The sequence below is a fragment of the Heterodontus francisci genome, chromosome 17, assembly GCF_036365525.1.
Source record: "Heterodontus francisci isolate sHetFra1 chromosome 17, sHetFra1.hap1, whole genome shotgun sequence".
In the NCBI taxonomy this organism is placed as follows: Eukaryota; Metazoa; Chordata; class Chondrichthyes; order Heterodontiformes; family Heterodontidae; genus Heterodontus; species Heterodontus francisci.
In genome coordinates, this window is record NC_090387.1 from 48,513,074 (window position 1) to 49,630,394 (window position 1,117,321).

The 1,117,321-nt window shown below is 43.6% G+C and overlaps 2 protein-coding genes across 2 annotated transcripts; both read right to left on the reverse strand.

The window, feature by feature from the left end:
- Window positions 1-150,518: 150,518 nt before the first annotated feature.
- Window positions 150,519-789,904, reverse strand: LOC137378589 (uncharacterized). Its single transcript, XM_068048892.1, has 10 exons — window positions 789,842-789,904; window positions 779,417-779,532; window positions 357,299-357,341; window positions 287,727-287,848; window positions 282,534-282,716; window positions 238,804-238,950; window positions 230,378-230,472; window positions 155,223-155,250; window positions 153,097-153,363; window positions 150,519-151,046 (listed from the first exon to the last, which is right to left on the reverse strand). The coding sequence occupies exons 4-10, from the start codon at window positions 287,826-287,828 to the stop codon at window positions 150,519-150,521; spliced, it is 1,350 nt and encodes a 449-aa protein (XP_067904993.1). The 5' UTR covers window positions 287,829-287,848; window positions 357,299-357,341; window positions 779,417-779,532; window positions 789,842-789,904.
- Window positions 789,905-794,111: 4,207 nt separating this feature from the next.
- On the reverse strand, window positions 794,112-798,446 carry cbln1 (cerebellin 1 precursor). Its single transcript, XM_068049909.1, has 3 exons — window positions 797,880-798,446; window positions 797,107-797,226; window positions 794,112-795,200 (listed from the first exon to the last, which is right to left on the reverse strand). The coding sequence occupies exons 1-3, from the start codon at window positions 798,129-798,131 to the stop codon at window positions 795,003-795,005; spliced, it is 570 nt and encodes a 189-aa protein (XP_067906010.1). The 5' UTR covers window positions 798,132-798,446; the 3' UTR covers window positions 794,112-795,002.
- Between the last annotated feature and the right edge of the window lie 318,875 nt (window positions 798,447-1,117,321).

Sequence of the window (1,117,321 nt, forward strand, 5' to 3'; positions counted from 1 at the left end):
AAACGAAGGCGACAGAGGAGACTGCCACAACTACAGGGGCATCTCTTTCCTTAGCGTCACAGGGAAGGCCTTTGCTCATGTCATACTTAAGACGCCATTTATTTGCAAACTGAGTGGACCTGGAAGTGCAGTGGGGTTTCTGTGCTGCCAGATCTACTGTGGATATGATCTCCAAATTCCAGCTACAAGGGAAGTGTGGGAATAGAATGTACCCCTTTACCTTGCTTTTGTAGATCTCACTAAGGCATTTGACAGTCAGCAGAGCTGTACAAGAATTTGGGGAAAAGTTGGCTGTCCACCGAAGCTCCTCAGTCTCATCCGCTCCTTCTGTGCCGATGTGCACTGTACTGTACAGTTTGGCTCCCCCTCTGACAGTTTCGGAGTGAAGAATGGAGTAAAACAGGATTGTGTCCTAGCCCCCACTCTGTTTCTTTGGCATCTTCTCCATGCTGGTCACCTTCGCCTTCCCTGCAGGTATGGACGGCATCAACTTGCACTCTAGCTCAGATGGCAAGCTCTAACAATCTATTAAGGCTGAAAGCAAAAATAAAAACTCCTCACATTCTAATCAGAGAACTCCTCTCTGCTGATGCTGCGCTAGTTACTCACAGAAACTCTGCTCCAAAGACTCATGGACTCTGTGTCTCAAAGGCAGAGCTCCCAAGTGTTGCCTCTAATCAAACAGAGGTGGCTTTGGTGGATCGGACACCGTCGTAGGATGGAAGATGGTTGCATACCCAAGGACCTTCTACATGGTGAGGTAGCTGGGGCCAGATGGCCAGTAGAGTGCCTAAAACTCCCCTTCAAGCAAGCTTGCAAGTGACATGAAAACTCTAAATATCAACTGTCGCACTTGGGAGTTGTTGGCGAAATGGTGACACATCCTGTGGACTGGGTGTGCACTACCACGATCAGTTGCTACAACAGCTTGGCAACTGGCTCCAACGTCAAACAACTCCGCATCACTTGGCAGCTTCATGTGCAGCACTTGTGGCAGAACCTGCCTGAAGGATTGGCCTTTGCAGCCATCGACAAAGGTGCACCGAGAAGGCACCCTACCTAAATGGATTGTTTGCATGCCCATCTTCCGTAGATGGAAGGATGTCAACTAACCAGCACTATTCTAATAGCCAGCTGACCTATTTGAACTATATAATTGAGTATTACCAAATTTATTTAAGGCACAGATATTGTGACTACCAGACTAAATTCATAAGCAAAATACTATGGATTCTCAATCTCTCAATGCTGGAAATACGTAGGTCAGGCAGCATCTGAGAGAGAGCATTAACTTTCAGGACCCCATCCTCTGAAGGAGCCTAACTTGTGGAAGAAGTGTTTCTATTTTTTCTTGGGGTGAGTTGCTGGCAAGGCCATCATTTATTCCCATGAGCAGGTGATGGTGAGCTGCCTACACCTGAGTGGCTTGCTCGGCTATTTCAGAAGGCAGTTAAGAATCGGCCATATAGCTGTGGGTCTGGAATTGCATGTAAGTCAGACCAGGTAGGTATAGTGGATTTCCTCACCTCAAGTGAACCAGGTGGCTTTTATGACAATCTGGTAGTTTCATGGGCATTATGAACCGACCAGTATTTTATTCCAGATTTATTGATTTGAATTCAAATTCTTTTCATTTCTCCCCCCGCAACCCCACCACAAGCTGCTGTGTTGGGATTTGAACTCGTGTCTCTGGAGCATTAGTCCAGGCCTCTGGATTACTAGTCAGTAACAATTGCTATGCTACTGTCGCCTGATAGCTGTTTTAATATCTATTCAGATATAAAGGATTACTTTTTTTTTTGTTTGTGCTGTTACACTCACTATTGGGTAGTTAACAATTAAAAGGAGAGAGAATTTGCATTTGTAAAGTACCTTTCATGACGTCAGGGTATTCTAAAGTGCTGCAAAACCATTGATGTATGTTTTGGATGCAGTCACTATTGTAATGTAGGAATCCTATTGTCCAATTTGCTGTTTGTACAATGAAAGAAAAATGGCCAGATCATTTATCTGGTGTTTGAGTAGATCTTGGTTAGCAGATATTACATCTCCAATTGGAGCTTCTGTGGATCAGTTGGTTCTGTAAAGAACTAGCTGAACAGTTAATAGCACTTTTACACTTTGTAATTTTGAAGTATTGAGCCTTTCCATGCTCTTTTAATTAAAAAAAAAAAATCAGTTGCTTTATTGCAGATTGGATTAAACTGCAGTGGAGCAGCTGTGGAGGGGAAGGTAGAGAACTTGTCCAAACTTTTCTCCATGACCTGAATGGTGGAGCTGATTGAAAAATGTGGTTACCCTGTCTGATACTTCCTATTGGAAAGTGCTTAGCCATGTGGACAAGGTTTGGCTAAGAGACAAGTTCCCAATGCAACTATCTTCAGTATTAATTTCAGGTTTGTATGAGTGAGGATTAGATTTAAGGTCCTCCAGGATGAGTCAGTGGGGTCCTGATTGAAATAGAATTTCAAATGCCTTTCCTATAATTGAATTTGGGATTGCCTCCAGAGGATTTTATTTATTTGTGTGTAGCTTTATCTGATATTTACATTTGGACTAGGAACCAGGTCCTTTTGTAAGGGCTGAGCTCTACTTTTTGTGCAAAAGCTGACCTGGTATTCATTTCTAATGACTCCACATCCACTGCAAATACAATGTCAGTCTTGTGTCCTGAAAAAGTGGTGGTCGCCATCTTCAGTGAAATGCTGTAATCGTGTGGTGTTAAATGGGGAATTCCAGGATTCTGACCCTACATTGATTAAGGAATGTATGTCCCAAAGCAGGATGCTGTGCATGCTTATATTCTTCATGCTAGGTGCTGTTGAAGTAATCTGGGCAAGTTGCTGTAGTGCATACTTTGAATTCAACATACTCACAGCTGCAGTGTGGTGTAACAGCTGAATATTGAGTGTAGTGGTGGGTGCTGATCAAGTTAAAGGTTGGAAAAGGTTATAAGAGATAGGATTTATAATCATCTTGAAAAGAATAAGTTCATTAGAGATAGTCAGCACGGTTTTGTGAAGGGTAGGTCGTGCCTCACAAACCTTATTGAGTTTTTTGAGAAGGTGACCAAACAGGTGGATGAGGGTAAAGCCGTGGATGTGGTGTATATGGATTTCAGTAAGGCGTTTGATAAGGTTCCCCACGGTAGGCTATTGCAGAAAATACGGAAGTATGGGATTGAAGGTGATTTAGTGCTTTGGATCAGAAATTGGCTAGCTGAAAGAAGATAGAGGGTGGTGGTTGATGGCAAATGTTCATCCTGGAGTTTAGTTACTAGTGGTGTACCGCAAGGATCTGTTTTGGGGCCACTGCTGTTTGTCATTTTTATAAATGACCTGGATGAGGGTGTAGAAGGGTGGGTTAGTAAATTTGCGGATGACACGAAGGTCGGTGGAGTTGTGAATAGTGCCGAAGGATGTTGTAGGGTACAGAGGGACATAGGCTGCAGAGCTGGGCTGAGAGATGGCAAATGGAGTTTAATGCGGAAAAGTGTGAGGTGATTCACTTTGGAAGGAGTAACAGGAATGCAGAGTACTGGGCTAATGGGAAGATTCTTGGTAGTGTAGATGAGCAGAGAGATCTTGGTGTCCAGGTACAAAAATCCCTGAAAGTTGCCACCCAGGTTAATAGGGCTGTTAAGAAGGCATATGGTGTGTTAGCTTTTATTAGTAGGGGGATCGGTTTCGGAGCCACGAGGTCATGCTGCAGCTGTACAAAACTCTGGTGCGGCCGCACCTGGAGTATTGCGTGCAGTTCTGGTCACCGCATTATAGGAAGGATGTGGAAGCTTTGGAAAGGGTGCAGAGGAGATTTACTAGGATGTTGCCTGGTATGGAGGGAAGGTCTTGCGAGGAAAGGCTGAGGGACTTGAGGTTGTTTTCGTTAGAGAGAAGGAGGAGGAGAGGTGACTTAATAGAGACATATAAGATAATCAGAGGGTTAGATAGGGTGGATAGTGAGAGTCTTTTTCCTCGGATGGTGATGGCAAACACGAGGGGACATAGCTTTAAGTTGAGGGGTGATAGATATAGGACAGATGTCAGAGGTAGTTTCTTTACTCAGAGTAGTAGGGGCGTGGAACGCCCTGTCTGCAACAATAGTACACTCGCCAACTTTAAGGACATTTAAGTGGTCATTGGATAGACATATGGATGAAAATAGAATAGTGTAGGTCAGATGGTTTCACAGGTCGGCGCAACATCGAGGGCCGAAAGGCCTGTATTGCGCTGTAATGTTCTATAAGTCTATACATTCAGGAATGTATTTAAATCATTGGTACTCAGTACAACCACTAGAGGGACTCGTCACCCTTGTTTTTGTGATTTTTGTAGTTTCAAACAAAATATGCCAAGGCTAGCTATAAATGTTCAAAAAGCACTGCAATGACAGCAGTTGGCTTTCAAATTCGGTAACCAAATTCAAACTATTCTTTTAATTCCTTAAAACATTTTTAGATTCTCTCCCCTTTCTTCTCCCAAATACCCTAGTAAAGGCATTCTGAAATGTCTTTTTGTTATTTTCTGTAAGGATGAAATTTGGATATATTTACATTTCTTTTACAGTTGGAAATAATTTGAATGTTTTCAAAGTCCCAGTGCACTATATAACTATCATTAAGGATCAGAGAGGGTAAATGGCAGATGGAGTTCAATCAAGGCAAATGCGAGGTGATGCATTTTGGAAGATCCAATTCAAGAGTGAACTATACAGTGAATGGAAAAGTCCTGGGGAAAATTGATGTGCAGAGAGATTTGGGTGTTCAGGTCCATTCTTCCCTGAAGGTGGCAACGCAGGTCAATAGAGTGGTCAAGAAGGCATACGGCATGCTTTCCTTCATCGGACGGGGTATTGAATACAAAAGTTGGCAGGTCATGTTACAGTTGTATAGGACTTTGGTTCGGCCACATTTGGAATACTGCGTGCAGTTCTGGTCGCCACATTACCAAAAGGATGTAGATGCTTTGGAGATGGTGCAGAGGAGGTTCACCAGGATGTTGCCTGGTATGGAGGGCGCTAGCTATGAAGAGAGGTTGAGTAGATTAGGATTATTTTCATTAGAAAGACGGAGGTTGAGGGGGGACCTGATTGAGGTGTACAAAATGATGAGAGGTATAGACAGGGTGGATAGCAAGAAGCTTTTTCCCAGAGTGGGGGATTCAATTACTAGGGGTCATGAGTTGAAAGTGAGAGGGGAAAAGTTTAGGGGGGATATGCGTGGAACGTTCTTTATGCAGAGGGTGGTGGGTGCCTGGAACGCGTTGCCAGCGGAGGTGGTAGACGCGGGCACGATAGCGTCTTTTAAGATGTATCTAGACAGATACATGAATGGGCAGGAAGCAAAGAGATACAGACCCTTAGAAAATAGGCGACATGTTTAGATAGAGGATCTGGATCGGCGCAGGCTTGGAGGGCTGAAGGGCCTGTTCCTGTGCTGTAATTTTCTTTGTTCTTTGTTCTTTGTATGGATAGAATGAACTGCAACCTGCTTAAAAGAAAAACAGGATATGGCTTGTTCTTTTCATTAGGCAGTGGAAAGAAGCATTAAAGATTAAAAACATTGAAAAAACAAAATAAAACACGTGAAAATTAAGGCAGTAAGGAGCACGATAAGAAAGAGACGAGAAATAGGCAAGACATTGATAAATTGTAGATTCGGTCAGATCAGGAAAGGTTATCAAAGCATGATGAGGTCTGCCTGTCGTGAGAGAGAAATTCAGGAGGAACAAGAGTGCAGATTCCTCATCCTGACATTAAACAACCCCCATTACCAGTAGCAAGCCCCAATCCCCACCCCACCTGGAGAATAAGGAATCTATAATTAAGATTAGTCTAAGTGCCCAGGAGAAAGATTAGACGCTATTTCTGGAGCAATGTTGAGCTTCATTGCAACAGTATAGAAAGCAAAAGAAGAGAGGTCAGAAGGGGATTGAGACAGGGAATTAAAATGGTGAACGACATGGAGCTCAGTATCATACATATGAACAGAATGGAGGTGTTTGGTCAAGTGGTCAACTAATTTGCATTTGGTCTCCCTAACATAGAGCAGACTGTTTTGAGGAAGTATACATAAATTGATGTTTCGTGCAGAAGGAGTGTTTGGGTCTCTGAGCAATAGTATGGGAAGAGGTGAATGAACATTGTTGCATCTCCTGCACTTGCATGGGAAGGTGCATGGGAAGGGCAGCTGGAGGTAGGCATGTTGTGGAGGGAACAGTTCCTTTATAAAACAGAGAAGGGCAGGAAGAGGAGGGGAAGATGTATTTTGAGCACTTCAGTTCTGTTGTTTCAAAATGAGAAAATATTGCATGGCTGTGAAAGTGAAAGTAGAAAACTGGCTGACATCTATACTAAACCAGAATACAGGTGAGCTGTGGAATAGAAAAAAAGTTTGTTAATTTCAGACAAAACGTCTGTTCAAAACACCTGAAGCATCACCTTCAAATTCAGTACATAAAGACATGCTGCCTGAGGCATGGTTAAATGGCGTTGAAAGGCACCAATTCAAAGTCATTGAAGACCTGCACAAAGTCCCTGGAAAGTGGCTATATAACAGTAAGTATCTGTGTGCCCCCAGTAATAATCTCTGGACTACCACCAGCATAGGTCTTGGGTTTGTCTCCACTGGGAGAGCAACCATCTTTGTGTCTGCAGGAGAAGATAGCACGCAATCACAGAGAGTGGGCCAAGACTGGCAGTAGACTGCCAGATCTCCATGTCCTGAGCCTGATAGAGGAAGAGGCCATGGAGCAGTCTTGGCCAAAGCATGGACTCTCCGTTGTGGATGGAGAGACAAGGCTGCCTTTCCAAGACAGTAAGATCATCATGGGGAACAAGGGTGCATCCACAGCGGTGGAGCCATGCTGCTCATGTGGCATTCGTTGACTATAGTGAGCTCCAATGGAGGAATGACTGCAATGCTGGGATGGGAGGCCCTTGACCATTCAATGTCTCTGTTTTCTCATGCAGGTCACACAGGACATTAATAAAGAGCCAGAGGGACTGCGGGAGAGCCTGCCATCTCTGAAGAGGAAGAGGGATCCTCAGAGGGTGCATCGTCATCCCATACTCCCGTACCCTCCACCAGCACAGATACTCTCACGTTGGTGCGTATGCGCTCGCGGTTAGATTCGGTCACACAACCTGGTGAACACAGCACAGACGCGCCTGAGTAGCTGATGGAGGCTGTGACTGCCCAGGCTACTGACAGTTGGTGGACTGTGGAAGGCCAGGCCCATGCTGAGCCCCAGGCTCATGACATGCCTCTGGTGTTGTCAGCTTCATGGGAAATGCTGCAGCTGCAGCTGCAGCGAAAGGCTAGGCAACATCTGACAGAGATGCCAGAGGCTATGTATGCCCAAGTGCAGAAGATGGCACAGTCCATCCAGGCCTTGAGTGCTGCACTGTCTTTGACTGGTGCAGGAGTGGTGTCCTCCATTGAGAGATTGGACAGCCACATCCAACAGAGCACTCAGTGTCTGCAGGAGATTCATGCAGACCTGCGTACCCTCATCTTGACCATGAGCTGAAGGCAACAATGGCAAGGCGAAAGGGGGTGAGGCACCTGGAGCCACCACAAGGTCCTGTACCCTCTCAGGTCAGCAGGAAGGCATGTTTGCCTTACAAGGGAGCAGGAGTGGATGCTTGCTGCAGCTGGGGGCTCCTCTCAGGGTGCACCTGGTGCAAGCAGCAGCTCCTCAGCCCCTCTGCCAGTGATGCCAGATCCTCCTTCATCCCTGACGACAGAGAGTGGTACTGCTTCTGTACAGGAGGCCCTCAGCATGCCGGGGCCCTGCAGGCTGAGGGCATCCAGAGGATGACCGTCAAGGTTGTCCCTAACCAAGGAGCCTCCACTTTAGCTGACAGTGCAGGCAGAGCACCATGTAGGAGTAAACACAAAAGAATAAAGTAGAGAGCCTAGAAGCACTTAGGATTCATTGGCTAATGTCTAATTTAAATAGAAACGGCAGTGTTTGTTGTTCGGGATAATAAAGAAAAGCTTCTAATTCACAAGATCTCCTTCTTCTTATTTATGGCCTTTAGGTCTTCATGTTAACCCTATCTCTGTTAAGGGGTTCGAGGCGAGGGTTCGTGCTGCAAGGGATCGTCTTGAGTCTTGTCAGCTGAGCGCCGTGCACCTGGGTGCTGGGCGATGACTTGCTAAAGGAAGGAAGGAAGGCAACAACAGGGCTGCATAAAGGTAAGTCTTTCGTGATCAACTTACAACTGGTAGTAAGGATCATAGGAAACATAAATATATAAGGGCATCACGAGCCTCCCTTGCATGTATCTCATGGTGTTTTTCCCGTTGTTCCTGGGATCTTTCATCTGGCGATACTTGGCAACCTTCCTCCTCTGCATCCTCATCATCAGAGGAGGCATCACACTCCTCGATATCCTTATTGTTCACTGCTTCCCTCTCTACGGTGCCAGGTTGTGCAATGCACAGCTGACAACCAGATTACATGAGACTCACGCCGGGGCATACTGAACAACTCCACTGGACTGATCTGGGCACCTGAATCTCATCTTGAGTAGACAATGGCCTGCTTGATGTTTGCTCGTGTTGTCCTCTGGCAGGTGTTGCACCTTTCCTGTGCATCTGTGCATGGATTCCTCACAGCTGTCAGTGGATAGCCCTTGTCTCCAAGGATCCATCCCTGAAAGCGCGCGAGGGGGCTGCAGAAGCTCTGGCACCTGGAACTGCCTTAAAATGTAGGCATTGTGGCAACTTCCTGGGAAGCATGCACGGACCTGCAGGCCTGTTTACAGTGGTCACAGACAAGTTGTACATTGATGAAGCCCACTGACTGGTATGTAGGAGCCTTGATGGCCATAGGCATGTAGTTGATGACACCCCACACCTGGAGCATCCAACGATGGCCCCGAACCCAATGGATCTCTCAGTTTGACTGTTGGGATCTGTGTGGAAGCACACATAGTTGCTGGCTCTCCTGAAAAGGGCATTGGTGACCCCCTTGACGCACTGATGAGCTGCTGACTGTGAGATCGCACACATGTCCCCAGTGGATTCCTGAAATTATCCAGAGGCATAGATGTTCAGTGTCACGGTGATCTTCAGCGCCACTGGCATTGGATTTCCACCAAGTCCTCTGAGGCTCATCTCGTCCTGCATCATAGCATGTAGGTCAGTGACGGCCTCCCTGAAGAGGCTGAGTCTTCGTTCGCACTGTCATTTGTACATCTGCAGGTAGTCAGCCTCGACCATTAGACGCTCCCTGGGGGGTATCTTCTTCTGCACAGAGGAGGTAGCTGGCTTTTCCCTCTACGCCCTTCTCCACCCTCTGGAGGCCAATGCTGATCCTCCTGTGAGCTCACAGGTCATTGCAGTGCTGTTGCTAATGCCTGGACCTCCCTCCTATTCTGCTGATCCTCCTCCTCAACGGGGTCCCCAAGCCTGGATAAATAAGGTCCATTATACGTGGCCTCTCCCTAAAGTGTAAGGCCTTCACTACCAATGAACCCCCTCTTTCTCCTACTTGTCCCCTCTGACGAGGTGGCACTTGCCCTTTGCCCCCACCCCGGTATGGCTCCCCCCCAATGCTGGCACCTTAGCCCCCACTCCTCAGTCGATTCCCAATGTCCTCCCTTCTCCACCCTCCCTGGCAGTTGATACTGCCTCTCCCGATGGCTTCCCTTTATAGCTAGCAATGAGCTCCCAACTCCATGTCGCCTCCTTCAAGCAGGTGAGATTCTGAAGCCCCGTGATTAGAATTAGAATTAGAATTAGAATTAGAACATTACAGCTCAGTACAGGCCCTTCGGCCCTCAATGTTGCGCCGATCATCTGACCTACACTATTCCATTTACATCCATATGTCTATCCAATGACCACTTAAATGCCCTTAAAGTTGGCGAGTCTACTACTGTTGCAGGCAGGGCGTTCCACGCCCCTACTACTCTCTGCGTAAAGAAACTACCTCTGACATCTGTCCTATATCTTTCACCCCTCAACTTAAAGCTATGTCCCCTCGTGTTTGCCATCCTCATCCGAGGAAAAAGACTCTCACTATCCACCCTATCTAACCCTCTGATTATCTTGTATGTCTCTATTAAGTCACCTCTCCTCCTCCTTCTCTCTAACGAAAACAACCCCAAGTCCCTCAGCCTTTCCTCGTAAGACCTTCCTTCCATACCAGGCAACATCCTAGTAAATCTCCTCTGCACCCTTTCCAAAGCTTCCACATCCTTCCTATAATGCGGTGACCAGAACTGCACGCAATACTCAAGGTGCGGCCTCACCAGAGTTTTGTACAGCTGCATCATGACCTCGTGGCTCCGAAACTCGATCCCCCTACTAATAAAGGCTAACACACCATATGCCTTCTTAACAGCCCTATTAACCTGGGTAGCAACTTTCAGGGATTTATGTACCTGGATACCAAGATCTCTCTGCTCATCTACACTACCAAGAATCTTCCCATTAGCCCAGTACTCTGCATTCCTGTTACTCCTTCCAAAGTGAATCACCTCACACTTCTCCACATTAAACTCCATTTGCCATCTGCAGCCTATCTATGTCCCTCTGTACCCTACAACACCCTTCGACACTATCCACAACTCCACCGACCTTCGTGTCATCCGCAAATTTACTAACCCACCCTTCTACACCCTCATCCAGGTCGTTTATAAAAATGACAAACAGCAGTGGCCCCAAAACAGAACCTTGCGGTACACCACTAGTAACTAAACTCCAGGATGAACATTTGCCATCAACCACCACCCTCTGTCTTCTTTCAGCTAGCCAATTTCTGATCCAAAGCTCTAAATCACCTTCAACCCCATACTTCCGTATTTTCTGCAATAGCCTACCGTGGGGAACCTTATCAAACGCCGTACTAAAATCCATATACACCACATCCACGGCTTTACCCTCATCCACCTGTTTGGTCACCTTCTCGAAAAACTCAATAAGGTTTGTGAGGCACGACCTACCTTTCACAAAACCGTGCTGACTATCGCAAATGAACTTATTCTTTTCAAGATGATTATAAATCCTGTCTCTGATAACCTTTTCCAACATTTTACCCACAACCGAAGTAAGGCTCACAGGTCTATAATTACCAGGGCTGTCTCTACTCCCCTTCTTGAACAAGGGGACAACATTTGCTATCCTCCAGTCCTCCGGCACTACTCCTGTCGACAATGACGACATAAAGATCAACAACAACGGCTCTGCAATCTCCTCCCTGGCTTCCCAGAGAATTCTAGGATAAATCCCATCTGGCCCAGGGGACTTATCTATTTTCACTCTTTCCAAAATTGCTAACACCTCCTCCTTGTGAATCTCAATCCCATCTAGCCTAGTAGGCTGTATCTCAGTAATCTCCTCGGCAACATTTTCTTTTTCTACTGTAAATACTGACGAAAAATATTCATTTAACGCTTCCCCTATCTCCTCTGATTCCGCACACAACTTCCCACTACTATCCTTGATTGGCCATGTTCTAACTCTTATCATTCGTTTATTCCTGATATACCTATAGAAAGCCTTAGGGTTTTCTTTGATCCTATCCGCCAATGACTTCTCGTGTCCTCTCCTTGCTCTTCTTAGCCCTCCCTTTAGATCCTTCCTGGCTAGCTTGTAACTCTCAAGCGCCCGAACTGAGCCTTCACGTCTCATCCTAACATAAGCCGCCCTCTTCCTCTTGACAAGCGCTTCAACTTCTTGAGTAAACCACGGCTCCCTCGCTCGACAACTTCCTCTCTGCCTGACAGGTACATACTTATCAAGGACACGCATTAGCTGCTCCTTGAATAAGCTCCACATTTCGTTTGTGCCCATCCCCTGCAGTTTCCTTCCCCATCCTACACATCCTAAATCTTGCCTAATCGCGTCATAATTTCCTTTCCCCCAGCTATAATTCTTGCCCTGCGGTATATACCTGTCCCTGCCCATCGCTAAGGTAAACCTAACCGAATTGTGATCACTATCGCCAAAGTGCTCACCTACATCTAAATCGAACACCTGGCCGGGTTCATTACCCAGTACCAAATCCAATGTGGCATCGCCCCTGGTTGGCCTGTCCACATACTGTGTCAGAAAACCCTCCTGCACACACTGGACAAAAACAGACCCATCTAAAGTACTCGAACTATAGTATTTCCAGTCAATATTTGGAAAGTTAAAGTCCCCCATAACCACTACCCTGTTACTCTCGCTCCTGTCGAGAATCATCTTCGCTATCCTTTCCTCTACATCTCTGGAACTATTCGGAGGTCTATAGAAAACTCCCAACAGGGTGACCTCTCCTCTCCTGTTTCTAACCTCGGCCCATACTACCTCAGTAGACGAGTCCTCAAATGTCCTTTCTGCCGCTGTAATACTTTCCTTGATTAACAATGCCACACCCCCCCCCTCTTTTACCCTCTTCTCTGTTCTTACTGAAACATCTAAATCCCGGAACCTGCAACATCCATTCCTGCCCCTGCTCTACCCATGTCTCTGAAATGGCCACAACATCAGGATCCCAGGTACCAACCCATGCTGCAAGCTCACCCACCTTATTCCGGATGCTCCTGGCGTTGAAGTGGACACACTTTAAACCAAGTTCTTGCTTGCCAGTGCCCTCTTGCATCCCTGTAACCTTATCCCCTACCTCACTACTCTCAACAGCCTGTACACTGGAACTACAATTTAGGTTCCCATTCCCCTGCTGATTTAGTTTAAACCCCCCCGAAGAGCACTAACAAATCTCCCCCCCATGATATTGGTACCCCTCTGGTTCAGGTGAAGACCATCCTGTTTGTAGAGGTCCCACCTACCCCAGAAAGAGCCCCAATTATCCAGGAAACCAAAACCCTCCCTCCTACACCATCCCTGCAGCCACGTGTTCAACTCCTCTCTCTCCCTATTCCTCTCTTCGCTAGCACGTGGCACAGGCAACAACCCAGAGATAACAACTCTGGTTGTTCTCGCTCTAAGCTTCCACCCTAGCTCCCTGAATTTCTGCCTTAAATCCCCATCTCTCTTCCTACCTATGTCGTTGGTGCCTATGTGGACCACGACTTGGGGATGCTCCCCCTCCCCCTTAAGGATCCCAAAAACACGATCGGAGACATCACGTACCCTGGCACCTGGGAGGCAACACACCAACCGTGAGTCTCTCTCGTTCCCACAGAACCTCCTATCTGTTCCCCTAACTATGGAGTCCCCAATGACTAATGCTCTGCTCCGCTTCCCTTTTCCCTTCTGAGCAACAGGGACAGACTCTGTGCCAGAGACCTGCACCCCATTGCTTACCCCTGGTAAGTCCCCCCCCCAACAGTATCCAAAACGGTATACCTGTTGTTGAGGGAAACGGCCACAGGGGATCCCTGCACTGCCTGCTGGTTCCCTTTCCTTCCCCTGACGGTAACCCATCTACCTACTTCTTTTACCTGAGGTGTGACTGCCTCCCTATAACTCCTGTCAATAATCCCCTCCGCCTCCCGAATGATCCGAAGTTCATCCAGCTCCAGCTCCAGTTCCCTAACGCGGTCTGCGAGGAGCTGGAGTTGGGTGCACTTCCCGCAGATGCAGTCAGCAGGGACACTCTTGGCGACCCCTACCTCCCACATTCTGCAGGAGGAACATACAACTGCCTTTACCTCCATTCCCACTATTCTAGATTCCCAATAAATCTACTGAAAAACCAAACGAAAAAAAAAAAGTCAAAACTTGTTCGCTTAGCAATCCGACGGACTGAACTTTTTAAATAAAAAGCTTACCTTATCAACACACCAGAGTCCTTTTTTTTTGGTTAGAGGAGGAGGGTGGGTGGGAGACACTACACGTGTAGTGTCTCGGGTACTGCCACTGCCCAAATAAATAGTTTTCCCCTACCCAGCAGTCCCCTGGTCCTCCGAAACAAAAGGGGATTAACTTGTAACTTACTGAAATTGACCGCTCAGCTGAAAGTCCGCTCCGCACCTCGTTCTGTCAAAGCTGCTCCTCGCAAAAGACAAAGATTTTAAAACTGCCCAAATAAATAGTTTTCCCCTACCCAGCAGTCCCCTGGTCCTCCGAAACAAAAGGGGATTAACTTGTAACTTACTGAAATTGACCGCTCAGCTGAAAGTCCGCTCTGCACCTCGTTCTGTCAAAGCTGCTCCTCGCAAAAGACAAAGATTTTAAAACTGCCCAAATAAATAGTTTTCCCCTACCCAGCAGTCCCCTGGTCCTCCGAAACAAAAGGGGATTAACTTGTAACTTACTGAAATTGACCGCTCAGCTGAAAGTCCGCTCCGCACCTCGTTCTGTCAAAGCTGCTCCTCGCAAAAGACAAAGATTTTAAAACTGCCCAAATAAATAGTTTTCCCCTACCCAGCAGTCCCCTGGTCCTCCGAAACAAAAGGGGATTAACTTGTAACTTACTGAAATTGACCGCTCAGCTGAAAGTCCGCTCCGCACCTCGTTCTGTCAAAGCTGCTCCTCGCAAAAGACAAAGATTTTAAAACTGCCCAAATAAATAGTTTTCCCCTACCCAGCAGTCCCCTGGTCCTCCGAAACAAAAGGGGATTAACTTGTAACTTACTGAAATTGACCGCTCAGCTGAAAGTCCGCTCCGCACCTCGTTCTGTCAAAGCTGCTCCTCGCAAAAGACAAAGATTTTAAAACTGCCCAAATAAATAGTTTTCCCCTACCCAGCAGTCCCCTGGTCCTCTGAAACAAAAGGGGATTAACTTGTAACTTACTGAAATTGACCGCTCAGCTGAAAGTCCGCTCCGCACCTCGTTCTGTCAAAGTGAAATTGACCGCTCAGCTGAAAGTCCGCTCCGCACCTCGTTCTGTCAAAGCTGCTCCTCGCAAAAAAAAAAATAAAAAAAGAAAAAAAAGGAAAAAAAAATAAAAAAAAGAAAACAAAAGAAAAAAAGAAAAAAAAAAATGCCAAGTGCCATTAGTAAGATTGAAAACTGAGAATAAAATCTCTGTCAATATGCCTCTTAAATACCTTAATTGCCTGCCCGCCACACTGATGTCAGTCGTCTGCCCCCCATGTTTGCCGCCATCGATAAAATTGGGATGGGATGTCATGATCCCAGACTTTTGGTCTGACGGTTCCCATCCTGATTTTATGCACCCCCCACCCCCAACCCCCTGCCCCCCATCTTTGTTTCCATCTCTAAGGGCTGATTAAAATTCAGCCCCATATAACTGAAAATGTCCGACTCTGGTGGGAGTGGAGGAAGAGAAGAAGGAAAGACCATTGCTGGCTTCTCCTGGAGCCAGCATAGTTCTTCTCAGGTATAATGGTATTGTTGGCAGTGGTTTTGGAACCTGTAGCTTTGAATTGAATTTCAACTTTCCACATGAAGGAGGTAAATACTGTGAAAAATAAGGAAAAGCAGAAAAATTAAAGAAAAATGGACATAATTTTACATTATCTGCAGCTCTTTTGCATTACTGTTGACTATTTTATGGGGATTTGTTGTCATTTTAATATCCTACAAAAACTTGATTCACTTTTGTATAATCCTCCATCCCATTCAAGAATAATATTTGGCAATCACGCCAAAAAGAATGTTCCATTCAAACTGTATGGGGAAAAGTTTAATAAAGGCAAATTTAAATGAGGTACCATGCAACACCATGAAAAACACACTGACCCGGATTTAGCAGTTGAGATGATGACGAAACTGTCAGCATTTGCTGTCATTACAACTGTCAAACTGACAGCAACTTTTGGCATCTGCACATGCACAGGTAAACGTGGAAATCTGGAAGTTGTTGTCGGTGAATCCCTGCTCTTCCACAGGGTGCGCTGTCGAAATCCCTGCAAATGGAAATCTTAGAAGTTACTTGATTTGACGTGAACATCCACTTATATGCTATTAGTCTCACTGTAAAAACCCTTGAAAAAGTTATGCCTTGTTGAATGAGTGGTAACTGGGTTTCTAATAGCATAATAAGTTCATAATTACTGATGAACAACCTCTCTGGCCCAGTAAAAATAATTTTATATTTGTTGAATGTCAAATTTCTCCATTATGATAAAAAATTGCACACATTTTTCAAATAATAAAAACATATATTATTTAGATGTTTGTTTGTGATATTTCTGCTTCTACCTTAATCCCATGTATATGTCCTAATATTTATTTTGCTCTCTGAAAAATGATTAAAAAGTGAAGGATTATCTGTATTTTTTACTTCAATGTGATTGGCTGCTTGGCCTGATCAATGACATCATTGTTGCTGGACACCAGAGATCCCCTTGAGCTGATGCCGGAATCAAAGTAATGTTGGGAAAAGGGAAATCCACGCCAAAGAGATTACTGAATCTTTATGGGCAGCTTTCTTCATGGTCAGCAGCGAGTGCTGTCACTTGCTGCTGAAAGCAAAATCCAGGCCATTAGCTAATATACAGAAGCTAAAGATTTATCACAATTTTAAAGTGAAAATTTCAAAGAATATATGTTATAATGAATGCCCATTGACTAGACATGCTGTATCTTATTGTTTAACATATTCCTGCTTGAGTAAAATCGCAGTTGCTTTACAGTGAGGAACATACAATTTTCATATGCTCAGTATGTGCCTTATTTAGATGTATTTCTGATTTTTTTGGCACAAATATGTTATAGAAACCAAGTCTACTAGATTGTGAATCCCTTTTTTTTTGTAAGAAGCTACTTGTATTTTTCACTGTGGAGAAGTGTGGCAAAGTGACATGGTTCAGGTCATTCTATTTAAGTCACACCTTCTGTCAGAAAGTAACATAATACCAATGTCGACAAGTCCAAATTCTCCTGCTGTGTCCTCATTAGAGGAGTAAGTGTGATGGGAAAGAAAAAAAGAATGAATGAACAAGGCTGTGCCAAGGTCTGAAGCTGAATGGTTCTGGTGGAATCCAAAATGGCTATCAGCAAGTAGCTTATTGGTACTACTTGATGACAGTCTTGATGACTCCTTCTATCACTCAGCTGATGATTGGGAGTCGGCTCATCAGATGTAAATGACTTGGGGAGAGTCATCTTATGTTTTGTCGATAGAACATATCTGGGGAATTTTCCACGTTATTGGATAAATCCCAGCGCCATAACAGGAATACTATGGCTAGGGTGCTGGCTAGCCCTGGTGAGCAGCTCTCTGCAGCACTACAGAGAGTTTTTATGATTCAAACTATTCCATAAAATGTAGAAAAATACTTTACAGAGAAAAAATAATAATCAGAGAACAAGCCATCTCACACTGCACTTATTTTTTGGGAATATTTAGAATGAAAAATTACCAGAAGCTTACCAGTGACAGAAAAACTAAGAATGTGGTTATGCTATAGATACTAATCAGAGCCTGTTAAATGTTTTAGTGTTCCTATATTGTTTCTGCTGTTTGGTGAGATGGTAATGAGAGGGCACAAATTGAAGATAATCTCAAAAAGAATTATTGGGGGCATGAGAAAAGATTTATTTATGGAGGATGGTTAAAATGTGGAATTCAGTCATATATTACTGTTGAAGTAAATCCTTTCAAATATTGTTAGATGGATGCCTGAAAAAGAAGGATATTAAAGTGTTTCACAAATGAGCAGGACATTGGAATTACACTGGGCTCATGTGGCGAAACATACCCGGGCTGATGATGGGCTGGATGACTCATTTCTCTGCTGTAATATTCAATGATTTGCAGATGAATTTGTTGCACACAGAGACATCATTGGCTTCCTGGATATTGATGCCACTGTCATGCAAGCCCCCACCCGCCACGAATGAGGCACATATATTTCGCTACATGGACATTAAATTTTAAAATTGTTACTGGGAAGAAAAGAAAGCCTCTTACAAGGGGTTGTCAAGCCCCTGGCTGGAAATACGTTTTTTTCATACCAGCAGACAGTGCTGGAACAAAAGAACCAGTCCCTGCCCCAATACACAGAAGAGACCTGGTCAAACCAGTCAGTCAGGTGACCACCTGCTGGCCAACTAGGGGAGTTTTAAATTGGAGAATCAGAATTTGAACTCAGAAAGCTGTTTGCTCCCGGACTGAAGAGACCTCTCTCATGGCTGGCTTGCCACCGCTTCTCTCCTGTCTGGTCTCATCTCTCTCACCAGCCTCGGAAACCACTGAAGACATATGAACTCTGAGAGAGAAAAGTCTCCTACAGTGAACAAAGTTTAAGAAGAATACTGGGCCCCATCAAAGAGCAATATCTACCTACAAGCAAGGATTACAGCGAGCTCAAAGCACAGTAATGAAAACCCCTCTTCAGAGATTGCCTCAAACCTCTCTACTTTATTTTTCTTCCACTCTTTTCTGTCTCTATTTGCATGTGCATATCACATATGCATGTTAGCGTGGGTGCAGTGTGTATCCGTAGGCATTAACCGAATTAGAGTTTAAATTTTAATAAATTTCACTTTTCTTCTTTAATCCTAAGAAAGCCTGTTTGTGCTCATTTCTTTGCCTCATAGTTGGAAAGCAGTGAACAAGAATTCACCAAACGGGAGCTCAAAACACGGTGTGTTTTACATAAAACGCTGTTACAGCAAGACCAGGTGAAGGCTAAAAGGAACCCCTCGACACCTTTCTCACCTGGTCGTAACACGATACACAAGCAAAACACAATGCAAGACAGAGTCGATGAAAACCACAGTTTACAGTAAAAATGATGGACTCTTTTGGAGAAAACATTTTTTCTGTTATGACCTTTGCTATCATGGCCTCTGCTAGCCTGACAGCAGAGAAGTGGCATCACATCAGCTAATAAGAGAGGGTAAAAATAAGGTACTTTCAAAAAGCTAAAAGCACCCACAGAGGATGAACAGTTACATATCTAGTAATATATTCTCTAAGTATGACATTTTGGAATTTAGGGTAAGGGATTATAGCTTTAAAAGGTGGTTACTCATATCTTTCATTAACTTTAGAAATTCTATACAAGAGAAGTGTAATAAGGCCCATTACTTAACTGAATCAGGCGTCAAGTAAGTAGGTTTCCTTTCTTGAACAAGTCTAGTGGCTCATTACAACACAGCCCAGAAAAATTTGTCAATATCATATTAGCATATTGTGTTTAACACAACTTTGCATTAAACCATGGGGGTCACAGCCACAGTGGAAGCTGCACTGGAAGGTAGCTTGGAAGATGTATTAATTTAAAACACAAAGAAGAACAATTAGAGACAGTGAGCAAGATTTTATTTGATTATAGCTTTCAGCATTGGTGCTAATGCTGTTTCCTTCCACAGTGGGACCAATAATTATGTGATATGGAATGAATATTTAAATCCTAATTTAAATGTTCTTCTGGTATGCTTCCATACTGCCACAGCTGTTATTGTGCTAGACTACTGTCAAAAAATTGCCTTGTATGGTGCCAACAATTAAAGGAACTACTCCCCTGAACGAGTAACATTCTAAAAAATAAACACTGAAGATTGCTCAAATGCATTTTTGGGATGCTGGTCTGGTGACAATTTGTTTTAAAATGGGCTGTCGAATATAAAAGCGGCACTGCCTCAAACATACTGGTATCACTGGGCCTCAGTATGTGAAATGGTACAAAAATCAAAGAATATCACTTGTGTATACAACACACTACATTATAAGGGTTCCTGGGGGGAGACAAGAAATTAAAACACTTTGCAGATAAATACTGTAAGTGCCATACCCAATAGTGCAACAATGCTACAAAAGATAATTTAATGTAATCTTTTCTTGTCCTTATCAAACACAGAAGTTACTGTTTATATATTTGGAATAATAATCAAATTTGAAATAGAAAGGCAATACAGCTTTGCAAATAATACCAGGAATAAATGTCAAAAAATAAATTTGCTTACATTGCTATCCAATAGGGCATTTGCAAACCTTTCTGCAAAAGCAAAATACTGCAGATGCTGGCAATCTGAATTATAAACAGAGAATGCTGTAAATCTCAGCAGGCCAGGCAGCATCTGTGGAGGGAGAAACCAAGTTAACATTTCAGGTCAATGTCCTTTCATCAGAACTGGAACAAGTTAGAGTTGTAACAGATTTTATGCTAGTGCAGAGGCAGAGAAAGGTGGGAGGCAAGAACAAAAGGGTCAGTCCGCAATCAGGTGGAAGGCTAGAGAAATTAAATGAAAAAGGGATGATGATGCAAGGCAAATGGGGATCATAATGAGACAAGTAAAGAAACAAAAGCTGGGTCTAGAGGAGGTGTAAATGACAACAGCACAATCATTACCAATGGTTGCTGCTCAACAAAATGGGGCAGTGGTTAAGATCAGAAATTGTTGAACTTAATGTTGAGTCTTGAAGGCTGTAAAGTGCCTAATCAAATTATGAGGTGTTGTTCCTTTAGCTACCATTGAGCTTCACTGGAACAGTGTGAGAGTGGGATGGCGAATTAAAATGACAGGCGACCGGAAGCTCGTGGTCATGCTTGATGTCTGAACGGAGATTTTCTACAAAATGGTCACTCAATTTGCATTTAGTTTCCCTAATGTAGAGGAGACTGCATCATAAGCAGAGAGTATAATACACGAAATTGAAAGAAGTATAAGCACATCGCTCTTTCACCTGGAAGGTGTATTTGGGGTCCTGGACCGAGAAGCGAAGAGGTAAAAGGGCAGATGTTGCAGCTCCAGTGGTTGGACAGGAAGGGGAGAGGGTGCTGGGGTGATTGATGAGTGGACCAGGGTGTCACTGGAGAGAACGATCCCTTCTTTTTTTATTTGTTCGTGGGATGTAAGCATCACTGTAATGCTGAAAGGTAAGGGAGGGGAAGATGTGTTTGTTGGTGACATCATGCTGTAGGTGGCGGAAATGGTCGAGGATGATCCATTGAATGTGGAGGCTGGTGGGGTGGATGGTGAGGAAAAGGGGCACCCTTTCGTGCTTCTTGGAGTGCCGAGAGCAGAAGTGCGGGAAATGAGATGAGGTGAGGTGAGGTGAGGACATGTAAGGCTGCATTCTGCGAATAAAACGATTATCAAGAAAAGGGTCTGTGTCTAGCTTCATCCTTCACTATTTGGCTTGGATCTGCATCATCCTCCCTCTCAGTGGTGGCAGGTTCTCCCATAGTCTCAGAGACTTTTCCAGTAGGCACTGCATGATCTGCATGAGAGAACAGAAACTTTAAGGGTCAAGGGCCACCCCTCCCCTACTCCCCCCTCACCCCCCCCCCCCCTCATGCGCCTCATGACGACCTTACTCACTATCTTGGGAAGGTGCCCCTGTCTCTTTAATGCTCTGTTCATCCTGTGGCTCAGCCAGCCCCAGGGCCTCCTGCTCCATAGGGACAGGACATGGAGAATCACAGCCCACTGCCAGTCTTGGATCATTCTATGTGATTGTGTGCAATCCTCCTGCAGACAGAGGGATGAAAGCTGTTGGTCCCCCAGTGAGAACAATCCCAAGATATAGGCTGGTGGTAATCCAGTTGCCACTAATGGGGGCACACAGATGCCTCCTGCATGTGGCCTCTTTTCAGTGACCTTGCGAGGTTGTGCACTGATAAAAGACCTCCGTTTAGGGCTATTTTGCCATGCCTCAGCCGGTTAGCATGAATCCCCTGACCCTTTGTCCATGTCTGGGTGGGCACTCCCTCTTGCTTTGCCAAGAGGTGAAGGCATGAAGAGGTACTCACTTTTGCTGCCCAGATGAGGTCTTTGAGCTGCTTGTGGCACTGTAGCCAGACCCTTGGGCTGACTCGACGGCTGCTGAGCTCCTCTACTACCTGCAGCTAGGCTTGCTTGATGAGGCTCCCAGGTCTCCCCCTCCCATCCCTAGGGAATGATATATGCCGCCTTTCCTTCGGAGCTTGTAGGAGCACCTGGAGGGATGCATCACTCTGCCATCACTCTGCACCCTCTCTGAACTCTGCCTCTCCTATGCCTGCAGACAGCAAGATTAAATGCAGGGCTGGCAGTCCTTTAAAAATGGCACTGGTGCCAGCACCTGCTGTGGCGTCAGCTGATGCTGGCCTCTCCGCCTCCACCCCGACTCCAACCACGTAATTGGTCGGCCCCCGTGCCGCAAGGCCCTCAGTTGGCTGGCAGCTGCTGGATTGCATGCGGCTGCCTTAACGTGCCATACATCTGCTTCTGGACCTGATAGCGGGATCGGTGTCTGCAGTACAAAATCCAGCCCATTGTGTCTCACGTTGGTGATCCAATATAGGTATGACTTTTATGTAGCATTTTTCTTAGATTAGTGGTGAAACCAACAACAATGAATAAAGTTAGCTGGAGAGGAGAGAAAAACATTTGATAGCTTGTCAACATTCTCATTGTGTTCTGAACATCTAACGGCACTACGTCTTCACCATGGACTTACACAGGATCTGTGTTCAGTATACCCAGTGACACAATGAATAGAATGTCTTTGTTTTCCATACATAAGTGAAAGAATAAACAACTTTCAATATTTTTACACTGGGCCCAATTTTAACTCTCTGCATGTGAATGACTGTAGTTAATCTATAAACCTGAATGCTGATTATAATGAAGTGTAGCTATTAAAGGTAACTTTGGGAAAAATTACTGTATTGCTCTTGTTATGAAAGTACGTCCATTTTTTAATTTTTGTGAGGACTCGTGTTTTAAAATTATAGAAATTGATTCCTTTGGAGGACTGAAGAGATCACATAGATGTTGGACTTTGTTTTTAAAAGGTCACTGCAAGAATTTTGGGACTTTGTTGAAAAACACTTACTGGAAGTCACATGTCTTCAGCTAAGTAAACAGCAGGTGCCTTCTGACTGTGGGAGTTGTTTATAGAGAAGTGATAGGTCAAGATTTATGGTGGTCAAGAGTTGGTTTCATTTTGGCTTGTTCTGAGTCAGTTGCAGGTCAGCCTGCTAAAAGAGAAGACCAGTTCATCCTTTCTTCACCTCTCTGAGAAACCCTGAGAATCCAGTGATAGCTGAAACTCTGATGCTGCATTTCTCCTGAAAAGCCTGCCAGACTAATCCTCCATGTCACCTGAAGAAAACTGCTGCAAAAGATCCCAGTGACAGCCGTCTACACTTATTTGGGACATCAGAATAAAGGGATAACTGATATCATTCCATATCCTTTGCTTTTCCTTCAAGAATTAACAAGTATTTGGTCAAAGTATTTTTTTTGTGAAGAGATCTCTGCAGAGATATTTTTTATTTTTTTTATTTTATTTTTTTTATTATTTTTTTTTCTTTAACTGGTGTGTGTGTATGTGTGTGTGTTGGGCTAAGTTAAAAGGGAACTTTCATATTTCAATCTCTGTGTTAATGCTTTACATCTTTACTGGATAAGTCTTGTTTTATAATAAATTGATAGTTTTGTTGTTTATTAAAGAAACCTGGTTAGTGGATTCTATTCTGAAAGAAAAGTAGAGTATATAATTGGCCTTATCAGTAACTGGGGAACATTTAAAGATATGTTGTGACCCGTGGAGAAGTGGAACTAGAGAAAGAGAGTGCAGTCCTCCAGCCTCAGTCTTAACACTCTCATAATACAAGAAACTCCCAACTGCAGTAAAATTGTTGTCAGCAGCACTATCTCCTCACCTTATCAGCTAAAGTACAGTTCTTCGAGATGAGTAACTATAGGCTAAGATTCCTATTCACAAAGATGTTGACAATGTGGTGTGCTGCAATTATTCCACAAAAGGTATTCTTTTCACTGTAACATCTGCAAACAACAAATTACAATTGTGGAAAAGCACATTTTAGCTGATCGGCAAAAGCTCTGTGAATATATCTTAAGACTGGATGATCTGTCATTGTGATTCATAATGCAATGCCATTGCAGAAAAATTTAGTCAACTCCATTTATGCTGGATTTAAAGTGAATAAACAAAGGCAAATGGAAAATATCATTCCGTCTGCAGCATGTTTCTTTACTGCAGCCTGTGGAATGGTTACTTGTTAGTTTGTTTCTGTCCTTTGACGTCATTTTCCAGCCACTAGCAGATCTATTGGTTGTTTTACAAGTTTTCAATATTATACAACCAGTTGAACATGCTGTGCTATTACCTTCACAGATTTTAAGCTTCAGATTCTGACTGCTTTAATTAATGATGACCATAGTCAGAGCACAGTGGAACTAGCAAACCTGATCCAAAAAATCAAACATGTGTGACTGGGAGACATTTCTTCTAATTCTCTTCATTTAGCCTAGTGATCACAAACAGGGTCATAAACAACAGGGTGTCTCAAGCAGACATGAAACACCCTTCTCATAAATCAAATGAAAAATAAAGTGTGAGAATCAATATCTGGCACAAACCCATAGGCCTCCTTCACTCAATCAATTGCATATTTTTCACAGTTCTGTTCTCTCTTGCTTTACTGACACTGTCCTCTCCAGTGAGACTTAACAGCAGTGGCAATGAAGCAATCAATATCCTCCACTGCGCAAAGCATCTAAAGGACATTATGGCAGGCTGATAATTCAAGACCAAATGATTTTGTCAAACTCTGCACCCTGAACTCCCTCCAAGAAGAAAGACTCAATTGCAATAATCTGCACCTTCCTGCTGATAAAATTATACACACACATTGAACAGTAATATATTCTTCATTGGAAATAGTCCAAGATTTTTCCCAAGGCTATGTTGTATAAGGTTTATTGAGAGCAGTGATGTGGATATAAATGGGTGAGATGAATGTGGGATGAGAATAGATGATGTTCTTGTCATTGCATCACCAGAGACATGTATCAATCACCCGGCTTTCTTCTTTAAACAGATGACGTGTTCCTGCTTCTTCCAGCTAGTTAATATCTCAGACTCTGTACAAGTTACTGTTCTGAATGTGAATCTTTAGCCTAAGTAAAATTAACTTTTATTTCCTTCAATTTGACATGGCTAATTAAATAAAATATTTGCAAAAAATCAGATTTTTAAAATTAGTAGCGGTGAACTATGAATTTCCAAATGAAATGTGGAAATTAAAGTATACTTTGTGCAAGTTGCTCCCTGTTATTTTTTGAGTATACAACATATTAAAGTATTTAAATCCCAGCAGAATACTAAAGATTCTGTTATATTACATACACATTGATTGGTCTATATGTATTCATTTTAGTAAACATTAGAAATGTGTATTTATAATAATTTTAATAATAATGTCAAAGATACTAATCTATTCTAAACTACTGGCTGATCTCCAGTGGCGTTACCCATGGACAGTCTTGGATTTGGAGCATAGTTGTGAGGCTTGGATATCCAACCATTGCTCAGATACTCCCTGTGGAAAATTGATCTAAATAGGCATAGTCTGATACCATTTACTGTCTTGTTCTGGAGATTGAAGCTAGATTAGCCCCTGTTTGGCATCTTCAGGAGATTACTGGCTTTCTTCTATGCTTTTTGGTATTTCATAAAACATATGATATCTAAAATATGATGAAGATTTAGCCCACTATGATTCTGAATGTTCTATGTAATATATATATATATATATCTAACATTAATTAACAATGTTTCAAAGAAGATATGAGAGTACCATGGTTTGCTATTCATTTTATCAAATCGCTTTAGGATTTGGTAAGATCAAAGTATGAAACTGTTAAAATTATCATTTATTTGTAAGTTGTTTACTGCTTTAACCTTTTTAGGATAAAGGTACATTTTTAAATGCATACATAAAAAAGATTTGAGCTGATATTCAGCTAAAGGCTAAGGTGGAATAAAAAGAAGTCTGGACTGATTATCAGTTGACCACTGTTTGCTCTTGCTCTATTGTTAGCTGTCAAAAGAAATGTCAGTCTCCACAGGATGAAACAGATGAGTTCTGACATATCGTCTTAACTGACTTCTTTTGAAATACCATACAAAATGCCCTGGACTGTTGAAGGGAAGTGATCTATTCCAAGGTAACTGCTGAATGTCTTCATGCTCCTGTATTTCCTCAGAAATCCTTTGAAGGCAGATAATATTGCATCCAATTAACTGAAATGTTACAGTCAGTGCACTCTAGGCTTGATAGGCTCATTAAGCATTAAAAAAAACCATGACAGTTTCTCCTTCTCATGGAAAAATAGACAGTGAAATTTTTATTTTTACTTAAAATTCTGCCCTTTCTCCTTTCTATGTAATTCTTAAATTCATTATAAAGTTTAAAGAAAATGAAAAATTGTAAGGAGGTCTGCTACGAATACAGCATACAAACTTTAATTCGCCTTAATTGCCATTCTACAACTGCAGCTGTCTAAAACAGTCAGGTTTTACTACCAAGGTTGTTCTGTAGACAGCTAGCAGTGACATGCTTTTTTGCATCTAAAAGTAATGTCAGCAATTGGCTGAGAATAAAATTCGGGAAATATTTACGAACAAATTTAAATGCTTAACAGCAAAGATGGAGAGATGGTTCATTGCAAATTTGTCATGCATCAATTTATTGGGCCAATAAGGTTGCATTTTAACTTAGTACTATTAGCTTTTCTCTATGTTGTCACTCATAGACAGTTCACAGATGAAGCATGGCTGTGAATGCTAGCTGCCCACCGTTAAGGTTACTACTCAGGTGAGTAAAGAGATTGGGCTGTTTTAATGGCTGGTGCCTTGTACCATTCAATAAAGCATATATCAGGATATATGAGAATTGAGGTTTGTTTTTCTTTCTGGGTGAAATGAAAGTTATCAAAAATATGGAGTTAATAGTTATTTTAATTTTACAATAAGAAGTGTATTAACTGACCATACCATGTCAGATGAGATCATAAGATCATAAGAATTAGGAGCAGGAGTAGGCCGTCCGGCCCCTCGAGCCTGCTCCGCCATTCAATAAGATCATGGCTGATCTTCTCGTGGACTCAGATCCACTTACCCGCGCTCCCACCATATCCCTTAATTCCTTTGTTGTTCAAAAAGATATCTACCTTAGCTTTAAAGACGTTTACTGAAGAAGCGTCAACTACTTCACTGGGCAAGGAATTCCATAGATTAACAACCCTCTGGGTGAAGAAGTTCCTTCTTAATTCAGTCCTAAATCTGCTCCCTCTAATCTTGAGGCTATGCCCTCTTGTCCTAGCTTCACCTGCCAGTGGAAACATCCTTTCTACTTGTATCTTATCTAACCCCTTCATGATTTTATATGTTTCTATAAGATCCCCCCTCATTCTTCTGAACTCCAATGAATATAATCCCAATCTACTCAGTCTCTCCTCATAAGCCAACCCCCTCAACTCCGGTATCAACCTAGTGAACCTCCTCTGCACCCTCTGCAGTGCCAGTACATCCTTTCTCAAATGAGGAGACCAAAACTGCACACAGTACTCCAGGTGCGGCCTCACCAGTACCTTATACAGCTGCAACATAACCTCTCTGCTTTTAAACTCAATCCCTTTAGCAATGAAGGACAAAATTCCATTTGCCTTCCTAATTACTTGCTGTACCTGCAGACCAACCTTCTGCGATTCATGCACAAGGACACCCAGGTCCCTCTGCATAGCAGCATGCTGCAACTTTTTACCATTCAAGTAATAATCCTTTTTCCTGTTACTCCTACCGAAATGAATGACTTCACATTTACTAACATTGTATTCCATCTGCCAGACCTTTGCCCACTCAATCAATGTATCTATGTTCCTCTGCAAAGTTTCACAGTCATCTGCACACTTTGCTCTGCCACTCATCTTAGTGTCATCTGCAAACCTTGACACCCTACACATGGTCCCCAACTCCAAATCATCTATATAAATTGTAAATAATTGCGGTCCCAACACCGATCCCTGAGGCACACCACTAGTGACTGATTGCCAACCAGAATAGCACTCATTTATCCCCACTCTCTGCTTCCTGTTCGTCAACCAATCCTCTATCCATGCTAATACTTTACCCCTGACGCCATGCATCCTTATCTTATGCAGCAGCCTCTTGTGCGGCACCTTGTCGAAGGCCTTTTGGAAATCTAGGTACACCACATCCACTGGGTCCCCATTGTCCATCTTGCTCGTAATGTCATCATAGAATTCCAAAAGATTTGTCAAGCATGACCTGCCCTTCATGAACCCATGCTGTGTCTGCCCAACAGGACAATTTCTATCGAGAGGTCCTGTTATTTCTTCCTTGATGATAGACTCAAGCATCTTCCCCACTACAGAGGTTAAGCTAATCGGTCTATAATTCCCCATCTTTTGTCTACCTCCCTTTTTAAACAGTGGCGTCACATCTGCTGTTTTCCAATCTGCTGGGACTACCCCAGAGTCCAGCGAGTTTTGGAAAATTACCGTCAGTGCACCTGCTATTTCTCCCGCCATCTCTTTTAGAACCCTGGGATGCATTCCATCAGGGCCAGGAGACTTATCAATCCTTAGCTCCATTAGCTTGCCCAACACCCAAGACTATAAATGCACAATAGAATGCACTGAAATGAGCATAGATAGTATAAACTTTAGAACAAAAATGCCCATGAAAGATACAATTAAAATAAGTAGCAAAATTGTCGAAGACTCGTTAAATTAAGTGATTTTGTGTTACAGCTAGAGAATATTATTCGTTAAATGTTATGCAAATTTGTAAACTTACTTAACAAAAGATTGAATAATAGTACAGAAGCATAGAATGATACAGCACAGAAGGAGGTCATTTAGCCCATCTTGCATGTGCCATTTCTTTGGTAGAGCTATTCAATTAATCCCACTGCCTTGCTCTTTCTCCATATCCCTGTAAATATTTTCCCTTCAAGTATTATTGTGTCAAGTATTGCCATGGCTCAGTTGGTAGCACACTCACCTCTGAGTCAGAAGATTGCGGGTTCAACTCCAGAGGCTTGAACACCAAAATATAGGCTGATGATCCTGTGCAGTACTGAGGGAGTGCTGCACTGTCAGAGGTGACGTCATTTGGATGACATGTTATGCCAAGTCCTCGTCTGCTCCCTCAAGTAGATGTAAAAGATCTTGTGACGTTATTTTGAAGAAAACAAAGGGCTGGTAAGATGGGCAGAGCAGTGGCAAATGGAAATTAATCCTGAGAAGTGTGAGGTGATGTATTTTTGGAGGACTAACAAGGCGAGGGAATATACAATGGATGGTAGGACCCAAGGAAGTACCGAAGGTCAGAGGGACCTTGGTGTACTTGTCCATAGATCACTGAAGGCAGCAGCACAGGTAGATAAGGTGGTTAGGAAGGCATATGGGATACTTGCCTTTATCAGCCAAGGCATAGAATATAAGAGCAGGGAGGTTATGATGAAGCTGTATAAAACGCTAGTTAGGCCACAGCTGGAGTACTGTGTACAGTTCTGGGCACCACACTATAAGAACGATGTGATTGCACTGGAGAGGGTGCAGAGTAGATTCACTAGGATGTTGCCTGGGCTGGAGCATTTCAGCTATGAAGAGAGACTGAAAAGGCTAGGGTTGTTTTCCTTAGAGCAGAGAAGGCTGATGGGGGACATGATTGAGATATACAAAATTATGAGGGGCATTGATAGGTTAGATAGGAAGAAACTTTTTCCCTTAGCGGAGGGGTCAATAGGTAAGGGGCAGATGGTTTAGAGGGGATTTGAGGAAAAGTTTTTCACCCAGAGGGTGGTTGGAATCTGGAACACACAGCCTGAAGAGGTGGTAGAGGCAGGAACCCTCACAACATTTAAGAAGTATTTAGATGAGCACTTGAAAAGCCATAGCATACAAGGTTACGGGCCAAGTGCTGGAAAATGGGATTAGAATAGTTAGGTGCTTGATGGCCGGCATGGACACGATGGGCCGATGGGCCTGTTACTGTGCTGTATAACTCTATGACTCTAAGAGCAGTGGAGGTATCCCCTGTCCAATCAACATCACAAAAATGGATTATTTGTTCATTATCATATTGCTGTTTGTGGGACTTTGCTATGCAAAATTGGCTGCCATGTTTCCTACGTTACAACAGTGACTACACTTCAAAAGTACTTCAGTGGCTCCAAGGTCCTAAGGTTGTGAAAGGCACTATATAAATGGAAGTCTTTTTTATTTGTTCAATTCTCTTTTGAATTTTACTATTGAATCTGCTTCCAAGGCTCTTTCAGACAGTGCATTCCAGATCACAACAACTCTCTGTGTAAAAAAAATGTTTCCTCATATCATGTCTGGTCCTTTTGCCAACTACCTTAAATCTGTGCCTTCTGGTTACTGACACTTCTGCCACTGGACACAGTTTCTCCTTAATTATTCCATCAAAACCACTCATGATTTTGAACACCTCTATCAAATCTCCTTTTAACCTTCTCTGTTTTAAGGAGAACAATCCCAACTTCTCCAGTTTCCCCACACTGGTCCTTTATCTCTGGTACCATTCAAGTAAATTTCTTCTGCATCTTCTCCAAGGTCTTGAGATCCTTTCTAAAGTGTGGTGCCCAGAATTGAATACAATACTCCAGCTGAGGCTGAACTTTAAAGGTTTTATAAAGGTTTAACATAACTTCCTTGCTTTTGTACTATATTCCTGTATTAATAAAGCCAAGGATCCCATATGCTTTTTTAACAGCCTTCTCAACTTGTCCTGTCTCCTTTGAAGATTTGTGTATGTACACTGACAGGTCTCTCTGTTACCCCACTCACTTTAAAATTGTCCCCTTTTGTTTTTACTGCCTCTCCTCATTCTTCCCACCAAAATGTATCACTTCACCCTTCCCTGTGTTATACTTCATTTGCCATGTGTCTGCCCATTTCACCAGTCGTTTTTGCTGTCTTGTAATCTGTTACTATCCTCATCATTGTTTACTACATTTCCAAGTTTATATAACCTGTAAACTTTGAAAATGATGCCCTGTTTACCCAAGTCTAAGTCATTAATATATATCAAAAAGAGCAGCAGTCCGAATACAGACCCCTGGGCAAAACCAATATATGTTTCTCTCCAGTCTGAAAAATAACCATTTGCCATTACTCTCCACTTTCTCTTCTTTTGCCAGTTTTATATCCATGCTGCCACTGTCCCTTTAATCCCATAGGCTTTAATTTTGCTAACAAGTCTATTATGTGGTACTTTGTGGTACTTTTGAAAGTCCATATACACAAACTCAACCATACTAGTCTCATCAATCCTCTCTATTACTTTATCAAAGAACTCAATCAAGTTATTCAAACATAATTTGTCTTTAACAAATCTGTGCTGATTTTCATTTATTAGCCCATACTCTTCTGGATTTGAATTAATTTTTATCCTCAATTATTGTCTCTAAATGTTTCCCTGTGTCTGAGTTTAGGCTAATTGGCCTGTAGTTGCTGGTTTATCCTTGCCCCCTTTTTTAAACGGGGTATTACATTTGTAATCCTCAAGTCCTCTAGTACCACTCCAATATCCAAGGAGGATTGGAACATTGTTGCCAGGGCCTCACTTCAATCCCCAGCACTGTTTCCCTGTTCATTGAGCTGGAATCACACGGATCAAGAAATTTCTCTTACACGCATTTCAGAACTCCTCCCTCTTTTTGCCCTTTACACTGTTACTATCCCAGGGAAATCTTCATACAGAGGCTGAGGACATGGTTAAAGTATTAAATGAGCACTTTGCATCTGTATTCACAAAGGAAATAGATGTTGTGAAAGTTACGCTAAAAGATGAGAGGGAGGTTATGGACAGGATAGTTATAGATGAGAAGAAGAACTAAAAAGATGAGCATTACTTAAAGTTAGTAAGTCACCTGGTCCAGATGGAATACATCTTAGGTTGCTGAAAGAAACAAAGTTAGAAATAGCAAAGGCATTAGTCACACTCTTTCAATCCTCTTGGATAGATGAATCGTGTCAGAGGACTGGAGGGTTGTTAATGTTATACCACTATTCAAGAAAGGGGAGTGGGATAAACGAGGAAACTACAGGCCAATCAGCCTAACATTGTTGGTTGGGAAGTTATTATAAGCCATTATCAGGGCAAATAAACCTTCATTTTGTTAGAAATTAAACATACGCGTAGAATAAACATATATTTAGTAGTCAGCCTGAAATAGGTAAAGGAATATTTTGGAGCTGTAAGTTTCATTTTACTGGAAACTGCTTAAGGTTTCGTTCTCTGTTCTTAATATATAACTTAAAACTAACAACCATACTACAAAGCTGCGTTAGGATTTTCAGTTAGTGTGTGGAAGTGGAATAGAAGTTACTTTAGTGAATCACCATGGTTCAACAGTCTGATAAGAAATAAGAACAGTTGAACTGAATGGCCATTATGGACAGCTTGTTAACAGGCCTTATGAGCAGCCTTAGATATCATTAATGGATAATGGAACAGATACAAATAATGAATCATACAATCATCGAAAGTTTAAGGCACAGAAAGAGGCCACTTGGCCCATCGTGTCTGTGCTAGCCAAAAATGATCCACCTATTCTAATCCCACCTTCCAGCATTTGGTCCATAGCCCTGCAGTTTATGGTACTTGAAGTGCATATCCAGACTCCTTTTGAATGAGTTGAGGGTCTCTGCCTCAACTACCCTTTCAGGCAGTGAGTTCCAGACCTCCACCACCCTCTGGGTGAAAAAGGTTTTTCCTCATCTCCCCTCTAATTTTTCTACCAATCACTTTAAATCCGTATTGCCTTGTCACTGACCTCTCTGCTAAGGTGAAACATCTGTAAGTTAGCTTTGAAGGCCGAGATGGAATGTTTCTGAGGAGGATGCAACTGATCAGGGAGAACAGTTTGATATGGGATAAGGAAAGGATGATGTAAGGCCTGATTGATCATGGACAATGTGCGAAGGCTCAAGAAGTTAATGGCAGGTGGATAACATTAAGGGTATAAAGTAAGGGACTTTGGAGGCCTCAGTGGAGTAGGCGATGGAGAGAAACTCTTAAGGAGGCACAGAACCATATTTATTTGACCGCGTGTAAAACTGGCAAAAACCGGTCTGAACCAGTTAGTTTTGAGAGACTCCAGCGAGGCGTGCTACTGAAGAAAAGAGCTGCCTATTTTCTCTCAGAAGAAATTCTACAAGGAGCTACAGGCCAAGTTAATTGCCTAAGGAGAAGAAAGCCCTTTTTTGAAGAGACCATTTGTATTGCTGAAGGTAGCAAAACTTCTTTTCAGAAGTAAAGTTTCGACTGAGAAACTGTCAATTTTAAAATTCAAGTTGACCTATTGCTGTGCTCATCATTGAAAGAACTGTTCAATGCCTGCTACAGATGAAGTGTTTTGAATGCTTATTAAGAACAGACTATTTCATCAAATCCGCATGGAGACTTCGAGTGGCATTTGATTATTTTCACACTAGAATATCTCATTCAGGAACGTAACCCACAAAGACTTACTTGTTTACTTATTCTTAAGAAACAGCTAATTTTTAAAAATATAATTTTTAAAGAAACAAGTTAACTATGATTTTTGAGTGTATGTGTGTGAATGGGATGTTAGGTTAAAATAAGAAGTTATAAGGTCTTTAGACATAGGTTTATCTTAATAGTTTTTAAGCTTTAGTTTTAATAAATAGTTAATTTGTTTTTGTCTAAAGATACCTGGTTTGGTCTGTTTTCTTCCAGGGGTTACTAGAGTGTTTAATTTGGCTGTCTTCCAGTTGGGTGGGAAAACTTTAATAATATGCTGAGACCTATGGAGTGATGGGATTGAATTGATGGTGCATTGCTCCTGCCTCAGCCGTAACATATTAATTGGGGGCTCGTCTGGGATCAGATTAATTGGGGGTCTTATGTTTGGAATCATATTAATTACTCATCTCTGGGATAAAATTTGAATTGGGTTCTTGCATCTGGCATTATATTAATTGCTCTCACATCTGGGCTCATATTAGTTGGGGTGCATGATTGTTGGGATCCAAATCTAAAGCCAATTATGGAACAAATAAAAGGAACCAGATTTCTTATGTAATAAGGTACAGTCTATACCATTGGAATGCCATTAGCAGTTGCAGCAGAGTTTCTGGGAAAGGAGAATGTGTCTCTCAGTGACTTAATAACTTTAAGAACAAACTAAAAGAATTGGTGGCAAATTTGTGGTCAGAATTGAAATCAGGTGCCAAAAAAGCAGTGATATTTGATGCAATAGTCCATCCTTTAAAATTAGAAGAAGAGGAACAAGAAGGTAGAAAGTCAGAGAGTATTGCAGTGGAATTGGCTAAGATTTAGTTAGAAATGAAAAAACTTGAGCAGGAAAAAGAAATAGCAATAAGAAAACTTGAATTGGTAAAAGAGGAAAGGGAAAAAGAGCATTTAAGAGAGAAAGTGGAAGAGAAGAGGGGGAATTTAGGTTCAGAGAGATGGAACTAAGACAAAGGGGTGGTCTTGACTCCAGGGAAAGTTCGGGTCAGGAAGCATCTGAATTCATCCCAGGACCCAGCGAAAAGCTACTTAAATTCATACAAGCTCTTCCTAAGTTTGACGAAAGGGACGTGGAGGCATTTTTCATTTCTTTTGAAAAGAAAGGCAAACAAATGAAATGGCCGAAGGAAAGCTGGACACTGCTTATGCAAAGCAGGTTGATAGGCAGAGCTCAGGAGGTTTATGCCATGCTTCCTGAAGAGGCTTCTGCAGATTACAAGATTGCAAAAAAGGCTATTCTCGCTGCGTATGAGTTAATCCCTGAAGCTTACCTTCATAAGTTCCGGAACTTATAGAGATTGGCTGGGCAGACGTATATAGAATTTGAGAGGATGAAACAAATTAATTTTGACTGTTGGATATGGGCATTAAAGATGGAAAAAACACATATGAGAACCTTTGAGAGTTGATTCTCTTGAAAGAGTTTAAAAACTCCATTCCTTCAGTAGTGAGAACTCATATAGATAACCTAAAAGTTTTGAAAGCTAGGCAAGCAGCGGAAATTGCTGATGATTCTGAGCTTGTGAATAAGCCAAAACCTTTTGTCCATCACCCCCATACACCTGAGAAGGATAGAAAGTAGGAGAGTGAAAGGAAGGCAAGGAGCCGTGGACAAGAAGGAACAGCTGGGAATGGCCCAGGATCACCTCCTCGGGCCAGAAAGGAAGGTGTTGAGGGAAGAAGTGAGGTTTGCAAGCCGAAGTATTATCATTGCCACAAAACGGGTCATCTTTGTTCAGAATGCTGGAAATTGTGAGGACTTGTTGGGGTACACAAAGCTAATGCAAAGGAAAAGGCTCTGACTGAGAGTATAGCAGACCAGGCTGTAGATTTAATGGCAGCTGTAAAACCAGATACAAAAACTAAAGTGAGTGTAGAGGTTAAGAATAAGATACCCGAAAGTTATAATGAATTTTTGTCAAAGGGGAAAGTAACCCCATATCCTGTAAGTGAGGCAGGAAAAGCTATCATTACACTCAGGAGTACAGGAGCTGCCCAAACACTCTTGCTAGGGAAAGATATAACGTTTCCACTAGAGAGCACCTTGAACGCTAAAGTTTTAGTTAATGGAGTTGGCGGAGAGTATATACCCGTACCTTTATTTCAAGTACACCTAGAGAGTGACTTAATATCTGGGATGATAACTGTAGAATTTGTCCACAGTTTACCAGTAGGGAGAATTGATCTACTCCTAGGAAATGATTTGGCTGGATGAAAAGTATCAGTTTCTCCTATAATTACAGAGGAACCAAGTGAATTTAGGGAAACGGAGCAATTACAGGAACAAGTTCCAGGAATATTTTCTGAGCAATGGCAAAACAGGATCCATTGTCGGAGGTAAAAGTGGCACCACAAACAAATAACCAAGTATCTGAAACCTTATTTGGGAATTTAGATAATCCAAATGAGATGTTTAATAGATCTTCTATCTTTGCAGCACAGCAAGCTGATCCAGAGTTATACCAAATAGCACAGACAGCTCTGATAGAAGCTGAGGCGAAAGGAATTCCAGAAGGCGATTATATGGCAGACAGGGTATTGAGGAGGAAATGGAGATCGCCTTATGGTCCTGTGGATGAAGACTGGACAGTTGTTGAACAGATAGTGATACCACCTGAGTATCGCCAGGGATTATTGAAGTTAGCACATGACATTCCTTTTGCAGGACATAGGGGAATTCAGAAGACCAAATCACATATAAGCCAACATAATTACTGGCCAGGTCTTACAAAGGATGTGAAACAATTTTGTCAGACATGCCATACATGCCAAATGGTGGGAAAACTGCAACCTACCGTAAAACTGGCACCACTAATTCCCATACCAGTGATTGAGGCACCATTTAGCAGGGTATTGGTAGACTGTGTAGTCTGCCAAAAACAAAAGCAGGACATCAATACATACTTACTAGCATGGATATGGCTGCTCGATTTCCAGAGGTCATTCCTTTGAGGACAATTACTGCTAAAATAATAGTTGAAAAGTTAACCCAATTCTTTACGAGATATGGGTTACCACCTGAAATTCAATTGCTTCAAGGTTCTAATTTCATGTCGAAGATATTTCAAGAAGTCATGGGCAATTTGGGGATTAGACAGTTGAAATGTTCAGCATATCACCCACAGTCACAGGGTGCTTTAGAGAGATACCACCAAACTCTCAAAACAATGATTAGAACATACTGTCATGAATATCCACATGACTGAGATAAAGGACTGAACTTTCTTTGATATGCCACCAGAGACTCACCGAATGAGTCTACAGGCTTCAGTCCTTTTGAATTGGTTTACCGACATGAAGTAAGAGGTCCTTTAAAACTCATAAAAGACAGATTCTTGGAACAAAAGAATGAATCTTCGATATTGGACTATGTATCTGTGTTCCGGGAAAGGCTCACAAAAGCTTGCGGTGTGGCTCAGAAACACCTTAAAGCATCCAAAGCCAATATGAAAAAATGGGCAGACAAGAATGCAAAACCCTGCAATTTTCAACCAGGGGATGAAGTATTGGTGTTGTTACCGTTACAGAGGGAACCATTAAAAGCACAGTTCAGTGGCCCATATAGAGTGATCAAAAGAGTGGGTAAGGTTGATTGACACCCCTGATCGCCTGAAGAAGAACCGGTTGTGTCACATCAATATGTTAAAGCAATATTAACGCAGGGAGGAGGATAAGCCAGTACAGCTATGTCAGGTAATCGGGACTGTTGAGAAGGAAAAGGATAGTGAGGATGAGGCAGAAGGAGGTATAGACAATTCTTAGATTAAACCTCCAACAATCAGATTAGCGAATACAGAATGGCTAGGAAAATTGGACAACGTGCTTTTGCACTTAGAGGCGAAACAATGTGAAGACCTAACCAGGCCTTTCACAACATTTCAAAGAGTCTGTAGGAATAAGCTGGGATGTACAACTTTAGCCACACGTGATGTGGATATGGGGGAAACTATTCCTTTAAAACAACATCCTTACTGCTTAAGTCCGGACAAACAGGCCCAAGTAAAAACAGAGATCCAATACATGCTGGAAAACAATTTGATTGAACCCAGTCAAAGCAGCTGGAGTTCACCAATAGTTCTAGCACCTAAACCTGATGGGTCAACCCAATTTTATATAGACTACAGAAAAGTCAATGTGGTAATGAAGGCAGACAACTACCCAGTTCCGTGTTTAGAAGACTGTATCGAAAGAGTGGGCAGTGCTAGGTTTCTTACCAAGATTGACTTGTTAAAAGAATACTGGCAAGTTCCTTTGACTCCTCGAGCCACAGAAATATCAACTTTTGTAATGTCTGATGGTCTTTATCAGTGCCGGGTGATGCCATTCGAGCTAAAAAATGCCTGAGCCACTTTTCAAAGATTAATGAATCAGGTGTCCATAACTGTGTAGTGTATGTGTATCTCGATGATGTACTAATATACAGTAACGCTTGACAAGAACACTTAAACCAGTTAAAAATTCTGTTTAAAAAACTACAAACCGTGGACTTAGCAATAAATCTGGAAAAAAGCGAATTCGGAAAAGCAAGAGTAACTTACCTTGGATACATAGTGGGGAAAGGGCAGGTATTGTCAAAAACGGCAAAGGTACAAGCCTTAGTAGAGTTCCCTATCCCTAAATCTAAATGGGAAATAATGAGGTTTTTCGGGATGTGCGTTTTTTACAGGAAATTGGTACGGAATTTTACTACTACTGCTCCATTAACCGATGTGCTACTAAAAAAGAAAAACAAAGGCCGGAATTTTACACCCCCCGCAATGAGCCGGAAGGTGGCGTAAAATGAAGCGGGAGGTTTGGGGGGGGTTGTTTCCCGACCCGCTCCTGCCTCTGCTGCCACATTACGCAGGGCAGTGGCAACGAAAAACAGCCCACCCGCCCCAGGCCGATCGAGGCCCTTAAGTGGCCACTTAACGGCCACTTAAGGGCCTCCACCCGCCGCCACAGGGATTTTACCCGTGGCTAGTCGGGCGGCCCAGGCCCGAGAAAAGCTGCCTGACAAAATAAATTTTCCCACCTCAACTTGGATCCACCATTCCCCAACTTTACATCCGTATCAAACTCCCATCAGAAAGTCCTCTCGGTCAACATTAACCGATGAAGGCCAACAGCAAACTCCTTCACTCAACTTTACCAGCAACCTATCAATAATCCAAAAATCACAGAACTATTCACCCTTGTGCATTCCCTTGGTGCCTATCTTGTGGGTGCCCTTGCCTGGCCTAGTTCTCCCAGTAGTACCCGAGTGACTGCAGCATAACTGGTGGAAGGCTGGTGACTTTCACTGGGAGAGACTGCAGATGTCTTTGCAGGACGCCCTTGAGCAATTCTGGGCTTTGAAGCTCCAACTTCGGACTGTACCAGCCTGGCCTGAGCAGCAGCAGTCTGATCTGACTGGCTGACAGGTGACAGCAAGGGCACTGGCGGACTGTCCTTGTTGTTGGGAACATGAATGCTGTCATTCTGAGAGAGGAGCAGATTCATGCTCCAAGGAGCTACTGCCCCTCCCACAGTGCAGGGCCTCAGCAATCCTAGTAATCTGCTGGACTACAGAGAGCCTGCATGCCTCTCTGAGCACTGAGATCTGCACTCATGATGGCAGCAGTCTGAATCTGCATGGCAACAACCATCAATCTCATGAGCTCTGTCTGAGCTTCCATTGTGCAGTAAGATGTCAGCTGCAGTGAAAGCTGAAACAGCAGCAAGCAGATGCTCCATCATGGGTCGATCTGGCACTGCTCGCATGGAGTTGTCCACTACTTCCACGATGGAAAGGATGGGCTCCAATTTCTGTGCAATGTCCACTGAGACATTGGAGCCAGGCTCCACCATGTTCCTTGCCAGTGAGTGGAGGCTGTCTGGCAGGCCTGCCAATGCACCAAGCATCTTGGTATCCATCATCATCAGTGTTTTTCTGTAATCTATCCCAACGAGGTCCTCATCTGAATCCCTTGCAGCAGAACCTGTCTGCGACCTCGCCCTCCCCGGAGTTCTCAATGAGCTGACCTATCCCGCTGGTCTGTCTGCAGCTTATCCCCAGTGACTCACGACATGCTGATCCTGACTCTACACTAGCCTTTAAAGTTCGCACAGTGTCATTATCTGAACTGGTAGCTGCGAGTGTAAGGTCAAATGATGGTACCCTGCCTCTTTACTGACATGGGGTTGCTCTTCCTCTTCCTCGTGGCTCTTTCGAGGCTGAGCAGCCATCAGATCCTGACTATCTGAAAGCAGAAAAGTATCAGGAAAGGTTAGGGTGAGGGAACTGGTGGTGGTGGGGGGTGTGTTGCGGTGAGGAGGTAATTCATGGAAACTTTCAGGATGAGGTTGGGAAGTGAGTCTGGAAGGTGCATAAGGCAGCAACTTACCATCATCGTCTATAGTTTCAGCTGCGTCAGGTGCCACTGGCTCTGTGGCATCTGTCCTGATTATTCATTAGACCGTCTCCTCCGGGGCATTGAGGGGAGGCAGGCATCCTGGATATTTCTCCTGTTGCGGGGCACCTTCTCCTTCAAGAAAGAGGGCAGAATGACTGTGTATCAGTTTTCTTGGGCCATAGCTGCATAGCTCAGGTTTGTGAAGGTGTGGAGAGGTGTGTTTGTGGCTGGCATGACTGGAAAATTTGTGAGGGTGAAGTGTAGTACAAGGATGTTAGGGATGAGTCCAGAGTGCCAGGGTCTGCTGTTGGGTGATTGATGAGGGGTGTGCTGCATTGAGCAGTGTGAGAGGTGGGTGGTGTGGAGGGTCTGAGATGTGATGTGGAGATACATTCACTCCCTTTGACCACCCAAGTGATGCCATTAAACTTCCTTTGGCACTGCTGCCATGTTCTCGGGGGATGGGGGGACACTCTGGGCATTAACTGCCCTTGCCTCCTGTTCCCATTCCCTTTTTGCCCCCTGGCAGAAACTTGCAGTCTCTCCCGGCCTCCATTTGTGTCATCAGTGTCCCTAGGGCGCATCACGAAGCAGAGAGCCCTCCCTTCATCCTAAGTCTTCCGAAATAATTATCCAGCAGCTTTCATTCCATTAATGCAGCTTTCCTTTTATTGGGGCTGTGCCTTTAAAAAGGAAAGGCTGCCTGTAGCATGTAGTTTTCTCCCAACGCTAGTCTGTACCCCGCAGTGTGCAGAGGCAGCTGGCAGCATTACAGAGAGTAAATCGCAAGAAATGAGGTGGAAATTAGGTGCTCCCAACTCCAATGGGATTCGCACAGTATGTTGCTAACTGCGGTCGCCACATTCAAAACTGAGGCAACCGGATTTCTAGCATATCGTGACTGACAAACTGGATTGAATTTTTTGATGAGGGTAACAGAGAAGGTTGATCAAGTTAGTGCAGTAGATGATGTACATAAAGACTTTCAGAAGGCATTCGACAAAGTGCCCCACTGGAGGCTTATTAAAAAGATGGAAACTTAAGGAATTTAGAGGAAAGGGGCAATATGGATACAAAATTGGATCAGTGACAGGGAGCAAAGGGTGGTGGTAAATGGTTGTTTGTCAAACTGGGAGGTGGTTTGCAGTGGTGCTCCTCAAGGGTCATTTGCCTGCAAATTTGTTCCTCTATCGTCTTCCCACTATTTGGTGACCTAAAGTGTACATCCAGTAACATAATATCTCCTCTATTGTTCCTTACTGCCAACCAAATAGACTCTATCTTTGGCCCTTCAACAACATTATCCCTCTCCAGTACTGTAATAGTTTCTTTGATCAATACTCCTGCCTGCTTTTTTTCCTTCCCTATCTTCCCTGAATACCTTGTGGCCAGGAATATAAAGTTCCTTCCCTTCTTTGAGCCAGGTCTCCATTTTGCCACTATATCTTAGTCTCATGTGGTGACTTGTGCCTGCAGCTTATGTAGCCAAAACAAAACCTCTATCAATTCTTTTGGATGCCATGAATTTGTTCTTTGAAATTGGGTTCTTGTGACAACAAGGTGCAACATTGTAAACTTCTTTTGTCACATGGCCATGGGTAGTAAAGAAGAGTCAAATCTGATGGAGCTCAAAGAATTTGAAGCCATCCTGAGCTGTAAAGCTTTTGGCAGCCACTTTAGCAAGCAGAACGGATCCCTGCTGATGTTCCTCAGTTTGATTTTCTTGCAGTTGATGTCTCTTTGATCACCTGAACATCCATTGGAACTTTGAGCTGACCTGAAATTCATGATGATGGCAAGAATTTTGAAAATGATGATGTTGCTCCTGATCCTTTGACTCTGCCTTAAGATGCTCTCTCACATTTGATATTATATACAATTTTAATCTAGCGACTTATTTGACTCAAAATGGTTGGATAGTAGCAACAATTGAAGAAGTAATTTTGATTCAATGATTCAATTTTGCAGTTAAGACTGTCCAAAATAACTGATTTTGTTTAAAAACATTCCTTATTTTAATGAGATTAAGGCAAAATTTTGGATTTTTTCTGACATATTTTCTTGTCTCGAAATTGCAAATGCCTTCAAAATAGTCTGGAGGGGCTGAATTTTTGCCATGGAGGCAGGAGACAGGAGCTGGATTTGTTTTCGAGTCAGAAACCCACCTCTGGTGGAAAATTGATTAAAGTTCAGATTTTTGCTGGCGTGAGCCCTTAATTGATATGGAAACGGGTTTCTTGCCCAATTAGAGCCAGTGGGGGCAGGAACAGAGATGGTTCAGATGAAGTGTAGGACTCATTTATTTCGACTCCCCATGGCAACTGTTAGAGTGGAATTGACTAAAATGAACCACTCAAAGCTCAGGTCTTTTCCAATCGTCAAAAGGTTTATTTTACACTGGTGGGGAGTAAGACGTTGGGTTTACCATGCGCTTCTTCACTGAACAAAGAAAAATCCACAACAGTTACTCAGCCCATCCCGGCTGGACACAATCCAATCATAATAGTTATTGATTACATACATAACATTCATTACCAATAAAATTACTAATTAGGTATCATGTGGTTGTGGGGATAGCTCGTGGTACGTCCCTGACCATCTCAGGATGTTTACCAGGCCCCCTTATCAACTATCCTTGAGTCTTCACTATGAATCTTTCTAACTCTGTCAGGCCTGCTTTCCTAGTTGCTTTGTGCAGTCTGGAATTAGACAGAGCAGCTGTCTTATGCACTGATATGATTAGATTAGATTAGATTAGAGATACAGCACTGAAACAGGCCCTTCGGCCTACCGAGTCTGTGCCGAACATCAACCACCCATTTATACTAATCCTACACTAATCCCATATTCCTACCAAACATCCCCACCTGTCCCTATATTTCCCTACCACCTACCTATACTAGTGACAATTTATAATGGCCAATTTACCTATCAACCTGCAAGTCTTTTGGCTTGTGGGAGGAAACCAGAGCACCCGGAGAAAACCCACACAGACACAGGGAGAACTTGCAAACTCCACACAGGCAGTACCCGGAATCGAACCCGGGTCCCTGGAGCTGTGAGGCTGCGGTGCTAGCCACTGTGCCGCCCTATATATGAGAGGCCCTCTTTGGTCAGCCTAATTGCCTGTGCTAAGCAGTACCATGCTCAAGGCTGCAAGCTAACTAACTTGTCCCACAATGCCTTGGGTAAATACTCCATTTTGTAACAATATGTGGCTACACTTTCATCTTGTATATATGTGTATATTTATTTAGCTGCATCGGCCACAATTTTTCCCCTACAGCAGCCATCACTGAGGCTGTTGATTGTCCTGAGGTAGAGATCTGTGGTCTGTACCACAGCCTTCCACTTCACCAGAAGAAAGTGAGATGTCACAGGGGAATTGGCGGCCTGGCACCCAGGGGCGGGGCAGCAACTTGCTTCAGCGATGCTGACTTTGATCTAATGCTGAAGGCCGTAAGGGACAGGAGGGTCCTCTGCCCAGAGGGTGGCAGGAGGAGGCCACCTTGACATGAAGAATGGGCACTTCTCTGTACAGCATCATCTCCCTCTGCCTCCTCCTCTCTCACCTCCTGCTCCTGCCCCGATGAGCTGTCACCTTCCAGGGTCTCATTGTCCTCAAAGTCCACACCTCTCTGGAGAACCATATTATGGAGAGCACAGCAGACTACCACAATGACCAAGATCCTTGCAGGAGGGTATTGAAGGGCACCACCCGACTGGCCCAGGCACAAGAATTGCATCTTCAGAAGCCTGATGGCCTGCTCAATGGTTGTCCTACTGAGCAAGTGGAATTGGTTGCATCACCTCTGTGCCTCTATCTGGCACTCTTGTAGAGGGATTAGTAGCCATCTCTACAAGGTATGTTCGTAGTCCCTGAGGTTCCATCCATGCACTTTTGGGATTGGAGTGAAGATCTGAAGCAGCCTGGACTGGCGGAGGATAAAAGAGCCATGGCATCTGCTAGGAAAGTGAGCGTTCAAATGTAACAAACACGTGTTGTGGTTGCAGGCCAGTTGGATGTTGAGGGAATGGAAGCCCTTCCTGTTGATGGATCTTACTGGCAGGTCACTGGGTGCTTTGTTGACCACATGGGTGCAATCGATGATGCCCTGCACCTGGGGGAATCCAGTGGTGGAGGCGAAACCCAATGCCCTCCGTCCTTGCAAGGCCACATCTTTTGTTAAATGAATGTGCTGTCCAACTCTGACAAGGTGGGCAACATTGACCAGTGAGATGCAGTGGTATGCAGCAGTTTTTGAAATGCCACTAAGTTCTGCAGCTGATCCTTGGAAGGAGCCAGAAGCGATTACGTTCAAAGCTACAGTGACTTTGATGGCCACTGGCAGGCCATGGCGACCAGTGCTGCGAGGTGTGAGGTCTTCGGTGGCGAGGTCACAGATGTCTGTGACCGTCTGCCTAGAGAGTTGCAGTCTCCTGTGCCACTGGGTTTCACTCATCTTGAAGTAACTTTGTCTTCGCTGGGAGATCCTGTGTTGATGGTTTGGCCTCCATTGTCTTCCTGCCCCTCTTTCGTCTCCTGTGCCCTCCTGATGCCCGGGGTTCTTACCTTCCTGTGGATGGTGTTGCCCCTCATTGTCACTGGGCTGTAAATCTGACACTCATGCTCCCATCTTCTTTCTGGGCAGGTGGCTGCCCAATTGTCCTTGGCAGCCTTGCCCCCTGCTCTTCTACCCTCATCACGATGGGGGTTGCCAACCCCGTTCAAATCCCGGCTGCAGAATGCCCACTCTCCCTGCCACCTGCACAGTGCCAAGGGCACCCGCTTACCAAGTGTTCAGTCCCTTTGCCTTGCTGCCTCTCTTATGGTGCCGAGGTGATGCCCTGTGGCAGTCATGGCTGGTTCCCCACTGTACCCACCTCCCTTCAGATGATCTGTTTCTGAAGGTGAGGGTAACCTGTTTGGCCCTTTAAAAATTTGAGACTCAAACCCTGACAAGCTCTTAATGAACTTATCAACAGTCTTAGTTGGCGTCAATTGGGAAGACAGTGGGTTCCCTGTCCCGCCCTGCCCCCTCCGCCTCCCCCCCCCACCCCTGAAGATTATTGCCGACACCGGGATCAGTGCCTTGAAATTGACAGGCCGCATGGCGCCAGTATTTTTGGGGCCTTGCGCATCCGTTCCCACCTATAGGGCTCGAAAATTAAGCCCGGACTGTTTACAAGTGTTTACAAGGAAAGTTTACCTATTGTTATATCAGGTATAATGTTAGAATTTTGTCTGGTCCAACATGCATAACATTCGGCAGGCTCGACTGTATAGCTATACTGCAATAGAATCTTCCAAATAAACTGCACACAGATAGTGCTGTTAAAAATAGTGTTCTGACCGAGGCGGGAAGAGTGCACTATTAATTCAATCCCACTTCTCCACAGGTCACAACATATTCTTTAAATTTTCCCACTTACTGACACAGCCAATTAGATACACTATTTCCCCCAGAATTGAACACACTAACCAGGTTTCTTTACTGAAGAACAAAGTTAACAGTTTATTATAAAACAAGTGTTTACTAGTAATGAAGTAAAACCATATCACACAGATAAAATTTTTAAAAATCCAACATTAAATTTTAACAAATCCCTTTTCTACTTTAACCGATTTTTAAAATCCCTTTTAACCTTAGTCCTTTTACACTCACACACACACACACATATATACTTATACCGGTTAACCGAAATGATAAAAAAAAAGGATTTTTAAATCACAGTTCTATTAAAAAAAACACACACTCAGGCAGATCACTTGCCCATCCCTGAAAGGTAGTAAATGAGACACGCTGCACCAAACTGGCACACAGTCCAACCTCCGAGCACACGTAGACAGAATCTTTCGAATCTTCCAGAATTAGCTCTCTTCAGGCGGCGTTGAAAAGTAATTTAGCAGGCCTTCTTGAAATACAGGGAACAAAACGAATTCACAATGAACTTCACAGAATCTTTTAGGGAGTTGCGAGAAAGCGAGCTGTGTTGTAGTCTTCTGTTATTCCTTAGAATTCCCTCCTTCTTCTGTCCTTTTTTGACACTTCAGAGCACTTGACTTTTTAAAAACATTCAGCGAGAATCTGGTTTCTTCCTCCAGAAGGTAAAACGTATACACTGACTAACAACCAAATAGCTTGGCAGTTTTCTACCCACCCAGAGGTTCGCTGTTACTACTGGGCTTGTCCAATCAAAGGAGTGCTTGTCACTTTTCTGCTCCTGTTGCCAGGGCTTCTGCTCTAAGCCTAGCCCGAGCCATGTGACAAACAGCAACACTGTTGCCAATCCGGCTCCCTCACTGTCCCCTTGATGACGTCCTTTTTAAAAAAAAATCTGGTCCACATTTATTTAGCTTAACTATAAATTCCTTTAAAAAAATTATTTTTAACAAAACAGAATCACTTTCATAACACCTCCACCCTCGGAGGAATGTAACACCATTTTTAAATGCGTTTCATTACAAAGTGTGGGAAAAATAGAAAACACTCACACTCATACTCATTCACTTTCTTCATTCAAATAACCTGAACGACTTTAGATTCTCGATAAAGCATCTGCAATAACCTTATTTTTCCCGCAATGTGGATAATCTTTAAATGATAAAGTTGCAACAGTAAACTCCATCGGAATAGTATGGCATTCTGATTTTTAAATTTTTCCACAAAGACTATCACCAACTCAGCTGACTGCAACCTTCCAAACAGAATCCCCCAGTTCTTCCAAGTGAAGAATTGGATAGGAGACTGTCATTGCTATTGCATTAACATTTCTAATATCTACACAGAGTTTAAGCACTAATACTACTGGTGAACTCCAGCTGCCTTGACTGGGTTCTGTTAGGTGGTTCTCCAGCATGTATTGGATTTCTGCTGTTACTTGGGACTGTTTCTCTGGATTTAAGTGGTAAGGATGCTGTTTTTTATGACCGGATTTCCCTATATCCACATCATGTGTGGCTAAGGTTAGACATCCTGGGTTATCCCTACAGACTCTTTTAAATGCTGTGAGTAGCCTTGTTAGGCCTTCTCGCTGGTTTGCATCTAAATATGAAAGCATAGTGTCCAATCTCCCAAGCAATTCTGTATTAGCTAACTGTATACTAAGAGGTTCAATTTGAGAATTGTCTAGGTCTCCTTCTGTTTCATCCTCACTGTCCCTACTACTTGACATACCTGTGCCTGATTATCCTCCTCCTGGTGATAATATTGTTTTGGCATATTGATATAATACAGCCGATTCTTTTTTCGGCGATCTGGGGATGTCAATGAAATAATTTACTTCACCAGTTCTCTTGATGACTTTATATGGACCACTGAACCGTACTTTTAATGGTTCACCCTGTAAAGGCATCAATACCAACATTTCATCCCCTGGCCGAAACGCTTGGGTCTTAGCATGCTGGTCTGCCCATTTTTTCATAGTTGTTTGGGAAGCTTTAAGGTGTTCCTGAGCCACTTTTCAGGCTCTCATAAACTGTTCCTGGAACACAGATACATAATCTAGCACAGAGAATTCACAAAATTATGGGGATATTCATGACAGTATGTCCTGATCATCCTTCTTGAGGGTCTGCTGAGACCTTTCTATAGCTCCTTGTGTCTGTGGGCAGTATGCTGAAGACTTTAACTGTGTTATACCTAAGTTACCCATAACTTACTGAAAAATTTTAGACATGAAATTGGAACCTTTATTCAACTGAGCCTCAATCAGTAATCCATATCCAGTGAAGAACTGGGTTAACCTCTCTACCACTACCCTAGCAGAAATTGTTCTCAAAGGAATGGCTTCTGGGAACCAATTAACCATATCCTTGATAGTGAGTATATATTGGTGGCCTGCTTTTGTTTTCGGTAAGGGACCTACACAGTCTACCAACACCCTACTAAATGGTTCCCCAATAACTGATATGGGAATTAGATGTGCCAGTTTTATGGCAGTTTGCGGTTTACCCATAATCTGGCATGAATGGTACGTTTTACAAAACTGCACCACATCCTCGGAAAGACCTGGCCAGTAATAATGTTGACTTATATGTGTTTTGGTCTTCCGGATCCCTATATGTCCCGCGAGAGGAATCCCATGTGCTAACCTTAATAGTTCCCGATGATACTTTGGGGGTACCACTATCTGATGAGCAACCGTCCAGTCTTTGTTTGCAGGTCTGTGAGGAGGTCTCCACTTCTTCATCAGAACCCCATTTTCAGTATAATAGCTTTCTGGAACTCCTTTTGTCTCAGCTTCTGTTAAAGCTGTTTATGCCACCTTCTTCAACTCTGGGTCAGCTTGCTGAGCTGTGATCAGAGAAGACTTGTTAAATATTTTATTCAGATTATATAAATCCCCAAAGAAAGTTTCAGATATTCGGCTATCTGACTGTGGTGCCAATTTTACCTTTGACAATGGAACTTGTTTAGCCATTGCTGGGGTCACTACACAAGAAAGAAAAATTCCTGGAACCTTTTATTGTAACTGTTCTGTCTCTTTAACTTCACTTGGCTTTTCCATATCTACTGGCATGCTACTACTTTCGCTCCGGCCAAGTCATTCCCAGGAGTAGGTCAACTCCATCTACTGGCAAGCTATGAACAACTCCTACAGTTACCGTTCCAGACATTAGGTCACACTCTAAGTGCACCCGATACAAAGGTATGGGTATATACTCCCCACCAATACCATTTATTAAAATTTTAGTGTTCAGTGCGCTCTCTGGTGGAAATGTTATCCTTTCCCCAGCAAAAGAGTTTGGATGGCTCCTGTATCCTTAAGTATAACTTAGGTTTGCCTGCCTCACTTGAAGGATAAGGAATTACTTTTCCATTCGACAAGGATTCCCTATAACTCTCAGGTATCTTAGAGTTTTTGTACTTGACCCTACAGCTACAGTCAAAGCTACTGCCTGATCTGCTGTACTCTCGGTCAGGGCCCCTTTCACTTCATTGGCTCTGTGCACCCCAATAAGTCCCATGGGTTTACCACGCAACTTCCAACATTCTGCATGAAGATGTCCCACATTGTGTCAATGGTAACATTTGGGCTGCGGACCTCACTTCCACCCTCAGCACCTTCCTTTCTGCCCTGAGGAGGAGATCCTGGGGTGTTCCTAACTGTCCCTTCTTGTCCCCAGCTACTTGCCTTCCTTTCAACTCTCCCACCTTCTATCTTTCTTGTGTTTATGGGGGTGACATATAAAGGGTTTGGGTTTGCACACAAGCTCATAATCATCAGCAATTTCCACTGCCTGTCTGGCTGTTGAAACCTTTTGGTTCTCTACATGAGTTCTTACTACTGGAGGGAGTGAATTTTTAAATTCTTCCAGGAGAAGCAGTTCTCGAAGGTTCTATACATGGCTTTCATCTTTAGTGCCCATAATCCAACGATCAAAATTAATTTGTTTTACCATCTCAAATTCTATGTAAGTCTGCCCAGCCAATCTCCGGAGGTCAGTAAGCTTCAGGGACCAACTCATATGCAGCGAGAATAGCCTTTTTTGCCATCTCATAATGTGCAGAAGCCTCCTCAGAAAGCATGGCATAAAATTCATGAGCTCCACCCATCAATCTGTTTTGCATAAGCAGTGTCCAGCTTTCCTTTGGCCATTTCATTTGTTTGGCTATCTTTTCAAAAGAAATGAAAAATGCCTCTACGTCCCTTTCCTCAAACTTAGAGAGAACTTGTACAAATTTAAATAGCTTTTTGCTGGGTCCTGGGCTGGACTCAGATTCTTCCTGACTGGAATTTTTACTGGAGTCAGCTCCACGCCTTTGTCTTAGTTCCATCTTTCTTAATTCAAATTCCCTTGCTTCTCATTCTTTTTCTCTCTAAAATGCACTCTCTTTTTCCCTTTCTTCTTTTTCAAATTCAAGTTTTCTTAGTTCTCTTTCTGTTTCCTGTTGAAGCCTAAGTTTTTTCATTTCTTGTTCCTGCTCAAAGTTGTTTCATTTGTAACTGAACTTTAGCTAATTCAACAGCATTATCCTCTGATTTAGTCTTCTTCTTCTTCCAATTTCAAATGTTGGCCTATTACTTCAATTATGCCTGCTTTTTTAGAACCTGATTTCAATTCTAACCCCAATTGTGCTGCCAAATCCATTAGTTTAGCTTTGGTTGAATTTTGCAAGTCACTGAGGGAGACCTCCTCCTTCCCCAGAAAAGCTTCAGCACCTGCTACAGACATTAGGTGGCATAAACTTTACCCTATTACACAGGAAACCTGGTTCTTTTATTTTCCCTTTTCAACTATTATTATCCCATTCACAATTGAACATTAATGGCGTTGGGTTTATCCCAGAAAGAGGGAGCCCCCAATTTAATATTTTATGACCAAGGCGGGAAGAGTGCGCTATTAATTCAATCCCACTTCTCCACACGTCACAACATATTCTTTAAAATTTTCCACTTACTGACACAGTCAATCAGATACATTATATTCCCCAGAATAGAACACACTAACCAGGATTCTTTACTGAACAACAACATTTAAAGTTTATTATAAAACAAGTCTCAACTAGTAATCAAGTAAAACCATATTACATAGATCAAATTTTAAAAATCCAACATTAAATTTTAACAAATCCCCTTTTCTACCTTAACCAATTTTTAAAGTCCCTTTTTACCTTAGTCCCTACACACTCACACACACACACACATATATATTTATAACGGTTAACCGACAGAATAAAAAAAAAATCTTTAAATCAGAGCTCTATTACAGATAAAGAACACACACTCAGGCAGATCACTTGCCCACCCCTGAAAATTAGTAAATGAGACACGCTGCACCAAACTTGCACACAGTCCAACCTCCGAGCACACGTACACAGAATCTTTTGAATCTTTCCAGAATTAGTTCTCTTCAGGCAGTGTTGTAAAGTAATTTAGAAGGCCTTCTTGAAATATGGGGAACAAGGTGAATTCACAGTGAACTTCACAGAGTCTTTAGGGAATTGAGAAAGTGAGCTGTGTTGTAGTCTTCTGTTCTTCCTTAGAATTCCCTCCTTCTTCTGTTCTTTTTTGACACTTCAGCAGCACTTGACTTTTTAAAAACATTCAGCAAGAATCTGGTCTCTTCCTTCAGAAGGTAAAACACACACACTGATTAACAACCATACAGCTAGGTAGTTTTCTGCCCACCCAGATGTTCTCTGTTACTACTGAGCTTGTCCAATCAAAGGAGTGCTTGTCACTTTTCTGCTCCTGTTGCCGGGGCTTCTTCTCTAAGCCTAGCCTGAGCCATGTGACAAACAGCAACACTGTTGCCAATCCGGCTCCCTCACTGTCCCCTTGATGACGTCCTTTTTAAAACAAAAATCTGGTCTGCATTTATTTAGCTTAACTATAAATTCTTTTATAAAAATAATTTTTAACAAAACAGAATCACTTTCATAAAAATAGAAATTTATGAAATTCAATCAGTTGACGTACAGTTTAGCCAGATTTTTTGATCCACATAAGTTATGTCAGGCAAACTGAAATACTTTCTGACATGTTTCTTCTGACACAATCTAGATGTTAGTGTTTTCTGTGGTTGTAAATATACCATTTGCAAATTAGTTGCCTATTTTGGCATTTAGTGCATTATATCTGGCAGAGAATTTCCAGGGTTATCCCTAAACACTGCGAGGCTGGCTTAAAAGTCATGAGATGACTACCAGCAGTTTCATTAAGCAAACTCACAATTCAGTAAAATAGCTCTAAAATGGAAAGTTTCACTGAAAGGTTGTCACAGTTACAATACTAAATGAATATACTCAATTTTTTAATCGTTGCTCTTGTGAAAATAAATATTGATTTTTTAAAAAATGATGTTTCTCAATTTGGTAATTTCTATACCTTTTTCCTTCAAAATGTAGAATAGACATTGGCACATGTGAGAATCAAACTTTAGATTCACAGTTCATCTAGCTCATCAAAATATTTTTGCACAAGGGTTTTTCCAATGCATTATCTTGGCTTCCGCAGCAATGGCTTCTCCTGATATACATATATTATGGTGGAACCTTTTTTTTTATCATACAGGGAGGACTTGCCCAGCAGATAATGGCAATTGGTGGTTAATCAAAATCCAGTGAGTTCCTAGCTTATGAGTGGTCTATTTAAATCACTTAGTTAGGTTCCAAAATGTGTTAAGATCCAAGTTTTTCCATTTTAAAAATGAGATATATTCTTGAAAAAATTGTTGACAGTCCAATTCTTGCTGGTCTCTTGACTTCTAGTCCTCACTGTGGGAGAGCGTGCAAGGCTAACATAGGGCTGATCAGGCATCTGTGAACCCACAGCCAACACTGACATCTCACTTCCATCCAGCCATCCGCAAGAAAGAACCATTCCTGAGATGAGGGATTACTGATGAATTGCCGATGATAGGCCCTTTTTAATAAGGAATTTGGGGTCCTATGATGTAACTAGGGACTCAAGCACAGCTGAATGAAGTACTGGTCTGGTGTTGCCAGATTCTACTGAATCTAATGGACAGGTCTCATTATCAACAGGCAGTACAGAAAAAAAAACACTAGCACAACAATACATCAAGATGGAGAGACAGAATTCACCAACTCCATGCTGAAACAAGATGTTTCACCTCTAACTTGAATACTGAGTGTTTAAATCAGTTAGAATATGTGTGATAACTTCTGCAGCACTCTCACATCTTTTCTCAAATAATTTAATCTCTTTTACTGAAATTATTCTTATTCTTATCCATGGCCTCTTCTTTAAGTTTCTAAAAAGTCCTTTTGGTTATTCTCCTTTCTCATTGACTCAGTTTCGCTACAGTCAAACATTTCTTTGGTAGATTTGACATTCTTTCACAGCCATTAAAAGTACATGTCTTTGGATCTTTCAGATAATCTTCTCTCATCCTCCTTTCATTTTCTGTTCTTTTGAATCTCCCAATCTATCAGCTGTGCCAGCTATTCATGACTGTTACAAGGAACATATATAAATAGAAGATTCTGTACAATTCAGAAAGGACTGGATTTCAATGTGAGATGATGAAACATGTTCCTTGATGAATTCTTCAGCAAATTGCCTTTTTTCATTTTTTTGGGTGTAGCCAATTTTCTAAAGAAGGCCAGTGCCACTAATACAATAGTTTCTTGCCTTCAGTACAAGTTAAATGAAGGGTAGATCTCATTTCATACTGCCCAATAATGTGTCCAACTCCAACCTGAGAAATAAACCTCTACACACATCATCAATGTGAAGAGGGGGGACAGTTATATCCCTTACACCATCGATCCTGCTGGCCTCCCTGAATGATACTGCAAAGTTAATGATCTTTTTCTGACATGGATTATTGACCAATAGAAATTAGATTATGACCGTTCAAACACCTTTCACTAAAGCTTTTACATTGACAGAGCAATACACCTTTATCCAATCTTTCAAGGCCAGAGTCAAATCTAGATTATAAAGGTAAAAAGGCGTCACTCTGATGAATGACACCATCTAATCTCCTCCCAATGTCTTTCTAGATTCCAAAGTAAGTAGCATAGCGACAGAAAGGTCTTGCTTCAGTCCTGTGCATTATGATTCCAGTGACGGGTATATTTGTCTATACAATATAATGTGAAAACATTGCAGGTGAAGCTGTATTAGTTGAGGACATGTTGAAAATGTACAGGGACCCTCTCATGCAATTAGTGAAGTAAATAATTAGTAGGTGCATCAAATGAGCCTTTTCTGCAGCTCTGATGGCTGTAGAGTGTGACTTAACAGCAGAAGTTTCAGCCTCCCCATCTCCTCTATGTCTTCTCTTTGCTGCTGTTCACTGTTTTACTCCTGTTGTACTGTGAAGTTGAGTAACAAACTACAATGACGCAAGAGACTTTGGTTGAGATATATTCCTGTACACCCATGATCTGCCTAGGCATCTGAATCACTGCTTTGACACGTGTTATGACTGAGGCTGGAGGAGTGCACTTTTTTCTCTAGTTCCACTTCTCCACGGGTCACAACATATATTTAAATGTTTTACCCAGTTACCGATACGACCAATTATATACTTTATCTATTTTAGTTTCAGAATAAAATCCACAAACCAGGTTTCTTTAATAAACAATACAATTATTAATTTATTATAAAACAAGATGTATTCAATAAAGATACCAAGCTTATTAACACACAGGTTGAAATATGAAAGTTCCCTTCTAAATTAACTCAACACACACGCACATACACACCGGTTAAAGAAAAAATAAAGAAGTTTTCTCTTCAAAGATCTCTTTTCAAAGAGGACAAAACATAGTTTGGCCAATACTTGTTAGTTCTTGAAGATAACAAGATATGATATGGGATGTCCTTTGGTCTGGGGTCCAGATTCACATAGATGGTTGTCACTGGGATATTTTGGAGCAGTTCTCTTCAGGCAACGTCGTGGATTAGTCTGACAGGCTTTCCAGGAGAAATGTGGCATCAGTTTCTCTATTTCTCACACTGGATTCTCAGGGTTTCTCAAAGAGATGGAAAAGAATGAGCTGGTAGCATCTGTCTTAGCAGGCTTACCCCCAACTGACTCTAAACAATATTAAACAAAACCAACTCTTGACCATCAAAAATCTTGACATGACAATTTTTTATGAATAACTCCCCTGGTCACCAAGGCTCCTGCTGTTTACTTAGCTTAAGACATGTGACTTCCAGTAAGGGTTTGTTTTTAAACCAAGTCCCAAATCCTTCCAGTGACCTTTATTTAAAAAAAAAACCAAGTCCAGCAGCTATGGAACCTCTTCAGTCTTTCCAATGAATCAATTTCCACAATCTTTTACACAAGTCATTAAAAACATATTAGTCATGGAAGCACCTTCATAACACATGGCTCTGGTATATCTGGTGATGATTCTGGTAGATATATAATACGTTTGATAGGTGTACCCAGTATGATGAGCCAGGGTTGCAGAGGGTTAGCTTAGTCTCCTAGAAGTCAACATTGCCCTTTTCTTTCTATGTCAGATAATGGGGAGGTGTAGTTGATTGCCTTAAAACAAAGACATTTGGATAGAAGTTCCATGGAGTTTCTCCTGATCTCCTATGGTAATTTAAATGAAAATCCTAGAGAAATGGGTAAATGGTTGATACCATTTTTCCTATGGTTTCTGCTGATCATTAGCTGTAGTGAGACTCTGCAGAAACCTTGTTAAAATTCTACTCTTTTATAACTGCTGCCTGGGAAGTTAGTATTCATCTGCATTATCCTGTTTAGGTGATCACAGTTCAGCTTCATCTGATGGAGTGATCGAGGTTTATGAATGCAGAGTTGTTCATCTGGAATTTTCATAGGGGTTCTTCCAATCTCCCATGTATGTTACAGTGGAAGATCAGAAGAACCCCCATGGAAATTGTACCACATTGGCTTCAACAGCATTGAGTCTACAGGGGTGCATTAATGTGGTCCATGAGTTGGGGAATCTTGCAGCTAGAAAATTACATTGTCTTGTAATATTGTTACCAGATGTCCATGAAGCAGCTTTTCAGTCCCAGCAATGCCACTGAGAGCGATGGCCACTGCTGGAACTGTACCCAGCCATGACCGGCAACATGGACGAGGCCCCAGAATACAGGTAAAACAGTGTGTGGGGCCTCGCCGGCAACAATCGGTTGGGTCTCGATGAGGCGGGGGAGGGGTGGGAGGAGGTGATTCAGTGGGAATGGCTTGTGCCAGGGAGTGGACCTTCTGTTGGGCACAGGGTGCCCGATAAAGATGCCCCCCACCCCCCAGGCCCACAAGGATGCTGACAAGATTTACTTGGCGGCCTTCTGAGCTACTGAACTGCCCGCCTGCTGATGGTAATATACGAGCGGTGGTGGGAGGAGGCCCTTAATTGGCAATTAATTGGCCACTTAAGGGCCTTAATTGGCTTGGAGAGGGCGGGCTGTTTGTCACCTCCCCCGTCGCGGGTAAAATTGCAGCAGGGTACGAATCAGCCCACTCCTGTGGGGGGTGGGGGGGTGGGGGGGGAGGGGGGAGGGAGTAAAATTCTGGCCTCTGAATCATTAGTCTAGGCCTCTGGATTACCAGTCCAATGACATAACCACTAAGCTACTGCACCACTACAATGGTGGAGTCTCTCTTGGTGGTTCTGAATTCTGCCTGAAAGCTGCGATACATATGGGACAAAGCCCTGATCCATGAATTGGTCAGGGTTTCCGCAGTGTAAGAAGGGCAGGTGCAGTCCCACCCTCTGAATCATCATTGCTGGGAAGATAATCCTAGCTTAAATTTCCGCCTGCAGGTGACACCATTACTGCTTCAAACAGTGTAAGAAATGGTCATGCATTTTATCATGGAACATCAAAAGCTAGAGGCACAGCAATAACTGGATTATAAGCTATGGCATTCTTCAAAGCAGAGGACAATGAGGATAGACAAACTAAATTATACAGATCTGTTATAAGTTTTATGATTTGAATCTCACACATTATTAAAGTTACTAAAATTAGATGTGGCTACTGGTCCTTTTAAACATTCTTGAACTGACCAAAAGCACATTTAATTAAATATCATACTCTTCTGTTGGAGGCTACTCGATTAACCCTATTCAATATCATGGATGCAGATGACCTGCCATTAACTATCATAAAAATCAAGCACTTGCAGCTAAAACAGCTAAATTGCTTTGGCTAGACACAGAATCTCTATTCTGTTCATGCAACATTGCAGGTATTCAGATGTTAGGGTTCGAATTATTAAGTGCCAAATTCCCCAAAACTTGCATTTATTTAACAAAAATAACGTCCCAATGTACTTCATAGAAAGACATTTGGAAAACAGATGCTTAACTGGGGAAACGGAGATTAGGAGGTGACCAAAGCTTTATTGAAGAGATGGATTTTGAGGAAGATTTAAAAATAAGAAAAAAACTTGCATTTATATTGTGCCCTTCATGTCTTCAGGATATCAAACTGTTCACAGCCAATAAATCACTTTTGAAGTATTGTTAACATGGGTAAATGCAGCAGCCAATTTCCAAACAGCAAAGTCCCACAAACCGTAGTGAGCTAAATGACCAGATAATCTATGTTCATGATATTGATTGAGGAATAAATGTTGATGGGAGAACTGCCTGTTCTTCAAATAGCATTGTGGCACTTTTTACATCCACTGGAGCAGGCAAACAGAGCTTTGGTTTACCATCTCATCAAAAAGACAGCACCTCAAATAATGCAGGACTCCCTCATTACTGCACTGAAGTTCCAACTAAGATTACATGATCAAATTCTGGAGTTGACCTTGAACCCACAATCTTTTGACTGAAAGAGGGAGGTGCTATCACTGAGCAGACACAAAAGGCAAAGAATAAGATGGAGTAGCTAAACGGTTCTGGCAGAGAATTCCATAGGGAAGTACCCAGACTACTAAATGCTCTGCAACTAATTGTGGGGCAAAAGGATGAAGAAGCACAAAAGGTCGTAATCAGAGCAAATCTATTCAGGAGGGGATGTAGGAAATTGCAGAAATAGGGTTAGATCAGGCCATGGATAATTTGACGATAAGGTTAAACCTGAGCCAATGTACATTAACAAGGACTGGGTGATGGGTGAGCAGAATGTAGTGCTAGACAGCAAAGGCTGAATTTTGTTAACCTGTTGCAGCTTCTGGCGGCGGACCTGGAAGTGAGCAGTGGGCAGCCAATTATCATAATGGATACGGAGGGCCCATCCAATCATGCGATGGGGGCAGGCTCCGAGGCGCTGATTACGGTGCCAGATGATTATGGAGCAGGTGCTGGTGCCATATTTAAAGCCCTATCAGCCCTGCTTACATTGCTGCCTTTGAGTGATTTACTCTTTGCTGATCGCTGCTGAATCCAGTGTGGTAGTGACTCCTGAACCACCAATCAACCACGCCCAGAAGGACACCACTGATTGGCAGAGGCAAGACACTGGGTGGCCCCATGGTTTAGCGATGCCTCCCTCAAGATTCTCCTCCAGGCTGCAAGGGAGAGGTAGGAGGTCCTCTTCCTTGGCAAAGGCAAGAAGAGGTTCTCCCGCCTGACCAAGCAAGCATGGATGGAGATGGCAGAGGAGGTAAGAAGCCATGGGGTCACCTGCAAAACATGGGCGCGGTGCAGAAAGAGAATCAATGACCTCCTTCGCTCCGCCAAGGTGAGTGCTCCATATCGTCCTTGGGGATTGCATGTGGCTACAGGGGAGGCAGCAGGACATGGGGAGGGAGCACCACAAAGGCGCTGGCAAAGGAGGTTAGGGAGCACCACGTTCTGCCAGATGCATGGTTGCATCTTGGCCACAGGCCACCTTCTTTCACAGTTCATCCCCAGTACGTCCCCTGAAAGCAGACGTGGGGAAAAGCCATGTAGGAAATCCCATCAGGGGACGAGGGGCTGTACTAGCAGAACTGTTCTCTCACTCTTCCTGTGAAGGCTTACTATCTCCCTCTTTCTACTTGCCGTATAAGTAGGCCCATAACAACATGGAGACTTCAAGGACAGGCGGGGGAATTCCAGAAACAGCAGCCTCTCGCAACGGCTGAGGAGGAGGCACTGGGGTTAGTGCGGACCCCGGGTGGCCGCTCAATAGTGGATGGTGAGACTGGAGTCTCCGCGCAAGAGAGTGAGGATTGTCTTCATTCGACATCCAACATATGCCGGTGATCCACATCACACATGGCTGGTATGACAAGATCTGCAATGCCTAACTGACACATTTTTTAAATTCTTTCATGGGATGCGAGCATGGCCGGCTAGGCCGGCATTTATTGCACATCCCTAATTTCCCTTGAGAAGGTGGTGATGAGCCACCTTCTTAAACCACTGCAGTTCATGTGGTGTATGTACATCCACAGTGCTGTTAGGAAGGGAGTTCCAGGATTTTGACCCAGCGACTGTGAAGGAATGGTGATATAGTTCCAAGTCAGGATGGTGTGTGGCTTGGAGGGAAACTTGCAGGTGGTTGTGTTGCCATGCATCTGCTGCCCTTGTCCTTCTAGGTGGTAGAGGTGGTGTTCTCTCATGCAGGTTGACATCTGTAGGAGGTTCCAACTGAATGGGGACAGCTGTCAACATCTGAGGAGGAGTAGTCAGAGAATGTAACCTTACATGACTCTCCTGCAGCATCTACCAGCATAGATACGTTCACCTCAGTGGGTATGTGTTCGGTCTTAGAATCAGGGTCATAAGCTGGTGAGAACACCGCACATGCGTCAGAGGCTGTGACAGCCGAGGTCACTGACAGTCAGAGTACTGTGTGTGGCCAGGCCCATGCTGAGCCCCAGGCTGATGATGGGCCTGTGGTGTAGACAGCACAGGGCATGCTAGAGTTGTAGGGAGAGGTAAGGCAACATCTGTCAGAGCTGCCAGAGGCCATGTGCAGCCATGAATGGATGATGGAGGAGTCCATAAGTGCTGCCATGTCTCAGGTGTGTGAGCACATGGCTTCCTTCATTGAGAGGGTGGCATCCCTCATGGAGATCCAGATCCCACAGATGCGCGCCAACCTGCACACCATCGCTTTGGTTATGTGCTCAATGCAGCAGTGGTAAGGCGAGAAAAGGACAAGGCACCTGGAGTCTTCTCCATGTCCATGTTCTTCTCTGGTTCAGCAGGAAGGTTCAAGTGAGCCTGGAAAGGGAGGATGAGAGGCTGACCTATACAGCTGGGGGCTTCCCTCAGGACACTCTGACTGTGGACAGTGGCTCCTCAGCCCCTCAACCAGTGATCCCAGCTCCAGTAGCCACGATGCCTCAGGAAAGTCCTGCACCTGTGCAGGAAACCCTCAAGCAGCCGAGGCCTTCCAAGCCTCAGGCAGTCAGAGGACGGTTGCTGAAGTTATCACAGGCCAAGGGGCAGCCTAATCAACAGGCTGCCTCCAGTCCAGCTGCGAACGCAGGGGTCACACCGTGTAGAGGCACTCAAAAACGTTTAAAGAAAACCACCTGGAGACACTTGGGGTTTCACGGTGTCTGACGTTTGCCATTTGTTTTGTGTTGTGAAGTTTTTTCATTATTGAAGTTAACATTCATTGTGGAAAATGTTTATTCTTTCATGCCTTAATTATGCGATACTGACTTCACCCCTCTCCTTTATTAGGCTGCCAGTGTAGGCACAGCCCTCCTTTGGTAAGCGTCTCAGATGTGCTAGAGCACATGGTTAAGCTGGGTGCTAGGCATGGAGCCCAAACAGAGATGGGGAGACAGACTGAATCCAGTGAGGTGAGTCTTTATTGAGTTCACTTTGAGAGCCGATCATGGTGGCTGGAAGTGGGTAAGTATGCGATTGTCTTTTGCCTCACTGGCCTCTTGCTCAATGTGCCTGTCCTCCGGTGTAAGCAGTTCAAGGTCCAGTGCTGCCTGCTCATTAGCCGTGTCCTCCTTGTTGGTTGAGGACTGGTGTCCTCTTCATGAAGGCCGTACTTTCCATCTGCAGTGCTAGCTTGTGCAGCGCATACTGCTGGACATACTGCAGGGCTCCACCGGATTGATCCAGGCAATGGAATCTCAACTTCAGCAGCCCAATGGCCTGCTTGTTGGTCGCTTGGGTGGAGTCATGGCAAGAGTTGTACCTCTCCTCTGCTGCAGTGCAAGGGTTCCTCACAGGCATCAGTAGCCATGTCTTCAGTGGGTAGCCCTTGTCTCCAAGAATCCATCTCTGAGGGTAAGTGGGGGTCCTGAAAAGCTGTGGCACCTGGGACTGTGGAAGTATGAAGGCATCATGACTGCTTCATGGGAAGAATGCACATACCTGCAGGAAACACTTTTTGTGGTCGCAGACCAGTTGAACGTTGATGGAATAGAAGCCCTTCCTGTTGATAAAGGCAGCTGGTTGCTCCGTTGGAGTCTTGATGGCCACATGCGTGCAGTCTATCACACCTTGCACCCGGGGAAATCCAGCGACGGCCTCATAGCTGCTGACCCTCTCTGTCTAACTGTCAGGGTCGGCCCAGTATTACATGTAGTCGCCGGCCCTCTTGAACAGGGCATTGGTCACCTCCTTGATGCAGTAATGAGCTGCTGCTTGTGAGATCCCACACATGTCTCCGGTGGATCCCTGGAAAGATCCAGACGCATAAAAGTTAAGTGCCACGGTGATCTTCGGTGCCACTGGCATAGGGGTGACCACTAAATCCCATTGGTCTCAACTTATCCTGCAGCGGAGTGCATAAGTCAGTTATGGCCTCCTTGGACAGCCGTAATCTTCACTGACAATGCCAGTCGGATATTTGGAGGTAGCTGATTCAAGTCCAGTAAATTCTCTAGTGCAAGTAGGCTCTTCTTGGCCTGGTTGGCTGCTGTTGCTCTTGTCGTGGAGCTTCACGGGCAGGCTCAGCAGCCTCCAGGCCCTCCCTCCGGCAGAGACGCTACATCATGCCACGAGGGCTCAAAAAGATGGGGTGTTTGTGACCCATGCCAGGTGATCAGTAGGCCTCCAGAGCACTGTCCATTCAGAGATGAAGTTGCTTTGGTACATTTGCCTTTGCTAATCCTCTTGGCTTATGAGCTAATGGCCCTCAGTGCCTACCCTTGCTGAGAGCTAACCCTCTCACCCAGTAGTATGGCCATCTGTGACGTTCAGCCAGCAGTATGGCCACCCGTTTCTGCCACCCGAGACCACACCAACCCGTACAGACCACCTGAGACCAAACCCACCCACGCAGAATTCACAGCACTGCAGGCCGACAATGACCTCCACTCCCTACTCTTACCCTATCCAGTGCTGGTCATGGCATTGAGGCCTCACATCGGTGCTGCCCCCTTTCAACAGCCAATGATATGAAGGCACGTGAAGGCTGCCCCCGTTGAATTGCTTTCAATCGCATGCAAATGTATCATAATTATCTGATCAGCCATTTAAAGTGCACTCTTGTCACGTCGGGGCAGCAATGCCACCTTGGTGCTTTCCGCCGCTGGCTAAATTGGAACTGCCGTCAGGCGGACATATCCGATGCTATTCTCCAGCACACCAGCCTCCATTCCTGCTCCAAATGGCCTCACTAAATTCAGCCTCATATGTGCAGCAGTGTTTTGAATAAATCAGAATTTATTCAGGGTGGAAGTCTGCAAAGAGAGTTTGGTGTACTTGGGTCTGGAGGTGAGAAAGGCTTGTACAAGCAGAAGGGCTGAGGTAGGGGCAGAGGTGGGAAATGTGGATGAGGAAGCAAGTGGTCTTTGTGTATAGATAGGATATGGGGATCTGAGAAATCCAACAAGAGGGAAAAACCTACTTGACCTCACCCTCACCAATCTATCTGTCGCAAGTGCATCAGCCAATGACAATATTAATGGGAGTGACCACTGCACAGTCCTTGTGGAGGTGAATCCCGTCTTCACACTGAGTAGCCCTTCGATTGTGTTGTGTGGCACTACCACTGTCCTAAATGGGATAGATTCAGAACAGATCAAGCAGCTCAAAACTGGGCAACCATGATCTATGAACCATCAGCAGCAGCAGAATTGTATTCAAGAACAATTTGTAACCTCATGATCTGGCATATCCCTCTACTATTAGCATCAAGCCAGGCAACCAACCTTGGTTCAATGATGAGTAGCACCAGGTATACCTGAAAATGAGGTGCCAACCTGGAGAAGTTACAACACAGGAAGACACGCATGCTAAACATTGGTGCAGCATGCAATAGGTGGAGCCAAGCGATTTGACAACCAATGAAACAGATCAAAGCTCTGCAGTCCTGCCACATCCAGTTGTGAATGGTGGTGGACAACTAAACAACTAATAGTAGTAGGAGGAGGAGGCTCCATGAACAGCCCTATCCTCAGAGATGGCAGAGCCCAGCAAGTTAGTGTGAAATGCAAGACTGAAGCATTTGCAACCATCTTCAGCCAGAAGTGCTGAGTGGATAATCCATCACGACTTCCTCCTGAGATCTCCACCATTATAGATGCCAACCTTCAACCAATTTGACTCACTCCATGTGATATCAAGAAATGACTGAGTGCACTGCATACAGCAAAGGCTGTGGTGCTGAAGACCTGTGCTCCAGAAGTAGCCGTGCCTCTAGCCAACCTGTTCCAGTAAAGCTACAACACTGGCATCTACCCAACAATGTCACCTTCCAAACCCGCAATCTCTACCACCTAGAAGGACAAGGGCGGCAGATGCATGGGAACACCACCACCTGTAAGTGTCCCTCCAAGCCACACACCATCCTGACTTTGAACTATATCACCGTCCCTTCACTGTCGCTGGGTCAAAAACCTGGAACTCCCTCTTAACAGTACTGTTGGTGTACCTACACCCCAAGGACTGCAGCGGTTCAAGAAGGCAGCTCAGCACCACCTTCTGAACGGCAATTAGGGATGGGCAATAAACGCTGGCCTAGCCAGCGATGCCGGCATCCCATGAATGAATAAAAGAAATCCCCAGGTGTGCCCTATCGACAAAAAGCAGGACAAATCCAATCTGGCCAATTACCACTCTGTCAGATCCCCCTTGTCTGCAAAGGAATAGGTGGTGTTGTTTACAGTGTCAACAAGCGGCACTTGCTCACCAATAACCTACTCAATAATGCTCAGTTTGGGTTCTGCCAGGACCACTCAGCTCCAGACCTCATTACAGTCTTGAACCAAACATGGACAAAAGATCTGAATTCTAAATTTCAGGTGAGTGGACTGTCCTTGACATCAACACAGCACCAAGGATCCATAGCAAAATTGAAGTCAATGGGAACCAGGGGTAAAATGCTCCACTGACTGGAGTCATACCTGACACAAAGGAAGATGGTTGTGATTGTTGGAGGTCAATCATCTCACTCCCAGGACATCGCTATAAGAATTCCTCATTGTTTCATTCATAGACTTTCCTCGAGAATAAGGTTGGAAGTGGGAATGTTTGCTGATGATTACACAGTATTCAGTTCTATTTGCAACTGTTCAGATAATTAAGCAGCCCCTGCCCATGTGCGGCAAGCCCGAGACAACATCCAAGTTTGGACTGATAAATGGCAAGTAGCATTTGCGCCATACAAGTGCCAGGCAAAAGCCATCTCAAACAAGAGTGAGTCTTATACACTCCCATTGGCATTCAACACCACTTCCATCGTCAAATCCCCCATCATCAATATCCTGGGGTTCACTATTGACCAGGAGCTTAACTGGATCAGCCATATAAATACTGTGCCTACAACAACAGGTCAAAGTCCGAGTATTCTGCAGCAAGTGACTCACGCCCTGCATCCCCAAAGTCTTTCCAATACTTAAAAGGCACAAGCTAGGAGTGTGATGGAATAATCTCGATTTACCTGGATGTGTACAGATCCAACAGCATTAAAGAAGTGTGGCATCAACCAGGATGAAGCAGCCCACTTGACTGGCACCCGTCCACCACTTTAAATCTTCACTCCCTCCACTAGCTGTGCAACATGGCAGCAGTGTGTATCGTCTACAAGATGCACTGCAGCAACTTGCCTAAGCTTCTTCAACAGCATGTCCCAAATCTGAACACTCTACTACCTAGTAGGATAAGGATAACCAGTGCCTGGGAACACCACACACCATCCTGACTTGGAAATATATCACCTTTCCTTCATTGTCACTGAGTCCAAATATGAACATACATACGAATTAGGAGCAGGAGTAGGCCATTCGGCCCCTTGAGCCTGTTCCGCCATTCAATAAGTTCATGGCTGAACTGATTACTCCACATTCCCACCTACCCCCGATAACCTTTCACCCCCTTGCTTATCAAGAATCCTGGAACTTTCTATCTAACAGCACATTGGGAATATCTGCACTATGCATTTAGGGATGGGCAATAAATGCTAGCCTTGTAGTGACAGGCACATCCTATGGAGTTGAACAGAATTCTAATGCTGATGTTGCACATGTCTAGCTCAGCTGAAGGAAGTGGCTGGGCAAATGAATGAGTGTCAAGGGAACAGATTTGGAGTGCTGAGTCTTCAATTTTCTGAATGTTAAATCAGAGGAAATGATGAACCTTAAATTCCACATCAAGATCACCTGATTAAATAGAACAAATGTGAAGTCAGATATCCCCACCCTTTCCTCAGGATGACTTTTAACTTTTAATTGGATTGATAACTGGGTCAAACTCTATACACTGATCAGATACACAATTGATTTCCAGTCTTGGAAATAAATCAGCTGGAATCAAGCAAAGAATAGCATCAACGTTTTAAAATCTGATTTGGAAAGAAGTCTTTTGATAAGTTAGAATTAACTCTTTCCATCCTGGCCCATTCCAAATTTTCAATATTTTCAAATGGCATTCTTGAAATGTCAATTCCAGAAAGGTTAAATCACTATCTAACTGTAAATCTTTTTAATGTGAAAGAAACCAATTGAAGACATTTATATTGATCTGAAAATAGAAAGCTACCAGGTTACTGGAGCCACATTTCAACAGCTTATATATAGAGTGAATAAAGTTCATAGCAGATGGAGTAATTTTGTTTTCATAAGGTTCTAAAGGGCAGAAAAACTTAAGTTATAAAGGTGCTGAGCTAAGGGACTAAGAGTCATTATGGTTCATTTTTATTTGTGTCCTGATGAGTGATGCTGGTGGTGTCATCTCAGTCCAGGGAAATCGGCTGTGAACACTGGGCCCATATTTCTTGAAATTATGAAGCAACCTTAAAGTGAGAGATTCTTCTTGTAATATTCCTTTGATTCTTTTTTCCAACTTCCAATTATACGTTGCTGGACAGAATAGTTGCACTGAGGCTTCTTAAGCATTACAGGCAATGCTTATGTCAAAACTTCCTGTCCTTAGTAAAATCACCTTTGAAGAAGGGGTAGTGATTTTGCAAGCTTTATTTAAAAGGCCTAATTTTTCTATCTGTGGTTTCTCTATTAATGTTTCTGTGGTCAACAAAAAACATCATACACTTATTTCAGTAAATTGGGCCTAGCTGCTTTTCAATCACAGTTTTTTTTCTTTAATTTAGAAACCAAAGTGAAAGGCCAAGGCTTATAGTGCAGGGCATCACCAAGGTGGAAAGAATAAAAGAAAAGATGGACTAAATCGGGAACTAGTGACTAAAAGATACCAAATTTAGGTGTCAAAACCTTAAATATTGTAGAATGAAGGAAAGACTGATGGAGGTAAGAAATTAAGATCCTTGAGCTGAATTTCTTTGGCTGTTCCTCGCAACACCATCTGAAACACAATGTCAGGCTCCACATGCACACTGATGACACCTTGCTCTACCTCACCACTACCTCTCTTGACTCCTCTGTTTCTAAAATTGTCAGACTGCTTGACTGACATCCAGTACTGGATGAGCAGAAATTTCCTCCAACTAAATAATGGGAAGAATGCTATTGACTTTGGTCCCCACCATGAACTCTGTTTCGTGGCCACCGACTCCATCTCTTTCCCTGGCAACTGTCTCAGACTGAACCAGACTATTCACAACCTTGCTATCGTACTTCACGCCGAGATGAGCTTCCATCCAATATTTGTGCTCTGACTAAGACTCCCTATTTCCACTTCCATAACATCGCTGACTCTGGCCCTGTTTCAGCTTATCTGCTGCAGAAACCCTCATCCATGCCTTTGTTACTTCTATTTCAAAGTTTTCCTGGCTGGGCCATCCAAAGCCTTGCTGCCCATATTCCAATTTGTACCATGTCCCAGTCACCCATCATCCCTGTGCTCTCTGACTTACCTTGGTTAAACAACGCCTCAATTTTAAAATTCCCATACTTGTTTACAAATCCCTCATTGGCCCCACCCCTCCCCATCTCTGCAATTTCCTCCAGCCTACAACCCTCCAATCCTCCAAGATATCTATGCTCCTCCAATTCTGGGATTCTAGCGAAACTCTGATTTTAATTGTTCGACCATTGGTAGCTATGCCTTCAGCTGCAAAGGCCCTAAGCTCTGGAATTCCATCCCTAAGATTCTCTCTTTGTTCCTTTAAGACATTCCTTAAAACCTCCCTTCATTTGCCTTAATATCCTCTTATGTGGCCCAATGTCCAATTTTGCTTGATAACGCTCCTGTGAAGCGCATTTGGATCTTTTACTAAGTTAAAGACTCTATGTAAATGTAAATTGTTGCTGTTCCACTGGATTCAGAGGAACAGACTATTCAAGAGGAGATATAGAGCTGGAGGAGACTGCAGTAATAGAATGGAGAATGTCATGGAGGAATTTATAAAGGAGGATAAAGATTTGAACTAAATGTACTGGAAGAATGGGAACCAACATAAGACAGTGAGGAGAGGAGAGATATGTGAGCAGGACTTAGTGTAGGACAGGTTATGCATAGCACAGTTTTGAACAAAATTGATGTTTATGGATGATGCAGTTTGAGAAGCTGGCAGAGAGACCATTAGAGCAATAAAGTTAGGAGGTTACAAAAGGATGCATGTGGCTTAAGCAGTATCAGGGATGGGGGAAAGAGATGACGTAGAGATGGGGCAGGAAATGTTGTGGAGTGGAAATAAATGGTCTTGGTGATGGATAGGATGTTGGGTGTAAAGCTCAGCTCACGGTCAAACAGCATGCCAAAGGAGCAGAGTTTGTGGTGAGGACCCAAGGCAATGGCTTTAATTCTTCCATTGCTGAGCTTTGAGGAAGCTGACATTTGACCAGAATTTGCCAGCATGGAGACAGACAAGTCAACTGCTGGAGAAATAGAGCTGGGCACTTTCTCCTCCTTTTTCTAACCATTGGTGAAAGAGCCATCATATGCCTTAGTTCAACTCTTTGGAACTCACTGTCTTAGCCTCTGTCTCTGCACTACTTTGTCCTCCTTTAAAGGCTTGCTTGAAACCCATTTCCTTGACCAAAATTTTGGTCTGTCATTCTAATCTTTGTTTGGCATCAGTTTTCATTAATCCTTTTTAATGCCATGCATTGATTTTTTAAAATGTTTAAGCACCCATATAAATGGAAGGGATTGTAGGTACTCATTTGAAAATGCATCCCCTTTTCCTACTGCCACTATTTAAAGGTGTTTCCTTGATTAACCTTTTCCATACTGTTTACTAACCTATAAACTTCCATGATGTTACCTCTTGGTCACTTCCTTTCAAAGCTGAAAATTCCACATTTCTGCAATCGTTGCAGTAATTCAGTCTTCTGATATTAGAAATATTAGAAATAGAAAAAATTAGAAAGTGGCTCCTCTCTGAACTGATTCCTAGACAAATATTTGCCTTGTATCTTTTGAATTAGGTCTCATTCTGAATTTCCTGATGCTGGGTGAGGAATTGCAAAAAGCATGCACCTCACCACATAAACTGGGGCTTGGTCTGCTCAAGTAGGCTATTTGAAGGTATGTTGCAGAGTTATTATGAAGAGGTCTTTTTGTCTCTTCTGTAAAATTTGCTCCATGTTTTAATTAGTTTGGCTGGGTATTCCACCATTTTTGCATTTTTGTTTCCTTTTCCTGTCCTAACTTACCCTCATTAATACTTGATTGCTGTTGCCATTTATATATATTTGTATTAATCCTTCGTGGGATGTGAGTGTCACTGGCAAAGCCAGTGTTCATTGCCCATCCCTAATTGCCTTTGAGAAGGTGGTGGTGAGCTGCCTTCTTGAACCACTGCAGTCCATGGGGTATAGGCACACCAACAGTGCTATTTGGGAGCGAGCTGCAGGAGTTTGACCCAACGACAGTGAAGGAACGGCGATATAGCTCCAAGTCAGGATGGTGTGTGGCTTGGAGGAGAAATTGCAGGTGGTGGTGTTCCCATGTGTCTGCTGCCCTTGATCTTCTAGGTGGTAGAGGTCGCAAGCTTGGAAGCTGCTGTTGAAGGAGACTTGGTGAGTTGCTGCAGTGCATGTTGTAGATGGTACATACTGCTGCACTGTGCGTCAGTGGTGGAGGGAGTGAATGTCGAATGTGGTGGATGGAGTGCCAATTAAGCAGGCTACTTTGCCCTGGATGGTGTTGAGCTTCTTGAGTGTTGTTGGAGCTGCACCCATCCAGGGTGCACCTTGTAGATGGTGGATAGGCTTTGGAGAGTCAGGAGGTGAATTACTCACTGCAGAATTCCCAGACTCTGACCTGCTCTTGGAGCCACAGTATTTATATGGATGGTCCAGTTCAGTTTCTGGTCAATGGTGACCCCCAGGATGTTGATAGTGCGGCATTCAGTGATGGTAATGCCATTGAATGTCCAGGGAAGATGGTTAGATTCTTCCTTGTTGGACATGGTCATTGCCTGGCACTTGTGTGGCACGAATGTCACTTAGTGGTGAAGATAGGAATTCCTTTGGGGGTTATGATAACACTAGGATTCAGGTAAGGAAGATGAGTTAATAAAGTGCCACTCAACCCTATTGGGATCCCAAGTTATAGAACCCACCAGCTGGACATTGCAAAGCAGACCTATCTTTGCTGCGCCTGCTTCACAAAAACGGCTGTATAGAATTGCAACCTCTGAAACAGGAAAGGCTCTTTGCATAGAAAGGAAGGTTATTAGAGGATGAAGCTTTCATGTTACCAGACCTTTCACATTCATCACAAGGAACCTCTGACACATTGGGCAGTGTTCTAGTGTACATCTATCAAGTAAATGACAAACCTATGTTTGGATTGGACAGAATAGTTAACACTTTTACAGTGGAAGTAATGCATGAACTGGAGAGGTTGCAGAGCTTTCACCAAATGTTAGAGTTTTCCTGTGTGTAATCCCTTGTAGGTGGCACACACATGGTCATTGAAATTCTTTCAATTCACTCCATAGTCCAAAAGAACGGAAATGGTCAGCACTCCATTAATGTTCAAGGGGTGTCTGATGGCAGATACATCATTATGTACTATTTGTGGTTGTTCCGCGAGAAGCACAATACCTTGTGGTGGAAGGTGAAGGAGAAGAAACACTGGGTAACTGGGTCTTAGGAGAGGAGGGGTGTTACTCCAATATGTTTTGTTGAATGATAATTTTGTTTAATCCACTGACTGGAGAACGGAATTTATATTTTTAAAAAGACATTTTCACAAGACAAGCTGCCAACAAAGCCATCCTTTCATCTTAAGATGATCACCTAGTTTGTTATACTGTATCCTGGACTGTGAGGAGAGAGACAAAGTGTCTGTGCATTTCCCAGCAAGAACTAAGACCCAGGAAGTTTAAAGGAACTGTTTGTTCTCTTTCTTTCAGCAAGCAGTGTCTGTCATGTGTCAAGCCCCTCCCCATCTGTTGTTTTCAGCTGGTATTTTTTCTGCAGCAAAGGAGAAGTAACTGGACTCTGACATGAGCAGACTCTAAGTGGGGATCCCTCTCTCTCTCCATTCCAGCTTGAAAGCTTTCAAATCCTGCCTGTTGACTGACTACCTTCACATACTCCAGCTACAATCAGAAACCCTGTTGGAGGAAATTTTCTGCATTGTTATCTACAAGAGACCAACCGAACCAGTCATTTACCTCTTCAAACTAAAAGCCTCAGAACCACTGAATTCAGCTAGAAGCCAGCCGAATCACCAAACGACACAAACTGTATACCTTTTTTTATGGAGTCTAACTCAACCAGTCTACCTTTCGCCGCTCTGTAACCTATTTGTGTGTATGTGAACCTCTAGTGTGTACATGAGAGTGAAAGTTGGCGCATTGTTTATTATTTTATTAGTTCGGTTTAGGTATAATTAAGTTAACCTCTTTCTTTGTTAACTCAAGGAAACCTGTCCAATTGGTTCTTGTTATGATCATAGCAAGTAAGTAATCAAACACCAACTGAATTGGCCAGTACATTCATTTTAAGAAAGAATTAAACCTGTTGTGGTCAAACAGGGAGAGGGAAGCCCTTTGACCCCTCATTACTTGCCCGTAACAAGGGGAGATCCTTAATATCAGAAGATCACATCTGTCTAGAGATCTAAGCATCAGTTTGCTATTCCTCAGCTGCCAGATTCAACTATACATTGAAAAGTTGTGTGCAAAAGAGTAATGGTTGTGTACATTGCTTTAAATAGTTCCTCACAGGATTTAGGCAGTTTCCAATTTAGGTTTGCACCATGAGTTGATAGACCCTATAAGAAAAATGAGTACAATTTGGGAATACAGTTACATTTATCTTGCTTCTGATATCAGCAAATTTCACCTTCATGCTCACTCTGTGCATCAGGCAGCTGTGCTTCACTGGAAAGTGAACCTTCAACCCAAAATAGAACCATAGAAGTCTGCAACATAGAAGAAAACCAAATGGCTCAGTGTCTGTGTTGGATCTTGGCTAGAGAAACTCAAAACTAATTCCACTGTCATGCTCCCTCCCTATATTTTACAATGTCAGCCATGTCTCAGTTGGTAGCACTCTTGCCTCTGAGTCTGAAGGTTGTGGATTCAAGTCCCACTCCAGAGACTTGAGAACAAAAATGGAGGAGCATCCAGGAGGGCTTCTTGAAACAATACGTAGATAGGCCAACTAGGTATGGGGCCGTACTGGACCTGGTATTGGGGAATGAGCCCGGCCGGGTGGTCGAAGTTTCAGTAGGGGAGCATTTCGGGAACAGTGACCATAATTCCATAAGTTTTAAGGTACTTGTGGATAAGGATAAGAGTAGTCCTCGGGTGAAGGTTTTAAATTGGGGAAAGGCTAATTATAACAATATTAGGCAGGTACTGAAGAATTTAGATTGGGGACGGCTGTTTGAGTGTAAATCAACATCTGACATGTGGGAGTCTTTCAAATGTCAGTTGATTAGCATCCAGGACCAGCATGTTCCTGTGAGGAAGAAGGATAAGTTTGGCAAGTTTCGGGAACCTTGGATAACGTGGGATATTGTCAGCCTCGTCAAAAAGAAAAAGGAAGCATTCATAAGGGCTGGAAGGCTAGGAACAGACTTGAGGAATATAAAGACAGTAGGAAGGAACTTAAGCAAGGAGTCAGGAGGGCTAAAAGGGGTTATGAGAAGTCATTGGCAAACAGGATTAAGGAAAATCCCAAGGCCTTTTATATGTATATAAAGAGCAAGAGGGTAACCAGGGAAAGGGTTGGCCCACTCAAGGACAGAGAAGGGAAACTATGTGTGGAGCCAGAGGAAATGGGCGAGGTACTAAATGAGTACTTTGCATCAGTATTCACCAAGGAGAAAGACTTGGTGGATGATGAGCATAGGGAAAGGAGTGTAGATAGTCTCAGTCATCTCATTATCAAAAAGGAGGAGGTGTTGGGTGTCTTGCAAAGCATTAAGGTAGATAAGTCCCCAGGGCCTGATGGGATCTACCCCAGAATACTGAGGGAGGCAAGGGAAGAAATTGCTGGGGCCTTGACAGAAATCTTTGCATCCTCATTGGCTACAGGTGAGGTCCCAGAGGACTGGAGAATAGCCAATGTTGTGCCTTTGTTTAAGAAGGGTGGCAAGGATAATCCAGGAAATTATAGGCTGGTGAGCCTTACGTCAGTGGTAGGGAAATTATTAGAGAGAATTCTTCGGGACAGGATTTACTCCCATTTGGAAACAAAGGGACTTATTAGCGAGAGGCAGCATAGTTTTGTGAAGGGGAGGTCGTGTCTCACTAATTTGATTGAGTTTTTTGAGGAAGTGACAAAGATGATTGATGAAGGAAGGGCAGTGGATGTTATCTATATGGACTTCAGTAAAGCCTTTGACAAGGTCCCTCATGGCAGACTGATACAAAAGGTGAAGTCACATGGGATCAGAGGGGAGCTGGCAAGATGGATACAGAACTGGCTCGGTCATAGAAGACAGAGGGTAACAGTGGAAGGGTGCTTTTCTGAATGGAGGGATGTGACTAGTGGTGTTCGGCAGGGATCAGTGCTGGGACCTTTGCTGTTTGTAGTATATATAAATGATTTGGAGGAAATGTAGCTGGTCTGATTAGTGAATTTGCGGACGACACAAAGGTTGGTGGAGTTGCGGACAGTGATGAGGATTGTCAGAGGATACAGCAGGATATAGATCGGTTGGAGACTTGGGCGGAGAAATGGCAGATGGAGTTTAATTCGGACAAATGTGAGGTAATGCATTTTGGAAGGTCTAATGCAGGTGGGAAGTATCCAGTAAATGGCAGAACCCTTAGGAGTATTGACAGACAGAGAGATCTGGGCGTACAGGTCCACAGGTCACTGAAAGTGGCAACGCAGGTGGATAAGGTAGTCAAGAAGGCATACGGCATGCTTGCCTTCATCGGTCGGGGCATAGAGTATAAAAATAGGCAAGTCCTGCTGCAGCTGTACAGAACTTTAGTTAGGCCACACTTAGAATATTGCGTGCAATTCTGGTCGCCACACTACCAGAAGGACGTGGAGGCTTTGGAGAGGGTACAGAAGAGGTTTACCAGGATGTTGCCTGGTCTGGAGGGCATTAGCTATGAGGAGAGGTTGGATAAACTCGGATTGTTTTCACTGGAACGACGGAGGTGGAGGGGCGACATGATAGAGGTTTACAAAGTTATAAGCGGCATGGACAGAGTGGATAGTCAGAAGCTTTTTCCAGGGTGGAAGAGTCAGTTACTAGGGGACATAGGTTTAAGGTGAGAGGGGCAAAGTTTAGAGGGGATGTGCGAGGCAAGTTCTATATGCAGAGGGTGGTGAGTGCCTGGAACTTGTTGCCGGGGGAGGTGGTGGAAGCAGATACCATAGAGACGTTTAAGAGGCATCTTGACAAATACATGAATAGGATGGGAATAGAGGGATATGGTCCCCGGAAGTGCAGAAGGTTTTAGTTTAGGCAGGCATCAAGATCGGCGCAGGACTGGAGCGCCGAATGGCCTGTTCCTGTGCTGTACTGTTCTTTGTTCATTGTTCTTTGTTGTAGGCTGATGCTTCAGTGCAGCAATGAGGGAGTGCTACACTGTTGGAGGTACCACCTATCAGGTGAGACATTAAACTGAGGCTGCTCTCTCAGGTAGACATGAAAGACCCCATTGCACTATTTCAAAGAAGAGCAGGGGAGTTATCTCCAGTGTCCTGGCCAATATTTATCCTTCAATCAACATCACAAAAACAGATTGTCTGGTCATTATCACATTGCTGTTTGTGGGAGATTGTTGTATGCCAATTGGTTCCTCCGTTTCCTACATTACTACAGAGACTACATTTCAAAAGTACTTCATTAGCTGCAAAGCACTTTGGGATGTCCTGAGGTCCTGAAAGATGCTATATAAATACAAATCTTTCTTTTTATAGCCCTGTATTGTTTTCTGCTTTAAATGTTTGTCTACTTTTCCCTTAAAAGATGCACCTGTTTCTGCTTTACCTACTCATTGCACAGAGCATTCTGTGCCAAAACAACGCTGCATAAATAAATGCCACTTAACTACTCTCCTCTCTCTTTGTGAGGATTTTAAATTGATGACCTCTCATCACTGACCTGCCAACCAGAGAAAATAGTCCTTTCTGTTCACCCTACCAAAATTCTTAATTTCAAAAACCTCTATTAAGTCTTTTCTTGGCTCTCTTTTCACCAGAATCCCAGTATCTCAAGTTTCTCCTCATAACTATAATGTTTCATCCCTGGCATTGTTCTGGTGAATCTACACCTATGCTCTCTATGGCTTTGATGTTCTTTTCATAATTGGTTCCCCAAACTATACATTGTACTTTAACCATGTCCTAACAATTGCCTTGGACAAATTTATTATCACCTCTGTGCTCTTGTACTCTTTGTTTCTATTTGTAAAAACCGAGAATGGTATTTGCCTTCATATGCCTGTATCTACCCATGAACATATGAAAATGACAGGCAAACGAACATACAAACATACGAATTAGGAGCAGAAGTAGGCCATTCATCCCCCTAGCCTACTCCACCATTCAATAAGATCATGGCTAATCTGTTTGTGTCTTGAATTCCACACTTCCATCTAACCCTGTTAACCTTTGATTTCTTTGCCTAACAAGATACAAACCTACGAATTAGGAATAGGGCAGAAATAGACAAGCTGGTTCATCAAGCTTGACCTGCACGCGTGATGCCTGGAGCTTCATGACATTTCCTACCCTTCCTCAGTCTTGCAATCTCCTGGGGGAGGCAAAATAACAGAAAAAAAACACAACTAATATTCAATATGCAGATATAAACTGAAAATCCACTTACCTTTGACATGATCCACAGCTAAGAACCTGTCCAGTTTCTGCTGAAGGCATGTAGAATGTCAGCGCACCCCACACAAGCTGGCAATGTATTGCAGATGCTCAGTACTCTCTGGGAAAAGAAGAACTTGAATATTTTAAATTCATGTCTCCTAGTTCTCTCCAATCTGACAAACTGAAATAATCGATCAATAGACATGCAGTCCAGCCTTTACATTATTTTGTATACCTCTATCGGTTGTCTCTAAGTCTATGCTGCTGTAAGATAAATAGGCCCATCTCTTGAAGCTTATCTCTGCTGTGTGTCATTGTAGTAGTAGTAGTAGTTACACTGTGTAACAGCCCCGACAAACAAATTTTTCTGCAGCACCTGTGGAAGAGCCTGTCACTCCAGAATTGGCCTTTATAGCCACTCCAGGCGCTGCTCCACACACCACTGACCACCTCCAGGTGCTTACCCATTGTCTTTCGAGATAAGGAGGCCAAAGGAGAGTCATAGTAGTAGTAGTAGAGTAGTTAGGCTATTATTGATAAGTCTCAGAGTCTAGATAAGGTCAACTAATATCTTATTATTTACACATCTCTATTTACACTCTCCTCAAGCCTCTCTAGCTAGCATCCTTCGTGCTGCTACTTTCTTCTTCCCAAGCCCATTACCATGTGAATGTTACATCATCATCACTACAGTGGAAGGGGTTGCTCTCACTGTCTCTAACATTAGCTGTCACTCTTGAGAGAGCTTCGGTGTATATTTGCATCTTTCCCTGGATATATACAGTGTGATATGCATTTTCATGAAACTTAAATGAAATCTTTGGATTCTTGGAGGCACTTTTGCAATCTCCTTTTCATTCAACAAAGTTATCAAAAGTTAATAGTCTGTCTCAATAACGACTCCCAATCCAACAATGTAATTTCTCAAATGCCCATGTGATGGCAAGCACTTCTTTGTCAATTACTGCATACCTTGTCTCTGTCTCAGACAAAGTTCTGGATGCATAGTATATTGGTCTGCAAGAACCATCAGGTTACTCCTGGAAAGGGACTGCCCCTAATCCCGCAGAGGAGGTGTCTGCAGCTATCGATGTTGTAAGTGTAGGGTTAGAGTGTACCAAGATGTCCGGTGATATGGGCATATCTGTAATCTTCCAGAATGCTTGCTCTTGAAGTGAACTCCAACACCACCTTGATCTTTTTGAGACATTGTCTCAGCGATTCTGGTACCTGCACTAAATGAGCTAGAAATTTGGGTAATTGATTCACCATTCCAAGGAATCTTTGGAGCTGCTGAATGGAAGTTGGAGTAGGGAATTCTGTAATAGCTCATATCTTCTGTGGATCTTTACTGCTTATGATATGTCTCAAGAAGTGAATTGAGGTCTTGGAAAATTTGCACTTCTCATTCAGAGTTAGCCCTGCTTCTGGAAGTTGTTGTGGAGCTGCTCTAACTGTGGCCATGGTCCTCTACTGACTGCCCATTTATCAGGATGTCATCCATGTGACACATAACTCCCTTGAGCCTTTATAAGATGTTAGACATAGACCTTTGGAAGATCTCTGGTGTGGAAGTTATCTCAAATAGTAACCAATTGAAACAAAACTTCCCAAATGGTGTTATAAATGTGGTTAGTAATCTTGAAGTCTCATCTAATGGTAGCTGCCAAAACCCATTATTGGTGTCGAATTTGGTAAAGATGGTGCTCTGAGACTATTTTGCTAAGCTGTCATCCACTGTGGACATGGGTGAATTTCACGCACCACTGCTTTGTTAAGCTGCAATAAATCCACACAAATACACCTGTTTTGGGACAGGAACCATGACCAAACACCAGTCCCATCTGTGGGTCTTCCTGGCTCCACAGTGCTGGCGTAGTTTCCCGGCATCATGCAGCTTCTCACCTGTGTGTGTCTTCTTCTCTTTAGATTGCCTCTCCATCTTTGGCTTCAAGAACTGTACAGTCATTGGATTTTATCTAATCCAAGGCTTCTCTTCAGCCACAGAACCGCTTTGATTTGTCTTCAGACTTCAGCCTGTCATATGATCTGAATTGCCTGCTTGAGTGTAAGATCATCTTTCGACTGTAAGAGATCTGATAAAGATTCATCAGCTATTCCCACAACCATCCGGTCCCTTATCAGTTCCACCTTCAATTCTCTATAGTCACATCCCTCAGACAATCTGTACAGATTTATAAAATAGTCTGCGGATTCGCCGATCTTCTGGACTCACTTGTTAAATTTTGCTCTTTCCAGAACTTTGGTACCACGTAAATTGAAATATTTGTTGAAGGCTTGTAGCACATCTTCAAATTTATCAGAAGCCTCGTTTATTCCTTGCCTCACAATCACATCATCTGCAATTGCACCCATAGAGTATAAGAGGGTATTTACTTGTTCTGCTTCTGTTTTGCATGCAGCTGGGAAGCAATCCTAAATGATAGGAATCTTTTTCTCCGTAAGGACTAATTTTGTACCTGATGGGGTCCTTCCTGATCATGGAAGCTTTCAGACATTCCAAATTTCAAATCTATTCTGTTCTCTTCAGCTTTGCTAGGCTTTTTAGTGTGTTCCTTTTTCATTTTAAATTATTTTGGCTTTAATGTGCTCTTTCTGGGGGTTTCCCGTGCTTTCTGGGAGTTGCCACGCTTTCTCTCCACAGTCTGGTTGAGTAATGGCTGCCGACTCTGTCCGACTCCCGAGTTGCCTTTTTGCTCAAAATTGACATCTCTCCCTGCTTTTTCAATCCAGTGCGTTGTTATCCAATAATGGCCCCTAATAACATTTTCTCATCTGATCCTGGACTGTCACCTGGCACTGTGACTCAGAACATGATTACTGGACCTGGATGTTTCGTTGCAGACCACCACACTTCTGTGGTGTAGTCTGAATACCTGCAAGGCTGACTCACCAACTGTCCACAAGTTCTTCAGCTATGGAGCACCCCTGGAGCTCTTTGCATTCTCCCAACGAGATCTGCTGTTCTCTTGGTGATACTTCACAGAGTAATTTAAGGGAGTAAATTAAGGGTAAGTCATGGCAGGGCAGCGCAGCAGCATGGAGTGCTCCTTCTGTGCAATGTGGGAAGTCAGGAACACTTCCACTGTCCAGGGCGAGCACGTGTGCAGGAAATGTCTCCAGCTGCAGCTACTCGAAATCCATGTTTCGGATCTGGAGTGACGACTGGGGACACTGTGGAGCATCCATGAGGCTGAGATCATCGTGGATAGCATGAACAGGGAGGTGGTCACACCACAGGTAAATACTGCAGGCAGAAAGAGAATGGGTGACTGCCAGGCAGAGTAGAAAAATTAGGCAGATAGTGCAGGAGTCCCGTGGGTCCATCTCCCTCTCTAACAGATTTTCTGCTTTGGTTGCAGTTGGGGGAGAAAGCTTCTCAGGGGAATGCAGCAAGAGTCAAGTCTGTGGCACCACGGGTGGCTCAGCTGCACAGGAGGGGAGGGAAAAGAGTGGGAGAGCTATAGTGACAGGGGATTCTATTGTAAGGGGTACAGATAGGTGTTTATGTGGCCACAAACGTGACTCTAGGATGGTATGTTGCCTCCCTGGTGCTCGGGTCAAGGATGTCACGTAGCGGCTGCAGGACATGAAGGGGGAGGCTGAACAGTCAGAGATCGTGATTCACATTAGTACCAACGACATAGGTAGAAAGAGGGATGAGGTCCTGAAACAAGAATTTAAGGATCTAGGTGGCAGATTAAAAAGCAGGACCTCAAATATTGTAATCTCTGGATTTCTCCCAGTGCCACGTGCCAGTGACTATAGGAATAGGAGGATAGAGCAGATGAATGTGTGGCTGAAGAGATGATGCAGGAGGAAAGGCTTTAGTTTCCTGGATCACTGGGTCTGTTTCTGCCGAAGGTGGGACCTGTACAAGTTGGAAAGGCTGCACCTGAACCGGAACGGGAGCAACATCCTTACTGGGAGGTTTGCTAGTGCTATTGGGGGTGGAGGTTTAAACTAATTTTGCAGGGGGATGGGATACAGGAGGTACAGTAGGGGTGATACATAGCCAAATATAGAAGAGAAACTAAGTCAGTCTGGAAGGGAGAGCAAATATAGACCTATTAAGGCACAAGCGAATAATGCAAGGCTGGACTGCATCTTTTTTTTTATTCATTCATGGGATGTGGACATTGATGACTAGGCCAGCATTTATTGCCCATCCTTAATTGCCCTTGAGAAGGTGGTGGTAAGCTACCTTCTTGAACCGCTGCAGTCCATGTGAGGTAGAGACACCCACTGTGCTGTTAGGAAGGGAGTTCCAGGATTTTGACCCAGCAACAGTGAAGGAACAGCAATATAGTTCCAAGTCAGGATGGTGTGTGACTTGGAGGGGAACTTGCAAGTGTTGGTGTTCCCATGCATTTGCTGCCATTCTCCTTCTAGTTGATAGAGCTCGCGGGTTTGGAAGGTGCTGTCTAAGGACCCTTGGTGTGTTGCTGCAGTGCGTCTTGTAGATGGTACACACTGCTGCCACTGTGCATCGGTGGTGGAGGGAGTGAATGTTTATGGATGGGGTGCCAATCAAGTGGGCTGCTTTGTCCTGGATGGTGTCGAGCTTCTTGAGTGTTGTTGGAGCTGCACCCATCCAGGAAAGTGGAGAGTATTCCATCACAAGTCTGACTTGTGCCTTGTAGATGGTGGACAGTCTTTGGGGAGTCAGGAGGTGAGTTACTCGCCGCAGGATTCCTAACCTCTGACCTGCTCTTGTAGCCATGGTATTTATATGGCTACTCCAGTTCAGTTTCTGGTCAATAGTAAGCCCTAGGATGTTAATAGTGGGGGATTCAGTAATCGTAATGCCATTGAATGTCAAGGGGAGATGGTTAGATTCTCTCTTGTTGGAAATGGGCATTGTTTGGCACTTCTGTGGTGCGAATGTTATTTGCCACTTATCAGCCCAAGCCTGGATATTGTCCAGGTCTTGCTGCATTTCTACACGGACTGCTTCAGTATCTGAGGAGTCGCGAATGGTGCTGAACATTGTGCAATCATTAGTGAACATCCCCACTTCTGATCATATGATTGAAAGAAAGTCATTGATGAAGCAGCTGAAGATGGTTGGGCCTAGGACACTACCCTGAGGAACTCCTGCAGTGATATCCTGGAGCTGAGATGATTGACCTCCAACAATTACAACCATCTTCCTTTGCGCTAGGTATGACTCCAACCAGGAGAGAGTTTTCCCCCCCGATTCCCATTGACTCCAGTTTTGCTAGGGCTCCTTGATGCCATATTCAGTCGAATGCTGCCTCGATATCAAGGGCAGTCACTCTCACCTCACCTCTTGAGTTTAGCTCTTTTGTCCATGTTTGAACCAAGGCTGTATTGAGGTCAGGAGCTGAGTGGCCATGGTGGAACCCAAACTGAGTGTCACTGAGCAGGTTATTGCTAAGCAAGTGCCGCTTGATAGCACTGTCGATGACACCTTCCATCACTTTATTGATGATTAAGAGTAGACTGATTGGATGGTAATTGGCCTGGTTGGACTTGTCCTGCTTTTTGTGTACAGGACATACCTGGGCAATTTTCCACATTGCCGGGTAGATGCCAGTGTTGTAACTGTACTGGAACAGCTTGGCTAGTGGCGTGGCAAGTTTTGGAGCACAGGTCTTCAGTACTATTGCTGGAATATTGTCAGGGCCCATAGCCTTTGCAGTATCCAGTGCCTTCACTCGTTTCTTGATATCACGCGGAGTGAATCGAATTGGCTGAAGTCTGGCATTTGTGATGCTGGGGACTTCGGGAGGAGGCCAAGATAGATCATCAATTTGGCATTTCTGGCTGAAGATTGTTGCAAATGCTTCTGCCTTATCTTTTGCACTGATGTGCTGGGCTCCCCCATCATTGAGGATGGGGATATTTGTGGAGCCACCTCCTCCAGTTAGTTGTTTAATTGTCCACCACCATTCACGGCTGGATGTGGCAGGACTGCAGAGCTTAGATCTGATCTGTTGGTTATGGGATTGCTTAGCTCTGTCTATCACATGCTGCTTATGCAGTTTGGCATGCAAGTAGTCCTGTGTTGTAGCTTCACCAGGTTGATACCTCATTTTGAGGTATGCCTGGTACTGCTCCTGGCATGCCCTCCTGCACTCTTTATTGAACCAGGGTTGGTCCCCCGTCTTGATGGTAATGGTAGAGTGGGGGATATGCCGGGCCATGAGGTTACAGATTGTGGTTGAGTACAATTCTGCTGCTGCTGATGTCCCACAGCGCTTCATGGATGCCCAGTGTTGCATTGCTAGATCTGTTCGAAATCTATCCCATTTAGCACGTTGGTAGTGCTACACAATACGATGGAGGGTATCCTCAATGTGAAGGTGGGACTTCGTCTCCACAAGGACTATGCGGTGGTCACTCCTACCAATACTGTCATGGACAAATGCATCTGCAGCAGGCAGATTGGTGAGTATGAGGTCAAGCATGTTTTTCCCTCTTGTTAGTTCCCTCACCACCTGCCGCAGACCCAGTCTAGCAGCTATGTCCTTTAGGACTCGGCCAGTAGTGGTGCTACCAAGCCACTCTTGATGATGGACATTGAAGTCCCCCACCCACAGTACATTCTGTGCCCTTGCCACCCTTAGTGCTTTCTTCAAGTGGTGATCAACATGGAGGAGTACTGATTCATCAGCTGAGGGAGGGCGGTAGGTGGTAATCAGCAGGAGGTTTCCTTGTCCATGTTTGACATGATACCATGAGACTTCATGGGGTCCGGAGTCGATGTTGAGGACTCCCAGGGCAATTCCCTCCCGACTGTATACCACTGTGCCGTCACCTCTACTGGGTTTGTTCTGCCAGTGGGACAGGACATGCTCAGGGATGATGATGGCAGTGTCTGGGACATTGTAAGGTATGATTCCGTGAGTATGACTATGTCAAGCTGTTGCTTGACTAGTCTGTGGGACAGCTCTCCCAACTTTGGCACGAGCCCCCAAATGTTAGTAAGGAGGACTTTGCAGGGTCAACAATTTGCTGTTGTCGTTTCCGGTGCCTAGGTCGATGCCGGGTGGTCTGTCAGGTTTCATTAACTTCGTAGTAGTTAGATACAACTGAGTGGCTTACTGGGCCATTTCAAAGGGTATTTAAGAGTCAACCACATTGCTGTGGGTCTGGAGTCACATGTAGGCCAGATCAGGTAAGGACTGCAGATTTCCTTCCCTAAAGGACATTAGTGAACCAGGTGGGTTTTTACAACAATGGTTTCATGGCCATCATTGGACTAGCTTTTAATTCCAGATTTATTCATTGAATTCAAATTTTGCTGTGGTGGGAATCGAACCCATGTCCCCAGAGAAATACCCTGGGTCTCTGGGTTACTCGTCCAGTGACGATACCACTACACCTCTGTCTCCCCTCCATTTTAACACAAAGAGTCTTACTGGTAAGGCAGATGAATTGAGGGCGTTGATTAACACATGGGAATCTGATATTATTGCTATCATAGATACATGGTTGAGGGAAGGGCAGGACTGGCAGCTCAATATTGCAGGGTATAGAATTTTCGGGCTTAAGGGGGGGGGTGTATAAGAGGAGGTGGCATTGCACTATTATTAAGTGGCTAGTGAGATAGTTGATGCATTAGTTTTAATTTTCCAAACTTCCCCAGATATGGGGACGGTTCCTTTAGATTGGAAAATAGCGAATGTGACTCCTTTATTCAAAAAGCGAGGGAGACAGAAAGCAGGAAACTACAGGCCAGTTAGCTTAACATCTGTCTTAGGGAAAATGTTAGAAGCTATTATTAAAGATGTTATAGTAGGGCATTTAGAAAAATTCAAGGTAATCAGGCAGAGTCAACATGGTTTTGTGAAAGGGAAATCATGTTTAATCAATTTATTGGAGTTCTTTGAGGGAGTTACATGTGCTGTGGATAAAGGGGAACCAGTGGATGTATTGTACTTAGATTTCCAGAAGGCATTTGATAAGGTGCCACATCAAAGGTTATTGCAGAAAATAAAAAGCTCATGGTGTAGGGGGTAACACATATTGGCTTGGAGAGAAGACTTGGAAGCTAACAGGAAACAGAGAGTAGGCATAAATGGTCATTTTCTGGTTGGCAAGATGTAATGAGTGGTGTGCCATATAAATGACTTCGATGAAGGGACCGAAGGTATGGTTGCTAAATTTGCTGATGACACAAAGATAGGTAGGAAAGTAACTTATGAAGAGGACATAAGGAGGCTACAAAGGGATATAGATAGGTTAAGTGAGTGGGCAAAGACCTGGAAAATGGAGTATAATGTAGGAAAGTGTGAAATTGTCCACTTTGGCAGGAAGAATAAAACAGAAGCATATTATCTAAAAGATGAGAGATTGCAGAGCTCTGAGGTGCAGAGGGATCTGGGTGTCCTGGAGCATGAATCACAAAAGGTTAGTATGCAGGTACAGCATGTAATTTGGAAATCTAATAGAATGTTATCGTTTATCGCGAAGGGAAAAGTAGGGAGGTTATGCTTCAGCTATACAGGGCATTGGTGAGACCACATCTGAAGTACTGTGTACAGTACTGGTCTCCTTATTTAAGGAAGGATGTAAATGCATTGGCGGCAGTACAGAAGGGAGGGTTGTCTTACGAGGAAAGATTGGACAGGCTAGGCTTGTATCGGCTGGAATTTAGAAGAGTAAGACGTGACTTGATTGAAACATATAAGATCCTGAGGGGTCTTGACAGGGTGGATGTAGAGAGGATGTTTCCTCTTGTGGGAGAACTAGGGCTCACTGTTTAAAAATAAGGGGTCGCCCATTTAAGACAGAGATGAGGAGAAATTTTTTCTCTCAGGTGGTCATGAGTCTTTGGAATTCTCTTCCTCAAACGGCAGTGGAAGCAGAGTCTTTGAATATTTTTAAGGCAGAGGTAGATAGATTCTTGATAAGCAAGTGGGTGGAAGTTTATCAGGGTAGGTGGAAATGTGGAGTAATCAGTTCAGCCATGAACTTATTGAATGGCGGAGCAGGCTTGAGGGGGTTGAGTGGCCTACTCCTGCCCCCAAGAGCTGCCAGCCAATCAGAGGGCCGGCAGCTCAGCAGTATCGGCAGCGCCACCGGGGAGCAGTGGCTACTGCTGGTACTGCAGAGGCCTCTGACGCAGGTCCAGCGGTGGGGCCCTGAAACAAAGGTAGATGAGGTGGGGTTGCCGAGGTCAGTCCGGATGGCCCTGACGAGGAAGGGTGGGTGGGATGGTCATGCAGTCCAGGGAGAGGGGATCCTGGGTTAAACTTTTTCCTGGTGGGGGGTCCTCCGTGAACCACCAATTGCCCACAGAGGAGAGACCCCACCCCTCCAAGCCCGCAGGGAGGGCGCCTCATTTTACAAGACGTTCTCCCTGTGTGCCAAAGGCCCCCCACCCACCATTAGTAAGACGCCAGCGGCAGCAGGAAGAGGCCCTTTATTGGCCAATTTTAGGGTACTTAAGGGCCTTAATTAGCCTGTGGGCAGGAAGGCCAATGCTCGCCTATCCTGGCCCTGGGAAGATCGCTGGGTGACGGGGGATGGGGGGGCAACGGGGAGGTGCCTCTAATCTGTCTGATATTGGTTGATGATCAGATGACAGCTTCAAGCAATTTTGCTATATATGAAAAAGTTTTTGACTGGGATGATGTAATTGATAAGGTGGTAATAAGATGTGAGTGTGCTCTATTCACAACATTGTTCCTGGGGAAACATAGTATTGGATATATAAGCATGTAAAATATGACTAAAGAATGACATGACTTGTGCAATGAGAATTACTTGACAAGATTTCCCCACAAAATAACTGCAAAGATTATTGGGTAGATGTTCATATTGCCAGGATGTATGTGATAAAATATATTGCTTCACATTCAGATCTTAAATCTTCTTTATATTATGATCATCGGTGAAAATATTTTGATGATATAATAGACATTTTTGATTTTGTTTCTTTCTGCAACTGTAACTGTAATTCTTTTTGCCTGATGCTTTGCTTTTTCTACTTATAAGATAGTACTTCCTGCAAGCTCTGCATTTAAACACATGATTGCTGTTATAGTGTCATTTTAAATAATTTTGCAGATGTATGAATAGTCTCAAAATGGGTGAGTTTAGGAATCCCTTTCTGCATACTATTTGTTGCTAATCACACAATAGGTGAGAATTCTCATTCTGAAATAACTACTTCGTTTATTAATCATTTTTGAAAATGTAGCAGCTACATCATACATTTGATGTAGTAAACTACAGCAAAACAATTTTACAGCTCATATAAAAATGATCTGTAGTTCATTTTCCAGGCTTTATATATGCACAGCTGGCCATGTGGCACACCGGGGAATGTAGTTATCCTCAGCAAATATGTTTTTTTAAGACTATTTTCACACATTCCTTAATCCTTTGCAGTCACACCAGTGTGCACATGTTTGTGAAGGTGTAGTACTATAGCATGGTTTGGAGGATGAAGTGCCCAAACATGGGCAGTCTGTAAAATTTGCCCTTTGAACCGAGCCAACATTTATCAATGCCCGAAGATGGTAAATAACAGCAGGTTCACCAATGTCTGTAATGGGAAAGAAACTGTGGGCTAACATCTTGAATGTATACCCAGCGTGAGAACTCTCAATTCTGACAAAAGGTCTGCACGGAAAATGTTAACCGGTAACAGCAAGTCCACAGGCATTGATCCTGGCTTGTGTGGGGATCCTTTTGCCAGCGAGCTGTAGTGCTGACTCCTCCAAACTTAGCAGCACCAGAGGGTATATCTTAGCTGCCCACCAGCACTGCTGCAGCTACCCTGAAATGATCCCAGCATTGTGCCTATCAGCTCTAAAGCAAAAAAAAAATCTTTGGGGAGGGTCCAAGCTATGCTCCAGGTCTGGATCCCCTGGTGAGGCAGGGCAGCAGGATGTTATGCCCGCTGTCACTCAGGTTACTAATCGGGAAATGCTCTACCAGATTGGGATGCACTTCTTTATAGATGTCATGTGGAAACTAGTGGAGGCCAGGTTGCAGGATATTCATATCCCAGCATAATTCCTGACTATACCACCACATTCCTGCTAGATTTGTGCTAGAAGGGCTGTGTTTTTTTTGCACCACCCACCCCCACCTTTTATGTTACAGATGTTGCTGGACCTGCTGTGTATTATAGAGTCAGAGAGATACAACACTGAAACAGGTCCTTCGGCCCACCGAGTCTGTGCCGACCAACAACCACCCATTTATACTAATCCTACATTAATCCCATATTCCCTACCACATCCCCACCTTCCCTCAAACCTCCTACCACCTACCTACACTAGGGGTAATTTACCATGGCCAATTTATCTATCAACCTGCAAGTCTTTGGCTGTGGGAAGAAACCACAGCACCCGACGGAAACCCACGCGGTCACAGGGAGAACTTGCAAACTCCGCACAGGCAGTACCCAGAACCGAACCCAGGTCGCTGGAGCTGTGAGGCTGCGGTGCTAGCCACTGCACCACTATGCCGCCCCTCTGTAACATAAAAGGTGGGGGTGAGTGGGTGGTGCAAAAAAAAACACAGCCCTTCCAGCACACATCTGGCAGGAGTGTGGTGGTATGGTCAGGAATTATTCTGGGATATGGATATCCTACTACCTAGCCTCCACTAGTTTCCACATGACATTTTAATAGCATCTTCTGTTTTAATTTAAAAAATTCAGCATTTGCAGTTTTAATCATTATTCAATACCACTTACATACACTTCCAAATTAAACATAAGAGATGCAAAGGATTGTAAAATTGTTTAGATTCTCAATATGTATAAATCATCAATTTAACAACTGCAGTGTTACTCTACAAAATAATGTTGTGTTACTAGGGCAAATAAACAGGATTACTGATCAGGTCACGATCAAGTGATTTTGCAAAGACACAAAGGAACAGTCAGCAAAGAATAATTTTATCCTAAATTCTGCACTTTGATTTGTGAAAATCATCTTTTTCTTTTGGTGTTTCTAAGTTGCATTCAAATCTGGAGAACTATAAAATTTCTCCTCTATCAAATTTAGTAGCTCTATTAACATAGTAAAGTGTATAATAAAATTAAATGCTTGATTCAAGAATGTAAATAATGAGCAAAACCTGGTTTATGCGTATCCAAATATGGGAACCATAAAGTATGCTAACTCGATTGGCCACAGAGCACTCAAGGAATGCTGGTTATTTCATTATTGTTCCTTAATTTTCAAAGTGATCTGTACATTTGGATTATTAACAGATTCAGACATTTTGCTTAAAAGTTCAATTAGAATCATAAGGGTTTTTTCTCCATGAATTCCCATCTTCTGTTACACAAAAGAATAGAAAAGGTCAAATTAAAGCCACGACACAGCATTTCTGAGGTAAATTAAACCACAGGTAAAGAGCTGGTATTTGTAGGAAAATTAATATAACTGCTAGTAAGACTCCATTAAATCAAGGAAGCGTAGATTATTGTAATTGAGTAAATGCACTGATTTCAGTAATAAACCATAGTAAAAAATATATTTCTTTACTGCTTCATGGCCAGCTAAGAGGCAAGCAAGAAACCACTCTCATTTTAATGCCCCAGCAGTGCACCATGGGAAGCCAATAATTCATCTTCTAATTAGTATCCCTTCTGTTGCTGTTGGCTAAAAGACAGACAAAGAGAGGTATCCGCTTCATTACAATTTTGCCTCAGTAATCTTTAAATGTCTTTTCTCTCTGCAGGGTGAGAGCACTAAACAGGGACAGATAGAATGAGCAATTAAAGAGGGTCTGCTGGCACTGCGAATGTGGCTGTACTTTTGTAGTCTAATGAGAAGGCTACAAATCACAAGTCTGGTAGATGGAACAGCTGCAGCTCTGCAGGAATTTCATCAGTGTTTCTTCTTATTCCATTTCTCAGGCCCTACATTGTCAAATAGAGAAAGAAAAAAAGGAGTAAGTGCTCCCATTGCCACATGAAAACTGTGTTTTAATTAACAACCTATTACAGCTTACATCTTCTTTTTAGTGTGAAAAATGTAATTAAATAATCCCAAGGTCATGTCACCACTTCTTTAATCATATATTTGAATGGCAGCACCTACAGTTCAAACCTTCCTTTACAATAATGGTTTTGGCATTATAAAAGAATTGTTAGAAAATCTAGTGTGTTTACACTTCTCCTTGGCTTACTCCAATGTAGAAAAAAGCTGAGAACATCTTGTTCAACAGTACTGTTCCCTCTTTGAAATCTTGGATGAAACAACACATGTTCGAGTTAGAAAAAAAGTTTAATTATAAACTGGAATTCTATCCATCTATATTAAAAAAAATACATCAGCATGCACTTCCTGTCTGTACTACTGCACTGTTGCTATGCTTTTGTCACAAGTTTTGTGTCAATGATTTACCATTATGAATCTCATTGTCTACATTTAACATATGTTTTTGCCTATATAAATGCTGCATGCAGATTGCTCCTCATTGGCTCACCGAGTGATCTGTGCCAGCTTGGCTGCCACCTTGATTTTTCTTCCCCCTGTGAATTTTCCTTATAGATACAATAGCTGTTAACTTCTAAATTTTCAAAATTCATATTTTTTTAAAGTTTTTATGTTTCATTTCTTGAGGTTTAAATTTCTCTCTACACCTTCCTTTTCACTCCCCCTCTCCACCTTTTCACCCCATACTTCCTCTTCTCTTCTCTTTTCCCCTACACATCATGGCCAGGATTTTATGGGCCCCTCTGAGGTGGGGGGGGCACAAAATATCATGACGGGTGGGGGGAGGCAGCAGGGCAGAAGGCCCGTCGCCTCACCATTGCCAAGTGATCTTCCCTGGGGCGGAATATGCTCACAACGGTCTTCCCACCCAGAGGGCAATTAAGCCCTTAAGTGGCCTATTAAGGGCTTGGTCCCGCTGCTGCTGGGATCTTAGCAGCAGCGGGGAGAGGGCCTCCGCTGTCGGGGGGGAATGCCTTACAACACAAGGTGTCCTCCCTCTGGGCTTGGGGGAGGGTGCCTTCCTCCATGGGAAATTTTTGGCCGATGGAGGACCCCCACCAGGAACAACTGTACCCCCGGGACTCCCCTCCCCCTGGACTTCATGACCACCGCACCCCCCCCCACCCCACTTTGCCAGGGCCTTCCTGACTCATCCCGGTGACCCTGCCCCACCTGCCTCTTGTCCGGGTTTCTAGCACTGGGCCTGGGTCCCAGCCCTCCGCAGTGGCCACCGCTCCCGGTGGTGCTGCCAATACTGCTGAGCAGTCAGCCCTCCGATTGGCTGGCAGCTCATGGAGGCGGGATCTTTAAAGGGATGGGGATCCCGTCTTGTGAATCTTTTATTGAAAATCACCAGAGGATTGTTCCGGGGGGGCCACGAAAATACAGAGGCAGGGCACGCCCTGCCTTTTCAGTCCAGTGCCGGGAGCCCCAACTCCTACACAATATCCAGCCCCATTTGTGCCCCTCCCTTCTCCCTCTTCCCTCCCCTTCTCCTCCTTCCACTTTCCCCTACTCATCATCTCTCTTCTCCTCATCCACTCTTACATCTTTCTCTTCCCTTCCCTCCTCATCCCCCTGTCAGCTCCCTCCTCTCCCCTTCAACTACCATTTCCCCAACCCGTCTCTTCTTTCCAGCACCCCCCACCCCACCCATCTCTGCTTTATCCTCCCTGTCTGCCATCAACATCCTTACAACACTACAAAACAACTTGTATTTACATGGGGGCTTTAATGTAGAGAAATGTTCCAAAATGCTTTTTTTTATTCGTTTGGGGGAATGTGGGCATCACTGGCTATGTCAGCATTTATTTCCCATCCCTAATTGCCCTTGAACTGAGTGGCTTACTAGGCCATTTCAGAGGGCAGTTAAGAGTCAATCACATTGCTTTGGGTCTGGCGTCACATGTAGGCCAGACCAAGTAAAGACAACAGATTTCCTTCCCTAAAGGACATTAATGAACCAGATGTTTTTTGCAACAATCAACAATGGTTTCATGGTCACCAGTAGTCTATCTTTATTAATCTTTATTAATTAAATTCAAATTCTACTATCTGCTGTGGTGGGATTTGAGCCCATGTTCCCAGAGCAATAGTCAGGGGTTTTGGGTTATTAGTTTAGTGATATTACCACTACTGGCGAGTCGAAGAGACTTAGTAGTTGGCAGGAAAAAAGACAGAGGCGCAAGGGGAGAGCCAACTGTGCAACAGCCCCAACAAACAAATTTCTCTGCAGCACCTGTGGAAGAGCCTGTCACTCCAGAATTGGCCTTTATAGCCACTCCAGGCGCTGCTTCACAAACCACTGACCACCTCCAGGCGCGTATCCATTGTCTCTCGAGATAAGGAGGCCCAAAAGAAAGAAAGATATTACCACTACACCACCACTTTCCCTGTCCTTAAATGTAATCAAAAAATGGATGATAAGCCATTTTAGGAGAAGTAGCAAAATGCTTCATCAAAAGAAGCAGGAGAGGTGGCAAGGTGCATTGATTTAGGAAAGACACCTTACCACAGCGTAAGCAGGGATCGAGTACCAACACTAAAATATTCGACATGTCCTCTTTGGTTCTTGTGCCAGACTCTGAATTTCTGAAATCATCCTTTGAGCTTCTAAACTCCCACTAATGGCCTTAAGGACACTAGACACCAGGGGCTCACAGTCATCCCTGTTGCCAAGGCTTAAATTGGGAGCACAGAGCAGAGCTTCTCCAGATGCATGGTGATATGGTGCACATTGCATCGACAATCCAGCAAAGTGTGTGTAAGTTCAGTGCCTGTACACACAGCCAGTCGGATGTCAACACAAAAACCTAATACTGGCTTTGACACTTTTGGGGAAACAGTGGACAGCTTTAGAGAGGGAATGCAGGGAAACACCTGGCAATTATCAGCTCCAGCAATGGACCAAAGCTTTCCTATAAGCTGCAAGGCAGTATTGGCTTACAAAGGACAAGCAGTAGGTACAGTCATTATTACCTTCCCATAACATTTCAACAGTGACAGTGATGGAATTCAGCTGAAGAATTTGGAAATAAACAGCTGCTATTCATGGTTATCTCTCATTAATGTCTTGTCAATATAAGTCACATCCTTGAGACCCTCTTTTTACTGCTCATAATGGGTGGAGCCCATTGGTCTCCTACATGCTGATGCTGCTGTCATTTGTGATAGTATGGAGAATACAGCACATCAGCACTATTTTGGACACATTCTCTGGGGTTGAATGAAAGACAAATCCTCTCACCATTCCACTGCAGGTAACTGACATTTTGCTTTAAAATTCAAAAAAATTGTCTGATGAGTATCCTGCTTTTCACATAAGTCCCATGGTAGCATTCTAGTCCCATTGATCAGCATGGCAACTGGTGTCATCAGCCTTGGTTAAAGAAGATAACCTGAATCTTCCAGGAGCCATCCATCCAGCCTGCTATCTCCCTGGAACAGATCTTGAATTTGGACTATTGCAGCATGTAGAAACCATGGCAGTTTCCTGGATATCTGACATCATGGCCTTGCTGAGTTTGACATGATACATTATCTGCATATTTCTGTACTGCACAGTTTGGCCTGTTAGAGCCTAATTAAGCATGTGTGTAAATATAATGCCTCCTTGGGAACCTGTTAGTAGCAAAGAAGTCTTGCTGCATGGATGTCTGCTGCTACAGCTCAGTGCCAAGGGTGTGTGCCCTAGCAGAACTCTAGTACACTGAAGAATGGCTCATTGTTGTCAATTTCCATGCAGCTTGAAAGGATGTGGAAACATAAGAATTCAGGCTGTCTGCATAAAGAATTACCCCTTCCATTTAGGTGTGATGTGATGAAACAATTCGGCAGTCAGTGTCTTGGGTAACCAGGATATTTCACCAATAATAATAGTACCTTTGAAATATGCATAGAACTCATTGCAAATTCATGACTTCCATGTTTTGCTCACCTTTCCTCACACTCAGCCCTCTGATACTAGGGGCTGGATGTTCCCTCCGCGGGAGGGAAACAGGCGTTGGGACTGTTTCTGGGTCCCAAGCCTTCCCCCAGGGGGGAAACAGTCAATCTTCGGGATTTTCATGGAGGCGACCCCTTAAGGGGCATGGAGGCAGAGTCCCTGTCCAATTAAGGGCGACAGGTGGGCTCTTGAAGCTGGAGGGCCAATCAGAGGCCTTCTGGCTTCACAGCAGCAGCAGCCTGCAATGAATGTTAAGTAACTGAGAGGGCACTTCAACATGGAGGCACCCTCTCACCAACTTCTTGAAAAGTTTAAATAAAAAACAGGTACAGCAGCCAGGCCACCACTGTCCAGGTGGGGGGTTGGGGAAACCCTCTACAGGGCGGCCTTTGGCTGCACCTGCACCAAGGCAGGCAAGCAGGAAGAGCCTCTAGGCCTGCCTGAAGTGCTGGGCCCTGTGCTGCCACAGGGTGACTGCCTCCAGGCAGTTAAACTGCCCCCTGTTGATTCAGGAAACTGGGGGCTGACTGGAAATTCCAGTTGGCCTCCTTTAAATCGGAATAAGAAGGCTCTTGATGAGCCTTATTGTCTACCCGCCGCATGGTGGCGGGTAGCCATGCGGCCCCCAAACTTGCCTCGGCAAAAATGGCTGACGCCAGGAATGGGGTTGGGAAACTGGCAAACTAGCTGGCACTGGTATTTTCGGGCTCCATCCACCTCCATTTCTACCCTTGGCAAGGCCTGAAAATTCTGCCTTAGGAGTTAGCCTCATAGACATTTCTATACACTCTACCCGGGCTCGCTGTTTCTTTTGTGCATCAATGACCTGAAGTAAACACAGCTTTGAAGAGGTGGCCTGACCACAACACTATGCAGCTTGAGTGTGATCTCAGCTTTATACTCTACTGATTTGGCTGCATCGCTCACCATTCTATTTCCTTTGTTAATTTTTGCTCCTCAAATAGTCAGTGATGAACCTACTACCATTCCCAGCTCTCTTTCAGCCATTTCCTTTGCAAGTTTGATACCATTATTTAAGTATTTATGTCACCTATTTCTTCCAATGTTCAAGACTTTGCACTAACCTATTTTGGAAGTCATTGTTATGCGCACTTGCAAGTATTGCCTCTCTTAAAACTCTACTGTCTCTCCATCCCCCCGCCCCTGCCCCCTAGTATAGCATCATCTGTAAACTTGACCAACTTATTTTGCAATACTGAATCCACATCATTTATATAGATCAGAAATAATAAGGCCCCAGCATTCATCCCTGGCACTAGTACATTTCTGCAGTGCAACATCACTCCCCTAACAAACACCTGCTGCTTTATTTTTTGTTTCAGCCAGTTCCTTATCCAGCTCTTTCATTTTTCTAAGGATATCCATTGCTTTAAGCTTGTATAGCAGCCGTTCAAGTGAAACTCTATCAAAAGTTTTCTGAAGGTCTATGTATTTCAAGCAGGATTTTCCTCTTGTTCATTATTGGTATTGAGCCAATACTAAAATACTTTATTGTTCACAAAATTGCCAGATCCACAGCCATTTTTGCTTTCATCATATTTTCTGTTGTAAGGGACTGCAAACAATGGAAATATCTGTCCAAATTTGGAAGCATGTCCTAATGCATCAGCAATGAGAGTAAAGTCATCCATCACAACATTACTGCCTTGGTAATGCTGGAAGTTAAGAATGCCTGCACACAACAGGCAATTAGCATTACTAAGCGGACAGAATATCAGAAAAATATTAAATGGCCAAATCAGGACTTCAAATTAGTCGTAAGACTATCAATGTATGCATCCATATAACTTTATTATTGGATCTGCATCAAATGGAGGACTAATTAACCTTCCATTAAGAGAAGTTTAAGTAGCTGCATCATTTAAGTTCTGCAGCAGCAACCATTTCTGCACCCCCTCCTCATCCAAGCACAGGCAGTAACCCACCAAAACAATTTAAAATGCGGCTGATTTCAGAGGCTTTGCTTAGGACCGAAGGGGTCTGTTGAGTTGATTGAAAACTTGCACTGCTGAATTTCTAGAAACATTACCACTGGGGCAGAAAATCTTGGCTAAGTCATACAATATCACACACTCAAAAAAGTCCAAGAGTTGGTCAGTTTTTTTTTTGGCTACCACCAACTAGGTTATATTCATATAGCTATTCCTCAACTTTGTTTTTAATGATTGATTCCATTATTTTGCTAGTTAACAATGTAAGACTGAATCTGGAGTTATCAGGTTTACTTTATCATCTTTGTTGAGAAAAGGTACCACATTAGTTTATTGTGAATTCAATTGCACCTCCCCTGGGTTATATGACCTGTACGTGCATCAAAAACACTGTTTCAAGATGCACATAGAAAACTCAACAATGACTCTGGTCATTGTGTATGGGTACCATATCTGCATTCACCTGATTTTCCTGGTTGTTGGAAGGGTCTCATGAATAAAGGCTGAAGAGATTAGCCTTTATCCACTAGAAACCATTGTTCTAATCTGGCATCTCCTTCAAATAATACAAGCACAGCCTTAAAATAAAAGTTATAATTGCTGTCCAGGAACTAGGTATTCACCTGCAAAATTTTATGTTTGTGGTCAATAGCAGTGAGGGCATTGAATGCAGTGGCATTGTATGTGAAAGCACTGATGGTCACATGAGTGTCATAAATAACATCCTGGACTTTAGAAAGAATTGCAATGCTCTTTTACTCTGCTGCCAGTTTTCTATGAAGAATGTGATGAAGGATTTTGCCATGGTGAACAATGCATCAGCAACCTGCTTGATACATTAGTGCCTGAGAGATTGATTCATGTGGCAATGAAGTAGCTTGGAAGGGGCTTGAGATATAACAGTCGACTTCACAGACAATGGCAGTAATGTCTGACCTGTTCACACTGTCTGCAGGCTAGGCTCCTACAGATGCAAAAGTAAGTTACTGTCTCCGTGGTGAAATGGAGTATGCAAAGACAGTTGTCCTTGGCAGTACCCAGGTTGGTGTGCTTGAATCTATACAAACAGCAGTGGGGTGATGCTCAGGGAAGGACACTCCATTTCTAATCTAAGTAAACTTGCCTCACATCCATCCTTTCATTCCCCTTTCCCACCTCCAAATAGACAGGTGTACTCAATCCAGTACTCATGAATTTACTTTACAATAATGCAGCTTTAAGCACACACTCTTGAGAGGCCAGAACCTGCTTGCCTTTTATTGCACATTTTCTATGGGTGAGGTGAGCACACAGCCCATTCCTGATGAGGATAGTGAGAACTGTCACCTTCAGATAATTGTCCTTCATTTGAAAAGAATTTTCATGTTTTAATGTATCGTGTGAGAACACTTAAGGAAGACTTAATAAACTGGCCAGCATATTGGCATTTTCCTGGCCCAGGTACAAATGTTCCAAATCTCACCAGTGTGGAAATCTAACTTATTCTCGATACTATGACCATTGCAGGCTTGCAGTTTTTGTGAGGTTTGTATTGTTCTCATTGTGCTAACAGTTAATGCGTTTCTAAGCTATTATTGTAAGTGTGTTGTCTTTTCCTATCTCTTAGTCACAAAAGCAGCACACTGGATCACTGGAGTAGATTTCTATCGTAACGCTTGAAAATTAAGCATTTCCTGGGCTGTGAGTAGGAAGCAAAATCTGGAGGGGACAATCTTGGGCTGGTAACAGATCTTGCCTGATTTTCCTTCATTGAAATTAGGGTAAGATTCCATAAAGTGTGTGCAAGCCTCCCTGCCAGATTTTCTCTTCGCTCTCTGCCCAGGCCATTCTCAACATTTAGGTGGAAAAGACAAAAATCTAGCCCACAGTACACTCAGAAGCCTGTGAAATAAAAGCCCAGGATATTCCTTAGAGCTTCTCCTGTTCCTCTGCCATAACCTCACCAAAAGTGTGACACAAAACCTGGTTATGTGCGTGAATGGATCAGCTCCCAGGAAATTCCTGGCCTATATAGTTTTATAGGACTGGGCAAATGATGGATTTAGTTCAAAATGATTGCTTCTTTTTCTTTGCCTGAATTGACTGTGAGGGATTGCTTTGAAATGCTTTGCGTGAATCAATTGACATCTTAAAAACTCCAAAACCTATTGCTAAAACATATATTGATGTAACAATGTGCTGGCAAGTGTAAATAAAGCAGATGGCCTTGAGTGGAAAATAAATACCCATTACCTATTGCAGTCAGCGTGTTCTTTCATTTTCTGGATTGGTATGTCTCTGATCAGCTTACTTCACAATGTTCCACAAACAGAAAGCTGCCATGAATGATTTTGTTTCTATTGCTGTTGCACCTTAAGACCATTTACAGAAGATTCTTTATTTCAGCACTCTGCACCTCATTGGTAAGTCAAATCTGACACTAAAACAAATAGGATTGGAATTTAACCCCGAGTCGCAGACGTATTTTGTGGCTTTTAAAATACACACAGTAAGTATTATGCAATATTGATTGATTAATTTATCCCATCTATTCAATGCTAAGCATTATATAAAGTAGAATACAAGCGAATCAAACCAGCGGTCCTTTATTAAATTCGACTAATTACTGGCCAAAAAAAAAATCAAAATGTAATCGTTAATCCTTCCTGGTAAATTGACCAGGTCAGAATATATGTATGTGAGCCCATCCAAAGAGTTGCCAAAGGAACTGAGATTACGGGCTGTATTTCCTGTAAAATGGCAGGGTGTGACTTCCAATAACCATGTGATCCTGATCGTACTTTTAATTGAGGTGAGATTTCAGCAAGAAACCGCAGCCGACCGGGTTGTAATAATGGGAAGAAGGGAGATTGAGACAGGCTGCAGTGGTTAAAAGGCTGCAGCAGCTGAAATGACCATAAACGTAACACGGCACACAAATGGGGAAAAGTCAAATAGAGAGAGCTGGAGTTATATTTCAACATTCAAAAGCAATAGCAGAAAGCAAAGCTCCATCAGCAGGGTCTGCAATGGCTAAATCCCCAAGATTCTCAGAAACTGTGGTGGAAATAATGCTGACAGAGATAAGGGCCAGAAAACAAAATTTCTTTAGCACCCAAGGAGTTAAACCTCAGAAAACGAATGTGCTGACAGTCTGAGGGGAGATTGTCAGTGCTAACTCTATTCCTTACAAACAGCTATTCAGTCCCAGAAGCATTTTAATGATCTCACCAGGCTGGCAGAGGTAAGTCAAAAGCAAAAATACTGCAGATACAGGAAATCTGAAATAAAAAATAGAAAGTGCTGGAAATACTCAGCAGGGCAGGTAGCATCTGTGGAAAGATAAACAAAGTTAACATTTCAAGTCAATGACATTTGGCCAAGGTAAGTGATGACATGAGTGCCCATGAAGACAGTCAGATACAATTTGAAGCATGGCTCACCTCCTCATAGTCCAGGACCACTGAATGTCTAAGATAAAATGAATGAGACACTTCGTAGACATGAGACCCCCCCACAATCCTTTCATGGGTACACCTTAACTCCTACCATACCAGTGTCTCATATTACATTTCCTGCAATGATTGACTGAGAAACCAAGATATTGCAGAATTACCTATATCTTATCACATGTTCTCAAGGGAATGTCTGCAAACACTTGCATTGAATCATATTTTGTATTTGCACAGGTAACAGTCCAGATTAGATGCAGTAAGAGTTCAGGCTATACACAGGTAACACTTCAAACCAGACACAGGTAACATTCCATGCCAGACACAGGTAACACTTCAGGCCAGAGACAGATAACACACCAACAACAACAACAGCAACAACCTGTATTTATCTTGTGTCTATAACACGATAAAATGTCAAGGTGCTTCACAGAGGCATTATAAAACAAAATATGACACCGAGCCACATAAGGAGATAGTAGGGCAGATGACCAAAAGTTTGGTCAAAGAGGTAGGTTTTACTGAGGAAAGAGAGGTAGAGAGGTTTAGGGAGGAAATTCCAGACCTTATGGCCTTTGCAGTGAAGGTATGGCCACCAATGGTGCACAGATTAAAATCAAGGATGCTCAAGAGGCTGGAAAGAAGAGTGTAAAATATCTTGGAGGGTTGTGGGTCTGGTGGACATTACGAGATAGGAGGGGGTTGGGGGGAATTGAGGTCACAGAGAGATTTGAAAACAAGGATGAGAATTTTTAAATTGAGGTGTTGCTTAACTGGGAGTGAATGTAGGTCAGACAGTAAGGGGTGATCGGCAAACGGGATTTGGCATGAGTTAGGATATGGGCAGCAGTGTTTTGGACATGCTCAAGTTTCTGGAGGGCAGCATATGGGAGGCTAGCTAGGAGTTTGTTGGAATAATCAACTCTAGAGGTAATAAAGGCATGGATGAGGGTTTCAGCAGCAGATCAGCTGAGGCGGGGCAGAGTCGGGAGATGTTATGGAGATGGAAATAGATGGTCTGAGTGATGGTGTGAATATGTGATTGGTAGCTCCAGGTCAGACACTTACAGGGCTGAATTTTATTGGGGTGCCACGCTCCGTGGTGGCTTCCTTTGAACTTGGCAGCACGCCCGCATTCGCCCGATGAGCCCCTATTTCCAATGTGATAAATAAAGTTGAACCCCTCATGTATTCGAAGGTTCCTAACAGGACAGGGATTGGTGTTGACGGGTACATCAGCTGCTTTCCTAGATCAACCACAGTGTCTTGTATTTCTTAAACAAAGAAATCTACACTGAGGCAATGATGTAATGAGATTAAGGATCCCAAATGGCAATATTTCCTGCTGCTGCAGGTACAGTGCTGACTCCAGTGCAAACACATACCACTTGACAACATGATGGCATTTTAAAGCTCAGCTTAAGGTTGCATAATACAGATAAAACGTCCCATTAATTTTGATGCCGAAAGTGAGTTATCGTCTGTTTACTTTCAACAGCTTTAAGGATAACATCCAAGCATCTACTTAAGAGAGAGAAAACTCATCCATCTAGTTCCTAAAACAATAAACTTTTATCATTTCTTCTGTGTAGTATAAATGTGATTCAAACTGGATGCTGGTGTTCATGTGTTCTTTCCACTAAGGCCCATGTCATTTTTTTTTATGTTAACAGCTCCTAATTGAGACATTTGAAAATGGATGGAAATTATAGCATTGTTGCCCAGCACAAATGTCATCATATTATTATGAAACCAGGCCCTGTATTGGTCAGTGTGACATTCTAAAGATGTACCAATACTGGAAGAATCCTAAACTGTTTAAGTTGTTCCAGAAGTAAGCTCACTACTGACCAGAGGTCAATTAGCCATCAACAGGCTTTTAAGATGATACCGACTTCATGAAAAATACTTCTATACAACACAATAATTCATATTGAAAAGCTCATCACTTCACTTGCACACAACGGATTGAAATTTGTGAGCCCGCTGCTGAGACTGGCAGCAGGCCCTGAAATGGGCGCCATTCCGAAATGCAATGTGGATGGGCACCCGCCGCGATTGTGCAGCCGGCAGCCATTTTACATACTGGAGGCGATGGCCCCCAATCATGCGGCGGGGGCGAGAGGCGAGTCAGTGATTATGGTGTCAGATGATTGCGACGCAGGTGCTGGTGCCATGTTTAAAGGATTGCCAACCCTGCATTCACTCCTGCCTTAGAGTCACTGACAGCTTTCAGTGTTCTGCTGAAAATGTTGCTGTGCTCATTTATAGAACCTCCAACCCCCTGAGGAAGACAGCACAGGATGGCCTAGGCCAGACACTGGGTGGCCCCACAGTTTAGTGATACCTTCCTGCAGATTCTCCTCCAGGTTGCAAGGGAAAGGAAGGATGTTCTCTTCCCTAGTGAGGCAAAGGAGGTGCTCCCACCTGACCAAGCAAGCCTGGGTGGAGATCGCAGAGGAGGTCAGCAACCATGAAGTCACCCACCGGAGCTGGGTGCAGTGGTAAACGGGAATCAACAACCTCCTGTGTTCGCCCAAGGTGAGTGCTCCATAACTCTCTCCTTTTTGGAGACTGCATGTAATTAGGCAGGAGGTTGTGTGACATGGGGAGGGTAGCACTACACTGATGATGGCAGAGGGGCTAGGGTATTATCTTATCCTGACAGATACATGGCTGCATCTCAGCCACAGTATTGGTCTCCTTATTTAAGGAAGGATGTAAATGTGTTTGAAGCAGTTCAGAGAAGGTTTACTCGAAGGTCACTGACCTGAAACGTTAACTCTGCTTCTCTCTCCACAGATGCTGCCAGACCTGCTGAGTTTTTCCAGCACTTTCTGTTTTTACTAGACTAATATCTGGAATGAGCAGGTTGTCTTATGAGGAAAGGTTGGACAGGCTAGGCTTGTACTTGCTGGAGTTTAGAAGAGTAAGAGGCGACTTGACTGAAACATATAAGATTCTGATGGGTCTTGTCAGGGTGGATGTTTCTCTTTTAGGTGAATCTAGAACTAGGGGTCACAGTTTAAAAATAAGGGGTCGCTCATTTAAGACAGCGATGAGGAGAAATTATTTCTGTCAGAGGGTTGTGAGTCTTTGGAACTCTCTTCCTAAAAAGGTGGTGGAAGTAGAGGCTTTGAATATTTTTAAGGCAAAGGTAGATAGATGTTTGATAAACAAGGGGTGAAAGGTTATTGGGGTTAGACAGGAATGTGGAGTTGAGCTTACAATCAGATCAGCCATGATCTTATCGAATGGCAGGGCAGGCCCGAGGGGCCGAGTGGCCTACTCCTGCTCCTAATTCACATGCTCATATGTTTGTATCTTGTTGTCCTGCCACTGGGAGTGGCAGCAGGCGATAAAATGATGGCCGGCACACACGGGCTGCCTGCCGCCGCAATCTTGTGTCCGGTGGCTCATTAACATATGCATGGCGGCCGCCTCCCCCTCCAATCATATGGCAGGGGCGGCCTCGGCGACACCGTGAACAGTGTCTCCTGAGACGGGAGCAGGAACTGGCACCATTTTTAAAAGGCTGCTAACCCTGCAGACAGTTCCAAAGATGCAGAGTTGGCCCCTGTCCCCCTCCACTATGCAAAACATGCAGAGGTAAATAGATTCTTGATAAGCAAGGGAGTGGAAGGTTATTGGGGTAGGTGGAAATGTGGAGAAATCAGTTCACCCATGAACTTATTGAATGGCGGAGCAGGCTTGACGGGCTGAGTGGCCTACTTCTGCTCCTAATTTGTATGTTCAAATGGTCGTATGAGTTCACCCCTTTCACACCCCTTGCCGACAGAGCAATGCAGAGTTCACCTCTTCCACCCCTCTTGCCAATACTTGATTAATGGATGCAGAGTTCCAAACCACCCCTCATTTCTGGCTACTTAAATTTAATGCAAATGTCTGAGTTTGCTGCAAAAATGAATAAGAGCAGGGTATTACCTACCAGCCTTTGCAAGCACTGAGGACTCTCACTTCAGTGGCACCAGCTTCTCAAGGACAGGAATGTGAAGGCACGTGAGTGCCGCACGTTGAGCTGAAGATTGAAAACGGCTGGTAGGATCGCAGCGAATTCCATTAAAATACATGCAAACAGGTAATTTCAATATTTAAAGCATGATCCTGCTGCAGAGCAGCAGAGGTGCCGCCACAGAGCTTTCCCGCTGCCGGGAAGATTGGGCCCAGCATTCCTGTCGCGGGGTCCGTGTTGGGCCACTGCCGCTCCGATCTCCCAGCCCCCTCACCACGGGACCCAACATCAGGTTATGAACAAAATGCAGCCCTAGGAGGGAGATGGCTTGGACTGGTGGAGGAGTTCTGGATCTACGTTTTCTCACCACCACTGAGGAAGAGGTATTGGAGCTAGTGAGCACCCGGGGCGGCCACACTATTTTGGACGGGGAGACTGAAGTCCTTGCGCAAGAGAGTGAGGATTGACTCCCATTGACATTCTCAGTAATGTTGGAGACACACATCACGCATGGTTGGCATGATGAGATCTGCACAGTCTAACTCACACATGTTTGTGTTCTCTCACGCAGGTTGATGTGCGCAGGACCCCACAGCCACAGGGGAACTGTTGTCCACCTCTGAGGAGGAGGACTACTCAGAGGATGCATCGTCCCATGACTCTCTTGCACCTTCCACCAGCAGAGATACTTTCACCTCGGTGGGTTTCTCCTCAGCTATAGAATCAGGGTCACAAGCTGGTGAGAGCACAACACAGGTGCGAGTAGCTGGCTGAGACTGAGGCAGCCGAGGCCTCTGACAATCAGAGGATTGTGGGTGGCTAGGTCCCTGCTGATCCCCAGGCTGATGACAAGCCTCTGGTGTTGACAGCACAGGGCATGCTGGAGTTGCAGAGAGGGGTAAGGCAACATCTGGCGGAGATGCCTGGGTCCATGTGCGGTCATGAGCGGACGATGGAGGAGTCCATCCATGCCATGAGTGCTGCCATGTCCCAGGCATGTGAGCACATGGCCTCCTCCATCGAGAGGTTAGTGACCGTCATGGAGAGCCAGATCCCACAGATGCGCTCAGACCTGCACACCATCGCCTTGGCCATGAGCTCAATGCAGCAGTGGCAAAGCAAGAGACGGAACAGGAACCTGGACACTACTCCCACTCCTGTTCCTTCTCTGGTGAGCAGGGAGATGCAAGCGAGCCTCCAAAGAGAGGACGAAAGGCTGCCATCCACATCTGGGGGCTTCCCTCAGGGTGCTCTGAGTGTGGACACCAGCTCCTCAGCCCCTCTACCGGTGAGCCCAGATCCCGAGACCCCAGGCCCCCTTGCAAATTACACAGTAACACAGTTCCACAATGGCCTCTGAGCCCCCCTCCTCCCCTATGCAGCAATGCTCAAGGCTGCCTCCCCATCATGCTAACGTGGCCGCTCGCCTCGGTGCCACCAGGCGTTAATGGTCGTGAACCCAAAGTCATGTGAGCGCCGCCTGCCGTTCACAAAGTCGTGGAACAATCAATAAATCGGTATTAATTACATTAAGTTGCATTTATATCAGCATTTCAACAATTTGAAATATCTTCCTGTCACGTTGTGGCGACAATGCTGCCATGGTGCTTTCCCGCCACTGACAAAATCCGGAACCGACACTAATACGTTGGACTTCCGGACAGACGAATCCGGAGTGATTATCCATCACCCACCCGTCACTATACCAGCTTTTGACAACCACATTAAATTCAGCCCAATGATTTGTGACATTTCATGTTCTTCTCCATTCCCAAACAGAAAAAGTTTGGACAAAACTTGTGTGTAAGTGAGGCTCCTTAAAAAACTTTGGCTATATTATCAAATTTTTGTGAACAGATGCTGATGTCACATGTGGGGGAGCTTTATAAGCTGGAAATTCTTAAATGCATGCAACTTCGAAAAGGAACAGAGTAGTGTAATTCTTGTTACTGCAAAGCATTCACACAACTTTACAGTCCTCTGAGCAATGCTTAGTATTGCACAATGTCAGTGTGGCCACTTCAAAGAGACAAGGGATGACATTGCTGCAGCAAAACCCATATACAAGCGATTCAGACAAGCTATTCAGAAGCAGATTACACTTGAAACTGCCATAGCAGTATAATCCTCAATGCTTTAATACAGAATACAGTCCCCACTAGTTATAGCAGGCATGTTGGTGTTAATGCAATTTGCCCACTATAAGAAGTGGACAGTAAAACTGCATCTTTGCCACTGGTTACTCCAATGACAACACTTGAGTAGCTGGAAGGGGGCATGAGTGCATTGTATATTTTTGGAAGCAGTGGGGTTACAGAAGAAAAGTGCTGCCTGCCAGAGGGTTAAACTGTGCACCCTGCAGCATCTTTTTCAAGAATGCTCTGCTGACTGCTCCTCTGAGGCAAAGGGGAAGAAATTCACCTTGGACAGTAGTGCAAATAGGGCAGTATTGCATTAGCTGGCAGTAATATGCTCTGCCCAATATTCAGTTCAATTACAATCAATGGAAGTGAACATCGGGTGGGCCACATAACAGAGAGCTAGTGCAATACTGCCTACTTTCTGCTACTGCCCAAGATAATTTTCTACCCCAGAGTGTCTGGGGACTGCAAGATTTTAATCCATCAAAGGAATCAAGCAGTGTCATAAACAGTAGGCTGTCGTCCAAAACCTTTTATGGGATGACTATTTTGAGACTCATGGTCCAGGTCTGTTATTTGGTAAACCATGTAATACAAGAAGTCTGATCCACCACTGCCCTAATTGGGCAGCGCAGTTTGTGTGTTATAAACAGCAGCTTGGTAACTGACTTCAGTGGGAATGGCAAATGATTAGCGCTGTTTGTCTGATATAGGTGGCTGTCCATGATAAGCATGGGGCCGTACCTGTCTAACACAATTTAGCTATGCAATACATGTTCATTTACTGTCACACATAATGAGCTGTCTAAGCACTTGAGTGCCAAATGTTGCACTTATACTGTTTATAGCAAAAAAAAATTTCTATTTGAAGGATAAGATGGGAACAGACCAAACTGAAGGAGAGCCCAGAAATGTCAAGCCCCGACTTCCTCTGAAGAGGACATTATTATAGTACATATTCCTGTTCTGTTTTTATAGGCTTTGGAAGAACAGTCTGCCAGCACGGCAAGTGAGCTGAAGCATGCCAGTGGCCTATGTCATTCACACCAACTGTTGTAAGTACCAGTGCAGCTACATAAACAGAGGAATACGTATAGTAAACACTAGGAAGCAGCACCAAATATATCACTGTACATGGGTGAGGAGGAGTAAGCCATCATGCCAGAGGATAGGCAGAATCCTATTGGCTTACAGAGCCTGTTCTCAGACCTGCTCCTTTGCAGATTGGTACTCATTCTGATTGAGTGTCTGACAGCAGAGCAAAGATTAGAGAAGGCATGGATTAGGCTCTGTCCTCAAAGTGATGTAGCTTAAGATTTTAGGTTTTTCATGGAATGGGAGGGTTGCGCTGTCTCCCCATCAGCTGTTGTGAACCAATAAGTAAGCACTTCCTCGGAGTTTGGAGCAGTTTCTGCTTCATCGGACATTCTCCTCAGGGCTAGTAGGTGGCGGTGGCAATGGAGAGCACTGGGTTGGGGCAGTTTTTGGAGGCCACAAGTCCCTCTGAGGACTGGAGCAATGTCTTTCGTGGGCTCGGGGGTGGAGCCAGGGAGCCATGGGCAGTAGGGAGAAGTGTGGGCGGGAGAAGAAAGAGCTGGAGGGAGTGGCCAGAGGTCTGTGTTGGTGATTGGGAAAAGGTGCCGGCAAGGGGGAATTGGCGTGTGCATCCAGCTACAAAGGGCCACAGAGGACTAGCTAGGGGGCACAAAACCCCAGAGATTGAGAAGCCCTGAGATGCTGAAGTGGTCTCTGGTGATCTGGATATCAAGGTAATCTGTGGTTCGTGGGTTCAAATGGAACTAGCAACAGGAGGATCATGAGCTTGCCTGCTCTCAACTTATTTCTTGCGGTGCTTCAAGTACTGTATTTAAGTCTGAAACCCCCTTGCAAAGTGTGGGGATAAGAGGTCGAGAGAGAAAGGTTCAGGATCACAAACCTGCAGTCCAGTTGTAGCGAAGCATTCCTGCATCTTATTGTTTAACAAATAAGTCTGCAACACTGCTGATTCGAAAAAAAGAGTTAAACTCTCAACGGTTCTCCTGCTTCGGGGTAATGAGCAACAGTCGTCCATTGTAATTCATTTGTTTCTTTAAGATAAGTTTTTAGTCTTCATGAGTGTATTTTCATGTTTGGTGCCAGTGAGATAAAGAGACATTGAGCTGGAACCTTCACGCGTTCAGTGTGCTTTTTCCTACATTTACATTTTTGGCATAGTCTGCAGGATTCTACATGCAGGCACCAAATCTTAGAAATCATTTTTTTGTGTGACCAACAAGATCTAGGCAGCTGCTTCTACTCGGTGGGCAACACAGGTGAAGTCATCGTAGTTAAACATCTTGCGTAACTCTCAGTGTCTAATCGTGTCGAAAGAGATAGAAGAGCACTTGGCAGAGATGAAGCATATGGTTGAGGAACTGAAATGGGCAATGTCCATGAAGGAGGCCAAAGAAGCTCCAGCGGAGGTACATGTTGTGTGCTTACCTTTAAGAGTAATGTACCTTTAAGATCTTAGTATGCTAATGAGCTAGGTGCCAGGACATAGTCATGTGACTACATGCCAGTCTCACTCTGCTACTGCAACACCAAGAGACAAGTTCTGTAATAGTTAGCTCTGTACTTAGCTGTTTAATAAACCTGTTTTGAGATCTTCAAACAACCTGAACCCCAGACTTCTCATTTCTTTTGCATCAGACAACATAAAAAAAGCTTCTCATTGCAGTCCAGGCTTCGCAGGATGAAGTTGAGTGTTTAGGCAGAGACCAGGAAGAGGCTCCCAGTGTGTCCTCCCTCAGCTCAATAGAGGAAGGAGTGTCCCTTCACATATATTCTATCTACCAACTGGAAGGAAACTGGATGGATTTGGAGGGAGACTGGAAACATTCAGGATGAACTGATGGTCATGGCATCCAGGGGTCTCAATGAGAGTGAGCAGGTGGTGTTCTTGATGGAGCATCTGTTTGGAAAAGCCTGTAGAGAAATACTAAGGAGAAGTATTGATGTCCAGGAAGAAACCGCAACTGAACTTTGAGGTCCTGACAAAGGTGTTCGGCAAATGCAGCAGTCTGCCATAGCTACAGCAGAAATTCTATGCCAAAAGCAGTCTGAAGGAGAGGACTTTGTCTCAGTATCCCTTGAACTGATAAACCGGTTTGACCAAATTGTCCTTCTAGATCCTTCCTGCACACCAACAAGGGAAGCTCTGTTGAAAAATTGCTTAGCGGAAATGGTGAGGGATGAAAATGTTCAGATGGAGCTGAGGAGACTTATCAGTGACAAGCTCCAATTGTCCTTCTTTGACGCACATTATCAAATTATCAAGATCATGGGAAAGGACAGGATTACCAAGACCTGGAAAGAGGCTACCATCAAAAAGGTCACTGTTGGCACTGACGGAGATGTAAACATCAATCTGAAGAGACAAGTGGAGCAGATTGCGAGGTAACAGGTGCAGATCCAATCTTTGCTGTCTTACCTCCAAAGCAAGCCCCAAGGCCCGTCATGGCCAAGAGATACTCAAAGAGATGCTGGAATTGCAACGGTGTTGGATACTTTAAACGAGTCTGCCCTCAGCAACCACAGGCCTTACCGGCAGCAGGAACGGGAACCCCACCAAGCATAACTGCATTCCCCCCTCCCTCAGCAGATGTTAAACTAGTCAAGCCTTCTACTGTGAGCCAGATGGGGGGTGGGGGGGTGGGTGGTGCGGGGAGGTGAGATTCTCTTGGGAAGAGGCTTAGTCTTATGTAAAGCAATAGGAACCTGTCCAACAATTGACATGAGATTTGTTGGGGTAAAAGTGTCGTGTTTAATTGACACAGGAGTAGAAGTGTCAACCATTACCAATCAAATTCTTCAGACAGGACCTAGCCTAAGAGTGTGAGCTGGTAAATATCTCTTCGCTCATCTGAATCTCTGCTTTGCAAAGATCGGACATTCCCTATTATGGGTATATCAAGCTCTCCATATCGGTCCTCAGTCACACCTTTCACAACCTCAGATTTTTGGTAGTTTGTGGCCCAATAGATACTCCAGTAGAAGTAAGGAAGTTGAGAATACCTGAAGTATTAGGGTCGAATGTGTAGAGAGACATCCGGGCATCCTTGGAAAGCATGTTTGGTGACAAGTATCCCTTGAACTGGTAAACCTGTTTGAATAAATTGTCCTCCTAGATCCTGCCTTCAAACCAACAGGGGAAGCTCAGTTGAAAAATTGCTTAGGATTCTCAACCTCGCTTCAGGTACTCAAGGTGTATCAGCCTATACCTGACCTTAGAACCGTCCAAGTAGCAGGGAATCAAGCTGTTCCCCTATTCACTCGCACCATCACTGTTCTTGAAGGATCATGTCAGCCATCACCAACTGATTCACATCCGGCCTTATTGGAGCATCACATTTCTCACATAGCTGAGCTTTCCACTGGTGTAACTCTTGGAACAGCTTTAATCACTGTGGGAGACAAGGGTCGAGTACCCAAGCAGATCGCAAATTTCAGTGATAAAGATGTTTACATCCAACCAAGAGCTCCCATTGGTGTCCTTAAACCTGTAGCTGTTGTTGAAAATGGACCTACTGGGGAGGACATCTCTAACCTCATCTCAAAGAGTTTGAGGAGAGTTTGGCGAGTTTGAGGAGACACAAAGACAGCAGCTTATCCCTACACTTACCAAGCACATGACAACTTTTAGTAAGGATGACAACGACATTGGTTATCGCAATTTGGTGAGCTGCATGATTGTGACGGAGGATGACTGCCTGGTAAAGATTCCTCACTGCAGGATCCCACCACATCATTGGGATGAAGTCAGGGAGTACCTGTATAAGTCCTTGGAATGAGGTGTCATCCAAGAGTCGTTGAGTCCATACGCCTCACACTTAGTCCTCGTGAGGAAGAAAGATTGGAAGCTGAGGATTGGCATCGACTACTGGGCGCTCAACACGAAGACTTACAAGGATGCATATCCCCTATCTAGAACTGAAGAGGCATTATAGGTCCTCAAAGGAGCAAAGTATTTCTACAGTCTTGATTTGTCCCACACCTGTAACCAGCTACCCATCACTGAAGAAGGCATTGAGAAGACTGCATTATGAACGGGAACTGGGGGACCTTCCGAATACACAAGAATGCCGTTTGGGCTTTGTAATGCCCCTGCCACCTTCATATGTGTGATGCATAAGGCCTTTGGCGACCTCAATTTCCAGTCCCTCCTGGTCTGTTTGGACAACATACTCATCTTCAGTTTGATGTTTGAAGAGACTCTTGGAAGACTGGACACTATCTTATCCCACTTGTTGAAGCTCAACTTGAAAGTCAAACCAGTAAAGTGCCAACTTTTCCAGACAAAAGTACATCCTTGGACACCTCGTCACCAGGGAGGGCATAACTCCAGATGATGAGAAGATCCATTCTGTACGAGAGTGGCCCTGGCCTACTATGCATAGTGAATTATGTAGATTCCTTGGTCTAACTGGCTATTACAGGAGGCTTGTGGCAGGCTATGCACAGTTGGCCGCTCTCTCCATTACCTACTAAGGAAACCAGAAGGTTTTAGAGGAGCTAGTGGGGAGAGACATATTAGACACAATACTTCACAGAGCATCTTAGGGGCCTGGACTCAAGCATGTGAAGACTCCTTTCGCTCTCTCAAGCAAAAGTTCATCTCATCACTGTCCTTGGTCCTTGGTTACCCAGATTTCCATCCTCCTTTTATATTGGGAACTGATGCCAGTTTCCTTAGTCTAAGGCACTGTACTGTCGCAGGTTCAAGGGCAGAAAAGGGTAGTTATCACGTGCTAGCCAGAGTCTCAAGCCATACAAGAGGAATATGCAGAATTATTCCAGCATGAAACGTGAACTGCTAGCTTTGAGGTGGGCTATTTCTCATAAGTTCAGAGATATTCTAATTGGTGCAGGGTTTGAAGTGTTTACAGAAACCAACCTGCTTAGCTATATACAGACATCCCCCAAGCTTGTAGTAACAGAGACCAGATTGGCAGCTGAGCTTTCTCAGTTCAGAGTCCAGATAAGATAAAGGTCCAGCAGAAATAATGGAAATGTTGATGCCCTCAGTCGGAAGACTGACCATGGGTGGGAACTCATCTGGCTTCACCCCAGCATGGGATCCCTGACAGCTACTAGGCCATTAGACATACATGTGATCGATCCTAGCAGCAATGGGATGGAACTCATTCTTGTACTAACCAATGCCTTCACCACATTTTCACAGGCATTTCCCACCCGTGATCAGAGGCCTCAACCGTAGCCCAAGTTCTAGTGCATGACTGGTTTGTTCGTTTCAGTGTTCCATACAGAATACACAGTGACCAGGGGCATGATTTTGAGAGCAAGATCATACAAAAGCTTTGCAAGGTATATGGTATTGCCAAGAGTTGCACACCACCTCCTTCCATCCAGAGCTGCAAATGATTCAACTGTACTCTTCATGACAGATTGTGCACCCCACCTCCCGAGAAGAAAAGGAAGTGGCCTGTATCTTCTGGAACTGGTTTATATATATAACAGTACCTCGACATTCCTCAACAGGCTGTTCTCTGCACTACCTCTTCTTTAGGAAACACCCAGTTCTTCTAGTCAACCATGTCCTGGGGCTCGACACGCATGATTAGCTGAACATCATACATGGCTAAACCATCTATGCTTTTGAGATGGCATTGAAGAAGACAGAGAAAGAAGCGCTCAGAAGAAAAGCACTACATGATCACAAGGTTGATGATGTGGATCTCCCGATCAGTGCAAGAGAAGTTCTCAGGAATAGGAATATAAATGATCAACACAAGATACACGATGTCTAGGATCCCAAACCCCACAAAGTCGTTAAGCATCTTGACACTGGTGGTCACGCTTACATTGTGGAACCGGTGACTGGAGGGCAACCTCTGAAGACGGTTCACAGACGGAACCTGCTTGATGTCAGAAGCCTTGTAGATGATGTGGGAACAAATAACATACTCCACGATGCCCCATCCCTGAAGTGCTAAGCTGGTAGTGGCTCAAATAATGAGGAATTGGATAGTGATGTTGACTTCTGGGATGACCTGTGCGTCATGAATTTAGAAGGCGCATCTAGTGCAAGGAGGTCTATCCCAGTACCTAAAGAAGATGCAGAAATGTCACGTAGTGAGGCTATAGCTGAAGAAGCAAGTGCTCCTGCTCATGAATTCCCTGAAGACATAAATGATATAGACCCCACCATAACCGACCCGTCACCTAGCTCAGGTTGTACTGAAATACAAGAAGGTGAGAACGTTCCTAATGTCTCGGCTGCACCCACAACATCTGCTGAGAGTACCCATACAGATTATGGACTAAGAAGGTCATCTAAAGTGAATGCTGGCCATCATCCTAATCTTCACCATTTTCCCAGATCTGTGATTAACGAAGGAAATGTTGTCACTACTGTGGATTCCAATGTTTTAGCTATCGTAGCTGAAAAGAACTTGTTAATTCTGCAGTTTCTTAGTAGACAGTAGATGTTGATATGTGTAGTTGCTGGGACAGCAACTCATAAGCAGGCAACTGTATAGCGGGAGGGTTGCGCTGTCTCTTCCTCAGCTGCTGTGAACCAATAAGCAAGCAGTTCCTCAGAGTTTGGAGCAGCTTCTGCTTCATTGGATATTCTCCTCAGGGTGTGCACCTCTGGGTCAGTAGGTGGCAGTGGTGGTGGAGAACGCCGGGTTGGGGAAGATTTGGCGCCTAGAAGTCCCTTCAGGGACCGGAGCAGTGTCTTTGGCGGGCTCGGGGATACAGCCATGGAGCCACGGCAGCAGGCAGAAGAAGAAAGAGCTGGAGAGAATGGCCTAAGGTCTGTGTCGACAATTGGGAAATGGTGCCGGCAAGGGGGAATTGGGGTGTGCATCCAGCCATCAAGGGCCATGGAAGACCAGCTAGGGAGCCAGAAGCCCCAGAGATCGAGAAGTCCTGAGATGCCGAAGAGACCTCTGGTGATTTGGATATCAAGATAACCTGCGGCTTATGGATTCAAGTGGAACTAGCAACAGGAAGGCCATGAGGCACCTTCTCTCAACTTTGTTCTTGTGGTGCTTCAAGTACAGTATTTAAGTCTAAAACCCCCTTGTGAAGAGTGGGGATAAAAGGTCAGGAGAGAAAGGTTCAGGATCACAAACCTGCATTCCTGCGTCCTATTTTTTAACAAACAAGGCTTCAACACTGCTGCTTCGAAATAAAAGAATTAAATGCTCAATGGTTCTCCTGCTTTGGGGTGGTGAGCAATGCTCATCCACTGTAATGAGTTTATTTCTTTAAGATCGGTTTTTTTCTCTTCATAAGTGTACTTTCAGATTTGGTGCCAGTGGAATAAAGAGTCACTGAGCCGGAATCTTCATGCGTTTAGTGCACTTTTTCTCGTGTTTACATTAACTCTAGATATTTTTCTTGGGTTCAGCATCACTGACCACTCCTGTAAATTGACCCTCTCTCCCTATGACCCAGAGCATGCCTTTACCTGTCCAATATTTAGGTAATTTGTAATGAACCTAGGGATCAAACAGAAAATCTTTGCACTGATTTTCTGCTGGGGTTACCCTGGCTCACTGTTCTTTCCAGTGGATGGGGTTAGGAAATAAGTTGGCGAGCTGTTCCATCATCACGCAGCATGATGTGAGACATAAGAAAGGTCCTCCCTACTATGAGGAGCATATTCAAATTAGGCACAAATGACCAGAATATGTCACACTACTTATTTCAGTGTCATTAGATCTTTCTTTAATTGGATACAACATTGCACAGATAAGCTTTCGGAGCATATTCTGCAATTCCAGTTGCCATGATAGCTTGATTCCAGTAGTGCATAGCCAAAAGAAAATCCCCCTTCCTATGGGGTTCCGATGAAGGGTCACTGACCCGAAACGTTAACTCTGCTTCTCTTTCCACAGATGCTGCCAGACCTGCTGAATGGTTCCAGCATTTCTTGTTTTTATTATCCCCCTTCCTATGGTTGCAGATATGATATTCAAAACTAGGTTGCTGCCCTTTCCAAGGCTATTACAATGTAAGAAAGAAAGACTTGCATTTATATAGCATCTTTCAGGATGTCCAAAGATTGTGAAAGGTGCAATATAAGTACAAGTTCTTTCTTTCAGGTGCAGACCTGGGTAGGATGGTGGATGGAGTGTGGCGGACAGCAGGAAAACAAATTTCATATGCTTTCGAACAATTGCTTTAAGCACTCCAAGTAGCTACAACAACTAAATGATGGTCTAGGACAACTAATATCAAACCCTGTTTTCATGATTCAGCTCCTGTCAATTTTCTGTTTAGTTATAGGTTAATGGCTCTTAGTTTTTGCTGGTAAAGCATTTACAATATATTAATTTCAAGCTCCAGGTCAAGATTTCTTTTCATTCTTTGCAATAAAGAGGTTCATCCTGAAGCAGATCTGATTACAAGCTTAGATGCACCAGAAATGTGATGCAAGCAATCAGCAAGATCGACTACAACCAAATAAGCAGCCAGTGACAGGTTTAAACTTCATGAGAGAGCAAATTTACCATATTAAAGACGTCCTGCTGAATAAAGTCAATCCTGAATGATTGGTTAATTACACGACACGTCTTTGTCACTGTCTACATATTTCAAGTTTGTTGTGAAACATAAAAAGTAAAGAAACCAAAGAGGATTAACTGCATTGGTTGAGAATTGATTGAGGAAATCACAAAAAAAAAATTGTGGAACAGCACAAAGCTGCGAATGTGGTACTGGACCAGTGATACACCATGTTTAAGTGAAGACAATTCAAGCACAATAGTTATGGGGTTAGAGTTTCATTAGTCATGGTGAAAGGAGCTTGACAAAATGCTCACAGCAAGCTTTAGTTTCATTAGCAGATATTCCTTAAAGACTCATTAAGAGCTTGTTTATCTGTCAACTTTAGGATTTAGCTCTTAATCTTAAAAAAGGTTTATCGAGCTACTATAGAAATGAATGTCCACACAGTGCATATACTGAGTAATCCAATCTTGAAATGCAACACTATAGATAATGTTAAATTAAAAAATTTAGTCAACATTTGCAAACATACACTGATGAGCTAGGTCTTTGGGCCATGCTATTTTATAGTGCATATCTTAATTTTGAAAATTACTCTTGTTACCATAAAATTTCAATAAAGTAATATTTAAAGTTAATTTACAGGTAAATAGCAAATGTATAAAGACTAAGTCCACCTGTTAAACTTGTTCGCCGAAAGGGCTTCCTTTTTAAGAATGAAACATTAATCATGAATTTAGGGTGGCAAAATTCAGCTCAATATCATTAGTAGTTTTGACATTATGGGAGCTGGCTGAAGTTAAAAAAAGGTGTCACTTCTGGCACAGCCCGCGCCCATCACCATGTTGTGAAAGGCAATAGTGCAGAGGACCCGTGAGTGTGCTGGAAGTATGTAGGATGCGCAAATCGTAATGTCAGTCAGTGTCTAATGTTGATTTGGCACCTGACCTGCCATTTCAGACCTCACCACTCCTGTTAATGTCCTCTCTTAAACATGGACAGCTGCAAGAGGGACCCCCTCACCAGTGCTATTTAATTGCATTACCATCCAAACTGGCTGGTGAGGTGCTTTTGACTATTTATTTGTTGCAGTGGTGTGGTCCTGGAAGTATTGGGTTGTTGGAGGACTTGTGAGAAGTTGTTTAAGTCAGAAGTCCAGAAGTTCTGCTGGACGTTGGGAAAATGTTGTCTTCTTCTAAAAGGCCTCTGAGCAAACCACTTGCTTCCAGTCATGGGGGCTATAGTTGTAGTTTCCCTTGGGCTACAGCATCAGAGGGAGATGCAGCACCGGCAGCAGAGAAGACAAGCTGCTCGCAAAGGAAGAAGAATGGCCCTCAGTAGTTGACCTTACCCAACTAGGGTCTCCAGAGAGCAACAAAGCCAGGAGAAATGTATCAGGCTGTGCTACACCAAGGAGGTCGTCACAGAACTGGACCTGCAGCCACAGAGCAGTGCAAGGGTGGCACTGCAGTGGTCATCAAGGTGAATGTGGTCCTCAATTCTTATGCCAATGGATCCTTTCAGGCTCGATGTCAGGTGACATCACCAACATACTGGAGTTCAGCATCCATCACATCCATCGGCGAGGTCACGGAGACCCTGTATGCCAGGAGATGGGACTTTATTGTCTTCTCTCTAAATAGAGAGAAGAAGGAGGAGTGAGTTTACCAGAATAGCAAGCTTACTGATGGTGCAGGGAGCCACTGGCAATACATACAAGGGTGACAAGGGCTATCCAGTGTAAACATGACGAATGACCGCAAACCCAGCGCATGTGGCAAGCACTCCTACAATGAGAGCTATGCTGCCATAAGGAACATCAGAGAGCAGGCAATTGGCATCCTGAAGTAACAGTTCCGCTGCCGAGACTGCTCGGAGGGAGCCCTCCAATACTTGGCGGAGTATATTGCCTGATTCATGGTGGTTTGCTGCATCGTCTATGACCTAGCCTTCATGACGGCACAGCCCTTACCACCAAGGCTTCAGCACCCACCTCAGAAGGAGGAGGAATAGGAAGGGAGGAGGCAGCCAGCACATCAATGGTTCGGATACTGTATCCAGGTCCTCGGGCTATTGATCTCTGTGGCTATCTGCTCTCACTCCTTGTGCTGTGTCTGACTCGAGGGACTCCTGATCCTCAGGGAATAGATCATGGATCTCTTCCTTTCAACCTCCTGCACTAGGGTCTCCAGCACTGCATCCAAGAACCTAAGAGTCCTCTCTTTAGCCTGCTGCATCATTACTCAGGCTTCTTCCTGCTTCTAATTTGTTTCTCAGCTAGTTGAGCTGTGGCAGCCAGAATGCACCTCCCCTTTAGGAAGCACAGGCTACATTTAATTGGTGCTAGCCTCACATGAACATGAGATCCCTGCTGAACATGCTGCGATTCATGCGTGCATTTAGTGCTGGGCTGCACACCACTATCATGGAAATGAGCAGGCAGCACAAAGTTTGCCTGCTGTCTGCATTACGTTCAACGGGCATGTAGTAATCACACATCGTGATTCCCTTGCCTGTTATGAGGCCTTACTGTTTAGCTCTTAGTGTTTGCTTTAGTATGAATAGTGATGAGTTACAGAAATAACTATCCAGTATCTCCTGATGCATGATTATTTGGTATAAGTTGATAAACAGCAAGAAAATATAGAGGTGGTTCATATTGCTTATGTCATTCAACATCAAGCACATGAATGTGACAATGCAAAAGACTGTAGGTCTAGTCTGTTCATCTTGTTGCTTGTTGTTGCAGGACATACACTCCAGCAGCCTATATGACAGGAGTCTAAGGAATAATTTCAATGAGGAAATTTAATAGTTGTAAAGCTTCTTTCAGTAATACTTTTAGTACAAAGTCACAAGATAGGCATGGATGAGGAAGGTTTCGACTCATCTTAACCTCTCCATTTAGATATACCTGGCAGTCCCCCCAGCACAGCATGTAATTATTTCTTCAATGATCCCAGAGTTTTCATCTTCAGTCCCTGACATAAAGTCCATTCCATTTGTTAATCAATCTTTGTGTAAAGAACAACTTCCCGAATCTAGTCCGAAATTTGCCTAACACTAATATGGACTTGTGCCTATTGTCATAGTTTACATTTTCAATACTATTTACCATCTTATATACTTCGGTAATGCTGGCTGGAATTTTACAGTAGGCGGACGGGAGCCGGCCACCAACTGAAATATAGAAAATAGGAGCAGAGGAGTAGGCCATTCGGCCCTTTGGACCTGCTCCGCCATTCATTATGATCATGGCTGATCATCCAATTCGGTAACCTGTTCCCGCTTTCCCCCATACCTTTTGATCCCTTCTGCTCCAAGAGCTATATCTAATTCCTTCTTGAAAACATACAATGTTTTGGCCTCAACTGCTTTCTGTGGTAGTGAATTCCACAGGCTCACCACTCTCTGGGTGAAGAAATTTCTCCTCATCTCAGTCCTGAAAGGTTTACCCCGTATCCTTAGACTATGACCCCTGGTTCTGGACTTCCCCACCATCAGGAACATCCTTCCTGCATCTACCCTGTCAAGTCCTGTTAGAATTTTATCGGTTTCCATGAGATCCCCCCTCACACTTCTGAACTCCAGCGATTATAATCCTAACCAACTCAATCTCTCTTCATACGTCAGTCCCGCCATCCCAGGAATCAGTCTGGTAAACATTTGCTGCACTCCCTGTATAGCAAGAACATCCTTCCTCAGTTAAGGAGACCAAAACTGCACACAATATTCCAGGTGTGGCCTCACCAAGGCCCTGTATAATTGCAGCAAGACATTCCTGCTCCTTTACTCGAATCCTCTCGCTATGATGGTCAACATACCATTTGCCTTTTTTACTGCCTATTGCACCTGCATGCTTACCTTCAGCGACTGGTGTACGAGAATACCCAGGTCTCGTTGCATATTCCCCTCTCCCAGTTTATAGCCGTTCAGATAATAATCTGCCTTCCTGTTTTTGCTACCAAAGTGAATAACCTCACATTTATCCACATTATACTGCATCTGCCATGCATTAGCCCACTCATTCAACTTGTCCAAATCACCCTGAAACCTCTTTGCATCCTCTTCACAACTCAACCTCCCACCCAGTTTTGTGTCATCTGCAAATTTGGAGATATTACATTTAGTTCCCTCATCTAAATCATTAATATATATTGTGAATAGCTGGGGTCCTAGCACCGATCCCTGCAGTACTCCACTAGTAACTGCCTGCCATTCGAAAGAAGACCCGTTTATTCCTACTCTTTGTTTCCTGTCTGCCAACCAATTTTCTATCCATCACAATACACTACCCCCAATCCCATGCACTTTAATTTTACATGCTAATCTGTTAAGTGGGACTTTGTCGAAAGTCTTCTGAAAGTCCAAATAAACCACATCCACTGGCTCCCCCTCATCCACTCTACTAGATACATCCTCAAAGAATTCAAGTAGATTTGTCAAGCATGATTTCCCTTTCGTAAATCCATGCTGACTTTGTCCGATTCTACCACTGTTCTCCAAGTGCTCTACCATAAAATCTTTGATAATGGACTCTAGAATTTTCCCCACTACCGACGTCAGGCTGACTGGTCTGTAATTCCCTGCTTTCTCTCTACCTCCCTTTTTAAATAGTGGGATTACATTAGCTACCCTCCAATCTGTAGGAACTGTTCCAGAGTCTATAAAATCTTGGAAGATGACCACCAATGCATCCACTATTTCTAGGGCCACTTCCTTAAGTACCCTGTGATGTAGATTATCAGGCCCTGGGGATTTATTGGCCTTCAATCCCATCAATTTCTCCAACACCACTTCTCTACTAATACTGATTTCCTTCAGTTCCTCCCTCTCACTAAACCCTGTGTTCTCCAACATTTCTGGTATGATATTTGTGTCCTCCTTTGTGAAGACAGAACCAAAGTATGCATTTAGTTGGTCAGCCATTTCTTTGTACCCCAGAATAAATTCCCCTGTTTCTGACTGTAAGGGACCCTACATTTGTCTTCACCAATCCTTTTCTCTTCACATACCTATAGAAACTTTTAGTCAGTTTGTACGTTCCCCGCAAGCTTACTCTCGTACTCTATTTTCCCCTTCTTAATCAATCCCATAGTCCTCCTTTGCTGAATTCTAAACTGCTTCCAATCCTCAGGTCTGTTGTTTTTTCTGGCAGATTTGTTTGCCTCTTCCTTGGATCTAATGCTATCTCTAATTTCCCTTGTAAGCCATGGTTTGGCTACCTTTCCCAATTTACTTTTGCGCCAGACAGGAACAAACAATTGTTGCAGTTCATTCATGTGCTCTTTAAATGTTTGCCATTGCCTATCCACCGTCATCCCTTTAAGTAACGTTTCCCAATCTATCATAGCCAACTCGTGCCTCATACCTTCGTAGTTTCCTTTATTAAGTTTCAGGACCCTAGTCTCAGAATCAACTACGTCACTCTCCATCTTGATGAAGAAGTCTATCATATTATGGTCACTCATCCCCAAGGGGTCTCGCACAACAAGATTGTCAATTATTCCTCTCTCATTACACAATACCCAGTTTAGGATGGCCTGTTGTCTAGTTGGTTCCTCAACGTATTGGTCCAGAAAACCATCCCGTATACATTCTATGAATTCCTCCTCTACGGTATTGAGACCAATTTGATTTGCCCAATCTATATGCAGATTAAAATCACCCATAATTACTGATGTTCCTTTATCGCATGTGTCTCTAATTTCCTGTTTAATTCCATTCCCAACATGGCGAACCCCACTTCCCTCTCACTTGGGGATCTGACCCGTATTTTGTGTGTCCCTGTGCATCAATTGTGAGGCAGGACTTCCACCCGCTTGAGGTAGGAAGTCCCGCCTAATAGAGCTGCTGGCCAATCAGCGGGACTGGTGGCCACTGCTGGGACTGCAGCCTAGCATGAAAAAAAGATGCCTGGGAGCCGGGAAGGCATGTAAACCTTGGTTGCCTCACCAGGGGTAATCTGTCAGGCCCTGGTGAGGCAAGGGTGGTCAACTGGGGGTAAGGGGGTTGTATTGGGTGTTCAGGGTGGTTGGGATTGTGGGGGTGGCTTTCCATCGGGCACAGGATGCCCAACAATGAGAGCACCCGCTTGGGACATTCGAGAGCCACCTGGTTTCATTAGGCAGCTTCTCCTGGCTCCAGGGTGCCCACTTGCCATATGTAAATTCTGCATGGAGGCGGGCGAAGGCCCTTAAGTGGCTCATTTTTCGCCTCCGCCGCCCTGCGTAAAGTGGCAGCAGAGGTGGGAGCGGGTTGGGAAGGGCCCCCCGAGCCTCCCACTCCATTTTACACCACCACCCCCCCCTCCCCCCCCTCAACCATCCCACTTGTCGGGGTGGCGTAAAATTCTGGCCATCATCTCCTTGTCACCTGCTTTCAAAACTGTAAATTCCGAGTTTTTTTTAGTCTTTTCTCATAATTCAGTCCTTGCATTGGTGAATTGTTTCACATAAGATTCCAATTGTGCAGGCTTATTTGTGCCAATGTATTGTGCGTGTGCTTGACAGCGGATTACATTACTTGCCATGAGCCCACAGTTACATAAGCATAGCCCGTTTACAATTGTGAAAATATTCCTTTCATGACTGGGAAGGCCAAGGGATGCTTTTCTGTGGATCTCCAAGGTTTTCCATTCCAACTGACTATCGGCCACCATACAGGACCAGCAAATGGCGCTGGCAGTCCCCTTCCTTGAGGCAAGCTATTTCCAGACTCCAAACTTTTGGAACATATTTTTTCAGTAAATGTGTAATTATACTTAGAATATCCCAAGGCTCAATATTAAATACATCTGGACATGAGCAAAGTACACACGGGTAGAGAAACTGCAATATGTCTGGTCCTTGTGTCGATATTATGCCACATTAGAGCACACACTACAGTATAATATTATGCATTGAAAATAAAACACTAAGAAATATCAATGCTTTAAAAGGGATTTCAAAAGATATAGATTCTTTTTAGAAGTTCAGTTTCAGTTACTTACTTCTCATGGGGTTTTTTGATTTTTGGCATTGCTAAGCACATTGTTAAGTTCTTTGTAGCCTAATGAAGGTGTGTGGTTGCCCCATTGACGGAACTACTTAGTGGTAGAAAATATGAGCAACACCACACACCTTGAAATTAAGCTCTTCAAATATTAGTATATAAAAGCTTAATGTACTCATATAAAACTCCTTTGCCAACTATTTTAATGGAGGGGTTAACCAGTTTCAAATAAATGGGTTAAAATAGCAGACAAAGGAATTTTAGGTGACTGCTATTAAGTGTTTGTACACTAATATTCATGGTTTAATTATGAGGCACTGCTGCAAAAATTGCACAAAGAAAGAAATGAGCAATGTTTAAGATGATCTATTGCTTCCATTAAATAACAATGCATGGGGATGACCTTAATGAAGATGCAGGAGGTGTGCCAGTATGCAGTCATTGCCACCAAATGATTTGGGCTTGGTGCTGCATGGATTAAAATCACTGATTCCCTGAGAGTCGCTAATATATGCCGTATTAACTTTAATGAGATGCTCCAGAAAATCCAGCTTATTCGACAATTAACATTAAGCTCCAGATAAGTTTGCCCTATGCAACCCACTGTGGCTTTGAGTGAAATTCTTTGCTGAAAGCATCTGAGCGAAACGGAAATACAAATGTCCTTATGTGTTCTTAGACATCAGCTGTCTACTATTTTATTTATTCCTTTGAATAATTTATTCTGGTTTAATTCTGTGATGTATTGTAAACAGTGACAGAAACTGCATGGAACCAAAACCACAGTGCAGTATTTTACTATTCAATGTGACATTTTATATAAACTATGTGCTTAATAAGCACATAAACCAGCAAACCATCGTCCTAAATGTCCTTACAGTACCTGTTGTGCTATTGTCCTGGAAAATATAAACGTAGGTTAGTATGGAAGGCGAAAAGACATCTCAAGCTTCAGCAAACAAAAACAGTTGCATTTATATTGCACTTCTGACATCCCAAGGTGCTTTTCAGAAGGAGAAATAAAAAGGAACAGTGCTGAACCATGGTGGGAGAGTTAGGAGAGGTAAGCAAAAGCTTGGTTGAAAGGATGCATTTTAGCAACCTATTTTAAAGGTGGAGAGGTGAAGGGTTTTACCAAGGGAGATCCAGATAGCAGTCGCAGGCTCTGCCACCAATGGTCAGGTGAAGAGAATGGGAATGTGCACAGTAGGGCAAATATGGAAGGATGAAGGAGTGAATGTAAGACTGGAGAAGGTTGCAGTGTAGGATGGGTAAAGCCATGAAGGGATTTAAAAATAAATAAATAAATTAAGTGCATTGTGCGGTGATGAGTGAGTGAAACAGAATGCAGGAGAAGATACAGGTGGCTGATTTTTTTGGAGGATGGATATGGGAGGCTAGCATAGAGTAATACAGCAGATTTCCCTTCTCTTACTTTCACATGAGTCCATCTCTGACTTTTCCCTTCCCTTCCTCAACATCTCTGTCTCCATTTCTGGGGATAGACTATCAACAAATATTCACCATAAGCCCACTGACTCCGACAGCTGCCTTGACTACACTTCATCACAACCTGCTTCCTGTAAGGACTTCATTCCATTCTCCCAGTTTTCCTGGGTGGAATTTTGTGCTGGCGGCAGGGTTCTTGACGCTGGGGGAAACCGATGCCGAGATCCCCGCATTGGCTCTTGTACGGAAGGCCTGCTGAATTTAGTGCCAATCAGGCATTTAACTGGACAGTGGCAGGCCTTCTGTCCAATTTAAGGCCCAGTCGCCGGAAGTTCCAGCCTTGCAGAACTGCCAGCCAATCAGAGGCCGGCAGCTGTAGCTCCACCACGGAGGCAGTAGCTGTAGCTGCAGTGACGAAACACTGTGAAGCGATGCTGAAACCAGGCTCAAGGTAGGGCAGGATGTGGGTTGCGGGGGAGGGGTCCAGCAGCAAGGGGAGGGTGTGGCCCTCAGCAGGCTCCCCCTTCCCGATGCCGGGTCCCTTGTTCAACGGCACTTAGTGCCTGAACGAGGGTCCCACCCCTCTCCTGTAGCCAGGATGTAGCTCGCATGGTCGTGGCAGGAAGAAGCCCTTAGTTTGGGGTTAATTACCCAGTTAAAGGCCTCAATTGGCAGTCGGACTAAGTTTCGGCAGAGGCGGGAGTCCCCGTCACCATCCCAACTGATTTTATGCTCCCCCTGCCTCCAAACCCACCGTGGGGGAAAGCATCTCAGTCGCATCTGTTCTGACGATGCCACCTTCCATACCAGTACTTCTGATATGTCTTCCTTTTTCTTCAACCGAGGATTCCCCTCCACTGTGACTGATAGGGCCCTCGACCAGGTTCGTCCAATTTCCCACACTTCTGTTCTTACCCTTTCCCCTCCCTCTCAGGTTCCCCTTGTCCTGACTGTCATGGCCATGTGGTGTGATGTGGGTGGTTCCCACTGTTCAACTCCACACCTGAATGCAGCAAGTGTGTTTTGTTATTAGGGTTTAACCGCTTGGTTTAGTTTAGTTTAGTTTAGTGATACAGCACTGAAACAGGCCCTTCGGCCCACCGAGTCTGTGCCGACCATCAACCACCCATTTATACTAATCCTACACTAATTCCATATTCCTACCACATCCCCACCTGTCCCTATATTTCCCTACCACCTACCTATACAAGGGGCAATTGTTAATGGCCAATTTACCTATCAACCTGCAAGTTTTTGGCATGTGGGAGGAAACCGGAGCACCCGGAGGAAACCCACGCAGACACAGGGAGAACTTGCAAACTCCACACAGGCAGTACCCAGAATTGAACCCGGGTTGCTGGAGCTGTGAGGCTGCGGTGCTAACCACTGCGCCACTGTGCCGCGACAGAGAGCGACAGGTTTTCATGTAGGTTTAAAAAAAAGAAAATCAATTGTTTATTGATCAATACGCCTTATCCCGAAATTGTCGCAACTGCATCCACTCACACATTCGCTTGCGCGCGCACGCACACACACACGCGCGCACGCACGTACACACACACACGCACGCACGCACACACACGCGCGCACGCACACACACACGCGCGCGCGCGCACGCACGCGCACACGCGTACACACACGTGCGCACGCATGCGCACGCACGCGCACGCGCACACACACACACACGCACGCACAAGAAGTGACAGATAGAGAGGGCTAAAATGGGAAAGTGATTTTTAGTGGTTGGGGGAGGGCGTGATAAACTTGTTGAATTCTCTTGGAAATCAAGTTCTTGATAGTTGCAAGGCTGAGATGATTGTGGATTTCTCTGTTGTTTGAAAGTTCAGTTGAAGATGATGGATCACTTCTAGTTCACTGCTGTCTAGTGTGGATGTAGGATTCTGCAGATGGGCACGTGCTTTCTGGTTTGTTGGAAATCAAGCTGCTGGATGTTGCTTTGGCTTCTCTCTCTTTCTCTCCCCGGAGTCTCTCTCTTTAGGATGTCTTTTTTTTAAAGGTAAAGCTGTGTTACTTCTCACCTCCTGGGAGGAGACACTCTGGTCTCTTCCCCATGGTGATCGCACAATGGTCAGGACGTGGCTACTTCACACCTTCTTTGTTTCAGAATCTCTCTTTCTCTCCCCGGAGTCTCTCTCTTTAGGATGTCTTTTTTTTAAAGGTAAAGCTGTGTTACTTCTCACCTCCTGGGAGGAGACACTCTGGTCTCTTCCCCATGGTGATCGCACAATGGTCAGGACGTGGCTACTTCACACCTTCTTTGTTTCAGAAGAAGACATTCAATTCTGGAATATTTTATGATGTATGCAATTGACTCTGCTTAGCTTGGAAGATTTGTCCTTTGTCCTTGTCAGACAGTTTAAATACACATTTTTTCTTTGGTGGCCATTTTGGACCATTGTTCACTTTTGAAAATAAAGGTTAATTTTTAAAAGATAAAGTCAGTTTTTTATAACTCTTCAGAGTTAGCCCATAATTTATATCATTGCACTTCTGCTGTGCGTGACATCACCTTCCACCCCATCAGCCTTCATATTCAATGGATCATCCTCTGCTATTTCCGCCACTTCCAGTGTGACGCTACCACCAAACACATCGTCTTCTCCCCTTTCAGAATTCCGAATGGATCATTCCTTCCCTGACCTCCTAGTTTGCTCCTCAATCATCCCAACAAGCTCTCCCTTTCCCACAGCACCTTTCCATCCAAGCGCATGGATGTAGCACCTGCCTTTTTACTTCCTCTCTTCTCATCATCCAAGGCCCCAAACATTTCTTCCAGGTGAAACAGCGATTTACGTCTACTTTCAATTTAGTGTACTGTATTCACTGCTTACAATGCGGTCTGCTCTACATTGGGGAGACCAAATGCAGATTGGGTGACCACTTTACAGAAGACCTCTATTCAGCCTGTAAGTGTGACCCAGAGCTTCATTTTAATTCTCCACCTTGCTCCCATTCTGACTTCTCAGTTCTTGGCCTCCTGCAGTGTTCTAATGAAGCTGAACGTAAGCTCGAGGAACAGCATCTCATCTTTTGATTAGGCACTTTACAACCTTCCAGACTGAACATCGAGTTTAATAATTTCAGACCATAACCTCTGCCCCCATTTTGTTTCCTATTTCTTTGCTAGTTTTAGTTTTTCTCTTGTTTCTGCTTTTGGACAGCAGCTGTTCATCATTCTGACTTTCACAACTCCCCTAGACACATCTTTTGTTTCTTTACTTGTCCCATTACTACTCCCTTTGGTCTTGCACTGCCAACCCTTTTTATCATTTAATGTCTCCTATCTTCCACCCTTTCACTGACCTTCCCTTTTGTTCTTTTCCCTCCACTCCCCCCGTCACTTTCTTAACTTTTAACTTCTAACTTTTCCCGGTTCGGATGAAAGATCATTGACCTGAAACATTGGGTGGCAGCCCCCACCCAGCAGCCAAAAGGTCAGGGGAGAGCTCGCCTTCGCCGGTCCTGGGAAGCCAGCCGGGATTTTACACTCCCCAGGCCCTTAATTGGCCTTGGGAGGGACTTTCACCTCTCTGAGGCAGCCTGTTCTGCTTAATGGAGCTGCTGGCCAATCAGCAGGCTGGCAGCTCTCAGTCCCAGCAGTGCCACCAGGAGTGGTGGCTACTGCTGGGACTGCATCCAGCCGCAGCAGCAAGAGGGATGACAGCCCCAGAAATAAGGTAAGTTTTTGGGGACTCGCCGGGGACAATCAGCTAGGCTCCAGCGAGGCAAGGGAGGTTGGGTGGGGGGTTCATAAGATCATAAGAACTAGGAGCAGGAGTAGGCCGTCCGGCCCCTCGAGCCTGCTCCGTCATTCAATAAGATCATGGCTGATCTTTTCGTGGGGGAGGGGACTTTATTTCAGTGGAGACTTTTGGGGCTTCGGTGGGGTGGCCCTCCATGGGGCACAGGGTGCCTGATCAGGAGGTAAAGGCCTACTCGGGTATAAAATTAAAACCTGACTTGGGCCCAACCCGACCACAGCCAAACCGAACCCAACTGGAGCTTGAGTCCTTTAATTTGTTTTCATGCCCGACCCAACCCGAAAATATCAAACATGCTATTGAAAGAGAATAAAATTGCGTCAAAACATAGACTAAAAAGAAAACAATACAAAATACAGTACACTCCAGCCTGACCTGACCCGAGCCCGAATACTGGACACAGTATAGACCCGACCCCACCTGAACCCAACACATGTAGTCGGGGTTGGTCAGGTTCGGGTCGGGTAGCCAGGCTTTATCAGGAGGGCACCCCCAGTCAGCAAGGAGGCTGCCAGGTTTTACCTAGCAGCCTTCTGGGTGCTTGAGCAGCCTTCCTGTCACTGGGAGGAGACCCTTAAGTGGCAGTTAATTGGCCACTTAAGGGCATTGATTGGCCTGGGGTGGGCGGGCTGTTAATTGCTGCCACCCCTTGTAAATTTGCAGTGGCGGAGAGGGGGGGAAGGCGTTGGGAACAGCAGTCCCCCGCCAGCTCCTGTGGGGGCGGGGGGCATAAAATTCCGGCCATTAACTCGGTTTCTCTCCCCACAGGTGCTGCCTGACCTACTGAATGTGTCCAGCATTTTCTGTTTTTGTTTCAGATTTTGCTGTTATTGTGCTGGGATTATTAGAGTGAATTAGGTGCAACACATAGAGGCAGGAAGATATAGAGGGACTCTATTGACATGTGATCCTGGGAAGGAGCTACAGGCTGCCATTGCAGATCATTTTTTTTTTATTTCTTTCATGGAATGTGGGCGCCCTATCAGCAACTTAAACAAATTTGAAAAAAAAATGGCCCCAGCTGCAGAGCCACCAATGTGGACGGGAAATCCTTCTACAGGGTGGCCTGTGGCTGCAGATGTAGCTAGGTAGGCAGAGAGGGCATCAAAGGCATTCTGGAGTTCTGGCCCCCGCTCTGCTGCCTCGAGGCCACCTCCAGGCAGCTGGACTGTTCCTCACGCCCTGAGGGGCTGAAAGGCCGACTGGAATTTTCCAGTCAGCTTCTGATAATTGGTTTCAATTGGTCCTTAATTTAACTTAATTGGCCACCTGTCAGCAGCATAAAATTACGTGCCTGCCCACTTCAGTTCTTGCCCCTTTACTGGGTTGTAAATTTTGCCCATGATTTTTAAAAATTTACTAGAATTAAAGGCCGGAATTTTTTGTTGGGCTGGGGGTTCCTGTCCACCGGCCAAAAAGTCGGTGGTGAGGCCGCCTCTGCCAGGGCTGGGGAGCCAAACTGGATTTTATGCTACCCTGACCCATAATTGGTCTTGGGCAGGACTTCCACCTCCTTGAGGCAGGACGTCCCACCTAATGGAGCTGCCGGCCTATCAGCAGGCTGGCAGCTCTTAGTTCCAGCAGCGCCACCAGGAGCGGTGGCCACTGCTGGGACTACACCCAACCATCGGAAGAAGATAAAGGACGGCCCCGGACAAAAGATAAGTTTTTAGGGCCTCAGTGGGAACAATTGTTCGGGGTCCGGCGAGGCAAAGGGGGTCAGTTACAGGGGCGTGGGTTGGGGTGTTGTGTGTTGAGGGTGGTTGGGGCTTCAGGGGCGGCCGTCTGTGGGAGCACAGGACGACTGATCAAGAGGGACCCCCCCCTCCCCCACCTCCCAGCCCGCAAGCCTAGTTTCATCAGGCAGTCTTTTTGGGGCCTCAGCCGCCCACCAGCCAAGGGTAAAATACTCGTGGCGGTGGACGGAGGCCTTTAAGTGCCAATTATTTGGCCACTTAAGGGTCTTGATTGGCCTGGGATAGGCGGGCTGTTTCTCGTCGCTGCCCCGCGTAAATTGGCAATTGGGGAGGGAGGGGTCGGGAATGGCTCCCTCCCCGCCTCCCACTCAATTTTACGCCCCCACCCACCAGCCCATTCGTTTGGGGGGGCATAAAATTCCGACCAAAGTCCTCTGACTTCTGTTACCATGACTTCAGTTACAAATACCATGCATTTCCTGCCAGCTTAACTTTAAAATTAATTCAGCAACAATATCAAAATTGCAATGATGAACATAGAAAGCAGTTTTTTTTATTCTTTCACAGGATGTGGGTGTCGCTGGCTAGGCCAGCATTTATTGCTCATCCCTAACTGCCCTTGAGAAGGTGGTGGTGAGCTGCCTTCTTCAACTGCTGCAGTCCATGTTGTGTAGAGAGTCCTACAGTGCTGTTAGGAAGGGAGTTTCAGGATTTTGACCCAGCGACAGTGATGGAACAGCGATATAATTACAAGTCAGGATGGTGTGTAGCTTGGAGGGAAACTTGTAGGTGGTGGTGTTCCCATGCATCTGCTGCCCTTGTCCTTCTAGGTGGCAGAGGTTGCGGGTTTGGAAGGTGCTGTCTAAGGAGCCTTGGTGTGTTGCTGAAGTGCATCTTGTAGATGGTACACGCTGTTGCCACTGTGCATTGGTGGTTGAGGGTTTAAGGTTATTGGATGGGGTGTCAATCAAGCAGGTTGCTTTGTCCTGGATGGTGTTGAGCTTCTTGAGTGTTGTTGGAGCTTCCCCCAATCCAGGCAAATGAAGAGCGTTCCATCACACTCCTGACTTGTGCCTTAGAGATGGTGGACAGGCTTTGGGGAGTCAGGAGGTAAGTATAAAACTGGCCAAACTATGCAAGCTAGACTAAAACAGTAAAGCCATGGAGTAGGTTTAGCTACAGGTGAAATGTGAAGTTAAACTTGAGTAGGAGAACCCCATCTTCAAGCCTGTTTGGTATTAATCTGGGTGTAACTGGAAACCTATTGCTCAGTGAATCAGATAGATCCTACATTAACTAAATGTTTACTTTGCATCAAATGAGAAAATTCTTTTGGAATTTAGTCAGCCAACAGGAATGAACTTGGTTGAACTCCAGACAGCATTTGATTTTTTTTCTTCGGCGTATAATGCCTAAAGACACTAGTCTGGCAGTTCTCCAAAGAGTTTATGGGCATCATCTAAAATTTTTAATGTCATGGACAATGTATGTTGTGTTTATAATTTTCAATTATTAGCTGAACTGGGCTCTTTCTCCTCTTTCCTGCATTGTTCTGAAGATACTGCAACACCTGAAAGCTACCAGAATAGGATTTACTGCAAATATCTTCTATGGGCAAAGTTAGTCAATTATACTGTCATGCTGGGCAATTATATTGCTACCTCTATAGAGGCAATGGCAACTGGCATACAGAGTATTGACCTGGAACATGCTTCAAAGGATTGGACAAATTATGAAGCTTTTCAAGATTGAACTTGTGTTCAGAAAGTATGCTGCTTAATCACTTTGATGTATTACACCATGGTGGTCAATGTTCCATAAGACTGGTGCTGAAGGCTACTGACCATGCATTACTGGAAACTTTAATCAGGAATATCTTCAGAGAACTTTAGGAAACTTGTTTGCCATGTTTCCTAATATTCAACGAGCCATCCATGACACCACTCAGCCATTTGACTGACAAGTTGAAGCTGAGGTAGTTTTTCTCTGCACTATTAATGGATGTCATGCAATTTGCAAAACAAAGTACAGGAAAGAACAAAAGAGATGCTGAATTGATAATACAAGAAAACAGATAGTAGCTTTGTACATCACCCTTGAGGAGACTTTTCATAGGGCAGCCACAATGCAATGGAAGGAGTTACTCTCCAAAACAAATAAATTATAAATTATTTCTATGTATGCAATGTAAAGAACATTAAGGCTTATAACCCAGCAGATAACTAAATTCAGACAGTGCAAATATGAACCAGATTCTTTTCCATTGTACAGAAAAAAGATATATCTAAGATTTTTTTGGTAGGAAAATATATTTTGTGCAAATAGGTACATTCTTGCAAGATTAATGTATCCAACCAAGTTTAAACAGTACAGCAATGAGGAGATTTGGTGTATTAGCACACTTTTCATTCTTGGGAACAATACTAATACCCATTTCATTTATTCGTTGACTTTGCCCAAGATGACTAGGGATCTGTACAATGTATTAATAATCTCCTGCCTTCCCTCCCCATCATTTAAAATCTCAGTTCCTAACTTCTCTGTTTTCTCATTGTTCAGTGACTCCATCGTAATACGTTTCTCACTTCTTGAAATAGACTTGCACTTTAATACCCAATACATAACACTTTAAAATTATTTCCACTTGATAAACCAGCTTCTGTTTTTGATTCAGATCGGGTTGGCAGCAATCTTCCATATTTGTTACAAATTTTCACACCAGATAATGGTTTGGCCTGTGCCTTCATGATTTGGTCGAACTGACATGATTTGTACAGCAGTGACTTTGGTCATGTGATTTATTTAATGACTCAGCAGGGATCAAGTTCACAAATGTGTCCAGGAATGAATGCTAATCAACTGAGTGGGATCTATAATCATTTAGCACTATGCTCTTAGTACTGTAAATTAATTTTCACCATTTTGCACAATTAAATGTACTATCTTGCTACTTTAAGTATCATAGTTAGTCCCAGCCTGAAGCATCTAAACCTGGAAATTACTGCTTATGAAATCAGCATACAAATACTTAAAGCATTTGCATAATATCCCTCTGTCTGCTATTTTAATAGAAGCATTGCCAATTTATTTTAATCATCCTTTGGATGAGATGTTAAACCAATGCCCTGTTTGTCATTTATTCAGACATCAAAGAACACATGGCACTATCTGAAGAAGGGTAAAAAGTTCTCCTGGTGTCCTCATTCTCCCCTCTACCAAAACCACCAAAACTAGGTTAACTGGCAATTCATTCCATTACTGTTTGTGGAACCTTGCTAAGTGCAAAACAGCTGCCACATTTTGCTACAGAGAAATAGTGATTGCAGTTCAAAGCAGCTGTGCTTTGAGATGTCTTGAGAAATGTGATATAAATGCAGGATCTTTTTCTTTCTTAATCACTAATTTCTAGGCTTCAGATTTTCTACAGTACAGGAGCACAGCATGAAGACTCTGTGCTTAAATTTGTTCTTAGTTGTGACAAATATCTTTGTAGTAAAATATGTCTCTCTAGATTTGGTTTACAAAGCCATCTAACACCAAAGACACGGCCAATCAGAGAACTCAGATTCCTTTTTAATGCTGAGAAACAATCTTTCTCGATTATCAAGGATAACTGAGAGTCATGACACAAATAATAGTTGGACGCTATTAGTACTGTACATATATAAAAAATGTAAATTGAGAACAAGTTACGCAACATCTTTTTATAAAGACTATCACATGAAACATCGTTGAAGTTTTCATGCTTCAATATTTGGAGTGCAATAATATTTTTGCACAAAAATATAAAGTCACCCAAGCCATTGTTTTTCCAAAGGAACACTAAAAACAAATGAAAGTCCCATGGTTTCTTACATTTCTCTAATTCTACTTCATAATACAACACATGAAATTAAGATACAGCATTAAAATATTAGAGGATAAATTCTCTAAGGCAAGACTGCAGGTGGGGAGTCTCAGTAGATCAGAGCACTGATCACAAGTAGGTCACTACACCATAGGGCTGATTCTGTGACCTGCCCTTCCATCCAGCAAGACTATACACCAGGCGCAAAGTTGCACAACATTTACCTATCAGTCTTAAAAGCCACAAAGGACAGCCAGGAAGCAGATCTATCTATCTCTTCAGAGTAGTTCCTTTTAAAATGTCAATGACTGTTTTATATTATTTCCAGTTTTAATGCACTGAAATCACTACTTGTTTTTAGAAATACCATTTGTAAAGTGACTTTATAACGAATGGAATGACTGGAGGCCATACCTGCAGTTCAGGGATTATCAGCCAAAATAAAGCAGTTGTATTCAAATAATTGGTTTCTTTAAAAATGAATTCTCTGAAAATTGTTTGGGCCTTCCACTGAAAGGTTTGCACATATACACCCAGGTCCCTCTGCTCCTGCACCCCCTTTGGAATTGTAGTCTTTAATTTAGATTGTCTCTCCATGTTCTTCCTACTAAATGAATCACTTCACATTTCCCTGCATTGAACTTCATCTGCCACCTGTCTGTCCATTCCACCAACTTGTCTATGTCCTTTTAGAGTTCTACACTATCCATCTCACAGTTCACAATGCTTCCAAGTTTTGTATCATCTTTGAAACTGTACCCTGTACACCAAGGTCTAGGTCATTAATATATATCAGGAAAAGCAAGGGTCCCAACACTGATCCCTGGGGAACTCCACTACAAACCTTCCTCCAGCCTGAAAAACATCCATCAACCTCTACTCTTTGTTTCCTGTCACTCAGCCAATTCCCTATCCATGTTGCTTGCATCCCTTTTATTCCATGAGCTATAACTTAGGGGCCTCCTCCCACTGTCGCTGGTATATTACCAGCAGCGGGCAGGCAGCTCAGGAACCCCAGGAGACCGCTCACTAAAACCTGGCAGCCTATTTGCAGGCTGGGTGTTGGGGCCCTCCTGACCTTGTGTACCATGGAGGGTCCCCCATGGCACAAGCCACCCCCACTGCACTAAATTCCACCCCCCCCCCACCCCCAACCGACCCCTCCCTTGCCTCACAGGGGCCCGGCCGATTGTCTCTGGCGAGGCCCCACATGTTTACCTTCATTTGGGGGCTGGCGTCCCCCTTGCTCTTCTGGTTGGGTGCAGTCCTAGTAGTGGCCACTGCTCCCGGTGGTGCTGCTGAGACTGAAGAGCTGCTAGCCTGCTGAATGGCTGGCAGATCTTGGAGGCAGGACTTCATGCCTCAGAGGGAAGGAAGTCCCGCCTGAGGCCAATTAAGGGTCTGGACCATGTAAAATCATAGCGTGGCTTCCAGACCCAGTGGAGGCGGACTCGCCCCTGACTTTTTGGCCTGTGGGTAGGGCCTCCAGCCCAATGTAAAATTCCAGCCATAGTCACTGGGCTGGATTAAAGTGGCGGGGTGCACACATGGGATTTGCCCCACGGAGCCGCCACGATATTTAGTGCGGTGGCTCATTTACATGGAGGGACGGAACGGCCGGCCCCAGTGACAGCCAGCGCCATTTTTAAAGGGCTTCAAGTCCTTCTGAAGCATTTAAATTTTTAATGTGACAGTTTTTCAAAAATTAAAATTAAAATGTTATTCAAAGTTCCAATCCCCTCTCCCACTCACCCATGACTAATCATTTTATTAATTGTCCTCTACCCCCCCAAAACTTTCTTCTGATCCCAAACATTCCCCCCAAAACTTTATTAACATTGACCTTCAACCCCTTTCCACCATCCCCTCAACCAATAGCAAGAGTTTTCCCTGCTCTCCCTGCCCTGAAAACCTCACTTCTCCCCCCCTCCCCACCAATGTGCCGCCTCAGACCACCGAACAGAGATCCGAAGGTTCGGCAGTTCTGGCAATCGGCCAAAATATCGGCATGGGACGGCTGTCGCGACGAGGTAAGTAATTATGCATTAATTAACATATATTAAAATATTTAAATTAATCTTCTGTTGCAGAGTAGTGGGGGGGGGGGGGGGGGAGGGGGGCGCTATGAGGCCTCGACACCGGTAAAATGGGGTGGGACTTTCCTGTGCGAGGCCTGTGGTAGGCCTCTCCCAGAGGTATTTTCTGGGTCCCCCTGTCACGACCCCCAACATCGGGGGGCTGGTAAAATCCAATCTACTATTGTACTACTGTAACGTAGGGAACCATGGTAGTCAATTTGCAGACAAAGTCCCACAAACAGTAATCAAATAATTAAGTGATGTCTCCATGCTATGCAATTAAAATGTATATTTGCATAGATATATTTTTAAATCATCAGTTGCAGAACCAAAAGAATATGTCATTAATCCGTTACCTATATTGTATTTAGTTACTATTGAAAAAGTCCATTGAAATTATTAGGTGTGGAGTTTGCCTGTTGTTATAACCACTGTTACTGTGTTTATACGTAAGCGAATGTCAGGCATTATTCACAAAGTGGCTAATAGAGGCATCAGGAACATTGAAGCTTCGCTACAATATTCAAATAAATTACTGGTGACAAAAAGCATTACTTTTTAAATTTCTTTTTTTCTTCCTTTGAAGTTTTTTTCTTTGTCACAAATTACTCGCTAGCTGTCCCTTGACCCAACCAAAGTCACTTCTGGCACAATTACTAGGAGTTGCAGAAAGCAGACCAGGGACACAAGGTTGTCTATTTTCCCCTCCATGTGGAGAGGTTGCCTTGTAAGAAAACTTAGCAAAATTAAGGTTAAATGACGCTATTTTTAAATCACTTATCTTTACAGCTGTAATTAGTCTTGTTTGAAAAATATGTTCAAGTAGTCTGTTGTACTGAAAATTCCAGCAGAAGGTTAAAATGGTTTAAATGACTTGAAGGAGATAATCTGGTAAAATATGCAGGCTTACAGGATTCATAACATGCTAGTGACAACCTGTAGTACTACTGTCAAGCTTTTCTTCCTGCCATCTCAAACCATGATTTTAAATTAGATGGCTCCATTATTATGCCAACACCACTATGTTACACTTGATGTAATAATTGGTGCCTAACAACAAAACACTACTGCTGTCACATAATACAATCATTAAGCTGCAGGCTGATTGTCTGACAAACTCATTTCTACTCCACTTTTTTCATTTAATATGCTATTAACACTGAGCAGCAATAAACATGGACTGCCAAGTTCATACACTTATGACTTTTAAATTCCACTAATAAAACATAAATGCAATGTCAACACATAAAAGAGCAAAGAGAATCTGATGCATTTATAAGTAATTATCAAAAAGACCCAAGTTAATATTATAATAACTCTTGTCTGTTTTGAAATTGAAACACAAATAAGTGTAATAAGGTTTCCAATACCAAGGCTAATGTACAATATAAACCTGACTTTGGTTACCCTGTGGAAACATCTCACTTATGTTGTGTGTGTCATCTGTCCTTGCAATATGTGTATAGTGCAATAACTTATCATTACTGGATGCAGCCAAGGGGGGAAAAGCTTGATCTTTTTTTTAAGATTGGCAATGCCTTCATGCCATGTAACAAAAATATTGTTTTATTTTGTACTGTAATACTCACAGGGGAAATTTTTGTTTATTGGTTATATGTCACTATAAATCAAAAGAATTTCCTCTGTTTTAGATGCAATGTTTACCACCTAATGAAAGGACACCTGATTCTGGCATTCTGGGCTCATTGCAGCTGCTGGTGACTCTTCTCCCGCAGATGACAGATGCTGTTCAGTCATCTCATCTTCCTGAACACTCCTGAGACTCCGTCCATTGGATTGTTGGATTTTTCCTGCAAAATTGAGATGTGTGCATATGACAATCAATTTTCATGAAGACTGATCACTCACATGGCAAGGTCAAATCTCTTTTAAGTCCATGATTTTGGCAGGCAAATCAGTCATAAAGCAGACAACTGACCATCAGTGCCGAGTCTCATGGCTGTCTGGCCTATCAAATTCTTTGGGAATAATTATACTCCAAGTCTTTTGAAATGTTGATTGATACATTAGTTTGGAATTGATCTGCATGATATCAATATTATATTTCTTGACATTTTCTAGACATGCATGAATCATACTAATGACAAGGTTCAAACTGAATGAAGTTGAAACAATTATAAATTGCCAGACATTCAGAAAGCCAGATGATGATTTTCTAAAAATAAAAACAATCTTTTTTAACACTATTATGAGCTTAAACTGATTAATCTAATTTTAAACCAAAGGTCATTTTTATCTGCTCATCCTAGTCAAAATTACATCCACCACTATGTTATAAACACCACACCTTATAAAATGGCTAACAAGTTCTGTCAGTGATCATACAAAATCTACAAAATTTATTACATATGGAGTTATTCTTTTTAATCTTGTGGTTCAACAGATAATTTATTATACCTTTAACAGATAAAAGATGTGACAAAAATATAACTTTAAATGTATTTTACACAGTCTGAAAAATGGCTGATGCATTGGACTATTGCCTTAAATATGTACTGGGAGTTAAATTTAATGATTACACACAGACTATTTTGCAACAGTATCAACCAAGGCACAATTATTATTCACCTTACATAAATGTTATCTTGCATCGAGGGCAAAGAGCACACTGACAGTTACCGTTTCTACAGATAATCATTCTTTGTATAAAAACTGACCAAAAACTGAATTAACAATTCTCTATATAAAACTGAAGCAGTATATATTAAAAATAGCAGCAGATACCGGGGATACCAAGATACCAAGGTTGTAATCTAATCTATATGTTCACAGAGATTTAAAAAAATTACTCTCACCTTGTTTGTACAATACATAATATTACCTAACGCCCTTGGTCAGTTTATATCCTTTATGGGTCTTGCATTACGATATATTAATATAATTGCCAAACATAGTATTATAAGGCATTGCTAAGTTTTTCATCGATACAGCTCTGGAATTACAAGTAATCTATATAGATGACAGGATTTAACATGAAAGGGCCACATTACATAAAAAAGCAGGTTTAGAATTGACATGCTGATCATAGATGTGAATAAGATGTGCTTCAGTTTCCACACAATAGATGCTATTCCACAACTGATACATTTACTTGTTCAGTGTTTGATGTATCAGTAGTAATGCATATATACTGACATGTAGTAATGATCTGCCACAAAACACCCTAATCTGGATCATAAAGAACTGTTGTGTTCCACTGGAGAATTCAATATCCTGACAGTTGGAAAATAACCATTGAAGCTGACTATGGTAAGTGTTAAAGTTAATCATTATATTCTATTTCTTCTAAGAAAGGAATACCAGTTCTGGGATTTGCCTTGGCACAATGTATTATTACTTTTGTCAGAAGAGGGAGGGCTGCAATTCTCGAGCAGACCTACTTTTGATGAGATGTTAAACTGAGGTCCTGTTGCCTGTATCAGTGTTTCAGGTGGATGGTAAAGACCCAATGGCCGCATTTGAAAAAGGGCTGTTAGTTTTACTGCTGCACTGACCTAACCTGTTCTCTTAGTCAATGTCACTAAGGCCAGATAAACTGATCATTCATATATTGCATTGCTTTTGACTGGGATCTTACTGATGCAGAATGGCTGCCATATTTCCCTACATGACAACAGTCACTTCATTCATAAAAAGTAATTAATAAATTAAATTAATAAAAGTGTGTTGCACTTTGAGACTTTCAATGTGTTAAAGTGTTCTATTGGTGCAAGTATTCTATTTTATTCATTTCATAAACATGAAAAGGAGAGCAATTGTTTTGCTGTGTCAACTGAGGCCATTTGACTGGTAAATAAGGGTTAATCATCTGAAATTACATTCCCCACCATTTGTAACGGGTGCTTTGGTGTCAACTTGATTTGCCTGCTATACACGGTGCACAGTAAAATCAGATTTTTTAAAAACAGGAAATCTCACTGTGCAACTGCCTCTCCTAATTGTTAACAGTTGCATATAGAATCATATCACTAAGGTAATTGCACTTTAACAAGGTGCAAATAACTGATTGAAACTGCTTGAAGACCTGACTTTAGCTGAAATCAGTGCAGCCTTTTCAATGGGTTAGTAAGGGGTAAGTATTTGTTGAACTATCTGAAATAGTACGCTTAAAATATTACAGTGGTGCCTTTGTAATTGACTCCTATGGTTATCTGCTCGAAATAGGCAACTGCCCCTGTTAAACCTGGGGACTTACTTTGCCTGAGTATCAATTTTGGTTTACGTTTTTTTTTAACACTGGTGGTAAACCAGTAAACATGAAATGTAATCATGCAAGTTAAGCAGATTAAACAGTTTACCAAAGGGAAAAGAGCCATCTGACCTTTAGTAACACCACCAGGAATTTCCTCGGGAGTTTAACCATTTGACTGCTATGACTTCAATGCAAGATCAATGGAAATGGGGCTTGCATTGATATTCTGTGGAAGTTATAGGCAACCGATTGGGAGAACCCTCCATGAAAATTATCTTCAGTGAAAGCAACAGAAATGAAATGACATGCAAACATGGGAGTACAAGATTGATATTCACAGAAATTAAATAGGAATTCTCAAAGCAAAATTTCAGCAAACGGGCATTAAAATTTCCATCAAGAAAACCATGCACCCAAATAGATGGTAATGGAGAAGATAGAATTAATAAAGATTTGAAAAGAATGGGAAAAGATTGAGCTGTACCACCACACAAAGATTATGGGCTGGATTTTAAGAGCCCACTGCCGATCTTGGCGGCAAGCTCAAAAAATGGCAACACGCTCGTGCGGGCCACACGTCAAAGAGCCTCCGCAATCTCAAGCGCAGTGGCTTATTTAAATAGCTGGGATGGCCCACCCCACCACCCCCAATCTCGTGGAAGAGGCGGGCTGTCCATTTTTAAAGGGCAGCCAGCCCTGCTGCCCAATTTAAATTTTTAAAGTCCTACCCTCCAAAATTAAATAAATTTCCAATGCCCCTTACCCACCTCCCAATAACAATTACAACAACTATTTGTCCTTTTCCCCCACCAAAACACTTATCTTTTACATCTGACCTTGCCCCCCACCCCAACTGCACAAAGTTTAAGGTTCAACCCTTCCCACCATCCTCTACATCCGTTAAGTATATTTGAACCCCCCCCCCCTCCCCCAACTGACAAACTTAACTCCTCTCCCCTCCTCACCGGTGTGACGCCACGTTTCCCCGGAAAGGAATCTGAAGGTGTTGGAGTGCCGGCTGCCGCTCTGAAGATCTTGGTGGGCCATCAAGATCGCAGGTAAGTCTATGTAAATTGAATAATTTTATTCATTTGAATACTTAAGTTGTGGTCCCATCGCCCAGCGGCAGGGGCAGCCATGGAGCTTCGCCGCTGCTGGGAGGATCGGGCCGGGTCCTCCCCGCACTGAGGTCCGTTGCGGGCATCATCCGGAGGCATCTTCAGGCTCCCTCCCCCCTTCCTCCAGGGAATCCGACGCCTGGGGGAGAACAAAATACAGCCCTAGGTGTCTGGCAGAAAGAAAAGTGACCACTTTGATCCATCTGAGTCTTTTGCCTATTTGCTGCGTGCAGAGAAACCTACTCCACTCAGCTCAGACACAAAACATTTTGCTTCATGTTTGTTGCAACAAGAGAACCACCCAAAAGGTATTTGAATATTAGAAACAGGCACAATACTATATGATAGCTATGTGACAGTGATTCAGGCCTACATTGGTAGTGCCATGGGGGAGAATACACAATACAACACCCAGTATGTGTGTACTGCCACAATGTACTGGTGGTGCAGATTTTGGGTTGAACAAATAAGGGGGTGAAATTTGACCTCATTGTGCCTGTTTACCGGGTGAAAAATAAAAAAAAACAAACAATACAAATGTGAGTTATTGTTGTTCACAGATCCACCTGGACTACCTGAATACAATACTACAGCTCAAAACTCAGAATAGTGCCTCAACTGCACCAACATATCATTCAATTTCCCATATCTGCTAATCATATGACTGAAATCTTCCTGTATCAAATCAAGGTAATTTCTGTGCTGCGGACTCTGAAGACCTGAGTTAAGACTAGCCAAACTCGTTTTACTGAGGACTCATAACTGAACAAAAAAGGAAATTATAATCCCATCTGCCCAAGTTGGATTCAAATTCAGGTGCCAGAAATGTAAGCACGGTGACCAAACCCACCTCAGCCCCACCAACACAGGTATTGTGGCTGTGAATATTTTGCCAGATTACAGTGCTGTTGAACTGACAGATACAGATCTAGGCAGCAAAGGAATGACATTGCAAGCTCTGGTATCCACAGTAATGCAGCTCATGAGGCAAATCTCTAATCAGTCCATCACTGTAATCTTTGCCCTTCACACAGGTCTAGTGGGAAAGAATACTGCAACTTCTAATGACTATCCTGATGGTTTTTTTCCCCTTGATAACAGTAGGAATGACTTTGCAGTTTTGAAAACTGCAAATTAATTTCAGTACTCAAGAGGGCAATGTTGTAAACAAGATTTTATTCAGCTTATGTACCTGCTGAATGTTTATATTTGTTTCCAGCATAGGTCAAATATGTTTTATTTTAGTTACATGCATATTCAACAAGAACAACAACAACTTATATTTATATAGCGCCTTTGACATAATAAAACACCCCAAGGCGCTTTATAGAAGCATTATAAAATAAAGTATGATACTGAGACACAAAAGGAGACAGTAGGTCAGATGACCAAAAACTTGGTCAAAGAGGATTATCTTAAAGGAGAAACGAGAAGCGGAGAGGTGTAGGGAGGATAGTCCAAAGCTTGGGGCCTAGGCAACCTAAGGCATAGCCACCAATGGTGCAGTAATTAAAATCAGGGTGCACAAGAGGTCAGAATTAGAGGAGCGCAGATATCTCAGAGGATTGTGGGGCTGGAGGTGATTACAGAGATAAGGAGGGGCAAGGCCATGGAAGAATTTGAAACCAAGGATGAGAATTTTAAAATCAATTTGTTGCTTGACTGGGAGCCAATATTGTCAGTGAGCACAGGGGTGATAGGGGAACCAGACTTGGTGCAAGTTAAAACACGGGCAGCAGAGATTTGGAAGACCTCAAGTTTACAGAGAGTAGAATGTGGGAGACCAGCCAGGAGTGTATTGGAATAGTCAAGGCTAGAGGTAATGAAGGCATGAATGATGGTTTCAGCAGCAGATGAGCTGAGACAGGGTGAAGTCAGATGATGTTACGGAGGTGGAAATAGGCGGTCTTAGTGATGGCACAAATATGAGGTTGGATGCTCATCTCAGGGCCAAATGTGACACCAAGGTTGCAAAAAGACTGGTTTAATCTCAGACTGCTGCCAGGGAGAGGGATGGAGTCAGTAGCTAGGGAATGGAGTTTGGAGCAGGGACTGGAAACAATGGCTTGAGTCTTTCCAATATTTAATTGGAGGAAATTTCTGCTCATCCAGAACTAGATGTCAGATAAGCAGTTTGATAATTTAGCAACAGGGGAGGAGTCGAGAGAAGTGGTGGTGAGATACAGCTGAGTGTCGTCCGCATACATATGAAAACTATTGCTGTGCTTTTGGATGATGTCACCGAGGGGCATCATGTAGACAAGAAATAGGAGGGGGCCAAGGAGGGATCCTTGGGGGACATCAGATGTAACGGTGCAGCAGCAGCAAGAGGAGCCATTGCAAGTAATTCTCTAGCTACGATTAGATAGATAAGAATGGAACCAGGTGAGAGCAGCTTGACGACAGTGGAGAGGCTTTGGAGGAGGATGGTGTGGTCAACCATATCAAAGGCTGCAGACAGGTCGAGAAGGATGAGGAGAGAAAGTTTACCTTTATCACAGTCATATAGGATGTCATTTGTGACTTTGATAAGAGCTGTTTCGGAACTGTAGCAGGGTAGAAACCTGATTGGAGAGTTTCAAACATGGAGATCCCAGGAAATGGATTTGGGAGGTGACAAGTTCAAGGACTTTGGAGAGGAAAGTGTTGTTGGCGATGGGACAGTAGTTTGCAAGGTTAAGGTTAGTGCGGTCAAGCGTTGGTTTTATGAGGAAAGGGGTGATGACAGCAGATTTAAAGGAGAGATTGACAACACCTGAAGAGAGAGAACCATTTACAATATCGGCTAACATGGGGACCAGGAGGGAAAGTTGGGTGGTCAGCAGTTTAGTGGGAATAGGGTTGAGGGAACAGGAGGTGGGTCTCATGGATAAGATGAGCTTGGACAGAGCATGAAGGGAAATAGGAAAGAAACTAGAGAAAGATGCAAGTTTAGGACTAAGGTTGAGGGGAGCATTATAGGCAGTTCAGCCCAGTGGTCCACCGGAAGGGAGGGATGCAGCAGAAGCAGCTGATCGGGTGGTCTCGTACTTGGTGACAAAGAAATCCATGAAATCCTCACACTTATTGATGGAGGGTGTTGTATGATCGCTTTAAGAGTGATTCCCCTTTAAGAACTCAGTATGATAATAATCCAAGTACTAGGATGTGGTCATGTGACTAGAAGCCATTGTCTCTCTGCACTGTAACACCCTGGACAAAGGTTCCATATATAATTTGCTCTGTATTGAGTGTATTAGTTTAGCTGTTGATAAACCTTCTGGAGATCTTCAAGGAACTGGAATCCAGCTACCTCATTGTGCTGCTTAAGATAATACAAAGAAACTCATGATGTGGCAGCGGTGGTGAAATGACAAGATATAACAGCAAAGAAGTGAAAAAACTTTAAAACAAGTACTTGAAAAGAGTGAAAGAATGCTACATACCTTGGAAGGCTGCCAAAAGCTCCATAGAATGGAAGTGTGGCTGAAAAGCAAGCAATCAGGTGAGTCATAGTGCCGACGATTGAGAAATCCGGGTTAACAAGAAAGCCTTAGAAACATTTTTGAATAATTCATTTTCGAAAGGCTTCGTGTGAGCGAGAAAAAAGGGGGAAATCCTGAAAACTGCGCGAACTAAAAAAAAAGTCTGACAGTAAAAGAAAGTGCGGGAAACCCCGAACAAAGCAGAGTCCGCATTGAAGCAGTCAAGATGAAAAAAACATTAAACAGTCAAGTGTGAAGAATATAAGTAAACTCTAGCAAAAAAAGCAATGGGGAAAACCATTGAACTGCCTATCGAACAGCTATATAAATATACAAGCGATGTGCTTAAAGAGAAAAAACAGAGAACACTGTCAAGCACCTGTCACAATCCGTCAAAGCAGCTAGCCTGAAGAAAATCATTTCTTAAAGGGGGAACAGCACAGAGTTAATAAAACAAGTTTTAAGCCACAAATAGAAAAAGTCATAACAAGTACAGTGCTGAAGGCGCACACAGAGCTGAACAAAGTTAAATATAAAGCAGAAAGCTAAAGAACAGCATCAGGATAGATATCAAATTTCCCAGAATGAACTGGAATTCTGAGTTCAAACTTTTTAAACAAAGAATGCAGTTATGCTTCACAGACCAAGCAGTTGCAGAAGCAGAGAAGCAAGCTGTGAAAATACTGATAGCAGTTGGAAATGAGGGGTTATACAGAATCAATAGCTCTGGCTTATCTGAAGAGAACCAGAAAGATCCCGCAAAGATATGGAAAGTGCTAGAAGATCAGCTTCTGGTAGGAGTGAATTTTAGAATTCATCGCCTGGAATTGATGTCCTACAGGCAACAACCACAGGAATCAATAGATCCATTCATCAGTGGACGCCGTAATAAGGGCAATGAATGCAATTTTTCAGAAACTGAGCTGTCGGAGTGAATATTGGAGCTGGTGCTTATCTCAATACTTATTGAAACATTTCAAAAAGACATCTTCGGGAAAAAAAGTCACAGCATTGATGTGCTGCTAGAAGATGGCAGGAAATACGAAGCCATTGTAGCTGGACAACAGTATCTGCAAGCATTAGGTGCGTCCAACAGTATTAGCACAGTAACCGGGTCACAAAAAGCAAGCAAGATGTGTGGTTCATGTGGTTTGTTCCATTCACTGTGAAGTTGTCCTGCATTTTAAGATCTATGCAAAGCAGAGGGTGGTGGGCACCTGGAACGCATTGCCAGCGGAGGTGGTAGATGCGGGCACGATGGAGTCTTTTAAGATGTATCTAGACAGATACATGAATGGGCAGGAAGAAAAGAGATACAGAAGCTTAGAAAATAGGCGACATGTTTAGAGAGAGGATCTGGATCGGCGCAGGCTTGGAGGGCCGAAGGGCCTGTTCCTGTGCTGTAATTATCTTTGTTCTTTGTTCTTTTTGTTCTTATGGTTCCAAAGGGCACTGGGCCTGCCTGTGCATGAAATCCAGCTCCAAAGATGCAGCCAGAAGTCACAATTGGACAAACAAACAAAAGACAGACGCAGCAACATGGCAACAGCAGCAAGGAGAGTGCCAGAGACCTGCGTAAACGTAGCCGATACACGAAGTCCACAGTGAAATAGACCTGAGACAAGACTCAAAGTGGAGCTTTTCTCAGCCATAAGACAACAGGCGTTTCACATTGTGAACCTGACACATTGTGTTGATGAAGTCAAACAACTGGAAGCTTTTGCTACTAGTAATATCATGTGCCCAAAGAAAGTTGGCAAACACACACTCAGGACTAAGATTGACACGGGAGCTAGTGCAAATATCCTACCAGTCCAATTCCTGAAGGATATGTACGGGAGTCGTTGGAAATGAATGATACAGCTGACAACTGCAAAGTTAACTGCATACAATGGGTCACCCATCCCTTGCAGTGGAACACTAACAATGCAATGCAGCTATGGCAAGTCGGCATGGAAACCATAAATATTTTACCTGGTAGACATGAGCGGACCAGCAGTGCAGGACTACCAGCATGTAAGGACCGCAACATCTTGACTATCCACGAGTTCACCAAGGTACCCACTACAGCAGAAGAGACCAAGGGTACCTGCATTGAGTCAGTCCAGGACTTAGAACAAATGTACCCTGGCAGGTTCAACACCATAGGAAATTTCAAAGGTGATGCCGTACTGCACCTGAGAGAGGATGCACTCCCTGTGTCCAGCCCCTGATGTCTGAGATTGAGTCACAGTTCTTCCAGGTTATCAGTCATTCTGGTTTGGAGTGTATCAGCCCCTTCTCAGAGACGCCACACCAAGAGAATGAAGATCCAAATTTAGATGGTAAAAGTTTTTTGTCAACAGGCAGTGTTTCTTCACGTTCCAGTGACTCAGAAGATGTTAATGTTGGAACAATTGAGAAGCAAAGGTTGGCAGCGGGGAGTATTGCCAAGGGGAAATCGCTAAGGACTGGAACCTGCTCGCAGTCTGTGGCCAGCATCAAACACTGCCGTCTGGAAATCCAGCAACAGCACAACTACGCCATGCCCTCACCTCTGCTCTCTGGAGAACTGCCAGCACCAAAATGAGCCAGAATGGATAGGTACCTCCAATAGGCCAAGTACTCCTTCCCCAACAAGTCCTCAACCTTGAGCCCCAGGCCTTCAGACGCAGAGGATAAGGAAAGGCAAAGGACACACAATGCCCGAAGAGGCAGTGGAGGAATGAGTTGAAGCATTGTCTGTTAGGTCTTTGAGATGAGGTGCCGGAACTTTCCAAGAATGCCAAGCCCTCAAAAGCGGTCATCCTGAGAAAGCAACAGAGTATGCGAGCAGGATGAAGGTAGAGCAAGAGAAACTGAATGCAGAGAGGGAGAAACTTCAGAAAAAACAGCAACAGCTTAGACGTAAATTCTCCGAGTTGCAGGAGACAATGCTCAAAACACAAGGGAGAATGATGATGGTGCATGACTGACCTGCAGTGATGGAACAACAGGACAACTGTTACCACCGAGGCGGGAGGAGTACACTGTTTATTCTAGTTCCACTTCTCCACAGATCACAACATATACTTAAATTTTCCCACTTTCTGATATAGTCAATCATATGCTCTATTTTTCCTAGAATAAAACACACTAACTAGGTTTCTTTAATGAACAACAAAATTATCAGTTTATTATCAAACAATTCTTAACCAGTAATGAAGTAAAGCATAAACACACAGATTGAAATTTTAGTTTCCTTTTTACCTTAGACCCTCACAGTCACACACACACATACACCGGTTAACTGGAAAAATAAAAGGGATTTTTGTTTAGAGCTCTGTTACAGACAAAATAACACTTGAGCTGAATACTTGCTCATTCTTGAAGAAAGCAGCAGATGAGATACATTGTGTTCCAAAACTGGCAAGTCTAGCATCCTACATTCAGGTCACTGGGATCTTTTAGAACAGTTCTTTTCAGGCAGCATTGAGAATTAATTTAGTAGGCTTTTCTTCAAAGACAGGAGACGAGATGAGTTGACACAGTGGACATCTCAGGATCATTTAGAAAGGTGCTGGAAAGCTGAACTGGGTTGTGGTCATCTTTCTTTCTTTGGGAATTCTCTCCTTTGGGAATTCTCTCCTTCTGCAGGCTTTTTAAAGAGATGAAACAGGCTGGGCTGAGCTGGGGTTCTGTCCTGTCAAGGAGCACACGATTGACACTTCTCTGCCCACATCTTCCTTAGTTACCAGGGCTTCTGTTCTATTTTTAACTTGAGTCATGTGACAACTAGTCAACATTGTTGCCAAACCAGTTCTTTCAGTGTCCCTTTGATGACCCTCTTGAAAAAGAAACCTGGTCCAACATTTCTTCAGTTTGACTATGAAGTCCACAAAAAATACTTTAACAAAAACAGAGTGATTTTCATAACACAACCAACTCATTGACAACATGATGTCTGCAAACCAAAAACAGCCAAGAGTGAAATCCACATTCCCGGAAGTTTATACCATAACAAGATCTGGAAGAGTTGTCAAACCACCAAAATGATATATGGACTCTTAAGCTTCTGTACTCATACATTTCACAATTCCTATCTTTATACTTGTAAATTTTATAATCTCTATCCCTGTATAACCAATTTTGATATTATCCAATTTTATGCATTTTTACTTGTAGCGTACGAGACTTATCTTTGGAAAGAAAGGGGATGTTGTATGATTGTTTAAAGAGTGATGTCCCTTTAAGAACTCAGTATGCTAATGAGCTAAGTACCAGGATGTAGTCATGTGACTAGAAGCCATAGTCTCTCTGCACTGTAACACCCTGTACAAAGGTTCTGTATATAGTTTGTTCTGTATTGTGTGTATTAGTTTAGCCAACCTTCTAGAGATCTTCAAGTAATTGGAATCCACATACATCATTGTGTTGCTTAAGGTAACAGAAAGAAACTTATGACAGCAGGGACAGGGGAAAGGGATTCAAGAAGACGGTTAGCAGTAGAGAAAAAAAGCTGGGGTTTATCGTTGCATTCCAAGATGATCCTGGAATAGTGAGCAGTTTTAGCAGATGACAGCAGGACCCGATAGTGTTTGAAGATCTGGCAGCAGATGGCTAAACCAGTTGTCCACCATATCCTTTCAAGTCTGCGTCCCTTGGACTTAAGGAAGCGGAGATGAGGGCCGTATCAGGGGAATGGCCAGAGTGAGAGAGAATGATCTTTTTATTAGGGACTTGGGCATCAAAGGTGTTGGTGAGGGTACGGTTGAGCAAATCAGTAGCTGCAGAAATGTTGTGGTGAACCAAGGGCCAAAGACTAGATAGTTGGGACTTTGAAAGTGTTACTGTAAGTGAATAGGAGGATAGTTTTTTTCCAAGGACAGATACGGAATTGCAATATTACTCATTCCCTCAGTATGTGAACTATTGTGAGATTCACAGGAATACAAGTAATATCTGAACAATACGAGGGTTTTTATTGTAACTTAAACTGGAACATATATACCCAGCTAATACAGGAGCACACCTAGACACATCTCATTCTGTCAGGCTACACCCACAACTCTCTGGTCATGTGTGACATGACATCACTTCCTCCGGTGACTCTTCACTTACAGCCTCTTAAAGTGATCCCACAACAATCTCCTTTTTTCCAAAGAGAAAAACCTAGTGATGCTACGGTTCAGACTAACTATACAGGAATAAAACAAAAGGTAATTTACAAGTAAGCAAGTTTAACACTCTCTTGCTTATTCATCCTGATCTTATCGTAAACCTCTTGAAAACTGAGCTGATCTTGTCGAAGCCTCTGAGACTCAGGTAACCCAGATCTCCGATTTTCACTCTCTTCCTCTGTGCTCGTAGCCTCTGTACATCCATCTTCAGACTTTGAACGTGTCCACGATGCCACAGGGTTGTCACACGTAGTGTTGTCATACAGCTCTCTGAGTTGACTTCGGTTCCATCGGAGAATTGCACCATTGAGTGTTTGGACCTCGTACGATCTGGGCTGGTTGCATATCCTGGCAACCTCTGCAGTATACCAAGTTCCCTACACATGATTGAGGACTCTGACCTTCTGTCCTACTCGCATTCGAGACAATTTTGTTTCCGTACCTGTCATACAATGCCTTCATCTTCCCTTGTTTAGACAGAGTATATATCCTTTACTGTGGAAAACTTAGAAAGATGATGACTGTGCAGGGTAGTTCTTACCTACCTTCCAAACATCAACTCTGCAGATGATAGTAAGCCCATGTCCGATGGAGTAGCTCGAAGGTGCAGCATTGCAACCTTGAGATCTTAACACGTCTGCTTACACTTTAAAATTAGCGATTTGTTGGTGCGCACCATGCATTCAGCCATGCCTTTGGACTTTGGATAATGTGGCGATGATGTCACGTGACAGACTCCCCAACTGGCACACATCTTGGAATGGTCTTCCTGCATATTGCAACCCATTATCAGAGATAATTTCTTCTGGCACACCAAATAAGCTGAACAGATAGGATTTCAACACCATGTCAATCTCACTGTTAATTCCTGGCCAGTAGCCTGTCTCTCTGGCAAGGTGTCTGGCACAATCTATTCCTAAATCCCCTTGATGAAGTTACGTTAAAATATCAGAACACAGAGCTTCGGGTCTCAGGACTTGCTTCCCTTTAAAAACCACCCCTGGTGATATACCGAACCTGTCTCGATATGGCCAGAAACAGCGTCAACGTTCAGTTATTTTCTGTATGGATTCAGGCCATCCTTCCACAATCACCCTCGACAACAATGATAAGGTAGGGTATCGTGCTGTCTCATTTCTTAGTTACTCACATTTGTGGGGTCCAAAACTCATGAGATCGATCTTCAGAACATCTTAAAGGCAAATGGTATGTTGGCCTTCATAGCGAGAGGATTCGAGTACAGGAGCAGGGATGTCTTGCTGCAATTATACAGGGCCTTGGTGAGGCCACACCTGGAATATTGTGTGCAGTTTTGGTCTCCTTATCTGAGGAAGGATGTTCTTGCTATAGAGGGAGTGCAGCGAAGGTTTACCAGACTGATTCCTGGGATGGCAGGACTGACGTATGAGGAGAGATTGAGTCGGTTAAGATTATATTCGCTGGAGTTCAGAAGAGTGAGGGAGGATCTCATAGAAACCTATAAAATTCTAACAGGACTTGACAGGGTAGATGCAGGAAGGATGTTCCTGATGGTGGGGGAGTCCAGAACCAGGGGTCATAATCTAAGGATATGGGGTAAACCTTTCAGGACTGAGATGAAAAGAAATTACTTCACCCAGAGAGTGGTGAGCCTGTGGAATTCACTACCACAGAAAGCAGTTGAGGCCAAAACATTGTATGTTTTCAAGAAGGAGTTAGATATAGCTCTTGGGTTTAAAGGGATCAAAGGATATGGGGCGAAAGCGGGAACAGGTTACTGAGTTGGATGATCATCCATGATCATAATGAATGGCAGAGCATGCTCGAAGGGTCGAATGGCCTAATCCTGCTCCTATTTTCTATGTTTCTATGTTTCAATCTCAGCATCCACACTGTGGACATGCAAATCTCGCGAGACATCTGCATCTTTATTCAGGTTAGGTAACCAGCTCAGGGCGTCCGATGTGAGCATTTTGCTGCCCTGTTTATAATCAGACATTATTGTCGTAGCCCTGGACCTTCATCAAAATTCTCTGCAACTGTGGAGGGGCACTCGTAAGCGGTTTGAGCCACACTGTTTCAAGTGGCTTGTGGTCAGTCTCCACGGTAAAATGTTTTCCGAACAAGTAGGTGTCAAACCTAACGATACCAAAAACCAGACCTAAGGTTTCACGTTCGATGTTAGAATAATTGGATTGGTTTTATGACAAACTCTTCAATGTGAAGGGGAATAGCTTCCCTTCCTGGATGATGCAGGTACTTAATCCCTTCTCGCACACGTCGACTTCGAGCGCGATCTCTTTGGTTGGGTTCTAATATTGTAGCATGCTGTCTTGACTTGACAGAGCTAACTTTAAGAACTCAAATACCTGCTGATGGTGTTCCTGCCACAAGTAAGGCGTATCTTTCCACAGCAGTTCCCTAAGCAATGCTGCTCGCTCAGTGAAATTGGGGGTGTACAGAGCCAAAATGTTGAACAGCCCTAGACACTGTTGTAGGTCTTCATGGTCCTGAAAAACATAGGAACACAGGAGCAGGAGTAGGCCATACAGCCCATAGAGCCTGCTCTGCCATTCAATACGATCATGGCTGATCTTCCACTTCAATGCCTTTTTCCCACACTATCCTCATATCCCTTTATGTCATTGGTATTTAGAAATCTGTCAATCTCTACTTTAAAAATACTCAATGACTGAGCTTCCACAGCCCTCTGGGGTAGAGAATTCCAAAGATTCACAACCCTCTGAGTAAAGAAATTTCTCCTCATCTCTGTCCTAAGTGGCTTCCCCCTTATTTTGAATTTGTGTCCCCTGGTTCGAGACTCCCCAACCAGGGGAAACATCTTACCTGCATCTACCCTGTCTATCCCTTTAAATATTTTGTTGGTTTCAATGAGATCACCTCTCATTCTTCGAAACTCTAGAGAATACAAGCCTAGTTTCCCCAATATCTCTTCATAGTACAGTCCCGCCATCCTGGGAACAAGTCTGGTGAACCTTCGTTGCACTCCCTCTATGGCAATAATATCCTTCCCAAGGTAAGGGGACCAAAACTGCACACAGTACACCAGGTGCGGTTGAACCAAGGTTCTATACAATTGAAGAAAGACGTCACTACTCCTGTACTCAAATCCTCTTACGATAAAGGCTAACATACCATTAGCCTTCTTAATTGCTTGCTGCACCTGCATGTTAGCTTTCAGTGGCTTATTGACAAGGACACCCAGGTCCCTTTGTACATCTACACTTTCTAATCTCTTACCATTTAAGAAATACTCTGCACATCTATTCCTCCTACTAAAATGGATAACCTCACATTTTTCCACATTATATTCCATCTGCCACATTCTTGCCCACTCACTAAGTCGGTCCAAATCCCCTTGAAGCTGCTTTGCATCTTCCTCACAATATACATTCCCACCTAGTTTTGTGTCATCTGCAAACTTGGAAATATTACATTTGGTCCTCACATCCAAATCATTGATATATATTGTGAACAGCTGGGGCCCAAGTACTGATCCCTGTGGTACCCCACTAGTCACAGCCTGCCTACGCGAGAATGACCCATTTATTCCTACTCTCTGTTTTCTGCCTGTTAACCAATCCTTAATCTATGCCAGTATATTACCTCCTATCCCATGTGCTTTAATTTTGCTAACCAACCTCCTGTGGAGGACTTTATCAAAAGCCTTCTGAAAATCCAAGTATACCATGTCCACCGACTCCCCTTTATCAATTCTGTTAGTAACATCCTCAAAAAACTGAGGAGTTGGCATGGCTCTGACATCTTCGATCTTATCTGGGTCTGCGTGTATTCCTGTGGTAGAATATGTTGACCCAAAGAGGTTGATGTGCCCAACATTGACCTGGCACTTCTTGCTATTAAACACAAGGCCCTCACGTTGAGCAGCCAGCATTAGCAAATGCAAGTTTTGGTCATGCTCTACTTTGGTCTGTCCCATCACCACAATAGCATCGGCTATACAGATACAGCCCAAGACATTTTCCGTGATCCTTTCCATGTATTGTTGTAAAATGTCCTGGCTGATGCACAGACCAAACGGTAACAGTATAAAACAGTATTTCCCTAATGGTGTTCTAAAAGTTGTGAGTAGCTGGGACGTCTTGGTTAAGTGGACAGACCAGTAGTCATGCTTTGCATTGAAATTTGAAAAATACTTAGCAGCAGTAAACTTAGGGTTCAGCTCCTCCAGGGTTGGGATTTTATGCGGGCATCTCATGAGGGCTAAATTCAGCCATCGTGGGTCTAAGCAAATCCTAAGATTGCCATCTTTCTTCAGCACACAGGTAATGGAGCTGCACCAATCAGAATGCTGTTGCACTCGGCAGCTGACTCAGTTGCACTTCATCTCATCCAGCTCCTTTAACTTTAAGTGCTCTTGAGTGTGCATGCTGCGCTTCCTTGGCTTGTCGATACTAGGAATTGCATCCTCCCTCACATGAAATATGGCATCACCCTTGAAATCACTGAATGCATCAAACCTGTCTGGATAAAGCAGTTTCATGCCTCTAACCGACTCAATGCACTCGATGTTGCAACCTTCTGTACCTTTTGGTGCGGTGCTGACCTCATGTATTCTGACGAATCGTAAATGTTGACATACTGGAAGTCCTGCGAAAGCTGGTCCAGTTGTGTCTACAATATAAAACATTTGTTGTTGCCATTCAGAGCTCCCAAAGCTGCACTGTAAGGTTATCATTCCAATGCATTTGATTGGAGAACCATTATATGCAGTCAATCTAGTGTGGTCAGTCATAGATTCCCATTTCTTTAAGTACATGTCCTTCAGTATAAGGGTGGGCAGAATATTTGCACTTGCTGCGGTGTCAATTTTCACTCTCAGCTTATGCTTGCCACTCTTCTGTCAACATATAATCCCGATCATGGCGAATGCTTCAGATTGCGTAATAACATTGACATGTTGATCCAAATTCACTATGTGGGATGCTTGCTCACTGTTCCTCCTGGCAATCTGTCTCTCTGATGTTATGTACACGCTTGGGCTTTTGTTGTGTGATGGTATACCTTTTGTTGCGTTTGGCATTGTGTCTTTCAGACGTTCTCTCTGCATGTTATCTGCCACCATTCCTGTGTGCAGTGTTTGAGCTCGGCCTTCTGCACAGCCTTGCCTAATGTTCTCGCATGTTACAAGCTTCGCACTGGTCCTGGTACGCCAGATAATAGTGAATTGGGAGAATTTGCCAAGGCTTAGCAGACTTCTGAGCCTTAGTTTCAATACCAATTGTTGTCGCCACCCCCACCCATGTTTGATGGCTTCAAATTTCCTTCCATAATTAAGTAGTGTATCTATGGTGTGCCCTTTCTTCTTTTCTAGCAGGTTTTTTTGAAAGGACTTTAGTGGGGTTGACATGATTACTAGTTCCATAACCCATTCTGACAATTCAATATCTGTGAAGTCTCATTCTTGAGCTTTGTTTCAGCACCTTGCAACAAACTGGTCAATGGACTCATTTTGCCTTTGCCGGGAGGCCATAAGCTCAAGCCTATGTACTAGACCTGTAAATGGCCTTCCCACCCCACTGCTAATTGAGTCTCTTAACTAGGCAACTAACCCCCAATTAATATCCTCTTCCCGCCACAGCTGCAATTACCCATGTGGTATGTGACCCTGTCGCCACACAGGAAGCACAGCAGGAAAAACCGTGCGGGATGCTTCCCAGCTCTGGGATCTAGGGTCCTATGTTCAAAGGCACTTAATGCCTAAACCAGGGTACCCGGCACCGGGAAGGGGAAGCCCGCTGAGGGCCACCCCACTGCCCTTGCTGCCGAACCCCTCCCCCATGAACCCCTCCTGCTCTGACCTACCTGAGGCCTGGCTCCAGAGATATTTCTGGGCCTCTGGTACAGTCACCTCCAGTAACAGCCACTGCCTCCACAGTGGCACTGCAGCTGCCGGCCTCTGATTGGCCAGCAGCACTTCAAGGGTGGGATTTCCGGCGATGGGGTCCTAAATCCCATGGAAGGCCCACCGCTGTCCACGTCAGCGCCTGATTGGCACTAAATTCGGTGGGCCTTCCGGAAAAGAGGCAACACGGGCATCCCCAATCGGTTTTCCCCAATATCGATACCCTTGCCGCCAGCAAAAATTCCCCTCACAGAGTTTCAGCCCCTCCCAGGGTCCTGTCTGCAGTCCGAGTTCGCAGCACTGTTGTGGGGTCTTCTGTCAACTGCTCTCCTCCTGAATCTTCAGCCACTCCAGGTAAGCAATTGGCTGTTCCTTGTTCTGTCTTGTGTGCTCTTCAAAAAAAAATCAAACGTTGCTGCGATGTAATATTTGGTGTTTTTCAGAAACATCCCACTGCTGCCACCATATAATATTTCTCGTTCCTTTGGTGCGTGAATTATTGTGAGATACACAGGAATATTGTTTATTGTAACTTAAACTGGAATATCTATACACACAGCTATTACAGGAGCACACCTACATACATCTTTTTCTGTCAGGCTACACCCACAACTCTCTGGTCATGTGTGACTCAACATCACTTCCTCCGGTGACTCTTCACTGACAGTCTCTTAAAGTGATCCCACAAGAAGAATGAGGTAGGGTTGGGGCGTGGAAGGGGGATGTGGGTGGAAAGTGATACAAGCAAGTGATCAGTGTTGGCCTTATCTTTAATTGTTCCAATGGGATTAGCAAGATCACATGAGATGGCAAGGTCGAGGGCTGGTCGTGAAATATGGGCAGTAGAGTTTACATGCAGGGAGTGACTAAGGGAGGATAAGAGGGCCGTGAACTCAGAGGAGAGAGAACATGATGAGTTGAGATGGAGATTGAAATCACCAAGGTTGAGAAGTGAATATTCAACTGTATGGACTCATAAGGATGAGAAAAAAGGAAACATCTATGCTATAACATAGAGGCATTTCCTCTTTAGCCTGAAACCTACCTGGAAATCTTCAATTTGAATTGGTACTGCCTGAGCTGTAATAATGATTTCTTTTTTAAACACTGCTTTGAACTGACCTTTTACATCCTCTGGACATTTCTCTGCAGATTCGGTCATAAAAATTGGGGTGAGACTGGGGCAACATTTCCTATGATGGTTGTCTTGACTGTCAGAGCCTATAGCTTGGGTCTCAAAGCTCCTGGATGGCTCATTTTCCTCACTATCCGGGCACATCAACCCTTTGTGGCCTATTTGTGCTGTGGTAGTCTTAGTAAAAAAGATTGGATACAATTACTGTACAGCAGAACAATGCTATGATTCTAAAGAAAAAAAGTTACAGTAACTTCATTAAATTGACAAGTACAGGTGAGCAAATTGTGAAATAAATGCTCTGGTTGTTATATGCAACAGCATTATAAAAGCATTTCACAAGGTTTCACTGCACATAGCAATTAGAGAAAGTCTTCCCTCTAAATTATTAAAATTCCAAAAGATTTCATTTTACAGTTTGACATCCAATTAGAACCATAAATATTAGTGGCATACTTTTTATCAGATTACCATTTACTTAGATTCAATGCTATTTTTTGCCCTGCTTACTTTTTTAAGCTGCAAACATTCATGTGCATATATTGGCTTGGATTTTGCCATAATAGTAATGGGAAGGCCATCAGTGCACATTATTATCAAACAGTAAATCAGTCAGAAATGTCCAGTGCCTACACATGCATAGTTGAATGTGGAAATCAGCCAGTTGTGTTTGATTTGCCACAATCTTCGCTTTATTGGTATCTCACCGAGAAACTCATCATTAAAATGCATGAAGGGTATGATGTTGCAGTCCTTAACCACTAAACATGCAAAACAGGGTAGGGCTTGTACATTTAGATGCAATTGAATTTTTAACAGTGTGATAAGTCATAAATACTATCACACAATCTCTCTGGCACTGAAAATTTAATTTTAGGAGTGTGGAATCTCATTTCTTCAGATTTTAATTATTGTTGGAGATTTTAAAAATGTCTTCTTTTAACTCTGTCTCTTAATCCCATCTTTCTTTCCGTTGCTGTATTTCTCTTTCTGTACATGATCTTACGTTGAATTAACTGTTATAATTTTTACTATCTGCTTTAGATTTTGTGTGCCTCAGTGAGGATTCTTCAATATGATTGGTTGAAGAGACACACTGTTGCTTCCCCTGCTGACACATGCCACAGATCCCGTGTAGAGGGCACTGTGCTGGAAAGAATCTCCATTAACTGTAAGTTGCTGCTCAAGAAGCCCACTAAAAGATTTTGGGCAATTGTAAGCATAATGAATGGCAAGCGCCGCTCCTTCTCCACTGACTGCAAGATCCGGGCCATTGTGGCTGGATTTTTCCTACCCTTTTTTTTGCATGTGTGTTACCAATGTGCATGTAACATGTAATTACATGCAAATGAAGGCAAGACAGCCTCCTTTGTTTTCCCATTGTTGTGTCTCAGCAGTGGGCAAATTTATAAACAAATCTGTGTTTATTTGATCCTAATTGTACCCTGCATCTTGAATTGATGCTTTTGTAGCACATGCAATAACTTACTCAGAGTGGTGAGAATGTAGAACTCACTGCCACAGTTTAAATGCTTTTAAGGGGAAGCTAGATAAACATATGAGGGACAAGGGAACAGAGGGTTATGCTAATAACTTAGATGAGGATGGATGGGAGGAGGCTCGAGTGGAGCATAATTTCGGCATGGCTTGTTTCGCTCTCATATTTTCTAGGTAATTCTATGTAAATACTAGACATCATTATGAACAAACAGGAGGTGAGGTTTCAAGTTTTACTCTTGCAGACACAATTCAGAATTTCAGCAATTGAAATCAAATTTCCGTTACTGCAGCATTAGCATGATAAATCTGAAAAATCTAAATTTAATAAGGAAGATGAAACAACTGTTCTCTTCCTCCTCACACGCACAGATGCTTGAACATATTGATTTTCTGTTTGTTCAGGGGATGGCAAAACTGGAAACCCAGCAAATATGTAATTTAAACTCAAATCCAATTTTGTAGAACCCTGACAGAGATGTCAGAGGGTCGGATTAGGTGAGAGAAAATAAAGACAGATAGAGATGAGTCTGTCATACCTCCTGGCTGGATCTCTTCATCTGCAGCCTACAAAGGGGAAAAACAGAGTTTTAGGGAAAAATATTAGGTAACAACTGAATGAAACAAACAGAGTTTTATTTACTGAAGTATTACTGAATGCTATAGTTACATTTAGTACAAACCGTTACCCAGGGTTATAAGTTAACTGGTTTAACATTGATGAAGGTAGCTGAGTAGAAGTATCCTTACAGTTTACAATTCTGTTTTGCAAGGAACTGGAATTCTAAACAACAAGGCCACCTTGTCCTCAGGCATCACGCCTAATGGATTAGCTGTCAACATAATCTTTTTTTATGAATATTGTGAATATATGAATGCAAAATTGCTGATTTTACAGTGCTCCACTAGTTGTGATTTCCCAACATCTTTATATTAACCTGGCTCAAAATATTTGCATTTGCATTGAGGAAATGAGGGAGGGCAAAAGTGAGGATGGGTTGGGTCCTCAGTCCTTTTACCTATAGGATATCGAATACAGACTGATGGAATAAAAAAGCATGAAGAAACAAAAACAACTATTTGGAATTTACAGATAAATTCCAGGAACAGAAACTGACAGAGTCAGACTGTCTGCAGATTCATAATTGACTTTACGAAATGCATTTAAAAAGACAAATAAAGCCAGAGTTCTTACCTGCGGCTTGTGTAGGAATTAAACCCGGGGAGTGGGATTAATTGGATAGCTCTACCAAAGAACAGGCACAGGAATGATGAGCTGATTGGTCTTCTGCTGCATTGCATCATTCTATGATTCTTTCTCACCCTGTGGTTAACTGTGATTAAAAATTGGACCATGCCAGAATTGAGGCTTAATGAGGCTGGCAGCAGGGCTACACCAAATTGCTCTGATTAAGACAGCATCAATGAACTATGGGTGCTATTCATAGCCCCAGAGGCAGTTCACCCACTGCAGCAAGATTGGCCAGTTCAGTTGCTGTATTGCATTACATGGCATTATGCTCCTGTACTTACAAAACTGTATCATCTGACTTACTGTGAACAATATAAATGATTTCCAGAGTATGCCTTTATCCCCTCTCATATCCCTTTGAACAATGACTGATTATTGCAACATCATTCTACTGTGATTAGTAAACTTTAACATGTTGCTAAAATATTGCTCAGAAAACTAGAAACTCAACAAGCTGCTCGTCAACTACTAATACATTTGATCAGTGGGAGGCCCTCCAGCACTGACACATTGACAGCTCCACCAGCTGAGGTGGGAGCTGTTAATTCGTAATGGAGAGAGAGAGAGATGGTGCTTCGACATGGAGGCACCCACTGAAGTAAAAGTCAGATTTTTAAAAAAGTTAAAATGGCCACAACTGGCTGGCAGTGATCATGAAGAGGCAACCCCTCCATGAGATGGCCAACAGCCACAGCTGTGGCCCAGTGGCCATGACAGGTGTGGGGCGGGGGGGGGGGTGCCTCGTGGGATTCATAGATTAATTGTGGCCCCCCCACCTTCCTGCCATGTGGTCACCTTGATGCACTGGCTGTGTTTCAGCCCGATGTGCAAAGACCGCATGCAGACTAGAAATCCAACTTGGCACGGGAAAGGGGCCTGAACAGGCCCCTGAATTGCCTTCAGTTGGCTACCTGTCACTCACAGCTGTTTCAACCCCAACCCGGCCTTTCTCAAAATGGCTCAGGGTCAGGACTGTGATGCCGAACTGGCATGACGACCGGTGACACGGGATTATAGGCCTGCTCGCCTCCGATGCCGACCCCAAGGCCGATTGAAAATCCCACCCAAAATGTTTGTTAAATATTACAACAGAGTTAAGTCTGAAAATGTCTTAAGTAAGAAATAATCAGCTTCACGATTGACTGGAGAAAAAGAGGTTGAAGTGGTCAATAAGCTTGAGTCACTCTCCCAACATGCCCCTTATTGCACCCAGCAACAGCACCATTCTCCCCAGCATCAACAAGTTGCGAATGAAAACAAGTTTGTTACCATTGCCAGTCATTTCACAAATTCTAGAAAAATCAAAGCATTTCTTCTAAAGTACTATCGTGAAGAGAGCAGGAGACAATTCACCTGCATTTATTCAACTCAACGATGGCCAAATTCTTTAACTAAGATAAAGGGTTCAATGTTTTCCTGTCTATTTAAATAACATAAATAATAATGGCTTCAAATCAATCCGTAAGCATAGTCATGGAAAAGACACCACTGATAAAGCTACTTGGTGTGCAATAACACTGATTAAAATACCTGCAACCTTTAATTTATTATCTCCTTTCTTAAGTTCCTGTTCTTTATTACCCAGTTAGGTAAAATGTTCCCAGATCTCTTCCAATGTGGCTCTTAAACTGGGCACTGGGTTCAGCAGAGGAGCCCGAGGTGCCTCAACTTTTGATATTCTTCATTGTCCACTGATCGTACCTATTTTGTGCTTCCCTTTATAATCATTCAGCCTAGATTGGGAAATGTATAACTTTTGCAGCAAGCTAATGCCTCAGCATCCTGCATGAGCAAGTTAATTTTCCAATTCTGCACTCCTTCCCACTGTGGCACTTTCTCAGAACATTAATGTTGATCCTTTAAATTATCTTCAAATTCAGGTCGATATTCAGGTTTCAGTGCTGTCAGCATTTCACTCAAAACTGTTTCAGTTCCTGAAGTTGTGATTTGCTTTTTTGTTTAAACAGTGTGTGAAGCACACTATTACACAGATTCCCTGCTGCAGATAATGAATATAGCTGGTTTCTTTATAACTATCTTATAACATAATAAGGCTTGTGTAAACCGCCTTAAAATGTTATCAGCCTTGCTATATGTCTTCACACTAATGTAGAAATATAAGTCAGGTTTAAAAACAAAGTGAGGGCAATTGGATCCATTTTGTATCAAGTTCACTAAATGTGTGGCAGGAATTAGAAGACATGGTTTAAGAGTGAATTCACAGATGTAGACATCAGTTGTGCAACTTGACAAGTGTAGATTACGCACAGCCTAAATAATACATACATATCATTTGCAAGGAAATCTAAAGTAGATTAGATGAATAGGCATAACTAAAAATTATAAAACTATAAAAATTTGATCTCCAGTAAAACCATATCATACCAAACACAATAATTGAGCCCAAATAAGAGTAACTCATTTGATTTCCTTCTCCCAAAAGATCTGGCATGCAATTTTAACATTAATTGAGATATAGCTAAAAAGATAATTAAGACATTTACAACAGAAGCTTTCAACTGTCGTGGAAGTACAAAACGATCGAGTAAGGAAAATCAGACAGGTTGTATAAAGGTTGGTCAACGATCTTGTCTGTTTGCACCCCCACCCCCCACTCTGAAGTTGATATAGCTGATATGGAGAGGTTCGTAAGGTCTCAGCATAAATTGGGGTGCACAAACTCTATCCCACCTCACTGGGTGGACAATGTCTGCTTTAGCTATTTAAAATTGTTGGGCAGGATTTTGTGGAGGAGGCGGGACTCCCGGCACCGGGCCGAAAAGGCTGAGGCAACCCCACCTCAGCCTTTCCATCCTCCCCCAGAGCAATACCTCCGTTGTTTTTCTGCCTAGGTGTTCCATGTCAGGATCACTGTCCCTTTAAAGATGGGGATCCCACCTCCAAGAGATGCCATCCAATCACAGGTCTGGCAACTCAGCGGCAGCGCCATCGCTAGTGGTGGCCACTGCCGATACTGCAGAGGCCTTGGACTCAGGCCCAGCACTGGAATCCCGGACCTCAGGTAAGTGAGGTGGGGTCGCCGGGGCCAGTGCGGAAGGCCCAGGTGAGGGGAGGGTGTCGGGTGTGAAGTCCAGGGGGAGGGGGAGTCATAGAGTTATAGGTTCTGTCGGCAGGGGTCCTCTGTGGGCCACAGATTGCCCACGAAGGAGGGACCTCCCCACCAAGCTCTGAGGGAGGGTGCCTCATTTTACGTAAAACGAGGCGCTCTCCCTGCCTGGTGAAGGCTCCCTCTGCCGCTGGTTAGATCCCAGTGGTGGCGGGAAGTGGCCCTTAAGTGGCTGTTAATAGGTCCCTTAAGGACTTCAATGGGCCTCTGGGTGGGAAGGCAGTGTCATGCAGGCTCCCGCCTGCCAAGAATAAGGCACATTAATTTCGCCACACAGACAATTGTTGCTGGGAAGTAGAGAAGGGCTGTTACAAGGAATTGCCAGGCCCATGGCCATAAAGACATTTTTGCATACTAGCAGACAATATTGGAACAAAGGAGCTATATCCCCTGCTCCCAATAGACAGAACAGATGTGGTCAGACCAGGTTAGTCACATGACTAACTGGCTGTTGCAGAGTTTGAACGGAGAGTTTTAAATTGGAGAAACAGTGTTTGTAGACAGAAAGCTCTTGGCTCCTGGACTGAAGCAGACCTCCTCTCCTCCTGTCTGCTCCCATCTCTTTCTCACCAGCTTCAGAATCTATTGAAGACACATGAACCCCAAGAGAGAACAGTCTCCTGCAGTGAACAAGGTTTAAGAAGAATACTGGGCCCCAACGAAAAGCACAAATTACTTACAAGCAGGGACTCTACAGTGAGCTCAAAGAACCGTAACAACTCTTCAGATATCGCCTCAAACCTTTCCGCTTTATTTCTTCTGCTCTTTTCTGTCTGTATTTGCATGTGTGTATCGCATATGCGTGCTAGCATGGGTGTGTCGTGTATCCATAGACATCAACTGAATTAGAGTTTAAGTTAAGTTTTAATAAAATTTCACCTTTCTTCCTTAAACCTAAGAAAGCCTGTTTGTACTCGTTTCTTTGCCTTATAATTGGAAAGCAGTGAACAAGGGTTCACCAAGGGGGAGTTCAAAACAGGGTGTGTTTAAAATTAAACCCTGATACATTAAGACCAGGTGAAGGCTGAGCCGGACCCCTAGACACCTTTCTCACCTGGTCGTAACAGCAGTCAATGGCCTATACTATCCCTGGCATATTCGTTTGGTGACGGGGCAGTGACGGGGTGGCGACAGACCCTATGCCCCCACCACTATTCACGATTCTATGGGCCCATCCTGCCTCCAACCGCACTTGAGGGCGGCCCATAAAATCCATCCCATTATTTGTAACCATGGGCTGGATTTTACCTGCCTGCTGGAGATGGTCTGGGAGTTAGGAGGGCTGGTAAAATGGCAGCAGAAGGTGTTTGGAGGAGAGACCAATGTCTTCCTGCTGCCACTGCACAATATCAGTGGTGGAAACCTCGGTGACACAGCCAACCATTGGGCAGCAATTATGCCAACTAAGTGCCCAATTGAGGGCCACTTCCAGCCCCTGCTGGCATTTTACTGGTCTTGGGAGGGATTGCTGCCTTGTGGGGAGCCTGCCAGGTAAACCCTGGCAGCCTCCCAGTGGTTCCTTTGGGGGGGTCCTCCTTTATGGCTGCTCCAAGGTCCACAAGGGGCCCCCTAGTGGTAATGGTTATCCTTATGGCTTTGGAGCAGCCTCTGGAAGATGCAGCCCCCCGCCCCCGCCTTCTGTGGCCTACCTGCCTGGCCCCGGAACGGTAAGCAAAAAGAATTTACCTTGTCTTTAAGGTTGCCTCAGCATGGAGGCGCCCTCTCAATCTTCCTTAAGCCTTGGCAGTGGCTACCTCTAATGGTCCCACTGCTGAGGCTGCAGTGCTGCCAGCCATCTGATTGGCCTGGCAGCTCTGGGAGGCAGCCGGCCATCCTTAATTAGAAAACGGGCCTGGCGACCGCCAGTAAAATGCCACCCAGGGTCCCGCTGGCCAGCTGTGTGGGCTCGGGTTCTGCTTTCGGTCCCAGCAGTGGGACTACTCACCTTTGCATAAAATTCAGCCTTGTGTGTCAATTCTTTATTACACAAAAAAAACTTTCAAAGTGTTTCGACACAGTATTGAGCACTATTTGATAGAGTGAGACAAAACAAACCACTGCAATCCGATGAGTGTCACTGGAGGCAAGATAAAGAATTTGAGAGTTCTTCAAGTGAGCTGCAAGGTGACAAAATTTGCACCGATGAATGCTGACATACTGAATAAAATCGCTACATGTCGGCACGTAGGTCAAGAAACTACATTGTTTTGCTGAGCCACAGTGACAGCCAGGTGACAAAGATTAATAGCTTTGTATTGACTGTGCAACTTCCAGTTCCTTATCTTTGTCAAGTCAAGGCTTTGTCCAAGAGCTGAAAGTGTTATTAGTCTTATAATTGCAGAGACATTTTAAGGGTTGCCCCTTTAGGGACTGCAAAATCCAATAAACCTTTCATAAAACCTCAAGCATTCAAGTCCAAAACCATTGTCACAGAGACAGGCATGCTCTCAGCTATAACATACAGAAACAGTGAAGTCGCTTACACTGAATAATGAGTGACTTATTAAGTCAACTTTGAATTTAGGTCAGCTGTTTATTAAAATTGTGAAATAATGTTTTCAGTATGAGTGAGTGGCAGTCATCTTTGCCGTGATTAAACTCTTTGTGTGTTTCAGTTGAAAATCTTTGCTTTTCCTTCTATATTTCTGCTCTAGTGTAACATATGTTTGAAAATTTTCATTATTTAGAAATTTAATTCAATCTGGGTTATTTTATAAAAATTTCGTTTGACTAAATTCTTGCAAAAGATAAAAATTCAATTTTCTAACTTGATGGGCTTTGAAGAATTGAGGAAAATAATATATTCCAGAAGCAACTTATCAGGTGGTATTTTTGTTTGTGCACTTCCTTATAACAAATTAACGTAAAAAAACTAGTCCTAAACAGTAGATCCAATTCTTTTACAAAATTTAACTAAAATCCATGGAGATATTGTGTCACCCAGGAGACCAAAATTAAAATGAGTAAGAGCTTTTTCAAAACACAGAACCTGTCAGATCTTATCTTCCCTTTATATCTTCAAAGATATGAAAGTCATAAAACTGGGGTGAGATAGGGTCAGGTGTCACAGATTTATTTGATGGATGCTTTGTCACTGATTGGCTTATTTCCTTTCACAGAATTTCCTCTATAGCATTTGAATAAATATGAGCAATATGCTCTCCATGTTCTTCTCTTGATTTGGAAGATGGGAGGTTGAATGCAGAACTTTATTATTGCCATCAGGATTTAATTTTATTTATCTGAGCCGGTAACCCGACTGTGACTCTAGATCAAATATGGGTGATGACGTTTTAATATAGTCAGATAATACAGTATTGATATAAAATTCTGAACGGTTATACTAAAACTATATCAGATTTGTTTAGGTTATGAGTATTACAGTTCAACACAAAGCTCTACCACCATAAGAACTGCATTTAAAAATTGAAATATTAATTCTTAATCACTTTATCTAAGTTATAATCTTTTGGGTCATGGGAACAGGAGTCGGCTGTTCAGTCCCTCAAGCCTTTGCTCCCATTCAATGTGATTTTGGCTGATCTGTACTTCAACTCAATTTACCCAGTGTGACAGAAACCACACCTGTCAAAATGAGACATATTAATTTTGTTATATGGAATATTATTTTTGACCTGTTAATGGACTTTAAATAACTTTTTTAAAAAAGACCACAACAGTGGCTGAAAACATGGCTGCACACTTGCATTCTGAAGGACAGTGGTTGGAAACATGGCTGCACATTTGCATTCTAAGAGACAGTCGCCTGAAGAAGACAATGGGAGTGCCTCCCTGATTCAATTAGGCAGATGAATTTTTGATCAAGGGACATTGAATGTGTAAGAGCCAGTATTCCACCACCGCCCCCCCACCCCCCGCAACTGAGAGTGTCTGCTAAGCTTGGAGGAAATCCACAAACCCCTCCAGAGAGGTTGTTCCAAATAAGGAGCTAGTCACATGACCAACCTGCCAGCCAACTTGAGTTGTTTGAATTGTCTCACAAAACAGTTTTGGGAAGAGACTACAATTTGAAGACAACAGAGAAGGAAGGTCTCTCCCTGTCTCTCTCTCATGCAGAGTTTCAGGGACCGATGGAAGTAACTCAAACCTCAAGACAGAAGATCATTGAAACAAGTTTGAAAGTGTACACTGGGCCCCAATGAGAACTGCAAGACTTAACTGCAATAAAAGACTTTACATCAAACCCAAAACCAGTAACTGAACTCCAGCTATTGCTTCAAACCTTTTCTCCTTTGATTCTTTCTCTTTTTCTGTCTCTATTTGCGTGTGTGTTTATCACGTATGCATGCTAGCATGGTTGCATCATGTAATTCTAATAGTTTTAACTGAATTAGAGTTTTAAGGTTAATAAACTTACACCTTTTTTGTTTAAATCTGAGTAAACCTGGCTGGTTGATTTCTTTGCCATTACAACTGGAGAGGGAAGCTAAAACACGGTGTTTTTAAAAATTAAACCCTGCTACGGCCAAACCAGGAAAAGGCGGAGAGGGGAGCCCCTAGACCCCTTTATCACCTGGTTACAATACCATTTCAGCCCCACATCCCTTGATACTCTTATCTCATAAAAATCTATTGCTCTCTGTCTTGAAAGCTGCAATTGCCCAGCATGCACAGTCTTTTGGGAAAAGACTTCGAGATTTCCACTACCCTTTGTGTGAAAAAGTGCTTCCTTATTTCCCTTTGAAATCACCTAGCTCTAATGTTGAGAATGGCCTGGATTTTGTGGTCAGCAACAAAATGACGGTACTGGCTGTTGACCTCGAAGAAAGTTGCCCACAACGAGCTAGCATTCTTTGTGGCATGTATTTCCTCGTTCCTGATGTCAACTTCAATCTGTCACGAAGTCAAGGCAATCTCCAGGTGTCTAGCAACACAGATGTCATCCAGCAGGGTAAGCAGTCAATCACATTGAAGAATTCTCAGAGTAAATCAATAAGTAAAACGCATTGATTATCCTTCACTTTTTATAAATTTCAGGGAACGAGATAATGATTGGAAGGATTAGAAGCTGAAATATCAAACAAACTTTAAAAGATAATTTTATTATATTAAAAACTATGAAATGTTTAACTTCATGGTAAAAATTGACATTACATAAAGATAAAATTAGTTTTCCAGGGTCAGAGTGGTTCTTCAGCAGCAGTTATGACTTAGTACGCTATTAGAAACCTGGTTACATTTCATTAGCAAGGCATACTTTTTTCAGGGATTTTTAACAGTGATATTACAGAACAAAAGGAGGAAGTTCTCATCAATTCAATGATTTCTAATTGATTTCCATTTGCAAGTAAGTCAACAGCACACCCTTTGGAGGAGCAGGGAATCACTGACAGCAGTTTGTGGATTTCCACATTTAACTGCGCAAGTGGCAACGCCAGAAGTTGCCGTCAGTTTCAGAGCTATGCTGACAGTTTCGGCGAACTACAACCGCAAAATCCAGGCCATTATGTCCCCTCATTCTTGATTCCCCTGCCGACAACAACACAACAATAGCAACTTGTATTTGTATAACACTCTTAACATAGTGAAACAACCCTAGGTGCTTCACAGGAGCATTGGTCAAGAGAGGCACATTTTAAGGAGCATCTTAAAGGTGGAAAGAGCGGTAGAGAGGCGGAGAGATTTAAGGAGGGAATTCCAGACCTTAGGACCTTTGCAGCTGAAGGCATGGCCACCAGCAGCAGAGTGATTCAAATCGGGCATATGAAATGTAGTATAATGTACATAAGCTGTTGCTGGGTAGATTATGTATATAGACCTTAAGCATCATCACAGGATGTGATGTCACGAGTGTGAACCTCATGTTGCTCAATGTTTTTGTACATACCTTAAGGATAAGAACCTGTAAATAAACCCCTATTACTCTGACCCAAAGTCTACCATTCTCATTTAATATTAATGGCACACTGTTACGGTATATGGTGTTAGCGTTACAAACGACTTTTGTAGGGTAAAGACAGAAGATATCGAAAACATCGGAGAGAAGCATGGAAAAGTCGGTACCCTTACTGGAGAGCTTTGAGCGAGCGGCGGGCCCAACAAGGCCGAGGTGTGGCCGAGATGGATGCGAAGATTTGACAGGAACCGTTCTGCATTGGGTCTAGCAGCATGACCAGACAGGGAGCAGGTCACTGTTTTACTTTACACCATGGGAGAAAGTGTGGACAACATTTTAACTACCCTGGGGATCGATGAAAAGGAAACCCCATATGGCTAAGTAATAAAAGCCTTTTAGGGATACTTTAAGATCAGAAAGAATGCTATCGTGGAAAGGGAAAAATTCAACAAACGCACCCAAAAAGATGGTAAAAGTATCAATTCATTCATTAATGATCTATATAAAATAGCAAAGGATTGTGACTACAGAAGCTTGTGAGAAGAACTGATTCGGGACAGAATAGTAGTCGGGATCATAGACTAAGTGCTGTCAGATCAGCTTCAGTCGAAAAAGGATTTGACTTTGCAAAAGGCCATTCCATTGAGCAGGCAGGAAGAGGTCTGCAAATTTAATCAACTACTAGTTCAGGGATATCAGGGGAGTCCAAGCTTGAAAACTCTAGATTCAGTAGAGTCTGTGGAGAAGACAGAGAGTAATGGTACCAGAAAGCCCAAGAAGTGGGAAAGACATCTACGGGCAGCAGCACTGAAGTGCAGTAGGTGTAGTTGGGAGAGACACCAGTGGGAAAATTGCTCCGTCAGGGAAGCTGAATGTTTCTGGTGCAAGAAAAGAGGGCATTTTCAGCAGGTCTGTCGCAGCAAGAAACAAACACTGCAGACTAGCAAAAAAATAGTTGAAATAAAAGAAAAACAAACGATCAATACTCCCTTCCTTGGGGAAGTGCAAGAGAAAAATGAAGATTGCTGGGAAGCAGAGATTTTAGTGGGGAGAAAAAAATCAACCTCAAAGTTAGATATAGGAGTAGCAGTTTCTGTCCGAGGAACAAAATACCATGGCTGAGAAAGGAAAGGCTTACAAAAATCAATGAGAAATTACATGGGCCTGGAGGAATTCAATTAAAGGTTGTAGGAGAACTACTAACAACCTTAACAGACAGGAATAACACCATTCCAGAAACCCTATAAGTTATAAAGAATCAAGCCTGTTCATTACTCAGTAAGAAAGCTTGTTTAGCCTTACAGTTGTTGTGCAGCGTGGAAGAGATCAAGGGACAAGAGAAATAGCTCAGTGATTTTAGAGCTGAATTCCCCAAATTATTTGAAGGTTTGGGGAAATTAAAAACAGAGTGTCACATTACTCTCAACAAAGAGACAGAACCAGTATGTTTGTTGACACCAAGAAAGGTCCCACATCCACTCCTGGAAATGGTAAAGAAGGAAATCGATGCCATGCTAAACCAAAGAGATATTTCGGCAGTAACTAAATCTACTAGATGGTGCTCTGGGATGGTTCCAGGAAGGAAACCAAAAGCGTCTATTAGGATTTGTGTGGACCTTACCCAACTCAATAAAGGTGTAGAGAGAGATTCTCCCTATGGTGTCAGTTTACAACAGCCTTGCCAAATTGGGAAAAAAGCTCTATCTTCACCAAACTAGATGAAAATAGCGGCTTTTGGCAGTGGCCTTTAGACAAAGACTTTAAATTGTTAACTACCTTTATTACACCCTTTGGAAGATTCTGTTGCAGCAGATTGCCCTTCAGTATTGCGCCAGTACTGGAGATATTCCAGCGGATGATGTCAACATTCCTGGAAGGCTTAGAGGGGATCATCTGCCACATGGATCATGATCTGATTCATGGAGCAAACCAAGAAGAACACGCAAGGGTAAGAGCAGTATTACACAGATTACAGAAGGCTGGTCTCACATTAAATGAGAAGTGTATTCTCACAGTCGACAGTGAGGTTGCTTGGCCACATAATTGATGAATCTGGCATCAAGGTAGATCCACAGAAGATGAAGGCAATAAAGAATTCCCCACAGCAAAAGAACAGAACATATTTACAGCAATTCATGGATATGGTTAACCAGGTAGGGAAATTCCTACCAAATCTAGCCACTACTAATGAGTCTCTATGACAACTGCTGAAGAGCAGCAATGTCTGGTGATGGGTAGACTGCCAGAAAAATTCTTTTGAGAAAATAAAAGAAATGTTAACTTCATCAGAAGTATTGGTGCATTATGATCCAGAGCTAGTGACCATTATTGCAGCAGATGCATTAGCAACAGGATTAGGTGCAGTATTGTTCCAGATTCAAAAAGATGGATGATGCAAGCCTATGTACTTTGCCTCTTGTTCTTTGTCAGAAACAGAACAAAGGTACGCAGTGATTGAAAAGGAAGCATTAGCAGCGACATGGGCATGCAAGAAATTTTCAAACTATGTACTGGGCCTCAAGGTCAAGATCAAAACTGACCACAAGCCACTAGTGACGTTGCTTAATTCAAAGGAATTAGCAAAATTATCCCCAAGGGTACAGACTTCAGCTAATGAGATATGACGCAACAATTGAATATGTCCCAGGGAAACACCAGGTGGCAGCTGACGTATTATTAAGAGCATCAACTGCTATACCCGAAGTTGGAGATGTTTTATTCCTAGAGGAAGTGGCAGTCTTCGCTTCAGCTATAACCAAAGATTTGCCAGCAACTGCTCAAAGACTATGCCAAATTAGCAATCTATGGAAAGAGGCTGAAGTCTGCGAGAAAGTAAGACACCTTTTGCCAAGAAGGCTGGCCAAAATATATGCCTAATAGCCTGGTTTTAAGAAAATATCATGAGCAAAGAAGCCACCTTATTATTGTGGACGACTTATGAGGCTATGACGAAAGACTAGTAATTCTGAGAGCTTTGAGGTTGGACATCCGACAGTAACTAAACTAAGGGCACTTAGGAATCACCAAGTGTTGAGCAAGAGCAAGAAACTCAGTATGGTGGCCAGGTGTGTCCAAGGAGATCAAAGAGATGATTTCCAGGTGTGTCACATGAGCTACTACCAGACAGGACTCCAGAGAGCCACTGATGTTGTCTTTGTTTCCATCCAGGCCATGGGAGCGCCTGGGAATGGACCTGTTTGAACATAAAGGGAATTTATTGTCGACTATTCCTCCAGATGGGTTGAAGTCAAACCAAAACATGGCCAGAGTTCCGAAGCTATAATCAAATCATTAAAAGAAACTTTTGCCACACATGGCATTCCAGACCTAGTGATCTCCGATAATAGTATACAATTCATGAACGAAGCCTTCAAAGATTTCGCAGAAACACATGGGTTTGCCCATGTTACAAGTTCATTGAGGTACCCCCAGAGCAATGAAGAAGCGAAGAGAGGCATTTGAACCATGAAAATGCTACTGAAAAAGAATGAGGATTTTTAGCTAGCACTATTAAACTATCGATCAACGGCACACCAGAATGGGGTGACCCCCATGTGAGTTGCTAATGGGTAGGAGGCTAAGGACACAACTACCCCCACTCCAAAGAAACCGTCAGCCACAAATTAGTGCAGAAGATCGGGAAAGGTTGAGGGTGAGAAAGGAGAAAGAGAGGTCAATCCAAACAGAGAATCATGATAGACGCTACAGAGCAAAACATGAAACAGAGCTAAGACCAGGAGATTTGGTTTGGTTTAAAGATCAGAATCAATATGGGAAGGTGTGGAGAAATCTCCATATTCTCGATCCTATATAGTCCAGTCAGACTAGGAACAGATAAGGAGAAATAGAACATCATTGGTACTAACGTCACCGAAAAAACAAAAGTGAAAAAAGTCAAGAGAATCAGCTACCAAAGAGAGCTGATGAGCTAGTGATACAACCAACAACAGATCACTCTGACGATAGTGAAAGCAGAGAACCTGAGTCATCCAGAAGTTTCACTCACCCACAGGAAAGTGAGGACGAAGAACCGAAAGACCCATTACCCCAAACAAGTGAAAGAAGAACACGCAATAGTAGTTGTGAGAACCCCACAGTGCTACAGATCTGATGAATAAAGTCAGAGACATGGTGGGGGAGGGTGGAGATGTAGTATAATGTACATAGGCTGTTGCTGGGTAGATTATGTATATAGACCTTAAGCACCACCGCTGGATGTGATGTATGAGTCTGAACCTCGTGTCATAGATGCCTTAGAGATAAGGCCCCTGTAAGTAAACTCCTGTTACTTTGACCAAAAGTTTACTATCCACATTTAATATTCACATCACACTGACCAGTATAGTACATGTAATAGGTTAGAAATCGAGGAGTGCAAACATCTCAGAGGATTGTCGGGCTGGAGGCTGGAGGAGGTTACAGAAATGGAGAGAGGCATGGGATGAAGGGATTTGAAAAGGAGGATGAGAATTTTTAAATTGAGGCTTTGCTTAACCAGGAGCCAATATAGGTCAGCGAGTGCAGGGGTAACTGCTAAATTGGGTTTGTTGCGAGTTATGACACAGGCAGTAGTGTTTTTGATGTCCTCAAGAGACTGGTCAGGAGTGCATTGGAATAGTCAAGTCTACAGGTAACAGGCAATGATGAGGGTTTCATTAGCAGATGAGCTGAGACGGGATGGAGAGGTGTGATATTACAGAGGTGGAAACAGATGGTCTTACTGATGGTGTGGATATGTGGTCAGAAGCTCATCTCAGGGTCAAATATGACAGAGTCAGGTCCAGCCTCAGATAGTTGCTGAGGAGAGGGAAGGAATTGGTGGTGAGAGAGTGGCATTTGTGGTGGGGCCAGAAGTTAATAGCTTCAGTCTTCCAAGATTTAGTTGGAGGACATATCGGCTCATCTACCACTGGATGTTGGATAGGCAGTCTAGCACTTTAGAGGCAGCGGAGGAGTTAAGAGAGATGGTAGTGAGGTAGAACTGGGGTTGTCAGCTTACATGTGGAAACAGACAGAGTTTTCGGCTGATGACGCCGAGGGGTAGTATGGAGATGAGAAATAAGAGGGTCCAAGGATAGATCCTTGGGGGAACACCAGAGAGAACGATGGGGGAGTGGGAAGAGATGCCATTGCAGGTGATTCTCTGGCTACGATTAGATAGATAAGGATAGAACCAGGCAAGTGCAATCCCACCAATGGATGGTGGTGGAGGGGTATTGGAGGAGCATGGTGTGGTCAACCATGTCAAAAGTTGCAGACAGGTCAAGAAGGATGAGGAGGGATAGTTTACCTTTGTCACAGTCACATAACATGTTATTTGTGACTTGGATAAGAGACGTTTCAGTAATGTGGCAGGATGGAAATCTGATTGGAGGAATTCAAACATGGGGCTTGATTTTCAATCTGGGATCGGGAACCCAATGCCCGGATCATTTCCGGATCCCGACCCCCACCGTATCTGTGTCGCTGATGCAACACTATCTTCAAATGCAGATCACCTCATTGGGCTGGAGGTGAACTCATTGCCCAATTAGTGGCACTTAATGCAGCTAGGATGTGGGAACTGCCGAGTACAATCCTCAAAGACAAATGGCAGCCATTACAGGGCTTGATGCTGCCTTGCAAAATAGAGAAAGTAGGGGATCAAAAGAACAGCAGCCTCATGGCACAGAGAAGTGGCCAAACAGCCAACGACAAGGTACTACTCCCATTCTGACACAATAACCCCTTTTTGCCAAAACATTTTCTTCACCATTAACATGATTTGTTGGCTCTCTGCATTGTACCTGATAGCCTTCTGGCCATACCCATTCCATTAACAAGCTCTTCATGGAGCTTAATGGGCAGTTAATTTGAGGCAAGTGGGTTCCTGGCTTCCCCCAACCTGCCCTTGCTTTGAAAATAGCAGTAAATCCCAGAGGTATCGGGATATGGACACGCCATTCGGACTGCCCACACTGATCTCGCCTCCACAGGCGATTGAAAATCCTGGCTATGGAGCTTGAAAAGAATTGCAGAAATAGTTTCTCTTGCCTTTATTGCAAGGAGATGGAGTATAAGAGTAGAGAAGTCTTGATACAACCCTTCAGGGCATTGGTGAGACCACACTTAGAGTACTGTGTACAATTTTGGTCTCCTTATTTAAGGAAGGATATACTTGCATTGGAGGCAGTTCAGAGAAGGTCCATTAGGTTGATTCCTGGAATGAAGGGGTTGTCTTATGAGGAAAGGTTGAGCAGGTTGGGCCTATACTCAAAAAAGTTAAGAAAAATGAGATGATCTTATTGAAATATATAAGTTTCTGAGGGAGCTTGACAGGGTAGATGCAGTGAGGATGTTTCTCCTTGTGGGGGAAACTAGAACTAGGAGGCCCAGTTTCAAAATCAGGGGTCTTCCCTTTAAGATGGAGATGAGGAGGAATTTCTTCTCTTGGAGGGTTGTTAATCTTTAGAATTCTCTACCCCAGAGAACAATGGAGGCTGAGACATTGAATATATTTAAGGCTGAACTAGACAGATTTTTGATCTAAAAGGAAGTCAAGGGTTATGGTGGGGGGGGGGGGGGGGGGAGGAGTTGCGGGGGGCAAGCAGAAAATGGAGTCAAGCCACAAATAAAACAGCCATGATCTAATTGAATGACGGAGCAGGCTCAAGGGCCCAAATGGCCTACCCCTGTTCCTGTTTCTGATGTTCTTATACCTACCCTATTGAATCATTTTAACCTGTAAACAAAGAAAATTCATGTTTTCACATTTATCGACACAATTGATATATGCTCATTTCCTGCTGGCTCCTCTCAGCCATAATGGAGCACCATTCACAACAGACAAAATGAGCAGTGCTCCAACAAAGGCCAGCAATACAAGCTTCAGGCCATTGAGACTGAATTGAAAACAATGTGCATTGAAATTCCATCACTAACATTGAGTGTGAGATCTTTCCAGATGTTTAAAATACTCTGCCAGAGATAAAACTGGAAAATATGCTAATACTTTCAGGGTAAAAAAAAACAATTATTTACAGTGGGAACTGAGAAGAGTCTAAAGTTGTCAAATTAAGTGAACAATGACAGGCAACCAAATTGAATAAAAGAATGAATGCTTATAGTTCAACATGCTGAGTGATTGACTTTCCAAAGCTCAAAGCAAAGCCAAATTATGGAAAGGGTAATTTCCTTAGTGTCAGCAGTATGTACAGGCATTAACCACAAAAAACTTCTGTTCAATAAAAAAGAAATGCACTTTGTTATTATATGGAAGTATAACTTGTGTATGTTCAGCCAAAAATTTGTTTAGCTTTAACTGGGTGAGCATTTCTTATTCATGGAATATAACTAATTTTTTAAATACATTAGGAATTATAGTAGATCGTCATCTGTGACAGTGCATCCAGTTTGCAACTAGAAATAGTCAGTAAATGAAGCTCAGATTTACTAACTAACTAACAGTGGGTTGGTTCTTTAAAAAGGGATAACGCTTCTCAGTCATTTTGATGGAACTTGTGGAATGAGACAGTTTGAAAAGTATGCCCACAGGAATATTTCTGCTTGGAGAAAGCCCATTGAGAAATACATCTGAGTACAGAGGACCCATCTCAGTAAGGAAGGTAGAGAAAGTCCCACCATGATATAGAACACCTTCTACGCAGGCATGTTACACACCAAAAGTAGCACCATCTTAAAATAAATAAATTAGAGCGAGAAACCATGGAGCTATCAAAAAAATTAACCCAACTATGATATTGCAGGGGAGAAATTGGGCTCTGTAGCACCGATTTTTTAAGCTAGGTGGACTTCTAATGGTGGAAAATGGTATCCAGGATGTACGCGCATGTGTCCGATGTAAAGTGCATTGGACACCATCTTGGTAAAGGGGTTTGCCATGTACACCTATTGACTGCCGGGAACATGCAGTGCAGACAGATTATTATGCCAATCAGTGCACAACACTTATTTGACACCAGTATGGCCATTTTCGAACAGCACAATCCAGTCTATGCCCTGTTTTAACCTTGCACAGCTGAACATGGCATCAAATTGCAACAATACAATATAACGGAATCATAAGCTACTTACAGGTTGGCAGCTGGACTATTTCTTCAGGTTGCTGGTGCAATTTTATGGGATTTTGGAGCTTTCTTGCACTTGCCTAAAGTTTCAGTAGTCTACAGGGAGTGGCCTGGTTGGTGCTAACTTTTCTTCATTTAAAAGCTGCGCTAAAACAAGTGGCTTCCAGACATGGTTGGATTGATAGGCCTATCTCTTAGAAATGAGAGACTGAACAAAGACCACACAGACCAGAACAGGCTACTAGAAGAGGGAAGAGGAGAAGGGACAAGAAAGGCTCTCAGCAGGAGGTCACATCCACTGAGAGTCTTTTGGGAGCAATTCTCTTACCTCAACTTCAGAAAAGACCAATGCCTGAGATATCTCCACTTCACTAAAGAGGTAGTTACTGAAATCTGCCAACTGCAACCTCATTGCCTATGGCTGTCAAGGTGACTGTAGCTCTTAACTTTTATGTGACTGGCTACTTCCAGGCTGCTGCTGGAGACGTAATCAATATATCACAGTTTGTAGGACACTATTGCAGAAGGGAGGTCATGGAGGCTTTCTAGACACAGAGAGAGGCAGCTTCATCTCAACTGAGATGTATCCCAGGCTGTTATGTGAGGCAAGGGAGGAAATAGCAGGGGCTCTGATACAAATTTTCAAATCCTCTCTGGCCACAGGAGAGATACCAGAGGATTAGAGGACAGCGAATGTGGTATCATTATTCAAGAAGGGGAGCAGGGATAAACCAGGTAATTACAGGCCGGTGAGTCTAACATCAGTTATCAGAAACTATTGGAAAAAATTCTGAGGGACAGGATTAATCTCCACTTGGAGAGGCAGGGATTAATCCGGGATAGTTAGCATGGCTTTGTTAAGGGGAGATCGTGTCTAACTAACTTGAATTTTTCGAGGCAGTGACCAGATATGTAGATGAGGGTAAAGTTGATGTAGTCTACATGGACTTCAGTAAGGCTTTAGATAAAGTCCTGCATGGGAGATTGGGTAAGAAGGTAAGAGCCCATGGGATCCAGGGCAATTTGGCAAATTGGATCCAAAATTGACTTAGTGGCAGGAGGCAGAGGGAGATGGTCGAGGGTTGTTTTTGTGACTGGAAGCCAGTGACCAATGGTGTACCACAGGGATCGGTGCTGGGACCCTTGCTGTTTGTAGTGTACATTAATGATTTTGACGTGAATATAGGAGGTATGATCAGTAAGCTCGCAGATGACATGGAAATTGGTGGTGTCATAAATAGTGAGGAGGAAAGCCTTAGATTATAGGACGATATAGATGGGGTGGTAAGATGGGCAGAGCAGTGGCAAATGGAATTTAATTCCGAGAAGTGTGAGGTGATGCATTTTGGGAGGACTAACAAGGCAAGGGAATATGCAATGGATGGTAGGACTCTAGGAAGTACAGAGGGTCAGAGGGACCTTGGTGTATTTGTCCATAGATCGCTGAAGGCAGCAGCACAGGTAGATAAGGTGGTTAGGAAGGCATATGGGTTACTTGCCTTTATTAGCCGAGGCACAGAATATAAGAGCAGGGAGGTTCTAATGGAGCTGTATAAAACGCTAGTTAGGCCACAGCTGGAGTACTGTGTACAGTTCTGGGCACCACACTATAGGAAGGATGTGATTGCACTGGAGAGGGTGCAGAGGAGATTCACCAGGATGTTGCCTGGGCTGGAGCATTTCAGCTATGAAGAGAGACTGAAAAGGCTAGGGTTGTTTTCCTTAGAGCAGAGAAAGCTGAAGGGGAACATGATTGAGGTATACAAAATTATGAGGGGCATTGAAAGGATAGATAGGAAGAAACTTTTTCCCTTAGCGGAGGGGTCAATAACCCAGGGGGCATAGATTTAAGGTAAAGGACAGGAGGTTTACAGGGGATTTGAGGAAAAAAGTTTTCTCTCAGAGGGTGGTTGGAATCTGGAAAACACTGCCTGAAGGGGTGGTAGAGGCAGGAACCCTCACAACATTTAAGAAGTATTTAGATGAGCACTTGAAACGCCATAGCATACAAGGCTCCAGGCCAAGTGCTGGAAAATGGGATTAGAATAGTTAGGTGCTTGATGGCCAGCACAGACACGATGAGCCGAAGGGCCTCTTTCTGTGCTGTTTTGAGTCTATGACTATGACTGATTCCCTCTTGTTAGCGATAAGCAGGCACAGTGAGAAAGAGGGTGTGTACAGATTGCAGGCCTCCCCATGTTGCAGGTGCCATTGATTGCTGACTTATTGCCTTGCATGCATATCATCTAAACTTGTCCATTTTCATGAATCATAAGGGATTCTACTCCCTTGATACAGGTGTACGACCAAAGGTAGCAGCATCATGCATGTTAATGTCCGTCATCCTTACAGAAGTCATGATTACTTCAATGCATGCCATCTCTATTTGGCGCACTATGGCAACTCAAAAATTGGCTATTGGACAACAAAGGCGATCCTGTCATGACATGACTCATGACTCCAGTCTGGAATCCACACATGTGTGCACAGCAGGCCTACAATGAAAGTCACAAGGAACATTATGAGCACACCGTCGAGGGAGCTGCTTCATCAATGACCTTCCCTCCATCATAAGGTCAGAAGTGGGGATGTTCGCTGATGATTGCACAACTTTCAGCACCATTCGCGACTCTTCAGATACTGAAGCAGTCCGTGTCCATATGCAACAAAACCCAGACAATATTCAGGCTTGGGCTGATAAATGGCAAGTTACATTCACACCACACAAGTGCCAGGCAATGACCATTTCCAACAAGAAAGAATCCAACCATCTCCCTTTGACATTCAATGGAATTACCATCGCTGAATCCCCCATTATCAACATCATGGGATTACCATTGACCAGAAATTGAACATTTAAGTACTGTGGCTACAAGAGCAAGTCAGAGGCTGGGAATTCTGTGACGAGTAACTCACCTGCTGTCTCCCCAAAGCCTGTCCACCATCTACAAGACATAATTTAGGAGTGTGATGGAATACTCTCCACTTGCCTGGATGGGTGCAGCTCCAGCAATACTCAGTAAGTTCAACCCATCCAGGACAAAGCAGCTCACTTGATTGGAACCCCATCCACCACCTTCAACATTCACTCCCTCCACCACCAACATACAGTGGCAGCCGTGTGTACCATCTACAAGAAGCACTGCAGCAACTCACCAACCAGTGCAGTTGCACAAATGATGAATGTATGTTGTGAATCTCCGATTTTCATTTTTACTGTGGGTATGGGAATTATAACCTCAATCGTTTTTCTCTTAACTTGCATGTTCAGTTTTTCTTGCTCTCTGACTGAGTACAGCTCTTGATCTTCCTGCTCAATAACACCATCAAATTCTGTTTCCATATCCATCATATGCACATTTGAGGATTTCCAGGCTCCTGAACTAGCTTTCGATCTATCATGACCTCGATCTGGTGCATTGCTGCGATCTGGAGCTTTTCCGTGACCTGAAACATTACTGTTTCCTCTACTCTTGCATGCCATCTGGATATGACCAACTTTTCCACAGGCATAGTACTTTGAGTCGAAATGGCAGTATTTGGTGGGTACCATGGCAATGTTAGCATCTAAATTTCTGACTCCGAGCCTGTGAACTTGGCGGCTGTGGCCTGGTTCCTGCTGAAATCAGGTGGACCTTCCCTGACAGCTCATGAAAAGAACTTCCTTGCAATCTGCAGCCATCTCTTCCTGCCATTTTCATGGCTGTGGCCTCTTCGCAGGCTTCCTTCCACTTCAGCTTATTGCCTTTACACAAAAGCTCGGTCTGGATTTTACTGTTCTTTAGACCTCCAACGAATGTGTCTCTAAGTTTGACTTCTAAGTTGGCACCATAACCACAGTGACAAGACAGTTTCTTTAGTTCAAGAATATAATCGGCAATAGAATCATTTGACAACTGCTTCCTTCCACAAAATGCAACTTGGGAGTGCAATTTCATTCTTAGTAGAGCCATAGTATGAGTCCAGAATCTCATTTATTTCAGAATAGTCCAAAGTATTGGTTAAACACCACCTGAAACACATCTGGCCCTATCATGGTGAGGAAAACATTCACTTTATCCTGATCTCTGAATTTGTCAGCTTTAAGTCAAATGTGTAACCTTTATTTATAATTACACAAGTCCTCCTTGTTAGGGTTGAATTCCCCCGTTGTCCCAAAATAAGTTTTCAGTGCCATATTTTTATAATTACATACTCACTGAGTTGTGGCTGAGCATGAATTGCTAACACACGAAGCAATCTTTCCGATCGCTAAAACTTCCTCAAAATTGACATCAGATGTGTCAAAATGTTCTTCAGACTGCAATCTCTCAAATGAGATGTAAAAAAAGCAATCCCATCCTTTCATCACCATGGGCTGGATTTTATAATCTCGCCACCGATCTTCCATGTGGCAGCTCATTTGCATCCAGAGGGTGACCTCCCCTGCCCCCTCCCCCACCATCCGGTCACGTGGAGGAGGCGGGCTGTCCATTGCCAGCAATAGCGTCAGTTGCCTGTGCACAGGCGCTGATGCCAGTTTTAAAGGGCTATCAGCCCTACTGGCTAATTTAAATATTTAAAGATAAATTGAATTAAAATAAATAAATACATCTATTTTGCCCCTCTCCCACCCCCCCAATAACAATAAATTAATTATTTGCCCTTTTCCCCAAAACATTTACCTTTACCATCTGACCTTCGCCCCCAAACTGCATAAACTTTCAACTACAACCCTTCCCACAAGCCTCTACACTCATGACGTTAATTTGACCCCGCTCCTCCCCCCACCTCCTGCACTAATAAACTTACCTCCCACCCTCCCCACCAGTGTTGCGCCTTATTTCTCCGGACGGGGATCCAAAGGCGCGTGAATGCAGCCGGAGATCGTAGCGGGACATCAGGTGACCATGTGAGCCGAATTAAATCAATCATTTAATTTATTTAAATATTCAAATTGGGGTCCCGTTACCAAGTGGAGGGGAAGCCGCCACGAGGCCGCACCCCTGCTGGTAATATCAGGCCGGGCCCTCCTGGTATCGGGGTGCATGGTGGCCCTCTCCCGGAGGCATTTTCCGGGCCCCACGCCATGGAAATTGATGGCGGGGGGGGGGGGTGGGGGTGTTGATAAAATCCAGCCCTCTGTTTCTGTTGTGTATTCAGAGTAAAACTAACATGAGGGCTGAGATCTTGTGTGGCCCCCTGAGGTGGAGTCGAAGGCGGGGGTGCACGGAGTATCGTGACGGGTAGCGTGGGGGGTGCAGGGCATGAAGGGCCTGTTGCCTCCCCATCACCAAGCAATCTGCCCAAGGAGGAGGAGGGAATAGGCCAACAACGGCCTTACTGCCCAAAGGCCAATTCAGGCCCTTAAGTGGCCTATTAGCCAATAAAGGGCCCCTTCCCGCCAACACTGGAATCTTACCAGCAGCAGGGGGGCCCTCTGCCATGCGGGAAGGTCGTCTTGTAATATGAGTCGACTCCCTGTAGGCTTGGGGGTGGGGGGGGGGGGGGTCCCTCCTTCATGGGAAATTTGTGACCCCTGGGACCCCTACTGGGACTCTCCTCTCCCTGGACTGCACGGCCACCATCCCCCACACCCTTGCCAGGGCCTTCCAGACTGGCCCCGGCGACCCTACCTTACCTACCTCTCATCCGGAGTTCCAGTGCTGATCCGGGGTCTGAGGCCTCTGCTCCGCTCCCAACGGTGCTGCTGATGCTGCTGGCCCTCTGATTGGCCGGCAACTCTTGCAGGCTTAATTCCTGTCTTTAAAGGGATGGGGATCCCGGCTCCTGAAACTTTAATTTAAAAAGACCAGAGGATCATTCCAGGGTTTGGGCAGGTGGAGGAGTGGGGTCACGAAAAGGCAGAGGCGAGGATCCCCCCGCCTTTTTGGCCTGGCACCTGGAGCCCTGCCTCCAGCACAAAATCTGCCTGAGGTCTTAACTAGGAGCAGCCATTTTGGAAACTTTTTATTTACACCTCCCAACAGAGAGGGCTGTATACAAAATGGTCAACCTTTCAATACAATCAACCAGTTTAATACAGTATACTACATAGTGTCAGTCTATGAGCTGGTGGCTGAGAGAGTAAGATTGTTTGATGGTGTCTCTTCATCTTCACTGTCTTCTTCTCTTCCACTGACTGGGAAGGGTTCAGTTCTTGAGTACCATACGACCATACAAATTAGAAGCAGCAGTAGGGCATTCGGCCCCTCGAGCCTGCTCCACCATTCAATAAGATCATGGCTGATCTGTTTCTGACTCGAATTCCACACTCCCATCTAGTCCTGATAATCTTTGATTCCCTTACCTAACAAGAATCTCTCTACCTTTGCCTTAAAAATATTCAATGACCCCGCCTCCACCACATTCTGAGGCAGAGAGTTCCGAAGTTGCACAACTCAGAGAAAAAAATTCTCCTCATCTCTGTCCTAAAAGGGTGACCCCTAATTTTAAAACAGTGCCCCCTAGTTCTGGACTCACCCACAAGAGGAAACATCCTTTCGACATCCACCTTGTCAAGACCGTTCAGGATTTTATATACTTCAATCAAGTCTCCCCTCACTCTTCTAAACTCCAGTGAAAACAAGCCCAGTCTGTCCAACCTTTCCTCATAAGACAATCTGCTCATTCCAGGTATCAATCTAGTAAACCTGCTCTGAACTGCCTCCAACGCATTTATCTCCTTCGTTAAATAAGGAGACCAAAACTGCACACAGTATTTGACAGGTAATCTCACCATTGCCCTGTATAACTGAAGCATAACATCCTTACTTTTACTTTCAATTCTTCTCTTGTCATGCAGACCTGCCAAGAATGAAGCATATTAATTTTGTCATATTAACATTGATTTTAAACTGTTGCTGGAATGAAGAAATGACTTATTTGAAGATTACCAGACTCTGGGCTGGAAGGACATTTGCATACTAAGAGATGCTGCTTGTGTAGACAAAGGGTTATTCCCTGCTCCAATTAACACAAATGGATTTTGATCACTAGATATTGAAGGTGTAAGGAAGTGAATTCCAGGCCCTGCTAAGATCATACAATCTACAGAGCCAGGACTGGTTAAACCTGCTGGTCACATGACTAACTGGTCCAGGTTTTTGAACGAGCCACTGGACAGTTTGAATTCAGAAGGCAATGTGCAACTGAAGCTGGAACAAGGAAGCCTCTTTCTCTCTCTTGCTTTCTCCCAAGCCACCAGACCCATGAAAGACATGTAAACCTCATGTGAGAAAAGACTTCTACATCGGAACAAGTTGAAGTGTGAACTGGGCCCCAACGAATTGCAAGGCTTACTGGCAACCACATTGAACTTAATGGGCTGTAACTACCAGATGTTGCCTCAAACGTACTTTTTCTGTCTCTAGCTGTGTGTGTGTTTATTGCATGTGCATGCTAGTGTGGTCATTTCGCATATTCATAGTCGTTAACCGGATTAGAGTTTAAGATTAATGAACTTCTACCTTTCTTGTTTAAATCTAAGGAAACCTGTTTGATTTCTTTGCCTTACAATTGGAGAAGTGAACAAGGATTCACTAAGGGAGAGCTAAAAACAATGTATTTAAAATAAAACCCTGTTACAGTTAAACCAGGAAAGGGCTGACAGGGAACCCCTAGACCCCTTCTCACCTGGTCGTAACAGAAATTTAGGGGCTAGATTCCTGGATTTGACCCACAGACAAATGAGGAATTGGAAGTGGGAAGTCAAATTGATCCCAAACAAAAAGAGAAAAGATTTCAATATAGATTTTCTTGTGGTTGTGTGTGCTAGAATACAAACATGTCTGCGACTGAAGCTAGTAGCCCCCCAAGCCAGGGTGAAGTAACTTGGGATAAGTTAAAAGCACTGTCTATGGAGGAGTTGAAGAAAATGACTGAGCAGTGTGGATTCACTGTACATGGCAAGGCTAGGAAGTCTGAACTCCTAAGACTAGTGGCCAACCACTTTTCCCTTGAATCTGAAAAAGCAGAAACAGGGTTAGAAGTAGATGCCGACAGGGTATTGCTAGCAAAGCTACAATTGGAACAGAAGAAACTTGAATTTGAGGAAAGAGAGAGAGAGAGAGAGAGAAAGACCCTTCCAGAAGGAACGTGAAGAAAGAGAGAGGAGAAAGAAAGAGAGAGACAGGAGAGAGAAAGAGAAAGAACCTTCCAGAAAGAATGTGAAGAGAGAAAGCTGAAGCGGTTTGAGTTAACTAGGGGGCGACAGAGTAACACCAGTGAAAGCATGGCCAATATGGAGGGGCGCATTTCAGGTCTGGGTACAGAATTGTTAAAATTCTCCCAACTGATCCCAAAATGCAATGAGGGAGACGTGGAAGCGTTTTTTGTGTCTTTTGAAAAACTGGCAAGGCAGTTAAAATGGCCAGCTGAGGCTTGGACTCTGCTATTATAGAGTAAATTAGTAGGAAAAGCCCATGAGGTTTATTCCCTGTTGCCAGATGAGAGTTCATCAAATTATGAACTGACAAAAAATGCTATCCTCGGGGCATATGAGTTAGTCCTGGAAGCCTATCACCAAAAGTTTAGAACCCTCAAGAAGCAAGCTAATCAAACCTACCTGGAGTTTGAGAGAAATAAGCAGCTGACTTTTAACCAGTGGCTGAGGGCTCTTAAAATACAGCTCAGCTATGAAAATTTCAGAGAAGTAATTTTGTTAGAGGAATTTAACCACTCTCCTGCTCTCCGTAAAGACACATATGGATCAACAAAAGGCTCACAGAGCCCAGCAGGCAGCAGTCTGAGTTTGCTTTCATTTATAAGTCGGTTTCCCAGCGGAAAACCTTTCCTAATCAACCCCACAAATCCGAAAAGGACAAAGGGTGGGAAGGTGATAGCAACCAAAGTCCTGGGAGTGGAAGAAAGGCAGGAGACACAGGGGACACTCTTCCAGCCAAAAAGGAATGTGCTGTGTGTAGAAGTGAGCCCTGGAGACCTGTGTGCTTCATTATAATAAAGCAGGGCATTTAAGAGCTGACTGCTGGAAACTAAAGGGAAAACCGGTAGCGTTAATCAGGGCACACTCGCTCAGTGAAGAAGGAACCCTGTGGCTTTAACTGCAGTAAGAGTGAGACCAAGGAAGCTTACGTGCAGGAAAATTTAATAGGATTCTTGAAGGTTATCAGGGTTTTATGTCTGAAGGGAGCGTAACCCCATACTCCTCGAGTAGGGCAAGCAAGCCCATAGTAACCCTTAAGGACACAGGAGCCACTAGATCCCTTTTACTGGGAAAAGGCCTGACCTTTCCCCCAGAGAATGCAGTAAACTCCAAAATGGTGATGAATGGTAATGGAGGGCAGCGTATACCTGTACCTTTACATTGGGTACACCTGGAGTGCAACCTAGTTTCAGGACTAGTGACTGTAGGGATTGTCCCTAGTTTGTCTGCGGACGGCGTTGTCCTAGGTAAGGATCGGGTGGGGAAGAAGGTGGTAGCTTCCCCAGTAGTGAAGGAGAAACCGCAGGAGGTCAGAGAGACAGGGCAGTGGCAGGAGATGGTCCCCTGCAGTTTCCCTGAATGTGTAATGAGAGAGTCCATGATCAAACTAGCTCCCCCAGAGGAGACTGAATTGGCATTGCAGACAGATGACCAGGAGGTCTATCTATCTGAGACTTTCTTTGGAAAGTTAGAAGACCCAGGGAATGAATTAAATGGATCTTCCCTAGCTGAGGCTGACCCAGTATTGCGAGAGTTAGCACAGGCTGCCCAATCTGAAATTGAAGTCGAGGGAGTTCCTGATTGCTATGATTTAAAGAATGAGGTACTGATGAGGAAGTGGAGTTCTCCTCACAGTCCTGACAGCAAGGAGTGGACAGTGGTTCACCAGTTAGTGGTTCCGCAGAGGTACCGGGAGAAATAGTAAGAATGGTCCATGAGATTACAGTGGCTGTGCATGTCGGTATGTGAAAAACCAAAGCCCACATAAGACAGCAGTTTGACTGGCCAAAACTCCACAAAGATGTGGTTGGGTACTGTATGAGTCGCCACATATGTCAGGTTGAAGGGAAACCCCAGTCTATGGTGAAATCTGCACCCCTAAGTCCTGTATCAGTGTTTGCAGGACCCTCCAGCGGAGGGTTGGTGAACTGTAAGGGACCCCTGCCGAGAACAAAAGGGGACAGGCAGGCACAAAGCTGGCAATAGGTTAGAAAGGAATGGGGAAAAAGGGATCAAGAGGGCAGGTTAAAGGAAGTCCGGGACAAATCCCAAATGGAAACCCCTACTGTCCAGTCAGCCAACGCTGAAAAATTTGAAAAGTTAGAACCCACATCCTCCTATGTAAATGCAGACACTAGAAGCACCCCACCAGAGTTGATAACAGCATTTTCAGGAACCTGCAGAGAAAAAGAAAGTCCTCAAGAGAGTAGAGAAACTGAGGGTGATGCCTCACCTAGTCGAAGTGGTATAGGGAGTGCAGAATCTGGACAAATACCTGCAAGCAGGTGTGTCCCAGAGGACAAAGGGAGGATTAGCAAAGAATCCTTCCCCACAGTCAAGAAAAAAGAGAACCAGCCATTCCCTGAAGTGAAAAGCCATTGCATGACTCATTAAAGAACTGACAGAGATTTCAGAGTGGATCCGCCTACTGCCACCACCCCTGAGCAGAACTCTAACCTAATGCTAATTAAACCTAACCCTCCCCCCTGCAGACCTCAACAAGAACAAAGACACCTTAGGCAGTCATGGAAATGTGCAAACTGGAAAAATAAACTTCCCCAAGAACCACATGTTTATTGGGATGCCAGAAAGGGCCATTTAAAGCAGCACTGCTACCAAGAAAAGACAGGCTGTAACAATTGTTAGGGTTCTGAATGAATGAGAGAGATGCATGTATGTTTTCTTGAGCTTATCTTTTCTCTAGTCCCTTTTAATGAAAAAAATTGAATTTTATTCTGCTGGGTGTGGAGGTGTCATGCAGACCCCCACCTGCCAAGAATGAGGCATATTAATTTTGTCATATGAACATTGATTTTAAACTAAAAACAAGAAATGCTGGAACCACTCAGCAGGTCTGGCAGCATCTGTGGAAAGAGAAGCAGAGTTAACGTTTCGGGTCAGTGACCCTTCTTCGGAACTGACAAATATTAAAAATGTCACAGGTTATAAGCAAGTGAGGTGGGAGTGGGGCAAGAGATAACAAAGGAGAAGGTGTAGATTGGACAAGGCCACATAGCTGACCAGAAGGTCATGGAGCAAAGGCAAACAATATGTTAATGTTAAACATTTTCCTGCACTACATCAATGTTCTTGAGGCAACAATTCTGGCATTGGCCTTTGCTGCTACTTGTTCCCATTACATTATGAGCATCTGTTTGGAGGGCCTCCTGTTTCCCTCACCTCTGGGTATAGAATAGATTTCTCCTCCGTTCAACCTTTCCCACCAAGACCTCAAGTGCAGTGTCTGAAAACCTTGGTGTATGCTCTCTCACATGTACAGCCAACCCTCAAAGGATAACAGTGCTGGTTCAGTTTCCAAATGACTCCAACCACATCTTGGAGCCACTCGGGATATTGGATCTCTGCTGATTTGTGTTGCCAATAAACAGCACTGACTGCAACAGCAATCGTGTAGAGCAGCAGACACCGCAAATTTAACTTCCTGCCTGCAACGCAATGAACAGGCATGGGTTAACCACGTAGTGTAATCCCCACACCACGGCCTGGATTCGGCAGCGGCCGTAAACAATGGTGGCCCGCACACGCGGAGAGCACTTCACGGAGCTACTGTGATATTAGACGCAGCGGCACATTTAAATAGCCAGGGCGGACCCCCGATGATGGAGAGGGAGTGGATGGTACATCCCTGGCAATGGCGTCAGGCGCCACTGCGCAGGTGCCGACACCATATTTAAAGGGCTTCGAGCCCTTCCATTTAGTTTAAATATTTAAAGAGATAGACATTTACAATTTATTTAGGAAAATTAAATAAATGTTTCTAGCCCCTCTCCCACCCATCCAATAACCATACAATTCATTCCTTGTCCTCTGTCCCCACCCCCTCCAAAATACTTACATTGTGTACCTGACCTTCCCCCTCAAAGCCCTCAAAGTTCATAAACTTTTAACTTCACCCCTTCCCACCATCCCTTACACCAATCAGATTAGTTTGACCCCGCTCTGCCCCCCCCCCCCCAACTGAAATATGTACCTGCTCCCCACTTCCCACCAGTATCCCACATCGAATCTCCGGACGGAGATCTGAAGGCATGGGAGTGCCGGCCACCAGCACCAATAATGGAGCAGGACAAATGGCAGGAGAGGATAAGTAATTTATTAATTTATTTGCATTTTTTAAAATATGCAGATTTTTCTCCTATTGCCGAGCGGCAGGGAGGGCTGCCACGAGGCCTTACCGCCACTGGCAATATCGGGCCAGGCCTTCCCAGCATCGAGACCCATGGCAGGCCTCTGTCAGAGGCATTTTCCGAACCCCTCACGCCATGACCCCTGACGTTGGTTGGGGGGGGGGGGTTGGTGGTGGGCTGTTAAATCCAGCCCCATTTTCAAGATTAACTAATTTTTCCCCCCTGCCTTCATGCAGTCATTGGGTTAGCTATGCCTTCTGCTGATTAATCTCTGCATTTTGTCACAAAGTGGAGTGCTGTGAGACTATTGGCCAAGATCGTCCACTGATAATATCCTCATTAGAGTTTAGAGTCATTCTTCCTCTCTGTTTCCCCCACTTCCCCATACACCCCCAGCTGTGCCCTGATGCTTGACAGATGCAGTATGCCTGCTCAGAACACAGTGTGATCGATTTTGATGTACTGGGCCATCATGGTCCAATCATATCTCCGTGCAGGCCCCTAGCAGGGTTTTGTGCTGGCAAACAGGAGAGGGAGGTGATGCACGGCTACAGGCACGGCTGCCAGCCTTGAGAGTTTCTGGTTGCTGCTGGAGAATTGAGCTGACTTGGTGACAAGTAATGAGAATGGAAAATTTGAGAAACCTAAAAGGACACAAGTTTGATGCTAAGTCACTGCCTGAAAAAACAATTTAAGACACAACAAAAATAAATGCAATTTTTGCAATGGGAAGTTAAGAGAAATTAAATGATTAATGGCAGAAGCAGTATCTCTATTTTCTCCTTCTCATTTTTTTTCATGTGTCGTATCAGTCTTGACTCAGCATTTACCAATGTTACGATCAGGTGAGAAAGAGGTCTCGGGTTCCCTTCAGCCTTCACCTGGTCTTACTGTTGTAAGGTTTTATTTTTATACACACTGTTTTTAGCTCACCTTTGGTGGATCCTTGTTTACCGCTTTCCAATTATAAGGTAAAGAAACCAGCACAAACACACACAGGTTTTCTTAGGTTTAGAAAGATTGAAAATTATTAAAACGTAAAGTCTAATTCGGTTGACGCCTACGGATACACGCAAGCATGCATATGTGATATGCAGATAGAAACAGAAAAAAGCAGAAGTTTCGGTGACTGCAGCGTTGATAGCAACGGAGGTGCGTGAACGGGCTTACAGCTGAGAAGTCAATTTCAGCGTAAGTTTAAAAGTGAATTCCCTTTTGTTTTCGGAGGACCAGGGGACTGCTGGGTAAGGAAAAGGGTATATATTTGTGTGGTTTAGAATCTCTTTCTTTTAGTTTCGGTGACTGCAGCGTTGATAGCAACGGAGGTGCGTGAACGGGCTTACAGCTGAGAAGTCAATTTCAGCGTAAGTTTAAAAGTGAATTCCCTTTTGTTTTCGGAGGACCAGGGGACTGCTGGGTAAGGAAAAGGGTATATATTTGTGTGGTGGCTGTACCCGAGACACTACACGTGTAGTGTCTCCCACCCACCCTCCTCCTCTAACCAAAAAAAAGGACTCTGGTGTGTTGATAAGGTAAACTTTTTATTTGGGAAGTTCTGTCCGTTGGATTGCTAACCTAACAAGTTTTGACTTTTTGTTTTTTTGGTTTTTCAGTAGATTTGTTGGGAATTTGGAATAGTGGGAATGGAGATTAAGGCAGTTGTATGTTCCTCCTGCAGAATGTGGGAGGTAAGGGTCGCCAAGAGTGTCCCTGCTGACTGCATCTGTGGGAAGTGCACCCAACTCCAGCTCCTCGAGAACCGCGTTAGGGAACTGGAGCTGGAGCTGGATGAACTTCGGATCATTCGGGAGGCGGAGGAGGTTATTGAGAGGAGTTATGGGGAGGTAGTCACACCTCAGGTAAAAGAAGTAGGTAGATGGGTTACTGTCAGGGGAAGGAGAGGGAACCAGCAGGCAGTGCAGGGATCCCCTGTGGCTGTTTCCCTCAACAACAGGTATACCGTTTTGGATACTGTTGCGGGGGACGACTTACCAGGGGTAAGCAATGGGGTACAGATATCTGGCACAGAGTCTGTCCCTGTAGCTCAGAAGGGAAGGGGGAAGAGGAGCAGAATATTAGTCATTGGGGACTCCATAGTTAGGGGAACAGATAGGAGGTTCTGTGGGAACGAGAGAGACTCACGGTTGGTATGTTGCCTCCCAGGTGCCAGGGTTCGTGATGTCTCGGATCGTGTTTTTGGGATCCTTAATGGGGAGGGGGAGCAGCCCCAAGTCGTGGTCCACATAGGCACCAACGACATAGGTAGGAAGAGAGATGGGGATTTAAGACAGAAATTTAGGGAGCTAGGGTGGAAGCTTAGAGCAAGAACAAACAGAATTGTTATCTCTGGGTTGTTGCCCGTGCCACGTGATAGCGAAGCGAGGAATAGGGAGAGAGAGGAGTTGAACACGTGGCTGCAGGGATGGTGCAGGAGGGAGGGATTTGGTTTCCTGGATAATTGGGGCTCTTTCTGGGGTAGGTGGGACCTCTACAAACAGGATGGTCTTCACCTGAACCAGAGGGGTACCAATATCCTGGGGGGGAGGTTTGCTAGTGCTCTTCGGGGGGGTTTAAACTAATTCAGCAGGGGAATGGGAACCCAAATTGTAGTGCCAGTGTACAGGATGTTGAGAGTAGTGAGGTCAGGGATATGGTTACAAGGAAGCAAGAGGGCACTGGCAAGCAAGAACCTGGTTTAAAGTGTGTCTATTTCAACGCCAGGAGCATCCGGAATAAGGTGGGTGAGCTTGCAGCATGGGTTGGTACCTGGGATCTCGATGTAGTGGCCATTTCGGAGACATGGGTAGAGCAGGGGCAGGAATGGATGTTGCAGATTCCGGGATTTAGATGTTTCAGTAAGAACAGAGAAGATGGTAAAAGAGGGGGGGGGGTGGCATTGTTAATCAAGGAGAGTATTACAGCGACAGAAAGGACGTTTGAGGACTCGTCTACTGAGGTAGTATGGGCTGAGGTTAGAAACAGGAGAGGTGAGGTTACCCTGTTGGGAGTCTTTTATAGACCTCCGAACAGTTCCAGAGATGTAGAGGAAAGGATAGCGAAGATGATTCTCGACAGGGGTGAGAGTAACAGGGTAGTTGTTATGGGGGACTTTAACTTTCCAAATATCGACTGGAAATACTATAGTTCGAGTACTATAGATGGGTCAGTTTTTGTCCAGTGTGTGCAGGAGGGTTTTCTGACACAGTATGTAGACAGGCCAACCAGGGGCGATGCCACATTGGATTTGGTACTGGGAAATGAACCCGGCCAGGTGTTAGATTTAGATGTAGGTGAGCACTTTGGTGATAGTGATCACAATTCGGTTAGGTTTACCTTAGCGATGGGCAGGGACAGGTATACACCGCAGGGCAAGAATTATAACTGGGGGAAAGGAAATTATGATGCGATTAGGCAAGATTTAGGATGCGTAGGATGGGGAAGGAAACTGCAGGGGATGGGAACAATCGAAATGTGGAGCTTATTCAAGGAGCAGCTACTGCGTGTCCTTGATAAGTATGTACCTGTGAGGCAGGGAGGAAGTTGTCGTGCGAGGGAGCCGTGGTTTACTAAAGAAGTTGAAGCGCTTGTCAAGAGGAAGAAGAAGGCTTATGTTAGGATGAGACGTGAAGGCTCAGTTAGGGCGCTTGAGAGCTACAAGCTAGCCAGGAAGGATCTAAAGGGAGAGCTAAGAAGAGCAAGGAGAGGACACGAGAAGTCATTGGTGGATCGGATCAGGGAAAACCCTAAGGCTTTCTATAGGTATATCAGGAATAAAAGAATGACTAGAGTTAGATTAGGGCCAATCAAGGATAGTAGTGGGAAGTTGTGTGTGGAATCAGAGGAGATAGGGGAAGTGTTCAATGAATATTTTGCGTCAGTATTTACAGTAGAGAAAGAAAATGTTGTTGAGAATACTGAGATTCAGGCTACAAGGCTAGATGGGATTGAGGTTCACAAGGAGGAGTGTTAGCAATTTTGGAAAGTGTGAAAATAGATAAGTCCCCTGGGCCAGATGGGATTTATCCTAGGATTCTCTGGGAAGCTAGGGAGGAGATTGCAGAGCCTTTGTCCTTGATCTTTATGTCGTCATTGTCGACAGGAATAGTGCCGGAAGACTGGAGGATTGCAAATGTTGTCCCCTTGTTCAAGAAGGGGAGTAGAGACAGCCCTGGTAATTATAGACCTGTGAGCCTCACTTCAGTTGTGGGTAAAATGTTGGAAAAGGTTATAAGAGACAGGATTTATAATCATCTTGAAAAGAATAAGTACATTAGAGATAGTCAGCACGGTTTTGTGACGGGTAGGTCGTGCCTCACAAACCTTATTGAGTTTTTCGAGAAGGTGACCAAACAGGTGGATGAGGGTAAAGCAGTGGATGTGGTGTATATGGATTTCAGTAAGGCGTTTGATAAGGTTCCCCACGGTAGGCTATTGCAGAAAATACGGAAGTATGGGGTTGAAGGTGATTTAGAGCTTTGGATCAGAAATTGGCTAGCTGAAAGAAGACAGAGGGTGGTGGTTGATGGCAAATGTTCATCCTGGAGTTTAGTTACTAGTGGTGTACCGCAAGGATCTGTTTTGGGGCTATTGCTGTTTGTCATTTTTATAAATGACCTGGAAGAGGGTGTAGAAGGGTGGGTTAGTAAATTTGCAGATGACACTAAGGTCGGTGGAGTTGTGGATAGTGCCGAAGGATGTTGTAGGGTACAGAGAGACATAGATAGGCTGCAGAGCTGGGCTGAGAGATGGCAAATGGAGTTTAATGCGGAAAAGTGTGAGGTGATTCACTTTGGAAGGAGTAACAGGAATGCAGAGTACTGGGCTAATGGGAAGATTCTTGTTAGTGTAGATGAGCAGAGAGATCTTGGTGTCCAGGTGCATAAATCCCTGAAGGTTGCTAACCAGGTTAATAGGGCTGTCAAGAAGGCATATGGTGTGTTAGCTTTTATTAGTAGGGGGGTCGAGTTTCGGAGCCACGAGGTCATGCTGCAGCTGTACAAGACTCTGGTGAGACCGGACCTGGAGTATTGCGTGCAGTTCTGGTCACCGCATTATAGAAAGGATGTGGAAGCTATGGAAAGGGTGCAGAGGAGATTTACTAGGATGTTGCCTGGTATGGAGGGAAGGTCTTACGAGGAAAGGCTGAGGGACTTGAGGTTGTTTTCGTTGGAGAGAAGGAGGAGGAGAGGTGACTTAATAGAGACATATAAGATAATCAGAGGGTTAGATAGGGTGGATAGTGAGCGTCTTTTTCCTCGGATGGTGATGGCAAACACGAGGGGACATAGCTTCAAGTTGAGGGGTGATAGATATAGGACAGATGTGAGAGGTAGTTTCTTTACTCAGAGAGTAGTAAGGGCGTGGAATGCCCTGCCTGCAGCAGTAGTAGATTCGCCAACTTTAAGGGCATTTAAGTGGACATTGGATAGACAAATGGATGAAAATGGAATAGTGTAGGTCAGATGGTTTCACAGCTCGGCGCAACATCGAGGGCCGAAGGGCCTGTACTGCGCTGTAATATTCTAAAGTAAGTGAAAAGGTTTGAAGCAATATTTGAAGAGTTTTTGTTACAGGTCTTCGAGCTCACTGTATAGTCCTTGCTTGTTGGTAGATCTTGCTTTTTGTTGGGGCCCGGTATTCTTCTTAAACCTTGTTCACTGTAGGAGACTTTTCTCTCTTGGGGTTCATGGGTCTTCAATGGATTTTTGGAATTCCGTAAGAAAGAGATGGGAGCAGACAGGAGAGGAGGTCTGCTTCAGTCCAGCAGCAAAGAGCTTTCTCCTAGTTCAAACACTGTCTCCCCAAGTTGGCCAGCAGGATAGTCATGTGACTGGTATAACCACTTCTGGCTTTGTGTATTGGATGGGTCAGGGAATGGTCCTTTGTTCCAAGCAGTGTCTATTAAATTGCAAAAATTCCAGCCAGGGGCTTGGCAACTCCTTGTATCAGACCTTCTCTTCTTCCCAGCAACAATTTGAAATTCAATGTCCATGTGGCAAAATTAATATGCCTCATTCTTAGCAGGTGGGTGCCTGCATGACACCAACAACAATACTTAGGATAAGATTTAGAAAACAACTTCTGGTTCTTGGAAAGCCTGATGCTTTTGTCCTGGTAAGATGCTCTGGTCCGTCACCGCAGTTGGTGGTCGTTAGCTAGTGTAAAGGTAATTCCCTACTTCCATCGATGCTTGAATATCATCAGTACTATAGGGAAAGCTACAGTATACAGACTGCATAAAATGACACATCTCAGTTATACAGCCATTTTGGTGATAATAAAAGCTTGGCACCATTGGTAAAGATTTGATTTTGTTTGAACTTCAGGTTCACATTTGGCTACAATGATTTAAAATTTGGATATCTAAGAAGTTTGATTTAAATGGAAAATCCACTGCTATTTTGAGTTGCATTTCAGGTCAAGTCTAACCCCAAATGGTCTGAACCATGCAAAATCTCAAAACGTAATTTCAAATCAGTTTGGGTTTGAGTTATTGTGTTAACCTTCAATTTCCGTGACTATTACCACCGCATTGGAAGTGGCAGCAGTAATGTTATACTGTTATAATTCATAAATTATTAAAATTTAAATAAATTCACATCCCAACATGCAGGGGATTTCTCAAGGACTAAGCAATATTTTATCACACATCTTTTTGGAATGTAATGGTGGAGGATGCAGCTTCTAGTGCAAACTAAGCAATCAGTTAGATTTCTGATGAACTAGAAATGTATTCAAATTAGGGTGGGAGTATTAATATGTTCCTAATAATTTGTATGTAGTTTATTGAAATCAAATCAAATCATTGCAGATTTGAAATGAACAATCTCTCAATTATCTTCTTTTTTACTGGTAAAATAAAAACTGAGCAATGTTTTACCAACAATGGATAATTCACCTTTGTGAGCTAGCTAAACTGACTTTAGTATATTTCTACTCAAAGAATTTAATCTTTCTTTAAAAGATTAATTGATTTTATGAAGCAAATTAGAATAATGTATATTCATTTGATATAGACTATAATTATAAAGAATGAAAAAAAAAGTGAAAGGACCTTAACCTTCTGCACCATAAACTGATCAAAGCGTTATTAGTTAGTTATGCCAATGATGGAATGTGAATAGATTTGGTTGGTGAAACCCTGGGGTGCAGCAGCCAATCGTATCACCTCCTTCTCCCTGTTATCCTGCCCTAATTCAGAATAGAGTAGGGTTAAAACCTAATTCCCCTGGTCTTTATGCTACATTGGAATAGTAGGCCTGTGTAAACCGTGGCGCGGAGTCAACTCCCCCTTGTCCCCTTTATTCCCTATACCCACTTGATCCTGGCCGTCAAGTGGGACCAGGTCCTCTTTATTCAGGCTCAGGCTGGGTGTTTGGGATATCAGGTTACAAGAGAGCCACCCTCCAGCTTAATCCACAGCTACAGTTAATGGCTTAGTACAAAGAGGAGGAAACTCAGTCCTTTCTTTAACTATCAATTTACTTTATTCACGTTGTTGTACAATGTAAGAATAAGGCTTATACACTTAGTTAGACAAAAGCATGCAACTCAAATTGAGTTACACTGTTAATAACAAAACTAGCTTGAATTCATAAGTACACCCACTAGGTTCCTCTGACCTTTCCCTGACCGAGTCACAGAAAACTAAGGATAATACCCGAAAAAGGGAGAGTTAACGCTGGCCAGGCGTTCTGTTCTCTCTCTCTTCTACGTCGTCACCGCATTGCTCACGCAGAGTCTTCCACTTCCACGATGGTTGATCTCCGGCGTCTTCGCTGGCTCTATGCCCAAAAAGCTCTCTTGTTATCCTCTCTCTTATCTCTCCAAATCTGAGCTGTGTCTTTCCGGTTGGTTTAAGCCTGCTCACCTCGTTCACATCTTCTCCTAATTGGCCCAGGCCCAAAGACCCCGGTATCACACCGTGTCCAAATAAGGCTCTGTTCCTGTGATTGAGCCTTTGTCTTGTCTCATAAAGTAATTAGTTCAAACTGGTTTTTACCAGCACAGGCCAGTGTCCGAGCTCCAGGTTACTACAGGTCAAACAATCCCAGCAGTTTGTAACTGATTCTGTATTTCTTGCAGCCCCTGGCCAACATCTGAAACTATGGTCAGAATTTTCTGGACCCTTTTGGGGACAGGCTGGGAGGTGAGAAGGCTGGCAAAATGTATTGGTGGGGAGGGGAGGGGGTGCCCAACGCGTTCCCACTGCCATGCCATTTTGCCAGTGGTAGGAAAGTTGGCAGATCAGCTGCCTGCCAGGAGGCCAATTGAGCTGCTTAAGTGGCCAATTAAAAGGTCAGTTCTGCCTCTGCAGGCATTTTGCCCATGTTGGGAGAGCCTGCCATGGCGTAGGGAGACTGCTGAGTGAAACCTGGCGGCCTCCCAGTGGGCTCAGCGGGGGAGGGGCCTCCTTTACAGGCAGTCCATGACCCAGACAGGGACCACCCCCTGCCCCCGCAGTGGCAATGGCTACCCTCTTGGTCTCCCTGGTGTTATGAGCCCATTTCTCCTGCAAGCAGAAAGAGGGACATAGTTAGAGCTTACATGAAGAACAACAGGACACTTATGCTAGTGACAGCCCTCGTCCCCTGGTGGGGGCTCCAAAATGGCTCCTCCTCACGTCCGCTTTCAGGAGACATAGTGAGGTGAGCTCTGTAAAAAAGGCGGCCTGTCGCCGAGATGCAGCCATGCATTTGTAAGCATGCGCTGATGCCTCAGGCTCTTGTCACCTTCTGGTTGGTCACTCCCTCACCATGCAGCACTCCCTCCTGCAGAGCCACAAGCAAGCCCCAACGAGGAGATCAGTATGGAGGAGTCACCTTGGCAAAACAAAGGAGGGCATTGACCCTTTTGCAGCAGTTCCGGGGGCTTGATTCCCACAGCTGCTGACCTCCTCTGCTGACTCTGTCCAGGTTTGCTTGGACAGGTGGGAGGATCTCTTCTTGCCTCCTGCTTTTCCTGGAGGAGAATCTCCAGGGTGGCAACATGGAGGCTCTTGCCTGGGACATGGTCCCAGTTGGCTCCCGGTCCGTCCATTATGTTGTCAGTCCTGATGCAGGGGCATGGGGAGTCCAGCATTCACAGCAGCAGTAGAGGGGAGTCCAGCATTCACAGCAGCAGTAGAGGGGAGTCCAGCATTCACGGCAGCAGTAGAGGGGAGTCCAGCATTCACGGCAGCAGTAGAGGGGAGACCAGCATTCACGGCAGCAGTAGAGGGGAGACCAGCATTCACGGCAGCAGTTGGGAGTGGGGGTGGGGGGGGCGTTCCAGTAGTAGCAGCAGCAGAGGGCAGCTTTAAAGATGGCACCAGCACCTACCTTTTCATCAGCTGACACTGCTATCAATGCCTCGTAGCCACCCCTGTCCTGCAGAAGGACAGGCCCCATGCCTCGGTTATGGTAATTGGCCTGCTGCACAAATGGAATTCGGCGACACTGGGCTGACAAAATTCAGGTCCATGGTGTCTATTGACTATGTTGGAAAAAAATTTGGATGTGGTTTACCAACTTTTCACTGTCAAGTCAAGACTGTTGCCAATAAGACAAATTAAATGCTGTGTTGCATCTTGAAGGGTTTTTGATTTCAAACTGGCACAAATTATTTTCACCCTTACTTTAGCTCTTTATAGTGAATTTGTAAGCAGTGTATCAATCATGTGTATGGTTTCATTAACCCAAGAACAATCCGGCATTTGCTATTTGATTACTTGTATTTATCTTTATCTCCAAACCTTCAATTGTATTTTTTAACATTTATTAATGAGAAAATAAAGAAAAGCATGAATGTTATTTTTATTTTTATAAAAGGGAAACACTAAACTGGAATTACAGGCCTCAGTGTAAGCTGGTGCTGACCTGCTCCGTTCTACTGCAGAGAACTGAAGTCATAGTTTTATATGAACTTCTATAAACTTCATTAAAAAAATTCCTAAACTTTTTGTTGATGCAATTAACATTCGTAATGCAGATGTGAATAATGTTATTTGTATGGGGATGTAGTCGGTTGTGTTGAAAGGGACATACGACAGCATTGCTCGCTTGTGATTTTTTTTGTAGTCGTGCTCACTTCTCAAGTAATACATCTCTTTGTTCACAGTTATTGATTTCAATTAACTTTTACTTGTTAGTAGCGATGCTTAACGAATAATTTAAATCCCTTGGCATTCATTTGGAATAAAGACTCACAGGCTAATATTTTCCATCAGAAATCCCTGTGTTTATGTGCTTCGCATTTAAATGGACCTTTTATCACCAAATTACATGCGATTGAAATTTCTTTGTTAGTGCATTCTTCACAGAGAAGGATCAGTGCACAAAGTACAGCTGCTAATATATTTGATGGCAAAAAGAACTAGGACTTAATCATTGCTGAACAAAGCAAACATTTTTTAAAAGAAACTTCAGGGGCTAGAGTTCAGGTGCAAACTGGAAGCTAGACACAAAAATACCTCCATTCCCATGTCCGTTCAATGTCACATTATGCTCAAATTTCCTGCAAATTTCACTAGAAGACGCTCAAATACAAAAATAAGGGTTAGTAATCAGCACCAAGGAAAGCATCAAACTTTTTTATAATATTGGCCCTGATTTTATTGGGAAGATGCCAGCCCCGCCGTCAGGACCAGAAACAGGTGCGAGGCATGTCGGGGCAGGTGTGGTCAACGGCATGTGATCCAGAGGCAGCCGGCCAATTAAACTCAATGAGGTGTGAGACCCAACCAATTGCATGATCAGAGTCAGGACAGGAGGTGGAGAGTGTGGCATCAGCTGATGCCTCGGCAGGTGCTGCTGCCATTTTTAAAGGGCTACCAGCCCTGCTGTTAATTTTGCAGTCTGTAGGCCTGGGAGAGGAGGAGTCATAGGAGGATATTCATAGATGGCTTACAGCAGACCCTGGGCTGACCCACGCTTCCCTGATGTCTCCCTCCAGGTGTTTCTACAGGCTGCAAGGGAGAGGAGGCATATTCTATTCCCTAGGTACAGAAGGAGGAGACCTGGCAGCCTAACCCAACAGGCCTGGCTCCAGATAACAGAGAAGGTCAGCAGCTGTGGGGTAATGCCAAAGACATGGATATAGTGCTACAAGCAGCTCAATGACCTCATCCAGGCAGTGAAAGTGAGTACCTTTTATTGCCTTCATCCTCTTGGGCCTTGCATCTGGTGAAATAAGAGGGTGCGTTGGGAGGAGAGGGTTACCCATCCAGATGTGGGAAAAGGGTCAGGGGGTGCATGCTAACTGACTGTTGCATGGCAAAGTAGCCCTGAAAGGAGGCCCCATGTAATAAACAGATGCTCACAAGGTCCCTGGAAAGGGACTGTATGCAGGAGGCATCTGGGTGCCCCGTCAGTGGACTACCACAGGCCTATGTCTTGGGATTGTTCTCATTGGGTGACCCACCGCTTCTTTCCCTCTGTCTGCAGGAAAAGATAGCACACAATCAGAGAGTGCAGGCCAAGACCAGCGGTATGCTGTCCATTCTCCATGTCTTAACTCTGATGGAGGAGGAGGCCATTGAGCTGACCGGACCTCAGGATGAACGGAGTGTCACAGAGGGGCAGGGACACCTTCCCAAGACAGTAAGTAAGGTCACCATGGGGCACAGGCTACATCTGCAGTGATGGAGCCATGCTGCTCATCAGGCATCTGGTGCCCACAGGGGTCTCAAATGTAGGGGTTGTTGTATGACCACTTTAAGAGTGATGTCCCTTTAAGAACTCAGAATGCTAATGCGCTAAGTGCCAGGATGTATTCATGTGACTAGAATTCATCATCACTCTACACTGTAACATCCTGGACATAGGTTCTATATATAGTTTGCTCTGTATTGTATATACTAGTTTAATTGCTAATAAACCTTCTAGAGATCTTCAAGGAACTGGAATCCACATACCTCATTGTGTTGCTTAAGATAACACAAAGAAACATGATATGGTGGCAGCGGTGGTGAAAAGACAAGATATAAGCTTGAAGACCACGGGTAAAGCGGAAAACAAAATTTAAAAGCAATACAGTAAACAGAGGACAAACTTTGAAGCAACAAATGAAGAAACTTTAGAACAAGTACCTGAAAAGAGTGAAAGAAAGTTACCTATCTTGGAAAGCTGAGCAAAGCTTCACAGAATGGAAGTGTGGCTGCAAAACAAGCGATCGGGTGAGTCATTGTGCCGACAACCGAGCAATCTTAGTAAAAGAAAGCCTTTGAAGAGTTTTTAAAAAAAAACAGTCTTCTAAAGGCTCCATGTGAACAAGAGAAAAAAAAAGGGAAAAACCCTGAGAAGCATGCAAACTGAAAAAAAAACAAAATCCGATAGTGGAAAAAAGTGCAGAGAACCCCCAAGTCTCCACTAAAGCAGTCATGCTGAAAAAATCATTAAACCAGTCAAGCATGAAGAAGATTTAAAAAATCTAGCAAAAACAACAAAGGGGAAAACCCTTGAATTGCCTATCAAACAGCTGTGTACACATACAAACAGTAGTTAAAAGAGAAAAAAACAGAAGACTGTCAAGCACTTGTGACACTCAATCAAAGCAGCTAATTTAGAAAAATAATTTCATGAAGGAGGAACAGTGCAGAGTTAATAGAACAAGTTTTAAAATTAGTTTTAAGCCTCAAATAGAAAAGTCATAATAAGTACAGTGCTGAAGGCATATACAGAGCTAAACAAAGTTAAATGCAGAGCAGAAAGCAAAAGAACAGCAGAAAGATGGATATAAAATTTCTCAGCATGAACTGGAAGGCCATTGACATCGTATTCGAGTTCAAACTTTTCAAACAATGAATGCAGTTATGCTTCATAGACCAAGCAGTTGCAGAACCAGAATAGTAGGCTGTGAAAATACTGATAGTAGTTGGAAATGAGGGGTGATACAGAATCAATACCTCTGGCTTATATGAAGAGGACCAGAAAGATCCCGCAAAAATATGGAAAGTGCTAGAAAATCAGCTTTGGGTAAGAGTGAATTTTAGAATTCATCACCTGGAATTGATGTCCTACAGGCAACAGTCACAGGAATAAGTAAATCAATTCATCAGCAGGTGCTGTAGTAAGGGCAATGAATGCGATTTTTCAGAAACTGAGCTGTTGGAGCGATAATGGAGCTGGTGATTGTCTCAACACCTACTGAAGCATTTCAGAAAGACCTTTTGTGGAAAAAGAAAGTTCACCGCATTGATGTGCTGTCAGAAGATGGCAGAAAATACAAAACCATTGTAACTGGACAACATCATCTGCAAGCATTAGGTGCAGTCAACAGCATTGTAACCAGGTCACAAAAAGCAAGCAAGCTGTGTGGTAAGTGTGGTTTGCCCCACTCACCGCGAAGTTGTTCTGTGTTTCAAAATCTTTGCAAGGCGTGGGGTGCAAAAGGGCACTGGGCCCGCCTATGCGAGAAATCTGGCTTCAAAGACACTGCCAGAAGTCACAATAGGACACAAACAAACAGAAGGCAGGCGCAGCAGCGTGGCAACAGCAGCAATGAGAGCGCCAGAGACCTGCATGAACGTAAGTTGGTACATGAAGTCCATAGTGAAATAGACCTGAGACAAGACTCAGAGTGGAGCGATTCTCAGCCAGACGATTTCAGCTGTTTCATATTGCACATGGGAATTTGGTGCAGAGGGGGAAAGAGGGGCTCCTTTTCCTATTTTTTTTAGTCTCCAGCAGTATTCTTCCTTTAACTCCAAGGTAGGTGATTGGTTGGTGAGTGTTTTATCATTTATCTTTCAAATCTCAGGTAATTTTACGAATTGTAAAGGTTTTATTTACTAATACTAGTTAAGCTTAGTGGATTGGGAAACGAGAGAGTTAATTAAGAAAGTAATTAAAGTAAATTAACTAATAGCATAAGTAACAATGGCAGGACAGGTGTTATATTGCAGCTGTGATATGGGGGAGCTTTTGGATACCAAGGTGATCCAGGACACACACGTCTGCAGAAAATGTAAGCAGCTAGAGGAATTCCAGATCAGGATTATTGATCTGGAAGCTGAACTGCAAACACTGCGCAACATAAGGGAGGAGGAGAAATATCTGGACATTTTGTTCTGGAAGATGGTCACACCTCTTAGAACAGGGTCATCTGTTTTGGTTAGCAGTGAGGGATAGGAGGATGTGACCGTGAGTGAGGCACCTGTCAAACAGGTTTGAGGTGCTCTCAACTTTTGTGGACGAAATCGAGGTCTGCAAGGTGGATGAGCAGACTGGCCATGGCATTGTGGTACAGGAAGCCATTCAAGTGGGTGGAGCAAAAAGGAATGTAGTGGTAGTAGGGGATAGTATAGTGAGGGGGCTTGACACTGTTCTGTGCAGCCGAGAGTGCAAGGCCAGAAGGTTATGTTGCCTACCTAGTGCCAGGATTTGGGACATCTGCTCAGGGCTGGACAGGAACTTGGAGTGGGAGGGAGAGGATCCAGTTGTTGTGGCCCATGTAGGTACCAACAACATAGGCAGGACTAGAAAAGAGGTTCTGCTTAGACAGTATGAGGAGCTAGGCACCAAATTGAAGAGCAGAACCTCAAGGGTAATAATCTCTGATTACCTGAGCCATGTGCCAATTGGCAGAGGGCACATAAGATTAATGAAATGAATACATGGTTCAAAGACTGGTAGGAAAAGTGGGTTTCAGTTTGTGGGGCACTGGCACAAGTACTGGGGAAATTGGGTGCTGTACCGTTGGGATGGTCTGCACCTGAACTGTGCTGGGATCAGTGTTCGAGCAAACTATATAACTAGGGAAGTAGAGAGGGCTTTAAACTAAACGGGGGTGGGGTGGGGGTGTGTGAGGGATCAAGCCCGGGTAGATCTAGCAAACCAAGGGGTAGAGTCAAGGCAGGAGAGCAGAATAGTAATATGAGAAATGAAGGTCAGAGAATGGCAGGAAGGGACAGAGAGAGAAAATCCTAAAAACAGACCAACAGTCATGACTAGATCTTAGAAAGCCAAAACTAAAGGCTCTGTATCTGAATGCACGTAACATTCATAACAAAGTAGACAAACTGATAGCACACATCCAAGTAAATAAATATGATCTGATAGCTATTACAGAAACATGGCTGCAGGATGACAAGGTTTGGGTCCTGAATATTGAGGGATATATGACATTCATGAAGAATAGGAAGCTAGGTAAAGGTGGACGGGTAGCACTGTTAATCAAGGTTGGCATTGGTGCAATAGTTAGAGATGACCTTGGTTCAGGAGATCAGGATGTAGAATCAGTTTGGGTGGAGATGAGGAATAGTAGGGGAATTAAGTCAATAGTGGGATTGGTCTACAGGCCCCCTAACAGTAACCACAATGTAGGATAAAGTATACAAGAAGAAATATTGGGTACTTGTGATAAAGGGACAGCAATAATCATGGGTGATTTTAATTTACATATAATCTGGAAAAATCAGATTGACAATAGTAGCCTGGATGAAGAGTTCATAGAATGCTTTCAACATACTTTCTTCGAGCAGCACATTCTGGAACCAACCAGAGAGCAGGTTATATTAGACTTAGTATTGCGTAATGTGACAGGATTAATTAATGACCTCTAGGCAGTGACCACAATATGATTGAATTTTACAGCCAGTTTGTAAGAGAGAAGAGTGAGTCTAAGACTAGTATTTTAAAATTAAATAAGGGCAACTACGTGGGTATGAAAGCTGAACAAGCTGAAGTAAACTGGGTTACTAGGCTAGGAGATAGATCAATAGAGAAGCAGTGGCACTCAAGCAGATATTTCAGAATACTCAGGATAAGTATATTCCTACTATAAAGAAAAACTCTTAAGGGGAGGACCCACCATATTGGTTAACTAAAGAAGGTAAGGAAAGCAAACTTAAGGAAAAAGCTTATTATTGCACAAAGATGAGTGGCAGGTCAGATGATTGGTCAGAATATAAAGAACGGCAGAGAATGACTAAAAGGTTAATCAGGACAAAGAAATGAGAGTAAGACAGTTTGAGAGGAAGCTAGCTAGAAATGTAAAAATAGAGAGCAAGAGTTTCTATAGGTATTTAAAAAGGAAAAGAGTAAGTAAAGTGAGTGTTGGTCCTCTAGAGAGTGAGAATGGGGAGTTAATCATAGACAATATGGAAATGGCCGATGAAATGAACAAATATTTTGCTTCTGTCTTCACTATAGAGGATACAGAAATATTCCAGGAATAGCAGTAAATCAGGAGGTGGAAGGAAGAGAGGAACTTGGTGAAGTTACAATCACCAGGGAAGCGGTACTGACCAAACTGCGGGCTGACAAGTCCCTAAGTCCTGATGGGCTTCGTACAAGGGTCTTAAAAGAGGTGGCTAATGAGGTAGTAGATGCATTGGTGTTAATTTTTCAAAATTTGCTAGATTCTGGAAAGGTTCCATCAGACTGAAAAGTAGCAAAAATAACTCCTCTATTCAAGAAGGCGGGGTGGGGAGGGGTGGTGGGGAGGCAGAAAACAGGTAACTATAGGTCAGTTAGCTTGATGTCTGTCATGGGGAAGGTGTTTGAATCATGCATTAAGGAGGCTATAGCTGGGCACTTAGAAAAACTCAAGGTAATCAGGTTTAGTCAGCATGCCTTTGTGAAAGGGAAATCATGTTTAAATAATTTATTGGAGTTCTTTGAAGGAGTAACATGTGCTGTGGAAAAAGGGGAGCCTGTTGACGTACTGTACCTGTATTTCCAGAAGGCATTTGACAAGGTGCCACATAAAAGGTTATTGCGCAAAGCAGGAGCTCATGGTGTAGTGGGTAACATATTAGCATGGAAAAAAATTGGCTGGCTGGCAGAAAGCAGAGAGTATGCATAAATGGGTCCTTTTCTGATAAGCAGGGTGTGACAAGTGGACTCCCGCAGGGGTCTGTGCTGGGGCCTCAACTTTTTACAATTTATATCAATGACTTAGATGAGGGGAGCGATGGCATGGTAGCTAAACTTGCAGACGACACAGAGCTAAGTAGGGAAGTATGTTGTGAACAGGACATAAGGAACTTGTAGACCGATATAGATAGGTTGAGTGAGTGGACAAAAATCTAGCAGATGAAGTATAATGTGGGAAAATGTGGAGTTGTTTACTTTGCCATGAACAATAAAAAAGCAGAGTATTACTTAAACAGAGAACGACTGCAGAATTCCGAGGGACAAAGATCTAGGTGTTCCAGTGCATGAGTCACAAAAAGTTAGTATGCACGTCCAATAAGTAATAAAGAAAGCTAATGGAATGCTATCCTTTATTATGAGAGGAGTTGAAAATAAAAGTAAGGGTGTTATGCTTCACTTTTACAGGGCATTAGTGAGACCACATCTCAAATACTGTGTGCAATTTTGGTCTCCTTATTTAAGGAAGGATGTAAATGCATTGGAGGTGGTTCAGAAGAAATTTACTAAATTGATACCTGGAATGAGCAAGGAAAGGTTCGACAGACTGGGCTGGTTTTCACTGGAGTTCAGAAGAGTGAGGGGAGACTTGATTGAAGTATAGAAGATCCTGAGAGGTCTTGACAAGGTGGATGTGGAAAGGATGTTTCCTCTTGTGGGTGAATCCAGAACTAGGGGGCACTGTTTCAAAATTAGGGGTCACCCTTTTGGGACAGAGATGAGGAGAATTTTTTTCTCTCAGAGGGTTGCATGATATTGGAACACTCTGCCTCAGAAAGTGGTGGAGGCAGGGTCATTGGATATTTTTAAGATGGGGGTAGCTAGATTCTTGTTCGGCAAGGGAATCAAAGGTTATCGGGGGTAGATGGGAGTGTGGAATTCGAGACACAAACAGATCAGCCATGATCTTATTGAATGGTGGAGCAGGCTCGAGGGGCCGAATGGCCTACTTCTGCTCCTAATTCATATGTTTGTATTGCGAACCTGACACATTGGGCTGAATTTTATGAACACTCCATGGTGGTGCGCCTTGAACTCGATGGCCTTCCGACATGGAAGCGGCAACACTGAGACCCCACAATATTACATGTGGGGGCTCATTTAAATAGAGGGGGCAGAGCGGCTGCCCCCGATGATGTAGAGGGGGCAGCTACCAAATCCCCAGCAATGACGTCTGATGCCAATGCGCAGGTGCCATTTTTAAAGGGCTTTAAGCCCTTCAGTAACATTTTAATATTTAAAAGGTCCCAGTCTCTGGGAAATAAAACTAAAATTTTATTTCAACTCTAAATCCTGTCTCCCACACTCCAATGGATAACTTATATATAAATTGCCCTCTCCGCACATAATAAACTTTTATTCATATCCTAAACTTCCCCATCCCTGAAAATTGTTCCCCTTGACCCTCAACCCCTTCCCAATATCCCCACAGCCAATAAAAATTGTTTTCTTTGCTCCCCCACCAAGTTCTCGCCTCGGATCTCTGTACGGCGTTCTGAAGGGCCGCGAGGTGCAATCGGCGGCCATAAAACCAGCATGGGACTGCCGCCGCCAGCAGGTAAATTAATTTATGTTAATTTAAATATTTAGATGAAGGCCCCGCCGCTTGGCGGCAGGGGGCAGCACCGAGGTCCCCCCCGCCGCCGGTAATATGCGGCAGGCAGGGGTCGAGGCAGAATTTTACGGGGCCCCCCCCGTCTCGACTTACGGCGTTGAGGGGTTGGTAAATTTCAGCCCATTGTGTTGATGAAGTCAAACAACTGGAAGCTTTCGCTACTATTAATATCATGTGCCCAAAGAAAGTTGGCATACTCACACTCTGAATTAAGATCGACAAGGAAGCTGGTGCAAATATCGTACCAGTCTGAATCCTGAAGGCGTCATTGGAAATGAATGATACAACTGACAACTGCAAAGTTAACTGCATACAATGGGTCACCCATTCCTTGCAGTGGCACACTAACAATGCAATGCAGCTATGGCAAGTCAGCATGGAAACCATAAATATTTTACCTGGCAGACACGAGCAGACCAGCAGTGGCGGGACTAGCAGCGTGTAAGGACCTCAACATTGTGACTATCCACGAGATCACCAAGGTACCCATTACAGCAGAAGAGATCAAGGATACCCACACTGAGTCAGTCCAGGACCAGCAACAAATGTACCCGGACAGGTTTGACGCCATAGGAGATTTCCAAGGTGATGCCGTACTGCACCTCAGAGAGGATGCAATTCCGTCAATAGACCCTCCCAGAAAGTGCAGTGTGCACGTACAAGAAAAACCTAAACGCGAGTTGGATGACATGGAATGCAATGGCATCATCCATCGTGTGCATCATCACATAGACTGGTGCAGCTCAATTACGTGCGTAGTAAAGAAGGATGGAGCAATCAGGATATGTCTAGATCCGAGGCATCTAAACCTCTCCCTAAAGAGATGCTCCAACAAGATTCCAACATTAGAGGAATTGAATCCCAAGTTCACAGGAGCCAAATTCTTCTCCACGTTGGATGTTAAACATGGATATTGGTCAGTACACTTAGCTAAGGAATCTCAGGAAGTCACCACCTTCAGAACACCACTTGGAAGATATTGCTTCCAGAGACTTCCCTTTGGCTTATCTGTCAGTCAAGATCTGTTACAGCAACATATGGACAGAATTAGAACCATAGAAAAATTACGGCACAGGAGGAGGCCATTCAGCCCACTGTGTTCGTGCCGGCCGAAAAAAACTAGCCGCCCAATCTAATCCCACTTTCCAGCACCTGGGTCCATAGCCTTGCTGGTTACAGCACTTCAGGTGCATGTCCAGGTACCTTTCAAAAGAATTGAGGGTTTTTGCCTCCACCACCATTCCTGGCAGTGAATTCCAGACACCCATCACCCTCTGGGTGAAAAAGTCCTCATGTCCCCTCTAATCCTTCTACCAATCATCTTAAATCTGAGCCCCCTAGTAATTGACCTCTCCGCTAGGGGAAACAGGTCCTTCCTGTCTACTCTATCTAGACCCTCAATTTTGTACACCTCTATTAAGTCACCCTCTGTTCTAAGGAAAACAACCCTAGCCTATCTAATCTTTCCTCACAGCTGCAACTTTCGAGCCCTGGCAACATTCTTGAAAATCTCCTCTGTATTCTCTCCTGAGCAATTATGTCCTTTCTGTAATGTGGTCACCAAAACTGTACACAATACTCCAACTGTGGCCTAACCAACATTTTATACAATTCCAGCATTACATCCCTGCTTTTGAGTTCTATACCTCGGCCAATAATGGAAAGCATTCCCTATGCCTTCTTCACCACTCCATCTACCTGTCCTGCCACCTTCAGAGACCTGTGGACATGCACTCCAAGGTCTCTCACTTCTTCTACCCCTCACAATATCCTCCCGTTTATTGTGTAGTCCCTTGCTTTATTTGCCCTCCCCAAATGCATCACCTCACACTTACCTGGATTGAATTCCATTTGCCACTATTCTGCCCATTCAACCAAACCATTGATATCTTTCTGGAGTCTACAGTGATCCTCTTCACAATCAACTACACGGCCAATTTTTGTGTCATCGGCAAATTTCCCAATCATGCCTCCCACATTTAAGTCCAAATCATTATTATATGGCTGCGTTTGCTGACAACGCTACCACTAGGTGGCGCTGCAGTGGCACATGCACAAAGGCAACATGTGCCACTAAAATGTCACAGTCTGCGACTTCAGACAGCTGCCAGGACTAAAGATCGCGCTGCTCAAATAATCACACGAAGGCAACCTGACCTAAACACATGGCAGCACACAATGGCGGGAGGGAGAAAGCAAGTGAGCAGGCCGGGCGGGGGTTGGGGGGTGGGGAGCGGAGCAGGGGAGCGGAGTGGGCCGGGCCAAGGGACGGGGTGGGGGGGGGGGACAGAGCGGAGCGGAGTGGAGCGGGCCGGGGACGATGGGGGGAGGGGGAGCGGAGCAGGGGAGTGGAGCGGGCTGGTGAAAGTGGGGGGGAGCAGAGCGGAGCGGGCTGGGGAGGGGGCGACGAACAGACCGGGGAGGGGGGGTGTGGAGCGGAGTGGCCGGAGAGAGCAGCGAGGGGAGGAGCGCAGAGGCCGAAAGAGCGCAGCGGCGAGGGGGGGAGCGGAGTGGCCGGCGAGAGCAGTGAGGGGGGGAGCGGAGTGGCCGGCGAGAGCAGCGAGTGGGGGAGTGGAGCTTGACGCATGCGTGAATACATTAGCGTTGCATTGCTGTACGCGTAAAGCGCATGCGCAGAGGCTGACCAGGCGCGTTGCCTGAAGATGCACACATCACGTGATGACATCATCGGCGCATGCGCTAACCAGTCCTGGCAAGTCTGAATGTAGCGCACGCGCAGAGAGCAGGAGCCCGTCTGCGCAAGTGCACACCTTGGCGCAGCCTGATGACGTCAGTGGCCAGCTGCGTTGTCAGGAATCACTTTGTTATTATATACCACAAACAGCAAGGGACCCAACACTGAGCCTGTGGAATGCCACTGGAAACAGCTTTCCATTCATAAAAACATCCGTCGACTACTACCCTTTGTTTCCTGGCCCTGAGCCAATTTTGGATCCAAACTGCCACATTCCCCTGTATCCCATGGGCTTTTATTTTACTGACAAGTCTGCCATGTGGGACCTTGTCAAATGCCTTAATAAAATCCATGTGGACCACATCCACTGCACTTCCCTCATCAATCCTTCTTGTTTCTTCCTCAAAAAACTCAATTAATTTAGTAAGACACGACCTTCCCTTAACATATCCATGCTGACTATCCCTGACTAATCCTTGTTTTTCTAAGTGGCAGTTTATCCTGTCCCTCAGAATAGATTCTAACAATTTACCCCCCCACCGAGGTCAGACTGACCGGCTGATAATTATTTGGCCTATCCCTCGCACCCTTTTTAAATAATGGTACAACGTTTGCAGACCTCCAATAGTCTGGTACCCCTCCTGTATCTAATGAGGATTTGAAGATGATCCTCAGCAGATCCACTATTTCCTCCCTGGCTTCCTTTAACAACCTGGGATGCAATCCATCTGGCCCTGGCAATTTATCCACTTTCAAGGATGTCAGACGCTCTAGTACGTCCTCTCTCATTATGCTTATCATATCTAATATTTCACACTCCTCCACTTTAACTACAATGTCTACATCAATCCTCTCCTTTGTGAAGACAGAGACAAAAAACTCATTAAGAACACTGCCCACATCTTCTGCATCCACGCAGAGGTTTCCTTGTCCATCTCTGATAGGCCCTACCCTTTCCTTAGTTATCCTCTTGCTCTTAATTGACTGATAAAACATCTTTGGGTTTTCCTTGATTTTACCTGCCAATAATTTTTCATGTCTTCTCTTTGCTTTTCTAATTTCCTTTTTTACTTCACCCCTGCACTTTCTATACTGCTCTAGACTTTCTAAAGTATTAAGATTTTTGTGATCGTCATAAGCTTTCTTTTTCTGCTTTAACTTTAACTTACCCTGTTAGCTTCTAGATAACCGGGGGCTCTAGATTTGGCCATACCACCCTTTATTTTTGTGGGGACATGCCTACACTGTGCCCATAGAATCTCGCTTTTGAATGCCCCCCACTGGTTTGTCACCGATTTTCCTTCAAGTAGCTATATCCAGTCCACATTTGCCAGGTCACCTCTCAGCTTCTTAAAATTTGCCTTCCCCCAATTTAGAACTTTTACTCCTGTTTTATCTTTCTTCTTTTCCATGATTATGCTAAAACTAACTGTATTATGGTCACAATCTCCAAAATGCTCACCCACTGTTACTTCCTCCACTTGCCCAGCTTCATTACTGAAGACTAAGTCTAGAATTGTGCCCCCTCATTGGGCTTATTACGTGCTGGCTAAAAAAGCTCTCTTGAAAGCAGTTCAAGAATTTTGTGCTCTCTGTGCCCTTCACACTGTTTGTATCCCAGTTGATATTGGGGTCGTTGAAATCCCCAACTATTATTGCCCTATAGTTTTTGCACTCATAAATTTGCCTACATATTTGTTCTTCTACCTCCCTCTCACTATCTGGGGGTATATAGTACACTCCTAGTAGCGTGTCTGCCCCTTTTGTATTTCTGAGCTCCACTCATATGGCCTCATTTGATGATTCATTTAGCATATCATTCCTCCTCAAAGCTGTTATTGATTCCTTAACTAATAATGCTACACCCCCTCCTTTTTTATCTCCCTCTCTATCTCGCCGGAAAACTCTATATCCAGGGATGTTGAGTTGCCATTGTTGCCCCTCTTTAAACCAAGTTTCCATTATAGCAACAATATCATGTTGCTATGTGTTCATCTGTGCCCTCAGCTCATCGGCTTTATTTACCATACTCCTCGCATTTCAATAAATACTCTTTAACACTGCCAAATTCCTGTGCTGCACATTTTTTAACCTTGGCTTCTTCTGTCTTTCAGAGTCACTAGCTAATTTTCTGCCTCCTGTTCCCCACCCTGAAACTGTCCTATCTAAGACTGCGCTCAGGTTCCCATCCCCCTGCCAAGCTAGTTTAAACCATCTCCAAAAGCACTCGCAAACGTTCCTGCAAGGATATTTGTCCCAGTCCTGTTCAGGTGTAGACCATCCGGCTTGTACAGGTCCCACATTCCCCAGAACCGGTCCCAATGCCCCAGAAATCTGAATTATAGAATACATGCCTGGATGTTTATGCATTGCCGATGATATTGCGGTAATGGGCAAAACCAAACAAGAGCATGTTCGAAATCTTCACTCACTCTGACAATAGCTAGTCGCAAAGGACTTGTTTTTAACAGTGTGATGGTCCTGTAGTTTTTTTTTGGAATATGTGGTTTGCCTTTAAGGCTTGCAAGGGATCAGTATTGCTTTAAGAGCCGGCAAGCCCTAAGGGTTATAGGCATTTTCGTTGCCTTAAAAACAGCCATTTGGAGACTGCGATTCAAAGGGTGCAGTCTTGATACCATGGAAACAGCCATTGGAGTGAGCCTGAGGCGCTACATTTGTTTCAATTCAGTTTGAGCTTTCTTTTAGTGTCCTAACAGAACACACAGACAGAGGACAGGACACAGCTGTGATGAGCACACCTGAAAAAAAGCTCTCAACCATTTAAACTGAAGGAAGAGGATTTTAGTCTGTTTAATTATTATCTCTCAAAATTCTAAGAAAAAGTTAAGCCAAAACAGAGATCTCTGGTAATTTAAATTGAAGAAAGGGAAGTTAGACTGTGACAATCTTTTATCCCTCAAAAACTCTAAAGTCAGATTGATTCTGTTGAAAGTGTTTGCAAGTCGTTAATTGTTGAAATTCGGTGGAGAAGGAAAGCAACATCCTGTGGGGACTTCCAGCAACATCCTGTGAGGACTTTGAGCAACATTGGACTGTAAATTTGCAAGGACTCTAATTTTTCTATTTTTAAATGTTCATAGTGTTTAATAATTTAGTTCTTCTAATTAAAGAGTTAATTTGTTGATTTAAAGACACCTGGTTTGGTTAGCCTCATTCGGGGGTTAATAGATGGTACAATTTGGTTGGGTCTTTCTTTAATTTGGAAAGTTTTAAATGATATGTTAGCCGATCTGTGGAGCGACAGGATTGAATTATCAGTGCGTTTCTCCCACCACAATCAATTGTATATTTTGACTGGGGGCTTTGTCAGGAGCGGTCGGTCGTAACATATTTATTTGGGGCTTGTCCACGACTTGAATAACATATTAATTGGGGGCTCACTCAAAATTTGAATCACATATTAATTGGGTTCCTGGATTTGAATCATATCTTAATTGGGGGCTCGCTCGCAGTTGAATCATATTTAGTTTGGTGGCTCACGTCTGGGATCAGAATCAGACTAATTTGAAGGGCTCGCATTTGGAATCATAGTAATTACTCGTCTCTGGGATAACATATTTAAATTGGGGTCTTGCGTTTGGCATCAGATTAATTGCTTTCGAGTCTGGGATGTTATCAATTGGAAACTTGATTGTTGGGATCTAAATCTGACACCAATTACAAAGAAATTAAAAGAACCAGATCTCTTGTAAGGTACAGTCTATACCATTGTTATGGAATTAGTGGTTGTAGCTGAGTTTTTGGGAAAACAGAATGTTTCCCTGAGTGATTTGATAACTTTAACTAAGAACAAACTAAAAGAATTGGCAGCGAAATTTGGGTTGGAACTGAAATCAGATGCCAAAAAAACAGAGATAATTGAAATAATAGCCGAACATCTGGAATTGGTAGAAGAAGATGATGATGATGGTAATACAGATGAAGGGCAATACGAGGAACAAGAAAGCGAATACGAAAGACATGAAGGTAGTAGGTCTGAGAGTGATGCAGTGGAATTGGCTAGGATTCAAGCAGAAATGAAAAAACTGGAGCTTCAGCAGGAGCTAGAAGCAAAAAAACTCGAGGCAGTAAAAGAATTAAGAAAACTTGAATTGGAAAAAGAGGAAAGGGAAAAAGAAAAAGCAATAGCAATAAGAAAGAGATAGCATTTCCGAGAGAGAGTGAAAGAGAAGAGAGGGAATTTAGGTTAAAAGAGATGGAACTAAGACAAAGGGGTAGTCTTAAATCCAGGGAAAATTCAGGTCAGGAAGAATCTGAGTTTAGATCAGGACCCAGTGAGAGGTTCTTGAAATTTATACAGGCTCTTCCTAAGTTCGAGGAAAGGGACGGAGAGGCACTGTTGAAAAAATAGCCAAACAGATGAAATGGCTGAAAGAAAGCTGGACAAAGCTGGAAAGAAAGCGACCCGGGTTCAATTCTGGGTCCTGCCTGTGTGGAGTTTGCAAGTTCTCCCTGTGTCTGCGTGGGTTTTCTCCGGGTGCTCCGGTTTCCTCCCACAAGCCAAAAGACTTGCAGGTTGGTAGGTAAATTGGCCATTATAAATTGCCCCTAGTATAGGTAGGTGGTAGGGAAATATAGGGACAGGTGGGGATGTGGTAGGAATATGGGATTAGTGTAGGATTAGTATAAATGGGTGGTTGATGGTTGGCACAGACTCGGTGGGCCGAAGGGCCTGTTTCAGTGATGTATCTCTAAACTAAACTAAATATTGCTCATGCAGGGCAGGCTGGTAGGCAGAGCTCATGAAGCTTATGCCATGCTTTCTGAAGAGGCTTCTATAGATTATGAGATGACAAAAAAGTCTGTTCTCTTTGCATATGAGTTCGTCCCTGAAGCTTACCGTCAGAAGTTTAGGAACTTACGAAGATTGACTGGGCAGACATATTTAGAATTTGAGAGGGTGAAGCAAATTAATTTTGACTGTTGGATACGGGCATTAAAGATAGAAACCACATATGAGAACCTTTGAGAATTAATTCTGTTAGAAGAGTTTAAAAACTCCATTCCTTCAGAACTCTAAAGTCAGATTGATTCTGTTGAAAGTGCTTGCAAGTCGTTAATTGTTGAAATTCGCTGGAGAAGGAAAGCAACATCCTGTGAGGACTTCGAGCAACATTGGACTGTAAATTTGCAAGGACTCCAATTTTTCTATTTTTAAATGTTCATAGTGTTTAAGAATTTAGTTCTTCTCATTAAAGAGTTAATTTGTTGATTTAAAGACACCTGGTTTGGTTCGCCTCATTCAGGGGTTAATAGATGGTGCAATTTGGTTGGGTCTTCCTTTAATTTGGAAAGTTTTAAATGATATGTTAGCCGATCTGTGGAGCGACAGGATTGAATTAACAGCGTGTTTCTCCCACCACAATCAGAATCGTACATTTTGATGGCAGGCTTTGTCAGGAGCCGTCCAACAGGTCATCTTGTCACAACTTCACCAAGGCCATATGGGCAAAGAGCGAACCAGATGACTGGCATGAGAGACTTTTTATTGGTCAGTGATCAACGGTGACATTGAAAGGTTAATGAGGATGTGTGAGGCATGCCAGAGCCACCAGCCACAACAATGTAAACACCTGCATGGGATTTCATCAGTCCCTTAGTCCAAATTCGGCACTGATCTATTTACCATGAATGGAGCCGACTTTAACTCAGTCAGCGATTATTTCTCCAAATTTCCAATTGTCAGACAGGTAAAAGACATTTCAAACACAGTTGTCACAGACACGTTGAGTGCCATGTTCAGTCTGTTCGGTGCAGCTGAAGAAATTATTTCTGACAATGGGCCACAGTATACGGGCAGACCTTTCAGGGATATGTGTGCCAAATGGGGTCAACCTGTGTCATCTGTCAACTAGATGGATAAGGGCAGCGGATGTATGGGAACACCACCACCTGCAAGTTCCCCTCCAAGTCACACACCATCCTGACTTGGAACTATATCGCCTTTCCTTCACTGTCGCTGGGTCAAAATCCTGGAACTCCCTTCCTAACAGCACTGTTGGTGTACCTGCCCCACATGGATTGCAGTGGTTCAAGAAGGCAACTCAGCACCACCTTCTCAAGGGTAATTATGGATGGGCAATTAATGCTGGCCCAGCCAGCGACGCCCACATCCCATGAATGAATAAAAAAATCATGAGACGTCATCACCATACTATCCTATATCTAACAACCTTGCTGAGCAAATGGTTCACACAGTTACATCACTTATCCTGAATTGCAGGACAACGAAACAAGATTTTCGTGTTGCCATGTTGCAGCTCAGAGCTACACTTATGGATATGGGCTTACTGTCACCAGCAGAGATCATGTTTGACAGACAAGTGAGAACGATTCTGCCAAGGCATCATCCAAATTCTCTGAGATGCAGGAGACACTGCTCGAAAGACAAGGGAGAATGAAGATGGCGCATGACTGACATGCAGGGGCGGAACTACCTCAACTACACATAGGACAAAAGGTCAGGGTGATACATCGCACAGTGAGAACATGGATACTTGCAGAGGTATCCAAAGTATGCAGTGAGGCTAGGTCTTACGAGGTTACAACATCTAACAGAGCGGTGCTGAGGAGGAACCAAAGCCAATTAAGAGAAGTGTGCAATACTCCAATTGTGCACAGCAGCCTCGAAAGAACACACTTCGATGATGAGGGTGTGATAGAACAAGAGGACAACAACTAACACATTTACAACATGGATGCAAGCCAAAAAAAGCCAAGGGTGAAATCCACATCCCCAGAATGTTCTACCATAACAAGATCTGGAAGAGTTGTCAAACCACTGAAACAATATATGGACTCTTAAGCTTCTGCACTTGTAAATTTCAAAATTCCTATCTTTATACTTGTAAATTTTATAATCTCTATCCCTGTATAACTAATTTTGATATTATCCAATTTTGTGTGTTTTCATTTGTAACATTCGAGACTTATCTTTGGAAAGAAAGGGGATGCTTTATGATCGCTTTAAGAGTGCTGTCCCTTTAAGAACTCAGTATGCTAATGAGCTAAGTACCAGGATGTAGTCATGTGACTAGAAGCCATAGTCTCTCTGCACTGGAACACCCTGGACAAAGGTTCTGTATATAGTTTGCTCTATATTGTATATACAAGTTTAGCTTCTAGAGCAGAGTTTTCCAACCTTTTCACATTGAGGACCATATTACAATTTTTATCTTACATGAGGGGCCGGTGCCACAATTTCAGAAAGATGAAAGCATTAAAATTTATCTTACTACTAATCAAAACAACAAACGTACATTTTTGTGAAGCAGCTTGAAATGAGAAGACTAATATACTGATTTACTTTCTGGTCACTATGTTGGACGCTGATTTAGTGAGATACCTGGCATTTTTTTGCTTGCACAAATCATCAATGTTTGCCTGCACACATGTTATAGCAACGTGGAGTATTCTGGATAGATGTCATTCTGTCAGGTGTGATCTTGATCACTCACTCTCTCTCTCTCTCTCTCTGGACAGTTGCAGAGAGCAAGAGCACTCAGCAGATGGTTGATCAGTTTTTTTTTTATATCTCAACTGAACTTAGGACAAATTCAGGGTTTTTCGGCATCATTTTAAAAAACCTCAAATCTGTCCGAAGTTCAGAAACTGCTGTTCCTGATGTCAGGATCTGTCTGGTGTGAAACTGACTTGCGATCTTTTTTTAAAAACCAGTCTGACAATGCGGAATTTCTCATCTCCAGTCACGGACCCCCGGCAAGGATGTGGAATAGCCCTGGGTACAGTTTATAGCCGTGGGCCAGATGAAAACTTTTGGCGGGCCAGATGCTGGCCTGCGGGCCATATGTTGGACAGCCCTGTTCTAGAGATCTTCAAGGAACTAGAATCCACGTACCTCATTGTGTTGCTTAAGATAACACAAAGAAACTCATGACAGGGGTGTGTACCATGTCGGGAGCGGAGGCCCCTGACCCTTAAATGTCTCTGTTCTCTCATGCAGCTCAAGCAGTGCCTACTCAAACAGCCTCCAAGAATGTGAGAGTAAGGAAGGAGCCTCAAAGGGTCCACAATCACCTCATACTCCTGCACCCTCCACCAGCGCAGATACTCGCACCTTGGTGGGTCTGCGCCTGCAATTAGATCTGGGCACACAACCTGGTGAGCACAGCAAACACATCCAAGCAGCTGACGGAGGCTGTGGCAACCCAGATCTCTGACTGTCAGAGGACTGTGGGAGACCAGACCCATGCTGAGCCCTGTTCATGACGTGCATCTGGTGTTGGCAGCAACACAGGAAATGCTGCAGTTGTAGTGAGACTTCAGGCAACATTTTGCAGAGATGCCAGAGGGTATGTGTGCTCAAGCGCGGACGATGGAGGAGGCCATCCAGGCCTTGAGCTCAATATTGTCTCTGGCATCCTCCATTGAGAGATTGGCAGCTCTGATGGAGAACCACATCCAGCAGAGCACTTAGTGTCTCGTCTTGACCATGAGCTCAAGGCAGCAGTGGCAAGGCGAGAGGGGGACAAGGGACACCATCAGGTCTTCTGCACTCTCAGGTCAGCAGGGAGGCAGAAGTCTGCCTTACAAGGGAGGAGGAGCAGCTGCCTCCCATTGCTGGGTGCTCCTCTCGGGGTGTTCCTGGTGTAGGCAGCTGCTCCTTTGCCCCTTTGCAAGATTCGCCTTCATCCCTGCTAATAGAGGGTGGTACTGGTTCTGTGCAGGAGGCCCTCAGCATGCTGGGGCCCTCCAGGCCTAAGACATCCAGAGGACAACCACCAAGGTCATCGCTAGCCAAGGGGCAGCAAGGTCAGCAGCCTGCCTCCACTTCAACTGACAACGCAGGGGGATCACCTCAGAGGAGTTCACACAAGAGAATAAAGAAGAACACATAGAATCACGGGGTTATGATGGTTGATAACGTCCTTTACATGCACAGAGTAGAGTCTGTTGGAAATGTGAATAAATCTTTTCTTAAAAGCATAGACAACTTCCCTTCTCTTCTGTCAAGAATTTGGCCCTGCGTTGCAACCCAGCCTCTGTGAAGAGGCTGGAGGCGAAACATCATGCTGCGAGGGGTCAACTTTGGAGCCTGGCCAGCTCAGCACTGTGCGAGTGTTCAATGAGCGAGTGCCTCCTGAAGGAAGGAAGGAAAGCGACAAAATTATTGCATAAAGGAAAGTCTTTATTGATCAAGGTACAACCTGCACCTGGGGAATCCAGCAATGGTCCTGAATCCGATGGCCTTCTCAGCTTGAGAGTTGGGATCTGTGCAGAAGCACACATAGATGCTGGCCCTTCTGAAAAGGGCATTGGTGACCTCCTTGCCCAATGGGCCTCTGACTGTGAGATCCCACACATGTCCCCAGTGGTTCCCTGGAATTATCCAGAGGCGTAGAAGTTCAGTGCCATGAAGACCTTCAGTACCACTGGCATTGGATTCCCACCTTGTCCGCTGGGACACAACTCATCCTGCATAGGTCAGTGATAGCTTCCCTGGAGAGGCAGAGTCTTTGTTGGTGCTGCATCTCGGACATCTGTAGGTAGCTGAGCCTCGACCTGTTGGCCCATCGCTGGAGGGTACCTCCTTCTGCGTGGAGGAGCCCCCTCCCTTTCTCTTCTGCACCTTTGGAGGTCGCTGCTGACCCTCCTTGGGCTCACAGGTCTTTGTGGTGCAGCTGCAGGTGCCTAGCCCTCCCTCCCGCTCTTCTGTACCTCCTCATCAATGGGGGCCCCAAAGCCTGGATGAATGAGGCCCATGATAGGTGGCATCTCCCTAAATGCTAGACCTTCACTCCGAGAGGCCCCCTTCTTGCTTCCATTAGTGAGCTTTGCCGAGGTGGCAATTGCCCGTTGCCCCCCTTACAATGGCCCCCCCTACAGCTCAGATACCCTTACCCTCATTCCTCACACCATGCGTAATGCTGTCCCTTTACCACCGCACTGGGCAGTCGATGACTGTCCTCCCAATGGCCTCCCTTTGCAGCCAGCCATACTCTCCTACCTCCATAGGTGAGCCTCTGAAGCCCCATGAAACCAGTGCACCATTTATAAAATTGAAACCCGACCATAAGCTACAACAGAGGACTACATGCGTGCCAAACTGCGTAAGCAACATGCAATAGACAGAGCTAAGTGATCCCATAACCAACGGATCAGATCTAAGCTCTGCAGTCCTGCCACATCCAGCCGTGAATGGTGGTGGGCAATTAAACAACTAACTGGAGGAGGTGGCTCCACAAATATCCCCATCCTCAATGATGGGGGAGCCCAGCACATCAGTGCGAAAGATAAGGCTGAAGCATTTACAACAATCTTCAGCCAGAAGTGCCGAGTTGATGATCCATCTCGGCCCCCTCCTGAAGTCCCCAGCATCACAGATACCAGACTTCAGCCAATTCGATTCACCCTGCATGATATCAAGAAACGACTGAAGGCACTGGATACTGCAAAGGCTATGGGCCCTGACAATATTCCGTCAATAGTACTGAAGATCTGTGCTCCAGAACTTGCCGCGCCCCTAGCCAAGCTGTTCCAGTACAGCTACAACACTGGCATCTGCTCGGCAATGTGGAAAAATGTCCAGGTATGTCCTGTCCACAAAAAGCAGGACAAGTCGAACCTGGCCAATTACCGTCCCCTCAGTCTACTCTCAATCATCAGTAAAGTGATGGAAGGTGTCATCAACAATGCCATCAAGCAGCACTTGCTTAGCAGTAACCTGCTCAGTGACGCTCAGTTTGGGTTCCACCAGGGCCACTCAGCTCCTGACCTCATTACAGCCTTGGTTCAAACATGGACAAAAGAGATGAACTCAAGAGGTGAGGTGAGAGTGACTGCCCTTGACATAAAGGCAGCATTTGACCTGGTATGCCATCAAGGAGCCCTAGCAAAACTGGAGTCAATGGGAATCATGGGGAAAACTCTCCGCTGGTTGGAGTCATACCTAGCGCAAAGGAAGATGGCAGTGGTTGTTGGAGGTCAATTATCTGAGCTCTAGGACATCATTGCAGGAGTTCCTCAGGGTAGTGTCCTAGGCCCAACCATCTTCAGCTGCTTCATCAATGACCTTCCTTCAATCATTAGGTCAGAAGTGGGAATGTTCGCTGATGATTGCACAATGTTCAGCACCATTCACGACCCCTCAGATACTGAAGCAGTCCATGTAGAAATGCAGCAAGGCCTGGACAATATCCACGCTTGGGCTGATAGGTGGCAAGTAACATTCACGCCACACAAGTGCCAGGCAATGGCCATCTCCAACAACAGAGAATCTAACCATCTCCCCTTGACATTCAATGGCATTACCATCGCTGAATCCCCCACTATGAACATCTTGGGGGCTACAATTGACCAGAAACTGAACTGGAGTAGACATGTAAATACCGTGGCGACAAGAGTAGGTCAGAGGCTAGAAATCTAGCGGCGAGTAACTCATCTCCTGACTCCCCAAAACCTGTCCACCATCTACAAGGCACAAGTCAGGAGTGTGATGGAATACTTTCCACTTGCCTGGATGGATGCAGCTCCAACAACACTCAAGAAACTCGACACCATCCAGGATAAAGCAGCTCGCTGATTGACACCCAATCCACAAACATTCACTCCCTCCACCACCGATGCACAGTGCAGCAGTGCGTACCATCTACAAGATGCACTGCAACAACGCACCAAGGCTCCTTAGACAGCACCTTCCAAACCCACGACCTCTACCAACTAGAAGGACAAGGGCAGCAAATGCATGGGAACACCACCACCTGCAAGTTCCCCTCCGAGTCACACACCATCCTGACTTGGAACTATATCGCCGTTCCTTCACTTTCGCTGGATCAAAATCCTGGAACTCCCTTCCTAACAGCATTGTGGGTGTACCTACCCCTGCAGCAGTTCAAGAAGGCAGCTCACCACCACCTTGTCAAGGGCAATTAGGGATGGGCAATAAATGCTGGCCTAGCCAGAGACACCCACATCCCATGAATGAATTTTTAAAATAAATCGCTTTCACATGGTTTCTTAACTGTCTTAATTATCTGCCCATCACGTCACCATTGGAACTCTGCTCTCCATGTTTGCCGCCATAGATAAAATTGGGATGGGATGTCAGACTTCCTTTCTGATGTGTTCCATTCCGATTTTATGTTCCCTCATGCCTCTGTTCCCATCCCCTGGGTCTGCTTAAAATTCGGGTCTGCTTAAGATGTGGGCGTCACTGGTAAGGCTAGCATCCATTGCCCATTTGTAATTGTGCTTAAGAAGATGGAGGTGAGCAGTCTATGTGCTGAAAGTACACCCACAGTGCTATTAGGTAGGGAGTTCCAGGATTTTGACCAAGTGACAATGAAGAAACAGCAATATGTCCAATTTGGGATGGTGTGTGACTTGGTGGGGAACTTGCAGGTGGTGGTGCTCCCATGTGCCTCGTGCCCTTGTTCTTCTAGGCAGTAGAGTTTGTGGGTTTGGAAGGTGCTATTGAGGAAGCCTTGGTGAGTCACTGCAGTGCATTTTGTAGATGGCACATACTGCTGCCACTGAGCACTTGTGGGGGAGGAAGTAAATGTTTCAGGTGTGGGTGGGCTTCCATTCAAGCGGATGGCGTTGAGCTTCCAGAATGGGAACTGCACTCATCCAGGCAGAGTATTCCATCACATCCCTGACTTTACCCTTGTAGACGGTGGAAAGTCTTTGGGGAATCAGAAAGTAAGTCACTCTCTACAGAATACCCTGACCTGCTCTCGTAGCCACACTATATATGTGGCTGGTCCAGTTAAGTTTCTGGTCAGTGATAATCCCCAGGATGTCAATGGTGTGAGGTAGGGCTGGGGGTCAACGATGGTAATACTATTGAATATCAAGAGAAGGTGGTTAGATTCTCTTTTGTTGGAGATAGTCATTGCCTGGCACTTGTGTGGTGCGAATGTTATTTGCCACTTAACAGCCCAAGCCTGAATGATGTCCAGGTCGTGCTGCATGCGGTGGTACTGATTGCCTCATTATCTGAAGAGTTGTAAATGAAATTGGATATTATGCAATCAGCGAACATCCTCACTTCTGACCATTTGATGGAGGGAAGGTCATTGATGAAGCAGCTGAAGATGGTTGGGGCTAGGAGAATACCCTGAGGAACTCCTGCCACAATTTCGTGGAGCTGAGATGATTGGCCTCCAACAACTACAACTATCTTCCTTTGTGCTAGGTCTGATACCTGCCAGTGGAGGGTTTTCTCCCCGATTTTCATTGTCTTCAATTTTACTAGGGTTCCTTGATGTCACACTTGGTCAAAATGCTGCCCTGATCTCACCTCACCTCTGGAATTCAGATGTTTGGACAAAGACTGTAATGAGGTCTGGAGACAAGTGGCCCTGGCTGAACCCAAATTGAGCATCGGTGAGCCAGGTACTGATGAGTAAGTGCTGTTGATAGTACTGTTGTTAATACCTTCCATTATTTGGCTGATGATCGCAAATGGACTAATGGGGTGGTAATTGGCCAGATTGGATTCGTCCTTTTTTTGTGGAAATGACATACCTGGGTAATTTTCCATTTTATATTCCTTCTTTAAGTCTTAAAATTGAAGTTTCAACTTATTCAACATCATTCATGCAAATCAGGCACAGCATGTTTAAGAACTTGAAATCAGTGAAGCTTTTGATTTTTTCATGTGACTTGTACTGGCGAAATAACAAAGCACTAAAAGAATCAGAAAATACAGCCCAGATCAATAAGGCTATTTTTTTTTTTATTTCCAGAAAAAAGACTGCTGCGCCATAATTTTCCATAATTGGAAGAGAGACTCAGAGCAATCAGAATTAGCAGGAAACTCATACATGAGGCTGGGTAACTAGGGGCAAGCCCAGTTTTATAGGTGTGTTCAATCGGAAGGATCATTAGTTGCTGTAAAAGAATGAGGAGATTTGGGCATTTTGCACTTATTCCTAATAATGCTCCATTTCATAGAGGAGTGGTGAATTATGCAGCAAAGTTTGTGGAGCAAGTCAATGCCACACACATGTAAAAAAAAGCTTTGTCAGACCAATCTCGTCAGCCTTTGTTCTTTTTTTGAACCCACCACAACATGAATAAATGATCAAAAAGTTAAAGGAAACTGTGAATGCTTTTGCATATGTTTATCACTTTGAGTGAACAAACCAGCTGGTGACATTTCAAGGGCTATATTATTTTGATTTTCCTAAAATGCACAATACAACATATAGCAAAGCAATGTGCTCTTAATTCACAATAAGAAAAAAAAAGACTTACATTTATACAGGGCCTTTCATGACCTCAGGATGCTTCATAGCACTTTACAGCCAATGTAGTACTTTTGAAGTGTAGTCACTGTTGGAATGTAGGAAATGCAGCAGCCAATTTGCACACAACAAAACAACTAATTTATATAGCACCTTTAGCTCAGAAAATGTTCCAAAGCACTTCACAAGAGCATTATATAACAAAGTATGACACTGAGCCACAAAAGATGATACTAGGTCAGATGACCAAAAGATTGGTCAAGAGGTAGGTTTAATGGAGTGCATTAAAGGAGGTGAAGAGACGGAGAAGTGTAGAGTCATAGAGTTATATAGCACAAAAACAGGCCCTTCAGCCCACCGTGTCCGTGCCGGCCATCATTCCTATCTATTCTAATCCTATTTTCCAGCATTTGGCCCATAGCCTTGTATGCTATGGCATTACAAGTGCTCATCTAAATATTTCTTAAATGTTGTGAGGGTTCCTGCCTCTACCACCACTCTTATCTTTGGCCTTAATGAAAATTCATTACAAGCAGCCAATTTGTGTACATTTCTCTTACTCCATCCGCATAACAATCCCCACAATTCTGAATTACATAACTATAAAAATACAACTCTATAAAAGAATTTAATTGATTTATCCCTTATCAATAACTAGCTTTTCTTACCTAAGCTTTTTATTCCTAGACCTTACTTTGTATGTCATATTTTTGCTATTCCACCAAGTGAAATTTTAATTAAAACTCTATATATCATTTGGCAGCATTCTGTACCAGTCAGTCTCCTTCTTCGACTGAAACCCCAATTATAAAGGATGATATATACACAGAGGTTTTCCTTTGCAGAACTGTTTTTCCTGCACTTGTTATCAACCGATTCAATATATGAATCAATATTCAGCGGTATGTCTTTTAGTTAGGTTCACTAAGTGACTAAACTGACCATTGCTTTAAGGTTAGCCCTGGCTCAATAGCCCAGCGCTACTTTCAATTGACTTAAACTTCCCTGCTTATCAGCAGAAGGCTAAAGGTTACTGTTACTACAATACTAAGAATAATCAATAGCAGTGTAACATTAGCAGACTTCAAGATAGACTGATTAACCTTTTCCATACAAAAGCACTGGGTTCAAATTTCACACCAGAACAAAAGATTAAAGTAGGTCCAATAAAACAAGCCCCTCGCAAAAAAAGAAATGATCAAACAATGTACCCATGAAGACTCCCTATCCAAAAGCAACTGAAAGGCAGATCTGATTGTTCTATACATCCAAAGCAAACTAGGTTTAAGTCCTTTTTGTCATCAATTTTTCTCCAATCCTTTCTGAGGTTGTTGGCTCTTTGCTGTGGTTTCAGTTCCACAAGGTCCTTCCAGTACCTTTCCAATTCTTCATGAGTAATCCTGGATGGTAAGAATCAACACATCACTTGAGCAAAGCAGCCATCACAGCCAAGACCAAACCTGTCCTCACTCAACACCTACACAGAAACATTTCCTTCAGGTGGTCACTTAATCGTGATTAGAAGTGGGAATCCTGCTACAATGTTCCCCTTCCTAACCCAAGGCAAGCAAGACCAATCCTCACATTCCTACACCTAATGCAGTTCAGATCAGCTAACTTGGGAGTAAACCATTTCCCATCTGATAGGTAAGGCATGGTTAACTAGCTGTACTACCGGAGATCACACTTCCTGTACATTCGATTCTTTTGTAAGAATTTCCTTAGCCTTTCTTGCACAGGGTCTGCACTTGGTTCTCGGTGAGTTGCTGGCACTTATTCAGCTGCTCGATCCAATCGTCCAGCTGCTTGGTGAATGCCTTATTGTCCATAACTGCCAACCGCGACTTTCTATCATATAAGGGTGGCACAGTGGTTAGCACCACAGCCTCACAACTCCAGCAACCCGGGTTCGATTCTGGGTACTGCCTGTGCGGAGTTTGCAAGTTCTCCCTGTGACTGCGTGGGTTCTCGCCGGGTGCTCTGGTTTCTTCCCACAGCCAAAGACTTGCAGGTTGATAGGTTAAATTGGCCATTATAAATTGCCCCTAGTATAGGTAGGTGGTGTGGAGATGTGGTAGGAATATGGGATTAATGTAGGATTAGTATAAATGGGTGGTTGATAGTCAGCACAGACTCGGTGTTTCAGTGCTGTATTTCTAAATAAAAATAAAAGAGGTGAGAATAGAAGGTGGGGGGAGGTGAAGAAAATAGAAACCTTGGGAGAAGGGGGATTTACAATGTAATAATAAATAAGTTACATGACTTAGGGAGGGTATTCCAGAGCTTGGGTCCTAGGTAATTGAAGGCATGACCAACAATGGTAGAGCGCTTAAAATCAGGGATGCACAAGAGGTCAGAATTAGACGAATGCAGATATCTCAGAGGGTTGTGGGGCTGGAGGAGATTACAGAGATAGGGTGGGGTGAGGCCTTGGAGGGATTTGAAAACAAGGATGGGAATTTTAAAATCAAGGCATTGCTTAACTGGGAGCCAATGTAGGTCAGCAAGCATAGGGGTGATAGGGGAACAGAATTTGGTGTGAGTTGAGACAGAGGCAGCAGAGTTTTGGATGACCTCAAGTTTACAGAGAGTAGAATGTGATGATCCTGTGGAATTTGCTAACACAGAAAGCAGTTGATGCCAAAATATTGTACATTTTCAAAAAGGAGTTAGATATAGCTCTTGGGGCGAAAGGGATCAAAGGATATGGGGCGAAAGTGGGAACAGGTTACTGAGTTGGATGATCAGCCATGATCGCAATGAACGGCGGAGCAGGCTCGACAGGCCTACTCCTGCTCCTATTTTCTATGTTTCTAGAGTTTCCCAACCACATAGTCACATTAATTGTATATCTGTTGAGTGTTAATTGTATTCAGGTAGAGAACATTATTTGGGGACTCACCTGTGTTCATATATATTGAAGCAGGCTGAAAGGAGTTGTTGGCTGGAGGTGCACGATATGCAATGTGTGTCTCTGTAACTAAAGGTTTGTACACGTATAAAGACTATGCTCCAGTTTTCTATCCTTTACCACCTGGCTATCCAAGTTCTAACACCACATCCCTCTATGAATTGAATTAATCGATTCTCTACCACCATTATGTTGTCAAAAATGATCTCCTGCATATTTCCAACTGGTAATACTGACAAGGTAAATGGACCAAATTAATGTGAATAACTGTGCTCATATCATTCCTCTTGTACCCATGGAATAAAAGGAACATTGGCAGCAACAAAGTTGGCTTAGTGACAGGAAACAGAGAGTCGTGGTGAATTGTTGTTTTTCAGATTGGAGGAAGGTATACATTGAGGTCAGTATTAGGGCTACAGCTTTTCTTGATATTGTCGCGGAACCGTATTTATTTTCTCCTCGGATTAAAACAGTGTGCCTTTAAGACTCTGTTAAAAAGTGTACCTTTAAGACAGGGAGAGAAGCTTTTGGATTTCTGAGGCACAGTGTGCCAGCTGCATTTTGTTACCTAGGCGACAGCAGGAGAGAGAGAGGGAGAGATCACATGGTATAATATTTCCACTTAATTGTGTAAAAACTGGCTGAAACCAGTTTTTGAGAGACTGCCCAATTAATATGCCACCAGCGAGGTGTGCAACTGAAGAAAAGAGCTGTCTATTTTCTCAGCAAAAATTCGACAAGGAGCTACAGGCCAAATTAATTGCCTAAGGAGAAAAAAACCCCTTAATTTGAAGAGACCATTTGTATTGCTGAAGGTAGCAAAACTCTTTTTCTTTACTTCCAAGCCAGGAAGTATTTGCTTCAAGATTGAATCTCTCTCGACTGATTGTGTTTGCTGGAATTAAAAGTAAAGTTTCGACTGAGAGACTGTTGGTTCTAAAATTCAAGTTGACCTATTGCTGTGCTTATCGTTGAAAGAACTGTTTGATGCTTGCTATAGCTGAAGTGTTTTGAATGCCTATCAAGAACAGACTATTTCATCAAATCTGCATGGAGACTTCGAGTGGCATTTGATTATTTTCACATTAGAATATCTTATCCATCAGGAACGTAACTCACAAAGACTTACTTATTTATTTAGTCTTAAGAAACAGCTAATTTTTATAAACGTCATTTTTAAAAAAGAAACCGGTTAACTGTGATTTTTGAGTGTATGTATGTGTATGGGGTGGTTAGGTTAAAATAAGAAGTTATAAGGTCTTTAGACATAGTTTTATCTTAATAGAGTTTAAGATTTAGTTTTAATAAATAGTTAATTTGTTGCTGTCTAAAGATACCTGGTTTGGTCTGTTTTATTCCAGGGGTTACTAGAGTGTTTAATTTGGCTGTTTTCCAGTTGAGTGGGAAAACTTTAATCGTATACTGCAACCTGTGGAGTGATGGGACTGAATTGACAATGCATTGCTCCCACCTCGATTGTAACAATATATATTAATAAGTTAGACTTGGGTGTACAAGGCACAATTTCAACATTTGCAGATGACACAAAACTTGAAAATATTGTGAACTATGAGGAGGATAGTGATAGACTTCAAGAGAACACAGACAGGCTGATGAAATAGGCAGACATGTGACAAATGAAATTTAATGCAGAGAAGTGTGAAATGATACATTTCGGTAGGAAGAACAAGGAGAGGTAATATAAAATAAAGGGTACCATTCTAAAGAGGGTGCAGAAACAGACAGACATGCGGGTATATGTGCACAAATCATTGAAGGTGGCAGGGGAAGTTGAGAAACTGGTTAATAAGGCATACGGGATTCTGGGCTTTATAAATGGAGACATAGAGTGCAAAAGCAAGGAAGTTATAATAAACTTTTATAAAACATTGTTCTGGGCATCACATTAGGAAGGATGTGAAGGCTTTCGAGAGGGTACAGAGAAGATTTACGAGAATGGTTCCTTGGATGAGGGATTTCAGTTACATGGATAGATTGGAGAAGCTGGGGTTGTTCTCTTTGAGGGTTGAGGGGTGATTTGATAGAGGTATTCAAAATCATGAGTGGTCTGGACAGAGCAGCTGGAGAAAAATTGTTCCCATTGGCCAAGGGTTGAGAACCAGAGGACACAGCTGTGGCTCAGTTGGTAGCAATCTCCCATCTGACTCACAAGGTTCTGCGTTCAAGTCTGACTCCTGGGCTTAAACACAAAAATCAAAGTTGACACTCCAGTGCATTACTGAGGAGTTCTGTACTGTCGAAGGTGCCGTCTTTTGAATGAGATGTTAAACCAAGGCCCCAGCTCCTGCTCGGGTGGATGTAAAAGATCCCATGCCACTATTTCGAAGAAGAGCAGAGGCGTTATCCTTGGTGTCCTGGCCAATACTTATCTCTCAATAAACATAAAACAGATTATCTGGTCATTATCACATTGCTGTTTGTGGGAGTTTGCTGTGTGCAGATTGGCTGCCATGTTTCCTACATTACAGCAGTGACTACGCTTCAAAATTACTTCATTGGCTCTAAAGCACTTTGAGACGTCTGGTGGTCATGAAAGGCACAAGACTTTCTTTCTTTTAAGGTGATTGGCAAAAGAACCAAAGGCGACATGAGGAACAACTTTTTTTTAATGCAGCGAGTAGTTGGGATCTGGAATGCATTGCCTGAGAGCATGGAGACAGATTCAATTGTGGTTTTCAAAAGGAAATTAGATAAGTACGTGACGAGAGAGAATTTGCAGGGCTGTGGGGAAAGGGTGGGGGGGTTGGACTAGCTTAATTGTTCTTGCAGAGAGCAGGCATAGAGTTGACACTATTCTGTGATTCTATGTAATTTGAAATGTTGGTACATTTGTCCAATTAAAGATTATATGGTCAAAAGTCAGTGCACTAGTGAATTATTTTAAAACCCTACCAACCCAAGACGCACTGTCATGGAACATGAGTGCATCAATGTGATTCACCACATGATCGATTCCTAATCTCAGCTGTGCCATTGTGGAAATAGGCAAGCAAAGGTTATGTTCTTCTTTAAAGGCAAGGTGAAAAATTGGAGAAATTGTTAAGCTGGCTCTCTTGTGGGTTACGGAGCTGCATTGATACATGTACTAGGGCACACTGCCTCACCACTCCAGCAGTTAAGGCACGATGCTTAGAGTGGGGAGACCCAGAAGAAAAAAAAACTTTAAAAATAATGATGCAACCATGCTTCACAAATTTTAAATAAAAACATAGAGCAGAAAAACCTAGAAATTCTTGTATTAAATTTGGATTGTAATATCAAATAAGTTAGTGCAAAGATGGTAATTATCTCATATCAAGTGGTGAGGAGAGTTTATATAAAAATGTCAATTACATAGTTTGGCAATTTGATGTCACCAAAAATGTATTTATCCTTTTAAGGAAAGATTTTTATGAATTGACTCAACAACATGACAAAACAGTTAGGGCTTGGGAAATAGTTTCTTTTCACTGGCTTAACACATTTCAGCAAGATTGTATAGGGGGCAGGATTACTAGTCTGAATTCTTATAAATAGAATGTTAACCTTCAGCAAAATGTTGTAAGTTAGCAGAAATCCGAACCCTGTGCACTTCCTGTCCAGTAACAAAACTCAAAGAATACAGGCACTGTCACGTAATACATAATTCTATCCAACTACCATGTATGAGCTGTGCACCTACTAAACACAGCAGTGTGAAGAACTATAACAACAAAGATCCTTCTCACTTATATAGGGCAAGCTGGACAACCAGGAAATGCTCTTACCAGATAGTCAGTTACAAATTGTAAAGGCTATGAGATTGGTGCATCAGTGAAAAAAAATAATAACAAGGGAACTTCAGTCATTTATTCAAAACATGAAGGCCTGGAATTTTCAACTGACTACTGCCTGTTTTTGGGATGGGAGGGGAATCCTGTTGCTGAATTCCCACCCCATATGATTACTGCACAAATTTTGTCCTGCTTCAGCTTGCATACCTTGCCATATGTAGAATTATGATGGAGGATGGAACTTCATTCTGCAGCCCTTTGTTACTTAGTTACTGCCCCCAGCTTTGCCTTCTGGGACCAATGCCCGCATAGAAAAGTTGTTCAAAACGGTGGTAAATCAGGTGGTGAACATGGTGAAACATGTTAGAACTTTGAGCAAGTACAGAGCCAGAGAAAAGAGCAAAAAGGTCTGTTCATCTCGAACATTTTCCAGTCTGAAAGGTATCGACCTGAAACGTTAACTCTGTTTCTCTGTCCACAGATGCTGCTTGACTTGCTGAGTGGTTTCCTGCATTTTCTGTTTTTATTTCAGATTTTCAACATCTGCTGTATTTTGTTTTTGTTTCTCTTGTGGCCATAAAAGCTTTTACCCATTCCTACCACAATTCTCCACCATCCTCTTCTCCAGTGGCCTTTTGTCTGCTCTAACAGCAGTTTAGTTTCCTTTGATTGTGCATGATACCTATCACCTCTGCACCCTAAACACCATGGCCTCAATTTAGATATTTGAGTCTGCATGTATTTTTGGTGCCTGGGGCAAAGATGATCATGGTTGAAGCTGGATTACCTGAGTTTATATGAGCTCACGATCTGACTGCCTGTTACAGCAAATAACTTTTATTCATAGAAAAGAAATGGTCAGCTGGTAATTATATAGCAATTAAAAACAAATGAAATTCACATAAAAAAAACTTTAATTGATTTACATCTCAGTGAGGTTTAGGGAATATTTATTACCACATTCACACTCATTATGGTTTATTACATCCTCGTGCTTCATAACTGCACATTGTTCCATGTAATGAAAACTGCACTTGAGCACTGTATGTTCCTCACTTAATAAATATATCAGTGGTCATTCATTGGAACCAGGGCTAATTTTTATGCAATGCGATGAGTGATAATGACTGTTTCATGGGATGCTGAGGCCCATGGTACCCAAATAAAATATGGAAAATACAGTTCTCTCAAATAAACATTAAGCTCTAAAAAGGTGATTAAACCAGCATATTGCGAAAACAAAATGATAATATAACATAGCAAAATACAGGTGCTGTTATTACATGTGCCTTTTGAACATCAAAAGATTTTTGGAATGAATGATGCTTGTACTGAAATATGTACTGGAAGCAAATGCTCAGTCTACAAACTTCATAATAATTGTGTTTTAGCATATAATTAGATTAATCATTCTGTTTACTCCAGCATTGTCTGACAAAGTTGTCCATCTAGCTGCAATTTTATTTAATCAGATGTAGTTGTCTATAAATAAAGTGTGCAAATCAATATAATTACATCGGAAGCTATCCAGTCATCAACTTCCACACAACACACGGCTCAGCTGCCCTTCACTTTAAAATCCCAACAGTGTAAACAAATAAATGAGGGCTTGGCATCTCCAAGTGCATGGTATAGTAATGTTGTCAGGAGATTTTAATTGACGAAAATTAAATAAAATTCAATGCAGTGTATTAATTAAACAAGGTTAGGCCTGGTGCATGAATTCATTTAATAGCACACACACTGCATTTACTTTTAGACATATGATACACTGAAGGCTTTTACCATAATGAACTGAAATGCTCAATATTTATAATTAACAAGGGAAACAAAATGATTACTCCTCTCTACTAAATTTGAAAAATCTATTAGGCAGCAGTTGTCCACTGTTAATACTGAGTACTGTCTTCTTCAATAGCGTACAAATTACAGTCATTTAATGTTTTGGCATCCTTACTTGATGAAGTCAAGGACTTGTGTGCTCGAACAAGAATCAATTTTAAATATATTTTTCCAATCATCAGCAATTTTATCCAGAGTGGCTGCACCATATTTACCAAGCAGGCATAGGTTTGATAGCTTCTCTGTGTGGAGTTAGATTATTTCAGCTAGAGCAGTGATCCACTGTGTTACAATTAGCCTCAGAACCACTGAATTAATGAAGAGAAAACCCCCCTAGTTTCTTGCTACTGATCCCTATCCTGTAACCCCTGCTGAAAGTGTTTAATTCTGGAATGGATCAATCTTGGCTGTGATGACCCCTTACATTGAAGATTGCCAGCAACTTGGCTCGATTTCATCTCCCCCCACCAATTAGAATCCAGGCTGGGGAGTAGGCGCAGTTAAAATGAAATGGGGTACGATCCACTCATTTCCACTTTGTTCTGGCAGACTTAGACATGTAATTTTACATTGCATGTGGCAAGGACACTTTTTCCAAGCCTGCAAGATACGCAGGTCAGACTCTGATAACATCATCGGGGCCTGGCCGTCCATTTTAACCTGAGGCCTGAGCAGGGTTGCACTGTTGATTTCCTCTCCAGGCAATATTGCTGGGAACAGCAGCCAGGCCCAGAGGGGCCAAACGAGATTTTGTTTAAGTTTCCTTATGGGCCAAGAGGAACAGGAGCATCCTTTGGGTTCCACAAAGAAACCTTGCGCTTTCCCTGTCCTGGCCTCCCCCATCCTCTGACAACTACTCAAGCAAGATTTTAAGATGGTAGGCAATGCAACATTCATTATCAGTTTTCTTTTGAATGGTCCACTTTGACAAAACTGTCTCTGCCATTGAAAAAAAAGAACAGAAACTGGTCTGAACAAGAATACATACCTGAAATGTTATATCTTATATTTTCTTTTACTGATGCTATATTTTCTGGTTTTAATTTTGATTTGCAACATGTGCAGTTGTTCCTTCTTTTATACTACATAAAAACATTGATATGGTAAATTTTTTACAGCTTGTTATTTAGTTGTACCATATTTAACCTCTCGTCTAAAGCCTTTTAACAAAGTCTAGATACCTTCTCAATGCAGCCATGTCCACTTCATACTTGGGCTGAATTGGAATGTGGCTCCCACAGGTATAGTACAGTCGATCCACTCTGTGCGGCACTATCTTTCAAAGAATTAGACAATTAGTGATTCCCTCTACAACAATTATTCTCCCCTGTACTAATTCATGGCAGCATCTGTGAGTAAATACAGAGCTGCCACAATTTTATTCACATCATTAAGAGTTATTTTATCAAGCTCTTATGAATTACGCAGCCAGAACTATTTGACCGTCACTAATCAGTAACTAGCTTGTCATTTCTTTGATTCTCATTACATCACACCACACAATTTCCTCTGCTTTCATTACATCTGAACAGGCAAATTAAAACCTCTGTTAATAGTGCACTAATCGAAAGTCACTTGCTGATGCTTTTATCTGAGTCAGACCAACTTCTGCAACAACGACAGGGATAACACGAAATGCAGCCAGTTAGACTTTTAATGCATACAAAATACAATATTAGTGTCAGAATCATATGAAACTTTTTCTCCACGCTCCTATTTTGCTGCGGAAGATGTGCTTTCACTGGAATCAGATGAAGCAGACGGGAAGTGTTCGTTTCCTAGTCACATTTGCTAATGAATTTAATGGAGTATTTCTGATTCCTAAGATCCATTTGAAGGGCTTCTTAATCTTATGATTACCACAGATTTAATGATATTTTAATCTTTTTGTTTTTTTTAAATAATTATATTTACGCACCGCACATTTCTGGTATAATGACATATGTAAATTAGGTTTCTACACTTTCAGTGAAGTTACGGCAGTGGAACAGAAGCAGCTCTCGGGAAATTCCCAGTGTGTCTAACTAAATTACCTCATGGGACCAACATGATGTGTTATACTGAAGGTTGTACAGCTCATTTTTGTTTTGTTTTGCAGTATACCTGCTTAAGTTTAAATGCATAATACACTTCGAAATGTATTGCAAATGACTATCATTGAGCCGTTACACAAAATGCATTTTTAAAAATCTATAGGAATGTTTTCACAGTCACGGTACGTTTTATGTTCAGTACCCATTTGGGTGCAAGTGTAAATCTCACTCGAGTGGGTCATCATAGTGAGTTTATAAAAATTATTCAAAATTTAATATAAAAACCTTACATCTCATAAATATGCCAGTTGATTAAGAGGTAAATTAATCAATAAGAAACTTGGTGCTACATATTCTGAGCGTTTATAAGCAATTGTTAACTGAGTAGTTCTTGTAGTAAACACAATGAAGCGCTGCTGCTCATCAAAAGCGTTTGTGATCGAATTCTTCCACTCCCTATTTCTGTCATCGCCTTCAACTCTCCCAGAGCTCTCCGTTCTTCCAACGTTGAGCTCTTGTCCATTCCCCTTCCACAACAACCCCTGCCCGGCCCCAATTGGAGTCGTTAACTTTCAGCTGTCTGGATGCCATGCTCTAAATTCCATCCCTAAACTCCTCGACATCTCCAGCTTTAAACCCTCCTTAAATCTATCTCTGACTAAGCTTTTAGCCGGTCCCTCCTAATATTTCCTTCCCATTATGCCTTGGGGAAGGTTTTTCTCCTTTAAAATAGCTATATAAATTTATCAGCTGCAGTTAAACCGCAGCTTTTGTGAAGTGAAATTCAGAAAGTTCTCAAGTCTTTAAACTTAATTTTTATTTAGTTTGGATGTATGACATCAGTTGTTTTCAGCCTCCTCAGTGTGTAGCAACAACTCTCTGCAGTGCAATTATCTGTTCATTTGAAAAATAAGCTGATTAAAGTGAGTAGAGGCACAGAACAACAAGTCTAAATCTCTATCAATTTTTGTATCCACAATCTTTAATGAAAATTACATAGTATTTACAGCACAGAAACTGATTTGACCCAGCAGGTCTATGCAGGTGTTTATGCTCCACACAAGCCTCCTCTCACCTTACTTCATCTCACCCTATTAACAAAGTGAAACCAGAAAGCTTGTATCTCCAAAAAATCAGAAAACTGCAACGATTAGAATATTGACAAACCTTTAGTTTGCTTCAAACTAGTGTAATAGAAACATAGAAACATAGAAAATAGGAGCAGGAGTAGGCCATTCGGCCCTTCGAGCCTGCTTCGCCATTCATTATGATCATGGCTGATCATCCAACTTAGTAACCTGGTCCCACTTTCTCCCCATACCCTTTGATCCCTTTAGACCCAAGAGCTATATCTAACTCCTTCTTGAAAACATACAATGTTTTGGCCTCAACTGCTTTCTGTGGTAACGAATTCCACAGGCTCACCACTCTCTGGGTGAAGAAATTTCTCCTCATCTCAGTCCTGAAAGCTTTACCCCGTATCCTTAGACGATGACCCCTGGTTCTGGACTCCCCCACCATTGGGAACATCCTTCCTGCATCTATCCTGTCAAGTCCTGTTAGAATTTTAGTTTATATATATATATATTTTTTTATTTCCAAAATATACTATCCCAGGTTACTGAGGGAAGTGAGAGAGGAAATAGCTGGGGCCTTAACAGATATCTTTGCAGCATCCTTAAACACGGGTGAGGTCCCGGAGGACTGGAGAATTGCTAATGTTGTCCCCTTGTTTAAGAAGGGTAGCAGGGATAATCCAGGTAATTATAGACCGGTGAGCCTGACGTCAGTGGTAGGGAAGCTGCTGGAGAAGATACTGAGGGATAGGATCTATTCCCATTTGGAAGAAAATGGGCTCATCAGTGATAGGCAACATGGTTTTGTGCAGGGAAGGTCATGTCTTACCAACTTAATAGAATTCTTTGAGGAAGTGACAAAGTTGATTGATGAGGGAAGGGCTGTCGATGTCATATACATGGACTTCAGTAAGGCGTTTGATAAGGTTCCCCATGGCAGGCTGATGGAGAAAGTGAAGGCGCTTGGGGTCCAAGGTGTACTAGCTAGATGGATAAAGAACTGGCTGGGCAACAGGAGACAGAGAGTAGCAGTAGAAGGGAGTTTCTCAAAATGGAGACGTGTGACCAGTGGTGTTCCACAGGGATCCGTGCTGGGACCACTGTTGTTTGTGATATACATTAATGATTTGGAGGAAAGTATAGGTGGACTGATTAGCAAGTTTGCAGACGACACTAAGATTGGTGGAGTGGCAGATAGTGAAGGGGACTGTCAGAGAATACAGCAGAATATAGATAGATTGGAGAGTTGGGCAGAGAAATGGCAGATGGAGTTCAATCAGGGCAAATGCGAGGTGATGCATTTTGGAAGATCCAATTCAAGAGTGAACTATACAGTAAATGGAAAAGTCCTGGGGAAAATTGATGTCCAGAGAGATTTGGGTGTTCAGGTCCACTGTTCCCTGAAGGTGGCAACGCAGGTAAATAGAGTGGTCAAGAAGGCATACGGCATGCTTTCCTTCATCGGACGGGGCATTGAGTACAAGAGTTGGCAGGTCATGTTACAGTTGTATAGGACTTTGGTTCGGCCACATTTGGAATACTGCGTACAGTTCTGGTCGCCACATTATCAAAAGGATGTGGATGCTTTGGAGAGGGTGCAGAGGAGGTTCACCAGGATGTTGCCTGGTATGGAGGGCGCTAGCTATGAAGAGAGGTTGAGTAGATTAGGATTATTTTCATTAGAAAGACGGAGGTTGAGGGGGGACCTGATTGAGGTGTACAAAATCATGAGAGGTATAGACAGGGTGGATAGCAAGAGGCTTTTTCCCAGAGTGGGGGTTTCAATTACTAGAGGACACGAGTTCAAAGTGAAAGGGGAAAAGTTTAGGGGGGATATGCGTGGAAAGTTCTTTACGCAGAGGGTGGTGGGCACCTGGAACGCATTGCCAGCGGAGGTGGTAGATGTGGGCACGATGGAGTCTTTTAAGATGTATCTAGACAGATACATGAATGGGCAGGAAGAAAAGAGATACAGAACCTTAGAAAATAGGCGACATGTTTAGAGAGAGGATCTGGATCGGCGCAGGCTTGGAGGGCCGAAGGGCCTGTTCCTGTGCTGTAATTATCTTTGTTCTTTGTTCTTTGTTCAGAAAAATCTGTGAAAATTACATTACCAGTTTCAAACAGCACCAAGTCAAAAAATACAAACAGTGCAAAGGTGATCAGTTTCCTTCTGTAAAATCATGAGTTGCCTCACAACCCTTCCATTTCACATTTGTCGTGCCAGATACATTTTTACATTATACAGGAGACAGAAATTTTCCCCAATACAGTTCGAGGGGTTTCCCATGGATCCAGCCCCTTCATTCAGCTTGGTGGGGGGACCTTACACTGTGGTCTTTCCCCATTGAGCCTTTGCCGCGGCTGCCCCAAGCTTTAATGCGTCCCTCAGCACGTAGTCCTGGACCTTGGAATGTGCCAGTCTGCAACATTCGGTCGTGGACAACTCTTTGCGCTGGAAGACCAGCAAGTTTCGGGCAGACCAAAGGGCGTCTTTCACTGAATTGATAGTCCTCCAGCAGCAGTTGATGTTTGTCTCGGTGTGTGTCCCTGGGAACAGCCCGTAGAGCACAGACTCCTGTGTTACAGAGCTGCTTGGGATGAACCTCGACAAAAATCACTGCATCTCTTTCCACACCTGCTTTGCGAAGACACATTCCAGGAAGAGGTGAGCAACTGTCTCTTCCCCACCACCGCGGGGGCATTGCGCGGAGGGGGTGAGACTTCGGGCGTGCAGGAAGGATCTGACGGGGAGGGCCCTTCTCACCACCAGCCAAGCTACATCTTGGTGCTTGTTTGAAAGTTCTAGTGATGAGGCATTCTGCCAAATGACTTTGGCGGTCTGCTCGGTGAACCATCTGACAGGATCCCCTGTCTCCCTTTCCCGTAGGGCCTTGAGGACATTCCGTGCAGACCACTGCCTGATGGATCGGTGGTCAAAGGTGTTTTTCTGCAGAAACTGCTCCACGAAGGATAGGTGGTACGGCACGGTCCAACTGCATGGAGCGTTCCGCGGCAATGTGACCAGGCCCATCCTTTGCAACACCGGGGACAGATAGAACCTCAGCTCGTAGTGACACTTGGAGTTTGCGTACTGGAGGTCTACACACATCTTATATATATCTCAGTTTATCACCGTCCAGATAATAATCTGTCTTCCTGTTTTTGCTACCAAAGTGGATAACCTCACATTTATCCACATTATACTGCATCTGCCATGCATTAGCCCACTCACTCAACTTGTCCAAATCACCTCTCTGCATCCTCCTCACAGTTTTGCATCATCTGCAAATGCGGAGATATTACATTTAGTTCCCTCATCTAAATCATTAATATATATAGCTGGGCGCCGATCCCTGCGGTACCCCACTAGTCACTGCCTGCCATTTGGAAAAAGACCAATTTATCAACAAAGAACAGTACAGCACAGGAACAGGCCATTCGGCCCACCAAGCCTGCTCCGATCTTGATGCCTGCCTAAACTAACACCTTCTGCACTTCCGGGGCCCATATCCCTCTATTCCCTTCCTATTCATGTATTTGTCAAGATGTCTCTTAAACGTCGCTATCGTATCTGCTTCCACCACCTCCCCTGGCAGCAAGTTCCAGGCACTCACCACCCTCTGTGTAAAAAACTTGCCTCGCACATCCCCTCTAAACTTTGCCCCTCGCACCTTAAACCTATGTCCCCTAGTAACTGACTCTTCCACCCTGGGAAAAAGCTTCTGACTATCCACTCTGTCCATGCCGCTCATAACTTTGTAAACCTCTATCATATCGCCCCTCCACCTCCGTCGTTCCAGTGAAAACATTCCGAGTTTTTCCAACCTCTCCTCATAGCTAATGCCCTCCAGACCAGGCAACATCCTGATAAATCTCTTCTGTACCCTCTCCAAAGCCTCCACGTCCTTCTGGTAGTGTGGCGACCAGAACTACACGCAATATTCTAAGTGTGGCCTAACTAAGGTTCTGTACAGCTGCAACATGACTTGCCAATTTTTATACTCTATGCCCCGACCGTTGAAGGCAAGCATGCCGTATGCCTTCTTGACTACCTTATCCACCTGCGTTGCAACTTTCAGTGACCTGTGGACCTGTACGCCCAGATCTCTCTGCCTGTCAATACTCCTAAGGGTTCTGCCATTTACTGTATACCTCCCACCTGCATTAGACCTTCCAAAATGCATTATCTCACATTTGTCCGAATTAAACTCCATCTGCCATTTCTCCGCCCAAGTCTCCAACTGACCTATATCCTGCTGTATCCTCTGACAATCCTTATCATTATCCGCAACTCCACCGACCTTTGTGTCGTCCGCAAACTTACTAATCAGACCAGCTACATTTTCCTCCAAATCATTTATATATACTACAAACAGCAAAAGTCCCAGCACTGATCCCTGCGGAACAACACTAGTCACATCCCTACTCTTTGTTTACTGTCTGCCAACTAATTTTCTATCCATCGCAATACACTACCCCCAATCCCATATGCTTTAATTTTACACCCTAATTTGTTAAATGGGACTTTGTCGAAAGTCTTCTGAAAGTCCAAATAAACCACATCCACTGGCTCCCCCTCATCAACTCTACTAGTTACATCCTCAAAGAATTCTAGTAGATTTGTCAAGCATGATTTCCCTTTTGTAAATCCATGCTGACTCTGCCCGATTCTACCATTGTTCTCCAAGTGCTCTGCTATAAAATCTTTGATAATGGACTCTAGAATTTTCCCCACTACTGACGTCAGGCTGTCTGGTCTATAATTCCCTGCTTTCTTTCTACCTCCCTTTTTAAATAGTAGGTTTACATTAGCTACCCTCCAATCTGTAGGAACTGATCCAGAGTCTGTAGAATCTTGGAAGGTGACCACCAATGCATCCACTATTTCTAGCGCCACTTCCTTAAGTACTCTGGGATGCATACCATCAGGCCCTGGGGACTTATTGGCCTTCAATCCCATCAATTTCCCCAACACCATTTCTCTACTAATACTGATTTCCTTCAGTTCCTCTCTCTCACTAAGCCCTGCGTCCCCAACATTTCTGGTATGATATTTGTGTCCTCCTTTGTGAAAACAGGACCAAAGTATGCATTTAATTGGTCAGCCATTTCTTTGTTCCCCATGATAATTTACCCTGTTTCTGACTGTAAGGGACCCTACATTTGTCTTTACCAATACTATTCTCTTCACATACCAATAGAAACTTTTAGAGTCAATTTTTATGTTCCCCGCAAGCTTGCTCTCATACTCAATTTTCCCCTTCTTAATCTATCCCTTGGTCATCCCTTGCTGAATTCTAAACTGTTCCCAATCCTCAGGTCTGTTGTTTATTCTGGCAGATTTATATGCCTCTTCCTTGGATCTAATGCCATCTCTAATTTCCCTTGTCAGCCATTATTTGGCTACCTTCCCCATTTTACTTTTGCACCAGACAGGGATAAACAATTGTTACAGTTCATCCATGCGCTCTTTAAATGTTTGCCATTGCCTATCCACCGTCATCCCTTTAAGTAACGTTTCCCAATCCGTTATAGCCAACTCGCGCCTCATACCTTCGTAGTTTCCTTTACTAAGATTCAGGACCCTAGTCTCAAAATCAACTATGTCACTCTCCATCTTGAAAAATAATTCTATCATATTATGGTCGCTCATCCCCAAGAGGTCTCGCATCACTAGATTGTCAATTATTCCTCTCTCATTACACAATACCCAGTCTTGATGTCCTGTTCTCTAGTTGGTTCCTCAACGTATTGGTCCAGAAAACCATCCTGTACACATTCCAAGAATTCCTCCTCTACGGTATTGTGACTAATTTGATTTGTCCAATCTATATGCAGATTAAAATCACCCATAATTACAGATGCCTTGTGTATGTGTGTGAACATTATAGAGAAAAAGAAATGTTGATTTAAGAATACATTCTACAAGGTTTTAAACACACAAATATTGTCAGGAATTGGAGGTGAATTTTGCAAAAAGTCAACTGTCATATTCTCAGTGCTAAATGTACTAAAACATTTTCAAAAACCTTGAAATAACAGTTCTTTGTGATTTCAATAAGTAAAGCCTGACTCGCGTATGAAATTAAAACCCGACCCGGGCCCAACCCAACAACAGCCAACCAGAACTCGACCCGGGCCTGAGTCCTTTAATTTTTTAAAATGCCCTACCTGACCCAAACCTAACACATGTAGTTGGGTTTGGACGGGTAGCCAGGCTTTACTGCAGAGTGCGGAGTCCGGACTGCACATTTCCCGCCTTGACGTCCTGAATGTTCATTTGAAGATTACTTCACAGTGCAAGGCAGCACTGTCCACGTCCAGCCCAACCCGACCCAAGCCAGAATGCTGGACCCAGAAGGGAGACCTGAGCCGAACCCAACACATGGCGTTGGGTCTGGTCGGGTTCAGGTCGGGTAGCCACGTTTTATGAGTAAGTTCATTTAAGTTGAAGACCATTCCCACGCATTGGGAGAAATGAAGCTATTTATTTACCTGTGATATTTGTTTGAGTGCTTTGCATTGCTCTATGGCTCTCTGCTTTTCTTGTAAACGATTCACTTGCAGACTGAAAGCATGTGGCTGGTCCAATGCAACCCCAGTCCTTTGCCTCCTGAGAACTGTAGGTCTGTGTTTAGTTGCCTGCAAAAGATCAGAGCCCAATGAAAATGCACACCTGCTCCATTTGATGTAAAGTTCTAAAAAGTGATCTAAATATATAGCAAGTACGTAAGAAAGCCCTGGCAGAGGAAAAGGATAGTTCCATCAAGTAGGAACAAGAATTACATTGAAAACAATGTGCAAAATGGCACACAACAACTTTACAATATAGCCACAAAGTTTTCAGAAATTAGCATTCTTCCAGCAACTGTCAGGAAGAGAAATTCCAAACATCCACACAAAGGGTCGAAGTTTGCAGCTCTCTTCTGCAAATGACAATCAATGCTAGATCAACTGTTTTTGTTGACCAAATGTAGTAAGGGATATGGAGCAAAGGCAAGTTTATGGAGTTCGGTCACAGATCAGTCATGATCTCATTGAATGGCAAAACAGGCACGAGGGACTAAATGGCCTAGACTCTTGTTCCTATGTTACTATTTGTTTCCAGATGGAACAGCATAAAATAATTTGAACACACTCAAAGAGAAAAGTCTTATTCTTACTATATAGTGGCAGATCTCCCATGTCATTGCTCATTTTAAGTTGGAAGATACACTGCCTTATAACAGTTGGGACAATTATGCCATGCAGGGGGGAACAGAACCATTGATTTATTGTAACAGAAGAAGTCAAGTTCTATTTTTATTAAATGGCGTTGTGGTATTTTTGCTAGTCCTTTGGGGGTCAAATTCCATGGGCTGCATTTGAAGAGTCCACCGCCGAAGTAGGCAGTGGCGTAAAAAAATGCAACCCGCACGCACGGACACCACGTCATGGAGCCGCCGCGATTTCAAACACGGTGGCTCATTTGCATGGCTGCAAGTGTCCACTCCCTATGATGACGTGAACCGGACGCAATAGCGTCCGGCGTCAATGCACAGGCCCTGGTGCCATTTTTAAAGGGCTTATAGCTCTCAATGCACATTTAAAATTTAAAGGGGCAGGTAAGTTTAAGTTTCCTAAAAGTAAATAAAATAAACATAGCATGCACTCTCCCTCACCACCGCCCCCCCACCCCACCATGGCAAATCTCAACATTCCTGCCCTTTTCCTTCACAGAATACAGATATTTAAAATTTGACCTCCATCCCCCACCCCCCAAAGATCGGCACCTTTGCCCTTTACCCCTTGCCATCACCCCTCCCCGACCAATTCGCAATGTTTTAACCCGGCTCCCCCCATCCTGCACAGAGAAAAAATCCTCCTCCCCCCTCATCGCAAAGTAGAAGCTCATGGTGTGTTGGGTAACATATTGGCATTGATAGAAGATTGGCCGGCTGGCAGAAAACAGAGTATGCATAAATGGGTACTTTTCTGATTGGCAGGATGTGATGAGTGGAGTCCCGCAGGGGTCTGTGCTGGGGCCTCCAGTTTTTACAATTTATTCCAATGACTTAGATGAGGGAAGCGATGGCATGGTAGCTAAATTTGCAGATGATAAGTTGGAAAGTATGTTGTGAAGAGGTCATAAGGAACTTGCAGACCGATATAGATAGGTTGAGTGAGTGGACAAAAATCTGGCAGATGGAGTATAATGTGGGAAAATGTGAAGTTGTCCACTTTGCCAGGAAGAATACAAAAGCAGAGTATTACTTAAACAGAGAACGACTGCAGAACTCCAAGGTGCAGAGGGATCTAGGTGTTCTAGTGCATGAGTCACAAAAAAGTTATGCCACATGTACAGCAAGTAATATAAAAAGCTAATGGAATGCTATCCTTTATTACGAGAGGAATTGAAAATAAAAGTAAGGATGTTTTGCTTCAGTTACAGAGGGTATTGGTGAGACCACATCTCGAATACTGTGTGCAGTTTTGATCTCCTTATTTAAGGAAGGATGTAAATGCGTCGGAGGCGGTTCAGAGGAGGTTTACTAGATTGATACCTTGAATGAATGGGTTGTCTTATGAGGAAAGGTTGGACAGACTGGGCTTGTTTTCACTGGAGTTTAGAAGAGTGAGGGGAGACTTGATTGAAGTATATAAAATCCTGAACGGTCTTGACAAGGTGGATGTGAAGAAGATGTTTCCTCTTGTGGGTGAGTCCAGAACTAGGGGGCAATGTTTCAAAATTAGGGGTCACCCTTTTAGGACAGAGACGAGGAGAAATTTGTTCTCTCAGAGGTTGTGTGACTTTGGAACTCTCTGCCTCAGATGGTGGTGGAGGCGGGGTCATGAATATTTTAAGGCGGGTCTAGATAGATTCTTGTTAGGTACGGAATCAATGGTTATGAGGGGTAAATGGGAGTGTGGAATTCGAGCTACAAACAGATCAGCCATGATCGTAATGAATGGCGGAGCAGACTAGATGTGCCAAATGGTCTACTTCTTCTCCTAATTTTTATGTTTGTATGTTTATATGTCCCCACAGGTGTTGCGTCGTGTTTCCCCGAACAGAGATTCAAAGGCGCTGCATTGTCGGCCGCCTAAATGAAGATCGGTGCAGTGATTAAGGGAGTGATGGGGCCCTCATTAAATCAGGTCTATAAATTAGTTTACATATTGAAATGGGGGTCCCATCGCTGAGCGACGGGGCGGCCGCCACGAGGCCTTGTCGCCGAAATCAGCATGGGGCCTGCCGCTGCCGGGGTCGGTGGTGGCCTCTGCCGCACCGATCTTCATTGCCCCCTGCCACTGTCCCCGACAGTGGAGGGGCTTTAAAATCCAGCCTCATGATTCTGTTAATTATTGCAAAAACTGTAAAGGAGTCAGTATATGCAGTACCCAATTTCCCATGACATTCCACATTAGATATTATAGAATATGGTTCATCTCTCACTACTGTATGTTCCTCATTATTAAACATTATTAAACAGAGAAATAAAAATGTTTGGTTTCAAAGGTCTGTGTAAGTGATCATATTTTTAACTTCAGCTGCAAATTTGATAAACTGGGTCCTTGGAATCAACTGCAGACTTGACCAGTTTACGTTAAGTTTTTAGATCTACGTTGAAAACATTAGAAACTGTTGTTGTCCCAACATTGATACCCTACTCAGTACTCCCCCATCCCCCCACCCTGTTCACCCCTACTTTGCAAAACTCCTATAATAAGTATAACTGGTAACAGGGAGACCTACATTTTGGATTAGTAATAGAAGCACAAAGTTAGGCAAGTTAGAAGAAATACTTTTACACAAATAGTTATTAGAATAAGGAATGCAATAATACAAGTGAATTGAAGCTAAATCAATAATATTTAAAAGGCAATTAGATAAATAGTTGATGAAGATAGAGTAGGGAAATTCAATCAGAGGGTAGATAACTTCTCATGGAGGTTGTGTTGGCACAGACATGATAGGGCGAGTGGCCTTTTTTTTACTGAATTTTCTACAATTCTATTTGTATTTTTTAAAATCAACAGTTTGTTACTCAACAATACTGTAATTTTTAAAGCTGTACACTGCACTCAGATAACTGTCATTAGTGCAGATAAACCTTTCCACAATAAAAATCCTAAATGCAGTTTTACATGTCTAAACTTCTATAAATTAGTACATGATAACAATGTAGACAGCTCATTAAGCCATCCATAGGGTTGGCCATTTCATCCTATGTGTGGCTTATCCATTAGAGATAAGTTTCATTTGTCACTTGATGGTTATAAATCACTTTTATATAACAAGTGAAAACTAAAAGAAAACCTTTCAACTGGGTAGCTGTAATTTGGGAGCATTAGTTTTAAATCCCTGTACCAAACTCTGTCTCCATTGTGATTCCATTTCTGCAAGTGTCATAGGAAAATAGCATCATAAAATTCAATTAAAATTTTGGCAGACAGCATGTTTTGCTACACTGGTATGCCTTGTAATTTAATTTGCAATTCATTTCTGCTGATAAGTGCACAAAGCTAGACAAGTGACTATTTTTCTAAATTAACCTTTCCTTGTACTCACCTGAGGGATCTCACAATGTGTGATTTACAAGCATTTACTGGCATTTGATTCTGTTGCTGAAGAAAAGGTGCAGAATCAGTTACAGAAGACTTGACCCTTTAATCCTCCTCAACCTCAGATGCCTTTGTTTTATCTTTAAGAAGGAAGAGGCTAAATACCACATACTGATTATAGAAAGTGCAATATATGTTACATTATATAATTAAAAATCTGGAGAGTGAACTGAGGTCTCCTGCCTGACAGAAAGTGGGTGGTAGTACTCCTGGTCTGATGGGAAATGACTTAAAACCCTACTGTTGTGAACAAGGTGGCCATCTCAACTAGGGCCTGGCACTGGGAGGCCAAAGGAAGTGTGTGAGTAAGAGTGTGTGTGTGTCTGGGGCCCTGCTGTAGCAGTAACAGCCAGTACCCCAAGAAAAATGAGGTGCACTAGCCTCCACAAGGGTGCATGTGGGGCCCACTGGTAGTGGTCCGGCTAGCTGAACTCCACCATGGGAACAAGTTATTTTGTGGATTGGCCCCCAGGCAGGTAGCAGGATTGGGGCCGAGGGGGCGTGGCACTCTTACCACCAGCCCCTGGGCAGGGAGCTAACTCAGTTTCAAGGCAATGAGCCAAGCAGGTTCCAAAGAAGTCACACAAACAGCACTTGCGCCTACCTTTCCCATGCAAACCTCCAGCAGGGGGGTAGTGGGGACGACATCAACAGACATGATCCTGGCACAGCGACTGTTACCAGTAACTCTCTGTTCAGTATCTTTTCGTATCAGTAAGGTCAACTGAAAATTTTAAAATTTATTTTTTTGTTAGGTAAAGATATTAAGGGATATGGAACCAAGGCAGGTAAATAGAGTTCAGATACAGACTAGCCATGCTCGAACTGAATGGCCTGAACAGGCTCAAGGGGATGAATGGCCTGCTGCAGTTCCTGTTTCCTGGGTACATGATATTTTTGTATTGTGCCATTAATGTGACAGATCTCTTCTGTACATTAACTGTATTGCAACAAAGGGTGAAGTGTGGTCATGTTGAGGCTTCAATAGCTTCATGATAAACATTGGAAGTCATACTGCAGGCCTTGGACTAGTGAACAATAACACAAGCAATCTACTAGTTTCTATTCAATAGATTAAAACTTGCCTTTTAAAGAAAGTAAAAATCAAAACCAAAAATATATAAAACTACCTTTCAGATTTCCCCAGTCAAATATTAGTCCAGCTGATTCAACTCTCATGTGGTTTTGTTGATCTAATATTAGATTTTTTTATTCCAACAGATCTTTAGAAGCAATAATGCCAGAAAAGGTTGATGGTCTGAATGTTCTTGAACCAAGTCACACATTGAGCTATACGGCACATTTGAGACCACTCTGACACAAGATCATTTATCACTACTGTCAACAAAAGCATTTTTGTTGTATAGTTCAAATAAAATATCCATGTGTTATTGGTATCCATTGATACTCTTGTCAATTTGGAGGACATCTTCACAATACTGTTGTCAGAGTGGAGTACACAGCAACAATTAGGCAGTCATAAATGATGGATGTATTTTTATTATGGTGTTCAGCTGAAGATGAGCACTAAGACAGACAGTGAGGCTCCAATTTTAAGTTTGCAGCAAACAGCGAGCTAGTGGGGTAAGGTGGGTGCTCTGAACGCACATGGAAAACCCAAAACTAAATGCAGTGCATCTGTCAGTGGCATTTTAATGCAGCCACCTCAGTATCATTTTACTTCCAGGTTTCTCATCCAATCAGCAGCAAGGGGCATGATGTGGGCCCACATGGCACAATCTCAGCTTCAGTATTTAAAGGGACAATCCAAACATGCGATTTGAAGCAGTTGGAGTGGGCTATCGGAAAACTGGAACTGTCAGAATGGAGTCCAGCGACTCCTCCCCAGATGTGCTGCTAGCAGCTGTGAAGAGTGGGTTAGTGATACTATTTCCTAGCAATGAGAGGAAAAAGCCCACTACTGAGATAAAGAAGGCATAGCTAGAGATTGTGAAAGAAGTTGGCAGCAAGAGAACCGAGGTGCCATGCTCCTGAATCCAGTGCAGAAAGTGGTTCAGTGACCTATGCAGGTCAGAAAAGCTCAGTACAGTTGCACATTCACCTACATCCTGCTGTGTGCATATTCACCCACTCCCTTGTCAAGCCTACTCCATCACTCCTCACACCCACTTTCCTTGCAGGTGCAAGCATCCCCTGTCTATGCACTTCCTCACATCCACATCTATCCATCCTTATGCAATGTCATGCCCTCTGTCATAGCCACCCTCACCAGATGCACTCCATCCATCAGATGAAAACATGCCATAACTCTCACTCAAAAGTCTCTTTATTCCCTTTTTGCAGGAGAAGAGAACACAGAATACGAAGGAGAGGGAGAACACTGGAGTGGGCCCTCCACAGATCACACAGCTCACAAGTGTAGAGGAGACTGCTCTGGAAATAAGTGGATTTATGGCAACCCTGGCTGTCAGAGATGGGAACTCATAACTATCTGTTGACACAATTAAATAAAAGCCAACCACATCATATGGCACTTAATCATCCTGACTTTGTTTCAACAGTGAGTGAAATATAATCATCTTCATAATGATAACTTGCACCATTCTTACCTTGACAGGACTAATTCATGTCTTATATTTTCCACAGGATCTTCACATGTGCAGCAGCAGTTGGTGGATGTAGTGGGTGATAAGTCATCAGAGGAGCTGAGTCCTTCTGAGGGTACACCATCACAAGAGTCATTCAGACCATGTACCTGCTCAGATACTAACCACGTTGGTGGGAACAGTAAGACAGATAGTTGGATTTTCTCCTGGTGACTCACACTTTGCAAGGGCAGATGTTGGTGACAGGGAAAGCAGTGGAGAGACGGTGTTGGATGGTGCAGCCCTCTGCAAGCTCTGCTCAGCTGGGCAGACGCTGTACCTTGGGGGCCAATGATAAAAAGGAGAATCATTGAGCAGTAGTAGAGAATGTGCGATGCACTGACAGGTCTTCAAAGTGGAATCACCATGATTGCAGAGAGATTGTAGGCATGGACCTTAAGTACGAGGGAGGCAATGTTGCAGACCACTGAGATGATGTCTTCTTCCATGCATAGAGTGACCAGCATCATGGATCGTCATACACGCCAATGAAATGAGTCCGCCGACACCTTCAACACCACCGTGCAGACTCTGGATGCTAACTTATCTAGATAGAGTAGACAGGAAGGACCTGTTTCCCCTAGCGGAGAGGTCAATTACCAGGGGGAACAGATTTAAGGTGATTGGTAGAAGAATTAGAGGGGACATGAGGAAACACATTTTCACCCAGAGGGTGGTGGGTGTCAGGAATTCGCTGCCCGGATTAGTGGTGGAGGCAGAAAATCTCAACTCATTTAAAAGGTACCTCGACCTGCACCTGAAGTGCTGTAACCTGCAAAGCTATGGACCAGGTGCTGGAAGGTGGGATTAGGTTTGGCGGCTAGTTTTTCAGCCAGCGCAAAACGATGGGCTGAATGGCCTCTTTCTGAGCCGTAACTTTTCTTTGGTTCTATATTTGCCACCTTAAATAGGTTGACAGATACCTTAACCTTGGCCTTACAGGGCTGCAGTGAACTACACCAAAGTGTTCCATTCTTATCTATGCAAAGATAACCCTGGTTTCTTTTCTCTACTGCAAAATATCTTCTTAAGCTCCACTGCCTTTTCTCCTCTGCCCTCATCTCCCACAACAAGTGTAAGGAATGTGGTATAAGGGTCTGAAAGGGTTAATGTTTGAAACGTTGTGAGTAACCCTTTTCACTGTAGTGATGATGATGTAATAGTTACATGGGTATTAGGCTTGGGAGAAGCTAGAAGCATCATGCGAGGTGTTAGCTGGACATACGTAATGAGAGTGTAAATAGTTATGTATATAAAATAAACAAGTTGCTCTTTAGCCATACAAAACCTCCAAGACATCTGCAAAATTGTTTGAACTATGCTAACAACAATACACAATAAGGAGCTCATTGACTTCTTTGTCACCAAGATTGAGACCACATGATCGCAAACTACTGGCCCATATCCAACCTTCCTTTCCTCTCCAAGGTTCTTCAATGTGCTGTTGCCTTCCAAGTCCGTGCCTATCTTTTCCGGAGCTCCATGTTTTAATCTCCAAGTATCCTTTGGCCTATCTGCAGCCTTTGACATGGTTGACCACACCATCCTCCACCCAGCACCTCTCTCCATTGTCAAACTGAGTGGAACTGCACTCATCTGGCTGCATTCTTATTTATCCAGTTGTAGACAGAGAATCACCTACAACAGCTTCTTGTTGGCTCCCGCACTGTTACCTCTGGTGTCCCCCTAGAATCTATCCTTGGTCCCCTGTTTCTCATCCAGTGCTGCTCCTCAGTGATATCATCCATAAACACAGTGTCAGTTTCCACATGTATGCTGATGACACCCAGCTCTACCTCACCACTAGCCCTTTTGACTCCTCACTATCTCTAAATTGTCAGACTGCTTGTCTGACATCCAATACTGGATGAGCAGAAATTTCCTCCAACTAGATATTTGTAAGACCAAAATCATTGTCTTCTGTCCCCACTATAAACTTTGTTCCCTAGCCACAGACTTCACCCCCTCTCTAGCAACTGTCTGAGGCTGAACCAGACTGTTCACAACCTTGGTATCATATTTGACCCTGAGATAAATTTGCAACTGTGTCTTCACTAAGACTGCCCATTTCTAACTCTGTAACATCGCCTGACTCTGCACCTGCCTCAGCTCATCTGCTGCTGAAACCCTCATCCTGTTACCGTTAGACCTGACTAGTCCAGCCCACTCCTGACCTGCCTTCCACATTCTACCCTCCATAAATTTGAGGTCCAAAACTCAGCTGCCCGCGTCCAAGCTCACATCAAGTCCCGTTCACCCATTAGCCCTCTGTTCGATGACCTACTTTGGCTCCCAGTTAAGCAATGCCTCGATTTTAAAATTCTGATCCTTGTTTTCAAATTCCTTGATGGCATTGCTCCTCCCTATTTCTGTAATCTTCTCCAGCCCTACAACCCTCTGAAATATCAGCACTCCTATAATTCTGGCCTTTTGCACATCCCCGATTTTAATCGCTCCATCATTGGGTGGTCATGTCTTCAGTTGCTGGCCCTAAGATAAGGAATTCCTTCTATACACCTCTCTACCTCTCTTTTATTCTTTAAGGCACTCCTTAAATCTACCTCTTCTCTGCCCTAATAGCTCCTTGTGTTGCTCACTGTCAAACTTTGTTTGATGACCCTGCGGTGAATTGCCTTGGGATGTTTTATTATGTTAAAGGCACTAAACAAATACAAATTGTTGTTGTTTTTCTGCAGCACAGTGTAGCAGTGAAGTGTACGTGGGCCATGAGAGGAATGATGGCAAAGTGGGCCGTGGAAGTGGGGACTCCACTCAAAGTGCTTCCGCCCCCCACTCAGCCAGTAGCCCACATGCTACCTCATCTCCTGATGGCTGAATCTGCCCCTGCACAGGTACAGGTGGAGCAATCTTTGGTTCAGCCCTCACAGGCTCCAAAACACAGATGACATTGACCCAAAGCAACTCAGCAGTAAGAGGAGGGATTTGAGCAGCCTGCCTCTACCTCTGCTAAAGCCACCCAGGTTGCACCATGCAGGAGTAGCAGAGAAAGGAAGAATTTGCACTTGCACAAGGGTATGCATATAGTTATCTGAGAAAATGTTTTATAAGTTTTAGTTCTTTATTTAGCTCACATAAATGTTATTCTTCTTCACCACTTTCCATCTTGTCCATTCGTGGGTTTTGGGTACTTGGTGGTAAGTGACCTTCTAACTTACTTGATGATGATTAAGAAGACATGAATTGATGGGGACCAATGGGTGGAATGTTCAAGGGATGATTGATTGATTGGTTGGTTACTTTGTGTCTATGGCATTGAGCGGAGAGGGGGATGAGTGGCCACTGCATTTTCTGGTGATATGGGACCACTGCTGCAACCTAAGTGAACCGTGCATTAATAAGGGCATCCCTGGCAGCAATGTGAGCAGTTGGGGATAGATCAGCCTCATCACCCTCATCCTCCTTCCCCTCCAAATTGCCCAAGGAGGGCCTGATCTCCTTGCCTTCTTGCTCCTGCAAGTCCAAGCCACGCTGTTGCACAACATTTTGCAGAGTACAATAAACCACTACCATTCTGGAGACCCTGGCTGGTGTGTACTGAAGGGCACCTCCAGATTTGTTAGGGAACCTGAACCACATCATCAACTAGCCAATGGCCTGTTCCATCACCCATTTGTTGGTTATAAGGTATTTAATCTGATGGTGTTAGGCTTCAGTGGTCAGGTTTCTGACAGGTGTTATGAACCAAGTTTGCTGTGGGTATCCCTTGTCATCTAACAGCTACCCCTTAAATTTGTTTCCAGGTCCGAAGAGATCAGGGAGCTTGAATTGCCACAGGATGAAAGCATCATGGCAGCTTTCTGGGAATATGTGGTTCACAAATACTCCTGGTTGTTCTGGGGGTGCCCAGATTGCCAAGTCTGTGCAGTCTATGGGAGAAGCCATCCAGACCTGCATCATTGGAGGAAAAGTTGATGAAGAGCACATGCCTGAAAGATCAAAACTTGTCTTTCTCTTTACAAGTGGTAGGTGTTTGCAGTAGAGGCTGTTTTTATTTGAAATTTCCAGCACTTGCAGTATTCCCTTTTATTTATTTTTCCCAGTGGACCACTTAACTATTCAAACCTTCCTTAATGTAACCCACCTGGGGTATTATATATAATCAGGGCACTTTTCTGGAATTTTTATAATTGGAGCTCAACAAAAAATTAGTAAAGTTTAGTTTTGCTTTTATAATGGAATATATTTATACTGCATTTCACAATATAAGTAGACAAAATTCTGTGAAGCAATTAATAGGAGCCATTCCACACTTGTGGTGCCCTTCTTTCACAGTACATTGCATGGATGGGACAGAAGGCACATTCATAGGACATCCAGGTAATACTAAATGGATTATTTTACACCTGTAGTAAAAAATCATGCTGCATAATTCTCCATGGAATATTGATTGTATAAATGTGAATCAAAAATATTAATTTTGAAAATTTTAGGGTATCACTCTGTAACTGCTATTGATGTACAAAATGGCCTCAATATTTGTTCTATACTACAGCATATCTGTGTGTCTTTGACATCTATCTAGAAAAAGAGAACCTGGCTGATCATTGGGAGAAGAATCTGCAATCAATAGGAGCTGGTCACTTTGGGTGACTGTTTGATTAATAATAACATATTTGAGCAAAATATTTGTGAAGCATTTTGTTAGGGCAATGTGTTTTGTTGAATGATAATTTTCTTCAATCCACTGACTGGAGATCTGAATTTATATTTCTTTTAAAAAGACAAGCTGCCAGCAAAGTCATCCTTTCAGCTTAAGATGATCACCTAATTTGCAACATTGTATCCTACACTGCAATGCTTGTGGGGAGAGAGACAAAATGTCTGCTAATATCCCAGAAAGAACCAAGATCCAGGAAGTTTAAAGGAATACTTGTTCTTGTTTTTGTTCTTTTAGCAAGAGACTGCTAACTGCTATAATAAAAACAAAATACTGCAGATGCTGGAAATCTGAAATAAAAGCAAAAAGTGCTGGAAATGCTCAGCAAGTCTGGCAGCATCTTTGAGAGAGAAGCAGGTCAGTGACCTTTCATCAGCTAACTGCTATGTTTGACTGACTGATTGACTGTCATGTGACAAGCCCTCCCCATCTGTGGTTTTAAACTGGTGTTTTCTGTGCAGTAGAGGAGAAGCAACTGGACTCTGACATGAGCAGACCCAATGTCCCTAACTCTCTCTCCATTCCAGATGAAAGCTTTCAAATCCTGCTTGTTGACTGACCACCATTGCATACGTGGGCTACAATCAGAAACCCCGTTGGAGGAAATCATCTGCACCGCTATCTCCAAGAGACTCACCGAACCAGTCATCTACCTCTTCAAACTAAAATCCTCAGGACCACTGAATTCAGCTAGAAGCCAGCCGAATCACCAAACTCCACAGACTGTATACCTTTTTTATTGACTCTAACTCAACCAATCTACCTTTCCCCGATCTGTAAGCTATTTGTGTGTGTGTAAACCTCTAGTATGTAAGTGAAAGTTGACGCGTTGTTTATTATTTTATTAGTTCGGTTTAGATACAATAAAGTTAACCTCATTCTTTGTTAACTCAAGAAAACCTGTCCGATTGGTTCTTGTTATGATCGTAGCAAGTAAGTAATCAAACACCTACTGAATTGGCCAAAACATCCCCTTTAAGAAAGAATTAAACCTGTTATGGTCTAACAAGTTGAGGAAACAGAGGGAAACCCTTCAACCCCTCCTCACTTGACTGTAACAATTTACTTGCTGGGAGTAGAGTAACATATTTGAGCATTCATTTGCTGGAAGTAGAGTAATAAAACAGTTTTTTTTTCTCATTTCCTTTTCTCTTCTTTCTCAAGGTGTTAAATCCGTAACCATTTAACTTTTCTGTGATTATTATAAGTCTGTGCTAGTTTTATATCTGTAATCGTGGGTACAGATAAACCAATCAAATTAAGCACAACAACCTTTTGAATGAGTCATCAATTTGTTCCTTGTAATTTGCAGGGCAAAATGAACTATAAGCCTGAGTGAAAACAAAAAGTGCTGGAAATACTCAGCATGTCTGGCAGCATCTGTGGAGAGAGAAGCAAATTTAACGTTTCAGGTCTGTGACCTTTCATCAGAACTGGCAAAGGTTAGAAAAGAATTAGGTTTCAAACAAGTGAAGGGGAAGGGGGAGGGGGCTGGGGGAGAGAACAAAAGGGAAGGTGTTTGATAGGGCAGGAGAGATTAAATAACAAAGCTGTCCTGGGACAAATGCAAAAAGTGTGTTAATGCTTGTGGTGAAAGACAAAGCATTAGTCCAGAGAGATTGATAATAGCAGAATAATGAGCAGCTCTGACTACATGAAAAGCAGGCACATGGCAAAAATATCAAATATTTTAAAAAAGGCCAGTCATGATCTGAAGTTATTGAACGCAATGTTCAGTCCACAAGGCTGTAGAGTGTCTAATTTAAAGATCAGGTGCTGCTCCTCGAGCTTGCGTTGATGTTCACTGGAACACTGGAGCAGGCCAAAGCCAGAAATGTTGGCATGAGAGCAGGGTGAGTGTTGAAATGGCAAGAACCGGAAGCTCGGGGTCATGCTTTCAGACTGAGCACAGGTGTTCCGCAAAGCAATCACCCAATGTTTGGTCTCTCCAATGTTGAGGAGACCACATTGCGGGAATTTCCACAATTCTGCCCTCACGACTTCCCCTCCCTCCCAGAACCGCGACAGGGTTCCCCTTGTCTTCACTTTCCACCCCACATCCAGAGGATCATCTTCCGCCATTTCCACCACCTCCAACGTGATGCCACCACCAAATGCATCTTCTCCTCCCCTCCCCTGTCAGCATTCCGAATGGATCGTTCCCTCCACGACACCTTGGTCCATTCCTCTATTATTCCCAACACCTCGTCCACTTCCCATAGCACCTTCCCATGCAATTGCAAGAGATGTAATACCTGCCCTTTCAACTACTCTCTCCTCACTATCTAAGGCCCCAAACACTCCTTTCAGGTAAAGCAGCAATTTACTTGTACTTCTTTCAATTCAGTATACTGTATTCGCTGCTCACAATGCGGTCTCCTCAACATTGGGGAGACCAAACGCAGATTGGGTGATTGCTTTGCGGAACACCTGTGCTCAGTCCGAAAGCATGACCCCGAGCTTCCGGTTCTTGCCATTTCAACACTCACCCTGCTCTCATACCAACATTTCTGGCTTTGGCCTGCTCTAGCGTTCCAGTAAACACCCATGCAAGCTCGAGGAGCAGCACCTGATCTTTCGATCAGGCACTCTACAGCCTTGTGGACTGAACATTGCGTTCAATAACTTCAGATCATGACTGGCCTTTTATTAAATATTTTATTTTTTAACCATGTGCCTGCTTTTCATGTAGTCAGAGCTGCTCATTATTCTGCTATTAACACTCTCTCTGGACTAATGCTTTGCCTTTCACCACAAGCATTAACACCCTCTTTGCCTTTGTCCCAGGACAGCTTTGTAATTTAATCTCTCCTGCCCTATCAAACACCTTCATCTTTTTTCTCTCCCCCACCCCCTCCACCCCCCCTCCCCTTCACTTGCTTAAAACCTAATTCTTTTCTAACCTTTGCCAGTTCTGATGAAAGGTCACTGACCTGAAATGTTAAACTTGCTTCTCTCTCCACAGATGCTGCCAGACATGCTGAGTATTTCCATCACTTTTTGTTTTTATTTCAGATTTCCAGAATCTGCAATATTTTGCTTTTATTATATAAGCCTGAGTGAGTGTTTAAAAAACAAAAAAGCTTACAATGCTGATTGAATGAGCTGCAACATTTTTGTCTTACCTCATAAACATTATTGTATGTCTAAGTGTTTTGGTTATGGTTCTACCTCTGGGGCCTATCTAGTGGTGCACAGTAAAGCAACGAAAGAGAAAAGGCTCCTCTCCCCCTCCTCACACTGCCCAAACCACCCTTCAGCATTAACTAGGTTATTAAAGAAAGGGTAAAGAAATTACAGCAGTGCACAGAAAATGAGGACAGTGGTTAAAAAGTAAAATTTGACTAAAATGATTTAAAAAAAAAGAAATAGATGGTTTATAGAATACTTCGAGTGAAATTTTGAAAAACAAATTTATCCAACATATATAAAGTTCAACGTGCATATGGAACCTTATTAAAAAGGTACTACTTGTAATAATTTGCTTTACTTAGATAACAAATGTGTTTTCTTTATGAGCTAAAATACTGTGGAAAATTATTCCATGCTGTAGAATTTAAAAATATGCAACCTCACCCCATTTCTACACCAAGGGGAGCCTTCCAGGCACAATAGTATGAGATCTTTCCATAATACAATGTTAATGAGCCAACTAATGACATTTACCAATTTTTATAAGAGTAGTTTTACTCTTTAAATTGAATATTTTCTTTTAAATGAGACATTTTGGTAATTTGTGAAAGTTCATAGTCCAGGTTGAGTAGGAGAGAAAATGACATAGAATCAGTGATTCTATTATATTTTTTTTAAGTGTGTACAATTGTTGAAGAATGAACATCCAGTTAGAGGTGAGGAGTTCAAAAACACGAAAAACTGTAAATACTAAAAATCAGAAATAAAAACATAAAATGCTGCACAATATACAGGTTAGTTAGCATCTGTAACGAGAAAAGACATGCATTAAAGATGCTATGTAAATGCAAGTTACTGACAATGGGTACAACATTTGAAGCAGTATAACCTGCCTTTTCTTTTTACAGATGTTGACTGACTTGTGTATTTCCAACGTGTTCTGTTCTTATTTAAAATCAGCAGTTTCACAGTTTTAACTGTATCACTTCTAGTGAAAGATCTCCCTGGGTAGTCATTATTTAGTTCAGTTAATAATATAGTGCTTTTCACTCGAGCAGTACACTACCTTGTGCGTGATCTGTGTGATGCTGTGCAGACTAATTCCTATGAAAACAGGGCATTTTACTTTTGCTGCAGCTCTGCCAACACAGCCAAATAAATAATGCACTGGAAACTTCATCATCATTTCTGACTTAAATCTGAGCACATTTGTAATGCAAGCCCATTCCACAATTTAAAAGAAATGCAAACCTCCAAGTTTAAAGACAACCTGCGAGTATTAAATTAATCTGATAATAGAAAAAAATTATTTTCCTTTGCTTCAGAAAATCTGAACAGTTTTGTAATTGAAGTTGATGCCGCACATGGAAATATTTTGTATGCGTTTCTCCCCTTCTCTAATTGTAATTTATTTTGAATATATCTCATTATGATTACATACCAAATCTGGTGCATGAAGATTATTCTCCACACACATTCTTTTAATGCCTACCCTCTTTAGCTTTCTTGCGTGTTGTGCATCATTTTTCAGGTATGAGCTCAGGGAGGAGGGGAACTGTGTTGCTAATGTATTGCTGTGCTGTGCCTCAAACGCCTAGTGTTAAGATTATTAAATAATTCATTATAATACATGCACATTTCTCATTTTATATAGTATTTTATCTTGTTTACTGACACATTCAGAAAGAACCAGCTGACAATAGTTTGATCAACTTGACTCCTGAGGAAGTGGGTTATCTGCTTGTCTGTCTCTGGTGCTTTATCTTTCTATCTACCATTCCCATTTACAATGCAGTAAATCATAAAGGATCCTCTCTTACCACTTCTTCAGTGCTCTCTCCCCTCTAAAGTTCATATTTTACAATCAAACATTTTACAACCACAATTACCTCTTTCTTCAGTGAGTTGTAAAAATACCAATCGGTGGCAGTCTAAGTGCTGTGATTGTTAATGGGCGGAGGAGAGCCACCTACACATCAATGAATTACAATTTATATTTATAACATCAGGCAGAACTCCTGTAAGGAATTTATATATAATAGATATAAATGTTCTTAAAGTATTTTCTGATAAGCTATACTTACCATCACAGTTTCCAGCAGAAAGGAGAGAGAAAAGTAGAGAAAGAAAAATAGAAAGAGAGAAAAAGAAAGAAAAAGAAATAATTCGCATTTATTTGGCAGCTTTCATGAGCTCAGGCCATCTTAAGGAACTTCACAGCTAACCAAAGACTTCTGAAATGTCATCACTGTCATAATATAAGCAGAAGCAAGCAGTAAGGTCCCACAAACAGCAGTGAAATTAATAACCAGATACTTATTTTTTTGTTGTAATGTTGGTAAAGGAGTAAATGCTGGTTTGGATACCTGGAGAACTCCCTTGCTCGTCTTCAAATAGTGCTATGGGATGTTTTTACCTCCATCTAAAAGTTCAGCTGGGGCCTCAGTTTAACAACTCACCTGAAAGACAGCACCTTTGGCAGTGCAGCATACCCTCAGTCAACTTAGAAAATGATCTTGTCCCTGGAGTAGGGGATAAACGCACAACCTTCTGACTCAGAGCATGATCACTGGGCTAAGGCTGATGGGAAAGGGGGTGGTAGCAGGGAGACAGAGGAGAGTGAAGAGGAGAGGCTGATAAGGAAGGGGAGAGAAGAATGGGGGGAAGGAGAATTGAGGAAGGGAGACGAGGAAGTGAATGGGAGAAAAGGGAATGAAGAGGAGGATAGAAGGAGAAGGCTGGGTGGAGAATGGAGGTTGTTTGGATGATTCTTGATGTGCACAAACAGTTTCCCAAGGACTGTTTTGACACTCTGCGGCAATAGGAGAATTGGTGGGATGAGGTGTAACCGCTGAGTATTTCAGCAATAGCAAAGCAGTTCATTGATATTGGGGGAATGCTGTGAAGAGTTATGATGCCACTGGTTACCAGTAGTAAAAGCATCAAAGTAATCTGCATTTAGACCCAGCAAGCTCATAGAGAGGACCTTGTGTGGTCAAAGGACTAAAGTGGCAGCTTAGAGAGCTGATGTGCAAGACATGAGACAAATGAAGGTGTATCGACCTGGCAGCCAAACCAGATAAGGGATTGGAGTGTGAGATCAGGGAGTCTGGAAAGCATGAGATTGGGTAGTCAGGCCAGCAGAAATAGTTGAACATACAACTTTATTAATGGGTACTGCTTGGCTCACTCACCCAATGGAAAATGAGTCTTTTAACACTGCCTATACTTAACTTACCCAATTGAATAATTCTATGGAAAAAGGCAGTAACAGATTTCCTACCACAGCAAATTACACTTCTGATATTTCAGTTCTAATTCTTAACTAGCAGAGTTACTGAAATATACTAATCTAATGATGCAATATCATCTGTTAGATTTAAACTGCAACTACACTTCCCAATTTCTTACCCAGATCCCTGCACCATGTTCAGTGTGTAATGAGAAAAATTCTGCTGCTTCTTGAGAGACTGAGGTGAAGAGTTATTTGGATTGTATTTTTGTTAACTTGTACTTGTCAGTTGCTTCATTAGTTTAGAGGATGTAGATCAATTCAATTGTTTCAAAAAATTGACATCTTTCCTTTATTACAGATGGAATGACAAATAGGCAAGAGAGACAGGGCAGCTTATTACTGATTCATAAAGAGAAATGCACTCGCAATTAGTAAAGTACAGGAACAAAGAAATACCTAATGCTAGTAATTAATTTGTATGGATAATTTATATATGTAGTATTACGAGCAATAATCAATTACTCTGTACATTATCAACAAAATTTGGGAAATGACAACAAACTAATAAGACCTACAGAGCGAGGAAACATTGTGTAATACTGACCAGTATGGTTTCCACATAGCTATTGACTGACGCAGCAAGGTTCTATGCATAACGATTTGTACTCTAGCAAGAAATCAATGCATTTAGCAAAGGCTGGCGGGTGGGAAGGGAGAGAGAAATTAGCAGGAGAAAAAATGTCTCATCTGTCCGATAGAGTGGTTTTAATCACAAAAGTGGAATTTGTGCTTATTTAGTCAGGTTAGATGTATTGACACAAATTGTGGTTAACAGAAAAGTCTAGTAGAAATGTTTGCTTATCTTGACATAGTATTTAATCATGGAACTTGCCATTATCAATGTATACTTCAAAAAGAGGACTATTAACCGCTAATACGTGGAAAACAAGATGGCATGAAGTCATCGCCATTCACAGCCTCAAATGGCAGTTACTCTCTTCTGTGAATACCCCGATACACATACCTGCAATAAAATAGGGGTTTATCCCCAAATTCCTGTTCTGCTACATACTTTTGCAACATTCTGTGTCCACCAAATTTTTGATTTTTGCAACTAGTTATCAAATAAACTTTGTACTATTGCACTGCACATTTGGGCATTTAGGTCTTAAAGTACTATAACTAGTCAAGGAACTGTTCACAAAATGACACCTGTCTGTAAGTCAGAGCTTTGAAATATTTTATTTGAGCTCAACACACAATAGAAAAATAATAGATTAGATTTAGCATCCTAGTAAGGCACTTGTACAAGTGATAGTTAATAATTATAGTCATCATATTTTCCTTCAGTTAAAGTGGCTGCTATTAAACTGATCAAAGAAACTTACAAAAATAATTGGGTAAAGACAAAAGTTTACAAGGACATTAGTTACACTTTGCATTTGTAAATGTAATGGAGCAGTATAGTTTTTAGCAGGTCTGCAATTGCAATTTTTCTGATCCACCTCACCCTCTGGACTAATTTTATAAAGCAGAGCATATTGGAAGTATGCCCACAGTAAATCTTCAGTTAAAGATCAATTATTTTCACATTTACTGTGTTCAGCTCTCAGCATACATGTGGCCTGACCTAGATAATTAACTGATCCTTTTCTAATTTGCACATTGTACATTCAGTTTCTTCAGACCTGTATTTAAAATGTAGCACCCAGTCTAATGTTTCTGTATTTTTATTGTAACATTGAACCAATAATTATGACCTTTTAGATGTTACTTCCCTAATTGTTCTCCCACAAGATCCATTGTTTCTATACATTCTGCTTTAGTTAGGAACTTGGGAATAAGGATTCCACAAAATAAATCACTAATGCTGTGATCAGCCAATGGAAAGTGCAGATGTAGCAGGGGAAGGTAAGCTGACAAATGAGACTACTAAATTTAAGTGACAAGTAGTTCTAGGTCTGGGTTCAAGGTAGGCCACAAAATTAGATGCATTCAAATTTGTTCAGTTCAACCAAACTGAAACAGGTAATCTTATTGAATTTGTTTTGAGGATGTCCTTACAACTAAAATGTACTGTTAGAATCCAAAGAACAGAGTTTTTTTTTACAGTACAATAGTCTTATCGCTTTTAAGTATAAATGATAAATCAACTTTTTGCTGAAGTCAAAGTGCCTTTACAGGACTGGTTCAATTGACCATAATGATTCAATGCTGCATACAGGGCACTGTCACCACTGGATATATATTACCCTATCAATATAATAAGGCAATTAAAAACAGTAAAGATGATTTGTTGAGGAAAATTCAAGAACTCATCAATATGTATTTCTATATTAATATCACTATTGGGGCCTCACCTGGAATGGGGCAATTCACCTTGTACTCCAAGTGTAAAGGGGACTCTCAGTATTTGCCCCTCATTTAAATACTTTTGTAACACCTCCAGTACATATTGGACCATGGATTAGACACAAGAATGGTAGTTGGACAGGATACCCAGTGCAGCAGCCCCAAAAAAAGATTGCACCGTGCAGCAGCTTTTGCCTTCAGGAGATAATTGGCTGTGCACGCATGGTCTGTGAGGTGAAGGCCAGTTCATGGTGGCAATAGATTTGATGCATCAGTTCATTGAGAATCTTATACAGGAACATTTGTGTTGGGGAGGATTGGGGTCGGGTGGAGATGGATATGCTTCATAGTTTAAGTGAAATGGCTCTCCTGGAAATTATATTGGAATTGTCTTCCAGGCTGCAGCTCCAGTGGAGCTGGCAACTGCTCAGTTTTGGTGCCATTCTCTCTGATCCTTCTGTTGAACTTTCTGCATGGTGACGCCCCTTTTGATAGTATACAGTGCACTACTTTAATTTTGGAGACAATAGGATACCCAGTTCTGTCTTCGTTTCAGCATGCTGAAGGTTAAGCACCCGGATAACTGAGATTGATTTAATTGACTTCTCAAATCAAGTGATAGCATGTGTGAACCTTCCTGTTTGTTGATCCTAATGTTACATATGTTTGTTTCTACAACAATCAATAGTAACAACTGATGTTGCAGACATATCCTTTCCTGAGAAATATGTCTTTTGGGAACCTGAACACATTTTGAACTCTGAATTCTGGAAATGAAACAAATTCTTAATTGATGTTTCTTAAGTTGTTTGAAAAAGAATTTTGAGCATGTGGAAATAGGCATGCAAGAATCCTGTTTTATTTAGTGTAAAGGCTTTTCCTTTGGCAATTATTCATTCTGTGACCGTTTTTTTAGATGTTAGTTATGTCAGTATAAGGTATTTTTGATAGCTAAAAGTACATCTAAGTATGCTTTGATCATGTCTGTATTCAGGTATGGATTTGCCTATAAAGGATTTTTTTTAGTTTGACATTATTGCACATGAAATGTATTTCAAACATTACTCTGTGTAAGGGATTTCCTATCAATTTGAGTTCCCTTGCTATCACTTAGCTTCCTAGCTACAAACAGTAGTTAATCAGATTACCAGCCTTACATTAAAATGCTAGATATTAGGGTTGGATGGAGGGAATGTCCAGTTTATTCATTCACCTAAAAATTCCTAATTGCAGGCCGTCATGGTAATTTTTATGGTAACCTGAATGTCGACATATAATTACTGCATTAAAAGACATCATGTTAAAAAGCCATCATAATTAAGAACAATTCTAAAATCAATTATAATCATCTGTAGAAACATTCCAGTGTCATGATGATCTATGACAATTTCAAAAATATAGAACATCAGTCTTTATGGTCACAGGAACTTTTCAGACCATTTTCTTGATAATTATCCAATAAAATGCCAACAGCATTTATAGCAAAATAATTGTCTGGAATTAGTTAATAATGCCTGATAAATTACCAGAGTAACAACAATCATAGCAATAAATTGTGAAAATAATTAATATGTACATTGAAGTAAGGTAAAACGTCAGGTGTCATGTTGCAGACTACAGGTAAGGTTGTGCTCTGAGGATCTTCTTCATGATTAAAAGAACACAAACTATGTGACAGCACTGGAAGCTATATTTTATTCTATCAACATTTTTAGGTTTTGGTTTGACAACACAACTGAGGATTAGGGTTGGCAGAAAGGTTTTTTAACCGGCTGATGTATAAATACATTGTACCACACAGTCTCCAATCAGGGTTTTGCACCTGCAAATCCCCATACAGAGGAATTTATGATCCTGGTTAGATTGTCAGGAGAGGCAGAGAGTGAAGGCCAATGGAAGAGAAAATCGTTTGCAAAATCCTTAATGGCAAGTGACAGAGTATCATAAACAGAGACTCAAAGCAGATTGGTCATTTGGCCTCTTGACCTGAGATTAGAAAAAACACTTACACAATGCTTGCGACATCTTCTTGATGGCCAGTAACATCTGTGCTGTAAGCACAGTTCGTAGGAATTGAATTACTACTTATTTTTTTTACCATAATTCAGCCTTTGTCAAAATTACTACCAATATGTTCTCTACCCTACTCTGGAGCACTGCTGGTAGGGAATTACCATGGTCGGGGGGTGGGGAGGAGAGTCAAAATCAGTAATACCAGGCTGAATTTTATCGGCCCCTCGACGCTGCAGATCGCGGTGCGGGGGCCGGTAGAGTTCTGCGGAGAGATGCCCGCCTTGACCTGCGACGTCGAGAAGGGCCCGCCGCAAATTACCGTCAATGGGAGGACCTTAGTGAGGCCCCCCCACCGCATGGCGGCGGCACCACGATTAGAATATGTTAAACGGTACTCACCTCTGCAGGTTATGCAGCCCGCTGCCTCTCCATGGACACCTCTGAATTTTTTGCTGAATGGGCTGCCTTCATGTGCCGTCCCGTTCACGATTGGAAAATCCAGCGAGTCCTCAGAGGCAGACATTGTTGCCAGCGAAGTTAAGTTCTGTTATTCAGGGGTCTCACTCTGCATTCTTAAAGGGAGGAAGGAGGGGGGATATTCAGGGGTCTTACTATGCATACTGGAAGGGAGGAGGGGGAGGGTCTGGGATTACTGGAGGGAAAGCTCTGCTGGCATGAAGGGAGGTACTGCGTACCCTCTCATTGAAAACAGTGCATGCTCTGCGTTTATTTGTGCTTGTGAAGGAGCAATAGCACTCAAGTCGCCCTATATGGGGGTGGGTGCCAGAAAGGGCAGGAGCAATAAGATTATATGGATGGTGGGGGCGATCGATTCAGCTGGTAGGATCTTGATGTGGTCATGCTGTGCCACTCCGTGTTGGCCAAGATGGGCAATGCCATGGCACGCCACATAGTTGAGTCATGAAAGCAGCCGATGTACTCGTCAACACCAATCCCTGTCCTGTTAGGAACCTTCGAATACATGAAGAGTTCAACTTTATTTATCACAATGGAAATAGGTATGGCTCATCCTACATTGTGTGATCCTCTGCACGTGAGGATCCGTATGTGCCAGAGACAAAATCAACAGGCAGCTGTGATCCACGTAGAGGCCCCCGGTCATGAGCAGCAGCCCCTAAGGGGAGCTCGCCATTATGATTGCCGTGCATCTACAGGTGCCACATGACATGCCATCGGATGTCAGAGCACCAGAGTCAGAGGTGATTGCGCATATAGAGAGGGTGGTGACACATCTCTGTGCCCTGCTCAAAGATGACCTGCAACCCATGGGCTTCGGTGGACACCCTATGCCTTTGGTCCTCATACTGGCAGTGGTTCTCAAGCTTGACGCCTATGTAGCTTTGCAGGGGCCCACCAGAGACCTTTGTGGGGTCACACAGTCAGCAGTGCACCGCTGCATCAGGGAGGTCACCAATGCCCTGCACGGGAGGGCCAGTGAGTATGTCCACTTCAGGAAGTCCTGTCTGTAGATAAAATTCCAAATGTGCATGGCAGAATCAAAAATCATCCATTATTTCATGGTGAAAAGTATCACTTGTATTCCTGATGAGCAGAAATTTCACCTGACAGGTGTTAAAATTTACCGCCAAGGAAAATGGTAATTCACTGGTCACATGAAAGGTAGATTCCTACTGTGAAGTACAGTATTGGTGCAGGTAGAACAAATGTTTCAAGGCTGCTTACTATATATGTTGCTTACAGTTTGAGTGCAGAATTAATAGGGTAAGTAGCTTTGAGCTATTAGTGATACATCAGTTGGTATTAATTCAACAGGCCAGAATGCACTTCTGCGACAGATCTCTACATCAGTATCTCTACATTGACATATTCTTATTGGGGATTGTATAGCTTGTCAATATTGATAAAAGTTTAACTCAAGCTTCTTTGTATTGGGGGAAGGCAGAGAATCACAAATCCTTAGCTGGCACACAGACTGCTTACAGAGAGTCTGTCCAAGACAAATCGTTTGATTGGGTAAACTATGGCATTTATGGTTGAATTGGTCACCCTGCCTAACAAGTGATGGTAGATGCCAAGTCAATCCAGTGTTTGACAAAGATCATTGGGCTACCCATTAGCTGCTATCTGATTGCAAATGACATTATGTGTATTGCCAGCTATCTGGGGAAGATTCGCCCACTGGAGGAGTGTTGCCTTTTTCTAAATATATAAAGATTGAATTAGGAAACTGCACAAGCAGCCTTTGTGTCTTGAATGCTATTGTGATGGATAGCTTTAATTAATTCTGGAAGTACATTTTTTCATCTTCTGTTCCAGCCTAGATCAAAGGGGAGGGAGAGAAATAACTCCATCTTGAATGCTTGCTCGCCAGTTCCTTCCTCACTATAGGGCTGGAGAACTTTCCTCATGTAAAGCTTTTCATCATGAACACTAAAGAGTGCTGCTAAAATATTCTATAAGCCTTTATTGCTTTGATATTATTTTGGTGATAAATCAATGTCAGGAATTTCTACAGGTTTCTTCCAATCTCAAGCCATAACTTCAGCAGAAAGCCCAGAGAAATGGTTAAGCTGTAACCCGCGTATGAATTCAACCTCCAAGTATCCTGTTACAGTATTCATTCTGCAGATTAATCCATTTTTCTTCTGTGTTATTTTAGGCTGTTCATGGAAACTAAGAGCTGTTTTTAACCTGAGTGGCCTAGTCTGTCCAATTTCCACTAGTTTCAGAGAGGTCAGGAGACTAACTAGGGCAATCCATACTGCTTCTAAAGTACATAGTAATGGTACAAAAATGTTCGTTGTTTGCCCTGGACAAAATGAGCAGGATTACAATTTCCATGTTGAGATCCTGACCATCATGATGACTTCCGGGTCCCGATTCCATACTGACGTGAAAATACATGTGTGCTGCAATTTTCTTAAGCAAAGCACTTAATTGGCTATGAGTTGTATTCACTGCTTAATTAGGAGTGGCGGATTGGAGTACAGGAATAAATAGGTCTTGCTACAATTGTACAGGGTTTTGGTGAGACCACATCTGGTGTACTGGTCTCCACATTTAAAAAAGGATAAACTTGCATTGGAGGTGGTACAGCGAAGGTTCACTAAATTGGTCCCTGGGATGAGAGGGTTGTCCGATGATGAGAGGCTGAGTAAATTGGGCCTATATTCTCTGGAGTTTGGAAAAATGAGAGCTGATCTCATTGAAACATACAAGATTCTGAAGGGGCTGGATAGGGTAGACACTGAGAGATTGTTTCCGCTGGTCGGTGAATCCAAAACACAAAGGCACAGTCTCAGGATTAGGGGCCAATCATTTCGAACTGAAATGAGGAGAAATTACTTCACTCAAATGGTTATGAATCTTTGGAATTCTCTACCCCAGAGGGTTGTGGATGTTCCATTATTGAATAAATTTAAGGCTGGGATAGGCAGATTTTTGGTCTCAGGGAATCAGGGGATATGGCAAGCAGGCAGGAAAATGGAGTTCAGTTGAAGCCTAAGATCAGCCATGATCGTATCGAATGGTGGACCATATGGTCCACTCCTGCTCCTATTTTCTTGTGTTCTTGGGAGGGAGGCAGGACCAAGCCAGAAGCAGATTTAAAGGGTGAGTGGAAGCTATTGCTGAGGCTGCCATTCGTCCACAAATTGGAGGCATAACCAGAGCAGAGGGCAGTGGTGCTGCAAATAGGCAATAGGTTCATAAACGCCCCCAAAGGGAAAAGACAGATTAACATCTCGGGTGCAGAGCCGGTCAGTTCTAAATGTAACAAAAGCTCCCTTTTATATGGTCACTTATATAATGTAGAGACCTCCAAAACAGAGGCTTCAGGAGAATTAAACAATAAGCCAAAGGAGAGATAAGGAAGGGTGGCCATAAAAGTGGTCTGCACTTTAAATGTTAGCCTGTCCTTTCTTTTTTCTTTGTATTGAGTCCTCTCTCTCCAGTGTACCGTGGCAATTTGCTGCTGCTGATAACTCTGCATCAGTTCTGTTGCCTGCACTGTAAGGGCCATCTCATAGTCTTCTCTCCTCATTGCTGATTTTTGCCTCTGTCCCGACATAACTAATTGCTCCCCACAATGTTACCGCCTCCTCCTCCCTGTCATGGTTCTGACAGCATGTCGAACCCAACCCACAGAAAGAAAATTCAATTCTGTTCCCTGAATGAGCTGCTAACAAGCTTGGTAATGGCTTTAAGTGGCCATTTCACAAGTTTGGGCGGGTTGTCTCTTCTGCCTCCCATTGTCATGTTCAGAATTCTAAGCATATCAGTCTTGTGTCAGACGGGTTTCAGTGGCTACCCGCCCCTGAACCTGCCCTCTCCAGCAATCCAAACTCCCGCCCAATATATCTCAGATAATGTGTTATATTTTCACATTTCTGGTCATAGGAAAATGGAGTTTGTTTGTGGAAATGGATTATTGCAGTTAGTACGCGTCAAAAAAACGTTCTGCGTGAGAGTCCAAAAGGTAAAAGGTGTACCACACCTCAAAAGCACTCAACCACAATCAGTGAAAATCAATTTTACTGGAGAAATTAGTACTGAGTTATACTGGCAATTACTGAAGAGTCCAGGAGGGAACTTTGCTTTAGTCTGATGAATGATCAGGCACAATGGAGAGAACTCATAGAAAGCAAAACAATTGGATTAAAATACATTGAAACTACCTTAGGTTAGAAGCATTAAAAACATTCCAAAATTCTCTTGGCATTACTTTCAGCTTTAAGGGTAGTTGAGCTTTTTTGAAACATGGGGAGAATATTTGTGCTTTCTGCAACATATTGTGCGCAAACAACAATTGGTTCTTCTTTCGCCATCCTCCACTCTCCATAAACAGTTGTCAGAAAAATGGCATGGGCTGAAATGACCCCATTTAAGTGAAGGGAATGTAAACAGGATTAAAATGAAAAGGGGATGGGAATGAAAAATACAAGCAAAGAGAAAGAAAAAGGGAAAGGGAAGGAAAGTAGGAAGACAGGCCCTATATAAAGGATAGGACCAGCCTACAAGGTAAAACAAATTTTTGATTGATGGCTTCCCCTTTTACAATTGGACTTGACCAGCTGCACTGCTGCTGAGGTTTTCAAGCTGCATGAGAGGAAGACCTCTCAATTAGAATACATTTGTGGATAGTAGGTGTGTTGGCTATGAGTACCACTGGTGTTTTGGTGGGACTCAGGTGTTACACACAGAATGCATTGTGCAAGCCTCAAACTATAGCATCCCATAATATAGGGAGCTGCTCCAAATGTATATCAGTGTTATGGGGAGAAAACATCATGTCCTCAGATCATTCAATGCTCATATTTGTGCAATTGCATTTTTTTAAATTTTGTTTTCTTCCAGTTGTACATAGTTAAAAGCAAATTAGTGAGCTGTGAACTAACCACAGGAAAAGAAGTAGGACGGAGCTGCCAGCCATGCTTTTCTCAGCTGTGAAATCCAGGTTTGCATTTAGTAATATGTGAATTCTGAAACAAGAAATTGTTTTGTCCATCAGACAAATCATTAAGGTGAGTTTTGGGCAGCTAGCCGAGTTCAGCTGCTTTATTATTCTGAAAAGATATTAGAATCAGCATATTAACATGTAAATCCAATGTTCTTCTGGAATATTGAACACAACATTAAAAAGTACAATGAAAAGAATCCGATTCTTGGTTCTGAGAAGTCTCACTACATATGAATTCATGGTGAGCCGCGTTAAACTTTTATATAAAATGAATAGGCAAAATTAATGCACTATATGTATTTAGTTATGTAGCACTGATCCATTCAACCAGTCGTCTTCTGCTCCACCATGAATAGTAACAGTGACATATTGTCAGAATCAGTTTGATGTTGGTATCCTGATAAACTACAGAATCACAGAATTGTCAGTCATTTCAAATTCTATTTGAATTTTACAGAAAGACATTTTTCCCTCACTGGAGGATAAATATAATTTAGACTCCACAATCTGGATTCCTTGAAATTTTTCCACCTAAGTTTGATTGAATTCGGGGAAGCCAGAGCATGCAAAATGGAGTAGGGGTGCATAATACCATATTTTCAGCCATAAGAATAGCTTCCATTATTTTGCACCAGAATGATGGTAATGGCTAGGAGCACCAGACCAAATATGGGCAAATTCATGACATTTTGTTTAAATTGCCAAATGATTTTATAACAGCAGTGTGTCCAGTCTACACAATGTTGAGAACACCACTAAATAAGAGGTATCCAACTTTGTGTAGACCTTTGAAGTGCACAAACCTTCCTATTTTATATTCAACCCCAATCTGAGCTTCTGTTCCCATATCCCCTCTGTCACGAACATATGCTCTGCCGAATGATGAATTTTTAATCCATTGGCTGGAAACCTGAATTAAATTTTTAAAAAGGTTACTGCTAGCAGCTAAAATGGCCACCAAAATTTGCATCAAAATGCTCCACATTCCAATGCATTGAGGTGGAGTCAAAGTGGCTGGCCAGTCCCCTCCAGAACAATGACTTGGGGAGTTTGGAGTGAATCGCCTGGCCAGTCCCCATTAACAAGACATTAAAGGCAATCACTTGGGACATTAAACCGATGGAGATGAACTACACAAAGGCAATCACTTGAACATTGGAACCCCAATTGAGAGAAGGGAATTCCTAGGCATGAACTAATTAAGTTGCAAGAGGAGAGACGCACTGAGCCATCATGTGACAGGCCCACTATCTTTGTGTTTTAAGCTGTTTTTTTCTCTCTTTGCAGACAAGCAACTAGACACTGATCAAAGAAGACCCAAGTGGGGTCCCTCTCTCTCTATCTCCCTCCAGTCCATCTTGCAAGTTTCAAACCCTGCCTGCTGGCCATAACCACCTCAGTCCATCACTGCGGCAGATAGAGACACCGTGAAGGAACTCATCTGCATCGCTGTTTCTAGGAGGACCACCAAATCTACTGCCAACATTTACAAGCTGGAAGCCTCAGGACCACTGAGTTCAACCGGAAGCCAACCGAGTCACAAAACTCCAGACTGTATACCCCTTTTATTTGCTCCCGACTCTAATCCAACCAACCTATCCTTCCCCCTCTGTAACCTACTTGTTTGTGTGTGTGTGAAAGTTGTAGCGTAGCTTATTATTTTACTTAGATCAGTTTAAGTACAATAAAGCTAACCTCTTTGTTAAACTCAAGAAAACTGGTCCGAATGGTTCCTTTATGATCATAACACATAAATAGTTAAACACTCACTGAATTGGCAAACCCATTCACTTTTTAAAATGAAACAAACCCTGTTGTGGTCAAACAAGGAGAGGAACAAGAGGGTAGCCCTTCGACCCCTCCTCACCTGTTCCTAACACCTCCATCACAAAAACAGCCAACTTTCACCTCTGTAACATTACCCATCTTTGTCACTTCATTAAGCATTCTGCCACAAAACTATTTTCTATGTTTTTCTAATTTTCAGACTTGACTATTCCAATATTTGCCTGTCCAGCATCCAATCCTCCACTCGCCGTAAATTGCAGCTCAACCAAAGCTCTGTCATCCATATGCTATCCCATACCAGATCCTGCTTGCCCATCACCCCTGACCTCACTGACGCACATTAGCTCCTTGTTTTCCAATGCCTCAAACTTTTCAAAATTCTCAACCTCATATTTAAATCCTTTTGTGGGCCCTCACCATCTCTGTAATCTCCTCAATCCCTACAATCAGCACCCACTCCCCCTACCCAACTCCCCAATTGCACAAACTCTCTCTGACAAAATTCTCCCCTCTTAATATCTCCTTCTTAGGCTTGCCGTTCATTTTTTTTTATTTGATTATGCCTCTGTGAAGTACTTTGGGATTTGAACACATGTTTAACTGGATTATTAGACCAGGCTTCTGAAGTACTAGTCCAGTAATGTATTTATTACACTATACTTTGTTTCATGATGATCGATGATGTGTCCGACAGGAGCTGAAGGAATATGAAAGACGAATACTATGACCAACCTCCCCTTCTACTGCTCTTTCCTCTCTGTGTCTGCTGGACTTCCAGCTCATATTGGGTGAGAGAATGGAGGTGAGAGAATTGGGTAATCCACCAATTGGCTGTTCTCTGCTGTTGGTTATGAGGAACTTGCCTCTTTAAGAAGTAAGCAGATAGCGTGAAGGTCCTAATTTGCAATTATACGGATTTCAACCCAAATATCAATAAACATTCGTTAATCAGAGTAATAACAGGTGCAGGAAACAAGCAAATGCATATCATCTAAGCTCTTTCTACCTCTGTTCAACTTAGGCTATGAATGAAAGGATGCTTACAAGGGAAGGAAGAAGGTATCGGAGGTATTGTGTAATTGGTGATATGCTGAACCTTTATAAATCTCTGGTTAAGCCCCAACTGGAGGACTGCGTCCAGTTCTGGTCACCACACCTTAGGAAGGATGTGAGGGTCCTTGAGAGGGTTCAGAGGAGATTTACCAGAATGGTTCCAGGGATGGAGGATTTTCGTTACATGGTTAGCTTGTAAAAGATGGGGTTGTTCTCCTTAGAACAAAGGAGATTGAGGGGAGATTTAATAGAGTGTAGAAGATTAAGACAGGCTTCATTAAGTTAGACAAGGAAAAACTGTTCCCATTAACTAACAGTACAAGGAGTAGGGGACATAGATTGAAGGTTTTGCGCAAGAGGTGCAAGGGAATATGAGGAAGGACTTGTTTACGCAGCAGGTGATAATGACCTGGAACTTGCTGCTCAGAAGGGCAGTGGAAGAGAGGACAATCAATGAATGCAAAAGGAAATTAGGTGGCCACTTGAAGGAAATAGACTTGCAGGGCTACGAGGATTGAGCGGGAGAATGGAACTGAGTGAATAGCTCTGTGGAGAGCCGGCATGGACTCAATGGGCCGAATGGCCTCCTTCTAGGCTGTAAATGACTCCATGACTCTATGGTGTTAGCATGATGACAGCAATGAAAATATGCTTATTACAGAGCCTTGGTGCATTGATCTGACTACCTCCTTTTGCCTTGGCTGCGCTAGTGATGCCGCTGAAGTTGATGAAGCACTGAATTGTGGTATGAAAGTTGGTAGAGATGACACTGGCCTCCAAGGCCATTTCCTTCCACTGTGCCTGGACCATTCATTTTATTGGCCTCCTTCTCAGTTACAAGTATTCTTTCTCCCTTTCCCTTTATTTAGAACAATAAAAATCCTACTTACAAGTCTATGAATGTTGTGGCTCTGTGTTTATTTATTTAGAGATACAACACTGAAACAGGCCCTTCGGCCCACCGAGTCTGTGCCGACCAACAACCACCCATTTATACTAACCCTACAGTAATCCCATATTCCCTACCTACACTAGGGGCAATTTACAATGGCCAATTTACCTATCACCTGCAAGTCTTTGGCTGTGGGAGGAAACCGGAGCACCTGGCGAAAACCCACGCAGTCACAGGGAGAACTTGCAAACTCCGCACAGGCAGTACCCAGAATTGAACCCGGGTTCCTGGAGCTGTGAGGTTGCGGTGCTAACCACTGCGCCACTGTGCCGCCCTGTTCCACTCAGCATCCTCATAACTACTTACTTTTGCCGTATTGAACAAAGTCCCGGATAGTGACCAGCCTCTATAACCTACTGCAGCAATTTACATTTTCCTCCCTGCCAAGGTAAGCTCCCTATAAAGTATTAGAAGCCCACCCTCATTATAAAAGCAAGCCTGTCATCACATAATTTAGCAGAATCAGAGCAATGTAAGACCTCAATGCCTTTCTTGTGGGAATCCCCACTGATTTGGAAAATCCAGCCTGAAATGGACCTGTCACAGTCATGTCATTGCACACCTGGGATATTACTGCCTTTGCTTCAATGGTGTAGTAACTTGAGTAATTTAATTCATTTGTTCTCAGTCTGTTTACCCACATAGCTTAATGTATCAAACAGCCCGTCCTGGTCATAAAGCAACTTTTGACTTAATCTTTGAACATAAATTTTGGCACAAACAAATGGAAATCCATCCAGGGCAGACATTTCCCATTGCCACAATCAGATTAAATGTAACTGCTGCACATTTACCATCCTTGTTATAGAATTACTGAGCTTGACCCAGAAATACTATAAGCTGAAGTTAGTTTTTAAATCCCATTTACGCCGTCAATCTAAAAATACAATACAGAAATCTCCTCTTTAGTTACAGGTGGATTCAAACCTTCATCACTGTCTATCAATACACCTTTCAGAAGGAAAAGAATCTCAAAATAAAGACATTCTAAAAGCTTCATCTGTCTGAATATTGGAGCCTTTTGAATGAATTTTCAATATTGTGATCACTTCCACCACCTTTGGCAACTTAATCTGGATCTTGGATGAAAGCTATTTATGCATTTATCAGGAAATGCTCATGAGAAACTTGTGTCCTAATGTTCCTCCTTTCCCTTGCCCCTGAAAAGTCAGTAAAATAAAAGCAAAATACTGCAAATGCTGGAAATCTGAAATAAAAACAGAAATTGCTGGAAATACTCAGCAGGACAGGCAGCACCTGTGGAGAGAGAAGCAGAGTTAACGTTTCAGGTCTGTGACCTTTCATCAGAACCTGTTTTCATATCAATTAAGGTTCAAGGTTCAATTAAGGTTCAAGGTTCTGAAGAAAGGTCACAGACCTGAAACATTAACTCTGCTTCTCTCTCCACAGATGCTGCCTGACCTGCTGAGTATTTCCAGCAGTTTCTGTTTTTATTCTTGAAAAATCAGTGCCTTTTTCACGAGCATCCAGTTTAGCCTCAGCTGAACCCAATTGCCTTTCCAGGTCCATCTCTTTTCAAATGACCTGGGCAAACCTGGAAATCAGCACTCATACCAAATTGGAGGAGAGACATTTTTATGTGCTACTGTGAGTCTTGATGGCCTATGACAGTGCAATGTAAATTTCCTGCAGTTTCTTAGCCCCTTAGCTAGTGACCATAACTCTGTAAGATTTAAGGTAGTTATGGAAAAGGACAAAGAGGAACCGGAAATAAAAGTATTGAATTGGGGGAAGGCCAATTTCAATATGATAAAACGGGATCTGGCCAAAATGGAATGAGAGCAGCTACTAGTAGGATAGTCTACATCAGACCAGTGGGAGTCATTCAAAAAGGAAATAGTGAGAGTTCAGGCCAATATGTTCCCGTAAAGGTGAAGGGTAGGACCAACAAGTCCAGGGAACTGTGGATGTCAAGGGATATAGAGGATTGGATAAGGAAAAAAAAGGAGGCTTATAGCAGATTCAAAGTGCTGAAAACAGCGGAGGCCCTAGAGGAGTATAGAAAGTATAGGGGGTACTTAAAAAAGTAATTAGGAGAGCGAAGTGGGGACATGAAAAACACTGGCGGGCAAGATAATGGAAAATACCAAGGCATTTTATAAGTACATTAAGGGCAAGAAGATAACCAGGGAAAGAGTAGGGCCCATTAGGGACCAAAGTGGCAATCTGTGTGTGGAGCCAGAGGCCATAGGTGAGGTTTTAAATGATTACTTTTCATCTGTGTTCACTATGGAGAAGGACGATCTAAGTGTAGAGATCAGCGAGGAGCATTGTGATAAACTTGAACAAATTAGCATTGAAAGGGATGAAGTATTAGCTGTTTTAGCAGGCTTAAAAGTGGATTCATTCCCAGGCCCAGATGAGATGTATCCCAGGCTGTTATGTGAGGCAAGGGAGGAGAAAGCAGGGTTCTGACACAAATTTTCAAATCCTCTCTGGCCACAGGAGAGGTACCAGAGGATTGGAAGACAGCGAATATGGTACCGTTATTCAAGAAGGGTAGCAGCAATAAACCAGGTAATTACAGGCCAGTGAGTCTAACGTCAGTGGTTGGGAAACTATTGGAAAAAATTCTGATGGGCAGGATTAATCTCCATTTGGAGAGGCAGGGATTAATCAAAAATAGTCAGCATGGCTTTGTCAGGGGGAGATCGTGTCTAACTAACTTGATTGAATTTTTCGAGGCGGTGACTCAATGTATAGATGAGGGTAAAGCAGTTGGTGTAGTCTACATGGACTTCCGTTAGGCTTTTGATAAGGTCCCGCATGGGAGATTGGTTAAGAAGGTAAGAGCCCATGGGATCCAGGGCAATTTGGCAAATTGCATCTAAAATTGACTTAGTGGCAGGAGGCAGAGAGGATGGATGAGAGTTGTTTTTGCGAGTGGAAGCCTGTGACCAGTGGTGTACCACAGGGATCGGTGCTGGGACCCTTGCTGTTTGTAGTGTACATTAATGATTTTGACGTTACTATAGGAGGTATGATCAGTAAGCTCGCAGATGACATGAAAATTGGTGGTGTCGTAAATAGTGAGGAGGGAAGCCTTAGATTACAGGACGATATGGATGGACTGGTAAGATGGGCAGAGCAGTGGCAAATGGAATTTAATCCTGAGAAGTGTGGGGTGATGCATTTTGGGAGGACTAACAAGGCAATGGAATATACAATGGATGGTAGGATCCTAGGAAGTACAAAGGGTCAGAGGGACCTTGGTGTACTTGTCCATAGATCACTGAAGGCAGCAACACAGGTAGATAAGGTAGTTAGGAAGGCATATGGGATACTTGCCTTTATTAGCCGAGGCACAGGATATAAGAGCAGGGAGGTTATGATGGAGCTCTATAAAATGCTAGTTAGGCCACAACTGGAATACTGTGTACAGTTCTGGTCACCACACTATAGGAAGGATGTGATTGCACTGGAGAGGGTGCAGAGGAGATTCACCAGGATGTTGCCTGGGCTGGAGCATTTCAGCAATGAAGAGAGACTGGATAGGCTAGGGTTGTTTTCCTTGGGGCAGAGAAGGCTGAGGGGGGACCTGATTGAGGTATACAAATTTATGAGCGGCATTGAAAGGATAGATAGGAAGAAACTTTTTCCCTTAGAGGAGGGAACAATAGCCAGGGGGCACAGATTTAAGGTAAGGGGAAGGAGGTTTAGAGGGGATATGAGGAAAATCTTTTTCACCCAGTGGATGGTTAGAATCTGGAACACACTGCCTGAAGGGGTGGTAGAGGCAGGAACCCTCACAACATTTAGGAAGTATTCAGATGAGCACTTGAAAAGCCATAGCATACAAGGCTACGGGCGAAGTGCTGGAAAATGGGATTAGAATAGTTAGGTGCTTGATGGCCGGCACAGACACGATGGGCCGAAGGTCTTGTTTCTGTGCTGTATAACTCGATGACTAGCTTCTGTCAGAAACAGCAGCCAGTTTGCTTCTATCCCTGTTGCACTGAAATTTTAACAAATTTACTTGCCAAAGGTACATAGACTTGTTGGCAACCCCTCCCCCACTTCCCCTCCCCCTTACAGATCGTATGACCTGAAAGGGCAAATCTGCAATCTCCAAGACCCAACGTACTTGGATATTCATCCAGGTTGGCAACTTCGCCTGGCAGAATCTCTGGACAATGACATGGTGACGTGGGTTGAATCCCAACTAAATTCACCCATAAGTATCAGATGGAAACTTGTTGATTGTTTCCTCACTTCCTGCCGGCCTCTCATCTTCTATCTTCCACGAACTTGAGGTCAACCAAAACACTGCCGCCCAGTTCCTATCACACACCAAGGGCTGAATTTTCACCATGGAGGTTGGAAACAGGAGCTGGATCTGTTTTTGGGTCAGAAACCTCTGGTGGGAAACTGATTAAAGTACAGATTTTTCATGGGGGTGAGCCTCTAATTGCTATGGAGATGGGTTTCCTGTCCACTTAAAGCCAATGGGGGCAGGAATGGAGGTGGGTCAAATGAAGCTTCATTTATACACCCACGAAAGGTTGTCCTGAGGGAGAGATCTGCAGGTTGTGCCAAAACCTTCCACTACACCAGAGGGAAGCGAGATGTCGTGGGGAAACCGGAGGCCTGGTAGCTGGGGCAAGGCAGCCCCTCACTTCATTGATGCTGACCTGGATCTAATGCTGGAGGCGGTGAGAGAGTGGAGGGAGGTCCTCTTCTTAGAAGGTGTCAGGAGGAGGAGGCCACTTCGTTGTGCATCAGGTGCACCTCTCTGTTCAGCATCATCTCCCTCCACCTCCAATTCCTCCCCCTCTCTTACCTCCTGCTTCTACTCTTCCCCCAATGAGCTGACTCCTTCCAACACCTCACTGTCCTCAAGGTCCACACCTCTCTGGAGGGCCATGTAATGGAGAGCGAAGCAGACCACAATGACCGAGTCCCTTTCAGGAGGGCATTGAAGGGCACCAATTCAGGCACCAGGATAGTATCTTCTTTTGGGAGATCTTCACTTTGGGCATTGGAGTGAAGATCTGAGGCAGCCTGGACTGGCGGAGGATGAAGGAGTTATGGCAGCTGCCAGGAAAACAAGTGCACACATGGAGGAAGCGCTTGTTGTAATCGTAGACTAGTTGGACATTGAGGGAATGGTAGCCCTTCTTGTTGATGGATCGCACTGGCCGGTCACTGGGTGCCTTGACAGTCACATGGGTGCAATGGATGATGCCCTTAAAAAGGGGGAATCCAGCAATGCAGGCAGAACCCAATGCCCTCTTCCCCTGTGAGGCTGTGTTCATCAAATTAATGTGCTGTACTACTCTGGCAAAGGGGCCATCATTGACCAGCGAGACGCAATGGTGTGTAGCCATTTGTAAGATGCCACCAAGGATGGCAGCTGATCGTTGGAAGGAGCCAGAAGCGAAGAGGTTCTAGGCCACAGTGACTTTGACAGCTACTGGCAGAGCATGGCGACCAGTGCTGCAAGGTGCGAGGTCTTTAGCAATGAGGGCATAGATGTCAGTTACCATCTGCTTGGAGAGTCGCAGTTTCCTGTGGCACAGGTCTTGGTCACTTCCAGTTGCTCTGTCTTTGGCAATACATCCTGTGTTGAGGGTGTGGCTTCCATGTCCTTCCTGCCCAACATCCCTCTCCTCTGCCCTTCTGTTGCCTAGCGGTCTGCCCTTCCTGCGGGGGGGTGCCCCTTAGTTCCACTAGGCCCAAAACCTGACAGTTGTGCCCCCAATACTAGCTGCAGCCTTCCTGTTAGACAGGTGGATGACCTATTGTGATTGGCAGCTTCTCTCCCTGCTCTTCTCCCCCCATAATTCCAGAGGGGCGATGACCCCATTCGAAGCCCAAGCGCTGAGTACCCACTCAATCTGCCACCTGTTCAATGCCAAGGGCATCTAATTATCAAGTGCTGAGTCCCTCTATGAGGCCAGGGTGATGCCCTGGGGCAGCCTTGACTGACTCTCCACCGTGTACCCACCTTCCCTCAGCTGATCAGAAACTGACAGCTTCTAAAACCCATCCGCCCCTTTAAATTTTCCAACCCCCCCCCCCCATTCGCCCCTTTAAATATTCCAACCACTCCTTCAACAAGTTCTTAATGAGCTTTTTAACTAGTTTAACTGCTCTCAATTGGGAGGGGAGCAGGATTCCTGTACCACCCTCCTCCCACCCAGGTGGCCATTGCCAGCACCAGGATCGGCATCTTGAAATTGACATGTTGCCCTATGCTGGTTTTTTTGGGGCCTCCCCACCTCTGCTCCCGACTTAAGTGGTGGGGAGGGCCTGAAAATTCAGCCCCAAGTCTCACTCACCCATTGCCTTGTCCTTGTTGACCTACATTACCTGCTGCTCCCTCAATGGCTCCAATTTAAAATTCCCATCCTTGTGTTTAAGTCCCTTTCTACCATAAGATCCTCAGGCCTCACAATTACCCTGAACTCTCTGTTGCTCCAACTCTGGCTTTTTGTACACATTCCGCCCTCCCCGTGGCCTATGGCGAACATGCCTACAGTCACACAGACCAATGCACTGGAATTTTCTGTCTAAACTCCTCCACTTCTCCACCTCAACCTCCTCCTTTATAGGCCAGATCCAATTATTTTGATAATTATTAAATATTAATGTTTTCAATCATTAACTGCAAATAATTGACACTACTTTTGTTTAAATTTCACCACTAGCTGTTACAATCTGATAATTGGGGGATTGCTGGTGAAAATTAGATTCTGATTTTCCTCATTAACTCCTCTTGAGAATTCAAAGACCTTTTCAGCTTCCCGAACAGACACCTTATCTGTTGCATAACCTCTGCAAAAAATAAAGTGCTGTCAGTGTTATAAAGTAGAACTGGAGGAATGCACAGACCCATAGAACATCAGTTAATTCAGAGGATATTTGGATTGAACCAAAAATGAAATAGTAATTGTTCCAATTTTCCTTTTACTGCAGTCATGAAAACATTAAACAAATTCAATGGATTGCAATTTAAAACCATTGGGAATTTACTAGTGCCTATTATAATAGTCCTCATAAAGAAATGTGGTCATTAATAGGAATCAACCGTATTACCTGCCACTGCCAGTAAGTTGTAAATGACATAATATCAAAATGTCACATCAGTAACAATAAACACACTTCAAGAAGCTGTGAAATTACATCAGAATCTGTCCTCAGATATGACAGGAAATGCACATTATTTGAGATATTAAAATAATCTCTACAGGAGATAACTTTGACGGATTGCCTTATTATTATTCTGTGGGCATTGGGGATTATTTCATTACTTAGTGATGTGATAACTCATAACAGAGAAATTAAGACCAAAATTTCACTGTTGTGATTTGCTGCTTCCTAGCATTCACTCAACAACGTCTGACCCCAAATTCAAAGTAGGGTATTAATATCCATGGCAAAATATTGCACATTTACTTATGAAAAACATCCAGAACTTCTTTATTCTTTTTCTGCTTCTCTTTATCCATTTACCCACAGGTTATAATAATAGACTGCAAATATATAAACCTACCAATTAGCTGGCTAGCATGCTACTTTCCTTGCCTGGGGCCTGCAGAATGTGTTAGCTTCAGTGAAAGATATCTTTTGCACACCATCCCTGCCTTGAGAACCAAAACCATGTTTAACATAAATTCTCCTTCAAACCTCTTGAAAGCCACCCTAAATCCAATACTTAAACATGTAAACACTGACCAGAAAAAGTCCCCACCCTCACACCTTTAACCCAGTTCCTACGATACTTAGTGCATCATTTATGCTACAAGTTGTTCATAATTTATACTGTTCTAATGGTCCACATAAAGAGCATTAAGTTACAAGAAGCCTGAAATTTGTTTCAAATGTCAAAATCTCATCAAATAATTGTACTGGCAAAATACAGTCATGAGGATTATGATGCTGCAATCTGTCTTGGTTAGAGCACAATCTTTCATTGGTACATTGTTGGCATAGTATAACTTGTATCTTGTGAGGCCTGGAGACAAAGCTTCAGGGCAGTGGTAGGAATCAAAAAATCAGGCACATAATGTGAGATTTAGGAGTAAACAATAGGGGTGGTGAGGCCGCATATACAGCCTCAATTTAACATGACAGTCTTACTGAGAAGAGTTTTATGTTTTTGGGTGAGGATCCATCACTGTGCGTTCTTTGTCCATAAGGAAATCTTCCTTGTGTAGGCCTCTTACACGCAGATAGAGGTGAGAATTTGCATTATGAAATATGGAAGAAAAGTTTGCGAGGAGCAAACAAGTACAAAGACCCCAGAAGCATTTTGGCCAAAGCTGTCAATCTGAGACCTGCATTTATATAACCCTCTGTTTAATTCACAATATTGAGATGGTGTGCTAAACTGTTCAGTCGAAAGATGCAATGCAACACTATATATTTCTCAATTATTTATACATTACTGGAATAAACTGTTTGATATCCCTCGCTTCCTTTAGTACAATATTCTTTTGGTTTCCCAAGTCTTCTAATTGAATTACAGCTCCACATAGGAAAGTTTGTATTTTAACCTTTCTATTCTCACTGGTTTCATAATGGTGAGAACATTAGTAGATATAAGAAAAAGCATTTTCTGGCTCTGTCCCTGTTCCACATTCACCAAAACTCAAATCTCTGAATAAGCAGTAATGAGTATTCATGTTTTGAATTGATAGAGCCTAAAAATTGAAGGATAGCATGCAAACGATGAATCAGAGGGGACAACAGATAGAACCGTAGGGACACTGCAGGCAATTGTGTGGGCATGACCCCACACCTTTTCAGGAGATATAGTGATTGCAATGGACCCATGACAGCATGGTATGGAGATGTACTATCAAGAAAAAGTGATGGAAGAGAACGGAATGGCCAACAGTGCTGCTGGACTAAAAGGTCAGCAGGTCCCAGCAGGGACAGCAAGCCATGGTCAGAGTCACACTTGATGTTGTGGTAACACTGACCAAGAAGAGCTATAGGTAGAACAGAAACTGCATTGGAAGGACTCAAGCAGTAGGTGAGACACTAAGCTGTACAATGGCAGGATAATGTCCATCTTACTCGGATGGTTCCCCGAGCAGACCGTCAAAGTCATTTGGCGGAATGCCTCATCACCAGAACTTTCAAACAAGCACCAAGACGTAGCTTGGCTGGTGGTGAGAATGGCCCTTCCCATCAGATCCTTCATGCACACCCGAAGTCTCGCCCCTTCCGCACAATGCCCCCGTGGTGGCTGTGGTGGGGAAGAGACGGTTGCCCACCTCCTCCTGGAATATGTCTTTGCAAAGCAGGTGTGGAAAGAGATGCAGTGGTTTTTGTTGAGGTTCATCCCAAGCAGCTCTGCAACACAGGAGTCTGTGCTCTACGGGCTGTTCCCAGGGACGCACACCGAGACAAACATCAACTGCTGCTGGAGGACTATCAATTCAGTGAAAGACGTCCTTTGGTCTGCCCGAAACTTGCTGGTCTTCCAGTGCAAAGAGTTGTCCACCACCGAATGTTGCAGACTGGCACATTCCAAGGTCCAGGACTACGTGCTGAGGGACGCACTAAAGCTTGGGGCAGCCACAGCAAATGCTCAATGGGGAAAGACCACAGTGTAATGTCCCCCCACCAAGCTGAACTGAGGGGCTGGATCCATGGGAAACCCCTCGAATTGTATCGGGAACATTTTGTGTACTGTAAATGTAAAAATGTATATGGCATGACAATGAAATGGAAGGGTTGTGAGGCAACTCATGATTGTATTGAAGGAAACTGGTCATCTTTGCACTGTTTGTAATTTTTGACTTGATGCTATTTTAAACTGTTTGGGAATGTAATTTTTACAGATTTTTCTGAATAAAGTATATTTTGGAAAAAAAAAATCTCACTCAGGTTAAAACCTCCCTGTACATGGATGACGTTGCCGTCTTCTGCTCGGATCTGCTGTCCATGCGCAGACTGATGAGCATCTGCGACCAGATCGAACTGGCCTCGGGAGCCAAAGTTAACCACGGCAAGAGCGAGGCCATGTTCTTTGGGAACTGGGCTGACCGATCCTTTGTCCCCTTCACCGTCAGGTCAGATTACCTGAAGGTGCTGGGGATATGGTTCGGAAGGGCCGGGGCGTGCACCAAAACCTGCGAGGGGCGAGTAGCCAAGGTACGACAAAAGTTGGGCATGTGGGGGCTGTGATCTCTCTCCATTGTGGGTAAGAACCTGTGCGAGGTGTTCACATTGTTGCAGTACGTGGCGCAGGTCTGGCCCATACCCCACTCCTACGCTGTGGCAGTCACCCGAGCCATTTTCCGCTTCATCTGGGGATCTAAAATGGACCGGGTCCGGAGGGACACGATGTTCAAATCTCTGGACAAGGGCGGGAAAAATGTACCCAACGTGGCCCTCATCCTGATGACCACCTTCGTGTGCGGCTGCATCAAGCTGTGTGTAGATCTCCAGTATGCAAACTCCAAGTGTCACTACATGCTGAGGTTCTATCTGTCCCCGGTGTTGCGAAGGAGGGGCCTGGTCACATTGCCGCGGAACGCTCCATGCAGTTGGGCGGTGCCGTACCACCTATCCTTCGTGGAGCAGTTTCTGCGGGAAAACACCTTTGACCACCGGTCCATCAGGCAGTGGTCTGCACGGAATGTCCTCAAGGCCCTATGGGAAAACAAGACAGGGGATCCTGTCGGATGGTTCCCCGAGCAGACCGCCAAAGTCATTTGGCGGAATGCCTCATCACCAGAACTTTCAAACAAGCACCAAGATGTAGCTTGGCTGGTGGTGAGAAGGGCCCTCCCCGTCAGATCCTTCATGCACGCCCGAAGTCTCGCCCCCTCTGCACAATGCCCTCGCGGTGGCTGTGGTCGGGAAGAGATGGCTGCCCACCTCCTCCTGGAATGTGTCTTTGCAAAGCAGGTGTGGAAAGAGATGCAGTGGTTTTTGTCGCAGTTCATCCCAAGCAGCTCTGTAACACAGGAGTCTGTGCTCTACGGGCTGTTCCCAGGGACGCACACCGAGACAAACATCAACTGCTGCTGGAGGACTATCAATTCGGTGAAAGACGCCCTTTGGTCTGCCCGAAACTTGCTGGTCTTCCAGCGCAAAGAGTTGTCCACCACCGAATGTTGCAGACTGGCACATTCCAAGGTCCAGGACTACGTGCTGAGGGACGCACTAAAGCTTGGGGCAGCCACAGCAAATGCTCAATGGGGAAAGACCACAGTGTAAGGTCCCCCTACCAAGCTGAACTGAGGGGCTGGATTCATGGGAAACCCCTCGAACTGTATGGGGAAAATTTTGTGTGCTGTAAATGTAAAAATGTATCTGGCATGACAATGAAATGGAAGGGTTGTGAGGCAACTCATAATTGTATAGAAGGAAACTGATCACCTTTGCACTGTTTGCATTTTTTGGACTTGATGCTGTTTTAAACTGTTAGGAATGTAATTTTTACAGATTTTTATGAATAAAGTATATTTTGGAAATAAAAAAAAAATCTTTTATTTAAAACTCTGAGTTTCTTCTGATTAAAATGATCTGCGAATCCCATCAGCTCTCTTCAGTTGGTAGAAAATGTAGCAATGGTACAGGTGACCAATTGATTACAATCCTTGCATGCTTAGTTGAGTGTAGATGCATGGAACTTTGCCATTCTACATCATGTGTGGACAATATAACTGAGCACTCTCCAGTTGTACTATTGCAGAAATGGTGCAAAGGAACAAAAGTATCACAACAGATAATGTGAAGTGAAGAACCTCTATGTTCCAATTTATGTGCTAAGCACGTATTTCAATTGTGGCACTCACAGAGCCTTTTACAATGAAATTGTGCAATCATTGCCCTTACTGAGATTCCACAAGGTTTGGGTACATCTAATTTTGTTGGAGCAACATCCTGAAGTTCTTGAACAAAATGAGTTTATTATCAAATTTTGTAAGCGCACCCTTATGGGCGGTTCAGTCATGACAACTACATCATTGATTCTAAATGATCAAAACCAATCTCTGTTCCTATTTGTATTGATGATTCTCTTCTTTATCCATCTCTGTGTAACAGTGGTTCTCTCCTTCCTACTTCTGTGTGTACCTGCAGTTCTCCATCACTGTGTGTCTAAATGTTTCTTGCGTCTGAAATTCTTTATCTCCTCAAACTTTCCTCTATGAGCCTGAGCTTGCTTCTCTTTCCCCATTTCTAAATGTCTCTCTCTCTCTCACTTCCATGTGTCTGAACATTTCTCTTCCTGACCTTCTCTCTCATTTAAATTGCAATGCATGTGAAGTAATTCTGGAAACAGTACAAATCTGAATTTTATATTTGCAAATTTGCTATATTCCAGCAACCAATCATCTGACATTACATATCACATAGAAAGTGGGACTGCTTGTGACTGTACTCACATCCCATCTAGCAGAGGAAACCACCATAGTCCTGATTCCCTTGGCACCTGGACAGCTTGGAACATTGTGTAGCACTTTCTGGTACACTTGTGGTAGTGGCACTTCTTTTATCTGGATGCGTGTCCCAAATGCATTTCCTTTTACTGACTTGTTGATATTAAGTTCATCGAGTGTATACAGGTCCTTTAAAATATGAGTAAGTAATTTAAGTTCAATATTACAGGAAAAAAAAACTTCAGAAATGATAATTTTCTGTAATTACAGTGCAATATACTTATTTTAAAGAAACAGCCTTATTAAAAAAAACACCCATGTTATTTTTCTATTTAATAAAAACTTTTTTTTTGGCTGGTGCAGTGATATGGAAAAAAGGTGTTGATTGAGCCAAATTCAGCATTACCAAAATGTTTACTTCAATTGAACCCTGAAAGAATTAAATAATAAGCTGCCATTATCTGTCAGCTATATTATTCTGTGCATTACACAATGTTACAAATTCAACAGCCACTGCAGCCAGTTTGGCCCTGATATTTACTGGGTAGGGTTTCCAAGTGAGGAAGGTAGGTGATTATGGGGAGGAGTTCTGGTTTCCAGGCTTCACACAGCTTCTTGTGTTTTATTTTAAAGCTGCTTTGCTGGGCAAGGAATGCTCCAGAAGAGGCTGCAGACCAGGACCAAGTAGGTTTCTTGCTCCTTGTGGTAGAGATCACAATGGCGGGACATGGTGGGTTGAAGGGTGGGGGGGGGGGGGTTCAGTAATCATGGAGGATTTGGAGGTTATTGTGGGGGTGTGGGGTTGGCTCAATCACGTTAAGTGGGAAACATGTTAGTTTGGTGGGCTGAGAGAACGCACTATTGTATGCCTGGCCCACAAGCAGTGCTGGAAAAGCATTTAATTTTTCAATGCAGCCGTCCTCATCTCCCTCTAAGTTGCTGGATTTTCTGAGTCCTGGGAAATTCAGGCGAGCGGTGTTAAAACCGAAAGAGAGATAAAATCTGAGGCAGCAGCCTTAACATTTTTAAATGAACGACCCATTTCCTGTAAGCCTTTTGGTTGCCTGCCCTCAATCTAGCCTCCTTGAAAAACAGAAGTGGGCAAGCTGGGATTCAGGTTTGAGATTTCTAAAATTTTAACACGCCACTTCAATTACACTGCTAGAGAAATCATTTACAGAGAGATGAACCTCTTTCATTGGCCTCTTCTAACGAGCACAGGATCAACAAAGGATTCATACAAATATACTTTGGTTTTTGGGCCAAGTTAATGGTTCTTTAAACTATTGAGCGAGGTGATCAAATTGTAGCCATCAAACTCAGGAGTGGGTTAGTTGTCTGTAAACTAAATCAACTTTTGTATCTTGTTGTATTGCTAATTTTCTGAATGGTATTTTTCATTAAGATTTAGACAACATATAGTTGTTTTATTCAGAAAAAGGAGTTCCCTCAATATAATGTGGCTAATTGCTCCATTATACTGCAGCACAATCATGTAACCGTTGGGAGCTCAGGTGGAAAAGGATTGGTTGGTTTGTGCATTACAGAGAAGTAGAAAACAGCAGTCAATTTTTAAAACTTTTAAAAACTAAAATGGATTAACAAAAAAATGAATAGAACAGAGAAAAAATTTATCCCTACAGATCTTGCAGGGGTTCACTAGGATGAACATAAGAACATTCAGAAACACATTAAAAAGGTGATCAGAAGAGAAAAGAGGGATCTGGAAAGCAGCAACATAGCAAGTTTTTTCATTACTTTAGCAGTGAGGTCAGACAGAGGTTGTTTTCGCTGGCTGGGTGATCTAGAACACGGGGCCACAGCCTCAGGATAAGGGGTCAATTATTTAGGACTGAGCTAAGGAGAAATTTCTTTACTCAGAGGGTTGTAAATCTTTTCAATTGACAACTTCAGAGGGTTGTCGATGCTCCATGGTTGAGTATATTCAAGACTGAGATAGACAGATTTTTGATCTCTTAGGGAATCAAAGGATATGGGGAGCGGGCAGGACAGTGATGTTGAGGTAGAAGATCAGCCATAATTGTATTGAATGGCAGAGCAAGCATGAGGGGCCAAATGGTCTACTTCTGCTTCTACTTTATATGTTCATATGTTCTTATGAGGCAAGAACCATAAAAATGTAAATGTGCTTAAAACAGAGAATGAAAACATGACAGTAAATATTGTTAAAGACTACTTCCTTTATGTAATCACAAGGAAAGATATGAACAATATGCTCTCCATAAAGAGCTAACTCAGGCAAATGATTAATATAAATTAGCTTTACATGAAGTTACGCAGATTCTATAGTACAGCAACAGGCCATTTGGCCCAAATGGTTTATGCCAGTGTTTATACTTCACACAAATCTCCCGCCACTCTAAAACTCTCTTCCTACCTGTCCCCGTATCCCTCTATTCCCTTTTCCCTTCTCCCTCATGTATCCAGAGATTAATAGTTTAGATCTAATTATCATTACAGATACATGGGGCAGAATTTTCACCCCAATATGGGGGCAAGTACAAAGGCAAGTGGGCACAAAATTCGCACTGCTGGCTGGCGTGCTGGTTTGCCAGCACCAGCCTGCCCCCAGGCTATTTTGCTGGAAGCAGGATTGACAGCATCTACAAGTGACGGCTAGCCAACTGAGGTAGATAAATGGTCTATCAAGGCCAATTGACAGAGGCCAACTGGAATTTTCCACCCCCACCCTGCCCCCTTCCCCCTTGCTAAGGGTGAGGTTGAAAGAGGCCTTGGAGACTTGGTCGACTCGATGCTCAATATCTCTATCCAATGCAGAATAGTAAAACAACAAAGTCAAAATAGTAGAATGAAAGCCAGAGAAAATTATGAACTGAACACTGCTATGGTCAGACCACATCTTGAGTACTATTTTGAGTTCTGGTGACCAGGATACCAGGGAAATATTCAAGCATTGTACCCATGCAAAGAAGAGCCAAAGTATTGATTCATACGGTTGAATTTTGTTGGCATTGTGGAAATGCTGTTGGAGTCAAGGGCGGCGGTGGTGGGCAGGGGGGTGGGGGGATGGTGCAGGGGGCTGCTCACGGACGCATTCCTGCCTCTGGAGGAATTTCTCAGGGGTAGCCTGGGAACTGGCTTGGCTGCCTGCTCCATCAAGGAGGGCAGCCAATTAGATCAATTAAGGCCCCACATAGGAGCCATTTTGTAACTGTATTTTCCCACTTTCGGAGCGGCCCGCCACCAAATGTAAAGGCCGCTAGCTCAGTTGAGGTGGCTTCCATGCAGCAGGCTGGGTAGCAATCAGAGCCAGAGGCTGCATACCCCAGTGACAGGGCCATGGAGATGAAAGGCCACAATCACGTGAGTCACTATTCCTGCAGAGGAATTGCTCTTCCACCCGATGCCTCAATCGACTTCAGGCCTCTTTATTTGATGATTTCAATGCAGATAAGCAAGGTTGCCTCCATATTGAGAGACCCTCGCGCTAGCCTGCCTGCCTCGGCAGCACCCAATTTTTCTGGTGGGGCTGATGGCCTGACACCACTGCAGGCCCTCTGATTGGGCCTTCAGCCTCAGGAACCTGCCTGCTGTCCTTCATAGGACAGTGAGCATGGAGATGGCCAATTTTGAGACTGCCTCCTAGAAGGTTGCGCCAGTGGTCCACTGATGACATGGGTGGATCAGGACCCCCATATGGGCCCATGTCAGGGTCCCAATGCCCACTGGAAAATTCATCCCATAGTGTTAGAGGTCTAAGTTATGCTGAGAGACTGGTGAGACTTGGGTTTTTCAGTCTTGAAAAGAGGAGTTTTAAATGGTGATCCTATAGATGTATATACTATACTAAACTATATGGGAAATAACAGAGCCAAATTTCTTTTCTATGCCATTAATGAGATACATTACAATAATTTGTAAGAAAAGGAGCAAATGCAACTCAGAACTTTAGAAGCAAACTATTGTCTTAATATTCACAGAATGACTAAGTCTGTGTTAAGTCTTCCAAATTCAAAACTGGGGCATTATTTTACATATTTTTGTAACTAGTTTACTTTTAAAATATAATTTCCAATTATGTGGTAATAATTTGATTACATCTTTGATTATTACTTTAACTGGAATTTCTATTTGTGTTTTGGGGAATATTTGTGCTTTTGTAAGATTCATGAGCTATATTAATGGTTAGCTATCCTTCAACCTAGCTTATTAAAGTCTAATGCCCAATGGCACTAATCACTAGACAGTCTTTTATATTTAGTGTATTCATCTCAGGCATTATAATATGATCAATTATCAATTCCATTTTGTTAAAGAAATGCAGTGCAACAAAAATATCTTGATCATCATTGCTAATTGTGCAATATAACTCGAGTGGTTTCAGCTGGATTACATCTTAAGAACTGTAATACTGCTTTAAAGATGTATTCTTACATCACTCCCACTTCCCACTGGCTGAAGTATCACTGCGATTTGTGCAATGGGAAGTTTAAAATATTCTCTGACCATCAGTTAAGTAATTCTATAAGCTCTTTGCTCTTGGCACAGCTCTGATTTTTAAGACCAGAGTACAAAGTAGAAATGGTAATATAACTTGGGTCTGTTTGTTTTGGATTGCCTTAATCAAGTAATCATCTCAAACTGTTACCCATAGGACTATTGCTGTGCTTTTAATTATTCTGTAGAGCCTGATTTATAAAACTCACCAGTTATAAGCAGACTTATTAGAATACTAACTTAAATCTCAATTACATATCAGCAACTCTGTGAAGAAGGTTATTTGATCCATAGTTGCTTTCATCCAAAATGTTTTATATTGGAAAGTCGCAGATTAGACATGGTATATGACTTCATCAATGACTTTGGCTCATTAATCAAAGCCCAGAGTAGCATAAAATCTATCCTGTTCATTAAGAAGTGTTTTTGTACTTCATCACAATGACTCATTATAATATGTAATATAGGGATAACAGAGTGTGAAAGACTTGCTTAATGAGATTTCATAGCTGCATACTATAGGACACTTCACCAGCTTCAGCTCATGAAAATAGCCGTCAGCCAGTGAATTATAGGGACTTACCTGCCGAAGAGATGTGGGAGAAGGTTTCACTGGGAGATCTGTCAGCTATTGTATGCTGATCTGCACAGAACCAGCCACCCTGTCAGCAGCACTGTCAATCTTCCAGGGACTACAACTGAAAAACTAATTGCACTCACCGAATAGATGACATTTTGCTCCAGATCAATGCTACTAGGCATGTTTTGTTGGCTATGTATAGGTGAGCTATGCCAAGGCACACAAGCTGTTGGTGGGTCCATCCTTTAAGCAAATGTTCCAGCTAAAATAATAAAAGAAAGTATGGTAGATAAATATAGAATAATAGATGGTCAAAGGGGAGAGTCAATCAATTATGTTTCCTCATATTAGTTTTGACTTGAAAAGATAAAAAATTGAGAGACTTCCATTCTTTTAGAATACCTATATTTTCCCCAAGACAGTCCATAGTTTTTTATGACGTTACGTCATCTCCTATAGTATTGCTCTGGGTAGTCTGAGTTCTGGAGCATTGTATTGATGTCTACCTGCTACCTTGGCCTATCTCCTTATGTCCAATACTCTAGTACTCTAAGCGGTTTAAATAGTCACATCCTGAAGTCAGATACAATCTAGTTGTTGTTGGAGGTTTCTCAGGACTGGCCGTCGCTAGACTCCTCTACTTGGACTGTCCATGTTATCTGAAGTTTAGAAACAAAACCAGCAGGAAATGCCTGGCATTTCTTTTAGGATTATTATTTTGTACAAATTGTGATGGGCGCACTGAATAACAGACATAGATAATTGATTCCGCATTGTTGGCATTGCTGGCGGCCTCAAAGATTAGCCCTGGACTCTCAACAGTCACCTGTTCATTTCTTTGGGAAATTCAAACAATGCAGCTGGCATATACAATCTTTACAAGTGAGACTAAAGTTGAGAAAGCTGTAATTAAAAAAAAGGATATGGTATCTCAAGTTTTATAAATAGGGGTATAGAGTACAAAAGCAAAGAGGTAATGGCAACTATTATTCAGGTAATCCTTAGAATACTGTATCCAGTGCTTTAGGAAGGATGTCAAGGCCATGGAGAGGATGCTGAAGAGATTCATTCAGATAATACCATGGATTGGAGGCTTTTGTTATGACAAAAGACTGAAGAAACTGAACCCTTATTCACTAAGACAGAAAAAATTGCAGGGGATCTGATAGAGATATGAAACATTCTGAATGGTTTTGATGAGGTAAATAGGGAATAGCTATTTACATTGAAGCATAGAATGATGCAACATAGAAGGAGACTATTTGACCCATCGTGTCTGTGTTGGCTCTTTGAAAAAGCGATCCAATTAATCCCATTCCCCTGCTCTTTGCCCAACATCCAACAAATCTTTCCTTTTCAAACATATATCCACTTCCCTTTTGAATGTTATTTGGCTTCTGTTTCCATTACCTTTTCAGGTAGTACATTTCAGATCTTAACAACTCATGGCAATTACCTTAAATCTGTGTCCTCTGATTACTGCCCACCTGCCAATGGAAACCCTATCAAAACCCCTCATAATTTTGAACATCTTTATCAAATTTCCCCTTACATTTCTTTGTTCTAAGAAGAACAATCCCAGCTTCTCCAGTCTTGCCACATAAATGAAATCCCTCATCACTGGTACCATTCTGTTAAATCTCCTCTGCATCCTCTCCAAGGCCTTGACAGCCTTGCTGAAGTTTGGGCTGGAATTTTACTGGCCTCTTGGTTACAAGCTGGGAGGCGAGAAGGCTGGCAAAATGGCACGTGAAGGCGTTGGGAGGCGAGTCCGAAGTCTTCCCGCCACCATGCCTTTTTGTCAGCAGCAGCAAAAGTTGCAGTCGGGCCGCCCACCAGGAGTCCAATTGAGCTACTTAAGTGGCCAATTAAGGGCCACTTCCCTCCTCCGCATGGGGAGACCATCCAGTGAAACTTGGTATCTTCCCAGTGGGCTCTGGGGGTGGAGAGTTGGCCTCATTTCTGGGCAAACCGTAGCCCAAGGAGGGGGCCCCTGGCTCCAATAGCCGACTCCACAGCAACGGCGCCACCTGCCTTCACTCAGCCACCCCCAACTCTACTGCCAGGCACCGACTGCTTGACCCCAGCATCTGCTACCTAAGCGAGGTCACTCTCACTTTCGGTCCGGGCAATGGGACTTCAACCTTAGTTATAAAATTCAGACCCTTAGTTCCAAAATTGAATGAGAATCACCAAAAGAACAAAGGGAAAGGTGAGAAGATTTTTTTATATTTGCAGAGGATTGTTACAGCATGGAATGACCTACCAGGGACAATGGTAGAAACAGAATCCAGTGCAGCTTTTACATTCAGTGCACAGAAATATTTTAAAAAGAAGCAAGACCAAGGGAGTCGGGGCATAGGACTAAATGGATAGGCCTTTCAGAGATCCAGCACAGGTACAATGAGACAAATGGTCTCCTTCTGTGCTGTAAAATTCTATGGGGGGTGGTTTTGTGTAGACGACGGGGATCTCGGCTACTGACTGATCAGTTGGCGAGAGCCCCACGTCGCCTCCTCTGGGGAAGGCATGCTGTATTGCGTGCCAATCAGGCACTTAAGTGGACAGCGGCAGACTTCCCCGGGATTAAGGACCCTGGTGATGGAAGGCCCGCGTACTGAGAGCTGCTGGCCAATCAAGGGACCCAGGCCACAGATGAGTCATGACGGGAGGTGTTTCGAGGGGTGTTGGGCCGTGGGAGAGGGGTTTGGAAGGGGGTCAGCAGCAAGGTCAAGGGAGTGGCTCTCAGTGGGCCGACCCCCCCTCGCTCCCCTTCCTGATGCTGGGTCCCTTGATCAGTGTGTCTTTTAATGATGGACCACCCCTGCCACCCCTGGAGCGGGCAAACAACCAGCACAGATTTGCTTGGCCCCTGGTGTGGCGACAGGCCTGCCCGCCGCTGGGCTAATACCAGCAGAGGTGGGATCAGGCCCTTAATTGGGCATTAATTGCTCACTTAAGGGCCTCAATTGGCAGTGGGGTGGGAGGGCTGTCAAGCTTAATAGGGGCGGAGGTGGGAAGCTGGTGGGGTCCCCCTGCCACCATCCCGCCTAATTAAATGCTCTCCCACCTCCAAACTCACTGCACGGGACAGCATTAAATCCCCTCTATGATTATATCCTGCATAACGAAATCTCCCTGAATAATGTTCATTTTTGTTCAGAATGACATTTCTTTGGAGAAATTATCTAAAAGAGGAGGTTTGTTACAGCTAATGAAGAAATATCAGCACAAAGAATTTTTTTTAAATCTGTGGTCTGAAAGTGGCAGCATTCGGGTGAGGTAGGAATGGAGTGGGAAACTGGTAGAATTGGGGTCTGAAGTCCGGAAGCACTTCGGGAAATAGCAGCACTTGGAGAGGCTGGGACTTGGATTTTCTTTCCATTGCTGGCTTGTTGGAAGCAAGTGAAAGTAAAGGTAAGGAACAAAATGGGGTGGAGCAAATGAACAGGTGGGTAATAGTGCCGCCTGACTTTCTTTCTTTCTTTCTTTTGACAGCAAAGAAATAAATTCAATTGTGCTGCTTTATTTGTTTCAGCAGAGGGAAATGAAATATTGTCACTTCCTAATTATCATTAAAAGCAACCTCAGGGCAAGAACTAAGGTTTTTACATGCTCTGACCTTGCAAGAAGTTAGAAAGTAAGCCAAGGGGAATGCTGTAAACTCCTGAAATGGAGCAGAACCCAAACCTCAACCCCCAAAGAATCATGTTTGTGTGGAGAAAACTTATAATTATTTCTAGAAGAAAATAGTTACATTTATGGATAACTTTAGTCATATTTTTAAGAAGTATTTAATGTTTTTAACGTGGCATAGATTTAATTTTTAGGCAGAAATTCACGAGTGATGTGAAAACCAACATGGCCTCCCAAGGACGTTGGTAAAATATTTTGAATGATTTGGTTGGTTTTGTGGTGGTTTCTTATTACTAGCCTTTTCGTGTTCATTAGTTGTTGAGTATTTTTGCTGCATATTTATTTTTCATTGGTAGTTTTTCAAGTTATTTATATTTGAAGTAATCTGTATTGATCAGATACACTTGCTTTTTTGAGATACTGAAGCCAATTAAGACTTTTGACCAGCAAGTTGAATAGCTTATAAACTTTTTAATTGTACATAATGCAGAATAATCAATGCTCAAGGGAATGAAGCAGAGATATTCAAAGGCTTCTCATTCATTTGAGACTGCACATGTACCTGCGAAATCACCACACCCGTTAGCTGAAATTCAATTTGCAATTCACCTAATCACACATTAAATAATCTAAGCAACTTTTACTGCAGTGTAGAAATGCATTTACTAATTGTTTTTAACTCTCATTGCAAATAATAAGTTTATTTTCAGTGAAAACAACTTAATTTTTCTGGTTTCAGTTAATAATCATTCTGCGTCACCCAATAAAAATGTTGTTAAATGATGTGCATCATTAGATCAGTCTGAACTATGAAAAGATAGTAGCTCCAATATTAGTGCCCTAAAGCTGACACTGGGGCTGAATTTTTGGGTCCCACCAAGGGTGGGAACAGAAGTGGACGGGACCTGAAAATACCAGCTGGCATGCCGGTTTCCGATGCAGTTCCTTGCGCCAGTCATGTTGAACATGGGGGCGGTGCTGAGATTTTCATGGGGTGCACAGGCTATACATACTGTGTGGGGAAGACCAGGTGAAGGTAGGCGGGTACACCGTGGGAAGCCAGTCTTTGCTGCCCCAGGGAATTAGCTGGGCCCCATAAAAGGGTGAAGGGCACAGAAGAGGACTCACCCATTGACAAACACGTGCTCTTGGCGCAGCGCAGAAGAGCGGGGGCAAGGCTGCCAAGGAAAATTGGGCGGCCAACTGAGAACAGGGAAGGCAGCAGCTGGAAATGGGGGCAAATCTCTCATATTTTGAGCCCAGTGACGATAAGAAACAACACCCTCAGCAGGAAGAGCAGACCCCTGGGCATCAAGCGGGCAGGGGAGAGTAACGAGGGGCAGAAAGGACATGGAGGGCATATCTTCAGCATATGATTTACCGCCAAAGACAGAGCTACTTTGACATGACTGAGAACCAGTGTTGCAAGTGACTGTGACTCTTCAGTCATATGGTCACAGACATCTGTGTCCCCGTCACTGAAGACCTCGCACCTTGCAGCACTGGTCGTCATGCCCTGCCAGTAGGCGTCAAGGTTACTGTGGCCTTGAACTTCTTCCTTTCTGCCTCCTTCCAAGGATCTGCAGCAGACCTTGGTGACATCTTGCAAACAGTTGCACACCACTGCATCTTGCAGGTCACTATGATGCCTCATTTGCTAGGACTGGACAATACATTCAGTTCACGACAGATGATGTCTTGTAGGGATAGAGGGCGGGGGTTTCAGTGCCATGCTGGAATCCCCCAGGTGCAGGGCATCGTTTATTGCATCCACGTGGCCATCAAGGCACCAAATGACCACCCAGTGACTCCCTTAATGTTCAACTGGCCTGTTCCCACAACAAGAGCTTTCTGCATGAGTGCGCTCACTTTCCTGGCAGCTGCCATGACTTCTCCATCCTTTGGCATTTCAGGCTGCTGCAGCTCTTTACTCCAACACCCAAAGTCTGTGGATGGATCCTAGGGGACAAGGGAAATCCCTTGAAGACATGGATACTCACTGCTTTATGAAAGCCCCGGAGAGAGACACAGAAACGGTAAAATCAATGCCACCAGTTCATCAGGACAACCATTGAGCAGGCCATCGGGCTTCTCAAGATGCATTTCCAGTGCCTGGACTGGTCAGGTTGTGTTGTGATACCAGTTTAACAGTTTGAGTACTTCACGCATCATCACAGGAAGTGACATCAACCAACACGTAATAGCTTAGTTGGAGTTGTGTTAGTCATCGAGTCACATCGGTATTATAGGCCTCTCTTGGAAACCTGTTACTTAATAATAAAGAACCCACTCCTTAATTACCTTTCAACTCAAGACTGTTTCGTATCTTATTGCTGAATAAGGCAATAACACAACAGGTGCTGCCCTGAAATACACACCTACAGGGTCTCGATCATTATTGTGGTCTCCATAATATGGCTCTCCACAGAGGTGTGGATCTTGAGGATAGTAAGGCCCTGGAAGATTATTGGAGGAAGACAAGAGCAGGAGATGGAAGAGGAGGAGGAAGAGGAGACAGAAGGGGAGGATGCAGAACACAGAGGTGAGCTGGCTGCACAGGAAGATGGCCGGGCACTGCATGGGGCATGAAGGTCCAGTCAGGATGCCATGGATATCAGGGATGTTTCAACTGAGCCCCCCTAACCTGGATGAAAGGGATGGTAAGCAAGGTGCACATCCATTGAAGATGCAGGCTGGAACATCTAAACTCTTACCACCAATGAAGGAAGCATATCAGCCCAGAGGCTTTCCTGTCAGCATTGAGATACCCTTGATACCAGGGAGCTTGTGGCATAGTGGTAATGTCACTGAACTAGTAATCCAGAAGCCCAGGCTAATGCCCTGGGACATGGGTTCACATTCCACCATGGCAGCTGTTGGAATTTAAATTCAATTAATTAATAAAAACCTGAAATTGAAATCTAATCTCAGTAATGGTGCCACAAAACTGTCATCAACTGTCATTAAAAATATATCTGGTTCACTAATGTCCTTGAGGGAAGGAAATCTGCTGTCCTTACTTGGTCTGGCCTACATGTGACTCCAGACTCACAGCAATGTGGTTAACTCTTAACTGCCCTCTGAAATTGTCAAGGCAGCCATTCATTTGACAAGGGCAATTAAGGATGGGCAACAAATGCTGGCCTTGCAGTGATGCCCACATCCCTTGAAAGAAAAGAAAATCTCCTTTATTGCCTCTTACCTTGTCATGTCATCAATTAAAGGAGCCTCAGACATATGGCTTAAGGTGACATTATTAAAATAGTGCTCAGAAAAGGAAACAGTGCACAGATACAGCAGGAAGACACCCTGGAGAGCCACTCAGGACTCCGTGTGACTTGGTTACCTCTGTGCTCGGCCACTTCTATGCAGTGCTTCCCCTGTGGCATCGGAAGAGGTGGAGGAAGCCTGTTCATTTGCCTTGGCTCGTGGCTGGGACACATGTGACAGTCATCCTCATCGTGAAGGATGCCCAGAGGCCTGTCCTGAGGGCAGCGGGCTGCACTAACCTTGTCAGAACATATGAGGTGAGAGTGACTGCCCTTGACATTAAGGCAGCATTGGACCGAGTCTGGCATCAAGGAGCCCTCGCAAAACTGAGGTCAATGGGAATCAGGGGAAAACCCTCCGCTGGCTGGAGTCATACCTAGCACAAAGGAAGATGGTTGTGGTTGTTGGAGGTCAATATCTGAGCTCCAGGACATCACTGCAGGAGTTCCTCAGGGCAGTGTCCTAGGCCCAACCATCTTCAGCTGCTTCATCAAAGACCTTCCTTCAATCATAAGGTCAGAAGTGGGGATGTTCGCTGATGATTGCACAATGTTCAGCACCATTCGTGACTCCTCAGATACTGAAGCAGTCCGTGTAGAATTGCAGCAAGACCTGGACAAGATCCAGGCTTGGGCTGCTACGTGGTACGTAACATTCGCGCCACACAAGTGCCAGGCAGTAACCATCTCCAACAAAAGAGAATCTAACCATCTCCCCTTGACATTCAACTGCATTATCATCACTGAATCCCCCACTATCAACATCCTAGGAGCTACCATTGACCAGAAACTGAACTGGAGTATCCAGATAAATACTGTGGCTACAAGAGCAGGTCAGAGGCTAGGAATCCTGAGGCGAGTAACTCACCTCCTGACTCCCCAAAGCCTGTCCACCATTTACAAGGCACAAGTCAGGAGTGTGATGGAATACTCTCCACTTGCCTGGATGGGTGCAGCTTCAACAACACTCAAGAAGCTCGACACTATCGAGGACAAAGCAGCCCGCTTGATTGGCACCCCATCTACAAACATTCACTCCCTGCACCACCGACGCACAGTGGCAGCAGTGTGTACCATCTACAAGATGCACTGCAGCAATGCACCAAGGCTGCTTCGACAGCACCTTCCAAACCCGCGACCTCTACCAACTAGAAGGACAAGGGCAGCTAATGCATGGGAACACCAACACCTGCAAGTTCCCCTCCAAGTCACACACCATCCTGACTTGGAACTATATCGCCGTTCCTTCACTGTCGCTGGGTCAAAATCCTGGAACTCCCTTCCTAACAGCACTGTGGGTATACCTACCCCACATGGACTGCAGCGGTTCAAGAAGGCAGCTCACCACCACCTTCTCAAGGGCAATTAGGGATGGGCAATAAATGCTGGCCTGGCCAGTGACGCCCACATCCCATGAATAAATTAAAAAAAATATGAGGTCATTGAACCTTTTCCTACACTGGATTCTGGTTTGTCTAACAATGTTTCTGTCACTGACAGTAACTGCGATTTCAATCCAGGCCTGTTTGGTCTGAATGGCCTCCTCTTACCACCCTCCAGAAAGAGGACCTCCCTCTGCTCCCTCACAGCCTCCAGCATAACCTCCAGGTTGCTGTCGAATAAATGGCAAGCTGCCCTGCTCTGGGTTGCAGGCCTCTGGCTCTCCTGACGTATGATGGAAAACAGCATTCCAACCCAAAGCTCAATAAGAATTTTCTCTATCCTCTTTCAGCAGTGAAACAGCAGCTACAGTAATGCTGCTGTGGGGAGTTTAAACCAGGCCCACACTTCAGCAGATGTCTGCAAGGGTTCTGATAACTACCTTGGTGGTCATAGAATATAATCGTCGGATTTCTATCCACCTGGAAAAGTAGTCAATAATAATGATGTATGACTTCCCACTAAACATGAATAAATCCATTCCTAGTGTTATGGTCAAGTGAGGAGGGGTCAAATCGCTTCCCTCTTTTCCCTCTCCCTGTTTGACCATAACAAGTTTAATTCTTTATTAAAGTGGATGTACTGACCAAGTCAGTAGGTGTTTGATTACTTACTTACCATGATTATAGCAAGAACCAATCGGACAGTTTTCTTGAATTAATAAAGAAAGGTTAACTTTATTGTACACCTAAACTAAACTAATAAAATAATAAAAAATGTGCCAATTTTCACTCACACATACACTCTGGAGGTTTACACATGCACAAATAGGTTACAGCGTGAAGAAAGATAGATTGGTTGAGTTAGAGGCCATAGAAAAAGATATACCGTCTGTGAGGTTTGGTGATTCAGCTGGGCTCTAGCTGAATTCAGTGGGCCTGAGGCTTTTAGATTAAAGAGGTAGATGACTGGTTTGATGAGTAACTTAGAGATAGCAATGTGGATGATTTCATCCAATGGGGTTTCTAATTGTAGCCAGAGTACACAAAAGTCAACGAGCAGGATTTGAAAGCTTTCAAGCTAGAAAGGAGAGAGAGAGAGAGGGACCCCCTCCTAGGGTCTGCTAATGTCATAGTCCAGTTGCTTCTCCTCTGCTGCAGAGAAAACACCAACTTAAAACCACAGATGGGGTGGGACTTGTCACATGACAGTCACTCAGTGATTCAAACATAGCAGTTAGCAGTATTTCACTGCTTGCAGAGAGAACAGGTAGTTCCTTTAAACTTCCTGGTTTTTGATTCTTTCAGGGAACTGAGCAGACATTTTCAGCTGGATTTTATGTTGCCGCCGCGGTAATCGGTGGCAGCCATAAAAGATGGCGGTCCGCACGCGCGGGCTTCATTCCACAGAGCCTCCGCGATATTACAATGATGTGGGAGGGGGCAGGTGGTCCATCCCTGGCAACAGCATCTGGCGCTACTGCGCAGGTGCTGGGACCATTTTTAAAGGGCTTTCAGCCCTTACATTTCATATTAATTTTTAAAGACACGTCTGTTGAAAATTAGTTAAAAGTAATTAAATAAACATTCTCAGCCCCTCTCCCAATACCCCCCCAATAACGTTACATTTCATTCCTTACCCTCTCCCCCCCAAAATACTTACCTTGTGCTCCCGACCTTCCCCTCCTCCCAACCAGTGTTCCATCTCGGATCGCGAAATGGAGATCCAAAGGCGCGGGAGTCCCGGCAACGACCAGAATATTGGAGCGGGATGGCCGGCAGCAGCAGGTATGGCATTAATTTACTAGCATTCATTAACATATTTAAATTCTGTTCCTGTGACTGATCGGCACCATGACCCCTGACATCGGGGGGGGAGGGGGCGCGGTCAGTAAATTTAACCCTTTGTCTCTCTCCTCACAGTCATTTGCAATGTAGGATACAGTGTAGCAAACTAGGTGATCATCTTAAGCTGAAAGGATGACTTTGCTGGCAGCTTGTCTTTTAAAAATGTCTTTAAAAAAATATAAATTCATATCTCCAGTAAGTGGATTAAAGAAAATTATCATTCAACAAAGCACATTGGCCTAACACCTCGCCTTTGCGAACTTCCAGTTTGAAATTGTGTAGTTAACAGCAGTTCGCGCTGTTCTGGCCTCTGTATCACGCAGGTCTGACAGTTGTTGATCATCGTCTTGATATTCTTAGATATCCCAGACCATCATACTGAAGACTGTGCCCTCGCTCTGCACTTGATTATACTCAAGTGGCCTTGGTGTAATTGATCTAAGATATCGGATCTCATTGAAGTAGGAATAACAATTCTATCATTGTAAACTAATAAGTCATCAATTATGGTAAAGTATTTCCTATACTCATGGAATGTCTTTATTGTTCTCCCTCCTGGACTTTCTTGTGGCCACCCATGTGTACAATATTGTCTAATGCGAATGCACTCTTTGTCGTTCTGTGCTTGTCGTATTTCTCGCAACTTTGGTGTGATTGCAAGTATGAGTCTATATCAAATACGAAATTCATGTCTTTCTGTGATGGATCATCTATGGTTGCCCTTGATAACGCATCGGCTGATGATTGGTAAGAATTGTTTACCTTTGTTTGCTTGACCTCAGCTATATTTTTAATCGCTGCAGTTACAAGCATGCAGTCCTGCTTAGTAAAGAAAATTCTTGATTGTGTAAGATGTATAAGGTCTCTACCAGTTGTCTTCCTTTATGCTGAAGAGTTGCTTGGAATTTGTCTTTTATTCGCAGTTGTTTCCCGCCTGGACCATGCCACTATATACCTGTCGGTAGCAGGTAATGTCATTTCACCTATGGCTCTTGGTCATACAATACCCTGACACCAGCCCCGTGTCAAGTTTAAAATTCATGAGGTGTCTATTCACATATATGTCTGCTATCCAGAAATCTTTGGCTTAACCAGCTGTATGGGCATTGGACTCCTTCTCATCCACGGCTTGTCTTCAGCGCGTAGGATGTCCCTATTTTGTTTGCAAACTTCAGCCTGTCTTACAATTTGAATGCCTTTTCCAGTGTAAGGTTTTCTTTGGATTGCAACAGGTCTGACAAGGATTCATCAGCAATACCAATGACTATCCCGTCTCTGATAAGTTCTGCCTTTAATTCACCGTATGCGAAAGCTACTGCCAATCTATACAGGTCATTAAGATAGAGTCTACAGATTCACCAATCATCTGTGCCCACTCATTAAATTTGGCCCTTTCCAAGATTCTATTGGTATGGAGATTAAAATATTTATCAAAGGCTTGGAGTAGCTCTTCAAATTTATCTGTAGCCTTGTTGATCCCTTGTCAGACAATTACTTGTCCGCAATCACCCCTACAAGTGTTCACTTGTTCCACTTCAGATTTTGTATGGAGTTGTGAAGCGTTTCTAAACCTTAAGAACCTTTTTCTCTATGATAGCCAATTTTGAATCTGATTGGGTCCCTCTTGATTTTGGAAACTCTCAGGTATTCCCAATTTTGGATCCATATGCTTTTTTTAATAGACTTTTTTAGGGTGCTCCCCTTTCTTTAAGAAATTCTGCTTGTTTTATTCAGGCTTAGTTGCCTTAATGGAGGTGCCCTAGCTGTTTTCGGGGATTTCCTGCTCTTCACCGTCGCATTTAGCTTGGGTGAAGGATTGGGTTTTTCCCTCTTTTTTCACTTTTTTGAGCACAGTGCCTTTAGAAAATTTCTTTAAGCTTTTCAAAGGACTTTTAAACTGATCCAAGACCGTTGGTATTGTGACTCACCTGATCACTGGATTCTACTTGCAGGCCACCATGCTTTAGTGGTGCTGCCTGTATTTCTGTGCTTTGACTCACCACAGCTGTGGAGTTCTTCACAGCCTCTTTTGTTGGTAAGTAGTTTTCTTATTGTACCGGGTCAGTATTTATCTTTAAATATTTCTGTTGTTCACCTAGTATTTCTTCCAAAGGTAAGGAGATCTTCAAATTCTCCTGGTCCCTTTCACTTTGCCACCATATTGGGTTTAATTGTATTTGTATTAGTAGCATTGTAGGGCATTCTAGAGAAAGTGTTAGACTTGGGTACAGATTAACTAACAATTCATAATTGTCACAAATCTGTATTTTTTTCTCCGTGGATTAAAACAATGTGCCTTTAAGACTGTTAAAAACAGTGTACCTTTAAGACAGAGAGAGAAGCTTTTGGATTTATGAGGAACAGTGTGCCAGCTGCACCTGCTCCTAGGCCATAGCAGGAAAGAGAGGTCACATGATGTTCTGTAACAATTTAACTGTGTGTAAAAACTGGCTAAAGCCAGTTTTTGAGAGACTCACCAGCGAAGCGTGCTACCAAAGAAAAGAACTGTCTATTTCTCTCAGCAAAAATTCTACAAGGAGCCACAGGCCAAGATAATTGTCTAAGGAGAAAATAAACCTTTTCAGAGACCATTTGTGTTGCTGAAGTAAAGTTTCAACTGAGAAACTGTCAGTTTTAAAATTCAAGTAGACCTATTGCTGTGCTCATTGTTGAAAGAACTGTTTGATGCCTGCTGCAGTTGAAATGTTTGAATGCCTATCTACTAAGAGACTATTTCATCAAATTCATGTGGAGACTTCGAGTGGCATTTAATTATTTTCACATTAGAATACCTCACCCATCAGGAATATAACCCACAGAGACTTATATGCCAGTTGTTTATTTACTCTTAAGAAACAGTTAATTTTTAAAACATCATTTTTTTAAAGAAGCCAATTAACCGTGATATTTGAGTGCATATGTGTGAATGGGGGAGTTAGGTTAAAATAAGAAGCTATAAAGTCTTTAGACATAGGCTTATCTTAATAGTATTTAAGATTTAGTTTAAATAAATAGTTAATTTGTTGTTGTCTAAAGATACCTGGTTTAGTCTATTTTATTCTGGTGGGGAAACACTAATAATATGATGCGACCTCTGGAGTGATGGGACTGAATTGAAATTGCATTGCTCCTGCCTCGGTCGTAACATTATTATTTACAGTTACAGTATACACTCTCCACAAGCCACCTAAGATAGCATCCTTCCTGCTGCCATACCTTTTTCTTCTCAAGCCTATTTCATGTGACTGTTACATCATCGCTCATACAGTGGGAGGGGTCTCTCTCACTGTCTTCATATTAACCCTTTATATCCTTATACAACAGCTAGTATGACTACAATAGAGGGAAAAATCAATACCAGCAATTAGATTAGCACACTACAAGTCAGTTTGATTAACCCTTTCCTAACATACAGAGTGTGCCACCACTTCCCATTGGTGAGTCACATCTTCAGTAATACAGGAAGCAGACTGAGAGAGAGGGAGAGAAAAGAGTCGGAAAAAAAGTTTGACACAAATAAAAACACGTCAAGACATCAATGAGAGAAAATGTGCAAGAGGTCGAGAGAGAGAGAGAGAGTGAGAGAGAAAGAGAGAGAAAAGTAGGCCACAAAAAAGAGTTGAAGACAAACAGAAAGACAAAGGGCTGAATTTTATGTTGCACGGCAGCGATCATAAAAAAATGGCAGCTCACACCTGTGGGCTTTACTCCATAGAGCCGCCGTGATATTAAACACAGAAGCTCATTTATATAGCCGGGGCGGACTGCACCCCCCCCCCCACCTCCAATGACATGGAGGAGGTGGGCGGTCCGTCCCCGGCAACGGCGTCTAGCGCCATTGTGCAGGTGCCGATGCCATTTTTAAAGGGCTTCAAGCCCTTACATTTAATTTGAATTTTTAAAGCTATATTTACTTATAATTTATATAAACAAATTAAATAAATGTTTCAAGCCACACTCCCACCCCCCCATTGACCAAACAATTCACTCCTTGCCCTTTCCCCCCGAAAATACTTACCTTGTGCACCTGACCTTCCCCTCCCAAAGTTCACAAACTCGAAACTTTAACCCTTCCCACAACCCGATTGACCAATGAAATTAGTTTTACCCTGCGCCCCCCCCACCCCCCCCGCCCTATACTGAGAAACTTATCTGCTCCCCCCTCCCCACCAGTGTTGCGCCTTACATCAATGGTCAGATCTCTGATGGCGTGGGAGTGCCGGCCGCCGGTTCCAAAATGGCACCTGAGCAGACGGTGAGAGCAGGTTAAGTAGTTAGTTCAGTCATTAGTATTTTTGAAAATATGTAAATTTGGCTCCCGTCGTCAAGCGGCGGGGTGGCAATCACGAAGTCTTGCTGCCGCCAGCAATATGGGGCCGGGCCTTCCTGGCATCGAGGCCCATGGCTGCCTCCCCCCCTGCCACGACTCCCGATGCCAGTAAAATCCAGCCTAGAGAATTAGGAAGTACAAGGCAAGCAAAACACAATTAACGAACGAATTGGAAATTACAGGTCTTAAGATACAGGTACTTTCAATCCAAATGCATGTGCTGATGCTAGCTACTCTGCTAGAAGTATTCTAACATATAACAAAAATGCGAACAACAGTGAAATCTATTCGTGAATGATGCATTCTGAGGTCTGCAATGACTTTTGTAAGTGACTAAATCAGATATGCCAACCCCATCATCTCAACTATCAAGAGATAAATTCTTAAAAATTAAGAGCTTTGGTATAGACTGGAGACAGAGCGAAACAGAGAGAGAGAGAGAGAGAGAGAGAAGCATGGCGAGAGCAGCAGGAATGGAGTAGGGAAAAATCGAGAAGTGACTTCAGTGACAATCAATAGTGACAGCAGGGAAGCAGTGAGCCGGTGGGGTGAGTATACAGGTAAGCTTTTAATTTAATTTAATTTAATTCAAACATAGCATCAAACATCACAGGCAAGCAGGTAGGTGATTGGTTGGGGAAGAAGCTACCTGTGTGGTGAGTATCTGGTAAGTGATTAAGGTCCATTCTAATGCTAACGTTCAAAATTGTAAAGGAACTAGTGGTAAGCTTCATAAAATATATAACAAAAGGAAAATAAAATAAATAATTGAATAAAATAATTAAGCAGTTAATTAAAACACATTAAGGATGGCAGGACAGATGATGTGTGATCCAGGGAACACACGTCTGCAGTAAGTGTTTGCGGCTCGAAGAGCTTCAGCTCAGAGTCATTGAACTGGAGTCCGTGCTGCAGACACTGTGACACATAAGGGAGGGGAAAAGTTACCTGGACACTTTGTACCAGGAGGTAGTCACACCCCTTAGGATAGGGTCTTCTGATTTGGTCAGTGGTCAGGAACAGGAGAGTGTGGCTGCAGCTGAGGCTGGTAAGGGGACCCAGAGGGCAGGAGTGCAGGAGCTTCAGCCTTTGCGATTGTCCAACAGGTTTGTGGTTCTTTCAGCTTGTTTGGATGAGAGTGGGGGCTGCAGGGTGTATGAGCAACCTGACCAATGCACCATGGTACAGGAAGCCATTGAAATGGATGGAAAAAAAAGGAATGTAGTGGTAGTAGGGGACAGTATACTTAGCGGGATTGACACTGTTCTCTGCAGCAAAGAGTGAGAGTCTGTGTTGCCTGCCTGGTGCCAGGGTTCAGGACATCTACGCAGGGATGGAGAAGAACTTACAGTAGGTGGAGGAGGATCCAGTCGTCATGGTCCATGTAGGTACCAATGACGGGACAAGGCGGGACAAGGAAAGAGGTTCTGCATAGTCAGTATGAGGAACTAGGCATCAAATTAAGAAGCAGAACCTCAAAGGTAATAATCTCTGGATTATTACCTGAGCCACGTGCAAATTGGCATAGGGCAAATAAGATTAGAGAAATTAATGCGTGGCTCAAAGACTGGTGTGGTAGAAGTGGGTTCCGGTTCGTGGGTCACTAGCACCAGTACTGGGGAAAATGGTGACTGTACTGTTGGGATGGTCCACACCCGAACCATGCTGGGGCTGGTGTTCTAGCGCGCCGCATAACTAGGGAAAGGGAGAGGGTTTTAAACTGAATAGTGGAGGCAAGGGATCAAATTTGGGAAGATATGGTAAATCAAGAAGTAGAGACAAGGTAAGAGAGAATGGTATTAATATAGGAAATGAGAAACAGACTGTGACAGGAAGGGACAGAGCATACAAATCTAAGAGTAAATTAACAGATAGGCCAGAGGTTACAAAAATAATGAAAGGACAAAACTAAAGGCGCTGTATCTGAATGCACATAGCATTCGAAACAAAACAGATGAACTGAGAGTGTAAATAGAAATAAGTAAGTACGATCTGATACCCATTACAGAGACATGGCTGCAGGACAACATGGATTGGGACCTGAATATTGAAGAGTACATGCGATTTAGGAAGGATAGGAAGCTAGGAAAAGATGGAGGGGTGGCTCTGTTAATTAATGATGGTATCAGCGCAATAGAGAGGGATGACCTAAGTTCAGGAAACCAGGATGTAAGAGCAGTTTGGGTAGAGAAGAGAAACTATAAAGGCAAGAATTCACTTGTGGGAGTGGTGTACAGGCCACCTAATAGTAACCACACTGTAGGACGAAATATAAAGGAAGAAATAATGGCAGTTTGTCAGAGAGGTACAGCGATAATTATGGGGGATTTTTACCTACATATAGACTGGAAAAATTAGATGGGCAGAGGTAGCCCAGATGAGGAGTGCATAGAATGTTTTCGGGATAATTTCTTGGATCAATACATTCTAGAGCCAACCAGGGAGCAGGCTATGCTAGACCTGCTATTTTTTTTTTATTTATTCATTCATGGGATGTGGGTGTCGCAGGCCAGGTCAGCATTTATTGCCCATCCCTAATTGCCCTTGAACTGAGTGGCTTGCTAGGCCATTTCAAGAGCATGTAAGAGTCAACCACATTGCTGTGGATCTGGAGTCACATGTAGGCCAGACCAGGTAAGGACAGCAGATTTCCTTCCCTAAAGGACATTAGTGAACCAGATGGTTTTTACAACAATCAACAATGGTTTCATGGCCATCATTAGACCAGCTTTTTCTTATTTCCAGATTTATTAATTGAATTCAAATTCCACTTTCTGCTGTGGTGGGATTCGAACCCATGTCCCCAGAGCAATACCTGGGTCTCTGGGTTATTAGTCCAATGACAATATCAGTACGTCAGCGCCTCCACCGCATATTGTGCAACGAGATAGGATTAACTAATGACCTCATAGTTAAGGCGCCCCTAGATAGCAGCGATCATAATATTATTGAATTTTATATTCAGTCTTAGGGAGAGAAGAATGGGTCCAAGACTAGTATTTTAAACTTAAAGAAAGGCAATTATGAGGGCATGAAAGCAGAGCTAGCTAAAGTAAACTGGCAAATTAGGTTAAGGGATAGGTCAATAGAGATACAGTGGCAGACATTTAAGGGAATGTTTCAGAATACACAGAATAGATACATTTCAACGAGAAAGAAAAATTCCAAGGGCGGGGCCAGCCATCCATGGTTAACTAAAACAGTTAAAGTTACTAACAAACTTAAAGAAAAAGCATATAATTGCGCAAAGATGGGAGGCAGGTCAGAAAATTGGATAGAAATAAAGAACAGCATAGAATGACTGAAAGATTGATAAGGAAGGTAAAATTAGAGTACGAGAGAAAGCTAGCTAGAAATATAAAGACAGATAGTAAGAGTCTCTATAGATATTTAAAAAAGAGTTAACAAAGTGAACATTGGTCCTACAGAAATTGAGTCTGGGGAATTAATAATGGATGACAAGGAGATGGCAGATGAATAACAGATATCTTGCATCGGTCTTCACTATTGAGGATACAAGTAACATCCCAGTATTGGCTGCAAATCATGAAATGGAAGGGAGGGAGGAACTCAAGAAAATTACAATCACCAGGGAAGCGGTGCTGAACAAATTGTTGGAGCTGCAGGTTGACAAGTCCCCGGGTCCTGATGGACTTCATCCTAGGGTGTTAAAAGAAGTGGATAGTGAGATAGTTGATGCATTAATTTTAATGTTCCAAAATTCGCTAGATTCGAGGAAGGTTCCAATAGATTGGAAAATAATGAATGTAACTCCTTTATTCAAAAAGGGAGGGAGACAGAAAGCAAGAAACTACAGACCAGTTAGCTTAACATCTGTCTTAGGGAAAATGTTAGAAACTATTATTAAAGATGTTATAGCAGGACATTTAGAAAAGTAAAAGGTAATCAGGCAGAGTCAACATGGTTTTGTAAAAGGGAAATCATGTTTAACCAATTTATCGGAGTTCTTTGAGGGAGTTACATGTGCTGTGAATAAAGGGGAACTGGGGCAGCACAGTGGCGCAGTGGTTAGCACCGCAGCCTCACAGCTCCAGCGACCCGGGTTCAATTCTGGGTACTGCCTGTGTGGAGTTTGTAAGTTCTCCCTGTGTCTGCATGGGTTTCCTCCGGGTGCTCCGGTTTCCTCCCACAGCCAAAAGACTTGCAGGTTGATAGGTAAATTGGCCATTATAAATTGCCCCTAGTATAGGTAGGTGGTAGGGGAATATCGAGACAGGTGAGGATGTGGTAGGAATATGGGATTAGTGTAGGATTAGTATAAATGGGTGGTTAATGGTCGGCACAGACTCGGTGGGCCGAAGGGCCTGTTTCAGTGATGTATCGCTAAATCTAAATCAAAATCATATAACTAGGTCATTTACTGGTTGGCAAGATCTACCAAGTGGCATGCCACAGGGATCTTGCTGGGGCGTCAAATTTTTACAATTTATATAAATGACTTAGATGAAGAGCTCGAAGTATGGTTGCTAAATTTGCTGATGACACAAAGATAGGTAGGAAAGTAACTTGTGAAGAGGACATAAGGGGGCTACAAAGGGATACAGATAGGTTAAGTGAGTAGGCAAAGACCTGGCAAATGGAGTATAATGTGGGAAAGTGGGAAATTGTCCATTTTGGCAGGAAGAATAAAAAGAAGGATATTATCTAAATGGTGAAAGATTGCAGAGCTCTGAGATGCAGAGGGATCTGGGTGTCTTAGAGCATGAATCGCAAAAGGTTAGTATGCAGGTGCAGAAAGCAATTAGGAAAGCTAATAGAATGATATCGTTTATCGCGAGGGGAATTGAATACCAAAGTAGGGAGGTTATGCTTCAGCTGTACAGGGCATTGGTGAGACCACATCTGGAGTACTGTGCACAGTACTGGTCTCCTTATTTAAGGATGGATGTAAATGCGTTGGAGGCAGTATAGAGAAGGTTTACTAGACTAATACCTGGAATGGGCGGGCTGTCTTATGAGGAAAGATTGGACAGGCTAGGCTTGTATCCGCTGGAATTTGGAAGACTAAGAGGCAACTTGATTGAAACATATAAGATCCTGAGGAGTCTTGACGGGGTGGATGTGGAAAGGATGTTTCCCCTTGTGGGAGAATCTAGAACTAAGGGTCACTGAAAATAAGGGGTTGCCCATTTAAGACCGAGATGAGGAGAATTTTGTTCTCTCAGAGGGTCTTAAGTCTTTGGAATTCTTTTCCTCAAAAGGCAGAGTCTTTGAATATGTTTAAGGCAGAGATAGATAGATTCTCGATAAGCAAGGGGGTGAAAGGTTATCGGGGGTAGATGGAAAAGTGGAGTAATCAGTTCAGCCATGAACTTATTGAATGGCGGAGCAGGCTCGAAGGGCTGAGTGGCCTACTCCTGCTCCTAATTCATATGTTCGTTAGCATAAAAATTATGAGTTGCTACTTTTTCCAAACATTAACTTATTAGATTGATAGTTGATTTATAAAGCTTATCAATGGCTTATTTAAGCTCTAACAGGTCAGAGCTCTTTACAAAACCATATTACTGCATCTGAATATGCTTTACAAAAGACATTTGAAAAATTCTACCTGTTATGTGGGTATGATCATGACTATTCAATTTGTTCCACTTCCCTTGCACTTTCCCCATAGCCCTGAAACTTTCTGTTATTCAAGTATATAAGTTACGTAGGAACAAACTCCTCTCTCCCCCATCAATGTTGATATAAAGAGTGAGTGATTGTTTACACACAGCATTGAGACACCTTGGAGAAGGAGTAATGCCCACAGTGCAACTAGAACCAGGGTTGGACAGAGTAGGAGCCTTGATGGAATACATGAAGAAGTAAAACTCAGGTGTTGGTGAGTTTGGATATTTAAAGCCTCTAGTGTCAGAGGAAGGAGAGAATGGGGGGGGGGGGGTGAGAAGCCCTCATTTTGATGGTCAAACAACATTGTTGCTTTGTGCTACTTATGGTAAGCTACTGAAGTCAGAAATAATGCCCAGCATTCTGAGAGCTGAACAGAGAAAGGTGAGGACCCAATTCTCAGAGTTAGAGTCAGCGCTTGCGTACTGACCGAATCTCCCAAAGTGAACCTGAATCTGCCCGGCAACAATGGGAAATTTAGTAAGAGTTTCAGGGAATCACACAAAGTAACAGGACAAGATGGAAATCCCTGTGAGAGGCAGCTTCACTCAGATTCCAAATTCAACAAAGCAATGTGCTTTGGCATGCCCCACTTCTGAATTTTCTCTGCAGTCAGCTATGCAGATTCCAGGTGCATGCTTGGCCATGACTGATCAGGTGCGCATGGACAAAAGGACAGCAAAAAATCCTGAGTTTTCAGCACCCTCTTTAGAGATCGTGATTGAAGCTGAATTTGACTGTGAAATTCCAACATTCGCAATCAATTGGCAAGAGTTGGCATGTCTGCTAAATGTCTTGTACACCCTTCCACATTTGGAGGAGGTGATGATTTGTTCCAAACTTCCAATTCTTCTTTATCTTATTACAAACTAGGACTTACAATTACATTTTAAATTATGAACAAAGAACAAATATTGACAAGGGCAAAAACTGTCAAGACAGTAGGGTCTGTATGTCCCAGATTCTCAATAATCAATGGTCGGGATGCATTGCAAAATTAACGTACACTCCTTTCATTCCTTAGAGGCCTATATTCACTATTTCACACTAGCATACATAGGAAAATCTTTCCACCAAATTTCCCATCAACCGTAGTCTGTGATTTTTTCTATAAGTAGCCAGTGGTTTTTATTCTATTGCTCCCACTAGCTCTCACATAATTAAACACTATTGCACACTGATATCAAACTGAACAAACTGTGAAAACTGTTTTTCTTAAATATGACAACTCTTTAACCATCACACTTTATTATAAGCCATACAATAAAAATGATATATTTTGCTGCAGTCCGATGGAATAGCATAGCCCTCTGTTTTTTGTGTTGCAATCCAATCTCAGCCATTTCAGCAGCCTTCAAGTAAATAGCTTACAGCCACTGACATCAACTGCTGTCAATATTTGTATCATGTGCATTGCATTTCCTATTTATGTTTTTGAGCAGTCAATCTGCTTTAATCATAAGCAGGAGATATGGAGCATTTGAGATATAAAAAAACCATTGGTACTTAAAATGTAAAATGCAAATTACAGAATGTGGGATAAACATTCTGCTATTATGATCTAGAAATTTAGTTGCCTGTATATGCCCCACATTGCAGGACAGGTTGAAAAGAGAGAAGACAAGGTGAATGAAGAAGTGATTTCAGGGAGTTTTAAAATGCTCAAAAGTAGAGAAGAAAACTTTATGCAGAAGTAAATATTATCGGTGTAATGAATTATGTTCTATTGAGCTGATAGATTTATTTCTAAAAGCAAGGCAGATGGGTTCTTTCAGAAAAATAGATACTTCTTTATTGCAATAAAGCTTCTGCTTTCTGCTTTCACTGCTGCCACAAAATGGAAGTAAAAAAAAATGTGATTTATTTTTCCAGCTAATAAATCCCTCATCTATGATATAAATCTAACCATACATTTACCCAAATGATCAAGTGTGCTATAGTACATGTTGAAAATAATATACATCATGCTATTCACTATCTAGTTAATGCATTTTTCATTTCTCTTAACAATGATTTTGCATTGTTAGGGTAAAAGTCAATGATTTCTTATTTGCTGATTGGGTGCAATAGTATCCGAGTGATTTTACTGTCTAAACACAAGGGCCAGAATTTTACATTGGGCTGGAGGTCCTGCCCACTGGCCAAAAGGTCAGGGCGAGCCCACATCTGCCAGGCCGGGAAGCCACACAGTGATTTTGCATGGCCTAAGCCCTTAATTAGCCTTGGGCGAGACTTCCGCCTCCCTGAGGTAGGAAGTCCCACCTCCAAGAGCTGCTGACCAATCAGCAGATCAACAGCTCTCTGTCCCAGCAGCGCCGCCGAGAGCGGTTTGGGGTGGGGGGGGGTGGGGAATGTGCTGCAGTGGGGGTGGCTTGTGCAGTGGGGGCCCTCTGTGAGGCACAGTGTGCCTGATCAGGAATGCCACCCTGCCCAGCCCAGAGGAGGCCAACAGGTTTTACTGGGTGGCATCTTGGGGGTCCTGAGCCGCCCTCCTGCCACTGGTAATATACTCGCGGCGGTGGGAGGAGGCCCTTAAGTGGCAAGTAATTGGCCACTTAAGGGCCTTATTTGCCTGGGGGCAGGTGGGCCATTTCTCATTGCCGCTGCCACTCGTAAAATTGCAGCGGGTGTGGGAAGACAACAGGAATGGCAACCCGCCACCCCCCTCCCCCCCACCACCACCTCCCACTCAATTTTACCACTGCCCTGCCTCCAGTCCGCTCCTGCAGGGGGCGTAAAATTCCGACCTTAGATAATTAAATGTATATAGTTTGTACTGAATGCAAATAAAACAAAAAGAAAAAGGAAGAAATAAAGCCTCTGGTTTTACGTCACACTGCCATTGATTCTTCTTTAATTTCACAATTACTGATTGTTCGAAGTGTTTAAAATTTGGTTGTACTACTTTCTTGTGTATACATTTTTTTATATATAGGCAAGAGAACCACAGAACTAATCAGGTTAAATATTAGTGTCTATTATCTGTATGTCTTTTTAAAAACATTGTAGAGAAGCAAAGTCCAATATTTCATAACTTTGAGGTGCATCATCCTTTTATTGGCATATCTGGATGTTAGCATTAAACCTACCCAAAGTATTCCATCATTTCAACAAATCATTCTATGAGAATTAATAAATCTTTTCAGGATGCTAGTGTCATAAAGTCATAGAGTCATTACGGCACAGAAGGAAGTCATTTGGCCCACTGGGTCAGTGTCGGCTCTCTGTACAGCAATTCCATCAGTCCCATTCTCCTGCTGTATCTCCATAACCCTGCAAGTCTATTTCCTTCAAGTTCCTTCATTGATCGTCTCCACTTCCACCACTCTCATAGGCAGTGAGTTCTAGGCCATTACCACTTTGCATAAAAATGTTCTTCCTCACATCCCCCCCTGTATCTCTTGTCCAAAACCATAATCTGTGCCCCCTAGTCCTTGTACCATCAGCTAAAAGCTTTTCTTTTTCTACTTTATCTAAACCTGTCATAATCTGGTACACCTCTATCAAATCTCCCTCCTTCTCTCCAAGCAGAAACCCAGCTTCTTCAACCTAATCTTGTCACTAAATTTCCTCAGCCCTGGAACCATTCTAGTAAATCTCCTCTGCACCCTCTCAAGGACCTTCACATCCTTCCTAAAGTGTGGTGACCAGAATTGGAAGCAATACACTAGTTGTGGCCGAAACAGAGCTTTATAAAGGTTCAGCATAACTTCCCTGCTTTTGCACTCAATACCTTATTTATGAAGCCCAAGATCCCATATGCTTTGCTAACTACTCTTTCACTATGCCCTGCTACCTTCAAAGATCTATGCACATGAAAACCCATATCCCTTTGCTCCTGCACAATCTTTAGAACTGTGCCATTATGTATATATTGCCTCTCATGATCCCTTCTGCCAATGGAATCACCTCACACTTCTCTGTATTAAATTCCATCTGCCACTTGTCTGCCCATTCCACTAACGTGTCTATGTCCTGTTGCAGTCGATTGGTATGATCCTCACTGTTTGTCACACCTCCTAATTTGGTATCATTGGCAAATTTTGAAATTTTACTCTGTATTTGAAAATCCAAGTCATTTATATATATATATATATATATATATATATCAAAAAAGCAGTGGTCCTAGCACTGACCTTTGTGCAACACCATTGTCTAACATCCTCCAGTCTGAAAAACAAGCATTTACAACACTCTGTTTTCTGTCCTTCAGCCAATTTTTTTTATCCAATTGAGCACTGACCCTCATATTCCATAAGACTCAATTTTGTTAACCAGCCTTTATTGGTACTTGGTGAAACACTTTCTTTAAATCCATATCGACAACATCCACTGCATTCCCTTCACCAATCTTCCCTGTTACTTCATCAAAAAAATTCAATTAGATTAGTCAAGCAATATCTGCTTTTTATAAATCTGTGATGGCTCTCCTTAATTAACTCAAATCTTTTCAAGTGCTTATTATTTCTTTCCCCTGATTATTGTTTCTAAAACCTTACCCACCATGATTTTAAACTGACTGACCTGTGGTTATTAGAAATGTACTTCCATCCTTTTTTGAACATTGTTGTCATGTTTGCCACTTTCCAACCTTTGGGCACCTCCACCGTATCTAGGGAAGATTGGAAGATCATGGCAGGTCCTTCCGTTATCTCCACTCTCATTTCCTTTTTCAACTTGGGATGCAAGCCATCTGGACAAGGGAGACTTATTATCTACTCTAAGCATAGCCAGCCTTTCCAGTATTTTTTTTTTATTTTAGAGATACAGCACTGAAACAGGCCCTTCGGCCCACCGAGTCTGTGCCGACCATTAACCACCCATTTATACTAATCCTAAACTAATCCCATATTCCTACCACATCCTCACCTGTTCTTAAATTCCCCTACTACCTACCTATACTAGGGGCAATTTATAATGGCCAATTTACCTATCAACCTGCAAGTCTTTTGGCTGTGGGAGGAAACCGGAGCACCCGGAGGAAACCCACGCAGACACAGGGAGAACTTGCAAACTCCACACAGGCAGTACCCAGAATTGAACCCAGGTCGCTGGAGCTGTGAGGCTGCGGTGCTAACCACTGCGCCACTGTGCCGCCGCCTCCTGACTTTCAATTTTCACCCTATCCATTACCTCTATCATCTTTACTTCTTCTGATATTTTGTCAGCATCCTCTTCCTTGCTAAACACCAATATAAAGTACTCGCTAAGTATTCTAGTCTTTCCTTGCGCCTCTTTATCCCTAATAGGTCCCACCCGCCTCTTACTACGAGCTTAACATTTACATGCCAGAAGAAGATTTTTGGGTTACCTTTTATGTTAATTGCCATTCTAGTCTCATATTCTCTCTTTGCCAGTCTTATTTTCCTCTTCACTTCCCCTCTCAACCTATTGTATTTGGCCTGGATATGGCTTGATGAATTCACCTGATATGTATCACACACACCCTTTTTTGTTTCATCATATTCTCTATCTTCCTGGTCATCCAAAGAGCCCTGGATTTGGTTCCCCTGCCTTTCTCTCTTGTTGGAATGTATGTAGCCCGTACCTGAAACATCTCTTCCTTAAAGATCACCCATTGTTCCATTACAGTTTTCCTGTCAAACATTTGTTCCATTTTACCCTGGCTAGATCCCAAAGAAACCAGAGAAAAGTTACGGCACAGAAGGAGACCATTCAGCCCATCGTGTCTGCGCGGCTGAAAAAACTAGCCGTCCAACGTAATCCCACCTTCCAGCACCTGGTCCATCGCCTTGCAGGATACAGCACTTCAGGTGCATGTCCAGGTGCCTTTTAAATGAGTTGAAGGTTTCTGCCTCCACCATCGATCAGGGCAGTGAATTCCAGACACCCACCACCCTCTGGGTGAAAAAGTTTTCATCATGTCCCATCTAATCGTTCTATCTTAAATCTGTGCCCCTTGGTAATTGATCTCTCCGCTAGGGGAAACAGGTTCTTCCTGTCTACTCTATCTAGGCCCCTCATAATTTTGTACACCTCAATTAAGTCACCCTTCAGCCTCCTCTGTTCTAACCCTAGCCGATCCAATCTTTCCTCATAGCTGCAACTTTCAAGTCCCAGCAACATTCTTGTCAATGTCCTCTGTACTCTCTCCAGAGCAATTATGTCCTTCCTGTAATGTGGTGACCAGAACTGTACACAATACTCCAGCTGTGGTCTAACTAGCGTTTTATACAGTTCCAGCATCACATCCCTGCTTTTGTATTCCTGGCAGCGGTGTCATAAGAGGTTTAATAGCCTTATGAAGGTGGTCAAGGTCAGATAATGCTTCTTCACATGACATCCTCTCTCATCCCATTGAAGATAGCTTTCTTCCAATTTAGAATTTCTACATTAGATAGTTCCTTGCTCTTCTCCATTACTAATCTAAACTTTATGATACAGTGATCACTCTTACCCAATCATTCTCCCACAGACACTCACTTGGCCGAACTCATTCCCCAGCACCCGATCCAGCAATGCCTTCTTCGCAATTGGACTGAGAACAGGAAGTTCAAGTTCAAAGAAGTGATGCTCCTATTCTGAAATAACTAAGGATTAAAATTTTTGCTCTGACCTGTTTTCAGGTAAGGGCATTGCAGTTTGCAACCTGCCCACGCCCACTGCCATTGAGAAAGGCAGCACGCAAACTTTCTGCTGCTTCCTATTTACCCGATTGTAGGGCCTGCAATGCTGCTTTCCTGAACTCTCACAGGGGGCATAGCAGTGTGTGCTGACCTCATGTAGTTCAGGCCGCCTGCTCCTCTTAAAGGTAGTCTGCCCTCTTAAAGGGGAGATTCACTCAGTGGAAAGGAGCTGCTGCTGCCTGTACTGACACTGCCTACATGTAGGAGCTGAAAAAATTGAGCACCAGGGAAGAGAGAAGACACCTGGGTTCACGGGTTTGGCACTGGAGGTCTTTGCCATGGATGTGCACAGGAGGAGAGAGGTCATGTTTCCGGGGTGGGGCGGAGAGGGTCCACGAGGCTCCTCACTATCTACCACACGGCCAATCTTAGTGTCATCTGCAAACTTCTTGATCATGACCCCTCCATTTATGACCAAATCGTTAATATATGCCACAAAAAGCAGGGGGCCCAGTACTGAGCCCTATGGAATGCCACTGGAAACAGCCCTCCAGTCGCTAAAACAACCGTAAATAATTACCCTTTGTTTCCTGCCACTGAGCCAATTTTGTATCCACCTTGCTGCATTTCCCTGGATCCCATGGGATTTTCTTTTAACTAGTCTGTCATGTGGGACCTTGTCAAAAGCCTTGTTAAATTCCATGTAGACCACAGCAACTGCACTACCCTCATCTATCTTCCTTGTTACTTCTTCAAAAAATTCGATCAAGTTGGTCAAACAAGATCTTCCCTTAACAAATCCGTGCTGACTATCCTTGATTAACCTATGCCTTTCTAAGTGATAATTTATCCTGTCTCTCAGAATAGATTCCAATAATTTGCCCACTACTGAGGTTAGACTGACTGGCCTGTAATTATTCAATCTATCCTTCGCTCCCTTTTTAAACAGAGGTACAACATTAGCAGTTCTCCAATCCTCCGGCACCACACCTGTATCCAGAGAGGACTGGAAAATGACGGTCAGACCCTCTGCTATTTTCTCTCTTGCTTCTTTTAACAGCCTAGCATATATTTAATCTGGCCCTGGTGATTTATCAACTTTCAAGGATGCTAATCCCATTAATACTTCCTCTCTCCCTATGTTTATCACATCCAACACTTCACACTCTTCCTCCTTAACTACAATATCTGCATCGTCCCCTTCTTTTGTGAAGACGGACGCAAAGTATTCATTAAGAACCATACCAACATCATCTGCCCCTACACATAGGTTACCTCTTTGGTCTTTTATGGGCCCTACTCTCTCCTTAGTTATCCTCTTACTCTTAATGTATTGATAAAACATCTTTGTGTTCACCTTGATTTTACTTGCCAATATTCTTTCATGCTGTCTCTTTGCTTTCCTAATTTCCTTTTGATTTCACTTTCTATACTCCACTTGGCTTTCTGCAGTATTGAATTCTCAGTGTTGGACATAAACTTTCCTTTTCTGCCTTATTTTATCCTTGACATTCATGGGGCTCTACATTTGGCCATCTCTTCCTTTTTCTTTGTGGCAACATGTTTAGTCTGAACCCCTTGAATCACCCCTTTGAATGCCTCCCACGGTTCTGACACTGATTTACCTTCAAGTAGTTGTTTCCAGTCCACTTTCGCTAAATCATTCCTCAGTTTCATGAAATTGACCTTGAGAATTGAAATTAAGAACTCTAACTTCTGTTCTATCTCTGTCCTTTTCCATAATTATGCTAAAACTGACTAAGTTATGATCACTACCAGCAAAATGCTCTCCCACTGCAACCCCTTCCACCTGCCCATCTTCATTTCCTAAAACTAAGTCTAAAACTGCACCCTCTCTTGTTGGACTTGCTGCATACAGGGCAAAAAAAGTTCTCCTGAATGCACCTCAAGAATTCTGCTCCTTCAATTCCTTTCATACTAAAACTATCCCAGTTAATATTGAGATAATTAAAATCCCTTACTATTACTGCCCTATTGTTCTTGCCCTTCTCAGAGATTTGCCTACATATCTGCTCTTCTATCTCCCTCTGACTGTTCGGCGGTCTATAGTACACTCCCAGCAGTGTAATTGCCCCTTTTTTGTTCCTTAGCTCAATCCATGTGGCCTCATTTAATGAACCTTCCAACGTATTATCCCTCCTCACAGCTGTAATAGTTTCCTTGATCAAAATTGCCACTCCCCCTCCTTTCTTATCCCCCTCCCTATCGTGTCTAAAAACCCTGTAACCAGGAAGGTTGAGCTGCCATTTCTGTCCCTCCTTAAGCTATGTTTCTGTAATAACTATGATATCATACTGTCATGTGTCTACCTGTGCCCTCAGCTCATCTGTTTTATTTGCTATACTCCTTGCATTGAAATAGATACCCTTGAGCACTGCCAAACTCTTTATTTTTGTTCTCTAACCCTCAATTCCTCTGTCCGCCAAACTAATCCATTAATTTTCTGCCTTCCATTTTCATTTCTGATTTTGTCACAGCTGAGTCTACCCTCAGGTCCCCATCCCCTTGACAAACTCCCCAACAGCACTAGCAAAACATCCCACAAGGAACTCAGTCCCAGCTCTGTTCATGTGCAACCCTCCGGCCTGTACAGGTCCCATCTACCCCAAAGCTGGTCCCAACGTCCCAGGAATCTGGAGCTCTCCCTCCTGCACCATCTTTCCAGTCACGCAGTCATCTGTCTTATCCTTCTATTTCTATTCGCACTTGTGCGTAGTACTGGGAGTAATCTGGAGATTACTACTTTTGAGGTCCTGCTTGCTAATTTCTTCCCCAGTTCCCTAAATTCTGACTGCAAGACCACATCCCTCTTTCTACCTATAGTGTTGGTTCCAATGTGGACCATGACTGCTAGCTGTCCATCCTCCCCCTTCAGGATGCTCTGCAGCAGCTCGGTGACATCCTTGACCCTGGCTCCAGGGAGGCAACACATCATCCTGGATTCACGTCTGCGGCCACAGAAACACCTGTCTGTTCCCCTGACTATTGAATCACCTATCGCTATGGCTCTTCCAGTCTTCCCTGTACCACCCAACCACCCCCCCACCCCACCCCCCCTGCAGCTGAGCCATCCGTGGTGCCATGGACTTGGCTGTAGCTGCACCTCCCAGGTGAAGCATCACTTTCCTCAGTACTCAGAACTAAATACCTGTTGGAGAGTGAGATGCAATCAATGCAAGGAGTCAGGCCCCGAGGACCTGTCAGCAGGTCATAAGATGTTTAATCGCCTAATGAAGATGGTCTAGGTCAGTGAATGCTTCCTCACCTGACATCTCATAACCACTGCACCACCAGCCTCTCGTGCTGCTCAATGCATCACACCCCTATCACTTATCCATCAGCTGTGCCTGCCACTCAGCACTCATGCCTAACACCCAGATACTCCACCTTACCCTCATACATCTAGCAATGCTGCCGACCTCATACCCAGCTCCTCACGTTCATACCTCCAACAATTCATCTGTAGCAGGCACATCACCCAAATACAATGCAACAAAACCACTGACATTCTTCCCTCTCCCTTGCAGGACAAGGTCGCCCATAACCACCAGGTGCAGAGTAGAAGTGGTGGTGAACCAGGACGTCTGCATCTCCTGAGCCCCACAAAGGAGATGGTTCTCCAAGTCATTGGGCTGGCTGCAACGGAGCCCTTGGCATCCAGCATTGCTGCGAGTATTGAGGACGACAGTATGAACCTGTGTTATGCCCCTTCTCAACTCCCAGCTCACCCCCATCCTGTTATCTGAGATGATGTGAAAGATGCTGATGGTGTGACCATGGTCCTCTTACTTTCCACCCAACCCCACCCTACCCTTCAGAACAACCTCCCCCTTTCTGATTTCTGCTTTCAGACACTCAAGAATTGCTGCTTGTCCAGCCATAGTGCACCCAGGATGAAGGGAGAGAGCAAAAGTATAGCATTGGTGAAGAGGGTCCATCATATGACCTGACACTTGCAGTCACCAGCTCTGATACTGGCACTACACATAGTTTAGAAGCGAATATGAAGTTTGGATCTGCATTGGGCACAAGTGGGCTGCAGCCAGGCCAATGGGAAAGGATAATTAGTGCGCCATTTCAGCAGAGGGAAAGGTCACAGTCAAGTTCTGTTACAGGGGACCCAGATGAGGACCTCACTGGGACGGCATACAGGAGAATGCTGATGGGCATGCACACCGATCTGTTTTGCGCATTAGCTGGTCTGCCAGAATGCCTGCTGTCACTGTGAAGGAGCATGGTGGTGTCCAGCTCCAACTTGGCACAAGGCATCGTGCAGAGCTTTCCCTCTCCGCAGCTTCTGCTCCATCTCCCTGTCATGTTGCAGATCCAGACACACTGCAACTGCAGCCCCCATATCTGTTGCAGCCTTTCAGTGGACAGGCCACAAATCCTCTGCCCTCCCTGTGAGGATGCAGAAGCACTCCCCGCCAAATTCAGGAGCTCATACACAACGCCTCCAAAGATAAAACACACTACTTCCAGAAGCTTTGTAATAGAAGTTATTCCAAATTATCTTACCTGAAAATTGGGTGCCTGGCTTTTAATTAATGCTAGTGGTGGTTCTCTCTTGTAGCTGTACAAATGTTCTTGGTGGTGAGTGACAAGCAAATATGTTGAGTGGACCTGCGTGGTCCAAGTTTGTAAATCGTCTGTCAAATCAGCTGGAACGGCTGTTTGGCATTATGATCTGACCAGTTGGGAAGCTTCTGGTTCACACACAACATGCCCCCTTGAACGCCCTTCCCAGCATGGGGAACTGCGCTTGCTGGCCCAGAAGCGGCTGGTAGTGCTGTGTGCCCCACTTGGAGGGCCTCCAGCTTCTGTTGGGCCGCTGAACCCGGAGGCAGATTTCTCAGCCTAACTTCTTAGCTATTTCAATTTATGGTTGCAGTGTACAAAGGAAAAGACCAACGGAAATGTTCTTGCTGGAACAGGGAACTTCAAGCTAATTAAACTATAGATGCTATTCACTGTCACTTTTTGAGCTATTTGAAGTTTCTTATTCCAACATAAAGCCACAGCTACTACACGCGAATCCTATAAAATGGTTGACTGTCAATTCCTTGAGAGGATGCATGATATATCTTTTTAAATAAATTACATTTTTCGACTCCAGGGCTTCGAACTCATTTTGCCAGTCAATCAGTCAATAGAAATTACAAGACCTGAAGAGGCTATTGCAAAGTGTCTGGTCCATATCAAGCATGGAATAACCATACCCTATTGTTATTTTAGTCAACAATAATTTCACAGACTCCTGACATAACATAGAGAAAGACATGACACAGATGGTTTATGTTTCCTTTACTAATCGACAATCCATTTGAAATATCCATTTACACCACTTCTCTCTCTATAATCATTTAAAGGATCATTATAGAAAGGCTTACAAAAACTCTCGCTCCTAAAATGATGTTTTTCAATGCTTCACATTCTGTAAATTCAAACTGATGAAACTGTCTTACTAGAAATGCGTATTCATATTCCAAATGTGTAGATATCACGAAAGAAGCTACATGTTCAATCTGATAAGTTTTGATCCTTTTCAACAATCAATGAGTTAAATCAGCTTCGACAAATATCCTTTGTCATGGTAACAAAGAGATAGGTCTCAGATTCACACCTGAAATTCCCTACACACTAACTTCTTGCTCACAGAATATTTACATGAGGTGCCAAATCAAGAGAAGAGACATGGAATGGTGTGTTGACCTGTGACATTTGTGTATGTATCCTGGTTACAGTGCAGAAGCAAAGGAGTCTGGGAGCAGGCACTGCTGGCCATTTGAAAATAAGTGCAGTTTTATCCTAAAGCATAATGTTTAACAGCATTCACAAGAAAGAGCAAAATACCACAGAATTGCTGAAACTCCCTCCACGCCTATGGTTAATTTGAAGCTTTACATCACTTTTTTTTTCCAAATGCATATTGATTTGTTTTTTTTTAGAGGTATAAATGCATCAAAACCTAACAATTTAATTTACTGCTCAACTCCAGCAGTTACAAGTTTCAGTAAAACATTATGAGATTGATAATGCAGTCCCAGTCTCACTAGATCAGCACATTTATATATTTTCCAAGGGTTCTGTCACATAGTGCTTGACACACTGGCAATGTCACAGAGATTGGGGAAGAATGCAACAGACAGTCTGCTAGCTGCCCAATCACTGGTGCCACTTTTTCCCAAACTGCAGCCAGTGGGGATTCAAGTGCCTTTGAACAATTTGGCAAATGAAGGTGAAAAATCATATAGGAGAAATCAGTGAAGGGGCTACCCTGGATTAAAATTTTCTTCTGCCCAGAAGTGTGTCCCACCTGATGAGTGCTCAATGACTGCTGCATTGTTTAAGCAATTCAGTTCAGCACAGAAGGCTCCATAATTTAAATATTTCCTAAGCCCATAATGAACCTTGCCATGTATTGGTCAGCACCTCAGGTATGTTGCAGGCTTTGAGCTTTCGGGCCTGTTAATAATGAGGAACTGAAGCACATTGGCATTAACAGTATTTGTGTTCCTTTTAAATTCTTTCACAGTATATGTTGTGACATTGAATAAAATGAATATATTTATGTTACCTTATGCCGGGTTAGGCAACACAGACAGATTTTTATCGGATGGTCTCTCTTTCACATATGTGCTTATCTTTCAATACGTGGAAGTGTATTGAAAATAATGTCTCCAAATTTAGGTGCTAATCCAGTCTGCCTAAAAAGTAAAAAGACTTGTATTTATATAGCGCCTTTTATGACTTCGGTATGTACCAAAGTTCTTTACAGCCAATTAAGTACTTGGACATGTAGTCATGGTTGTAATGTAGGAAACATGGCAGCTAATTTTGCATACAGCAGTTCCCACAAATAGCAATGTGATAATCACCAGATAATGTTTTTGTGGTGCTGGTTGAGGGATAGTTATTGGCCAGAATGCTAGCGCAAACTCTCCAGCTCTTCTTCAAAATAGTGCCAAAGGACTTTTTAAGTCCACCCAAGGGTGCAGATGGGGCCTTGGTTTATCTCATTTGAAATAAGGCACCTCCAGCAGGATTCCCTCAGTACTGCATTGGAGTGTCTGCCTCGATTCGAAATGTGCATAATCAGCTGCCACATTTCCTACATTACAAAAGTGACTACTCTTCAATAGTATTTTATTGGCTATAAAGTGCTTTGCAATGCACAGAGATCATGAAGGGTGCTATATAAATACCAGACTTTTTTTCTTTTTAGGCAGACTGGATTAGCACCTAAATTTGGAGGCATTGGGTTACATTTTATGGGCCCCCTCAGAACAGAAATGGAGATGGGGGTTCCATAAAATTGCATAAGAAGGCGGGCGGGGGAGGGGCTGTGTGCCGTCGCCTTCCCGATGCCTTCCAATTTAGTACCAGGCAGGGAAGGCTAAGAACAGCCTTCCTGCCCCAGGCTAATTGAGGCCCTTAAGTGGCCAATTAATCACCACTTAAGGGCTTCTTCCCGCCTCCACCTCAGTTTAATGGAAGGCAGAGGAGCTCGCCATCGCAGCGAGACACTGCCAGGCAAAACCTGACAGCCTTCAAGCAGGGTTGGAGGGTGTTACTACTTTGGGGTAATCCAGGGCCCCCAAGAGGGACCCTCCTGGTTATGATCACCGCACCCCCCTCACACCTCCAGGAAGATCCTCCCCACACTAACCCCATCCACAATCCTGTCGTTTGGGCCTGCCTGACTGGCCCCAGCAACCCTGACCCCACTCAGCTCTCCTGAGTCCCTGGTGTATGACCTCCGGCAGTCGCCACTGCTCCCAGTGGCACTGTCAGTATTGCACAGCTGCCAGCCTTCTGATTGGCTGGCAGCTCTTGGAGGCGGCAGCTCATCCCTTAAAGGGACTGAGTCCCCTGCCTGCCCACCACCAGGACTCCAGTCATCACAACAAAATTCTGCCCATTGTTTTCAATCTACTTCCAGGCATTGAAGGCTAAGCTTATACATGAAAGAGAGATTATCCAATAAAAATCTGTCTGTGTTGCCTAACCCAGCATAAGATAATATAAAGTCGCTGCAGTTGGTCTTGAACTCACAACCTTCTGATTCAGAGGCAAGAATGCTATGAACTGAAATGTTCATACTAAATGGGTTTATAGTGGGGAAAGAAAAGATTGTCAGCATAGGTACATAAGCAGGGTTCAAGTACATTATACTGGCAATGTGTTATCAATAAACTTATTGCCACAACCATCTCTTTCAACAAGTTCAGAAAACTCAGCTTATCCTTCTAAACAAATGAAGTGGAATGTAGCATATTTAAATATTACTTTAAAAAAACTTTCCTACTTTTTGGTTGGAACAGGAGAAAATATGTGCTTGTACTATATTTTCAGTTCTGTGTGCATCTGTTACACTTCACTGCTCATGCATAACACTAAACACAGGAAATATATGTCTGCAGCAGTCAGTCACAAGACCAGCACTGACAGTTCGAGCTTTACAACTAAATGATGTGAACTGAATGACTGCAAACGTTATATTCCACCAAGATCTGGTCAGCTCTTTACGATTGCATTTATTGAAAATGCACCAGAATATTGGCATAATTTTAAAAACAGTAGCATACTTTCACTACCATCAGTGAGAAAAGACGCATCTTCTATTGTAGCTAACTTCCCCACCGACAGAAATTACACATTATTCAGAGTGCTGGAACCATCCGTATAAAGTCCCAAATGCGCATCAGCTTGATCTGTTTAAGTCATGTTAGAAACGATGTGAGATTGTGGTTGTGATTTGGATGTTTGATGTGAACCCAATCTCCAACTGTGAAACGTGGTTTCCTTGCACATGTTGCCTGATTAGAGTATGTTTTTACTTTGCCTTGATACTTCACAATTCAGAGTGATAGAGTAAAAGAGGCATTTTCAACACAGACGGAGGCATTTGGCCCATCAAGTCCATGCCGGTTCTCCATGGAGCTATCCAGTCAGTCCCAGACCCCTGCTTGATCCCTGTAGCCCTGCAAGTCTATTTCTCTCAGGTGGCCATCCAATTTCATCTTGAAGTCATTGATCATCTCTGCTTGCACCACCTTTGTGGTCAGTGAGTTCCAGGTCATTAACACCTACTACATAAAATGTGCTTCCCCATATTCCCCTGCATCTTTTGCATAAAACTTGCAATCTGTGTCCCCTAGTCCTTGTCCCATTTGTTAGTGGGAATAGTTTTTCCTTGTCTAACTTATCTAAGCCTGTCATATTCTTGTACAGTTCTATTAAATCTCCCCTCAATCTCCTTTGTTCTAAGGGGACCAAACTCACCTTTTCCAAGCTAACCTTGTAACTAAAATCCTCCATCCTTGGAAACAACCTGATAAATTTCCTCTGCACCCACTCATGGGCCCTCACATCCTTCCTGAAGTGTGGTGACCAGAACTGAACGCAATACTTTCATTGGTAAAGGCCTGCTCGGGTCTGGAAAATAAACACGACGCAAACCAACAGAACTACATCGGACCCGAGCCTGGCCCGGCCCGAGTCCTTCCATTCTTTTCCTACGCCCAACCCGATCCGCGCCTGACCCGACCTGAGCCCGTCCTGACCACCGGAATGTTCACTTTACCCACCTTCCGATTCCAAATCGGTTTTTCACTTTTTCAGTTTGTGCAAATAAGCAACAAAAACTGTAATTGGACTTTAAAGGTTGTTTAAAAAGATGAAGATTGGAGCTACGAAGTCAGTGATTGTTTGGTCACGAGTTAAAAAGAGACCCATGGATTTGTGCCCAGACAGGTTGTGCCACACTGTACCAGTATCTGTATTGCTTAAAATAAACACAGCAATTGCCCGAAGGCTCGGAAAATATCATTATATATTACCTAGACTCCCGCTTTACAGGTTGAAATTCTTGCTGCACGTTTATCCAGTGAGCAGCTGAGATGCAGAGACCAGGAAGGTCCTGAGTGATTAATTATTATAAAATATACAGTATTTATATAAAAAATATAAAATGATCACTGTCAGGGCTCTAGTCCACACACAAGTACAAGCGCGGAGAGCGGGGAGAGGCTTCACTTCAAAAAGAGCGCAGAGAGTGGGGAGAGGCTTCACTTCAAAAAGAGTGCAGAGTGTGAGGAGAGGTTTCACTTCAAAAAGAGCGCGGACAGCGGGGAGAGGCTTCATTTCAAAAAGAGCGCAGAGGGCGAGGACAGGCTTCACTTCAAAAAGAGTGCAGAGTGTGAGGAGAGGCTTCACTTTGAAAAGAGCGCAGAGAGTGGGGAGAGGCTTCACTTCAAAAAGAGCGCAGAGAGTGGGGAGAGGCTTCACTTCAAAAAGAGCGCAGAGTGTGAGGAGAGGTTTCACTTCAAAAAGAGCGCAGAGAGCGGGGAGAGACTTCACTTCAAAAAGAGCGCAGAGAGTGGGGAGAGGCTTCACTTCAAAAAGAGCGCAGAGTGTGAGGAGAGGTTTCACTTCAAAAAGAGCGCAGAGAGCGGGGAGAGGTTTCACTTCAAAAAGAGTGCAGAGTGTGAGGAGAGGCTTCACTTTGAAAAGAGCGCAGAGAGTGGGGAGAGGCTTCACTTCAAAAAGAGCGCAGAGTGTGAGGAGAGGTTTCACTTCAAAAAGAGCGCAGAGAGCGGGGAGAGGCTTCACTTCAAAAAGAGCGCAGAGAGTGGGGAGAGGCTTCACTTCAAAAAGAGTGCAGAGTGTGAGGAGAGGCTTCATTTCAAAAAGAGCGCAGAGAGTGGGGAGAGGTTTCACTTCAAAAAGAGCGCAGAGAGCGGGGAGAGGTTTCACTTCAAAAAGAGTGCAGAGTGTGAGGAGAGACCTCACTTCAAAAAGAGTGCAGAGTGTGAGGAGAGGCTTCACTTTGAAAATAGCGCAGAGAGTGGGGAGAGGCTTCACTTCAAAAAGAGCGCAGAGAGTGGGGAGAGGCTTCACTTCAAAAAGAGCGCAGAGTGTGAGGAGAGGCTTCATTTCAAGAAGAGCGCAGAGAGCGGGGAGAGGCTTCACTTCAAAAAGAGCGCAGAGAGTGGGGAGAGGCTTCACTTCAAAAAGAGCGCAGAGTGTGAGGAGAGGTTTCACTTCAAAAAGAGCGCAGAGAGCGGGGAGAGGTTTCACTTCAAAAAGAGCGCAGAGAGTGGGGAGAGGCTTCACTTCAAAAAGAGCGCAGAGGGCGAGGACAGGCTTCACTTCAAAAAGAGTGCAGAGTGTGAGGAGAGGTTTCACTTTAAAAAGAGCGCAGAGGGCGAGGACAGGCTTCACTTCAAAAAGAGTGCAGAGTGTGAGGAGAGGTTTCACTTCAAAAAGAGTGCAGAGTGTGAGGAGAGGCTTCACTTTGAAAAGAGCGCAGAGAGTGGGGAGAGGCTTCACTTCAAAAAGAGCGCAGTGTGTGAGGAGAGGTTTCACTTCAAAAAGAGCGCAGAGGGCGAGGACAGGCTTCACTTCAAAAAGAGTACAGAGTGTGAGGAGAGGTTTCACTTCAAAAAGAGCGCGGACAGTGGGGAGAGGCTTCATTTCAAAAAGAGCGCAGAAGGCGAGGACAGGCTTCACTTCAAAAAGAGCGCAGAGGGCGAGGACAGGCTTCACTTCAAAAAGAGCGCAGAGAGCGGGGAGAGGCTTCACTTCAAAAAGAGCGCAGAGAGTGGGGAGAGGCTTCACTTCAAAAAGAGTGCAGAGTGTGAGGAGAGGTTTCACTTCAAAAAGAGTGCAGAGAGTGGGGAGAGGCTTCACTTCAAAAAGAGCGCAGAGTGTGAGGAGAGGCTTCATTTCAAAAAGAGCGCGGAGAACGGGGAGAGGCTTCATTTCAAAAAGAGTACGGGGAGTGGAGAGAGGCTTCACTTCAAAAAGAGTGCAGAGTGTGAGGAGAGGCTTCATTTCAAAAAGAGCGCAGAGAGTGGGGAGAGGTTTCACTTCAAAAAGAGCGCAGAGAGCGGGGAGAGGTTTCACTTCAAAAAGAGTGCAGAGTGTGAGGAGAGACTTCACTTCAAAAAGAGTGCAGAGTGTGAGGAGAGGCTTCACTTTGAAAAGAGCGCAGAGAGTGGGGAGAGGCTTCACTTCAAAAAGAGCGCAGAGAGTGGGGAGAGGCTTCACTTCAAAAAGAGCGCAGAGTGTGAGGAGAGGTTTCACTTCAAGAAGAGCGCAGAGAGCGGGGAGAGGCTTCACTTCAAAAAGAGCGCAGAGAGTGGGGAGAGGCTTCACTTCAAAAAGAGCGCAGAGTGTGAGGAGAGGTTTCACTTCAAAAAGAGCGCAGAGAGCGGGGAGAGGTTTCACTTCAAAAAGAGCGCAGAGAGTGGGGAGAGGCTTCACTTCAAAAAGAGCGCAGAGGGCGAGGACAGGCTTCACTTCAAAAAGAGTGCAGAGTGTGAGGAGAGGTTTCACTTCAAAAAGAGCGCAGAGGGCGAGGACAGGCTTCATTTCAAAAAGAGTGCAGAGTGTGAGGAGAGGTTTCACTTCAAAAAGAGTGCAGAGTGTGAGGAGAGGCTTCACTTTGAAAAGAGCGCAGAGAGTGGGGAGAGGCTTCACTTCAAAAAGAGCGCAGTGTGTGAGGAGAGGTTTCACTTCAAAAAGAGCGCAGAGGGCGAGGACAGGCTTCACTTCAAAAAGAGTGCAGAGTGTGAGGAGAGGTTTCACTTCAAAAAGAGCGCAGAGAGCGGGGAGAGGCTTCATTTCAAAAAGAGCGCAGAAGGCGAGGACAGGCTTCACTTCAAAAAGAGCGCAGAGGGCGAGGACAGGCTTCACTTCAAAAAGAGCGCAGAGAGCGGGGAGAGGCTTCACTTCAAAAAGAGTGCAGAGTGTGAGGAGAGGTTTCACTTCAAAAAGAGTGCAGAGAGTGGGGAGAGGCTTCACTTCAAAAAGAGTACGGGGAGTGGAGAGAGGCTTCACTTCAAAAAGAGTGCAGAGTGTGAGGAGAGGTTTCACTTCACAAAGAGCGCAGAGAGCGGGGAGAGGCTTCATTTCAAAAAGAGCGCAGAGAGCGGGAAGAGGCTTCACTTCAAAAAGAGTATGGGGAGTGGAGAGAGGCTTCACTTCAAAAAGAGTGCAGAGTGTGAGGAGAGGTTTCACTTCAAAAAGAGCGCAGAGAGCGGGGAGAGCGGGGAGAGGTTTCACTTCAAAAAGAGCGCAGAGAGCGGGGAGAGGCTTCACTTCAAAAAGAGCGCAGAGAGTGGGGAGAGGCTTCACTTCAAAAAGAGTGCAGAGTGTGAGGAGAGGCTTCATTTCAAAAAGAGCGCAGAGAGTGGGGAGAGGTTTCACTTCAAAAAGAGCGCAGAGAGCGGGGAGAGGTTTCACTTCAAAAAGAGTGCAGAGTGTGAGGAGAGACTTCACTTCAAAAAGAGTGCAGAGTGTGAGGAGAGGCTTCACTTTGAAAAGAGCGCAGAGAGTGGGGAGAGGCTTCACTTCAAAAAGAGCGCAGAGAGTGGGGAGAGGCTTCACTTCAAAAAGAGCGCAGAGTGTGAGGAGAGGCTTCATTTCAAGAAGAGCGCAGAGAGCGGGGAGAGGCATCACTTCAAAAAGAGCGCAGAGAGTGGGGAGAGGCTTCACTTCAAAAAGAGCGCAGAGTGTGAGGAGAGGTTTCACTTCAAAAAGAGCGCAGAGAGCGGGGAGAGGTTTCACTTCAAAAAGAGCGCAGAGAGTGGGGAGAGGCTTCACTTCAAAAAGAGCGCAGAGGGCGAGGACAGGCTTCACTTCAAAAAGAGTGCAGAGTGTGAGGAGAGGTTTCACTTTAAAAAGAGCGCAGAGGGCGAGGACATGCTTCACTTCAAAAAGAGTGCAGAGTGTGAGGAGAGGCTTCACTTTGAAAAGAGCGCAGAGAGTGGGGAGAGGCTTCACTTCAAAAAGAGCGCAGTGTGTGAGGAGAGGTTTCACTTCAAAAAGAGCGCAGAGGGCGAGGACAGGCTTCACTTCAAAAAGAGTACAGAGTGTGAGGAGAGGTTTCACTTCAAAAAGAGCGCGGACAGTGGGGAGAGGCTTCATTTCAAAAAGAGCGCAGAAGGCGAGGACAGGCTTCACTTCAAAAAGAGCGCAGAGGGCGAGGACAGGCTTCACTTCAAAAAGAGCGCAGAGAGCGGGGAGAGGCTTCACTTCAAAAAGAGCGCAGAGAGTGGGGAGAGGCTTCACTTCAAAAAGAGTGCAGAGTGTGAGGAGAGGTTTCACTTCAAAAAGAGTGCAGAGAGTGGGGAGAGGCTTCACTTCAAAAAGAGCGCAGAGTGTGAGGAGAGGCTTCATTTCAAAAAGAGCGCGGAGAACGGGGAGAGGCTTCATTTCAAAAAGAGTACGGGGAGTGGAGAGAGGCTTCACTTCAAAAAGAGTGCAGAGTGTGAGGAGAGGCTTCATTTCAAAAAGAGCGCAGAGAGTGGGGAGAGGTTTCACTTCAAAAAGAGCGCAGAGAGCGGGGAGAGGTTTCACTTCAAAAAGAGTGCAGAGTGTGAGGAGAGACTTCACTTCAAAAAGAGTGCAGAGTGTGAGGAGAGGCTTCACTTTGAAAAGAGCGCAGAGAGTGGGGAGAGGTTTCACTTCAAAAAGAGCGCAGAGAGCGGGGAGAGGTTTCACTTCAAAAAGAGTGCAGAGTGTGAGGAGAGACCTCACTTCAAAAAGAGTGCAGAGTGTGAGGAGAGGCTTCACTTTGAAAATAGCGCAGAGAGTGGGGAGAGGCTTCACTTCAAAAAGAGCGCAGAGAGTGGGGAGAGGCTTCACTTCAAAAAGAGCGCAGAGTGTGAGGAGAGGCTTCATTTCAAGAAGAGCGCAGAGAACGGGGAGAGGCTTCACTTCAAAAAGAGCGCAGAGAGTGGGGAGAGGCTTCACTTCAAAAAGAGCGCAGAGTGTGAGGAGAGGTTTCACTTCAAAAAGAGCGCAGAGAGCGGGGAGAGGTTTCACTTCAAAAAGAGCGCAGAGAGTGGGGAGAGGCTTCACTTCAAAAAGAGCGCAGACGGCGAGGACAGGCTTCACTTCAAAAAGAGTGCAGAGTGTGAGGAGAGGTTTCACTTTAAAAAGAGCGCAGAGGGCGAGGACAGGCTTCACTTCAAAAAGAGTGCAGAGTGTGAGGAGAGGTTTCACTTCAAAAAGAGTGCAGAGTGTGAGGAGAGGCTTCACTTTGAAAAGAGCGCAGAGAGTGGGGAGAGGCTTCACTTCAAAAAGAGCGCAGTGTGTGAGGAGAGGTTTCACTTCAAAAAGAGCGCAGAGGGCGAGGACAGGCTTCACTTCAAAAAGAGTACAGAGTGTGAGGAGAGGTTTCACTTCAAAAAGAGCGCGGACAGTGGGGAGAGGCTTCATTTCAAAAAGAGCGCAGAAGGCGAGGACAGGCTTCACTTCAAAAAGAGCGCAGAGGGCGAGGACAGGCTTCACTTCAAAAAGAGCGCAGAGAGCGGGGAGAGGCTTCACTTCAAAAAGAGCGCAGAGAGTAGGGAGAGGCTTCACTTCAAAAAGAGTGCAGAGTGTGAGGAGAGGTTTCACTTCAAAAAGAGTGCAGAGAGTGGGGAGAGGCTTCACTTCAAAAAGAGCGCAGAGTGTGAGGAGAGGCTTCATTTCAAAAAGAGCGCGGAGAACGGGGAGAGGCTTCATTTCAAAAAGAGTACGGGGAGTGGAGAGAGGCTTCACTTCAAAAAGAGTGCAGAGTGTGAGGAGAGGCTTCATTTCAAAAAGAGCGCAGAGAGTGGGGAGAGGTTTCACTTCAAAAAGAGCGCAGAGAGCGGGGAGAGGTTTCACTTCAAAAAGAGTGCAGAGTGTGAGGAGAGACTTCACTTCAAAAAGAGTGCAGAGTGTGAGGAGAGGCTTCACTTTGAAAAGAGCGCAGAGAGTGGGGAGAGGCTTCACTTCAAAAAGAGCGCAGAGAGTGGGGAGAGGCTTCACTTCAAAAAGAGCGCAGAGTGTGAGGAGAGGTTTCACTTCAAGAAGAGCGCAGAGAGCGGGGAGAGGCTTCACTTCAAAAAGAGCCCAGAGAGTGGGGAGAGGCTTCACTTCAAAAAGAGCGCAGAGTGTGAGGAGAGGTTTCACTTCAAAAAGAGCGCAGAGAGCGGGGAGAGGTTTCACTTCAAAAAGAGCGCAGAGAGTGGGGAGAGGCTTCACTTCAAAAAGAGCGCAGAGGGCGAGGACAGGCTTCACTTTAAAAAGAGTGCAGAGTGTGAGGAGAGGTTTCACTTCAAAAAGAGCGCAGAGGGCGAGGACAGGCTTCATTTCAAAAAGAGTGCAGAGTGTGAGGAGAGGTTTCACTTCAAAAAGAGTGCAGAGTGTGAGGAGAGGCTTCACTTTGAAAAGAGCGCAGAGAGTGGGGAGAGGCTTCACTTCAAAAAGAGCGCAGTGTGTGAGGAGAGGTTTCACTTCAAAAAGAGCGCAGAGGGCGAGGACAGGCTTCACTTCAAAAAGAGTGCAGAGTGTGAGGAGAGGTTTCACTTCAAAAAGAGCGCAGAGAGCGGGGAGAGGCTTCATTTCAAAAAGAGCGCAGAAGGCGAGGACAGGCTTCACTTCAAAAAGAGCGCAGAGGGCGAGGACAGGCTTCACTTCAAAAAGAGCGCAGAGAGCGGGGAGAGGCTTCACTTCAAAAAGAGTGCAGAGTGTGAGGAGAGGTTTCACTTCAAAAAGAGTGCAGAGAGTGGGGAGAGGCTTCACTTCAAAAAGAGTACGGGGAGTGGAGAGAGGCTTCACTTCAAAAAGAGTGCAGAGTGTGAGGAGAGGTTTCACTTCACAAAGAGCGCAGAGAGCGGGGAGAGGCTTCATTTCAAAAAGAGCGCAGAGAGCGGGAAGAGGCTTCACTTCAAAAAGAGTATGGGGAGTGGAGAGAGGCTTCACTTCAAAAAGAGTGCAGAGTGTGAGGAGAGGTTTCACTTCAAAAAGAGCGCAGAGAGCGGGGAGAGCGGGGAGAGGTTTCACTTCAAAAAGAGCGCAGAGAGCGGGGAGGGGCTTCACTTCAAAAAGAGCGCAGAGAGTGGGGAGAGGCTTCACTTCAAAAAGAGTGCAGAGTGTGAGGAGAGGCTTCATTTCAAAAAGAGCGCAGAGAGTGGGGAGAGGTTTCACTTCAAAAAGAACGCAGAGAGCGGGGAGAGGTTTCACTTCAAAAAGAGTGCAGAGTGTGAGGAGAGACTTCACTTCAAAAAGAGTGCAGAGTGTGAGGAGAGGCTTCACTTTGAAAAGAGCGCAGAGAGTGGGGAGAGGCTTCACTTCAAAAAGAGCGCAGAGAGTGGGGAGAGGCTTCACTTCAAAAAGAGCGCAGAGTGTGAGGAGAGGCTTCATTTCAAGAAGAGCGCAGAGAGCGGGGAGAGGCATCACTTCAAAAAGAGCGCAGAGAGTGGGGAGAGGCTTCACTTCAAAAAGAGCGCAGAGTGTGAGGAGAGGTTTCACTTCAAAAAGAGCGCAGAGAGCGGGGAGAGGTTTCACTTCAAAAAGAGCGCAGAGAGTGGGGAGAGGCTTCACTTCAAAAAGAGCGCAGAGGGCGAGGACAGGCTTCACTTCAAAAAGAGTGCAGAGTGTGAGGAGAGGTTTCACTTTAAAAAGAGCGCAGAGGGCGAGGACAGGCTTCACTTCAAAAAGAGTGCAGTGTGTGAGGAGAGGTTTCACTTCAAAAAGAGTGCAGAGTGTGAGGAGAGGTTTCACTTCAAAAAGAGCGCAGAGGGCGAGGACAGGCTTCACTTCAAAAAGAGTACAGAGTGTGAGGAGAGGTTTCACTTCAAAAAGAGCGCGGACAGTGGGGAGAGGCTTCATTTCAAAAAGAGCGCAGAAGGCGAGGACAGGCTTCACTTCAAAAAGAGCGCAGAGGGCGAGGACAGGCTTCACTTCAAAAAGAGCGCAGAGAGCGGGGAGAGGCTTCACTTCAAAAAGAGCGCAGTGTGTGAGGAGAGGTTTCACTTCAAAAAGAGCGCAGAGGGCGAGGACAGGCTTCACTTCAAAAAGAGTACAGAGTGTGAGGAGAGGTTTCACTTCAAAAAGAGCGCGGACAGTGGGGAGAGGCTTCATTTCAAAAAGAGCGCAGAAGGCGAGGACAGGCTTCACTTCAAAAAGAGCGCAGAGGGCGAGGACAGGCTTCACTTCAAAAAGAGCGCAGAGAGCGGGGAGAGGCTTCACTTCAAAAAGAGCGCAGAGAGTGGGGAGAGGCTTCACTTCAAAAAGAGTGCAGAGTGTGAGGAGAGGTTTCACTTCAAAAAGAGTGCAGAGAGTGGGGAGAGGCTTCACTTCAAAAAGAGCGCAGAGTGTGAGGAGAGGCTTCATTTCAAAAAGAGCGCGGAGAACGGGGAGAGGCTTCATTTCAAAAAGAGTACGGGGAGTGGAGAGAGGCTTCACTTCAAAAAGAGTGCAGAGTGTGAGGAGAGGCTTCATTTCAAAAAGAGCGCAGAGAGTGGGGAGAGGTTTCACTTCAAAAAGAGCGCAGAGAGCGGGGAGAGGTTTCACTTCAAAAAGAGTGCAGAGTGTGAGGAGAGACTTCACTTCAAAAAGAGTGCAGAGTGTGAGGAGAGGCTTCACTTTGAAAAGAGCGCAGAGAGTGGGGAGAGGCTTCACTTCAAAAAGAGCGCAGAGAGTGGGGAGAGGCTTCACTTCAAAAAGAGCGCAGAGTGTGAGGAGAGGTTTCACTTCAAGAAGAGCGCAGAGAGCGGGGAGAGGCTTCACTTCAAAAAGAGCGCAGAGAGTGGGGAGAGGCCTCACTTCAAAAAGAGCGCAGAGTGTGAGGAGAGGTTTCACTTCAAAAAGAGCGCAGAGAGCGGGGAGAGGTTTCACTTCAAAAAGAGCGCAGAGAGTGGGGAGAGGCTTCACTTCAAAAAGAGCGCAGAGGGCGAGGACAGGCTTCACTTCAAAAAGAGTGCAGAGTGTGAGGAGAGGTTTCACTTCAAAAAGAGCGCAGAGGGCGAGGACAGGCTTCACTTCAAAAAGAATGCAGAGTGTGAGGAGAGGTTTCACTTCAAAAAGAGTGCAGAGTGTGAGGAGAGGCTTCACTTTGAAAAGAGCGCAGAGAGTGGGGAGAGGCTTCACTTCAAAAAGAGCGCAGTGTGTGAGGAGAGGTTTCACTTCAAAAAGAGCGCAGAGGGCGAGGACAGGCTTCACTTCAAAAAGAGTGCAGAGTGTGAGGAGAGGTTTCACTTCAAAAAGAGCGCAGAGAGCGGGGAGAGGCTTCATTTCAAAAAGAGCGCAGAAGGCGAGGACAGGCTTCACTTCAAAAAGAGCGCAGAGGGCGAGGACAGGCTTCACTTCAAAAAGAGCGCAGAGAGCGGGGAGAGGCTTCACTTCAAAAAGAGTGCAGAGTGTGAGGAGAGGTTTCACTTCAAAAAGAGTGCAGAGAGTGGGGAGAGGCTTCACTTCAAAAAGAGTACGGGGAGTGGAGAGAGGCTTCACTTCAAAAAGAGTGCAGAGTGTGAGGAGAGGTTTCACTTCAAAAAGAGCGCAGAGAGCGGGGAGAGGCTTCATTTCAAAAAGAGCGCAGAGAGCGGGAAGAGGCTTCACTTCAAAAAGAGTATGGGGAGTGGAGAGAGGCTTCACTTCAAAAAGAGTGCAGAGTGTGAGGAGAGGTTTCACTTCAAAAAGAGCGCAGAGAGCGGGGAGAGGTTTCACTTCAAAAAGAGCACGGAGAGCGGGGAGAGGCTTCATTTCAAAAAGAGCGCAGAGGGCGAGGACAGGCTTCACTTCAAAAAGAGTGCAGAGTGTGAGGAGAGGTTTCACTTCAAAAAGAGCGCAGAGAGCGGGGAGAGGCTTCACTTCAAAAAAAGAGTGCAGAGAGCAGGGAGAGGTTTCACTTCAAAAAGAGCACAGAGAGCAGGGAGAGGCTTCACTTCAAAAAGAGCACAGAGAGCAGGGAGAGGCTTCACTTCAAAAAGAGCGCAGAGAACAGGGAGAGGCTTCACTTCAATAAGAGCGCAGAGAGCAGGGAAAGGCTTCACTTCATAAAGAGCACAGAGAGCAGGGAGAGTCTTCACTTCAAAAAGAGCGCAGAGAGCGGGGAGAGGCTTCACTTCAAAAAGAGCGCAGAGAGCGGGGAGAGGTTTCACTTCAAAAAGAGCGCAGAGTGTGAGGAGAGGTTTCACTTCAAAAAGAGCGCAGAGAGCGGGGAGAGGCTTCACTTCAAAAAGAGCGCAGAGAGTGGGGAGAGGCTTCACTTCAAAAAGAGCGCAGAGTGTGAGGAGAGGTTTCACTTCAAAAAGAGCGCAGAGAGCGGGGAGAGGTTTCACTTCAAAAAGAGCGCAGAGTGTGAGGAGAGGTTTCACTTCAAAAAGAGTGCAGAGTGTGAGGAGAGGCTTCACTTTGAAAAGAGCGCAGAGAGTGGGGAGAGGCTTCACTTCAAAAAGAGCGCAGTTTGTGAGGAGAGTTTTCACTTCAAAAAGAGCGCAGATGACGAGGACAGGCTTCACTTCAAAAAGAGTGCAGAGTGTGAGGAGAGGTTTCACTTCAAAAAGAGCGCGGACAGCGGGGAGAGGCTTCATTTCAAAAAGAGCGCAGAAGGCGAGGACAGGCTTCACTTCAAAAAGAGCGCAGAGTGTGAGGAGAGGTTTCACTTCAAAAAGAGCGCAGAGAGCGGGGAGAGGCTTCACTTCAAAAAGAGCGCAGAGAGTGGGGAGAGGCTTCACTTCAAAAAGAGCGCAGAGTGTGAGGAGAGGTTTCACTTCAAAAAGAGCGCAGAGAGCGGGGAGAGGTTTCACTTCAAAAAGAGTGCAGAGTGTGAGGAGAGGTTTCACTTCAAAAAGAGTGCAGAGTGTGAGGAGAGGCTTCACTTTGAAAAGAGCGCAGAGTGTGGGGAGAGGCTTCACTTCAAAAAGAGCGCAGTGTGTGAGGAGAGTTTTCACTTCAAAAAGAGCGCAGAGGGCGAGGACAGGCTTCACTTCAAAAAGAGTGCAGAGTGTGAGGAGAGGTTTCACTTCAAAAAGAGCGCGGACAGCGGGGAGAGGCTTCATTTCAAAAAGAGCGCAGAAGGCGAGGACAGGCTTCACTTCAAAAAGAGCGCAGAGGGCGAGGACAGGCTTCACTTCAAAAAGAGCGCAGAGAGCGGGGAGAGGCTTCATTTCAAAAAGAGCGCAGAGAGCGGGAAGAGGCTTCACTTCAAAAAGAGTATGGGGAGTGGAGAGAGGCTTCACTTCAAAAAGAGTGCAGAGTGTGAGGAGAGGTTTCACTTCAAAAAGAGCGCAGAGAGCGGGGAGAGGTTTCACTTCAAAAAGAGCACGGAGAGCGGGGAGAGGCTTCATTTCAAAAAGAGCGCAGAGGGCGAGGACAGGCTTCACTTCAAAAAGAGTGCAGAGTGTGAGGAGAGGTTTCACTTCAAAAAGAGCGCAGAGAGCGGGGAGAGGCTTCACTTCAAAAAAAGAGTGCAGAGAGCAGGGAGAGGTTTCACTTCAAAAAGAGCACAGAGAGCAGGGAGAGGCTTCACTTCAAAAAGAGCACAGAGAGCAGGGAGAGGCTTCACTTCAAAAAGAGCACAGAGAGCAGGGAGAGGCTTCAGTTCAAAAAGAGCGCAGAGAACAGGGAGAGGCTTCACTTCAATAAGAGCGCAGAGAGCAGGGAAAGGCTTCACTTCATAAAGAGCACAGAGAGCAGGGAGAGTCTTCACTTCAAAAAGAGCGCAGAGAGCGGGGAGAGGCTTCACTTCAAAAAGAGCGCAGAGAGCGGGGAGAGGTTTCACTTCAAAAAGAGCGCAGAGTGTGAGGAGAGGTTTCACTTCAAAAAGAGCGCAGAGAGCGGGGAGAGGCTTCACTTCAAAAAGAGCGCAGAGAGTGGGGAGAGGCTTCACTTCAAAAAGAGCGCAGAGTGTGAGGAGAGGTTTCACTTCAAAAAGAGCGCAGAGAGCGGGGAGAGGTTTCACTTCAAAAAGAGCGCAGAGTGTGAGGAGAGGTTTCACTTCAAAAAGAGTGCAGAGTGTGAGGAGAGGCTTCACTTTGAAAAGAGCGCAGAGAGTGGGGAGAGGCTTCACTTCAAAAAGAGCGCAGTTTGTGAGGAGAGTTTTCACTTCAAAAAGAGCGCAGATGGCGAGGACAGGCTTCACTTCAAAAAGAGTGCAGAGTGTGAGGAGAGGTTTCACTTCAAAAAGAGCGCGGACAGCGGGGAGAGGCTTCATTTCAAAAAGAGCGCAGAAGGCGAGGACAGGCTTCACTTCAAAAAGAGCGCAGAGTGTGAGGAGAGGTTTCACTTCAAAAAGAGCGCAGAGTGTGAGGAGAGGCTTCATTTCAAAAAGAGCGCGGAGAACGGGGAGAGGCTTCATTTCAAAAAGAGTACGTGGAGTGGAGAGAGGCTTCACTTCAAAAAGAGCGCAGATAGCGGGGAGAGGCTTCATTTCAAAAAGAGCGCAGAGAGCGGGAAGAGGCTTCACTTCAAAAAGAGCGCAGAGAGCGGGAAGAGGCTTCACTTCAAAAAGAGTATGGGGAGTGGAGAGAGGCTTCACTTCAAAAAGAGTGCATAGTGTGAGGAGTGGTTTCACTTCAAAAAGAGCGCAGAGAGCGGGGAGAGGCTTCATTTCAAAAAGAGCGCAGAGAGCAGGAAGAGGCTTCACTTCAAAAAGAGTATGGGGAGTGGAGAGAGGCTTCACTTCAAAAAGAGTGCAGAGTGTGAGGAGAGGTTTCACTTCAAAAAGAGCGCAGAGAGCGGGGAGAGGCTTCACTTCAAAAAGAGCGCAGAGAGCAGGGAGAGGCTTCACTTCAAAAAGAGCACAGAGAGCAGGGAGAGGCTTCACTTCAAAAAGAGCACAGAGAGCAGGGAGAGGCTTCACTTCAAAAAGAGCACAGAGAGCAGGGAGAGGCTTCACTTCAAAAAGAGCGCAGAGAACAGGGAGAGGCTTCACTTCAAAAAGAGCGCAGAGAGCAGGGAAAGGCTTCACTTCAAAAAGAGCACAGAGAGCAGGGAGAGTCTTCACTTCAAAAAGAGCACAGAGAGCAGGGAGAGTTTTCACTTCAAAAAGAGCGCAGAGAACAGGGAGAGGCTTCACTTCAAAAACAGCGCGGAGAGTGGGGACAGCCTATCCTATCCTCTATCCTATCGGATCCTCTGTTCAGTCTAGTGGAACGAGCCCATTCAAAGAAAATCAAGTGTGACATCACAGGCAAGCAGGTAGGTGATTGGTTGGGGAAGAAGCTACCTATTTGGTGAGCATCTGGTAAGTGGTCAAGGCCTATTCTATTCCTAATATTTAAAATAGTAAAGGAACCAATGGTAAGCTTAATAAAATATATGAAAAAGGAAAATAAATAAATAATTGAATAAAATAATTAAGTAGTTAATTGAAACACTTTGAGGATGACAGGACAGGTGATGTGTCACGGCTACAGCACGTTGGAGCTCCTGGATACCTGTGTGATCCAGGGCAAACACGTCTGCAGTAAGTTTTTAAAATTCATTCATGGGATGTGGGCGTCACTGGCTATGCCAGCATTTATTGCCCATCCCTAATTGCCCTTGAGAATGTGGTGGTGAGCTGCCTTCTTGTAGTCCATGTGAGATAGGTACACCCACAGTGCTGTTAGGAAGGGAGTTCCAGGATTTTGATCCAGCGACAGTGAAGGAACAGCGGTATAGTTCCAAGTCAGGATGGTGTGTGACTTGGACGGGAACTTGCAGGTGGTGATGTTCCCATGCATCTGCTGCTCTTGTCCTTCGAGGTGGTAGAGGTCACGGGTTTGGAAGGTGCTGTCTAAGGAGCCTTGGTGCGTTTCTGCAGTGTATCTTGTAGATGGTGAACACTGCTGCCACTGTGTGTCGGTGGTGGAGGGAGTGAATGTTTATGGATGGTGTGCCAATCAAGCGGGCTGCTTTTTTCTGGATGCTGCCAAGCTTGAGTGTTGTTGGAGCTGCAAGGGATCTGTGCTGGGGCCTCAACCTTTTTACAATTTATATAAATGACTTAGATGAAGGGACCGAAGGTATAGTTGCTAAATTTGCTGATGACACAAAGATAGGTCGGAAGGTCGATTGTGAAGAGGACATAAGGAGACTACAAAGGGATATAGATAGGTTAAGAGAGTGGGCAAAAATCTGGCAAATGGAGTATAATGTGGGAAAATGCGAAGTTGTCCATTTTGGCAGGAAGAATAACAAAGAAGCATATTATCTAAATGGTGAAAGATTGCAGAGCTCTGAGATGCAAAGGGACCTGGGTGTCCTCGTGCATGAATCACAAAAGCTTAGAATGCAGGTACAGCACATAATTAGGAAAGCTCATTGAATGTTATCATTTATCGTGAGGGAAATTGAATACAAAAGTAGGGAGGTTATGCTTCAGCTATATAGGGCATTGGTGAAACCACATCTGGAGTATTGTGTACATTACTGGTCTCCTTATTTAAGGAAGGATGTAAATGCGTTGGAAACAGTTCAGAGAAGGTTTACTAGACTGTTACCTGGAATGGGTGGGCTATCTTATGGGGGAAAGATTGGGCAGGTTAGGCTTGTATCGCTCGGATTTAGAAGAGTAAGAGGCGACTTGATTGAAACATATAACATCCTGAGGGATCCACGAGGGCTGGCAGAGATGCTATCTTTGTCTTTAATGTGTCAAATGCTGTTAGCTGTGTGATTGTCCAATCCCAATGTGTATCTTTGCACAGTAGCTTTTGAAGAGACTACATGATCTCCACGTACTGGGGCTCAAATTTGTGATAAAAGTTGGTAGTGCCGAGGAGCGATGCCAACTCTTTCACATTTGACATGAATGGCTTTGACGTTTTATTTATTTTATTCCAGCTGCTGTCACTTTGCACCTGAGAATCTGAAAATAGCTCTGTCGCATGTTGAGCTTCATAAAGTCTGTGGAGTCATGAAATGAAGGTGATAGTTCTTGAATCATAGGGAGCGGGTACTTTTCTGGAATAATTGCTTTTTTGACCGACTTATGGTCAACGCATAGTCTTAAGTTCTCCATTTTTGAGTCGCGCAATGACTAGGTTCTCTATCCATGAGGATGAGTTAATTCGCTCAATGATACAGTCGGCTTCCAGTTGCTTCAGCTCCTGTGACACTTTGGCACTGATTACAAATGGCAACCATCTAAAATTTTGTGAAACAAGTGGAATTGACGTGTCAATGCGAGGAGCATGATAGTATTCCTTAATCTCCCCAAATCTGGTGAATAAGAAAGGATACTGTTGTGCACAGTCTGTATCATCGATCACATTAATGTGTGCTCCAGTGGGGGTCTGCAAGTTTTAAGCCAAGCTTATTGACCAGGTCTAACCCCCATAAGGCGCCACATATAAACCCCAGATATTGGCAAAATTCCCATTTCAGTTCTTTCAATATAATTATCGGTGGTATTCAGGAATTGCCAGCAATGTTCCCTCTAAGAAACACGGCCGTGAAGGGAACAAAAAGACAGCACAAAAGCAATGTTCCCTTTAAGATGAACGCATGCATGGCCATGCATCAATTTTAAAGCAACGGCACAGTGCAACAAGCTAGCCGCCCACAGCAAACAGGAGTTAAAGGGAACCTTGGCTGCCAGTTCATTGTTTCTGTGTGGCATTAATTTAAAATGTCAATACTAGGTGTGAGTCTTCATGCTATGTCATTATAAAAATTAAGGTTTGCCTTTTACTAGGTTGTTTTCAACATTTGAATCATTATAGCACCTATTATGAACCACTGCAACCATTTTATTAACCTGGATGCGCCACATAAATACTCTCCACAAGAGCAGGCCAGAGGCTGGGAATTCTGCAGCAAGTAACTCACCTCCTGACTCCCCAAAGCCTGCCCACCATCTACAAGGCATGAGTCAGTAGTGTGATGGAAAACTCTCCACTTTCCTGTATGAGTGCAGCTCCAGCAACACACTAGCACCCCGTTCAACACCTTAAATATATAATCCCTCCATCACTGTGCACCTTGCCTGCACTGTGTATCATCTACAAGATGCACTACAGCAACTCGCCAAGGCTTCTTCAACAGCACCTTCAAAACCCACAACCTCTTACCATCTAGAAGAACAAGGGCAGAAGGTACACATGAACACCACCACCTGCAGGTTTCTCTGGAAGTTGCACACCATCCTGATTTGGAAATATATTGCCATTACTTCATCTTTGACAGTTCAAAATCCCAGAACTTCCTGCAAAGCAGCACTGTGGGTGTACCTACATCACACAGACTGCAGCAGTTCAGGAAGCTCAGTATTACCGTCTCAAGGGAAATTAGTGATGGACAATAAATGTTGGCCTTGCCAACAACACCCACATCCCAGAGGCGAATAAAAAACCCTTATGATACCCCATTTAAAATAACCACATTAAAATGCTGGATGACTTTCTGAGAGCTATTCAAAGAATTATAACATTGTCATCTCATGTCAACTAAAATATTGCAGTAAGAAATTCTCATTTGGCTATGTGATATTGCACAATAGACACAGTGGATGCAGAGAACAAAAATGCTTCAAAACAAAGCATCATGACATAATCCTGCTCCCATCACCACCAGCATTCAGAGTCAATGGGGGATAACAAAGCTCAATAGTACAGAACCATAGAATCATAGAATGATACTGCACAAAAGGAGGCCATTTGGCCCATCACACCTGTGCCAGCTCTTTGAAAGAGTTATCCAATTAGCCCATTCCCCTGCTCTTTCTCCATAGGCTTGTATGTTTTCCCTTTAGATACTTATACAATTCCTTTTTAAAGTTACCATTGAAACTGCTTCCAACATCCTTTAAGACAGTACATTCCAGCTCACAACAACTTGCTCTGTGTAAAAAAAAATCCTCATGGCTGGAAGGTAAAGACAACAAAAGGAGAAACAGGTCAGAGAGACATCTCCCAGGTTTTTGGATGCTGCAATGGAGGTGGAAAGGATTTTTGTTCTGAGGTCTGGATCTCGAACTTGGGACCATTTCAGGGTCCCGACCTTGCACGGCGTTGACGTGACATGCATGACTTGGTTTTGAAAGGATTGGCCAATTACTGGCCAGAGGGCGTCCTCACTGTCCACTTAAGGACAGAGGGTGGGCTCTTGACACTGGAGGTCCAATAGGAGGCCCTCCAGCAGTGAGAGAGCTGCAGCCTATGATGCAGGTTACGGAGAGAGGGGGCACCTCAAGATGGAGGCATCCTTTCAGCACTTTTAAACTCTGAAAATAAAAACAGCCACAGCTGCCAGACCGCCTTTGTGGAGGGGGATCCCCCACCAGAGAGGGGACTGTGGCTGTCGCTGTAGCTATATTTCTGCGTCGGCAGCAGGATGGGTTTTAAAGTCCATCCAGAGACTGGCCCCTGTCTGCCACTGGGAGGCTGTTTCCTTTCACTGGCCAGGTTCCAGCCACTATGGGGGGCAGCCCACCTGCTGACTGGAAAATTCCATTTGGTGCAGCAGAGAGGCCTTAATAGGCCCCTTAATTGCTTCTGTTGGTTACCTGCAGCTTGTGGGTGACATTGCACCTCTGACACAACCTCCTTGTAAATGTCCTGGAGGTGGGAAGATGCCATCAAACCAGCGTGCCGCTCTCCCATAGTGATTTGTCTGCATGGCCGCCTGTGGCCCTGCCTCCAAAGCCATTTTAAAATCCGGCCCAATGTTCTAACAGAGGGCTAGGAGGCCCTCAAGGCACACCCTATGAAGAGAATGGAAGCTGGTGGCCCGGGAGATCAATTCCCACAGTCTGACCCTGAGGACCTGGCAGCGGTGCTGGAAAATGTTCAATGACTTCACATCAGTGATCAAGGTTCGTGACGCATCTCCAAAGTACATCTCCTACCATCCACACCACCAACCTCTCACGCTGCTCAATACACCACAGCCCCATGACTCACTCATCAACAAGCAGGGTTAATGTTAACATTCAGATACTCAAACCCACCCTCACATACTTACCAATGCTCTCAGCCTCACACCTAGCTCTCGTTGCTTCCATAAACCTCCAGCTATTCACCTACGGCAGGCGCATTGCTCAAACACGTTGCAATACACTCACTGGCATTCTTCCCTCTCTCAGTTTGGTGTGTATTATTGGAAATGTTGTTGGATAAAGTTGTTATCGAATTTTTTTTGTTGGTGACTTTTATTTCAAGATTTTGGTCAAGATGATGCTGTAATGGTCCATAGCAGATTATTATGAAAGTACTTCCATTTTTAAATATTTTGTGAGGACTCATGTTTTAAAATTGTGGAAATTGATTGCTTTGGAATACTGAAGAGATTACATAGATGCTGGAATTTGGTGTTTTTTCATTTAAAAAAATGACTGGAAGGACTTTGGGACATGGTTTATAAACACACTTACTGGAAGTCTCGTGTCTTAAGCTAAATAAACATCAGGAGCCTTAGTGACTGGGGGTGGGTGGTTTACAGAGAAGTCACATGTCAAGATTTATGGTGGTCAAGAGTTGGTTTTGTTTTGGATATTGTTTTGAGTCAGTTGGGGGTCAGCCTGCTAAGAGAGAAGACACCAGTTCATCCTTTCTCCACCTCTCGGAGAAACTCTGAGAATCTTATGTGTGAGAGCTGAAATCCCTGATGCCACATTTCTCCTAGAAAACCTGCCAGACTAATGCTTGGGGTCGCCTCCATAAAGATCCCAGTGACAGCTGCATTGGGATGCCAGAAAAGGGATAACTGATATCATTCCATATCTTATCTTTTTCCTTCAAGAATTAAAAAGTATTTGGCCAAGTTTTTTTTGTCCTTTTTTGTAAAGAGTCTCTGCAGAGAAAAAAATTATTTTTTCTTTAACTGGTATGAGTGTATGTTTGTTTGTGCGCTAATTTAAGGGAGCTTTCATATTTCAATCTGTGTGTTAATGCTTTGCATCATTAGTGAATAAGTCTTGTTTATAATAAATTGATAATTTTGTTGTTTATTAAAGAAACCTGGTTGGTGAATTTTATTCTGAAATAGAGTCTATAATTGGCTATATCGGTAACTGGGTAAACATTTATATATATGTTGTGACTCATAGAGAAGTGGAACTCGAGAAAGACAGTGGACTCCTCCATCCTTGGTCATAACAAGATGGATTGAAAGGTGGGGAGCTGTGGAACAATGGTGATGTAGAGATGACATCACAGGGGAACTGGCATCTGAGTATCCCTCACGAACAACCTGTACAGAGTGAAGGGGTACTGGATATGTCCTCCCTTCCTCCACCTCCTCCTCCTGAGGTGGCCTCCAAAGGCCTGGTGGCAAGGGCTGTGCCCTTATGGCAACAAGATTGTGAAGGATGCAGCAAACCACTAGAAACTTGGAGAGATGCTCCAGCGAGTACTGGAGAGTTCCTCTTCTCTGAAATGGTCCAAGCAATGGAACCGTTGTTTCAGGAAGTCGATAGTTTGCTCCACAACATTCCTGGTTGCTGCAGAGCTCTCATTGTAGGTCTGCTGTCCTAACACGGTTGGGTGGCAGAGGAGAGTCATAAGTCAGGTGCTTTGAGATGTTGGAAAAGTTACCTGCTTCTGCCTACAAGGATTCACTGGCATTGAAAATGAGGGCCATGGTGATCTTGATGGCCACTGATAGCACCATCCTCATCCCGCTGTGCAGCTGCAGGTCCGGTTGTAAGAGGTGGAACAATTCCGTGACCATTTCTTTGGTGAAATACAAATGCCTCACACACTACTCCTGGCTGAGATGGAGGTAGAAGTGCTCCCTAAAGACCCTTGGTGGGTATGGCCTTCGACTGAGAGCGCACCTCCTCCTCCCCACTCCATTCACAGCTTCCCCTCTCTGCTGCCTGTGCTCGATCTCCAAGTCATGCTGCAGCCCAGGAGCAATGGCAACTGTAGTCACCATTACTAAAAATAGACTTTCTCCTGCAGCCCTTCCAACACTTCTGACATCTTTGTCAAGATCCAACACCACTCCCTTGTAAATCCAAAACATTTGCAAAACTCCAATAACACAGAAGAGTACTTTCACTAACTTTGCGCCATCAAAGTCAAAAGCACCTTACCTGAAAGTTGTATGGTTATTCCCTTAAATAGCACACGTTGTAGGGGTTGGGAGGTCCTTCATGCAGCTGAAAGCATGTTCAGCTGGGAGCAATTAAGAAAGGGCATTAACTGGACCTGTGCAGTCCATATTGGCTGGTCATGTGCCAAATCAAGGTTAGAGGCTGTTTGACGTCACAATTTGCCCACTCTGCATATTTCCAGTGCACACACGATACAGTGAACCAGAGAATCAGAATGCGTCACACAGCAAATGGCAAGAAGAGTCCCAGCCAACATATTTGCAGTTTTGAATTTCCATAGTACTGGCACCAGCAGTGTTACGAAGCACAATTTCATGGCCTAATAGTTTTAATGGGCACAAGGGCATCACAGTTGGAGATGAGGGTATAATTTAGCAGATTGGTTGCTGCAGAATTGTCATGATGAATGGAATGCCAAAAGTTGGATAGTTGGTAAGTTTGAAAGTGCAGTGATAACTGACTTGAGGGAGGTCTTATCCAGGGGTGGTAGTAAAGGAGGTGGAATTAGAAGGGGGAGGAGGATGTGGGTGGACAGCAATACAAGGAAATGATCGGAGATTGCCTTTTTCTGCAATAGTCACAATGAAAGTAGGGAGGCCACATGAGATGGTGAGGCCGGGTGGCCGTGAATACGGGTAGGAGAGTTTATATGGATGAGAGATTTACAATTGGCAGAATGCACGTGGCACTCAAAGCCCCCCTCAATTTCATGAACAGGAAAGGCTTTAATTTATTAATGTACTGCTAACGTATGTAATGACAATCACCTTATCTTAATACCCATTACCTCGAAAGCCATCATGGTGTTTGCATCATGTGACAATCTGCCATAGACCCAATGATTCAAAGCCTTGTATCAGGTTTGGTGATCAAGGCTTATGACGCCAGTAGGCTTCCATAGACAGAGGGCAAGACCAGATATAATGAGGCCCATCTCACTGCAAAAAAAGTGACAGAATAGACTATAGACTCTTTTAGGTACTAGATAAATATGGAGGAGCCCTGCAGGAATCTCCAGAACCATTGTAGCATGTTGCAAACTACATAATCTTACAAGAAAAGTTTGATGCTGGGGGGAGGGGAGGGGAGGTTCGGAGGGAGAGGGGTGAGGGCCTCTATTCTTACAGCATGAGAAGGGTGAATAGGAAAAAGAGGACTTGAAAGAAGAAAGCCAGAAGCCAGAGAAAGGAGGACATAGCTGACAGCCTAGTGTTTTCTACCAATGCAAGTTTTCACTTCAAATGAAGCCACTTTCCACCTGTTTGACCCTGCACCCACACCCCCCACCACCCCCCCACCCCCACCTTCACTCTCACTAAGTGCCTTGTTGTCAGAGTTCAGCATATTTCCTTTATGACACAGACGTCTATATTTCCCCCACTGTCATCCAACTCCAAAAAGTTTCGAACACACCCAGAAATTAAGTCAGAGCTTGTTGCAGTGAATTAGCATATACTTTACAGAACAACATTCACCAGAAGGTGTCAAAAACTATTCACCTTACCAACGGCTGCTTCTGAACACCATGCCCACTCTTTCTATCAGCTAACTTAGGTACTGTAGATTCTAGTTTGTTACACCTATGAGATGTTTCCTGAATGAGTCGAGGTCAAGTGTCGGTGGTTAAAATAGTTCTTCTGGACCTTAGGTGCCCCAAGTGACTCTCTTCAGTCAAGCAGCTGTCCTACACAAATCAGCTCTGGCAGCTTTCCTCTAGCAGTGTCCCTCCTGTACATACATTAAAAGGGAAATTTAAGGAAGCAGACTTATTAACATTCCCTGGAAAGACAACAACATTTATGATCACTCCACTGGCATAGGACACAAGGTCAGAGGTGCTGCTGGTTGGTGTCATTACATATTGAATAGTCCCAATCAGACCTTAAAAGCCTTATGCAAGTGTAGCATTCAGTCTCATGGTATCTTGGAAATATTGATAGCTACCACTGCAGAAGCCACCATCTCTGCTCTTGCTACCTTCTGCTGGTGTCTTGATCTTGCAGAAACCTTCTGGACTTTATCCTCCCCAAGGTGTTCGGCAAGTCATGAGAAACTCCCTGCAATTGGTTGCAGATGTGAGTACTGGACTCTTCCCATTTTTTTCTTCATCTCAACCACATGCATGGGAACCATCACCACAGTCTTCACAAGAGGTTGATGATTCTGAAACATTGCTCTGGTTCTCAAGACTCCTCAGCAGAGAGAATTTGTTTTTCTATCCTTCTTGGGGAAAGAGCACTTTATCTACTTCTGGTTCCAGGTTCTATTGCTCACCTTTGCTCCATTCTTCACTCTGAAAAGCTTTCAGAGTTACTAACTAGTTACTCCAGAGTAGTATATTTGGGCTGGTGCTGTAGTAAGTGTGATGCAATAACAAAGTTATTGAAAATGTGAAAGGACTTTGGATCTGATGGTCATTGGATTGGCCGACTTCTTTCACCCCGATGATGTGAAGAGCTTGTTTAGCAGTGCACACAGCGATATCTGCCCTTGACAAAATAGCAGCTAAGTGTAAGGCATTGTAATGCTTTGAGAAAGTATATGAAGCTGACTTTATGCATGAACAACCTGCTTGATAGACTTACATTCCCTGCTTCTGGATGAAAGATGAAAGACCATCCTAAATGGTGTTCCTGTACATTGGATATCAGAGCCAATATAATGGCCTGAAGCTGCAAATATGGGGAAAGGTTTACCTCCCATCTGGTGGAAACCATTGTGAGCAACCTCTATGCAACTTGTGTCTAGCTGGCAGTGGGGAGAGGGAGAAAAAAAAAACCTCTGTCATCTTAGTACCTTAGGGATATAAAACACCATGGAGCTCAAACTCATCAGTTTGTTCAGTATAGTATTATTGAAGCTGGAAGTCTTTCTTCAGCATGTAGTAGGGTTGTAGAAGAGAAATCGTAGTGCAACAGCAATCTAAATATTGTTCCATCTTACAACTGAAGCCAGCCATTGCTGTAATGGCCACTCTATTTTACAATCAGTTTGTCAACTCAGCCTGTCTCATGTAGTATGGGAGGATACCAAGGATTAAGGTGTGTACATTCCCAGGATTGAAAATGTATATTTCCCCCTAATGGCTCCCCCTCCACAACAGGGAAATCAAAGCCATGGGTACAGGGAGGATTCTGGGGAGCTAAAATGCTCCCCCACTTCCTCTGCAAAAACAGGATACGTCACTTGGCCCACTAAACACATTGTGTCCACCGACCATGTGCAATCCAGTCTTTCATAGACTTTCTCCTATTTATTTAATCTTCTGAGGCAAAATTAATACTCCCTAATCCCCAAAGGCAATCAAGCCAAACTCTAAAATATTTATCCATCCCCATATATAAAACTCCTCGATTCATCTCTAGCCTGTTGACCTTTATAGAAAACCAAATAGCTAAGAATAATGAGATACGTTAACGTGAGATTTAATTTTAATTTCTCTGCCCGCCTTTGACTAATCTTTTTAAGCTCAGTGCCAATTAATTGATTACAAATTTGAAACGAACATAAAATTTAATAATTAATCAGCTTGCCACTGAGTCAGCAAGTGATGTTGAAACATTTGAACATTCAAACCGTTCACAGAAGACTGATGATACTGTCCTGATAACAAAGCAAAAACTGAAATGCTGCTTGATCTTTAGTTTAACAGCTAAGCAATGGACACATATATCAGCTGAAAATTTTCAGATGGGGGAGGCGGTGGCATAGTGGACTAGTAACCCAGAGACTCAGGGTATTGCTCTGGGGACATGGGTTCGAATCCCACCACAGCAGAAGGTGGAATTTGAATTTAATTAATAAAAATCTGGAATTAAAAGCTAGTCTAATGATGGCCATAAAACTATTGTCAATTGTTGTATAAAATCCATCTGGTTCACTAATGCCCTTTAGGGAAGGAAATCTGCTGTCCTTACCTGGTCTGGCCTACATGTGACTCCAGACCCACAGCAATGTGGTTAACTCTTACATGCCCTCTGAAAGGGCCTAGCAAGCCACTCAGTTGTACCTAACCGCCACGAAGTCAATAAAAAGGAATGAAACCAGACGGACCACCCGACATCGACCTAGGCACCGGAAACGACAACGGCAAACCCAGCCCTGTCGACCCTGCAAAGTCCTCCTTACTAACATCTGGGGGCTTGTGCCAAAGTTGGGAGAGCTGTCCCACAGACTAGTCAAGTAACAGTCTGACATAGTCATACTCACGGAATCATACCTTACAGACAATGTCACAGACACTGCCATCACCATCCCCGGGTATGGTGTCCTGTCCCACCGGCAGGACAGACCCAGCAGAGGTGGTGGCACAGTGGCATACAGGAGGGAGGGAGTTGCCCTGGGAGTCCTCAACATCAACTCCAGACCCCATGAAGTCTCATGGCATCAGGTCAAACATGGGCAAGGTAACCTCCTACTGATTACCACCTACTGCCCTCCCTCAGCTTATGAGTCAGTACTCCACCATGTTGAACACCACTTGGAGGAAGCACTGAGGGTGGCAAGGGCACAAAATGTACTCTGGGTGGGGGGACTTCAATGTCCATCACCAAGAGTGGCTCGGTAGCACCACTACTGACCGGGCTGACCCGAGTCCTAAAGGACATAGCTGCTAGACTGGGTCTGCGGCAGGTGGTGGGGGAACCAACAAGAGGGAAAAACATACTTGACCTCGTCCTCACCAATCTGCCTGCCGCAGATGCTTCTGTCCATGACTGTATTGGTAGGAGTGACCACCGCACAGTCCTTGTGGAGACGAAGTCCCGCCTTCACATTGAGGATACCGTCCATCGTGTTGTGTGGTACTATCACCGTGCTAAATGGGATAGGTTTCGAACAGATCTAGCAATGCAAAACTGGGAATCCATGAGGCGCTGTGGACCATCAGCAGCAGCAGAACTGTTCTCAACCACAATCTGTAATCTCATGGCCTGGCATATCCCCCACTCTACCATTACCATCAAGCCAGCAGACCAACCCTGGTTCAATGAAGAGTGCAGGACGGCATGCCAGGAGCAGCACCAGGCATACCTCAAAATGAGGTGTCAACCTGGTGAGGCTACAACTCAGGACTACTTGCATGCCAAACTGCATAAGCAGTATGCAATAGACAGAACTAACCGATCCCATAACCAACGGATCAGATCTAAGCTCTGCAGTCCTGCCACATCCAGTCGTGAATGGTGGTGGACAATTAAACAACTAACTGGAGGAGGCAGCTCCACAAATATCCCCATCCTCAATGATGGGGGAGCCCAGCACATCAGTGCGAAAGATAAGGCAGAAGCATTTGCAACGATCTTCAGCCAGAAGTGCCGAGTTGATGATCCATCTCGGCCCCCTCCTGAAGTCCCCAGCATCACAGATGCCAGACTTCAGCCAATTCGATTCACTCCGCGTGATATCAAGAAACAACTGAAGGCACTGGATACTGCAAAGGCTATGGGTCCTGACAATATTCCGGCAATAGTACTGAAGACCTGTGCTCCAGAACTTGCCGCACCCCTAGCCAAGCTGTTCCAGTACAGCTACAACACTGGCATCTACCCGGCAATGTGGAAAATTGCCCAGGTATGTCCTGTGCACAAAAAGCAGGACAAGTCCAACCTGGCCAATTACCACCCCATCAGCCTACTCTCAATCATCAGTAAAGTGATGGAAGGTGTCATTAAGCGGCACTTGCTTAGCAATAACCTGCTCAGTGACGCTTAGTTTGTGTTCTGCCAGGGCCACTCAGCTCCTGACCTCATTACTGCCTTGGTTCAAACATGGACAAAAGAGCTTAACTCAAGAGGTGAGGTGGGAGTGACTGCCATAGACATCAAGGCAGCATTAGACCGAGTATGGCATCAAGGACCCCTAGCAAAACCCGAAGTCAATGGGAATCAGGGGGAAAACTCTCTGCCGGTTGGAGTCATACCTAGCGCAAAGGAAGATGGTTGTGGTTGTTGGAGGTCAATCATCTCAGCTCCAGGACATCACTGCACGAGTTCCTTAGGGTAGTGTCCGAGGCCCAACCATCTTCAGCTGCTTCATCAATGACCTTCCTTCACTCATAAGGTCAGACTTGGGAATGTTTGCTGATGATTGTACAATGTTCAGCGCCATTCGTGACTACTCAGATACTGAAGCAGTCCCAGTAGAAATGCAGCAAGACCTGGACAATATCCAGGCTTGGGCTGGTAAGTGGCAATTAACATTTGTGCCATGCAAGTGCCAGGCAATGACCATCTCCAACAAGAGAGAATCTAACCATCTCCCCTTGACATTCAATGGCATTACCATCGCTGAATCCCCCACTATCAACATCCTCGGGGCTACCATTGACCAGAAACTGAACTGGAGTAGCCATATAAATATCGTGGCTACAAGAGCAGGTCAGAGGCTAGGAATCCTGAGGCGAGTAACTTACCTCCTGACTCCCCAAATCCTGTCCACCATCTACAAGGCACAAGTCAGGAGTGTGATGGAATACTCTCCACTTGCTTGGATGGGTGCAGCTCCAACAACACTCAAGAAGCTTGACACCATCCAGGACAAAGCAGCCCGCTTGATTGGCACCCCATCTACAAACATTCACGTCCTCCACCACCGACGCACAGTGGCAGCAGTGTGTACCATCTACAAGATGCACTGCAGCAATGCACCAAGGCTCCTTAGACAGCACCTTCCAAACCCGCGACCTCTACCACCTCGAATGACTAGAGCAGCAGATGCATGGGAACACCACCACCTGCAAGTTCCCATTCAAGTCACACACCATCCTGACTTGGAACTATATCCCTGTTCCTTCACTGTCACTGGGTCAAAATCCTGGAACTCCCTTCCTGACAGCACTGTGGGTATACCTACCTCACATGGACTGCAGTGGTCCAAGAAGGCAGCTCACCACCACCTTCTCAAGGGCAATTAGGGGTGGGCAATAAATGCTGGCCTAGCCAGCGACGCCCACATCCCTTGAATGAATAAAAAAAAATGTCAGATGAACAAGCTGGGTTTAATTCAGTGTGATATTAATGCATTGCTTACCCCTCTTTCAGCTGTGCAGGTTCTTTCAAAGGTACAAAAACAATTAATAATGACCAGGTAAAGAAATCATTGGCTGCAATTTAACGTTGGGTGGGAGGCGCCGCCCACCGGCCAAAAATGTCGGGGGCGAGCTCGCCTCCACCGGGCCTGTGGAGCAACGCTGGAATTTTTTGCTCCCCAGGCCCTTAATTGGTCCTGGGTGGGACTTCCACCTCCTTGAGGTAGGAAGTCCCACCTTATAGAGCTGCCGGCCAATCAGTGGGCCGGCACTCTTAGTCCCAGCAGTGGCCACCGAAAGCGGTGGCCACTGCAGGGACTACACCCAGCTATCGCAAGCAAGGTGAAGGATGGCCCTGGAACTCAGGTAGGTTTTTGGGGCCTCACTGGGGACAATCAGTTGGCCCAAGTGAGGCAAGGGGGTTTGGTTGAGGGAGTGGGGGTGGAATGTTGTGCAGTGGGGGGCAGTTGGGGCTTCGGGGGTGGCCCTCCGTGGGGCACAGGGAGCCCGATCAGGAGGACAACCCCCCAACCCCCACCACAGCCCACACTGTCACCAGGTTTTACCTGGCAGTGTTATTGAGGACATTGCCATCTGTCTGTTGCGGGTAAAATGCCGGCGGTGGTGGGAGGAGGCCCTTAAATGGCAGTTAATTGGCCACTTAAGGGCCTTGATTGGTCTGTGGTGGGCGGGCCATTTCTCGCTGCCACCACCCTGTATAAAATTGCAGCGGGGGTGGAAGGGGGTCGGGAACGGCACCCACTCCCCCCGCCTCCCACTCAATTTTACGCACCCCCTCCCCACCTCCTGCCACCAGCCCGTTTGTTGGGGGTCTGTAAAATTCCAGCCATTGTTACCATGCAGATTACACTCAAATAAATGTGTTGAGATCTGTGAATGTTCAGCTAAATCTGGAATGTGACTAAGAGCCAGATTCTGAAGATGAATTTTGATGTATACCAGTTGGAACATGGCTCTTTTAAGCCTCCAAAATAAGGTCACAAATGCAACCATAAACAACCAGGAATGGCATGCACACCAATCATACAGATGCTACTTTCCCTCAAGACAAGCAAGACAGGTACATACCACTCCACTAAACCATAGATTTGTCGCACATCATCCTCCTCCATCCATGCTTTTCAGTTGCTTTACATAAAAGAATATTCAAGTGGCATTCAAAAATAATCAAAGCATTTGGGAAGGTTGTGGATAGATCCAACATCTCTCCTACAACTGGGAATCCGTGCTCAGATCGACTGCTGCATACAGTAAGCCATGTTAACAGATAACACATACTCCAATAATGGAGAAAAGCAGCATTTTTCTTCAGAGTTGCCACATAAAAGCTCCTCTCTCTCAACTCATCTTCTCTGCTGACTGTTTCAGAATGCAGTCATTGCATGTGGGTCATTTGATAGAACTGGGATATGCAGGTGGGAAGAACATTACTTCAGCATACTTTTTAACACCAGGCTTCGCATGTGACAGAAAAATTAATTCAGGCTGCATTGACTGATTCTGGTGTTTGAATATTACAGCCTAGAAATTCAACTGTGTCAGAAATCAGGGTGCAAAGGCTATTGTTGTCACCAGGTATTATAATGCGTGCAGCCACTGCTACCTACATTGTTATTTGGCTGTGTATCTGTTTGGAGAAATGGGGGGAAATCAGGCTTCACTGATGCCACTTACAGGCAGTGCGTAGCACCTCTAAAAAGGGCAGTTGCACCTTGGCTACAGATAGCAGGGGAAACTTCTAAAGAAAGAAATGACTGCAAGACCTGCAGATTGATGTTGATTTGGAGACCTGATCCAGGGGGAGGGAGATCTTGTTGCCACTGGAGGGGAGAAAGCCTTCCAGGTACCACCTCTGCCGCCAATGGGAAGAGGATGCAGATAATGTTAGCTCCCAGGACATAACTGCAATGCAGAAAAGTCTGTCATGTATGAAAAAGTTCAATAACTGCTCTAGAGTTGTCAATGTAAGAATCCCTACTCTTAGCTCCCTTATTCTGTTCACGCATCCACCAACTACAACTTCACTACACACAATACTCTCCTCCCCACTTCCCTTCACTCCCTTGCAATCAATGCACCACACTTCACTCCACCTCCTCCTACTACACTCACATTCTGCACTTCCTACTCTGACCACTATGGCAACCCTGATTTCCTCACATCTTACACACAACATATGAATGGTTCTACCTTGGCAGGCACATTCTCAGAACTATGTCACAAACTCCTTTCTTGCAGATGTGCAACATGCAACTGAAGGCCACGACTGGAGGATTCACACCTGCGTGCACAGCCTATCCTTTTCACACTAAAGTAAAACCCTTGTCGCTCTCTTTCATTTCTGATGCTGAGAATATTGATGCCCTTTTGCCACTTCATGAAGTGGAGACCAGCCAACCTGATGATGCACCATTACTAAATCATACCAAACACCAGCTCAGAAACTGGCATCATATGTACATTAAAGTGTAAGCTAGAAGAGGGGATCTTCACAAGGTGAACCACTGGTAGGAGCTGGGTCAGGTAGGATGTCACAGGTGGCAGCTCACTAAAGGCCGAGATCACATAATAGCTCCACTGCCGAGGACTAGGAAGCAGACTTCAGGGTCCAAGCTACCGAAGAAGGCTGCTGGGCATACACCAGGAAATATTATGTGCACTGGACACCCTGCCAGTGAGCTTGAGTGCAATGGTTCAGAGCAGGGAGAAGTCTAGCTCCAAATTGTGATGTGGCTTCATGCAGAGCATGGAGACCATTGTGTCCAACATTGAACAAGAGGCCAGCTCCATGAACTCGATAATAGGCCAACCATGATGCAGTCTCTGTTGACAGTTCTGACAGTTTCCATGGCTACTGTGGAAGATCAGACAGCTGCCATCTTGGCTCTGAGGAGCAGTGTTGGCACAGCTGTATGACAAAGCTCCTGCTGAACGGTTCAGCAGTAAAAGCATTGCTTGAGGACACCGACTGCCTTCTCAGTGATGTTTCTGGGGTGGCATGCTCTGCAGCTGTGCATGTGCTTCTGAAAAAGTCATGAGCCATATCTAAAGGAGATACCCGTGGTCACCCAGTAGCCAGCCTATTACCTGATGGCCTCGTTGGAATAAAGGGACTATAGAGGACTGGGGGAGAATGAATGAATCAAAACTGTGGTCAGGAAGCCAAATACAGACCTGAATAATGTGCTGCCTGTGGACACAAACAAGCTAGATATTGAGGGAGTGGAATCCTGTTCTAATAAACAGAACGGTGGGATGCTGATGGGGAGCACACAAGGCAATGTGGGTTCAGTCTATGGCACCTTGTGCCCTTTGTCATGCACAGAAGGCATTGTGATGAAATAAACAATGAAATGGAGGAATTATGAAGTTAAAACGTCAACTGTTAAAACTAAATCACAAGAACTTGGTCACATGAACCACAGTCAAAATAGAGTAGCAGCCATGTTACCGCTCCCGTACTGGAAATCCACAAACTCATCTGCAAAGATGAGGTTTGTTAGCCTCATCTGAAATAGCTCTGTGGAGAACCCCTTTGAAATTGAAAAGAGCTATTTCATATTAATGACTTTGATCGACATGAACTCACTCACAGAGGATGCTGGAGACAGTCCAACATAGCCAAACCAAGATGAATAAGGTGGAAAGCAGCAACATCATTCCAGAATGATTCTCATTCAAACATTAAACGATGGCCATGGGTTATCATCCTGACCCATTGTGTAGTCACAATAGGGGAGAGGGCCATGTATCTACTAACAGAAAATTCAATGTGAGAGATTGTGACCTTAAAAAGGTAGCTTTCTGGAGACAGAGAGAGGGGAGATCAAGGCAATGTCACAGAAAGCCTGTGAAAAGGATTTAGCAGGCAAGAGAAGAACCCTGCTGATGAAGAACAGCCAGAACAGCAGAGATATCACAAAATGACTTTAAGACTAACCATCTGTGAAGGTAACAAACTACACACCACCAGCTTTTTGCTGTATTACAACCACTAGAGCTCTACAATACCTCCACAAGTTCAAGACAGCAAATAATCAGGCCTGCAACCTTTTAAAAAACTTTTCTTCCTGAGAAGACTCAATAATCTTCTGTAAGCCATGAACACTTACCTCACTTGGGACTTTAAACTACCTTTTACCCTTTTCTCTCTATCTATTCTTGTGTATGTATGTGTGGGTGAATATGTGTCTGGGTGAATGTGTGTGTGAGTGAATGTGTGTGTGAGTGAAGTTGCGATCATTTCGGGATTTGTTCAAAAATACTTATTTTTTTTCCCTACAAGAAAACCTGTCATTTGTCTGTTTATTTGACCCTAAAGATACTCATGGGCTAAAGCATCATTTCAACAAAACACAATTGCGGTCAGTTAGGAGGTGAAAAGTAGGAACAACCCACACCCCTTACCACCTGTTCATAACACCTGGGAAAGTCTACAATGTGGGCCAAGCCTCGTGCTCTCTCATCCCATTAAGCTCTGGGCATGATGAAAGTATTGCATTTGTTACTCATGGCACAGAGAGCCTCAGTCACCTCCCTGATACAAAGGTGAATGGTAAACTGGGATGTGTCACCTACTGCTGCCTGGCATGAAAGGTAAAGGCCATGGTAACTTTGACAGTCACAGGCAGTGTTGTCCATGCCTTGATTCGAGGCTTGAATTGTGGTTGCGACAGGTGACGTACATTGGTGATAGCCTCCTTGATGAAGCAAAGGTGCCTGAAGAACTGGTGTGCACATGGCCTACTTTCAACTCCCTCCTTCCTCTTCTCCCAGCTGTTCCTGTCTTCTTGGTTGCTCCTTCTGATCCTCCAGGCCCAAAGACAGACCTACTAGACCACCTATAATGGTTTTGAAGGCAGATCAAAGCACTTCAGCAACAGCAAGAAGTAGTTAGAAGTCACAAATCCATTGTAGAAGGCAGAAAATAGGCAAAAAATCTCCAAAAGTTAACCATCTGCTGAAAATGAAAACCAGCAAGTAATCTGTATGGAGTAAATGAGCCTTTTAAATCGTGCTGCTGAAGGGTCTTTCCTGCTTGTTACTACCACAAGTTGCTGAGTGTGTTTATCATGAGGCAAGTCAGATGCTGGAGCAGCCCAATTCAACTAAAAGTTCCTACAAGAACAACCATTATTTAAATATTATAAGGGACATTTTTAATAATTCTGTGTCCACTCTGGATACCTATGGAGGAGCTAATACTGTATGGCAGGCAGTGTATTACCAGCATAGACTAAGTATGTGCACATTGCCCACCATATATGCCTGTAAACAGGTACAGTGCGATCAAATTTCTAGACCCACATAGATTAACAGAATGGTAAATCAAGTGTCCGGGTACATAAAGCCATTATAAAAATTCTTTAAAGATTCCTGGTTAAGTATGCATTCAGTGAAACATTAGCTTCGTACTGTATTAAACCCAGCTTGTTCATATGTTATTTTTCAGTTGGTACGTATGTCAATTGTTCAGTTATCAAATTAAAGAGCGAGCTTCATTTCAGTTTTTGCTTTGTTATCAGGACAGTGTCATCCATCTTCAGTGAATGGATTGAATGTTCAGAGGTTTCGACAGCACTTGCTGACTCAATGGCAAGCTTATTAATTATTTAAATTCACATTGGTTTCAAATTTGTAATCAATTAATTGCCAGACAGTGAAACCATCATCACAAATTGGCAAAGAAATTAAAAATAAATCCAGGTTCAAGGGAGTCTTTATTATACTCTGTTATTGCATTCACCACAGACAAAGGAAGAAATGTGTATTAAGTCGGGCTTATTCTGGCTATGTCCTGATTGAAGCAAGGACGCAGACAATCTGACCACTAGGCCATGTGAAAAAGCGCAAACAGTGGAGGAAATGAAAAGCACCAGGAGCAGCAGATGATGCAGGTGGGTAGCTTTCTCCACTCCCCAGGCAGGGAAGGAAAACTTAAACATTAGCTACTGAACCATGTGCATATTAACACCAATAGCTCTTCACCATCTGTTCAGTAAGGCGACCCTATGGACTCCACAAACTAAAATGACGTCAATTCAAACATGACTAATCAATCTCTGGCTGACATACATTTAACAAAGAAGAAAATGAAACACTGATACCTCCAGATTCCATTGAATTGTTCTCGTTATTATAAAGCTGGAAGACTCACCCGGGAGAATGAATTGTCCTACAACACGACTGCCATCTTTCAGCTGCATGGAAAACAAAATTAAAAAGAGCAATAAATGTAGTGAGTATGCAAAATTAGAATGAATTTCATTTTAAGCAGTGTTTGTACATTCATGAGACTGTAAAGCCCTGACTGGACTATGCTGCCAAATATTTGGTGTCTTACGTTAATCATATATGACCTTAAAACTCACTGTAAACTGGAATTCTAACAGCTGCAGCTGCCTCTCCAGTTATAGTTTCAGGATGAAGGAAATAAATATAGACAGAACAAATAATTTTGTCACACTTAGTCATGAGCACTAATAGATGCTGAACATTTTTACAGAATGGAAAAAAATTGAAGGAAAGACAAACAAAAGTAAATACACATAACTTGCATTAAATAGAGTCTGGAGTGTGTCCAATACAAATTTCTGTATCACAGTTAAAACCAGAGCCAGGATGAACAAAACCATGGGTATAATCTACAGCCCAATGTTTGTTTCAGGAATACAGAGCAATTGCAATGCATAGGTGTAACTGGATCAACACTTATACTTTAAGAAACAGGAAAATACATTATCCTTTACATTCCTGCCTTTATAAAGTAAGATATTCTCTAACTTACAATGAACAGTCCCAATGAAGGTTTGCATATATACACACAGCTGGTAACTCATCACAAAACTGTGGGTACATTGCACATGTTTTTCCTCCAAATGCAGTCATTGAGCAGGAAACTGTAGGCAAATCAGCCATGCTATGTCCCCTGCTCAACAGCAGGTCCTCTGTAGAGGGGACACTCCTCAGTAATGTGCAGCATTGTTTGTCTCTCTCCACAAATGCATAAGGGGTTTGTACTGAGGCCCAGTACTGGAAGTTGGCTGTGCAGGGGCCCTGGCTTGTCCTGCAGCTGTTTAGCAAGGACCAGTCTCGCCGTGGTAGTTCAAAGCCTGCCATTTGATGGATGGGGTTTGTCACAAGGACCTTGTTAGTGACTTCCTGTGTTTCCCATTCCTTGATTCAAAGGATGTCACTGGTAGATCTTGCTCAGGAAGGTTGCTCCATATGGGGCGCCGAGATGGAAGGCGGGTGGTAGGTGGATTGAACATTATGGAGTGGTAAATGAGGTGCTCCAGTGGTATGTGGTTAGAAGCACAAAAAAATGCAAAGGTAAAAGGCTAAAAACAGTGACAGGAAATGTAGAAGAAGGCAACAGCAGAGGGAGTAAGGAATTTACAAACATAGTTTGAGGAAAAGTGAGAGATGGACTCAAAATAATGATGTCAACTCATTATCAATAATGACCCAGGCTAATGCTAAAAGTACATCAATGTTTCTTTCTAGTAGCTGCAATAATTGCCTAAGTTATTAGCTGGTTTATCATTTACCATGTTGCGCACTGTATTGTAATGCACATCACACAGGATTTTAATCAAATCCGTATATACATCATCTGCACTTTCCAAGTTATCTGGGCCATGCCTAAGGTACCTGTGATGGATTCCTTTAATGTAAAAGCAAAAGTATTCAGATAGAATTGCCCGTTTCGTACACACACTTTCAGTTGTAGCCCAGAGGAGTTGCTTTCTGTGAAAACATATGTTTCGGCCAGCCTCCTGCTGAATGCTTGCCATTTTTCAAGCTACTTATCGAGTTTCCAGATTAATATGTAGACTAACATGAACTGACATTGTCTGCACTGTGCACAACACCTCACTGTAAAACAGTTATTGTATTGAATATTTTACTGAAAAATAGCATGTTTAAAGATACAGTACTTAGAACCACAAGATACCAAGTATAATGATAAATAATTTGAAGCTTAAAAAAGGGAATTGTGAAATCCAAAAAGCACCAAAGATAGGCCACTAAAATATGCTTATACTGTGTCTGAAGAAAAGGGATTTTCTGGAGTTTCTTTGGGACAATAAATAATCTTTATTTCCTAGTCACTGTAACATTTTTCATAAGCATAATTTCTTGCCCAAGAGAAATTTAATGCAGACACAAATCCAAGTCCCTCAATGACCACAAAAGCAGCTGGTAACATTCAGGTGGCAGTTGAAAGAAAATCTCAACTGTAACATCAGAAAGAACTGAAATAAAAAGAAAGCTGGAAATATTAAACATCTGAAATAAGATCTGAAAATGATGAAAACAGTTGAGATGGATTTTGCATTTGAAGGAGTAAAATAAACAAACATTTCAGAAAGAAAAGAAAGACTTGCATTTATATAGCACTTTTCACAACACCAGACGTCTCAAAGCGCTTTATGAAGTGTAGTCACTGTTGTAATGTAGGAAATGCAGCAGCCAATTTGCACACAGCAAACTCCCAAAAACACCAAAGAGATAATGAGATCATCTGCTTGTGCAATGCTGATTGACAGATGAATATTGGTCAGGACACCAGGGATAACTCATCTGCTCTTCTGCAAAATAGCAGCATGGGATCTTTGACATCCACCCTGAACAGAAAGATAGGACCTTGCTGTAACATCTCATTGATTTATGTGCTCAAATCCTGGAGTAAGACTTGAAACAAGGACCTTGTGACTCAAAGACAAGAGTGTTACCAACTGAGCTATGGCTGACACATAGGTCCAATTTCAGATGTAATTCTATATTCCAACTCAAATCTGAAAGGGATCACAGCCAGGAAGTGGGCGCTTTTTTTTTTTTACAGATCCTGATTAACCTGCTGTGCAATTCCAGTGAGGGATGAAAGTTTGCAAGTCAGCTTCTGAGACGGTACTATGCAGGAGTAACCAAATGTCTTGGCTCAAGTTTCTATGCTTTTTGCTAGTATTTCACTAAGTAATGTAATCTGTAGAACACTACAGGGATGAAATTCAACTTTAGCCGTGGCGCAAAACAGGCAGTGGCAAATCAACTGCCCATTATATGTCACGGCTAATTTTCCTTTTCATCAGCAGTAAAATGGAAAATTAGGCCATGTGTATAATCTACCACCGGCTGTCTTGCAACCCCACCAGAGTTGAATTTTACCGCTTACTGGGGAGAAGCAGGGTGGGAGGTGGGGGGGGGGGGGGGTGGGGGGGGGTTGGGGCGGGGGGTGGGTGGGAATCATTCAGGCTAAACGCCAAACAGTCACAATATTGGCCATAAGGCCAAGGTGCCCAAAAATCGACAGTCAGGCAGCCCAAACCATTCTCCGAGGTGGGCCTAATTAACATTTTCTCACCAAGCTTTGGGTGCCAAGTGATCTATTAAGTATCCATTTGAAATGTAACACCTGTAATAACAATAGACAGCAGTACTAGTATCTTCTCACTGGGATACCACAAAGAATAAGGCTATTGTAGCACCATTAAATAGCTGGTAAATAGATTTAGAACTAACTGGCTCAATCTGCGAATCGCAGCATTTCATTTCTGAAGGTACTGAGGAGACTCTGGTAACATAAATATTAACAAGTCTCAATTCTTTCAGCAGTTTGATTTTCTTGAGTTGTATCGTATAGTGTTGAAGGATGGAGTGGACGTGTGCGAGTTGAGTTGTCAGTCTCTGGATTGGTATTCTGGGTACGCAATGTCATAGTTATATGCTTGGGACTGGTTCAGCTTCCTGTGGGGTGTGAAAATAAACAGCAGCTGCCCTGTGGCATATCAGAGTCAGTCAGCTTTGAGCTGTCAGCCCACTAGAGCAGAGCAAGCTTGAAAACACTTATGTGCCTCTTTTTTTTATTTACACTCTTTACTCAACAATATTGAAGTGGTTCATATTTCTCTCTTCATGCTAATACATTATGTATGGAAGATACACAGCAGGGCTCAAAAAATTACAAAAAGGAAATTAAATCACAAAGCGGCATCAGACACACAATTCCTGAGACCAAATAGTGAGTTATGCAAATCTGATTCACTTGGTAATTTATTTTCCTTGAACCGCAAATCACCTTTGGCTTTTATTACAGTTTGAAGGGCTTTCCAAGTTGTTGAAGCTTTTTGTCTGTCAATTTTCCACTTATTATTGGAGGTAAGGTTCTATGGTTGTTGGGAGCCCTCCCAAGATCTCACCTAAATGGTATTCTACCATATATGAACCAAGGCAGTGAGGGATTGATTTTAAGTCCCGGATGGGACTGTGGCCTAGTGAGCAACAAGCTTGTCCGGGGCCAGCAGTAAGAAAATGCAACCAATTCTAATGGCCGGATCTCATGAGTGAGCTGCTAGCCAGCTTCTTGATCAAAACAGCAAGGAAGTTGGCAGAAAGTGGCTGCTCAGCCATTAAAATCAAGCAGCAGGAGTCCACCAGCAGAAATCAGAGGGAGCAGTCCCTGGAATCTTCAGGAGTCTTCAGGAAGTGGCGGTGTCCAACAGGGATTCTAGGCGAAGAAGAGGAAAGGCAGCTTCTAGGTTTACTTATAGGACCAGGATGAGTGTTCGTACTCCTCCCCCTCCTGACCCACAAGGGAACAATTTCTGGGTCATTTCTAACCCTGGATTCACTTCCCAACAGCTTTGGCCTGGCAACGATGGCATTACTGCTCCCCACTCAAGCATCAGTCTGATTTTACAATGGGGGCCAGTGAGTTGGTCTTTTTTTTCTTCACCCTTCAGCTTGAAAAGTATTTGCACCATAAATTGTGGAAGTGCAAATTGGTAATGGCATGATGAGATCAAAGAGGAATCTGGGACCTTGGTGAACATGGGACCAACAGTCTTAACCAATTAAAGTTAAGGAAGAAACAGAGGAATGACAGAGAAGGAAATAGGGTGAATTAGAATCAAATTAGATACAGAAAGACAAATGGAGTTGGAAAGAAAGATTGGATTAAGAACAAAAGAAAGAGTCAGAAAGGAAAAATACCAAAATAATTGAAGTTTTAAAAACCGCTAGGAAAAGTTTACTGCCTGCAGCTGTAAGACTCCACAGTTACAACTGTTCCCTTCCTATACCTCCAAGGGTTAGTGTGATTGCCAGAATATTGGCCCTGATTTTGCAGTCAGTGGTAAAGCTTCTGGCCTTAAAGAAAGCTGCACGGACAGATTTAGTAATCGCTATGGTGAGGACATTAAATATCTGGTCATGTAATTGATTATAGCATAGTTCAATGGGGATGTCCAGCGTTGAGCTGCAGTGATATCATCAATCTGCCCAAGTAACCAATCTTATTAAAGAATTCTCACCAACAGCCAACCTGGGAATGAAAAGCATGAATAATCAAAATACTTTTCAAAATTTTTTACAGAAAGCAAAATAAAGATTGGGACTGTTAAACCAATGTGTTTTATTGAATGATAATTTTCTTTGATCTGCTGACTGGAGATCTGAATTTATATATTTTTTAAGAAATTTAAAAAGAGCGTTTAAAACAGTATGTCTGCTGGCAGCTTAAGATGATTACCTAGTTTGCTACACTGCAAAATCTTACATTGCAAATGACTGTGAGGAGAGAGACAAAATGTCTGTGCATATCCCAGCAAGAACAAAGACCCAGGAAGTTTAAAGGAACTACCTGTTCTTTCAGCAAGCAGAGAAATACTGCTAACTGCTATGTTTGAATCACTGAGTGACTGTCATGTGACAAACCCCTCCCCATCTGTGGTTTTAAGCTGGTGGTTGCTCTGCAGTAGAAGAGAAGCAACTGGACTCAGACATAAGCAGACCCTAAGTGCGTGTTCCTCTCTCTCTCAATTTCTATTCCAGCTTGAAAACTTTCCAATCCTGCTTGATGACTGACCACCTTTGCATACTCCAGCTACAATCAGAAACCCCTTGGAGGAAATCATGCACATCATTATCTCTAAGAGACTCACTGAACCAGTCTTCTACCTCTTCAAACTAAAAGCCTCAAGACTACTGAATTCAGCTAGAAGCCAGTCAAATCACCAAAGTCCACAGACTGTATACCTTTTCATGGACTCTAACTCAACCAATCTACCTTTCTCCACTCTGTAACCTATTTGAGTGTGTGTAAACCTCTAGTGTATGTGAGAGTGAAAGTTGGCACATTGTTTATTCTTTTATTAGTTCAGTTTTGGTATGATAAAGTTAACCTCTTTGTTAACTCAAGAAAACCTGCCCCATTGGTTCTTGTTATGATCATAGCAAGTAAGTCATCAAACACCTACTGAATTGACCAGCACATCCACTTTAAGAAAAAATTAAACCTGTTGTGGTCTAACAAGGAAAGGGAAAAGAGGGAAACCCTTCCACCCCTCATCACTTGACTGTAATGGGGACATACACATGGGGTTAAGGTAGAAGCTGAAATATCATGAATAATTTTTTTTTAATTAATTAGATAAAAATAATCTTTTAAAAAATCTAATCATTTATCATAATGGAGACATTTAACAACATTCCACAAATATAAAACTATTTTTTCAGGGCCAGATCAGTTGTTCAGCAGTACTTGTTACTCAGATCACCATTAAAAATCCAGTTACACCTCATTGAACATGGTGTAATTTTTTAATGGGATTTCTAACAGTGATGCAAGGGTGAGAAAGGGGAGGCTCTCAACAAATCAACTGATTTCACTGATCGCCGGCTCTAGGAGTGGTGTGGGGGGTGGGTGGAGGTGGGGGGGGGGAGGGTGGGTGTGGGGGGGTGGATGTTGTTCGCAGCGCCACCTGTGGCAAAGCAATGAATGGCAGACCACAACTTCAGGATTTCCATATTAATCAGTACTTGCACTAAATCCTGAAGTTGCAGTCAGATTCAGAGGGGTAATGATGGCAAACTCTGACAGTTCACCATCAAAAACTCAAAACCCCCACAAATTCTGGTCCAATAATCTCATTTTTAAGAGTCCTTAAGTTGTTAAATACCAGCCCTAACTTTCTGCAGCAAGTTTAAATTGCATTTATGGCACAAATGTAGCAATTTCTTGATATGCATGATGCAGCTGATGGCGAGTTCTAGGTTTTCCGAGGTTAACAGCAGAACCACGCAAATCATCCAACAACTTGTGGTGATATAAACTCACGGCATACCTCTCCTTTACCCCAAATTGCTGGGTTATTTACGCACTGATAACAGTGTGCGCATTAAACTTACCATTATTTTTCCAGCATGATGCTGCTTGCTCTATGAGCATTTAGCCAGGCAGCAATGCTGCATGCATTGTGATATAGAGCTCTTGTCCTGTAAAGTGGTCAGAGGTTAGTTCAGTATGAAGGGTAAGCTGAAATTATGGGGAGTTAAAAAATAATGGACAAAAATTATTTTTAAAATACATTTTAAGAACAGTAATCTTCAAGAAATGATCATAGTAAGTATTAAATAACAGTAACTGACAGAAAATACCAGAATGAAAGAGAATAGTTTGGATGGCTGCGGTCACTAGGTATCCATATACATCCATCAGATTTTGCTTCACCCAATTAGAGCAATTAAAGTGCCTGGTTCGGAAATAATCTACTGCAAAGGAACTACTGATATTCAATCTAGCAGCAACACTTTGTCACTGTAAATTGGTACCCTCTCTCTAGCTGGGTGCTGTTAATATGAATCAGTAATGCACTTGCTGTGCAAGAGTGAATGTAGTATGCTTCCAATAATCCAAATGACTCCAGGGACAAATTACAAGACCAAGCCAGTGAGGGATCCTGTAAATGTCTGCAATTCTTCCCTTTCCAATTAGTGCTGAATTATGTACTGTTTTTATGCTGTAGACTTACATCTCATAGGAAGTAAGCTGAGATGGTGCAAAATTATTTCATATGGGACCATATGCAGCTGTTAGAGTGAAGGGATTCATCTATCAGTCTGAGCTGACTTCAAACCCCAGATGTCTCTCCCCCTTCTCACCATGGCAAAAGTGAAAGATCTATTTTGGAATCTTCAGCTTTAAAAACACTGCTGTTTGCTTCCATGTTTTGGTTAAAATCCAACAATAAAAATGCAGTATATGCAAAAAAACTGAATGTGGAGAACAGCGACATTGTTTGAATTGTTTTACAACATAGAAAATCACCTTAGTGTACAAATAAGAGGCTTAATGTAATCATTGGTAATATTTTGGCAGAGAGAGTGAGAGCAGTTTGGAGAGGACCTGGCACAAGGATACAAAATTCCTTTCCTTAATGTGTACAACTCTTTCTGTGCCTCTGCAAATATGAATGCTTCTTTGAATCATTTTGAAGATCCTGCCAAAGTTTTTTGCTTTAATTTTATTAGAATATTTCCTATATTACCTGTATGGCCTCAGAAGAAACTTTTCTTTTTACATTCTTGTTTCAAAAATCGTGTTAAAGAATATCTCTAATTTGGCACAGAAGTTCCACATATGGTGTATATCAAATGACTTTAAATAGGTTTTCAACTAATTTATCAATAAATAATATTGGCTAAAGTATTGTAGAGAATTATAAAGCTGGTGCCAAATGAAACATGCTAGCTATTCTGCAAAACCAGCACTGTTTTGTGATACTCTGCAATTTTGTTAATGGATGCAAAAGCTCGAAAATCCTGTTCTAATAATTAGATGATTGAATGTAATGCTATAAATAGTCAGAAGTCTACCTAAAGATGATTTTTAGCCACAGAATAATGCTATAATCAATCATAATCTGAGTCACAATTGTATTTTTCTTTACATTCTAAGAACAAAATATCTTGCAATCGGTCATTGCCAGGATTATGTCCTTTTTAAAAGTGTACCGAGAATCACTTTAACTGAATGGTCCATGCCATACTTTAATTCTAGAATCTTCCTATCATTCATAGTCAACGGAGAAAAATCTTAGCGTTTAACTCTTTTTCAAGCTGTTTTAGGTTGTCCAGAAGTTTTTAATAAAACTTAAGTTTGATTGACTTAAGAAACAGCTCGAGAAAGCTTTCTATAAATAGTTGCTAATAACTTCCACATTGTGTAAAGGGTTTACACCAACAGCAGTAAAGTATTTGACTTAAGTTATCTGAAATCAGGCACAAAAAGCTACATCTCAGCTGACATCAGCAACTAAGCACATAATGAGGATCAAACTTGATACTTTCTTTGTCCATACAGTTCAGCTGCTCACTGAGCCAATGAAGCTATTTTCTATACATTAGGACAATATAATGGATTTGTTTTGTGAGGACTTGTTCTTGCAGAAGTCTGGATACATTTTTCTCTATCTGAAGTATACAGATTGTCCATATTGCACTTGAAAGTTTGGCTCAGTATGTAACCTCCTTCTGAGGTCTCCACCATCACAAATGTCAGTCTTCAGCCAATTTGATTCACTCCATGTGATATCAAGAAACGGCTGAAGGCAATGGATACAGCAAAGGATATGGGCCCTGACAACATCCCGGCTGTAATACTGAAGACTTGTGCTCCCGAACTAGCCGTGCACCTAGCCAAGGTGTTCCAGTACAACATTGGCATTTACTCGACAACATGGAAAATTGCCCAGGTATGTCCTGCCCACAAAAAGTAGCACAAATCCAATCGGGCAAATTACCGTCCCATCAGTCTACTCTCAATCATCGGCAAAGTGATGGAAAGCATCATTGACAGTGTTATCAAGTGGCACTTACTCAGCAATAACCCGCTCACTCATACACAGTTTGAGTTCCACCAGGGCCACTAGGCTCCAGACCTCATTGGTCCAAACATGGACAAAAGAGCTGAAATCCAGAGGTGAGGTGAGAGTGATTGGCCTTGACATTAAGGCAGCATTTGACTGAGTGTGGCATCAAGGAGCTCTAGCAAAATTGAAATCAATGGGTATCAGGAGAAAACACTCCACTGCTTGGAGTCATACCGAGCACAAAGGAAGATGGTGGTGGTTGTTGGAGGCCAAGCATTTCAGCCCCAGGACCTTGCTGCAGGAGTTCCTCAGGGTAGTGTCCTAGGCCCAACCATATTCAGCTGCTTCATCAATGATTTTCCCTCCATCATAGGTTCAGAAGTAGGGATGTTCACTGATGATTGCACAGTGTTCAGTACCATTCATGACTCCTCAGATACTGAAGCAGTACATTCCCACATGCAGTAAGACCTGAACAACATTCAGGCTTGGGCTAATAAGTGGCAAGTAACATTTGTGCCACACAAGTGCCAGGCAATGACCATCTCCAACAAAAGAGAATCTAACCATCTCCCCTTGACATTCAACAACATTACCGTCGCTGAGTCCTCCACCATCAACATCCTGAAGGGTCACCATTGGCCAGAAAATGAACTTGACAACCATGTAAATACTGTGGCTACAAGAGCAGGTCAGAGTATGTGAATTCTGCAGAAAGTAACTCAACTTCTGACTCCCAAAATCCTGCTACCATCTACAAGGTGCAAGTCAAGAATGTGATGGGTGCAGCTCCAACATCACTCAAGAAGCTCAACACCATCCAGGACAAAGCAGCCTGCTTGATTGGCACCCCATCCATCACCTTAAACATTCACTCCATCCACCAACAGCACACAGTGGCAACAGTGTGTACCATCTACAAGATGCACTGCAGCAACTCACCAGGGCTCCTTTGGCAGCATCTTCTAAACCTGCGACCTCTACCACCTAGAAGGACAAGGGCAGTAGACACATGGGAACACCACCAACTGCAAGTTCCCCTCCAAGCCACATACCTTCCTCGCTTGGAACTATATCAGCATTCCTTCACTGTTGCTGATCAAAATCCTGGAACTCCCTTCCTAACAGCACTGTGGGTGTACCTACACCACAAAGACAGGAGCGGTTCAAGAAGACAGCTCACCACCACCTTCTCAAGGGAAATTATGGATGAGCAACAAATACTGGCCTAGCCAATGGCACCCAAATCCCAGGAACCTATAAAAAAAGAAACAGGTGATCTTTACATCAATGCACCATATCTAAGTAAGTTTCACCGATGGTTCCTTCCTTCTATTCTGATTGTGCTTTTAGTTTGCTTCCATCAGATCTAAAATGACTCCTTGAATAATCCCAGACTACCCATCTAACAGATTGTGTATAAAGTGTTGAATGAACTATTAGCCAGCAGAATGACAAGCAAGTGGCTGTTCTAATAAATAGAGGTAAATGGAATTGAAACTAGTATTACTTCTTTTCAGCTGTACATGAGGAAGGAGAAGGTTCTAGATATGGAGGCACAGTGAGAAATCGGTACAATAGGTGTGCATATTAATGAATATTAGAAACATTGAAAAATATGCAACATGAACATGATGGTGCAGCCCATATTCTCAAACTTCAGGGAATGATACCATGAGATTCAATAAGAAAAGGAGTGAGAAACAGGAGTGAGTGAAAAATAAAAGTGAACAAAGCTGCCTTAGTGAGGTCTGTGTCTAATTCACCTTGGAGTTTCTTTCGTCATTTCCCTGTTCCTTAATTCTTTCTCAGAGTGAAATATTTTCAAAAGTTTTTGGTGGTGAAAGGTAAATAAATTACTCACAAATTTAATGAGCTCTGATTTTGTGATCATACTTGATGATATTGTGATTGCTCAATTCTTTCTCGTTAATGAATAACATAATGGCAACTTGATGGCCTCACCCTTATTCATTAATAATAATGATACCACCTAACTACCAGAGGAAAAAAGTCACTTTGCAATCTAAAGAGCATCATTCAGAATAACTTTGAAGCAATAATGATCCATGTTAATGAGTTGAATGGATAATTATATTGTCGTGACAATTGCAGATGTTTTTCAGAATCAAGGCCTAAAATTATGTTTGATTAACTGATAATTACGTTATAATTTTGCTTTATAAAACTATTCCTTCACACTTGTTTCATTTGGAATCTATCTGAATGATCATGAACAGGTATGATCTGGTAATGTGACAATCTTTTGCTCAGCACCACAAATGAAAGGGTTACTTCATCCTTGCAATTTTTTTGTTAACCATATGACACTTCTATTTAATTCAACAGTGTAAGGCTAAGTATTTGTATTGAACATAATCATTTCCCCAAGTTGAGAAGATCTAACTGTAGATATGAATCTACTGACAATTGCCATCTTGCAGATAATTCTTGCTATCCATGTTACTTATCAGAAACACATTCTCAATAACGGTCTTTCAGTCTGCATAGTTACACATTTTATTCTGAGCTTCTATTTGAGTTACAATGGCCTTGATCACTTCAACTCCCAATATTGAACCCATGCTATAGTTTAAATATTCCCTTTGTCTCCCAACAAGTTTTCCCACAGAGGCAAAGAACATCACTTCCTCACAATTTTACCTAATCTGGGTTCAATTGCTCCATCTTAACATCACATCATAAAGAAAGGAAAGAAATTGCTTTATCTAATGCCTTTCACAACCTCAGGACATCCCAAAGTGCTTTACTGCCAATGATGTACTTTGTAAGTGAAATCATTGTTGTAGTGTAGAGAGCTGCAGCATCTAATTGCACACAGCAAGGTCCCACATACAGTAATGCGATAATAACCACATATCTGTTTTGGTGATGTTGGTTGAGGGATAAATGCTGATCAGCACACTGGGGAGAACTTTGAAATAGTGCCATGTCTATGTCGAGAGTGCAGAGAGGGCCCTGGGTTAACATTTCACCTAAAAGATAGCACCGCCAACAGTGCAGCTGGTTGGTTGGCATCCTTCCATCCATGAAAGATGATGGATATGCATTAAACAATCCATTTAGTTGGAGTGTCTTCTTTTGGTGCACCTTTGTTGATGGCTGTGAAGGCCAATCCTTGAAGGCAGGTTCTGCCACTAATGTTGCACATGAAGCTACCAAGTGACGCTGTGAGTTATTGCTTTTGATCTTGGTGCCTGTTGATAAGCTGCTGTAGCAACTGGTCATCATGGTAATGCACACCAGTCCACAGTTAGTGACTCCCAAGTGCAATAGGCAACATTTAGGGCCTTCATGTCACACTTGCAAGCATCCTTGAAGTGGAGATTTGGGAGCCCCACTGGTCATCTGGCCCCAGCTACCTCACCATGAGGAAGGATATGCGACTGTCTTCCATCCTGTGGACATGTCTGATACACCAAAGCTGCCTCTGTTTGTGCAGCACTCCCTCAGTATTGCACTGGAGTGTCAGCCTACATTATGTGCTGAAATCTCTGGAGTGGGGCTTTAATCCACAATCTCCTGATTCAAAAGCAAGTATGCTGCCATTAAACCCAGCAGACATCATCTTCGATCACAATGAGTTGCTGAGGTACCTTGTACCATAGATGAGATAGCCGCACATTATTCTCTGCTCCAGAGAAACAAAGTACAGTTACGCACATAGACTTTCACTGAAAAGAAGCTCCTTAGGAATTCAAAATATGGGCAATGGCTTCTGGTCTTTCAAACACAAATGAAAGTATGGCAGTAAAACCTTAATTATGAATGATTCGCATGTAGCAGATACTTTTAAGACCAAGTGCAGATATCCATCAAAGCATTAACAGATTGGAAGAATATTTCAGTCTTAGCTGCTGTGGCCAACACTTCCCTACTGTGCATAAATTGGTTTTGACATTTCCCTGCAAAGTAAGTAACTAAACTTCGAGTGTGATTCATTGGCTGTAAAGCATGTTGAGATATCCTGAGGATGTAAAAGCTCCTTTGACAGCACCTTCCATACCCACAGCTTCTACCATCTACCAGCTGCAAGATCCCCTCCAAATCACATGCCATCCTGACTTGGAAATATATCGATGTTCCTTCACTGTTATTGGGTCAAAATCCTGGAACTCTCTCCCTAACAGCACTGTCGGCTTACCTACACCACATGGACTGCAGCAGTTGAAGAAGGTGACTCACCATCACCTTCTCAAGAGCAATTAGGTATGGGTAATAAATGCTGGCCTTGCTAGTGATGTCCACATCCCACAGACAAATAAAAAAAGGTAACTTTTTTCTTCCTTTCTAGATTCAGTCATAAACCATGATTGGAATTTGCACTTTGCTCAAAATAGCATAAATTGATATTACCCCATGTTAGAAAGTTTTGTTTTTGTGTTGAAATAATGGCCTGGAATTTCCATTAGGTTGTGCCAGTATTGTCTGCACAATTCAGCCAAACCAGTGCAAAAGACTGAGGAATTTCAAGCGCAAATTATGTCTAGCACAAATCAAGTTTCCGAGATCTTTTGCACTAATTTCAGAAGCATTGCATTGGAAGACGGCCCCATCCACATAACTTTCCACTAATTTTGCCTGATTGTGGCGCTTCTAAAAGGTTTTTTTGGCGCAAGGGTACTAATAGGTATCCTTTAAAAGTTTTTCATAATAATTTACTGACTACTTTACCTATGTAAATGGGTCGTTATAGTTTTTTAAAGTCATTTTCAATTATTTAAAATTGGGCTGCTCACAGGTAGTGGACTAGACAGTCTGATTAAAAATGCTTTTTTTGTGATAAACCCATTTTCAATTATATTAACAAAACTGTATCAGGTTGCTACTCTTAAAAATATCAAAGAAGATTTTTTAATGCATTTTTAAAAAAAAAGTATGTTCTAAAATGCTGCCTAATTATACTGGTTAATGGAAGATTTTACATTCGGCCATATGCAAATGAGTTTAGAAACTGAAGGAAATAAAGCTCTTCTGAAAATTTGAACAAAGATAGGGCAATTTGCACCCAGATTGCAAAAACATATTCATTATCTTTTGAGTATTATGTAACAACATAATAGAAACCATGTTCAGTCTTAAACAAATTCTTTGGTCTCCCATGGATTTCTAAACATTAGATATTCATCAAATGCCAATCAGCAACATGTCAAGATACATTGTATTAAACGTAGCAGTAAAAAATAATTGTTTGACAAACATGCTGAGTGACAAGTGCTGAGCAGAGAGTTCAAATGGATTATAAGATTAAATATCACAGTTTGTAATTTTAAAATACAATTATAACATTTATTTCCACATTTCTTCAGTTTCCCCTCCCCCAAGAAAATTAGATTTAGAGATTTAATTATTTTCCTAATGTCCTGTCTGAAGGTCAGACAAACTATTTAATACTATGATCTGCTTTGAGGAAACAACATTTTGACAACACTAAACTTGCATTTTCACATCATTATACTAGTTACCTTGTCATGTAAGAGCAGAAAATGACCTTGAGATGACGTTGTGGAATAATACGTCTGAACATTTAATGCATTCACCTCAATTCCTTCCTCTTCTATCTTAGCAGAGCAGTAAACCCATTCATTTCAAAAGTGCTGGAGATATGGTTCGGAGGGGCTGGGGCATGCGCCAAAAACTGATTATTGTCCATGGTGAAACAGAAACTGGGTACGTGGGAACGATTTTCCCTATCCATTTTGGGTAAGAACCTGGTCATCAGGTGTGTGGCACCCCCAGCGTTGCTCTACGTGGCACAGGTTTGTCCCATATCCTGCTCCAGCGTGGTGGCGGTCACCCGAGTCATCTTCTGCTTTATCAACAGATAGAAAATGGACCATGTCCGCAGATACACAATGCACAAACTTCGAGATAAAGAGGGAGAAAACTTATTTTCATCCTGATGGTCACCTTTTTCTGCAGTTGTATCAAATTGTGCCTAGACCCTTGGTAAACTAACACCAAGCGTCACTACCTGCTGAGGCTCTATCTGTCCCTGGTGTTGCGAAGGATGGGTCTGGCCGCATTGCCGCGGAACGCTCCATGCAGTTGGACTGTGCCGTACCACCTGTCCCTCGTTGAAAAGTTTTTACAGAGGAACACCTCTGACCACCAATCCATCAGATAGTGGTCTGCATGTAACATCTTCGAGGTCCTGCGGGAAAAGGAGATGGTGGATCCTGTCAGATGGTTCCCTGAGCAGAATGTCAAGTTCATTTGGCAGAATGCCTCATTGCCAGAACTTTCAAACAAGCACCAAGACGTAGCTTGGCTGGTGGTGAGAAGGACCCTCCCCGTCAGATCCTTCCTGCATGCCTGGAGTCTCACCGCCTCCGCACGCTGTCTTCGAGGTGGCTGCAGTGGGGTAGGGACCATTGCCCATCTCCTCCTGGAATGTGCCTTTGCAAAGCACGTCTGGAAAGAGATGCAGCAGTTTTTGTGGAGGTTCATCCCAAGCAGCTCTGTCATGCAGGACTCTGTGCTCTATGGGCTGTTTCCAGGGGTGCACAATGAGATAAACATCAACTGCTGCCGGAGGACCATCAACTCGGTGAAAGACGCACTTTGCCCAAAGTTTGCTGGACTTCCAGTGCAAAGAGCTATCCACGACCAAGTGTTGTAGACTCACACATTCCAAGGTCCAGGACTAAGTGCTAAGGGATGCATTAAAGCTTGGAGCAGCGGCCGCAAAGGCTCAATAGGGAAAGGCCACTGTCTAAGGCCCTCCCGCCAAAGTATACCGAGGGACTGGAAACATTGTGAAACCCCTCGGGCTGTATGCACCAGAGAATTTTTGACATGAAATGTAAATGTACATTGTAAGTATAACCTGCAATGGAAAGTATAGTGAGGCACCTCATGAACTGTATTGAAAGAAACTGCACTTTGCACTTTATGTAATGTCAAATTTGAATCCTTATGTAATGTACTTTTACAATTATTATGAATAAAGATAATTTTTGGGAAAAAGCCATTTTTTTAAAAAGAGGAATCAACAACCAGTTCTTGTCAGACCTCACTGTAATGTCTTCCACTTCGTTCTTCTTTCCATTGGCCGCTGGCTCCTATATAGCCTTTAATTATGACCTCACTCCTGAAATCTCCTGCTGAATTGTGTGTGTAGATTACTATCTCCCTTTTTCCATTCAGGTTACCACATTATTGTACGAATTGACTTAGAACCAGAGAAAAGTTACAGCACAGAAAGAGGCCATTCAGCCCATCATGTCTGTGCCAGCTGAAAAAACTAGCGGCTCAATCCAATCCCACCTCCCAGCACCTGATCTGTAGCCTTGCAGGTTACAGCACTTCAGGTGCAGCTCCAGGTACCTTTTACATGAGTTGAGGGTTTCTGACTCCACTACCGATCTGGGCAGTGTATTCCAGACACCCACCACCCTCTGGGTGAAAAAGATTTTCCTCATGTCCCCTCTAATCCTTCCAGCAATCACCTTAAATCTGGGCCCCCTGGTAATTGACTTCTCCACTAGGAGAAACAGGTCCTTCCTGTCTACTCTATCTAGGTCCCTCATAATTTTGTACACCTCAATTAAGCCACCCCTCAGCCTCCTCTGTTCGAAGGAAAACAACCCTGGCCTATCCAAAATAAAAACAAAAAGTGCTGGAAAATACTCAGCAGGTCTGGCAGAATCTGTGGAAACAGAAGCAAAGTTAACGTTTCAGGTCAGTGACCTTTCATCAGAACTGGCAAAGGTTAGAAATGTAACAGGTTTTAAGCAAATAAAGTGGGGTGGGGCAAAAGAGAATGAAAGGGAAGGTGTTGATGGGACATAGAGTCACAGAGAATAACTGACAAGGAGATCATGGAGTGTGTTAATAGTGTGGTGAAAGACAAAGCGTTATTGCAGAGAGGGTGTTAAATGACAGAATAACGATAGCTCTAGCCAAAAGCACAAACATAAAAAAAAAGAGTGGGCAGGCACATGGTAAAAATAAAATTGAATGATGAAAAAAACTAAAATAAGATGAAATAAAAATAAAAAGTAAAACTAAAAATAAAAAAGGCAGGCCTCGCCTATCCAATCTTTCCTCATAGCTGCAACTTTCAAGCCATGGCAACATTCTTGCAAATCTGTACTCTCTCCAGAGCAATTATGTCCTTCCCGTAATGTGGTGACCAGAACTGTATGCAATACTCCAGCTGTGGCCTAACCAGCGTTTTATACAGTTCCAGCGTTACATCCCTGTTTTTGTATTCAATACCTCGGCCAATAAAGGAAAGCAATCCATATGCCTTCTTCACCACTTTATCTACATGTCCTGCCACCTTCAGGGACCTGTGGACATGCACTCCAAGGTCTCTCACTTGTTTTACCCTTCTCAATATCCTCCTGTTTATTGTGTATTCTCAAGCTTTATTTGCCCTCCCCAAATGCATTACCTCACACTGCTCCAGATTGAATTCCATTTGCCACTTTTCCGCGCACTCGGCCAAACCATTGATATCGTTCTGGAGTCTACAGCTATCCTCTTCACTCTACATCCAGGGGTTTTGAGCTGCTATTTTTGCCTCTCTTTAAGCCAAGTTTCCATTGTAGCAATGATATCATGTTGCCATGTGTCTATCTGAGTCAATAAGGTCAAATCAGGATACTTGTATCCTGAACCAATATAATCCAGATCTAAATAGAGTTGCAAGCATAAGTTCTAATATTCCTTGTTTTTCATTTTAACATTTGAAGTACACAATTTGCAACTTTTTCAGTCTGCTTTCCCAAGATCTTACTTTTAGATTGTTTTGTTGCCCAGCTCTCTGAACATCGAGTACTGGACATGGCTGACAAATGCCATTTGCTAAACCTGTCTCACTCTCATTTCTGTACATTGCGCTGTTAGTTCAAATCTTTCCTAACTACACATAAGCAGTTTTATTTATCCAGATTGCTTTGACAGGTCAAAGCACTCATTGCAGTTAAGGATGAGAAAGGGGAAGTATGGCACTAGAATGAGCAAGGATGCAGGAAACAATGGAACTTGACATTTTGACTTGTGGTTTATGTATCAGCTACCACAGGCAAAGATAGTTTGAAGCTTCAGAGATTGGTTTGCACATATACTCTGATGAAGGGGTAACACCTATCACTGCATTTGGACTTATAGATCACAATATGCATCAACAGCAATGGGGAAGGAACACAATGGGTAGCAAAAAACAGAATCAATATGTAATATGGTACTGCATGTGCTTAGTCACCACTCATGTTTTTCCAAGCTGATTGACTGGTCCATTGCTACTAAAAACCTGCAATCAATAACAACAATGTCAAAATGCATCTACTACTAATATGAAGGATATGATGATGTTTGACATGCATACACATAGAAAAGTGAATCTAGATAACAATGTTTGACATCTCAATCAATACTTTCAATCAATCGAACCTTTTCATTAAGTTGCAGTGCCCTTCCATTTGAACTGTAATTTCTTGTCTGTCAGGCAGTAGAAATAATTAACTGCCTTTATTTTTGATTATTAATTTTTTAAACTAAATTTGTGCTTGTTTAATATAAATCTCTATATTGGAATAAAGTTAGATATGTGATTAAGATTCTTGTTGAATCAGATGAAATTCACAAAATTCTAACCTTAAGGCATCTATCAACTCAGTGTCAAAATAGATTTACAGAGTGAAACCTTTGACATTCTACAGTGGTGCACTAACTCACTGCACCACCAAGTGGGACAATGCAGGTTTAAATTTGTATTTGACACCAAGAGATGTTTTTGATTGGTAACATACAGCAATTGAATGCATGAGGTGCTTGATTCCCAGCAGCTCCAGGTAGTTCTTTGTTCTAGACAGTTAATATCTGTACAGTGATGAACATATGGAATGGACTGCTCAGAGAGACAGCAAATTCAAGATAGAGCTGGATGAGAAGTTTGATATTGAGATATGAAACATACTGTTGGTATATGATAGCTCCTCGATGCCGAGGCTGGCCAGATGGACCACTGTCCTATATATTCCAAAGCTCCTTGATATGGTCAGCACCAGGATCACCAGACCATCCTGGAATGTAAGGAAAACTGCAGGGAACTTCAATATGGCCTGCACTCACGTACCCCCTGCTGGATGGCTTCAGAAACAGGTTACCTGTCCATTCTTTCAAGGAATGGTATACACTGTGAAATGGGGTCTGGAACAGGGGAAGCAGAAGACCAAAACCAAAAGACAAGAAACAATAAATAAAAGGGAAGATAATATATAATAGCCAGTGAATAACAGCCTAATTTCACTACAACCTTTAGTCATTAGTTTCATGTGTACTGCTAACCTGATATATGGTTACACTCAAATTTTCCTGTCAACTTTTTCCATTAGAAAGTCTTATGTCCACATTTATAATGTAAACTCGCCACACTTTATTACACTTTCCCTCTAGTGGAGGCACTGCATTGCCACAGAAGCAGATCGTAAGTTGGAGGGTGCAATTACAGAGTGATCAGTTTATATAGGCAGCTTCCCTTATAAATATGAACATAAGAATTTATAATGGAGATGTAAAAATTAGGAAAGAAAGCATGGCTTTAAAATGTGGACAGAATTACATGCACATGTCTTGATCCCATAATTCACCATTGGCTAACCGGAAGAATGAAATTGGTCTTGACTCCCTGGGGACAATTTAGACTTTGTGTGATAACAACAAATATGATAGTGAATTGGCAGCCCGTTCAATGGGAATAAAAATTGGAGGAATGTAAAGGGAGCTGTTGACCCGCTGTCAGCCATTTTACACAATAGCACAAAGTCAAGATCCACCCCTCAATGTGCAACATCAAAGAAGAGCAAAATTGAACAATTAATAAAATAAAATTATAGGCAGACAGTATGTGTTTAAAAATAGGATTGAATTATTCCACCCTATAACTGTCCTTCATCTGAAGTCTATAGGGCGGCACAGTGGCACAGTGGTTAGCACTGTAGCCTCACAGCTCCAGCGACCCAGGTTCAATTCCAGGTACTGCCTGTGTGGAGTTTGCAAGTTCTCCCTGTGTCTGCGTGGGTTTTCTCCGGGTGCTCCGGTTTCCTCCCACAAGCCAAAAGACTTGCAGGTTGGTAGGTAAATTGGCCATTATAAATTGCCCCTAGTATAGGTAGGTGGTAGGGAAATATAGGGACAGGTGGGGATGTGGTAGGAATATGGGATTAGTGTAGGATTAGTATAAAATGGGTGGTTGATGGTCGGCATAGACTCAGTGGGCCGAAGGGCCTGTTTCAGTGCTGTATCTCTAAACTAAACTACACTTAGGTACCAGTCGTGGCTCAATCGTGGCACTCCCACTTGTGAATCAGATCATGGCAGTTCAAATCTCAATCCAGAAACTTGGCCAATTCAGTGCACTCCTCAGGGAGTGCTGTTTTGTCGGAGGTGCAGTCTTTCAGACGAGATGTTAAAGCAAGGCCCTCTCAGGTGAACATAAAATATGATAGTGAATTTGCAGCCCGTTCAATGGGAATACAAATCGGAGGGATGTCAAAATCGGAGAAATTGGGCTGAGTAGCATCATTTATTGGGCACACCAAGTGCCCCAAAAGCTTCAAAATGTTGTCCGCGGCTCATGTGTACATTTGTGGGGTGAATCCCGCCGGATGCCATATTGGTACAGGCATTGGTGTATTTGCAGTGAACGTCTGTTGGAAGTTTGCAGAACAGGAAGATCATGACATTAAACAGTGTGCAATGCTGATTTGATGCCAGCAGTGCCATTTTGGAGCTCAATGCTCCAGCTAACAGTCTCTCTTAACCTCACATAGCTGGACACACGATCAGCAGCAGGAATGACCGCCAACCAGCACTATTTAAAGACATCATCAATTACTTTCAGGTTAGTTGCTAGTTGACGTTTTCTGGTGTTGCTATGATTCTACATGTGTTTGATGCTTTCTATAGCTGTTTGAAGTTGCAAAAGTCTGCAGGGAGTGATATGGTAGGAATGTTTGCACAAACCAGTTGCTCCCAGTCATGGAATTACCCTTGAAATACAGCATGAATTGGAGAATGAAAAAAGGGCATGCAGAGGAAAACTAGCTGGTTGGCGGGGTGGGGGGGGGGGGGGGGGGTGGGGAGGGGGGGCAGCAGAGGAGAAGGGCGCTCAGCAGGAGGCCATATCCACCCAGGGTGTTCAGGGAACAATTCTCCGACCTGAACCTCAATGAGGAACAGTGTGTGTGATGTCTATGCTTCAGTAAGGACGCCCTCTTTGAAATCTGCCACCTGCTGCAGCCACACCTGCAACTGCAGAGCTGGACAAGGACAGCTGTTGAAGGTGACCATGGCTTTTGTGTTCTGGCTCCTTCCAGGCTGGAGCTGGAGATATTTTTTTCATAGGATGTGGGCATCGCTGGCAAGGCCAGCATTTGTTGTGCATCCTTAATTGTCCTCGACACCTGAATGGCTTGCTAGGCCATTTCAGAAGGCAGTTAAGAGTCAATCACATTGCTGTGGGTCTGCAGTCACATGTAGGCCAGACTGGGTAAGGACAGCAGATTTCCTTCCACTGTTGTGTACGCTAATAACATTTCATTCTCACTTGCCAGAGAGAAGCAGGCAAAGCAAGCACATGGTTTCACTAAGACAGCATGCTTCCTCGTGGTGAAGAGTGCCATTGACTGCAAGCACATTGCTTTGCAGGTACCACATGCCAACTCTGCCTTATGCTGGAATCAAAAAGGAATCCACTGCCTCAACATCCAACGATCGGCAGCAAATCATGCAGATCAATTGCCCAGTATCCCAACAGCAGTCATGATGTTTTTATTCTGTGGCAGCCTGCTGTGCCAACTGCATATTAGCTACCAAAGCTACAAGAGTTATCCACTGACAATATGACTGGTGACTTTGTTAAGCAAACCACGCACATGTGCGGAACTTACGTACAACGAAAGCCATGCTGCCACACGAAATGTGATCGAGCAGACCACTGGGGTGCTGAAACAATGTTTCTGCTGCCTGGACTGTTCTGGATGAGTCCTGCAGTATTCAGCAGAGCAGGTGTCAAGAAATGTGATGGTCTGCTGACTGCTGCACAACCACACCAATCCCTTGCCACTAGCTATACAGTGAGAACTGAGGAGTAGGAGTATGAGAAGGAGGAGGAAAAGAAGGAAGGAGGCAGGAGGCAACTTGGACAGCCCCTTTCTGCCTGGGCTGTCCAAGACGAGCTCATCTGAATGCAATACTATTAACTGCAAACCGAATTCCCCATTCACCAACAGTCTCTTACCTCCACTCTGTCACTGACTATCACAGGGTCCATTTGGCCACAATGCAAAATAAAAGCCTCCACAATATAACCATTTCAAAACAAGTTTATAAATGAAGTTATAGAATAGTTACAGCACAGTAGGAGGCCATTTGGCCTGTCATGTCTGTGTGATTCTCTGCAAGAGTGACTGAACTGGTCCCACTCCCCCGCCCTTTCCTGTAACCCTGCAACATTTTTCTCTTCCGATAATTATCCACTTCCCTTTTGAAAGCCATGATTGAATTCACCACATTCTCAGGCAGTGCATTCCAGATCTTAACCACACGCTGTGTTAAAAGGTCTTTTCCTCATGTTGCCTTTGGTTCTTTTTCCATTCACCTTAAATCATGCCATACTGCATACAAAAGTCAACTACTCATCCTTATGATTTCCCTTAATGCCTTTTATCTGTGTACCTTTGCCTGTCCTAGTGCTGCTACACAGTGTGAATCCAGTGGCTGCAGCATGGCTGGTGGAAGGCGGCTGACTTTCAATGGGGGGACTGCAGATGGTCTTGGAGGATCACCTCAAGCAGCTCTGGAACTAAAAGGCCCAGCTTTGGACTGCACCATCTCGGCATGGGAAGCAGCAGTCTGAGCCAGCTGGCTGACTGATGGGCACCGGCAGAGTGGCAGGGGTGGGAGTTCGAACGCCAACTTCCTGAGAGAGGATAGCAGGTTTATGCTCCATGCAGCCACTGCTACTCCCCTGGGGAGGCACCTCAGCAATCCTGGCAATCTGTTGGAAGCCTCTTTGCACACTGCAATCCAAAGCCCCATGATATCAACAGTCTGAACTTGCATGCCAAAAGCTGACCTTGCATGACAGCAGTCTGAGCTTCCACTGCAATACTCAGATGTTGGGTGGCTGCTGCTTCTGCTGCAATGGAAGCCACGACATAGGCCATCAGACGCTGCATCATGATTAAAGCCACAAGTGTGCAACTGAAGTTGGCCACCATTTCCTGTTGAACAGGATGGCCTCCAAGCTCTGCTCAAAGCCCTGTGCCAAGTTGGTGCTGGACTTTTCCATGCTCCTTGACATTGAACATAGGCTTGCTGGCAGGCTTTCCAATGCACCTAGTATTTTGTTGTGTATACCCATCAAGGGTCACTGACCCGAAACGTTAACTCTGCTTCTCTTTCCACAGATGCTGCCAGACCTGCTGAGTGGTTCCAGCATTTCTTGTTTTTATTGTTTTTATTTCAGATTTCCAGCATCCGCAGTATAAAGTTCTTCTGTCGCCTGCCCCTTCAACCAGTGTCTAACCTTGCCCTCGGACAAAATGGTGCCCTCAGTCTCCTTGCTCTCTACTCTGGCTGCAATCCACTCATACCTGGTGTTTCACCACATACAGATCTCTACTCTAATCTGTTCTCTAAGACATGTCCAGTGCCAGTATCTGAGCTGGTGGCTGCACCTGTGAAATCAATTAGTAGTGCTGTGTCTTCACCAAACTGTCTTCTTGGTGTTCCTCCACTACCTGGCTAGGTAGCACCTTTTGGGTATCTCAAAGGAAAAACACCCAAGGGTAAGGTTGTAGTGCAGGGAGAGGGAAAGTAAGGAGTGCATGCTTATACCAGCTGCAGCTTGTAAATCAGAAGAGAGTGTGGGATGAGGGGAAGTGGGATGCGAGGAGCAGGATTAGGTATGAGGATACGGTCATCTTTGGTGGGCAACCCAATAATGGTTAGCACTGTCTCCACTGTGAGGGTGAGGACATACAGGCAGCCTATCCCCCTACGGTTAGCCCCTGTTGCCTCTGGTTGCTCACCACCTTGTCCTGCAAGAGAGAGGGAAGTATGTCAGTGAGTTCGTGCAACCGGTTTTGCTGATGTGGCAGTTATCATTGAAGAGCTGGCAGTATGTGCAACCTATGAGATGTGGGTGTGAGACTTACAGCAGCACTCAGTGTGTAAGGGTATGGTGAAGCATATGAAGGTATGAGTACTGACTGATAGAGATTGTTGGTAGGTCAGTGATGGAGGTGTGGTGATTTGAGCAGTTGCTAAGGTTGGTGGCGCAGTTGGTAGGATATGGCATTTGAAGATGCATTCACTGAGCTTGACCACTTTTGTGAGGTCATGGAACTTATTGAGCACTGCATCTAGATTCCTGGCATTATTGCAAGTTGCACTGGAAGCTACATATATTAATACACGTTGCCCTGTTTTTTGCAGACAGAAAGAACATGTACAAACATTGTACCTTTTTCAGCCAAACAAAATAAGTGACAGATATTTGCTGGTTCATTCCTCAGGCAATGCTTTGACTAATCAGAGTCAAGCTGCCTGGTTTAAATTTCAAACAAAATTTGGCAGTTAACTGTCTGTCACCATAAACTGGTGCATTCTCCATGGCAACGCCTCTACCAATCAGAGTTCACTTACCAACCCATCAGCACTCTCTTCTCATACAGTATAAAGTTGTTGTTTTCCCTTACATTAGTGTTCTTGTGGATTGTCCTGATGAGTGCAAGACAAAAAGCTTCGACAACATGTCTCTATTTTCAGCAATACACAAAATCTACATATCTTAATAAAAATTTTACAGCTGTGTGTACTTCCTGTCGTACTATCTGAATTCTTACTATCATGTTTTTTCCACACATTTTGTGTCAACCTTTTTCATTATACATTTCTGTGACAACATTGATAATGGTTTTTACTTATGAAATTTAGCATGCTAATTGCACAGTGACCACCAGGTTTCCACACGTCATTCAAAATACTTTGGGAAATATTTTCAACCATCGTTTTTCAAAAATTGAAATTTCTAATGTCAAAATAATAAGAAATAATATTTCATGTCAATATGGTTAAATTTGTCTCGGATTTGTCTTTAAATCTTTTAATGTCTTTAATAAAGTTCTACTTGAAGGCCTCTGCCTCTTCCAAAACTTTAGGCTTGCACCTGATATTTTCAGCCACAGCTGTGACTCTGAGTTGAATTGTGCAGTCGAAGCATGTACTATGTATCTAATTTTCCAAGATGCATCTATATTGTAAAGTCAGCTGTCTTAATAGAATATCCTTTTTCTGCTTCTAGCATTTTCTACTAAAAGGTTTTCAAATTTATAGGAAGAAAAGCTACAGGATAAATTTCAAATTCTTTTCAGGACAAATTTATATTGTGGGCCTTACACATCTGCACAGCATTTCACAAGCAACACAGATTAACTCACTACCCCTCCTCTGGTAGGACAAGTTGGCTTACAATGACCTGGAGAGGACCCAAACTAGGTGAGTGCAACTAGTAACTTCCTGACTGTGGCTGAAGCTTACTGTTTTTCCCAAGAACATCACATCACCCACATGAAGAAGCAGCCTGGATGATAATTGGAGTGGGAAGTTTGTGGACTGTAGTCAATGGTGAGGCTGGAAACTGCGAATATAAACTTGCCATTTTCTCTTTCCTTACATACAGGCAGCATGGCAACCAGCTGTACACAGCACTGCCAATTATCTACTACTCCTTAACCTTTCCATGTCATACTGATTATTTTCCTTCTCACATTGGTCTAGGACTATGACTCAAACTGAAGAACTCGAAGAGGACAACCCTCCTGAAAAAGCATTAGTGTTTGATCCATCTTAGCATTCACGGCCTTTTGGGGAAAAGAGTTCCAAATTTCTTCTACCCTTTATGTGGGAAAATGTACTTTCACTGCTGAATGGTTTTCTCAGAACAACAGATGTCGTGGAATTCAATCCCCAACGCACTAATAAAAATCGCAGAATTCCATTTAATAAAGATATAAATTATTCAATTTTCTTGTCAACTCTGCTCTGTCACATTGCAATGACAAGCTATAGCCACTTGATGGCTTCATGAAGCAAATTTGTGAATTTGACTCCCCAAATACAATGCCATGAGAGATCAATTCGTAATGTTTCCAAATGTTACTTTCACAGCTTCCTGCTATTTGTGTAAGCAATTCTGATTTTGAAATTGGGAGCATATGGGCAAATATATTTTGATTATATTGCATAAATCAGTACTTATAATCACGAAGCTTCATCATGGTTTGCTTCAGACACATTGGATTGTTGATAAGTTTTGTAACAGGCATGTTTGCTATCAACAATAAACGTACAAGACACAAACTATTATATGAAAAGGTAAGAACAGGAAAGAACTCTCCCACAGAGAAACATCTTTTATTGCTGTCTTAGTGCCTTCAATAAAAATAGTTTCAGACAACTTTCCAAAAATGAATTTGAAAAAATATGAACAGGGATCCCAGCACCACTAATTAATTAAGTGACATAATGATGATGACGCCTAATACAATGATTGCAAAGCTTTCCATCTTCACGCCTCAACAGCTGACTGCCAATGTGATGTTGTTGCATTAGGTAGAAAATCTTCAAGCTCATTTCCTATAAATAGAAGTCGTCACCATTGTACCAGCAAATAAATGGCAGCCCTCGTGACCTGGATGTATCATTTAAAAAAAATGTTCTCAGACAAGTATGTGTCGCTATTTTTGTAAAAGCCATCAAGGCTAAAACGTGGAAATTTTTTACTGCAGCTGTACTGCTATCCCCACCCAAATGTGAAGTTCTGGCAATCTGCTGGGCACTTCATAAGGTTTGTATTGTACCATTTTAATGTTATGAGAAAGCAGTTACTATCACTATTCTCTGAGCATAGGTAAGAATGGTTGGGGGTGGGGAGGGTGGGGGTGGTAGTTCAGTGGGCAGAGGACAAGTGCTGGCCCACAGATTAACTCTGGTCTTGCAGGCTGTATTTTCACTATACAACTATATACCTTATTGGGTATGATGCCATAGTGGTAATGTTACTGGACTAGTAATCCAGAGGCCCTGACTAATGCTCAGGGGATACAAGTTTAAATCCCACCATGGCAGCTAGTGGAATTTAAATTCAAGTAATTAATTAATGTGAAATAAAAAAAATGCTAGTCTCAGTAATGGTGACCATGAAACTACTGGATTATTGTAAAAACCAATCTGGTTTACTAATGCCCTTCAGGGAAGAAAATCTGCCATCCTTACCTGGTCTGGACTATATGTGACTACAGACCCACAGTAATATGTTTGACTTTTATCTGCCCTCTGATACGGTCTAGCAAGCCACTCAGTTGTACCAATCTTATAGAGTCATAGAGAGATACAGCACTGAAACAGGCCCTTCGGCCCACCAAGTCTGTGCCGACCATCAACCACCCATTTATACTAATCCTACACTAATTCCATATTCCTACCACATCCCCACCTGTCCTTATATTTCCCTACCACCTACCTATACTAGGGGCAATTTATAATGGCCAATTTACCTATCAACCTGCAAGTCTTTGGCATGTGGGAGGAAACCGGAGCACCCGGAGGAAACCCACGCAGACACAGGGAGAACTTGCAAACTCCACACAGGTAGTACCCAGAATTGAACCCGGGTCGCTGGAGCTGTGAGGCTGCAGTGCTAACCACTGCGCCACTGTGCCGCCCCAATCAATCTAGGCACTGGAAACGCCAACAGCACATCCTTACTAACATCTGGAGACTTGTGCCAAAATTGTCCTACAGACTGCTTAAGCAACAGCCTGACATCGTCATCATATCACTCACCAAATCATAATTTACAGCCAAGGTCCCAGACTCCTCCATCACCAAAGGTGGCAGCACAGTGGTATACAGTTGGGAGGGAATTCCCTGGTTATCCTCAACATTGGCTCTGGACCGCAGGAAGTCTCATGGCATCTGGTTAAATATGGGCAAGGAAACTTCCTGCTGATTACCACCTACCTCCCTCAGCTGATGAATCAGTACTTCCTGTTGAACTGGCAGAAACACTGGGAGTAGTAAGGGCACAGAATGTACTCCAGATGGGGGACTTCAATGCCCATCACCAAGATTGGCTCGGTAGCACCACTACTGACTGAACTGGCCAAGTCCTCAAGGACATAGTTGCCAGACTGGGCCTGCAGTAGGTGGTGAGGAAAAAATCTGCTTGACCTCATCCTCACTAATCTACAGTCGCAGATGCATCTCTCCTTGACAGTATTAGTAGGAATGACCACCACACAGTCCTTGTGGAGACAAAGTCCCGACTTCACACTATGAATACCACCCATTATGTAGTGTGGCACGTCCACTGGGCTCAATGGGATAGATATGTAACAGATCTAGCAGCTCAAAACTGGCCATCGATGAGGGGCTGTGGGCCATAAGCAGCAGCAGAATTTTATTCAACCACAATCTGTAACCTCATGACCCGGCATATCCCTCACTCTACCATTACCATCAAGCTACAGGATCTAGCCTAGTTCAATGAGGAGTGCAGGAAGGCATGCCAGCAGCAGCACCAGACACGCTTAAAAATGAGGTTCCAACCTGGTGAAGCTACAACACAGGACTACATGCATGCTAAACCGTGGAAGCAGAACGCAATCCCAAAATTAACGCAGTCTTGCTACATCCAGTCATGAATGGTGGTGGACAATTAAACAAATAACTGGAGGAGGTGGCTCCACAAACATCCACATTCTCAATGATGGGGGAGCCCAGAATGTCAGTGCAAAAGACAAGGCTGAAGCATTTGCACTTTGCAACCCTCTTCAGCCAGACTTGCTGAATGGATGATCCACCTCAGTCTTCACCTGAGGTCCCCAGCATCACAGATGCCAGTCTTCAGCCATTTCAATTCACTCCAGGTGATATCAAGAAATAGAAATAAATAGGAGCAGGAGTAGGCCATTCGGCCCTTCGAGCCTACACCACCATTCAATATGATCATAGCTGATCATCCAAACTCAGTACCCTGTTCCTGCTTTCTCCCCGTATCCCTTGATCCCTTTAGCCCTAAGAACTATATCTAACTCTTTCTTGAATATATTTAATGATTTGACCTCAACTGCTTTCTGTGGTAGAGAATTTCACAGGTTCCCCACTTACTGGGTGAAGAAATCCCTCGTCTCAGTCCTAAATGGCTTACTCCTTATCCTTAGACTGTGACCCCTGGTCCTGGACTCCCCCGCCACGAGAAACATCCTTCCTGCATCTAGTCTGTCCAGTCCAGTTAGAATTTTGTAGGTTTCTATGGGATCCCCTCTCATTCTTCTAAACTCTAGCGAATACAAGCCTAATCGACCCAATCTCTCCTCCTACGTCAGTCCCGCCATCCCAGGAATCAGTCTGGTGAACTTCGCTGCACTCCCTCCATAGCAAGAACATCCTTCCTCAGATAAGGAGACCAAAACTGCACACAATACTCCAGATGTGGTCTCACCAAGGCCTTGTATAATTGCAGCAAGACATCCTTGTTCCTGTACTTGAATCCTCTTGCTATGAAGGTCAACATACCATTTGCTTTCTTAAATGCCTGCTGCACCTGCATGTTTACTTTCAGCGACTGGTGCGCAAGGACACCCAGGTCTCGCTGTACCTCCCCTTTCCCAATCTATCGCCATTCAGATAATAATCTGCCTTTCTGTTTTTGCCACCAAAGTGGATAACTTCACATTTATCCACATTATACTGCATCTGCCATGTATTTGCCCACTCACTCAACCTGTCCAAATCACCCTGGAGCTTCTCTGCATCCTCCTCACAGCTCACACTCCCACCCAACTTTGTGTCATCTGCAAACTTGGATATAGTATATTTAATTCCTTCACCTATATCATTAATATATATTGTGAATAGCTGGGGTCCTAGCATTGATCCCTACGGTACCCCACTAGTCACTGCCTGCCACTCGGCTTTCCCGTTTATTCCTACTCTTTGTTTCCTGTCTGCCAACCAGTTCTCTATCCATGTCAGTACCTTACCCCCAATCCCATGTGCTTTAATTTTGCATGCTAATCTCTTATGTGGGACCTTATCGAAAGCCTTCTGAAAGTCCAAATACACCACATCCACTGGTTCTCCCTTATCTATTCTACCAGTTAGATCCTCAAAAAATTCCAGTAGATTTATCAAGCATGATTTCCCTTCCGTAAATCCATGTTGACTTTGTCCGATCCCGTCATTGTTTTCCAAGTGCTCTGCTATTACATCTTTTATAATGGACTTTAGCATTTTCTCCACTACTGATGTCAGGCTAACCTGTCTATAATTCCCTGTTTTCTCTCTACCTCCTTTTTTAAATAGTGGGGCTACATCAGCTACCCTCCAATCGGTTGGAACTGTTCCAGAGGCAACAGATTTTTGAAAAATGACCAACAATGCATCTACTATTTCTAGGGCCACTTCCTTAAGTACTCTGGGATGTAGATTATCAGGTCCTGGGCATTAATTGGCCTTTAATCCCATCTATTTCCCTAACACCATTTCCCTATTAATACAGATTTTATACAGTTCCTCCTTCTCACTAGACCCTACGTTTCCCAACATTTCTGGGAGGTAATTTGTGTCCTCCTTTGTGAAGACAGAACCAAAGTATGTATTTAATTGGTCTGCCATTTCTTTGTTCCCCATAATAAATTCCCCTGTTTCTGACTGTAAGGGACCCACATTTGTCTTTACTAATCTTTTTCTCTTCACATATCTATAGAAGCTTTTACAGTCAATTTTTATGATCTCTGCAAGCTTACTTTCATACTCTATTTTCCCCTTCTTAATCAATCCCTTTGTCCTCCTCTGCTGAATTCTAAACTGCTCCCAATCCTCAGGTTTTCTGCTTGTTCTGGCCATTTTATATTTCTCCTCCTTGGATCTAATACTATCCCTAATTTCTTTTGTAAGCCACGGTTGAGCCACCCTTCCTGTTTTATTTTTGTGTCAGACAGGAATGAATAATTGTTGTAATTCATCCATGCACTCTTTAAATGCTAGCCAATGCCTTTCCACTGTCAACCCTTTAAGTAACATTCCCCAATCTATCATAGCCAACTCACGCCTCACACCTTCATAGTTTCCTTTATTTAGATTCAGGACCCTATTCTCGGAATCAACTCTCTCACTCTCCATCTCAATGAAGAATTCTATCATGTTATGGTCGCTCTTCCCCAAGGGATCCCACACAACAAGATTGTTAACTAATCCTTTCTCATTACACAATACCTAGTCTAAGGTGCCCTGCTCTCTAGCTGGTTCCTCAATGTATTGGTTCAAAAAACCATCATGTATGCACTCCATGAATTCCTCCTCTACAGTATTATTGCTAATTTGGTTTGCCCAATCTATATGCAGATTAAAATCACCCATAATTACAGTTGCACCCTTATTGCATGTGTCTCTAATTTCCTGTTTAATGCCATCCTCTACATCCTTTACATTTGGGGGTCTATATACAACCCCCACCAACCCTCTTGGTATTTCTTAGGTCCACCCTTACAGATTCCACATCAGGATTCTCTGAGCTAATATCCTTCCTCACTATTGTATTGATTTCCTCCTTTACTAACAACGCTACTCCACCTCTTTTCCCTTTTTGCCTGTCCTTCCTAAATATTGAATACGCTTGGATGTTCAGTTCCCATCCTTGGTCACCCTGCAGCCATGTCTCCATAATCGCAACTATATCATATCCATTTACATCTATTTGCGCAGTTAATTCACCTACCTTATTGCGAATACTCTGCGCATTGAGACACAATGCCTTTAGGCTTGTCTTTTTAACATTCTTAGACATCTGAGCATTATTTCACACTATGGCCATATTTGTTTCTTGCCCTTGATCTCTATGCCTTCCACTTTTGCCTTTTTGTTTCCTGTCTTTCGTTTCTATCCTTGTTTCCTCCTCCTCAGTCTCCCGCTCAGGTTCCCATCCCCCTGCCATTCTAGTTTAAATCCTCCCCAACAGCACTAGCAAATCTCCCTGAAAGGACATCAGTTGTGGTCCTGTCTGGGTGTAACCCGTCCCGCTTGTACAGGTCCCACCTTCCCCAGGACCGGTCCCGATGTCCCAGGAATCTAAATCCCTCCCTCCTGCACCATTTCTCCAGCCATGCATTCATCTGGTCTACTCTTCTGTTCCTATACTCATTAACACATGACACAAGAAGTACTCCTGAGATTACTACCTTTGAGGTCCTACTTTTTAATTTAGCTCCTAACTCCTTAAACTCATCTTGCAGGACCTCATCCCTTTTTCTACCTATGTCGTTGGTACCGACATGTACCACGACCACTGGCTGTTCACCCTCCCCCTTAACAATGTCCTGCAACCGCTCCGAGACATCCTTGACCCTAGCACCAGGGAGGCAACATTCCATCTTGTAGTCTCGTTTGCGGCCACAAAAATGTCTGTCTGTTCCCCTTTCAATTGAATCTCCTATCACTATGGCTCTCCCAGTCTTCCCCCCCCACCAGTGCTGTGCAGCAGAGCCATTCATGGTGCCACAAACTTGGCTGTTGCTGCTTTCCCCTGGGAGGCCATCCCCCCACAGTGTCCAAAGCGGTATATCTGTTTGAAAGGGGGATGGCCACAGGGGACTCCTGCACTACCTGCCTGCACCTACTACTCTGCCTGGTGGTCACCCATCCCTTTTCAGCCTGTGCAGCCATTACCTGCGGTGTGACCACCTTGCTAAACGTGCTATCCATGATGTCCTCAGCATCGCGGATGCTCCACAGCGAATCCTCCACAGCGAATCCACCCGCCACTCCAGCTCCATAATGCGGGTAGCCAGTAGCTGCAGATGGATACACTTCCTGCACACATGGTCGTCAGGGACACTGGAAGCGTCCCTGATTTCCCACATGGCACAGGAGGAACAGATGACTGGGCTGAGCTCTCCTGTCATGACTTACCTTTGGATTACTTAGTTACTCCCTTTAAAAAATACTAATTACACTAGGGGCCTTTTCTAGTCCAAAGACTATCCACTACAATCTAAATTCCTAAATAAATTACAGTAATTTAAAAAAAACACACTTTAGTGGTACTCACCTTATCACTTATCCGGTAGATTTTGAGTTTTTTTTTCAAAAAAACTTACCCTTTTTTTAAGCTATTTAAATACATTAACAGCTGTTACTTACCCAACCAATCACCTTGCAGATTTCCCATGATGTCACTAAGTGTTTTTTTCCTCCTTCGAATCTCAGCACGTACTGGCACAGAGAGAGAGAGAGAGAGACGGAGCCTGCCGCTGCTCCGGTCTCCAGGTAAGGAAGGGCCTCGAGCCCCACTCTCTGCTTTTCAAGTCCCGCTCCGGATCAGCCTCCTCCCAGGTCCGCCTGCTGTCGTTCCGGTCACCAGGTAAGTTAGGGCCTCGAGCCCTGCTCTCTGCTTTTCAGGTCCTGCTCAGGATGCAATTCCTCCCAGGGTCCGCCAGCTGCGGTCTCCAGGTAAGGCACTGAAGGCACTGGATACTGCAAAAGCTATTGGTCCTGACAACATCCAATAGTACTGAAGTCTGGTGCTCCAGAACCAGCTGCACCCCTAGCCAAGCTGTTCCAGTACAGCTACAACACTGGCATCTACACAACAATGTGGAAAATTGCCCAGGCACATCCTGTCTACAAAAAGCAGGACAAATGCAATCCAACCAATTATCACCCTGTCAGTCTACTCTCGATCATCATCTAACTGATGGAACATGTCATCGACAGTGCTATCAAGCAGCACTTACACACCGATAACCTCCTCACTGATGCTCAGTTCGTGTTCCGCCAGGGCCACTCAGCTCCTGACCTTATTACAGCCTTGGTCCAAACATGGACAAAAGAACTGAACTCAAGAGGTGAAGTGAGGTGAGAGTGACTGCCCTTGACATTAAAGCAGCATTTGACCAAGTGTGGCATCAACAAGCCCTAGCAAAATTGAAGTCAATGGGAATCAGGGGCAAAACTCTCTTCTGGTTGGAGTCATACCGAATACAAAGGAAGTCAGTTGTGGTTGTTGGAGGCCAAACATCTCAGCCCCAGGAAATCAAAGCAGGAGCTCCTCAGGGTAGTGTATGAGGCATCTTCAGAGGTATGAAACATCTTCAGCTGCTTCATGTATGACCTTCCCTCTATCATAAGGTCAGAAGTAGTGATGTTCGCTGATGATTTGACCATGTTCAGTACCACGCGACTCCTCAGATACTGAAGCAGTCTGTGTTCACATGCAGTAAGACCTGGATAATGTTCTGGCTTAGGTTGATAAGTGGAAAGTAACATTCATGCCACACAAGAGAGAATCTAACCTTGACATTCAATGGCACTACCAGCGCTGAATCTCCCATCATCAACATTCTGGGGGTTACCATTGACCAGAAACTGAACTGGACGAGCCATATAAATATTGTAGCTGCAAGAGCAGGTCAGAGACTGGGAATTCTGTGCCAAGTAACTCATCTCCAGACTTCCCAAAGCCTGGCCACTATCGACAAGGCACAAGTCAGGAGTGTGATGGAATACTCTATACTTTCCTGGATGAGTGCAGCTCCAACAATACTCAAGAAGCTCAACAACATCCAGAACAAAGCAACCACTTGATCAGCACTCCATCCACCACTTTAACATTCTCTCCCTCCACCGAGTGGCATAGCGCATAGTGGCAGCAGTGTGCACCATCTACAAGATGCACTGCAACAATTTGCCAAGTCTCCTTTGACGTCACCTTCCAAACCTGAGACGTAGAAGAACAAGGGCAGCAAATGCATAGAAACACCATCACCTGTAAGTTCCCTTCCAAGGCACCCTGACTGGGAACTATATCGCCGTTCCTTCACTGTTACTGGGTCAAAATCCTGTATCTCCCTTCCTAACAGCACTGTGGGTGTACCCGCACCAGATGGACTGCAACGATTCAAGTAGGCAGCTCACCACCACCTTCTCAAGGGCAATTAGGGATGGGTAACTGTCATGCCAGGCGCCCTGCTGCTAAGAATGAGGCAAATTAATTTTGTCATGAACAGTGGTTAGCACCGCAGCCTCACAGCTCCAGCAGCCCGGGTTCAATTCTGGGTACTGCCTGTGTGGAGTTTGCAAGTTCTCCCTGTGTCTGCGTGGGTTTCCTCCGGGTGCTCCGGTTTCCTCCCACATGCCAAAGACTTGCAGGTTGATAGGTAAATTGGCCATTATAAATTGTCCCTAGTATAGGTAGGTGGGAGGGAAATATAAGGGCAGGTGGGGATGTGGTAGGAATATGGACTTAGTGTAGGATTAGTATATAAATGGGTGGTTGATGGTCGGCACAGACTCGGTGGGCCGAAGGGCCTGTTTCAGTGCTGTATCTCTAAACTAAACTAAACATTGATTTTAGACTGTTACTGGAGTGAGGGGAGGATTTGTTGAACAGATCAGCCGTGGCTGGAAAAGACATTTGCATATTAACAGACAGTGTTTGGAAGGGCAAAGCAGCCATTCCCTGACATTCAATGCACAATGGACCTTTAATCACCAGACGTTGAAGGTGGGGGAGCTCGCATTCCAGGCTGACAGCTCGGATGGCCAAATACACAAACGGACATGGTCAATCCAGCCAGTCACATGACTAACCTGTTGGGCAACCTGAGTTTTTTGAATTTGTACTAACAGTTTAAGCAGAGAAGTCTGTTTGCTCCTGGACTGAGAAAATCTCTCTCCTGTCTGCTCCCATCTCTCTCTCACAAGCCTCTGAATCCACTGAAGACACATGAACACCAAGAGAGAAAAGTCTCCTACAGCGAACAAGGTTTAAGAAGAATACTGGGCCCCAACGAAAAGCAAGATCTACCTACAATCAAGGACTCTGCAGTGAGCTCGAAGACCCATAACAAAAACACTTCAGATATTGCCTCAAACTTTTCCACTTTATTTTTCTTCTGCTCTTTTCTGTCTCTATTTGCATGTGTGTATCGTGAATGCATGATAGCGTGGGCACGTCATGTATCTGTAGACATCAACCGAATTAGAGTTTAAGTTTAATAAATTTCAACTTTTCTTCTTTAAAGCTAAGAAATCTGTTTCTGCACATTTCTTTGCCAAATAATTAGAAAGTGGTGAACAAGGATTCACCAAGGGGTAGCTCAAAACACGGTGTGTTTAAAATTAAACCCTGTTACAGTAATACCAGGTGAAAGCTGAGAGGGACCCCGAGGCACCTTTCTCACCTGATCATAACAGAAATTTGGGGGCTAGTGTCCCGAATTTTACCCACAAATGAGAGAAATTGGAAGTGGGAAGCCAAACTGTTCCCAATCAAAAAGAGCAAGATTTCAATACAGGTTTTCTTGTGGTTGTGTATGATTGAATACTAACATGTCTGCAACTGAAGCTAGTGGCTTCCCAAGCCAGGGTGAAGTAACTTGGGATAAGTTAAAAGCGCAGTCTATGGAGGAGCTGAGAAAAATGGCTGAGCAGTGTGGGATCACAATGCATGGCAAGGCTCGGAAGTCTGAACTCCGAAGACTAGTGGCCAACCATTTTTCCCTTGAATCTGAAGAAGCAGAAACAGGGTTAGAAGTAGACTCTGACAGGGTATTGTTATCAAAGATACAATTAAAATAAAGGAAACGTGAATTAGAAGACAGGGAAACAGAAAGAGCAAGAGAGAGGCAGGAAAGGGAGAAAGAGAGAGCCTTCCAGAAGGAACGTGAAGAAAATGAAAGGCAGGAGAGGGACAGAGAAAGAATATTCCGGAAGGAATGTGAAGAAAGAGAGCTGAAGTGGCTCGTGTTAACTAGGGGGTGACAGAGCAACCCCGGTGAAAGCATGGCCAATATGGAGGAGCAGAATTCAGGGCTGGGTACAGAATTGTTAAAATTAGCTCAACTAATTCCAAAATTCAATTTAGGAGGATGTGGAAGCATTTTTGTGTCCTTTGAGAAACTGGCAAGGCAGTTAAAGTGGCCAACTGAGATCTGGCCTCTTTTACTACAAAGCAAGCTAACCGGAAAAGCCCATAAGGTTTATTCCCTGTTGCCAGATGAGAGTTCATCAAATTATGAACTGACAAAAAGTGCTATCCTTGGGGCATATGAATTAGTGCCCAATGCCTATTGCCAAAAGTTTAGAACCCTCAAGTAGCAAGCTAATCAAATTTATCTGGAGTTTGAAAGAAGTAAGCAGCTGGCTTTTGAACAGTGGCTGGGGGCTGTTAAAGTACAGCTCAGCTATGAGAATCGCAAAGAAGTAATTCTGTTGGAGGAATTTAAACACTCTCTCCCACTCTCCATAAAGATCCATGTAGAGGAGCAGCGAGTTGAGAGAGCCCGGCAAGCGGCCATCCTGGCCGATGAGTTTGCTTTAATTTATAAGTCAGTTTCCCAGGGGAAAACCTTTCATAATCACTCCCATAAATCCGGAAAGGACAAATGGTGGGAAGGTGATAGGAGCCCAAGCAGTCCTGGCAGAGAACGGAAAGGAGGAGACACAGGGGGCCCTCCTCTAGCCAAGAAGGAAGGTGCTATGAGCAGGAGTGAGACACAGAGACCTATATGCTTCCATTGTAATAAAGCAGGGCATTTAAAAGCTGTCTACCAGAAACTAAAGGGAAAACCGGTAGGGTTAATCAGGGTACACCTGCTCAGTAAATAATGGAACCCTGAAGGAAAGCACATCAGAACAAGCTGTGGTTTTAACTGCAGTAAGAGTGAGTCCCAGGAATCTTACAGCTGCAAGTGCAGGAAAACCTAATAGTATTTTGAGGGTTATCAGGTTTTTATGTCTGAAGGGAAAGTAACCCTGTACCTCTCAAGTGGGGCAAGCAAGGTCATAGAAATTCTCAGGGACACAGGGGCCAGTAGATCCCTTTTACTGGGAAAAGGCCTGACCTTTCCCCCAGAGAGTGCAGTGAACACCAGAATGGTGGTAAATGGTACTGGAGGGCAGTGTATGCCTGTACCTGTACACCGGGTAGACCTGGAGTGCGACCTAGCTTCTACGGACTAGTGACCGTAGGGATTGTCCCTAGTTTGCTTGTGGACGGGGTTGACCTGCTCCTAGGTAACGATCTGGTGGGCTGAAGGTGGTAGCCCCCTCAGTAGTGAAAGAAAGACCGCAGGAGGTCAGAGAGACAGGGCAGTGGTGGGAGGCGGACCCCTGCAGTTTCCCTGAATATAGTCATAGAGAGATACAGCACTGAAACAGGCCCTTCGGCCCACCGAGTCTCTGCCGACCAACAACCATCCATTTATACTAATCCGACATTAATCCCATATTCCCTACCACATCCCCACCATTCTCCTATCACCTACCTACACAAGGGTCAATTTACAATGGCCGATTTACCTATCAACCTGCAAGTCTTTGGCTGTGGGAAGAAACCGGAGCACCTGGTGGAAACCCACGCAGTCACAGGGAGAACAGGGAGAATATGTCGTGGATCAGGCTATGATACCCCCAGCAACCCCAGAGGAGACTGAATTAGCATTGCAGGCAGATGACCAGGTCTGCCTGTCCGAGACTTTCTTTGGAAAGTTAGGAGACCCAGGGAATGAATTAAATGGATTTTCCCTAGCTGAGGCTCAGCAAGCCGACCCAGTGTTGTGAGAGTTAGCACAGGCTGCCCAGTCTGAAAGTGAAGCAGAGGGAGTCCTGATTGCTACTATTTAAAGAATGAGGTACTGATGAGGAACTGGAGTTCTCCTCACAGACCTGAGGGCAAGGAGTGGACAGTAGTTCACCAGTTAGTGGTGCCACAGAGGTACCAGAGAGAAATATTAAGAAGGGCGCACAAGACTACAGTGGCTGTACATGCCGGTATACGAAAGACCAAAGCCTGCATAAGACAGCAGTTTGACTGGTCAAAACTCCACAAAGACATGGTGGAGTACTGCAGGAGTTGCCACATGTGCCAGGTTGAGGGGAACCCCCAACCTACTGTGAAACCTGCACCCCTAAGTCCTGTACCGGTGTTAGGAGGACCGTCCAGCAGAGAGCTGGTGGACTTTAAGGGACCCTGCCGAGAACAAAAAGGTACAGGCAGGCACAAGGCTGGCAAAAGGTTAGATAGAGAAGGGGAAAAAGTGACCAAAAGGGCAGGTTAAAGGGGACCGGTAGGAATCCCGGATGAAAATTTCTACTGTCCGGTCAGCCAACCCCGAAAAATGTGAAAATTTAGACCCCAAATCCTCCTACGTAAATACAGCCACAAGATACACCCCACCAGAGTTGCTAACAGCATTTACAGGAACCTGCAGATACAAAGAAAGACCTTTAGGGGCCAGAGAAACCATGAGGATGATGCCTCACCTAGTCAAAGTGCCGCAGGGGAGTGCAGTAGACTATGCACAAATACCTGCAGGCAGGAGTGTCCTCTGGGATAAAGGGGAGATTAGCAATGAATCCTCCCCCACAGTCAGAAAAAAAGCGAACCACCCATCCCCTGAAGTCAAAAGCCTTTGCATGACGCAGCAAAACACTGAAAGAGACTTCGGGATAAACCCGCCCACTATTGACTCTTTTTTTTAAAATTACCTCAGCAGGAACTAAGATCCTAATCAGCCATGGAAATGGGCAAACGGAAGAGAAATTTCCCCCCAAAAAAACACATTTTTATTGGGTGCCAAAAAGGGGGCAATTAAAGCAGCACTGGCACCAAGCCAGCTGTAATAAATTTTAGGATTTATGAATGAGTGGAAATAAGAGAAATGCATGTTTTTTCTGTATCTTACATTTTTCTCGACCGTTTTACCGAAATGCGCCTTTTCTCAAGTCGCATTTCATTCTGTTGGGTGTGGACGTGTCATGCTAGGCCCCCACCTGCCAAAAATGAGGCACATTAATTTTGCCATAAAAATTGATTTTAAACTGTTACTGGAGTGAGGGGAGGACTTGTTGAACAGATCATTTGTGGCTGGAAAAGACATTTGCATATTAACAGACGGTGTTTGGAAGGACAAAGCTGCCATTCCCTGACATTCAACCCACAATGGACTTTTGACCACCAGACATCGGAGGTGGGGGAGCTCACATCCCAGGTTGACTGCTAAGATGGCCAAATACACAAATGGACATGGTCAAACCAGCTAGTCACATGACTAACCTGTTGGGCAACCTGAGTTTTTTGAATTTGTACACACTGTTTGGGCAGAAAGTCTGTTTGCTCCTGGACTGAGAATATCTCTCTCCTATCTGCTCCCATCTCTTTCTCACAAGCCTCTGAATCCACTGAAGACACATGAACCCCAAGAAAGAAAAGTCTGTTACAGCGAACAAGATTTAAGAAGAATACTGGGCCCCAATGAGAAACAATATCTACCTACAATCAAGGACTCTACAGTGAGCTCAAAGAACCATAACAACTCTTCAGATATAGCCTCAAACCTTTCCACTTTATTTTTCTTCTGTCTCTATTTGCATGTGTGTATCGCGTATTCATGCTAGCGTGGGGTGCGTCGTATATCCGTAGGCGTTAACTGAATTAGATTTAAGTTTAAGTTTAATAAATTTCAACTTTTCATCATTAAATCTAAGAAAGCCTGCTTGTGCTGGTTTCTTTGCCTTATAATTGGAAAGCGGTGAACAAGGATTCACCAAGGGGGAGCTAAAAACATTGTGTTTAAAAATAAAAGCCTGCTACAGTAAGACCAGGTGGAGGCTGAAAGGGAATCCTAGACCTCTTTCTCACCTGGTCGTAACAGCAACAAATGCTGGCATTGCCAACGCTGCTCACATCCCATGAAAAAAATTAAAAAGAAATCTTGGAATGTTCACATGGTATAAATACAGCAATATTTGGGATAAGAATCAAGTAAATATTAAAACATCAAGAAGTGTACAATTATCTCAATTTATAAAAGACAGCATCCTTGAATTGCAACTAGACATTCCATAGTAGAAAGAAAGAACTTACAATTCTATATCAACTTTTAAATCCACAGGACATCGCAAACCGCTTAACAGGGAATTCGTTACTTTTGAAGTGTAGAGAACTGTAGCGGCCAACTTGCACACAGCTAGGTCACTCAAGCAGCATTAGGATTAATGGCCAGATGATCTGCTTTAATGCTGTCAGTTGAGGCATAAATATTGGCCAGTATACTGGGGTAATTCACTTACTCTGCTTCAACTAGTGCTGTGCCGTCTTTCATATCCATCCAAGGAGGTAGGTTTAACATCTTATCTAAAAGACAGCGCCTCCCACAATGTAGTACTCCCCCAATAATGCATTGAAGTGTTACCCACCCTAGGTGATGTGCTCAAGTCTTGAGCGGGCTTGACTCCATGATCTTCTGACATCTTTTAAAATATTATTCTTCAAGATGCATGCATTGCCTGCAAGGTGGTGCCAGTTTTCCCTATCAAGGTGGTGGAGGTTGCAGACTCGGGAGTTGCTAAAGAGGGAACCTCAACCACTTGCCGCAGTACATCCATAGACACTACATACTGCAGATAAGGTACACTGGTGCTGGAGGTAATAGATGTTTAAGCGAGTGGATGTGGTGCTGATCAAGTGGACTGCTTTGTCCTGGATGGTGTTGAGCTTCGAATGCTGTTGCAGTTGCACCCATCCATTGAAGTGGAGAATAATCCATCACATTCCTGACTTGTGATTTGTAGTTGGTGGTGAGGCTTTGGAGAGTCAGGAGGTGAAAATACTTCTCACCTGTGGTAGTGCCAAACAACACAATAGCTAAACATTTAGCCCAATTATGGGAACAAATATGAAGAATTATTAGAACCTCAAAGTCATTTTTTTTATTTAAAAAGGGACCTCAGCTTTGGTTGCCTTGACCAAAGCTTTCACTATTAGTGAAAGTAGGCTGTTTGAGACCAAGGGCTGTGTGTGCACACAAGTGTATGTTATGTTGTCTACTGTCAAATTGTTCAGGATGACAGCACTGAAGATAAGCCTGCAGCAGGAACTGAAAGGTGACTTATCGGGCTCCTTAACTGTTTGATGATGTGAACAGCCTGAAGTAGGGACTCATCTCTCAGCATGAGAGAAAATCTTCAGTTTGGCTTCTCCGGCAAGCACTTTGTTTGGATGAAATACATATGTTTTGAGTTATTTGAATTTAGCTTCAATTTGATTCTATTTGTTTTAGGTTTAGTGGAAGTGCAGCAATTTTTGCTGCATGTCCTAACGTAACTTTCCTTTGCCTCAGAACTCATATATATTGCTGACGTTTAAGCCATTCACTGAAACAAAAAAATCTACATTATTGCACAGTTAAAATATGTGGTAAATTGAATTCTAATGGAAAGTATAAGCTGGCATTATTTAAGCACTCTTCCCTTTTCAACTCGCCAGATGTTCTAGCTGTTTTTGCCTTTTCATTCTTTTACTGTTGAGCTCCTTTATATGCTTAGACTTCCAGTTTTGGTTCTGGGACACAGTTAGTTACAATGTTTTTAAATCATGCAACTAAAAGTATCATAATAAAGTATCCTTAAGCATACACCTTCAGAGTCACGTAGCTTCTCACTGATGCACTAGTACACAGAGAATTGACAGAATGAGGAATCAGTCATCTTATTTTTTATTTCAGTGACTGCATCAACTCAGCAGCATAAAAGGGGCAAGATGATTGCACTGATTACACTGGGATAAATATCACAGGTGAATGCCTAGTGAGGAGAATGGACAGGGAACATTTCAACACTCAATGATGCTTAACCTGTGGCTCATGAAAGAAAATATAGGGAACTACTTTTTATATCAGCCCCAGAAATTCCATTACAAACAAAAAGCAAAAAGAATTTGGATGCAGGAAATCTGAAAATATTATGATTATGATTCAGATTTCCAGAAGTTTATATGCATACTTCCTGGGGGTGAAATTGTTCTACACCAGCAGCAGGATAGGGGCTTGGAGTGAATTGACAGCTGATTTTTCACTGTGCCCGATCTTCTATCCACTGAAGTTCACGGAATGATAGTTCAAACTCATATTGGAGCCTCATTTCCTACTCTCACTTTTGCTTTTACTTGGTTTGAAATGAAAAATCTTGGAAATATTTTCCAAGTCAATGCAAAATAAAAACCGGCACCATAAACAATCATCTGCTGATTTACTACAAGCCCATTGTGCTCCTGTTGTAACCCAATTTTACCTACCTTTCTTTTTAAGTTAAAAGGGGCAAAAGTGATATTGCGGTTATCAAGCCCAGTTAATGCATTCTTCAAAAATAATATCCCTTTTGTTGTACCGTGTAGCAAAAGTATTCTTTGTCCTATAGAGTCTGAATTGTTTGAACAAAAGTTTTCTATTATCCTCAATGTAGTGAAAAAGGTCACAGTTAAAAAGGCAGTAATTTAAATGAGCCCACCCCTTTCATCTTCCTCTATAAAACTCGTCGGGAGTCTATATTGAGCCCAGTAGAAGTGGGCCTTAGGCCCTGTGTCTAGACCATCTCTCATCCTCTGATCAGTGGAGAGCAGGCTGCAAACAGAGGGCCTAATTTTATGTTTTTCTTGACATGGTCACTGGACTGGCGGTTGGCACTGGGAGGCCTACTTACTGCTGTTTTTGGGCAGCGGCAAGAAGGCCCCGACCACACCAGCTATTTCCACTGCCCTAAATGTTAGGTCCTCCCAGAAAAAGAGCACGTGCAATGGGAATATCTGGGGTGTTTAAATGATCTGTACCTGGAAATTCAGATGAGTTCAGGTCTGGCCAGATGTAGTGTATTTTGGGTGTATTGATGGTAAGTAGCACCTTGGCACGTTGGGCACAGGGAAACTAACCCTTTCAGCTTTTTAGATAACACTTAACCATTAAATAAACATTTATATTAATGGTATTGTTTGATATTAGGTTTCTTTTTATGTTGGTGAAGGAACTAATGTTTGTGCCAGGGCCAGAGGGGGAATGTTTACAGTATCCTATGATTCTGGCTGTGGATGTTGTAACCAATCTGTCATTCAGGAAGGCAAGCCAAAAAGTCTGAGGAAAAAAACAGCAGAACATATGGGCAGGGTGGGAACAATTACCACTCTTTGTCAAACTACCTACTTGTTGTCAGCAAATTTTGAGATTGTGTTTCCTGTACTCAAGCAATCATATCCACTCGAGGCAGCAGCTGATAGATGGGCAAAACTGGATGCCCATTTTAAGACTTCCAGGGAAGGGGGAATTTGAAGCAAGCAGGCGAATAGTGTAGCAGCCAGCCTAGTCCAACCTCAGAGACTATATGCAACATTTCGCATTCTTTCTTTCTCATGCTATCCATTCATTCTGTTATGATCATCTGTTTCATTTCTTGTATTAATTTTCTCAAGGCAACTTTTAATTTGGGAACTGAGTTTTTTTAATGCAAGACGAATGAAAACACCTGATTTGAGAAGCTGGCAAACAAACCTAAGGTGGTTACAAATCAAAGCGCATCTCATATTTATTTAGTAAGGTCATATTGGGAAATGTAAAGACACTACACAATCTGGCCCTCTCTTAACTTGTTGATGGAGACAGAGGGGATAATTTTATGCTGGCGGCAGGGATCTTGACGTCAGGGGAAAGCAACACCAAGATCCCCGCATCGCCTCTTTTCTGCATAGCTCACCGAATTTTGTGCCAATCAGGCACTTAACTGGACAGCAGCGGGCCTTCCATAGGATTTAGGTCCCCGTCACCGGAAGTCCCAACCTTTCAGAGCTGCTAGCCAATCAGAGGCCTGCCGCTGCAGCGTCACCACGGAGGCAATTACTGCTGCTGTATCTGTAGTGACCAGACACCAAGGAGTGATGCTGGAACCAGGCTCAAGGTAGGTCAGGGCGGGAGGGGTCCCGCGGTGTGTGGGTCACTGGGGAGGGGGTTCAGGGGGTCGGCAGCAAGGGTGGGGGGGTGGCCCTCAGTGCCCTCCTTTCCTGATGCCAGGTCCCTCGTTCAGGCACTAACCCTTAATTGGGGGTTTATTACCCAGTTAAGGGCCTCAATTGGTGGCAGGGCAGGAAGGCCATTCACAGCCTTCCTGTCCCGATCTAAATTTTGGCGGCGGCAGGATACTGGCAGGGTACTCCTCTGCCACCATCCCACCCAATTTTATGCTCTCCCCGCCTCCAAATCCCACTGTGGGAGAGAGCACAAAATTCCACCCAGTGTGTCTGCAGCTACCTTTGTCAGGGGTTTACATAATTCATATAATTTCCCAGAACAAAGAGAAGATTTAAAGTTCAAAATTCTCTCCATGAGCGCTTACTGAGACAGAGTTAGACAGAAAGCCAGAAAACTGCAGGTAGCCTTGTTTAGTTGGACTGTTGGAACCATAATGTTTAGAATTAATTGCTCTTAGTTAGCAATGTCAAATATTCATGTGGGTATCAGGAATCAAAGAGAAGATTTTGGAGTTGGAAATAATTTGTTTAAATTGCTATATGGGCCATCCCACATGTACCACGATGCTATGGCAATAGATGTTGCTCAGGAGATGCCTTTGGAGATCAGGTGTCTTTTTGGGTGCTTGCTGAGACAGTCAGTGAGTTGGGTTTTAGACAGAGTTATGACCAAGGCAGGAGTAATGCACTGTTAATTCAGTCCCACTACTCCACAAGTCACAGCATATTAGTAAAGTTTCCCACCTACCACAAAATAGACAAATTAAACACTCTATTTGTCCCCCAGAATAAATCATACCAAACCAGGTTTCTTTAAACAACAACAGAATTAACTATTAATAAACTAAATCTTAAACAATAATGAGATAAATCCATATATGAAAATATGTTATAACTCCTTATTCCTCCTAACCCTCATGCACACACACATACATTCAAAAACTGATTAACTGGGAAAAAGGCTTTTCTCTTTATAACTGTTTTTTAGGAATAAAATAACTGGGTTGTAATGTTCTGGTAGGATATTTCCAGGTAGTAAAGTGTCTCAGAGCCAAATAGCTGGATGACACTCAAAGTCTCTCCAGGCGAGGTTGATGAACAGTCTGTGATGGGTAGGCATTCATGGTACTTCATCTGCAGCAGGCATCACACAGATCTTTCAGCAAAGGATGTTGCAATAGGTCTACTTGGGTTTTGAAATAGCAGTCCAACAATAGATCTTTCTTGAGCTTTCAGGACCTTCCAAAACATAAGAGGCAAGAGGAATCATTCCTCAAGCAGAAATTTTTGAGCGACTGGAGGCAATAGGAATCGACCACCTTTAAAATGCAGGGCTTCCTCTCTGCAAAGCAACCTTCCTCCACAGAGAGCAGCAACTCTTCTTTTCTTGGGTCTTTTCCTCATCCCAGGCAGACCACAACCATACCTCAAATGTTGGAATTCTTTTTCCAAGAGAGACAAATCTTCTTTTTAGACAATAGGTCTTTTTCGCAGGTCTGAAAACACAGGTCCCAGCCAGCTCAGTGCTAGCTGCTTCCAGCTCCCTGGTCTTTTTCACACTGCAGAAGTGAAACTAAAACTCTTAACAGTAAGTCTTGTGACAGTCATAAATCTTCTTGTCATTTCCCTGTTGAATTGCTTGGAAACAAGTGCCTTGCAGTCTGCACTCAATTCAAACATCAAGTTTTCAACATTCAATGTTCACAGAAAATCCTTTTTCTCAGTCCTTTAAAAGAACACAGAATTATTAGCCAACAGTCAGTTGGCTTTTGGAAAATTGGTGGCTTCAGACAAGGAGTTGGCTTTTGGAAAACTGTTGGCTTTGAAAGCAGCTGGACTCAGGAGCAAAGAGGCTATCGGGAATCAGGGGGTGTTTCTGTTTTGAGGCCGGCCCATGCTCAAGATAGAAGTCCAGATTCAGGAGGTGATCTTAGTTTCTCAGCTGTCTTCTGAGTATAAGAAAATCAAAGTGAATTCCTTAGAGCTGTGGTACACTTTGGATTGGTCCCGGGAGAAGTGAACAAACTGACAAGATCCTGTAACGTATAGGGAAAATTCTTGGGGTGGAAATAAGAGTCAAATGTTCTGTTGAAATTTAGAGTTTAAATATTCATCTGCATGTTCTGTTAAAATTTTAAGTTTAAAAAAAGTGTTTCCAAATTGCAGTGTTAAGTTAGTAGTGTTTTTCTTTATTTGACTCTTGTACAATAAAGCTTTTGTTTAACATGTGAAATCTTGTGGCACAATTCTTTCAGTAATAACTGGGAATTCAACTTTCTGTTTTGCAAAGTTAACTATTTCTAATGGGATCGTAACAACTCAATGAAACCTAAGCAGGCACAGAAGTTCTTTGTCAGGCATCATGCGGAAAAGAACATGCAACCCAAATTATTATTAAGGCAGCATTGTAACCCTTGTTCCTATGATCTTTCTCTACATATGTCACATGAAGCGGAGTTGGGGTTAGGGAAATATTTTATCTTAGCAGACTTTGACGCTTATTTAAACCACACGAAGAACCAGCTTGGGAGTATCTAAGCTGCATGATTTTGTCAGTGATTTTGTGGAATGCTTACTGGGTGATGCACAGAGCAGGTGGCTGTAGCATGGCAGGAAAATGAGCCGACTGTCCAGAGACTGAGCACACATCCATTTTCTGCTTAGATGGGTGCAGACCTCACAGTCCCTGTTTTTAAAAGAAGATGCTTTCTAAGCATGAAGGTTTACTACAGTTATTATAGAGTGTGCCTAGTAGCTTCCAGAGCATGGCTGACAGTGTGGAGGTTTCCACAACCTGCACAATGCTGGGAGTTTGAGTCCATGCGACAGAATCTCTGTGGTCCACCATGGAGCAGTGAGCAACTCCAGGAGACCATGTTGCCAAAACCTATAATGCCTGTGTAGCATCTCTTAGCAATGGAAGGCCTGAACTTTATTACATTTTCCTTCTTGAGCAGGGCAAGAGATAGTGTTAAGACTGCCACTAATAAAGGCAGCTCGGTCATCTTAGGTCCACGCTCACAAGAGATTGAGGGTCACCATCATCTCAAGAACATTTGATATAACAACAGCCAACTACCTCCAATGTTTCAACTACTAAAGAATTGCGTAGAATCACTAGCTTAGGATGCACCAGGTGGGAAACAGTAGCAAAATATGCCAATCACATGTAGAGAATTAAAATTTGTCTGGTTTTTTTAAATCTGATGCAAGAATCAAGAACTATTAGACTGTGGATCTTGTCATCAGAGACAGAAAGAATGATATTAAGTAAACAGAGAACAATGTTATTCATGGGATAGCTACCTAGCATCAAGCTACTATCTCTTCAATAGTCTTAAATTGGCAATAACTGGGTCTGAAATATTGGTCTAAATCTTTGATAACATTCCTGCAATCATATTGCATTAAGAAAATAGAAAACCATTAAAATTGAAATATCCATTCTCAGCAGGTCTATAACTGTGTGTGGCAATACAATAAAAACTTTCCAAAGCATTGACCAAAAAGCAATGGCTAAGAGGGTTTCTGGTATTCCTGTAAGGATATTATGAAGTGTGTTGTGTGTGTGTTGTGCATGCATGTGTGTGAAGTGGGTGTCAGAGTGTGATGTCGCTATGAACAATGTGGTTATAACTTGACAAATGACCATGGAAATTGCTATCAATCTGATCATGCTAGCCAAGTTCGGAATTAGCAGGCAGGGTGAAAGCAATCATTTCCTGACTGGCAACAGCAATTCTTTATTCTTGAAATATAATACTGTAAATTTCCTTTTGTGCCACACATAGATCAAATGTGTACTTAGTAATTTCAAATCCCCATAAACTTAAAGCCAGAGACGTCATTAAATCTTAACTAACCCCTACTAATGGTCAGCAATTATTCTCTTTCTACAATAGTAACACAACAGTACCAATACCTGTCTCTTTGGTTTTTGATTGAAATTATATTGAGACTGTTTTCACACTACTTCTGAACAGCATGAAAATGGCAGTGATGTTTTCTTAATAAAATTGTATTTCAGCACATAAATTGATCCATTTACATGTTCAGATAAAGCACGTGTTCAGTAAACACACAAAATACATTGGCACAAAATATGTTGTGTAGTACATTGACTGTTAGAATACAGGTGCACATGCGGGTTCACAGTTGCAGAGTATTTAGTCCATACTATTAAAACCAGAACTAGGTCACTATGATATTTTATGCTTGAATCAGGAAATAAACTACATTTTTTTTTAAATGGCTAATTTGCAAATCTTTCTAACACAACCTATTAAATCACTCAGCAACTCATTCTAAACCAGAACGAGAAAACACTGAACTAACATAAAAGTGATTAAACTTTCCAACTGTGCTGCTGTTTCCAGGTGCAGTTTGGAAATCAGTTGACTGAAACAGTAGAATCAGCATTAAAGAGCTTGACGGATATGTTAAACTTGGATGCAAAATTTGCAACTAAGGTTGTACTTGGCTCATGTGTGGACTTAACTTGCATTTGACTGTACTTGTAAAATGTCTTCTCTTAAATTTTCAGTTTTCCTATATTGTGAAGAATAAAAACGATGGTTGGAATTCATGAAGTGTGAGGGAAATTCCATCTGTTACTTTCTTCAATATTCATCTGAAGAGATGAAAAAAATAAGCTAATATCGATTTGAGTGACTCAAGAAAAAGGTAAGAGAGAGTTGGTTTTAATACTTGTGTCCTACAGTAGTATAGCACTGTCCCACATATAATAACTACATCATTCAGTTGGCAGCTGTGAATTTAGCTACTTGCTGAAGTACTGAGTACTGGAGAAATGAAGATAAACAAATAAAGGTATCTGATATAAAGCATATTAATATTCAAATCTCAGTCACGTCCACTCAACAAAAAAATACTCCCCATAAAGTGCTGAAACTATTAATGTCAACCTTCAGATGTGAGCTTTCTCAAACATTCAACTTTACTTAAAAATAGAAATCCAACAATAAGGTGTAATGTGAAAGATGGAATGTTTCTATTTTTATAAACGAATTGAATGAATGCGATATCCTTTCGATGCACAAATTATTTACATTAGGGGTTGTCGGTTGTGTTTTGACAAGGAGGATAATTTTCTTTTGGTAAAAACCTCTAATGCAAACCATGAACATAATTGCGGAAATTGTTAGTGATAAAATATGTAAGCTGTTGAATAGAATGCTATTTCTATATATAGCCTTTCACGATAACTAAGTTTAGAGTAGAAGAGAACACAATTTACTCTTGAGAAACATCTCTGCAGCAAAACATGAATAATAATTGCTGAAATGTCCATTTTTGGTATATAATGTGTAAAAAACGGCCTGAATTTTGTTCTCTTGTCTGAGGCGGGTTTGGAGGTGTGGGAGGGGCAGAGAATCGCGCCGAGCCATCTGCCATGAAACCCGGCGTCATACCACAGTGTATTGATTCTGTCAGAGGTGGGGAAGTACCCTGGTGGTACTGACGTCCTGACATGACGGCATCGTAATTTAAGTGCCTGAAACGCTGTTTTAAATAAATTTGAATCTAATTCACTGCGATCCAACGAATGTACCACAATTTTGTGGATGACATGCAGCAATCACGTGCCTTCAGTTTTGCGACTTTGAAAAGCTGTTGCCACCGAGGCAAGAGTCCTTGGTGCCACGAAAGAGAAGGTAACCTAACCATGGTAGCATAGGGGAAGTAGGATTTACAGTGGCTATTGCCGCAATGCTGAGTCTCCAAGAGGATTATGTGTGCTGGGGGAACTCTGCAAGGGGTTTGTGTGGAAATGGGGGGAGCTCTGCAAGGGGGCTGTGTGAATGTAGGGCTAACAGGCTTTTAAGGACGGCGCCAGCACCTGCTCTGACATCAGGTGATGCCGTGAACGGCGTCTTCATTGCTGCCCCCGCCACACAATTTGGAGGGCACCACCATCTATTATGCAAAAAGATGCAATCATGGCAATGTGGCCGCTCACATGACAAACAGGACTGCTGCCATTTTGCACACCCGACACTGTAAAATTCAAATGTAGAAAATGTAGTTTGTTACAGTAAATTGGAAATACTGAAACCTTACAGATTATTTCACTGTAGACACCTTGTCAGGTAAAATGCATAATTTTAAATAAATGAGCAGGTGTTTAGAAACATTTGGAAAAACTGAAAACTTGTACATTCGTATGACAACATGCACCTTCATATACATATTATATATATAAATAACACATTTTCATAGAGATCCAACCTCCTTGTATGACTTATTAATATTCACATGTAATTCTCTCCATTAATTTATCATTACCCACATCAATATTGCCTATCAACATGTAAACCATGGTGCGGAGTCAACTCCCCCTTGGCCCCTTTATTCCCTTCACCCACTTGATCCTGGCCGTCACGTGGGACTAAGTCCTCTTAATTCAGGTTCAGGCTGGGTGTTTGGGATATCGGGGTTACAGGAAAGCCACCCTCCACCTAATCCACCGGCTACGGTTAATGGCTTAGTACAAAGAGGAGGAAACTCAGTCCTTTCTTTAACTATCAATTTACTTTATTCACATTGTTGTACAATGTAAGAATAAGGCTTATGCACTTGGTTAGACAAAAGCATGCGACTCAAACTGGGTTATACAGTTAATAACAAAGCTAACTAGAATCGATAAGCAGACCCACTAGGTTCCTCTGACCTTTCCCTGATCTAGTCACAGAAAACAAAGGATAATAACTGAAAAAGGGGAGAGCTGACGCTGGCCAGGCGTTCCGTTCTCTCTCTCTTTTACGTCGTCGCCGCGTTGCTGACGCAGCGTCTTCCACTTCTGCGATGGTTGGTCTCCGGAGTTTCTCGCTGGCTCTATGCCTGAGATTCTCCATACTTATTCTCTTTCTTATCTCTTCGAGCTGTGCTGTCTCTTTCCTGTTGGTTTAGGTCTGCTCACCTCGTTCATATCTTCTCCTTATTGGCCCAGGCCCAAAGACCCCAGTATCACTCCGTGTCCAAATAAGGCTCTATTCCTGTGATCTCTCCCTTGTCTTTCACATAAATTAATTAGTTCAAACTGGTTTTTACCAGCACAGGCCAGTGTCTGAGCTCAGGTTACTTCAGTTCATGAGCTAAGCAAAAATTTGTAACAGACTCTGTACTTCTTGCAACCCCTGGCCAACAAACATATCCTTCTTCCAAAGAAGGGTCACTGACCCGAAACGTTAACTCTGCTTCTCTTTCCACAGATGCTGCCAGACCTGCTGAGTGGTTCCAGCATTTCTTGTTTTTATTTCAGATTTCCAGCATCCGCAGTATTTTGCTTTTATAAACATTTCCTTCCATTCCATTCTCTCTCATGTACTTACCTCGTTTCTCCTTAAATGCATCTATACTAGTCACCTCAACCATTCCATATGGTAATGAGTTCCACATTCTCAGAACTGAGTAAATAAGTTTCTCCTGATATCTGTGTTCATCTAAGTCTGGCCACTTGAGCATCCCTGATTTTAATCACTCCATCTTTGGTAGCCGTGCTTTCAGTTGCCTAAGCTCTGGAGTTCCCTCCCTAGACATATGTGCCTCTCTACTTTGCTTTCTTCCTTTAAGACACTCATTAAAACCTACCTCTTTGACCAAGATTTTGTTCATCTGACTTAATATCTCCTTATGTGGTTCAGTGTCATATTTTGTTTTATAATGCTTCTGTGAAGCACTTTGGGATATTTTATTCTGTTAAAGGAAATATAAATATTAGTTGTTGTTGGATTTATTAGTGACCATCTTGTATTTATGATCCCTGGTTTTGAACTCTCCCACAAGCAGAAAACTTCCTCTCCACACCTACCCTGTCAAACCCCTTCATAATTTTAAAGATCTCCATCTGGTTGCCTATTAGACTCTTCTAGAAAAAAAAAGCCTTAAGCCTGTTCAGTCTTTCCTGATAGTTGCAGACTCTTAGTTCTGGTATCATCCTACTAAATCTTTTTTGCACTTTCTGCAGTTCTTCTATATCCTTTTTGAAATATGGAAACCAGAATTGAGCACAGCATTCTTAAGTGTGGTATAACTATGGTTTCACACAAGCATAACATAACTTCTCTGCTTTTGAATCCTATTTCTCTAGAAATGAACTAAAGTGCTTTATTTGTACTTTTTATGGCTTTAAGCTGCATTACTACTTCTAATGATTTGCAAATTTGTACCTGTAGATCCCGTTGCACCACTACCCCATCTAGACTTTCATTTTCCAAGGAGTAGGTGGTGTCATTACTACTCCTATCAAAATGCAACTCCTCACACTTATCTATATTGAAATTCATATCCCAGTTACACATCCATTTTGGACATTTGTTAATGCTGTCTTGTATTTTTTCACTGTCATGCAGACCCCACGTGTCAAGAATGAGGCATATTAATTTTGTCATATGAACATTGATTTTAAACTTGCTGGGAAGAAGAGAAGGCCTGTTAGAAGGGCTGCCAGACACTTAGCTGAAAAATATTTGCATGCTAACCGACAGTGCTTGTGGAGACAAAAGGACCATTCCCTGATACATTCAACCCACAATGTATTTTGATTGTCAGACATTGAAGGTGTAAGGAAGAGCATTCCAGAGACTAATAAGGTGATAAAATCCACAAAAGCCAGGACTGGTTAAACCAGCTGGTCACGTGAATAACTGGCTGGTCCAGGGTTTTTTGAACTAGCCACAGAGTTTGAACTTAAAAAGAAAGACTGTTTGCTCCTGGAGTGAGAAGACCTCTCCAGTCTGCTCCCATCTCTTTCTCACAAGCCTCTGGACCCACTGAGGACACCTGAACTTCAAGATAGAAAAGTCGACCTCGAACAAGGTTTAAGAAGAATACTGGGCCCCAACAAAAAGCAAGACCTACCTACAATCAAGGACTCTACAGCGAGCTTGAAGAACAGTAACCAAAGCCATCTTCAGATATTGCCTCAAACTTTTCCACTTTATTTTTTCTGCTGTTTTCTGTCTCTATCTGCATGTGTGTATCACATACACATGCTAGCATGGACGCATCGCGTATCTGTAGGCGTTAACCCAATTAGAGTTTAAGTTTAATAAAGTTCAACCTTGTTTCTTTAAACCTAAGAAAACCCATTTGGCTAATTTCTTTGCCTTATAATTGGAAGTTACTGAACAAGGATTCATTAAGGGGAGCCAAAAGAAATGGTGTGTTTAAAATTAAACCCTGTTACAGTAAGATCAGGTGAAGGCTGAGAGGGAACCCTAGACCACTTTCTCACCGGGTTGTAATAGTCACAGTATGCCTTAGTATTAACTATAGCCCCATTTTGGTGTCATCGGGACATTTTGATTTTGTACTTCTGATTCCAGAGTTCAACTCCTTTATGGAAACAATAACAGCACAATGGAACACCATTTCCTATCTTTCAGCAGTCTGTCTGAATACCTACCTTTAAACCCGCTCTATGCTTTCTGTTTTGTAGCAAATTTGCTATTTATTCTGCTATTTGTCCCCAACTCCCCATACTTTGACCTTAATCATGAGTCTACTATGTGGTATATTATCATAGGACTTTTGAAAGTCCATGTACATTACATCCACTGCATTACCCTTATTTACTCCTTATTACTTTATCAAAGAATTCATCGAGGTTGATCATGCATGACCTTCCCTTCTGAAATCCCTAGTGATTGTTCTTTATTATAGTTTTTTTCGATTTTTTTCTATTTCAACTTTGAATAAAGATTCAAATTATCTTTCCTACCACTGTCATTAAGTTAACAGGTCTATATTGCCCTGGATTTGTTCTCTCTCCCTTTCTGAATACTGAAATAATATGAGCTATCTGTCAGTTCTCTGGCACTAGTCCCTCCCTTTCTATCACATGCACATACCTGTGCTAGATCATCCTTAGATTTGTTGACTACCCAAACATTAATAACCCCAAGCTTTTTTCATACAGATGCTGACTGAACTGCAGTGGATGTCCAGCATTTTATGTTCTTAACAATCCTTAGCATCAGTTCCTGAAGAAATCCAAACTCTCATTTTAAACATTATTGTCTAGAATCCTTGAATCTGATACATGTCAGTTCTTTATCTTTGCTATGTTTGTAAATACAATACAAAGAATTGGAACAGACAGATAGCACTAGAGTAAGAAATAGTAAGGTATTAGGTGGAGTCAGAGGAAGAGGGAATGCAATGGCTGGGATTTTATGTGGCCCCCTGAGGCGAAGTCAGAGGCAGGGGTTACACGGAGTATTACGATGGGTGGTGGAGTGCCCATCGTCAAGCGATCTTCCCTAGGGGAAGATAGGCCAAAGATAGCCTTCCTGCCCAGAGGCCAATTGAGACTCTTAAGTGCCTATTAATGGCCAATTAATGGCCTCTTCCCACCACCACTGTGATCTTACCAGTGGCAGGGGGGTAACTTCGCCATGCGGGGAGGATGGCTTGTAACACGAAGCACACTCCCTGTGGGCTTGGGGGTGGTCCCTCCTCCATGGGCAATGTATGGCCCATGGAGGAACCCCACCAGTAGCCACTTTACGCCCTGGGATCCCCCTCCCCCTGGACTGCAAGACCACCCCACACCACCTCACCGGGGCCTTCCAGACTGGGCCCGGCAACCCCATCTCACATCCACGGTCTGGAGATCCAGCACTGGGCCTGGGTCCAAGGCTTCTGCAGTACTGGTGGCACTGCTGTTACTGCTGAGCTGCTGGCCCTCTGATTGGCCGACACAGCTCTTGGAGGTGGGATTCTTGTCTTTAAAGGGATGGGGATCCTGGCTCCTGAAATGAGGGCTGAAATTTTTTGTTGGGCGGCAGGCCCCATCCACCGGCCGAAAGGTTGGGGGAAAACCCGTCTCTGCCGGGTCTGGGGTGCCAGATCGAGATTTTTCACTCCCCAAGCCCTTAATTTGTCTTTGGTGGGACTTCCACTTCCTTCAGGCAGGAAATCCTGCCTAATGGAGCTGCTGGCCAATCAGCAGGCCAGCAGCTCTTAGTTGCAGCAACACCACTGGGCACAGTGGTCACTGCTGGGACTACACCCAGACATCAGAACCAGCAGGAAGGACGGCCTCGGAAAAAAGGTAAGTTTTTAGGGCCTCACCGGGGATAATTGTTCGGGCCCAGGCAAGGCGGGAGTGGGGGGTAGGCGTTGGTTGGGGGGGCAGGGGAGTGTTCTGCACAGGGTGCCCGATCAGAAGGGCCCCCCAACCAACCCTCCAGAAGGCCACCTGGTTTCACCAGGTGGGCCTTTTGAGGCCTCAGCTGCCCGCCAGCCAAGGGTAAAATATTCGTGGTGGTGGGCAGATGCCCTTAAGTGCCATTTAATTGGCATCTTAAGGGTCTTGATTGGTCTGGGACTGGTGGGCCATTTCCCACCCCTGCTGCCCCACGTAAAATTGCAGTAAGGCAGAAGGGGGTCTGGAATGGCCCCCCCCCCCAATTCAATTTTACACCCCCCCCCACCCCCAGCCCACTCATTTAGGTGGCATAAAATTCTGACCTTATATTTAGAAAGACTGGAGGATTGCTTCGGGGTGGGGGTTGAGGGGGGACAAAAAGGCAGAGGCGGGCTTTCCCCCGCTGTATTGACCCTGCGCCAGGAGCTCCACCTCCAACACAAAATCCAGCCCAAGGTGTTCAGGAAAGATAGGGATGGAAAGAATGGAGGAGGGGTGGCAATATTGAATAAGCATAATATTACGGTGCTACAGAGAGAGAGGATGTCCTAGAAGGGTCTAGAACAGAATTTATTTGGTTAGAGCTAGGAAACAATAGAGGTACCATGACACTACTGGGTGTATTCTATAGGCAACCAACTCGTGGGAAAAATATAGAGGAACAAATTTGCAAGGAAATAACAGACAGGTGCAAAAACTATAGAGTAGTTATAATGTGGGACTTTAATTATCCTAATATAGACTGGGATAGTGGTAGTGTAAAGGGCAAGAGGTGGGGGGGGGGGGGGGGGGGGTGGTGGGGAAGAGTTTCTAAAATGCATTCACGAGAATCAGCATATTTCCAGTCCAATGAGGAAGGGGGCATTACTGATCTGGTTCTAGGAAATGAGATAGGACAAGTGGCTCAAGTGTTATTAGGCAAACATTTAGAGGTCAGTGATCATAGTATCATAAGGTTTAGGTTAGCTTTTGGAAAAGGACAAAGAGCAATCCGAGTAAAAATAATTTATTGTGGGAGGCCAATTTCTATGGGGAGAGAACAGATCTGGCCCAGGGTAAATTGGAACTGTAATTGAACTGCCTTTAAAGAGGAGTTAGTTCAGATACAGTCGTGGTACATTCCAACAAGGTGGAAAGGTAGGACAAACAAAGCCAGAATTCCCTGGATAATCAAAGAGATAGAGAATAAGATGAAGCAGAAAAAAGGTGTGTATGAGCGATGTAAGCTTGAGAATACAAGTGAGGACCAGGCTGAATATAGAAAGTTCAGAAGGGAAGTCAGAAAAGTAATAACAGCAGCAAAAAGAGAGTATGAGAAGAGACTGGCAGCTAGCATAAAAGGGAATCCAAAAGTCTTCGATAGGTATATAAATAGTAAAAGGGTGATAAAAGGAGGAATAGGGCCAATTAGGGACCAAAAAGGGGATTTATATAGGAAGCAGAGGGCATGGCTGAGGTACTTTGTGTCTGTCTTTACCAAGGAAGAAGATGCTGCCAAAGTTGTAGTGAAAAATGAGGTAAGTGATACACTGGATGGCCTAAAAATTGATAAAGATGGGGTATGAGAAAGGCTGGCTATACTTAAAGTTGATAAGTCACCAGGACCATATCAGATGCATTCAAGGGTACTGAGGAAAGTAAGACTGTAAATTGCGAAGGCACTGGCCATAATCATCCAATCCTCCTTCGATACAGGTGTGGTGCCACAGGACTGGAGAATTGCAAAGGTTACACCTTTGTTCAAAAAAGGCGCAAGGATAAGCCCAACAACTACAGGCCAGTCAGTTTAACCTAGGTGGTGGGAAAACTTTTAGAAACGATAATCTGGGCCAAAATTAACAGTCACTTTTAGTCCGTAATTGGTCCTACTCACCCTCTTACCACCCTTTTACTATTTATATACCTATCGAAGACTTTTGGATTAATTAAGGAAAGTCAGCACAGAATTTTTGAGAGAAAATCATGTTTAACTAACTTGTTTGAGTTTTTTGATGAGATTAAAGAGAGAGTTGACGAGGATTATGCGATTGAGCTGGTGTACATGGACTTCAAAAATTTGATAAAGTACCACCTAACAGTCTTGTCAGTATAGTTGAAGCCCATGGAACAAAAAGGACAGTGGCAGCATGGATATGAAGTTGGCTGAGTGAAACAGAGAGTAGTGGTGAACAGTTATATTTCAGAATGGAAAAAGGTATACAGTGGGGTTCCCCAGGGGTCAGTATTAGGACAACTATTTTTCTTGATCTATATTAATGACTGAAGCTTGGGTGTACAGGGCATAATTTCAAAATTTGTAGATGACACAAAACATAAAAGTATTGTGAACTGTGAGGAGGATAATAATAGATTTCAAGAGGACATAGACAGGCTGGTGGAATGGGTGGGCATGTGGCAGATGAAATTTAATGCAGAGAAGTATGAAGTGATACATTTTGGTAGGAAGAACAAGGAAAAGTAACATAAAATGAAGATACAATTCTAAAGCAGGTGCAGGAACAGAGGAACCTGGGGGATGTATGCACACAAATCATTGAAGGTAGCAGGACAGGTTGAGGAAGCATTTAATAAGGCAGACGGGCTCCTGGACTTTATGAATAGAGGCATACAGTACAAAGGCAAGGAAGTTATAAAAAAACACTGGCTCAGCATCAGTTGGAGCATTGTGCTCAATTCTGGGTACCGCACTTTAGGAAAGGTGTGAAGGCATTTCAGAGAGTGCAGAAAATATTTACGAGAATGGTTCTGGGGATGAGATACATGGATAGATTGGTGAACTTGGGGCTGTTCTCTTTAGAGAAGAGAAGGTTGAGAGGAGATTTGATAGAGGTGTTCAAAATCATGAGACGTCTAGACAAAGTAGATAGGGAGAAATTATTCCCATTGGCAGAAGAGCCGAGAACCAGAGGACACCAATTTAAAATGATTGGGAAAAGAATCAACGGCAACATGAGGGAAAACAATTTAAAGCAGTGATTGGTTAGGATCTGAAATGCACTCCCTGGGAGTGTGGTGGAGGTAGGTTCAATTGTGGCTTTGAAACGAGAATTGGATAATTATCTGAGGAGAAAAAATTTGCAGGGATATATTGAAAAGGTGGGTGAGTGGAACTAGCTCAGTAGTTCTTAGACAGCCGGCATGGACATGATGGGTTGAATGCCTCCTTCTGTGCTGCAACCATTCTGTGATTCTACGGTTGAAGATACCCTTTGTATAATGTTGCTAGGACTTTACACCTCTTTCCAGCATTTGAAAACCTGTTAATAAGGTCTATCAAACCAATAAAATAGCTATTGATGGAAGTAGTTAAGCAGTTTGAACTCTGCTGTTCTAACCTTGTGTGTTTTTTTAACTTGTTTTTACTGACACGTTCTCATTAGTTCAATGCAAAGAACTTTTCCATCTTGCCCAAGTCCATTCTGGAGCAAGGTTCCAGCCAAAATATGAAACTATCTTTCTTTCAAATATTAATTAACACTGCATATTTGCAGAATTTTTATTTATACACTTCTAAATTTCCTGACCCTCTGCCAGTGGCCATAGTTACATTCTGTCATGCCCAGTAAAGACATACCATATTCCTACTTTTAAGATACGAACTTTATTTAACATGGAATCTTTGAAATTTGCTTTTCCTTTTAAAAAGTGGACAATGTGCTGCAAAAGATGGCCACCGAAAGTCAGATGACCTGGCCTGTGTATTCAAACACTGCTTCACTGTCTCAAAAGGAAAGAAGAATACATTCCAGACTAAGAGGTGTCAACTACACCCATCCTGAAACCATCATCAAGAGACATTCCCGAATTAAATAGTTTTCTTCTGAGAAAAAGGTGTGAAGGAGACATATCAGTCTGAATTTTTATGGCTCGTCGCGGGTTTCAAAACCAGTGCAGAGCACACGCGAGATGTGCGCCATGGAGCCACCGCAATACTTTGCGCGGTGGCTCATTAACATGGAGGGGGCGGAATGCCCACCCCCGATGACATAGAGAGAGCAGGTGCTCCGTTCCCAGCAACGGTGTCCGGCGCAACTACGCAGGTGCCATTTTTAAAGGGCTTCAAGCCCTTACAAGTGATTTAACTTTTTAAAGAGAAATGGATGCTGCAATTGCATTTAAAAATGTAATAACAGATCGAAGCTTCTCTCCCACCTCCACCCTCCCCCCCCCCAATGACCAAGCAATTTGTTTATTGCGCTCTCACCCCAAAAAAACTTTTCTTCCCATCCCAAACATCCCCCCCGAACTTTATAAACTTTGCCCTTCAACCCCTTTATACCATCCCCTCAGCCAATAGTAAGTAAGCTCCTCCCATCTCCCGCCCTGAAAACTCCACTCCTCCCCCGTCCGCACCAAACGGAGATCCGAAGGTACGGGACTTCCGGCAACCGGCCGGAAAATTGACGTGCGATGGCCGTTGTGAAAAGGTTAGCAATTATTCAATGATTAACATTTATTTAAATATTTAAATTCAGTTTCCATCGCTGTGCGGTTGGGTGGGGGGGGCGTGGGTGGGGGGGCCACCATGAGACCTCACCGCCACTGGAAAATGGGGCTGGGCCTTCCTCACATCGAGGTCCATGGCAGGCCTCTCCAAGAAGTATTTTCCGGACCTCCCCACCATGACCCCCCAACGTCAGGGCGCTGGTAAAATCCAGCCCATCATAACAGAATAGTAGCAGCGATTTACTTGTACTTCTTTCAATGTAGTATACTGTATTCGCTGCACACAATGTGGTCTCCTGTACATTGGGGAGACCAAAGCCAGACTGGGTGACCGCTTTGCGGAACACCCCTGCTCAGTCCGCAAGCAGGACCCTGAGCTTCCTTATGCTTGCCATTTCAACACACCCCCTGCTCTCATGCTCGCATCTTTATCCTGGGATTGCTGCAGTGTTCCACTGAACATCAACGCAAGCTCGAGGAACAGCATCTCATTTATTGATTAGGCACACTACAGCCTGCCGGACTGAACATTGAGTTCAATAATTTCAGAGCATGACGGGCCCCTCATTTTACTTTCATTTTTAGTTATTTTTTCTTTTTTACATTTATACATTTTTTTTGTATGTTTATTTTATTTCATCTTAGTTTGCTCAGTTTGCTTACCCATTGTTTTTGTCATGTTTGTACTTGCTGCTGTTCAATTTTCAGTCCGTTAACACCCTACCTGTACTAATGCTTTGTCTTGCAACACACCATTAACATATTGTTTGCCTTTGCTCTATGACCTTCTGGTCAGCTATTCTTTAGCCTTCTTCTCATTTGTTATCTCTTGCTCCTCGCCCCCTTTACTTGCTTATAACCTTTGACATTTCTAATATTTGCCAGTTCCGAAGAAGGGTAACTGACCCGAAACGTTAACTCTGCTTCTCTTTCCACAGATGCTGCCAGACCTGCTGAGTATTTCCAGCATTTCTTGTTTTTATAACAGATTAGTACACACTCAAACATCAATAGATAGCCATCGATTCCACACCCTGGGCCATTGTATGGTAACACCAGGGGAGAAGGTCATGTATCAACTAACAGAGACTCTAATTAGATTAATTTCTGACTTTAAAAGGTAACCCTCTGGAGAGAGAGAGAGAGAGAGCGATCATGACAACCTCACAGGATTCCAACTATTGAAAAATCCAGCTGAAACAAGAAGTCCTGTTTCTAATTCTGCACTTCAACGTGGCGCAGCAGAGAACTGAAAGTGACTGCCACCTCCAGCCTGAAATCTTAACCACCAGAAATCCACCACACCTCAACACGTTCAAGACTACAAACAACCAGGCCTGCATCCTTAAAAGAGACTGCCCTACTTAGAAGATCAAATAGGTTTACTGGAAACCACAAAAAGCTACCCCACCTTGAACTCTTTCCCTTTACCTTCTATCTATCTTCTCTTGAGAGTGCATGTGAGAGTGAATGCGTTCGTGACTGGTGTTACGAACCTTTTGGGGAATGAATATTGTTCAATAAATAGTTAATCTTTGGTTTTAATCCTACAAGAAAACCTGTCATTGTCTGTTTATTTGGCTTGTAAAACACTCAGAGACTAACTCTTCATTTTAAATACTATACGATTGCAGTCAGTGGGGAGGCAAATAGTTGGAACCACCCACACCCCTTACCACTTGACTGTAACAGTTGTATGATACAGCATTTCCATTTCTCAAGGGCTTAAATGATTCTCGAACAGATAAGAAATATTTTTATGTTTTTAATACAGCCATAAGCAATGGAGAAGATTTTGATTAATACAAGTTCTCAGCAAATATTGTTCTGCTTTTCACCATTTTGTGTATCATTGTAACAATAAAAAGTTGTGCATACAAATTGGGACCATTGCTTGGAAACTACTGCTGTTTCCTTGGAAGATATTTATATTATATTTTTCTAACAGAAAACGTGTTGCCATGGTGCAGATTTTACAACACAGCAGCATTGTACTTGCCAAGGCTGTACTGCAGTTACAACCTTCAGGTAAAGAAGAGAATAGAGTTATATAGTGGAATACAGAGATGTGGTGAGAAAATATTTCCCAGAGAAAATAAGTGGAAATAAATGGAATATGAGCTTGCAATACCTGCTGTAGTAGTTTACTGCTCTTAAATAATACAGTCCAAAGAGATCATCCATTTCAGATATATTATATACATCACACTAATTTGTCTTCCCAGCATATGAAGGGTAAGACCAAATGTAGTCTTTAGATGAAATGGAATTAATAGGTGGAGGATAATTGGATCAGACCACACATTGTAATTCAGTTCCCATGCTAAAATCATACCTTCTGTATTTATTTTTATATTTCCATTATAAATTAAATTTCCTATGACCACATTCACAATTCCAGTTTCCACGATTTGCAGCTTTTAAAATAATCAATACCTATAACTAGGAGCTATCCAAACATTACAGATGAAGTACACTCGAGGGAAGCCATTTGACGCATCGAGTACATCCTTCCATAGACACCTGCAATTTCGCTCCTCCATTTACAATCACAGCATTCAACTATGTCTTGAATGATTTCCGAGTTTTATTCTCCTCTACCATACCTGGAAGACCATTCCAGGTACTTCCATAAAAATGTATTTCCTGACATCAGTGCTGAACTTGCCTTTTATTTCTTAACTAAGACAGTACAATTACCTTTCTAGAATTATAAAGGATACAAAGAATGGTTCAATAAGATTAAAAATGTCACATAAAGAGAAAAGAATTATTTTCATTTATATAGCGCCTTTCACGACCTCAGAACATCCCAAAGCACTATACACAATTAAGTCTTTTGAACTATAGTCACTATTATTGCAGGAAATGCAGCAGCCAATTTGTATAATGCAAGCTCCCTCAAACAGCAATGTGAAAATGATCAGACAATCGCATTTAAGTGATGTTGATTGAGGGATGAATATTGGGCAGGACACCTGGGAGAACTCCACTCCTCTTCCCTGAAACAGTGGCATGGGATCTTTTAAGTGCACCTGAGAGCAGACAGAGCCTCGGTTTAATATCTCATTGGAAAGACAATGGGCTGGATTTTAAGAGACTGCCACCGATCTCGGCAGCAAGCTCAAAAAATGGTAGCCCGTCCGCACAGGGCCCACGCCAAAGAGCCATCTTGATCTTAAGCGTGACGGCTCATTTAAATTGCCGGGCCGACCCAACCCCTTCCCAATCTCATGGAGGTGTCGGGTTGTTCTTCCCTGACAATGGCATCAGCAGCCTATGCGCAGGCGCTGGTGCCATTTTTAAAGGGCAGTCAGGCCTGCTGCCTAATTAAAATTTTTAAAGGCATATTCCCCAAAATTAAATAAATGTCTAACACCCCTTTCCCACACCCCCAATAACAATTACATTACCTATTTACTCTTTCCTCCCACAAAGTTTACAGTTCAACCCTTCCCACCAACCCCTACACCCAGTGGGCTGAATCTTATGAATTTTTCAAGATGGCGGTCCACCCGCGCAGATTGCCTGTCACTGAGTCCCTGCTGTATTTAGAGCAGTGGCTCATTAGCATCACGGCAACATGCCACCCCCCGCCCCTCAAATTACGTGGCGGGAGGTGGGACATTTGGCGCCGTGATGGACGTCAGCTCAGCTGATGGTTATGTGCTGGGGTCCTATTTAAAGGTCAGCCAGCACATCAGCTATGCTTCCACTTACACAGCACATTGAAGGGCTCAGCTGTAGGTCTGCAGAGTGTGAATCCTGACAGGGAAGAAAACCTTACCTGCATGCTGACAGAGGGGCATTCCTGGGTGGCTCCATGGTTCAGTGATGCGTCCCTGCTCACTCTCTTCCAGGCTGTTCAGGCAAGGCGGGAGGTCCTGTTCCCCAGTGATGGCAAGAAGAGGCCCTCCCACCAGACCAAGGCAGCCTGGCTGGAGGTGACAGAGGAGGTCAGTAACTGTGGGGCCATCTGCCGAGACTGGGTACAGTGTCGAAAAAGGATGAATGAACCTGCTGTGAACCGCAAAAGTAAGTGCCACTTTACATCAGGGCTCCACTGAAACTGGGTGTGCCCACACAGAGTGGCACATGTGTACCACTGCCATGCTGAAGAAAGGGAGGTTGGGCAGGGAGGAAAGACATGACATGAATGGAGAAATGTATGATAGGACTTACCCTTGCCTGCTGCTCAGAGAATGACACCTACATGAGTGGCTCACTCAGTAGTGCACACCGAGCATCCCCCACCTTTTTGCCCAGCATCCCTCTTATGACATTTGTTGTGTTTTGAAATGCCATCCGTAATATCCGCCTCCTTGCTCCTCTAGGCGAAGAGGGCCCACGATGCGAGGGAGGTAGCCCGTACTGGTGGAGGTGTTGCTGACATATGACGGCTCAGAGACACTGAGGAGGAGGCCCTGGAGATCTCAGAAACCAAGTTGATGCTCTCATTTGGTGAAGTAGACATTGGGATCCATGGTGAACATACTTCCAATTGATATAAACACTGATCAATGTGCAATTGCAGTTCTGTGATGCAATGCCGTTGTAATTGTGACATGTGCTACATCAGGACTGACAGTGTGCTCTTCCCATTGTGTCTTCCAACTGAATGCTCTGAGGCAACCCCAGCTGCGCAGGACACCTCCCACACCTCAGAGGAAGAGTCACCCTCCAAGGAACCAACACCCCATGACACTAATGCACCTTCTACCAGCCGAGATAGTCACCTCAGTGGGTATCCGTTCGGCCTTAGAGTTTGGGTCACAAGTTGGTGAGAGCACTACACACGTGCCCGAGCTGCTGACTGAGGCTGAGACAGCTGAGGCCCCTGACAGTCGGAGGGCTGTGAGTGGCCAGGCCCATGCTGAGCCCCAGGCTACTGATGACCCTCTGCTGTCGGCAGCACAGGGAATGCTGGAGCTGATGCAGAAGTCCTGGCAACAGCAGGTGGAGATGCCACAGGCCATGCACATCCTTGAGCAGAGGATGAGGGAGTCCATGCAGGCCATGACAGTTGCCATGTCCCAGGCACTTGAGTGCCTGGCATCATCCAGGGAGTGGACGGTGGAACTGCTGGAGAGCCAGATCTCATTATTACATGCTGATCTGCAATCCCTCGCTGCTGCTGTGACATCCATTCAGCAGTGGCAAGGCGAGAGGGGGACCAGGGGCATGGAGATTGTCCCTGCTCCTGATCCTTCCCAGGAGAGCAGAGGGGTTCCAAGAAGCCTTGAGATGGAGGAGGCAAGTCAGCGCGCCATATCCGGGGTCCCCCCTCAAGGTGATTCCAATGTGGTCACTGGCCCCTCCACCTATGAGTCAAGCTCCAGCAGCCGCGACAGCTGAGGAAAGTTCTGCACTGACGCAGGATTCACCCAGCCAGCCGGGGCCCTCCAGGCCTCGTGCACACTGAGGACGACCGCCGAAGTCATCCATAGCTAAAGGGAAATCAGATCCTCCAGTAAGGCTGCTTGCATAGAGGCTGCAACGAGAAGAAGCACTCGCAAGCGTTTAAAGAAAACACACTAACACAAATGGGAATGCACAGGTGTCCCCACTATGTAAATAAGTACTGCACTAAAAATTATGAACCAACATGTTTGTGCTTTTTCTAGTCTGAAAGAAGTGTGCCAGTATGTGGCGCTTATGTCGCATCCCTTTTCATCATTGGCCTTTCAGAACTGCCAACATATGCAATATCATTGCCATGCTAGCATTACTCATGTGCGTCTCCACGGATGCAGTAACATGGACAATGGCTCAGTCTGCTGCAGCCTCTAATGGTTCAGACAAAGATGTTGCAGATGCGGACTGCTGCACAGCAGGCGAGCGAGGGTGATGTGTGGCTTGCAGAGCTCATGTTGGTTCCTATGGAGCAGACAGCCTTTGTCTGATAAGCTGCTGCCGTGTATCCCTAGCTTGCTGCACACCCTGAAAGCGGAGCCTGGGCGCCCTCTGATCTCCCATGTGCCTTTCCTGTTGTAAGTCCTCAGCATCCTCATAGTCCGAGGAGGATTCCTGCTAACATCTCTCCTCATCATGTCAAGCCTGCCCTCTATTGGGTGCGTAGTTGTGCAGAGCACATCAAGCAGCAAAGAAAGGAGTTGCCCTTTCCAGCTTGTAGTGCAGGGAACCACCCGATCTATCCAAACAGCAGGAGTGCATTTTCAGCAGGCCGATCGCCTGCTCAATGGTGGCTCCTGTAGCTCTGTGGCTGATGTTGTATCTCTCCTCTGCAGCAGTGGTGGGGTCTCTCACTGGTGTCAGGAGCCATGTCTGCAAGAAATATCCCCTGTCTCCAAGAAGGCAGGCCTCCATCTGAGCCAGTTCAGTGAACAGCAGCAGCAGCTGGGACTGGCGCCAGATGAAGATATCATGCCAGCTGCCTGGAATGCTGGCATAGATTTGCATGAAGTGTTTCCGGTGATCACATATCAGCTGTACCTAGATTCAAAGGAATCCCTTAATGTTAACTTATGCAGCTGCTTGCCTGGCAGGAGCACTGAGGGCCAAATGGGTGCAGTTTATGACCCCTTGCACCTTTCATTATCCAGTGATGGTGCCGAAACCAATGGCATTTGGGCCTAGCTGTTAGGGTCCATCCTGAAGCGGACATACTCACTGGTCCTCCGGTACAGGGCATCGGTGACCTCCCTGATGCAGTGGTACACTACTAACTGTGTGACCCCATAAAGGTCTCCGGTGGGCACCTGAAATGATGCATAGGTGTAAGCGTTAAAAGCTGCTGTCACTATGAGGGCCACAGGCACCAATGTCCACCGAAGCCCTTGGGCTTCAGGTCATCGTTGAGTAGGGTCCAGAGATGTGTCACCACCTCTATCGACATCCGCAGTCGCCTCTGACACTGGCGCTCTGACATCCGCAGTAATGTCATGCAGGATCTGTAGATGCGTGGCGTTCTATAGTGGCAAGCTCTCCTTGGGGGCTGCTGCTCATGACCGGGGGCCTTCATGGGTAGAATCTGCCTGCTGGCTTTGCCTGTGGCACATATGGATCCTCAGGAGAAGTGGATAGACAATAGAAGATGAGCCATACCCATCTCCACGTGACAAATAAAGTTGTATCCTTCACTTCTTCTGAGGTTCCTAACAGGGCAGGTATTGTTGTTGACTGGTACATCAGGTGCTTTCATGCATGGCATGGCACTGCCTGTCTTAGCTCCCACTAAGAGTGACACAGCATGACTACATTCAGATTGTTCCCACCAACGATTGCTGCATCGATAGCCCCACCAGCCAGATAACCTTTACACTCTTACCGTTTCTGGTACCCTCCCACACACAGGGTAACTAGAGTGCCATTTCTCCTTCACTCACACAAACAAACAATGGCGCAGAGCAGCCACTGTTCACAGGAGGATACGCAATACCTCCCTTCATGCCTGCAGAGCTGTGCCCCAGTAATACCATCACCCCTTCCACTTCCCTTCCAGTATGCAGAGTTGAGACCCTGATAATCCTATCCCCCCTCCCAACTCCCTTCCAGTATACAGAGTTGAGACCCCAGTATATCCAGACTTACCTTCACTGTGAGCAAGTACTCCTACTTCTGCTGTCCCATCGGCTTTTTTCCTTCGTGAACGGGACGGAACGTGACAGCTGCCTGTTCAATGAAAAATGCAGAACTGTGAAGTGAGAGACAGTGGGATGCATATTCAGGCAAGGTAAGTAGCGCTTCGCGTGTGGTAATTGAGGTGCCACTGCCAAGCGACGGGAGTGGGGGGGACCGCCGCCGCCAGGAAAATGGCGCAGAACCTACCCGGCATCGTGGGTCGTGGCGGGCCTCTCCCAGAAGAATATTTCTGGCCTTCCCACCATGACCCCTGACATTGGCGGGCTTGTAAAATGCAGCACATTATGTTTATTGACCCCGTCCCCCCACGGAACATCATACCTGCTCCCCGCTCCCCACCAGTGTGGTGCCCTCTTTCGCCATACAGGGATTTGAAGGCACTGGAGTGCAGGCTGCCACGCCAAAGATCATGGCAGGCCCCCAAGATCACATGTAAGTGTATGTTAATTTATTCATTCTATTGATTAATTGTGGTCCCATGGCCCAGCAGCGGGGTGCGGGGGGTGCTGCGGCGCAGCCTCGCCACCTCCGAGAGGATCGGGCCGGGCCCTCGTGGTGCGAGGTCTGTGGCAGACCTCATCTGGAACTATCTTCTGGACACCCTTTCCACAGAACCCAACATGTGGGGGAAGTACAAGATCCAGCCCAATACCTCCAACAATACAACAGTACCTTAGTACCACGCAGAAGTGTCAGCCTAGATTTTTGTGCTTGATTTTGATGTGGGATTTGAACCCACAACTTTCTGACTCAGAGGCAACAGTGCTACCAATTGAGCCACAACTGACACATTTAAGATGATGTCTGTGTCATGCTAGGTCCCCACCTGCCAAGAATGAGGCACATTAATTTTGTCATGAACATCAATTTTAAACTGTTACTGGAGAGAAGAAAGGACTTTCCAGCTGTGGCTGGATAAAACATTTGCTTATTAACAGACAGTGAGCGTTGGAAAGACAAAGCAGCCATTCCATGACACATTCAACCCACAATGGACTTTTGATCACCAGAGGTTGAAGGTGGGGAAGCTCACATTCCAGGTTGACTGCTAAGATGGCCGAATACACAAACAGACATGGTCAAACCAGGTAGTCACATGACTAACCTGCTGGGCAACATGAGATTTTTGAATTTGTACAAACAGTTGCGCAAAAAAAAAATCTGTTTGCTCCTGGACTGGGATCTCTCTCCTGTCTGCTCCCATCTCTTTCTCACAAGCCTCTGAATCAACTGAAGGCACATAAACCCCAAGAGAGAAAAGTCTCATACAGCGAACAAGGTTTAAGAAGAATACTGGGCCCCAATGAAAAGCATGATCTACCTACAATCAAGGACTCTACAGTGAGCTCAAAGAACTGCAACAAAAACTCTTCAGATATTGCCTCAAACTTTCCACTTTATTTTTCTTCTCTTTTCTGTCTCTATTTGCATGTGTGTATCACGTGCGCATGGTAGCGTGGGCATCAACCAAATTAGAGTTTAAGTTTGATAAATTTCAACCTTTCTTGTTTAAACCTAAGAAACCTGTTTGTGCTGGTTTCTTTGCCTTATAATTCAGCACCATTCGTGACTCCTCAGATACTGAAGCAGTCCGTGTAGAAATGCAGCAAGACCTGGACAATATCCAGGCTTGGGCTGATAAGTGGCAAGTAACATTCATGCCACACAAGTGCCAGGCAATGATCATCTCCAACAAAAGAAAATCTAACCATCTCCCCTTGACATTCAATGGCATTGCCATCGCTGAATCCCCCACTATCAACATCCTAGGGGCTACCATTGACCAGGAACTGAACTGGAGTAGCATATAAATACCGTGGCTACAAGAGCAGGTCAGAGGCTAGGAATCCTGAGGTGAGTAACTCACCTCCTGACTCCCCAAAGCCTGTCCACCATCTACAAGGCACAAGTCAGGAGTGTGATGGAATACTCTCCACTTGACTGGATGGGTGCAGCTTCAACAACACTCAAGAAGCTCGACACCATCCAGAAAAAAGCAGCCCGCTTGATTGGCACACCATCTACAAACATTCACTCCCTTCACCACAAATGCACAGTAACAGCAGTGTATCTACAAGATGCACTGCAGCAATGCACCAAGGCTCCTTAGGCAGCACCTTCCAAACCCGCGACCGCTACCAACTAGAACGACAAGGACAGCAAATACACGGGAACACCACCATCTGCAAGTCCCCTTCCAAGTCGCACACCATCCTGACTTGGAACTATAGCGCCGTTCCTTCACTGTCGCTGGCTCAAAATCCTGGAACTCCCTTCCTAACAGCACTGTCGGTGTACCTACCTCACATGGACTGCAGCGGTTCAAGAAGGCAGCTCACCACCACCTTCTCAAGGGCAATTAGGGATGGGCAATAAATGCTGGCATAACCAGTGATGACCACATCCCATGAATGAATAAAAATAAATTGGAAAGCGGTGAACAAAGATTCACCAAGGGGGAGCTAAAAACACAGTGTGTTTAAAATTAAACACTGTTATGGTAAGACCAGGTGAAGGCTGAGAGGGACCCCTAGACACCTTTCTCACATGGTCGTAACAGAAATTTGGGGGCTCGTCCAGTATGAACCGACAATCAAACGAGAGAAATTGGAAGTAGGAAGCCAAATTGATCCCTGTCAAAATAAGCAAGATTTCAATACAGGTTTTCTTATGGTTGTATGCGTTTGAATACTAGCCTGTCTGCAACTGAAACTAGTAGCTCTCTAAGCCAGGATGAAGTAACTTGGGATAAGTTAAAAGCACTGTCTATAGAGGAGTTGAGGAAAATGACTGAGCAGTGTGGGATCACTGTACATGGCAAGTCTGAACTCCTAAATCTAGTGGCCAACTATTTTTCCCTTGAAATGAAGAAGCAGAAATCGGGTTAGAAGCACACTCCAACAGGGTATTGCTAGCAAAGATACAATTGGAACAAAGGCAACTTGAATTTGAGGAGAAGGAAAGAGAAAGAATATTCTGGAAGGAATGCAAAGAGAGTTGAAGTGGCTTGAGTTAACCAGGGGGTGACACAGCATCCCCAGTGAAAGCATGGCCAATATGGAGGAGCATAATTCAGGGCTGGGTACAAAATTGTTAAAACTAGCTCAACTAATTCCAAAATTCAATTAGGAGGATGTAGAAATATTTTTTGTGTCCTTTGAGAAACTGGCAAGACAGTTAAAATGGCCAGCTGAGACCTGGCCTCTTTTACTACAAAGCAAGCTAACTGGAAAAGCCCAGGTGTATTCCCTGTTGCCAGATGAGAGTTCATCAAATTATGAACTGACAAAAATTGCTATCCTCGGGGCATATGAATTAGTACCCGAAGCCCATCGCCAAAGGTTTAGAACCCTCAAGAAGCAAGCTAATCAAACTTATCTGGAGTTTGAAAGAAGTAAGCAGGTGGCTTTTGACCAGTGGCTGAGGGCTCTTAAAATACAGCTCAGCTATGAGAATCTTAGAGAAGTAATTCTGTTGGAGGAATTTAAACACTCTCTCCCACTCTCCATAAAGACCCATGTAGAGGAGCAGTGGGTCCAGAGAGCCCATCAAGCAGCCGCCCTGGCCAATGAGTTTGCTTTCATTTATATGTCAGTTTCCCAGGGGAGAACCTTTCCTAGTCATCCCCATAAATCTGAAAGGGACAAAGGGTGGGAAGGTGATAGGAACCCAAGCAGTCCTGGGAGAGAAAGGAACCAGGAGACACAGGGGGCCCTCCTCTATCCAAAAAGGAAGGAGCTGTGAGCAAGAGTGAGACCTAGAGACCTGTGTGCTTCCATTGTAATAAAGCAGGGCATTTAAGAGCTGACTGATGGAAACTAAAGGGAAAACCTGTAGGGTTAATCAGGGCATACCTGCTCAGAACAGGAAAGAACCTGATGGTAAGCACAGCAGAACAAGCTGTTAACAAGAGTTTAAGTTTAATAAATTTTAACTTTTCTTTAACCCTAAGAAAGCCTGTTCATGCTGGTTTCTTTGCCTTATAATTGTAAAGCAGTGAACAAAGATTCACTAAGGGGGAGCTAAAAACACGGTGTGTTTAAAATTAAACCCTGTTATGGTAAGACCAGGTAAAGGCTGAGAGGGAGCCCTAGACACCTTTCTCACCTGGTCGTAACACCTGATTAAAAAATATAAAGAATGGACGAGGCAGATGATGTGCTACCCATTAGAATAATTTAAAATGGTTCTTCTCAAAAGAAAAGTGACCTTTGTTCTTACAAAAGCAAAATACTGAGGAAGCTGGAATCTGAAGTAAAAACAGAAATTGCTGAAATACTCAGCTGGTCAGGCAGCACCTGTAGAGAGAGAAACAGAGTTAACATTTCAGGTCGATGACCATTCTTCAGATCTGCTTCTCTCTCCACAGATGCTCCCTGACCAGCTTTAGTTTTTATCCTTACGAATGAGGAGGGGACTTACCCACTGAATCCTAAGAAACACTTAGAAGTTAAGTTATTTACTATACAGCATTACCAGCAGCTTGTAACACACACTAACATGGCATTAAAATCAATATTATTGCACGGCATATAACATCAGATATAATAGTACATCATCAATCTGATTTCATAGTATTTACAGCACATAAACAGGCCATTGGACATAACTGATCAATGCCGGTGTTGATGCACCAGACAAGCCGCCTCCCACCCTTCTTCATGTTACCCTATCAACAAATCCTTCTCCCTCATGTGTTTATTTAGCTTCCCCTTAAATGCCACTACACTAGTCACCTCAACTACTCTTAGTAGTAGAGAGTTTCACATTCTAACCACACTCTGTGTGAAGAAGTTTCTCCTGAATTCCTCATTGGATTTATTACTGACTATTCTGGTCTCCCCTGCAAATGGAAACATCTTTTCTACATCTACCATATCAAACCTTTTCACAATCTTATGGACCACCGACAGGACATCCGTCAGTCACCTCTTGTCTGGAGCTGTCCAGTCTTCCCAGATAGGTACAGCCTCTCATTTCTGGTATCATGCTAGTAAAATCTTTTTGGTACCATCTTCAGTAACTCTATACACTTTTTATAATGTGGAGACCAGAGCTGTTCACAGTCCTCCAACTGTGGTTTAACCAAGGTTCCAGTCCCCATATATACCCCATTTAGGTACTTATTTTCCAAAGAATACGTTGGAGTCCGATTCTGCAAATTCTGCATTCTGTACTTGCTCTTTGCATGGTTTAACACCAGAGATTATTTGGGAAAAAAGCAGAAATCAGCACAAATTGTGCAAAAACAAAATAATTTCTGGGGTAAATGCAATAAACAAATTTTGCGCTTATCTTAAATTAGCATTTGAAATTTAGACCAAATAACTTACAGGCAACATAATTTTTTTTTAAAACTTACATGCTTTGGAAGTCCCCAAAGAGATTTAGCACCTTTCTGTTGCAGTTTTAAAGGAATGGCTTGCTCAGCTGGTTTATTATAACGTAAATTAGCCAACACTATCCTTAGGCAAAGTGAGCCATTATTTCTCTTCAAGCACTGGGCGTTATGTTCTAATAATGTGAAAGATGGGATCAATTGTGGTCAACAACAGCTGAGAAAAATGCTACTGATAACAGGTCAACTCATGAGGTTCACCTATACTTCGATAAGTCTCATTCTTCATCCATAGCCTGTGTGGGCAGCCCTGTGAATAATTATCTTATTTGTGCGTTACAAATTCAGGCTTTCTCCATTTATAACATTACTAAAATGAGCTCATTTAATCTATGCTGGGTTTATTAGGGATTAGACATTTAAACATTTATGCTTACAAAGAATGTGTGAGGTCCATTAAGACTAACCCTAAAGAGTAGCAAATATCTAATTATGCACAATTTTTAAATATAATTTAAGGGCCCTTGCTCAGTTGTTGCCCAACAATAACTCTACTTCACAAAACTACCAGTTTCATAAAAACTTGCAAACAAGATACTCTTTTTGAAAGAAAAGTAATGTTGATTTTCAGCTCATCTCTATGTGTCAGTAACTAGTGAGCTCACAATCACTTTCCTTTCCCGGCACTAGATAAAATGAAAGTATAAGTGCGCTTATCTTTTTTTTAACAAATATGTAGAGGCCCCCTAATTCATGAGAGGCATTTATTAATGTCCTCTCAAAAGTAAGGATAAATGAAAGGGATTTTTCTTTGCACAAGCAAAAAGTATTTTCTGTTTATACCATGTGATATCTCTGTGAATATTTTTTGTATCTCATGGATGTGATGTCACATTTGTAATAGATGGCATTGAAAGAACAAAACAGCTCAACTGTATCACCACACCTAACATTAAACAGTGGTGTGCATGCATCACCAGGAAGCAAAATCAGTTGATTTCCTGGTCCTGTAGAAAACCACATTCTCACCACAACTACCAACATCCATTTTTTTTATCCATTTCAACACATAATAAGTGGAGAGTTTTAGTTTACAATCCAGATTGCAATGTGGTTTGCATTTAAAATTAATATTTTCCATTTAACTTTTTAATTACATAAAAGTGAGTGGTTATAAACAGAATGCACAAGAAGGAGGCATAGGATGTGATCCATATTCCCCTTGCACTGCGGATCATAACTCATTCACAATTATCAAATCAGATTGCTTATCAGCTACAAATCACAGCCCACAGTTTCTCATCATGTATCCTCAAGACAATCCAATAAAAGAAATATATTGTGGTATCCTAGTGTCTAAATGCATTCTGGAATACAGTCAAGCATTATTAATCATTAACTGTAGACTCCAACGTTTTACTTTCAAATTTAATAACATTGGACTTACTAATAATGAGCAGCAAATTACATAGTCCCCCACATATGAAGTTGCAATGCATGTAACTAAATATCAAAAAGAAAATAATTTGTAAGGTTTGCAACTTATATATCATGGCCTTCGTGGGCACCACCATTACACCTTCTTTGACTGAATTGACTTTATTAAAATGGCTGACAGATTAGTTACCCAAGTTTATCACTGACCTTCATTTTGCCACGGTGTCATGCAAGAGATCACCATCCTACATAGGGATGCAATCTCTCACCAGTGTGATCTAGGCAGCTTATACATAGCATTTCTCTTCGCTTTTGTAGGGCGCTTTCATACCCCATGTATTTTTGATCATTTCTATGCCCCTCTCAGTTCCAACTGCCCTATTCCTTGAGTCAGATTTTCCTTATCACCACTAAAACTTCAATTACAAATATTTGGGCTTAAAGAGCAGCATTCTTACTTGCTTGATTTTGCAGTCAATGGTGAATCAAAGTCAAGGGCATTAGCAGCTGACCTTAAAGAAACCTCACTGAGAGATCTACCAATTTCTGCAGTGAGAACTTTAACTCTCTCGCCATGCAATTGTTGGTACTATAGTTTAATGGTGATTCCTAGTGTGGAGCTGCAATGATGTCATCAAACTGTCCAAGCAGCCAATAACATTAAAGAGTTCTCACAAACAGCGAACCAGGAAATGAAAAACAATAAAATCAAATCATTTTTTCAAAATTTTACATGGACCAGAATAGAGATTGGGCCATGCACATGGGGTGTAACCTTTTAAAAATTACTCCAAAAATTAGTTCAAAAAAGTCTAGTAATTAATCATAATGAGGATATTTAACACTCCACAAATATAAAATTAATTTTTCAGGGCCAGATGTATTGTTCAGCAATAGTTATTAGTTAGATCACTGTTAAAAACCCAGTTAAACCTGATTGAACAAGGTGTAACTTTTTATGACGTTTCTAACCGCAATGTGAGGCACAAAAAGAGAAGTTCTCATCACATCAACTGATTTCTATGATTGCTGATTCTGTGGGGAATCCACAGCCTAGGCTATGGCTGACAGCTTGCTGTCAAAAATCCACCAGAAAACCCTAAATATGTCCGAAGTTCAGAAACTGCTGCTCCTGCCCTCAGCAACGGTCAGAGAGAGAGAGATGGGGCAGAGAGAGAGACGGGGGGAGCCAGGAGAGAGAGGGAAGTGAAGGAGACAGAGAGAAAGAGGGTGGCAGAGAGAGATGGATGAGGTGAAAGAGAGAGGGAGGGGAAGAGAGAGGGAGAGGGATAGAGGAGGGGTTGGAGAGAGAGAGAAGGAAGAAAGAAAAGGAGAGACAGAGAAACGGAGAGAGAGAGAGAGAGTGGGGAGAGAGAGAGGGACGGGGGGATGGGGGGACAGAGAGAGAATGGGGAGAGAGAGGGACAGAGAAGGGGAGAGAGAAAGATGGATGGGGGATGGAGAGAAGGGGGGACAGAGAGAGAGATGGGGGGAGAGAGAGAGAGAGAGAGGGGGACAGAGAGAGGGGGGGGCAGAGAGAAAGAGGGGGGACAGAGAGAGAGAGGGGGGCAGAGAGAGAGGGGGAGAGAGATAGGAAGAGAGAGTGGAGGAGAAAGAAGGGCAGAGAGAGGGAGACAGAGAGAGAGAGAGAGGGGACAGAGAGAGAGAGAGAGGGGGGGACACACAGTGAGGGGGACAGTGGGGGGGGGGGACAGAGGGAGGGGGGAGGGTGGGAATGACACAGAGAGGGAGTGCAACACAGAGAGGGGAATGACACAGAAGAGGGGGAATGACACAGAGAAGGGAGGGAACAAAACAGAGAGGTGGGATAACACAGAGAGGGGGGATAACACAGAGAGGGGGACACAAAGAAGAGGGACACAAAGAAGGGAGACACAAAGAAGGGAGACACAAAGAAGGGAGACACAAAGAAGGGGGACAGAGAGAGAGGGACAAAGAGAGAGGGGGGCACAGAGAGGGGGGACACAGAGAGGGGGGACACAGAGAGGGGGGACACAGAGAGGGGGGACACAGAGAGGGGGGCACAAAGAGGGAGGGAAGAGAGAGAGGCAGAGAGAGAGAGAGAGAGAGAGAGAAACAGACAGAGAGAGAGGAGGGAAAGAAAGCGATCAAGATCATTCCTGACGGATTAACATCTACCTGGAATACATCGCATCGCTTGTGCAAAAGAAATGCTATGTAACTTGATAAATCAGTGCCCAATATAGTGACAAGAAAATAAGTCAATAAATTAGTCTTCTCATTTAAAGCTTCTTCACAAAAATGTATATTTGTTGTTGTTTTGATTAATAGTAAGCTAAATTTTTAATGCCTTTATCTTTCCGAAATTGTCTCAATGGCTCCCTATGCAAGACGAAAATTGTAATGTGGCCCCCCACATAAAAAGGTTGAACAGCCCTCTCTCTGTCCTTGCCCTCTTTCTCTGTCTTTCTCCCCAACTCCCTAGCAGCTAGGTTATTTTAAAACACAAGTTTAAAGACTTGTGTTACATAAACTCATTGTAAAATAGCAAAAGGCACTTTGGGAATGTCTCGATTTCTAGACTCTGGCACACATTACTCTCACTTAGGACACAAGCTCAGTGACATGTTGAAAGTTGCTGGACTTTCTATATAAATGTCACAATTCCGCTCCTAGCCATTTGAAATCACATTGTTCCAGAACTTGTATTGAGGGGAATCAAGGAATCTCCAGAAGTCAGCACTGTAAGTTTCTCATGAACACAAGAGTATGGTGTAATGGGACTGAATGATATTGGCAAGAATGGAATGCTGCTGACCCATATACAATAGTTAGTAAATACTATGTAATGAATAGCTTTAATAAACCTTAATCTATGATGAACTGTCTACAATTCCTTAACAAAATTCATGCTGTATTTGCAGTTTTAAAAACTGTCAGGGAAGACATAGTAAAAATTTATTATGTTTCAATGACCATGTTAGAAACAGTCAATAACGGATTTTCTTTTGCTGCAAATTGGATTAAAGGACAAGTTTTACAAGTATGTCAAAGATCAGTAACTGCAGTGTGCATCATTTACTTTCCAGTTTGAGGGCAGATAACCTGAGTGGCCAATGCCATTTGCAAGTTGTCTGTATCATATAATTACATTTAAGTTAAAAGTGCACCTTTGCTAATAGGTAAGAGATTCAGCTTGGAGATACATTGGTTAGTCTGGAGTACAATCTTACAGATAGTGACTAAGTATTTTGTGACTGAATAATATATGCAGTTACAACCTCTCAACTTTTTGCAGAAAAGCTTTTTGTTAATAATTATCTTGTCAGAGCTGAATCGGAATCCGACAGTGATAGACTGAAATATAGACCTATGTGAATTTAAGAGAATTGCGTTATTGGAGGACCTGTGGGCACTCTATTTGTAATTGTGTTTATATAATGTTGTCACCAGCTTTGGTCAGTAAATGACATTTTGTTCATGAGAGATGTTGTTGATTCTATATTTTAGAGTCCAGGACCTGGTTTAACAGCCTGTCAAGATGAATAAATTAGTCTTGGCTACCTACCGTTAATCTCTCTGTCCCTTTCTGTCGCACTCTGCTTTTCTGTTTTACGTGACTTTTCTGAAGTACTATCTGCTCAACCCTATAAAATTCACCTGATTTGGAGATCACTGCCTTTTTGTTGGCTGTCCTGTTTTCAGAAATATATTACAAGCAGGTGGAGAAGTGCACAAACATTGACCATCACGGGTTAAATTGTCTTGTGACAATAGCAGTGTGAGAAATGGTCCATCTTCCTATTGCTGATTTTTCTACTGCCTCACCTCAGTAACCATAATAACAATCCTCTCCATGAGTTTCATGGTTTATTGGATGAATTTGCTCTCCTGATACAGTGAAAATCCACAGGGGTCATCCGATAAGGTCCACCTACCAATCCATGACATGGTGATGTGCTCTATTCTGTCAACAAAAGTCATTTGCATTGGCATTACTTACTGTTTTTTCTGGCTAGCTAGCTAATACAGTTTTGCTGCTCTCCGTTAATGTTTATATGTTTAGCTACTTTACTTATAGGGAGACTTGTGTTTTAAATTGGACTGTGTTTTGATGTATTAGATTGGCTATACACCTTATGTACAGATTAATTGCCCCACGTCCATGGCTGAGTCAATGATTTTGTCAAATGTCTATGGTGCAACATGTTTGTGCCTATCCCTGAACACTGGTGATTTTTGGGGGGAAGGCAGGGCCAGGCAGGCAGGCCCTGGCGATCAGGAGTGGGGGGGGGAGGGTGCGTGGCGCACCAGCGAGTTAGGTGCAGGGGCAGCCATTGCTGCTAGGGGGCCCCTCCGTGACCCATGGATCCATCAAGGAGGGCTCTCCTTGTGGGAACTTGCTGGGAAGCTGCCAGGGCTTACATGACAGTCTTCCCATGTTGCGGCATGTCTCCTGACACTGGCAAAATGCCTGCGGGATCATGAAGTGGCCCTTGATTGGTCCCTTAAGTGTCTCAAATGGCTGGCTAGTGAGGTGCCCACCGCTGGCAATATAATATGGCGGTGGGAAGATATCATGCTCCTCTTCCATGCCTTCCCCTGCCATGTTGCCAGCCTTCCCACCTCCCAGCCTGACCCCAGCGAGCTAGGAAAATTCAGCCCAAACAAAATTTTAGCAAGGATATAGGGAGTATGATAGAAGTGAAAGTAGCAACATTATGCAAATTGCAGACAGAAAATATATTGCAGAAATGAAGCCTGTGGTCCAAATCACTGGGTCTCATTCCCCACCATTGTTATGTATAAAGTCATTATTGAAGGCACAGCATGTAACAAATGGTGGAACCTTAGTCATTGAGGTATCCATTCCAAATAAGGAATTTATGATTTATTTGTTTATGAGAGAAGGCTTAAGAAACCATTGGCATTGTGGAGATCGGAGAACAGGGCAGAATTAGTGGTAGATATCATATTACTTATATATTCCATTGATTTGCCAATATGTTACATCAGCATGGGCATTCACACTACTGTACATCATGGCATATACGTTGACCTGGCATATAAGACGATCCCATTTGTCCAGTCCCAGAAATCATGTTTTTGCATATATTCGGCATATGTGTTGAGCACCGCCCCCCCACCCTTTTCAGCCATGACATGCTGTACTCGCATTCATAGTCAGCCTCAATTTTGTGCCCCACAAATGCATGTTTACTTATCTTACAACTGGGCACATGGGGTCAAGCAGGCAAGGCAGCTGTGTTGTGAAAATGTGTGGGAGTTTTAAGACATGCCCACAAAGAGCAGAACCCCGGTGGCGAATGACGAAGAGAAGTGGGTCCTCCAGCAAAATGAATGAAGTAGGAAGCTGGTTTCAAGCAAAAAGTCATTACATTTGCTCACTCGTCAAATAACTGCGCTGCAGCAAGGGAATGCGGTGTTAGTGAAAAACTGGCGCAAGAATGGAAAAAGGTAGAATCCGCCCTGAAGAAGATGCCCAAGACCAAATGCACCATGAGAACAAGGACTGGCTTGATGTTGAGAAGCACAAATCAGAATGGGGTCCTCAAAATTGTCAGAATGGTTACATCATCACCAGAAATGCAATGCATATATATGTACTTAAGTGGGCCAAATCAAACCCTGAGTCCAGCAAAGCAATAGCTTTTGGTGTTGCTGTTTTATGGAAGGAAAATGTCTAGTATTGCAGCAGAAGACCAAGATTGCTCAGAGACTATCAAAAGACCACAATGCCAAAATTACCAGTTTCCAGCGATTCATCATCAGACAGCAGCAAAAACACGAGTACTCATTATGCCACGAAGGTAACATGGATGAAATGCCCATGAATTCCGATATGCCCAACAACTGAACTGTGAAGTGGAAAGGTTCAAAAACAGTTCCAGTGAAAACGACAGGACATGAGAAGACAAGATTCACGGTGGTACTAGCTTGCACGGTTGACAGAACAAAATTAAAGCCTATGATAATTTTCAAATGTAAACCCCTGTCAAACATAACGTTTCCTGCAATGATCATGCTCGCACTGAATGGAATAGGTGGATGGTTGGCAGAGAAAAAACCTTCACAAAGAGTGGAAATATGCGAGCTGCCCCACTTGATGATTTGTTTAGTTTTGTCATCAAATCGTGGGATGCTATTAATGCACAGACTGTCATCAGACTGTTCAAAATATACAGCTGCGTGGCTCAATTAGGATTCTTCAATCTGATTTGTTGAACAGACACACCATTGTTTGCCCTGTCCACAGAGGAGCCAGATGCACTGGATAGGGCGCCAGGCTATATCGGACTCCTGATGACCGTAAGTTGCTATGCACAAGTCCGGCAAGCGTTGTTCGTTCATCGCTGACTGCAAAATCTGAGCCAATGACATTTTAACCAAATGACTAAGCATACTCATATTGTTATCGTTTTACAGAAGGAGACAATTGACCTCGAGCTGCATCCAAAAGGACTACACGATCATCAGTGCCTGTACTTCAAGCAGACACAGGCACAGATACACATACAATTGGAAAAGTAGACATTAACGTTAATGAGGAAACATAGGGTGAGGCACTGAGCACTAGAAAGAAGGGGCAGCAGTGATGGCGGTTGCTGAGGAGTCGCTTGTTATAGGGTGAAGGCACAGAAGCTTCAAAGCTCCTACTGAGCTGCATACCTTAGTAGGCCTGCTTTCCATTTCAAATTGCCGAGGCACAGGTCCACGTTTTTTTAACTCCGTTGCAATGTAGTATTCTTTGTATGACAGTCGATCATTGAGCAGGTGGCAACCCGCCCATTCCAGGTATTAGTCCAGTAAACTTTCTCTATACTGCCTCCGATGAATTTACATCCTTCCTTAAATAAGGAGACCAGTACTGTACACAATACAGATGTGGTCTCATCAATGCCTTGTATAGCTGAAGCATAACCTCCCTACTTTTGTATTCAATTCCCCTCGCGATAAATGATAACATTCTATGAGCTTTCCCAATTACGTGCTGTACCTGCATACTAACCTTTTGTGATTCATGCACTAAGACACCCAGATCCCTCTGCATCTCAGAGCTCTGCAATCTCTCACCATTGAGATAATATGCTTCTTTGTTATTCTTCCTGCCAAAATGGACAATTTCCCACTTTCCCACATTATACTCCATTTACCAGGTCTTTGCCCACTCACTTAACCTATCTATAACCCTTTGTAGCCCCTTTATGTCCTCTTCACAAGTTACTTTTCTACCTATCTTTATGTCATCAGCAAATTTAGTAACCATACCTTCGGTCCCTTCATCTAAGTCATTGTTATAAATTGTAAAAAGTTGAGGCCCCAGCACAGATCCCTGTGGCACACCACCCGTTACATCTTGCCAACCAGAAAGTGACCCATTTATGCCTACTCTTTGTTTCCTGTTAGCTAACCAATCTTCTATCCATGCCAATATGCTATCCCCTACACCACGAGCTTTTATTTTCTGCAATAACCTTTGATGTGGCACCTTATCAAATGCCTTCTGGAAATGTAAGTACAATACATCCACCGGTTCCCCTTTATCCACAGCAAAGAACTCCGATAAATTGGTTGAACATGACCTCCCTTTCACAAAACCATGTTGACTCTGCCTGATTACCTTGATGGACGGGGTATAAAGGAAGAAATGGCAGCTTGTCAGAAAGGTACAGTGATAATTATGGGGGATTTTTACCTACATATAGACTGGAAAATAAGATGGGTAGAGGCTGCCTAGATGAGGAGCACATAGAATGTTTTCGGGATAGTTTCTTGCAACAATATGTTCTGGAACCAACCTGAGGGCAGGCTGTACTAGACTTGGTATTGTGCAATGAGATAGGATTAATTAATGACCTCACAGTTAAATTGCCCCTAGTTAGCAGCGATCATAATATGAGAAGAGTGGGTCCAAGACTAGTATTTTAAACTTAAATAAGGGCAATTACGAGGGCATGAAAGCAGAGCTATCTAAAGAGAACTGTCAAATCAGTTTAAGGGATAGGTCAATAGAGATGCAGTGGCAGACATTTAAGGGGATATTTCAGAATACACCGAATAGATACATTTCCACAAGAAATTTGATCTCTTGCCCCCACTATTCAGTTTAAAACCCTCTCTACTTCCCTAGTTATGCGGCTCGCTTGAACAGCAGCACCAGCACGGTTCAGGTGTAGACTGTTTCAACGGTACTTTCCCCAGTACCCCACGAACCGGAACCCACGTCTACCACACTAGACTTTGAGCCATGCATTAATTTCTCTAGTCTTATTTGCCCTATGCCAATTTGCACATAGCTCAGGGAATAATCCAGAGATTATTACCTTTGAGGTTCTGTTTCTTAATTTGATGCCTAGTTCCACATACTGACTATGCAGAACCTCTTTCCTTGTCCTGCATACGTCGTTGGTACCTACATGGACCATGACGACTGGATCCTCCCCGTCTCATTGTAAGTTCCTCTCCAGCCCCGAGCAGATGTCCTGAACCCTCGCACTGGACAGGCAACACAGCCATCTGGACATTCCCTCTTTGCTGCAGAGAACAGTGTCAATACCCCTAACTATACTGTTCCCTACTACCACTACATTCCTTTTTTCTCCCTCCACTTGAATGGCTTCCTGTGCCATGGTGCCATGGTCAGGTTGCTCATCCACCCTGGAGCCCCCACTCTCATCCAAACAAGCTGAAATATCTTCATACCTGTTGGGCAATCGCAAAGGCTGAAGCTCCTGCACTCCTGCCCTCTGGGTCGCCTTGCCTGTGTCCAGATGGGCAACCCTTGTTTCAGTAGACCCAATGTCTGGGATGGTGCTTCTAACTATACACTTCATATGCAACACTCCCTCTAAGCTGCACTGGTGCATGGTGGACTGTGCAGCAATCGGGAATGTGCCACACAGGAAACAAACAAACAAGCAGTGGTCCCTTTAAGGTGCACACATGCAAAGTCACCCAGCAATCTTAAAGGGACCACACAGTGGAAGAAATAGACCGCATACAGTGAAGGGCAATTGGACGAACATTGTTCATGTGTCTTCTGTGCATCGGGCCCGGTCATCTTTCACTCCTCCTCTACTGTGATGCATGCTCTTTAATGGCTACAGCACCCAAGCTAGGAGAAGGAAAGCTCCAATGTGCAATCACTGTTAGTGTGCCGGTACTTCATTATCTTTCTCTTCATTAAGATGACTAACAGCACAGCTGAGCTGAAGTAAAATGGCTCCTTTTCAATACACTCTAAGGCTGTGGAATACTGTGCAACTCAATCATCAGCGAGTGTTAGCAAGATAAATTCGCATTGCTTTTCCCTTCTCACTGACCTGCTTCAGAGTTGTGCTCAACTTAACATTTGGACATTTCAACACCCTTTACTCATTTTCTTACTCGGATTTTTCTCTAAACTTCGTGAACACAGCAGTGTTGGCCCCATTGTTCAATGCTGTGTTAGTAACCAAAATTGGAAAGTTGGCCGGAATTTTAAGGCCCCCCAGCGAGTGGGCTGGTGGCGGGGATCGGGGGTGGGGGGGGAGCGTAAATTTGAGTGGGAGGCAGGGGGGTCGTTCCTGACCCCCTCTTGCACTCACTGCGATTTTACGCGGGGCAGCGGCAAGAAACAGCACGCCTTTCCCAGGCCAATCAAAGCTCTTAAGTGGCCAATTAACTGCCACTTGCGGGCCTCCTCCCACCACCGCGGGTATTTTACCCTTGGTGGCCAGCTGGTAAAGGCCCCAAGAACCCCACCTGGTAAAACCAGGCAGCCTTCTTGTGGGCTGGGTGCGGGGAGAGGGGGGGGGAACCCTCCTGATCGGGCGCCCTGTGCATCACGGAGGGCCACCCCCAAAGATCCAATGGCCCGCAATGCACAACACTCCACCCCGGCCCTCCCCTTGTCCCTGGCGAGGCCTGAAAAACTTACCTGATTTCCGGAAACGTCCTTTCTCCGATGGCTGGGTGTAGTCCCAGCAGTGGCCACCACTCCCAGTGGAGCTGCTGAGACTAAGAACTGCCGGCTCGCTGATTTGCCCGCAGTTCCATTAGGCAGGATTTCCTGCCTCAAGGAGATGGAAGTCCCGCCCAAGACGAATTAAGGGCCTGGGAAGCGAAAAATCCCGGCCTCACTCCCCAGGCCCAGCAGAGGCAGGCTCGCCACCAACTTTTCGGCCAGTGGGCGGGGTCTCCCACCCAACGAAAAATTGCAATTGTCGTTTCATAACCCAACACCGATAGCTCTCAGTTTAATCAATAAACGATAAACTCACTAAAAAAGTGTCAATTTTTCTATTGTAAACATCAAAAGAGTTTGATAAATACATCAACTATCTTCTGATGAATAAAAGCACTGTAAAATTTGTACAAAAGGAGCAACGTAATATTGCAATGTTTCAATGTAATATTTTCATAATTTAACAAATGTGGATAGGGTTCAATAGACTGGCCAATGCAACATGTGAACAGTTAACTGGAATATTCAGATTTTGTGAGAAAAACCACAGTGAATATTGGTAAATGGTAACGTCCTGGAACTCGTTCAATTGCCATTGGGAATAAGAGATGATTTGTGTTACTTCTCTAAATTGGCAGCAATTGGCTCATAGCTGGTTTGTGCCTTTCTCTGGAAATTGTTATTCTTGCATTTGTCCACCAAGGGTTGTTTGTGTACCTTTTGATATAGAAATAGTAGTAAGTGCTAATATGGACATAAAAATGTACAAATGTGCATTTGAAAGGAATAATTTGAAGGTAAAAGTGTTTTATATGCACTAATTGTATTTATACTTTTGGGAAAAAAACAGATAAGATACAGCAGAGCACTAGATTTGTTGCAAGATATAAAAGAAGATGAAAATGTTTCTAGCTGTGATGGTTGAAGGATATAAAATACTGGTCAGCAAACAAAAATTATGTAGTGGGTAAAGAGTCTTGGAAGATTGCTAAAGGAAAAAAACAAACTAATAAATAAATAAAGGAGCAAGACAGAGCTGGTGCAGAGTTATTTAGGGGAAGAAAAGTATCCAATAGATGGACAGAGCAAAATTCGATAGCACCCAAAATCAGGCGCAGGATCACAATGCGGGATTACCTGCACCTGTTCCTTCTGATACAGGCAGCACACAAAGTTCACACTGCTTGCTAATTTAAACGATAGCAGTGTGCAGCCCAGTGCTAAATGCACTGTTGAGTGGCTGCATGCCTCAGCAGGGGACCCAAGGTTGTGCGAGGCTAGCACCACTTAAAGCTAGCTGGGAATACTTAAAGTCAGCCTGACCACTTAAAGGGGAGGTGCATCCTGGCTGCAGCAGGTGCTGGAAGTGACTTGGGAAGAGTGTCTGACCTGCCAGAAGAGTAAATATGATGTAATAGGGCAGAGGCTGTGCCTCAAGGTTCTCAGATGCAGCACAGGAGGATCTGGTGCAGGAGGAGAGAGATCCTCTACCTATAGGGATCCAGGAGGCCCGCCAGATAAACTTTCCAAAAACAGTGGGACCAAATAGCCATCGCTGTCAATGTTAGCAGTGCAGCCCCTAGGATCTGGATGCAGTGCAGTAAAAAGGTTAAATAATCTCACAAGCGTGGACAAGTTTAGTGAATTGACCCTCAAATGTCATATCCCTACACTGCACTACTAGCCTCACACGCTGCTCAATTCATCACTCCCACTTCACTCACCTACCAACAAACTCTATCAACTACGACTCACTTTACATTTATAGCTACACCTCACTTTTACACAGTTAACACTGCTGCAAGCTTCACAATCATATCTCACAGCTTGCACACATTGGACAGGATTCAATGGGCCTCCCCCAGAGACAGGCTAGGAGGTGACAGTGCCCATAGAATTGCAACGGGAGGCAGGGGATGGAGGGCACATCGCCTTCTTGTCGCTCTGCAATTAAATTAGGGGCGTGAAAGGCCCCAAGGACAATTTAGGCCCTTAAGTGGCCAATTAAGGGCCTCTTCCTGCCACTGCTGGAATTAAGCCTGTGGCAGGGTGGGTGGGCATCCCCCATGCAGGAAAGTCATCCAGTGAAATGAGAACTCCCTGTGGGCTTGTGAGGGTGTGTGACTTCCTCCATGGGAAATCTGTGGCCTACGGAGGGCCCCCCACCAGCAAACAACCCACCTCCCATAACCCCCCTTTTGCACTCATCGCCAACTCTCTCACCTCCCCCGCATCACCGGCCTGCCAACTGGCTTGGTGACTCTGCCTCACTTACCTTCTCTCCGGGTCTCAAGCGCTGGGCCTGTTCCCAGGCCTGGTGCAGTACCAGCAGTGACCACCACATCCGATGGGACTGCCGATACTACTGATCTGCCGGCACTCTGATTGGCTGGCAGCTTTTGGAGGCGGGATCCCCTCTAAGTACCTGAGCACCGTAGAATCGTGCCTGAGGGGCTCCGAAAGGCCGAGGTGGGATTTCCCTTGCCGTTTTGGCCCAGCACTGGGAACTGCTGGCGCGACTGAATCCAGCCCATTGTCAGCTGTTCCAACGTGATAGCCAGATCACCCAAACAGATTGCACCACACTCACTGACACACTCCACTCTCCCTTGCAGGAGAAGGTGGTGCATGATCAGAGGCAACAGGAGCTAACTGGTGGGGGACAGGCATGGTTAAGTGTCCTCATACCAATGGAAGAGATGGTGCTGGCCATCATTGGAGTAGCCATATTGCCAGCAGTGGGGCTGAAACCACTGAAGGTGAAGGTATCCTGACGCCTAATCCTCCTTCTTAAATCCCATTTCTCCCTCATCTCACAATCTCATAATTTACAAGTTGTACCTGGTATTAGCATGCACCTCTTGCTTCCTCCCCTCCTCTCACCACAACCCTACCTTTGTGATTTTCTTCCTTCTGATACCCAAGAACTGCAACTTGGTCTGGTAGTGGTGCAGGAGCAAGAAATGGAAGAGGATGAAGAGACCAATGAAGAGACACAGTCATTCACTAACATTCGTAGCCATCAGCTCAAATACTAACATTGGGGGAATTTTATGCTGGCGGTGGGGATCTTGACGTCAGAGGAAACCAATTCCGAGATCCCTGCGTCGCCTCTTTTCCAGAAGGCCCACCATTTAGTGCCAATCAGGCACTTAAGTGGACAGCGGCAGGCCTGCCACAGGATTTAGGACCCCGTCTCCGGAAGTCCCGCCCTTGGAGAATTGCCGGCCAATCAGAGGCCAGCAGCTGCAGTACCACTGCGGATGCGGAACTGCTGCTGGACGTGACCGTCCTGGAGGCCAAGTGTCGCTGGACCCAGGCCACAGGTAGGTCAGGGCAGGAGGGGTCTCACAGGGTGGGGGTTGTAGGGGGGTCTAGGTGGGTCGACATCAAGGGTAGGGAGTTGTCCCTCAGCGGGCCTCCACCCCCTTCCCGATGCCCGGTTCCTTGTTCAGACACTATGTGCCTTTTAATGAGGGACACCATCCCCCACCCGAGATGGGATACAGCCTGCACGGTTTTTCCTACCGTGCTTCCCATGTGATGACAGGGCCGCCTGCTGCATAGGTAATTGCAGCTGCAGTGGCAAGAGGCCCTAAATTGGGGGGTTAGTTGCCCAGTTACAGGCCACAATTGGTGGCGGGGCAGAAAGGCCACTCACAGGCCTTCCCACCCAGACTAAATTTCAGTGGAGGCGGGATGGTGGCAGCAGCTCTCCGTCACCATCCCACCCGATTTTATACTCACTTGCCTTCAAACCCGCCGTGGGGCATAGCATAAAATTCCCTCATTGCATCTACTTTAGAGAATAGCTTAGAGGTGGGATCTGTGTGGTGAGAGACACTGGGCAGGAGTGGCCTGAAACCAGGACAGGGAGAATGCATAGCTCAGGTGCCAACTCAGCAGAAGGCAAGGCCACATGTGTCTTCGCCTGCAGAGGGCTCAGATGAGGACACCGATGGTGTAGTGTACAGAAAAAGGCTGATGGGTATATACACAGAAATGCTTGGTGCATTGACAGGCCTGCCAGAAAACCTGCAGTCACTGCCAACGAGCATGGAAGAATCCAGCACCAACCTTGCACAGGGCTTTGCATGGAGCTTGGAGTCCATCCTTTCCAGCATGGAAGTGGTGGCCAACTCCATGAGAACCATTGCAGGCCTAACAATGATGCAGCACCTAATGATCAATGTCTCAACTTCCATTGCAGCACAAACAGAAGCCACCCAAAATGCCTGGCATGCAAGCTCAGTCTGCTGTCATCACAGGAGAGGATACCAGTGTGCAAAGGGGATTGCAGGCTCTCACAGCAGTCCAGCAATCTGTGCTCCAGCTGTTTACTATGATTGCTGTGGTACTGCCCTGGGGGAGTGGCTGGCTGGAGCACAAACGTGCTATCCTCTCTCAGGATGACAGCATTCACCCTTCCACCATTGCCACTCTGCCATGTCCTTGCTGCTGCCTGTCAGCCAGCCAAGGCTGCTTCTACCCAGGCAAGGTGGTACAGTCCATAGCCAGGCCTTCTAGCACCAGAATTGTGCAAGATTGTCTTCCAAGGCTATCTGCAGTCTCCCACACAGAACAACATTGTGTCAGCAGCAGAAGCAAATGATTGTAAAAGATTTTAGCAGAAGTGATTTTAAGACCTTGATGGTTGATGTTGATATATTGTGAAATATTACTGGAGCACAAATATTAAACTGGCGTGAAATATCTTTAAGGATTTCTAGGAGAGCTCTCAAATTAAATAAATGCCATACAATAGAAAACCTTAGGTTTAAATGGTTAGATAGGGAGATTAAAAACATTAAGGAAAAGAAAACTTCTTTTAAGCTTTAAAGAAACATAAATGCAGGAAGGCTGGAAAATGTAAGGCAACAAAGTCCAATCAGGTTAAAATATTATCAGGGAAAACATTTCCAAAAAAAATGCAAAGGACATAATTGGGAGAACAATGAGGTCCTTCAGCAAATTTACAGCTCACTAAAAGGGCAGTATGTCGATTCCAGTATCTCCGGTGGGCCCCTGAAATGATGCAGAGGTGTAAAAGTTAAGAGCCCCTGTCACTTTTCGGGCCACAGGCATAGGATGTCCACTGACGCCCATGGGCTGCAGGTCATCATTGAGCAGGGCACAGAGATGTGTCACCGCCTCTCTTGACATCAGGCAGTTGCCTCAGACATTGGCTCTCAGACATCTGCAGGTATGGCATGCGGGACCTGTAGATGCACAGCGATCTGTAGTGGCAAGCTCTCCTTGGGGGCAGCTGCTGTTCACGACCAGGGGCCTCTACATGGGCTGCACCTGCCTACTGGTTTTGCCTGCGGCGCATATGGATCCTCACCAGAAGCGGATCAAATAATATAGGATGAACCATACACATCTCCAAGTGACAATTAAACTTGGTTCCTTCACATGAGAGGTATAGACAGGGTGGATAGCAAGAAGCTTTTTCCCAGAGTGGGGGATTCAATTACAAGGGGACATGAGTTCAAAGTGAAAGGGGAAAAGTTTAGTGGGGATATGCGTGGAAAGTTCTTTACGCAGAGGGTGGTGGGTGCCTGGAACGCGTTGCCAGCGGAGGTGGTAGACGCGGGCACGATAGCGTCTTTTAAGATGTATCTAGACAGATACATGAATGGGCAGGAAGTAAAGAGATACAGACCCTTAGAAAATAGGCATCATGTTTAGATAGAGGATCTGGATCGGCGCAGGCTTGGAGGGCCGAAGGGCCTGTTCCTGTGCTGTAATTTTCTTTGTTCTTTGTTCTCTTTGTTCTTCAATGGTTCCTAACAGGGCAGCCATTGATGTTGACTGATGCATTAAAGCACCTGATGTATCAACTATGTGGCATGGCATGGCATTGCCTGTCTTAGCTCCCACTAAGAGTGGCACAGCATGACCACATTAAGATTGTAACAGCTGCATTGATGGCCCCACCAGCCAGAGGACCTTTACACGCCTGCCATTTCTTGCACCCTCCCCACACACAGGGTGTGCCATTGCTCCTTCACTCACACAAACAAACAATGGTGCAGAGCAGCCACCGTTTATGGAGGGAGTATACACTCCCTTCATGCCTGCAGAGTAGTGCCGCCAATAACACCATCTCCCCTCCCACCTCCCTTCAAATATGCAGTGTTGAGACCCATCTATCCGGACTTACCTGCATTGTGTCCGATGACTCCTACTTCTGCTGTCCCTCCAGCTTTTCTCAGTTTTGAATGGGACGGCATGTGACAGCCGCCTGTCCACTGAAAAATGCGGAACTGTGGAGTGAGAGGCAGTGGGATGCATAATCAGGCAAGGGAAGTAGCGCTTTACATGTTGTAATTGGGGTTCCGCTGCCGAGCGATGGGGGGGGGTGGGGGAGGGTTGCTGCACCAAGGTCCCGCTGCCGCCAGTAAAATGGGGCAGGACCTATCCAGCGTCGCGGATTATGACGGGCCACTCCCTGAAGTATTTTCAGGGCCCTCCTGCCACAACCTCCAATGTCAGGGGGCTTATAAAATTCAGCCCAATGATTCTGATACATCTGACCTTGGCAAAGTTGCCTTGCTGTGTGGTGGCCAGAGAAAAATCTACATCCACATGTCTAAGGGTCCATTGATACTTTTGTCTTCATGCAAAGACCTCCTAGGGAAACTTGATAAATTTATGCATTAATGTTTTTAATATTAGTGAAAAAGCAGACATTCCCACCATGGAATTCTTAAGATTAAAATGTAATCGCCAGGGCAGCAAAGTATCTTTGCAGCTGATTTCAGTACAAGGTGCCATCCACTTTATGGGTAATATGTTCCCAGACTCTGGTATAAAGCAGGGTGAGGTGGGGTGGGGAAGCAAGCAGTTAAAATAAGAGCAGTCACTTACCCACTCTGATCTTTCTGTCTTGCTGCTGTGTTCCAATGTTAACCTGTTCTTTTGAGCAGGCGAGCAGGGCACCAGCCGAAAGGCAATGAAGTCCTTCATTAAATATGCAGACTTGGTCAGAGGATGTCACTCAAATCCAATCTGCAATTTTAATGAGAGGTCCAAGCAGGGCAGTAATGATGGAATCTCCATCAGGCCAGATCTGCTGGGAGGTAGATTGTGGGATAGGAAAGACCAGTAAGCTAAGTTTTAATCTTTTATTTGAAGTTGCCTTGTGCAGCAGGAGCCTTGGGTCTCCCTTGCACTCAACTCCTCACCTCCCCTCATCATATCCAGAGCCCTCACTTAAAATGACTACCAGGACCATTCCCATGCTTCACACTGGCTGTGGCTTCCCGTCCGCCAGCGAGGTATTGGATCTGTCCTGGTTAAGCCAAGTCATTGAGAACTTTTTTTTATTAAGTAATGAGGCCTGTCTGTTAAGATTGGCTGAGCCTCCACATTCCCGGAGTCCCCAGATTCCGATCCTGCTTCTGTGCTCACAGTGCACCATATTCATTCCCCACTTTAACCTTGGGGCGTATGTCACTGGTGGGACCTCACAGGTAGCAAGCAGATAACCAAAACATCATGGGTACACTGCCTGCAATTTTCCATCCCTTGACATTAATAAATGGAAAATTGAGCAAAGGGCTCAATGTTTTCAATAAAGTTCCCACTGCATCGATGGTATAAGGTGTTAGCAGATTTTGCCCCATAACTCAAATCTGATGACTGACATTCACATCCTACAGATATTAATTTCAGACTGATAGCTGCTGGACAACTCAATTTTCAGAAGGCACTGATAAGGTTCCCCTATGCAACTTACAACTAAAATGATGGTCATTGAATAAACCAGTATGTTGTAAATTGGTTAGTGATTTGTCCAGATGATAAGAAACAAATAGTAATGATAACAGTTATAGAACTGGGCAACTGTCATTAGTAGAATACCCAATAAGCAGTTCTGTAATTTATAATCCACTGACCAAAGATGTGGCCACATCATGCAGGAAAACAGGACAATCTAAGAAAAGGGCACATGTTAGGGAGAGTAAATTTCAGAGATCAACAAGCATTTAACAACTGAATCATTGATGTTATTCAATAGTGAGATAATAATACTTGTGGTTAAAAGTAAATAATAATTCACAGCAGTTATAAATTGAATGTAGAAAAAGATCAAGGAGCAGTTGGTTACCAAGCACTGAAAGCATCTTCACAGTATATGACCACAGTTTCAATAGCAAATGAAATTTTAAGGTATATAAATAAATCCGTACAACACAAGATCAAGGAAATGACACTGATATTCTCCAAAGCATACTGGCCAGATAATAAACAGTACGGCATTCGATTTTGTTTGGTGTACTTTCAAACAGATAGACTGTAAAGTGGGGGAATAAAGATGATTTCAGGCTGTGGGTTCCTGAATTATGAAGAAACTGAAAAGCTAAAATTGTTCTCACTGGAAAAAAGATAAAGATATCAGTGCTAACTATATGCTAGCATTTAAAAGGGAAAGTCACGGGCTCCTCTTATTGGAGTGAGTCGAACGATATGATATTGGTAGAAGCTGAGAATTGAGCAAAATTAAAAATGGACTGCCTCCTGAAGATAAGAGAACTGTATTCTTTAATCTTGATGTTTCTTGTGGTTAAAACAATATTTGATATTAAGTAGCATGAATTACATATTTGTATGTGCTCCTGCATTGTTTTAGGGATTGTGGCTACACCGATAGCACTCATTTTTCACGTGTTTATCAAATTAACAGTGGGACAGACTACCCTGAATCTGCCTGAGCATTGGTCCCACTGCTAAAATCATGGGGCCCCCATTGTTTAGGCATCCTAGCCCGATGCCAAAAACACTCATTAGGCTGTTTGAATATGTTAATGAGGGGCCTAACGCCTGTTGAAGGACCCTTTTCAAAATTTGTCAACGATGAGCAGGGCTGGCCATGAAATCTTTTATGCTGACTTGAATGGACTGATGGGGCCTTGGTTTAATGTCTCAATCGAATAATAACAGCCCATAAATTCAGCAACACAGCACATTCTGGTGTTCCCGGTGGTCACTTACTACTGCAATCAAAGGGAGAAATACAAGTAGAAGCATGTATTTGTGACATTTTTCACATAAAATAATGATTACAGGTGGTGTAACTGTGCTAGAAATCAATGGACTAAATGAAAAATTCTCCAGTAGAAAGCTCAGCTATATATTTTTCCCACTGGCACTGGTCTGTAGTATTAGTTTAAATAAATTCTTCTGTGTGACAATTGATTTGTCATAGGAACATTAACACAAGTTCCTGGCTCTCATTAACAATAGATCTGTGTCAGCAAAAGGTAATAACTATAAAGAAAGATCAATATTTAATCCTGCAAAGGAAAAAAAATTGCAAACAATAAACACTTTTGTTGTTGCAACTCAACACTAAATGCTTTCCAACAACATATTGTACAGGGCAGATTATTCTAACTGTTTATTAGTTAACAACAATAAATATAGTTTAAACTGAAAATTCACTTGCAGAAATATAGGAGTGGATTTTTATCCTTTTACACTAAGGACAATAACGACAGCATAAGTACAGAACGGTAACTTTTTAAAGAATTCTTAGGCAACTTTACATTTACCAAAAGTACAGAGAGAAAATTTTGCTTATGCTACACCTCCAAATTGCTGCACCTGAACACTACACAGAACATTATAGTTCCTGTCGACAGGCCTATTAAGTTTATTGGTAACTTACCACTCAATCAATATAAAGATTTAAATATTACATTTCAGTGATGCATTCTTTCCCATAAATTTACTGCACCTATAATTTAATGTATTCATAGACCTTATTTTTGAATGTTTCACTGAGTTAAAAGATCCCTATTTGGTTATTTCGAAGCATGTACTTTTCGTAATTTTACATTACGTTTAAAGGCTTTTGAAAACTCCTGCCAGCAAACAGTGGCTTCGCACTGTTGTGCAGTACAGCTGATCACTCTTTTTTTTTGGAGGTGTCCCACATGTAAATACCTCAATACCTGAAAGGTACCAGCAAAGTGCCACATAGCAGGAGTCACAGAAGTATGAAAGCTGTTATTAGTCTTCAAGTAATTCGTTATATTACCATAACATAATGGGACCCACAGGGCACAGGGTGGCTCATTTGTATGATTTTTTTTTCAAATTTTCATTAATATTATTACAGTTATGATTATGACTAAAGTGATGAGAGGAATATTATTTTATGTTAGTTAGTTGCAAGGCAACATTAGTTTTTAAAGACATTTGCTTTTTTATTTAGCCTATGACCAAACCATGGAAACACTTAATTTGAAGGCCTATTATGCATAATTAAGCTAATAGTTGATGCCTGTAAACCATGTCTAATAAAGGCATTTTCTCAGTAATTTACTAGTATGATCCCTTAATCTTGATTTCAATCAAATTTTACACCAGCTGTCCTGTACTTCACAAGATATTTATGAGGTACAATTCAATGGTTCAATAATACAAATGAGAAGGAGGACAAACACGACATTAAAATAGATGCCAAATTCACTTTCAGGGATGTGGTATTTAAATTCAGGACATAAAAAACAACTATTACGTGTTCATTTATTTAGAGTTTCTTAATTGTACTGTTAATTGTTAATTGAAGGTGTAAGATTAAAATCAAAAGGCTTTCCTCAAAACAAGTGCCCACATTTAGACTTCATATACACATTATTTAAATATACCTTTGATCCTTTGAGAACTGGGGGACAAACTAGATGTTCTTTCATCTCAGGCCAGAGAGTAAGGAGGAATATGTTGAATCTCCAAGGCTGATAAAGGTTCTGGGCGGATTGATTCTCAAGACAGCTGCCAGTAAAGAACAGTATGCAACACAAATCTATCTGTAATGTGACAGCAATTGTCAAATTGGACCATCTCAGTAAGAAAGGCTGAATGTAAGGTGAGAAAGTGCAGAAAATGGAATTGTCACAGGTGATGAGGATGATTCCCTATTAAAGTCAGGTTGGGATACAATACTGCAGGGGAAGCTCTGAATTGCATCTGTTCTTTGCTAAGCTGATATGGGAGTGCTTAATGGTGTTATGGGATGCAAAGAGGGGCAAAGATGTTACCTTTCTTTATAACGGTTAGCTTCAACCTGAAGGAACAAATATCCACAAAAATAAATACAAACTAATGCTATATAATCTACAAATAGAAGCTATTATAAAGTTCCTATATTTCTTCTGTTAGGAATACAAATTATATTGCAAATCATTACAATAAAAGCACCTTGGAATCAGTAGGACCTGAAAGTGTTCTTCTCTGACTGATGAAATATGATATAAAATTGACACAACATTGGCAATTCAAGGGAATAAAGGTCACAACTATATCTACGGGCAGGGCTGGGTGAATATGTTTGTATTACAGAAACCCTGGCCTTTTAAATGCCACAAGCTGATGAATCTGGTGCAGAAACATGCCTTTCAGTTTGATGAGATGTCAGTTTTGCTCAGAGCTGATCAAATGAGATGAATGAAACCAAAACAAAATAAAAAAATCATTTCTGTCAGCGATGCTTTGGACATTACAGAAAGTGGAATATTGGGTCAGAACAGTGGGTCAGGGAGATTTATTTTAAGCAAACAGTAATCACTGCAGAATGATGCCCACTGGTCGACTTGACTGCAAGCAGTACCAATAGGCCTTTTTGCTTCAAAAGGGAGTACAATACTGACCAAATAAAAAGGGAAGGCAAAAGTAAATATGGGCTGGTATATTTTTCTGCTTGTTCAGGATATACTGATAACCACAAATCTAAATTAACTTTTATTTAACTCTTTGTCAATTTAAATGTAAATCATTGCTTTGCTATTAAACATTTCACTAAAGCTACAATTACAGGTTTACTTCTGTGCTGTGGGATAATGCATATAGATCTATTCTCTATCAATCACCATGTGAAAATGGTCAGGGTATTTGTAAATACCTAATATTATCAAAAAGGAGCTAACATGAAACCATTAAGGGTTTTAAGTTATTCCAAAAGATTGCAATAAGTGAATGTGCTAAGTGGATGTTATGGAGAAATAAATTCGGCATTTGGGTTAAAGTACATTAACATCCACATATACTCCAAAAATGATTCCCAAGACTAAAATCGCATAGCACACAATAATAGATTCTTTGCTAACACTGGCTCGAATTTTACGGCCGCCAACGGGCAGCTTGGTGGCAGGGGGGTGGGCCGAAAAATTGATTGGGAGGCAGGGGGTGCCTCCCAACACCTTCCTGCCTCCATTGCAATTTTATGTGGGGCGGTGGCAGCAAGAAACGGCCTGCCCACCCCAGGCCAATTAAGGCCCTTAAGTGGCCAATTAACTGCCACTTAAGGGCCTCCTCCCATATTTTACCCATGGCGGGTGGGCAGGAAAGGCCCCAGGAACACCACCAGATAAAACCTGGCAGCCTTTTGCGGGCTGGGGGGGGGGCTGCATCCTGATCGGGTACTTTGTGCCCCATGGAGGGCCACCCCCGAAGCCCCAAAAACCCCCAATGCACAACACTCCCCATCCCCCCCAACCAACCCCTTTGCCTCGCCAATGCCCAGCTGATTTTTTAGGGCCTTGCCACGGACACTTACCTTCTTTTCGGGGCCGTCCTTCACCTTCCTGCTGAAGCTGAGTGTAGTCCCAGCAGTTGCCACCACTCCTGATGGCACTGCTAGGACGAAGAGCTGCCGGCCCGCTGATTGGCTGGCAGCTCTATTCGGCAGAACTTCTCGCCTCAAGGAGGTGGAAGTCCAGCCCAAGGCCAATTAAGGATCTGAGGAGCAAACAATCACGGTGTGGCTCCCCAGGCCTGGTGGATGCCAGTTCGCCACCAACCTTTCAGTCGGTGGGAGGGACCTCCCGCCCAATATTCAATTCCAGCCACTGTTTTTCCATGTTAGCTGTTTCTTACACAAGTAAAGGGAAAGGTGCCTTTTTCTATTTCAACTGAAAGAGATGAAGGTAAAGGCAGAGTTTCCCAGACTGAAAGCCACTGAACCTTAATCCACTTTGGGTGCGATTGCGACATGGCCTAGGGATGCATATGTGAAGTCAAGTGGTTGAACCAGTGCAAGGCTCTGTTATTTTAACTCCAACTCTCATTTTAATTTTTCAAAACACCCCCCCCACCCCAGCCAAAGGCAGCGGGAATGATGTGACAGCTGGCAAGAGGAAATGTGAAATCACACACCAAGGAAAGAGGCCTCTGCTAGGTGAGTGATGGGAGATCTCCATCTGCCACAGTTTTACCCAATGACAATCTGCTTATGTCTCTTTGCAACTTCCTGCTCCCAACTACAAACTTACAGCACCTCCTAACTTGTCGCCATCTGAAAACTTGAACATCCAACTCTATGCTTTCATCTAAGTCATTGATATAAATTGTGCAACAGTACAGTCCCAAAATAGATTGCTAGGGAACACTGCTTGTTACGTCATGCCAATCAGAGGTAATTTTCTTCATCCCTACTTTCTTCATCCCTACTTTCTCTTGCCTACCTCCCAACCAGTCACCAAACTATGTCAGGAGATTACCTTCAAGTTCATGTACTTTTATTTCTGCTAATGTCTTGTGCAGAACCTTAGCAAATGCCTTCTGAAGTACATACAGACAACATGTATGGACCCTCTGCTAACCACCATGTTAGCATCTGCAAGAAATTCAACTAGATTATCAGACATAACCAGCCCTTCCCAAATCCACACTGACTCTATTTTCTCAACTCATACTAGTCCAAATGTTCAGTTACTCTAACCCTGATGATACATTCCAATAATTTCCCCACAACTGATGTTATACTGACAGGTCTCTATTTTTCTGTTTTCTCCCCCCTCTTACTTCTTAGATAAATAATCCTGTTAAAAGTTAAACTGATTGGGAACAGTTGTGATATATGGGTCATATAATGAAAGTAAGTAACGTTTTTTCCCCAAAAATATACTTTATTCATAAAAATCTGTAAGAAGTACATTACAAAACAGTTCAAAACCACACCAAGTTGACATTCCAGAAAGTGCAAAGGAAATCAGTTTTCTTCAATACAGGAGTAAGTTGCCTCACAACCCTTCCATTCCATTTTACATGTCATGTACATTTTACAGCAGAACCATACTTGGTGTATACAGAACAAAGAACAAAGAATAGTACAGCACAGGAACAGGCCATTCGGCTCTCCAAGCCTGCGCCGATCTTGATGCCTGCCTAAACTAACACCTTCTGCACTTCTGGGGCCCATATCCCTCTATTCCCTTCCTATTCATGTATTTGTCAAGATGTCTCTTGAACGTCGCTATCGTATCTGCTTCCACCACCTCCCCTGGCAGCAAGTTCCAGGCACTCACCACCCTCTGTGTAAAAAACTTTCCTCGCACATCCCCTCTAAACTTTGCCACTCGCACCTTAAACCTATGTCCCCTAGTAACTGACTCTTCCACCCTGGGAAAAAGCTTCTGACTATCCACTCTGTCCATGCCGCTCATAACTTTGTAAACCTCTATCATGTCACCCCTCCACCTCCGTCGTTCCAGTGAAAACAATCTGAGTTTTTCCAACCTCTCCTCATAGCTAATGCCCTCCAGACCAGGCAACATCCTGGTAAACCTCTTCTGTACCCTCTCCAAAGCCTCCACGTCCTTCTGGTAGTGTGGCGACCAGAATTGCACGCAATATTCTAAGTGTGGCCTAACTAAGGTTCTGTACAGCTGCAACATGACTTGCCAATTTTTATACTCCATGCCCTGACTGATGAAGGCAAGCATGCCGTATGCCTTCTTGACTACCTTATCCACCTGCGTTGCCACTTTCAGTGGATCTGTACGCCCAGGTCTCTCTGCCTGTCAATACTCCTAAGGGTTCTGCCAATTACTGTATACCTCCCACCTGCATTAGACCTTCCAAAATGCATGACCTTACATTTGTCCGGATTAAACTCCATCTGCCATTTCTCCGCCCAAGTCTCCAACCGATCTATATCCTGCTGTATCCTCTGACAATCCTCATCATTACCCGCAACTCCACCAACCTTTGTGTCGTCCACAAACTTACTAATCAGACCAGCTACATTTTCCTCCAAATCATTTATATATACTACAAACAGCAAAAGTCCCAGCACTGATCCCTGCAGAACACCACTAGTCACATCCCTCCATTCAGAAAAACATCCATCCACTGATCCCCTCTGTCTTCTATGACCGAGCCAGTTCTGTATCCATCTTGCCAGCTTACCTCTGATCCCGAGAGACTTCACCTTTTGTACCAGTCTGCCATGTGGGACCTTGTCAAAGGCTTCACTAAAGTCCATATAGATAACAACCACTGCCCTTCCTTCATCAATCATCTTCGTCACTTCCTCAAAAAACTCAATCAAATTAGTGAGACACGACCTCCCCTTCACAAAACCATGCTGTCTCTCACTAATAAGTTCGCTTGTTTCCAAATGGGAGTAAATCCTGTCCCGAATAATCCTCTCTAATAGTTTCCCTACCACTGACGTAAGGCTCACCAGCCTATAATTTCCTGGATTATCCTTGCCACCCTTCTTAAACAAAGGAACACCATTGGCTATTCTCCAGTCCTCTGGGACCTCACCTGTAGCCAATGAGGATGCAAAGATTTCTGTCAAGGCCCCAGCATTTCTTCCCTTGCCTCCCTCAGTATTCTAGGGTAGATCCCATCAGGCCCTGGGGACTTATCTACCTTAATGCTTTGCAAGACACCCAACACCTCCTCCTTTTTGATAATGAGATGACTGAGACTATCTGTACTCCCTTCCCTCGGCTCATCATCCACCAAGTCCTTCTCTTTGGTGAACACTGATGCAAAGTACTCATTTAGCACCTCACCCATTTCCTCTGGCTCCACACATAGATTCCCATCTCTGTCCTTGAGTGGGCCAACCCTTTCCCTAGTTACCCTCTTGCTCTTTATATATGTATAAAAAGCCTTGGGATTTTCCTTAATCCTGTTTGCCAATGACTTTTCATGACCCCTTTTAGCCCTCCTAACTCCTTGCTTAAATTCCTTCCTACTGTCTTTATATTCCTCAAGTGCTTCATCTGTTCCTAGCCTTCCAGCCCTTACAAATGCTTCCTTTTTCTTTTTGACTAGGCTCACAATATCCCGTGTTATCCAAACTTCCCGAAACTTGCCAGACTTGTCTTTCTTCCTCACAGGAACATGCTGGTCCTGGATTCTAATCAGCTGACGTTTGAAAGACTCCCACGTCAGATGTTGATTTACCCTCAAACAGCCGCCCCCAATCTAAATTCTTCAGTTCCTGCCTAATATTGTTATAATTAGCCTTCCCCCAATTTAGCACCTTCACCCAAGGACTACTCTTTTCCTTATCCACAAGTACCTTAAAACTTATGGAATTATGGTCTCTGCTCCCGAAATGCTCCCCTACTGAAACTTCGACCACCTAGCCGGGCTCATTCCCCAATACCAGGTCCAGAATGGCCCCATCCCTAGTTGGACTATCTACATACTGTTTCAAGAAGCCCTCCTGGATGCTCCTCACAAATTCTGCCCCATCCAAGGCCCTAGCACTAAGTGAGTCCCAGTCAATATAGGGGAAGTTAAAATCACCCACCACTACAACCCTGTTACCTTTACATCTTTCCAAAATCTGTCTACATATCTGCTCCTCTACCTCCTGCTGGCTGTTGGGAGGCCTGTAGTAAACCCCCAACATCGTGACTGCACCCTTCCTATTCCTGAGCTCCATCCATATTGCCTCGCTGCATGACCCCTCTGAGGTGTCCTCCCGCAGTACAGCTGTGATATTCTCCTTAACCAGTAATGCAACTCCCCCACCCCTTTTACATCCCCCTCTATCCCGCCTAAAGCTTCTAAAGCCTGGAACGTTTAGCTGCCAATCCTGCCCTTCCCTCAACCAAGTCTCTGTAATAGCAACAACATCATATTTCCAAGTACTAATCAAAGCTCTAAGTTCATCTGCCTTACCTGTTATACTTCTCGCATTGAAACAAATGCACTTCAGACCACCAGTCCCGAGGGGTTTGCCATGGATCCAGCCCCTCAGTTCCCTATGGCGGGAGGACTTTACACAGTTGTCTTTCCCCATTGAGCCTTTGCGGTGGCTGCCCCAAGCTTTAGTGTGTCCCTCAACACGTAGTCCTGGACCTTGGAATGTGCCAGTCTGCAACACTCAGTCGTGGACAACTCTTTGCACTGAAAGACCAGCCAGTTTCGGGCAGACCAAACAGCGTCTTTCACCGAATCGATAATCCTCCAGGAGCAGTTGATGTTTATCTTGGTGTGCATCCCTGGGAACAGCTCATAGAGCACAGAGTCCTGTGTTACAGAGCTGCTTGGGATAAACCTCGACAAAAACCACTGCATCTCTTTCCACACATGCTTTGTAAAGGCACATTGCAGAAGGAGGTGGGCAACAGTCTCTTCCCCACCACAGCCACCTCGAGGACAGCGTGGGGAGGTGGGGAGATTCCGGGCATGCAGGAAGGATCTGACGGGGAGGGCCCTTCTCACCACCAGCCAAGCTATGTCTTGGTGCTTGTTTGGAAGTTCTGGTGTTGAGGCATTTTGCCAAATGACTTTGGCAGTCTGCCAGGGAACCATCCGACAGGATCCACCATCTCCCTTTCCCGTAGGGACTTGAGGACATTCTATGCAGACCACTGCCTGATGGATTGGTGGTCAAAGATGTTTTTCTGCACAAACTTTTCCAAGAAGGTGGTACGGCACGGTCCAACTGGATGGAGTATTCTGCGACAATGTGGCCAGACCCATCCTTCGCAACACCGGGAACAGATAGAACCGCAGCACGTAGTGACACTTGGTGTTTGTGTACTGGGGCACTACACACAGCTTGATACAGCTGCACACGAATGTGGTCATCAGGATGAGGGCAACGTGGGTATGTTTTCTCCGCCTTTATCCAGAGGTTTGAACATCGTGTCCCTCCGTACCCGGTCCATTTTGCATCTCCAGATAAAGCAGAAAATAGCTCAGGCAACCACCACAGCGCAGGAGTGGAGTATGGGCCAGACCTGCGCCACATACAGCAACAACGTGAGCGCCTCGCACCTGATGACCAGGTTCTTACCCACAATGGAGAGAGATCGCTGCTGCCACATGCTCAGCTTGTATTGTACCCTGGCCAATTGCTCCTTCCAGGTTTTGGCGCACACCCCGGCCCTTCCAAACCATATCCTCAGCACCTTCAGGTGGTCTGACCTGGCCGTAAAAGGAGCAAGGGATCGGTCGGCCCAGTTCCCAAAGAACATGGCCTCACTCTTGCTGTGATTTACTTTGGCTCCCGAGGCCAGTTCGAGCTGGTCGCAGATGCTCATCAGTCTGCGAACGGACAGCAGATCCGAGCAGAAGACAGTGACATCGTACATGTGCAGGGAGGCTCTGACCTGAGTGCCTCCACTGCCTGGGATTGTTACCCCTTTTATGCTCACATCCTTCCTAATGGACTCAGCAAAAGGTTCGATACAGCAAACAAGACAGGGGAGAGAGGACAGCCCTGTCTGACTCCAGATTGGATCGGGAAACTTTCTGATTCCTACCCATTGATTGAGACTGCATTACTGATGTTTGTGTAGAGCAGTTTGATCCAATTGCAGATTCCCTCCCCAAACCCCATTTTGGAGAGCAGTCCATCATGTCGGTGTGCAATATCCTGTCAAAAGCCTTCTCCTGGTCCAGGCTGATGAGGCAGGTGTCCACCCTCCTGTCCCATACATAGGCGATCGTATCCCTGAGTAGCACGAGGCTATCGGAGATCTTCCTGCCGGGTACAGTACAGCTCAGATCAGGGTGAATCACCAACTCCGGAACAAACTTGACCCGACTGGCTATGACTTTTGACCAAATCTTGTAGTCTACATTAAGCAGTGAGATGGGCCGCCAATTTCTGATTTCTGCCCTCTCCCCCTTCCGCTCGTAGACGAGGGTGCTGATGACTTTCCTCATGGATTCTGACATGCTGCCGGCCAGAAGCATACTCTCGTATACTTCCAGCAGGTCTGGGCCTGATCCAGTTCCACAGACCCGAATACAACTCAACCGGTAAGCCGTCACTTCCGAGGGTTTTCTCACGGGAACTGACCGCCTTTGTCAGCTCGCCCAGAGTTAGTGGTTTGTCCAGACTCCCCCGCATGCTGTCATCTAAGACCTCCGTGAAAGATGACAGAAAGGGCTGGGATGCCATGCTGTCCATGAGCTTCACGTCATACAGCCCAGCATAAAAGGATTTGGTAATCCTTAGTATGTCAGACTGCGAAGACGTTACCAAGTCGTCCTCTTCCTTCAGGCTGCTGATAACAGGTCTCTCTCTCTGTACCTTTTGGAAGAAACGCAAGCACATCTCATCCTGCTCAACAGAGCGGACTCTGGACCAGAAGATGACCTTGGAGGCCTCTGTGGCAAAGAGCAATGCCCGCTGGCTCTTCACCTCTTGGAGATCCTCCTTGACCTCGACCCCCATCGACTGCAGCCGGAGCAGATTTTGCATTCATTTCTGGAGTCTGAAATTTCCCTCTGTCTCTCTCTTGCCCTCTGAACACCTTCAAGGATAAAGAACCTCTTGATGTTCGCCTTGATCACTTCCCACCAGCGCACCCAATACTCAATGAGGGGTTTCACGGTTCTCCAACCTTTGTAATCCCTTTTGGGTTCCTCAATGTTCTCTGGGGTTAGCAGTGTAACTTTTAGCTTCCATGTCCCCCTGTCAACCTGCTGGTCATCCTGTAAGCTACAGGTGGCCAAGTAAGAGGCAATGGTCCGAGAAGAACACCGGCTTGACGTCGGTGGATCTGACCGTGAAAGCACAGGACACAGACAGGAAGTCAATCCTGGAACGGGCAGACCCGTTCGGTCTTGACCAGGTGTATCTACGCTGCACTCCGTCTGCAGGGTTGCTGAAGACGTCGTGCAGCTTGGCATCTTTTACAGTTTCCATTAGGAATCTGGACATAGCGTCCAGTTTGCTGTCATCCATGCTGGATTGTCTAGCTGCATCAATGATGCAGTTGAAGTCACCGCCAAGAATGACCGGCCTGGATGTTGCTAGCACCAGCGGGAGCTGCTGAAGGACGGTCAGTCACTCACTGTATTGAACCGGGGCGTACACGTTGATTAAATGGAGTGGAGCATTGTTGTACATTACATCTGCTATGAGGAGGCGGCCGCCCACCACCTCCTTAACTTCGGAGATGATGAAGTTGCCTCCCCGCAGCAGAATACCCAGGCTGGAGGAATGGAAATAATTTCCCCCTGACCAGATCGATGACCCGTGGGACCACCATTGCAACCATTGCCTGTAAGTGCTGAGGTGCGGAATTCCACACTCCTGCAGAAACAGGTCAGCTTTGACCTTGGCGAGGTAGTCCAAGGTCGAAATACATCGCGTAGCGGATTTAACACTACGCACGTTAATCAAAGCAATCTTTATAACCATTTTAAAGTTGGGTGTTGCTTACCACAACAAGTGCTTTTGCTAGTCCTAGTCCTTGGGTATGTTCCTGCATACCCATAGTGTACACAAGCTGTTTCACATTCTTTGGGCCCAGAAACCCCTCCTGGTTACTCATGGGGGTTTTGTTCCGCTGGTGTGACATCAGGGGGGTCTTGTAGGCATCAAGGCTTGGGCTGTCCACTGCTGATGTTGTCTTTCCCCTCTGTCCCTCCTCGGACATCACTGCTCCCAGCTTCCCGGAACTGGGGTGCGCCAGATGCTTCGTTGCTCTCGGTCTCCCAGAGCAGGGGTGCGCTGGGCGTCTCGCTGGATTCAGTGCTTTGGGGTTGGAGCATGCTGGGCCCGTCCCAGCTTCCAATGCCCCGGAGCTGGAGTGCTTGCTCTTCCAGCCCCTTTGAGTTCTGCCACTTCCAGCCCTTCCTCATCCAATTGGGTGGGGGGTGGGGGGAGGGGGGAAGGCACATGGTGCATCATTTTGTTGTAAACTGGAATACAGGCACCATCAGTCCCACATTTGGAACAGACACTGGGCAGCTAGATTGATGCTCAAGTATTAAAGCCAAGTTATGGGCAGTTAAAATAGAACTTGTTTGGCCTAATGACCCTAGTGTATTCCTTGAATCCATGCCTCCAGCTCCTTTTGGAATTGCCACCAGAACTGGGCAGGCTGAGTGCCTCAAGTATGTTGCAGGCCATGAATCTGATACTACAGGGATTGAGTGCACGCTGTTGTATTAACTTCCCCAACATGCATTTATTTATATGTTATATATTTCGGGTCGGTGTAATCGTGTCATATATGTATGTTTTAAGAATAAGTAACTAAAAGTGTTAGTCAAATTGTTCACATAATGATTAACAGAAGGACCCAACTAGACAACTATTAAATTGTACACACCAGCACAGTAAATGTTATATCTTCATATACAGATGCATAATATAATACATACAATAGCATTTAAAGTTATATCATTGCACTGTTAGTGACTGCTGCATTTGATCAGTGACATTCTTATCCTGAAAGTACTTCTGTTGTCTAAAGTAATGTTACTTTTTTTTCCACTGAGATTGATTACAGATATGCGTATGTGAAACCGGGCAGTCGCAGTAGTGTGTGTGACCCTGAATTTTAACAGGTATGTGTTCTTAGGTTATTGAGGTGGCTATAGATTCATAAATTGTTAGTTTCAACGTGGCCACAAACTTATGACTTCATCAATCATTGGAAAAAAATATGGACACTGTAATTCTGCTAGTCTCTCCTTGTGACATGGAAAAGTAGGTTGTCCCTCGATAAAAGAGCAAGCATTTATTGTAAAAAAACATTGTACTGTATACTATCTGTAAAAAACTTGTACAATCATAAATCAGAAAACAAGCTTTTTTTAATAAAATAATTATTAAATCAGTACCCGAAATCTACTATCTAATCAATAAGAGCATAAGCTGTTTATTTCACGTTCCCTCACAAGATATAATCCCATACTATGAAGTCACCTTCACTGCCAAGCAGCTAAATAACAATATAATATAAAATATAAATACGCAAGATGTGTTTAGAATGTCAGCATAAATGAAGAATAAAGAATACAGAAAATTAGTTGAATGAATTACTGTCAGTGAAGGCTGCTTCAGGATAAAGGCTTACTATCAAGGGAAACATGAATGATTGCTGAGGGGTCAGGAGACAGGAAGTGCACCACTGTGTACTGTAAATTAAACTAATTTATAAAAAGAGCTCGCAAACATAAACAAAAAGGGATGCTTACTCATCAAATGCTCAGATTTTGGGAGCGTACTGCTTCTTTCTAGTGTTATGACCCGATGAGAAGGAGGTCTAGGGTCCCCTTTCAGCCTTCACCTGGTCTTACTGTAACAGGGTTTTATTTTTAAACACACTGGCCAGAATTTTATGCCAACCCAGCGAGCCAGATGGTGACAGGGGGGTGGGGGGGGGGGGGGGGGTGCGGTGTGGGGGGTGCGTAAAATTGAGCAGGAGGCTCCTGGAGGCCTTCCCGGTCTGGTCCCGCCTCTGCCCCACTTTATGTGGGCCACCGGGGGGCGAGAAATGGGCCGCCCGCCCCAGGCCAGTCAAGGCCCTTAAATGACCATTTAACGGCCACTTAAGGGCCTTTGCCCACCTCCACGGGTATTTTACCCTTGGCAAGCGGGTGTCCGGTAGACGTGAAAGGCCATCCAGTGATGCCTGGCAACCTCTGAGCACACCGGCAAGGTGGTGGGGGGGGGGGGCCCAGACAATCGGGCACAAGGTGCCCGATTAAGGGCTGTCCCCACTTCCCCAACTACCCCCAGGACCCAAGATGCCACCCCGTCCCACTGCAAACGACCACCCTTGCCTCGCCGGCCCGTGACCGATTCCCATGGCGAGGCAAACCTGACCTTACCTTCAGTCCCGGCTCCATGTCCTTGACTGGGCTGCAGTCCCAGCAGTGACCACCACTCCTGGTGGTGCTGCTGGGACTAAGAGCTGCAGCCCAATGATTGGCCAGCAGCTCAATGATGCGGGACTTCCTCCCTCAAGCGGATGAAAGTCCCGCCTCTGAAAACTTAAAGCCCTGGGACCCGTAAAATGTGGGATGGATCCCCGAGCCGGGTGGAAACGGGCTCGCCACCAACTTTTACATTGGTGGCCAGCTCCCATCCACCCAATGCAAAATCCATACCACTGTTTTTAGCTCCCCTTTGGTGAATCCTTGTTCACCTCTTTCCAGTTATAAGGCAAAGAAACCAGCACAAACAGACTTTCTTAGATTTAAAGAAAAGTAGAAATTTATTAAACTTCAACTCTAATTCGGATGATGCCTACAGATAAATTACGTGCCCAAGCTGGCATGCATATGCGATACACACTTGCAAATAGAGACAGAAAAGAGCAGAAGAAAAATAAAGTGGAAAAGATTGAGGCAATATCTGAAGAGTTGTTGCTACAGTTCTTCGAGCTCACTGTAGAGTCCTTGATTGTAGGTAGATCTTGCTTTTCGTTGGGGCCCAGTATTCTTCTTAAACCTTGTTCACTATAGGAGACTTTTCTCGCTTGGGGTTCATGTGTCTTCAGTGGGTTTTAGAGTTCCGTGAGAAGAGATGGGAGCAGACAGGAGAGGCTGTGGCGAGCCAGCCAGGAGGAAATAGCTTTCTGCAGACTCTCAGTTCAAACTGTACCATTGAGAAAAAAATCCAGACTGCCAAGCAGGTTAGTCATGTGACTAACTGGTTTGACCAGGTCTGTTCTGTTTATTGTATTGGAGCAGGGGATAGCTCCTTTGTTCCAACACTGTCTGCTAATATGCAAAAATGTCTTTCCAGCCAGGAGCCAGGCAACCCCTCGTCACAGGCCTTCTCTTCTTCCCAGCAAAAATTTTAAATTTAATGTCCATGTGGCGAAATTAATGTGCCTCATTCTTGACAGGTGGGGCCTAGCATGACACTATGTTAAAACACATTATTAGATGTGCTAAGGCAGAATAATATGAACAGTTTTTCATATCTTGGAACCAATGTTTTCTTGTCTTCTAGCACAAAAACGTTTCAATAGAACTTTTCGAAAACATGTAACACCCATCAAATAATAATAGGATGAGGAATATACAGATGATTATAATGTTTAATAATAATGAAGATGAACAGAAGGCTGCATATGGAAACATATGGTAGTTACAACCCAGAAATGGGCCATTTAACCCAACCCATCCATGTCAGTGTTTATCCTCCATGTAAGAAGGTATTCCAAATTACATCTACCCACCCTGTTCCCTTATATCTTCATGCCACTCCAATCTAATCTTGAATGTTGACATAGTCTCTGTCTTAACAACTAATCCTGGGATTAATTCTACAGTTTCATGATGAAAGAGATAGAGAGTAAGATGAAAAAGAAAAAGGATGTATATGACAGATGTCAGGTTTATAGTGCATGTGAGAACCAAGCTAAATATAGGAAGTACAGAGGAGAACTGAAAAAGAATAAGAGCAGCAAAGAGAGAGTATGAGAAGAGGAACTTATGCATACAGGGGAACTTATGCGTGGATGCAGAAGATGTGGGCAGGAGGAAGTGCTGGAGGGTCTGACATCCCTGAAAGTGGATAAATCACCAGGACTGGATGGATTGCATCCCAGGTTGTTAAAGGAAGCCAGGAAAGAAATAACGGATACGCTAAGGATCAACTTTAAATCCTCACTAGATACAGGTGAGGTACCAAATGATTGGAGGTCTGCGAACATTGTGCCATTGTTTAGAAAAGGTGCGAGGGATAAAACAAATAATTATAGGCCAGCCAGTCTGACCTCGGTGTTGGGTAAATTGTTAGAATCAAGTCTGAGGAATAGGATAAACTGTCACTTAGAGAGGCACGGATTAATTACGGATAGTCAGCGTGGATTTGTTAGGGGAAGGTCATGTCTTACTAACTTAAATGAGTTTTTTGAGGAAGTAACAAGGAGGATTGATGACGGTAGTGCAGTGGATGTGGTTTACATGGATTTTAGTAAGGCATGTGACAAGGTCCGCATGACAGACTGGTCAGTAAAATGAAAGCCCATGGGATACAGGGCAATGTGGCAGGTTGGACCAGAATTGGCTCAGGGACAGGAAACAAAGGATAGTAGTCGACAAATGTTTTTGCGAATGGAAAGCTGTTTCCAGTAGGGCATTCCACAGGGCTCAGTGTTGAGTGCCTTACAGTTTGTGGTATATATTAATGATTTGGACTTAAATGTGGGAGGCATGTTTGGGATATTTGCTGATGACACAAAAATTGGCCGTGTAGTTGATAGTGAAGAGGATAGCTGTAGACTCCAGAATGATATAAGAGTGGCGCAGTGGTTAGCACCGCAGCCTCACAGCTACAGCGACCCGGGCTCAGTTCTGGGTACTGCCTGTGTGGAGTTTTCAAGTTCTCCCTGTGACAGCGTAGGTTTCTGCCGGGTGCTCCGGTTTCCTCCCACAGCCAAAGACTTGCAGGTTGATAGGTAAATTGGCCATTGTAAATTGCCCCTAGTGTAGGTAGGAGAATGGTGGGGATGGGGTAAGGAATATGGGATTAATGTAGGATTAGTATAAATGGGTGGTTGTTGGTCGGCACAGACTTGGTGGGCCGAAGGGCCTGTTTCAGTGCTGTATCTCAAAATAAAAATAAAATAAATATCTATGGTTTGGTTGAGTGGGCGGAAAAGTGGCAAATGGAATTCAATCCAGAGAAGTGTGAGGTATTGCATTTGGGGAGGGAAAATAAAGCAAGGGAAGACACAATAAATGGGAGGATATTGAGAGAGGTAGGAGTGAGAGACCTTGGAGTGCATGTCCACTGGTCCCTGAAGGTGGCAGGACCAGTGGATAAAATGGTGAATAAGGAATATGGAATGCTTTCCTTTATTGGCTGAGGTATAGAATACAAAAAGCAGGGATGTGATGCTGGAACTGTATAAAACGTTGGTTTGGCCACAGCTGGAGTTTTGCGTACAGTTCTAGTCACCACATTACAGAAAGGAAATAATTGCTCAGGAGAGAGTATAGAGGAGATTTACAAGAATGTTGCAAGGGCTTGAAGGTTGCAGCTATGAAGAAAGATTAGAAAGGCTAGGGTTCTTTTCCCTGGAACTGAGGAGGCTATGGGGTGACTTGATTGAGGTGTACAAAATTATGAGGGGCCTTGATAAAGTGGACAGGAAGGATTGATTTCTGCTAGCTTGGAGGTCAGTTAACAGGGCACACAGATTTAAGGTGATTGGTAGAAGGATTAGTGGGAACATGAGGGAAATCTTTTTCACCCAGAGGGTGGTGGGTGTCTGGAATTCGTTGCCAGGATGGTGGTGGAGGCAGAAATTCTCAATTCTTTGAAGGTGTACCTGAGGTGCTGTAACCTGCAGGGCTATGGACCAGGCACTGGAAAGAGGAATTAATTTGGGCGGCTAGTTTTTTCGGCTGGCGCGGACACGATAGGCTGAATGGCTTCCTTCTGTGCCGTACCTTTTCTATGGTTCTCAGCGACTGGCAGCCAACATAAAAGGGAATCCAAATGTCTTCTATAGGCAGATGAATAGTAAAAGTGTGGTAAATGGAGGAATGGGACCGATTAGAGACAAAAAAGAAAATTTATGCATGGAGGCAGAGGGCATGGCTGAGGTACTAAATGAGTACTTTGCATCTGTCTTTACTAAGGAAGAAAATGCTTCCAAAATCATAGTGAAGAAGGAGGTAGTTGAGACACTGGATGGGCTAAAAATTGATAAAGAGGAGGTGTTAGAGAGGTTGGCTATACTTAAAGTTGATGTCACCAGGACCGGATAGGATGCATCTGAGGATAAAGGGAAGTAAGGCTGGAAATTGAGGAGGCACAGACCATAATCTTCTGATCTTCCTTAGATACAGGTGCGGTACCAGACAACTGAAGAATTGCAAAGGTTACACCCTTGTTCAATGAAGGGTTTAAGGATAAGCCCAGCAAGTACAAGCCAGTCAGTTTAGCGTCAGTATTAGGAAAGCTTTTAGAAATGATACTACGGGATAAATTTAACAGTCACTTGGACAAATGTGTATTACTTGAGGAAAGCTAGTATAGATTTGTTAAGGGCAAACATGATGAGGTAACAAGAGAGGGTTGATGAGGATCATGTGATTGAGGTGGTGTACATGGACTTCTAAAATGCATGAGAGAAAGAATAACATAACAGTCTTGTCATTATAGTTGAAGCCGATGGAATAAAAAGGTCAGTGGCAGTATGGATACGAAATTAGCTGTGTGAAACAGAGAGTAGTGGTGAACACTTATATTTCAGAATGGAGAATGTTATATATAGTAGGGTTCCCCAGGGGTCGGTATTAGGACCACTGCTTTTCTTGATCTATATTAATGACCTAGACATGGGTGTGCAGAGCACAATTTCAAAACTTGTGCATGACACAGGATTTGGAAGTATTGTGAACTGTGAGAAGGACAGAGATAGACTTCAAGAGGACATAGACAGGCTGGTGGAATGGGCGGACACATGGCAGTTGAAATTTAATGCAGAGAAGTGTGATGTGATACATTTTGGGAAGAAGAATGAGAAGAGGCAATAAAATAAAGAATATAATTCCAAAGCGGGTGCAGGAACAGAGAGACCTGGGGTAAATGTGCACAAATCATTGAAGGTGGCAGGGAAAGTTGAGAAAGCAGTTAATAAGGCATACAGGATCCTGGGCTTCATAAACAGGAAACCCACACTCCTCCAATTAGTTTGTGGAGTTCATTAAAAAGGCTTGTAAGGAGAAGCCTTTTCAATAGCAGGGCACATGTAGGGTGCATTAACATCCTGGAGGTTACCATTGACCAGAAACCTATCTGAACCAGCCATATAAATACTGAGGCTACAAAAGCAGGTCAGAGGCTTGGAATTCTGTGGTGAGTAACTCACCGTCTGACTACCCAAAGCCTGTCCACCATCTACAAGAAATAAGTCAGGAGTGTGATGGAATACTCTCACACACCATCCTGACTTGGAACTATTATTGCTATTCCTTCACGGTCGTTGGGTCAAAATTCTAGAACTCCCTTTCCAACAGAACTGTGGATGTACCTACACCACATTGACTTCAGCAGTTCAAGGAGGCTGCTCACCACCACCTTCTCCAGGGCAATTAGGGATGGGCAACAAATGCTGGCCTTGCCAGTAACGTTCACATTCCATGAAAGAATAAAAACAAAATACTGCAGGGGGCCATAAGGGCTATTGGGAAGGCTGTTGAACATATTTTAGAAGCAAAGAATAAAGCTCAGCTGCTCAAACCATGGCATAGACTAGACATTGCTGAAACTGAAAGACTTGGTCTCCTTCTGTACCATGAGTGACTCGATTACTTTACGGCTTGCATTTGTGAGTGATGAGTGGTAGGTATCTGAAGAGGGAGGTGAGACCGTTGTTAGCACTTGGGCAGCTGGCGTTGGCAGGTGAAGCCCTGGTGAATGAACAAGCACCAGCTGAGGGAGTTGAGATGGGAACAGACTACTCTGACACTCCACAAAGCAGCCAGGATGAGCTTCAGCAGATATATCCTCATGGACAGGAGGAGGCTACAGGAGCATAGCAGGGGGCTGCAAGGGGAAGAAGGCGCTACCCAAGACATAGGGTGTACCACCCAAGAGTCAGCTACTTGAAAATGGCAGAGCAACATTACCATAGGAGGTTGTACTTATCCAGGGAGTTGGTCTCAGACATTTGTTCTAATGTTCTAATTTGTGCTCTGGTCCATGATAACCTGAGCCTTGTGGTCCCATGGCAGACCCTTACCTGCAGTTGTCAAGGTCACCACAGCATTGAATTTTTATGCATCTGGTTGTCCCAGGAATCAGCTGTGGGCCTGGGTGGAATCTCGCAGTCGACAGTTCATCACACCATCAGTCAGGTCATGGATGCCCTATTCTGGAGGGTGGGAGACTACATCCATTTTGACACAGATGGGCCTGCGCAGGCATAGAGGGTATGCTGGCATCAATGGATTCCCTCAGGTGTAAGGGTTCAAAGATTGCACCCACATAGCCATCAAGGCACTGACAGACCAGCCAGCCAGATTCCTGAACAGAAAGGGCTACCACTCATTGAATATCTAGCTGATCTGTGATTCCATGAAGGGAATCTTGCAGGTCCTTGCTGGCTTCCTGAGCAGCTGTTATGAACCCTTTATCCTTTGTGAGTCCCAGTTACTGCACCTCTTCAGGCCCACTTCCAGACTCTGTTGATGGCTGCTGGGAGATAAGGGTTATCCCCTAAAGAGATGGCTCCTGAGGCTCATCCACCACTCACACATGGATGGAGAGAGATGCTACAACCAGAGACATTTCCTAACACAGACCTGCATCAAACAGACCATTGGTCTCTTGAAGATTCGCTTCCATTGCCTTGATCAGTTGCGTGGTACCCTCCAGTACGAGCCTGCCCCCGACTATCACAGACCTGAAATGTTAACTCTGTTTTTCTCTCTACAGATGTTGCCTAACCTGCTGAGTATTTCCAGCACTTCGTTTTTGTTTCAGATTTCCAACTTCTGCAGTATTTTGCTTTTGTATCATATTGTGGTCACCTGTTGCGCCCTGCACAACGTGACAATACAAAGAGGGCTGGAGCTGGACAAAGAGGAGGACCTGGAACTCCATAAGAACATAAGGAATAGCAGCAGGAGTAGGCCATTCAGCCCCTCAAGCCTGCCCCGCCATTCAATAAGATCATGGCTGATCTGTTCCAGGCCTCAACTCCTCTTTCGGGCCTGCTCCACATAACCCTCGACTCCTCAAGATTTCAAAAATCTATCTACCTCCTCCTTAAATACATTTAGTGACCTAGCCTCCGTAACCCTCTGAGGTAAAGAATTCCAGAGATTCACCACCCTCTGAGAGAAGAAATTCCTTCGCATCTCAGTTTTAAATGTGTGACCCCTTATTCTGTAACTATGTCCCCTAGTTCGATATTCCCCCACCAGTGGAAACATATTCTCAACATTTACCCTGTCAAGCCCCCTGAGAATCTTATATGTTTCAATAAGATCACCTCTCATTCTTCTAAACTCCAATGAATAAAGGCCTAACCTGTTTAGCCGTTCTTGATAGGACAACCCCTTCATCCCAGGAATCAGCCTACTGAACCTTTTCTGAACTGCCTCCAATGCTAGTATATCCTTCCTTAAATACGGGGACCAAAACTGTACACAGTACACCAGGTGTGGCCTCACCAACACCCTGTACAGTTGTAACAAGATCTCCCTACTTTTAAACTCTAACCCCCTAGCAGTAAAGGCCAAAATTCCATTTGCCTTCCTAATTACTTGCTGCACCTGCATGCTAACTTTTTGTGTTTCATGTACAAGAACACCCAGATCCCTCTGTACTGCAGTATTTTGTTGTCTTTCTCCATCTAAATAATAATCTTCCTTTTTATTCTTCCTACCAAAGTGGATGACCTCACACTTTCCCACATTGAACTCCATCTGCCAAGTTTTTGCCCACTCACTTAACCTATCTATATCCCTTTGCAGATTCTTTGTGCCCTCATCACAACATGCCTTCCCACCTATTTTTATATTGTCAGCAAAATTAGATACACTACACTCTGTCCCTTCCTCCAAGTCATTAATATAGATGGTAAATAGCCGAGGCCGTAGGACTGATCCTAGTGGCACCCCACTAGTTACAGTTTTCCAACCTGAAAAAGACCCATTAATCCCGACTCTCTGCCTTCTGTGTATTAGTCAGTCCTCAATCCATGCCAACACGTTACCCCCAATACCCTGAGCTGTTATTTTGTGTAATAACCTTTTATGTGGCACCTTATCGAAAGCCTTCTGAAAATCCAACTACGCTACATGTACCGGTTCCCCTTTATCCACTCTGCTTGTTATATCCTCAAAGAACGCTAACAGATTTATCAAACATGATTTCTCTTTCATAAAATCATGTTGACTCTGTTTGATTGCATCGTGTTTTTCTAAATGTCCTGCTATTTCTTCCTCAATAATGGACCCTAGCATTTTCCCAATGACAGATGTTAAGCTAACTGGTCTATAGTTTCCTGCTTTCTGTCTCCCTCCTTTTTTGAATAGGGGCATCACATTAACAGTTTTCCAATCCGCTGGTACCCTACCGGAATCCAGTGAGTTTTGGTATATTATGACCAATGCCTCCACTATCTCTTCAGCCACTTCTTTTAAATCCCTTGGATGCAGGCCATCAGGTCCTGGCGACTTGCCTGCCTTTAGTCCCATCAGTTTGTCAAGCACCTTTTCCCTCGTGATAGAGATTGTTACAAGTTCCTCCCTCCCATTTACACCTTGCTCATCCACTCTTCCTCAAAGGAGGTAGAAGATGATGAAAGGATTGCTCCAGAGATGGCCAGTGCCTAGGGATTGGAGGAAGACCACCAATGCTGTCCAAAACGTCATGGCAACTGGCAGGCTGGCATGGCCGCAAATGGCTATGCTGATTCAGCAGCTTTTCACCTGAACACCTCCAAACACCTATGACAGATGATCCCATAACTCACCTTCGAGCCTAGAGAGCAATCATTCCACAATGACCCACATCTGAGGAGTCCCATTGCCGCCTATGATCACGGAGAATGAGATTTACAACTCCAATATTCTCCAACATCACAAAACATGGAAATACAGCAATCCCAGCACCCCTTCCTCACCTCCAACACCGAGACTCCATCCCTCTTTTGACATAAAGCATCAATAATACACATATCAGATTGATAGCATAAATAATTATTGCTAAAATGAAAACAAAACAGCAGACAAATATAGAAAACAGCATCCAGGTGACCCATTAAGTGAAATTAATGGTGTTGCGCCTTTCTCTCCCTACTAATTCTACAGGGTGCTTGGCCTGTCACAGAGGATGAGGTGGAGGCAGCCTGCTCTCTAGTCTCTACCTCCAGCTGAGATGCCCATGGCTTCTGTCCTCATCTTGGAGGTGGCCGTGGGGGACTCCTCCACAGGCTGCTGTGCCTGCGTTATTGCAGGGGCAGCCCCTGTCACAGGGCCTTGCAGCACCAATGATTCCTGAGTTGGAGGGGGCAAGGGGCCATAGGTTGACTGCATTGGTCCCCCTCATATGCCTCTTTGACTGCCACAGTCCTTTCCTGGTTCCCTTGAATCTGGATGATGTCACCGACTGGGACGCAGCTGGCATCCATTCCCAGCATCCCAGCGCTATCAGCGACACTGAGCAGTTGATGCTACAGAGAGTCTCACTCCCTCTGTGCATATCAGCTCGCTGCTCCTGCACCCACGCAGAGTGGTGCTGCATATGGCTCTCCAAGAGGTTGACCAATCTCTCAATGGAGGAGCTCATGCGCTCGAAACTCCGAGTCACGAGGGAGCACATGCACTGCCTCCATTGCCTGCCCATGGCTCCTTGAGACCTGAGGGATCTCCGAAAAATGGGAACCTAGCTGCGTCTGATTCTCAAGGAAGACATTCGTTGTTTGTAACACCCGAGGCCCAGCATCTTTGCCTAGCGGAGCATCTCTGTGCCTTTCCTCTGTCCTCTGAGGGGGACAGCCCACAACTAACTCTGTCTCACACTCATCCTGCTTTTACGCATGATGTGAGGTTCACCTGGTGTTCCCCGTTCTAAGCTATTTTGTGGCCTTATCAAAGTGAGACAGTGCTGGTGTAAGATTCTGAGGAATGATGTGATGGTGCTGGTTCTGGTAGCTCTCCTCGCACCAAAGGAGGATGGCAACATTTGTCCTTTGACACTGCGCTCCTCCTCAGCTACCGGGCCTGTGGGAAACACAAGAAGGTGGTTGTGAGAACTCAGCCTACTCATCGTGTGCTCCCAGCAAAACAAACCCGATAGAAAACATCGGTTGAAGAGCCAAAGTGCGTATTGGGCAGGATTCTCCTGCACGCCCTTCACCCCAAGATAAAGCTATCAAATGACCCTGTTGCTCTCGGCTTCCTGTCTGTTTATCGCCCATGGACTGGTGCATTGGAACCTGGCAATATCCAGTGCCACCTCCTCCATTGGCATTAGACTGTGCAGCTCAGGCATACCACCACTCATTCTGGCCATTTCATGGGCATGGTGGGCTCTCTTTTCCTTCAGGATGAGGAGAGAATGATTCATGAGTAGGATGCCCTCCTTTATCTATTGCAGCACCACATTCACATGAACTGGTTCACTCCTCAGTGATGCCCCCTTCTGAATATCGCCTCCTATGTGACATTGGCTGCTGTCTCACTGATACAACTGGCCACTTGATCTGACAATGTTAGGGAGACTCATGGATATTCTGTGAGTTCAGTTCACCTGCCTGCTACTGTATACAAGTCACCTGCCACCCAGGTGCCGCTGCCACTCACCTTTCCAGACCTTATGAGGTCATTGAATCTCTTCCAGCATTGGACCCATGGCCTTTGGGTCACTCCCCCGCCGCTGACATCACTCACCACCTCCAGCCATGCATTTTTTGTTTCCTTCAGCAGATTGTTTCTCCCAGATGATAGGCAGATGATGTCTCTTCGTTAGTGCCACAGGAGAGAGCTTTGTGGATCACCCATGGACACCTGCCTGCTCCATTGTTTCTCGTAGAAGTCCTCTGCTGCTCGATTTCTTCACTAAACGGCAAGCCTAGCCATGGCTGCTGCTTGCTTTTTCAAAGCGCCCTCATTTACCAAGTCCTGCCTCCATACCTGTTCCAATGCTGCTAATTGGGTGCCACACTTGCCTCCTGGCTAATTGCTGCTTTTGCACTTGAAAATAGCATCACATTAGGAGCTGGGTCGAGACCCAGAAATGATCTGGGCATCAGGTTGCAGACCCTGGAATGAAAATCCAAACCTATAACTCAAGATTTTTTCCTTCCCTCTATTCTAATTCTCTTGCATTTAATCTTGGATCTATGGCCATTCTCTTTGGACCCATCAACTACAAGAAACAGTCTGCTCCTATCACATAAAATAAAAGCAAAATACTGCGGATGCTGGAAATCTGAAATAAAAACAAGAAATGCTGGAACCACTCAGCAGGTCTGGCAGCATCTGTGGAAAGAGAAGCAGAGTTAACGTTTCGTGTCAGCGACCCTTCAATGGAACCAATGAAGGGTCGCTGACCCGAAACGTTAACTCTGCTTCTCTTTCCACAGATGCTGCTTGACCTGCTGAGTGGTTGCAGCATTTCTTGTTTTTATTATTGCTTCTATCACATGCCATCTTTCAGCATTTTGAAAGCATCTATCATATCATCTATAATCTGCATTATGCAAAGAAAAATAAGATGCCATTTTTTCAATTCTTTCTTTGTATTTCTTTATAACATGCAGCATCCCAGTAAATATGTAATGTACTATCTCTAAAGACTCAATATTCAAAATATTCTACCTATAGTGTGAAGCCTAATACTCTAACTGATGTCTTAAGGTTTTATATAGACTCATCATTATCTCTTGGCATTTATATTGTATATACTGCTTGTGATAAAATCTGGAATTCCATTTGGTTTTTTTATGGTTTTATCTACCAGAAGTGCTGTCTTTTTATGTCCTGTGAACCTGTTTCCTCAATTCCCTCTGCTCTTCCACAGCAGAATCTACTTTCATATATAAGGGACCACTGAATTTCACAAGATCAGTATTTATTCATTCCATCCTTTCTCATATTCTTAAATCAAAGAGTATCAAGTATAAGATTCAGTAACAGCAGGGTTAAATTTCATCTCTAGGTACTTTACCCATTTTATGAGGCTGCGACTCTACATCTGTTTTATACTCATATAGAACACACTGAAGTAAACAACGCTGTCTGGTAAATAAAACTCAAAAATCTCAGATTTGTGGCACTATGCAAATGCACAGGTTGCACAGTCCCAATGCAACTACTGGCAATAGGGGAGAATGTACAGTGAAGCCTGCATAGTGGCTTCTAGACCATGGTGACTGTTGTGACTCAGGGTTTTCAGGATTTGATAGCATTATATCTTTCATGATGTTATGTAATACTTGATGAAAATAATGATCTGTATAATAGAACTTTCAGAGCCCAGCCAGATCCTTCCATATACAAAGGAAATGTACTCACTCTCAGCAATGTACAAATTTTAAATCATCACAAATATTTCAGAGCAAATATCAAGATCTTGTCGTGTACATTAAATATGAGCCCATATAATCACTGCAGCATTATATATAAACAGTAAAGTACATTTAATTAAACATACTTGACATTTTCTCTATTTGACCTAGACAGAGAAAACAAAGCCCAGTGCTGATCTGCACATCTCGTTCTAACCAAAATCTGTTCCATCTAAACTCAAACACAACTTAAGGTTTTCGTAATCAGGAATTCAATATTTTGTTGAGCTCTTGAAGATTCAAGTGCTTCAAACTGACAGAAAAATTACTAACACCATTTGGCCTAGTTTACAGGCAAACAGAACTACATTGTACATTAACGAGCTTGCTGTGGTTGCTTTTCTACAGACTTTATAGTGGATATTAGGGTCTTGCTTTTCATTGGCTATGAAGAGCCTGAAGAAATGTAAAGGCATTAATTTAAAATGAAAAGGAAGTAAGAATCCAACATCAAACCAAATGCTTGTTGTATATTGAGAGAATTTTTTAGCTACCAGCTATTTACATCATAACATGTCTCAGTTATTCAGCAGAATGCATTCTTTTACAAGCACAGCAAGTCTACATGGTAGGAATCGGTCTTGGTTGGACATTACATGGATTGGTGGTTGAAATTACATATCAAGAATATGCTGTTCGACTAGGCATAATCTTTTTACAGTGACAAATCAAATCTAAAACAATTAAAATTCTGCTTAAGACCAACATTTCCATGCACAAAACAAGCTTTATCCACTGCAATGTCAAATATCGTGCTCATGATCAGCCCTTTAAAAGGCATCAACACAGTTTTGCAAACATTCTGGGATGATTAATTTCATGGAACAGCCAGCACTAAAAAGTTTGTGTATCAGAGATTCCAACTTCTCTGATGGTTCACTCAACAGTAGTAGCTAACTCTGCCACAGTTGTGAAAGATTGTCATCCCACTAAACATAAGAAGGGTGAATTTCCTCAGGACTTCTGCCACAGCAATTTCAGCAGAAACCCTTTTACACATGTAAACAGGGCTTCTGCCAGCTGAAGATGAGGTTAGGGCACCAGAGCAGGGAGAGGCCTCACAGGCATTCCTGATGTAATTTTCTCCAATTTTCTTTCTTCCTCTGCTGAAAGCAGTGCCTCATGCTTTCCAGTATCATCCACAAGTAGTTATCATCAATTTGTGAGTCTTATGATTTTAGCAAGGTGATAAACCATGGTGACTCCTTATGGTGGAGCTTGAAGATTGTTGCATCTGACAACCATGCATGCAGATTTTCCAGGAGAAGTCACTAGACAGCAGTTAAAAGTGGAAATGCTGGTTATCCTACCCAGAGTTACATAACACAAAAGTTGCACCAACACCAAGGCTGAAATCAGTGATCTAAGCACAGATCAGAGCTTGAATTTAAATCAGGATCAAGTGCTAGGAAGATGTGTTCTTTTATAGGATCAGGCTTTACTTACAATTTACATATTATGCATATTGTCTATTTCATGCTTAAACTAAAGAGAGACTAAGGGCTGGATTCTTCTCCTGTTGGTGCGCCAGTGATGGGGCAGAATTTCTTCCTGCCTGTGGCTCCCAGCCACTAACACACTCAGGTTTCCTGGACTGGGTCCTATTATTTATGTGGGGCAGCATGATAGTGGTAAAACCACTGCGGAGAGGGAGAAAAATTCATAACACTGGAGGTAATTAAAGAAGCAGATGTTTTTTGACCAAGAGAAACAGGACAGTGCAGCAGTGAGTGAGAAAGGAACCATCAGCAAATCAGGATATCAGCAGCAGGAAGGGCTCCCACATTTATCGACAGATGTCAACAGATGCTCTTCAGCAGAGGTAAGATTTGCAAGAGAATGCCTTGTGGATATTAAGTATATGGTACCCCAATGAAATGTTGTCCAACTTTATGGAAGGAGGTGGGAGAGGCAATGAGCACGGCCTCTGTCAACCCACAAACTGCTAATTAGTTTAAGAAGTTTAATGACCTTACAAGATTGGTTAAATAAGTGATGGTACTATTTTCCATGCACATCATTGTAGGAATGATACAGGCATGACACACCTTACCTTTTCACCTGCCGCATTGCTTAGGCGACAGGAAAACGGACCTGTTCACTGCGATCTTCTGGAAGTAACAATGCTCCACATTAACGCCAAATCACAGTAAGAGTTTGTACAGGTTGCCACAGTGAGTTTTGTGAATCTTGAAAGAGAGCTGTTTAAATAGAGCTTGCGCCTTCAAGTCTGACAACTTATATGTCTGCATGTATGTGAGTAAACGTGATAGTCACAATCATTTAACTCTGCAGTCTCACCCTGCAAGGAAAAGGTAGCACTGAGAATTGCAACTGGAGGATAGACAAACAGAAATCTCGAAAGATCTTCCGTTTCTGTTGACCCTTTGGAAGGGTTATTGACATTTAGGAAACAAATGTCTTAAGTGATGCCTCACTTTAAGAGCCTCCAATTTAGCCATTTCAACATCACCATCCTCCTCTTCATAGCACAGGAATAATGGAGTTATCCCATTCTAGAAAATTACTTTTTCTAGTAATCATAAAACCTGATAAGAGAAGTCATCAGAGAAGTTCCAGAGCAAGGCAACCAAAAATTTAGACAAACCTTCAGCAAGCTTCAGTCAGGAAATCCTCTTTATTATGGTGTTGTTAGAAGGATTCTTATTTATAATTTACCCTTCAAATCAATAAGGTTCTTAAACATTGAGGATCAAACGTCATATGTTTACTAAGCATACAGCACATGCTATAGTACTTAAACATATACTTAAAAGGTAGCACTTACAATTGTACCTAATGATGGTTGTGGATTCAAACATGTTACAGTTCTGAACTCAATATCTTAGGCCTTTACGAATCCAAACACTCGTTATAAACTGCCAGTTTGTATACATTTTACTTACTCCTTCTATGTGACAATGTATACAGTTCAGCATTACAACAGTTATTTACATTTATATAACATAGTAAAACATCAAGGTACTTCACAGGAGCATTATTAGACAAAATCTGACAAAGAGCCATTTAAAGTGATATTAGGACAGGTGATCAAAAGCTTGGGCAAAAAGATAGGGATTACATAATTATATAAAAATTAAAATACAATTCTATACAAGGAGAAATTAACTAACTTATCCCTTAAAATAACTTTAATTGTCTTTACTTAAGAATCTCTTTTTCCATTGTACTAACCAGTATTACTCCCTTACTTTGTATCATTGATAATTTCACTCTTGTTCCATATAATTGCTATTCTACCGAGTGAAACCTTTAATTATAAAGTCTGCCTTTGATACATTATCATTCATACCAATTAAAAAGGATGATATAGGCCCAGATGTTTTCCTTTACAGAACTAACTTTTCCTTGCACTGTTATCAAATGATTCAGTGTGCAATAGCATTTCTTTAATTAAACCTCTAATCATGGCATCCTAAAACTGATCGTCATTGCAAGGTTAGATCTGGCCCAATACCCCATTGACTTACACGTCCCTGCTTAACAGGCAGAGGCTAAAGAGGTTAACGTTGTTACAATGTAAAGGGAAATCAATAGTGGTATTTCAGTAGAATTCAAGACAGACTGATTAACCCTTTCCTTATAGTGTCCTCCTCAACAATACTGCCACCTAATGTCTCTTCTACAGGTCTGATATTCTCAGAGGTCAGGTTTGGGAAGAAGTTGGAGGAAATGTTATGGGAATGTTGGTCGTGCACACTAGCCTCCATTCGCATGCAGCTGGCTGGATCTGGGCATTATCTGAGTTGATCTGAGTTATCAGAAGAATTGTGGTGCAATGTTTTGGAGGCTGTATTGAGGCAGTGTGTTATACCTCCCCATTTTACTGGTGTCATCACCTCAAGACCCCCCAAATGGGCAGTCAAAAGTAAGAAACTCCAGCTCTTCAGAGTTAAAACACAAAATATGAAGTTACTTGTTACTGTAATTTAAATTGCCAATAACATTTAAATAACAAATGGGCTTGACCTGAGATTTTTTTTTAATATCACGCCATCTGTGGGAGCCAGACTTGACCCCCAGAAATTAAATGGGATGAAAGTATCCTTTTTTTCCAACTTAGCAGAGATATGCCCACTTGAAACTTCCCGTACTCCTGCCACAGTAGATAAATTCAGCTCCCTCATTACCTGCAATTTATTTTTTACACAGTCTGGAATCCTGTGTCTAGAGTCCTGAGAAGGATAGAAGAACAAATGATTGGGGAGCCATTAGCAGCAAAAAAAAACATTGCCCACACATCCAGATGGTGTCTGGTAAATTTTTGGCTATTATCTTGAGAGATGATTTCATAGGAAAGGGAGCCACTGACAGCTTTATTGCATGAGTTTTGTTATTAGCTCATAATCAGAATTTCCCTGCTTATGCTGACACAAATCACCAGTTATTCAAAGGTCAGTTTTCATTAGTCATTTCAGATAAAATGTACCATTCAAGCATCTTTCACATGGCATTTCCTGACTCATATGTTACCTTTTTCTAACTTGAAAACCTCACACCATATTGCATTATTCAGTGTTCCATTGTCTCTCTAAGTTATCTTCCTTTTGATACGCTTTTTTGTTAAACTTTATTTCCAGTGGGTGGACAAGGTTCCAGATAAAGATACAGTTTTACAAACTGTTTTTCAGTACAGCATATGACAGAAGCAATAATAAGTTTTTAATGATTCTTTGTGAGACTAACACAGATGCAAATTTAAAACAAAACAGGGGCAGTTGCAGGAAAGGCAGCATCTTGTGTCACAGTAACTAACAAACTGGGCTGTTCCCCTTATTCGGATTTATCTTCTTCAGCTGAAACAAAAATAACTGAGGTGGCGGCCAATGGAAGGAAAACCGGGCAGGATATAGAACAGGCTGCCGATTTGCTATCACTATTTTTATCACTGGGTGAAAGAGATAAGGGTTTAAACTATGTTAGTAGGAAGACTGGATACTATTAGGCAGTTCTTCATTTTCCAGAGTGTGTCTGGAATACACTGTCACCTGGTGTGGTGGGTGCTGACTCTCTGCATGCCATCAAGAGGGAGCTGGCCTGGTTCTTGACATCATAACGGTTGGTCCATGTGATCACCTCAACTGGTTTCAATCACCTGAGGGGGGCAGTGGGGGGGCGGGGGTGGGGAGTGGTCAGAGAGAAATTTTCCAGAGCTTGTTTCCATTATTAGCTCTGGGTTTTTTTGAGGGGTGGGGGTGGGGTGGGTGACAGGGTTTATTGCCTCTTCCAGGAGATTAAAACCCTGCAGGGGTGAGGGGAAAGGAGAGAGCAGAAACCTGATGGTAGCTACTACTGTCAGATAAAAACTCAACAAATTACAGCCTCCTATACTCTTACAATTAAATCACCCAACACATATAATTCCAGGAAACCACCGAAGATCTTATTTAAAAATGTTTAAGGTTGCAGTTTTTCCTTACAAGAAAGTCAGCACAGACACAATGGGCCGAATAGCCACCTTCTGTGCTGTAACCATTCTATAAATTTTGTTGTATGCTCTTTCTCACTATAGTTAATGGTAGAGACCTAAGTAAAACCCTATGTCAATGTACAGTAAGACCAATTAAATGTTCATATAATGAACACCCCTTCTGATTTCCAAACTATGGTGAATGTATTAAAAACAACAATTTTGAGTGATTGTGCAAGAAAAAACACATTTGCACAATCAGAATCTTGGTATTTACATTCATCATTCTACCAATATTAAAAATTGTAACTTAATAAAACAAGGAGTAGTTATTTTTATGTTTCAGTTTCAACAAGTTATCGATAGAATGTATAGTAAACTGCACAGGCCATACTAAACGGAAGGTCTAAATTCCCATGTGGGAGTGCTAATTCATAAAACCTAGCTTTTTAATTAGGGTCATTCTTCATTAATGTACGCACAATACTAATCTTGTCATAGTCCTAGACTTCTGTCTGTGGTCTGCCTCATAAACTGGTCATGACTAGTCACAGTTCAAAGTTCCTTCAACAACCTGTTCTATGTCATGTCCTGAGTCCAAGTAGATCTATTGACAATACTGACCCATAGCTAATCATTGCAAATTAAGACATATAAAGGAGAAATTTTGAGAAACCAAATCATTCGATTAAATTGTTGTTGATATGATCACCTTGCAGCTTAAGTCTTTAATGCTGGTCTCCTAAGCAAATTATTTGTGATTTTAATGCCCAGGGCTTCTTGCTTCATTTGAGTAAGTTTCATCACTGCTCCACTATCTATTAAGAAAATGGAGCTGAAACGGTGGGGATGAAAGCATGCACTTTAATTTATCTTCCCAACACCAGGCTTTCATTTAAATGCTGGACCACAACTCCCACCCTTTTCTTTCAGCAGCTGCATTCACCTTTCTGATGTAAGTAATACCAAAATATCAACAGGAGGAGTTTTAAAAGTTTTAAGAATAGAAAATACTCACCTTAGTTAAAAATTCAAATTTGCTATCAGTATTCAGCCCTTCCTCAGTGCTGATCATGCAATTATTTATCAGGAGCAGGCCTGTAGCTACAATGTAGAAATAAGACTGAATGATCGATAACTTGTTTTAAAATGCATATCATAGATAAATATATTCACTTGACCCAGAAAGGTAAATTTAGAAACTATAGTTCAGGCCCAAACAATTATATCTAAGAGCATAATTTAACTTATGCTGTTTTGTGCAATCACAAACAAGTACCCACACCTCCCACTCTAATGGTTGAACGTACCACAGATCCCAATTTAGATAAATTAATGCACTTTTATTTTCCAGTTCCCAGTGCATTCCAATATTATAGTATTGATGTGGTCCTTGATTTGTGCTTTCTCATAAGACCCATCCAAGGATTTATTTAAGAAAGATGAGAGACGAGATGTATTCCACCAGATTTGGCCTCTTTCCTGAACAATCAAGGTGGAGCAGGTGTTAAGAAGGTCATTACTGAAAAAAAAATGAAACTCCCATTGTGAATCAATTGTATGTAGAGTATTCTGTCTTTAAAAAAACATTCTGCTAAGGCCACAGGAAGCTGGCTTTAGCTCAAAGTTGATACTAGGAGAAGCTGAATTGGAAATCAAAATGGACTGAGAGTTGGGGCATTATGGTAGGATAATTCTAGAATTAAATAGTTAACCCTTGCTCTGCTACTGATTTGCCCTATCCACATGAAGGAAAACCTTAAAACTAGAACCTGGACAAGGGATAATTGGGTTAGTGTTTGACATAAATGTAGCGTTGCTGGATTAGTGAAAGGCTCAGATTGTATGATGGTGCATTATGTAACTCAAATACCGTCAGTTATGGAAGTGACTTGATTCCAAGTGGGTAAATAACTAAACTGCTGTATTTTCTTTCTGCTATTTCAATCTATTACACACCTGGGGCTGGATTTTAAGAGCCCGCTGTCACTCTCGGTGGCGAGCTCAAAAAATGGCGGAGCGCATGTGCGGGCCACACGCCTTAGGGCCGTGGTGATCTCCTGCACAGTGGCTCATTTAAATGGCCAGGGCAACCTCCACCCCCACCCCCCCCACACCCAATCACGTTGTTAAAGGGCAGCCAGCCGCAGGCACATTTAAATGTTAAAAGATACATCCGCCAAAATTTATCAAAAAAATTCTAACACCTTTTTCCCACTCCCCATTAACAATTACATTAACTATTTGCCCTTCCACCCAAAAAACACTTACCTTTTAAATCTGACCTTTCCAGCCCCCTTCCCACCATCCCCTACATTCATTACATCTATTTGACCCCGTTTCCCCCCCGCACCGCTCCCCCCCCCCCCCCACACTGGAAACCTTAATTCCTCCCCCCTGCCCACCGGTGTCATGCCGGCTTTCCCCAGATGGGAAATTGAAGACACAGATGTGCCGGCAGCCACACTGAGAATAGCAGCACCCAGAAAATTCAAGGTAAGTTCATTTAAATTTATTCATCTAATTAATTTAAATATTGAAATTGAGGTCCTGTCACTCAGTGGCGGGGGTGGGTTGCCATGGAGCCTTGCTCCCGCCAGAAGGATCGGGCCAGACCCTTCCAGCATCGAGCTCCTCTGCTGCAACTATATTCCGGCCTCCCCCCACTATGGAGCCCGACGTCGTGTGCTTGATAAAATTCAGCCCCCTGTTCCAACGCAGCCCCATACTATAACCTTATACTGTCTGGAAAGTCACCACATTAAAGTTCACACCAGGTTTAACTTTAAAGTGCAGCACATATGGTCGATTTTTCTCCAATTGGTATAGAGATACATGGTTGTTAGTTCTACATCAGTGTTAGTATTGTGGTGTTCATATTGTTTTTAGGGCTTGCAATAATCCACTATCAAATCAAAGAGGGAAAACAACTAGATTTACTATGGTTGAAAATAATTTTACATACAGCAGTATTCAGCAACTCAATGCCAGCCTACTAGCTCCATGCTACAGACTGGTTTCTCCAGTTTGGGGATCTAGCCTCTTGTTTACATGTAACATTGATGTAGTATTTAGTGGTACTAATGGAACACCTATAAATTCATGCACAGACAGATATATCATTGTATTCTTCACCTAATACATGATGCCTCAGTCAATATAATGTATTTATATATAATGTGTACATATAGTGGGGTAATTTTCTGAGCACATAATTGCAGTGAGGAACCTTGCAGGCTGCCAGCACATATCTGGCATGAACAAGATGGGCTGAATGGCCTCTTTCTGTGCTGCAAATTTTTCTATGTTTCTATGGGCAAGATTCTCCTGCAGGCTTCAAGTCCCCAATGTCAGGACCAGATGGGGGTCCGAAGCCCGCACTTGACGGCAGCGAGACTGTGTAAAGGCCTGCTACCCAACCCGAACCCGTCGGGACCTGACGACATCTGTCGGATTCGGGTCAGGTTGGGTCGTTCTTCCGGGTCCGGCTTTCGGGCTCGGGTCGGACACACACAGCAAGAAGTGTTAAAAAGTAAAAAAAACGACTTGAGCTGGGAGTCTGGGACGTCAAAGAAGGAAATTCTGAGTCTGTGCAGTGAGCAAGTGAGCATCTCTATGACGTCATCGCGCTCATGCTGCAGCTTCCTGCAGATTGGGAATCGCAAGGTAGGTAAAGGGAACATTCCGCTGGTCAGGTCAGGTTCGGGTCGGGTCGGGCTCGGGGTCGGGTCGGGCACGGGAAAAAATGGAGGCACTCGGGCCGGGTCGGGCTTGGGTGCGATGTGATTCTGTCGGGTTCAGGTCGGGGGTTTTTTTCGTGACCTGAGCAGGCCTTTAAATCTGTGGAAATGATTATTAGAATCTATAATTATTTATAAAAACAGTGCTCAAGAATACTGCTGCACCCTTAATGAAGTTATGCAATAAACACATCTTCCCCCAATTAATTTTGCTTAAATATGATTCATACTGATTATCATAAAGTTAGCTTAGTAACAATCAATTAAATACCACTAATACCCTATTGTTTGTGGCAGAATGTATCCCTACCCTTTTGTGATCGTCACTGTCAGGTATCAGTGACTAAAAGATAACTCTAAAGTAGTTTGATAAAAATCTGGATTAAATAGTATTACTAAAAACTACCAACCAGCAGGGAGTTTGTTCAAGGTGTCAGATGACATTTATAAACTGCTTGAGCTTCAGCCGCAAAATGTATGCATCATCTGAATACCTTGATTAGATTACGACCTTATGACTCCAAGCTATCCTCTATCCTCCATGTTACAGAATGTAAGTAGTGGTAAATTGATTGTTTTCTGCAGAAGTTTATTATTGGGATAAAATCATTTCTCTCCCCTCAATATTCTGGAGATGATTAATGTGACAGGGCTTACCAGTAGAATATATTATTTCTTCCTGAAAATACTCAGGCTGTAATTAATGTTTATTTATGAAAAATGAGAATGTGATTACTATATCTGGCAAAGCTGTCTTTTTTATGAATCTAATTTTGAACCACTGTCCTATCAGTGCAGCAAATAGGTTCCAAAGGCATCATCAAGAGCAGTGCACATCAATTGGACCATATTAATCCATTCAATAATGCCACCAGCTGACGCTGTTGTTAGCAATAGCTTAAAGGGACTTTCATCCTATTTTTGCCCTCAAACAGGCCTTGTGTACCAGTCAAGCATGATGAATGAAGAGTGCCAGTGTGACCCTGATTCAGAGCCACTGTTCATCTGACAGGAAGGCTGACATATGCTGGTTTGTACTTTTTTTCTGTTGTGACATTTCTAGAAGCCTGTGATATAACAGATTAACTCCAATGGGCTGAGACAGCTAATGCAATCAAAGTTTGTTGCTTTGCTAGAACTCTGGCATTTGGTCTATAGATCAATGACATTGCAAGCGAAACAAAAGGCTAAAAATGTATTGTTAAAGTAAGATAGATACTTCTACTCTCATTTGAAATCTAAGGAAAGCAGGTGACTGAATCCACTGCACTGCAGTCAGATACAGTGACTGAAGCCCTAACTTTCAAATGTTGTCTTTTTCAAGTTAGGATGGGCTATCTAGATGAAAGACGTGGCATTCAAAATGCTTCTGGCAAAAAAAAAACAGGTACTTTGGGTCAGCATGCTGAAGTATAATATACAGCAAATTGTAACATTTGAAAAACAATGTTCTTAGAAATCATTTGACGATATTGGAACTCTTATACAGTGTTCCAGCTACGAGTAGTATAACGATTTTTAAAAATGGAAACGGTACAGTGAGGGATATGCCGGGCCATGAAGTTACAGTTTGTGGTGGAATGCAATTCTGTTGCTGCTGACAGCCCACAGCGCCACCTGGATACCTAGTTTTGAGCTGATGTTTTGTTCTGTATCTATCTCATTTAGCACGGTGGACGTGCCGCACAACATGCTGGAGGGTGTCCTCAGTGTGAAGGCGGGACTTTATCTCCACAAGGACTGCACACTGATCACTCTCATCAATACAGTCATGGATAGACACATCTGCAACAGGTAGATTGGTGAAGACAATGGGGGATGGGATACAGAGTACAGGTACAGTAGGGGGTGATGCACAGAAACTAAGTCAGTCTGGAAGGCAGAGCAAATAGAGACTATTAAAGCATAAGCGAATAATGCAAGGCTGGATTGCATCTATTTTAACGCAAGGAGTCTTACAAGTAAGACAAATGAATTGATGGCATTGATTAACACATGGGAATATGATATTATTGCTATCACAGAGACATGATTGAGGGAAGGGCAGGACTGGCAGCTTAATATTCCAGGGTATAGAATCTTCAGGTGTGATAGGGGTGGCTGTAAAAGAGGAAGTGGCATGCACTATTGGTCAAGGAGTCAATTACTGCAGTAAGGAGGGATGATATCTTAGAAGGTTCCTCAAATGAGGTCATATGGGTAGAACTTAAAAGCAAAAAGAGGGCAATCACTTTGCTGGGAGTGTAGTACAGGCCTCCAAACAGTCAGGGAGAGATAGAGGAGCAGATATGTAGGCAAATCTCAGAGAGGTGTAAAAATAGTAGGGTAATAATAGTAGGGGATTTCAACTGCCCCAATATTAACTGTGATAGTCGTAGTGCAAAAGGCTTAAAGGGAGAGGAATTCTTAAAGTGCGTACAGGAGAGCTTTTTGAGCCAGCACATAGAAAGTCCTACAAGAGAAGGGGTGGTACTGGACGTAATCTTAGGGAATGAAGCCGGACAAGTGGTACAAGTGTCAGTGGGGGAGCATTTCAGGGATAGTGACCATAACGCTGTAAGATTTAAGGTAGTTATGGAAAAGGACAAAGATGGACCGGAAATAATGGTACTGAATTGGGAGAAGGCCGATTTCAATATGATAAAACAGGATCTGGCCAAAGTAGACTGGGAGCAGCTACTTGTAGGAAAGTCTACATCAGACCAGTGGGAGTCATTCAAAAAGGAAATAGTGAGAGTTCAGGGCCAACATGTTCCCATAAAGGTGTAGGGTAGGACCAATAAGTCCAGGAAACCCTGGAAGTCAAGGGTTATAGAGGATTGGATAAGGGGGGAAAAAAAGGAGGCTTATAGCAGATTCAGATGGCTGAAAACAACAGAGGAGTATAGGAAGTTTTAGATTAGATTAGAGATACAGCACTGAAACAGGCCCTTCGGCCCACCGAGTCTGTGCCGAACATCAACCACCCATTTATACTAATCCTACACCAATCCCATATTCCTACCAAACATCCCCACCTGTCCCTATATTTCCCTACCACCTACCTATACTAGTGACAATTTATAATGGCCAATTTACCTATCAACCTGCAAGTCTTTTGGCTTGTGGGAGGAAACCGGAGCACCCGGAGAAAACCCACTCAGACACAAGGAGAACTTGCAAACTCCACACAGGCAGTACCCGGAATCGAACCCGGGTCCCTGGAGCTGTGAGGCTGCGGTGCTAACCACTGCGCCACTGTGCCACAGTGTAGGGGGGTACTTTAAAAAGTAATTAGGAGAGTGAAGAGGGGGCATGAAAAAACACTGGCGAGAAAGATAAAGGAAAATCCTAAGGCCTTTTATAAGTATATTCAGGGCAAGAGGATAACCAGAGAAAGTGTAAGGCCCACTAAGGTCTAAGGTGGCAATCTGTGTGTGGAGCCAGAGGACGTAGGTGAGGTTTTAAATGATTACTTTTCATTTGTGTTCACTATAGAGAAGGGCGGTGTAGATTTAGAGATCAGGGAGGGGGATTGTGATATACTTGAACAAATTAGCATTGAAAGGGAGGAGGTATTAACTCTTTTAGCAGGTTTAAAAGTGGATAAATCCCTAGGCCCAGATGAGATGTATCCCAGGCTGTTATGTAAGGCAAGGGAAGAGAATGCAGGGGCTCTGACACAAATTTTCAAATCCTTTCTGGCCACAGGATCGAACGACAGCGAATGGGGTACCATTATTCAAGAAGGGTAGCAGGGATTAACCAGGTAATTACAGGTCAGTGAGTCTAACATCAGTGGTAGGGCATCTATTGGAAAAAATTCTGATGGACAGGATTAATCTCCACTTGGAGAGGCAGGGATTAATCAAGGCTAGTCAGCATGGCTTGGTCAAGGGGAGATCATGTCTAACAAACTTGATTGAAGTTTCCGAGGAGGTGACTAGGTGTGTAGATGAGGGAAAGCAGCTGATGTAGTCTACATGGACTTCAGTAAGGCTTTTGATCAGGCCCCACATGGGAGATTGGTTAAGACGCTAAGAGCCTATGGGATCCAGGGCAATATGGCAAATTGGATCCAAAATTGGCTTAGTGGCAGGAGGTGATGGTCGAGGGTTGTTTTTGCGATTGGAAGCCTGTGACCAGTGGTGTACCACAGGGATCGCTGCTGGGACCCTTGCTGTTTTGTAGTGTACATTAATGATTTAGACGTGAATATAGGAGGTATGCTCAGTAAATTCGCAGATGACATGAACATTGGTGGTGTCATAAATAGTGAGGAGGAAAGACTTAGATTACTGGATGATATAGATGGGCTGGTAAGATGGGCAGTGCAGTGGCAAATGGAATTTAATCCTGAGAAGTGTGAGGTGATGCATTTTCGGAGGACTAACAAGGCAAGGGAACATTCAATGGATGGTAGGACCCAAGGAGGTACAGAGGGTCAGTGGGACCTTGGTGTACTTGTCCATAGATCACTGAAGGCAGCAGCACAGGTAGATAAGGTGGTTAGGAAGGCATATGGGATACTTGCCTTTATTAGAATATAAGAGCAGGGAGGTTATGATGGAACTGTATAAAACACTTGTTAGGCCACAGCTGGAGGACTATGTACAGTTCTGGTCACCACACTATAGGAAGGATGTGATTGCACCGGAGAGGGTGCAGAGGAGATTCACCAGGTTGGTGCCTGGGCTGGAGCATTTCAACTATGAAGAGAGACTGGATACTGGGGTTGTTTTCCTTAGAGCAGAGAAGGCTGAGGGACCAATGCACAGTGGCAGCAGTGTGTGCCATCTACAAGATGCACTGCAGCGTCACACCAAGGCTCCTTAGACAGCACCTACCAAACCCGCGACATCTACCAACTAGAAAAACAAGGGCAGCAAATGGATGGGAACACCACCACCTGCAAGTTCCCCTCCAAGTCACACACCATCCTGACCTGAACTATCCCTGAGTCAAAATCCTGGAACTCCCTTCCTAACAGCACTGTGGGTATACCTACCTCACATGGACTGCTGCAATTCAAGAAGGCAGCTCCCACCACCTTCTCAAGGGCAATGAGGGATGGGCAATAAATGCTGGCCTAGCCAGTGATTCCCACATCCCATGAATGAATTTTTAAAAAGTATACAAAACTACGAAGGGCATTGATAGGAGAGATAGGAAGAAACTTTATCCCTTAGCGGAGCAGTCAATAACCAGGGGCATAGATTTAAGGTAATGGGCAGGAGGTTTAGAGGGGATTTGAGGAAAAAAAATTTCACCCAGAGGGTGGTTGGAATCTGGAACACACTGCTTGAAGGGGTGGTAGAGACAGGAATCCTCACAACATTTAAGAAGTATTTAGATGAGCACTTGAAACGGCATAGCATACAACGCTATGGTCCAAGTGCTGGAAAATGGGATTAGAATAGATAGGCTTAATGGCCCGGACACAGTGGGCCAAAAGGCCTGTTTCAGTGCTGTATAACTATGATTCTATGACTCTTATGTTAAGTAGGTTTTTCTTTCGTGTTACAATCAGAGAGTCATAGAGTTATTAAAGAGGTAAATGCGTGGCTCAAAGATTGGTGTGGGAGAAATGGGTTCGAATTCATGGGGCATTGGCACCAGTACTGGGAAGGAGAGAGCTGTTCCGATGGGACGGGCTCCACCTGAATCATGCTGGGACCAGAGTCCTGGCAAATCGCATAACTAGGGCTGTAGATAAGGCTTTAAACTAAATAGTAGGGGGGAGGGTTCAGTTGCATGGAAAATTAGGAAGTCAAAGTAAAAGGAGAAGGTAGAAGTGCAGGTTAGTGATGAGGCTGATAGTTACCAGAAAATAAAAGGGACAGAACATGTGAACGTCATATTGCACCAAGGAATCGTACAAGAGTAGGGAAATTTGATAATAGAATAAACTTAAAGGCTCTGTATCTGAATGCACGAAGCATTCGGAATAAAATAAACAAATTAACAGTGCAAATAGAGACGAATGGGTATGATTTAGTGGCGATTACTGAGACGTGGTTGCAGGGAAACCAGGTTTGGCAATTGAATATCCAAGGGTACTCAGTATTTCGGAAGGATAGGCAGGAAGGAAAAGGAGGTGGTGTAGCTTTGTTAGTAAAGGAAGAGATCAGTGCTGTAGTGAGAAATGATATAGGCACTGGAGATCAATGCGTAGAATCAGTCTGGGTAGAAATAAGAAATAGCAAGGGAAAGATGTCCCTGGTGGGAGTAATCTATATGTCCCCAAACAGTAGTTCTGCAGTGGGGCACTGTATAAACCAGGAAATACTGGGGACCTATAAGAAAGGTAGGGTAGGTGATGGCATAGTGGTGTTGTCACTGGACTGGTAACCCAGGGTATTTCTCTGGGGACATGGGTTCGAATCCCACCACAGCAGAAGGTGGAATTTGAATTTAATTAATAAATCTGGAATTAAAAGGTAGTCTAATGATGGCCATGAAACCTTGTCGATTGTTGTAAAAACCCATCTGGTTCACTAATGTTCTTTAGGGAAGGAAATCTGCTGTCCTTACCTGGTCTGGCCTACATGTGACTCCAGACCCACAGCAATGTGGTTAACTCTTACATGCCCTCTGAAATGGCCTAGCAAGCCACTCAGTTGTACCTAACCGCTACGAGGTCAATAAAAAGGAATGAAACCGGACGGACCACCCGGCATCGACCTAGGCATCGGAAACGACAACGGCAAACCCAGCCCTGTCGACCCTGCAAAGTCCTCCTTACTAACATCTGGGGGCTTGTGCCAAAGTTGGGAGAGCTGTCCCATAGACTAGTCAAGCAACAGCCTGACACAGTCATACTCACGGAATCATACCTTACAGACAATGTCCCAGACACTGCCATCATCATCCCCGGATATGTCCTGTCCCACCGGCAGGACAGACCCAGCAGAGGTGGTGGCACAGTGGTATACAGGAGAGAGGGAGTTTCCCTGGGAGTCCTCAGCATCGACTCCAGACCCCATGAAGTCTCATGGCATCAGGTCAAACATGGGCAAGGTAACCTCCTACTGATTACCACCCACCGCCCTCCCTCAGCTGATGACTCAGTACTCCTATATGTTGAACACCACTTGGAGGAAGCACTGAGGGTGGCAAGGGCACAAAATGTACTCTGGGTGGGGGACTTCAATGTCCATCACCAAGAGTGACTCGGTAGCACCACTACTGACCGAGCTGGCCGAGTACTAAAGGACATAGCTGCTGGACTGGGTCTGTGGCATGTGGTGGGGGAACCAACACGAGGGGAAAACATACTTGACCTCGTCCTCACCAATCTGCCTGCCGCAGATGCTTCTGTCCATGACTGTATTGGTAGGAGTGACCACCGCACATCCTTGTGGAGGCGAAGTCCCGCCTTCACATTGAGGATACCGTCACTCGTGTTGTGTGGCACTATCACCGTGCTAAATGGGATAGATTTCAAACAGATCTGGCAATGCAAAACTGGGCATCCATGAACCCCTGTGGGCCATCAGCAGCAGCAGAATTGTACTCAACCACAATCTGTAAGCTCATGGCCCGGCATATCCCCTACTCTACCATTACCATCAAGCCAGGAGACCAACCCTGGTTCAATGAAGAGTGCAGGAGGGCATGCTAGGAGCAGCACCAGGCATACCTCAAAATGAGGTGTCAACCTGGTGAAGCTACAACACAGGACTATCTGCGTGCCAAACTGCGTAAGCAGCATGTGATAGACAGAGCTAAGTGATCCCATAACCAACGGATCAGATCTAAGCTCTGCAGTCCTGCCACATCCAGCCTTGAATGGTGGCGGACAATTAAACAACTAACTGGAGGAGATGGCTCCACAAATATCTCCATCCTCAATGATGGGGGAGCCCAGCACATCAGTGCGAAAGATAAGGCTGAAGCATTTGCAACAATCTTCAGCCAGAAGTTCCAAGTTGATGATCTGTCTTGGCCTCTTCCTGAAGCCCCCAGCATCACAGATGCCAGACTTCAGCCAATTCGATTCACTCCGCGTGATATCAAGAAACAACTGAAGGCACTGGATACTACAAAAGCTATGGGCCCTGACAATATTCCGGCAATAGTACTGAAGACCTGTGCTCCAGAACTTGCCGTGCCCCGAGCCAAGCTGTTCCAGTACAGCTGCAACACTGGCATCTACCCGGCAATGTGGAAAATAGCTCAGGTATGCCCTGTACACAAAAAGCAGGACAAGTCCAACCCGGCCAATTACCACCCCATCAGACTATTCTCAATCATTAGTAAAGTGATGGAAGGTGTCATCAACAGTGCCATCAAGCGGCACTTGCTGAGCAATAATCTATTCAGTGACGCTCAGTTTGGGTTCCGCCAAGGCCACTCAGCTCCTGACCTCACTACAGCCTTGGTTCAAACATGGACAAAAGAACTGAACTCAAGAGGTGAGGTGAGAGTGACTGCCCTTGACATCAAGGCAGCATTTGACCAAGTATGGCATCAAGGAGCCCTAGCAAAACTGAGGTCGATGGGAATCAGGGGGAAAATACTCCATTTTGTCATATTGAAATCAGCCTTCCCCCAATTCAATATCTTTATTTCCGGTCTATCTATGTCTTTTTCCATAACTGCCTTAAATCTTAGAGTTATGGTCACTATCCCCAAAATCCTCCCCCACTGACACTTCTACCACGTGTTGGTTCTCTCACCACCTGCTACAGGCCCAGTCCCACAACTGTATCCTTCAGGACTTGGTCACTCCCAAGCCACTCTTGGTGACGGACAAAGAACTCCTCTAGCCAGAGTACATTCTGTGCCTTTGCTACCCTCAGTGCTTCTTCCAAGTGGTGTTCAACATGGAGGAGCACTATTAATCAGATGAGGGAGGGCAGGTGGTGGTAACCAGCAGGAAGTATAGCAAATTTAAAAAAAAGATGACAAATGCTAAAAATGGAAATAAAAGCCGGAAATATACTGCAGATCTGTCATCATTTACAAAGCAAAAAGATTGGTCAACATTTTAGGAGTAAATCTATTATCCTAGGCCCATCTTCAGCTGCTTCATCAATGACCTTCCCTCCATCATAAAATCAGAAGTAGGGATGTTTGCTGATGATTGCATAATGTTCAGCACCTTTCAGATATGGAAGCAGCCCATTTCCAGATGCAGCAAGACCAGGACAACATCCAGGCTTCGGCTGATAAGTAGCAAGTAATATTCGTGCCATGCAAGTGCCAGGCAATGACCATCTCAAACAAGAGAGATTCTCACCATCTCCCCTTGATGTTCAATGGCATTACCATCGCTGAATTCCCCACTATTAACATTCTGGGGGTCACCATTGACCAGAAATTGAACTAGACCAGCCACATAAATGCTGTGGATACAACAGCAGGTCAGAGGCTGGGAATTCTCCAGCGAGTAACTCACCTCCTGGCTCCCCAATGTCTGTCCACTATCTGCAAGGCACATCAGGAGTGTGATGGAATCCTCTCCATTTGCCTGGATGAGTGCAGCTGCAACAACACTCAAGAAGCTCGACTATCTAGGACAAAGCAACCCTCTTGATTGTCATCCCATCCACCACCTTCAACATTTACTCCCTTCACCACCAATGCCCAGTGACAGCTGTGTGTATCATCTACAAGGTGCACTGCAGCAACTCACCAAGGCTCGTTTGACAACACCATCCAAACCCGTGACCTCTACCACTTAGAAGGATAAGGGCAACAGATGCCTAGGAACACCACCACCTGCAAGTTCCCCTCCAAGTCACACAACATCCCGGCTTAAAACTATATCGTCGTTCCTTCACTGTTACTGGGTCAAAATCCAGGAATTCCCTTCCTTACAGCACAGTGGGTGTACCCAAGGACAGCAGCTGTTCAAGAAGGCAGCTCACCACCAACTTCTCAAGGGCTATTAGGGATGGGCAATAAATGCTGGCCTAGTCAGCAACACCCACATTCCACGAATGAATAAAATAAATTATCACTGGTATTACTGGTATAGTACCTTCTTCACCTTTTCTGAATAGCTCTGATGTTTCACCTTTCACTTTTCACTTTTGTTTTAGAATGCTTCTCTCTTATTTTGTGAGGTATTTTAATCCAGAATTCATGTAAAATGCACAATTAAGACAATGAAAGTATCTTAAAAATTCTCTAACATTTGAAAGCTTAAAAAGTGGGCTGTGTGACCTTATAGAAAAATGATAAAACACAAGTGTGTGGCTGAAGAAGGTGCAATGTGACAAACCTCCCATAATGAGGGAAAATTAAACTTCATCAGTGGCAATTCTATGGCCATGTAGTGTGGATGAATGATTAAATAAATAGACCTTTACATAAAGACAGTAGGCCAAAGACAGCTAAGCATCCTGCAACCAACTGGTTAGGTCAAAGCTCTAGAACTCTGCTACATCTAGTTCTGAACGGTGCTGGACAATAAGCAACTAATTGGAGGAGGCAGCTGTGTGAACATCCCCATCCTCAAGGATGGCAGAGCCCAGCAAATGAACAATATTGTGTTGTGAGTTGTATTTGCCAGGAACTGGGTTGAGACTACACATTCTCATCTCATAAAATTCTAATAGCAATGGCAAGGAAGGACTATCATTCTGGACAAGATTCAAAACCTGGTTCATATGTGAAAGAGCAACATTCAGTCCATCATGCCTGTACTAGCTCTTTGAAAAAGTTATCTAATTAGTCTCTCAGCTTCACTCTTTCCCCATATCACTAAACCAACTTCTGTAACTGAAGACCTAGAAGTAACATTTCTTACTGGAGCAAAATATCGTGGATGCTGGAATTCAGAAATAGAATCAGAAAAGGCTGGAAACATGTAACAACTCAGGCAGCATTTGTGGAGACAGAAACATAGTAAACGTTCCAGGCTGATGATCCTTCATCAGAACTGGAAATTTTTTCCATTTCCAATTTGATGTATTCCAGTGGGATTATTGGTTACTGTTATTTGTTCAATAAATAAAGACCCTGTGGGAATACTCTAATATAGGCAGCACAGTGCTGGAGAGAGATACCTGTGAAACATGTTCCACTAACATATCTCTCCAAGACATTTCAAATTCAAAACAAGAGTATGGAAAATTTAAATTTTCTCAAAAATGTGATGAGTTATTTGGATACAATAGTGAGCTAGTGCAGTTATTGTATTATAATCTGTTTAAAATATTCTGATGTATGGCTGTTTAAAGTACTCTTTGACCTTTAATAAGTAATGATTTGTGATATTTCTCTTATCATGCACACTGATGTCATAGGTTAATGAATGATTGGAGTCGAAAGCAAAAATACTGTGTGTCAAATAGGAAGCAGAGCAAGTGTTTCATAAGAGCCCCTGAAAGCAATAAAGTATAATTACATTGAGGTAGCCAGGACTTCAACCTTGCAGTCTACAATTTTCATACAAATGTGGGTTCATGCCTGCAGTAAACTTGGCTTCACATATTAGGAATGGATAATAACTGAACAATGATGGGCAGCCTTTTACTTATGAAGCTGAATAGAGTATAATTAAGGTCTTCAAACAAAAATACAATCCTTAACATTAAAGGACATACTTTATAAAAGCAGGGACCCAAGTGCAACCATAGCAACTGCAGGGGAGTGTGGTACCATTATGTTGAACTGTCTGAATGTAAAACAGCATTTATCACATCATAGGAAATTTCAAATGCATGTGTGTGGCTCACCCTTAGCTTTTTCATTTTTGCTAGACCTGAAAGAAGCCCCACATGTTCCTGTTCATCGATAACTGAGAAAATGTGTATGACAGTCTGAGAGGCTGAGAGCATGTGCACACAATTCTCAGCATAAATGTGGGGAAGGGGATTGATTTACAATTTTCTCACATTAAGTCTCTACTGCTGTTTTTGCATTGGCAACTTGAGCTACCTTCAGTTGGTGGGCAGCATGGGCTGATTGGCACAGCTTTCTCCAAGACCACTTTCAATGCTGCTTCTTGACTAGATGATATATTGCACAGAAATGTACCATCTAAGTTGTATTTATCAGAATTTAAGAAAATTGCTTTAAAAAAAAAATGAACTCTATACTTGAATAATTAAATTAAAGTCAACAGTATGGACTGCAAATCAAATCTCCCAAGTTGAGGAAAACCAGTTTGCTTGACAATCCATTCTGACAGGTTCCAGAGCCAAGCATAGAAGCTTCGTTCTGAATGCAGCCAAAGGAAGTCAATGCAATTTTGCACCGACCATGCACCCATTCTCACCCACAAACTATGAACAGTAGCTGAAGTCAGGCAGTGTCTTCAAATAGGAAGGTGCTTTGTCAAATTGTTTTATTTACTTACAGAAGAACGACAGTGAGCTCAAAGCACAGCAAAAACCCCTCTTCAGAGATTGCCTCAAACCTTTCCATTTTATTTTTCTAATGCTCTATTCTATCCCTATTTGCATATGCGGTACGCACTTGGGATAAGTTAAAAACGCTGTCTATGGAGGAGCTGAGAAAAATGGCTGAGCAGTGTGGGATCACTGTACATGGCAAGGCTAGGAAGTCTGAACTCCTAAGGCTAGTGGCCAATCATTTTTCCCTTGAATTTGAAGAAGCAGAAGCAGTGTTAGAAGCAGAATCCGACAGGGTACTGCTAGCAAAGATACAATTGGAATAGAGGAAACGGGAAAAGAGAGAGAGAGGCAAGAGAAGGAATGAGAAAGGAAAGAGAGAGAGAAAGAATATTTCAGAAAGAATCCGAAGAGACAGAGCTGAAGTGGCTTGAGTTAACTAGGGGGCGACAGAGTAACCCCAGTGAAAGCATGACCAATATGGAGGAGCAGAATTCAGGGCTGGGTACAAAATTGCTAAAACTCGCTCAATTAATTCCAAAATGCAATGAGGAAGATGTGGAAGAATTTTTTGTGTCTTTTGAGAAACTGGCAAGGCAGCTAAAATGGCAAGCTGAGACCTGGAACCTTTTATTACAAAGAAAACTAACTGGAAAAGCCAATGAGGTTTATTCCTTGTTGCCAGATGAGATTTCATCAAATTATGAACTGACCAAAAATGCTATTCTCGTGGCCTATGAATTAGTACCTGAAGCCTACCACCAAAAGTTTAGAACCCTCAAGAAACAAGCTAATCAAACTTAGCTGGAGTTTGAAAGAAGTAAGCAGCTGGCTTTTGACCAGTGGCTGAGGGCTCTTAAAATACAACTTAGTTATGAGATTTTCAGAGAAGTAATTCTGTTAGAGGAATTTAAAAACTCCCAGTCTCAATAAAGACCCATGTAGAGGAGCAGCGGGTTCAGAGAGTCCAGCAAGCAGCTGTTCTGGCCAATGAGTTTGCTTTAATTTATAATTTATGTCAGTTTCCCGGGGAGAACTTTTCCTAATCACCCCCACAAACCCAAAAAGGACAAAGGGTGGGAAGGTGATCTCCACCCAGGCAGTCCTGGAAGAGAAAGGAAAGCAGGAGACACAGGGGCCCTCCTCCAGCCAAACAGGAAAGTGCTGTGAGCAAGAGTGAGACCCAGAGACCTGGGTGCTTCCATTGTAATAAAACAGGGCATTTAACAGCTGACTGCTGGAAACTAAAGGGGAAACCAGCAGGGTTAATCAGGGCATACCCACTCAGTGCAGGCGGGACGCTGATGGAAAGCACAGAATAAGCTGTGGCTTTAACTGCAGTAACAGTGAAACCCAGGAAGCTTACTACGGCCAGTGAAAGAAAAGTTAATAGGATTGCTAAAGGTTATCAGTATTTTGTATTTGAAAGGAAAGTAACCCCATACCCCACGAGTGGGGCCAGCAAGCCCATAGTAATTCTCAGGGACACAGGGGCCACTAGATCCCCTTTACTGGGAAAAGGCCTGACCTTCCCCCAGAGAGTGCAGTGAACACCAGAATGGTGGTGAATGGTATTGGAAAGCAGTGTATGCCTGTACCTGTACACTGGATCCACCTGGAGTGCGACCTAGTTTCAGGACAGGTGACTGTAGGGATTGTCCCTAATTTGCCTGTGGATGGGGTTAACCTGCTCCTAGGTAATGATCTGGCCGGGGTGAAGGTGGTAGCCACCCCAGTAGTGAGAGACCGCAGGACGTCAGAGAGGCAGGGCAGTGGCAGGAGACGGTCCCCTGCAGTGTCCCTGAATGTGTAGTATGTCAGGCCATGATCAAACCAGCTCCCCCAGAGGAGACTGCATTGGCACTGCAGGCAGATGACCATGAGGTCTACCTGTCTAAGAATTTCTTTGGAAAGTTAGGAGACCCAGGGAATTAATTAAATGGATTTTCCCTAGCTGAGGCTCAGCAAGCCGACCCAGTATTGCAAGAGTTAGCACAGGCTGCCCAGTCTGAAAGTGAAACGGAGCAGGTCCGCGATTGCTACTATTTAAAGAATGAGGTACTGATGAGGAAATGGAGTCCTCCTCACAGACCTGAGGGCAAGGAGTGGATGGCAGTTCACCAGTTAGTGGTGCCACAGAGGTACCAGGGAGAAATATTGAGAAGGGCCCACGAGACTGCAGTGGCTGTACATGCCAGTATACGAAAGACCAAAGCTCACATAAGACAGCAGTTTGACTGGCCAAAACTCCACAAAGACATGGTGGAGTACTGCAGGAATTGTCACATGTGACAGGTTGAGGGGAACCCCCAACCTACAGTGAAACTTGGACCCCTAAGTCCTGTACCGGCGTTAGGAGGACCCTCCAGCCAAGGGCTGGTGAACTGTAAGGGACCCCGACCGTGAACAAAAGGGGACAGGCAGGCACAAGGCTGGCAAAAGGTAAGAAAGAGAAGGGAAAAAAGTGACCAAGAAGGCAGGTTAAAGGAAGTCCAGGAGGAATCCCGGATGAAAACCCCTACTATCCACTCATCCAACCCCAAAAAATTTGAAAAGTTAGAACCCACATCCTCCTATGTAAATGAAGACTCTAGAAGCACCCCACCAGAGTTGCTAACAGTATTTACAGGAAACTGCAGAGACAAAGATGACCTCTAGAAGGCACAGAAACCATGAGGGTAATGCCTCACCTAGTTGAAGTGTCACAGGAGAGTGCAGTCAAGTCTGCACAAATACCTGCATGTAGGAGTGTCCCAGAGAGCAAAGGGGATATTAACAAAGAATCCTCCCCCACAGTCAGAGGAAAAGGGAGCCACCCATCCCCTGAAGTCAAACGTCTTTGCATGAGTCAGCATGTTCAGGATAGACCCGCCCACAACAAACTCTCCTGAGGAAAAAAAGGGGAAATTAAAGCAGCACTGGCACCCAGAAAAGACATTTTTAATAAGCTTTAAGATTGGTGAATGAATGGAAATGAATGAGAGAAATGCATGGTTTTTCTTTCTGTATTTTATTTATTTAGAGATACAGCACTGAAACAGGCCCTTCAGCCCACAGAGTCTGTGCTGACCAACAACCACCCATTTATACTAATCCTACATTCATCCCATATTTCCTACCACATCCCCACCATTCTCCTACCACCTACCTACACTAGGGGCAATTTACAATGTCCAATTTACCTATCAACTTGCAAGTCTTTGGCTGTGGGAGGAGCACCCGACGGAAACCCACGCAGTCACAGGGAGAACTTGCAAACTCCACACAGGCAGTATCCAGAACTAAACCCGGGTCACTGGAGCTGTGGTGTGAACCACTGCGCCACTGTGCCATTCTCTCAAATCTTGTAATGAAATGTTCTGTTGTTTTTCAAATCACATTTCATTCCCTGGGTGTGGAGGTGTCATGCAGGCCCCCACCTGCCAAGACTGAGGCACACATTATTTTGCCACATGAACATTAAAATTTAAAATTGTGGCTGGGAAGAAAAGAGGGCATCTCACAAGGAATTGCCAAGCCCCTGACTGGGAAGACATTTGCATGCTAGCAGACAGTGTTGGAACAAGGGACCCAGTCCCTGCTTCTCCATTACACAGAAGACCTGGTCAGTCTAGTTTAGTCACATGGCTAACTGGCTATTTGAATTTAAACTTGCTGAGAGAAAGAAACTCAGAAAGCTCTTTTCCCCTGGACTGAAAACACCTCTCTCCTGTCTGCTCCCATCTCTTTCTCATGGAACTGAAGACCCATCGAAGAGTCATGAACCCCAAGAGAGAAAAGTCTCCTACAGTGAACAAGGTTTAAGAAGAATACTGGGCCCCAACGAAAAGCAAGACTACTTACAAAAGGACTACAGTGAACTCGAAGCACAGTAAACAAGAAACTCTTCTGATATTGCTTCAAACCTCTCAATTTTATTTTTCCTCAGCTCTTTTCTGTCCCTATTTGCATGTGCGTATCGCGTATGCATGCTAGCATGGGCACGGTGTGTATCCCTAGGCATTAACCGAATTAGAGTTTAAATTTTAATAAATTTCACTTTTCTTATTTAAACTTCAGAAAGCCTTATAATTGGAAAGTGGTGAACTAGGATTCACCAAGGGGAAGCTCAAAACACAATGTGTTTAAAATTAAACCCTGTTACAATAAGATCAGGTGAAGACAGTAAAAGACCCCTAGACACCTTTCTCCACTGTTCGTACAAATTGATGATTCTCTTGCTCCATAGCATTGACAGTCTTCCCATATGTGGAAACCAAGAACCCTTAGAAAAGCTGATAAACAGCTTTAGAAAAAAAATCAGGGAACTCAACAACTAATAAATCAAAAAGCAGCACTGAAAATAGGCCTATGATCAGGGACACTGCTTTATGAATAAGTTTTATTACACAGGATTTCAGGATATTCACAAGTGTTTTGGGATCATATTCCACAATTTGGACCCTTTTTCTATGAAAACTGAAACCGAAAGGCCTTGTCTATGCAGTGGGACAGGAGCTTAAATTTCAGGTAAATCCAAGATATCCATGATTTTCATTGCAGAGAAGAAAATACACGAAAGATCATTTCTGCTGTGGTAGTTCAAGAAATTTGAGACGGGTCATTTGAGGATTAAAGCTGAAAGGTTAATTCCTTTTGTAGGCACATGGGGGTATACCGTGCCAGAAAACTTTGATTTCTGACATTATTTTAGTGTATCTGGTGTCACTGTGGCTCAGTTGGTCGTAGTCTTGCCTCTGAGTCACTAGGTTCTGGGTCCAAGTACAACTTCAGGGCTTGAGCACAAAATATGCTCATGCTCCAGTGCACTACTGAGGGAACACTGCACTGTCAGAGGTGTCGTCCTTTGGATGAGGCTTTAAACTGAGGTCCCACCTACCTGCTCAGGTGGATGTAAAAGATCTCATGGCACTATTTCGAAGAAGAGCAGGGGAGTTATCCCTGGTGACCTGGCCAATATTTATCCCTCAATCAAAATCTCAAAAACCAGATTATTTGGTCATTATCACATTGCTGCTTGTGGAAGTTTTCTGTGCTCAAATTGACTGCCATGTTTCCTACATTACAACAGCGACTACACTTCAGAAGTATGTCATTGGGTGTAAAGTGCTTTGAAACATCCGGTGGTTATAAAAAGTGCTATATAAATGCAAGTCTTTCTTTCATTTCCTGGTATTTTGGAATGTACTGAGCTTTCGTCTTTGAAGCCAAAAATAATTTCTTCTGGGACAATTACAGAAAATAAAAGTAGTCATTACCATTTTTTTTGTTGCAACCAAGTCTGATTTGGTACCTCACTAGGGACAGAGGTGGCTTCCATTTATGAATTGTATGAGCAAGAGAGTTAAAAACAACACTGAACTCCAAAGAATTTTACCTCCCTTACCAGTCTGTTGCCAGGTCCCAGCCACTCATGCGTCAGCACAGGGCTTCCTGTATTTTCACAATGCACAAACTTGCAGCCTCTGTGCACAGACACAAATCTTCCACACAAGGATACCAGTGTTTCAATTCCAGTTACACGCACAAGCGCTCAAACCCCGTGCAAGTAGGAAACTCAGAAAATGTGCACAATCCTATGCTTGTGACCAGATTCTTCTGGGCCCGCTAAGGACAGGAAGGGAGGCAGGGTGGGGGGGCGGGTGGCATAAAATAACGACGGATGATGGGGGGGTTGGAATGCCCGTCGCCTTCCCAATGCCATGCAATTTTGTTGGGGCAGGAAAGGCCAAGGACACCTTCTCATCCAGAGGCTAATTGAAGCCCTTATGGCCGCTTAAGGGCCTCTTCCCACCGCCGCTGGTATTTTACCAGGAGCGGAGGTGGGGGGGGGGGGGGAATTCCGCCACGTTAAGTAAAACAAGGCAGGCCCCCTGCAGGCTTGGTGGGGGGGGCCTCCTCCATGGGCAATGTCTGGCTCATGGAACTCCCCCAGCAGCAAAGGTCGCCCCTTCATGACACCATCACCACTCCCCCACCTTCAATGCCCACCTTCATCTCACCCCTCACTGGGGCCTGCCAGACTAGCCCTGATGTCTCCGCCACACTTACCCGAGGTCCAGGGCTCCAGCGATGGGCTTCTGATTGGCTGCCAGCTCTTTGAAGTTGGATCCCCATCCTTAAAGGGATGGGGACCATGATGCCAGGTATTTAATTGCCCAAGTGCCATTAAATAGAGCCAGGCCGATCTCCAATGGGCTGAGGCAAGGTTTCGCTCACCTTTTAGGCCTGTCGTTGGGACTCCCGCTGACTCCATAATATTCAGCCCACTGTGTACAGACACAAACTTTGGTAATAGCTTCATCTACTTCTCTGATGACCAGACATCTCACAGGAAAATTGGGAAAAAAGGTTTAATGACAAAGTGAAAGCATCTGTTATGAATGCTGGACCTTGTAGCATGATTATGTTTCAAAAATTGTGGTGATTTCAACAGTTCGAGAGAGAGTCTGGAAGGTCAGGTGACCTCACCTCCACTCTGCAAAAGCACAAGAGAGAAGTCTTGGTTACCAGGACAACAGAGAACTTTCTCTTGAAAAAGAGAGACTGCAGGGCTAACACCTGAAGAGCAATTGGTTTTGCCCTCCCAGAACTTTGGGTTGTCAAACAAGGAGTCAGTAATTCAGAAGATGCAGATGTACCAGGCAGCTGTTAACACCTAGGAATAATGGAAAGACCAAAGTGGTTCTGTGAAACCAGACTTCTGGACTCTGCACATTGGAACAGTACAATAAGCTATTGAGACTTTTGAATCCAGACAAACTTAATAGACTTTCTGAAGGCAAACAGGCTGTAAGAAGGGAACCCAGCAGTTACAACCTCACAGCTGGCTGTAAGAAAGGAAGACAAGCAGCAGTGGCAGCTCAAGAGAGAGAGAGAGAGGGGACACCTGCTCTCAGAAGGCTGATACAGCAAAAGACTGTGAATACTTGAATCTGTTTTGAAAGTCGAATTGGGAAAAGTAGAACACCAGCAGGATCACCAGGAAATATCTTATTCACGGACGCCCAGGTCGGAAAAGTGAGTGAAGAGGACGTTGATTTGTGAAAAGGTCTGGGAGAGCCAACCCATTACAATTGGGAGGGGTTAGGGGCATTTAACTGCACAGGATTTCACCATCAAAAAGGACTGTGTAATGTATAAGTGTGGTGTGAAGTTTTCAAGTATTTTTAGTAAGTAAAGAAAAGACCTTTCTTTGCAATTTGGGGTACCAGCTACATACAAAGTAGCATTCAGTTAGTTGGAGATTTGTTTTAGTTTAGTTGTTATAATAAAAGTCTTAACACATGAAATCTTGTTATGTAATTCTTGAAATTGGTCTAGCAGTTCATATCTTGAATTTTTTTCACATTAATGATCTCACTGAGGTTGTAACAAATTGGGGGCTTGTCCAGGATGGAAAACGGGTTCACTGGAATTTTTCAGAGTTTTAAACGAACAGGATTTCACATTTTCTTTGGCTGGATTCAGTGGGAAATCAACATGAGTACCATTAATGTACATGCATTTGTTAAGAGATTTGACTCTCAGTATATTGCAGTAGTTGAGAAAGATCAATTTGGTCACAAATGCAGCACAGGTAGGGGTTAGTTATAAGCCCAGGGGCAAGGAAAGTGGAGATAATCCAAGGATTGGTTCCTTGCTTAAAGCTGGTAAAAGAAGAGCATGTTTCTGCTAATATTCATGTGGAATTAGCCAAGATCTAGTTGGAGAACATAGAACATAGAACAGTACAGCACAGGCCAGGCCCTTCGAACCATGATGTTGTGCCGAATCTTTAACCTACTCGAAGACCAAACTACCTACCTACCCTTCATTCTACTATCATCCATGTACCTATCCAAGAGTCGCTTAAATGTCCCTAATGTATCTGCTTCTACTACCACCGCTGGCAGTGCATTCCACGCACCCACCACTCTCTGTGTAAAGAATCTACCTCTGACATCTCCCCGAAACCTTCCTCCAATCACCTTAAAATTATGCCCCCTGGTGTTAGCCCTTTCCGCCTTGGGAAAAAGTCTCTGGCTATCCACTCTATCTATGCCTCTCAACATCTTGTACCCCTCTATCAAGTCACTTCTCATCCTTCTTCACTCCAATGAGAAAAGCCCTAGCTCCCTCAATCTTTCTTCGTAAGACATGCCCGCCAGTCCAGGCAGCATCCTGGTAAATCTCCTCTGCACTCTCTCTAAAGCTTCCACATCCTTCCTGTAATGAGGCGACCAGAACTGAACACAATATTCCAAGTGTGGTTGAACCAGGGCCTTATAGAGCTGCAGCATAACCTCGCGGCTCTTAAACTCAATCCCCCTGATAATGAAAGCCAACACACCATACGCCTTCTTAACAACCCTATCAACTTGGGTGGCAACTTTGAGCGATCTATGGACATGGACCCCAAGATCCCTCTGTTCCTCCACACTACCAAGAATCCTGTCTTTAAGCCTGTATTCTGCATTCAAATTCGACCTTCCAAAATGAATCACTTCACACTTTTCCAGGTTGAACTCCATCTGCCACTTCTCAGTCCAGCTCTGCAACCTGTCAATGTCCCATTGCAACCTACAACAGCCTTCCACACTATCCACAACTCCAGCAATTTTCGTGTCATCGGCAAAATTGCTAACCTAGCCTTCCACTTCCTCATCCAAGTCGTTTATAAAAATCACAAAGAGCAGAGGTCCCAGAACAGATCCCTGCGGAACACCACTGGTCACCGAGCTCCATGCTGAATACTTTCCATCTACTACCACCAGCCAATTTTGTATCCAGATAGCCAACTTTCCCTGTATCCCATGCCTCCTTACTTTCTGAATGAGCCTACCATGGGGAACTTTATCAAACGCCTTGCTAAAATCCATATACACCACATCCACTGCTCTTCCTTCATCAATGTGTTTTGTCACATCTTAAAAGAATTCAATAAGGCTTGTGGGGCATGACCTGCCCCTCACAAAGCCATGCTGACTGTCTCTAATCAAACCATGCTTTTCCAAATAATCATAAATCCTGTCTCTCAGAATCCTCTCCAATAATTTGCCATCTACTGACATAAGACTGACTGGTCTATAATTCCCAGGGTTATCCCTATTCCCTTTCTTGAACAATGGAATAACATTTGCCACCCTCCAATCATCCGGTACTACTCCAGTGGACAGTGAGGACGCAAAGATCATCACCAAAGGCGCGGCAATCTCTTCCCTCGCTTCCTGTAATATCCTTGGGTATATCCCGTCTGGCCCCGGGGACTTCTCTGTCCTCATATCATTCAAAATTTCCAGCACATCCTCCCTCTTAACCTCAACCTGTTCGAGCCGATCAGCCTGTTCCACGCTGTCCTCACAAACGACCAGGTCCCTCTCACTAGTGAATACTGAAGCAAAGTATTCATTTAGGACCTCCCCTACCTCCTCCGACTCCAGGCACAAGTTCCCTCCACTATCCCTGATCGGCCCTACCCTCACTCTGGCCATCCTCTTGTTCCTCACATAAGTGTAGAACGCCTTGGGACTTTCCTTAATCCTACCCGCCAAGACTTTTTCATGTCCCCTTCTCGCTCTCCTAAGTCCATTCTTCAGTTCCTTCCTGGCTACCTTGTAACCCTCTAGAGCCCTGTCTGATCCTTGCTTCCTCAACCTTAAGTAAGCTTCCTTCTTCCTCTTGACTAGCTGTTCCACATCTCTTGTCATCCAAGGTTCCTTCACCCTACCATCCCTTCCTTGTCTCATCGGGACAAACCGATCCAGCAGTCGCAGCAAGTGCTCCCTAAACAACCTCCACATTTCTGTCGTGCATTTACCTGAGAACATCTGTTCCCAATTAATGCTCCCCAGTTCCTGCCTAATAGCATTGTAATTCCCCCTCCCCCAATTAAATATTTTTCCTTCCCGTCTGCTCCTGTCTCTCTCCATGACTATAGTAAAGGTCAGGGAGTTGTGATCACTATCACCGAAATGCTCTCCCACCAAGAGATCTGCCACCTGGCCTGGTTCGTTGCCAAGCACCAAGTCCAACATAGCCTACCCTCTAGTCGGCCTATCTACATATTGAGTCAGGAAACCTTCCTGGACATACCTGACAAAAATTGCTCCATCCAAACTATTTGCACTAAGGAGGTTCCAATCAATATTAGGGAAGTTGATGTCACCCATGACAACAACCCTGTTACTTCTGCACCTTTCCAAAATCTGCCTCCCAATCTGTTCCTCCGTGTCTCTGTTGCTATTGGGGGGTCTATAGAAAACTCCCAACAAAGTGACTGCTCCTTTCCTGTTTCTGACTTCCACCCATAATGACTCAGTAGACAAAGCCTCCTCGACGACCTCCCTTTCTGCAGCTGTGATACTATCCCTGATTAGCAATGCCACTCCCCCACCTCTTTTACCTCCCTCCCTATTCCTTTTGAAATATCTAAACCCTGGAACATCCAACATCCATTCCTGCCGCTGTGATAGCCACGTCTCCGTAATGGCCACAACATCGTAGCTCCAAGTACTGATCCATGCTCTAAGTTCATCACCCTTATTCCTGACACTTCTTGCGTTAAAATAGACACACTTCAACCCATCATACTGGCTGCAACTTTGTCGTGTCAATTGTCTAACCTTCCTCTCAGACTTTCTGCACTCGGTATCTGCCTGTTCAACAGCTACCCCATCCACTGATCCGTAGCTCCGGTTCCCATCCCCCTGCCAAACTAGTTTAAACCCTCCCGAAGAGCTCTAGCAAACCTCCCGCCCAGGATATTGGTGCCCCTCCAGTTCAGATGCAACCCGTCCCTCTTGTACAGGTCCCACCTTCCCCAGAAGGTATCCCAATGATCCGCATATCTGAAGCCCTCCCCTCTACACCAGCTCTGTAGCCACGTGTTCAGCTGCACTCGCTCCCTGTTTCTAGCCTCACTAGCACGTGGCACCGGTATCAATCCTGAGATTACTACTCTGCTCGTCCTGCCTTTTAGCTTCCAACCTAACTCCCTATATTCGCTTTTCAGGTCCTCATCCCTTTTCCTATCTATGTCATTGGTACCGATATGTACCACGACCTCTGGCTGCTCCCCCTCCCCCTTAAGAATCCTGTAGACCCGATCCGAGACATCCCTGACCCTGGCACCCGGGAGGCAACATGCCATCCGGGAGTCTCATTCGCAACCACAGATTCTCCTGTCTGTTCCTCTAACCATTGAATCTCCTATCACTATCGCTCTCCTATTCTCCCCCCTTCCCTTCTGAGCCACTGAGCCAGGCTCAGTGCCAGAGACCTGGCCGCTGTGGCTATCCCCTGGTAGGTCGTTCCCCCCAACCATATCCAAAACGGTATACATATTATTGAGGGGAACGGCCACAGGGGATCCCTGCACTGTGCGCCTATTCCCTTTCCCTCCCCTGACGGTCACCCAGCTACCTTTATCCTGTAACTTCAGTGTCACTACTTCCCTATAACTGCTCTCTATCACTGAGATTGGAAAGAGAAAAGGAAAGAGGAAAAAGAGAGAGCCAGGAAAAGGAAAGAGAAAGGGACAGACAATTTCAACTTGAAATGAGAAAATATGAATTCAAAAGAGAAAGAGAAGAGAAAGAAAAAGAGAGTTACAATAAGAGAAGCCAGGAAATTTGAACTGGACAGAGAAAAACTTAAATTATGTTAACAGGGAGGAGGAGGAAAAACTTAGATTACGTGAACAAGGTCCGAGGAGGGAGCTGATTTAACTCCTGATTTTGATTTGGAAAATAATATTTTCAGTGCCTAAATTCAGTGAGGAAGGAGCTGAAATGTACATTGTGTCCTTTGAAAAAAGTGCTACAAAGTTGCAATAGCCAAAGGAAAGTTTGACAATTTTATTGCAAAGTGTGTGAGTGGGAAAAAGCACTGGAGGTATAGACAACACTTTTGGAGGAACAGTTAAATGATTATGAAGTGGTTAAAACTGAAATTCTCAATGCTTATGAGTTGGTACCAGGGCCTTACAGGCAAAAATTCAGGAATTTAAGAAAGAAACAAAGTCAGACATTTATGGAAGTTGCTAGAGAGAAGGAAATGATATTTGATCGTTGGTATCAGATGCTGAAGATTGTGCAAGATTTTGAAAGCCTTAGGGAAGTACCCCTTCAGGAATAAGGTCCCGCCTGGAAGAACATAAAGTTGGTAAAATAAGGAGTGCCGCAGAAATGGCAGATGATTATGAATTGAGCGGCAAAAGCAGTAGCTACAGGCCCCACTTTAGGAACTTGCAGAGGAATTGGAAGGATAGGAGAGTGGATAATGAGAAGATATTCAGTTTTCATGAAAGGAAGGATGCAGGCAACCCTAAGGGTAGTAAAAAAAAAAGATAGCCAGGAGACTAGGGTTGAAGCAAAAGGAACAATGTGTTATTTTTGTAATAAAAAGGGCATTTAAAATCAGAATGCTGGAAACTGAAGTGCATGCCTGAAGCTCTAGTGGGCTTACCAAAGGTCAATCCTAAAAAGGAAGCCCAATAGGTGGTGCTGTTGACAAGCCAGTGGCTTTGGCAATGTTGGACAGGGAACTGAAGTGTTCACCCTTGTGTGCTAATGAATTAAGTCAGGACCCTGAAGGATATAGAAGTTGTGTGCTCGGGGGTACAGTGTTCCCATATTTGTAAGATCATCAGGCAAGTTAATTGTGCTGCTCGAGATACAGGAGCAATTCAGTCCTTAATGGTAACAAAGGATGTAGATCTTCCTGCAAATAGTGCTATGAATGCGAAAGTCATTGAGGGGGTTCATTTATCCATTCCATTGCATAAAGTTAATTTGCAATGTGATTTAGTCACTGGTCTGGTAACAGTGGGAATCATCTGTGATTTGCATTTTGAAAGGGTGTATTTGTTGCAAGGGAATGATTTAGCTGGGATAAGGTATTAGCATCTCCAGTTGTTTCGGAAAAGCCAGTTGAGGTTGCTGAAATTGAAGTTTTTCAGCAGGAATTTCCTGGAATATGCCCAGATTGTGTAGTGACAAGATCATAAGATTAAATAAGATGAGAAGGTTTCAGTTACTGTGAAGGACAATTCTGGTGTTTTGTTGGCTGAGACTTTTTCAAGGATTTGGATGGGGATCTTGGTAGAAAAGGCTCCAAGGCTAGAAATAGTGAATTGTTTAGCAAATCATCTTTGAATGAGGCCCAACAGGCAGACCCTGACATAAGAAGTTTGCCTCAAAAAACATGTTCTAAGGCAGAAGCTGAAAAGATCCCCGAGTGCTATTATATTAAGAATGACATTCTAATGAGAAAATGGAGACCTCCCCAGAGGTCCACTGCTGAGGATTGGACTATAGTTCATGGGGTTGTTGTTGTTCCCTCTGGGTACCACAGTGAGATTTTGAGAATTGCCCAAGAGATCCCAGTGGCAGGTCATGTGGGTATTCAAAAGTCTCAGGCCAGAATAAGACAGCATTTTTATTGACCAGGCTTGCATAAGGATGTGGTTGAATTTTGAAGAACTTGCCATACATGTCAGGCATTTGGGAAGCCACAGCCTTCAATTAAGCCAGCCCCATTAATACCGATACCTGCTTTTGATGAACCATTTAGTAGCATTCTTGTGGATTGTGTCAGACTCTTACTGTTACACTCATGTAAAGCAATTATAAAATAAGAACTCAACCTGAAGAGTTATAAAAATTGACTTTTCTTTTAAAAAGGTGGACAATGTGCTTCCAAATGGCCACCAAATGTAAAACGACCTGGCCCTGTAAATTCAAACTGTCTTACAGTCTGGCAAGGACAGAAGCATTCATTCCAAAGCTAAGGTGTCAATTACACCCGTCCTGAACCTATCACAAGACATTTTTGAATTGAATGGGTTCTTCTGAAACAAAGAAGGTATGAAGTAGCCACATCCTTGACCATTGTCTGTCAGTCACCACAGGGAAGAAGATTTGTATCTCCCAACAGAAGCGAGATGCGAGAGACTTTTAGCTTAAGAGGTAGCTCTCTGGAGGGGGTGTGGGGGGGGGGGGGAGTAAAGAGAAAAAGAGAGAGAGACAGAATGAGTGAGAGCAAGCGAGCATGAGAGAGAGAGAGAGAGAGAAAGAACAAAACATCAACAAAACCTGTCCAGCTGAGAGCTGGGAGAAAATCCAGCAAGCCAAAAGGAGGGCACCCTGCTGCGAATTCTACATTTCAACTTGTGCTGCAGAGAACTGGAAGTGATCTGCTGTCTTCAAACTGAACTTTCAACCAAAGGAGAAATCTACAAACACCTCAGGCCGACAACTAAAGAGAGACTGACTTTCCAGAAGATTCGACAGGTTTACCGTTATCTCCAAAACCCTACCTCACTTCAAACTACTTACCCCTTTTCTTCCCTATCTGTCTCTTCTTGTGTATGTGTGTGTGAGTGAATGAGAGAGTGGGTGCAGTTGCAACAATTTCGGGATAAGGCGTATTGCTCAATAAATAATCAATCTTCTGTTTTAAACCTACAAGAAAACCTGTCGCTGTCTGTTTATTTAACAAATAAAACAAAAAGGGGTTAAAACTCTAATAACAAAAACACTTCTGCAGTCAGATAGGAGTTGAACAGTGGGGACCACCAACACCTCTCACCATGTGGCCTAGACACTTACCTACAACTAGGTCAGGTCACATGTTTCTCCTAACCATCAGGGATTTGTCAAGACCACAGTGAAAGTTGTGATTGAGGGGTTAATTCAGTTTTTCGCTAAATATGGATTGCCGAAAGAAATTCAGTCAAACCAGGTGTCACATTACATGCCAGGGGTATTTCAAGAGGTCATGAATAATTTGGGATTGACAAGCTCAAAACATCCGCTTATCGCCCCCAGTCAAAAGGTATCACCAAACCCTAAAAAGTATGATGAAGACTTATTGTTTTGTGTGTCTTTATTATTGGGATATGGGGAATTCATTTTTATTATTTGCCACCAGGGACACTCCAAATGAGTCCATTGGTTTGAGTCTATTTGGTTTGGTCTATGAGAGATTGCTAGCACAGGAAGAGGAAATTACCTTCTTAGATTATGTGTCAGAATTTTGTGAAAGACTCACAAAAGCATGTGAGATGGCTGGTAAACATCTCAAGATTTCTCAGCAATGATGAAAACCCATGCAGATTGAACAACTAAGGCATGCAGTTTGTAGCCTGGAGAAAAGGTGGGGAACCATTGAAAGCCAGGTTCAGTGGACCTCACTTCATTGAGAGGAAACGCAGTAAGGTGAACTATTTGGTTAGAACCTCAGACAAATGGAAAAGTTAAAGGGTGTGTCGCATGTAGATACTATGACTGTGAATCTTGTCAGTTAGTAAATATATGTCAAATGGCAGAAGAGGAGGTTAAAAGTAGTGTTACTTTTGATGAACTGGAGGAAGGGGCAGAGACTGAGAACTCTCAGATTGAACCCCCTATGATGAAACTGGCAAAAATAGAAGTGTTAGAAAATCTAGATACAGTTCTACACTATCTTTCTGAACAGCATAAAAGGTATATAGCTGAACAGTTAAAATAGTTTAAAGTCATATGTGCAGATAAGCCAGGTTGAACTCCTCTGGCTATTCATGGGGTTGATGTGGGAACAGCTACACTCATTGACTCACTCCTGATAAATTGGCTCAGGTCAGAGAAGAACTTCAATAAATACTAAAGAACAATATAATTGAACCTAGTCAAAGTAGCTGGAGTTCACCAGTGGTGCTACAACCAAAAGTGGAAGGTTCCAAAAGATTTTGTATTAATTATTGGAAAGTCAACAAAGTAATTGAAACATACTCTTACCCAATCCCATAGTTTTGAGGATTGTACTGACAGAATGAGGAATTCAGTCTTTATTAACAAGATTTACTTGCTGAAAGGATATTGACAAGTACCCTTGACTGACCAAGTGAAAGAAATTTATGCTTTCATGACTTCAGATGGCCTATTTCAGTGTACGGTCATGCTATTTGGTATGAAAAATGCACCAGTCTTATTTCAAAGGTTGACTAACTAGGTGATTGCTGGACTGAGCAATTGTGTTGTGTACCGTGATGATCTGTTGGTATACAGTGACACCTGGGAAAACTATGTTAAACACTTAAAGACTCTATTTGACAGGTTAGAGAAAGCCAATTTGGTAGTAAATTTAGCAAAGAGTGAGTTTGCTAAGGCTAAGGTTACCTATTTTGGGCATGTGGTGGGTCAAGGTCAAGTGTTGCCTAGGGAAGGTAAAGCTCAGGTGATAATAGACTTTCCATTCTTCAAGAGAAAAAGGGAGATACTATGATTCCTAGGGATGTGTGGGTTCTATGGGAAGATCGTTCCTAACTTCAATACTATAATAACTCCACTGACAAATTTATTTTAAAAAGGGCATGACGATCCAGTGGACAGAATGCTGTCAAATGTTTTGAAAGTTAAAAGCCATTTTAATAAATGAGCCCATTTTAATGGCGCCAGTGGTGTAGGAGTAGGAGCAATATTACTCCAGGATGATGATACTGGAATCAAACGACCAGTCAGTTATTTTTCTAGAAAACTCAATAAGTACCAGAAGAAATACTTGACTATGAGAAGGAGGCTTTATGTCTCGTATTGGTCCTTCAACATTTTGAAGTATGTGTCAATGATGGCCATGGGTAAATAATAGTTTACACCAATCATAATCCAATGAGGTTTCTAGAAAAATTCAAAACCAAGAATGCTAGATTAATTTGGTGGAGTCTAATGCTACAACCATTTACCCTAATTTTTCATGAAAGAGCAATGTAATTGTCGATGCTCTATCCAGAATTTAAATAGGTGTGTAATGGAGGCAAACAACTCAAATATAAAATATTGTTGTTACTTGTATAAAGTGTAAAATGTTAACAATGAAAATGTTTTCAATGTTATCTGTAATTATGTTGCAAGAGAAATCATTACTACAGTAATGACTTTTCTATTTTTAGGGGAGAGATTTTATGAACACTGGACTCTAACACAATTATGTTTCAAAAATTGAGATTTCAAAAGTTCAAGATGAAGTCCAGAAGGTCAGGTGACCTCATCTCCACTCTGCAAAAGGACAAGACAGAAGTCAGGACTGCAGAGAACACAAATCAAATATTTTCTCTTGAAAAATAGCGACTGGAGGGCTAACACCTGAAGAACAATGGGTTTTGTCCTCCCAGAACTTTGGGCTGTAAAACAAGGAGTCAGTAATTCGGAAGATGCAAATGTACCAGGCAGCTATTAACACCTGGGAGCAATGGAAAGACCCAAGTGGGTCTGTGAAACCAGACTTCTGGACTCTGCATATTGGAACAGTGCAATAAGTTATTGACTGTTGCGCCCAGATAAACTTAACAGTCTTTCTGAAGGCAGACGAACTGTAAGAAGGGAACCCAGCAGTTGCAGCCTAACTGCAGGCTGTAAGAAAGGTAGACAACCAGCAGTGCCAGCTCGAGAGACAGAAGGAACACCTGCTCTCAGAAGCCTGATACAGCAAAAGGCTCTGAAGACTTGAACCTGTTTTGAAAGTCAATGTTTGTGGAGAAATTGAAGACCAGCAGGATCACCAGGAAATGTCTTATCCACGGACATCCAGGTAGGAAGTGCTTGGAAAAGTGCATGAAGAGGACATTGATTTTTTTTTAAAAGGTCTGGAATATCCAATCCATTGCAACTGGGAGGAGTTTGGGACTTTTGACCACAAAAAGATTGCACTATCAATAAGGATTGTGTAATGCATAAGTGTGGTGTGAGGTTTTCAAATATTTTAATAAGTAAAGAAAATACCTTTCTTTGCAATTTGGGGTATCAACTACTTACAAAGTACTATTCAGTTAGTTGGGGATTTCTTTTAGATTAGTAGAATAAAAGTTTTAAACTTTTGAAAGCTTGTTGTGTAATTCTTGAAATTGGTTTGGGAGTTCATATCTCATTTTTTCACGTTAATGATCTCACTGGGCTTGTATCACATGTTATTGGAGAAGAAACTCAAAACATTTATAATTTCAACTTTGAGGAAGGGAAGAATCTGCATAGGGTATAATTATGAATATCTCAGATACCACAACTCTAATATGGAAATGTGGTACACGAAAGACACAAATTTCCCTGCAAAACATGTGAGAAAGATTTGATTAGTATGTAACTGAATTAGGAATCTGCCATATCACATTAATGTTAGTAACTCAAACAGTAACAGAATAAATTTCTGGAGCAGCATCTCATTCTGTGAGGAAGGCTGCTGAGGGAGAAGGGTCTGATGTCAGATATTGCAATACCAATTTATAGGGCAACTGTAACAATAAAAGTGCAACAGTTGTGCAGTGAGGGAAACAAGACTTTTCAGGCAGTAGTGAAGAAAGAGAGCAGACAAGTAACAAACTGCAAATCTGATAAGAGCTCCATCAAAGCTACTGGACAGAGAAAGCACAGCATTGACCCAACCGTTACCCAGCCTTTGGGAAAGCATGAAATGTGGCAAGAATAACTGAAAAGTATTTCAAATTGCAGAACAGGAAAAATGAAGTGCATGCTATGAAAGAAAAATCATTAAAACTTTTAAGTGGATAAAATATCTGCAAGTCAAACAACTAAGAATGGGGACAATTTTCGTTTTAGAATGTAAAATCAACTGGGACTTAGTCAGAGCAGGATTAGCACTCACCCACCTGAACCAACTGAGTTTTCAGGTCAGACTGATTAGCATATTACAGGCAGCTCCAATTGTAAAAAGCACCCAGAATAGACAGCTCTCCCATTAGAGAGGGAGAAGTGCTGAGTTCTGCTGCTGGTCTTAACAACCCGCGGCATCTTAAAGAGGCAATACACATTTTATAACCAAAAGAGAGTGCACCTTAGTTAGCAGACAGGGCTTCGGAGATATTATTGGACCAAGTTCAGGACAACAGGAACATCCTGTACCCTTTGGATTGGCATACTGTCTTAGGGAGAGTTGGAGAAGCGGGCTTGCAAGAGATGGCCAACCAAATCAATGCCAGCAGCATATACCACAGCATCTGGTTGCAGTGCAGAATTAAATTCAGTGACCTCATCAAGTGTGATAAAGTAAGACATTGCATTCATGACCCATATCTTTACCTATCCTGATTTGTCAATTCCCTGGCAGTTTTCCATTGTTGGTTAATAAGCAGAAGGAACACTTCACTGTATTTTCACTTTCCTTTGTCTGTAACTCTGAAAAGCTGCTTCCCTTGAAAACTCTTCCCATCTATTGCAACAATATCATATGCATTGTTGTTATAATACATACTACGGACAGCAGGCTAATACATGGTGAAGTTGGCAGGCCTTTTGTCATGATAGTCATTTACATCTTTCTACTCTTCTTGCAGGAAACAACTACCAAGGTTGATGAATAGGGAGAAAAACTGTACAGGACCAGCCCCCGACCCCACCTCCAGACTCTCACCCTTTATGAAGAGGATTGCCTAGACATTTTGTGCAGAGGCAATATGGAAGAGATGGGTAACCTTGAGGCCTGCTCTCAGATAAGGCTTCTGCCTCCTTTTTTCAAACATCATTACTTCATTTACTGCCACAGATCAGCTAGAGAACATCCAGACTTTGTTTGGAATTGCACGAGAAGTAACCTGCTATCACAGTAACATCCTAACACTCATCTCTCTTCTCTTCCCCCAGGTCTGATTGATGACTGTTCATTTGTCTCTCACATTTCATCCAGCTACTTCTGACATCATGACAATTTCTTATATAAACATGTTTCAGGTTCAGGGTTCATCATAATTGTCTAGTAAACCCCCCACATGCCAAGACTGAGGCACACATGATTTTGCCACATGAACATTAAAACTTAAAATTGCAAGCCCCTGACTGGAAAGACATTTGAATAGTAACAGACAGTGTTGGAACAATGGGAACCCTGTCGTTGCTTCCCCAATGCACAGAAGAAGTGGTCAGACCAGTTTTGGTCACATGACTGACTGACTGTTGGAGGTTCTGAATTTGAACTTCCAACAGAAGATTTGAACTCAGAAAGCTCCTGGCTTGAGAAGGCCTCTCTCTTGTCTGCTCTCATCTTGTTTCTCACCAGCTTTGGAATCCATTGAAAACACGTGAACCTCAGAGAGGGAAAAGTCTCTTAAGTGAACAGGGTTTAAGAAGAACACTGGGCCCCAATGAACAGCAAGACTACCTACAATCAAGTGAGCTTAAAGCACAGTAAACAAGAAACTCTTCTGCTATTGCCTCAAACCCCTCTCTACTATATTTTCCTCTCCTCTTTTTTGTCCCCATTTGCATGTGTATATCGCACTTGCATGCTAGCATGGGCATGTTGTATATCCGTAGGCATTAACCATATTAGAGTTTAAGTTTAAGTTTTAATATATTTCACTCTTTCTTCTTTAAACCTGAGAAAACCTGGTGTGTTGGTTTCTTTGTCTTATAATTGGAAAGCTGTGGACAAGGATTCACAAAGGGGGAGCTCAAAACACAATGTATTTAAAATTAAACCTTGTTACAATAAGACCAGGTGAAGATAGTAATAGACCCCTAGATACATTTTGCACCTCGTCGTAACATAATCCAAGATTGAATGAGAGGAATAACTTTATTAAAGTTTAAAACAACATGCATTGAACAACGCATCCCCTGCTGTCACTAGATCCTTTTTACTGGGAGAAGACCTGACCTTTCCCCCAGAGAGTGCAGTGAACACCAAAAGGGTGGTGAATGATATTGGAGGGAAGTGTATGCCTGTACCTGTTCACCGGGTGCACCTGGAGTGCGACCTAGTTTCGGGTCCAGTGACCATAGGGATTCCTAGTTCCTAGTTTGCCTGTGCACAGTGTTGACCTGCTCCTTGGTAATGGTCTGGTGAGGATGAAGGTGGTAGCACCCCACCACCCACCCCCCCCAGTAGTGAAAGAAAGACCGCAGGAGGTCAGAGAGACAGGGCAGTGCAGTGTCCCTGAATGTGTAGTGGATCAGGCCAGGTTCAAACCAGCTCCCCCAGAGGAGACTGCATTGGCACTGCAGACAGATGACCATGAGGTCTACCTGTCTGAGATTTTCTTTGGAAAGTTAGGAGACCCAGGGAATTAATTAAATGGATTTTCCCTAGCTGAAGCTCAGCAAGCCGACCCAGTATTGTGAGAGTTAGGACAGGCTGCCCAGTCTGAAAGTGAAGCAGAGGGAGTCCCTGTCTGCTACTATTTAAAGAATGAGGTATTGATAAGGAAATGGAATTCTCCTCACAGACCTGAGGGCAAGGAGTGGACAGTTGTTCACCAGTTAGTGGTGCCACAGAGGTACCAGAGAAAAATATTGAGAAGGGCCCACGAGACTACAGTGACTGTACATGCCAGTATACAAAAGACCAAAGCCTGTCTAAGACAACAGTTTGACTGGCCAAAACTCCACAAATATGTGGTAGAATACTGCAGGAGTTGCTACATGTGCCAGGTTGAGGGGAAACCCCAACCTACAATGAAACCTGCACCCCTAAGTCCTGTACCGGTGTTAGGAGGATCCTCCAGCTGAGGGCTGGTAAACTGTAAGGGACCCCCACTGAGAACAAAAGGGGACAGGCAGGCACATGGCTGGCAAAAGTTTAGAAAGAGAAGAGAAAAAAAGTGACCAAGAAGGCAGGTTAAAGGAAGTCCAGGAGGAATCCGGATGAAAACCCCTATTGTCCAGTTAACCAACCCCAAAAAATGTGAAAGGTTAGACCCTACATCCTCCTACGCAAATGCAGACTCTAGAAGCACACCACCAGAGTTGCTAACAGCATTTACAGGAACCTGCAGAGACAAAGAGAGACCTCTAAGGGGTAAAGAAACTGAGGGTGATGCCTCACCGAGGCAAAGTGTCACAGGAGAGTGCAGTCAAGTCTGCACAAATACCTGCAGGTAAGAGTGTCTCAGATAATAAACGGGAGATTAACAACGAATTGTCCCCCACAATCAGAGGAAAAGGTACCACCCATCCCCTGAACTCAAAAGTCTTTGCATGACTCAGAGTTCAGGATAGACCTGCCCACTACAAACTCTCCTGAGGAAAAGGGGAAATTAAAGCAGCACTGGCACCCAGAAAAGACCATTTTTAATAAGCTTGAAGATTGGTGAATGAATGAGAGAAATGCACGTTTTTTCTTTCTGTATCTTATATTTCTCTCAAATCTTGTAATGAAATGTGCCTTTTTTTTCAAAATCACATTTCATTCCCCTGGGTGTGGAGGTGTCATGCAGGCCCACAACTGCCAAGACTGAGGCACACGTTATTTTGCCACATGAACATTAAAACTTAAAATTGTGACTGGGAAGAAAAAAGGGCCTATCACAAGGAATTGACAAGCCCCTGACTGGGAAGACATTTGCATGCTAGCAGACAGTATTGGAACAGTCCTTACTTCCCCAATACACAGAAGTGGTCAGACCAGTTTAGTCACATGACTAACTGACTGTTGGAGTTTTTTGAATTTGCACTACTGAGAGAAAGAAAATCAAAGCTGTTTGTTCGTGGACTGGAAAAGACCTATCTCCTGTCTGCTCTGATGTTGTTCTCACCAGCTGCGGAAACCATTGAAGACACATGAACCCCAAGAGAGAAAAATCTCCTATCGTGAACAAGGTTTAAGAGGAATACTGGGCCCCAATAAAAAGCAAGACTACCAACAATCATTGACTCTACAGCGAGCTTGAAGCACAGTAAAAAAAAAACCCTCTTCTGTGATTGCCTCAAACCTCTCCACTATTTTCCTCTGCTCTTTTCTGTCTCTATTTGCATGTGCATATCACATATGCATGCTAGCGTGGGGTGCGGCGTGTATCCATAGGCATTAACCGAAATTGAGTTTAAGTTTTAATAAATCTCACTTTTCTTCTTTAAACCTAAGGCGGCCAGTTTGTGCTCATTTCTTTGCCTTATAATTGGAAATCGGTGAACGAGGATTCCCAAGGGAGAGCTCAAAACAGTGTGTTTAAAATTAAACCTGTTGCAGTAAGACCAAGTGAAGATAAAAAGGGACCCCTAGACACCTTACTCACCTGGTCGTAACACTGCTTACAAATTCCATTTTGCAGACTCCTGGCTGTTGCAGTCTGGATCTGGCAGACCAAATGACAAATAATACATTTTTTTAAAAATACCTTCAAATAGTGTACACAAATAGACATGGAGCATTGACACTTACTGAAGTAAGGGAGTAGCTAAAAATAACTCTCATGTTATCATTACGCATTGGACAAATGCTCTGTTAGGACACCAAAATATCTCAAATGTTGTTAAGACAAGGCAATTTGATTAACCATTGCTCAGGTGGCTGCAAGAGCCTCAACATAATCAATTAGCTTTTTGAGCCCAGCATTGGAACAAATCTGAGGCTGATATTTGTCTTTGATAGAACTGATCAAAAGATTTATTAATGCTTAATATTTTCTGGATCTTATCAAAGTGTAATCAAAATGCTTACAGACAAATCATGGATAAAGTAAAAAAAAGTTTAAAAGTGTAATTGCCGTTTTAAAGAGTAGCACGTGAAATGGTAACATTTCAAAGCTTTAACAGTAAGTGTCATGGTAGGCCCCCACCTGCCAAGAATGAGGCACATTAATTTTGTCATGAACATTGATTTTAAACTGTTACTGGAGTGAAGAAAGGACTTGTTAAACAAATCAGCCGTGGCTGGAAAAGACATTTGCAAATTAACAGACCTTGACTGGAAGGACAAAGGACCATTCCCTGACACATTCAACCCACATTGGACCTTGATCACTAGGTATTGTATGTAAGAGGAACATTCCAAAGACTGCGAAGGTGATACAATCCAAGACGTGGTCAGACCAGTGAGTCACATGACTAACTTTTTTTTATTCATTCATGGGATGTGAGCATCGATGGCCAGGCCAGCATTTATTGCCAGTCCCTAATTGCCCTTGAGAAGGTGGTGGTGAGCTGCCTTCTTGAACCGCTGCGGTCCATGTGGGGTAGGTATACCCACAGTGCTGTTAGGAAGGGAGTTCCAGGATTTTGACCAAGCGACAGTGAAGGAACGACGATATAGTTGCAAGTCAGGATGGTGTGTGACTTGGAGGGGAACTTGCAGGTGGTGGTGTTCCCATGTATTTGCTGCCCTTGTCCTTCTAGTTGGTAGAAGTTGCTGGTTTGGAAGGTGCTGTCAAAGGAGCCTTGGTGCATTGCTGCAGTGCATCTTGTAAATGGTACACACTGCTGCCACTGTGCGTCGGTGGTGGAGGGAGTGAATGTTTGTAGATGGGGGGCCAATCAAGCGGGCTGCTTTGTCCTGGATGGTGTCGAGCTTCTTGAGTGTTGTTGGAGCTGCACCCATCCAGGCAAGTGGAGAGTATTCCATCACACTCCTGACTTGTGCCTTGTAGATGGTGGACAGACTTTGGGGAGTCAGGAGGTGAGTTACTCGCCTCAGGATTCCTAGCCTCTGACCTGCTCTTGCAGCCATGGTATTTATATGGCTACTCCAGTTCAGTTTCTGGTCAATGGTAGCCCCTAGGATGTTGATAGTGGGGGATTCAGCGATGGTAATGCCGTTGAATGTCAAGGGGAGATGGTTAGATTCTCTCTTGTTGGAGATGGTCATTGCCTGACACTTTAGTGGCAAGTAACATTCGCACCACACATCAGCTAAAGCCTGGATATTGTCCAGGTCTTGCTGCATTTCTACATGGACTGCTTCAGTATCTGAGGAGTCACGAATGGTGCTGAACATTGTGCAATCATCAGCGAACATCCCCACTTCTGACCTTATGATTGAAGGAAGGTCATTGATGAAGCAGCTGAAGATGGTTGGACCTAGGACACTACCCTGAGGAACTCCTGCAGTGATGTCCTGGAACTCAGATTATTGACCTCCAACAACCAGAACCATCTTCCTTTGTGCTAGGTATGACTCCAACCAGCGGAAGGTTTTCCCCCTGATTCCCATTGATCTCAGTTTTGCTAGGACTCCTTGATGGCATACTTGGTCAAATGCTGCCTTGATGTCAAGGGCAGTCACTCTGACCTCACCTCTTGAGTTCAGCTCTTTTGTCCATGTTTGAACCAAGGCTGTAATGAGGTCAGGAGCTGAGTGGCCCTGGCGGAACCCAAACTAAGTATCACTGAGCAGGTTATTGCTAAGCAAGTGCCGCTTGATGGCACTGTTGATGACACCTTCCATCACTTTACTGATGATTGAGAGTAAGCTGATGGGGCAGTAATTGGCCGGGTTGGACTTGTCCTGCTTTTTGTGTACAGTACATACCTGGGCAATTTTCCACATTGCCGGGTAGATGCCAGTGTTGTAGCTGTAGTGGAACAGCTTGGCTAGGGGCACAACACGTTCTGGAACACAGGTCTTCAGTACTATTGCTGGAATATTGTCAGGGCCCATAGCTTTTGCAGTATCCAGTGCCTTCAGTCGTTTCTTGATATCACGTGGAGTGAATCGAATTGGCTGAATTCTGGCATCTGTGATGCTGGGGACTTCTGGCTGAAGATTGTTGCAAATGCTTCAGCCTTATCTTTCGCACTGATGTGCTGGGCTCCCCTATCATTAAGGATGGGCATATTTGTGGAGCCACCTCCTCCAGTTAGTTGTTTAATTGTCCACCACCATTCATGGCTGGATGTGGCAGGACTGCAGATCTTCGATCTGATCTGTTGGTTATGGGATCGCTTAGCTCTGTCTATCGCATGCTGCTTACGCAGTTTGGCACGCAGATAGTCCTGTGTTGTAGCTTCATCAGGTTGACACCTCATTTTGAGGTGTGCCTGGTGTTGCTCCTGGCATGCCCTCCTGCACTCTTCATTGAACCAGGGTTGGTCTCCTGGCTTGATGGTAATGGTAGAGTGGGGGATATGCCGGGCCATGAGGTTACAGATTGTGGTTGAGCACAATTCTGCTGCTGCTGATGGCCCACAGCGCCTCATGGATGCCCAGTTTTTCATGGCTAAATCTGTTCGAAATCTATCCCATTTAGCACAGTGGTAGTGCCACACAACATGATGGAGGGTATCCTCAATGTGAAGGCGGGACTTCGTCTCCATTAGGACTGTGCGGTGGTCACTCCTACCAATACTGTCATGGACAGATGCATCTGCGGCAGGCAGATTGGTGAGGATGAGGTCAAGTATGTTTTTCCCTCTTTTTGGTTCCCTCACCACCTGCCGCATACCCAGTCTAGCAGATATGTCCTTTAGGACTCGGCCAGCACGGTCAGTAGTGGTGCTACCGAGCCACTCTTGGTAATGGACATTGAAGTCCCCTATCCAGAGTACATTTTGTGCCCTCACCACCCTCAGTGCTTCCTCCAAGTGGTGTTCAACATGGAGGAGTACTGAGTCATCAGCTGAGGGAGGGCAGTAGGTGGTAATCAGCAGGAGGTTTTCTTGTCCATGTTTGATCTGATGCCATGAGACATCATGGAGTCCAGAGTAGATGTTAAGGACTCCCAGGGCAACTCTTTCCCTACTGTATACCACTGTGCCACCACCTCTCGTGCGTCTGTCCTGCCGGTGGGACATACCCGGGGATGGTGATGGTAGTGTCTGGGACATTGTCTGTAAGGTATGATTCCATGAGTATGACTATGATAGGCTGTTGCTTGACTAGTCTGTGGGACAGCTCTCCCAACTTTGGCACAAGCCCCCAGATGTTAGTAAGGAGGACTTTGCAGGGTCGATAGGGCTGGGTTTGCTGTTGCCGTTTCCGGTGCCTAGGTCGATGCATGGTGGTCCGTCCAGTTTCATTCCTTTTTATTGACTTTGTAGCAGTTAGATACAACTGAGTGGCTTGCTAGGTCATTTCAGAGGGCATGTAAGAGTCAACCACATTGCTGTGGGTCTGGAGTCACATGTAGGCCAGACCAGGTAAGGACAGCAGATTTCCTTCCTTAAAGGTCAGTAGTGAACCAGATGGGTTTTTACAACAATTGACAATGGTTTCATGGCCATCATTAGACTAGCTTTTAATTCCAGATTTATTAATTGAATTCAAATTCCACCTTTTGCTGTGGTGAGATTTGAACCCATGTCCCCAGAGCAATACCCTGGGTCTCTGGGTTATTAGTCCAGTGACAATACCACTACGCCACCGCCTCCCCTGCTTGGCAACCTGGGTTTTTCTGAATTGTATGAACAGTTTGAACTGAGAAAGTCTGTTTGCTCATGGACTGAGAAGATCTCTCCTGCCTGCTCCCATCTCTTTCTCACAAAACTCCAAAAGCACTGAAGACACATGAACCCCAAGAGAGAAAAGTCTCCTGCAGCGAATAAGGTTTAAGAAGAATACCGTGCCCCAACAAAAAGCAAGAGCTACCTACAATCAAGGACTCTACAGAATGCTCAAAGAACTGTAACAAAAACTCTTCAGATATTGCCTCAAGTTTTTCCACTTTATTTTTCTTCTGCTTTTTTCTGTCTTTATTTGCATGTGTGTATCACGTATGCATGCTAGCCTGAGCACATTGTGCATCCATCAGTGTCAACTAAATTAGAGTTTAAGTTTAATAAATTTCACCTTTTCTTCTTTAAACCTAAGAAAGCTTGTTTGTGCTGGTTTCTTTGCCTTATAATTGGAAAGCAGTGAACAAGGACTCACCAAAGGGGAGCTAAAAACAGTGTATTTAAAATTAAACCCAGTTACGGAAAGACCAGGTGAAGGCTGAAAGGGACCCCTAGATCTCTTTCTCACCTGGTCATAACAGTAAGGCAAATCAATGTTCCCAGTGGCATAATTGGCGATTGCCCTGCCTAGAATAGAATCAAGGCCTCTAGACCATCAAAGATCCCAGCTTCTGCCCTTCACCTATACTAAGTTAGCTGACTTCAGCCAGGGCAGCAGCTATCATATTTCTACTTACCTCTGCATTCTTTGGGAAGAAGGGAAGGTGAAGTAACTCCTGCAAGCAACTGCATATATGGATGTCAGTTCAGAACCAAGTTAGGCTGCAAGTGGTGTTTCCATTGCAGAATTATCACTATTATTTGCCAAACAAACTCACACATGGAGACCATTACTTGGTTACCGGAAGAAGCCAGTGATTTTGGAATCATACCCAAGCAAAAATTGATGTTTTCAGTACAACAGGTCAAAAAATTGGAGGGAAAACAATACAAAAATATGGAAGGCAACTAAATAGATGAATTTTTCTATGAACAATTACATATTTTAGGAAATGTGGATAAGCTGACACGTGTCAAAATGCTGACTGTCAGATTAACATACTGATGGCTGGCAAGAATGTTGCATAATGAGAACATGCCACTTATCTACCAAGTCAATGGACTCAAGTACCAAGGAACTAGCCAGGAATATAAAAACAGATTGCAAAAGTTTTTCCAAATATAGAAAAAGGAGGCGAGTAGTTTAAAAAAAATTGAGGCAGAGACAGGAGAAATTATCATGGGGAATAAGGAAATGGCAAAGATGTTGAACAAATACTTTGTTTCTGTCTTCACAGTAGAAGACACAAATTAGATACTAGAAAGAGAGAGTAACCAAGGGGCCAATAAGAGTGAGGACCTTAAGGTAATTAATATCAGCAGGGAAAAAGTATTGGGTAAACTAAAAGATGACAAATCCCCAGGACCTGATGGCCTACATCCTAGGGTTATAAAAGATGTAGCTACAGGGATAGTGGATGCACTGATTATAACTTTCCAAAATTCCCTAGATTCTAGAACAGTCCCAGCAGATTGAAAATGAGTAAATATAACACTGCTCTTCAAGAAAGGAAGTAAAGAGGAAAAAACAGGGAACTACAGATCAGTTAGCCTGGCATCAATCATTGGAAAATTGCTGGAATCCATTACTAAGGAAGTTTTAACAATGCATTTAGAAAATCATAGCATGATCAGAAAAAGTCAACATGGTTTTATGAAAGGGAAACCGTGTTTGACAAATTTATTAGAGTTTTTTTGAACTTGTAACTAGTAGGGTAGATAAAGCAAAACCAGGAAATGCAGTATACTTGGATTTCCAAAAGGCATACGATAAGGTGCCACACAAAAAGGTTAATACACAAGATAAGGGTAACTGGAGTTGGGTGCAATATATTACCATGGATAGAGAATACATTAACAGAGAAGCAGAGAGTAGGGAGGTGGCAGTTTACAAGTTGGCAAGCTGTAAATAGTGGAGTGCCGATGGTTCAGCTATTTACACCCTATATTAATGACTTAGACGAGGAGACAGAGAGTAATGTATCTAAGTTTGCTAACGATACAAGGGTAGGTGGGAATGTAAGCAGTGAGGAGGACACAAACAGGCTGCAAAGAGATGTAGACAGGTTTACTGAATGGGCAACAAGGTGACAGATGGAGTATAATGTGGGGAAGAGTGAGGTTATTCACATTGGTAGTAAGAATAGAAAAGCAGAGGCGCAAAATTTCTAAATATTGACGTTCAGAGAGACTTGGGTGTACTCGTACAAGAAATGTGTTGGCCTTTATTGCAAGGGAATTGGAGTATAAGAATAAGGAAGTCTTGCTACAATTTTGCAGGGCTTTGGTGAGACCACACCTGGAGTACTGTGTGAAGTTTTGATCTCCATATTTAAGGATGGATATACTTGTATTGGAGGCGGTCCAGCGAAGGTTCACTTGATTGGTTCCTGGGATGAGAGGGTTGGCCTAAGATGAGAGGCTGAGCAAATTGGACCTATACTATCTGGAATTTAGAAGAATGAGATAACTTCTCATCAAAACGTACAAGATCATGAAGGAGCTTGACAGAGAAGATGCTGAGAGGTTGTTTCCCCTGGCTGGGGAATCTAGAATATGGGGGCAGAGTCTCAGGATAAAGGGTTGATCATTTGGGACTGAGACGAGGAGAAACCTCTTCACTCAAAAGGTTGTGAATCTTTGGATTTCTCTATGGGAGAGGGTTGTGGATGTTCCATCATTGAGGATGTTTAAGGCTGGGATAGACAGATTTTTGGTCTCAGGAAATCAAGGGATATGGGGAGAGGCCAGGAAAGTGGAATTGAGGTAGAAGATCAGCCATGGTCATATTGAATGACAGAGGAGGTTCAAGGAACCATATGGTCCATTCCTACTCCTATTTCTTATGTCCTTATATTCTTATGAGCATTGTGCTCCAGGAAACAAAACAACAAATTCCCTGTTTCCTCAAAGAAATCTCCAAGAAGCATTCAGAACCCCTGAATTTCACATGAACCAGGACAAGTCTGTGTGAAAGGAAAGGATTTCATGCCTCCACTGGGAACTGCCATTTAACACCATGCTCTATTTGTCACAAGACAGAGTGCTTGCTTCAGAACTAATCTGTCAAGTGGCTGCAAAAATTACTTTGTCCATAATTTAATGCACCATGCTGCCCCAAAGTGATCAGCATTTTCATTGATTCATGTGGAGGCAAGTCTATTGTATTCTGATCTAATGTCTCATGCTATTTCATATCATGTTGAAAATTCCACATTCATTATATAGAAAGCAATTAAACTAATAAACCAGGATTATGCCAGAGTGACTGAAAGTTCACTCATAACAAACACAGCTTAAAAAACAAAGATCACAAAGAATAACAGAAGCAGCAAAAATATTTTAACCTGTCATTTTCCTGATCAAAGAAAAATTATTTTGTGCTTTCTCAGACAGCAACACTTCTGAAATGCTTTCAGACTTGATGATGTCTTCCATTTCTAAAGCAACTGGGGTGATACTGTTTAACATAGCAATATTTAAACAACATTATCTATTAGGAGGATCTAAAGGCACATTTAACTTTTAGAGCTTTATTCCTGAATTCAAAACGTTAATTATTCATCGAGTTTTCAAAACTGCACAAGTCCTAAACAAAGCAAAAGCCAATGAGGTTCATTTAGCTCCTGCTTAAATTATTCATGGCTCCCAGAATCAGTGCCAGCATAACTTATTAACCTACAATTCACCATCTAATAATGCTTTATTTCCTCATATTCAGGGTCAGCGACATACTACACTAATGAGAATTTATGTTTGGGTAAATCACTTTTCCAGCATACCCTGGCAAATCACAACTTTATACAAATTATTAATGCTATTTTGTGTGCTTTTTGATGTAAAAAAGTTATCTTTACATTAATGCAAGTAATCATTTCTATATTCTTGTCCCACTTTCATATTGAATAAACTAATGGAGATATTTTCCAAAAAAAAACTATTTTAAAAGGTGGGAAATATAACTTTCATAATAACCAGCAGTAAAACCTCTACTGCAATATAGATCAATGAAACCCAACAACTCCAGGAAAATATAATGTAACAGCATACCTCAAGGACACTGCTGTATATAATGTGGGTCTCTGTGAGTTCTTTTGATGCATTCTCAATTCTATTTGTTGAATGACTTATTTCCTTTTCAGGACCCTATTTGCTCCCTCAAAGAAAGGAACATAAAAAGATGTCAAGTATGGACAAAATGATAACAAGACAAACTTCATCACAGTACCGGATAGAAATGGATTAAGAGCGTATTTCTAGAAGCTGGTAGTATTGAGTTCTTACTATACAAGATCCATCACAATTGAAACAGGCAGCACAGGGAGAAGTGATGGTGAATGAAAGGAGATCCAATGTCACTTTCCTCAACTTTCCTGATTTGCTGGGTATGTTTGCTAACAGAGCATATAAAATCTAGCATCACAGTCTAGATCTTACTAATCCTGCCCCCCACAGCTTGTCAGTCAAAACTTTATAACACAAGCTCTATGACAAGCAATAGACAAAGGCAAAGCTCTTCCAGACATAGACAGGGCAGTGCTAATAACTAAGTTTTGACAACTCATGCAGAGAGGACTTACATTACCCCAAATCTTCCATTGCTTGGAAAGGTAATTTTATTTCTTTTGAGGCCAATTCATTTCTTGGTTAGGGCCTTCTAGGTAACAAGTAGGGAAGAAAGGCTGATAACAGGATGCAACTTTGCCTAACGCACCAGGTTTGAAGTGGCTGGAGGCTTTTTAAACACCGCTGTGACAGTGTTATAGTGGAGTCGTCTGTTCATACAACATACACGTCAACCGGCAACATGTTAAGATGACATGCAGCATTTCAACCCATGTGCCAGCTTGTCAGTGCTTCACCTGAATTGGAGGTGGTCAGTATTCAACCAATGAACTCAGCTAAGGACCAGACTGGAGGCTGTCAAAATCAGATTTTATGTGCCTTTGAATGTAAAAAAAGTTAATCTTTACATTGATAACCAATGCAAGTATTAATTTCAGTATTCTTGTCCCAATTTGATATTGAATAAACTAATGGAGATATTTTCCATTCCACATTGGAGGGCCAAATGAAAGCACTTTTGAACCATCGGATTAGTTGGAGGAAGGGACTGCCAGCTGTCAGTGCCAATCAAACTTTACTTTCTCCTCCTGTTGGCTGTATAGGAATCTGAAGTGCAAAGAATTGAAATGGTTGGTTTTGTTGAGGTGCAGTTGCAGGTTTGCTTATTTCGTGTCTGTCCCTAAATAAATTGTTAAAATACAGCGTTTTTTTTTCCTTTTTTTTTTTCGAATGGAACTTTCTGAAGTACATCTTGCATAACACAGTAGCCAAGGTGCATTTTCTTAAAGACTAGTTACAGCTGCTTTTTCAAGATAAAGAAGAAGTTATGTTTGTTGGCATAACTGCATTAACCCATTTCAGCCACTGCACTTACAAAATTTCCAGGATTTGAAAATAGTGTTACGGACAGGTGGTAAGGGATGTGGGTAGTTCCCACTGTTCACCTTCCTACTGACCACAAACGTGTTTTGTTCAAAATGGTGAGTTAGCCCCCAAGTGTTGGGGGCTAGTTAGCCCCCAAGTGTCAAATAAGCAGAAGAATGACAGTTTTTTTAAACTTACAAGAAAACCTATTTATTTTTAATACAATTCCCAAAATCGTTGCAGCCCTGCTCAAGCACACATTCACATAGCCTTGGACTTGTTGTGATGTTGTAGGTTTCTGGTAGTTAAGAGTTCAGACTGGAGGTGGTGGTCACTTTCAGTTCTCTGCTGCAGCAAGTTGAAGTGCAGAATTAGCAGCAGGGCTTCTTCCTTGTGTTGGCTGGATCTCTTTCCACAGCCTCTTGCTGGACTGCTTTCTGTGATGTTGAGATCTCTCTCCTCTCTCTTCAGAGGGTTAATTTTTAAAAGGTCAAAATCCATCAAATTAGAGTTTTTGTTAGTGACAGCCTTCTCCCCTGGTGTGACCATACAATGGATGAGGATGTGGAATCCATGGTTATCTATTGATGGCTGGATGAGTACTATTCTGTTATGATGTGGCTACTTCACACCTTCTCTGCCTCATAAGAAAACCATTCAATTCAGAAATGTCTCTTGCTGGCTTCAGGATGGGTGTAGTCGAGGCCTCTTAGTCCTTTCGAGACAGAGATACCGTTTTTGAAAACACAGGCCAGGTCATCCAACATTCGGCGACCATCTTTGCAGTACATTTCCTTTTATTTAAAAAAGTGGACAATGTCAATTTCAAGGAGCCCACATCGAATAAAGTTCATATCTTAAAAGTTAGGAATAGAATATGGCAGAAAACAGAGAGCATGCATAAATGGGTCCTTTTCTGATTAGCAGGATGTACTGAGTGGAGTCCCGCAGGGGTCTATGCTGGGGCCTCAACTTCTTACAATTCATATCAATGATTTAGATGAGGGCAGCGATGGCATAGTAGCTAAATTTGCAGATGACACCAACATATGTAGGAAGGTATGTTGTGAAGAGGGCATAAAGAGGTTGCCAACCGATTATAGATAGGTTGAGTGAGTGGACAGAAATCTGGCAGATGGAGTATAATATGGGAAAATGTGAAGTTGTTCACTTTGGCAGGAAGAATAAAGAAACAGAGTATTACTTAAATGAAGAATGACTGCAGAATTCCAAGGTGCAGAGGGATCTAGGTGTTCTAGTGCATGAGTCACAAAAGTTAGTATGCAGGTACAGTAAGTAGTAAAGAAGGCTAATGGAATGCTATCCTTTATTATGAGAGGAATTGAAAATAAAAGTAAAGATGTTATGTTTCAGTTATACAGGGCATTGGTGAGACCACACCTCGAATACTGTATGCAGTTTTGGTCCCCTTATTTAAGGATGTAAATGTGCTAGAGGTGATTCAGAGGAGGGTTACTAGATTGATACCTAGTAGGAGCGGGTTGTCTTTTGAGGAAAGGTTGGACAGACTGGGCTTGTTTGGACTGGAGTTTAGAAGAGTGAGGGGAGATTTGATTGAAGTATATAAGATTCTGAAAGGTCTTGACAAGGTGGATGTGGAAAGGGTGCTTCCACTTGTGGGTGAGTCCAGAACTAGTTTTAACATTAGGAGTCGTCCTTTTAGGACAGAGTTGAAGAGAAATGTTTTCTCTGAGGGTTGTACAACTTTGGAACTCTCTGCCTCAGAAGGTGGTGGAGGCGGGGTCATTGAATATTTTTTAAGGTGGAGGTAGATAGATTCTTGTTAGGCAAGGGAATCAAAGGTTATCAGGGGTAGATGGGAGTGTGGAATTCGAGCAAGCTCGAGGGGCCGAATGGCCTACTTCTGCTCCTAATTCGTATGTATGTATATCTGTCATGGCTTTATTGGGAATGACAATAGCAAGTGGGTTTGTAGCAGTGGTGAGTTATACTTAATTTTTAAAAAATCAGAGACTTGCACTCAATTACTGTAAAATGCAAAATTCAGGAAAAGTCACCAAATCAGGTATTAAAATAAAAATCTCCTGAGAGGATATACTGCCATCCGCCCACAGCGCCACCTCCCCCCCACTTCTTACAAAATAAATGTTTTCAATATTCACATCTCTCTTCAATCATTTCTAAATTCAGAACTACTTTGCAAGTTAGAATTAATATCTCTCCCACTTCTTGCTCCAAGGAATTAAAACCTGCTGCACTAAGTGAGTAGGAATTTCATATGACTGGGAATTGCTGCCTACAGCATGTAGCAATATAATCTTGCAGTGGTAGTGAAAAGGTAGGAGGGTTAAAAACCAGGAGTGTCCTTCAGGTGCAAGTTGAGTTGTGAGCATTGGTTATGTTTATGTGAGCAATCTGCTGGTATGAACTGGATATAGAGTGAAAAGACAAGTGAAAATTTGAACTGACTGGGCGATGGGGAGGGGATAGTGAAGAAGAATTCCAGCTTCTTCTGGAGGAGGGAGAAGAATGTTAGCTTTGGCAGGGGAAGGGATGGTGGGAAAAAGGGAAAGCGCGCTATCATAAGTTGAGGAAATGGGAGAACAACGTCAGTTCAAATTGAGGGGCGAGTGAGAGAAGTACCAGTTTGAATTGGAGAAGAGGGAAAAGTATGAGAGCATGCACTACCAGGAGGAGAGGTGAAGATGAGTGCTATTGTGAATGAGGGGGGGGAAAGAGAAAGAAGAATGTCAACATCATTTGGAAGGTAAGGAGTAACACGCTGAACTGGAGGAAGTAGGGAGAAGAGGGCCTATGTGATTATGACAACCATACAAAACAAATGGAAAACAATTTGTCAGATATAGCAAATAACACTAATAAATATTCATAATAATCTCAACTTTCCTGCAGGGAATGAGGGGCAAGCCCTGTAATTTTTGATTCTGCTATAAATGTGATAAAAAATGTGCGTATGCCAGCTCTTACGACCAAGGCAGGAGGAGTGCATTGTCTCTAGTTCCACTTCTCCACAGGGCACAACATATATTTAAATGTGCACCCCGTTACCAATGCGGCCAATTATATACTCTATCATTTCAGAATAAAATCCACCAACCAGGGGTTTCGTGCACAAGCAACAAAAGTATTAATTATAAAACAAGTCAATAAAAATGCAAAGCTTTAACACAGTTTGAAATATGACAGTAAATATATATATTCCCTTCTAAATACCCGACACACACATTAAAAGGAAAAATAAAGATGCTTTAGCCAAAGTACTTGTTCATTCTTAAAGAAAAAGGATAAGGAATGTTATGTTCCAGATGGCAAACAGTCTGGCATCCGGGTACACGTAGACAAGTCACTGGGATCTTTTCAAAAATAGTTCGTTCAGGAGATGTCGAGAGGAAATCTTCTAAAAGCTTCTCAGGAGAAATGCAGCATCTGCCATTACAGCTATCACACACTGGATTTTTTGCAGGGTTTCTCAGAGAGGTGGAGAAAAGATGATCTGGGTGTTTCTTTCAACAGGCTACAAACCCAACTGAGACTCAAACAGTATTCAGAAATGAAACCCACTCTTGAGCACCATAAATCCTGACATGTCACTTCTGTTGTAAACAACTCCCACAGTCAGAAGGCACCTGTTGTTTACTTAGCTGAAGACATGTGATATCCAGTAAATGTTGTTTTTAAACAGAGTCCTTCCAGTGACCTTTTAAAAAAAAGTCCAACATTTATGGAATCACTTCAGTCCTCCAATTAATCCATCTCCACAATTCTAAAACATGAGTCCTCAAAAAATATTTAAAATATAGAAGCACTTTCATAACACAGCAGCTTACATTATGACAAGCCAATGCCTCTTGCACTCAACCACAGACCTATACTCGGGCCATCAGTTTAATATTTGAACACATTAGTCAGCTTTTGTTAATTTTACTTGTTGACCTGTATATTCTCATTTCATTCTACTGAACTGTTCATTCAACTGTATGTCATTGTCCTTTTCTTGTTAAACTGCTCAAATGGAAGTGTTCAGAACTTCCTCCAATAAATGGCCAATATTGTCATAACCTCTGCAAACAGAAACAGCAGTCATTTCAAAACAGCAACAAACTTATTTTTACAACTTATCCCAAATGTTTATCTGAGGAAATCATAGTGGACTGAAGCTTATTATGAGCACTGCACAGTTATGATCATTTAATTGACTGGCAACAGGAACTTACTGAAGCTATAGTTAATGCTCCAAGAGATGAAAATCACTTACTGGTTTATTTTGTGGTGTTTGAGAGATGTGATAAAGAGCTATATAAATGCATGCCTTTATATTTTACATATTATTTTAAAAGTCCGAGTGTATCAAGCCTGTGTACTCAGTACCTTGCTCTATGGCAGCGAGGCCTGGACAACGTATGTCAGCCAAGAGTGACGTCTCAATTCATTCCATCTTCGCTGCCTCCGGAGAATACTTGGCATCAGGTGGCAGGACCGTATCTCCAACACAGAAGTCCTCGAGGCGGCCAACATCCCCAGCTTATACACACTACTGAGTCAGCGGCGCTTGAGATGGCTTGGCCATGTGAGCCGCATGGAAGATGGCAGGATCCCCAAAGACACATTGTACAGCGAGCTCGCCACTGGTATCAGACCCACCGGCCGTCCATGTCTCCGCTTTAAAGACATCTGCAAACACAACATGAAGTCCTGTGACATTGATCACAAGTCGTGGGAGTCAGTTGCCAGCGTTCGCCAGAGCTGGCGGGCAGCCATAAAGGCGGGGCTAAAGTGTGGCGAGTCGAAGAGACTTAGCAGTTGGCAGGAAAAAAGACAGAGGCGCAAGGGGAGAGCCAACTGTGTAACAGCCCCGACAAACAAATTTTTCTGCAGCACCTGTGGAAGAGCCTGTCACTCTAGAATTGGCTTTTATAGCCACTCCAGGCGCTGCTCCACACACCACTGACCAACTCCAGGCGCTTACCCATTGTCTCTCGAGATAAGGAGGCCAAAGAAGGAATTTTAAAAGTTATCTGAACTTTTGTTTAAAGGCTGTAAAAAGAGTCATGGAATACTTAAAACTATAGACATCATTGAAGTGTCACTCCAATGTTTCTACAGTGTTGGTTGCAATGAGAAACACCAAGTAAATTCCAATGGTTCAACAAAATGATCAAAATAATTCACTTCCAACTAAATGTTTGTACAATTTTGACTTTTTACAACACAGCAAGTTATAAAAATAATAAAACCAAAACCAAACCTAACTCAATTTACTGACTCCCACAATCTGCCACTGAAGTCCAGCTTCAGAGCGTTTGAGGATCAGTCCTCAGAGAGAATCTCTAAAACTGTCTGACTCCTGTCGTAAAACTCATTATACAACAGCACACATCACAGGCCAACATGAACTCTCCCTCCCTCTATTTGTGTTGCTAGCTTTCTCTCTCTCCGCCTCCTCACTCCCCTACCCCTCATAGGACTCTCAGTTTCTAGGGGACTTTCGTTGACTTGGATTTGGTCATCCACACAAACAGCAATGAAGCGCTAAGTTCTGAATTGTGGGGAGATCAGCAGGGCTCAAACAAGGTGTTTTGGTTGCAAACCACGACAGCTGGTGCAGTACACATGTGCGAACCATGCAGAGAGGGACAGTTTCTCCCGAGTTGATAGTAGCAGTGCTTGGGAAATGAGTCATCCATTTTGGTAGACTCTTGCCCAAAGTGGAAGTCTTGGGAACCTTAATTCTCATGGCTGTTTTGCACTGCTTCCCAGGCCAAGTGATTCATTCATGCTACAGCTCCCTACTTCAGCTCCAGGAAGGCTCTGCTTAGTCATCACATTCCTCCAGCTTGCTTTCATCCTCAAATCTAGGCCCTCAGCGAGTAGAAGTAGATTTCCGGTTGCAGAAGAAGTATCTGCGCCCAGTCTAAAGTGATTAGTAAGAGAAAGTGACTGAAGTTGTATTTCAAAGAATAAAATTAGTTATAAGAATTAATAAAGGTTTCAAATCTAGCACGATCAGCTAGTTTATTCATCAAATGTCTGATAGTCTGCCAGTAAAGGGTTGATTTTTCATTCATGGCGGAAATGCCATTGGATGCATGTACCAATAGTAGGACAGCTGGCCTTCCTGGATATTGAGAGACCAGCTTGCTATGCTAATTTTAACATGCTCTCTGTGTTATTTCCCAGAGTACAGGAAGCACACTGATTAGCATGCGGCAGATAATTCAGTGAGACTACTGCTTGCAATTAAAGGAGAACAGCTTTTGAAGATAAATCGAAAGCTTAGCAACGAATGGAAATTGGGAGCAGTGGGGGCTGAATTTTGAAAGCTCCCCACTGCTTTCGACAGTGAGCACCAAAAAAAGACGCGGCACACACGCAACTTGTGCGCCGCTGAGCCACTGCAATATTTCACACAGCGGCACATTTATATGGAGGGGGCAGAACGACCACCCTGATGAGACAAAGGGGGCGGCCGCTCCATCCCTGGCAACGGCATCTGGTGCCACCGCGCGGGCACCATTTTTAAAGGGCGTCAAGCCCTTCATTGACATTTACATTTTTAAAGGTCCTAGTCTCTGGGAAATAAAAATAAAATTTCATTACATCTTTGAAACCCCTCTCCCATACCCCCCAATGAGAGATCTATATATAAATTGCCCTCCTCCCACAGAAAAAAAAACTTTTATTCAGATCCTGAACTTTCCCCCCAGAACTTTATTCCCTTTGACCCTCAACCCCTTCTCATTATCACCGCAACCAATCGCGTTTGTTTTTGACGCTCCTCTCCCTCCCCATCGCCGTGAAAAATTCACTCCTTCCCCCCAGTGCCATGCCTCAGATCTCTGAAGGGAGATCCAAAGGCACAGGAGTTCCAGCCACCAGCTGGAATATCGGTGTGGGACGGCCGTCGGGACAAGGTAAGTGCTTTTGCATGTATTCAAATTTATTTAAGTATTTAAATTAAGACTCTGCTGCTGAGCAGCAGGGTGGGGGAGGGGCGGGGGCTACCCCGAGGCCTCGCCGCCACCGGTAAAATGTGGCGGGGTCTTCCTGGCATCGAGGCCAGTGGCGGGCCTCTCCTGGAAGTATTTTTTGGGCCCCCCGACACCACGACTTCCGACGTTGGGGGGCTTATAAAATTCAGCCCCTGGAAACAACTTTCACTGTTGTTAATGATGCTTTGGAGGTTCAGTTATAGGAGGGGCAATAAAGGAGACTATAAATATCTGGAGTAAAACGACACCCTCCTATCAGGAATGAGGTACAAATTGCCTGGATAAAGGTGGGACCAAGCATGAACACAGTTTCCCATGTTTTTAAGACATGGGAGCAAATATACAAAGACATTTTCACATCATGTTAGTCAATACCAGATATCCTGATAAGAGGGTGTCCTTCTGTTCCCGATATCTACAGTCTCCTTTACTGTCCCTCCTATAGCTGAAACTCCAAGGAATCATTATCAAAGGAGAAAGTGGTTTCCAGGTTTCTGTTGCTCCTAATTTCCATTCAGTACTATGTTTTCAATTTTTCTTCAAAAACTGTTCCTGTGGTCTAAAACCATCTGAGCGTTAATAGGATGAAAATCCTTTCAATTAGTGGAGTTGGTGCCACTCAGTAAATATTCTGTGTCCTGTGGAACTAACAGGGAAAGTTACTGTGTATAATACTGGCGGTTGTTTGGATGGATACAGTAGCACCAAGTTCATTGCACTAGTGCCCTTCCCACCAAAAGGAAGAGCTGTTCCCATGATAGAAGTTTTCTGTAGGTTGGCATAGTGCCGAGAGAGTCTCCTTGTGAAACAGAAGCACGAAAAACAGCTCTTTTACGACATATCCAAGAATGACTGTCTGTGTCTGTAAATCTGATCCCAAGCCAACAATGGGTGCATGCAAAGCACCTGGTGTGACCTTACCTATTTTTCTTGTCCCTTTAGGAACTCCTCTTTCTCCTCCACATATAGGAATATTCTTGGAATGCCCAAAGAAATTCCCATCCTCCCCATTTTGTTTGAAAAGTGGCTTTAAAATGCAAAAAACATAGCCCTTAAACATAATTAAAATAATACACCAAAGCAAATGAAGATACAGCTAGGTAACAAGCCTAAAGAGAATTCAAACCATCTCCAACCAATTAAACAAACCTTTTAAGAAGCCAACTCCTAAAGTGCTTTAATAGTCATGTGCTATTTTATATGGGTGACAAGTGCCACGGGACAGGAAACCTCTTCAGACTGGCATGATTTCGATGGAAGGCTCATTATAAGCAGCACAGCCTCAAAATGAAAAAAAACATGAAGCTGCATTTCCATAAGCCGCAATCCCAACATTTCTGCCAGGATCCATCAGCTGGTGCCCTCTAGCATCAACATCACCAGACTGTATAAGGTGAGGGAGACTCTCTCATTTGTAAATGCCTAGGTACCTATGCCACTACAGTGCTTACTGCTTGAAGCTGTTGGGAAATCCAGCCTCTCCATCAGGTCTGAAGGGGCTTTTAGGACTCCCTCTCCAGGAAACAGAGCAAATTTCCCCTCAATGACCATAAACATAAATGCTGTAGCTATATCTCTCAAAGTTAATTCTTACCATTTTTGAGGATCCAGACCACAATGACATCCTGGACCTTTCAAGGTAGGGTCCACTTACACCCTTCAGGAAATAGGTACACTTTCTCACTTAAACTACTTCTGCTCTTCTGGACCCCACTAAGGTAATAAAGGTTTTTTTTTAAATAAACTTACCTTCGGTAGCCTCCTTGTCTTCCCTACAAGTTTACCTGCTGGGGCAGCTGTGGCAGGCATCCTGCTAAATTTCCATCAGGATCCCATGTATGTCATGAGACTTCAATTTGTATTTATTAATGGGGTTTCTGCTGCAATCCAGCAGGAGCCTCATTGTCACCAAAACCAGTGGCATCAAACTCACAGATCAGCAATAATGGAGCCGTTCCATTTTAACTACTCCCTTAGTCCTTTCTTACTATTAATGAGAGTTAAAAATGTCTTTGCATATTACTACAATAAGGCTTGTTTACAAGATTAAAGAAAAATATAACCAATATAAATACATTCCATCCACTAAACACCATTTAAAGTACTTCACTGAAACAACAGACAATCAATGAAGCACTGGATACTTGAGAGTTTTTCCCTTCACAAATATGGCATAGATGTAACCCTTCAACACCACAGCTGTAGTAATATTTTCTAGTAAACAACTAGGAGATTTGGAAGTTGATTCACTCAACCTGCACAGTAAGCAAAAAGACTATTGTAATACAATGTAGAAGAGGCAGAGCAGTCACCAGTGGCCCATACAAAAGACACGAGCAGTAACGGATATGTATTCTAGTTTTACATTATATTTAAGGTGTATGATTTAATGTAAATTTAATCCTCATCATCAAAAAGCAACATGTTACGCTACTGAAGTATAAAAATCAACACGAAAGCAGGTATTTCAGTCCCTATCTGCAAAATTTCAGTGTGACTGTTCCTCACACCAGCAGTGACTAAAAATGGTCTCAATTGTGTTATTTTTAGAACACTTGCAAATGAAATGCAAACATCACAAATGGTACAACACAGAAACAGGAAGATAAAATATCTGACAAGGGTTATCGGCAATTGAATGGCAAGTACTCTAAATATAAAAAGGAAAGACTAGGATTTAGTTCCTTATTAAACTGAATAAATAGTGAGGAGCACAGTGTTATGATTCAACTACTAAGGTTCAGCTTCCCATAGCAACATCACTAGAATTCACAATATCTCAAAAACTTTTGATCTAGAGAAATGTTTAAACTATTAAACTGGCAAATCACAAGCAGCCAACATGGGCATACAAAAGTGAAAATCTGACAAGTTAGTGGATGGTTGCTCAGCTAATTACTAAAGGTCTTTTTACTGACAGATTTAATAGCAAGGCTGTGTTCTAAATAAACAAACTGGCTATTATTCACCAACAATATAAATACCAATTACATGACAAACTATGCATATGACACATTTACGCTCATTAATAGGTAGAAAAAGACAGACATTAATGCTGTTTTTAGGTGTTACCTCAGACACTCATCGAAGCAAATCTAATTCATTAAAATTAACTAATTGACCAGTCACATATGTTGTGAATCCTCTCTTACCAGTGGAATACAAAGATTGAATTGCCATTTATCAGTAAATTACCTCAGATCATCAGATAGAATTGTTTTTATTCAGAGAGGGGCAGCATGGTGTGAATAATGAACAGTATGCAGTACATTTACTGATGCAACATATATTCAAAATGACTAACTGCAGAAGAAATACTGCAGCTTATTTATTCAGACACTTAGCAGTTATCATAAAATCAAACTTCTTTGGTTCCTTTTGTTTTTCCAAGTTATTCAATAACATGGTATCAATAGTCTTCATCAACCATTAACTGAATGTTTAATTTCTTTGAGTTTGTATCCTATTTGGTTCAACATCCAATCATATTTCTCCACTGGTATCTAATAATTGCCAAGTCAATTGCACTCTGTTCAATCGTGCCTGCATTAGGGATGAGTGGCTCCCTAGTCAAAGCAAATCAAACTGACATTCAATGCACTGCAGATGCCTAAAGGGCTCAAATCTCTATCTCCTTTGATTTTTTTTTTGTCAGGATGCAAGCAACCTGAAACCAAGCAAAACCAATCTGGTGTAAAATCCTGGTGTGTGTGCCTGCAGATACATGTATTTCCTAGATTCTGACAAAAGGGAAAATCTCCAGGAACCCAGAAATACATACATACAAGTTGCACATGCCTGGATTTTATAGCCAACCTGCTTGCTTTGAACGAGATCTAATTTCCAGTATGCAGCTTCATTGGTCCTAATCTACACCAAGCAGAAGGGGTAGATGAACTCAGTTTGACAGATGTCAGACATTCATGAGAAAATATTTTTATCCTTAAAGCCAAATAGTTTTCTGCATAAACTGAGAAAGTTGCAGGCATTGACTGCAATAGTGTCTACAGACATCCTTCCCTATTTAGGTCTCCCACTGCTACCTACAACGTCCATGTTTTCTGTCAGCAAATTTTCCTCCCCTCCCTCCTTGTAAGGATGCATCCAATCTCTAAATGCTGGCTTTCCCCAAACATTCACCGTGTTGGAAGTAATAAGCTCAAATCTGGCTTCAACCACTTTGTGTGAAAGCGCCAATGTATTGTGACCACAACACTTCATTTTAGCCAGTTCTTGTAACTATTTTGAAAATAACTTGTTTTCTTGCAATATCCTCAGAAAGATATCATGCTCTGACATAGCATGGTTACATGAGAAACCTTCTTTGACGGTATGAAGCATTCACCACAATTGAATTTTACCCATACTAACCATTTGAGTATGCAATACATTGTGTAGTTATAGGTTTCTATCACAAAATCTATGTTTAAAAGGAAATTTATGAATTTGTGATGTATATTTTGAAGTAGAATGTACCGCATTCTAAGTGAACAAAACGTAATCTCAGTATTGATTTACGTGAAGAATTATCACACCAATTGCAAAATGTTTAATCTGCGGCTCAGTAGCCAGAATTATAGCACAGTTTCCATACCTGTACTGATAATAACACGAATTTTGCCAGTGCTATTTTTAAATATCAGGGCAGTGATCAAATCTTTTCCTGTCAGTCCTGCCCTATTTTCTATTGTTGTCTTTTATGAGTGCACTTTAAATTTCTAATATGGCACAGAACAGTCGTTCAGGGCATTTAAACTATAGAATAAGAACATGAGAAATAGGAGCAGTAGTAGGCAATATGGCCCATTGAACCTGCTCCGCCATTCAATAAGATCATGGCTGAACTTCACTTTCCTGTCATACCGTCATACCATTTGATTCCCTTAGTGCCCAAAAACTATCAAATTCAGTCTTGAATATACTCAGCGACTGAACATTTACAGAATTCTGGGATAGAGAATCCAAAGATTCAAAGAACAGAAATTTCTCCTCATCTCAGTCCTAAATGGCTGACCCCTTGTCCTGAGACAAAGACCCCCAGCTCTAAACTCTCCGGCAAGGGAAAACAGCCCCTCAGCATCTAACCTGTCAAGCCCTCTAAGAATTTTATGTTTCAGTGAAATCACACTTCATGCTTCTAAACTCCAGAGAATAGAGGCCCATTCTACTCAATCTCTCCTCATAGGACCACCCTCTTATCCCAAGAATTAATCGATCTAGTGAACCCTTGTTGCATACCCTCGAATGAAAGTATGTCCTTCCTCAGGTAAGCAGACCAAATCTGGACACAGGGACCGTTGTCGAGTATAGGGAATTTCGGAAGATCAAAACGAATGCATCCATTAATTCCGTAGCCACCTTTTAAAACCCTAGGCTGTAGGCCATCAGGTTCAGGGAATGGCAGCTTTCAGTCCCATTAATTTCTTCAGTACCTTAATTATATTATTAAATACTTTAAGTTCCTCAATCTCATTGGTTCTCCGCAATTTTTGGTATATTCTTTGTATCTTCTACTGTGAAGACTGATACTAAATATTTGTTTAAGACTCTGCCATTTCCTTATTCCCCATTATGTTTATCTTATCATCTTGTCTTTGCTCCTAAGGGTCCACATTCTCTTCATTTTTACACCTCGTAAAAGCTCTTACAACCCGTTTTTATACTTCTTGCTAGTGTCATGAAGGTGCTTCCATTATTAATATTTTTTTGAGGACTTGTGTTTAAAAGATTGTGGAAAATACCTGAGATGATGCCTGGACTTGTTTTTTTTAAAGGGTCACTGGAAGGACACTTGGGACTTTGTTTTTAAAAAAACACTTTCTGGAAGCCACATGTCTTAAGCTAAGTAAACAGCCAGAGTCTTATGGACTATGGAACTGTTTGGACTTAGAGAAGTCACATGTCTGGATTTATGGTTGTCAAAAGTTTTGGTTTTGATTTTGTTTGGAGTTCATTTGGCGTGCATCCTGCTAAGAGAGAAGCCACCCAACTCATTCTTTTCCACTTGCTTTTGAACCACTCATGCAGTTCTTTTGGGCCTCTTTATCTCGAGAGACAATGGATACGCGCCTGGAGGTGGTCAGTGGTTTGTGAAGCAGCGCCTGGAGTGGCTATAAAGGCCAATTCTGGAGTGACAGGCTCTTCCACAGGTGCTGCAGAGAAATTTGTTTGTTGGGGCTGTTGCACAGTTGGCTCTCCCCTTGCGCCTCTGTCTTTTTTCCTGCCAACTACTAAGTCTCTTCGACTCGCCACAATTTAGCCCTGTCTTTATGGCTGCCCGCCAGCTCTGGCGAATGCTGGCAACTGACTCCCACGACTTGTGATCAATGTCACACGATTTCATGTAATTCTCTGGAAAAGGCTGCAAAACTACTCTTCGACATGTCCTGAACAGAACTGCTGCAGAAGGATCCCAGTGACAAGCGCGTGTATCTAACCGCTGTCTACATGTAACCAGACGTAAGACCAAAGGGATATCTGGAACATTCCATAACTTATCTTTTTTCTTCAAGAATTGACAATAACTTGGCCAAAGTATTATTTTTTTAAAGGTTGTTGTCTGCAGAGCCAGTTTCTTTCATTTTTCGTTATTTTTTCTTTAACCAGTGTGTGTGTGTGTGTGTGTGTGTGTGTCTGTGTTAAGATATTTTAGAAGGGTAAATATTTATACTTTCATATTTCAAACTGTGTGTTAATAAGCTTTGCATCTTTACTGAATGTCTTGTTTTCTAATAAATCAACAATATTGTTGACCAGTGGAACTAGAGAAAGACAGTGCATTCCTCCAACCTCATTTGTAACATTAGTTGCCTAGTTGGTTCGTTGACATATTGGGCTGAATTTTTTGGCAGTGAGCTTCAAAAATGGCGTGGCGCATGCGCAAGAGCAGCTGAGCTGAGCAGCACGGTATTTAGCACGGTGGCTCATTTACATAGAGGGGCAGAACGCTCACCCCCAATGATGTAGGCACTCCGTCCCTGGCAATGGCATCTGGCGCCACCGCGCAGGCGCCAACGCATTTTTAAAGGGCTTCAAGGTCTTCAGTTAGATTTAAATTTTTAAAGGTCTCAGTCTCCAAAAAATAAAATTCAACTTTTAATAGCACTTTGAATCCCCTCTCCCATCCCCCTCAATGAGTAATCAGCGTATAAATTGCACTTTCCCCCCAAAAACATTTTTTTCGATCTCGAACTTTCTCCCCAGAACTTTACTAACTTTGATCCTCAACTCCTTCCCACCATCTCAGCAACCAATAGGAAGAGTTTTCCCCGCTTTCCCCCTGCCCCCACCCCCCCCCCACTCCCTGAAAACGTCACTCCTCCCCCCCCAACCCCAACCCCCACAGTGTTCCGTCTCGGATATCCCAACATCCGAAGGTGCGAGAATTCTGGCAACCAACCAGAATATCGGCGTGGGGCGGCCGTCGTGACGAGATAAGTGGTTATGCAGCAATTAACAATTATTTGCATATTTAAATTAAGGTTCCAGCGCCAAGCGGTGGGGGGCCACCACGAGGTCTCACCGCCAGAGATAATATGGGGGTGGGGCCTTCCTGGCGTCAAGGCCCATGGCAGGCCTCTCCCGGAGATATTTTCCAGATCCCCCACCAAGACCCCCGACATCGGGTAGGCTGGTAAAATCCAGCCCATTGTTCTAGAAAAAGTTTCAAATGCATTCCATGGACTCATCCTTCAAGCTACTTTTGCCAGTTTGGTTTACCTAGTCAATGAAGATTAAAGTCCTCCATGGTTACTGCATTACTCTTGTTACATGCTCCTCTAATTTCCTGATTTATACTCTACCCCACACTACAATTTCTGTTACGGAGCTTATAAACTACTCACACTAATTTTTCTTTCATTTGTTAATTCTCAGCTCCACCCATGCTATTATACTGACTCTACATCCTAATTTTCTGGGCTAAGATCCTTTATCTCATCCTTAATTACCAGGGTTACCTCCTTTTCCATTTTGTCTATTATTTCTAAAAGTTTAGTTCTTAACCTTGGTCACTCTGCCACCATGTCTCAATAATGGCTACTGGATTAAAACCATTTATTTCTATTTGTGCCATTAATTCATTTATCTTGCTAAAAATGCTTCATGCATTAAGATATAATGACTTTAATTTTAACTTTACTATTTTTCTTTGATGTTGCCTTAGTTGCGAAGATGATAGCTGTTAAACTCTCTGTCCCTTCTTGAAAAACAATCTGCTTGATTTTACCCAAATTGCTACTCTGCTCTGCAGCCTTGACATTTTTCTCCAGACTTATAAATTTATCTTACCTACTTCCATCCCTGGGTTAAACCCCTATCTAGTTAACTGATTCGCCAGGACACTGGTCCCAACCCAGTTTAAGTGGAGTCTGACCCAACGGAACAGCCCCCTGATTTCCCAGTACTGGTGCCAGAGCACATGAATTGAAACCCCTTCCTCTGACACCACTCTTTCAAGCATGTATTTAATCCTGTAATCTGTTTTCCCCAAGGCCGACCTGCACGTGGTTTAGGTAGTAATCCAGAGAATATTATCTTCGAGATTCTGCTTTTCAATTTTCACCTTAGCTCCTAAAACTCCCTCATTCCTAGTTCTGTCTGTTGTCGGTGCCCATGTAGACCTTGACAACTGGGTCCGACTTTCCTTCTCCAAAATCTTCTCCAGCTCTGAGAAGATATCCTGAACTCTGGCAGGCAACACAGCCTTCAGAGCTCCTGGTCTCAGCTGCAGAGAATAGTATCTGTCCCCCTGACTATACTGTACCGTACCACTACCACATTCCTTTTTACTACCCTCACTTGAATGACCTGCTTTACCATGGCATCATAATCAATTTGTCCATCCTCCCTGCAGTCCTTGTTCTCATTCACACCAGTGGCAAGTACCTATTAGACAATGGTAAAGAGGTTTCTTCACTGCTACATTTACAGTCCCCTTACCAGCCTGAGTCACAGACACATCCTCCTATCACTGACCACTAGCCAAATCTAAAATAGTACCCAATGTACATGATTTGATTGCCTCTTGGGTCAAAATGTCTCTCCCTCCCTGATTCATCACAACATCTGCACCTTGGATTCCAGCTCTACAGTTCTAAACCATAGTTCAAGTTGCAGACACTTACTGTAGATATGGGCCAGGATATTATCCTGGCAAAGAGGGTCTCGACATCCGGAAAAAGCGACACCGAGAACCTTGTGCCACCTTTTCTGTGGGAGGCCCGCCAAATCTAGTGCCAATTAGGCATTTAAGTGGACAGTGGCAAGCCTTTCACGGGATCAAGGACCCCGGCGCCAGAAGTCCTGCCCACTGAGAGCTGCTGGCCAATCAGACGCCAGCAGCTCTTTGACTGAGCAGCGCCACCGCGGAGGTGGTTGCTGCTGCTCATGGAGCAACTACCCAAGGCCCAGGAGTGGTGTTGGACCCAGGCCACAGGTAAGTCAGGGCGGGAGGGGTTTCATGGAGTAGGGGTTACAGGGGAGGGCGGGTGTAGGGGGGTTGTTAGCAAGGGTAAGGGGGTGGCTCTCAGCGGGCCCCCCCCTTTCCCGATGCCAGGTGCCACGTTCAGGCACTAAGTGCCTTTTAACAAGGGACCCACCACCCCCCCCATTCCCCTGGACCTGTCAAGCAGCCCGCACAGTTTTTCCAGCTGTGCTTCCCATGCGACAACAGGGATGTTTACCTAATTGTGGCTGTAGCAAAAAGAGGCCCTTAATTGGGGCTTAATTGCCCAGTTAAGGGCCTCATTGGCAGCAGGGCAGGAAGGCGATTCACAAGCCTTCCCGCCCCGGACTTAATTTTAGCGAAGTAGAGAAGGTAGCAGGGTCCTCCCCCAACCCTCCCACCCACAAGGCCACCATCCCACCTGATTTTATGCTCTCCCCACCTCCAAACCCACCAAGGGGGAGAGCATGAAATTCTCCCCGTGGTTTCTTGGAATCACATTGCTCTCCACAAACACTCAGATGTTGCAGGTGCAGTACACCTCCTGCATCACCATCTGTATCAAACCTTGTTTTATGTATTTAATTAATTGGAGCGTTATATAATTAATCCACTTGATTTATTTTTAGTAGTTTCATAAAAAAACTAATTTAAAGAGTTCAAATTATTAATTTCTTAAAGTATTCGTTATAGATTCTAAGTTTCTGGTTTTCACCGCTCCCTTGGTTTTGAGAGCAAAACAATATATCATTCACCAACCAATCACAACTTGCTCTCCTGTGGGTCCAGGAGTTGTTTACCCCTGCTAAATGGACACGACTGGAAAATCTGACACTTTTTAAACCCAGTTTAATTATTCTAGCTCTTTCTCTTCCGTCCTTACCTTACCATAGCCTATAATTATTTATAAACCCCGACAAACAATTTCTTCTGCAGCACCTGTGGAAGAGTCTGTCACTCTACTATTGGCCTTTATAGCCACTCCAGGCGCTGCTCCACAAACCAATGACCACCTCCAGGCGCTTACCCATTGTCTCTCGAGACAAGGAGGCCAAAGAAGAAGAAGAAGAAATAGCTACTGCTTAGTTTATCTTAAGTTTTTCTTTTACATGTACTAACTTGCTCTCAGCGTTAAAACACTAAACAAAATTTTAAATATTTACTGCCTCAAGCTTACACAAACCACTACAAGTGCTAAAGGCAAAACAGAAATCCTCCTGCCTCCCGAAACACGTTCCCATTCTCACCAAATTCTCAAATTTCTACTGTTTACGACATGATCGGTGCTGTAGTATTGATAATATATAGTTGGTGATGGGGTTAAGTAGACATAAAATGTGAATTAGAAAGGCAACTCAGAAGAATATAATTAAGTCAGGATGAGAAAATAAACAGACAATGTGCTAGGGCAAAAGGCAGGATTAGGGAGTGAAAGTTGGAGCTGGGATCGGTCCAGTCCGCACAATCAGCAAACTATGGAATGTTTGACTAATGTGAAACAAAGTGATAATGGACCCAGGCTACGGACATTTGATGTGAGCACTGATGAGAATAGAACGGTCTTTTCATTCGAGTGCATGATCAATTGTTTGACCATATTGTGTGACAAGAACAGTATATAAGTCTGTATCTTTGTGTGTGAAATCAGAGCACTATCTCAGACTGCCCGAGGTGGTCTCTCCTTGCATATGCTTGAATAAATGATCAAAACATGTACCTGAGTCTCCTCAAGTGGTGATTGAATCATCCCACAACAGTTGTCATATGTAGCATTGCGAGTGCATTAGGTTCCAGTCCTCCTTATCATCAGAGGCCTGTGCAGTGCCTATTGCACATTGCACTTCATAATATCATCATGAAGTATTTGTGGCATGGTGATCCTACCAACTTGTTATGCTCCAAGCTCACTAAGGTCCCACAAAAATGTTAATGAAGTCATAGAAATGTGGAAAACCTCAAGACTGTAAAAGACTAAGGCCTCAATATTTACCCCCACAATGGGGTGGGAGAGGATCAGGAAAGGATGTTGAAGACTTAAATATGGGGAACAGATGCCCAACAGGCCGAGCGTGTGCCCATCATCTTTTCTTACAGCTGCGGATATTGTGGCACCCGAGTGTCCCACTGTGGAGACGCAAGATACTTCATTAACATATATAAATCAGGCTCCCACGGTGCAATTTAAATTTCACTGGTGCTGTGCAGGTTTCCCAGGGATCGAGACCCCAGCAGTTAAAAGTAGGTGGGAGCTGCTGGTTCTACAAGGCTTTTCCTGTGCTCTTTGTGGGCCACAAGGTGGACTGCTTCCATCCCCACTCCAGCCCCTCAAGAAAGCCTTTGACCTCCCCCACTGCCAATTGTAGCCTATCTCTCCCCACTCCCAATCACCGATTCCCTCCACCAGCCCCAATGTCTTCTCTTTCCACACCTTGTCATAATGGCCAAATTTCCCCCACATCTCCAGTCCCAATATCCTCTTCTCCCCCTGCTTCTAGGTTTAGTTGTTCTCTCTCCCCTTCTTCATCCCACTTGTGCAATTGCTGACCTTTTTTCCCTCCCCCAATTGACAGGGACTGTCCCCAAGGCTCCCTGACTGTGGCCTCCAGCCACTGGTTTACTCTCCCAGCTGCCAGCCAGGCTGTCAAATTTGGCCAGCTGCCAGGGGAAAAAGCAACAAAAAATGAGATAGAGGTCTTGCTGTTAAATTTGACAGGACCTCTGCCTCCCCAGCCACACCATGTTCTATGGCCATTTTTGGCCTCCCCCTCACCACCACCAACCCCCCCACCACCCACCAATATCAGGGTTCATAGACCCCTTTTGGTCTGTCTTCCTGCTGTCCTAGCAGCTGTAACTGATGATGGCACTTTGCTTCAAATTGACCTATTTCCCTTACAATGTTCTTTTGTTACTCCTAAAAAAACAACGATCTTCCTCATGACGCGTCATGGACCATAGATTCTCCATGTATTAGTGTCTGTTCCATGTGATCTTTTCATACAAACAGTTAGAAAAGGGACATATGTTGCAATAAACAATATTTGTGCCACCAAGTGCCCAAGCCAGCACCTTATGTGAGTAATTGGATATGTTCCACATAGGTACCTTGTGTTGGCTGTGTGATTTCTGCTTATTGCTTGTCACATTAAATAAACTACAGGACAAACATGTTTTTATGACCATATTGCAGAGTGCCCTGATAAAATAAGTACATGCCTGTGCATTTGGAAAGGAAATGAATAGTTGCCAGAGTGCAGTATATTCTCTCTCTCTATTAATCCACCAAGCTAACAGTGGATTAGTGCTGTTAATTGTGAAGCAAAACTAAAAAAAAAAGTGTTACCAACATTTGCCTTAATAATCTTCCTGATATGAGAAAATTTAGATCTCCCCTGCTTCCGGGTTAAAAACGAATTCACTCTTTTAGCTTCCTCCATCTAAACTGCTCCAGTATTAGCTTTCATCAGAGGCTGGCCATCTGCTCTCAAAAGGACCACCTTTCTTTGCATAATCTCCTGCAATTACACTTCCAAAGTTATTTCATTAAATGGATAGTTTTAATGGTTGTCCGCACTGCAGCCATTTCTTCCTCATTTTCAGTAGCAAGACAGTTGAAGGACTACTAGCAACCCTCCCTTAATATTGCTGCACACTCAACGTGTCACTAAGACCACAATAACACACAAGCACACTCAATGCCTGTGCTTCTATGCCAGGACCACAGTATAGGCTTCTTTGTATCATGCTAGTTGCTTTAATCAATCCATAACTTTGTAATCTTTTGTAATGCTGCTTGACGCAGTGGAGGATAATATTCAAAGTCTGAGCTACTTGTGAGGAACATCATTGCATCCAAGAAATATTGGAAAGTCATGGATACTACACCTACATGCAAAATGTTTAGACCGATATAAATATCCTAATATTGAACAGGTCCTACACTATATTTTGTTTCTAAATATTTTACCTGTTTGTATTCAATAACTGAAATTGTGTTAAATATAACGGTGTCCAATCTAGAATTTTTACTTTACACACACTTACAAGCTTCAGGCCAGCCTTGGATACCTTCTTGGGTACTGTTGTGCCTGTCATTCCTGTAAGCACTTCGAGCATCTTACATTCAGGAGTGTGCCCATACTGCCCAATATCTAATTATACAGAAGTGTAATAGGACACTCTGGTGATCTGTACTGGATATCGTGTCTTTTGCATGTGTCCTCACATGCTAGTCATCAACCTCTTTGAAGGTGGACTGAGAAACACTCGACGAGACAAGGTCAGATATAAATTATTAAGTTGTTTCATTCATAGGTGAATGTACAGAGTAACAGTTAAAGTAAATTCCATTTACTTCATGAATGTCACTTCTCTCTTCTAAAAATGAGAAAAAAAAGTAATAAACTATGTGGCCTGTCCCTTTCAAGAGCTCACTTACTTGTTGTTGTCGTTAACTTTCTTTCTAAATAATTTCTAGCCGCAAAACTTCCTGCCAAGGTCTGTCCTTGCAATCCTTTCTTTAAAACCTTATTACTCATCCACCCCCTGCAACATTCTTTCCTAAGAAACACAAGGGTGATGTCTCTGAAATAGTCATCAGGCCTGCGAACAAAACCGACTGCCTGTACCCGCATGAATAGAATGATCCTTACCACAAATTAATTCCTTAATGTCCCTGGACATTGTGGGGACATCATTGATGCCTGGCTTGTTAACACTTTAAGCTCCCCTTTCTTTTAGTGCTGCAGCTGGTGGGTCTTTTGAAAATCTGTACAAATTCACATTGTATTTTTATGAAAAACACAACACTTAAACAAAGCTCATTCCCAAGTATATGCCACAGAAAAGTGATCAAAAAATTCCACACACATTCTACTTTATCAGGATCAGTAGAACAAGAATATTAATATTTATGGCTGCAGTTATACTGCCATTTTTGCATTTATGCAGAAAGATATTGGTTGCAGATAAATGCAAAAGTCGTGGTTTAACTAAAGATTCAGCTTTCAGAGTCTGAAACATACAGAGATCATTTCATACTTCTTCGCTTTCACAGTTGACTATTATTTCAGTGCAGTGTGAAGCCAAGTTCAAGAAGGTTCAGATGATCCTGCTGGGCACTTCATAAACTTACTGAGTCTTTTTCGAAAAAAAACATTTAGGGAAATGGAAGCTCCCACCTAAAGTCTCAAAATATTAAACATTTACTAGCGGGGAGTGGAGTATGCAGGAGCAGAACTGCCTGCCAGTAAACCAGTGTGCAAATCGCAATAGTCAATATAACACAGATTTTGCTGACTACACTTGCCACTCTGCAGCTCCCAGCAGAAATACAACATAACAACAGCCTAAAAATCTAAATGAACCTTTAAGCAAAGGAGTTGTGTAGTCAGTAGTGATAAACATAATTAAGAATTTTCTCTTCACCTTTATCTCTATTCAATATTGCATCTCAGAAAAAAGCCAAAGTCAAATGTTCCAACAGTTCTGTTCGTTTGACCTACACAAGACTGTACCTTGTTAGATTCATTTATTGTAAAGCATTATTGCTGGAGCAGACATTTTGTTGTGAAGCACACTTTCAGCACCTTTTTCATCTTAGCTGCTACTTATTCGTTAAGTCAGTCACACTTTATCTCAAACCTCTTACATGTGGTCAGCACCCAAGATGGATGAAAAACTTCTTTCACACAATATGAATAGTGTTAAATCTAATTGAAAATTCATATCATACCTAGAATCATTCAACACCCTTGCATAAAATGTTCTCACTTTGTCCACAGAAATAAAAAAAACTTTCAGTGATTCAATTGGTTATCAAATTGCAGTTGTTAGTTGTAAAGTGCAATCGCAGAACCAACAGAAGTTATACTGCCACCTGCATTTTGTGCAGATCACACTGAAGGAACTGTATGTATTTGTAACCAGATAGATGCATCCCACCATTGGTGACTGATTCAGTCATTAACCTCCTGTCCTGTAGAATTCTCTACCCAATTCCCTTGTACATCTCTTTCCAATACCTCCCCAAACCATTGTATTCCACATCACTGCACTCTGAAATTGATGGAACAAAAATCGTACAGGTTATATAAAGGGCGGTTGATCCATTTCACCAGGTAGTGTCCAAATGGCAAAGCTCAAAATTACCCTTTTGTCTCCAGTGTGAAACAGTGGAGAATTAAAGGCTGGAGGACCCAGACCAGATGCAGAAACCCAAAATGAAGGCTCATGTGGATTTAGACACAGCTATCACAAGATAAACTGATAATTTCATCCAAATTGTCACAACCCCTGAGTGATAGCATGTTGCTGCACCAAAGGAGGAGAGTAAACATCAAAGGAACGTAATTGAAGACATTTCGCCACAGCACCTTCTAGTGGTCAAACCAGGAACATTGATCACACCCATGGAAATCCAGGAGCAGTGGCCACTGCCTATATTACACCAGGCCTGGGACCAGGCCCATTGCTGGACCCTCGGGCCCCAGGTAAGTATGGCGGGGTCACCTGGACTGGTCTGGCAAGCCCCAGCGAGGATGGTGGGGGGCCTTTTCCACTCCCAGCTTAATTGCTGTGCGAGGGGAAGGCGACGAGCCCTTCGCCGCCACCCCCCCCCCCCCACCACTGCCTTCCGTCACTGTTTTATGGGGCCCCCCCCTTCCCAGCCTGTCTCCTGGGAGACCATTATATTCTGCCCAGTGAAGGGGGCCTTTACTGCCTGGCTCATTCACCAATCCTGAGAGCAGATCACACAGGTAGAGAGGACAGAAGAACTTGCAAAACAGAGGCGGGAATTTTACGCTACCCCAGCGAGCCAGATGGTGGCGGGGTGGGGTGCTTGGTGGTGTTATAAAATTGAGTGGGAGGCTCCGGGAGGCCTTCCCGACCTGCTCCCGCCTCCGCCCCACTTTACGTGGGTCGGGGGAGAGGTGGGGGGGGGGCAAGAAATGGGCCACCTGCCCCAGGCCAATTAATGTCCTTAAGTGGCCACTTAATGACCACTTAAGGGCCTTCGCCCACCTCAATGGGGATTTTACCCATGGCCAGCAGGCATCCAGGAGATGTGAAAGGTCACCCAGTGAAACCTGGCAGCCTCTCAGCGCATTGGAGGGGTGGGGGGGGCCTGGACAAACGGGCACAGGGTGCCTGATTGAGGGCCGCCCCCCCTTCCCCAACAACCCCCAGGACCCGAGTCGCCCCCATTCCCCCATACGACCACCGGGACGCGACCGATCACACCTGCGAGGCAAACCAAACTTACCTGTAGTCCTGACTCCGTGTCGTCGGATGGGCTACAGTCCCAGCAGTGGCCACCACTCCCGGTGGCTCTGTTGGGACTAAGAGCTGCTGGCCCGATGATTGGCTGGCAGCTCAATGAGGCGGGACTTCCTCCCTCAAGCGGGTGGAAGTCCCGCCTCAGAAAAATTAAAGCCCGGGGACCCATAAAATGCGGGTTGGATCTCCGGGCCGGGCGGAAGCAGGTTTGCCACCGACTTTTACGTCGGTGGCCAGCTCCCGTCTGCCCGGCGTAAATTCCAGCCCAGTAAGTTGATCTATTTACTCAATAATAGACCACATTGTGTTACTTAACACCTCCAAAGCTAAATCACAATTAACTTTTCTAAGCACATGTGACAGCACACTGTAAGCACTCAAAACCAAATGTGGAAGATGTTTAAAAAAAAGAGAAAAGTTGCAATTTATCAATGGTTGTAAAACATCTTGCTCTTGTCCATTATAATAAACACAGTAAAAGCTACAGAGATCTTAAAATGAGCCCTTCTTGAATAAATTTATGCGTGTCTAGTTATTGAGAATCATTGCAAGCAGTTTTTGTTTTGAATTATGGCTATTATCTGCATTAGGATAAAAATACAAAGAATACAGTCTTGACAGTTTATGCAAAACCGATTCTATCTGCATAATGCAGATGCCATCAATCTTTTGAATTCAGAACATCAGAGAACTCTGTGGCTCCCACAGGTGCTTTTAGAACATCCTGTAATGTATTCTCTCTTGTCATGCTTGACTATGTACCAACTATACATTCCCAAAAAGGACAAGTACATAGGGAGCAATTATTTCACTTGCACACAAACAGCACTGGAGTTGTTTTGACACAGCATTGATTTAACAAGTGGAGGATATCACAGCTTTCACCTATATCTTCTACCAATTCAGCAAACCAAAGCACATCTACAGCTTTGCTAATGGGCGGCTAATTAGAGCTCCAGTGTATAGAAGAACTGAAAACAAATTTCATCAAAATTCCTGCTCAGGATTATGGTGATCAAGCCAGCAATGAAAGCCTGCAGGTAATGTCTTGATCTGTTAATTTGTTTTAAATGACTGTTTACCCTAATTTTGGACCATCTTCTATCCACATTGAAAGGGGTAAAGGGTGGTGCTTTGTAAATCATCCAGCCCGAGAGGCAGGTTCTTTCTTCTCAAATCTTAGTGAATAATGAAACTGACACCCGTTTGAATCAAAAAAAAACTGGCAGGTAACTTATTGCACATTTTCCTTTTCATCATCTGCCGAATCAAAATGTACATCAGATTAAAGGGAGCCTTTTCGACAGAACGCTGCACTACATTCAATCCCTAAAAGGGTCTTCAAATGATACATTCTGCATTTCATTTATTATGGCTGTAAACAAGGGAATCAGTAATGAACTTCTATGTTCCAGCTGTCTTCCCTAGAAATTCATTTTAATCTCTTCTTCCTGCATACACTGCCTTTTTACTGCTTTGACCTATATTTATTGCAACTTTAAGTTACCAAGTGGTTCTTGTGGTTATGTTGCTTAACTAACATCTCTGCATTCAGAAAGACATGTGTTCAGAAAAAAAATCAATTTTTTTCTAGTCTATAATTATAAATTGAGGAATTTAAGCAAAGGGCATAGCTCTATTGTAGACACAAATTTTTGCTTGCTATCGGCCCCTTTGCAAAAAATGTTTTTGCATTGCTCAAAGCAAGCTGGTAAAATTAAATAACGGTAGAATGGAGGTGTTGTTCCTATTTGAAAATGGAAAATTTCAATGGAGGCTACATTACAAACCCTACAGCAGGACCTCAGGCCATCTGCCTGTTAATGTGCTTACATCCTATAGTGCACATTTACTGTGATTTGATTTTATCTACTCTAGCAAGCTCAACTAAAAGAGCAACAGTTCTTACATTGCAATGCTGTGTAGCAAATTTAAACCAAATTTCTGTAACAGTTTTACCTAGTGGTAGATTAATAATGATACTTGTAGAATAATGACACGACCTTATAAGTAAGTTTTATCAACTTTTAACGTCTTCAGCACCTTTATGTGACTGGGTCACCTTAAAAAGTAGTCCTGTGCATTCAGATTATTGCCTCCTGCTAACTATATGTCAGACATGACTTGTCTTTTACAAATTCACACTGGCTTTCTTTAATTAGTCCATATCTTTCGAAGTGAATAATAATTTTATGCTTTTTTATAGTCTCTAGAAGGTTAGGCTGACTGGTCTATGCTTACCAGGTTTTATCCTTTCTCAATAAGTGTCACATTGGCAACCCTCCAACCACTAACACAGTTTTCATATCCAAGAATATTCAAGATCAGAGTCTCAGCTTTTCCCTCTGACTTCCCTTAGCATACTTGATGCTTGCCATAAAGGAGTTCTACTTGGAGTTCCATTAATTGTTTTCCCTCTAAAACTTTCTTTTCTATATTTATACTAATAGCTCCGCTTCTTACTATTGTACCTTTTCCATCCCCATCACTAAGCAAGCAATTCAATGGTATCTCCGATATTTCCTTATCATCTATAAGATTTTTTCCAGCTCTAATTGGCTGTACCCTAACTTTAAATCTTCCCTTACACTTTGCTGTTATGAAATCCTTTACTATTTCCCTTTATGTAAATTATCAATCTTTTTTCAAAACAGCAGCAAAAGCTTCCATTTGCAATGCACCATCCTATTCTACTTAATAGAAAAGAGATGCCAAGCCAAGGAGAGTTACCAGTAGGGGTGACCAAACATTTGGTCAGAGATATGTTTTGAGGAAGTTTTTAAAAGGAGAGAGGGGTGGAGAGGCAGATAGGGAAAGAATACCACACAGTAGGACCAGGCAGCCGAAACTTAACCACCAATGGTGTGGCAAAGTTAGAGCTCTAAGAGAGGCCAATGTCAAAGGAACAGAAAGCGTGGAGAAATGGAGAATATAGAACTAAGGAGTTTTAAGTGATAAGATCGAGCAAGACCGTGGAGGGATTTAAAGATGAAGTCAAGGATTTTAAATGAGGTTCACAGAGACAATCTCTCAGTCTCCAACCACTCTAGTCACAGGGGCATTCCTCCTCCTTCCATTCATTCACATAGACATCCTCCCCCAACCTGTCCCAAATTCGGAGAGAAAGCTGTTACAAGGATGCTGCTGCAATATTAATTGATAGGTTATATGCCTGCCTTTTCCCACTCTCCAAAAGTGAGTGAATACCATTATGAAAATTGCTTTAGTGCGCATTAAGAGTTAAATTCACAGAGCCATCTTTCCCCATAACAGAGTGTAATGCAGCACTAACACATAGAGAAGGATATTTTGGAATAAACACATAAGAGCTTTAGTCAGAAATCACAATCTATGCTGCACAGTTAAGATGCTTGGTTGACATTAATGGAATAAAGACAAAATCAGTACATTTTAATTTGATGCTCTGACCTTGTTTTATTTTTAAAGAGCATTGATAGGCTTATTGTCTCAACATCAAATCAGAGAACTGAAATGTCAACTTCATCAAGAAACAGCATTGAAATTTATTTTACTTTGGGTAGACATGGTTCTAAGATTTGAATTCTTTATCATGCTCAGCTGTTCTCAAAAGTGCTGGTTAAAAAACCGCCAAGGGAAAAGTAAATCAGGTTAATACATTATCAGATGGAAGTTACTCCGTAGTTATTTTGATTTGGAGATTTTGTGGATAATTAGCACAGTTAGCAAATACTGATTCCACAACTGCTAAAGAAAAGTGAAGTAACCAAAAACCATAAAAATTATCGAAAGTACTACAACTTACCTGAATTATTGCATTATTACCTGCTAATTGTTATTGAGTTGGTCAAGTCCTAAAGGACATATTTGCCAGACAAGGCCTGTGGCTGTTGGTGAGAAAAACAAACATGAGGAAAAAATCTACTTGGCCTCTTCCTCTCAATCTACCTGTCGCAGATGCATGTCCATGACAGTATTAGTAGGAGTGACCACCTTGTGCACCTGAAGTCCCATCTTACACTGAGGGCACTTCATCATTGTGTTGTGTAGAACTACCACAGAGCTAAACCAGATAGATACAGATTGAGCAGCTCAAAACTGGACACCCATGAAGTACTGCAGGTCATCAGAAGGAGTAGAATTGTATACAATCACAACCTATAACCTCATGGCCCAGCACATCCCTCACTCTACCATTACCATTAATCCAGAAGATCAACCCTGGTTCAATGAGGATTATGGAAGAGCATGCCAGATGCAGCACCAGACCAACCTAAAATGAGGTGCCAAGCTGGCGAAGCTACAACACAGAACTACATGTATGCTAAACAGAGGAAGCAGCATGTTATAGACAGAGCTCAATGAGCCCACAACCAATGGGTCAGATCAAATCTCTGCAGTCCTGCCACATCCAGTCATGAATGCTGGTGGACAGATAAACAATGAACAGGAGGAGGCAGCTCTAAAAATATCCCCATCCTCAATGGCTGAGCTGAATAAGTGAGTGCAAAAGACAAGGCTGAAGCATTTCCAGCTATCTTCAGTCAGAAATGCAGAGTGGATGATCCATCTCAGCCTCTTCTTGAGGTCCCCACTGTCATAGATGCTAGTCTATAGCCAATTCGATTAACTCCACATGATATCAAGAAACGGCTGAGCACACTGGATACAACAAAGGCTATGAGCTGTAGTGCTGAAGACTTGTGCTCCAGAATTAGCTGTGCTCCTAGCCAAGATGTTCCAGTACAGCTACAACAATGGCACCTACCCAACAATGTGGAAAATTGCCCAAGTATGTCCTATCTGGAAAAAGTAAGACAAATCCAGTCTGGCCAATGACCAGCCTAGCAGTCCACTCTTAATCATCAGCAAAGTGATGGAAGGTGTCATTGACAGTACTATCAAGTGGCATTTACTCATCAATAGCCCACTCATCGATGCTCAGCTTGCGTTCCGTCAGTACCACTCAACTCCATTCCTCATTCTGTCTATCATAAGGTCAGCAGTGGGGACATTTGTTGATGATTAAGCATTCATTTCCACTTACAACTTCTTAGATAATGAAGCAGTCTGTGCCCACATGCAGTAAAACCTGAACAACATTCAGGCTTGGGCTGATAAGTAGCAATACCATTTGCGCCGTACAAGTGTCAGACAATGACCATCTTCAACAACAGAGAGTCTAAATACCTCCTCTTGACATTCAATAGCATTACCATTGTTGAATCTCCCAGCATCCTGGGGGTCACCATTGACCAGAAACTTAACTGGACCAGCCATATAAATACAGTGGCTACAAGAGCAGGTCAGAGGCTGGGAATTCTGTTGTGGGTAACTCACCTCCTGACTTCTCAATTCCTTTTCACCACCTACAAGGCACAAGTCAGGAGTGTGATGGAATACTCTCCACTTGCCTGGATGAGTCCAGCTCCACCCACACTCAAGAAGCTCAACACCATTTTGGACAAAGCAACCCACTTGATTGCAACCCATCCACCACCTTAAACAATCGCTCCCTCCACCATTAGTGCATCTACAGGATCCACTGCAATAACTCGCCGAGGCTCCTTCAATAGCACCTTTCAAACCCGTGACCTCTACAACCCAGAAGGACAAGGACAGTAGACGCATGGAAACAGCACCACTTGAAAGTTCTCCACCAAGTCACACAACATCCTGACTTGGAAATATATTGCCATTCCTTTATCGTCACTGATTCAAAATCCTGGAGCTCCCTACATAACAGCACTGTGGGTGTATAGACTACAGCAGTTGAAGAAAGTGGCTCATCACCAACTCTCAGGGGCAATTAGGGGTGGGCAATAAATACTGGCTTTGGCTGAAACACTCACAACCCATGAAAGAATTTTTTTTAAAAACCCTATTTAATTTTGCAGTTAGTAAAAGGGCAACCATGTTATCAAACAAGGCCCCAACACTAAACAATATGGACAACAGATATGATAGTCTGAATCCAAACTACCAATATTTAGTCAGACTGTGCTTATAAACAATATAAATTATTTTCTGTTCCCTGCCAGGCAGTACTGCTTCCTTGAGGCATGGCTTTCCCAGTCTCCCCAATAAATAATTCATTCTTATTCCCTCATATCAAGTGTACATTGCCAATCTCTGTTCAGTAGAGAGATCTGCTTCTGTCAATATTGTGTGATTCTGCAAGTTTCTCTCGAAACTGCTGTCTCTCTACGTGAAAGGCAAATAAATTGCATCAGCAACCATAGTCTTTCTATTGCCTGTAACAGCTTCTTCTCAATCCCATACAGGCAGCCCAGTTCCACACAGTCAGTTCCATGCAGAGTAGTAGTTTAGCCCAATGCATACAGAGAGAAAAATACTTTGTTTCAGTTTTCTCTCCAAAGTGCCAGATGCTCAGTGCAAGCACAGATTTGTTAGATTCTGTACATATCACGAATCTCATTGGTGCCACCTCACTCACCACAGGAAATCGTTCCAGTGTAAATCATGGAAGAAAATGAAAATCTTTATAAATAAATATTAAAATACATAGGCACTTACTTTATAGACAGAACACTGAGTGGGAAAATTGAACAATTCTGACAGGAAAGCTCCATAACTCACTTGTTAGATAAAAATGACAGTACCTATGGATTTTCAGAAGACCCTACGTGAAGACAGGTTGAGAGAGTTCATAATTAGCTCCATCATGTCTGATATGTGCAAACTGTAAAGTCTTATTACTAGCACCAATATTATGGTCCACAAGCAACAGCAGCTCCAAATAAGTGTAACAATAATCAAATTAAACATCAATATTAGTTATTGTGTAAATAACATTTCTTCATTTAAGACTGTCATGGTAAAAGATAACTGCTAACACTGCAAAGGTATGATCATTTCAGTGATCTTTATGAGAGTAAATAGTCTTGGATTTTTTACTTGGCATCCAGAGACAGCACTAAGTGCTGTCAAGCTTCCCATTGACTTATGTCAGAACCAGAGTGTGAGATTTCCTTTTGCTTTAACAAAAATGTGGAAACAAATAAAATTAGGATTAAATGTGACTGAATTCTGTTCACAAATAACAGCTTCTAACATAAAGCCATGCCTAATTAAGCAATATCCAGCTTGCATGCTTCTTCAAGCCTAGGACTGTCACAAGATGAAAGCATCAAGGCAACTGTCATGGTATCTTGCAGACATTGGTATTACTCTGTAGAGATCATCCAAAATTAAATATTGATTAAATTGAATCTTTTGTAAATAATATATGGTATTGGACTATTGACTGTGTGAGTAATATTGAGGCCCTGCATTTTTAGGACTACAGCTATCTAGCATAAGTGCTGAGCACTCTCAGTTTATTCCCTCCTTTCCACAGGAAAAGCAACTCAAACAAGACACCAGTGACCTGTTTGTTGCATTGTGCTTGCAGTTATGTGAAGCAACGAATGGCAGAATGCTGCGGTAGCAGGTGCACCAAAGGAATGCTGAATCCAGAAAAAAAGCTGAAAATCATCTGAAGAAATAAATGCAGTAGAGCCAAAGTTCTGAATGTCAAGTGTTATGAACGCTGGACTTTGTAGTATGGTTATGTTTTAAAAATTGTAATCTTTAATGCAGTGTAAAATGGATTCAGAGGAGACATGTGAGATTACATCAATTCTGCCCAGAGACAAGCCAAGGATCTTGGAGACCAGGAACACAAGGAACCCAGATCAAAGACTCTTTTGAAAGCAGAGTGCAAGGTTATAACACCTGAAGGTCAATGGATTTCACTGTCCCAGACTGTCAGATCATAAAAAGGGAGCCAGGGGCTCTAAAAATACAAATCTGAGTTGCAATTGTTGACACCTGGAAACAAAGAAAAGCCCAGGTGGTTTTGCCGTGGTCAAACTTATGGACTCTGAATATTGTAAAAGGCAAATGACTATTGACTTTTTGTTCTTGATAAACTCAACAGGCTTTCCTAAGTCTGGCAGGCTGAAATGAAGAAACAAAGACCAGCAGTGGCAGCCTCGAGAGGGAGAGAGAGAGAAAAAAAAAACAACAGCTCTCAGATCACAGATACAGCAAAAGACTGCTAAGACTTGAATCTGATTTGAAAGTTGAGGTTTATGGTGGAGAAAAGACAGACTGGGTCACCAGAGATTCCCTTATTAATGGGAGAGCAGTTGAATGCTTGGAAGAAGTGAGCGAAGAGGACATTGGTTTTCTGAAAAGGACACTGGGAGATCCAACCCATTGCAACTGGGAGGAGTTTGGAACTATTAACTGTAAAGATACCAATTCGATGAGAACACTGTGTAACGTATAAATGTGGTGTGGGTTTTCAAGTGTTTTAATATGTTAATAAGAAATGTCTTTCCCTGTAATTTAGTGTATTAGCTATCTACAAAGTACTGTTTAGTTAATGTTGATTTTGAGTTTGGTTGTTATAGTAAAAGTCTTAAAATGTTAAATCTTATTGTGTAATCCTTCAATTGGTCTGAGGAGTTCATTTTTCTTGTTTTAAAGTTAACAGTCTCTACTGAGGTCGTAACACAAGGCACAGTGGCGCAGTGGTTAGCACCGCAGCTTCACAGCTCCAGTGACTCGGGTTCAATTCTGGGTACTGCCTGTGTGGAGTTTGCAAGTTCTCCCTGTGTCTGCGTGGGTTTCCTCCGGGTGCTCCGGTTTCCTCCCACATGCCAAAGACTTGCAGGTTGATAGGTAAATTGGCCATTATAAATTGCCCCTAGTATAGGTAGGTGGTAGGGAAATATAGGGACAGGTGGGGATGTGGTATATGGAATTAGTATAGGGTTAGTATAAATGGGTGGTTGATGGGCGGCACAGACTCGGTGGGCTGAAAGGCCTGTTTCCGTGCTGTATCTCTAAACTAAAAAAAAACTAAACACAAGTCAAAAAGCAAATTTCACAAAAATGGCAAGCTAGCTTTAAGTCATGGAGCCAACAGTTTGCAGGGTGTAATGAGACCAGTGCATGCACATGATTCTGGCTCAAAACTTCACAAATTCTATCCCTCACAGAATTGGGAGTCAGTGCAGAGTTGACTGAAGCCTACCCACCTGATACTGTGAGCTTCAGGCATTGCTAGCAAGAGGATACTTCCTGAATGTGATCTTGGGGAGTTGGCCCTAGAGATATGGCTCACCACTCCAAATGTTGACAGCCCTGACCTAAATAAACTTGCACAACCTTTTCAGATCTCTCATGTAGCAAGTCATAATCCTTTCATTGGCTGCTGGCAAGGCATTCACAAAACCAAATAGAGCTACCTATACTAAAAATAGTTGCTTTTAGTTCTGGTGTCATCAGGTAGATAAGATCTCCAAGCAAGTCTTCTAGCTTCAGGTTTGTTAAATGGTGTTATCTCTCCCTTGTTTGAACTTACTAAAAAGACATGGTGAGATTGTGCACTTTTCTCCTTACTGTTTGCAGTGACTTTGGAACTCTAGCAATTTCCATGAGCATTAATCTCCCAAGTTATTCAATTAAGTGGTTAAAAATATAAGATATGTATTTTGCAGGCAACATACTGTTGCTGTTAGAGAATTGTGAGTCTCCTTCCCAACTCACCATGATCAAAGGGCTTGAATTAAGAGTTATAACCTGATTCCAGGGTACAAGGTTATATTAACACACAATGTACAGTATGGTTGGGGAATATGGGGGAGTTATATTGGATACCACCTAAAAAAGCAGGTGTGGGGATCACTGTACATGATTAACCACACCCATTCATTGTGTCTTAAAGGAGAGGTGCATTGTGGGAATTCTTTGTGAACTGAACCAGTGTTGTAAAAGTTTGAAGAATGGCTGAAGACGAGAGATCGTGCATCAACATTTTCTGACAATGTACTGGAGGCCTTGGTGGAAGAGGTGAAGAGGAGGAAAGGTGTCCTTCAGTCTCATGCTCAGGAGGCAGTAGGAACAAGTAACAGCAGAGGGCAATGCCAGGAGCGTTGTTCCTCAAATCTGGATGCAGTGCAGGAAGAATTTTAAAATATCACACCAGTTCATCTTCAAATGGCATATCCTACCAAATGCTCCACTGACTCCACCAATATGCAATTAATTACATTCCCATCACTCATCTACCAACAATCTCTATCAATTCAACCTTTCAATTCATATGTTTTACCTCATCCTCACAGGCTTAGTACTGTTGCATCCACAATTCACAACTCATACACACTCAGCTATTCAAACATGATAATCACACCATCTAAGCATATTGCAGGACACTCACCAACATACTGTCCTCTTTCTTGTGGAAAAACTTGGCACATAACAGCAGAGAGCAGGAAAGAACTGGAGAAGGACACACGCACCTGCATATATTAACCCCCCATGGAGGAGACAATGCTGGCTATCATGGCAAGGGGCATCACCGAGGCCATGGCTACTGGCATCACTGAAGCACTCGAGGATGAGGGTATCTGTATACCTAATCCTCCTTCTCTAACCCACTTCTCACTCATCCCTCATTCTCTTCTGATTTTGAAGACACAAATGATGTAAGCACGCACTTCTGACTTTCTTCTCTCCACTCACCACACCCAAACCTTTGCAGATACTCAAGAACTGGAATCTGCCCTGTGAGTGAAGATCAACAGACACCACCCAATCTTTCAGTCACAGCCACCAACTCAAACACTGACACTGTGCGCATTTTAGAGGATAAGATAAAGGAGGAGTCTGCACGTGGTGTGACACTAGGCACAAGTGCCCAGGAGCCAAGGTGGGGGAAAGGATAGCACAGGTGACAACCCGCTGAAGGTTAGACCACACATTAGTTATGCTGCAGATGACTCAGATAAGGACTTCAATGAGCTAGACTACAGTTGCAGGCTGATGGGTGTACTCAAATGCTTGGTGCACTGGAAACCCTAATGGAAAGTCTGTGTTCAATGTCAAGGAGCATGAAGGAGCACCAACGTGGCACAGAGCTTTGTTCAGAGCATGGAGCCCATCCTTTCCAACATGGAACCGGTAATTACCTCCACCAGCATATCTACAGGGGATCTGTGGTTTTGCTGAGCAGGACAAGAAACTGCAATACTCTTCAACAAATCAGATTGCAGAATCCTCACCAAGACCTGCAGAGTCTAAAACATGGAGTATAAACCCGGAATTATTAACAAGCTCTACTGCAGAGCAGCTGATTAGTTTAGTAGATAACCAGTCCAATCTGGTTGCTGGAGTTTCAGCTTCAGATAAAGTATAAATACAGAGGTCCGGGCGCAGCTTGCAAATGGAGTGCAGTGTGTGTAGATATGAGTTTGGTGAGTGGTAATTTTTAAGTATCAACATCTTTCTAAAAATCTGGTTTGTAGTTAGCATTTAACTGGTAATTAAACTGCCTAAATAAAGTTAAGTAAGTTAATAAAGTAAAGTAAGTTTCTTCCAGCAGGGATTAACAAGCTCGACTGCAAAGTAGCTTATTAGTTTAGTAGCTAACCAGTCCAATCTGGTTGCTGCAGTTTCAGTTTCAGATAAAGTATAAATACAGAGGTCTGGGTGCAGCTTGCAAATGGAGTGCAGATTGTAAGCTGAGTGTGCAGATATGAGTTTGGTGAGTGTGGAGTTCGGTGAAGTACCCGCCGGTATTTAGTTCTTTCTTCAATGCAGTGGAAAGTGCTGGTTGGTTGGGAAGAGCTATAAATAAAAAGAACTAAAATTTTAAAATAAATGGCTAAAACACATACCTGTGTAATTAAGAAATGTATAACTCTTATTTGGGCTGGTACTAGCATTTAATAAGCATAGTAAATTGTAGTATACATAGGAATTATTCTAAGTTAATTAAGAAAGTAATTAAATTAAATTAACTAAATAACATAAGTAACAATGCAGGACATTTCTCTGCAGCACCTGTGGAAGAGCCTGTCACTCCAGAATTGGCCTTTATAGCCACTCCAGGCGCTGCTTCACAAACCACTGACCACCTCCAGGCGCGTATCCATTGTCTCTCGAGATAAGGAGGCCCAAAAGAAGAATGCAGGACAGATGTTGTGTTGCAGCTGTGGAATGTGGGATCTACTGGATGCCAACATGATCCAGGACAAACACGTCTGCAGAAAGTGTAAGCAGCTAGAGGAATTCCAGATCAGGGTTATTGATCTGGAAGACAAACTGCAGATACTGTGGAACATCAGGGAGAGGAGTGATACCTGAACACTTTGTACCAGAAGATGGTCACACCCCTTAAAATAGGGTTGTCTGTTTTGGTCAGCAGTGAGGGACAGGAGGATGTGACTGTGAGTGAGGCAGATAAAGGAATCAAGTGGAGGAGCCTCAGACTTTGGCAATTGTCAAACAGGTTTGAGGTGCTTGCAATATGTTGACAAAAGTGAGGTCTGCAGGGTGGATGAGCAGATTGGCCATGGCACCATGGTACAGGAAGCCATTCAAGTGGGGGAACAAAAAGGAAAGTAATGGTAGCAGGGGACAGTATAGTGAGGGGGATTGACACTGTTCTCTGCAGCAAAGAGCAAGAGTCCAGAAGGCTGTGTTGCCTGCCTGCAGCCAGGGTTCGGGATATCTACTCAGGGCTGGAGAGGAACTTGCAGTGGAAGCGGGAGGAGCTCGTTGTCATGGTCCATGTAGGTACCAACAACATAGGCGGGACAAGGAAAGAGGTTCTGCATAGTTAGTATGAGGAGCTAGGCACCAAGTTAAGAAGAAGAACCTCAAAGGTAATAATCTCTGGATTATTACCTGAGCCACATGCAAATTGGAATAGGGCAAATAAGATTAGAGAAATGAATGCATGGCTCAGGGAATGCTGCGGTAGAAGTGGGTTCTGGCCCGTGAGGCACTGGCATCAGTACTGGGGAAAGTGGAGGCTGTGCCATTGGAACAGTCTGCATCTGAACTGTGCTGGGACCGGTGTTGTAGCGAGCCGCATAATTAGGGAAGTGGAGAGGGTTTTAAACTTAATAATGGGGGCAAGGGATCAAATTTGGGAAAAGGTGGTAAATCAAAGAGTAGAGACAAGGCAAGAGAGAACGGTATTAATATGGGAAATGATAAACAGACTGTGCAATGAGAAAGGATTAATTAATGACCTCATCGCAGCAGCGATCATAATATGATTTAATTTTACATTCAGTTTGAGGGAGAGAGGAGTAGGTCTAAGACTAGTATTTTAAACATAAATAAGGGCAACTATGTGGGCGTGAAAGCAGAGCTAGCTTTTAACAAGGAAGAAAAATTCCAAGGGGAGGATCTACCATCTTTTTTTTTATATTCGTTCATGGATTGTGGGTGGGCCAGCATTTATTGCGCACCTCTAATGGCCCTTGAGAAGGTGGTGGTGAGCTGCCTTCCTAAACTGTTGCAGTCCATGTGAGTTAACTAAAAAAGTGAAAGATAGTATCAAACTTAAAGAAAAAGCATATAAGTACACAAAGATGGGTGGCAGGTCAGAAGATTGGACAGAATGTAAAAATACAGCAAAGTATGACTAAAAGGTTAATAAGGAGGGAAAAATTAGAGTACGAGAGAAAGCTAGCTAGAACTATAAAAACAGATAGTAAGAGTTTCTATAGACATTTAAAAAAGAATAGAGTTAACAAAGTGAGGGTTGGTCCTAAAGAAATTGAGTCTGGGGAATTAATAATGGAAAATATGGCGATGGCAGATGAATTGAACAGGTATTTTGCATTGGTCTTCACTATAGAGAATACAAGTAACATCCCAGAAATAGTGGTAAATCAGGAAATGGAAGGGAGGGAGGAACTCCAGAAAATTACCATCACCAGGGAAGTGGTACTGAGCAAATTGTTGGAGCTGCAGGCTGACAAGTTCTCGGGCTCTGATGGACTTCATTCGAGGATCTTAAAAGAAGTGGCTAGTGTGATAGTTGATACGTTGGTTTTAATTTTCAAAAATTCCCTAGATTCGGGGGAGGTTGGAAAACAGCAAATGTAACTCCTTTATTCAACATAAAAGTGAGAAAGAAAACAGGAAACTACAGGCCAGTTAGCTTACCATCTGTCATAGGGAAACTGTTACAAGCTATTATTAAAGATGCGACTGCAGGGCACTTACAAAAATTCAAGGTAATCAGGCAGAGTCAACATGCCTTTGTGAAAGGGAAATCATGGGCTGAATTTTACCAGTCCCTCGATGTCAGGGGTCGTGGCGGGGGGCCCGTAAAATTCTTCGGGGAGAGGCCCGCCTCGACCCCCGACATCAAGAAGGCCCCGTCAGATATTAGCGACGGCGGCAAGGCCTCAGTGCGGCCCCCCCACTGCTTGGTGGTGGGGCCATCATCTGAATATTTAAATTAGCACTAATAAAATGCAAATGAACTTACCTGCCGACGGTGACCGTCCCATGCTGATTTTACAGCCAACCGGCCCCGAATCGCAAGCCTTCGGAACTCAATTGGAGTTCCGAGACGAGGCAGGGGGAGGAATAACATTATCAGAGCAGGTGCGGGGGTGGGGAGAGCAGGGGTAACACACTTTTTTGGCTGTGCAGATGGTAGGAAGGGGCTGAAGGGCAAATATGAGAAGGTTGCGGGGGGTGGGGGGGGAAGTTTGGGTTGGGAATAAAATAAATTTACAGAATAAAGGGGAATGAAAAGATCATTGGTGGGGTTGGGAAAAGGCCTCCATCTTCTACTTAGTTCGTAAAAACAAATGAAAAGTAATATGCCTTTAAAATGTAAAATTTTTGCTAACGGCTTGAAGCCCTTTAAAAATGGCGCCGCGCCTGCGCTGTGGCCAGGGATGCAGTGGCCGCCCCCTCTATGTCATCGGGGGTGGCCGCTCCACACCCTCCATTTAAATCATCCCTCGTCAGTAATATCGCGGGTTTGTGTGGCGGCACTCCCTTGTCGGAAGGCTGCCGCTTTCACAGCGCGCCGCTACAGACCGCGGCTCACTGATAAAATTCAGCCCTATGTTTAACCAATTTATTGGAGTTCTTTGAAGAAGTAACATGTGCTGTGGATAACATGGAACTGGTGGATGTATTGTACTTAGATTTCTAGAAGGCATTTGATAAGGTGCCACACCAAAGGTTATTGCAGAAAATAAAAGCTCATGGTGTAGGGGGTAACATAGTGACATGGATAGAAGATTGGTTAGCTAACAGAAAACAGAGAGTAGGCATAAATGGGTCATTTTCTGGTTGGCAAGATGTAATGAGTGGTGTGCCACAGGGATCAGTGCTGGGGCCTCAACATTTCACAATTGATATAAATGATTGGATGAAGGGACCAAAGGTATAGTTGCTAAATTTGCTGATGACACAAAGATAGGTAGGAAAGTAACTTATGAAGAGGACATTAGGAGGCTACAAAGAGATATTGATAGGTTAAGTGAGTGGGCAAAGATCTGTCAAATGGAGTACAATATAGGAAAATCTGAAATTGTCCATTTTGGCAGGAAGAATAAAGAAGAAGCATATTATCTAAATGGTGAGAGATTGCAGAGCTCTGAAATGCAGAGGGATCTGGGTGTCCTTGTGCATTAATCGCAAAAGGTTAGTATGCAGGTACAGCAAGTAATTAGGAAAGCTAATAGAATGTTATTGTTTATTGCGAGGGGAATTGAACACAAAAGTAGGGAGGTTATGCTTCAGTTATACAGGGCATTGGTGAGACCACACCTGGAGTACTGTGTACAGTATTGATCTCCTTATTTGAGGAAGGATGTAAATGCGTTGGAAGCAGTTCAAAGAAGATTTACCAGACTAATGCCTGGAATAGACAGGTTGGCTTATGAGGAAAGGTTGGACAGGCTAGGCTTGTATCCGCTGGAGTTTAGAAGAGTAAGAGATGACTTGATTGAAACCCTAAGGGTTCTTGACAGGGTGGATGTGGAAAGGATGTTTCCCTTTGTGGAAGAATCTATAACTAGGGGTCACTGCTTAAAAATAAGGGGTCGTCCATTTAAGACAGATGAGGAGAAATTTTATTTCCCTCAGAGGGTTGTGAGTGTTTGGAACTCTCTTCCTCAAAATGTGGTGCAAGCAGAGTCTTTGAATATTTTTAAGGCAGAGGTAGATAGATTCTTGATAAGCAAGGGGGTGAAAGGTTATCAGGGGTAGTTGGGAATGTGGTGTTGAGGTTTGTCAGATTAGTCATGATCTTGTTGAATGGTGGAGCAGGCTCGAGGGGCCGAGTGGCCTACTCCTGCTCCTAATTTGTTATGTTCATATGTTCATAAGATATATTTAAATCATGTACAGAAGCAAAATAAAATTGGGAAAGATGAGATTTTTATTTTTAAATCTCCAACAGTAATTAAATTCTGAAGGAATGAGACGTGACACTGAAAATTAATTTTCAGGGCCAGTGAGGTTGCTTAGCAGCAATTAAGAAATAAAAAATTCACTTACACCTGAAAGCACCAGTGATAAATGTTTCTTGTATGTTTACTGAGTAATTAATGGGTAAGTACTGCAACTTCACACCCTTACTATGGATTTCAATGCTAAGCCTATTGGTGAGGTATTATAGCACAGCCTGTGGAGGAGCAGTAACTTGGACCACAACTGCCTGATTTCCACATTTAACTTTGCATGTGTATATTCCAGAAGTTGCTTTCTGATTTACTCCATAATAAAGGTGAGCTCTGACAGCCTCAGTTATTCTCAATGCAACATCTGGGCCATTAAGTAATGATTGAATTTATAAATTTGGATTGGAATGTGTATTTTCCAGTGGGTTTTAATTTTGTGTTGTCAGAAAGAGGATGATATGATGGTCAGTGATAAAGGAAAGGTCAGGAGCAAGAGACTGTTGGTGAATGGGGAGGTGTGATTGCCATTACTGATATTGATCATTCAATATTTCATCATGTAAATCCCTCCCTTCCTCTTGCATTTCCTTGTCCTCCACTTCCTCCTCCTCCTCCTCCTATCAGTGTCCTTCTAGGCTGCTGTTGGAGACATAAGCAATATCTCACAGTTTGTTGTACACTGCTGCATAAGGAATGTCATTGAGTCTCTCCATACACAGAGAGACAAGTTCATCTCGTTCCTTTCTGCCACAGACAAGCAGAAAAAGTGAGCATGAGTGTTTGTATGGATTGTAGGTTTCCCCATGGTGCAGGATGCTACTGGCTGCACACATATTGCTTTGCAGAGTCGCAACTGAACTTGGCCATTTTCACGAACACACATATGCACAGCAGGCATACAAAGAGGCATGCTGGCACGAGGAACATTATAGAGCACACGATCAGCTGCATAAAAGGTAAGTCACCTCGACAGCTACAGGCACGGTCCTTTCCCGCATTAAGGTTGCAGTTGTGTTTGCAGCAGTTGGTAGATTTCACTCACAATCTCTTTAGTGAAGCAAAGGCATCTCAAGTATTGGGTGTCGCTGAAGTTCTGGTAAGAGAATTGCTCCCTAAAGACCCTCAACTGATATGGTCTCCTGCTGAGAATTCTTCTCCCTCCTCTCATAACTTGTCCTATTCTGTGTGCCCTCTCTTCATTGTTCCAGTCAGTCATGGTAAACTCCCAGGGGAAGCCCTACCAGGCCACCCATGTCTGAAGCAACATGTTTCAACACAAGCTTTTAAATGAACAAAAAAGTACTTCAGACCACACCCTTTAGACTATTGAAACTTTTGACAAAGCTCCAAAAATAGGTACAATTGCACCACTGCCAGAAGAAATAATCCAGCAACTAGCCTGTAAGTAGCTCATTATCCCTTTTAATAGTGCTGTTGGGAGGCCCTTCATGCCATTTAACATTGTGTTTAGCTGTGTGAGGTGACGAGTAGGCTGGAATGTGGTGTTCGAAAATAACAGCGCTGGTGTCAAATCAGCAATACATACTGATTGACGTCATAATCTGCCTGCTCTGCATGCTGCCAGACGTCGTTAGGTGCCCGCATGTAAACCCTTTTCCAAGATGCTGTCCGATGCATGCATCATGGACACCATTTCTGAGCATTAGAAGGCCACATAGCCCCTAAGAAAGGGACACTACAGAGCAAAGTTTCTCTGCCATTAACATTTTCTGGTATTGCTTAATAGATATTAATATTTTCAAACAACTGTCATATTAGAAAAGGCCTTGAAAAATTGAAATTATTTTCCTCTGTTCACCTTGTCTGGTAAATGAATCTCAGAAATGAACTTTATTCTCTAATTGAATTATATCCTTATATGTTTTAATATGATTCCCATGACAGTCCAAGCATACTAATTCAAGAAAATAAAACAAATGTTTAAGCATCCTACGGGATGGAAACACCCTAGATTAAGGGTAAGCAATATGCAGAGGCACAAAACCTCCAGTGATTGGGCTTTACTGTATAATTTATTTTATTTGTTCTTGGGATGTGGGCATTGTTGGCAAGGCCAACATTTATTGCCCATCCCTAGTTACTCCAAGAAGGTGGTGCTAGTGGGCCTTCTTCTTGAACCGCTGCAGTCTGTATATCCCCTCCAGCAGTTTGATACAACTGGATGGCTTGCTAGGTCACTTCAGGGGCTAGTTAAGAATCAACCATGTTGGTGTGGGACTGAAGTTACATATAAGCCAGACCAGTCAAGTATGACAGGTTTCCTTCTCTGAGGGACATGAGTAAACCAGGTGGGTGAACTAATTCCACTCCTAGCGTCAGGAAACTACGATAACTGAGCCAATCTGGGCCAGAGCTAAGTACTTTTTTGCCTTCATTGTATTTTTTATTGAGTTGCATGGAAGGGATGCAGATTAATCTACATTTATACCATTGGCTTTTATCTTGCAGTTTGTGGTTCAGTTTGAAATTCAACATGCTTCTGCTTGACCTTTAGGCAACTACATACTCAACTGAGCTATAATATAACATTTCCTGTTTCAGATACAGGAGCAACTTTAAAAAAGATCTGCTGAAATGTATGTTGAGGTTAAAGAAATATTTAAGAGAAAATATAATTCTGTCAGAAAATTTTCTTGACTCTTCTACAGATCATGTAGAAAACAAATATTAAAGTCTTCAAAAGACACATTACCAGCACTCTGTCTTACTGGGATACATTTTCACCAGTAATTTATTTTTCGGTACGATATATTACAGTGAGGATCTGTGAGAATGAAAGCTTTTCATTCCATCTGTGCTGAATTTCTCCTTCATTTTGCATCAGGTTTGTTTCAATCACATGACATCCAGAATAAACCAGGTTCTGTATGAACCTTAACCTTCTCATTTCTCAGTTCAGTTACCAGCAATGACAGGCAGACATGTGCAAGAATTCTGTATCCAACCTGCTCCTCTCACCAGAGCTGTATTAGGGATTGAGTGTCCTATCTCTTCGCAGAGCTTTTAAAGTTTTACTGATTCAAAGAAAATACTATAACAGCCAAATGATTCTATTGCCAGCGTTCATAAAAGGTAGAGCAGCCAACCTTGCAAAACTGTTAATAAAATGTACAGAAATGTTCGAAACAAAAACAGAAAATGCCAGAAATGTTTAACAGATCAAACAGATCTGTGGAGAGAAAAAGTTAATGTTTCAGGTCAATGACTTTTCATCAGATCTGGGAGATTTTAGAGATGAATAGTTTTTGAGCAAGTACAGAACCAAATGATCAGGAAAGGAATAAAAAAAAAAGGGAATCTGTTCACTTCTAACATCTCCCATTTCTGATGAAAGGTTGGCCCAAAACGTTAACTGTTTCTCTCTCCATAGATGCTGGCTTACCTGTGGAATGTTACCAACATTCTTATTTCGGATTTGCAGCACCTGCAGCATTTTGTTATAGAACTGTTAGAGGTATATCACACGGTAAATCATGACTCAGAATACACATCAGAGTGGTTAAGCAAGTTATTTGGAAGAATTTTAAATCATGGCTAGACTTGTACAGTTTACATACTGCTGTGCTGTCAGAGTTTCAAATACAAGAAAAGATTTCAAAACACATGATAAAAAGCAGCATAGCAACAATATTTCATCAATGGCATTTACTCACCACTGAATGACCTCTTCAATCACCCAAATAAAAAACTTTTGGCTTGAAATTCTAAAAATAAAGCACATTTAAAAGTTTGCTTCAGAGGACATTCTGAAATACCAAGCACTGAAGCAGCTGCTACTTGTTTAATTATTTGTATTCAGTTGTCTGATCAGGAGTAATTCATAGTTTTACCCTGGGAGAGATTTATTAGAAAATCTTATGCGATGCAGGTTTCCGCCTTTTGACTTCTACGTGAAACTGTTCACAGATAAAAAGAAAAAACTGAAAATGTTGTAATTCTGAATTTACTTTTTAAAACCAAGTGCAGCAAATACACAGCATGTGAGTCAGCAGCTGAAAAGAGAAAAGACAGGTGACCATTTTGGATGCAAGTGCAGATTCAGCATTCTGTGCTGTATCAACCAACATTGAATTTGTGTATCATTAATAAATCAATGAAAGTGTCCAGTGCTGATACTAAACCCTATGTAGGAACAGCAATTGCTGAATACAAATAATTCCAGAGAACATTGGGTAAACCTAAAGACTATGAGAAATCTGTAATGATTGGTTTTAGGTTTATAAACAGAATTTTTGATAAGCCCTCACTAAAGCATAAATTTGTATGATATAACAGGTTTCTGCTGGTTATATGAGTGTATGTGGGCAAAATCAGCTGAATCAATGCAAAAGATTGGGGAATTTTAAACTGAGTGAGTTATGGCCAAAGTCACTTGTGCTGGTGTTTTCTGCAAACTTTCATACTGGTTCGAGATTCCAGAACCAGGTCCCACCCACCCCCAGCTCAAAATTGTGAGATTCTGCTGATTGGTTAGGGAAGGCTCCTCAATTTAGATTAGATTAGATTAGAGATACAGCACTGAAACAGGCCCTTCGGCCCACCGAGTCTGTGCCAAACATCAACCACCCATATTATACTAATCCTACACTAATCCCATATCCCTACCAAACATCCCCACCTGTCCCTATATTTCCCTACCACCTACCTATACTAGTGACAATTTATAATGGCCAATTTACCTATCAACCCGCAAGTCTTTTTGGCTTGTGGGAGGAAACCGGAGCACCCGGAGAAAACCCACGCAGACACAGGGAGAACTTGCAAACTCCACACAGGCAGTACCCGGAATCGAACCTGGGTCCCTGGAGCTGTGAGGCTGCGGTGCTAACCACTGCGCCACTGTGCCGCCCTTTGTGCTAATTTTCTTAGATGCACAGATGCTAGTAGGCACATTTCAAAAGCTTTTTCTTAGCAAAAAATATTAATAAGAAACTACACTAATGAAACTATTAAATGGTTCAGTATAGTTTCTCCCTTCTCTCTTCGTCAGTTACAGGAAAAATGCCGCGAACAACAGATGCCCCTCTACATTGCTTTCATTGATCTCACCAAAGCCTTTGACCTCGCCAGCAGACGTGATCTCTTCAGACTACTAGAAAAGATCGGATGCCCACCAAAGCTACTAAGTATCATCACCTCATTCCATGACAATATGGAAGGCACAATTCAACATGGTGGCTCCTCATCAGAGCCCTTTCCTATCCTGAGTGGCGTGAAACAGGGCTGTGTTCTCGCACCCACACTTTTTGGGATTTTCTTCTCCCTGCTGCTTTCACATGCGTTCAAGTCCTCTCAAGAAGGAATTTTCCTCCACACAAGATCAGGGGGCAGGTTGTTCAACCTTGCCCGTCTAAGAGCGAAGTCCAAAGTACGGAAAGTCCTCATCAGGGAACTCCTCTTTGCTGACGATGCTGCTTTAACATCTCACACTGAAGAGTGTCTGCAGAGTCTCATCGACAGGTTCGTGGCTGTCTGCAATGAATTTGGCCTAACCATCAGCCTCAAGAAAACGAACATCATGGGGCAGGACGTCAGAAATGCTCCATCCATCAATATTGACGACCACGCTCTGGAAGTGGTTCAAGAGTTCACCTACCTAGGCTCAACTATCACCAGTAACCTGTCTCTAGATGCAGAAATCAACAAGCGCATGGGAAAGGCTTCCACTGCTATGTCCAGACTGGCCAAGAGAGTGTGGGAAAATGGCGCACTGACACGGAACACAAAAGTCCGAGTGTATCAAGCCTGTGTCCTCAGTACCTTGCTCTATGGCAGCGAGGCCTGGACAACGTATGTCAGCCAAGAGCGAGGTCTCAATTCATTCCATCTTCGCTGCCTCCGGAGAATACTTGGCATCAGGTGGCAGGACCATATCTCCAACACAGAAGTCCTCGAGGCGGCCAACATCCCCAGCTTATACACACTACTGAGTCAGCGGCGCTTGAGATGGCTTGGCCATGTGAACCGCATGGAAGATGGCAGGATCCCCAAGGACACATTGTACAGCGAGCTCGCCACTGGTATCAGACCCACCGGCCGTCCATGTCTCCACTTTAAAGACATCTGCAAACGCGACATGAAGTCCTGTGACATTGACCACATGCCAGCGTTCGCCAGAGCTGATGGGCAGCCATAAAGGCGGGGCTATAGTGTGGCGAGTCGAAGAGACTTAGCAGTTGGCAGGAAAAAAGACAGAGGCGCAAGGGGAGAGCCAACTGTGTAACAGCCCCGACAAACAAACAGTGACAACATTCTCCCTGGAGTACAGTTCTAGGTAGTGCTCAACCCACGGTCCATTTGTTTGCGTTGGTCAGTGATTATGTCCCCTGATTTAGATTTGAGGGGGGCGATCTTCTTGATGGTTGGCCCAAGAGCTCTCTTAATGCCATCATACATTCCTCTGATGTTTCCGGTGGCTGAGGCCAGCTGAATATGACTACATAGGTGTTGCCAGTAGTCGTTTGCGCAGCGCCTGGCTGTTCTTTGTGCAGTGCTTCTGGCTGCTTTAAGTGCTACGGATGTTAACTCGCTGGGTGCTTTCTTGTAGTTCAACAGTGCAATGCGCTTAGCTGCTATGAGTTCCAGCTCTTCATTATGAGATTGAAACCAGTCTGCATTTCTCTATACCTGACATATGCCTCCTTCTTTGTCCTGACCAGACCCTCAATATCCCTCGTCAACCAAGGTTCCCTAAACTTGCCAGCCTTGCCCTTCCATCTAACAGGAACATGCCAGCCCTGAACTCTTCCTATCTCCCTTTTAAAAGCCTCCCACTTGCCAGACGTCCCTTTACCTGTAAACAGCCTCTCGCATTCAACTTTTGAGAAATCATGTCTGATGCCATCAAAATTAGCCTTCCCCAATTTAGGACTTCAACCTGAGGACCAGTCCTATCCTTTTCCATAACTATCTTGAAGCTAATAGAGTTATAGCCACTGGTCCCAAAGTGCTCCCCCACTGACACATCAACCACCTGCCCAGCCTCATTTCCTAAGAAGAGGTCGAGTATAGCCCCTTCTCTAGTAGGGCCATCCACATACTGCTTCAGAAAACTATCCTAGACACACTTAACAAATTCTTCCCCATCTGATCCTTTCGCACTCAGGCAGTCCCACTCTATATTAGGGAAGTTAAAATCATCTACTATTACAACCCTATAATTCTTACACCTATCTGTGATTTCCCTACATATATGCTCCTCCAATTCCCTCTATTGGGGGGCCTATAGTATAATCCCCTCAAAGTGATCACCCCTTTCTTATTTCTAAGTTTCTACCCATATGGCCGCGCTGTCTTTGAGGTGTTACATCACCGTGTGTGACAATGACATTGAAATACATAAGTCATGTCATAATGAGATCACCAGAATGAAAATAACATGCAATGCTTTTGTTATTTGCTCATTTCAGGAAACTTTTTTTTTAACTATTGTATATTTTCCTGGAGTTGGTGGTATGGAAACTATGTTACCAAATAATTTAAATTATGCTATTTAGCTTAACTGATTTTCTGCTCACCGAATACAATATAAGCTTTGTATGCAATATGGTATCTTGCAAAATCTTCAACACGATCCTAGGTGACTCCATTAAAAGAAATCATATTGTAACAGGCTCTCTAACAACAACTGATTGCATTTATATAGTACCTGTAGCATAGCAACTATCCTAAGGAACTTCACAAAAGAGAAAAAACACATGTAGCCCATTTTTGTCCCTAATCCATCTTTTATTCTGTTTTAAATCTTAAAATACATTACATAAGAACTGAATCTTCTAATTATTCTACACGATGCTGAATCCTGCCAAATGATTGTATGGTAAGAGCTGAATGAAGGAATAGCTGCTGGGGTGAGGACGTGGCAGGTGATCTGTGTCACTGCAACGATAAAATGAAACTGCTCACATATGTGAGCCAAGATAGTGACTATCAGAAAGGGTACAACCACAGCGGATATCAAGACTGAGTCCAACTTTGTTCTCACTTAACATCCCTGCAAGCGCTCTTTCAATGGGGAATATTTATCCTGATATTCCAACATAAAATTGAAACTTTCTCGAGATGGATGTGAGGGAGGAAGTTGGCAGAGAAAGGAAGTGTCACCAACTTCAGGAAAAGTAGGGAAAAATGATGGAGAGAAAAACAAAGTCTAGAATAAAGTGAATACCCACTCAGATCAGTCGTGTTAACTGTTCCTGCATTAGATTAATCTTGCCAAACTGTAAAATTATTAAAATATTAAAAATAATAAATTAATACAATGTAATGCAACGTCTTGGTCACTCCAGTACGGAAGCTGAAGTAGTGCTGTTGGTCAGATATACATTGCTTCATACTGACGAGACTCATCAGCTTCTCCACTTTTAAATGTCTATGTCAAGCTGCAATTCATTGGGATGGATCTTGACTTTGTGTGGGGTAGTGTAAAACTGGCGATAGCACGTCAGCAGCCCATTTCACATCTCTCCCGGTTTTTATTTTTGTTGACTTCAAATATAAATAAAAATTAGGAGAGATGTGGAACAGGCTGCTGAATCACTATTGCACAAAATGAAGATCCACCCCAATGGTGCATATGCTAAAGAAGTGTAGATAAAAAGCAGGTATTTAAAAGCATTCAGTTCAATTGGAAGTAAACTGATTTTCCACATACTGAGCGTAATAATACCACTAACTTTTATTCGACAATTACAGCTAAAACATTTTAATTTTTAGAACTTTATTTATCCATGCTGCATGATTATGAAAGCAGATCACTGAAAATAAAGATGACCTTTGTTTTCAGTCTTGCTGTTATCATCAAACCAGGCTGCCATGCCACCTCTCCTTCCACAACAAACCTGCAACTATTGCCTGTTATAAATCTGCACAACTGGACATCTATGAAATATCCATTTTTTTTCTAAGTCTGATTTAAAAGGATCTATTTCAGTGTTAGTTTTAACAATATTTTTGAAAGCCTTGGAAAGAACACTTTACGACAAGAATCTAAATGCAGGTAATTAATTTTATATTGTGCCATCCTCCAGCATCTCCATTATTGGAATTTAGATTCAATATTTCAATCCCTTGACAAAGATAAATCTTCACTGCAAGATTCTACACAATGTGAAAACAAAACATTTGACAGTGATTTTTTACAGTCTTCTGCAACTGTCCTTAGAAATGATAGCTTTAATAATGTGGTGGTATAGTAATGCATTTCGTACTTAAATGGCTGGAGACTGAGTCAGACCTTAGAGATATTGGGATTGAGATGACACAGGGATCAGTCTTTGGACACTTTGTTTATTTTAATCAACTCGTATATTGTTGTAGGTTCTCAGATGTTTACATGAATCCCAACGACCTTTCTTTTATCCCCAATTCTCTTTCCGTTGCTGGTATAGCATTTCTTTGTGACAAGATGTTCTGGACTGCAAGCTGCTATCAACAAATCAGCTATCTTTAATTGTCATGTACAGTTAAACAAATATATTCCTTTAATTGTCCTATTTGATTAAATATTACACCTCTAACTTGTATATGTCGCTCTAAAAGACTGATTGTACAGAATTGGAATACCATCACAAAATGCATTGTGTCAAAATAAATGCAATCATAGCCACTGGAAACAGTTGGACAGGCTAAGGCTTTTTTCTTTAGGAAAGAGAAGACTGAAATGTGACCTAATAAAGGTCTTTAAAAAAGTTATTTTTATTCATGCATGGGATGTGGGCGTCACTGGCCAGGCCAGCATTTATTGCCCATCCCTAATTGCCCTTGAGAAGGTGGTGGTGAGCTGCCTTCTTGAACCGCTGCAGTCCATGTGGGGTAGGTACACCCACAGTGCTGTTAGGAAGGGAGTTCCAGGATTTTGACCCAGCGACAGTGAAGGAACAGCAATATAGTTCCAAGTCAGGATGGTGTGTGACTTGGAGGGGAACTTGCAGGTTTTGGTGTTCCCACGCATTTGCTGCCCTTCTCCTTCTAGTTGGTAGAGGTCGCGGGTTTGGAAGGTGCTGCCTAAGGAGCCTTGGTGCATTGCTGCAGTGCATCTTGTAGATGGCACACACAGCTGCCACTGTACGTCGGTGGTGGAGGGTGTGAATGTTTGTAGATTGGGTGCCAGATGGTGGGTGAGGTGAGGTGAGAGTGACTGCCCTTGACATCAAGGCAGCATTTGACCGAGTATGGCATCAAGAAGCCCTAGCAAAACTGAAGTCAATGGGAATCAGGGCGAAAACCCTCCGCTGGCTGGAGTCATACCTAGCGCAAAGGAAGATGGTTGTGGTTGTTGGAGGTCAATCATCTAAGCTCCAGGACATCACTGCAGGAGTTCCTCAGGGTAGTATCCTAGGCCCAAACATCTTCAGCTGCTTCATCAATGACCTTCCTTCAATCATAAGCAGAAGTGGGGATGTTCGCTGATGATTGCACAATGTTCAGCACCATTCGTGATTCCTCAGATACTGAAGCAGTCCATGCAGAAATGCAGCAAGACCCAGACAATATCCAGGCTTGGGCTGATAAGTGGCAAGTAACATTCGCGCCACACAAGTGCCAGGCAATGACCATCTCCAACGAGAGAATCTAACCATCTCCCCTTGACATTCAACGGCATTACCATCGCTGAAACCCGCACTATCAACATCCGAGGGGCTACTATTGACCAGAAACTGAACTGGAGTGGCCATATAAATACCGTGGCTGCAAGAGCAGGTCAGAGGCTAGGAATCCTGCGGCGGGTAACTCACCTCCTGACTCCCCTAAGATTGTCCACCATCGACAAGGCACAAGTCAGGAGTGTGATGGAATACTCTCCACTTGCCTGGATGGGTGCAGCTCCAATAACACTCAAGAAACTCGACACCATCCAGGACAAAGCAGCCGCTTGATTGGCACCCCATCTACAAACATTCACTCCCTTCACCACTGACGCACAGTGGCAGCAGTGTGTACCATCTACAAGATGCACTGCAGCAATGCACCAAGGCTGCTTCGACAGCACCTTCCAAACCCGCGACCTCTACCAACTAGAAGGACAAGGGCAGCTAATGCATGGGAACACCAACACCTGCAAGTTCCCCTCCAAGTCACACACCATCCTGACTTGGAACTATATCGCCGTTCCTTCACTGTCGCTGGGTCAAAATCCTGGAATTCCCTTTGAACAGCACTGTGGGTATACCTACCCCAAATGGACTGCAGTGGTTCAAGAAAACAGCTCACCACCACCTTCTCAAGGGCAATTAGGGATTGGCAATAAATGCTGGTCTGGCCATCGATGCTCACATCCCATGAAAGAATATTAAAAAAATCAAGCGGGCTGCTTTGTCCTGAATGTTGTCGAGCTTCTTGAGTGTTGTTGGAGCTGCACCCATCCAGGCAAGTGGAGAGTATTCCATCACACTCCTGACTTGTGCCTTGTAGATGGTGGACAGGCTTTGGGGAGTCAGGAGGTGAGTTACCCGCCACAGGATTCCTAGCCTCTGACCTCCTCTTGTAGCCACGGTATTTATATGGCTATTCCATTTCAGTTTCTGGTCAATGGTAGCCCCTAGGATGTTGAGAGTGGGGTATTCGGCGATGGTAATGCCGTTGAATGTCAAGGGGAGATGGTTAGATTCTCTCTTGTTGGAGATGGCCATTGCCTGGCACTTGTGTGGCGCGAATGTTACTTGCCACTTATCAGCCCAAGCCTGGATATTATCCAGGTCTTGCAGCATTTCTACACGGACTGCTTCAGTATCTGAGGAGTCACGAATGGTGCTGAATATTGTGCAATCATCAGCGAAAATCCCCACTTCTGACCTTATGATTGAAGGAAGGTCATTGATGAAGCAGCTGAAGACGGTTGGGCCTAGGACACTACCCTGAGGAACTCCTGCAGTGATGTCCTGGAACTCAGATGATTGACCTCCAACAACCACAACCATCTTCCTTTGCGCTAGGTATGACTCCAGCCAGCGGAGGGATTTCCCCCTGATTCCCATTGACCTCAGTTTTGCTAGGTCTCCTTGATGCCATACTCGGTCAAATGCTGCTTTGATGTCAAGGGCAGTCATTCTCACCTCACCACTTGAGTTCAGCTCTTTTGTTCATGTTTGAACCAAGGCTGTAATGAGGTCAAGAGCTGAGTGGGCCTGGCGGAACCCAAACTGAGCGTCACTGAGCAGGTTATTGCTAAGCAAGTGCCACTTGATGGCACTGTTGATGACACCTTCTGTCACTTTACTGATGATTGAGAGTAGACTGATGGGGAGGTAATTGGCCGGTTTGGACTTGTCCTGCTTTTTGTATACAGGACATACCTGGGCAATTTTCCACATTGCAGGGTAGATACCAGTGTTGTAGCTGTATTGAAATAGCTTGGCTAGGGGCGTGGCAAGTTCTGGAGCACAGGTCTTCAGTACTATTGCCGGAATATTGTCAGGGCCCATAGCTTTTGCAGTATCCAGTGCCTTCAGTTGTTTCTTGATATCACGCGAAGTGAATAGAATTGGCTGAAGTCTGGCATCTGTGATGTTGGGGACTTCAGGAGGAGGCCGAGATGGATGATCAACTCGGCACTTCTGGCTGAAGATTGGTGCAAATGCTTCAGCCTTATCTTTCGCACTGATGTGCTGGGCTCCCCCATCATTGAGGATGGGGATATTTGTGGAGCCACCTCCTCCAGTTAGTTGTTTAATTGTCCACCACCATTCACGGCTGGATGTGGCAGGACTGCAGAGCTTAGATCTGATCTGTTGGTTATGGGATCGCTTAGCCCTGTCTAGCGCATGCTGCTTACGCAGTTTGACACGCAGATAGTCCTGAGTTGTGGCTTCACCAGGTTGACACCTCATTTTGAGGTATGCCTGGTGCTGCTCCTGGCATGTCCTCCTGCACTCTTCATTGAACCAGGGTTGGTCTCCTGGCTTGATGGTAATGGTAGAGTGGGGGATATGCCAGGCCATGAGGTTACAGACTGTTTGAGTACAATTCTGCTGCTGCTGATGGCCCACAGCGCCTCATGGGTGCCCTGTTTTGAATGAGTACGACAGGATAGAGGTGTGGGAGAATCCAAAATATCGTTATTAATAAGTCCAAAAGGGAATTTAAGAGAAATTTCCTTACTCAGAGAGTGGTTAGAATGTGGAATTTATGACCACAGGAAGTGGTTGAGGCAAACAGCTTAGATGCTTTCAAAAGGAAACTAGAAAAGTAAATGAGAGAAAAGGGAATAGAAAGGTATGTTGAAATGCTGAGATGATGGACATGGAATGGGAGGAAACCCATGTGGAGATGGAAGTCACGTATGAGAACCTTAGAGAATTGATTCTCTTGGAAGAGTTTAAAAATTCAATCCCTCCAGTCATGAGAACTCATGTAGAGAACCAGAAAGTTTCAAAAGCCAGGCAAGCAGCGGAAATCGCTGATGATTTTGAGTTTGTGAATACGCCAAAACCTTTTGTCCATCACCACCAAAAACCCGAGAAGGATAGAAAGTGGGAGAGTGAAAGGAAGGCAAGTAGCTGGGGTCAAGAAGGAACAGCTAGGAACGCCCCAGGATCCCCTCCTCAGGCCAGAAAGGAAGGTGCTGAGGGTAGGAAGTGAGATCTGCAAGCTGAAGTATTATCATTGCCACAAGGTTGGACATCTTTCAGAATGCTGAAAGTTGCAAGGTAAAAGTTTTTGGGGATATTTGTCAAAAGGAAATGTAACTCCATATCCCACAAGTGAGGCAGGCAAACCTTTCGTTATACTTAGGGACACAGGAGCAACTCAAACTCTTTTGCTGGGGAAGGTGTAACATTTCGACCAGAGAGCTCACTGAACATTAACTTTTAAGTTAATGGTATTGCAGGGTGTATATGCCCTTACCTTTATATCGAGTGCACCTCGAGTGTGGCCTAATGTCTGGGATGGTAACTGCAGGAATTGTCCATAGTTTGCCAGTAGAGGGAATTGACATACTCCTAGGGAATGATTTGGCTGGAGCAAAAGTATCAGTTTCTGCCATAGTCACAGAGAAACCAAGTGAAGTTAAAGAAACAGAACAATTACAGGAACAAGTTCCAGGAATATTTCCTGCATGTATAGTAACCCAAGCAATGGCTAAACAAATTCCATTGTCGGAGGTAAAATTGGCACCACAGACAGATAGCCGAGTATCTGAAACGTTCCTTGGGGATTTAGGTAATCCAAATGAGATGATTAACAAATCTTCTATGATTGCAGCACAAGCTGATCCAGATTAAATAGAATAGCACAGTCAGCTCTGGCAGAAGCTAAGGCAAAAGGAGTTCCAGAAGGCTATTACGTTGAAGACGGGGTTCTGATGAGGAAACGGAGACTGCCTCATAGACCTGCAGATGAAGACTGGCCGGTTATTCGGCCGGTACAGACACAATGGGCCGAAGGGCCTGTTTCTGTGCTGTATAACTCTATGACTCTATGAGATAGTGGTACCACCTAAATGTCGCCAGGATTTAATAAGGTTAGTACATGACATTCCTCTAGCAGGACACATGGGGATCAGGAAGACCAAATCACATATAAGTCAACATTATTACTGGCCAGGCCTTACCAAGGACGTAGTGCACTTTTGTAGGACATGCCATATGTGTCACGTGGGAAAACCACAACCTACCATAAAACAGGCACCTCTAATTCCTATGCCAGTTATTGACGAACCATTTATAGGGTGTTGGTAGATTGCCTAGGACCCTTGCGATAAACAAAAGCAGGACATCAATATATACTCATTATCATCGATATGGCTACTTGATTTCCAGAGGCCATACCCTTGAGGACAATTGCTGCTAAAGTAGGAATAGAGAAGTTAACCCAATTCTTTATGAGGTATGGATTACCACTTGAAGTTCAATTGGATCATGGTTCTAATTTTATGTCTGAGATATTTCAAGAAGTCATGGGTAATTTGGCTATCAAACAGTTAAAATCTTCAGCATATCACCCACATTCACAGGGAGCTTTAGAAAGGTACCATCAAACTCTCAAAACAATGATTTGACCATACTGTCACAAATATCCCCATGACTGGGATAAAGGACTAGACTTTCTTTTATTTGCCACTAGAGATTCACGGAATAAATCTATAGGTTTTCGTCCTTTCAAATTGGTTTACGGACATGAAATAAGAGGTCCTCTAAAACTCATCAAAGACAGGTTCATAGAACAAAAGAATGGATCTTTGGTACTAGACTATGTATTCGTGTTCTGGGAAAGGCTCACAAAAGCTTACAATGTGGCTAAGGAACACCTTAAATCATCCCAAACCACTATGAAAAAATGGACAGATAAAAACGCAAAGACCTGAACTTTTCAACCAGGGGGTGAAGTATTAGTATTATTACCTTTACAGGGTGAACCTTTGAAAGCACGGTTCAGTGGTCCATATAAAGTGATCAAAAGAGTGGGTAAGATAAATTACTTGATTGACACCCCAGATCGCCAGAAAAAGAATCAGCTGTGCCATAGTGGCGCAGTGGTTAGCACTGCAGCCTCACAGCTCCGGGGACCCGGGTTCGATTCTGGGTACTGCCTGTGTGGAGTTTGCAAGTTCTCCCTGTGTCTGCGTGGGTTTTCTCCGGGTGCTCCAGTTTCCTCCCACAAGCCAAAAGACTTGCAGGTTGGTAGGTAAATTGGCCATTATAAATTGTCACTAGTATAAGTAGGTGGTAGGGAAATATAGGGACAGGTGGGGATGTTTGGTAGGAATATGGGATTAGTGTAGGATTAGTATAAATGGGTGGTTGATGGTCGGCACAGACTCGGTGGGCCGAAGGGCCTGTTTCAGTGCTGTATCTCTAATCTAATCATATCAATATGTTAAAGCAATATTATCACAGGGAGGATGATAATCCAGTACAGGTATGTCAGGTAATAGGAACAGATAAGAATGAAAAGGATAGTGAGGATGAAGCAGAAGGAGGCCTAGACAATTCTCAAATTGAACTTCCAACTATCTGGTTAACTAATACAGAATGGCCAGGAAAATTGGACAACATACTTTCGTACTTAGATGCAGAACAATGAGAAGACCGAACAAGGCTACTCACAGCATTTAAAAGAGTCTGTAGGGATAAGCCAGGATGTACAACCTTAGCCACACATGATGTGGATGTAGGGGAATCCATTCCTTTAAAACAGGACCCTTACCACTTAAGTCCAGACAAATAGGCCCAAGTAAAAGCAGAAATCCAATGCATCCTGGAAAACAATTTAACTGAACCTGTCAAAGCAGCTGGAGTTCACCAATAGTATTAGTGCCGAAACCTGATGGGTCAACCTGACTTTGTGCCGGACGCCATTGCTGGGGACAAAGCGGCCACCCGTGATGACGTGGGGGTGGGGGGGGGGGCGCTCCACCTCCTCTATTTAAATGAGCCCCCACACAAAATATCATGGTGGCTCAGCAACAGCCCCTTCATTATGTGAAGGCTGCCCGATTCAAAGCGCGCCGCCGCGATGTGCGGCGAGCGAATAAAATTCAGCCCACTGTGCCTGGACATGTGCCCATGTTCAGGAAGTTTTTTTCATTTTGGACCCTTTAAAAAGCTAGTGAGTTGGACAAAGTACAGGCATTTGAAATCTTTGCTTTGACCTGCCTGGAGCAAGAGAGGAAGACCCAGAAAAGTGTTACCTCTCTCTGTAAAGGAATCCTATATCTTTTGAGAAGAAACCCTGCACCCGGTGTTGTTCCTGCTGCCTCCAGTGTTTTGGGAGATCCTGAATTCTTCTACTGCTAGGCTGCTACTGACCTAAGCAGACCTGTTGCTACAACACTGATGGAAGGCTTGTGTGATGCCTGCTGCATTTAAATTGCTGTGAACACCTACCCATCACAGACTATTCATCAACCTCACCTGAAGAGACAGCGAGTTGCATCTGACTATTTGACTCTGGGACACGTCACCATACCACAAACATCCTACCAGAACGTGATAAACTCAATCATTTTTATTACTCCTTCTATTCCTAAGAAACAGCTGTAAATCAAAATCCTTTTTTCCTGGTTAACTTTTTTTTTAATGTCTGTGTGTGTGTGTGTGTGCAGGAGGTTTAAGGGATTAAAGATTGTTTTCATATATATAGATTTATTTTGTTAGTAGTTAAGACCTATTATTTATTTTCTAATAAATAGTTAATGTTGTTGTTTAAAGAAAACTGGTTTTGGTGTGCTTTATTCTGGGGGATAAATAAAGTGTCTAATTTAGCCATTCTTTGGTAGGTAAAAAAAACTTTCTTGATACACTGTGACCTGTGGAGTAGTGGGACTGAATTAACAGTGCATTATTCTTGCCTTGGTCATAACAATACATTCATTTGGACTTTACATACCACCCCATCTCCCCCCAAGTCTCTCCTATTACAGATTCAATCATTCAGGAGGCATCACGACTCTCCCTTATTGTATCCTTGTTGGACTCGGAAGATCAGTAGTCTTTCTTAAAAGTCTTGCTTGATGACTCGGATGGCCTTTACCCATGTTTGTAGTATCCTCTTGTCTCTGGGTTTCTTGATTATCATCTGGTCCCTCCAGATATATGACTGGTAGTTGTTTTTGAGGTATAGGGATACAATTTCTCCTATTCCGGCATATATTATCCTTGGAAGTGTGTACTACGTACGATCTCAGATGAATTTCATCTCTCTGGATAACTTTACCTTCATGTCCTAGATCTCATATCCATACCTTCTCACAACCTTTTAACATTGGCAGGTTTTTGGTACAATATCAATTATTATAATTGTGAGCTTGTTGGTTCCTTTAAGATTTTCTCTTTGTCTTGAACTTTTTTGTAGTCTTGTACGTCTATCCCAAGAAGTCTTTTTCTGGGTAGATGGGAAATGAGTTTTTAACTTCTTGCCCATCAACAGCACTGAAGGTGAAAGTCCATATAATAATGGAGTAGAGCGATAATTCAATAGTGCAGTTGGAAGATTCTCGTTCTTATTCAACAATGATTTAATAGTTTGTGCTCCACTCTCTGCTTCACTGTTCACTTGAGGGTAATGAGGGGAACGTGTGAGATATTCAAATCCCCACCTCATGTAACTGAAGTTGCCAAAAGCCAAAAGTTCACATCAGGTTTCATGAACATTATGCTTTTTGATAGCTTTGCCAGGCTTTCATCCACCAAAGACAGGATGAATTTCCCTCGCAACAGCTTTGTTAAGCAGTCTTAAGTCCACACAGATTAGAAGAATGCCATTTGCTTTTGGATCTGTAACCATAGCCGAACACCACTCTGTTAACTCCCATCCTGTTCATCCCTTCCAGCTGCTGCTGAACTTGGTTCATCAATGGGTGTGGTATCTTCCTTGGCAAAAAGTTACATACCAATCTGGCGTCCTCTTTTAACGTTACACTGTACTCAGTCTTCAGTCTTCCTAGACCCGAAAATAATTTTGGAAAGTCTGCTTGAATGCAACTGTTGGACTCTGGCTGTTTAATTTCTTTCACTTTTTGAATTAGATATAGGTCTAAGCATACTTTTCTGCTTAAAGGTGAAAGTGCTTGATTTTTCAAATCATACAGGGTTTCCTTTATCTTCCTTCCTTTATATTGGAGTGCTATTTGTAGCTTCTCCTTGACCTTCAGTTGAATCCTTCCAGGACCTCATAAGTGAATATCTACTGGTTGTAAGGAATGCGTCAACACCCATGGCTCTTGGTCTGACAACACTGTGACACTTGCACATGTGTCCAAATTAAAATTGGTAATATGTCCATTGACAAAAATGTTTGCCATCCAGAATACCTGATTGGGGTCGTTAATTTCTCCTAGGAAATCTCCTGCTTTTCCTTCCAATGGAAATTGGTGCAGTTCATTCACAACTCTATGTGTGAAGTCTTTTTGTTTGGCATTTTCATAAGAGGTCTTGCTCTGGCACATTTTCCCATAATGACCTGTCTTCTTGCACTGAAAGCATTCCATTTTATCAGCAAGGCACTGTTCATGTCTGTGGGTCTTTCTGGCTCCGCAGCGCTGACAGGGTTTCATGGCGTCTTGCACCTTTCCCCGTGTGCACCTTCTCCTCGACAGTGTGTTTTCCCATCTTGGGCCTCAGGAACTGTACCACTGACAGATTCCTTCTGTTCCAAGACTTCTTTTCAGCCGGCAGGATGGCTCTATTTTGTCTCTTGATCTCTGCCTATCGCACAATCTGAATTGCTTTCTCCAGTGTGAGGTCCTCTTTTGACTGTAAAAGATCTTATAAAGACTTGTCAGTTATTCGCACAACTATACGGTCTCCAGTCAATTCAGACATTAGTGTTCCATACTCACATCCTTCAGCCAATCTATATAAATCATTAATGAAAGCATCCACTGATTTGCCCAGCTTCTGGGTCCTTTTATTAAACTTCGCCCTTTCTAAGATTTTATTGCTTATTAACAGAAAATATTGATCAAATGCTTGTAACACATTCTCAAATTTATCTGAAGCTTCATTGATGCAGTGTCTTAAAATAACATCATCAGCTATTTCACCTATGGAGTATAGTAAAGTATTTATTTGCTCCACTTAAGATTTGGTATGTAACTGTGAAGTTATTCTGAATCTTAAAAATCTTTTCCTCCAAATTGACCAGTTCTGAAATAAAAACAAGAAATGCTGGAACCACTCAGCAGGTCTGGCAGCATCTGTAAAAAGAGAAGCAGAGTTAACGTTTCGGGTCAGTGACCCTTCTTCGGAACTGACAAATATTAGAAAAGTCACAGGTTATAAGTAAGTGAGGTGGGGGTGGGGCAAGAGATAACAAAGCAGGTCTAGATTGGACCAGGCCACATAGCTGACCAAAAGGTCACGGAGCAAAGGCAAACAATATGTTAATGGTGTGTTGAAAGACAAAGCATTAGTACAGATTAGGTGTTAATACACTGAATATTGAACAGCAGCAAGTGCAAACCTGAAAAAAAACAGTGGGTAAGCAAACTGAACAAACTAAGATGAAATGAAATAAATGCAAAAAAAAGATTGTAAAAAATGTAAAAAAGAATGTAAAAAAAGGAAGAAAAAATAACTAAAAATGAAAGTAAAATGGGGGGCTGTCATGCTCTGAAATTATTGAACTCAATGTTCAGTCCGGCAGGCTGTAGTGTGCCTAATCGGTGGATGAGATGCTGTTCCTCGAGCTTGCGTTGATGTTCACTGGAACACAGCAGCAATCCCAGGACAGAGATGTGAGCATGAGAGCAGGGGGGAGTGTTGAAATGGCAAGCAACCGGAAGCTCAGGGTCCTGCTGGCGGACTGAGCGGAGATGTTCTGCAAAGCAGTCACCCAGTCTGCGCTTGGTCTCCCCAATGTAGAGGAGACCACACTGTAAGCAGCGAATACAGTATACTACATTGAAAGAAGTACAAGTAAATCGCTGCTTCACCTGAAAGGAGTGTTTGGGGCCTGGGATAGTGAGGAGAGAGGAGGTAAGTGGGCAGGTATTACACCTCCTGCGATTGCAGGGGAAGGTGCCATGGGACGGGGACGAGGTGGTGGGGGTAATGGAGGAGTGGACCAGGGTGTCACGGAGGGAACGATCCCTTCGGAATGCTGACAGGGAAAGGGAGGGGAAGATTCGACTTGCAGTGGCATCATGCTGGAGGTGGTGGAAATGGCGGAGGATGATCCTTTGGATATGGAGGCTGATGGGGTGTAAAGTGAGGACAAGGGGAACCCTGTCACAGTTCTGGGAGGGAGGGTAGGGGTGAGGGTAGAGGTGCGGGAAATGGGCCGGACACGGTTGAGGGCCCTGTCAACCACAGTGGGGGGAAATCCTCGGTTGAGGAAAAAGGAGGTCATATCAGAAGCACCGTCATGGAAGGTAGCATCATCAGAGCAGATGCGTCGGAGACGGAGAAACTGGGAGAATGGAATGGAGTCCTTACAGGAGGTAGGGTGTGAAGAAGTTCTGAATCTGGTTTGGCCCTTCTGAATTTTGGAAGCTATTGGCATTGTATATTTTGAATCCATCCTGTGCTAAACTCTTTAGGGTATTTCTTTCTTATTTTAAATTTTTGTTGCCTGAATGGAGGTTTTCTCACTGTGCTTGGAGGTTTCCCACACTTTTTTGGGTGTTCCCATGCTTTCCCTCCACAGTGCATTCAAGTAATGACCATCAACTCCGGACTTGCCCCCACAAGGGATGGACTCTCTTTATTTTTTCCACGTTTTCCCATGTCGCCTGCCCAGTGCACCGTTAATAATAATGCACCTTTCTCAAGGTTTTCCCTTGATTCCTGACTGGCGTTCGGTACTGTGACTCGCAGCCTGATCACTGGATCTGGTTTGTTCTCACGGACTACCACACTTTTGTGGTGCAGCCTGAATGCCTGTGCGGCTGACTCACTGACTGTCTCTTTTTGTCATCCACAGAGCAGCTTTGGAGCTCTTTGCAGCCTTTTCACGAGATCTGCAGTCTTTTGTGCTACTATAACGGGTTAGGCTTCTCAAATCTTCTGGGTGTGTTCACCATTGCAACGTATGCAGTCACCATTTACCAAGTTGAATGGCAGTCACCGCTGATCACCATATTGTATATTGCTGTCGCTATATTGTATGTTGTTGGTAGCATAGTTATAGTGCTCTTCATAAAGTTCTCGGAGTCTTTGGATGACTGAACGCCAATTCTTTATTTATATTTACTTTCTATTTACACTCTCCATTGGGATCTCTAATTAGCACTTCTCATGGTGCTTCTAGCTCCTTCCAAGCCTACTGCCCATATGACTATTGCATCATCACTACAGTGGGAGAGGTTACTCTCACTGTCTCAAACATTAACCCTTTCAGACCCTTGGACCCGAGAATGACCTCTCTCTGTGCTGTATATTCAACACAATTCTATGTAATAGTTAGCCTTATATTGTCTGGCATATATTGTCAAATGTAGTTTTTTGAAAAATCTAGACTTTATATTTGGAAAAATAATTGTCCTGACTTTTCTTTGGCAAGATGCTAGTTGCGCCAAAACCTTACAATGTATTAGTACAGTAGAGTGTCAGAAATACAGGTAAAGCAGTTCTCTTAAAATATCATTGCATTTTGTCCAGGAAAGGTCCCGAGACTTGAGGATGGCTGAACATTCCCATTTCTAAAAGAAGGAGCTTAGTCTCAAGAACAGAAAAGAATTGGCTCGAGCAAACTGGCACATTCAGATCTTGCTTCCCAGCAAGTGATCACAGAACATTTTTGGCGACAACCACAGAGAAGACTCCAGCCTGGACTGTCACACTATATCAGAGAAGGATTGAGTCTGTACATAAGAACCCACGTGAGAGAAAAGTAGAGCAAACCCATGAATGAATTTAAAGTGTGTTAAAGGGTAACAAATAAAGCATTGTAGGATAAATCATACACTACAGAGGCACAATTTGTCTTTAAATTTGAATGTTGTCAAAATAAAATACTTCTTGCTTTGCAGATTCGTGAGCATTTTTGAAAAGTCATTTAACAGGAAAAAACAATTTCCCCCCCCCAACTGTATGTCTAGCTGTTATATTCTGCAATAAATCTCACACTCTCATGATGCTGTAATTGGGTTATCAAAGTATTGGGCATGCAAAGCATCAGATTAACAATCTAAAGATTACTGAGGCATTTCTGCATGTTGTTCACAAAAAGACAATAATCAACAAAAGATTTATGTGTTTTTATATTTTCCCTTTTTTTTTATAATACCTGTCATGATCATTTTACAAAGTAGTATTTTAAAGTTTGTCACATAATAGAAGCCATTCTGTGTAACAAGAGAACAAATCTGGTAGTTGCATTAAGCGTTTGAACATGTGAAGATTTTTTTTAATGTTGTCAGTGAGATTATAGGAAGAATCGTGCAATGCAATCTGCATTATTCTAACATACCAGAGTATGTTAGACCATGATATGGTTATCATAGAGGTCAATAGACTTTTGTAGGGGAAAATTATTTCAGATATTTAATATGACTTCAGAGTTTAGGATAAGCTTGTTTACAGAAGGTGGGAGGTTGTCCAGATAAGCATTGTAATCACAGAATTGTTACAGCACAGAAAGAGACAATTCGGACCATCATGTCTGCACCGGATCTTCAACTGAGCAAATCGCTTAGTGCCATTCCCCATAACCCTGTACATTCTCCCTTTTCAGGTAACTATCTAATTCCCTTCTGAATGCCTCGATTGAACCTATCTCCACCGCACTCTCTGGCAGTGAATTCCAGATCCTAACCACTCGCTGCGTGAAAAAAATTTTCCTCATGTCATCATTGCTTCTTTTGCCAATTACCTTAAATCTGTGCCCTCTCGTTCCTGATCCTTTCACAAGTGAGAACAGTTTCTCCCTTTCGACTCTGTCCAACCCCTCATGATTTTGAATACCTCTACCAAATCATCTCTCAGCCTTCTCTTCTCCAAGGAAAAGAGTCCCAACTTCTCCAATCTATCTTCGTAAATGTAGCTCCTCATCCCTGGAACCATTCTCGTGAATCTTTTCTGTACTCTCTCCAATGCCCTCACATCTTTCCTTAAATGTGGTGCCCAGAATTGGACACAATACTCCAGCTGAGGCTGAACTAGTTTCTTATACAAGTTCAATATAATTTCCTTGCTCTTGTACTCTATGCCCCTATTAATAAAGCCGAGGATACTGAATGCTTTATTGACCACTCTCGCAACCTGTCCTGCCACCTTCAATGACATTTGCACATATATACCCAGGTCTCTCTGTTCCTGCACCCCTTTCATAATTGTACCCTTTATTTTATATTGTCTCTCCATGTTCCTCCTACCAAAATTAATCACTTCACATTTCTCCGCATTGAACTTCATCTGCCATTTGTCCACCCATGCCACCAGCTTGTCTATGTCCTTTTGAAGTTCTATACTATCCTTCCCACAGTGCACAAAGCTTCTAAGTTTTGTATCGTCTGCAAATTTTGAAATTGTGCCCTGTACATCAAGGTCTAAATCATTAATATATATATGGAAGAGCAAGGGTCCCAACACTGACCCCGGGGGAATTCCACTGCATACCTTCCTCCAGCCTGAAAAATATCCATTAACCACTAATCTTTGTTTCCTGTTACTCAGCCAATTTCATATCCATATTGCTACAGTCCCATTTTTTCCATGAGCTATAACTTTGCTCACAAGTCTGTTGTGTGGCACTGTATCAAATGCCTTTTGGAAGTACATATACACCACATCAACAGCATTGCCTTCATCAACTCTCTCGGTTACCCCTTCAAAAAACTCCAGCAAGTTAGTTAAACACAATTTTCCCTTAACAAATCCATGTTGGCTTTCCTTAATTAACCCACATTTGTCCATGTGACTATTAATTTTGTCCCGAGTTATTGTTTCTAGAAGTTTCCCCACTGCCAGAGTTAAACTGACTGGCCTGCAGTTGCTGGGCTTATCTTTACATCCTTTTTGAAACAAGGGTATATCATTTAGAAGAAAGAAATAGGAGCAGGAGTAGGCCATTCAGCTCCTCAAGCCTGTCCTGCCATTCAATAAGATCATGGCTGATCTGTCACAGGCCTCTTTGCAATTCTCCAGTCCTCTGGCACCACCCATGAGTCTAAGGAAGACTGGCAAATTATGACCAGTGCCTCTGCAATTTCCACTCTCACTTCCGTCAGTATCCTTGGATACATCTTATCTGGTCCTGATGCTTTATCAACTTTAAGTATAGACAGCCTATCTAATACCTTCTCCTTATCAATTTTAAATCCTTCTAGTGTATTAATTACCTCCTCTTTCACTGTGGCCTGGGTAGCATCTTCTTCCCTGGTAAAGACAAATGCAAAATATTCATTTAATACCTCAGCTATTCCCCCTGCCTCCATGCATAAATCCCCCTTTTGGTCCCTAATTGGCCTTAGTCCACCTTTTACCACCCTTCTACTATTTATATGCCTATAGAAGACGTTGGGATTCCCTTGTATGTTAGCCGCCAGTCTCTTTTCATACTCTCACTTTGTTTCTCTTATTTGCGGTTTCACTTCCCCTCTGAACCTTGTATATTCAGCCTGGTTCTCCATTGTATTATCTACCTGACATCTGTCATAAGTACACTTTTTCTTATTCATCTTCACCTCTATCTCTTTGTCATCCAGGGAGCTCTGAATTTGTTTGCCCTACCTTTCACCTTCAAGGGAATATAATAGTTGAGTCATAACAAAGGTATGGATAAGGGCTTCAACAGCAGATGGGCTGAGGCAGGGGCAGAGGCAGGTCGTGTCATGAAGGTAGAAATATGTGGCCTTGGTAATGGAGAGGATATGAGGTCAGAAGCTCAGCACAGGGTCAAATCCCAACCAGCAGTATATTCTACATTCACAAGACAAAATTGCTTACATTGCATCTGTTCTGGTCCCTGGTAGCCTAAAGATCAGCAGGAGGTTTCCTGGATTGAAGGCAAATTAATTTAATGATTTTAAATAAATATTTGTTTTATTTTCAGAAGTGATGAGGATGAATCAATATCACTGTACAAATTCTCAGTCTGATGAGAGTCCTATTGAAACATTATTCTAGTCCTGAAATTCCTCACCACGTGCAGGCAGATGATTTACACAATCTGAGCGCATAGGGGAGGGACTTGAAGTGTGACAATTATGCTGGGATCCACCACTTTTGTTGTTGGCTGCCACATTCTGTGGATTTAAGAGGAAGAGATGGGACAATGTTTTCTGTTCATGATCCCATTAGTCCTGTCTCAGTTTCTCCCAATATCATAAAAATGCACAAAGCTGGTGTACTAACATGCCAGCACATGACCCTGGTGCAGGATCAAATAATTTAAAAGGCTGCCTTCCTTTCACCGATCAATTGCAGAGCTATCAACAACAAAAATCTGGTTAGGCCACAACTAGAATATTGCATCCAGTTCTGGTCACCACACTTTAGGAAGGATGTGAAGGTCTTTAAGAAGGTGCAAAGAAGATTTACCAGAATGGTTCCAGGGATGAGGAAATTTAGCTACGAAGATTAGGTTGGAGAAGCTGGGATTGTTCTCCTTGGAACAAAGGAAGTTAAGGGGAGATCTGATAGAGGTGTGCAAGACCTCTATATTGAGGTGCAGGTTTGAAATGTCAGCATTTGGCCTATTTTTGGAAGATTGCTGGCTGGTCTTTCTACAATATGGAAAGGTGCTGCATCAAAAACCTTGTATTCCCCCACACCCACCTCCCCTTCATCATTCCACCACCACAAGGTAGACTCTCCATTAGTGGCAAAAATGCGAATGGCTCTTATGCTACTTGTCCTGACTCTGTGATTTCAGAGATGGTCAGGGGAGCATTTGTGGGTCAAGGGAGCATCTATGGCTCAAGCAGCAGCTTATCCCATCACACAGACACTCAAAAGTGACCTGAAAAGAAATTTCTAGACTTTTATCTGTGTTCCTTTTCTGATCAACTTGCCAGCAGATTATACATTTTATATTTTTTTAAACAAAAATACGAGCTAGAAATTATTGCTGGCAATAACAATGGTCAACAGCTTAACATATTTTTAGGGCATGCCTCTGTTATTTTATTGGAGGTTTTATACCAATTAAGTAAATAATATAATGACTCCTAATAACTACAGAGAAATGTCAAAAATGCATTAAATTTTCATCTGTTATTGTTAACGACAGCAATTTTTAGCCTATATTGTTCTTTTGACCATATAATTTTTTTTTAACAGGAATAGAAATTACAAACTAACAAAAAAAGCTGAAGTGCATGAAAAACGTGATTTGCAGGAACAGACACAAGCAACTAAATTTTATGTTCTGGGGTGAAGTGACTGTGCCTCCAGTCTTGAATTTTCCATAGACAATACTTTCATTGATTCTTAATAATCACACTCACATTTCCCCATAAACAATCCCACTGGTGTGGACTCTGTCCCCAATTACTGCATTGAAACAAAGGGGCGTCAAGCACATAAACAAACTGAGCAAAGCTTTCTAAGTTACAGAATATAACCAGTCACTACAACTTACCCATAACAGTCCAAAGGTCCGAATCACACATCACAGTAGCACATTGCAGTAAAATCATAATCAGGGAGTCTCCATGTAATTTTTCTTTAAATAAGGAAAATTCAGCACCACTCCAATCCTACTTTCCTGTTTCATTTTCAAATCCTGGCAATCCTGCAAAGTTATTGACAGGAACACTCAAAGAAAGCCAGTTAATGAAGTCACACCCAGGAACACCTTTAACACTTCAAAAGATTGAGAAAATAAATTTTCATCTCAGACAACAGACAAGCATTCTTTTGAGAAAAGCTGCATTTTGGTAGCTACTTGTTATGAAGAAACACTAAACATCTGTAACTGTGAACCTCAGAAGCCTTCAGCACATTCAACAATTTTCCATCCAAAATCAATCTGCAACCAATAAGAGAAGTAACTAACTGAATGGTTCTAGCATGCTCCAGCCTCACCCACCAAAGGGAGCAAGTTTCAGCTCCAGCTCCAGTTCTAAACATTCACTACTCCCTGAGAATAGTCCTGGTACATCAATGGGTGATGTATGCATTATTGTATTACTTACATTTACACAACACAATAGTTTCTGCCTTTACTGCAGCTGTTGGGGAGGTGGTGGTGTAGTGGTAATGCCACTGGACTAGTAATACCAGAAGTCTAGGGGCACGAGTACAAATCCCAGCACAGCAGATGGTGAAATCTGAATTCAATTAATAAAGCTGGAATTAAAAAACCGCTCTAATGGTGACTATGAAACCATTGTCAATTGTTGTACAAACCCCTCTGGTTCACTAATGTCCTTTAGGGAAGGAAATGTTCTGTCCTTACCTGGTCTGACCTATATGTGACTCCAGACTCACACCAATGTGGTTGACTCCCAAAATGGCCTAGCAAGTGATTCAGAGTCTCAAGAGCAAAAAGGGATGGGCAACAAATGCTGCCCTAGCATGTGATTCCCACAATGAATAAAACAAAAGTTTTCAATATGCATGTAACCTCTTACTCCAGGCCCCTGGAGAAGCCAGCTATAATCTGAAAATCCATCCATCTGTGCTTTCTGTTGCTGCTCCTTTGTATTGGGAAAACATAGAAGGCAATCTGCCATTGAAAGCAAAGCAACTGTCACCTAGCTTGCACAATGCAATACAGTGGCCTGGCTAAGAACAATACTATCACTTACAGGGGCGTGAGATATATCATAGAAGGTAAGAACAACTGTCACAAGGTGACCAGTAGGACTCTGCTAATGACGCAATCTAATTTTTAAATCAGTTCTGAACTCCTGACTTGAGGTCAAAAACAGTTTGCTTCGACAATCCAAACCTCTGCACATATTGCCTATTTGTCAGACCAAGGATAAATAATTGGAGCCAATGCATACACACAGCAGGCTAGCTTATTTTCTCTCATCACCTTTTTCAGTCCAGGCTCTCAATCATTTCCAAAACAGATAATTACTGCAATTTCTTTGGAAATTGGTGTTGGTAAATTCCACATGCCTTGCAATTTTTTGCCTATAAACCCAAATTAATGACTAAAGTTGAATAGGTATGCAAAACCAAGTCGGTGCTTAAAAAAGTAGCAAAGTATATCTGCACATACACAAACAATTTTAAATTTCTTACCAAATGAGAAAAGAGCCTGCAAAGTAATCAGATAAATACGATGATACCAAAGCATATCAGTGACTCCTACATATTAGAAAGCCCTTCTTCTTTAGCGTGTACAAAGACCAGATTAGTTGGAACAAACCATCTCATTGCTTGGGGGAACAGATATTATAAAGATCAATGTGCATTCATACCTACTTCCAGATGCCTCCCATCATTATCCCAGTACAGCTCTCTGACCATTAATGAGCATATATCCCAATGGGCAAACAGGTGGCGAAGGATACAGCTCCAGCTCCAACTCCAACTCCAACTCCAATAAGGAAAGTAAGCTTAGCCTCCCAAACTTCAAATATCCAAATACTTAATGACATGAATTTATCCACTGCCAAATACTTGTGACACAAAATTAGAAAACCAGTAACTTCTAGTCAAAGATACCAAATCCACTTCTTAACCATTGAGGGGGAAAAAAAAATCACAAAGCTGAAAACAGTTCCTCATTACAGTCAGCTGTACTTGTTAAGTAAATATTTAAAAATGGCTAAGAATTTTGTATGTATTTCCATAAATTATGTAAATTATCATAATCCTGTCATAAGACCAACATTATTGCCATTACCAGGGATTTAAACTCTTCCCACTTGTTAATGCATGTCCAATTTTAATATTCAAAAACATCTGGTACTAACGCTAAGAAGATGGCAATAAAACATATGGAGTTTTGGACAAACTTAATTATGTAAAATAACTCCAATGTCAGTTAAATGCACGTGGTTATATAGATATATTATGGTTACACAATAAGTACTAATCAAGAGATGTACAGTGATATCCAAAAAAGCTAGTTTTATTCTTAATTTTGTAAGGTTTAAACTTATGTATTGAGCAGCAACAGGAATCTATAACAGGTCACACAATCAATTCACTAATCGTAAACTATAAAACTCTGCTTTTTTTTTTAACCACATCCTGTACAAAAGCTAAAAAAAAGTGTGTTCACCAGCATAGGGGAGGCAGGTAGCACATCAGGATTACCTGAAAAATCTGTCATTTGGCTTATGTAGAAACTGGATACAAGGGAAAAAGAAGAAAATAGGTCCAACATCCAAAAACAAATGTATGAAACTTAGCAGTAAAGTAAAAATAAATGTATATATGAAGCATACTCTGTGGTGTCTTTTGGGGCCAATTTGTATAAAGTCTTGAGTGAGTTATGGTCAGTGCCACTTGTGGGATATAAATGATATCTTATGATTCTTTATAATGTATTATATTCATGCCATACATTAAAACTTAATTAAGTAAAGATGAAAAAGAGAGATGCTTTAATGGTGCATTGCATTCCTTTGTGGTTTGGTTTCTTTGCAGCTGAAGGCAATATGAGTACTAATTAGACTATTGTTGTATGATGTGAATTTAGAATATTTATGGGTTCAAACATCATTTTCAAGTGAATTTTCAAAGAAAAACAACATTCCACTAATTCAAATGTGCATGAATATTAATCAGTGAAACATGAAAAATACTTCCTGAAATGACACAAGCATGTATGGTATAATACTTTGAATAAAAAGTGGCATGAATTGTTGTGCACATATGTACATTAAACAAAAGACAATCCCTTCCCCAAACCAGTATTAGTGATCTAGAAAGAAGTATCCTTGTACAGAGACAACTAGCATGCACAAAATTACAATTCACAAAAATAGTCGTACAGAACAAGAAAAGGCTGCTGAGCCCATCAAGCTCATTTGCTCCAACAGACCACAGACGTTTGAATGGCCACAGACCATCTCTAAATTGTCAAGTGCTTTAATATATTTGCACAAAATTCCTTTGTGGGCTATTTAATTGTTATCTATTTTATTTTATTTTAAATGGGTTAGCCACTGTGCAACAAATGAACCCAAAGGAAAATGATGTGAAAGCATTAGTCAATGAACATCATAAGTAATTTAGCCTTTAATCTCCAGATGGAGTTAAATATTGTTGGCCTGGATTTTGTAGTCAGTGGTCAAGCAACAGTGCTTGCCACCTACCTTAAAGAAAGCTGCCCACAAAGATTTGACAATCTCTATGGCATGGATTTCACCTCCCCAAATGTTAATTTAATTCTGATGCTGGCTATCGGGACCTCTGACATCTAGCAACAGTATTGTCACCAATCAGGCTAAGCAGCCAATCATATCGAAGAATTCTTACAGACAGCAAACTAGAAAGTAACAAGCAGGCTTTATTATCATTTTTATAGAGCAAGCAAAATAAAAATTGGGACATACACATGGGATTACAGCTAGAAGCTGAAATATCATAAAGAAACTTTAAAATAAGTAATTATTTTTCCAGAAATCTATGGACATTTTGTCATGGAATGGAAAAATTTGACATTCTGCAAACATAAAATTTGTTTTTTCCAGAACTAGAGAGGTTGTTCAGCAGTAATTATGCTTATACTTATTATGCTGTTAAAAACCCAGTTACGCCTCATTAAACAAGGCTTTTGCAGGTAAAATACAGTGTAAAAAGTGGAAGTTCACGTAAATTCAATAATTTTTAATTGATTTCCATCTGAAAGGACTTCCACAGTGCACCCTTTGGAGGAATGGGGAATCACTGACAGTAACTTCTGGATTTCTGCATTTAACTGCTCATATGCAGATGTCAGAAGTTGCTCTCAGTTTCAAGAGCAATAATGGCGAGCACACAGCTTCACCATTAAAATTGAAAAGTCTGGGCCTGCATCAATTTGAGCAGCAATAGCTTTAAATTAACCATTTTCTGTCAAAGAAACAAACTGTAAAGTATCCCTGCAAAAGAGGCGAAAGGACATGGAATAGAAGTGAATAGTCAAAGAGAAAATATTACATTTCTCTAGGGATTAGAATGGTGGTACAAAGTTTTCCCATCCCAAAAACATATAAAAGAAAGAGAAAGGTGTAGGTATCAACTATCCCACTCTGCAGCTTCACCACTGGTTCAACTCTGTGCTGAATCCTCTTGCCTTACTATTCTTTTGCTGCATTTAAAAGCTTCCTCAAAAGCTGTCATTATCTTGTTTGCTGTTTATGTAATCTTGCTGTGTTTGCTTAGAATCTACATATGTTTTTCATGCTCACAAGCAGTGCAGCAATGACCAAGACAGAACCTAACTGAAGTTATAAAAAATTGGAGCATTTTTTTAAAAAAGACTGGTGCATGTGCTGTCAACAAAATGGAGAACAAGACATATGACCCTCAGCATCTTTTGCACTCAAATCCACATCCGTGTTTACCAAGACTGAAAACAAATTAAGCTCTGTCTGCATAGAAATGTGACAGATAATCACACCTGGATGTGAGCTATACTCAAACACAATAGGACAAGACCTTTCTCAGACTTCTCATCTCCGAATAACCTCATTACAATGGAGCATGAACCATGACCATCTCCTCACAAGGGGGCCATCATCAGGGCCATTATACAGCCCAGCTAGGACTAAAACCAGAAGCCACATGGGCAAAACCAACCCTTGTAAAATTCACCTTAAAAGGTCATCATTTTTAGAAACAAAGGGGGAGTCGTTTCAGGACAGGATTAGAAACAACAACATCAGTCTGATCTCTCCTCAGCCACTGAGTGCAACAAAAAGCCATCTTGAATTCCAGTAAGGCTGAGAGTGAGAGATATCAATTTCAGTCTATGCAGCTGAAGCCTGCTGAGACAAGTTGGAAGCAAGCTACAGCAGAGAGAAGAAAGCACCTTTGTAAAATGACTTTTCTACCAGTGAGAATTGACCTAAGACATCAGCACCGTCTTCAACCCAAAATGAACCACCAGGAGACTGCAACAGCCCAATGATTACCAGACAACCTGCAAACAGGTCTACAACTTTAAAAATTCACCTTCCCACAGGTCCTGAAACAACAGACTGAACTCTGAACACCTCTAACCCTGTACTTTTCTATTTATCTTCTCTTGAGAATGTGTGTGAGAGTGAATGCGTGTGTGAGTGTTGTTCCGATCATTTCGGGATTTGTTTAAAATAAATAGCTTTTTGTTAACCTATGAGAAAACCTGTCTCCATCTGTTTATTTGACAAATAAAACACAGGTGGTTAAAATACTTGTAACAAAAACACTTGCTTATAGTCAGTTGGGAGGTGAACAGTGGGAACGAGCCATGCCATCACCCACCTGGTCAATACATGTTAAAGAGAGGGGTGGAGGCAGAAGGGGCCATAAAGATAGATGTCCTAAAATGCTATACGCAATTAAATGTTTTTACCACACTTACTTCATTTTATATCCATTACAAATAAATTAACCTCACAAGGTCAAATAAAAAAATAGTTGAGGCTTGTAGAATTGTATGGCACCCAAAAACCAATTTCTACAACAACCCTAACCAAATTCTGCTGCGGGAATGTCTGGATTCTATGGTATATATTCAGGATTCGGCGCTAACCTAATAAAGTAACTGTGAATGCAAAGTGGGTTTCCCCGATTGGCATTCTAAGGCACCCTCTCCAGAGGACAGCAGCACAACATGTCTGGCAGGAGGTGGTGGGCATGGTCAGTACTGTAGGTGCAACATGATCTGGGAACAGCTGAACATGAAGGTGGCACATTTTAAGGAAGCTTGAAGATAAGATAACCTCAAATGGCCATTTTTCAGGTAGATGACCCAATTATACATGCCACGAAATGTTGCTTGGCACTGCTTCACTTTTACTGCTGGCCGATGTCAACATACATAGTTCTTTCATTTCCCATCATGCATGCTCATACTGCAACACACATGCAACTTGCAGATACTGTTTTACTACATTCACATCTTCAATAGACTTCATAAATAAAATATTTCTAATACAAATTACGTGCATGATCCATGGTCACTTTCTGACACACAGGGTAGGGTGTAGGATAGCTACATGGCTGGAAAATGTGAATCCTCCATGATGAAGTGAGATCATTACATTTTAAAGTCTATATATTTTTAATATCTATCAGTGTTGGCTGGTCACTTTAATTGGCCTTAGTTAAATTGCCAGTCTGGCTGAATATCAAACAGATCCGGAAACTCAAACTAGCTGTGATAAGGTGAAATGCCTTATGAATGTTAATTGCAGCCATAGGCCAGATTTTACCCAGCAGCCGCAGGTCCTGTCCTCAGGATGGGAAGTGGGTGTAGCTTCCATTGGGGCCACGAGTGGCCGGCCGCTCGCGATCAAGCAACAGCCGGCTAATGAAGGTGAATGAGGTGCAGGGGCCATCTAATAAAGTGGACACTGGCTGGGTCAAAGGCAGAGACGCCAGCATCAGCTGACGCCATGGCAGGTGCTGCCACAATATTTAAAGGGCTGCCAGCCCTGCATTCAATTTATGATTTGCAACTGCAAGGACTTTTTCAGGGGAGAAAGACTGCACAGTGATGGCAAAAGGAAGACCCCGGGTGGCCCCTTGCTTAAGATTTCTCCCTCTAAGTTCTCCTACAGGCTGCCAGGGAAAGGCAGGAGATTCACTTCCCCAGCGACAGAGAAGGAGAACTGAGCACCTGACCAGACAAGCCTGGTTGCAGATAGTGGAGGAGGTCAGCAGCCATGGGGTCACCTCAGGCACCTGGATCCAGTACTGCAAGCGGCTCAATAACCTCATCTGGGCAGCGAAGGTGAGTACCTCATGAACTCTTGGCCTCTTGGGCTTTGCATTTTTCAGAGGAGGAGGGTGCGTTGGGTAGAGAGAGTGTGCCCATCCAAACAAAGAGTCAGGGCATATAGACAAATGGCCTGAGACATGGCTAAAAGGTGCTGAGAGGCAGCTGTTTATCATTGGAGATCCTCATGAAGTCCCTGCAAGAGAACTGCATGCAGGAGGTGTTGTATGATTGCCTTTAAGAGTGATGTCCCTTTAAGATCTTAGTATGCTAATGCTCCATGTCCTGAGCCCAATCGAGGAGGTGGCCATGGAGCTGGCAATGGCCGCACGATGGATGTTGTATTGCGACGGAGAGACGGGGCATCTTCCCAAGACAGTGACTAAGGATGCCATGAGGTGCAAGGGTGCCTCAGCAGTATTGGAGTCATACTGCTTATGAGGCATCCAGTGCCTACAGGGATCTCCAACTTAGGGATGATTGCAATGTTGGGAGGGGAGGCCCTTGACCCTACAATGTCTCTGTTCTCTTATGCAGGTCACGCAGAACATCAACAAAGAGCTGCTGAGACTATGGGAGAGCCTGCTGCTCCTGAGGGGGAGGACGGAGCCTCAGAGGGTGCATCATTACCTTATACCCCTGCACCATCCACCAGCATAGATTCTCTTACATCAGTGGGTATGTGCTCATGGTTAGATACAGGCCAACAACCCGGTGAACATAGCACAGACGCACCCAAGTAACTGACGGAGGCTGTGACAGCCCAGGGCACTGACAGTCGTAGGAATGTGGGAGGCCAGGCCCATACTGAGCCTCTGGTGTCACTAGCATCACAGGAAATGCAGCAGCTGCAGCGAGAGGTCAGAGGCTACGTGTGCCCAAGCGTGGACAATGGAAGAGTCCATCTACGCCACTGAGTCCTGCAATTTCTCTGACTGGTGCAGGAGTGGTGTCCTCCGTTGAGAGATTGGCGGCTTTCCTGGACAGCTACATCCAACAGAGCACTCAGTGTCTGCAGCAAATTCATGCAGACCTGCATACCCTCGTCTGGACCATAAGCTCAAGGCAGCAGTGACAAGGCGAGAGTGGGATGAGGCACTTAGAGCCACCACAAGGTCCTCTACCCTCTCAGATCAGCGGGAGACACAAGTCTGCCTTACAAAGGAGGAGGAGCGGCTGCCTCCTGCAGCTGTGGGCTCCTCTCAAGGTGCTCCTGATGCGAGCAGCTCCTCTGCCCATCTGCCAGTGACGCCAGATCCTCCTTCATCCCCGACAACAGAGAGTGGTACTGCTTCTATGCAGGAGGCCCTCAGCATGCCAAAGCCCTCCAGACCTAAGGCATCCAGAGGACTGCCAAGGTCTTCCCGAGCTAAGGGGCATCAAGATCAGCAGCCTGCTTCCAAATCAGCTGACAGCGCAGGGAGAGCACCACATAAGAACACACAGAAAATAATAAAGAGTACCTAGAAGCATTTGGGATTCATGGGTGAATGCATGATGTAAATAGAAAGGCTAGCATTTGTTGTCAGGGGTAATAAAGATACGTTCCTAAAGATAGTCACTGGCCCTCCTGAAAAGGGCATTGGTGACCTCCTTGATGCATTGATGGGCTGCTGACTGTAAGATGCCACACATGGCCCCAGTAGATTCCAGGAATGATCCAGAGGCATAGAAGTTCAGTGTCACAGTGACCTTCAGCACCACTGGCGTTGGATTTCCATCAAGTCCTGTGAGGCTCAGCTTGTCCTTCATCACAGGGCATAGGTCAGTGAGAGGCGGAGTCTTCATTGGCACTGCCTCTCGGACATCAGTAGGTAGTTGAGCCTTGACCGGTAGACCCTCTCTGGAGGGTAGCTGCTTCTGCATGAAGGAAGCTGCTGGCTTTTCCCTCTGCACTGTGCTCTAGTGTTTGGAAGCCCTCCTGTGGACTCACAGGTCGTCGCGATGCTGCTCTGGTGCCTGGACCTGCCTCCCACTCTACTGCACCTCCTCGTAAATAGGGTCCCTGAAGCCTGGATGAATGCAGCCATGAGAGGGGCCTCTCCCTCAGTGCCAATGGCCACCCCATCTTCCCCCCCCCCCCCCCACAACATTTGTCACCTCTGACAAGGTGGTACTTGCTTATTGCCCCCTATGCTATGTTGGCACCTTTGCCCCTACTCCTCTGATGATTCCTGATGCCATTCTCCTTTCCACCCTGCCTGGAAATTGATGCTGCCTCTCCTGATGGTCTCCCTTTGCAAGCAGCAATGAGCTCCTGCCTCCATGTCGCCACCCTCAAACAGACGAGGCTCTGAAGCCCTGTGGTTCCCGAGCACCGTTAATAAGATTTAAAACTGAGAAGAAAATCGCTGTCAATAGGCCTCTTAACTACCTTAATTGCCTGCCTGCTGCACGATGTCAGTCATCTGCCCTCCATGCTTGCCTCATCCATAAAATCAGGATAGGACATCACGGCGTTGGACTTCCAGTCCAACATCTCCTGTCCTCCCACCTCCGTTCCTGTCCCCAAGGGCGGCATAAAACACAGCCCCATATCTATTTGTTTTGTTCTGTGAATGATTAATTGAATCAGGAGTCAAGAAAAACTTAATATGCTAACAAATCTTTATTACAAAATCAACTACATTGATCAAAGCATTTCCTGATAACCTTCTGTTTAACTACTTCAGAAAACCTTTCCTGCTGTATAGCTATGCTTATATCTGTCAATCAGCCTCTGGTCTCGTGAGACCAACATGTTACAAGAGTCAATTTTATGAGGCTCCGTTGTTGACATGAACTCCGCTGCTGTGGAATACAAGGTACAAAATCTTACTTTCACTTATTTATATTATTTTATCTGCATTTTTATTAGTGAATGCATTTTTGTTGCTGTTTATTTCTGCTCTTCTGCATTAGATTTTGTTTCATGTAATCACTTTGCTTCCAGCTGCCATTTTCCTTGCAGCAACCAAAGTAGCCAGGATGAAAATTCCTTTGGGGGTTCCTATCATTTGAGAGGAAAAGCAGTTCCTGAGGGGACGATATATTTCACGAATAATAAGAACAAGACATGCTGGAAATACTCAGCAGGTCTGCCAGCATCTGTGGAGAGAGAAGCAGAGTTAACATTTCGGGTTAGTGACCCTTCATCAGAACTGGCAGATATTAGAAATGTAATAGGTTTTAAGCAAGTAAAGCGATGGTGGGGCAAGAGATAACAAAAGGAAAGGTGTTGATCGGACAAGGTCACAGAGAATAACTGACCAGAAGGTCATGGAGCAAAGGCAAACGGAACGTTTATAGTATGGTGAAAGACAAAGCGTTAGTACAGAGAGGGTGTTAATTGACAGAAAAATGAACAGCCTGACCTCAAGCACAGACATGAGAAAAACAGTGGGTAGGCACAATAAACAAACTAAAATAAAATAAACACATTAAAAAAGAAAAAAGAAAATAATAACTAAAAATAAAAATAAAAAGGGGGGTGCCTGTCATGCCCTGAAATTATTGAACTCAATGTTCAGTCCGGCAGGCTGCAGTGTGCCTAATCGGTAAATGAGATGCTGTTCCTCGAGCTTGCGTTGATGTTCGCTGGAACACTGCAGCAATCCCAGGACAGAAATGTGGGCGAGAACAGGGGGGAAGTGTTGAAATGGGAAGCAACCGGAAGCTCGGGGCCATGCTTTCAGACTGAGAGGAGGTGTTCCGCAAAGTGGTCACCCAATCTGCATTTGATTTCCCCAATGTAGAGGAGAACTAGCACAAACATGACGGACCAAATTGTCTCTTTAAGATTTCACTCTCCACATTGACCCTTTTTGTTTTAATATTTCCATAGTCTCCATGAAATGAAAATAATGGTGAAAAATAGACCATATTTTAATGTGAATGAACATTTTGAGACATGTAATAATAAAGAGCAATATCACAGGTGTCATGCTAGGCCCCCACCTGCCAAGAATGAGGCACATTAATTTTGTCATGAACATTGATTTTAAACTGTTACTGGAGAGAAGAAAGGATTTATTAAACAGATCAGCCGTGGCTGGAAAAAAAACTTGCATATCAACAGATGGTGATTGGAAGGACAAAGGACTATTCCCTGACACATTCACAGAGATACAGAACCTTAGAAAATAGGCGACATGTTTAGAGAGAGGATCTGGATCGGCGCAGGCTTGGAGGGCCGAAGGGCCTGTTCCTGTGCTGTAATTATCTTTGTTCTTTGTTCAACCCACAATGGACCTTGATCACCAGGTATTGTGAGTAAAAGACTGTTAAAGTGATACAATCCAAGATGTGGTCAGACCAGTTAGTCACATGAGTAACCTACTTGGAAACCTGGGATTTTCTGAATTGTACAAACAGTTTGAACTGAGAGTGTCTGTTTGCTCCTGGACTGAAGATCTCTCCTGTCTGCTCCCATCTCATTCTCAAAAGCCTCTGAATCCACTGAAGACATGAATCCCAAGATAGAAAAGTCTCCGACAGTGAACAAGGTTTAAGAAGAATACTGGGCCCCAACGAAAAGCAAGATTTACCTACAATCAAGGACTCTACAGTGAAATCAAAGAACCATAACAAAAACTCTTCAGATATTTCCTCAAACATTTTCACTTTATTTTTCTTCTGCTCTTTTCTGTCTCTATGTTCATGAGTGTATCGTGTATGCATGCTAGCATGGGCACATCCTGTATCCGTAGGTGTCAACTGAATTAGAGTTTAAGTTTAAGTTTAATAAATTTCAACTTTTCTTCTTTAAACCTAAGAAACCCTGTTTTTGCTGGTTCCTTCTCCTTATAATTGGAAAGCGGTGAACAAGGATTCACCAAGGGGAAGCGAAAAACAGTGTGTTTAAAAATAAAATCCTGTTACAGTAAAACTTGGTGAAGGCTGAAAGAGAACCCTAGACCTCTTTCTCACCTGGTCGTAAGACAGAACTGACAGAGCATTGCAATTATTTCGCAGTTCTTCCAAAAACAAAATTGGTATACTTAGGCAAACAGTGGAGCAGTGGCTGAGAAACCAAATGGAAATCAGTTCCACTAGATTCATACTGGTTTCGGGTCCTACTCTGTTTTCCACTTGAGTTTGGCATGGACACCCACCTGAGCTGCTGAGAATCTCATTTGACCATTCAAAAAGGGGGCAGGAAAGGGCACTACTCTATTTCCAGGCTTGAGGCCATGCTGGACGCTGAGTCTCCAGCACACCTATGGAATTCTGGCAGGAAAGGGGCCACACCTGCCAAGATGCCACCAACCATTTCTGCAGGGTCCGGTGAACTTATCCAAGAACAACTGAGGACTTATCTTCAGTGTCTGGGTCAGAGGAGAGAATTTTACGAGGCCTTTGGGATGGGCAAGGAGGCAGGAAGGCTGGAAAAATGGCATGGGAAGGCATCGGGTGGTGTGCCCGATGTCTTCCAGCCACCATACAATTTTAGCAGCAGCGGGAAAGGTGGCAGATGGCCCACCCACCCAAAGGCCAATTGTGCTACTTAAGTGGCCAATTAAAGGCCTCTTCCTGCCTCCGCTTGCATTTTACCAGTGGTCGGGGTGGGGCCCTCCGCCAACTCGGGGGAACGTCAGATAAACACTGGTGGCTTCCCAGCAGTCTCCAGAGTGGGGAGGGAGAGCCTCATTTTTGAGCACTCTTTGCCGCACAAAGGGGGCCCCCCCGGCTGCATTGGCTGTCCCATGGCATTGGCATCGCCTGGCCTCAATGAAACCACACCTTCCCCTCGCCAGGCCCTGCCTGACTGGCCCCGGAACCCCAGTACCCTTCTTACCTTACTTTGAGGGCATACGTCCATCAATGTGCTCTTGCTCTAAATGTGCAGCCCCAGCAGTGGCCACAGCTCCCAGTGGCACTACTGAGGCTGTTGAGCTGCCTGCCCTCTGATTGGGCTGGCAGCTGTTGGTAGTAGGCTGCCTCCAAAATATCCTGATCACTGACTTGTGTCATCAGCTGCGAGGATAGCCAGGATTGCAATGGACCATAGAATTAGCATATGCAGAAACAGTAACAATAAACTGTGTCTTAAAACCTGGCAGCTTCTCCTTGCAGGCATACTAACCTATGGGATGGTACGGTAGAATGGGACAGAGGACAACCTTCCTCACATTGCCTCAGCACTGCCTCAACTTCAGTATTGGGTGATGGGCTACTTAGTCACTTGTCTGCAGAACCTTGCCTGCACCTTGGGTTCCCTTTCTCTTCATCCTGGTTTACCGCTTAATCCCTTACTTCAGCCTTTGTGGATTGAGAATATTTTTAAGGCTTGCTCTGCTAATTTTTGATCCTTTCCCTTCCCAATTGTGACACTTCCCTTCAAATTTCATTTACAACAACAACCTCGTATTTATATAGCACCTTTTACATCACAAAATGGCCCAGGGCACTTCACAGGAGTGTTATCAAACACAATTTGACATCAAGACACATAGGTGAAATTAGAGAAGAAGGTTGGTCATAGAGATGGGTTTTAAAAAGCATCTTAAAAGAGGAAAGTGAGGTACCTGGCCCGAGTTAGGATACAGGCAGCAGTGTCTTGAATGACCTTAAGCTGACAGAGGGTAGAATGTGGGAGACTGGCCAGGAATGTGTGGAATGGTCACAGCTGAAGGTAAAAAAGGCATAGCTGAGGGTTTCAGTGGAAGATCAGCTGAGGCAAGGACAGACTCAAGCGATGTTACAGAGGTGGAAATAGGCAGTCTCGTGAAGGCATGGATATGTGGTCGGAAGCTCATCTCAGGTTCAAGCATGACACTAAGGTTGCAAACAGTCTGGTTCAGCCTCAGACAGTTGCCAGAGAGAGGGATGGAGTCAGTGGTCAGGGAACGAAGTTTGTGGTGGGGACTGAAGACAACCATTTGAATCTTCCCAATATTTACTTGGAGGCTCTGGATGTCGTCAAGCAACCTGACAATTTAAGAAGCAGTGGAGGGGTCAAGAGAGATGGTGGGGAAGTAGAGCTGGGTGTTGTCAGCTTCCATGGGGAAACCGACACTGTGTTTTTGGATGATATTACTGAGATTCAGCCTGTAGATGAGAAATAGGAGGCATCCAAGGATAGGTGATTCTCTGGAAAGATAAGAATGGAACCAGGCAAGTACAGTCTCACTCAGCTGGATAACAGTGGAAAGGCATTGGAGGAGGATGGTGTGGACAACTCTGTCAAAGGTTACAGATAGGTCGAAAAGGATCAGGAGGGATTGTTTAACTTTTCTCATTCACATAGGATATCATTTGTGACTGATTAAGAGCTGTTTTGGTGGAAATCTGATTGGCGAGATTCAAATATGGAGTTCTGGAAAAGATGGCCATGGATTTGGAAGGCGACAGCATGTTCAAGGAACTTGGATAGGAAAAGGAGGTTGGAGATGGGGCAGTTTGCAAGGACAGAGAGGTCAAGGGTTGGGGGTGAGGGGTGATGGTGGTAGATTCAAAGGAGAGAAAGACAATGCCTGAAGTGAGAAAATCATTAACAATATGCTGGAAGGGAAGATGGGTGGTCAGCAGGTTAGTGGGAGTAGGGTCGAAGGAACAGGAGGTGGATCTTAGGGCAAGGTGAGCCCAGAAAGGGCATGAGGGGAGAAATGTGAGAAATGAGAGAACGAAGCAAATTCAGGGCTAGAGAGCTTATACATGCAATTTTCCTCCCCTGCCACTGGTGTCATCACCATACACATGAGTTTAATCCTGAAGTGGATTAATTATGCAAATATATTTAGATTGAAGAATAGATTGTTAGTCACAAGCAGAATTCCCGGCCTCTGCCCCCACTCTTGTAGCCACAGTATTTATGAAGCTGCTCCAGTTGAATTTCTGATTAATGACAACATCCAGGATGTTAATGGAATATTTGGAAAAGGTGATACAGTTGAATATCATTGGGAGGTGGTTGGCCTCTCTCTTGTTGGAGATGGTCATTTCCTGGCATTGGTATGGCATGAATGTTACTTGCCACCTTTCGGCCCATGCCTTAATATTTTACAGGGTTTTTTTAAATGAAGAAAGACTTGCATTTATATAGTACTTTTCACAATCATCGGACGTCTCAAAGTGCATTACAGCCTATGACGTACTTTTGACATGTTGTCATTATTGTAGGAAACATGGCAGCCAATTTGCACACCGCAAACTTCCACAAATGGCTGTGTTATAAAAACAGATAATATGCTTTTATGATTTGGATGGCCTGGACACAGGGAATAGCTCATCTGCTCTTCTTCTAATAGTATTATGGGATTTTCTACATCATTCAAGCAGGCAGATAGGACTTTGGTTTAACATCTCATTCAAAAGACAGACTCTCCAGCAGTACAGTATTGCAGTATTTACCTTGATTTTTGACCTCAAGCCCTGGAGTAGAACTTAAACCCAGAAGCTTGTGACTTAGAGGCAAGAGTGCCACAGCTGGGGGTTATCCAGGTTTTGTTGGACTGCTTCATTATGTTGTAAATGGATCTGAACACTGTGCAATAATCAAGATTTAGGTGGGTGTTAAAGCATTGCTAATTAAATTAGTACTGACTTGCACCTGATGACAAAAATCAGCCCCCAAGGGTCTGGCACATATCGTATCTCTAATATCATCATTCCATTCTGTCTCAATTGTCTGTCATTATTAACTAATTAAACAAAGACTAACATTTCCAAATGGGACATAATTAAAGATCAGATCACACAACTTCACTAAAATCCACTTAACACAATCTGTGTGTGATCTCAGTAGTAGGATCATAAGCCATGAAGTGAAAGTGCATATTCACAGAATTTGTAAGGTTTTCCAACAATCAGCAATGAAGTTCACCCAATGGAACAAACTGACTTTGACAGCACCTTCCAAACCCGCGACCTCTATGGGCAAGGGCAAGGACACAGGCATGTGGGAATACCACCACCTGCAAGTTCCCCTCCAAGTCACTCACCATCCGGACTTGGAAATACGTCACTGTTCCTTCATAGTCACTGGGTCAAAATCCTGAAATTCCCTAACAAACAGCACTGTGGGTGTACCTGCACCACATGGATTGCAGCAGGTCAATGCGGCTGTCCCCCACCACCTTCTCTCAAGGGCAATTAGGGATTTGCAATAAATGCTGCCCTTGTCATGACACCCACATCCCATGAATGAATAAAAAAGAAACAAATCACGAGACCCAAAAAACAGGCTAATCGGCCTTTCCAACCAGAGAGACATCCTAAGAGGTCATTTACATCAGAATCTAGGAACACCTGGGTTCCATTATCGGAGCAAATTTTCTTTTGACAAGATGCAATGATGTTGGCTGTTCAATTTGGGATATTAATTCATAAATAAGGGAAATATTATTGTGTACAATCTCACACATTTCATGATGGAATGTTTCCCTTGCAATACCCAAGTGCCCAGGTGTTGCACCATGCAATTCACGGAGTCACAAACTTAGCTAAGACAGAACTTTGGGAGCCTTACATTCCCACATAAAAGGGGATGAATTCTATCAGGTTTGTGACTTCTATTGATGACTCAGTGAGTCAAACCCTTCAAGACTGAGAGCTGTGTGGATAGCATGTTTCAGGAGGTGGTCACCCTGCAGCTTAAGAGTCATCGAGTCATAATGGCACAGAAGGAGTCCATTCAGCCCATCGAGTCCATGCAAAGAGTATGTGAGTGGAGAGGGAATGGGTAACCACCAGACAGACAAGGAGGGCCAGGTAGGTAGTGCAGGAATCTCCCGAGTGCATCTTCTTCTTTAACCAGTATCCAGTTCTGAATATTAACCAGTATCCGGTTCTGAATACTGGCGAGGGCACTGGTTCCTCTGGGAAGTACAGCCAGGGCCAAGTCCACAGCGCCATGGATTGCTCAGCTGTATAGTGGTGGAAGGTGGGTGGGAGAAGGAGGACGAAGGTCAGAAAAGCAATAGTGATTCAGGATTCAACAGTTAGAGGAACAGATAGGCATTTTTGTAGGCGCAGACATGATTCCAGGATGGGAGGTTACCTCCTTGGTGCCAGGGTTAAGGATATTACCGAACAGTTGCAGAACATTCTGAAGCAGGAGGGTGACAGCCAGAGGTCATGGTCCATATCAGTACCGATGACATAGGTAGAAAGAGGAATGAGGTCCTGCACGCAGATTTTAGGAAGCTAGGAAATAAATTAATAAGCAGGAACTCAAAGGTAGTAATCTCAGAATCAGTCCTGGTGTGACGCATTAGTGAGAATAGAAATAGGAGGATAGTGCAGATGAATGCGTGGCTCGTGATTGGGGCAGCAGGGACAGTTTTAGTTTCCTGGAGCATTGGGACCGGTTCTGGGGGATGTACAAAGTGGACAGCTTGCACCTCAACAGGGCCAGGACCAATATCATTATGCAGAGCTTGGCCATTCTGCTGGTGAGGGTTTACCCTAGCTTGGCAGGGGGAAGGCAACCTGAGCATAGATTCAGAAAAAGAGAGAAGCAAAGCTAGAATTAGAAGGCAGAAAATTAGTAAGTGAATGTTGATGGCAAAGAAATCAAAGGATAGAAAACAGACAACAAGGGAGTTTGGCAATGGTATATAATTCATTGCAAGGAGTCTGGTGAATAAGATAGATGAGCTGAGGGCACAGGTAAACACTTGGAAGCATGATATTGTAGCTATTACTGAAACATAGCTTAAAGGACAGGAATGGCAGCTCAACATTCCTGGTTACAGGATTTTCAGATATGACAGAGGGGGAGATAAGGAATGAGATGGAGGACATCAGTATTGTTTAAAGGAACAATTATAGCTGTGAGGAGGGATGATATGCTAGAAGAATTCAATGAGGCCATATGGATTGAACTGAAGAACAAAAAAAGGGGTAATCACACTGCTGGGAGAATCCTAGAGGCCCCCAAACAGTCAGAGGGAGATAGAAGACCAGATATGTAGGCAGATTTCTGCAAAGAGCAAAAACAATAGGGCAGTAATAGCAGGGGATTTCAACTACCCTAAAATTAAGTGGGATAGAATCAGTGCAAAAGGTATGGAGGGCATAGAATTCTTAAAATGCATTCAGGAGAACTCTTTTAGCCAACACATAACAAGCCCAGCAAGGGAAGGGATAGTTCGGCATTTTAGTTTTCGGGAATGAAGCTGGGAAGTGGAAGGAGGATCAGTGGGAAAGCATTTTGGTGAAGGTGATCATAATTCAGTTAGATTTTAGCATAGTTATGGAAAAGGACAAACATAGACAAGGAGTAAAAGTTCTCAATTGGGGAAAGACCAATTTTACTAAGCTGAGATGTGATTCAGTAAAGGTGGACTTGAAGGTAGGACCACTGCTTTTTTGTGATATATAAATGACTTAGATCTTGGAATACAGAGTAGAATTTCAAAATTTGCCAAGGATACCAAACTTGGAGCTGTGGCAAACAGTGAGAATGATGCTAATCAACTGCAACAGGACATAGACAGGCTAGCAGAATGGGCAGACAAGTGGCAGATAGAATTTAATGCAGAGAAGTATGAGGTGATGCATTTGGAAGAAAGGATTGGGTGAAATAATATAGACTTAATGGCACAGTTCTAAAGAGTGTGCAGGAACAGAGTGACCTGGGGGCTAGATGTGCATCAATCTTTGAAGTTGGCAAGACATATCGAGATAGTGGTGAGCAAAGCACGTGGGATCTTGGGCTTCATAAATAGAGGCATAGAGTATAAAAGTGGGGAAGTTATGCTGAAGTTTTATAAAGCTTATTAGGCCCCAACTAGAGTATTGCACCACACTTTAGGAAGGATGTGAGGATCCTTGAGAGGGTGCAGAGAAGATTTACCAGAATGGTTCCAGGAATGGAGGACTTTAGTTACAAGGATAAGTTGGAAAAGTTGGGATTGTTCCCCCTGGAGCAAAGGAGATTGAGAGGAGGTTTAATAGAGGTGTACAAGATTATGACAGGCTTAGATAAGTTAGACAAAGAAACACTGTTCCCATTAACTGGTGATACAAGGACTAAAGGTCACAAATTGAAGGTTTGGGGGAAGAGATGCAGGGGGAATGTGTGGAAGAACTTTTTTATGCAGCATGTGGTAATGACTAGGAACTCGCTGCCCACAAGGGTGGTGAAAGCGGAGACAATCAATGATTTCAAAAAGAAATTTGATGGGCACTTGAAGGAAATAAACTTGCAGGGCTACAGGGATTGAGCTGTGTAGTGGAACTGACTGGATAGCTCCGTGGAGAACTGGCATGGATTCAATTGACCAAATGGCCTCCTTCTATGCCATAAATGACTCTATGGCCAGAAGATACTGTGCCCCGGGAGCAGGCGAGGAGGCAGGGAAGGCGTAAAATCATGTGGAATGCGGGGAGCCATGCCTGTCACCTACTCACCCCTGCTGTTATCTTACCAGCGGCAGGGGAGGTGGCAAACGGCCCACCCATTCCAGACCAATTGAGGCAGGCTCTTCAGTGGCCAATTAAAGGCCTCTTCCCACCACTGCAGGTATTTTACCAGTGCCAGATGGGCACTTCAGCACCTGAGGAGGCCGACAGTAATACCTGGCAGCCTCATTGTGGGCTGGGTGGGTGCTCTCCTGATCAGGCACCCTGTGCTCCATGGAGGCCCACCGCCCCCACCCCCCCACAGCAGCACAGGCCATCCCTGCTAAAACTAACCATCTGCTCTGCTCTCCAACCCACATAACCCTCGCCAGGGACTAGCCAACTGTCCCCAGTGAGGCCCAACCCCCACTTACGTCTTTGAAGGGTGACATCCATTGTTCCTTTTCTTGCTGGGTGCAGTCGCTGCACTGGCCACTGTTCCCAGTAATGCTGCTGGGACTTAAGAGCTGCCAGTCTTCTGATTGGCTGGCAGCTCTTGGAAGCAGGACTTCCTGCCTCAGAGGGGTGGTAGCCCCGACTAAGGCCAATCAAGGGCCTGGGCCAGGCAGAATAGGAGCATGGCTTCCAGCCTGGCAGAGGTGGGCTCTCCCCTGACTTTTCAGCTGCCTCAAAGTTTAATTGCGGCATAGGACTCTATATGTCACCAGACTCAGAGGAAATGTATTCCAGGCTGTTAAGAGAAGCAAGGGAGGAAAAAGCAGAGGCTCGGACCATCATTTTTTAATCTTCTCTGGCTACAAGTATTGTGCCGGAGAAAGGGACGACCGCAAACTTTCTACATTTTTTTTTAAAAGGGGAAGGAAGAATAGACCGAGTAATAACAGACCAATCAGTCTAACCTCGGTGGTGACAAATTATTGGAAAAAACTCTGAGGGGGCTGTATAAATTATCATTTACAAAGGCACAGATTAATCAAGGACAGTCAACATGGATTTGTGAAGGGAAGGTCACGTCTGACTTTTTTTTTATTCATTCATGGGGTGTAGGCGTCACTGGCCAGGCCAACATTTTTTGCCAATCCCTAATTGCCCTTGGGAAGGTGGTGGTGAGCTGCCTTCTTGAACCGCTGCTGTCCATTTGGGGTTGGTATACCCACAGTGCTGTTTAAAGGGAGTTCCAGGACTTTGACCCAGCGACAGTGAAGGAACGGCGATATAGTTCCAAGTCAGGATGGTGTGTGACTTGGAGGGGAACTTGCAGGTGGTGGTGTTCCCATGTATTTGCTGCCTTTGTCCTTCTAGTTGGTAGAGGTCGCGGGTTTGGAAGGTGCTGTCGAAGGAGCCTTGGTGCATTGCTGCAGTGCATCTTGTAGATGGTGCACACTGTGCGTCGGTGGTGGAGGGAGTGAATGTTTGTAGATGGGGTGCCAATCAAGCGGGCTGCTTTGTCCTGGATGGTGTCAAGCTTCTTGAATGCTGTTGGAGCTGCACCCATCCAGGCAAGTGGAGAGTATTCCATCACACTCCTGACTTATGCCTTGTAGATGGTGGACAGGCTTTGGGGTGTCAGGAGGTGAGTTACTCACCTCAGGATTCCTAGCCTCTGACCTGCTCTTGTAGCCACGGTATTTATAAGGCCACTCCAGTTCAGTTTCTGGTCAATGGTAGCCCCTAGGATGTTGATAGTGGGGGATTCAGCGATGGTAATGCCGTTGAGTGTCAAGGGGAGATGGTTAGATTCTCTCTTGTTGGAGATGGTCATTGCCTGGCACTTGTGTGGCACGAATGTTACTTGCCATTTATCAGCCCAAACCTGGATATTATCCAGGTCTTGTTGCATTTCTACATGGACTGCTTCAGTATCTGAGGAGTCACGAATGGTGCTGAACATTGTGCAATCATCAACAAACATCCCCACTTCTGACCTTATGATTGAAGGAAGGTCATTGATTAAGCAGCTGAAGATGGTTGGGCCTAGGACACTACCCTGAGGAACTCCTGCAGTGATGTCCTGGAGCTCAGATGATTGACCTCCAACAACCACAACCATCTTCCTTTGCACTAGGTATGACCCCAGCCAGCGGAGGGATTTCCCCCTGATTCCCATTGACCTCAGTTTTGCTAGGGTTTCCTTGATGCCATACTCGGTCAAATACTGCCTTGATGTCAAGGGCAGTCACTCTCACCTCACCTCTTGAGTTCAGCTCTTTTGTCCATGTTTGAACCAAGGCTGTAATGAGGTCAGGAGCTGAGTGGCCCTGGCGGAACCCAAACGGAGTGTCACTGAGGTTATTGCTAAGCAAGTGCCGCTTGATGGCACTGTTGATGACACTAACATGATTGAATGTCTTGAGGAGTTAACAAGGAGGGTCAATGAGGGTAGCAAGTTTGATGTAGTCTACATGGATTTTAGTAAGGCTTTTGACAAGGTCCCACATGGCAGACTGGTCAGAAAAGTAAGAGCCCATGGGATCCAAAGGAAAGTGGCAAGCTAGATCCAAATTTGACTCAGTGGCAGAAAGCAATGGGTATTGGTTGACAAGTGTTTTTGTGACTGGAAAGCAGTTTCCACTGGGGTTCCACATGGCTCAGTACTAGATCCCTTGTTTTTCATGGTATATATCAGTGATTTAGATTTAAAGCTGGGGGGCATAATTAAGAAGTTTGCAGATGGTTGCACGGTTGATAGTGAGAAAGAAAGCTGTCGACTGCAGGAAGATATCAATAGACTAGTGAGATGGACAGAAAAGTGGCAAATGGAATTCAATCTGGAGAAGTATTTAAGAGGCATCTGGACAGGTACTTGAATGAGCAAGGCATAGAGGGATATGGAATTAATGCAGGCAGGTGGTATTAGTATAGATAGGCATTATGGTCGGCATGGACGCGGTGGGCCGAAGGGCCTGTTTCTATGCTGTACGACTCTATGACTCTTAAGTGTGAGATAATGCACTTGTGGAGGAATCAACACAAGGGAATACACAATAAATGGTAGGAATACTGAGAAGTGTAAAGGAGCACAGGGACCTTGGAGTGCTTGTCCACAGTTCGCTAAAGGCAGAAGAACAGGTAGACAGGTGCTTAAGAAAGCATACAGGATCCTTCCCTTTATTGGACAGGGCAGAAAATATAAGGGAAGGAGTTTATGCTAGAGATGTATAAAACACTAGTTATGGCACAGCCAGAGGAATGCATACAATTCTGGTCATAGTCATAGAGTTATACAGCACAGAAACAGGCCCTTCGGCCCATCATGTCCATGCCGGCCATCAAGCACCTATCTATTCTAATCCCATTTTCCAGCACTTGGCCCGTAGCCTTGTATTCTATGGCATAATACTGAAATGTTGTGAGGATTCCTGCCTCTCCGTCCCTTCGGCAGTGTGTTCCAGATTCCAACCACACTCTGGGTAAAAACATTTTTCCTCAAATCCCCTCTAAACCTGCTGCCCCTTACCTTAAATCTATGCCCTCTGGTTATTGATGCCTCCGCTAAGGGAAAAACGTTTTTCCTGTCTACCCTATCTATGCCCCTCATAATTTTGTATACCTGTTCTACATTCGTCACCACATTACAGGAACGATGTGATTGCACAAGAGAGGGTATTGAGGAGAGTACAGAATCATAGAACGTTTATAGCACAGAAAGATGTCACTTGGCCCATCGTGTCTGTGCAGGCCTAAAAACGAGCCACCCAGCCTAATTCCACCTTCCAGCATTTAGTCCATAGCTCTGCAGGTTACAGCACTTGAGGTGCATATCCAGACACCTTTTAAATAAGTGGAGGGTTTCTGCCTCTACTACCCTTTCAGGCAGTGAGTTCCAGGCCCCCACCACCCTCCGGATGAAAAAATGTTTCCTCATCTCCCCTCTAATCTTTCTACCAATCACTTTAAATCTATGCCCCCTAGTCACTGACCTCTCTACAAAGGTAAATTCACATCCACCCTATCCAGGCCCCTCACAATTTTGTACATTTCAATCAAATTTCCCCTCAGCCTCCTCTGTTCCAAGGAGAACAACCCCAGCCTATCTAATCTTTCCACATCGTTGCATTTTTCCAGTCCTAGCAACATTCTCGTAAATCTCCTCTGTACCCTCTGTACATACTACTCAAGTTGTGGCCTAACTAATGATTTATGCAGTTCCAGCATAACCTCCCTGCTCTTGTATTCTATCCCTTGGCTAATAGAGGAAAGGATTTCATATGCCTTCTTAACCATCTTATCGACCTGTCCTGCTATTCATGGATCTGTGAACATTCACTCCAAGGTCCCTCATTTCCTCTACACCTCTCAGTATTCTCCCATTAATTGTTTATTCCTTTGCCTTGTTTGACCTCCCTAAATGCATCACCTCACACTTCTCCTAGTTGAATTCCATTTGCCACTTTTCTGCCCATCTGACCAGTCCATTGATATCCTCCTGCAGCCTACAGCTATCCTCCTTGCTGGCAACCACACGGCTAATTTTTGTGTCATCTGCAAACCTCTTGATCATGCCCCCTACATTTATGTCCAAATTGTTAATATACAGCATAAAAGCAGGGGACCTAGTACTGAGCCCTGTGGAACGTCACTGGAAACAGCCTTCAAGTCACAAAAACACCCATCAGCAATTACCCTTCATTTCCTGCCACTGAGCAAATTTTGTATCCAGTTTGCTACATTTCCCTGGATCCCATGGGCTTTATTTTTTTAACCAGTCTGCCATGTGGAACCTTGTCTAAAGCCTTGTTAAAATCCATGTAGACCACATCAACTGTACTGCCCTCATCTATCTTCCTTGTTACTTCTTCAAAAAATTCAATCAAGTTAGTCAGACACGACCTTCCCCGAACAAAATCTGCAAGGATGTTTTCAGGACTCATGAATTTTAGCTACGAGGAAGGTTTGAATCGGCTGCAATTGTTTTCTTTGGAACACAGGAGACTGAAGGGAGATTTAATTGAGGTGTATAAAATTATGAGGGGCCTGGACAGAGTGGTTTAGAAGGTCCTATTTTCCTTAGCAGAGAGATCAATAACCAGAGGTCATAGATTTAAAGTAATTGGTAAACGGATTACAGTGGAGTTGAGGAGAATTCTTTTCACCAGGAGGTGGTGAGAGTCTGGAACTCACTGCCTGAAAGGGTAATAGAGGCAGCAAACCTTGTTGCATTTAAAAGATACTTGGATATGCACTTGAAGTCTTGTAACCTACAGGGTTATGGACCACGAGCTGGAAAGTGGGATTAGGCTGAACGGCAGTTTCTTGGCTGGCACAGATACACTGTTTCAAATGGCCTCATTCTGCGCCATAGATTTCTATGATTGTACCTGTTGTGTTTTGTTGTTGTAGTTATAGCGTAGCTAGGAGGTTATTGATAACGTCTCGGAGTCTGAATAAGGTTGACTAATAACTCGTTTATTATTTTCACATCACTATTTATGCTCTCAAGCTTCCTTAGTTAGCATCCTTTGTGCTGCTACCCTCTTCTTCCCAAGCCCATTGCCATGTGACTGTTACATCATTACCCTTACAGTGGGAGGAGTTGCTCTCACTGTCTCCAGCATTAACCCTTACACATCCTTATACTACATCTCACCACCACCACCAACCCAACCCTCCCCCCACCACCCCCACACAAGTCTTTATCGAACATTTTCTTCTGTGATGGAATATAGGTATAATAGACTTAAATAAGTAGAATTTTGAAATATTTAGTGCATTATGCCTTTTAGAGTTAGGGATTGGATGGATGGTCAGTTTGTAGAACTCACTGACATTCCCAGTTAAGTTAGAAAATTTCAAGGTCCCTGTTATGAACAAGTTGGTAAATCCATTTGTGTCTCTGTTGTCAGGGGCTTGGAAGATAAACACACACATTGAAATATCTTATCAGTAAGAGGTAGCAATAAACTTGAGACAAGTCGGCTCCAGAGGTTGCCATTGAAAGGGCAATTAACAATAAACGGAATGTACTAACAGGAACAAGAAAGTTTAAGTAAACATAATTATAAACATTTTGACCAGATAAATACTCGCAACTTCAACAGCAAAGGAAGTTCAGTAAAACATTAAATGAAAATGGTAGTTAAAGATATGGATTTTAAAAGGAACACAGGAAGGTCTCAACTAAATGCTGGAAGTCAGGTGACATTTCAGAAACAGTATAAAAATTAGAGATTTTGAAAGAAAAGATTCGAAGCGTTGAATCCTCAAATAACGCTTCTCAACTAAGGGGCATTTAAAGTAAAACATTTACTTTAAATTTTGATGGATATTCTAAGATATTTTTGCTGTAACATTAGCAAGGTTAAATTTTTGGATTCTATGTTAGAAATAAGATTATGTGTTACAAGGAGGAATCGGGAGGTTTGTATAAGAAGCGCGTTGTAGTTGTGTACGCGCTTTGGTAGGAATTTATCCTACCCTGTCCCTAGTTCATAATGGCATTGGAAATTTCGGATTTATATGTGACTGCAGCTTAAGCTTTAACTTTGTATTCCTGTCTGCGTCATACTTGTCCCTGAGAACAGTCACAGTGGGTGCATAATTTTGCCAATGGGACAAATGTAACTCATGACCTTGCCTCTTACAATAGTGAGCACACTTAAAAAATAGGACATACTGCGGTCTTGAAAGGCGCTATATAAATACAAGTCTTTCGTCCTATCTCTGTAATCTCCTCCAACATTAGAATTTTCTCCAGAATTCTGCAATCTTCTGGCCGCCTGTACCTTTCCCACCTCACCATTTGCAGCTTTGCCATCCGCTTCCTAGGCCCATACTCTGGAAGTTCCTGCTTCAGACCCTCTTCAAAACCTTCTTTAAAATCCATCCCTTTGACCAAACCTCTCAGCTTGTAATCTCTCCTTGGTTCAGTTTGAGTTTCTTCCTTACTTATGCAATAGTGATAGGGATTCTTTAGTTAGGGAAACAGGTGTTTCTGCGTCTGCAGATGTGAATCCAGGATCGTATGTTGCCTCATTGGTACCAGTGTCAAGGATATCACTGAGTGGCTACAGAGCACTCTGAGGGGGGAGGGTGAACAGCCAGTGGTCATGATTCATGTCAGTACCAACAACATAGATTTAAAAAAAGGTATGAGGTCCTTCAGGCAGAATTTAGGGAGCTAGGAAAGAAAATAGCAAACAGGACCTCAGGTAGTAAGCTCCGGTGCCACGCGTTAGTGAATATAGAAATAGAAGGATAGAGCAGATGAATGCGTGGCTGGAGAAATGGTGCATGAGGAAGGGCTTTAGATTCCTGGGACATTGTGACTGATTCTGGGAGGAGATGGGACCTGTACAGGTCAAATGGGTTGCACCTGTAAAACATGGGGACTAATGTCCTTGTGGGGCAGTTTGCTAATGTTATTGGGGAGGGTTTAAACTAACTTAGCAGGGATGTAGAAACCAGGAGGTAATATTCGAGAGGAAAACCAAGGTGCACCAAGAGAATTGGGAAAGGCAGATGGAATTGGAGTAGGAAATAGAATGTTGTCCCCTTGTTCAAGAAAGGGAATAGGGATAACCCTGGGAATTATAGACCAGTCAGTCTTACGTCGGTAGTGGGCAAATTATTGGAGAGGATTCTGAGAGACAGGATTTATGATTATTTGGAAAAGCATGGTTTGATTAGAGACAGTCATCATGGCTTTGTGAGGGGCAGGTCATGCCTCACAAGCCTTATTGAATTCTTTGAAGATGTGACAAAACACATTGATGAAGGAAGAGCAGTGGATGTGGTGTACATGGATTTTAGCAAGGCGTTTGATAAGGTTTCCCATGGTAGGTTTATTCAGAAAGTAAGGAGGCATGGGATTCAGGGAAAGTTGGCTGTCTGGATACAAAATTGGCTGGCCCATAGAAGTCAGAGGGTGGTAGTAGATGGTAAGTATTCAGCATGGAGCTCGGTGACCAGTGGTGTTCCACAAGGATCTGTTCTGGGACCTCTGCTCTTTGTGATTTTTATAAATGACTTGGATGAGGAAGTGGAAGGCTGGGTTAGCAAGTTTGCTGATGACACGAAGGTTGCTGGAGTTGTGGATAGTGTGGAAGGCTGTTGTAGGTTGCAACGGGACATTGACAGGATGCAGAGCTGGGCTGAGAAGTGGCAGATGGAGTTCAACCTGGAAAAGTGTGAAGTGATTCATTTTGGAAGGTCGAATTTGAATGCAGAATACAGGCTTAAAGACAGGATTCTTGGTAGTGTGGAGGAACAGAGGGATCTTGGGGTCCATGTCCATAGATTGCTCAAAGTTGCCACCCAAGTTGATAGGGTTGTTAAGAAGGCGTATGGTGTGTTGGCTTTCATTAACGGGGGGATTGAGTTTAAGAGCCGCGAGGTTATGCTGCAGCTCTATAAAGCCCTGGTTCGACCACACTTGGAATATTGTGTTCAGTTCTGGTCGCCTCATTATAGGAAGGATGTGGAAGCTTTAGAGAGGGTGCAGAGGAGATTTACCAGGATGCTGCCTGGACTGGCAGGCATGTCCTACAAAGAAAGATTGAGGGAGCTAGGGCTTTTCTCATTGGAGCGAAGAAGTATGAGAGGTGACTTGATAGAGGGGTACAAGATGATAAGAGGCATAGATAGAGTGGATAGCCAGAGACCTTTTCCCAGGGCAGAAAGGGCTATCACCAGGAGGCATAATTTTAAGGTGATTGGAGGAAGGTTTCGGGGAGATGTCAGAGGTAGGTTCTTTACACAGAGAGTGGTGGGTGTGTGGAATGTGCTGCCAGCAGTGGTAGTAGAAGCAGATACATTAGGGGCATTTAAGCGACTCTTGGATAGTTACATGGATGATAGTAGAATGAAGGGTAGGTAGTTAGTTTGATCTTAGAGTAGGTTAAAGGTTCGGCACAACATCGTGGGCTGAAGGGCCTGTACTGTGCTGTACTGTTCTATGTTCTATGTTCTATATCTTTTCATAATATTTGATATTGTGATATAATTATCCACCTAGAAGTGTATTGCATGTTAAATTCTTTAATAAATCTATAAAGGTTAATAAATCATCTCATGTAGCATTCAGTATACAACTACACAGAGAATCCCCTCTCTGTGTCTCTTTAAGTAGAGAGATACATATTGAAGAGAGTTCCCAGACCCTTATAATATCTGGGATATTTATTACTTAGCCATAATTATTATAATAAGCTATCCGAAAGATGGCAATATTCTCTGTTGGTTTTCTTTCTTTGAGGGAAAGATGGTACAATTCTTTGGACCCAAATAAGTGTCTGTGAGAATGTGTCTGGTTTGAACTTGATTAAAGGAGATTCATAGGGATGTACTCCTGATTTGGTTTAGTCCCTATAAGGGGTTAAAGTCATAAATCACTTCACTTCAACGTATATATATTCTTGACTTTATCGACTACTCTTTCTCCCCCCAAGTCTGTGACTTCACAAATTTAGTCCGCTTGGAGGTTTCATGACTCTCCCCGATCTTGTAATCTAATTGGATGAACTGTAGCCTTCCTTTTTAGTCTAGATCCAGACTTGGTTGATCTTTACTAAGGATTGTAGTATTCAGCTTGCTTTGGGTTTGTTCATCTTCATCTGGATACTCCAAATGAATGACTATGTTTCAATCCAGTCACCTCTTACTCTTCTGAACTCCAGCAGATACAAGCCTCGCCTGTCCAACCTTTTCTCATGAGACAACTCGCCCATTCCAGGTATTAGTCTAGTAAACCTTCTCTTAACTGCTTCCAACACATCTACATCCTTCCTTAAATAAGGAGACCAATACTGTACACAGTACTCTCACCAATGGCCTGAAAAACTGAAGCATAACCTCCGTACTTTTGTATTCAACTCCCCTCGTGATAAACAATAACATTCTATTGGCTTTCCTAATTACTTGCTGAACCTGCATACTAATCTTTTCTAATTCATGCACTAGGATACCCAGATCCCTCTGCATCTCAGAGCTCTGCAATCTCTCACCATTCTTTTTTATTCTTTCTGCCAACATGGACAATTTCACATTATACTCCATTCGCCAGATCTCTGTCCACTCACTTAACCTATCTATATCCCTTTGTGGCCTCCTTATGTCCTCTTCACAACTTACTTTACTACCTATCTTTGTGTCATCAGCAAATTTAGCAACCATACCTTCAGTCCCTTCATCCAAATTATTTATATAAATTGTAAAAAGTTGAGGCCCCAGCACTGATCCCTGTGGCACACCACTCGTTACATCTTGCCAGCCAGAAAATGATCCATTTATGCCTACTCTCTGTTTCCTGTTAGCTAGCCAATCTTCCATCCATGCCAATATGTTACCGCCTACACCATGAGCTTTTATTTTCTGCAACAACCTTTGATGGGGTACCTTATCAAATGTCTTTTGGAAATCTAAGTACAATACATCCACAGGTTCCCCTTTATCTACAGCACAGGTTACTTCTTCAAAGAACTCCAATAAATTGGTTAAACATGATTTCCCTTTCATAAAACCATGTTGACTCTGCCTGATTACCTTGAATTTTTTTAAGTGCCCTGCTATAACGTCTTGAATAATAGCTTCTAACATTTTCCCTACAACAGATGTTAAGCTAACTGGCCTGTAGTTTCCTGCTTTCTGTCTCCCTCCCTTTTTGAATAAAGGAGTTATATTTGCTATTTTCAAATCTAATGGAACCTGCCCCGAATCTAGGGAATTTTGGAAAATTAAAATCAGTGCATCAACTATCTCACTTGTCAGCCTGCAGCTCCAACTCTTCGAAGTACTGTTTGCTTTATCCTATAAAATTTTCCTGATTTGGAGATCAGTGCCTTTTGTTGGCTGCCCTGTCTTCAGCCACATATTACAAGCAACTGGAGAAGTTGCACAAACATTGACCATCGCAGTTTAAATTGCCTTGTGACAACAGTAGTGTGAGAAATGCTTCATCTTCCTATTGTTGATTTTTTTTCTACTACCTCACCTCAATAACCACAGTAACAATCTTCTCCTTGAGTTTCATGGTTTATGGTCGAGACTGGGAACTAAATATACCTGGTTATAAAGTTTACAGGAGGGCCAGGGAAAATGGCAGAGGGGTTGGAGTAGCCTTAATGATTAGAAATAATATCACCTCATTGGTGAAGGACGATATAATAAGGGGAAAGCATCCAGTGGAGACCTTATGGGTGGAACTGAGGAACAGAAAAGGATCTAAAACTGTAATGGGTGTTGTGTATAGACCTCCTGGTAGCAGTTCTGAGGTGTTAGATTGTATAAATGTACAAATTAGGCAAGTGTGTAACAAAGGCAGAGTAGTATTAATGGGGGATTTTAACTTACACATAGATTGGGAGAGGCAGACTAGCACCTGTCAGAAAGGTAGTGAATTTCTGGAATGTGTCCGGGATAGTTTCCTACAGCAATATGTCCTAGATGTAACAAGGGGACAGGTAATATTAGATTTCGTTATGAGTAATGAGACAAATTTAATTAGTAGCCTAACTGTGCGTGAACATTTATCAAATAGTGATCACAACATGATCGAATTCAAGGTAGCGTTTGAAAGTGAAAAGCACGAATCAGCTACTAGAATTTTAGACTTGGGTAAGGCTGACTTTGCCGGGATGAGACAGAGACTGTCCATTGTAAACTGGGTAGATCTGCTAATGGGTCAAACGACTGAAGAACAGTGGAGAATACCTAAAGAAACATTTAATGAAATACAGAGCAAGTATGTACCCCTGAGAGGAAAAAGTTCCACTTCACAGATAAAACAGCCATAGACAACTAAAGAGATTCGGGATAGCATAAAACAATCAGAAAGGGCTTACAAAAATGCAAAACACAGCACAGATCCGGCCGCATGGGATAGATACAAAAACCTACAAAGGGTCACAAAGCAGCTTATAAGAGCGACTAAAAGGGATTATGAAAGGAAACTTGCAAGGGACATCAAAATCAATAAGAAGAAATGTTATAATTACATAAAGGGAAAGCGGTTGGTCAAGAGCAATGTAGGCCCACTAAAAGCTGAAAATGGCGATATTGTCATTGATAATGGGGAAATGGCAGACATGTTGAACAATTACTTTGCCTCAGTATTTACAGTTGAAAAGAAGGATAACTTGCCGGAAGTCCTGAAAAAATTAATAGCCGATAGGGGACAGGGGCTTAATACAATTAACGTAAGTAAAACACCAGCAACAAGGAAATTAATGGAACTAAAGAGTGAGAAATCCCCAGGACCTGACGGTTTCCATCCGAGAGTGTTAAAGGAAGTAGGGGAGCACATTGTAGATGTCCTAACTATAGTCTTTCAGAGTTCCCTAGATTCAGGAGTGGTCCCACTGGATGGGAAAGTTGCACATGTCACTCCACTTTTTAAGAAGGGTGAAAGGGTGAACCAAGGAAATTACAGAGCAGTTAGCCTGACATCTGTGGTGGGCAAGTTGCTGGAGTCTATAATCAAGGATAGGGTGACTGAACACCTAGAAAAATGTCAGTTAATCAGGGACAGCCAGCATGGATTCATGATGGGAAGGTCATGCCTGACAAATCTCATTGAATTTTTTGAAGAGTTGACTAAGGTAGTGGACAGGGGAATGTCTATGAATGTTATTTATACGGACTTCCAGAAGGCATTTGATAAAGTCCCGCATAAGAGACTGTTAACTAAGGTAGAAGCCCATGGAGTTGAGGGCAAATTATTGACATGGTTAGGAAGTTGGTTGAGTGGTAGGCGACAGAGAGTGGGGATAATGGGTAAGTACTCCGATTGGCAGGATGTGACTAGTGGTGTCCCGCAGGGATCTGTGTTGGGGCCTCAATTATTCACGTTATTCATTAACGACTTGGATGACGGCATAGCAAGTCATATATCCAAATTTGCTGATGATACAATGTTAGGCGGCATTGTAGACAGTCTGGATGATAGCATAAGATTGCCAGAAGATATTGACAAACTAGGTGAATGGGCAAAACTGTGGCAGATGGATTTCAATGCGGACAAGTGTGAGATTATCCATTTTGGACCAAACAAGGATAAAGCAGCTTCAGGTACATAGATCTTTAAAATGCCACAAGCAAGTGCAGAAAATAATCAAAAAGGCTAATGGAATGCTAGCCTTTATATCTAGAGGATTGGTGTATAAAGACACAGAGGTTATGCTGCAGCTGTACAAAATCCTGGTTAGACCCCACTTGGAGTACTGTGAGCAGTTCTGGGCACCACACCTTAGGAAGGATATATGGGCCTTGGAGGGAGTGCAACGTAGGTTTACAAGAATGATACCTGGACCACAGGGGTTAAGTTACGAGGAGAGATTACACAAATTAGGCCTGTTTTCCCTAGAATTTAACAGGAAAAGACAGGCTAGATAAAGATAAACTATTTCCACTGGCTGGAGATTCTAAAACTAGGGGACATGGTGTAAAAATTAGGGCCAGACCGTTCAGGAGAAATGTTATGAAGCACTTCTTCACACAAAGGGTTGTAGAGATTTGGAACTCTCTCCCACAAACAGCAGTTGAAGCTAGAACAGTTGTTAATTTTTAATCTGAGATAGATAGATTTTTGTTAAGCAAAGATATTAAGGGATATGGGCCAAAGGCAGGTATATGGAGTTAGGCCGCGGATCAGCCATGATCTCATTGAATGGTGGGACAGGCTCGAGGAGCTGAATGGCCTACTCCTGTTCCTATCCTCCTGTGTTCCTGTTGGATAAATTTGCACTCCTGACACCGTGTGAATCCACAGAGGTCATCCAATAATGTCCATCTACCACTTCATGACATGGTGTAGCTATCTCTATTCTGTCAACAAAAGTAAATTGCATTGGCAATGCATATTTTTTGGCTTGCTAGCTAGCTTTTGGCTAGCTAATACAGTTGTGCTGCTCTCCATTGATGTTTGTATGCTTAGTTACTTTATTTATAGAGAAAAATGTGTTTTACATCGGATTGATGGCATTAGATTCGCTATGCACTTTATATATCAATTAATTGCTTCCATGTCCATGGCTGAGTCAATAATTTTGTCAAATGTGCATGGTGCAACATTTTGGTGCCTATCCATGGTTGGTATTGTAGAGTTATCGTGTGCCAAGATGTCCAGTGATTTGAGAATCTCTTTAATCTTCTAGAATGCTTATTCTTGGTGAGAAGTTGTCTTAGTGATTCTTCTTCCTGCACTAAATGTGGCAGAAATTCAGCTAATTGATTCACCATTCCCAGGAAAGGGTGTAGGAGTAGGGAATTCAGTAATGGTTCGTGACTTCTGTGGGTCTGCCGTTATACCTTTACTGCTTACTATGTGTCCCGAGAAATGAATTGAGATCTTGGAAAATTAGCACCTCTCATTCAGAGTTAGCCCTGCTTCTTGAAATCATTGTAAAACTACTTGAACTCTGTGGTCATGTTCCTCTACTGAGTGCCCATGTATCAGGATGTCATCCATGTGACAAATAACTCCTTTGAGCCCTTCTGAGATGTTAGGCATATATCTTTGGAGGATCTCTGGTGCGGACGTTATCCCAAACGGTAACCAATTGAAACAAAAATTCTCGAAGGGTGTTATAAGTGTGGTTAGTAATCTTGAGGTCTCATCTAAGGGCACCTGCCAAAACTCACTATTGGCATTGAGCTTGGTAAACACGGTGCTCTGAGATAATTTCGCTAAGCCATCATCTACTATGGACATTGGGTGTATCTTACACGCCGCTGTTTTGTTAAGCTTCATTAAATCCAAATAAATACATAGAGTTACATTTTGTTTTGGGACAGGACCCATGACCGGACACCACTCCGTTACTTGTGTAACAGGAGAAATCGCCCCGTCTGGTCATCTTTTCCAATTGGTCTTGAATTTGGATCATCAATGGGTGAGGTATCTTCCTGGGTGTGAAGGTACACGCTGGCTGGCATTTTCTTTAAATGTGATTCTATACTCTCCCTTGAGTTGTCCGAGAACTGCAAAAAGTTTTGGATAGTCTGCTTGAAAGCGACTGTTTATCTGTGGCTATTTGACTTCCTCAATCTTCTTGATCTGATGCAGGTCTTAGCATGCTTTTCTGCTTCGGAGAGTAAATTCTTGATTTTACAAGATGGATATGGTTTCGATAACTTGTATCCCTCAATATTGGAGAGTTGCTTGAAGATTACCCTTCACTTTCAGTTGGGTCCTGCCTGGACAATGTAACTGTGTGTCTGCTGTTTGTAGGCAATGTCTCATCAACTACGGCTCTTGATCTGACAGAACTGTTACACTAGCACCTGTGTCCAATTTAAAATTCATTAGATATCCATTTACATAAATCCAAAATCCTTGATTTCAGTCATTAACTTCTAGGAAATCTCCTGGTTTCTTTTCTTCCAGAAGTTGACCCAATTCATTCACTGCTCTTTGTGTGAAGGTCTTTTGCTTTGCGATTTTGAGCGAAGAGGTTTTGCTCTGGCACATTTTCCCATAATGCCCAGTCTTTTTACAGTTGAAACATTCCGCTTTACTAGCAGGACACGGCTCCTGTCTGTGGCTCCACAGCGCTGGCACGGTTTCCGATGTCAGGCACCTTCTCATCTGTGTGTGTATCTTCTCTATAGATTGCCTCTCCGTCTTTGGCTTCAAGAACTGTACAGTCATAGATCCATGTTCAAAAGTTCAAAGTTAGAATCATGGAATGGTTCCAGCACAGCAGGAAGTCATTTGGCCCTTCATGTTCATGACTCCCTGCAAGAGGAACTCCGCTGGTCCCACTCCCCCACCTTTTCCCTGTAGCCCTCCATTTTTTTTTCTCTTCAGATGCTTATCTAATTCCCTTTTGAAAGGCATGATTAAATCTGCCTCTGCCAGTTATATATTATATTTATTATATTTCATAAACCAAGGAGGAGTGTAAATGGTAATCCGTTCATTCATGTAGTTTACATAAAATACAAGTTTGAAGTTGAGTCTGATTTTTGTGCTCTTCCATCTACCTTCCATCCAGAGAGTAACACATGTGGTAGCAAGTACAATATTTACATAGCTGGTACTGAAGCAAAGATTCTATATCATGATCCAGGTATGTTATTGCTTAATTAGATATTGGGCAGCAAAGGATGCACAATAAATCGTATGGGACAGTTTAGAATTTAGCTTACTGGAGTGACTGGTGATGCTGAATCTGAGGAGATATCTAGAACAAAAGCATAAAAATAGTTACATTAGGTTGTAGCACTTTGCAAATTGATTTATATTGGGGGTGGCTGAGACTAGAGGCTATCTTTCACAACCGCAAAGATCCAGATAGATAATGCTTGCAACCTGTAATTGAGGATCTTACTTACATCACAACTGTAGCATCAATACAAAATAGTTTCACTTTATACTGAGGATTCGATTTAAGAGTAAACACAGGCTGTGTTTATCTGAATGAAGCTATCATGGACATCACCATACTGCCATGTTACTGCCAAAGCAGCTCAAACCTATGTTCTGAAATTGGTAGATAGGAAATGCAAAGATCTCTACAATGCTGTAAATGACTGGAAGAAATAAACTGACCAAGGCAGACACTAAAATTTTACTATTAAAAAACATTCCAGCCAACCTCGTCAGCACCACAACAACTTGCATTTATATAGCACCCTTAAGGTCGTAAAACATTCCAAGGGGCTTCATAGGAGGGTTAGCAGACAGAAATTAGCACAAAGTCAAAGAGGGAGACATTAGAACAGGCGACCAAAAGTTTGTTCAAAGAGTCAGATTTTAAAGGAGCATCTTAGGAAGAGGATGAGGTGGAGAGGTTTAGGGAGAGAATCTTAGAGCTTAGACAACTAAAGGCACAACCGCAATTGGTCATCCAGAACGTAACTGATCAAGCAAAGAGTTCAGCAAAGATCAATGTTGAGTTCACAGGTTCTTCCAAATATCTGAGGGAAGGTCGTCTAATTTGCCCCTGAACATATGCAGAAAGTACTGGCAGAATACCGATAAGTAGGAAACAAATTAATGGGAAGCAGTTGATAAAGTTGAGATTTGCCAATGACATTGTTCTCACCAGAAAGCCAGTATCTATTAATAAAAATACACAAGCTAGTGAAATGTTTGGCATTGAAATAACTTCAGACAAAACTAAATAATTCCTTGCCTCCATTCTGCTACCGCTCCAATAAAATTAAAGTCAATCGGAATCGGGACAGAGATTATCTAGCATAAAGGAAGATGATTATGATTGTTGGAGGCCAATCATCTCAGCCCAGTACATCACTGCAGGAGTTTCTCAGGGCAGTGTCCTAGGTCCAAACGTCTTCAGCTACTTCCATCATAAAGTCAGATGTAGGGATATTCGCTAATGATAGCATAGTGTTCAGTTCCATTCACAACTCCTCAGATAATGAAGCCGTCTGTGCCCACATGCAGCAAAAACTGGACAACATTCTTGCTTGGGCTGATAAATGGCAGGCAATACAACATTCAAGTGCTAGGCAATGACCATCTGCTACAAGAGAGTCTAACCACCTCCCCTTGATATCCAATGGCATTATCATCACTGAATCTCCAATCAACAACATCCTGGGGGTCACCATTAACCAGAAACTTAACAGGACCAGCCACATAAATAGTACGAGCTACAAGAGCAGGCCAGAGGCTGGGAATTCTGCAGGAAGTAACTCACCTCATGACTCCCCAAAGCCTGTCCACCATCTACAAGGCACAAGTCAGGAGTGTGATGGAATACTCTCCACTTGCCTGGATGAGTGCTGCTCCAACAACACACAAGAAGCTCGACACCATCAAGGGCACCATCCAGAAAAAAGCAGCCCGCGCAACTGGCACTCCATCCATCATCTTAAACATTCTCTCCCTTCACCACCAGCACTCTGGGGCTGCAGTGTGTACCATTTATAATATGCAATGCAGCCACTCACCAAGGTATCTTCGACACCTTCCAAAGTCACAACCTCTACCACCAACATGACTTGGAAATATATCACCGGTTCCTCATCATCACTGGGTGAAATCCTGGAACTCTCTCCCTAACAGCACTGTGGGTGTACCTTCACCACACCAAATGCAATGGTTCAAGATGGTGGCTCACCACCACCATCACAAGAGCAGAGATGTCCAATAAATGCTAGCCTTGCCAGCAAAATCCACATACCATGAACAAATAATTTTTAAAAATAATCTCAATTAAGAGAAATAACATTTTAAGTACTTGCATTCCATTATTTCTGCTGACAACTAAAACTCTCAAACTATAGCAAGAACTGCACAGGCCCCAAACACTGCTGGAAATGATGTGTAAAGACTGAAAACTCCATATACTAAAGTTGTGCTGAAATACTCAGTTTTACTTCTTCCCATAGAAATGGGCTACTCCAATACTGATTGAAAATGATTCAAAATTCTTTGGCCCAACATGAACTGAAAGCTGCCAAACATTGATGGGCGGTGCAGTGGTTAGGACTGCAGCCTCACAGCTCCAGCGACCCGGGTTCAGTTCTGGGTACTGCCTGTGCGGAGTTTGCAAGTTCTCCCTGTGTCTGCGTGGGTTTCCGCCGGGTGCTCCGGTTTCCTCCCACCTCCAGAAGACTTGCAGGTTGATAGGTAAATTGGCCATTGTAAATTGCCCCTAGTGTAGGTAGGTGGTAGGGGAATGGTGGGGATGTGGTAGAGAATATGGGATTAATGTAGGATTAATATAAATGGGTGGTTGTTGGTCGGCACAGATCATGCTTGACAAATCTAATTGAATTTTTTCGATGAAGTAACAAGAGAAGGTTGCTGAAGAGAATGCAATGGATATTGTCTGTATGGATTTTAAGAAAGCGTTTGACAAAGTGCCACATAAAAGGCTGGTTAATAAAATTGAGGCTCCTAGAATAGGAGGGTCAGTGTCCAATTGGATTAAAAATTTGCTCAAGGACAGAAAACAGCGAGTCGTGGTAAATGGTTATTTTTCACACTGGAGGATGGTGGACAGTGGTGTTCTCCGAGGGACAGTGCTAAGATCGCTGAATATTGGAATACTGAGTAGAATTTCAAAATTTGCTGATGATATCAAACTTGGAGGAGTTGCAAACAGTGAGGATGATAAGAATTGCCTGCAACAGGACATCGATAGGCTAGTAGAATGGACAGACAAGTGGCAGGTGGAATTTAATACAGACAAGTGTGAGGGGAAGCATTTTGGCAGTAGGGATAGGGTGAGGCAATACAGATTTAATGGTGCAGTTCTAAAGAGTGTGCAGGAACAGAGGGACCTGGGGGTGCATGTGCATCGAACTTTGAAGGCTGCAGGACATATTGAGAGAGTGGTTAGCAAAGCATATAGGATCTTGGGCTTCATAAATACAGTCTTAGAGTACTAAAGCAGGGAAGTTATGCTGAACATTTATAAAGCTCTGGTTAGGCCCAACTAGAGAATTGCATCCAGTTCTAGTCACCACACTTTAGGAAGGATGTGAGGGTCCTTGAGAGAGTGCAGAGGAGATTTACCATAATGGTTCCAGGGATGGAGAATTTTAGTTACAAGGTTAGGTTGGAAAAGCTGGGGTTGTTCTCCCGAGAGCAAAGGAGATTGAGGGGAGATTTGTTAGAAGTGTACAAAATAATGCAGGCTTCGATAAGTTAGACAAGGGAAAACGGTTCCCATTGATTGATGGTACAAGGAGTAAGGGACACAGATTGAAGATTTTGGGCAAGAGATGCAGGGGGAATGTGAGGAAGAACATTTTTACCCAGTGAGTGGTAATAACCTGGAACTCGTTGCCTACGAGAGTGGTGGAAGCAGAGACAATCAAAGATTTCAAAAGGAAATTGGATGGCCACTTAAAGGAAATAAACTTGCAGTGTTAAGAGGATTGAGCAGGGGAATGGGACTGACTGGTCTGCTCAGTGGAGAGCTGGCATGGACTCAATGGGCTGAATGGCCTCCTTTTATGCGTAAATGACTCTATGACTCTATCTCCTGGGATGAGCATGTGATTTTTGCCAGTATAGCCACAAGGCTTAATCTGCAGGAAGGCCTTGTCAGCAGCTCAAAAGAAACACTAATAATGGCTGGGTCATATTCTTGAGCAAGTGATGCTTGTGTTAGAAAGCACAGTTGTGGTCATACAATGCCAAGGCAATAGTATGCTCTCCAGGGCAGTAGTTTTATGCTTGGCTACACAGCATCAAAAGAAAAACAGCAATGGTGTCATCACGCTTGACGTCTACAGTCAGTAAAGATAAATAGCCAAGAGAGAGAGAGCAAGCAAGCACAACATTATATCAAATAATAAATAACTGAGTGAATTGAGAGTGTAACATAAAACAAAATACAAAGCCATCCATATCCTAATATTAGATTACAAGCTTTTCAACATATTTCCAGATCTACAAAAACACAAATTTCTATAAAAATCATACATCAGACATGTGGAATAATCTATGTCTTGGCTACCTGTAGGATATAAGCGTTTCTTATTGGTCATTCCATTAGTGTATCCATTGGGTATTGGTTTGCATTGGAGCTGTTTCTTCAACCTGAAAATAACAATTAAGTTAAAAAGCAATTTTGACACGGAGGCAATCCCAACACCTACCTAATATAAGTCAGAAGAGGTGTAGACCATTTTTATGGCGGGGCCACATTTAAGTGAAATTGGCAAGCTGCCAGCGCTAAACGAGCAGTGATATGCAACTTACAGATTTGGGTGCATTCAACGGCCCTTTCATGACGTTCCTTTGGTCTTGTACCACTTAGTGGGCAGGGCTTACTCAGCTGGGCACTACACATTTTATTCCAAAACTGGCATTGGAGTCTTAAGACTCTGACAACACTTGATAATGAAGTTGTCACCTTCTTCCAAGGTGGGGAAAATCATAATATAAATAAAAGCAAAATACTGCAGATGCTGGAAATCGGAAATAAAAACAAGAAATGCTGGAAATACTCAGCAGGTCTGGCAGCATCTGTGGAGAGAGAAGCAGAGTTAATGTTTCAGGTCAGTGACTGTTCGTCAGAACTGGCAAAGGTTAGAAATGTAATAGGTTTTAAGAAAATAAAGTGGGGGTGGGGCAAGCGATAATAAAAGGGAAGGTGTTGATAGGACAGAGGGTCACAGAGAATAACTGACAAGGTGGTCATGGGGCAAAGGCAAACGGTATGTTAATGGCATGTTGAAAGACAAAGTGTTAGTGCAGAGAGGGTGTTAATTGACAGAAAAATGAACAGCCCTGGCCCAAAGCACAAACATGAAAAAAAACAGAAGGCAGGCACATAGTAAAAAAAAGTGAATGATAAAACAAACTAAATTAAAATAAAAAGGAAAAAGAAAAAGTAACTGAAAATAAAAAGGGGGGGCTCTTCATGCTCTGAAATTATTGAACTCAATGTTCAGTCCGGTAGGCTGTAGTGTGCCTAATCGGTAAAGGAGATGCTGTTCTTCAAGCTTGCGTTGATGTTCACTGGAACACTGCAGCAAACCCAGGACAGATATGTGGGCATGAGAGCAGGAGGGTGTGTTGAAATGGCCAGCAACCGGAAGCTCGGGGTCACGCTTTCGGATTGAGCAGAGGTGTTCCACAAAGCGGTCACCCAATCTACGTTTGGTCTTCCCAATGTAGAGGAGACCACATTGTGAGCAGTGAATACAGTATACTAAATTAAAAGTAGTACAAGTAAATTGCTGCTTCACCTGAAAGGAGTGTTTGGGGCCGTGGATAGTGAGGAGAGGAGGTAAATGGGTAGGTATTACACCTCCTACGATTGCCTGGGTAAATGCTGTGGGAAGCAGATGAGGTGTTGGGAGTAATGGAAGAGCGGACTAGGGTGTCGCAGAGGGAACGATCCCTTCAGAATGCTGACAGGGGAGGGGAGGGGAAGATGCGTTTGGTAGTGGCATCACGCTGGATGTGGCAGAAATGGCGGAGGATGATCCTTTGGATGTGGAGGCTGATGGGGTGGAAAGTGAGGACAAGGGGAACCCTGTCACAGTTCTGGGAGGGAGGGAAAGGGGTGAGGGTAGAGATGCGGGAAATGGGCCGGACACGGTTGAGGGTCCTGTCAACCACATTGGGGGGGGGAATCCTCGGTTGAGGAAAAAGGAAGACATATCAGAAGCACAGTTGTCAAAGGTTGCATCATTAGAGAAGATGCGTCGGAGACGGAGAAACTGGAAGAATGGAATGGAGTCCTTACAGGAGGTAGGGTGTGAAGAACTGTAGTCGAGGTAGCTGTGGGAGTCGGTGGGCTTATAATGAATATTAGTGGACAGCCTAACCCCAGAGATGGAGACAGAGAAGTCGAGGAAGGGAAGGGAAGTGTCGGAGATGAACCATGTAAAGGTGAGAGAAGGGTGGAAATTGGAAGAAAAATTGATAACGTTTTCCAGCTCGGGGCAGGAACAGGAAACGGCACCGATACAGTCATCAATGTACCGGAAAAAGAGTTGGGGGAGGGGGCCTGACTAGGACTGGAACAAGGAATGTTCGACATATCCCACAAAAAGACAGGCATAACTAGGACCCACGCGGGTACCCATCGCTACGCCTTTTACTTAAAGGAAGTGAGTGGAGTTGAAGGAAAGTTGTTCAATGTGAGAACAAGTTCAGCCAGGCGGAGGAGGGTGGTGGTGGATGGTGGACTGGTTGGGCCTCTGTTCAAGGAAGAAGCGGAGAGCCCTTAAACCATCCTGGTGAGGGATGGAGGTGTAGAGAGATTGGACGTACATAGTGAAGAGGAGGCGGTTGGGGCCAGGAAACTGGAAATTGTCAAAATGACGTAGGTCATCAGAAGAGTCACGGATGTAGGTGGGAAGAGACTGGACTGGGGAGAAAAGATAGGGTTAAAATAGGAAGAAATGAGCTCAGTGGGGCAGGAGCAGGCTGAGACAATGGGTCTGCCAGGACAGTTCTGTTTGTGGATTTTAGGAAGGAGGTAGAAGCCAGCTATCCAGGGTTGTGGGACTATGAGGTTGGAAGCTGTAGAGGGAAGATCTCCAGAGGAGATGAGGTCAGTGACAGTCCTGTAGACAGTCGCTTGATGTTCGGTGGTGGGGTCATGGTCAGGGGGAGGTAGGAAGAAGTGTCTGAGAGTTGACACTGAGCCTCTGCAAGGTAGAGGTCGGTACGCCAGACAACAACAGCATTACCTTTGTCTACAGGTTTGATGACAATGTCGGGTTTAGACCTGAGAGAATGGAGTGCAGCAAGTTCCGAGGGAGACAGGTTAGAGTGAGTGAGGGGGCAGAGAAATTTAGACAGCCGATCAAGAGTGGGTAACAGGCCAGAGGGAGGGGTCCAGTAAAGGGAGAATGCTGGAGGCGGGTGAAGGGGAAGGATCTGGAGGGGCATTCGTCCCCATCAGCTGCTGGAGCTTGCGTTCCTTAACATTGGAAATAAAGAAAAAAGTTTTTTGTTAATGCGTCAGATAAGACGAAGGATGAAATGAAACTCCAGAGTAGAACAGCTTTGAGATAAGGTGAGGCGGTGCTTCTGGAGAGAGAGAGGTCCAGTGGGTACATGTGGCAGCGCATGGCACTGAGTGTGGATCTCAGGATGCGGCGAGAACAGCAGTCCGAGGAACGTTGTATTTCTCGGAGATACATGTAAACCTGGGTGGATTCAAAACAAGAAGGATGAAACTTCAGTTGGAATCCACGTGGAATAAGTCGGAGCAGGAGACAGTCACTGAGGAAGGAGATGTGGCTGTGAAAACGAGTTTTGGTAGACACCTTATCAAACGCCAGGAGGGAAATAGAAAGCAATGAAGGTGAACAAGGTAAAAGAGACAAACGAAAATCCCGTTGGAGAGAAGAGCAGAACGTCTTCAAGGTTCTTCAAAATCATGCTGGCCACTTATTTTGAGGCCCCTTCAAAAATGGCAGTGGGCAATCCCCTGGGCAAGAAAGTGGCTGTACATTTTTTTTTATAGTGGTTTTGGTCTTGCCACTTTGTTCCCATTAAAAGACGGGGCCGGGTGGGAGAGGCATTGATAGACCAAAACTCCAAAACTGCCCACATAAGGTGAGGTCAGCAATTGTAGGAAAAAAAAAGTACTGGCCCTGAAATTCCATGATTACTTTTGTTTTGTGCCCAAGCTGGTGCTTGTGTGCACCAGTTCTCTCTTGTGCTGACCCCTGCCAAATTTTAAGGAGTCAACTCATTTAAATATTGTAAAAAGGATATTGAGGCACTCAAGAGGGTGCTAAAAAGATTCACAAGGATGATACCAAAAATGCGAGGTTATATCCATCAGGAAAGGATGCACAGGATAGGTTTCTTTTCTCTTGAAAAGAGAAGGCTGAGGGCTAACCTAATAGAGATTCTTTAAAATTATTGAAGATTTTGATAGAGTAGATAGGGGGAGCATTTCCACTTGTGGGGAAGAGCAAAACTAAAGGCCATCATAAGATAGTCATCAAGAAATTAAAAAGGGAACTCAAAAGAAACTTCTTTACTCAGAGTGGTGAGACTGTGGAACTTGCAGCTACAGGGAGTGGTTGAGGCAAATAGTATAGATAAGTAAATGAGGGAGAAGGGAATAGAGAGTCATGCTGATAGACTTAGATGAAGAAGGACGGGAGGAGGCTCAAGTGGAGCATAAATGTCAGCATGGATTGGTTGGGTCAAATGGCTTGTGCTATCTATTCTATGTAAATATTCAATGGTAGTCCAGTAGCACAAATCACATATTAAACAGAAGTAATAACCCATAGAGGGCACGCCCTCAGGATTTTCCAATATGTGGTCACCATCACCTGAAACAGCAGAACTTTACAATTCCATCCTCCACTTTAACAGGGTGATAGGATGATGTCAGTAAATGCATTAGATTAACTGTCCAATGCCAGTTGAGAAACATTGTGCAATTGTCCTTCAGACATCCTTCACCTAATCCATTTGATCTTGTTGCTGGAGAAACTTGTGCACAAGGTCCTTGAGAGACAAGGGGTAGAATTTTACCAGCCCTGGGGTGGCAGGCTGGGAGGCTGGGGCTGGGAGGTATCTGGTAAAATGATAGGGAGCTGTATTGGGACGGCTCCCTAATGCATTCCCGCCACTGGTGAAGTTTCCCAGTGGTGGGCTGGGAACTGGTACAGCTACCTGTCACATGGAGGCGGGCAGCCAATTTAAATAATAAGTCCACTATTCGGGGTGATTTTCCGAGGTCGCCGTCATTTTGCCAGCAGCGAGGCCATCCCCCACTGCGTGGGGAGGCCACCAGCTTCTTGGAGGCAGCCTCACTGTAGCCGTCTGGGGGTCCATCACAGCCAGAGGCTGCATATCCCCAAGGAGGGTCTACAGGAAGGAAAGGCATCTCCCACAGCCCCAAAGTTCCATCCCCCTCAGCTATCCAGAACAATAAATTAAAATTTCCCCTCACAGAGTGCCTCCAATTTGAGGCGGCCTTGCATTCTCCGAGCAGCCTCAGCAGTGCCCACCTCTCTTCATGGGGGTGCCAAGGCTTCAGAGATGCCGGTCTTCTGATTGGGCCGGCAGCATCTGCATCCTGCCTGCCATCCTTAATTGGCTTGCAAGACCAGAGGCGGTCAATTAGGAGGAAGATTGCTGAGCCAGTCCGCTGCCAGCAAGTGCAGGCGCGGGACCCCCATTTGGTTTCTACGTCAGGGTCCCGAAACCCACAACAAAATCCAGCCTAAGAAACCACAGGGGACACTCGAGAGCTGACCCCTATGAACAGCAGGTCATGGAAACGCGTGAAGGCACTCTGCTCTAACCGCAGTTGGTGGCAAGGTCACTGGAACAATCAAGTGAGCTGGTTAGTGAATGTATACCTGGACAGTCATCATAACATTCCTGTGAAGCCGTATACATCCACAAGCTTCCACACCCTTCAGTATCTCCTTAATCCCAAGGCTGTTAAGTTCATTCATTCTTAAGTCAGGGTCCTATGATGTCAATAGCACCCTGGTGCAATTAAAGGACCAATGGATAAAGCATGTAAAATTGGCCAGGCCTCAGACAATTTCCATTGAATAGACAGTGGGCACATTCCACCAGTCTCACACTCAATGGAAGCGGTCACACAAATATCCACACAAGGCCTTGGTCATCCCTCCCTAAAGCTGTCCACCTCTCTTTCCTCCTTTAAGATGACCCTTAAAACCTACCTCTTTGACTAAGCTTTTGGTCATCTATCCTCACATCATCTTGTGGCTGTGTCTTATTTTCCTGTGAAGCACCTTAGGACATTTCATTATGTTAAAGGTGCTATATAAATACAAGTTGTTGTTGGTACATACACATTTACTGATTTGATGAAAAGTAAAACCTTATCACATCAATTGGGAATATATTTAAACTTTCAAAACAAAACACTCATTCCAACTTGAAATAAATACTTATTTGTACAATCCTGAAGTGTGGATAAAGGGCCAAACTATTTTAAATCTTGAGAGCAGGTACAAAATTCATTAAGGAAATCTGCACTGAGGCAAAACTGTATCTCAGAGTACCAAGGGGTGGCAATTGAGTTTAAGGTCATTTTATTGACACCTTTCTGTTCACAGTGTACTTATTAAAAACCAAAGTTCCGGCACTGAGTTTATAATAAGTAGACCAAAAATTATGTTAGCACTGTTTGACTGGGAGGGGAATCTTATCATCTTCATCTCTCACCCATATAGAATCAAATTTGGAGAAAGGCCTACACTAAAACAAGGAAGGCAAAAATGAAATGTTTGCATCACAGGATCCTAGGCATTAGTGAATCTTCAGCATATCTAGAAGGCTACAGTTCCAATCGGGCAATTATACACAATAAAAAAATACTGAATTAATATAGTTAAGATTCTGTGGTCTGGTGCAAGAAAGTGCAAATTTTGCCGTTTTATTTTTACGCTAGGTAAGTTTTTTTTCCCCTGCAGGAAGTTGCGTGAGGTGAAGACACCTCGGGTGAAATTTAAAGCTCAGTCGGCAGCAGGCACTCTAAGATGAAATGTTAGCTGCCTCTGGCACACTCCAGACTGCTCTTTCAACTGCATACAACACTCCAAATAACTGGTCAACCATAAACAAGAAGTTTCCAGCAGCTGCAATGATGGGATAGAGAAGCCGGGCATGACTTTGTAACTTTATACGTAAAGATTTATGAATGAAACATGCTTAATGTTCATAATGATGATCAAAATACAAATAATTAACAACCTATTCTGTAAGTCTTATATCCAGTGTCTGTGCTCTCTTTAAAACTGATGTATTGGTTGAATTCCATAAATACATGGGTTTCCAAATCCAAGTTAGGAATTTGATCTGACAGTGTCAATTCTTGGGAGATTCAACTTGTATCTTGCTGTTGAGAGACAGGATACAACACATCTAATTATCTTTAATTTTCATATGCAACGAATATATTAATTCAGCAATAAGGTCATCTTAAATGGTGAATGATCAGTTCTGTTTCACACTGGAGGCAGCAGCTTCTAAAGAAGATCAAATTTAAATCAAAAGCTGTATCACAGGGACAAAAGGTTTGGGTCCCAGAAATTCTGAATCTCCTGATTTGCCACCATGAAGTGCAGCAGCACAGGGCTTTCACCCACACAACTGGCCCCAAAATGGTTCCATCAGAAAGCCTGGGGTCAGCTATATTTCATTATTGCTGGATGAGACAAAAGGTATACGTCCTTCCAGCAATTGGCCCAGGAGGCCTGGAAAAATGTCGTACGCGTGGTTTTTGCAGCAGATGAATGATGCAATCACAAAGTAACTTTTTAAGCGATACAGAAGCAATTAAATTCATCCAACCAGGGTAAAATAGTGGATTCAAATTAAAAACAGACGTTATTGAAACAGCTGTTCCTTCAAGTTAAAATGCACATTCTTGATGATTTTATTCCAATATTTTCAACAAATTATTTCAGAATTTCAATCGTTAAATTTAAAAAAAAGGAATGACTGATGTCAAAGCGATAATGTGGCACAAGGATTTCAGCTCTTAGGAAGGAAAAATTGTCCTGCTAAAGAAAATCCTACTTTTGTGAATATAATGAACTGTAGAATGTGGTTACATTTTACTTTAGACTTTATTATTATGGCTAAAAATCAAATCTAGAAACATGTGAATGATGCCAGGCTCAGATATCTTCTCAGATATATTGCAATGGATTTAGTCATAGCTTTGAATAATATTACAAATTTTACTTTGGTTATATAGCTCAATACATGTACACAAATTTTTGAAGGTGGTAGGACAAATTGAGAAGGCTGTTAAAAATCCATACTGGATCCTTGGCTTTATAAACCAAGATACAGGGGGTAATTTAAACCCAGATAAATTGGTAAGTTTGGGTTGGGTTGGAAGTTAAAATGTTAGAAATCTGCAACAGGAACCCAAACTGCCTCAACCCACAGGACGAGGAGTGGGTGACCAATCCACTCCCAGGAGGCAGATTGATTGTTGATATCTTTTAAGCAGAGTCTGTGCCTTCATTTTAACAAGGTTCCTATTTTTAACCACAGTTGGCCGAGTTTCCCAGGCCTCAGGAAACCAGACAGATAAAAGGAGGCAAGAAGGGATCTTTTTCGAATCTGTTCATGGGATGTGGACATTGCTGGCAAGGCCAGCATTTATTGCCTGTCCCAAGGTGGTGGTAATCCACCTTCTTGAACCACTGCAATCAGTGTGGTGAAGGTATACCCACAGTGCTATTACAGGAGGGAGGTCCAGGATTTTGACCCAGCAACAATAACGGAATGGCAATATATTTCCAAGTCAGGATGGTGTGTGACATGGACAGGAACTTGAAGCTGGTGGTGTTCCCATAAACCTGCTGCCCTTGTTCTTCCAGGCAGCAGTGTTTGCAGGTACTTAAGTGGCTGATCCAGTTAGGTTTTTGGTCAATGTTGACTCCCAGGATGTTTACTGGGGGCTGAGGTGGGCGGGGGGGGTGGGGGTGGGAAGGGAGTTCAGCGATGGTAATCCATCAGGTAAGTGCCTTTACAGCACTGCTTGGACCCAGGAGGAGCAGGAGTGTTTCCTCCTTGCCCAACAAATTACCCAGTAAATATCCCCTCACCGCCAAGATCTACCCCTGACATGTCTCCCAATCACTGAACCCCTCCGCAATCACCAACACCCACCAATCACTAAATCTCCCCAATTCCCATCTCTCCCTTCGATCCCGACCAGTTTATTTTATTCATTCATGGGGTGTAGGGGTCACTGGCCATGCCAACATTTATTACCCACCCCCAATTGCCCTTCAGAGGTGGTGAGCTGCCTGGCACTTGTATGGCGCGAATGTTACTTGTCACTTATCAGCCCAAGCCTGGATATTATCCAGGTCTTGCAGCATTTCTCCACTGACTGCTTCAGTATCTGAGGAGTCACGAATGGTGCTGAACATTGTGCAATCACCAGCGAACATCCCCACTTCTGACCTTATGATTGAAATAAGGTCATTGATGAAGCAGCTGAAGATGGTTGGGCCTAGGACACTACCCTGAGGAACTCCTGCAGTGATGTCCTGGAGCTCAGATGATTGACCTCCAACAAACACAACCATCTTCCTTTGTGCTAGGTATGACTGCAGCCAGCGGAGGGTTTTTCCCCTGATTCCCATCGATCTTAGTTTTGCTAGGGCTCCTTGATGCCATACTCGGTCAAATGCTGCCTTGATGTCAAGGGCAGTCACTCTCACCTCAGCTCTGGAGTTCAGTTCTTTTATCCATGTTTGAACCAAGACTGTAATGTGGTCAGGAGCTGAGTGGCCCTGGCGGAACCCAAACTGAGCGTCACTGAGCAGGTTATTGCTAAGCACGTGCCGCTTGATGGCATTGTTGATGACACCTTCCATCACTTTACTGATGATTGAGAGTGGGCTGATGGGGCGGGTTCGACTTGTCCTGCTTTTTGTGTACAGGACATACCTGGGCAATTTTCCACATTGCAGGGTAGATGCCAGTGCTGTAGCTGTACTGGAACAGCTTGGCTAGGGGCACGGCAAGTTCTGGAGCACAGGTCTTCAGTACTATTGCCGGAATATTGTCAGGGCCCATAGCTTTTGCAGTATCCAATGCCTTCAGTCATTTCTTGATATCACGCGAAGTGAATAGAATTGGCTGAAATCTGGCATCCGTGATGCTGGGGACTTCAGGAGGAGGCCGAGACAGATCATCAACTCGGCACTTCTGGCTGAAGATTGTTGCAAATGCTTCAGCCTTATCTTTCGCACTGATGTGCTGGGCTCCCCCATCATTGAGGATGGGGATATTTGTGGAGCCACCTCCTCCAGTTAGTTGTTTAATTGTCCACCACCTTTCACGACTGGATGTGGCAGGACTGCAGAGCTTAGATCTGATCCGTTGGTTATGGGATCACTTAGCTCTGTCTATCGCATGCTGCTTATACAGTTTGGCACGCAGATAGTCCTGTGTTGTAGCTTCACCAGGTTGACACCTCATTTTGAAGTATGCCTGGTGCTGCTCCTGGCATGCCCTCCTGCACTCTTCATTGAACCAGGGTTGGTCTCCTGGCTTGATGGTAACGGTAGTGTGGGGGATATGCCAGGCCATGAGGTTACAGATTGTGGTTGAGTACAATTCTGCTGCTGCTGATAGCCCACAGCACCTCATGGATGCCCAGTTTTGCATTGCTAGATCTGTTCGAAATCTATCCCATTTAGTACGGTGGTAGTGCCACACAACACAATGGACGGTATCCTCAATGTGAAGGCGGGACTTCGTCTCTCCAAGGACTGTGCGGTGGTCACTCCTACCAATACTATCATGGACAGATGCAGCTGCGGCAGGCAGATTGGTGAGGACGAGGTCAAGTATGTTTTCCCTTCTTGTTGGTTCCCTCACCACCTGCCGCATACCCAGATATGTCCTTTAGGACTTGGCCAGCTCGGTCAGTCGTGGTGCTACCGAGCCACTCTTGGTGATGGACATTGAAGTCCCCCACCCAGAGTACATTTTGTGCCCTCGCCACCCTCAGTGCTTCCTCCAAGTGTTGTTCAACATGGAGGAGTACTGATTCATCAGCTGAGGGAGGGCGGTAGGTGGTAATCAGCAGGAGGTTTCCTTGCCCATATTTGACCTGATGCCATGAGACTTCATGGGGTCCAGAGTCGATGTTGAGGACTCCCAGGTCAACTCCCTCCCGACTGTATACCACTGTGCCACCACCTCTGGTGGGTCTGTCCTGCCGGTGGGACAGGACATACCCAGGGATGGTGATGGCAGTGTCTGGGACACAATGTGCCGATCTCTCCCTGAACCCTCCCATCTGTCTCTCTGATCTCTCCCTGCCCACCCCATTTATACCCCCGACCTCTCTTCCAAACCCACCCCCCAATCACCCCCCAACCCTCCAAACCATGCTCTACTCACCCACCCTCGCAATCTCTGGTTCGAGCAGCATTAAATGTACCTGATCCTGAGCTGCGACCCTTTCTGCAACATTCCCTGCCTGACGGGGAGCTAAACCTATCAATCAATTCCAGGCAGGGAACCAATTCAAGAAGTGAAACTTAATATGCCATACATACAAGTCAGTGAATTTCCTTAAAATTCACAATACAAAATTTGTGAGAATACAACTGATCTTACATCCTTCAACTGATAATGCACTTTCGAGATCCATGATTCCTTGGGATGTCATCTCAGCAGTTACGCCAGTAACACTTCTGCTGGTGCCCTTCAACACTTCACCTTACAGAATTTGCATGGCTAATGGGAGGGAATCTAATTAGCTGCTGAGCACAAATGCCAATGCGGGTGGATCTCCAGAGCCCACCTGTCCATGTAGGCTGGACTCCCATTTCTCCAATCAATTCCTCTCTGACCACTTTCCAATCTCTCCCTGACTACCCCCATCTATGTCACTCATTTCTGACTCCCTTGATCAACCCATGTTGCCCCCGCAATCTGTGCCATCTCCCATGTATCCTGGACTGCAAAAAAGTTAAAGAAATTAAACATTTGTAAAAAAGAAACCCTGGAATAAAACAAAAATTTGACTTATTAGTGCTGATTATTCTAGGACCCATAGAAATGTGTACCATATATATGGTCAGTGTAATAAAATAGTACTGTGCCTCATGTCACTTCTCCGTGCCCCAGATCCCTCTCATGGCTAATTTGCATGTCACGGTCATTACATGGGCATGTGCCAAGGCCTCCTACAGGGCACAGTCATGAAGGCACAAGAAAATGAAATGCTGCTGCTTTAAAGGAAGCATCCTGGAGCCTTTAGAAAAACTGTGGAGGGAACATGGAAACCTCAGGCTGGGTGAGCAGTGTAGACGCTTACAACTTGCAGAAAATGCCATCGAGTGCTTCTAAGAAGTGACTTTTGCTTGATCATAATTGTTGAATTGGTAGCACAAAGGAGCAAGAGATTGTGGCAGCAGTTAAATGTATAGTTTGCAATCAGTGTGCCAATTAGAGAGGTCACAGAGAGGGGTACCCTGTGTTAATGACAATGCATTTGAGCAGTAATTGCAGGATGTAGAGCAGATGAGGGATGAAATGTCACCCACCCCCCAGGAAGGAAGGTTACGAAGGTGCTGGGACACAGGGCATGCAGAAGGTGGCTGAGGCCATCAATAGTAACAGTACTGTACCTAAGACATGGGGGGCGGGGGGAGGTGGGGGGCAATGCTGCAAGAAGCTTAATGAGTTCATCGGGAAAGGGAAAAGTAAATATGACATTTACACAGATTTAAAAATATTTTTGAGCCATGTGGCAACTCCTTAATATTTCCTATCACTTAGTTTGTTAAAATTGCATCATGCAAGGGTGGTACAGTCTTATGCTCAATAAGGATTGACTCGGTATTCAGAAGTTGTAATCATCCTTTAAGTATCTAGAAGGATGTAGTCTATTGAAGATTAGTAAAGTAGCATCATTAATGGTTTGGAGACATGAGTTCAAGTCTCATCACGGCAGTTGGGGAACTTAAATAAGTCTGGAATAAAAAAATGTTAGTTTCAGCAGTGGTGACCATATAACTACCGTATTGTCATAAAAACCCTATCTGGTTCACTGATGTCCTTTAGGGAAGGAAATATGCAATCATTACCCAGTCTAGCCAAAATGTGACACCAGACCTACAGCAAAATGGTTGTCTCTTAACTGCCCTCTGAAATGGCCTAGCAAGCCATTCAGTTGTATCAAGGGCAATTAGGAATGGGCAATAAATGTTGGCCTTGCCAGTGACTCCAAATCCTGTGAATGAATTTAAAAAAGGGAAAAAGTGTCTCCACCTTAATATCAGTCATTGAGTCTCATGACACTCAGACCTCCAGGTAGAGTCACAGAGAGGTTGAGTGAAGGGGAAGATTTGAACAGACCATTGTTGCTGATACTGTCTCTCTAGGTAACTCCACTTCCTGTTAGCAGTGTCTCTTCCAGGACTCCACGCGGGTCTGAAAGCATTGAGGGCAAGGGTGAAGCTGGCAATGTCTTGTGTGTGCACTCACTAATATGAAGAGCCCTCAGTGGCAAAAGGTTGAGTGTCATTTTTACTTGCACAGAGAGCTGTGGAGACTCAGGACCATGGCCTCAGATCTTGTTCCAACAGGTGGCAGAGGTCCTCTATTAATTTCCTGCTGAACTCAAGGCTCCTTAGCATTGCTCTTCCAAGGAAGAGGTCTGTAAATCCATTCACATGGGAATGTTCAAGTTAATACTATCCTTCGCTTGTGCTGTTTCACTGCTGTTGCATTCAGCAGTGCTTTTTGTTCCTCTTCACCATCCATGTAAAGGGGCATCCCAAAGAGCACCAACTGCACATTTTACTTCTGTCCTCCCTGCAGTCACAAATGATTGCCGATTTGCGTTACTTTAGCTAGTCTGCTGACCCAAGCCTCACAGCACCCTAATAGCTTCTTAACTTTTCACAACAGCTCCTTTTTATCGGGGCAGTTTGCATATGACCTGCAACTGCCACTGCACCTGCATATGGGGACACAGATTCACATGTCAATATCAACATGACAAGAACTCATGATATGCACTGATGTGCTCCTTTAAGATGCAGCACTGCTGGTCCCTCAGCATTGATGGCAGCAAGTTTATGGTTAGAGCAGTGCCTCAGCATTGCTGGTCTCTTTGCATATTTCTAGTTCACTGTGCTTCTCCTACAGGTTATTCAGGGAGACTGGACCAACAGAAATTGGCCCCATTTGCTCTTTGTAATTGGCCCTGTTTAAACATCGGATAACATGGCATAACAATATATATGTTCCAAATCACTGATAAGTCTCAAAATAATGTTGGTCACAATCATATATAAGTATTAATCACATCAAATCCATATTGGTTCAAATTTTGCAGAAGCCAAAAACACTTCTTCACCACTTTCTCCACTGTCTCTCTATGACATCCTCCAGATCACTATGCACAATGTCACAGGAGGTCCACTAATATAACACAAACAAAATACAGATGGCACTGTATAAAGTTCTTTTTATGTTGGGGCTCAGGTCACAAAGCGTTTATACTTCACTCCTGTAATTCCTTGGTTGCATCTGAACCCCTTAAATAGATTGCTACTTTGTAATTTACCGAGAGATGATCGTTACCCTCTACATAGCATCTAAAACTTTACAGATTGCATAGACCTACAGTAACTGTTACATTCTTTGAGCTTCTCAGACATGTCTCTCATGTTTTGTTCCAAAGGCAACTCCTGTAAGTGAGTCATCACCCTCTTCAAACTGGATTGCAAATTTTTGCACACAAGATCAGATGGCCCAGGGGTTACTCTAATGAGCTCACAGAACTGTCATGAGCCTGATCTCATTCTTTTTTAAGAGCGGATTTTGTGCTCCAACACTCCCCTATGGAACAGCACTCACAGCCTATGATTTTCTGCCCATTAAACTCACAGGAACGCAAATGACAGGCTGTGTGCTTGTAATTTCTCTGTATTTTTTCCCCTGCAAGCACAGCTCCCCAGTGGATGCAGAGGATCACCCTTTACTATTTGGATAGCAGAAGAATATGATCATTCATTGAGAATTCATGCTGTGTGTGTAAAGGTTTTCCACTGAGTGAAGGCACCATGTGCTAGGGATCCATTTATGCTTCCCTGCTGGCAATTCAAATGCCTACTAAAACCCATCAATGCCATCTCCACCATCAAATTTCAGAATCAGATTAGATTTACTGAGTCATTACTGTACCAGATCATGAACTCAATTGACTCTGCTGTTACCCATTTTGGTATCTACTCATTGCAAATTGACCAGCCAGCACAAATTCAGGCAGTCATTGCTTAGCCATTCCCCTTATGTTTGAGCAGGGCTTCTACAACCAGTCACTTTTCATTCTTTTCCTCTGCCTTGAACTGGTGCTGATTCTTTGCCTCAAGTTTGTGCTCCTCCTTGACAACATCCATTTCAACATTGCTAATGATATATTTTGTCCTCCCTTTGCTGCTCTTGCTAGAATATTCTCCTTTCCCTTTGCTGCTTCTCCACTTTTATACTTGCTTCAGATTTCATTCTTGAAACTAATAATGCTTCTAAAGTTATATTTCTTTCAGATACTGCTGTCCTCTACTGCTACCCAATATTCCTATGTTGGAAACTTGATACAGGAAATGAAAAGGTTGAACAATATTCATCAAACCATTGATGGTTTCCTGAACTCAACTTAGGTGCTAAAATCAAACCTATTTGTTTGTATGACTGAACCCTTTCACTAGATTGATTGTCTTCAGGACAAAGCAAGCAAATGTTTAAATGGTTTCCACTTGTTATGTAATCGAAATGCATTTGCACCTTAAAAATGCCTTGCCTCTCAAAGTGAGTATGAAAGATTATGGATATCATTTGGTGGCATAGGTAATCAGCTCAATGTCCATTACAGTAAATAAAGTGAGCAGCCATTCATAACTTGATATTAAATATACACTGATGTGACCACCAACAAAATGTTGGCAGGTATATTGGAAGAATGTCCACTGACAATAAATTTGAATTAAACTAGTAGTTTCAGTTCCCATTTCTTTTCAGGCAAGGTCTCACCTAAAGAACCTCTCAGCTTCTCATACTCCTCTAGCTAAGAATACTGGTAGTGTGAAGTATGCAAAGTCTCTCGTCTCTCTCTCCATCCCTGTTTTTCACTGTAACCCTTCACTTCTGTTTCTCTTTCTCTCTTCCATCACCATTTTGCTTCCTGTGCTCTGTGTTACTTTTTTTCACTATTTACTATTTCCATCTTTAATTCTTTTCTTTGTTTATGGTATTTCTGTTTCTTCCTTTATGCTTAGTTTTCTGCTCTATTTCCCACTGTTTGGTTCTCTGTTCACCACTTCTGTTTTTCTCTCTTTTTTCCTGATTTTACTTTATCTCCATTTGCATGCACTCTCCTTCACTTTCATTTCTTAGTTCTTTTGCTTTTGTCTCTATTCTTCATTCCCTCAATAACATCTTTCCTCTCGTATTTTGGTCTCATTCTTTGCTTTCTTCTCTCTCTTCCTTTTGTTGTCTTCATCTTTCTATTTCAATATTCCATCTCTTCCTTTATATTCAATTCTTGGTCCTTCTCTTCTCCCTCATTTTCACCTTCCTCTTCCCTATCTTTGCTTTTCCCCTCTTTTCTTTTTCTTTCACTCCCATTACTTTTCATTGCTCCTGGAGCTGCCACACAAGGAGGCAGTGGGGAGTAACATGGGAAAGATAGGATAGTCAATTAACTGGGAATCAGCCTATAAATACAGCCAGGCAGCATGCTTTTAAATAGAGCTGGGGGAGTTTGGCTTCAAATAGAGCCAGTAAATGGGCTGCTGAAGTAAAGCTGACAAGCAATAGTATTAAATGATGGTCAGGACTTTCTCAACTGTCCTAGGTCATGGTTGAACTGCTATAAATAAATCTTAATTTTACGATTTGAAATGTGACAGGTCTCCCAATCCTGATGATGCTAGTTCTAATTACAGACAAGGTATGTATCTGGTAAGCAAAGAGTATTAAAAGTCTATGCTCATAGTCAGACAATGTAATTTTTTTTAAAAAGGGAGAATATGTTTGTGTGTCAAGGAAGAGAAAAGATCATTCAGAACATATAAGCTTACCCACCTTTGGCAGATTGCACCCCATAGACCTACCTTCCCATTCCCCAACAGTGTTAGCTAATAAAATTACATATTTTTACAGCCGAAGAATGGGTGGGAGGGGCTAACTCTCTGGCACAACTCATTCTGAAAAATTCACTCAAAGCCTGACATGTTGGAGATTAAAGCAATTGATTCACTCTACTGCAGTGTGAACGTTTGTCATGTGTTCGTGTTTGCATTAAAGTTTAAGCATGTTTAGTAGGACAGAGAATCATTGTTAGCATCACAATGTGGATGGTGTCATTACACACAAATGCTTATGCTTTGAAATCCAGTGAAGGTATTTTACAATACACTTTACTGGGCATCAATGTTCTTTTATTGATTTCATAGAATTTTACAGCACAGAAGGTGCCATTCGGCCCATTATACTTCTGCCAGCTCTATGGAAGAGCTTTCCAATTATCCCCATTCCCCTGCTCTTTCCCTACCCACAGTGCTGCAAATTTCTCCCCGTCAGGTATTTGATGTCACTTTATATTAATAAATAACTTTATCCCAAAATAATTTGTTCTGTAAGCATCAGTCAATTTGGCTATTAGTTTGGCATGATTTTAAGGCTCCTTGATTTTTAAATTTTATTTTGCATTTTTATCACAATAACAGAGTAATCACATTTGCCAAATAGGCATAGAATTTTGATTTAAGGACACATTTCCCAATGATTAGTACATGAAAATATTTAAAGTATTAGTGAACATGCTGATCTTTTCATGTAAAAGTAGCCTTATTTTATTTATTTCTTCCATTACTATATACATATTTTATACATTCAGTGGAAATGATATAAAAAGTGTAGTTGATAAGGAGTTTGCCACTTTATTGTAATCAACAATTGTAAACATCATTTCACCAGTACCCCAACAGCAATAAAACAGATTATAAAAGTTCCCAATGCTACAGTTTACATTGGTTTTATTGGTTCAACACTGCTCTAATTAGATGATGTAGAACAGGAATGTATTTTAATGTTTTCATTCATTAAGTAAGATGACTTAATACCTCACTAAGTTTTACATCTGATCTCCTGAGTGGAATAATAGAAAAGTTATTGAGCAGGTTCACACAAAGTGGGCTGGATTTTATGCACCTGCTGCTGGGAGCAGCAACGGGCGACAAAATGTCGCCATGAGGAAACAATAATATGCCGGTCGGGCCGCCTACCCTCAATCACGTGGCGAGGGTGGGCTCTCCGACACCGGCCTGTGCATAGGCGCTGGTGCCATTTTTAAAGCCCGACCAGCTAATTTAAATTTTTTAAGTTATATCCCCCCCCCCACTGTATTGATTAAAAATCTTCCTTTCCCACCCCCAATAACAATAACATTTATTATTTGCCCTCTTCCTTCCAAAGCACTTACCTTCCACACTTGACCTTCCCCCACCACCCTCTCCACAGACTGAACAAAGTGCAAATGTCACCCCTTCCCACCATCCCCGACACTAATGATGTAAATTTGACCTCGCTCCATCCACCCCCACCCCCCCCACACTAAAAATCTTAAGTTTCCCCCCGTCCCCACCACTGTGGCGCCTGCTTTCCCCAAACGGGAAAGTGAAGGCGCATGAGTGCCGACCGCTGCTCAGAAGATTGCAGCCCGATGGTAAGATTGGAGTCAAGTTTATTTAAATGCGTGCATTCTGCTAATTTGAATATTTTAATCCAGGTTCAGTCACCCAGTGGCGGAGGTGGGGGGATTGCTGCCATGGAGCCTCGCAGCCACTGGGAAGATCAGATACAGCCCTCCTGGTTTTGGGATCTGTGGCGGGCCACTGCCGGAACAATCTTCCGGCACCAACCCTACCCCCCCACCCCATCCCACTGCGGAGCCTGATGTCAGGAGCTTTGTAAAATCCAAGCCAGTGTATGCTCAAACAAGTGCAAGTAAAACAAGGAAGGATTAAAGAGAAATTCTTACTAACAAGTATCTATTTAAAAGAAAAAAAATTATATTTTCATTCATGAAACTTGTGTCCAACATGAAGAAGTTAGATTAACCAATGTAGAGATTTAGTTATTAACCCTGGGAGTTTCCACAATTGTGATTTAAATATGTGTATGAATTCAGTTGTGTCACACCACTTCAATAACTTCTCCAAGCCTGCATTTTCTCTTCCTTATCTGTACTCCTTATATAAATAACAGTAATGTGCATAAAGCCGATTGAAAAACTAGTTAAAATATTGTTGTTCATAATCAGTTTATTTTCATTACTTGTGACCAAGATGAGAACAAAAATGTTCTCTCCTGTACAGATTAGAGTCATTGGTAGGATATGAAGGAGATGCTGACTGCAGACTGGAGGAAGTGATGCTACCTAGCTGACAAACTAATAATGCATGAACAGATTTTCAAGATGGTAGCCAATTGCATCAAGATGGTAGCCAATTGCATCAAGAGACAGGTGAGATCAACAACTACTTGCATTTATATAATGCCTTTAATATAGTAAAACATTCCAAGGCATTTCACAGGGGCATTATCAGATGAAATTTGACACCAAGCCACATAAAGAAATATTGGGCTGGATTCTATGAGCCCGCCACTGATATCGGCAGCGAGCTCAAAAAATGGCGGCCCGCCCATGCAGGCCGCATGCCAAAGACCCACCATGATCTTAAGCGCGGCAGCTGATTTAAACAGTCGAGGCGGCCCACCTCTCCCCCATCAATCGCGTGGAGGGGGCGGGCTGTCCGTCCCCGGCAATGGAGTCAGCTGCCTGTGCGCATGTGCTGATGCCATTTTTTTTTTTTTAAGGGCAGTCAGCCCTGCTGGCTTATTTAAATATTTAAAGACATAGTCAATAAAATTAAATACATTTCTTTTGCCCCTCTCCCACCCCTCCAATAACAATTCCATTAAATATTTGCCCTCCCCCTAAAACACTTATCCTTAACATCTGACCTTCCCCCGCCCACCGCCCCCACCCCCCCCAGCCCGCAAACTGCACAAAGTTTCATATATAACCCTTCCCACCATCCCCTACACCCATGACATTTATTTGACACTGTTATACTGCACCCTCCCCCCCCACCACACTAATAAACTTACCTCCTCCCCGCTCCCCACCAGTGTGGCTTCTTGTTTCCCCGGACTGGGATCCGAAGGCACAGGAGTGCCAGCCGTCTCAAGATCTGAGGTAAGTATATAGAAATGCACTAATTTTATTAATTTGAATATGGTGATTGTGGTCCCGTCACCCAGCGGCAGGGAGGCCGCCACGGTGCCTCGCCACCACCAAGAGGTTCGGGCCGGGCCCTGCTGGCACACAGTGGACCTCATCCGGAGCCATCTACAGGCCCCCCACTATGGATCCCAGCATTGAGGGCTGCTTAAAATCCAGCCCATTAGGACAGGTTGGCCAAAGTTTGATCAAAGAGGTACGTTTTAAGGAACAACCTAAAAGGAGCAGTCAGAAGTAGCGAGAAATTCCAGCACTTAGGCCTTTGAAGTAGTACAAGCGTCTTGACTATTGATAAACAAAAATACCCAAATCAGTTTTCCAATTAAAAAAAACATGAAAGATAGCAACAATTTCATTTATTGCAATTATAAACAATTTTGTGTTATACTGAACTTTACTGCTCATTGAATAAAGTTATTATAATGCAAGATACTACATCACTTTCCTTTTGCCATGGAATCATTTGTCAATGTAATGTTACCTTCATAAATGTCTAGTGAAAATAAAAGGAATAAACATGCTTAAATAAAAACAGTTTATAAGGCATTGATGTAGTAGAAATAAATCTGGCTGATTATTCAGACAAAAGCCTCAGTATTCAGAGCCCTTTCAGGAAATAGTTATGAAGGTTAAATTTTGTTTGTTTCACACATTTGTTACTATGTAAATGTTGTACTGAAAAGTTGATTCAAATGACACTATTGGCTAGAAGGAGTTTCTGAGTCTGGCTGGATGAAGGGCTGAGTTTACATTAGTAAGCTTACAGTCATTAACCAAGTGAGAGTTAATTAAATTTCCTCACAGTTCTTGCAAGCTACTGCCCAATTGTGACATTGGCACTTATTTTTTTTTTCAAAATATACTTTATTCATAAACATCTGTAGAAATTACATTGCCAAACAGTTTCCAAACAGCACCAAAAAATACAAACATTGCAAGGGAGATCAGTTTCCTTCAATACTGTCATGAGTTCCTTCCCAACCCTTCCTTTTCACAATTGTCATGTCAATTACAGTTTTACATTTACAGCAATTGAGAATATTAACGATACAGTTCGAGGGGTTTCCCATTGATCCAGCCCCTCAGTCCAGCTTGGTGGGGGAGCCTTACACTGTGGTCTTTCCCCATTGAGCCTTTGCTGCGGCTGCCCCAAGCTTTAGTGCGTCCCTCAGCACGTAGTCCTGGACCTTGGAATGTGCCAGTCTGCAACATTCGGTGGTGGACAACTCTTTGCGCTGGAAGACCAGCAAGTTTCGGGCAGACCAAAGGGCATCTTTCACCGAATTGATAGTCCTCCAGCAGCAGTTGATGTTTGTCTCGGTGTGCGTCCCTGGGAACAGCCCGTAGAGCACAGACTCCTGTGTTACAGAGCTGCTTGGGATGAACCTTGACAAAAACCACTGCATCTCTTTCCACACCTGCTTTGCAAAGGCACATTCCAGGAGGAGGTGGGCGACCGTCTCTTCCCCGCCACAGCCAACGCGGGGGCACTGTGCGGAGGGGGCGAGACTTCGGGTGTGCATGAAGGAGCTGACGGGGAGGGCCCTTCTCACCACCAGCCAAGCTACGTCTTGGTGCTTGTTTGAAAGTTCTGGTGATGAGGCATTCCGCCAAATGACTTTGACGGTCTGCTCGGGGAACCATCCGACAGGATCCACCGTTTCCTTTTCCCGTAGGGCCTTGAGGACATTCCGTGCAGACCACTGCCTGATGGACCGGTGGTCAAAGGCGTTTTCCCGCAGAAACTGCTCCACGAAGGATAGGTGGTACGGCACCGCCCAACTGCATGGAGCGTTCCACGGCAATGTGACCAGGCCCATCCTTCGCAACACCGGGGACAGATAGAACCTCAGCACGTAGTGACACTTGGAGTTTGCGTACTGGGGATCTACACACAGCTTGATGCAGCCGCACACGAAGGTGGTCATCAGGATGAGGGCCACGTTGGGTACATTTTTCCCGCCCTTGTCCAGAGATTTGAACATCGTGTCCCTCCGGACCCGGTCCATTTTAGATCCCCAGACGAAGCGGAAAATGGCTCGGGTGACTGCCACGGCGCAGGAGTGGGGTATGGGCCAGACCTGCGCCACGTAGAGCAACAACGTGAGCGCCTCGCACCTGATGACCAGGTTCTTACCCACAATGGAGAGAGATCGCTGGCCCCACATGCCCAACTTTTGTCGTACCTTGGCTACTCGCTCCTCCCATGTTTTGGTGCACGCCCCCGGCCCTTCCGAACCATATCCCCAGCACCTTCAGGTAATCTGACCTGACGGTGAAGGGGACAAAGGATCGGTCAGCCCAGTTGCCAAAGAACATGGCCTCGCTCTTGCCGTGGTTAACTTTGGCTCCCGAGGCCAGTTCGAACTGGTCGCAGATGCTCATCAGTCTGCGCACGGACAGCGGATCTGAGCAGAAAACGGCGACGTCATCCATGTACAGGGAGGTTTTGACCTGAGTGCCTCCGCTGCCTGGGATTGTCACCCCTCTTATGCTCGCATCCTTCCTAACAGACTCAGCAAAGGGTTCAATACAGCAAACAAACAAGACCGGGGACAGAGGACAGCCCTGTCTGACTCCAGATTTGATCGGGAAACTTTCAGATTCCCACCCGTTGATTGAGACTGCGCTACTGATGTTTGCGTAGAGCAGTTGGATCCAATTGCAGATTCCCTCCCCAAACCCCATTTTGGAAAGCACGTCCATCATGTAGGTGTGCGATATCCTGTCAAAAGCCTTCTCCTGGTCCAGGCTGATGAGGCAGGTGTCCACCCTCCTGTCCCGTACGTAGGCAATTGTATCCCTGAGTAGCGCGAGACTATCAGAGATCTTCCTGCCGGGTACAGTACAGGTCTGATCGGGGTGAATCACCAACTCCAGAGCAGACTTGACTCGACTGGCTATGACTTTGGACAGAATCTTGTAATCAACATTAAGCAGTGAGATGGGCCGCCAATTTCTGATTTCTGCCCTCTCCCCCTTCTGCTTGTAAATGAGGGTGATGATGCCTTTTCTCATGGATTCTGACATGCTGCCGGCCAGGAGCATACTCTCGTATGCTTCCAGCAGGTCCGGGCCGACCCAGTCCCACAGGCCCGAGTACAACTCGACCGGTAAGCCGTCGCTCCCGGGAGTTTTACTCGTCTCGAAAGACTCGACGGCCTTTGTCAGCTCGTCCAGAGTTAGCGGCTTGTCCAGTCCCTCCCTCCTCCTGTCATCTAAGACCTCTGTGATAGATGACAGGAAGGACTGGGAGGCTCTGCTGTCTGTGGGCTTCGCGTCATACAGCCCAGCATAAAAGGATTTGCTGATCCTGAGTATGTCGGACTGCGAAGACGTTACCGAGCCATCTTCTTCCTTCAGGCTGCTGATAACAGAGCTCTCTCTGTGTACCTTTTGGAAGAAGTAACGCGAGCACGTCTCATCCTGCTCGATGGAGCGGACTCTGGACCGGAAGATGATCTTGGAGGCCTCCTTGGCAAAGAGCGAGGCCTGCTGGCTCTTCACCTCTTGGAGGTCCTCCTTGACCTCGACCCCCATTGACTGCAACCGGAGTAGATTTTGCATAATTTTCTGGAGTCGGGACAGTTCCCTCTGTCTCTCTCTCGCCTTCTGAACACCTTTGTGGATGAAGAACCTCTTGATGTTCTCCTTAATCGCTTCCCACCAGTGAACTAGAGACTCAAAGAGGGGTTTCACGGTCCTCCAACCATTGTAATCCCTTTTGAGTTCCTCAACGTTCTCTGGGGTCAGCAGTGTCGCATTGAGCTTCCACGTCCCTCTGCCAACCCGCTGGTCGTCCTGTAAGTGACAGTCGGCCAGTAAGGGGCAGTGGTCGGAGAAGAACACCGGCTTGACGTCGGTGGATCCGACCGTGACCGCACGGGACACAAACAGGAAGTCAATCCTGGAACGGGCAGACCCGTCCGATCTTGACCATGTGTATCTGCGCTGCGCTCCGTCTGCAGGTTTGCTGAAGACGTCGTGCAGTTTGGCATCCTTAACTGTTTCTATTAGGAATCTGGACGTAGCGTCCAGTTTGCTGTCGTCACTGCCGGATCGTCCAGCCGCATCGACGATGCAGTTGAAGTCACCGCCTAGGATGACCGGCCTGGACGTCGCCAGCAGCAGTGGGAGCTGCTGAAAGACGGTCAGCCGCTCGCTGCGTTGTACCGGGGCGTACACGTTGATCAACCGGAGCGGAGCGTTGTTGTACATCACGTCTGCTACGAGGAGGCGGCCGCCCACCACCTCCTTAACTTCGGAGATGGTGAAGTTACCTCCCCGCAGCAGAATACCCAGGCCGGAGGAACGGCAGTCATTACCCCCCGACCAGATCGATGGCCCGTGGGACCACCATCGCGACCACTGCCTGTAGGTGCTGAGGTGTGGTATTCCACACTCCTGCAGAAACAGTAGGTCAGCTTTGACCTTGGCAAGGTAATCCAAGGTTGAAACACATCGCGTAGTCGATTTAATGCTACGCACATTAATGGAAGCAATTCTTATACCCATTTTTTACTAAAAATTAGTTGTTGCTTCCCATACCATTTGTCCTCGCTAGTCCCAGTCCTTCCCCTTCGGGATGTTCCTGCATACCCATCGCATGCGCAAGCAGTTTCACGTTGGTTGGGCTCAGAAACCCCTCCTGATTTTTCATGCAGGGTTTGTGCCGCTCGGGTGACATCGGGGGGGGTCTTGTAGGCAGAGAGCATTGGGTTGTCCTCAGCTGCTTCCATCTGTTCCTCCTCGAAAACATCACAGCTCCCGGTCTCCCGGAGCTCAGGTGCGCCAGACGTGTCTTTGCTCCCGGTGTCCCGGAGCTGAGATGCGTTGGCCACGTCGTTACGTGTGGGGAATTGGGGTTGGGGCACGCCGGGCCCATCACAGCTTCCAGTGCCCGGGGGCTGGGATGCTTTATCATCCATCTCGGAGTTCTGCCACCTCTTTTGAAGGGGCTGTCGTTCCAGCATTTCCCTGTCCAGTGAAGAGGAGTTGTTGCAGTCTGATTCAGAAGAGAGCCTCCTCTTGCCATTGGTTTGGGTGGTGGCTTTGGGATGTTTTTTCTTTGTGGTTTTCCTCTGGACCACTTGCCACTGACCTGTTTGTCCATCTGCTGCCTCCTCCTCCATTGATTCTGTCTGTGGAGGAGGGGTTTCCGGGCGCTGGGTAGGTGCTGGGTCGTTGGTTTCAGCCGCCTCCCCTTCCTTCTCAGGTTGAAGTTCCTCACTGCGGAGAAGGTTGCTGGTCTCCTTTCGAACAGCGGACGCCTTCGTCGAACCTTCGCCCGGCCATTCCTTGGACCTTGCCGCCTGAGCATAGCTGAGACAACGTTTGGGGCAGGTCTTGTAGAGATGGCCTGCCGCACCGCACAAGTTGCAACACTTAGCCTGCTTACAGTCCTTGGTCTGATGGCCTTCCTCCTTGCAGTTCTTGCAAACAACCGTGCTGCAGTTGGCTGCCATGTGACCAGATTTGCCACAGGTGCGGCAAACTCTGGGCTGCCCAGCGTAGACCAAGAAGCCTCGACTTCCCCCGATAGCAAAGCTGGAGGGAGGGTGGATGATGGCTCCACTGGGATCTACCTTCAAGGTCACCTTGACCTGCCGCTTGCTGGTCCAGATCCCAAAGGGGTCCTTGACATCAGTGCTGCTACCGGCCACCTCGACGTACCTGGCGAGAAAGGTGAGTACATCCACCACCGGAACATGGGGGTTGTAGAGGTGAATCGTCACCACCCGGTCCCGTTGTGACGGAAGCGTGAAGAGCGGCTCCGCTGTGAGGATCGACAGTGGCGCCCGGTCCCCTTTCTCCTTGAACGCCTTCAGGAACTTGATGCATCCCGCCACGTTCCAGAACGTCACGTCGAAGTATCCATACTGGGGAAATCCTGCAGGCAGAAGACGTCCGTCGCTTGAAATCCGCAGCAATCGAAGAGAATTTTCTTGATGAAGAAGGTGCGATCGACCGGTGCATCTCCTTCCTTGTCTTTCACGACCACCCGAACGGGGTTGCGCACTCCCTGGCCCGAAGCTCGAAAATTGGTTATAGCCATTTTACTCAAAGCTTCCCCAGGATCAAAAGGCAATGATCATGGTCTCTTCTCAATCAAATAAGCACTGATAAGAACAGATACTACACTTGATCTTAGCCATTGGCACTTATATACCCATTAAATAACAATTGGACAAGCTGGACAGAACTAAACAGTCGATGTGATGCATAATCATGTGCTCCTCCCAGTCAGATTAAGGTGGTAGTGCTCTAAAAATCATAGAACTGATCTTATCGTCCCGTTCCATCACCACCATTTTGTTTGGCGCCCAATATCTGCCTAAAGTCAAAATCAGCCCCTTTCTCTTTAAAATTAGAAAGGTTAGAAAGGGGAGATTTGACACTTCAAAGTTTGCATATAGAAAAATTATGCAGATCAAGCCCATGGTTTCATCTATTAAAAAGAATTCATAGTTTCTGAGAGCTGCTATGCCATGCATCATAAGAATTACACAGGAAAATCTCCCCTATAGTTGCAAACCTTAAATTCCCAGCTCAAATAAAGCATAGCCTTACATATAATACTAGAGTGATCTCTTACATAAAAATCCAAGCTCCTTTGTTTTTATTCGTCCATGAATTTAGTGTTTGTAATTACATTATTTTGCTAACATCATTAAAATGGGATTTTTCCTTCCATTGGCAAATTGTTGTGCAATAGACATCATTTGCAACAATGGAAATTCTGTTCAACCTTGGATTAGCATTAACCTTTCAAGATTTTATTCATGGGAGTTACACAAAGACATCATTCAGCACCTTAAAATGTGTTTTTTGCACTTCCAAACCGCCCTAAAGTGAAGCATTATGAAGAGACATTTTCAGAAGACCTTGAAGCTCAGTAACACACAGTAGCAGCTTGGCTGAACAACATTAATAGTGCATGGCTCTTTATTATCCTGGACACATCAGGAGCAGGGCAAAAGGTTGAATTGCTTAAGAAGAAGCATAGCTTTAATACCCAACTTTCCCGCAATGTCATTTATAATAAATATCTATTGCTCGAACATTATTTCACAAAGAAATTGTTCCTTGCTGTCAAACAAGGCTATTATAATGACATATATCACTGCAGTTGCTAAGTCTATCATGTCCTAATGGTCATGCTAAAACTATCATTTAAAGTATATCAATGAAAAGACACAAAAATGGTTGTGGCTCTTGCCGATCCCCTTTCACTCTCATACATTATCCAATTCTCCGACATAAAATATTAAAAGTATCTGCCACTTTTGAATATATGTTGCTACTTCAGTTGATAGGGAGTAAGTATGTTAAAATAAAGGAGAATAGCATCTGCAGAAAGAAGATTCCAGAACTTACCATTGTAATTTTATATATGCAATAATATGGCAAAGAAAGACTTCTTATGGGTACACAGCATAAGTGTTCCTAAAATGCCAAAACGAATATAACGAACATAAGTCAAGCAGATACCTGGAGAGTTAGGATTTTGCTATTTTTCAGTTAAATGCCTATTTGTGTGGTTTAGCATCCATGAGAATGTACACAAGTTTAATATTACATTCAGACCAATATAATGAACTATATGCTAATTACTTCAGTTCAAAGATTACACAAATAGTTTTTTCAGATAAATAACCACTATTAAATGTTCATGTATTTGTACTAATTGTGCTCATATTTACTTACATTGAATTTATCTATTATTTCCAAATGTTCATGGAGGACAATACTATAAACACCCAAGAAGGCCTAAAGCCACATTTAGTTTTCAAATTATTAATTGTGACAAGGCTGACATTTCCAATTAAGTCAGGCACCATGAATAAAAAATGTGCTGCGTGCTCCAATATTTGAGATTTAACTTTAATACAAGTACAATTTGCAAATTTATAAATATCCATTTGACACTAATTTTCACATCAAACATATGGTTCTTTTTCAAAAAGAAACTAAGATGAAGATTCACTAAAAAGCTAATGGCCTAAAAGAAAAATTGCACTGTTTTATAGGACTGAGGCAATAGGTCTTCATTTACTTATAGCCTCGTGATAGAAATTCTTGTGGCCTCCCACAATAAACTGTGCCTTATCTGCTGCCTGGTCCCTAACCATGCACACATTTCTCTATCCTGTAAGTGAACAGAATGATTGAGGTAAAACATTATTGGAAGTGATCCCTAAATGTGCTGCAAAAAGGTTACATTGGCTGCTTTCACAACAGAACTTGAGCTAAATTATTTATCACTTTAATCACTTGCTGGGTATACTGATTTAATTGTACAGTGCAGTGGATTTTTTATATATAAAATAGGTGCTTGCCAAGTAGCCAAAACATAAAATAGCAGTCACAACTGCTGTATCAACATATAGTTGAAGGATGAGATATCAGAAATGATTTACTCTTACGTATTTCACTGCATTAGTGTCAGTAAACAAAGAAATACCTCAATCCAGAATTATTTTATCAAATTCTTTCAGTGGAACATATTGGAGTAAAATAATGCTGACTTTAGAGAAAAACATATTTGAACAGCAGCTTACAAGGTGAACACGGGAACCACTGAAGTGTATGAAAACATTGCCATAATTTCTGTCCTAAAGAAATAAACTTCAGAGGACAACCAGAATCTGTCATGAACTCTTTCCAAACAGCATCTGCAGTTTCATTTACACTTTTTGATATTCATAGCTGCTGAATGTTAATAGGGCAAAAATAAATTCAGGAACAAAACTGTGAAACAGTCAATCAGCTCAAGAAGAATCTAGCCCCAATTTTGCCCTACCCCATCATGCCTGATGAGAACAGTGCACACTAGGGGTTCAAATCAGGACGGCATGATACACATTTGGTCCACACCATGCTCTCTCTCTGCACCATCCCTGGCCGCGGTCTGTTGTCTGACTCGCATCTGCCAGTCTTGCATCGTTGACATTGGGTTCAGGCAGGAGTTGAGCTTGGTTTATATTAATGAGGTCTGGAATTTAAAGTGGCTTATGCCTCACGCCAGCCAGTCAGGGTGAGCCTACTGCCATAGGTTTCAATCAGGGTTTACAATTTTGCTTTCAAGAATTATTTCCATCAGGGAAAATGCCAGAAATTTGCAAATTTAGTACATTGGCTATAGTACTGGTTCGCAGTTGATCGAACAGCAAAAATACTTTATGATTGTTTCAATCCTCTTCGACAAGCTTTGCTATAAAGAAAATATATTTGTCTCAGCTGGTTAAGGCAGTAAGTAGCAGGATGATAAGGGATCTTCAATTGACTCTTAGTTAATCTTGGATTGGGGAGAGGAAAAATGGTCACTGCTATCACTCCTCATTGCTATCTAGTGGACCCTGATGTACATGTACCTGTGTGGATGACCAAATTTGGCTTAGCTATGATGAGCATGGCATTTGAAGCATCTGTGCTCACAAATTTCTAGAGGATGACCATCCTTGTGAAATTGTATCGCTGCAAGGAGTCAGCATCTTCAAGAGAAATGAGGAAAGGCCGAAAACCAGTCAGGAGAAAAAGAAAAATAAGTTTCATAAAAAGAACGCTGAAAAACTCAGGGCATGCACCTCCCAAATCTGTGGCTATCGGTTGTACATGGAATTTTAAAAGGCCAGCAACTTGACAAAGTTTACTACTCATCTTCTTGGATAAGACTTTCTCAAGTTTGAAGAGATAACTATGATGTCCAAGCCCAGGGGTAATTTGAGTTTTAGCTCAGGAACTCTACTGGATAGATATCTCTGTGTGCATTGTAGATTGAGAAAGGAGGGAAAAGAAGGAGCAATGATCTCCAGTCATTATAACAGTTTGCCATTGAAACAATCACCACTGAGGGTTTCTGGCCCTGAAGTAATCCATATAATCAATGTTACCACTAGGAAGCCTTTTTCTATTAAGTCTTTTAAATCTCTCAATTGGAGCACAAAGAACCTGTCATCTGTACCAAATATAGGTGGGTGAAGAGAGAGGCTTGTATGGTGTCTAGTTGTGAGATTTAAATCCAACCAATAGATTAAGAGAACAGTGTAAAATATAAAACAAAGAAAAGTAATTTGGTCCACTGTGATTGCTCCTTCTAACAGTAAAAGGACCATCATGGCTCTCCCCAATCCATTAAAACTCCTGAAGGGGATGAATGGCCAGGAGTAAAATTTACAAGAGAGAAGCCTGAGAGATTTCTCACTGGCCCTCAAAAGTAACTGATTGATTATCCTGGAGTTTTCAATTTCACATCATCAGCATTAAAAATCAAACATGGACAATTGCATTTCACACATCAGTCAGCCACTACAGTCCCACACGTTTGATTCACAATTTAGGCCTTAGCACTGTACAGCCTAAGGAGGTCCAGGGTCACAAGAATTTCAACATACCATCAGTAAAGCCTTGCAACCAGCCAGCATATTTGTTCCTTTTACAAAGGAAACTCTGACTAGAAGTTGTCAATTGATGTCACATGTATGAGACAAATTATAGACATCAAGGGTTATCAAGCTGTCAACATTCCCACATTGCATTATAAAGGAAGTATCCATTTATTTGAACATACAAGACTACATAAAAACAAGAGAAGAAAACACAGTGGGGGCAAAATAGGATAGTCCCCAAAAACACTCGCGGGGATCAGAACACACAATTAACCCACGCCTGTTCTCTCAGATGCAGGCAGCGCACAAATTTTGTGCCTCAGAATAGGGCCTAAGCTTGGTTGAGGCTAGCACCACATAAAGCCAGCCTGCACTACTTAAAGCCAGCCTGCACCTCTTAAACAGGAGGTGCATACTGGCTGCAACAGGTTCTGGAAGTATTCAAGCCGGAAGAACGCTGAATATTGATGCAATAGAGCAGAATGTGTGCTCCAAGGTTCTCAGACACAGAACAGAAGGACTTGGTTCAGGTGGTGGACAGGCAGAGAGAGGTCCTCTATCCACAGGGGACAAGGAGGCCCTCCAGGCAGATGCTGTGAAGGCACTGGGAGCAGATTGCTATCACAGTCAATGCTAGCAGTGTAGCTCCAAGGACCTGGATGCAGTGTCACAAGAAGTTCAATGACCTCACACCATTGGTCAAGATGAGAGAGTGCATCTTCAAATGCCATATCCTTACAAATGAACCACTAGTCTGATAGACTGCTTGATGCACTGACCCACCCTCTATCACCTACCAACAATCTCCATCAACCGTGATGCATACCTCACATTCATAGTGTCACACTCACACAAGGAGCAAATATGAACTATAAACTGATGAATTAACCTCCCAAAAATGGACTCACTTTTGCTACAAGCCAAAATGGTATGAGGTCAGGTGCCCTCTCTTGTACTGCGAATATATATAGTGACTGCTAGAGACTGAATCCATCATCATGTCTGGACCAGCCTTGAAGAAAGCATTAGAAATGTTAATAGACCCATTCCATTTTAATAGCTACCTTTTCAACCAGTTGGACTAACAATGACCTTTGCAGACATAGGCCAGAATTTTATGTGGAGGTGGAGGCCCCACCCACCGGCTTAAAAGTCGAGGGACAGCCCGCCTCTGCCGGGCCTGGAAGCCACGCAGCGATTTTACGTGGGCCAGACCCTTAATTGGCCTCAGGCAGGACTTCCGCCTGCCAAGAGCTACCAGCCAATCAGCAGGCTGCCAGCTCTTCAGTCACACAACACCACCGGGAGCAGTGGCCACTGCTGGGATTGCACCCAGCATGAGGAGAAACATAGATGCTGGCCCTGAAAAAGGTAAGTGGGGTTTTGGGCCTTGCTGAGGACAATCAGCTGGGTCCCAGCAAAGGGGATGGAGGTCAATCAGGAGGGCGGGGGGAGGGTGCACTAGCTGTGGGGCGGCCCTTTGTGAGGCACAGGGTGCTCGATCAGGAGGGTCCCCCCCCACCACCCCCGGGCCTGCAAGGAGGCCACCTAGTATTACTGGCTGGCCTCCTCAGCTGTTGAAGTGCCCGGCCGCCACTGGTAAAATATCAGTGGCGGCAGGAGGAGGCCCTTAAGTGGCAATTAATTGGCCACTTAAGGGCTTCAATTGGCCTGTGGCAGGCAGGCTACCTCCCCCATGCTCACTTCACCTGCTTCTAATCACACAAGAGAGAGTAAAACATATACAGCTCTCTTTGCATCCAGAGCCTTAGTGACCTCCCTCGCACAACAATGGACAGTGAACTGGATTATATTGGAAATGTTAACTGCTCCAACCTGCAAGGAGCCCAGACGCAAAAAAATTCCTGACCACAGACACCTTCACAGCTGCTGGCAATGCCATCCTCACCCTGCTCGGAGATTGCTGTTCTGCCTGCAACAGGTGGCATATTTCAGTCAGTACCTCCTTAGGAAAGCAGAGACATCACGCACACTATTCCTTGCTGAGGTTCAAATTAGAGAAATGCTCCCCAAACAACCTGGGTGGATATGGTCTCCTGCTGAGAGCCCATCTGCCCCTCTTACTCCTTTTCCCTCTTCAAGCAGCTTGTCCTCCACTGTATCGCCTCTGTTCATTCTCCCTACAATGTTACATACTAAGAGGGTTAGAATTTACAGTACCCATGACTGGGAGCAAGTACTCTGAACAGAGCCAAGGCCTTTATCACATGCCACACCACTCCCTGTAGACTTCACCAACTTTAAATAGCAATGCAAACCACCAAACACTTCTACAATTGCAGCAACAGCCTGTAGAAATCAATCAATAACTAACTTGAAAGTAGTTGACGATTCCTTTAAATAGCTCTGGTGGGAGAGATGTGGAGGGGTACTGCTGAACACACATTCAACTGTGCAAGGTTAAGAGAGAGCATGAGCTGGAGTATTCAGATCGAAAATGGCATTGCTGGCATCAAATCGACGTTACACCTACGTCATGACCTGCCTACTCTGCATACTTCCAGCATACGCTCCCAGTGCCTGCACTAATGACCTACTGAAAATGACATCTGGCACCGCCCACGAGTAGTGTATGGATGCATCGCGGTTGCAATTCGGTTACTGAAGTGGCACCTGTAGCGTCAAAAATAGGGGTGCCACGGTGACACAGTGGTTAACACTGCAGCCTCACAGCTCCAGTGACCCGCGTTCAGTTCTGGACACTGCCTGTGTGGAGTTTGCAAGTTCTCCCTGTACTGTGTGGGTTTCCTCTGGGTGCTCCAGTTTCCTCCCACATGCCAAAGACTTGCAGATTGATAGGTAAATTTGCCATTGTAAATTGCCCCTAGTGTAGGTAGGTGGTATGAGAATTGAGGGAATGTGGGAATGTGAGGGGGAAAATGGGGTTAATGCAGGATTAGTATAAATGGGTGGGTGATGGTCAGTGTGGACTCGTTGGGCCAAAGGGCCTGTTTCGGTGCTGTATCTCTCTATGACTACACAACCAAATTTTGCAGAGAGTGGTTTCACCCTTGTGGTCAGCTTAATTGTTCTCTCCCAGAGTGAATTTTTCAAACATGTACACTCTCATGCCATTTATAGGGGCTCTCGGTCTCCAAGTTGGTGATGTGATCTCCAAGCTTCTTGATCATCTTCCCTTGTTCATCCAAGTAGTTGAGTCGACTTGGTTGATGATTGACTTGTTACAGTTGCACTATACCAATAGCCCTTTACAAGATGGCAGGCAACTGTATTTGAAAAACTGAGCATGAAATTTATAGATAGACTGGAGAGTTGGGCAGAGAAATGGCAGATGGAGTTCAATCAGGGCAAATGCGAGGTGATGCATTTTGGAAGATCCAATTCAAGAGTGAACTATACAGTAAATGGAAAAGTCCTGGGGAAAATTGATGTACAGAGAGATTTGGGTGTTCAGGTCCATTGTTCCCTGAAGGTGGCAACGCAGGTCAATAGACTGGTCAAGAAGGCATACGGCATGCTTTCCTTCATCGGACGGGGTATTGAGTACAAGGGTTGGCAGGTCATGTTACAGTTGTATAAGACTTTGGTTCGGCCACATTTGGAATACAGCGTGCAGTTCTGGTCGCCACATTACCAAAAGGATGTGGATGCTTTGGAGAGGGTGCAGAGGAGGTTCACCAGGATGTTGCCTGGTATGGAGGGCGCTAGCTATGAAGAGAGGTTGAGTAGATTAGGATTATTTTCATTAGAAAGACGGAGGTTGAGGGGGGACCTGATTGAGGTGTACAAAATCATGAGAGGTATAGTCAGGGTGGATAGCAAGAAGCTTTTTCCCAGAGTGGGGGATTCAATTACAAGGGGACACGAGTTCAAAGTGAAAGGGGAAAAGTTTAGGGGGGATATGCGTGGAAAGTTCTTTACGCAGAGGGTGGTGGGTTCATGGAACGCATTGCCAGCTGAGGTGGTAGACGCGGGCACGATAGCGTCTTTTAAGATGTATCTAGACAGATACATGAATGGGCAGGAAGTAAAGAGATACAGACCCTTAGAAAATAGGCGACAGGTTTAGATAGAGGATTTGGATCGGCGTAGGCTTGGAGGGCCGAAGGGCCTGTTCCTGTGCTGTAATTTTCTTTGTTCTTTGTTTGTTCTTGAAATTGTGGGATAACATGGTTTGGATTTGATTACAGCGCTGCTGTGATTTGTTCCTCTAAGAAATGGTATACCTCTGGCAATTCTTACAATTGTGGCATCCAGAACTATTACCCCATTCCTGCTACCACTAATTTCACATCGGCATTTTTACCTATTTGCTCTACCATGATTTGCCATTTTGGTCATTAAGGTGCATGTTGGGTCTCCTTTTAAGGGCGAAGTTATCGAACATGCAACTAATAGCAATTATTCTGGGAGCCCAAGGGCCTGTACCGTAATGCTGCTCCTGGCTGGTCCAGACATGTGTAACATTGCTTCAATTCCCAATGACATGTCTGTTGATAATCCGAGTTGTATGAAATTCATTGCATCTGCATTTAGTTTCCATCTGTAGCTGGTATTCAGGTGGCAAGACCCATGGCTGCATAGAATACACTTGGTCTCCCTGGAACCAGCCTGCCCTCTTCATTCCCTTCAAACACATACCACATCATAAGAGCTTCCAGAATACCAGGCATTGAGCTGCATAATTCTGTGTCGCTGGTCGTTATTATACTTAGGTTGAGATTTTTTTTTTTTTTAATTCTTTTCAGTTCATATACAACACAAAATTGTGCAAACTGGATGGACGACAATATGGCCTTGAGTAATGACCCAACTCTTTCTTTCCCCGTCTCACCACTGGCTTCAGATGCATAAAATTGTGTTGGACTCTCATGTAGCTGTTAGTGGTGAAACTAAGAGAATCGTTGCCCCTGATGAATAAAGTGACTTTGATATTCTCAATATATTTATTGACAACATACAAGGAAACACTTCACACATCCTCATTGCCCACTTAGAATAAAATCAATGTGTATTGAAGGTCCCATGCCAATTACGCGCCCTCCCAAATGTTGCGATAGTACATTGGTTAGTATGTTAGGATAATATGTTTGCTAGAATAAGTGTAATTGTTTGAATATATGTTTATGCAAATATATACATCACAGGAAGTGATGTAATATCACGTGTTGCAGCTATGTTGCTCAGTCAGTGGCACGTGTAAGCAGAAGCAAGAAGAAGCCTCCCAATAAAGCTCTGTGTTCAATCTCTATGCCAGCACTTTTGACTATGTTTGTATTATCTGGGGCTTTAGACTAATAATAACCTTGTAATAACTACATGAGGGTGTGATTTTGGGTTGGTCTATTTCATCCTGAAGATGGTGTTTGGACTGACTGTCCTCAGTTGTCGGTGTGCTTTGCTTATTGCCTCTTTGACAGAAAAACAAACACGCATGCATGTAGACGATGCTGGTTGGTCACCCTGTTCATGGCTGACAGAGAGTCCCCTGAGGTGAGACCAATTCCTTCTGACTATCACACCATTTTGTGTCATCACCTCATAAGATTGTGGTTCTTTGCATACCTTTGACACTTCTGCGGGAATCCACGTCTGTTCTTGTAGGTGTAGGATCTTTACCTTCTGGCCAACATGAAGTGGTGGTAATTCAGCATCTGCACGTACATCATGCATGCCTTTCATCCTGCCTTGTCTCAAACGTAGCTGCTATGTGATTGTAAATGAGTTAGTGAGGTGATAGCTTGGTAAAGTGGTTCTGACTAATTGGCTGGACAGAATCTCTGCTGGTGATGGCAATCTGGAGTCTAAAGGAGTCACACAAAGATGTAGCAATGCAAGCTGGATGTCTTGTCCAGATTCTGTGCACTTTTTGATCAGTGACTTGACTGTCCTGACCATGCGATCAGCCATTCCATTAGAACAAGGATACCAGGGTGATGACGTTAGATGGTTGATAGCCCATTTTTCACACATATCCTGAAATGATTTCCCATTTGTTATGACCGAGGTGGGAGGAGTGCACTGTCTTTTCTAGTTCCACGTCTCCACAGGTTACAATATATATTTAAATGTTTACCCAGTTACCAATGCGGTCAATCATGGACTCCTCTCTTTATCCCAGAATACAATATACTAACCAGGTTTCTTTAATAAACAACAAAATTATCAGTTTATAATCAAACAAGACTTATCCAGTAATGAAGCAAAGCATTAACACACAGATTGAAATATGAAAGTTCCGTTTTTAAATTCCCCACACACACTGAAAAAATACAGAAATTCTCTGTTACAAAAAAAAAATACTTTTTTCTCTTCAAGAATTAGCAAGAGACAATATGGAAGGAAGTCAGTTGTCCCTTTTGGACTGGCATCCAGGTATACAGAGTTGGGTCACTGGGATCTTTTCAAAAGCATTTCTTTTCAGCTGGCATTGAGATTTAATCTGGCAGATTTTTCCAACTTCTCAGGAGAGATGCAGCACCAGGGATTTTAACTCTCCCACTCTGGATCTTTGCAGGGTTTCTTCAAAAAGGTAAAGAAAGTGGTAAGCTGGGTAGTTTCTTTTTCCTTGGCAGGCAAAACACCAACTGTCTTCAAAACAGTTCACGCACCAAACAGAAAGGCAACCTCCTGACCTCCATAAACCTTGACATGTGGCTTCTCTGTAAACATCTTCCCCAGGTCACCAAGGTTTTTGTTGTTTATTGAGCTTAAAGCACATGATTTCAAGCACCCTGGTTGTTTTCAAACAACATCTCAAGTATCCTTTCAGTGAATTTGGTAAAAAAAAAATCCATGGAATCTTTTCAGTTTTAACAGCAGTCCTCAAAATAAATTTAAAAATGGCAGCACTTTCATCACACACTGTATTGTAGACTATTCTGGAACATGCTCTCTACATCATGTCCTTTTGGCTTTTCCTGTAGATCTTTCTAGAATGCCTCTATGGAAGTGGAGGCAATGACCAACTCCATAATCTCCATAATGCGTTCTGAGAGTTCCGCATCCGTAAAGTCGCATTCTCTTGCTTTCTTCCTACAGCTGCTGACAAAATCATCTATGCACTCATTGGCTTTCTGCCTATATCACATGAGCTCCAGGTAGTGTATTCTAAAATTCACTTTCACTTTGAGCTGGGCTTCTAATGTTGACCATAACTTTGTGGGATCCTTCTAGTCAGAATTCGACAAGCCAGAGGTATTTATTCTGCATGGCCCCTTCATTTCCTCCTGCAGTCCTGATTTTTATGGCTTGCTTTTCAGCAATCACAACTTCATGGTCCATGAAACATAACTCCATCCTCGCTTAAATAATTTGAACTCATCCGGGACATCAGACGCTTTCCAGTTCATCTCAGGGAATCTGGTTGCCACGACCTCAGCCTTCTATCACTTTCCCCCTAAGGAGCAAGTCTTAGTATCAGAGCTGCAGCTAATCGCAATGCCTACAGAGCTGAGCCAGTGCCATGCCCTGAGTTGTGTAGTTGCAGTGTGGGCTTCAAGCTTGCAGATGGGAGGGGCTCTGGCAACGGGGCTGGCTAATGGTGCAAAAGTATGGCGACAGTGGGAAGAAATCCATGCCCAAACATGATGCTGCTCTGATCTCTCCAGCTAAAACTGTGATTAACTTCATTTTGCCTGGGTGGGGCAAACCCGGGGTGCACTCAAGCCACTCTGAAACTCACTACTCACAAGTTGCTCTCCCCATATCAGAGCCAAGGTCTGGTTGCACCATGTCTGGTAAGGCTTTCGATTCCGCTGCTGATTAATGCTGCTGATTCACCACCGAAGCTACCAGATTGTATGGGGCTTTAGACTAATACAAAAACAGTCAAAAGGCTGGCATAGAGGTTTGAACACAGAGCTTTATTGGAAGGCTTCTTCTTGCTTCTGCTTACACATGCCACTGACTGAGCAATATGGCTACAACACATGATATTGCATCACTTTCTGTTAACACGTACATATTTGCATGAACATATATTTAAATGATCACACTTATTACTGGAAGTTTCCTTTAAAAATCACCATTAATGGAGAAACTCCAGGTTTCATCCTGCAGATTTACAGGCGCTGTACGAGTGCTAGCAATGCCTTAATGATGTGTTACCTTTGTTATTGTTGTCAGAAGATCACTAATTATTTTTTATGGATGTTCAGTGTACTGTAGCTCAGAATGAAATTAGTCATCAGAAATTTCCTACGGTGCAAAGAATGGGTTCCTAGTGCATGCTCACCGCATTGCCAATCTTAGTGGTCTATAACACTATTACTGCTGGCATTGGTCCTAATTCCTAGACTAATTTCCAATTACCAATATGCAGAGCAGTTCAGTTGCATTTGTTGTTAAGTGCTATGTGATGAAAAGCAAATGCAGGGGAAAAGACAAGGCAAGCAACAAAAATCAAACTGCATATTCCATATATGGATGTGCCTGGAAAGTGCACCCTAAGACAGAGCACAATTCACGACTAGAGTTGATGGCAAAAAGGCTGTTCTCCCACTATCAGCTGCACTTGTACTATAAATTACCCAACTTTGGACATAAATGCTGATATTTTTATGGGTTTGTGAGCTAGTTTTGTGCATTGTGATACCAATAACGTGGGCATCAGGACCATCAAAGTTGTCAAATTAAAATGGTCCAGTGGAAACCTGAAATATTATTAGACTGCACACAAAGAATATCTTGAAAAACTTGCATTAATATATTCATTTTCATAACGTCAGGATTTCCAGAAGTGTTTCACAACCAAAGAAATGCTTTTGTGGTGAAGTCTCTTTGTAGGTGAACCTGACAGCCAATTTGCACACAGCAAGGTCCTGCAAACAGCATTAAGACTCATGGTATGTAACCTTCTCTAGTTTAAACCTGTGACCACTAGTTTTACTCCTGCACTTTAATTTAAAGTAATTCTTTGGAATATCTTTTATTAGACCCTTAATGGTGTATATAACTTGCCAGTCACCTCCTTTACAAGTTGAAAAGCCCAAGTTTCTCCAGTCTTTCTTCATAACTCACAACCTGACACTAGGATCGCCCTTGTGGCTCTTCTCTCCTTTGCCTCCAGTATTTGAATGTTTCTCATTTCTTGGTGACTAGAACTGGATGCAGTGTCCAAAGCGTGGTCTGAGTAGAACATTATGAAGTTTGACCATTATTTCCCTTTGACTTGTATTCTACTATTTTGGCTATGTAGGTCAACATTCAGTTAAGTTTTGTTGATTGCTGTACTTCCTTGGTTGGGCATGTTTAGTGCTCAATCTATTAAGATTCCTATATCTCTTATCTTTATCCTTACATATTCAACACTATTCATGGAGTGTCTACCTTTGTGCAGTATTTTACATTTGTTTATATTAAATTTTATCTGCCATTTTTGTGCCTTCTTATCTTGTCCAACTATGTATTATGCAATTTTGAAAAGGAAATCATTTAGAGTTTAAAAAGTCTAAATCCCGTAAAATTTTAAGATTGACATGGTGATTGTTTTTTAGCTGCTACAAGTGTGAAAGTCATAGTATGATGAAAATCATGTTCTTCTGGATATCAGCAGTCAGTACATTTAAGTACTTGTTTCAGATGTTTTATTCAAGTGCAATCAGGGAATGTTGTTACAGCAATTACTTTCAGTAACCAAGATAAATGAGTACAAGAACTTGCACTTGTATCACACGGTTCACATCCCCAAGACATCCTAAAGTGCTTTGCAACCAATTAAGTACTTTTGAAGTATTGTTCCTGTTGTTTTATAGGTACACTTGAAAGCCAACTTACACACAAGGTCCCATAAACAACAATGAGATGCATGATGAGTTAATCTATTTTTGGTGGTTTTGGTTGAGGGATTAATGCTGGCCGAGACTCCAAGAAACTCCCAGCTTTTCTCCAGTTAGCACTGTGGGATCTTTTACATTCACTTGCAAAAGCAGAAGCAGTTTTGGATTCATCTCTCCTCCAATAAACATCAATTTTGACAATGCAGCATTTTCTCAGTACTCCACTGAAGTGTCAGCCTGGTTGTATGCTCAGGTTCTGGAGTGGGATATGGACCCATGGCCCTGTGGCTCAAAATATAAGTGTTACCACTGTGGGAAATTGACACAAGCTGAATTCTTTTCTATTTGTGTTTTGCACGCAGGGAATACAATGAATTTTAATACGTTGTCACGACCAGGTGAGCAATGTCTATGGGTCTTTTGCTGTCTTTACCTGGTCTTATTGTGAGCCGCATGGAAGATGGCAGGATCCCCAAAGACACATTGTACAGCGAGCTCGCCACTGGTATCAGACCCACCAGCCGTCCATGTCTCCGCTTTAAAGACGTCTGCAAATGCGACATGAAGTCCTGTGACATTGATCACAAGTCGTGGGAGTCAGTTGCCAGCGATCACCAGAACTGGCGGGCAGCCATAAAGTGTGGCGAATCGAAGAGACTTAGTAGTTGGCAGGAAAAAAGACAGAAGCGCAATGGGAGAGCTAACTGTGTAACAGCCCCGACAAACGAAATTTCTGCAGCACCTGTGGAAGAGCCTGTCACTCTAGAATTGGCCTTTATAGTCACTCCAGGCGCTGCTCCACACACCACTGACCACCTCCAGGCGCTTACCCATTGTCTCTCGAGATAAGGAGGCCAAAGAAGAAGATTGTAACAGGGTTAAATTTTAAACACTGTGTTTTGAGCTCCCCTTTTTGTGAATCCTTGTTCACAGTTTCCAATTATAAAGGCAAAGAACTGAGCACATACACAGGCTTTCTTTGGTTTACAGCAGAAACAGGAAATTTATTAAAACCTCAAACTTTAATACAGTTCACACCTACAGATATACAATACGCTCACACTAGCATGCACAGATGATATAAACATGCAGATAGGAATAGAAAAGAGCAGAAGAAAAGATAAGTAGAACAGTTTGAGGTAATATCTTGTTACTGTTTATCCAGCTCGCTGTAGTCCTTGATTGAAGATATGGTCTTGCGATTCATTGGGACCCAGTAATCTTCTTAAAACTTTGTTCACATGGCAAACCCTTCTCTCTTTGAGTTTCATGTGTTTTCACAAGATTCAGTTCAGTGGGAAGAGATGAAGGCAGGCAGACAGGAGAGGCTGCAATTCTTGCTTCAGTTCCAGGAGAGGTGTTTACTCCATGAGCACATGGCTTTCTCTGAGTTCAAAACCCTTTGATGGGAGTTCAAATTCAAAAAAAACTTCCAGGTTGCCCTGCAGGTTAGTCATGTCACTAGTTTCTTATATGGAACAGTCTCTTCACATCCTTGGTTGAAGGTTCAAATTTCTCTGTCCCAGCCAGTTAGCTATGCGACTAAAATTAGTCTGACCACTTCTGTGTATTGGGGGAACAACTGCTGGATCCCCATTGTTCAACATTGTCTGTTACCATGGAAATGTCCTTCCAGTCAGAGATTGCAATTTTTAAAGTTTTAATGTTCATGTGGCAAAATAATGTGTGCCTCGGTCTTGGCAGGTGGGGTTTGCCTGACACCTCCACACCCAGGGAAATGAAATGCGATTTGAAGAAAAATGGCATATTTCTCTCAAACTCTGTAATGAAATGTAAGATACAGAAGAAAACCATGCATTTCTCCCATTCATTTCCATTCATTCACCAGTCCTGAAGCTCATAAAGATGGTCTGTTCTGGGGGTGGGGGCCAGGGCTGCTTTAATTTTCCCTTTTTTATCCCCAGGAGAGTTAGTAGGGGGAGGTAGGGTGTGGCCATCCTGAACTCCCTGATTCATGCAAAGACTTTTGCCTTTAGGGGATGAGTGGTTTCCTTTTCCTCTGACTCTGGGGGAGGAGTTTGTTACTTTCCCCTTTGTTCTCTGGACACTCCTACCTGCAGATATTTGTGCAGACTTAACTGCATTCTCCGGTGACCCGCCAACTAGGTGAGGCATCATCCTCACGGTTTCTCTGCCCCCTAAAGGTCTCTCTTTGTCTCTGCAGGTTCCTGTAAATGCTGTTAGCAACTCTGGTGGGGTGCTCCTAGAGTCTGTATTTACATAGGAGGATGTGGGGTCTAACCGTTCACATTTCTCTGGGTTGGCTGACCGGGCAGTAGGGCTTTTCATCCGTGATTCTTCTGGACTTCCTTTAACCTGCCCTGTGGGTCACTCCTAACACCAGTACAGGACTTTGGGGTGCAGGTTTCACTGTAGGTTGGGGTTTCCCCTCAACCTGGCACATGTGGCAACTCCTGCAGTACTCCACCACATCCTTGTGGAGTTTTGGCCAGTTAAACAGCTGCCTTATGCGGGTTTTGGTCTTTTGTATGTGCAGCCACTGTAAGCTGGTGGGCTCTTCTTAATAGTTATTAAGATGTGGCAGGTGGGGTTTGCCTGACAATGTATTTAGCCTTTATAGTGGAGTACTTACTTTGGCATTAAAACTTTAAACTTACTTTTGTGACATCACCATTACATCATGTACTGTGCTATTAATTGATCGCAGAATGCATGAACTGCAAATATTAAAATATTTAGGGTGGAAAAATGCTCAGTTCCAGATTTCCTGCAATTATTCTGCTACATATTTATATTAAAGTGCTGTCATTTATAACACTTTTAACATTAATTATTAACTATGTTGCTCTTAAAGGTTTAGGATTTAAAAGCACAGTTTTTGTGAGAGCAGTTAATTTAATTAAATGGCCAATAACAAGTTTGTCAATAGAATTGTATATTATCAAAGTGATACTCTTTAATAGAAAGCAAGCCTCCTCCACATTTTTAAATTAGAGAAGCCAGTAGATAAATAAGTTATATATTTAAGAAGTGAGTTTAGGTCCAAAGATACCTTGCAGCAATGACTCTCACCTTTTTAAAAAAAAAAATGTTTGCAGTGCTTCATTTTACACTGACATTGACATGGCTGGATGTAGGGGTGATGAAAAATTGACCTTTAATAATGGACTGACGGAAGCTTGTCCTCAGGAGCTGGCACTAATTGGAGACTACTAATGTTAGAACCTGTAGTGTACTTTAGATGGCTCAACACGTTACATGATGGTTTGAGTTTTGACTCTAACAGGCAGGGTATTTTGCAATGAGAGAGACAGACCTACGAGAGGTTACAGTCAATGCTTTAATTCAATAGACTTGGGTGGTTCCAGGTTTATGCTACAAATTCAATAGCTTAGGGATATGTCAAATCCAACTAAGTGAACCTACAAAACAATGCCCAACTCTTTGACATGGTATATATGTGTGGGCAGACCAGTTCTCATCTTAAAAAGATAGCTGAAAGAATGCAAATCTTTATGGAGAAATAGGCAGAGTACAGATGATTATATTCTAAATTGGGATGGTTTGGTAAACATTAAAGTGTTTGTATTTTTTCACATGTGTATTTTTATTGACTGTCCCTATGGTGAAATGTAGCTCCAAAAGAAAATGATAGCTTTTCTCTTCTCTTCCAAACTTATTGGATGCCCTAATAATTTACTATTTCCTTCCACAAACAACTTGAAGGGCTGCCAATGAAAAGAAGTTGAATTCTTTTTACCTCAGACAATACATGTGTTTGCATAATCAAACATGCTTTCTATTCAGCGTTCATCTTTCCCCTCATAGTGCCCTGACATGCATTGAGCATCAAGTTTTTGATAAGCTGAAGGGTTCTTGGATTCATCCTATCAGAGAAATTATTCCTTGTTGAAAACAATGCAAATTTTGCTTTTCAAAGGTTAACTTGTCAAGTTGATACTCTTTAACAGTTACACATAATTTCGGGCCACATGAGAGATCTGCAATTCTGCAGTTGGTATATTAAATTGGCCGCTTTTTCTCTACTACATTCACCTACTGCTATGTAAAGATTTTTTTTTCAGGATTGAGTCAAATCTTACCAGCATCACAGTGAACTACAGAACCCTCCAGTAAATCGTGATTTAGCTATATGGATAAGGTGGTTTTGTCTTCCTGGAATCGTTTGAATACAGTATCCTAAAACAGACTGGTGTTACTCAATCAAGATTCCCTTTAACACTATATAATCCGTAGTGTGTGTCAAAGAATTTTAAGATTAGTATCAGAAGAAAGCAGTTGACCAATATCAGACCCACACTCCCACCACCTCTCCATTTGAACTCAAGTCCTCAATTTCCTGCTTTGGACCGGTTATAAGAAAACTACATCCAAGTTAAATAAAAACCTTTTCCCAGCAGCTGTCATTATTGTCAGAAGCAAAGATAAAGGTCTTCACATGACATGATTATGATTCAAATACTGAACTTTTAAAATTGCATTGGGGTACCAAATTCAGCATCCAGGATGACATGTTATACAAATACCTGTTCAAAACCATCAGTGCTGTCCCCACCATATACATCAGTAGCATGATCAGTCTCTAGCCCTACCACTTCAAAAGTTAGGAATTAATTCTCAAAGGGCAGTCAATAATGTTAATGGAAGTAATTTCATAAAAATTGCTTCCTCACACCTATAATATTTTTAAATTTTAAATGGATGATACGGTTATGGCCAGGAGAGTGATGGTATGGCCAGTTTCCACTGTCCACCTCCCAACTGACCACAGCATGTGTTTTTGTTACTGGTGTTTTAACTCCTTGTGCTTTATTTGCCAAATAAACAGACAGATGACAGATTTTCTCATAGGTTAAAAAAAACTATTTATTTTAAACAAACCCCGAAATGATCACAACGCCACTCCCGCATGCCTTCACTCTCGCACACTCAAGAGAAGATAGATAGAAAAGTACAGGGTGAGAGTTCAGGTTGTAAAAGTCTGTTGTTTCAGGAATAACCTGTAGGATCCCCCTCAGAAGGTGAATATTCAAAAGTTGCATTGTTGTTTGCTGGTCTGCTATTCATTGGGATGAAGACGGTGCTGATGTCTTAGGTCATTTCGCACCGGTAGAAACGTCATTTTTGCAAAGGCATTCTCTTGTCTCTGCTGTAGCAAGCTTCCAACTTATCTCGGTAGGATTCAACTGTATTGGTTGGAATCAATCAATCTCTCTTTCTCTCTCAGCCTTGCTGAGATTCAAGATGGCTTTTTGTTGCACTGTGTCCCTTAGCAGGAAACAAGCTTCTTGGTGATGTTTGTTTCTGGGTGACTCCCTGCATCTCTTTAGGGAGCTACCTTTAGGTCAAAAATGGTTTCACACTTTTGCCTCTGTTGGGAGATGTGGATCTCCCTCCCTGTAGTGATGAACAATGGCCTAGGATATGGGTACTTCGCACCTTCTTTGTTTCAGAATAATCCATTCAATTCAAGAGTGTCTCTTGATGGGTTCAAGATGAGAATAATCTGGTTATGATGTTTTCACTTTATACCTTCTTGGTGCCAGCAGAAATCATTCAATTCAGGAATGTTTCAGGATGGGTGCAATTGACCCCGCCCAGCTCAAAAGATATTTCTTTGTCCATGTCAGACAGTTTGAATATACAAAGGCTAGGTTGTTTACCTTCGGTGGCCATTTTCAGCAGCATTATTCTTTTCTAAAAAAAAGGATGTCAATTTTTATAACTCTTCAGTTTTAGTCTGCATTTTTCTCATTGTCACACTTCTTGTACCCGTGACACTGTGGACTGCTTTGGACCCTCTGGATACAATACTGTACTTCATTCCAAGTCATTGCCCAGCAATAGGTCAAACCCCTGCATTGGTAAGCTCAGAATGACACCGACTGTCACTACACCGGTAACCAACTTACTCTGTGGGTAATCTTTCAGTAAGGGAACCTTCAAGCATTTGCCAGCAAGCCCTTTTACCAATACCTTGGTAATTGTTCTGTTGTTGGGCAGCATCTCTGTAACCTTGCTCACTGCTTCCTCTCTTTCCTTTCTTTTCCTCTGCAATTGTATTTCCTCTATTTTCAACTGAACTTCTCTTCCCTTTCCTTCCTTCTGAAACCAAAACTCTTTCTGTTCCTTTGACGTTTGAAGTTGAAACTCTCTCTCTTCTTTTAACTTTTGCAACAAACTCTTTCTCCTCCTTTTCCTTTTTTAATTGCATTTCCTCTCTATGCAATTGAATTCTAGCTAGGATTATTTTCTCAGGTTCAGATTCCATGTTTTCTTCTTCGGGTTCAGGGGTAAGTTTAAAATTGTTTGCCAGACTTCACTATTTAAGGTTTCTTTGCCTTTTACTTGAATGCGACTCGTCGGTAGCTCGGGTTTTTAAATCTTCAATGTTTCATTTATTTAACTTATCATGGGATATGTCTCCCTGCTCTACAAACTCTTCAGCATTAAATGTGGCCATCTCTTTTGTTTCTAGCACCGCAGAGAAAAAAAAGGACTGATACGAGAAATAAAAACAAAAGTGCTGGAAATACTCAGCAGGTCTAGCAGCATCTATGGAGAGAGAAGCAGAGTTAATGTTTCAGGTCAGTGACCGTTCATCAGAACTGGCAAAGGTTAGAAATTTAAGCAAATAAAGAGGGGGGTGGGGGATAAAGAGAACAAAAGGAAAGGTGTTGTTGGGACAGAGGGTCAGAGAGATTAACCGATGAGGTGGTCATGGGGCAAAGGCAAAGGCTGTGCTAATGGTGTGGTGAAAGACAAAGCATTAATGCAGAGATGGTATTAAATGACAGAATAATGAACAGCCCTAACCAAAAGTACAAACATGAAAACAACAGTGGGCAGGCACATGGTAAAAAAAGTATGATGAAACAAACTAAAATAAAATAAAAATGATACGAGAAAATCTGTTCAATTTTCCATGGTTTTAGAGATCAATTTTCTCCCTTTTCCAAATCTCTCATTTAGTCTGATTGTTCAGATCTCAGACTCGAGCCCCCAGTTTTTTTATGGCCAGGTGGGTAATGATGTGACTGGTTACCACTGTTCACCTCCCAACTGACCACAGCAAGTGTTTTTGTTAGTGGTATTTTAACCCCTTGTATTTTATTTGTCAAATAAACAGACAGATGACAGAGCTTCCCGTATGTAAAAAAAAAAGACAACTATTTTAAACAAATCCTGAAATGATCACAATACCACTCACACATGCATTCACTCTCACACGCAGTCTCAAGAGAAGATAGATCGAAAAGTCCAGGGTAAGAGGTGTTCAGAGTTCAGATTGTAAAAGTCTGTTGTTTCAGGAAGCCCCCTCGGAGATGAATTTTTTAAAAGTTGCAGGCATGTTTGCTGATTCGCTGGTATTTGTTAGGCTGTTGCAGTCTCCTGGTGGTTCACTTTAGGTAGTAGACAGTGCTGATGTCTTAGGTTAATTCTCACCACCAGAAAAGTCATTTTTTGCAAAGGCACTCTCTTGGCTCTGCTGTAGCTAGCTTCCAACTTGTCTCAGCAAGGCTCAACTGCATTGCTTGGAATCAATCAATCTCTCTCTCTCTCTCAGCCTTTCTGGTATTCAAAATGGCTTTTTGTTACACTGTGTAGCTGAGGAGAGACCAGACTGATGAAGTCGTCTCTAATCCTGTCCTGAAAGGATTCCCACTTTGTTCCTCAAAATGATTATCTTTTAAAGGTGAATTTTACGAGGGTTGACTTCACCCATGTGACTTTAGGTTTCAATCCTAGCTGGGCTGTATAATGGCTTTGATGATGACCCCATTCTGAGATGAGGGTGGTTCACACTCCCGTTGTAACGGAGGTTATTAGGAGATGAGAAGCTTGAGAAAGGTCTTGTCTCATAGGGACGAATTTTATAATCCCCCTGATGTCGAGGATCATGGTAGGGGCCTGGAAAATTCTTCCGGGAGAAGCCCGCCACGGGCCTCGACACCGGGAAGGCTTCACCCCATTTTACTGGCAGCAGCGAGGCCTCAGGACAGACCCGCGACCGCTCGGCGGCAGAGCCTTAATCTAAATATTTAAATAAATATTAATGCATGCATAAACACTTACCTTGTCCGAACAGCCATCCCACGCCAATATTCCGACCAATGGCCGGAACTCCCATTCCTTCTGATCTCCATTCAGAGATCGAAGGCATGACACTGATGGAGAGGGGGGGCGGCGGGTGAGGAGTAAAGTTTTCAGGACAGGGGTGGGGGCGAGCAGGGAAAACTGTTCCTATTTGTTGCAGGGATGGTGAGAAGGAGTTGAGGGTCAAAGTTTGAAGACGTCACAAAGCTGAGAGGGAATATGGGCTGTGAGGAGGATGCAAAGCGGCTCCAATGTGATTTGGGCAAGTTGGGTAAGTGGGAAAATGCATGGCAGATGCAGTATAACGTGGATAAATGTGAGGTTATCCACTTTGGTTGTAAAAACAGAAAGGCAGATTATCTTCGACTGTTGGGAAAGGGGGAGGTGCAACGAGACCTGGGTGTCCTTGTACACCAGTTGCTGAAAGCAAGCATGCAGGTGCAGCAAGCAGCTAGGAAGGTGAATGGTATGTTGGCCTTCATTGCAAAAGGGTTTGAGTACAGGAGCAAGGATATCTTACTGAAGTTATACAGGGCCTTGGTGAGACCACATCTGGTATTGTGTGTAGTTTTGGTCTCCTTATCTGAAGAAGGATGTTCTTACCATGGAGGGAGTGCAAAAAAGATTTACTAGGCTGATTCCTGGGATGGCAGGATTGACGTATGAGGAGAGATTGGGTTGACTAGGCCTATATTCACTAGAGTTTAGAAGAATGAGAGGGGATTTCACAGAAACCTATAAAATTCTAACAGGACTAGACAGGCCAGATGCAGGGAGGACGTTCCCGATGGCTGGGGAGTCCAGAACCAGGGATCACAGTCTCAGGATACGGGGGATGCCGAGATGAGGAGAAATTTCTTCAGAGGATGGTGAACCTGTGGAATTCTCTACCGCAGAAGGCAGTGGAGACCAAGTCATTAAATATATTCAAGAAGGAGATAGAAATATTTCTTAATGCCAAAGGGATCAAGGGATATGGGGAGAAAGCAGGAACAGGGGACTGAATTAGATGATCAGCCATGATCTTTTTTGAACAGCGGAGCAGGCTCAAAGGGCCAAATGGCCTACTCCTGCTCCTATTTTCGATGTTTCTATGTAAAGAAGTTCAGGGGAGAAAGGCCCTGATCAAAAACCTACTTTTTTGGGGTGGGGGAGGGAGATAGAACAAATAATAAACGGTTTATTTATTGGGGTGGTGGTGGGGGGGGGGGCGGTGGTGGGAGCTGGGATTGGAAGTATTAATAAAAATTTATTTCAATCTTTTAATTAAACTATACCTTTAAACATTTAAATGGCCCTGCGCGGTGGCGCTGGACGCTGTTGCCAGGGATGGTGCGCCCGTCCCCTCTACGGCATCAGGGGCGGGTGGTCAGCCCCCTCAATGCTAATGAGCCATCACGCGAAATATTGCGGCGGCTCCGCAGCGCACGTTTTGCGCACATTTTGAAGCTTGCCGCCACCAATTGTGTTTGAGTATAGTTCACATCCAGGTGTGATCATCTGTCGCATTTCGATGCAGACGGGGCTTAATTGGTCTTCAGTCTTAGTAAACACAGATGTGGATTTGAATGCAAGAGATGCTGAAGGTCATGTGTCTTGTCCTCCATTTTGTTGACAGCACATGCACATGTTCCAATTATTTAAGAACTCTTCACTTTGGTTCTGTATTTTCATTACTGCACTTCTTGTGAGCATGACAATATATTGAGGGTAAATTTAACCTTATCCAGCCAACAGGAAACATGATGGATTGGACTGGCCTCCCATTTTATACCCCACCTAACTGTAATCTCTCTTGACTTCAATGGAAAGTAAATCATGGGATGTAAAATGGGCAACCAATCTGGTCAGTTTCCTCTCTTTTATTAAAGCTCGGATGGTCACCTCTCCAATATACATAGCCTTTTCAGCCCAGGGCTGATGTTTAAACATCCATAGCCTACCCATTATCAATAATTGGTCACATCCACTTTCATAACATAACCCACCTCAGCCCTTACTTCACCTGCCTCTACTGCTATGCTCCATCATTTCTGGTCTCTAGTTCTCCAACATCCTGCTCGCTTGATTCCCAACCACCTCAAACTCCAACTTGTCGATATCTGTCCCATGCTAAATCGTTAACCCACACCAGCACGTCATATTTAAAATCTTTATTTACAATTCCATTGACTGCCCCCTCTTACCCCATCACTGCAACCTTCTCTGGCCTAACAACTCCTCCAATATCCTCTGGCCTTCTGTGAAAGCCCGTACCCCATTCCTTCTGCTTCACCATTGGTAGCAAAGGCTCTAGCTGCCTTGAACTCCCTAAATTCCATTGTCTATTTCAGAAAAAACTGATAAATCACAACTCTCACTTTGTGGCAAGCAGAAACACACATACATGCAACATGTATATTTGCAGAAATGTAAACTATTAATTTCAAAGTTCAAAAACTACCAATTCAAAACTAACAAACTTCGATTTTGTCAGCTGTTAGAACCAGGTGAGAAAGTTGTCCAGGGTTCCCTTTCAGCCTTCACCTGGTCTTACTGTAACAGGGTTTTGTTTTTAAACACACTGTATTTTGAGCTCCCCCTTTGGCAAATCTTTGTTCACTGCTTTCCAATTATAAGGCAAAAAAATTAGCACAAACAGGCTTTCTCAGGTTTAAAGAAGAAAAGTGAAATTTATTAAAACTTAAACTCTAATTCGGTTAACGCCTACGGATACACACCGCGCCCCACGCTAGCATGCATAAGTGATACGCACATGCAAATAGCAACAGAAAATAGCAGAAGAAAAATTAAGTGGAGAGGTTTGAGGCAATCTCTGAAGAGGGGGTTTTGTTACTGTGCTTCGAGCTCGCTGTAGTCCCTGCTTGTCGGTAGTCTTGCTTTTCATTGGGGTCGAGTATTATTCTTAAACCTTGTTCAATGTAGGAGACTTTTCTCTCTTGGGGTTCATGTGTCTTCAATGGGTCTTGGAGTTCCGTGAGAAAGAGATGGCAAAAGAGAGGTCTTCACAGCCCAGGAGCAAACAGCTTTCTGAGTTCAAATTCTCTGTGGCAAGTTCACAAAAAACCTGCAATAGTCAGTTAGTCATGTGATTAAACTGGTCTGGCCACATCTGTTTGTGTACTCGGCCATCTTAGCAGTCAACCTGGAATGCAAGCTCCTCCATCTTCAACGTCTGGTAATCAAAAGTCCATTGTAGATTGAATGTATCAGGGAATGGTTTTTTGTCCCTTTTAAGCACTGTCTGTAAATATGCAAATGCCTTTCCAGTCAAGGGTCTGGTGTTGCTTTCTTTTAAAAAGCAAGTTCTTTCTTTACTCTAGTAACAGTTTAAAAATCAATGTTCATGTGGTGAAATTAATGTGCCTCATTCTTGGCGGGTGGTGCTCTGCATGGCAGAGCCATCATTGGACAGTTAAAGTTTCTAATAAAGAAATGACATGAAAAAGAACTATAACTTACCTATACAGCTAATGTTACTGTGTTTGAATATCTTTGTAGATATTTCTATTTGGAGGCCTGTTGTTGTTTGAGACGTCTGGGCCTTGAGTTTTTCTAATTCCTAGCTTTCTAAATGAAGAGGAAAAAGCCTAGCGGCAGATGCCAGAATGCACTGTCAATATATGTCTTTTACTGAAAATATTACAAGTCCCATTTAAGATCGTTTCTTTCTTTCCTCAGCCTGTAATGGACAAAGCTTAAAAATCCAAAATCATGGCTTGCTTTGTGAATTGCCACTATTGTTGTCAAAGGCAGAAATAATATCTAGTAAATCCTCACTGCCAAGACAGTAACAAAGGTGACATGAACAAAGATGCACTGACGGTGGTTGCTGCTAAGAAAAAGTCGACTGTAAGATAACTCAAGAAGTAAAAACAATGAGTTTTGAACAGTATTTGAACAATATAACCAATTGATAGGGCTGGATTTTACTAGCATGCTGCAACTCATGGCGGCACTTTCTGAAGTCGACGGTCCGCCCGCATGCAGCGGCCGCCATTGAGACCCCGTGATATTTCGTGCGAGGTCTCATGTAAATGGAGGGGGTGAAACAGCCAATCCCGATGACATAGAGGAGGCAGCCGCTCCATCCCCAGCAACAGTGTCCGGCGTCACAGAGCAGGCGCCGGCGCCATTTTTAAAGGTCTCAAGCCCTGCAGTGTAATTTAAATTTTTAAAGGTCCCGCTGGATGAAAATAGTACATTAAATTTTATTGAAACTTTGAATCCCCTTTCACACACCCCCATTGAGTTCACCATAAATAAAAAGACCTATCCCCCCTGAAAACCACTTTTTAATATGCCAACCTTTCACCCACCCCACCTTCAGCACCTTTGACCCTCAACCCCTTCCCACCATCCCTACAACCAATTACAATAGTTCTCCCCTATTCCCGCCCCAGCCCTGAAATTTTCACTCCTCCCCCCACTCTCCACCAGTGTCACACCTCTGAACTCCAAACGGAGTTCCAAAGGTGTGGGAGTTCCGGCCAGTCAGCCGGAATATCGGCATGGGAAGGCAGTCTCTACCAGGTAGGTAATTATTCTTTCATTTTCATCTAATTTTCATATTAAGATGAAGGCCCCAATGCAGAGTGGTGGGGGTCCGCAGCAAGGCCTCGCTGCCGCCAGTAATATACGGTGCAGCCTACTCGGCGTCTGATGTCGTGGCGAGCCTCTCTCGGAAGAATTTCCCAGACCCCCCCGCCACGACCCCCGACACTGGAGGGCTCATAAAATTCAGCCCATAGTGTGCAATACAAATAGGTGTATGATAAAGCTTTTAATAGAAAAGTTTTAACATTTAGGAATTGACTGCTTGAACAGTACAAGTAGATTCCACTGTAGTCTATAATATTAAAAATTATAAATCTGCATACACTTTTCTCAACTATTTCCACAATAAAAATCCATATCCACATTATTAATGGAATCTCCTTCTGTAAATGGATCACATTATAATTACACCCTCCTCCACTGGTAGTGCCTAGTTTCGTCATTGCCCCAGTTCCTCAGCCAGTACTGCAGAGGAAGTCTTATGTGCCAATTCTACTTTTTCACTTTCCAAACTGCTATCAGTTTTGCTATTAAACTCTAAATATCAAATTTAAGTATAGTATAACAGTATGAATTTAAAATAGAAGCTAAACTATATCTGCACAACCTATTCCACTTTATGCTGTCCTCTAACCCTCCTTTAGCTGAAGATTACATTTGGTCTTGATTTCACATGTGCAGTGCTTTACACAATTGACTAATCAGTAAAAAAGATATATCTAAGATTTGACTCTCACATACTTCAAAAATTAAGTTTCAAGGTGTCAAAAGTATTTTTAAAAATGAAAAATATAGCAAGTAATTTCCTGCTGGTTTCTTCATATCTGAAGCGAGAAATTTCCAGCAGCTGTCAAACTGCAAACTCCCCTCAGGAATATCAATTAACCTTGTGATGTAGCTATTTGCAGTAATTTAGCTATGACCTTAAAATGGCATATCTGATTAAACTAACTACACCTTAGCAGAATAATGCATTGTGTATCAACAAAGTATATTATATATCTGTCTACAAAATATCAGCATGTCATGAGCGATGCCATAGGAGATCTGCTAGTGTACAACATATTTCCAAAATGCATAGTTTCCTATATATACAAATACATATACACTTTAAAATAGCTGAACAGTTTACTTTTTGTTATACAACAAAAAAATAAGAAAAGCAAGCCTGAATAATAGAATAAGGTTCAATTGTGTGGATGGTATTACCCTGCAAACAAAAATCACATTCCAAGCAATAAAAATACCAATAACCTTTAAATATATACACATACCATACCATAAGGTGCATCAGTTGCCAAGCAACTGAGGACTTTTTTCCCCAATGTCTAAGCCAGTTATACAGATGTGGAAACACATTGACACAAACTGCAAGCTGAGTTTGTCAGTAATACTATAGACAGTAGCCTTGCATCTATACAGCTTGCCAAATGACCGCTGCACTCAGCAAACTAAGCTAATGCATTATACTGACAATACAGCAAAGCACATAAGACAAGCGAGACTCCCCGTGAGTTATTTATGCATGGTTTCTGTCATTCTTCATTTCAGGCCAAATTTTTATCTTATGGCCCATGAATGCTTTGTTTAAAAGTAAGTTAGATTGTAATGAAACTTGAGATCATTGAGATTACTGTACATTGTATTGCTAAAAACTACGCTTGTCTCCGTTTGTACCAGCAATTATGCTCATTAATTATCATCCACAGCCTTTGGCATCATTTATTTTCCCCTGAAACATTCATAAGGAAGTAAGTGGCTTTTAAACCTTGATGCCATAACCCTTTGCAGTCCTTGTCTAATGGAGTTACTGTGGCAGTAACTATAAATTAGCTTACTCTGGAAAGACTATACAGGTGCCACTGAGAATTTAATTTTTAACAGATTCACCAGGAAGTATTCTGCCTTGCGATACTGTAACAAAGAGTTTTACTACCTCAGCCCAAACAGGGCCACTTAATTTCAGCAAAACAATTAGCTACAGCCTGATAAAGGACGTCAAAAGGACTAATCCTCAAGAAAATCTCTTGTTATTTTTATACAGTTGTGAAATAAGAAGCCTATGGCATACTTCATTATGATGGGTTCGAACATAAATTAAAAGGCTGGGAAAACACAGGCAAGAAAGGAGGCAACAATCAAACTCTCCATCAATGAAATTATACCTTTTCCTTCAAAACAAAGCTTTTGCTCACTCCAGATATGAAGTGATTTAGGACAAGTAAAATGTAGTTTAACTGACCAAATGGCTGTTCACCACTAAGGCTGGAGCAGATTTTTCAGCTGCCCTTGAAATGAACCAGCAAAAAGCAAAACTTCAAATTATTCAAATCGCATTATATCCGAAGCAAGAACAGTCAACATTGTTGACATGAGTCACAAATTCTCTACATGACACTGACATCGACCCTACTGTGGTTATAACCATACTCTACAAAAATGACAGCCAAAATTGCATCAATAATTTACGCACACTGGTATTACCTGTAAAGACCTCAGTTAGCACAGTAGTGCACATGAATGTCAGCTCGTAGAGTAGTAATATTTCATTATTTTCAATAACGCTCGACAGGTGTTCACAAAACTAAACTAACCCATTTCTATCCTTCTCAGTATTAATAAATGCAGCTCTATTCCTCTCAATAGGTTTAAACTCTATCAAACTAACTTTTCTTACATCTGAATTTATAATGGTCACATCTAAGCAATTATGAATTTGTAACTTTCCTTGCTTGTCCTTTCCTGAAGGCGTTGGCTCTTGGTTGAGGTATGGCTCTACAGGCACTGATCATGGTCAGCCAACCAGTACCTTGTCCAAGAAGCCATTCTTTATATGTTAAGCCTAGACATTATTAACAGGCTATTTAATTATGGAAGCATCACAACCAAGCCTAATACTATCACTTAGAGTCATAGAGTCATTTACGGCATAGGAGACGACCATTTCAGCAATCGAGTCCATGCCAGCTCTCAGTGGAGCAATCCAGTCAGTTCCATTCCCGCACTCGATCCCTGTAGCCCTGCAAGTTTATTTCCTTCAAGTACCCATCCAATTTCCTTTTGGTGACAATATTCATAAACTTTCCAGAAGGAGTCACTAGATAAGAATATGGTGCAGGCACCTTGGTTTATTTCTCCTTTCTGACCCAGGGATTCCAAAGTCAATTACAGAACTCTTATGGCCACCTTCGGTGAATTGGTTGAGCTAATTCAGCACAGATTGGGGATTGAACCATAGACCTTGGATCTTCTAGTCTATATAGCTGAGTTACACAACATCTTTTCATTGAACGAGCTATTAAGAACAAGATGACAAAAACGTTATTAAAATGTTGTACTGTGATAGACATGCAAACATTCCATGCCAGATTTGTTGCTGGATTATTGTCAATAAAGGTTTGGGAAGTAGATATGAAGCCAGTTTTCATCTGAATGGAGAACTCCTTCCTTGAATAAACTATGTTTTTCTTCATTTCCCATTTTTTTGTTTCATGTAAATGTCTATGAATTTTTATATTCCGGATTTTTTCTGTTCCAAACATGTCATTCGAGTTCTTTTGCAGTTTTGGTAATTTGCAAGACTTTTTTCTCCCAATTCTGATTTCAGAATCATAAACCTTGCTGAAAATCGTTAATTTCAAAACATACAGATTGCATGTTAAGAACATAAGAACTAGGAGCTGGAGTAGGCAATTCAGCCCCTTGAGCCTGCTCCGCCATTCAATACGATCATGGCTGATCTCATCTCGGCCTCAACTCCACTTTCCTGCACATTATCCATAACCCTTCAACCCATTACTAATTAAAAATCTGTCGATCTCCTCCTTAAATTTACTCAATGTCCCAGCATCCACCGCACTCTGGGTTAATGAATTCCACAGACTCTTGACCCTTTGAGAGAAGTAATTTCTCCTCATCTGTTTTAAATTTGCTACCCCTTATCCTAAAACTATGACCTCTTGTTCTAGATTGCCTCACCAGAGGAAACATCCTCTCTATGTTTACTTTGCCAATCCCCTTAATCATCTTATAAACCTCAATTAGATCTCCTCTCATTCTTCTAAACTCTAGACAGTAAAGGCCTAAACTGCTCAATCTCTCTTCAGAAGAAAAACCCTTCATTTTTGGAATCAATCATGTGAACCTCCTCTGAACTGTATTCAATGCAACTACATTCCTTCTCAAGTAAAACTGTATTCAATACTCCAGGTGCGGTCTCACCAATGCCTTGTACGTTGCAGCAACACTTTTATACTCTATTCCTTTAGCAATAAATGCCAAAATTCCATTTGCCTTCCTTATTACCTGCTGCACCTGCATACTAGTTTTTCTTTTTAGTTTAGAGATACAGCACTGAAACAGGCCCTTCAGCCCACCGAGTCTGTGCCGACCATCAACCACCCATTTATACTAATCCTACACTAATCCCATATTCCTACCACATCCCCACCTGTCCCTATATTTCCCTACCACCTACCTATACTAGGGGCAATTTATAATGGCCAATTTACCTATCAACCTGCAAGTCTTTGGTATGTGGGAGGAAACCGGAGCACCCGGAGGAAACCCACGCAGACACAGGGAGAACTTGCAAACTCCACACAGGCAGGACCCAGAATTGAACCCGGGTCGCTGGAGCTGTGAAGCTGTGGTGCTAACCACTGCGCCACTGTGCCGGCCTTGATTCATACGCTTCTGTGATTCATACATGAGGACACCCAGATCCCTCTGCACCAAAGCACTCTGAAGTTTCTCTCCATTTAGATAATAATTCGCCTTTCTATTCTTCTGACCAAAAATGGACAACCTCACACTTATCCACATTAAACTTCATCTGCCAAATTTTGGTCCATTCACCCTAACCTATCCATATCCATTTGTAAATTTCTTATTTCTTTATTGCAACTTACTATCCCACCTATTTTAGTATCATCTGCAAATTTGGTTATAGTACCTTCTATCCCTGCATCCAAGTCATTAATATAGATTGTAAATAGTTGGGGCCCCAGGACCAAACCCTGTGGCACCCCACTGGTTACATCTTGCCAACCAGAAAAAGACCCATTTATCCTGACTCTCTTTTCTGTTGGTTAGCCAATCCTCTATCCAAGCTAATAAATTGTCCCTAACCCCATGTGATCTTAACTTGTGTATTAATCTTTTGTGTGGCACCTTATCAAATGCCTTCTGGAAGTCCAGATAAACTACATCTACAGGATCCCCATTATCTACTTTACTTGTTACATCTTCGAAGAACTCTAGCAAATTAGTCAAACACGATTTACCCTTCATAAAACCATGCTGACTCTGAAGGATTGTGTTTTGACTTTCTAAATGTCCTGTTATTGCTTCCTTAATAATGGATTCTAACAATTTCCCAACAACAGATGTTAGATTAAATGGTCCATAGTTTCCTACTTTCTGCCTCCCTCCCTTTTTGAATAAGGGCGTTACATTAGCATATTTCCAGTCCACTGGAACCTTCCTCGCATCCAGGAAATTTTAGAATATTAGGCCAAAAGTGAACATGTCATGGGATTTTGTGTGTGTGTGTATTTATATGTATAAATGTTCATACACTGAAAATCTTGACATTTTATTACACTCAATACTGTAAAGCTGTTCAATATTCAAATAATTTTATCACTGTTACAATCATCTGGTTCATGGTTTATGTTAATTTTCTAGAGGTAACTTTTAATTTGGGAATTGAATTTAATGCAAGACAAAGGAAAACACCTGGTTTGAGAAGCTGGCAACAAACCTCGGGTGGTTACAAATCAAAGGGTGCCCCATGTTTATTTAGTAAGGTCATAATGGGAAGTGTGAAGACCCTGAACAATGGGAACCTCACTGAACTTCTTGATGGAGATGGTGCTGCAGCTGATGTCTGCAGCTGCCTTAATCAGGGGTTTAAATTATTCATATGATTTCCAAGAACAAAGAGAAGATTTGGAGTTGGAAATAATTAGTTTTAATTGCTATCTGGGACATCTCACATGTACCACATTTTCTATGGAGATAGATGACGCAGGGGGTGCCTGTTGGGGTTTTGATCTTTGTGCTTGCTGACAGAAAGCAATTGGCTTCAGCCAGGCTGTTGGTCACAGAGTAGGCTGTTGGTTTTGAAAGCAGTTGGACTCAGGAGCAAAGAAGCAATCAGGAACCAGGAGCTTTCTGTTTTGAGTAAGGTCCGTGCTCCAGCTGGGAAGTTCAGATTTGGGAGATCTGATACCTCAGAAGACAGCTGAGAAATTAAGGAAATTGAACTGAATTCCTACGAGCTGTGGTACACTTTGGATTGGTCCCAGGAGAAGTGAACAAACTACCAAGATTCTGTAATGTATAGGTGAAATCTTAGGGTGAAAATAACAGTCAAATAGGAGTGTTCTTTTGTGATTTGGAGTTTAAAGTATATGATTTCATGTTCTGTTCAGATTTTAAGTTTAAAGTGTATTTTTTCCAAATTATAGTGTTAAGTTAGTAGTGTTTTGCTTTGTTTAACTCTTGTACAGTAAAGTTTTTTGTTTAAAATGCGAAATTTTGTGGCATAATTCTTTCAGTAATAACTAGGAATTCAACTTTCTCTTTTCAAAAGTTAACAGTCCCTAATGTCACCAAAGGATTTACCTATAATCCAGACTCTCATCTCAATCAAGAACCAGAGTTAAGATAAACCTCATAGAATATAAAACACCAAATATTTTGAAATACATCAGGCATTTTGCAGACATTTACAAAATGTTGCATGTTTTGCATGCAGGTATTTTTTGTTCCATATTTTCTAACCATGCAGAAAGATAAATGTCGCCACAGGAAGATTAATTGCTACCAATCAGCAGTGGTGTGTCTCTGTTTGTCAAAATATAGTTGAAACATTAGACCTGTCAGTTGAGCAATTACAGCATACCAATTAAACTCACTCTGCCAACATCAAATTAAGATGTACCTTATCTAAGAGGCCCAAGCAGGCAAGCCAATTTCATTTTTTTTTTACTGTGTCCTTGTGGACGAGGAGCAAGAAACTTTGGCCCTCTCCACCCTGGGCATACTGCTTTCCCCTTCCCCCCACCATGGTCACGTCATGGGTCTACACCCAGTGGGAGAAGTGGAGCCAGACAGGAGCAAAACTGAAAGGCTTTCGTCACATTTATAGGGCCTGAATGAAACTTAGCCCCAAGTTGCACATGTGCAAGAACACAAGAAGCAAGAGCAGGAGTAGACCATTCAGCCCATCAAGCCTGACCCGCCATTCAATCAGATCATGACAGATCTGTCCCAGGCCTCAACTCCTCTTTCGGCCTGCTCCGCATAACCCTCGACTCCCCGAGATTTCAAAAATCTATCTGCCTCCTCCTTAAATACAATAAGTGACCTAGCCTCCACAACTCTCTGAGGTAGAGAATTCCAGAGAGTCACCACCCTCTGAAAGAAATTCCTTCGCATCTCAGTTTTAAATGTGTGCCCTCTTATTCTGTAATTATGTCCCCTAGTCTGAGATTCGCCCACCAGTGGAAACATATTCTCAACATCTACCCTGTCAAGCCCCCTTAGAATCTTTCTGAAGAAGGGTCACTGACCTGAAACATTAACTCTGCTTCTCTCTCCACAGATGCTGCCAGACCTGCTGAGTACTTCCAGCATTTCTTGTTTTTATTACCCTTAGAAGCTTATATGTTTCAATAAGATCACCTCTCATTCTTCTAAATTCCAATGACTAAAGGCCTAACCTGTTTAGCCATTCATGATAAGACAACCGCTTCATCCCACGATTCAACCGAGTGAACCTTTTCTGAACTGCCTCCAATGCTAGTATATCCTTCCTTAAATACGGGGACCAAAACTGTACACAGTACTCCAGGTGTGACCTCACCAACACCCTGTACAGTTGTAATGAGATTTCCCTATTTTTAAACTCTATCCCCTGGCAATAAAGGCCAAAATTCCATTTGCCTTCCTAATTATCTGTTGCACCTGTATGCTAACTTTTTGTGTTTCCTGTGCAAGAAATATGTACTGCAGTATTTTGCAGTCTTTCTCCATCTAAATAATAATCTGCCATTTTATTCTTCCTACCAAAGTGGATTACCTCACACTTTCCCACATTGAACACCATCTGCCAAGTTTTTGCCCACTCACTTAACCTATCTATATCCCTTTGCAGATTCTTTGTGTCCTCATCACAACATGCCTTCCCACCTATTTTTGTATCGTCAGCAAATTTGGATACACTGTACTCTGTCCCTTCCTCCAATTTAGTACTGCAAGTTTACAGTTCACACACAAGTTCATAGGAGACAAAATATGCTCTGGTGGGCATAGACCATGCACATATAAACTTTGAGGAATATCAAATAGACAGCCCAGGGAATGTCTGGAAATTTTAAGAAGCAAGAAGCACTAAAGTCTCAGGCCCTGAGAGGCGGAGACCTCTGAATACCAAACTTATGGCAATGGCATCCTTTTGAAGCAATGTTTTGGATCTGTGGATCATCATTAAGGATTGGGGCACGTATGTTTCAATCACTTTTCAGTCAGGAAGAATTATGATTAACACAATGAGCAGAAATTTTTGTACTTAGTCCCTGCCAGAATGGCAGGACCATTTGCGGATGAGGAAACCGAATGGTGAAGGAGCGGGATTTACCTATGCTCTTTCCCAGAGCCACAGCATTATCATTCTACCTCCAGGTTCCCCAAACAATCAGGGAGCACAGGCGGGATGGCACGCCGGGTCTCTCAAAAGGAAGGATTTCTAATTAAAAGGGACCACGACAAAGGTTAGAAATGCTCACCAGCACATAGATTTTTGAGACTGCAGCAACCAAAAGGAGACCTGGGACTGCTCCACTCCTGGGTCTCTCACTCTAAACTGGAGGTCCTGCTACGGGATCTGAGGGACTGCTGTGAGGGGAGCTTTCCCAAGGATAGGAGGAAGAGAACAGCCTCTCCAACCAAGCAAGCAAGCGTGGATGGAAATTAATTAATTAGCAAGTTATTAGGAAAGCTAATAGAATGTTATCATTTATTGCAAGGGGAAAAGAATACAAGAGTAGGGAGGTTATACGACAGTTATACAGGGCATTGATGAGACCACATCTGGAATATTGTGTACAGTATGGTCTCCTTATTTAAGGAAGGATGTAAATGCATTGGAAGCAGTTCAGAGAAGGTTTACTAGACTAATACCTGGAATGGGCGGGTTGTCTTATGAGGTAAGGTTGGACAGGTTAGGCTTGTACCTACTGGAGTTTAGAAGAGTCAGAGGCAACTTGATTGAAACATATAAGATTCCGAGGAGTCTTGACAGGGTGGATGTGGAAAGGATGTTTCCTCTTGTGGGAGAATCTAGAACTAGGGGTCGCACATTTAAGACAGAGATGAGGAGAATTTTTTTTCTCTGAGGGTCATGAGTCTTTGGCATTCTCTTCCTCAAAGGGCGGCAGAAGCAGAGTCTTTGCCTATTTTTAAGGCAAAGGTAGATAGATTCTTGATAAGCAAGGGGGTGAAAGGTTATCAGAGTCGGCGGGAATGTGAAGTTGTGGTTACAATCAGATCTTGTTGAATGGTGGAGTAGGCTCAAGGGGCTGAGTGGCGTACTCCTGCTTCTAATTCTTATGTTCATATGTTCGTAAGTGGCCGAGAAGGTTAGCAGCAGACGTATGGTCACTGCAACCTGAAAACAGTACACCAAGAGGATCCAGGACCTCAGAAGGACATGATAGGTGAGTGGCAGAATACTTTCAGGTGCCAAGCCTCACACTGACCTTCCCAGCATTCACCTGCACAGCACAGTTCAGGACAACACACCTTGCACCTGCACTCATTCCCCTCTCTCCAGGAACCTCACATCCCCATCTGAACAGCCAACACTCTCACTTACCCTCATCCTATTGCCCTCTCGCATCCATGCTTCTCAGTCGCCTTCCACAAATGGTATTCTTCCCTCCTCCCCACACAAGCCATTACGAACACTCACACTTCTCTGCTTTCTCTCCTTGCAGAAGACAGCAGACAACCTGGCAAGAGGCAGAGACCAAGGCAGAGGGGGCAGAAGGGCGCAGGAGGTGGGGGAGCCCTCCAATGAGAGGCACCATAATCGGCCACTGGCAATGCATTCCCACCTGCTCCAATGGGAAGGCGGTATTGTTCCAGGAAGCTGCAGATGTCAGCAGCCATCTGCCATGAGAGCCTCACCGTCTTGATGCACTGGTACTCAGACATGTTGAGTGAACTGATCCTCTGCATGTAGACTTTTTGGTGGTGGGCCTCACTTCCTTCCAAGTGGATTTCTGTGTCCATCCCCTTTGCTCAGTAGAGGGCCATGTGGGTGAGGAGAAGGCAGCTGGTGCTCCTGCTAGTGCTGGTGTGAGTTCTCTTCTTGTTCCTCATCAGAGGCGGAAGATGCAGCTGCATAACCTGTTCCCTTGCCATGGTGAAGGCTGGCAACAGAGAAATGTAGCTGAAGGCGAGTTAAGAGCTGCACAGAAGAAGTTGGGAGTTCTAAGAAATTGACAATCACCTGTTAATAGTGATAGCACAGTGCTTTGAACAGCAGCCTCTCACCTGGCTATGACTGGAGCTCTTAAGTTTCATTGATCAAAGCCTTCTCAGCTTGTCAGTTTCACTGAAGAAACACTTCCTGCTATACACTCACCTCAGCGACCCTGGCAAGGTGCTGACAGGTCAGGAAACAGGGTGCCCTAGCTGTTAACGGAAGAATTGAGGGTCAAGTCTTTTTTGGCTTGAATACCTTAATTACTTACCCGACAGATCCAAGGGGGTTCCCTGCTTGCCTTCAATCCCGGCCCACAGAAACCGGGAAGAGAGCAGGATCCCAGCCTAATGTCAATTTCAGGGGATTTAACTCCCTGCATGCATGGAAAACCTGTCTCCCCTTGCCTAGGAAAATTCTCCCCAATGTCCAACTTCCTACTCAACTTGGAGTCATTAAACCATACAAATTTGCACCTCCTCCATTTTTACCACTCTCATTGCCGCAGTTTCTCTTCCTTTTCTGAACATCCTCCTGGTATCCACTCTATCAAGTCCCATCAGGATCTTATATGTTTCAGTAAGATCGCCTCTCATTCTTCTAAACTCCAACAGGTATAGGCCCAACCTGTTCAACCTTTCTTCATAAGATAAACCCTTCATCCCCTGGAATGAGTCAAGTGAATCTTCTCTGAATTGCTTCTAATGCAATATATCCTTTTTCAAATAAAGAGACCAAAACTGTACACAGTACTCCAGATGTGGTCTCACCAAGGCCCTGTACAGTTGCAGTAAAACTTCCCTACTTTTATACTCTATTCCCCTTGCAATAAATGTTAACATTCATTTACCTTCCTAATCACTTGCTGTGCTTGCATACTAACTTATTGTGGTCCATGTAGCAAGACACCCAGATCCCTCTGTGCCACTGAGTTCTGCAATCTCTCTCCATTTAAATAATATACTGCTTTTCTATTCTTCCTGCCAAAGTGGACAAGTTCACATTTTCCCACATTATACTCCATCTGCCAAAGTTTTGCCCACTCACTGAGCCCATCTATATCCCTTTGTAAATTCCTTACCTCCTCTTGACAACTTACTTTCCTTCCTAACTTAGTGTCATCAGCAGATTTAGCTAGCATACATTCAATCCCTTCATCCAAGTCATTGATATAAATTGTAAATAGTTGGCCCAGCTCTGATCCCTGTGGAACTCCACTAGTTACAGCTTGCCAACCCAAAAAGGATCCATTTATCCCTACTCTCTGCTTCCTGTTAGCTAACCAATCCTTTATTCATGCTAATGTTACCCCCTACACCACATGCTCTTATCTTGTGTAGTATCCTTTGAAGTGGCACCTTATCAAGTGCCTTTTGGAAAACCATATCTACACCACATCTACAGGTTCCCCTTTGTCCGTCTTGCTTGTTACTTCCTCAAATAACTCTAATAAATTAGTAAAACATGATTTTCCTTTCACAAAACCACGTTGACTGTGTCTGATCCCATTATGATTTTATAAGTACCCTGCTGTAACCTCCTTAAAAATAGATTCAAGCATTTTCCCTATGACAGATGCTAGGCTAACTGGCCTATAGTTTCTTGCTTTCTGTCGCACTCCTTTCTTGAATAAAGGTGTTACATTTGCTATTTTCCAATCTGCTGGAACCCTTCCAGAAGCTAAGGAATTTTGGAAGATTATAACCACTGCTTCTATTATCTCTACAACCACTTCTTTGAAGACTGTAGGATGCTGGCCATCTGGTCCTGGGGACTTGTTAGCCTTTCAGTCTAATAGTTTTTCCAGCACCTTTTCCATGGTCATGGTGATGGTTTTGAGTTCCTCTCCCTCCCTTTCACCTCTTGATTTTCAAGTATCTTTGGGAAATTTTCTAAGTCTTCTACAGTGAAGACAGACACAAAATACCAGTTCAACGCCTCCGCCATTTCCTTGTTTTCCATTATCAATTCCCAGACTCACTCCCTCGAGGACCAACACTAGCTTTAGTTACTCTTTTCCTATTGAAATACTTGTAGAAACTCTTACTATCTGTTTTTATAGCTAGCTTTCTTCCTCTTTTTGTTCTTTGCTGGTTCTTAAAATCTGTCCAATCTTCTGACCTACCATTAAGCTTTGCAGATTCGTATAGTGTTTCTTTCAATTTGATATTATCCTTAACTTCCTTATTTAGCCAAGGATGATCATAGAATCGTTACAGCATAGAAGGCAGCCATTCAACCCATCATGTCCATGCTGGCTCTCCGAAGGAGAAATTCACATATTGCCACTCCTCCACCTCTCCCCAAATCCTTCCTTTTCAGATATATAGAATATTTAGAAAATGTAGAAAAATTTATGGCACAGGAGACCACTTGGCCCATCGTGTCTGCGCCAGCATAACCTCCCTGCTCTTATATTCTATACCTCGGCTAATAAAAGAAAGAATTCCATATGCTTCCTTAACCACTTGATTGACCTGTCCTACTACTTTCAGTGAACATGCATTTCCAAGGTCCCCTCACTTCCTCTACACCTCTCAGTATCCTCCCATTTATTGTGTATTCCTTTGCATTATTTGACCTCCCCAAATGCACACTTCACACTTCTCCAGGTTGAATTCCATTTGCCACATTTCTGCCCACCTGATCAGTTCATTGATATATTCCTGCAATTTAGAGCTTCCCTCCTCAACTATCAACTACGTGGCCAATTTTTGTGTCGTCTGCAAACGTCTTGATCATGCCTCCTACATTTACGTCCAAATCGTTTATATACCACAAAAAAACAGGGGACCTAATATTGTGCTCTGCAGAACGCCACTGGAAACAGCCCTTCAGTCACAAAAATACCCATCAACAATTACCCTTTGTTTCCTGCCATTGAGTCAATTTTGTATCCAGCTTGCTACGTTCACCTGGATCCCATGGGCTTTTATTTACATAACCAGTCTGCCATGTGGGACCTTGTCAAAAGCCTTGCTAAAATCCATGTAGACAACATCAACTGCACTACCTTCATCTATCTTCTTTGTTACATCCTCAAAAAAATTCAGTCAAGTTAGTCAGACACGATCTACCCTTAAGAAATCCATGCTGACTGTCCTTGATTACTCCATGCCTTTCCAAGTGACAGTTTATCCTGTCTCTCAGAATTTATTCCAATAATTTGCCCATTGCCGAGGTTAGTCTGACTGGCCTGTAATTATTCAGTCTATCCCTTGCTCCATTTTTAAACAAAGGTATAACATTAGCAATCCTCCAATCCTCTGGCATCACACCTGCACCAGTGAGCATTGGAAAATGATGGTCATAGCATCTGCTATTTCCTCCCTGACTTCTTTTAACAGCCTTGGGTACATTTCATCCGGCCCTGATGATTTATCCACTTTCAAGGATGCTAATCCCATTAATACTTCCTCTCTCCCTATGTTTATCACATCCAATATTTCACACTCCTCCTCCTTAACTACAAAGCTTGCATCATCCCCCTCTTTTGTGAAGACAAATGCAAAGCATTCATTAAGAACAATGCCCACATCTTCTGTCTCTACACATAGGTTACTTTTTTGGGCTTTTAGGGCCCTACTCTTAGTTATCCTCTTGCTCTTAATGTATTGATAAAACATTTTTGGATTCTTCTTAATTTTACTTGCCAATATTTTTTCATGCCCTCTCTTTGCTTTCCTAATTTCCTTTCTGATTTCACCCCTGCATTTTCTATATGCCTCTTGGCTTTCTTGGTGTCTTACATAAGCTTTCCTTTTCTGCCTCATCTTACCCTGTATGTTCCTTGGCATCTAGGGGCTCTAGATTTGGCCATCCCACCCTTTTTCTTGATGGGAACATGTTTACTGTGAACTCCTTGAATCATGGGATCATAGGAAATAGCAGCAGAAATAGGCCATTCAGCCCGTCGAGTCTGTTCTTCCATTCAAACAGATCATGGCTGATCATCTACCTCTGCGCCATTTTTTCCCACTGTCTCCATATCTCTTGATGTCATTAGTATCCCGAAATCTATTGATTTCAGTTTTGAACATGCTCAATGATTGAGGTTCCACAGGCCTCTAGAGTAGAAAATTGCACAGATTCACCACCCCCTGAGTAAAGAAATTCCTCCTCATCTCAGTCTTAAATGGCCTGCCCCTTATTCTGAGACTGTATCCCCTTGTTCTAGACTCACCAGCCAGAGGAAACATCCTATCACATCTACGCGGTCATGTCCTGTAAGAATTTTGTAAGTTTCATTGAGATCACCTCTCATTCTTCGAAACTCTAGAGAATACAGGTCCAGTTTCTGCAATCTCTCTTCATGACAATCCCACCATCCCTGGGATTAGTCTGGTGTACCTCTGCTTCACTCCCTCTATGGCAAGTATACCCTTCCTTGGATAAGGAGACCAAAACTGTACACAATATTCCAGGTGTGGTCTCACCAAGGCTTTGTACAAATGCAGCAATACATCTTTACTCCTGTACTCAAATCCCTTGTAATGAAGGCCAACATACCATTTGCCTTCTTAAGTGCTTGCTGTACCTGTGTACAAGCTTTTAGTGACCTCATAGTTAAGGCGCCACTAGGTAGCAGCAATCATTATATGATTGAATTTTACATTCAGTTTGAGGGAGAGAAGAGTGGATCCAAGATAGTACTTTAAATTTAAATAAGGGCAATTATGAGGGCATGAAAGCAGAGCTAGCTAAAGTGAACTGGCAAATTAGGTGAAGGGATAGGTCAATAGAGATGCAGTGGCAGACGTTTAAGGGGATATTTCAGAATACACAGAATAGATACATTTCGACGAGAAAGTAAAATTCCAAAGGCGGGAGCCGCCATCCGTGGTTACCTAAAACAGTTAAAGATAGTATCAAAAGTAAAGAAAAAGCCTATAATTGCGCAAAGATGGGAGGCAGGTCAGCAGATTGGACAGAATACAAAAAACAGCAAAGAATGACTAAAGGATTGATAAGGGAGGTAAAATTAGAGGACGAGAGAAAGCTGGCTAGAAATATAAAGACAGATAGTAAGAGTTTCTATAGATATTTAAAAAGGAAAAGAGTTAACAAAGTGAACGTTGGTCCTATAGAAAGTGTGTCTGGGGAATTAATAATGGATAATAAGGAGATGGCAGGTGTAATTGAACAGATACTTTGCATCGGTCTTCACTATTGAGGATACAAATAACATCCCGGTATTAGCTGTAGTTCTGGAAATGGAAGAGAGGGAGGAACTCAAGAAAATTACAATCACCAGGGAAGTGGTACTGAATAAATTGTTGGAGCTGTGGGCTAACAAGTCCCCAGGTCCTGATGAACTTCATCCTAGGGTGTTAAAAGAAGTGGCTAGTGAGATAGTTGATGCGTTAGTTTTAATTTTCCAAAATTCCCTAGATTTGGGGAAGGTTCCGTTAGATTGAAAAATAGTGAAGGTAACTCCTTTATTCAAAAAGGGAGGGAGACAGAAAGCAGGAAACTACAGGCCAGTAAGCTTAACATCTGTCTTAGGGAAAACGTTAGAAGCTATTATTAAAGACGTTATAGCAGGGTATTTAGAAAAATTCAAGGTAATCAGGCAGAGTCAACATGGTTTTGTGAAAGGGAAATCATATTTAACCAATTTATTGGAGTTCTTTGAGGGAGTTACATGTGATGTAGATAAAAGGAGAAACAGTGGATATATTGTACTTAGATTTCACCTATTTATTAGAGCAGTATGTGCTAGAGCCAACCAGGAGCAGGCTATTTTAGACCTGGTAATGTGCAATGAGGCAGGATTAATCAATAACCTCATGGTAAAGGAGCCTCTAGGTGACAGTGATCATAACAAGATAGAATTTCACCTTCATTTTGGACGGAAGAAGTGTGGGTCTAGACTCGTGTTTTAAACTTAAATAAAGGTAATTATAAGGGTATGAAGGCAGAGCTAGTTAAAGTGAACTGGGAAACGAGGTTAAAAGGTATGATAGTAGAGATGCAGTGGCAGACTTTTAAGGAGATAGTCAATAACTCTCAGCAAAGATTTATCCCAGTGAGAAAGAAAGACACTTTGAGAAGAATAAAGGCAGAGTTTAAAGAGTTAGGAAAGACATTAAAAAGCAGGATCTTTAAGGTAGTAATCTCCGGATTACTCCCAGTGCCATGATCTTGTGAGCATAGAAATAGGAGGTTAGAGCAGATGAATACGTGCCTGAAGAGATGGTGCAGGAGGGAGGATTTTAGATTCCTGGGCAAGTGGGACCGGTACAAGCCAGATGGTTTGCACCTCAACAGGGCAGGGACAAATATTCTTGCAGGGAGGTTTGCAGGGTTTAAACTAGCTTGGCAGGGGGGTGGGAACCTGAGGGTGAATTCAGATAAGAAGGAGAAGAAAAAATGGCAAGGGCCTCTGTACTTACACTGCGAGTTGAAAACTCCTCCATACTATTCACTTCTGTCTGCTCCCTTTGTTCAACTAGCCAACCTGCAGCCAACGTTACTATTCTTAGGTAAATGGGTTGTATACCAATGGAGAGCATTTGTGCACTCAATCAGCTATATGGAAGTTTTACTTGAATATAGATTTCTCACTAGTTGGTTTGAAGACTCTTCACAGTGTGATGGATTCCTAGCTGGTCAAGAAAATGTTCCATCAAGATACTCGAAAATCTTATCCTTCATTGAGCTGATAAAGAACAGATCTGACTATTTATTTATTTTCCCATTTCCCCTACCCCTGGTCCCTTGTTTTTGTAATTCTGCACAAGTCTCTCTCAGTTTGATAAAATCTTAATGACCAAAAAGCTGTCTTTTTATAAGTTTTTTAATAAATATCATTGATTTCCTCCAAATCCAATTTTAGACTGGGATAATCCTCAAATCAGTACATACATCTGAATAGATCATTAGCACTTTCTACTGGTATTGCACATGTTTATGAATCAATATGTTTTCATTACAATTATGCAACTGGAGGTCTTGCAGTGTCTTGGGACTACAGAGATTTCTGCACCCCAGGAAGACAATACACGTGGAGGACTGGGGTGAACAGGAAGAAATGAGCCAAGAATTATAAAAACAAACCAAAGAAAAGAATTACAAAGTGATTAGCTGCCTTTTGCACTGAATATGGTGTCTGAATGCATTCAGTTATTTTACCAGTCACCAATATTCTACCACTTGCTTGTCCTTTTTAAAGCAGATCTTTCCTTTCAATGTGTTGGTACTGTGTAAATAAGTGTATATTCATCAAAGTCAGCAATTTGTTTTACTTTCTTATAGCATTTTTAAGTTGAGAATTGCTCATCACAAGAAACAAAACAACAAAAATAAAATCTTAGGACCTACATTCTGACACCAAGCAAGAGTGCTGTGTGAAATGGAACTGCTGCCTGAGTTGTGGTATATGGATTCAACAACAAAAAAACAAAATTAGCAACAATGGGTGGTAAAGGGAAAGAAAAAGGCTGGAGGATACCCTGCTGTACTATATATTATCACATTAGTTATGCAAGATAGAACAAAGCACATCTCTGAGCTTTATGTTTCTGTACATCTAACAAGAGCTCATTAATCTTCTGTTTATTTAATGGACCTTATTTCACATGCCGATAGCTGCTGTTTAGAGCTGGACTGCTTAGTAAACAGATAGCATTAGGGCAAAAAAAGCATGGTCATCAAGCAAACAGCATGCTATGACCTTATTAATACTCTAGTGAACCACCCAGACCAGGATTCCTTTCTTTTATTTAGAGCCAGATAATCAGCTCAGGCCTAAAGTGGCAAAAATACCCATAGTATTAGAATATGATGAAACATCTCCAGCAATGTAAGTAAATTCTCTCACTACAGGATTACCTTTTTTAAGTGCAAGAAATGCCTGGTTATGCATTCTTTTGATCATGAGTGAAAAATCATCCCTACCTTTCCTTCAATGGACATTATCATTACTGCCAAGAAGGTACACTCCTTTACTATTAATAACTCCATTCATGTTCCGAAGATGCAGGTGGAAATGGATAATAAAGTCTGCCCTCAGTATATCTCTACCAACCCCATTTCTGCTGCTTGGGGAGTCTAGAACTAGGGGATGCAGTCTAAAAATAAGAGCCAGACTTTTCAGGAGTGAAATTAGGAAACATTTCTACATGCAAAGGGTGGTAGAAGTTTGGAACTCTCTTCTGCAAACAGCAATTGATGCAAGATCATTGTCAATTTTAAATCTGAGATTGATAGATTTTTTGCTAAGCAAAGTTATTAAGGGATATGGGGCAAAGGTGGGTTTATGGAGTTAGATCACAGATCAGTCATGATCTCATTGAATGACGGGCAGAACAGGTTCAAATGACTAAATTGTCTACTCCTGTTCCTATGTTCCTAAATTGGAGCCACATGTACCTCCTTATGTAATCCCAACTTTACCACTACATTATAAAGTGTTACCAGTGTATAGCTATTTTAGAAAGATCACAGTTCCAATTAACTTCAATATCCATTTTGACCATTCTTGTAATTCTCTTAAAGAAACATTTGGTGAGGGAAAGGTAGTGAGCCTGTCACGAAATTAAAATAGCACATGCAATTGCAGCTTAAACATCCCTAGTTCATGGATTGAACTTTCCAAGGCTCCATCAGCAGTAAGGAGCCTCACAGCACACAATTGGATGCATTCAATCTCCCAACTATAGCAGGAATGTCAGAAACATTTTGTCTTGTGGGTCATATTGTTGCATATCATGGAGCTGTTGCACATATACAGAATGGAACAACAGATCTTGGTGTAATGACCTAGAGTTTATCCAATGATTAAGCAACAAGGTCAAGAACAATATTTAACAAAGCTTCGAAAAAGGCAAATCAGTGAATACAAATGTAAACACAAGTACAGACTGAGTTGTGTGGAGTCTGTGAGACTGTCCATGGTTCAGAAACCTGACGTGGCTCATGGACTAATTGGTCATGGAGTCACGGTCATCAGCATCCTCACTCTCTCGGAAGCCACCAGAGAAGCATCAGAAATTAAATATTCAGCACCAGGTAAGTAAGAAGCAGTAATGATTTTTACGGCATTGACACATCTGGCCATTCACATCTGAGAGCAATACCAAGAATAGTGACTGAGTGTAGCTGTTCACTGATAAAGCCTGTGTGCAAGGTCAACTGAAAAAGTTTGAGGCCCAAATGAAATTTCTTTAGGGAGATTGATAACATAAAAGTTTTACTTGACTGCTAATAGGTAAATTATTTTCTCTCTCCTTTCGAGAATAGATTTAGTGGGGGTGGGGGTCTTATGCTGAAATGACATGATGTACTTTGCTTCTAAAATGAATAATTATTTGTAAATATTTGGAAGAGTACTAAAGATGACATTCAATCATAAAAAGTAACATTTCCCTCCTTCCTTCTTTCAAACGAAATTTCACTATTGACTACTTAAGGATTTAGGGATTAGAAACTGTTTCGCCCATCCCCCTCAGCTCCATGATTACAAGAGCAGGCCAGGTCCTGGAGAGTCTGCGATGAGTGGCTGACCTCCAACTCCTCAAAATCCTAAATGGTGGACTCCTTATTCTGAGACTATGACTCCCCTCCCAGCATCTGTCAAGCCCCTTAAGAATTTTATATATTTCAATGAAATCATCTCTCAGCTTTCTAAACTCTAGGGGACATAGGCCTAGTCTACTAATCTCTACTCATCAGACAACCCCTCATCCAAGGAATCAGTCTAGTGAACCTTTGTTGCACAACCTCTAAGACAAGTATATCCTTCCTTAGGTAAGGACACCAAAACTGTACACAGTACTCCAAGGTGTGGTCTCACCAAGGGCTATAATTGCATTAAGACTTGCTTACTTTTACACCTTGTAATAAAGGGTAAAATACCATTTGCGTTCCTAATTGCTGCTGTGCCTGCTTGTTAACTTTGTGATTTGCGTTCAAAGATCTGAACATCCACATTTCCCAGTCTCTCACCATTAAAAAAAATCTGTTTTTCTATTTTTCTTACCAAAGTGGATAACTTCTCATTTCTCCACATTATATTCCATTTGCCATGTTCTTGCCACTCACTTAATTAGTCCATATCCCTTTGCAGCCTCTTTGTGTCCTCCTCACAGCTTACTTTCCCACTTAGCTTTGTGTCATCAGCAAACTTTGATGCATTACACTCAGTCTCATCTAAGTCATTGATATAGATTGTAAATAGCTGAGGCCCAAGCACTGATCCTTGCAGCATTTCACTATTTACAGCCTGCCAACCCCAAAATTGCCCATTTATTCCTATGCTCTGTTTTCCCTCCATTAACCAGTCCTCAGTCTGTGCTAATATATTACTCCCAATCCCATGAACCCTCATTTTAAGTAACAAACACATGTCACACCTTATCAAACTTTTTTTTGAAAATCCAAATACACTATATACACTGGTTCCTTTTTAGCTAACCTGCTTGTTACCTCAAAAAACTCTTAACAGATTTCTCAAACACGATATGCCTTTTATAAATCCATGTTGACTCTGCCCAAACATATCATGATTTTCTAAGTGCCCTGCTGTTACATCCCTAACAATAGATTTTAGTATTTTCCCTATTACTGATGTTGGACTAGCTAGCCTGTAGTTCTCGGTTTTCTCTCTCCTTCCTTACTTGAACAGCAGGGTTAAATCTTTGCTATCTTCCAATCCATGGGGATCATTCTAAAATCTAGGGAATTCTTCAAGATCAAAACCAATACATCAACTATCTCTATAGCCACCTCTTTCAAAACCTGAGGAGGTAGGCCATCAGATCCAGGGAATTTACTGGCTTTTAGTCCCAATAATTGTTCTAGCACTTTTTCTTTATTAATACTAATTTATTTAAGTTCTTCATTCATATTAACTCTTGGTTCTCCATTATTTCTGTAATTTTTTTTATGCCTCTGCTGTGAAGACAGATAAAAATGGGCTGAATTATGTGCAAACCCCGGGATGGGAATGGAGGTATGGTGGTTGGGGGGGGGGGGGGGGGGGGGGAAAATGCGAGGGGAGCACAATATCGGGACAGGAAAAGTCAACGTCGTGACATCCCAGCCCAATTTTGTCCATGGCGACAAAGATGGAGGGCAGAGACATTGATATAGTGGGCAGGCAATTAAGGTACTTAAGAAACCTATTGACAGCAATTTTATTTTTATTTTAAATTTTCTTAATGGCACACAGGAATCACAGAGCTTCAGAGCCTCGCCTGGTTGAGGGAGGCGACGCAGAGGATGGAACTGGCTTTGCTGGCTGCAAATGGAGGCTATTGGGAGAGGCAACATCGACTGCCAGGCAGAGTGGAGAAGGAAGGGCATCGGGCATCATCTGAGGATTGGGGGCAAAGGTCCCAGAACTGTAGGGGTGCCATATCAGGGGGCCAATGGGCCAGTGCCACCTCATCAGAGGTAACAAGTTGAGGGGAAGGAGGGGGCCATTTTCAATGAAGGCTTTGTACTTAGGGAGAGGCCACCTATCATGAGCCTCATTCATCCAGGCTTTGGGGACCCTGTTGAAGAGGAGGTGCAGAAGGTGGTCCAGGCAGCAGCAGCAGCACCGCAGTGACTTGTGAGCCCACAGGAGGGTCAGTAACAGCCCCAGACATTGGTGAAGGTAGCAGAGTGGAAAGACAGGTGGCTCCCCCACACAGAAGAAGGTACCCTCCAGAGAGGGTCTACTGGACGAGGATCAACAACCTGTAGATGTCCAAGAGGCAGTGCCAACGAAGACTCAGTCTCTCCAGAGAGGCAGTCACTGACCTATACGCTATTATGGGAGACAAGCTGTGCTCCAGGATACTTGGTGGAAATCCATTGCCAGAGGTGCTGAAGGTCACTGTGGCACTGACCTCTACGCCGCTGGATCATTCCAGGGATCCACTGGGGAGATGTGTGGGATTTCACAGTCAGCAGCCCATTGGTGCATTAAGGTCGTCACCAATGCCTTTTGCAGTAGCTGGTGCTTCCACATGGATCCCAACTCTCAAGCTGAGAGGTCCAATGAGTTTGGGATATCGCTGGATTTCTACCAGGTGCAGGGTGTCATCACCTGCACGCATGCAGCCATCCAGGCTCCTGAACACCAGCCAGCAGCCTTCATCAACAGGAAGGGCTTCCACTCCGTCAATGTAGAACGACTCTGCGACCACCGTAAACACTTCCCGGGAAGTTATCTCGATGCCTAGATTTTGAGGCAGTCCCAAGTGCCAGAGCTTTTCCGGCCACCTGCGCACCTTCAGTGATGGATCCTTGGTGATAAGGGCTACGCACTGAGAACATGACTACTGACACCTGGTGCTACAGAGCGGAAAGGCAATGAACAATGAGGAATGTGAGGACCGTGCTGCATTCTCGGAGGATGAGGATGTGGAAGAGGAAGCTGGCCAAGTATCACCAGATGAAGGACCGCAGGGCAACAGGAGAGACACAATGAGATACGTGCAAGGGAGGCTCACAATGTCCTAATACATAATCATCTCCTTTGATTCTTACTGCCCGTTGTACATTGACCAATAAAGACTTACCTTTATGCAGCCCTGATGTCATCTTCCTTCCTTCTGCAAACAATCGCTCATTGATCAGTTGCACAGCATTCCGCAGGCAAGGCTCCAGACTGGAGCACAATCCTTTGCCTCGAGCCTCTTCACAGAGGTAGGGTTGCTACAAAAGCACCATAAGAATAGGAAGGAGATCTTGTTTATTGGAAAATATTCTTTACTGACTGTGACAGCAAACGCTACCACTCCCATTTGCATTCACCCACGAACACCCCCTGCTTCTAGGTGCTCTTCTTCATTATTTTGTATGCACTCCTACAAGGTTATCTTCCTGCACTGTGAGCTGAAGTAGAGGCAGGCTGCTGACCTTGCTGCCTCTTGGCTAGGCATGACCTTGATGGTCGTCCTCTGGTTGCGCACTCTGTCATCAGGGATGAAGGAGGCCCTGGCATCACTGGCAGAGGGGCTGAGGAACTACTGGCTGCACCAGGAGCACCCTGAGAGGAGCCCCCAGCTGTGGGAGGCAGCCACTCTCCTCCGTTGCAAGGCAGACTTGTGCCTCCCTGCTGACCTGAGGGTAGAGGACCTGGTGGTGCCTCCAGGATCCCCGTCCCTCTCTTGCTTTGCCACTGCTGCCTTGAGCTCATGGTCAAGACAAGGGCATGCAGGTCTGCACGAGTCTCCTGCAGGCACTCAGTGCACTGCTGGATGTGGCTCTCCAGGACAGCTGCCAATCTCTCAATGGAGGACGCCACTCATGCACCAGTGCAGCACTCAGGCCTGCATGGACTCTGCCATCATCCAAGCTTGGGCACTCATAGCCTCTGGCATCTCTGCCAGGCGTTGCCGGACCTCTCACCACAACTGCTGCATTTCCCGTGATGCTGCCGACACCAGAGGCATGTCATGAACCTGGGGTTCATCATGGGCCTGTCCTCCCACATTCCTCTGACTGTCAGAAGCCTGGGCTGTCACTCACTTCCTCAGGTGGCCAAAGGCTGCACCAACAGATTTCAGGCGATGCTGGATTTCTTCAACAATGTCAGCCTTTTGTGAAAGATAACTTCCAAGATACTGCAAGTGTTCCACATTTTCTAGGCACTCAATCAATGGGGCTGGGGTGTGTGCATTTGGAGCTAGCTGATGGAGGTTATCCCGACATAGCACACACCCCTATGTTGAGATCCCTGTAGGCGCCAGATGCCTGATGAGCAGCAGGGCTCCAATCGCTGCAGATGCACCTTTGAGCCCCATGACAACGTTACACACCGTCTTGAGAAGGTGCCCGTCACTCCATCCGCAATGCTTCTTCCATCCTATGGTCCAGCCAGCTCCATGCCTCCTCCCCCATTGGGCCCAGGACACAGAGAATTGGCAGTCCACCACCAGTCATGACCCGCTGTATGTGATTGTGTGCAATCTTCTCCTGCAGACACAAGGATGAATGCTGTTGGTCTCTGAGCAGGAATAAGCCTTCTTTGAAGGAGTAACATGTGCTGTATATAAAGGGGAGCTTTTTGATGTACTGTACTTGGAATTCCAGAAGGCATTTGACAAGATGTTACATATAAGGTTATTGCGCAAAATAGGAGCTCATTATGTCGGGGTAACATATTAGCATGCAATAGAAGATTGGCTGGCTGCAGAAAACAGAAAGTATGTATAAATGGGTCCTTTTTCTGAGTGGCAGGATGTGATGAGTGGAGTGCTGCAAGGGTCTGTGCTGGGACCTCGACTTTTACAATTTATTTCAGATGACTTAGATGAGGGGAACAATGGTAGCTAAATTGCAGATGACACAAAGATAGGTAGGAAAGTATGTTGTGAAGAGGACATAAAGAGCTTGCAGACTAATATAAATAGGTTGAGTGAGTGGGCAAAAATCTGGCAGATGGAGTATAATGTGGGAAAATGTGAATTTGTTCACTTTGGCAGGAAGAATAAAAAGCAGAGTATTACTTAAATGGAGAATGACTGTATAATTCCGAGGTGCAGAGGGACCTAGGTGTTCTAGTGCATGAGTCACAAAAAGTTAGTACGCAGGTACAGCAAGTATTAAAGGCGGCTAATGGAATGCTATCCTTTATTATGAGAGGAATTGAAAATAAAAGTTATACTTCAGTTATACAGGGCATTGGTGAGATCACATCTCGAATACTGTGTGCAGTTTTGGTCTCCTTAGTTAATAAAAGATGTAAATGCATTGGAGGAGGTTCAGAAGAGTTTTACTACATTGATACCTGGAATGAGTGCGTCGTCTTCTGAGAAAAGGTTGGACAGACTAGGCTTGTTTTCACTGGAGTTTAGAAGAGTGAGAGGAGACTTGACTGAAGTATATGAGATGCTGAACGGTCTTGATAAGGTGGATAGGAATGGATGTTTCCTCTTGTGGGTGAGTCCAGAACTAGGGGACACAGTTTTAAAATTAGGGGTCATCCTTTTAGGACAGAGATGAGGGGAAATTTTTTCTCTCAGAGGTTTGTGCGACTTTGGAACTTTCTACCTCAGAAGGTGGTGGAGGCAGGGGTCATTGAATATTTTTAAGGTGGAGGTAGATAGATTCTTGTTAAGCAAGGGAATCAAAGCTTATCAGGGGTAGATAGGAGTGTGAAATTCAAAATACAAACAGATCAACCATGATCTCATTGAATGGCAGAGCAGGCTCGAAGGGCCGAATGACCTACTTCTGTTCCTAATTCATATGTTTGTAAGCTCAAGACATATGCAGGTGTTTGTCCATCATTTACTGATAGGGACACACAGATGCCTCCTGCATCCGGCCCCTTTCTAGGGACCTCATGAGGGTCTCCAATGACAAACAAAGAGCCTCCTTTCAGGGCCATTTCACCATATCTCAAGGTGTTTGTCTGCTTCCCTTGACCCTTTGCCCACATCTGGGTGGGCACCCCCTCTCCACCCAACACACCCCCTCCTCTGAGGGATGCAAGACCCAATAGCTGAAGGCTTAAATAGCTACTATTTTTTGCTGCCCGGATGAGCTACTTGCGACACTGTATCTGTGTCCTTGGGGTGACCCCATAGCTGCTGACCTTCTCCACAATCTGCAGCCAGGCCTGCTTGCTCAGGCATGCAGTTCTCCTCCTCCCATCCCTAGGGAAGAGGTATCCAGCCTTTCCCTGGCAGCTTAGAAGAGATCCTGGAGAGAGGGAACACTAAAGTTTGTGGCCACTAAGGGTCTACTGTCCACCATTAGTCTGCAGCCTTTCAACACTCTGGAAATACTATTCATAAAGACAGCAACATTGAATGGAGGTCTGATAGCCCTTTAGAAATGGCACCAGCACCTGCCATGGTGCCCCGATGTCAGCATCTCCACCTTCCCCCTGCCAATGCAATTGGTCGGCCCCCGCATATCATTCACCTTAATTAACTGTCCGCCGCCGGATTACATGTGGCCGATCGCTCATGGCCCCAACATAAGCTGCACCCACTGCTGGTCCCAATGGTTTTAGTGCTCCCGTCGTGGCTTCCAGCGGTGGACCTGGAAGTGGGCGCCATCGTCACCCGTCCTGCGTGCGGCAAACCCACCACAAAGACAGCACAATTGGCAGGCAGCCAATTATAATAATGGAGGCGTGGGGCTCATTCAATCATGTGATGGGGCGGGCTTCGAGGCACTGAATACGGCGCCAGATGACTCCGGAGCAGGCGCCATATTTAAAGCCCTGCCAGCCCTGCTTGGATTGCTACCTCACACTGATTTGCTGCTTGCTGTTCACTGTTGAAACCAGTGTTGGAGTGACCCTGGACCACCCACTCCCCTGGAGAAGGACACTGCAGGATGGCAGAAGCAAGACACTGGCTGGTCCTGCAGTTTAGCAATGTCTCCCTCGAGATTCTCCTCCAGGCTGCAAAGGAAAGGCTGGAGGTCCTCTTCCCCAGGGATGGCAAGATGAGGTCCTCACGACTGATCAAGCAAGCTTGGACAGAGATAGCAGAGGGGGCAAGCAGCTGTGGGGTCACCCCTCCTGATCATGGGTGCAGTGCAGAAAGAGAGTCTCCTTCATTCTGCCAAGGTGAGTGCTCCATACCTCTCCTTTTTGCGGATTGCATGTGGTTTTGTGGGAGGAAGCGGGACATGGGGAGGGAGGCACCACAAAAGGCATTGGCATAGGGGGTTAGGCATCACCACATCCTGCCAGATGCATGGCTGCATCTTGGCCACAGGCCATTATCTTATGAAGCTCACCAACATTAACTCCCCTGAGAGCTGACGTGAGGATGAGCTACCCAGGAAACCCCAGCAGGGGACAAGGGGCTGCCACTAGCAAAACTGTCTTGTTGCTCTTAGTGCGAAATCTTACGATCTCCCTCTTTACACTTGCAGGACAAGTGAGCCCATAGCAACAGGGAGACCCCAAGGACGGTGGTGGAATTCCAGACATATGTCCTCTCTTGGCAGCTGAGAATGAAGCACTGGAGTTAGCGGGAACCCATCCGACTACTCAATAGTGGATGGTGAAACTGGAGTCTCCATGCAAAGGAGTGTGGGTTGTCTTCAATCAACATCCAACATATTTCTGGAGATCCACATCATGCGTGGATATCATGTCGAGATTTGCACAGCCTAACCCACACATGTTTGTGTTCTCTCATGCAGGTCGGCATCGGCAGGAGACGCCATCAGAAGGGGGACAGCCGTCAATCTCTGAGGAAGTTCTGCAATCAGAGGCTAGACCGTCACATGACTCTCCTGCATCTAACACCAGCACAGATATTTTCACCTCGGTGTGTTTCCACTCAACTGTAGAATCAGGATCACAAACTGGTGAGAGCACTGAACACGTATCCGAGCAGCTGGCTGAGGCCGAGACAACTAATGCCTCTGACAGTTGGAGGACTGTGGGTGGCCAGGCTGAGCCCAGCTGATGACGAGCCTCTGTTTTTGACAGCACTGGAGCATGCTGGAGTTGCAGAGAGGTTAGGCGGAGATGCCAGAGGCCATGCACAACCATGAGTGGATAATGGAGGAGTCCATCCATGCAATGAATGCTGCCATGTATCAAGCATGTGAGCACAAGGCTTCCTCCACCGAGAGGTTGGTGACCCTCAGACAGCCAGATCCCACAAAGGCGCACAGACTCGCCTTGGCCATGAGCTCAATGCAGCAGTGGCAAGATGAGAAAAAGATGAGGCCCCTGGAGTCTTCTCCAGGTCCTCATCCTTCTCTGGTTAGCAGGAAGGTTCAAGTGAGCCTTGAAAGGGAGAAGGACAGGCTGACCTCCACAGCTGGAGGTTCCCCTCACGGCGCTCTGAGTGTGGACACCAGCTCCTCAGCCCCTCTGCCAGTGAGCCCAGCTCTAGTAGCCACAACACCTAGGGCAGCCTGATCAACAGGCTGCCTCCAGCCCAGCTGCTAATGCAAGGGTCACACCTTGTAGAAGCACTTGTAAACATATAAAAGAAACCACCTAGATATGCTTGGGGATTCACAGCTGTTTAACATTTGCCATTTGTTTTGTGTTATGAAGTTTTTTTATTATTGAAGTTAACATTCATTGCAGAAAATGTTTATTCTTTCATGCCATAATTGTGAGATACTGACTTCACCCCTCTCCCTTATTGGGCTGCCAGCCCTTCTTTGATAAGCGTCTCAGATGGGCCAGAGCTCATGGTTAAGCTAGGTGCTAAGCACGGATCCCAAATAGAAAGGAGACGACAGACTGAATGCATTGAGGTGAGTCTTTATAGAGTTCACGATGAGAGGCCAGAATGAAGCAGTTGAGTATGAGACTGTCTCTTGCCTCCTTGGCCTGTCACTCAATGTCGACTCTGGTGAGTGGGGGGCTGGAAAAGTTGCGGCGTCTGGGATTGTCGAAATATGTAGACGTCATGGCTACTTCCTGGGAAGTAGGAACACACCTGGAGGAAATACTTTTGGTGGTTGCAGTCCAGTTGCATGTTGATGGAATGGAAGCCCTTCCTGTTGATGAAGGCAGCTGGCTGGTCCATTGGAGCCTTGATGGCCACATGTGTGCAGTCTATCACATCTTGCACCTGGGGGAATCCAGCGATGGCCCCGAACCTGATGGCCCTCTCAGCCTGACTGAAAGAGTCGCTCCGGTAGCGCACATCCTTTCTGGCTTCATGAACAGAGCATTGGTTACTTCTTTGATGCAGTGGTGGGCTGCTGCCTGGGAGACCCCACACATGTCCCCTGTGAATTCTTGGAATGATCCAGACGTGTAAAAGTTAAATGCCACAGTGAGCTTCAATGGCACTGGCATAGGCCACAACCCATCCTGCAGCATGGTGTATAAGTTAGTGACGGCCTCCCTGGAGAGCTGCAGTTTTCTCTGACAATGACGCTCGGACATTTGGAGGTAGCTGATTCGAGTCTGGTACACTCTGTGGCACAGGTGGGCCCTTCTTGGCATGGCTGTCTGCTGTTACTCTCGTCATGGAGCTTCACTGACAAGCGCAGTGGCCTCCTGACCCTCCCTCTGTCAGAGGAATTACATCACACCATGGTGGTTCACAAAGATAAGGTGTATGAGACCTATGCCAGGTGACCAGTAGGCCTCCAGAGCACTGTCCCTGCAGAGATGAAGTTGCCTTCACATCTTTGCCTTTGCTATTCCTTTCTGTTTCCTTGCTAATGGCCCTCAGTGCTCACGCTTGCTGAGAGTCAACCCTCTCATCCGATAGCATGGACACCTGTGCAGATCACTCAACAACACCCCCACTCAGTAATGCCACTCGGCAACATGCCCACTTATGCAGAGTGTATAGCACTGCAGGCTGACAATGGCCTCCGCTCCCCCCTCCTCCTATCCAGTGCTGCTTATGGCAGTCTTCCCGTTGCAGCACTGATGCTTCCTATCCATCGCCGAGAATCTGAAGGCACGTGAGGGCCGCAAATCATCCGCTTAATTCCAATCCACCCACCCCCCCCACCCAACTGAGTCACTTTCAATTGCATGCAAATGTATTATAACTGTCCGTTCAGCAATTTCAAATTACACTCCTGTTGCGTCAGGGCGATGACGCCGCCATAAACCTTTCCCGCCACTGAACAAATCCGGAACCAATGTCACGACGTCGATTTTCCGGGGGGACGCATCGGACGCTATTCTCTGGCCCCCCACACCACCATTCCTGCTCCAAAGAGCATCACTAAATCCAGCCCACATGTAAGAGCGTCACATGTTGGATCAGACTGAATTGGGATAGCAAAGGTTCTTTGCTGTAGGACATCAGTGAACTAGTTGGATTTTCATGACAGAATAGCAGCTTTCATAGTCATGTTTTCTGGTGCAAACCGACACATTAGCAGCTTTATTGAATTTTGTTTTTCTACTTGCTATGGTGGGATTTGAACTTCCAAAGAACTGGGTTCATGTGACAGGACCATAATCATTATTCTACCACACATTGTAACTATGAAGGAAGACCGCAATTGTACAAGAGAAAAATGGCGTAGGTATCTTTTAGCTGTTCTTGTAAGCATTTCATCAGACCGGCTTTTCAGCATAAACATGCAGCTGCCATATAGATTCAAACATTGTTTGAAAGAATCGAGTCAATGTGGGTCTGTCTGAACAAATTACTAGCAATCAGATTGAACATACATACGAACATACAAACAAGGAGCGGGAGAAAGCTATTCAGCCCCTCGAGCCTGCTTCACCATTCTAGAAGATCATGGCTGATCAGTTTGTGGACTCAACTCCACATTCCTGCCTACCCCCGATACCCTTTGACTTCCTTGTTTGTCAAGAATCTGTCTACCTCTGCCTTAAAAGCATTCAATGACCCTGCCTCCGCCGCTGTCCGGGGAAGAGAGTTCCACAGACTCATGACCCTCAGGAGAAAAAAATTCTGCTCATCTCTGTCTTAAATGGGAGACCCCTTATTTTTAAACTGTGCCCCCTAGTTTTAGTCTCTCCCACAAGGGGAAACATCCTTTCAACATCCAACCTGTCAAGTGCCCTCAGGATCTTAAACGTTTCAATAAGATCACCTCCCATCCTTCTAAACTCCAGTGAATACTGACCCAACCTGTCCAAGCTTTCCTCATAAGATAACCCTCTCATCCCAGAAATCAATCGGGTGAACCTTCTCTGAACTGCTTCCAATGGAATTATATCCTTTCTTAAGTAAGGAGACCAAAACTGTATACAATGCTCTAGGGGCTGGATTTTAAGAGCCCACTCCCGATCCCTGCAGCGAGCTCAAAAAATGGCACCCCGCAGATGTGGGCTGCACGGCAAAGAGCCGCACAATCTCCCATGCCCTGGCTCATTTAAATAGCCGGGCCAGCCCACACCCCTCCCACCCCCAAATCCAGTGGAGGGGGCAGGCTGTCCATCCCTGCCAATGGTGTCAGCTGCCTGTGCGCAGGCACTGGTGCCATTTTTAAAGGGCAGCCAGCCCGGCTAGTCAATTTGAATTTTTAAAACAGTATCCCCTTAAAATTTATACGATAAATTTCTAACGGCCCCTTTCCCAACCTCCAATAACAATTACGTTAACTATTGCCCTTCCCCCCCAAAACACTTACCTTTTAAATCTGATCTTCCACCACCTCCTCCCCCCCCCCCCACCGCCCCGACCAGACTGCACAAAGTTTAAAGTTCACCCCTTCCACCATCCCATACGCCCATTATGATCATTTGACCCCATCACCCCACTGTCGCACTGAAAATCTTAACTCCTCCCCCCTCCCCACCAGTGTCACGTGGCTTTCTCCAGACAAGGAATTAAAGGTGTGGGAGTGCCAGCCGCCACACTGAGGATCACGGCAGGCCCAGGAGATTTAAGGTAAGTTGATTTAAATTTATGTACGTCAGTAATTTAGAAATATTTAAATCCAGGAGACTCGCCACCTTGGGGTGGATCAGGCCAGGCCCTCCCGGCGTTGGCCTCTGTGGCAGGCCATTGCCAGAACAATCTTCCGCCACCCATATTATTTAAATAATATGTTACTCTTCTATTTTCCAGCAAGTGAACAAGCTCACACTTTCCCACATTATACTCCATCTGCCAAATCTTTGCCCACTCACTTAACCTATCTATATCCATCTGCTGACTCCTTGTGTCCTCTTCACAACTTATTCTCCTACCCATCTTTGTGTCATCAACAAATTTAGCAACCATACATTCTGTACCTTCATCCAAGTCATTGATATAGATTGTAAATAGTTGAGGCCCCAGCACTGATCCCTGTGGCACTCCACTGGTTACAGCTTGCCAACCTGAAAATGACCTATTTATGCCTACTCTCTGTTTCCTATTAGATCACTGTTTACATAATAACGAAGGCTAAGCTGTTGTTCTTTCCTCAAAGATTGGACATATGCAGGGCTCTTTGGTTGTATGCTACAGAATCATACCAGAAGAAACTCTGTTTAATATTCACTTTCAAAGTCAATATAGAAATTCTAGCCATTATATAATGTCTGCTGAGGACACAGTCTTGGGTTTCAAACTGTAGGCATATTTATTGTGCAAAGAAACACATTCCACTATTCTGAATCAACATTTTAATGATTGCTGTGCAACAAATAATTTACAAGCTAGAATCAGAGATATAGAATGCTCCACTGAAGAGTAATTTATTTAAAAGAGCAAGTCACCCTGTGGAGTTTTATTGTGCAATTACAGCTTGCCCATGACATAAGGGATTTCACAATACTAGGATAAACAATTACAATAGGTCAGATCTGTTTATCAGAACAACTAATGGTTCACAACGTGTTTCATTTAAATCTAAATTGGTGCTTTGAAATAAACTGAAAACAGAATTCTTAAAATAATCATGATTTGGAACTTCTTAGTATATTCCAACATTTGTTAAATGCTTAAGAACACTATTAAAACTGCAGATCATAGTGACTTTTCCATATTCTATACTACATAAAATAGCTGGGTGTGGTAAACAGGAGGCAACAAACATATCTAATGGAATGAAATTTTTAGTATGAGTTACATTTTTGTTTTTGAAGCTGTAAATGACTTTCTACAGCCACAGTAATGCCATAAAAGATATGGAGGAATAATGACTCCCTGACAAGAAGTATTGTGTGAGAGATTGTAGACGAAAGAGTAGATTATTTAAAAGGTTTTGGATGATCCTTTCATTGATGTAAATCAAACTAACCATAGGTAAAAACAGATTACATTAAACCCAGTTTTGTTTATATGATTCTCTATTTTCTTGCAGAGTGCATCCCAAATAATCGTTTTACAAAACTGCGTTATTTCAAGTAAATGATGAATTTCAAAATAATATGCTCCCGTGTTAAATCTTCCAAAAGGTTTTCTATTCTAGAGTCTACTTGCTTTTGGGTTGAATACAAGACTTAACTATTAGTTTGTCTATAGCTTAGACTGGGCTATTTCACATTTATGTTAAAAGAGGGATATTTATTCTTTTAACCAGTTTATTGAGTGAAATAAAGGACTTTTCATGTATTTTGAAAGATAGCAAGATTTTAGTCATGTAACTTTTCTTAAGAGCTTCCTTTGCAAATCCACAGCTTCATGCACCCTAACTGTTATGGGCATCAATCGCATAATATCAGCTCGCTTCAGGATTGGGTTATGGGATGTATATCTTAACCTTCTTGAACTCTGTGTATACTAGTTTAGATTAAGGGGCAGAATTGAGGCACAAATCTCCATGCGTTTTGAAGGCTGCAATCTTCCAAGTGTTGTGCATTGAACTGTATCATATAAAATGGCATTGGAATAACAGAAGTGGGGAGATGGAGTGGGCAACTATATAATAATGGTCAAAACCCCAATAGAAAGAGGAAAGATTTGCATTTCACTAATTGGTCCACCTCGGCTACAGAGTTAGATGTCATTATTACACAGAAGATTCCTCTTCACAATACCTTTACTCAGGGCAAACTTTATGAGTTCTGCCAGTGGCATAATGAATAAAGAGTTATATTTTGCAGTGAAGGAAAAGTTTCTGAGATCACACCAATGGCCTGTGCAAGCCTCATTAAATTTTCAGATTTTTTGATCTTGCAACGTTCTCATTATTTCCTCAGGCAACGCTGCTTACCCAGTTAAAGGCAGGCGCAATGCAGTTTCTTGGAGTTGGAATTTTTAAATGTGGACATTACCTTCTAAGTTTTGGTTGGAAGACCAAGTTTAACTACATTTCAAAAATGAAAAACTGCTTGGCAACCAAAAATTAGAAAATGGCACCTACTTTATAATATGCCTATGCCCAGAAGTTAGGCCATTTTTTTGTAACTTAGGAGATTGCTTTATCTGCATTTTTATTGCTGCATTATGTTTTCTTATGGTTTGTTAGCATTTACACTCCTTAACTTTTAGTTCCAAAGACTTTTATGTCCAAATTCATTTCTCTCTTGCTCCCAGTTTCCATTTTGTTCGCAGCAACCAGAAGTGGCCATAAGGTGAATTCCTTTGGAGGTTTAAATAGGACTTTTGGATTTGGAGGGAGTAGGAATAGCTCCTGAAAGCACAACAAAAGCAAATGCAGCACTACCCCACAGATTGTGTGTGCTGTCAAATATCTAAAGTTTATTCTTGATGCTTTAGAAAGACTGAAACAGTGGGCTGGATTTTACAGCGCCCCGCGCCACCAACCCCCCTCCCCCCCCCCCCCCCCCCAACATCAGGGGTCATGGTGGGAGTGGGGGGGGGGGTGCCGGAAATGCCTCCATCAGAGGCCCTCACAGGCCTCAATGCCTAGTGGCAGCCCCCCCCACCACTCGGCGACGGGAGCAATATTGCTGCCAGTAGCTGGCACTCCAGTGCCTTCGGATACCCGTCCGGGGATCTGATGCGGGACACTGGCAGTGAGGGGGGGGCGGGGGTGCAGGTAAATATTTCAGTGAGGGAGGGGGGAGAGCAGGGTCAGAATAATTTCATTGGTCTAGTAGGTGGTGGGAAGGGGTAAAGTTTGAAGTTGTTGGACTTTGTGTGGGGGAAAGGTCAGCAGCAAATGGTAAGTGTTTTGGGGGGAGGGAGAGGGCAGATAATTACTTCTATGCTTATTGTTTATGTAAATTGCAATGTAGGGCTTGAAGTCCTATAAAAATGGTGAGCTTATAAAATCCAGCCTTATTTTTTTCTCTGAGATTTGCTTTTAACTGTGCACACAATTTTATGTTTCAGATGTTAAGTCAGATTTTATACATCCCCCAACAAGTATAGCTTATTTCCTTTAATATTGACCATAATGAACAAATGAAAACAAGGTGACAGTAGGAGACAAATAGCGAGGAGGGAGAAACATCTACTTGTAAGATCTTGCTCCAAGACTCAAAAGGAAGGAGATAAAGACCTTAAAGTTGGACTAAAGGTGCACATAAGCATGTACAACATGCTGAAGTACATAAGGAGTGATAAATTCCGTCGCATAGTGCTGACTTGAGCAGCACTACAGTGGCCTACTCCCACTTCTTAGGAATGTGATGCACTCCCTGCCACTTTCTGCATGGCCTGCAAAGAGTTATAGCAAGAGAAGGCCACATGCCGATGCAGCCGCTGTATTCATCAGAGGAACATACAAACATACGAATTAGGAGCAGAAGTAGGCAATTCAGCCCCTCTAGCCTGCTCTGCCAGTCAATAAGATCATGTTGATCCGAGTGTCTCGTATTCCACACTCCCATCTACCTCCGATAACCTTTGATTCCCTTGCCTAACAAGAATCTATCTACCCCCGCCTTAAAACTATCCAATGACCCGCCTCCACCACCTTCTGAGGCAGAGAGTTCCAAAGTCGCACAACCCTCAGAGAAAAAATTTCTCCTCGTCTCTGTCCTAAAAGGGCGACCCCTAATTTCAAAACAGCGCCCCCTAGTTCTGGACTCACCCACAAGAGGAAACATCCATTTCCATCCACCTGGTCAAGACCGTTCAGGATTTTATATACTTCAATCGAGTCTCCCCTCACTCTTCTAAACTCCAGTGAAAACAAGCCCAGTCTGTCCAACCTTTCCTTATAAGACAACGCACTCATTCCAGGTATCAATCCAGTAAACCTCCTCTGAACAGTCTCCAACGCATTCACATCCATCCTTAAATAAAGAGACCAAAACTGCACACAGTATTTGAGATGTGGTCTCACCAATGCCCTGTATAACTGAAGCATTCATTTATTTATTTCCTTACTTTTATTTTAAATTCCTCTTGTAATAAAGGATAGCATTCCATAAGCCTTCTTAATTACTTGCTCTAACTGCATACTAACTTTTTGTGCCTTACGCACTAGAACACCTAGATCACTCTGCAGCTTGGATTTCTGCAGTCGTTCTTCGTTTAAATAATTCCCTGCTTCTTTATTCTTCCTGCCAAAGGAAACAACTTCACATTTTCCCACATTATACTCCATCAGCCAGATTTTTGCCCACTCACTCAATCTATCTATATCAGTCTGCAAGCTCTTTATGTCCTTTTCACAACATACCTTCCTACCTATCTTTGTGTCATCTGCAAATTTAACTACCATGCCATCATTCCCCTCATCTAAGTCATCGATATAAATTGTAAAAAGTTGAGGCCCCAGCACAGACCCCTGCGGGACTCCACTCATCACATCCTGCCAATCAGAAAAGGACCCATTTATGCCTACTCTGTTTTCTGCCAGCCAGCCAATCTTCTATGCATGCTAATATGTAACCCACTACACCAGGAGCTCCTACTTTGCGCAATAATTTTTTATGTGGTACCATGTCAAATGCCTTCTAGAAACCCGAGTACAGTACTTCAATGGGCTCCTCTTTATCCACAGCACATGTTACTCCTTCAATGAACTCCAATAAATTGGTTAAACACGATCTCCCTTTCACAAAGCCATTCTGATTATTTCTGATTGCCTTGAATTATTCTAAATGCCCAGCTATACACTCTTTAATGATCGATTCTAACACCTTCCCCACGACAGACATCAAGCTAACTGGCCTACAGTTACCAGTTTTCTGCCTCCCCCCCCCCCCCCCCCCACTTCTTGAATATTAGCTATTTTCCAGTCTGATAGAACCTTTCCAGAATCTAGAGAATTTTGAAAAATCAACACCAATGCATCTACCACCTCATTAGCCACCTCTTTTAAGACTCTAGAGTGAAGCTCATCAGGACCCGGGGACTTGTCAGCCTGCAATTCCACCAGTTTGGCCAGTACTGCTTCCCTGGTGATTGTAATTTCACCAAGTTCCTCTCTTCCGTCCACCCCCTGATTTACAGCTATTACTGGAATGTTTTTTGTATCCTCTATAGTGAAGACAGAGCAAAATATTTGTTCATTTCATTCACCATTTCCTTATTATCTGCTATTAACTCCCAATTCTCACTCTCTAGATGACCAACATTCACGCTACTTACTCTTTTCCTTTTTAAACACCTGTAGAAACTCTTGCTATCTGTTATTACGTTTCTAGCTAACTTCCTCTCATACTCCTATTTCTTTCTCCTGATTTAACCTTAGTCATTCTCTGCTGTTCTTTGTATTCTGACCAATCATCTGACTTGCCACTCACCTTTGCGCAATTATATGCTTTTTCCTTAAGTTTGATGCTTTCCTTAACTTCTTTAATTAACCACAGATGGTGGGTCCTCCCCTTGGGATTTTTCTTTATAGTACGAATATACTTACCCTGGAATTCTGAAATATCCTCTTGAATGTCTGCCACTGCTTCTCTATTGATCGATCTCCCAGCCGAGTAACCCAGTTCACTTCGGCTTTCATGCCCTTATTTAAGTTTAAAATACTAGTCTTCTCTCTTTCAAACCGGATGTAAAATTCAATCATATAGTGGTTGCTGCTATCTAGAGGTGCCTTTACTCTGAGGTCATTAATTAATCCTGTCACATTACACGATATCAAATCTAATATAACCTGCTCTCTGGTTGGTTCCAGAACGTGCTGCTCTAAGAAAATATCTCAAAAGCATTCTATGAACTCCTCATCCAGGCTAATATTGTCAATCTAATTTTTCCAGTTTATATGTAGATTAATATCACCCATGATTGCCATCCCTTTATCACAAGCACCCAATATTTCTTCTTGTGTACTTAGTCCCACATCATGGTTACTGTTAGGGGGCCTGTAGACCACTCCCACTAGTGACAATGAATCAATGCTATCCTGACATCACACAGTACAACCAGCTTTTGAGATACCAGGATTCCACATTGAACCACGCAGGTCCTGTGTACATATTGGTTCATTACTCTTCCAAAATAGAGAGTGAGGCTGCAACATGGGCCCTGCACTAGTGTTCCTTAAAGGGCTAGGCACCCAAATTGGAGACAAGATAATCTTTGACAACTTATCCTATTGTAAAGATTTGCTGCCGTGTTGCTGCATCCTCATAGGGATGCAGAGGAGTAGGTTATCTGCCACACAAAGCAGGAGAGGCAGTGCCACTGGGTCTGCAGGATTAGAGAGAGATGGAGCAGAGGCTGTGGAGAGAGGGACATCCTGCACAATACCATCTGTCAAATTGGAGTCAGTGCTCATCCACAGTGACAGGAGGCTATCTGGCAGGCCAGCCAGAGCACCCAGCATCTTGGTGTGCATGCTCATCAGTGCTCTCCTGCATGCCACCCCATTGAGATCCTCATCCGAGTCTCCTACAGCAGAACCTATCACCGTCCAGGGAGCTAGCAAATGAACTATCCTTCACCCCTGGCCTGGCTACAGCCCCTCATATCAGCTATCAATGCTGTCAGCCTCTCATCCACCTTTCACTGCCTCCACATACTTCCAGTTGTTCAGATATGGCAGGAACATCACCCAAACATAGTGCTATACAATCACTGACATTCTTCCCTCTCTTGCAGGACAAGGTGGCACACAATAGAAAGGAACAGAGCAGGGCCATTGGGGCACAAAGATGCATGCATAACCTGAGCTGTATGGAGGACGTGGCTCTCAGCATCATGGGGTGGCTGCAATGGGGCACCTGGCATCCGACGTCACTGAGAACATTGAGGATGATGGCATGTTCCTGCTTTGTCAGACTAACAGGCATGATGCGCAAGCTGCTGATGGTGTGATAATGGGCCCCTTGCTTTATACTTTACTCCCCTTCCCTCACCAAACTTTCCCTTCTGATTCCCTGCTTTCAGACACCTAAGACTTGTTGCCTGCCCAGCTGCAGCAGCCCAAGGAGGAAGAGAGAGAGCAACAGCATAGCACTGAAAATGAGGCCCTGTCATTTGATCGGAGACTCACAGTCACAAGCTCTGATACTTGTATTGCACATACTCTGGAGGCTAGTATAGAGTTAGGATCAGCGCATGATGCTGAAACCTACCTCTTTGACCAAGCTTTTGGTTATCTGTCCCAATATCTCCTTATGCAGCTCAGTGTCAGATGTTGTTTGTTAACACTCCTGTGAAGCCCTTTGGGATGTTTTACTATGTTAAAGGCACCACATAAATACAAGCTTTTGTTGACACTGTTACTGCAGCGATTGTGGACTCCATTAAAAAAAATGTGACTTAATAATGTTGTTGAAGACTTATAAAGATCGCTACAGAAATAGAGTGGATTAGGTCAAGTAACTTACTGGAATGAATTCTGAAAAGAACATAATTAGAATATATGGTAATTGAAATGGATTAAAACTAAGGGATTAATTGATCTAATGACTTTCCTTATCCAAAGACACTGAGTGAATCACATGAGATTTACTTATTCCATTATTTATTTGTGTCCTCATTTAACAGTTACATATACTGATTTTCAATCAGATTGCTACATAAGATCTATCCTTAACAAAATGCTCAAAACTAATTTGGATAGTTGTCAAATTGTGCGATAAACAAAAGTTTAATCAATATAATACAGGGAGAATAGAAAAGTAAAAGATCCTCTGAGGAGGAGTGATCATAATATGATTGTGAAATTCACATGCAGTTTGAGAGTAAGAAACCTGGGTCTTGAACTTAAATGAAGGCAATTATAAAAGGTATAAAGAGAGTTGGCTAAAGTGGACTGAGAAAATAGATTAAAAGGCAAGATGGTCGATAAGCAGTGGCAGACATTTAAGGAGATACTTCAAAACTCTCAGCAAAGATATATTCCATCGGGAAAGAAAGGCTGCACAAGAAGGATGAACCATCCATGACTAAATAAGGAAGTTAAGGATGAGATCAAATTGAAAGAAAAGATGTACAATGCTGCAAAGATTAATGGTAGGCCAGAAGATATGGAGAATTTTAGAAACCAAGATGACTAAAAAATAGAGGGAGAAATTAGAATATGAGAGTTAACCAGCAAGAAATACAAAAACAGACAATAAAAGCTTCTACAAGCATATAAAAAGAGAGAGTAGTTAAAGTAAACATTGGTCCCTTTGACGATGAGACTGGGCAATTAATAATGGGGAAACAAGGAAATGTCAGAGACTTTGAACAAGTATTTTGCATCTGTCTTCATGGTAGAGGACACTGAAAGCATCCCAATAATAGTAGAAAATCAATGGGCAAAAGGAAAGGAGGAACTTTAAACAAACAAGCACTCTCACTAAAGAAAAAGTATGAAGAAAATTAATAGGACTAAAAGCTTACAAGTCCCTGGACCTAATGGCCTGCATCTGAGCGTCTTAAAGGAAGTGGCTGCAGAGTTAGTGAATGCATTGGTTGTAATCTTCCAAAATTCCCTTGATTCTGGAAAGGTCCCGGCAGATTGGGAAACTGTAAATTTAAATGTAAATTTAAATTCAAGAAAGGTAGGAGACAAAAAGTAGGAAACTATAGGCCAGTTAACTTAACATCTGTCATTAGGAAAATTCTAGAATCCATTATTAAGGAAGTAGTAGCAGGACATTTAGAAAATCATAATACAATCAAGCAGAGTCAACATCATTTTTTGAAAGGGAAGTCGTGTTTAACAAATTTACTAGACTTCTTTGAGCATGTAACAAGTCAGGTGAATAAAGCGAAAACAGTAGATGTAATGTGTTTGGATTTCCGACAGGCATTCAATAACCTCATAAAAGGTTAATGTATAAGATAAAAGGGCGGCACAGTGGCGCAGTGGTTAGCACCGCAGCCTCACAGCTCCAGCGACCCGGGTTAAATTATGGGTACTGCCTGTGTGGAGTTTGCAAGTTCTCCCTGTGTCTGCGTGGGTTTCCTCCTACATGCCAAAGACTTGCAGGTTGATAGGTAAATTGGCCATTAGCAATTTCCCCTAGTATAGGTAGGTGGTAGGGAAATATAGGGACAGGTGGGGATGTGGTAGGAATATGGAATTAGTGTAGGATTAGTATAAATGGGTGGCTGATGGTCGACACAGACTCGGTGGGCCAAAGGGCCTGTTTCAGTGCTGTATCTCTAAACTAAACACTCATGGTGTTGGGCTAATATATTAGCATGGATAGAGGATTGGCTAACTAACAGGAAACAGAGTGGAGAATTTTATGGGTGACAGGGTTCTCAGCCATTGGCTGGAGAGCTGGCGAGAGAGCCATGTTGCCTCCTTTTGGGAAGGTCTGCCATATTAAGACCCAATCGGGCACTTGAAAGGCCACCGGCAGGCCTTTCCTGGGATCAGGACCTAGGGATGGGAAGTCCTGCCCGTCAAAAGCTGCAGGCCAATCAGAGGCCGGCAGCTCTTTCACTCAGCAACACCACCAGGGGAGGCAGTAGCTGCTGCCAGAACAGCACCAGCAGAGGCCAAGGATTTTGGAGCGACCCAGACCAAAGTTCAGTGATGGCGGGAGGGATTTCAGAGGTGGGGGGGCAGGGAGGAGGGCCTTTCAGTGGGCCCCCCTTCCTGATGCTGGGTCCCTCGATCAGGCACTGAGTGCCTTTGAACGAGGAACCACAAACAACCCAAACAGGTTGGCATGTCATGCTCCCCGTGTGGCAACAGGTCCACCTGCCACTAAGTTAATACCAGCAGTGGGGGAAAGAGGCCCTTAATTTGGCACTAAGTGCCTCAATTGGCAGCGGGGTGTGAAGGCTGTCCATGGGCCTTCTGACATGACTTAATCGGGGTGGAGGCGGGAAGGTGTCAGGGTCCCCACCTACCACCATCCTGTCATGCTTAAATGTCTTCCCTGCCTCCAAACTCGCCATGGGGGAAGAGCATAAAATACCGCCCAGAGAGTCAGGGTAAATAGGTCATTTTCAGGTTAGCATATTGTAACTAGTATTGTAACTAGTACAACTGGTATATTGTAACTAGATCGCCTGAGCGATCAGTGCTGGGGCCTCAATTATTTACAGTTCATATTAATGGCATGGATGAAGGGACTGAGTGTACTGTAGCCAAATTTGCTGATGATACAAACATAAGTGGGAGAGCTAGTTGTGAGGAGCACACAAAAAAATAGTCTGTAAAGAGATATAGATTGTGAGTGGGCAAAAATTTGGCAGATGGAGTATAATGTGGGAAAATGTGAGGTTATCCACTTTGGAAAGAACAGAAAAGCAAAATATGATTTAAATGGAGAGAGACTGCAGAATGCTGTGGTACAGAGGAATCTGGGTGTCCTCAAACATGAAACGCAAAATGGTAGCATGCAGTGCAGCAAGTAATTAGGAAAGCAAATGGAATGTTGGCCTTTATTATAAGGGGGATGGATTACAAACGTAGGGAAATCTTATTGTACAGGGTGTTGTTGACACAACACCTAGAATACTGCAAACAGTTTTGGTCTCCTTATTTAAAGGAGGGATATACTTGCATTGGAGGCAGTTTAGAGAAGGAAGGTTGGCTAGGATGATTCCTGGGATGAAGGGGATGACTTATGAGGAAAGGTTGGGCTGGTTGGGCCTATACTCATTTGAGTTTATCATAGAAATCTTATGGCAGAGAAAGAGGCCACTTGGCCCATCGTGTCTGTACCAGCCAAAAGAACAAGCCACCCAGTATCATCCCACCTTCCAACATTTGGGCCATGGCCCTGGAGGATATAGGACTTCAGGTGCATATCCAGACACCTTTTAAATGAGTTGAGAGTTTCTGCCTCTACTACCCTTTCAGGCAGTGAGTTCCAGACCCCCACCATCCTCTGGGTGAAAAAAATCTTTCCTCGTCTCCCCTCCAATCTACCAATCACTTTAATTCTATGCCCCCTAGTCACTGACCACTCTGCTAATGTAAGTAAGCCCTTCACATCCATTCCATCCAGGCCTCTAACAATTTTATACATTTCATTCAGATCTCCCCTCAGCCTGTTCCAAGAACAACTCCAGCCTTTCTAATCTTTCCTCAGAGCTGCATTTTTCCAGATCCGGCAACATCCTTCCTCAAAAGGCAGTGGAAGCAGTCTTTGAATATTTTTAAGGCAGAGTTAGATAGATTCTTGATAAGCAAGAGGGTGGAAGGTTATCAGGAGTAGGTGGAAATGTGGAGTAATCAGTTCAGCCATGAACTTACTGAATGGCGGAGCAGGCTTAAAGGGCCAAGCAGCCTACTCCTGCTCTTAATTCGTATGTTTGTATGTATGTTCATATCCTTGTAAATCTCCTCTGTATGCTCTCTAGTGCAATTACATCCTTTCTGTAATGAGGTGACCAGAACTGCACATAGGTACTCAAGTTGTGGCCTAACCAATGATTTATACAGTTCCAACATAACCTCCCTGCTCTTATATTCTATACCTCAGTTAATGAAGGAAAGGATTCCATATGCCTTCTTAACCACCTGATCGACCTGTCCTACTACCTTCAGGGATCTGTGGACATTCACTCCCAGATCCCTCACTTCCTCTACACCTCTCAGTCTTCTCTTCTTTGGCCTCCTTATCTCGAGAGACAATGGGTAAGCGCCTGGAAGTGGTCAGTGGTGTGTGGAGCAGCGCCTGGAGTGGCTATAAAGGCCAATTCTAGAGTGACAGGCTCTTCCACAGGTGCTGCAGAAAAATTTGTTTGTCGGGGCTGTTACACAGTTAGCTCTCCCCTTGCGCTTCTGTCTTTTTTCCTGCCAACTGCTAAGTCTCTTCGACTCGCCACACTTTAGCCCCGCCTTTATGGCTGCCCGCCAGCTCTGGCGAACGCTGGCAACTGACTCCCACGACTTGTGATCAATGTCACAGGACTTCATGTCGCGTTTGCAGACGTCTTTAAAGCGGAGACATGGTCGGCCGGTGGGTCTGATACCAGTGGCGAGCTCTCTGTACAATGTGTCTTTGGGGATCCTGCCATCTTCCATGCGGCTCACATGGCCAAGCCATCTCAAGCGCCGCTGACTCAGTAGTGTGTATAAGCTGGGGATGTTGGCCGTCTCGAGGACTTCTGTGTTGGAGATACGGTCCTGCCACCTGATGCCAAGTATTCTCCGGAGGCAGCGAAGATGGAATGAATTGAGACATCGCTCTTTGCTGACATACGTTGTCCAGGCCTTGCTGCCATAGAGCAAGGTACTGAGGACACAGGCTTGATACACTCGGACTTTTGTGTTCCGTGTCAGTGCGCCATTTTCCCACACTCTCTTGGCCAGTCTGGACATAGCAGTGGAAGCCTTTCCCATGCGCTTGTTGATTTCTGCATCTAGATACAGGTTACTGGTGATAGTTGAGCCTATGTAGGTGAACTCTTCAACCACTTCCAGAGCGTGGTCTTCAATATTGATGGATGGGGCATTTCTGACGTCCTGTCCCATGATGTTCGTTTTCTTGAGGCTGATGGTTAGGCCAAATTTGTTGCAGGCAGCCGCAAACCTGTCGATGAGACTCTGCAGACACTCTTCAGTGTGAGATGTTCAAGCAGCATCGTCAGCAAAGAGGAGTTCCCTGATGAGGACTTTCCGTACTTTGGACTTCGCTCTTAGACGGGCAAGGTTGAACAACCTGCCCCCTGATCTTGTGTGGAGGAAAATTCCTTCTTCTGAAGACTTGAATGCATGTGAGAGCAGCAGGGAGTAAAAAATCCCAAAAAGTGTGGGTGCGAGAACACAGCCCTGTTTCATGCCACTCAGGATAGGAAAGGGGTCTGATGAGGTGCCGCTATGTTGAATTGTGCCTTTCATATTGTCATGGAATGAGGTGATGATACTTAGTAGCTTTGGTGGACATCCAATCTTTTCTAGTAGTCTGAAGAGACCACGTCTGCTGACGAGGTCAAAGGCTTTCACCTCTCAGTATTCTCCCATTAATAGCGTATTCCTTTGCCTTGTTTAACCTCCCCAAATGCATCACCTCACACTTCTCCAAGTTGAATTCCATTTGCCACTTACCAATTGATCGATATCTTCCTGCAGCCTGCAGCTATCTTCCTCGCTATCTACCACCCGGTCAATCTTTGTGTTGTCTGCAAACTTCTTGATCATGCCCTCTACATGTACATCCAAGTCATTAATATATATCACAAAAAAGCAGGGGACCCACTACTGAGCCCTGCGGAACACCACTGGAAACAGCCCTCCAGTCGCAAAAACATCCATCAACAATTACCCTTCGTTTCCTGCCATGGAGTCTATTTTGTATCCAGCTTGATACATTTCCCTGGATCCCATGGGTTTTATTTTTTTTAACTAGTCTGCCCTGTTTAACCTCTGTTTAGCCTTGCTAAAATCCATGTAGACCACATCAACTGCACTACCCTCATCAATCTTCCTTGTTACTTGCTTCAAAAAATTTAGTAAAGTTAGTCAGACAAGATCTTCCCTTAACAAATCCATGCTGACTATCCTTGCTTAATCTCTGCCCTTCTAAGTGACAGTTTATCCTGTCTCTCAGAATTGATTCCAATAATTTGCCCACTATTGAGGTTAGACTGACTGGCCAGTAATTATTCGGTCTATCCTTCGCTCCCTTTTTCAACAGAGGTACAACATTCTCCAATCCTCCAGCACCACACCTGAATCCTGTGATGGATATCCAGTAAGATGGTGAACAGACCTTCCACTATTTCCTCTCTTGCTTCTTTTAACAGCCTGGAGTACATTTCATCCGGCCTTGGTGATTTATCAACTTTCAAGGATGCTAACTCCATTAATACTTCCTCTCTCCCCATGTTTATCACATCCAATACTTCCCACCCCTCTTCCTTAACTACAATATCTGCATCGTCCCCCTTTTGTGAAGACAGAGGCAAAGTATGCATTAAGAACAATAGCAACATCTTCTGCCCCTACACATAGATTACCTTTTTGGTCTTTTAGTGGCCCTACTCTCTTCTTAGTTATCCTCTTCCTCTTAATGTATTGATAAAACATCTTTGGGTTCACCTTAATTTTGATTGCCAATATTCTTTCATGCTCTCTCTGAGCTTTCTTAATTTCATTTTTGATTTCACCCCTTCACTTCCTATTTTCCTCTCGGCTTTCTGTAGTATTGAGTTCTCGGTGTCAGATATAATCTTTCCTTTTCTGCCTTATCTTATCTTGTAAGCTCCTTGACATCCATGGGGCTCCAGATTTGGTCGCCCCACCCTTTTTCTTTGTGGCAACATGTTTACTCTGAACCCTTGAATCTTCCCTTTGAATGCCTCCCATTGTGCTGACACTGATTTATCTTCAGCTAGCTGCTTCCAGTCCAATTTGGCTAACTCCCTCCCAGAACCGTGACAGGGTTCCCCTTGTCCTCACTTTTCATCCCACCAGCCTCCATATCCAAAGGATCATCCTCCGCCATTTTTCCCACCTCCAGCGTGATGCCACTACCAGTCGCATCTTCCCCTCCCTTCCCCTGTCAGCATTCCGAAGGGATCGTTCCCTCCGTGACACCCTGGTCCACTCCTCCATTACCCCCACCACCTCGTCCCCGTCCCAGGGCACCTTCCCCTGCAATCGCAGGAGGTGTAATACCTGCCCATTTACCTCCTCTCTCCTCACTATCCCAGGCCCCAAACACTCCTTTCAGGTGAAGCAGCGATTTACTTGTACTTCTTTCAATGTAGTATACTGTATTCGCTGCTCACAGTGTGGTCTCCTCTACATTGGGGAGACCAAGCGCAGACTGGGTGACCGCTTTGCGGAACATCTCCGCTCAGTCCGCAAGCAGGACCCTGAGCTTCCGGTTGCTTGCCATTTCAACACTCCCCCCTGCTCTCATGCTCACATCTCTGTCCTGGGATTGCTGCAGTGTTCCAGTGAACATCAACACAAGCTCGAGGAACAGCATCTCATCTACCGATTAGGCACACTACAGCCTGCCGGACTGAACATTGAGTTCAATAATTTCAGAGCATGACAGCCCCCCATTTTACTTTCATTTTTAGTTATTTTTTCTTCCTTTTTTTACATTCCTTTTTACATTTTTTACAATCTTTTTTTGCATTTATTTCATTTCATCTTAGTTTGTTCAGTTTGCTTACCCACTGTTTTTTTCAGGTTGTTTTTCTTCAGATTTGCACTTGCTGCTGTTCAATATTCAGTGTATTCACACCTAATCTGTACTAATGCTTTGTCTTTCAACACACCATTAACATATTGTTTGCCTGTTCTCCGCGACCTTTTGGTCAGCTATGTGGCCTGGTCCAATCTGCACCTTCTCCTTTGTTATCTCTTGCCCCACCCCCACCTCACTTGTTTATAATCTGTGACTTTTCTAATATTTGTCAGTTCCGAAGAAGGGTCACTGACCCGAAACGTTAACTCTGCTTCTCTTTCCACAGATGCTGCCAGACCTGCTGAGTGATTCCAGCATTTCTTGTTTTTGTTGGCTAATTCATTCCCCAGCTTAGTAATAAAAACATGAAGTGCTGGAAATGTTCAGCAGAACCCCTGATGAAAGGTCACTGACCTGAAACGTCAACTCTGCTTCTCTCTCCACAGATGCTGCCAGACCTGCTGAGTATTTCCAGAATTTTTGTTTTTATTTCAGATTTCCAGCATTTGCAGCATTTTGCTTTTACCTCAGTTTAGTGAAATTGGCCTTTCCCCAATTGAGAACTCTAATTCCTGTTCTAACCTTGCCCTTTTCCATAATTATGTTAAAACTGACTGAATTATGGTCACTACCACCAAAATGCTCTCCCACTGCCAATCCTTCCACCTGCCCATCTTCAGTTCCTAAAACAAAGTCTAGAACTGCACCCTCTCTTATTGGACTTGCTACATACTGGGCAAAAACGTTCTCCTGAATGCACCTCAAGAATTTTGCTCCTTCAATTCCCTTCACATTAAAACGATCCCAGTTAATATTGGGGTAGTTAAAATCCCCTACTATTACAGCCCTATTGTTTTTGCACTTCCCAGAGATTAGCCGGCATATCTGCTCTTCGATCTCCCTCTGACTGTTTGGGGGTCTATAGTACACTCCCAGCAGTGTGATTGCCCCTTTTTTGTTCCTTAGCTTGATCCATTTGGCCTCATTTAATGAACCTTCCAACATATCATCACTCCTCATAGCGGTCATTGTTTCTTTGACCAAAATTGCCACTCCCTCTCCTTCCTTATCCCCCTCCCTATCACATCTGAAAACTCTGTAACCAGGAATGTTGAGCTGCCATTCCTGTCCCTCCTGAGGCCATGTTTCTGTAATAGCTATGATATCATAGTGCCACATGTCTATTTGTGCCCTAAGCTCATCTGCTTTATTTGCTATACTCCTTGCATTGAAGTATATACCCTTGAGCACTGTCAAATTTATTTTTTTTTTGTTTTCTTACCTTTGTTTCCTCTGCTTTCCAGACTCATCCATTAATTTTCTGCCTTCCATTTTCATTTCTGATTTTGTCCCAATTAAGTTTACCCTAAGGTCCCCATCCCCCTGCCAAATTAGTTTAAACCCTCCCCAACAGCACTAGCAAAACGTCCTGCAAGGAACTCAGTCCCAGCTCTGTTCTGGTGCAACCTGTCCAGCTTGTACAGGTCCCATCTCCCCCAGAGTTGGTCCCAATGTTGCAAGAATCTAAAGCCCTCCCTCCTGCACCAACCTTCCAGCCACCCATTCATCTGTCTTATCCTTCTATTCCTGTACTCACTTGCACGTGGCACTGGGAGTAATCTGGAGATTACTACTTTTGAGGTCCTGCTTGCTAATTTCTTACCTAGCTCAGGTAACTCTTTCTGCAGGATCACTCTTTCTAACTATGTCTTTGGTACCAATGTGGATCACGACTGCTGGCTGTTCACCCTCCCCACTCAGGATGCTCTGCAGCCGCTCAGTGACATCCTTGATCCTGCCACCAGGGAAGCAACGCATCATCCTGGATTCACGTCTGCGGCCACAGAAACATCTGTTTGTTCCCCTGACTATTGAATATCCTATCACTATTGCTCTTCCAGTCTTCCTTGTGCCCCCTGTGCAGCTGAGCCAGCCGTGGTGCCATGGCCTTGACTCTGGCTGCACTCCCAGATGAACCATCACCTTCCTCAGTATTCAGAATTGAATACCTGTTGAAGAGTGAGACGCATTCAGGGGTCTCCTGCACTACCTGCCTGTTTCTTCTTGACTGTCTGGTGGCTACCCATTCCCTCTCTCCTTGAATATTCTTAAGCTGCAGGGTGACCACATCTGTGCTATCCACAAAGCTCTCATCCTCACGGATGCACTGCAGTGTCACCAGCTGCTGCTCAAGTTCCGAAATCTGGAGCTCAAGCTGCTGGAACTGATGACACTTCCTGCACATATGGTTATCCAAGATATGAGAAGCATCCTGGAGTTGACATATAGCACAGGATGTGCATGCTAGAGGTTGGAGCAGCCCTGCTATTCCTTTATTTATTAGTTAATAACCTTGCTACTGCTTACTAATGTTCATAAACCTTAATACTGATAAACCAGATTAATACTTAACAAACCTTATTGGTAGTAATTAACCTTACCATATAAACAGCTAAGACTCACCAATTTATTTCGTAGTTTATGTAACTAGGAAATATTCACCAGCCAATCACCTTCCTGCTTCCTTGTGATGTCACACCTCTGCTCCACTCTCGCTATTTCCCGTTCTGAGTGAACTCTCTCTCTCCTGGGCTCTTTATGCTCTGCTCCACTCTCGCTGTTTCCTGCTCTGAGTAAACTCTCACTCTAGATTCATAGAATAAGAGGTGATCTTATTGAAACATGTAAGATTCTGAAGGAGCTCGACAAGGTAGATGCTGAGAGGATGTTTCCCCTCATGGAAGGAGATCTAGAACTCGGAGGCACAGTTTCAGAATAAGGGGTCTCCCATTTAAGATAGAGATAGGGAGGAATTTCTTCTCTCAGAAGGTCATGAATTTATGGAATTCTCTACCCCAGAGGACCATGGAGCCTGGGTCATTAAATATATTCAAGACTGAGCTGGACAAGGGAATCAAGGGTTGTGGGGGACAGGCAGGAAAGTGGTTTTGAGTCCACAATCAGATCAGCCATAATCTTATTGAATGCTGGAGCAGGCTCGAGGGGCTGATAGCCTATTTCTGCTCCTATTTCTTACGTTGTTAAGATGATTCAGATCTCGTTGTCAAAATAAGGGTGAAGCTAATGGTGTTCACTATTATTTAAGTGCAAATGGTGGAGCAACTTCAGGCAAGGGGCAGCTGCCTGGTTAAACACAGAAGTCCAAAAGTTGCTGTTCAAGTTGGACTGCTCCACTGTTAGTTTTGCAAAATCTGCATCTCTCTGTCTGCTGAACCACTGAAATGCATTGAATGGCCCGAAGTTGCTGTATTGGTGCAGTGCATATGAACTAAACTTATCACACAGTTAAGTCAAGTCATTTCCAGCCTAAGTTCCCCTTTTAACAACATAATAAGTTAATTACTGCCAAATAAACTCTCCGGCACTGAAAATTACTACAAATGCAGACTCTCTGTCGATCAGGTTTTAATTATTGTTGGAGATTTTAAATTTTATATTTTACATTTTTTTACTTTTCATTTCTGTCTTTTGCTCTTAATTCAATCTTTCTTTCCTTCTCTTTCTGTGTCTGATTTGATATCGAATTCATTGACTCTAATTTACATTTCCTTGTGCAGTTAATTTCACAATCCTTCAATCTGATTAGTTAAGGTGACACACAGTTGCTTACCCTGTTCACTCAGGTCCCAGATACCCTGTTGCCCACGCTGTGATATTATCACATTGCACTTTTAGCAACTTACCACAAAAAATGTAAAAGCCTTAATGTGCAAAGGCAAGTCTGTCTCAATAGCAGATGTGGTTAGATATTGTGCTGCAGCAAAATTTGGCCACACACATTTCAAAATATTAACATTACAATTGCGTGAATGATTCTGTATAGTGTTACGCCAATGTCTTTTGTTGAATGATAATTTTCTTTGGTCCACTGACTGGAGATCCAAATTTATATATTTTTTTAAAAAGACATATTAAAATACCAGCTATAAGGATGATTTTTGCTGGCAGCTTAAGGTGGCCACTTAATTTGCTACACTGTATCCTACATTTGAAATGACTGTGAGGATGGAGATAAAATGGCTGCATTTCCCAGCAAGAACCATGACCCAGAAAGATAAAGGAACTGCTTGTTCTTTTTTGCAAGCAGAGAAATACTACTAACTGCTATGTTAGGATGACTAAGTGACTGTCCTGTGATAAGCCCCTTCCCATCTGTGGTTTTAAGTTGGTGTTTTCTCTGCATTAGAGGAGAAGCAACTGGACTCAGATGAGCAAACCCTAAGTGGGGGACCCTCTCTCTCTATTCCAGCTTGAAAGCTTTCAAATCTGGCTTGCTGACTGACCACCTTTGCATACTCTGGTTACAATCAGAAACCCCAGAGGAAATCATCCATATCGCTATCTCCGAGAGACTTACCGAACGAGTCATCTATCTCTTTGAACTAAAAGCCTCAGGACCACTGAATTCACCTAGAAGCCAGCCGAATTACCAAACTTCACAGACTGTATAGCTTTTTTATGGACTCTAACTCAACAAATTTACCTTTCCCCAGTCTGTAACCTATTTGTATGTGTGTAAACCTCCAGTGCGTGTATGAGAGAGTGTAAATTGGTGCGTTATTTATTATTTTATTTGTTCAGTTTAGGTACAATAAAGTTAACCTCTTTCATTGTTAACTCAAGAAAACCTGTCCAATTGGTTCTTGTTATGATCGTAGCAAGTAAGTAATCAAACACCTACCGAGTTGGCCATTATATCCACTTTAAGAAATAATTAAACCTGTTGTTGTCTAACCAGGAGAGGGAAAATAGGAAAGCCCTTCAACCCTTCAATGCTGTTAACTTCTGTATTTCTCCTACACCAAAGTCTAAGAACATAAGAAATAAGAGCAGAAGTAGGCCATTTGGCCCCTTGAGCCTGTTCCACCATTCAATAAGATCATGGTTGATCTGATTGTGGTCTCAAAATCAGTTAGCTGCTTGTCCCCCATAACCCTTTACTCCCTTTCAGATCAAAGGTCTGCCTAGCTCAGCCTTGAATATATTCAATGACCCAGCCTCCATTGCTCTTTGGGGAAGAGAATTCCAAACTGAGAGATGAAATTCCTCTATCTTAATGGGAGACCTCTTATTTTGAAACTGTGCCCCCCTATTTCTAGATTCCCACATGAGGGGTAACATCCTCTCAGCAAGTAAGTAATCGAATACATACTGAATTGGCCAGTACATCCACTTAGAAATAATTAAACCTGTTGTCGTCTAACAAGAAGAGGGAAAAGAGGGAAGCTCTTCAACCCTTCAATACTGTTAATCTTTGGTGTAGGAGAAGTACAGAAGTTAAGAACAGGAACAGTCTCTCAGGGTCAAGCCCCTTCAGAATCTTATACATTTCAATAAGATCACCTCTCACTCTTCTAAACTCCAATGAGCATAGGCCCAACCTGCTCATTCTTTCTTCATAAAACAACTCCAACATCCCAGGAATTAACCCAGTGAACTTTCTCTGAATGGCCACCAATGCAAGTATATCCCTCCTTAAATTAGGAGGCCAAAACTGTTTGCAATACTCTAGTTTTGGTCTCACCACTGCCCTGTACAGTTGTAGCAAGACTTCTCTACTTTTATACTCCATCCCCCTTGCAATAAAGTCCAACATTCCATTTGCCTTCCTAATTACTTGTTATAGCTGCATGCTAACATTTTGGGTGATTCATGTACAAGGACACCCAAATCCCTCTGTACTGCAGCATTCTGCAGTTTCTCTCCATTTAGATAATATTCTGCTTTTCTATTCTTCCCACCTCACATTTTCCCACATTACACTCCGTCTGCTAAATTTTTGCCCATTATCTTAATCTTATCTGTATCCTCACAACTTGCTTTTTTACCTATCTTTGTATAGTCAGTAAATTTGGCCACAAGAGACTTGGTCCTTTCATCCGAGTCATTATTATAGATTGTAAATAGTTGAGGCCCCAGCACTAATCACTGTGACACCCCACTAGTTATAGTTTACCAACCTGAAAATGACCCATTTATCCTGACTCTCAGTTTCCTGTTAGTTTGCCAATCCTCTATCCATGCTAATATATTACCCCCAACACCACGAGCTCTTATCTTGTGCAGTAACCTTTATGTGGCACCTTATCAAATGCCATTTGGAAATCTGTGCAATAAACACAACTTCATTAAATGAGCTAAGTTAGTGAAAATAAGCAGACTAATGTTACACCCTACAATGATTAATGGTTTCTATTTCAACAATATTATTTAATTTGCCCTTTTAAATGCTTTTGAATTGATTAACTCAAATTACAAGGACAATTATTGAATTATCAAGACATTTTCCCAAAGGCAAATTGTATTCCTTTCATCCGGAGATTCACTATAGTGATACACACAGGACTTCAAATTAACAGATGTATCTTTATGGAATAAGGTGAAAAAGAACTAGGGTCAAAATATTTTCACCATTCTCAGCTAATGATTATATTTGGTGTAATAGACTACTTGGCAACTGAGTTTTTACCTCCCTTAAAATAGGCCATGATCCGAATATAATTAGATCAAAATGTAAATTGTAATCTATTACACTGTTTGTTCTGTAAAATGGAATATTCTACAGGAGTGTAATAAAGTATTTGGCTGTTATTTTTATCCTGGCACATTACCAGTTTGTATATTAAAATTCACACTTCAGTCAAAAGCATTGTTTATCTGATAGTCAAAGTTTTATTCTATTTTCAGGACCAAAGCACATAAAAATGGTCACTTAAGTGCATATTACACATGAAAGTCAGCATAAATGTGATTTATGTATAGACACATGTACATATATTGCTGTACATTAGAAGCCAAAGTCTATTATCCATAAATTACAAATGCCCAATGTCATATTAGTATATATGGCATGTTTGTGTGGTGATGACAGTTTTTAATAAGTGTTTCAGCAATGTACCAAACATATATTGAACAATTTGGTTATAAATGACATCTGCCAATGGGCTCTACTTTTAGTTGCTGCAATTAGAACAATTTCATGTGTTTCAGTTACCAGTGCACTCAAACGCACCCAAGGCGATGAACTCTAAACTGCTGCACATAAAGCAGCACCATTTGTGCGTGTGTTTATTTTAAAAAGTAGCATTTGAAATAGGTAAATAGAAGAATCAAGTACCATCAATGAGCAGGCCCTATTTCCACTGTACAATACTAGAAAACCTCATTAATCATCAAGTTAGTGTAGAAATTTAAAGTATATAAATATGCAAATAACATTCAGCTGAAATTTATACTCCCGAAATTGGTGGCGGGCAAAAGCAATGGGCCGCACGTCGCGGAGCCACCACGATATTAAGCGCAGCAGCGCATTTAAATATCTGGCCAGATCCCCCCCTCCCCCCGATGATGTGGACAGAGCGGACTGTCCGTCGCTGTCAATGGGGTCAGATGTCTATGCTCATGCGCTGATGCCATTTTTAAAGGGCTTCGAGCCCTGCCGTTCAATTTAAATATTTAAAGATACATTGATTAAAAAAAATATTTATCTTGCCCATCTCCCACCCCACAATAACCACAGAATTAATTCCTATCCCTCTCGCCCCCCCCACTCAAAAAAACACTTACCTTGTTCACCTGACCTTCCCCCTCCCAAAGTGCATAAACTTCACACTATAACCCTTCCCACCATCCGCTACACCAATGATATGTCTTTGACCCCACTCCCTCCCCACCAACTTTCCATCTCAGTTCCCCGGATGGGGATCCGAAGGTGCGCGAGTGCCAGCCCATGGCACAAATATCACAACCGAGACAGACTGAGCTTAAGGGGAATTAATTCATTGAATTAAATTTATTTACATGTGTTAATGGGGGTCCCGTTGACAAGCGGTGGGGGGCCGCCATGAGGCCTTGTCGCCATCGGCAATGTTGGTCCAGGCCCTCGTGGCGTCGGAATGCATGACGGCCCTCTCCCGGTGGCATTTTCCAGTCCCCCATCCCCCCAGCTACAACCTCTGATGTCAGTGTAAAATTCAGCCCACTATTTTTTCCATTGGTAATGTTTGTTAGCACAGGCGCCTTCTACTGCCTCTGAACATGTACGTAGATGGCATTGGCTTTGCAGGAATATCATTCTTACATAGAGTTACATAGAAATTACAAAATGGAAACAGGCCATTCGACCCATCATGTTGGTGTTGCAGTTATCCTAATTCCATATGACTGCCTTTTCTCATATTCCTTTATCCCCTTTCCTCATCCACTCATCTAACCTGTTGATGTAATCTCTGCTTCAATCATTAACTCCAGTAGCGCATAACATAGTTTCACAAACCATCAATGTAAAAACATTTATCCTATCTGGTCCTAATTCTATTTAATTTAATCTTATTTCTATGCCCCTCATTCTAAACCCCTCAAACCCCACAGTTTCTTCACTGTCACTTGGGCAAAATCCTGGAACTGTTCCCCTAACAGCACTGTGGTTGTACTTGCACCAGAGGGATTGCAGCAGTTCAAGAAGGAAGCTTACCACCACCTTCTCAATAGCAATTAGGGATGGGCATACCAGCAGATGCTGGCCATACCAGCAGCACTCACATCCCATGAAAGAATAATTAAAAAAACAAAGCGACTCCTGACAACGCAGAGCATGCGCAGAGCGATCGCGGATGTCATCAATGCGTGCGAACATTTGCCAGCTTCCCAGTATGAATGTGCACAGGCGCACGCATGACTTCACCATGCAAGGACGACCTCACCCCTCAACAGTCATCTCCATTCACCCGAAAGGTACTCTGCTCCCTCCCACCATCCCTGCTTCAATCGCCACTTCATCCTGCTTGATCCCCGCCACTCGCTGCCTTCCCTCAGCCATTTGCTCCCCCCACCTGCTTCCCCTCGCCCCCCTCAGCTAATCCCATCCTGCCCCACTGGCCGCTCTCTCCCCTCGGCCGCTCGCAACAGGCCACCTCACTTCCCCCTCTCAGCCATTCGCTCCCGCCCTCGACGCTTTCTCCCACCCGCTCTTCCCCACCAGCTTCTTCCCTCCCTCAGCTGCTTGCTCCAGACCTTGCCACTGCTCCTCTCCACTCCCCGGGCCGATCGTTCCCTGCTCCTTGTTTCCTCCCCCAGCCCCCCAACTCAGCTCTCCAGCCGCCTGCTTGTCAGCAAACGCAGCCCACTCAACCCTTACTACTTCCTCAACATCCTTCCTATAGTGTGCACCCAAAAGTGAACATAGTACTAGCACTGTGAACTTACTAAGGTTTTTGAATTTACCATTATAAATTAACTTTTATACTGCAAAATACCCAAAATTGCATTAGTTTTTTGTTTCCATGACCATTTCCATTTGGTATTATTTGTACTGTTTAGTGAACCTGAACCCCAAATCCCTGCTCTGGCTTCCACGTCATCCAGCATTTTCCCAAAGTATAATTAGCACATTTTTGTAAAATCCAAAAGGTACGACCTCACATTCACTGACACAGAATTCCAGATGCCACTGTTTCTAATCAGGGGGTTGAATTTTACAGATACCCCCTGGCATCAGGGTTCGTAGCGAGGTCGGTGCCGAAAAATGTTTCCGGGAGAGGACCGCCACGCACCCCAGTGCCAGGAGGGCCCAGCTTGATAATGCCGGTGGTGGCAAGGCCTCATGGTGGCCCCTCTGCCACTGGCAATGGGACCCTCATTAACATATTGAAATAAATTTGAATTAATTAATCATACCTACGCTGCCGCCTTCCATCCCACAGCTATTTTCCTGCCGTTGGCCGGCATTCCCGCACCTTCGGATCCCTGTACGGGAAAACAAAGTTCCACACTGGTGGGAAGGTGGGAGGAGGTAAGTTTATCAGTGTCAAGTGGGGAGGAAACGGGGTCAAAGTAACATCATTGGTGTAGGGGATGGCGGGAAGGGTTTGGAGGTGAATGTTTATGCCCTTTAGGGGGCGAAGGTCAGGTGGACAAGATAAGTTTATTGGGACGGGAAAAGAGGGCAAGTAATTAATTTTATGGTTATTGGAGTGGTGGGAGAGGGGTAAAGTAAATGTACTTTTTTATTCACCGCATCTTTAAATATTTAAATTTAACAGTAACGTTCAAAGCTCTTTAAAAATGGCATCAGCGCCTCCGCACAGGCAGCGGACATCATTGCCTGGGACGGACAGCCAGCCCCCTCCACATGATCGGGGGGCAGCCCACCCCAACTATTTAAATAAGCTGCTGCACTTAGGATCATGGCGGCTCCGTGACATGCGGCCTGCACAGGCAGGTCTGCCAAAATCGGCAACAGGCACAAACAATGGCGCAGACTTGTAAAATTCAGCCCAGTACATGTGCATCTTTCATTAGTCCACAGAATTATTTAGTATTATTGGTACTATTTTAGTATTATCTGCACATTTGGACCCCACTCACTCTAGTACTATATGGAAAGCTTTGATAGAACGGACAGAGTTACAGAATAGAAACTGTGGGGCACTGTTACCCAATTCCAACCACTCTGAAATCATCCTCACATCCTATGCTGTTTCTTTTCTTTTAGCCATCTTTTTTAAATAAATCAAAATTGGCTAATTCTCAATGCTTTAATTTGGCGCTGATACAGATCAGAGATTGTTTCTGTTTTAAATCATACACAACTCTAGATATTTAATGCAATATTTCTTAATGCAAGCTTATTTTCAGCCCATATGGCAATCACTATTTAGAGTCATACAGTCATAGTCATAGAGTTATACAGCACAGAAACAGGCCCATCGTGTCTGTGCCACCTATCCAGCACCCATCTATTCTAGTCCCATTTTCCAGCACTTGGCCCGTAGCCTTGTATGCTATGGCGTTTCAAGTGCTCATCTAAATACTTGTTAAATGTTGTGAGGGTTCCTGCCTCTACCACCTCTTCAGGCAGTGCGTCCCAGATTCCAACCATCCTCTTGGTGAAAAAGTTTTTCCTCAAATCCCCCCTAAACCTCCTACCCCTTACCCTAAATCTATGCCCCCTGGTTCGTGACCCCTCCACTAAGGGAAAAAGTTTCTTCCCATCGAACCTATCAATGCCCCTCATAATCTTGTACACCTCACTCATGTCCCCCCTCAGCCTTCTCTGCTCTAAGGAAAACAACCCTAGCCTTTTCAGTCTCTCTTCATAGCTGAAATGCTCCAGCCCAGGCAACATCCTGGTGAATCTCCTCTGCACCCTCTCCAGTGCAATCACATCCTTCCTATAGTGTCGTGCCCAGAACTGTACACAGTACTCCAGCTGTGGCCTAACTAATGTTTTATACAGCTCCACCATAACCTCCCTGCTGTTATATTTTATGCCTCGGCTAATAAAGGCAAGTATCCCATATGCCTTCCTAACCACCTTATCTACCTGTGCTGCTGCCTTCAGTGATCTATGGACAAGTACACCAAGGTCCCTCTGACCTTCTGTACTTCCTAGGGTCCTACCATCCATTTTATGTTCCCTTGCCTTGGTAGTCTTCCCAAAATGCATCACCTCACACTTCTCAGGATTAAATTCCATCTGCCACTGCTCTGCCCATCTTACCAGCCCATCTATATCATCTGTAATCTAAGGCTTCCCTCCTCATTATTTACAACACCAAAAATTTTCATGTCATCTGCGAACTTACTGATCATACCTCCTATATTCACATCTAAATCATTAATGTACACTACAAACAGCAAGGGTCTCTGCACCGATCCCTGTGGTACACCACTGGTCACAGGCTTCCAATCGCAAAAACAGCCCTCAACCATTACCCTCTGCCTCCTGCCACTAAGCCAATTTTGGATCCAATTTGCCAAATTGCCCTGGATCCGATGGGCTCTTACCTTCTTAACCAATCTCCCATGCAGGACCTTATCAAAAGCCTTACTGAAATCCATGTATACTACATCTACTGCTTTACTCTCATCGACACATCCAGTCACCTCATCGAAAAATTCGATCAAGTTAGTTAGACACGATCTCCCCCGACAATGCCATGCTGACTATCCCTGATTAATCCCTGCCTCCCCAAGTGGAGATTAATCCTGTCCTTCAGAATTTTTTCCAATAGTTTCCCAACCATTGATGTTAGACTCACCAGCCTGTAATTACCTGGTTTATCCCTGCTACCCTTCTTGAATAATGGTGCCACATTCGCTGTCCTCCAGTCCTCTGGTACCTCTCCTCTGGCCAGAGAGGATTTGAAAATTTGTGTCAAAGCCCCTGCTATCTCCTCCCTTGCCTCACATAACAGCCTGGGATATATCTCATCTAGGTCAGAGGATTTATCCACTTTTAAGCCCACTAAAACAGCCAATACTTCCTCCCTTTCAATGCTAATATGTTCAAGTATATCACAATCCCCCTCCCTGATCTCTATACCTACATCGTGCTTCTCCATAGTGAACACCGATGAAAAGTAATCATTTAAAACCTCACCTATGTCTTCCGGCTCCACGCAAAGATTGCCACGTTGGTCCTTAATGGGCCCCACTCTTTCCCTGGTTATCCTGTTACCCTTAATATACTTATAAAATGCCTTAGGATTTTCCTTTATCTTGCTCGCCAGTGTTTTTGTCATGTCCCCTCTTCGCTCTCCTAATTACTTTAAGTGCCACCCTACACTTTCTATACTCCTCTAGGGCCTCCGCTGTTTTCAGTGCTTGGTATCTGCCGTAAGCCTTTTTTTCTCCTGATCCAATCCTCTATATCCCTTGACATCCAGGGTTCCCTGGGCCTGTTAGTCCTGCCCTTCATCTTAACAGGTACGTGTTGGCTCTGAACTCTCACAATTTCCTCTTTGAATGACTCCCACTGTTCTGATGTAGACTTTCCTACAGGTAGCTGCTCCCAGTCCACTTTGGCCAGATCCTGTTTTATCATATTGAAATCAGCCTTCCCCCAATTCAGTACCTTTATTTCTGGACCATCTTGGTCCTTTTCCATAACTACCTTAAATCTTAGAGTTATGGTCATTATCCCCGAAATGCTCTCCACTGACACTTCTACCACTTGATCGGCTTCATTCCCTAGGATTAGGTCCCGTACTGTCCCTTCTCTTGTAGGACTTTATATGTACTGGCTCAAAAAGCTCTCTTGTATGCATTTTAAGAATTCTGCCCCCTTTAAGCCTTTTGCACTAAGACTATCCCAGTTAATATTGGGGAAGTTAAAATCCCCTACTATTACCACCCTATATTTTTACACCTCTTGGAGATTTGCCTACATATCTGCTCCTCTATCTCTCCCTGACTGGAGGACTGTAGAACACACCCAGCCAAGTGATTACCCCTTTTTTGTTTTTAAGTTCTACCCAAATGGCCTAATTTAAGGAAGCTTCTAAGATATCATCCCTCCTTACTGCAGTAATTAACTCCTTGATCAACAGTGCAATGCCACCTGTGCTTTTATCCCCTCTCGTGTCACGCCTGAAGATTCTATTCTCTGGAATATTGAGCTGCTAGTCCTGTCCCTCCATCAACCATGTCTCTGTGATAGCAATAATATCAAAATCCCATGTGCTAATCAACACCGTCAATTCATCTGCCTTACTAGTAAGACTCTTTCATTGAAATAGATGCAATCCAACCTTGCATTTTTCACTTGTGCCTTACCAGGTTGATATTTGCTCTGCCTTCCAGACAGACTCACTTTCTGTTCTATATTACCCCCTACTGTACCTCCACTCTGTATCCCATCCCCCTGCCAAATTGGTTTAAACCCCTCCCCCCCCCACCCCACACACACCCCAACAGCACCAGCAAACCTCCCAGCAAGGATGCTTGTCCCATTCCGGTTCAGGTACAACTGTCCAACTTGTCCAGGTCCCACCTTTGCTAGAAACAGACCCAGTGATCCAGGAAACTAAAGCCCTCCCTCCTGCACCATCTCCTCAGCCACATATTCATCTGTTTTATCCTTCTATTTCTAAAGTCACTGGCACATGACACTGGGAGTAATCCAGAGATTACAACCTTAGAGATACTGCTTTTTAATCTGCTACCTAGCATCTAATGAAATCTGGATCATGACTACTATCATCTATGGCTGGCTCATAGCTAGGCAAATGGAGTTACTTTCTTCTCCAATGTTTTTGATTATCTTTGAGAAAACTCTACATGGCCAGAGACATGCTGTGGGTGGTAGAAGCTTTGTCAACTTAACATTTATAAATTGCCAGTCATGTTGTTCGTTTGATCAACAATAATTTGCATTTATATAGCACCTTTAATGTAGTAAGATGTTCCAAGGCACTTCACAGGAATATTATCAAACAAAATTCAACACTGAGCCACATCAAAAAGGGAGGTTTTAAAGAAGTATCTTAAAAAGGAGAGAGAGGGAGAGGGGCAGGGAAATCCAGAACTGATCAAGCGACAATTGGGGTTGGGGGTGGAGATGGTGCAGAATAAAAGATCAACAGGTAACCTTTCATTCTCTATGTTGTAGAGTAGTGGGCTCCCTAAACCATATTACTGAATTCTGGGAATCATATAGGATAATAAGCTCTCCGAACCACATTATTGAATTCCAGGAAAATATAAAGGATTGACTTTGGAGTTCTAGGAAAACCATTCCCATGAGAAATAAATAAAAAAAAGTTTCAAAAACTTCCACAGGTGGCTGCTCAGGACTCTATGAAACAATAAAAGATCGTTAAACTATCCGAGCACTAGTCTGAGAAGCTGATGGATGAAATACATATTGTTTGGGAGTTGATCATGCAACTAACAGAAATATCTCTTCGGTGTGTGAGGTGATATATTTTGGCATAAGTAATAATGAAAGGCAATATATACCTAATGGCACAGTCTGAATAGTGTGCAGGAACAGAGGGACCTATGGGTTCATGTGCATAGATCTTTGAAGGCGGCAGGACATATTGAGAGGGTAGTTAGCAAAGCATATGGGATCTTGGGATTTATAATTAGAGTGATTGAGTACAAAAGCAGGGAAGTTATGCTGAAACTTTATAAAGCTCTGGTTAGGTCACAACTGGAGTATTGCGTCCAGTTCTGGTCACCACACTTTGGGACGGATATGAGGATCCTTAAGAGGGTACAGAGGCAATTTACCAGAATGGTTCCAGGGATGAAGAATTTTAGCTACAAGGTTAGTATGGAGAAGCTGGAGTTGGTCTTCTTGGAGCAAAGGAGATTGAGGGCAGATTTGATAGAGGTGTACAAGATTAAAGACAGGTTTAGATAAGGCAGACCAACAAAAGCTGTTCCCATTAGCTCATGGTACAAGGTCTAGGGGAACAGACTGAAGGTTTTGGGCAAGAGATGTAGGGGGGAAAATATGAGGAATGTTTTGTATGCAGTGAGTGTTAATGACCTGGAACTCGCTGCCTATGAGGGTGGTAGAAGGGGAGATGATCTATCATTTCAAAATGAAATTGGATGGGCACTTGAAGGAAATAAATTTGCAGGGTTATGGAGATAGAGCAGGGAATGGGACTGACTGGATGCTCTACAGAAAGTTGGCATGGACTCGATGGGCTGAATGGCCTCCTGAGCCATAATGATGCTTTGACTATGAAATCACGGCTGAATTCATAGTCCTTGCTAAACTGCTAGGGAAAGTTAACGGATATAAGCAACTTAATGCTGTAATATTAAAAGGTTTATCTTATGAGAATTTTAATTGTGTTAATGTGGAAGTTAATGAAGTTACTAATAGTCACAATGTTGTTGTCTTTGATAATTCTGACAACATGACATAAGTTCATCGCATTTGGGGTAGACTGTATGTATACACTGATTGGCTCAGAGTGTAAAAATTAAATTGCTCTGGAGATGCAAGACTGTTTGCTGTTAGCTAAATTGGCATTTTATAAACCCTAGACTCACAGTAGATAACTGATCCGGTACATTATAGAAATTTACAGCACAGAAGGAGGCCATTTGGCCCATTTCATCTGTTCTGACCGAAAAAGAGCGATCCAAGTATATCCAAGTACTTTCTAAATGTAATCAGGGTTTCGATCTCTACCACCCTTTCAGGCAGTGACTTCCAGAGCCCTGCCACCCTCTGAGTGAAACACAATTTCTACTCAACTCTCCTCTAAGCCTTTTACCAATTACATTAAGTCTATGTACCCTGGATACTGACCTCTCTGCTAAGGGAAATAGGTCCTTCCTATTCACTCTGTCTCGGCCCCTCATAATTTTATATACCTCAACTAAAATCACCCCTCAACCTCCTCTGTTCCAAAAAAAAAGTCTGGGGTTGTTTTCCTATTTGTTTCATGGAACATTGGCATTGCTGGCATGGTCAGCAGTTGTTGCCCATCCCTAATTGCCCTTGAGAAGGTGGTGGAGAGCTGCCTTCTTGAACCCATGCAGGTATACCTACGGTGCTGTTAGGGAGAGAGTTCTAGGATTTTGATCCAGGAACAGTGATATATTTCCAAGTCAGGATGGTGTGTAGCTTGGAGGGGAACTTGCAGATGGTTCCGAAGAAGGGTCACTGACCCGAAACGTTAACTCTGCTTCTCTTTCCACAGATGCTGCCAGACCTGCTGAGTGGTTCCAGCATTTCTTGTTTTTATTGCAGATGGTGGTATTCCCATGCGTCTGCTGCTCTTGTCCCTCGATGTGGTAGAGGTCCTGGGTTTGGAAGGTGCTGTCGAATGAGGCATGGTGGGTTGCTGCAGTGAATCTTGTAGATGGTACACACTGCTGCCACTGTGCGTCGGTGGTGGAGGGAGTGAATGTTTAAGGTGGTGTATGGGTTGCCGATCATGTGAGCTGCTTTGTCTTGGATGGAGCCAAGTGTTGTTGGAGCCGCACTGATCCAGGCAAGTGGAGAGTATTCCATCACACTCCTGACTTGTGCCTTGTAGATGGTGGACAGGCTTTGGGGCGTCAGAAAATGGGTTTTCACCATGGACATTCACTCCAAGGTCCCTCCGGACGTTTACAGTTCTCAGAGTCCTTCCATTTATTGTGTACTTCCTTGCCTTGTTTGCCCTCCAAAAATGTATCCCCTCATGTTTCTCTGGATTGAACTCCATTTGCCAATTTTCTGCTCACCTGATCAGTCAATTGATATCTTCCTGCATTCTACAGCTTTTTTCCACATCAACCACAGAATCAACTTTTGCATCATTTGCAAACTTCTTAATCATGCTCCCTAAATATAACATCTAAATATTGATCTAGATCACAAAAAGCAAGGGACCCATATAAAGTTTATATGAAGGAGCAGCAAGGACAAAAATTAGTTAGATATAATTAAATTGAATATTGGAAGTTCTGTGTGTATATTCTGTATTCACAGTATGTACATAAGAACATGAGAAATAGGAGCAGGAGTAGGCCATTTATCTCCTCCAGCCTGCTCCACCATTCAATAAGATTATGGTTGAACTAATTGTGGCCTTAACTCCAATTGGATGTATTCTAGCATCCATGCTAGTTATTTTATGATCACCAGAAACATGTAATCATTTAAAGATTTGATTTTTGACCTGTGACAAAAAGACCCACCATAGGATGGGAATCTGATGCAACAAACATTCAGATCTGGTGCAGATGCTGGTTGATAATTCCATGCTCAGAGCTCTTCTGAAAGAAATGCAACTGCTGGAGCATTTATCCTGTTCACAAGCTCCCTTTCCACTTTATTATCACCATGATTACAAGTAAACTAAGGACTTTTAAGTTTTGTCTTTTTCACATAAGCGTATTTCAGTGACAATGCAAGTTGTTTAATGTGGTGTAAGGAACTGGAAAAGGCTCCTGGACTTGTATTGTTCTGGTGCTGATCCATAATCTAGTAAAATCTGCTATGTTCTACTTCTGTTTAAACTTAAGTCTTAATAAATCTGAATTCTAGTTTGTAGCCAAGGTATATCATGTATTAAATTGTATTTCACTATCAGTCAGAGATATCAGGAAGTTATGCAAGTAATCTGCATTATTTCCAGTATGTATCCCATCAGTAACAAGGTTCACTGAGACAAGCATCAATTTTTTTTAGAAAGCAGAGTTTGGAAAAACAATCAATTCATTAGCCTCTCTCAACAACTGATAAATAATTCACATCCTTTGGGATGGTGCTGGATGCTCAGCCAGGGTGGAACGGAGGTCCCTCCTTTCTTGCTGCAAACAAAGGGTGATCAAAACAGGGAAAAGGCAACGGGTCATGTTTCTGAAATAGAAAACCAGAAAGGCAAGCTCTCTTCAGGCCCAGTAGGAAAGTAGCTAGGAGTGACTTCTAAGTCAAACAAGATGTCCCAGCTGAAGGCAGTGGGATGGGGAGGGGGGGGGGGGGGGGGGGGTGGGGGGGCGCATAATCTATTATTCTATTATTACATGAAAACACATTGTGCTGATTTAATTAAGTGAGTCTGCTAACTGTTGCCCTGTGCGTTCACTTGCTGTGAAATAAAAGAAGCTTAACAATTTCTATCTCGTCTTGTCTTAAGTCTAATTTTGAAAAGATCAAAGCTGCACAAATCAAAAGAAGCTGAACTTCAGTTAGTAAAGCTGGCAGTCAAAGAAAAAAAATTAGCTTGTTTTTCCCTTCTTGATTCCCTAAACTATAACCTTTAGTGACCTGAAATGCAGAAGACAATGGGCTGAAATTTACGGCAGCAGACATGAACAATGGCAGTCCGCCCGCACGTCACGGAGCCGACACGATATTAAGCGCGGCAGCTCATTTAAATTTCTGGGGCAGAACACCCCCCCTCCACCCCCCGATGACTTGGAGGGGATGGGCTGTCCATCCCCGGCAATGGCACCAGCTGCCTTTGCACAGGCACTGACGCCATTTTTAAAGGGCTTCAAACCCTCCATTTCAATTTAAATATTTAAAGACAGGTTGATTTTAAAAAATTAAATAAATTGACCCCGACCCTCTCCCAGCACCCCCAATAACCTTAAATTATCGGCCCTCTCCCCCCCCACAAAACACTTAGCTTGTGCACATGACCTCCCCCTCCCCGCAAAGTGCATCAACTTTACATTTTACCCCTTCCCACCATCCCCTACACCAATGAGATGACTGTGACCCTGCTCCTTCCTCTCCCAGAGAAAATTACCTGCTTTCCCCCTCCTCATCAATGTTTCACCTCGGATCCCTGTCCAGGGCTGCCAGCACCATTATCACACCGGGACAGATGACAGGAGCGAGAAGGTATTTATTTAAATTAATTTAAATTGGGCTCCCATCGTCAAGCAGCCTGGGGGCCGTGATAAGGCCTCTCCACCGCTGGAAATTTCAGGCTGGGACTTCGCAGTGCTGAAATCCATGGCAGGCCTCTCCTGGAGGCATTTTCCAGCCCCACCCCCAATCGCCCCCCCACCCCCCCGCCATGACTTCCGACATCGGAGCGGTCTGCAAAATTCAGCCCAGTGTTTACACTGCTGTTTGTGATCTGTAGTATGGGCCTAAAACCACCAGGTGTCAGGTTTGGGCAGTCAAGTCCAGAGAGCCATTTGATCACATTTACACCATCATCAATACCACTGTACAGCGGGATAGGGTTTCCAACTTTCCAAGGCTGTCCAGGAGTCTCCTGGACACTATTGCCAGTAACCAGGGAGAAATTCCATAGGGCCATAAAAAAAAAGATTGTGTTTATTGCAATTTCCTTTAATAAATGAGACATGTTCAATTATAAAAACATTAAAAATGGGAAAAAAGGTTGTTTGGCAGGCAAGGCATTTGAAAAAAAAACCCCGCATTTATATAGTGCTTTTCACTACCACAGGACGTCCCAACGTACTTTACAGCCAAAGAAGTACTTTTGAAGTGGTCACTGTTGTAATGTAGGATACACAGCAGCCAATTTGGGGATGGCAAGTTCCCACAAACAGTAATGTGATAATGACCAGATAATCTGTTTTGTATGAAGTTGATTCACGGATAAATATTGGCCAGGATACTGGGGATAACTCCCTTGTTCTTCTTCGAAAGAGTGTCATGGGATATTGTACATCTACCTGATACTGCAGAAGGACCTCGGTTTAACATTTCATCCAAAAGACAGCACCTCCAACAGTGCAGCACTGGAATGTCAATCTTGATTGCTGTGCTAAAGTCCCAGAGTGGGACTTGAACCCACAACCTGTGACTCAAGGCAAGAGTGGTACCAACTGAACCACAGCTGACACATAGGTGGGAGATCATTTGATGAAACCTCCAGGAATACACCCAGAGTTGGCATTTCTAACTGTGAAAGTCACTTTGTAGAAATGCTAAAGATGGTGCATAAATGCACACAAAGACTGCCCAAAATTAATTTTGCTCACAACCACTACAGCCAGCAGAGAAAAGATACCTTAATTCCATTGGTTTGGGCTGGATAAGAATCCAAGTCCCAGAAATGAAAGTATCCTCACCCAGAACAAAACACAGTTGCCACTTTTTGTTGATTCATAGGTACGATGCTTCTCTTCCTCTGCATTTACCATCCCATAATTTCCCTATTCATTTTAATGGGCTGGAGCAAAAAATCTGAATTGATAAATATTATAAAGACTAGAATGAAGCCTTTCTGATTTCAAAAAAGTTATCAGGTTTGAGCATTTAAAAATAATGTGGGCTCCTGCATTAATAAATTTTGGAATTATTGTACCAATAATAAATTACGGTGCATAATTTCTGAACTGCATTTCAAGCAGTAACACCTTCAAAGACCAGTCACATCAGACTCAAAATCATTAGCCCAGAGTGCTGGGATTTCCTAAATGTGTACTATTATTGTATAATAGATGTCTCATCTTTACGCAAAAAATAGTTCTTATGAGTTTCAAATACAGGTAATCAATTTCATGTTTCATTTGTAACCATTTGTAATGGTATTAAATGTCTTGAAACGTAAAATTAACTGCCTTACCAGTCTCAGCACAATTAAAACATGACTATGTGTGATGGAAAGTAATCCCTGCAGAATAATAATGTTATGGTGCCATCTGTGATATTCTACAGTTGCACTAGTACTCACTAATAAATCACTTAACTCAAAATAAACAAAAAGATTTCTAAGCACATTTAGCCGACCTTGCTGATACAGACTGAGAAAAACATGAAGTTAATTCAAGATATTTTTTGAAGAATCAATAAAGACATCGACTACAGTTTAAAAAAAATAAAAATGGGCCCTCTACATAAAATAATCAGTAGAAAGCACATTACAGATATCTCAGCATTCTTCTTATTTTGGTAAGATGCACCATCAGGACATTTAGTTTTAAAAAAAAGCTTCTTGAAGCACAAAAGGTACTGAAAGCTTGAGGAATGATGAATAATACATGATGCTACAGAATGTCTTCTACTACCTGTTGGTATTCCTTCTGTGAACAGTCATATATCAGCCATGACTGAAAGAAAGCCCTTCCTTTTTTACCTGCAGAACATCCACCATGCAAACATTCATTTAAGTCGCAAGCATATTAAACTTTATTTTAGCTCATTCATGCATGGCTGTTGAAGTGGTCATTAACATGCTGTCCGCCACATCCAAAGCAATTTTTAGTTTTAGTGCAAGAAACACATCTAATGTAGTCAGGGTTTTACAGCGGTAACTTTGTTTTTTTTTAATGGGCACAACTGTTCACAGGATTTAGATTCCACACTTGTCACAATCTAAAATGATAATTGACATGATAACACTCCACAGTCAGGAACAGCACCATGTGCTTCTGAATTCATTTGGGGAGACAATAATGGGGTAGATTTTCAACTTGCCGCCTGGATGAAAAACTAGTATTGCAGGTCAGCCATCCATTATAGAAACCATCCTATTTTAACTTTCATTGAAAAATAGATAGAATGGCAATTGGATGTTTCCGACATAATGCGGATTGGCCAGCCTAACAGTATTACACCCAGGCAACATGTTGCAAGTATACCCCATTATCTTCATTAAAAATACCATATTGACATGCAATCTACATACATGTCAAATTTAAACTGTACTCCAAGGAAATTTATTTTTTAAATTCTTTCATGGAATGTGGGCGACACTGGCAAGGCCAGCATTTGTTGCCCATCCCTAATTGCCCTTGAATTGTGTGGCTCCCTAGGCCATTTCAGAGGGCAGTTAAGAGTCAACCACATCATTATGGGTCTGGAGTCACATGTAGGCTAGACCAGCTAAGGACAGCAGATTCTCTTCCCTCAAGGACATCAGTGAACCAGGTGGGTTTTTAATGACAATCAATGATAGTTTCATGGCACCATTACTGAGACCAACTTTCAATTCCAGATTTTTTTTTTAATTAATTGAATTTATTAATTAATTGAATTTAAATTCCACCAGCAACCATGGTGGGATTTGAACCCATGTCCCCAGGGAATTAGCCTGGACCTCTGGATTACTAACTTAGCAACCATATCATCATGCCACGGTCTCCCCCAAATAGCTTGCATTAAGCTGTACCTTAAACATAGAACTGGTTTTTTTTTCAATATCCTATTTGCAAGTCAATATGATTGTTCAAATTTGGGCTTCTTACTAATACCCTTTATTCATCCTCAATACCAAAGTTAGCTTCTATACACAAACCTGCACTTGCTATGAATTAAAAACTCATTTTATGCATTAAGTATATGGGATAGGCTGCCACAGGGTGAGCAATTTACCCTTGTATCATAGAATCCTAGAATATTACAGCAGAGAAGGAGATAATTTGGCCTTTCATACCCATGCCAGCTCTATGAAAGAGCTATCCAATTAGCCACAGTCCCTCACTCTTCCCTGGTGGTGCACCACCTGGGTCACAGAATCAATATCACAGAATTGTTACAGTGCACGAAGGCGGCCATCTGGCCCATCGTGGCCGCACCAGCTCTCCGAAAGAGCAATTCACTCAATTCCATTCCCCACTTTCTCCCCGTAACCCTGCAAATTCTTCATTTTCATATAACAGCCTAACTCCCTTTTGAATGTTTTGAAAAAAGTCAAAAGTGACATCACAGGAAAGCTGCTAGTTGATTGGCTGGTGAGGAACAGCTGTTAGGGAATAATTCTAAATAACTGGGTAAGTAACTAAAGTAAAGAGAAAGATCTCGGGTTCTTTTTTAATATAGTAGATAGTGGGTTTTTTTTTTAGGGAATCAAGGTTCCTAGTGTAAATACTCTAATTTTTGGGTATTTTAAGGGAGTAAAAACAGAGTGAAAAAAAAAGTGTGACATCACAGGAAAACCGTAAGTTCATTGGTTGGTAAGTAACTGCTAATTTGAATTGCCTATTCTAAGTTGATTTCAGATTAAAGGTGAATAGGAGAAATATTTTACAGATTAAAAACTAAAAGACCAGTTGGAAATTTTAAAAACAAATTAAAATCTAATTAAATAAAATAGAGATGCAGGGTCAGGCAATGTGTTGTACCTGCATGATGTGGGAGCTGGTGGACCCCATTGTGGTTCCTAGTGACCACATTTGTAGCAAGTGTTGGCTGCTTGAGGAGCTCTGGCTCAGAGTTGATGAGCTGGAGTTTGAGCTTCAGACACTGCGACACATCAGGGAGGGGGCGAGTTACCTGGACACTGTGTTTCAGGAGACAGTCTTAGATTAACAACCTTGAATTCGGCCAGTGGTCAGGGACAGGAGGGTGTGACTATAAGTGACGCAGGTAGAGGGATCCAGGAGGTAGTGTTGCAGAAGCCTCAGCCCTTGTCCTCGTCCAACAGGTTCCAGATTCTTGCGCCCTGTGTGGACGAGAGCAGGGACTGTAGGGAGGATGAGCAAACTGACCATAGCACTGTGGTACAGGGAGCCATTCAAGTGGGGGGAGAAAAGAGAAATGTAGTCGTAATCGGGGATAGTATAGTTAGGGGCATAGACACGGTTCTCTGTGGCCAGGATCGAGAGTCCCGAAGGCTGTGTTGCCTATCTGGTGCCAGGGTTCAGGATATCTCATCTGGGCTGCAGAGGAACTTGGGTTGGGACGGGAAAGATCCAGTTGTCATGGTCCACGTAGGTACCAATGATATAGGTAGGATAGAGGTTCTTCTGAGGGAGTATCAGCAGCTAGGGTCTAAATTGAAAAGCAGAACCAAAAAGGTAATAATCTCCGGATTACTACCTGAGCCGCAAGCTAATTGGCACAGGGTCAATAAGATTAAAGAGGTAAATGTGTGGCTCAAAAGATTGGTGTGGGTGAAATGGGTTTGAATTCATGGGACATTGGCATCAGTACTGGGGAAGGAGGGTGCTGTTCCAATGGGACGAGCTCCACCTGAATCATGCTGGAACCAGAGTCCTGGTGAATCACATAACTAGGGCTGTAGATAGGGCTTTAAACTAAATAGTGGGGGGAGAGGAGGGTTCAGTTGCATGGAAAATTAGGAACTCAAAGTTAAAGGAGAAGGTAGGAGTACAGGTTAGTGATGAGGCTGATTGTTACCAGAAAATAAAAGGTAGGGACAGAACGTCTGAACGCCATATTGCACCAAGGAATCATACAAGAGTAGGGAAATTTGATAATAGAACAATCTTAAAGGCTTTGCATCTGAATGCACGAAGCATTCAGAATAAAATTAATGAGTTAACAGCGCAAATAGAGATGAACGGGTATGATTTAGTGATGATTAATGAGACGTGGTTGCAGGGAGACCACGTTTGGGAATTGAATATCCAAGGGTACTCAATATTTCGGAAGGATAGGCAGGAAGGAAAAGGAGGTGGTGTCGCTTTGTTAGTAAAGGAAGAGATCAGTGCTGTAGTGAGAAATTATATAGGCACTGAAGATCAAGACGTAGAATCAGTCTGAGTAGAAATAAGAAATAGCAAGGGTAAGAAGTCCCTGGTGGGAGTAATCTATAGGTCCCCAAAAGGTAGTTCCGCAGTGGGGCACCGTATAAACCAGGAAATACTGGGGGCTTGTAAGAAAGGTACGGCAATAATCATGGGTGATTTTAATATGCGTATAGACTGGATTAATCAAATTGGCAAGGGTAGCCTCGCGGGAGAGTTCATTGAATGTATTAGAGATTGTTTTTTGGAGCAATATGTTGTGGAACCAAACAGGGAGCAGGCTATTCTAGATTTGGTATTATGTAATGAGGTGGGATTAATTAATGATCTCAAAGTTAAGGATCCTCTAGTGAACAGTGATCATAGCATGCCAGAATTTCAAATTCAGTTTGAGGGCAAGAAACTGGAGTCCCACACTAGCATTCTGCAGTTAAACAAAGGTAATGACATAAGCATGAGAACAGATTTGGCCCTAGTGAACTGGGCAGGAAAACTAAAAGGTGGGACAGTTGATGAGCAGTGGCAGATGTTTCAGGAGATATTCAATTCCTCCCAAGTAAAATATATTCCAGAGAGGAAGAAAGATTATAAGAGGGGGAAAAAACATCCATGGCTAAGCCAGGAAGCTAAGGATAACATAAAGACAAAAACTAAGGCATACCATATTGTAAAGGCCAGTGGCAGGCTGGAAGATTGGGTAACTTTTAAAGATCAACAAAGGGTTACCATAAAAGTAATAAAAAGAGCAACGGTAAATTATGAAAGAAAACTAGCACAAAATATAAAAACAGATAGCAAAAGCTTCTATAAGTATATAAAAGGAGAGAGAGTAGTTAAAGTGAATGTTGGTCCCTTGGAGGACGTGACTGGGTAGTTAATAGTGGGGAACACAGAAATGACAGAGACACTAAATCAGTATTTTGCCTCAGTTTTCATGGTGGGGGACACTAGAACCATCCCAATAGTAACAGGTAATGCAGAGGTTATAGAAAGGGAGGAACTTAGAACAATCATCATCACTAGGGAAAAAATACTGAGCAAACCATTGGGATTGAAGGGTGACAAGTTCCCAGGGCCTGATGGCCTACATCCTAGGGTCTGAAAGGAAGTGGATGCAGAGATAGTGGATCCACTGGTTATAATATTCCAAAATTCCCTGGATGTGGGGAAGGTTCCAGTGGATTGGAAAAATGCTAATGCCCTTATTCAAAAAAGGGAGGGAGGCAAAAAGTAGGAAACTATAGACCAGTTAGTTTAACATCTGTCATTGGGAAATTGTGAGAATCCATTATTAAGGAAGTAATAACAGGACATTTAGAAAGTCAAAACGCAATCCATCAGAGTCAGCATAGTTTTATGAAGGGTAAATCGTGTTTTACTAGTAACAAGTAAAGTGGGTAATGTGGATCCTGTAGATGTAGTATATCTGGACTTCCAAAAGGCATTTGATAAGGTGCTGCACAAAAGGTTAATGCACAAGGTTAGATCAAATGTGGTTACGGGCAATTTATTAGCTTGGATAGAGGATTGGCTAACCCACAGAAAAGAGAGTTGGGATAAATGGTTTCATTCCTGGTTGGCAAGATGTAACTAGTGGCGTGTCACAGGATTCGGTCCTCGGGCCCCAACTATTTTCAATCTATATTAATGACTTGGATGCAGGGATAGAAGGTACTATAGCCAAATTTGCAGATGATACTAAAATAGGTAGGATAGTAAGTTTCAATAAAGAAATTGAAAAATTTCTACCATTCTTGTTTAAAATCTAAGAAAATCTGTCTGAATTGATTTCTTTGCCTTATCATTGGAAAGCGGTGAACAAGAATTCACTAAGGGGAAGCTAAAACACAGTGTTCTTTTTAAAAATTAAACCCTGGTACAGTTTAACCAGGCAAAGGCGGAGAGGGAACCCCGAGATTCCTTCTTACGTGGTCGTAACAGGCACCCAGAACTGGCGCAATAGTCCAGCTGAGGCCGAACTAGTGTCTTATATAAGGTCAACATAACTTTCTTGCTCTAGTTCTCTATGCCCCCATTAATGAAGCAGAGGATACTGTATGCTTTATCAACAGTTCTCTCAACCCGTCCTGCCACCTTCAACGACTGACGCACAGATACACCCAGGTCCCTCTGCTCCTGCACCTCCTTTAGAATTGTACTCTTTATTTTGTCAATGTTCTTCCTACTAAAATGAATCACTTCACATTTCTCCACATTCAACTTCATCTGTAACCTGTCTGCCCATTCCACCAACTTGTCTATGTCCTTTTGGAGTTCTACACTATCCTCCTCACAGTTCACAATGCTTCCAAGTTTTGTATCATCTGCAAACTTTGAAATTGTGCCCTGTACACCAAAGGTCTAGGTCATTAATATACATCAGGAAAAACAAGGGTCCCAACACTCACCCTTGGGGAATTCCACTACAAACCTTCCTCCAGCCGATAAAACATCCATTAACCACTACTCTTTGTTTCCTGTCACTCAGCCAATTCCATATCCATGTTGCTACCGTCCCTTTTATTCCATGAGCTATAACTTTGCTCACAAGTCTGTTGTGTGGAACTGTATCAAACGCCTTTTGAAAGTCCACGTACACCACATCAGCAGCATTGCCCTCATCAACCCCCTCTGTTACCTCCTCAAAAATCTCCAGCAAGTTAAACATGATTTTCCTTTAAGAAATTCAAGCTGGTTTTCTTTAATTAACCCGCATTTGTCCATGTGACTATTAATTTTGTCCCGAATTATGTTTTTCCAGTTTTTCCCACCACCAAAGTTAAACTGACTGGCCTGTAGTTGCTGGGCTTATCTTTAAATCCTTTTTTGAACAAGGGTGTAACGTTTGCAATTCTCCAGTCACATCAGAAATAGTATAACATGCCACCATATACGAGAGGGGAGAACCACTCTGGCAGATCTTGTTGTTCAGTTTAAAACTACACAGCCCAAATGTATTATCAGAAATTTTATTTTACAGAAGCACAATAAATCAATAGCTAAATAAACTGTTAAAAAAATCTGGATTTCTCACCAATACCATTTTGAGACAAAGTAACAGTGTTTCTACATCTTTAACATGCTTTGATAATTTTATATACATCACCTTGATTTTCACAGAGTTCCACCTCACCATAGTGACTTAAATATATGTGATTGCACCAAATGCGCTAGGCAAACTAAAAGTAATAATGAGAGAATAATCAAGTCCAATGCCAAAGATATAGGGCCTCTCTGATACCAAATCCAAAAACAGACTCCCACCACCCAGGGCAAAATAAATCTGCCGCTTTAGGCAAAAGACCTGCTAACAAAAAGCCACCATTAGAGTTAACAGTTAAGCATCTTTCCCACAATGACAAACTTGCAACACCAAATTGAACCAATTTTGAGCAGATAGGGGATTGTTTACATGAAACATAAACAGGAATAGAACATTAATTTTGAACAAAGCCCACCCCAGCCAGGCAGATGTGAATTACAAGACAAAACTATTCTTAAGCAATGCAGCACTAATCATGGCCTTCATTTAAAAGATAATCCATCATTAGGCCTAACTAAACATTCATGCAAGAACCATATGGATCTCATTCTATCACAACAGCTGTGTGTCACTTATGTCACATTGACACAGCGACTCAGTGTTTTCTAATGTAATTTAGATAATTATTTGCAAACAAATTGGGAGATTTGTTTGTGAAGGTGTACTAATGGGCCTACAAGAATAAAGAGGACATACAATGGTTACAGCACTGAAGGAGGCCATTCAGCCTGTCGTGTGTGTGCCAGCTCTCTGCAAGAGCAACACATCTAGTCCCATTCCCCCAGGTATCTCTGTTACTACTTTAGAATTGTACCCTTTATTTCATATTGCCTCTGCTCGTTCTTCCTATCCAAATGTATCACTTCATACTTCTCCAAATTAAATTTCATCTGTCACGTGTCTGCCCATTTCATCAGCCTATCTATGTCCTCGTGAAGTCTGTCACTATCCTCCTGACAGTTCACAATACTTCCAAGTTTTGTGTCATCTGCAAATTTTGAAATTGTGCCCTGCACATCCAAATCTAGGTCATTATTATATAACAAGTAAAGCAGTGGTCCTAATACAAACCCCTGGAGAACCCGATTTTATACCTTTCTCCAGTACAAAAATCTGTTCACCACTACTTTCTGTTTCCTGTCATGCAGTCAATTTTGTTTCCATGTTGCTACTTTCCTTTTTATTCCACGGGCTTCAACAATGCTGGCAAATCTATTATGTGGCACCTTATCAAGTGCCTTTTGGAATTCCATGCATACAGTACATCAACCATATTACCCTCATTAACCCTCTCTGTTACCTCACCAAAAGACTCAATCAAGTTAGTGAAACATGATTTGCCTTTGACAAATCCATGTTTGTTTCCCTTAATTAATCCACACTTGTCCAAGTGACTGTTAATTTTGTCTCAATTATGGTTGCCAAAAGCTTTCCCACCACCTGGGTTAAACTGACTAGCCTACAGCTGCTGTGTTTATCTTAAAACCAGTTTTTAAACAAGGGTGCAACATTTGCAATTCTTCAGCCCTCTGGCACCACTGCCTTATCTAAGGAAGATTGGAAGATTATCGCCAGTGTCTCTGCAATTTTGACCCTCAGTATCCTCAGGTGCATGCCAGCCAGTCCTGGTGACTTATCAACTTTAAGTACAGCCAGCTTTCTGATACCTCTGCTTTAACAACTTTTAGCCCAGCCAGAGACAAACCATGAACTCATAAAGTTAGCAAGAGTTTCCAATCTGTAAATGTTTAATTTTATTTATTCCCTCCACAAGAGTTTTATATTAGCTTTCATATTTGGAGTCATTCTAGCATACTGCCCACAAGTAGAAGTTAATTTCAACTCCCTTTGCCTGGAGAAAACCAGGCACGGGATGGCAGTTAAAATGGTGTGGAGAACTTCTAAAGCAGTGAACAATCTACTCTGTTCCTATAAATTTTGTAAAAATCAGAACATAGCTGTGGATTATGGAATATTGGTGGGAAATGGCTTAATAACTGCAATAAAATATAGATTCATGATAGGGAAGATGCTGGTGGACATGTGTTACAAAGAGAAAGGATAACACTTATAGTAGCATGCAAAGAAGGCACCAAGCTTGACAATGCCTGAAATTCCACCATTTGGAAAGAAAGAGATCAAGGAAATCAATGACCGGCTGCACCTAAAGACCCAGACTATACACCTGAGCATCATATGTGGCCAGGGACCAGCACAGATATTGATAAAGAGTAAACATAAGGCTAGGCACCAAGCACTGGAGGACAACAGGGTTGTTGTCAGATGAAACAGGGTGGAGGTACAGCATAAATTGTTCAGCAAATGAGTTGTACAGGGATTTAGACTGTAAAAAAAAACTTGCATTTATATGGTGCCTTTCACGACCTCAAGACATCCCAAAGCACTTTACAGCCAATTAAGTACTTTTGAAGTGTAGTTACTGTACTAATTTAGGCTCCCACAAACAGGAATGTGATAATAAAAAAGCAAAATACTGTGAATGATGGAAATTTGAAACAAAAACAGAAAATTCTGGAAATACTCAGCAGATCAGGCAGCATCCATGGAGAGAAAACAGAGTTCATGTTTTAGGTCAATGACTTTTCATCAGAACAATATGATAATGACCAGATAATTTATTTTTAGTTATGTTGATTGAAGGATAAATGTTGGTCAGGACACTGGGGATAACTCCCTATGCTTTTTTGGAATAGTGCATGGGATCTTCTAAGTGCACCTCAGAGAGCATATGGGGCCTCAGGTTAACACCTCATTTGAAAGACAGCACCTCCAACAGTGCAGCACTCCCTCAGTACTGTATTGAAGTGTCAGCCTAGATTTTTGTTCTCAAGTCTCTAGAGTGGGATTCTGGTGTGAACCCACAACCTTCTGACTCAGAGGTAAGAATGCTGCCAACTGAGCCATGGCTAACAAGTTGGGCAAGATTTTTAACTCACTCACAACCTATTCACTTGCACAGAGTTAAAATCGGGCCCACTGCTTCTGCTTTCAAATGAAGGGCATTGCAAAAGCAGATCCATATTCAGCAGTCACTTGCCTCATTGCACACAATGTTGAAAGATGGTCTGAACAGGTTGAAGGATACAAATATCCAGTCTTCCACATGAATTACATCATAGAGCAACAGTTGTCTACATTACAGAATGTCATCAGCAGCATCTGCAGTAGAAAGCACACTTAGACAGGGAGAGGTAGAAAATCTCTCGTGAATGCTCAGAATACTGCTGTGGAGAGTTTAGGTCAACGCTCCAACATACAGTCTTGATGACTTCACTTGCTTGGAGAAGCAAAGTAGGGGTTCCAAAATTTCACACAGGAAAATGCACTGATCATTGGGGATCATGAGGAAGTGTCTTCCACCAGTGGCATTGTGAAAAAGCACAGTTACTTGGCACTTTTGTTATCAGCAGCATTAACCATCATTTGTGCCTGCATCACTGTCCCACAGAGCATAGAGCACACAGTCAGTAAAGAATTCAACTCCCCTGTCACTGATGCAGGGGCTTTAGGGCTAGTAGGAGCTTTCTGTATCCTTTGCCACTCCACAATTGTCTATGCAGCCAGGGGAGCATTTCGAGGTATGGCTTTTCTAAGACAGAAAATTCAGAACACACAAAGGGGATACACATCAACAAATTACATAAAACATGATCAATACGGCTACATAACTTAATGAAATTAGTTCTGTTAGAATGTCTTGCAATCTGTCATTTTTTCATTGTGCAGAAAGTAAGGCATCAGTTGGACAAAAGCCAAAAATAAATATGTAGCATGCAGCAAAAAGAAAACAGGTCTGCTAAAATAACATTTTTGAGATTGTTAATAAGTCCAAAAGCAAATAAATGTCCAAGTGTAGACCTTGCTGTAGGCATTGGGTGATTATGCCCTCACCAAGCTGTCTGCTGCCTACTTCTCGTGCTTACTAAGCTGTCTATCGAGAGATATGTGACTTCAGGTACTTGTTTAATGGAGTAGTACACAATAAATTAGCTGACTAGCTGAATGGGAACTGGTGGATAGATTCCATTCACTAAAGCCATGTGTCTGTCAAGCCCCCATCTGCCAAGAATGAGGAAAATTAATTTCACCGCATGAACATTGATTCTAAACTGCTGATGGTGAAGAAAGAACTTGCTTTAAAAAACAATTGGAGACTTTGGCTGGAGAGAGACTTTAGCATATCAACAGACACGTACTTCAAAGGACAAAGGAGCTATTCCCTGCTCCAACTTAATCCACAATGGAATTTTGATTACCAGATGCGGAAGCATTCCAGGTTAACTACTAAAATGGCCAAATACACAAACAGATGTGATCAGGCCAGTTTGGTCATAGGGCTGACTGTTGGAGTTTTTTTTAATTTGAACTTCCAACAGGGAATTTGAAATCAGAAGGCTATTTCTCCTGGACTGAGAACACCTCTCTCCTGTCTGCTCTCATCCTGCTCTCACCAGTTTTGAAATCCATTAAAGACATATGAACCCCGAGAGAGAAAAGTCTCCTACAGTGAACAAGGTTTAAGAAGAATACTGGGCTTCAACGAAAAGCAAGATCTACCTACAATCAAGGACCCTACAGCGAGCTCGAAGCACAGTAAAAACCCCTCTTCAGAGATTGCCTCAAACCCCTCCATTTTATTTGTCATCTGCTCTTTTCTGTCCCTATTTGCATGTGTATATCACGTGTGCATGCTAGCGTGGGCACATTGTATATCCATAGGCGTTAACTGTATTACAGTTTAAGTTTAAAGTTTAATAAATTTCACTTTTCTTCTTTAAACCTAAGAAAAACCCGATGAACTCATTTCATTGCCTTATAATTGGAAGGCTGTGAACAAGGATTCACAAAGGGGGAGCTCAAAACACACTGTTTAAAATTAAACCCTGTTACAATAAGACAAGTTGAAGATAGTAAAAGACCCCTAGACACCTTTCTCACCTGGTTATAACACATGGCTTCTCTGTACTTTTTGTATTTATTTCATAGTGAACTTGCCTTCCTTGCCATAGCAGAGCCAAACCATTCTAGATCAGCTTCCAGCATGAATAAGGCAGACATTGTTTTCTTGAAAGCACCAAGCATAATTTTACAATATATACCCTAGTTAATGTGGCCTAGTTGTGCAGTAGGTTTATACCATATTTTTCATACTCTTTGTAGCAAATAGTGCGGAGCAACTCCTGATTTATCAAAGCACATGCTCAGCACCCCAAAAGCTTTTTTTTTAAATCATTGATCTTGTGGTCTCAAGCTTATCATTGCATCTGTGTTCTACAAAGAATTAAGAATTGTTTGATTGAGTAATCTGCCAAAGTTTAACAGCATATTTGGAATCTCTCAACTGCCATCCATATGTAGCAATCATTCTTTGAATACTCGAGACAGAGCAGATTGAGGTTGTATGAAAAGTTCATGTGTTGAGCCCAAGTTGTTTCCAGATGCAGCTACAGACAATAGAATCATAGAAAGTTTAAGGCACAGAAAGAGGCTACTTGGCCCATCGTGTCTGTGCCAGCTGAAAAACGATCCATCTATTCTAATCCCACCTTCCAGCATTTGGTCCGTGGCACTGCAGCTTACGGCACTTGAGGTGCATATCCAGACTCCTTTTGAATGAGTTGAGGGTCTCTGCCTCAACTACCCCTTCAGGCAGTAAGTTCCAGACCATCACCACCCTCTGGGTGAAAAAAAACTTTTCCTCACCTCCCCTCTAATTTTATTACCAATCACTTTAAATCTATGCCCTCTCGTCACACACTTCCCTGCCAAGGTGAATAGACCTCACCTCCACTCTATCCAGGCCCCTCACAATTTTGTACATTTTCAGCCTTCCCTGTTCCAAGGAGAACAACACCAGCCTATCCAATCTTTCCGCATAGCTGCAATTTTCCAGTCCTGCAACATCCTCGTAAATCTCCTCTGTACCCTCTCTAGTGCAATTACATCCTTTCTGTAATGAGGTGACCAGAACTGCACACACTACTCAAGTTGTGGCCTAAGCAAGGAATTATAAAGTTCCAGCATAACCTCCCTAATCTTGTATTCTATACCTCAGCTAATAAGACTTCTTAACCATCTTATCGACCTGTCCTGCTACCTTCAGGGATCTGTGGACATTCATTCCAAAGTCCCTTACTTCCTCTACATATCTCAGTATTTTCCCATGGTGATGGTACTGAGGCTCTGTACTGTGACGTATCAATGAGAAATATTTTTAGCCAAATTGATAAGTTAATATAGATACTATATACAGTTTTGGTCACCTTATTTTAGGAGGGATATACTTGCATTGGAAGGAGTTCAGAGAAGGCTCCCTAGGTTGATTCCTGGAATAAGGGGGTTGTCTTATGAGGAAAGAATAAGCAGGTTGGGCCTATACTCAGAGTTTAGAAATTTGAGAGGTGATCTTATTGAACCGTATAAGATTCTGAGGGGGCTTGACAGGGTAAATGCTGAGAGGATGTTACCCCTCATAGGGGAATTTAGAACTAGGGGGCACAGTTTCAAATTAAGATGGAGATGAGGAGCAATTTCTTCTCTCAGAGGGTCGTTAGTATTTGGAATTCTCTTCTCCAGCGAGCAGTGGATGCTGGGTCATTGAATATATTCAAGGCTGAGTTAGACAGATTTTGGATTGACAAGGCAGTAAAGGGTAATGGGGGACAGGCAGGAAAGTGGAGTTAAGCCCACAATCAGATCAGCCATGATCTTATTGAATGGCAGAGCAGGCTCGAGGGGCCTACTCCTGCTTCTATTTCTTATGTTCTCCTGTTCCCTTTTATGCCAGGTAGTTGGTTGTTTGCTGATAAACTCTTCAAAAATATAATGCTTCATCCTCGATATTGTTCTTGTGCCCTGATACTCCTTCTATTCGTAGCCTGGTTTCCCCATCACTATTCTCCCCTAGATGATCCATTGGTTGTGGGACCATTTCGTTCTGTCTATAGCTTGATGTTTTGATATTCAGCGTGCTGGTAGCCTTGTGTAATAACTTCACTAGGTTGATGCCTCATTCTAAAGTCTAGTCTAGTGCTGTACCTGGCACACCCTTCTACATTGAAACAGGATTGGCCTGTTGGCTTGATGGTAATTGAGGAGTGAGTAATGTGGCAGATCATGAGGATACAGAGGGTGTCCTTAAAGTGAGAACAAGACTTTGACTCTGGCCAATCCTACGATGTATGCGACTGGTAGGTTGATGAGGAGAGGTCAAGTAGGTTACTTCCCTTCAGGTGGATTCCCTTACCTCTTGATTCCCTCTAGTGCATCTATTTTACCAGAGTATGACATACCCAGGAAGGCTGATGGAGAAGTCTGAAATCGGCTGATAAACATTTTTCTGCAAGCATGACTATATCAGGCTATTGCTTGACTAGTCTGTGAGACATTTTTCCCAACTTGGGCACCAGAGCCCAAATACTAGTGAGGAGGAATTTGCAAGATTGACAAAGTTGAGACTGCCCAAGTTTTATCCCGATACAGTTGTTGCTGATAGGTCCATCCATCCATTATTTTTTAAATACATGGTAGCAACTGTTTACAAAATGAGTGGCTCTTGGGCAACTTTAGACCGTATGTAGCGTGGGACTGGAGTCATATATAGGCCAGACCAGATAGAGTAACAAGTGCTCTTTCCTGAAAGACATCAGTAAACCAGTGACTGTTATTTAACCCATATTGATTGTGAGCTGTACATTACATCAATTAGATTCTTATTTCACACAACAATGAAAAAATTCACTGGTTTGCTCATTTTACTCAGGTCTTCATAATAATAAAGCATTTGAATCCATGACCTAATTTCGTGCACACATGTTCCAATCTCCGGCATGAATTGGTATGGAATTTCAAAATACATTGGAGCAAACAGAGAAACAGAAAGGGTGTCACCCTAGATCATCCTCAAAACAACAGGTGAAACGACACAAAACAGCATTAATCTGAAGGCCTTGTATCCCAGGTAGATGTAATGAATACGCAGAAGAGGAAAAAAAGTGAAAAAGCAAAGAAATACTTGCTTTTATCTCATTTACTCTATCCAGAATTCAGAATATCATCCTAAACAAAGTTCATTCCACATTTGACTACCGTGCCTAGACTGAAATATTTCATGTCACAAAAAAGAAAATTAACCAGGCAAAGTCTGCAGTACATTAATCACGGATGCAACTAATATTTTTAAGTTGAAAAACCGGAAGTATGATGGCTTGTACAAAGACTCAGGAGACACAACAAAAGTCACTGATTATTGTCCAACATCCATCCTTCCCATAATTTCTTTAGTCCCAAGGGAATTCACAATTGGCCCATGGGAAAATTATTTCAAAACAAAAGGACTGTTCATTGATTTCACAATGTCAGTCTGACTTGTTGTAGACCCACACAAATGAAATTACACTGACGTACAGCATGAGCAAAATCAGCAAGAACCTCAATAAACATATTTTATTCCGAGTCAATATTCTGAACTTGGCCAAAACCAGGTAACTATACATTGGTTTGGTATAAATTGCTTTGCCATAATCTTTCACTAAATATTAATTGATATCTTACATATTTTATGTAACAATGCCAAATAATTGTTAGATCGAAACTCCTTCCCATGAATGTTAGGAGTTCCTCAGGGATTCATTATTGGTCAGTTGCTTTTCCAACAGTAAATGATACAGTGCCCTCGTACATTTAAATCACCACTATATGTAGCTAACAATGTGCTCCATTACTTCTCCCAGGTCACAGAATAGCTTTCTGAAGTTTTACTGTACAATGTGCCACAGATTGGTCATTATGTGGAAACTCATCTCTCTCTCTGAAAATCATAGGTATGATTCTAATTAGGTTCATAAAGTATGAAGACAAACATGTATGGATCTGAAATTTATTTATGATTAATGTGTTATTTTGAAATAATCAATCCCTCCAAAATTTAGTGATTCAGTGATGAACAATGGTAAATTATTTATCGCCTTTCCTATTATAATACACTTACTCTTTCAAACTATGTCCCAAACATGAGAAAATTTTATCATTTTACTTCCATATCAGTTGAGTGCTTCGTAATATGAAGAGAATTCCTTAAAGAATGAGGTTTTGAGTTTGATGGACAGCAATTCAGGCTCAGAAAACTGAATTTTTTTCAATCATAGGTTTAGCTCCAAATATTTGTGCAATGATTCTGAAGACATCGAACCAGCAGGCAAGCAAAATTTCCAGTAACTTCCGGGGCATTATTTACCTTTGATTATAATGAAACATATTCCAGCTGCCAGGTACCAACTCCTGCCAGTCTGCTGTATTGGTATATTGAAGTCAATGTTTATTTCCAGGTCAAGTAATAATTAGTTGTACAGGGATTAAATAGAAAAACTAAACTATTTAGCAAATAAGTTTAATTTAGACACCAAAACACCAATGCATTGCTGTGATTGTTTAAAAATGTTGTTGCAGGATCATCAGTAAGAAATTAACTTTTGTTGGTCGTTTAGCTTGGTTTGAAATACTTCTGAATTAATCTGTATAATCACCAGCATTGCATCATAGTTTTTATAATGTAATTTGCTCAAGTAAATTTGAATAGATGAACTATGGCAGCAGAAGACATGGAGTCAGATTGACAATAGGTCCAGAAAAAAGTTTAAAGTATGGATTAGATTAACCGTGGCAATGTTAATTAGAGATAGCCTTTTCAAATTTATTTTATGGAGATATTCAAAATTAAATGAGTCCAGGCAACATAGAAGAGAGTCTGTTTTTAAAATGTCCTACTGAATAAAACCCCCAATCTGATGCTCTATTTGTAAATATAACAAAAGATAAAATTTTAATTGATAAAATGTCAGTATGTTTTAGGTCAGCAGCACAGAACTTGTAGCAAATATTTCAAATACAGCCTCCTCCTGGTCAGTATCCTGGATTGGAGAGGATGACATTATAGTGAAATTTAAACAGAAAATGCAGGAAAAAAAAAAAACACAGCAGGTTCAGCAACATATGAGAAGAGGGAAACAGAGTTAACATTTCAGACTGGTGACCTTTCTTCAGAACTGCTGAAAGGTTATTGACCTGAAACATTATCTCGGTGTCTCTCGCCACAGATGCTGCCTGAGCTGATGAGTATTTCTTAACATTTTCTGTTTTTATTTCAGATTTCCAGCATTTGTCATATTTTGCTTTTGCTGTTATAGAAAATTCTCCACAGAGCCACTCAATAATTCTCCCGACATTGGCCAAGTAGTTCCCAGCAGAAGGGGTTGCATCCATCAGCGGAAAACCTCCACTGGAAAGAGAAACATTGATGTAAATGTAAAATTTAACTTTCTGCCCATTTCACTGTATTTACAAATGTATGAAACTATAGTGCTGTCAAACCAGATAAACATGCCACTAATTGCAGGTCATGAGTCATGCCAAGATGCCCAGAAACAAGACTGGAAATCCAACCTATAGTTTTTATTGTAGTCTGAGATGTTTCACACATCTTCCAGTTCTCTGGCAATGTAGAGAGATCCACTTCTGGCTTTGTTTTAAATTGCACATTTCAAAAATATAATCTTCAAAAGAATAATTGACTTGTTGGAACAGACAGTTTCTATGCCAACCTTTCTTACCATTGTTTCGGAGTTGGGAACTATCAGTAAAATGAATATAACATGCTGCCTTGTTTGTGTTGTAGACCACAATATTACAAATTATAGAAAAGTATTTTTATGATCAAGCTGTTAGGCAAATGCAAACTAGGAAGAGAGTTCAGTGTTATCCTTGGATGGTGCGGAGAGAGAAGGTAAAAGGGCAGGTTTTACACCTCGTGTGATAGCATGAGAAGGTCCCAGTTTCTCTATCTCTGATGCATCAGTTCTGATGATGCAACCTTTCACAACAGCGCTTCAGATTCGTCTTCCTTTTTCCTCAATCAAGGATTCCCACCACTGTGGTTGACAGGGCCCTCAACTGTGTCCGACCTATTTCCCACACTTCCGCCCTCATCCCTTCCTCTCCCTCCCAGAACCGTGACAGGGTTCCCCTTGTCCTCACTTTCCACCCCACCAGCCTTAACATCCAAAGGATCATTCTCCGCCATTTCAGCCACATCCAGCATGATGCCACCACCAAACACATCTTCCCTTCCCCTCCCCTCCCCTGTCAGCATTCCAAGGGGATCATTCCCTCCACAACACCCTGGTCCACTCCTCCATTACCCCCTCCACCTCGTCCCCTTCCCATGCAATCCCAGGAGGTGTAACTGCCCTTTTACCTCCTCTGTCCTCACCATTCAAGGTCCCAAACACTCCGTCCAGGTGAAGCAGGAATTTACTTGTACTACCTTCAATTTAGTACACTGTATACACTACTCACAATGTGGTCACCTCTACATTGGGGAAACCAAATGTAGATTGGGTGACCGCTTCACGGAACACCTCCACTCAGTCCGAAAGCATGACACCAAGCTTCCAGTTGCTTGTCATTTCAACAAATCACCCCTGCTCTCAGGCCCACATTTCTGTCCTTGACCTTCTGCAGCATTCCAGTGAACATCAACGCAAGCTCGAGGAGCAGCACCTCATCTTTCAAATTGACACTCTACAGCCTTGCAGACTCAAAGAGTCCAATAATTTCAGAGCATGACTGGCCTTTTTATTTTTTTTTTATTATTTTATTTTTTAACCATGTGCCTGTTTTTCATGTTTGTGCTTTTGGTCAGAGCTGTTCATTACTCTGCCATAAGCACTCTCTCTGGACTAATGCTTTGACTTCCAACACAAGCATTAACACTGTCTTAGCCTTTGTCCCATGACATCTTTGTTATTTAATCTCTGCTGCCCTCTGCCCTATCACACACCATTCCTTTTGTTCTCTTCCCCGTCCCCCCCACCATGCCGCCACCACCACCCCCACAACCCCCCACCACCACCACCACTGCACTTGCTTAAAACCTAATACTTTTCTAACCTTTGCCAGTTTTGATGCAACATCACAGACCTGAAATGTTAACTCTGCTTCTCTCTGCACAGATGCTGCCTGACCTGCTGAGTATTTCCAGCACTTTCTGGTTTTATTATATGCCACTGCAGCTTTGCACTATGCATTTAGATAAAGGCTTGGATGCTGCTGCTAACAGAACAATCTTCAGATTGGCTCATTATTTACTGATCAGTTTGATGTTTGTACCTACTCACAGCAGATTTTTCTTGTTTTATTACATTCATATGATACTTTTATTTCAGGCTCACAAAACCCAGCTCAACTAGATAAAAATTTACCAGTTACAATTGGCTTTGGAAAAGCAATGTGTTGTGAGAACAAGAAGGGATGCAATGCTCATCTGTGCAATGGTCCAGATTTACCACATTCTCTGTGCTAACCTTGAGGCAGTTTTACACAGAATAATGTTGCGTACATTCATGAATCAGGTTCCCTTCATCAATATATCCTTCTCATAAACCTTTGTATGAAAGTGGGCAGCATAACAAACACAATCAGGCTATTTAGCTACCTAGAGAGAAATACATACACAAAATGAATAAAGTTTGGTAAACAAACAAGAAATGCTGGAAATACTCAGCAGGTCTGGCAGCATCTGTGGAGAGAGAAGCTTTGTTAACGTTTCAGGTCAGTGACCTTTCATCAGAACGTCTGATGAAGGGTCACTGACCTGAAACATTAACTCTGCTTCTCTCTCCACAGATGCTGCCAGAGCTGCTGAGTATTTCTTGTTTGTGTTTCAGATTTCCAGCATCTTCAGTATTTTGTTTTTATTTTAGTGAATAAAGTTTGGTGTTGTTTTTCAAATTTAAGCAATTAATATCGGGAATCAGTGATTAATAAAGTCCACATTGAGTGTCATAAATCAGTATACTTTTTATCAACTTATTTCTTGGTAATTAAAATGCACACTACAAAATCATATCTGCCTCAATGTCCCTCAATTTAAGGTATTCATTCAAAATTCACAGTACCACCTAATTTACCCCACCACCAGCATTTGAAACAAGTCAGTAGAATTCCCAACCATCCAGCACCAATATCAAAAGTGTTTCAGCATCACACTTACAATTGATCTCATACAAACTCTTGATGGCACTACTACATTTTAATCACTCATAGGCACCGTTACTTTCTGCAACAATGCAGTCAAACACAAAAATATTTCATTGGAGAGTGTTAATGCCACATCTAAAACTAGAGATTCAACCATAAACAATTCAAAATTTCTTATTTAAAAAGTACTAAGGTGGAGAGCTGTAACTCACATACACCACATTGCAGATTGCTCTTCCTCATACCATCAAGCTCAAACACTCTTCCCATTAGATCATATGGTTGGAGATAGTTTCTGAAGTAGGTTGGGGCAAGACCATGGAGAGATCTGAAAGTGAAAATTTTGATATCAATTCACTGAGCTGCAGAGAGCCACTGGAGCTAGCCAAGGGGAAAGAGGGGAGACTGTGGTCGCATATGAAAATGGACACCAGCCACAGTTCTGGATTTGCTAAAATTTTAAAAGCGAAGGCAAAAAAGCAGACAGGAAAAACACTGATTATTGGAAAATTGGTGATAAAGGCACATAGTTTCAGCAGTGATAGGGATAAGATAAAGGTATACATAAGCAGTGCACTGGAAGAGGTAATCTCGATAATGGAGCAAATGCAGGGTTGAAAGCTCGGCTCTGAAACAGGTGAAACACTGAGGATGTATGTCACAGGGTTCAGACAGATGGGCAAACAGGTGCGTTGATGAGTCAGGTCCATGGCATGTTGGAGCTGGCAATGGTCAAACAGGATAGCTTCAATTTTGCCAACATTGAATTGTAGGAGGTTTGACTCATACAAAATTGAAGTTGGGTAAGCAGTTAGATAGTACAGCAACAATGCCCCTCCCCCCAACTCCCCCAGGAACCTGCTGGGAGGCCACCAAGGTTACCTGGCAGTCTCCCCATGTAGCGGCGGGCCCTCCCAATACAGGCAAAATGCCCATAGGGGCATGACACGACCATTAATTGACCACTTAAGTGGCTCAATTGATCACACAGTGGGCAGCTGAGCTGCCGATCTCCTCACTGCTGTCAATATGCCACGGTGGCAGGGAAACTTCAGGCTCCCCTCTCAATGCCTTCCCCTGCGATATTGCCAGCCTTCCCATCTTCCAGCCTGACTCCAATGGCCCTGGAAAATTTAGCCCAACATTTTTTCTCAATTCATTCTACACAAAAATTACTAACTGCAAAACTCTATGTACACCACTCAGAGATCGCAAATAAAACATTTGTTGGCACAAGGTTTTCAATAAGACTCTTGAACATTGAAGTCAGATATCAGAGGTTTATTAAGCATAGAGTACATGCATACAGTACTAAAAGATACACATAAAAAGGTAGTAGTTACAAGCATTGCTAATTAAGGTTGGTTGTGAATTCAAATGTGTTAAAGGACTGAGAGACTGAGCTCAGAACTGTAAGATACCAAACACCCATACTGCCAGTTTTTATACCTTTCTGTTACTCTCTGTGACAAGCTACACAATGCTGCATTACATAATTATATAAAATGTAATACAACTCCATAATGGAAAATTTAAGTGAAATCCCCTGTAAATAACTTTAGCTTTCCTTAATTAGTTCTTTTTTCTGTTGGGGGAAATTATACTTATCAATAGTTTCAGTCTTGTTCCATATAGTTGATATGCTATCAAGTGAAATCTTTAATTATAAGTTTGCCTTTGTTTCTGTATCATTTGTACCAATTAAAAAGGATGATGTAAGCCCAGATGTTTTTTTTTTCCAATCAACTGTTTTCCACACTGTTAACAAATGATTAAAGTTGTCTGAAACTTATGAATCAGTATACAATGGCATGTCTTAAAGTTTCAAACCTTCATCCTGAATTACATGTTCTGTGAATGAAGGTGAACCGGTGGATGTATTGTACTTAGATTTCCAGAAGGCATTTGATAAGTTGCCACATCAAAAGTTATTGCAAAAAATAAAAGCTCAAGGTGTAGGAGGTAACATGTTGGCATGGATAGAAGATTGGCTAGCTAACAGGAAACAGAGAGTAAACATAAATAGGTCATTTTCTGGTTAGCAAGATGGAACGAGTGGCATGCCATAGCGATCAGTGCTGGGGCCTCAACTTTTTACAATTTATATTAATGACTTAGATGAAGGGACTGAAAGTATGGTTGCTAAATTTGCTGATGACACAAAGATAGGTAGGAAAGTAAGTTGTGAAGAGGACATAAGGAGGCTACAAAGGGACATAGATAGGTTAAGTTAATAGGCAAAGATCTGACAAATGGAGTATAATGCGGAAAAATGTGTAATTGTCCACTTTGGCAAGAAGAATAAAAAAGCATATTACCTAAAATGGTGAGAGATTGCAGAGCTCCGAGATGCAGAGGGATCTGGGCGTCCTGGTGCAGAAATCACAAAAGGTTGGTATGCGAGTACAGCACATAATTAGGAAAGCTAATAGAACATTATTGTTTATCGTGAGGGGAATTGAATGCAAAAGCATGGAGGTTATGCTTCAGCTATCCCCCTCTCTAACAAGTATACCGTTTTGGATACTGTTGGGGGGGATGGCCTATCAGGGGAAAACAGCAGCAGCCAGAGCAGTGGCACCATGGCTGGCACTGTTGTTCAGCAGGGAGGGACAAAGCGCTGAAGAGCAATAGTTATAGGGGACTCTATAGTCAGGGGCACAGATAGGCGCTTCTATGGACATGAAAGAGACTCCAGGATGGTATGTTGCCTCCCTGGTGCCAGGGTCAAGGATGTCTCTGAACGGACAGGGGGCATTCTGAAGGGGGAGGGTGAACAGCCAGACGTTGTGGTACACATCGGTACCAATGACATAGGCAGGAAGAGTGACGAGGTCCTGCAGGGAGAGGTTAGGGAGTTAGGTAGAAAGTTAAAAGACAGGACCTCTAAGGTTGTAATCTCGGGATTACTCCCTGTGCCTCGTGCCAGTGAGGCTAGAAATAGGAAGATAGTGCAGCTAAACACGTGGCTGAACAGCTGGTGTAGAGGGAGGGTTTCAGATATCTGGAACATTGGGATCTCTTCAGGGACAGATGGGACCTGTACAAGAAGGACGGGTTGCAGCTAAACTGGAGGGGCACAAATATCCTGGCTGAGAGGTTTGCTAGCGTCACTCGGGAGGGTTTAAACTAGTATGGCAGGGGGGTGGGAACCAGAGCAGTAGGACAGCAAGTGAAATAAATGAGGGGGAACTAGTAATTAAGGCCAGTAAGACCAAGAGGAAGAGCAGGCAGGGAGATGTTGCGGAGCACAGCGGGACTGGTGGTCTGAAGTGCATTTGTTTCAATGCGAGAAGTATAACAGGTAAGGCAGATGAACTTAGAGCTTGGATTAGTACTTGGAGCTATGATGTTGTTGCTATTACAGAGACTTGGTTGAGGGAAGGACAGGATTGGCAGCTAAATGTTCCAGGATTTAGAAGCTTCAGGCGGCATAGAGGGGGATGTAAAAGGGGTGGGGGAGTTGCATTACTTGTTAAGGAGAATATCACAGCTGTACTGCAGGGGGACACCTCGGAGGGGTCATGCAGCGAGGCAATATGGGTGGAGCTCAGGAATAGGAAGGGTGCAGTCACAATGTTAAGGGTTTTCTACAGGCCTCCCAACAGCCAGCGGGAGGTAGAGGAGCAGATATGTAGACAGATTTTGGAAAGATGTAAAGGTAACAGGGTTGTCGTGGTGGGTGATTTTAACTTCGCCTATATTGACTGGGACTCACTTAGCGCTAGGGACTTAGATGGAGCAGAATTTGTAAGGAGCATCCAGGAGGGCTTCTTGAAACAATATGTAGATAGTCCAACTAGGGATGGGGCCGTACTGGACCTGGTATTGGGGAATGAGCCCGGCCAGGTGGTCGAGGTTTCAGTAGGGGAGCATTTCGGGAACAGTGACCATAATTCCATAAGTTTTAAGTTACTTGTGGATAAGGATAAGAGTAGTCCTCGGGTGAAGGTGCTAAATTGGGGGAAGGCTAATTATAACAATAATTAACAAGGACAGAGAAGGGAATCTATGTGTGGAGCCAGAGGAAATGGGCGAGGTACTAAATGAGTACTTTGCATCAGTATACACCAAAGAGAAGAACTTGGTGGATGATGAGCCTAGGGAAGGGGGTGTAGATAGTCTCAGTCATCTCATTGTCAAAAAGGAGGAGGTGTTGGGTGTCTTGCAAAGCATTAAGGTAGATAAGTCCCCAGGGCCTGATGGGATCTACCCCAGAATACTAAGGGAGGCAAGGGGAGACATTGCTGGGGCCTTGACAGAAATCTTTGCATCCTCATTGGCTACAGGTGAGGTCCCAGAGAACTGGAGAATAGCCAATGTTGTTCCTTTGTTTAAGAAGGGTAGCAAGGATAATCCAGGAAATTATAGGCCGGTGAGCCTTACATCAGTGGTAGGGAAATTATTAGAGAGGATCCTTCGGGACAGGGTTTACTCCCATTTGGAAACAAACAAACTTATTAGCGAGAGGCAGCATGGTTTTGTGAAGGGGAGGTCGTGTCTCACTAATTTGATTGAGTTTTTTGAGGAAGTGACAAAGATGATTGATGAAGGAAGGGCAGTGGATGTTTTCTATATGGACTTCAGTAAAGCCTTTGATAAGGTCCCTCATGGCAGACTGGTACAAAAGGTGAAGTCACATGGGATCAGAGGTGAGCTGGCAAGATGGATACAGAACTGGCTCGGTCATAGAAGACAGAGGGTAGCAGTGGAAGGGTGCTTTTCTGAATGGAGGCTGTGACTAGTGGTGTTCCGCTGGGACCTTTGCTCTTTGTAGTATATAAAAATGATTTGGAGGAAAATGTAGCTGGTCTGATTAGTAAGTTTGCGGACGACACAAAGGTTGGTGGAGTTGCAGATAGTGATGAGAATTGTCAGAGGATACAGCAGGATATAGATCGGTTGGAGACTTGGGCAGAGAAATGGCAGATGGAGTTTAATCCGGACAAATGTGAGGTAATGCATTTTGGAAGATCTAATGCAGGTGGGAAGTATACAGTAAATGGCAGAACCCTTAGGAGCATTGACAGGCAGAGAGATCTGGGCGTACAGGTCCACAGGTCACTGAAAGTGGCAACCCAGCTGGATAAGGTAGTCAAGAAGGCATACGTCATGCTTGCCTTCATCGGTCGGGACATAGAGTATAAAAATTGGCAAGTCATGTTGCAACTGTACAGAACTTTAGTTAGGCCACACTTAGAACATTGCGTGCAATTCTGGTCGCCACACTACCAGAAGGACGTGGAGGCTTTGGAGCTGGTACAGAAGAGGTTTACCAGGATGTTGCCTGGTCTGGAGGGCATTAGCTATGAGGAGAGGTTGGATAAACTCAGATTGTTTTCACTGGAACGACGGAGGTGGAGGGGTGACATGATAGAGGTTTACAAAGTTATGAGCGGCATGGACAGAGTGGAGAGTCAGAAGCTTTTTCCCAGGGTGGAAGAGTCAGTTACTAGGGGACATAGGTTTAAGGTGCGAGGGGCAAAGTTTAGAGGGGATGTGCGAGGCAAGTTCTTTACACAGAGTGTGGTGAGTGCCTGGAACTTGCTGCCGGGGGAGATGGTGGAAGCAGGTACACTAATGATGTTTAAGAGGCATCTTGACAAATACATGAATAGGATGGGAATAGAGGGATACGGGCCCCGGAAGTGCAGAAGGTTTTAGTTTAGGCAGGCATCAAGATCGGCGCAGGCTTGGGGGGCCGAATGGCCTGCTCCTGTGCTGTACTGTTCTTTGTTCTAGAGGGCATTGGTAAGACTACATCTGGAGTATTGTGTACAATACTGGTCTCCTTATTTAAGGAAGGATGTAAATGCATTGGAAGCAGTTCAGATAAGGTTTACTGGACTAATACCTGGAATGGGCGGGTTGTTTTATGAGGAAAGATTGGACAGGCTAGGCTTGTATCCGCTGGAATTTAGAAGAGTAAGAGGCGACTTGATTGAAACGTATAAGATCCTGAGGGGTCTTGACAGGGTGTGGAAAGGATGTTTCCCCTTGTGGGAGAATCTAGAACTCAGGGTCACTGTTTAAAAATAAGGGGTCACCCAATTAAGACAGAGATGAGGAGAAATGTTTTTCTCAGAGGGTCTTGAGTCTTTGGAACTCTCTTCTTCAAAAGGCGGTGGAAGCAGAGACTTTTAATATTTTTAAGGCAGAGGTAGATAGATTCTTGATAAGCAAGGGGGTGAAAGTTTATTGGGGGTAGGTGGAAATGTGGAGTAATCAGTTCAGCCATGGCGGAGCAGGCTCGAGGGGCCGAGTGGCCTACTCCTGCTCCTAATTCGTATGTTCGTATGAAACTGACTATTGCTGCAAAGTGATACCTGAAATTGACCAGTACTTCCCTGTTTAACAGGCAATAGCTAAATGTTAATATTACTACAATATAGAGAGAAATCAATAGCCATATAGCGTCAATAGACTTTCAGGACAGTCTGATCAACCTTTTCTTAAACATTCCTAACAACTTAAAATAAAATTCCATTAAAAAGCTTTAAGCTAATGCGTACCATCTACAAGATGCAACAACTCGCCAAGGCTTCTTCGACAGCACCACCCAAATCTGCCAACTCTACTGCCTAGAACAAGGGCAACAGGTGCATGGGAACACCACTAACTGCAAATTCACTTCCAAGACACACACCATCCCGAGTTGGAAATATATCACTATTCCTTCACAGTCAAAATCCTGGAACCCCCCCCCCCACCTACCTAACAGCACTGTGGGTGTACCTACACCACATGGACTGCAGCAGGTCAAGAAGGTGGCTCACCACCACCTTCTTAAAAGCAATTAGGGATGGGAAATAAATGCTGGCCTTACTAGTGATTCCCACGTTGCATGACAAATAAAAAGAATTAAAAATGCAATATATTTAACAGCACAGAATGGAAGCATGATTATTTCACTGGTGAGTTTGGCCAATGCAAACATTTGCAATATGACAGCTTCGGAGTTATGTGACCAGCCACAACCTCACAGCCTTTATATTTCACAGGCGTGCCAGAAGGAAAGAAAAACATCTGCATTGCAGCCATCAAAAAAGGTTTTTGATCTTTGAAGAGGATGATTTAGTTTATGGAGTGAAGGAATAAGCTAAACAAGAATGATATAGAGAACAGTAAGTGGGTAATTATAAGAGGAAAATAATCATGCTGTTGTGTCCCTATCATAAACCATCAGTTGCAAATCTCAAGTCATCTGAAATCTGAGATAAGTCTATCATCATTGCAATCATTCCCACAAACTCACCAGCTACAGCTGTTCTATTTTTACTCAAAGGTGAATTGTAACAAGGTGCTGTATACTTCTTTTGATGCAATAGGCACCATGGCTAACACTGCCATTCAGTTCTGCAATGACATTGTCAAATAGGTCTTGATTTATAATAACTTCTGAGTAATTAGTCAAATTTAATCTTCAATATTTGATTTAGAAATTTTCTCACATACATGCGATAAGATATGTGCCACTTAAGGACTTTGGAGGAAAAAAATAGAATGCAGCTGGACCTAAATGGAATCGGGAGGTGGGGGTGTGGGGAGATGGACTCATGGCTGGCAGATGTTTCTGAATATAGATACATGTAGCAAAATGCACTTAGGTAGGGGCAACTTCAAGCATGTATATACCATGTAAGATTGCATGCTCAAGGCTGCTGAAATGAGAGAAGGACCTGGGGAGTATAGTGCATGAGTTATTAAAGGTTCATCACCAATATCATGAGGCTATTGTGAACGCAAATAGGATGTTAGGATGTACTGCCAAGACAACTACATATAATACAAGAAGCACTATCCTTTTTTTGTATGAACTCTTAATCAGACCACATCTAGAAAAGTGTCCTGTTTTGATCCCCTCAAATGCTGAGGGATATGCACCCTGGAAATGTCCCATAGGAGACAGCCATAACACTGATGCCTAGTTTAAGGGCCGTAAATACTGGGTCAGGCTTAGAGCTGGGGAATTTATTTTAGGAAGAGCAAAGATTTATTTCAAAATGACATGATTGAGATCTTTAAAATCATGAAATAGATTTAGCACTGATAGACTATTCACACTGCATTATAAAGAACCAGGGAAAATAAATAATAGTTGTAAAAAGCATTGAACTAGGTTAAATGCGAGCAAGTAATTCTATTTGCAGAAAGTTATTAACCAGTGGAATAAGTTCCCTGCATGATTCCAGGTTTACTGCAAACCTAAAAGGGAGCAGAATAATTTCCTGACTTTATAAAGTGTGTCACTGGGGATTGTATCACCCCATCTCCTGGAGCTCACCCGATTGCTTTTGGAGGGTCAGACAGCAATTTCCCCACAGATTTTTCAAGATTATGACAGGTTGAGAAAAGATAGACAAAGAAAAAGCTGTTCCAATTAGTTGATGGTACAAGGACACAGATTTAAGGTTTGGGGCAAGAGATGCAGAGGGGATGTGAGGAAGCCCCTTTTTGTAAAAACACAAGGAGTGGTACTGACTTGAAGCATTCTGCTTACAAGGGTGGGGAAGCAGAGGCGATCAATGATTTCAAAAGAAAATTGGATGGGCACGTGAGGGAAATATACTTGCAGGGCTATGGGGATTGGCGGGGAGATGTGAAGGGGTTAACTGGATTGCTTTACAGAGAGCCAGAATGGATTCGATGAACCAAATGGCCTCCTTCTGTACCATAATGATTCTGACTCTATAAATGTCTCTCTGTCTCAGGAGCAACAGCAAGGCTGTGGTTGGAAGTTGTTGGGGATAAACCGAGATGATGATGTGTGTACATTATACCGCGTCACTCTTGCCCTTTCCCCCCACGTATTGACCAGTTCGTTCAGTGTCTCTGCACATCTTTCAATTTGTGTTTGTTTCCCTTCCTGTCCTGTCGTAATGATTCATGCAGGGGTAATGTTTCACGGATCTAAGCCACCTTCGTGTTCATACACTTTATGAAGCACATTGCAACCAAGTTCAATCATGTTCTCACCCATTATCAACACAATTTGTTCTTCCTAGCCCAAGCATGCTGTAACTGGGAGCACCCACTGCTGCTGATGACTCAGCTAAATCACCCGAGGTTTGCATGCTCTACTTGGCTTAATTGTGCATTTAACCAATAACGATACAAATTTACGTCCCCCACTTTTTTGAATAAACGTTAGCTACAAGTATAGAAAATAGCGAGATAAATTCCACTGCCTTTTCCATTCTAAATTGTACAAGAAATTGCCGCACACTCACTTGATGTGCTACACATTCTACTTAAACATTTTACAAAAAAGTAGAATTTATTGAAAATAAGAAGTCCAGATATTTTAAAGAAATTGTGAGGATAAACCCCCATTAACTAATGAACTCTTCGTAGGTTAAACGATCAGAGAGCAGGTGTCTATCCTTAAATCCCACCAAGAAATTTTTACATGTTTTACTTGTTCCTGTTCTTGTGAACGCCTCGGCTTTTAGAGCTACTTTAAATCCTACGTTGTTCCAGTTTAATATCTTGCTTGCAAATATATTTCTTGCACAGTTAATTTAGACGTGCTGTTAAGATACACAAAACATCGCTGAAAAATAAAATATATAAAAATCTGCGAGGGTTTTAGATTTATAAATGTATCTGATGTGTTCTGAAAAAAAATTAACGTGGCCTCAGCCATATATATCTCATTCACACAGATATTGATAGAAGCAGCAGCGTGGGAACTCCGAGCCGGGTAACCTCACAGGACTTGTATTTTGAAAACTTCAACAGCCGAAATGACTCGAGAGAGAGAGCGCTGTAAACCTCGACCAAACAAAAAAAAACAAACAGAAAACGAGGCGCTGTCGCCAAGCACCGCTTTGAAAAAAGTGACAGAATTAAAGTCAGTCAGTCAGGTTCAATAATGTTGGCAGCAGCCGGGCAGGTCGAGATACTCTTATTAGATAGATTTGACTCCAAAACAGGTTCATCGGTACTGGGTCTGCAGAATAAGCATGAGTGAAAACTAAGGACAGGAATACGTATTACATAGCCCAGTAACTTAGTGCAAACTTACTTACCACTCCTGGGCGCGACCAGAATCATTAAATTGCAGCTACCAGAGGAATTTCACTCCTGCCAGTGTTTTGTTGTTGTTCACCGACCATGTGACGGGTCCCCTCTCGATGCCTAAGAATAATTCAGTCTAAATCAAAGCTCATCACTTTCTAACTGAGGTCGTGCAATGGAAACTTATTTCGCTGCGCCCCACGTAGCGCTTGCGCGTGTCGCGGCTGGTTGCCACGGACGCTGTGGTCGCCATGGACATGATGTCAAATTCCTGATCAATTTCAATTCGGCGCCAGCCCCGTGTTCCAAAGGATTTATACAAAACATAGATCGCAACATTGTATTTTAGAAATTATTATCGAACATCCATTTCTTTGGTGTGATAGTTGATAAATTGTCTGATAAATCCCATTGTTGTTGGTGTTTTATTTTAGCTCCTTGTTCCATCTAAGAGTGAATCTCAGTCATTTCAGTCAGAATCTCCAGTGCACAACCCGAATGACCCAGGCATTTGCATTAACCCTTAATGTACTGCGTGTTATCAGGACTCTGTGACCAAGGAGTAACTGCCCTCCAGATATCTATTTACAAACTACATAGAAATACATAGAACTTACAATGCCGAAACAGACCATTAGCCCCAACCAGATCATGTCGTTTACCCTCCACGCGAGTAAATAGGCCTGATCGCATCCACCTCCCTTGTTCTCTTGCGTGACTCCATTCGCGTGACTGCTGGGTACGGCAGGGTATACAGTGTCTTGTTGAATCGGATAACATTATGATATAGTTGGGAAGGTTCCCTTTGCTTTTGTTTGGATTTTATTTTGTTTACGTTGAGCTTTTGGTTTGATTGGACCATAATTTCTTTTTGATATCAGTGATGCCCTAAACAGAACACTAATGCTGATTCTTGTTTGGTGACACGAAGGGAACCCAGTGTCCCCGCTATTGGCCCATCAAAATAGACTTAAACAATCTCCTCTTGAATGTTGACATGTTTCTGCCATATTTCTGGTAAGCCTGGAAGTGAATTCCACAGCCTCACGTATTTGTAACAAATTTTCTCCTGCTCCCTTTGGTTCCTCAATTGCTGGAAACTGCGTTTGGCGGTCAGTGTTGCTCCAAAATGCCACTAAAGCGAGGTTGATATGTGTGTTTATTAATTTGAAGTGAAAAGTGTTACCATTTAGATATTTTGTCAAAGTGCTTCAAATTGCGACTACAAGGCTTGGCATCTCTTCTGACCGCTATATAAAACTAAAGAAGTAGCATTCCCACACTGGCAAGTACCTGAGTGGTAGGGATTATTCCAGGGTCGAGGCAGAGAAATCATACTGCCCCAAGATAAACCATCGCTCCCATGAATTAAGGTTTTAAAAATATGGAGATTGTGAATTTGTTAATTCATCACGAACCGCACAAATCGTATTATTTCAAAATTACCAACAGCGGGATTTCGAGGACGTGTTCAGTCACATTTGGTGGCATTTTTAAAAAAGGATGGATGTGCTTTTGATTACCACGCCCCAGTTTCTGAAAGCCTTGGTCATTGTTTCTGATTTTTGAGGATCCAAGTTGTACATTCTTCACCCAAGATCCATTTTCCCCAGCATCTATATTTATCTTCTGTAATCCAGAGCCAACCTCATTTTATACTCCAACGCCTCAACTACTCCACAGCCAGCACGATGTTATCAACTTGAATGAAGCATTCACCATTGGATGGAGCTGACATAAGGTTCCGCTTACAACTGGTAAATGCTTGCCACATTGTGAAAATGTACATTGGTAAATAGATACTCTCAATTTAATCTTTATATTCGTGTATACACGGAATGGGAGATTGAGGCCTTTTTACATTGCACAGCGCAGCAATCTCATGTTGAAAATGTCAGTTTGCAGAACCAAATATCTATTTGCCAGGGATTCGTTAAAATAATTGTTAGATTCCTAAAATATCTCAAATGCGCGCTGTTCATCGATAAATGGTCTCTGTACAGGAAAACCAGGAAAAAGCAATAATTACTGAAGTAACTCAAATACCTGGATCTAGAGAGCACCGCAGGAGGTAGTTTATATTAGGTTAAAATAATTAGTTGTTATAATAGCTCTACTTGGTATAATTTCAAAATAACTTGTCCAAGAATATAGTGCCAAACTCGTTTACTTTATTTAATGATACAGAATAATTGCGTTTGACTTATTAATATTCATAGTGTCACTATTCCCAGTACGTTGATAGATTTGTCCAGGGAACGACCTTCGTAAACAAATATTCCGGCCATTCTCAATTGGAAATGTAATTAAATAGTTACGAATAAATTACGCCAGTTGCACAGAGTCCCTCAAACTTTTACTCATATAGCTCCAGACAACTTCAGCACAATGTATCTGAGTTTACGTCCCTCGACTACTGACATTAGCCAGTATGGCTTTTTGTCATAATCAGGGAAATTTTCCAAGCTATGTTTCCCGGCTGAAGAGACTGCTAGACATAATTGATTGATTTGTATTGTGCCTTTTTAATTGCATGTTATTATTCTCTGAATACGAGATAAAGTTTTTTTATCACGCATTTCTGGTAAACAAGTTATTTAGATAATAGATGGAGCGAGTTTCTTCTGTGTGAAAAATCTCAGTTTAAGGACAAATCTTGCATTGTTATTTTGATCCAAATGAACGCAATGTTTACCAATGAGGTAAAAGTCGACAGCCAAGCACGTCAGCCTGGGTCGTTATCTCCTCCGAAATGAACACAAGGCTGTGATAAAGTCTATTGGCGGGTGGCCCTTGTTAAATGGCACAGCAATAAATAAGACTCTGGATTCAGCCCTAATGCCAATTTAATTACTTGATTGAATTTTCTATCTAGAAAAGGCACAGTCACTCTGCTGTTACTAGAAAGTGCAGCTCTCTTTTCAAGCGGTGAATGAATCGATGCTTTAGTAGTGCTGAAGATAGCCAAAAGTGTGTTTTTTTTTAAACACTGAAATGGTTGCCTTCCAGTCTATGTTAAAATTCGAAAACTCAACACAACTGTTTCTCTGGTTTCCCTGAAATAAACAATTGGGGACTTAAACTAAACGCAGAATTTGCGTTAGGGGCTGTTGTCAAAATCCTAACAAGGTGCGCTGTATTTACCTGCTGGAGGTTCAAAAACTTTAACTATGAAATCTCTCCAGCAATGATTCCAGACCAGTACTCATCAACGGGGAAAGGTCAAACCTTTCGCATACTTATATAGATCCGGTTCCAATAGAATAAAGGATAAACGGAAACTGGCTATCGCGGTCTGGCTAAAGCTTGGATTGAAATGTTAGCTGGGTCCAATTGCATCTATCCTGTGTGTTAGATGACTGGGGAGGATCTGATATATTTCCCCACTTAAACATGAGGAAGATCTTGTAAAATTGGGATGGTAGTACGGCGGGAATATGCAAGGAAGAGACAACACAATGCGGATTGCTTGCGATACTAGACTACTACATACAGATGTCCCTCAAATCAATTGAATCAAAACTTTAAAGGAAAGCTCATCCAAACATATAAACAAAACGGAATAATGTAATTCATCAAAGCACAATCCTGTTAACCTGAAATAAATCAACTTTGCTCAGAAGAGATCAAGCCATTTTCTACCAATACAGCTGCAAATGCAGCATCTTTCATTATGTAAGTGTTAATTTCCCCCACAGGAGCTAATTAAGCTGTTCGCTGCAGAAGTGAGTTGGGAGTTACTTAGATCAACCGCAGTCAAGCCCGGTGCTCCCTGTCCTGTCATTGGTTTCCTCGAGCATTAAAACGTGACTTTCAGATTTTACATCTAAAAATGTTTGTATTCCAGCCTTGGCTCGTTGATGAATAAATACACCCTGCATAGTGAGGCCTTTTTCCCCATTGTGTCAGATTGTTCTATTAGACATATTCTGGAATCCTTTTTGCACAACAGTAATTTAGAACGCGTACTTGTGATCTCTCGCCAGTTGTACAAATACAATGGGAACTTAACGCTGCAGAAAATAAACAGAATCTAAATTATTGCTGAATCCAATCACTTAAATTTCTGCTCTTTTGTATAAAATCAAATTGGAACCAAAGAATCTGGCAGGAAAAGGTGTTGCAAGCTGATCTATAGTCTGCAAATTGAAACCCAGTTTCACATACCTCTACACAGTTGAGTGCAAGAGGACAATGTGCTTAAAAAAAAATCAGGCTAATAACTATAAAGAGTGCTGTCCACGAAGGAGGCACAAATGACCTGAAGCGAGTGAGGACGGTGGCCTTTGGACTCCTCAAAACATCTTACGACTCAAGTGTTCAGGAACAACATGAATTTAAACTAAATTAAAGATAGCTTAACCCACGCAGGCGCACATTCCAAGAGATTATTTTAAGATAGCGAATTTTAAACAGCAACGGTTGTATCTAATAGTTTGTCTTCACCAGAAAATCCCGTCACTCTTTCAAAAAAAATCTTATTGCTTTGAAATATCCCAATCACGACACTGAACCGAATTGTGTTCGCGATTACCAAGCACACGGAACAGTCATGCGCCAATCATGCGTTATGCATTCGCAATGCCCGTGACTTGAATTATGCAGTCACTCAATAAACATATAAATTACTGAATATTGGAGCATGAGTATAGATATGGATGCAAATTTGCCACAAAACATCAACTATAGCTTTTGTAAGACTAATTTCACTTGGCAAATATCGGTTTTGCTCCACCCGTCAAACCGTTATTCTAAACGTATTTTTGCAATGACTAACTATTGACCTGATATTTTAGCAACAACCTGTAGGGACCCATGCCCACTTTGTGCCTACTTCCTGTGCGAACTCACAGTTATACACGAATAAAATATGCAAACCAACCATGATTTCTGGTTAACAAAAATAAAAGTTACATTTAAAATTTATTGAAATAAAGCAAAATTCAATTTTATAAATATTCACACATATATTACAGTGATAAACTTTTCATATTTCTGCCGTTCAATATGGCCACATTATACTGGAACAAAAACGACAGATATGCATCAGAACGCTTAGCAGCCTCCACAGAATAAACCCAGAATACACTGAAATACTGAAACACAACTAACCGTCCTCGTCTGGCTAGATCAAAATGACTATAATTCCGTTTTTTTTTTAAGGTTTATGCTTGGTTATATAGACTGTTAACCTTCTGTCACGGAATTGACATGACTGTATCTATAGGGTATAGAAATACAAAGGCAAATAAAGAAACATAATATATGCTGCATTTGGGACTGCAACCATCTCTAAAATTCCGCATAGCAGACATATACAGGCATAGATAAGCATGTTTTCTGCTTTCTTATATTTTTAAAGAGACAGTATCGTTTTGGCAACCAGACCTAACAGAACTGTCCCTGACAAACTTTCGGACAGCATACCCGATTTGGCAGCCTTTCCGGACAGTATTTCTAAATCAATTAAAATTAAAATTTACAGAGTTGTATTTTTTACATAATTAAACAAAAAACAATTTAACGTGTTTATGCTGCAGTGGCAAATTTTTCATACACTAATTTTAAAAGTGGCGGTCGATCTAGTTCTTATATTAAATCTGTATCATGAGTTACCCTTAATTAGTGCTTATAAATGCAGGCTACCAAATGGGATACTGTCCCTTTAATAGAAATTTTCTGTCTAGCTCTGGGACGCACTCGCGCTGTTGGGGAAACAAAAAGTTATCAACCCTCTTCTGACAGTATAGGGTTCAGGAAAAACAACGTTGTGTTCACTTAAAGCGGAAACACCAGGAATCCGGAGAAAGTCGAGTATTTCCACCCTCCCATTAGGTTCCCTCGTTCCAGTTTAAGGTAGGCTCGGTCTCCTTTTTCCATCTGAGTTAACACTCCATTGCTGGCAGCCTCCCTTGTCACATCCTGATCTCCTGCAAAGGCTGAGATCAATGGCCAACCATTCAGCATCAGACTCACCTACAGAGAAATAATAATGTTAAAATAATACAATCATTTTCTGTCGTCGGCGTTTATATCGATTATAGTATTAGTAAATTGATTTCAAAAGCGACGCTACTGCATAGTTATTTGAAAATTAATAATGGAAATTCTCATTAATAAGGTATGTTAGATGGTTTACTCATGTAACAAGTTTATGGACAATAATGATTAAAAAAAATTTTTTAAAAAGGCCAATGCTGGAAATCTGAAATAGAGAAAATGCGGGAACTCCACAGCAGGTCCATGTTTATCGGAAAGAGCAGCATAGATTAACTACTCAGGTGTTACCCTTCCACAGATCTGAAAGTTAACCTCTTGGAGATGTTGCTGGACCTTCTGTCTACTGCCATCATTTTCTGTCTTTATTTCAGTTTTCCAGCACTGGCAGGTTTTCTCTTTGTCAATGCTGATAATAAGCTTGCTATATGAATAAAATGTCAAGCAGAGCATTTCATTTATAATGTTCTTTTAAAAGAGAGATTTATTCAATGATCCTCCTGGGTTCCATGGTATTTGTTTGAGAGGAACCGTAAGGTAAATGGGCGTCATTACTTGTCTTTGGCTGGTTTCAGTCCAGTAAATGTTATTTTACTCTAAAATTTCAAATACAGCAGTCAAAAGTGATGGATGTGGTTAAGTTACAATTCGCTAACTTAACTCCGCATTTTAAGGCAAATAATGAAGATGCAAACTGAACTCGATATTGAGCTAATAAATGCATTCTTCGAGATCTCTAATATAATTTTTCTGTGTATTATTTATCAGATATAATGCACACATCCACCAAAAAATGTAATATTACCCTGGGGTGTTCGATACCTATTTACATGAAATGGGTGTCAATTACACATCATGGCATTAATTCAAAAGTCGGTTCAGCTTAGCTTGTCCGTAAAATAACTGGAAATTTTTACATAATGAATTTAACTATTTGTGCATTGCTTTTGAATAAAAAAGAAAACGTTTTCATCCTATGCTTCACCTACTTCAATCTTGTCGACTGGTCTGTAACGGTGTGAGTGGTACTTCATGTAAAGATGTGATTATATCGCCGCAATTAAGCCAACACTCTCCTGTAGTGGGCGACGGAACCATGTACCAGAAAGCTGAAATACTTTACCATTCATCCAATATTTAGACAGCAGTAAAATTTCGATCCAATGGAATGTGTATATATGCAATTTCCTTATTAACGCTTTAACTTGTATAGCATGTGTGTTTTATTGTGATAGTGTCACAGTGTTTTGCCAATAGCTCATGCAGCGAAATACTGCAAACCAGATAAGAAATATGGAATAGTAAGGGTGAATAGGAGGCGGAGCCCTGTCTTATCGAGTTGTGGGGGGGGGGGGGGGGGGTAGGGTAACTGCCCCACCCAGAATCATCGACATTAGGTACGTTAATTGATATTTGTTTTCTCGTCCCTCAGAATGAAAAGCTCCCCCACCAATTAATATCATCACTCCTGCACACACTCAACTGGTTATAAACTACTAGTTAACGTTTATATCACTATAAATTGTATCCGACCTTTAAGTAACCTTTCACTGACGTGTATTTTGTTCGATCTTTTACAAGCAATGCCAACTCGCTTTATCACTAGGGTCACAATGTTCAAAAACACTCAATGCTGCAATTCCGACAAAAGCAGCTGTAGATTCATCCTCAAATCCATGATTTTACAAGTCTTCTATGGAGATCATAAGGTTTCTGTTAATTCCCTTGATTTTGATTAGTTTGGTTGTTGCTTCAGCTACAGAAAGGGACTGGGCTCCTAAAGGATAAGAGGGAGGACCCGCTGGAATTTTAATGCTCCCCCGTGTTCTTCAGATCAAAAGAGTGAAACTGCAAAGAGGTCAACAGTGTCGGAATATCTACTAACCTGGATCGTTTGCCGGTTATACACTTTTACCACGTGAAAGTTAAAACTGTAAATTCCTTTCCTTGGCGCTATGAAGGTGCTTCTCTCCGAGTCAAAATTAGAGCCGACATTCACTAGTATCTGAAATCAAATAGAACCAATGTCAGCAAACGGGGTCCATTTAGTCGACCGCCCGAGTAGTGGAAACGCGGGAAGAATGAAGTATATTACAGCTTTATGAGTTATGAGAATCAACTGCGTCTTCGGTTCTCATTGGCATCGATTAGTTAATTCCATCTACATGATCTTTTTCATCTACAAAGACATTTTTGTTGCAATTTCTACCTTTTCTAATTTAAATGCGCTGCACTCCCACTTTCCCTTCATTGCCCCTCTGTTGTTACATGTATTCAGTGGATTGCCCCCTGTCCCTCAACCCGCTTCATTACTATTTCGCCGACTTTGCATGACCATTTTTAAAATTTATCTTTTCGTTCGGGTTTCCCTTCTCACGGCCCCTGTCTTAACACATTTTTATTTTCACTGAAAATGTGTTCCGTAACTTTCCTCCAACTCTGGCTTCTCATTGCACACTTTATTTCTCTTACCTGGGCGTTAGATTGCACCTGGTGTAAACGAAGCTGATGCCAAACTGGACGCGGACAAGCTCCTAAATTATCTAGTAACTGACCCTCGGGATATTATAGCTCAGATTATTGTTCAGCATGCAATTCTTTCCATAAATCAAAACAAAGGTCCTTCAAAAAGCAGCTCCCGTCCCACTCACCACTTACATTGTCAAAATATATTATCATGGTCCTGTTGCTCATTTCTGAAGGCTCGTGGTTGGTGCTCCTGATGACTGAGAAAGCCACCTTAGCGCTGCCGGATCGCACAGAAATCCCGAGTGCAGTCCCCGTAGGATCCGAGGTGGGATTCGAGTCACAAACCACCAGGCACTTGCCCTCCAGTACGATGGGCTCGGTCTCATTCTGACCGCACACGAGTCCCGCAAACCAAATCATACCGAACAACAACTCTAACATGACGAGCGAGCGCCGGCTTCCACAGTGTCTATGGTGCTGCTTGCTCCTTATCTCCTGATCGAATCCAGTTTCTCTCTCTTCTCCTTGGGAGTTATTGTTTATTCCCCTCCTTTATTTTTTTTTTATTTTTTTTGTCTTCTAATTTTTTGAGAGCTCACCTTCTCCCCGCTTTGTGCTTGCGTCTCCCTCTCGCTTTCTTGGTTTATAGCACGAATTAAATGACCCCTGAAGTGTAAGACGGGGCCCTGACAAGAGGACGCACAAATGAATACATAGCGCTGCGCCTAGTCCCTGTGTAAATTATTGATGGTAGTGAGATTACAGACAACTGAAGCGCGCCCCACTACCGCCGCCCTCCTCACTGGCCCCGCCGCCTCTCCCGCCTGTCAATCAGCGCGCTCTCCGCCAATCCGCGCCACACTCGCCAGCCCGCGTGACTCCCGGGGAGGTGATCTCGCTGCAAGCAGCTTTATCCTCTGCATGCACTCGGTGGAGCGTCACAAGCTTTGTAAAGGTCCCATTGTTTCACCAGTTTGTACATCGTACGACTGAATTTCGCTTTGAGCACAGCAGCTCCATTCTTCGTATCTGTTCTGACGCTTTTTTATATATAAAGTAGGGAAACCTGCAGCAATATGACAAAGGGAGCATGGTTTTGCATTTTGCACAGTTCCGGTTTGAACTGTATTTGCAGGTAAAACTAAAATGTTTACAGGTTTGAAAGGGAGTGGTTTTCTTTCTCGTCAGATATCGTTGAGCAGTTTAACATGTATAAGCACTGCATCGCTAAAATATGTAACACTAGGATAACGACTTGGACAACTTTAATTTGTTAAAGGATCGCAAACAGCCGTAAATAGTTCAAACCAACACTCTTGGCTTATTTTTATATTCTCAATAAAAACTGTAAAGCTGCTTTCATACTGTCAGAACAGTCAGCATGTGAAGGGGCAGGGTGATAGTTTTGGCCAAGAGGTGAAATAGGTGCAGTGCTAATATAAGACTATAAGACTAGCCTGTTTGAAAGTCTGGAAGTGCAAAATTCGGATGTGGAATGCCTTTTTGGGCTCAGAGGTCCAAATTGGTAGCCACAGCACGTGTGCACACTTCAGGTGCAAGTTATGCCAGGTACCATATTGGTTAGCACACGCAGTGAGCATCTGCCCGAATCGGCAGAGTAGGCGGATCATGACGTCAATTAGCAAGTAGCACTGATTTGACACCATCACTGCTATTTTGGAACCCAACATGCCTGTGAACACCATCTCTTAATCACGCACATAAAACATGCGTTCGGAAGCAGGATGGACCTCCGTTCCCCCCCACAATCAATGCTATTTAGAGGGATCATCAACAACTTTCAGGTTAGCTGCTGATTGATTTCTCCTGGCTGTTGCTATGATTGTACAAGTCTTTGGTGCTTTTTAGAGTTCTTTAAAATTGCTACTGTCTATAGGGAGTGGTATGGCAGGTGCTGAAGGACTTGGTCCTGACATTAAGGTTTCTGGACAAACCAGTTGCTCCCAGACATGGGGATGAATTTTATGAGTGACATTTAAGTCCCACTGCTGGGGCCAAAAGTGGGTGGCGACTCTGCTCTGGAGGGTGATAGGACCCTGGGGTGCCACTTTGCCAGCAGCAGCCAATTAACAGGCCACTGTTCAATTGAGGATGGCGGCCTGTCTCCAAGATCTGCTGGCCCAATCAGAATTTCAGCAGCGCCTCTGGTAGCAGTGGCCAGCACTGAGGCTGCAGCTCCAGGATGAGGGTGCCTGAATAGTGAGGCATATTCAAAGAGGAAACCAGGGCCAGACAGACAGACCTGGGAGTGGGGAGGTTGTGGTGCACCAGTGGCACTGTTGCCACAGGAGTGGGCATGGAGTGCCTGTAATGGCCACCCTGCTCCCCGGGAACCCACAGGGAGGCTGCCATGGTTTACCTGGCAGTCTCCCCACACAGCGGCAGGCCCTCGCGATATGCCGGCGGCCTGTTAATTGGCTGCCATTGGCACAATGCCTCTTGCTGCCCACCGGAGCGGGGTTGCTTCTCGATTTTTGGGCCCAGTGGCAGGACTTCAATGTCGCCAGTAAAATTCAGCCCCATCTTTGGAAGCAACTGGTTTGTGCAGAAGCCTTAAAGTCAGGACTTTAGTGAGCCACTTAAGTGACTCAATTTGCCACCTGGTGGGTGGTCGGAACTGCCAAGCGCCAGGCCAGTGGCAATATGCCATGGCAGCAGGAAGACGTCGGGCTCCCCTCCCAACACCTTCCACTGCCATATTGCCAGCTCTCCTACCACGCAGCCTGACCCCAATGGCCAGGAAAATTCAGCCCTTTGGTGCAGTAGTAGGCATAATCTTTGGAATACAGTTTGATTGATTGAACATGTGGCTGGAGAATTGGTGTAGGAGGGAGGGCATCAGATTTCTGAGGCATTGGGACTGGTTCTGGGGCAGGTGGGACCATACAAGATGGACGGGCTACGCCTTAACAGGACCGGAACTAAAATCCTCGCAGGGAGATTTGCTAGTGTTGTTGGGGATGGTTTAAACTAGCTTGTCAGGGTGATGGGAACCTGAGGGGTAACTTAAATTGGAAGGAAGTAAAGCTGGTAACAGGAGGTGGAAAAGTAGCAAATGACATTAGAAGGCACATGAAACAAAGGCAAACATCAACTAGGCTTAGAAGGCAGAATAATGTCAAGAAGACAAGGTTAAGGGCACTCTACCTGAATGCACATAGCATTCACAACAAGGTAGATGATTTAAAGGCTCAAATGGAGGTAAATGGATATGATCTAATTGCCATAACGGAAACGTGGCTACAGGGTGACCAAGGCTGGGAACTGAATATTCAAGGGCATTTGACATTTAGGAAGGACGGGCAAAAAGGAAAAGGAGGTGGTGTTGTGCTGATAAGGGATGGGATTAGTAAAGGAGGATCTCAGATCGGAAGAACAAAATGTGGAATCTGTTTGGGTGGAGCTAAGAAACAGCAAGGGGCAGCAAACATTGGTAGGAGTTGTTTATAGGCCAACAAACTGTAGTTGTAGTGTGGGCCATGGTATTAATCAGGACATTAGTGTAGCATGTGGCATGGGGAATACAGTAATCATGGATGACTTCAATCTAAATATAGACTGGACAAACCTAATGAGCACTAATATTGTGGAGAATGAGTTTCTGGAGTATGTTAGGGATGGTTTTCTAGAGAAATATGTTGAGGAACTGACTAGAGAACAGGCTATTTTAGATCTAGTACTATGTAACGAGAAAGGGCTAATTAATAATCTTCTTGTAAAAGAACCTTTAGGGATGAGTGACCATAATATGATAGAATTTAGAATTTTACATTATGTTTGAAAGTGAGGTAGTTCAATATGAAGCCAGGGTGTTAAATTTGAACAAAGGAAGTTATGAAGGCATAAGGGGCAAATTGGCCTGAGGTGGATTGGAAAAATACATTAAAAGGTATGACAGTACATAGGCAAAGGATAGTCTTTTAAACAAATATTACTTAGTTTACAGCAATTATACATTCCTTCAAGGCACAAAAACCCCAAAAGTAAAAGCAGTCAACTGTGGATAACAAAGGAAGTTAAGGATTGTATAAGATTAAAAGAACAGGCCTATAAAGTTGCCAGAAATAGTAGTAAACCTGAGGACTGGGAGGATTTTAGAATACAGCAAAGGAGGACAAAGAAACTGATAAAGAAAGGGAGAATAGAATATGAATGTAAAGCTAGAAAAAATATAAAAACAGACTATAAAAGCTTCTACAGGTATGCAAAAAGGAAACGTTTGGCTAAGACAAGTGTGGGTGCATTACAGGCAGAGTCAGGAGAATTTATAATGGGAATTAGACAAATGGCAGAGAAACTAAATGATTACTTTGTGTCTGTCTTCACTGAGGAAGATACAAGAAATCTCCCAGAATTAGAGATCCAAGGGACTAGGGACAATGAGGAATTGAAGGAAATTAATATTAGTAAGAAGGTTGAATTGGAGAAATAATGGGGCTAAAGGTGGATAAGTCCCCAGGACCTGATATTCCATATCTCAGGGTGTTGAAAGAGGTAGCTGTGGAGATAGTGGATGCATTGGTGATCATCTTCCAAATTTCTATAGATTCTGGAACAGTTCCTGCAGATTGGAAGGTCGCAAATGTCACTCCACTATTTAAGAAGGGAGGGAGAGAGAAAACGGAATTACAGACCTGTTAGCCTTACATCAGTCGTTGGGGAAATGCGAGAATCTATTCTAAAGGATGTGATAAATGGACACTTGGATAATAATGATCTGATTGGGCATAGTCAACATGGATTTGTGAATGGAAAATCATGTTTGACAAACTTGTTGGAGTTTTTTGAGAATGTTACTAACGGAATTGATAAAGGGGAGTTGGTGGATGTGGTATACTTGGATTTTCAGAAGGCTTTTGATAAAGTCCCCCACAGGAGGTTGGTTAGCAAAATTAAAGCACATGGGATAGGAGGTAATATACTGACGTGGATTAAGGATTGGTTAACAGGCAGAAAACAGAGAGTAGGAATAAATGGGTCATTCTCGCGTTGGCAGGCTATGACGAGTGGGATACCGCTGGGATCAGTGCTTGGGTCCCAGCTGTTCACAATATATATCAATGATTTGGATGTGGGAACCAAATGTAGTATTTCCAAGTTCGTGGATAACACAAAGCAGCTTCAAGGGGATTTGGACAAACTTAGTGAGTGGGCATGAATGTGGCAGATGGAATATAATGTGGAAAAATGTGAGGTTATCCACTTTGGTAGGAGGAATAGATGTGCAGAGTATTTCTTAAATGGTAAGAGATTAGAAAGTGTAGATGTACAAAGGGACCTGGGTGTCCTTGTCAATAAATCACTGAAAGCTAGCATGCAGGTGCAGCAAGCAATTAGGAAGGCTAATGGTATGTTAGCCTTTATTGCAAGAGAATATGAGTACAGAAGTAGTGAAGTCTTGCTTCAATTGTATAGAACCTTGGTTAGATGTACCTGGAATACTGTGTGCAATTATGGAAGAATATTATTGCCATAGGGGGAGTGCAACAAATGCTCACCAGACTTGTTCTCGGGATGGTGGGACTGTCCTATGAAGAGAGATTGGGGAAACTGGGCTTGTATTCTCTAGAGTTTCGAAGAATGAGAGATGATCTCATTGAAACCTACAAAATACTTAAAGGGATAGACAGGGTAGATGCAGCTAAGATGTTTCTCCTGGTTGGGGAGTCTAAAACCGGGGGACACAGTTTCAAAGTAAGGGGGAAGCCACTTAGAACAGAGATGAGGAGAAATTTTTTTACTCAGAGGGTTGTGAATCTTTGGAATTCTCTATCCCAGAGGGCTGTGGAACCTCAGTCATTGAGTATGTTTAAAGCAGAGATTGATAGATTTCTAAATACAAATGACATAAGGAGATATGAGGGGATATGAGGCTGTTACACAGTTGGCTGTGTAACAGCCCCGACAAACAATTTTTTCTGCAGCACCTGTGGAAGAGTCTGTCACTCTAGAATTGGCCTTTATAGCCACTCCAGGCGCTGCTCCACAAACCGCTGACCACCTCCAGGCGCTTACCCATTGTCTCTCGAGACAAGGAGGCCAAAGAGATGGGAAAAAGGCATTGAAGTGGAAGATCAGCTATGATCATATTGAATGGTGGGGCAGGCTCGATGGGCTGAATGGCCTACTTCTGCTCCTGTATTTCTATGTACAGCATGACTGAGAGATTGAGCAGAGAACATGCAGAGCAGGCTGCTGGAAGAGGGAGGAGGCGGGAGAGAAAGGCTCTCAACAGGAGACTGTATCCATTAAGGGTGTTCAGAGAGCAATTATCCTTCCTGAACATCAGTGCAGAACAGTATGTAAGATATCCCTGCTTCATTAAAAATGTCCTCACTGAAATGTATATCCTTTGCAGCAGAACTTAACCTTGGATTCTGGGAAGAAGGCACCTGTGCTACCCTTGCCCCCTGCCCTAGTTTCAGGTCACTTTTGCCCAGTTTCCCACCATTTGCATACTCCAACACTAAGCTATCTTCGAAAATACATGAAGTGTCAATACCTGAGCTGCTGGCTGTGATTGTTGTGGGGAGTTCAGTCACCCTCCCTTTTTTCCAACCCGTGCGGGAGTTCATTCACCCTCCCTTATCCCTGGTACTTGTGGGAGTTCAGTCACCCTCCCGTAGCCCCTTCTGGGAGTTCAGTCACTTTCCCTTGTTCTGCTACCCGTGAGAGTTCGTTCTCCCTCTCCACACGTAAGTGGTTACCAGGCAAGACTCGACTCAAGTTTCTTTGTTTGAACACCGGTTTATTCAAGCATGCAGGGGAGCCACACAAATCAAGTCAAAACGTGCAGGCTCTCCGAAACACAATGGTCATACATGTTTATAGGATTACTTATTAGACATTGTTTACATACACCAATCAGATTATACAGAGTGATTTAAATGAGCCAGTCATGACTCGTACATCCCTGCGCCACATTTAACTTTGTTTTAACATGATTATAATGAAGTAGTTAGAGGGGCCCCTCGGTGGTCAGCATGACAGCCTATCCGAGGGGCTGCACGTACATACTGATAAATTAGAGACTAACTCCAATTAGAGACTAACACACACACATCTGCTGAGCACCAGTTTGTTATCAGAAAGCCACACCTCCCCCCTGCTTGTCCGATTCTGTCTGTCTCAGCAATTTCATGCATCCAAGGTCTTTTAAAGCTTGTTCTTTGTTTCATGTATCCTTTTAGCTTATTCTTTGTGTCATATATCTTTTTAGCTTTTTTCCTTTTTCAGTGACTATGAGATTGAGTGATGGCGTTTCTTCATTATCACCGTGATCTTGCTCTTCCACATGTTGCATTTCCACCACTACTTGGCCAGCTTGCAGTTCTTGGGTATCTGAAATGAGAAAGACACAACAGTAGGGGTGTGGTGACGGGACAGGGTTTGAGTAAGAGATGCATGCTTCTACCATCTGCAGCTTGCAAATTAGAAGAGATTGTGCGATGACGAAAAAGTGTGATGTGAGAAGCGGCATTAGGTATAAAGATACTGTCATATTTTATTGTTTCAGCCCCACTGCTGGCCACGGCCTCTGTAATAACCATTCCAATGCACTGTCTCCTCCATGGGGATAAAGAAATGCAGTTGTGCCTGTCCCCTGCCAGTTAGCAGCTGCTGCCCGTGGTTATGTGGCACCCGTCCTGCAAGAGAAAGGGATTTGTCGGTGAGTGTAGTACAGTGTCTTTGGGTATGTGGCTGTCATGGTGAATAGCTGCCCTTGTGTGCAAACTGAGAGATGTGGGAATGAGGCTTACACAGTGCTCAGTATGTGACGTATGTTAGGTATGAGTCCTAATTGATAGAGATTGTTGTTATGTGAGTGATGTGGCTGTGCTGCATTGAGCAGTGTCTGAGGCTAGTGCCGCAGTTAGTGGGATATTCCATTTAAAGATGCATTCACTGACCTTGACCACTCATGCGAGGCCATTGAACCTTTTGCGGCGCTGCATCCAGGTCCTCAGGGCTTGACCCCTGGCTCCTGATTCCTGACATTGACCACCATGGCTATCTGGTCCCACTGCCTTCAGGAAGTTTGTCTGGAGGGTCTGCTGGCTGACTGAGTTTAGAGCACATTTCTGATCCTCTGCGCCTCTTCAACTAAGGCCTCCAGTGATGCGTCGGAAAATCTTGGAGCCCGCTCTCTCCCATGTTGTGCCATTCTTGCATGTTTCCCAGGTCAGAATCATTTGTGGAACGACTTCTCGTATCTGCTCCAGCCACAATGCACCTCCCTTTTAAGAGATACAGGCTGACTTCAAGTAGTGCAGGCTGGTTTTAACTGGTGTTTGCCTTTGACAGTTGTGAGGCTGAGGCTTGCAGTCAGCCAATAGCACAATAGTCACTGGCTGCATGCTGCATTCATATAAATTAGCAGGTAGCATGAAGTTGGCATCCTGCCTGCATTGGAAGCAGGTTAATGCTGGATCTGGGTTAATGCTGCATTGCGATCTCCCTGTCCGATTTTGGGCGGTATCGCATTTAGCTCCCTGGATTTCACACACAAGTTTGATCCTAACTGCTGATTACCATAATTTGAACTTGCCTGGAGGTGCTAAATGGGAAATCTGCAGGTTTTTTACTGAGGTGTTGATTAGATGCAAGTTTTGTGGAGCGCTATATGTGAGTTCCTTGCATTCATGCTACTGAAGGTGTAGAGTGCTCTGGCTGGCACACAGTGGCAAGTTGCAGGATGGCTCAGAGACCAAAGAAGAGGGTGTACATGTTCTTGGATGCGACACTGGAGGTTCTGGATGCGGAGATCCAGAGGAGGAGGATGTTCGGCACCTCACCCTCCTGTCTCCCTCTCCTGCAGCAACTGGTGCTGCTCTGTCTGGTCTCATGTCCTCCTCCCATTTCTCGTCCAGACCAAGGGGACCCCTAGCAAGATTCCAAGCACTCTCCTCAGAGAATTTCCAGACTAAATATTGCTTGAGTGTTGGTGAAATCTTGACCAAATGTCCCAGAAAGCCTTTCAATGTGTTTTAGAGGCCCTCTTAACAGCTCCAGCAGCAATGAAAATAAAATGGTCAGTATCAGTTTAAGTAGCACTTGAAATTGGTGTCACGCTGTGTTGACTCCCAGACAGCTGGTTGTTGTTAGGACAGATCTTGGTGTCCAGGTACATCAATCCCTGAAAGTTGCTACCCAGGTTAATAGGGCTGTTAAGAAGGCATATGGTGTGTTAGCTTTTATTAGTAGGGGGATCGAGTTTCGGAGCCACGAGGTCATGCTGCAGCTGTACAAAACTCTGGTGAGGCCGCACCTGGAGTATTGCGTGCAGTTCTGGTCACCGCATTATAGGAAGGATGTGGAAGCTTTGGAAAGGGTGCAGAGGAGATTTACTAGGATGTTGCCTGGTATGGAGGGAAGGTCTTACGAGGAAAGGCTGAGGGACTTGAGGTTGTTTTCGTTGGAGAGAAGGAGGAGGAGAGGTGACTTAATAGAGACATATAAGATAATCAGAGGGTTAGATAGGGTTGATAGTGAGAGTCTTTTTCCTCGGATGGGGATGGCAAACACGAGGGGACATAGCTTTAAGTTGAGGGGTGATAGATATAGGACAGATGTTAGAGGTAGTTTCTTTACTCAGAGAGTAGTAGGGGCGTGGAACGCCCTGCCTGCAACAGTAGTAGACTCGCCAACTTTAAGGGCATTTAAGTGGTCATTGGATAGACATATGGATGAAAATGGAATAGTGTAGGTCAGATGGTTTCACAGGTCGGCGCAACATCGAGGGCCGAAGGGCCTGTACTGCGCTGTAATGTTCTAATGACAGGATATTAGTTGAAGTGCTCGCCACCAAAACGCCATGCAGTCTCTTTAATGAGCACAGCATGCATTTTAAGTGGAAATCAGCTTTATGATGAGCCTCCGAGTGGTTGTTCCTCGCACTGGCTTCAGCTCCTTTACCAAGATGGCATCTCGTGCTAAATGTGGGCTAAACTAGAGTTTCAGCTTAAGACCCTACCTTGGCCACCTCAGAGGCCCATTAGCGCCTAAAGTGTTCTGCGAAAATCACAAACTACGTTCTGGTCGTCTTCTCAACAATAATGCATGAAATGAATTTTTGCTGGAATATTGAATTTTGTGTTTTTCATGTAGAATAATGGCACTTTTAAGTTATTTTTTACCAGTGGTATTCAATATTTTAGTTAGACATTACAAAGGAATTTAAAATGAATTTAAATTACATTTTATATCACCTGTCACGTAGAACTAAAATGTCTAATAAATAAAAAGCTAGTAGTTTAATAAGCAATATAACAGAAACACTCATATGGGGTAGATTTAGAAGGTGTGGTTTGGAGGTGTACTATAAATGTATACACTTAATGAGTATAAAATACACACACCAGTGAAACCTGCAATATTTATTAAAAAGAAATAAAAATCAGTTGTGTAGATTTTGGCCTGGTCTAATATGTAGAGTTTATTATATGTGTTACCTTCTGTGATCTTAGTGAGTGTGGCTGGAATGTATATCCCATTGAGTCTCATCATTTGTATTTCTCCGATCGTAAAGTTTTCTATTGCTCATAATCTGAGAAGGCAAAGGAGGCAGAGAAAAGACAATTGTGCCAAGGCCTGGCACAAATGGCATAACCCAATTAATGCTCATAATCGCACATAATGTAATTCTGCATACACTATAAATAAGAAGTATAAATTTAATAATCACTTTACAATCACATCTCAAGATGTGTTGTTTAAATTCATCATTGCCAAGTCAAATGCTCCAAAAATAACATTAACTGAATGATAACATTAATGTGTATTTTATAGTAATGTGAAGTTAAAATTAGAATACAATTTTGGATTAAAATATTTGCACAGTTGATGCCATTTGCACCCATTTCAGAGGATGAAAGGAAGGAGACAGAGTGTCATGTGAATCTCATTAGCTTATATGCGGAAGAGATGATTTTATTGTAAAGCAATATGTTTTTGAAAGGCAACAGTGAGACATTTAACTTTTTTGTTTGCACTGTCACAAATAAATTTTAGGTTTTATATGTTATTTTCAACAGTTATCCACACAAAAGCTTCAAACGTTACTTCTCCTATCAGTTGAACATTACCTAGGGAGTACTATTGTCTGCAATAAAAGCAAAATACTGCAGATGCTGGAAGTCTGAAATAAAACCAAAAAGTGCTGGAAATACTCAGCAGGTCTGGCAGCATCTGTGGAGAGAGAAGCAGAGTTAATGTTTCAGGTCAGTGACCTTTCATCAGGCAAAGGTGAGAAATGTAATAGGTTTTAAGCAAATAAAGTGGGGGTAGGGCAAAAGAGAACAAATGGGAAGGTGTTGATAGGACAGAGGGTCACAGAGAATAACTGACAAGGAGGTCATGGGGCAAAGACAAAGAGTGTGTTAATGGTGTGGTAAAATAAAAAGTGTTCGTGCAGAGAGGGTGTTAAATGACAGAATAATGAAAGCCCTAGCCAAAAGCAAAACATGAAAAAAGTGGGCAGGCACATAGTAAAAAAAAAAAGCATAATAATGAAACTAACTAAAATAAAATGAAATAAAAATAAAAAATACAAAGTAAAATTTAAAAAAAATTGTTGAACTCCGTGTTTAGTCCAGTAGGCTGTAGCATGCCTAATCGGTAAATGAGGTTCTGTACTTCAGGCTTGCATTGATGTTCACTGGAACACTGCAGCAATCCCAGGACAGAGATGTGGGCATGAGAGCAAGGGTGTATGTTATTGGTCACATGTAGGCCAGCAGATTTCCTTCCTTAAAGGGCATTAGTGAACCAGATGGGTTTTTGTAACAATTGATGATAGTTCCATGACACCATTACTGAGACTAGCTTTTAATTCCAGACTTTTCATTTATAACGGAATTTAAATTCCACCATCTGTGTCCTGTGAACTTGTGTCTCCAGGGCATTAACCTGAGCCTTTGAATTGCGAGTCCACTGACATTACCACTACGCCACCATCTCCTCTTCGACAACAGGATAGGTTTGAACGAGTGTCTTAAAGGAGGAAAGAGAAATAGAGCAACAGTGAGGTTTAGGGAGGAAATTTCAGTCCTTAGGGCCTCAGCAGCTGAAGGCACGGTCACCAATGGTGAAGTGGGTAAAATAAGGGATGTGCAAGAGTCCAGAATTGGAGGAGCGCCAATTAACATTAGAAAGTAAGAGTATAAGAAATAGGAGCAAGCATAGGCCATTTTTGGTCCTTAGAGCCTGCTCTGCCATTCAATAAGATTATTGCTGATCTTCTACCTCAACTCCATTTTCCTGCCCATTCTGCATGTTTATTAATATCTTCCTATTTTATCACAGTCCTCCTCTGTATTAATTGGTGTTGCCTGCAAATTTTGAAATTAAACTTCTGACTCCCGAGTCCAAATCATTTAGGTAAATGGTGAAAAACAGCAATCCCAGCACTGATCCTTGTCGATCATCACTTTCAGTTGCCAGTTTGAGTAACTACCCATAACTGCTACTCTTTCTTTCTGCTTTGTAGCCAGCTTGTTATCCATTCTACATGTCCCATGACTCCATATGTTCTGACCTTAGTCATGAGTCTACTGCGCGGTACATTAACAAAGGCCTCTTGGAACTTCAAATGTATTATGTCTACCCTTGTCTACACTTTCTGTTATTTCTTCAAGGAATTCAATAAGATTGGTAAAGTATGGACCTACCTTTTGAAATTCATTCTGACTGTTCTTTGTTATATTTTCAGTTTCTAGATGTTTTCCTATTACATCGTTGAATAAGGATCCCATTATTTTTTTCTACCGCCATTAAGCTAATTGGTCTATAATTCCCTGGACTTGTTCTATCTCCCTTTGTAAACATAGGAATCACATTAACTGTCTGCCAGTTCTCTGGCATTTTTCCCTTTTCTAGTAATTTTATATATATATATATATATTATATATATATATATAATATATATATAAAATTACTAGAAAAGGGAAAAATGCCAGAGAACTGGCAGACAGTTAATGTGATTCCTATATTATATATATATATATATATATATATATATATATTTATAAAATCTTCCCTATCTTTTTTTAATATGCATGGATGTCATTTCACTGTCAATAGCTGTGAGCTATCCTGATTTTTCTTTGTTATGTATGTGACTGTTGAACACTTTACCATTTCTTTTTATGTTCCTTGATAATTTAATTTTGTAGTTTCTCTTTGCCTTCCTAATGTTTTTTTGACTTCTTTCCTAACCTTTTCGTATTTTCTTCTATCATCCTTTCCTTTGTGGTCTGTGTGCTTCATGTACGCCTTTTTCTTCAGTTTCAGTTTTGCCCTTATTTCTTTATTCATCCATGGTCTGTTATTACTGGCTAGTTTGTTCTCCTGCACGCTATTGTTTTAAATGTTTTCCACTGTTGTTCTATTTCTTTGTTTGCCAGTAGCTTTTTTCTAGTTTATTTTCCATTCTCATCCCTTAAAATCAGTCTTTTTCCAATTTATTACTTTGCTCTTTGTCTTACTTATGTCCTTCTCGATCTTTACCTTAGACCTTATTGTATTGTGGTCACTATTGCCTCGATGTTCCCCTATACTTACTTTTCTCATCTGTTCTGGTTTGTTACCCATGACTAGATCCAGCAGTGTTCTCTTTCTTGGTGGACTTTTTACATACTGAGTAGGAAAGTAGTCCTGCACACATTGTAAAAACTCCATTCCCTGTACCCCTTTCACTATCTCCTCTTGCCAATTTATTTGGGGGTGGTTAAAATCTCCCATAATTATTATTCTATGACCTTCACTCATTTTACCTATTTGCTTACATATTTCTTCTTCTGTCTCCTTTCCACTATTAGTTCATCTGTAGTATGCCTCTATTAATATGATTGATCCCTTATCTTTTATTTCAATTTTTTCTGATTTTCTTTCTATCCTTGTGTTAGTTATGTTTCTTTTTTCTACTGCTATTATGTTATCTCTAATTAGTACAGTTACCCTCTTCTTCTGCAATAATTAGTTGCCAGTCCTGTTCTTTATGTAGCCATGTTTCAGTTATTCCTACAACATCTGGTTCCTCACTGTGGATTCATGCCTCCAGTTCCCCCGTTTTACATTAGATGCTGTGTACATTGCTGTTCAGGCAGTTTAATTCATCTTTGATAGTTGTTCTGTTTACTTTATTTTTAACAGTCCTTTTCTACTTCTGTTTTATAACTGTACTTGTTCCCTGAACATTTATGCTACTCTTGGTCTGACCTTTGTTCTCTGTTTAGCTGTATTTATTGTTATATGTTGTTAATAGTTTTTGTCATTTGCAATCTATTGTTCTTTTTCTGTTTGGTAATATTTTAGTAGCCCGTTTCTGAGCTTTTAAATGCTTCCTCAGAATCTTTGCATCTTTATTTACTTGCATGGACTGAAATCAGTTTCCAAAACTTAATGCTTCATGTTATGATATGGTTTATTTGACTGGAGACAATGTTTATTTGTCTCTACAGGCCCAAAGCATATTGGTCATCAAGTACAGTTAATAGGTCAAAATATTTTTACTGTTTCACCTATGACTCCATGTGAACAGTTAAACTGAACACAATTAGCAGTCAGATACATAGAGGACATCTGCTGGCTGTTTGGAGAATATAGATTTAAACACACAAGTGAGGGATATTTTTTGAGTGAATGGAATAATATTTAAAAATCTCTGAAGAAGCAGTAGATATTTTTTACATTACCAAAAATAGCCATGTTGCTTTTTTTTTTCTATGCAGAAGTCCATTCTTCCCAAAGGTTCTTAACTGTTAGATTTTGATGACTGTAATACTCCCAAAATAGAAATTACACCACAGAAGTTGGTCATTTGGCCCAACCAGTCCATGTTGGTGTTTATTCTACATGTGAGCAGGAACCCTAATCCCCATATCATCACCTTTCCCTGTCCTTTAGCCCCCAACCTAACCTATTCTTGAATGTTGGCATGGGAGGTGAAATTTGTCTTCACTCCCAGCAAAAAATAAACTTTTTCTATGAAAAGTAATTGGGTGGCGTTTGAAATGGGCTGCCGATTCGGTATCGCCTGTTTTACTCTCCTGCCCAGGAACAATTTCACCCCAATGATTCAATGGTTAACTACAGTAGTCCACAACCTCACAAACCATTGCGTAAAAACATTTCTCATACTTTCTGTCCTAAATCTCTTACATTTAGTCTTATGGCTATAAATGTGTTCCTTCGTTCTAGATCCATCAATTATTGGAAATATTCAATTTCTATCTATCCTATCCCATATCTTTGAAATGGACAGGTTGCACGAACATGGATTTTTAACAATGTTTTACATCAATATATATACACATTCCACCAGTTTGTCAATGTTCCTTTGCAGCTTACTTTAGTCCTCAGACCTTTTTTTAACTATGCTTTCAATTTTACAGTCATCTACAAATTTGGGCACCAATTCCTGTAATCCCATGTCAAACTTATCGATATTCACAGTGAACAGAAGCAGTGCAAGAACAGAACCATATTGATCATGGATACCCTTTTCCAACCACTGCCCTTAACTCCTACTCTCTATTCCCCTTCCTTTAATCAATGTTTAGTCCAATTTGCTACCTTACCCCTACTTCTGTACCCTTTAATCTTATTCAACAGTCTCCTGTCTTGTACCTTGTCAAAGACTTTCTGAAAGTCCATGTACACATCCCTGGCATCCATGCCATCCACCATACCTGTCATCTCCTCATAGTGGGTTAGATTTTTTTCCAATTGATGTCCTTCTTTGTTCTATAAAGGCCATTTTTAAACAATCAGGTTTGAATTATATTTAGTACAAGGTAAAGTTTCGAATAAAGCAGCAACTTTAAGCTCCACACTTGCACTGTTCCGAAAATTGGATGGATTTGTAAAAATAATTTTGCAAAACACAGGTTTGCTTCGTGAGTGAACTTGTAGGGTGAGTCTAGAACTTGTGTTGTTTTTAAAAGAAGGCATCAGTATGAAGCCATTTCTGTTTGAAAAATGTAAATTTGCCTTCAGATTAATCAATCAGGCAAAACTTATTTCTCCACCATCAACCCTTTTGTCATTTAACCTCTCCTGTCTTCCACCCTATCACAGAACTTCCCTTTTGTTCTTTTTCCAAACATCCCCCCCTTTCACTTGCTTAAAACCTATTACTTTACTAATTCTTTGTGGTTCTGATGAACGTTCATCGACATGAAACATTAACTTTGTTTCTGTCTCCACAGATGCTGCCAGACCTGCTGAGTATTTCCAGTATTTTCTGTTTTTATTGAAAATTTATTTCTGACTAGACCAGTCTTTAGTCAAATCTTCCTTCTCTTGGTATTCTTTTGTGGTGATAAATCTCAATATTGATTTTGCATTAATGTGTTATTTTACATACATGTTTCTCTGGGTTACTGAGTGTTGATTATGTCTTGATGCACAGTGATATTCTTCCAATACTGAGTACTTGTATTAGATGTGTTGCAAGTACATGTTTGGAATTCTTAGAATGTTTGAAAAAATAAATTGGATTAAATCTCTTTCTATTAAGAAGGGAGGGAGAGAGAAAACGGGGAACTACAGACCTGTTAGCCATACATCAGCAGCAGGGAAAATGTTAGAATCTATTCTAAAGGATGTGATAAATGGACACTTCGATAATAATGATCTGATTGGGCATAGTCTACATGGATTTAAGAATGGGAAATCATGTTTGACAAACCTGTTGGAGTTTTTTGAGGATGTTACTAACAGAATTGATAAAGGGGAGTTAGTGGACATGGTATACTTGGATTTTCAGAAGGCTTTTGATAAAGTCCCCCACAGGAGGTTGGTTAGCAAAATTAAAGCACATGGGGCAGGAGGTAATATACTGATATGGATTAAGGACTGGTTATCAGGCAGAAAAGAGAGAGTAGGAATAAATGGGTCATTCTCGCGTTGGCAGGCTGTGTCTAGTGGGGTACCGCAAGGATCAGTACTGGGCTCCAGCTGTTCACAGTATATATCAATGATTTGGATGTGGGGACCAAATGCAACATTTCCAAGTTTGCAGATGACACAAAACTAGGTGGGAATGTGTGTTGTGAGGAAGATACAAAGTGGCTTCAAGGGGATTTAGACAGACTTAGTGAGTGGGCAAGAATATGGCAGTTGGAATATAATGTGGAAAAATATGAGCTTATCCATTTTCATGGGAGGAATAGATGTGCAGAGTATTTCTTAAATGGTAAGAGATTAGAAAGTGTAGATGTACAAAGGGACCTGGGTGTCCTTGTCAATAGGTCACTGAAAGCTAACATGCAGGTGCAGCAAGCAATTAGGAAGGCTAATGGTATGTTAGCCTTTATTGCAAGAGGATTTGAGTACGGGAGTAGTGAAGTCTTGCTTCAATTGTATAGAACCTTGGTTAGACCGCATTTGGTGTACTGTGTGCAGTTTTGGTCCCCTTACCTTAGGAAGAATATTATTGCCATAGAGGGAGTGCAACGAAGGTTCACCAGACTTGTTCCTGGGATGGTGGGACTGTCCTATGAAGAGAGATTGGGGAAACTGGGCCTGTATTCTCTAGAGTTTCGAAGAATGAGCGGTGATCTCATTGAAACCTACAAAATACTGAAAACGATAGACAGGGTAGTTGCAGCTAAGATGTTTCCCCTGGTTGGGAGTCTCGACCCAGGGGACACAATTTCAAAATAAGGGGAGAGCCACTTAGGACAGAGATGAGGAGAAATTTCTTTTCTCAGAGGGTTGTGAATCTTTGGAATTCTCTATCCCAGAGGGCTGTGGAAGCTCAGTCATTGAGTATGTTTAAAGTAGGGATTGACGGATTACTAAATACCAATGACATAAAGGGATATGGGGATAGTGTGGGAAAAAGGCATTGAAGTGGATGATCAGTCATGATCGTATTGAATGCAGAGCATGCTCGATGGGCTGAATGGCCTACTCCTGCTCCTATATTCCTATGTTCCTAACACCAAAGATCTATCAGGCATTTCATTTATAACCACATTGTTTGATTTTCAATTAGTCTCAGGACTCTGCGTGACATTTCTCAAATGTCTTAGAGGTGAATTTCAGCATACTTACCGTGCAAGAATAGCACTGAATCTTTTTTCAGGGAGGATATTCAACTGAAAACTGTTTCCATTAGTGTACCTTTAACATCTTTTCCCCAATTTCCTGATGCGTGGTCCACACACACAGTTGCCACAGGTTTCATTTTCATATGTTAAAGTGAGAGCCAGTGGCGTAGCAGCTCCAAGTTTCCTGGGTTTGCACTACTCACCTACTCAGGATAAACTAGATTGAGTTATATAAGATGTAGCAACTGACCAGATCTGCTGATGCAGGCAGAATCAATGCCCGACCCGACCTGAAAGGAGCAAACATAGTAATGAAACAGAAAAAAAATGTAGATTAAAATGAAAACAATATGAAACAAAACAGTGCAGCACAGTCCGACCCGACCTGAGCCCGAATGCTGGACGCAGAATACAGACCCGACCCGACCCGAACCCGACATATGTAGTGTAGACACGCTTTAAGCAGAAGCTAAGAATGGGTGAGCTCCATTCCCTTGGGATTAAGAAGACTGAGAAGGAGATGGAAGATTGTGCCTGTGTAATACTAAACAGGTATACCAGGGTGACAGTGGAGGTGCTCAGTCATCAAGCTTGCACTGGGGAAATGTCATTAACCTCACTGTCTCCTATGGCAAGAGCTGAGTGAATGCTCACTAGCTTCATGGCCTTCCCGTTGCAGGAGGTTTAAAGGTGGGGATGCCCCCTCTTGTGTCCTGCCTTTGATGGGGAATGTGTGCCAATTTCTTCTGCAAGAATATAGTATATATGGGTAAGGCCATCAGTGGAAGAGAATGTGGTAAGAGGGTGAGCTAAAGCAAACATTGTGGGGTTATAAGGCTATTAATGTAGAGGATGGGGTTTTAGGGTTGTTCATTCAAGTGCTTGTTGCGAGGCAGCTGGGTAGTCAAGTGCAAGATACTTGGGGAGTCTAGGACTAGGGGCCATAGTCAAAAAATTAAAGCAAGATCTTTCAGGAGTGAAATTAGGAAATATGTCTACACACAAATGATGCTAGAAGTTTGAAAATCTCTTCCCCAAAAATGCTAGATCAATTGTTGATTTTAAATCTGAGATTGAAAGGTTTTTGTTAACCAAAGATATTAAGGGATATGAGGCAAAGGTAGATATTTGGAGTTGGGCTGCAGATCAGCCAAGATCTCATTGATTGGTGGAACAGGCTGAATGGGCTAAATGGCCTGCTCCTGTTCCTATGTTCCAAGTTGGAGCCATGAGAGAGCAGTGTGAAGGGTTTGCTCTGTAAATGTGGCTTTAAGAATGTGAAGAGTGCACTGATAGGCAGGATGGGCTGGGAAGAAGAGACAGAGGTGTCCAATGTGTTATAGTGCCTGCTGTGCTGAGAATGTGGAACTTTTAATGCCTTTTTAGACCTTATATATAAGTATTAGTAAGCACTGCTCTCATTTCTTCAAATGGTTTAGCTTCCCAATACTGGTGATATTTTTCATCTATTTTCTTGAATTTCACACTTCCATTTTTACTATCCTGCTAATTAAACACTACAAACAAGAGCTGTTATCAGCACCTTGCATGATGTTAACAAGCAAGTTGCTAATGTGCAAGCCTGCTAGTATACAAGTTATATATTACGTCTAAAAAAACTAAAGACTCCTCTGACACCAGTAAGCCCTTTTAACAGGGAAATAATTTCCAACAGTACAGTTGCAGTACTGGACTATTAAGACTTGAAAGCAAAGTGAGAGTAATAAATATTTTGGCATTTCAGTGTTAGGTAAGAATTTGCTTTAGACAAATTAGAGTTGATTTTCCTTTGCATCCAGAGAATGCTCAGTTCTCTGGTACAAAGCAGAAGAAGGCTCCACTATCAACAACCATTATCATTGCTGCAAGCCTCCCTACCCTGCTGCAGCATTTGGATTTCCACCCTCGATAAGGCCCTGCAAGAGGGCAGTTCTGTTTGGGAGAGTGTCAGGCTTAGGCTAATTACCTGAACCTGGAAATTCAGGTGGGGTCATAGCATCTGAGGAGGAGTGCACATTGAATTTTGTAGATGTGGCAAACCTGCTGATAAAATTCTATGGCATTGGGAAGGCGACGTGCTCTCCACCCCGAGCCCTCCTTCAACATTTTGGGTTTCTCCCCCACCGCCTCCCAGCCCGTCCCTGGAGGGCTGGTAAAATTCAGCCCTGAGTGTGCGCGTCCTGACCAGCACCCATGTGAAGTTGGGGGAAGAAAAGAACTTTGGCCCTACTCTGTCACCCTGTAACAGTTAACATTGTGAAATGGTTATTACGATAATTTAAGTAAATTAAAGTTTCATAATCAGATCTTACCGAATGGAAACTGAAATATAAAATCTAAGGTGTCCCGGCTTGGATTCTTCTTATTGTAAATGGCAGAACCAAGAAACATCTGCTGCCCAATTGTTCCTTTGAACAGAGGTTTTACTGCGAGAGGCTCATGTGAAGCATAATCACTGGAACTACCTCTTGGGTCAAATGGCCTGAATGTAATTTTTCATAAATTTTCATCTGCATGTGGCAGCCAATAATTTAGTATGTTAGCTGGCAAATCTTAAATCCCCTAATGAGCTATAGATTACAAGTAGCTAGCAGATAATGTGGGGTACTGAGGAAGGTTTAGGCCTGTGCCTTCAATATTGTAATATTCTCAATGATTTATAGATTTATAGTATTTGTAGGTTGTGTTCTTCCTTACTGCCCCTCAGCAATGCTGAGGCCTTCCAGCAGCCATTGCAAAGGAAATGAAGGCCTAGGCTTAGAAATTTGGGTGCACCCATTCTAGGTGCTCAGGGGGGCATAAGGTTTTAACCAAATTCCGAGTTTTAACTGAGTTCCAAAGTGCCCCTGATATTGGGCCTCATAGGCATATAGCCAGCGTGGTGCTATAGCTCGTTAACAAAGAATTGAGAGGGCTAGTGCTGCAGCAGCCCTCATGTAAGTGGGTTCAGTCAGGCGATGGAGAGTGAGAAAACACATGGTAAAGAGTCAGGCCAGAGGTTGGTGCGGGGGTCCCTTGAATCTCTGGCAGGAAGATAGGGCGTTGCAAGGAATGAGAGATCGGGGCTTGTAGCTTTGGGATAGGGTGGAAGATTGGGAGTTGGGCATATTCTGGACAGTGGGGTAGGGGTGGGGTGGTGTGAGTTCAAGGATCAGGATCTCAGGATCAGGAGTGGCAGCAATTGAGTTGGAGGCGGGTGTGCATGCCAGAGCGGTCTTTTAATGAGGGCTCAGGAGGAACAGGAGTGCTCTTCCTGGCTTTACATTCAGTTATTTACCCTTTATGTTGCAGGCGTTCCATGGGGCTGGTTTTTCGGAGTGCAGCCCACAATAGTGCAAGGGTAAGCCAATGTTGGAGCAGGGACCTCAAGCAGTTTGCATATGCAAAGAGACGAGCGCCTGCTTCAGGCGTGGGTATAGGAAGCTCTTTTTGTCTTAATATGGTGGGCAACGCTCTTCCGACTGAAAGTCTCTGCGCTCTTCTTGACCACCATTTTGGGGCCTTAGTAGGTTGAGCAGTGAATGAAAAACGGGTGCTACTTGGCCAGATTTCTAGATCCTAAAGTCTCGAAGAACTATGGTTTGCCATGAATCCTGTAGAGAGCCAGCTGCATGGCACTGGGCAGGATACCACAAAATGTCTTGTTCGGAAAATTTTACTGGCTGCAAACAGAAGAATTTTCTGTTGTTTTAGAGAGATCAGGTACCCACACTGTGGTAATCACAGATAGGACTGTCTATTACAAGCTACTGTGCATCATACTAATACACTAGTAAGCTGTTCCCTTGCATTTTCTTAGCTAGCAGGTTTTGTATTCTTCCAAAAGTTTTAGGGTTGTTTTAAAATGGCCTACGTTAAATTTTATGAAGATTAGTGCAGTGATGCAGGTAAATACTGGAGAAAGAGTTGTTATATTGAAATAATGCAATTTTAGCTGTTTATTAGAAATGGATAACAGTGGTTATCAAAATATAATATGTTAAGAACAAAGAACAAAGAAAATTACAGCACAGGAACAGGCCCTTCGGCCCTCCAAGCCTACGCCGATCCAAATCCTCTATCTAAACCTGTCGCCTATTTTCTAAGGGTCTGTATCTCTTTACTTCCTGCCCATTCATGTATCTGTCTAGATACATCTTAAAAGACGCTATCGTGCCCGCGTCTACTACCTCCGCTGGCAAAGCGTTCCATGCACCCACCACCCTCTGCGTAAAGAACTTTCCACGCATATCCCCCCTAAACTTTTCCCCTCTCACTTTGAACTCGTGTCCCCTTGTAATTGAATCCCCCACTCTGGGAAAAAGCTTCTTGCTATCCACTCTGTCTATACCTCTCATGATTTTGTACACCTCAATCAGGTCCCCCCTCAACCTCCGTCTTTCTAATGAAAATAATCCTAATCTACTCAACCTCTCTTCATAGCTAGCGCCCTCCATACCAGGCAACATCCTGGTGAATCTCCTCTGCACCCTCTCCAAAGCATCCACATCCTTTTGGTAATGTGGCGACCAGAACTGCACGCAGTATTCCAAATGTGGCCGAACCAAAGTCCTATACAACTGTAACATAACCTGCCAACTCTTGTACTCAATACCCCGTCCGATGAAGGAAAGCATGCCGTATGCCTTCTTGACCACTCTATTGACCTGCGTTGCCACCTTCAGGGAACAATGGACCTGAACACCCAAATCTCTCTGTACATCAATTTTCCCCAGGACTTTTCCATTTACTGTATAGTTCACTCTTGAATTGGATCTTCCAAAATGCATCACCTCGCATTTGCCCTGATTGAACTCCATCTGCCATTTCTCTGCCCAACTCTCCAGTCTATCTATATTCTGCTGTATTCTCTGACAGTCCCCTTCAGTATCTGCTACTCCACCAATCTTAGTGTCGTCTGCAAACTTGCTAATCAGACCACCTATACTTTCCTCCAAATCATTTATGTATATCACAAACAACAGTGGTCCCAGCACGGATCCCTGTGGAACACCACTGGTCACACGTCTCCATTTTGAGAAACTCCCTTCCACTGCTACTCTCTGTCTCCTGTTGCCCAGCCAGTTCTTTATCCATCTAGCTAGTACACCTTGGATCCCATGCGTCTTCACTTTCTCCATCAGCCTACCATGGGGAACCTTATCAAACGCCTTACTGAAGTCCATGTATATGACATCTACAGCCCTTCCCTCATCAATCAACTTTGTCACTTCCTAAAAGAATTCTGTTAAGTTGGTAAGACATGACCTTCCCTGCACAAAACCATGTTGCCTATCACTGATAAGCCCATTTTCTTCCAGATGGGAATAGATCCTATCCCTCAGTATCTTCTCCAGCAGCTTCCCTACCACTGACGTCAGGCTCACCGGTCTATAATTACCTGGATTATCCCTGCTACCCTTCTTAAACAAGGGGACAACATTAGCAATTCTCCAGTCCTCCGGGACCTCACCCGTGTTTAAGGATGTTGCAAAGATGTTGTGGGTTGATTATGACAGGCAGAAGGAGAAATGATCAATCCCGATAAATAATTGTAACACTGAGTTCAATGGAGAATTGGGTCTTTATTAAAACTAGCTGCAAGTCATTGAAGGATTACTACAGCAGCTTCAGTGACAGCAGTAATTAAAATTACAGTTAAAGTAACAGAGCCAAACACAGTCAGAGCTGGCATGAGAACTTGCATATGAGGAAAGACTTAGTTGGGAGTGATTTGGAGACTGGTTTTGTCATTTGTAACATATAATAAATGCTTAGATCAATTAAATTTATTTTATTTACATTTATACTCAAAAACAATCAGTAATGGTTAATGTAAAGCAGAACAAGTTCTGTAAGAACTATACCATTTTTGAAGTTTGCAGAGAGCTTCTGCATAATATTCCTGAATGGAAATGTTTATTTAATAGAAAATTCTGGTTACAATAAATATAGTGCAGACATATTTGTTAATCATTTAATATGTTCTTAAGTTTAAATATTTATGGTCAGCTGAGGGCAGGATCTGTGAAGCTGAACTGAAAAAGCCCCCGCACCTTCTAACCACCCACTTCAGGCCTTCCCTGGAAATTCTGGGCCAAAGTTTTTAATTTCAGTAGGCAGTGATGCTTGTTGTGAGCTGTGGCCTGCTGTATTGTTGACCTGTTGAGTGTCTCCAGCTCAGCGTGCCATGTTTGTAAATTCGAAGCTTATGCTTCTCGAGTAGGCATATGCTTCAAATGGAAAACATTGTTATTGGAATTTCAAACACAGCCAATACTCTTGAATAGATATGCTGATCTTGCACATTCCCGATTATCACTGCTCCATTAGCTGCTGTGCCTTTAGCTGCCTAAGACCTAACCTGCTCCACCTCTCTACCTCTCTCTCCCCTCCTTTAATATGCTGCTTAAAGATTACCGCTTTGATCAAGCTTTTGGTCACCTGTCCTTGATGCCATGTTTTGTTTATAATGCTTCTATAAAGATGCATGGTTTTATTATGTTAAAGGCACTATATAAGTGCAAGTTGCTGTTAACTATTTGCTTCTAAATTGCATGTCTTCATGTTTTTGATATGTTACAAACCTTAATTCCAGTGCTAAATGCTCCAATTAGTGGTGAAACCAAGGTGTTGGCCATGAGGACTTTCAAAAAAAATTTTTGAATTGTTCCCTATCTCCTTTCTTTTATTGGTTGATTTTGCTGACTGCTCATACTTGAATTATTGTTTTCATATGTCCTCAGTAGTTCCTCATTGTAAAACTAGCCATTCACTTTGCTCATGTTTTGTTCATTTTGATTTGTTATTTTATGATTAAATGCAACTTGTTATAACCACAAGGTGTTTGGATTGGTAGGAATATGGAATTAGTGTAGGATTAGTATAAATGGGTGGTTAATGGTCGGCACAGACTCGGTGGGCCGAAGGGCCTGTTTCAGTGCTGTATCTCTTAAAAAAAAAACTTCAACCAATCTGCTGCAAGAAATTTATGACATCAAATTGTTACAGAGGCAGTGTTTCTGGATGGATGGATGATTACAATAGTTTCATGACAGATTTATGAAATTCAAATTTTCACCATTTTGCAAATTACATTTTTTATTAGCTGCTTTGAGCATTACATTTTCTTTCAGCATGTTTTCCAGAATAATCACATCAAAGGCCATCTGATCAGAATTCTTCCCCATTCAGCTAAAAAAAAATGTTTTATTTACGTCTTTGGCCTAGATGTTCTTCTGGGGCAGGTTTGCTCCAGAGGAAGGTCAGGGCAGGACCTAATCTTACTGTGGGACTAACCCATTTTCTTGGGTCAAAGCTGCTTAAGCTAATAGGGTGGGATTTTAATGTGATCTCCAGTACCAAGAGAGAGCCTCTTGGTGCGATGGCAGAAGATGCAGAAATGCTGCAGCCTTTTGCAGAATTGGAAGAGGAGGTGGCAGATGTTGAAGGGGCAAAACAGCCCCAAAGATTAAGTTTAATTTTGGCCTCCGACTGAGCCAAAGCCTAAACAAGGTAAGTTTTGGCAGTCCGAGGATGGGGAGCGGGGCTTCAGTGATTTCTGCCTCTGCTTCAAGGTCTATCCCCACCCTTTCCTGGGTCGGTGGCAGTAGTGGCGGGAGGCAGAGAAATCATGGAGAACTCTGGGTCTTTCCTCCCTGCCAACAATTACATGTGATAGGATGGTAAACAGGTGGTTAGCTGCCTTCCATGTTGAAGCACAGAGGAATTTTGAGGACTTGCTGATAGGGGCCAGGAACTGATAGTGTCCATACTTGATTTCCTTTGATTTTCCATCACTATAGTGCACAAATTTAGCCCTTTATCACTGACTTAGATAGATAGAACAAGGTGCGGAAAGTGAATATAAAATGAAAGAAGGTGGAAAACAGATTCTTTGTATGTATCTTCTGTTATTTACTGAAGGTAAGAATTCAGACCACCTAATATGTTTCAGTGTGATGTCCTATGTTAAAGTGCTGACAAAAGTTGTTAATATGGTGTGATAGGTCATTCTATATAAAGTTCAAAAATGCTTGGGCTGGATTTTATCCGGCCAGCAGGAGCAGGAGTGGTGGCATAGGGAAGTAGAAAAATTGGGGTGGATGTGCTTGTTCGGAAACCCAACTCCATGATGTCGGTTCTGGATTTTGTCAGCAGTGGGAAAGCTCCAAGGCAGCAGCACAGCCACAATGCAGTGCAACTGCAATTTGAATTGGTGAACAGCTAGTTAGAATGCATTTCCATTGAATTGAAGCCAATTTTATGTGGGCTTTAAATTTAGTTAACGGCGCACGGGGATCATGTGCCTTCAGATCCCCGGCCTTTTAAAGGTGGCGACATCGAGGGGAGGCCGCAGTGATGCCAAGGGAAGGGAGCCATGGGGAGCAGTAGATAAGGGAGGACGGAGGGAGTGGAGGCCACTGTCGGCCTGTGGTGCTGGGCTCTCTGCACGGGTGGGCACACTCTCGGGTGCAAGGGTCAGGTCGGCTCAATCTCGGGTGCAAGGCTGGGGTGGGCTCACTTTTGGGTGTTGGGCTCTCTGCACAGGTGGGCACTGAGGGGGATTAGTGCATCTACAGCAGGGAGCAGCAATGGAAAGGTCCCAAGGCAAGTTCTTCTCTGCAAAGATTTCACATGGGGGGAAAAATCAGCTGTCATGGGTTTCATACACCCGGTCTTTTTTTTTATTCGTTCGGGGGACGTGGGCATTGCTGGCTAGGCCAGCATTTTATTGCCCATCCCTGATTGCTCTTGAGAAGGTGGTGGTGAACTGCCTTCTTGAACCGCTGCAATCCTTTGTGGTATGCCACACAGCAGCGGCTCAGCTGGAGGGAGGGCCAGAATGTAGCTGGGCCCACCCGTGAAGCTCCAACAGGAGAGTGGCAGCCAACAATCATACTAAGAGTGTACCGGACTGGCCTCAGCTACTTCCAAATGTCCGAGCAGCAGCATCAGCAAAGACTGCGGCTCTCCAGGGAGGCCATTGCCAACTTATGCGCCACGCTGCAGGATGAACTTCAGTGGACACCCAATGCCCATGGCCCTGAAGATCACCGTGACATTCAACTTCGACACATCTGACTCTGTCCAGGCATCCACCAGAGACATGACAAGGAAGTGACCAATTCCTTGTTCGAGAGGACTGGCGACTATGTGTGGTAATGGATTAACCCTGACAGTCAAGCAGAAAGGACCATTCACTTTGGGACCATCGCTGGTTTTCCTCGGGTGCAAGGTGTGATAAACTGCATGCATGTGGCCTTCAAGGCTCCCACGGAGCAGCCAGCAGCCTCCTTCAACAGGAAGTGCTTCCATTTCATCAATGTTCAGCTGGTCTGCGACCACTAGAAGCACATCCTGCAGGTGTGTGCCCGCTTCCTGGGAAGCAGTCACGATGGCTACATACTTTGACAGTCCCAGGTGCCACAGCTTTTTCAGCCCTTCGCTTGGTTTCAGGGATGGATTCTTGGGGACAAGGGCAACCCATTGAAGACATGGCTACTGACACCTGTGAGGAACTGTCACACAGCAGCGGAGGAGATGTACAACACTTGCCATGGATCCACCCAAGTGACCATCGAGCAAGCCATTGGGCTGCTGAAGATGAGATTCCGGTGGCTCGATCGATCTGGTGGGGCCCTGCAGTATGCCTCAGCGAGGGTCTAGCGTATTGTGGTGGTCAGGTAGGCTCTGCACAATCTAGCACAGCAGAGGGGGAGACCTTGCATGAAGAAGACATGATTGATTGTCAGTCCTCATCCGACAAGGAGGGTGTGAAGGAGGCGCCACTGGATCTTGCTTCCCTTGCACCGGAGGCCAGGGCCATTGAGACATGCACAAGGGAGGCACAACACAATCTCATACATACCCACTTCCAAAGTGAACTCAATATAGACTCACCTGACTGTATTCCGCCTGTCACCTCCTTCCTGTCTCATTCCCTAGTGCCTAGATTCAGCAAGTACTCTCACATATCTGAAACGCTGGCCAAACACGGCCTGTGTCTACACTGGCAGCCCATTGAGGTAGCAAGGGTAAATGTTGAATTGCACAATGCAGCAATGAAAGCCTGAGTCACTTACAGCAATGATTCTGACACCTATTTATTAATAGAATTGCAGGAACCAATGCAAATGAATACACTCGTGAAGCCCCAAGTGTGTCTAGGTGCTCTTCTTCATTTGTTTTTGTGTGCTTCTGCATGGTGCGAGCCATGCACTGGCAGCTGGACTGGAGGCAGGCAGTTGATCAGGCTGCCCCTTGGCTTGGGATGACTTTGGCGCGCGTCCTCTGGCTGCCTGAGGCCTGGAGGGCCCCAGCTGCCTGAGGGTTTCCTGCACAGTTGCCGGAGAATCCTCAGTCGTTGCAGCCACTGGGAGCTGGACTCACTGGCAGAGGGACTGAGGAGCCACTGTCCACATTCAGAGTGCCCTGAGGGGAGCCCCCAGATGTGGAGGTCAACCTCTCCTCCTCCCTTTCAAGGCTCACTTGAGCTTCTCTGCTGACCATAGAAGGATGAGGAACTGGAGAAGACTCGTGGCGTCTTGTCATTCTCTCACCTTGCCACTACAGCATTGAGCTCATGGCCAAGGCGATGGTGTGCAAGTCTGCATGCATCTGTGGGATCTGGCTCTCCATGAGGGTTGCCAACCTGTCTGGAGGAAGACATGCTTGAGACATGGCAGCACTCATGGCCTGGATGGATTCTTCCATCGGCCACTCATGGCTGCGCATTACCTCTGGCAGCACTGCCAGATGTTGCCTTACCTCTCTGCAACACCAGCATGTTCTGTGCTGTCGACACCGGAGGCTTGTCATTAACCTGGGGCTCAGCATGGGCCTGGCCACCCACAGTCCTCCGACTGTCAGAGGCCTCGGCTGTCTCAGCCTCAGCCAGCTGCTCAGGCATGTGTGCGGTGCATTCAGCAGCTTGTGACCCTCAATCTAAGCCCGAGCGAATACCCACCGCCATTTCTCGATGTCTTCCTCGTGTTGTGGGCCCATTTCTCCAGCAGCAGAAGGAGGGACACAGTTAGACTTGGCACAAAGAGCAACAGGACACTTATGCTAATGGAAGTCCCTCATCCCCTTATGGGGTCTCCCAAATGGCTGCTCTGCACATCCGCTCTCAGGGAGACTAATGGGTTGAGCTCTGAAAGAAGGTGGCCTGTCGCCGAGATGCAGCCATGCATCTGAAAGGATGTACTGATGCCTCAGCCCCTTGCCATCTCCTGGTTGGTCACTCCCTCCCTATGTAGCGCTCCCTCCCGTGTAGCCACATGCAAGCCTCAAAGAGGAGATGGGTATGGGCACTCACCTTGGCGGCACTGGACCCAGTTCTGGGGGGATGGCCCCATGGCTGCTGACCTCCTCTACAATCTCCATCCAGGCTTGCTTGGTCAGGCGTGAGGATCTCTTCTTGCCATCCCTTGGAAAGAGGATCTGCTGCCTTTCCCTTGCAGCCTGGAGGAGAATCTCCAGAGAAGCATCGCTAAACCGTGGGGCCACCTGGTGTCTTTAAGATCTTAGCATACTAATGAGCCAAGTTCCAGGATGCAGTCATGTGACTGCCAGCCAGATCCACTCTGTCACTGTAACGCAAAGTGGCAGGTCCTATAAATAGTTAGCTCTGACCTATATATTAGTTCAGCTGTTTAATAAACCTGTTTGAGATCTTCAACGATCTGGACTCGACACATCTCATTTATGTTGCATCAGACAACATGAAAAGCTTCTCATTACATGGTGGGTGCTGTGGTGAGAAGACAGAATCCAAGATTGAAGACCACAGGAAAACAGCTTTAAAAACTACCTACGGCTAAAAGAGAGAAAGCTAAAAGAAACACTGTCCCAAAAAAAAGTGTACAGAAGAAAAGAAACCTCCAGCTGTAGAAAACAGAGCTGAACGACAGGCTGCGGGTCAATCACTGTGATCGGCTGACTTGGTGTGCTGTCAGTACAGGAACCCCAGTTTGAAAAAAAAAGCTTTGAGTTGCTTGTAAAGTTGATTTTTTTTTAAAGACTCAGTTAAAAAAAAACAGGGAGACCCAATCCCTATCACAGGCTGATGGATTGTTTTCAAAGGATCCCTCAGGCTGATCAGGTCTGTGCCATTACAGGAGGCGCCCGACAGCAAAATGCACGGGAATCCTCCATTCATACAGCTCGCAGCTAGAGCTATAAAAAGAAACCCATTAAATCACTTATGTCATCTCTAAACCTGTTTATGTTTGTACCTGGAGTTGTGACTAATTATGCAATGCTTACTCTGGCATTTTAAGCACTATTTGTACATGACCTTTAGGGCATAATTTATGTCTGTTTTAAAAAAAATTAGACTGAGCATTTCATTTGAGCTGCTCCTGCTCTTCCACCATGACTTTTCCAGAAACCCCACACATGAACAGGTTTCTACCGCACTTTTGAGAAAGTTACAGTGTGAAGTACGTGCCACTACAAGTCAATTTCTAACCTTGGAATCAACTTAAACCTGATGTGTTTGAAATGACGGTTCTACAAATCCGAATGACATTTTCCACTGACAGCAACAGTGGTCACATTCAGGGCTAAATGTCCAATTTCATCATTTGGCTAATGCACTGCTGTGTTCACTTCTTCAAATACTGGCACCCATATGTGTTTTCCACCAACAAGGAACACACATATGCATTTGCTACAAGGACATTTCTACATTGATTCCATTTAACAGCATGTTTTCCCCAGTTGCAGACTTTCTTACACCTCCCAATTCATTTTGGTCACTGAAAATTCTAAAATAAACTACGGGCTGGATTTTACGTCGGGCGGACAGGAGTTGGCCACCGACATGTAGGTCGGTGGCAAACCTGCTTTTGCCTAGTATTTTACTAGTCCCTGGGCTTTAACTGTTCCAAGGCGGGACTTCCACCCGCTTGAGGGAAGAAGTCCTGCCTCATTGAGCTGCCAGCCAATCATCGGGCCGGCGGCTCTTAGTCTCAGCAGCGCCACCAGGAGTGGTGGGACTGCAGCCCAGCCGAGGACATGGAGCCAGGACTGCAGGTAAGTTTGGCTTGCCTCGCCAGGGTAATCGGTCGGGCCCAGGCAAGGCAAGGGTGATCGTTTGGGGGGGAAGGGGAGCATTTTGTATCCTGGGGCTGGTTGGGGAAGAGCGGGCACCCCTCAATCGGGCACCCTGTGATAGTGGGCTGAATTTTATGCCCCTCCAAAGAGTGGGGGAGTGGCATAAAATAGAACGGGAGGCTCGGCGGGCCCTTCCCGACCTGCTCCCGCCTCCGCCGCCACGTTATGCAGGGTGGTGGCAGCGGAAAATGGCCCGCCCGCCCCGGCCAATCAAGGTCCTTAAGTGGTCACTTAACGGCCTCCATGCGGATTTTACGCGAAGCAAGCAGGTGTCCTAGACCTGAGAAAAGCCACTTGACAAAAGCAGGTGGCTTTCTAATGGCCTGGGGGGGCCCTCATGATCGGGCACCCTGTGCCCTATAGAGGGCTGCCCCCGATGGCCCAACTATCCCCAACAGGCCCCTTCAATCCCCCCAATCGACCACCCTTGGTTCTCCGGGGCCCGACCGATCACCCCAGTGAGGCAACAAAAACGTACCTGATTTCCGGGGTTCGGCGACATCATCTTCGCGCTACTGGGCACAGTCTCAGCAGTGGCCACCGCTCCCGGTGGCGCTGCTGGGACAGAAAGCTGCCAGCTCACTGATTGGCTGGCGGCTCTATACGGCGGGACTTCCTACGTCAAGCGGGTGGAAATCCTGCCTCACACCAATTAAAGCCCGGCAACCCGCAAAATACGGGTCGGATCCCCAGGCGAGGCGGAAGTGGGTTCACCACCGACCTTTCAGTCGGTTGCCAGCTCCCGTCCACTAAGGGTAAAATCCCGGCCAGTATGAAAATTAAAGAAAAGTATATAATTGTGCAAAGATGGGTGGCAGGTCAGAAGATTGGACAGAATATAAAGAAACCGCAAAGAATGACTCAAAGATTAATAGGGGGGGGGGGGGGGGGGAATTAGAGTACAAGAGAAAGCTAGCTGGAAATATAAAAACAGTGTTATGCCTGAGGTGGGAGGAGTGCACTGTCTCTTCTAGTTCCACTTCTCCACAGGTCACAACATCTATTTAAATGTTTACCCGGTTACTGATACAGCCAATCATATACTGTATTTTTTATTCCAGAACAAAATACACCAACCAGGTTTCTTTAATAAATAATAAAATTATCAGTTTATTATAAAACAAGACTTCACCAGTAATGAAGCAAAGCATTAACACACCGATTAAAATATGAAAGTTCCCTTTTTAAAAATTCCCCAATTACATTCACACACACTGGAAAAAATATAGAAATTCACACTGCAGAGGTCTGTTACAAAAAAAACTACTTAGGCCAAATACTTGCTAATTTTTGATGAAAAAAGAAAGGAGATATGGAAGGAAGTCAGTTGTCCTTTTTTGTTCTGGCATCAGGGTATATGGAGATGGGTCACTGGGATCATTTCAGAAGCAGTCCGTTCTAGAGATGTCGAGAATTATTCTAGTAGGCTTTCTAGGAGAGATGTGGCATCAAGCTTTTTCTGCAAGCACACACTTGAATTGCAGGATTTGTTCAGCTGCTCAGAAACTATACAGCACCAGGGATTTTAACTCTGCCACACTGGATCTCGTCAGGATTTCTTCAAAGAGGTAGAGAAGGAGATGAGCTGGGCGATTTGTTTCTCCTTGGCAGGAAAACACCAACTGTCTTCAAACAGTTCGCACCACAACTAAAACTGAAAACAATGTTCGAATCCCAAACAGTGAGCCGACCTCCATAAACCTTGACATGTGGGTTCTTTGTAACCATTTTTTTCCCCAGGTCACCAAAGGTTCTGCTGTTTTCTGAGCCCAAATCACAGGTGGTGTCCAGCACAGTTGGCTTTCAAATAACATCTTGGCCTGTCGGTGAACTTGGTAAAAAAAAAACACATCCATGGAATCTTTTCAGTTTTAACACAAGTCCTCAAAAAATAAAATATTTAAAAAATGGAAGCACTTTCATAACAATAGTAGGAGTTCCTATAGATACTTTAAAAAAGTTAACAAAGTGAGCGTTGGTCCTGTTGAAAGTAAGTCTGGGAATTAATAATGGAAAATAGGGAGATGGCAGATGAATTGAACAGGTATTTTGCATTGGTCTTCACTCTAGAGGATATAAGTAACATCCCAGAAATAGCTGTAAATCAGGAAATGGAAGGGAGGGAGGAACTCAAGAAAATTACAATCACCAGGGACGTGGTACTGAGCAAATTGTTGGAGCTGCGGGCTGACAAGTCCCCAGGTCCTGATGGACATCATCCTCAGGTCCGAAAAGAAGTAGCTGGTGAGATAGTTGATGTGTTGGTTTGAATTGTCCAAAATTCCCTAGATTCGGGGAAGGCTCTATTAGATTGGAAAATAGCAATTGTAGCTCCTTTATTAAAAAAGGGAGAGAAAGACAGAAAGCAGGAAACTACAGGCCAGTTAGCTTAACATCTGTCATAGGGAAAATGTTAGAAGCTATTATTAAAGAATTTACAGCAGGGCACTTAGAAAAATTCAAGGTAATCAGGTAGAGTCAACATGGTTTTGTGAAAGGGAAATCATGCTTAAACAACTTATTGGAGTTCTTTGAAGAAGTAACATGTGCTGTGGATAAAGAGGAATTGGTTGATGTCCTGTACTTGGATTTCCAGAAGGCATTTGATAAGGTGCCACATCAAAGGTTATTGCGGAAAATAAAAGCTCATGGTATAGGGGGTAACATATTGGTATGGATAGAAGATTGGCTAGCTAACAGGAAACAGAGAGGAGGCATAAATGGGTCATTTTCTGGTTGGCAAGATGTAATGAGTGGTGTGCCACAGGGATCAGTGCTGGGGTCTAAATGTTTTACAGTTTATATAAATGACTTGGATGAAGGGACCAAAGATATGGTTGATAAATTTGCTGATGACACAAAGATAAGTCAGAAAGTAAGCTGTGACGAGGACGTAGGAGGCTACAAAGGGATATAGATAGGTTCAGTGAGTGGCCAAAGATCTGGCAAATGGAGTATAATGTGGGAAAATGTGAAATTGTCCATTTTGGCAGGAAGAATAAAAGGGAAGCTTATTATCTAAACGGTGAGAGATTGCAGAGCTCTGAGATCCAGAGGGATCTGGGTGTCCTGGTGCATGAATCGCAAAAGGTTAGTATGCAGGTACAGCACATAATCAGAATGTTATCATTCATTGCGAGGGGAATTGAATACAAAAGTATGGAGATTATGCTACAATTCTACAGGCCATTGGTGAGATCACATCTGGAGTACTATGTACAGTATTGGTCTCTTTATTTAAGGAAGGATGTAAACGCATTGGAAACAGTTCTGAGAAAGTTTACTACCTTAATACCTGGAAAAGGCAGGTTGTCTTATGAGGAAAGGTTGGACAGGCTGGGCTTGTACCTGCTGGAGTTTTAATTGAAACGTATAAAATCCTAAGGGATCTTGACAGGGTGGATGTGGAAAGGATGCTTCCTCTTGTGGGAGAATCTAGAATTAGGGGTCACTGTTTAAAAATAAGGGGTCACCTATTTAAGACAGAGATGAGGAGAAATTTTTTCTCTCAGAGGGTCATAAGTCTTTGGAACTCTTTCCAGCAGAGTCATTACATATTTTTAAGGCAAAAGTAAATATATTCTTGATAAGCAAGGGGGGTGAAAAGTTATTGGGGGTAGGTGGGAATATGGAGTCAAGGTTACGATCAGATCAGCCATGATCTTGTTGATTGGTGGAGCAGGCTTGATGGGCCAAGTGGCCTACTCCTGCTCCTAATTCGTATGTTTGTAAGTATGTATGTATGTATGTATTCGCATATATAATCCTACATATCAGAAACCGTTGATATCTTGAGCAGTTAATAGTAAGCTTTTGTCATTGTGTATTATTTAAAATTATTCTGTAAATGAAGGGTTTTGGGGTCTTTCAGTTTGAGTAGCAGAGGTTATGGACCCGAAATGTCCCATATTCTGGCCCCTAGTGTGGAAATTGATTGTCTTACCCTCAACAGTAACAGAAATTTCAGGGCTTTATGTTCATTGAGCAGTGATTTGATTTCTGTGCTAAAATTACGAAATGTTCTCTAAAGAAAGAAAGACATGCATTTATATAGCAACTTCCAGTACCTCAGGGTATCACAAATTATTTTTGTTGTAATGCAGGAAATTTGCACATAGCAGGATTCCCACAAACAACAATGAAATACTGATCTGTTTTGGTGATGTTGGTTGAGGAATTTACATTGGCCAGGACATCAGAACATCCTCCCTTGCTCTTCTTCCAATAGTGCCAGGGAATCATTTGCATTCTACTGAGAGGACAGACGGGACCTCGGTTTAACCTCTCACCCAAAAAAATGGCACCTCTGAGAGTGCAGCACTCCCTCATTACTGCACTGTCGTGTTACCCTTCTGACTTAGAGGCAAGACTGCTATGGACTGAGTCAAGAGTGGCACAGCTATCAATATTTATGGTTTTTTTTGCTATTAATAACTAACTTGTGAGAAATGCCAATACATTTCATCTTTATGGCCAGAATCCAGAGTTGAACATTGTAATAGAGGACAGTAATCAGTTTGCTGGATATTTCCAAGAGATACCAACAAAAGGCATCCGTCATGAGTCCCCACTGATTCCCCTGAAATTAGTTCCTCACTGCAAACATAATAATAGCAATCGAAGAGCTCCCTGGTGCTTGACTGCAATGGGACTAAGATACTGCATTTCAATCTGAATGGATTACCGCCACCATGTCCAGGGATAGATTTTGTAAAAAATAAAAGAAAATTTCACTGTCCTCCACAATATAATAGAGTTTGACAGATAAACCAGACCCTGATCATAACTCTACTTGTCCATCTACACTGTGGTGGAAATTCTATTCTACACTTTGGTTGCAAGATTCACTGCACATGATATCAAGGCACCAGATGCAGCAAGAGCTGTGGGTCCTGACAAAATCCCAGCTGTAGTACTGAAAACTTGTGCTCCAGAACTAGCTGCACCACTAGCCAAGCTGTTCCAGTACAGCTACAACATTGGCATCTGCCCAACAATGTGGAAAATGCCCAGGTATGTCCTATCCACAAAAAGCAGGACAAATCCAATCTGGACAATTACTGCCTCAGCAGTCAACTTTCGATCATCAGCAAATTGATGGAAGGTATCATTGACAGTGCTAGCAAGCAGCACATACTCAGCAATAACCTGCTCACCAGTGCTCAGTTTGGGTTCTGTCAGGGCCACTTGGTTCCAGACCTCATCACAGCCTTGGTCCAAACGTTGACAAAAGAGCTGAATTCAAGAGGTGAAGTGACAGTGACTGCCCTTGACATCAAGGCAGTATTTGACCAAGTGTGGCATCAAGGAGCCCTAGCAAAATTGAAGTCAATGAGAATCAGAGAGAAAACTCTCCACTGGTTGGAGTCACACCTAGCGCAAAGGAAGATGGTTGTGATTGTTGGAGGCCAATCATCTCAGCCCCAGGACATCACTGCAGGATTTCCTCAGGATAGTGTCCTAAGCCCAACCATAGAGTCATGGAGTTATACAGCACAGAAACAGGCCCTTTGGCGCATCCTGTCCACGTCAACCATCAAGTACCTATTTAATCTAATCTCATTTTCCAGCAGTTGACCGTAGTGTTGTATGCTATAGCATTTCAAGTGCTCATCTAAATACTTCTTAAATGTTGTGAGGGTTCCTGCCTCTACCACCCCTTCAGGCAGTGTGTTCCAGATTCCAGCCACCCTCTGGGTGAAAAAACCTCTCTTTAAATCCCCTCTAAACCTTCCGCCCCTTACCTTAAATCTACGCCCCCTGGTTATTAACCCCTCCACTAAGCAAAAAAGTTTCTTCCTATCTATCCTATCAATGTCCCTCATAATTTTGTATACCTCAACAGGTCCCCCTTCAGCCTTCTCTGCTCCAAGGAAAACAACCCTAGCCTATCCAGTCTCTCTTCATAGCTGAAATGCTCCAGCCCAGGCAACATCCTGATGAATCTCCTTTGCACCCTCTCCAGTGCAATCACATCCCTCCTATAATGTGGTGACCAGAACTGTACACAGTACTCCAGCTGTGGCCTAACTAGCGTTTTATACAGCTCCATCATAACCTCCCTGCTCTTATATTCTTTGCCTCAGCTAATAAAGGCAAGTATCCTATGTGCCTTCCTAACCACCTTATCCGCCTGTGCTGCTGATTTCAGTGATCTATGGACAAGTACACCAAGGTCCCTCTGACCTTCTGTACTGCCTAGGGTCCTACCATCCATTGTATATTCCCTTGCCTTGGTAGTCCTCCCAAAATGCATCACCTCACACTTCTCAGGATTAAATTCCATTTGCCACTGCTCGGCTCATCTTACCAGCCCATCTATATCATCCTGTAATCTAAGGCTTTCCTCCTCACTATTCACGACACCACCAATTTTCATGTCATCTGCGAACTTACTTATCATACCTCCCATATTCACGTCTAAATCATTAATGTACACTACAAACAGCAAGGGTCCCAGCACCAATCTCTGTGGTACACCACTGGTCACAGGCTTCCACTCACAAAAACAACCCTCGATCATCACCCTCTGTCTCTTTCCACTAAGCCAATTTTGGATCCAATTTGCCAAGTTGCCCTGGATTCCATGGGCTCTTAGCTTCTTAACCAATCTTCCTTGCGGGACCTTATCAAAAGCCTTACTGAAGTCCATGTAGACTACATCAACTGCCTTACCCTCATCTACACATCTAGTCACCTCCTCGAAAAATTCAATCAAGTTTGTCAGACATGATCTCCCCCTGATAAAGCCATGCTGACTATCCCTGATTAATCTCTGCCTCTCCAAGTGGAGACATAGAAGATACAGGAGATGTAGGATCTCCATTTTTCAGCCATTCCAGGATTGACTTCCTGTTTGTGTCCTGAATGTTCATGGTCAGATCCACAAGCCAGTGTTGTTCTCTGACTACTGCATCCTACTGGCTGACTGTCACTTACAGGAAGACCAGAAGGTTGGCAGGGGAACATGGAAGCTGAACGTGAAACTATTGACCCCGGAAAACATCAAGGGACTCATAAGGGATTATAAGGTTGGAGAACCATGAAACCCCTCTTTAAGTCCCTGACACTGTTGGGAGGTGATCAAGGCAAACATCAAGAGTTCTTCATCTTCAAAGGTGTTCAGATGTGTGAGAGAAACAGAGGGAAATGTCCCAACTCCATAAAAGTATGCAGAATTTGCTGCTGCTGCAGTTGATGGGGATCGAAGTCAAGGAGGATCTCCAAGAGGTGAAGAGCCAGCAGACCGTGGAGGCCTCCAAGGTCATCTTCCATTCCAGAGTCCACTGCATGGAGCAGGATGAGACATGCTCGCATTTCTTCTTCCAAAAGGTACACAGAGCTCAGTGATCAGCAGCCTGAAGGAAGAGGATGGCTTGGTAACATCATCACAACCTGGTATACTAAGGATCAGCCAATGCTTTTATGCTAGGCTGTATGACATGAAGCCCACAGACAGCACAGCCTCCCAGTCCTTCCTGTCCTCTATCGCAGAGGTCTTAGATGACAGGACGCAGGAGAGTCTGGAAAAACCACTAACGCTGGATGAGCTGACAAAGGTCGTCAGGTCCTTTGAGATGAATAAAACTCCCAGAAGTGACGGATTACTGGTCGAGTTGTATTCTACTCTCTGGGACTGGATCACCCCAGACCTGTGGAGGTGTATGAGAGTATGCTTCTGGAAATCGGTAATTGGCGGCCCATTTCACTGTTTAATATGGACTACAAAATTCTGTCCAAGGTCATCAGGTCAAGTCTGCTTTGGAGTTGGAAATTCACCCCGATCAGACCCACACTGTACCTGGCAGGAAGATCTCTGATTAGCCTCCTGCTACTCAGGGATATGATTATCTATGTACAGGACATGGGGTTGGACACCTGCCTTATCAGCTTGGACCTGGAAAAGGCCTTTGACAGGATATCGCATATCTACATAATGGATGTGTTCTCCAAAATGTAGTTTGTGGAGGGAATTCACAATTAGATCCAACTGCTCTACACAAACATCAGTAGCACAGTTTCAATCAATGAGTGGGAATCGGAAAGCTTTCGATCAAAGCTGAAGTCAGGCAGGCTATTCTCTCTCCCCTGTCTTATTCATGTGCTATATTGAATGTTATTCTGAGTCCATCAGGAACTATGTGGGCATAAGAGGGGTGACAATTCCAGTCAGCGGAGACACTCAGGTCAAAGCCTCCCTGTACATGGACGACGTCACCGTCTTCTGCTCGGATCCGCTGTCTGTGCGCAGACAAATGAGCATATGCGACCAGTTCAAGCTGGCCTCGGGAGCCAAAGTAAATCGCAGCAAGAGTGAGGTGTTGCGGAATGGGGTGTGGGTGGTTCCCACTGTTCACCTCCAAACTGATCACAATTGTGTTTTTTTAGGGCAAAATAAACAGACAAATGATAGATTTTCTTGTAGGTTAAAAAAAAAAATGTTTACACAATTCCTGAAATGGTTGCAACGTCACCAACACACACATTCACTCACACACACTTACAGAAGAATAGACAGATGGAGAGGAAAGGGTATGAGGTGGTTTAAAATCCAAAGTGAGATAAGTGTTTGTGGTTTACAGTAAACCTGTTGAATCCTCTTAGGAGGAAAGTGTTTTTAAAAGGTGCAGGCCCAGGTGTTTGTCCTCTTGAACTTGTTGAGGTGTTGTAGAGCTCTAGTGATTACAGCACAGCACGAAGCTGGTGGCGTGGATTTTGTTACCTTCACAGATGTAGAGTCTTGGAAGTCACTTTGTGATGTCTCGGCTGTAATCGCTGTTCAGTTATTGAGTATTGCTGAAAATAGAGACATGTTATCGAAGCTTTTCGTCTTAGCAGATTTCTCAACTGGTACGTCAAGGAAAGGGAGCTCATTTGGTTGCTCCATTTCAAAGGTGAATTTGAGCGCAGGATGGGGCCCATTAAGACGTGTAAGAAAATTATTGCATGCAGCTTTGAAATGGAACAGTCAAATGAGCTCCCTTTCCCTGACGTACTAGTTGAGAAATCTGCTAGGAGGTTCTCTACCACGGTCTACCACAAACCTACCTTCACTGGTCAGTACACGGATTGTGATTCTTACAGTTCCACGCACTATAAAATTGGCCTTATCGGCAACCTCATAAATAAGGCCCAAGCCATTTTCTCACCATGCAAGCCTGATGCTGAAATAGGGCGAATCAAAGGCATCCTGCGTGACAATGGCTACCCTAATCACATCATTTCTCACTGCATATCGCGCAAACTTATGAATGGGCCTGAGGCCGTCATTTTCGTCCCTGAAAACTGCCCAGTCTGCCTCAAATTACCCTGCAAGGGTAATGTATCCCAAAAATTTGAGCAGCAGTTGAAGCTAGCTGTTTCATGCTGCTACTATGCAGTAGCAACATGTGTGGTGTTCGCCACTAACAGGATGCTGCCGTCAAGCCAGAAAGACGTCCTGTCTATCACACAAATGAGTAATGTGATATATGAGTTTCAATGCCAGTGTGATGCTAGGTAAATAGGCCATACGTCCGAAAGACTGGAGGGTCGTATCAAATGACATATCCCTTCCGCTGTTCGCAATGGTCAAGGTACAGGCCATACTCGTGCTTGCAAAAGCTAAAACACAGTTTCCAACATTAGATGTGATTCCACAATTGGACAACATTTGCTAAATAATCTGCATGTACTAAGAATTACGCTGACGACCAATTTAAGATTGTCAGTAGGGCCCACAGTATGGTGCATTTGCTCGTACTGGAAGCTACATATATTAATACACAGGGCCCTGTTCTTCTTCAAAAAGAATATGAACACGCATTGCGCCTGTTTCAGCCAAACAAAATAAGTGACAGCCATTTGCTGGTTCATTACTCAGGGCAATGCCTTGATCAATCAGAGTCAAGCAGCCTGGTTTAAATTTCAAACAAAGCTTGGCTGTTAACTGTCAGTCACCGTTAGCTGGTGTATTCTCCATGGCAATGCCTCTACCAATCAGAGTTCACTTGCCAATCAATCAGCACTCTCTTCTCATACAGTATAAAGTTGTTTTCCCTACATTAGTATTCCTGTGGATTATCCTGATGAGTGCAAGATGAAAAGCTTTGACAACATGGCTCTATTTTCAGCAATACTCAAGTTCTGTACTACCAAATGACTATTTGTTCAGTTATTGTTCAGCATGGTTTTTCTTGCTTGGCTGGATCTCTTTCACAGCCTCTGACTGGACTGCTTTCTGAAGGTGTTGGCTTGATCCCCAAAGCGCTACCTTTTAAAGGTAAAAATCCATCACACTAAAGTTTCTGTTAGGAGACACTTGGCTCTCTCTCCTGATGTGAGCACACAATGGACCAAGATGTGGAGATCATGTCTATCAATTGATGTCTGAATGGGGACCATTCTGGTAACATAGTGCTATTTCACACCCATTTAATTTTGGTTTGGGCTTGAATTCGTCTGTCTCCAGAATCCTTTGTTAGTTCATTCATGTCAATAAGAGGCAATAATATGCAATAGTGATTCTTTCAATTTTAAAGGTGTTCTCCCCAGAGCTGTTTCAGACAAGATTAATGAGTTCCATCTTTTCTGACAGGTTTGTTGATTTCCAGTACAGAAAGGGTCACGTGACAACTACTCCATTTTGACTGTGGCACAAGTGTCCCATGTTCTTGTGGTTTAACAGTTGACTATTTTTTCATTCATAATTCTTCCATTTCATTGTTTATTTCATCACGGCTCCTTCCATACATGACAGAGGCCATGTTCTTTGAAGGTGCTGGGGATATGTTTCGGAGGGGCCAGGGCATGCGGCAAAAACTGGATGGAGCCTTTAGCTATGATGAAACAGAAACTGGGCATTTTGGAGTGGCACTCCCTCTCCATTGGGGGTAAGAACTTGGTCATCAGGTGCAAGATACTCTCGGTGTTGCTGTACATGGCGCAGGTCCGGCCCATGCCCCACTCCTGCATTGACGGTCACCCGAGCCATTTTCCGCTTTATCAAAAATTGACTGTGTCCACAGGCACACAATGTTCAAACCTCGAGATAAAGGGGGTGAAAATGTGTTCAATGTCATCCTCATCCTGAGAGCCACTTTTGCGTAGACCCTCAGAATACAAACACTATGTGTCACTATGTACTGAGCTGTTGTCTGTCCCCGGTGTTACGAACGTTGGGTCTGGCCAGTTGTGGTGGAATGCTCCATTCAGTTGGACTGTGACATAACACCTGTCCCTTATAGAAAAGTTCGTACAGGAGGAAAGACTCTATGAGAAGGATGCATCATCCGTGGCTAACTAAGTTAAGAATCATATCAAATTGAAAGAAAAGGCGTGCAATGCTGCAAAGATTAGTGGTAGGCCAGAAGATTGTGTCATGACCAAGGAGGGAGTAATGCACTGTTAATTCAGTCCCACTATTCCACAGGTCATAACATATCAAATAAAGTTTCCCACCTACCGAAGACCAGCCAAATTAAACACTGTATTTTTCCACCAGAATAAAGGACACCTAACCAGGTTTCCTTATGCAATAACAACATTAACTATTTATTAGAAAAGAAATAATAGGTCTTAACTACTAACGGGATAAATCTATACATGAAAAAAACCCTTATTCCTTTAACACTCATGCACATACACATACATTCAAAAAGAAACGGTTAACCAGTGTCAAAAGGGGATTTTGGATTATAGCTGTTTCTTAGGAATAGAAGGAATAATAAAAATTAATTTAGGTTCACATTCAGGTAGGATGTTCTCAGTATGGTGAGGTGTCCCAGAGTCGAATAGTCGGATGTCACTTGAAGACTCTCCAGACCAGCTTGATGAACAGTTTTTGATGGGTAGGTATTCATGGCAATTTAACTGCAACAGTCATCACATAGGTCTTCCATCAGGGGTGTAGCAACAGGTCTGCTTGGGTTTTGAAGCAGCAGTCTAGCAGTGGAAGAATTCTTCAGATTTCAGGATTTTCTTAGAACACAGGAGGCAGCAGGTATCTCACTGGATGCAGAAATTCTTCAGAGACTGGAGACAACAGGAATCTGCTATCTTTCAAATGCAGAGAGTGGTAGCACTTTTATGGGTCTTTTCTCTCTTGCTGCAGGCAGCTCAAAGATTTCAAAATGCCTGCTCTTTGTCCAATTCACAGGCTTTTAAAGGGTCCAAAGTGAAAAAGCACCTTCCTGAACATGGTCACATGACCAGATACAGTGTCTCCCCCTTGTCACTCAAGCTGCTCTGAAGAAAGGTCAAACCCCTGTTATTTCCTTGAAACTGCTGACCTTCCTGTCCTTTTACAAGTTTGATTTCCTTTCAAAACACCCATAAAGTTCACCTCTTTGTTCTGAACTTCCTTTCAAAATATTGCTGGAATTCTAAATATTTTTGCAGGTGTCCTTCACTGAGAAAAATCCTTCTTTCATTTTTTTTGAAACACATAGAAGTCCAAGATTTTAGTACAAAAATAAAACCTTTTGTGACAATTGGGAAAGTTTTAGATACCAGTGAAGGATGACCAAAAAAAAGAGGGAACATTTGGGATATGAGAGTAATCTAGCAAGCTATACAAAAACAGACAGTAAAAGCTTCTACAAATATATAAAAAGGCAGAAAGTAGCGAAAGTAAACAGTGGTCCCTTGGAGGATGAGACTGGGGAATTAATCATGGGAAACAAGGAAATGGCAGAGACTTGAAACAAGTATTCTATATCTGTCTTCACAGTAGAAAACACATAAAACATCTCAGGAATAGAAGAGAAGCAAGAGGCAAAAGGGAGGGAGGAACTTAAAACAATAATTATCGCTAGAGAAAAAGTACTAGGAAAACTAATGGGACTAAAGGCTGCATCATAAGGGTCTTAAAGTAAGTGGCTCCAGAGATAGTGGATGCATTGGTTATAACCTTCTAAAACTTCCTAGATTCTGGAAAGGTCCCAGCAGATTGGAAAAACACAAATCTATTCAAGAAAGGAGGGAGACAGAAAGCAGGAAACTATAGGCCAGTTAGCCTAACATCTATCATTGGGAAAATGCTAAAATCCATTATTAAGGAAGTAGTATCAGCACATTTAGAAAATGATAATGCAATCAAGCAGAGTCAACATTGTTTTATGAAAGAGAAATTGTGTTTGACAAATTTATTAAAGTTCTTTGAGGATGTAACAAGCAGGGTGGATAAAGGGGAATCAGTAGATGTAGTGTATTTGGATTTCCAAAAGGCATTCGATAAAGTGCCACATAAAAGGTTACTACACAAGATAAGAGCTCATGGTGTTGGAGGTAATATATTAGCATTGGCTAACCAACAGGAAAAAGAGAGTCAGGATAAATGGGGCTTTTCAGATTGGCAAACTGTAACTCGTTGAGTGCCAAAGGGATCTGTGCTTGTGCCTCAACTATTTATGATCTATGTTAATGACTTGGATGAAGGGACCGAGTGTATTGTAGCCAAATTTGCAGACGACACAAAGATAGGTAGGAAATCAAGCTGTGAGGAGGATACAAAGTGTCTGCAAAGAGATATAGATAGGTTAAGTGAGTGGGCTAAAATTTGGGGTATAATGTGGGAAAATGTGCGATTGTCCACTTTGGCAACAAGAATAGAAATGCTGAATATTATTTCTATGGAGAGAGACTGTAGAATGCTGCAGTACAGAGGGATCTGGGTGTCCTTGTACATGAATCACAAAAAGTTAGCATGCAGGTACAGCAAAAATTAGGAAGGCAAATGGAATGTTAGCATTTATTGCAAGGGGGATGGAGTATAAAAGTAGGGACGTCTTGCTACAACTGTACAGGGCATTTGTGAGACTGTACCTAGAGTACTGCGTACAGTTTTGGTCTCCTTACTTAAAGAGGGATATACCTGCATTGGAAGCAGTTCAGAGAAGGTTCACTAGGTTGATTCCTGGGATGAAGGGGTTGTCTTATGAGGAAAGGTTGAGCAGAGTGGGCCTATACTCAGTGGAGTTTAGAAGAATGAGAGGTGATCTTATTGAAACATATAAGATTCTGAGGGGGCTTGACAGGATAAATGCTGAGAGGATGTTTCCCCTTGTGGGGGAATCTAGAGCTAGTGGGCATAGTTTCAAAATAAGGGGTCTCCCTTTTAAATGGAGATGAGGAGGAATTTCCTCTCTCAGAAAGTCGTTAATTTTTGGAATTCTTTTCCCCGGAGAGCAGTGGAGGCTGGGTCATTGAATGTATTCAAGGCTAAGTTAAACAGATTTTTGATCAACAAGGGAATGAAGGGTTATTGGGGGCAGGTAGGACAGTGGAGTTAAGGCCACAATTAGATCAACCATGATCTTATTGAATGACAAAGCAGGCTCGAGAGGCCGAGTGGCCTACTGCCGCTCCAATTTCTTATGATCTTATGAAAACATGTTTGACTACTGCCATCAGGCAGTAGTCCCCACGTAATGTCCTCGAGGCCCTGCAGGAAAAGGAGGTGGTGGATCTTATCAGATGGTTCTCCAAGCAGACTGTCAAACTCATTTGGCAGAATACCACATGTCCAGAACTTTCAAACAAGCACCAATAAGTAGTCGGGCTAGTGGTGAGAAGGGCCTTCCCCGCAGATCCTCGTGCACGCCTGGGGCCTCACCACCTCCATATGCTGTCCTCAAGGTGGCTGAAATGGGGAAGAGACTGTCGCCCACCTCCTTCTGGAATAAGCCTTTGCAAAGCAGGTTTGGAAAAAGATGCAATGGTTTTTGTTAAGTTTCATCCCAAGCAGCTCTGTAACACAGGACTCAGTGTTCTATGGGCTGTTTCCAGGGACACATTCCAAGATAAACATTAACTGCTGCTGGAGAACCATCAACTCAATGAAAGATGCACTTGCTGATCTTCCAGTGCAAACAGCTGTTGATGACTGAGTGTTGCAGACTGACATATTCCAAGGTCCAGGACTACATGCTGAGGGACACCTGTGCTGGGCAGCCAATGCAAAGGCTGAATGGGAAAAAGCCACTGTGTAAGGCCCTCCTGCCATAGCATGCCGAGGAGTTGAAAATCATGTAAAACCTGTCGGGCTGTATGCTGCAGAGAAGGTTCAACATGTAATGCAAATGTATATTGTAAATATAACCTGTAATGGAAAGTGTAGTGAGGCACTTCATGTACTGTATTGAAAGAAACTGATCTGTATTGCACTTTACATAACAGTTCAAATTTGACATTATATAATGTATTTTTACAAATTATATTTGTAAAGTATATTTTTTGGGGGAGAAAAAGTTCATCCAGAACCTGCAGCAGCACGAGTGTTACTTAGTTAAATACAAGAGTCCTCAGTCAAGCATAAACCATAGGTTTGTTTGAATAAAGTGCAAAACAGATCCTACCCTGCAAACAATTTTCAATAAATACTTGGCACAAAAGAAGTCACCAATTGATTATTAGTTCGTTTTTTTTAGCTTCTAGTGGTCATATATGTTTAGATTCCAAAAAATATGTTTCCCAATTGTTCATCTAAGTGCACATATAGCGGGATCCTCTTAAATCTTTGCACTGCTATCTGCCAATATGATTGCCCAGTCACTCCTTTCTATCATGTATCAGTACCCTGCATAAGGCAGAATATACAATTCAAGGTCAATAGTACTTGAAAGAATTTGGATTTTTTTTTCATATTCTTTCTTTTTCTCTAATAGAGTGTTATTTGAACATCAGATCATTGTTTTTCTCATCTGGGGTCCCTGGAAATCAGGCCTAAATCATTGAAAATGCAATTACTGAAGGTTGCCATTGACTATCACATGACAAAACAATAGAAAAGCTCCAGATGAATCTGGAAGAGGATTGCATAGATGTTGAAGTGTTTGTATACTCAATACACACAGATACATACATAGAATAGCTGAACAATCAACTTGGGGCTAAGTAGACGTGAATCAATGAACTGTTTGCTGGTCTCTTTGCCCCCACCACCCTCCCAAGGAAACACAGCAAGCATCCACAAAATACAGGGTTGTCTTCAAGCCACCCAAAATTACATACCAGAGAGTGAATTGTATCATCTATAATGCACATCAGCAATATAAGATATGTGTTACATGTAATGTTCCACAACATACTACAGTAATGTATGTCCGTAATTTTCATTCTATTACAATACACCCATCCATATTTGGGGTGACATAGTATACCTTGATGTAAAATTAGAGAAGTTGCAGAGGAAAGATGAGAGTTGGCATAACAGCTCCTGAAAGCCAGAGTTACACTATGAAGCTGGCATAAGTCCAATGGAAAATTCTGCTCAGTGTGTCCACTCTGAAGCACTGAGATCTCAGATAAAAAAAAGCCTTAGGGCTATGTTTTATGTTTGCAACACTCTACATAATATCAATTAAAAATATATGTCCATCAAGATCCCCCATGGGAAAGTATGTTCATAACAGCACTTACCCTTAGGGATAGCTTGTCCTTATAACTAGTAAATAATATGTCAATCTGAATCGAGTTATCAGTTATGAATGTCCACAACACAAACAACTTGGTCATTTCTTATTCTTTGCGAAGAACACCAGAGCATATGCAGGGCCTGAGTTTTGGATTATCAGATGACTGTTTGTCTATATTAATGATTTAGAGGAAGAGACTGAAAGTAATGTCTCTAAATTTACTGATGATTCAAAGTTAGGTGGGGGTGTAAGCTGTGAGGAGGACTCAAAGAGGCTACAAAGAGATATAGACAGGTCAAGTGAGTGCACAACAAGGTGGCAGATGGAATGTAATGTGGGGAAGTGTGAGGTTATTCACTTTGGTAGTAAGAATAGAAAAACAGAATATTTTTTAAAAGGCGTGAAACTTTGAAAGGTTGTGTTCAGAGACACTTGGATATATTCATTCAAGGAACTCAGAAAGTTAGCATGCAGGTACAGCAAGCAATTAGGAAGACAAATGGCATGATGGCCTTTATTGCAAGGGGATTGGAGTACAAAAATAAGGATGTCTTGCTACAATTGTACAGGGCTTTGTTGAGATCACACCTGGAGTACTGAGCGCAGTTTTGGTCTCCATATCTAAGGCAGGATATATTTGTCTTGGAGGCAGTACAGCAAGGATCCGCTAGATTGGTTCCTGGGGTGAGAGGGTTGTCTGATGATGAAAGGCTGAGTAAATTGGGCCTATACTGTCTGGCGTTTAGAAGAATGAGAGGTGATCTCACTGAAACATACAAGATTACGAACATACGAATTAGGAGCAGAAGTAGGCCACTCGGCCCCTCAAGCCTGCTCCGCCATTCAAAATGTTCATGGCTGAACTGATTGCTCCACATTCCCACCTACCTCCGATAACCTTTCACCCCGTTGCTTATCAGGAATCTATTCACCTCTGCCTGAAGAATATTTAAAGACTCTGCTTCTACCACCTTTTGAGGAAGACAGTTCCAAAGACTCACGACCCTCAGAGAGAAATAATTGCTCCTCATCTCAGTCTTAAACGGGTGACCGCTTAATTTTAAACAGTGACCCCCTAGTCCTAGATTCTTCCACAAGGGGAAATATCCTTTCCACATCCACCCTGTCAAGACCCCGAGGATCTTATATGTTTCAATCAAGATTCTGAAGGGGCTTGACAGGGTAGTCACTGAGAGGTTGGTTCCTGTGTCTGGAGAATCTAGAACACAGGGGCATAACCTCAGCATAAGGGCTCAATCATTTAGGCCTGAGATTAGGGGAAACCTCTTCACTCAGAGGGTTATTAACTTTGGAATTGTTTATCCCAGAGGGTTGTGGATGCCCCATTGTTCTGTATATCAAGACTGAGATCAATGGATTTTGATCTCTCAGGGAATCAAGGGATATGAGGAGTAGGGAGGAAAGTGAAGTTGAGATAGAAGATCAGCCATGATCCTATTGAATGACAGAGCAGGTTTGAGGGGTAGCATGGTGTACTCCTACTCCTATTTCTTATGTTCTTAGGTCTACAGTCTCTGTGGGGACTAATTGAGTTTTATTCAACTATTAACCATGATTCAAGATTATTCAGAACAATAACAGACTATAAACAACAACAATTATTTAAATTTATATAGCTCCTTCAGTGTCGTATAATGGCCCAAGGCACTTCTCAGGAACATTACACAACAAAATTTAACATTGAGCCACAAAAGAAAATATTAGAATAAAAGCAAAATACTGCAGATGCTGGAAAGCTGAAATAAAAACAAGAAATGCTGGAAATGCTCAGCAGGTCTGACAGCATCTGTGGAGAGAGAAGCAGAGTTAATGTTTCAGGACAGTGAACCTTCATCAGAACTGGCAGAAGCTAGAAATGTAATAGGTTTTAAGCAAGTCAAGTGGGGGTGGGGCAAGAGATAACAAAAGAGGTGTTAATTGGACAAGGTCACAGAGAATAACTGACCAGAAGGTCATGGAGCAAAGGCAAAAGGTATATTAATGGTGTGGTGAAAGACAAAGCATTAGTACAGAGAAGGTGTTAATTGTCAGAAAACTGAACAGCCTGGCCCCAAGCACAAACATGAAAAAAAAGTGGGTAGGCACAGTAGAAACAAACGAAATAAACTAAAATAAAATAAACAAATAAAGAAGAAAAAAGTAACTAAAAATAAAAAAGGGGGCCAGTCATGGTCTGAAATTATTGAACATTGTTCAGTCCGGCAGGCTGTAGCGTGCCTAATCAGTAAATGAGAGGCTATTCCTCGAGCTTGCGTTGATGTTCACTGGAACACTGCAGCAATCCCAGGACAGAGATGTGGGCATGAGAGCAGTGGGGAGAGAGAGCGAGTCATACAGCACTGAAACAGGCCCTTTGGCCCACCAAGTCTGTGCCGACCAACAACCACCCATTAATACTAATCCTAATTTAATCCCATATTCCCTACCACATCCCCACCATTCTCCTACCACTTACCTACACTAGGGGCAATTTACAAGGGCCAATTTATCTATCAACCTGCAAGTCTTTGGCTGTGTTGAAAGGGAGTGTTGAAATGGCCAGCAACTGGAAGCTCGGGGTCATGCTTTTGGACTGAGCGGAGGTACTCCGTAAAGCGGTCACCCAGTCTGTGTTTGGTCTCCCCAGTATAGAGGAGATCACATTGTGAGCAGCGAATACAGTGTACTAAATTGAAAGAAGTACAAGTAAATCGCTCCTTCTCCTGAAAGGAGTGTTTGGGGCCTTGGATAGTGAGGAGACAGGAGGTAAATGGGCAGGTATTACACCTCCTGCGATTGCAGGGGAAGGTGCCGAGGGAAGCAGATGAGGTGGTGGGGGTAATGGAGGAGTGGACCAGGGTGTCGCGAAGGGAATGATCCCTTTGGAATGCTGACAGGGGAGTGGAGGGGAAGATGCGTTTGGTTATGGCATCACGCTGGAGGTGGCAGAAATGGCAGAGGATGATCCTTTGGATGTGGAGGCTGGTGGGGTGAAAAGTGAGGACAAGGGGAACCCTGTCGTGGTTCTGGGAGGGAGGGGAAGTGGTGAGGGTAGAGGTGCGGGAAATGGGCCGGACACAGTTGAGGGCCCTGTCAACCATAGTGGGGGGGAATCCTCGGTTGAGGAAAAAGGAAGACATATCAGAAGTGTTGTCGTGGAAGGTTGCATCATCAGAGCAGATGCGTTGGAGACAGAGAAACTGGGAGAATGGATGGAGTCCTTACAGGAAGCAGGGTGTGAAGAAGTGTAGTCGAGATAGCTGTGGGAGTCGATGGGCTTATAAAGAATATTAGTAGACAGCCTATCCCCAGAGATGGAAACAGAGAAGTTGAGGAAGGGAAAGGAAGTGTCAGAGATGGACCATGTAAAGGTGAGAGAGGGTGGAAATTAGAAGCAAAGTTAATAAAGTTTTCCAGTTTAGGGCGGGAGCAGGAAATGGCACTGATACAGTCATCAATCTACAGGGAAAAGAGTTGGGGGAGGGGCCCTGAGCAGGACTGGAACGTGAATGTTTGACATATCCCACAAAAAGACAGGCATAACTAGGACCCATTCGGGTACGCATAGCAACACCTTTTACTTGAAGGAAGTGAGTGGAGTTGAAGGAGAAGTTGTTCAATGTGAGAACAAGTTCAGCCAGGCGGAGGAGGGTGGTGGTGGATGGGGACTGCTTGGGCTGCTGTTCAAGGAACAAGCGGAGAGCCCTCAAACCGTCCTGGTAGGGGATGGAGGTGTAGAGAGATTAGAAGTCCATAGTGAAGAGGAGGCGGTTGGGGCTAGGAAACTGGAAATTGTCAAAATGACATAGGACGTCAGAAGAGTCACGGATGTAGGTGAGAAGAGACTGGACCAGCGGAGAGAAGATAGAGTCAAGACAGGAAGAAATAAGTTCAGTGGGGCAGGAACAAGCTGAAACAATGGGTCTGCCGGGACAGTCCTGTTTGTGGATTTTGGGAAGGAAGTAGAAGCGGGCTGTCTGGGGTTGCGGGACTTTAAGGTTGGAAGCTGTAGAGGGAAGATCTCCAGAGAAAATGAGGTCAGTAACAGTCCTGTAGACAGTAGCTTGATTAAAAGCAAAATACTGCGGATGCTGGAAATCTGAAACAAAAACAAGAAATGCTGGATTCACTCAGCAGGTCTGGCAGCATCTGTGGAAAGAGAAGCAGAGTTAACGTTTCGGGTCAGTGACCCTTCTTCGGAACTGACAAATATTAGAAAAGTCACAGATTATAAACAAGTGAGGTGGGGGTTGGGCAAGAGATAACAAAGGAGAAGGTGCAGATTGGACCAGGCCACATAGCTGACCAAAAGGTCACAGAGCAAAGGCAAACAATATGTTAATGGTGTTTTGAAAGACAAAGCATTAGTACAGATTAGGTGTGAATATACTGAATATATTCAGTATATTCACACCTAATCTGTACTAATGCTTTGTCTTTCAAAACACCATTAACATATTGTTTGCCTTTGCTCTGTGACCTTTTGGTCAGCTATGTGGCCTGGTCCAATCTGCACCTTCTCCTTTGTTATCTCTTGCCCAACCCCCACCTCACTTGTTTATAATCTGTGACTTTTCTAATATTTGTCAGTTCCGAAGAAGGGTCACTGACCCGAAACGTTAACTCTGCTTCTCTTTCCACAGATGCTGACAGTAGCTTGATGTTCGGTGGTGGGGTCATGGTCTGGGGGAAGTAGAAAGAAGTGTCTGAGGATTGGCGCTGAGCTTCTGCAAGGTAGAGGTCGGTATGCCAGACAACAACAGCACCACCTTGTCTGCAGGTTTGATGACAATATCGGGGTTAGACCGCAGAGAACAGAGTGTGGCGAGTTCAGATGGGGACAGGTTAGAATGAGTGAGGGAGGCAGAGAAATTGAGATGGCCGATGTCTTGCCAACAGTTTTCAATGAAAAGATCAAGAGCGGGTAGATCAAGATCAGAGAGAGGGGCCCAGGTAGAGGGAGAATTCTGGAGGTGAGTGAATGGGTCCGCTGGTCAGGGGGAAGACTCCTAGTCAACGAAGTGAGCCCTGAGGCGGAGGTGATGGAAGAAGAGCTCAACGTCATGCCAAGCATGAAAATATTAGGGCAGATTGATCAAAAAGGTAGGTTCTAAGTAGCATCTTAAAGGAGAGTGAGGTAGCGAGGAGGAGAGGTTTGGGGAGGAAATACCAGAACTTGAGGCCTAGGCAGCTGAAAGTATGTCTGCCAATGGTGGAGCGATGAAAATCAGGGATACAGAAGAGCAACATACCTGTACAAGACTATTGTCTGTGTTTGCAATTCCCATAACAATGTTTTCCGTTGGAGGTATACGCCTACTTGAGAGCCTAAGCCTCAATTTCCCAAATGTTTGTGGTCGGGACCGAGGACATTGGCTTTGGGTCTACCTAGTATTTAGTTGGAGGAAATTTCTGCTCATCCAGTACTGGATGCCAGGCAAGCAGACAATTTAGATAGTGAAGGGATTGAGAGAGATGTTAGTGAGGTAGAGATGGGCGTTGTCATTGCGTAGTGGAAACTGACACTGCATTTTCAGATGATGTCACCAAGGGGTAACATGTAGATGACAAATAGGAAGGGGCCAAGGATAGATACTTGGGGACACCAGAGGCAATGATGCAGAAGCAGGAAGAGAAGCCATTGCAGGTGATTATCTGCCAGTTGCACTTATATGGAAAGCTGCTCAATCCATTTGACATAGTTGGTCTTTTTACTTGAGCTTTATCTATGTGTCATTGCAAGGAATACATTTAGTATGATCCAAACAGAATATAATTTTAACTTCTGCTTCAAAGGTTATTTGGAAAAGAAGCAATGTATCAGCACCCTCAACTTCTGAGTTCTTGATTTTCACCTTGAATGATAACATCCTAGATGGGTGGCATTTCTTCACTTGTATCTGATGTACTTTTCACACAGATCACTTCTTCTTTCACACTGTTCTTCACGTCTGCCCAATATTTACTTAACCCAGACATCCATGTGATACAGGTTTTTTTTTAAAGAACAGACATCATCTTACCTGTGAGCAATTTACCTCCTAAAATTAAGAGCTTATTGTTCTCTAAACTAGCTCTGATTAGATTTATAAAGAAAAACTGAAGCTAGAAATATGAAATAAATGTAAACGTGGCACCTGAAAACATTAACGTTTGGGTCCATTAAGATCTGAAATTAATTTTGGGTTTGAGTCCTTCACCAGAACTAGAAAAGATGGACAAAAGAGCTTTTTTATAGAATTGACCAAAACAAGGAAGGGGGGGAATAACAGGTAATGGGCAGCAGTATAGATTTCTACTAAAGATTATTCCAAAAAGGTATCTATTGAGTTTAATAATATAAGCGTTTTTTAAAAAGCTGAACAAGGTGAAAAATACTGGATGATCTGCAATGTGGAGCAGAGAAAGAAAATTATGGAACAAACAGTATGCCTAACAGTTCCTGACAGAGTATGTTAATTTCTTAATCTATGAAGTTTCTCCATTCCCACATACAGGGCTGAATTTTATTGGGGCCTTGCTTTCTGCAGCGGTGCCCTTTGAACTCAGCACGGTGCCCGCATTTAGCGGCCGCCGCAGAGCCCCCGCAACATTATGTGGAGAGAGGCGGGACATTCTGCGCAGTGAGGAACGCTTTGATAGCTGGTGCAGCAGGTGCAGGGCCCTATTTTAAGCGCCCCAGCACCTGCTTCCTGACAGCTGTCAATGAAATACTTACCTGACTGCTGAAGAGTGGGGCTGCTGTCAATCTGGCAGCAAAGCTGAAAGTGCTGCAGAAATCCAGCAGGTGGAGAGAGAAGCAGAGTTAACTTGTCCAAGTTCACAGACCTAAAAGTTAACTCTGCTTCTCTCTCCGCAGATGCTGCATGACCTGCTGAATTACCCCAGCACTTTCCGCTTTGCTGCCACATACTGACCCTGCTGTGTCCCAGTGTCCTGTGAAGTTGCGATCCTGTTCTCCCACTCAAGTGTAACATTCCTTCCTGTAGGCGTGCTGCACCTGGGTGAATAATCTTAAATTTGCACATTCCAGGACGTGAGACTTAAATACACCATAAAAGGTATTACAGAAGTTTACAGAGAACACACTGACCCAAATGGGAATGCACAGGTGTCACAGCAATGTAAATACGTTTCACTAAATGTTCCTCATCAACATGTGTGTCCTTTTCACTATGTGAATGATGTGTGCCAGCATGTAGCGCCAATGTCACATCCCTTTGCACTGTTGACCCTTCAGAAGAGCCAACGTATGCAATAACATCATTGCCATGCCACCATTACACATGAGCGTCTCCATGGATACAGTGACATGGACATTGACTCAGTCAGCTGCTACCTCTAATGGTGTACACAGGGACGCTGCAGATGTGGACTGCTGCACAGCAGGCGAGCGAGGGTGATGTGTGGCTTGCAGAGGTCATGTTGGTTCCTATGGAGCAGAGAGCCTTTGTCTGATAAGCCACTTCCGTACATCCCTACCTCAGTGCTAGCCCTGCGTGCAGAGCCTGGGTACCATCTGCCCTCCCATGCATCTTTCATATTGTAGGTCCTCAGAGTCCGAGGAGGAATCCTGTTGACGTCGCTCGTCATTATGACAGGCCTGGCCCCTATTGGGTGAGTAGTTGTGCAGAGCAGCAAAGAAAGGAGCTAGTCTTTTTGGCCCGTAGTACAGGGCATCACCCTATCCATCCAGGCATTGGAAGCGCTCTTTCAGAATGCCGATCACCTGCTCAATGGTGGCTCATGTAGCTCAGTGGCTGGTGGACTGCCTGAGAAGCGGTCATACATTTGCTGCCAGCATCTGCGGTGTTCACATACCAGCTTCACCTAGATTGAGAGGGCTCCTTTAATGGTGATGTCTGCAGGTGGTAGCCTGGCAGTAGGCCTGATGGTCACATGAGTACAGTCTATGAACATTACAACCTATGGTTCTCCGGCAATGGTGCCAGAACTAATGACCCTCTGGACCTGGCTGTGAGAGTCTGCCCTGAAGCAGACATACTCACTGGCCCTCTGGTGCAGGGCATTGGTGACCTCCCTGATGCAGTGGTGCACTGCTGATAGTATGACCCCACAAAGGTCTCTGTTGGGCCCCTAAAAGGCTGCAGAGATGTCAGGCTTGGGAACTGCTGCCAGTATGAGGGACAAAGGCATGGGATGTCCTCTGGAGCCCATGAACTGCAGGTCATCCTTGAGCAGGGCACAGAGACGTGTCACCACCCTCTCTATATGCGCAATCTTCTCTGAAGGCAGCTACACAGGTAGATAAGGTAGTTAGGAAGGCATATGGGATACTTGCATTTATTAGCCAAGGTATAGAATATAAGAGCAGGGAGATTATGATGGAGCTGTATAAAACGCGAGTTAGGCCACAGCTGCAGGACTGTGTATAGTTCTGGTCACCACACAATAGGAAGGATGTGATTGCACTGGAGAAGGTGCAGAGGAGATTCACCAGGATGTTGCCTGGGCTGGAGCATTTCAGCTATGAAGAGAGACTGAAAAGGCTAGGACCATGACCCCACCACTGAACATCAAGCTACTGTCCACAGAACTGTCACTGATCTCATGTGTTTTTTTATGTTTGTGCTTGGAGTGCTCTGTGTTTTACAATCATTCACACCCTCTCTGTACTAGCGCTTTGTCTTTCAGCACACCATTAACATACCATTCGCCTTTGTTCCATGACCTTCTGGTCAGTTATTCTCTGTGACCCTGTCCTATCAACATCTTCACTTTTGTTATCTCTTGCCCCACTCCTGCTTTACTTGCTTAAAACCTTTTACATTTCTAATATTTGTCAGTTCTGAAGAAGGGTCTCTGACCTGAAAGGTTAACCCTGCTTCTCTCTGCACAGATGCTGCCAGACCTGCTGAGTATTTCCAGCATTTCTTGTTTTTATTTCTGAAAAGGCTAGGGTTGTTTTCCTTGGAGCAGAGAAGGCTGAGGGGGTATCTGATTGAGGCGTAAAAGATTATGAGGGGCATTGATAGGTTAGATAGGAAGAAACTTTTTCACTAAGTGGAGGGGTCAAGAACCAGGGGGCATAGATATAGGGTAAGGGGCAGGAGGTTTAGAGGGAATTTGAGGAAAAATTTTTTCACCCAGCAAGTGGTTGGAATCTGGAACGCACTGCCTGAAGGGATGGTAGAGGCAGGAACGCTCACAACATTTAAGAAGTATTTAGATGAGCACTTGAAACGCCATAGCAGACAAGGCTACAGGCCAAGTGCAGGAATATAGGATTAGAATAATTGGGTGCTGGATAGCCAGCACAGACACGATGGGCTGACGGGCCTGCTTCTGTGCTGTATAACTCTATGACTATGACACTGGTGCTCTGACATCTGATGGCATGTCATGTTGGGCCTGTAGATGCACGGCAAACGTAATGGCGGGTTCCCCTTAGGGGCTGCTGCTCATGACCAGGGGCCTCTACGTGGATCACACCTGCCTGTTGATTTTGCCTCTGGCGCATACAGATCCTCACGTGAAGAGGATCACAGAATGTAGGATGAGCCATACCTATTTCCATGTGATAAATAAAGTTGAACCCTGCATGTATTCAAAGGTTCCTAACAGGGCAGGGATTGGTGTTGACGGGTACATCAGCTGCTTTCCTGGATCAATTATGTGACGTTCCATGGCATTGCCCATCTTGGCCAACACTCAGACTGGCACAGCATGACCACATTAAGATCCTACCACCTGAATCGATTGCCCCCACCATCCATAGAACCTTAATGCTCCTGCCCTTTCTGGCACCCTGCCCACACACAAGGTGCCTAGTGTGCCATTGCCCCCTCACAAACACAGAGCGTACACTGTTAATGGAGGGATGGTATACGGTACCTCCCTTCATGCCAGCACAACTTTCCCTCCAGTAATCCCAGATCCCCTCTCTTAAAGAAGGCAGAGTTCGACCCCTGTGTATCTCCCCTCGATCCTTCCTTCCGTAACGCAAAGTGAGGACCCGCCGGCTTTTCAGATCATGAACAGGACGGCATGTGACAGCCGCCCGTTCAACGAAAAATCCGGCAGTGTCAGTAGAGATGTGCGGCCTGCATAATCAGCAAAGGTAAGTATTCATTACCATATGCTAATTGTGGTGCCGCCACTGTGCAGCGGGGGGGACCGCACCAAGGTCCTGCCGCTGCCGTTAATATGCGGTGGGCCCATCTCAACACGCGGGTCGAGGCGGGCCTCTCCCCATAGCATTTTACCGGCCCCCGCACCAAGGTGTCGAGGGGCCAGTAAAATTCAGCCCACATTGTTTATCACCCCCTCCCAGCTCCCCCCTCGCACCCACTTCCCTCCACCCCTCCCCCTCGCACCTCCTCCTCCCACCGGCATCCACCTTTGCCTGAGCAGGGGCCCTAACAACCCCACTGCCTTGTGGGCGTCTTGGGAGAGTACAAGGCTAAGGGACTAAATCCTAACAGAAAATATGGAGCGGAACCCCGTAGGCGGTCATGTGTCACCTTTGGCATGTTTCCGGCAGTTCCTGCAGCCATACCGGTGCTAAACGCCGTGTTCTGCACTCCTTTGGACCCCACCACAAAGTCCGAGAGGGGGGGTTTTGACGCTTGGGCAACTCACAACACCCATACATTCGCCCAGGCATGCGCCATGGAGAGGTCACTCCATAGTCGCCTCAAGGCAACCGAAACAACACGGAAGGCAGCAGTTACGGGTTATAAGTCAAGCTCAATTGGCGTAGAGATTGGGCGCCACAGGTTGCCTTTGTCGGTGGGAGAGGTCATCGCATCTCACTGGACTGCTACCGCCCGCCTCAAACCGGGCAGCCCCCGGTCAATAAGTTTCTGTCCCGCCACAGTCCACCTGCTTCAATGGGTGCTTGGAGCTCAGGGTCATTGCCCAAAAAGCGGACTGCATCACCACAGCAAACAGCACGATAAAAAAAGGAAAGAAGGTACCAGCCCTTCGTTTTGCAAGCTGGAACGTCAGAACTATGTGTCCTGGCCTGTCGGAAGACCTTACACAAATCAACGATTCTCGGAAGACCACCATCATTAACAACGAGCTCAGTAGACTCAATGTGGACATTGCAGCACTTCAGGAGACACGCCTCCCTGCGAGTGGATCTCGAAGAGAGCAAGACTACACTTTCTACTGGCAGGGTAGGGATCCTGAAGAACCAAGACAGCATGGAGTGGGCTTTGCCATCAGAAACTCCTTGCTCAGTATGATAGAGCCACCTTCAAATGGCTCAGAACGCATACTGTCCATCCGACTGCTCACCACCTCTGGTCCAGTACACCTACTCAGCATCTATGCTCCAACACTCTGCTCCCCACCTGAAGCTAAAGACCAGTTCTACGAGGAACTCCATAATATCATTAGTAGCATCCCCAATACCAAACATCTGTTCCTGCTGGGGGACTTTAATGCTAGGGTCGGGGCCGACCATGACTCATGGCCCTCCTGCCTTGGGTGTATTTTTATTCAGGGATAAAGAATAGAGTCTATGATTGACCACATCGGTAACTGGGTAAACATTTAAATATATGTTGTGACCTGTGGAGAAGTGGAACTAAAAGAGACAGTGCACTCCTCCCGCCTCAGTCATAACACCAAGTAACACTAACCAACAGCAAAAATTTGTTTCAATGCAGTTTGCTGAGACTAAGACTTCATTCCCTTCCTTTACTGAGGCCCAAACTAAAAAAATGCAGCTTAAGCACCCGAGCAGCACACACCTGGAGTACTGTGTGCAGTTTTGGTCTCCTTACCTAAGGAAGGATATACATGCCCTAATGGGAGTGCAACAAAGGCTAGCCTTGTTCCTGGGATGAGGGGATTGTCGTATGAGGAGTGAGTGGACAGGGCTTATATTCCCTGGCATTTAGAAGAATGAGAAGTTATTCTTAGGGGCTTGACAGGGTAGATGCTGAGAAAATGTTTCCCCTGGCTAGGGAATATAGAACACAGGTTCAATCTCAGAATATGGAGTCGGCCTTTTAGGACTGAGATGAGGAGAAATTTCTGCATTCAATGGACTGTGAACTTTTGATATTCTCTACCCCAGAGAGCTATGGATGCTCAGTCATTGAGCATATTCAAGACAGAGGACTACAGATTTTTGGGCACTGAGGGAATTAAGGGATATGGGGATAGTGCGGGAAAGTGGAATTGTTGTAAAAGATCAGCCATGAGCTTGTTGGAGGCATTGCAGGCTCAAAGGGCCAATGATCTACTCTAGCTCCTGTTTCTTATGTTCTTATGTTCATTTTCTCAGTGTCTATCAACAGGCTCAGGGGAAGTCAGAGGCCAATATATAAGCATTTTGTTTTGGACGGTCCTGGCTTTGCCTAGCTTCCAGTTTCTTCAACTGCTGAGGCCGGAAAGGATGACATTCATTGGAAGCCGGCCTCTTTTATCTGACCCCCCAAAAGACGATTCCAACCAACAAAGACAAGTAAAAATGTCATCCCTACCATGAACTCAATGCATTCCCAGTGCATCATGCAATTTGCACTGGAAGTTTGTGAAATTATATTGATGAGATGACGCTAAAGCTCATTTAGGCATTGCATTGAGACATTATTATCAACCCTTTTGTTTTTTGTGGGTTAAAAATCACCACAAAATGTTTTAGTAATGGACACATCAATGTCCTACAACAGTATATCCCAGTTCATACCCTCTGCTCCTGCAAATTTGCCCTTTACATTTCTTATTCCTTCCACTCCATCAGAAGCTGCTCTTTCCCTCTGCCCTCCAGAACTCCCTCCCTCAGTACATCTGCCGTGCCACCTCATGCTTTTCTCTTTGACTGTGCCACTACCCTTTTCTAACCCTACTTCCTCCTGATCAGCTCCTACTCATTATATACTGCCCTGTAAAACACAGAGATATTGCTTTGTGCATGAAGAGTACTGTAGAAATATAAGTTGTTGTTGACTTTAATACTTTGACTCCTTGGGGGAAATTTAATGAACCCGTCACAGATCCTGGTGGTGGACCCAGAAGTGGCCACCGTCTCCGCGCAGCACAGCAGTGGGCTGACCCACTGCAATCTCGTGCCAGGCAGCTAATTATAATAATGGAGGCGTGGGGTCCGGCCAATTATATTGCGGAGCGGTATTCGAGGCGCTGAATACAGCATCACATGACTCCAGAGCAGGTGCTGGCACAATATTTAAAGCCCCATCAGCCCTGCATTCACTCATGCCTGGTTTAAAAGAGTACATAGAACATAGAACATAGAACAGTACAGCACAGTACAGGCCCTTCGGCCCACGATGTTGTGCCGAACCTTTAACCTACTCTAAGATCAAACTACCTACCTACCCTTCATTCTACTATCATCCATGTAACTACACAAGAGTCACTTAAATGTCCCTAATGTATCTGCTTCTACTACCACCGCTGGCAGCGCATTCCACGCACCCACCACTCTCTGTGTAAAGAACCTACCTCTGACATCTCCCCGAAACCTTCCTCCAGTCACCTTAAAATTATGCCTCCTGGTGATAGCCCTTTCCACCCTGGGAAAAAGTCTCTGGCTATCCACTCTATCTATGCCTCTCATCATCTTGTACCCCTCCATCAAGTCACCTCTCATCCTTCTTCGCTCCAATGAGAAAAGCCCTAGCTCCCTCAATCTTTCTTCGTAAGACATGCCTTCCAGTCCAGGCAGCATCCTGGTAAATCTCCTCTGCACCCTCTCTAAAGCTTCCACATCCTTCCTATAATGAGACGACCAGAACTGAACACAATATTCCAAGTGTGGTCTAACCAGGGCTTTATAGAGCTGCAGCATAACCTCGCGGCTCTTAAACTCAATCCCCCTGTTAATGAAAGCCAACACACCATACGCCTTCTTAACAACCCGATCAACTTGGTTGGCAACTTTGAGCGATCTATGGACATGGACCCCAAGATCCCTCTGTACCTCCACACTACCAAGAATCCTGTCTTTAAGCCTGTATTCTGCATTCAAATTCGACCTTCCAAAATGAATCACTTCACACTTTTCCAGGTTGAACTCCATCTGCCACTTCTCAGCCCAGCTCTGCATCCTGTCAATGTCCCGTTGCAACCTGCAACAGCCTTCCACACTATCCACAACTCCAGCAATCTTCGTGTCATCGGCAAACTTGCTAACCCACCCTTCCACTTCCTCATCCAAGTCATTTATAAAAATCACAAAGAGCAGAGGTCCCAGAACAGATCCCTGCAGAACACAACTGGTCACCGAGCTCCATGCTGAATACTTTCCATCTACTACCACCCTCTGACTTCTATGGGCCAGCCAATTTTGTATCCAGACAGCCAACTTTCCCTGTATCCCATGCCTCCTTACTTTCTGAATGAGCCGACCATGGGGAACCTTATCAAACGCCTTGCAAAAATCCATATACATCACATCCACTGCTCTTCCTTCATCAATGTGTTTTGTCACATCTTCAAAGAATTCAATAAGGCTTGTGAGGCATGACCTGCCCCTCACAAAGCCATGCTGACTGTCTCTAATCAAACCATGCTGTTCCAAATAATCATAAATCCTGTCTCTCAGAATCCTCTCCAATAATTTGCCCACTACCGACGTAAGACTGACTGGTCTGTAATTCCCAGGGTTATCCCTATTCCCTTTCTTGAACAAGGGAATATCATTTGCCACCCTCCAATCATCCGGTACTACTCCAGTGGACAGTGAGGATGCAAAGATCATCGCCAAAGGCGCAGCAATCTCTTCCCTCGCTTCCCGTAATATCCTTGGGTATATCCCGTCTGGCCCCGGGGACTTATCTGTCCTCATATCATTCAAAATTTCCAGCACATCCTCCCTCTTAACCTCAACCTGTTCGAGCATATCAGCCTGTTTCACGCTGTCCTCACAAACGACCAGGTCCCTCTCACTAGTGAAGACTGAAGCAAGGTATTCATTTAGGACCTCCCCTACCTCCTCCGACTCCAGGCACAAGTTCCCTCCACTATCCCTGATCGGCCCTACCCTCACTCTGGCCATCCTCTTGTTCCTCACATAAGTGTAGAACGCCTTGGGATTTTCCTTAATCTTACCCGCCAAGACTTTTTCATGTCCCCTTCTAGCTCTCCTAAGTCCATTCTTCAGTTCCTTCCTGGCTACCTTGTAACCCTCTAGAGCCCTGTCTGATCCTTGCTTCCCCAACCTTAAGTAAGCTTCCTTCTTCCTCTTGACTAGCTGTTCCACATCTCTTGTCATCCAAGTTTCCTTCACCCTGCCATCCCTTCCTTGCCTCATCGGGACAAACCTATCCAGCAGTCGCAGCAAGTGCTGCCTAAACAACCTCCACATTTCTGTCGTGCATTTCCCTGAGAACATCTGTTCCCAATTAATGCTCCCCAGTTCCTGCCTAATAGCATTGTAATTCCCCCTCCCTCAATTAAATATTTTCCCTTCCCGTCTGCTCCTGTCCCTCTCCATGACTATAGTAAAGGTCAGGGAGTTGTGATCACTATCACCGAAATGCTCTCCCACCGAGAGATCTGCCACCTGGCCTGGTTCGTTGCCAAGCACCAAGTCCAACATAGCCTCCCCTCTAGTCAGCCTATCTACATATTGAGTCAGGAAACCTTCCTGGACACACCTGACAAAAACTGCTCCATCCAAACTATTTGCACTAAGGAGGTTCCAATCAATATTAGGGAAATTGAGGTCACCCATGACAACAACCCTGTTACTTCTGCACCTTTCCAAAATCTGCCTCCCAATCTGTTCCTCCGTGTCTCTGTTGCTATTGGGGGGTCTATAGAAAACTCCCAACAAAGTGACTGCTCCTTTCCTGTTTCTGACTTCCACCCATAATGACTCAGTAGACAAACCCTCCTCGACGACCTCCCTTTCTGCAGCTGTGATACTATCCCTGATTAGCAATGCCACTCCCCCACCTCTTTTCCCTCCCTCCCTATTCCTTTTGAAACATCTAAACCCCGGAACATCCAACATCCATTCCTGCCCCTGTGATATCCACGTCTCCGTAATGGCCACAACATCGTAGCTCCAAGTACTGATCCATGCTCTAAGTTCATCTCCCTTATTCCTGTCACTTCTTGCGTTAAAATAGACACACTTCAACCCATCATACTGGCTGCAACTTTGTCGTGTCAATTGTCTAACCTTCCTCACAGACTCTCTGCACTCGGTATCTGCCTGTTCAACAGCTACCCCATCCACTGATCCGTAGCTCCGGTTCCCATCCCCCTGCCAAACTAGTTGAAACCCTCCCGAAGAGCTCTAGCAAACCTCCCGCCCAGGATATTGGTGCCCCTCCAGTTCAGATGCAACCCGTCCCTCTTGTACAGGTCCCACCTTCCCCAGAAGGTATCCCAATGATCCACATATCTGAAGCCCTCCCTCCTACACCAGCTCTGTAGCCACGTGTTCAGCTGCCTGAGTGCTCTCTGCTGCCCCAGGATCCCTTCTGTTGCCTGATAGGAAAGGGGCTGAAAGTGAGTCTGCAGCGACCATGGCTGAAGGAAGACACCGGGTGGCCCCATGTTTCAGCAATGCCTCCCTCCAGATTCTCCTCCAGGCTGCAAGGGAAAGGCGGGAGGTCTCAAAGAACAAAGAACAGTACAGCACAGGAACAGGCCATTCGGCCTCTAAGCCTGCGCCGATCTTGATGCCTGCCTAAACTAAAACCTTCGGCACTTCCGGGGACCGTATCCCTCTATTCCCATCCTATTCATGTATTTGTCAAGATACCTCTTAAACATCGCTATCATACCTGCTTCCACCACCTCCCCTGGCAGCAAGTTCCAGGCACTCACCACCCTCTGTGGAAAGAACTTGCCTCGCACATCCTCTCTAAACTTTGCCCCTCGCACCTTAAACCTATGTCCCCTAGTAACTGACTCTTCCACCCTGGAAAAAGCTTCTGACTATCCACTCTGTCCATGCCGCTTATAACTTTGTAAACCTCTGTCATGTCGCCCCTCCACCTCCGTCGTTCCAGTGAAAACAATCCTAGTTTATCCAACCTCTCCTCATAGCTAATGCCCTCCAGACCAGGCAACATCCTGGTAAACCTCTTCTGTACCCTCTCCAAAGCCTTCACGTCCTTCTGGTAGTGTGGCGACCAGAATTGCACGCAATATTCTAAGTGTGGCCTAACTAAGGTTCTATACAGCTGCAGCACGAGTTGCCAATTTTTATACTCTATGCCCCGACCAATGAAGGCAAGCATGCTGTATGCCTTCTTGACTACCTTATCCACCTGCGTTGCCACTTTCAGTGACCTGTGGTCCTGTACGCCCAGATCTCTCTGCCTGTCAATACTCCAAAAGGTTCTACCATTTACTGTATACTTCCCACCTGCATTAGACCTTCCAAAATGCATTACCTCACATTTGTCCAGATTAAACTCCATCTGCCATTTCTCCGCCCAAGTCTCCAACCGATCTATATCCTTCTGTATCCTCTGACAATCCTCATCACTTTCCGCAACTCCACCAACCTTTGTGTCGTCCGCAAACTTACAAATCAGACCAGCTACGTTTTCCTCCAAATCATTTATATACACTACAAACAGCAAAGGTCCCAGCACTGATCCCTGCAGAACACCACTAGTCACATCCCTCCATTCAGAAAAGCATCCTTCCACTGCTATCCTCTGTCTTCTATGACCGAGCCAGTTCTGCCAGCTCACCTCTGATCCTGTGTGACTTCACCTTTTGTACCAGTCTGCCATGAGGGATCTTGTCAAAGGCTTTACTAAAGTCCATATAGACAACATCCACTGCCCTTCCTTCATCAATCATCTTCGTCACTTCCTCAAAAAACTCAATCAAGTTAGTGAGACATGACCTCCCCTTCACAAAACCATGCTGCCTCTCGCTAATAAGTTCGTTTGTTTCCAAATGGGAGTAAATCCTGTCCGAAGAATCCTCTCTAATAATTTTCCTACCACTGATGTAAGGCTCACCGGCCTATAATTTCCTGGATTATCCTTGCTACCCTTCTTAAACAAAGGAACACCATTGGCTCTTCTCCAGTCCTCCGGGACCTCACCTGTAGCCAATGAGGATGCAAAGATTTCTGTCAAGGCCCCAGCAATTTCTTCCCTTGCCTCCCACAGTATTCTGGGGTAGATCCCATCAGGCCCTGGGGACTTATCTACTTTAATACTTTGCAAGACGCCCAACACCTCCTCCTTTTTGATAACGACATGACCGAGACTATCTACACTCCCTTCCCTAGACTCATCATCCACCAGGTCCTTCTCTTTGGTGAATACTGATGCAAAGTACTCATTTAGTACCTCGCCCATTTCCTCTGGCTCCACACATAGATTCCCTCCTCTGTCCCTGAGTGGGCCAAACCTTTCCCTGGTTACCCTCTTGCTCTTTATATATGTATAAAAAGCCTTGGGATTTTCCTTAATCCTGTTTGCCAATGACTTTTCATGACCCCTTTTGGCCCTCCTGACTTCTTGCTTAAGTTCCTTCCTACTGTCTTTATATTCTTCAAGGGCTTCGTCTGTTCCCCGCCTTCCAGCCCTTACGAATGCTTCCTTTTTCTTTTTGACTAGTCTCACAATATCCCGCGTTATCCAAGGTTCCGAAACTTGCCAAACTTATCCTTCTTCCTCACAGGAACATGCTGGTCCTGGATTCTAATCAACTGACATTTGAAAGACTCCCACATGTCAGATGTTGATTTACCCTCAAACAGCCGCCCCCAATCTAAATTCTTTAGTTCCTGCCTAATATTGTTATAATTAGCCTTCCCCCAATTTAGCACCTTCACCCGAGGACTACTCTTATCCTTATCCACAAGTACCTTAAAACTTATGGAATTATGGTCACTGTTCCCGAAATGCTCCCCCACTGAAACTTCGACCACCTGGCTGGGCTCATTCCCCAATACCAGGTCCAGTACGGCCCTATCCCTAGTTGGACTAACTACATATTGTTTCAAGAAGCCCTCCTGGATGCTCCTTACAAATTCTGCCCCATCCAAGCCCCTAGCACTAAATGAGTCCCAGTCAATATCGGGGAAGTTAAAATCACCCACCACTACAACCCTGTTACCTTTACATCTTTCCAAAATCTGTCTACATATCTGCTCCTCCACCTCCCGCTGGCTGTTGGGAGGCCTGTAGTAAACCCCCAACATCGTGACTGCACCCTTTCTATTCCTGAGCTCCACCCATATTGCCTTGCTGCATGACCCCTCCGAGGTGTCCTCCCGCAGTACAGCTGTGATATTCTCCTTAACCAGTAATGCAACTCCCCCACCACTTTTACATCCCCCTCTATCCTGCCTGAAGCTTCTCAATCCCGGAACATTTAGCTGCCAATCCTGTCCTTCCCTCAACCAAGTCTCTGTAATAGCAACAACATCATAGCTCCAAGTTCTAATCCAAGCTCTAAGTTCATCTGCCTTACCTGTTATACTTCTTGCATTGAAACAAATGCACTTCAGACCACCAGTCCTGCTGTGCTCCGCAACATCTCCCTGCCTGCTCTTTCTCTTTGTCTTACTGGCCTTATTTACTAGTTCCCCCTCATTTATTTCACCTGCTGTCCTACTGCTCTGGTTCCTACCTCCCTGCCACACTAGTTTAAATCCTCCCGAGTGACGCTAGCAAACCTCTCAGCCAGGATATTTGTGCCCCTCCGGTTTAGATGCAACCCGTCCTTCTTGTACAGGTCCCATCTGTCCCTGAAGAGATCCCAATGATCCAGATATCTGAAACCCTCCCTCCTACACCAGCTGTTCAGCCACGTGTTTAGCTGCACTATCTTCCTATTTCTAGCCTCACTGGCATGTGGCACAGGGAGTAATCCCGAGATTACAACCCTAGAGATCCTGTCTTTTAACTTTCTACCTAGCTCCCTGAACTCCCCCTGCAGGACCTCGTCACTCTTCCTGCCTATGTCATTGGTACCGATGTGTACCACAACGTCTGGCTGTTCACCCTCCCCCTTCAGAATGCCCCTGTCCGTTCAGAGACATCCTTGACCCTGGCACCAGGGAGGCAACATACCATCCTGGAGTCTCTTTCATGTCCATAGAAGCGCCTATCTGTGCCCCTGACTATAGAGTCCCCTATAACTATTGCTCTTCTGCGCTTTGTCCCTCCCTGCTGAACAACTGTGCCAGCCATGGTGCCACTGCTCTGGCTGATGCTGTTTTCCCCTGATAGGCCATCCCCCCCAACAGTATCCAAAACGGTATACTTGTTAGAGAGGGGGATAGCCACATGGGATTCCTGCACTGACTGCCTGCCCCTTCTAGCTGTCACCCATCTATCTGCCTGAACCTTGGGTGTAACCACTTCTCTAAAACTCCTGTCTATGATGCTTTCTGCCACCTGCATGCTCCTAAGTGCATCCAGTTGCTGCTCCAACCGATCCCTGTGGTCTGTGAGGAGCTGCAACTGTGTACACTTCCTGCAGATGTAGTCGTCCGGAACGCTGGAAGCGTCACGGACCTCCCACATCTCACAGGTGAAGCACTTTACCCCTCTAACTGACATTTCTAGCACTAATTAATTAATTAATTTAAAATAAATAAATACTTATTAAATCCTTACTAAATTATGTTACAATTAACTATATGGTCCCTAGTGCTAGATTTCTACTATAAATATTAAATGCGAACTAAATACAGTAATCTCCTCCCTCTAGTTTAGTTATTCTACTTATTAATTAGTTAATTAGGGTTTTAATCAATTTTTATCAATGTTTTATTTTAAAATTCAGTACAAATTCCCTACCAGCCAATCAGGTCACAGTTTTCCTGTGACGTCACTTTTTCCTTTTTCATTTTTCATTTCACTTCCCCAGTGATGGCAAGAAGAGGTCCTCCTGCCTGACCAAGCAAGCCTGGACGGAGATCGCAGAGGAGGTCAGAAACCATGGGGTCACACCCAGAACATGGGTGCAGTACTGCATGAGAGTCAACAGCCTCTTTCATTCTGCCAAGGTGACTCCTGTATTCCTGTCTCCTTTTTAGGGTTTGCATGTGACTAGACAAGAGGAAGTGGGACATGGGGAGGGAGGCACCACAAAGGCGCTAGCAAAGGTGGGTAGGCATCACCGCATCCTGACAGATGCACGGCTGCATATCGGCCACAGGCCACCCTCTTTCACAGCTCACCCCCATTAACTCCCCTGAGAGCTGACGGGAGGATAAGTTATGTAGGAAACCTCAGGAGGGGACAAATGGCTACGGCAACAGAGCTGTCATGTCGCTCTTCCTGCGAAGTATGACTATCACCCTCTTTCTATTTGCAGGACAAGAGCGCCCATAATAGCAGGGAGACAGCGCGGACTGGCAGAGGCATCCCAGACATCAAGCCTCTCTCCAGGGCTGAGGAGGAAACACTTGAATTTGCGGAGACCCAGGGCGGCCACTCAATAGCGGATGGTAAGGCTGAAGTATCCGCGCAAGAGAGTGAGTATTGTCTTCCATTAGCATACTGTTCACTTCTGGAGACCCGCTTCACGTATTTTCGTCATGAAGAGATCTTCAGCCTAACCCACGCATGTTTGTGTTCTCTCATGCAGGTTGGCGTCTCCAGGAGACTCCTGCTGAAGGGCGACATAATTCAACCTCTGAGGAGGATCAGCAGACAGAGGACTCAGTACTGAGGGACTGCCATCACATGACCCACCTGCACCTTCCACCAGCGCAGACACATTCACCTCAGTGGGTTTCCACGCGGCTTTAGATTCAGGGTCACAATCTGGTGAGAGCACCACACACGCACCTGAGCACTTGGCTGAGGCTGAGTCAGCCGAGGTCTCTGACAGTTGGAGGACTGTGGGTGTCCAGGCCCATGCTGAGCCCCAGGCTGATGATGAGCCTCTGGTGTCGAGAGCAAAGAGCATGCTGGAGTTTCAGAAAAAGGTAAGGCAGCATCTGGCTGAGATGCCAGCAGCCATGCACAGCCATGAGCAGACAATGGAGGAGTCCATTCGTGTCATGAGTGCTGCCATGTCTCAGGCATCTGAGTGCATGGGTTCCTTCATTGAGAGATTGGCGACCCTCATGGAGAGCACCTCTGCCAGTAAGCCCAGCTCCAGCAGCCGCGATGCCTGAGGAGAGTCCTGCACCTGTGCAGGAAACTCTCAGGCAATCGGGACCTTCCAGGCCTCAGGCAGCCGGAGGACAGTCACCAAAGTCATCGCTGGCCAAGGGGCAGCCTGATCAGCAGCCCGCCTCCAGCCAGCTGCTAGCTCAGGGGTTACACCTCGTAGAAGAACTTGTAAACGAATAGAGAAATGTATCTAGTGGTTTCACGAGTGTTTGACATTTGTTTTGTCTTATAAAGTTTTTCCGGTTTTGAAATTAACTTTCATTATGGAAAATATTTATTCTATCATGCCTTAATTGTGAGCTGCTGACTTCACCCTTCCCCCTTTGATGGCTGTCCTCATGTAATTAGTATCTCCCATGGGCATAGCACATGGTTCAGCGAGGCAGTAGGCATGGAAGACAAGTAGAAAGAAGGTGACAGACTGAATGCATTTAGGTGAGTCTTTATTGATTATATTCTGAGAGGCCATCAGGGTGGCTGGAAACAGCTAAGTATGAGACTGTCTCTTGCCTCCTTGGCCCATTGCTCAATCTGCCTGGCCTCTGGTGCAAGGGCTTCTACATCGAGTGCTGCCTGCTCATCACCCTTCTCTGTGTCCTCCTCATCATTGGAGGAGTGCTATTCAATCATGTCCTCATCATGCAAGACCTCCCCACTCCGTGTTGCTAGGTTGTGCAGAGCACAGCAGAACACCATGATATAAGAGACCCTCACTGGGGAATACTGCAGGGCTCCACTGGATCGATCCAAGCACTGGAATCTCATCTTCAGTAGCCCATTGGCCTGCTCAATGGTCGCTATGGTGGAGGCATGGCAAGTGTTGTACCTCTCCTCTGCTGCGGAGCAAGGGTTCCTCATAGGTGTCAGTAGCCATGTCTTCACTGGGTAGCCCTTGTCCCCAAGAATCCATCTCCGAAGGCAAGTGGGCGGCCAGAAAAGCTGCGGTACCTGGGACTGTCGAAGTATGTCGGCATCGTAACTGCTTCCCGGGAAGTGAGTACACACCTGCAGGAAACGCTTTCATTGGTCGCAGACCAACTGTACATTGATGGAATGAAAGCCCTTCCTGTTCATGAATGTGACTGGCTGATTGATGAATGCGGCTGGCTGATCTGTGGGAGCCTTGATGGCTACATGTGTGCAGTCTATCACGCCCTGCACCTGGGGGAATCCAGCGATGGCCCCGAATCTGATAGACCTCTCTGCCTGACTGTCAGGGTCGGTCCTGTAGCACACATAGTCGCCAGCCCTCTTGAACAAGGCATTGGTCACCTCCTTGATGTAGGGGTGAGTTGCAGCCTGGGATATATACGAACGCATGAATATACACATTAGGAAAAGGAGTAGACCATTCGGCCCCTCGAGCCTATTTCACCATTCAACAAGATCATGGCTGATCTGATTGTAACCTCAACTCCACATTCCTGCCTACCCCACTAACCTTTCACCCCCTTGCTTATCAAGAATCTATCTACCCGTACCTTAGAAATTTTCAAAGACTCTGCTTTCACTACCTTTTGAGGAAGAGAGTTCCAAAGACTCACGACCCTCAGAGAGAAAATATTTCTCCTCATCTCTGTCTTAAATGGGCGACCCCTTATTTTTAAAAAGTGACCCCTAGTTCTAGATTCTCCCGTAAGAGGAAACATCTTTTCCACATCCACCCTGTCAAGACCCCTCAGGATCTTATATGTTTCAATCAAGTCACTTCTTACTTTTCTAAACTCCAGTGGATACACGCCTAACCTGTCCAACCTTTCCTCATAAGACAACCCGCCCATTCCAGGTATTAGTCTGCACCACACATGTCCCCGATGCATCCTTGGAATGATCCAGATGCTTAAAAGTTCAGTGCCAGCTGATCTTCAAGGCCATGGGCAGAGGGTGACCAAATCCCATAGGTCGCAACTTGTCCTGCAGCATGACGCATAAGTCATGCGAGTGGAAGCCTGTGACCAGTGGTGTACTGCATGGATCGGTGCTAGGACCCTTGTTGTTTGTAGTCTACATTAATGATTTAGATGTGAATATAGGAGGCATGATCAGTAAGTTTGCAAATGACACAAAGATTTGTGGTGTCGTAAATAGTGAAGAGGAAAGTCTTAGATTACAGGACGATATAGATGGGCTGGTAAGATGGGCGGAGCAGTGGCAAACGGAATTTAATCCTGAGAAGAGTGAGGTGATGCATTTTGGGAGGACTAACAAGGCAAGGGAAAATACAATGGATGGTAGGACCCTAGGCAGTACAGAAGGTCAAAGGGACCTTGGTTAGAGATCACTGAAGGCAGCAGTGCAGGTAGATAAGGTGGTTAGGATGGCATATGGGATATTTGCCTTTATTAACCGAGGCATAGAATATAAGAGCAGGGAGGTTATGATGGAGCTGTATAAAACGCTAGTTAGGCCACAGCTAGAGTACCGTGTACAGGTCTGGGCACCACACTATAGGAAGGATGTGATTGCACTGGAGAGGGTGCAGAGGAGATTCGCCAAGATGTTACCTTGATGGAGCATTTCAGCTATGAAGAGAGACTGGATAGGCTAGGGTTGTTTTCCTTAGAGCAGAGAAGGCTGAGGGGGGACCTGATAGAGGTATACAAAATTATGAGGAGCATTGATAGAATAGATAGGAAGAAACTTTTTCCCTTAGCAGAGGGGTCAATAACCAGGGTGCATAGATTTAAGGTAAGGGGCAGGAGGTTTAGAGGGGATTTGAGGGAAAAACAATTCACCCAGAGGATGGTTGGAATCTGGAACGCACTGCCTGAAGAGGCAGGAACCCTCACAACATTTAAGAAGTATTTAGATGAGCACTTGAAACACAATAACATACAAGGCTATGGGCCAAGTGCTGGAAAATGGGATTAGAATAGATAGGTGCTTGATGGCCGGCACAGACACGATGGGCTGACGGGTCTGTTTTTGTGCTGTATAACTCTATGACTCTATAAGTCAGTGATGGCCTCCCTGGAAAGCCGCAGTCTTCATTGACAATGCCGCTCGGACATTTGGAGGTAGCTGAGTCAGGTCCAGTACACTCTCTGGCACAAGCGAGCCCTTCTTGGCATGGCCGGCTGCTGTTGCTCTCATCGTTAAGCTTCACAGGCAGGCGCAGCTGCTTCCTGGCCCTCCCTCCATTGGAGGCATTGCATCATGCCACAAGGGTTCAAAAAGACAGGATGTATGAAACCCACGCCAAGTGATAAGTAGTCCTCCAGAGCGCTGTCCTTGCAGGGAGAATCCTGTTTTGTCAGCTTCCCCTTTGCTACTTCTCTCGGCAGACTCACTAATGGCCCTCAGTGCTCACCCTTGCTGATAGCCAAGCCTCTCAGCCGATAGTATGGGGCACCCAGCCATCTCATCCGGCAGTATGGGCACCCGACCCTCTTACCCATCAGTATAGCCACCCAACCCCCTCACCCAACAGTATGGGCACCAGGTACTGCCACCCGAGACAAAGCCCCCCCCTTGCAGACCACATGAGACCAAGCCCTCCCAGGAAGACCACCCGAGACAAGACCCCCTTGCAGTGTGCACAGCACTGCAGTTTGAAAGTGGCCTCCATTCCCCACCTCTTGCTCTGTGCAGTGCTGGTCATGGCTGCCTATCCTTCACAGCACTGTGGCCTCACCCCGGTGCTGCCAGCTTTCAATGGCGAGGGATACAAAGGCATGTGAGGGTTGCCCATCGTCCACTTAATTCAAAGCCCCCCAGTGAACTGTGATTAATTAATGCATTAAAAGAAACTTTTTAAAAATTGCACTCTTATGGCTTCTGGACGATCCGCCACCTTGGTGCTTTCCTGCCAAACGTCGTGTTTCCGGGCAGACTCATCTGCTGCTATTTTCCGGCCCCCCCACACCTCCATTTCCACTCCAAACGGGCTCACTAAATTCAGCCTCTTATGCGAGAACACCCAAATTTTTATTCTTGTTATCTAGACATCTTAAATATCCCTTTTACTTTAACAGACACTTTTCTTTGATTGTAATAGTGTTTACCCATATGGGATTAATTTAGGGAAAAGTCCAGAATCTATGTGAAAGTAAAATCCTGTCTGTTTCACATTGGGTACATAGTAGTGATCACTGTAGAAACATCTTGCTGAAAGTTGTGCAGAGAAATAATGACATAGCAATTTAATTTGTGATTCCTTCATCTTATTACAAATGCAGATGGAGTGGTCTTATCTTGTCCCAGTTCTCAAGTCTCCTCACTGATGTGTCATCTCAAGGACTTCTTCCAAGAAGCTGTCAGATGAAATTATCCTGTGTTGTTCAATGAAATAAACTCCACAGAGTGGAGATTAATTTTTCTGTTGATATTTTATTTATTAAGAAAATTATATGACATGGTTATGTATTTTGTATTGTAATATGTAAAATGTCAGGTGAGAAGATGGTTTAGAAAGAATCGGTGTGATCTTTGGTGAACTCTTTCTGTAACAACTAGAATTATTTTAAAATGTCACTACACCAGCAATCTATACATTCCTTTGTAGAATCAGTCCATGGCTTACTTTGGAGGTGGATCATTATTGTGGTATATTGAGTGCATTCTATACGATATTATTTAAAGTACTGGAACTGATGGGGTCAGTTTCGTACTGATGAGGTTATCTGTCATGCTGACATGAGGGAGAAATGGCAGTTGAGGTATTTGAATTCCAGCCATGTACACACTTGAGCCCCAGTTTTCATCCTGTCCATAGGGTGGATGAATGGTTGAATTAACCGGACAGAATGTACCACTGCATCCTGACACATTCCCAGCCACTGCCATTCTAACCATGCACCTTTCAGAGTCAGCCACATGGGCTTCATGAATGCATGTAAATTGGGACCCTTTGACACAATCAGGGCCCAATGGCATTTAACTACAAATCGCAGAAGACCCACCCAGTGCCCAACCCGCCTGTAAAACCTGGCAGGCTTGGTCTCTCAGAGTGACTGAAGTGGTATTTAAAGGGGAAACTAATTGGATCACAGGATCTTTATGCTATTTGGATTAGCAGGACTGTTTCTAAATCGTTTCTTCCTCATTTTATTTCACCTTATTACTACAGTAACCTTTACCTGCTTATAATGGGTGCTATTATTGCTAGTTTCATTTGAATGGAAGAACAATTGGAGGAAGAGGAGCAACACCAGCAGCAGCAGCAGTCTCGACAACCAGCACAAGCAGCTGCTCATAAGAAGCCATATTCAGCACACAGGGTGTACATAAAGGGAAGACTCACTTTCATTGGATATTCTAGGCAGATTTTTGCAGATATCTGCAGCCTCCGGCAATACATCTGCTCCCTGCTGGACCACGGAGTTATGCTTTGCCAGTGTCTGTGAAAGTCACCACAGCCTTTACCTGCCACTGGCTTCTTCCAGGCTGTTACAGGGAACATCTCCGGTATCTACCAGTCTGCAATGCACACCAGCATTAAACAGGTTGCCCACGTTTGTCAGGGCGGACCAGCACATCAATGATCCAATTGACTTCACCAGTCAACAGGAGAGAGTGCAGGGATTTACAGCTGTGGGCAATTTCCCTTTCATCCAGGGAGTTATTGACTGCACATGTTGCCAATAGGGAAGCAGAACACCAGCCAGAAGCCTTTGTGAATAGGGAGGGCCAGCATTCAAATATCATCCAGTTGATCTATAGTCACAGAAACAGGAGCAGGTAAGTTTGTGCATGGCACCCAAGCAGCTGTCACAATCCATTTTTCCTGCCACAGATTACCATCCACCCAATATTCAATCCTCTCAGGAACATGGCAGGATGACTACTGAGGGAGAACAGATAACCCTTACAGATGTGACCATTACACCACTCCACAACCCCATCATGCCTGAGAAACACAGGTATAATTAAAGCCAGTGGAACATCAACATCATTATCGAGCACACCAGAGGGATGCTGAAATAGAGGTCCACGTGTCTCAAAAGGTTGGGGCACTCTCTACAAAGAGTCTCGTAGTGGTTGTTGCATACTGCACAATGTAGCCATACAGAGGACTGTATTTCAAGGAGGCACAGTAGCAGCAGCAGTTCTCAATATAAGGAAAACCAGTGTGAATTAAAGGAAGCAGAAGAATAAGGGACATCACAACATCTTGCAGCAAGAGGTTCTTTTTCATTAATGCAAAAACTACTGATTGATAATCCCTTGTGGATTATTAAGTAAGTATCTGTCTATTAATTCCAGTTTGGCAGGGTTTAAATACAATCTAACCACATCACTAACAACCTTGCTCACATTTTGAAATTGCAATTTAACATGGAGCTGGGACCATATGAAATCCTTTCTGTCTTAATTATACGATGCTTCATATGCATTTATAACCAAGATAAAGTGATCCAACAGGAATATTCTACGAACAAAATGCAATGAGAAATCCATCACTGACAAAAACCTTCTCTACCCACTACAAATTGTTGACTAATAACAGCTACAGCTTCTGAATTTATCTCAGTTAAAGCAAAGATTTATCAGTCTTATTAAGTTACAAGGAGACTCAACATGTGTGAAAAGCTATTTCCTGCGGTGTTGATCTCCACTGTGACATGTACATGCAGCTTACAAGGCCTTAGTGACCTCCTGAGAATTTATAAACAAAATTCTATTGTGCATCCATACCTTATATAACTTTATGTATTCATCTAACAAGGTAAGGGGAAACATTTTTCAAAAGGACACTTCACTTTTCAATGGTGTTGCTCATAACTTTGTAAATTATTTGTTCGTTGTTGCAGGTATTGAAAATTCTGTTTTGAAGATTATGGCTCACTATTAAACTAAAATGAGGAAGGCAACAAAATGGTACCGATGAACATTTCACACTTTGATTCTCTTACTCAAAACATAGCAAGAAAGTAAACTGGAAGGAATCCAGTTTTGGAGACCTGGAGATAGGCAAATGTTTTTAAACTGCAAAGAAAATCCGGCATTCAGATTATAGACATACATTTGACAATAATATTGATTCTTTATATATTTGAAACTGATATTAAATTGCTGGGAACTATGCACAAATACATTTTGTTGCACAAGTCATTATATAACCTCAGTTTGTCTTAAGTATGACTATGTGAATTTTTAATAATGTACTCACTTTTTCCTTCCACAGAGATTAGGTAACATCACTCTGGTGTTCTTTAATTTTTTTTTTCTCTAGCCATTTTTATTCTTAATATTCTTTTATATTTAAGGTTATGTTGCGGGACACAAAAATTGAATTCTCTCACACAAAATAACAAGGCAATAAAGATGATCTTGCTAAAGTATTCCAGTAAGACTTTGTAATGAGCTTATGAAACAACCTTTTATTGACATTGCATCGATTTCTTATTTTACAATGCTGCCCTGTATGTTCCACAAAATTATCATATTTTCTACACTCTTTACTCTTTTGCATACACAGTGGTGCACATTGCACTTCATTTAATCAGCCTGTCATTCATATTCATTAGGCATGCACTCTATTTTACATCATGAAATATTGAAAAGCTATTACAGCAGGTTGGCAGTGGTCTGTATTAAAGGTTATGCAACAAGAGTATCAAAATATTAATTGGTCAATTGTAACTGTCAGTGCATCTTACTGATTAAAGAAAAAGATCCAGTTAACATGTGCTGAGAGGAAACAATAAGCTATCATAAGGACTTTGCTCGAGATTAAGATGGAGAAATAGTGAGAGAATCCATTTTATATGAAAGAACAACTTGCCTTGTTTCCATTTTATATTAGTTTCATAGGTAAAGACTTAGAATTAATAGACTGCAAGAATCAATCTGAATATGTCTGTACAAAGGTTAACTACTGCTTTCTTTGATGCCAACTGGTTTCTGGTTACATTTTGATTCACTTTATCACTCCAAAATGAAGACTCAGTTATCTATGTCATGGCAGTTATAGCTCCGTTTATTCCTTGCTAGCCTTAAACAGTAATGTTTTTTGTGCAATTGCAGGACCATAAAAGTTTGGAATAGAGACAAATATTTAACTGGCCCACAACAAACACCTTGATAGAGGCAAGTTAGCACCAAGAGAAATGTGTGAAGAGTCATGGATGCAGAAGCCTATGGATCAGTACAACTAGAAACAGTATAAATGAGGTGAGATCATAGCCATAGGTTAGAAGAAATCAGAAGGAAAAAGTTGAGTTCAAATGCCTGTACCATGTCTTTCTATGACAACATCTAATGTAATTCCAGTGTTGACTATGAATATGTTGGTTCATTTATCTAGTGAATAAACCTCCAATTGTTTTGACTCCATGGGCTGGATTTTCAGTCTGGGTTTGAGAAACTAACAGCCAGATAATTTCCGGGTCCCCACCCCGGACCGTGTCACATAAGTGGCGCAATGCAATTTTTAAAGGGAAAGGCCCTAATTGGCCAAGAGGCAAGTTTGACACCCAGTTAGTTGCGTCAAGTGTAGTGTTCAATGGTTTAATTGATCTGTGTTTGATTGTTTTAGTCTTTCACCGATCAATGTTCACTGTGCTTAATTGCTTAAGCTTGCGGGTGGAGCTTGAGAGTTAAGGAACTGAAACCATGAGTTCTGTTTGAGACAAAGTGTAGAAATCTTGTAAGTGCCTGAGATATTTTCAAGTACTGTAAATAAACCTTTTTTTATTCATTCATGGGATGTGGGCGTCGCTGGCCAGGCCTGCATTTGTTGCCCATCCCTAATGTTGACTTAAAATAATGTCTTAAAAATAGTGTCATCTCTGCATTGCTCTGAGATAAATCAAATTTATAAAATATCCAGCAAATCGGCAAGGAGCTAACATTAGGTGTGGGCTAGAGGCAGGAACTCATGACAGAGCATGATTTTAAAAGGCAAACGGCAGCTATGACTGGCCTTGCCGTTGCCTTTGAAAATGGAGCAGCAGGGTGAGCAGAGGGTCAGCGGTCACCTTGACGGTTGCAGGTAGGTAGGGGGCTGTCATGGGTACTGCAAGGCCTCAGATCATGGGGACAAGAGCACAAATGTCACAGACCAACTGCCTGGATAGGTGCTGTCTCCTATGGCACTGGCACTGTCACTTGCAGGTAGCTGACTCTTGGGCGGTACACCTGATGTTTTGGGTAGTACCTTCTTCTCCTTGCAGCCCCTCGCTCTGCTTCTCTGGCCTCCTCCTGACCGGGAGAATACATCAGTTGCTCCTTCTTGCTACTTTCTCCAATATCAAGAGTAGCCTGCTCCCATATCAACAGCTTCACCTGCTGCTCGTTGATTTATCTGGGCTTTGTCTACCCACCTCTGAAGCCCAAGTGATGTCAGCAGCCTTACATCCCTTTCATGAATCCAAACACTCACTCCTCACAAAAGCAAGCCTCGCAGCAACATCGATGGCAACTCTGTGCCACTGCATGAGCAACTGGGTTTAAAACCCCTGTTTTATACAACTTCTGTACACTATAGTCATGAGCACTCATGGCTCCACGCTGTGTTCCCGACATCTATGCCCTAACGTGTCCCACACCCTTTGTTGTCCCCCGTGCTTCTCAATCGAAAATTCCAAACTGTTGTTCTCCAGACTCCTAATGAGCTCCACACCGAGCTCAACAAGCAGTTAATTGGAGGCGTGCAGGTTGCCTGCTTCCTGCCTCCCGCCCTCCGTTGAAAATCGCATCATGTCCCTGAGGCATTGGGAACCAGTAACACCTTCTAAGTGCGCGATTTTCCAGGCCCGCCCACACCAGAACCCGCTCCCACGGGCGATTGAAAATTCAGCCCATGTTTCAAATTCATTATTGGGATACAGACAGGATGACAGCCTTTGACCATATATTATAACAAAAGTACATTCCTAACAACATTATGTGTCAATTTTCACCCATATTACACTTAATGTACACCTATTTCTGGGACATAACACTGAGAAAGAAGGGGAAGACGTGTTTTGTGTCTATGTACTTCTGGTAGTACGATGGGTGGGGATAGAGGCATAGCAACTGAAACAAGAATTCCAGTGCAAATAAATTTTTTAAAACTCTTTAGGTGACATCATCATGGCCTGCACCATGATTTCTTCTGTTTCTGCTGTTCACCAGCCATATGTTGAGAGCACCCATATAAACTAAGCATTTTGCTTTGCAATAGACAGCAATTTGAAGGGAATGGCATCAACTTCAACAGAAAGTGAAAAATTGATTTTGGCCTGTGAGATGAGAAACTTTTAAAATTTGCTATTGCAGTAGGGCTGACTAAGGGCAAAATCGCAAAGAAGAGCTGACAAAGTACTGTTTAAAATATACATTATAGAATTATAAAATGCTACAGCATAGAAGAAAGTCATTTAGCCCATCATGCCAGGTCTTGGAAAGAGCTATCCAATTAGTTCCACTCCCCTGCTATTCCTCCATAGCACTGTAAATGTTTTCACATTAATTACTATTTGATTCCCTTTTAAAGTTACTATTGACTCTGCTTCCACCACCCTTTCAGGCAGTGCATTCCAAATTATAACTCAATGCTAAACTTTTTTTCCTCACGTTGCCTCTGGTTCTTTTGCCAATCATTTTAAATCTGTGCCCTCTGGTTACTGATCCTTCTGCCTGGAAACAGTTTCTCCTTATTTACTGTATCAAAACTGTTCATCATTTTGCAATATTTACATTATAAATGTAATTAAATGTGAAAGTAAGGCTCACTTGGGAGCAGGACCACCTCTAAGTTTGAAGTGCATGGGATTGTGTGGTACTCCAGAACTCAGACACAGTGGGCTGGAATTTGTAGCCCCGCCGCCGAGAGTGGCAGTGGGCGTAAAAAAAATGACGGCCAGCATGCATGGGCCACGTGCCACCATGTCACTGTGATCTTGAGCCCGGCAGCTCATTATCATATGCAGGCCCCCCCCCCCGCCAAAACACATGGTGGGGGCAGCCTCGGCAACGCCATGAATGGCGTCAACTGTTTCTGCGCAGGTGCTGGTGCCATTTATAAAGGGCTGCCAGCCCTGTGGAGAAACTGCAGAGTTGCCGCACCCCATCCCCACAAAATACACCAAAAATACATATCTGCCCCATTCCACCCCCTGCCCATGACACTACCAATACAGAGTTGACCCCTTCTCCCCCGAACTGCACTAAGTGCAGAGTTCACTCCTTACCTGCCCCCCCCCCCCCCCCTCCACTACACTAACAATTCCCCCTTTCCCCACCTCGGTGGCACCAGCTTTCCCTGGACGGGAAAGTGAAGGTGCTTGAGTGCCACCCGTTGCGCTGAAGATCCGGAACTGCAGGTAAGATCGCTGCGGATTAGATTTTAATTAATGCAAACAGCTAATTTAAATATGCTAAATTGGGTCCCGTCGCAGAGCCGCGGAGGGCCTGCCATGGAGCTTCCCCGTCGCCGGGAAGATTGGGCCCGGCAATCCTGGCATCGGGTTCCCTGGAGGGCCGCTGCTGCTCCAGTCTTCCAGCCACCCCAGCCATGGAGCACGATGTCGGGAGGAGAACAAAATCCAGCCCATAGTCTAGGCTGACATTAAGGCTGAATATTCACCACTGAGGTGGGAAACAGGAGCCGGGTTTGTTTTTGGGTCAGAAACGTGATTCCAGTGAGTGGGAAACTGATTAAAGTTGAGATTTTCACATGGATGAGCCCATAATTGGTATGGAGACAGGTTTCGTGTCCAATTAGAGCCAGTGGGAGCAGGAATGGAGGCGGGTCAGATGAAACGTGGGACTGATTTAGACGCCCCATGGCAGCCATCACTGAGGCAGCTGGTTGTCCTAAGGCAGAAATACGCGGAATGTGCCAAAGCCTTCCACAGCACCAGCAGGAAGCGAGACATCATGGGAGAGCCGGAGGCCTGGCAGGAGGAGGTCACCTCGTTATGCAGCAGGGACACCTCTCTGTTCAGTGTCATCTCTATCTGCTTCCTCTTCCTCCTCTTTTCTCACCTGCTGCTCCAGCTTCTCCCCCAATGAGCTGTCCCCCTCCAGGGCCTCACTGTCCTCAAGGCCCACACCTCTCTGGAGGGCCATGTTATGGAGAACATAGGAGACCCTTCCAGGAGGGTATTGGAGGACACCACTTGACTGTCCCAGGCACCTGAACTGCATCTTCTGAAACCCAATGGCCTGCTCAAAGATTGCCCTACTGAGCAGGTGGCATTGTTTCTATTGCCTGTGTGTTCTCTGGAGCTCCCGTAGTGGGATGAGTAGCCATGTCTTCAAGGGTTGTCCCTTGTCCTCTAGGATCCATCCTTGTTGTTTGGGGGTTGGAGTGAAGATCTGAGGCATCATGGACCTGCAGAAGATGAAGGAGGTAATGGCAGCTGCCAGGAAAGCAGACCAGCTGAAGGAGTGGAAGCCCTTCCTGTTGATGAATCGGATTGGGCAGTGGCTGGGTGCCTTGATGGCCGCATACGTGCAATCGTTCAGGCCCTGCACTTGGGGGAATCCAATGATGGCGGCAAAACCCACTACCTCTGTCCCTGCGAGGCTGCATCTGTTGTGAAATGAATGTACTGTCCAGCTCTGGCAAAGAGGGCATCAGTGACCTGTGAGATGCCGTGGTGTGCAGCCGCTTGCGAGATGCCACTAAGGTCCGCAGCTAATCTTTGGAAGGAGCCAGAAGCAAAAGAGTTCAAGGCCATGGTGACTTTGATGTCTACTGGCAGGGCTTGGCAACCAGTGCTGTGAGGTGGGTGGTCTTCGTGATGAGGGCACACATGTCTGTGACCATCTGCCTGGAGAGTTGCAGTCTCCTGCGGCATTCGGTCTTGGTCATCTCCAGCTAGCACCATCTTTGTTGGTAGATCCTATGGTGAGGGTATGGCTTCTATTTCCTTCCTGCCCCTCTTTCCTCTCCTGTACCGTCCTACTGCCCTGGGTTTTGCCTTGCTTGCGGAGGGTGTTGCCCCTCATTGCCATTTGACACAAAATCTGACAGTCATGCTCCCATTACCACCTGCAGCCTTCCTTTTGGACGGGTGGCTGCCTAATTATCCTTCGCAGCCTTGTCGCCTGCCTTTCTGCCCCTATGATGCTGAGTGTTGACTACCCCATTCATTGCCCGAGTACAGAGTGGTTACTCTCCCAGGCATGTACACAGTGCCAAAGGCATCTTCTTACCAAATGCCAAGAACCCCTTTGCCCCACAGACCCTTTTATGGTCTGGGTCAACTATGACTGGCTCCCCACTCTGTACCCGCCTCCATTCAGCAGATCTGCAGCAAACAGCTCCAGAAACCCGTGCACCTCCTTCAAAGGTGCAACTCCCCCTGCCAACATGCTCTTAATGAGCTTTTTAAATACTTTAATTGGCCTCAGTGAGGAGGAGAGCAGGATCCCTGTCCCACCCTCCCCCTCCTCCCACCCTGGTTAACATTGTCCTGAAACTGACACAACAACAATGGCTGGTATTTTCAGGCCCCTCCACAACCATTCCCAATGTCAGGTGTGCCTGAAAATTCAGCCCCAAGTGTGTGTTGTATTGTTCAAGATGTTTCAGATGAGATGTTAAACCTAGATGCCCTTATAGACCAGTCAGCCTGACGTCGATAGTGGGGAAAATTCTAGAGTCCATTATCAAAGATTTTATAGCAAAGCACTTGGAGAGCAGTGGTAGAATCGGACAGAGTCAGCATGGATTTACGAAAGGGAAATCATGCTTGACAAATCTACTAGAATTCTTCGAGGATGTAACTAGCAGAGTTGATGAGGGGGAGCCAGTGGATGTGGTTTATTTGGACATTCAGAAGGTTTTCGACAAAGTCCCACATAAGAGATTAGCCTGTAAAATTAAAGCACATGGGATTGGGGGTAGTGTATTGCGATGGATAGAAGATTGGTTGGCAAACAGGAAATAAAGAGTAGGGATAAATGGGTCTTTTTCCGAATGACAGGCAGTTACTAGTGGTTACTACAGGCAGGGATCGGTGCTAGGACCCCAGCTATTCACAATATATATTAATGATTTAGATGAGGGAACTAAATGTAATATCTCCAAATTTGCAGATGACACAAAACTGGGTGGGAGGGTAAGTTGTGAGGAGGATGCAGAGAGGCTTCAGGGTGATTTGGACAAGTTGAGTGAGTGGGCAAATGCATGGCAGATGCAGTATAATGTGGATAAATGTGAGGTTATCCACGTTGGTAGCAAAAACAGGAAGGCAGATTATTATCTGAATGGCTATAAACTGAGATAGGGGAATATTCAGCGAGACCTGGGTGTTCTTGTACACCAGTCGCTGAAGGTAAGCATGCAGGTCCAACAGGCGGTAAAAAAGGCAAATGGTATGTTGGCCTTCATAGAGAGTGGATTCGCGTACAGGAGCAGCGATGTCTTGCTGCAATCATACAGGGCCTTGCTGAGGCCACACCTGGAATATTGTGTGCAGTTTTGGTCTCCTTATCTGAAGAAGGATGTTCTTGCTATAGAGGGAGTGCAGCGAAGGTTTACCAGACTGATTCCTGGGATGACGGGACTGATGTATGAGGAGAGACTGAGTCGGTTAGGATTATATTCACTGGAGTTCAGAAGAGTGAGGGGGATCTCATGGAAACCTATAAAATTCTAACAGGACTTGACAGGGTAGATGCAGGAAGGATGTTCCTGATGGTGGGGGAGTCCAGAACCAGGGGTCATAGTCTAAGGATACAGGGTAAACCTTTTAGGACTGAGATGAGGAGAAATTTCTTCACCCAGAGAGTGATGAGCCTGTGGAATTCGCTACCACAGAAAGCAGTTGAGGCCAAAACATTGTATGTTTTCAAGGAGTTGATATAGCTCTTGGGTCTAAAGGGATCAAAGGGTATAGGGCGAAAGCAGGAACAGGTTATTGAGTTAGATGATTAGCCATGATCAGAATGAATGGTGGAGCAGTCTCGAAGGGCCGAATGGCCTACTCCTGCTCCTATTTTTTATGTTTCTCTGTTTCTATGTTTTTGCCTGTTCATGGGAAAGTAAACGATTCCAAGGCACTACTCAAGGAAGAACCAAGTGGTCTTAATCTCCCTCAACTAATGCCACCAAAAGCAGATGAACTGGTCATTCATCTCATTTGTGTGCAGTTGTTGCCACATTTGTCCCCGTAATATTAGTAATTACACTTTAACAAGGAATCCATCAGTTTTGCAGCACTTTGCAACAAACTGAAGACATTAAAGTTGCCACATAAATGAGCGTTTTTTCTTTTTTATTACTGCTTAAACTAAACATTAGCAATTCTAATAACCCCATCTTCCCTTATCCAAGTATTTATACTCTTAACATTTAATTTGCACTAAGGAAAATCTTTTCACACCTTATAAAAATGCACAGCAGTTCCTTATGTCTCATTCAGCTTTTAACATAACATTCGTGCATTCCTTATTCTTCAGTCTGGAAAACCTTTCGAAATGTATTCAACCTCAGACCATACATTCCTTACTGGAAGAATTGCTAGTCCAGGGAAACTATTAGATAACTGGCATAATAAAACAGCATTTCAACACTGGAGATTATAAAATTTAAGTAAATTATTACATTACTTCAACTATATTTCTTCAGATTGAGTGACTAGAAGGTTATTTTAAAATATGGGTAGTTTACTATATATTCATGAATGCTTAACATCAGTGAAGTAAACCTGCGTGGCGCAATCCCTGTAATGACAACGTATGACAGCAGGACAAATCCAATCCAGCAAGTACTGCACCATCAGTTTACTCTCAATCATCTGCTAAGTGATGAAAGGTGTCATCAACAGTGCCATCAAGCTGCACCAATAACTTTGCTACCAATAACCTGCTCACCAATGCTCAGTTTGGGCTCAGTCAAGAATACTCAGCTCCAGGCCTCATTACAGCCTTGGTCCAAACATGGCTGAAAGAGCTGAATTCCAGAGGTCAGGTGAGAGTGACTGCCCTTGATATCAAGACAGCATTTGACTGTCTGTGGCATCAAGAAGCTCCAGCAAAATTGAAGTCAATGGGAATCAGGAGGAAAACTCTCCACTGGTTGGAGTCATACCTAGCACAAAGGAATTGGATGTGGTTGTAGGAGACGAATCATCTCAAACCCAGGACATCGCTGCATAGGTTTCTCAGGGCAGTATCCTCAGCCCAACCATCTTCAGCTACTATATTCATTGATGACTGCACATCTGCAACTCCTCAGATAATGAAGCAGTCTGTCTCCGCATGCAGCAAAACGGGGACAACATTCAGGCTTAGGCGATAAGTGACAAGTAACATTCGCAGCACACAAGTGCCAAGCAATGGCCATCTCCAACAAAAGAGTAACTAACCCCTCCCTTTGACATTCAATGGCATTACCATCACCAATTCCTCCACTATCAATATCCTAGGTGATTACCATTGTCCAGAAACTTAACTGGACCAGCCGTATACAAGAACACAAGAATTAGGAGCAGAAGTAGGACATTAGGCCCCTCGAGCCTGCTCTGCCATTCGATAAGATTGTGGCTGATCTGATTGTGGTCTCAACTCCACTTTCCTGTCTGCCCCCTACAACCTTTGACTCCTTTGTCAATCAAAAATTTATTTAACTCAGTCTTGAATATATTCAATCACCCAGCCTCCACTGCTCTCTTTGGAAAGAGAATTCCATAGACGAACAAATTTCTCCTCATCTCAGTCTTAAATGGGAGACCCCTAATTTTTAAACTAAGAAAGAATGAAACCTGGAGCATGAGTCAAACTGGGCTAATTTTATATACCTTCTGGTGGCAGGTTACAGTTTATCACTTCCAGAGGGTTAAGGTGTGACTAGTTAACTCGCTCACCCTCACAGCAGGAGAATGGCACACAGCACAAGGGAACCCAAGAAGCCAATGCAAACAGAGGAAATGAGATTAACTGACCACTTTACCAACCTGAATTTATGTACTGCACAAACAAAAGTAAAATACCAGGAATAATCTATAAATTGTTCCTTTTGAGCTGCTTTAAAATCAGATGTAGACAGACCAACAACTAGGTTTTGACTATACTTTGACAGACTTAACAACAGGTGAGACACAGCAGCATATTCATGGGAACATATGTTGCAGTATTTGTAAGAACTTAACAATGTCAAATTATTTTACTGAAAATGTCAGCACATTAATGGGAGTAAACGGGAATAATCCTGATCTATCGGTTTCAAATATCTCAATGTTTGTATTGAGTCTTACGGAAAAATTCACACTGATTGTGAATTAAATGTGAACAATTTAAAAGGGGTGAGAGAACTGGAAACAATTTGAAGTAAATGGCTGGACGGGCAGAATTTACATTTGGAGGTTGGGACCCCGACGTCGCAGTCACTTCCGGATCCAATCCCACGCAAGCAACCCATATGCGTTGCTATGATGATATGTAAAGGAGGAAATTGGCCTGTAGTCACATTTACCACCCAATTAGCTTTGGCAGACGTGGGAAAGAGGTGGGATTTAGACAGCGGCAGGCCTGATTTAAAGGGTGGGTAGCAGCCATTGCTGAGGTTGCTGTTCGTCCAAGAGCATTGAGAAAGGAAGGCGCCGTGCCAGGGCAGCACCTGTTTTTCGAACACCTCACTGGAGTTGCCGCTGGAGGCGGTGATGGAGCACAGAAACATCCTGTTCCCTGCTAGTGGCAACAGAAAGCCTGCAAGGCTCACCAACAGGGCATGGCTGGAAGTGGCACACGAGGCCAGCAGCAGAGGTGTGGTGAGGAGGAACTGGGTGCAGTGCCAGAAACACTTCAATGACCCTCTCAGGTCTGGAAAAGTAAGTCCAAAGATAGCCATGTCTCCTGGTCATCATTCACCAGATTGCAAAAGGGAGGGGGCATCTTGAGGGCGCATAGAGTTTTCCTGACCATGGGAGAGATGTGTGCTCAGTAGCCCTGATGACCCATAAGTACAGGTCAGAACCCTGGTGTTGCTGAGCAGGAGGCTGGAGTGCGGCCTGCAGCAGTGTATGCAAATGAAAAGCTGTGAGTGGTGAGGGAGGGAGGCATTGTCTGAACTGCAGCTTTATTCACCTTGCAGGTGAAAAGGGCATTAAATGCCATGGAGAATGAGATGGCACGCCTGGAAGGTGGGTTACCACCAAGAGCATCGGTGACGCACTTTGAGGAGCTGGCCCTTGACCTGGCAAGAGTGTCAAATCACAGGGACACTGGGGACAGAGAAATTGGAGTCCGATGTAGATAGGGTGAAAACATCTCAATCATTCCAGGTTCAGGGGATGCATGGCAATGCTCCCCGTGTTACCATCTGTCAATGCCTACGCTGTCATTTCATTGTTTTTAGCAGTGTCAGCATCTGTTGACTGTCCCTACCTCTCATAACCATCTTCTCACATGTATCCCACAGGGGCCAGCCGCAGAGGGGCAGGAGGCCAGACAAAGTCAAGCTCCCGAGGTATCAGAGGAGGGCGACACATCAGAGCCTGCACATTGCACCTTGGTGAGTCCTCATGGGCTATTAGAGAGGGTGGTACAGAGTGAAGCACACCATGCATCAGAGCTGGAGGATTCGGACGAAGCAGAGTCAGCTGTGGCCAGTCCCCCTTAGCAGATTTTTTGATTTTTTATTTTAGAGATACAGCACTGAAACAGGCCCTTCGGCCCACCGAGTCTGTGCCAACCAACAACCACCCATTTATATTAACCCTACAGTAATCCCATATTCCCTACCACCTACCTACATGAGGGGCAATTTACAATGGCCAATTTACTTATCACCTGCAAGTCTTTGGCTGTGGGAGGAAACCGGAGCACCCGGCGAAAACCCACGCGGTCGCAGGGAGAACTTGCAAACACCGCACAGGCAGTACCGGAATTGAACCCAGGTCCCTGGAGCTGTGAGGCTGCGGTGCTAACCACTGCGCCACTGTGCCGCACTAAGATGGAGGACAGGCACAGCCCTGCTCAGCAGGGCTGAGATGGAGAGCTTAGGGAGTCACGAAACAGGAGCTCTACCTGAAGAACAAGTGTGCCCATATGTCATAAAAGCATAAGAACATAAGAAATAGAAGCAGGGGTAGGCCATTCGGCCCCTCGGGCCTGCTCCACCATTCACTAAGATCATGGCTGATCTGATTGTGGTCTTAACTCACTTTCCTGCTGCCCCCCCATAACCCTTGACTCCCTTGTTGATCAAAAATCTGTTGAACTCAGCCTTGAATATATTCAATGACCCAGCCTCCACTGCTCACTGGGGAAGAGAGTTCCAAAGACTAATGACCCTCTCAGAGAAGAAACTCCTCCTCACCTCCACCTTAAATGGGAGACACCTTAATTTGAAACTGTGCTTCCAAGTTCTAGACTCCCCCATGAGGGGAAACATCCTCTCAGCATCTATCCTGTCAAGCCTCCTCAGAATATGTTTCAATAACATCAGCTCTCATTCTTCTAAACTCCAATGAGTATAAGTCTAACCTGCTCATCCTTTCCTCATAAGGCAATCCCTTCACCCAACCCAGTGAACCTTCTCTGAATTGCCTCCAATGCAAGTATGTCCCTCTTTAAATAAGGAGACCAAAACTGTACACAGTACTCTAGGTGCAGTCTTACCAATGCCCTGTACAGTTGCAGCAAAATGTCCCTACTTTTATACTCCATCCCCCTTGCAATAAAGGCCAACATTCCATTTGCCTTCCTAATTACTTGCTATCTGCATGCTTTTTTTTGTGATTCATGTGCAAGGACACCCAGGTCTTTCTGCACTGCAGCATTCAGCAGTCTCCATTTAAATAATATTCTGCTTTTCTATTCTTCCTGCCAAAGTGGACATCATCACATTTTCCCACATTATACTCCATCTGCCAAATTTTTGCCCACTCACTTAAGCTATCTATATCCCTTTGCAGACACTTTGAAAGGGGTTTATCTGGACGATGGGGATCTCGGCCACCAACTGAAGTGCCAACAAAAGCTCCGTGTCGCCTCCTCTGGGGAAGGTCCACTGCATTACATGTCAAATTAGGCACTAAAGTGGACAGCAGCAGGCCTTCCCCAGGACTAAGGACCCTGCCGATGGAGTTCCCAACTGCTGAGAGCTGTCGGCCAATCAGAGGTCGGCATCTCTTTTACTGAGCAGTGGCATTGCAGAGGCAGCAGCTGCTGCTGGTAATGGATATACTGGAGGTGAGGCACCCAGGCCACAGCTGAGTTAGGATGGGAGGGAATTCACAGGGTGGGGTCGCGAGGGAGGCGGGTGTAGAATGGTCGGCAACAGGAGCAGAGGGGTGCCCTTTAAAGAGGGATTTCCCCTCCCCCACCAGATGCGGCCATCCCGCCATGGACTTAATTGGAGTGGAGGCAGGAAGTTGGTGGGGTCTGCCCTCGCCACCATCCCACCCGATTAAATGCTCTCCCCGCCTCCAAACGCGCCAAGGGGAGGGCATAAAATTCCCTCTTTTGTATCCTCCTCACAACTTGCTTTCCTACCTATCGTTGTATCATCAGCAAATTGGGCTGCAATACAGTTGGTCACTTAATCCAAGTCATTAATATAGATCGTAAATTGTTGAGGCCCCAGCACTGATCCCTGTGGCACTCAAGTAGTACAGTTTGCCAATCTGAAAATGACCCATTTATCCTGAGTCTGTTTCCTATCAGTTAGCCAATCCTCTATCCATGCTAATATATCACCCCCAACATCATGAGCATTTATCTTGGGTAGTAACCTTTTATGCGACACCGTATTGAATGCCTTTTGGAAATCCAAATATATACATCCACTGGGTCCCCTTTGTCCACCTGCTTATTACATCTTTAAAGAACTCTAATAAATTTGTCAAACATGATTTCCCTTTTGCAAAACCATGTTGACTCTGCCTGAGTCTATTGTGATTTTCTAGATGTCCTGCTACTACTTCCTTAATAACGGATTCTAGCATTTTCCCAACAACAGATGTTAGGCTAACTGGCCTATAGTTTCCTGCTTTCTGTCTCCCCCCTTTCTTGAACAGAGGTGTTATATTTGCACTTTTCCAGTCTGCTGGGACCTTTCCAGAATCTAGGGAATTTTGGAAGATTACAACCAGTGGTGTTCCCATGCAACTGCTGCCCTTGGCTGTCTAGGTAGTAGAGGTCGTGGGTTTGGAAGGTGCTATCTAAGGAGTTATGGTGCATTGCTGCACTGCATCTTGTGGACAGTACACACTGCTGCCGCTGTGTGTCGGTGGTGGAGGGAGTGAATGTTTGTGGATGGGGTGCCAGTCAAGTGGGCTGCTTTGTCCTGGATGGTGTCGCGCTTCTTGAGTATTGTTGGAGCTGCACCTATCCAGGCAAATGGAGAGTATTCCATCACACTCCTGACTTGTGCCTTTAGATGGTGGATAGGCTTTGGGGAGTCAGGAGGTGAGTTACTCGCTGCAGGGTTCCTAGCCTCTGATCTGCTCTTGTAGCCACTGTATTTATATGGCTACTCCAGTTAAGTTTCTGGTCAATAGTAACCCCCAGGAAGTTAATAGTGGGGATTCAGTGATCGTAATGCCATTGAATGTCAAGGAGAGATGGTTAGATTCTCTCTTGTTTGAGATAGTTATTGCCTGGCACTTGTATGGCATGAATGTTACTTGCCACTTATCAGCCTAAGCCTGGATATTGCCCAGGTCTTGCTGCATTTCTACACAGACTGCCTCAGTTTCTGAGGAGTCGCAAATGGTGCTGAACATTGTGCAATCATCAACGAACATCCCCACTTCTGACCTTATGATGGATGGAAGGTCATTGACTCCTTCAATAAGTCAGCGTGTCTTTCCTCTAGTGCTCAGGTCAATGTTGTAGCATCTCATCCAGACCCTCTAACACCTTTATGCTCAGAAGCTTCACCACAGGAGGTTCAATCCGGGAACACTCAGTCTCAGACTCATCATCTGTTGTATCATGTGCACCAGTATCACCATCGACATTCTCTACCACCTGTGCTACACTTACTGGCTGACTATTGTTATGACGGTGCTTCTATATTTTTTGTTAGGTCTTTTTTTTGAGGACTCATGTATTTTAGAATTATGGACATTGTTTTATTTGTGAAAACTATAAAGGATCCCATGGATTTCTTTTACTGGGGTCCTTGAAAGGACACCGAGAGGTTTTGTTTGAAAACAATTTTTACTGAAAATCACCAATCTTCGATAAATATCCAGCAGGAGCCTTTTGACTTGGGGAGATGTTTACAGAGAAGTGACAGATCAACATTTACAGGGGTCAGGAGGCTTGGCTCTTGAGATATTGTTTTTGATTTCACTTTGGACAGTGTTTTGAAGGCAGTTGGAGAAAACCAGCCAAGAGAGCAGTCACCATCAGCACCCTCTTCCATCTCTTTGAGAACTTCCTGAGAATCAAGTGTAAGAAATAGAGAAAGTGATGCTGCATTTCTCTTGAAAAGCCTGCCAAACTGATCTTCAATGTCGCCTGAAAAGAACTGTTCTAGAAAGATCTTAGTGACAGCCGTCTATGCGTATTTAGGGTGCCGAACCAAAAATAACATCTTTCCATATCTTCTCTTTATTTTCTTCAAGTATTAGCCAAAGTATCCTTTTTTGTCCTTTTTTTGTAACAGAGCTCTAAAGAGAAAATCTCTATTTTTTTCAGTTAACTGGTGTGTGTGTGTGTGTGTGTTTGTGTGAGGGGCTAAGGTAAAAGGGAACTTTGATATTTCAATCTGTGTGTTAATGCTTTGCTTCATTACTGGTTATACCTTGTTTAATAATAAACTGATAATTTTGTTGTTTATTAAAGAAACCTGGTTGGTGTATTTTATTCTGGGATAAAGAGTAGAATCTATGATTGACCGTATCAGTAACGAGGTAAACATTTAAATATATGTTCTGATCTGTGGAGAAATGGAACTAGAAAAGACAGTGCACTCCCCCCGCCTCAGTTGTAACACTACGCTCAATATCATAGTATGTCTTCAGCATATTCACATGACACACCCTTTGACGTTTCTGTCTGTCTGGGGTACTAACCAAATAGTTCACCTCACTGAATTTTCTTTTGATGAAGTAATGTCCACTAAGTCTAGCTTTCAATGGTTCACCAGGCAAAGGCAACAGAACTAACACCTTATCTCCTGGTTGAAAACTATATGCCTTAGCTGTTCTATCCGCTTTGGTTTTCATTACCTGCTGAAAAGCTTTGAGATGTTCTCTGGCTTTCTCATAAGTCTTTAACAGTCTCTCTCGAAACTCTGACACATCGGGCTGGATTTTAAGGAGCCCTCAACATCGGGATCTGTGGCGGGAGGGGGCCTGAAGATGGCCTCGGATGAGGGCCTGCCACGAACCTTGACACCGGCAGGGCCCTGCCCAATATTACCGGCAGTGGCGAGGCCTCCTGGCAACCCTCACACAGCTTGGCGACGGAACCGCAATTTAAATATTTAAATAAATTAAAATAAGTTAATAAATTAATCTTACGTCGCCTCCTGATGTCCCATCGTGATCTTCAGCCCGGTGACCAGCACTGCCGTGCCTTCGGATCCCCGTTCAGGAAAACCAGGCGGAACACTTGTGGGGAGTGAGGGCAGGTAAGTTTATCAGTGCAGGAGGGGGAGGGAATGGGATCAAATTAACATCATGAGTATAGGGGATGGTGGGAAGGGTTGTAGTTGAAAGTTTGTGCAGTTTGTTGGGTGGGAAGGTCAGATGGTAAAGGTAAGTGTTTTGGAGGGGGAAAGGGCAAACAATTAATTTAATTGTTATTGGGGGTGGGAGGGGGCAAAAGAGATGTATTTATTTATTTTAATTCCATTGCCCTTTAAATATTTAAATATCCCAGTAGGCTGACAGCCCTTTAAAAATGGTGTCAGCGCCTGTACACAGGCAGCTGACGCCATTGCCGGGGATGGACAGCCCATCCCCTCCACATGATCAGGGGGAGGCGAGCTGCCCGCCCCAGCTATTTAAATGAGCTTCTGCGTGAGCGGGCCGCCATTTTTTTCACCTGCCGCTGAAATCGACGGCGACCTTATAAAATTCAGCCCATAGTCTAAGAGGGGAGTTTCCTCCTCCTGTGCCAAAAATCTCTCCTTAATGAGTATAAGGGGACCCCTAACCTCATGCCCTTTGACCAATTCGAAGGGACTGAAACCAGTAGACACATATAGTGTGTCCCTGGTTGCAAATAACAAAAATGATATCCCTTTATCCCAATCATAGGGATACTCCAACAATAGGCCTTAATCATGTTCTTTAGGGTTTGGTGATACCTCTCCAAAGCACCCAGTGACAGCGAGTGATAAGCAGACAATTTGAGCTGCTTCACTCCCAAATTACACATAACCTCTTGGAATACACCTGACATAAAATTTGACCCCTGGTCAAACTGAATTTCTTTTGGGAACCCATTCCGAGTGAAAAACTGGATTAACTCCTTAATCACAACTTTCACTGTGATCTTTTTCAAGGGTATTGCCTCTGGAAATCGGGTGAAGAAATCCATGATGGTCGGGAGATACTTATGACCTGACTTGGTCATGGGGAAGGGTCCAACACAATCCACAGGAACCCTATTAAACAGTTCATCAAATGCAGGTAACAGTATTAATGAGGCTGGATTAATCGAAGGCTGTGGCTTCCCAATCATCTGACATGTGTGACATGTCTTAGAGAAGTCAACTACATCCCTGTGCAACTTTGGCAAGTAAAAATGTGTTATTACCCTACCATGTATCTTCCGAATACCCAAAAAACCTGCAACTGTTATCTCATGGGCAGTTCTCAAAATTTTACTGTGGTAGCAAGGGACAACAATTTAATGAACTACAGCCCAATTTTCATCAGCAGGCCTCTGGGAAGGTCTCCACTTCCTCAGCAGAATGACATTCTTGACATAACACTCAGGGATCTTTTCAGCTTCTGCCTCAGAGCACACCATCTGGGACAAGCTTCTTGAGTCAGTCGCTGCCTGTTGTGCTTCAGTCAAAGTGAATTTGCTAAACAATTTACCATTGCTAGCCTTGGAGCCTTTATCAGCAACATCCCCAACTAAATACTTGGAAAAAGTCTCACCCAACCAAATACTCGAATTGCCCTCCACAACAACTGTATCCATCTTATCTTATTTAACCCTATGAGCCTGGGATCTAGTCACAACATACTCTGGAAATATTCCGGGCAATTCTTCCTGGAAAACCTCAGTTTCATCAACCTCAACAAGCTTTAATAAAGACTTCTGTTTACTGCTGCAGCATATGCCTATCTGACCTTACAACAACCCTCAGGTCAGGTGCTTTCCCCAAAACACAAAGCAGTTTTTCTTCCAAGTACCATATAGTCTCTAATACTCAAGCCCACACATACAATCATGACACCGCTCAGCTACAGAAATCATCACAGCCTTAAGTCAGACATGGATGCAAGAGATGAAAGCCAGAGGAAAGGTGAAAGTAGCTGTCCTTGACATTCAGGTCATTGGGGTAAGAGTGTCAAAGGAATATGCTTGTGGTTGTCAGAGGTCTCTCATTGCAGCTCCATGTCATTGCAACAGGACTCTCTCAGAGAAGTGCCCTCAGCTCAATCATCTTCAGTTACTGCATCAATAGTCTTCCCTCCATCATAAGGTCAACAGTGAGCCTGTTCACTGATGATTCTGCAGTGTTCAGCTTCATTTACAAGTCCTTCAAAAATGAAGTGGCCCATTCCAGCCTACAGCAAGATCTGGATAACTTTCTGGCTGTGTTGACAGTATAAGGTAACATATGTGCTACAAAAGTGCCAGATAATCTCCATCTCAAATAATCCCAGCAATCTCTCCTTGACCTTCAATGGTACCAGCATCACCAAGACCCCAGCATCAACATCTTTGGAATCACCACTGACAAAAACTGAAGAATCTCAACACCATCCAAGACAGAAGCTTGCTTGATTGTTAATTTGGTAAAGTTGCCCACATCCTGAAAATAAGTTTATAAAACTACTGTGATCTGGATCAGATTCATTGGCCACATATGGCAAACTTTGCAGACTCTTCCAAAGTAGTGCTTTGCCTTTGAGATGAAAGAGAAAACAGATGTTTGATTTTATTTGTCAACACTGAAGTAACTGTTTTTCATGCAGTGATGTGGTAATTAATGCATCTTATAGGCAACGGCATTAATTGTAGGTGTTAGTTTGTTTTTATAAATAAAATTTATGTGCGAACTGAACAATTATTTTTAACAAGATCTACAATACTAATTACATGCAACATTTTAAAGAAGTGAAAAGACATTTTCATGACAATTATTTTGACTTAAGAATTTAATAACTACCTTTGCTTTCTAGTAAATTTTCCATGGAATCACTCACAGGAAGTGGGAGAATTTGTTTGATAAGTATGGAAGGATGCATGGATGCAATAATGAATATGAGATTCAGCAGCAATGAAAAATAATAAAAGTAATGGAAAAATTAAAATTGGGATAAATTGCATACTAGGTTTTTAATATTAATGTAGAATGTTGGAATAAATAAGTAAAAAGTGAAATATTCTAATTGTATAGTAAAATGTATTCAATGTTTTGTATGTGTATAAAGTACAAAAATGTTTATGTAATATATTGCATATAGAAGTATTTAGAGAATCTTATATTGACTGGGATAGTAATAGTGTAAAGGGCAAAAAGAGGGAAGAGGTTCTGAAGTGCTTTCAGTAGGAATTTCTCGATCAGTATATTTTCGGCCCAACAAGGAAGGAGGCATTGTTGGATCTGGTTACGAGGAATGAGGTGCAACAAGTGGATTAAGTGTCGGTAGGGGAACATTTAGGCAACAGTGATCATAGTATCATAAGGTTTAGGTTAACAATGGAAAAGGACAGGGAGCAATCTAGAATAAAAATACTTAATAGGTGGAGGGCCAATTTCAGTGGGATGAGAATGGATCTGTCAGAAGTAAATTCGAATCAAAGATTGGCAAGCAAAACTGTAAAAGGAACAATGGGCTGCTTTTAAAGAGGAGTTGGTTCAGGTACTGTCAAGGTTCATTCCCACAAGGGGGAAAGGTAGGGCAATCAAAATCACAGGTCCCTGACTGATGAAAAAGATAGAGAATAAGATGAGTCTGAATGGCCTCCTTCTATGTCATAAATGACTCTGTGACTCTATGAAGCAGGAAAGGGGAGCATATGATAGATGACAGGTTGAAAATTTAAGTGAGAACCAGGCTGAATCTAGAGAGTTCAGAGGCAAAGTGAAAAAGGAAATGAGAGGCAAAGTGCGAGTATAAGAGACTGTCAGCTAATATAAAACAGAATCCAAAAGTCCTCTACAGGTGTATAAATAGTAAAAGGGAAGTAAGAGGAAGGGTGGGGCTGATTAGGGACCAAAAAGGGGATCTACGCATGGAGCCCGCGGGCATGGCTGAAATACTAAATGAGTACTTTGCATCCCTCTTTACCAAGGAAGATGATGCTGCCAAAGTCATAGTGAAAGAGGAGCTAGTTAATATACTGGATGGGCTAAAAATTGATAAACAGTAACTATTAGAAAGGTTGGCTGGACCTAAAGTTGATTAGGCCCGAATCAGATGCATCCAAGGGAAGTAAGGGTGGAAATTACAGAATTACAGAGGCACTGGCCATAATCTTCCAATCCTCCTTAGAAACAGGGATGATACAGAGGACAGAAGAATTGCAAATGTTACACCTTGTTCAAAAAAGGGTGTAAGGATAAATCCAGCAAATACAGGCCAGTCAATTTAACCACAGTGGTGGGAAAACTTTTAAAAATCATAATCTAGGACAAAATTAATAGTCTCTTAGACAAGTGTGGATTAATTAAGGAAAGCCAGCACAGGTTTGTTAAAGGCAAATCATGTTTAACTAACTTGATTGAATTTTTGATGAGGTAACAGAGACGGTTGATGAGGGGAATATGGTTGATGTGGTGTATATGGACTTCTGAAAGGTGTTTCATAAAGCGCCACATAAAAAAGTTTGCCAGCAAAGTTGAAGCCCATGGAATAAAAGGAACAGTGGCTGCATGAATATGAAGTTAGCTAAGTTACAGGAAACAGAAAGTGGTGGTGAATAGTTGTTTATAAGAATGGAGGAAGGTATAGTGAGGTTCCCCAAAGTACTAGGATCACTGTTCGTCTTGATACATATTAATGACTTAGACCTGGGTGTGCAGGGCACATTTTCGAAATTTGCAAGATGACACAAAACTTGGAGGTATTATGAACTGTGAGGAGGATAGTGATCGACTTCAAGAGGACGTAGATGGGCTGTTGGAACGGGTGGACATGTGGCAGATGACATTTAATGCAGACAGCTGTGAAGTGATGTATTTTGGTAGGAAGAACGAGGAGAGGCAATATAAAATAAAGGGTGCAGTTCTAACGGGGGTGTAGGAGCAGAGAGACCTGTAGGTATATGTGCACAAATCGTTGAAAGTGGCAGGGCAGGTTGAGAAAGTAGTTAAAAAGGCATACTGGATCTTGGGCTTTATAAACAGAGGCGTAGAGTACAAAGGCAAGGGAGCTATGATAAACCTTTATAAAACACTGGTTCGGCCTCAACTAGAGTATTGGTTGGGATCTTATGTGGACTCCTGAGGTATGGTCAGAGATGGGGGTGGGGGGGGGACACAGAGTATTGGGACTGGGGTGAGGGGCCCGTTGCCTCCCCATCACCAAGCAATCTTCCCTGGGGGCAGGATAGGCCGATGATGGCCTTCCCACCCAGACATCAATTGAGGCTATGAAATGGCCTATTAACAGCCAATTAAGGGCCTCTTCCTGACACCCCTGGGATTTTACCAGCAGTTGGGGGGGCCTCCGCTATGCGGGGTGAGTGCCTTGTAAAACGAGGCGCCCTTCCTGCAGGCTTGGTGGGGGGGGAGTCCCTCCTCCGTGAGCAATATGCGACCCATGGAGGACCCCTGCCGGGAACCAGTTTACCTCTCTGCCAGACCACCCTCGCCCTGGACTGCACAACCCCCTCGCCGGGACCCTCTGGACTGGCCCCAGTGAGCCCGCCTCACTCACCTTGGGTCCGGGGTTCCAGCACTGGGCCTGGGACTGCAGTAATGGCAGTGGCCACCGTTCCCAGTGGAGCTAATAATACTGCTGAACTGCTGAACTGCCAGCCATCTGATTGGCCAGCAGCGATTGGAGGCGGGAGCCCCGTTTTTAATCCCAGCTCCTGTAACTTTGATTTAAAAAGACAGGAAGATCACTCCAGGGGATGGGGAGAGGGCATGAAAAGGCAGAGGTGGGTTTTCCTCTGCCTTTTCGGCCCGGCGCCAGGAGCCCCGCCTCCAACACAAAATGCAGCCCATTGCGTCCAATTCTGGGCACTGCACTTCAGGAAGGATTTCATGGCTTGAGAGAATGTGCAGAAAATAGTTACGAGAATCGTTCCAGGGATGAGGGGCTTCAGTGGATGGAGAAGCTGAAGTTGTTCTCCTCAGAGAAGACAAGGTTGAGAGATTTCATAGAGGTGTTCAAAACTATTAGGGTCTAAACAGAGTAGATAGAGAGAAACTGTTCCTGTTGGCAGAAGGGTTGAGAGCCAGCAGAAACTGATTTAAGGTGATTGGCAAAAGAACCAACAGTGACATAAGGAAAAACTTTGTTTTACACAGCACGTGGTTAGGATCTGGAATGCACTGCCTGAGAGTATGGTGGAGATGGATTCAATTGTGGCTTTCAAAATGGAATTGGATAAGCACCTGAAGAGAAAAAGATTGCAGAGCTACCGGAAAGGGCGGGGGCGTGGGACTAACTGAGTTGCTCTTGCTGAGAGCTGGCAGTAACACGATGGGCCGAATGGCCTCTTTCTGTGCTGTGATCATTCTTTGATTATCAGTTTTTCTGTTGGTGCAAACGTGAGTGTGAAGTGAAACATTAGGAGGGGAGAGTTTTGAGACTAAGGCTTGAGTTTTGGGATGGTATAAAATATTATCAGTGAAAAAAGAGTGGAGCCATGGAGAGGTTTGTGAGTGACAGAAAAGGTGTGTTGGCTAGCAGGTAGCAAAAATTGAGTGATGGAAAGTATTATGAAGTTTGAGCTAGAATTCCAGAGAATCTGGTGATGCTGAGTGATGAGCACAGAAAACAAGGTTTCAGCAGGAAAGATGGCGTTAGGGCAAAGAATGGTGATGGCATGGAGGAAAGCTAAATATAATGGCCTGAAAAGTCCACTGGCCACTTATGCCAGTGTGCATCAAGTCGTCACTTCCACCAATGAATGGGAGTAGCACTGACTCTGATGTAAACTGAAGGGTCAGCTTATTTGCATATACATTGGCTGAGAACAACTCTCACATAACATTGGAATACAGCATTGAAAGTAATGGACATTGTAAGTGATGAATTTAAAAAGCCAGGAAGATTGCAGCAGTAGGCCAGGGAGCAACAAGTATGTTGTCAAGACTAAGGTAACTGTTAGGTACATGTAATCGATGGCTGTTGTGAAATTCTGTGGCACTCTTAAAGCATCTGGAGGACCTGGTAGAAACACCCATAGTCTGCAGGAGGCAAGTGACTGGTGCAATTTTGGTGTTCCTGAAGTATCCTTTATGCATGGCTGGGTACCTTGAGGGTAGCAACATGAAGCAAATCATCAGAGACCATCAAGCTATTATAAGGGTAATTTTACAGGTTATCATTGGCCATGTTGATAACTTCTCTTTTGTGTTTCATTTGCAGCAGGTTACTAGATCAGTTCATGTTAAGTATACAAAGCTATTAAGCAAACTCTTGTAAGTGACTTTGATTTTCACTAGTTACCACTTACAAGATCTGCAGGTGGGTTAGAAAGCTATAACTTGCATTTATATAGCACCTTTCTTGACTCAAGGATGGTCCCAAATATTTCACAGCCAATAAAGTACGTTCACAGTAGGGACTAATGTACTCAGCAAGGTACCATAAACAGAAATGACATAAATTACTAGTAAACTGTTTGAAGTGCTGATTATGGGATAAAAATTGAGCAGGATGCTGGGAGAATTCTCCTGCTGTTCATGCCATGAGATATTTTATGTCTGCCTGAGACCTCAGTTTAATGCCTCATCTGAAAGACTCCACTTCCGACAGCACAACACTGAAGTGTTAGCCTAGATTATGTACTCAAGTCTCTGAAGTGGAGCTTGAACCATAACTTTCTGACTCAGGGCAAGAGTTCTACCACTGAGCCATGGTTGACACTACTGATTTTCATTTCTCAACTTGACACACACACCCTTATTCAGTGCTGACACATTGGGGTAATTTTCCAAAAACAGATGGGTTTAGGTTGAGCGGGATGATAAATTTTCAAATTGGATTCTCCAACCCGAACCCGATCCGCCTCAAACCACCCACTTCCAGTTTTAATGGAGTTAGAAAGGGGGCGGGCAACCAACCCGCTCCCAGGAGGCTGTCTTCTCATTTAAATATTTTAATAAGGTTGTTTGCCTCAGCTTTTATCTCTTTCCAGCTGGCTGGCCAGATTTCCTGGGTCCCTGAAAACTCGGCAGCTAATGGGAGGCAAGAACTGCTGCATGGAGGAGGTAAGTGCTTTTCCAGCATTGCTTGTGGGCCAGAAGAAACAGGAGTGCTTTTCCTGGTCCACCAAATTGACCTGCTTCCCTTCCCATGACCGGGCCTCCACCCAATCACTGACCCACCTCTGACAAGCTCATCTCTGTCCAACATCCTGCGATCAACCCCCCGACCCTCCAAACCGCACTGTACCCATCACCACTCCCCCGCCCCAACTGCCCTTTCGATCTCTACCCCACAGAGTTGTGGCTTCTTTTGCAGCATTCTACGCCAACAGGGAGCCTAGCCTGTCAATCAGACTGGCTTCCAAGTGGGGAACCTGTTAAAAAAAAAGCCACACGCTGTGGAATTAAAACTTGACAGCACTGGGGAAACCCAGGCTAACAGGTTTCCTGACCAGAACTCCTCCACCGCTGTCTTGGAAATTTCACCACAGGAAATATCAGGGCCTTTATTCCTGATATCCTTCCAGTATCTGTGCGTTACCCTGCATTGACCTCTCATGTCTGCTTTATCTCCAGGTTTTAGTTTCCTGCTCTTTCAATCCATAGAGAGCACTTTGCTGGCCTTTATCCTGTCTACTAATATCTCCAGATTTTGATGTGTAATTCTTGTACTTTCCTTCCATAAATTACACACACCACAGATAGATAGGCACACAATGTACTATTTATGTTGGTTAACTGGCTGTTTATTTGAGCAGTCTTTTTGCAGGTCCTTTCTGATTCATCACTTGGTTGCACATTATTTTTAACGTACTCTACATGTTTCTTAGCTTCCAGAAGGCATAGTGAGTAAAGTTGTGTTTCTATGAGTGTATGTGGACAAAAATGTTAACTTGTGTTGATGCAATATCAGTCATTTCATCCTTTCAGTGACGTTGAGTGAAGATATCTTTTGCACATCATACACCTGTTCTTTATAGAGAATGTTCCCCTCATTATGGATTTGTACTGCATTATAAGCCAGCTAAAAATGTGTTCAATTGAAGCATTTGATTGCAATTTTGGACCAACTGATTGAGAGTTATTCGAAATTAGTAATTCACATGGAAATAATTCATAACTGAATCCATTACTATTTCTAGTTGTTTACAGTGGAAATGAGAGAGCATCAAGCAAATATCATACTGGTTAGGAAATAAAATTCATAAAAAACAAACATACAGATTGCAATATCGCAGATTTTCCCTGAATAACGCAGATATACTTCAGAATATAAATTAGGACCCAATTATTTCCAATATGTGTGTAAACACAAATGCTTGATGAGATTTAGCAAGACAGAAATAATGGGCTGGATTTTATAGGGTCCCTGATGCCAGGAATGGTGGTGGGGAGGGCATGAAGATTGCTACGGATGAGACTCACCACCGACCCCAACACCGGCAGGACCCAGCCCGATCTCAACGGAGGCAGGGAGGCCTCGTGGCGGCCCCTCCCCTACCCCCGCCGCTCAGCGACGTGACCACAATTTCCATATGTAAATAAATTAATCTACCTGAATTAACGAAGATCCCATCGCCTCCTGACTTGCCGCACCGATCTTCATCCTGGCCGCCGGCACTGCCGCGCCTTCAAATCCCCGGAGGGGGGAGTGGGGTCAAAATTACCTGATTGGTTGAGGGGGTTTTGAGAAGGGGTAAAGGACAAAGGTTCTGAACTTTGGGGTGGGGTGTGTGGGAAGGACATATTATCAAGATAAGTATTTCGGGGGGAAGGACAGGAATGACATATTGATATGGGTGGTGGGAGAGGGCCTGGAAAGATTTTTTTTATTCATTTTTATTTGCTTTAAATTACCGGTCTCTTTAAAAATCTCACTTGTCATTTAGGGCTCTAAGCCCTTTAAAAATGGCACCGGCGGCTGCGCAGTGGCGCGGACGCCATTGCCAGAGATGGCACATCACTGGGGATGGAGGGGGGGGACAGCCGCCCCGGCCATGCCAATGACCCCCTGCATTTGGAATCACGGTGGCTCCACGACATGCGCCCCGTTTGTGCGGGCCACCGTTTTCTTCGCCCGCCACTTATTTCGGCAGCGGGCTTTTAAAATTCAGCCAAATGTATTTCTCCCAGCCTTCATTTTGAAAATGATTTTGGTTTACAGATGCCACACCCAATTTCCTAACCACAGGAACCAAACTACTTTTAGTTGTCCAGCAATGATGGTGAGAGGTACGTGAGAGATCATCAGATTGGCTTAGCCTGCAATTTACAATCAGATAAATGGCCTGGAACTCATCATGCAGTGAGCTCTGGTAAATGCCCATGTTCTAGCACAGCATGGTGCATCATTTTAGTCTATCAAGTTTATTAATAATTAACATGTAGCAATACCTCGTGCATTAGTTCCACACTGGTCCATGGTGCCCATATGACACAGAACACAGGATAAATTCTACACATTTCAGAATACAACATAGCTATGGATACTTCATAGCCTTTGTAACATGCTCAGCTTCGGCCCTATTTTGATTGAAGGATAAACATCAACATGTAGCTTTGTGCTTTATTTTCAATACTGCAGCCGGGCTATAATTCTATATTGAACAGCAACCAGAAGTTCATATAGCAAGCACCATGTATTTTGATAGTACAGCATCCATTTTGTACCCTTATGTGTCAGTGGGCTGAAATTTATTCTTCTGCCACTGTAATCCACAGCAGATGTAAAGAATGGCGGTCAGCTCGCTCGGGCCGCACGTCACGGAGCCGGAGTGGACCGCCCACCCCGATGACATGGAGGGGGCGGGCTGCCCGTCCCCAGCAATGTCGTCAGCCGAAGGGACATGCATGAACAAGACGTTCTGCCTATCACACAAATGAGTAATGTGATATATGAATTTCAATGCAGTGTGATGCTAGGCATATAGGCCATATGCCCAAAGACTGGTGGATCGTATTAAACACATGTCCCTTCTGCTGTTTGCAACTGGCAAGGTACAGATCATACCTAGCCCATGCTTGCAAAACTCAAAACACAGTGTCCAACATTAGATGTGATTCCGTGATTGGACAACATTTGCTAAATAATCCTCAATGTGCTAAGAATTACGTTGACAAACAATTTAAGATTGTCAGTCGGGATCGTAGTGTGGCGCATTTGCTTGTACTGTAAGCTACACATATTAATACACAGGGCCCTGTTCTTTGCAGATAGAAAGAACATGTACACACATTACACCTATTTCAGCTAAACAAAATAAGGGACAGCCATTTGCTGGTTCATTCCTCAGGGCAATGCCTTGACCAATCAGATTCAAGCTGCCTGGTTTAAATTTCAAACAAAGCTTTGCAGTTAACTGTCAGTCACCATAAGCTGATGCATTCTCCATGGCAACACCTCTACCAATCAGAGTCCACTTGCCAACCAATCAGCGCTCTCTTCTCATATCATATAAATTTGTTGTTTTCCCTTACATTGTATTCTTTTGAATTGTCCTGATGAGTACAAGATGAAAAGCTTTGACAAAATGTCTCTGTTTACAACAATACTCAAGTTCTGTACTACCAAATTACTATTTGTTTACTTTTTAATATATTTTTGTTTCTTTCATCATGTGATAGCTAGAAAAACATGAAGGCTGAGTACGACATTATTCTATTGGAACAAACGACTAGAAATTTTGTTAAAGACAGATCATCATGCCTGTATTGTGCCAGAGAGCTCCTCATCACAGCTATCTTCTCAAATTTAATTTCACTACTCTTTCCCAATATCCTTAAATATTTTTCTTCAAGTGCAATTCCTTCTTAAATGTCATGATTGACTCAGTTTTAATAGCACTTGTGGTAAAGTATTGAATATTCTAAGAGCACTTGGTGTGAAATAATTCCTTCTAGCCTCTTCCTAATATGAATCCTGAGTTACAAATTCATGAGCCAGTGGAAGCAATTAATTTACCCTCTTAAACCCTTTCATATTCTTAAACACCACTGTTAGATACCTCTCAACCTTCTCTGCTCCAGTGAATACGTCCCGATTTCTAAGTCTCTCATCGCTGGTATGAACCCACTGGAACTATGGGTTGGGTTTTCATAGCATAGTGGAGATGGGCTTGGAGGCAGCTGTGCAGGCAATTTCACTACTGGCTGGCATGCCAGTCTGCCTCCAGCCTATTTTGAGGGAGGCTGCTTCTGGGAAGGGTGATGGCGATCTGCCCACCAGCGACAGGTAGTGAATTAGGCCAATTAAAGTGTCCATTGAGGGCACTCTTCACATGCTGTCTGGAAAATTTCAAACAGCATATGGGCCTCTCACTTAGGCTGGAGCCCAGCAATTGGACAAGGGTGGCTATATGGAAGCAGCCTCCCAGCGGCAGGCCGGGGCCCAGCGATGCCTCTTTTAATTTCCTCCGTGCCCTCACCACCTGCACCCCTTGTAGCCACAATTGTCAAAGGGCCACAGCTGCAGCCGCTGGCCATCGTGTGGAGGGGTTCCCCTCCACTATGCTAGCCTGGCAGCTGAGGACATGTTTTATTTTTAAATATTGAAACATCTTCAGAGGTCGCCTCCAGCTTGAAACGCCCTCATGGTTGCCCAACTACTTCAGCAGTGCCAAGCTCTGACAATGGGCTGCTGATCTTCCAGTACCGGATGTCCTCCTATTGGTCCTCCAGAATCAAGAGCCCGCCTACTATCCTTGATTGGATGGGACTCCCTGGTCGTCTCCTCCAAAATCTCACTCAGGGTCCTGCCACCAACATTTCTTGGCTCTCATCACACATTTCATCCCAATGGTGGGATCGGGACCTGGGAATAAAAATTCTCTCCTATTCTTTTACTTCTCCACGGCTTCAATATCCTTTCTCTAAAAGGATACCAAATCTTGCACATCAAATGTGGCTTAACCAATGTATTTTGCAGGTTCACCATAACCACCGTGCTTTTCTATTTAATGTCACCACATATATAAAGCCCTAAATTCTGTTCACCTCTTTTATGGTTTCTCCTGCAATCCTGCTTAAAAATTGCAAGGCTTGATTTTAACTCCTGAACAGAATGTGCAAAACCAGCGGCTTACCTGTCCAGAAGCTGCAGCAGGCTGACTTGGACATTTTACTGGCCAAGCCTCATTAGCACACTACCTGCAACCTTCCCAACCATAACAACCAGGATGTCATTGGGTGGCGGCTGCCTAGCCGTTACAATTGGGCAGCAGGAAGTTGTCATTGGGAACCCAAGGGTATAATTCCCTGAGCAACATAAAAGAAGAATTCCAGTTCAAGTATGGTGAAGAAGTCTGAGGCATGGGTAGCCCAAGGTTTAATTGTGGGGTAGAGCATGGCTACCCGACCCGAGCCCAATGGGACCCGACGACATGTGTTGGGTTCGGGTCGGGTTGGGTCGGTTCGCTCTTCCGGGCCTGGCATTCAGGCTCGGGTCGGGCCAGGCCAAGTCAGATGCCTCTATCACCACCTCCGGTACGTGGCTCCAATGTTAATATACTTTTTAAACAACCTTTCAAGTCCAGTTACAGTTTTTTTAAGCTTGTGCAGATAAGCAACAAAGTGAAAAATGGGAGCTAGGTTAACTGATAGTCGGGTCAGGTTGGGTGCGGGAAAAATGAAAGGACACGGGTCAGGTCGGGCTTGGTTCAGATGTGGTTCTGTCGGGCTCGGGTCGGGTTTCATTTGCAGACCCGAGCCGGCCTTTATTGTGGTGCTGAGAGAAGCTCTCCTACTAACCGTGGAAAAGCTTTACCGTACTGGCCTTTTCTGGTTCTGGCTACTGTTCCCAGCAGGTTTTGCCTGGCAGGGAAGTTACCACTGCTCCCCCACTCATGCAACAGTTAAAATGGCAGATCAGGCCCCAATGGCATCAATCTGCATATTTAAAGAGGACTTAGCTGGCTTGCAGTGGGCGTCCTTGCAACCTGCAATTTAAAATTGCAATCGGCCAGTTCAGCAGAGGGGAGATGAAATTGAGCCTTCGGTGTCTACACCCCTTGATCTCTGTTTTTTTATTCATTAATAGTTTTACCAATAAGGGTATGTTTTCATTCTCTAGTGTATGGCTTCACTTTTATCTATATTAAACTGCATTTGTTACAAATCTGCCCACCTCCTTATCCTGTCCATGTCCTCCTGACATCTCTCACATTCTATCTCACAGTTTGCCATGCCCACTAATTAGGCATCAATGATAAATTTTAATATGATTTTCTCAAATCAGTTATGTATATGGAAAAAAAAATCCCAACACATACCCTTGAAACACACCACTATTTCGATCTAAACTGAGAAACATCCATTTAATTCTATGTACTGCTTTCTGTCCTTCAGTTAACTTCCACCCTTGCTGCCACTTTACTCATACAAGGCAGTGTAAACACATGAATTACAAAATGCCACAAATGCAAGAATCAATATTACATACAGTAACTCAGTATCTATTGCTGCTATATTGTTATTGCCAGTACAGTACCAGTTCTGTTAATGTTGCAGTCCGTGCAAGGAATGATAAGCAATAGTGGCTGCACGCATTGGTAAGAAAACGGTTCTGCTTAGTACTGATGGATGTTATAATGCCACCAACAGAAAAGCAAATTAGCACAATACCACCTGTTCAAAGTTACCAGTTTAATAATGTACACTGAGGCTTGGATGGCACTGCAGTGGTTTTACACACGTCTGAGGCTGACTTGGTAAAAATCTCACCAATGCACCAGACCTGAATGTACAATGTAACAGTGGTGTATAGTAATGGTACACACATTAAACACAGGTAACACATAATAAGCTTTACCACATTTACTTTGGTTTTAATGTTATTTAGCCACTGAAATAGTTTGTTTGCCTACCAAATTTCCCAGAAAAACCAACAACTAAGGACTAAATAAAAACACAAGTATATAGTGATTTCTTTATTGACTGAATTGTATAAAGCACATGAAATAATCTATGATTTAATAAATGATAAGCACACAAGCTGACTGGACTCTGCAGCAAAGCTGAGAACCCTACCTTTACAACTATATCAAGCCACATACCTATTACTAATACAGGACACAATATACAGATAAATCATAATAAGTCATAATCCAGCTAATGTAGAAATGGAGCAGTAACTATTTGACAAAGATCTCCAGAGACACAACTCTAAATGAACATGCTGCTGTATAAAATGCAGCAGCTGTCTTAAAAAGTCATCCAATGATGCCAAGCAGTATGTCACTTCGTGGATGTAGTATAATGATATTATTGCAGTCCAGTATTCTTAACACCAACAGAGACTTAACCAATATCTTCTGCAAGCATCAATTGAACAGCTAGTTCATCTATAAATTACTCTGACACCAGTGTGCACTGAGACCAATTTGTACAGTGTTGGCATGAAGTCAGCCCTTAAGCTTGGTCTGCTCTAGGCCAAAACTGATGCCCAATTTTTGAACAGTGAAAATCTAATAAAAATCAAGAGGCTGATTTTTTGAGTCTACACGAGCCTCCATCAAGCTGTGTCACTGTTATGTAAAACTGAACAGTTGATGAAGAAATTATATATTTTAACTAGAAGTATTAGGAATTGGAATCCTTCTTGATTAAAAAGTGAAAAATTTGCAATGACTGTACCTCAGCCCATTTAGTTCATTTGCATTGCAACCAAATGGAAATTAGATCAATTTATTGTATAGCATATTTCCATTTAAAAGCAAGTTGTTGCTTTCAGAAAAAAAAACAAAGTACTGTAGAAATAATCAATCTGTGCTTTAGACCCATGCCCCCTGTTAAGATTAAAAATCCAAATTTTGGGTTTGTGCATCAATTAATGTAAGGATAATTAATTGGAAATCATAGTGTTATTGGTGCACACATTAATGTTGCAAATATGTTAGAATTCACCTTTGTCAGTCAGATATAATTAGTTTGTGTCAAGCTGTCCAACATGAACCAACACAAGTAATATTAATTCAGAAAATATTCTACTGGAAATCTGAGCCAAGTGTAGCACTGATTAGAAACCATTTGATTTTTGGTTTACAAGAGATCAAGGATTGAACATTAACACAAAGTTTTTGCTTGGATAGTGTGTTATTTTCTTAGCTCTAGATAACGTGAATATCAAAGTCATCATCAACAGTAGCACATGAACAATAGCACATAGTCCCATTCACCTTCCCTGTTCCCATATCCCTTTACGTCCCTTTTCTTCAACCACCTATTGAAGTTAAGCCACATTTTCTACATTACGACAGTGACAACACAGTTCCGATGAAAGGTCATTGACTTGAAATATTAACTCTGTTTCCCTTTTCACAGATGCTGCCTAACCAGCTGAGTATTTCCAGAACTTTCTGTTTTCACTTCAAAAGTATTTCATTGGTTCTAAAGCTTTGGGACTTCCTGAAGTCATGAAAGGTGCAATATAAATATAAATTCTTTATTCTTAAAAGTTAACAGGCTCTCTGCTTCAATAACTAGTAATGCAGTCCACAGCATCAGAATGTTACGTGTAAGAATGTTTCTCCTGCTCCCTGTTCTAAATTTATTACATTTAATTTCATATTTATGTTGCTTCATTGTGGAACCCTCAAATACTAGAAACAGTGTTAGCAGGGGTGGGGGTGTGTGGGGGTGGGTGGGGGGGTGATTTTAAGCCTCAAGAACAGGTGGTCTCGGGGTGGGTGTGTAATTAAATGGGCTGAATTTGAGATATAAGCCACAGCCCAACGTGGTCACTTCCAGGTTTAACAAAGGTGTGTTTGGATGCCTGTGAGTAACCAACTTGCCAAAGTAGGGCCTTTAATTAGTGCAGGTGGGCAGATACTTATTGCAGCAACTCAAGGCTCTTAGGAGACATTAATGAGATCTTTACATTGAATTTTACTTCGCTTCAAATTTAACATGTCCAGCATAAGTTTCCTGAGGCTCAGGAAACTGACCAGTGAAACAAAAGTGAGATTGAGCCGTAGTTCAGGTGGGTATATAAACTTGTGATTGTCCCATCTGAATAAAAGCTCATTTATTACTGCTGGTGTCTCAGTTTCCTCTGGCAAGCCATTTGGCAGAGAGAGACAGAGAGAGAGAGAGTTCCTGTGTTGATGCAGTTTTTTTCCAAACTTTGGAGGCCTATAAACCAACATCAGAAGAGGAAGACCATCACCTTCCACAACAACAATGACTACTGTGGTGGGATCAGCATGTGTTCAGAAGAGAGCTGCACAGGAGGGAGATGTGCAGGAGAAGGGCCGAGGTTGCTATAGGGTTTACAGACTTTGGCTCAGTTTCCTTAACCTCTCAGTAGAGCAGTGCTTCTGCAGGTTGATGTTGTCACGGCAACTGATGGCAGATGTCTGGAGCCTCCTAGAAGAAGATGTGCTACCTGCTAGACCTTTCAGCCACATATTGTCAATGAATGTGAAAGTCATAACTGCCTTCAATTTTTTTGCCTCTGGTTTCTTCCAGCACACTACTGTGGACATCTCAAGCTCTCAGTCTGTTGCACATATTTGCATCAGGCAGGAGCTGGATGGATTGATTGTCAGGGCTGGGAGTTATGTAAACTTTCCCTTTGATGACAATAGCCAGAATGATCAGGCACTCAGATTCTCCTCACTGGCCGGATTCCCATAGGTACAGGGTGCCATCAAATACAAACACATGGCATTCTGAACATCACCACAGCAAGCTGGAGTTTGTATATACAGCAACAGACATTTGTGCATCAATGTGCAGCTTGTGTGCAACTACAAGGGATTCATGCAGGTGTGCGCCAGATTTCCGAGGAGGTGTTACGATGCATTCATACTGTGGCAGTCCAACATTCCAGACCTTTTCATTCCAGGAAGTAGACTTAAGGTTTGGCTCTTAGGAAACAAGGGATACCTCCTTCAAACTTGGCTCACGGCACCTGTGAGGAACCCCACCAGTGAGGCACAGGAGCAATGCAATGAGAGCCACATGACCACCAGATGTGTCACAGAGAAAGCCATTGGGATTTTGAAGATTTTCTTCAAGTGTCTACTAGGTTTGGAAGAACTCTTCAGTACTCAACAGCGAGGGTGTCCCGAATAATAAAGACGTGCTGCGTCTTGCACAACATTGTGTAGCACAGAGGGGTTGCAGATGAAGAAGGACCAACCCACTCATCACTCATTGTCGGATGAGGAGATCATGGAAGAAGAGGAGGGGAGGATGAAGATGTAGCACTCATCACCAGACCAGCTGCTTACATTGTTGCCCAGGATGCCAGGATTGTCCTAATATCACAAACGTTCAACTGGTGCTGACTCACACAGGTAAACATAAGAAATGAAAGCTTGAGGTTCACTCCCACCACAAGGATCAAACCCCCATCTCCCTTTGCACTAAGCAGTCCTTCGACCTCGCATCCACTACTGCCCAATGGATCATATCATGTATTGGCATTCATCCTGAAATAACTGAAAGAGTAAATAGCCACTTGGTATGAAATAATGGACAAGACGTGGAAGTGGTGTTAATTAATAAATTTCACATTGGTGTTAAAAAATATAGAAAACTTAACATAACATTTTGTCAAGCACAAATGTGCGTACCCTTAGTGAAATTCAATTTCTTTAAATTGTGCAATTTAATGCTTCTAAATGATGTATCGTGTATGCCGTCAGCAGAGGTAGAGCTAGGCTGCTCAGTTTCCCTCCCCAACTAGAGATGCTTTTGGCCTCTGCCCTCAGGATTTTACAGCCCGGGGGCTGCTCTAAGACTGCTCTACCTGCACCTGTGCAGGGGCAGACTCAGCCATCATGAAGGAGACAGCCTCTTGGGTGGAGGTTGTGGTGGAGGTTGCGGGGGGGGGGGTCAATGGTGAGGAGTGGGGGCACTTTGAGTGGAGTTCCCACTTCCACATTCTCTTTCGCCATCATCTCTTTCCTGGGCCAGCGCCACATCACTCATACCACTCTGTTGCAGATCAGATTTGTGCAGAGCAGTGACGTTTTTTAAGACCAGGGATAAAGTATTTGTCATCCTGTTTAAGATGGCTGACATCTCCTGCATGGCTGTAGTCATGGTCTATGTTTGAAGTTCCATGGAGGCAGCCATTCTCTCCATGGCAGACATTCTTGTAATGCCCTATGCCACTAGTGCACCTGCAATTGAGTTGGAGTGTATGTGGTGCATCACCTAGGCTAAGGGGCTGATGCATTTCTAACATTCTCCTTCTCAATGAAAGCCCCCAGGGCTCAGCATCTGTGTCCAGCTGAACAGAGCTTGGAGGGGATTTTCAGCCGAAACAGACTCACCACAGCTGTCCCTGTCACCAGCATCTGTTTGTGCTCACTTGTGAAGTGCAAATCACCAGGTGAAAAGCCCAACTAAAAGTCTAAGTTGGCCCACCAAAGTGTAACTATCTGCACTGGTGCATGGCTGTATGTTCTGTGATGGAGCACCCTCAGAAAGAATGAGGTCCTCTGAGGAATCATCCTCATGCATGTCCTGTGACACTTGCTGCATGGATGAAGGCCTGTAAGACAAAAGACATAGATATGATTTAGACATGGTAAAGTTACAATCTTGACAATCACCATATTCGGTCTTCTCATAGTTCAGTCGTTAAGTAAAAGTGTCAGATATATTTGTAATGTTACCAGCTGTCTGCAAGTCCCCTATCTCTCCATCCCCAATTGAGAGGAATGTAGATGTGCCACTTATTTCCAGGACCTCCTCCTCTGCATCTTGTAGCTAGACTATTTGTTGGTGGGCCACCTCCAGTAATGTCCCTCTCCCTTGCATTTTTCTCTCCCATATCCTGCAAGGGGCAGAAAAACTGACCTGTTAGTAAGCAAAGTTGAGATATTCACTTGATTGATGTAGTGCATTTGGTGAGGATGATTATAAGACAGAGGCATCATTCTGCATAAGGATTCTGCATTCTGCATAAGTCGTAATGGTCAATGGATAAATGGGAAGGTGATGAAATGCAGAGAATGTAAAAACTGGGTGCTGCTAAAAATTGAGTGGTTGTGCTGAGTGATATGATGAAGAACGCTTAACAAGACAGGGTGAAGGTAGAAGTTGTATGGTGCTTAAAGCAGAGGATGTAATTGAATCAGCAAATGTACTCACTTTCCTGACCTGGTTAGGTCATTAAACAGCTTCCTGCACTGCATCCAAGAGTATAATCAATGTCACAAAACCAGATTATCTGGTCATTATCACATTGCTGTTTGTCAGATCTTGCTGTGCATAAATTGGCTGCCGCGTTTTCTACAGCAGTGACTGCACTTCAAAAGTACTTCATTGACTGTAAGTACTTTGGGATATCCTGTGATCATGAAAGGTGCTACAGAAATTCAAGTCTTTCTTTAAGTCTTTCTATCATAATGCTCCTCCTGCTCACACGCTCAGCTACCTCCAACCATGCCTTCTTGGTGACAGCGATAGGATTATTCCTCCCATTGCTGGGGAAAAGTATGTCCCTTCTCCTGACTGCACCCAGCTGTACTTTCAGTGATACATCATTGAATCTGGGTGCTGCCCTTGTTCTATGTGCCACATTCATCATGAACATCTCCAATTACCATTTGTACTTTGTACCTTTCAATAGATTTGAGATCAGATCATGCAGGTATGCATCACACCTACTGTGCAGTTTGGAGATGCAAAACTCAGAAGTTAAAGGGCTGGATTTTGTTCCCAGCCCAGCATTGGGTTCCGTGGCAGTGGGGTCTGGAGAATCAGAGTGGAAGCAGCCGCCACAGAACCCGATGCCAGGATTGCCAGACCCGATCTTCCTGACGGTGGGGAAGCTCCATGGCAGCCCCTCCGCTGTTGTACAATGGGACCCTGGTTGATATATTTAAATTACATGTTTGCATTAATTAAAATCTAATCCGCAGTGACCTTACCTTCAGTTCCCAATCTTCAGTGCAATGTGCGGGGATTATGCGCCTTCACTTTCCCGTCCGGGTAAAGCTGGTGCCACCGAAGTGAGGAAGGGGTATACTCTGCACTCTGTGTATAGGGAAGGGGGGAAGGGGGCAACTCTGCATTTTGTTGAACTGTCTGCAGGGCTGGCAGCCTTTTAGAAATGGTGCCAGCACCTGCTTCCGCTTCGGTGACGCCATGAATGGCATCGCCAACACCGCCTCCGCCACATGATTGGGGGCACATCCGCCGTGAATATGTAAAGTGGCTGCCTGTCGCAAAATCACGGCGGCCTGGTGGCGCAGGTCCTGTGAGGGATGGCCGCCATTTTCCGCGCCCCGGTGGGACTACAAAATCCAGCCCAAAATGTATTACGTCAATTCAGTTTATAGACTCCAACCCACTGAGCTAATTTGCAGGTTTCAGCCATGCAGTTTCACTACCGGCTCAGATGTCACCTTCAGATTAATATCAGGTCCAGTGTGGTCAAAATTCGAAAGCCCGCATAAACGGGCATGTGGATTGTGATGCACAATTAACCCAAGCCCGTTTCTTCCAATGCAGGCAGCAAGCAAACTTTGTGCTGCAAGGGGTTACAAACTACTGCACCCAAGTCTGGGAGCAAGTGGTTTGAGCAAGTCCTTCAGCACGTGTCACATCACTCCCTGTAGACTTCAGCAACTTTAAGTAGCAATACAATCGACGAAATACTTCTACAAACTCAGCAACAGCCAGTTGAACATCAATCAATAACAAACCTGAAAGTGGTTGGTGATCCCTTTAAATAGTGTGGGTGGGGATTCCTTCCTGCTGCTGATTGCATGTTCAGCTGTACGAGATTGAGAGTGGGCATTAGCTGGAGCATTGAGTTCAGAAATGGCATCAAATCAATGTTACATGCTGAATGACTTCACAATCTGCCTACTCTGCATACTTTTGGCGCACGATTCCTGCGCCCATGCTAATGCCCTTATCAAAATGGCCTCCAGCACCCGAAGTGTGTGCATGCATCGTGGAGGCCATTTTGGAACCAAAACAGCACTTGTAGCACAAAAATACGGGCACCGCACAACAGGATTTTGCAACAAGTATATTTCTTTCTACTCTATCCTGTCTCTTTAATTTTAAACAACTCTATCTATTTATTGCTAATCTCATCTGTTCGAATTAAAACAGTCCTAATTGTTCATGTCTTTCTTTGCATTTCTATTTTCTAACACCAGGGAGCATCCCAGTGAATCTGCACTGTACTTTCTCTATTGCAGAGCAAAATAACTGGATAATTATTTATTAATTAGACAATTAGAGGAATAGGTAGTCTCTTCGGCAGCAGCTGGAATCCTGAGTGCTTTACTACCTCCCAGGTGCCTTGACAGGAGACTTACCAGAACAGATGAAGAAGATTCTGGAAAAGCTGAGTGAGCAGCCTGTCATCAATATAAGGAATGACTGGATGGAGGTCTTGCAAAGGGAGTTTAGGGAGATAAATAATAAAAAGAAAGACATCTGAGGAAGCAAGGTCAGGATTATTCCCAGTGCCACACACTAGGGCAGTTAAGGAAATGCAAATTAATCACATCAAAAATAGCTTGACAAATAGTGCAAAAAGGAGAATTTCCAATTAATATGGCATTCAGGATCAGTTCTAGAACAGAGAGAATCTCTACAGATATAATTCACTTAACATGAACCAATACTAATGTTTTCACAGAGAGGGTAAATACAGTAGTGGGCAAGGATTCATGTTTGTGAAATAGTGGGAGGGAAATCTTAGAGCATTGAGGGATAGGCTAAGAATATTTTGAAGGGACAAATCAATCGAAGATAGTAACTTCAAGGGGAGTAGAGAAATACCTGCCTTACAGCAGAAAGGAGAGAAGCAAATAGAGGGATACGGTTACTGAGGAGAATGAACTTATCAATATTGCAGTGTTTATATGCAAACATGCAAAATTTGAGACATAATGTTGGGAACCTAAAGACACCAATTAAAATGGAGAGACATAAGTGGGTGATTTTAACTCTTACTCATCTGGTGAGCAGCTAAAATTTCCCAAGTTACTTCCCAGCCCTGGAACAACGGGGAGCTGGCAGCTTCCAACTTTCACTGCCTGTCCTGAGCAGGGTGCAAGGATCAGGACCAGTACAGGCCCAAAAAGGTAAACTTTTCATTTGTTTTCTTGTGGAGCTAACCCTCTTATTATGGAATTTCCAGCAGCCAATAACTTACCTGCTGTTGGTGGGCACCCTCCGTACCATGCAATTTCCTGCTGTTTCCCATCTGGAATTAGTGGGAAGTCAGCTGAGAATATTTAAATGAAACCTGGCAATTCAAATTGGCCATGTCTCATTCTGTCCCAGGTGGACAGGCAAGGAATTTAACTGGCCGGTGAATTCTTCTGCCAGAAATCTGCTGGCAGTTAAAATCCAGGAATTAGGGTTAGAGTCTTAACAGGAAGTTACCTTTAACCAGGGTGAGACTGGAAATTAAATATTCCCGGCTCAAAAAATTCAGACATGATCGAAAAGTAAAAAAAGAGAAGAGCAGTCTTGTTCATTAAAAATACAATTACAGAGGCAGAAAGGAACATTTTCACACTCTGATGGAGTCTGTTTGGATTGAGTTAAGAAATCAGTTAAGGATCAGTTACCATATTGAGGGTACAATGAAGAATAGTGTGAAGGAAATCAAGGGCGAGATTTGTAAGCAATTTAGATAAATTTACAGTGGCAATTTACAGTGTTAATAACACTGGAATTGTGGGAGACTTTATCCTAAAGTAGATTGGGTATCCTTCAAATAGTTCCAAGACAATACTTCAGTCAATACTTTGCATATTGTTATGGACAGAATTGAAAGAGAACTGAAACCCCAGTTCTTTCCCCTTCACTGTCTGTAATCAGTGTATTTTTGACAGGGAAGATGTGTGTGTTTCTTAACCCCTAACTGTATGGCCAATTTGAATAACCAGCAGCACACTTTTTGTGGGTTTAAATAAAAAGAGAATTATATTTATTCACACGTTCACCCCAAATGTCTAACGCTACGTCACTCACTCACCATTCACACACACACACACTTGAGAAAGAAAATTGTTACAAAGGATAGTGCACTTTAACAAATTACAAGCAAAGGAATAGTTCATAAGTCACATGATTTGGCTCATCTTGGGGAAGAAGGCATTTTCACTCCTGAAGTGTAGTTAGGTGGATTCTGGAGTTTTATATTGAAGTCAATACAGGACTTTCTCAAAGAGGTGGATTTTCAGCAGGTCACGAAGTTAGTTGCTTGTAGACTTCTTACTAGGAGGTTGGTTTTCTGTACTGGTGGACTTCAAAAGGAACAGGTTCTGAGACTTTAAGATGTTACAGTCTCCAGTTCTTTTAAGACACAATGGTACTGCCTGGTCTGCTTGCTGCTTTTTCTGTAGCCTGTATTTTAAAGATTTTTAAAAGGAGACCAAATGTCTGCCCCACCATGTGACTTCCCATAGTTCCTTTTCCAAATATGGTGGGGGTCTAGGTTAATTAGCCACATCCTGTTTTTTGTTCTAAGACATTCATCTGAGGAGGGTTAAGACAATCACCTTCTTTGTTTCAGGAGAAAACCATTCAATTCAGGAATGTCTCCCTATGGGCATTGATGACACCTCTTAGTCTGGAAGGTATTCTTTTGTCCTTTTGGACAGTGAGTCAGTTCTTGAATACACAAGCCGAAAGTCAGCTGACCTTTGACACCTATCTTTGCAGCCCATGTCCACTTTTAATGTCCATTATGGTTCATTTAAAACAAAAAGAAAATTCAGTTCCAGAAGATGCTATGCTGAAGATAGTCCATGTTTAAAGTTATGAATAGGACATGCCTGTACAGGGCATGACAATGTCCAATGAGGAAGAACATGCAGATCTGCTTCTGGGTAATGAAGCAGAATAAGTAAGTGACCTGATGATAGGTGTTGAACTGGAAATGAACAAATTTCAGTGGCATGAAAGGGGATCAATTGGTTATAGTTAGATGACAAATCAAACAGCAGGCTAGATTTGGGAACTACATAAATACAAGATGGCTAAGGTACAATTTCAATACATTCAGTCTAGGAGCAAAGGGGATATGTCAAAGACAGGGGTTCCATGCATTAAGTTACGCCAATGTGTTTCGTTGAATGCTAATTTTCTTTAATCCACTGACTGGAGATCTGAATTTATATCTTTTTTTAAATACATTTTTGCCAGCAAAGTCATCCTTTCAGCTTAAGATGATTGCCTAGTATGCAACATTGTATCCTACCTTGCAAAGGATGGTGAGGAGAGAGACGAAATGTATGCTCAGTTCCCAGTGAGAACCAAGACCCAGGAAGTTTAAAGGAACTACCTGTCCTCTCAGCAAGCAGAGAAATACTGCTAACTGCTATGTTTGAATGACTGAGTGACTGTCATGTGACAAGCCCCACCCCACCTGTGGTTTTAAGCTGGTGTTTTCTCTGCAGCAGAGGTGAAACAACAGGACTCTGACATGAGCAGACCCTAAGTGGACCCCCCCCCTCTCTCTCTCTCCATTCCGGCTTAAAAGCTTTCAAATCCTGCTTGTTGACTGACCACCTTTGCATACTCCGGCTACAATCAGAAACTCCAATGGAGGAAATCATCTGCATCTCTATCTCCAAAGAGACCAACTAAACCAGTCATCTACCTCTTCAAACTAAAAGCCTCAGGACCATTGAATTCTGCTAGAAGCCAACCAAATCACCAAACTTCACAGACTGTATACCTTTTTTATGGGCTCTAACTCAACCAATCTACTTTTCCCCACTCTGTAACCTATTTGTGTGTGTGTAAACCTCTAGTGTGTGCATGACAGTGAAAGTTAGAACATTGTTTATTATTTTTATTAGTTCGGTTTGGGTACAATAAAGTTAACGTCTTTCTTTGTTAACTCAAGAAAATCTGCCCGATTGGTTCTTGTTATGATCATTGCAAGTAAGTAATCAAACACCCACTGAATTGGCCAGTACATCCACTTTAAGAGAGAGTTAAACCTAATGTGAACATAAAAACATGAGAACTAGGAGCAGGAGTAGGCAATTCAGCCCCTCGAGCCTGCTCCACCATTCAATACGATCATGGCTGATCTCATCTCGGCCTCAACTCCACTTTCCTGCTTGTTCTCCATAACCCTTCAACCCATTTCTAATTAAAAATCTGTCTATCTCCTCCTTAAATTTACTCAATGTCCTGGCATCCACTACACTCTGGGGTAGTGAATTCCACAGATTCACGACCCTTTGAGAGAAGTAATTTCTCCTCATCTCTGTTTTAAATCTGTTAGCCCTTATCCTAAAATTGTGACCCCTCGTTCTAGATTGCCCCACCAGAAGAAACATCCTCTCTACGTCTACTTTATCATTCCCCTTAATCATTTTATATACCTCAATTAGATCTCCTCTCATTCTTCTAAACTCTAGAGAGTAAAGGCCTAAACTGCTCAATCTCTCTTCATAAGACAAACCCCTCATCTCTGGAACCAATCATGTGAACCTCCTCTGAACTGCCTCCAATGCAACTACATCCCTCCTCACGTAAGGGGACCAAAACTCCAGGTGCAGTCTCACTAATGCCTTGTATGTTGCAGCAACACTTCCCTACTTTTATACTCTATTCCTTTAGCAATAAATGCCAAAATTCCATTTGCCTTCCTTATTACCTGCTGCACCTGCATACTAGTTTTCTGCGATTCATGTGGTCAAACAAAGAGAGGGAAATGAGGGAAGCCCTTTGACCCCTCCTCACTTGACTGTAACAATAAGTAAAGAATTAGAGCAAAAACTAGAGATACATTGGGCATAATTTTAACATTTGCTGCAGGCCACTAAATGGGAGATAGCAAATCATTAATTTGTTTTACGCCAAGCCCGATTTTCTTTTCCATGAACCTTCCGCCAATGTCATACTGGTGCAGTATAAAGAAGAATGTGATGCCCCAAGGTTTGAGTCACAGCTTAAGCACTGCTCTCATAGAGTTCTGACACTAATATAAAAGTGCCTTCAATTATAATGAAACCTAACAATCTGTAATAATTCATTTATCACTCTTCCCTAATCTCCTTCACCAATTTACAAATGGTCATAGTGAATGGCCATACACAGCTCTACACTGCAAATAGATAAATCAAACCTTGTCATTTGGTCATTTCCAAACAGAAGTCCAAAAAGTTAACTGTTAGAGCTGCTGCTAGTAAAAGCAAAACTCTTCTTTGCATGTAAAGCAGGGTGGCCTAAGGCATCACAATTTATTCGGCAAGTGGGAGCTGTTTGCTGGCTTATAAACTTGGCTACTCCTACATATATTATTTAAATATTCATGTGCTTAAAATAATTGTATTGTTTAGTAATGCAGAGTCAGTCAATGTACTGGTGGAGATAAATCCTTGCTGGTGTTTCTAGGCTTCTGCAGTTCATAATTCATGAAGTAAAATTTCCAACTAGATGAAGCAAGATGATTCAGTTCAAAGAATGGTAAATGTAAACAACATCTCCTATTCTTTCTTTTTCTTTTGGGCCTCCTTATCTCGAGAGACAATGGATACGCGCCTGGAGGTGGTCAGTGGTTTGTGAAGCAGCGCCTGGAGTGGCTATAAAGGCCAATTCTGGAGTGACAGGCTCTTCCACAGGTGCTGCAGAGAAATTTGTTTGTTGGGGCTGTTGCACAGTTGGCTCTCCCCTTGCGCCTCTGTCTTTTTTCCTGCCAACTACTAAGTCTCTTCGACTCGCCACAATTTAGCCCTGTCTTTATGGCTGCCCGCCAGCTCTGGCGAATGCTGGCAACTGACTCCCACGACTTGTGATCAATGTCACACGATTTCATGTCACGTTTGCAGACGTCTTTATAACGGAGACATGGACGGCCGGTGGGTCTGATACCAGTGGCGAGCTCGCTGTACAATGTGTCTTTGGGGATCCTGCCATCTTCCATGCGGCTCACATGGCCAAGCCATCTCAAGCGCCGCTGACTCAGTAGTGTGTATAAGCTGGGGGTGTTGGCCGCTTCAAGGACTTCTGTGTTGGAGATATAGTCCTGCCACCTGATGCCAAGTATTCTCCGAAGGCAGCGAAGATGGAATGAATTGAGACGTCGCTCTTGGCTGGCATACGTTGTCCAGGCCTCGCTGCCGTAGAGCAAGGTACTGAGGACACAGGCCTGATACACTCGGACTTTTGTGTTCCGTGTCAGTGCGCCATTTTCCCACACTCTCTTGGCCAGTCTGGACATAGCAGTGGAAGCCTTACCCATGCGCTTGTTGATTTCTGCATCTAGAGACAGGTTACTGGTGATAGTTGAGCCTAGGTAGGTGAACTCTTGAACCACTTCCAGAGCGTGGTCGCCAATATTGATGGATGGAGCATTTCTGACATCCTGCCCCATGATGTTCGTTTTCTTGAGGCTGATGGTTAGGCCAAATTCATTGCAGGCAGACGCAAACCTGTCGATGAGACTCTGCAGGCATTCTTCAGTGTGAGATGTTAAAGCAGCATCGTCAGCAAAGAGGAGTTCTCTGATGAGGACTTTCCGTACTTTGGACTTCGCTCTTAGACGGGCAAGGTTGAACAACCTGCCCCCTGATCTTGTGTGGAGGAAAATTCCTTCTTCAGAGGATTTGAACGCATGTGAAAGCAGCAGGGAGAAGAAAATCCCAAAAAGTGTGGGTGCGAGAACACAGCCCTGTTTCACACCACTCAGGATAGGAAAGGGCTCTGATGAGGAGCCACCATGTTGAATTGTGCCTTTCATATTGTCATGGAATGAGGTGGTGATACTAAGTAGCTTTGGTGGACATCCGATCTTTTCTAGTAGTCTGAAGAGACCACGTCTGCTGACGAGGTCAAAGGCTTTGGTGAGATCAATGAAAGCAATGTAGAGGGGCATCTGTTGTTCACGGCATTTCTCCTGTATCTGACGAAGGGAGAACAGCATGTCAATAGTCGATCTCTCTGCACGAAAGCCACACTGTGCCTCAGGGTAGACGCGCTCGGCCAGCTTCTGGAGCCTGTTCAGAGCGACTCGAGCAAAGACTTTCCCCACTATGCTGAGCAGGGAGATTCCACGGTAGTTGTTGCAGTCACCGCGGTCACCTTTGTTTTTATAGAGGGTGATGATGTTGGCATCGCGCATGTCCTGGGGTACTGCTCCCTCGTCCCAGCACAGGCATAGCAGTTCATGTAGTGCTGAGAGTATAGCAGGCTTGGCACTCTTGATTATTTCAGGGGTAATGCTGTCCTTCCCAGGGGCTTTTCCGCTGGCTAGAGAATCAATGGCATCACTGAGTTCCGATTTGGTTGGCTGTATGTCCAGCTCATCCATGACTGGTAGAGGCTGGGCTGCATTGAGGGCAGTCTCAGTGACAGCATTCTCCCTGGAGTACAGTTCTAGGTAGTGCTCAACCCAGCGGTCCATCTGTTTGCGTTGGTCAGTGATTATGTCCCCCGATTTAGATTTGAGGGGGGTGATCTTCTTGATGGTTGGCCCAAGAGCTCTCTTCATGCCATCATACATTCCTCTGATGTTTCCAGTGTCTGAGGCCAGCTGAATATGACTGCATAGGTGTTGCCAGTAGTCGTTTGCGCAACGCCTAGCTGTTCTTTGTGCAGTACTTCTGGCTGCTTTAAGTGCTGCGGATGTTAAATCGCTGGGGGCTTTCTTGTAGTTCAAAAGTGCAATGCGCTTAGCGGCTATGACAGGTTCCAGCTCTTCATTATGAGATTGATACCAGTCTGCATTTCTCTTCGCACTTTTGCCGTAGGTGGTCAAAGCTGACTCATAGATGGCGTCTCTGATGTGGGCCCACTTGGTCTCAGCATCCCCTGTGGGAGTGTTTTGAAGGGCTGTTACAAGTGAATTTAGAAATTTTTGGAACAGCTGTGGGTGAGAAATTCTGCTTGTGTTGATGCGCGGGTGGCCCTTCTGCTTGGAATGATGCAACTTCTTTGGTCTGAGTCTAACCTTGCTGCACACCAGGGAGTGGTCGGTGTCGCAGTCCGCACTGTGGAAGCTGCGTGTGATTTGAACACTGTTTAAGGCGGCTCGCCTTGTGACAATGAGGTCTAGCTGGTGCCAACGACGTGATCTTGGGTGCCTCCATGAAACCTGGTGACAGGGTTTAGTGTGAAAGAACGAGTTGGTGATGCAGAGGTTATGATAGGTACACAACTCAAGCAGTCTCTGCCCGTTCTCATTCATCCTTCCAACGCCATAGCGCCCAAGGCAGGAGGGCCATGTCCTATAAATATCTCCTATAAATATTAAAATAATCACCTGCCTGATATTCTCTTTCTATGGATATCCTGTGCTTACAACAAGAAATATGGACATACGTCAACCTAAACAGGCATCATATCTCTTCATTTAGACAGTGAGGGGAGGATCTACCAGGAGGCAAACCTCTATCCATTCTGAAAACTGGTAGGGGTAATAAACTAATTTTGGCCAAATATACATCAGTCTTATTTGCTCCACGTTTATTTGGGTAGAAAGCATTTTAAATTATCCATCACAGGCAGAATTTGGATGTAATTAGACCAAATCTATAAAGCACAGAGTGGGGACAAAGTCTTCAAATTGTATTAAATTTTAAATGATGCATTGTACAGTTTTTTCCCCCATTCCAAATACTTCCAGATTGTTTGATTGATGCCTGTGTACTGGAACAGCTTTGCCAGGGGAATAGTTAGTCCTGTGGCACAAATCTTCAACACTATAGCCAGGAGACTGTCAGGGCCAATGGTTTTACTGTTCCAGTTCACTGAACTGTTGCTTAGGGCTGAATATTTACTTGCCTGACCCACAGGGAACTGGGGGCAGGTGGGATCCAAAAGGCATGTGGAACCAGGAAGATCGGATTCACTGCAGCATGCACATGACATCACCAACTGGAACTCAATGGAACTCAAGCCTGATTGACAGGTTGGGGAGCTGGTCAGTGAAGACCACAGCACCAAGTAAGTTCGTGTCGGGTTGGGCGATCTCGGAGAGGTGCTGATAGAGGGAGTTCAGTGGGGAGGAATGGTGACTGATCGAGGATGTGGGTGGTTGTTAGGAAGGTTGATTCCCTGGCAGGGCGGGTTCAATTGGGTGGGATGCAGATACTGGTATCCCAGGATGGGGAGAGGTTGGAGGCCTCAGTGGTTAGAGGCCTCGGTGTGGAGGCAGGGGGAATCAGAGACCTGACAGGGTGATCGGGGATTGGTGGGAGGGATTGGAGGCCTAGGGGGATGTCAAGGGCTGGGGAGAATTTGAAGGGCTTGGTGGGAGAAGGACTGGAAGCCTTGAAGGGAGGAGGTCAGAGGCCTGGGAAGGGGATCAGAGGCCGGGTGGGGGATGGGGGGAGGTTGGGGTGATGGGGTGGGGTGAAGGCCAGCCTGGTGAGGGGAGGTCAGATTCTTAAAGGCGTGAAACGGAGGCCTGGGGCAGGCCGTTCAGAAGTCTGGAGGATGTGAATTGGAGATCTGGGGGGTTGGTGGTTCAGAGATCTGGACAGCATGGATCAGAGGCTTGTAGGTGGGGAGTTGAGGTGGGATTGGAGGCCTCATGTGAAAAGTTGAGGGAGTGGTGCCCCATCTCAGGGGTTCCCAGGCAGGTACGAGGATCCAGGAGGTAGGTGTAAAGGCACCAACCCCTGGATCCACCAAGTCTGCACCTGGATGCAGCTGCCAAGTTCCCCAATACTTGGGACACCTTCCCCAGCCCGTCCCCCCAATCCATCTGACCCAAACCCTCCAACCCTCCAATGTTTTTGAGGTTAAAATTCCCCACTTAAGGTCACATGGAATGAACCAGATTGACTGGACACTGGTACCGATTGATGATGGTGGGGGCCTTAGATGGAGGCCGATCAGATCACCCTCTCAATACTTTTGGCTGAAGACACTTGCAAACACTCAGCCATGGCAGTCTTGCACTCTAACACATTGATAGATATAAATATCAGAAACATGGATGAAATAATTCCAGAAATGTAACAACCATACATCAAGTTGTACTGCTAGGTTGAGGATCATGTATCAACTTCTACAAATAAAGGCAAATGTTGCAAGGGGTCGAGGACATCAATTAATGGAAAATCATGCGCAGTGTGCCTTTGAATATGATGGTGGCCCTGGGCCTTACAAAATTTTCCTTAAGCGGCAAGGAAAAATTATCATGGCCAAGAAAATTAGTCAGAGTGAGAAAGGGATCAATATAAATCTTTTTATTCCAAACCAATGAGAAATCTATGACACATGAAACAGTATCTGGACTGAAAATTTGCAGGAAGTCTACTGAAGTTTTATGATATTTAAAACACAGCTGTGACAAAAATAGCAGAATGCAGATAACACATTTCTAAATTGCCAAAAAGCATGATATAAATCAGTACAGTATGAAAGCTGGAATCATTAATTGTATAGAAGTACCTTTGAAATAAATAAATGAAAGTCAGACTGCTTTTTGTATGTTTTCTATGTTTCTGCATTACATTATCTGCTGGTGTGTAGAGTGTAGAGCAATCATCAGCGGCAGCAGCTTCCACAGGGTCCCTCTTCAGTATAGAGACAGTAGATTTTCTGACCATTTGAAATGCTCATCAGTTGACTCTATAATACCTGAATAATGACAACCTAGCACAATAAGTATGATGACTGGCAGAATCTTAAGACCAAGCATCACTTCAACCAGAGAGATGATGCACTGTGACAACCAGGCCCCATGAGATTGTAAAACCTTTTAAAATGCAATGTCCTTCCCTATGCATAATGGTTGAACTCACATTGCATAGTGTCCTCAAATATATTCATCTCTGACCCATGTAGCTCCATTCTCCCTGCTGCACGCTATGGGTCTGTGGCTGAAGTGGAAAAGGAAGTACATCTGTGAACTCCACAAGAGATTAGCTGGCACTACCTAACCTTACACTCCAAGGTCTTTTTTCCCGCATGGTCCGTGAAATTCCTCGTGGAGGAACAGCAGCAACCCCAAGGATATCTCTGACTACAGTCTTCAAACTTTTCACTTCCTTCTTCTGTTCCACAACTCTACACACCAGCAGACACCTCCTCCTCCACTGACAAGTTTGACAGCTACTTATGTTTTGCATGTTATCTACCTGGTAACACTGGAAACTTGCTAAGAATATGGCCCAGCGTTCATTACCATTTTCACATTGGATATTTTGAAATTTACAAATTGATTCTGACAAGTGTGTTGATTCCAGGACCACCCAGTTGACCTGTGCATTATAATCCATACTGTGACTGGCTGGTGTTAATGTCTGTCTCTCACTACTAGCTCACAAACAGGGCAGTGTTGCAGAGTTGGGTCTGTCATTTTACCTCTATCAGTAATGACAGAGACAGGTGAGTCCTTGCTATGCACAGTTACAACTACAACTACTTGCATTTATATAGCATCTTTAACGTAACAAAACACCCCAGGACGTAACAAGAGCATTAGATTAGATTAGATTAGAGAAACAGCACTGAAACAGGCCCTTCGGCCCACCGAGTCTGTGCCGACCATCAACCACCCATTTATACTAATCCTACATTCCTACCAAACATCCCCATCTGTCCCTATATTTCCCTACCACCTACCTATACTAGTGACAATTTATAATGGCCAATTTACCTACCAACCTGCAAGTCTTTTGGCTTGTGGGAGGAAACCGGAGCACCCGGAGAAAACCCACGCAGACACAGGGAGAACTTGCAAACTCCACACAGGCAGTGCCCAGAATCGAACCCGGGTCCCTGGAGCTGTGAGGCTGCAGTGCTAACCACTGCGCCACTGTGCATTATTAAGAAAAAATGTTGACACCAAGCCACAGGAAATATCAGAACAGATGACCAAAAGCATGGTCAAAGAGGTCGGCTTTAAAGGAAGAGAAAGAGGTAAAGAGGCAGAGAGGTTTAGGGAGCGAATTCCAGAGCTTCGGCCCAAGGCAGTTGAAGGGACAGCCACCAATAGTGGAGTAATTAAAATTAAGGATATGCAAGATGCCAGAATTAGAGTAGCGCAGATTTCTCAAAAGCTTGAAGGGCTGAAGGAGATTACAGAGATAGAGGGGAGTGAGGCCATGGAGGGATTTGAAAACAAGGATGAGGTTTTTAAAAGTGAGATGTTCATGGACTGGGAGTCAGTATACATCAGCGAGCACAGGGGCAATGGGTGAATGGAACGTGGTGTAAGCTAAATGCTTTATGTCGAATAATGTTTTTAATCCACCAGCTGGAAACCCTAGTTGAATGTAAAAAATAAAGAGACTAAAGATGACGCGATGCTTGCAGCTAAAGAAAGTTACCCCAATTTGCAACACTGTACCTTCCACATTACAATACACTGAGATGGAGACAGCATGTCTGCAAAGACACATCAAGTACCCATCAAAATATTCTGCTTTTCTAGTCTTACTGCCAAAGTGAATAACTGGGTCAAAAACCTGGAACTCCCTTCCTAACAGCACTGTGGGTATACCTACCCCAAATGGACTGCAGCAGTTCAAGAAGACAGCTCACCACCACCTTCTCAAGGGCAATTAGAGATGGGCAATAAATGCTGGCCTGGCCAACGATGCCCACTTCCCATGAATGAATAAAAAAAAGACCGCAATTGTTGACAACGCGATCGGTAGGTGGCGCTGTTTTGGCACATGTGCAAATACAGCATGTGCCACGAAAACGTCACAGCTTGCGACTGTAGCAGCTGCCAGGACTAAAGATGGCGCTGCTCAAAGAATCACAGAGATGAAACCTAACAAACACGTGGCAGAATACAATGGCCGGAGTGAGAGTGTGGAGCGAGCAGGGGAGAGCAGCGCGGGGAGAGCAGCGGTAGCGGTGCCGGGGGGGGGGGGGGGAGAAAGAGGGAGGGAGGGGGGGAGAAAGAGGGAGGGGGGAGAAAGAGGGAGGGGGGAGAACGAGGGAGGGAGGGAGGGGGGGAGAAAGAGGGAGGGGGAGAGAAAGAGGGGGGTAGAAAGAGGGAGGAGGGGAGAAGGAGGGAGGGGGGGTGAAGGAGGGAGGGGGGGAGAAGGGGGGAGAAAGAGGGAGGGAGGGAGGGGGGGAGAAAGAGGGAGGGAGGAGGGAGAAGGAGGGGGGAGAAAGAGGGAGGGAGGGGGGGAGAAAGAGGGAGGGGGCGAAGAGAAAGAGGGAGGGAGGGGGAGGAAGAGGGAGGGGGGAGAAAGAGGGAGGGGGGAGAGAAAGAGGGAGGGAGGGGGGAGAAAGAGGGAGGGAGGGGGGAGAAAGAGGGAGGGGAGGAGAAAGAGGGAGGGAGGGGGGAGAAGGAGGGAGGGAAGGGGGGAGAAGGAGGGGGGAGGGGGGAGTAGGAGGGAGGGGGGAGAAGGAGGGAGGGGGGAGAAATAGGGAGGGGGAGAAGGAGGGAGGGAGGGGGGAGAAGGAGGGGGGAGAAGAAGCGGGGGAGAAAGAGGGAGGGAGGGGGGGGAGAAAGAGGGAGGGGGGGAGCAGCGGAGCGGAAGAGGAGTGCCTTTTTCTGTACATGCGCCATAAACACAACAGCAAAAGACTTACTGGCCAGTCCCTGGACCTGGTGACATCAAGGTCTTCGCACGCTCGCTCCCCGCGGCTCTCTACGGCCTCTCGCTTCCGGCCCTCTCCATTCAGCCGTTCCCTCCAGCTGCGGATGCCCAATCCAGTTGCTTTCTCCCCTACCCAGCTGCTTTCTCCCCTACTTCTCCACAGTACTTCAGGCATTGCAACTGTCTGGTCCCTGCATTTTGCATGCTCCCTCTCCCCACCCCTCCCCGCTCTCCCCACCCCTCCCCCTCTTCACCCACCCCTCCCTCTACCCCCACCCCTCCCTCTACCCCCCCACCATAGTTGAATATCTGAAGTGCAGTTGCAAAGTCGGGGAAATAGCATGCAAAACAAAACCTCAACAATTCTGGGTTTAATTATTGAAAAGTTTTATTAAGTTCATTAAGTATCCGAGGAACTGCTGTGCATGGATACATGAGTGTTGTGTCCAGCATTCCCGTTAGACAGACAGGCCGAGTCTCTGCTATGCACAGCTAAAGAGATTGTTCCTGGAGAGCCTTGTGGTGAATGAACGCTTGGCTCTCTATTCCACTACTGTATTGTCCATGTGAAGAAGGCAAAGTCACAAGAGTCTGAGCTCAGTCTATTCTTGGTGAATGTTCCCCAAGCGCATCCCAATGTGCATTCCCAATTCATCCATAAATGCAATGTTCCTTTCCACATCGTGATGAGCTCCGCAGCATGATCCAGTTGCCTTCGTTGCTTGAATGCTGACCGTAAGTCTCGAGGATTGTTTTCTCGACGGCATGTTTTACATGAAAAGAAGAAAAGCAAATCAGAGTCAGAGCTTGCCTCCCTCCATCCACTGAAATTACTGTTGCACACACCTTTTTAAGTTCTGCAGTGAAGGCACCAATTGATAACGTCGCCAATGAAGCACTTATTACCCACCTCAGATGCAGGAATCATCACATCCTTGCGTCATCTCCTGCACTGCCTCCTTTGCTGGAATGCCGTCCTTAAGTGTCAAGAATTGTTTTCTCAAGGGCACATTTTACATGAAAGGAAATAATGAAAGAACATCAGTGTCAGAGCTTCCCTCCCTCCAATGAAATTACTGTTGCGCATGCTTTATGCTTTATGCTCTGCAGTATAGGCCAATGAATCACTTAGTACCCACCTCAGCTGTAGGAGTCAGGATGATATAACTGCCCCTATCTCATGATGGTTCAATGCTGCTCTCAGGGAAAACATGAATGATGTGAGGGTGCTGGAAAAAGAAGCACATTTCTTTTGGACTATGAACATAAAGCAGGCCATTTAGCCCAGCTGTTCCCTGCTAGTGGTTATGCTACTCGTGCATCTTCCCATCCATTCCCATTTAATCCTGCCTACTACTATCAGCATCATCTTCCATTTCTTTCACTCTTATCTACCTTTGCCCTAAAGCAACACTGAGGATGGAGAATGGTGTGGCTGCACTCCCACCTCACCAGTTGTGTACACAGCAAGAGCATTCACATTTGTGCTACCACTGGACACGGCATGCTTGTTTCTTTTAGTGCTCAGTCTCTTCTTGCTGAATGTTCCCCAAGTGCTTGACCCCTTTGGACGCCTTCTCTGCTTGACAGGCAGCAGCTGGCAATTGCGGAGTCTCACAAGGCTCTGCATGGTTGTTTCAAGGGCGGATGGGGAAACATGTGGCTGTGTGTCCACGTGCACTGCTTGGATGGGTGCAGGAACAGGTGACTGTGGGTCCATGTGCACTGCTTGGATGGGTGCAGGAACAGGTGACTGTGTAACTGAACAGCAAGGAGAGGGTACCGCAGGTGGGGGAAGTGGAGCTTTGAACAGGCAGACGTATGTATGGTCCATCAGATCATTAGGCCAGGGGGTGAAACGCTCAGGATCCATGGACTGTGGCACGCGCATGGCCACCTCCATCCGAAGGTGCTTCCGGGCAATTGTTGGGCAAATTAATTGGCTCCATCTCATCAGCCAGTCCTTGTGTTTATGGCGCATGCACAGAAAAAGGCACTCCCCTTCCGCTCCGCTGCCCCCTCCCGACCTCCCTCCCTTCCCCCCCTCCCGACCTCCCTCCCTTCCCTTCCCCCCCTCCCTCCCTTCCCTTCCCTCCCTCCCCGCCTTTCCCTTCCCTCCCTCCCCTTCCCCCCCTCCAACCCTCCCTCCCTCCCTTCCCTTCCCTCCCCCCCTTCCCTCCCTCCCTCCCTTCTCTCTCCCTTCCCTCCCTTGAAATGTTTTCAGACCAACTTAACAACAGGGACTGGAGCACATGCGGTGCCCCAGACAATGTAAATATTTTCAGAGCAACTTACCTTGGAACAATCTCCTCTGTCTAATAAAAATGAAGCAAATGTCCAAAATAACTAAATAATTGAGATAAAATGCTCGACGAAAGCTCTCCTCCTTCCATTTTCAAAAACTCGCGCCGAAGCTTTCGGAAGATTGACGCACATGCGCACACGGTCTCAGGCCCTCTGCGCATGCTATGCGGTCCGGCTTGCCAGGACCAGTTTGCGCATGCGCAGAGGCCAACCTGGTGTGTTCCCCGAGGAAGATGACGTTACGAGATGACGTCATCTGCGCATGCGCAAACTGGTCCTGGCAAGCTGGACCGCAGCGCATGCGCAGAGGGCCTGAGACCATGTGCGCATGTGCGCACCGCGGCGCATCCTGATGACGTAGCGTTGTCATCAATCACTTTGTAAAAAAAAAGGAAAATGTCCTGGGGAATCTGAGTGAGCCACATATCCTGTTCCCATTAGCAAGGCATCAAGGCAATCACCTGAGGTATTCAACTGCTACAGATGAACCAGTCAATCTAATCACTTGAACAATGGGAACCTAACTGTGAGAAGGGGATTCCTAGACATGGTCTAATTAAGTTGCAAAAAGGAATATACTAGTCATGACCATGCTTGAATCACTGGGTGACAGTCATGTGACAGGCCCACCATTCATGTGCTTAAGCTTCTGTTTTCTCTGGAGTAAGCAGACAAGCAGTTAAACGCTGATGAGAGAAGACCTTAATGGAGTCTCTCCTTTCTTTTTCTCTCTCTAACCCACCTTGCAAGTTTTCAGCCATGTTTGCTGATCGTGACCACCCAGGGATGCCCGTGCCGCAGACAGAGACCCCCTGAAGGAGATCAACCCCACACTACGGTCTCCAGGAGAACAGCCAAATCAGCCTCCCACATCTTCATATTGGAAGCCTCAGGACCACCGAAGGAAAGTCACATGACCACCGAATTCAGCCTGAAGCCAGCTGAATCACCAATCTCCACAGGCTGGATACTGTGTACAATTCTTGTCATAACAACATAAGAAATAGCAGCAGGAGTTGACCATACAACTCTTTGAGCCTGCTCTACCTTTCAATATGATCATGGCTGATCCTCGGCCTCAACCCCATTTTCCCGTTTGCTCCTGTTGCACTCACAAAGGGAACAGTGATGAAATATGAAATGAACTGGAGGAAGTGTGACATAAAAGTCAACTGTTGAAATGAACAACAAAAACAATGGACACATTTGTGCTACAGGCAAGATGGAGTAGAGGTCAGGTGACCCCTCCTATACTGTCAATAAACATGTTCGTTGAAGACAAAACCCATTATCCACATCTGATGTAGGTTTGCAGAAACAAAGTGTCTCCTGACAATGCAGAGCATATGCAATCGCTGATATCAACAGTGCATCCGAACGTTTGCCAGCTTGCCAGTGCCCCCATGTTCTAGATTCACCAGCCAGAAGAAACACCCTCTCAGTGTCTACCATGTCAAGCCCCTTCAGCATCTTGTATGTTTCAATGAGATCACCTCTCATTCTTCTAAACTTCAGAGAGTATAGACCCAATTTACTCAGACACGCATTGTAGGACAATCCTCTCATCCCAGGAACTAATCTAGTGAATCTTTGCTGTACCATCTCCAATGCAATTATATCCTTCCTTAAATATGGAGACCAAAACTGTGCACAGTACTCCAGGTGTGGTCTCACCAAAGCCCTGTACAATTGTAGCAAGACTTCTTTATTTTGTACTCCAATCCCGTTGCAATAAAGGCCAACATGCCACTTGCCTCCCTAACTGCTTGCTGTATCTGCATGCCAACTTTCTGTGTTTCTTGTACAAGTACACTCAAGTCCCTCTGAACATCAAGATTTACAAGTTTCATACCTTTTAAAAATATTCTGCTTTTCTATTCTTACTTCCAAAGTGAATAACCTCACACTTCCCCACATTATACTCCATCTGCCACCTTGTTGCCCTCTCACTTAGCCTGTCTATATCTCTTTGCTGCCTCTTTATGTCCTCCTCACAGCTTACAATCTTACCTAGTTTTGTATTGTCAGCAGACCTGGATACATTACTCTCAACCTCTTCATCTAACTCATTAATATATGTTGGAAATAACTGAGGCCCTGCACTGAACCTTACAGCACTCCACTGGTCACAGCCTGCCAACTTGCAAATGCCCCATTTATCCCTATTCTCTGCTCCCTGTCATAGAGTCATACAGCCATACCCATCGTGTCTGTGCCGGCCATCAAACACCTAACTATTCTAATCCCATTTTCCAGCACTTGGCCCGTAGCCTTGTATGCTACGGCATTTGAAGGTGATTTAGAGCTTTGGATCAGAAATTGGCTAGCTGAAAGAAGACAGAGGGTGGTGGTTGATGGCAAATGTTCATCCTGGAGTTTAGTTACTAGTGGTGTACCGCAAGGTTCTGTTTTGGGGCCACTGCTGTTTGTCATTTTTATAAATGACCTGGATGAGGGTGTAGAAGGGTGGGTTAGTAAATTTGCGGATGACACGAAGGTCGGTGGAGTTGTGGATAGTGCCGAAGGGTGTTGTAGGTTACAGAGGGACATAGATAGGCTGCAGAGCTGGGCTGAGAGATGGCAAATGGAGTTTAATGCGGAGAAGTGTGAGGTGATTCACTTTGGAAGGAGTAACAGCAATGCAGAGTACTGGGCTAATGGGAAGATTCTTGGTAGTGTAGATGAGCAGAGAGATCTTGGTGTCCAGGTACATAAATCTCTGAAAGTTGCTACCCAGGTTAATAGGGCTGTTAAGAAGGCATATGGTGTGTTAGCTTTTATTAGTAGGGGGATCGAGTTTCGGAGCCACGAGGTCATGCTGCAGCTGTACAGAACTCTGGTGCGGCCGCACCTGGAGTATTGCATGCAGTTCTGGTCACCGCATTATAGGAAGGATGTGGAAGCTTTCGAAAGGGTGCAGAGGAGATTTACTAGGATGTTGCCTGGTATGGAGGGAAGGTCTTACGAGGAAAGGCTGAGGGACTTGGGGTTGTTTTCGTTAGAGAGAAGGAGGAGGAGAGGTGACTTAATAGAGACATACAAGATAATCAGAGGGTTAGTTAGGGTGGATAGTGAGAGTCTTTTTCCTCGGATGATGATGGCAAACACGAGGGGACATAGCTTTAAGTTGAGGGGTGATAGATATAGGACAGATGTCAGAGGTAGTTTCTTTACGCAGAGAGTAGTAGGGGCGTGGAACGCCCTGCCTGCAACAGTAGTAGACTCGCCAACTTTAAGGGCATTTAAGTGGTCATTGGATAGACATATGGATGAAAATGGAATAGTGTAGGTCAGATGGTTTCACAGGTCGGCGCAACATCGAGGGCCGAAGGGCCTGTACTGCGCTGTAATGTTCTAATTCTAATTCTAATTTCAAGTGCTCATCTAAATACTTCTTAAATGTTGTGATGGTTCCTGCCTCTACCACGCCTTCAGGCAGTGCGTTCCAGATTCCAACCACCCTCTGGGTGAAAACATTTTTCCTCAAATCCCCTCTAAACCTTCTGCCCCGCACCTTAAATCTATGCCCCCTGGTTATTGACCCCTCCGCTAAGGGAAAAAGTTTCCTCCTAACTAATCTATCAATGCCCCTCATAATTTTGTATACCTTTATCATGTCCCCCCTCAGCCTTCTCTGCTCCAAGGAAAACAACCCTAGCCTTTTCAGTCTCTCTTACAATCTGATTTTATATTCCTGGCCAGTTTACTGTCATTGTATTTTTTCCCTTTTTATCACTTTTCGGTGGCCCTTTGCTGGTTTCTAAAACACTCCCAATCCTCAGGATTACTAATATGTTTTGCCACATTATAAACCTCTTCCTTTAATCTAATATTATCCTTAATTTCCTTAGTAAACCATAGATGGATCTTTCTTACTGAGTTTTTGTTTTTTAATGAAATATATTTTTGTTGAACATTTTGAATTGTTTCTTTAAATGTTCCCCACTCTTTATTTATCACCATGCCTTTTAATCTATTTAACCAACCCAACCTTAGCCAGCTGTCCCCTCCTCCCTGTGTAATTGGCTTTGCTTAAGTTTAAGATGCATGCTTGGGACTGGAGTACATCGCTTTCAAACTTAATATCGAATTCCTTTGTATTGTGATTACTTTTTCCCAGTGGGTCTTTTACAATGAAATTACTATTTAATCCTGCCTCATTGTACAATACTAGATCTAAAATAGTTTACCCCTAGTAGGTTCCACAACATATTGTTCAGGAAACTGTCACAAAAGCATTCTACAAACTCATTTTCCATACCACCTTTGCCAATTTGATTGATCCAGTCTATATGAAGATTAAAGCTCCCCACAATTCTTGCATTGCCTTTGTAACAAGTTCCAATTATTTCTTGTTTAACGCTTTGTCTAATGTTAGAACTACTTTTGGGGGGCCTAATAACTACTCCCACAAGCATTTTCTGACCCTTGCTATTCCTAATCTCCAACCATCCTTATTCTACTACATGATTTTCTGAGCCAAGAGCCTTTCTCACTGCTGTCTTTATGTCATACTTTATGATCAGGGCTGCTACTCATTTTCCATTCTGTCTTTTTGAAATATTGTGTTCCTTGGAATATTTATTTCCCAACCTTGGTCACCTTTGAACCATGTCTCTGTAATGGCGATTATATCTAAACCATTTATCTCTATTTGTGCCATTAGTTTATCTATCTTATTGCGAATGCTTCACGCATTCAGATAACTATTATAAAAAGGATAGAAATTCTGAAAGGTGCAAAAAAGACGTACAAGGATGGTCCCAGAAATGTAATGTTATACCTATCAGTAAAGGATGAACAGACTTGGTCTCTTTTCTCTTGAAAAGAGAAGGCTGAGGAGTGACGTAATAGAGATCTTTAAAATTCTGAAACCTTTTTAGAGTCACCACAGAGAGTGTGTTTCCACTTGTGGGGAAGGTTAAAACTAAAGGCCATCAGTATAAGATAGTCACCAAGAAATCAAATAGGGCATTCAGAAGATATTTCTTTACCCAGGTGAGAATGTGGAACTCGCTACCAAAAGGAGTGGTTCAGATGAATAGTATAGGTGCACTTATCGGGAGGCTAGATAAACAAATGAGGAAGAATGGAATAGAGGATTATGCTGAGAGAGTTAGATAAGGAAAGAGAGGAGAACACTCTAGTGGAACATAAATGCCAGCATAGACTGTTTGAGCTGAATGGCCTGTTTCTGTGCTGTATAATCTATGTAATTCTACCTCAATTCCACTTTCCTGCTCTATCCCCCATATCGTTAATTTGCTTAGTATCCAAAAACTGATCAATCTCTGCCTTGAATATACTCAATAACTGAACATCCATTCTCTGAGGTAGAGGATTCCAAAGATTTATAACCCTTTGAGTGAAGAAATTTCTCCTTATCTCAGCCCTAAAGCACTGATCCCTTATTTTGAGACTGTGACCCCCTAGTTCTAGACTCCCAGACAGGGGAGACCATCCTCCCAGCCTCTACCCTGTCATGCACCTTAATTGTATTAGATTTTATATAACAATTAATCAGAATCATTGGGATCAGAGAGGCATCAGGTATGTGTCTGTAAAGTTCTCCATGTTAGGATTTACTCCTTTGTTGCATTGGTGTGATGCATTTTTGCTTTTCTTTTGTTAACTCTGACTTTTTTATCATGCACTATGACAGAAGGTGCTGATATGCTTTCTTGTAGTCCTTTTTCTTTCAAGATACTTTGAGAAGTTTTCTGGTAATACTAATCCAGCACATTAATGGCACTTACTAGTTTAGGCCTTTGGATTTTGGGCCTATGAATGCACTTTATACTTTACAAAATTATGAAATGCTAATTGTCATTGATGACTGCGAAATTCTGACTGGATCTTTTATTTTATAACCATAGTTATAAAGCAGAAGACCAGAAGCCAGCAGAGATTTTAATGTCTGGTAGATATTTTTTCTCCTCAAAACTTTACATTCACAACTTGAAGGATATATCCTAATATTTTCTAATAACTGATTTAAAAAACCAAGTCAAACATTCAACAAACCAGTTTGGATACAAGTAATAAATGTTATTTTCTAAATCTTACTTTGCAGGTTTTACTTAACCCTGGGTGCATATAATGCCAAAGTTATCAGTAGGCCATTTAAAATGGGATCTTTAGAAATGTTATTATACAAAGAAAGTAGATGCATTCTCAAGGGCTCTGCAACAGGTAAACATCTCAGAGTTCCTTTGTCACTGACTTCAGGGTAATCCACAGTCAGCAGTACAACTCTTGCCTACTGCATTACACAGTTCCCAGTCTAAGACAGGTTTTTGTTGCATAACTAATAGCTTAAAGCATACTTTTATTTGATGAGATGTCTAAAAAAGGTTTGTCCATAATCTTGAACGTTAGACTACCAGAACATCTTCTTTTATGTGCTTTTTCATTAGATTTCCACTCTGGTCACTTTCTGACTCACTTCCTCCTTCAAGTTGGGAGTTAGAACAGTCTAGATTGTGGGAGAAAGGGACATTCTCAATAATAAATATCAATGACATTCCATAATCAGCTGGAATGTCATTGGTTCTGGAACTGGAATCACCAACTCCAGCGGAATTTTATTATTGCAAAGGCCTCCATCTAGTGGCTTAACCAACAGGTAGCAGATGTTATCAATGAGGAAGCCTGGGCAATAGACCTTCCTCAGACAATCAGCAACCCTCGGCAACGGCGAGAGAAAGTAGGTGGAGAGGTGTAAGATCAGGTGTTTTACCCTGGAATTTTCTCGGGCTCTCTTGTAGTAGGCAGAGGGCCAGCACTGATGTTCTAATGAGATGGTGTAGCAGTCCCAGCTCCCTGTGTTACTTTTCTTACAATCCACTTAATGAATGCCCCAGAAGACACTCATAAATACCTAACGGGATGCCAGGGTGAGGACATTTTAAACTTTATAATTCTGCCCCTACCCTCTCCCTCCACATCCCGCCAAAGTTTGTTTAAAAACACATAGAATGCCCCACTCTTTGGGCCTCTACAGGCCTGAGAAGCGTAAACGTGAACCCGTTTTCAGGTACAAGGTAAAGGACGGGACATAGAAATGGGCCAGGAAAGGAAAACTACATGCACCTTCTTCCTCACAGCCACAGCACACCTGACAGTGTCCGAAGAGGATAATCTACCCATTCCTCCATGAATATAGTTAAACCATGCACATAATTATCTGCAATTATGGGGACTGAGTTAGAATATAGTAGAACAATGAATTTTCAAACATCTATACAAAATTAGCTATTCAACCAAAATTAGCAGTTATATAGTTTTTTTATAGATAAATGAACTGGGGGCCATATCTTCCTCTGTTTGCCAGTTTCAGTAAAAATGTAGTGTCGCAATTTAGTAAAAAAAAAAGTAATAATTGGAATATTCTGAGTGTTCCTGCCCCATCAGAAATGGAGTAAGAAACATTAATGGCAAATACAGAGAAAGCTGATTTGTACTTACTGAAGTTATTAACTAGGAATTCATGCAGCATTGTGCACTGACAGCATCAAACCATAGGGTAGCTGTTTCACTTTCAAACCTAAAGTTAGTGAACTGAATGGTCAAAAGTTTAGGAACAATCAACATATCAGTGACAGGAGTGAATAATACACAATATCTTTTTCTCAAAGTGCATAAGAGACGATTGGTTGGTATAACTCAGTGCAGGAGACCAGAAAGCACAGAAGACATACAACTGGCACTGAGTATTACCTCCGGAAGCACATTTGACACAACAAAATCAGGGCTTAACATTGGAGAGGTGTACGAGGAGGCTCCGAATCAGCAGGGTGCCCCCAATTCGCAAGATTTGTAGGGACAGTCAGCTGTCAGGTACAGCTAATGGTCACAAAGGTCATCACTACCCTCCACTTTTACTCTGCAAGATCATTCCAGGTATCCACAGCAAATGTCTCAGGAATCGGTCATTTCATTCTGATGAAGGATCACTGACCTGAAACGTTAACTCTGCTTCTGTCTCCACAGATGTTGACAGACCTGCTGAGTATTTCCAGCATTTCTTATTTTTATTTCAGATTTCCAGCATCTGCAGTATTTTGCTTTTATTATATTGATCATTACATTGTTCCTTAGACAATTTTATTTTTTTTTATTTTAAGTTACTGCCTGTGTGGAGTTTGCAAGTTCTCCCTGTGACTGTGTGGGTTTCCACTGGGTGCTCCAGTTTCCTCCAATAGCCAAAGACTTGCAGGTTGATAGGTAAATTGGCCATTGTAAATTGCCCCTAGTGTAGGTAGGTGGTAGGAGAATGGCGGGGATGTGGTAGGGAATATGGGATTAATGTAGGATTAGTATAAATGGGTGGTTGTTGGTTGGCACAGACTCGGTGGGCTGAAGGGGCTGTTTCAGCGCTGTATCTCTAAACAAATAAATAAGTGAACTGAAGTCGGACATGTATCTTTGAGTTCAGCACCCAAAACTTCTATATCAGCAGTGGAGCATTCATGAGAGGTTTCCATCACTGCATGACTGAAGACTCTTCTGCAGATGTAGTTGGTGCAACCACATGGTGAATGGCAGACTGCCATGTAGACAGATTTTTCTTTCATAACAGGACATAACTCATTTTTGCATCCCTCCACACTACCTTCCATTGATGTATGTAAGAAGGGAAATGACTCAGTTCAGGCTTGGTGTGGTACCAGCAGTTCCACAAAGTTTTGCATCCGCATGCTACAGAAGAGGGGCACAGTGTTCGGGTACCAGCTGCCCACACTCCTCAGTCGCTCATCCTATGCTTACTCACCATCAAAGTTACCCACATTAGTACTGTGTACAGTTCTACAAGGGGGTAATGATGTTTAGGTCTCTGCTAACTTGTGCTCTTCTGGTTCGCCTCGTGGGTGATTGAATGGAAAAAAACCAGATGGTACATTGAATAAGTAACTACATATCCATTTGGTATTGTGCAATTACAACCACTGTGTGGACAATTTGATGTTATATAATGTGCAAATCCTAGAGCATCTGAATAATATGATACATACCATGAGTTCTGCATTACCCTCCATTCGCTAAACGCTGCATTCTCTGAGTTTTCTCTTCCCAGTAATATAAAAATTATTTCCTCTTGAGAAGCAAATTATTTTGATGTCTGGGCTTCTACACCTGTTGCAAGTTGCAACTTCTGGTAATGTGTGAGTTTTGCTTTTTAACATAACAGTAATGTGGTTACAACGGAGGAGGCTGATGGAAAATTCCTTCCAGCAGTGCATTTTCTTTGCCATCTTGATCAAAATAATGCAATTGCTTTAGCCCCTATTATTTTCACTTCAAGTGTCAGCCTTGGCTCAGTGGTATCATTCATTTATGCATCAGAAAGTTGTGTGTTCAAGTCCAGTTCCAGACATTTGAGCATATAATCTAAGGTGACACTTCAGTGCACTATTGAGGGAGTGCTGCACTGTCAGAGGTGCCATCTTTTAAATAAAACATTAAACCAATGCCTTGTCTTTCCTTTCCAGTGGATATAAATGACATGGCACTTCTTAAAGAATAGCACGGGAGCTCTCTGCAGTGTCCTGGCTAACATTTATCCCTCAACCAATAATACTAAAAACAGATTATCCAGTCATTGCCTTTTGCAGGATCTTGCTTTGTACCAATTGGCTGTTGCGTTGTCCTACATTGCAACAGTGACTACTCTTCAAAAGTACTTCATTGGCTATGAAATGCTTTAGAATGTCCTGAAGTTGTGAAGGGTGCTATACAAATACAAGCTCTTTGTTTACCTTATGAGTTATATCTTTTCCTAATATTTTCACTGCATGGTCACCGTAATTTAACTATAACTTTCTTTCATGTCTATATATGTTCAATGCTGTTTCTCTATAGTAATATTTTAAAAGTGTGGAACTACTTATAGATCTTCTGACAACTCTTGTGAGTCGCTAACACCACGTTGGCTCTATTTCATTGCCTCCCATATTGTTAGCTCTTTTATTTTGCTGAGCGTTGTCCTCCCCCACCAGAAATCTGCTCACAATGATTCATGCCCATTTGCTACTTCTAAAGCATGGTCAATGAATAAGGCTTTCCTCAATTGTCATTCAGCAATTGTTCATTCTACAGCTGGATTAACTAATTTCCTGCACATATATATTTGGTCACAGGTCAGCAGGTTGCATGAAAAACTTTAATGATTTCACATTCTTAGAAACTGTCCTTTTTCAATCAGACAGGCATTCTGTGATTTGATTAGTCATAAAGACCAAATAGAAACTGGCATCTCTTCACTTTTTTTCTCAACATAATTCTAGATTAAGCCTGTTAAAATGAAATGGGGTGGACATCTGCATTTAAAGGGGTTTAGCACGTTCACTGTATAAAGCAACTTTTTGTGGTTGAATGTTATCTTGATGGCATTGAGTTTCTGTTATGATGCATGCATTCTGGATCAGGCGGAATTTCCAAAATTTCATCAACTTGAAACCCAATTTTTTCTTCTTCAGAGAGTCAGTAGGTCAAGAGGCATCAATGACAGTGGAAACTACATGGTCCATGGGACGGAGCATTCATTAGATGGTCTTTTCTTGCTTCACACTTATTTTTTTCTTGTTTAGTTCTGCAATTTAGAATAAGATCAGACTCAGACATAAGGGATGGTGATCTCCAGTCTCTGCACTTAAACTCAATGCATGTGTTGGGGCAGACATTAATTCATGGCCAACGTGCCCTCGGTTGAAACAGGGTGGGCAAGATCAATGTTAACGGATAACGCCTTTTTGAGCTTTGTGTCCTGAATGAATTCTGCATCACTAACACTTTCTTCCAGGGCAGACATCACCAGAAGGTATCATGGCGCCACCCGAGGTCTGGATATTGACACCAACTAGACCTAGTCATCACGAGGAGGTGTGATCTGCACAGTGTTCTTCACACCCGCACCTACTACAGCGCACAGATTGCAACACTGACCACTCACTCATCAGCAGCAGAGTGAAGATGCACCCCCGAAAGTTCCAGAGGACCAAACGCGATGGTCCACCATGTATCAACATCCCTTGCACAAGCAATGATGCCAATTACCAGCACTTTGCATGGTCGCTAGAACACTTGCTACCCACAAAGTGTTAATGGGAAGCACCAATGCTGGCATCGATGAAGATTGGAAGTCACTAAGCTCAATCGTCAATGAAGCAGCAGAAGCAGCATTTAGTAAAGGCAGAACCTGCAACAAGGACTGGTTTGAAACCTACTCAGCTGAGATTATATCTGTCATTGATGCAAAATACAAAGCCTATATGATGCACAATATAAACCCAACAGCTAAGACACTGCACAAACTGAAAACAGCCATGCAAAGACAGGGAGATACTGCGCAAACAAACACTGGATCAACTTATGTCAAGAGATCCAAACTAAATGTGACAAAGGAAATCTACAACTATGTATAAAGAGATCAAGAACATTCTTGGCCCTACCAGCACCAAATTGGCTCCCTTGAAGTCAGCAGATGGTGAAGTACTCACTGACAGAAGTAAAAAGATGTCCCACTGGGCTGAACACTGCTGCAAGCTGTACTCCTGTGAGTCGGACATCTCCCAGTCCATGCTTGACGTTCTCCCACAACTTCCAGTTATGAATTAGTTAGATGAAGAACCCTAATCAATGGAGCTCGAGAAGACCAGACCATCTAGCAAATAGAAGGGCACCCGGCAAGGACGGAATCCCAGCTAAACTGCTCAAGCATGGAAAGTCCCGTCTATTGCCACACCTTTATGACTTTCTCCTTCTCTGCTGGAAAGTAGGCTCTATTCCACAGGAGATGCATGATGCTAAAATAATCATACTATACAAAGACAAAGGTGACAGAAGAGACTGCAACAGCTACAGAAGCATCTCACTCTTTAGCACCATGGGGAAGGCCTTTGCTAAGATCATACTTAAAAGACTCCATTTACTTGCAGACCGAGTGTACCCAGAAGCACAGTTTGGTTTCCATGCTGACAGATCTACTGCGGACATGATCTTCTCCATTTCCAGCTACAAGTGTAGGGAACAGAGTATACCCCTTTACCTTACTTCCGCAGATCTCATTAACGTTAAATTCCAGAAAGCTTGTTATGGATGGATAATGCTGAAGCCTGTCTTTACACAGTTTCACATTTATTATACAGAGTAAAAAGGATTGCAAACAAGTAGCTCCTCACTCAAAACCTCCACCAGTCTCAATAACAGTGTCCTTATAAGTGCTTAAGTAAGACCCCTGTAAACACCTTCCACCTGCATATAATTAAACAATCAATACACAATTAATAGATTCCCTTATTACATTCATAATAAAACTTAGATTAACATGCTCAAACACCATTTCAAAATAAATCAAAATAAATTCCATATTGGGTACAAAGTATTACATTGTGTGACACACCCCGCCCCCCCCCCCCCCCCCCACCCCCCACTCTGGCACCCCTAACAATTTCTTTGTTTCACAAAAAGAAATGCTAGTACAATCAGATAGCTGATGACTTGCATCTACACGTTTAAATTGAGAGATTTCCTTCCAGAAGGCATTTGATAAGGTGCCACATCAAAGTTTATTGCAGAAAATAAAAGCCCATGGTATAGGAGGTAACATTTTGGCATGGATAGAAGATTGGCTAGCTAATGGGAAACAGAGAGTAGGCATAAATGGGTCATTTTCTGGTTGGCAAAATGTAATGAGTGGTGTGCCACAGGGATCAGTGCTGGGGCCTCAACTTTTTACAATTTATATCAATGACTTGGATGAAGGGACCGAAGGTATGGTTGATAAATTTGCTGATGACACAAAGACAGGTAGGAAAGTAACTTGTGAAGAGGACATAAGGAGGCTACAAAGGGATTTAGATAGGTTAAGTGAGTGGGCAAAGATCTGGCAAATGGAGTATAATGTGGGAAAATGTGAAATTTTCTGTTTTGGCAAGAAGAATAAAAAAGAAGCATATTGTCTAAATGGTGAGAGATTTCAGAGCTCTGAGATGGGTGTCCTAGTGCATGAATCGCAAAAGGTTAGTATGCAGGTACAGCAAGTAATTAGGAAAGCTAATAGAATGTTATAGTTTATCGCGAGGGGAATTGAATACAAAAGTAGGGAGGTTATGCTTCAGCTATACAGGACATTGGTGAGACCACATCTGGAGTGGTCTCCTTATTTAAGGAAGGATGTAAATGCATTGGAAGCATTTCAGAGAACTAATACCTGGAATTGGCGGGTTGGCTTATGAGGAAAGGTTGGACAGGCTAGGCTTGTATCCACTGGAGTTTAGAAGAGTAAGAGGTGACTTGATAGAAACATATAAGATCCTGAAGGGTCTTGACAGGGTGGATGTGGAAAGGATGTTTCCTCTTGTGGGAGAATCTAGAACTAGGGGTCACTGTTTAAAAATAGGGGGTTTCCCGTTTAAGACAGAGATGAGGAGAAATGTTTTCTCTCAGAGGGTCATGAGTCTTTGGAACTCTCTTCCTCAAAAGGCGGTGAAAGCAGAGTCTTTGAATATTTTTAAGGCAGAGGTAGATAGATTCTTGATAAGGAAGGGGGTGAAAGGTTATTGGGGGCTGGCGAGAATGTGGAGTTGAGATTTCAATCAGATCATCCATGATCTTATTGACTGGCAGAGCAGACTCGAGGGGCTGAGTGGCCTACTCCTGCTTCTAATTCATATGTTCGTATGTTCGCTCCAGCATTTGTTTCAACCCAGCAAAGTCAATACATAACCTTTTCTCACTCACACATTTTTTAGTCTACATTGTCCCACAAAGAACGATTATCCACATAACATTCAATGGGTATCCTATCTCCAGTTCAGAATTTCACGTAAAATATTTGACAAATAGAACCCCATATCCACTGCCTCCACAAGACCCAGTGTTTCCGTGGCTAAAGTGCTTTTAATAACCCTGTTCATTTTTTTAGTTTCCCAGGCGAAAGGACAACATTTCCCATTTTCACCCATCAGAAATATTATGAAAGCAGCTGCGCTAGAATATCCATCAGGAAGATTAGCATGTGAAGCATCACTAAAAATTATTAGCTTCATATTCTTTGGATCACGTAAAGATGGGAACTTCAGTACACATTTCTCCAGATTTAATTTTTTTAATGTTTTATTTGCTCTTAAAACATTCTGAACTTTCGGGTGTTTCATCATCGTGCTTAACACCAGCGCATCCAAACCAGGATCAGGTCTCGTATGAGAGCACAACCAGTTTAATTGACCAATCTATCTTCGCATTGCTCTGCCTCTTCTTTAGATATATCATCATCTCTCTGTGATGACCTAACATGATTAACCGGGATGGGAGTAACACTCTCTAAATAGGATTGTTGATTTAAAGCCATTCCAGACTTAGTCTGCTTAATATCTCAACCAACATATTTAAAGGCCCCACATGCCTGACTCCCAATCTTAAATTCTGCCCCAATCTTATTAATAACATATTTCTCAAAATCCGCAGGACCACCTCATAAGAAATCATCAACGTGCATCATGAAGATGCCTGAAATTTTCTCTTTATAATACCAATAAAACATGGCAGGATCTGCTTTTAATTGAACACAACCAATTTTCAACAAAACAGATCCCACCGAGTAATACCACACTCTGGAAGCATCATTAAGGCCATAGACGCATTTATTCAGTTTCCATTGTTTTTCTTCTGCATCTGCTGCCTCTTCGGGTGGGGTGAAAAACACTTCTCTCTGAAAAGTATCACCCTGCAGAAAGCTGCTTTTATGTCAATGGATCTACACTCCCATGAATATGTGGCCAAAAGTGCTAAAAATATTTCCAAGATGACTTTTCCAGCTGTGCGATAGCTCTTTCCTGAGCATCATGAACATTCACATTACTATCCAACCCTTGATCCACCTCATCCTGTTCCTCAGGACCTTCATCACAAAACACATAAGCATTTGAGGTACCTCGTTTTCCTGTATCAGCTGCTCAGATTCTGAGATTTTGTAATCAATCCTGATTAATCGTGAGGAATGAACCTTAACAGTTTGATTTCCATGCTTGATAACTACTGTCTTACCCGCACAACTTATTACCTGACCAAGGCCTTTCCATTCCCTATGACCCTCTCTTTTATAATACACCAAATCTCCTAAATTAAATTCTGCCTCAGATGGCCTTTGCAATACCTTAGAGCTCTGCAAATTTTCTCCGAGACCTCAGCCTTGATGAAAGCCCATCTCCCTGTGCACAAAGCATTCAAATGTGCAGAAAAAATTGAACTTATTGTAGTACCTTCTAGAGCAGGAGGACTGTCACACAGTACAGAAGGCACTTTGAGATTTCGTCCATAGACCAATTGATTGGGATTATATTCTCCAACCATCTGAAGTGAATTCTTTGCATGAACTGCCCATGCCAGGGCGGTTGTCAACTTGTAGTTTGGTCAGTCAGCTAAGATTTTATGCAGCACTTCATCAATCACTGCATGATTCCTTTCACACAGCCCATTGCTGAAAGGGCTTTCAGCTGCTATATTCGCAACTATAATGTTCATGTTTTCACACATGTCTCTGAACTCGTCATTGGCAAATTCCCCTCCATTATCAGTCAGAAACTAGCTGGTGCTCCAAGTCCAGTCCCTATCCATTTCTCCATGATTTTATCTATAATCACCCTTTTGTCATAGAAAGACTAAATCTAGTTGCTAGGTCTATAAAATATAGAATGAAAATATTCGTGTCTTTGTCCCATACCTTTAAATCCAGGGCAATTACCTCATTAAAGTCACATGCCAATGGAAGGCTTACAATAGGATGTGATGGTGTCCTCCGATACTTCTTTGAGATTTCACATTTTTCACTAACTCTTCCATTATCCTTATATACTCTTCATCAATCACAACTGCATCCTTTAGCAGGGTCTTTAATCTTTGACAAGAAGGGTGAGCAAATTATCTGTGTAACTTTAAGACAATTTGCTTTTTATCTCTCTGAATCATACCACCTGATGCCATTAATACTTCTCTAACACTCTGGCTAGAAACATCAGGTTTTGTTAAGGGGATACAATAATGCCCTGACTGGGTAAACTCCAAATTCACTGACTTTCCTAAAACAATTCACAAAATCACAAATCACAGAATTGTTACAGTGCAGAAGGAGGCCATTTGGCCCACTGTGTCCCTATTGGGTCTCCGAAAGAGCAATAATCTCAGTTCCATTCCCCCACCTTCTCCCCATAACCCTGCACATTCTTCCTTTTCAAAGAACTGTCTAATTCCCTTTTGAATGCTTCAATTGAACCTATGATTGCTGTTCCAATTCTGTCTTCCACTGTAATAGTCAGACCTGCTAAAGGTGCTTTCATCCACATTCCTCCTGTCTTTAACTCTTCCATTGTACTTATTGCTGCATCCAGTATCTGAACCATTTCGAAATCCAGTAAACATCGAGTCCTCCATTCTTTGTGTCAATGCAGAATGCCCTGTTTATTCTACACAGATCTGCAGGAAATGATAGTTTACCCAGAAATTTCTATAAGGCAGCAGACATTTGATCTAACAGGGAGTCTTTTTCCAAGAACCAAACTCCAGTTAGAACCAAAAGCCTGTCCGTCTGTGACACACTAGTACAATATAGCAATGAAATGCTAGCACTGAACCAGGGATCTCAAAATTGAATTTCCTCAATCTTCTCTACAGTCTGTTAAAGTCCATGATATATTCCATCCGTTTCCGAAATCTATCAAAGTCTGCCCATGCCTCATACTGATTCAATTGGTCATTTTCTTGTAAATTTCATCCAAGAATTCAAACAGAAGCTCCAAACCTTCATCAGTATCCAACTGACAAGCATCCAGTTCACAAAACACTTTACTTCTGATTTTACTTTTGGTGGGAAGTGAAAATGCCAAGGCCATACCTCATTTCCTCTTTGGTAGGGATGTATGTGACTCCTCAGATACTGAAGCAGTCCCTGTCCATATGCAGCAAGACCTGGACAATATCCAGGCTTGGGCTGATAAGTAGCAAGTAAAATTCGCGCCACACAAGTGCCAGGCAATGACCATCTCCAAAAAGAGAGAATCTAACCATCTTCCCTTGACATTCAATGGAAATATGATCACTGTTCCTTCACTGCTGCTGGTTCAAAATCCTGGAACTCCCTTCCTAACAGCACTGTTGGTGTACCTACCCAACATAGACTGCAGCAGTTCAAGAAGGCAGCTCACCACCACCTTCTCAAGGGCAATTAGGGATGGGCAATAAATGCTGGCCTTGCCAGCAATGCCCATAACCCATGAACAAATAAAAAAAAATGTAACCTTTGTCCACATATCCACTTCATTCTTCCACTGGTCATATGGTTCAGATTCAGAGAACATCGAAGGGCAATCAGACCCCAACAATTTATACTTGCTTTCTGCCATAATATTCACAATAGCTTGTGAGATTTTAGTTTTCGATGTAAAAAAAATTTCTTAGTTTCCAACCTTCAGCTTAAAGCAACCATCCTCTGCTACCATGTTAAACTCCAGAAAGCGTGTTGTGGAAGGATGATGCTGGAGCCTATCTTTGCACAGTTTCACATTTATTGTACAGTGTTGAAAGGATTACAAGCAAGTAGCTCCTCACTCAAAACCTCCACCAGCCTTTGGAAGAGTCTCCCTATACGTGCTCAACAAAGACCCCAGTTAACACCCTCCACCTGCATACAATTAAACAACTGATACACAATGAATAACTAAGGCATTCAACACCGTCAGCAGAGCAGGGCTCGACAAGATTTTGGGAAACATTGGCTGTCCACCGAAGCTCCTCAGTCTCATCCACTCCTTCTATGACAGCATGCACTACACTGTACAGTTTGGCTCCACTTCCAATAGTTTTGGAGTGAAGAATGGAGTAAAACAGGGTGGTGTCCTAGCCCCCACTCTGTTTGGCATATTTTTCTCCATGCCCCTGACCTCTGCCTTCCCTGCAGATATGGAAAGAGTCTAGAACCATTGAACAATTATGGCACAGAAGGAGGTCATTCAGCCCATCATGTCTGCGCGGCCGAAAAATCTAGCCGCCCAATCTAATCCCACCTTCCAGCTCCTGGTCCGTAGCCTTGTAGGTTACAGCATTTCAGATGCATGTCCAGGTACCTTTTAAATAAGTTGAGGGTTTCTGCCTCCACCACCATTCCTGGCAATGAATTCCAGACACTCACCACCCTCTGGGTGAAATAGTTTTTCCTCATGTCCACTCTAATCCTTCTACTAATCACCTTAAATCTGTGCCCCCTGGTAACTGACCTCTCCGCTAGGGAAACAGGTCTTTCCTGTCTACTCTATCTAGGTCCTTCATAATTTTGCACACCTCAATTAAGTCACCCCTCAGCCTCCTCTGTTCTAAGGAAAACAATCCTAGCCTATCCAATCTTTCCTCATAGCTGTAACTTTCAAGCCCTGGCAACATTCTTGTAAATCTCCTCTGTACTCTCTCCAGAGCAATTATGTCCTTCCTGTAATGTGGTGACCAGAACTGCACGCAATACTCCAGCTGTGGCCTAACCAGCATTTTATACAGTTCCAGAATCACATCCCTGCTTGTAGTCTATACCTTAGCCAATAAAGGAAAGCATTCCACATGCCTTCTTCACCACTTTATCTATCTATCCTGTCACTTTAGGGACCTGTGGACATGCACTCCAAGATCTCTCACTTCCTCTACCCTTCTCAATATCTTCCCGTTTATTGTGTATTCCCTCGCTTTGTTTGCCCTCCCCAAATGCATTACCTCACACTTATCTAGATTGAATTCCATTTGCCACTTTTCCGCCCACTCAACCAAACTATTGATATAATTCTGGAGCCTACAGTTATCCTCTTCACTATCAACTACACGGGCAATTTTTGTGTCAACAGCAAATTCCCCAATCATGCCTCCCACAGTTAAGTCCAAATCATTAATATATACCGCAAACAGCAAGGGTCCCAACACTGAGCCCTGTGGACACCACTGGAAACTACTTTCCATTCGCAAAAACATCCGTTGATTATTACCCTCTGCTTCCTGTCACTGAGCCAATTTTGGATTCAACCTGCCACATTCCCCTGTATCCCATGGGCTTTCATTTTTCTGACCAGTCTGCCATGTGGGACCTTGTCAAATGTCTTACTAAAATCCATGTAAACCACATCCACTGCACTACCCTCATCAATCCTCCTTGTTACTTCCTCAAAAAACTCAATTAAGTTAGTAAGACATGACCTTCCCTTAACAAATCCATGCTGACTATCCCTGATTAATCTGTGCCTTTCTAAGTGGCAGTTTATCCTGTCCCTCAGAATTGATTCTAATAAGTTACCCACCACCGAGGTCAGACTGACTGGCCTATATTTATTTGGCCTATCCCTCGCACCCTTTATAAACAATGGTATAACGTTCGCAGACCTCCAATCCTCTGGCACCTCGCCTGTATTCAGTGAGGATTTGAAGATGATCCTCAGTGTATCCATTATTTCCTCCCTAGATTCCTTTAACAACCTGGGATGCATCTGGTCCTGGCAATTTATCCACTTTCAAGGATGTCAGACCCTCTAGTACTTCCTCTCTCATTATGCTTATCATATCTAATATTTCACACTCCTCTTTTACTGTAATGTCTGCATCATCCCTCTCCTTTGTGAAGACAGAGACAAAAAACTCATTAAGAACCCTGCCCACATCTTCTGCATCCACGTGTAAGTTCCCTTGTACATCTCCGATAGGCCCTATCCTTTCCTTTGTTATCCTTTTGCTCTAAATGTACTGATAAAACATCATTGGGTTTTCCTTGATTCTACCTGCCAATAATTTTTCATGTCCTCTCTTTACTTTTCTAATTTCCCTTTTTACTTCTCCTCTGCACTTTCTATACTCCTCTAGGCTTTCTAAAGTATTACGTTTTTTGTGATCATCAAAAGCTTTCTTTTTCTGCTTTAACCTAGCCTGTAAGCTTATAGATAACCAGAGGGCTCTAGATTTGGCCGTACCACCCTTTATCTTTGTGGGAATATGCCTACACTGTGCCTGTAGAATCTCGCTTTTGAATGCCACCAACTGGTTTGCCACTGATTTTTCTTCAAGTAGCTGTATCCAGTCCACTTTTGCCAGATCACCTCTCAGTTTCGTAAAATTTGCCTTCCCCCAATTTAGAACTTTTACCCCTGTTTTATCTTTGTCGTCTTCCATGATTATGCTAAAACTAACTGTATTATGGTCACTATCTCCAAAATGGTCACCCACTGTTACTTCCTCCACTTGCCCAGCCTCATTACCGAAGACTAAATCTAGAATTGCGCCGCTCTCGTTGGGCTTGTTACATACTGGCTAAAAAAGTTCTCGTGAATGCAGTTCAAGAATTTTGTGCTCTCTGTGTCCTTCACACTGTTTGTATCCCAGTTGATATTCGGGTAGTTGAAATCCCCAACTATTATTGCCCTATAGTTATTACACTCAGATATTTGCCTACATATTTGTTCTTCTACCTCCGTCTCATTATTTGGGGGTCTATAGTACACTTCTAATAGAGTGGCTGCTCCTTTTTTCTTCCTGATCTCCACCCACATGGCTTCATTTAGCATATCATCCCTCCTCACAGCTGTTATTGATTCATTAACCAATAATGCTACATCCCCTCCTTTTTTATCGCCCTCTCTATCCCATTTGAAAACTCTATATCCAGGGATGTTGAGCTGCCATTCTTGCCCCTCTTTAAGCCAAATTTCCATTATAGCAATGATATCGTGTTGCCATGTGTCTATCTGTGCCCTCTTTATTTACTATACTCCTTGCATTTAAATAAATACATTTTAACACTGCCAATTTCCTGTGCTGCACATTTTTTAACCTTTGCTTCTTCTGTCTTTCAGAGTCACTTGCTAATTTTTTGCCTCCCATTCCCTGCCCTGAAATTGTCCTATCTGAAACTGCCCTCAGGTTCCCATCCCCCTGCCAAACTCTTTTAAACCATCCCCAATAGCACGAGCAAACCTTCCTGCAAGGATATTTATGCCAGTTCTGTTCAGGTGTAGAACGTCCAGCTTGTACAAATCCCACCTTCCCCAGAACCGGTTCTAATGCTCTAGAAATCTGAAGCCCTCCCTCCTGCACCATCTCTCCAGCCAGGCATTCATCTGGTGTATTCTCCTATTTCTATACTCACTAGCACGTGGCCTTGGGAGTAATCCGAAGATTACTATCTTTGAGGTCCTGCTTACTAATCTCTTTCCTAATTCCCTAAACTCAGCCTGCAGGACCTCATCCCTCTTTCTTCCTATATCGTTGGTACCAATGTGGACCATGACCTCTGGCTGTGCACCCTCACCCTCCAGAATGCCCTGTAGCTGCTTGGTGATATCCATGACCCTTGCACCAAGAAGGCAACATGCCATCCTGGAATCACGTCTGCAATCACAGAAATGCCCATCTGTTCTCCGAACTATAGAATCTCCTACCACTATTGCTCTCTTGTCTTTTCTCCTCCCTCCCTGCACAGCTGAGCTACCCATGATGTTTTGGTTATGACTCTCGCTGCACTCTCCAGAGGAACCCTCTCTCCCATCGTTACTCAGAAAGTGGGATGCCCTCCGGGGACTCCTGCACTACCTGCCTTGACCTTCTTGTCTGTCTGGCAGCCACCCAGTACCTCTCTGCCTGTGCTCTCTTAAGCTCCGGGATGACTACCTCCTGAAAAGTGCCATCCATGTAGTTCTCTGCCTTGCGGATGCATCACAGTGACTCCAGCCACCTCTCAAGTGCTGAAACCCAGAGCTCAAGCTTCTGCAGCCAATGACACTTACTGCAGATGAGTTTGTCAAGGACACATGGTGCGTCCACGACTTCCCACATACCACATGAGGCACATTCCACTTGGCCGAGCTGCCCTGCCATACCTTAGCTTTACAAACTAATTATTGCTAATGTAATTGGTAACTTTCCAATTACTTGCCAATCAGCTTCTTCCCCTGTACCATGGAGGCTGAAAAAGCAGAAAAGAAATGAAAGAGGCCAAAGAGCACCTCCTCCCTCTAATCAGTGAAGTCCCTCACACAGGACTCACAGCCTTACTCTCTGTCCAAACAGCACTACTCTAATTAGTAATTATTAATAAATTACACTAACTAAAACCTTCGCAGTAACAACCTTACCACTTGCAAGGTAGCTATTTGAGGGTTTTTTTAAACAAAGAACTTTTTTTCTCTGATTTTTTAGCTATTTACAGGCAATACCAACCAATCAGCTTACAGATTTCCCGTGATGTCACTGTAAGATTTTTTTTTTCAACCCAGTGCACGCCAACAAGGCCAGAGAGAGACTGCTGACTACCGCTCCACTCCCAGGTAAGTGAGGGCCTCAAGCCCTGGTCTTGATTTTTAAAGCTTCTCCTTGGGTTTAGAGTCTACTAGCACGCTAGGTCAGACAGCAAGCTCTACAATCTATCAAGGCTAAAAGTGAAAACAAAAACACATATTTCGCGCAGGGGCTCATTTAAATGGAGGGGGCGGAATGGCCACCCCCGATGACGTTATTGGGGGTGGCCACTCCATCCCCAGCAATGGCGTACCCTGCCAGTGCGGTGGCGCCATTTTTAAAGGACTTCAAGCCGTTCGAAAAAAATTGCATTTTTAAAGTTATATTGTTGTGCATTTTCTTTAAAAAAAATTTAAAGCTGGAGGCACTTTCCCAACCCCGTCCCCCCAGTGTTTTTTTTTTGGACTATATCACAAAAATTAACTTTATTCCCAACCTGGACTTTTCCCCCCAACCTCGTCACATTTGCCCTTCAACCCCTTCCCACCATCCCTACAGCCAATACAAAGTGTTTTTCCCATGCACCCTCGTCCTGAGAATTTCACTCCTCCCCCCTCCATACCAGTGTTTTGCCTCGGAACTCCAAACAGAGTTCTGAAAGCACGGGAGGTCCGGAATATTGGCATGGGATGGCCAAGGTGAGTTCATTTGCATTCATTAATCATTATGAACAGATTGAAATGAAGGCCCCGCTGCTGAGCAGTGCGTTGGGGGGGCGGGGGGGGGGTGCACCGAGGCCTCGCCGCCGACTGTAAAATGCAGTAGAGCCTTCTCGCCGCGGGGGTCATGGTGGGTCTCTCCTGGAAGAATTTTCCGGGCCCCCCCGCCATGATCCCCGACACTGGAGGGCTAGTAAAATTCAGCCCATCGTGTCCTGATCAGAGAACTCCTCTCCGCTGCGCTATGCTGCGATTGTCGCTCACACGGAAACTCAGCTACACAGAGTCATGGACTGTCTCTCCCATGCTTCAACTTGTTCTTCTTAACTATAAGCATCAATAAAACTGTGGTCATGGGACAAGGTGTTGCATCTCTGCCCCAATCACACTAAATAACACTCCACTGGAAGTGGTTAGCAAATTCTGCTACCTTGGGTCCATGATGGCAGACAATCTGTCCCTTGATGCAGAGCTCGATACACACATAGGGAAAGCAGCTACCACCTTTGGTCTACTCGTGAAACACGCATGGGATAACACCAAGCTGACCCTTAGGATGAAGTTGATGGTTTATAAGGCCTGTGTTCTCAGCATCTTGCTGTATGGCTATGAAACATGGGTGACCTACAGCTACCAGGAAAAAAAGGTCAATAATTTCTATCTTCGCTGTCTGCAATGCAAAATCGGCATATCCTGACAGGACAAAATCACAAATGTGGCAGTCTTCTGAAAGGCAGAGCTCCTGAGTGTGTTGTCACTGATCAAACAGAGGCGACTTTGGTGGATCGGACACGTCCACAGAATGGATGACAGTCATGTATCAAGGACCTTCTGTATGGTGAGGTAGCTGGGGCCAGATGACCAGTGGGGCGCCCAAAGCTCCGCTTCAAGGATTCTTGCAAGCATGACATGAAGGCCCTAAATATCAACTATCGCACCTGGGAGTCACTAGCTGGCGAAAGAGGGAAATGGAGACACAATCTGTGGACTTTTATGCACTACCATGATGATCAGTGACTCCAGCAGCTTGGCAACAGGTGCCAATGCTGAAAACAACAACCCAGCGTCACTTGGCACTTGTGGCAGAACCTGCCTCTCAGTGATTGGCTTTCACAGCCATCAGCAAAGATACACCAAGAGAAGACACCCACCTAAATGGATTGTTCCCTGAAAGTCCACATCTTTCATAGATGGAGGGATGCCAACAACAACAACAAACTTAAACAACCTCAACCAAGCTACATACAAACTTAAACCCACAGAACAGAATGGTTTCAATTCTTGATGAAGCAAAATGTTCCAACATTCACATCAAAAGAGTTTAGCGAGCAAAGGGTTTATGTGAGCTCAGTTCTCAACTCTTCTACCCTCTCCTTTATCTTTACCTGAATCAGTTCTCGCACATATATTTCTTAATTCTCTATAATCAGGAAGGTATTTAAAAGACTTATTATCACGGAGAAGGAAACAGATGTTTACCTCAAACACAGTTTTCAGAAGCTGTCATTATTTCAAAATATAACCATTGTCAAAAGCCTGTAGTTATGCAGTAAATGTCTTTGTCTCTATGGCAATATGACGTGCAGGCCACAATTCATGTTGGGAGCATTGCCATAAATAAGCTTATATTGTAAGGTTTAGCATAGGTAAATCAGAAAGGACAAAGGGCTGAAATCTCTGGCATGTAAACCAGTTTTTTCAAAGAAAATATTCTATTTTTTTATCTTGATTTTATTTTCCTTCTTCCAGAAATAGCTCCAACAGGGACCTGCAAAAGGAGAGCAGCAAACTTCTCAAGAGCGTGGCATAGATATTCTTTGCACCAACATTAGGCTCCGGAGTTTTGGAATGGTGAGTGTGGATGCCAACACAATTCTCAGAAGCATTCAGTTTTCAGACACACATTTATATGCTGAGGAGGTTTTTACATGGACAGAACAGGAAGGAAAAAAGTGGTTGCAGAGAATCTCATTTCAATTGTGTTGTTTTCTCCACAGGAACTAGAAGCAAGAAAGAAGCAGGGAGCATGTGAACAGTTGCAGGACCATCAACAGTAGTAACACCCATCAGAAATTCACCTTCCACCACCCCCCGCACACCACCTCACCACCACATCACTATCATTCACCCTCGCACGCGCACTCACCAAAACCCAAGGCACTCAGGGAACATAGTGAGTTCAGATGAGGGTTAAAGATGAGGTAATGTGCAACCCAAGGAATCTTCATGAAGAGGGACTGGAAGTGAGAAGGACACGTCTGAGTGAAGGCTAAGGAAATGTCAGCCCCAAATTAAAGAGCTTTCAGACTATGATACTGCCATGAAAAGAAAGATGCCAGAAAAGTATCAAACTCACTGAAAGCACTGTCCTGATTCTTCAACAAAGTTAGCAGATGGAGCAACGCTCTTTCTGGGCTGAGTCGCAGTCTCTTCCTGTATAATGTCAGGGATATATTCAAAGAAGATTTATATACCCTGCTGACTGCTTATCTGTGGTGGGTCCCATCTCCTGTAGTGCTGCTGTGTCAGCCTGGCCACCCAGCTTCTCTGCTGGTGTGCCTCCTCTTCTCCCTAACGTATATATCACAAAGAAGAGAATTCAATGAAGCAGCCCATATTGCAGATTAACAGTACAATTCAGGAAAATTTCGCAAACAGAAATCATAGAATCATAGAAAGTTTAAGGCACAGAAGGAGGCCACTTGGCCCATCTTGTCTGTGCCAGCCAAAAAACGATCCACCTTTTCTAATCCCACCTTCCTGCATTTGGTCCGTAGCCCTGCCGATTATGGCACTTGAGGTGCATATCCAGGCTCCTTTTGAATGAGTTGAGGGTTTCTGCCTCAACTATCCTTTCAGGCAGTGAGTTCCAGACCATCACCACCTTTTGGGTGAAAAGGATTTTCCTCATCGCCCCTCTAATTTTCTACCAATCACTTTAGATTTATGCCTGCTTGTCAGTGACTTCTCTGCTAAGGTGAATGGACCCTTCACCTCCACTCTATCCAGGCCCCTCAACATTTTGTGCATATCAATCAGATCTCCCCTCAGCCTTCTCTGTTCCAAGGAGAACAACCCCAGCCTATCCAATCTTTCCTCATAGCTGCATTTTTCCAGTCCTGGCAACATCCTCGTAAATCTCCTCTGTACCCTCTCTAGTGCAATTACATCTTTTCTATGAGGTGACCAGAACTGCACACAGTACTCAAGTTGTGGCCTAACCAATGAGTTATACAGTTCCAGCATAACCTCCCTGCTCTTATATTCTATACCTCGGCTAAGGATTCCATATGCCTTCTTAATTACCTTATCAATCTGTCCTGCTACCTTCAGGGATCTGTGGACATTCATTCCAAGGTCCCTTATTTCCTCTACACTTCTCAGTATTTTTCCATTAATCATGTATTCTTTTGCCTTGTTTGACCTCCCCAAATGCATCACCTCACACTTCTCCAGGTTGAATTCCATTTGCCACTTTTCTGCGCATATGACCAGACCATCAATATTTCCTGCAGCCTACAGCTATCCTCCTCGCTATCTACCACATGGCCAATCTTTGTGTCGTCCGCAAACTTCTTGATCATGACCCCTACATTTACGTCCAAATCGTTAATATAGACCACAAAAAGCAGGGGACCCAGTACTGAGCCCTGCGGAATGCCATTGGAAACAGCCCTCCAGTCGCTAAAACAGCCGTCAACAATTACCCTTTCTTTCCTGCCACTGAGCCAATTTTGTATCCACCTTGCTGCATTTCCCATCCCATGGGATTTTATTTTTTTAACCAGTCTGCCATGTGGGACCTTGTCAAAAGCCTTTCTAAAATCCATGTAGACCACATCAACTGCACTACCCTCATCTATCTTCCTTGTCACTTCTTCAAAAAATTCGATCAAGTTGGTCAAACAAGATCTTCCCTTAACAAATACATGCTGGCTATCCTTGATTAACCTATGCCTTTCTAAGTGACAGTTTATCCTGTCTCTCAGAATAGATTCCAATAATTTACCCATGACTGAGGTTAGACTGATTGGCCTGTAATTATTCGGTCTAGCCTTTGCTCCCTTTTTAAACAGAGGTACAACGTTAGCAATTCTCCAATCCATCGGCATCACACCTGTATCCAGTGAGGACTGGGAAATGATAGTCAGACCCTCTGCTATTTCCTCTCTTGCTTCTTTTGGCAGCCTAGAATACATTCCATCTGGCCCTGGTGATTTATCAATTTTCAAGGATGCTAATCCCATGAATACTTCCTCTCTCCCTGTTTATCACATCTAATACTTCACACTCTTCCTCCTTAACTACAATATCTGCATTGTCCCCCTCTTTTGTGAAGACAGAGGCAAAGTATTCACTAAGAACCATCTTCCGCTCCAACATATAGGTTACCTTTTTGGTCTTTTATGGGCCTTATACTCTCCTTAGTTATCCTCTGACTCTTCATGTATTGATAAAACATCTTTGGGTTCACCTTGATTTTGCTTGTCAATATTATTTCATGCCCTGTCTTTGCTTTCCTGATTTCCTTTTTGATTTCACCCCTCCACTTTCTATACTCCTCGGCTTTCAAATAAATTCAGTTCTCAGTGTCAGACATAAGTTTTCATTTTCTGCCTTATCTTACCATGTAGGCTCCTTGACATCCATGGGGCTCTAAATATGGCCACCTCACCCTTTTTCTTTGTGGGAACATGTTTACCTGAACCCCTTGAATCTCCCCTTTGAATGCCTCCCACTGTTCTGACACTGATTTACCTTCAAGTAGCTGTTTCCAGTCCACTTTCGCTAAATCGCTCCTCAGTTTAGTAAAATTGGCCTTGCCCCAATTAAGAACTCTAACTCCTGTTCTCTCTCTGAACTTTTCCATAAATATGTTAAAACTGACTGAATTATAATCACTGCCACGAAAATGCTCTCCCACTGCCACTCCTTCCACCTTCCCATCTTCATTTGCTAAAACTAAGTCTAAAACTGCACCCTCTCTTGTTGGACTTGCTACATACTGGGCTAAAAAGGTTCTCCTGAATGCACCTCAAGAATTCTGCTCCCTCAATTCCTTTCACACTAAAACTATCCCAGTTAATATTGGGGTAATTAAAATCCCCTACTATTACTGCCCTATAGTTCTTGCACTTCTCAGAGATTTGCCTACATATCTGCTCTTCTATCTCCCTCTGACTATTTGGGGGTCTATAGTACACTCCCAGCAGTGTGATTGCCCCTTTTTTGTTCCTTAGCTCAATCCATATGGCCTCATTTGATGAATCTTCCAACATATCATCCCTCCTCACAGCTGTAATAGTTTCCTTGACCAAAATTGCCAGTCCTTATCGTGTCTGAAAACCCTGTAACTAGGAATGTTGAGCTGCCGTTCCTGTCCCTCCTTGAGCCATGTTTCCGTAATAGCTATGATATCATACTGCCACGCGTCTATCTGTGCTCTCAGCTCATCTGCTTTATTTGCTATACTCCTTGCATTGAAATAGATACCTTTGAGCACCGCCAAACTCTTTTTTTTATTTTCCAACTCTCGTTTCCTCTGTCTTCCAGACTCATCCATTACTTTTCCACCTTCCATTTTAATTTCTGATTTTGTCCCAGCTGAGTCTACCCTCAGGTCCCCATCCCCCTGCTAGACTCGTTTAAACCCTCCCCAACAGCACTATCAAAACGTCCCACAAATGTCTCAAGGGAGACTTCCAAATGTAGTTAGGAGCCTGAAAAATAAAGTGCAAAAATAATTTTGACAAAGGACCAATCCAAAATACAGTTCTGAGTCTCCATCACAAGTAAGTCATCTTTAAGATTCCTACATCAATCTCCCTCAGATGTTGTTCTTTTATGATAACTAAAGTTCAATAGCTGGTTATTAGAGAGAAAATGGCAGAATTTAGGACAAATTCTATCATCCTGGTTCTATCACCCATCATTTTCACAGCTGCACTCTTGCTAGCACTGTGAATATAATATGCTTTGCCTCATTTCCAGAGGAATTCAGGCCAAAATTTAAATGGGACGTAAACCTGGTAGATTCTCTCTCCTAATCAAATTCCCACCCACTCCAGATTTACCACCAATCAATCTGTTGGAATTTCTGGGCCATGGATTTGTAAGAGCTGTGCCTCATCCAACAGTTCTTGTACTAATAGCACCATCTGGTGATCCTAAGCAGGTATAGCTAGTGGCAGCAGCCGATAAAATGAGGGTAGCAAGTAAGTATTGTTTTGAAGCAGGTTAACTGGTTTAATACTTTTAATTTACAGCCGAACTTTCTGTATTTTCCTTCTTCAATCTTTATTTAATGAATCATTGTATTTCTTTCAATGAGAAATAGTTATACAATGTAAGTGAAGAAGTTGGACCTGCATTAATAAGGCCTTTAGTTGAGCTATTAAGCCAAGGTCCCATCCGCCTATTCAGATAACCCCTTACGATCTCATGATACAATTTGGAACAGAATAAGGATTTCCCCCATGGTGAATATTCCTCCTTCATACATTACAACTTGCATTTATATAGCACATTTAATGTAGCGAAATGGCTCAAGGCACATAACAAGAGCAGTACCAAGAACATTTTTGACACCAAGCCACAGTGGCAGATATCAGGACAGATGACTAAAAGCTTGGTAAAGGAGGTAGGCTTTAAGGAACATCTTAAAGGGGAGAGAGAGGTAAAAAGTTGAAGAGGTTTAGGGAGAGAATTCCAGTGTTGAAGGTCTCAACAGCTGAAGACACAGCCACCAATACGGGATGTAAAAGAGGCCAGAATTGGAGGAGCAGGGGTCTCAAAGGCCTGCATGGCTGGATTAGGTTACAGAGATAGGGAGAGGTGAGGGATTTGAAAACAAGGATGAGGATTTTAAAATTGAAGCATTATCAGACCGGAAGCCAATGTAGGTCATGGAGCATAGGGGTGATGGGTGAAAGAGATTTGGTGGGAGTTAAAATATGGGCAGCAGTGTTTTGGATAAGCACAAGGAGGGTGGAAGATGGAGGCCGGCCAGGAAGGCATTGGAAAAGTCAAATTTAGAGGTAACGAAGGCATAGATGGAAGTCTCAGCAGCAGATGAGCTGATGCGGGGGTGGAATCTGGCGATGTTACGAAGATGAGTGTAGACAGTCTTGGTGACGGAGTATATATGTGGTCGGAAGCTCACCTCGGGGTCAAACACAACAGCAGGATTGCGAACAGTCTGGCTCAGTTTCAGACAGTTGTCAGAGATGGAAACAATGGTCAGGGAACAGAGTTTGAAGTTGGGACCAAAGACAATGGCTTCAGTCTTCCCAATGCTTAGTTGGAGGAAATTTCTGCTCATCCAACATTGGATGTCGGACAAGTGGTCTGACAAATAAGAGACAATGAAGGGGTCAGGAGAGGTGGTAGTGAGATAGAGCTGAGTGTCGTCAGGGGCCGGGGACGCCTAGATTAGCCTTGAGAGCACTCTTTCTCCTCTTGGTCCCACAAGGAAAGTTAAAAAATAAAGTAAAAAACTTACTTTTAGTTACCTTTTCTGGCCCTGACTCCTCTTCCTGTTAAGTGAACCAGAAGAGCAAGCTACAACCACTTCTCAGTTCAGGCCTACAATTAAAACAACAGTTAGGCCCTGGTGATGGTATTGGTGCCTGATCTGTATATCTAAAGAAGGCCCCCCCCAGTTTCTGGCAGGTTAAAATGATAGTCCATGCGATCAGTGGGGAACAATTGTGGGTGTGTCCCACAAACAGCTTCCATTGAGCAGGCAAGTTTAAAATCAACCTTTAATTCTCATGCTTTTCGCATCCCACTCAAGAATTTCTAAACTTTCTACTGTTCTGGGATCACATATTTATGGTCATGAGCAGGCGTATGTTTCCCCTAGGCTGTCAACCTTTACTTGTATTTCTGCCTTTTTTTAAGTTTCAGGAAAAACGACAGAAATTCTAAAGAATTCGAACAACAGAGCAGAACAATTACGTGATTTTTAAGGTTTAGACTCTAGAGTTATCATTTTCCTACTACTATTTTTACTCATTAATTCAACTTTTCCTTCTTGATTTTTTCAATTTTTGTTCAATGTTCATTATTTGCTGCTCTACTGTTTATCTTCTGTTTTTTTCTTCTTTCTTATCCTGCTTGTTTTAATGGCTTTTATCTTTAATGGTTTCCCCCCTCATATTTATTCTTGCTACACTTCTTACTGATTGTCTTTCAGGTTTTGTAAATTTTTTCTGTTGTTTTTTTGATTCTTTATTTTCAAACTATCATCTTTCATCATTGCATTTTTCCCTTTTGTTTTTCACACTGGAGAAATCGACATTGATAGCGAGAGAGATAGGAGCAATGAGAAGGCAGGAGATAGGCAGAGACAAAGATAAAACAAACTGTTCAGCATTGAAAAGGATCTAGAGAAAGTAGAAGTTCAAAGAAAGTACAGAAGGCCAAGTCATAAATGCTGCTGGCAGAGGAGAAGGCAGAACAAACACATGCACACACACACATAAATGTCTTTTACCTTTTTCTCAACTACAAGTTAGTGCTTTAATCATTACAACACCACTGATCTATGCTGGTTCTAAGTACATCCACAGTTTGCAGCATCCTTGCATCAAACACTATCCTTTACATATTGAATACAAGCTTGGCTCGACATTAAAAACTGTAAGGGGAAAAATTGAATAGCCCCCAAAAAAGGGCACAGGGATTACGATGTGTGATTAGCCCGTGCCCATTCCTTCCGATGCAGGCAGCATGCAGACTTTGTGCTGCGTAGTGGTGTGCATCCCAGTGCTAAACAAATTGTTGACTGACTGCATGCCTGAACAGGAGACCGAAGTTCATGTGAGGATAGCACCACTTAAAGCTAGCCTGCACCTCTAAAAGGGGAGATGCATTCTGGCTGGAGCAGGTGCTGGCAGTGGCTGAGCAAAAAGAAGGGTGACTAATGGCAGAACAGGGCAGAGAACATGCCCCAAGTGTCTCAGACACAGCACCGAAGGCCTTGGTGCAGGAGGTGGGCAAGAGGAGAGAGGTTCTCTAGCCACAGGGGATCAGGAGGCCTTCGAGATAGACATTGTGAAGGCAATGTGAACAGATAGTCATCGCAGTCAATGCAAGCATTGCAGCCCAAGGACCTGGATGCAGTGCCGCAAGAAGTCTAATAACTTCAGACGAGTGGTACAAGTCAGTGAATTTGTTTTCAAATGTCTTATCCTTACAACTGAACCACAAGCCTCACACACTGCTCAATTCACCAACTCCCCCCTTCACTCACCAACCAACAATGTCTATCAATCGCAACACATTCCACACATTTATAGTTTCTCCTCACCCTCACACACTTAGCACTGTTGCAAGCCTCACAACCAAATCTCACAGCTTGCACACAGTGCCAGTAATTCAAGCATGAAAGGCACATCATCCAAACACATTGTCCCATACTCACTGACACACTTCCCTCTCTCTTGCAGGATAAGGTAGCGTACACCTGGAGTCAGCAGCACATAAGCAACAGCAGACAGGCACAACCTCATGTCCTTCAATCCACAGAGTAGGCAGTGCTCTTCATCACTGGGGCGCTCATAACAGTGGCTCTGGCCAGTGGTGGGGCTGAAACCTTCAAAGCTCATACTTAATCCTCATTCTCACATCCCACTTACACCACATCCCACAATCTTTTCTGATTTACAAGCTGCACATGGTGTAAACACACACCTCTAGCTTGCTCCCTTTTCCCCCACAACAACCCTACCTTTGTGCCCCTAAGAAATGCAAACTGGTCAGGCAGTGGTGTAAGAAAAAGAGGTGGAAAAGCAACAAGACACTTATGATGAAGAAAAACCATCACTCGGACTCTGTATGCCGCCACCAGCTCACCAGCTGCATGTACTTTAGAGGGGAGCTCAGAGGTGAGATCTGCATGTGGTGAGCCACTGGGCACAAGTGACCTACATGCAGCCAGGCCAGGGGACAAGGTTAGTGCAGGTGCCAGCACACCAGAGGGTGAGGGTGCACCCGAGTTCTGCTGCAAAGTGCTAAGATGAAGAATTCAATGGGGTGGCCTACAGAAAAAGACTGATGGATATGCACAAGGAAATGCTAGATTCATTGGCAGGCCTGTCAGAAAGACTGCAGTCAATGTCAAGGAGCATGGAGAGCTTGGAACCCATCCTTTCCAGGGTGGAAATGGTGGCTAACTCCATTAGGACGCTTGTTAACCCAACCATTCTGCAGCGACTGATGGCCAATGTCTCAACTTCCATTGCAGCACAAGGAAAAGCCACCCAAAGTCTAAGTGCTGTGGTGGAAGTTCAGACTGAAGTCATGCAAGGTCAGCTTGCTGCCATGGAAGTTCAGACTGCTGCCATCATAACTGCAGATAGTAGTGTGCAAAGAGGTTTGTGGAGTCTCACAGCAGTCCAGTAATTTGTCCTCCAACCATTACTTGGATTGCTGATGCACTGCCCCTTGGGAGTTGCAGTGGTACCATGTAGCATGATCCTGCTGTCCTCTCACAGGATGACCATATTCATCCTCCCACCATGCCACTCTGTCAGCGTCCCTAATGTTGCCCGCCAGCCAGTCCAGACTGCTGCCGCACATGCTGAAGTAGTACAGTCCGAAAGCGGACCTTCTAACACTGCGTAGAAGCACGAAGACACATAAGAGCACATTGAAGGCAGACTTTAAGAGAATGCACATGGGTGAATAGTCGATTGTTGTTTGGAATATTGGATGGTTTGATTTATAAAGTTGTTTTGGAATGTTCATTTTGTGGTGACTTTTATTTCAGCATTGTGGCCAAGAGGATGCAGTGATATTTAGTAAAAGAGGGAAGGTAAGGTGTGGGACCATTGGTGAATGGGGAATTGAGGTTGCTTTCACTGGTACCGCAGACAGATGAGACGATCACAGTCGTCCCAATCAGAAAGCGGATGTGTTGGTTGCATCCTCCCTTCCTCCTCCTCTTCTTCATCCTCCTCTTCCTCAACCGCTCGCAGTATACCTGGTGGCAAAAACTGTGGTTTTGCTATATTCATGCAATCCACACGTGCGTGGGTCACGCACTGGAGACATGAGTCAGCTGGTCAGCACATAGCCCTTGTCACCCGACAGCTACTCTTTGTTATGGTGGCTCAAAGGCAATGGACTGCCACAGAATGAAGGCATCTGGAGTGCCCCCAGGATACCAGGCATGGACCTCCATTGGGAAAATGCAAGAATCTATTCTAAAGGATGTGATAAATGGGCACTTGGATAATAATGATCTGATTGGGCATAGTCAACATGGATTTATGAATGGGAAATCATGTTGGACAAACCTGTTCGAGTCTTTTGAGGATTTTACTAACAGAATTGATAAAGGGGAGTTGGTGGACGTGGTATACTTGGATTTTCAGAAGGCTTTTGATAAAATCCCCCACAGGTGGTTGGTTAGCAAAATTAAAACACATGGGATAGGAGGTAATATACTGGCATCGATTAAGGATTAGTTAACAGGCAGAAAGCAGAGAGTAGGAATAAACGGGTCATTCTCTCATTGGCAGGCTGTGACTAGTGAGGTACAGCAGGGATCAGTGCTTGGGCCCCAGCTGTTCACATTATATATCAATAATTTGGAAGTGGGGACCAAATGTAGTATTTGCAAGTTCGCGGATGACACTAAACTAGGTGGGAATGTGTGTTGTGAGGAAGAGGTGGGACTGTCCTATGAAGAGAGATTGGGGAAACTGGGCCTGTATTCTCTAGAGTTTCAAAGAATGAAAGGTGATCTCATTGAAACCTAAAAAATACTTAAAGGGATAGATAGGGTAGGTGCAGCTAAGATGTTTCCCCTGGTTGGGGAGTCTAGAACCAGGGGACACAATTTCAAAATAAGGGGGAAGCCACTTCGGACAGAGATGAGGAGAAGTTTCTTTTCTCAGAGGGCTGTGGATCTTTGGAATTCTCTACCCCAGAGGGCTGTGGAAGTTCAGTCATTGAGTATGTTTAAAGCAGAGATTGATAGATTTCTAAATACAAATGACATAAGGGGATATGGGGATAGTGTGGGAAAAAGGCATTGAAGTGGAAGATCAGCCATGATCGTATTGAATGGTGGGGCAGGCTCGATGGACTGAATGGCCTACTCCTGTTCCTTTGTGCTGAGCATGGTCACACACCAGCTGAATGTTGAGGGAATGGACTCCTTTCCAGTTGCAGTAGATTTCAGAATTTACATGCGGTGTCTGCAAAACAACATGCGTGCAGCCAATGGCACCCTGCACCATGGGGAAGCCTGCTATCTTTGCAAAGCCGCATACTCACTCCACCTGCCTTTGTCTGACAAGAAAGAAGGAAATCAGCTCTTTTGGGATACAGATCCTTAGTGACCTTCCATATGTAACAGTGGATGGCAAACTGGGAAATATTGCAATTATCACCTGCTCCAGCCTGGAAGGAACCCGACGGTCACCTTCACAGCCACTGGCAATGCCATCCTCACCCTGCTCTGAGGCTGCAGTTCAGGCTGCGACAGACGGCAGATTTCTGTGAGCACCTCCTTAGTGAAGCAGAGACGTCTGACAGACTGTTCCTCACTGAGATTCAGGCAGGAGAATTGCTGCCTGAAGACTTTGGGTGTATAAGTCCTGCTGAGAGCCCTTCTCCTCCTCCTCCTTCTTCCAGCAGCTAGTCCTCATCTGTGTTGCTTCTGCTCATTTCTCTGTCATGCTATGCAGGCCAAGCAAATACAACTAATGCACCCATGTCTGGGAGCAACTGGTTTGAGCAGAATCCTTGAATTGATACCCAAAGCCTTCACCTCTCCCTGTAGACTTCTTCTTTGGCCTCCTTGTCTCGAGAGACAATGGGTAAGTGCCAGGAGGTTGTCAGTGGTTTGTGGAGCAGCGCCTGGAGTGGCTATAAAGGCCAATTCTAGAGTGACAGACTCTTAGTCAGGTGCTGCAGAAAAATTTGTTTGTCGGAGCTGTTACACAGTTGGCTCTCCCCTTGTGCTTCTGTCTTTTTTTCTGCCAACTGCTAAGTCTCTTCGACTCGCCACACTTTAGCCCCACCTTTATGGCTGCCCGCCAGCTCTGGCGATCGCTGGCAACTGACTCCCACGACTTGTGATCAATGTCACAAGACTTCATGTCACGTTTGCAGACGTCTTTAAAGCGGAGACATGGACGGCCAGTCGGTCTGATACCAGTGGCGAGCTCACTGTACAATGTGTCCTTGGGGATCCTGTCATCTTCCATGCGGCTCACATGGCCAAGCCATCTCAAGCGCCGCGGACTCAGTAGTGTGTATAAGATAGGGATGTTGGCCGCCTCGAGGACTTCTGTGTTGGAGATACGGTCCTGCCACCTGATGCCAAGTATTCTCCGGAGGCAGCAAAAATGGAATGAATTGAGACGTCGCTCTTGGCTGACATACGTTGTCCAGGCCTCGCTACCATAGAGCAAGGTACTGAGGACACAGGCTTGATACACTCGGACTTTTGTGTTCCGTGTCAGTGCGCCATTTTCCCACAGTCTCTTGGCCAGTCTGGACATAGCAGTGGAAGCCTTTCCCTTGCGCTTGTTGATGTGTGCATCTAGAGACAGGTTACTGATGATAGTTGAGCCTAGGTAGGTGAACTCTTGAACCACTTCCAGAGCGTGGTCGCCGATATTTATGGATGGAGCATTTCTGATGTCCTGTCCCATGATGTTCGTTTTCTTGAGGCTGATGGTTAGGCCAAATTTGTTGCAGGCAGCCGCAAACCTGTCGATGAGACTCTGCAGACACTCTTCAATGTGAGATGTTAATGCAGCATCGTCAGCAAAGAGGAGTTCCCTGATGAGGACCTTCCGTACTTTGGTCTTCGCTCTTAGACGGGCAAGGTTGAACAACCTGCCACCTGACCTTGTGTGGAGGAAAATTCCTTCTTCTGAAGACTTGAACGCATGTGAGAGCAGCAGGGAGAAGAAAATCCCAAATAGTGTGGGTGCGAGAACACAGCCCTGTTTCACGCCACTCAGGATAGGAAAGAGGTCTGATGAGGCACCGCTATGCTGAATTGTGCCTTTCATATTGTGCAGCAACTTTAAATAGCAGTGCAAAGCGCCAAACACTTCTATAAACTCATCAACACCCAGTAGAAATCAATGAACAACTAACCCTGAAAGTGTTTGATGATCCCTTTAAATAACGCTGGTCACTGGTTGGCAAGGGGTAGGGGGGAGGGGGTGGGGGCGTTGTCTTTTCTGCTGCTGAACACCTGTTCAGCTGTGCAAGGTTAAAGGCTAAGAGAAGGCATGAGCTGGAGTGTTCAGTTTGAAAATGGAACCACTGGTGTCAAATCAGCATTACACACTGACATCACAATCTGCCTACTCTGCATACTTTCGTCGCATGTTTCCAGCTTCCACACTAATGCCCTTAGCAAAATGGTCATTGGTGCAGCCAATGGGTGGGTGCAGCTCCAACAACACTCAAGAATCTCGACACCATCCAAGACAAAGCAGCCCGCTTGATTGGCCCACCATCCAGCACCTTAAACATTCACTCTCTCCACCACATGCGCACAATGACAGCAGTGTGTACCATATACAAGATGCACTTCAGCAACTCGCCAAGGGTCCTTCGACAGTATCTTCCAAACCCATTGCCTCTATCACCTAGAAAGACAAGGGTAGCAGGTGCATGGGAACAATACCACCTGCAAGTTCCCCTCCAAATTGCACACCATCCTGACTTGGAACTATATCGTTGTTCCTTCATTATTGCTGAATCAAAATCCTGGAACTCCCTCCCTAACAACACTGTGGGTATACCTACAGCACATGGACTGCAGTGGTTCAAGAAGGTGGTTCATCACCACCTTCTCAAGGACAATTAGGGATGGGCAACAAAATGCTGGCCTTGCCAGCGATGCCCACATCCCATGAATGAATATTTTTTTTAAATGTAGTGATAAAGAAATGTAGGTTTGTGTGTGCAAAGCAAGGAATGTTAGTGCTGGAAATTAAACACTTCCCATTTTAGGTAACCAATCTCAGCATTTAGCATGCCCAGATCAGATATAGCATTGTGATAGCAGAGTATAGATTAATCTATCCTGTTTAACAATAAACATCAATGCCAATCTCAGAAGAGCAGCCTAAGCACACCACATACAGTCTCTGACTCAATGCACACATTAATGGGAGGTAGCAATGAGCAGATGTTTCCCCAGAAGGGTAAAACTGAAGCATAAGGATGACAAAGATGATAAGGATGAGGAAAGGGAAGAATCACTTCAAGTATCAGTCTACTCTCGATCATCATCAAAGTGATGGAAGGGGTCGGCAACTGTGCAATCAAGCGCCACTTGCTCAGCAATAACCTGCTCAGTGATGCTCAGTTTGGGTTCTGTCAGGGCCACTCAGCTCCTGACCTCATTACAGCCTTGGTCCAAACATAGACAAAAGAGCTGAACTCCAGAGGTGAGGTGAGAGTGACTGCCCTCGACATCATGGCAGCTTTTGACCGATGTGATATTAAGGAGCTCTAGCAAAACTGGAGTCAATGGGAATCAGGGGGAAAACTCTCCACTTGTTGGAGTCATACCTAGCACAAAGGAAGATGGTTATGGTTGCTGGTGGTCAATCATCTCAGTCCCAGGACATCACTGCAGGAGTTCCTCAGGATAGTGTCCTAGGCCCAACCATCTTCAGCTATTTCATCAATGACCTTCCCGCCATCATAAGGTCAGAAGTGGGGATATTCGCTGATGATTGCACAATGTTCAGCACCATTTGCAACTCCTCCGATACTGAAGCAGCCCATGTCCATATGCAGCAAGACCTGGACAACATCCAGGCTTGGGCTGATATGTGGCAAATAACATATACGCCAAACAAGTGCCAGACAATGACCATCTCAAACAAGCGAGAATCTAACCATCTCCCTTTGACATTCAATGGTATTACTATCGCTGAATCCCCCACTATCAACATCCTGGGGGTTATCATTGACCAGAAACTGAACTGGACAAGCACTTAGATGCTGTGGCTGCAACAGCAAGTCAGAAGGTGGGAATACTGCAGCGAATAACTCACCTCCTGACTCCCCAAAGTCTGTCCACCATCTACAAGGCACAAGTCAGGAGTGTGATGGAATACTCTCCACTTGTCTGGATGGGTGCAGCTCCAACAAGAAGCTCAACACCATCCAGGACAAAGCAGCCCGCTTGACTGGCACCCCATCCACCACCATCAAGATTCACTCCCTCTACCACCAACGTACAGTAGCAACAGTGTGTATCATCTTCAAGATGCACTGCTGCAACTCAACAAGGCTCCTTCGACAGTACCTTCCAAACCTGTGACCTCTATCACCCAGAAGGACAAGGGCAGCAAATGCATGGGAACCCCACCACCTGCAAGTTCCCGTCCAAGTCACACACCATCCTGACTTGGAACTATATCACTGTTCCTTCACTGTTGCTGGGTCAAAATCCTGGAACTCCCTTCCTAACAGCACTGTGGGCGTACCTACACCCCAAGGACTGCAGCGGTTCAAGAAGGCAGCTCACCACCACCTGCTCAAGGGCAATTAGGGATGGGCAATAAGTGCTGCCCTAGCCAGTAACTCCCACATCCCCACGAACAAATTTTTTAAAAGTCACCTTTACACCTCCTGCAATCTGCATAGAATGGCCGCAATCTGGAGGTGAGTGGACTGATTGTGTAAGGAGTATGGTAAATGGCATGAAAAAAAGCCTCTCCACAGAGGGTATAAAATGTTTTAGAATATTTTGCATTGAAAAAGACAGTGTTAAAGCTGGGAGAAGCCACATCGAGGAGTCAGAGTTTAATAGCTCCAATCACCACTTGTACAATAAGAAAACATTATCATTTAATGGGAAATATAACAAAAAAAAACAGACTTCCATTTTACAAATACTAAGCTTTCCAAACCAGCAATCTGGACAATTAGAAGTGCACTCTATAAATATACTGATTATGTGATTACTAACCCTTTCCCCAACAATTGTTGTTATATTCAACCGTACTCCTATAAACCAAACTGAATGAACACTGCACAAGAAATCACAGATATGTAAACACTATGTGACCATTTCTATCACTATCTGCTGAAGTTCTCAAATAATTTTATGACAATTTACTCAGAAAGCTTTACCTCCTGCTGCTATCCATATTGTTAGTTCCCTGTTGATTCACAGTCAACTATTTTTATCCCTGAGGAACCTGAACTTGAATCTTCAATTTAGGTCCATCCACATCCCTGCTGCCATGGATACCAGCCACCTGCTTCCTCCTGAAGAGCAAGACCTCTACCTGCTCCACTGGGAATGGCTACAATCAGATAAATACTAATGAGTACTCCTCGCACAGTCCAATTACTACTAGCTACAAATAAGTTGTAAATTTGTAAGTATTAGGTTTTTACCAAATCTAAAGCTTTGAATTGTCAATGCGAATGCCGACTTTGAATTCTGTTTATTATATTGCAACTGCTGTTTAAATGCGCAATAATATGAAGAGTAAATTGAACGTAAAATTCACTTATGTTGGACAAAGTGCATTAAAATGCAAAAATTACGGTAGCAAAGTGGGGGTATAACATAGATGCAGATCCCGATATCAATCTAAGCCTAACTTTCTAACACTGAAACTGAAAGATGGGGAATTCGGTGCAAAGGGAGAAAGAAGTGCAAAGTAATTTAAATCAAGGGTTACAATAGATAAGTAAACAACTATGGGAGGCCTGAAAAGCATAAAAACAGTGCAGGAGTGGCAAAGAGCATCACATAACAACCATAGGGAGAAGAAGTGATGTCACAAAGAGTGCCGAGGGTGGAACCACAGAATTACAGATCAGTATTTAGGATAAGTCTTTGAGTATTAGTGAACTTAATGTATTGGTTAGTGTTTATAGTGGTTAGAGATTTTCGTGTTAACTAGTTAAATAGCTTTAAAGCTTAAAGAAAAAGCTTTAGGTACCTGTTAGCTAACATGACAGGAGAGCTGGGGCCCGTTTCCTCTGCTATATGGGAACTGCAGAACAGTTTGTGCATCCTTGGATTCGCAAATATGCAGGGAGCGCTGCCAATTGCTCTAGCTCGAGCTACAGTGCATGCAGGAGGCTGAGAGTTATGTGGATAGCACATTTCAGGAAGTGGTCACCCCACAGCTTCAGCGAGTTTGGTGGAGAGAGAGTGGGTGACCACCAGGCAGACTAGGAGGAAGAGGCAGGCAGTGTATGAATCCCCCAAGATGCTGTAAGATTCTATGATTCTAATAGTATAGTGACTCCTGTAAAAACTTTGTCATCATGTTTCATGGGAGTCGAAACACTTTGCATGTTTAAGTTTGAATTATTTCTTCGAATTCGATTCACTTTGAGTTAAATTATTCTCTGGTAAGTGCAAAACGAAATATAAACATGAAAGCTGTACTGCTTATTCCACGCAATGGTGACTAGACCTTACAAAATGCCCATGATTGTGTCACCAGATACTATAGTTTGCTAATCCTCTCAGGGTAAAAATTTGAGACGGGAGCTTGTAAAAGGAGACACATTCAAGTGGAATGTTGAAAAAATTGTACAGATGAGTCATTTCCATGACTGATGGTGTACCTCCTTCGACGACCATGGAGGTTGCATTCCAAGTCAAATATATGATGTCATATTTTCCTCAGTTTGAAAAAAATGTGTGATGCCCATTAATCTGTGTAATTTAAGACTGACTAATTTGACTGACTTGAGTATCCAGAGTTTTGAGGTATGCTTTCTTGTTGGTGCACTTTCTTTAGCTGGAACAGAAACATAGTATCTAATCATGACACATATACAACATTGATCTTTTAAGCAGCAAATAAGAAATCTAATGAGAATAAATATTAAAAAGGTGTTGCTCCAGCTATGGAATGCAAAGTATGTGTTGAATTTAGTGAGCCCATCATGGGTCCCGGTGACGGACCCGGACGCGGGTGCCATTCCCGCTACTCACTTGGGCGGCTGCCCACCATGATCACACAGCGGGCAGCCACTTTATATAATGGAGGAACAGGGCTGGACCAATCATGCAGCGGGGAAGATGCGAGATGCCTAATATGGTGTTGGATGACTCCAGATCAGGTGCTGGTGCCATATTTAAAGCCCTGCTTGCGTTGCTGCCTTGGACTCATTTGCTGCTTCTCTGCACAACTGAGACCTGTGTTGCAGTGTCTCCAGACTCCCCCTCACACCCCCACCCCCCTGGAGACAGACCCCACAAGATGGCAGAGGCATGACAGGGTGGCCTCATGGTTCAGTGATGCCTCCCTCGAGATTCTCCTCGAGGCTGCAAGGGAAAGGCGGGTGGTCCTTTTCCACAGCGATGGCAAGAGGAGATCCTCCTGCCTGACCAAGCAAGCCTGGATGGAGATAGCTGAGGAGATCAGCAGCTGTGGAGTCACCCCGCCCCGGACATGTGTACAGTGCCGCAAGAGGGTCAATGAGCCCTTGTGTTCTGCCAAGGTGACTGCTCCATATCTCTCTCCTTTTTAGGGATTGTAAGTGGCTACACAGGAGGAAGAGGGACATAGGGAGGGAGGGACCACAAATGTACTAGCAGAGGAGGTTAGGCATCACCTCATCCTGACACAGGCCATATTCTTTCACAGCTCATTTCCATTAACTCCCCTGAGGGTGGACAGGAGCATGAGCTATATAGGAAACCCCCATAGGAGACAAGGAGCTGACAGTAGCAGAACTGTCATGTTGATCTCTCTGCAAAGTATGACCATCTCCCTCTTTCCACTTGCAGGACAAGAGGGCCAATAATAGGAGGGACACAACCAGGACTGACGGAGGCATCCTTTGACCTCTCACCTCAGCAGAGGAGGAGGCATTAGAATTGGCGGGGACCCAGGGCAGCTGCTCCATACCTGATGGAGAGACTGGGGTCTCCGCGCAAGAGAGTGAAGATTGTCTTCCATCAACATACAGTTCACTTCTGGAGACCCACATCACATATACTTGGTATAACAAGATCTGCACAGCCTAACCTACATGTGTTTGTGTTCTGTCAAGCAGGTTGGTGTCCACAGGAGACTCGAGCAGAAGGGGGACAGCCATCAACCTCTGAGGAGGAACCACAGTCAGAGGAAGCACCATCCCATAACTCTTCTGCATGTTTCACCAGCGCAGTTACTTTCACCTCAGTGGGTTTTCACTCAGACATTTGGAGGTAGCTGAATCAATTCCAGGACACTCTCTGCCACAGGTGGGCTCTTCTTAGCAGGTTCGGCTGCTGCTGCTCTTGTCCTGGAGCTTCATGGGCAGGCACAGCTGTTTTCTGGCCTCGGAGGTGCCGCAGAACGCCATGGGGGACCAAAATGACAAGGTGTATGAGACCCATGCCAGGTGATTAGTAGGCCTCCAGAGCGCTGACAATGCAGCGACATCCCTGCCTTGGTAGCTGTACCTTTGCTACTTCTCCTGGCAGACTCCCTGATGGCCCTCAGTGCCCACCCTTGATGATGGCCAACTATCTTATCCAGCAGTATGGGCAGCCAAACGTATCACTCAACAGTTTGGTCTCCCAATACAACCACCCAAACCCAAGCCCTGCCCCCTTGCAGACCACTCGAGACCCTGCTCAGTGGGCACACCCACCCGAGACCCTGCTCAACCGGCTCTCCCACCCAAGACCACAAGCCCCCTTGCACAGCACAGAGCACTGCAGGTCGACAATGGCCTCTACTCCCCCCTCGTCCTCTGTGCAGTGCTGGTCAAGGCTACACACCCGTCACGGCACTGAGACCTCACCTCGGTGCTGCCAGCTTTCAAAGGTTGGGAATCTGAAGGCATGCGAGGGCTGTCCATTGTCTACTTAATCCCTAGTCTCCCATTGAATCGCGATGAATTAGATGCTAATGTATTAAAAGTAAGAAGTGTTCTACAATATAAATTATTCTGCTGTCACGTTGGGTCAGCAGCGCTGCCTTGGTGCTTTCCCATTGCTGGGTTTTCCACTGGACACATCCAACACAATTCTCTGGCCTCCCACACCTCCATTCCCGCTCTAAACAGCTGCATTAAATTCAGCCAAATTTGAGCAAAATGCTTCAATGGAAATTCATGAAACCCTGAACTACTCACTAAATACTGTGTGTTCTTGGATCTTAGTGGCATACATCCTCCAGAATGATTGGAAACACAGACAAAGATTTTAATTTTTGGCACTAATAGAAAACTTCCTCAGCTAAAATCAGCGGAGGCTAGAAATTCTGTTGGCAACATTAGTAGCATGCTACTACCACATTACTCACTGGTCTACCATTTTAACGGAAAAAAGATTGCATTTGAAATAAATGTGAAAAAAAATGTAAAAGGAAAAGAGTTAACAAAGTGAACGTTGGTCCTACAGAAAGTGAATCTAGGGATTTAATAATGCATAATAAGGAGATAGCAGATAAATTGAACAGGTCACCACACTATAGGAAGGATGTGATTGCACTGGAGAGGGTGCAGAGGAGATTCACCAGGATGTTGCCTGGGCTGGAGCATTTCAGCTATGAAGAGAGAGACTGGATAGGTTCAGGTTGTTTTCCTTAGAGCAGAGAAGGCTGAGAGGGGACCTGACTGAGGTATACAAAATTATGAGGGGCATAGATAGGGTAGATAGGAAGAAACTTTTTCCCTTAGCGGTGGTGTCAATAACCAGGGGGAAAAGATTTAAGGTAAGGGGCAGAAGGTTTAAAGGGGATTTGAGGAAAAACAATTTCACCCAGAGGGTGGTTGGAATCTGGAATACACTGCCTGAAGGGGTGGTAGAGGCAGGAACCCTCACAACATTTAAGAAGTATTTAGATGAGCACTTGAAACGCCATAACAAGGCTACGAGTCAAGTGCTGGAAAATAGGATTAGAATAGATAGGCTTGATGGCCAGCGCGGACACAGTGGGCTGAAGGGCCTGTTTCTGTGCTGTATAACTCTATGACTCTATGACTAGGTATTTTGCATCAGTCTTCACGATTGTTGGATTGTTTACAAGTAACATCCCAGTATTAGCTGTAAGTCAGGAAATGGATGGGAGGGAGGAACTGAAGAAAATTACAATCACCAGGGAAGTGGTGCTGAACAAATTGTTGGAGCTGCGGGCTGACAAGTCCCCGGGTGCTGATGGACATCATCCTAGGGTGTTAAAAGAAGGGTATCACCTCACACTTTTCAGCGTTAAATTCTATCTGCCACTTTTCTGCCCATTTGACTATCCCGTCTATATCTTCCTGTAACCTAAGACACTCCACCTCACTGTTAACCACTCGGCCAATCTTTGTGTCATCCGCGAACTTACTGATCCTGCCCTTCACATAGTCATCTATGTCGTTTATATAAATGACAAACAATAGGGGACCCAGCACAGATCCCTGTGGTACGCCACTGGACACTGGCTTCCAGTCACTAAAACAGCCGTCTGTCATCACTCTCTGTCTCCTACAGCTAAGCCAATTTTGAATCCACCAGTGATTTACTTGTACTTCTTTCAATTTAGTACACTGGATTCACTGTCTCCTCTACACTGGGGAGACCAAACACAGATTGGGTGATCGCTTTGCAGAACATCACCATTCAGTCTGCAAGCATGACCCCAAGCTTCATTTGCCTGTCATTTTAATTCTCCACCTTGCTCCCACTCTGCCCTCTCTGTCCTCAACCTCCTGCAGTGTTCCAATGAAGCTCAACGTAAGCTCAAGAATAGCACCTCATCTTGCAATTAGGCACTTCACAGCCTTCCAGACTCAACATTGAGTTCAACAATTTCAGATTATAGCCTCTGGCCCCATTTTGTTTCCTTTTTCTTTGCTGGCTTTGATTTATTCTGTCGTGTTTTTTCTCTTTTTTTACTTTGATGATTGTGCCATTCACTCCTCCTCTAGACACATCTTTTGTTTTTTTTTTCATTTATCCCATACCACTTCCTTTGGCCTTGCAACATCAACACTTTTGTTATTTTAAGTCTCCTGCCTTCCACCCAATCACAGACCCTCTTTTTGTTCTTTTTTCACCCTCCACCCTTTCACTTGCTTAAACCTAACTTTTCCCAGTTCTGATGGAATTCATTAACCTGAAATGACAATTCTGTTTCTCTCTCCTCAGATGCTTACTTGACCTGCTGAACATTTCCAGCATTTTCTGTTTTTATTTTATTCTATTGTCGAGAAGTGCCATGTTGAAAAAATGCAGACTCAAACTGAAAAGTTATAAAAATTGTCTTTACCTTTTTAAAAAATGGACAATGTTACAAAAGATGGCTGCATGTTTATTTGAACTTTGCCCCACTTTGTTTAGAACAAAGGATGCCTAACCACATTGAGAAATGTCAATTTCACCCATTCTGAAATATTCCTGAAATGAATGAGTTCTATTGAAACAAAGAAGGTATGAAGTGGAAACATCGTAACTGGATTAATTTCATCCTGAACCATTATGTGATCACCATGGGGGAAAGACCAAAGCATCTCCTACCAGAATCTGATGTGAGAAATTTTTACCTTAAAAAGGCAGCACGAGATAGAGAGAGAGAGAACCCTGGAAGAAGCATCACAAAAGCTTGTCCAGCTGTGAGCTGTGAGAAGATCCAACAAGCCAACAGGGAAGGCACCCTGCTGTAAATTCTACATTTTCAACTTGTGCAGAAGTGAATTGGAAGTGATCCTCTATCTTCAAACTGAACTTTAAACCAAGAGAGAAATCTACAACACCTCAGGCCTGTAACTAATGAGAACTTGATTTCCAAGAGAATTCAACAGGTTTACCATGAACCCTGAAAACCACCTCGCTTGAAAACCACTGACCTGTTTTCCTTTCTATCTGTCTCGTTTGTGTGTGTGTGTGTGTGTTTGTGTGCACACGCGCAAGTGAATGCATGCATGGATACGGTTGCAACAATTTGGGGTAAGGCATATTGCCTAATAAATAATTAATCTTCTGTTTTAAACCTACAGGAAAACCTGTCACTGTCTCTTTATTTGACAAATAAAACACAAAGGGGTTAAACCCTAATTTAAAAAAACACTTGCTGCAGTCCGGTAGGAGTTGTACAGTGGGAAACACCCACAACGCTCACCACGTAGCCGTAACATTATCAACAGTTTGTCATGTACATACAGCCAGGACATTGTATAGCAGGGCTTTTCCACAACCCACTTGAAAAGTAATTTTCAAATATATGATGTTAAAGAAAGCTTAGACCTGGGCAGTGCTTAGAAATTTATTTGTAATGAGTATAACATCTCATTTAAAATGTGATTTTTCATGTATTGAACTTGTATTAAACTATATTGTGGACTTTCAGGTTTTTTAAATTCTTTCATGGGATGTGAGCATCACTGGCTAGAACAGCATTTGTTGCCCATCCCCAATTGCCCTTGAAAAGGTAGTGGTGAGCCACCTTCTTGAACCGTTGCAGTCCACCTGGTATAGGTAAACGCAGAGTGCTGTTAGGAAGAAGTATTAATTGTGTATCAATTGTCTAATTATAGGCAGGTGGAGGGTATTAATTGGGGTCATACATGAGCACATATAAGGAGACACTTACTGAGACTGGTGGAGATTTTGAGTAAGGAGCTACATGTTTGGCATCCTTTTAACTCTGCACAATAAATGTGAAACTGAGTAAAGATAGGCTCCAGAAGCATCCTTCCACAACAAGCTTTCTGGAATTTAACATGGTAGCAGAGGATGGTTGCCTAAAGCTGAAAGATGAGAACTATTTTTTTTACATCGAAAACTAAAATCTCACTGGCTATTGTGGAAAATATGGCAGAAAACAAGTGTAAATTGTCGCAGTATGATTACCCACTGATGTTCTCTGAGTGTGAACCATATGATCAGTGGAGGAATGAAGTGGATCACGGGTTACGTCCCTACCAAAAAAGCTATAAGGTATGACCTTGATGTTGTCACTTTCTATCAAAAGTAAAATCAGAAGTATTTCTGTGAGATAGATGAGTGTCAGTTGGATACTGATGAAGGGTTGGATCTTCTGTTAGAATTCTTGGATGAAATTTACAAGAAAGATGCTTATGAGGCATGGCCAGACTTTGATAGATTTTGAAAAATAGTTGGTTATTCAATGGAGGAATATATCATGGACTTTAACAGACTGTATAGAAGATTGAAGAAATTCAATTTGGAGATCCCTAGTTCAGTGCAAGCATTCAAATTGCTATATTGAGCTAGGTTGTCACATATGAACAAACTGGTTCTAACTGGGGTTCAATTCTGGAGGAAGACTCCCTGTTAGATTTGATGTCTGCTGCCTTAACAAAATGCCTAGGGAAACAGGCATTTCCTGCAACCCTGGTAGAACAAATTGAAGTCACTGAAGGCAATTGTAATTCTGTGGTGACACAAAGAATGGAGGACTCAGTGATTGCTAGATTTCAAAATGGTCCAGATACTGGATGCAGGCATAAGTACAGTGGAAGAGTTAAAGACAGGCAGAATGAGGATGAAAGCACCTTTAGCAGGTCTGACTATTACAGCAGAAGGCAGAATTGGAACAACAATCATAGGTGAATGAATCCCAGGAATGCCCATAGAACCATTATTTAATGCTTAGGATGGTGACTCAAAGTATCATTGTGCAATGAACTGCCAAAGGTGGAGGGGCTGGGTCCTCAAAATGACACATGAGGCAGATAATTCTGAGGCAGAAGAGGAAGATAATGATGAATATGAAGGGATTGCACTAGTCACAAGGAGTTTTAGTCCTGTGATAAATGTGTTAGTTGAAAATTCATTAAACTGTGCTGTGTTAGATAGTACTTGCACATCAACAGTATGTTGAACATTATTGGTTAAATGTTATCTGGATTCACTCAGTAGTGAATATCAATGCAATGTTAAAGAGTATAAATGTACTACCTGCTTTAGGTTTGTTGATGACAACACATTGAAGTCACTGAAGAGAATTGTAATTCCATGCAAAATAGCTGGAGTAAACCACTTTATCAGTACTGATGTAGTCTCTAGTGAGATACCTTTACTGTTGAGTAAACCTTCTCTGAAAAAGGCTCAAATGAAACTTGAAATGGGGCATGATAAGGCAATTGTGTTTAGAAAGTCAGTGGATTTACAGTTCACTCAGTCAGGGCATTATTGTATCCCCTGAACAAAACCTGATGTTTCTGCCCAGACTGTTAGATAAATATTATTGACATTAGGTGATAAGATTCAGAGAAAAAAAGCAAATTGTCTTAAAGTTACACAGACTATTTGTTCACCCTACTTATCAAAGGTTAACAACCCTGCTAAAGGACGCAGGTGTGATTGATGAAGAGTATATGAGGACAATAGAAGAGATTAGTGAAATATGTGAAATCTGTAAAAAGTATCAGAGGGTGCCGTCACGTCCTATTGTAAGCCTTCCATTGGCACATGATTTTAATGAGGTATTTGCCCTAGATTTAAAGGTATGTGATAAAATCAGGAATATTTTCTTTCTACATTTTATAGACCTGGCTACCAGATTTAGTCTTTCTACGATAATACATAGCAAGGACAAAAGGGTGATTTTCGATAAAATAATGGAGAAATGCATTCCTCTGATATTTCCGGTGTTGGCGGCCAGCTGAATACGACTGCATAGGTGTTGCCTGTAGTCATTTGCGCAGCGCCTGGCTGTTCTTTGTGCAGCACTTCTGGCTGTTTTAAGTGCTATGGATGTTAACTCGCTGGGGGCTTTCTTGTAGTTCAGCAGTGCAATGCGCTTAGCGGCTATGACAGGTTCCAGCTCTTCAAAGTGAGATTGAAACCAGTCTGCATTCCGCTTCACACGTTTGCCATAGGTGGTCATAGCTGACTCACAGATGGCGTCTCTGATGTGGGCCCACTTGGTCTCTGCATCCCCTGTGGGAGTGTTTTGACGGGCTTCTTCGAGTGAATTTAAGAAATTTTTGTAACAGCTGTGGATAAGAAATTCTGCTCGTGTTGATGCGCGGGTGGCCCTTCTGCTTGGAATGATGCAGCTTCTTTGGTTTGAGTCTAACCTTGCTGCACACCAGGGGCGGTCGGTGTCGCAGTCCGCACTGTGGAAGCTGCGTGTGGTTTGAACGCTGTTTAAAGAGGCTCACCTTATGACAATGAGGTCCAGCTGGTGCCAACGACGTGATCTTGGGTGCCTCCAAGAAAACTGGTGACATGGTTTATTGTGAAAGAACAAGTTGGTGATGCAGAGGTTATGATAGGTACACAAGCAGTCTCTGTCCATTCTCATTCATCCTTCCAATGCCATAGCCCCCAAGGCAGGAGGGCCATGAGTCATGGTCGGCCCCGACCCTGGCATTAAAGTACCCCAGCAGGAACAGATGTTCAGTATTAGGGATGCTACTAATGATATTATGGAGTTCCTTGTAGAACTGGTCTTTAGCTTCAGGTGGGGAACAGAGTGTTGGAACATAGATGCTGAGTAGGTGTACTGGACCAGAGGCGGTGAGCAGTCGGATGGACAGTATGCGTTCTGAGCCATTTGAAGGTGGCTGTATCATGCTGAGCAAAGAGTTTCTGATGGCAAAGCCCACTCCATGCTGTCTTGGTTCTTCAGGATCCCTACCCTGCCAGTAGAAGGTGTAGTCTTGCTCTCTTAGAGATTCGCTCGCAGGGAGGCGTGTCTCCTGAAGTACTGCAATGTCCACATTGAGTCTACTGAGCTCGTTGTTAATGATGGCAGTCTTCCGAGAATCGTTGATTTGTGTAAGGTCTTCCGACAGGCCTGGACACATGGTTCTGACGTTCCAGCTTGCAAAACGAAGGGCTGGTACCTTCTTTCCTTTTTTTATCGTGCTGTTTGGTGCGGTGTTGCAGTCCGCTTTTTGGGCAATTACCCTGAGCTCCAAGCACCCATTGAAGCAGGTGGACTGTGGCAGCACAGAACCTTATTGACTGGGGGCTGCCCGGTTTGAGGCGGGCGGTAGCTGTCCAGTGAGGTGTGATGACCTCTCCCACTGACAAAGGCAACCCGTGGCGCCCAATCTCTACGCTAATTGAGCTGGACTTATAACCCGTAACTGCTGCCTTCCGTGTTGTTTCGGTCGCTGTGAGGCGACGATGGAGTGACCTCTCCGTGGCGCATGCCTGGGCGAATGTAAGGGGATTGTGAGTTGCCCTAGCGTCAAAACCCACCTCTCGGCCTTTCTGGTGGGATTGAAAGGAGTGCAGAGCACGACGTTTGGCACTGGTATGGCTGCAGGAACTGCCGGAACCATGCCAAAGGTGACACATGACCGCCTACGGTGTTCCGCTCCAGATTTTCTGTTAGGGTTTGCTCCCTTAGCCTTGGACTCTCCTGAGACGCCCACAAGGCAGTGGGGTTGTTAGGGCCCCTGCTCAGGCACAGGTGGATGCCAGTGGGAGGAGAGGGTGCGAGGGGGAGGGTGGAGGAAAGATGGTGCAAGGGGGGAGCTGGGAAGGGGTTGCGAGGGGGGGAGGGGGTGGGGGAAGGTCGTGCGAGGGGGGGGTTGGGAGGGGGGAGCTGGTGGGGGGGAAAGGGGGTGCAGGTAATAAAACATTTCATCAGTTCCCACCATCCCAGAAGACCTCGCTGTGCCTGGTGTGTTGGTTGCTGCTGTGTTTAACAGGATTCCTCATAAGGATGACTAATGGAGATGACAAAGGGGAATGATTCATAACCCAGCACAAAACCACTGCCGCACATCAATTGAGGAATGTATGATGGCATTAAGAGAGCTTTTGGGCCAATCATCAAGAAGATCGCCCCCCTCAAATCTAAATCAGGGGACACAATCACTTACCAACACAAGCAAATGGACCGCTGGGTTGAGCACTACCTAGAACTGTACTCCAGGGAGGATGTTGTCACTGAGAATGTCCTCAATGCAGCCCAGCCTCTGCCAGTCATGGATGAGCTGGACGTACAGCCAACAAAATCGAAACTCAGTAATGCTATTGATTCTCTAGCCAGCGAAAAAGCCTCTGGCAAGGACGACATTACCCCTGAAATAATTAAGAGTGCTAAGCCTGCTATAACTCAGCACTCTATGAACTGCTATGCCTGTGCTGGGATGAGGGAGCAGTACCTCAGGACATGCGCGATGCCAATATCATCACCCTCTATAAAAACAAAGGTGACCGCAGTATCTGCAACAACTACCATGGAATCTCCCTGCTCAGCATAGTGGGGAAAGTCTTCGCTCGAGTCACTTTAAACAAGCTCCAGAAGCTGGCCGAGCGTGTCTACCTTGAGGCACAGTGTGGCTTTCGAGCAGAGAGATCGACCATTGACATGCTGTTCTCCCTTCGTCAGCTACAGGAGAAATGCCACGAACAACAGATGCTCCTCTACGTTGCTTTCATTGATCTCACCAAAGCCTTTGACCTCGTCAGCAGACGTGGTCTCTTCAGACTACTAGAAAATATCGGATGTCCACCAAAGCTACTAAGTATCATCACCTCATTCCATGACAATATGAAAGGCACAATTCATCATAGCGGCGCCTCATCAGACCCCTTTCCTATCATGAGTGGCGTGAAACAGGGCTGTGTTCTCGCACCTACACTGTTTGGGATTTTCTTCTCCCTGCTGCTCTCACATGCGTTCAAGTCTTCAGAAGAAGGAATTTTCCTCCTCACAAGATCAGGTGGCAGGTTGTTCAACCTTGCCCGTCTAAGAGCGAAGACCAAAGTACATAAAGTCCTCATCAGGGAACTTCTCTTTGCTGACGATGCTGCATTAACATCTCACACTGAAGAGTGTCTGCAGAATCTCATCGACAGGTTTGCGGCTGCCTGCACCGAATTTGGCCTAACCATCAGCCTCAAGAAAACGAACATCATGGGACAAGACGTCAGAAATGCTCCATCCATCAATATCGGCGACCATGCTCTGGAAGTGGTTCAAGAGTTCACCTACCCTAGGCTCAATTATCACCAGTAACCTGTCTCTCGATGCAGAAATCAACAAGCGCACGGGAAAGGCTTCCACTGCTATGTCCAGACTGGCCAAGAGACTGTGGGAAAATGGCGCACTGACACGGAACCGTGTCCGCGTGTATCAAGCCTGTGTCCTCAGTACCTTGCTCTACGGCAGCGAGGCCTGGACAACGTATGTCAGCCAAGAGCGACGTCTCAATTAATTCCACCTTTGCTGCCTCCGGAGAATCCTTGGCATCAGGTGGCAGGACCGTATCTCCAACACTGAAGTCCTCGAGGCGGCCAACATCCCCAGCTTATACACCCTACTGAGCCAGCGGCGCTTGAGATGGCTTGGACATGTGAGCCGCATGGAAGATGGCAGGATTCCCAAGGACACATTGTACAGCAAGCTCGTCACTGGTATCAGACCCACCGGCCGTCCATGTCTCCGCTTTAAAGACGTCTGCAAACGTGACATGAAGTCTTGTGACATTGATCACAAGTCATGGGAGTCAGAGCTGGCGGGCAGCCATAAAGGCGGGGCTAAAGTGTGGCGAGTCAAAGAGACTTAGCAGTTGGCAGGAAAAAAATCAGAAGCGCAAGGAGAGAGCCAACTGCAAAACAGCCGTGACAACCAATTTTATCTGCAGCACCTGTGGAAGAGTCTGTCACTCTAGTATTGACCTTTATAGCCACTCCAGGCGCTGCTCCACAAACCACTGACCACCTCCAGGCGCTTACCTATTGTCTCCCGAGACAAGGAGGCCAAAGAAGGAGAAGAATGGAGAAATGGATAGGCACTGGACTAGGGGAACCAACTAAGTTTCTGACTGATAATGGAGGGGAATTTGCCAATTATGAATTCAGAGACGTGTGAAAACATGAACATGATAGTTATGAATACTGCAGCTGAAAGTCCTTTCAGCAATGGGCTCTGTGAAAGGAATCACATGGTGACCAGTGAAATGCTGCATAAAATCTTGGCTGACCAACCAAACTGCAAGTTGACAACTGCCCTGGCATGGGCAGTTCATGCAAAGAATTTGCTTGAGATTGTTGGAGGGGATAGTCCCTATCAATTAGTCTATGGGCAAAATCCTAAATTGCCTTCTATGCTGTGCAACAGTCCTCCTGTTCTAGAAGGTATTACAATTAGTTCAATTTTTCCTGCACATTTGAATGCTTTACATGCAGAGAGACAGGTTTTCATCAAGATTGAGGTCTCGGAGAAAATCCAGAGACCTTGTATAAGGCCATCTGAGGTAGAATTTATTTCAGGAGATTTGGTGTATTGTAAAACAGAGGGTCATAGGGAATGGAAAGGCCCTGGTAAGATAATAGGTCATGCTGGTAAGACAGTAGTAATCAAAAAGTCCTCCAATACTTTTAACAGATTTTATTTTTTTCACTGATCTCTTCTATTGTCCTCGTATACTCTTCATCAATCACAACTGCATCCTTTAGCAGGTTCATTCCACACGATTAATTGGGATGGATTACAAAATCTCAGAATCTGAGCAGCTGATAGAGGGATGCCTCAAATGCTCATGTGTTTTGTGATGAGTGTCCTGAGGAACAGAATGAGGTAGATCAAGGGTTGGATAGTGATGTGAACAATCACAATGTGCAGGACAGAGCTATCGCATCTAAAGGCCAATTGTCCCAAGTAGGTACTCGGTTAACAAATATTCTGGAGGGTTCTAGAGGATGGAGGGTTACGACAATTGTGGGACATGGAGGAAAATCTACTGACATGTTTAAATATTAGTTGAATGATCAAGATGATGGCCAAGAAGCAAGGTCCATGGACTGGCAAAATGGAGTGAAAGAGTGGAGAGTAAGAAAGCGCAGTGCAAGTTCTAATAATGGGTCAGAAAGTGACTCTTGTGTCAGAAATGATCACATACTGGAGAAAGAGCTTTAGATAGGAAGATCTTACAGTAGTAGTCCCGAAAGACATCAAAGTGCTAGTAGCAGCCAGAATTTGAACAGGTTACACAATGAAATAAAGGCTTGGAATAAACAGTCTCGCAATAGAACTAGAAGCAGAAGTTCTCATGACCATGAGGTTTTGGTGGCTGCCAAAAAACTTCAGGACTTCAGGATAAACTAATAAGAGGCAAAACCAAAGGAGTTAGAGAGTAGGGTGTTTATTCTAAGGTACCAGATAGGGGACAGCCAACCTTGTCACATAAATGAATTTGTACTGAAAAAGTCGTTTCAGATGGGACATATAAGGCTAAAGCGAGGCTAATTGTGAGGGGTTTTGAAGAGTGACTGGGTGATACCGATGTTCGAGTGGACTCTCCCATGGCTGGAAAAGTAATCTTGAAAATCTTTTTAGCACTTTTGGCCACACATTCATGGGAGTGTACACCCATTGACATAAAAGCCACGTTTCTGCAGGATGATACTTTTCAGAGGCAGCAGATGCAGGAAAAAAATCTATGGAAACTAAACAAATGCATCTATGGCCTGAATGATGCTTCCAGGGTCTGGTATTTCTTGGTGAAAATTGGTTATGTTCAACTAAAAGCAGATTCCACAATGTTTTATTGGCATCATAAAGAGAAACTTTTAGGCACCTTCATAATGCACATTGAAGATTTCTTATAAGGTGGTATTGTGGGATTTGAGAAATGTCTTACTAATAAGATTAGAGTAGAATTTAAGATTGGAAGTCAGGCTTGTAGGGCCTTTTTAATATCTTGGCTAAGATATTAAGCAGAGTAGGTCTGGAATCACTTCAAATCAACAATCCTATTTAGAAAGTGTTACTCCCATCCCGTGCTAGGTCATTACAGAAAGATGATGATATATCTAAAGAAGAAGCAGAGCAATTGCAAAGCTTGATTGGTCAACTAAACTGGTGGTGCACTCAGACTAGACCCGATGCTAGTTTTGATGTGCTGGAGTTAAGTACAATGGTGAAACAGCTGAAAGTTTTGTTTTATTTATTCATGGGATGCGGGCATCATTGGCTATGCCAACATTTATTGCCCATCCCTAATTGCCCTTGAGAAGGTGGTGGTGAGCTGCCTTCTTGAACTGCTGCAATCCATGTGGGGTAGGTACACCCACAGTGCTGTCAGGAAGGGAGTTTCAGGAATTTGACCCAGTGACAGTGAAGGGTCGGTGATATAGTTCCAAGTCAGGATGATGTGTGGCTTGGAAGGGAACTTACAGGTAGTGTTCCCATATATTTGTTGCCCTTGTCCTTCTAGGTGGTAGAGGTCGCGGGTTTGAAAGGTGCTGTTTAAGGAACCTTGGTGCACACTGCTGCCACTGTGCGACTGTGGTGGAGGGAGTGAATGTTTGTGCATGGGGTGCCAATCATGCGGGCTGCTTTGTCCTGGATGGTGTCGTGCCTCTTGAGTGTTGTTGGAGCTGAACCCATCCAGTCAAGTGGAGAATATTCCATCACACTCCTGACTTGTGCCTTGTAGATGGTGGACAGGCATTGGGGAGTCAGGAGGTGAGTTACTCGCCTCAGGACCCTCTGACCTGCTCTTGTGGCCATGGTATTTATATGGCTATTCCAGTTCAGTTTCTGGTCAATGGTAACACCCAGAATGTTGATAGTGGGGAGAGTCAGTGATCATAATGCCACTGAATGTCAAGGGGAGATGGTTAGATTCTCTCTTGTTGGAGATGGCCATTGCCTGGCACTCGTGTGGCGCGAATGTTACTTGCCGCTTATCAGCACAAGCCTGGATATTGTCCAGGTCTTGTTGCATTTCTACACGGACTGCTTCAGTATCTGAGAAGCCACGAATGGTGCTGAACATTGTGAGATCATCAGCGAACATCCCCATTTCTGACCTTATGATTGAATAAAGGTCATTGATGAAGCAGCTGAAGATGGTTGAGCCTAGGACACTATCCTAAGGAACTCCTGCAGTGATGTCCTGAAGCTGAATTGATTGATCTTCAACAACCACAGCCATCTTCCTTTGCACTAGTTATGACTCCAACCAGTGGAGAGTTTTCCCCCTGATTCCCATTGACCTCAGTTTTGCCAGGGCTCCTTGATGCCATACACGGTCAAATGCTGCCTTGATGTCAAGGGCAGTCACTCTCATCTCAGTTGAGAATGTTTTAAGGGCAAATAAAATATTTTTAAAAATTAAATCTGGAAAAATGTGTACTTAAGTTCCCATCCTTAGACGACCCAAAGAATATGAAACTGATCGTTTTTAGTAATGCTTCAGATGCTCATCGTCCTGATGGGTATTCGAGTGCAGCTGGTTTCATAATATTTCTGATGGGTGAAAATGGGAAACTTGTCCTTTAGCTTGGAAGCTAAGATAATAAAAGCACATTATCTGCAGAAAAACTGCGTCTTGTAGAGGTAGTGGATATGGTACTCTCTTTGTCAAATATTTTAGGGGAGATTCTGTACAAGGGGCCTACTGAGGATAGGATACCCATTGAATGTTATGCAGATAATTGTTTCTTGTGGGATAATGTACATTGTACAAAAAGTGTGAGTGAGAAAAGACATCGAATTGACCTTGTTGGATTGAAACAAATGCTAGAGAGAAACAAAATCTCCGAACTTAAATGGGTAGATGCAAGTCAACAGCTATCTGTATTTTTTACAAAAAGAAATGCCTGTGCAAAGCAATTGTTAGGGGTCCTAGAGGAGGATGCCTCACAATGTGATACATTAGACAGAATATGTAATATATTTTGATTAATTTTTAAAGAATTTCAGAATTGTTACAATGCAGAAGAAGGCCATTTGGCCTATCGTGTCCCTCATGGCAGACTGGTACAAAAGGTGAAGTCACACGGGATCAGAGGTGAGCTGGCAAGATGGATACAGAACTGGCTCTGTCATAGAAGACAGAGGGTAGCAGTGGAAGGGTGCTTTTCTGAATGGAGGGATGTGACTAGTGGTGTTCCGCAGGGATCAGTGCTGGGACCTTTGCTCTTTGTAGTGTATATAAATGATTTGGAGGAAAATGTAGCCAGTCTGATTAGTAAGTTTGCGGACGACACAAAGGTTGGTGGAGTTGCGGATAGTGATGAGGATTGTCAGAGGATACAGCAGGATATAGATCGGTTGGAGACTTGGGCGGAGAAATGGCAGATGGAGTTTAATTCGGACAAATGTGAGGTAATGCATTTTGAAAGATCTAATGCAGGTGGAAAGTATACAGTAAATGGCAGAACCCTTAGGAGTATTGACAGGCAGAGAGATCTGGGCATACAGGTCCACAGGTCACTGAAAGTGGCAACGCAGGTGGATAAGGTAGTCAAGAAGGCATACAGCAAGCTTGCCTTCATCAGTCGGGGCATAGAGTATAAAAATTGGCAAGTCATGCTGCAGCTGTACAGAACTTTAGTTAGGCCACACTTAGAATATTGCGTGCAATTCTGGTCGCCACACTACGAGAAGGACGTGGAGGCTTTGGAGAGGGTACAGAAGAGGTTTACCAGGATGTTGCCTGGTCTGGAGGGCATTAGCTATGAGGAGAGGTTGGATAAACTCAGATTGTTTTCACTGGAACGACGGAGGTGGAGGGGTGACATGATAGAGGTTTACAAAGTTATGAGCGGCATGGACAGAGTGGATAGTCAGAAGCTTTTTCCCAGGGTGGAAGAGTCAGTTGCTGGGGGACATAGGTTTAAGGTGAGAGGGGCAAAGTTTAGAGGGGATGTGCGAGGCAAGTTCTTTACACAGAGGGTGGCGAGTGCCTGGAACCTGCTGCCAGGGGAGATGGTGGAAGCAGGTAATGACGTTTAAGAGGCATCTTGACAAATACATGAATAGGATGGGAATAGAGGGATACGGTCCCCGGAAATGCAGAAGATTTTAGTTTAGGCAGGCATCAAGATCGGCGCAGGCTTGGAGGGCCGAATGGCCTGTTCCTGTGCTGTACTGTTCTTTGTTCTTTGTTCTTTGAATGAACAACTTACTTAGTGCCATTCCCTTGCCTTCTCCCCATAACCTTGCACATTCGTCCTTCTCATATAACAATCTAATTCCCTTTTGAATGCTTCAATTGAACCTGCCTGCACCACACTCTCAGGTCGTGCATTCCAGACCTTAACCACTCGCTGCGTGAAAATGTTTTTCCTCGTGTCACTTTTGCTTCTTTTACCAACTACTTTAAATCTGTGCCCTCTCATTCTCGATCCTTTCAGGAATGGGAACAGTTTCTCCCTATGTACTCTGTCCAGACCCCTCATGATTTTGAATCCCTCTATCAAATCACCTCTCAGCCTTCTCTTCTTCAAGGTAAATAGCCCTAACTTCTCCAATGTATCTTCATAACTGAAGTTCCTAATCCCTGGAACCATTCTCATGAATCTTTTCTGTACCCTCTCTAATGCCTTCACATTCTTCCTAAAGTGTGGCACCCAGAACTGGATGCAATACTCCAGCTGAGGCTGAACTAGTGTCTTATACAAGTTCAACATACTTTTCTTCCTCTTGTACTCTATGCCCCTATTAATAAAGCCCAAGATACTGTATGCTTTATTAACCGCTCTCTCAACCTGTCCTGCCACCTTCAATGACTTATGCACATATACGCCCAGGTCCATCTGCTCCTGCACCCCCTTTAGAATTGTACCCTTTATTTTATATTGTCGCTCATTACCAAAATGAATCACTTCACATTTCTGCACATTCAATTTCATCTGCCACCTGTCGGCCCATTCCATCAACTTGTCTATATTCTTTTGAAGTTCCACACTATCTTCCTCACAGTTCACAATGCTTCCAAATTTCATATCATCTGCAAACTTTGAAATAGTGCCCTGTACACTGAGGTCTAGGTCATTAATATATATCAGGAAAAGTAAGGGTCCCAACACTGACCCCTGGGGAACTCCACGACAAACCTTCCTGCAGCACGAAAAACATCCATTAACCACTACTCTTTGTTTTCTGTCACTCAGCTAATTCAGTATCCATGTTGTTACTGTCCTGTTTATTCCATGAGCTATAACTTTGCTCACTGTGTCTTTTGCCTTTTGGAAGTCCATGTACACCACATCAACCGCATTGCCCTCATCAAGCCTCTCTTCTACCTCTTCAAATAATTCCCACAAGTTAAGTTAAACATGATTTTCCCTTGAAAGCCAATGCTGGCTTTCTTTAATTAACACACATTTGTCCATGTGACAATTAATTTTGTCTCAAATCAATCTTTTTAAAAGTTTCCCCACCACCGAAGTTAAGCTGACTGGCCTTAGTTGCTGGGCTTATCTTTACACCTTTTTTTGAACAAGGGTGTCATGTTTGCAATTCTCCAGTCTTCTGGCACCACCACCAAATATAAGGACAAATGAAAACTTATGGCCAGTGCCTCCACACTTTCCACTCTCACTTCCCTCAGTATCCTTGGATGTATCTCATCTGGTCCTGGTGCCTTATCCACTTTATACAGACAGCCTATTGAACACCTCCTCCCTATCAATTTTAAACCCTTAGTGTCTGAATTACCTCCTCTTTCACCATTGCCTGGGTTGTATCTTCTTCCTTGGTAAAGACCTATGCAAAGTATTCATTTAATACCTCAGCTATGCCCTCTCCCTCCGTGTGCAAATCCATTTATGTGTCCCTAATCGGCCCCACTCGTTCTTTTAACACCCTTTTACTATTAATTAGTCTATAGAAAACTTTGGGATTCCCTGTTATGTTAGCTGCATGTGGACATGAGCCTAAGCCTGAATGTTGTCCAGGTCTTGCTGCATGTGGACATGGGCTGCTTCGGTATCTGAGGAGTCATCAGCAAACATCCCCATATCTGGCCTCATCATGGAGGGAAGGTCATTGATGAAGCAGCTGAAGATGGTTGGCCCAGGACACTATCCTGACGAGCTGCTGCAGTGATGTCCTGGGCTTAGATGTTTGGCCTCCAACAACCACAACCATCTTCCTTTGTACTAGGTATGATCCCGAACAGTTTGACCTTGGATGATCTTCCTCTGTCTGACCAGTAAAGAACTTAATTTTGGAGACAGACGATTCAACACTGGCACTTGACATTAACTCGGATGTGATGCCTAAAACATAATCAAACAACTCCTGCTGCTGTTGATGCTTTTCCTCCTGCAGATGGTAATCCAAAATATAATTGCCTGTAAGGCTGGGATCCCAAAGTGCCAATGCACTTTTAACATAAAGAAATGTCCCAAGGCATTTCACAAAGGCAAAGGAGCAGATATTAGAAAGGGTGACCACAAGCTTGTCAAAGAGGTGGGTTTCAAGAAGGGTCTTAAAGGAGGAGAGGAAAGCAGGGAGGTGAAGAGGTTTAGAGATAGAATTCCAGAATGTAGAATCTATGTGCCTGAAGGCCACCAACGTTGGGGTTTTGGGGGAATGGGGGCAGTGGGTGTAAGTTGTAGGCCTGGAGAAGGTTGCAGAGATAAGGAAGGGCAAGGCCATGAAGAGGTTTAAACACAAAAGATGACACTTTCAAGTCTGATGCGTTAGGGGACCAGGAACCAATGTGACTTGAATGGAGCGAAAATCGGGCAGGTTCTATAAAAGGCATGAGATCACCTTATCAAGATTACTGTCCAGACTGTGAGGATGAAAATCAACACCTTTGAGTCTGGCAGGCATCTGCAACAACATGTGTCCATCCAAAGCTTGCAGTATTTTCATTGGAAAAGTAGTATTGATGTCCTACAATACAGTGAAACCTGTAAATTAAAGACTCAGGGACTCGCATCAGACGTCCTTTATAAGCAGGTGTCTTTATTTTCAAAATGGTTACTGTATTATTATGGTAGGTTGTAAGTGACTTCCACCTGTCCCCTCCCAACTGACCGCAGATAGAGTTTTGTTAAAAATGGTGTGTTAATCCATGAATGTTTTAGGGTCAAATAAACAGACAAACGACAGGTTTTCTCTTGGGTTAAAAAAAGAAAGATAACTATTTTTAAACAATCCCCAAAATGGTCACACACACATGCACACACAAGAATAGATAGAGAGAAAAGAGTAGGATGCAATTAAAGTCCACATTATTGTACAAAAGTCCATTGCTTAAAAAACCTTCAGAGTTTCTTTCAGGAGGAAACATTATAACAGTGCTGCAGGCCTGAATGTTCCTTGTCTTGAAGTTGTTGAAGTGTTGTAGTCTTCTGTGGTTAAAATGCAGTCCAAAGTTGGTGGTGTGAGTCTTCACAAATGAAGACTCTCAAAGTCACCTTGTATTTTATCTGCTGCAGTGGTTGTTCAAGTTGTTATTCAGCAGGGTTCTTCTGCTTAGTTGGACTTATCTCACAGTCTCTGGCTGGAACTGGCTTTCTGTGGTCTTTGGTTAATCTCCCCTCTCTCTCTCCAGGAGGCTACCTTTCTAAGGTCAAACCCAACACAGTTGAGTCTCAGGTGACAAAGGGCCGTCTCCCCTGGTGTGCGTATACAATGGTCCAGGATATGAAAACTATTGCCGTCTGTTGGCATCTGGATGGGGACCATTCTGTTACAATGGTGCAACTTCACGCCTATTCATCTTGGTTTGAGCTCTGAAGTCAGTCTGTCTACGGAACCTTTGTTGGTCCCATTCATGTAGGTAGGAGTCATTTGGGCTTCTTTCCATTTCTATGTGTTTTCCCCAAAGCTAATTCAGACGCAGTTAATGAATTTCATCTTTGCAGACAGGCTTGTTTGTTGACCGTATAGGAGGGGTTACCTGATCTCTACTCCATTTTGTCTGTGGTACAAATGTGCCCATTTTCTTGTGGTTCAGTTCAACAGTTGACTTTTATTTCACAATTCCAGTTCATTGTTTATTTCATCACAGCTCCTTCCGAGCATAACAGTGTGTACAGTAAACCAGATGAGCCTAGTATTCTGGGATTGGCTGTATCTTCTGCAGCATTTCTTCTTTTTATCTCTCACACTTGCGATCGTGATTAATTCTGGAACTTTGCCAGCGGAATGTGATTTCAGTTTTATTGTCTGTTTGTTTCGTTTCTCAGTTCATTGCCATCCCACTGAGGGAACGATGTTCTGATCCTGGGTTCTGCTATGATGGCAATCAGTACAGGGTGATGCGATGCTGTAGGGCCAGAGGGCCTGGGAGATCCCAGCCAAATTGGGAGGGGGGCAATTAATGTCATGCAGACCCCTGTCTAGGACCCCCTCCCTCTGTGTGTTTCAGCTACTAATGGTTGAAGTGCTGTGGGCTGGGTAGGAGCTGGTACACTGGTGGAGTGAGAAGTGATTCTCCAATTGCTGTTATACCCTTTCCTGCTCTTTCTCCAGCCACTCGCATGTTTTCAGCTGGGTTTTGAGTGCTCGACTCACAGTCTGTCTGGAGATTTCCTCCTGCGAGCTGCTTTCACACTCTGCACCTGTACTCCTCCGGTCTGCATTTAAATTAGAAATGCCTGATAGTATTTGACAGAATTGGAATAAAATGAATTCCACCAACATGGGTGGTGTGTTGCTCAACAGACTAAAGTTTGAAAGTCTGCCCAGTCCAGTTCCTGGCTTATGTGCAATGGAGAGTTCTTTACTCAGCCTTCTTGGCAACAGAGAAGCTGCTCTCTTTCTGGGAGAAAGATGTACAAGCATCCAATCCCAGAGATACAGTGATTTCTCTGTTGCTATGAATGCTGGGTAAGAATAGGGAGGCGGCAAAGACTTTAAACTAGTAAAATCAGGGGAGGGATTTACAAGAAACATAAGCAACCTAAATGTAAACAAAACAGGGAAGTAGAGCATAGGAAAGAATAAAGTAAGGAGGACATTGATGACAAGGGAATAAATAGAGTTACAGACTAGGAATGTACAAAATTAAACATAAAATGAGAGGAAATCTGATAAGAATAAGTTATAATGTCTGTACCACAATGCACACAGAGTCAGTAATAAGAAAAGGGGAGCTGGAAGCATTGCATTGGGAGGAACCAGACATAGTACGGATTACTGAGACATGGGGCTAAATTTTATGACAGCAGCAGAAGTTCTGCAGCCAGAGCCAAAAGCAGAAGGTGAGCCTGCTAAGGCTGGCGGCGGGACCTGGGGAGGCCTATTCACAGTGGCGGCCAATTGAGTGGCCACTTCCAGGGCTGCTGTACCTATTAAGGACGGCGGCCCGCATCCAAGCGCTGCCGGCCAGCCTCAGCAGTGCCACCACTTGTGGTAATCATTGCTGGCGCTGCACCTACAGGATGAGGGCACATCGATGGCCACGCGCCATCGCCAAGAGGCTAGTATAATTTCGCCATTGGCTACAAAAAAATCAGGACTGAGAATTAAACATTGCCATATATAACATATTTAGAAAAGATAGAGAGGGAAAAAGGGGAGATGGAGTAACTGTACTTATTAGGGATAACTTAATGGTAGTAGTAAATAGGAATGCAGCTATCAGCAAGACAAAAGTAGAATCCACCTGAATAGAGATAAAAGATAATAAAGGATCAATCACACTGTGACAGAAACCACACCTGCCAAATGGAAACATATTAATCTCATCATATGGAATACTATTTGAACGTTTACTGGACATTGAACATAATTTGTTTCAAAAGACCACAGGACTGAATGGCTGAAAACATGGCTGCACATTTGCATTCTGAGAGACAGTTGAATAGACAGTCAATGGGAGTGCTCCCTGATTCAATTAGCCAGATGGGTTTTGTCAATAGTGATGATCAAAAGACATTGAGAGTCATGGTCTGTGTAAGAATCAGTGTAATCACTCCACCTGCCCCACCCTAACCCCCGCCCCCCACAACTGAGTATGTCTTGTAAGCTTTGAAGAATCAACAACTCTCACAGGCAAGGCTGTGTCAAACAAAGAGCTAGTCACACAACTAACCTGCTGGCCATCCTGGGAATTGATTGAATTGTGCATCACAGTGAAGTTTTGGGCAGACTGCAATTTTGAAGACCAAAGAGAAGCAAGGTCTCTCTCTCTCTCTCTCTGTCTCTCTCACGCAAAGTTCCAGGGACCCAGGAAGTAACTAAAGCCTCAAGACAGAAGACCCCTGCAGCCTTCTGGTACCAGTGAAACAAGTTTGAAAGTGTGCACTGGGCCCCAACGAGAACTGCAAGACTTAACTTCAAGCAAAGAGTTCACAGCAAAACTAAAAAATAGTAACTGAATTCCATCTACTACTTCAAACTTTCCCACTTTGATTCTTTCTCCGCCTCTGTATCTATTTGTGTGTATGTTTATTGTGTATGCATGCTAGTGTGGTTGCGTCACGTACCTTCAATAGTTTTAACTGAGGTAGAGTGTTAAGGTTAATAAGCTTACACCTTCCTTGTTTAAACCTGAGAAAGCCCGTCTGATTGATTCCTCTATGATTACAATTAGAGAGCAGTGAGCAAGGACTCACTGAGGGGAAGCTAAAAACACTGTGTTTTAAAAGGTAAACGCTGTTACTGCCAAACCAGGAAAGTGGCGAGAGGGGAGCCTGAGACCCCTTCCTCACCTGGTCATTACAACACTAATAGGTGTAGTCTTCTTTCCTTTTTGGCCTCCTTGTCTCGAGAGACAATGCATAAGCGCCTAGAGGTGATCAGTGGTTTGTGGAGCAGCACCTGCAGTGGCTATAAAGGACAATTCTTAAGTGACAGACTCTTCCACAGGTGCTGCAGGTAAAGTTGGTTGTCAGGGCTTTTACACAGTTGGCTCTCTCCTTACACTGCTGTCCCTTTTCCTGTAACTGCTGTGTCCCTTCGACTCGCCTCTCTTCAGCCCCGCCTTTATAGCTGTCCTCCAGCTCTGGCGATCGCTGGCAACTGGCTCCCATGACTTGTGGTCAATGTCGCAGGACATCATGTCGCGTTTGCAAATGTCTTTAAAGCGGTGACATGGACGGCTGATGAGTCTGATACCAGTGACGAGCTCGCTGTACAATACATCCTTGGGGATCCTGCCATCTTCCATGCGGCTCACATGGCCAAGCCATCTCAAGCACCTCTGGCTCAGTAGGGCGTATACGCTGGGGATGTTGGCTGCCTTGAGGACCTCTGCGTTGGATATATGGTCCTGCCACCTGATGCCAAGGATTCTCTGGAGACAGCGAAGATGGACGTCATTGAGACGTCGCTCTCGGCTGACATATGTTGTCCAGGCCTCGTTGCCGTAGAGCAAGGTGTGGAGGACACAGGCTTGAAATACTTGGACTTTTGCACATCTTCATGGCCAGTCTGGACATAGCAGCTGACGCCTTTCCCATGCGCTTGTTGATTTCTGCATCGAGAAACTGGTTGCTGGTAATGTTTAGCTCAGGTAGGTGAACTCTTGAACCAAAACCAGAGTGTGGTCACCGATACTGATGGATGGAGCATTTCTGACGTCCTGTCCCATGATGTTCATTTTCTTGAAACTGATGGTTAGGCTAAATTTGTTGCAGGAAGCCACAAGCCTGTCGATGAGTTTCTGCAGACACTCTTCCATGTGGGATGTTAATGCAGCATCGTCAGCAAAAAGGAGTTCCCTGATGAGGTCTTTCTGTACTTTTGTCGTCGCTCTAAGACAGGCAAGGTTGAACAACCTGCCATCTGATCTTGTGTGGAGGAATTTTCCTTCTTCTGAAGACTTTAACGCATGAGAGAGCAGCAGTGAGAAGAAGATCCCAAACAGTGTGGGTACAAGAACACAGCCCTGTTTCACACCACTCAGGATGGGAAAATAGTCTGATGAGGTGCCGTTATGCTGAATTGTGCCTTTCATATTGTCATGGAATGAGGTGATGATGCTTAGTAACTTTGGTGGACATCCAATCTTTGCTAGTAGTCTGAAGAGACCACATCTGCTGACGAGGTCAAAGGCTTTGGTAAGATCTATGAAAGTAACGTAGAGGGGCATCCATTGTTCGCGGCATTTCTGCTGTAGCTGGCGAAGTAGATCAGATCAATAGTGGATCTCTCTGCCTGGAAGCTGCACTGTTCCTCAGGGTAGACACGCTCAGCCAACTTCTGGAGTCTGTTTAAAATGACATGAGCAAAGGCTTTCCCCACTGTACTGAGCAGGGAGATTCCACGGTAGTTGTTGCAGTCACCGCAGTCACCCTTGTTCTTATAGAGGGTGATGATATTGGCATCACGCATGTCCTGTGGTACTGCTTCCTCATCCCAGCACAGGCAAAGCAGTTCATGGAGTGCTGACAGTATAGCAGGCTTGGCACACCTGATTATTTCAGGGGTAATGCTGTCCTTTCCCAAGGTTTTTCCGCTTGCTAGAGAATCGACGGCGTTACTGAGCTCCGATTTTGTTGGCTGTTCATCCAGCTTGTCCATGACTGGCAGAGACTGGGCTGCATTGAGGGCAGTATCAGTGACATCAATTTCTCTGGAGTACCATTCTAGGTAGTGCTCCACCCAGCAGTCCATTTGTTTGCTTTCGTCAGTAATTATTTCCCCTGATTTAGACTTGAGGGGGTGGGGAGCAATCTTCTTGATGGTTGGCCCAAAAGCTCTCTTAATGCCGTCATACATTCCTCTGATGTTTCCGGAGTTGGAGGTCAGCTGAATACGACTGCGTAGGTGTTGCCAGTAGTCGTTTGCACAGCGCCTGGCTGTTCTTTGCGTGGTGCTTCTGGAGGCTTTAAGTGCTAAGGATATTAACTCGCTGGGGGCTTTCTTGTAGTTCAGCAGTGCAGTGTGCTTGGCAGCTACGACTGGTTCCATCTCTTTGAAGTGAGATTGAAACCAGTCTGCATTCTGCTTCTCACGTTTGCCAAAGGCGGTCATTGCTGAGTCATAGATGGCGTCTCTGATGTGGGCCCACTTGGTCTCTGCATCCCCTGCAGGAGTGTTTTGAAGGGCTTTTTCAAGCGAATTGAGAAACTTTTGTTACAGCTGTGTGTAAGAAATTCTGATAGTGCTAATGCATGGTTGGCCATTCTGCTTGGAGTGATGTAACTTCTTTGGTTTGAGTCTAACTTTGCTGCACTCCAGGGAGTGGTCGGTGTCGCAGTCCGCACTGTGGAAGCTGCATGTAATTTGAACACTGTTTATAGAGGCTCGCCTTGTGATGATAAGGTCCAGCTGGTGCCAACAATGTGATCTTGGGTGTCTCCATGAAACCTGGTGACAGGGTTTAGTTTGAAAGAATGAATTGGTGATGCAGAGGTCGTGGTAGGTACACAACTCCAGCAGTCTCTATCCATTCTCATTCATCCTTCCATTGCCATAGCACCCGATGCAGGAGGGCCATGAGTCATGGACGGCCCCAACCCTGGCGTTAGCGTCCCCCAGCAGGAACAAATGTTCAGGATTAGGAGTGCTACTAATGATATTATGGAGTTCCTCGTAGAACTGGTTGTTAACTTCAGGTGAGGAGCAGAGTGTTGGAGCATAGATGCTGAGTAAGAGTACTGGACCAGAGGCGTTGAGCAATCGGATGGACTGTATGCATTCCGTGCCATTTGTAGGTGACTTTATCATGCTGAGCAAAGAGTTTCTGATGGCGAAGCCCACTCCATGCTGTCTACAGACCACCTAATAGTGGAAGGGAAGTGGTGGAAGAAATATGCAGACAAATTAGGAAATTGAGTAAAAAAAAAATAATCATGGGGGTTTTCAACTGCCCTGATATTAATTGGACAGAAGAGTAAGGTAAAGGGCACTAGGGAATGGAGTTCCTACAATGTGTACAGGACTCCTTTCTAACCCAATATCTAAAAAGGGAAGATTTGCTAGTGGATCTAGTAATGGGGGATGAACTAGATCAGATAAGGGAAATAAAGGTAGGGGTACATCTAGGCAATAGTGACCATAATATACTAAGCTTTATGATGATAATAGAGAAGGACATAAGTATGACAAAAAAAAAGGTTCATAGATTAAAGAAAAGCTGACTCCGAAAGGCTGAGAATAGAACTTGGGAAAATAAAATGGGGAACAATATCAGCAATCAACAATGTAGAACAACAATGGTAAACATTTAAAATGGAGTTCAACAGAGTACAGGAAAAATATATGCTACTAAAAGGAAAGAACAAACTAAACGCTAGCGAAACTCCATGGATGAATAAGGATAAAAGGGAAAAATTGAGGGTTAGGAAAGAGGCATACATTAAGTACATAGACAGCAGGGGAGTGCACGATAACAGAGAATATGAGGAGATTAGGAGAGAAGTAAAAAAAAAGGAAGGCAAAGAGGAACTATGAAATTAAATATGAACATATGAATTAGGAGCAGGAGTAGGCCACTTGGCCCCTCAAACCTGCTCCGCCATTCAACAAGTTCATGGCTGATCTGATTGTATCCTCAACTCCACATTCCTGCCTACCCCCAATAACCTTTCACCCACTTGCTTATCAAGAATCCATCTACCTCCGCCTTAAAAATATTGAAAGACTCTGCTTCCACAGCCTTTTGAAGAAGAGAATTCCAAAGACTCATGACCGTCTCAGAGAAAAAATTTCTCTTCATCTCTGACTTAAATTGGTGACTCCTTACTTTTAAACTGTGACCCCTAGTTCTAGATTCTCCTAGAAGGGGAAACATCCTTTCCACATCCACCATGTCAAGACCCCTCAGGATCTTATATGTTTCAATCAAGTCACCTCTTACTCTTCTAAGCTCCAGCAGATACAAGCTTAGCCTGTCCAACATTTCCTCACAAAACAACCTGCCCATTCCAGGTATTAATCCAGTAAACCTTCTCAGAACTGCTTCCAATGCATTTACTTCCTTCCTTAAATAAGGAGATCAATACTGTACACAGTACTCCAGATGTAGTCTCACCAATGCTCTCTATAACTGAAGCATAACCTCCCTAATTTTGTATTCAACTCCCCTCACAATAAACAATAACATTCTATTAGCTTTCCTAATTATATGCTGTACCCACATACTAACCTTTTGCAATTCATGCGCTCGGACACCCAGATCCCTCTGCATCTCAGAGCTCTGCAATCTCTCACCATTTAGACAATATGCTTCTTTTTTATTCTTCCTGCCAAAATATACAATTTCACATTTTCCCACATTATACTCCATTTGCCCACTCACTTACCTATGGTCCCTTCATCCAAGTCATTTATCTAAATTGTAAAAAGTTCAGGCCCTAGCACTGATCCCTGTGGCACACCACTCAATACATCTTGCCAACCAGAAAATTACCCATTTATGCCTACTCTCTGTTTCCTGTTAGCTGGTCAATCTTCTGTCCATCCCAATATGTTGCTCCCTGCACCATGAGCTTTAATTTTCCACAATAACCTTTGATGTGGCACCTTATCAAATGCCTTCTGGAAATCTAAGTACAGTACATCCACTGGTTCCCCTTTATCCACAGCACATGTTATTTTTTCAAAGAACTGCAATAAATTGGTTAAACTTGATTTCCCTTTCACAAAACCATGTTGACACTGCCTGATTACCTTGAATTTTTCTAAGTGCCCTCTCTAAGGTCTTTAATAATAGCTTCTAACATTTTCCCAAAGACAGATGTTAAGCTAACTGGCCTATAGTTTCCTGCTTTCTGTCTCCCTCACTTTTTGAATAAGGATTTGCATTCGCTATTTTCCGACCTAATGGAACCTTCCCTGAATCTAGGGAATTTTGGAAAATTAAAACCAAAACATCAACTTTCTCACTGGCCATTTCTTTTAAGACCCTAGGATGAAGTCCATCAGGATCCGAAGACTTATCAGTTCACAGCTCCAACAATTTGCTCAGTACCACTCCCCGGGTGATTGTAATTTTCTTGAGTTCCTCCCTCCCTTCTATTTTCTGATTTATAGCTATTTCTGGGATGTTACTTGTATCCTCTATCATGAAGACCAATGCAAAATACCTGTTCAATTCATCTGCCATCTCCTTATTTTCCATTATTAATTCCCCAGACTCACTTTCTATAGGAACAACACTCACTTTGTTAACTCTTCTTTTTTACATATCTATAGAAACCCTTACTACCTGTTTTTATATTTCTAGCTAGCTTTCTCTCGTACTCTAATTTTTCCCTCCTTATTTATCTTTTACTAATTCTTTGCTGTTTTTTATATTCTGTCCAATCTTCTGACCTGCCACCCGTCTTTGTGCAATTGTATGCTTTTTCTTTAAGTTTGATATTATCTTTAACTGTTTTAGATAACCACGTATTGTGGGTCCTCCCCTTGGAATTTTTCTTTCTCGTTGGAATGTACCTATTCTGTGTATTCTGAAATATCCCCTTAAATATCTGCCACTGCAGCTCTATTGACCTATCCCTTAACCTAATTTGCCAGTTCACTTTCATGCCCTCATAATTGTCCTTATTTAAGTTTTAAATACTGGTCTTAACCCACTCTTCTCTCCCACAAACTGAACGTAAAATTCAATCGTATTATGATCGCTGCTGCCTCAAGGTGCCTTCACTATAAGGTCATTAATTAATCCTATCTCATTGCACAATACCAGGTCTAATATAGCCTGCTCTCTGGTTGGCTCCAGAACGTGCTTTTTTAAGCAACTATCCTGAAAACATTCTATGAACTCCTCATCTAGGCTACCTTAGCCCATTTAATTTTCCAGTCTATACGTAGATTAAAATCCCCAGGATTATCACCATACCTTTCTGACAGGCTCCCATTATTTTTTCCTTCAGACCCCGGCACATCAATAAAAGAGGAAGATTGTAATGGGAATGGGACTATTAAGGGAAAGACAAGATAATATCACAGGTAACAAGAGAGATGGCAGAAATAGTAAATAATTATTTTGCTATGGTATTTACTAGGGAGATCGAACAGGTAGACATGACATTGAATGATGAGATGAATAGTGAGGTAAGTGCATTTAAAATAAAAAAGGGGATATATTGAATAAACTAATCAAACTCAAAAAGAATAAAGCACCTGGTCCAGATGGATTGTATCCATGCATTTTAAAAGAATCTAGGTAAGAGACAGCAGAGGCGTTACTACACATATTTAATAATTTGTTAGAAAAAGTTGGTAGTGCCAGAGGACTGGCAGATAGCTTACATAATTCCTACACTTAAGAAGGGGTACAGAACATGACCAGGGAATTATAGACCAGTCAGCTTAACATCAGTGGTAAGAAAAATCATGGAATCCCTACTAAAGGGAGAATAGAAGAGCATTTAAAAAAGAAAAATATAATAATGAATAATCAGCATAGATTTCAAAAGAGAAAACCTTGCTTGACTAACCTTATTGAATTGCTTGAAGAGGTAACAGAGAGTGTAGACAATGGTAATGCAGTAGATGTAATTTATCTGGATTTTCAAAAGGCCTTTGATAAGGTGCCCCATAATAGACTAATGATTAAGATCAGAGAATGCAAAGTCAGGGGAAAAGTGGCAAAATGGATTGCTAGCTGGCTTCAAGACAGAAAGCAGAGAGTGGGAGTTAAGGGTAGTTATTTAGAAGGTGGGAAGTGGTGTTCCATAAGGATCAATGCTGGGACCGCTGCTGTTCACAGTTTACATCAATGATTTGGACTTTGGAATCAAAAACACAATTTCTGCATTTGTGAATGACACCAAATTAGTTGGGGGCGGTGGTGGGGGGAGAGTATAGTCAACACTGAGGAGGACTGCAACAAATTACAGGAGGAGATTATTAAACTTGCAGAATGGGCAAATAATTGGCAAATGAAGTTCAACACAAATAGATGTAAGGCAAATAAAAGCAAAATACAGCAGATGCTGAAAATCTGAAATAAAAACAGAAAGTGCTTTCCAGGTCTGGCAGCATCTGTGGAGCGAGAAGCAGAGTTAATGTTTCAGGTCTGTCACCTTTCATCAGAACACCTAGATGTGAAGCAGTACATTTTTGTAGGAAGAATAGGGAGGTCACTTATTACTTGGAAGGTGCGAGTCTAGGTGGGGTAGAGGAACCTTGGTTCAACCACACTTAAGAGTACTGCATGCAGTTCTGGTTACCATATTATAAAAAGGATAAAGAACCACTGGAGTAGGTGCAGATAAGATATATAAGGATGATACCAGAAATGAGTGGGCATACATATCAGGAAAGGATGAACAGGCTGGATCCCTTTTCTCTTAATAAGAGAAGGCTGAGGGGTGACCTAACAGAGGTCTTTAAAATTATGAAAAGCTTTGATAGAGTGGATACAGAGAGAATGTTTCCACATGTGGGGAAGAGCATAACTGGAGGCCATCAATATACGATAATCACCATGAAATCCAATAGGGAATTTCTTTATCAAAAGAGTGGTGAGAATGTGGAACTCGCTACCACAGGGAATAGTTGAAGTGAATACGATAGATGCATTTAAGAGGAAGCTAGGCAAGCATATGAGAGAGAAGGAAATAGAGGGTTACAATATAGATTTAGATGAGGAAGGATGGGTGGAGGATCAAGTGGAGCATAAGCACTGGCATGAACTGGTTGGGCCGAATGGCCTGTTTCTGTGCCATATATCTTAAGTAAAAGACCTTCTTCCAACAATAGCTGTTTGTTTCACGTATTTCCCAATCGCACTTATCTGTATGTCCCATGCTTTAAGTTGCAAATTGACTTGTTGTATTAAAGGTCATGCTTTCAAAGTGCATCTATTAAAATGCAAGTTATTTGAAACTGGCAATATTTGTCTGTCTTTTGCAGCTGTCTGTTTCTTGGGGCTGTCTAATTGTACAGGTTTCACCGTACCAGCAAATTAAAACACTCTCATCTCTGATATCCTCAAAGGGAAAATTTGGTTATTCATGAGCATAATAACCTGGAATTTACCACCACAGTATCTCTGTAGAGGGATTTGAAATTTTACAGTCTATCAACTCTCTTGTGCCTCAAATTGAACAGAAACTGTGACACATGATTAACCCAGAAAAGGAAATGTTAGGATTAAGCAGTCAGTTTCAGGTTCACTGATGCAATCAGGGAGCTGGATGTTATGTTTAAAATTTAAAATGTAAGAACATAAGAAAAATGAGCAGGTGTAGATCATATAGCCCGTTGAGCCTGTTTTGCTATTCAATACGATTATGGCTGATCCTCGGCCTCAACTCCACTTTCCCACCTGCTCCCCATATTCCTTGATTCCATGAGAGACCAAAAATCTGTCTATCCCAGCCTTAAATATATTCAACGATGAAGCATCCACAACCCTCTGGGGTAGAGTATTTGAAAGATTCACAACCCTTTGAGTGAAGAAATTTCTCCTAATCTCAGTCCTAAATGATCAACCCCTTATCCTGAGACTGTGTTCTCGTGTGCTAAATTCATCAGCCAGGGGAAGCAACCTCTCAGTGTCTACCCTGTCAAGCCCATTAAGGCTCTTATATGTTTCAATGAGATCACCTCTCATTCTTCTAAACCCCAGAGAGTATAAACCCAAGTTAATCAGCCTCTCATCAAAGGACAACCCTCTCAACCCAGGAACTACTCTAGTGAACCTTCGCTGTACCGTCTCCAATGCAAGTAAATCCTTCCTTAAATATGGAGACTAAAACTGTGCACAGTACTCCAGGTGTGGTCTCAAAAAAGCCCTGTACAATTGTAGCAAGACTTCCTTATTCTTATACTTCAATCCCCTCACAATAAAGGTCAACAAGCCATTTGCCTTCCTAATTGCTCACTGTACCTGCATGCTAACTTTTTGTGTTCCTTGTATGAGTACAGCTAACTCCCTTTGAGCATCAAAATTTGCAAGTTTCATGCCTTTTAAAAAATATTCTGCTTTTCTTTTCTTACTACCAAAGTTAATAAACTCACACTTCCTCACATTATACTCCATCTGCCACCTTATTGCCCACTCATTTAGCCTGTCTATATATTTTTGCAGTGCCTTGTGTCCTCCTAGCAGCTTACATTCTCACCTAGCTTTGTATGAGTATATCAGCAAACTTGGATACATTACTCTTGGTTTCTTCATCTAAGTCATTAATATGATTGTAAATAGCTGAGGCCCCAGCACTGATCCTTGCGGCACTCCATTCATTGCATCCTGCCAACTTGAAAATGCCCCATTTATCCCTACTCTCTGCTTCTGTTAACCAATCCTCTATCCATGCCAGTATATTACCCCCAATTCCATGAGTCCTTATCTTGTGTATTAACCTTTTGTGTGGTATCTTACAAAATATCTTTTGGAAATCCAAATATATTACGACTACTGGTTCCCCTTTATCTACCCTATTCATTACATCCTCAAAAAAACTCTAATAAACTTGTCAAACATGATTTCCCTTTCATAAAACCATGTTGACTTTGTCTGATTACACTATAATTTTGTAAATGCATTGTTAAGACTCCCTTAATAATCAATTCCAGAACTTTCCCAACAACAGATGTCAGGCTAACTGGCCTGGAGTTCGCTGTTTTCTCTCTCCCTCCTTTCTTGAATAGCAGTGTTACATTTGCTAACTTCCAAACTGCTGTACCATTCTAGAATCTAGGGAATTTTGGAAAATCATAAACAGCATATCCAACAACTCTGCAGCTACCTCTTTTAAAACCCTAGGATGGAGACCATCACAACTTGGGGATTTGTTGGATTTTAGTCCCTTCAGTTAAAACACTCTATTCCCACTAGTAAGACTTTGGATGGCATTATTATGACAGTGTCAGCTGTGGCTTAGTTGGTAGCACTCTCACCGCTGAGTCACAAGGTTCTTCGTTCAAGTCCCACTCCAGGACCTGAGCACAAAAATCAAGGCTGACACTCCAGTGCGGTACTGAGGGAGTGCTGCACTGTTGAAGGTGTCATCCTTCAGATGAGACATTAAACCAGGGCCCCATCTGTTCTCTCAGGTGGGTGTAGAAGATCCCTTGATGTTATTTCGAAGAAGAGCCAGGGAGTTATCGTGGTGTCCTGGCCAATGTTTGTCCCTTAATCAGCATCATAAAAAACAGATTATCTGGTCATTGCCCCATTGCTGTTTGTGGAATGTTGCTGTGTGCAAATTGATTGCTTCAGGGGTACTTTGTTAGGTGTAAAGCACTTTGGGATCTCTGGTGGAAGTCTTTCTTTAAGATTCAACACAAATTATACTTGTTTGCTGAGTTAGTTAGTTTAACATAGTTTAAAAAAACATTGTCTCCCTTGTACCTATTAGCTATACAACTATAAATCAGTAATCGATTGTAAAAAGAAAGGTAATAGTGCAATATAATGGTATAGTAAGGTAAAATATGAAATTACTTCTTGGAATGGTGCACCATTTTTCTTCAGAAATACCATTGGATTGTGTAAAGACAGTATTTGTTGCAGTATTATGACTAAGGACAGCTTAACTCTGAAAGCAGGGATTTGGCAAATAGATCTCATGTTCCGTCGACTTGTATTTTGCATCATTCTTATGCAGAATTGTTGTTGGTGAAGTTTCCCAGAGAGATCAGTTGGTTGCAGATGTGCTTCTCTCCTATAGCAGGAATACATGTCAGAGGTGCCTGTGTGGTCATGGTACTAGGTTACACAATTGCAAGGAATCACAATATTGAATGTAAATTTTATCTGTATTAATACTTTTTTATTATTCATTCAGGAATGTGGGCGTCACTGGCTAGGCCAGCATTTATTGCCCATCCCTAATTGCCCTTGAGAAGGTGGTGGTGAGCTGCCTTCTTGAACCGCTGCAGTCCGTTTGGGGTAGGTATACCCACAGTGCTGTTAGGAAGGGAGTTCCAGGATTGTGACCCAGCGACAGTGAAGGAATGCCGATATAGTTCCAAGTCAGGATGGTGTGTGACTTGGAGGGGAACTTGCAGGTGGTGGTATTCCCATGCATTTGTTGCCCTTGTCCTTCTAGTTGGTAGAGGTCGCGGGTTTGGAAGGTGCTGTCTAAGGAGCCTTGGTGCATTACTGCAGTGCATCTTGTAGATGGTACACACTGATGCCACTGTGCGTCGGTCGTGAGGGGAGTGAATGTTTGCAGATGGGGTGCCAATCAAGCGGGCTGCTTTGTCCTGATGGTGTCGAGCTTCTTGAGTGTTGTTGGAGCTGCACCCATCCAGGCAAATGGAGAGTATTCCATCACACTCCTCAGGCTTTGGTGAGTCAGGAGGTGAGATACTCGCCTCAGGATTCCTAGGCTCTGACCTGCTCTTGTAGCCACGGTATTTATATGGCTACTCCAGTTCAGTTTCTGGTCAATGGTAGCCCCTAGCATATTGATAGTGGGGGATTCAGCGATGTTAATGCAGTTGAATGTCAAGGGGAGATGGTTAGATGGTTAGACAGACAGCTTCAGTATCTGAGGAGTCACGAATGGTGCTGAACATTGTGCAATCATCAGCGAACATCCCCACTTCTGACCTTATGATTGAAGGAAGGTCATTGATGAAGCAGCTGAAGATGTTTGGGCCTAGGACACTACCCTGAGGAACTCCTGCAGTGATGTCCTGGAGCTCAGATGATTGACCTCCAACAACCACAACCAACTTCCTTTGCGCTAGGTATGACTCCAGCCAGCGGAGGATTTTCCCCCTGATTCCCATTGACCTCAGTTTTGCTCGGGCTCCTTGATGCCATACTCGGTCAAATGCTGCCTTGATGTCAAGGGCAGTCACTCTCACCTCACCTCTTGAGTTCAGCTCTTTTGTCCATGTTTGAACCGAGCATCACTGAGCAGGTTATTGCTAAGCAAGTGCCGCTTGATGGCACTGTTGATGACACCTTCCATCCCTTTACTGATGATTGAGAGTAGGCAGATGGGGCGGTAATTGGCCGGGTTGGACTTGTCCTGCTTTTTGTGCACAGGACATACCTGGGCAATTTTCCACATTGCAGGGTAGATGCCAGTGTTGTAGCTGTACTGGAACAGCTTGGCTAGGGGCGCGGCAAGTTCTGGAGCACAGGTCTTCAGTACTATTGCTGTGATATTGTCAGGGCCCATAGCTTTTGCAGTATCCAGTGCCTTCAGTCGTTTCTTGATATCACGCGGAGTAAATCGAATTGGCTGAAGTCTGGCATCTGTGATGCTGGGGACGACAGGAGGAGGCTTAGATGGATCATCAACTCGGCACTTCTGGCTGAAGATTGTTGCAAATGCTTCAGCCTGATCTTTCGCACTGATGTGCTGGACTCCCCCATCATTGAGGATGGGGATATTTGTGGAGCCACCTCCTCCAGTTAGTTGTTTAATTGTCCACCAGCATTCACGGCTGGATGTGGCAGGACTGCAGAGCTTAGATCTGATCCGTTGGTTATGGGATCACTTAGCTCTGTCTATCGCATGCTGCTTACGCAGTTTGGCATGCAGATAGTCCTGTGTTGTATCTTCACCAGGTTGACACCTCATTTTGAGGTATGCCTGGTGCTGCTCCTGGCATGCCCTCCTGCACTATTCATTGAACCAGGGTTGGTCTCCTGGCTTGATGGTAATGGTAGAGTGGGGAATCTGCCGGGCCATGAGGTTACAGATTGTGGTTGAGTACAATTTTGCTGCGCCTGATGGCCCACAGTGCCTCATGGATTCCCAGTTTTGCATTGCTAGATCTGTTCGAAATCTCTCCCATTTAGCACGGTGGTAGTGCCACACAACACGATGGACGGTATCCTCAATGTGAAGGCGGGACTTTGTCTCCACAAGCACTGTGCGGTGGTCACTCCTAGGAATACAGTCATGGACAGAAGTATCTGCAGCAGGCAGATTGGTGAGGACGAGGTCAAGTATGTTTTTCCCTCTTGTTGGTTCCCTCACCACCTGCCGCAGACCCAGTCTAGCAGCTATGTCCTTTATGACTCAGCCAGCTCGGTCAGTAGTGGTGTAACCGAGCCACTCTTGGTGATGGACATTGAAGTCCCCCACCCAGAGTACTTTTGTGCCCTTGCCACCCTCAGTGCTTCCTCCAAGTGGTGTTCAACATGGAAGAGTACTGAGTCATCAGCTGAGGGAGGGCAGTAGGTGGTAATCAGCAGGAGGTTACCCTGCGCATGTTTGACCTGATGCCATGAGGCTTCATGGGGTCCGGAGTCGATGTTGAGGACTCCCAGGGCAAATCCCGCCCTATTGTATACCACTGTGCCACCACCTCTGCTGGGTCTGTCCTGCCGGTGGGACAGGACATACCCAGGGATGGTGATGGCAATGTCTGGGACATTGTCCGTAAGGTATGATTCCGTGAGTATGACTATGTCAGGCTGTTGCTTGACTAGTCTGTGGGACAACTCTTCCATCTTTGGCACAAGCTCCCAGATGTTAGTAAGGAGGACTTTGCAGGGTCGACAGGGTTGGGTTTGCCGTTGTCGTTTCCGGTGCCTAGGTCGATGCCGGTGGTTTCATTCCTTTTTATTGACTTCATAGCAGTTAGGTACAACTGAGTGGCTTGCTAGGCCATTTCAGAGGGCATGTAAGAGTTAACCACATTGCTGTGGGTCTGGCGTCACATGTGGGCCAGACCAGGTAAGGACAGCAGATTTCCTTCCCTAAAGAACATTAGTGAACCAGATGGGTTTTTGCAACAATCGACAATAGTTTCATGGCCATCATTAGACTAGCTTTTAATTCCAGATTTATTAATTAAATTCTAATTCCACCTTCTGCTGTGGTGGGATTCGAACCCATGTCCCCTGAGAAATACCCTGGGTCTCTGGGTTATTAGTCCAGTGATAATATCACTACGCCACTGCCTACCCTACTTCCAAAGGTTGGTGAATCACCAGCAATCGTTTATTGTCCCTGCAAAAATGTTTTATTTTATCCATGGGCTTCCAAGGTTTGCAAACCATTATGCATGGTAATTGGATGAAATTTTCTTCTGAAAAAAAGTGCAATTGAATCCTTAAAGCTTTTATTTTAAAGTTGTGTTACCGTTTTCTTTTTGACAAGGCTTACTCCTTATCAGAATTATTTTTCAATTTTTTATCCATCTGGAATTAGCTGAAGTTTATTCAATTGCTTGGAAATGCTATGTCCTGATTAGAACAACAATTTGCCCTTGTAGAGTGCCTTTAGCAGCACTTCACAGGACCATTATCAGAAAAAATATGACACCATAAGGAGATATTGGGGCAGATGACCAAAGGCTTGGTCAAACTGGTAGGTTTTTAAAAGAGTGTTAAAGGAGGAAAGAGAGGCAGAGAGATGGAGAGGTATAGGAAGGGAATTCCAGAGCTTAGGGCCTAGACAACTGAAGGCGCAGCCGATAATGCTGGGTTGAAGGAAATTAGGAATACAAAGAGGCCAGAATTAGAGGCACACAGAGATCGCGGAAGATTATGGGGCTGCAAGAGGTTACAGAAATAGAGAGGGGCAGGGCACTGAAGGGATTTGAACACAAGGATGGAAATTTCAATGTAGGTCAATGAGAACAGGGGTAATAGGTGAACAGGACTTGGTGCAAGTTAGGATATAGGCAGCAGAATTTTGACTGAATGAAAAAGACCTGCATTTATATAGTGCCTTTCACTACCTCTGGATGTCCCAAAGCATTTTACAGTTGCTGAAGAATTTTTGAAGTATTTTAATGTAGGAAAATATGGCAACCAATTTGCACACAGCGGGCTCCCACAGGCATTACTGGGATGATGACCAGATAATATATTTTGGCAATGCTGGTTGAGGGATAACGATCAACCAGGACATGAGGAGAACTTTTTGGAGGATAAAAGATGGAGACCAGCCAGGAGTCAGACTTGATTTAAGAACATCCCTGAGACTCATTTGAGAAGTGATCATTTCTTCTTCTGTATATTTCTCTAATTCTGCTGCACAATATTCAACCATTAGGAATGTATAGAAAGTTGTCTTTACAGTACCATGAAGGGAAAGCAAGGGATGTTGCCTATATGGATTTTAAGAAAGCCTTTGATAAATTACCACATAAAAGGCTGGTTACCAAAATTGAGGTTCATGGAATAAGAGGGTCAGTGTCAGCTTGGATAAAAAATTGGCTTAAGGACAGAAAATAGCAGGTCATGATAAATGGTTGTTTTTCAGACTGGATAGTGCTGTTCCCCAAGGTTCAGTGCTAGGAACGCTGCTCTTTTGATATACATAAATGACTTGGATATTGGAATACAGAGTAAAATTTCAAAATATGCTGATGATACCAAACTTGGAGGTATGGTAAAAAATGAGGATGATACCAATCAACTGCAACAGGACATAGATAGGCCAGCAGCATGGGCAGACAAGTGACAGATGGAATTTAATAGAGAAATGTGAAGTGATGCATTTTGTCAAAAGGGATAGGGAGAGGCTATATAGATTAAATGGTAGCTTTCTAAAGAGTGTACAGGGACAGAGGGACCTGGGGGTTCATGTGTATAGATCTTTAAATGTGCCAGGACATATTGAGAAAGTAGTTCACAAAGTATATGAGATCTTAGGCTTCATAATAGAGATATTGAGTACAAAAGCTGGGAAGTTATGCTGAACCTTTATAAAGCTCTCATTCGGCCACAACTAGAGTATTGCGTCCAGTTCTGGTCACCACACTTTAGGAAGGATGTGAGGATCCTTGAGAGGGTGCAGAGGAGACTTGCCAGAATAGTTCCAGGGATGATGGATTTTAGCTACAAGTTAGGTTGGAGAAGCTGGGTTTGTTCTCCTTGGAGCAAAGGATATTGAGGGGAGATTTGATAGTGTACAAGTTCATGACAGTTTTGGATAGCATAGACAAAGAAAAGCTATTCCCATTAACTGATGGTACAAGGACTAGGGGACCCAGATTTAAGGTTTCAGGCAAGAGATGCAGAGGAATGTGAGGAAGATCTTTTTCCTGCAGCAAGTGGTAATGACCTGGAACTCGCTGCCTACAAGGGTGGTGGAAGGGGAGACGATGAATGAGTTCAAAAGGAAATTGGAAGGGTACTTGAAGGAAATACACTTTCAGGGCTATGAGCATAACAGCCAGGGAATGGGACTGATTAGATTGCTCCGCAGAAAGCTGGCATGGACCTAATGGGCCAAATGGCCTCCTTCTGTGTTGTTATCAGTCTATGACAGTGGTACTCTATGACTCTAAGTTTCTCCATTGCATTTTCTCTGCTGATATTAATTCCCTTAAGTTCTTCACTCTTATTAGCCGCTTGGTTATCCTTTATTTCTGGTGTATAATTTCTACTGTGAAGACAGACATCACATATTTGTTCAAAGTCTCTGCCATTTCCTCTTTCCCCATGTCAATTTCTTGCCTCTGCCTCTAAGGGACTAATGTTTACTATATCTACTCTCCTTTTTATAGACTTCTAAAAGCTCTTACAATCTGTTTTTATATTACTTGCTAGTTTATTCTCATATCCTATTTTTCCCATTTTTATCAACGTTTTGGTGGCCCTTTGTTGGTTTCTAAAACATTCCCAATCCTCAGGCTTAAAATTATTCTTTGCCACATTCAAAGCCCCTTCTTTTCATCTAATACTATCCTTAACTTCCTTAGTAAGCCACTGATGGATCTTTCTCACTGAGTTTTTGTTTTTTAATGGAATTTATTTTCGTTGAACATTTTGAATTGTTTCTAGATCTAAAATAGTTTAATCCCTAATTCATTGCACAACATATACTTCCAAGAAACTGTCATGCAAGCATTTTACAAACTCATCTTCCAGACCACCTTTGACAATTTGAATGATCCAGTATAGATGAAGATTAAATTCCCCCACAATTATTACATTTACTTTTTTTTTTACAAACTCCAATTATTTCATGATTAATGCTCTGTCCAATTATATAATTACTGTTAGGGTGCCCATAAACTACTCCCACTAGCATTTTCTGACCCTTGCTATCCTTAATCTCCACCCACACTGATCCGACTTCCTGATCTTCTGAGCCAAGCTCCTTTCTCATGACTGTTCTTATGTCATTCTTTACTATCAGGACTACTCCTCCACTGCCATTCTGTATGCCTTTTCAAAATGTTGTGTACCCTGACATATTTATTTCCCAACCTTCATCATCTTATACCATTTCTCTGTAATGGCAATTAGATCAAAAACATTTATCTCTAATTGTGTCACTAGTTAATCTATCTTAATGGGAATGCTTCACGCATTCAGATAAAGAGCTTTTTTTTTAGTACTATATTACAGATGGGTGGTAAATGGTGTGGGTGGCTTCCACTTTTCACCTTCTAACTGACCATAGGTAGTGTTTTGTTAAAAAATGATGTGTTGATCCTTGAGTGTTTTATGAGTCAAATAAATAGACAAATGACAGATTTTCTCATGGGTTTGAAAAAAAGGAAGGTTACATTTTTATTAAACAACAAAACCCAAATTGTTCACAACCTTAACCTATTCACACATTCACAAACACATGCATACATAGGAACAGATAGAGAGAAAAGGGGTAGGATGCAATTAAAGTTCAAAGTGATGTAAGAGTTCATGGTTCACAGAAACCTGTTGTATCTTACAAGGAGGAAAGTCTTTACAAAGGTGCAGGCCTGGATGTTTGTCGTCATGAACTTGCTGAGATGTTGTAGATTTCTGGTGGTTAAAACTTCAGATCGGAGGCGGTGGTCAAGTTGAAGTGTAGTATCAGCAGCAGGGCATCTTTCTTGTGCTGGACTAATCTCGCAGTCTTTTGCTGGAACTGGCTTTCTGTGGTCTTTTCTTGATCTCCACTCACTCTCCAGAGGGCTACCTTTGAAGGTTAAAAATCCTTCACTTTTGAGTCTTAGGTGACACAGGGCTCTCTCCCTGTGGTGCGGGACATAGAAACCATTGCTATCGGTTGGCGTCTGGATGGGAATCATTCTGTTACAATATTGTTACTTCATACCTGTTCATCTTGGTTTTGGAGTCAGTTTTCTTACAGAACCTTTGTTAGTTCATTCCAGTAGATAGGAGTCATTTACATGAAATGGGATCCTTTCAAATTCATTGGGTTCTCCCCAGAGCTAATTGTTAGGTTAAGGAGTTTTGTCTTTGCAGACAGACTTGTTGGTTGACAGTACAGAAGGGGTCACCTGACCTCTACTCCATTTTGTCTGAGGTGCAAATTACCTATTTTCTTATGGTTCAGTTTAACAGTTGACTTTTTATTATCATAATTCCTCCAGTTCATTGTTTAGCTCATCACAGCTCCTTCTGAGTATGGCAACTACTATTATTTACATAGTCTTTAATTGCTGATGCACTATTACCATGCATAAGACCATCTCTCTGCTGAACCCCCAATTTTCCCTCAGCCACAGTTTGCCCTGTCAGGTGTCAACGCAAGGACCTCCTCTTCCATGGGCAACAACACTGTGTGCCACTCCTCCCCCGCTTTTCCCCTTCTCCTGTTCATTGTGTGCTGCTTTCTCCTGCAAGGATGGACGAGAGCATTTTCATGAAGGACAAGGTCAATCTCAGCATCTGAGGTATTATCGCACCAAAGAACACCTCGCACACTTCCGCTGTCATGCTGCCATCCTCATGTCTTCCATGGGTGACCGTGCTGTCAAAGCCTCCTTCATCCACTGCGTGGCCGAGGGCACAAGACTCAGTATTGCTCGGACTTGTGACAGCTGGACATTCGCAGTGTATAGGCCAGCAGCACTCAAAAGACCTTTACATTTGTCACTAGCGGGTTTGCGGACACTCCCTTTCCAGACATCAGAAGGTCACTGAGACACTTCGGAATTTTATCCAGGTCCTTCTGATTATGCTTTGGCTGGAGACCACTTCTGCCACCACCAGCCAAGCCTCTTGCATGAGTGAGGATGCATGTCTCCTCCCACTCTCTCAAAAAAAGGGTTTGGCAGCGGCCCACACCGCATCCACCATAACCTGAAGAGAGGCATCCGCAAATCTTGGAGCAGCCCTGGACCTTCTTTCCTCCATAATGTTTCTCCCTTCAAGTCACCAGTTCTATACTTACTGCAGTCACACAGCAGACTGGGTGACCAGTTTTAAATTCACTGCCCTCATTCAATGGCACGCTTTCCAAGACCATCCACTGTCCTTAACTGAAGGGCAAATGTGGAGACGGCAACATAATTGGCCACCTTTGGAAGATCCACCCTTCAGTGCCCTGTGGGGTCAGGACCTGGAAATGGGCCGAAGGGTAGAAGATACCGCCCACTGGATGCACCAAGCATGCCAGAGCTTACCTGTACGCTACCCACCTACAGAAACCAGATTTAACCAAACAACCACCAGGAGCAGTTTATTGCCACTGTGAACTGAAATCGGACCTTGAAAACGGATATAAATGGCCTTTAAATTGTGATAAGTGGGGGGAACAAATAGGGGAGGCGGTGGAGTAGTGGTAATGTCACTGGACTAGTAATCCAGAGCCCCAGGCCAATGCTCTGGGGACAGGTGTGTGAATCCCACCATGCTAGATGGTGAAATTTGAATTTAATTACTGTAACTTTAAAAATGGTGTTTTAATGGTGACCATGAAACCCTTGTTGATTGTCGTTAGATCCATCTGGTTCACTGATGTCCTTTAGGGAAGGAAATCTGCTGTCCTTACCTGGTCTGGCCTACATGTGACTCCACAGCAATGTTGTTGACTCTTAAACAGCCTAGCAAGCCACTCAGTTAAATCAAACCGCTATGAAGTCTAAGAAAAGGAAGGAAACCACCCAGCATCGAACAAGGCACTGGAAATGACAACGGCAAACCCTGAAAAGTCTTGCTAACATCTGGGGGCTTGTGCCAAAATTGGGAGAGCTGTCCCACAGACTAGTCAGGCAACAGCCTGACATAGTCACATTCATGAAACCATACCTTACAGACAATGTCCCTGACATCACCATCACCATCCCTGGGTATGTCCTGTCCCACCAGCAGGACAGACTCACCAGAGGTGGTGGCACAATGGTATACAGTCAGGAGGGAGTCACCCTGGGAGTCCTCAACATTGACTCTGGACCCCATGAAGTTTCATGGCATCAAGTCAAACATGGGCAAGGAAACCTCCTGCTGATTACCACCCCCCAAGGCCGATGAAACAGTGTTTCTCCATGTTGAACATCAATTGGAAGAAGCACTGAGGGTAGCAAGGGCACGGAATGTACTCTGGGTGGAGGACTTCAATGTCAATCACCAAGAGTGGCTCGGTAGCACCACTACTGACCGAGCTGGCCGAGTCCTAAGGGACATAACTGCTAGACTGGGTCTGCGACAGGTTGTGAAAGAACCAACAAGAGGGACAAACTGACTTGACTGTGTCCTCACCAATCTACATGTCGCAGATGCATCTGTCCACGACAGTATTGGTAGGAGTGACCACTGTACAGTCCTTGTGGAGACAAAGTACCATCTTGACATTAAGGATACCCACCATCATGTTGCATGGCACTGCCACCATGCTAAATGGGATAGATTTCAAACAGATCCAGCAACTAAAAACTGGGCATCCATGGGCAATGAGCAGCAGCAGAATTGTATTCAACTACAATTTGTCGATCTATAACCTCATGGACCGGCATATCCCACTTTACCATTACCATCAAGCCGGAGGACCAACCCTGGTTCAATGAAGAGTGCAGGAGGGCATGCCAGGAGCAGCACCATGCATACCTAAAAATGAGGTGTCAGCCTGGTGAAGCTACAACACAGGACTACCTGCACTGCAAACAGCAGAAGCAGCATGCGATAGACAGGGCTAAGAAATCCCATAACCAACGGATCAGATTTAAGCTCTGCAGTGCTGCCACATCCAGTCGTGAATGGTGGACAATTAATCAACTAACAGGAGGAGGAAATTCCACAAATACCCCCATCCACAACAATAGGGGAGCCCAGCACATCGGTGCAAAAGACAAGACTGAAGAATTTACATCCATCTTCAGCCAGAAGCGCCAAGTGGATGATCCATCTCGGCCTCCTCCTGAGGTCCCCAGCATCACAGATGCCAGTCTTCAGCCAATACAATTCACTCTACCTGATATCAATAAAAGGCTGAAGGCACTGCATACTGCCAAGGCTAAGGGCCCTGACAACAAGACTTGTGCTCCAGAACTAGCTGTGCCCCTAGCCAAGTTGTTCCAGTACAGCTACAACACTGGCATCTACCCAGCAATGTGGAAAATTGCCAAGCTTTGTCCTGTACACAAAAAGCAGGACAAATCCAATCCAGCCATTTGCTGCCCTATCAGTGTTTTTTGTTATTCATTCATGGGATGTGGGCATTGCTGGCCAGGCCAGCATTTATTGCCCATCCCTAATTGCCCTTGAGAAGGTGGTGGTGAGCTACCTTCTTGAACCGCTGCAGTCCATTTGGGGTAGGTATACCCACAGTGCTGTTAGGAAGGGAGTTCCACGATTTTGACCCAGCGACTGTGAAGGAACAGCGATATAGTTCCAAGTCAGGATGGTGTCTGACTTGAAGGGGTACTTGCAGGTGGTGGTGTTCCCATGCATTTGCTGCCCTTGTCCTTCTAGCTGGTAGAGGTTGCGGGTTTGGAAGGTGCTGTCTAAGGAGCCTTGGTGCATTACTGCAGTGCATCTTGTAGATGGTACACACTGCTGCCACTGTGCATCGGTGGTGGAGGGAGTGAATGTTTGTAGATGGGGTGCCAATCAAGTGGCTGCTTTGTCCTGGATGGTGTCGAGCTTCTTGAGTGTTGTTGGAGCTGCACTCATCCAGGCAAGTGGAGAGTATTCCATCACACTCCTGACATGTGCCTTGTAGATGGTGGACAGGCTTTGCGGAGTCAGGATGTGAGTTACTCGCCTCAGGATTCCTAGCCTCGGACCTGCTCTTGTAGCCACTGTATTTATTTGGCTACTCCAGTTCAGTTTCTGGTCAATGGTAGCCCCTACGATGTTGATAGTGGGGGATTCAGTAATGGTAATGCCGTTGAATGTCAAGGGGAGATGGTTAGATTATCTTTTGTTGGAGATGGTCATTGCCTGGCACTTGTGTGGCGCGAATGTTACTTGCCACCTATCAGCCCAAGCCTGGATATTGTCCAGGTCTTGCTGCATTTCTACACGGATTGCTTCAGTATCTGAGGAGTCACGAATGGTGCTGAACATTGTGCAATCATCAGTGAACATCCCCACTTCTGACCTTATGATTGAAGGAAGGTTATTGATGAAGCAGCTGAAGATGTTTGGGCCTAGGACACTACCCTGAGGAACTCCTGCAGTGATGTCCTGGAGCTCAGATGATTGACCTCCAACAACCACAACCAACTTCCTTTGCGCTAGGTATGACTCCAGCCAGCGGAGGGTTTTCCCCCTGATTCCCATTGACCTCAGTTTTGCTCGGGCTCCTTGATGCCATACTCGGTCAAATGCTGCCTTGATGTCAAGGGCAGTCACTCTCACCTCACCTCTTGAGTTCAGCTCTTTTGTCCATGTTTGAACCGAGCATCACTGAGCAGGTTATTGCTAAACAAGTGCAGCTTGATGGCACTGTTAATGTCACCTTCCGTCACTTTACTGATGATTGAGAGTAGGCTGATGGGGTGGTAATTGGCCGGGTTGGACTTGTCCTGCTTTTTGTGTACAAGACATACCTGGGCAATTTTCCACATTGCAAGGTAGATGCCAGTGTTGTAGCTGTACTGGAATAGCTTGGCTAGGGGCGTGGCAAGTTCTGGAGCACAGGTCTTCAGTACTATTGCCGGAATATTGTCAGGGCCCATAGCTTTTGCAGTATCCAGTGCCTTCAGTCGTTTCTTGGTATCACACGGAGTGAATCGAATTGGCTGAAGTCTGGCATCTGTGAGGCTGGGGACTTCAGGAGGAGGCCGTGATGGATCATCAACTCGGCTCTTCTGGCTGAAGATTGTTGCAAATGCTTCAGCCTGATCTTTCGCACTGATGTGCTGGGCTCCCCCATCATTGAGGTTGGGGATATTTGTGGAGCCACCTCCTCCAGTTAGTTGTTTAATTGTCCACCGCCATTCACGGCTGGATGTGGCAGGTCCGCTGAGCTTAGATCTGATCCGTTGGTTATGGGATCACTTAGCCCTGTCTATCGCATGCTGCTTACGCAGTTTGGCACGCAGATAGTCCTGTGTTGTAGCTTCACCAGGTTGACACCTCATTTTGAGGTCTGCCTGGTGCTGCTCCTGTCATGCCCTCCTGCACTCTTCATTGAACCAGGGCCGGTCTCCTGGCTTGATGGTAATGGTAGAGTGGGGGATATGCCAGGCCATGAGGTTACAGATTGTGGTTGAGTACAATTCTGCTGCTGCTGAACATGGATGCCCAGTTTTGCATTGCTAGATCTGTTCGAAATCTATCCCATTTAGCACAGTGGTAGTGCCACACAACACGATGGAGGGTATCCTCAATGTGAAAGCGGGACTTTGTCTCCACAAGGTCTGTGCGGTGGTCACTCCTACCAATACTATCATGGACAGATGCATCTGCGGAAAGCAGATTGTTGAGGACGAGGTCAAGTATGTTTTTCCCTCGTGTTGGTTCCCTCACCACCTGCCGCATACCCAGTCTATTCTTGATCATCAGCAAAGTGATGGAAGGGGTCGTCAACAGTGTCATTAAGTTTAGTTTAGAGATACAGCACTGAAACAGGCCCTTCGGCCCACCGAGTCTGTGCCGACCATCAACCACCCACTTATACTAATCCTACACTAATCCCATATCCCTACCACATCCCCACCTGTCCCTATATTTCCCTACCACCTACCTATACTAGGGGCAATTTATAATGGCCAATTAACCTATCAACCTGCAAGTCTTTGGCATGTGGGAGGAAACCGGAGCACCCGGAGGAAACCCACGCAGACACAGGGAGAACTTGCAAACTCCACACAGGCAGTACCCAGAATTGAACCTGGGTCGCTGGAGCTGTGAGGCTGCAGTGCTAACCACTGCGCCACTGTGCCGCCCTAAGCGGCATTTGCTCAGCAATAACCTGCTCAGTGACACCCAATTTGGCTTCCATCATGGCCACTCAGCTCCTGACCTCATTACAGCCTTTGTTCAAACATGGACAAAAGAGCTGAACTCAAGAGGTGAGGTGAGAGTGACTGCCTTTGACATCAAGGCAGCATTTGACCGTGTATGGCATCAAGGAGCCCTAGCAAAACTGGAGTCAATGGGAATCAGGGGGAAATCTCTCCACTGGTTGGAGTCATACTTAGCACAAAGGAAGATGTTTGTGGTTGTTAGAGGTCAATCATCTCTGTCTCAGGACATCACTGCAGGAGTTCCTCAGGGTAGTGTCCTCGGCCCAACCATCTTCAGCTGCTTCATCAATGACATTCCCTCCATCATAAGGTAGCAGTGGGGATGTTTGCTGATGATTGCACAATGTTCAGCACCATTCATGACTCCTCAGGTACTGAAGCAGTTCATGTCCATATGCAGCAAGACCTGGACAACATCCAGGCTTGGGCTGATAAGTGGCAAGTAATATATGTGCCACGCAAGTGACAGGCGACGACCATGTCAAACAAGAGAGGATCTAACCATCTCCCCTTGATGTTCAGTGGCATTACCGTCACTGAATACATCACTATCAACATCCTGGGGGCGACCATTGACCAGAAACTGAACTGGAGCGCCCACATAAATACTGTGGCTACAAGAGCAGGTCAAAGACTAGGAATTCTGTGATGGATAACTCACCTCCTGTCTCCCCAATGCCCATCCACCATCTACAAGGCATAAGTCACGATTGTTTTGGAATAATCTCCACTTGCCTCGATGGGTTCAGCTCCAACAACACACAAGAAACTCAACACCATCCAAGACAAAGCAACCCACTTGATTGACACCCAATCCATCATTTTCAACATACACTCCCATCGCCACCGTGCACAGCGGCAGCAGTATGTACCATCTACAAGATGCACTGCAGCAACTCACCGAGGCTCCTTCAACAGTCCCTTCCAAACCCGCGACCTCCACTCCACTCAGAAGGACAAGGGCAGCAGATGCATGAGAACACCACCATCTGCAAGTTCCCCTCCAAGCCACACACACCATCCTGACTTGGAACTATATCGCCGTTCCTTCACTGTGACTGGGTCAAAATCCTGGAACTCCCTTCCTAACAGCACTGTTGGTGTACCTACCCCAAATAGACTGCAGCGGTTCAAGAAGGCAGCTCACCACCACCTTCTCAAGAGCAATTAGGGATGCGCAGTAAAGCTAACCTAGCCAGCGGCACCCACATCCCATGAACAAATAAAAAAAAAATTATTTAACTACCTACAATGAGCAAAGATACTTTATTTTCTACAAATCAATCTAAGAATATTTGCTTCATTGTCTCTGAACAAACCTCTCGCATTCTTTCAATGGAAATATGCACCCTTCCTCAACTCATTAAGAACAATGGCTCATATGTTGCTGGAGTGAGGCATTTCGCAGCATGCACTGTTGGTTAGACTTGTTCCTGCATGTTTAGGTTTTAAAACGTTTTGGCCACAAGGTTGCTGGAAGTGCAAGGTGCTAACAGGACAGCAGCGGCAACAGGGTATCTGGGACCTTGGTGAATAAAGGAACTGAGATAAAAGGATTGAGAAACAATTGGGGTAGGACTGAGAAGGAGGGTGAATTAGAGTGGATAAACTCAATGTCAAATCAACTACAGAAAGAGACATAAAAAGAAGGAAGATTGGATTAAGAGAGAAAAGAAGAGGCAAAGAGAAAGGAAAAGTAAGAAAAAAAATAGCAATTTTAAAATCTCCAACAACAATTCGCAATCGGAAGGAATGAGAACCCACATTTTTAATTGTTCACTTTTTTGGCAAGAGAAGTTGTTTGGCAGTCATTAACAATTGTCACATCATTAAAAGGGTACTTATACTATTAATTACTAGGTTTAAATTTCAGTGGCTATTTTAATGGGCAATTAATGTGCAAATGCAGCAAATTCATGAAAATCATGGAAAGGTTAAGCACCAGATGTCATTTCCATGAAGGTGACAGTGGAGCAGAGCAAACTGGCCAGCAGCTTGTGGCAAATCACAATTTACGGGGTATCTATATTTCAGCATGAGTCACTAGTCGATTTGTACATCAATAATGGGGTGCATCTTTCACACTATTATTTTTTTCAGCAAAATCTGGACTCGTAAAGAGGAAGGTGAAAGGAATTATAGGCAAGACCATATTAAATTAAAACCATTTGTTTTATGTTTAGTTGCTACAGACTAAGTATATTTATTGCTGTACTTCTAAGTTCTGAAGTGATCAATTAGACTTTCATCTACTTTAATACTTAGAGATTATACTCTTTTGTTAATACCTCCATCAGATTAGTGAGAGACCGATGACGGAGATACTTAGCTCATCTCTCCAGTCTGTGACAATTACATTTGCATACTTTTTTCATACTGAGGGCTTGGGCAAACATTGAAAGATTTGGGAGTGTGAAATTGGATAGCACTTGCCAGCGCAAACTGGGTGTAGGATATGATCCCTTTACTGGAACGGGCAGACCCAAAGCACACGCAATATTGGACATCCACCCTCATTTAAATTAGACTGGCAAGGTTCGGAGCAGACTGTTTGCCAGTGAATTGGATGTAAATTTCAGGCTGCTGCGTCCCTGCCAGAGGGCCTCTATTAAATCTTTGAAGAGGGTGGAGGCAATCGAGGGGCTGTGTGTAATTAAGTGGGAATGGCTGATCGGGGTGCAGTGGGTGAGAGAAGATCCTAGGGGAGGCCAAGCAGGAGCCAGAAACGGTCTTCATTGCTGCTTTGGAAGTGGTGTGCTCCATATTCAGTTAAATATTTTTTTTGAATGTACTTTTTTGGTTGTGGCCTCCAGCAGTTTCATTCAGAACTGCTAGTTAAGTTACATGCAGACTCGATTATCCTGAACACAGCAGTCCTGGTGCCAGTGGCATTTGGGGCAGCACAATTCTGGGAAGAGATCCTGAAACAGGCATTGGGCCTGATTGCAAAGTCAAGTACACTTGTTTTCTGCATCAACAAGCTCTAAAACAACTGTTATTTTTTAACCTTTACTTTGCTGCATAGCTCGAAAGTTTCTGTTTGGCTTGAGTTTAGAAAATTTATTTTAAAAATCTAATATGAGGATTAACTGCTCTCCTAATATTACAGCCGTTTCACAGGCAAAAACAAATAAGTAAGCATTATCCTTTTCAAAATTGAGTAGGTTGTTCCTATTGTGTTCTCCTTGGTCTGAATTTTTTCTTGCTAGTCAGGCTTCAATCTAAGGCAGGGGTTCTCATCTGGGGGGGTGGGGGTCCACGAGAAGATTTCAAGGGGTCCATGAAAACTAACCAGAGAATGTGGAGAATGCAGGCCTTGAGCAATCTGCCTATCTCTCTCTCTCTCTGTCTGATGAATTTTTAAACCCACGCTTGAGTGCCACAACCATTTGATTCAGCCAACAGACAGTAACTGAGCTTTGTCACTCACAGAGATGCAAAAAGGCTCGCAGCTGGAACATATCGGGCACACCCCTCACCTGAGCTTCCATCTGGTGTCCAGTACAAGCAACAAGTTTCACATTAAATAAGTAAAACAAAAGTAATAAATATATCTGTTTAATTTGTTATGAGCGAGGCAGGAGGAGTGCACTATCTTTCTCTAGTTCCACTTCTCCACAGTCACAACATATATTTAAATGTGTACCCAGTGACCAATGCAGCCAATTATATACTCTATGTTTATTTCAGAATAAAATCCACCAACCAGGTTTCTTTAATAAACAACAAAAGTATTAATTTATTATAAAACAAGACTTAGTCAATAAAGATGCAATGCTTTAACACAGTTTGAAATATGACAGTAAATATATATATTCCCTTCTAAATACCCAACACACACACACACACATTAAAGGAAAAGTAAAGATGCTTTGGCCAAAGTACTTAATTCTTGAATAAAAAGGATAAGATATGTTATGTTCCAGATGGCATACAGTCTGGCATCCAAGTATATGTAGATGGGTCACTGAGATCTTTTCAGAAGCAGTTTGTTCAGGAGATATCGAGAGGAAGTCTTCTCAAAGCTTCTCAGGAGAAATGCAGCATCAGGTCTTACAGCTATCACACGCTGAATTTATTGCAGGGTTTCTCAGAGAGGTGGAGAAAAGATTAGCTGGGTATTTCTTTCAGCAGGCTACAAACCCAACTGACTCAAAACAGTATTCAAAAATGAAACCTATTCTTGAGCACCATAAATCTTGACATGTCACTTCTCTTGTAAACAACTCCCATAGTCAGAAGGCCCCTGTTGTTTACTTAGATGAAGACATGTGGCATCCAGTAAATGTTGTTTTTAAACAGAGTCCTTCCAGTGACCCTTTTAAAAAAAACAAAGTCCAGTATTTATGGAATCACTTCAGTCCGCCAATGAATCCATCTCCACAATTCTAAAACACATTTCCTCAGAAAATATTAAAATATGGAAGCACTTTCAAAACAAATTGTATAACTAATTTTATACAGAAAAAAATACTTGTGTTACAGGGGGTCTGTGGAATTTTTATAACATGGAAGGGGGCCTCATAAGCCAAAAGGTTGAGAATCCCTGGTCTAAGATATTCTATTTAAACTGGAATATCTTTCCTAACAATGATAAAACAAAATGCATAATGAAACTTTGGGGGGTGGGGGGTGATTCACCTAACTGAAGAAGAACAACAATGGCTCTTTTCTGAAAAAGGATTTGCAAACCTTCCAACAACTTAAATATGCAAATAAGAGCAGGAGCATGGTGACTTTGCACAAAGGTAAGCTTGGGTAGCTCAACTTATAAGATGCTACCACTATTTTGGCATATCAGCATAAGAGATGGAAGAAAGACAGTCATGTTTACCTTAATCCTGAAGGTCTACATTTGCAGTGAAAAGGTATTAACATAGAAGATGCTGAAAAGATTCTGTAGCATCAGAGACATTCAATCAGAACAGGGAAGCACTAGGGACTAGTGTCATATGGAGTCCAGGTGGTGGGATTGAATGTTTTTGCAGATCCACACAGATTCTGTTCTGGCTTTTAATGGAGTTCATCAAACTTTGCCCAAGGATATGCAGGTAATCATGTAAAAACAATGGTCATCCACTCAGTATGGGGATGCCCACAGCTGCTTACCTTGCCAAGCTTCTGCTCCGCAAGTCCCAGCAGCTTTTAATCTGCAAGTCAGTCCCACCAACTCTTTCAACCCCAGAGTCAGCAGTGAAGTGAATCAGGGACCAGAGTCCTTGCACCTGAAGAATAAATTCAGTGCAGATCAAAATACAAAAAATGAATGTATGTTGGCCATGTCTTTCTGTGTAGAAAAGAAAATCTTTATTGTGTTTCTACGTCTGAATATCTATTGTATTTTTTGTATAAATACAAAGTAGGTTTTCTGGGAGAAAGCAAAATACAGAGTGTAAGGCTGTGTTAAAAAAAAAACGGTAGTGTTAACCCCAAACAAATACATTCATAAAATTCAGTTTTATAAAAGATTCATATTAATTGAAAATATATTTTAAAATAATTTGCTAAAGGTCAATTCTTCTGTCCTTGGCGGCAAGCACCAGATGTGAGGCCACCTGTTCTTCAGCTGTCTTCGGGAATCAACTGTGGTCACTTACCTGCTTTCACATAGCTGGAATGAATTAAGATGAGATGAAACTTCATTTTAATTAGCACCAGGCTAGAAGTGTGGGAAGGGACGGGAAAAATGACTGCATATGCAAAAAACTCAAATCATCCTGTCATAGAGCCATTTGTTGGACATAACTAGGTGAATGGTAAGGTTTAAAGGCAGCATTACTTTTAAAGGAGTAAATCTGGTCTAAAGAGGATGGAAAGGGGATAAATCCTATACAAAAATAAATAAACTTAGGATTTTGGACTTGAGTGAAGTGCAAAATATTACCTGTTACATGTATTGCAGTTATTGAAAAGAAAAGGGTCAATTGACGTTGAAAGGCATCAAATTGATCTTTTAATGATGGAAAATATTAATGCAATAACATACTGAATGGCATGATGCAGTTGTGATCCCTACACAACTGTCTGTAATCACATCTGCACTATTATAGTAAGGTACAAAGGAAGGCCAAGTTCCTCTCCATATAGAGAGGGAAGGAAAACTGGAGACAGAACCATCTCCAAAGCACTCTTGCACATCTCTTGGCATCGGGGCAGATTGATATTGCTGCAAGCCTGGCAGAAGGTTGCACATTCGTAAAATGGTAGGAGATTGTGGATTATATACCCGTTCTTTAAATAATGCAAAGAAATTATTTTTAGAATGATATGTCGACTGGAGGAGCTTCCTAACATTTTGCTGTAGAACTGCTTGGAAGAGCACTCACAAAGCATCACAAATTTCCTCCTGCTGTTAGAAACATCTGGGCTTGGCAAGCTTAGGATTTTGAAAGATTCTGATTATAAATATGGGTAAAACCCATCCAGCATAATGTTTCTTTACATCTATCTCTAAATTATTAATCCTGAACTTGGCTAGGTGCACACTGCAATTCGTGTTTCGGTATTTCACAAAATAGAGATGACTCTTGTGATTAAAGTGATAGTGAAATCCACTTAACACATTAATTTGATTTTGCCAGCCCTCTTCTCATTATGTGGCAGGATAGACCCAGCTTTTAACAACTAATATGACAGAGGGCTGAATTTTATCTGGGCGCTGTGCTCCGCTGCGGGGCCCTTTAAACTCAGCGGGACGCCCGCATTTAGCGGCCGCCACAGAGCCCATGTGATATTACGTGCAGGGGCTCATTAGTATCACTGCACTGAGCCGCTTGCCCCCCACCCCCCCACACCAATATTACATGGGACATTCCGCGCAGTGAGAGACCTTTTGACAGCTGTGCAGCAGGTGCTGGGGCCCTATTTAAAGTGCCCCAACACCTGCTTCCTGACAGCTGGCAAAGAATATTTACATGACAGCTGAAGAGTGGGGCTGCTGTCACTCTGGCAGCAAAGCAGAAAGTGCTGGGGTAACTCAGCAGGTCAGGCAGAAACTGTGGAGAGAGAAGCAGAGTTAACTTGTCCAAGTTCAAAGTTTCCCTCCACAAATGCTGCCTGACATGCTGAGTTACCCCAGCACTTTCTGCTTCGCTGCCACATACTTACTCTGCCCTGTTGCAGTGTCCTGTAATGTTTCAATCCTCTTCTTCCACCCGAGTGTTACATTGCTTCTTGTAGGTGTGCTACACCTGGATGAATAATCTTAATTTTGCACATTCCAGGACGTGAGACTTAAATGTACCATAAAATGCAAATACACAACAGAAATAAAACCATAATTGAAGAATATTTGCATTCTATGGGCTTCTAATCATCTGACTCTGAAAAGCCGCAGACTAATATGCATTTGCAATCTGTATTCATTTCACTGCCAACTGTTATGTGAAAATACATGTAACTGCAATTAAACAATCGGTGTTAAAAAAAAACAGGAAAATATGCTCATATTCTAGCTGCATTGCCAACTAGAAATATTACACCAATAAATATGATCAGCTGCTGCAGAAGCAAAGTGTTCGTGAACATGCGTCAATGTGAACTGCCTGAAAAACCATAACAACAGCACAGACTTCCTCACTAGTCCTGCATAGGTCTTCAAACATGTGCAAGAGAAACCTTGCAGCCAGAATTCAGAGCAGTTACATGGTGGACTCACCTTTGCATTTAAAGAACCACACCAAAAGCCAAGGTTGGCAGAGGGGTGCTCTAGGGTCGCCCCACAGTGTAGCAAACAGTCCCTGCTCACTCTCCTCCAAGCTGTGCGGGCAAAGCGGGAGGTTCTTTTCACCAGCGATGCTAAGAAGAGGCCTCCTGCCTGAACAAGGCAGTCTGGCTGAAGGTGGCAGAGAAGGTGAGTAGCCGTGGGGCGATCTGGCATCAAAGGGTCCAATGCCAGAAGGGGATGAACGATCACTCTCCCAGCCAGCTAGGGCCCTCTAGGCCTCATGCGGACAGGGTACAACTGCCACAGTCATCCACAGCCAAAGGGCTATCATATCAGCAGCCTTCCTATAGCCAGGCTGCTAATGCAGAAGTGGCACCACATAGGAGAATCTGTAAGCATTTCCAAAAAGCACAGATGGGTCTGCATGGGTGACACAACACTGTAGAAAGGCCAGAAACAAAATCAGCTTCACTAACATTGCATTGTTTTTAACGTGTGAATGAAGTGTGGCAGCATGTACTGATCGTGGCTCCTCCCATTACATCATTGGCCTTCCAGAATTGCCAATGTATGGAATAACATCATTGCCTTGCCAGTATCACTCATGTGCATCTCCACGGATGCAAGAATATGGACAATGGCTCAGTATTCTGCTGCCAATAATGATGGACACAAAGACGTTACAGATGTGGACTGCTGCACAACAGGTGAACAAGGTTGCTGTGTGGCATGCAGAGCCCATGGTGGTTCCTATGGTGTGGAGAACCTTTGATCAATGAGGCACTGCCGTGCATCCCTAGCTCACTGCTCGCCTTGCATGTGGTGCTTGGATATTCTCTATCCTCCCATGTGCCTTTCCTGCTGCAAGACCATAGCGTCATCATCGTCTGAGGATGAGTCCTGCTCATGTCTCTCCTCATCCTGCAAGGCCTCCCCACTATTGACTGCAGAACACAACGATGCAAGCTACCCTTTCCGGCCTGTACTGCAGGGCACCACCCGATCTATCCAGGCAGCGGAATCACATTTTCAGCATGCTGATCGCCTGCTCAATGGTGGCTCTTGTAGCTCCATGGCTGCCATTCTATCTCTCTTCTGCAGCAGTGCTGGGGTGTCTCACTGGTGTCAGGAGCCATGTGTGCAAGGGATAGCCCTTGTCTCCAAGAAGCCACCCCTCCATCTGAGCCATTTTAGTAAACAGCAATGGCAACTGCGACTGGCGCAGGATGAAGACGTCATGGCAGCTGCATGGAAAGAGGGCACAGATTTGCATGAATCATTTCTGGTGATCACATACGAGCTGCACATTGATTGAGTAGAAGCCCTTATGATTTACCTATTCAGCTGGTCGCCCAGCGGGAGCTTTGATAGCCACATGGGTGCAGTCTATGACCTCTTGCACCTGTGGGAATCCTGCGATGGAGCCAAAACCGATGGCCCTCTCAGCTTGGCTTTCAGGGTCCATCGTGAAGCGGATATAGTCACCAGCCCTCTGGAACAGGGCATCGGTGACCTCCCTGATGCGGCGGCCCACAAAGGTCTCTGGTGGGCCCCTGAAATGATGCAAAGGCATAAAAATTGAAATCTCCTGTCACTTTGAGGGCCACAGGCATCGGTTGTTCCCTGAAGCCCCTGGGCTGCAGGTCATTGTTGAGCAGGGCACAGAGATGTGTCACCGTCTCTCTCGACATCTGCAGTTGCCTCTGACACTGGCGCTCTGACATCTGCAGGTATGTCATGCAGGACCTGTAGATGCGTGGCGATCTGTAGTGGTGGGCTCTCCTTGGGTGCTGCTGCTCATGACCGGGGACCTCTATACGGGTTGCAACTGCCTGTTAGTTTTGCCTGCGGTGCATATGGATCCTCTCAAGAAGCACATGAATAAATATAAGGTGAACCATCCCCATCTTCAAGTTGCAATTCAACTCAGTTCCTTCAATACTTTGAAGGTTCCTGACAGGACAGAGATTGATGTTGACTGGTACATCAGGTGCTTTCATGCAGCAGCTATCTGGTATGGCATAACATTGCCCGTCTTAGCTCCCACTAAGAGTGGCATCGCATGACCACATAACGATTGAACAAGCTGCATCGATTGGCTCCCAAGACGTATAAGCTTCACACACCTACCATCTCTGGCACTCTCCCCACATACAGAGTAACTCGAGTGCCATTTCTCCTTCAATGACATAGGCAGTCAATGGCACAGAGCTGCCAACCATTACGGAGGGCGGAATCGCAGTGACTCCCTTTGGTAATACAGAATGAAACCCCTGAATATCTGCCCTTCCGTCTCCCTTCAAGAATGCACAGTGAGACCCTTGAATAACAGAACTTACCTTCGCTGGCGACAACTTCTGCCTCTGAGGACCCGACGGCTTTTCAAATCGTGAACAGGACCGCACGTTATGAAAAATCCGAAAGTGTCTGTGGAGAGGTGGCGGGCTGCATAATCTGCAGAGGTAAGTACCGTTTAACATATTGTAATTGGGGTGCCGCCGCTGTGCGTGGGGGGGGCCATAACAAGGTCCTGCCGCCACCAGTAATCTGTGACGGGCCCTTCTCGACGTCACGGGTCGAGGCAGGCCTCTCCCCGCAGAATTTTACTGGCCCTCACACCACGACCCGCAGTGTAAAGTTCAGCCCAGAATTTTGTTTCTTCACATGGGCAAAATTCTGATTGAAGTACTATGATGAAGTGATTTTAAAAAACACAAGTCCTTTACAAAAGTATCAAAAAGGTTTATCCCTTAAAAAGAGTACATCAAATTCCAACAGTTCGTTCCTTGCAGCTCTATAATAATATAAGTAGGATAAGGTTGATTCGCAATTACACATACATGATATTTATTACATGACCCAAATTCTATCAACAATAACTAGTACTTTGAATCCTTGCAATATAATTAAAGTGCATTCCTTACAAATATGGGTTTGACAGCACACCCATTGCTCAGCATTCCTTTAATTACAGTCTCCTGTTGAAAAGGAAAGTGTAAACACCTTGTCTTCTCTATCTGATAAGTTGGAAGTGAAAAGGAAATGAAGTGGCTGCAGGAGTTGCATCCTTAGAGAAATCAACTACATCCCATGATATCCAAATCCATTTTATTACACATCAGTCTTCAAAATCTGACTGGACCCTCCTGCAGGCAGCTTGTAATGATCACCTACCACTAGCCAACAGCCTAGTTAGAATATTTCTGCAATCTTGGCCACAAAGCATGATCTTCTGCCTCCCCCCATACACGTAGCAGTGCATCATTTAACTCATTACACAATGCAAAACTAGTTGAACATTACCAAAAAAAAATTAATTCTTGACTTTTTTGCCTCTTTGCTTTGAAACTTTTACTAAAAAATTTCTGCTTATTAATTTTATTCCAGAGAATGAAAGGGGAAACAAATATTCTTGTGTGATTACTGTCGATTCAATTATGTTCCTAATAATGCTGTTTATCAATATGGGATGCTGAAGATTAAGAAATTATTATTCACAAACCTGCTTGTCAATGTGTGCACGATGTGCCTTCAACCGGTTAGTACAGTACGGTCCAGTACATTAGCCACTAGCCACATATTATGGCTAATCCAGAATTCTGACTTGGTCACTTGCATTTCTTCTTAGCAAATAAAAAATGAGCAATCGACACCATCATCGGCATGTGATCTCAATATTCATTCCTAGTGTATTCTTATGTACTTTAACTTTTTGTGCATCTGTTGATAAAATACTAAGACAAAAAGTAGGATGTGTGAGTGCTTTTTCATCATTGTAAGTATTTCTTTGGTTAATAACTGGTCGGAGCTGTTAATTAAGCAAATCATTAAATCATACAATGGTTATAGCACAGAAGGAGGCCATTCAGCCTGTTGTCTCTGTGCCAGCTCTCTGCAGGAGAAACTCTGCTAGTCCCACTCCCCCTGCCCTTTCCCCCGAACCCTGCAAATATTTTCTCTTCAGGGGACTATCCAATCCTCTTTTGAAAGCCATGATTGAATCTGCCTCCACCACATTCTCAGGTTGTGCATTCCAGATCCTAACCACTTGTTACATAAAGTTTTTCCCCACTCCACAATGGTTCTTTTGCCAATCACCTTAAACTGGTGCCCACTGCTTCTTGACCCTTCCACCAGTGGGAATAGTTTCTCCCCATCTACTCTGTCTGGACTCATCATGATTTTGAAAATCTCTATCGAATCTCTTCTCAACCTTAAATAAAAGCAAAATACTGCAGATGCTGGAAATCTGAAATAAAAACAGAAAGTGCTGGAAATATTCAGCAGGTCAGGCAGCATCTGTGGAGAGAGCAGCAGAGTTAACGTTTCAGGTCTGTGACCTTCTGATGAAAGTTAACTCTGCTTCTCTCTCCACAGATGCTGCCTGACCTGCTGAGTATTTCCAGCACTTTCTGTTTTTATCTCTTCTCAACCTTCTCTTCTCTGAGGTGAACAACCCCAGCTTCTCCAATGTATCCATGTAACTGAAGTCCCTCATGTCTAGAACCATTCTCATAAATCTTTCCTGCATCCTCTCCCAGAAGTGTACACAATACTCCAGTTGAGGCCAAACCAGTGTTTTATAAAGGTTCATCATAACTTCCTTGTTTTTGTACTCTATGTCTCTATTCATAAAACACAGTATTCCCTATGCATTTTTAACAACTTTCTGCCCTGCTACCTGCAGTGATTTGTGCACATATACTCCCAGGTCTCTCTGTTCCTGCACCCGCTTTAGAATTGTACCCTTTAATTTATATTGCTTCTCCTCGTCTTCCTACCAAAATGTATCACTTCACATTTCACTGCACTAAATTTCATTTGCCATGAGGCCACCCATTCCACCAATCTGTCTATGTCCTCTTGAAGTCTATCATTATACTCCTCACAGTTCACAATATTTCCGAGTTTTGTGTCATCTGTGTTACGTTTACGCCACTTTGCTGGATTATATATATTTCTGATTTATCTCACAGCAATGCAGATATCGCACTTGTATTAAATCACCACTGATTTATTTAGAGTACTTTTAAATATCTCAGCACTTACAAGATTTCATTACAATGCCTTTCTCAGAACAGTCTCTGTCTCTTAGGCTGTAATTTTACACCCCACCACCCCCTAAAGAGTGGTGGGAGGTGGCATAAAATGTAGCAGGAAGCTAAGGGGACTCTTCCCGACCCACTCCTGTCTCTGCTGCCATTTTATGCGGGGCGGCGGTGGTGAAAAATGGCCCGCCCACCCCAGGCCAATCAAGACCTGAAGTGGCCAGTTTACAGCCACTTAAGGGCCTCCACCCACCGCCACGGGGATTTTATCCTTGGCTGGCAAGCGGCCCAGGCCCGAGAAAAGCCACCAGTAAAAAGTATGCAGTTTTCTGACGGCCCGAAGGAGGGCTGCCACCGATGCCCCAACCACCCCCAACGCCAAACACACCCCTGTCCCCCTAATTGATCATCCTTGCCTCGCTGGGGCCTGACCGATCACCCCCGACGAAGCCCCAAAAACTTACCTTTTCCCAGGGCTGTCCTTCCTCTTCTCCTCGAAGCTGGGTTGCAGTCCCAGCAGTGGCCACCGCTCCCGGTGGTGCTGCTGGGACTAAGAGCTGCTGTCCTGCTGATTTGCCGGCAGCTCCATCACGCGGGACTTCCTGCCTCAATGAGGTGGAAATCCTGCCTCAGACCAATTAAGGGCCTGGGGACCGTAAAATGCGGTCTGAATCCCCAGGCCAGGCAGAGGCGGGATCGCCACTGATTTTTCGGTTGGTGAACGGCTCCGTCCAACAAGAATAAAATTCCAGCCTTAGTTTCAGTTTCAACAAGGCTTAAACAATCAAACACAGTGAACACTGATCAATGGACAGACTAATACAATCAAACCCAGATCAATCAAACACTACATTCTGCAAATTTTGAAATTGTTCCCTGTACATCAAAGTCTAAGTTACCACTCCCTTTGTTCTTTCATCATGAAACTTTCTGTTATTTAATCTCTCCTGCTCGCCACCCAATCACAAACTTTCCTTTTGTTCTTCTTCCCAACCTCCTCCCTTTCACTTGCTCAAAACCTATTACATTTATAACTTTTCCCTGTTCGGACAAAAGGTCACAGAACTATTAACTCTGTTTCTGTCTCCACAGATGCTGCCAGACCTGCTGAGCATTTCCAGCATTTTCTGTTTTTATTTCAGATTTCCAGTTTTTGTTGTAGGTTCAAGGTAATTCCAGTTGGTGTTGACATTTTCCAGTTGGGATATCTCCAAACAGTATATAAGCTGGTTCTGGATATTAACATTTTACGGATTCCCTACCATATCCAGCTGTACCTGACATCAGTTTAGTGAGTTTTCTGGGAAGGGAATTTTTAAACCATTGGCAATCAGTTTGAAGCGGAAACCAAGTAACATCTATCTTTTTCCCTACCAATGATCATAACAGACTGGTTGCTCTTTCTGGGAAGTTTTCACTACAAACAACAGTTTGAAATATGATCAGAAAATAAAAGATCAGAAACAATAACTGTGGAAAGCAAATTATTTCTGGGACATTTCAATTTCAATCAAAGTAAATGCTTCACATATCCTGTAGAAAAGCCAAGTGTCTTCAAATCCTAAATTAATAATGGCCAATCCTGTTATATGCAAGAATGCCTGTATCTTGATAAGCTCTGTTCTACATTTCTATTAATTTTATAAGGATTGAATATCTCTCATTTTCTGTGACAAAATTATAAAGCACTAACTTTGTGCTGCCTGCTAATTATAATTTTGCAGGCCAGTGTTGAATACACCACTGAGTAGCTGCATACCTGAGCAGGGGCCCAAGGCTAGCACCACTTAAGGCGACGTGCAGCATTGGCTGCAGTAGGGGATGAAATTTCTTGAAGAGTGGAAGACCTGCAGCAAGCAACAGAAATAGCACAACAGGCCAGAGAACGTGCCCCAAGATTCTTGAATGCCGTGCTGGGGGCCTATGTGCAGGAGGTGAACAGGAAAGCGAGATTCTCTTCCCTCGGGGGCCTGAAGCATCTCCAGACAAGTGCTAAGAAGGCAGTGGGAGCACTTGGCATAGTCGTCAATGCCAGCAGCATAGCCCCAAGGATCTAGATGCAGTGCTGAAAGACATTCAATGACCTCACATGAGTGATCAAGGTCGGTGAATGCATCCTCACATACCAAACTGTACCAACTGCAACATTAGCCTCGCTGATCCATTCATCACTGCCCCTTCACTTGCCTACCAACCACATCTATCAATCATGACTCATACCACAACATTCACATGCTTAAATTTACCCTCACAGTTAACACGGCTGAAAGCCACACACTCACATCTCATAGCTTGCACTCACTCTCAGCTATTCAACTGTGGCAGGCACATCACCCAGACACAATGCACTCACTGACATACTTCCTCTCTCTTGCAGGAAAAGGTGGCCCATAATAGTTGGCAGCAGCAGCTAACCAGTGGGGAGCATGTGCTGACCCCTATGGAGGAGATGGTGCTGGGAATAATTGGAGCGGCCATCACTGAAACCTGGCCAGCACCATTGCTGAAGCCATCGAGGATGATGGGTTGTTCCTGGAGAATGCACTTTCTCAAATCCCACATCACCTTCATCTCGCAATCTGTTATAATGTACAAGCTACAGCTGGTGTAACAATGCATGTTTTGCTTTCCCCACCCTTACCTCACCTAAAGCCTGTCCTTGTGCATTTATGCTTTCAGATACTCAAGAACTGCTGCCTAGCCAGTCAGTGGTATGCAATTCTGAAGGCCTAGAGGGAGAACAGACTGAGGAGGAAGAAACACCGTCACTTGATCTGGCACTCGCAGGCACCAGCTCAGATACTGGCACAGCACCAACTTTTAAGGGTAGCATAGAGGTAAGATCTGCATGTGGTGAGTCACCAGGCACGAGTAGGCTGCAGCCAGGCCAAGGGGTATGGATGGCATGGGTGCCAACTCCCTGAAGGGGTGAGGTCGCAGACAAGTTCTGCTGCAGAGGATTCAGAGAAGGACTTTGATGAGGTGGTATATAGAGAAAGGCTGATGGGTATGCTTACAGAAATGCTTAATGCATTGCAGGTCTGCCAGAGAGCCTGCTGTCACTGCCAAGGAGCTTGGAGGAGTCTAGCTTCAACTGAGCATAGGGCTTCGCACAGAGCTTGGAGCCCATCCTTTCTAATGTGGAAGTGATGACCAACTCCAAGGACGCTTGCGGACCCAACCATTGTACAGCTTTTGATGGTCAATGTCTCAGCTTCCATTGCAACACAAGCAGAAGCCATGCAACATCTGACTGCTGCAGTAGAAACTCAGACTGGTCATGAAATCTTAGCTTGTTGCCATGCTAGCCCAGCGTCTGTTATCATGGTTGTGGATACCAGTGCTCAAAAGGGATTGCAGAGTCTCACAGCAGTCCAGCAATCTGTGCTCCAGCAGATTATTAGGATTGCTGAGGCACTTCCCCAGGGAAGTGGCAGTGACAGCTCAAACCTGCTGTCCTTTCTCAGGATGATAGCATTCGTGTTCTAACCACTGCCACTCCGCCAGGGCTCCTGCTGTTGCCTGTCAGCCAGCCAAGACTGCTGCTGCCCATGATGAGGTGATGCAGTCTGAAAGTGGCCTTCAAGGCTCCGAGCTGCTTGAGGGCATCCTGCAAGGCTGTGTGCAGTCTCCCCCACTGAAAGTCAGCAGTCTTCCACCAGCCATGCTGCAGCCACTGGGAGAGCACTGTGAAGAACACTAGGCCAAGCAAAGGCACCTACAACACAGGTACTAAGGAACACACAAAGTTGATTAGTTGAGTGTTGTATAGAGTATGGGATGTCTTGTTGGATAAGGTTGGTATGGAATATTGCTTTATGCTGACTTTTATTTCAGGATTGTGGTCAAGAGGACCCTGTGATGGTCTGTCACAGAGGGATGATAAGGTGTGTATAAGGTGTGGAACTGCTGAGCAATGGGGATCTGGGGTTTCATTCAGGGGAATGGCAGTCTAATAATTTGCTCTCAGCCCCATCCGAACATGGATGCACCAACTGCCTCCACCGCCTCTTCCTCCTCCTCTCGAGGTGTTAGCTCAGTCCTTGGTAGCAAGGTCTGCACCCTCATGCTGGCCAGGCTATGAAAAATGCAACAAACTACCATGAATTGGGATACCCGTTCTGGTGAGTACTGGAGAGCCCCTCCAGAGAGGTCAAAGCAGCTGATCTGTTGCTTCAGCACCCCAAATGGCTGCTCAATTATGTTTCTCTTGAGAGCATGGCTCTCATTATATGAGTGGTGGCCATGTGTGGTTGGATTGCAGAGGGGAGCCATCAGCCAGGTTTAGAGCAGATAGCCCTGGTCATTGAACAGCCATCTCCTGGATCGAAATGGTGGCTATAAGATTGCTGGAATAGCAAACTGACACAGGATAAATGCATCATGACTGCTACCAGGAAAGCAGGCATTCACTAGCATGATGTGATGGATGTGGTCGCGCATCAACTGCACATTCAGGGAGTGAAACCAATTATTGCTTCAGTACATCTCACCATTGAGATGCAGTGCCCGCAAAGCCACATGTATGCAGTCAATGGCACCTTGCAACAAGGGGAAACCCGCAATTCTGGCAAAGCCACATGCAAGCTCCCCCTGCTTATTTTAATCAGAGAAAAGACAATGAAATCCCTTTTCCTGGCATGCAGAGCCTCTGTAATCTCCTGGAAGCAACAACGGACAGCAAACTAAGCTAGAGCTAAGGAACAAAAAAGGTGCAGTTACATTGCTCGGTGTTGTCTATAGGCCACCAGCTAGTGGGAAGGACATGGAGGAACAAAATTGCGAGGAAGTTACAGAGAGGTGCAAAAATTATAGGGTAGCTATTTTATTTATATAGAGAGATACAGCACTGAAACAGGCCCTTCAGCCCACCAAGTCTGTACTGACCATCAACCACCCATTTATACTAATCCTACATTAATCCCATATTCCTACCACATCCCCACCTTCCCCTACCTATACTAGGGGCAATTTATAATGGCGAATTTACCTATCAACCTGCAAGTCTTTGGCTGTGGGAGGAAACCGGAGCACCCGGCGAAAACCCACGCGGTCAGGGAGAACTTGCAACTCCGCACAAGCAGTCCCCAGAATTGAACCCAGGTTGCTGGAGCTGTGAGGCTGCGGTGCTAACCACTTCACCACTGTGCCGCCCAACTGTGCCATGGTGTATAATGGAGGACTTTCATTATCCAAACATAGACTGGGATAGTAGTAGTATAAAGGGGAGTGAAGAGCAAGGGTTCCCAGCGTCTGTTCAGGAAAATTTTCTGCAGCAGTATGTTGTTAGCCCAATGAAAAAGGAGGCACTGCTAGACCTGGTTCTTGGGAATGAGGTGGGCCAAGTGGATCAAGTATCAGTAGGAGAGCATTTAGGGGACAGTGATCATTGTACCATAAGGTTTAGGCTGACCATGGAAAATGACAAAGAACAATCCAGAGTAAGAATTATTAACTAGGGGAAAGCCAACTTCAATGAGGTAAGAATGGAGCTGGGGCAAATAAATTGGAGTCAAAAGTTGGCAGGAGAATCAGTAGCTGAACAATGGGCTACCTTCAAAGAAGAGAGGGTTTGGGCACAGTCAAGGTATTTCCCTCGAAGGAGAAAGGTAGGGCAAACAAATCCAGAGCTCCCAGGATGACAAAAAAGGCAGAGATTAAGATAAAGAAGAAAAAGTGTGCTTATGACAGATGCCAGGTAGAAAATACTATTAAGAACCAGGCTGAATCTAGCAGGTCCAGAGGGGAAGTGAAAAAGCAAATAAGAGAAGCAAAGAGAGAGCATGAGAGAGCAGCTAGCATTAAAGGAAATCCCAAAGCTTTCTATAGACACATTAATAGTACAAGGGTAGTAAAAGGAGGAGTGGGGCCAATTAGGGACCAACAACGGCATTTACACATGGAGGCAGAGAGCATAGCTGAGGTATTAGATGTGACCACCTCCTTGGTGAAGCATAGCTGCCAAACACACTGCTCCTGGCTGAGGTGCAGGTAGGAGAAATATTTTCTTGAGACCCTATGTGTATGAGCCCGCCCCGGTCCCCCGACTGGGAACCCTCCTTCCCGTCCTCCTCCTCCTCCATCTGCGAGCAGCTTGTCTTCTTTGCTGCCTCTGCTCCATCTCCCTCTGATACTGCAACTATTGTCCCCATTAATGGTATTAAGTAGTATTCTCAGAGCCCTTGCTTTAGCAACCAACTCCTTCCCAACATCAAGCTGAACTGAACACACGTTCAGTTGTGCGTGTTTAAGGAAGGGTGTTTACTATTGCAGCAAGGTCAAAAATGACAGATCAGTCGTCAAATCAGTATTAGATGCTGACTGACTTCACGATCTTCCTACACTGCATACACCTGCACTAACACCCTCAACAATATGGTATTTGTCACGGACCACGCTGGAAGTGAGCAGGAGCTGTGAATATGCCATTTTTCACCTAAACCGGCACCCATGGTGCTGGCTGTTCCAGCACTATGGAGGCAATTTTTGGGAGCAATTACTTAATTTAAATCAACATTGACCCAAGCCAAAACAAGATTGAATGCAAAAATAAACTGGTAAAATTACCAAATATCAGAAAGCAATACAGGCCATCAGGTAGAGGTTAGACTCTGATTTCTTGACACCAACAATGCACTCTGCTTCTCCACAAACAGTGCACCCGTCAAGTTGGGTGAGATTGATCATTTGATCCTACCTATCCCTACATTATAGCACTAATACTTCAATACTTTTTGCTATGTGTTTCTATTGGGTATTAAGGGGGGAGATGGTGGCACAGTGGTAATGTCACTAGACTGGTAACCCAGAGCCCCAGGCTAATTCTCTGGGGACATGGGTTCAAATCCTACCACTGTAGATTGTGGAATTTGAATTCAATTAATAAATCTGGAATGAAAAAGCAAGTCTAGTGGTGATCATGAAACCATTGTTGATTGTTGTAAAAACCAATCTGGTTCACTAATGTCCTTTAGGGAAGGAAATCTGCTGTTCTCACGTGGTCTGGCCTACATGTAATTCCAGACCCACAGCAATGACTCTTAAAAGCCCTCTGAAATAGCCCAGCAAGCCACTCAGTTGTATTAAACTGCTGCAAAGCCTAAGAGAAGGAATGAAACTGGACGGACCACATGGCGCGGCCGAGGCTTCGTAAACGACAACGGCAAACCCAGCCCTGTCGACCCTGCAAAACTGTCCCACAGACTAGTTAAGCAGCAGCCTGACATTGTCATGTTCATGGAATCGTACCTTGTAGACAATGTCCCAGACACCACCATCACCATAGTAAAATAAAAGCCAGTTGCTGGAAATCTGAAATAAAAACAAAAAATGTTGGAAATACTCATCAGGTCTGGTAGCATCTGTGGAGAGAGAAGCAGAGTTAACGTTTCAGGTCAATGACCTTTAATCAGACCTGAAACATTAACTCTACTTCTCTCTCCACAGATGCTGCCAGACCTGCTGAGTATTTCCAGCATTTTTGTTTTTATACCACCATCACCATCCCTGGGTATGTCCTGTCCCACTGGTAGGACAGACCCACCAGAGGTGGCGGCACACTGCACCAGAGGTGGCAGCACACTGGTATACAGTCAGGAGGGTGAAGTCTCATGGCATATGGTCAAACATGGGCAAGGAAACCTCCTGTTGATTACCATTAATGCCCCCCGCTCCCCCCCCCCCAACAGCTGATGAATCAGTATTCCTCCATGATGAACACCAATTGCTCAGTGACGCTCAGTTTGGGCTCTGCCAGGGCCACTCAGCTCCTGACCTCATTACAGCCTTGGTGCAAACATAGACAAAAGAGCTGAACTCCAGAGGTGAGGTGAGAGTGACTGCCCTTGACATCAAGGCAGCATTTGACCAAGTATGGCATCAAGGAGCCCTAGCAAAACTGGAGTCAATGGGAATCATGGAAAAAATTCACCGCTGGTTGGAGTCATATCTAGCACAAAGGAAGATGTTTGTGGTTGTTGGAAGTCAATCATCTCAGTCCCAGGACATCACTGCAAGAGTTCCTCAGGGTAGTGTCCTAGGCCTAAACATAGTCAGCTGCTTAATCAATGACCTTCCCTCCATCTTAAAGTCCGAAGTGGAGATGTTTGCTGATGATTGCACAATATTGAGCACCATTTACGACTCCTCAGATACTGATACATGTCCCTATGTAGCAAGACCTGGACAACATCCAGGTTTGGGCTGATACGTGGTAAGTAACATTTGCGCCATGCATGTGCCAGGAAATTACCATCTCAAAAAAGGGAGCATCTAACCATCTCCCCTTGATGTTCAATGGCATTGCCATCACTGAATCCCCCACTATCAACATCCTGGGGGTCACCATTGACCAGAAACTGAACTGGACCAGCTACATAAATGCTGTGACTACAGGAGCAGGTCAGAGGCTGGGAATTCTGCAACGAATAACTCACCTCCTATCTCCCCAATGCCTATCCACCATCTATAAGGCATAAGTCTTATGAAGTATGATGGAATATTCTCCTCTTGCCTGGATGGGTGCAGCTCCAACAACACACAAGAAGCTCAACACCATCCAGGACAAAGCAGCTCGCTTGATTGGCACCCCATCCACAACCTTTATATTCACTCCCTCCACCACAGATGCACAGTGGCAGCAGTGTGTGCCATCTACAAGATGCACTGCAGCAACTCACCAAGGCTCCTTCAACAGCATCTTTCAAACCAGTGACCTTTACCACCGAGAAGGACAAGGGCAGCAGATGCATGGGAACACCACCATCTGTAGGTTCCCCTCCAAGCCACACACCATCCTGACTTGGAACTATATCACTGTTCCTTCACTGTCACTGGGTCAAGATCCTAGAACTCCCTTCCGAACAGCACTGTTGGTGTACCTACACACCAAGGCAGCTCACCACCAGCTTCTCAAGGGCAATTAGGGACGGGCAATAAATGCTGTCCTAGCCAGCGATGCCCACATCCCCCAAACAAATAAAAAAAATTAAACAGGTCAAAATATAAATGTGAGCTACACTATGCAATGGTTTATGTCAGCTTCTTTACAACATCCAATGATTAAAAATATGATGAAATCTATTGTACACAAGCAGGACCAACAAAAAGAAATAGCAAAAAAAAGTCAAAATATTTCCTGAGGGCTACTGTCAGCTACCTCCAATGATCTTGCATCCTGCGTATTCACATTCCAGCCTGATTCGTCATGAAAACCCGAGTCTTTTCATCTTCTTTTGCAAGTACTCATATGGGACACTAGATAGCAGTAGAGAAGTGAAGAAAAACTGGCAGGATCCTACTTCATAGAAGCATGTTTTTTTGTCAGATGATCATAGGACCGGCCACAAAGCGATCTGTGAGCCCAAGCCATCCCACTGAGGACGACAGAATGGCAGCAGCAGGCACCATTATAGGAGAAAGCATAAAGATGCATGCAATTGTTACAAGAAAAGAAAAAATACTTCTTTGTCTCTAACAGCTGATAGGTAGCAGCATGCTTTCTCTGCGAGGCTCAGTATTTTGTTCATGGCACCATCATTAAATTAATTATCTGGACTATATGGAATGAAATAAACATTTATAAAAAGGTGTCCATTCTCGTCACACACTGTCGTTAAGCCTTAGAACAATCCAGTTATCAAATAGAAGTCTTTAAGTAAAGGTTCAACGCTTCAAATCACTCTTAATAAAAACTGTGTGTATTGAAGAACATTTCCTCCAATGTGGTGTGATATGGGACTGCAGACAGAGTTAATAACCTTTGTAGTGGTGTACAGCAATGAACAAGTGGGGAAAGAATTAGGTCAATATGTATTTTTCTATATAATCAAATAAATGATGCTTCCTTTCCAGAATTTGAAGGGTGTAATTGGTAGAGATGTCATTATGTAAATCATATGCAAATTCGGGTAATTAGACAATACACTTTCCCCTCGAACTCACAAAACATTAAGCCCTATTTTTAAGAAACTTGGATGAGTTATGCTAATTTGACCTAATTTACAAACATAAATTAGGTTAATTGCAAAATAGGCTTTCCCTGTAGCTCAAAACTTTTAACTCCCAGTTTTGTAAAATCTAGAGGGTATAGGCAGTGGCAGCCCTTTGAACTTGCAGATGACAACCCCTGTTGGAAAAATAATCTTTTCTGAAGAGTGTACTGATGACTACTGAGACCAATACAAGAGAAGCAATCTCACCCGCACATTTCCCAGACTGTCAGTCTGAGATGACAGGCTGCTGCTGTTTACATTATGCAGTTACTGTTTCACCTTCAAAAGATCCCACGTGTTGTTACTCGAGCCAGCCGAACACCACCACAGATAACTACACATTGGCTTATATGATCAGCCAAGAGATATTCCCCGCTGTCACCACTGATATTACATAGCTTGGGGTTATGCTGGAATGCTCCTTGAATTTCTTTCACTGTCTACCTGCTTCCACTTGACTTTTTACAGCTCGCTGTACTTTCCAACATTCGGAAGTCTTCCATATGGAGAACATGTACCAGTGTGGCTGTGTTCTTATCAGCATAACATCACCACAGTGGTCCTGGCACATACAAGGAACTTGCAGTTGTCTGAGGTTTAGCATCTTCACTGGCTTACTTTTGGCTTTGATCTGATGGATTTGAGTTTGTATGGATTAAACTAAATGATGTACATGATGGGCCTCAGGTGTTGGAGATGGAACTTGTCAAACTGCCAAATGCGATGGTGGGAACATGTCCAGGACTCGCATGTATACAGAGAAGCCCAATAATACTGTCAGCTTTGTTGTGAGTTTGATCCCATGCTGGTTCCAGACATACCTTTTCTGTCTTCTGAATGCTGAATTGGCTTTTCTAATGCAAGAAAACACTTCAGCATCTATTGGCACATCAAGAGGGTATAGGTTCTGTTGAAAATTGTACAGAATATTGCAATAGATTACAAAACAACAAGTTCTGCTTAAACTATATTTTATTAAATATACATGTTTACAAATATGGAAAGTGTGCCATCTTCATGTAGGTTACAATGCATGTGCTTTCAGTGATAAAACACAGTTGCACATTGGCAAACAAGCCCTTTACTGAAAAAAGTTGACAATTCAGGCATTTCATTATTCAGTCTGCAAGCACATCAGCTCCCTTGAAGTAGGCCTTCTTCTCTTTCGAAGGTCCTCTGGTCCTCCTCGAACTGCTGCATGCCTCTTCAACCTCTTCTGACCAAACAACTGTGAAACATATAGCACACAATGATGATCTTGCTCACCTCATCTGCACTGAATAATCAGGTCATGAGCACACATTATCATGGTAGCCCCGGTCTCCTGGACACATTCTGTGGGACCTCTCAAATAATTGTAACATAGTGGACTGCTGCAGAATAAACATGTCATGGCATACAGATGCTAAGTGGTATGGGTGGTTCCCACTGTTCACCTCCCAACTGATTGGGCAGGTGGTTGATGCGTCAGTGGGGGAGCACTTTGGGACCAGTGACCATAACTCTATTAGCTTCAAGATAGTTATGGAAAAGGATAGGACTGTTCCTCAGGTTGAAGTCCTAAATTGGGGCAAGGCTAATTTCGATGGCATTAGACAGAAACTCTCAAAAGTTGAATGGGAGAGGCTGTTTACAGGTAAAGGGGCGTCTGGCAAGTGGGAGGCTTTTAAAAGTGAGATAGGAAGAGTTCAGGGCTGGCATGCTCCTGTTAGATGGAAGGGCAAGGCAGGCAAGTTTAGGGAATCTTGGTTGACGAGGGATATTGAGGGTCTGGTCAGGACAAAGAAGGAGGCATATGTCAGGTAAAGGCAGCTGGGATCAAGCGAGACCCTCGAGGAGTATAGAAGATGTAGGACTACGCTTAAGAAGGAAATTAGGAGGGCGAAAAGGGGCCGTGAGATTTCCCTGGCAGATAAGATAAAGGAGAATCCTAAAAGATTCTATAAGTATATTAAGAGTAAAAGGGTAGCTAGGGAGAGAGTAGGTCCCCTTAAGGATCAGTGTGATAACCTATGTATGGAGCCACGGGAAATGGGCGAGGTCTTAAATGAATACTTCTCGTCTGTATCTACCGTGGAGAAGGTCATGGAAGCTAGTGAGTTCAAGGGACGGAACAGCGATATCCTGGAGCATATCAACGTTACAAAGGAGGAGGTGTTGGAGGTTTTGAAGCACATTAAGGTGGATAAATCCCCAGAGCCTGACCAGGTGTATCCTAGGATACTATGGGAAGCAAGGGAGGAGATTGCTGGAGCCCTGGCAGAGATTTTTGTATCATCGTTAGCCACCGGTGAGGTACCGGAAGACTGGAGGACAACTAATGTTATGCCTTTATTTAAGAAGGGCAGCAGGGATAAGCCAGGGAACTACAGGCAGGTGAGTCTTACATCAGTGGTGGGAAAGTTATTGGAAGGGATTCTGAAAAACAGGATTTATATGCATTTGGAAAGGCATGGTCTGATTAGGGATAGTCAGCATGGCTTTGTGCGTGGGAAATCATGTCTCACGAATTTGATTGAGTTTTTTGAGGAGGATTGACGAGGGCAGGGCGATGGACGTTGTCTACATGGACTTTAGCAAGGCCTTTGACAAGGTCCCGCATGGTAGGCTGGTTCAGAAGGTTCGAACACATGGGATCCAGGGTGAACTAGCCAATTGGATACAAAATTGGCTTGGTGATAGGAGGCAGAGGGTGGTAGTGGAGGGTTGTTTTTCAGATTGGAGGCCGGTGACCAGTGGTGTGCCGCAGGGATCGGTGCTGGGCCTTCTGTTGTTTGTCATATATATTAATGACTTGGATGTGAATGTAGGGGGCATGATTAGTAAATTTGCAGATGACACCAAAATTGATGGTATAGTAGAGAGTGAAGAAGGTTATCTAAGGTTACAACAGGATATAGATCAACTGGGAAAGTGGGCAAGGGATTGGCAAATGGAAATTAACGCAGACAAGTGCGAAGTGATGCATTTTGGGAAGTTAAACCAGGGCAGGACATATACAGTGAATGGCAGGGCCCGGGGAGTGTTGTTGAGCAGAGAGACCTTGGGGTGCAGGTACATAGTTACCTGAAGGTGCCAACATAGGTAGACATGGTGGTGAAGAAGGCGTATGGCATGCTTGCCTTCATCGGCCGAGGCATTGAGTACAAGAGTTGGGACGTCATGTTACAGTTGTACATAACATTGGTTAGGCCGCACTTGGAGTAATGTGTGCAGTTCTGGTCACCGCACTACAGGAAAGATGTGATTAAGCTAGAGTGGGTGCAGAAAAGATTCACAAGGATGTTGCCTGGTTTGGAGGGCTTGAGTTATAAAGAGAGATTGAATAAGCTGGGTCTGTTTTCCCTGGAGCAAAGGAGGCTGAGAGGGGACAGGATAGAGGTATATAAAATTATGAGAGGCATAGATAGGGTAGACAGGGTAGATAGCCAGAGTTTGTTTCCCATGGTAGGGGTGACTAAAACTAGAAGGCATAGATTTAAGGTGAGAGGGAGGAGGTTTAAAGGGGATCAAAGGGGTAAATTTTTCACACAAAGAATAGTGGGTATCTGGAGTGAGCTGCCTGAGGAGGTGGTGGAGGCAGGAACAGTAGCAACATTTAAGAGGCATCTGGACAGGTACTTGAATGAGCAAGGCATAGAGGGATATGGAATTAATGCAGGCAGGTGGGATTAGTATAGACAGGCATTATGGTCGGCATGGACGCGGTGGGCCAAAGCGTCTGTTTCTATGCTGTACGACTCTATGACTCTATGATTGCAATCGTGTTTTGTTAAAAATGGTGAGTTAGTTCCTGAGTGTTTTTTTAAGGTCAAATAAACAGACAAATAATAGGTTTTCTCATAGGTTAAAAAAATAACTATTTTTACACAACTCCCGAAATGGTCACAACTCACCCACACAAACATTGACTCACACAAACATACACAAAAATAGATAGAGAGAAAAGGGTAGGATGTGGTTTCAAGTCCAAAGTGAGGTAAGTGTTTGTGGTTTACAGTAAACCTATTGAATCTTCTTCGATGAAATATCTTTTAAAAGATGCAGGCCTGGGTGTTTATAGTCTTGAACTTGTTGAGGTGTTGTAGAGTTCTAGTGGTTACAACTCAGAGCAAAGTTGATGGTGTGGATATTGATACCTTCACAGATGGAGAGTCTTAAAGTCATTTTGTGATGTCTCTGCTGTAGTAGTTGTTCTGTTACTGTTCAGCAGGATTCTTCTTGCTTGGCTGGATCTCTTGCACAGCCTCTGGTTGGACTGCTTTCTGAAGTTGTTGGCTTAATCTCCCCTCTCTCTCCAGAGGATTACCTTTAAAGGTAAAAATCCATCACATTAGAGTTTCTGTTAGGAGACATGTGGCCATCTCCCCTGGTGTGACCACAGAGTGGGCCAGGATATGATAACCATGGCTATTGATTGATGTCTGAATGGGGCCAATTCTGGTATTACGGTGCTACTTCATACCCATTCATATTGGTTTGGGCTGTGAGCCAGTCTGTTTCCAGAGTCCTTTGTTAGTTCATTCATGTCAATAGGAGTCATTTAAATGCGAAAGTGCTCTTTTCAATTTCAAAGGGGTTCACCCCAGAGCTATTCCAGACGAGGTTAACAAGTTCCATCTTTGCAGACAGGTTTTGATTTCCAGTACAGGAGAGGTCACGTGACCACTACTACATTTTGACTGTGGTACAAATGTCCCATGTTCTGGTGATTTTGTCTAACAGTTGACTTTTTAAATTCATAATTCTTCCATGTCATTGTTTATTTCATCATTGCTCCCTCTGTGCATGACAACAGACTTAATTTTAAGTGGGCACGAATCACTTGTATATGAATGAAGTGGAATGAAGTCCTTCTTGTTGATGAAAAGATAAGGGTTCTCATTGAACTCTAATGGCCACATGGCTTCCATCAACAATGCCCTACACTTGTGGAAGCTCCACTGGTTGGGAAAAGTTCTACACCCTCTTCAACTACTGGGCCCTTTCCATTTGGAAAATTATAAAGGTGCAGTCCCCGGAAATATACCGTTTGCCACTTACTATTCCAGTGCAACTAAAACACTGCCATCTACTCGACAATGTGGAAAATTGCCCAGGTATGTCCTGTCCACAAAAAGCAGGACAAATCCAATCTGACCAATTACTGCCCCATCAGTCTATTCTCAATCATCAGCAAAGTGTTGGGAGGTGTTGTTGACCATGCTATCAAGCAGCACTTACTCAGCAATAACCTGTGCACTAATGCTCAGATTGGGATCCCCCAGGGGCACTCGGCTCCAGACCTCATTAGAGCCTTAGTCCAAACATGGACAAAAGAGCTGAATTCCAGAGGTGAGGCGAGAGTGACAGCCCTTGACATCAAGACAGTATTTGACCAACTGTGGCACCAAGGAGACTAGCAAAACTGAAGTCAGTGGGAATCAGGATAAAATTCTCCACTGGATCGAGTCATACAGAATCACAGAATTGTTACAGCACAGAAAGAGGCCATTCTGCACCGGCTCTCCAAGTGAGCAATTCACTTAGTGCCATTCCCCCACCTTCTCACGATAACCCTGTACATTTTTCTTTTTCCAGTAACTATCTAATTCCCTTTTCAATGCCTCGATTGAACCTGCCTCACCACACTCTCTGGCAGTGCATTCCAGATCCTAACCACTCGCTGCGTGAAAAAGTTTTTCCTCATGACGCCATTGCTTCTTTTGCGAATTACCTTAAATCTATGCCCTCTTTTTCTTGATCCTTTCATGACTGGGAACAGTTTCTCCCTATCTACTCTGTCCAGACCCCTCATGATTTTAAATACCCCGATCAAATCTCCTCTCAACCTTCCCTTCTCCAAGGAAAAGAGTTCCAACTTCTCCAATCTATCTTCGTAAATGAAGTTCCTCATCCCTGGAACCATTCTCGTGGATCTTTTCTGCACTTTCTCCAATGCCTTCATTTCCTAAAGTGCGGTGCCCAGAACTGGATGCAATACTCCAGCTGAGGCCAAACTAACGTCTTATACAAGTTCAACATAATCGCCTTGCTTTTGTACTCTATATCCCTATTAATAAAGCCTAAGATACTGTATACTTTATGAACCGCTCTCTCAACCTATCTTGCCATCTACAATGACTTATGCGCATATATACCCGGGTCTTTCTGCTCCTGCACCCCCTTTAAAGTTGTAGCCTTTATTTTATATTGTCTCTCCATGTTCTTCCTACCATCTCTTCACATTTCTCCACATTGAACTTCATCTGCCACTTGTCTGCCCGTTCCGCCGGTTTTTCTATGTCCTTTTGAAGTTCTATACTATCCTCCTTACAGTTCACAATGCTTCTAGGTTTTGTATCATCTGCAAATTTTAAAATTGTGGCCTGTAAATCATTAACATATGTCAGGAAGAGCATGGGTCCCAACACTGACCCCTGGGGAACTCCACTACAAACCTTCCTCCAGCCCGAAAAACATCTATTAATCACGACTCTTTGTTTCCTGTCACGCTGCCAATTTCATACCTATAACTAGCAAAATTGAAGATGGCTGTGGTTGTAGGAGGCCAATCATCTCAATCCCAGGACACCAGTGCAGAGTTCCTCAAGGTAGTGTCCAAGACCCAATCATCTTCAGCTGCCTCATCAATTACCTTCCCTCAATCATAAGGTCAGAAGTGGGGTTGTTCGTTGATGATTGCACAATGCTCAGTAATATTCACGACTCCTCAGATACTGAAACAGTCCGTGTCCGCTTGCAGCAAGACCTGGACAATATTCAGCCTTGGGCTGATGGGTGGTAAATAAATTTCACCCCACACAAATCCAGGCAATGACCATGTTCAACAAGAGAGAATCTAACCATCTCCCCTTGACATTCAATGGCATTACCATTGCTGAATCCCCCATCATCAACATCCTGGGGGTTACCATTGACCCGAAACTTAACTCGACCAGAAATATAAATACTGGGGACACAACAGCGGGTCAGAGGCTGGGAATTCTGCGGCAAGTCACCCACCTCCTGCAAGGCACAAGTCAGGAGTGTGAGGGAATACTCTCCACTTGCTTGGATAAGTGCAGCTCTGACACATTCAAGAAGCTTCACACCATCCAGGAGAAAGCAACCCACAAGCAACCCCATCCACCACCTTAAACATTCACTCCCTTCACCATCGGAGCACAATGTCAGCAGTGTGTACAATCTACAAGATGCACGGCAGCAACTCACCAAGGCTCCTTCAAAAGCACCTTCCAAACCCACAAATTCTACCCACCTAGAAGTACAAGGGAAGCAGATTCATGGGAACACCACCACCTGCAAGTTCCCCTCCAAGCTACACATCATACTGGCTTGGAACTACATCGCCGGTTCTTCACTGTCGCTGGGTTAAAAATCTGGAACTTCCTTCCTAACAGCACTGTGGGTGTACCTATACCACATGGGCTGTATTGGTTCAAGAAGATGGCTCACCACCACCTTCTCAAGGGCAATTAGTGATGGGCAATAAATGCTGGCCTTACCAGCGACACTCATATCCCATGGGCAAATAAAAGAATTCTTTATGTGATGAACCCTGCAGTGGCCTGGAACAATATATTAGCCACATGGTGTGGGGCTGCAGCAGCCAGAGGAGCACCAGCGTCATGAAGCTGCGACGTGACGCCATCAATGAGGACGCATAGGGCAATAAGGCAGGCCAATGCTCGCAGAACACACTACCCAACTGAAAGGGTTTGCAGATGAAGGCTTAGCTTCATGGAAATATCAGAGCATCAGCATCTCTGAAGACTACGTTTGTCAAGGCGGGTGGGAGCAGAGCTGTGCGGAGGAGGAGTTGAAGCCAGTGGGATGTGGTGGACACCCGTTGCCTGTGGCGGTGAAGGTGACCGTGGCACCCAACTGTTTCACTACAGTGTCCTTCCAGGAATTTTCTGAAGACACATTTGGAATAACCTTTTCACACAGCAAGTGGTTAAGGTCTGGAATGCACTGCCTGAAAGTGTGGTGGAGGCAAGTTCAATTGTTATATGAAAAGGAAGAATGTGCAGGGTTACTGAGAGAAGGTGGGGGAGTGGCACTAGGTGAATTGGCCATTCAGAGAGCCGTGCAGACTAGATGGGCCGAATGGTCTCCCTCTCAACTGTAACAATTCTGTTATTCTGTAAGTCGCACAGCATTAAAATTTATGCCCATTGTCACCGTCACACCTACAGGTAATGCTGTAGTATTCCCGGAGTTCATCTTAAGGTCAGGCATAGTTCTGTCACTATCTCTCTGCTAAGCAAAGGTGCCAAATAGAGGTACAATTAGCTTAGTCTGTATGCTCAGCACCTAATTGCGAGTGTATCCATAGAATCGTAGAATAATTACAACATGGAGGAGGCCATTTCGCCCATTGTGCCTGTGCTAGCTCTTTGAAACATCTATCCAATTAATCCCATTCCATTGCCCTGTCCCCACAGCCCTGCAAAAGTTTTCCCTTGAAGTATTTATCCAATCCCCTTTTGATAGATATTATTGAATCTACTTCCACTGATGTTTCAGGCATAGCATTCCTGAACATAACAACTTGCTGTGTAAATAAATTCGCCTCACCTTGCCTCTGTTGCTTTTGGCAATTACCTTAAATCTGTGTCCTCTGGTTTACTGACCTTTCTGCCAGTGGAAACACTTTCTCCATATTTACTTGATCACACTTCAAGATTTTGAACACCTCTATGAAATCCCTCCTTAACCATCTCTGCTCTAAGGAGAACAAGGCCAGCTTCTCTTATCTTTCCACATACCTGAAGTCTCACATTCTCATAAGTCTCCTTTTCACCCTCTCTAAGGCCTTGACATCCTTCCTAAAGTGTGGTACCCAGAAATGGACACCATACTCCAGCTAGGGCCTAGCCAGTGATTTATAAAGGTTTAGCATAACTCCCTTGCTGTTGCACTCTATTCCTCTTTAAAATTGTACCATTTAATTTATATTGCCTCTCCTAATTCTTTGTATCAAAATGTGACACTTCATAATTCTCTGCATTAAAGTGCATCAGCCATGTGTCTGGCCCTTTCATCAGTCTATTTCCTCCTGAAGTCTGCAGCTATCCTTCTCACTGTTTACTATATTTTTGAGTTTTATGTCATCTACAAATTTTGAAATTATGCCCCCTATACCCAAGCACACATCATTAATATGTCTCAAACAGTGCAATGGTTCTAATACTGACCCTTGAGGAACACCAGTACTTCCCTCCAGTCTGAAAAACAACCATTCACCACTACTCTCTGCTATCTATCTCTGAACCAATTTTGTATCCAAACTGTCACTGCCCCTTTAAGCCCAATTTTACTAACAAGTCTAATATGTAGTACTTTATCAAATACCTTTTGAAGGTTCATGTACACAATATAACTGCCCTGACTTTCATCACTCTCTTTGTTACTTCATCAAAGTACACAGTCAGGTTAGTCAAACACGATTTGCCTTTAATGATTCCATGCTGACTGTCATTTATTAACTGCAATTTTTCCAAGTGGCAGTTAATTGCGTCTCGGATTATTGTCTCGATAAGTCTCCCCATCACCGATGTTAAACTGATAGGCCTGGACTTGCCAGGTTCATCCCCTTCTCCTTTTTTGAACAGTGGTGTAGCATTTGCAATCCTCCAGTCCTTGGTATTATTTCCATATCTAAGGAGGATTGGAAGATTGTAACCACAGCCTCCACTATCTCCACACTTAGTCCTCTCAGCAACCCAGCATCAATCCCTTCTGGATCAGATGGCTTTTCTACTTTCAGCATTGTTCAAAGTAGCTCTTCCTTATCTATTTTTTTCTCAAAGCCAATAAATTCTACTATTTTTACTGTGACAACAGACATTTGTTAGTCCTGCAACAATGTGTGATTCTGGCTTGAGTGGTTTCAAACAACAAGTTTTAATACATATTGACTAATTATTGTATTGTTCTTATGCAACTGTTCTATAATAATATATTAAATAACAAACAAGGAAATGACATGCAAGTAATAAAACCTGGTTCCTAGACTATGGAGTGGAGTGATCAGTTCCGGCTTTATATTCAGCTGCGGACTTCCAACCATCCGAGAATTTGAACTTTCAAAGGGGGAATGTTCTATCTTTATACTATCTGCTGCCTTAGGCTGCACATAATCATCTCCTGTTCTTATCTTCTCATCATAAATTATCCTATCATTCTAGCTCTGCATTAGCAGATTATGGGATGGTGGTGGCCTTTTCCCCTATCTTGGGTGGAGACACAGTCTATACCTCTCATGAATTTAGGGCTGTCAAAATGCTATAAGCGAAAGCAGTTTCCCTTGTTGAGTATGTGAGTCTCCTAGCAACCAGCTTTCTTATCTAGGTAAGGGTCACCGTTTGACCTGGGAATTACAGCCAAAAGGAACTTCAGCATTCTCTGTCTGTAAGCTTCCTTTGTTCGCAAGCACCAAGAACAAGGTTCAATCCCCACCCCTTTCCTTCGCATTGCTTTATGGCTAAAATGTTAATGCAAAGTCTGCTGGGATACTTGACTATTTAAGCCACTTTAAAATATTCTAACATTATAATTTCCAAATTTTCCACTACCTCCTCCTTTACTGTGACATTGGCAACATCCTCTTCTTTAACGAAGACAGATGCTTCATTTAGTATTCATTTAGTACCTCAGCCATGCCCTCTGCCTCCACAAGAAGATCTCCTTTTTGATCCCTAATTGGCTGCACCCTTTCTGTGATTACCTTTTTACTATTTATATGTTTATAGAAGTTCCTTTTTATGATTTCCGCTAATCTATTCTCATACATGCTGTCTGCCCCTCTTGTTTCCTTTTTCAGTATTTCTCTGTACTTTCTCTATTCAGCTTGGTTCTCTATTGTATTATGAGTCTGACAATTACCGCAAGCCTTCTCTTTCTGTTTCATTTTAAACACGATGGGCTGGATTTTCATTATGGAGGTGGGAATCAGGAACCGGGTCTGAATTTGGGTCTGAAACCTGCCTCCTGTGGGAAGCTGATTGAGATTGCAATTTTCAAATTGTTAAGCCCTTAACTGGTATGGAGACAGGTTTCCTGTCCACTTAGGGACAATGGATTGAAAATGGCAGTGGGTCAGATCAAGTGTGGGGCTCATGTACACTCCCACAGCAGTCATCACTGAGGCTGCTTGTTGTCCCGAAGCAGAGATCTGCCTTCCACATTACCAGAGGGAAGCGAAATTTCACAGGGCAGCTGGAGGCCTGACACTAGGAGCAGGGCAGAGCTTTACTTTGATGCCTGAAATAAAAACAAGAAATGCTGGAAATATTCAGCAGGTCTGGCAGCATCTGTGGAGAGGGAAGCAGAGTTAACGTTTCAGGTCAGTGACCCTTCTTCAGAACTGGCAAATATTAGAAATGTAAAAGGTTAGGAGCAAGTGGGGGTGGGGCAAGAGATAACAAAGGAGGTCGAGATTGGACCAGGCCACATAGCTGACCAAAAGGTCACGGAGCAAAGGCAAACAATATGTTAATGGTGTGTTGAAAGACAAAGCATTAGTACAGAAAGGGTGTTAATGGACTGAAAATTGAACAGCCACAAGTACAAACATGAAAAAAACAGTGGGTCAGCAAACTGAACAAACTAAGCTTCCAGGGCTTCACTGTCCTCAAGGTCCACACCTCTCTGGAGAACCATATTATGGAGAGTGTAGGAGACCACCACAATGACCCTTGCAGGAGGGTATTGGAGGGTACCACCTGACTGATCCAGGCACCAGAATCACATCTTCAGAAACCCGATGGCCTGCTCGATGGTTGTCCTGCTGAGCAGGTGGCGTTGGTTACTTTGCCTCTGTGCCTCTGTTGGGGCTCCCTTAGAGGGGTCAGTAGCCATCTCTTCAAGGGATTTCCCTTGTCCCCTTGGATCCATCCACGCACTTTGGGGGATGGAGTGAAGTACAGAGGCAGCCTGGACTGGCGGAGGATGAAGGAGTCATGGCAGCTACCAAAGCAAGTGCACACATGGAGGAAGTTCTTGTTGTGGTCACAGACCAGTTGGACATTGAGGGAGTGGAAGCCCTTCCTGTTGATGGATCTGAATGGCCAGTGGCTGGGTGCCTTCATGGCCACATGGGTGTAAGTGATGAGACCCTGCACCTGAGAGAATCCAGTGATGGAAGCTCAACTTATTGCACTCTGTGCCTGTGCAGGCCTATCTGTGTCAAAGTAGATCTAGTCCCCTGCCCTCCTGAAAATGGCATCCGTGACCTACCTGATGGCCTGATGAGCTGCCGACTCCGAGATGCCACCTAGGTCCACAGTTGATCCCTGGAATGACCCGGTTGCATAGAAGTTTAGGGCGACAGAGACCTTGACAGCTGCAGGTAGGGGACTGCCATGGGGGCCGTGAGGCCTCAGGTCATTGTGGATCGGAGCACACAGGACTGAGACCATCTGGCTGGATAGGCACAGCCTCCTATGGCACTGGCAGGTCATTTGCAGGTAGCTGACTCTTGAATTGTGCACCCAATGTCTTGGGTAGCACCTTCCTCCCCTTGCAGCCCCCTGCTGTGCTCCTCTGGCTTTCTGCTGTCCAGGAGGTTGCATCTGCTGCAGCTCATCCTGGCTGCTCTGTCCAATGTCAGAATAGCCTGTTCCCATCTGAACTTCCTCACCTAGGGCTTGTGCATTCACCAGGCCTTCCCCTGCCAACCCTGTGATGTCCTCGGGTCTTGAGTGAGGTTTAGCCGACTTTAGTATGGGATATGAGGCAAAGACTGACAGAAAAAGACTGCAGCAGCTGAACACAAAGACTTCTCCTTTTATTTTGTCTGTTTTAGTTTCACTTTGGTAGCATGTGTGTTCTACAGCAGCCTCTAGAGTACACAATGCACAATGTAATTGCAATTTCAAAACATTACAACACTGCATCCCTCCCCTTCTTAGTTAATGAACGACATAGCATGTTTTAATTGTTTGTTTCTAAAAATGCAAACAATAAACTTAAATGTAAATAGTTCATTTCGTAACATAGGACTGAATTTTACCCTCGGCAGACTGGAGCCGTCCACCGACTGAAAAAATCGGTGGCGAACCCGCCTCCGCCTGGCCTAGCCTGGCGATCTGGCCCGCATTTTACAGTCCCCAGGCCTTTAATTGGACTGAGGTGGAACTTCCACCTTATTGAGGCAGAAAGGCCACTCTTAATCCCAGCAGCACCACCGGGAGAGGTGGCCACTGCTGGGACTGCAACCCAGCCACCGAAAGGAAGATGAAGGATGGCCCCGGGAAAAGGTCAGTTTTGGGGGTCTCGTCGGGGGTGATCAGTCAGGCCCCAGTGAGGCAAGGATGGTTGACTGGGGGATGAGGGAGTGTTGAGTGTTGGGGGTGGTCAGGGGCAGCCCTCCATCGGGCACAGAATGCTTGATCATGAGGGCACACCCCCCACCCCCCACCCCCCACCCCCCCCAGGCCATCAGAAAGCCGCCTGCTTTTGTCAGGCGGCTCTTCTCAAGCCTGGGCTGCCCCACCGACCAAGGGTAAAGTCCCCATGGCAGCGGACAGAGATCCTTAAGTGGCTGTTAACTGACCACTTAAGGGCCTTGAATGGCCTGGGACTGGCGGGCCGGTTTTCGCCGCTGCTGCCCTACGTAAAGTGGCGGTGGAGGCGGGAGTGAGTCGGGAAGGGCCCCCGATCCTCCCACTCCTTTTTACGCCCTCCTCACCTTCCCACTCTTTGCGGGGGGGTGGAGGGGGAATTCGGCCCATAGTCACTCAAGTATGGTGGGTGTTTTCTCTCATGAATAGGATATTGTCTGACATCAAACATAGTCTCATTTGACTCATGTTCTTCATCTGAGGTGTCGATGTCAGAATCGGATTCAATACTTATGAGTGGTGTTTTCAGTGCTTTGAAGAATGACGAGTTTCTTGTGACAGTTTGTGAACCGTGCTTAGCAGTGATCACTGATCCTTTTGTGTTGGTCACAACAAATGGATGGATGTCATAAGGGGTTGTTGTTTTCCAATATCACGTTTCACAAGTACCTTTTTCCTGGCTTTAGCAGTGTAGCTCTAAGTTTCATGTTCGCTCTGCATGTACTTTTATTTGATCCTTCTGTTCTTGATGGCACTCGTGTACATGTTGATCATTAGCTCCGCAGGGTAGCTCAGGTAGAAGTGTGTGCATAGGATGTGCAAAGATGAGTGTCGCTGGAGGTTTTCCAGTGGTCAAGTGAGGTGTTGCTCTGTAATTACAAAGAAATTACATGTAACTCTGGTGTCCATGACTTGCTCTCAGCTGTAGCTGTACATGTCACTTCTTTCAAGGTTTGCAAAAATCTCTCAACTTCATCATTAGCTCTTGGCCAACGGGGTGTGATTTTCCTCTGAGTGAACCCAAGGTAGTTTGTGAATTTGATGAACTTATCGCTGTTGAATGCGAATCCATTGCCACTTCTTACCATTTGAGAGATTCCAAACAAAGCAAAGATCCAGTCAAGCTTTGGGATGACTGCTTTTGTTGAAGTTGACAGAACTAATTCCACGATTGGGAATCTGCTGTAATTGTCAGTGACAACAAGCAGGTGTTCACGTGTGGGCAAATCTGTGAAGTCAACGCTGACTTCAATCCGTGGTCCTGGAGGTAGTTCGGACATCTTGAGAGGATCATGAAGATTTGACATTGTGGCTGCTTGACATGACAAACACTTACTGACTTTGTGCTCTACCATACAGCCAATTCCTGGGAACCATACCTTTTCCCAAAGGAGTTGCTTAGTTTTGACTATTCCTTGGTGTCTTTCATCTGCTATATTGACAACATATTCCCTCAATGAGTGTGGAATGACAATACAGTTGTTGTGTAATGTGAGATCAGATGTGGTTGTAATAGCGAGCTCATTTCAAACATTGGGAAGACCTTGCAGTGTCTGAGCGATTTTGTTTATAGATGCTTTCTCCATCACGTCTTTCCAGTTTTGTGATTCCATAGCCTCCATTCATAGTTGCAAAGTCTCATCTTGTTTTGTTGCTGCTTTGACGTCAGCTAGTTTTACTGACTTTGGCACCACATTTATGCTTACATAGTTAAGATGTTGTTCAGCAATCTTTTCCTCACGACTAGTAGGACTGATTATCGCCCTCAAATATCGCGAAAGATAGTCTGCTGGGTTGAGCTTGCCTGACTGATACTCAACTTGGAACTCGTACTGTTGTAGTTTGAGTATCCAACGTTCTATTTGAGTAGGTGGTTTGCTATGTGGATAGTTGAATAAGCTCACTAATGATCTATGATCGGTTAGTACTTTAAATTTGCTTCCATATAATTAAAGATAAAAGTGTAAGATACCCCGTATGATTGAGAGCGCTAATCTGTTTGCGAATAATGTGGCTCTACAGACATTAACAGCCTGCTTGCCATCACAACGATTGATGGGTTACCTGCCTTGTCTTTCTGTACGAGAACTGCATCTAAGTCAACCGGGCTTGCATCCACAACTAGCTGGGGGTTTTCTTAGGGTCAAAATAGGCATTTATGCAACTTACTGACAAACATCGTTTGATCTGGTGTACTGCCTGTTTGTGTGATTTAATCCATTCACAATTGGTGGTCTCTTTTGTCAGATCGCGTCGGGGGCAGATAGCGTAGCGAGATCAGGAAAGAAACAACTTCAGTATGTGATGGTTCCAGCAGACTCCGTTCTTCTTGCACATCTGTAGGATCTGCAGCATTTGCAATGGCTTCAACTCTCTGTGGATCAGGTGATACTCCTTCACCACTGAACACATGACTGAAGAATTCAATTTTGCTTTCATTGAACAAGCACTTGTCTTTGTTCAAGGTGAGCTTACATTCTCTGAGACATTGTCGACATGCATGCAGGCGTGTCTTGAGTTCCTTTTCAGTGCGGCCATAGATGAGAATGTCATCACTGATGTTCACCGAGCCTTCAAGTCCTTGAAGTGCAGATTGAATCAAGTGCTGAAATACCTCAGCTGCTGAGCTGATGTCAAATTTGAGCCTCCTCTATTGAAAAAGTCAGATGTGTGTAGAGAATACAGTAAGATATCTCGATTCTTCTGCAAGCTTGATTTGATGGTAGCCTGCATTGAGGTCAAATTTAGTGAAGTGTTTAGGATCATTCACTTCCTCTATGATATCATTGATTGTCGGTGTCAAGTGTCTTGTTGTATGGCTTGGTTTGGTGATCACATATCAATGCAGCTTCTAATCTGGTTCTTGCGCCTGGGTTTTTTGACGACTTGTATGGATGAGACCCAAGGGGTAGTCTCATTCACAACTTTCTCAAAAATGTCAAGGTCAATTAGACGCTGATGTTCCTTCTCTGAATGTTTCCTGACATGAAATGGTATTCATTGCCATTGATACACAACTGGGGGAACATCAGGGTCTGTATGCAGCTTGCATGCAACACCTTTCAGCTTTCCGATACCAGTAAAGCAATCAACATACAGTTCAAGAATATTTTTGTTATGTGTAAGAATCACATGTGAGATTGCAATCATGTGCAGATCTGTTGCTGTGTGGAAACTGATAAGCTTGCCACATTCTCCAAATATGACACGATATACAGCACTCGTTGTAGTGTCTTTGAATGAGATTGGCATTTCAAAAGTTCCAAGGATTTTCAGCAGTTTGTCACTGTTGTAAGGGAAAATTTTTGTATTCTCTGGATTCCAGAGAATGGGGCAATCCTGAAGCTGGTTGAATGTTTTGTCTTTTTTAAGGTTAACAGATGCTCCTGTGTCGATGAGAGCATCTACATCCGAGCAGCCAATGGTCACTGACACACATGACTGTTTGTTGTGTCTGAGAGCTCAAAAGCATGTTCAGGGTCATCCACCTCTACATCAGCTACATTCTCTTACCTTTTTGCTGTGGAATGCATACATGGCACCCTTTTGTTGGTATTGGTCTTAGTAGTTGATTTTGCTGATGAGCGACAAACATGAACAAAATGGTTGGGTTTTCCAACCAGCTTTACACCATTTACCAATAGTGGGACACTCTATCTGGTGTGGGTAAGTGCTGCCACAGTGGAAACATTCCTTGTACAAGTCACAATTCTGTTTTTGGGACAGCTGTTGTTGCTTTGCAGGTGGTTTCTTGGCACGTGAGCAATGATTAGTGTTCACAGGAATTGAATTTGGAGAGTGGCAGTTACCGTTAGCCTCAACTTCAGTAGCTCTGGACTCGGAGAGCGATAGTGACCTTGCTAACTCCAGCAGCAAGACAGCTTTCTGTCTTTCTCAAGTGCTTTTTGGCTGGTTGACAAGAGAGACAACCTTTGACTATTTGTGTTTTGTTTTCCCATTCGACATGTTCAGCATCACCGAAGTCACATTTGATTGCTAGTTGCCTCAAATGCAATGTTGCAATATTCGTCAATTGTCTCATTTGCTTCTTGCTTAGTGTATTCAAAGACAATGGTTTCGTACATGGTGTTTTTCTTGGGTGTGAAGTAGGTCATCACTGCACTTTTTGCTGAGTCATAGTCATTTTGCTCAGGCATAAGTGTCTCAAAGATATCTTCTAATTCTTCAGGTCCATAGTGAAGAAGTAAGGCGTTTTTCCTTGTGTCATCTGTAATTGCGAAACCTGCCATTGCGCCTTCAAAACGTCACAGCCACTTTTGCCAATATGGGGATACAGATGATGGCTCTGAATGTACATCAAAAGGTGGTATATTGGGCATAGATGATGCTATACTGATCAGCAATGTTGTGATAAAGGATCTGGGATCACGCTCCTTTCAGAGGAAACTTCTCTGCAGTGATCCAAGATTCTATTTTTTTTGATTGGATCGTAAAACTGGAGAAATCAATGTGCGAGTATACACTGTACAAGCTTCTTGTGTGTCTCTCTCACAGTTTCCAAGTTAAAATGCTGTCTGTAAAAGTAGCCAAAAACCTTCCAAATTTTCAAACCTGAAAGCAACGTTTCCATTTTTCTTCATCCTTTTTCTGTTTACCACATCACCATTGTGATGTCCACAGGATTTGATTGAGGTTTAGTCGAGTTTGGTATAGGCTATGAGGCAAAGACAAAGACAAAGACTGCAGCAGTTGAACACAAAGGCTTCTCCTTTTATTCTGTCTGTTTTAGTTTCATTTTGCTGGCAGGTGTGTTCTACAGCAGCCTTTAGAGCACACAATGCACATTGCAATTGCAATCTCAAAACACTACAACACTACAAATCCCAGCTGCCCAAATGATACCAATAGCCTCACGTCCCTCTCAGGTTTCCTGCCACTCACCACTGAGAGAAACAAGTCTTATAGCTGCAGCAATGGCCACTCTGTGGCACATTTGAAGCAGCTGAGCTTTTTTGGGGACCTCTGCAGTCTTTTAATCAGCCCTTCCTGTAGCCCTCATGGTCCCTCACAGTGAATATCATGTCGTGACCTCCCCAAGGCATCCTCCATGTTCCCAGCCTTTAAAATCAAAACTTGCTGCTGCCAAGCCAGTTAATGAGCTCTTCAATGAGATCAACATGCAATTAATTGGAAGCGTGCGCCCGACCCGTTCCCTCCCTCCCTTTAAAAATGGCATCGTGTTCCAGAGGCAGAGGGTCGCAATGCCGACCTCCATGAACGCAATCTTCAAATCGCACTCGCCTCTGTACACACACTTAGCGGGCTAAAAGTCTGGTCCTATATCTGTAGTCATTCAAGGAGCTCTAGTTTTAGATGCCTTTCCTTTCCCCTTGTGGGAATATGCCTTGTCTGTACCCAAGCTATCTCCTCTTTGAAGGCCCCCATTGCTCATTTACTGTTTTATCTGCCAATTTTTATATCTCTTCACCTGAGCGAGATCCATTTTCAACTCACTGAAATTAGCCCTCCTCCAATTGAGTACTTTCACCTTTGATTGTTCTCATATTTTTCCATAACTACTTAAATCTAATGATCATTGTTTCCTAAATGCTTTCCCACTCAAACATGCTCCACTTGTCCAACTTCATTCCCCAGATCTGGATCCAGCACTGCTTCCTTTCTTGTTGGACTGGAAGCAGCAGATCTAGAAAATTCTCTTATACACACTTCAGGAATTTCTCTCCTTCTTGGCCTTAATGCCATTATTTTCCAAGTCAATATTAGGATAATTGAAGTCTCTCATTATCACTACTCTTCTGTGCTTGCATCTTTCTGAAATTAGCCTGAGGATGGTGGATCTATTTGAAATCATTATAAAGAAAGGAACAATAATCCATCTTTATGAGAGGTCCAAAGAATGCTAGGCCCATTTCAGACAGATGGATGCATTTTATATGGCAAAGGATCTCACTGTAGGACAAAAAATCTAGCATAAAAACTTGCTGTCAACATTTAAACATGGTTTAAGCAGATCCACAGCAAGGCTTCATTTTTGGCAGGGCAAATGAATATTGGGAAATCAGATGTGCGCAACAGTGGTGCTTGTGGTCAGAGGCCTGATTTTCTAATCCGTGCATGTTATTAGAAGAGCCTTGGAAAATTTACAGTAGAAAAAATGGACATTAGAAAGTACATCGACCTTCTCTGGGCCACTATTTGTTTTTTTGATTGACAATCCAAAACAGCAACTCCCCTGACATCTAACTTCAGCAATTTGTCTGCTCTGTGAGCTCTGCTGCCAGAGCTAGCAGCGTCCAGTCTGAGTGTGCGCATTCTGACTGTGCAGAAACACTGAACAAATTCAAGACACATCTGGCATATTTTTATGGAAGTTGGCAAACTCATTTTAAGCAAGGTCAACATATCTTCCAGGCTGTCTACATTAGCTGGTGAAGTAAAATTCCAAAGTGCATGTCAGCTCAATCTATTTCCAACCAAATGGCTTGCTGTTCAAAGCAAAATACTGCAGATGCTGGAAATCTGAAATTAAAACAGAAAGTGCTGGAAATACTCAACAGGTCTGGAGAGAGAAACAGAGCTACCGTTTGAGGTTGATGACCTTCCATTTGCTGTCCTGGTGATCTCTGGGCATTGTACCACTTGGAACTGCATTTCAAGTTGGACACCATTATGCATTGTTGAGACATCCTGATTATAGTAATTAAAAACAACATATGGCATCTTAATGATTTTACAAAAACTCAGCTTTAAAATATGGTGCCTCTTCACTGATCAGCATATTGTGATGAAAAGCATATAAAAGACAGTGTTTTGTAATCAACCTGCATCCAACATGTTTACAAATTACTATCAAATCTCCTATGATGATGAAATTCTTGAGACTTGGGATGACAGGCTCTGAAAAGCATTGCAGAAGGCCAGTTATGAGAACACACTCATATTATTCAGGGCTCAACATCTACCATGACTGCACCACTGTTCCATTGGCTGTGATATGTGGTTAGGATTATGGTGACAATACGCTCATATATTTTCAGGTATTGGCATTTGTAAAGAGTTCCTGGAAACCCACATTTGTCAATTGTCTAATGACCAGCAAGTGACTATCCCCCTTGGCAAGGTGGAAAGTAAGTGGAGCGTGCTTGGGATTGAAGTGGCTTCAAAATAGATGTTGTCTCTGTGACAGACGTAATAATTCAACAACTGAATCAGCCAGGTCCACAATACTCCAAGAAGCATTGTTGATTTGGTGAGCCAGGCTAATTGGTCAATGGAAGCTAGAGGAATAGACTTCTCTTTGGTGATGAGGGGAAAGGAAATGGGGGTGGTTCGGGTTCTTTCCATTCAGATCCAAATAACTCAGTAAAGCAAAGCCCTAATAGGTAGGGTGGTCCTAGATGGACAAGCAGAAAGAAGCTTTGTGCTATGCTGGGAGACTGTATGGTTTTAGCTGGCTAAGGCCAGCAGTATACCTGTGTGCTTTTCGTTCACCTCTTCCCCCCACCCCCACCCCCCACCCACCACTTCCCTATACACAAAGTGCAGAATTCATCCCTTCCCCCCTCCCCACCCATCACAGTTCAGGGTTCACCTCTTCCCCCCCACCCAACACAGTGCAGAGTTCACCCCGTCCCCCCACCTCGGTGGCGCCAGCTTTCCCTGGACGGGAAAGTGAAGGCTTGAGTGCCACTTGTCGCACTGAGGATCGGGAATTGAAGGTAAGGTCGCTTCCCCACTGCCATAACAATCAGGCCTGGCATTCCCAGTATCGGGTTCCATGGCAGCCGCTGCCACTCGATTTTCCAGCCCCATCCCACCCACCACCACAACAGAACCTGACATCGGGCTGGGAACAAAATCCAGGCCATAGGCAGGGGTGTGTTAATGTTGACTTCCTAACCTGGTCTGTCCCTTTAAGGCCATTTCTCTCTGTGAGAATTTAGGTGACTATAGATACTTGTAAATTCTAGCTTAAGTCAGTTAGAGTTAAATAAACTGCTTATAATCTTCAGGCAACTTGCAATATCTGCTGTTACAGATGAGTGTGTGTGTGTGAGAGAGCGTGACACTGCTTGCGTGACAGCAGCATGAGACAGTCTGGCCCCCAAAATTGGACATGGCCCAAATTTGGTTGCAGGGATCGCGATGGGGGAATTACCCTGCCTGTTGCTTATGATGCAGGCAGCAGGTAAACTTCATGCTATTTTTCAATTTAAATGATAAATGCGCTGTTGAGTGGCTGGACACTTCAGCAGGGAGCGCAAAATTATGAAAGGCTAGCACCAGTTAAAGATAGCCTGCGCTACTTAAAGGGGAGGTTCACTGTGGATGGAACAGGTTCTGCATGTCATTCTAAAAGTGATTTTGGCATGGGGAACACTCAATAATGGCACAATTTGGCAGACAACGGGCTCCAGGATTTTACAACTGTACTGGAGGTCTTGCTGTCGAAAGTGGTGAGGAGGAGAGGTGTCATCTATCCACAGGGGGCCAGGAGGCCTTCCAGACAAACTTTGTAAAAGGCAGTGGGACCAGGTAGCCATGGCAGTCAGTGCCAGATGTCTAGCCCTGAGGAGCTGGATGGAGTGCAGTTCAATGACCTCACATGAGCGCTCAAGCTCAAATGCCATATCCCACCAATGGCACTAGCCTCAGACATTGTTCAATGCACCACATCCCCATCACTCACCTACTAACAATCTCTATCAATCACAACTCACACCTAACACTCACAGCTTCAACTCACACTCATACACCTAGCACTGCCTCATACTCACACCTCACAGCTCACACACAGTGCCTGCTATTCAACCATGATAGCCAAACACATTGCACCAACCCACTGATACACTTCCTCTCTGTCGCAGCATAAGTTGACATGTAACTGGAGGTAGCAGGACCTAAATGGCGGGGAAAATGCATGTCTGACCATGTCTGTTTTCGGTTATCCGAGCAGTTATCCTGAAATTTGAGCTCCTCACCTTCAATGTCTGGTGCTCAAAGTCCATTGTGGGTAAAATTTGATATGGAAGTAACCTCTTTTTTCCCTATTGGTATGTAAATGTCTTCCAGCCAAGTGTCTGGCAGCCCTTGTAACAGGCCTTCTCTTCTGCCCAGCAACAATTTGAAATTTAATGTCCATATAGCGAAATTAATATGCCTCATTCTTGGCCGGTGGGAATCTAGCAATGACACAGCGTAGGGGACAAGGTTAGTACAGGTGTCAGCTCACCAGAGGGCGTCATGCACAAATTCTGCTGCAGAGGACCCCAGTGGTGACTGTGATGGGGCGACATACAGATGATGGCTGTTGTGTATTCACAATGAAAAGCTTGGTGCATTGGCAAGCCTGCTAGAAAGCCTGTGATCGATGTTAAGGAGCATAGAGGAATCCGGCACCAACCTGGCACAGAGCTTTGTGCTGAGCTTGGAGCCCATCGTTTCCAGCATGGAAGTGGTGGTGAACTCCATTAGCGCACTTGCAGACCGAGATACAATGCAGCATCTAATGACTGATGTCTCAGCTTCCATCGCAGCACAAACAGAAGCCACCCAATGTCTGGGTGCTGCAGTGGAAGCTCAGACTGAAGTCATGCAAGCTCAGCTTGCTCCCATGGGAGCTCAGACTGCTCTCATGTAAGCTGTGCTTGCTACCATGCAAGCTCAGTCTGCTGCCATCATAGCTGTTGATATCAATGCTCAAAGGGGCTTTCAGGATGTTACAGTAGTCCAGAAATCTGTTCTCCAACAGATTATTTGGAGTTCTGGGAATGGCAAATGTTCCATGGAGCACAAACCTGCTGAACTCTCACAGGATGACGGCAGTTGTCCTCCTATCACAGTCGCTTTGCCAGTGCCCTTGCTGATACTGTCAGCAAACCAGACTGCTGCCACCCATGGCGAGATGGCACAGTCCACAGCTTGCAAAGCCATCTGCAATCTCCCCCATTGAAGGCAGCAGCTTACACCAGCTATGCTGCAGCCACTGGGTGAGCACTTCACAGGATCACTAGGACAGATAAAGGCACATGGAAGGCAGGAACTAAGGGAATGCACAAGGGTGATTAGTTGACATTCGTATGCAATATGCATGATTTGATTTATAAATTTGGTTTGGAATGTTTATTTTGTGATGGCTTTTTTTTTGTATTGTGGCCAAGTGGACACTGTGATGGTCAGAAGCAGAAGGAAGATAAGGTGTGGAACTGTTGGTGAATGGGGAATTACAGTTGCATTTACTGGTATTGTAGTTGGATGAATCAATCACGGACAACTCGGCCAGAAAGGGCTGTGTTGGTTGCCTCCTCCTCCTCCTCAGCTGGTCACCTTATAGCTGATGGCAAGGGCTGTGCCCTCGTGATAGCGAGGTTGTGCAACATGCAGCAGACCACCACAAATCTTGACACACACACTCTGCCGAGTGCTGCAGGACTCCTCCAGACTGCTCCTGGCCACAATAGTGTTGTTTAAGCATCCCAATAATCTGATCACATCTGGTATGGCAGCATGGCTTTCATTGTATGTGAGCTACCCATGGGTTGCACACTGGAATAACAAGCTATGTTGTCAAAGGATAGCCCTTGACACCCAGTGGCCACCCTCTGGTTTATCACAGTGGCACAAATGCAGATGGCATACCAGACTGCCACAGAATGAAGGCATCATGACTGTTGCCAGGATACAGGGCATTGACCTGCATGATACATTGCACACAGTTGCATACCAGCTGGACATTAAGGCAGTGGAATCCCCTTCGGTTGCGATACATCTGAGTTAACATGTGGAACCTACAAAGCAACATACATGCAATCCGTGGCACCCTGCACAATGGTGAAGCCTGAAATCCTTGTGAGGCCATGTGCAGCAGCTGGCTGCTTCACTCTGGTAAGAGAGAATGAAACGTATTCAGCTCTCTTGGAATAAAGAGAGTCAGTAACCTCCTTTATGCAATGGTGGATAGCAGACTAGGAGACGTGGCAAATATTGCCTGCTCTAGTAAGGAAGGAGCCAGATGCATAAACATTCATTCACCCTGCTTTGAGATTGCTGTTGTGACTGCAGCAGGTGGCAGATTTCAGTAAGGGTATCCTTAGTGAAATGGAAATGTCTGTTCTTCGTTGAGGTTCAGATAGGAAAATTGATCCCCGACCGCGCTAGTCAGATATGGCCTCCTACCAAGAGGCCTTCTCCCCTCCTCTCCTCCCTCTTCCAGCAGCTTGACCTGCTCCGTGTTGCCTCTGCTCATTCTTCCTGTCGTGCACTAGACCGAGGGGAATGCCTACTAGTGCATCCATGTCTGGGAGAAAATGTTTTCTACAGAATCCTTGGCCTCACGACAAAATCCTTCATCACGTGGCCTACCACTCCTTGTAGACTTTAGCAACTTGAAATAGCACTGGAAACCAGAAAACAGTTCTACAATTGCAACAACAGCTTGTAGAAATCAATTAGGAACTAACTTGAGAGTAGCTGATGATCCCTTTAAATAGAATTGGTGGGGGTGGGGGGGGGTCCTTCCTACTGCTGAATGTATGTTTAGCTATGCGAGGTGAAGAGGGGGTGTTAGCTGGAGTGTTGAGGTTGAAAATGGCAATGCTGCTGTCAAATTAGTGTTACATGCTGACTGACATCATGATCTGCCTACCCTGCATACTTCTGGTGGGTGTTCCCTGTGCATGCTCTTACACCCTCACCAAAATGGCATCCAGTGCAGCTAGCACCGGAAGTGTGTGCGCTCAATGTGGACACTATTTTGGAAGCAAAATACCACTCATAGCACCAAAGAAACAGGCGTGAGACAATGAACTTTCATTAAAAAAAATTTCAGCAAATATTTGCACATTAGGGGTTGGAATGTTTCATTTATTTGTGAACAGTAGGAGATTGTTTCTACAGGCACTAACAGGGGTATGATATACCAGGGGTGTGATAGTCAGTTTAACAAGCAGCCCTGTTAACCAATCCCTGGATAGAGAAGGTCAGAGGTGGGGTTGATTTCTTGTGCTGCCAAAAAATTGTAAAGAGCAGGAAGACTGGGTGTGGGGAGCCTGCCGGGTTGGTTGAGTATTGGAAGGTAGTTCTAGAAAGACACAGATCTCTTCTAGAAGACTGGGAAATCACAGAAAAAAGAAGTTCCAAGAGTATGTTCTAGCCTGGCACAGTGTGGCATACTTTATTGTCTTACACTTTACAGAATGTGTGATGGAATAAGTTACAGTTCAGAATTTACTGCTCTATTTATTCATGTGAAATCTGTAAAATAAACAAGCTTCTTGATTTTTTAATTGTCCCTGTCTCACTAAAGTGTTAAATCAATCTGCATTTTAGAAGACAGGAGAAGCACATAGGCTGGTGTTTGGGGGCAGGGGCTGTGTGCAGGGGGTTGCACATGTGATATTACAGCATCTTATTTTTAGTTAAGACAGGGCTTTATTCTTATGCCATGGGAATGGCAGTAGTGTTGTGGTATTGTCACTGGACTCGTAACCCAGAGACCCAGCGTATTGCTCTGGGGACATGGGTTCGAATCCCACCAAGGCAGAAGATGGAATTTGAATTCAATTGATAAAACGTTGGAATTAAAAGCTAGTCTAATGGTAACCATGAAACCATTGTCGATTGTTGTAAAAACCCATCTGGCTCACTAATGCCCTTTAGGGAAGGAAATCTGCTGTCCTTACCTGGTCTGGCCTACATGTGACTTCAGTTCCACAGCAATGTGGTTGACTCTTAATGCCCTCTGAGATGGCCTAGCAAGCCACTCAGTTGTATTAAACCACTACAAATAAGGAATGAAACTGGACAGACTACCCGGCATTGGCCTGGAAACGACAACGGCAAACCCAGCCCTGTCAACCCTGCAAAGTCCTCCTTACTAACATCTCGGGGCTTGTGCCAAAGTTGGGAGAGCTGTCCCACAGACTAGCCAAGCAGCAGGCTGACATAGTCATACTCAGCGAATCATATCTTACAAACAATGTTCCAGACACCACCATCACCATTCCCAGGTATGTCCTGTCCCATCAGCAGGACAGACCCAGCAGAGGTGGCAGCACAGTGGTATATTGTCGGGAGGGAGTTGCCCTGGGAGTCCTCAGCATCGATTCCGGACCCCATGAAGTCACATGGCATCAGGTCAAACATGGGCAAGGAAACCTCCTGCTGATTACCACCTACCGCCCTCCCTCAGCTGATGAATCAGTACTCCTCCATGTTGAACACCACTTGGTGGAAGCACTGACTGTGGCAAAGGCATTGAATGTACTCTGGGTGGGGGACTTCAATGTCCATCACCAAGAGTGGCTCGGTAGCACCATTGCTGGCTGAGTCTTAAAGGACATCGCTGCTAGACTGGGTCTGCAGCAAGTGGTGAAGGAACCAACAAGAGGGAAAAGCATATTTGACCTTACCCTCACCACTTTGCCTGTCGCAGATGCATCTGTCCATGACTGTATTGGTAAGAGTGACCACTGCACAGTCCTTGTGGAGATGAAGTCCCATCCTTACATTGAGGATACCTTCCATCGTGTTGTGTGGCACTACCACTGTGCTAAATGGGATAAACTTTGAACAGATCTAGCAACTCAAAATTGGGCACCCGTGAGGTGCTGTGATCCATCAGTATTCAACCACAATCTGTAATCTCATGGCCCAGCATATCACCCACTCTACCATTACCATCTAGCCAGGGGATCAAACCTGGTTCAATGAAGAGGGCAGGAGGGCATGCCAGGAGCAGCACCAGGCATACCTTAAAATGAGGTGTCAACCTGGTGAACATACAACCCAGAACTACTTGCATGGCAAACAGCATAAGCAGCATGCGATAGACAGAGCTAAGCAATCCCACAACCAATGGATCAGATCTAAGCTCTGCAGTCCTGCCACATCCAGTCGTGAATGGAGGTGGCTCCACAAATATCCCCATCCTCAATGATGGGGGAGCCCAGCACATCAGTGCGAAAGATAAGGCAGAAGCATTTGCAACATCTGGTCAATCATCTGATGCTGCAGGACATCACTGCAGGAGTTCCTTAGGGTAGTGTCCTAGGCCCAACCATCTTCAGCTGCTTCATCAATGACATTCCTTCAATCATTAGGTCAGAAGTGGGGATGTTCGCTGATGTTTGCACAATGTTCAGCACCAGTCGCGACTCCTCAGATACTGAAGCAGTCCGTGTAGAAATGCAGCAAGACCTGGACAATATCCAGGCTTGGGCAGATAAGTGGCAAGAAATATTTGCGCCACACAAGTGCCAGGCAATGACCAACTCCAACAAGAGAGAATCTAACCATCTCCCCTTGACATTCAATAGCATTATGATCGCTGAATCTCCCACTATCAACATCCTGGGGGTTACCATTGACCAGAAACTGAACTGAAGTATCCATATAAATACCATGGCTACAAGAGCAGGTCAGAGGGTAGGAATCCTGTGGCGAGTAACTCACCTCCTGACTCTCCAAAGCCTGTCCACCATCCACAAGGCACAAGTCAGGAGTGTGATGGAATACTCTCCACTTGCCTGGATAGGTGCAGCTCCAACAACATTCAAGAAGCTCGACACCATCCAGGACAAAGCAGCCCGCTTGATTGGCACCCCATCCACAAACATTCACTCCCTCCATCAACGACCACAGTGGCAGCAGTGTGTACCATCTACAAGATGCACTGCAGCAATGCACCAAGGCTCCTTATACAGCACCTTCCAATCCCACAACCTCTACCTCCGCAGCAGATGCATGGGAACACCACCATCTGCAAGTTCCCCTCCAAGTCACACACCATCCTGACGTGGAACTATATCGCCGTTCTTTCACTGTCGCTGGGTCAAAATCCTGGAACTCCCTTCCTAACAGCACTGTGGGTGTACTTACCCCACATGGACTGCAGCAGTTCAAGAAGGCAGTTCACCATCACCTTCTCAAGGGCAATTAGGGATGGGCAATAAATGCTGGCCTAGCCAGCGACGCCTACATCCCATGAATGAATTTTTTTAAAATGGGGGCCATAAGTGAGCAGGATTCTTTAATCGCTGAGCTGAATGTAAACCGCACCCGACAGCATAACTCACAACTGTGCATTGAAAGAACCAAAGACTTGAATTTATATAGCGCCTTTCATGACCATAGGACGTCCCAAAGCACTTTGCAGCCAAAGAAGTACCTTTGAAGTGTAGTCACAATTGTAATGTAGGAAACACGGCAGGCAATTTGCACACAGCAAACTCCCACAGACAGCAATGTGATAATGACCAGATAATCTGTTTGTGTGATGTTGATTGAGGGACAAACGTTAGCCAAGAGACCAGTGATAACTCCCCTCTGCATTTCTTCAAAATAGTGCTATGGCTTCTTTTACATCCACCTGAAAGGGCAGACAGGGCCTCAGTTTAATGTCTCATCCAAAAAATAGCACCTCCAACAGTTCAGCACTCCCTCAGTACTGTGCTGGAGTGTCAGCTTTGATTTTTGTGCCAGCTCTGGAGTGGGATTTGAATCCACAACTTTGAGTCAGAGGCAAGAGCACTACAAACAGCTGAAACACTACAGATAAACAGTTTCAAACCAGTGGTGGGACAAAAACCTTAAATCAGCTCTTGTGCCCTGTATTGCACTTTCGAACTACTGGTTAGATGCAGCCTGGAACGTGGCAGCGTACAGAACTCCAGCTTTCTGTGACTTCCTAAATGGAGACAAAAGACTGTTATAGAATGTCCTCTTTAAAATGCCATGAAGGAGCTTCAGTTGGAAGTGTGAGCTACCGAGTGGCCCATTGCACGCAAGAGAGTTGAGAATATTTCCTATTCAGAAGGGAGGTAAAATCCTCCAATCACATTCCTTTCTTTATGAATTAGATTGTGATATCAAAACCAACAATTAAATTTATGCTGGTCATATAGGTAAGAGAAAAATATATCCCATATAATATCTACTGCCTACTAAGGTTCATTGTAAAAATATTGGGGGGGTGAACATCCTCACTGTTTCATTGCATTGGCGGCCTATATATGTGGAAGTCATTTCTGCCATATCTATACCTTTAAAATGCTTTCCCAACTTTTCTTGCGATCTTGAGCCTTCCACCCTATCAAATGCTAAATACCCACTGGACACATTTGCATTTGTCACAGTGAATCAGTGGTGCAACTTTCCAGTGTCTGGGAGCTAAGACTGAAATTGATGAGGTGCAGCAACTGTTATCACCTGATACAGGTTGAACTGAGGACCTCCTAACATACAACAGTCTGTAGAATTTGAATTCTGATTTCTACAATTACTTCTTGTTTGTCACAGAGTCAAATCATTGGCAGCTATTCAGACCTCCTCCCCACCCACACCTAGGGATAAGGTATGGCATTTCTACGGGTATACACTTGTGTAGGAGAATCAGAGGATGGGGAAAGGAAACTCAACCAGCATTTATCACAAAGAGGCATTACAGCTTGTCCTCACTGCTCCTCTGTGAAACCAAGGCCAGGATCCCGGAGACGGGGGTCCTGTCGGTGGGCCGGAAGGCGGAGAGATACCCCACCCTGGCCCTCTGTCAGACCCCTGGTGCAATTCCACTGTGGGCAGCCAATTAACTCCCTGCCGTCGGGGATGCCATGTCTTTAAGGGATGAGCTCCTGCTTCCAGAGCTGCTGCCAATTGGAGGGCCCACATCTCTGCAGTACCAGCAGTGCCACTGGGAGCAATTCATTCTTGCAATAACAGACAACAGAAATTTTGGGCAAGATATGTTAAAATGTGATTGTTAATAAGTAGTATTCTTTATTCACAACCTTCATCTTAAGAAAATGCCGGTGTTGCTTTTGGGTTAGTTGATTAGCAAATGGTATTCAGGTTCGCAACCTCATTGGCCAATATGAATCATAAGATCATTCTTTGGGCATCTATTTGCAGTAATCTCATTGGTGAATAGCAATCACAGTATGATTCTGATAACCACATCCGAAAGCTTCTAAGAGGTTGGTTGGTAGAGTCAGGAGTTGGATAACAGCTCATGTGGAAGATAAAGCCCAACAAGGACTGGAGGGGCTGATCAGCCTGTTTCTATCTTGTAATTTCCATGTAATTCTACATTTTTGGAATCATAAAGCCAAACCACTCTAAGGTGTCATACAATGAAGTGCGTTGCATGGCTGTATGAATACAGTAATTGTGAAATTCACGTAGCTTATCTGAAAATGTTATTGCCTCCTAACACCTTGACGATTGTGTTAATTTGTTTAACGTACAGTAATGTGTTTACCAGCTTCTGTGTTTGCTTTTCCATTCTTGTAACTTTGCTAGTGGTAGTTGACTGCCCCTTATTTGGTGGTAAATTTAAGCCAGACTCAGCATCAGGGTCTTATTCAACTGGCTAACACAGAGTGGGGGTGAAAGTCACATTCCATAACAGCGAGTTAGTCGTTGGAACTGCGCCCGTCTCTGCATCTTCCACCTGACACGGCACCAAATGCGCAATAGTTGCTTTATCTTGACAACCTGTTACCGGCTGCTCACGGAGGAGGGAACGTCACAATGGGTTTACTGGAGGAAAGCTACAGCATTTCAGAAGGGAAGGCAGCAGCGACGTGTTGTGAAAATGGTAGGCTCTTATCCAGACTGGATCGACGGCAAGAACGCACGAGTTCTTAAAGTCAACAACGAGAGGGAAAAGTGCCAGGTAGGTGTGACATTGGAAAGAGGTGCTTTACTACAGCGTATGGACACAGACATGCCCCTGCCCCCCCCGCCCGTCCTCCTGCTATTATTAATAATGGTAACTGCGAGAACACCCCTCTGGGGCAAATCCCAATGTACTTAATTGCCAAGAGGTTCTGCTTAAAGAACCTACTTTAAAATGGCCTCACATAGGATAGGAAAATAAACTGAGCAATGATTCTGGACAGCAGGTCGCCTTCCAGCTGTCTGCTTTGCTTCGGTACTTTATTGCATCATAATAACTGTGGTAACAAATAAACATTCCTCCTCACTCATAGAATGGTTACAGCATAGAAGGAGGCCATTCGGTCTGTCATGTCCATTCTAGCCCTTTGCAAGAGCAAATCCTTTTCCCCCTAGTCCTGCAAATATTTTCTCTTCAGACACTGAATTCCCTTTTAAAAGTCACAATTGAATCTGCCTCCACCACACTCTCAGGCAGTGTATTCCAAATCCTAACCACTTACAGCTTAAAAAAAGGTTTTCCTCATGTTGCCTCTGGTTCTTTTGCCAATCAGCTTACATCGGTGGCGTCTGGTGCGCGATCCTTCTGCCAGTCATAATCTGCATTTTCAGATGGTTTTTCGCTGTAGTGTACTGAAAAGTTTTAACATGCTATAATAAAAATACATTGGTCGGCTAATTGTGTTCTGTGATAGGTTGGTACATGCTATTGTTCTTGCAGCTGATTGTGTCTTGCGGTAAGTCGATATATACTATTGTTCTTGTCAGGTTATGTTGCAGAGCAGGTGGTGATGTATTTCTTGAGTAGGGGTAGCCGGATATCACTGATGAGCAGGGCACTGTCTTGAGGGATGGTGTGGTATTGATAAATCTCCATAGCCTCCCTGACACGTTTTATCTGCCAGTGCGCAGTGGATGAGTTTGGAAGCCTCACACACCACAGAGCCCGACGTCGGGAGCTCGGTAAAATCCAGCCCTTTGTTTGCAACCCCCTCCTCCAGTCTAATGATAGAATAAATTACTGTCAACAGTCCCTTTCCAAGGACGGGGATGGGAGGATGGGGGGGGGAGGTAAAAAAAATAAGAAAATTGAGTAAAGCATGAACTTTCAAGTTAAATTTCAGGTAACTTTTCACAGGTTAAAAAAAAATCGATTAAGGGCATGTAATAATTAACAATATAATAAAAGTGCAAACATGCCATATATTGTACAGAACCAGCCCAGTCCTTCCAGATGCATATTGCATTGCCTGCCAACTATTCTTACCATATTCCTATCCATTAGTGACCGCTCATGGCATTATCCATAAACACTGCCACAGGAGATGTACTGATGGGATGATATATTATAAATGCATGTACTACTTCCCTTTCATCCCCACTATAGCTATTGAAAACAACACGAGCTTTAGAGCATTTGAACGTCCTGAATGAACAGTCAAGGAGAATGGAGAAAGAAAAAGTTGAAAAAAGTCTGGAAAAATTGAAGACCATTTCAACTCAGAAGATCCTCACTAATCTACGAAAGGTGGGTGTAATTATTTTAGTTTGTATTAAGTATATAGTTTTAGAATGTTATTGCTATCTAAACAAGGAAGGATAGGAGTTGTATTGTTTATGCAGAAATCATTAAATATTAGACCAAACAACCAAAATGTACTTAAATATGTCTAATATCAGTAAATACATAAAATATTAGCCCATTATACTTTTAACATAAGAGTCAATCTCCCATAGTGTTACACATGATAAACGTACCAATCTTTGTGTTGCTGTTTCTCTCTGCCTCTCTCTTCTGCTTCAGTCTCTTTTCTTTTACTTCTCTCCCTTTAACTCTTTTTGCTTCTCTATCTGGTCTCTTCTGATTATCTCTCTGGTCTGTAATTTCCTCAATGCTGTCCTATTGAGAAAATCACCAGTGGCCAGCAGAAATTAGATGCAAGTTTGCTGGGCAAGCTAATTGGGGCAAGCATTGGTGTAAAGTAGGTGTAAGCAGCTGAAGCTCCAAGACACTTCTATGCCACCTTTAAAAAACACTGTTCAGCCTTCACTCTGGAGGACAAGCAGGTAAAACAGCAACAGTGTTTATTCCTTTCATTTTTCTTTTATATCATTTCTTTGCATTTCTTATTAACATTTTGATTATACTTGGGGAGAATTATGATCATGCAAATGCTATTGATGCCCAGAGGACAGCAGTGCAGTGCATCCAGGAGAAGGATAGAGAACTTACATAGAATTACATGGAATGTACAGCATAGGAAATCTCATTTTCCCCAGCTGGTTCATGCTGGTGCTTATGCTCCATACAAGCTCCTCTCACTCCTCTTAATCTAACCTTATCAGTATAGCCTACTCTTTCCTCCTTTATATGTTGATCTAGCTTTCCCTTAAATGCATCTATGCTTTTCACCTCAACTACTCCTTGTGGTCATGAGTTCCACCTTCTAATCACAGTGATACTAACTTTAGTGATATAGAGCTCCAGGCCAAGGTTGCAGGCAGGAGGCACAGATTCCTGGGTATCTGTACTACCAAGCCTGCCAGGATTGTCACTGGTGCTACATGAAGGGAGGTAACATAAGCACTGACTGCCATGTCCGTCACTCCCAGGAGTGTAGAGCTCTGCTTCCAGAAGTTAAAATAACCTGAGCAGGACTGGCATGTTAATACACAATGCTCTTCCTTGCTCTCCCTGGGTACCAGCACACTCTTCAATCTCTTAAAGCAACACTTACACACCTAACTGTATGGAACTGCTAAGGTTCTGACATCAGTGAGAAAGTTCATCCCTTATAATCTTTTCTCCTGTTCCTGGTGGGTGGTGTGATGTGGCAGGAAAAGCAGTCATCACTGCCTACAAGCTGCATTTATGGAGGGGATTGGTAGAGAAAATGTGGACCTTAGCACCTCCCTTCCCATTCGTTCCCCCAATCACTCAGGCATCTCCCCCTCCTCCCCCCCCCCCCCCACCCCCCGCCTCCAACTCTTTGATCCCATTGTGTCCCCAGCCCATTTCTACAGCCTCCTCAATCCTAACATTAATACTCTTTCCCCTTTGATCTACCAACTCAACCCATGTATCCGCTCCTTCCTCTTGCTCTATTATCCTTTGTCTCACTCATAATCCACATTCCACTCATCTGCACTCCTGCTCACTCCCCAAGGGTGATGCCAAGAGGGCAGAAGACCCTTCGCCTCAACCAGTTTCCATCCTCCCCTCCCATTCTTCCATCCTGTCTGCTTCCCTCAAAGACTCATTGTTTGCTTCAATATTCACCTTTTTCTAAAAGCAAATTAGAACAAGTAAAGAAATTGCCTATGTGCCTATGTATTAGAAATATAATCTCTATCTCACAGGTTTACACAATTAGCAATGGTCTTTTATGTCAGTAAAACATAAGTGAGATAATTAGCTGCCTTCAACTTTCAACTGGTATTTTTTCTTTGAAAATCAAGGTAACATAAAATGAACAAGGACTCTGGTCCCTAAATTCTTTACAGCCTGAAACTGGGCATGATCCATGCAGCACGCATCCAACGCATACCAAAACGGAGCAACCCACACACCCTTCTCAGTTGGCTCAGGCCCCATCATCATCATTGCAGTGAGCTGTGGATGCCAATCAGGTGACGTGATGCAGCTCCCCACTCAGAGCCTGACCAACTTTGCGGCTGTGAGCTTAATAAGGAGACAGGAGGAGCTTACCTGGAGGCTTCTTCCTGGAGGTTCCTTTAAGGCCGCAGTACAACCTGAAAAAAGAGTCAGAGCTTTCACAGCACAGTTCAAACAGACTCCGTGAATGAATCCAGATATGGGTGCTGGAGCCTCATTTTGATATCTTTGTGGGCCTGTACCTATTACGGGCAATCGACATGGCAGCCTAAAAAAAAAGTTATGCTAAACTCGGCAGTAGTCTGTGCACACACTCAAATCGGGTGTGGGCCTTCCAACTGCTGGATATGTCATTATTGTACCTGGTTTCGGCCAAATGGATGCAACAATGTTGACCAATCCCAATCTCCCTCTGAATATTTGTCATAAAGAGGCTAGCAGTATTATAAAATCTAGTAAATATACAGTAACTTTTTGTTTTCAAAGTTGCCAGAAAAAATTTCTAAGATAACCCCATCAGAAGATCAGCGGCAAGTGTCGGTAAAGACATCTTCAGAAACCTTAAGAAGTCAGTTTGGAGATCACCTACCTAAGTTTGCAAGCTTTCTTCAGAACCCCCCAAAAAAGATTGGTAGGAACAGTGTAAATTTGCATTACATCATATAAATATCAGAGCTGTACACATATTCATGATAGTTGATAATTCTACTGTGCAGTTATAAAGCAGTTAAACCATCTTTTAATTATAGCTGAAAGGCACCTTGATGTCACACCAGCACTGTGCTCAGTCATGTCAGTCAGGAGGGTCACAGGTTTGATTGCCATACTGAGCAAGCTGATCTCAACTGGGGCAATGGTGGCAGTAATATATTTGATCTAATTGTCCCTGGATTAAAAAGAGCAAGTATCAACCAGGATTTACACTCCAGTGACCCATGCTAAAAGTGCCAAATCTGTGGTTGTCTCATAAGGACAGGATTAGGCTCTACTGTCATGCCCCCAATTGGCAAATAGCCTGCCAACACTCACTCTCTAGGCTTGCCCAGAATGAATGGCCATTTGGGTGAGGTAAGAGAGTGTGGCTGATGGAATTATATGCCAGAAGGATCAGTGCCTTCAAGAAAGAAGATAGAGGTGAGGGGAAAAAATGATAAAGAAAGGAAAGCCATGTCACAGGGAAAAAATATCCCAACAAAATAATAGATAATTATTCATAAATCATGCTGCTGAGAAGTTTCCTGTTTGAATGTTCTATGACAGCCAGTATGATCTTTGAACTGAGAGATAACATAAATACTTAAGAATGAGGAAGGGCATTTGGTCCATCTCAATTCATCCATCTGGAACAACCCGCCAGTCCCTCAATTGTCACATCTCATTGTTTTTGCCTCTACCATTTGACCCAGAAATCCATTTGTTCTTCACCAGCTGCACAAAGAAGAACCTTTGATATCAGTCCCAAAGTTATCTTTTGTGAATTTGAACCTGTGTCCTCTTGTCCTACCCCTACCCCATTTAAAGTATTCCAAGTTAACCTTTTCCATACCATTCACTATCTTGTATATCACCTCTCAAATGCCTCCTTTCCAGGCTGAAAAGCCCAAGCCTCTCTATTTTTCTTCATTATCCAGACAGCTGACACTAGGGATCACTGCCTTCACTGTCTGAATGCTTCCCTTCTTTCTCAGCAATCAGAAGTGAACAAAGTACTCAAGGTATGGTGTGACCAAAGCATTATCATTCTCTGGCAAAAGTTTCCAGCATTTTCTGTTTTTATGTTACTCTCTAATTTGATCATTACCTCCTCTGACTTGTATTTTACTGTTTCAACAATGTATATCAAAATTCTATTGGCTTTGTGAATCTCTCTCAACATTCTGGGATAAATACCATCTATCCCTGGGAAATTATTTGTTTTAAGTGCATTCAGCTGGCCTAGGACATCAGTGTCATGTATATTGAAGTTCTGAATTATGCCTCGGTACTCTTTTTGGGGCAGAGCATTTTCTTTTCATTTTCCTTGTGTATTTTTAGAAGAACTCATCATTCAGAATATTCACAATTTTGAGCACATTCTCAGTTTCTAGTTCATTTGCATCTTCTGATCTTCTCACCAGTTTCCTGCTGCTATTGGAAGAAGCTTTTACTGTTATGTTTTGCTTCTGCAGCTATGTTTTTTTTTGCAGAGTCTCTCTGTATTTCTGATCACCCTTTTAACTTGAAATCCGAAACCTAAATTTACATGAATTGTTTACAGCTAATTTGCAAATGCAAAAAGTTTGCCCAAATGGGTAACATTTTCAGTTTGGATTAACCAGTCTCTTTAAAAAAAAAAGTGACAGCAAACATGTAAGCAAAACATTATCAGACTCGGACTTTCTACAGCTTTTCCCTATTCTGCCATTTGTTTTTCATATTGCTTATCCGGTCGATGGGGAGATTCTGCTGTCTGTAGCTGGAACATTAGTAACAAAGGTGGATTCTTGTTTTATATGTTATTTCCTAATCTGGGAAGAAGAAAAATCATATTAATAGAGAGGGCCAAATAGTGGCAATCAATTTTCTAATTTTCCCAATCCATTTTTCCTGATGTACTGGAAACAGTATGTTACTTAGCGAAAAGATTTGTTGGGAAAGGGAATGATTGGGATCCGAATGTAATCCCTTAAAATTGTGTACATGAATGTATATCAACTTTCTCTGGCAGTATAGTTGGGGAAGAGGAGAAATGGAGAGTGTCCATCTTGCTAATCTGGCAATCTAGGGACTGCCAATATGAAATATCAGATCAGAATTCCAATCTTTGAATTTTGGATTTTTAGGGCAGAATCACAAAGGCAAATTGAACTGTATCATTAATATTACGAGTGTGTTAATTTCATTTCAATCGTTTAGTTGTGCTAATTATACAATGGTAGAAATAGCAAGCTGATTACTGGACATGAGTAAAGGATGCAGAATCAAAGCAATAGTGTTTTGTAGCCCTATCAGCAGCACAACCTCAATTACTGTTCTCCATCGTCAATATTTAACACTAATGTCAATCTTGGTTCGGTGCTAGCACTATTGGTGGCAGTTAGCTGGCCATGAGTTCAGGCCCCACTCCAAAGAATTGAGCACATAATCTGGGTTGACACTTTAGTGCAGTACTAAGTGATTTCTGTACTGTCAGAAGTGCTGTCCTTCAGCTGAGACTTTAAACAAGGCCTTCCCTGTCCTCTCAGGTGGATGCAAGAGAGCCTGTGGTAGTATTTGAAGAAAAGCAGGAGAGTTCTTCTAGTGCCTGGCCAACATTTTGTCGCTCAACCAACATCAATAAATAAAATACAGATTATCTGGTTATTTAGCTCGTTGCTGTTTATGGGGCCTTGTTTCCCTACAACAATGACTGCACTTCAAAAGTACTTAATTGGCTGTGAAGCACTTTAGGATGTCCTGAGTTCAGGTATTTATCGTGTCAAGGGAATTTGTACATTAATTTAGCTATTCATCTGATCTCTAGTAAACATAACATTTGTTTCATGGTGTAGAATTCAGCACTACACATCAGGAAAGCTTTTTTTTTAATTCCTTTTTTTTGGTGGGATGTGGGTGTCACTGGTTAGACCAGCATTTATTGCCCATGAACCATTCCAGAGGACAGTTAAGAGTCAGCCACAATTGACAATAGTTTCATGGCCACCAGATTTTTATTAATTGAATTCAAATTTTACCATCTGCCATGGTGGGTTTCAAACCCATGTCCCCAGAGCATTACTACTGTAGTGACATTACTACTATGCCACCACCTCCCCATAGAGTTAGTCTATCTCAGAAGGTAAATGTGAGCAAGGGAAGGGGGAAATCGGCCCTTATTCCTCCTTCTGGTTCCTATCCAGCATTGCCGGCTGGACCTGCATGAGTGGACGTCAGGTGAGGTTAGAATCAGACTCTGTGTATATCGTTGCAGTCTGCCAATGTCAATGCTCACTGTAACAGTTTTCATTGCTCACTTGTATATCACTGGTGTGTGTGGAACTGTACCTGAGACAATTAAGTGGAGAAAGAAGGTAAAGAAAATGAAACAGAAAGAAAAGAATATTGTTTGCTTTCTATGTACAATCAAACTTTGGGGCAATCAAAGTTTACATTCCTGAGAAAGTACTTGTTGAATTTTAGGCTGAGTGTAATTTCATGTTGTGTTTACAATTTTTTGAAGAAAACACAAAAATGCTATAGCAAATGAAGACTAAACATGCGTTTTCAAGAAAATATTGCTACTTACAGGATGAAACCTTTGATTTAAAGGAATGTTTACTAAAATCATTTTCCTGCAGGGCAGTCAACTTTAAAGTCATCAATACCATTTAGTAGATTAAGTTTGCCAATTAACTCATCCACCTCGAGGAACATGGACAGCCCGAACAAGAATATGAACAGTATACCAGGAAGTGTCAATCTAGCTAAACTGAATAAATATAGCACATCTTATTCACGTTCCAGCCAGATTCCGAGCAGTCTTGGCAGTCGTGGGACAATCACAAGGATACCCTCTTTGTCAAAGGTCCTTTCTTCAGCTGGAAGCAAGCCTATTAATGACTCACGTGAAGCCTCATTTGGAATTCTTTCCTTTGATAAAAGGCTAAATGAGATGCTTACAAAGGTCACAAATGAGGACGTTAAAGGTCAATCAAGTTATGAAATGCTCAAACCCGAAGAGGTTCTAAGATGCAGGTAATAAAATTGATGATAGTGACCAATATAAAATGTTATGATCCAGTGAGAAATGTCTAGGGTTCCCCTTCAGCTTTCATCTGGTCATACGATAACACGGTTTTATTTTTAAACACACTTTTTAGCTCCCCCTTCGTGAATCCTTGTTCACCGCTTTGTAATTATAAGGCAAAGAAACCAGCACACACACACAGGTTTCCTTAGGTTTCCTTAGGTTTGAAGAAAAAAGGTTGAAATTTATTAAAGCTTAAACTTAAACTCTAATTTGGTTGACGCCTATGGATACACAACACGCCCATGCTAGCATGCATACATGATACACACATGCAAATAGAGACAGAAAAGAGCAGAAGAAAAATAAAGTGAAAAGGTTTGAGGCAATATCTGAAGAGTTTTTGTTACGGGTCTTCGAGCTCATTGTAGATTCCTTGATTGTAGGTAGTTCTTGCTTTTCGTTGGGGCCCAGTATTCTTCTTAAACCTTGTCCACTGTAGGAGACTTTTCTCTCTTGGGATTCATGTGTCTTCAGTGGGTTTCAGTTCCATAAGAAAGAGATGGGAGCAGACAGGCGGTCTTCTTCGGTCCAGGAGCATTCTGCTTTCTGCCAGTTTAAACACTGTCTTTACAAATTAAAACTCTGCAAGTTGGCCAGCAGGGTGGTCACATGACCGACTGGTTTGACCAGGTCTGTTCTGTGTATTGTATTGGAGCAGGGGATAGCTCCTTTGTTCCAACACAGTCTGCTAATATGCAAAACTGTCTTTCCAGCCAGGGGCCTGGCAACCCTTTGTAACAGGCCTTCTCTTCCCAGCAACAATTTAATGCCCATGTGATGAAATTAATGTTCCTCATTCTTGGCAGGTGGGGGCCTGCATGACAAAAAGTTAAAACAAAATAAGCAAATCAAGTGATTTTAGTACATTCTGATTCACCCCATAACATACACAGCTTCATCTTCAGGCCAGAATTGTTGGAACTATTCCAATTTGCACACAAACATTTTTTTTCCCTGTACCTTAAAAATAATTGCAAAATCCAGTTTTCTTCTCAAATCCCTCCACCATGTGATACAGCTGGATGGTAACTCACTAGTGTCTGGGTTATTGGGTATAAAATAAAATACGTTTTTGCCTTGATTTATATGTTTGCAATAGCACCAACACTTTTTATCAGAGCAAATATTGTTTGTTATTCTGAAGGTTCTGGTGCTGGCCACAAGTGACAAGTGAATTCAGTTTCACAACTTGCCATGTTGAGATTTGAACTCACAACCTCTGAGTTATTAGTCCAGTGCCATAACCATGCCACTATAACTATCAAATTTTAAGATATATGTAGTATTTTATTTTAGCAAAAACAGATATAAAATACTAAAATATTACTTTTTCAACACATAATTAGTCAATGTAGTTTGTTATTCACTTACACTAAGATTGCATATACATATCTTATTCAGATGTGCCTGCTTTATGTCATGAAAAAAACAAAGTTGAACATGAAATATGAATGATACAAGATACAAATGTGTATGTATCTTTGTACTCCCTTTCAGCCAGTATTTTCAGGGTTAGCACAGTTCAAAAGTGTATACTCCAACCTATATTGAATAAGCATTGACCCCAGCTGAATTTTATGGAGGGGTCCAGACCCTGGCCCTAAAATGAGAGGGTAACCATGCGAAGGCCCTTTGGAGACCACCATGGCTCTATTTAATGGTGCTCAGGCAGTTAACTTCCCGGCGCCATGGTCGCCATCCCTTTAAGGACAGGGATCCCATCCCCAATTGGAGGGCCAGCAGCTCAGCAGTATTGGCAGCACTAATGGAAGCAGTGGCCACTGCCGGTACTACAAGAGCCACGGACCCCAGGTAAGTGTGATGGGGTCGCTGGGGCCAGACCAGCAGTCCCCAGCAAGAGGGGGAGGACGACAGAGGGTGGTCATTGAGGGCAGGGGTATTCATGGAGAGGCAGCCTTTGCTGCTGGGGGCCGTCCGTACGCCACAGACTGCCCACGGAAGAGGCCCCCACCGCCAAGCCCGTGTAGGGAGGCCGCCTTTTTTTTTTACTGGCGACTTCCCCACATGGCAGAGGACCACCTGCTGCTGATATCTACTAGCAGCAATGGGAAGATGTCCTTAAGTGGCTATAATTGGATATTTAAGGGTCTCAATTGGCCTCTGGGCAGGAAGGCCATCTTCAGCCTTTCCTGCCCCCAATATCGCATAGCAACAGGCATTCCAGCTGCTGCCTTCCGCCGCCGTTTTATGGTCACTCCCCACCTCCCCCCCTCTTTCCATCCCATCTCCCAGTGGCCCATAAAATTCCGTCCCTGTATACGTTTGTAATTCACCATTCAACTATGCATTACTTTGTGTTTCCTTGTCTCTGTTCATATTTGTGTCTGATTATGTCAGGGTGATTTGACTATCGAGAACATAGATCAATTACCAACAGTCACGCATCAAAGGCACATCAGTACAATGAATGCCCAATATTGAATGTGCAATATTAAATCTCCACACTTTTACACCAGAATTTATTAATTGAGAGATCATTTTTAGAAGCAAAAGCTGACAAGCTTAGCAGATAGATATTACATCCTTGTGTTACGACCAAGGGGGGAGGAGTGCACTGTTTATTCTAGTTCCACTTCTCCACGGGTCACAACATATATTTAAATCTTTCCCACTTACCGATACGGTCAATCATAAACTCTATTTTTATCCCAGAATAAAACACACCATCCAGGTTTCTTTAATAAACAACAAACCTATCAGTTTATTATAAAACAAGTCATAACCAGTAATAAAGTAAAGCATAAACACACAGATTAAAATATTAAAGCTCCCTTTTTACCTCAGCCCCTCATACACTCACACACACACATATACCGGTTAACCGGAAAATAAAGGGATTTTTGTTTTTAGAGCTCTCTTACAGACAAAAAAAAACACTTGGGCTGAATACTTGCTCATTCTTGAAGAAACAGCAGATGAGATATGTTGTTTTCCAAAACTGGCATACAGTCTGGCCTGAGTACACATTGATGGATCACTGGGATCTTTTAGAACAGTTCTTTTCAAGCGGCATTGAGAATTAATTTAGCAGGCTTTTCTTCAAAGACAAAAGACGAGATGCGTTGCCACAGTGGACTTCTCAGGGTATTTTAGAGAGGTGCTGGTCTTCTTTCCTTCCTTGGGAATTCTCTCTCTTTTTATACAGTTCAACCCCAACTCAAAACAGGAGGTCAACCTTTTGACCTCCATCAATCTTGACCTATCACTTCTTTATAAACAACTTCTCCAGGTGTCCAAAGTTCTCGGTTGTTTACTGAGCTGGAAGTCAGGTAGTTTCCTGGAAAAGCTTGTTGTTGTTGTTGCTGGAAGTCAGATGGTTTCCTGGAAAGGCTTGTTTTCCTCACAAGACTTCTCAGTGCCCCTTTTAAAAAACATTTCCAGGGACTGTTTTTCAAAGTCAGGTGGCCTTTGCATGACTGCCTTTGAAAACCCTAAAGTTTAACATTTCTTCAATCTTTCAAAAATGAATCCTCAAAAAATAGATTTAACAAAACACAGAGGCACTTTTGTAATACTTGTTATAAGGATAGCATAGTTCTTGAGTCAGTCTTGAGAAATTACCTCAAGGTTAGAAGAAAGATGCCCTGTGGAACTGCTGCCATTAACCAACACCAAGAGTTTGACTTATAGAACAGTTTATCTGCTGTAAATTATGCACACTACTAACAATATTTTTTTCCCAGATATTTGCGACTGTCTCAAAACAACATTACTACTTTGCTGAAACAATGTGAAGAATCTGGGTTCCAAGTAGATATTCATCCGCATATGAAAGAGTCTGAAGTCAATGTCGACGGGGTATTTTCACGTTCTTACAGTTCTGATATACTGTAAGGCAAAAGAGTCATCTTTTTAATCACCCTTACTTACTTTTATTTGTCAGAACACCACAAACTTCCATCCTTGTGATTTTGAGGCATTTTAGTGCCACAGGAATTGACTGGGATGAGGTGTCATTGTCAAATTTGAGATCATTTCTATTTTAGTGCTCTTCTTCAACCAATATTCGTACAATCTCTCAGTTGTTATTCAACCTGCGTGTAAGAATCACATCTGATGGCAGAAACCCTGCTGATTCACTATAACTCAAATAAAATTTTCTAGAATTAGGCTTCAGATGATCACTTTCTTGCTGTAAGCACTGAGCAACTGTTTATTCAAAAGGAAATAAGAGACTTTTGCCTCCACATTGGGTAAATATTTAAGATGATAGCTAATGATTCATTAATATTTTAATCCATTACATTTTTCAAAGCCTAGATAACTAGGCATATTAAATTTGTTTACTCCATCCTTGCTATTATTATGTCTTTTTATAAGGCGCAAACAAATAGAAAACAAGGACACTGTCAATAATAAAGGGGCCCTGTTAATGGTGGTGGTGGATTATGAGCTGATATCATTTAATTTTAACATTTGAGGCCAGGAAGGGAGGGGGCCTGGTTCACTATTAAAATAAAGATCAATGTTCTTAGCATCCCCAGCTTGTATTTAAAATATGCCATCTTACATACCGGAATACTCCTGATTTACAAAACAAACTGTCAATTTGAGGAAATTGATTAATTTCTTAAACAAAAAGTAAATTAACAGAAGATGCTGGAAATCTGAAACAAAATAAAATACTACAAATATTCAGCAGCGAGATCAGATGAATTAGCATTTCAGGCCCTTCCATCAGAACCTAAAAAGTTAACTTATTTGTTCTCTTCATAGATGATGGCCTAGAAATTCAATTGCACTATGCTGTTTTTTGTGCACTAAATGGGCTCCTAAGCCTCTAATATGGTTGTCAGGAACTGCCTGCTCATTATAAGCCATAAGCACACCACCCACTGTGTTGGTGTAGGCTTTTTACATATGCAAAACAGAGGTCTAATGCCTATTTGAAAGCCCTCTGCAATGTTGGACTGGCTGCTTTCAGGAAAACCAGGTCTACATGCAACCTAACAAGCTGTCCTTAAAGGGACTACCTTAAAGGGGAGGCCACTGCCAACAAGGAAAATGTTTAGAATGTACTTACCTAAATGAGGAGCTGGGAGGAGCAGGAGGGCTCCCCCAGACCCCAATTTAAAAAATGGAAAATGCAAGAAATTCTCAGCAGGTCAATCAGATTCTGAGAGAGAAAGGTTAATATTGCAGGTGTGACTCTTGTTAGAACAGATATTCTTTCTAACCTCAACTGTTATTATGATAACATATTTTCATTTCAAAGCACAACTAAAAGGAGGCTCTGTGGAGAGAAAAACTGAGTTAATATTCCAGGTCTGTGACCTTTCATGAGAACTGCTGTGATGAAAGTTCACCCATCTGTAACGTTAACTCTTTCTCTCTCCACAGATGCTGCCAGACATAGAACATAGAACATAGAACATTACAGCGCAGTACAGGCCCTTCAGCCCTCGATGTTGCGCCGACCTGTGAAACCATCTGACCTACACTATTCCATTTTCATCCATATGTCTATCCAATGACCACTTAAATGCCCTTAAAGTTGGCGAGTCTACTACTGTTGCAGGCAGGGCGTTCCACGTCCCTACTACTCTCTGTGTAAAGAAACTACCTCTGACATCTGTCCTATATCTATCACCCCTCAACTTAAAGCTATGTCCCCTCGTGTTTGCCATCACCATCCGAGGAAAAAGGCTCTCACTATCCACCCTGTCCAGCCCTCTGATTATCTTATATGTCTCTATTAAGTCACCTCTTCTCCTCCTTCTCTCTAATGAAAACAACCTCAAGTCCCTCAGCCTTTCCTCGTAAGACCTTCCCTCCATACCAGGCAACATCCTAGTAAATCTCCTCTGCACCTTTTCCAAAGCTTCCACATCCTTCCTATAATGCGGTGACCAGAACTGCACGCAATACTCCAGGTGCGGCCGCCCTGCGGAGTATTTCCAGCATTTCATGTTTTCATTGTAGATTTCCAGCATCTGCTGTATTTTGTTTTTGTAAAGTAAAAAGAGACGTAGTCTGTAATTTTACGCCCCCCCTCCCCCCCCCACCAAAAGAGCAGAAAAGGGCATAAAATGGAGCTGGAGGCTCCAGGGGCCCTTCATGACCCGCTCCCGCCTCAGCCGCCACTCTACGTAGGGCAGCGGCAGTGAAAAACGGCCCACCCACCCCACGCCAATCATGGCCCTTAAGTGGCCACTTAATGGCCACTTAAGGCCTCCACCCACTGCCACGGAGATTTTACCTGTGGCTGGTCTGGCAGCCCAGGCCCAAGAGAAGCCGCCTGACAAAAGCAGGCGGCTTTCTGATGGCCTGGGAGGGGACCATCATGATCAGGCACCATGTGCCTGACAGAGGGTTTCCCCCGCTGCCCCAACCACCCCCTCACAGCCAACATGCCCCCTCGTTCCCCCAATCAACCATCCTTGCCTCACCGGGGCCCAACCGAATACCCATGGTGAGGCACCAAAAACTTACCTTCGTTCCGGGGCCCGCCAACATCTTCTTTCCAAGGGCTGGGTGTAATCCCAGCAGTGGCCACCGCTCCCAGTGGCACTACTGGGACAAAGAGCTGTCGGCAGCTCCCTTGGGCGTGACTTCCTGCCTCAATGAGGTGAAAGTCCCACCTTAAACCAATTAAAGGACTGGCAACCACAAAATGCGGTCTGAATCCCCAGGCCAGGTGGAGGCGGGTTTGCCACTAATTTTTCAGTTGGTGGACGGCTCCCATCCGCCGAGGGAAAATTTCCGGCCTTAAAGAAGACTGGACCACTTAGAGATGGAATGGGTCATCTATGCTTGAGAGTAAGGGACTGGCAGCAATGCTTATTTTGTATCAGTTTTTACAGTAGGTGGATATAAAACAGTCAGAGTAAATGATGAGGATGTGGAAAATGTGATGGTGATTTACAATGCTGAAGACACATTGAAGTACACATTAAATGTGTGATTTCACTTGGCATAATTACAGAGTTGTACTTTTGAAACCATTTAAAATTGGAGGTTATTTTTAATCACTGCACCAACAATAATTCATTTTTCTTTCTGTATTTTTATGGCCATGGCTGCTTTTGTGTATATTTTATTTAGACATAGAATAGAATAACAAAAGAGCGTCACTCAATTATACAGAATGACATGCAGTGTGCCTGCAGGACAGGTCTTCAACTGCTCATATAAAATTGGAGGGGGCAGGAAACAAAATTAACTTTCTTCGCATTAGCCCACGCCTTGCAACTGGGCCAGATTGTCTCCCTCCTTTTGCCCAGTTCCTACTGGCAGTCTGACACTTTTGGCATTAGAATGCCGCCAAAAAAATGTTTAAGTATTTAAAATGATGGCTTTATTGACACCAATGCAGAATAGCAACCGTGGCAATACAAAAACAAAATGTTAGAAACATTTTGCAGCTGTGAAGAGAGAAACAGAATTAACGTTTCAAATGGATTTCATTTCAAAAATCTTTAGAGATGAATAAAGTACAGAGCCAGGGAAAAGGGGGAGGGGGAAGGGTGCAGGAAAAGAACAGATGAGAGATATCTATGATTGATTAAATGTTAAAGGTGATGATAGTGCAATGCATAAGGGATTGGTAATAAAACAAGAGAAAAATACAAGATGGGATCAAAGGAGGTGTACCTGCATTGGTGAATTTGGTTGAACAGAATTTTATACGGCCTTTGGGGATGGGAATGGAAGCAGGGGGGGCATAAACTGGGGATGGTAGATGCGGACTCAAAGTGTAACGTCGTGACATCCCATCCTGATTTTATTGATGGTGGCAAACTTGGAGGGTGGAGAGCAGACATCGACGCAGTGGGCAGGCAATTAAGATAGTTAAGAGGCCTATTGATAGTGATTTTATTCTCAGTTTTAAATTTTACTAACGGCGCTTGGGAACCATGTGGATTCAGAGCCTTGCGTGGTTGAGGGAGGCGACATGGAGGCCAGAGCTCATTGCTGGTTGCAAGGGGAAGTCATCAGGAGAGACAGCATAAAATGCCAGACAGAGTGGAGAAGGGAGGGCATCAGGAATCATCTGAGGAGTGAAGGCAAAGGTGCCAGAACTGCCGGGTGCCATACCAGGGGGGCAGCCATTGGCAGTGAAGGCCTTGAACCTAGGGAGAGGCCACATATAATAGGCCTCATTCATCCAGGCTTTGGGGACCCCATTGAAGAGGAGATGTAGTAGAGCGGGAAGGAGGTCCGGGCACTGGTACCTCAATGACCTGTGAGCGCAGAGGAGGGTCAAAATTGGCCTCCAGACAGTGACGAATGGCACAGAGGGGAAAACCAGCAACGTCCTCTGAGCAAATGCTACCCTCAGAGGGTCTACTGGTCGAGGCTCAAATATCTACAGATGTCCGAGAGCCAGTGCCAATGAAGACTTCGCCTCTCCAGGGAGGCCATCACTGACCTATGCGCTATGATGTGGGATAAGTTAAGCCCCAGGGGACTTGGTGGAAATCCAATGCCAGTGACGCTGAAGGTCACTGTACCTCTGGATCATTCCAGGGATTCACTGGGGGCATGTGTGGGATCTCACAGTTAGCGATCCATCGGTGCATCAAGGACGTCACCAATTCCCTTTTCAGGAGTGCCAGCGACTATGCTTCTGCACAGATCCGAGCAGTCAAACTGAGAGGCCCATCAGGTTCGGGGCCATCACTGGATTCCCCCAGGTGTAGGCTGTCATAGACTGCCCACATGTGGCCAACACCAGCCGCCAGCCTTCATCAACAGGGAAGGCTTCCAATCCCTCAATGCACAACTTGTCTCCGAACACCGTAAACAGATCCTGCAGGTCTGGGCATGCTTCCTGGGAAGTTGCCAAAATGTGTATATTTTAAGGCAGTCCGAAGTGCCAGTCCTTTTCCGGCCTCCCACGCGCCTTCAGGGCTGGATCCTTGGAGACGAGGGCTACCCACTGAGGATATGGCTACTGATGCCTGTGAGGAACTCATGCACAGATGCAAAAGACGGGTACAACACCTGGACAATGCAAGCAACCATAAAACAGGCCATTGGTCTGCTGAAGTTGAAATTCAGGTACCTATATCAGTCCTGTGGAGCCTGTCAGTATGCCCTGGTGAAGGTTTCGCATTTCGCGGTGGTCTGCTGTGCAATGCACAGCCTATCTTTACATAGTGGGAGGCGTTGAACAATGAGGATATTGAGGAGCATGATGCCTCCTTGCTTGATGAGGATGCAGAGGAGGAAGCTGGCCAAGTATCGCCAGATGAACGATCCCAGGGACAATAGGAAAGACGTCATGAGATATGTGCAAGGGAGGCTCACGATGCCCTTATAGAATCATAGAAGGCTTAAGGCACAGAAAGAGGCCACTTGGCCCATCATGTCTGTGCCGACCAAAAAACAATCCATCCATTCTAATCCCACCTTCCAGCATTTGGTCTGTAACCCTGCAGATTATGGCACTTGAGGTGCATATCCAGATTCCTTTTGAATGAGTTGAGGGTCTCTGCCTCAACTACACTTTCAGGCAGTGAGTTCCAGACCCTCACCATCCTCTGGGTGAAAAAGTTTTTCCTCGTCTCCCCTCTAATTTTTGTACCAATGACTGTAAATCTATGCCCCCTCGTCACTGGCCTCTTTGCTAAGGTGAATGGACCCTTCACCTCGACTCTATCCAGGCCCCTCACAATTTTGTTCATTTCAATCAAATCTCCCCTCAGCTTTCTGTGTTCCAAGGAGAACAACCCCAGCCTATCCAATCTTTCCTCATAGCTGCATTTTTCCAGTCCTGGCAACATCCTCGTAAATCTCCTCTGTACCCTCTCTAGTACAATTACATCTTTTCTGTAATTAGGTGACCAGAACTGCACACAGTACTCAAGTTGTGGCTTAAGCAATGAGTTATACAGTTCCAGCATAACCTCCCTGCTATTAGATTCTATACCTCGGCTAATAAAGGAAAAGACTCCATATGCCTTCTTAACCACCTTATTGACCTGTCCTGCTACCTTCAAGGATCTGTGGACATTCACTCCAAGGTCCCTCACTTCCTCTACACTTCTCAGTATTTTCCCATTTATCATGTATTCCTTTGCCTTGTTTGACCTCACCAAATGCATCACCTCACACTTCTCCAGGTTGAATTCCATTAGCCACATTTCTGCCCATATGACCAGAGCATCAACATCATCCTGCAGCCTACAGCTATACTCTTCGCTATCGACCACACGGCCAATCTTTGAGTTATCTGCAAACTTTTTGATCATGCCCCCTACATTTACGTCCAAATCGTTAATATATACCACAAAAAGCAGGGGACCCACTACTGACCCCTGCAGAATGCCATTGGAAACAGCCCTCCAGTCGCTAAAACAGCCATCAACAATTACCCTTTCCTGCCACTGAGCCAATTTTGTATCCACCTTGCTGCATTTCCCTGGGTCCCATGGGATTTTAATTTTTTTAACCAGTCTGCCATGTGGGACCTTGTCAAAAGCCTTGCTAAAATCCATGTAGACCACATCAACTGCACTACCCTCATCTATCTTCCTTGTTACTTCTTCAAAAAATTTGATCAAGTTGGTCAAACAAAATCTTCCCTTAACAAATCCATGCTGACTATCCTTGATTAAACTGTGCCTTTCCAAGTGACAGTTTATCCTGTCTCTCAGAATAGATTGCAATAATTTGCCCACTGCTGAGGTTAGACTGACTGGCTTGTATTTATTCGGTCTATCCTTTGCACCCTTTTTAAACAGAGGTACAATGTTAGCAGTTCTCCAATCCTCCGGCACAACACCTGTATCCAGTGAGGACTGGAAAATGATGGTCAGACCCTCTGCTATTTCCTCTCTTGCTTCTTTTAACAGCCTAGGGTACATTTCATCTGTTTCATCTGGCCCTGGTGATTTATCAATTTTCAAGGGTGATAATCCCATTAATACTTCCTCTCTCCCTATGTTAATCACAACCAATACTTCACACTCCTCCTCCTTAACTACAATATCTGCATTGTCCCCCTCTTTTGTGCAGACAGATGCAAAGTATTCATTTAGAACAATACCAACATCTTCTGCCCCTACACATAGGTTACCTTTTTGGTCTTTTATAAACACTACTCTCTCCTTAGTTATCCTCTTACTGTTAATGTACTGATAAAACATCTTTGGGTTCACCTTGATTTTGCTTGCAATATTCTTTCATGCCCTCTCTTTGCTTTCCTAATTTCCTTTTTGATTTCACCCCTCCACTTTCTATACTCCTCTCAGCTTTCTGTAGTATTGAGTTCTCGGTGTCGGATATAAGCTTTCATTTTCTGCCTTATCTTACCCTGCAGGCTCCTTGACATCCATGGGGCTGTAGATTTGGCCATCTCATACTTTTTCTTTGTGGGAACATGTTTACTCTGAACTACTTGAATCTCCTTTGAATGCCTCCCATTGTTCTGACACTGATTTACCTTCAAGTAGCTGTTTCCAGTCCACTTTCACTAAATCACTCCTCAGTTTAGTAAAATTGGCCTTGCCCCAATTGAAAACTCTAACTCCTGTTCAATCTATGTCCTTTTCCATAATTATGTTAAAACTGACTGAATTATGATCACTACTACCAAAATGCTCTCCCACTGCCACTCCTTCCACCTGCCCATCTTCATTTCCTAAAACTAAGTCTAAAACTGCACCCTCTCTTGTTGGACTTGCTACATACTGGGCAAAAATGTTTTCCTGAATGCACCTCAAGAATTCTGCTCTCTCAATTCTTTGGGGTAATTAAAATCCCCTACTATTACTACTCTATTGTTCTTGCACTTCTCAGAGATTTGCCTACATATCTGCCCCTTCTATCTCCCTCTGACTATTTGGGGGTCTATAGTAGTGTGATTACCCTTTTTTTGCTCCTTATCTCAATCCATATGGCCTCCTTTGATGAACCTTCCAACATATCATCCCTCCTCACAGCTGTAATAGTTCCTTGAGGAAATTGCCACTCCCCCTCCTTTCTTATCCCCTTCCCTATTGCGTCTGAAAACCCTGTAACCAGGAACGTTGAGCTGCCATTCCTGTCCCTCCTTAAGCCATGTTTCTGTAATAGCTATATCATACTGCCATGTGTCTACCTGTGCCCTCAACTCATCTGCTTTATTAACTACACTCCTTGCATTGAAATAGATACCCATGATTACTGCCAAACTCTTATTTTCTAACCTTATACATTCACGTTTCCTTTGATCCTTACTGCCAGTTGTAGTTTGACCAATAAAGACTTACCTTTATAGAGCCCCTGTTGTCACCGTCCTTCCTCCAGAAAGAATTCGTCCAGCGCCCAGGTGTGCAGTGCTCAGCTGGCAAGGTTCAAGACTTGACCCCTTGCAGCATGATCCCTCGCCTTGAGCCCCTTGACAGAGGCAGGGTTTAAATGAAGGACAAAGGGCCATAAATAAGAGGAAGGAGATCTTATACAATAGAAGCTTATTTTTATTATCCTTGACAACAAATGCTAGCCTTTCTATTTACATTAGACATTGACCTGTGAATCCCCAGTGCCTCTAGGTGCTCTTCTTTATTCTTTGGTGTGTACTCCTACATGGTGCTCCCACTGTGTTGTCAGCTGAAGTGGAGGCCCCTTGGCAAGGGATCACCTTGGTGGTTGGCCTCTGCTTGCCTTAGGCCTGGAGGGCCCTGGCCTGCGGAGGGCCTCCTGCACAAAAGCAGTATCACCATCTCTCGTCAGGGATGGAGGAAGATCTGGCATTACTGGCAGAGGATCAGAGGAACTGCTGCTCGCACCAGGAGCACCCTGAGAGGAGCCCCCAGCTGCGGGAGACATCCGCTCCTCCTCCCTTGTAAGGCAAACTTGTGCCTCCCTGCTGATCTGTGGTGGAGGACCTTGTGGTGACTCCAGGTGCCTCATCCCCCTCTTGCCTTACCACTGCTGCCTTGAGCTCATGGTCAAAACAAGGATATGCACGCCTGCACGAGTCTCCTGCAGACACTGATTGCTCTGCTGGATGTGGCTGTCCAGGAGAGCTGTCAATCTCTCAATGGAAGACACCACTCAGTCAGAAACATTGCTGAGCTCAAGGGCTGGATGGACTCTGCCATCGTCCACGCTTGGGCACGCATAGCCTCTGACCTCTCACTGCAGTTGCTGCATTTCCCGTGAAGCTGGAGAAACCAGAGACATGTCATGATCCTGGTGCTCAGCCTGGGGCTCAGCCTGGGGCTGGCCTTCCACAGTCCTCCGACTGTCAGCGGCCTGGGATGTCACAGCCTCCTTCAGCTGCATGAGCGTGTCTGTGCTGTGTCCACCAGGTTATGTGACCGAATCTAACCACGAGCGCATACCCAACGTGTGTGTATCTGTGCTGGTGGAGGGAGCAGGGGTATGAGGTGATGATGCACCCTCTGAAGCTCCATTCTCCCCTCAGAGGGTGCAGGTTATCCCACAGTCTCAGTGACTCTTTGTTGATGTTCTGTGTGATCTGCATGAGAGAAAAGAAGCACTGAAGGGTCAAGGGCCTCCCCTCCTGACATAGCAATCACTCCTACGTTGGAGCTCCATTGCTGCTGATGCACACTTGTGCCCCATGGTGACCTTACTCACTGTCTTGGGAAGATGCCCTGTCTCTCTGTTCACAATGCACCATCTGTTCTGTGACCATGTCAGTTCTATGGCCTCCTCTATCGGGCTCAGGACATGGAGCATTGGCAGTCCACTGCCGGTCTTAGCCTGCTGTCTGCGATTATGTGCTATCCTCGCCTGCAGACACAAAGTTGGTCTCCCAGCAGGAACAAGCCCAAGAACTATGCTGGTGGTAGTCCAGGGATTACTGACGGATGCATGCAGATGCCTCCTGCATGCGACCCCTTTCCAGGGACTTCATAAGGGTCTCCAATCACAAAAAGCCACCTTTCAACAGCATTTCGCCATGCCTCAGGCAGTTTGTCTTTATGCCCTGACTCTTTGCCCATGTTTGCGTGGGCACTCCCTCTCCACGCAACACACCCTCCTCCTCTGACAAATGCAAGGCCCAAGATGTCAAGGGTTTATGAGTTACTCACTTTCGCTTCCTGGATGAGGTCATTCAGCCGCTTGCGGCTCTGGATCCAGGGTTGGTTCCAAGACTGCTGACCTCCTCCGCTATCTGCAGCCAGGCTTGCTTGCTCAGGTGCCCAGCTCTCCTTCTCCGTCCCTGGGAAAGAGAATCTCCCATCTTTCCCTGGCAGCCTGTAAAAGAACCTGGAGCGAGGCATCACAAAAGCGTGGGGCCACCTGGGGTTAGCCCTTTAAATATGGAGTCAGCTGATGTCTCCGCCATGGTCCACTTTATTAGATGGCACCCCCGCGCCTCATTCACCTTAATTGGCAGGCTGCTGCTTGATCACATGCGGACAGCCACTCATGGTCCCGATGGAAGTCGTACCCACTTCCATCCCGCCGTCAGGACCTGCGGTTTCAATATAAAATCCAGCCCGTTGTTTCATTCTGGCAGTAGCCCAGTCCAAACGTCCCACAAGGCATCAGGTATTGTCAAGTTTTTATTTCAAGTATCGAGAATGGTCCAGCGCACAACGTGTCATTCTGTACAATAGAGTGAAGTCCATTTATTATCCCGTTCCATAAAATGAGCCCTTTTTATTATCTCAGTATAGTATACAATGTTAAGGCACTGACAATTTAAATTAATTTATAAGAACAAGTAAGGAAAGAACACTTTTTTTCAAAACTTTTGGTTCAAAATAACAGGTGTACTACCAGAATCATACAACATAGAAGCAGACCATTCAGCCCATTATACCTGTGCCAGCTCTTTGAAAGGGCTATACATTAGTCCCACTCACATGCTCTTTCCACATAGCCTTGCAAATTCTCCCAATCACTACTGCTTATTCTTTTAAAATGAACCTTCCCCTCCCAATAGAGAGTATCTTGTGGAATAGTACTTTGCACATGTTACATAATTGTCTCTCCATTTCACTGCCGCCGAAACTGCCACGTTGGCATCTTCAGGCACTGGAAGTTATATTGCAAAATTATTTATATACACCGACTTTATATTACATATTGTCAGCCATGGCTCGGTTGGTTGAACTCTTATCTCTGAGTCAGAAGGTTGTGGGTTCAAGTCCCACTCCAGGGCTTCAGCACAAAAATCAAGACTGGCGCTCCAGTACTGAGGGAGCTCTGCACTGTCGGAGGTGCCGTCTTTCAGATGAGGTGCTAAACTGAGGCCCCATCTGCCCTCAAAGGTGGACATAAAAGATTTCATGGCACTATTTTGAAGAAGAACAGGGGAGTTATCCTTATTTTCCTGGCCAATATTTGTCCCTCAATCAACATCATAAAAAACAGATTTTCTGGTCATTATCAAATTTCTGTTTGTGGGAGGTGGCTGTGTGCAAATTGGCTGCTACGTTTCCCACATTACAACAGTGACTACATTTCAAAAGTACTTCATTGGCTGTAAAGCGCTTTGGGACATCCTGTGGTCCTGAGAAATGCTATATAAATGCAAGTCTTTTTTTCTCACACTACTGACTGGGAAACAAATAAAAGCATTTTGTGACTGCAAAACAATGAAATCAACAACAACTTGCACAATATAGTGCTTTTAAATGCAGCAAAACATCCTATGGTGCTTCACGGGAGTGTAATCAGACTCTGATTTCATCAAACACATTGTTTCAGAATACTTTTGTTTCACGACATTGCTATGACTTTAGCACCAGCTAGTGGAAGAAAACGTTCGTTCACAAGAATTTATGGAAGCAATTTGCCTTCAAACATGTAGTTTTCTGCAAGTCATTTATTCTACATTTTACCTGCAATTATGAAGTACAGTGTACACAGTTTGAAGTGAACCTTTTCCCATTCATTAACTTACAGCAGTAGATGTCAGCAGAATGCCTCAGGGTAACATAAACCTAAATTTAGGTTTGTACAGTATTCCTGCCTTTTGTACATTTTATTTTCAGTAGGGTGCTGCAGTCATTACTTTGCTACTTTCCCATCAAAGTGACAAATTTTGTCATTTCAGCATTGAAAATACGGCAGATAGAAGCACTCAGACATTGCTCTGCATGTGAGAAGCACCATGGAAATGCAGATTGTTATGGTAAACACATGCAAGTTACATACAAAACATAGGACTAGGACAATGATCACTAGCCATTGGCATCACTATATCTGTTTTAGTCATTCCCCAGCTCTGTAAGATCACAAGTGGAACACAGGATTATACCTTGTATAAACTGGAAAAGGAACAATTATAAATAAATGGCTGCATGCACCACACCCCTGCCCTTTTCCTCAAATGAAATCCTGAATTCCCAGCAGAATGTGAGAGAACAAAGAACAAAGAACAAAGATAATTACAGCACAGGAACAGGCCCTTCGGCCCTCCAAGCCTGCGCCGATCCAGAGCCTCTCTCTAAACATGTCGCCTATTTTCTCAGCTTCTGTATCTCTTTTCTTCCTGCCCATTCATGTATCTGTCTAGATACATCTTAAAAGACTCCATTGTGCCCGCATCTACCACCTCCGCTGGCAATGCGTTCCAGGTGCCCACCACCCTCTGCGTAAAGAACTTTCCACGCATATCCCCCCTAAACTTTTCCCCTTTCACTTTGAATTCGTGTCCTCTAGTAATTGAAACCCCCACTCTGGGAAAAAGCTTCTTGCTATCCACCCTGTCTATACCTCTCATGATTTTGTACACCTCAATCAGGTCCCCCCTCAACCTCCGTCTTTCTAATGAAAATAATCCTAATCTACTCAACCTCTCTTCATAGCTAGCGCCCTCCATACCAGGCAACATCCTGGTGAACCTCCTCTGCACCCTCTCCAAAGCATCCACATCCTTTTGATAATGTGGCGACCAGAACTGTACGCAGTATTCCAAATGTGGCCGAACCAAAGTCCTATACAACTGTAACATGACCTGCCAACTCTTGTACTCAATGCCCCGTCCGATGAAGGAAAGCATGCCGTATGCCTTCTTGACCACTCTATTTACCTGCGTTGCCACCTTCAGGGAACAGTGAACCTGAACACCCAAATCTCTCTGGACATCAATTTTCCCCAGGACTTTTCCATTTACTGTATAGTTCACTCTTGAATTGGATCTTCCAAAATGCATCACCTCGCATTTGCCCTGATTGAACTCCATCTGCCATTTCTCTGCCCAACTCTCCAATCTATCTATATTCTGCTGTATTCTCTGACAGTCCCCTTCACTATCTGCTACTCCACCAATCTTAGTGTCGTCTGCAAATTTGCTAATCAGTCCACCTATACTTTCCTCCAAATCATTAATGTATATCACAAACAACAGTGGTCCCAGCACGGATCCCTGTGGAACACCACTGGTCACACGTCTCCATTTTGAGAAACTCCCTTCTACTGCTACTCTCTGTCTCCTGTTGCCCAGCCAGTTCTTTATCCATCTAGCTAGTACACCTTGGACCCCAAGCGCCTTCACTTTCTCCATCAGTCTGCCATGGGGAACCTTATCAAACGCCTTACTGAAGTCCATGTATATGACATCGACAGCCCTTCCGTCATCAATCAACTTTGTCACTTCCTCAAAGAATTCTATTAAGTTGGTAAGACATGACCTTCCCTGCACAAAACCATGTTGCCTATCACTGATGAGCCCATTTTCTTCCAAATGGGAATAGATCCTATCCCTCAGTATCTTCTCCAGCAGCTTCCCTACCACTGACGTCAGGCTCACCGGTCTATAATTACCTGGATTATCCCTGCTACCCTTCTTAAACAAGGGGACAACATTAGCAATTTTCCAGTCCTCCGGGACCTCACCCGTGTTTAAGGATGCTGCAAAGATATCTGTTAAGGCCCCAGCTATTTCCTCTCTCGCTTCCCTCAGTAACCTGGGATAGATCCCATCCGGACCTGGGGACTTGTCCACCTTAATGCCTTTTAGAATACCCAACACTTCCTCCCTCCTTATGCCGACTTGACCTAGAGTAATCAAACACCTGTTCCTAACCTCAACATCCGTCATGTCCCTCTCCTCGGTGAATACCGATGCAAAGTACTCGTTTAGAATCTCACCCATTTTCTCTGAGTCCAAGCATAACATTCCTCCTTTGTCCTTTAGTGGGCCAATCCTTTCTCTAGATACCCTCTTTCTCCTTATATATGAATAAAAGGCTTTGGGATTTTCCTTAACCCTGTTTGCTAAAGATATTTCATGACCCCTTTTAGCCCTCTTAATTCCTCGTTTCAGATTGGTCCTACATTCCCGATATTCTTTCAAAGCTTTGTCTTTCATCAGCCGCCTAGACCTTATGTATGCTTCCTTTTTCCTCTTAGCTAGTCTCACAATTTCACCTGTCATCCATGGTTCCCTAATCTTGCCATTTCTATCCCTCATTTTCACAGGAACATGTCTCTCCTGCACGCTAATCAACCTCTCTTTAAAAGCCTCCCACATATCACATGTGGATTTACCTTCAAACAGCTGCTCCCAATCTACATTTCCCAGCTCCTGCCAAATTTTGGTATAGTTGGCCTTCCCCCAATTTAGCACTCTTCCTTTAGGACCACTCTCGTCTTTGTCCATGAGTATTTTAAAGCTTACGGAATTGTGATCACTATTCCCAAAGTAGTCCCCTACTGAAACTTCAACAACCTGGCCGGGCTCATTCCCCAACACCAGGTCCAGTATGGCCCCTTCCCGAGTTGGACTATTTACATACTGCTCTAGAAAACCCTCCTGGATGCTCCTTACAAATTCTGCTCCATCTGGACCTCTAACATTAAGCGAATCCCAGTCAATGTTGGGAAAATTAAAATCTCCTATCACCACCGCCCTGTTGCTCCTACATCTTTCCATAATCTGTTTACATATTTGTACCTCTATCTCACGCTCGCTGTTGGGAGGCCTGTAGTACAGCCCCAACATTGTTACCGCACCCTTCCTATTTCTGAGTTCTGTCCATATTGCCTCACTGCTCGAGTCCTCCATAGTGCCCTCCTTCAGCACAGCTGTGATATCCTCTTTGACCAGTAATGCAACTCCTCCACCCCTTTTACCTCCCTCTCTATCCCGCCTGAAGCATCGATATCCTGGGATATTTAGTTGCCAATCATGCCCTTCCCTCAACCAAGTCTCAGTAATAGCAATAACATCATACTCCCAGGTACTAATCCAAGCCCTAAGTTCATCTGCCTTACCAACTACACTTCTTGCATTAAAACAAATGCACCTCAGACCACCAGTCCCTTTATATTCATCATCTGCTCCCTGCCTGCTCTTCCCCTTAGTCACACTGACTTCATTATCTAGTTTCTTACAGGCTTTTGTTACTACCTCCTCACTGTCAACTGACCTCAATTGGTTCCCATCCCCCTGCCACATTAGTTTAAACCCTCCCCAACAGCGTTAGCAAAAGCACCTCCAAGGACATTGGTTCCAGTCCGGCCCAGGTGTAGACCGTCCAATTTGTAATAGTCCCACCTCCCCCAGAACCGGTCCCAATGTCCCAAAAATCTGAACCCCTCCTTCCTGCACCATCTCTCAAGCCACGCATTCATCCTGACTATTCTTTCATTTTTACTCTGACTATCACGTGGCACTGGTAGTAATCCTGAGATTACTACCTCTGAGGTCCTACTTTTTAACTTGGCTCCTAACTCCCTAAACTCTGCTTGTAGGACCTCATCCCGTTTTTTACCTATATCATTAGTGCCTATGTGCACAATGACAACTGGCTGTTCACCCTCCCCCTTTAGAATGTTCTGCAGCCGATCTGAGACGTCCCTGACCCGTGCACCTGGGAGGCAACATACCATTCGGGAGCCTCGTTTTCGACCACAGAACCGCCTATCTACTCCCCTTACAATCGAATCCCCTACGACTATAGCCCTTCCACTCTTTTTCCCGCCCTTCTGAGCAGCAGAGCCAGCCACGGTGCCATGGACCTGGCTACTGCTGCCTTCCCCTGGTGAGCCATCTCCCTCAACAGTATCTAAAACGGTATACTTGTTTTGGAGGGAGATGACCGCAGGGGACTCCTGCGCTGCCTTCCTGCTCTTTCTCTGCCTTTTGGTCACCCATTCCCTTTCTCCCTCAGCAATCCTAATCTGCGGTGTGACCAATTCACTAAACGTGCTATCCACGACCTCCTCAGCATCGCGCATGCTCCAAAGTGAGTCCATCCGCAGCTCGAGAGCCGTCATGCGGTCTAACAAGAGCTGCAGCTGGACACACTTCCTGCACGTGAAGGAGTCAGGGTCATCAGCCATGTCCCTGAACTCCCACATTGAGCAAGAGGAGCATGATACGGGTCTGAGATCTCCTGCCATTTTTAATCTTAAGTTTAAACTTAGTTAAATGAAAAAGGAACGAAAAGTTTTTACCAATCACAATAAACCAGAGAAATCGAAAAAGCCTTACCTTATAAACACCCCACCGAGTCCTTTTTTTTTTGGTTAGAGGAGGAGGGCGGGTGGGAGACACTACAAGTGTGGTGTCTCGGGTTCAGAAACCGCCCAAATATATAGTGTTTTACTTACCCAGCAGCCCCCTGGCCTCCGCCGAAAAACAAAAGGAAATTAAATTTACTTTCAAACTGACTTTCCCAGCTGCTCACTCGCTCACACGCTGCTCCCGAAAAAGCTGCTGCACTGAAAGGGAAGTTATTTTAAACCGCCCAAATATATAGTGTTTTACTTACCCAGCAGCCCCCTGGCCTCCGCCGAAAAACAAAAGGAAATTAAATTTACTTTCAAACTGACTTTCCCAGCTGCTCACTCGCTCACACGCTGCTCCCGAAAAAGCTGCTGCACTGAAAGGGAAGTTATTTTAAACCGCCCAAATATATAGTGTTTTACTTACCCAGCAGCCCCCTGGCCTCCGCCGAAAAACAAAAGGAAATTAAATTTACTTTCAAACTGACTTTCCCAGCTGCTCACTCGCTCACACGCTGCTCCCGAAAAAGCTGCTGCACTGAAAGGGAAGTTATTTTAAACCGCCCAAATATATAGTGTTTTACTTACCCAGCAGCCCCCTGGCCTCCGCCGAAAAACAAAAGGAAATTAAATTTACTTTCAAACTGACTTTCCCAGCTGCTCACTCGCTCACACGCTGCTCCCGAAAAAGCTGCTGCACTGAAAGGGAAGTTATTTTAAACCGCCCAAATATATAGTGTTTTACTTACCCAGCAGCCCCCTGGCCTCCGCCGAAAAACAAAAGGAAATTAAATTTACTTTCAAACTGACTTTCCCAGCTGCTCACTCGCTCACACGCTGCTCCCGAAAAAGCTGCTGCACTGAAAGGGAAGTTATTTTAAACCGCCCAAATATATAGTGTTTTACTTACCCAGCAGCCCCCTGGCCTCCGCCGAAAAACAAAAGGAAATTAAATTTACTTTCAAACTGACTTTCCCAGCTGCTCACTCGCTCACACGCTGCTCCCGAAAAAGCTGCTGCACTGAAAGGGAAGTTATTTTAAACCGCCCAAATATATAGTGTTTTACTTACCCAGCAGCCCCCTGGCCTCCGCCGAAAAACAAAAGGAAATTAAATTTACTTTCAAACTGACTTTCCCAGCTGCTCACTCGCTCACACGCTGCTCCCGAAAAAGCTGCTGCACTGAAAGGGAAGTTATTTTAAACCGCCCAAATATATAGTGTTTTACTTACCCAGCAGCCCCCTGGCCTCCGCCGAAAAACAAAAGGAAATTAAATTTACTTTCAAACTGACTTTCCCAGCTGCTCACTCGCTCACACGCTGCTCCCGAAAAAGCTGCTGCACTGAAAGGGAAGTTATTTTAAACCGCCCAAATATATAGTGTTTTACTTACCCAGCAGCCCCCTGGCCTCCGCCGAAAAACAAAAGGAAATTAAATTTACTTTCAAACTGACTTTCCCAGCTGCTCACTCGCTCACACGCTGCTCCCGAAAAAGCTGCTGCACTGAAAGGGAAGTTATTTTAAACCGCCCAAATATATAGTGTTTTACTTACCCAGCAGCCCCCTGGCCTCCGCCGAAAAACAAAAGGAAATTAAATTTACTTTCAAACTGACTTTCCCAGCTGCTCACTCGCTCACACGCTGCTCCCGAAAAAGCTGCTGCACTGAAAGGGAAGTTATTTTAAACCGCCCAAATATATAGTGTTTTACTTACCCAGCAGCCCCCTGGCCTCCGCCGAAAAACAAAAGGAAATTAAATTTACTTTCAAACTGACTTTCCCAGCTGCTCACTCGCTCACACGCTGCTCCCGAAAAAGCTGCTGCACTGAAAGGGAAGTTATTTTAAACCGCCCAAATATATAGTGTTTTATTTACCCAGCAGCCCCCTGGCCTCCGCCGAAAAACAAAAGGAAATTAAATTTACTTTCAAACTGACTTTCCCAGCTGCTCACTCGCTCACACGCTGCTCCCGAAAAAGCTGCTGCACTGAAAGGGAAGTTATTTTAAACCGCCCAAATATATAGTGTTTTACTTACCCAGCAGCCCCCTGGCCTCCGCCGAAAAACAAAAGGAAATTAAATTTACTTTCAAACTGACTTTCCCAGCTGCTCACTCGCTCACACGCTGCTCCCGAAAAAGCTGCTGCACTGAAAGGGAAGTTATTTTAAACCGCCCAAATATATAGTGTTTTACTTACCCAGCAGCCCCCTGGCCTCCGCCGAAAAACAAAAGGAAATTAAATTTACTTTCAAACTGACTTTCCCAGCTGCTCACTCGCTGCTCCCGAAAAAGCTGCTGCACTGAGAAGACATAAACCTTCACATCTTTTGGATGTGCCCAAAATCCAGCCCTACAGGGAATTAAACAAAATATCCAGTTCACCATGGAGTTAGATATCTGGGCTGTCTCCTGCCAGCAACCTATTGCTGCACTAATCAAGTAAGGTAAATTAAGTTACTATGCAAGATAGTTCAATCAAATCCTCAAGATATGGTCCTGATTCATGGTCTGCTGCCAGTAATCTACATCCTGTACCCCATACATAATATCAGTGCTTACTCCTACTGCAGTGTAAGAATCTACTTCTGAATAACCACGAGCCTGTAATATAATTAGACATGTACCTGAAGAGGACTACTTTCCAGGGTTAAAGGGAAAAAGGTGAGGTATGGGAGTAAATAGGACAGATCTTTTGAAGAACTGACAGCAGACAGGAAGGGCCAAATGGCCTCCTTCTGTGCTGTAAGATTCTATACTACAGCAGCTGAAGAGGGAAACCGAAACCTCAAATAACAGGCCTGTCTGAAGCTGAGCAAATAGCAATATGAATCTATTTTCAAAACTGACATGAAGAACCACTTCTGCCTCCGTTTTTACAATTTCATATTTAACAAATATACATGCTGTTTAGTGCCTCACAAGTGGCAAATTACACCCCTGTTCCCCATGTCTTTCTGGAGAGATCTGGCACTTGATCCTCTGTCTCCGACTTTCTTGAATATTTGGATGTGGATAATTATTTATCCATTCTTTAAGTTGCCATTAAATGTTGCATATCCTGGAACTGCTTAACAATGTGAGTGCCCCTTAAAATCAGTTGCATCATACATTTATCAAAATTGCTTTTCAAAGATCTCCTATCGCCTAAATTAAAATCCAGCAGTTATTGCATCTTATTGAAGGATGGCCCATAGGACATAAAAGGCTGCTCCCACAAAAATAAAGTGCGGGACTGAATCGATTGTCATTGTATTACAGTTGGGGCGAGGGTATTGAAAGCGACCTCTAACTTAGCACATTTAATGCATCATAAAGCAAGACCACTAGTCAGACTTTTTCAAATGAGATCCTCCTTCTAATAATTTTCTTAGCTGGTGTTTCAGTCAGCAAGAGGCAGTCTGTTAAAGCTGTGCTTAATATTATGTGCATAATGTGCATCAATGCAGACCACAATGAACAGTAAACACAAAATAATCCAGTAGTTCTAATTTTTACATAGGAGAAATGGCGTTAATGTACTTCCCACCACAAATTTAGTCTGTTGAGAGAAAAATAAAATGACTCCACACTATTCATAAAGATGGCCCGCTAATAACAGAGCTTCAATATTAAGATCATAGAGATTGGTGGCAGACTAATATGGAATGACAAACCCCAAAAAGACATCCAGTGGCAAACGTTACCGATGTCAGTCAGCCCAATCCTCTTTTAAATTCAGGTGCAATTCCTTAATTTCTAACTTTTTCTGCTATTTATTCCTTTTGCCTTGCGCTCTTCCTGGTTGCTTTAGCCAAAAGGCCCAATTGTCAGGAGGCATCTCCTACAGACCTTAAGGTCCACAAGAATGAATCACAGTTGCTCCAGTAGCATTTCATGGGACAACTTTCCCCACGTTTGCAGAGCTTCTTTGCTGGAGATTGACTGAAGCTGGTCTGCAAAGCCACTTAGAATTGCATTCACCTTTACCTGTGGTGCATCTTTTTTTCCATTTTACAGCAGTGGTTCCATGTGTTATTGTTCATTTTTTGTTTGCAGGGTTTAATTTACCTAATTTATTTCAAGTGCATCCTCAACTTACCTGCAGCTTATTTGCTTCTTCTTCTCACCTCAGTCAGTAGTACATTAATGGCGACACTTTTGCTTCATGGATTGCCACATAGAGTTCACACTTCCCAACATATCAAGGCTAAAACTCATTTTCAATTCTGCAGTTTGATCATCATCCGCTGTTTGTTACAATCAGGTGAGGAGGAGTCGAAAGGCTCCCCTGTTGTCCCTCTCCTTGTTTGACTGCAACTGGGCTTATTTCTTTTAAGTAGTGGGTGTGCTTACCAATTCAGTGAGTGCTTAACACTTTATGTGCTATGATCATAAAAGAATCAATCAGACAGGTTTTCTTGAGTTTAAACAAGAGGTTAGTTCATTGCACTTAAAACCAAAACATGATCGAATTAAAATAATAAACTATGCTGCAACTTTCACACACACACACACACACACACACACGAGAATCATAGATTACAGAGTGACGAATAGATTGGTTGGATTAGAGTCCTGAACAAATAAAAGAATATGCAGTCTGTGGAGTCTGGTAATTCCATCGTATTTAGGCTGAACTCGTGTTCCTAAAGTTTCTGGTTAGTGGAGGTGGCCAGCTACTTCAGGGTTTTCTTGCAGACAGTGATGTAGATGGTTTTCTCCCCGAAGTCTCTGTCTGCAGCAATGATAGACTTGGATGTTTTGCAGCCAGCAGGTAGGATTCAAACTTACAGGATTGACTGGAGGAAGAGAGAGAGAGACAGATTCTCACTTGGGTCCTGCACTGGTCAAACTCAGGTGCTTGTCTGCTGTAGCAAAAAGAAACTGTAGGTTTTCAAATAGGGGGTTGGAGTTTAAAAATAGGGAAGTTATACAGGGTGTTGATGAGGCCGCACCTGGAGTACTGTGTACAGTTTTGGTCCCTGTATTTAAGAAAGGATAGACTGGCAGTGGCGGCAGTTCAAAGGAGATTCACAGGGCTGGTTCTTGGGATGAAGGGGTTGACTTATCAAGAAGGGCTAAACAGGTTAGGCCTTTATTCTTTAGAGTTTAGAAGAATAAGGAGTGATCTTATTGAAACGTACAAGATTCTGAGGGGGGCTTGATAGGGTAAATGTTGAGAAGATGTTTCCACTAGTGGGGAAATCTTGAACTAGGGTACATAGTTACAGAATAAGGGGACACTCATTTAAAACTGAGACATGAAGGAATTTCTTCTCAGAGGATCGTGAAAGTCTGGAATTCTCTACCCCAGAGAGTTGTGGAGGCTAGATCACTGAAAGTATTTAAAGAGGAGGTAGATAGATTTTTGAAATATTGGGGAGTTGAGGGCTATAAGGAGATGGCATGAAGGAGGAGTTGAGATCTGGGGCAAATCAGCCATGATCTTATTGAATGGCGGGGCAGGCTTGAGGGGCCAAATGGCATGCTCCTGCTCCTATTTCTTACGTTCTTATAGAACTGAGGGAGTTACTCTTTCAGAGACCCGGTGCAGACATGATGGGCTGAATGGCCTCCTTCTGCGCCGTAACAATTCTGTGATTCTAGATGAAGAGACTGTCACATGATTGCCCAGTGTATTCTCTCTTTTGCAATTTAATTAGATCATGTCTAAATTCGAATCTCTCAGGGTCTCATTATTTCAACGTTTACCCTTTGAGGTTCATCTCCACCAGTGTCAATGTTCCAAGATGGTTTTGAATATCTTGTTAATGGTGGTAAGGCAGGTAGCTCGTTCAAAATTTGCAAACGATTGTTCTGGTGGGAGATTAACCAGACATTCGTCTGCACCTCAATACCTTGCTACGTGAGGTATTGTGATGCCAATTGCAGTGACCATTTTAGCTGCTTTCTTCCGAAAGATTAATTCAAGTTCTTTGTCTCCTGCTTTTCTTTTGAAGTTTAACTCCAGTTTCCAGCTAACGGATTTTAAAAAAACATTCAGCTTAGCATGTGTTTATGACACATACTATCCTAACAAAAATAAGCAAAAGGATGCACATGTATACAAATAATTTCAAGATATCAATTAATTAAAGTAATTTACTTTATTAGTTCCAAGTAGTTGATTGAAAAAATGATATACAATTTTTCTCAGCTTCAGTAATGCATCACTGGAGAGAGACAAAGGTTTACTCACAAATCTCTGTGATGAATAAGAACATCATGGTGACTCCCTATAAGAAATGAGTACACTGGGGCAGTCCCATAATAAACTAAATCCCAGTAGCATGTTCCTAAGAGATACCAAACATTGCTGCATGCATGAGATCGCTGTAGTAAATCAGAAAAAATTTGAGCATCATGTGTGCGAGTACATCACTGAGAGAAACACCGAGCATCACAGAAAGTCAGTATGAGAAACACAGGCAGCTGCCCCAATAGACTGATGGGTAAAGTGTTGCAGCATTAAGCCATAAAGAAATATTTGATACACTTCTTCACTTTGACTACACTTCTTCACACCCTGCCTCCTGTAAGAACTCGATTCCATTCTCCCAGTTTCTCCATCTCTGACGCATCTGCTCTGATAATGCTACCTTCCATGATATGTCTTCCTTTTTCCTCAACCAAGGATTCCCACCCACCCCCACCTCCCAACTGTTGTTGACAGGGCCCTCAACCGTGTCCGGCCCATTTCCCGCACCTCTACCCTCACCCGTTCCCCTCCCTCCAAGAACCGCGACAGGGTTCCCTTTGTCCTCACTTTCCACCCCATCAGCCTCCACATCCAAAGGATCATCCTCTGCCATTTTCGCCACCTCCAGCGTGATGCCACTACCAAACGCATCTTCCCCTCCCTTCCTCTGTCAGCATTCCAAAGGGATCATTCCCTCCGTGACACCCTGGTCCACTCCTCCATTACCCCCACCACCTCGTCCCCTTCCCATGGCACCTTCCCCTGCAATCGCAGGAGGTGTAATACCTGCCCATTTACCTCCTCTCTCCTCACTATCCCAGGCCCCAAACACTCCTTTCAGGTGAGGCAGCGATTTACTTGTACTTCTTTCAATGTAGTATACTGTATTCGCTGCTCACAATGTGGTCTCCTCGACATTGGGGAGACCAAACGCAGACTGGGTGACCGCTTTGCGGAATACCTCCGCTCAGTCTGCAAGCAGGACCCTGAGCTTCCTGTTGCTGGCCATTTCAACACTCCCCCCTGCTCTCATGCTCGCATCTCTGTCCTGGGATTGCTGCAGTGTTCCAGTGAACATCAACACAAGCTCGAGGAACAGCATCTCATTTACCAATTAGGCACACTCCAGCCTGCCGGACTGAACATTGAGTTCAATAGTTTCAGGGCATGACGGGCCCCCCATTTTACTTTTACTTTAAATTATTTTTTTCTTTTTCCTTTTTTAAATTTTTTTTTCTGTTTATTTTATTTTATTTCATCTTAGTTTGTTCAGTTTGCTTACGCACTTTTTTCATGTTTGTACTTGCGACTGTTCAATCTTCAGTCCGTTAACACCCTATCTGTACTAATGCTTTGTCTTTCAACACACCATTAACATATGTTTGCCTTCGCTCCATGACCTTCTGGTCAGCTATTCTGTGACCTTGTCCTATTTACACCTTCTCCTTTGTTGTCTCATGCCCCACCCCCGCTTTACTTGCTTATAACCTTTTACATTTCTAATATTTGCTAGTTCTGAAGAAGGGTCACTGACCTGAAATGTTAACTCTGCTTCTCTCTCCACAGATGCTGCCAGACCTGCTGAGTATTTCCAGCATTTCTTGTTTTTATTTCAGATTTCCAGGATCCGCAGTATTTTGCTTTTATTTATTTGATTCTTGGTCTGTACTGCATTAGTTAATCTCAGCTGGATTAGGGTGCCATTATTGTCTCTAGTAGCTGGGGCTATATGCTGGGAGGGGTAAATTTTCCAAGGTTCCCATTCCTGAGTGTTATTCAGTGACTCCAGCTGGCAAATGTACATATGTAGATGTCAGGTACCAATTGCATTGGACTGAGCTCTATAATCTTCCACAGTTAAGTAACTTACTGTCCATCATGGTCTCGGCTCATGCATGAAAATAAGACACTTTGGCAAGGTAGCAGAGAGCTCCTGACAGGTGAAACCGTAACCCATCAAGACTCAATGGTTTCAGTAAAAGAAAAAAAAGAGACAAACGGATATAAGCATGTGCCAAGGCATCATCAGAAACTGAGTGATTGAAAGAATTAAGAATTGTACTGTGAAGTATCCTAAGGAACTACTGCAGGAAATGAGAGCATCCCTGTGAGAAAGAGCAGCATTGCAGCAAAGCCCAAGGGAGATAAAAGTGCTGTAGCTCAGCAGTGCAGAATGTGATAGCAAGACACTATAGGAAATGAGAGCATTGCAATTAGTTGCTACAAGAAGCAAGCACATTAAATCACCTCAGTGATTAGAACTTTGCACATACTTGTATCCATATTATCCATGTGTACCTTCTCACCTCTTCTGATAAGATTAGTTTGTGGAGGGTGCAGGCTTTTCTGCCCCACAAATTACAACTCATCCAAAATGCTGGATACTTGCAGGAATGTCCAGACCCTTTTCCATTTAGCTTTACATTGAGCTCAGAGCTGCTTTAACTGACTGAAAAACAAAGTAAACCCAACAAGAGATGACCTCTTGGCAACGTTTCTTATTGTGGCTGCCATTGACCTTTCACCAAATAAATCGGATGAATCTGGATTACTGGACAAATTAAACCCCGAAAATCCACCAGACTATCTAAATCTATGGTGCTGCCTGGAAGTGGAACTCGTCACCATCACTGTAAATCGTAGAGTCATCTCATTTATATATCCATTGGTTCAATACCACAGCTCCAGTAAAGTACAGGTGTACTGCATCAAGGCAGAGGCAATGGTGGGGTTGGAGGATTGGGGAGTTGGGGAGGGTCTGAGGGGAGAGGGATAGGGGACGAAGGATTGGAAAATAGGACTGCTGCCTTTAAAAAACCAAGAATAGCTGAAAATAGCAGCTGGATGCAGGACCAGTGGGCAAGTAGGAAAGTGCTTGGTAGAGTGAGTTAAGTAACTTTAATGAATGGTTTATCTATGATTTTGCACCATTTTTAAAGCACCTCGTCAAATAAACAGATTTCAGTGAGACCATCCTTCAAAAGCTCCTGGATGAAATGTTGCAAAAGAGAGCGACTGCTGGGTAGACATGGGAGGAAAATACCACGTGGTTGGGGGCAGGTGGCTGTAATACTGAGTCCCACACTTAGACTAGTGTTAGCTGAAATTCAATGACTTGAGAAGTGCAGGCTCCATAACACACCGGTCACTGGCATTTTTCTTCCTTGGGCATCGACAGTTAACTCCTTGGGCTGAATTTTATGCAGCCGGCGGGGGTCCCAACGCCGGACCCAAAAGGCGAGGGGAACCCCATATCAGCCATGCGGTGAATCACCAGCTGAACTTCATGGCACTCGGGCAATTTTTTAAATTCATTCATGGGATGTGGGCGATGCTGGCCAGGCCAGCATTTATTGCCCATCCCTAATTGCCCTTGAGAAGGTGATGGTGAGCTGCCTTCTTGAACTGCTGCAGTCCTTGGGGTGTAGATTCACCCACAGTGCTGTTAGGAAGGGAGTTCCAGGATTTTGACCCAGCGACAGTGAAGGAATGGCGATATAGTTCCAAGTCAGGATGGTGTGTGGCTTGGAGGGGAACTTGCAGATGGTGGTATTCCCATGCATCTGCTGCCATTGTCCTTCTAGGTGCTAACTGCCCTGCACCAAGGTCCCTGTCCCTTTAAGGATGGGGATCCCACCTCCAAGAGCTGCCGGCTAATCAGAGGGCCAGGAACTCAGCCATCCCAGCAGCGGCACAGGGAGCAGTGGCCACTGCTGAAACTGCAGCAGTCAATTGAAGAGCAGCAGCCATGGAGCATGGAGTGCGGACTGAAGGTGTGGGGGATGTTTGCTGGGGCCACATAGATAGACCCCAGTGAGAGGAGGGGGTTGAGTTACTGAGGGCAGAGGGGTTTGGGTCACTGAGGGCGGGAGGGGTGGCTGATGCCACAGGGGTGACCTTTGCCACCAGGGGCCCTCTTTGGGCCACAGATTGCCCCTCTCCACCAAGCCCACACAGAGGCCGGAATTTTACGCCGCCCCAGCGGGTCGGATGGTGGCGTGGGGGTGGCGTTAAATTGTGCGGCAGGGTCCGGGTGGCCTACCCGCCCCGCTTCCGCCTCCGGGCAAGTTTACGGCGTTGGGCAGGGGGTGGGAAACAGCCCGCCCGCCCAAGGCCAATCAAGGCCCTTAAGTGGCCACGTAGGGACCTCGCCCACCTCCACGGGTATTTTACCTGTGGCAAGCAGGCATGTTGGGGACATGAAAGGCCGCCCAGCGATAGCTGCCGGCCTTTCCGCGCCCCGGTGGGGGGGGGGGGGGCATGGCAGTCGGGCACTGGATGCCCGATTGAGGGCCGCCCCCGTCTCCCAACCCACCCCGGGTCTCAAGACACCCCCTTCCTCCAAATGATCACTCCAGCCTCACCAGGGAAGATCAATCCCCCTACCTTCCCTCCTCGATCCATGGCATTGGCTGGGCTGAAGTCCCAGCAGTGGCCACCACTCCTGGTGGCGCTGCTGGGACTAAGAGCTGCCTGCCCACTCATTGGCCGGCAGCTCATAGAGGTGGGACCTCCTCCCTCAAGTGGGTGGATGTCCCGCCTCGGGACAATTAAAGCCTGTGGTCCTGTAAAATACGGGACAGATCCCCAGGCTAGGCGGAAGCGGGTTCACCACCGACTTTCACGTCGGAGTCCGGCTCCCATTCATCCACTGTAAAATTCCGGCCAGAATCTGCCTTGGGTTACACCCGCGCCACTGGCCACGTACCAGTAGTGTTGGGAACAGGACCTTAATTAGCCCTTAAATGGCCATTTAAGGGCCTCAATTGGTCTTTGGGCAGGAATGCCGTCCTCAGCTTTCCCCACCCGTGCCTAAATTCAAAGGCATCAGGAAGGTGATGCGCACTCCACCCCGCCCCTGCCCTCCTACACAATTCTATGGGCCCCCATCTCTGTTCTCATCCTTAGGGGGCCCATAAAATTAAAACTAATAGCTGTACAAGTAATACTTCACACAGCAATGTGGTTAAGGAGAGCACTAACACAAGATCTTACAGTATATGTTCCCATCTCCACTACAGCATTTACAGCTAGCTATCTGCACCCCACCTTTCCCCATCTCCCAGAGAAACAGGCCATAGAGCTGATAGGAGTCACTCTTCTAGCCAAGGGAAATGGGGAGATCGGTGAGACAATGCAGACAGCCAAGTTAGTGGATACGCACCTAGACAGCTGCTGCGGCATCCCTGTGAAGCTGCAGACAGCCAGGAAGTTCCACATCTTTCTTGAACAGATGATGATTAAAAGGAGAAAGAGGATGATGAACAGGAGCAAAGAAAATTCTCCGCTGGATTATAGAGATGACAATAAGGATGTTGTTGCTCAGAAAGAGGATGTTGAGGACAAGACCACACAAGCTGCCCTTGGCTTTGGTGATGGGCTATCTCGATCTCATAGGTAGTGGCCTGGAAAGAAGGATGTCCAAGTAACATCGCACTTATGTACATGTATTAAGATTGGTTTTCAAGCATGCACGGCAACTGACAGCTGTGACTCTGGAGTCTACGGCCCTCATCTGTGACAAGCATCAAACATGCAGCAGCTTCACTAGAATTTGTGGCACCGCCCTGTCCCCTCCCCGTCACCTCACCAACTACCACATCTCAGAAGCTGCCAGAGACCAGTTGGTGTCTTCTCCTCCATGGAAGTGCAGACTGCAGCTCTGGTGGCAGTGGCAGACAGTTCAGACCGTATCCTGCATATCAGCTTTCAGACCCGGGGGAACAGGATACAGAGCGCTGTCTCACAGGACTGTCAGAATCTGATGGCTTCCATTAGAACAGCCAGGCTGCTGGTCAGTGGAGACACATGTCCTATGCCTAGCTGAATGGCAATGGTTGGAGGTGACCTGGCTACAGTTGCTAATTCCCATGACAGCAGCACATATGTTAGCCATCCAGTCTTCCCCCTCAAAATACCATGCAAATGGCAGGTGGCAGAGGGCACGAGGTTGCCTAGACTGAAGACCGAGATATACAGCCAGCAGCATGCAATTTGTGGACATTAATGCTGCATGTCATTATTTTAATAAATCTTATATGACTCCCGTGAGGCTTTAGATCACAAATGGAAGCTACAGTGCAACCAAAAATGGAACAGAACCAGGCCCACCACAGAACTCACATCCAAAAATGCAGCCATGTTCATTTTACATCATAAACTTAATAAAATTTGCAAGTAAATCAGGACCATTGCTTAAGAGTAAAGAGGCTTATAATAAATGTCCTAAATGTGACCCAAATTGTTAAACATATGAATGGTTTTCATAAAATAAAATGCATCAGAGTGCAAAATCTTTCTAGAACTTTAATGGAGAAAAACAAAAAAAGCTTGAATTTTCAAAATCAGAGAATGGCAAAGAAACATTTATTGACTTGACTTAACGATAGTTGATACATATTCAAAGTGTAATCTCCTCCACCTCCAGCAGCACATTTTCAAGCATTCTTGGCTTTAAAATTAGAACAGAAACAGAGGGTTCACCGACATCACAGTGAAACAAAAGAATGTTTAGGGTCCTAATTTAATACAGGCAGCCTTGTGGTCCTGATCAATCTGTAAGAAAGTGCAGTTTCACTTAAGTAGCTCTCAATTTCATGCGCATGGTATGGGGAGACCAAGGTGACGGAAAGAGTAAAGGTTATCTTCCCTAGTCCAAGATAAATCAACAGTGTTAAAAGAAACTGATAGAGACTAGTGTGGAGGTTAACAAACAGGTGAGGAAGAGGCAGGGATTAAAGGTAGAAAGTTACTTTACGATTAAATTAAACTTAAGCAGATGACACTTGCAGATTTGAGAGCATGTGTGTGAGTGCAAGACAGTACACGAGAGAGGACACACGTAAGAATTAAACTAACATACAGGACATAATACAGGGATGAGTGTTAGATTGAAAGGGGAGAGTGTCCTAACTGCAGCTGCCAGAGTGGGATCATGATGCTACAGGATCTGCATCGCATGAGAGTTGTTATATTTATATTCCAGCACGGTCACCAGTGGCACCTCTAACTTTAGTAGCAGCACTGTACCATAAATGAGCCAGAACTAGTGCATCTGGTAGCACCCATCACCCAATTTTTCTATGCACAGTCAGAGGCAAATATAAAAGGCTGCTGCCACCAGATATGTCTGTGACATATTGGCATATTTATGGCTGCAAACATATTGGCTTATATGCATCTTCATTTAAAGCCTGTGGCCAGAAAACAAAACTGCATCCAGGACTTTTCAAGAATGGCATACGTGCAGCTGTCTGTGTTGGCACTAGTTCTCTGAGCTCTACTCCATAGTATATATAGGATGGACTGTCCAGCAACAGAAGACGGGCTGAACTGTGAGATTAGTCTAAGTAGTAGTTCGGCAACATAAATGCAACATCTGTGGCATCTGCAAGAAGAGAGACTGAGGTCTGTAGTTTGCAATTGTAATAACGGTGAGGCTCTCAGCATTTGCCGTTATTACTGAGTAAAACTGACTACAACTTTTGGCATCCACACATGCGCAGTTAAATGTGGAAATCTGGAAATTGATCTCAGTATACCTTCCTCCACCAAAGGCTGTGCTGTTACATTCTTCTCACAAGCCATCATTACATATCACTGATTTGTTGTAAATATAAACTATTTATGCACTATTCTTGCTGTAAAACCGAATGAAAATATTAAGTCTTGTTCCATCAGGAGCAATTGAGTTTTTAAATAGGAAGGGTGCGGTAACAATGTTGGGGCTGTACTACAGGCCTCCCAACAGCGAGCGTGAGATAGAGGTACAAATATGTAAACAGATTATGGAAAGATGTAGGAGCAACAGGGTGGTGGTGATAGGAGATTTTAATTTTCCCAACATTGACTGGGATTCACTTAGTGTTAGAGGTCCAGACGGAGCAGAATTTGTAAGGAGCATCCAGGAGGGTTTTCTAGAGCAGTATGTAAATAGTCCAACTCGGGAAGGGGCCATACTGGACCTGGTGTTGGGGAATGAGCCCGGCCAGGTGGTTGAAGTTTCAGTAGGGGACTACTTTGGGAATAGTGATCACAATTCCGTAAGTTTTAGAATACTCATGGACAAAGACGAGAGTGGTCCTAAAGGAAGAGTGCTAAATTGGGGGAAGGCCAACTATACCAAAATTTGGCAGGAGCTGGGGAATGTAGATTGGGAGCAGCTGTTTGAAGATAAATCCACATGTGATATGTGGGAGGCTTTTAAAGAGAGGTTGATTAGCGTGCAGGAGAGACATGTTCCTGTGAAAATGAGGGATAGAAATGGCAAGATTAGGGAACCATGGATGACAGGTGAAATTGTGAGACTAGCTAAGAGGAAAAAGGAAGCATACATAAGGTCTAGGAGGCTGAATAAAGACGAAGCTTTGAAAGAATATCGGGAATGTAGGACCAATCTGAAACGAGGAATTAAGAGGGCTAAAAGGGGTCATGAAATATCTTTAGCAAACAGGGTTAAGGAAAATCCCAAAGCCTTTTATTCATATATAAGGAGCAAGAGGGTAACTAGAGAAAGGATTGGCCCACTCAAGGACAAAGGAGGAAAGTTATGCGTGGAGTCAGAGAAAATGGGTGAGATTCTAAACGAGTACTTTGCATAGGTATTCACCGAGGAGAGGGACATGACGGATGTTGAGGTTAGGGACAGATGTTTGATTACTCTAGGTCAAGTCGGCATAAGGAGGGAGGAAGTATTGAGTATTCTAAAAGGCATTAAGGTGGACAAGTCCCCAGGTCCAGATGGGATCTATCCCAGGTTACTGAGGGAAGCGAGAGAGGAAATAGCTGGGTCCTGAACAGATATCTTTGCAGCATCCTTAAACACGGGTGAGGTCCCGGAGGACTGGAGAATTGCTAATGTTGTCCCCTTGTTTAAGAAGGGTAGCAGGGAAAATCCAGGTAATTATAGACCGGTGAGCCTGACGTCAGTGGTAGGGAAGCTGCTGGAGAAGTTACTGAGGGATAGGATCTATTCCCATTTGGAAGAAAATGGGCTTATCAGTGATAGGCAACATGGTTTTGTGCAGGGAAGGTCATGTCTTACCAACTTAATAGAATTCTTTGAGGAAGTGACAAAGTTGATTGATGAGGGAAGGGCTGTAGATGTCATATACATGGACTTCAGTAAGGCGTTTGATAAGGTTCCCCATGGTAGGCTGATGGAGAAAGTGAAGTCGCATGGGGTCCAGGGTGTACTAGCTAGATGGATAAAGAACTGGCTGGGCAACAGGAGACAGAGAGGAGCAGTGGAAGGGAGTTTCTCAAAATGGAGACGTGTGACCAGTGGTGTTCCACAGGGATCCGTGCTGGGACCACTGTTGTTTGTGATATACATAAATGATTTGGAGGAAAGTATAGGTGGTCTGATTAGCAAGTTTGCAGACGACACTAAGATTGGTGGAGTAGCAGATAGTGAAGGGGACTGTCAGAGAATACAGCAGAATATAGATAGATTGGAGAGTTGGGCAGAGAAATGGCATATGGAGTTCAATCAAGGCAAATGCGAGGTAATGCATTTTGGAAGATCCAATTCAAGAGTGAACTATACAGTAAATGGAAAAGTCCTGGGGAAAATTGATGGACAGAGAGATTTGGGTGTTCAGGTCCATTGTTCCCTGAAGGTGGCAACGCAGGTCAATAGAGTGGTCAAGAAGGCATACGGCATGCTTTCCTTCATCGGACGGGGTATTGAGTACAAGAGTTGGCAGGTCATGTTACAGTTGTATGAGACTTTGGTTCGGCCACATTTGGAATACTGCGTGCAGTTCTGGTCGCCACATTACCAAAAGGATGTAGATGCTTTGGAGAGGGTGCAGAGGAGGTTCACCAGGATGTTGCCTGGTATGGAGGGCGCTAGCTATGAAGAGAGGTTGAGCAGATTAGGATTATTTTCATTAGAAAGACGGAGGTTGAGGGGGGACCTGATTGAGGTGTACAAAATCATGAGAGGTATAGACAGGGTGGATAGCAAGAAGCTTTTTCCCAGAGTGGGGGATTCAATTACTAGGGGTCACGAGTTCAAAGTGAGAGGGGAAAAGTTTAGGGGGGATATGCGTGGAAAGTTCTTTACGCAGAGGGTGGTGGGTGCCTGGAACGCGTTGCCAGCGGAGGTGGTAGACGCGGGCACGATAGCGTCTTTTAAGATGTATCTAGACAGATACATGAATGGGCAGGAAGCAAAGAGATACAGACCCTTAGAAAATAGGCGACATGTTTAGATAGAGGATCTGGATCGGCGCAGGCTTGGAGGGCCGAAGGGCCTGTTCCTGTGCTGTAATTTTCTTTGTTCTTTGTAACGGCATACTAAGTCATAGTTATTGCTGAACAACCTCTCTGGCCCTGAGAAACTAATTTTACATATGTGGAGTCTCATTCCCAAAGAACAACATTTAAAAATTGCCGAATTTTAATAATTGTTTTGAGGTTTTTGTTTTGATATTTATGTTTCTTCCTTAATCCTATGTGTGTGTTCCAATCTTTATTTAGTTTTCTGTCAAATGGTTTAAATGTGATTGATATCCCCTGCTTTTTACTTCCTGCTTTGCTGACTGTGAGAATCTGATTGGCTGATCAGCCTGCCAGCTGACTGCCCTGTTGCCAGACAACACAGATCCCCTGTAGATGGCACAAATTGAAATGGAGGTCAGTAAAGAGGAAATCTATGCTCTGGAGTCTGC

Bases quoted from the DNA above. Each gene is read 5' to 3' on its own strand.
- LOC137378589 (XM_068048892.1), bottom strand. From the start codon at position 287,828: ATGGACCCACCAACAGCTTGTGTGCCTTGGCATAGCTCACCTATACAT. The intron at 155,251-230,377 runs GTATCTAGACTT...TCCCCTTTGTAG, and splicing joins GACATGGCTGCATTGAGAAG to GCTGCAGATGAAGAGATCCA. The intron at 151,047-153,096 runs GTAGGTTTCAGG...ATATGTTGACAG, and splicing joins TTCAAATTGAAGATTTCCAG to AAGAGTGGCAAGCATAAGCT.
- cbln1 (XM_068049909.1), bottom strand. From the start codon at position 798,131: ATGTTAGAGTTGTTGTTCGGTATGATTTGGTTTGCGGGACTCGTGTGC. The intron at 797,227-797,879 runs GTAAGTGGTGAG...ATTTGATTTCAG, and splicing joins TGATAATATATTTTGACAAT to ATACTAGTGAATGTCGGCTC. The intron at 795,201-797,106 runs GTTAGTAGATAT...ATTTCTCTGTAG, and splicing joins ATAACCGGCAAACGATCCAG to GTGAGTCTGATGCTGAATGG.